Below are 1,122,500 nucleotides of genomic sequence, written 5' to 3' on the forward strand. Positions count from 1 at the left end.
ACCCTCTCCAGCTCCACTATATCTTTCTTGTACACTGGTGCCCAGTACTGTACACAGTATTCCATGTGTGGTCTGACTAGTGACTTGTACAGTGGTAGAATTATTTCCTTGTCGTGGGCATCTATGCCCCTTTTGATGCACCCCATGATTTTATTTGCCTTAGCAGCAGCTGCCTGACACTGGTCGCTACAGGTAAATTTACTGTTAACTAAAACTCCTAAGTCCTTTTCCATGTCAGTCGTCCCCAGTGTTTTCCCATTTAATACATATTCCCAGCCTGGATCAAGATATACGACATCCAGCGATTCACCCCGATCCAGTCTTGAGCTCACCTCCTCATAAAAGCTGATCAGGTTAGTTTGACAGGGCCGATCCCTTGTAAACCCATATTAACTACACATATATGAAATATCACATTCACAGAAGAGAGCAAAATTAAGTCAAACATTTTATTCAACATCACATAACTAAAGCTAGGTGTTGTAGCTACCACACTCTCCTCCACTTTGGGGTAAAGGTGTCCCCATCTTCTCCATCCCTGGACCGCTTCACAGGAGTCGTGCCTTCTCCAAAATATTTCCCCTTTTTCCCTTTTGGTGTCAAAATCTCATCCTCTTCACCTTCCAACTGCCGCTTTATAGCTTTTCTGCTATCCTCAAAGATTTCAATCTTTCTTTTTTTAGTTACAGCAAAGCCATCATCTTCTCCATCCCGGAGTTGTTTCAGTGCTCTCCTGTTGCCTAAATAATAGTCAACATCCACCATTTCCACATCAGTTGGAAGAAGATCAAATATCCTCATTTTGCTGTTACCTATTCCTTTCTCAAAATGCTTTGAATCCAAATCTCTAAGAGCAGGAGCATCAAATGACATTCCAGTTCAGAAATACCCAGTTTATGTGGTGACCACGATGACATAGGATTGTGACATCACAGTGATTAAGAACAATAGCCCATGTTTTATGCTTCCACATACATACAGACATTTACAATATATATATATATATATATATATATATATATATTAGGTTGGTCAAAACCAGTTTATCATTTTAATCTCTCTTTTCTCTCTTGGTATATTGTTCCTTAAATCTTGGAGATTGTTGCCATTTTGCCATATTCGTCCTCAGCTGTAATTCTTCTTTTAAATGCATGTAGATTGCACAAAAATCCCGTTTAGATGGCAGTGCACAACATATGCCACATATGTCACATATGTATATATATATATATATATATATATATATATATATATATATATATATATATATATATATAACACAGAAACACAATCTATAGATAAAATACAAGGTATGCTATCCCCTTTTTAGCTGCTGATAATAGGGGTTGCCCATCTCTCACTTTTTTCTTTTAAAAATAAAGATATTTATATAAATATATTAGGGTTTGTATGATTTAAAAAAAAAAAAGAATTTCATATTATTTGTGTTGGAAAAGAGAGAGTTATGTTTCTTTCTTTTGTGAAACATCCCCAAGGACACTGCAGATCACCCTCTGAGGCCTTCGCAGGAATTAAAAACTATGCCAGATTAGAAAGCAATATGAATTTACAAATTCATATTTTGTATTATTATGCATGTTGTTTTCTGTATATGTAAAAAAATATGTATTTTAGGAACCTTGTTTCTTTTTTAGCCAAATTTTGTTTACCTTGGAAAGTACATTCCTTAATGTTAAACCCCTCCCCTCTGGCCTCCTATTGCCCTTTTATATATAACCCCGCCCCTTTTTGTAACCTAAAACAATTTTCTCTTATTTATCTCTCTTTTTTCCTCTCCTGTTGAGGATCAAGCCTTCTGCAGACCACCATCTGAAGCCACGTACTAGCCCACCCTTCTGTTCATTGTATTTATCCTTTTTTTGCATTCTGAAACCACTTAGCCCTAATTATTGCTACAAGAGAGCTTCACCCCTACATTTGTTTCACATACCTATGCTTTTCCGGTAGACTGTAATCTCACGAGCGGGGCCCTCATAAGCCCACCATTCCTGCCATGAACTTTGTATAAACTACCATAAGGCTAGATGGCAAGCTCACAGCAAGATTCTTAACTCCTGATGTGTCTGTATGCATTAATGTATTTGTGTTATTAAGTGTGTCAACTGCCCCAATTGAATTGTACATTGTTGCGTAACTTAGTAAATAAAAGGTAATAATAATAATTAGCCAGTTAGGAAGCACTTTACTTTGGCACCAAATCTATTACCAGCATATTAGCAGGGATCCGGAAGTTGTTGCTGTCCAGCTTATCTAATGATAGATCAACTGCCCAAATTTTTTTCTTGGCTTTTGTTTTTATTGCTACATTTAGAAAAACGGCAGGATTAACCCCTTAAGACCAGGCTTTTTTTTTATTTTTGTACCCTTCATGACCGAGTCTGTTTTAACCGTTTTGCGACGCTCATTTTTAGCTGTAATTTTCTTCTCTCGTTTAGTGTACCCACACAAGAAGCACCTTTTTTCACTTTTGTTTTACCCAGTTACATACATAGTATTTGAATACACCTTTTTTATGGGCAGGGGAACCATGTTTAGCCACAACCATTCCCCACCCACTTCCTGTTCAACTGTCGGCCCACTTAAGACTGTTTCGGGCTATAACGTCTTACTCCATCCCCCATATAGCCCCTTCAGAAGAAGAAGAGGGGGAGCTCTGGGTATCCCAGCCTGGCAGATTCCCAAGTATGGTCATTCAAGAAGCATTAATTACTTAAAAATGTAAGAAGGCAAAAAACAGAAACCTTTAATAAGGAGTTTGAATTTCTGTGGCAAAAACCTGTCAGTGCCTACTTTTATGTCACATGATGTGCATTCTCTGGAAAAGTCTGAGAAAAAAAATGACACAAATAAAACATATTTTTGTAAAAGTTTGAGCCATTCACAATACATAGAATCATGGTTCTAATTCTGCATTTACGTCTTATTCTGCAACGTAGGTGGAACAACACTTTAAAATAGGTATTCTTGTATCTCTATCTCAGCATAGAGGTGTTAATCTCTAGATTTTACAGCAAGACAGGAGGCTGCATATTTTGCAATTTTAACGCCGCAACAGAGCACAGGAAGCATGCGGCTGAGGGCGAAAATAAAAGGTGCGAAAAGTAGACTCCCGGGACCAATCTGCAGCCGAAAGGACATCGGACAGTGAACTCCCGAGAGACAAAGCCGCCGAGGGGGCAGCACCCCGAACCGAATGAGCCCCAAACGAAGGCTCAACTCCAGCCAGGCCAAGGATCCATCTAATCCACCTGGCCAAAGTCGGAGCAGATACAGGACGAAACGGACGGACATAGGAAATAAACAGCGGACCCGAGGAAGAGCTACGGAAGGGCCGAGATGCGCAAAGGTAAGCCTTAACAGACTGAGCTACGCAAAGTCTAGGTCTATCAGGGAAGTAAGGGTACGACACAGAGACCGAATTAGACTTAGTCCGATGCGAAACAGAGACGGAAACCCCGACCGGCGAAAAGGAGTCCACGTCAAATGCACGGACATCGGAAACCCGACTGTCAGGCCCGGCCGGGAGCACCTACCTCGCTGCGGGGGCCGCCGCCTCGGAGCGCGATCCCCACCGGCAGACCTCCTCGCGACGTGCCTGCACGGTCCCCGGACCGTGCGCCACGCAGAGTACCGGGTCCGGCGTCGCGGGAGACGTCGGGCAGGAGGTCTAATCCTGCCCTCGGACCTCCCGATCACGGCGCGGCACTGCCTCGTGGCAGGCCGCGCTCCCGGACTCCCGGTCTGCGGGCACGAAGTGCCGAGCACGAGCCACGCACCCGGAGAGGAGGGGGGCGGGGCTTAACCCCGTTCATGCAACCTCCCTCTCCCACAGCCACCAGAGGGAGGGGGAGGAGATAGACCCAGCTCTGTCTCCCTACACTCAGGTGTAGCAAGGGGGAGGGAGACAGGCACTTTGGGAGGTAGGAGTACAGGTGATAGGGGGTGGGAGCCTAATTACCTGCCCCTATATAAACTCCCCAAACCTCTACACCAGTGCTTCTTTGTTAAGCTTCAAGTGCTTGCTTATCCCGACCTCTAGTAATCGTGTCCTTGGTATCCTGACCTTTTTTGGCTTTCGTATTCCGTTTATGCTGTCTGCTGCCTGCCTTGACCTTTGGACCGTGACCTCGACTATTCTCCTGGATTTGCCCCTCTTTGTGCTACGCTCCTGGACTCTGTATAGTGGTGCCTGCGCCACGCTCCGCACCCCTCACCTGACAAAACAAAGAAGCCATTATGGAGCCTGCAGGCGCTGCTGATGCGCTCCACACCTTGACCCAACAGATGGCAGCTATGGCCCAAAACATGATGGACCTACAGGAGAATCAACTCCTGCTCCGCCAACAGTTCCAAGTCGTCCAAGGGGCCATACCCCAACTACCCCCTGAAGGGGTTCTCCCTGGACCCGTGGGGGAACCATTAGCGGAGGGGGCAGGAATCCTCCCTGAACCCCCTGTTCGGTTGCCTGCTGTCTTCGACGGAGACCGCACCAAGTATCAGGCGTTCGTGTCCTCGTGTGAACTGCTGTTTGCCTTAAAGCCTCGCACGTATGCTACGGACTATGTCAAGGTGCGTTCGGCTATCTCCCTCCTGTCCAATGGCCCCATGATCTGGGCCCATCACCTATTGCTCACGCAACACCCTGCATTGGAGACCTGGGTACTGTTCCGCCAGGCCATGGACGGTTTATATGCAGACCCCCACAGAAGGGGGACCGCTGAGAACCTCCTCCACAACCTCCGGCAAGGTCGCAAGCCGGTGGAGGACTACGTTTCGGAGTTCCGGAGCCTGGCCACAGAGACCCGGTGGAACGAACCTGCTCTGCTCCACCAGTTCCGCCTCGGGTTGGCGGAGTCCCTCAAGGATGAATTAGCCCGAGTGGATCCCCCGGCCACCCTGGATGCCCTGATTCACGCAGTCACCCTATTGGACCGCCGTCTCCGGGAACGTCGCATAGAGCGGGGTCCTCCTCCTCTCTCGCGTCCAGGCTTCCCCAACCGTCCTCCAACTGCGACTCCGAGTCCTTCCTCCAATGATGCTGTGGAACCCATGCAAATCGGGGTGGCAAGAGGACCCCTGTCGACAGCCGAAAGAACCAAACGGAGGAACGAGAACCTCTGCATGTATTGCGGGAAGCCGGGGCACTTGGTTCGTGTATGCCCCCTAGCACCGCCTCGAGGTAAGGCCACGTCTTTACGTACCTCTTTATGTCTCAACGGGGCTACCTCTCACCTCTCCGTTCCTGTGTTATTGCAGTGGGGCGATAAGTCCGTACCCCTACACGCCATCCTGGATTCCGGGGCCAGCGAAAGCTTTCTGGACACTGACCTAGCCCATCGCCTTCACACCCCCACACGTCTCAGGGACCCACCTCTCGAAGTCCGGCTGGTGGACGGGAGACCGATATCATCAGGGCCGGTGACCTCCGAGACTATCCCTCTCCGCCTTACCGTCGGAACGTCACATCACGAGACGGTGGTCCTCAACCTTGTCCACACTCCCACGTACCCCCTCATCCTGGGTCTTCCCTGGCTCTGTAAACACGATCCAGCAATAAAGTGGTCGTCAGGAAAAGTCACGTTTTGTTCGAACTTTTGTGTGCAACATTGTATCGCGAGGGCTGCGCTCTCCCTTATCGAGCCTTCGTCGACTCCTTCAGCTGGGGCTTCTATGCTACCCGCCCCATACCGTGGTTTTGCCTCCGTTTTTGACCCTAAGGAAGCTGAACGTCTTCCTCCACACAGACCGTACGACTGTCCTATCGATCTCCTCCCGGGGGCTCCCATACCGTTCGGTCGTATCTTTCCCCTCTCGGAACCCAAACTCAAGATCCTCAAGGAGTACATCGAGGACAACCTGAGGAGAGGCTTCATCCGACCTTCCACTTCCCCGGCCGGCGCTGGGATCTTCTTCATAGGAAAAAAAGATGGAGGACTCCGACCTTGTGTCGATTACAGGGAATTGAACCACATCACCATCAAAAACAAGTATCCCCTGCCTCTGATTCCCGAACTCATGGACCGCCTACGGGAGGCGCAAGTGTACTCCAAGCTTGACCTACTGGGCGCCTATAACCTGGTTCGCATCCGGAAGGGGGACGAATGGAAGACAGCTTTTCGTACCAGATACGGACATTACGAGTACCGGGTCATGCCGTTTGGTCTCTGTAATTCACCAGCCACCTTTCAGCGGTTCCTCAACGACTTGTTCAGGGACGTGCTGGACTCATGTGTTGTGGTCTATTTGGACGACATCCTCGTCTACTCATCCTCACTAGCAGAACACCGAAAGCACATGGCACTGGTGCTGACTCGGCTCCACCAGAACCACCTCTATGCCAAGCTCTCCAAGTGCACCTTCGAAACCACCAGGGTGGAGTTCCTGGGGAAGGTGATGGCGATCCAGCAATGGCCTGTCCCGAACTCGGTCAAGGCCGTCCAAAGATTCATCGGTTTCGCCAACTTCTACAGGCGGTTTATCAAGGGGTTCTCTCGCCTGGTCCTCCCCATCACCAGTCTCACCAAGAAACATACCAAGTTTCGGTGGACACTACCTGCGCAAAAGGCGTTTGACATGCTGAAACAGCAGTTCACCACAGCCCCCATCCTCGTGCTTCCAAATCCTTTGAAGGCCTACTGGTTGGAGGTGGATGCCTCGGAGTCTGCGGTGGGGGCCGTTCTCTCACAGCGCCACGGAGCCCAAGACCTTCTCCATCCGGTCTCATATTTCTCCAAACGACTCTCCCCGGCTGAGAGCAACTACAACGTGGGGGACCGGGAACTCCTCGCCATCAAGATGGCCTTGGAGGAGTGGCGGCACCTGTTGGAGGGAGCACAACACCCCATCACCGTGTTCACCGACCATCGCAACTTGGAATATCTTCGTACAGCCAAGAGACTCTGCCCTCGGCAAGCCCGATGAGCGCTGTTTTTCACTCGCTTTCAGCTCCATATCACCTACAGACCCGGGACAAAGAACATCAAGGCCGACGCCCTGTCCAGACTGTACGACCCGGTGGAGGAACCAGTCACGTCACAAGACGGGATCCTACAGTCAGCCCACTTCTTAGGCATACAGACGTCCCTCATGGATGACCTCCGTAGACACAGCCGAACCCTCCACTCCGAACCAGAGACAGTGTCTTGCAAGGCCTCTCAGGGCCTGTTCCTGAAAGACGGGTTGGTGTATGTACCCCTCCTCGCGAGACACACAGTTCTCCGCGCAGTCCATGACCTTCCCTCCTCCGGTCATGGAGGACACCGTCAGACCCGAGACCTCGCCCGACGATACTTTTGGTGGCCGACTATGTCCAAAGACATCGAGCAGTAAGTCCACTCATGTTCCGTGTGCGCCCGATCCAAGAAACCCACCACCAAAACAGCAGGCCTCCTGCAACCCCTCCCCATCCCCGAGCGACCATGGACAGACATCACCGTGGATTTCATCGTGGACCTACCACCCTCACAAGGCCACAACACAGTCATGGTGGTGGTCGATCGTCTCACAAAGATGGCACATTTCGTCCCCACCACTGCATTACCCACGGCGGCCAAGACGGCCGACCTGTTTTTGCAGGCCATATAAAGACTACATGGGACTCCCCACACAGTATTGTCAGACCGGGGGACCCAGTTCACGTCCCGATTCTGGAAAGCGTTCTGTAAGGGATTGGGAGTCCATCGCTGTTTGTCCTCCGCATATCACCCCCGTACCAATGGCCAAACGGAACGGGTGAACCAAATACTGGAACAATACTTGCGCTGCTAGATCTCGCACCTGCAAGACGATTGGCTCACCTTGCTACCATTGGCGGAGTTCTCATACAACAACCACCTACAACGGTCTATAGGGATGTCTCCCTTCCAAGCGGTTTACGGGTACAACCCGTCCTTCCTCTTCAACCTTCCATCCACCGAGGGGGTCCCTCCGGCCCGGGACCGTATCCAGCTACTACAACAAACCGTCCCAGTCCTCAGAGCTGCACTGCAGAAAGCCCAAGAACACCACAAGAAACAATTCGACAAACACCATCGGCCGCATGCCCCTCTTCAAGTGGGCGACAAGGTGTGGCTCTCCTCCAAATACATACCCACTCGGACACCCTCCAAGAAGTTGGGTCCCACCTATCTAGGACCCTTTCTCGTCACCGATTTGATCGGTCCGGCTGCCGTCAAGCTCAAGCTCCCTGACTCCTGGGGTATCCACCCAACGTTCCACGTATCCTTGGTGAAGAGATGGGTCCCTCCTCTGGACGCTGGGGGAAGCAGCATTCCTCCTCCTCCGGTTCTGGTGGACGACGACCAAGAATACGAGGTGGAGAGCATCCTTGACTCCCGCATCCGCAGGGGTCGTTTTGAGTACCTGGTTCTGTGGAAGGGATACGGCCCGGAGGAACGGTCATGGGAACCCCTGGCCAACGTTCACGCCCCTGCTAAGATCCGATCCTTCCATCGCTCCCATCCTGGTCGTCCTGTTCCCCGTCGCGCCCGGGGGTCGCGTGTACGAGGGGGGGTATGTCAGGCCCGGCCGGGAGCACCTACCTCGCTGCGGGGGCCGCCGCCTCGGAGCGCGATCCCCACCGGCAGGCCTCCTCGCGACGTGGCCGCACGGTCCCCGGACCGTGCGCCACGCAGAGTATCGGGTCCGGCGTCGCGGGAGACGTCGTGCAGGAGGTCTAATCCTGCCCGCGGACCTCCCGATCACGGCGCGGCACTGCCTCGTGGCAGGCCGCACTCCCGGACTCCCGGTCTGCGGGCACGAAGTGCCGAGCACGAGCCACGCACCCGGAGAGGAGGGGGGCGGGGCTTAACCCCGTTCATGCAACCTCCCTCTCCCACAGCCACCAGAGGGAGGGGGAGGAGATAGACCCAGCTCTGTCTCCCTACACTCAGGTGTAGCAAGGGGGAGGGAGACAGGCACTTTGGGAGGTAGGAGTACAGGTGATAGGGGGTGGGAGCCTAATTACCTGCCCCTATATAAACTCCCCAAACTTCTACACCAGTGCTTCTTTGTTAAGCTTCAAGTGCTTGCTTATCCCGACCTCTAGTAATCGTGTCCTTGGTATCCTGACCTTTTTTGGCTTTCGTATTCCGTTTATGCTGTCTGCTGCCTGCCTTGACCTTTGGACCGTGACCTCGACTATTCTCCTGGATTTGCCCCTCTTTGTGCTACGCTCCTGGACTCTGTATAGTGGTGCCTGCGCCACGCTCCGCACCCCTCACCTGACACCGACGAAAGGAAACCAGACATAACAACAGAGCGGTCTTAGCCGAAAGCTGACGGAAAGACAAGCGGGAATTATCCGGCCATGCCTCAAGAAAGTCCAGAACTCTCGAGACATCTATTACGTTGGTACAGGTGAGGAAACCAGGATGCAGGAGAGCGCGGTCACAAGGCAAGCAGAGGTCGGCACCGGGTATCAGGCAGAGAAGGGTCAGGCAATCCGGGTCAGGAGCAGAGAGGTCAACAAGGTCACAAGGCAAGCAGAGGTCGGCACCGGGTATCAGGCAGAGAAGGGTCAGGCAATCCGGGTCAGTAGCAGAGAGGTCAACAAGGTCATAGGGCAAGCAGAGGTCGGCACCGGGTATCAGGCAGAGAAGGGTCAGGCAATCCGGGTCAGTAGCAGAGAGGTCAACAAGGTCATAAGGCAAGCAGAGGTCGGCACCGGGTATCAGGCAGAGAAGGGTCAGGCAATCCGGGTCAGGAGCAGAGAGGTCAACAAGGTCACAAGGCAAGCAGAGGTCGGCACCGGGTATCAGGCAGAGAAGGTTTTGGCAACAGGTAGACATACAGCTAGTTGTAAGAACAACTGAGCACTGAACAGGTATCAGTGCTCAGTTTTTAAACCAGCCGCCCTTCTAAGTCCCGCCCCCATCAGTGACGCCGTCCAATGGACGTTCCGTCTCCTCCATTGGAGACTAGAAGCTGAAGGGGGGCGTGGTGTATGATGCCGTGGGTGTCTATCATTGTGCGGCGGTTCTTTCATGTGAACCGCCGCGTATGAAGACACACCGTTGCGGCATCGGTCCTGGAGGGGTAAGTACCAAGTACCCGCTACTCGTGGGTACTCGGGAGAAGCACTCCTCACCGGAGCGAGACGCCACGAGCACCCGGGCGACGTGTCCCGGACGGGACCATGACGCCGCGGGTACTCGGGCGACACGCTCCGTATGATATCCCGTCGCAACGGGTACTCGGGCGACGCGCTCCGAACGGGAGCGCGACGCTGCGAGCACCCTTGCGATGCACGCCGGCCGGGATCGTGACATGCTCCCCCCCTAAGGAGGGGCCTCCGGCCTCTCAAGGGTCCTGGACGACCGGGATGACCAGAGTGAAAGGCACGTATCAGTTCATCCGCGTGTAGGTCGCGAGCGTCTTCCCAGGAGTTGTTACTGATGTCATAACCCTTCCACTGGATGAGGTATTGCAGGCGTCCTCGGTATCTTCTGGAATCCAATATACCGGCTATCTCGTATTCCCCTGTGTCGTCTATGGTCACAGGAGTAGGTGGGTCGGGACGTCGTCCTGGGAAAGGATTGTCATAACAGGGCTTCAGTAATGAGACCTGAAAAACGGGATGGATTTTCATCGTTGGAGGTAGTCGTAGCTCGACGGTCACGGATGAGGGCGTGCGCGTCACAACATAAGGACCTATGTATCTGGGTCCCAACTTCTTCGTGGGACAGCACAGTTTCAGATGGACGGTTGAAAGCCACACCTTGTCGCCTGGTTTGTAGATAGGAGCAGGGGAGCGAAGCCTGTCTGCTTGTGCTTTGTATCGTTCTTGAGCTTTCAAGAGGGTATTACGTAACATCTTGTGCATCTCGAGTAGTTTCGTTATCCGTTCTGTCATAGAAGGGACAACGCTAGGGATTGGGGAACCAGGGAGCATGGAGGGATGTAATCCATACACTGAAAAGAAGGGGGACATACGCGTTGAGGAGTGGATATGGTTGTTGCGGAGTAGGTGATGAGCCCAGAGTTGAGGCTCCTCGGATAACAGGGCTATGACCGTGTGGATTTTGACGTAATCATTGTTATACGTCCTGGGTTTGAGGCCGAACAATATTTGGCATGATGTTATGAAAGTCTTATATTTCGTGCGATCTCCGGTGTATCTGTCAGGCAAGGGTACTTGTGGTTCATAGTTGGGTATTCCTTGGGGTACTGGTGGTTCTTGTGCCTCCAATGGGGCGGGAGGTGGTGCGCCAAGTACACCGAGAGCGCCTTGCATTTGTTCTATCTGTTGTTGTTGTTGATGTTGTCCTGATTGGATGTCGTGTAGGGACTGAGTTATCGTCGCCATCTGCTGGGCCAGAGCAGTAACTGCCTCTGTTAACCCTGCGGTTTCCATAAGGGCTCAGTTGTTGTATTACGTTGGTACAGGTGAGGAAACCAGGATGCAGGAGAGCGCGGTCACAAGGCAAGCAGAGGTCGGCACCGGGTATCAGGCAGAGAAGGGTCAGGCAATCCGGGTCAGGAGCAGAGAGGTCAACAAGGTCACAAGGCAAGCAGAGGTCGGCACCGGGTATCAGACAGAGAAGGGTCAGGCAATCCGGGTCAGTAGCAGAGAGGTCAACAAGGTCATAGGGCAAGCAGAGGTCGGCACCGGGTATCAGGCAGAGAAGGGTCAGGCAATCCGGGTCAGTAGCAGAGAGGTCAACAAGGTCATAAGGCAAGCAGAGGTCGGCACCGGGTATCAGGCAGAGAAGGGTCAGGCAATCCGGGTCAGTAGCAGAGAGGTCAACAAGGTCATAAGGCAAGCAGAGGTCGGCACCGGGTATCAGGCAGAGAAGGGTCAGGCAATCCGGGTCAGGAGCAGAGAGGTCAACAAGGTCACAAGGCAAGCAGAGGTCGGCACCGGGTATCAGGCAGAGAAGGTTTTGGCAACAGGTAGACATACAGCTAGTTGTAAGAACAACTGAGCACTGAACAGGTATCAGTGCTCAGTTTTTAAACCAGCCGCCCTTCTAAGTCCCGCCCCCATCAGTGACGCCGTCCAATGGACGTTCTGTCTCCTCCATTGGAGACTAGAAGCTGAAGGGGGGCGTGGTGTATGATGCCGTGGGTGTCTATCATTGTGCGGCGGTTCTTTCATGTGAACCGCCGCGTATGAAGACACACCGTTGCGGCATCGGTCCTGGAGGGGTAAGTACCAAGTACCCGCTACTCGTGGGTACTCGGGAGAAGCACTCCTCACCGGAGCGAGACGCCACGAGCACCCGGGCGACGTGTCCCGGACGGGACCATGACGCCGCGGGTACTCGGGCGACACGCTCCGTATGATATCCCGTCGCAACGGGTACTCGGGCGACGCGCTCCGAACGGGAGCGCGACGCTGCGAGCACCCTTGCGATGCACGCCGGCCGGGATCGTGACAACATCCCAAAAGGCTGAATAGCGCGTCGAAGGGGAACGAGAAATACGGATCCCCCGGGGGAGGCGACACACAGAGGGATCCTTACCGACGCCTAGACCAGCAACGGGAACGTGGGCCGCAGAGATAGCCGACCGGAACAAATTAATGGACCGGTAAGACTTACCCTGGGAATAAAGGTGCGCAAAAAAGTTAAGTACAGCTACTACAGGAGCCGTAACGGGATCGAAATCGTGTTCCAAACACCAGCGACACCACACACCCCAGGCCAGGAGATAGGACTTCCGAGTTCCAGGGGCCCAAGAGCCCCAAAGCAATTCCCTAGCCGCTGCCGATAGGCCCGGCACATTCCAGGATCCCCTAAAACCAGCCAAGCCACTAGTGCCAGGTGGTCCTGAAGAATCAGGGGATGAGGGTTCCCCTCCGGGTCCAGGATCAGGTCCGGAGAGGAGGGGAGGAGAAGAGGGTCCTCGCAGGACAACTCCAGCAGCAACGGGAACCACGGCTGAGTCCTCCAAAACGGAGTGATCACGAGAACGTAACTCCCTGCCTGGAGAGGTAGTTGAGCGTGCGCAGAATCATGGAGAATGGAGGAAATGCATAGGCGCCCAGAGGGGGCCAGGTCTGGAGGAAGGCGTCCGCCGCCAGGGAGAGAGGGTCCGGAAGCCAGCTGAAGAAATCCTCCGTCTGGCGGTTCATCCTGGAGGCAAAGAGGTCCAGGTGAAAAGGACCCCGGGAGTGATCCAGGGACAGAAACACCCCCCGAAGAAGACGCCAGTGGCTGGCATCCCTCCAATGGCGCGAAAACCAATCCGCCACTAAATTGTCTTTGCCTGGCAGTTACTCCTCCCGAATGGACAGGTGATTGTCCAGACAATACTGATAGAGCTCTTTGGTGAGCTCCGTCAGGAGTCGAGACCTCGTGCCCCCAAGCCGGTTGATGTACCGAACCGCGGACACATTCTCCATGCGGAGGACAAGGGAACAATGAGTGACAGCCTTGGTAAAGCTGCGGACGGCAAAAGAACCCGCTATGAGTTCTAAACAATTTATGTGGAGACCGCGTTCGTCGTCTGACCAGAGCCCCCCCGTCGCCGTGTCGCAGGCTGGCGTCCGACTGTAGGACGAGATCTGGAGCCGAGCCAAAAATGGCCCGGCCATTCCAGGCGTCCATGTGGGAGAGCCACCAGCGAAGCTCCAGCCGCGCCTCGTCGGAAAGGGGAACGAAAAGGTCGTAGGAACCCGACGTCCGAAGATGCCGAGTCTTCAACCTCTGAAGAGCCCGGTAGTGCAAGGGACCGGGAAATATGGCCTGAATGGAGGCTGATAAAAGGCCTATGACGCGCGCCAGTGACCTGAGGGAGACAGATGGAGATCGAAGAATTTTCCGAATCTCCTTTTTGATAGCCAGAACCTTGTCCCGTGGCAAGCGGAGCATTGCCGCAAAAGAATCCACGGTGAATCCAAGGAACTGGATGGACTGTGTAGGGACGAGGACCGACTTGATCTCGTTGATTATAAAACCGAGGTCCTGAAATAGCCGGACTGCCAGGGTCGTGTCTCGAATGAGAGAGTCTCTGTCGGGAGCCATGAGGAGCACATCGTCCAGATAGACGATGCACCGAACGCCGCGAGCACGAAGGAACTCCATGACCGGCTTCAGAAGCTTCGTGAAGCACCACGGAGCTGAGCTGAGGCCGAACGGGAGACAGGTAAATTGCCAGAGAAGGTCCTTCCAACGAAACTGGAGATACCTCCTGTGTTCCGAGTGGACCGGAACCGTCAGATAAGCGTCTTTTAAAACCAACCGCGTGAACCAATCGTTCTCGCGGAGTAGATCCCGCAAAAGATGGATACCCTCCATCTCTGGTAAACTACCAGAGTGTTCAGGGAACGGAGATTTATAACGGGGCGGAACTCCCCGGACATCTTTGTCACCAGAAAGATATTGCTGATGAAACAAGGAGGGCCGAGGGCCCGCTCTATAGCTCCCTTCACGGCCAGGGAGGCCAGCTCCGCATGGATAAGGTCTCTGGAGCTGCACGGCAAGCGCGGGGAAAAGGGAAGGGCGACCTGACAAGGAGGAGAAACAAACTCTAAGCGAAACCCCGCTACTGTCTCTAGAACCCAAGGGTCTGATGTGAGCGCCGCCCATGCGCGGGAAAAATGTGCTAGCCTGCCCGCTACCGGAATAAGGGGAAAAGGCGTACAAACTCTTACCTGCCGAAGTCTTTCCTCGGTAGGTGGAGGAACCTCTGCCTCTGAAGGAACCGCGGGAAAATGGGGTGCGGTCTTGAGACCGGTAGGTCGTGGAGGCGTGAGGAAACTGGGGCCTGGAGCCGAAGGCAACTCTGCTGGTGGCACGACCCCTCTGCCGACCAGCCCTGTAGGAAAAACGGTCTCCTTGACGGAATACCCATTTCATGGAGGAGCGAGCCTTGTTCAGCGAAGTGAAGACACTCACATGCTGGCTGAGATTCTTCATAAACTTTTCCCCGAAGAGAAGACCATTTGCTTCGGGGCCCAGTTCCTTGGGAGCCAGGTCAGCGAGTTTCGCATCCAATTTGAAGAGAGCGGCTTTCCGCCGTTCCGCAGAGATGGCACAATTAGCATTTCCGATGAGGCAGAACGCTCTCTGGATCCATTCACGGACCAGGTGGGCATCTAGAGGGGTGCCCGCTGTCAAGGCCTCGTCGGCCATCTGGAAGACTTGAGCCATTGGGCCGGTAGAGTCCAACAATTTATCCTGCGCCGCCCGTAAGCCTTGCTCGATGCCCTTTCTGGGGTCGCGTCCAGTGCCAGAGAGGAATGTTATGAACGACTGGTCGAACTCTGGGGTGTTCGACACCTTCTCAGGCAAAGTGGGTCTTGGGCATTCAGACCGTAAACGCTGGCGAACCTCCTTATCCAAGGGGCGTCTAAGCCAGAAACGCATAAATTCCGCAATATGGGCGGACGGAGTCCACTCGGCCGAACGTGGATGACGCAGAGCCCGTGGGTCGAAGAGCGGGCAACCTGAGGTGGAAGCTTTAGGGCGGTCAGGAGACGGATCCCGGCCAAAATAAAAAAAACGGAGACTCAATCTGTCAAACTCACAGTCTGTGTCTGACGGGCTGATTGTGTCTCTGCTAAGGCAGTTGGTAGAGCCGCAGTCAGGGCTGAACGAAGCCAAGCTTGAAGGGCCGCCGGTAGTGGTGTCTCAAAATCATCTGCCATGTTTCCAGGGGTTGTATTATGGAAAACACAAAGTAAGGGATTTAGTGAGATAGAGCGGCAGTGATGGAACAAATAGGGTAGAGTGTGGTTCGCCCACAAGGCAGCCACACCATATAAAGGCTCAGGGGTTCACCCCGAGACAAAAGCAGAGGCAGTATAAAGGTGGAGAGGGAATCCCTCAGGAACCACCAACCATGGGGCCCGGGTAGGGCCAATCAATATAGAGGGGGCTACCCTCAATAAATATACAGATGGGGTTACCCTCACATAATGAGGGGTTTTACAATTTATTTAAAAACATAAATAACACATCCAAGCACATGAAAACAACAGAAACGTTACAAAACCGCCGTGAAATCCGACCTACAGGCCCTGCAATAACGTGTTACACAAGCGGCCGCTACACGAGGGCGCTGAAACGGCACCGCACCGTGAGCAGGAGACGTGCTCGCGGAGAAATCAAACTGACCTCTCCGCGAGCTGTCACCCAGCCGAGATCTATTCACGGGCGGTGCACTGCACCGCACCGTAATAGAAAAGACGCGCAGCGGTTTTTCCTTCTTGTGACACAGCAAAGCGGAGAGCCGCGAGGTACGCAGCAAAGAATAAAAAGCGCGCTAAACCACCGCGGCTCTCTGCAGCCGCCGCAGAGAGCAACGCGGCAGAGAACAAAACCGCGGCAGCCAACGAAAAACGCTGAAAGTAATAAAAAATAGTGAAAACGATAATAAATAAAGAAAATAAAATACGGGTAAAAGGCCTAGCCAAGAAAAACAGCACCAGAATAATGAAATAAAAAGGCTAAACAGAAAATTAAACGGTAGGAATAGAAAAGGACCAAAGGAAAAGGCCTAACCCAGAAGAATAATATATATACGAGTAAAATAACAATAAATATCTTAAAAGTAAGATAAGGACTGTAATTGGAAATTGCTCACCTGGAGGTCAAGCAGCAAAGAAAGAGGGGGAGTTGCTGGATGTTGGGACTGATATAGAGTCCTGTCTGTTTTGATTGGTTCTTTTTATGATGGTTGTTAACTCCATTTAAAATTGTTTTTATCAAACTATTCTTTGAAACATGCATGGGACTGGCATAAAACGATCCAGAATCAACAAGACCGAGGGCTGATTAAGGCCTGAATCATTACATCAGGAAAAATGGGCAGCCTAGATGGCCGAATGCTTCTTCTCCACAGTCAAATTCTATGTTTCTGAGTTTTACTTTTGAACTCTTAGTATGTGCTGGCATTGACCTTAATGAGTAAACCTATTCACCCCTTTATTTCTGTTAATACTGGCAGAGCCTTAACTTAGCTGAGCTCAGTGTAGGAAACACCATTCATTCCTGTATTAAAGACGCTGTTGTGTGGCTGAGCATGATGGGAGATGTGACCCCCATCATATGTATAGCATTAGCTGGCTGATTGGCAGCACAGGTTGGTTGGGGCGTTCACTGGGTATGTGGCACAAGGCCAAAAATGGTTTCTCATTTATTATGTACATAGTAACATAGTTCATAAGGTTGAAAAAAGACCAAAGTCCATCAAGTTCAACCTATATACATATTGTGTCCTTACTGTGTTGATCCAGAGGAAGGCAAAAAACCCTTATGAAGCAGATGCCAATTGCCCCATACCAGGGGGAATATTCCTTCCCGACTCCAAATATGGCAATCAGAATAAATCCCTGGATCAACGTTCTGTCCCTATTAATCTAATATCTATAACTGGTAATATTATTGCTTTCAAGAAACACGTCCAGGCTCCTTTTGAACTCTTTTATTGAGTTTACTATTACCACTTCCTCTGGCAGAGAGTTCCATAATCTCACCGCTCTTACTGTAAAGAACCCCCGTCTGTGCTGGTGTAGAAACCTTCTTTCCTCCAGCCGTAGAGGATGTCCCCTTGTTATAGATACAGTCCTGGGTATAAATAGGTCCTGGGAGTGATCTCTGTACTGCCCCCTTATATATTTATACATAGTTATTAAGTCCCCCCTAAGCCGTCTTTTTTCCAAACTAAATAACCCTAATTCTGATAATCTTTCTGGGTACTGTAGTCCTCCCATTCCCCTTATTACTCTGGTTGCCCGTCTTTGAACCCTCTCCAGCTCCACTATATCTTTCTTGTACACTGGTGCCCAGTACTGTACACAGTATTCCATGTGTGGTCTGACTAGTGACTTGTACAGTGGTAGAATTATTTCCTTGTCGTGGGCATCTATGCCCCTTTTGATGCACCCCATGATTTTATTTGCCTTAGCAGCAGCTGCCTGACACTGGTCGCTACAGGTAAATTTACTGTTAACTAAAACTCCTAAGTCCTTTTCCATGTCAGTCGTCCCCAGTGTTTTCCCATTTAATACATATTCCCAGCCTGGATCAAGATATACGACATCCAGCGATTCACCCCGATCCAGTCTTGAGCTCACCTCCTCATAAAAGCTGATCAGGTTAGTTTGACAGGGCCGATCCCTTGTAAACCCATATTAACTACACATATATGAAATATCACATTCACAGAAGAGAGCAAAATTAAGTCAAACATTTTATTCAACATCACATAACTAAAGCTAGGTGTTGTAGCTACCACACTCTCCTCCACTTTGGGGTAAAGGTGTCCCCATCTTCTCCATCCCTGGACCGCTTCACAGGAGTCGTGCCTTCTCCAAAATATTTCCCCTTTTTCCCTTTTGGTGTCAAAATCTCATCCTCTTCACCTTCCAACTGCCGCTTTATAGCTTTTCTGCTATCCTCAAAGATTTCAATCTTTCTTTTTTTAGTTACAGCAAAGCCATCATCTTCTCCATCCCGGAGTTGTTTCAGTGCTCTCCTGTTGCCTAAATAATAGTCAACATCCACCATTTCCACATCAGTTGGAAGAAGATCAAATATCCTCATTTTGCTGTTACCTATTCCTTTCTCAAAATGCTTTGAATCCAAATCTCTAAGAGCAGGAGCATCAAATGACATTCCAGTTCAGAAATACCCAGTTTATGTGGTGACCACGATGACATAGGATTGTGACATCACAGTGATTAAGAACAATAGCCCATGTTTTATGCTTCCACATACATACAGACATTTACAATATATATATATATATATATATATATATATATATATATATATATATATATATATATATATATATATATATATATATATTAGGTTGGTCAAAACCAGTTTATCATTTTAATCCCTCTTTTCTCTCTTGGTATATTGTTCCTTAAATCTTGGAGATTGTTGCCATTTTGCCATATTCGTCCTGAGGTGTAATTCTTCTTTTAAATGCATGTTGATTGCACAAAAGTCCCGTTTAGATGGCAGTACACAACATATGCCACATATGTCACATATGTATATATATATATATATATATATATATATATATATATAATACAGAAACACAATCTATAGATAAAATACAAGGTATGCTATCCCCTTTTTAGCTGCTGATAATAGGGGTTGCCCATCTCTCACTTTTTTCTTTTAAAAATAAAGATATTTATATAAATATATTAGGGTTTGTATGATTTAAAAAAAAAAAAAAGAATTTCATATTATTTCTGTTGGAAAAGAGAGAGTTATGTTTCTTTCTTTTGTGAAACATCCCCAAGGACACTGCAGATCACCCTCTGAGGCCCTCGCAGGAATTAAAAACTATGCCAGATTAGCAAGCAATATGAATTTACAAATTCATATTTTGTATTATTATGCATGTTGTTATCTGTATATGTAAAAAAATATGTATTTTAGGAACCTTGTTTCTTTTTTAGCCAAATTTTGTTTACCTTGGAAAGTACATTCCTTAATGTTAAACTCCTCCCCTCTGGCCTCCTATAGCCCTTTTATATATAACCCCGCCCCTTTTTGTAACCTAAAACCATTTTCTCTTATTTATCTCTCTTTTTTCTTCTCCTGTTGAGGATCAAGCCTTCTGCAGACCACCATCTGAAGCCACGTACTAGCTCACCCTTCTGTTCATTGTATTTATCCTTTTTTTGCATTCTGAAACCACTTAGCCCTAATTATTGCTACAAGAGAGCTTCACCCCTACATTTGTTTCACATACCTATGCTTTTCCGGTAGACTGTAAGCTCACGAGCGGGGCCCTCATAAGCCCACCATTCCTGCCATGAACTTTGTATAAACTACCATAAGGCTAGATGGCAAGCTCACAGCAAGATTCTTAACTCCTGATGTGTCTGTATGCATTAATGTATTTGTGTTATTAAATGTGTCAACTGCCCCAATTGAATTGTACATTGTTGCGTAACTTAGTAAATAAAAGGTAATAATAATAATAATTAGCCACTGTTAAGACTGTTTCGGGCTATAACGTCTTACTCCATCCCCCATATAGCCCCTTCAGAAGAAGAAGAGGGGGAGCTCTGGGTATCCCAGCCTGGCAGATTGCCAAGTATGGTCATTGAAGAAGCATTAATTACTTAAAAATGTAAGAAGGCAAAAAACAGAAACCTTTAATAAGGAGTTTGAATTTCTGTGGCAAAAACCTGCCAGTGCCTACTTTTATGTCACATGATGTGCATTCTCTGAAAAAGTCTGAGAAAAAAAAATGACACAAATAAAACATATTTTTGTAAAAGTTTGAGCCATTCACAATACATAGAATTATGGTTCTAATTCTGCATTTACGTCTTATTCTGCAAAGTAGGTGGAACAACACCTTAAAATAGGTATTCTTGTATCTCTATCTCAGCATAGAGGTGTTAATCTCTAGATTGTTGTGACCAGGGCTGGGAAAGCCCATTCGATTGGACTTTCCTGAGCTGAGTTAAGTCTTTTAATCAGTTGGTTTTTTTGTGGCCATTATGTGTTTTGGCAGCCTGATAGATTTTAATACGATCAGCTGAGTTCCTCTGGAGCTAATACTTTGTAACAGAATTGTTTTTATCAAACTATTCTTTGAAACATGCATGGGACCGGCATAAAACTATCCAGAATCAACAAGACCGAGGGCTGATTAAGGCCTGAATCATTACATCAGGAAAAATGGGCAGTCTAGATGGCCGAATGCTTCTTCTCCACAGTCAAATTCTATGTTTCTGAGTTTTACTTTTGAACTCTTAGTAAGTGCTGGCATTGACCTTAATGAGTAAACCTATTCACCCCTTTATTTCTGTTAATACTGGCAGAGCCTTAACTTAGCTGAGCTCAGTGTAGGAAACACCATTCATTCCTGTATTAAAGACGCTGTTGTGTGGCTGAGCATGATGGGAGATGTGACCCCCATCATATGTATAGCATTAGCTGGCTGATTGGCAGCACAGGTTGGTTGGAGCGTTCACTGGGTATGTTACACAAGGCCAAAAATGGTTTCTCATTTATTATTTACATAGTAACATAGTAACATAGTTCATAAGGTTGAAAAAAGACCAAAGTCCATCAAGTTCAACCTATATACATATTGTGTCCTTATTGTGTTGATCCAGAGGAAGGCAAAAAACCCTTATGAAGCAGATGCCAATTGCCCCATACCAGGGGGAATATTCCTTCCCGACTCCAAATATGGCAATCAGAATAAATCCCTGGATCAACGTTCTGTCCCTATTAATCTAATATCTATAACTGGTAATATTATTGCTTTCAAGAAACACGTCCAGGCTCCTTTTGAACTCTTTTATTGAGTTTACTATTACCACTTCCTCTGGCAGAGAGTTCCATAAGCTCACCGCTCTTACTGTAAAGAACCCCCGTCTGTGCTGGTGTAGAAACCTTCTTTCCTCCAGCCGTAGAGGATGTCCCCTTGTTATAGATACAGTCCTGGGTATAAATAGGTCCTGGGAGTGATCTCTGTACTGCCCCCTTATATATTTATACATAGTTATTAAGTCCCCCCTAAGCCGTCTTTTTTCCAAACTAAATAACCCTAATTCTGATAATCTTTCTGGGTACTGTAGTCCTCCCATTCCCCTTATTACTCTGGTTGCCCGTCTTTGAACCCTCTCCAGCTCCACTATCAGTGGCGTACCTACCGGGGTCGCAGGGGTCGCGATTGCGACCGGGCCCCGACGGCAGGGGGGCCCAAGCCAAGGGGCCGCACGAAATCGGGCCCCGGCGGCAGGGGGGCCCAAGCCAAGGGGCCGCACGAAATCGGGACCCGGTGGAAGGGGGGCCCAAGCCAAGGGGCCGCCCGATACCTTTTTATGTTTTTTTTTGTTTTTTTTAAATAAGGCAAGCCGCGCCACGGAGCTGGCGACGGCCGCCTAATCATTGATGCAGCGTGAGGGGCGAAAGCTCCGCCCCCTCACGCTCCGAGTGTAGGATCACCGGATCACATAGAGCATGAGGGGTGAAAGCTCCGCCCCCTCATACAGACTGCAGGAGCACTGGATCGTGCCACAAGAGCTGCATGAGGGCTGAAAGCTCCGCCCCATCACACAGACTGCTGGAGCTGGAGCTATCACTCCATCAGCACTTCATCAGGGCCCCAAAGTAGAAGGAATAGGGAGGTCGGTACAATAATGTATTTAAAAAAAAAAATATTGTATGGCATTTAATTATTATTTCATTATTATTTCAATTATAAACATAAAAATAAATATATGTGTGTGTCTGTGGAGGGGGACAAAACGCATAAAGTTTTTTTTTTCTTAAAAAAATTGAGATTTCTAGATTTATTTTTATATAGATATACATATATAAACACTTATATATAGATTAGACACACAAGTTCAGCTCCCCAGTGTCACCTTTGTCCCCATCCAGCCAGGCACAGGATGGGCTGTTTGGGGACAAAGATGGCAAACCCTACGTGTGTTATCTGGGTGCTGGTCAGGTTCCATGTGGGCAGTGTGGAGGCCAGGGCTGGTTTTGGGGTGTGCAACCTGTGATCTATGCTTATAATTTAGGGGGTTTTAAATATACCTTTAATGCAGAGTTTTTATGTGAATTCTATTTGATCTATATCTGCAATGCTGGGTTTGTGTGTTATTCTGTTGATCTATATCTGCTATGCTATGTTTCCATACATTATTTATGTATTCAAAGAAAAAGGGGCGCATGTACAAAAGGGGCCCTATGTACATGCGCCCCTTTTTCTTTGATTATGTCCTTTGTACATGCGCCCCTTTTTCTTTGATTTCGCCCTATGTACATGCGCCCCTTTTTCTTTGATTTCGCCCTATGTACATGCGACCCTTTTTCTTTGATTACGTCTGGTCTTGAACATCCTGAGGAGTGTTTTGTCAGGTTGCTGCAGTGCATTGCTTAAGGAGTCTTGTTTATTATTATTTTTACTTTTAATTTTCACTTTTTAATTTGAACACATATCACGTGATAGAGTGATCTATATTTCTTAAGCATTATTTATGTATACCTGTAAATACAGGGTTTTTATGTCTTATTCAGTTGATCTATACATGAACGTACTGTTTACATGTGTTGTTTATTTGATCTATACATGAACTACAGAGAGTAAGCAAGAGAGGTATGGTTTAGTTAATGAGGGACAAGGGGACTCTGGGGATGATTACGGGGGAGAGTACCATGGTCAGGGTCAGAAGGAGGGAAGACTGCACCCTAATGTTAGGCATTTTTTTTACTTTCTGTAGGAATAAATAGAACTGTGTAATTTTTATTTATCCAGAGATAAAACGCCATTTCTGAATTTGTAGTCACTTCAGTGGACAAAACATTCTAGGCCCTGAAATCAGTGAGAAGAAAGGTAAAGGTTTTATGTTATTTACTCTATTTCAATCTGGATATTTTATTAAAAATTATTAGTGGCACTAAATTGTGGCTTCGGATGTAACATGACTTTTTTAGTGTATTGATGTACTCCCAATCCCATCACAAAAGATTCTATCTCATACATCTGCTGAGCTCTGAGGTCATCTTTATCTAGCATACATGGATGATGAGGAGTTAATATTCTGTCTATTCCCTGCTATTTATTTTGGCCATTTTTTAACACTTTTGGTTCCTGTCTAACATTGCCATAATTGCCATGAATTTCTCTTGGTTTTCTTATAGAAATATACATCATTGACAATAACTTCACTAAATGTATAAAACAGGTTGATTAATGGTTGTCCTTTATATTTGCAGAACCACACCATCAATGGCTGTTACGTGTCACCTTTTACCTGTCCTGAATGCTGCATTGTTGAAGATAAAGTAAGTTGAAAAAATTTACAGATATTATTCGATATGTAATTTGTTGAAAAAAAAATTGTTGGGTAAAAATCATGTTTTTTGGGGGGGGTGAGGGGGTGGGGGGGCCCTTAAAAGATTCTCGCACCCGGGCCCTGAGGCGTCTAGTTACGCCCCTGTCCACTATATCTTTCTTGTACACTGGTGCCCAGTACTGTACACAGTATTCCATGTGTGGTCTGACTAGTGACTTGTACAGTGGTAGAATTATTTCCTTGTCGTGGGCATCTATGCCCCTTTTGATGCACCCCATGATTTTATTTGCCTTAGCAGCAGCTGCCTGACACTGGTCGCTACAGGTAAATTTACTGTTAACTAAAACTCCTAAATCCTTTTCCATGTCAGTCGTCCCCAGTGTTTTCCCATTTAATACATATTCCCAGCCTGGATCAAGATATACGACATCCAGCGATTCACCCCGATCCAGTCTTGAGCTCACCTCCTCATAAAAGCTGATCAGGTTAGTTTGACAGGGCCGATCCCTTGTAAACCCATATTAACTACACATATATGAAATATCACATTCACAGAAGAGAGCAAAATTAAGTCAAACATTTTATTCAACATCACATATCTAAAGCTAGGTGTTGTAGCTACCACACTCTCCTCCACTTTGGGGTAAAGGTGTCCCCATCTTCTCCATCCCTGGACCGCTTCACAGGAGTCGTGCCTTCTCCAAAATATTTCCCCTTTTTCCCTTTTGGTGTCAAAATCTCATCCTCTTCACCTCCCAACTGCCGCTTTATAGCTTTTCTGCTATCCTCAAAGATTTCAATCTTTCTTTTTTTAGTTACAGCAAAGCCATCATCTTCTCCATCCCGGAGTTGTTTCAGTGCTCTCCTGTTGCCTAAATAATAGTCAACATCCACCATTTCCACATCAGTTGGAAGAAGATCAAATATCCTCATTTTGCTGTTACCTATTCCTTTCTCAAAATGCTTTGAATCCAAATCTCTAAGAGCAGGAGCATCAAATGACATTCCAGTTCAGAAATACCCAGTTTATGTGGTGACCACGATGACATAGGATTGTGACATCACAGTGATTAAGAACAATAGCCCATGTTTTATGCTTCCACATACATACAGACATTTACAATATATATATATATATATATATATATATATATATATATATATATATATATTAGGTTGGTCAAAACCAGTTTATCATTTTAATCCCTCTTTTCTCTCTTGGTATATTGTTCCTTAAATCTTGGAGATTGTTGCCATTTTGCCATATTCGTCCTGAGGTGTAATTCTTCTTTTAAATGCATGTTGATTGCACAAAAGTCCCGTTTAGATGGCAGTACACAACATATGCCACATATGTCACATATGTATATATATATATATAATACAGAAACACAATCTATAGATAAAATACAAGGTATGCTATCCCCTTTTTAGCTGCTGATAATAGGGGTTGCCCATCTCTCACTTTTTTGTTTTAAAAATAAAGATAGTTATATAAATATATTAGGGTTTGTATGATTTAAAAAAAAAAAAAGAATTTCATATTATTTCTGTTGGAAAAGAGAGAGTTATGTTTCTTTCTTTTGTGAAACATCCCCAAGGACACTGCAGATCACCCTCTGAGGCCCTCGCAGGAATTAAAAGCTATGCCAGATTAGCAAGCAATATGAATTTACAAATTCATATTTTGTATTATTATGCATGTTGTTATCTGTATATGTAAAAAAAGATGTATTTTAGGAACCTTGTTTCTTTTTTAGCCAAATTTTGTTTACCTTGGAAAGTACATTCCTTAATGTTAAACCCCTACCCTCTGGCCTCCTATAGCCCTTTTATATATAACCCCGCCCCTTTTTGTAACCTAAAACAATTTTCTCTTATTTATCTCTCTTTTTTCCTCTCCTGTTGAGGATCAAGCCTTCTGCAGACCACCATCTGAAGCCACGTACTAGCCCACCCTTCTGTTCATTGTACTTATCCTTTTTTTGCATTCTGAAACCACTTAGCCCTAATTATTGCTACAAGAGAGCTTCACCCCTACATTTGTTTCACATACCTATGCTTTTCCGGTAGACTGTAAGCTCACGAGCGGGGCCCTCATAAGCCCACCATTCCTGCCATGAACTTTGTATAAACTACCATAAGGCTAGATGGCAAGCTCACAGCAAGATTCTTAACTCCTGATGTGTCTGTATGCATTAATGTATTTGTGTTATTAAATGTGTCAACTGCCCCAATTGAATTGTACATTGTTGCGTAACTTAGTAAATAAAAGGTAATAATAATAATTAGCCAGTTAGGAAGCACTTTACTTTGGCACCAAATCTATTACCAGCATATTAGCAGGGATCCGGCAGTTGTTGCTGTCCAGCTTATCTAATGATAGATCAACTGGCCAAATTTTTTTCTTGGCTTTTGTTTTTATTGCTACATTTAGAAAAACGGCAGGATTAACCCCTTAAGACCAGGCTTTTTTTTTATTTTTGTACCCTTCATGACCGAGTCTGTTTTAACATTTTTGCGACGCTCGTGTTTAGCTGTAATTTTCTTCTCTCGTTTAGTGTACCCACACAAGAAGCACCTTTTTTCACTTTTATTTTACCCAGTTACATACATAGTATTTGCATACACCTTTTTTATGGGCAGGGGAACCATGTTTAGCCACAACCACTCCCCACCCACTTCCTGTTCAACTGTCGGCCCACTTAAGACTGTTTCGGGCTATAACGTCTTACTCCATCCCCCATATAGCCCCTTCAGAAGAAGAAGAGGGGGAGCTCTGGGTATCCCAGCCTGGCAGATTCCCAAGTATGGTCATTCAAGAAGCATTAATTACTTAAAAATGTAAGAAGGCAAAAAACAGAAACCTTTAATAAGGAGTTTGAATTTCTGTGGCAAAAACCTGCCAGTGCCTACTTTTATGTCACATGATGTGCATTCTCTGAAAAAGTCTGAGAAAAAAAATGACACAAATAAAACATATTTTTGTAAAAGTTTGAGCCATTCACAATACATAGAATTATGGTTCTAATTCTGCATTTACGTCTTATTCTGCAAAGTAGGTGGAACAACACCTTAAAATAGGTATTCTTGTATCTCTATCTCAGCATAGAGGTGTTAATCTCTAGATTGTTGTGACCAGGGCTGGGAAAGCCCATTCGATTGGACTTTCCTGAGCTGAGTTAAGTCTTTTAATCAGTTGGTTTTTTGGTGGCCATTATGTGTTTTGGCAGCCTGATAGATTTTAATACGATCAGCTGAGTTCCTCTGGAGCTAATACTTTGTAACAGAATTGTTTTTATCAAACTATTCTTTGAAACATGCATGGGACCGGCATAAAACTATCCAGAATCAACAAGACCGAGGGCTGATTAAGGCCTGAATCATTACATCAGGAAAAATGGGCAGCCTAGATGGCCGAATGCTTCTTCTCCACAGTCAAATTCTATGTTTCTGAGTTTTACTTTTGAACTCTTAGTAAGTGCTGGCATTGACCTTAATGAGTAAACCTATTCACCCCTTTATTTCTGTTAATACTGGCAGAGCCTTAACTTAGCTGAGCTCAGTGTAGGAAACACCATTCATTCCTGTATTAAAGACGCTGTTGTGTGGCTGAGCATGATGGGAGATGTGACCCCCATCATATGTATAGCATTAGCTGGCTGATTGGCAGCACAGGTTGGTTGGGGCGTTCACTGGGTATGTGGCACAAGGCCAAAAATGGTTTCTCATTTATTATGTACATAGTAACATAGTAACATAGTTCATAAGGTTGAAAAAAGACCAAAGTCCATCAAGTTCAACCTATATACATATTGTGTCCTTACTGTGTTGATCCAGAGGAAGGCAAAAAACCCTTATGAAGCAGATGCCAATTGCCCCATACCAGGGGGAATATTCCTTCCCGACTCCAAATATGGCAATCAGAATAAATCCCTGGATCAACGTTCTGTCCCTATTAATCTAATATCTATAACTGGTAATATTATTGCTTTCAAGAAACACGTCCAGGCTCCTTTTAAACTCTTTTATTGAGTTTACTATTACCACTTCCTCTGGCAGAGAGTTCCATAATCTCACCGCTCTTACTGTAAAGAACCCCCGTCTGTGCTGGTGTAGAAACCTTCTTTCCTCCAGCCGTAGAGGATGTCCCCTTGTTATAGATACAGTCCTGGGTATAAATAGGTCCTGGGAGTGATCTCTGTACTGCCCCCTTATATATTTATACATAGTTATTAAGTCCCCCCTAAGCCGTCTTTTTTCCAAACTAAATAACCCTAATTCTGATAATCTTTCTGGGTACTGTAGTCCTCCCATTCCCCTTATTACTCTGGTTGCCCGTCTTTGAACCCTCTCCAGCTCCACTATATCTTTCTTGTACACTGGTGCCCAGTACTGTACACAGTATTCCATGTGTGGTCTGACTAGTGACTTGTACAGTGGTAGAATTATTTCCTTGTCGTGGGCATCTATGCCCCTTTTGATGCACCCCATGATTTTATTTGCCTTAGCAGCAGCTGCCTGACACTGGTCGCTACAGGTAAATTTACTGTTAACTAAAACTCCTAAGTCCTTTTCCATGTCAGTCGTCCCCAGTGTTTTCCCATTTAGTACATATTCCCAGCCTGGATTTTTCTTCCCCATGTGCATAACCTTACATTTATCTGTGTTGAACCTCATCTGCCACATCCCAGCCCAAGCCGCCAACCTATGCAGATCCATTTGTAATCATGTACTGTCCTGTCAGATATTTCATCACAGAAAACATGTATTTCTATATTCTGTGATTTTACACAAAATGGAGTTAGAGCCATTTTATTTTATTTAATCATATAGTGATTATTTCTTTTTGTCCTTGTTCCCTCTATAATTGAGAACAAAGGAGTATTCATGTATAATGATGTTTCAGTGTATATATGATACAATTAATGTTATCTTCCATGAGAAAGTTAAGGAGTAGACACTGCATATCTTATATCAAATGTAATTTGGAATGGGGGATACATGGGAAGACTACCAAGACCTGAGTTACTATCTAGGAAGTAACATTTGGCGATTAGGGTGACCAAGGATAAATTCCAAACACATATGTAATGGTTTTAAATTAATTCTTAGACCAGAGCGTCTCTCACATATGAGTAGAAATTCTAATTATAATGGGTAAAACCCACCGTTATGATTGGAGAATTCCAATCAAAAGGTGGAGGCTATGATAATAAGCCCTGTCTTTAAAAGCTTATGTCTTTAATAAAAAAAAGAAAGAGAAAAGAAAAAAAAAAGATCGCACCCTGAAATGGACAGACCCTGACGGACTTATTCACCAAATTTACCCCAGAGAATTAGAATCTTAAGATCCTGGCACCATATTTCACTCTTAGAGTTACTTGGAGTCCTAACCTATATAATTTGTAGAAAGTTATATTCTTGCCCACTTAATTTCTTGACAATGAATCTGGATTAATTTCTACAAGGACCAGTTGGACAACAGCAACAAGTGGTGGTAAATATAATTGTTTTATATTCTGAATAGAGGTGAATTTTGTCTTCTACGTATAGAATTCCCTGTTTCTGGGAAATAGTATATTGCATTATTGTATATGACGGCTTGTGAGACTGCAGCTTATAACCCGTGGTAATAACAATAATGAAAAGGTATTTTTACCTATAGATGAAGTTTGACATTATTTGCATCTATTAGGAACTTCACTAATATACTGTATTTGAATTGATTCATTTTTGACATGTTTTAAGAATTTTGTGTTTTATATTATGCACTGTGTGACTCATATAGATATTTTATAAATTGTGTTTACAATAAATAATATTTTTATTGACTATCGTGGTGATATCTATCTAATTTGAATTATAATTTTCGGCGATCTGAAAGAATTTAGGATCGGAGATAAAATATAGGGTATCTCCTGAAATTAATATTGTGGATGTGGTCCTACAATATTTGGTAGCGTTGTTATTTTGTGTATGTGACGAAATATTGGTTTTGCCTATTTTGTCTCATTAATATCCCTAACAGTCCTCTATTGTGTTAACCACGTTACAGAGCTTAGTATCGTCTGCAAAGATTGATACTTTACTATACAATCCCTCTACAAGGTCATTAATAAATATATTAAAAAGAATAGGACCCAAAACTGACCCCTGTGGTATCCCACTAGTAACAGTCACCCACAGCCAGTTACTTACCCACAAACACACATTCTCCCCCAGCCCAAGCAGTGGTGTCGCCAGGGGGGGGCCAGAGGGGGCCATGGCCCCCCCTACATCATGCTGTGCCCCCCAGTGTGCCCCCCCAATTGAAACGCTATACCATTGACCCGGTGTAGCGGAACACTAAGCTCCAAATGCAGCCGATGCGGCTGACAGTTTCAAAGCGGCTGTAAAACCGCCCCCGCTGGCTGCTTAATGGATTGCCGGCATGCCAATAACTGACTGAGGCTCTTCGTCCTGCCCCTTTGAAGGGGGCGGGCTCTTACGGAACAGTTGCTTGTCACTGCCTGAGCGCATGAGGGAGAAGAGCAGTCTGCTGTGTTACAGTGGAAGAATGAAGGCCAGCAAAAAAAGTATTTTATTTTAAATAAATAGTGGAGGTGACAGAAGGAGGGACATTAACAAGGGGGGCTGCATTGGGAAAATTAAATAATACAAAAAGATGGTGGCTGGGGACATAATTACACATCAGGGTGGTAAGAAGGATAATACACATGGGTATGGGGGCCATTATATTAGCCAGTACAAGGGGTTGGTGCATCAATACACAAGGGAGGGGGGCTGGCTGGGGGCATCAAATAAATCAATACACAAGGGAGGGGGCTGGCTGGGGGCATCAAATAAATCAATACACAAGGGAGGGGGGGCTTTCTGGGGGCATCAAATAAATCAATACACAAGGGAGGGGGGGCTGGCTGGGGGCATCAAATAAATCAATACACAAGGGTGTATTGCAAAAATGCACAAAGGGGGGTGGCTGGGAGGCACAAATACACAAGGGTCAATACACACAAACAGCAAAGCAATGTGGAAGGCATTTTATATGGTTATCCCATCCTGATGTGGGGGTCCATGTGGCAGCAGAGCCTGTCCTGGTGTATGTGTTTGGGTGTCAGTGTGGCAGAGCCTGTCCTGATATGTGTTTGGTCATCTGTTTCCTGGCACTTTACTTGCTGTAGAGGGTTAAATAGAACTTTATAATTTTTATTTATCCAGATTTTGTGGTCACTTCAGAGGACAAAACTTTCTAGGCCTAGAAATCAGAGGAAAAGTAAAGGTTTCGTGTTATTTCAATCTGAATATATTATTAAAAGTTAGATGTTGGTTCAGAGTTTTTGAAACTCAATTCTTGATTACACTATACAGGATGCTATTCCCCTTTGGTTTCACAGGCCTTCACAGACCAAGTGGTACTCAGCTTAGTTATATGCAGCTGTATGCATTGTGTTATCTGTGATGAGGTGTTCATTTGGTGACGCAGCGCTAAGATGGTTGTGATGCATTTTGTTGAAGTTTCCATTATGTCTAATCTCCTTAATTTATTTGGGCCTTTTAACTTTTTTGATTTCTGGGATTTTAATAATGTGATAAAAAAGAATGATTTATTGTTGTTTGGATGTCAAATAGTGTGTCAAATTCTGTTGATCTGTATCTGCTATGTTTCCGTACATTATTTATGTATACCTGCAAATACAGTTTTTTTTTTATCTCATTCAGTTGCATGTGCTGTTTCCATGTGTTGTTTATTTGATCTATGCCTGAACTACAGGGTGTAAGTAAAAGAGCGGTATGGTTTAGTGAATGAAGGGACAAAGGGACTCTGGGGATGATTACAGGGGAGAGGACCTCTTAATGTCACGGTGCAGTCAGAAGGATGGAACACTGCACTGACTCTCACTGTCTTCCCCTGATCTGCAGTCAGTGTGACAAATATATTGGCAGCAGGGTCTAATATTAATATATATTGGCTGCAGGGGCTAATATTAATATATATCGGAAGCTGGGACTAATATTTATATATATCGGCAGCAGGGGCTAATATTAATATATAATGGCTGCAGGGCCTATTATCAATAAATATTGGCTGCAGGGACTAATAATATATATCCGCAGCAGGGGTTAATATTTATATATCGGAAGCAGGGTTTAATATTTCTATATATCTGCAGCAGGGTCTAATATTTATATATATTGTCAGCAGGGGCTAATATTAAAGAATGAAAAATAACTGTCACTTTAGCTGTTATTTTGAAATCATATTTTAATCACAGTCTTTACTTCAAAGAGAAAAGTGCATATTATGTAGTTAAAAATGCACGTCTAACGTGTGTGTGTATATATATATATATATATATATATATATATATATAGTGTATATGTACCGTTTTATAATTGGCCCCCCTACTTTGGTCCCTGGCCCCCCATGTGCCCCCCCTAAATATGAAAGCTGGAGACGCCACTGAGCCCAAGCATTCTCATTTTATGTGGCACAGCCTTTTATGGGGCACCGTATCAAATGGTTTGGAAAAATCAAGATATATGACATCCAGCGATTCACCCCGATCCAGTCTTGAGCTCACCTCCTCATAAAAGCTGATCAGGTTAGTTTGACAGGGCCGATCCCTTGTAAACCCATATTAACTACACATATATGAAATATCACATTCACAGAAGAGAACAAAATTAAATCAAACATTTTATTCAACATCACATAACTAAAGCTAGGTGTTGTAGCTACCACACTCTCCTCCACTTTGGAGTAAAGGTGTCCCTGTTAGAATATTCTTTGTCTTGAATATCTAAGCTTCTCCAGTGATCAAACAGCAATCAAGACCACAGCTTCTATGTCTTATTAATAAGGTTTATTCGATAACAAATTATCAATTCATACAATACCAATGCTGGAACAAATGTTGATAAAAGGTACTGTAGGCTAAGTATCTTGGTGAGATGAAGATGAGAGCGTGGAAAGAGCGTGGAAAGAGCGTGGAAAGAGCGTGGAAAGAGCGTGGAAAGAGACCTTGTCCTTGTAGTCATGCCAATTTATACCCCTTTACATTTGGTTAGGGTATACGTAAAGGAATCCTATTGGAACAGTAATAGGATACACCGGCATTCCACAGAAGACCCTCTAAACTACGTCACTTAATTGATACCATATGTTCCTAGCACTCAAGTTGCATTCAGGCCTAAAATGTGCAGAACAAAATAAAAGTATAAAAATTATTTCTTACACTTCCCCCTGTTTATGGTTATGTACCATAAATAAATGTTTGCTGTCCATTCATACAACATTCGTATCACATTCAGTGAGTGCAGGAAGATATGTAAACGATAATATTATAAAAAAGAATCTGTGGAAGACTGATGCATCCTACGTCTTAAAGTTTCCCTTAATATCATCTCTCCTTGCTTTATCTTTTCTCGAATAGTTAAATATGATTTTCTTATTCTACATAATAAACATATTTGAAAAATAATACATATAAAAGACACAAATAAAACAATAATAAATGGATGTAACAAAACATTGGTGATAGCGGAGCCAACAGATGATTTTGCCATAATTTCTGTTGACTTAGCAAAGTTTTTCCACCAAGATGTACCTGAGACTATTGACCATTCATGTTCTATGTTTTTGAGTTTACCTTGCTCATGTTGAAATACAATCTGTGCTTCTTTTAATTGTTTTTGCAAGACATTTAAAAATCCTACATCTTTCCTTATCTCATTTGCCCACTTTTGCCATGGAAATTCACTTACTTGTGATAAATTAAACTGTAGTGGCAAAACATTTAATTTTTGAGAATTAATTTGAGAAACATTAATCTGAGTTCCATATATATAGATTGCTATTGGATCGCCATCAATACAATACAGACCTTTCGATAATATTTCTGTATGCGTACATTTAGGAAACATTGCTTTAATCAATTCCCCATTAGACATTACCTGTACACATACTCTACCTTTCTCTATAGGCGTTACAAGATCGTTAGATGTTTTCACACTTTGAATTGTACCTGAACATGAGCTCTGGTTATGAAAACATGAATGATATATAGTCTCAGCTTGATAAGACAAACAAATAATTTTGGACACAAAATGTAAACATGCAGACAAATCTAACTGTTCCGGTTCTGACATATCTGTGGAAAAAACAAAATCAGGATACTCTAATTTATAAAATAATAATTGTGTACTACTGACAGGTACTCCCAATACTCTCATAGGAAACAATGTTTCTTCTTTATCTGCCATAGGTATTAAACATGTACCTTCACATACATTATTACTGCATCCTATTACTATACTCAATAAAGCTACTTTGTTTATGATATGTTCCCAAAACCCAAATTTATCATCTTGTGTGTAGGTCCCTTTAGTCCAACTAAATAAATGTTTAGGCCCTATCGTAACATTTAACCTCACATTACTTTGTCTAGTGACGTTAATTCTAATGTTACAAACTAATAAGTACCCTTTCCTTACACCAAAACACACATGACCATTGAAATCATCAATTTCTCTTTTCTTCTTAATTATGTCTGGGAACCCTTGAGTATTGTTAAATTGTCTATAAATTGGTTGTCAAATCTGTATATCTTCTTGACTCTGTAGATCTTTCTTAGAACCATCAATCATCAGTATGGTCGCCGTCAGAACTGCGAGAAACAAAAAGGGTTGTCTCTTGTTGAATGTCAGATGTCTTTGCCATGATAGACTTTTTAATAATTTGCATTGTCCATTCGATTCTTACATACAACCTAAAAAACACAACAGATATGCAGCATCAAAATCTTAGCTGATACAAAACCTTTATTATTGTAGCACCTCACTATAAAACATGATGTAATGTTCTAATATGATTCTTAAGAAATTGTTTAAAATGATTAACATTAAAGACCGCATCATTTTATCAAATAACCAAATAGCAAATTATAACACATGAATTTGGATCATGAGATGAATTTAAGAATATGGACAATAGTAAATAATTAATACTTCAATTGATTACGGAAAAACATATTTGATCAATACAATACAATACATAGTAATCCTTTTTAGTCATGACGCAAAACCCTGTTCTCATGAACTAAATTAAGGTTTTGAATCAACCTGAGAAGCAAGAAAGGAAATATCCCTAACTTGTACTTCTGCAAATGATAGACACTATGTAGTTGCAGTTTAACATATACAACATATAACATTACAGGATCTTAACTTACAGAATAAAACAAAACACAAAACTTTAACATATAACACATCTGATGTTCATATAGTTTTTCTTATAAATAAATTAACTTATTCAAAACATCTTCATAGAAGACAGAGTGCAGGGATACAGTACGAATTAGAGTTAATTGCTATACTAGCTCCCTATATACTGAATCAACATAGATCTACGTATTATAGCTCTCGCGACACTTACAACAAACATACTCCTGTGTAGTTCCTGTATTAGGTAAATCTTCTTTATTAACTTCAATCTCCCTGATTTCTCTAATGAGTGGTGCATATGGAGATTCTCTCTGTGATGTAGTGTGTACTGGATTCCTTCTATCTATTTGGTCAGACGTGTGAATAAATCCATTTGATTTCCCTTGTCCTTTACATTGCATATCATAAAAAAGTTTACGACATTGTTTTTTAATGTGACCTGGTTTGTTACAATAGAAACACTGTATAGGTTCTTTGTTCCAAATCCTTTGTCCCCTGGGAGCCAACATGTGGTTCCTTTTAAACTCCTGAGGAGGGGAAGGGGGATGAAAGGAATTAACCCTTTCCTTTCTGTGTGTGTAAAAACTTTTGTTAATAGCAGCCACATTCATTTTAACCTTTTCATTTTTGCGTTCCCTTCTGATTTTATCAATAAACGCAGCAGCAGCCTCAAGTGTTTGCATATCCGAAGCAATTGCAATACTAGTAGGATCCAAATATTTAAACTTTTTAACAAACACTTGTATCATAGAAGCAGGACATTCATCATCAGAAATTTTAAAAACTATTCTATATGCCTGCTCAAATCTTAACAAAAAAGAAAATGGATCCTCTGAAATTGTAGGTTTCAGGTTTTCTAGTATGTCAAGTGTTGGATTTTCATTTCCAGTTGTAAACTTAATCAACTGTTGGAGTCTATCCTTATCTGTTCCATGGATGATTTCATCATCCTCCACTATAGGAGTACTTATTGGAGCTACTAATCTTCTACTCATGTATGTAGGCAACCATATTTTAAATAATCTGTTTCGTTGTTCATTAGCCAAATTATGCTTCTCTGTATTCGATTCAAATACATCTGCATTACCAAATGCATCCAAATTAGAATTATACGGCGGTATTTCTTTAAGTAATTTCATTAATTCGCTTTGTATCTGTAATTTTAATTTTGCTGCTTTATTTCTAAGCTTCTTCCTTTGCAGTTCCTGTTCTGAACTGACCTCTGGTTCATCCTCTACATTTTCTGGAATTAAGCTGTGTCTTTGTCTATCTCCCCTTGTAATTACACAAACTTGTTTCAAATCTTTCTGCAATTTTGTAATTAACAAATTCTTAATTTCTAAGCAATCCGACAAATCAGAAATCTCTTCAGTTAATAAATCACATTTAGGACATTCCTTTTCTATTGCACACACATTGTGCATCTCATTTTTAACCATGTCACTACTCTGTGAATTACTTTGACTAACATCATTATTAGTCAGATTAACACCACCATCAAGTAATGTATTAAAAATCTTAATCATTTTCATTACGTTTCTCAACTTTTGTTTCTCCTTATTCACAGAAAATATCTTTTTGTCTATCTTCTTATTTGCATCTTCACATTGACGCCATAAATCATGCCACAAAGCTGAATCACTAGCCGTATAAGGAACAAACGTAAATTCAAGTTTACTTCCGGAAGACAAAGTATTAATAAAATCCATACTTACCGTATATCAGTTGCTTGCTCAATCTGCTCTCACTACGATACACGGTTCTGGAATGCTCTTGCTTCTCACCACGTGGTCTGGTAATGGTCTGGTAGTGTCGAATTACACTTTCTTCTGATCACACTGCTAGGTTTTTTTTTTTTTTAGTCAGAGGATCTCTTTGATCTCTTCAGACAACTGCACACTATCCCCCCTTTGTCGGAAGAGGAAAAGTAAAAAACAAACGTGCAGTAAAGGCTCGCCGTAGAAAACTGACTAAAGACTGGCTGGCTCGTCAATTTGTTAGAATATTCTTTGTCTTGAATATCTAAGCTTCTCCAGTGATCAAACAGCAATCAAGACCACAGCTTCTATGTCTTATTAATAAGGTTTATTCGATAACAAATTATCAATTCATACAATACCAATGCTGGAACAAATGTTGATAAAAGGTACTGTAGGCTAAGTATCTTGGTGAGATGAAGATGAGAGCGTGGAAAGAGCGTGGAAAGAGCGTGGAAAGAGCGTGGAAAGAGACCTTGTCCTTGTAGTCATGCCAATTTATACCCCTTTACATTTGGTTAGGGTATACGTAAAGGAATCCTATTGGAACAGTAATAGGATACACCGGCATTCCACAGAAGACCCTCTAAACTACGTCACTTAATTGATACCATATGTTCCTAGCACTCAAGTTGCATTCAGGCCTAAAATGTGCAGAACAAAATAAAAGTATAAAAATTATTTCTTACAGTCCCCATCTTCTCCATCCCTGGACCGCTTCACAGGAGTCGTGCCTTCTCCAAAATATTTCCCCTTTTTCCCTTTTGGTGTCAAAATCTCATCCTCTTCACCTTCCAACTGCCGCTTTATAGCTTTTCTGCTATCCTCAAAGATTTCAATCTTTCTTTTTTTAGTTACAGTAAAGCCATCATCTTCTCCATCCCGGAGTTGTTTCAGTGCTCTCCTGTTGCCTAAATAATATTCAACATCCACCATTTCCACATCAGTTGGAAGAAGATCAAATATCCTCATTTTGCTGTTACCTATTCCTTTCTCAAAATGCTTTGAATCCAAATCTCTAAGAGCAGGAGCATCAAATGACATTCCAGTTCAGAAATACCCAGTTTATGTGGTGACCACGATGACATAGGATTGTGACATCACAGTGATTAAGAACAATAGCCCATGTTTTATGCTTCCACATACATACAGACATTTACAATATATATATATATATATATATATATATATATATATATATTAGGTTGGTCAAAACCAGTTTATCATTTTAATCCCTCTTTTCTCTCTTGGTATATTGTTCCTTAAATCTTTGCCATATTCGTCCTGAGGTGTAATTCTTCTTTTAAATGCATGTAGATTGCACAAAAATCCCGTTTAGATGGCAGTACACAACATATGCCACATATGTCACATATATATATATATATAATACAGAAACACAATCTATAGATAAAATACAAGGTATGCTATCCCCTTTTTAGCTGCTGATAATAGGGGTTGCCCATCTCTCACTTTTTTCTTTTGAAAATAAAGATATTTATATAAATATATTAGGGTTTGTATGATTTAAAAAAAAAAAAAGAATTTCATATTATTTGTGTTGGAAAAGAGAGAGTTATGTTTCTTTCTTTTGTGAAACATCCCCAAGGACACTGCAGATCACCCTCTAAAGCCCTCGCAGGAATTAAAAGATATGCCAGATTAGCAAATAGGGCTGCAACAATTTATCGATAAAATCGATAATAATCGATAATGAAAATCGTTGCCAACGAATTTCATTATTGAATAGTTGAATCGATTTTTATCGATTATAAAATGAGGGTTTTTTCAGAGCAAACGCTCTGAAAAATACCCCTCATTATATAAACCGTTTCAGTGATTCACAGCAACAGCTCCTACTTACCAGTCCCTCCCTGTAATCACTGTGACAACTGGCCCCGCCCCCTTCCTTCTCCCAGAAGGCCAGAACCACATGGCTGTGACACTCATCTAACTGTAAGTATAAAATTAATATTTGGGCTGCTGAAAGTTAGGGGAGGTGGGGGTTAATTTAGGGGCAGTTATGGTTAATGGGGTGTTTAGGGTTAATTTAGGGGAAGTTATGGTTAATGGGGTGTTTAGGGGCAGCTATGGTTAATGGGGTGTTTAGGGTTAATTTAGGGGCAGTTATGGTTAATGGGGTGTTTAGGGTTAATATAGGAGCAGCTGTGGTTAATGGGGTGTTTGGGGTTAATTTGAGGCAGTTGTGGTTAATGGGGTGTTTAGGGTTAATTTAGGGGCTGTTGTGGTTGATGGGGGTCTTTAGGGTTAATTTAGGGGATGCTGTGGTTAATGGGGTGTTTAGGGTTAATTTAGGGTAGTTGTGTTTGATGGGGTATTTAGAGTTAATTTAGGGGTAGTTATGGTTAATGGGGTGTTTAGTGTTAATTTAATGATGAGGACTGAGGGTTAATTTAATAAAGTTAATTTAAAGCGCAGTTAGAGGTAAAGGGGGGCAGACTAAATCCTAAGGGGAATCAGACTAAAGGGGAATCTAAATCCTGGGGGCAGTGAAGATTAACCCAGTACTTGTTTATAAAAGTATGGTGTCAGTGTGATGCGAACAGGTCTGTGACTCTGAGGGGACTATGAGATATCTGGGGGTATAAGGCATATCTGGGGAGGATGGAGAGACATATCTGGGGGTATAAGGCATATACGGTATATAAGGCATATGTGGGGAGGGCAGCGTGGCATGTCTGGGAGGCAGTGTGGCATGTCTGGGGAGGATGGAGTGGTGTATCAGGGGGTATAAGGCGTATCAGGCACAGTGGCATATGTGGGGGTAGAGTGGAGTGGAATATGTGAGAGGCAGCGTGGAGTGGAATATGTGGGAGGCAGCGTGGCATATGTGGGAGACAGCATGGAGTGGAATATGTGGGAGGCAGCTTGGAGTGGAATATGTGGGAGGCAGCGTGGAGTGGCACATGTGGGAGGCAGCGTGGCATATGTGGGAGGCAGCGTGGCATGTCTGGGAGGCAGCGTGGCAAGCCTGTGCTCAAATGTGCATGTGGGAGGCAGCGTGGCATATGTGGGAGGCAGCGTGGATTGGAATATGTGGGAGGCAGCGTGGAGTGGTATATGTGGGAGGCAGCGTGGCATATGTGGGAGGCAGCGTGGAGTGGTATATGTGGGAGGCAGCGTGGAGTGGTTTATGTGGGAGGCAGCGTGGAGTGGTTTATGTGGGAGGCAGTGTGGAGTGGCACATGTGGGAGGCAGTGTGAAGTGGCATATGTGGGAGGCAGCGTGGAGTGGCATGTCTGGGAGGCAGCGTGGCATGTCTGGGAGGCAGCGTGGCATGTCTGGGAGGCAGCGTGGCATGTCTGGGAGGCAGCGTGGCAAGCCTGGGCTCAAATGTGCATAAATTGGGGGGGCTGGTTGGGAAATAAAGACAAGAAATGCATTTTATCAGTTTTTTTTTTTATTCTGCGAAAAAATAATCGGCCAACTAATCGATTATGAAAATAATCGTTAGTTGCAGCCCTATTATTAAGCAATATGAATTTACAAATTCATATTTTGTATTATTATGCATGTTGTTTTCTGTATATGTAAAAAAATATGTATTTTAGGAACCTTGTTTCTTTTTTAGCCAAATTTTGTTTACATTCCTTAATGTTAAACCCCTCCCCTCTGGCCTCCTATAGCCCTTTTATATATAACCCCGCCCCTTTTTGTAACCTAAAACAATTTTCTCTTATTTATCTCTCTTTTTTCCTCTCCTGTTGAGGATCAAGCCTTCTGCAGACCACCATCTGAAGCCACGTACTAGCCCACCCTTCTGTTCATTGTATTTATCCTTTTTTAGCATTCTGAAACCACTTAGCCCTAATTATTGCTACAAGAGAGCTTCACCCCTACATTTGTTTCACATACCTATGCTTTTCCGGTAGACTGTAAGCTCACGAGCGGGGCCCTCATAAGCCCACCATTCCTGCCATGAACTTTGTATAAACTACCATAAGGCTAGATGGCAAGCTCACAGCAAGATTCTTAACTCCTGATGTGTCTGTATGCATTAATGTATTTGTGTTATTAAATGTGTCAACTGCCCCAATTGAATTGTACATTGTTGCGTAACTTAGTAAATAAAAGGTAATAATAATAATTAGCCAGTTAGGAAGCACTTTACATTGGCACCAAATCTATTACCAGCATATTAGCAGGGATCCGGCAGTTGTTGCTGTCCAGCTTATCTAATGATAGATCAACTGGCCAAATTTTTTTCTTGGCTTTTGTTTTTATTGCTACATTTAGAAAAACGGCAGGATTAACCCCTTAAGACCAGGCTTTTTTTTTATTTTTGTACCCTTCATGACCGAGTCTGTTTTAACATTTTTGCGACGCTCGTGTTTAGCTGTAATTTTCTTCTCTCGTTTAGTGTACCCACACAAGAAGCACCTTTTTTCACTTTTATTTTACCCAGTTACATACATAGTATTTGAATACACCTTTTTTATGGGCAGGGGAACCATGTTTAGCCACAACCACTCCCCACCCACTTCCTGTTCAACTGTCGGCCCACTTAAGACTGTTTCGGGCTATAACGTCTTACTCCATCCCCCATATAGCCCCTTCAGAAGAAGAAGAGGGGGAGCTCTGGGTATCCCAGCCTGGCAGATTCCCAAGTATGGTCATTCAAGAAGCATTAATTACTTAAAAATGTAAGAAGGCAAAAAACAGAAACCTTTAATAAGGAGTTTGAATTTCTGTGGCAAAAACCTGCCAGTGCCTACTTTTATGTCACATGATGTGCATTCTCTGAAAAAGTCTGAGAAAAAAAAATGACACAAATAAAACATATTTTTGTAAAAGTTTGAGCCATTCACAATACATAGAATTATGGTTCTAATTCTGCATTTACGTCTTATTCTGCAAAGTAGGTGGAACAACACCTTAAAATAGGTATTCTTGTATCTCTATCTCAGCATAGAGGTGTTAATCTCTAGATTGTTGTGACCAGGGCTGGGAAAGCCCATTCGATTGGACTTTCCTGAGCTGAGTTAAGTCTTTTAATCAGTTGGTTTTTTTGTGGCCATTATGTGTTTTGGCAGCCTGATAGATTTTAATACGATCAGCTGAGTTCCTCTGGAGCTAATACTTTGTAACAGAATTGTTTTTATCAAACTATTCTTTGAAACATGCATGGGACCGGCATAAAACTATCCAGAATCAACAAGACCGAGGGCTGATTAAGGCCTGAATCATTACATCAGGAAAAATGGGCAGCCTAGATGGCCGAATGCTTCTTCTCCACAGTCAAATTCTATGTTTCTGAGTTTTACTTTTGAACTCTTAGTAAGTGCTGGCATTGACCTTAATGAGTAAACCTATTCACCACTTTATTTCTGTTAATACTGGCAGAGCCTTAACTTAGCTGAGCTCAGTGTAGGAAACACCATTCATTCCTGTATTAAAGACGCTGTTGTGTGGCTGAGCATGATGGGAGATGTGACCCCCATCATATGTATAGCATTAGCTGGCTGATTGGCAGCACAGGTCGGTTGGGGCGTTCACTGGGTATGTGGCACAAGGCCAAAAATGGTTTCTCATTTATTATGTACATAGTAACATAGTAACATAGTTCATAAGGTTGAAAAAAGACCAAAGTCCATCAAGTTCAACCTATATACATATTGTGTCCTTACTGTGTTGATCCAGAGGAAGGCAAAAAACCCTTATGAAGCAGATGCCAATTGCCCCATACCAGGGGGAATATTCCTTCCCGACTCCAAATATGGCAATCAGAATAAATCCCTGGATCAACGTTCTGTCCCTATTAATCTAATATCTATAACTGGTAATATTATTGCTTTCAAGAAACACGTCCAGGCTCCTTTTGAACTCTTTTATTGAGTTTACTATTACCACTTCCTCTGGCAGAGAGTTCCATAATCTCACCGCTCTTACTGTAAAGAACCCCCGTCTGTGCTGGTGTAGAAACCTTCTTTCCTCCAGCCGTAGAGGATGTCCCCTTGTTATAGATACAGTCCTGGGTATAAATAGGTCCTGGGAGTGATCTCTGTACTGCCCCCTTATATATTTATACATAGTTATTAAGTCCCCCCTAAGCCGTCTTTTTTCCAAACTAAATAACCCTAATTCTGATAATCTTTCTGGGTACTGTAGTCCTCCCATTCCCCTTATTACTCTGGTTGCCCGTCTTTGAACCCTCTCCAGCTCCACTATATCTTTCTTGTACACTGGTGCCCAGTACTGTACACAGTATTCCATGTGTGGTCTGACTAGTGACTTGTACAGTGGTAGAATTATTTCCTTGTCGTGGGCATCTATGCCCCTTTTGATGCACCCCATGATTTTATTTGCCTTAGCAGCAGCTGCCTGACACTGTCCGCTACAGGTAAATTTACTGTTAACTAAAACTCCTAAGTCCTTTTCCATGTCAGTCGTCCCCAGTGTTTTCCCATTTAATACATATTCCCAGCCTGGATCAAGATATACGACATCCAGCGATTCACCCCGATCCAGTCTTGAGCTCACCTCCTCATAAAAGCTGATCAGGTTAGTTTGACAGGGCTGATCCCTTGTAAACCCATATTAACTACACATATATGAAATATCACATTCACAGAAGAGAGCAAAATTAAGTCAAACATTTTATTCAACATCACATAACTAAAGCTAGGTGTTGTAGCTACCACATTCTCCTCCACTTTGGGGTAAAGGTGTCCCCATTTTCTCCATCCCTGGACCGCTTCACAGGAGTCGTGCCTTCTCCAAAATATTTCCCCTTTTTCCCTTTTGGTGTCAAAATCTCATCCTCTTCACCTTCCAACTGCCGCTTTATAGCTTTTCTGCTATCCTCAAAGATTTCAATCTTTCTTTTTTTAGTTACAGCAAAGCCATCATCTTCTCCATCCCGGAGTTGTTTCAGTGCTCTCCTGTTGCCTAAATAATAGTCAACATCCACCATTTCCACATCAGTTGGAAGAAGATCAAATATCCTCATTTTGCTGTTACCTATTCCTTTCTCAAAATGCTTTGAATCCAAATCTCTAAGAGCAGGAGCATCAAATGACATTCCAGTTCAGAAATACCCAGTTTATGTGGTGACCACGATGACATAGGATTGTGACATCACAGTGATTAAGAACAATAGCCCATGTTTTATGCTTCCACATACATACAGACATTTACAATATATATATATATATATATATATATATATATATATATATATATATATATATATATATATTAGGTTGGTCAAAACCAGTTTATCATTTTAATCCCTCTTTTCTCTCTTGGTATATTGTTCCTTAAATCTTGGAGATTGTTGCCATTTTGCCATATTCGTCCTGAGGTGTAATTCTTCTTTTAAATGCATGTTGATTGCACAAAAATCCCGTTTAGATGGCAGTACACACAACATATGCCACATATGTCACATATGTATATATATATATATATATATATATATATATATATATATAATACAGAAAAACAATCTATAGATAAAATACAAGGTATGCTATCCCCTTTTTAGCTGCTGATAATAGGGGTTGCCCATCTCTCACTTTTTTCTTTTAAAAATAAAGATATTTATATAAATATATTAGGGTTTGTATGATTTAAAAAAAAAAAAAGAATTTCATATTATTTGTGTTGGAAAAGAGAGAGTTATGTTTCTTTCTTTTGTGAAACATCCCCAAGGACACTGCAGATCACCCTCTGAGGCCCTCGCAGGAATTAAAAGATATGCCAGATTAGCAAGCAATATGAATTTACAAATTCATATTTTGTATTATTATGCATGTTGTTATCTGTATATGTAAAAAAATATGTATTTTAGGAACCTTGTTTCTTTTTTAGCCAAATTTTGTTTACCTTGGAAAGTACATTCCTTAATGTTAAACCCCTCCCCTCTGGCCTCCTATTGCCCTTTTATATATAACCCCGCCCCTTTTTGTAACCTAAAACAATTTTCTCTTATTTATCTCTCTTTTTTCCTCTCCTGTTGAGGATCAAGCCTTCTGCAGACCACCATCTGAAGCCACGTACTAGCCCACCCTTCTGTTCATTGTATTTATCCTATTTTTGCATTCTGAAACCACTTAGCCCTAATTATTGCTACAAGAGAGCTTCACCCCTACATTTGTTTCACATACCTATGCTTTTCCGGTAGACTGTAATCTCACGAGCGGGGCCCTCATAAGCCCACCATTCCTGCCATGAACTTTGTATAAACTACCATAAGGCTAGATGGCAAGCTCACAGCAAGATTCTTAACTCCTGATGTGTCTGTATGCATTAATGTATTTGTGTTATTAAGTGTGTCAACTGCCCCAATTGAATTGTACATTGTTGCGTAACTTAGTAAATAAAAGGTAATAATAATAATTAGCCAGTTAGGAAGCACTTTACTTTGGCACCAAATCTATTACCAGCATATTAGCAGGAATCCGGCAGTTGTTGCTGTCCAGCTTATCTAATGATAGATCAACTGCCCAAATTTTTTTCTTGGCTTTTGTTTTTATTGCTACATTTAGAAAAACGGCAGGATTAACCCCTTAAGACCAGGCTTTTTTTTTATTTTTGTACCCTTCATGACCGAGTCTGTTTTAACATTTTTGCGACGCTCGTGTTTCGCTGTAATTTTCTTCTCTCGTTTAGTGTACCCATGCAAGAAGCACCTTTTTTCACTTTTATTTTACCCAGTTACATACATAGTATTTGAATACACCTTTTTTATGGGCAGGGGAACCATGTTTAGCCACAACCACTCCCCACCCACTTCCTGTTCAACTGTCGGCCAACTTAAGACTGTTTCGGGCTATAACGTCTTACTCCATCCCCCATATAGCCCCTTCAGAAGAAGAAGAGGGGGAGCTCTGGGTATCCCAGCCTGGCAGATTCCCAAGTATGGTCATTCAAGAAGCATTAATTACTTAAAAATGTAAGAAGGCAAAAAACAGAAACCTTTAATAAGGAGTTTGAATTTCTGTGGCAAAAACCTGCCAGTGCCTACTTTTATGTCACATGATGTGCATTCTCTGAAAAAGTCTGAGAAAAAAAATGACACAAATAAAACATATTTTTGTAAAAGTTTGAGCCATTCACAATACATAGAATTGTGGTTCTAATTCTGCATTTACGTCTTATTCTGCAAAGTAGGTGGAACAACACCTTAAAATAGGTATTCTTGTATCTCTATCTCAGCATAGAGGTGTTAATCTCTAGATTGTTGTGACCAGGGCTGGGAAAGCCCATTCGATTGGACTTTCCTGAGCTGTGTTAAGTCTTTTAACCCCTTGATGACAATTGCCGGTCCGGGCACGTCACGGAAATTCAAGTCGATAACGACAAATGACGTGCCAGGACCGGCACGTCATTAAACGGGTGCAGAAAGCGATCTATTTTCGCTTTCTGCACCGAAACGGCGTTGCTGTAATGCCTCGACCTCGAGGCATTCAGCAACGCCATTATCGGCACAAAGGGGCCATCTCTGGCCCCTCCCCGGGGCGTCAACATCCGCCATACTTTGTATGGCGGAGGACGCCCGTTTTAAAAGCGTTTAGGAGGCGATCAACTTAAATGGTGTCGCTTGAATGCCTCGATCAGGAGGCATCCAGCGACACCAAACACTTACCTGGGGATGGACTGTGACCGCTCCGGAGAGCGGTCACAGCCGCAGCTGCCGGTGATCTTCGCCATCAGCAAGATGGCGGCGGTCCGGGAAAATTCAATTAAGAAAAACAATAAAGTCTAAAAAGTTTGCTAGACGGTCTCCTGACCCTCTAGAGAACTCTGGCTCCACTTGCAGGTTGATTACAGGTACTGCATTCAACCATGCAAGTCAATGGAGCTCAGCTTTCTAATCACAGTGTGATTAGAAAAAATAAATTAAAAATAAAATAAAATTAATAATAATTAGAAAAAAAATAGTAAAAAACCAGTAAAATGTAAATGAAATGTAAAAAATATATTTTTGTGAGCAAGTCCTAAAATTAGCATATTAGCTTAAAACAATATTTTAAATACTGGCATATTAAATGCCCATGGGGTGTCTACTTTTAAAAAATGTATGATTTGATGGGGTAAATTGAATTGACTGGGTTCAACAAGGTCCCAATTAACACGGGGGGAAGGATGGCCACACATCTAATTTCCAATTAGAAAAATGCACACGTACCAAATGTGGCCTTTTAGTTCCCCCCAAAAATGATAAACCCATGCATGTGGGGTATCGCTGTATTCAGGAGATGTTGCTGAACACATATTGGGGTGTCGTGTGACAGCGGCATATACCAGGAGCTGTAAATTCATACATAAAGTAGGTGTGTGTGGGAAAAATACACACACAAAAATACTACTGCAAACTTTGAAAAAATGCTCGTGGTAAAATGTGTGCATGCAAAGAGTTAAAATACTAGCATTTGAAATACCCTGGGGTGTCTAGTTTTCAAAAATATATAGCTTTATTGGGTACACTGAAATGGCCCGGCTCAAAGATGTACCAAATAGGGCATGGGCAGTGGATCCCCAAATGCCAAAGTTCAACATTGAAAAATGTGCATGCCCCAAATGTGGCCCTTTTGCCCCCAAACAGCCAGGCAAAATCATTCATGTGAGGTATCGCTGTACTCAGGAGATGTTGCTAAACACATATTGGGGTGTTTTTTGATAGTGACATATACCAGAACCTGTTTATTCATACCTAAAGTAAAATGTGTGTGAAAAAACAAATGCAAAAAAATTACTACCATAAAGTTTGACAAAGGCTGATGGTAGAATAAGTGCTTGGAAAGGGTTAAAATACCAGCATTTGGAATACCCTGGGCTGTCTAGTTTTCAAAAATATATGATTTGATGGGGTAAATTGCATTGGCCGGCTTCAAAGATACCCGAAATGGCACATGGGGGGAAGAATTACCAGATTTGGAAAAAATGGCTTTGAAATAGCAAAACGCTACCTGTACTTATTGCTCCATAACGTGCAGAAAAAACCCAAAAAAACATAAAAACATTGGGTATTTCTAAACTCAGGACAAATATTAGAATCTATTTAGCAGGTTTTTTTATTACCTTTTATAGATGAGAAAAAGATTTTTCAACTAAAAGTTAGAAACAGTCATTTTTTTCTAAATTTTTCACCATATTTTATACTTTTTTTAATAGTAAATCATATGATACAATCAAAACAATGTCATCTAAAGAAAGCCCTTCTTGTCCTGAAAAAAACAATATCTAATGTGTGTGGGTTCAGTAAACGGGAAAGAAGAAAATTACAGCTAAACACGAGCAGCGCAGAAATTTTAAAACGGCCATTGTCACGAAGGGTACAAAAAGTAAAATCAGCCTTTGTCACGAAGGGGTTAATCAGTTGGTTTTTTGTGGCCATTATGTGTTTTGGCAGCCTGATAGATTTTAATACGATCAGCTGAGTTCCTCTGGAGCTAATACTTTGTAACAGAATTGTTTTTATCAAACTATTCTTTGAAACATGCATGGGACCGGCATAAAACTATCCAGAATCAACAAGACCGAGGGCTGATTAAGGCCTGAATCATTACATCAGGAAAAATGGGCAGCCTAGATGGCCGAATGCTTCTTCTCCACAGTCAAATTCTATGTTTCTGAGTTTTACTTTTGAACTCTTAGTAAGTGCTGGCATTGACCTTAATGAGTAAACCTATTCACCCCTTTATTTCTGTTAATACTGGCAGAGCCTTAACTTAGCTGAGCTCAGTGTAGGAAACACCATTCATTCCTGTATTAAAGACGCTGTTGTGTGGCTGAGCATGATGGGAGATGTGACCCCCATCATATGTATAGCATTAGCTGGCTGATTGGCAGTACAGGTTGGTTGGGGCGTTCACTGGGTATGTGGCACAAGGCCAAAAATGGTTTCTCATTTATTATGTACATAGTAACATAGTAACATAGTTCATAAGGTTGAAAAAAGACCAAAGTCCATCAAGTTCAACCTATATACATATTGTGTCCTTACTGTGTCGATCCAGAGGAAGGCAAAAAACCCTTATGAAGCAGATGCCAATTGCCCCATACCAGGGGGAATATTCCTTCCCGACTCCAAATATGGCAATCAGAATAAATCCCTGGATCAACGTTCTGTCCCTATTAATCTAATATCTATAACTGGTAATATTATTGCTTTCAAGAAACACGTCCAGGCTCCTTTTGAACTCTTTTATTGAGTTTACTATTACCACTTCCTCTGGCAGAGAGTTCCATAATCTCACCGCTCTTACTGTAAAGAACCCCCGTCTGTGCTGGTGTAGAAACCTTCTTTCCTCCAGCAGTAGAGGATGTCCCCTTGTTATAGATACAGTCCTGGGTATAAATAGGTCCTGGGAGTGATCTCTGTACTGCCCCCTTATATATTTATACATAGTTATTAAGTCCCCCCTAAGCCGTCTTTTTTCCAAACTAAATAACCCTAATTCTGATAATCTTTCTGGGTACTGCAGTCCTCCCATTCCCCTTATTACTCTGGTTGCCCGTCTTTGAACCCTCTATAGCTCCACTATATCTTTCTTGTACACTGGTGCCCAGTACTGTACACAGTATTCCATGTGTGGTCTGACTAGTGACTTGTACAGTGGTAGAATTATTTCCTTGTCGTGGGCATCTATGCCCCTTTTGATGCACCCCATGATTTTATTTGCCTTAGCAGCAGCTGCCTGACACTGGTCGCTACAGGTAAATTTACTGTTAACTAAAACTCCTAAGTCCTTTTCCATGTCAGTCGTCCCCAGTGTTTTCCCATTTAATACATATTCCCAGCCTGGATTTTTCTTCCCCATGTGCATAACCTTACATTTATCTGTGTTGAACCTCATCTGCCACATCCCAGCCCAAGCCTCCAACCTATGCAGATCCATTTGTAATCGTGCGCTGTCCTCTATTGTGTTAACCACGTTACAGAGCTTAGTATCGTCTGCAAAGATTGATACTTTACTATGCAATCCCTCTACAAGGTCATTAATAAATATATTAAAAAGAATAGGACCCAAAACTGACCCCTGTGGTACCCCACTAGCAACAGTCACCCACTCAGAGTATGTACCATTAATAACCACCCTCTGTTTCCTATCACTGAGCCAGTTACTTACCCACATACACACATTCTCCCCCAGCCCAAGCATTCTCATTTTATGTACCAGCCTTTTATGTGGCACCGTATCAAATGCTTTGGAAAAATCAAGATATACGACATCCAGCGATTCACCCCGATCCAGTCTTGAGCTCACCTCCTCATAAAAGCTGATCAGGTTAGTTTGACAGGACCGATCCCTTGTAAACCCATGCTGATATGGAGTCATACATTTATTTTCATTGAGATACTCCAAAATAGCATCTCTTAGGAAACCCTCAAACAGTTTACACACAACAGAAGTTAAACTAACAGGCCTATAATTCCCCGGGTCACTTTTTGTCCCCTTTTTGAATATTGGCACAACATTTGCTATGCGCCAGTCCTGGGGAACAGACCCTGTCACTATAGAGTCCTTGAATATTAGAAATAGGGGTCTGTCTATTACATTACTTAACTCCCTTAGAACGTGGGGGTGAATGCCATCTGGACCTGGTGATTTGTCTATTTTGATTTTTTTTAGGCGGCACTGCACTTCTTCCTGCGTTAGACAGGCGACATGTACTGAGGCATTTATCTCATCCTGCTGTATATTACCTGGCATTTCATTTTCCTCTGTGAATACAGCAGAGAAGAATATATTTAATAGATTAGCTTTTTCCTGATCCCCATCTATAACTTCTCCCTCATTACTTTTTAAGGGGCCAACGCTTTCATTTTTAACCTTTTTACTATTTATATAGTTAAAGAACATTTTGGGGTTTGTTTTACTCTCTTTGGCAATGAGTCTTTCTGTCTCCAATTTTGCTGCTTTTATCTGATTTTTACATATTTTATTTTTTTCCCGATAGCTTTTTAGTGCTTCCTCACTGCCTTCCTGTTTTAGTAGCTTAAATGCCTTTTTTTTGCCATTTATTGCCCCCTTTACATTTTTATTTATCCACATTGGTTTTCTCTTGTTCCTGACTCTTTTATTCCCATACGGTATGTACCTTTCACAGTGAGAATTTAAGATTTTCTCTTGTTCCTGACTCTTTTATTCCCATACGGTATGTACCTTTCACAGTGAGAATTTAAGATATTCTTAAAAATCTCCCATTGAGTGTCTGTACTCTTGTTTTTGAGGACATTTTCCCAATTTACAGTGTTAAGGGCTTCTCTTAGTTGATCAAACTTTGCCCTCCTAAAGTTCATAGTTCTTGTGGCTCCTCTAAGAGTTCCCTTATTGAAGGACAAGTTATAATGCATCATATTGTGATCACTATTTCCTAGATGTCCCCTGACCTGCACATTAGTTACTCTGTCAGGTCTGTTGGTTAATATTAAGTCCAGTAGGGCGCCCCCTCTGGTCGGGTCCTGTACCATTTGGGACAGATAATTATCCTTACTTATAGTCAGAAACCGGTTTCCTTTATGAGATTCACAGGTCTCGCTTTCCCAGTTTATGTCGGGATAGTTAAAGTCCCCCATAATAACCACCTCATTGTGATTAGCTGCCTTGTTTATTTGCTTTAATAATTGATCTTCTGCTGCTTCCATTATATTTGGTGGCTTATAGCAAACCCCGATCAGTATTTTATTATTTTTCTTTCCATATATTTCTACCCATAATGACTCCACATTATCATTTCCCTCACATATATTCTCCCGCAGTGTGGCCTTTAGGCTGGACTTTACATAAAGGCAAACTCCTCCCCCTTTTCGTTTTTTCCGATCCTTCCTGAATAGACTATACCCCTGTATGTTAACCGCCCAGTCATAGCTATCATCCAACCATGTCTCTGTTATACCCACTATGTCATAATTTTCTTCAGACATTATTAACTCCAGTTCGTCAGTTTTATTGGTCAGACTTCTGGCATTAGTAAGCATACAATTTAGAGGTGTATGGTTTTTTTCCCTATGAAGCCTATCCCTATTAACTATTCTAACCCCTCCCTCCGCTCCACCCCCAGGTACATTTGTAAGCCCCAGATCTCTATCTACACTATCTTCCCCTTCTATATTGTAGTTTCCCTCCCCCCCTTTCCCTAGTTTAAACACTCCTCCACCCTTCTGACCATCTTCTCCCCAAGCACAGCTGCACCCTCCCCATTGAGGTGCAGCCCGTCCCTACCGTAGAGCCTGTATCCGACAGTGTCCTTGTTCCCTCTATAATTGAGAACAAAGGAGTATTCATGTATAATGATGTTTCAGTGTATATATGATACAATTAATGTTATCTTCCATGAGAAAGTTAAGGAGTAGACACTGCATATCTTATATCAAATGTAATTTGGAATGGGGGATACATGGGAAGACTACCAAGACCTGAGTTACTATCTAGGAAGTAACATTTGGCGATTAGGGTGACCAAGGATAAATTCCAAACACATATGTAATGGTTTTAAATTAATTCTTAGACCAGAGCGTCTCTCACATATGAGTAGAAATTCTAATTATAATGGGTAAAACCCACCGTTATGATTGGAGAATTCCAATCAAAAGGTGGAGGCTATGATAATAAGCCCTGTCTTTAAAAGCTTATGTCTTTAATAAAAAAAAGAAAGAGAAAAGAAAAAAAAAAGATCGCACCCTGAAATGGACAGACCCTGACGGACTTATTCACCAAATTTACCCCAGAGAATTAGAATCTTAAGATCCTGGCACCATATTTCACTCTTAGAGTTACTTGGAGTCCTAACCTATATAATTTGTAGAAAGTTATATTCTTGCCCACTTAATTTCTTGACAATGAATCTGGATTAATTTCTACAAGGACCAGTTGGACAACAGCAACAAGTGGTGGTAAATATAATTGTTTTATATTCTGAATAGAGGTGAATTTTGTCTTCTACGTATAGAATTCCCTGTTTCTGGGAAATAGTATATTGCATTATTGTATATGACGGCTTGTGAGACTGCAGCTTATAACCCGTGGTAATAACAATAATGAAAAGGTATTTTTACCTATAGATGAAGTTTGACATTATTTGCATCTATTAGGAACTTCACTAATATACTGTATTTGAATTGATTCATTTTTGACATGTTTTAAGAATTTTGTGTTTTATATTATGCACTGTGTGACTCATATAGATATTTTATAAATTGTGTTTACAATAAATAATATTTTTATTGACTATCGTGGTGATATCTATCTAATTTGAATTATAATTTTCGGCGATCTGAAAGAATTTAGGATCGGAGATAAAATATAGGGTATCTCCTGAAATTAATATTGTGGATGTGGTCCTACAATATTTGGTAGCGTTGTTATTTTGTGTATGTGACGAAATATTGGTTTTGCCTATTTTGTCTCATTAATATCCCTAACAGTCCTCTATTGTGTTAACCACGTTACAGAGCTTAGTATCGTCTGCAAAGATTGATACTTTACTATACAATCCCTCTACAAGGTCATTAATAAATATATTAAAAAGAATAGGACCCAAAACTGACCCCTGTGGTATCCCACTAGTAACAGTCACCCACTCAGAGTATGTACCATTAATAACCATCCTCTGTTTCCTATCACTGAGCCAGTTACTTACCCACAAACACACATTCTCCCCCAGCCCAAGCAGTGGTGTCGCCAGGGGGGGGCCAGAGGGGGCCATGGCCCCCCTACATCATGCTGTGCCCCCCAGTGTGCCCCCCCCAATTGAAACGCTATACCATTGACCCGGTGTGCCGGAACACTAAGCTCCAAATGCAGCCGATGCGGCTGACAGTTTCAAAGCGGCTGTAAAACCGCCCCCGCTGGCTGCTTAATGGATTGCCGGCATGCCAATCACTGACTGAGGCTCTTCGTCCTGCCCCTTTGAAGGGGGCGGGCTCTTACGGAACAGTTGCTTGTCACTGCCTGAGCGCATGAGGGAGAAGAGCAGTCTGCTGTGTTACAGTGGAAGAATGAAGGCCAGCAAAAAAAGTATTTTATTTTAAATAAATAGTGGAGGTGACAGAAGGAGGGACATTAACAAGGGGGGCTGCATTGGGAAAATTAAATAATACAAAAAGATGGTGGCTGGGGACATAATTACACATCAGGGTGGTAAGAAGGATAATACACATGGGTATGGGGGCCATTATATTAGCCAGTACAAGGGGTTGGTGCATCAATACACAAGGGAGGGGGGCTGGCTGGGGGCATCAAATAAATCAATACACAAGGGAGGGGGGCTTTCTGGGGGCATCAAATAAATCAATACACAAGGGAGGGGGGGCTGGCTGGGGGCATCAAATAAATCAATACACAAGGGTGTATTGCAAAAATGCACAAAGGGGGGTGGCTGGGGGGCATAAATACACAAGGGTCAATACACACAAACAGCAAAGCAATGTGGAAGGCATTTTATATGGTTATCCCATCCTGATGTGGGGGTCCATGTGGCAGCAGAGCCTGTCCTGGTGTATGTGTTTGGGTGTCAGTGTGGCAGAGCCTGTCCTGATATGTGTTTGGTCATCTGTTTCCTGGCACTTTACTTGCTGTAGAGGGTTAAATAGAACTTTATAATTTTTATTTATCCAGATTTTGTGGTCACTTCAGAGGACAAAACTTTCTAGGCCTAGAAATCAGAGGAAAAGTAAAGGTTTTGTGTTATTTCAATCTGAATATATTATTAAAAGTTAGATGTTGGTTCAGAGTTTTTGAAACTCAATTCTTGATTACACTATACAGGATGCTATTCCCCTTTGGTTTCACAGGCCTTCACAGACCAAGTGGTACTCAGCTTAGTTATATGCAGCTGTATGCATTGTGTTATCTGTGATGAGGTGTTCATTTGGTGACGCAGCGCTAAGATGGTTGTGATGCATTTTGTTGAAGTTTCCATTATGTCTAATCTCCTTAATTTATTTGGGCCTTTTAACTTTTTTGATTTCTGGGATTTTAATAATGTGATAAAAAAGAATGATTTATTGTTGTTTGGATGTCAAATAGTGTGTCAAATTCTGTTGATCTGTATCTGCTATGTTTCCGTACATTATTTATGTATACCTGCAAATACAGTTATTTTTTTATCTCATTCAGTTGCATGTGCTGTTTCCATGTGTTGTTTATTTGATCTATGCCTGAACTACAGGGTGTAAGTAAAAGAGCGGTATGGTTTAGTGAATGAAGGGACAAAGGGACTCTGGGGATGATTACAGGGGAGAGGACCTCTAAATGTCACGGTGCAGTCAGAAGGATGGAACACTGCACTGACTCTCACTGTCTTCCCCTGATCTGCAGTCAGTGTGGCAAATATATTGGCAGCAGGGTCTAATATTAATATATATTGGCTGCAGGGGCTAATATTAATATATATCGGAAGCTGGGACTAATATTTATATATATCGGCAGCAGGGGCTAATATTAATATATAATGGCTGCAGGGCCTATTATCAATAAATATTGGCTGCAGGGGCTAATATTTATATATATTGGCTGCAGGGACTAATAATATATATCCGCAGCAGGGGTTAATATTTATATATCGGAAGCAGGGTTTAATATTTCTATATATCTGCAGCAGGGTCTAATATTTATATATATTGTCAGCAGGGGCTAATATTAAAGAATGAAAAATAACTGTCACTTTAGCTGTTATTTTGAAATCATATTTTAATCACAGTCTTTACTTCAAAGAGAAAAGTGCATATTATGTAGTTAAAAATGCACGTCTAACGTGTGTGTGTATATATATATATATATATATATATATATATATAGTGTATATGTACCGTTTTATAATTGGCCCCCCTACTTTGGTCCCTGGCCCCCCATGTGCCCCCCCTAAATATGAAAGCTGGAGACGCCACTGAGCCCAAGCATTCTCATTTTATGTGGCACAGCCTTTTATGGGGCACCGTATCAAATGGTTTGGAAAAATCAAGATATATGACATCCAGCGATTCACCCCGATCCAGTCTTGAGCTCACCTCCTCATAAAAGCTGATCAGGTTAGTTTGACAGGGCCGATCCCTTGTAAACCCATATTAACTACACATATATGAAATATCACATTCACAGAAGAGAACAAAATTAAATCAAACATTTTATTCAACATCACATAACTAAAGCTAGGTGTTGTAGCTACCACACTCTCCTCCACTTTGGAGTAAAGGTGTCCCCATCTTCTCCATCCCTGGACCGCTTCACAGGAGTCGTGCCTTCTCCAAAATATTTCCCCTTTTTCCCTTTTGGTGTCAAAATCTCATCCTCTTCACCTTCCAACTGCCGCTTTATAGCTTTTCTGCTATCCTCAAAGATTTAAATCTTTCTTTTTTTAGTTACAGTAAAGCCATCATCTTCTCCATCCCGGAGTTGTTTCAGTGCTCTCCTGTTGCCTAAATAATATTCAACATCCACCATTTCCACATCAGTTGGAAGAAGATCAAATATCCTCATTTTGCTGTTACCTATTCCTTTCTCAAAATGCTTCGAATCCAAATCTCTAAGAGCAGGAGCATCAAATGACATTCCAGTTCAGAAATACCCAGTTTATGTGGTGACCACGATGACAAAGGATTGTGACATCACAGTGATTAAGAACAATAGCCCATGTTTTATGCTTCCACATACATACAGACATTTACAATATATATATATATATATATATATATATATATATATATATATATATATATATATATATATATATATATATATTAGGTTGGTCAAAACCAGTTTATCATTTTAATCCCTCTTTTCTCTCTTGGTATATTGTTCCTTAAATCTTTGCCATATTCGTCCTGAGGTGTAATTCTTCTTTTAAATGCATGTAGATTGCACAAAAATCCCGTTTAGATGGCAGTACACAACATATGCCACATATGTCACATATATATATATATATAATACAGAAACACAATCTATAGATAAAATACAAGGTATGCTATCCCCTTTTTAGCTGCTGATAATAGGGGTTGCCCATCTCTCACTTTTTTCTTTTGAAAATAAAGATATTTATATAAATATATTAGGGTTTGTATGATTTAAAAAAAAAAAAAAAGAATTTCATATTATTTGTGTTGGAAAAGAGAGAGTTATGTTTCTTTCTTTTGTGAAACATCCCCAAGGACACTGCAGATCACCCTCTAAAGCCCTCGCAGGAATTAAAAGATATGCCAGATTAGCAAGTAGGGCTGCAACAATTTATCGATAAAATCGATAATAATCGATAATGAAAATCGTTGCCAACGAATTTCATTATTGAATAGTTGAATCGATTTTTATCGATTATAAAATGAGGGTTTTTTCAGAGCAAACGCTCTGAAAAATACCCCTCATTATATAAACCGTTTCAGTGACTCACAGCAACAGCTCCTACTTACCTGTCCCTCCCTGTAATCACTGTGACAACTGGCCCCGCCCCCTTCCTTCTCCCAGAAGGCCAGAACCACATGGCTGTGACACTCATCTAACTGTAAGTATAAAATTAATATTTGGGCTGCTGAAAGTTAGGGGAGGTGGGGGTTAATTTAGGGGCAGTTATGGTTAATGGGGTGTTTAGGGTTAATTTAGGGGAAGTTATGGTTAATGGGGTGTTTAGGGGCAGCTATGGTTAATGGGGTGTTTAGGGTTAATTTAGGGGCAGTTATGGTTAATGGGGTGTTTAGGGTTAATATAGGAGCAGCTGTGGTTAATGGGGTGTTTGGGGTTAATTTGAGGCAGTTGTGGTTAATGGGGTGTTTAGGGTTAATTTAGGGGCTGTTGTGGTTGATGGGGGTCTTTAGGGTTAATTTAGGGGATGCTGTGGTTAATGGGGTGTTTAGGGTTAATTTAGGGTAGTTGTGTTTGATGGGGTATTTAGAGTTAATTTAGGGGTAGTTATGGTTAATGGGGTGTTTAGTGTTAATTTAATGATGAGGACTGAGGGTTAATTTAATAAAGTTAATTTAAGGCACAGTTAGAGGTAAAGGGGGGCAGACTAAATCCTAAGGGGAATCAGACTAAAGGTGAATCTAAATCCTGGGGGCAGTGAAGATTAACCCAGTACTTGTTTATAAAAGTATGGTGTCAGTGTGATGCGAACAGGTCTGTGACTCTGAGGGGACTATGAGATATCTGGGGGTATAAGGCATATCTGGGGAGGATGGAGAGACATATCTGGGGGTATAAGGCATATACGGTATATAAGGAATATGTGGGGAGGGCAGCGTGGCATGTCTGGGAGGCAGTGTGGCATGTCTGGGGAGGATGGAGTGGTGTATCAGGGGGTATAAGGCGTATCAGGCACAGTGGCATATGTGGGGGTAGAGTGGAGTGGAATATGTGAGAGGCAGCGTGGAGTGGAATATGTGGGAGGCAGCGTGGCATATGTGGGAGACAGCATGGAGTGGAATATGTGGGAGGCAGCGTGGAGTGGAATATGTGGGAGGCAGCGTGGAGTGGCACATGTGGGAGGCAGCGTGGCATATGTGGGAGGCAGCGTGGCATGTCTGGGAGGCAGCGTGGCAAGCCTGTGCTCAAATGTGCATGTGGGAGGCAGCGTGGCATATGTGGGAGGCAGCGTGGATTGGAATATGTGGGAGGCAGCGTGGAGTGGTATATGTGGGAGGCAGTGTGGCATATGTGGGAGTCAGCGTGGAGTGGTATATGTGGGAGGCAGCGTGGAGTGGTATATGTGGGAGGCAGCGTGGAGTGGTTTATGTGGGAGGCAGCATGGAGTGGTTTATGTGGGAGGCAGTGTGGAGTGGCACATGTGGGAGGCAGTGTGAAGTGGCATATGTGGGAGGCAGCGTGGAGTGGCATGTCTGGGAGGCAGCGTGGCATGTCTGGGAGGCAGCGTGGCATGTCTGGGAGGCAGCGTGGCAAGCCTGGGCTCAAATGTGCATAAATTGGGGGGGCTGGTTGGGAAATAAAGACAAGAAATGCATTTTATCAGGTTTTTTTTTTATTCTGCGAAAAAATAATCGGCCAACTAATCGATTATGAAAATAATCGTTAGTTGCAGCCCTATTAGTAAGCAATATGAATTTACAAATTCATATTTTGTATTATTATGCATGTTGTTTTCTGTATATGTAAAAAAATATGTATTTTAGGAACCTTGTTTCTTTTTTAGCCAAATTTTGTTTACATTCCTTAATGTTAAACCCCTCCCCTCTGGCCTCCTATAGCCCTTTTATATATAACCCCGCCCCTTTTTGTAACCTAAAACAATTTTCTCTTATTTATCTCTCTTTTTTCCTCTCCTGTTGAGGATCAAGCCTTCTGCAGACCACCATCTGAAGCCACGTACTAGCCCACCCTTCTGTTCATTGTATTTATCCTTTTTTTGCATTCTGAAACCACTTAGCCCTAATTATTGCTACAAGAGAGCTTCACCCCTACATTTGTTTCACATACCTATGCTTTTACGGTAGACTGTAAGCTCACGAGCGGGGCCCTCATAAGCCCACCATTCCTGCCATGAACTTTGTATAAACTACCATAAGGCTAGATGGCAAGCTCACAGCAAGATTCTTAACTCCTGACGTGTCTGTATGCATTAATGTATTTTTGTTATTAAATGTGTCAACTGCCCCAATTGAATTGTACATTGTTGCGTAACTTAGTAAATAAAAGGTAATAATAATAATTAGCCAGTTAGGAAGCGCTTTACTTTGGCACCAAATCTATTACCAGCATATTAGCAGGGATCCGGCAGTTGTTGCTGTCCAGCTTATCTAATGATAGATCAACTGCCCCAATTTTTTTGTTGGCTTTTGTTTTTATTGCTACATTTAGAAAAACGGCAGGATTAACCCCTTAAAACCAGGCTTTTTTTTTTATTTTTGTACCCTTCATGACCGAGTCTGTTTTAACATTTTTGCGACGCTCGTGTTTAGCTGTCATTTTCTTCTCTCGTTTAGTGTACCCACACAAGAAGCACCTTTTTTCACTTTTATTTTACCCAGTTACATACATAGTACATAAGGTTGAAAAAAGACCTAAGTCCATCAAGTTCAACCCTTCTACCTAACTTTCCTACTCTTGATCCAAAAGAAGGCCAAAAAACCCCCGAATTCAGCTACTTTGAATTCTGCCATCAGGGGAAAAAATTCCTTGTTAACTCCAAAAAGCAATCAGATTTCTCCTTGGATCAAAAAGCTCTAAAATATTAATTCTATTTATAGCCCTGCATGTCATCCCTTTTTAAAAAATATCCAGACCCCTTTTGAAGGCATCTAATGTATTTGATAAAAAATGACACAAATAAAACATATTTTTGTAAAAGTTTGAGCCATTCACAATACATAGAATTATGGTTCTAATTCTGCATTTACGTCTTATTCTGCAAAGTAGGTGGAACAACACCTTAAAATAGGTATTCTTGTATCTCTATCTCAGCATAGAGGTGTTAATCTCTAGATTGTTGTGCCCAGGGCTGGGAAAGCCCATTCGATTGGACTTTCCTGAGCTGAGTTAAGTCTTTTAATCAGTTGGTTTTTTTGTGGCCATTATGTGTTTTGGCAGCCTGATAGATTTTAATACCATCAGCTGAGTTCCTCTGGAGCTAATACTTTGTAACAGAATTGTTTTTATCAAACTATTCTTTGAAACATGCATGGGACCGGCATAAAACTATCCAGAATCAACAAGACCGAGGGCTGATTAAGGCCTGAATCATTACATCAGGAAAAATGGGCAGCCTAGATGGCCGAATGCTTCTTCTCCACAGTCAAATTCTATGTTTCTGAGTTTTACTTTTGAACTCTTAGTAAGTGCTGGCATTGACCTTAATGAGTAAACCTATTCACCCCTTTATTTCTGTTAATACTGGCAGAGCCTTAACTTAGCTGAGCTCAGTGTAGGAAACACCATTCATTCCTGTATTAAAGACGCTGTTGTGTGGCTGAGCATGATGGGAGATGTGACCCCCATCATATGTATAGCATTAGCTGGCTGATTGGCAGCACAGGTTGGTTGGGGCGTTCACTGGGTATGTGGCACAAGGCCAAAAATGGTTTCTCATTTATTATGTACATAGTAACATAGTAACATAGTTCATAAGGTTGAAAAAAGACCAAAGTCCATCAAGTTCAACCTATATACATATTGTGTCCTTACTGTGTTGATCCAGAGGAAGGCAAAAAACCCTTATGAAGCAGATGCCAATTGCCCCATACCAGGGGGAATATTCCTTCCCGACTCCAAATATGGCAATCAGAATAAATCCCTGGATCAACGTTCTGTCCCTATTAATCTAATATCTATAACTGGTAATATTATTGCTTTCAAGAAACACGTCCAGGCTCCTTTTGAACTCTTTTATTGAGTTTACTATTACCACTTCCTCTGGCAGAGAGTTCCATAATCTCACCGCTCTTACTGTAAAGAACCCCCGTCTGTGCTGGTGTAGAAACCTTCTTTCCTCCAGCCGTAGAGGATGTCCCCTTGTTATAGATACAGTCCTGGGTATAAATAGGTCCTGGGAGTGATCTCTGTACTGCCCCCTTATATATTTATACATAGTTATTAAGTCCCCCCTAAGCCGTCTTTTTTCCAAACTAAATAACTCTAATTCTGATAATCTTTCTGGGTACTGTAGTCCTCCCATTCCCCTTATTACTCTGGTTGCCCGTCTTTGAACCCTCTCCAGCTCCACTATATCTTTCTTGTACACTGGTGCCCAGTACTGTACACAGTATTCCATGTGTGGTCTGACTAGTGACTTGTACAGTGGTAGAATTATTTCCTTGTCGTGGGCATCTATGCCCCTTTTGATGCACCCCATGATTTTATTTGCCTTAGCAGCAGCTGCCTGACACTGGTCGCTACAGGTAAATTTACTGTTAACTAAAACTCCTAAGTCCTTTTCCATGTCAGTCGTCCCCAGTGTTTTCCCATTTAATACATATTCCCAGCCTGGATCAAGATATACGACATCCAGCGATTCACCCCGATCCAGTCTTGAGCTCACCTCCTCATAAAAGCTGATCAGGTTAGTTTGACAGGGCCGATCCCTTGTAAACCCATATTAACTACACATATATGAAATATCACATTCACAGAAGAGAGCAAAATTAATTCAAACATTTTATTCAACATCACATAACTAAAGCTAGGTGTTGTAGCTACCACACTCTCCTCCACTTTGGGGTAAAGGTGTCCCCATCTTCTCCATCCCTGGACCGCTTCACAGGAGTCGTGCCTTCTCCAAAATATTTCCCCTTTTTCCCTTTTGGTGTCAAAATCTCATCCTCTTCACCTTCCAACTGCCGCTTTATAGATTTTCTGCTATCCTCAAAGATTTCAATCTTTCTTTTTTTAGTTACAGCAAAGCCATCATCTTCTCCATCCCGGAGTTGTTTCAGTGCTCTCCTGTTGCCTAAATAATAGTCAACATCCACCATTTCCACATCAGTTGGAAGAAGATCAAATATCCTCATTTTGCTGTTACCTATTCCTTTCTCAAAATGCTTTGAATCCAAATCTCTAAGAGCAGGAGCATCAAATGACATTCCAGTTCAGAAATACCCAGTTTATGTGGTGACCACGATGACATAGGATTGTGACATCACAGTGATTAAGAACAATAGCCCATGTTTTATGCTTCCACATACATACAGACATTTACAATATATATATATATATATATATATATATATATATATATATATATATATATATATATATATATATATATATATATATATATATATATATATATATATATATATATATATATTAGGTTGGTCAAAACCAGTTTATCATTTTAATCCCTCTTTTCTCTCTTGGTATATTGTTCCTTAAATCTTGGAGATTGTTGCCATTTTGCCATATTCGTCCTGAGGTGTAATTCTTCTTTTAAATGCATGTTGATTGCACAAAAGTCCTGTTTAGATGGCAGTACACAACATATGCCACATATGTCACATATGTGTATATATATATATATATATATATATATATATATATATAATACAGAAACACAATCTATAGATAAAATACAAGGTATGCTATCCCCTTTTTAGCTGCTGATAATAGGGGTTGCCCATCTCTCACTTTTTTCTTTTAAAAATAAAGATATTTATATAAATATATTAGGGTTTGTATGATTTAAAAAAAAAAAAAGAATTTCATATTATTTCTGTTGGAAAAGAGAGAGTTATGTTTCTTTCTTTTGTGAAACATCCCCAAGGACACTGCAGATCACCCTCTGAGGCCCTAGCAGGAATTAAAAACTATGCCAGATTAGCAAGCAATATGAATTTACAAATTCATATTTTGTATTATTATGCATGTTGTTATCTGTATATGTAAAAAAATATGTATTTTAGGAACCTTGTTTCTTTTTTAGCCAAATTTTGTTTACCTTGGAAAGTACATTCCTTAATGTTAAACCCCTCCCCTCTGGCCTCCTATAGCCCTTTTATATATAACCCCGCCCCTTTTTGTAACCTAAAACAATTTTCTCTTATTTATCTCTCTTTTTTCCTCTCCTGTTGAGGATCAAGCCTTCTGCAGACCACCATCTGAAGCCACGTACTAGCCCACCCTTCTGTTCATTGTATTTATCCTTTTTTTGCATTCTGAAACCACTTAGCCCTAATTATTGCTACAAGAGAGCTTCACCCCTACATTTGTTTCACATACCTATGCTTTTCCGGTAGACTGTAAGCTCACGAGCGGGGCCCTCATAAGCCCACCATTCCTGCCATGAACTTTGTATAAACTACCATAAGGCTAGATGGCAAGCTCACAGCAAGATTCTTAACTCCTGATGTGTCTGTATGCATTAATGTATTTGTGTTATTAAATGTGTCAACTGCCCCAATTGAATTGTACATTGTTGCGTAACTTAGTAAATAAAAGGTAATAATAATAATTAGCCAGTTAGGAAGCACTTTACTTTGGCACCAAATCTATTACCAGCATATTAGCAGGGATCCGGCAGTTGTTGCTGTCCAGCTTATCTAATGATAGATCAACTGCCCAAATTTTTTTCTTGGCTTTTGTTTTTATTGCTACATTTAGAAAAACGGCAGGATTAACCCCTTAAGACCAGGCTTTTTTTTTATTTTTGTACCCTTCATGACGAGTCTGTTTTAACATTTTTGCGACGCTCGTGTTTAGCTGTAATTTTCTTCTCTCGTTTAGTGTACCCAGGCAAGAAGCACCTTTTTTCACTTTTATTTTACCCAGTTACATACATAGTATTTGAATACACCTTTTTTATGGGCAGGGGAACCATGTTTAGCCACAACCACTCCCCACCCACTTCCTGTTCAACTGTCGGCCCACTTAAGACTGTTTCGGGCTATAACGTCTTACTCCATCCCCCATATGGCCCCTTCAGAAGAAGAAGAGGGGGAGCTCTGGGTATCCCAGCCTGGCAGATTCCCAAGTATGGTCATTCAAGAAGCATTAATTACTTAAAAATGTAAGAAGGCAAAAAACAGAAACCTTTAATAAGGAGTTTGAATTTCTGTGGCAAAAACCTGCCAGTGCCTACTTTTATGTCACATGATGTGCATTCTCTGAAAAAGTCTGAGAAAAAAAATGACACAAATAAAACATATTTTTGTAAAAGTTTGAGCCATTCACAATACATAGAATTATGGTTCTAATTCTGCATTTACGTCTTATTCTGCAAAGTAGGTGGAACAACACCTTAAAATAGGTATTCTTGTATCTCTATCTCAGCATAGAGGTGTTAATCTCTAGATTGTTGTGACCAGGGCTGGGAAAGCCCATTCGATTGGACTTTCCTGAGCTGAGTTAAGTCTTTTAATCAGTTGTTTTTTTTGTGGCCATTATGTGTTTTGGCAGCCTGATAGATTTTAATACAATCAGCTGAGTTCCTCTGGAGCTAATACTTTGTAACAGAATTGTTTTTATCAAACTATTCTTTGAAACATGCATGGGACCGGCATAAAACTATCCAGAATCAACAAGACCGAGGGCTGATTAAGGCCTGAATCATTACGTCAGGAAAAATGGGCAGCCTAGATGGCCGAATGCTTCTTCTCCACAGTCAAATTCTATGTTTCTGAGTTTTACTTTTGAACTCTTAGTAAGCGCTGGCATTGACCTTAATGAGTAAACCTATTCACCCCTTTATTTCTGTTAATACTGGCAGAGCCTTAACTTAGCTGAGCTCAGTGTAGGAAACACCATTCATTCCTGTATTAAAGACGCTGTTGTGTGGCTGAGCATGATGGGAGATGTGACCCCCATCATATGTATAGCATTAGCTGGCTGATTGGCAGCACAGGTTGGTTGGGGCGTTCACTAGGTATGTGGCACAAGGCCAAAAATGGTTTCTCATTTATTATGTACATAGTAACATAGTAACATAGTTCATAAGGTTGAAAAAAGACCAAAGTCCATCAAGTTCAACCTATATACATATTGTGTCCTTACTGTGTTGATCCAGAGGAAGGCAAAAAACCCTTATGAAGCAGATGCCAGTTGCCCCATACCAGGGGGAATATTCCTTCCCGACTCCAAATATGGCAATCAGAATAGATCCCTGGATCAACGTTCTGTCCCTATTAATCTAATATCTATAACTGGTAATATTATTGCTTTCAAGAAACACGTCCAGGCTCCTTTTGAACTCTTTTATTGAGTTTACTATTACCACTTCCTCTGGCAGAGAGTTCCATAATCTCATCGCTCTTACTGTAAAGAACCCCCATCTGTGCTGGTGTAGAAACCTTCTTTCCTCCAGCCGTAGAGGATGTCCCCTTGTTATAGATACAGTCCTGGGTATAAATAGGTCCTGGGAGTGATCTCTGTACTGCCCCCTTATATATTTATACATAGTTATTAAATCCCCCCTAAGCCGTCTTTTTTCCAAACTAAATAACCCTAATTCTGATAATCTTTCTGGGTACTGTAGTCCTCCCATTCCCCTTATTACTCTGGTTGCCCGTCTTTGAACCCTCTCCAGCTCCACTATATCTTTCTTGTACACTGGTGCCCAGTACTGTACACAGTATTCCATGTGTGGTCTGACTAGTGACTTGTACAGTGGTAGAATTATTTCCTTGTCGTGGGCATCTATGCCCCTTTTGATGCACCCCATGATTTTATTTGCCTTAGCAGCAGCTGCCTGACACTGGTCGCTACAGGTAAATTTACTGTTAACTAAAACTCCTAAGTCCTTTTCCATGTCAGTCGTCCCCAGTGTTTTCCCATTTAATACATATTCCCAGCCTGGATCAAGATATACGACATCCCGCGATTCACCCCGATCCAGTCTTGAGCTCACCTCCTCATAAAAGCTGATCAGGTTAGTTTGACAGGGCCGATCCCTTGTAAACCCATATTAACTACACATATATGAAATATCACATTCACAGAAGAGAGCAAAATTAAGTCAAACATTTTATTCAACATCACATAACTAAAGCTAGGTGTTGTAGCTACCACACTCTCCTCCACTTTGGGGTAAAGGTGTCCCCATCTTCTCCATCCCTGGACCGCTTCACAGGAGTCGTGCCTTCTCCAAAATATTTCCCCTTTTTCCCTTTTGGTGTCAAAATCTCATCCTCTTCACCTTCCAACTGCCGCTTTATAGCTTTTCTGCTATCCTCAAAGATTTCAATCTTTCTTTTTTTAGTTACAGCAAAGCCATCATCTTCTCCATCCCGGAGTTGTTTCAGTGCTCTCCTGTTGCCTAAATAATAGTCAACATCCACCATTTCCACATCAGTTGGAAGAAGATCAAATATCCTCATTTTGCTGTTACCTATTCCTTTCTCAAAATGCTTTGAATCCAAATCTCTAAGAGCAGGAGCATCAAATGACATTCCAGTTCAGAAATACCCAGTTTATGTGGTGACCACGATGACATAGGATTGTGACATCACAGTGATTAAGAACAATAGCCCATGTTTTATGCTTCCACATACATACAGACATTTACAATATATATATATATATATATATATATATATATATATATATATATATATATATATTAGGTTGGTCAAAACCAGTTTATCATTTTAATCCCTCTTTTCTCTCTTGGTATATTGTTCCTTAAATCTTGGAGATTGTTGCCATTTTGCCATATTCGTCCTGAGGTGTAATTCTTCTTTTAAATGCATGTTGATTGCACAAAAATCCCGTTTAGATGGCAGTACACAACATATGCCACATATGTCACATATGTATATATATATATATATAATACAGAAACACAATCTATAGATAAAATACAAGGTATGCTATCCCCTTTTTAGCTGCTGATAATAGGGGTTGCCCATCTCTCACTTTTTTCTTTTAAAAATAAAGATATTTATATAAATATATTAGGGTTTGTATGATTTAAAAAAAAAAAAGAATTTCATATTATTTCTGTTGGAAAAGAGAGAGTTATGTTTCTTTCTTTTGTGAAACATCCCCAAGGACACTGCAGATCACCCTCTGAGGCCCTCGCAGGAATTAAAAGCTATGCCAGATTAGCAAGCAATATGAATTTACAAATTCATATTTTGTATTATTATGCATGTTGTTATCTGTATATGTAAAAAAAGATGTATTTTAGGAACCTTGTTTCTTTTTTAGCCAAATTTTGTTTACCTTGGAAAGTACATTCCTTAATGTTAAACCCCTACCCTCTGGCCTCCTATAGCCCTTTTATATATAACCCCGCCCCTTTTTGTAACCTAAAACAATTTTCTCTTATTTATCTCTCTTTTTTCCTCTCCTGTTGAGGATCAAGCCTTCTGCAGACCACCATCTGAAGCCACGTACTAGCCCACCCTTCTGTTCATTGTACTTATCCTTTTTTTGCATTCTGAAACCACTTAGCCCTAATTATTGCTACAAGAGAGCTTCACCCCTACATTTGTTTCACATACCTATGCTTTTCCGGTAGACTGTAAGCTCACGAGCGGGGCCCTCATAAGCCCACCATTCCTGCCATGAACTTTGTATAAACTACCATAAGGCTAGATGGCAAGCTCACAGCAAGATTCTTAACTCCTGATGTGTCTGTATGCATTAATGTATTTGTGTTATTAAATGTGTCAACTGCCCCAATTGAATTGTACATTGTTGCGTAACTTAGTAAATAAAAGGTAATAATAATAATTAGCCAGTTAGGAAGCACTTTACTTTGGCACCAAATCTATTACCAGCATATTAGCAGGGATCCGGCAGTTGTTGCTGTCCAGCTTATCTAATGATAGATCAACTGCCCAAATTTTTTTCTTGGCTTTTGTTTTTATTGCTACATTTAGAAAAACGGCAGGATTAACCCCTTAAGACCAGGCTTTTTTTTTATTTTTGTACCCTTCATGACCGAGTCTGTTTTAACATTTTTGCGACGCTCGTGCTTAGCTGTAATTTTCTTCTCTCGTTTAGTGTACCCACACAAGAAGCACCTTTTTTCACTTTTATTTTACCCAGTTACATACATAGTATTTGAATACACCTTTTTTATGGGCAGGGGAACCATGTTTAGCCACAACCACTCCCCACCCACTTCCTGTTCAACTGTCGGCCCACTTAAGACTGTTTCGGGCTATAACGTCTTACTCCATCCCCCATATAGCCCCTTCAGAAGAAGAAGAGGGGGAGCTCTGGGTATCCCAGCCTGGCAGATTCCCAAGTATGGTCATTCAAGAAGCATTAATTACTTCAAAATGTAAGAAGGCAAAAAACAGAAACCTTTAATAAGGAGTTTGAATTTCTGTGGCAAAAACCTGCCAGTGCCTACTTTTATGTCACATGATGTGCATTCTCTGAAAAAGTCTGAGAAAAAAAATGACACAAATAAAACATATTTTTGTAAAAGTTTGAGCCATTCACAATACATAGAATTATGGTTCTAATTCTGCATTTACGTCTTATTCTGCAAAGTAGGTGGAACAACACCTTAAAATAGGTATTCTTGTATCTCTATCTCAGCATAGAGGTGTTAATCTCTAGATTGTTGTGACCAGGGCTGGGAAAGCCCATTCGATTGGACTTTCCTGAGCTGTGTTAAGTCTTTTAACCCCTTGATGACAATTGCCGGTCCGGGCACGTCACGGAAATTCAAGTCGATAACGACAAATGACGTGCCAGGACCGGCACGTCATTAAACGGGTGCAGAAAGCGATCTATTTTCGCTTTCTGCACCGAAACGGCGTTGCTGTAATGCCTCGACCTCGAGGCATTCAGCAACGCCATTATCGGCACAAAGGGGCCATCTCTGGCCCCTCCCCGGGGCGTCAACATCCGCCATACTTTGTATGGCGGAGGACGCCCGTTTTAAAAGCGTTTAGGAGGCGATCAACTTAAATGGTGTCGCTTAAATGCCTCGATCAGGAGGCATCCAGCGACACCAAACACTTACCTGGGGATGGACTGTGACCGCTCCGGAGAGCGGTCACAGCCGCAGCTGCCGGTGATCTTCGCCATCAGCAAGATGGCGGCGGTCCGGGAAAATTCAATTAAGAAAAACAATAAAGTCTAAAAAGTTTGCTAGACGGTCTCCTGACCCTCTAGAGAACTCTGGCTCCACTTGCAGGTTGATTACAGGTACTGCATTCAACCATGCAAGTCAATGGAGCTCAGCTTTCTAATCACAGTGTGATTAGAAAAAATAAATTAAAAATAAAATAAAATTAATAATAATTAGAAAAAAAATAGTAAAAAACCAGTAAAATGTAAATGAAATGTAAAAAATATATTTTTGTGAGCAAGTCCTAAAATTAGCATATTAGCTTAAAACAATATTTTAAATACTGGCATATTAAATGCCCATGGGGTGTCTACTTTTAAAAAATGTATGATTTGATGGGGTAAATTGAATTGACTGGGTTCAACAAGGTCCCAATTAACACGGGGGGAAGGATGGCCACACATCTAATTTCCAATTAGAAAAATGCACACGTACCAAATGTGGCCTTTTAGTTCCCCCCAAAAATGATAAACCCATGCATGTGGGGTATCGCTGTATTCAGGAGATGTTGCTGAACACATATTGGGGTGTCGTGTGACAGCGGCATATACCAGGAGCTGTAAATTCATACATAAAGTAGGTGTGTGTGGGAAAAATACACACACAAAAATACTACTGCAAACTTTGAAAAAATGCTCGTGGTAAAATGTGTGCATGCAAAGAGTTAAAATACTAGCATTTGAAATACCCTGGGGTGTCTAGTTTTCAAAAATATATAGCTTTATTGGGTACACTGAAATGGCCCGGCTCAAAGATGTACCAAATAGGGCATGGGCAGTGGATCCCCAAATGCCAAAGTTCAACATTGAAAAATGTGCATGCCCCAAATGTGGCCCTTTTGCCCCCAAACAGCCAGGCAAAATCATTCATGTGAGGTATCGCTGTACTCAGGAGATGTTGCTAAACACATATTGGGGTGTTTTTTGATAGTGACATATACCAGAACCTGTTTATTCATACCTAAAGTAAAATGTGTGTGAAAAAACAAATGCAAAAAAATTACTACCATAAAGTTTGACAAAGGCTGATGGTAGAATAAGTGCTTGGAAAGGGTTAAAATACCAGCATTTGGAATACCCTGGGCTGTCTAGTTTTCAAAAATATATGATTTGATGGGGTAAATTGCATTGGCCGGCTTCAAAGATACCCGAAATGGCACATGGGGGGAAGAATTACCAGATTTGGAAAAAATGGCTTTGAAATAGCAAAACGCTACCTGTACTTATTGCTCCATAACGTGCAGAAAAAACCCAAAAAAACATAAAAACATTGGGTATTTCTAAACTCAGGACAAATATTAGAATCTATTTAGCAGGTTTTTTTATTACCTTTTATAGATGAGAAAAAGATTTTTCAACTAAAAGTTAGAAACAGTCATTTTTTTCTAAATTTTTCACCATATTTTATACTTTTTTTAATAGTAAATCATATGATACAATCAAAACAATGTCATCTAAAGAAAGCCCTTCTTGTCCTGAAAAAAACAATATCTAATGTGTGTGGGTTCAGTAAACGGGAAAGAAGAAAATTACAGCTAAACACGAGCAGCGCAGAAATTTTAAAACGGCCATTGTCACGAAGGGTACAAAAAGTAAAATCAGCCTTTGTCACGAAGGGGTTAATCAGTTGGTTTTTTGTGGCCATTATGTGTTTTGGCAGCCTGATAGATTTTAATACGATCAGCTGAGTTCCTCTGGAGCTAATACTTTGTAACAGAATTGTTTTTATCAAACTATTCTTTGAAACATGCATGGGACCGGCATAAAACTATCCAGAATCAACAAGACCGAGGGCTGATTAAGGCCTGAATCATTACATCAGGAAAAATGGGCAGCCTAGATGGCCGAATGCTTCTTCTCCACAGTCAAATTCTATGTTTCTGAGTTTTACTTTTGAACTCTTAGTAAGTGCTGGCATTGACCTTAATGAGTAAACCTATTCACCCCTTTATTTCTGTTAATACTGGCAGAGCCTTAACTTAGCTGAGCTCAGTGTAGGAAACACCATTCATTCCTGTATTAAAGACGCTGTTGTGTGGCTGAGCATGATGGGAGATGTGACCCCCATCATATGTATAGCATTAGCTGGCTGATTGGCAGTACAGGTTGGTTGGGGCGTTCACTGGGTATGTGGCACAAGGCCAAAAATGGTTTCTCATTTATTATGTACATAGTAACATAGTAACATAGTTCATAAGGTTGAAAAAAGACCAAAGTCCATCAAGTTCAACCTATATACATATTGTGTCCTTACTGTGTCGATCCAGAGGAAGGCAAAAAACCCTTATGAAGCAGATGCCAATTGCCCCATACCAGGGGGAATATTCCTTCCCGACTCCAAATATGGCAATCAGAATAAATCCCTGGATCAACGTTCTGTCCCTATTAATCTAATATCTATAACTGGTAATATTATTGCTTTCAAGAAACACGTCCAGGCTCCTTTTGAACTCTTTTATTGAGTTTACTATTACCACTTCCTCTGGCAGAGAGTTCCATAATCTCACCGCTCTTACTGTAAAGAACCCCCGTCTGTGCTGGTGTAGAAACCTTCTTTCCTCCAGCCGTAGAGGATGTCCCCTTGTTATAGATACAGTCCTGGGTATAAATAGGTCCTGGGAGTGATCTCTGTACTGCCCCCTTATATATTTATACATAGTTATTAAGTCCCCCCTAAGCCGTCTTTTTTCCAAACTAAATAACCCTAATTCTGATAATCTTTCTGGGTACTGCAGTCCTCCCATTCCCCTTATTACTCTGGTTGCCCGTCTTTGAACCCTCTCCAGCTCCACTATATCTTTCTTGTACACTGGTGCCCAGTACTGTACACAGTATTCCATGTGTGGTCTGACTAGTGACTTGTACAGTGGTAGAATTATTTCCTTGTCGTGGGCATCTATGCCCCTTTTGATGCACCCCATGATTTTATTTGCCTTAGCAGCAGCTGCCTGACACTGGTCGCTACAGGTAAATTTACTGTTAACTAAAACTCCTAAGTCCTTTTCCATGTCAGTCGTCCCCAGTGTTTTCCCATTTAGTACATATTCCCAGCCTGGATTTTTCTTCCCCATGTGCATAACCTTACATTTATCTGTGTTGAACCTCATCTGCCACATCCCAGCCCAAGCCGCCAACCTATGCAGATCCATTTGTAATCATGTACTGTCCTGTCAGATATTTCATCACAGAAAACATGTATTTCTATATTCTGTGATTTTACACAAAATGGAGTTAGAGCCATTTTATTTTATTTAATCATATAGTAACATAGTAACATAGTAACATAGTTCATAAGGTTGAAAAAAGACCAAAGTCCATCAAGTTCAACCTATATACATATTGTGTCCCTACTGTGTTGATCCAGAGGAAGGCAAAAAACCCTTATGAAGCAGATGCCAATTGCCCCATACCAGGGGGAAAATTCCTTCCCGACTCCAAATATGGCAGTCAGAATAAATCCCTGGATCAACGTTCTGTCCCTATTAATCTAATATCCATAACTTGTAATATTATTGCTTTCAAGAAACACGTCCAGGCTCCGTTTGAACTCTTTTATTGAGTTTACCATCACCACTTCCTCTGGCAGAGAGTTCCATAATCTCACCGCTCTTACTGTAAAGAACCCCCGTCTGTGCTGGTGTAGAAACCTTCTTTCCTCCAGCCGTAGAGGATGTCCCCTTGTTATAGATACAGTCCTGGGTATAAATAGGTCCTGGGAGTGATCTCTGTACTGCCCCCTTATATATTTATACATAGTTATTAAGTCCCCCCTAAGCCGTCTTTTTTCCAAACTAAATAACCCCAATTCTGATAATCTTTCTGGGTACTGTAGTCCTCCCATTCCCCTTATTACTCTGGTTGCCCGTCTTTGAACCCTCTCCAGCTCCACTATATCTTTCTTGTACACTGGTGCCCAGTACTGTACACAGTATTCCATGTGTGGTCTGACTAGTGACTTGTACAGTGGTAGAATTATTTCCTTGTCGTGGGCATCTATGCCCCTTTTGATGCACCCCATGATTTTATTTGCCTTAGCAGCAGCTGCCTGACACTGGTCGCTACAGGTAAATTTACTGTTAACTAAAACTCCTAAGTCCTTTTCCATGTCAGTCGTCCCCAGTGTTTTCCCATTTAATACATATTCCCAGCCTGGATTTTTCTTCCCCATGTGCATAACCTTACATTTATCTGTGTTGAACCTCATCTGCCACATCCCAGCCCAAGCCTCCAACCTATGCAGATCCATTTGTAATCGTGCGCTGTCCTCTATTGTGTTAACCACGTTACAGAGCTTAGTATCGTCTGCAAAGATTGATACTTTACTATGCAATCCCTCTACAAGGTCATTAATAAATATATTAAAAAGAATAGGACCCAAAACTGACCCCTGTGGTACCCCACTAGCAACAGTCACCCACTCAGAGTATGTACCATTAATAACCACCCTCTGTTTCCTATCACTGAGCCAGTTACTTACCCACATACACACATTCTCCCCCAGCCCAAGCATTCTCATTTTATGTACCAGCCTTTTATGTGGCACCGTATCAAATGCTTTGGAAAAATCAAGATATACGACATCCAGCGATTCACCCCGATCCAGTCTTGAGCTCACCTCCTCATAAAAGCTGATCAGGTTAGTTTGACAGGACCGATCCCTTGTAAACCCATGCTGATATGGAGTCATACATTTATTTTCATTGAGATACTCCAAAATAGCATCTCTTAGGAAACCCTCAAACAGTTTACACACAACAGAAGTTAAACTAACAGGCCTATAATTCCCCGGGTCACTTTTTGTCCCCTTTTTGAATATTGGCACAACATTTGCTATGCGCCAGTCCTGGGGAACAGACCCTGTCACTATAGAGTCCTTGAATATTAGAAATAGGGGTCTGTCTATTACATTACTTAACTCCCTTAGAACGCGGGGGTGAATGCCATCTGGACCTGGTGATTTGTCTATTTTGATTTTTTTTAGGCGGCACTGCACTTCTTCCTGCGTTAGACAGGCGACATGTACTGAGGCATTTATCTCATCCTGCTGTATATTACCTGGCATTTCATTTTCCTCTGTGAATACAGCAGAGAAGAATATATTTAATAGATTAGCTTTTTCCTGATCCCCATCTATAACTTCTCCCTCATTACTTTTTAAGGGGCCAACGCTTTCATTTTTAACCTTTTTACTATTTATATAGTTAAAGAACATTTTGGGGTTTGTTTTACTCTCTTTGGCAATGAGTCTTTCTGTCTCCAATTTTGCTGCTTTTATCTGATTTTTACATATTTTATTTTTTTCCCGATAGCTTTTTAGTGCTTCCTCACTGCCTTCCTGTTTTAGTAGCTTAAATGCCTTTTTTTTGCCATTTATTGCCCCCTTTACATTTTTATTTATCCACATTGGTTTTCTCTTGTTCCTGACTCTTTTATTCCCATACGGTATGTACCTTTCACAGTGAGAATTTAAGATTTTCTCTTGTTCCTGACTCTTTTATTCCCATACGGTATGTACCTTTCACAGTGAGAATTTAAGATATTCTTAAAAATCTCCCATTGAGTGTCTGTACTCTTGTTTTTGAGGACATTTTCCCAATTTACAGTGTTAAGGGCTTCTCTTAGTTGATCAAACTTTGCCCTCCTAAAGTTCATAGTTCTTGTGGCTCCTCTAAGAGTTCCCTTATTGAAGGACAAGTTATAATGCATCATATTGTGATCACTATTTCCTAGATGTCCCCTGACCTGCACATTAGTTACTCTGTCAGGTCTGTTGGTTAATATTAAGTCCAGTAGGGCGCCCCCTCTGGTCGGGTCCTGTACCATTTGGGACAGATAATTATCCTTACTTATAGTCAGAAACCGGTTTCCTTTATGAGATTCACAGGTCTCGCTTTCCCAGTTTATGTCGGGATAGTTAAAGTCCCCCATAATAACCACCTCATTGTGATTAGCTGCCTTGTTTATTTGCTTTAATAATTGATCTTCTGCTGCTTCCATTATATTTGGTGGCTTATAGCAAACCCCGATCAGTATTTTATTATTTTTCTTTCCATATATTTCTACCCATAATGACTCCACATTATCATTTCCCTCACATATATTCTCCCGCAGTGTGGCCTTTAGGCTGGACTTTACATAAAGGCAAACTCCTCCCCCTTTTTGTTTTTTCCGATCCTTCCTGAATAGACTATACCCCTGTATGTTAACCGCCCAGTCATAGCTATCATCCAACCATGTCTCTGTTATACCCACTATGTCATAATTTTCTTCAGACATTATTAACTCCAGTTCGTCAGTTTTATTGGTCAGACTTCTGGCATTAGTAAGCATACAATTTAGAGGTGTATGGTTTTTTTCCCTATGAAGCCTATCCCTATTAACTATTCTAACCCCTCCCTCCGCTCCACCCCCAGGTACATTTGTAAGCCCCAGATCTCTATCTACACTATCTTCCCCTTCTATATTGTAGTTTCCCTCCCCCCCTTTCCCTAGTTTAAACACTCCTCCACCCTTCTGACCATCTTCTCCCCAAGCACAGCTGCACCCTCCCCATTGAGGTGCAGCCCGTCCCTACCGTAGAGCCTGTATCCGACAGTGTCCTTGTTCCCTCTATAATTGAGAACAAAGGAGTATTCATGTATAATGATGTTTCAGTGTATATATGATACAATTAATGTTATCTTCCATGAGAAAGTTAAGGAGTAGACACTGCATATCTTATATCAAATGTAATTTGGAATGGGGGATACATGGGAAGACTACCAAGACCTGAGTTACTATCTAGGAAGTAACATTTGGCGATTAGGGTGACCAAGGATAAATTCCAAACACATATGTAATGGTTTTAAATTAATTCTTAGACCAGAGCGTCTCTCACATATGAGTAGAAATTCTAATTATAATGGGTAAAACCCACCGTTATGATTGGAGAATTCCAATCAAAAGGTGGAGGCTATGATAATAAGCCCTGTCTTTAAAAGCTTATGTCTTTAATAAAAAAAAGAAAGAGAAAAGAAAAAAAAAAGATCGCACCCTGAAATGGACAGACCCTGACGGACTTATTCACCAAATTTACCCCAGAGAATTAGAATCTTAAGATCCTGGCACCATATTTCACTCTTAGAGTTACTTGGAGTCCTAACCTATATAATTTGTAGAAAGTTATATTCTTGCCCACTTAATTTCTTGACAATGAATCTGGATTAATTTCTACAAGGACCAGTTGGACAACAGCAACAAGTGGTGGTAAATATAATTGTTTTATATTCTGAATAGAGGTGAATTTTGTCTTCTACGTATAGAATTCCCTGTTTCTGGGAAATAGTATATTGCATTATTGTATATGACGGCTTGTGAGACTGCAGCTTATAACCCGTGGTAATAACAATAATGAAAAGGTATTTTTACCTATAGATGAAGTTTGACATTATTTGCATCTATTAGGAACTTCACTAATATACTGTATTTGAATTGATTCATTTTTGACATGTTTTAAGAATTTTGTGTTTTATATTATGCACTGTGTGACTCATATAGATATTTTATAAATTGTGTTTACAATAAATAATATTTTTATTGACTATCGTGGTGATATCTATCTAATTTGAATTATAATTTTCGGCGATCTGAAAGAATTTAGGATCGGAGATAAAATATAGGGTATCTCCTGAAATTAATATTGTGGATGTGGTCCTACAATATTTGGTAGCGTTGTTATTTTGTGTATGTGACGAAATATTGGTTTTGCCTATTTTGTCTCATTAATATCCCTAACAGTCCTCTATTGTGTTAACCACGTTACAGAGCTTAGTATCGTCTGCAAAGATTGATACTTTACTATACAATCCCTCTACAAGGTCATTAATAAATATATTAAAAAGAATAGGACCCAAAACTGACCCCTGTGGTATCCCACTAGTAACAGTCACCCACTCAGAGTATGTACCATTAATAACCATCCTCTGTTTCCTATCACTGAGCCAGTTACTTACCCACAAACACACATTCTCCCCCAGCCCAAGCAGTGGTGTCGCCAGGGGGGGGGCCAGAGGGGGCCATGGCCCCCCTACATCATGCTGTGCCCCCCAGTGTGCCCCCCCCAATTGAAACGCTATACCATTGACCCGGTGTGCCGGAACACTAAGCTCCAAATGCAGCCGATGCGGCTGACAGTTTCAAAGCGGCTGTAAAACCGCCCCCGCTGGCTGCTTAATGGATTGCCGGCATGCCAATCACTGACTGAGGCTCTTCGTCCTGCCCCTTTGAAGGGGGCGGGCTCTTACGGAACAGTTGCTTGTCACTGCCTGAGCGCATGAGGGAGAAGAGCAGTCTGCTGTGTTACAGTGGAAGAATGAAGGCCAGCAAAAAAAGTATTTTATTTTAAATAAATAGTGGAGGTGACAGAAGGAGGGACATTAACAAGGGGGGCTGCATTGGGAAAATTAAATAATACAAAAAGATGGTGGCTGGGGACATAATTACACATCAGGGTGGTAAGAAGGATAATACACATGGGTATGGGGGCCATTATATTAGCCAGTACAAGGGGTTGGTGCATCAATACACAAGGGAGGGGGGCTGGCTGGGGGCATCAAATAAATCAATACACAAGGGAGGGGGGCTTTCTGGGGGCATCAAATAAATCAATACACAAGGGAGGGGGGGCTGGCTGGGGGCATCAAATAAATCAATACACAAGGGTGTATTGCAAAAATGCACAAAGGGGGGTGGCTGGGGGGCATAAATACACAAGGGTCAATACACACAAACAGCAAAGCAATGTGGAAGGCATTTTATATGGTTATCCCATCCTGATGTGGGGGTCCATGTGGCAGCAGAGCCTGTCCTGGTGTATGTGTTTGGGTGTCAGTGTGGCAGAGCCTGTCCTGATATGTGTTTGGTCATCTGTTTCCTGGCACTTTACTTGCTGTAGAGGGTTAAATAGAACTTTATAATTTTTATTTATCCAGATTTTGTGGTCACTTCAGAGGACAAAACTTTCTAGGCCTAGAAATCAGAGGAAAAGTAAAGGTTTTGTGTTATTTCAATCTGAATATATTATTAAAAGTTAGATGTTGGTTCAGAGTTTTTGAAACTCAATTCTTGATTACACTATACAGGATGCTATTCCCCTTTGGTTTCACAGGCCTTCACAGACCAAGTGGTACTCAGCTTAGTTATATGCAGCTGTATGCATTGTGTTATCTGTGATGAGGTGTTCATTTGGTGACGCAGCGCTAAGATGGTTGTGATGCATTTTGTTGAAGTTTCCATTATGTCTAATCTCCTTAATTTATTTGGGCCTTTTAACTTTTTTGATTTCTGGGATTTTAATAATGTGATAAAAAAGAATGATTTATTGTTGTTTGGATGTCAAATAGTGTGTCAAATTCTGTTGATCTGTATCTGCTATGTTTCCGTACATTATTTATGTATACCTGCAAATACAGTTATTTTTTTATCTCATTCAGTTGCATGTGCTGTTTCCATGTGTTGTTTATTTGATCTATGCCTGAACTACAGGGTGTAAGTAAAAGAGCGGTATGGTTTAGTGAATGAAGGGACAAAGGGACTCTGGGGATGATTACAGGGGAGAGGACCTCTAAATGTCACGGTGCAGTCAGAAGGATGGAACACTGCACTGACTCTCACTGTCTTCCCCTGATCTGCAGTCAGTGTGGCAAATATATTGGCAGCAGGGTCTAATATTAATATATATTGGCTGCAGGGGCTAATATTAATATATATCGGAAGCTGGGACTAATATTTATATATATCGGCAGCAGGGGCTAATATTAATATATAATGGCTGCAGGGCCTATTATCAATAAATATTGGCTGCAGGGGCTAATATTTATATATATTGGCTGCAGGGACTAATAATATATATCCGCAGCAGGGGTTAATATTTATATATCGGAAGCAGGGTTTAATATTTCTATATATCTGCAGCAGGGTCTAATATTTATATATATTGTCAGCAGGGGCTAATATTAAAGAATGAAAAATAACTGTCACTTTAGCTGTTATTTTGAAATCATATTTTAATCACAGTCTTTACTTCAAAGAGAAAAGTGCATATTATGTAGTTAAAAATGCACGTCTAACGTGTGTGTGTATATATATATATATATATATATATATATATATAGTGTATATGTACCGTTTTATAATTGGCCCCCCTACTTTGGTCCCTGGCCCCCCATGTGCCCCCCCTAAATATGAAAGCTGGAGACGCCACTGAGCCCAAGCATTCTCATTTTATGTGGCACAGCCTTTTATGGGGCACCGTATCAAATGGTTTGGAAAAATCAAGATATATGACATCCAGCGATTCACCCCGATCCAGTCTTGAGCTCACCTCCTCATAAAAGCTGATCAGGTTAGTTTGACAGGGCCGATCCCTTGTAAACCCATATTAACTACACATATATGAAATATCACATTCACAGAAGAGAACAAAATTAAATCAAACATTTTATTCAACATCACATAACTAAAGCTAGGTGTTGTAGCTACCACACTCTCCTCCACTTTGGAGTAAAGGTGTCCCCATCTTCTCCATCCCTGGACCGCTTCACAGGAGTCGTGCCTTCTCCAAAATATTTCCCCTTTTTCCCTTTTGGTGTCAAAATCTCATCCTCTTCACCTTCCAACTGCCGCTTTATAGCTTTTCTGCTATCCTCAAAGATTTAAATCTTTCTTTTTTTAGTTACAGTAAAGCCATCATCTTCTCCATCCCGGAGTTGTTTCAGTGCTCTCCTGTTGCCTAAATAATATTCAACATCCACCATTTCCACATCAGTTGGAAGAAGATCAAATATCCTCATTTTGCTGTTACCTATTCCTTTCTCAAAATGCTTCGAATCCAAATCTCTAAGAGCAGGAGCATCAAATGACATTCCAGTTCAGAAATACCCAGTTTATGTGGTGACCACGATGACAAAGGATTGTGACATCACAGTGATTAAGAACAATAGCCCATGTTTTATGCTTCCACATACATACAGACATTTACAATATATATATATATATATATATATATATATATATATATATATATATATATATATATATATATATATTAGGTTGGTCAAAACCAGTTTATCATTTTAATCCCTCTTTTCTCTCTTGGTATATTGTTCCTTAAATCTTTGCCATATTCGTCCTGAGGTGTAATTCTTCTTTTAAATGCATGTAGATTGCACAAAAATCCCGTTTAGATGGCAGTACACAACATATGCCACATATGTCACATATATATATATATATAATACAGAAACACAATCTATAGATAAAATACAAGGTATGCTATCCCCTTTTTAGCTGCTGATAATAGGGGTTGCCCATCTCTCACTTTTTTCTTTTGAAAATAAAGATATTTATATAAATATATTAGGGTTTGTATGATTTAAAAAAAAAAAAAAAGAATTTCATATTATTTGTGTTGGAAAAGAGAGAGTTATGTTTCTTTCTTTTGTGAAACATCCCCAAGGACACTGCAGATCACCCTCTGAGGCCCTCGCAGGAATTAAAAGCTATGCCAGATTAGCAAGCAATATGAATTTACAAATTCATATTTTGTATTATTATGCATGTTGTTATCTGTATATGTAAAAAAAGATGTATTTTAGGAACCTTGTTTCTTTTTTAGCCAAATTTTGTTTACCTTGGAAAGTACATTCCTTAATGTTAAACCCCTCCCCTCTGGCCTCCTATAGCCCTTTTATATATAACCCCGCCCCTTTTTGTAACCTAAAACAATTTTCTCTTATTTATCTCTCTTTTTTCCTCTCCTGTTGAGGATCAAGCCTTCTGCAGACCACCATCTGAAGCCACGTACTAGCCCACCCTTCTGTTCATTGTATTTATCCTTTTTTTGCATTCTGAAACCACTTAGCCCTAATTATTGCTACAAGAGAGCTTCACCCCTACATTTGTTTCACATACCTATGCTTTTCCGGTAGACTGTAAGCTCACGAGCGGGGCCCTCATAAGCCCACCATTCCTGCCATGAACTTTGTATAAACTACCATAAGGCTAGATGGCAAGCTCACAGCAAGATTCTTAACTCCTGATGTGTCTGTCTGCATTAATGTATTTGTGTTATTAAATGTGTCAACTGCCCCAATTGAATTGTACATTGTTGCGTAACTTAGTAAATAAAAGGTAATAATAATAATTAGCCAGTTAGGAAGCACTTTACATTGGCACCAAATCTATTACCAGCATATTAGCAGGGATCCGGCAGTTGTTGCTGTCCAGCTTATCTAATGATAGATCAATTGGCCACATTTTTTTCTTGGCTTTTGTTTTTATTGCTACATTTAGAAAAACGGCAGGATTAACCCCTTAAGACCAGGCTTTTTTTTAATTTTTATACCCTTCATGACCGAGTCTGTTTTAAAATTTTTGCGAAGCTCGTGTTTAGCTGTAATTTTCTTCTCTCGTTTAGTGTACCCACACAAGAAGCACCTTTTTTCACTTTTATTTTACCCAGTTACATACATAGTATTTGAATACACCTTTTTTATGGGCAGGGGAACCATGTTTAGCCACAACCACTCCCCACCCACTTCCTGTTCAACTGTCGGCCCACTTAAGACTGTTTCGGGCTATAACGTCTTACTCCATCCCCCATATAGCCCCTTCAGAAGAAGAAGAGGGGGAGCTCTGGGTATCCCAGCCTGGCAGATTCCCAAGTATGGTCATTCAAGAAGCATTAATTACTTAAAAATGTAAGAAGGCAAAAAACAGAAACCTTTAATAAGGAGTTTGAATTTCTGTGGCAAAAACCTGCCAGTGCCTACTTTTATGTCACATGATGTGCATTCTCTGAAAAAGTCTGAGAAAAAAAATGACACAAATAAAACATATTTTTGTAAAAGTTTGAGCCATTCACAATCCATAGCATTATGGTTCTAATTCTGCATTTACGTCTTATTCTGCAAAGTAGGTGGAACAACACCTTAAAATAGGTATTCTTGTATCTCTATCTCAGCATAGAGGTGTTAATCTCTAGATTGTTGTGACCAGGGCTGGGAAAGCCCATTCGATTGGACTTTCCTGAGCTGAGTTAAGTCTTTTAATCAGTTGGTTTTTTTGTGGCCATTATATGTTTTGGCAGCCTGATAGATTTTAATATGATCAGCTGAGTGCCTCTGGAGCTAATACTTTGTAACAGAATTGTTTGGTTCTGGAGGTTATTCAGTAAAGAAGGTTATGCAAAATACTCGCCTCCTGTCTTTAATAAAATTTAGATTAATACTGCACCAAGGCTAGATTAATCCCCAATTTTACAGCAAGACAGGAGGCTTCATATTTTGCAATTTTAACGCCGCAACAGAGCGCAGGAAGCATGCGGCTGAGGGCGAAAATAAAAGGTGCGAAAAGTAGACTCCCGGGACCAATCTGCAGCCGAAAGGACATCGGACAGTGAACTCCCGAGAGACAAAGCCGCCGAGGCGGCAGCACCCCGAACCGAATGAGCCCCAAACGAAGGCTCAACTCCAGCCAGGCCAAGGATCCATCTAATCCACCTGGCCAAAGTCGGAGCAGATACAGGACGAAACGGACGGACATAGGAAATAAAGAGCGGACCCGAGGAAGAGCTACGGAAGGGCCGAGACGCGCAAAGGTAAGCCTTAACAGACTGAGCTACGCAAAGTCTAGGTCTATCAGGGAAGTAAGGGTACGACACAGAGACCGAATTAGACTTAGTCCGACGCGAAACAGAGACGGAAACCCCGACCGGCGAAAAGGAGTCCACGTCAAATGCACGGACATCGGAAACCCGACTGTCAGGCCCGGCCGGGAGCACCTACCTCGCACAAAGAAGCCATTATGGAGCCTGCAGGCGCTGCTGATGCGCTCCACACCTTGACCCAACAGATGGCAGCTATGGCCCAAAACATGATGGACCTACAGGAGAATCAACTCCTGCTCCGCCAACAGTTCCAAGTCGTCCAAGGGGCCATACCCCAACTACCCCCTGAAGGGGTTCTCCCTGGACCCGTGGGGGAACCATTAGCGGAGGGGGCAGGAATCCTCCCTGAACCCCCTGTTCGGTTGCCTGCTGTCTTCGACGGAGACCGCACCAAGTATCAGGCGTTCGTGTCCTCGTGTGAACTGCTGTTTGCCTTAAAGCCTCGCACGTATGCTACGGACTATGTCAAGGTGCGTTCGGCTATCTCCCTCCTGTCCAATGGCCCCATGATCTGGGCCCATCACCTATTGCTCACGCAACACCCTGCATTGGAGACCTGGGTACTGTTCCGCCAGGCCATGGACGGTTTATATGCAGACCCCCACAGAAGGGGGACCGCTGAGAACCTCCTCCACAACCTCCGGCAAGGTCGCAAGCCGGTGGAGGACTACGTTTCGGAGTTCCGGAGCCTGGCCACAGAGACCCGGTGGAACGAACCTGCTCTGCTCCACCAGTTCCGCCTCGGGTTGGCGGAGTCCCTCAAGGATGAATTAGCCCGAGTGGATCCCCCGGCCACCCTGGATGCCCTGATTCACGCAGTCACCCTATTGGACCGCCGTCTCCGGGAACGTCGCATAGAGCGGGGTCCTCCTCCTCTCTCGCGTCCAGGCTTCCCCAACCGTCCTCCAACTGCGACTCCGAGTCCTTCCTCCAATGATGCTGTGGAACCCATGCAAATCGGGGTGGCAAGAGGACCCCTGTCGACAGCCGAAAGAACCAAACGGAGGAACGAGAACCTCTGCATGTATTGCGGGAAGCCGGGGCACTTGGTTCGTGTATGCCCCCTAGCACCGCCTCGAGGTAAGGCCACGTCTTTACGTACCTCTTTATGTCTCAACGGGGCTACCTCTCACCTCTCCGTTCCTGTGTTATTGCAGTGGGGCGATAAGTCCGTACCCCTACACGCCATCCTGGATTCCGGGGCCAGCGAAAGCTTTCTGGACACTGACCTAGCCCATCGCCTTCACACCCCCACACGTCTCAGGGACCCACCTCTCGAAGTCCGGCTGGTGGACGGGAGACCGATATCATCAGGGCCGGTGACCTCCGAGACTATCCCTCTCCGCCTTACCGTCGGAACGTCACATCACGAGACGGTGGTCCTCTACCTTGTCCACACTCCCACGTACCCCCTCATCCTGGGTCTTCCCTGGCTCTGTAAACACGATCCAGCAATAAAGTGGTCGTCAGGAAAAGTCACGTTTTGTTCGAACTTTTGTGTGCAACATTGTATCGCGAGGGCTGCGCTCTCCCTTATCGAGCCTTCGTCGACTCCTTCAGCTGGGGCTTCTATGCTACCCGCCCCATACCGTGGTTTTGCCTCCGTTTTTGACCCTAAGGAAGCTGAATGTCTTCCTCCACACAGACCGTACGACTGTCCTATCGATCTCCTCCCGGGGGCTCCCATACCGTTCGGTCGTATCTTTCCCCTCTCGGAACCCGAACTCAAGATCCTCAAGGAGTACATCGAGGACAACCTGAGGAGAGGCTTCATCCGACCTTCCACTTCCCCGGCCGGCGCTGGGATCTTCTTCATAGGAAAAAAAGATGGAGGACTCCGACCTTGTGTCGATTACAGGGAATTGAACCACATCACCATCAAAAACAAGTATCCCCTGCCTCTGATTCCCGAACTCATGGACCGCCTACGGGAGGCGCAAGTGTACTCCAAGCTTGACCTACTGGGCGCCTATAACCTGGTTCGCATCCGGAAGGGGGACGAATGGAAGACAGCTTTTCGTACCAGATACGGACATTACGAGTACCGGGTCATGCTGTTTGGTCTCTGTAATTCACCAGCCACCTTTCAACGGTTCCTCAACGACTTGTTCAGGGACGTGCTGGACTCATGTGTTGTGGTCTATTTGGACGACATCCTCGTCTACTCATCCTCACTAGCAGAACACCGAAAGCACATGGCACTTCTATGCCAAGCTCTCCAAGTGCACCTTCGAAACCACCAGGGTGGAGTTCCTGGGGAAGGTGATGGCGATCCAGCAATGGCCTGTCAACTCGGTCAAGGCCGTCCAAAGATTCATCGGTTTCGCCAACTTCTACAGGCGGTTTATCAAGGGGTTCTCTCGCCTGGTCCTCCCCATCACCAGTCTCACCAAGAAACATACCAAGTTTCGGTGGACACTACCTGCGCAAAAGGCGTTTGACATGCTGAAACAGCAGTTCACCACAGCCCCCATCCTCGTGCTTCCAAATCCTTTGAAGGCCTACTGGTTGGAGGTGGATGCCTCGGAGTCTGCGGTGGGGGCCGTTCTCTCACAGCGCCACGGAGCCCAAGACCTTCTCCATCCGGTCTCATATTTCTCCAAACGACTCTCCCCGGCTGAGAGCAACTACAACGTGGGGGACCGGGAACTCCTCGCCATCAAGATGGCCTTGGAGGAGTGGCGGCACCTGTTGGAGGGAGCACAACACCCCATCACCGTGTTCACCGACCATCGCAACTTGGAATATCTTCGTACAGCCAAGAGACTCTGCCCTCGGCAAGCCCGATGGGCGCTGTTTTTCACTCGCTTTCAACTCCATATCACCTACAGACCCGGGACAAAGAACATCAAGGCCGACGCCCTGTCCAGACTGTACGACCCGGTGGAGGAACCAGTCACGTCACAAGACGGGATCCTACAGTCAGCCCACTTCTTAGGCATACAGACGTCCCTCATGGATGACCTCCGTAGACACAGCCGAACCCTCCACTCCGAACCAGAGACAGTGTCTTGCAAGGCCTCTCAGGGCCTGTTCCTGAAAGACGGGTTGGTGTATGTACCCCTCCTCGCGAGACACGCAGTTCTCCGCGCAGTCCATGACCTTCCCTCCTCCGGTCATGGAGGACACCGTCAGACCCGAGACCTCGCCCGACGATACTTTTGGTGGCCGACTATGTCCAAAGACATCGAGCAGTAAGTCCACTCATGTTCCGTGTGCGCCCGATCCAAGAAACCCACCACCAAAACAGCAGGCCTCCTGCAACCCCTCCCCATCCCCGAGCGACCATGGACAGACATCACCGTGGATTTCATCGTGGACCTACCACCCTCACAAGGCCACAACACAGTCATGGTGGTGGTCGATCGTCTCACAAAGATGGCACATTTCGTCCCCACCACTGCATTACCCACGGCGGCCAAGACGGCCGACCTGTTTTTGCAGGCCATATACAGACTACATGGGACTCCCCACACAGTATTGTCAGACCGGGGGACCCAGTTCACGTCCCGATTCTGGAAAGCGTTCTGTAAGGGATTGGGAGTCCATCGCTGTTTGTCCTCCGCATATCACCCCCGTACCAATGGCCAAACGGAACGGGTGAACCAAATACTGGAACAATACTTGCGCTGCTACATCTCGCACCTGCAAGACGATTGGCTCACCTTGCTACCATTGGCGGAGTTCTCATACAACAACCACCTACAACGGTCTATAGGGATGTCTCCCTTCCAAGCGGTTTACGGGTACAACCCGTCCTTCCTCTTCGACCTTCCATCCACCGAGGGGGTCCCTCCGGCCCGGGACCGTATCCAGCTACTACAACAAACCGTCCCAGTCCTCAGAGCTGCACTGCAGAAAGCCCAAGAACACCACAAGAAACAATTCGACAAACACCATCGGCCGCATGCCCCTCTTCAAGTGGGCGACAAGGTGTGGCTCTCCTCCAAATACATACCCACTCGGACACCCTCCAAGAAGTTGGGTCCCACCTATCTAGGACCCTTTCTCGTCACCGATTTGATCGGTCCGGCTGCCGTCAAGCTCAAGCTCCCTGACTCCTGGGGTATCCACCCAACGTTCCACGTATCCTTGGTGAAGAGATGGGTCCCTCCTCTGGACGCTGGGGGAAGCAGCATTCCTCCTCCTCCGGTTCTGGTGGACGACGACCAAGAATACGAGGTGGAGAGCATCCTTGACTCCCGCATCCGCAGGGGTCCTTTTTAAGTACCTGGTTCTGTGGAAGGGATACGGCCCGGAGGAACGGTCATGAGAACCCCTGGCCAACGTTCACGCCCCTGCTAAGATCCGATCCTTCCATCGCTCCCATCCTGGTCGTCCTGTTCCCCGTCGCGCCCGGGGGTCGCGTGTACGAGGGGGGGTATGTCAGGCCCGGCCGGGAGCACCTACCTCGCTGCGGGGGCCGCCGCCTCGGAGCGCGATCCCCACCGGCAGACCTCCTCGCGACGTGGCCGCACGGTCCCCGGACCGTGCGCCACGCAGAGTATCGGGTCCGGCGTCGCGGGAGACGTCGGGCAGGAGGTCTAATCCTGCCCTTGGACCTCCCGATCACGGCGCGGCACTGCCTCGTGGCAGGCCGCGCTCCCGGACTCCCGGTCTGCGGGCACGAAGTGCCGAGCACGAGCCACGCACCCGGAGAGGAGGGGGGCGGGGCTTAACCCCGTTCATGCAACCTCCCTCTCCCACAGCCACCAGAGGGAGGGGGAGGAGATAGACCCAGCTCTGTCTCCCTACACTCAGGTGTAGCAAGGGGGAGGGAGACAGGCACTTTGGGAGGTAGGAGTACAGGTGATAGGGGGTGGGAGCCTAATTACCTGCCCCTATATAAACTCCCCAAACCTCTACACCAGTGCTTCTTTGTTAAGCTTCAAGTGCTTGCTTATCCCGACCTCTAGTAATCGTGTCCTTGGTATCCTGACCTTTTTTGGCTTTCGTATTCCGTTTATGCTGTCTGCTGCCTGCCTTGACCTTTGGACCGTGACCTCGACTATTCTCCTGGATTTGCCCCTCTTTGTGCTACGCTCCTGGACTCTGTATAGTGGTGCCTGCGCCACGCTCCGCACCCCTCACCTGACACCGACGAAAGGAAACCAGACATAACAACAGAGCGGTCTTAGCCGAAAGCTGACGGAAAGACAAGCGGGAATTATCCGGCCATGCCTCAAGAAAGTCCAGAACTCTCGAGACATCTATTACGTTGGTACAGGTGAGGAAACCAGGATGCAGGAGAGCGCGGTCACAAGGCAAGCAGAGGTCGGCACCGGGTATCAGGCAGAGAAGGGTCAGGCAATCCGGGTCAGTAGCAGAGAGGTCAACAAGGTCATAGGGCAAGCAGAGGTCGGCACCGGGTATCAGGCAGAGAAGGGTCAGGCAATCCGGGTCAGTAGCAGAGAGGTCAACAAGGTCATAAGGCAAGCAGAGGTCGGCACCGGGTATCAGGCAGAGAAGGGTCAGGCAATCCGGGTCAGGAGCAGAGAGGTCAACAAGGTCACAAGGCAAGCAGAGGTCGGCACCGGGTATCAGGCAGAGAAGGGTCAGGCAATCCGGGTCAGGAGCAGAGAGGTCAACAAGGTCACAAGGCAAGCAGAGGTCGGCACCGGGTATCAGGCAGAGAAGGGTCAGGCAATCCGGGTCAGTAGCAGAGAGGTCAACAAGGTCATAGGGCAAGCAGAGGTCGGCACCGGGTATCAGGCAGAGAAGGGTCAGGCAATCCGGGTCAGTAGCAGAGAGGTCAACAAGGTCAGAAGGCAAGCAGAGGTCGGCACCGGGTATCAGGCAGAGAAGGGTCAGGCAATCCGGGTCAGGAGCAGAGAGGTCAACAAGGTCACAAGGCAAGCAGAGGTCGGCACCGGGTATCAGGCAGAGAAGGTTTTGGCAACAGGTAGACATACAGCTAGTTGTAAGAACAACTGAGCACTGAACAGGTATCAGTGCTCAGTTTTTAAACCAGCCGCCCTTCTAAGTCCCGCCCCCATCAGTGACGCCGTCCAATGGACGTTCCGTCTCCTCCATTGGAGACTAGAAGCTGAAGGGGGGCGTGGTGTATGATGCCGTGGGTGTCTATCATTGTGCGGCGGTTCTTTCATGTGAACCGCCGCGTATGAAGACACACCGTTGCGGCATCGGTCCTGGAGGGGTAAGTACCAAGTACCCGCTACTCGTGGGTACTCGGGAGAAGCACTCCTCACCGGAGCGAGACGCCACGAGCACCCGGGCGACGTGTCCCGGACGGGACCATGACGCCGCGGGTACTCGGGCGACACGCTCCGTATGATATCCCGTCGCAACGGGTACTCGGGCGACGCGCTCCGAACGGGAGCGCGACGCTGCGAGCACCCTTGCGATGCACGCCGGCCGGGATCGTGACAACATCCCAAAAGGCTGAATAGCGCGTCGAAGGGGAACGAGAAATACGGATCCCCCGGGGGAGGCGACACACAGAGGGATCCTTACCGACGCCTAGACCAGCAACGGGAACGTGGGCCGCAGAGATAGCCGACCGGAACAAATTAATGGACCGGTAAGACTTACCCTGGGAATAAAGGTGCACAAAAAAGTTAAGTACAGCTACTACAGGAGCCGTAACGGGATCGAAATCGTGTTCCAAACACCAGCGACACCACACACCCCAGGCCAGGAGATAGGACTTCCGAGTTCCAGGGGCCCAAGAGCCCCAAAGCAATTCCCTAGCCGCTGCCGATAGGCCCGGCACATTCCAGGATCCCCTAAAACCAGCCAAGCCACTAGTGCCAGGTGGTCCTGAAGAATCAGGGGATGAGGGTTCCCCTCCGGGTCCAGGATCAGGTCCGGAGAGGAGGGGAGGAGAAGAGGGTCCTCGCAGGACAACTCCAGCAGCAACGGGAACCACGGCTGAGTCCTCCAAAACGGAGTGATCACGAGAACCGTAACTCCCTGCCTGGAGAGGTAGTGGAGCGTGCGCAGAATCATGGAGAATGGAGGAAATGCATAGGCGCCCAGAGGGGGCCAGGTCTGGAGGAAGGCGTCCGCCGCCAGGGAGAGAGGGTCCGGAAGCCAGCTGAAGAAATCCTCCGTCTGGCGGTTCATCCTGGAGGCAAAGAGGTCCAGGTGAAAAGGACCCCGGGAGTGAAACACCCCCCGAAGAAGACGCCAGTGGCTGGCATCCCTCCAATGGTGCGAAAACCAATCCGCCACTAAATTGTCTTTGCCTGGCAGTTACTCCTCCCGAATGGACAGGTGATTGTCCAGACAATACTGATAGAGCTCTTTGGTGAGCTCCGTCAGGAGTCGAGACCTCGTGCCCCCAAGCCGGTTGATGTACCGAACCGCGGACACATTCTCCATGCGGAGGACAAGGGAACAATGAGTGACAGCCTTGGTAAAGCTGCGGACGGCAAAAGAACCCGCTATGAGTTCTAAACAATTTATGTGGAGACCGCGTTCGTCGTCTGACCAGAGCCCCCCCGTCGCCGTGTCGCAGGCTGGCGTCCGACTGTAGGACGAGATCTGGAGCCGAGCCAAAAATGGCCCGGCCATTCCAGGCGTCCATGTGGGAGAGCCACCAGCGAAGCTCCAGCCACGCCTCGTCGGAAAGGGGAACGAAAAGGTCGTAGGAACCCGACGTCCGAAGATGCCGAGTCTTCAACCTCTGAAGAGCCCGGTAGTGCAAGGGACCGGGAAATATGGCCTGAATGGAGGCTGATAAAAGGCCTATGACGCGCGCCAGTGACCTGAGGGAGACAGATGGAGATCGAAGAATTTTCCGAATCTCCTTTTTGATAGCCAGAACCTTGTCCCGTGGCAAGCGGAGCATTGCCGCAACAGAATCCACGGTGAATCCAAGGAACTGGATGGACTGTGTAGGGACGAGGACCGACTTGGTCTCGTTGATTATAAAACCGAGGTCCTGAAATAGCCGGACTGCCAGGGTCGTGTCTCGAATGAGAGAGTCTCTGTCGGGAGCCATGAGGAGCACATCGTCCAGATAGACGATGCACCGAACGCCGCGAGCACGAAGGAACTCCATGACCGGCTTCAGAAGCTTCGTGAAGCACCACGGAGCTGAGCTGAGGCCGAACGGGAGACAGGTAAATTGCCAGAGAAGGTCCTTCCAACGAAACTGGAGATACCTCCTGTGTTCCGAGTGGACCGGAACCGTCAGATAAGCGTCTTTTAAAACCAACCGCGTGAACCAATCGTTCTCGCGGAGTAGATCCCGCAAAAGATGGATACCCTCCATCTCTGGTAAACTACCAGAGTGTTCAGGGAACGGAGATTTATAACGGGGCGGAACTCCCCGGACATCTTTGTCACCAGAAAGATATTGCTGATGAAACAAGGAGGGCCGAGGGCCCGCTCTATAGCTCCCTTCACGACCAGGGAGGCCAGCTCCGCATGGATAAGGTCTCTGGAGCTGCACGGCAAGCGTGGGGAAAAGGGAAGGGCGACCTGACAAGGAGGAGAAACAAACTCTAAGCGAAACCCCGCTACTGTCTCTAGAACCCAAGGGTCTGATGTGAGCGCCGCCCATGCGCGGGAAAAATGTGCTAGCCTGCCCGCTACCGGAATAAGGGGAAAAGGCGTACAAACTCTTACCTGCCGAAGTCTTTCCTCGGTAGGTGGAGGAACCTCTGCCTCTGAAGGAACCGCGGGAAAATGGGGTGCGGTCTTGAGACCGGTAGTTCGTGGAGGCGTGAGGAAACTGGGGCCTGGAGCCGAAGGCAACTCTGCTGGTGGCACGACCCCTCTGCCGACCAGCCCTGTAGGAAAAACGGTCTCCTTGACGGAATACCCATTTCATGGAGGAGCGAGCCTTGTTCAGCGAAGTGAAGACACTCACATGCTGGCTGAGATTCTTCATAAACTTTTCCCCGAAGAGAAGACCATTTGCTTCGGGGCCCAGTTCCTTGGGAGCCAGGTCAGCGAGTTTCGCATCCAATTTGAAGAGAGCGGCTTTCCGCCGTTCCGCAGAGATGGCACAATTAGCATTTCCGATGAGGCAGAACGCTCTCTGGATCCATTCACGGACCAGGTGGGCATCTAGAGGGGTGCCCGCTGTCAAGGCCTCGTCGGCCATCTGGAAGACTTGAGCCATTGGGCCGGTAGAGTCCAACAATTTATCCTGCGCCGCCCGTAAGCCTTGCTCGATGCCCTTTCTGGGGTCGCGTCCAGTGCCAGAGAGGAATGTTATGAACGACTGGTCGAACTCTGGGGTGTTCGACACCTTCTCAGGCAAAGTGGGTCTTGGGCATTCAGACCGTAAACGCTGGCGAACCTCCTTATCCAAGGGGCGTCTAAGCCAGAAACGCATAAATTCCGCAATATGACGCAGAGCCCGTGGGTCGAAGAGCGGGCAACCTGAGGTGGAAGCTTTAGGGCGGTCAGGAGACGGATCCCGGCCAAAATAAAAAAAACGGAGACTCAATCTGTCAAACTCACAGTCTGTGTCTGACGGGCTGATTGTGTCTCTGCTAAGGCAGTTGGTAGAGCCGCAGTCAGGGCTGAACGAAGCCAAGCTTGAAGGGCCGCCGGTAGTGGTGTCTCAAAATCATCTGCCATGTTTCCAGGGGTTGTATTATGGAAAACACAAAGTAAGGGATTTAGTGAGATAGAGCGGCAGTGATGGAACAAATAGGGAAGAGTGTGGTTCGCCCACAAGGCAGCCACACCATATAATGGCTCAGGGGTTCACCCCGAGACAAAAGTAGAGGCAGTATAAAGGTGGAGAGGGAATCCCTCAGGAACCACCAACCATGGGGCCCGGGTAGGGCCAATCAATATAGAGGGGGCTACCCTCAATAAATATACAGATGGGGTTACCCTCACATAATGAGGGGTTTTACAATTTATTTAAAAACATAAATAACACATCCAAGCACATGAAAACAACAGAAACGGCACAAAACTGCCGTGAAATCCGACCTACAGGCCCTGCAATAACGTGTTACACAAGCGGCCGCTACACGAGGGCGGTGAAACGGCACCGCACCGTGAGCAGGAGACGTGCTCGCGGAGAAATCAAACTGACCTCTCCGCGAGCTGTCACCCAGCCGAGATCTATTCACGGGCGGTGCACTGCACCGCACCGTAATAGAAAAGACGCGCAGCGGTTTTTCCTTCTTGTGACACAGCAAAGCGGAGAGCCGCGAGGTACGCAGCAAAGAATAAAAAGCGCGCTAAACCACCGCGGCTCTCTGCAGCTGCCGCAGAGAGCAACGCGGCAGAGAACAAAACCGCGGCAGCCAACGAAAAACGCTGAAAGTAATAAAAAATAGTGAAAACGATAATAAATAAAGAAAATAAAATACGGGTAAAAGGCCTAGCCAAGAAAAACAGCACCAGAATAATGAAATAAAAAGGCTAAACAGAAAATTAAACGGTAGGAATAGAAAAGGACCAAAGGAAAAGGCCTAACCCAGAAGAATAATATATATACGAGTAAAATAACAATAAATATCTTAAAAGTAAGATAAGGACTGTAATTGGAAATTGCTCACCTGGAGGTCAAGCAGCAAAGAAAGAGGGGGAGTTGCTGGATGTTGGGACTGATATAGAGTCCTGTCTGTTTTGATTGGTTCTTTTTATGATGGTTGTTAACTCCATTTAAAATTGTTTTTATCAAACTATTCTTTGAAACATGCATGGGACCGGCATAAAACGATCCAGAATCAACAAGACCGAGGGCTGATTAAGGCCTGAATCATTACATCAGGAAAAATGGGCAGCCTAGATGGCCGAATGCTTCTTCTCCACAGTCAAATTCTATGTTTCTGAGTTTTACTTTTGAACTCTTAGTATGTGCTAGCATTGACCTTAATGAGTAAACCTATTCACCCCTTTATTTCTGTTAATACTGGCAGAGCCTTAACTTAGCTGAGCTCAGTGTAGGAAACACCATTCATTCCTGTATTAAAGACACTGTTGTGTGGCTGAGCATGATGGGAGATGTGACCCCCATCATATGTATAGCATTAGCTGGCTGATTGGCAGCACAGGTTGGTTGGGGCGTTCACTGGGTATGTGGCACAAGGCCAAAAATGGTTTCTCATTTATTATGTACATAGTAACATAGTTCATAAGGTTGAAAAAAGACCAAAGTCCATCAAGTTCAACCTATATACATATTGTGTCCTTACTGTGTTGATCCAGAGGAAGGCAAAAAAACCCTTATGAAGCAGATGCCAATTGCCCCATACCAGGGGGAATATTCCTTCCCGACTCCAAATATGGCAATCAGAATAAATCCCTGGATCAACGTTCTGTCCCTATTAATCTAATATCTATAACTGGTAATATTATTGCTTTCAAGAAACACGTCCAGGCTCCTTTTGAACTCTTTTATTGAGTTTACTATTACCACTTCCTCTGGCAGAGAGTTCCATAATCTCACCGCTCTTACTGTAAAGAACCCCCGTCTGTGCTGGTGTAGAAACCTTCTTTCCTCCAGCCGTAGAGGATGTCCCCTTGTTATAGATACAGTCCTGGGTATAAATAGGTCCTGGGAGTGATCTCTGTACTGCCCCCTTATATATTTATACATAGTTATTAAGTCCCCCCTAAGCCGTCTTTTTTCCAAACTAAATAACCCTAATTCTGATAATCTTTCTGGGTACTGTAGTCCTCCCATTCCCCTTATTACTCTGGTTGCCCGTCTTTGAACCCTCTCCAGCTCCACTATATCTTTCTTGTACACTGGTGCCCAGTACTGTACACAGTATTCCATGTGTGGTCTGACTAGTGACTTGTACAGTGGTAGAATTATTTCCTTGTCGTGGGCATCTATGCCCCTTTTGATGCACCCCATGATTTTATTTGCCTTAGCAGCAGCTGCCTGACACTGGTCGCTACAGGTAAATTTACTGTTAACTAAAACTCCTAAGTCCTTTTCCATGTCAGTCGTCCCCAGTGTTTTCCCATTTAATACATATTCCCAGCCTGGATCAAGATATACGACATCCAGCGATTCACCCCGATCCAGTCTTGAGCTCACCTCCTCATAAAAGCTGATCAGGTTAGTTTGACAGGGCCGATCCCTTGTAAACCCATATTAACTACACATATATGAAATATCACATTCACAGAAGAGAGCAAAATTAAGTCAAACATTTTATTCAACATCACATAACTAAAGCTAGGTGTTGTAGCTACCACACTCTCCTCCACTTTGGGGTAAAGGTGTCCCCATCTTCTCCATCCCTGGACCGCTTCACAGGAGTCGTGCCTTCTCCAAAATATTTCCCTTTTTTCCCTTTTGGTGTCAAAATCTCATCCTGTTCACCTTCCAACTGCCGCTTTATAGCTTTTCTGCTATCCTCAAAGATTTCAATCTTTCTTTTTTTAGTTACAGCAAAGCCATCATCTTCTCCATCCCGGAGTTGTTTCAGTGCTCTCCTGTTGCCTAAATAATAGTCAACATCCACCATTTCCACATCAGTTGGAAGAAGATCAAATATCCTCATTTTGCTGTTACCTATTCCTTTCTCAAAATGCTTTGAATCCAAATCTCTAAGAGCAGGAGCATCAAATGACATTCTAGTTCAGAAATACCCAGTTTATGTGGTGACCACGATGACATAGGATTGTGACATCACAGTGATTAAGAACAATAGCCCATGTTTTATGCTTCCACATACATACAGACATTTACAATATATATATATATATTAGGTTGGTCAAAACCAGTTTATCATTTTAATCCCTCTTTTCTCTCTTGGTATATTGTTCCTTAAATCTTGGAGATTGTTGCCATTTTGCCATATTCGTCCTGAGGTGTAATTCTTCTTTTAAATGCATGTTGATTGCACAAAAATCCCGTTTAGATGGCAGTACACAACATATGCCACATATGTCACAAATGTATATATATATATATATATATATATATATATATATATATATATATATATATAATACAGAAACACAATCTATAGATAAAATACAAGGTATGCTATCCCTTTTTAGCTGCTGATAATAGGGGTTGCCCATCTCTCACTTTTTTCTTTTAAAAATAAAGATATTTATATAAATATATTAGGGTTTGTATGATTTAAAAAAAAAAAAAGAATTTCATATTATTTCTGTTGGAAAAGAGAGAGTTATGTTTCTTTCTTTTGTGAAACATCCCCAAGGACACTGCAGATCACCCTCTGAGGCCCTCGCAGGAATTAAAAGCTATGCCAGATTAGCAAGCAATATGAATTTACAAATTCATATTTTGTATTATTATGCATGTTGCTATCTGTATATGTAAAAAAATATGTATTTTAGGAACCTTGTTTCTTTTTTAGCCAAATTTTGTTTACCTTGGTAAGTACATTCCTTAATGTTAAACCCCTCCCCTCTGGCCTCCTATAGCCCTTTTATATATAACCCCGCCCCTTTTTGTAACCTAAAACAATTTTCTCTTATTTATCTCTCTTTTTTCCTCTCCTGTTGAGGATCAAGCCTTCTGCAGACCACCATCTGAAGCCACATACTAGCCCACCCTTCTGTTCATTGTATTTATCCTTTTTTTGCATTCTGAAACCACTTAGCCCTAATTATTGCTACAAGAGAGCTTCACCCCTACATTTGTTTCACATACCTATGCTTTTCCGGTAGACTGTAAGCTCACGAGCGGGGCCCTCATAAGCCCACCATTCCTGCCATGAACTTTGTATAAACTACCATAAGGCTAGATGGCAAGCTCACAGCAAGATTCTTAACTCCTGATGTGTCTGTATGCATTAATGTATTTGTGTTATTAAATGTGTCAACTGCCCCAATTGAATTGTACATTGTTGCGTAACTTAGTAAATAAAAGGTAATAATAATAATTAGCCAGTTAGGAAGCACTTTACTTTGGCACCAAATCTATTACCAGCATATTAGCAGGGATCTGGCAGTTGTTGCTGTCCAGCTTATCTAATGATAGATCAACTGGCCAAATTTTTTTCTTGGTTTTTGTTTTTATTGCTACATTTAGAAAAACGGCAGGATTAACCCCTTAAGACCAGGCTTTTTTTTTTATTTTTGTACCCTTCATGACCGAGTCTGTTTTAACATTTTTGCGACGCTCGTCTTTAGCTGTAATTTTCTTCTCTCGTTTAGTGTACCCACGCAAGAAGCACCTTTTTTCACTTTTATTTTACCCAGTTACATACATAGTATTTGAATACACCTTTTTTATGGGCAGGGGAACCATGTTTAGCCACAACCACTCCCCACCCACTTCCTGTTCAACTGTCGGCCCACTTAAGACTGTTTCGGGCTATAACGTCTTACTCCATCCCCCATATAGCCCCTTCAGAAGAAGAAGAGGGGGAGCTCTGGGTATCCCAGCCTGGCAGATTCCCAAGTATGGTCATTCAAGAAGCATTAATTACTTAAAAATGTAAGAAGGCAAAAAACAGAAACCTTTAATAAGGAGTTTGAATTTCTGTGGCAAAAACCTGCCAGTGCCTACTTTTATGTCACATGATGTGCATTCTCTGAAAAAGTCTGAGAAAAAAAATGACACAAATAAAACATATTTTTGTAAAAGTTTGAGCCATTCACAATACATAGAATTATGGTTCTAATTCTGCATTTACGTCTTATTCTGCAAAGTAGGTGGAACAACACCTTAAAATAGGTATTCTTGTATCTCTATCTCAGCATAGAGGTGTTAATCTCTAGATTGTTGTGACCAGGGCTGGGAAAGCCCATTCGATTGGACTTTCCTGAGCTGAGTTAAGTCTTTTAATCAGTTGGTTTTTTTGTGGCCATTATGTGTTTTGGCAGCCTGATAGATTTTAATACGATCAGCTGAGTTCCTCTGGAGCTAATACTTTGTAACAGAATTGTTTTTATCAAACTATTCTTTGAAACATGCATGGGACCGGCATAAAACTATCCAGAATCAACAAGACCGAGGGCTGATTAAGGCCTGAATCATTACATCAGGAAAAATGGGCAGCCTAGATGGCCGAATGCTTCTTCTCCACAGTCAAATTCTATGTTTCTGAGTTTTACTTTTGAACTCTTAGTAAGTGCTGGCATTGACCTTAATGAGTAAACCTATTCACCCCTTTATTTCTGTTAATACTGGCAGAGCCTTAACTTAGCTGAGCTCAGTGTAGGAAACACCATTCATTCCTGTATTAAAGACGCTGTTGTGTGGCTGAGCATGATGGGAGATGTGACCCCCATCATATGTATAGCATTAGCTGGCTGATTGGCAGCACAGGTTGGTTGGGGCGTTCACTGGGTATGTGGCACAAGGCCAAAAATGGTTTCTCATTTATTATGTACATAGTAACATAGTAACATAGTTCATAAGGTTGAAAAAGGACCAAAGTCCATCAAGTTCAACCTATATACATATTGTGTCCTTACTGTGTTGATCCAGAGGAAGGCAAAAAACCCTTATGAAGCAGATGCCAATTGCCCCATACCAGGGGGAATATTCCTTCCCGACTCCAAATATGGCAATCAGAATAAATCCCTGGATCAACGTTCTGTCCCTATTAATCTAATATCTATAACTGGTAATATTATTGCTTTCAAGAAACACGTCCAGGCTCCTTTTGAACTCTTTTATTGAGTTTACTATTACCACTTCCTCTGGCAGAGAGTTCCATAATCTCACCGCTCTTACTGTAAAGAACCCCCGTCTGTGCTGGTGTAGAAACCTTCTTTCCTCCAGCCGTAGAGGATGTCCCCTTGTTATAGATACAGTCCTGGGTATAAATAGGTCCTGGGAGTGATCTCTGTACTGCCCCCTTATATATTTATACATAGTTATTAAGTCCCCCCTAAGCCGTCTTTTTTCCAAACTAAATAACCCTAATTCTGATAATCTTTCTGGGTACTGTAGTCCTCCCATTCCCCTTATTACTCTGGTTGCCCGTCTTTGAACCCTCTCCAGCTCCACTATATCTTTCTTGTACACTGGTGCCCAGTACTGTACACAGTATTCCATGTGTGGTCTGACTAGTGACTTGTACAGTGGTAGAATTATTTCCTTGTCGTGGGCATCTATGCCCCTTTTGATGCACCCCATGATTTTATTTGCCTTAGCAGCAGCTGCCTGACACTGGTCGCTACAGGTAAATTTACTGTTAACTAAAACTCCTAAGTCCTTTTCCATGTCAGTCGTCCCCAGTGTTTTCCCATTTAATACATATTCCCAGCCTGGATCAAGATATACGACATCCAGCGATTCACCCCGATCCAGTCTTGAGCTCACCTCCTCATAAAAGCTGATCAGGTTAGTTTGACAGGGCCGATCCCTTGTAAACCCATATTAACTACACATATATGAAATATCACATTCACAGAAGAGAGCAAAATTAAGTCAAACATTTTATTCAACATCACATAACTAAAGCTAGGTGTTGTAGCTACCACACTCTCCTCCACTTTGGGGTAAAGGTGTCCCCATCTTCTCCATCCCTGGACCGCTTCACAGGAGTCGTGCCTTCTCCAAAATATTTCCCCTTTTTCCCTTTTGGTGTCAAAATCTCATCCTCTTCACCTTCCAACTGCCGCTTTATAGCTTTTCTGCTATCCTCAAAGATTTCAATCTTTCTTTTTTTAGTTACAGCAAAGCCATCATCTTCTCCATCCCGGAGTTGTTTCAGTGCTCTCCTGTTGCCTAAATAATAGTCAACATCCACCATTTCCACATCAGTTGGAAGAAGATCAAATATCCTCATTTTGCTGTTACCTATTCCTTTCTCAAAATGCTTTGAATCCAAATCTCTAAGAGCAGGAGCATCAAATGACATTCCAGTTCAGAAATACCCAGTTTATGTGGTGACCACGATGACATAGGATTGTGACATCACAGTGATTAAGAACAATAGCCCATGTTTTATGCTTCCACATACATACAGACATTTACTATATATATATATATATATATATATATATTAGGTTGGTCAAAACCAGTTTATCATTTTAATCCCTCTTTTCTCTCTTGGTATATTGTTCCTTAAATCTTGGAGATTGTTGCCATTTTGCCATATTCGTCCTCAGCTGTAATTCTTCTTTTAAATGCATGTAGATTGCACAAAAATCCCGTTTAGATGGCAGTACACAACATATGCCACATATGTCACATATGTATATATATATATATATATATATATATATATATATATATATAACACAGAAACACAATCTATAGATAAAATACGAGGTATGCTATCCCCTTTTTAGCTGCTGATAATAGGGGTTGCCCATCTCTCACTTTTTTCTTTTAAAAATAAAGATATTTATATAAATATATTAGGATTTGTATGATTTAAAAAAAAAAAAAGAATTTCATATTATTTGTGTTGGAAAAGAGAGAGTTATGTTTCTTTCTTTTGTGAAACATCCCCAAGGACACTGCAGATCACCCTCTGAGGCCCTCGCAGGAATTAAAAGCTATGCCAGATTAGCAAGCAATATGAATTTACAAATTCATATTTTGTATTATTATGCATGTTGTTATCTGTATATGTAAAAAAATATGTATTTTAGGAACCTTGTTTCTTTTTTAGCCAAATTTTGTTTACCTTGGAAAGTACATTCCTTAATGTTAAACCCCTCCCCTCTGGCCTCCTATAGCCCTTTTATATATAACCCGCCCCTTTTTGTAACCTAAAACAATTTTCTCTTATTTATCTCTCTTTTTTCCTCTCCTGTTGAGGATCAAGCCTTCTGCAGACCACCATCTGAAGCCACGTACTAGCCCACCCTTCTGTTCATTGAATTTATCCTTTTTTTGCATTCTGAAACCACTTAGCCCAAATTATTGCTACAAGAGAGCTTCACCCCTACATTTGTTTCACATACCTATGCTTTTCCGGTAGACTGTAAGCTCACGAGCGGGGCCCTCATAAGCCCACCATTCCTGCCATGAACTTTGTATAAACTACCATAAGGCTAGATGGCAAGCTCACAGCAAGATTCTTAAATCCTGATGTGTCTGTATGCATTAATGTATTTGTGTTATTAAATGTGTCAACTTCCCCAATTGAATTGTACATTGTTGCGTAACTTAGTAAATAAAAGGTAATAATAATAATTAGCCAGTTAGGAAGCACTTTACTTTGGCACCAAATCTATTACCAGCATATTAGCAGGGATCCGGCAGTTGTTGCTGTCCAGCTTATCTAATGATAGATCAACTGCCCAAATTTTTTTCTTGGCTTTTGTTTTTATTGCTACATTTAGAAAAACGGCAGGATTAACCCCTTAAGACCAGGCTTTTTTTTAATTTTTGTACCCTTCATGACCGAGTCTGTTTTAACAATTTTGCGACGCTCGTGTTTAGCTGTAATTTTCTTCTCTCGTTTAGTGTACCCACGCAAGAAGCACTTTTTTTCACTTTTATTTTACCCAGTTACATACATAGTATTTGAATACACCTTTTTTATGGGCAGGGGAACCATGTTTAGCCACAACCACTCCCCACCCACTTCCTGTTCAACTGTCGGCCCACTTAAGACTGTTTCGGGCTATAACGTCTTACTCCATCCCCCATATAGCCCCTTCAGAAGAAGAAGAGGGGGAGCTCTGGGTATCCCAGCCTGGCAGATTCCCAAGTATGGTCATTCAAGAAGCATTAATTACTTAAAAATGTAAGAAGGCAAAAAACAGAAACCTTTAATAAGGAGTTTGAAAAAAGACCAAAGTCCATCAAGTTCAACCTATATACATATTGTGTCCTTACTGTGTTGATCCAGAGGAAGGCAAAAAACCCTTATGAAGCAGATTCCAATTGCCCCATACCAGGGGGGGGGGGATATTCCTTCCCGACTCCAAATATGGCAATCAGAATAAATCCCTGGATCAACGTTCTGTCCCTATTAATCTAATATCTATAACTGGTAATATTATTGCTTTCAAGAAACACGTCCAGGCTCCTTTTGAACTCTTTTATTGAGTTTACTATTACCACTTCCTCTGGCAGAGAGTTCCATAATCTCACCGCTCTTACTGTAAAGAACCCCCGTCTGTGCTGGTGTAGAAACCTTCTTTCCTCCAGCCGTAGAGGATGTCCCCTTGTTATAGATACAGTCCTGGGTATAAATAGGTCCTGGGAGTGATCTCTGTACTGCCCCCTTATATATTTATACATAGTTATTAAGTCCCCCCTAAGCCGTCTTTTTTCCAAACTAAATAACCCTAATTCTGATAATCTTTCTGGGTACTGTAGTCCTCCCATTCCCCTTATTACTCTGGTTGCCCGTCTTTGAACCCTCTCCAGCTCCACTATATCTTTCTTGTACACTGGTGCCCAGTACTGTACACAGTATTCCATGTGTGGTCTGACTAGTGACTTGTACAGTGGTAGAATTATTTCCTTGTCGTGGGCATCTATGCCCCTTTTGATGCACCCCATGATTTTATTTGCCTTAGCAGCAGCTGCCTGACACTGGTCGCTACAGGTAAATTTACTGTTAACTAAAACTCCTAAGTCCTTTTCAATGTCAGTCGTCCCCAGTGTTTTCCCATTTAGTACATATTCCCAGCCTGGATTTTTCTTCCCCATGTGCATAACCTTACATTTATCTGTGTTGAACCTCATCTGCCACATCCCAGCCCAAGCCGCCAACCTATGCAGATCCATTTGTAATCGTGTACTGTCCTGTCAGATATTTCATCACAGAAAACATGTATTTCTATATTCTGTGATTTTACACAAAATGGAGTTAGAGCCATTTTATTTTATTTAATCATATAGTGATTATTTCTTTTTGTCCTTGTTCCCTCTATAATTGAGAACAAAGGAGTATTCATGTATAATGATGTTTCAGTGTATATATGATACAATTAATGTTATCTTCCATGAGAAAGTTAAGGAGTAGACACTGCATATCTTATATCAAATGTAACTTGGAATGGGGGATACATGGGAAGACTACCAAGACCTGAGTTACTATCTAGGAAGTAACATTTGGCGATTAGGGTGACCAAGGATAAATTCCAAACACATATGTAATGGTTTTAAATTAATTCTTAGACCAGAGCGTCTCTCACATATGAGTAGAAATTCTAATTATAATGGGTAAAACCCACCGTTATGATTGGAGAATTCCAATCAAAAGGTGGAGGCTATGATAATAAGCCCTGTCTTTAAAAGCTTATGTCTTTAATAAAAAAAAGAAAGAGAAAAGAAAAAAAAAAGATCGCACCCTGAAATGGACAGACCCTGACGGACTTATTCACCAAATTTACCCCAGAGAATTAGAATCTTAAGATCCTGGCACCATATTTCACTCTTAGAGTTACTTGGAGTCCTAACCTATATAATTTGTAGAAAGTTATATTCTTGCCCACTTAATTTCTTGACAATGAATCTGGATTAATTTCTACAAGGACCAGTTGGACAACAGCAACAAGTGGTGGTAAATATAATTGTTTTATATTCTGAATAGAGGTGAATTTTGTCTTCTACGTATAGAATTCCCTGTTTCTGGGAAATAGTATATTGCATTATTGTATATGACGGCTTGTGAGACTGCAGCTTATAACCCGTGGTAATAACAATAATGAAAAGGTATTTTTACCTATAGATGAAGTTTGACATTATTTGCATCTATTAGGAACTTCACTAATATACTGTATTTGAATTGATTCATTTTTGACATGTTTTAAGAATTTTGTGTTTTATATTATGCACTGTGTGACTCATATAGATATTTTATAAATTGTGTTTACAATAAATAATATTTTTATTGACTATCGTGGTGATATCTATCTAATTTGAATTATAATTTTCGGCGATCTGAAAGAATTTAGGATCGGAGATAAAATATAGGGTATCTCCTTAAATTAATATTGTGGATGTGGTCCTACAATATTTGGTAGCGTCGTTATTTTGTGTATGTGACGAAATATTGGTTTTGCCTATTTTGTCTCATTAATATCCCTAACAGTCCTCTATTGTGTTAACCATGTTACAGAGCTTAGTATCGTCTGCAAAGATTGATACTTTACTATACAATCCCTCTACAAGGTCATTAATAAATATATTAAAAAGAATAGGACCCAAAACTGACCCCTGTGGTATCCCACTAGTAACAGTCACCCACTCAGAGTATGTACCATTAATAACCATCCTCTGTTTCCTATCACTGAGCCAGTTACTTACCCACAAACACACATTCTCCCCCAGCCCAAGCAGTGGTGTCGCCAGGGGGGCCAGAGGGGGCCATGGCCCCCCCTACATTATGCTGTGCCCCCCAGTGTGCCCCCCCAATTGAAACGCTATACCATTGACCCGGTGTGCCGGAACACTAAGCTCCAAATGCAGCCGATGCGGCTGACAGTTTCAAAGCGGCTGTAAAACCGCCCCCGCTGGCTGCTTAATGGATTGCCGGCATGCCAATCACTGACTGAGGCTCTTCGTCCTGCCCCTTTGAAGGGGGCGGGCTCTTACGGAACAGTTGCTTGTCACTGCCTGAGCGCATGAGGGAGAAGAGCAGTCTGCTGTGTTACAGTGGAAGAATGAAGGCCAGCAAAAAAAGTATTTTATTTTAAATAAATAGTGGAGGTGACAGAAGGAGGGACATTAACAAGGGGGGGCTGCATTGGGATAATTAAATAATACAAAAAGATGGTGGCTGGGGACATAATTACACATCAGGGTGGTAAGAAGGATAATACACATGGGTATGGGGGCCATTATATTAACCAGTACAAGGGGTTGGTGCATCAATACACAAGGGAGGGGGGCTGGCTGGGGGCATCAAATAAATCAATACACAAGGGAGGGGGCTGGCTGGGGGCATCAAATAAATCAATACACAAGGGAGGGGGGGCTTTCTGGGGGCATCAAATAAATCAATACACAAGGGAGGGGGGGCTGGCTGGGGGCATCAAATAAATCAATACACAAGGGTGTATTGCAAAAATGCACAAAGGGGGGTGGCTGGGGGGGCACAAATACACAAGGGTCAATACACACAAACAGCAAAGCAATGTGGAAGGCATTTTATATGGTTATCCCATCCTGATGTGGGGGTCCATGTGGCAGCAGAGCCTGTCCTGGTGTATGTGTTTGGGTGTCAGTGTGGCAGAGCCTGTCCTGATATGTGTTTGGTCATCTGTTTCCTGGCACTTTACTTGCTGTAGAGGGTTAAATAGAACTTTATAATTTTTATTTATCCAGATTTTGTGGTCACTTCAGAGGACAAAACTTTCTAGGCCTAGAAATCAGAGGAAAAGTAAAGGTTTTGTGTTATTTCAATCTGAATATATTATTAAAAGTTAGATGTTGGTTCAGAGTTTTTGAAACTCAATTCTTGATTACACTATACAGGATGCTATTCCCCTTTGGTTTCACAGGCCTTCACAGACCAATTGGTACTCAGCTTAGTTATATGCAGCTGTATGCATTGTGTTATCTGTGATGAGGTGTTCATTTGGTGACGCAGCGCTAAGATGGTTGTGATGCATTTTGTTGAAGTTTCCATTATGTCTAATCTCCTTAATTTATTTGGGCCTTTTAACTTTTTTGATTTCTGGGATTTTAATAATGTGATAAAAAAGAATGATTTATTGTTGTTTGGATGTCAAATAGTGTGTCAAATTCTGTTGATCTGTATCTGCTATGTTTCCGTACATTATTTATGTATACCTGCAAATACAGTTTTTTTTTTTAATCTCATTCAGTTGCATGTGCTGTTTCCATGTGTTGTTTATTTGATCTATGCCTGAACTACAGGGTGTAAGTAAAAGAGCGGTATGGTTTAGTGAATGAAGGGACAAAGGGACTCTGGGGATGATTACAGGGGAGAGGACCTCTAAATGTCACGGTGCAGTCAGAAGGATGGAACACTGCACTGACTCTCACTGTCTTCCCCTGATCTGCAGTCAGTGTGGCAAATATATTGGCAGCAGGGTCTAATATTAATATATATTGGCTGCAGGGGCTAATATTTATATATATTGGCTGCAGGGACTAATAATATATATCGGCAGTAGGGGCTAATATTAATATATGTTGGCAGCAGGGTATAATTTCTATGTATATCGGCAGCAGGGTATAATATAAGTATGTATCCGCAGCAGGGGCTAATATTAATATATATCCGCAGCAGGGGTTAATATTTATATATCGGAAGCAGGGTTTAATATTTCTATATATCTGCAGCAGGGTCTAATATTTATATATATTGTCAGCAGGGGCTAATATTAAAGAATGAAAAATAACTGTCACTTTAGCTGTTATTTTGAAATCATATTTTAATCACAGTCTTTACTTCAAAGAGAAAAGTGCATATTATGTAGTTAAAAATGCACGTCTAACGTGTGTGTGTATATATATATATCTATATATATAGTGTATATGTACCGTTTTATAATTGGCCCCCCTACTTTGGTCCCTGGCCCCCCATGTGCCCCCCCTAAATATGAAAGCTGGAGACGCCACTGAGCCCAAGCATTCTCATTTTATGTGGCACAGCCTTTTATGGGGCACCGTATCAAATGGTTTGGAAAAATCAAGATATATGACATCCAGCGATTCACCCCGACCCAGTCTTGAGCTCACCTCCTCATAAAAGCTGATCAGGTTAGTTTGACAGGGCCGATCCCTTGTAAACCCATATTAACTACACATATATGAAATATCACATTCACAGAAGAGAGCAAAATTAAGTCAAACATTTTATTCAACATCACATAACTAAAGCTAGGTGTTGTAGCTACCACACTCTCCTCCACTTTGGGGTAAAGGTGTCCCCATCTTCTCCATCCCTGGACCGCTTCACAGGAGTCGTGCCTTCTCCAAAATATTTCCCCTTTTTCCCTTTTGGTGTCAAAATCTCATCCTCTTCACCTTCCAACTGCCGCTTTATAGCTTTTCTGCTATCCTCAAAGATTTCAATCTTTCTTTATTTAGTTACACCAAAGCCATCATCTTCTCCATCCCGGAGTTGTTTCAGTGCTCTCCTGTTGCCTAAATAATAGTCAACATCCACCATTTCCACATCAGTTGGAAGAAGATCAAATATCCTCATTTTGCTGTTACCTATTCCTTTCTCAAAATGCTTTGAATCCAAATCTCTAAGAGCAGGAGCATCAAATGACATTCCAGTTCAGAAATACCCAGTTTATGTGGTGACCACGATGACATAGGATTGTGACATCACAGTGATTAAGAACAATAGCCCATGTTTTATGCTTCCACATACATACAGACATTTACAATATATATATATATATATGTATATATATATATTAGGTTGGTCAAAACCAGTTTATCATTTTAATCCCTCTTTTCTCTCTTGGTATATTGTTCCTTAAATCTTGGAGATTGTTGCCATTTTGCCATATTCGTCCTCAGCTGTAATTCTTCTTTTAAATGCATGTAAATTGCACAAAAATCCCGTTTACATGGCAGTACACAACATATGCCACATATGTCACATATGTATATATATATATATATATATATATATATAATACAGAAACACAATCTATAGATAAAATACAAGGTATGCTATCCCCTTTTTAGCTGCTGATAATAGGGGTTGCCCATCTCTCACTTTTTTCTTTTAAAAATAAAGATATTTATATAAATATATTAGGGTTTGTATGATTTAAAAAAAAAAAAGAATTTCATATTATTTGTGTTGGAAAAGAGAGAGTTATGTTTCTTTCTTTTGTGAAACATCCCCAAGGACACTGCAGATCACCCTCTGAGGCCCTCGCAGGAATTAAAAGCTATGCCAGATTAGCAAGCAATATGAATTTACAAATTCATATTTTGTATTATTATGCATGTTGTTATCTGTATATGTAAAAAAATATGTATTTTAGGAACCTTGTTTCTTTTTTAGCCAAATTTTGTTTACCTTGGTAAGTACATTCCTTAATGTTAAACCCCTCCCCTCTGGCCTCCTATAGCCCTTTTATATATAACCCCGCCCCTTTTTGTAACCTAAAACAATTTTCTCTTATTTATCTCTCTTTTTTCCTCTCCTGTTGAGGATCAAGCCTTCTGCAGACCACCATCTGAAGCCACGTACTAGCCCACCCTTCTGTTCATTGTATTTATCCTTTTTTTGCATTCTGAAACCACTTAGCCCTAATTATTGCTACAAGAGAGCTTCACCCCTACATTTGTTTCACATACCTATGCTTTTCCGGTAGACTGTAAGCTCACGAGCGGGGCCCTCATAAGCCCACCATTCCTGCCATGAACTTTGTATAAACTACCATAAGGCTAGATGGCAAGCTCACAGCAAGATTCTTAACTCCTGATGTGTCTGTATGCATTAATGTATTTGTGTTATTAAATGTGTCAACTGCCCCAATTGAATTGTACATTGTTGCGTAACTTAGTAAATAAAAGGTAATAATAATAATAATTAGCCAGTTAGGAAGCACTTTACTTTGGCACCAAATCTATTACCAGCATATTAGCAGGGATCCGGCAGTTGTTGCTGTCCAGCTTATCTAATGATAGATCAACTGCCCAAATTTTTTTCTTGGTTTTTGTTTTTATTGCTACATTTAGAAAAACGGCAGGATTAACCCCTTAAGACCAGGCTTTTTTTTTTTATTTTTGTACCCTTCATGACCGAGTCTGTTTTAACATTTTTGCGACGCTCGTGTTTAGCTGTAATTTTCTTCTCTCGTTTAGTGTACCCACGCAAGAAGCACCTTTTTTCACTTTTATTTTACCCAGTTACATACATAGTATTTGAATACACCTTTTTTATGGGCAGGGGAACCATGTTTAGCCACAACCACTCCCCACCCACTTCCTGTTCAACTGTCGGCCCACTTAAGACTGTTTCGGGCTATAACGTCTTACTCCATCCCCCATATAGCCCCTTCAGAAGAAGAAGAGGGGGAGCTCTGGGTATCCCAGCCTGGCAGATTCCCAAGTATGGTCATTGAAGAAGCATTAATTACTTAAAAATGTAAGAAGGCAAAAAACAGAAACCTTTAATAAGGAGTTTGAATTTCTGTGGCAAAAACCTGCCAGTGCCTACTTTTATGTCACATGATGTGCATTCTCTGAAAAAGTCTGAGAAAAAAAATGACACAAATAAAACATATTTTTGTAAAAGTTTGAGCCATTCACAATACATAGAATTATGGTTCTAATTCTGCATTTACGTCTTATTCTGCAAAGTAGGTGGAACAACACCTTAAAATAGGTATTCTTGTATCTCTATCTCAGCATAGAGGTGTTAATCTCTAGATTGTTGTGACCAGGGCTGGGAAAGCCCATTCGATTGGACTTTCCTGAGCTGAGTTAAGTCTTTTAATCAGTTGGTTTTTTTGTGGCCATTATGTGTTTTGGCAGCCTGATAGATTTTAATACGATCAGCTGAGTTCCCCTGGAGCTAATACTTTGTAACAGAATTGTTTTTATCAAACTATTCTTTGAAACATGCATGGGACCGGCATAAAACTATCCAGAATCAACAAGACCGAGGGCTGATTAAGGCCTGAATCATTACATCAGGAAAAATGGGCAGCCTAGATGGCCGAATGCTTCTTCTCCACAGTCAAATTCTATGTTTCTGAGTTTTACTTTTGAACTCTTAGTAAGTGCTGGCATTGACCTTAATGAGTAAACCTATTCACCCCTTTATTTCTGTTAATACTGGCAGAGCCTTAACTTAGCTGAGCTCAGTGTAGGAAACACCATTCATTCCTGTATTAAAGACGCTGTTGTGTGGCTGAGCATGATGGGAGATGTGACCCCCATCATATGTATAGCATTAGCTGGCTGATTGGCAGCACAGGTTGGTTGGGGCGTTCACTGGGTATGTGGCACAAGGCCAAAAATGGTTTCTCATTTATTATGTACATAGTAACATAGTAACATAGTTCATAAGGTTGAAAAAAGACCAAAGTCCATCAAGTTCAACCTATATACATATTGTGTCCTTACTGTGTTGATCCAGAGGAAGGCAAAAAACCCTTATGAAGCAGATGCCAATTGCCCCATACCAGGGGGAATATTCCTTCCCGACTCCAAATATGGCAATCAGAATAAATCCCTGGATCAACGTTCTGTCCCTATTAATCTAATATCTATAACTGGTAATATTATTGCTTTCAAGAAACACGTCCAGGCTCCTTTTAAACTCTTTTATTGAGTTTACTATTACCACTTCCTCTGGCAGAGAGTTCCATAATCTCACCGCTCTTACTGTAAAGAACCCCCGTCTGTGCTGGTGTAGAAACCTTCTTTGTCCCCTTGTTATAGATACAGTCCTGGGTATAAATAGGTCCTGGGAGTGATCTCTGTACTGCCCCCTTATATATTTATACATAGTTATTAAGTCCCCCCTAAGCCGTCTTTTTTCCAAACTAAATAACCCTAATTCTGATAATCTTTCTGGGTACTGTAGTCCTCCCATTCCCCTTATTACTCTGGTTGCCCGTCTTTGAACCCTCTCCAGCTCCACTATATCTTTCTTGTACACTGGTGCCCAGTACTGTACACAGTATTCCATGTGTGGTCTGACTAGTGACTTGTACAGTGGTAGAATTATTTCCTTGTCGTGGGCATCTATGCCCCTTTTGATGCACCCCATGATTTTATTTGCCTTAGCAGCAGCTGCCTGACACTGGTCGCTACAGGTAAATTTACTGTTAACTAAAACTCCTAAGTCCTTTTCCATGTCAGTCGTCCCCAGTGTTTTCCCATTTAATACATATTCCCAGCCTGGATCAAGATATACGACATCCAGCGATTCACCCCGATCCAGTCTTGAGCTCACCTCCTCATAAAAGCTGATCAGGTTAGTTTGACAGGGCCGATCCCTTGTAAACCCATATTAACTACACATATATGAAATATCACATTCACAGAAGAGAGCAAAATTAAGTCAAACATTTTATTCAACATCACATAACTAAAGCTAGGTGTTGTAGCTACCACACTCTCCTCCACTTTGGGGTAAAGGTGTCCCCATCTTCTCCATCCCTGGACCGCTTCACAGGAGTCGTGCCTTCTCCAAAATATTTTCCCTTTTGGTGTCAAAATCTCATCCTCTTCACCTTCCAACTGCCGCTTTATAGCTTTTCTGCTATCCTCAAAGATTTCAATCTTTCTTTTTTTAGTTACAGCAAAGCCATCATCTTCTCCATCCCGGAGTTGTTTCAGTGCTCTCCTGTTGCCTAAATAATAGTCAACATCCACCATTTCCACATCAGTTGGAAGAAGATCAAATATCCTCATTTTGCTGTTACCTATTCCTTTCTCAAAATGCTTTGAATCCAAATCTCTAAGAGCAGGAGCATCAAATGACATTCCAGTTCAGAAATACCCAGTTTATGTGGTGACCACGATGACATAGGATTGTGACATCACAGTGATTAAGAACAATAGCCCATGTTTTATGCTTCCACATACATACAGACATTTACAATATATATATATATATATATATATATATATATATATATATATATATATATATTAGGTTGGTCAAAACCAGTTTATCATTTTAATCCCTCTTTTCTCTCTTGGTATATTGTTCCTTAAATCTTGGAGATTGTTGCCATTTTGCCATATTCGTCCTGAGGTGTAATTATTCTTTTAAATGCATGTTGATTGCACAAAAGTCCCGTTTAGATGGCAGTACACAACATATGCCACATATGTCACATATGTATATATATATATATATATATATATATATATATATATATAATACAGAAACACAATCTATAGATAAAATACAAGGTATGCTATCCCCTTTTTAGCTGCTGATAATAGGGGTTGCCCATCTCTCACTTTTTTCTTTTAAAAATAAAGATATTTATATAAATATATTAGGGTTTGTATGATTTAAAAAAAAAAAAAGAATTTCATATTATTTCTGTTGGAAAAGAGAGAGTTATGTTTCTTTCTTTTGTGAAACATCCCCAAGGACACTGCAGATCAGCCTCTGAGGCCCTCGCAGGAATTAAAAGCTATGCCAGATTAGCAAGCAATATGAATTTACAAATTCATATTTTGTATTATTATGCATGTTGTTATCTGTATATGTAAAAAAATATGTATTTTAGGAACCTTGTTTCTTTTTTAGCCAAATTTTGTTTACCTAGGAAAGTACATTCCTTAATGTTAAACCCCTCCCCTCTGGCCTCCTATAGCCCTTTTATATATAACCCCGCCCCTTTTTGTAACCTAAAACAATTTTCTCTTATTTATCTCTCTTTTTTCCTCTCCTGTTGAGGATCAAGCCTTCTGCAGACCACCATCTGAAGCCACGTACTAGCCCACCCTTCTGTTCATTGTATTTATCCTTTTTTTGCATTCTGAAACCACTTAGCCCTAATTATTGCTACAAGAGAGCTTCACCCCTACATTTCTTTCACATACCTATGCTTTTCCGGTAGACTGTAAGCTCACGAGCGGGGCCCTCATAAGCCCACCATTCCTGCCATGAACTTTGTATAAACTACCATAAGGCTAGATGGCAAGCTCACAGCAAGATTCTTAACTCCTGATGTGTCTGTATGCATTAATGTATTTGTGTTATTAAATGTGTCAACTGCCCCAATTGAATTGTACATTGTTGCGTAACTTAGTAAATAAAAGGTAATAATAATAATAATTAGCCAGTTAGGAAGCACTTTACTTTGGCACCAAATCTATTACCAGCATATTAGCAGGGATCCGGCAGTTGTTGCTGTCCAGCTTATCTAATGATAGATCAACTGGCCAATTTTTTTTCTTGGTTTTTGTTTTTATTGCTACATTTAGAAAAACGGCAGGATTAACCCCTTAAGACCAGGCTTTTTTTTTTTATTTTTGTACCCTTCATGACCGAGTCTGTTTTAACATTTTTGCGACGCTCGTGTTTAGCTGTAATTTTCTTCTCTCGTTTAGTGTACCCACGCAAGAAGCACCTTTTTTCACTTTTATTTTACCCAGTTACATACATAGTATTTGAATACACCTTTTTTATGGGCAGGGGAACCATGTTTAGCCACAACCACTCCCCACCCACTTCCTGTTCAACTGTCGGCCCACTTAAGACTGTTTCGGGCTATAACGTCTTACTCCATCCCCCATATAGCCCCTTCAGAAGAAGAAGAGGGGGAGCTCTGGGTATCCCAGCCTGGCAGATTCCCAAGTATGGTCATTCAAGAAGCATTAATTACTTAAAAATGTAAGAAGGCAAAAAACAGAAACCTTTAATAAGGAGTTTGAATTTCTGTGGCAAAAACCTGCCAGTGCCTACTTTTATGTCACATGATGTGCATTCTCTGAAAAAGTCTGAGAAAAAAAATGACACAAATAAAACATATTTTTGTAAAAGTTTGAGCCATTCACAATACATAGAATTATGGTTCTAATTCTGCATTTACGTCTTATTCTGCAAAGTAGGTGGAACAACACCTTAAAATAGGTATTCTTGTATCTCTATCTCAGCATAGAGGTGTTAATCTCTAGATTGTTGTGACCAGGGCTGGGAAAGCCCATTCGATTGGACTTTCCTGAGCTGAGTTAAGTCTTTTAATCAGTTGGTTTTTTTGTGGCCATTATGTGTTTTGGCAGCCTGATAGATTTTAATACGATCAGCTGAGTTCCCCTGGAGCTAATACTTTGTAACAGAATTGTTTTTATCAAACTATTCTTTGAAACATGCATGGGACCGGCATAAAACTATCCAGAATCAACAAGACCGAGGGCTGATTAAGGCCTGAATCATTACATCAGGAAAAATGGGCAGCCTAGATGGCCGAATGCTTCTTCTCCACAGTCAAATTCTATGTTTCTGAGTTTTACTTTTGAACTCTTAGTAAGTGCTGGCATTGACCTTAATGAGTAAACCTATTCACCCCTTTATTTCTGTTAATACTGGCAGAGCCTTAACTTAGCTGAGCTCAGTGTAGGAAACACCATTCATTCCTGTATTAAAGACGCTGTTGTGTGGCTGAGCATGATGGGAGATGTGACCCCCATCATATGTATAGCATTAGCTGGCTGATTGGCAGCACAGGTTGGTTGGGGCGTTCACTGGGTATGTGGCACAAGGCCAAAAATGGTTTTTCATTTATTATGTACATAGTAACATAGTAACATAGTTCATAAGGTTGAAAAAAGACCAAAGTCCATCAAGTTCAACCTATATACATATTGTGTCCTTACTGTGTTGATCCAGAGGAAGGCAAAAAACCCTTATGAAGCAGATGCCAGTTGCCCCATACCAGGGGGAATATTCCTTCCCGACTCCAAATATGGCAATCAGAATAAATCCCTGGATCAACGTTCTGTCCCTATTAATCTAATATCTATAACTGGTAATATTATTGCTTTCAAGAAACACGTCCAGGCTCCTTTTGAACTCTTTTATTGAGTTTACTATTACGACTTCCTCTGGCAGAGAGTTCCATAATCTCACCGCTCTTACTGTAAAGAACCCCCGTCTGTGCTGGTGTAGAAACCTTCTTTCCTCCAGCCGTAGAGGATGTCCCCTTGTTATAGATACAGTCCTGGGTATAAATAGGTCCTGGGAGTGATCTCTGTACTGCCCCCTTATATATTTATACATAGTTATTAAGTCCCCCCTAAGCCGTCTTTTTTCCAAACTAAATAACCCTAATTCTGATAATCTTTCTGGGTACTGTAGTCCTCCCATTCCCCTTATTACTCTGGTTGCCCGTCTTTGAACCCTCTCCAGCTCCACTATATCTTTCTTGTACACTGGTGCCCAGTACTGTACACAGTATTCCATGTGTGGTCTGACTAGTGACTTGTACAGTGGTAGAATTATTTCCTTGTCGTGGGCATCTATGCCCCTTTTGATGCACCCCATGATTTTATTTGCCTTAGCAGCAGCTGCCTGACACTGGTCGCTACAGGTAAATTTACTGTTAACTAAAACTCCTAAGTCCTTTTCCATGTCAGTCGTCCCCAGTGTTTTCCCATTTAATACATATTCCCAGCCTGGATCAAGATATACGACATCCAGCGATTCACCCCGATCCAGTCTTGAGCTCACCTCCTCATAAAAGCTGATCAGGTTAGTTTGACAGGGCCGATCCCTTGTAAACCCATATTAACTACACATATATGAAATATCACATTCACAGAAGAGAGCAAAATTAAGTCAAACATTTTATTCAACATCACATAACTAAAGCTAGGTGTTGTAGCTACCACACTCTCCTCCACTTTGGGGTAAAGGTGTCCCCATCTTCTCCATCCCTGGACCGCTTCACAGGAGTCGTGCCTTCTCCAAAATATTTCCCCTTTTTCCCTTTTGGTGTCAAAATCTCATCCTCTTCACCTTCCAACTGCCGCTTTATAGCTTTCCTGCTATCCTCAAAGATTTCAATCTTTCTTTTTTTAGTTACAGCAAAGCCATCATCTTCTCCATCCCGGAGTTGTTTCAGTGCTCTCCTGTTGCCTAAATAATAGTCAACATCCACCATTTCCACATCAGTTGGAAGAAGATCAAATATCCTCATTTTGCTGTTACCTATTCCTTTCTCAAAATGCTTTGAATCCAAATCTCTAAGAGCAGGAGCATCAAATGACATTCCAGTTCAGAAATACCCAGTTTATGTGGTGACCACGATGACATAGGATTGTGACATCACAGTGATTAAGAACAATAGCCCATGTTTTATGCTTCCACATACATACAGACATTTACAATATATATATATATATATATATATATATATATATATATATATATATATTAGGTTGGTCAAAACCAGTTTATCATTTTAATCCCTCTTTTCTCTCTTGGTATATTGTTCCTTAAATCTTGGAGATTGTTGCCATTTTGCCATATTCGTCCTGAGGTGTAATTCTTCTTTTAAATGCATGTTGATTGCACAAAAGTCCCGTTTAGATGGCAGTACACAACATATGCCACATATGTCACATATGTATATATATATATATATATATATATATATATAATACAGAAACACAATCTATAGATGAAATACAAGGTATGCTATTCCCTTTTTAGCTGCTGATAATAGGGGTTGCCCATCTCTCACTTTTTTCTTTTAAAAATAAAGATATTTATATAAATATATTAGGGTTTGTATGATTTAAAAAAAAAAAAAGAATTTCATATTATTTCTGTTGGAAAAGAGAGAGTTATGTTTCTTTCTTTTGTGAAACATCCCCAAGGACACTGCAGATCACCCTCTGAGGCCCTCGCAGGAATTAAAAGCTATGCCAGATTAGCAAGCAATATGAATTTACAAATTCATATTTTGTATTATTATGCATGTTGTTATCTGTATATGTAAAAAATATGTATTTTAGGAACCTTGTTTCTTTTTTAGCCAAATTTTGTATACCTTGGAAAGTACATTCCTTAATGTTAAACCCCTCCCCTCTGGCCTCCTATAGCCCTTTTATATATAACCCCGCCCCTTTTTGTAACCTAAAACAATTTTCTCTTATTTATCTCTCTTTTTTCCTCTCCTGTTGAGGATCAAGCCTTCTGCAGACCACCATCTGAAGCCACGTACTAGCCCACCCTTCTGTTCATTGTATTTATCCTTTTTTTGCATTCTGAAACCACTTAGCCCTAATTATTGCTACAAGAGAGCTTCACCCCTACATTTGTTTCACATACCTATGCTTTTCCGGTAGACTGTAAGCTCACGAGCGGGGCCCTCATAAGCCCACCATTCCTGCCATGAACTTTGTATAAACTACCATAAGGCTAGATGGCAAGCTCACAGCAAGATTCTTAACTCCTGATGTGTCTGTATGCATTAATGTATTTGTGTTATTAAATGTGTCAACTGCCCCAATTGAATTGTACATTGTTGCTTAACTTAGTAAATAAAAGGTAATAATAATAATTAGCCAGTTAGGAAGCACTTTACTTTGGCACCAAATCTATTACCAGCATATTAGCAGGGATCCGGCAGTTGTTGCTGTCCAGCTTATCTAATGATAGATCAACTGCCCAAATTTTTTTCTTGGCTTTTGTTTTTATTGCTACATTTAGAAAAACGGCAGGATTAACCCCTTAAAACCAGGTTTTTTTTTTATTTTTGTACCCTTCATGACCGAGTCTGTTTTAACATTTTTGCGACGCTCGTGTTTAGCTGTAATTTTCTTCTCTCGTTTAGTGTACCCACACAAGAAGCACCTTTTTTCACTTTTATTTTACCCAGTTACATACATAGTATTTGAATACACCTTTTTTATGGGCAGGGGAACCATGTTTAGCCACAACCACTCCCCACCCACTTCCTGTTCAACTGTCGGCCCACTTAAGACTGTTTCGGGCTATAACGTCTTACTCCATCCCCCATATAGCCCCTTCAGAAGAAGAAGAGGGGGAGCTCTGGGTATCCCAGTCTGGCAGATTCCCAAGTATGGTCATTCAAGAAGCATTAATTACTTAAAAATGTAAGAAGGCAAAAAACAGAAACCTTTAATAAGGAGTTTGAATTTCTGTGGCAAAAACCTGCCAGTGCCTACTTTTATGTCACATGATGTGCATTCTCTGAAAAAGTCTGAGAAAAAAAATGACACAAATAAAACATATTTTTGTAAAAGTTTGAGCCATTCACAATACATAGAATTATGGTTCTAATTCTGCATTTACGTCTTATTCTGCAAAGTAGGTGGAACAACACCTTAAAATAGGTATTCTTGTATCTCTATCTCAGCATAGAGGTGTTAATCTCTAGATTGTTGTGACCAGGGCTGGGAAAGCCCATTCGATTGGACTTTCCTGAGCTGAGTTAAGTCTTTTAATCAGTTGGTTTTTTTGTGGCCATTATGTGTTTTGGCAGCCTGATAGATTTTAATACGATCAGCTGAGTTCCTCTGGAGCTAATACTTTGTAACAGAATTGTTTTTATCAAACTATTCTTTGAAACATGCATGGGACCGGCATAAAACTATCCAGAATCAACAAGACCGAGGGCTGATTAAGGCCTGAATCATTACATCAGGAAAAATGGGCAGTCTAGATGGCCGAATGCTTCTTCTCCACAGTCAAATTCTATGTTTCTGAGTTTTACTTTTGAACTCTTAGTAAGTGCTGGCATTGACCTTAATGAGTAAACCTATTCACCCCTTTATTTCTGTTAATACTGGCAGAGCCTTAACTTAGCTGAGCTCAGTGTAGGAAACACCATTCATTCCTGTATTAAAGACGCTGTTGTGTGGCTGAGCATGATGGGAGATGTGACCCCCATCATATGTATAGCATTAGCTGGCTGATTGGCAGCACAGGTTGGTTGGGGCGTTCACTGGGTATGTGGCACAAGGCCAAAAATGGTTTCTCATTTATTATGTACATAGTAACATAGTAACATAGTTCATAAGGTTGAAAAAAGACCAAAGTCCATCAAGTTCAACCTATATACATATTGTGTCCTTACTGTGTTGATCCAGAGGAAGGCAAAAAACCCTTATGAAGCAGATGCCAATTGCCCCATACCAGGGGGAATATTCCTTCCCGACTCCAAATATGGCAATCAGAATAAATCCCTGGATCAACGTTCTGTCCCTATTAATCTAATATCTATAACTGGTAATATTATTGCTTTCAAGAAACACGTCCAGGCTCCTTTTGAACTCTTTTATTGAGTTTACTATTACCACTTCCTCTGGCAGAGAGTTCCATAATCTCACCGCTCTTACTGTAAAGAACCCCCGTCTGTGCTGGTGTAGAAACCTTCTTTCCTCCAGCCGTAGAGGATGTCCCCTTGTTATAGATACAGTCCTGGGTATAAATAGGTCCTGGGAGTGATCTCTGTACTGCCCCCTTATATATTTATACATAGTTATTAAGTCCCCCCTAAACCGTCTTTTTTCCAAACTAAATAACCCTAATTCTGATAATCTTTCTGGGTACTGTAGTCCTCCCATTCCCCTTATTACTCTGGTTGCCCGTCTTTGAACCCTCTCCAGCTCCACTATATCTTTCTTGTACACTGGTGCCCAGTACTGTACACAGTATTCCATGTGTGGTCTGACTAGTGACTTGTACAGTGGTAGAATTCTTTCCTTGTCGTGGGCATCTATGCCCCTTTTGATGCATCCCATGATTTTATTTGCCTTAGCAGCAGCTGCCTGACACTGGTCGCTACAGGTAAATTTACTGTTAACTAAAACTCCTAAGTCCTTTTCCATGTCAGTCGTCCCCAGTGTTTTCCCATTTAATACATATTCCCAGCCTGGATCAAGATATACGACATCCAGCGATTCACCGCGATCCAGTCTTGAGCTCACCTCCTCATAAAAGCTGATCAGGTTAGTTTGACAGGGCCGATCCCTTGTAAACCCATATTAACTACACATATATGAAATATCACATTCACAGAAGAGAGCAAAATTAAGTCAAACATTTTATTCAACATCACATAACTAAAGCTAGGTGTTGTAGCTACCACACTCTCCTCCACTTTGGGGTAAAGGTGTCCCCATCTTCTCCATCCCTGGACCGCTTCACAGGAGTCGTGCCTTCTCCAAAATATTTCCCCTTTTTCCCTTTTGGTGTCAAAATCTCATCCTCTTCACCTTCCAACTGCCGCTTTATAGCTTTTCTGCTATCCTCAAAGATTTCAATCTTTCTTTTTTTAGTTACAGCAAAGCCATCATCTTCTCCATCCCGGAGTTGTTTCAGTGCTCTCCTGTTGCCTAAATAATAGTCAACATCCACCATTTCCACATCAGTTGGAAGAAGATCAAATATCCTCATTTTGCTGTTACCTATTCCTTTCTCAAAATGCTTTGAATCCAAATCTCTAAGAGCAGTGGCGACTCTAGAAACAATATATAGGGGGGGCACACAAGATACCACAGTCAAACTGGGGGGGCATTCATTATTTCCAAAAGTAATGTGCTATGGAATTATACTTTTGTTATTGGGCTAAAATAATACTTGATCATTCAACATGGGAAGCCTGAAGCCACAATTGAGTGCGACCTTGAAATAAATATTATAACACAATAAATAACTTTTCCACTAAATGATTTCAGGGCCTTTAACGTTTTGTCCCCTGAAGTCACTACAACTTCAGGAGGGCATTTTATCTCTGGATAAATATAAATTAAATAATTCCTACTGTAAGTTAAGTGCCAGGAAACAGATGACCAAACACACACACCAACACAGGCTCTGTCACACCAACACTCAGACACACACACCAGGACAGGCTCTGCGACAGAGACACCCACACACATCAGGACAGGCTCTGCCACACCCACATCCAAACACACACACACAAGGACAGGCTCTGACACACTGACACCCAAACACACACCCTAGGACAGGCTCTGCCACACTGACAACTGAACACACACACCAGGACAGGCTCTGCCACACCAACACCCAAACACACACCAGGACTGGCTCTGCCACACCAACACCTATACACACACACCCGAGGACAGGCTCTGCTACACTGATAACCAAAAACACACAAACAGCAGGACACAATCTACGTCACAGACGTCTACATCAGGATGGATTTTTCACACTGCATTGTCGTTTATACCCCCCTTAGTGTTTTTGTCCCTTGTGTATTGATGCCTCTGCTGCCCATATATATATTAATATTAGCCCCAGTTGCCGATAGCAGGTATAGATCAACACATTAACACACAAACCAAGCTTTACATGTATAGATCAACTGATATTCACTTGTGATCTCAGCACTGAAGGTATATATCAAATAAACAGAATCAGACATACAAATCCTGTATTTGCAGGTATAGATCAAATAAATACATGGAAACAGCATTGCAGGTATTAATCAATTGAATAAGACATACAAACACTGTATTTGCAGGTATACATAAATAATGTATGGAAATATATAGATATGGCTCTACAGAATAACGCAAAAACCCAGCTTTGCAGGCATAGATCAACTGGAATTCACATAAAAACACGTCATTAAAAGGTATATTTAAAACCCCCTAAATTACAGGCATAGATCACAAGTTGCGTCCACACTGCCCACACAGCAATCACACTCCTATCATACCAAGGCAACCAGTAAATGCTGGTACCTAGGCAAGATGGGACTGTGCTTGCTGTGATTGCTGTTAGCAATCACACTCCTATCATGCCAGGTCAGCCAGTACATGATGGTACAGGGTGGCTGTAAGTGATGTGTAGACCCCATATTGCTGGCAGCATCAATACACAAGGCGTGCAGCTAGCTATGTTTCAGCATGTACTGGCTGACTTGGCATGATAGGAGTGTGATTGCTAACAGCAATCAAAGTCCCATTATGCCTAGGTTCCAACACTTACACATCCAACCAGTAAATGCTGGAACTAGGCATGATGGGACTGTGATTGCTGTTAGCAATCACACTCCTATCATGCCAAGTCAGCCACTACATGCTGGTACAGGGTGGCTGTAAGTGATGTGCAGACCCCATACTGCTGGCAGCATCAATACACAAGGGGACAGCTAGCTAGGTTTCAGCATGTACTGGCTGACTTGGCATGATAGGAGTGTGATTGCTAACAGCAATCAAAGTCTTATCATGCCTAGGTTCCAGCACTTACACATCCAACCAGTAAATGCTGGAACCTAGGCATGATGGGACTGTGATTGCTGTTAGCAATCACACTCCTATCATGCTAAGTCAGCCAGTACATGCTGGTACAGGGTGGCTGTAAGTGATGTGCAGACCCCATACTGCTGGCAGCATCAATACACAAGGGGGGCAGCTAGCTAGGTTTCAGCATGTACTGGCTGACTTGGCATGATAGGAGTGTGATTGCTAACAGCAATCACAGTTCCATCATGCCAAGGTTCCAGCACTTACACATCCATGCTATCACACACACACACACACACACACACACACATTCATTCATATCATTCACAGATTCATTCCCTCAATCACCCATACCCATTCAAACACCCTCCCCACCCCCTTACCTGCACTGCAGCTCCTCGATGCCGCTGACAGACTTCAGCAGGGGGCGCGGCCTCCCTCTGCGTTCTCTGCTAGCTTCCGCTTCCTCTATGCAGTACAGAAGACCCTCCCACAGGTAAGTAGCAGGGCTCGAGGTGCGGCCCAAGTAAGATCGGTTGCCCTGGCTGCCAATCTTACGCGGGCCGCACCCTCTCTCTCCTCCACATAAAAAAAAAAAAAAAAAAAAAAAAGACGGGATTTAAAGTCGCATTGCGACTTTATTCCAATTTCGGCAGGGGGGCAACAGGGGGGGCAAGGATTAACCTAGGGGGGGCAATTGCCCCCCCTTGCCCCCCTGTAGCGACGCCACTGTCTAAGAGCAGGAGCATCAAATGACATTCCAGTTCAGAAATACCCAGTTTATGTGGTGACCACGATGACATAGGATTGTGACATCACAGTGATTAAGAACAATAACCCATGTTTTATGCTTCCACATACATACAGACATTTACAATATATATATATATATATATATATATATATATATATATATATATATATATATATATATATATTAGGTTGGTCAAAACCAGTTTATCATTTTAATCCCTCTTTTCTCTCTTGGTATATTGTTCCTTAAATCTTGGAGATTGTTGCCATTTTGCCATATTCGTCCTGAGGTGTAATTCTTCTTTTAAATGCATGTTGATTGCACAAAAATCCCGTTTAGATGGCAGTACACAACATATGCCACATATGTCACATATGTATATATATATATATATATATATATAATACAGAAACACAATCTATAGATAAAATACAAGGTATGCTATCCCCTTTTTAGCTGCTGATTATAGGGGTTGCCCATCTCTCACTTTTTTCTTTTAAAAATAAAGATATTTATATAAATATGTTAGGGTTTGTATGATTTAAAAAAAAAAAAGAATTTCATATTATTTCTGTTGGAAAAGAGAGAGTTATGTTTCTTTCTTTTGTGAAACATCCCCAAGGACACTGCAGATCACCCTCTGAGGCCCTCGCAGGAATTAAAAGCTATGCCAGATTAGCAAGCAATATGAATTTACAAATTCATATTTTGTATTATTATGCATGTTGTTATCTGTATATGTAAAAAAATATGTATTTTAGGAACCTTGTTTCTTTTTTAGCCAAATTTTGTTTACCTTGGAAAGTACATTCCTTAATGTTAAACCCCTACCCTCTGGCCTCCTATAGCCCTTTTACATATAACCCCGCCCCTTTTTGTAACCTAAAACAATTTTCTCTTATTTATCTCTCTTTTTTCCTCTCCTGTTGAGGATCAAGCCTTCTGCAGACCACCATCTGAAGCCACGTACTAGCCCACCCTTCTGTTCATTGTACTTATCCTTTTTTTGCATTCTGAAACCACTTAGCCCTAATTATTGCTACAAGAGAGCTTCACCCCTACATTTGTTTCACATACCTATGCTTTTCCGGTAGACTGTAAGCTCACGAGCGGGGCCCTCATAAGCCCACCATTCCTGCCATGAACTTTGTATAAACTACCATAAGGCTAGATGGCAAGCTCACAGCAAGATTCTTAACTCCTGATGTGTCTGTATGCATTAATATATTTGTGTTATTAAATGTGTCAACTGCCCCAATTGAATTGTACATTGTTGCGTAACTTAGTAAATAAAAGGTAATAATAATAATTAGCCAGTTAGGAAGCACTTTACTTTGGCACCAAATCTATTACCAGCATATTAGCAGGGATCCAGCAGTTGTTGCTGTCCAGCTTATCTAATGATAGATCAACTGCCCAAATTTTTTTCTTGGCTTTTGTTTTTATTGCTACATTTAGAAAAACGGCAGGATTAACCCCTTAAGACCAGGCTTTTTTTTATTTTTGTACCCTTCATGACCCAGTCTGTTTTAACATTTTTGCCACGCTCGTGTTTAGATGTAATTTTCTTCTCTCGTTTAGTGTACCCACACAAGAAGCACCTTTTTTCACTTTTATTTTACCCAGTTACATACATAGTATTTGCATACACCTTTTTTATGGGCAGGGGAACCATGTTTAGCCACAACCACTCCCCACCCACTTCCTGTTCAACTGTCGGCCCACTTAAGACTGTTTCGGGCTATAACGTCTTACTCCATCCCCCATATAGCCCCTTCAGAAGAAGAAGAGGGGGAGCTCTGGGTATCCCAGCCTGGCAGATTCCCAAGTATGGTCATTCAAGAAGCATTAATTACTTAAAAATGTAAGAAGGCAAAAAACAGAAACCTTTAATAAGGAGTTTGAATTTCTGTGGCAAAAACCTGCCAGTGCCTACTTTTATGTCACATGATGTGCATTCTCTGAAAAAGTCTGAGAAAAAAAATGACACAAATAAAACATATTTTTGTAAAAGTTTGAGCCATTCACAATACATAGAATTATGGTTCTAATTCTGCATTTACGTCTTATTCTGCAAAGTAGGTGGAACAACACCTTAAAATAGGTATTCTTGTATCTCTATCTCAGCATAGAGGTGTTAATCTCTAGATTGTTGTGACCAGGGCTGGGAAAGCCCATTCGATTGGACTTTCCTGAGCTGAGTTAAGTCTTTTAATCAGTTGGTTTTTTTGTGGCCATTATGTGTTTTGGCAGCCTGATAGATTTTAATACGATCAGCTGAGTTCCTCTGGAGCTAATACTTTGTAACAGAATTGTTTTTATCAAACTATTCTTTGAAACATGCATGGGACCGGCATAAAACTATCCAGAATCAACAAGACCGAGGGCTGATTAAGGCCTGAATCATTACATCAGGAAAAATGGGCAGCCTAGATGGCCGAATGCTTCTTCTCCACAGTCAAATTCTATGTTTCTGAGTTTTACTTTTGAACTCTTAGTAAGTGCTGGCATTGACCTTAATGAGTAAACCTATTCACCCCTTTATTTCTGTTAATACTGGCAGAGCCTTAACTTAGCTGAGCTCAGTGTAGGAAACACCATTCATTCCTGTATTAAAGACGCTGTTGTGTGGCTGAGCATGATGGGAGATGTGACCCCCATCATATGTATAGCATTAGCTGGCTGATTGGCAGCACAGGTTGGTTGGGGCGTTCACTGGGTATGTGGCACAAGGCCAAAAATGGTTTCTCATTTATTATGTACATAGTAACATAGTAACATAGTTCATAAGGTTGAAAAAAGACCAAAGTCCATCAAGTTCAACCTATATACATATTGTGTCGTTACTGTGTTGATCCAGAGGAAGGCAAAAAACCCTTATGAAGCAGATGCCAATTGCCCCATACCAGGGGGAATATTCCTTCCCGACTCCAAATATGGCAATCAGAATAAATCCCTGGATCAACGTTCTGTCCCTATTAATCTAATATCTATAACTGGTAATATTATTGCTTTCAAGAAACACGTCCAGGCTCCTTTTGAACTCTTTTATTGAGTTTACTATTACCACTTCCTCTGGCAGAGAGTTCCATAATCTCACCGCTCTTACTGTAAAGAACCCCCGTCTGTGCTGGTGTAGAAACCTTCTTTCCTCCAGCCGTAGAGGATGTCCCCTTGTTATAGATACAGTCCTGGGTATAAATAGGTCCTGGGAGTGATCTCTGTACTGCCCCCTTATATATTTATACATAGTTATTAAGTCCCCCCTAAACCGTCTTTTTTCCAAACTAAATAACCCTAATTCTGATAATCTTTCTGGGTACTGTAGTCCTCCCATTCCCCTTATTACTCTGGTTGCCCGTCTTTGAACCCTCTCCAGCTCCACTATATCTTTCTTGTACACTGGTGCCCAGTACTGTACACAGTATTCCATGTGTGGTCTGACTAGTGACTTGTACAGTGGTAGAATTATTTCCTTGTCGTGGGCATCTATGCCCCTTTTGATGCACCCCATGATTTTATTTGCCTTAGCAGCAGCTGCCTGACACTGGTCGCTACAGGTAAATTTACTGTTAACTAAAACTCCTAAGTCCTTTTCCATGTCAGTCGTCCCCAGTGTTTTCCCATTTAATACATATTCCCAGCCTGGATCAAGATATACGACATCCAGCGATTCACCCCGATCCAGTCTTGAGCTCCCCTCCTCATAAAAGCTGATCAGGTTAGTTTGACAGGGCCGATCCCTTGTAAACCCATATTAACTACACATATATGAAATATCACATTCACAGAAGAGAGCAAAATTAAGTCAAACATTTTATTCAACATCACATAACTAAAGCTAGGTGTTGTAGCTACCACACTCTCCTCCACTTTGGGGTAAAGGTGTCCCCATCTTCTCCATCCCTGGACCGCTTCACAGGAGTCGTGCCTTCTCCAAAATATTTCCCCTTTTTCCCTTTTGGTGTCAAAATCTCATCCTCTTCACCTTCCAACTGCCGCTTTATAGCTTTTCTGCTATCCTCAAAGATTTCAATCTTTCTTTTTTTAGTTACAGCAAAGCCATCATCTTCTCCATCCCGGAGTTGTTTCAGTGCTCTCCTGTTGCCTGAATAATAGTCAACATCCACCATTTCCACATCAGTTGGAAGAAGATCAAATATCCTCATTTTGCTGTTACCTATTCCTTTCTCAAAATGCTTTGAATCCAAATCTCTAAGAGCAGGAGCATCAAATGACATTCCAGTTCAGAAATACCCAGTTTATGTGGTGACCACGATGACATAGGATTGTGACATCACAGTGATTAAGAACAATAGCCCATGTTTTATGCTTCCACATACATACAGACATTTACAATATATATATATATATATATATATATATATATATATATATATATATATATATATATTAGGTTGGTCAAAACCAGTTTATCATTTTAATCCCTCTTTTCTCTCTTGGTATATTGTTCCTTAAATCTTGGAGATTGTTGCCATTTTGCCATATTCGTCCTGAGGTGTAATTCTTCTTTTAAATGCATGTTGATTGCACAAAAATCCCGTTTAGATGGCAGTACACAACATATGCCACATATGTCACATATGTATATATATATATATATAATACAGAAACACAATCTATAGATAAAATACAAGGTATGCTATCCCCTTTTTAGCTGCTGATAATAGGGGTTGCCCATCTCTCACTTTTTTCTTTTAAAAATAAAGATATTTATATAAATATATTAGGGTTTGTATGATTTAAAAAAAAAAAAGAATTTCATATTATTTGTGTTGGAAAAGAGAGAGTTATGTTTCTTTCTTTTGTGAAACATCCCCAAGGACACTGCAGATCACCCTCTGAGGCCCTCGCAGGAATTAAAAGCTATGCCAGATTAGCAAGCAATATGAATTTACAAATTCATATTTTGTATTATTATGCATGTTGTTTTCTGTATATGTAAAAAAATATGTATTTTAGGAACCTTGTTTCTTTTTTAGCCAAATTTTGTTTACCTTGGAAAGTACATTCCTTTATGTTAAACCCCTCCCCTCTGGCCTCCTATAGCCCTTTTATATATAACCCCGCCCCTTTTTGTAACCTAAAACAATTTTCTCTTATTTATCTCTCTTTTTTCCTCTCCTGTTGAGGATCAAGCCTTCTGCAGACCACCATCTGAAGCCACGTACTAGCCCACCCTTCTGTTCATTGTATTTATCCTTTTTTTGCATTCTGAAACCACTTAGCCCTAATTATTGCTACAAGAGAGCTTCACCCCTACATTTGTTTCACATACCTATGCTTTTCCGGTAGACTGTAAGCTCACGAGCGGGGCCCTCATAAGCCCACCATTCCTGCCATGAACTTTGTATAAACTACCATAAGGCTAGATGGCAAGCTCACAGCAAGATTCTTAACTCCTGATGTGTCTGTATGCATTAATGTATTTGTGTTATTAAATGTGTCAACTGCCCCAATTGAATTGTACATTGTTGCGTAACTTAGTAAATAAAAGGTAATAATAATAATTAGCCAGTTAGGAAGCACTTTACTTTGGCACCAAATCTATTACCAGCATATTAGCAGGGATCCGGCAGTTGTTGCTGTCCAGCTTATCTAATGATAGATCAACTGCCCAAATTTTTTTCTTGGCTTTTGTTTTTATTGCTACATTTAGAAAAACGGCAGGATTAACCCCTTAAGACCAGGCTTTTTTTTAATTTTTATACCCTTCATGACCGAGTCTGTTTTAACATTTTTGCGACGCTCGTGTTTAGCTGTAATTTTCTTCTCTCGTTTAGTGTACCCACACAAGAAGCACCTTTTTTCACTTTTATTTTACCCAGTTACATACATAGTATTTGAATGCACCTTTTTTATGGGCAGGGGAACCATGTTTAGCCACAACCACTCCCCACCCACTTCCTGTTCAACTGTCGGCCCACTTAAGACTGTTTCGGGCTATAACGTCTTACTCCATCCCCCATATAGCCCCTTCAGAAGAAGAAGAGGGGGAGCTCTGGGTATCCCAGCCTGGCAGATTCCCAAGTATGGTCATTCAAGAAGCATTAATTACTTAAAAATGTAAGAAGGCAAAAAACAGAAACCTTTAATAAGGAGTTTGAATGTCTGTGGCAAAAACCTGCCAGTGCCTACTTTTATGTCACATGATATGCATTCTCTGAAAAAGTCTGAGAAAAAAAATGACACAAATAAAACATATTTTTGTAAAAGTTTGAGCCTTTCACAATACATAGAATTATGGTTCTAATTCTGCATTTACGTCTTATTCTGCAAAGTAGGTGGAACAACACCTTAAAATAGGTATTCTTGTATCTCTATCTCAGCATAGAGGTGTTAATCTCTAGATTGTTGTGACCAGGGCTGGGAAAGCCCATTCGATTGGACTTTCCTGAGCTGAGTTAAGTCTTTTAATCAGTTGGTTTTTTTGTGGCCATTATGTGTTTTGGCAGCCTGATAGATTTTAATACGATCAGCTGAGTTCCTCTGGAGCTAATACTTTGTAACAGAATTGTTTTTATCAAACTATTCTTTGAAACATGCATGGGACTGGCATAAAACGATCCAGAATCAACAAGACCGAGGGCTGATTAAGGCCTGAATCATTACATCAGGAAAAATGGGCAGCCTAGATGGCCGAATGCTTCTTCTCCACAGTCAAATTCTATGTTTCTGAGTTTTACTTTTGAACTCTTAGTAAGTGCTGGCATTGACCTTAATGAGTAAACCTATTCACCCCTTTATTTCTGTTAATACTGGCAGAGCCTTAACTTAGCTGAGCTCAGTGTAGGAAACACCATTCATTTCTGTATTAAAGACGCTGTTGTGTGGCTGAGCATGATGGGAGATGTGACCCCCATCATATGTATAGCATTAGCTGGCTGATTGGCAGCACAGGTTGGTTGGGGCGTTCACTGGGTATGTGGCATAAGGCCAAAAATGGTTTCTCATTTATTATGTACATAGTAACATAGTAACATAGTTCATAAGGTTGAAAAAAGACCAAAGTCCATCAAGTTCAACCTATATACATATTGTGTCCTTACTGTGTTGATCCAGAGGAAGGCAAAAAACCCTTATGAAGCAGATGCCAATTGCCCCATACCAGGGGGAATATTCCTTCCCGACTCCAAATATGGCAATCAGAATAAATCCCTGGATCAACGTTCTGTCCCTATTAATCTAATATCTATAACTGGTAATATTATTGCTTTCAAGAAACACGTCCAGGCTCCTTTTAAACTCTTTTATTGAGTTTACTATTACCACTTCCTCTGGCAGAGAGTTCCATAATCTCACCGCTCTTACTGTAAAGAACCCCCGTCTGTGCTGGTGTAGAAACCTTCTTTCCTCCAGCCGTAGAGGATGTCCCCTTGTTATAGATACAGTCCTGGGTATAAATAGGTCCTGGGAGTGATCTCTGTACTGCCCCCTTATATATTTATACATAGTTATTAAGTCCCCCCTAAGCCGTCTTTTTTCCAAACTAAATAACCCTAATTCTGATAATCTTTCTGGGTACTGTAGTCCTCCCATTCCCCTTATTACTCTGGTTGCCCGTCTTTGAACCCTCTCCAGCTCCACTATATCTTTCTTGTACACTGGTGCCCAGTACTGTACACAGTATTCCATGTGTGGTCTGACTAGTGACTTGTACAGTGGTAGAATTATTTCCTTGTCGTGGGCATCTATGCCCCTTTTGATGCACCCCATGATTTTATTTGCCTTAGCAGCAGCTGCCTGACACTGGTCGCTACAGGTAAATTTACTGTTAACTAAAACTCCTAAGTCCTTTTCCATGTCAGTCGTCCCCAGTGTTTTCCCATTTAATACATATTCCCAGCCTGGATCAAGATATACGACATCCAGCGATTCACCCCGATCCAGTCTTGAGCTCCCCTCCTCATAAAAGCTGATCAGGTTAGTTTGACAGGGCCGATCCCTTGTAAACCCATATTAACTACACATATATGAAATATCACATTCACAGAAGAGAGCAAAATTAAGTCAAACATTTTATTCAACATCACATAACTAAAGCTAGGTGTTGTAGCTACCACACTCTCCTCCACTTTGGGGTAAAGGTGTCCCCATCTTCTCCATCCCTGGACCGCTTCACAGGAGTCGTGCCTTCTCCAAAATATTTCCCCTTTTTCCCTTTTGGTGTCAAAATCTCATCCTCTTCACCTTCCAACTGCCGCTTTATAGCTTTTCTGCTATCCTCAAAGATTTCAATCTTTCTTTTTTTAGTTACAGCAAAGCCATCATCTTCTCCATCCCGGAGTTGTTTCAGTGCTCTCCTGTTGCCTAAATAATAGTCAACATCCACCATTTCCACATCAGTTGGAAGAAGATCAAATATCCTCATTTTGCTGTTACCTATTCCTTTCTCAAAATGCTTTGAATCCAAATCTCTAAGAGCAGGAGCATCAAATGACATTCCAGTTCAGAAATACCCAGTTTATGTGGTGACCACGATGACATAGGATTGTGACATCACAGTGATTAAGAACAATAGCCCATGTTTTATGCTTCCACATACATACAGACATTTACAATATATATATATATATATATTAGGTTGGTCAAAACCAGTTTATCATTTTAATCCCTCTTTTCTCTCTTGGTATATTGTTCCTTAAATCTTGGAGATTGTTGCCATTTTGCCATATTCGTCCTGAGGTGTAATTCTTCTTTTAACCCCTTAAGGACCGGGCTCATTTTTCGTTTTGTACCCTGTGGGACCGAGGCTGTTTTAATACTTTTGTGGTGCTTGTGTTCAGCTGTAATTTTCTCCTCACCCATTTAGTGTACCCACATAAGTTATATATTGTTTTTTTCAGGACAAGATGGGCTTTCTTCAGATACCATTATTTTGATCGTATCATCTTATTTACTATAAAAAAAATTAAAAAAACATGGTGAAAAATTGAAAAAAAAACACATTTTATGACTTTTACTTGAAAAATCTTTTACTCACCTAAAAAAGCAAGTAAAAAAACTAGCTAAATAGATTCTACTACTTGTCCTGAGTTTAGAAATACCCAATGTTTTTATGTTTTTTTGCTGTTTTTTGTAAGTTATAGGGCAATAAGTACAAGCAGCGTTTTATGATTTCCAAATCTTTTTTTAACAAATCTGGTCAGTCTGCCTCCATCTCCTCTTTGGAACACCTTTGAAGCCGGTTAACTCAATTTAACCCATTCAAACCATATATTTTGAAAACTAGACACCCCAGGGTATTCCAAATGCTGTTATTTTAACCCTTTCCATGCACCAATTATACAACTACACTTTGTCAAACTTTGTAATAGTAATTTTTTTTATTTTTTTTCCCACACAAATTGTACTTTAGTTATAGATATACAGGTGCTGGTATATGTCACTGTCAAACAACACCCCAATATGTGTTCAGCAACATCTCCTGAGTACAGCGATACCCCACATGCATGGGTTTGTCAGATTGTTTGGCTGGTAAAAGGCTACTTTTGGGGCATGCGTAATTCAGGTGGTCATTTGGTCATTGTGCCTCCCTCTCCTCTTTGGAATATCTTTGAAGCCGGTTAACTCAATTTAACCCATTCAAACCATATATTTTTGAAAACTAGACACCCCAGGGTATTCCAAATGCTGTTATTTTAACCCTTTCCATGCACCAATTATACAACTACACTTTGTCAAACTTTGTAATAGTAATTTTTTTTATTTTTTTTTTCCACACAAATTGTACTTTAGTTATAGATATACAGGTGCTGGTATATGTCACTGTCAAACAACACCCCAATATGTGTTCAGCAACATCTCCTGAGTGCAGTGATACCCGACATGCATGGGTTTGTCGGGTTGTTTCAGATTTAAAATGCCACATTTGGGAAGTGCGCTTTTTTTCTCCATTTTGGTCAGTCTGTACCTATGCCCTATCTTTGAGCTAGGCCACTCCAATTTACCCCATCAGCCATTTTTTTTATATATTAGACACCCCTTGGGTATTTGAAGTGCTTTTATTTTAACTCTTTGTTGAGATTTTTTAGAAATTTTAGCACTTGCTCAAAATAATAAACTTTATTTTTTAATTTTATTTTATTTTTTTAATACTTTTTTTATATTTTTTTTTACACATTTTGCTGGTACTGGATGGTTCATCTAGTGACATCACTGCATAATTATTTTTAAATGTTAGCACATTTTTTTTTATTTTTTTTTTCCATTTTTTATTTTTTTTTATTTTTTTTTGAATATTTTACTAATCACATAGTGATTAGAAAGCTGGGCTCCATTGACTTGCATGGTTGAATGCAGTACCTGTATTCAACCAGCAAGTGGAGCCAGTTCTCTAGAGGGTCTGGAGACCCTCTAGCGAACTTTTTCGTCTTTATTGTTTTATTTCCCGGGCCGCCGCCATCTTGCTTGATGGCGAAGATCACCGGCAGCGGCGGCTGTGACCGCTCTCCGGAGCGGACACAGCCCACCCAGAGGTAAGTGTTTGGTGTCGCTGGATGCCTCCTGATCGAGGCATTCCAGCGACACCATTTAAGTTTAGGAGGCGATCGTTGATCGCCTCCTAAACGCTTTTAAAACGGGCGTCCGCCGCCATACAATGTATGGCGGCTGTTGACGCCCCGGGGAGGGGCCATACATGGCCCCCGATGCCGATCTCGGCCTTGCTGAATGCCTCGACATCGAGGCATTGCAGCAAGGCTGTTTAAGCGAAGAAAGTGATCCTTGATCACTTTCTAAGCTTATTTAATTTTTTGACGGTTCAGGACCGTCAAAGGTCATTTAGTGACCTTCTTGTTATGACGGTCCTGAACCGGCAAAGGTCGCGAAGGGGTTAAATGCATGTTGATTGCACAAAAATCCCGTTTAGATGGCAGTACACAACCTATGCCACATATGTCACATATGTATATATATATATATATATAATACAGAAACACAATCTATAGATAAAATACAAGGTATGCTATCCCCTTTTTAGCTGCTGATAATAGGGGTTGCCCATCTCTCACTTTTTTCTTTTAAAAATAAAGATATTTATTTAAATATATTAGGGTTTGTATGATTTAAAAAAAAAAAAAGAATTTCATATTATTTCTGTTGGAAAAGAGAGAGTTATGTTTCTTTCTTTTGTGAAACATCCCCAAGGACACTGCAGATCACCCTCTGAGGCCCTCGCAGGAATTAAAAGCTATGCCAGATTAGCAAGCAATATGAATTTACAAATTCATATTTTGTATTATTATGCATGTTGTTATCTGTATATGTAAAAAAATATGTATTTTAGGAACCTTGTTTCTTTTTTAGCCAAATTTTGTTTACCTTGGAAAGTACATTCCTTAATGTTAAACCCCTCCCCTCTGGCCTCCTATAGCCCTTTTATATATAACCCCGCCCCTTTTTGTAACCTAAAACAATTTTCTCTTATTTATCTCTCTTTTTTCCTCTCCTGTTGAGGATCAAGCCTTCTGCAGACCACCATCTGAAGCCACGTACTAGCCCACCCTTCTGTTCATTGTATTTATCCTTTTTTTGCATTCTGAAACCACTTAGCCCTAATTATTGCTACAAGAGAGCTTCACCCCTACATTTGTTTCACATACCTATGCTTTTCCGATAGACTGTAAACTCACGAGCGGGGCCCTCATAAGCCCACCATTCCTGCCATGAACTTTGTATAAACTACCATAAGGCTAGATGGCAAGCTCACAGCAAGATTCTTAACTCCTGATGTGTCTGTATGCATTAATGTATTTGTGTTATTAAATGTGTCAACTGCCCCAATTGAATTGTACATTGTTGCGTAACTTAGTAAATAAAAGGTAATAATAATAATTAGCCAGTTAGGAAGCACTTTACTTTGGCACCAAATCTATTACCAGCATATTAGCAGGGATCCGGCAGTTGTTGCTGTCCAGCTTATCTAATGATAGATCAACTGGCCAAATTTTTTTCTTGGCTTTTGTTTTTATTGCTACATTTAGAAAAACGGCAGGATTAACCCCTTAAGACCAGGCTTTTTTTTTATTTTTGTACCCTTCATGACCGAGTCTGTTTTAACATTTTTGCGACGCTCGTGTTTAGCTGTAATTTTCTTCTCTCGTTTAGTGTACCCACACAAGAAGCACCTTTTTTCACTTTTATTTTACCCAGTTACATACATAGTATTTGCATACACCTTTTTTATGGGCAGGGGAACCATGTTTAGCCACAACCACTCCCCACCCACTTCCTGTTCAACTGTCGGCCCACTTAAGACTGTTTCGGGCTATAACGTCTTACTCCATCCCCCATATAGCCCCTTCAGAAGAAGAAGAGGGGGAGCTCTGGGTATCCCAGCCTGGCAGATTCCCAAGTATGGTCATTCAAGAAGCATTAATTACTTAAAAATGTAAGAAGGCAAAAAACAGAAACCTTTAATAAGGAGTTTGAATTTCTGTGGCAAAAACCTGCCAGTGCCTACTTTTATGTCACATGATGTGCATTCTCTGAAAAAGTCTGAGAAAAAAAATGACACAAATAAAACATATTTTTGTAAAAGTTTGAGCCATTCACAATACATAGAATTATGGTTCTAATTCTGCATTTACGTCTTATTCTGCAAAGTAGGTGGAACAACACCTTAAAATAGGTATTCTTGTATCTCTATCTCAGCATAGAGGTGTTAATCTCTAGATTGTTGTGACCAGGGCTGGGAAAGCCCATTCGATTGGACTTTCCTGAGCTGAGTTAAGTCTTTTAATCAGTTGGTTTTTTTGTGGCCATTATGTGTTTTGGCAGCCTGATAGATTTTAATACGATCAGCTGAGTTCCTCTGGAGCTAATACTTTGTAACAGAATTGTTTTTATCAAACTATTCTTTGAAACATGCATGGGACCGGCATAAAACTATCCAGAATCAACAAGACCGAGGGCTGATTAAGGCCTGAATCATTACATCAGGAAAAATGGGCAGCCTAGATGGCCGAATGCTTCTTCTCCACAGTCAAATTCTATGTTTCTGAGTTTTACTTTTGAACTCTTAGTAAGTGCTGGCATTGACCTTAATGAGTAAACCTATTCACCCCTTTATTTCTGTTAATACTGGCAGAGCCTTAACTTAGCTGAGCTCAGTGTAGGAAACACCATTCATTCCTGTATTAAAGACGCTGTTGTGTGGCTGAGCATGATGGGAGATGTGACCCCCATCATATGTATAGCATTAGCTGGCTGATTGGCAGCACAGGTTGGTTGGGGCGTTCACTGGGTATGTGGCACAAGGCCAAAAATGGTTTCTCATTTATTATGTACATAGTAACATAGTAACATAGTTCATAAGGTTGAAAAAAGACCAAAGTCCATCAAGTTCAACCTATATACATATTGTGTCCTTACTGTGTTGATCCAGAGGAAGGCAAAAAACCCTTATGAAGCAGATGCCAATTGCCCCATACCAGGGGGAATATTCCTTCCCGACTCCAAATATGGCAATCAGAATAAATCCCTGGATCAACGTTCTGTCCCTATTAATCTAATATCTATAACTGGTAATATTATTGCTTTCAAGAAACACGTCCAGGCTCCTTTTGAACTCTTTTATTGAGTTTACTATTACCACTTCCTCTGGCAGAGAGTTCCATAATCTCACCGCTCTTACTGTAAAGAACCCCCGTCTGTGCTGGTGTAGAAACCTTCTTTCCTCCAGCCGTAGAGGATGTCCCCTTGTTATAGATACAGTCCTGGGTATAAATAGGTCCTGGGAGTGATCTCTGTACTGCCCCCTTATATATTTATACATAGTTATTAAGTCCCCTCTAAGCCGTCTTTTTTCCAAACTAAATAACCCTAATTCTGATAATCTTTCTGGGTACTGTAGTCCTCCCATTCCCCTTATTACTCTGGTTGCCCGTCTTTGAACCCTCTCCAGCTCCACTATATCTTTCTTGTACACTGGTGCCCAGTACTGTACACAGTATTCCATGTGTGGTCTGACTAGTGACTTGTACAGTGGTAGAATTATTTCCTTGTCGTGGGCATCTATGCCCCTTTTGATGCACCCCATGATTTTATTTGCCTTAGCAGCAGCTGCCCGACACTGGTCGCTACAGGTAAATTTACTGTTAACTAAAACTCCTAAGTCCTTTTCCATGTCAGTCGTCCCCAGTGTTTTCCCATTTAATACATATTCCCAGCCTGGATCAAGATATACGACATCCAGCGATTCACCGCGATCCAGTCTTGAGCTCACCTCCTCATAAAAGCTGATCAGGTTAGTTTGACAGGGCCGATCCCTTGTAAACCCATATTAACTACACATATATGAAATATCACATTCACAGAAGAGAGCAAAATTAAGTCAAACATTTTATTCAACATCACATAACTAAAGCTAGGTGTTGTAGCTACCACACTCTCCTCCACTTTGGGGTAAAGGTGTCCCCATCTTCTCCATCCCTGGACCGCTTCACAGTAGTCGTGCCTTCTCCAAAATATTTCCCCTTTTTCCCTTTTGGTGTCAAAATCTCATCCTCTTCACCTTCCAACTGCCGCTTTATAGCTTTTCTGCTATCCTCAAAGATTTCAATCTTTCTTTTTTTAGTTACAGCAAAGCCATCATCTTCTCCATCCCGGAGTTGTTTCAGTGCTCTCCTGTTGCCTAAATAATAGTCAACATCCACCATTTCCACATCAGTTGGAAGAAGATCAAATATCCTCATTTTGCTGTTACCTATTCCTTTCTCAAAATGCTTTGAATCCAAATCTCTAAGAGCAGGAGCATCAAATGACATTCCAGTTCAGAAATACCCAGTTTATGTGGTGACCACGATGACATAGGATTGTGACATCACAGTGATTAAGAACAATAGCCCATGTTTTATGCTTCCACATACATACAGACATTTACAATATATATATATATATATATATATATATATATATATATATATATATATATATTAGGTTGGTCAAAACCAGTTTATCATTTTAATCCCTCTTTTCTCTCTTGGTATATTGTTCCTTAAATCTTGGAGATTGTTGCCATTTTGCCATATTCGTCCTGAGGTGTAATTCTTCTTTTAAATGCATGTTGATTGCACAAAAATCCCGTTTAGATGGCAGTACACAACATATGCCACATATGTCACATATGTATATATATATATATAATACAGAAACACAATCTATAGATAAAATACAAGGTATGCTATCCCCTTTTTAGCTGCTGATAATAGGGGTTGCCCATCTCTCACTTTTTTCTTTTAAAAATAAAGATATTTATATAAATATATTAGGGTTTGTATGATTTAAAAAAAAAAAAGAATTTCATATTATTTCTGTTGGAAAAGAGAGAGTTATGTTTCTTTCTTTTGTGAAACATCCCCAAGGACACTGCAGATCACCCTCTGAGGCCCTCGCAGGAAATAAAAGCTATGCCAGATTAGCAAGCAATATGAATTTACAAATTCATATTTTGTATTATTATGCATGTTGTTATCTGTATATGTAAAAAAATATGTATTTTAGGAACCTTGTTTCTTTTTTAGCCAAATTTTGTTTACCTTGGAAAGTACATTCCTTAATGTTAAACCCCTACCCTCTGGCCTCCTATAGCCCTTTTACATATAACCCCGCCCCTTTTTGTAACCTAAAACAATTTTCTCTTATTTATCTCTCTTTTTTCCTCTCCTGTTGAGGATCAAGCCTTCTGCAGACCACCATCTGAAGCCACGTACTAGCCCACCCTTCTGTTCATTGTACTTATCCTTTTTTTGCATTCTGAAACCACTTAGCCCTAATTATTGCTACAAGAGAGCTTCACCCCTACATTTGTTTCACATACCTATGCTTTTCCGGTAGACTGTAAGCTCACGAGCGGGGCCCTCATAAGCCCACCATTCCTGCCATGAACTTTGTATAAACTACCATAAGGCTAGATGGCAAGCTCACAGCAAGATTCTTAACTCCTGATGTGTCTGTATGCATTAATGTATTTGTGTTATTAAATGTGTCAACTGCCCCAATTGAATTGTACATTGTTGCGTAACTTAGTAAATAAAAGGTAATAATAATAATTAGCCAGTTAGGAAGCACTTTACTTTGGCACCAAATCTATTACCAGCATATTAGCAGGGATCCGGCAGTTGTTGCTGTCCAGCTTATCTAATGATAGATCAACTGCCCAAATTTTTTTCTTGGCTTTTGTTTTTATTGCTACATTTAGAAAAACGGCAGGATTAACCCCTTAAGACCAGGCTTTTTTTTAATTTTTTGTACCCTTCATGACCGAGTCTGTTTTAACATTTTTGCGACGCTCGTGTTTAGCTGTAATTTTCTTCTCTCGTTTAGTGTACCCACGCAAGAAGCACCTTTTTTCACTTTTATTTTACCCAGTTACATACATAGTATTTGAATACACCTTTTTTATGGGCAGGGGAACCATGTTTAGCCACAACCACTCCCCACCCACTTCCTGTTCAACTGTCGGCCCACTTAAGACTGTTTCGGGCTATAACGTCTTACTCCATCCCCCATATAGCCCCTTCAGAAGAAGAAGAGGGGGAGCTCTGGGTATCCCAGCCTGGCAGATTCCCAAGTATGGTCATTCAAGAAGCATTAATTACTTAAAAATGTAAGAAGGCAAAAAACAGAAACCTTTAATAAGGAGTTTGAATTTCTGTGGCAAAAACCTGCCAGTGCCTACTTTTATGTCACATGATGTGCATTCTCTGAAAAAGTCTGAGAAAAAAAATGACACAAATAAAACATATTTTTGTAAAAGTTTGAGCCATTCACAATACATAGAATTATGGTTCTAATTCTGTATTTACGTCTTATTCTGCAAAGTAGGTGGAACAACACCTTAAAATAGGTATTCTTGTATCTCTATCTCAGCATAGAGGTGTTAATCTCTAGATTGTTGTGACCAGGGCTGGGAAAGCCCATTCGATTGGACTTTCCTGAGCTGAGTTAAGTCTTTTAATCAGTTGGTTTTTTTGTGGCCATTATGTGTTTTGGCAGCCTGATAGATTTTAATACGATCAGCTGATTTCCTCTGGAGCTAATATTTTGTAACAGAATTGTTTTTATCAAACTATTCTTTGAAACATGCATGGGAACGGCATAAAACTATCCAGAATCAACAAGACCGAGGGCTGATTAAGGCCTGAATCATTACATCAGGAAAAATGGGCAGCCTAGATGGCTGAATGCTTCTTCTCCACAGTCAAATTCTATGTTTCTGAGTTTTACTTTTGAACTCTTAGTAAGTGCTGGCATTGACCTTAATGAGTAAACCTATTCACCCCTTTATTTCTGTTAATACTGACAGAGCCTTAACTTAGCTGAGCTAAGTGTAGGAAACACCATTCATTCCTGTATTAAAGACGCTGTTGTGTGGCTGAGCATGATGGGAGATGTGACCCCCATCATATGTATAGCATTAGCTGGCTGATTGGCAGCACAGGTTGGTTGGGGCGTTCACTGGGTATGTGGCACAAGGCCAAAAATGGTTTCTCATTTATTATGTACATAGTAACATAGTAACATAGTTCATAAGGTTGAAAAAAGACCAAAGTCCATCAAGTTCAACCTATATACATATTGTGTCCTTACTGTGTTGATCCAGAGGAAGGCAAAAAACCCTTATGAAGCAGATGCCAATTGCCCCATACCAGGGGGAATATTCCTTCCCGACTCCAAATATGGCAATCAGAATAAATCCCTAGATCAACGTTCTGTCCCTATTAATCTAATATCTATAACTGGTAATATTATTGCTTTCAAGAAACACGTCCAGGCTCCTTTTGAACTCTTTTATTGAGTTTACTATTACCACTTCCTCTGGCAGAGAGTTCCATAATCTCACCGCTCTTACTGTAAAGAACCCCCGTCTGTGCTGGTGTAGAAACCTTCTTTCCTCCAGCCGTAGAGGATGTCCCCTTGTTATAGATACAGTCCTGGGTATAAATAGGTCCTGGGAGTGATCTCTGTACTGCCCCCTTATATATTTATACATAGTTATTAAGTCCCCCCTAAGCCGTCTTTTTTCCAAACTAAATAACCCTAATTCTGATAATCTTTCTGGGTACTGTAGTCCTCCCATTCCCCTTATTACTCTGGTTGCCCGTCTTTGAACACTCTCCAGCTCCACTATATCTTTCTTGTACACTGGTGCCCAGTACTGTACACAGTATTCCATGTGTGGTCTGACTAGTGACTTGTACAGTGGTAGAATTATTTCCTTGTCGTGGGCATCTATGCCCCTTTTGATGCACCCCATGATTTTATTTGCCTTAGCAGCAGCTGCCTGACACTGGTCGCTACAGGTAAATTTACTGTTAACTAAAACTCCTAAGTCCTTTTCCATGTCAGTCGTCCCCAGTGTTTTCCCATTTAATACATATTCCCAGCCTGGATCAAGATATACGACATCCAGCGATTCACCCCGATCCAGTCTTGAGCTCACCTCCTCATAAAAGCTGATCAGGTTAGTTTGACAGGGCCGATCCCTTGTAAACCCATATTAACTACACATATATGAAATATCACATTCACAGAAGAGAGCAAAATTAAGTCAAACATTTTATTCAACATCACATAACTAAAGCTAGGTGTTGTAGCTACCACACTCTCCTCCACTTTGGGGTAAAGGTGTCCCCATCTTCTCCATCCCTGGACCGCTTCACAGGAGTCGTGCCTTCTCCAAAATATTTCCCCTTTTTCCCTTTTGGTGTCAAAATCTCATCCTCTTCACCTTCCAACTGCCGCTTTATAGCTTTTCTGCTATCCTCAAAGATTTCAATCTTTCTTTTTTTAGTTACAGCAAAGCCATCATCTTCTCCATCCCGGAGTTGTTTCAGTGCTCTCCTGTTGCCTAAATAATAGTCAACATCCACCATTTCCACATCAGTTGGAAGAAGATCAAATATCCTCATTTTGCTGTTACCTATTCCTTTCTCAAAATGCTTTGAATCCAAATCTCTAAGAGCAGGAGCATCAAATGACATTCCAGTTCAGAAATACCCAGTTTATGTGGTGACCACGATGACATAGGATTGTGACATCACAGTGATTAAGAACAATAGCCCATGTTTTATGCTTCCACATACATACAGACATTTACAATATATATATATATATATATATATATATATATATATTAGGTTGGTCAAAACCAGTTTATCATTTTAATCCCTCTTTTCTCTCTTGGTATATTGTTCCTTAAATCTTGGAGATTGTTGCCATTTTGCCATATTCGTCCTCAGCTGTAATTCTTCTTTTAAATGCATGTAGATTGCACAAAAATCCCGTTTAGATGGCAGTACACAACATATGCCACATATGTCACATATGTATATATATATATATATATATATATATAATACAGAAACACAATCTATAGATAAAATACAAGGTATGCTATCCCCTTTTTAGCTGCTGATAATAGGGGTTGCCCATCTCTCACTTTTTTCTTTTAAAAATAAAGATATTTATATAAATATATTAGGGTTTGTATGATTAAAAAAAAAAAAAAGAATTTCATATTATTTCTGTTGGAAAAGAGAGAGTTATGTTTCTTTCTTTTGTGAAACATCCCCAAGGACACTGCAGATCACCCTCTGAGGCCCTCGCAGGAATTAAAAGCTATGCCAGATTAGCAAGCAATATGAATTTACAAATTCATATTTTGTATTATTATGCATGTTGTTATCTGTATATGTAAAAAATATGTATTTTAGGAACCTTGTTTCTTTTTTAGCCAAATTTTGTTTACCTTGGAAAGTACATTCCTTAATGTTAAACCCCTCCCCTCTGGCCTCCTATAGCCCTTTTATATATAACCCCGCCCCTTTTTGTAACCTAAAACAATTTTCTCTTATTTATCTCTCTTTTTTCCTCTCCTGTTGAGGATCAAGCCTTCTGCAGACCACCATCTGAAGCCACGTACTAGCCCACCCTTCTGTTCATTGTATTTATCCTTTTTTTGCATTCTGAAACCACTTAGCCCTAATTATTGCTACAAGAGAGCTTCACCCCTACATTTGTTTCACATACCTATGCTTTTCCGGTAGACTGTAAGCTCACGAGCGGGGCCCTCATAAGCCCACCATTCCTGCCATGAACTTTGTATAAACTACCATAAGGCTAGATGGCAAGCTCACAGCAAGATTCTTAACTCCTGATGTGTCTGTATGCATTAATGTATTTGTGTTATTAAATGTGTCAACTGCCCCAATTGAATTGTACATTGTTGCGTAACTTAGTAAATAAAAGGTAATAATAATAATTAGCCAGTTAGGAAGCACTTTACTTTGGCACCAAATCTATTACCAGCATATTAGCAGGGATCCGGCAGTTGTTGCTGTCCAGCTTATCTAATGATAGATCAACTGGCCAAATTTTTTTCTTGGTTTTTGTTTTTATTGCTACATTTAGAAAAACGGCAGGATTAACCCCTTAAGACCAGGCTTTTTTTTTTATTTTTGTACCCTTCATGACCGAGTCTGTTTTAACATTTTTGCGACGCTCGTGTTTAGCTGTAATTTTCTTCTCTCGTTTAGTGTACCCACGCAAGAAGCACCTTTTTTCACTTTTATTTTACCCAGTTACATACATAGTATTTGAATACACCTTTTTTATGGGCAGGGGAACCATGTTTAGCCACAACCACTCCCCACCCACTTCCTGTTCAACTGTCGGCCCACTTAAGACTGTTTCGGGCTATAACGTCTTACTCCATCCCCCATATAGCCCCTTCAGAAGAAGAAGAGGGGGAGCTCTGGGTATCCCAGCCTGGCAGATTCCCAAGTATGGTCATTCAAGAAGCATTAATTACTTAAAAATGTAAGAAGGCAAAAAACAGAAACCTTTAATAAGGAGTTTGAATTTCTGTGGCAAAAACCTGCCAGTGCCTACTTTTATGTCACATGATGTGCATTCTCTGAAAAAGTCTGAGAAAAAAAATGACACAAATAAAACATATTTTTGTAAAAGTTTGAGCCATTCACAATACATAGAATTATGGTTCTAATTCTGCATTTACGTCTTATTCTGCAAAGTAGGTGGAACAACACCTTAAAATAGGTATTCTTGTATCTCTATCTCAGCATAGAGGTGTTAATCTCTAGATTGTTGTGACCAGGGCTGGGAAAGCCCATTCGATTGGACTTTCCTGAGCTGAGTTAAGTCTTTTAATCAGTTGGTTTTTTTGTGGCCATTATGTGTTTTGGCAGCCTGATAGATTTTAATACGATCAGCTGAGTTCCCCTGGAGCTAATACTTTGTAACAGAATTGTTTTTATCAAACTATTCTTTGAAACATGCATGGGACCGGCATAAAACTATCCAGAATCAACAAGACCGAGGGCTGATTAAGGCCTGAATCTTTACATCAGGAAAAATGGGCAGCCTAGATGGCCGAATGCTTCTTCTCCACAGTCAAATTCTATGTTTCTGAGTTTTACTTTTGAACTCTTAGTAAGTGCTGGCATTGACCTTAATGAGTAAACCTATTCACCCCTTTATTTCTGTTAATACTGGCAGAGCCTTAACTTAGCTGAGCTCAGTGTAGGAAACACCATTCATTCCTGTATTAAAGACGCTGTTGTGTGGCTGAGCATGATGGGAGATGTGACCCCCATCATATGTATAGCATTAGCTGGCTGATTGGCAGCACAGGTTGGTTGGGGCGTTCACTGGGTATGTGGCACAAGGCCAAAAATGGTTTCTCATTTATTATGTACATAGTAACATAGTAACATAGTTCATAAGGTTGAAAAAAGACCAAAGTCCATCAAGTTCAACCTATATACATATTGTGTCCTTACTGTGTTGATCCAGAGGAAGGCAAAAAACCCTTATGAAGCAGATGCCAATTGCCCCATACCAGGGGGAATATTCCTTCCCGACTCCAAATATGGCAATCAGAATAGATCCCTGGATCAACGTTCTGTCCCTATTAATCTAATATCTATAACTGGTAATATTATTGCTTTCAAGAAACACGTCCAGGCTCCTTTTGAACTCTTTTATTGAGTTTACTATTACCACTTCCTCTGGCAGAGAGTTCCATAATCTCATCGCTCTTACTGTAAAGAACCCCCGTCTGTGCTGGTGTAGAAACCTTCTTTCCTCCAGCCGTAGAGGATGTCCCCTTGTTATAGATACAGTCCTGGGTATAAATAGGTCCTGGGAGTGATCTCTGTACTGCCCCCTTATATATTTATACATAGTTATTAAGTCCCCCCTAAGCCGTCTTTTTTCCAAACTAAATAACCCTAATTCTGATAATCTTTCTGGGTACTGTAGTCCTCCCATTCCCCTTATTACTCTGGTTGCCCGTCTTTGAACCCTCTCCAGCTCCACTATATCTTTCTTGTACACTGGTGCCCAGTACTGTACACAGTATTCCATGTGTGGTCTGACTAGTGACTTGTACAGTGGTAGAATTATTTCCTTGTCGTGGGCATCTATGCCCCTTTTGATGCACCCCATGATTTTATTTGCCTTAGCAGCAGCTGCCTGACACTGGTCGCTACAGGTAAATTTACTGTTAACTAAAACTCCTAAGTCCTTTTCCATGTCAGTCGTCCCCAGTTATTTCCCATTTAGTACATATTCCCAGCCTGGATTTTTCTTCCCCATGTGCATAACCTTACATTTATCTGTGTTGAACCTCATCTGCCACATCCCAGCCCAAGCCGCCAACCTATGCAGATCCATTTGTAATCATGTACTGTCCTGTCAGATATTTCATCACAGAAAACATGTATTTCTATATTCTGTGATTTTACACAAAATGGAGTTAGAGCCATTTTATTTTATTTAATCATATAGTGATTATTTCTTTTTGTCCTTGTTCCCTCTATAATTGAGAACAAAGGAGTATTCATGTATAATGATGTTTCAGTGTATATATGATACAATTAATGTTATCTTCCATGAGAAAGTTAAGGAGTAGACACTGCATATCTTATATCAAATGTAATTTGGAATGGGGGATACATGGGAAGACTACCAAGACCTGAGTTACTATCTAGGAAGTAACATTTGGCGATTAGGGTGACCAAGGATAAATTCCAAACACATATGTAATGGTTTTAAATTAATTCTTAGACCAGAGCGTCTCTCACATATGAGTAGAAATTCTAATTATAATGGGTAAAACCCACCGTTATGATTGGAGAATTCCAATCAAAAGGTGGAGGCTATGATAATAAGCCCTGTCTTTAAAAGCTTATGTCTTTAATAAAAAAAAGAAAGAGAAAAGAAAAAAAAAAGATCGCACCCTGAAATGGACAGACCCTGACGGACTTATTCACCAAATTTACCCCAGAGAATTAGAATCTTAAGATCCTGGCACCATATTTCACTCTTAGAGTTACTTGGAGTCCTAACCTATATAATTTGTAGAAAGTTATATTCTTGCCCACTTAATTTCTTGACAATGAATCTGGATTAATTTCTACAAGGACCAGTTGGACAACAGCAACAAGTGGTGGTAAATATAATTGTTTTATATTCTGAATAGAGGTGAATTTTGTCTTCTACGTATAGAATTCCCTGTTTCTGGGAAATAGTATATTGCATTATTGTATATGACGGCTTGTGAGACTGCAGCTTATAACCCGTGGTAATAACAATAATGAAAAGGTATTTTTACCTATAGATGAAGTTTGACATTATTTGCATCTATTAGGAACTTCACTAATATACTGTATTTGAATTGATTCATTTTTGACATGTTTTAAGAATTTTGTGTTTTATATTATGCACTGTGTGACTCCTATAGATATTTTATAAATTGTGTTTACAATAAATAATATTTTTATTGACTATCGTGGTGATATCTATCTAATTTGAATTATAATTTTCGGCGATCTGAAAGAATTTAGGATCGGAGATAAAATATAGGGTATCTCCTGAAATTAATATTGTGGATGTGGTCCTACAATATTTGGTAGCGTTGTTATTTTGTGTATGTGACGAAATATTGGTTTTGCCTGTTTTGTCTCATTAATATCCCTAACAGTCCTCTATTGTGTTAACCACGTTACAGAGCTTAGTATCGTCTGCAAAGATTGATACTTTACTATACAATCCCTCTACAAGGTCATTAATAAATATATTAAAAAGAATAGGACCCAAAACTGACCCCTGTGGTATCCCACTAGTAACAGTCACCCACTCAGAGTATGTACCATTAATAACCATCCTCTGTTTCCTATCACTGAGCCAGTTACTTACCCACAAACACACATTCTCCCCCAGCCCAAGCAGTGGTGTCGCCAGGGGGGGGGCCAGAGGGGGCCATGGCTCCCCCTACATCATGCTGTGCCCCCCAGTGTGCCCCCCCAATTGAAACGCTATACCATTGACCCGGTGTGCCGGAACACTAAGCTCCAAATGCAGCCGATGCGGCTGACAGTTTCAAAGCGGCTGTAAAACCGCCCCCGCTGGCTGCTTAATGGATTGCCGGCATGCCAATCACTGACTGAGGCTCTTCATCCTGCCCCTTTGAAGGGGGCGGGCTCTTACGGAACAGTTGCTTGTCACTGCCTGAGCGCATGAGGGAGAAGAGCAGTCTGCTGTGTTACAGTGGAAGAATGAAGGCCAGCAAAAAAAGTATTTTATTTTAAATAAATAGTGGAGGTGACAGAAGGAGGGACATTAACAAGGGGGGCTGCATTGGGAAAATTAAATAATACAAAAAGATGGTGGCTGGGGACATAATTACACATCAGGGTGGTAAGAAGGATAATACACATGGGTATGGGGGCCATTATATTAGCCAGTACAAGGGGTTGGTGCATCAATACACAAGGGAGGGGGGCTGGCTGGGGGCATCAAATAAATCAATACACAAGGGAGGGGGGGCTTTCTGGGGGCATCAAATAAATCAATACACAAGGGAGGGGGGGCTGGCTGGGGGCATCAAATAAATCAATACACAAGGGTGTATTGCAAAAATGCACAAAGGGGGGTGGCTGGGGGGCACAAATACACAAGGGTCAATACACACAAACAGCAAAGCAATGTGGAAGGCATTTTATATGGTTATCCCATCCTGATGTGGGGGTCCATGTGGCAGTAGAGCCTGTCCTGGTGTATGTGTTTGGGTGTCAGTGTGGCAGAGCCTGTCCTGATATGTGTTTGGTCATCTGTTTCCTGGCACTTTACTTGCTGTAGAGGGTTAAATAGAACTTTATAATTTTTATTTATCCAGATTTTGTGGTCACTTCAGAGGACAAAACTTTCTAGGCCTAGAAATCAGAGGAAAAGTAAAGGTTTTGTGTTATTTCAATCTGAATATATTATTAAAAGTTAGATGTTGGTTCAGAGTTTTTGAAACTCAATTCTTGATTACACTATACAGGATGCTATTCCCCTTTGGTTTCACAGGCCTTCACAGACCAAGTGGTACTCAGCTTAGTTATATGCAGCTATATGCAGCTATATGCATTGTGTTATCTGTGATGAGGTGTTCATTTGGTGACGCAGCGCTAAGATGGTTGTGATGCATTTTGTTGAAGTTTCCATTATGTCTAATCTCCTTAATTTATTTGGGCCTTTTAACTTTTTTGATTTCTGGGATTTTAATAATGTGATAAAAAAGAATGATTTATTGTTGTTTGGATGTCAAATAGTGTGTCAAATTCTGTTGATCTGTATCTGCTATGTTTCCGTACATTATTTATGTATACCTGCAAATACAGTTATTTTTTTATCTCATTCAGTTGCATGTGCTGTTTCCATGTGTTGTTTATTTGATCTATGCCTGAACTACAGGGTGTAAGTAAAAGAGCGGTATGGTTTAGTGAATGAAGGGACAAAGGGACTCTGGGGATGATTACAGGGGAGAGGACCTCTAAATGTCACGGTGCAGTCAGAAGGATGGAACACTGCACTGACTCTCACTGTCTTCCCCTGATCTGCAGTCAGTGTGGCAAATATATTGGCAGCAGGGTCTAATATTAATATATATTGGCTGCAGGGGTTAATATTAATATATATCGGAAGCTGGGACTAATATTTATATATATCGGCAGCAGGGGCTAATATTAATATATAATGGCTGCAGGGCCTATTATCAATAAATATTGGCTGCAGGGGCTAATATTTATATATATTGGCTGCAGGGACTAATAATATATATCCGCAGCAGGGGTTAATATTTATATATCGGAAGCAGGGTTTAATATTTCTATATATCTGCAGCAGGGTCTAATATTTATATATATTGTCAGCAGGGGCTAATATTAAAGAATGAAAAATAACTGTCACTTTAGCTGTTATTTTGAAATCATATTTTAATCACAGTCTTTACTTCAAAGAGAAAAGTGCATATTATGTAGTTAAAAATGCACGTCTAACGTGTGTGTGTATATATATATATATATATATATATATATATATATAGTGTATATGTACCGTTTTATAATTGGCCCCCCTACTTTGGTCCCTGGCCCCCCATGTGCCCCCCCCTAAATATGAAAGCTGGAGACGCCACTGAGCCCAAGCATTCTCATTTTATGTGGCACAGCCTTTTATGGGGCACCGTATCAAATGGTTTGGAAAAATCAAGATATATGACATCCAGCGATTCACCCCGATCCAGTCTTGAGCTCACCTCCTCATAAAAGCTGATCAGGTTAGTTTGACAGGGCCGATCCCTTGTAAACCCATATTAACTACACATATATGAAATATCACATTCACAGAAGAGAACAAAATTAAATCAAACATTTTATTCAACATCACATAACTAAAGCTAGGTGTTGTAGCTACCACACTCTCCTCCACTTTGGGGTAAAGGCGTCCCCATCTTCTCCATCCCTGGACCGCTTCACAGGAGTCGTGCCTTCTCCAAAATATTTCCCCTTTTTCCCTTTTGGTGTCAAAATCTCATCCTCTTCACCTTCCAACTGCCGCTTTATAGCTTTTCTGCTATCCTCAAAGATTTCAATCTTTCTTTTTTTAGTTACAGCAAAGCCATCATCTTCTCCATCCCGGAGTTGTTTCAGTGCTCTCCTGTTGCCTAAATAATAGTCAACATCCACCATTTCCACATCAGTTGGAAGAAGATCAAATATCCTCATTTTGCTGTTACCTATTCCTTTCTCAAAATGCTTTGAATCCAAATCTCTAAGAGCAGGAGCATCAAATGACATTCCAGTTCAGAAATACCCAGTTTATGTGGTGACCACGATGACATAGGATTGTGACATCACAGTGATTAAGAACAATAGCCCATGTTTTATGCTTCCACATACATACAGACATTTACAATATATATATATATATATATATATATATATATATATATATATATATATATATATATATATATATATATTAGGTTGGTCAAAACCAGTTTATCATTTTAATCCCTCTTTTCTCTCTTGGTATATTGTTCCTTAAATCTTGGAGATTGTTGCCATTTTGCCATATTCGTCCTGAGGTGTAATTCTTCTTTTAAATGCATGTTGATTGCACAAAAATCCCGTTTAGATGGCAGTACACAACATATGCCACATATGTCACATATGTATATATATATATATAATACAGAAACACAATCTATAGATAAAATACAAGGTATGCTATCCCCTTTTTAGCTGCTGATAATAGGGGTTGCCCATCTCTCACTTTTTTCTTTTAAAAATAAAGATATTTATATAAATATATTAGGGTTTGTATGATTTAAAAAAAAAAAAAGAATTTCATATTATTTCTGTTGGAAAAGAGAGAGTTATGTTTCTTTCTTTTGTGAAACATCCCCAAGGACACTGCAGATCACCCTCTGAGGCCCTCGCAGGAATTAAAAGCTATGCCAGATTAGCAAGCAATATGAATTTACAAATTCATATTTTGTATTATTATGCATGTTGTTATCTGTATATGTAAAAAAATATGTATTTTAGGAACCTTGTTTCTTTTTTAGCCAAATTTTGTTTACCTTGGAAAGTACATTCCTTAATGTTAAACCCCTCCCCTCTGGCCTCCTATAGCCCTTTTATATATAACCCCGCCCCTTTTTGTAACCTAAAACAATTTTCTCTTATTTATCTCTCTTTTTTCCTCTCCTGTTGAGGATCAAGCCTTCTGCAGACCACCATCTGAAGCCACGTACTAGCCCACCCTTCTGTTCATTGTATTTATCCTTTTTTAGCATTCTGAAACCACTTAGCCCTAATTATTGCTACAAGAGAGCTTCACCCCTACATTTGTTTCACATACCTATGCTTTTCCGGTAGACTGTAAGCTCACGAGCGGGGCCCTCATAAGCCCACCATTCCTGCCATGAACTTTGTATAAACTACCATAAGGCTAGATGGCAAGCTCACAGCAAGATTCTTAACTCCTGATGTGTCTGTATGCATTAATGTATTTGTGTTATTAAATGTGTCAACTGCCCCAATTGAATTGTACATTGTTGCGTAACTTAGTAAATAAAAGGTAATAATAATAATTAGCCAGTTAGGAAGCACTTTACATTGGCACCAAATCTATTACCAGCATATTAGCAGGGATCCGGCAGTTGTTGCTGTCCAGCTTATCTAATGATAGATCAACTGGCCAAATTTTTTTCTTGGCTTTTGTTTTTATTGCTACATTTAGAAAAACGGCAGGATTAACCCCTTAAGACCAGGCTTTTTTTAAATTTTTATACCCTTCATGACCGAGTCTGTTTTAACATTTTTGCGACGCTCGTGTTTAGCTGTAATTTTCTTCTCTCGTTTAGTGTACCCACACAAGAAGCACCTTTTTTCACTTTTATTTTACCCAGTTACATACATAGTATTTGAATACACCTTTTTTATGGGCAGGGGAACCATGTTTAGCCACAACCACTCCCCACCCACTTCCTGTTCAACTGTCGGCCCACTTAAGACTGTTTCGGGCTATAACGTCTTACTCCATCCCCCATATAGCCCCTTCAGAAGAAGAAGAGGGGGAGCTCTGGGTATCCCAGCCTGGCAGATTCCCAAGTATGGTCATTGAAGAAGCATTAATTACTTAAAAATGTAAGAAGGCAAAAAACAGAAACCTTTAATAAGGAGTTTGAATTTCTGTGGCAAAAACCTGCCAGTGCCTACTTTTATGTCACATGATGTGCATTCTCTGAAAAAGTCTGAGAAAAAAAAATGACACAAATAAAACATATTTTTGTAAAAGTTTGAGCCATTCACAATACATAGAATTATGGTTCTAATTCTGCAATTACGTCTTATTCTGCAAAGTAGGTGGAACAACACCTTAAAATAGGTATTCTTGTATCTCTATCTCAGCATAGAGGTGTTAATCTCTAGATTGTTGTGACCAGGGCTGGGAAAGCCCATTCGATTGGACTTTCCTGAGCTGAGTTAAGTCTTTTAATCAGTTGGTTTTTTTGTGGCCATTATGTGTTTTGGCAGCCTGATAGATTTTAATACGATCAACTGAGTTCCTCTGGAGCTAATACTTTGTAACAGAATTGTTTTTATCAAACTATTCTTTGAAACATGCATGGGACCGGCATAAAACTATCCAGAATCAACAAGACCGAGGGCTGATTAAGGCCTGAATCATTACATCAGGAAAAATGGGCAGCCTAGATGGCCGAATGCTTCTTCTCCACAGTCAAATTCTATGTTTCTGAGTTTTACTTTTGAACTCTTAGTAAGTGCTGGCATTGACCTTAATGAGTAAACCTATTCACCCCTTTATTTCTGTTAATACTGGCAGAGCCTTAACTTAGCTGAGCTCAGTGTAGGAAACACCATTCATTCCTGTATTAAAGACGCTGTTGTGTGGCTGAGCATGATGGGAGATGTGACCCCCATCATATGTATAGCATTAGCTGGCTGATTGGCAGCACAGGTTGGTTGGGGCGTTCACTGGGTATGTGGCACAAGGCCAAAAATGGTTTCTCATTTATTATGTACATAGTAACATAGTAACATAGTTCATAAGGTTGAAAAAAGACCAAAGTCCATCAAGTTCAACCTATATACATATTGTGTCCTTACTGTGTTGATCCAGAGGAAGGCAAAAAACCCTTATGAAGCAGATGCCAATTGCCCCATACCAGGGGGAATATTCCTTCCCGACTCCAAATATGGCAATCAGAATAAATCCCTGGATCAACGTTCTGTCCCTATTAATCTAATATCTATAACTGGTAATATTATTGCTTTCAAGAAACACGTCCAGGCTCCTTTTGAACTCTTTTATTGAGTTTACTATTACCACTTCCTCTGGCAGAGAGTTCCATAATCTCACCGCTCTTACTGTAAAGAACCCCCGTCTGTGCTGGTGTAGAAACCTTCTTTCCTCCAGCCGTAGAGGATGTCCCCTTGTTATAGATACAGTCCTGGGTATAAATAGGTCCTGGGAGTGATCTCTGTACTGCCCCCTTATATATTTATACATAGTTATTAAGTCCCCCCTAAGCCGTCTTTTTTCCAAACTAAATAACCCTAATTCTGATAATCTTTCTGGGTACTGTAGTCCTCCCATTCCCCTTATTACTCTGGTTGCCCGTCTTTGAACCCTCTCCAGCTCCACTATATCTTTCTTGTACACTGGTGCCCAGTACTGTACACAGTATTCCATGTGTGGTCTGACTAGTGACTTGTACAGTGGTAGAATTATTTCCTTGTCGTGGGCATCTATGCCCCTTTTGATGCACCCCATGATTTTATTTGCCTTAGCAGCAGCTGCCTGACACTGGTCGCTACAGGTAAATTTACTGTTAACTAAAACTCCTAAGTCCTTTTCCATGTCAGTCGTCCCCAGTGTTTTCCCATTTAATACATATTCCCAGCCTGGATCAAGATATACGACATCCAGCGATTCACCCCGATCCAGTCTTGAGCTCACCTCCTCATAAAAGCTGATCAGGTTAGTTTGACAGGGCCGATCCCTTGTAAACCCATATTAACTACACATATATGAAATATCACATTCACAGAAGAGAGCAAAATTAAGTCAAACATTTTATTCAACATCACATAACTAAAGCTAGGTGTTGTAGCTACCACACTCTCCTCCACTTTGGGGTAAAGGTGTCCCCATCTTCTCCATCCCTGGACCGCTTCACAGGAGTCGTGCCTTCTCCAAAATATTTCCCCTTTTTCCCTTTTGGTGTCAAAATCTCATCCTCTTCACCTTCCAACTGCCGCTTTATAGCTTTTCTGCTATCCTCAAAGATTTCAATCTTTCTTTTTTTAGTTACAGCAAAGCCATCATCTTCTCCATCCCGGAGTTGTTTCAGTGCTCTCCTGTTGCCTAAATAATAGTCAACATCCACCATTTCCACATCAGTTGGAAGAAGATCAAATATCCTCATTTTGCTGTTACCTATTCCTTTCTCAAAATGCTTTGAATCCAAATCTCTAAGAGCAGGAGCATCAAATGACATTCCAGTTCAGAAATACCCAGTTTATGTGGTGACCACGATGACATAGGATTGTGACATCACAGTGATTAAGAACAATAGCCCATGTTTTATGCTTCCACATACATACAGACATTTACAATATATATATATATATATATATATATATATTAGGTTGGTCAAAACCAGTTTATCATTTTAATCCCTCTTTTCTCTCTTGGTATATTGTTCCTTAAATCTTGGAGATTGTTGCCATTTTGCCATATTCGTCCTCAGCTGTAATTCTTCTTTTAAATGCATGTAGATTGCACAAAAATCCCGTTTAGATGGCAGTACACAACATATGCCACATATGTCACATATGTATATATATATATATATATATATATATATATAATACAGAAACACAATCTATAGATAAAATTCAAGGTATGCTATCCCCTTTTTAGCTGCTGATAATAGGGGTTGCCCATCTCTCACTTTTTTCTTTTAAAAATAAAGATATTTATATAAATATATTAGGGTTTGTATGATTAAAAAAAAAAAAAAGAATTTCATATTATTTCTGTTGGAAAAGAGAGAGTTATGTTTCTTTCTTTTGTGAAACATCCCCAAGGACACTGCAGATCACCCTCTGAGGCCCTCGCAGGAATTAAAAGCTATGCCAGATTAGCAAGCAATATTAATTTACAAATTCATATTTTGTATTATTATGCATGTTGTTATCTGTATATGTAAAAAAATATGTATTTTAGGAACCTTGTTTCTTTTTTAGCCAAATTTTGTTTACCTTGGAAAGTACATTCCTTAATGTTAAACCCCTCCCCTCTGGCCTCCTATAGCCCTTTTATATATAACCCCGCCCCTTTTTGTAACCTAAAACAATTTTCTCTTATTTATCTCTCTTTTTTCCTCTCCTGTTGAGGATCAAGCCTTCTGCAGACCACCATCTGAAACCACGTACTAGCCCACCCTTCTGTTCATTGTATTTATCCTTTTTTTGCATTCTGAAACCACTTAGCCCTAATTATTGCTACAAGAGAGCTTCACCCCTACATTTGTTTCACATACCTATGCTTTTCCGGTAGACTGTAAGCTCACGAGCGGGGCCCTCATAAGCCCACCATTCCTGCCATGAACTTTGTATAAACTACCATAAGGCTAGATGGCAAGCTCACAGCAAGATTCTTAACTCCTGATGTGTCTGTATGCATTAATGTATTTGTGTTATTAAATGTGTCAACTGCCCCAATTGAATTGTACATTGTTGCGTAACTTAGTAAATAAAAGGTAATAATAATAATTAGCCAGTTAGGAAGCACTTTACATTGGCACCAAATCTATTACCAGCATATTAGCAGGGATCCGGCAGTTGTTGCTGTCCAGCTTATCTAATGATAGATCAACTGCCCAAATTTTTTTCTTGGCTTTTGTTTTTATTGCTACATTTAGAAAAACGGCAGGATTAACCCCTTAAGACCAGGCTTTTTTTTTATTTTTGTACCCTTCATGACCGAGTCTGTTTTAACCGTTTTGCGACGCTCGTTTTTAGCTGTAATTTTCTTCTCTCGTTTAGTGTACCCACACAAGAAGCACCTTTTTTCACTTTTGTTTTACCCAGTTACATACATAGTATTTGAATACACCTTTTTTATGGGCAGGGGACCCATGTTTAGCCACAACCATTCCCCACCCACTTCCTGTTCAACTGTCGGCCCACTTAAGACTGTTTCGGGCTATAACGTCTTACTCCGTCCCCCATATAGCCCCTTCAGAAGAAGAAGAGGGGGAGCTCTGGGTATCCCAGCCTGGCAGATTCCCTAGTATGGTCATTCAAGAAGCATTAATTACTTAAAAATGTAAGAAGGCAAAAAACAGAAACCTTTAATAAGGAGTTTGAATTTCTGTGGCAAAAACCTGTCAGTGCCTACTTTTATGTCACATGATGTGCATTCTTTGAAAAAGTCTGAGAAAAAAAATGACACAAATAAAACATATTTTTGTAAAAGTTTGAGCCATTCACAATACATAGAATCATGGTTCTAATTCTGCATTTACGTCTTATTCTGCAACGTAGGTGGAACAACACTTTAAAATAGGTATTCTTGTATCTCTATCTCAGCATAGAGGTGTTAATCTCTAGATTGTTGTGACCAGGGCTGGGAAAGCCCATTTGATTGGACTTTCCTGAGCTGAGTTAAGTCTTTTAATCAGTTGGTTTTTTTGTGGCCATTATATGTTTTGGCAGCCTGATAGATTTTAATATGATCAGCTGAGTGCCTCTGGAGCTAATACTTTGTAACAGAATTGTTTGGTTCTGGAGGTTATTCAGTAAAGAAGGTTGTGCAAAATACTCGCCTCCTGTCTTTAATAAAATTTAGATTAATACTGCACCAAGGCTAGATTAATCCCCAATTTTACAGCAAGACAGGAGGCTTCATATTCTGCAATTTTAACGCCGCAACAGAGCGCAGGAAGCATGCGGCTGAGGGCGAAAATAAAAGGTGCGAAAAGTAGACTCCCGGGACCAATCTGCAGCCGAAAGGACATCGGACAGTGAACTCCCGAGAGACAAAGCCGCCGAGGCGGCAGCACCCCGAACCGAATGAGCCCCAAACGAAGGCTCAACTCCAGCCAGGCCAAGGATCCATCTAATCCACCTGGCCAAAGTCGGAGCAGATACAGGACGAAACGGACGGACATAGGAAATAAAGAGCGGACCCGAGGAAGAGCTACGGAAGGGCCGAGACGCGCAAAGGTAAGCCTTAACAGACTGAGCTACGCAAAGTCTAGGTCTATCAGGGAAGTAAGGGTACGACACAGAGACCGAATTAGACTTAGTCCGACGCGAAACAGAGACGGAAACCCCGACCGGCGAAAAGGAGTCCACGTCAAATGCACGGACATCGGAAACCCGACTGTCAGGCCCGGCCGGGAGCACCTACCTCGCTGCGGGGGCCGCCGCCTCGGAGCGCGATCCCCACCGGCAGACCTCCTCGCGACGTGGCCGCACGGTCCCCGGACCGTGCGCCACGCAGAGTATCGGGTCCGGCGTCGCGGGAGACGTCGGGCAGGAGGTCTAATCCTGCCCTCGGACCTCCCGATCACGGCGCGGCACTGCCTCGTGGCAGGCCGCGCTCCCGGACTCCCGATCTGCGGGCACGAAGTGCCGAGCACGAGCCACGCACCCTGAGAGGAGGGGGGCGGGGCTTAACCCCGTTCATGCAACCTCCCTCTCCCACAGCCACCAGAGGGAGGGGGAGGAGATAGACCCAGCTCTGTCTCCCTACACTCAGGTGTAGCAAGGGGGAGGGAGACAGGCACTTTGGGAGGTAGGAGTACAGGTGATAGGGGGTGGGAGCCTAATTACCTGCCCCTATATAAACTCCCCAAACCTCTACACCAGTGCTTCTTTGTTAAGCTTCAAGTGCATGCTTATCCCGACCTCTAGTAATCGTGTCCTTGGTATCCTGACCTTTTTTGGCTTTCGTATTCCGTTTATGCTGTCTGCTGCCTGCCTTGACCTTTGGACCGTGACCTCGACTATTCTCCTGGATTTGCCCCTCTTTGTGCTACGCTCCTGGACTCTGTATAGTGGTGCCTGCGCCACGCTCCGCACCCCTCACCTGACACCGACGAAAGGAAACCAGACATAACAACAGAGCGGTCTTAGCCGAAAGCTGACGGAAAGACAAGCGGGAATTATCCGGCCATGCCTCAAGAAAGTCCAGAACTCTCGAGACATCTATTACGTTGGTACAGGTGAGGAAACCAGGATGCAGGAGAGCGCGGTCACAAGGCAAGCATAGGTCGGCACCGGGTATCAGGCAGAGAAGGGTCAGGCAATCCGGGTCAGGAGCAGAGAGGTCAACAAGGTCACAAGGCAAGCAGAGGTCGGCACCGGGTATCAGGCAGAGAAGGGTCAGGCAATCCGGGTCAGTAGCAGAGAGGTCAACAAGGTCATAGGGCAAGCAGAGGTCGGCACCGGGTATCAGGCAGAGAAGGGTCAGGCAATCCGGGTCAGTAGCAGAGAGGTCAACAAGGTCATAAGGCAAGCAGAGGTCGGCACCGGGTATCAGGCAGAGAAGGGTCAGGCAATCCGGGTCAGGAGCAGAGAGGTCAACAAGGTCACAAGGCAAGCAGAGGTCGGCACCGGGTATCAGGCAGAGAAGGTTTTGGCAACAGGTAGACATACAGCTAGTTGTAAGAACAACTGAGCACTGAACAGGTATCAGTGCTCAGTTTTTAAACCAGCCGCCCTTCTAAGTCCCGCCCCCATCAGTGACGCCGTCCAATGGACGTTCCGTCTCCTCCATTGGAGACTAGAAGCTGAAGGGGGGCGTGGTGTATGATGCCGTGGGTGTCTATCATTGTGCGGCGGTTCTTTCATGTGAACCGCCGCGTATGAAGACACACCGTTGCGGCATCGGTCCTGGAGGGGTAAGTACCAAGTACCCGCTACTCGTGGGTACTCGGGAGAAGCACTCCTCACCGGAGCGAGACGCCACGAGCACCCGGGCGACGTGTCCCGGACGGGACCATGACGCCGCGGGTACTCGGGCGACACGCTCCGTATGATATCCCGTCGCAACGGGTACTCGGGCGACGCTGCGAGCACCCTTGCGATGCACGCCGTCCGGGATCGTGACAACATCCCAAAAGGCTGAATAGCGCGTCGAAGGGGAACGAGAAATACGGATCCCCCGGGGGAGGCGACACACAGAGGGATCCTTACCGACGCCTAGACCAGCAACGGGAACGTGGGCCGCAGAGATAGCCGACCGGAACAAATTAATGGACCGGTAAGACTTACCCTGGGAATAAAGGTGCGCAAAAAAGTTAAGTACAGCTACTACAGGAGCCGTAACGGGATCGAAATCGTGTTCCAAACACCAGCGACACCACACACCCCAGGCCAGGAGATAGGACTTCTGAGTTCCAGGGGCCCAAGAGCCCCAAAGCAATTCCCTAGCCGCTGCCGATAGGCCCGGCACATTCCAGGATCCTCTAAAACCAGCCAAGCCACTAGTGCCAGGTGGTCCTGAAGAATCAGGGGATGAGGGTTCCCCTCCGGGTCCAGGATCAGGTCCAGAGAGGAGGGGAGGAGAAGAGGGTCCTCGCAGGACAACTCCAGCAGCAACGGGAACCACGGCTGAGTCCTCCAAAACGGAGTGATCACGAGAACCGTAAATCCCTGCCTGGAGAGGTAGTGGAGCGTGCGCAGAATCATGGAGAATGGAGGAAATGCATAGGCGCCCAGAGGGGGCCAGGTCTGGAGGAAGGCGTCCGCCGCCAGGGAGAGAGGGTCCGGAAGCCAGCTGAAGAAATCCTCCGTCTGGCGGTTCATCCTGGAGGCAAAGAGGTCCAGGTGAAAAGGACCCTGGGAGTGATCCAGGGACAGAAACACCCCCCGAAGAAGACGCCAGTGGCTGGCATCCCTCCAATGGTGCGAAAACCAATCCGCCACTAAATTGTCTTTGCCTGGCAGTTACTCCTCCCGAATGGACAGGTGATTGTCCAGACAATACTGATAGAGCTCTTTGGTGAGCTCCGTCAGGAGTCGAGACCTCGTGCCCCCAAGCCGGTTGATGTACCGAACCGCGGACACATTCTCCATGCGGAGGACAAGGGAACAATGAGTGACAGCCTTGGTAAAGCTGCGGACGGCAAAAGAACCCGCTATGAGTTCTAAACAATTTATGTGGAGACCGCGTTCGTCGTCTGACCAGAGCCCCCCCGTCGCCGTGTCGCAGGCTGGCGTCCGACTGTAGGACGAGATCTGGAGCCGAGCCAAAAATGGCCCGGCCATTCCAGGCGTCCATGTGGGAGAGCCACCAGCGAAGCTCCAGCCACGCCTCGTCGGAAAGGGGAACGAAAAGGTCGTAGGAACCCGACGTCCGAAGATGCCGAGTCTTCAACCTCTGAAGAGCCCGGTAGTGCAAGGGACCGGGAAATATGGCCTGAATGGATGACGCGCGCCAGTGACCTGAGGGAGACAGATGGAGATCGAAGAATTTTCCGAATCTCCTTTTTGATAGCCAGAACCTTGTCCCGTGGCAAGCGGAGCATTGCCGCAACAGAATCCACGGTGAATCCAAGGAACTGGATGGACTGTGTAGGGACGAGGACCGACTTGGTCTCGTTGATTATAAAACCGAGGTCCTGAAATAGCCGGACTGCCAGGGTCGTGTCTCGAATGAGAGAGTCTCTGTCGGGAGCCATGAGGAGCACATCGTCCAGATAGACGATGCACCGAACGCCGCGAGCACGAAGGAACTCCATGACCGGCTTCAGAAGCTTCGTGAAGCACCACGGAGCTGAGCTGAGGCCGAACGGGAGACAGGTAAATTGCCAGAGAAGGTCCTTCCAACGAAACTGGAGATACCTCCTGTGTTCCGAGTGGACCGGAACCGTCAGATAAGCGTCTTTTAAAACCAACCGCGTGAACCAATCGTTCTCGCGGAGTAGATCCCGCAAAAGATGGATACCCTCCATCTCTGGTAAACTACCAGAGTGTTCAGGGAACGGAGATTTATAACGGGGCGGAACTCCCCGGACATCTTTGTCACCAGAAAGATATTGCTGATGAAACAAGGAGGGCCGAGGGCCCGCTCTATAGCTCCCTTCACGGCCAGGGAGGCCAGCTCCGCATGGATAAGGTCTCTGGAGCTGCACGGCAAGCGCGGGGAAAAGGGAAGGGCGACCTGACAAGGAGGAGAAACAAACTCTAAGCGAAACCCCGCTACTGTCTCTAGAACCCAAGGGTCTGATGTGAGCGCCGCCCATGCGCGGGAAAAATGTGCTAGCCTGCCCGCTACCGGAATAAGGGGAAAAGGCGTACAAACTCTTACCTGCGGAAGTCTTTCCTCGGTAGGTGGAGGAACCTCTGCCTCTGAAGGAACCGCGGGAAAATGGGGTGCGGTCTTGAGACCGGTAGGTCGTGGAGGCGTGAGGAAACTGGGGCCTGGAGCCGAAGGCAACTCTGCTGGTGGCACGACCCCTCTGCCGACCAGCCCTGTAGGAAAAACGGTCTCCTTGACGGAATACCCATTTCATGGAGGAGCGAGCCTTGTTCAGCGAAGTGAAGACACTCACATGCTGGCTGAGATTCTTCATAAACTTTTCCCCGAAGAGAAGACCATTTGCTTCGGGGCCCAGTTCCTTGGGAGCCAGGTCAGCGAGTTTCGCATCCAATTTGAAGAGAGCGGCTTTCCGCCGTTCCGCAGAGATGGCACAATTAGCATTTCCGATGAGGCAGAACGCTCTCTGGATCCATTCACGGACCAGGTGGGCATCTAGAGGGGTGCCCGCTGTCAAGGCCTCGTCGGCCATCTGGAAGACTTGAGCCATTGGGCCGGTAGAGTCCAACAATTTATCCTGCGCCGCCCGTAAGCCTTGCTCGATGCCCTTTCTGGGGTCGCGTCCAGTGCCAGAGAGGAATGTTATGAACGACTGGTCGAACTCTGGGGTGTTCGACACCTTCTCAGGCAAAGTGGGTCTTGGGCATTCAGACCGTAAACGCTGGCGAACCTCCTTATCCAAGGGGCGTCTAAGCCAGAAACGCATAAATTCCGCAATATGGGCGGACGGAGTCCACTCAGCCGAACGTGGATGACACAGAGCCCGTGGGTCGAAGAGCGGGCAACCTGAGGTGGAAGCTTTAGGGCGGTCAGGAGACGGATCCCGGCCAAAATAAAAAAAACGGAGACTCAATCTGTCAAACTCACAGTCTGTGTCTGACGGGCTGATTGTGTCTCTGCTAAGGCAGTTGGTAGAGCCGCAGTCAGGGCTGAACGAAGCCAAGCTTGAAGGGCCGCCGGTAGTGGTGTCTCAAAATCATCTGCCATGTTTCCAGGGGTTGTATTATGGAAAACACAAAGTAAGGGATTTAGTGAGATAGAGCGGCAGTGATGGAACAAATAGGGAAGAGTGTGGTTCGCCCACAAGGCAGCCACACCATATAATGGCTCAGGGGTTCACCCCGAGACAAAAGCAGAGGCAGTATAAAGGTGGAGAGGGAATCCCTCAGGAACCACCAACCATGGGGCCCGGGTAGGGCCAATCAATATAGAGGGGGCTACCCTCAATAAATATACAGATGGGGTTACCCTCACATAATGAGGGGTTTTACAATTTATGTAAAAACATAAATAACACATCCAAGCACATGAAAACAACAGAAACGGCACAAAACCACCGTGAAATCCGACCTACAGGCCCTGCAATAACGTGTTACACAAGGGGCCGCTACACGAGGGCGGTGAAACGGCACCGCACCGTGAGCAGGAGACGTGCTCGCGGAGAAATCAAACTGACCTCTCCGCGAGCTGTCACCCAGCCGAGATCTATTCACGGGCGGTGCACTGCACCGCACCGTAATAGAAAAGACGCGCAGCGGTTTTTCCTTCTTGTGACACAGCAAAGCGGAGAGCCGCGAGGTACGCAGCAAAGAATAAAAAGCGCGCTAAACCACCGCGGCTCTCTGCAGCCGCCGCAGAGAGCAACGCGGCAGAGAACAAAACCGTGGCAGCCAACGAAAAACGCTGAAAGTAATAAAAAATAGTGAAAATGATAATAAATAAAGAAAATAAAATACGGGTAAAAGGCCTAGCCAAGAAAAACAGCACCAGAATAATGAAATAAAAAGGCTAAACAGAAAATTAAACGGTAGGAATAGAAAAGGACCAAAGGAAAAGGCCTAACCCAGAAGAATAATATATATACGAGTAAAATAACAATAAATATCTTAAAAGTAAGATAAGGACTGTAATTGGAAATTGCTCACCTGGAGGTCAAGCAGCAAAGAAAGAGGGGGAGTTGCTGGATGTTGTGACTGATATAGAGTCCTGTCTGTTTTGATTGGTTCTTTTTATGATGGTTGTTAACTCCATTTAAAATTGTTTTTATCAAACTATTCTTTGAAACATGCATGGGACCGGCATAAAACGATCCAGAATCAACAAGACCGAGGGCTGATTAAGGCCTGAATCATTACATCAGGAAAAATGGGCAGCCTAGATGGCCGAATGCTTCTTCTCCACAGTCAAATTCTATGTTTCTGAGTTTTACTTTTGAACTCTTAGTAAGTGCTAGCATTGACCTTAATGAGTAAACCTATTCACCCCTTTATTTCTGTTAATACTGGCAGAGCCTTAACTTAGCTGAGCTCAGTGTAGGAAACACCATTCATTCCTGTATTAAAGACGCTGTTGTGTGGCTGAGCATGATGGGAGATGTGACCCCCATCATATGTATAGCATTAGCTGGCTGATTGGCAGCACAGGTTGGTTGGGGCGTTCACTGGGTATGTGGCACAAGGCCAAAAATGGTTTCTCATTTATTATGTACATAGTAACATAGTAACATAGTTGATAAGGTTGAAAAAAGACCAAAGTCCATCAAGTTCAACCTATATACATATTGTGTCCTTACTGTGTTGATCCAGAGGAAGGCAAAAAACCCTTATGAAGCAGATGCCAATTGCCCCATACCAGGGGGAATATTCCTTCCCGACTCCAAATATGGCAATCAGAATAAATCCCTGGATCAACGTTCTGTCCCTATTAATCTAATATCTATAACTGGTAATATTATTGCTTTCAAGAAACACGTCCAGGCTCCTTTTGAACTCTTTTATTGAGTTTACTATTACCACTTCCTCTGGCAGAGAGTTCCATAATCTCACCGCTCTTACTGTAAAGAACCCCCGTCTGTGCTGGTGTAGAAACCTTCTTTCCTCCAGCCGTAGAGGATGTCCCCTTGTTATAGATACAGTCCTGGGTATAAATAGGTCCTGGGAGTGATCTCTGTACTGCCCCCTTATATATTTATACATAGTTATTAAGTCCCCCCTAAGCCGTCTTTTTTCCAAACTAAATAACCCTAATTCTGATAATCTTTCTGGGTACTGTAGTCCTCCCATTCCCCTTATTACTCTGGTTGCCCGTCTTTGAACCCTCTCCAGCTCCACTATATCTTTCTTGTACACTGGTGCCCAGTACTGTACACAGTATTCCATGTGTGGTCTGACTAGTGACTTGTACAGTGGTAGAATTATTTCCTTGTCGTGGGCATCTATGCCCCTTTTGATGCACCCCATGATTTTATTTGCCTTAGCAGCAGCTGCCTGACACTGGTCGCTACAGGTAAATTTACTGTTAACTAAAACTCCTAAGTCCTTTTCCATGTCAGTCGTCCCCAGTGTTTTCCCATTTAATACATATTCCCAGCCTGGATCAAGATATACGACATCCAGCGATTCACCCCGATCCAGTCTTGAGCTCACCTCCTCATAAAAGCTGATCAGGTTAGTTTGACAGGGCCGATCCCTTGTAAACCCATATTAACTACACATATATGAAATATCACATTCACAGAAGAGAGCAAAATTAAGTCAAACATTTTATTCAACATCACATAACTAAAGCTAGGTGTTGTAGCTACCACACTCTCCTCCACTTTGGGGTAAAGGTGTCCCCATCTTCTCCATCCCTGGACCGCTTCACAGGAGTCGTGCCTTCTCCAAAATATTTCCCCTTTTTCCCTTTTGGTGTCAAAATCTCATCCTCTTCACCTTCCAACTGCCGCTTTATAGCTTTTCTGCTATCCTCAAAGATTTCAATCTTTCTTTTTTTAGTTACAGCAAAGCCATCATCTTCTCCATCCCGGAGTTGTTTCAGTGCTCTCCTGTTGCCTAAATAATAGTCAACATCCACCATTTCCACATCAGTTGGAAGAAGATCAAATATCCTCATTTTGCTGTTACCTATTCCTTTCTCAAAATGCTTTGAATCCAAATCTCTAAGAGCAGGAGCATCAAATGACATTCCAGTTCAGAAATACCCAGTTTATGTGGTGACCACGATGACATAGGATTGTGACATCACAGTGATTAAGAACAATAGCCCATGTTTTATGCTTCCACATACATACAGACATTTACAATATATATATATATATATATATATATATATATATATATATATATTAGGTTGGTCAAAACCAGTTTATCATTTTAATCCCTCTTTTCTCTCTTGGTATATTGTTCCTTAAATCTTGGAGATTGTTGCCATTTTGCCATATTCGTCCTGAGGTGTAATTCTTCTTTTAAATGCATGTTGATTGCACAAAAGTCCCGTTTAGATGGCAGTACACAACATATGCCACATATGTCACATATATATATATATATATATATATATATAATACAGAAACACAATCTATAGATAAAATACAAGGTATGCTATCCCCTTTTTAGCTGCTGATAATAGGGGTTGCCCATCTCTCACTTTTTTCTTTTAAAAATAAAGATATTTATATAAATATATTAGGGTTTGTATGATTTAAAAAAAAAAAAAGAATTTCATATTATTTCTGTTGGAAAAGAGAGAGTTATGTTTCTTTCTTTTGTGAAACATCCCCAAGGACACTGCAGATCACCCTCTGAGGCCCTCGCAGGAATTAAAAGCTATGCCAGATTAGCAAGCAATATGAATTTACAAATTCATATTTTGTATTATTATGCATGTTGTTATCTGTATATGTAAAAAAATATGTATTTTAGGAACCTTGTTTCTTTTTTAGCCAAATTTTGTTTATCTTGGAAAGTACATTCCTTAATGTTAAACCCCTCCCCTCTGGCCTCCTATAGCCCTTTTATATATAACCCCGCCCCTTTTTGTAACCTAAAACAATTTTCTCTTATTTATCTCTCTTTTTTCCTCTCCTGTTGAGGATCAAGCCTTCTGCAGACCACCATCTGAAGCCACGTGCTAGCCCACCCTTCTGTTCATTGTATTTATCCTTTTTTTGCATTCTGAAACCACTTAGCCCTAATTATTGCTACAAGAGAGCTTCACCCCTACATTTGTTTCACATACCTATGCTTTTCCGGTAGACTGTAAGCTCACGAGCGGGGCCCTCATAAGCCCACCATTCCTGCCATGAACTTTGTATAAACTACCATAAGGCTAGATGGCAAGCTCACAGCAAGATTCTTAACTCCTGATGTGTCTGTATGCATTAATGTATTTGTGTTATTAAATGTGTCAACTGCCCCAATTGAATTGTACATTGTTGCGTAACTTAGTAAATAAAAGGTAATAATAATAATTAGCCAGTTAGGAAGCACTTTACTTTGGCACCAAATCTATTACCAGCATATTAGCAGGGATCCGGCAGTTGTTGCTGTCCAGCTTATCTAATGATAGATCAACTGCCCAAATTTTTTTCTTGGCTTTTGTTTTTATTGCTACATTTGGAAAAACGGCAGGATTAACCCCTTAAGACCAGGCTTTTTTTTTAATTTTTGTACCCTTCATGACCGAGTCTGTTTTAACATTTTTGCGACGCTCGTGTTTAGCTGTAATTTTCTTCTCTCGTTTAGTGTACCCACACAAGAAGCACCTTTTTTCACTTTTATTTTACCCAGTTACATACATAGTATTTGAATACACCTTTTTTATGGGCAGGGGAACCATGTTTAGCCACAACCACTCCCCACCCACTTCCTGTTCAACTGTCGGCCCACTTAAGACTGTTTCGGGCTATAACGTCTTACTCCATCCCCCATATAGCCCCTTCAGAAGAAGAAGAGGGGGAGCTCTGGGTATCCCAGCCTGGCAGATTCCCAAGTATGGTCATTCAAGAAGCATTAATTACTTAAAAATGTAAGAAGGCAAAAAACAGAAACCTTTAATAAGGAGTTTGAATTTCTGTGGCAAAAACCTGCCAGTGCCTACTTTTATGTCACATGATGTGCATTCTCTGAAAAAGTCTGAGAAAAAAAAATGACACAAATAAAACATATTTTTGTAAAAGTTTGAGCCATTCACAATACATAGAATTATGGTTCTAATTCTGCATTTACGTCTTATTCTGCAAAGTAGGTGGAACAACACCTTAAAATAGGTATTCTTGTATCTCTATCTCAGCATAGAGGTGTTAATCTCTAGATTGTTGTGACCAGGGCTGGGAAAGCCCATTCGATTGGACTTTCCTGAGCTGAGTTAAGTCTTTTAATCAGTTGGTTTTTTTGTGGCCATTATGTGTTTTGGCAGCCTGATAGATTTTAATACGATCAACTGAGTTCCTCTGGAGCTAATACTTTGTAACAGAATTGTTTTTATCAAACTATTCTTTGAAACATGCATGGGACCGGCATAAAACTATCCAGAATCAACAAGACCGAGGGCTGATTAAGGCCTGAATCATTACATCAGGAAAAATGGGCAGCCTAGATGGCCGAATGCTTCTTCTCCACAGTCAAATTCTATGTTTCTGAGTTTTACTTTTGAACTCTTAGTAAGTGCTGGCATTGACCTTAATGAGTAAACCTATTCACCCCTTTATTTCTGTTAATACTGGCAGAGCCTTAACTTAGCTGAGCTCAGTGTAGGAAACACCATTCATTCCTGTATTAAAGACGCTGTTGTGTGGCTGAGCATGATGGGAGATGTGACCCCCATCATATGTATAGCATTAGCTGGCTGATTGGCAGCACAGGTTGGTTGGGGCGTTCACTGGGTATGTGGCACAAGGCCAAAAATGGTTTCTCATTTATTATGTACATAGTAACATAGTAACATAGTTCATAAGGTTGAAAAAAGACCAAAGTCCATCAAGTTCAACCTATATACATATTGTGTCCTTACTGTGTTGATCCAGAGGAAGGCAAAAAACCCTTATGAAGCAGATGCCAATTGTCCCATACCAGGGGGAATATTCCTTCCCGACTCCAAATATGGCAATCAGAATAAATCCCTGGATCAACGTTCTGTCCCTATTAATCTAATATCTATAACTGGTAATATTATTGCTTTCAAGAAACACGTCCAGGCTCCTTTTGAACTCTTTTATTGAGTTTACTATTACCACTTCCTCTGGCAGAGAGTTCCATAATCTCACCGCTCTTACTGTAAAGAACCCCCGTCTGTGCTGGTGTAGAAACCTTCTTTCCTCCAGCCGTAGAGGATGTCCCCTTGTTATAGATACAGTCCTGGGTATAAATAGGTCCTGGGAGTGATCTCTGTACTTCCCCCTTATATATTTATACATAGTTATTAAGTCCCCCCTAAGCCGTCTTTTTTCCAAACTAAATAACCCTAATTCTGATAATCTTTCTGGGTACTGTAGTCCTCCCATTCCCCTTATTACTCTGGTTGCCCGTCTTTGAACCCTCTCCAGCTCCACTATATCTTTCTTGTACACTGGTGCCCAGTACTGTACACAGTATTCCATGTGTGGTCTGACTAGTGACTTGTACAGTGGTAGAATTATTTCCTTGTCGTGGGCATCTATGCCCCTTTTGATGCACCCCATGATTTTATTTGCCTTAGCAGCAGCTGCCTGACACTGGTCGCTACAGGTAAATTTACTGTTAACTAAAACTCCTAAGTCCTTTTCCATGTCAGTCGTCCCCAGTGTTTTCCCATTTAATACATATTCCCAGCCTGGATCAAGATATACGACATCCAGCGATTCACCCCGATCCAGTCTTGAGCTCACCTCCTCATAAAAGCTGATCAGGTTAGTTTGACAGGGCCGATCCCTTGTAAACCCATATTAACTACACATATATGAAATATCACATTCACAGAAGAGAGCAAAATTAAGTCAAACATTTTATTCAACATCACATAACTAAAGCTAGGTGTTGTAGCTACCACACTCTCCTCCACTTTGGGGTAAAGGTGTCCCCATCTTCTCCATCCCTGGACCGCTTCACAGGAGTCGTGCCTTCTCCAAAATATTTCCCCTTTTTCCCTTTTGGTGTCAAAATCTCATCCTCTTCACCTTCCAACTGCCGCTTTATAGCTTTTCTGCTATCCTCAAAGATTTCAATCTTTCTTTTTTTAGTTACAGCAAAGCCATCATCTTCTCCATCCCGGAGTTGTTTCAGTGCTCTCCTGTTGCCTAAATAATAGTCAACATCCACCATTTCCACATCAGTTGGAAGAAGATCAAATATCCTCATTTTGCTGTTACCTATTCCTTTCTCAAAATGCTTTGAATCCAAATCTCTAAGAGCAGGAGCATCAAATGACATTCCAGTTCAGAAATACCCAGTTTATGTGGTGACCACGATGACATAGGATTGTGACATCACAGTGATTAAGAACAATAGCCCATGTTTTATGCTTCCACATACATACAGACATTTACAATATATATATATATATATATATATATATATATATATATATATATATATATATATATATATATTAGGTTGGTCAAAACCAGTTTATCATTTTAATCCCTCTTTTCTCTCTTGGTATATTGTTCCTTAAATCTTGGAGATTGTTGCCATTTTGCCATATTCGTCCTGAGGTGTAATTCTTCTTTTAAATCCATGTTGATTGCACAAAAGTCCCGTTTAGATGGCAGTACACAACATATGCCACATATGTCACATATGTATATATATATATATAATACAGAAACACAATCTATAGATAAAATACAAGGTATGCTATCCCCTTTTTAGCTGCTGATAATAGGGGTTGCCCATCTCTCACTTTTTTGTTTTAAAAATAAAGATATTTATATAAATATATTAGGGTTTGTATGATTTAAAAAAAAAAAAAGAATTTCATATTATTTCTGTTGGAAAAGAGAGAGTTATGTTTCTTTCTTTTGTGAAACATCCCCAAGGACACTGCAGATCACCCTCTGAGGCCCTCTCAGGAATTAAAAGCTATGCCAGATTAGCAAGCAATATGAATTTACAAATTCATATTTTGTATTATTATGCATGTTGTTATCTGTATATGTAAAAAATATGTATTTTAGGAACCTTGTTTCTTTTTTAGCCAAATTTTGTTTACCTTGGAAAGTACATTCCTTAATGTTAAACCCCTCCCCTCTGGCCTCCTATAGCCCTTTTATATATAACCCCGCCCCTTTTTGTAACCTAAAACAATTTTCTCTTATTTATCTCTCTTTTTTCCTCTCCTGTTGAGGATCAAGCCTTCTGCAGACCACCATCTGAAGCCACGTACTAGCCCACCCTTCTGTTCATTGTATTTATCCTTTTTTTGCATTCTGAAAGCACTTAGCCCTAATTATTGCTACAAGAGAGCTTCACCCCTACATTTGTTTCACATACCTATGCTTTTCCGGTAGACTGTAAGCTCACGAGCGGGGCCCTCATAAGCCCACCATTCCTGCCATGAACTTTGTATAAACTACCATAAGGCTAGATGGCAAGCTCACAGCAAGATTCTTAACTCCTGATGTGTCTGTATGCATTAATGTATTTGTGTTATTAAATGTGTCAACTGCCCCAATTGAATTGTACATTGTTGCTTAACTTAGTAAATAAAAGGTAATAATAATAATTAGCCAGTTAGGAAGCACTTTACTTTGGCACCAAATCTATTACCAGCATATTAGCAGGGATCCGGCAGTTGTTGCTGTCCAGCTTATCTAATGATAGATCAACTGCCCAAATTTTTTTCTTGGTTTTTGTTTTTATTGCTACATTTAGAAAAACGGCAGGATTAACCCCTTAAGACCAGGTTTTTTTTTTATTTTTGTACCCTTCATGACCGAGTCTGTTTTAACAATTTTGCGACGCTCGTGTTTAGCTGTAATTTTCTTCTCTCGTTTAGTGTACCCACACAAGAAGCACCTTTTTTCACTTTTATTTTACCCAGTTACATACATAGTATTTGAATACACCTTTTTTATGGGCAGGGGAACCATGTTTAGCCACAACCACTCCCCACCCACTTCCTGTTCAACTGTCGGCCCACTTAAGACTGTTTCGGGCTATAACGTCTTACTCCATCCCCCATATAGCCCCTTCAGAAGAAGAAGAGGGGGAGCTCTGGGTATCCCAGCCTGGCAGATTCCCAAGTATGGTCATTCAAGAAGCATTAATTACTTAAAAATGTAAGAAGGCAAAAAACAGAAACCTTTAATAAGGAGTTTGAATTTCTGTGGCAAAAACCTGCCAGTGCCTACTTTTATGTCACATGATGTGCATTCTCTGAAAAAGTCTGAGAAAAAAAAATGACACAAATAAAACATATTTTTGTAAAAGTTTGAGCCATTCACAATACATAGAATTATGGTTCTAATTCTGCATTTACGTCTTATTCTGCAAAGTAGGTGGAACAACACCTTAAAATAGGTATTCTTGTATCTCTATCTCAGCATAGAGGTGTTAATCTCTAGATTGTTGTGACCAGGGCTGGGAAAGCCCATTCGATTGGACTTTCCTGAGCTGAGTTAAGTCTTTTAATCAGTTGGTTTTTTTGTGGCCATTATGTGTTTTGGCAGCCTGATAGATTTTAATACGATCAACTGAGTTCCTCTGGAGCTAATACTTTGTAACAGAATTGTTTTTATCAAACTATTCTTTGAAACATGCATGGGACCGGCATAAAACTATCCAGAATCAACAAGACCGAGGGCTGATTAAGGCCTGAATCATTACATCAGGAAAAATGGGCAGCCTAGATGGCCGAATGCTTCTTCTCCACAGTCAAATTCTATGTTTCTGAGTTTTACTTTTGAACTCTTAGTAAGTGCTGGCATTGACCTTAATGAGTAAACCTATTCACCCCTTTATTTCTGTTAATACTGGCAGAGCCTTAACTTAGCTGAGCTCAGTGTAGGAAACACCATTCATTCCTGTATTAAAGACGCTGTTGTGTGGCTGAGCATGATGGGAGATGTGACCCCCATCATATGTATAGCATTAGCTGGCTGATTGGCAGCACAGGTTGGTTGGGGCGTTCACTGGGTATGTGGCACAAGGCCAAAAATGGTTTCTCATTTATTATGTACATAGTAACATAGTAACATAGTTCATAAGGTTGAAAAAAGACCAAAGTCCATCAAGTTCAACCTATATACATATTGTGTCCTTACTGTGTTGATCCAGAGGAAGGCAAAAAACCCTTATGAAGCAGATGCCAATTGCCCCATACCAGGGGGAATATTCCTTCCCGACTCCAAATATGGCAATCAGAATAAATCCCTGGATCAACGTTCTGTCCCTATTAATCTAATATCTATAACTGGTAATATTATTGCTTTCAAGAAACACGTCCAGGCTCCTTTTGAACTCTTTTATTGAGTTTACTATTACCACTTCCTCTGGCAGAGAGTTCCATAATCTCACCGCTCTTACTGTAAAGAACCCCCGTCTGTGCTGGTGTAGAAACCTTCTTTCCTCCAGCCGTAGAGGATGTCCCCTTGTTATAGATACAGTCCTGGGTATAAATAGGTCCTGGGAGTGATCTCTGTACTGCCCCCTTATATATTTATACATAGTTATTAAGTCCCCCCTAAGCCGTCTTTTTTCCAAACTAAATAACTCTAATTCTGATAATCTTTCTGGGTACTGTAGTCCTCCCATTCCCCTTATTACTCTGGTTGCCCGTCTTTGAACCCTCTCCAGCTCCACTATATCTTTCTTGTACACTGGTGCCCAGTACTGTACACAGTATTCCATGTGTGGTCTGACTAGTGACTTGTACAGTGGTAGAATTATTTCCTTGTCGTGGGCATCTATGCCCCTTTTGATGCACCCCATGATTTTATTTGCCTTAGCAGCAGCTGCCTGACACTGGTCGCTACAGGTAAATTTACTGTTAACTAAAACTCCTAAGTCCTTTTCCATGTCAGTCGTCCCCAGTGTTTTCCCATTTAATACATATTCCCAGCCTGGATCAAGATATACGACATCCAGCGATTCACCCCGATCCAGTCTTGAGCTCACCTCCTCATAAAAGCTGATCAGGTTAGTTTGACAGGGCCGATCCCTTGTAAACCCATATTAACTACACATATATGAAATATCACATTCACAGAAGAGAGCAAAATTAAGTCAAACATTTTATTCAACATCACATAACTAAAGCTAGGTGTTGTAGCTACCACACTCTCCTCCACTTTGGGGTAAAGGTGTCCCCATCTTCTCCATCCCTGGACCGCTTCACAGGAGTCGTGCCTTCTCCAAAATATTTCCCCTTTTTCCCTTTTGGTGTCAAAATCTCATCCTCTTCACCTTCCAACTGCCGCTTTATAGCTTTTCTGCTATCCTCAAAGATTTCAATCTTTCTTTTTTTAGTTACAGCAAAGCCATCATCTTCTCCATCCCGGAGTTGTTTCAGTGCTCTCCTGTTGCCTAAATAATAGTCAACATCCACCATTTCCACATCAGTTGGAAGAAGATCAAATATCCTCATTTTGCTGTTACCTATTCCTTTCTCAAAATGCTTTGAATCCAAATCTCTAAGAGCAGGAGCATCAAATGACATTCCAGTTCAGAAATACCCAGTTTATGTGGTGACCACGATGACATAGGATTGTGACATCACAGTGATTAAGAACAATAGCCCATGTTTTATGCTTCCACATACATACAGACATTTACAATATATATATATATATATATATATATATATATATATATATTAGGTTGGTCAAAACCAGTTTATCATTTTAATCTCTCTTTTCTCTCTTGGTATATTGTTCCTTAAATCTTAGAGATTGTTGCCATTTTGCCATATTCGTCCTGAGGTGTAATTCTTCTTTTAAATGCATGTTGATTGCACAAAAATCCCGTTTAGATGGCAGTACACAACATATGCCACATATGTCACATATGTATATATATATATATATATATATATATATATATAATACAGAAACACAATCTATAGATAAAATACAAGGTATGCTATCCCCTTTTTAGCTGCTGATAATAGGGGTTGCCCATCTCTCACTTTTTTCTTTTAAAAATAAAGATATTTATATAAATATATTAGGGTTTGTATGATTTTAAAAAAAAAAAAGAATTTCATATTATTTCTGTTGGAAAAGAGAGAGTTATGTTTCTTTCTTTTGTGAAACATCCCCAAGGACACTGCAGATCACCCTCTGAGGCCCTCGCAGGAATTAAAAACTATGCCAGATTAGCAAGCAATATGAATTTACAAATTCATATTTTGTATTATTATTATTATGCATGTTGTTATCTGTATATGTAAAAAAATATGTATTTTAGGAACCTTGTTTCTTTTTTAGCCAAATTTTGTTTACCTTGGAAAGTACATTCCTTAATGTTAAACCCCTCCCCTCTGGCCTCCTATAGCCCTTTTATATATAACCCCGCCCCTTTTTGTAACCTAAAACAATTTTCTCTTATTTATCTCTCTTTTTTCCTCTCCTGTTAAGGATCAAGCCTTCTGCAGACCACCATCTGAAGCCACGTACTAGCCCACCCTTCTGTTCATTGTATTTATCCTTTTTTAGCATTCTGAAACCACTTAGCCCTAATTATTGCTACAAGAGAGCTTCACCCCTACATTTGTTTCACATACCTATGCTTTTCCGGTAGACTGTAAGCTCACGAGCGGGGCCCTCATAAGCCCACCATTCCTGCCATGAACTTTGTATAAACTACCATAAGGCTAGATGGCAAGCTCACAGCAAGATTCTTAACTCCTGATGTGTCTGTATGCATTAATGTATTTGTGTTATTAAATGTGTCAACTGCCCCAATTGAATTGTACATTGTTGCGTAACTTAGTAAATAAAAGGTAATAATAATAATTAGCCAGTTAGGAAGCACTTTACATTGGCACCAAATCTATTACCAGCATATTAGCAGGGATCCGGCAGTTGTTGCTGTCCAGCTTATCTAATGATAGATCAACTGCCCCAATTTTTTTGTTGGCTTTTGTTTTTATTGCTACATTTAGAAAAACGGCAGGATTAACCCCTTAAAACCAGGCTTTTTTTTTATTTTTGTACCCTTCATGACCGAGTCTGTTTTAACATTTTTGCGACGCTCGTGTTTAGCTGTAATTTTCTTCTTTCGTTTAGTGTACCCACACAAGAAGCACCTTTTTTCACTTTTATTTTACCCAGTTACATACATAGTACATAAGGTTGAAAAAAGACCTAAGTCCATCAAGTTCAACCCTTCTACCTAACTTTCCTACTCTTGATCCAAAAGAAGGCCAAAAAACCCCCGAATTCAGCTACTTTGAATTCTGCCATCAGGGGAAAAAATTCCTTGTTAACTCCAAAAAGCAATCAGATTTCTCCTTGGATCAAAAAGCTCTAAAATATTAATTCTATTTATAGCCCTGCATGTCATGCCTTTTTAAAAAATATCCAGACCCCTTTTGAAGGCATCTAATGTATTTGATAAAAAATGACACAAATAAAACATATTTTTGTAAAAGTTTGAGCCATTCACAATACATAGAATTATGGTTCTAATTCTGCATTTACGTCTTATTCTGCAAAGTAGGTGGAACAACACCTTAAAATAGGTATTCTTGTATCTCTATCTCAGCATAGAGGTGTTAATCTCTAGATTGTTGTGCCCAGGGCTGGGAAAGCCCATTCGATTGGACTTTCCTGAGCTGAGTTAAGTCTTTTAATCAGTTGGTTTTTTTGTGGCCATTATGTGTTTTGGCAGCCTGATAGATTTTAATACGATCAGCTGAGTTCCTCTGGAGCTAATACTTTGTAACAGAATTGTTTTTATCAAACTATTCTTTGAAACATGCATGGGACCGGCATAAAACTATCCAGAATCAACAAGACCGAGGGCTGATTAAGGCCTGAATCATTACATCAGGAAAAATGGGCAGCCTAGATGGCCGAATGCTTCTTCTCCACAGTCAAATTCTATGTTTCTGAGTTTTACTTTTGAACTCTTAGTACAGGGGCGTCCAACATGCGGCCCGCGGGCCAAATGCGGCCCGCGAGACCTCGAGGTGCGGCCCGCGTAAGATCAGCAGCCAGGGCAACCGATCTTACACGAGCCGCACCTCAAGCCCTGCTACTTACTTGTGGGAGGGTCTTCTGGACAGCACGGAGGAAGCGGAGTTCACGTGACTTCCTACTTCCTCTGTGCTTTAGCAGAGAAGGCAGAGGGAGGCCGCGCCCCCTGCTGAAGTCTGTGAGCGGCATCGAGGGAGCTGCAGTACAGGTAAGGGGGTGGGGAGGGTGTTTGAATGAGTGTGTGTGATTGAGGGAATGAATCTGTGAATTAATGATTATATGAATAAATGAGTGTGTGTGTGTGATAGCATGGATGTGTAAGTGCTGGAACCTAGGCATTATGGGACTGTGATTGCTGTTAGCAATCACACTCCTATCATGCCAAGTCAGCCAGTACATGCTGAAACCTGGCCAGCTGCCCCCCTTGTGTAGTGATAATGCCAGCAGTATGGGGTCTGCACTTACAGCCACCCTGTACCAGCATGTACTGGCTGACTTGGCATGATAGGAGTGTGACTGCTAACAGCAATCACAGTCCCATAATGCCTAGGTTCCAGCATTTACTGGATGGATGTGTAAGTGCTGGAACCTAGGCATGATGGGACTGTGATTGCTGTTAGCAATCACACTCCTATCATGCCAAGTCAGCCAGTACATGCTGAAACCTGGCTAGCTGCCCCCCTTGTGTATTGATGCTGCCAGCAGTATGGGGTCTGCACATCACTTACAGCCATCCTGTACCAGCGTGTATTGGCTGACTTGGCATGATAGGAGTGTGATTGCTAACAGCAATCAGAGTCCCATCATGCCTAGGTTCCAGCATTTACTGGATGGATGTGTAAGTGCTGGAACCTAGGCATGATGGGACTGTGACTACTGTTAGCAATCACACTCCTATCATGCCAAGTCAGCCAGTACATGCTGAAACCTAGCTAGCTGCCCCCCTTGTGTAGTGATGCTGCCAGCAGTATGGGGTCTGCAGAATCACTTACAGCCACCCTGTACCAGCATGTACTGGCTGACTTGGCATGATAGGAGTGTGATTGCTAACAGCAATCACAGCGAGCACAGTCCCATCATGCCTAGGTACCAGCATTTACTGGTTGCCTAGGCTAACAGCAATCACACTCCTATCATGCCAAGTCATATTGCTAATTTTGTCCAATTGTTACCTACTTTTATTAAACATGTGAGTTTTTATTATTATTTTTAAAGGTGGGGGTCATTTTCGGTTTTGGCTGAGTGAACCCTGAATGTTTTGGTCCAGAATTTTCATTTTAGTTCATCCCTAGAATAAATCTAGGGAATCCTGAATTTGTAGTCGCAAAACTTTCAAGGCCCAGAAATCAGTGAGAGGAAGAGTAAAGGTTTTGTGTCATTTTACTTTATTTTAATCTGCATATTTTATTAAAGGCCATATTTTTTGTCACAGCGAAAAATGAGTGCGGCCCTCCCACGTATACAGTTCTGATGAAGTGGCCCACTGCAGAAAAAACTTGGACACCCCTGTCTTAGTAAGTGCTGGCATTGACCTTAATGAGTAAACCTATTCACCCCTTTATTTCTGTTAATACTGGCAGAGCCTTAACTTAGCTGAGCTCAGTGTAGGAAACACCATTCATTCCTGTATTAAAGACGCTGTTGTGTGGCTGAGCATGATGGGAGATGTGACCCCCATCATATGTATAGCATTAGCTGGCTGATTGGCAGCACAGGTTGGTTGGGGCGTTCACTGGGTATGTGGCACAAGGCCAAAAATGGTTTCTCATTTATTATGTACATAGTAACATAGTAACATAGTTCATAAGGTTGAAAAAAGACCAAAGTCCATCAAGTTCAACCTATATACATATTGTGTCCTTACTGTGTTGATCCAGAGGAAGGCAAAAAACCCTTATGAAGCAGATGCCAATTGCCCCATACCAGGGGGAATATTCCTTCCCGACTCCAAATATGGCAATCAGAATAAATCCCTGGATCAACGTTCTGTCCCTATTAATCTAATATCTATAACTGGTAATATTATTGCTTTCAAGAAACACGTCCAGGCTCCTTTTGAACTCTTTTATTGAGTTTACTATTACCATTTCCTCTGGCAGAGAGTTCCATAATCTCATCGCTCTTACTGTAAAGAACCCCCGTCTGTGCTGGTGTAGAAACCTTCTTTCCTCCAGCCGTAGAGGATGTCCCCTTGTTATAGATACAGTCCTGGGTATAAATAGGTCCTGGGAGTGATCTCTGTACTGCCCCCTTATATATTTATACATAGTTATTAAGTCCCCCCTAAGCCGTCTTTTTTCCAAACTAAATAACCCTAATTCTGATAATCTTTCTGGGTACTGTAGTCCTCCCATTCCCCTTATTACTCTGGTTGCCCGTCTTTGAACCCTCTCCAGCTCCACTATATCTTTCTTGTACACTGGTGCCCAGTACTGTACACAGTATTCCATGTGTGGTCTGACTAGTGACTTGTACAGTGGTAGAATTATTTCCTTGTCGTGGGCATCTATGCCCCTTTTGATGCACCCCATGATTTTATTTGCCTTAGCAGCAGCTGCCTGACACTGGTCGCTACAGGTAAATTTACTGTTAACTAAAACTCCTAAGTCCTTTTCCATGTCAGTCGTCCCCAGTGTTTTCCCATTTAATACATATTCCCAGCCTGGATCAAGATATACGACATCCAGCGATTCACCCCGATCCAGTCTTGAGCTCACCTCCTCATAAAAGCTGATCAGGTTAGTTTGACAGGGCCGATCCCTTGTAAACCCATATTAACTACACATATATGAAATATCACATTCACAGAAGAGAGCAAAATTAAGTCAAACATTTTATTCAACATCACATAACTAAAGCTAGGTGTTGTAGCTACCACACTCTCCTCCACTTTGGGGTAAAGGTGTCCCCATCTTCTCCATCCCTGGACCGCTTCACAGGAGTCGTGCCTTCTCCAAAATATTTCCCCTTTTTCCCTTTTGGTGTCAAAATCTCATCCTCTTCACCTTCCAACTGCCGCTTTATAGCTTTTCTGCTATCCTCAAAGATTTCAATCTTTCTTTTTTTAGTTACAGCAAAGCCATCATCTTCTCCATCCCGGAGTTGTTTCAGTGCTCTCCTGTTGCCTAAATAATAGTCAACATCCACCATTTCCACATCAGTTGGAAGAAGATCAAATATCCTCATTTTGCTGTTACCTATTCCTTTCTCAAAATGCTTTGAATCCAAATCTCTAAGAGCAGGAGCATCAAATGACATTCCAGTTCAGAAATACCCAGTTTATGTGGTGACCACGATGACATAGGATTGTGACATCACAGTGATTAAGAACAATAGCCCATGTTTTATGCTTCCACATACATACAGACATTTACAATATATATATATATATATATATATATATATATATATATATATATATATATATATTAGGTTGGTCAAAACCAGTTTATCATTTTAATCCCTCTTTTCTCTCTTGGTATATTGTTCCTTAAATCTTGGAGATTGTTGCCATTTTGCCATATTCGTCCTGAGGTGTAATTCTTCTTTTAAATCCATGTTGATTGCACAAAAGTCCCGTTTAGATGGCAGTACACAACATATGCCACATATGTCACATATGTATATATATATATATAATACAGAAACACAATCTATAGATAAAATACAAGGTATGCTATCCCCTTTTTAGCTGCTGATAATAGGGGTTGCCCATCTCTCACTTTTTTGTTTTAAAAATAAAGATATTTATATAAATATATTAGGGTTTGTATGATTTAAAAAAAAAAAAAGAATTTCATATTATTTCTGTTGGAAAAGAGAGAGTTATGTTTCTTTCTTTTGTGAAACATCCCCAAGGACACTGCAGATCACCCTCTGAGGCCCTCTCAGGAATTAAAAGCTATGCCAGATTAGCAAGCAATATGAATTTACAAATTCATATTTTGTATTATTATGCATGTTGTTATCTGTATATGTAAAAAATATGTATTTTAGGAACCTTGTTTCTTTTTTAGCCAAATTTTGTTTACCTTGGAAAGTACATTCCTTAATGTTAAACCCCTCCCCTCTGGCCTCCTATAGCCCTTTTATATATAACCCCGCCCCTTTTTGTAACCTAAAACAATTTTCTCTTATTTATCTCTCTTTTTTCCTCTCCTGTTGAGGATCAAGCCTTCTGCAGACCACCATCTGAAGCCACGTACTAGCCCACCCTTCTGTTCATTGTATTTATCCTTTTTTTGCATTCTGAAAGCACTTAGCCCTAATTATTGCTACAAGAGAGCTTCACCCCTACATTTGTTTCACATACCTATGCTTTTCCGGTAGACTGTAAGCTCACGAGCGGGGCCCTCATAAGCCCACCATTCCTGCCATGAACTTTGTATAAACTACCATAAGGCTAGATGGCAAGCTCACAGCAAGATTCTTAACTCCTGATGTGTCTGTATGCATTAATGTATTTGTGTTATTAAATGTGTCAACTGCCCCAATTGAATTGTACATTGTTGCTTAACTTAGTAAATAAAAGGTAATAATAATAATTAGCCAGTTAGGAAGCACTTTACTTTGGCACCAAATCTATTACCAGCATATTAGCAGGGATCCGGCAGTTGTTGCTGTCCAGCTTATCTAATGATAGATCAACTGCCCAAATTTTTTTCTTGGTTTTTGTTTTTATTGCTACATTTAGAAAAACGGCAGGATTAACCCCTTAAGACCAGGTTTTTTTTTTATTTTTGTACCCTTCATGACCGAGTCTGTTTTAACAATTTTGCGACGCTCGTGTTTAGCTGTAATTTTCTTCTCTCGTTTAGTGTACCCACACAAGAAGCACCTTTTTTCACTTTTATTTTACCCAGTTACATACATAGTATTTGAATACACCTTTTTTATGGGCAGGGGAACCATGTTTAGCCACAACCACTCCCCACCCACTTCCTGTTCAACTGTCGGCCCACTTAAGACTGTTTCGGGCTATAACGTCTTACTCCATCCCCCATATAGCCCCTTCAGAAGAAGAAGAGGGGGAGCTCTGGGTATCCCAGCCTGGCAGATTCCCAAGTATGGTCATTCAAGAAGCATTAATTACTTAAAAATGTAAGAAGGCAAAAAACAGAAACCTTTAATAAGGAGTTTGAATTTCTGTGGCAAAAACCTGCCAGTGCCTACTTTTATGTCACATGATGTGCATTCTCTGAAAAAGTCTGAGAAAAAAAAATGACACAAATAAAACATATTTTTGTAAAAGTTTGAGCCATTCACAATACATAGAATTATGGTTCTAATTCTGCATTTACGTCTTATTCTGCAAAGTAGGTGGAACAACACCTTAAAATAGGTATTCTTGTATCTCTATCTCAGCATAGAGGTGTTAATCTCTAGATTGTTGTGACCAGGGCTGGGAAAGCCCATTCGATTGGACTTTCCTGAGCTGAGTTAAGTCTTTTAATCAGTTGGTTTTTTTGTGGCCATTATGTGTTTTGGCAGCCTGATAGATTTTAATACGATCAACTGAGTTCCTCTGGAGCTAATACTTTGTAACAGAATTGTTTTTATCAAACTATTCTTTGAAACATGCATGGGACCGGCATAAAACTATCCAGAATCAACAAGACCGAGGGCTGATTAAGGCCTGAATCATTACATCAGGAAAAATGGGCAGCCTAGATGGCCGAATGCTTCTTCTCCACAGTCAAATTCTATGTTTCTGAGTTTTACTTTTGAACTCTTAGTAAGTGCTGGCATTGACCTTAATGAGTAAACCTATTCACCCCTTTATTTCTGTTAATACTGGCAGAGCCTTAACTTAGCTGAGCTCAGTGTAGGAAACACCATTCATTCCTGTATTAAAGACGCTGTTGTGTGGCTGAGCATGATGGGAGATGTGACCCCCATCATATGTATAGCATTAGCTGGCTGATTGGCAGCACAGGTTGGTTGGGGCGTTCACTGGGTATGTGGCACAAGGCCAAAAATGGTTTCTCATTTATTATGTACATAGTAACATAGTAACATAGTTCATAAGGTTGAAAAAAGACCAAAGTCCATCAAGTTCAACCTATATACATATTGTGTCCTTACTGTGTTGATCCAGAGGAAGGCAAAAAACCCTTATGAAGCAGATGCCAATTGCCCCATACCAGGGGGAATATTCCTTCCCGACTCCAAATATGGCAATCAGAATAAATCCCTGGATCAACGTTCTGTCCCTATTAATCTAATATCTATAACTGGTAATATTATTGCTTTCAAGAAACACGTCCAGGCTCCTTTTGAACTCTTTTATTGAGTTTACTATTACCACTTCCTCTGGCAGAGAGTTCCATAATCTCACCGCTCTTACTGTAAAGAACCCCCGTCTGTGCTGGTGTAGAAACCTTCTTTCCTCCAGCCGTAGAGGATGTCCCCTTGTTATAGATACAGTCCTGGGTATAAATAGGTCCTGGGAGTGATCTCTGTACTGCCCCCTTATATATTTATACATAGTTATTAAGTCCCCCCTAAGCCGTCTTTTTTCCAAACTAAATAACTCTAATTCTGATAATCTTTCTGGGTACTGTAGTCCTCCCATTCCCCTTATTACTCTGGTTGCCCGTCTTTGAACCCTCTCCAGCTCCACTATATCTTTCTTGTACACTGGTGCCCAGTACTGTACACAGTATTCCATGTGTGGTCTGACTAGTGACTTGTACAGTGGTAGAATTATTTCCTTGTCGTGGGCATCTATGCCCCTTTTGATGCACCCCATGATTTTATTTGCCTTAGCAGCAGCTGCCTGACACTGGTCGCTACAGGTAAATTTACTGTTAACTAAAACTCCTAAGTCCTTTTCCATGTCAGTCGTCCCCAGTGTTTTCCCATTTAATACATATTCCCAGCCTGGATCAAGATATACGACATCCAGCGATTCACCCCGATCCAGTCTTGAGCTCACCTCCTCATAAAAGCTGATCAGGTTAGTTTGACAGGGCCGATCCCTTGTAAACCCATATTAACTACACATATATGAAATATCACATTCACAGAAGAGAGCAAAATTAAGTCAAACATTTTATTCAACATCACATAACTAAAGCTAGGTGTTGTAGCTACCACACTCTCCTCCACTTTGGGGTAAAGGTGTCCCCATCTTCTCCATCCCTGGACCGCTTCACAGGAGTCGTGCCTTCTCCAAAATATTTCCCCTTTTTCCCTTTTGGTGTCAAAATCTCATCCTCTTCACCTTCCAACTGCCGCTTTATAGCTTTTCTGCTATCCTCAAAGATTTCAATCTTTCTTTTTTTAGTTACAGCAAAGCCATCATCTTCTCCATCCCGGAGTTGTTTCAGTGCTCTCCTGTTGCCTAAATAATAGTCAACATCCACCATTTCCACATCAGTTGGAAGAAGATCAAATATCCTCATTTTGCTGTTACCTATTCCTTTCTCAAAATGCTTTGAATCCAAATCTCTAAGAGCAGGAGCATCAAATGACATTCCAGTTCAGAAATACCCAGTTTATGTGGTGACCACGATGACATAGGATTGTGACATCACAGTGATTAAGAACAATAGCCCATGTTTTATGCTTCCACATACATACAGACATTTACAATATATATATATATATATATATATATATATATATATATTAGGTTGGTCAAAACCAGTTTATCATTTTAATCTCTCTTTTCTCTCTTGGTATATTGTTCCTTAAATCTTAGAGATTGTTGCCATTTTGCCATATTCGTCCTGAGGTGTAATTCTTCTTTTAAATGCATGTTGATTGCACAAAAATCCCGTTTAGATGGCAGTACACAACATATGCCACATATGTCACATATGTATATATATATATATATATATATATATATATATAATACAGAAACACAATCTATAGATAAAATACAAGGTATGCTATCCCCTTTTTAGCTGCTGATAATAGGGGTTGCCCATCTCTCACTTTTTTCTTTTAAAAATAAAGATATTTATATAAATATATTAGGGTTTGTATGATTTTAAAAAAAAAAAAGAATTTCATATTATTTCTGTTGGAAAAGAGAGAGTTATGTTTCTTTCTTTTGTGAAACATCCCCAAGGACACTGCAGATCACCCTCTGAGGCCCTCGCAGGAATTAAAAACTATGCCAGATTAGCAAGCAATATGAATTTACAAATTCATATTTTGTATTATTATTATTATGCATGTTGTTATCTGTATATGTAAAAAAATATGTATTTTAGGAACCTTGTTTCTTTTTTAGCCAAATTTTGTTTACCTTGGAAAGTACATTCCTTAATGTTAAACCCCTCCCCTCTGGCCTCCTATAGCCCTTTTATATATAACCCCGCCCCTTTTTGTAACCTAAAACAATTTTCTCTTATTTATCTCTCTTTTTTCCTCTCCTGTTAAGGATCAAGCCTTCTGCAGACCACCATCTGAAGCCACGTACTAGCCCACCCTTCTGTTCATTGTATTTATCCTTTTTTAGCATTCTGAAACCACTTAGCCCTAATTATTGCTACAAGAGAGCTTCACCCCTACATTTGTTTCACATACCTATGCTTTTCCGGTAGACTGTAAGCTCACGAGCGGGGCCCTCATAAGCCCACCATTCCTGCCATGAACTTTGTATAAACTACCATAAGGCTAGATGGCAAGCTCACAGCAAGATTCTTAACTCCTGATGTGTCTGTATGCATTAATGTATTTGTGTTATTAAATGTGTCAACTGCCCCAATTGAATTGTACATTGTTGCGTAACTTAGTAAATAAAAGGTAATAATAATAATTAGCCAGTTAGGAAGCACTTTACATTGGCACCAAATCTATTACCAGCATATTAGCAGGGATCCGGCAGTTGTTGCTGTCCAGCTTATCTAATGATAGATCAACTGCCCCAATTTTTTTGTTGGCTTTTGTTTTTATTGCTACATTTAGAAAAACGGCAGGATTAACCCCTTAAAACCAGGCTTTTTTTTTATTTTTGTACCCTTCATGACCGAGTCTGTTTTAACATTTTTGCGACGCTCGTGTTTAGCTGTAATTTTCTTCTTTCGTTTAGTGTACCCACACAAGAAGCACCTTTTTTCACTTTTATTTTACCCAGTTACATACATAGTACATAAGGTTGAAAAAAGACCTAAGTCCATCAAGTTCAACCCTTCTACCTAACTTTCCTACTCTTGATCCAAAAGAAGGCCAAAAAACCCCCGAATTCAGCTACTTTGAATTCTGCCATCAGGGGAAAAAATTCCTTGTTAACTCCAAAAAGCAATCAGATTTCTCCTTGGATCAAAAAGCTCTAAAATATTAATTCTATTTATAGCCCTGCATGTCATGCCTTTTTAAAAAATATCCAGACCCCTTTTGAAGGCATCTAATGTATTTGATAAAAAATGACACAAATAAAACATATTTTTGTAAAAGTTTGAGCCATTCACAATACATAGAATTATGGTTCTAATTCTGCATTTACGTCTTATTCTGCAAAGTAGGTGGAACAACACCTTAAAATAGGTATTCTTGTATCTCTATCTCAGCATAGAGGTGTTAATCTCTAGATTGTTGTGCCCAGGGCTGGGAAAGCCCATTCGATTGGACTTTCCTGAGCTGAGTTAAGTCTTTTAATCAGTTGGTTTTTTTGTGGCCATTATGTGTTTTGGCAGCCTGATAGATTTTAATACGATCAGCTGAGTTCCTCTGGAGCTAATACTTTGTAACAGAATTGTTTTTATCAAACTATTCTTTGAAACATGCATGGGACCGGCATAAAACTATCCAGAATCAACAAGACCGAGGGCTGATTAAGGCCTGAATCATTACATCAGGAAAAATGGGCAGCCTAGATGGCCGAATGCTTCTTCTCCACAGTCAAATTCTATGTTTCTGAGTTTTACTTTTGAACTCTTAGTACAGGGGCGTCCAACATGCGGCCCGCGGGCCAAATGCGGCCCGCGAGACCTCGAGGTGCGGCCCGCGTAAGATCAGCAGCCAGGGCAACCGATCTTACACGAGCCGCACCTCAAGCCCTGCTACTTACTTGTGGGAGGGTCTTCTGGACAGCACGGAGGAAGCGGAGTTCACGTGACTTCCTACTTCCTCTGTGCTTTAGCAGAGAAGGCAGAGGGAGGCCGCGCCCCCTGCTGAAGTCTGTGAGCGGCATCGAGGGAGCTGCAGTACAGGTAAGGGGGTGGGGAGGGTGTTTGAATGAGTGTGTGTGATTGAGGGAATGAATCTGTGAATTAATGATTATATGAATAAATGAGTGTGTGTGTGTGATAGCATGGATGTGTAAGTGCTGGAACCTAGGCATTATGGGACTGTGATTGCTGTTAGCAATCACACTCCTATCATGCCAAGTCAGCCAGTACATGCTGAAACCTGGCCAGCTGCCCCCCTTGTGTAGTGATAATGCCAGCAGTATGGGGTCTGCACTTACAGCCACCCTGTACCAGCATGTACTGGCTGACTTGGCATGATAGGAGTGTGACTGCTAACAGCAATCACAGTCCCATAATGCCTAGGTTCCAGCATTTACTGGATGGATGTGTAAGTGCTGGAACCTAGGCATGATGGGACTGTGATTGCTGTTAGCAATCACACTCCTATCATGCCAAGTCAGCCAGTACATGCTGAAACCTGGCTAGCTGCCCCCCTTGTGTATTGATGCTGCCAGCAGTATGGGGTCTGCACATCACTTACAGCCATCCTGTACCAGCGTGTATTGGCTGACTTGGCATGATAGGAGTGTGATTGCTAACAGCAATCAGAGTCCCATCATGCCTAGGTTCCAGCATTTACTGGATGGATGTGTAAGTGCTGGAACCTAGGCATGATGGGACTGTGACTACTGTTAGCAATCACACTCCTATCATGCCAAGTCAGCCAGTACATGCTGAAACCTAGCTAGCTGCCCCCCTTGTGTAGTGATGCTGCCAGCAGTATGGGGTCTGCACATCACTTACAGCCACCCTGTACCAGCATGTACTGGCTGACTTGGCATGATAGGAGTGTGATTGCTAACAGCAATCACAGCGAGCACAGTCCCATCATGCCTAGGTACCAGCATTTACTGGTTGCCTAGGCTAACAGCAATCACACTCCTATCACGCCAAGTCATATTGCTAATTTTGTCCAATTGTTACCTACTTTTATTAAACATGTGAGTTTTTATTATTATTTTTAAAGGTGGGGGTCATTTTCGGTTTTGGCTGAGTGAACCCTGAATGTTTTGGTCCAGAATTTTCATTTTAGTTCATCCCTAGAATAAATCTAGGGAATCCTGAATTTGTAGTCGCAAAACTTTCAAGGCCCAGAAATCAGTGAGAGGAAGAGTAAAGGTTTTGTGTCATTTTACTTTATTTTAATCTGCATATTTTATTAAAGGCCATATTTTTTGTCACAGCGAAAAATGAGTGCGGCCCTCCCACGTATACAGTTCTGATGAAGTGGCCCACTGCAGAAAAAACTTGGACACCCCTGTCTTAGTAAGTGCTGGCATTGACCTTAATGAGTAAACCTATTCACCCCTTTATTTCTGTTAATACTGGCAGAGCCTTAACTTAGCTGAGCTCAGTGTAGGAAACACCATTCATTCCTGTATTAAAGACGCTGTTGTGTGGCTGAGCATGATGGGAGATGTGACCCCCATCATATGTATAGCATTAGCTGGCTGATTGGCAGCACAGGTTGGTTGGGGCGTTCACTGGGTATGTGGCACAAGGCCAAAAATGGTTTCTCATTTATTATGTACATAGTAACATAGTAACATAGTTCATAAGGTTGAAAAAAGACCAAAGTCCATCAAGTTCAACCTATATACATATTGTGTCCTTACTGTGTTGATCCAGAGGAAGGCAAAAAACCCTTATGAAGCAGATGCCAATTGCCCCATACCAGGGGGAATATTCCTTCCCGACTCCAAATATGGCAATCAGAATAAATCCCTGGATCAACGTTCTGTCCCTATTAATCTAATATCTATAACTGGTAATATTATTGCTTTCAAGAAACACGTCCAGGCTCCTTTTGAACTCTTTTATTGAGTTTACTATTACCATTTCCTCTGGCAGAGAGTTCCATAATCTCATCGCTCTTACTGTAAAGAACCCCCGTCTGTGCTGGTGTAGAAACCTTCTTTCCTCCAGCCGTAGAGGATGTCCCCTTGTTATAGATACAGTCCTGGGTATAAATAGGTCCTGGGAGTGATCTCTGTACTGCCCCCTTATATATTTATACATAGTTATTAAGTCCCCCCTAAGCCGTCTTTTTTCCAAACTAAATAACCCTAATTCTGATAATCTTTCTGGGTACTGTAGTCCTCCCATTCCCCTTATTACTCTGGTTGCCCGTCTTTGAACCCTCTCCAGCTCCACTATATCTTTCTTGTACACTGGTGCCCAGTACTGTACACAGTATTCCATGTGTGGTCTGACTAGTGACTTGTACAGTGGTAGAATTATTTCCTTGTCGTGGGCATCTATGCCCCTTTTGATGCACCCCATGATTTTATTTGCCTTAGCAGCAGCTGCCTGACACTGGTCGCTACAGGTAAATTTACTGTTAACTAAAACTCCTAAGTCCTTTTCCATGTCAGTCGTCCCCAGTGTTTTCCCATTTAATACATATTCCCAGCCTGGATCAAGATATACGACATCCAGCGATTCACCCCGATCCAGTCTTGAGCTCACCTCCTCATAAAAGCTGATCAGGTTAGTTTGACAGGGCCGATCCCTTGTAAACCCATATTAACTACACATATATGAAATATCACATTCACAGAAGAGAGCAAAATTAAGTCAAACATTTTATTCAACATCACATAACTAAAGCTAGGTGTTGTAGCTACCACACTCTCCTCCACTTTGGGGTAAAGGTGTCCCCATCTTCTCCATCCCTGGACCGCTTCACAGGAGTCGTGCCTTCTCCAAAATATTTCCCCTTTTTCCCTTTTGGTGTCAAAATCTCATCCTCTTCACCTTCCAACTGCCGCTTTATAGCTTTTCTGCTATCCTCAAAGATTTCAATCTTTCTTTTTTTAGTTACAGCAAAGCCATCATCTTCTCCATCCCGGAGTTGTTTCAGTGCTCTCCTGTTGCCTAAATAATAGTCAACATCCACCATTTCCACATCAGTTGGAAGAAGATCAAATATCCTCATTTTGCTGTTACCTATTCCTTTCTCAAAATGCTTTGAATCCAAATCTCTAAGAGCAGGAGCATCAAATGACATTCCAGTTCAGAAATACCCAGTTTATGTGGTGACCACGATGACATAGGATTGTGACATCACAGTGAGTAAGAACAATAGCCCATGTTTTATGCTTCCACATACATACAGACATTTACAATATATATATATATATATATATATATATATATATATATATATATATATATATATTAGGTTGGTCAAAACCAGTTTATCATTTTAATCCCTCTTTTCTCTCTTGGTATATTGTTCCTTAAATCTTAGAGATTGTTGCCATTTTGCCATATTCGTCCTGAGGTGTAATTCTTCTTTTAAATGCATGTTGATTGCACAAAAATCCCGTTTAGATGGCAGTACACAACATATGCCACATATGTCACATATGTATATATATATATATATATATATATATATATATATATATATAATACAGAAACACAATCTATAGATAAAATACAAGGTATGCTATCCCCTTTTTAGCTGCTGATAATAGGGGTTGCCCATCTCTCACTTTTTTCTTTTAAAAATAAAGATATTTATATAAATATATTAGGGTTTGTATGATTTAAAAAAAAAAAAAGAATTTCATATTATTTCTGTTGGAAAAGAGAGAGTTATGTTTCTTTCTTTTGTGAAACATCCCCAAGGACACTGCAGATCACCCTCTGAGGCCCTCGCAGGAATTAAAAACTATGCCAGATTAGCAAGCAATATGAATTTACAAATTCATATTTTGTATTATTATTATTATGCATGTTGTTATCTGTATATGTAAAAAAATATGTATTTTAGGAACCTTGTTTCTTTTTTAGCCAAATTTTGTTTACCTTGGAAAGTACATTCCTTATTGTTAAACCCCTCCCCTCTGGCCTCCTATAGCCCTTTTATATATAACCCCGCCCCTTTTTGTAACCTAAAACAATTTTCTCTTATTTATCTCTCTTTTTTCCTCTCCTGTTAAGGATCAAGCCTTCTGCAGACCACCATCTGAAGCCACGTACTAGCCCACCCTTCTGTTCATTGTATTTATCCTTTTTTAGCATTCTGAAACCACTTAGCCCTAATTATTGCTACAAGAGAGCTTCACCCCTACATTTGTTTCACATACCTATGCTTTTCCGGTAGACTGTAAGCTCACGAGCGGGGCCCTCATAAGCCCACCATTCCTGCCATGAACTTTGTATAAACTACCATAAGGCTAGATGGCAAGCTCACAGCAAGATTCTTAACTCCTGATGTGTCTGTATGCATTAATGTATTTGTGTTATTAAATGTGTCAACTGCCCCAATTGAATTGTACATTGTTGCGTAACTTAGTAAATAAAAGGTAATAATAATAATTAGCCAGTTAGGAAGCACTTTACATTGGCACCAAATCTATTACCAGCATATTAGCAGGGATCCGGCAGTTGTTGCTGTCCAGCTTATCTAATGATAGATCAACTGCCCCAATTTTTTTGTTGGCTTTTGTTTTTATTGCTACATTTAGAAAAACGGCAGGATTAACCCCTTAAAACCAGGCTTTTTTTTTAATTTTTGTACCCTTCATGACCGAGTCTGTTTTAACATTTTTGCGACGCTCGTGTTTAGCTGTAATTTTCTTCTTTCGTTTAGTGTACCCACACAAGAAGCACCTTTTTTCACTTTTATTTTACCCAGTTACATACATAGTACATAAGGTTGAAAAAAGACCTAAGTCCATCAAGTTCAACCCTTCTACCTAACTTTCCTACTCTTGATCCAAAAGAAGGCCAAAAAACCCCCGAATTCAGCTACTTTGAATTCTGCCATCAGGGGAAAAAATTCCTTGTTAACTCCAAAAAGCAATCAGATTTCTCCTTGGATCAAAAAGCTCTAAAATATTAATTCTATTTATAGCCCTGCATGTCATGCCTTTTTAAAAAATATCCAGACCCCTTTTGAAGGCATCTAATGTATTTGATAAAAAATGACACAAATAAAACATATTTTTGTAAAAGTTTGAGCCATTCACAATACATAGAATTATGGTTCTAATTCTGCATTTACGTCTTATTCTGCAAAGTAGGTGGAACAACACCTTAAAATAGGTATTCTTGTATCTCTATCTCAGCATAGAGGTGTTAATCTCTAGATTGTTGTGCCCAGGGCTGGGAAAGCCCATTCGATTGGACTTTCCTGAGCTGAGTTAAGTCTTTTAATCAGTTGGTTTTTTTGTGGCCATTATGTGTTTTGGCAGCCTGATAGATTTTAATACGATCAGCTGAGTTCCTCTGGAGCTAATACTTTGTAACAGAATTGTTTTTATCAAACTATTCTTTGAAACATGCATGGGACCGGCATAAAACTATCCAGAATCAACAAGACCGAGGGCTGATTAAGGCCTGAATCATTACATCAGGAAAAATGGGCAGCCTAGATGGCCGAATGCTTCTTCTCCACAGTCAAATTCTATGTTTCTGAGTTTTACTTTTGAACTCTTAGTACAGGGGCGTCCAACATGCGGCCCGCGGGCCAAATGCGGCCCGCGAGACCTCGAGGTGCGGCCCGCGTAAGATCAGCAGCCAGGGCAACCGATCTTACACGAGCCGCACCTCAAGCCCTGCTACTTACTTGTGGGAGGGTCTTCTGGACAGCACGGAGGAAGCGGAGTTCACGTGACTTCCTACTTCCTCTGTGCTTTAGCAGAGAAGGCAGAGGGAGGCCGCGCCCCCTGCTGAAGTCTGTGAGCGGCATTGAGGGAGCTGCAGTACAGGTAAGGGGGTGGGGAGGGTGTTTGAATGAGTGTGTGTGATTGAGGGAATGAATCTGTGAATTAATGATTATATGAATAAATGAGTGTGTGTGTGTGATAGCATGGATGTGTAAGTGCTGGAACCTAGGCATTATGGGACTGTGATTGCTGTTAGCAATCACACTCCTATCATGCCAAGTCAGCCAGTACATGCTGAAACCTGGCCAGCTGCCCCCCTTGTGTAGTGATAATGCCAGCAGTATGGGGTCTGCACTTACAGCCACCCTGTACCAGCATGTACTGGCTGACTTGGCATGATAGGAGTGTGACTGCTAACAGCAATCACAGTCCCATAATGCCTAGGTTCCAGCATTTACTGGATGGATGTGTAAGTGCTGGAACCTAGGCATGATGGGACTGTGATTGCTGTTAGCAATCACACTCCTATCATGCCAAGTCAGCCAGTACATGCTGAAACCTGGCTAGCTGCCCCCCTTGTGTATTGATGCTGCCAGCAGTATGGGGTCTGCACATCACTTACAGCCATCCTGTACCAGCGTGTATTGGCTGACTTGGCATGATAGGAGTGTGATTGCTAACAGCAATCAGAGTCCCATCATGCCTAGGTTCCAGCATTTACTGGATGGATGTGTAAGTGCTGGAACCTAGGCATGATGGGACTGTGACTACTGTTAGCAATCACACTCCTATCATGCCAAGTCAGCCAGTACATGCTGAAACCTAGCTAGCTGCCCCCCTTGTGTAGTGATGCTGCCAGCAGTATGGGGTCTGCACATCACTTACAGCCACCCTGTACCAGCATGTACTGGCTGACTTGGCATGATAGGAGTGTGATTGCTAACAGCAATCACAGCGAGCACAGTCCCATCATGCCTAGGTACCAGCATTTACTGGTTGCCTAGGCTAACAGCAATCACACTCCTATCATGCCAAGTCATATTGCTAATTTTGTCCAATTGTTACCTACTTTTATTAAACATGTGAGTTTTTATTATTATTTTTAAAGGTGGGGGTCATTTTCGGTTTTGGCTGAGTGAACCCTGAATGTTTTGGTCCAGAATTTTCATTTTAGTTCATCCCTAGAATAAATCTAGGGAATCCTGAATTTGTAGTCGCAAAACTTTCAAGGCCCAGAAATCAGTGAGAGGAAGAGTAAAGGTTTTGTGTCATTTTACTTTATTTTAATCTGCATATTTTATTAAAGGCCATATTTTTTGTCACAGCGAAAAATGAGTGCGGCCCTCCCACGTATACAGTTCTGATGAAGTGGCCCACTGCAGAAAAAACTTGGACACCCCTGTCTTAGTAAGTGCTGGCATTGACCTTAATGAGTAAACCTATTCACCCCTTTATTTCTGTTAATACTGGCAGAGCCTTAACTTAGCTGAGCTCAGTGTAGGAAACACCATTCATTCCTGTATTAAAGACGCTGTTGTGTGGCTGAGCATGATGGGAGATGTGACCCCCATCATATGTATAGCATTAGCTGGCTGATTGGCAGCACAGGTTGGTTGGGGCGTTCACTGGGTATGTGGCACAAGGCCAAAAATGGTTTCTCATTTATTATGTACATAGTAACATAGTAACATAGTTCATAAGGTTGAAAAAAGACCAAAGTCCATCAAGTTCAACCTATATACATATTGTGTCCTTACTGTGTTGATCCAGAGGAAGGCAAAAAACCCTTATGAAGCAGATGCCAGTTGCCCCATACCAGGGGGAATATTCCTTCCCGACTCCAAATATGGCAATCAGAATAAATCCCTGGATCAACGTTCTGTCCCTATTAATCTAATATCTATAACTGGTAATATTATTGCTTTCAAGAAACACGTCCAGGCTCCTTTTGAACTCTTTTATTGAGTTTACTATTACCATTTCCTCTGGCAGAGAGTTCCATAATCTCATCGCTCTTACTGTAAAGAACCCCCGTCTGTGCTGGTGTAGAAACCTTCTTTCCTCCAGCCGTAGAGGATGTCCCCTTGTTATAGATACAGTCCTGGGTATAAATAGGTCCTGGGAGTGATCTCTGTACTGCCCCCTTATATATTTATACATAGTTATTAAGTCCCCCCTAAGCCGTCTTTTTTCCAAACTAAATAACCCTAATTCTGATAATCTTTCTGGGTACTGTAGTCCTCCCATTCCCCTTATTACTCTGGTTGCCCGTCTTTGAACCCTCTCCAGCTCCACTATATCTTTCTTGTACACTGGTGCCCAGTACTGTACACAGTATTCCATGTGTGGTCTGACTAGTGACTTGTACAGTGGTAGAATTATTTCCTTGTCGTGGGCATCTATGCCCCTTTTGATGCACCCCATGATTTTATTTGCCTTAGCAGCAGCTGCCTGACACTGGTCGCTACAGGTAAATTTACTGTTAACTAAAACTCCTAAGTCCTTTTCCATGTCAGTCGTCCCCAGTGTTTTCCCATTTAATACATATTCCCAGCCTGGATCAAGATATACGACATCCAGCGATTCACCCCGATCCAGTCTTGAGCTCACCTCCTCATAAAAGCTGATCAGGTTAGTTTGACAGGGCCGATCCCTTGTAAACCCATATTAACTACACATATATGAAATATCACATTCACAGAAGAGAGAAAATTAAGTCAAACATTTTATTCAACATCACATAACTAAAGCTAGGTGTTGTAGCTACCACACTCTCCTCCACTTTGGGGTAAAGGTGTCCCCATCTTCTCCATCCCTGGACCGCTTCACAGGAGTCCTGCCTTCTCCAAAATATTTCCCCTTTTTCCCTTTTGGTGTCAAAATCTCATCCTCTTCACCTTCCAACTGCCGCTTTATAGCTTTTCTGCTATCCTCAAAGATTTCAATCTTTCTTTTTTTAGTTACAGCAAAGCTATCATCTTCTCCATCCCGGAGTTGTTTCAGTGCTCTCCTGTTGCCTAAATAATAGTCAACATCCACCATTTCCACATCAGTTGGAAGAAGATCAAATATCCTCATTTTGCTGTTACCTATTCCTTTCTCAAAATGCTTTGAATCCAAATCTCTAAGAGCAGGAGCATCAAATGACATTCCAGTTCAGAAATACCCAGTTTATGTGGTGACCACGATGACATAGGATTGTGACATCACAGTGATTAAGAACAATAGCCCATGTTTTATGCTTCCACATACATACAGACATTTACAATATATATATATATATATATATATATATATATATATTAGGTTGGTCAAAACCAGTTTATCATTTTAATCTCTCTTTTCTCTCTTGGTATATTGTTCCTTAAATCTTGGAGATTGTTGCCATTTTGCCATATTCGTCCTCAGCTGTAATTCTTCTTTTAAATGCATGTAGATTGCACAAAAATCCCGTTTAGATGGCAGTGCACAACATATGCCACATATGTCACATATGTATATATATATATATATATATATATATATATATATAACACAGAAACACAATCTATAGATAAAATACAAGGTATGCTATCCCCTTTTTAGCTGCTGATAATAGGGGTTGCCCATCTCTCACTTTTTTCTTTTAAAAATAAAGATATTTATATAAATATATTAGGGTTTGTATGATTTAAAAAAAAAAAAGAATTTCATATTATTTGTGTTGGAAAAGAGAGAGTTATGTTTCTTTCTTTTGTGAAACATCCCCAAGGACACTGCAGATCACCCTCTGAGGCCCTCGCAGGAATTAAAAACTATGCCAGATTAGAAAGCAATATGAATTTACAAATTCATATTTTGTATTATTATGCATGTTGTTTTCTGTATATGTAAAAAAATATGTATTTTAGGAACCTTGTTTCTTTTTTAGCCAAATTTTGTTTACCTTGGAAAGTACATTCCTTAATGTTAAACCCCTCCCCTCTGGCCTCCTATTGCCCTTTTATATATAACCCCGCCCCTTTTTGTAACCTAAAACAATTTTCTCTTATTTATCTCTCTTTTTTCCTCTCCTGTTGAGGATCAAGCCTTCTGCAGACCACCATCTGAAGCCACGTACTAGCCCACCCTTCTGTTCATTGTATTTATCCTTTTTTTGCATTCTGAAACCACTTAGCCCTAATTATTGCTACAAGAGAGCTTCACCCCTACATTTGTTTCACATACCTATGCTTTTCCGGTAGACTGTAATCTCACGAGCGGGGCCCTCATAAGCCCACCATTCCTGCCATGAACTTTGTATAAACTACCATAAGGCTAGATGGCAAGCTCACAGCAAGATTCTTAACTCCTGATGTGTCTGTATGCATTAATGTATTTGTGTTATTAAGTGTGTCAACTACCCCAATTGAATTGTACATTGTTGCGTAACTTAGTAAATAAAAGGTAATAATAATAATTAGCCAGTTAGGAAGCACTTTACTTTGGCACCAAATCTATTACCAGCATATTAGCAGGGATCCGGCAGTTGTTGCTGTCCAGCTTATCTAATGATAGATCAACTGCCCAAATTTTTTTCTTGGCTTTTGTTTTTATTGCTACATTTAGAAAAACGGCAGGATTAACCCCTTAAGACCAGGCTTTTTTTTTATTTTTGTACCCTTCATGACCGAGTCTGTTTTAACCGTTTTGCGACGCTCGTTTTTAGCTGTAATTTTCTTCTCTCGTTTAGTGTACCCACACAAGAAGCACCTTTTTTCACTTTTGTTTTACCCAGTTACATACATAGTATTTGAATACACCTTTTTTATGGGCAGGGGAACCATGTTTAGCCACAACCATTCCCCACCCACTTCCTGTTCAACTGTCGGCCCACTTAAGACTGTTTCGGGCTATAACGTCTTACTCCATCCCCCATATAGCCCCTTCAGAAGAAGAAGAGGGGGAGCTCTGGGTATCCCAGCCTGGCAGATTCCCAAGTATGGTCATTCAAGAAGCATTAATTACTTAAAAATGTAAGAAGGCAAAAAACAGAAACCTTTAATAAGGAGTTTGAATTTCTGTGGCAAAAACCTGTCAGTGCCTACTTTTATGTCACATGATGTGCATTCTCTGAAAAAGTCTGAGAAAAAAAATGACACAAATAAAACATATTTTTGTAAAAGTTTGAGCCATTCACAATACATAGAATCATGGTTCTAATTCTGCATTTACGTCTTATTCTGCAACGTAGGTGGAACAACACTTTAAAATAGGTATTCTTGTATCTCTATCTCAGCATAGAGGTGTTAATCTCTAGATTGTTGTGACCAGGGCTGGGAAAGCCCATTCGATTGGACTTTCCTGAGCTGAGTTACGTCTTTTAATCAGTTGTTTTTTTTGTGGCCATTATATGTTTTGGCAGCCTGATAGATTTTAATATGATCAGCTGAGTGCCTCTGGAGCTAATACTTTGTAACAGAATTGTTTGGTTCTGGAGGTTATTCAGTAAAGAAGGTTATGCAAAATACTCGCCTCCTGTCTTTAATAAAATTTAGATTAATACTGCACCAAGGCTAGATTAATCCCCAATTTTACAGCAAGACAGGAGGCTTCATATTTTGCAATTTTAACGCCGCAACAGAGCGCAGGAAGCATGCGGCTGAGGGCGAAAATAAAAGGTGCGAAAAGTAGACTCCCGGGACCAATCTGCAGCCGAAAGGACATCGGACAGTGAACTCCCGAGAGACAAAGCCGCCGAGGGGGCAGCACCCCGAACCGAATGAGCCCCAAACGAAGGCTCAACTCCAGCCAGGCCAAGGATCCATCTAATCCACCTGGCCAAAGTCGGAGCAGATACAGGACGAAACGGACGGACATAGGAAATAAAGAGCGGACCCGAGGAAGAGCTACGGAAGGGCCGAGACGCGCAAAGGTAAGCCTTAACAGACTGAGCTACGCAAAGTCTAGGTCTATCAGGGAAGTAAGGGTACGACACAGAGACCGAATTAGACTTAGTCCGACGCGAAACAGAGACGGAAACCCCGACCGGCGAAAAGGAGTCCACGTCAAATGCACGGACATCGGAAACCCGACTGTCAGGCCCGGCCGGGAGCACCTACCTCGCTGCGGGGGCCGCCGCTTCGGAGCGCGATCCCCACCGGCAGACCTCCTCGCGACGTGGCCGCACGGTCCCCGGACCGTGCGCCACGCAGAGTATCGGGTCCGGCGTCGCGGGAGACGTCGGGCAGGAGGTCTAATCCTGCCCTCGGACCTCCCGATCACGCCGCGGCACTGCCTCGTGGCAGGCCGCGCTCCCGGACTCCCGGTCTGCGGGCACGAAGTGCCGAGCACGAGCCACGCACCCGGAGAGGAGGGGGCGGGGCTTAACCCCGTTCATGCAACCTCCCTCTCCCACAGCCACCAGAGGGAGGGGGAGGAGATAGACCCAGCTCTGTCTCCCTACACTCAGGTGTAGCAAGGGGGAGGGAGACAGGCACTTTGGGAGGTAGGAGTACAGGTGATAGGGGGTGGGAGCCTAATTACCTGCCCCTATATAAACTCCCCAAACCTCTACACCAGTGCTTCTTTGTTAAGCTTCAAGTGCTTGCTTATCCCGACCTCTAGTAATCGTGTCCTTGGTATCCTGACCTTTTTTGGCTTTCGTATTCCGTTTATGCTGTCTGCTGCCTGCCTTGACCTTTGGACCGTGACCTCGACTATTCTCCTGGATTTGCCCCTCTTTGTGCTACGCTCCTGGACTCTGTATAGTGGTGCCTGCGCCACGCTCCGCACCCCTCACCTGACACCGACGAAAGGAAACCAGACATAACAACAGAGCGGTCTTAGCCGAAAGCTGACGGAAAGACAAGCGGGAATTATCCGGCCATGCCTCAAGAAAGTCCAGAACTCTCGAGACATCTATTACGTTGGTACAGGTGAGGAAACCAGGATGCAGGAGAGCGCGGTCACAAGGCAAGCAGAGGTCGGCACCGGGTATCAGGCAGAGAAGGGTCAGGCAATCCGGGTCAGGAGCAGAGAGGTCAACAAGGTCACAAGGCAAGCAGAGGTCGGCACCGGGTATCAGGCAGAGAAGGGTCAGGCAATCCGGGTCAGTAGCAGAGAGGTCAACAAGGTCATAGGGCAAGCAGAGGTCGGCACCGGGTATCAGGCAGAGAAGGGTCAGGCAATCCGGGTCAGTAGCAGAGAGGTCAACAAGGTCATAAGGCAAGCAGAGGTCGGCACCGGGTATCAGGCAGAGAAGGGTCAGGCAATCCGGGTCAGGAGCAGAGAGGTCAACAAGGTCACAAGGCAAGCAGAGGTCGGCACCGGGTATCAGGCAGAGAAGGTTTTGGCAACAGGTAGACATACAGCTAGTTGTAAGAACAACTGAGCACTGAACAGGTATCAGTGCTCAGTTTTTAAACCAGCCGCCCTTCTAAGTCCCGCCCCCATCAGTGACGCCGTCCAATGGACGTTCCGTCTCCTCCATTGGAGACTAGAAGCTGAAGGGGGGCGTGGTGTATGATGCCGTGGGTGTCTATCATTGTGCGGCGGTTCTTTCATGTGAACCGCCGCGTATGAAGACACACCGTTGCGGCATCGGTCCTGGAGGGGTAAGTACCAAGTACCCGCTACTCGTGGGTACTCGGGAGAAGCACTCCTCACCGGAGCGAGACGCCACGAGCACCCGGGCGACGTGTCCCGGACGGGACCATGACGCCGCGGGTACTCGGGCGACACGCTCCGTATGATATCCCGTCGCAACGGGTACTCGGGCGACGCTGCGAGCACCCTTGCGATGCACGCCGTCCGGGATCGTGACAACATCCCAAAAGGCTGAATAGCGCGTCGAAGGGGAACGAGAAATACGGATCCCCCGGGGGAGGCGACACACAGAGGGATCCTTACCGACGCCTAGACCAGCAACGGGAACGTGGGCCGCAGAGATAGCCGACCGGAACAAATTAATGGACCGGTAAGACTTACCCTGGGAATAAAGGTGCGCAAAAAAGTTAAGTACAGCTACTACAGGAGCCGTAACGGGATCGAAATCGTGTTCCAAACACCAGCGACACCACACACCCCAGGCCAGGAGATAGGACTTCTGAGTTCCAGGGGCCCAAGAGCCCCAAAGCAATTCCCTAGCCGCTGCCGATAGGCCCGGCACATTCCAGGATCCCCTAAAACCAGCCAAGCCACTAGTGCCAGGTGGTCCTGAAGAATCAGGGGATGAGGGTTCCCCTCCGGGTCCAGGATCAGGTCCGGAGAGGAGGGGAGGAGAAGAGGGTCCTCGCAGGACAACTCCAGCAGCAACGGGAACCACGGCTGAGTCCTCCAAAACGGAGTGATCACGAGAACCGTAACTCCCTGCCTGGAGAGGTAGTGGAGCGTGCGCAGAATCATGGAGAATGGAGGAAATGCATAGGCGCCCAGAGGGGGCCAGGTCTGGAGGAAGGCGTCCGCCGCCAGGGAGAGAGGGTCCGGAAGCCAGCTGAAGAAATCCTCCGTCTGGCGGTTCATCCTGGAGGCAAAGAGGTCCAGGTGAAAAGGACCCTGGGAGTGATCCAGGGACAGAAACACCCCCCGAAGAAGACGCCAGTGGCTGGCATCCCTCCAATGGTGCGAAAACCAATCCGCCACTAAATTGTCTTTGCCTGGCAGTTACTCCTCCCGAATGGACAGGTGATTGTCCAGACAATACTGATAGAGCTCTTTGGTGAGCTCCGTCAGGAGTCGAGACCTCGTGCCCCCAAGCCGGTTGATGTACCGAACCGCGGACACATTCTCCATGCGGAGGACAAGGGAACAATGAGTGACAGCCTTGGTAAAGCTGCGGACGGCAAAAGAACCCGCTATGAGTTCTAAACAATTTATGTGGAGACCGCGTTCGTCGTCTGACCAGAGCCCCCCCGTCGCCGTGTCGCAGGCTGGCGTCCGACTGTAGGACGAGATCTGGAGCCGAGCCAAAAATGGCCCGGCCATTCCAGGCGTCCATGTGGGAGAGCCACCAGCGAAGCTCCAGCCACGCCTCGTCGGAAAGGGGAACGAAAAGGTCGTAGGAACCCGACGTCCGAAGATGCCGAGTCTTCAACCTCTGAAGAGCCCGGTAGTGCAAGGGACCGGGAAATATGGCCTGAATGGATGACGCGCGCCAGTGACCTGAGGGAGACAGATGGAGATCGAAGAATTTTCCGAATCTCCTTTTTGATAGCCAGAACCTTGTCCCGTGGCAAGCGGAGCATTGCCGCAACAGAATCCACGGTGAATCCAAGGAACTGGATGGACTGTGTAGGGACGAGGACCGACTTGGTCTCGTTGATTATAAAACCGAGGTCCTGAAATAGCCGGACTGCCAGGGTCGTGTCTCGAATGAGAGGGTCTCTGTCGGGAGCCATGAGGAGCACATCGTCCAGATAGACGATGCACCGAACGCCGCGAGCACGAAGGAACTCCATGACCGGCTTCAGAAGCTTCGTGAAGCACCACGGAGCTGAGCTGAGGCCGAACGGGAGACAGGTAAATTGCCAGAGAAGGTCCTTCCAACGAAACTGGAGATACCTCCTGTGTTCCGAGTGGACCGGAACCGTCAGATAAGCGTCTTTTAAAACCAACCGCGTGAACCAATCGTTCTCGCGGAGTAGATCCCGCAAAAGATGGATACCCTCCATCTCTGGTAAACTACCAGAGTGTTCAGGGAACGGAGATTTATAACGGGGCGGAACTCCCCGGACATCTTTGTCACCAGAAAGATATTGCTGATGAAACAAGGAGGGCCGAGGGCCCGCTCTATAGCTCCCTTCACGGCCAGGGAGGCCAGCTCCGCATGGATAAGGTCTCTGGAGCTGCACGGCAAGCGCGGGGAAAAGGGAAGGGCGACCTGACAAGGAGGAGAAACAAACTCTAAGCGAAACCCCGCTACTGTCTCTAGAACCCAAGGGTCTGATGTGAGCGCCGCCCATGCGCGGGAAAAATGTGCTAGCCTGCCCGCTACCGGAATAAGGGGAAAAGGCGTACAAACTCTTACCTGCCGAAGTCTTTCCTCGGTAGGTGGAGGAACCTCTGCCTCTGAAGGAACTGCGGGAAAATGGGGTGCGGTCTTGAGACCGGTAGGTCGTGGAGGCGTGAGGAAACTGGGGCCTGGAGCCGAAGGCAACTCTGCTGGTGGCACGACCCCTCTGCCGACCAGCCCTGTAGGAAAAACGGTCTCCTTGACGGAATACCCATTTCATGGAGGAGCGAGCCTTGTTCAGCGAAGTGAAGACACTCACATGCTGGCTGAGATTCTTCATAAACTTTTCCCCGAAGAGAAGACCATTTGCTTCGGGGCCCAGTTCCTTGGGAGCCAGGTCAGCGAGTTTCGCATCCAATTTGAAGAGAGCGGCTTTCCTCCGTTCCGCAGAGATGGCACAATTAGCATTTCCGATGAGGCAGAACGCTCTCTGGATCCATTCACGGACCAGGTGGGCATCTAGAGGGGTGCCCGCTGTCAAGGCCTCGTCGGCCATCTGGAAGACTTGAGCCATTGGGCCGGTAGAGTCCAACAATTTATCCTGCGCCGCCCGTAAGCCTTGCTCGATGCCCTTTCTGGGGTCGCGTCCAGTGCCAGAGAGGAATGTTATGAACGACTGGTCGAACTCTGGGGTGTTCGACACCTTCTCAGGCAAAGTGGGTCTTGGGCATTCAGACCGTAAACGCTGGCGAACCTCCTTATCCAAGGGGCGTCTAAGCCAGAAACGCATAAATTCCGCAATATGGGCGGACGGAGTCCACTCGGCCGAACGTGGATGACGCAGAGCCCGTGGGTCGAAGAGCGGGCAACCTGAGGTGGAAGCTTTAGGGCGGTCAGGAGACGGATCCCGGCCAAAATAAAAAAAACGGAGACTCAATCTGTCAAACTCACAGTCTGTGTCTGACGGGCTGATTGTGTCTCTGCTAAGGCAGTTGGTAGAGCCGCAGTCAGGGCTGAACGAAGCCAAGCTTGAAGGGCCGCCGGTAGTGGTGTCTCAAAATCATCTGCCATGTTTCCAGGGGTTGTATTATGGAAAACACAAAGTAAGGGATTTAGTGAGATAGAGCGGCAGTGATGGAACAAATAGGGAAGAGTGTGGTTCGCCCACAAGGCAGCCACACCATATAATGGCTCAGGGGTTCACCCCGAGACAAAAGCAGAGGCAGTATAAAGGTGGAGAGGGAATCCCTCAGGAACCACCAACCATGGGGCCCGGGTAGGGCCAATCAATATAGAGGGGGCTACCCTCAATAAATATACAGATGGGGTTACCCTCACATAATGAGGGGTTTTACAATTTATTTAAAAACATAAATAACACATCCAAGCACATGAAAACAACAGAAACGGCACAAAACCGCCGTGAAATCCGACCTACAGGCCCTGCAATAACGTGTTACACAAGGGGCCGCTACACGAGGGCGGTGAAACGGCACCGCACCGTGAGCAGGAGACGTGCTCGCGGAGAAATCAAACTGACCTCTCCGCGAGCTGTCACCCAGCCGAGATCTATTCACGGGCGGTGCACTGCACCGCACCGTAATAGAAAAGACGCGCAGCGGTTTTTCCTTCTTGTGACACAGCAAAGCGGAGAGCCGCGAGGTACGCAGCAAAGAATAAAAAGCGCGCTAAACCACCGCGGCTCTCTGCAGCCGCCGCAGAGAGCAACGCGGCAGAGAACAAAACCGTGGCAGCCAACGAAAAACGCTGAAAGTAATAAAAAATAGTGAAAATGATAATAAATAAAGAAAATAAAATACGGGTAAAAGGCCTAGCCAAGAAAAACAGCACCAGAATAATGAAATAAAAAGGCTAAACAGAAAATTAAACGGTAGGAATAGAAAAGGACCAAAGGAAAAGGCCTAACCCAGAAGAATAATATATATACGAGTAAAATAACAATAAATATCTTAAAAGTAAGATAAGGACTGTAATTGGAAATTGCTCACCTGGAGGTCAAGCAGCAAAGAAAGAGGGGGAGTTGCTGGATGTTGGGACTGATATAGAGTCCTGTCTGTTTTGATTGGTTCTTTTTATGATGGTTGTTAACTCCATTTAAAATTGTTTTTATCAAACTATTCTTTGAAACATGCATGGGACCGGCATAAAACGATCCAGAATCAACAAGACCGAGGGCTGATTAAGGCCTGAATCATTACATCAGGAAAAATGGGCAGCCTAGATGGCCGAATGCTTCTTCTCCACAGTCAAATTCTATGTTTCTGAGTTTTACTTTTGAACTCTTAGTAAGTGCTGGCATTGACCTTAATGAGTAAACCTATTCACCCCTTTATTTCTGTTAATACTGGCAGAGCCTTAACTTAGCTGAGCTCAGTGTAGGAAACACCATTCATTCCTGTATTAAAGACGCTGTTGTGTGGCTGAGCATGATGGGAGATGTGACCCCCATCATATGTATAGCATTAGCTGGCTGATTGGCAGCACAGGTTGGTTGGGGCGTTCACTGGGTATGTGGCACAAGGCCAAAAATGGTTTCTCATTTATTATGTACATAGTAACATAGTAACATAGTTCATAAGGTTGAAAAAAGACCAAAGTCCATCAAGTTCAACCTATATACATATTGTGTCCTTACTGTGTTGATCCAGAGGAAGGCAAAAAACCCTTATGAAGCAGATGCCAATTGTCCCATACCAGGGGGAATATTCCTTCCCGACTCCAAATATGGCAATCAGAATAAATCCCTGGATCAACGTTCTGTCCCTATTAATCTAATATCTATAACTGGTAATATTATTGCTTTCAAGAAACACGTCCAGGCTCCTTTTGAACTCTTTTATTGAGTTTACTATTACCACTTCCTCTGGCAGAGAGTTCCATAATCTCACCGCTCTTACTGTAAAGAACCCCTGTCTGTGCTGGTGTAGAAACCTTCTTTCCTCCAGCCGTAGAGGATGTCCCCTTGTTATAGATACAGTCCTGGGTATAAATAGGTCCTGGGAGTGATCTCTGTACTGCCCCCTTATATATTTATACATAGTTATTAAGTCCCCCCTAAGCCGTCTTTTTTCCAAACTAAATAACCCTAATTCTGATAATCTTTCTGGGTACTGTAGTCCTCCCATTCCCCTTATTACTCTGGTTGCCCGTCTTTGAACCCTCTCCAGCTCCACTATATCTTTCTTGTACACTGGTGTCCAGTACTGTACACAGTATTCCATGTGTGGTCTGACTAGTGACTTGTACAGTGGTAGAATTATTTCCTTGTCGTGGGCATCTATGCCCCTTTTGATGCACCCCATGATTTTATTTGCCTTAGCAGCAGCTGCCTGACACTGGTCGCTACAGGTAAATTTACTGTTAACTAAAACTCCTAAGTCCTTTTCCATGTCAGTCGTCCCCAGTGTTTTCCCATTTAATACATATTCCCAGCCTGGATCAAGATATACGACATCCAGCGATTCACCCCGATCCAGTCTTGAGCTCACCTCCTCATAAAAGCTGATCAGGTTTGACAGGGCCGATCCCTTGTAAACCCATATTAACTACACATATATGAAATATCACATTCACAGAAGAGAGCAAAATTAAGTCAAACATTTTATTCAACATCACATAACTAAAGCTAGGTGTTGTAGCTACCACACTCTCCTCCACTTTGGGGTCATGGTGTCCCCATCTTCTCCATCCCTGGACCGCTTCACAGGAGTCGTGCCTTCTCCAAAATATTTCCCCTTTTTCCCTTTTGGTGTCAAAATCTCATCCTCTTCACCTTCCAACTGCCGCTTTATAGCTCTTCTGCTATCCTCAAAGATTTCAATCTTTCTTTTTTTAGTTACAGCAAAGCCATCATCTTCTCCATCCCGGAGTTGTTTCAGTGCTCTCCTGTTGCCTAAATAATAGTCAACATCCACCATTTCCACATCAGTTGGAAGAAGATCAAATATCCTCATTTTGCTGTTACCTATTCCTTTCTCAAAATGCTTTGAATCCAAATCTCTAAGAGCAGGAGCATCAAATGACATTCCAGTTCAGAAATACCCAGTTTATGTGGTGACCACGATGACATAGGATTGTGACATCACAGTGATTAAGAACAATAGCCCATGTTTTATGCTTCCACATACATACAGACATTTACAATATATATATATATATTAGGTTGGTCAAAACCAGTTTATCATTTTAATCCCTCTTTTCTCTCTTGGTATATTGTTCCTTAAATCTTGGAGATTGTTGCCATTTTGCCATATTCGTCCTGAGGTGTAATTCTTCTTTTAAATGCATGTTGATTGCACAAAAATCCCGTTTAGATGGCAGTACACAACATATGCCACATATGTCACATATGTATATATATATATGTATATATATATATATATATATATATAATACAGAAACACAATCTATAGATAAAATACAAGGTATGCTATCCCCTTTTTAGCTGCTGATAATAGGGGTTGCCCATCTCTCACTTTTTTCTTTTAAAAATAAAGATATTTATATAAATATATTAGGGTTTGTATGATTTAAAAAAAAAAAAAGAATTTCATATTATCTGTGTTGGAAAAGAGAGAGTTATGTTTCTTTCTTTTGTGAAACATCCCCAAGGACACTGCAGATCACCCTCTGAGGCCCTCGCAGGAATTAAAAGCTATGCCAGATTAGCAAGCAATATGAATTTACAAATTCATATTTTGTATTATTATGCATGTTGTTATCTGTATATGTAAAAAATATGTATTTTAGGAACCTTGTTTCTTTTTTAGCCAAATTTTGTATACCTTGGAAAGTACATTCCTTAATGTTAAACCCCTCCCCTCTGGCCTCCTATAGCCCTTTTATATATAACCCCGCCCCTTTTTGTAACCTAAAACAATTTTCTCTTATTTATCTCTCTTTTTTCCTCTCCTGTTGAGGATCAAGCCTTCTGCAGACCACCATCTGAAGCCACGTACTAGCCCACCCTTCTGTTCATTGTATTTATCCTTTTTTTGCATTCTGAAACCACTTAGCCCTAATTATTGCTACAAGAGAGCTTCACCCCTACATTTGTTTCACATACCTATGCTTTTCCGGTAGACTGTAAGCTCACGAGCGGGGCCCTCATAAGCCCACCATTCCTGCCATGAACTTTGTATAAACTACCATAAGGCTAGATGGCAAGCTCACAGCAAGATTCTTAACTCCTGATGTGTCTGTATGCATTAATGTATTTGTGTTATTAAATGTGTCAACTGCCCCAATTGAATTGTACATTGTTGCGTAACTTAGTAAATAAAAGGTAATAATAATAATTAGCCAGTTAGGAATAGACTTGGGCACCAGGGGGCTCTTCGTGTTCGTCTTCGTGCTCGTCTTCGGGGAAAAAAAAATCTTCGTATTCCGCGAATATTCGCCCGTTCCTGTCTTCTCTTCGGGCGAATATTCGCGGACATTCTTCGTGCTCGTTTAATCTTCGTTTTCCTCCTGGTTGCCTAGCAGGGGTTAATACGGGGTTAATAACACATCACAGCAGCAGCAGCTGCCGTGAAGGTACGTGTGTGCAGCTCTATTGGTCGTTTCGGCAGGGGGCTGGTCTGGCATCAACGAGTGAATTGCAGAACTGCAGAATGCACTTCATTCGTTGATGGCAGGCGAGCCCCCTGCCGAAACGACCAATAGAGTTGCACACACATACCGAGGTGTACTGTCCATAGATGTTTAATAAAAGAATAGGGAATATTTTACATTTTTAAATTGATTTTGGACCACTTTACATGCCTAACATTTGCTACCTATTTACAATGGCATACTTTGCAACAACCCAACTTACTTATTGGACAGGACTGGAAAATAGCAGGACTGTCCACCAAAATCTTGGGTGTGTTGGCAGGTATGCTGATGGAAAAATGTTGGACAAGAACTAAAAAATAGCTTAGGGTTAATGTACGGTTATGTTTAAGATTAGTAGCAGTGCACTGGTTTGGTTAAAGATGGATTATGTCTAAATAATAATAATTTAATTTTAATGTTTTTTTTAAAAAAAAAATAGGGGTTTATTTAAATGTATTTTAAAGTTAGATTTATTATTTAGTACTTGATTATATTTATTAAATGTTTATAGTAGCGTTACCTACCGAGCTATAACTACCTATGTGTATTTGCATTTTGCATACCTAGTTTAGCTAAATTAGATGGGACAGGACTGGAAAAAAGCAGGACTGTCCCTGAAAAAGTTGGGTCTGTTGGCAGGTATGTGGATGGAAAAATGTTATAGGGTGAAGTGTGAGTTATAGTGTTAATGTAATGCTATTAGTGAGTGAAGGCCAGGGCAAATAACAAGGAAAAGGTCCTTGTGTTTTGTGCATTGTAAGTGTGTGTGTATGTGTGTTATGTGTGATGTCACTGTGTGTTATATGTGTTATATGTGTTATTGTGTGTGTTATGTTTGGTTGGTTGTGTATCAGAAGGAAAATAATGAAATGGAAAAGGAAATGGGAAAGGCAAATGAGTGGGCAATTGGCGACCCGCTCACCTGTTTCACCCCAGGGCAAAGCACCCAAACACTGTCAGTCTTAGACGTTTGGCAGCAGACTTCCAGAGCTCAGACACAAGGCCCTAGCGTAAGCTGGCCACTCCGGCGGAGGTAGCAGGCGTTGCCACACCGCAAACAGAGGCAGCCAGGGGGGAGAAACTGCCCTTACCATTAGGGACATTTTGGGCATGACTCTAGCCAGGAAGCGAACTGGCAGAGAAGAGATGCTGGCACCACCACCAGCAGCAGCATTGAAAAGGCGAATGAGTGGGCAATTGGCGACCCACTCACCTGTTTCACCCCAGGGCAAAGCACCCAAACACTGTCAGTCTTAGACGTTTGGCAGCAGACTTCCAGAGCTCAGACACAAGGCCCTAGCGTAAGCTGGCCACTCCGGCGGAGGTAGCAGGCGTTGCCACACCGCAGACAGAGGCAGCCAGGGGGGAGAAACTGCCCTTACAATTAGGGACATTTGAGGCATGACACTAGCCAGGAAGCGAACTGGCAGAGAAGAGATGCTGGCACCACCACCAGCAGCAGCATTGAAAAGGCGAATGAGTGGGCAATTGGCGACCCACTCACCTGTTTCACCCCAGGGCAAAGCACCCAAACACTGTCAGTCTTAGACGTTTGGCAGCAGACTTCCAGAGCTCAGACACAAGGCCCTAGCGTAAGCTGGCCACTCCGGCGGAGGTAGCAGGCGTTGCCACACCGCAGACAGAGGCAGCCAGGGGGGAGAAACTGCCCTTACAATTAGGGACATTTGAGGCATGACACTAGCCAGGAAGCGAACTGGCAGAGAAGAGATGCTGGCACCACCACCAGCAGCAGCATTGAAAAGGCGAATGAGTGGGCAATTGGCGACCCACTCACCTGTTTCACCCCAGGGCAAAGCACCCAAACACTGTCAGTCTTAGACGTTTGGCAGCAGACTTCCAGAGCTCAGACACAAGGCCCTAGCGTAAGCTGGCCACTCCGGCGGAGGTAGCAGGCGTTGCCACACCGCAGACAGAGGCAGCCAGGGGGGAGAAACTGCCCTTACAATTAGGGACATTTTGGGCATGACTCTAGCCAGGAAGCGAACTGGCAGAGAAGAGATGCTGGCACCACCACCACCACCACCACCACCAGCAGCATTGAAAAATTGGAAAGGCGAATGAGAGGGCAATTGGCGACCCGCTCACCTGTTTCACCCCAGGGCAAAGCACCCAAACACTGTCAGTCTTAGACGTTTGGCAGCAGACTTCCAGAGCTCAGACACAAGGCCCTAGCGTAAGCTGGCCACTCCGGCGGAGGTAGCAGGCGTTGCCACACCGCAGACAGAGGCAGCCAGGGGGGAGAAACTGCCCTTACAATTAGGGACATTTGAGGCATGACACTAGCCAGGAAGCGAACTGGCAGAGAAGAGATGCTGGCACCACCACCAGCAGCAGCATTGAAAAGGCGAATGAGTGGGCAATTGGCGACCCACTCACCTGTTTCACCCCAGGGCAAAGCACCCAAACACTGTCAGTCTTAGACGTTTGGCAGCAGACTTCCAGAGCTCAGACACAAGGCCCTAGCGTAAGCTGGCCACTCCGGCGGAGGTAGCAGGCGTTGCCACACCGCAGACAGAGGCAGCCAGGGGGGAGAAACTGCCCTTACAATTAGGGACATTTGGGGCATGACACTAGCCAGGAAGCGAACTGGCAGAGAAGAGATGCTGGCACCACCACCAGCAGCAGCATTGAAAGGGCGAATGAGTGGGCAATTGGCGACCCACTCACCTGTTTCACCCCAGGGCAAAGCACCCAAACACTGTCAGTCTTAGACGTTTGGCAGCAGACTTCCAGAGCTCAGACACAAGGCCCTAGCGGAAGCTGGCCACTCCGGCGGAGGTAGCAGGCGTTGCCACACCGCAGACAGAGGCAGCCAGGGGGGAGAAACTGCCCTTACAATTAGGGACATTTTGGGCATGACTCTAGCCAGGAAGCGAACTGGCAGAGAAGAGATGCTGGCACCACCACCACCACCACCACCACCAGCAGCATTGAAAAATTGGAAAGGCGAATGAGAGGGCAATTGGCGACCCGCTCACCTGTTTCACCCCAGGGCAAAGCACCCAAACACTGTCAGTCTTAGACGTTTGGCAGCAGACTTCCAGAGCTCAGACACAAGGCCCTAGCGTAAGCTGGCCACTCCGGCGGAGGTAGCAGGCGTTGCCACACCGCAGACAGAGGCAGCCAGGGGGGAGAAACTGCCCTTACAATTAGGGACATTTGAGGCATGACACTAGCCAGGAAGCGAACTGGCAGAGAAGAGATGCTGGCACCACCACCAGCAGCAGCATTGAAAAGGCGAATGAGTGGGCAATTGGCGACCCACTCACCTGTTTCACCCCAGGGCAAAGCACCCAAACACTGTCAGTCTTAGACGTTTGGCAGCAGACTTCCAGAGCTCAGACACAAGGCCCTAGCGTAAGCTGGCCACTCCGGCGGAGGTAGCAGGCGTTGCCACACCGCAAACAGAGGCAGCCAGGGGGGAGAAACTGCCCTTACCATTAGGGACATTTTGGGCATGACTCTAGCCAGGAAGCGAACTGGCAGAGAAGAGATGCTGGCACCACCACCAGCAGCAGCATTGAAAAGGCGAATGAGTGGGCAATTGGCGACCCACTCACCTGTTTCACCCCAGGGCAAAGCACCCAAACACTGTCAGTCTTAGACGTTTGGCAGCAGACTTCCAGAGCTCAGACACAAGGCCCTAGCGTAAGCTGGCCACTCCGGCGGAGGTAGCAGGCGTTGCCACACCGCAGACAGAGGCAGCCAGGGGGGAGAAACTGCCCTTACAATTAGGGACATTTTGGGCATGACTCTAGCCAGGAAGCGAACTGGCAGAGAAGAGATGCTGGCACCACCACCACCACCAGCAGCAGCATTGAAAAATGGGAAAGGCGAATGAGTGGGCAATTGGCGACCCACTCACCTGTTTCACCCCAGGGCAAAGCACCCAAACACTGTCAGTCTTAGACGTTTGGCAGCAGACTTCCAGAGCTCAGACACAAGGCCCTAGCGCAAGCTGGCCACTCCGGCGGAGGTAGCAGGCGTTGCCACACCGCAGACAGAGGCAGCCAGGGGGGAGAAACTGCCCTTACCATTAGGGACATTTGATTCATGACACTAGCCAGGAAGCGAACTGGCATCGAAGAGACACTGGCACCACCACCAGCAGCAGCAGCAGAATTGGGAAAGGCGAATGAGTGGGCAATTGGCGACCCACTCACCTGTTTCACCCCAGAGCAAAGAATCCAAACACTGTCAGTCCTTGGCGTTTGGGAGCGGACTTCCAGAACTCAGACACAAGGCCCTAGCGTAAGCTGGCTACACCGGCGGAGGTAGCAGGCGTTGCCACACCGCAACAAGTGCAACCAGGGGGGAGAAACTACCCTTACCATCAGGGACATTCGAGGCATGACACTAGCCAGGAAGCGAACTGGCATTGAAGAGAGACACTGGCACCACCACCAGCAGCAGCAGAATTGGGAAAGGCGAATGAGTGGGCAATTGACGACCCGCTCACCTGTTTCACCCCAGGGCAAAGCATCCAAGCACTGTCAGTCCTTGGCGTTTGGGAGCAGACCTACAGAACTCAGACACAAGGCCCTAGCGTAAGCTGGCTACACCGGCGGAGGTAGCAGGCGTTGCCACACCGCAGCAAGTGCAACCAGGGGGGAGAAACTACCCTTACCATCAGGGACATTCGAGGCATGGCACTAGCCAGGAAGCGAACTGGCATTGAAGAGAGACACTGGCACCACCACCAGCAGCAGCAGAATTGGGAAAGGCGAATGAGTGGGCAATTGACGACCCGCTCACCTGTTTCACCCCAGGGCAAAGCATCCAAGCACTGTCAGTCCTTGGCGTTTGGGAGCAGACCTACAGAACTCAGACAGAAGGCCCTAGCATAAGCTAGCTACACCGGCGGAGGTAGCAGGCGTTGCCACACCGCAGCAAGTGCAACCAGGGGGGAGAAACTACCCTTTCCATTAGGGACATCTGAGGCATGATTTCAGCCAGGAAGCGAACTGGCAAAAGATACTGGCACCACCACCAGCAGCAGCGTTGGAAACGGAAAAAGGTGAATGAGTGGGCAATTGACGACCCACTCACCTGTTTCACCCCAGGGCAAAGCATCCAAAGACTGTCAGTCCTAGGCGTTTGGGAGCGGACTTACAGAGCTCAGACACTAGGCCCTAGCGTAAATTGGCTACACCAGCGGAGGTAGCAGGCATTGCCACACCGCAGCAAGTGCAACCAGGGGGAGAAACTACCTTAAACATTAGAGAGAAAAAATTTAACTTTCCAAGCTAAGAGCTGGGTAACCCAATTTGGGCAGATTGAATTTAAGAAAGGCAATCTGCTCCATCAGATGAGGTGCCATGCGTGAGCGCTGTGGACTCAGTATGTTTCCAGTCATAGAAAACACGCGCTCACTTTGAACAGTGGTTGGCGGACATGATAGAAGCTGCTGCGCAACCCATGAGAGTGCAGGCCACACACTCTTCTTTTCATCCCAGTAGCTAAGAGGATCAACATTAGGAGCAGAAGGAACTTCACAGAGGTAAAGTTTGACCATTTCAGCAGCACTACTCTCCTTTCTGCTGCTAGCTCTGTCAGATGGTCCAACTATACTGCCAAGTGCCTCTTCCCAAAACGCAGCTGCTCCACTCAGCTGTGTTGTGCTGCTTGTGGCACTGCTGCTGATGCTGCTGCTAGGGGTAGCAGACCACATCATCTCTTCCTCCTCCTGCACCTCACCCTCCTCGGACAGCATTCCCATTTTACGCTGCCAGTCACGCACCTTGTTGACCAATTGCTCCCGGTAGCTACTGAGAACATTGAATTTCAAAGCTAGCTTTCCCTTAATTCTTGGATCACAAAGGCACGCTAGCATCATTTCGGGACTCTCTTCCATTCGCTTGCGAAGGTGTACTTTTAGCAGATCCTTCAGCTTCCTGACTATGGCTGCTACGTCAGGATGTAGAGTGCCACCTTGAACAGCCTCACGGTTTCCAAGGAACACATCCATCTTGCTGCCTAGATGGGAGAACACAGGGATTACCTGGGCCAGACTGGCAGTGTTTGAGCTTAAATTTTCTGTGGCATCCCTGAATGGTTTAAGGACTGCCACTAGCTGGGCGATCACTGTCCAATCCTCCCTATTCAATGGAGAGGTAATCCCAATATTGTGCTCTGAGGCAAGATTATGGATTGCCCTCTGCTGCTCCAAAATCCTCTCTAGCATGTCTAACGTGGAGTTCCACCGTGTACTGACATCCTGACGTAGGCAGTGTACGGGAAGACCTGACCTCGCCTGCTCTTCCCTCAAAAGTTGGCTAGCCTTAACACTATGGTGAAAGTGCCCAGCGATCTTTCTGCAGCGGGACAGAACTACTGCTGCCACATTAGTTCCTTCTGACATTGCTGCCTTCACTACAAGATGGATGATGTGGGCTGCACAGCGCACACCAACAATATGACCATCTCGCAGCGCTTTCACCATATTGGCACCTCCGTCAGTTACCACAAAACCAACTTCAACATTGGTGCCCGCCTCTGCTCCCACCCAAAGGCTAAACATTTTCCTAATCGCATGCAGAATATTTTGGGAAGTGTGCTTTTCATCCATCACTTCTGCATGGAGAAGGAATGATCGGTAGCCTGCTGCAGCAACTTCCTTAGACACACCGGGCTGCCACCAGTGTGCTGTCAAAGAAAGAAAGGCATGCTGGGCGCTAGGTGCACTCCACAAATCTGTAGTGAAATGAACACACTGACCAGCAGCCTTGGAAAGCTCCTCTTTCACTGCTGCAACACAGGACCGATACAGCGAGGGGACAATGTTCCTGCTGAAAGTGGAACGTGACGGAACTGTGTATTGTGGAGCCACAGCCGCCATCAATTGTTTGAAAGGCTCCCCTTCAATCATGGAGAAGGATGCCCCTCCAACAGCAATGAACTGACCAATAAGTCGCGTTACTTTATTGGCCTGCTGTTTGGGCATCGTTCTCTTGGAGTGGAATGCCCCAAATTCTTCCAGGGTGGGCTGGGCATGCAGTGCTCCAACCTGCCTTGGTCTCTGGCTGCCAGCACTAGTTGCTGCTGCTGCTGCTGCTGCTGCTATTGGCTCAGAAGAAGAAGCTGTTGGGGTTTTTCCACGGCCACCAGCTATGCTGCCTGCACTAAGTTTTACCTCTGCATCTTTCCCCAATAGCACAGTGTTGTGTTGAGTGCTGAGGTGATGCTTCATGCTAGCACTGGTAAAATGGCCAGACACTTTCCCTCTGCTTATTAGCTTCCCACAATGTTTGCACTTTCCATAGCGCCCTTCTTCAACATTTTCAAAGTGCTCCCAAATTGGGGCGCGCATAGCCTTGGCGTGTGCCTTGGGTGCTGCTCTTACTGCTCGGGGTGGATGAACAGAGGCAGAACTAGTGGTGGTGGGACTGGTGGTAACAGTACTGGCCATAGTGGGACTGCTAATTGCTTTAGATTTGCTAGGTTTTGCTGCTGCTGCTGGTGGTGGTGATGGTGATGATCGTAGCGGAGAAGGTGGAGGCTCAGGGGAAAATTGTGCACTAGTCATTTGGACACTGCTCCCTGAGGAATCTGATTCCTGACCACTCATCTCCTCTACTTCCTCTGGCTCATAGTCTAGCTCTTCATTAGCCAGATCGAATGGAATTCCTGCTAGGCTGGAGCTAAGACTGATATCGTCGTGAGACTCGTGACTAGTAGTAGTGCGAGCAGGAAGAATAGACTCTGCACTTGGCCTCTCAGTCTCAGGCTCCTCTGCTACCTCGCTAGGTGGAGTTCCACTATGTGTAGCCCTCTCTCTAACTGTCTTTACAAAAATTTTGTAAGGACTTGGTGGCTTGCTAGAGGTACTAGGAGGACATGGCGTGGCGGTACCAGTGGGAACAGTAGGCGCAGCACTAGTGGTGGTAGAGGCGGGGGTGGTGGTGGTGGTGGTTTTCCCTACAAAGGAATGAGATCGCTTTGGTTTGGGACCCCTCTGAGTCTTGCTGCTAATTTGGCTCTGCTTGGTACCTTGCATGCTGCTGGTGGATGGGGAAGATGCTGCTTGGGGCAAAAGGCACTTCTTTTTAGTCACTGGGCTGGTACTACTTGTGCTACCCTTTAACTTTGAACGTGCTTCTGGTGCTTTAGGCTTTCCGTAAAAAACCATAGAGCTTGTGGGCCTAGCCGCACTACTACTGCCTGCTTTTGGTGCCTTTCCTTTACTTGATGATCCTTCAAGCAATGCTTCCCCAAATGATAAGCGAGAGCTTGGCCTACTTGGCCGACTAGACTGACGCAAAGGCTGCATCTTAGAGCTGGTGGTGGTGCTGGTGGTGGTGCTGGTGGTGGTGGTGGTGGTGGTAGATGGAGCTTGTCCCTCCTTAGTCCCAAAAGGAGGATCCATTTCAAATTTTGTGTTGTGTGTGTAGTGTAGTGTAGTGTAGTGTAGTGTTTAAAAAACTATAAAAAAAAAAATAAAAAAATAAAAATAAAAAAAAGGAAAAACGAATTAAAGACAAAAAAATTAGAGGAAGTTCTCTTCAGTGCTACTGCTTAAAAAGTAAAACTATGCACTACTGCACTGTGCTGTGTGCAATCTGCCAAAATCCTAAAGTTATTGAAATTATTAACTCAAGATTAACTATTTAATAACTAGCAGTATTTTATTTTTAATTTGAATTTACACGGACCTAAGAGCTTAGCCTACCACTATGCTAGCCTAAAGCTATATTTCCTTACTATAAGTCTACCTCTAGGCAGACGCTCTCAAACCCACTAAGCTAAAGTGAGGTTAAATCAGATTCAGTATATGATTTATTAATTAATATTAAGTTATATAATATTAATAGATTAGAACTAATTTACTTATATATTATGTATTATAGATAGAAGAATATAGATTATGAATTAGAATTTAGAATTAGAATTACTTATATTATAGATTATGAATTAGAATATTATTATTTATAATATATTATAGATTAAGATTAAAGAAGATTAGAATTATTTTAGTACTACAGCTAGTAGCTTGAAGCTTTGCTTAGTACAGCTCGTCACAGTCAATTTTTCTTGAAAAGAATTAGAAATAAAATAAAATGTCACAGCAAAACAGTTATCTTCACTGCTTGCTGCACTCACTAGCCCAACAAGTTCACTTCACTGATGGACTGAGGTGAGCAAAACACTAAGGGTACTTTTAATAAAATTGAAATAAAATGTAAAATAAATGAGAAAATCTTTGCAAAACAGTTAACGTCACTGCTTGCTGATCAAAAAAAAACACAGCACTTATGCGGCTGCACTCACTAGCCCAACAAGTTCACTTCACTGATGGACTGAGGTGAGCAAAACAAATGAAATAAAATGAAAGATTAATTAAGAAAAATTGACTTGGTCTCTTACTGTTGCTAAAACAAAGCACAAACTATAGAGCTGCAGCACCAGTACTAATAAGATTAGCTGAACTATACGCTAGTAGTAATTAATTAATATTATTACTTTTATTTATAGCTAATTTAATTAACTATTAAGATAAGAAAGAATTAGAGAATTATTGATATTACTGATTTTAGATTAGACACTAGTAGATGTTCTGAATGTCTACAGTACACTCTACACTAGTATACTATTACTAACTATAACTGACAAATATATATATAATTTTATAATGAATTCAATTATTAATTATATTAATTAATATTACTGATTTTAAATTAGACACTAGTAGATGAATGTCTACAGTACACTCTACACTAGTATACTATAGTATATATATATATATATGACTGACAAATATATATATATATATATAATATTATAATGAACTATTAAATTATAGATTCTATTAAATTGTAATTTATAAATTCTATTTAATTTATTTAAGCAGGACAGGCAATAGGCACTAGTGCCAGCCCAGGGCAAGGGCACCCCAGTGCCACTGAGGCACTGGGTGCACTGTCAACTCAACAGCACTTACACTAAAGTTGATGACAAATTAATTTAAAAAAAATTAAATTAATCAAATTATTATTATTAAATATATTAATTAAGTAGCACTGAAGTGAGGATGAAGTACACAGTGAGAAATGGCAGGCTAAGGCTTACCAGTCTCACACAGAACAGAACAATCTCTCTCTGTAACGCTCGGATGCAGCACAGCAGTGTTGCCAAAGCAGTCACAGCGAAAAATGAATGGATCTCTCAGGCAAGCTCTGGTCTTATAAAGGCGCCTTCAGAATTCAAAAAACAGCAGCACAGGCATTGGACGAGACCCTTAGCGTTACGTCACAAGAGTGAGCTGATTGGACAGACGAGGATCAGCTCACTCCTGTTTGAAATTTTGGCGGTTGCGCGGCAAAAACGAAGACGATCACGAAGAATCTTCGATTCTTCGTGATTGTGAGTCTTCGTCTTCGCCTACGGTTTGCCGGCACTGTATTCTGTTCTACGTTCCTTCGGAACGAACAAAAAACCGGCCTCTTCGTGCTCGTTTTCATGTTCGCCCGAAGACGAATGCACAAGTCTAGTTCTTAGACTCATTTTTTGTCCCAACGTTCCCTCTATGGTGTCGGGTGTTCTAAAAGATATGAATTAGTCTGCCTTTTACTGGTCTCTCATCTGTACTTTGTGCCACTGACTCTGCAATCATATTACAATTCCTCAGCTTACACTAATATATATATATATATATATATAATTACACCTAATATAATATATCTCTATCCCCACCACATCTGCAGTTCCAGACCAGTTTTATATTCATGGCTTATGAGGTCCCTTTTGAATCACTTTTGACCTTTTACATGAATCTCTGTATACAATAGCTTTCAGGCTTTGATTTGCATTTTTAGTGATGCATGAAGTATGTGTCCATATCTTGGGCTAATGTTCCAGTAATAAATACAGTTCTAAGTAATAAATACTGCTTTGTTACAGGTACTCTCTCCAGTATTCCTACTGCATTGACTCGCTGGACGGAAGAATGTAAGGTCCTAGATGCTGAAAGCATGCATGACTGCGTGGCAGGTGAGAAGCCCTCGGTGCGATGAACGTAATTCATCCTAGAGCAAACTATTTCATCAGGTTCAGAAACAGACAAGCACATCAGTTTACCAACGCCATGTTTGTTGTAGGACTCTGCTATATCCAGTTCAGAGTTTCACATGTACTTAGTTCGTAAATGGATGAAAATAAATTTTTCCTTTACATTTTACAATTTTGACAACTTTTTCCAAATTGCTCAATCACTTATGGGCTTGTTTTCAGTGACATCTCTTGCGTAAGCCATATTCGTTAAAATGTTTAGAGATCCTTGTGTGTTTTTGTTTCTCAGTTGTAAAAGTCCCAATAATAAACCATTTGGAGGCTTTGCGTGACGAAGAACTCGAGGAGCGACGTGAAAAGCGGCGCAAGCAAATGGCAGAAGAAGATGCCAAGATGGCAGATAAAGCTAAAGAAGAGAAGGAATCGAAAGACCCGAACTCACAGGTCTGTCCCGATTTTGAACTTTTTCTTGTGTATGTAGTGAGCCAACCTTCAGCAAAAGATCCTAGGTTTTTGTGATTTGAATTACTGCATGAACATTTTGTGACTTTGAGCAGAATAGCACCGGTTTAATTAATCCTTGTTCTTAATCTTCCCAGGCTTCCAATTCCAAGCGAAGCATGCCTTTCGAGTTGAGCCTTACAGGTATTTATCGCTTATAGTGCAGCATTTTCTGCCTCGGTCTCCTTCACAGGTCAGTCGAGTGGATTCTGCGATGCTTCAGGCTGAGGTAGTAGATTGTATAGTTTTGGGGTCACACCCGATCTAGGAGATAACTATACAGTTTACTGTCTTTCCTGCGGTATCTGTTACCAGCCCCAGCAAGGACGAGGCCTCTTAATGTATATATCTGGACCTGCTTGGACTTTTAGATTTTGTGCCAATTTCTTGGCTTTTCTGTACATATGTTCATTTGTTTCCCTTTTGTGGTTTTGAAATCTTTTTGGCAGATAAATACCTTTAAGAGAATCCTTTTCCATTACCTGCCCTCTTCAGGGTGAGGTAGTAAGTTGTATTGTTGTAAGGGGGTAGATATTTTGCCACCGTTTTGGAGATAACTATACAGCTTACTGCCTTCCTTGTGGTGTGGCTTTTCCATAAGCCTTGTTTAATGTCTTTAGTTGCTTTATTTGTCATTGTGTTATTATTTAAGATGGGTTTCTGTGTTTTGATCCTCAAGGAATTCTTGACTCGCACACCCTCCAACCTGCAATACAACCCACCAGTAATTGGCCTCTGTTTATGTCCACCATAGAGCAAGATGGAACTGGACGCCCTGAGAATTTCCCCACTGCTCCTTCTTCTGCAGAAGGAACACCAACAAGTCCAGAGCTGGTTCCTTTGGATCCTTCTATGCGTGCTCTTCCTCCGGAGGCTTCCTTGGCAGAAATGCCACAGAGTTTGCAGACGGAGTCCGGTGCCGATGAAGTTGGACAGTTGTTAATGCCAACAGAACAAGAGCCGTCGGCACCAGGAAGACCCAGTGCGGAGGGGGATGCGACTCAGATGGAACTGTCTCCAGCACCCACCATCAGTCAGTATTATATCATGCAGGGAAATGGTTCGGTCTTATACGATGAAAATTCAGCATTTTCTAAAATCATGCATGGAACATATTAAATGTAAAATATATTTGTTGTGCGTAATTAGTTTTTTTTTCTTTTTAAGACTAAAGCTTTCTTTATGTATGAACAATCTAAATGGCCAAGTCACTGAAAAAATATCTCCATTCCTTGTTAGCCTCCTTGTCACCTGAACGAGCAGAGGATTCAGATGCCCTGACTGCAGTGAGCAGCCAGCTGGAGGGCTCACCCATGGATACTGGTAGCCTCGCCTCTGGACCTCTAGAGGAAGGTGTTGGGGAAGCATCTGGGGTTGTTAATCAAGAACAGCCGTTGGTCAGCAGTAGTGTCGCAGTTGGTCAACAGGTTGTGGAGCCACCAAGTCAATCCAGCAGCCAGACATCGGTGTCCCAACACAGTGAGGAGAGGTACGTCACGCCGTGGGGCACGGGGAACTGACCTGCTGTAACCCAATTCCCTGAAGCGGCTTGATGCTGCTCAGGACAATGAGTTAGTGGATAGTTATGTTTGGAAGCCCAACAGCAATGGCTACTTCTAGTTCACTTTCTGAAATTAGCTGACCGATTTTAAGTCTTCTCTTGGTCATTGTTTTTTTTTTCTCCAGTTCTTCGGGTGCTCCCTCCTCTGATTTGCCCTCCGTCAGAGATTCTAGCATGTCCTTGTTGGCAACAGATTCCAGTGGAATCCTTGAAGAAGCCCTGCCGTCCACGAGTAGCGAAGATGATGATCCGCTCGCAGGTAATTCTCTTGCACAATCGGCCATCAAATGATATGGTAATGTTCCCTGAGCACCATGCTATAGTCCCATATGTATTTATTGGTTCAGGTATCAATCTCCCCGAAGGAGTGGACCCATCCTTCCTTGCAGCTCTTCCAGAAGATATATGCAGAGAGGTGCTTCAGAACCAGCTGGGCATCCGACCGCCAGCTCGGGCACCACCTACTGCTGTGCCGGTCATCCCACCACCTGTGGTCGGCAGTGCTGGTGTCACAGAGGTCAGCCCAGAGTTCTTGGCAGCTTTACCACCTGCCATACAGGAAGAGGTACGGTTCAAACGAACAAGCACACACACTGGGAAATGCATTTCTTTCCTCTATATCCATGAGTTAACGCTTGTCCCCATTAATTGGCCATTTCTACCGGTCCTTAGGTGCTTGCCCAACAGAGAGCAGAGCAGCAGAGGCGCGAACTTGCTCAGAGCACTACTTCTGACAACCCCATGGACCCCATGACCTTCATTCAAACCTTGCCATCCGACCTGCGCCGCAGTGTTCTTGAGGATATGGAGGACAGCGTTCTAGCAGTAATGCCCCCTGACATTGCGGCTGAAGCTCAGGCTTTGCGCAGAGAACGAGAGGCAAGACAAAGACAGCTAATGCATGAGAGACTGTTTGGTCACAGCAGCACGTCTGCCCTGTCGGCCATACTCAGGAGCCCAGGTATCTGCAACATGATATGCATTGCTAATAGAATCTAGCCTTGGAAATATGGCTAATGTTCTACCTGGTTAGCTTGATTTTCATCTTTATTCAGTTTCACATCTGGCTATATTTTTTTCCAATGTTGTAGTGTTTTTAGGACTCATACTTCAGTTTGATTTAGTTGTGAAGTCTGTTATGTTTGAAGACTTTGGTAGGATTTGCCTTTGGGCCAGTATGTGTGCCAGATGGCTACTTTTAGATGAGTAATAAATGTATTACACCAACAAAAGCGTAATCCTGTATCTCACAAGAAAAAAATAGAAGATATTAAACCACAACATGCCTTGTTTCTGTGTTAAATGTATTTTAAGCTTTCACAAGCCATCTGAGTGGGAATAGAGGAGTCCAATACACACGTCTGGCTGTGCAGAGAGGAAGCACCTTTCAGATGGGTGGTAGCAGCACCCACACCAGGTATGCTTAAATCTGTTGTATTCATTTAACTTCATAGACTGTAGGATGAATGCAGGACACTCCATTCATCTCTGAAAGTCTATATCTCATTGCAAAGCTGGGGTTTACAGACCATGAAATAAGACGGCTTTAAAGGAGCATTCTAGCCCATGTTACATGTATAGACTCCAGTGCTTTTTTACTGCATGCAGATCTATAAGGATACGTTAGCTGTTACTTTACATCTTTTCCTATCGTGGCCTCAACTAAAGTCTACCATACATGCGATTGGCTGTTGCTACGCATTTAAAAAAATTATGAACTAGGCTCATCATTTAAAAAATAATAATAATAATAAAAAAAAAATTGTAGCTACAAATGAGGATAAAAAGCAAAAAAAAAAAAAGGCCCACCACTCGTTAGATCTGTGTGAATTCTAGATGTCTTAGTCCGTTGAAGTAATTTGTCGTCTGCTGATAACTGTGAAGGTTTTTTGAATTTAATGAAACAAGTCTCTCTCATCAGGCCGGCCGGCAGCAATGTGGACAGCCTGTTGCGACTGCGAGGACGCCTGTTGCTTGATCACGAGACCCTCTCTTGTCTTCTCGTCTTGTTGTTCGTGGATGAGCCCAAGCTGAACACCAGTCGGCTGCATCGCGTCCTGCGCAACCTCTGTTACCACGCGCAGACCCGTAACTGGGTAATTCGCAGTCTACTGTCAATCCTGCAACGCAGCAGCGAGAGTGAACTCTGCATAGAAAGTCCCAAGACTCCCATCGGAGGCCCCGATAAGAGAGGGACTGTCAAGTCCTGCTCTTCCAGCCACGACAGCCGCCCGTTAGAATTGATGCACAGGGTGGATTCCAAGAACTCCAACCAGCTTTCCTGGCTCTCTGTGTCCATGGATGCCGCTCTTGGCTGTCGCACCAATATCTTCCAAATCCAGAGGTCCCTGGGGCGCAAGCACACTGAGAAGCATGCTGCCTGTGGCTCCACGGTCCACATACACCCACAAGCTGCGCCGGTGGTTTGCAGGCATGTGTTGGATACGCTTATCCAGTTGGCCAAGGTAAGGCTTAGAACTTTCTATGGAAGATTTACTAGTTGTAAAGATTTTAATATAGGCTGCCATAGTTCTAGCTAATACCATCCTTTTTTTTTCGTTAATGATTAAAACGGTGCCATTTGTTTATCATGTACCTTTCAGTTCTTTCTATTTTGCGGCTTTGTGTATATAAGTCTGTACGTTTTCACTTTGCCGTACTGGAGGCTTGTGTGCGGTCACAACGTCAACAAGGAGTAGAAAGGGATGTAGTTATATTAAGGATATTTAGCAGACATGGTTATGTAGCTACGTGCCGCTTTCTTCATTGACCTCAATCTCTTACCCCCTTAAGTGTTCCCCAGCCATTTTACACAGCAGCGCGCCAAAGAGTGCAGTGCAGAGAGCAGCGATGGCAGGGAGAGGAAGGTCACCTGCAGCCCCTGCCTTCCACCGTCGGGTGCTACTGGGTCAAACAACAGCTCCACGGATTTCTGGGACTTGTTGGTCAAATTGGACAATATGAATGTGAGCCGTAAAGGGAAAACCTCTGTAAAGTCTGTGCCCGTGAGCTCGGGGGCAGAGGGCGAGAGTTCGCAGTGCAGCCTGGAAGCTTCGCCTCTTGGACAGCTCATGAATATGTTGTCGCATCCTGTTATCCGACGCAGCTCGTTACTCACGGAAAAGTTGCTTCGTCTCCTTTCCCTCATCTCCATTGCCCTGCCTGATAATAAGGTGCCGGAAGTCAATCAAGCAAATGCAACCGCTCCCGTGCCTGCCCCCACCCCTGCTGCCGCTTCACTACCTGTGCCTGTACCAGCAGTGACCGTGCCGTTGGCAGTCGCCACAAGTGTGGTGTCCAGTAAGTACTTCAGTCATGCCCTGTATTATAACGCACCAAACCTTGGATGGTCTGTTCAACCTTAAAAAATTATTTTTAATTCTAAACCCTATCCCGTAAAAGCCTCTATTTTTATACTAAATCTTCTTTTTTTTTTTTTTTTTTTTAAAGCAGTTACAAAAAGCAGCAAATCTCCAGCTAAATCCAGCGACGCCAGTGGTGTCCCAGAAAAGATGGCGGCATCAGGCCTAACTGAGAAACAGCTGCAGCTTTCTGTTGAGGTAAGCGATTGGAATGATCAAATTTCCCATATTTGGGCAAATTAAAAAAATGAGTCTTCACAGCCAATATTTTATAGGTCTGTGGGTGGCTGCATGTTGCAGTGCATGGTTAGGCGACCCTGTCTTTCATGGCACGTGCACGTGCTAACCAGATGTATAGGTTCATGCAGAACGTCTCCTTCCCAGGTGCTGACATCCCATTCATGTTCAGAGGAAGGCTTGGAGGATGCCGCAAACGTTTTACTACAACTCTCGCGGGGTGATGCCGGCACGAGGGACACCGTGCTGAAACTGCTCCTTAGCGGAGCCCACCACTTGGGATACACTCTGTGCAAACAGATAGGTGAGATGATCTGAAATACCCCACGCTTTCACGGCCTGCACACATTTTGCTTTTTTTCTCAAACTGAATGTTGCTGGTTTGCTATACAGGTACCCTTTTGGCGGAACTGCGCGAGTATAACTTGGAGCAGCAGAGACGTATTCAGTGTGAGGCCCTTTCTCCGGATGGAATGCCGGAAGAACAACCCCAGAACACCAAAGCAAAGGGCAAAATGCAGAGCAGGTGAGTATTGCGGTCCTGAATCATTGGGCGCGTGCTTTATCCGGAAACCCGTTACACATTAGGACAGTAGTCAATCTAAAATGTTAGGTCTCTCCCCGCCCCGTCTTTGCGCTCCAGGTTTGACATCGCGGAAAACGTGGTGATCGTGGCATCCCAGAAGCGCCCACTAGATGGCAGGGAGCTACAGTTGTCCTCCATGTCCATGCTGACTTCAAAGACTTCCACGCAAAAGTTCTTCCTGAGAGTCCTGCAGGTCATCATCCAACTCCGAGACGACACACGCCGAGCTAACAAGAAGGCAAAGCAGACCAGCCGACTAGGTGGGAAAGCTGCATGTCTGACGCAAGGGATCAGAAAAAGTGGGATGAGCAAGGGCAACTTTTGTTGGGTTACCATAGGGATCATAGAAGACAAGTGGTTTTTGAATGATGCCTTTTATTGGCTAACTGAGTAAATATAGATTGCAAGCTTTCAAGACCTCTCAGGTCCCTTCATCAGGCATTTTATACAAAAATGTGGAAAACCTCATCCAGTTTTTTCATAGTGTAATTGGTCTAATAACTCAAGCTGCAACTATGGGCCGAGCTTTTTCATAAAGCATTCCGGAGTAGTTGAGGGGTTATAAGAAGCCTATAATGTGTTACCAAACCTTAAAGGTCATGAAAAACTGTGTATTGTAACAGTGGGCACGTTTACTCTGTTTTGCTGGAAAGTAGGTGTTTGTAGAGGTGTCTCTCACGCACCTGGCGGATTAATATAGAAGGCACTGCATGACCTCTCCGCTCTTCTCTTGCAGGGGCTGCCAGTCTGGCCTCGGCTAGCAGCATCCAGGCAGCTGTGCAGCAGCTGGAGGCCGAGGCTGATGCCATTATACAAATGGTACGTGAGGGTCAAAGGGCACGAAGACAGCTGCAAACTGCAACGGTTAGCATGATGACTGGCTGGCAGAACATCCATCCTTTAGTTTGTTTCTCCCTCCTTTTAATTTGAACGCTGTTATTCATCCCTTAATCTACCCCACCTTTTTCCTGCCTCTTGGTTTGTCGCCATCTTTATGTACACGTGAGACTTGTCCTTGTCACGCTTATCCCTAGCTTGCCCTATGCACTTTCTTCCAAGCTTAGCAGAAGCAGGTTAGTACACGGCTTCTGGCGATGTGAGATGTTCCTCTTGTGGGATGCATGTGATCAGTTGCCGCTTATTCTTGTGCGCCGCTTATTCTTGTGCGCCTCATCTCTCCTGATTTTATGTGGCTAGGCTTGCTGTCCTCGTCAGCCAAGTGATCAGTCTTTATTTTGTTCAGGCGGAGGGTTCGGCTTGCAGAGAAGAGTCTCCAATGGATGTGGACCAGCCCTCTCCGGCCACACAGGACACGCAGTCAGTTGGTCAGTGCGCGGTCAGGGACAAACCATGTTTACTTGTTCAGGGTGTAACAGGTAGTCGATGTAATGTAACCTTGTGTGCTTGTTTTAGCTTCTGAAGGCTCTCAGGCTGCAGAGAAGAAAGAGGAAGAGCGGCTGCCAGAGTTACCGCTGCTGAGTGAACAGCTCAGCCTTGATGAGTTGTGGGACATGCTGGGAGAGTGCCTGAAAGAGCTGGAGGAGTCTCATGACCAGCATGCTGTTCTGGGTAACCAAAGCTACGCAGCTCACTCTCTTCGATTTCTCTTCCATGGAATGAGTCTTCATTGTTCATGTTCTTGGTTTTTCTCCTTCTGTAGTCCTCCAACCAGCAGTAGAAGCCTTTTTCCTTGTCCATGCAACAGAAAGGGAAAGCAAGCCTCCAGTACGAGACACGAGGGAGAGCCAGCTAGCTCACATTAAAGATGAGCCACCTCCATTGTCCCCGGCCCCGCTTATGCCTGCAACCCCTTCTTCCTTGGACCCCTTTTTTTCTCGGGAACCTTCATCTATGCACATCTCATCCAGCCTGCCTCCTGACACACAGAAGTTTCTGCGCTTTGCAGGTAAGAACCTTAAGTTTTATGTACTTGGTAGAAAAGGTAGAAGGTTATTAGATGTTATTTGAGACTTAAAGCCAAATACCTTTTATACTGATCTAACGTTATTTTTTTATTTATTTAAAGAGACCCGTCGCACTGTGTTAAACCAGATCCTACGACAGTCTACCACCCACCTTGCCGATGGTCCCTTTGCTGTTCTGGTGGACTATATCAGAGTTTTGGACTTTGATGTGAAACGCAAGTAAGTATATCGTACCTTGGGTTTTAAGAATACTAGCAAGAAGTGTCTTACGCGCTTTAAAGTAGGGCTGCAACAACTAATCGATAAAATCGATGATAATCGATAATGAAATTCGTTGGCAACGAATTTCATTATCGATTAGTTGAATCGATTTTTATTGATTATAAAATGAGGGTTTTTTCAGAGCAAATGCTCTGAAAAATACCCCTCGCGTTATAATCCGTTAGTGTGACTCACAGGAGCCACAGCAGCAGTTGCTACTTACAGTTCCTCCCTGCAGTCACTGCCGATTGGCCTGCCCACTTCCTTTTTCCAGTCCCTCCCTGCAATCGCTGCTGGAGAAAGAAAGGGGCGGGGCCAATCGGCAGTGACTGCAGGGAAGAAAGGGGCGGAGCCAAACGACCGATTGGCTCCGCCCATTTCCTTAGCATCGCCATGGCTGTGACACTCATCTAACTGTGAGTATAAAATTAATATTTGGGCTGCTGAAAGTTAGGGGAGGTGGGGGTTAATTTAGGGGCAGTTATAGTTAATGGGGTGTTTAGGGTTAACTTAGGGGCAGTTATAGTTAATGGGGTGTTTAGGGTTAACTTAGGGGCAGTTATAGTTAATGGGGTGTTTAGGGTTAACTTAGGGGCAGTTATAGTTAATGGGGTGTTTAGGGTTAATTTAGGGGCAGTTATAGTTAATGGGGTGTTTAGGGTTAATTTAGGGGCAGTGGGGGGGCGTGGCTAACCACCGATCAAGATGGACGCTTAATCCACTGGCTCCACAGGCCCACTGCTTCTTTTTGCCTAAAATCGGCGTTTAATCCTTACCAATGGGGAAACATTCGAAGCTAGGTGCCACTCCGAAACATCCCCTGCCTAGAGACAAAACAGCACATACCTCGGTCAAGTCGTTCTTTCAGAGCTTCACTGATGCTGATTCCCGCGACTCCATGCAGAAGGCCTCACCACCTGGCAGCCCTGGGAGTCAGTACTCGGATCTGCCCTCAGAATCCGGTCGGGATCCGCTGCATCCGCAACCTAATTCAGAAGAACATCAGTGGCGTAGCACGCTGAAGGACTTACCAACTAAAGCTGATCTTATTTCCATCATTGCAGAGGCACATGCGCCCCTAAAAGCTGACCTTTCAGACATCAAGAAAGACCTGCAGCCCTTGGGTGACCGGGTTTCTACTCTGGAGGCCGATGCAGTCACTACCCGCTCCACCGTTGACAATATATCGGGCCAGCTGCGGGTGCAACACACGACAATGCAACGTTTAATGCAAAAAATTGAAGATTTAGATAACAGAGGCCGCAGATCTAATCTGCGGATTCGTGGTGTTCCGGAATCGGTTCTTAGCTCGGAAGTGGTTAGTGTACTTAGCACTATTTTTAACAGACTTCTACAACAGCCTGTAGATACCGTAATCAAGTTTGACCGTGCTCATCGGGCTCTTAGGCCACGACAACCAGATGATCGTCCTCCACGAGACATCGTCTGCTGTCTTGCGGAGTATGCGGTCAAGGAGGCCATCCTTGCCGCATCGCGAAAAGCGGGCTCCCTGGAATGGGAAGGACACAAGCTTCAGGTATTCCCTGACTTATCCCCGATTACACTCCAGTACCGACGAGTCCTCCGTCAGCTCACTTCTGCCTTGCGCGAGGCTGCGATCCCGTATCAGTGGGGGTTCCCTTTCTCTCTACTGGTCCGTAAGGGCCCTGACCGGTATACCGTACGCTGTGCGGCTGATGTTCCTGCGTTGCTTGAGGGATTGGGCCTACCAGCTATCTCGATCCCTGATTGGGAATTGTCCTATGTGCCTCCCCCCACACTGAGTGACCCAACCCGGGACTGGTCTTCTAAGCCGCAGCGTCGTCGTCGCCCTAGACAAGTTGACTCGCTACCTACCTGAACGCCTCTCCGTGGCCTGGGAGTTTCTGTATTTGCTTTTGTCTCTATTTCTACGCATCGCTGATTTCACCCTTTTCATCTTCTGATCTGGTCGGCCCTCATGCCTGCGGACCCAGCCGTCTTCGTCTATGGATTCCTCGAGACGTCATTTCTCTTGTGCTGGGATGAATTTCCCTTCGTGATCCGGATTGCATACAGGAATACTTCGTCTAGGCCGCCGGATTGACTTGGTATGGCGGCATCTGCTTCTCTTTGGACCGGCTGGATGCTACACTACTTAGGTCATGAAGGGTCTCCTCACGCTTCTTCCATGGACTGTTCCTGTATTTCGTCCATTGTTCCTCTGGCCCGGGTATCCCCTTGCTGGGTTTCTACGTGTAGTGATGGGCATTATCGATAAGTACTCCTTTCCAGACCACCTGTACTCCTTCTGTTATGACTATATGCTGTTTACGTTTTCTTGCTCCCATCATACACTTGTGCATCCTTTTATCTATATTTCCTATCCGCCCATGCTCTTGGATGGCATTTGTGTTGTCTGTACGGTTTCCAGGCACTTAACACATATGCTTTTTTGCTTATCTCACTTACACATCTCTTCTCTCCTGTCCAGAAGTCTGGCACGCTCGGGGGCTGTTGCTTCTCGTGCCTTCTCAGCCGGTCATGGATATTGTTTACTTTCCTCTGCACACACCACACACATGTTTCTGTTTTTATATATGTTTTTATATATGCCTATTATATTTCACGCATTCTGCACTGTTGTTAACCTTGGATGGCAATTGTGTTGTCGGTAAAGTTCCCATGCACTCAACACATGTGCTTTATTTTCTGTTTATTTCACATACACATATCCTATCTTGTGTCCTCAAGTCGGACACACTCGGGGGATCTAGCTTCATGTGTTTTTTCAGTCGGTCGTTGATATTGTTCACTTTCACTTGCACATACCACACACATGTTTCCGTGTTTACATATGTCTCAGGTCGGATAACTTCACCTGGATGTGCCTATTATACTCCACGCATTCTGCACTGTTGTTTTTTCCTATGTGTGCTATATGGTGTTGCTGCAACGTTTATCGTGGATTGTGTTAGATTACTCAGCATTGTGTGCTTCTGGGGTGGCTTGTTGGTCAAGGGTGGCTGGGGCGTTTTGCTCCGTCCCCCGCAGCTATGCCCCTCTTGGGTACATGTGTATGTTGGCATTCGTCTGCGCCGTCTTTTCCTAGTTGCTTCGGCAGCTTTTTCTTATACACTTAAAGCAGTGGGTCGTGGTACTTATGTCCCCTCATTTTCTTACTTTGCATCCCTCCCTATAGTTGGTATTTACTGTTTTTGTTTTTTGCTCTTTTTATCACCCCCCTGAGCTGACCACCCGGATTCTTGGTGATCCGGGTTTTCGGTTTAATCCTTTTGGATTATATGGCTCTCCTTTGGATGCTTTTGCATTACCTCAGATTCCGCAATGCGGATTTTCCGTATTCTTTTATGTTCCGCGTTTATTGTTTCCAGTTTCTGTTTTTTTTTGACTGTTCTCGCGATGCGTGTTGTCAGGCTGTCTGCCTTGGGCCCTTTCAGATGTCACCTTCATGCACCACACTACACTTAATTTTGTCACCCTAAATGTCAGAGGTCTCAACAAACCGGAAAGCCGCTCCAGTTTAACACATTTTCTGCAATCGACTAAATCTAAGGTGGCATTCCTACAGGAAACCCACTTCAGGGAGGGCAAAGAACCGGCATTATGTGCAAAGAGCTTTCCCTTGCGTTATTTCTCTAGCTCACATGACACTAAGACCAAGGGTGTTGCTATTTTATTACATAAAACATTACCTTTTCAACTGGTTGACACCTGGAGGGACTCCGAGGGGCGCTGTATTTTCATCAAGGGTTATATTGTTTCTCAGGTGGTCACTCTGGCCTGCATATATGCCCCTAACCGCAACCAATCAAGTTTTTTAGTCTCGGTCTTGCGCAGGCTTGCAGATTTTCAGGACGGGATCTCCATTGTGGGTGGCGATTTTAATATGCCATTTGACCCCAGACTGGACTGCTCTTCTGGACGTTCCCATATCCCCTATTCCCGCATATCCCGAGTCAAGAAGGCCCTTCATAACTTGCAACTGGTTGATGCATGGCGGGTAATGCATCCATCCGTTAAGGATTATACGTATTACTCTGCTGTTCATTCCCGTTACACACGAATTGATTCCATTTTTCTTTCTCATCACCACTTACCTTTGCTCTCCTCCTCCAGAATTGGACCTACTACTCTTGGGGACCATGCCCCTCTACATATTTCCCTGTCGTTCGCTCAGCTCCCGCCTAAGGTGTGGAGTTGGAGGCTGAATGAATCTCTTCTGTCGTCTCCGGCTGACGTTCAGGTCCTAGCCGATGTGCTTCGACATTATTTTCAGGACAACATCTCCCCTGAGACGGCCTTTTCTACGGTCTGGGAGGCTCATAAAGCCGTCATTCGGGGGCACTTGATCAAGTTGGGGGCCACTGCTAAACGCCTTGCGCTAGGCGAAATTTCCCGCCTTACCAATGACATAGCAGCCATAGAGGACACCCACAAATTCACTTTGAACCCAGATCTTCTGATTCAACTGGGTGTGCTGAGAGAGAGGTTAGCGGCCCTGGTCAATGCCCGGGCCAAGCGTCATTATCTTTTGACGCGTAGGCACTTTTACGAGCTGGGAGATAAGGCAGGGAAGCTGTTGGCCAGAGCTGTCCGGACGAAGCGATCTATGTCTTTCATCTCTAAGATACGAGACCGTTCTGGTAAATTACATCATTCTACCCATGACATAGCTGCCTGTTTCCAGGCCTATTATGCCTCGTTATATGGTTTGCCGCCGGCCCCTGGTTCGGTGCCTGCTGCTAGGGATTCTCTTAATCAGTACTTAAATAAGTTTTTTCCGGTGCGTATCTCTCGGGAGGATTCTGCACTGTTGGATGCCCCAATTGACCTCGCTGAGGTTGAGGCAGCGGTTAAGTCCCTGCCCAATGGTAAAAGCCCTGGCCCTGATGGGTTTACCAAGGCGTATTATCAAAAATTTCTCAAAATACTTGGCCCCCATTTGGTTACCCTGTTTAATGGATTGACTAAGGGAGATCATTTTGACCCCCACACTAATATGGCCCATATCACTCTAATTTTGAAACCGGGCAAGGAGGCAGACCTTTGTGGTAATTATCGGCCAATTTCTCTGCTCAATACGGATATCAAATTGTTGGCCAAAATTTTAGCAACGCGTCTTAAGCCCCTTATCCCGGGTATCATCCACCTGGATCAGGTGGGGTTTGTGCCGGGGCGGGAGGCGCGTGACAATACCATTCGCGTTCTGGATGTGATTGCTCACGCGAACAAATTAAATATCCCTTTGACCCTGGTCTCCACCGATGCGGAGAAGGCCTTTGATAGGGTCTCCTGGCCCTATTTGTTTCAGGTCCTCCGCCACATAGGCCTCGGTGGTGTTTTTCGCAGTTGGATCTCCGCCCTTTATTTTAACCCGTCCGCCAAGATTAGAGTGAATGGCTTTCTGTCCGATCCTGTTGTCCTCTCTAATGGTACACGTCAGGGATGCCCCCTCTCTCCCATCTTGTTCATCATCGGCATGGAACCCCTCGCTGCTGCCATAAGGCTCAATCCTAACATTGAGGGTCTAAAATCCTCATCCATGGAGCATAAATTGGCTCTGTTTGCGGACGACATGCTGGGAATGTTTACTGACCCTCTATTATCGATTCCGGCTTTTTTGCAGGACCTAGAGATTTTTCAACAAATCTCCAATTACAAAATTAATTTAGATAAGTCCGAAATTTTAGGCATTCGGGTCCCGGGTGAGGTCAAGAATGCCTTGACCGTACGCTTTCCTATTAGGTGGTGCTTGTCTAGTTTTAAGTTCTTGGGGCTCCAAATCCCTGCAGATCTCTCTTTATTGTTCTCCCTTAATTTTGTTCCCCTTTTGGACCGAGTGTCTCGAGATCTCCGCCAATGGGCCTTTCCACATGTATCTTGGTTTGGGAGGGTCGCGGTGTTAAAAATGAACATACTTCCACGATTTTTGTATTTATTCCACACATTGCCGATTTTTATCTCCCGGTCCTACTTTAAACAGTGTCACAGGATTTTTTTGCAATACATATGGTCCTCATCCTCGCATCGCTTGGCCTTTTCACACTTAGTTAGACCTAAACTCTGCGGGGGATTGGGGGTTCCCCATTTAGAGTTATATTATCATGCAGCGCACCTGCGTCGCGTAATTGAATGGACTATGCTGGTTCATAAGCAGTGGGTTCGGCTGGAGGAGGAGGTGCTCCCTATACATACCTACCCATGGCTTTCTTTCGTGTCCAATCACTCCCGGCACGTTAGACACCCTACCGTGTCGCCAACTTTGCGCATCTTTAACAAATATCTTGCTAAGGGTCAACTTGTGTCATTCCCCAGTCCCCTTTACCCTATTTCTGACAATCCGGCATTTCCGCCTGGGTACCGCACTGGACGTGCTAGGCGGTTCTCACCTGACTCCACGGGCGTTCTGCGCTTTTGCCATATTTATGTAAATGATGCTTTGAGACCTATGGCGGCTTTGTTAGGACACCGGTCCCCTCATGCATGCGACCCCTTTTTTTACATACAAATGCAACACTTCCTCGTCTCCCTACCCAGACGGACTGACTACTGTAGACCCTTGACAGCTTTTGAACAATTGTGTTCAGCAGCCTCTGAACCACCCCACCTGATGTCTGTGTTATACTCCATGCTCTTGGCTTTAGATACGACATCTAAGCCCTACTTTTTGGCCCTGTGGGAACGTGAGTTTCCACACATTTCCACACCTGCAGACTGGGATAAGATTATTCAATTAACGCATAAGGGTGCCATAGCCAGTAGGATACAAGAAACTTCCTACAAATTACTTATTAGGTGGTATCGCGTCCCGCATGTACTTCATAAATTTCTCCCGGAAGTCCCCGACCTTTGTTGGAGGTGTGAGGATGGGCCGGGCACCTTTTTGCATATATGGTGGGAGTGTCCTTTAGTCGTTCCATATTGGAAGGTTGTTGAGCGAGTCTTACGTGAAGTAAATGACCCGGCTTATGTTCTGACCCCTGAGGCAGCACTGTTACATCACACCCCCCTTTCCATTAGTGCTTATAAGCACTCGGTCACCTTCCATGTTCTGAGTGCGGCAAAAGCGGTCTTACCCCTTTTCTGGAAGAAGCAAGACACCCCGCCCATTCAAGTTTGGCTTAGCAAAATGCAGTTTATTTCGCAAATGGAGGAATTGGTGTGGGCCTCCCGGGGGAAGGAATTTCAATATAATAGGAGGTGGTTTTGGTGGAAGGAACTTACCGCATCCCCTCGGTTCCCACAGGTACTTCATCCTGCTTATTAATTAATTCATTCACTGTTAGGTATTGCTGGGCTTCCTTCGATCGCGCGGTCCTGCGACCGAGGTTTTTTCCTCTGTCCTTGTTTCTTTCTTCGGATAATATGCTTGTCAACTAGTGACACCGACACACGCATCGTTTTCGTTTGTATTTTGTTTTCAGGTTCTGTTCATAGGGTACACTGTATCCTTTACATTTTGTTATATCTCTCCGGCCATTGCATCTCGGTCAAGCTGTGTGTTTCTTATGCTGATTGTACAATCCGGGTGTCTCTTGCTCCCACATCTGTCTTTGATCACTGACCTGTTATGTACCTGTCAATATATAATAGGTGGAGCTCTCCCGTGACGCATATATGTACCATGGTACTACTGCACAGTTGTCCTATCTGCTTTTTCATGCATCCTTACACCTGTTTCCTACTCTGACGGATTTTTGGCCACCACTGTACCTGTAATCCTTTTGGGTATGCGGTTTCATCATGCAATATTGTAAGCGGTTTTGATGTGCTGTGTTGTAATGTGATGCCTTTTATTTCATAACTTGCAATAAACGGAGAATTTAAAAAAAAAATTTAGGGGCAGTGGTGATTGATGGGGTGTTTAGGGTTAATTTAGGGGCAGTTATAGTTAATGGGTTAATTTAGGGGCAGTTGTGGTTGATGGGGTCTTCAGGGTTAATTTAGGGGCAGTTTTGGTTAATGGGGTCTTCTCTTCAGGATTAATTTAATGCTGAGGACTGAGGGTTAATTTCATTAATTTAATAAAGTTAACTTAAGGTGCAGTTAGAGGTAAAGGGGGGCAAACTGAGGGGAATCTAAATCCTGGGGGCAGTGAAGATTAATCCTGTATTTATTTATAAAAGTATTGTCTGTGAACGAGTCTGCAAATCCTATGAGGGCACTATGAGATATCAGGGGGGTATACGGCATACCTGAGGAGGACGGAGTGACATATCTGGGGGTATAAGGCATATAGGGTATATAAGGCATATGTGGGGAGGGCAGTGTGGCATGTCGGGGAGGGCAGTGTGGCATGTCGGGGAGGGCAGTGTGGCAATCCTGGGCTCAAATATGCATAACTGGGGGGCAGGTTGGGGAAATAAAAACAAGAAAAAAAATTTATTCTGCCGTTTGTTTTTAACATCCTATGTTACTTTATTAAATAATTTAAAATAAATGAAAAATTATTTTTTTTTATCCGATTAATCGAAAAAATAATCGGCCAACTAATCGATTATGAAAATAATCGTTAGTTGCAGTCCTACTTTAAAGTTGTATTTATTTGTAAATATGCCACATTTATGCAATTCATTATTACACCTGCTACATTGATGTGATATATAAATAGTGAATAGCTTTAGTGTTTGATTTGATAATTGTGGAAGCTTAAGCTGCTACAAGATGTTTCTGCTTCCCTGCACAGATATTTCCGCCAGGAGCTTGAGCGTCTCGATGAAGGGCTGCGCAAAGAAGACATGGCTGTTCATGTACGACGCGACCATGTGTTTGAAGACTCGTACAGAGAACTTCACCGAAAATCTCCTGAAGAAATGAAGAACAGATTGTAAGTGTCCTAGTGTGAAAATGGGGATTTCTGTTGTGGGACGTGGTTGATAACCATCATCTAATGCGGTGGTGACCCTTAGTAGGGAGCTTTTATCTTTCATTTGCCGTTTATATTCTAATGGATAGACTTGTGCATTCGTCTTCGGGCGAACATGGAAACGAACACGAAGAGTGCGTTTTCGTGTTCGTTCCGAAGACACGCCGAAGAGAAGACGGCGGCGGTAAAACGTAGGCGAAGACGAAGACACACACCACGAAGATCTTCGTGATTGTCTTCGTCTTCGTCTACCATTCCCCCCCTTCATCTTACCTTGTCTTGGCTTCTTGGCTTCGCGGCATCGCGGCAGTTCCCGGAAGTGGAAATCCGCAGGTTCGCCGTCACGCTACAGGGCAGTGCGAATGAGCCTATTGGTCGCCTACAGGGACCTCCTCTGGCATCAACCAATTGGTTGATGCCAGAGAAAGACCCTGCAGGTGACCAATAGGCTCACTCGCAGGGTCTTTGTAGCCCCTGACAGCGAACCTATGGATTTCCGCTCCCGTTAACCCCTTCGATGCTGCGTTATCTAACACAGCATCGAAGGGGTTAACGGGAGCGGAAATCCATAGGTTAAAGGGCCGTGCTAGCGAACAATAGGCTCACTTGCACGGCCCCTTAACCCTTTAAAAAAAAGTTAACCCCTAACTAATTGAACAGGGAGGGAGACCAGTGGCATCGGCAGTGCCGATGCCACTGGTCTCCCTTCCTGTTCAATTAGTTAAATGTCCGTACGAGCGACTTTATTGGTCGCTCGTACGGACATTTAACCCGGCACAGACTAACTAATTGAACAGGGAGGGAGACCAGTGGCATCGGTCTCCCTCCCTGTTCAATTAGTTAAAGACCAGTGGCATCGGCAGGGCAAGTTGCAGCATTGGGGTTTTAAAACCCCAATGCTGCAACTTACCCTGCCGATGCCACTGGTCTCCCTCCCGTACAGAGTTAAATGTCCGTACGAGCGACTTTATTGGTCGCTCGTACGGACATTTAACCCGGCACAGACTAACTAATTGAACAGGGAGGGAGACCAGTGGCATCGGCAGGGTAAGTTGCAGCATTGGGGTTTTAAAACCCCAATGCTGCAACTTACCCTGCCGATGCCACTCATCTCCCTCCCTGTACAGAGTTAAATGTCCGTACGAGCGACTTTATTGGTCGCTCGTACGGACATTTAACCCGGCACGGACTAACTAATTGAACAGGGAGGGAGACCAGTGGCATCGGTCTCCCTCCCTGTTCAATTAGTTAAAGACCAGTGGCATCGGCAGGGCAAGTTGCAGCATTGGGGTTTTAAAACCCCAATGCTGCAACTTACCCTGCCGATGCCACTGGTCTCCCTCCCGTACAGAGTTAAATGTCCGTACGAGCGACTTTATTGGTCGCTCGTACGGACATTTAACCCGGCACAGACTAACTAATTGAACAGGGAGGGAGACCAGTGGCATCGGTCTCCCTCCCTGTTCAATTAGTTAAAGACCAGTGGCATCGGCAGGGCAAGTTGCAGCATTGGGGTTTTAAAACCCCAATGCTGCAACTTACCCTGCCGATGCCACTCATCTCCCTCCCTGTACAGAGTTAAATGTCCGTACGAGCGACTTTATTGTTCGCTCGTACGGACATTTAATTAATTGAACAGGGAGGGAGACCAGTGGGATGTGCCGGGTAAGTTGCAGCATTGGGGTTTTATAAGTCTGCACGAGCGACCAACAGAGTCGCTCGTGCAGACTTTTAAAACCCCAATGCTGCAACTTACCCGGCAGATCCCACTGGTCTCCCTGTTCTATCAGTTAATAAATGATAGAACAGGGAGACCAGCGGGATCTGCCGAACAATTACGGCACCTGGAGTATAACAGTCTGTACGAGCGACCCTATTGGTCGCCCGCAGGGGGCTCGTCTGCCATCAACCAATGGCAGACGAGCCCCCTGCTGACGACCAATAGAGTTGCTCATACGGACATTTAAACTCCTGGCGCCAGAGCGGCTTTAACCCCGTTTTAACCCCTTAACCGGGGAAAACGAAGAAAACCCGAGCACGAAGAGTGTCCGCGAATATTCGCCCGAAGAGAAGACAGGACCAGGCGAATATTCGCGGAATACGAAGTTGTTTTTTTTGCCGAAGACGAGCACGAAGACGAACACGAAGAGCCCCCTGGTGCCCAAGTCTACTAATGGACACTGCAGCAAAGTTTCCTCTTTACTCTTTGTAGGTACATAGTGTTTGAAGGTGAGGAAGGTCAGGATGCCGGTGGGCTGCTCCGGGAATGGGAATCCAGAGAGATGTTCAATCCCATGTATGCACTGTTCCGCACATCTCCTGGTGACCGTGTCACTTACACCATCAACCCTTCATCGCACTGTAACCCCAACCACCTCAGCTACTTCAAGTTTGTGGGTCGTATTGTGGCTAAAGCAGTATATGACAATAGACTGCTGGAGTGTTACTTCACGTGGTCCTTCTACAAGCACATCCTTGGCAAGTCTGTCCGGTAAGTTTGACCATCTGCACATAACTCGCATTGTGCATTAGTGTGTCTGGTGGGTTAGGATGGGTCCGCCAAGCAGCTTTTTAAACGGACTGTGGCATTAAAATTAAAAGTGGAGTATCGTCCCTCAAACGCATCGTAGCGGAGAGTTCTATTTGAATGTGATCTACAGTTCTGTGTCTTTGGTCCAGGTACACAGACATGGAAAGTGAAGATTACCATTTCTACCAAGGTCTTGTCTACTTGCTCGAGAATGATGTCTCCACACTGGGATATGACTTGACGTTTAGCACCGAGGTAAGCGCGCATGCAGATAAAGATGCAATGGTGGGAAGTGTCGCTTCAACAGCTATCTGCACTGGTCTTTAAAATGATTTTCAACCGTGTGAGATCCTTTTTTCTGTCCTCACATTCTGCGCTGATTGTGTCCCTTTTTGGTGTTTTTTTGCTCCGTTTGTCCAGGTTCAAGAGTTTGGAGTATGTGAAGTTCGTGATCTGAAGCCTAATGGGGCAAACATTCTAGTAACTGAAGATAACAAGAAGGAATACGTTCACCTTGTGTGCCAGATGAAGATGACAGGTACATCAATGGCTTTGTGCTTCCTGGTGATTGTTTAAGCTTGATGCTTTCTCCGCTGCTTGTTTTTGTAATCGGCTTGGGCAATGTCTTTCTGCGTCAGGTGCCATTCGCAAGCAGCTGGCCGCTTTCCTGGAAGGATTCTATGAGATCATTCCCAAACGTCTTATCTCCATCTTCACGGAGCAGGAACTGGAGCTACTTATTTCCGGCCTGCCCACAATAGACATTGACGATCTGAAATCCAATACAGAGTATCACAAGTACCAGTCCAACTCCATCCAGGTAAGAACTGAGTTCCAGTGATTGAGATATGTTTGACAAATTAACTATTTTTGTATTCATGATTGGTCTGGGAAATTAATTTAAAGCTCCCTTAGTAAGCAGCATGTTGCCTTAGTTATGGTCCGCTTAAAGGGACAGTATCACTGACACCCCTATGATAATAAAAGCATAATAAAGTACTCTGAGTAACCCTAACCCTCTGAGTACTTTTTTATACATTCTTCCAACGAGGGGATGATAAACCTACCTGACACAGATTGCTGCTTAGGCTGTCGGTGGCAGTACAGAACTAGAGACTTTCTGTCTGTCGTATTCAGTGTTCCCTCTAAGCCGTGCGCTTGTGCGCGCGCACATAGCTTTTTAAGAGAGCGCACACGTCCAAAAATTGTGCGTACAAAAGTATATAAAAAGAAAAAAATAATATATTTTTTGAAACTTTATGCGGCACAGATATTGTGCGCACAAAATTTTTGCTCTGTGAAAATTTTTGCACAAGAGAAATTTTCTGCGCACGCCAACCAAGAAAAATTAGATGGAACATTGATCGTATTCACTAGTCATATGTCCGAGGTCTTTCCCTAACACCAGTAATGCAAGTTTTCATACTGCTTTGGAAACACAAGCCTTTATTAATCTGTGCCGATTTGTTGAAATTCTGCCATAAATCAGCAACGACTCTTTAGTTTAATGCTCTTCCGCTTTCAGTACTTTAGTATCTTCCTGAAGGTTAGTCAAGCCAGGAAACCACCTGAAGTCTTTAAAGTCAGGTTCATCTGAACTTGCCGTTATCTTGAGCCAATCTTATCGCCAGGGATGTGGAAGTGACCCAAATTACTGTCGATGCTCAATCCTGGCTGCTATTAAAACTGGTTCTAGATGTTCGAAGCTTTTCCTCTCGTGTATTTTATGGTACGGTTGTAAATGTCAAACTATTCTGTGCTGTCTTCTCTCACAGATTCAGTGGTTTTGGAGAGCGCTGCGCTCCTTCGACCAGGCTGACCGGGCCAAGTTCCTTCAGTTTGTAACTGGAACCTCTAAAGTTCCCCTGCAGGGCTTCGCTGCTCTAGAAGGAATGAACGGCATCCAGAAATTCCAAATACACCGGGATGATCGATCTACAGATAGACTGCCTTCTGCCCATACTTGGTAAGAGAAAAATGAGGGACTACTCATCTGTATTCTAGAATGTCCGTGGGTGACTCTGTAATCGTATACATTATTCATTTTGACCCCTCTCTTAGAGGACTTTTCACGATATATGTTGTACGTCTGGCTTTAAATTATCCATATTTTCTTACAGTTTCAACCAGCTGGACCTCCCAGCGTACGAAAGCTATGAAAAGTTACGTCACATGCTGCTGTTGGCCATCCAGGAGTGCTCAGAAGGATTTGGCCTGGCTTAGGACGCCCTTACCGTGCATTCTTTTCTATTACTGGACTTTAGTGAGAGAAAAAAAAATTCAAGCCATGCATCAATCTTGCTCACCCTGCTGGCACCACGAAGAGGAACTTGCCTTCTGAAGATGCCGCCTGTCTCAGATCCCTTCCGATGGTGAACTTGTTGCGCTGAGATTTGGGAAAAATAATAATAAAAAAAAATTTTCTAAAAATGCCGCTCTGAAGGACACGGAGAACGGAGAGAAGCAGGGGGGAAATTATATATAAGTATATAAATATATATTTTTTTCTGTTTTGCTTTTCAGTTTGCTTAAGGATGAGTTGTGATGCTCAACTTTTTCAAAAAGTAAAGTTCAGATAGCAGGGTAAAAAGAAGCTGGTGGAAACGTTAAAATAAAGATGTGAATGGAGGGGGGGGGGGAAAAGACGCAAATCGGAAACCTAGAGCACTCTCGTTAAGAAATAGCCACTATTTCCAACGCTATTTTTTTTTCTTTTCAGCTTCAAATAAAATACAGAGGTGTTTACCTGTAAATAAACCACTGAACCTTATTGATGCAGTTTTTCTTAATGCCCCTCTTTCGGTTGGTGCTCAGAGTATTGGATGGGGCGGAAAAGATGGCGGGCAGACGAAAGAGTTTAAAAGGCACAGCAAGTCATGGGAAAAATCAAAATTTTGAATCGGTTCAGCCCAAGTTAATTCTGTTCAATACCCCCCCCCCCATTTTGTTTCTCCCCGTTATATTTATTCAGTCTTTTCCCTTCTAATTGGATTTTGAGTTTGGATTGCTAGACTTATTTTTTGTGTTGGGATTTTTTTTTTTTTTTTTTATTTTCTGAAATCAAAATAAAAATGAAGAAAATTTTTAAACCTAATACAAGGTTTCTCTGTAAGTCTTCAGATACTAGGAAGGCCGAGACTGTTAAAGGGGGGGCTGCGCTGTGATTAGGGAAGGAGGTTGCAGGTAGTGGTCGGATTGAGCAAACCCGGCAGTTCTGCCAGACCTTATTCTCAGCCTGTCGTTCCTGGTACACATCTCACACGCTGTGCACAAGATATAGGGATTAAGCACTTGTGTCAACTAGACCATTCAGGAGTAATTAAAGCAAGTGTTTGAATAAAGGTTTAGTTTGAAAACCAACAGGTTATGTTTTGTCTTTGTTGGAATAAACGTATCGTGCCATCTCCAGCCCCCTTATTTCCGTGCTATTGTTTAAAGTCTATTCTGATGTCGTGTGCAGAGAATTTTTAAGTCTGCCACGATCGTTTAAACTTAAAAACTCCATGTCGAAAGCCACGATTTTCTAAAGGGCTTTATTGTAATGCCTTTTAACCTGGGACTATACATGAGCTCTGCAATCCCCGGCTCCGTGATATCCCTCCTCCGGTGTTACACGGGACCAAGTTCTACGGGAAAACCTGAGCTAGATCTGTGAAATGGTTAAATTTTTAATGCTCTCCTCCGTCAGCCGTTCTGTGTAGAGTGCATGCGCCTGTATAACTATGGGGGGGGGGGCTTAAACCTTCTACAGGACTAAAAGTGACAAATGGACATTTTATAGCCAAAACATTTTTTCCTATCCCCTCTATGGGTACAGTTGAGAAAAAAACAAAACAAAAGTCATGCTTCTAACGCACCAGACGTTTATTTTGAGATCTGTTGTGTTGCCGGAGTCTTTCATGTAGTGAGAATGTGGTAGGTACGTGGAAATGCCTCCCAGTAAAGATTAATACATTGAAGAAATGTAAACTCGGATAGGCAGGGGCACAGGGGGGCCATGTTGTGCTGTAGTTACATATACTTTTTAGTGTAGGTGGATAGGCGAAAGGCTTAAAATAGACGATGCGTGTAGGACTTGGTTCTGTCCGTCTCCTCCTGCGTTATACGGGCCTAGCCTTCATTTCTGAATATTTGAATGAGTAATGAAAGCCTTTAGCTTGTACCCAGTCGATGCCGTGGGTGTAGCTGCTGTGCTGCCCCTGCAGATACCGTCCGTTCAGGTTTGAGTGATGGCAGCTGTTATACCACCAGCCTCCGTAATACGTATTCGCACGTTTGCCTGGACTGGAATCTCTGTCCTTGGTGGAGAAGGGCATGTCGGCATGAACATCCAGGGAGTTTCCTAAAGCAGGTAAAACAAAACCATTTAACCAGGTGCTGGAACCAAAGAATATCATCATCCGGAGATCAATGATCTTGGGCAAGATACATGAGGGATTCCCGTAAAACAGATGCAGCGCATCATTTATTCTCCTACAGCGATGGAGACACCCACTTGAAGGTCGCCATTGTAGGAGATCATGATATTTACCTAAAGCAAGTGTTTGAATTAAGGTGCGACCTGCTTTATGGCAGCGCATGTCCTTAAATGCCTGGCCGTGGCGTACCTGCGTTACCTGTAGCGCTGGGCCGGGCGATGCCTGCGTTACCCATGGTGTTATACCGGGCCGTAGCGTTCCTGCGTTGCCCATGGTGTTATACCGGGCCATGGTGTTATACGGGCTGTGGCGTACCTGCGTTACCCGTGGTGTTATACCGGGCCATGCTGTACCTGCGTTACCCATGGTGTTATACCGGGCCGTGGCGTACCTGCGTTACCCGTGGTGTTATACAGGGCCGTGCCGTACCTGCGTTACCCGTGGTGTTATACAGGGCCGTGCCGTACCTGCGTTACCCGTGGTGTTACACAGTGCCGTGCCGTACCTGCGTTACCCGTGGTGTAAGCTCCTAATAGCAACTTGTAATGTTCAGACTCTCCTAAAATTTTGAAAGACGCGTATTTGGCAAAATATTTTTTCGCTTCAAAGTCCTGTAGGTCGATGCGTAATTCCCACGTGCCTGAAAAAAAGGTGGAAACGGGAGCCGTGTTAAAATAAGCTACTAAAAAAAATATAACTGATGTATATTAAAGCATATTTTGTCTGTGAATAGGTAATTGAGCCGACATCTATCCGTTAAACGGGAGAGACCGGGAAATGTACAGAACGCTTCAGGTGCCAAAAACGAGATGTACAGAAGAAATCATAGGCCTAAAATTTTATGTAAAAAGATCACCTGATGAGGTCAGCATATGAAGATTATCATTTCCCAACCAAAACTCGTTCAAAGTGCTGCCAAACCCCATCTTATAGGAATTCCAGTCCCCGAAAAAATCCACCGAGCTGTCCCACCGTCTCTGGAAAACCTGCACAAAATAAAAAAACAAAACACTGAGATCAGACATCCCCCGTTTATAAATACATTCATTAACATGCCAACCGGAAAAGCAATACGGTATATATTTTTTTACTTTAATTATTTTTTCCCCCAAGTATCTTGAAAACTGTCATGAAAAAAATTTTTTTTAATCACCGACAATGACCATTGTAGAACCAGATTTATTATTTTTTTTTTATTTTTGTGCTAAAACATTTTTCTCCCCTATATATACATATATTCCTAGAGGGAATTGTCTATCTTCAAAGAAGGATGGACATATAGATATAAGTATAACTATTTCTTGGCTTTTATCACTTTCCTTTTTTTTTTTTTTTTTTTTTTTACATCACAATTGTGTTTTTGGGGGGGTCACATATTGACGATTTATTATACAAATATATTTTATATCTATATGATATTTGACACACTTCATATATTAAATAGAATATATTTATTAATATATATTACATTATAATATTATATTTATTAAATACGTTAAATTTTCGTACTGATTATATACCATTGTGAGATTTTTATGAATGAAGAGCATTGGATCAAACGGTAAATGGAATATATATTGTAAAGATATTTTCTACATATTTCATCTTCCCTGCTGAGCACTTACGATCCAGCCTCCGCCGTCGGTGTGCATATCACACAACACCTTCAGGGGCCGTTTGCCATCCGGGTATATTGCGTACCAGTCGCTTAGAACGCTTCCCTGATCCAGAACCTCCTTACAGTTCCTCGGAGCTAAAAGCGAGAATTAAAAACACAATACGTCAAATAGTTGCATTTATTTGGATTCAAACCCAATAAGTAAGCAATAATAACGGTGAGTTTGCTGTATAACAGGAAGAATCTAGAATACAGAGGTAATAAGTACGTTACGTGGATTCATCCAATAAACAATAAAATAACGATAAAACGGATCCAATGAACGGGCATTAAAACACTCTGATTGTCTGGTTGTGTTAGTGTGAGTGCCTGGGTGTGTGTGCTTTAGTAAAAAGATTGTGAGGAGAACCGGTGTGTCCCAAAAATAGTGTGTGCTAAATAAGGAAATCTCTAAAAATACTTCCCTTTTGTTTTCTCACAGCTGCCTCCTTAAAAACAACTCTCTCCAGGTGTTGTAAAGTATAGGTTCAATTTCAATAGGGGGCGTTCATGTAAGAAAAACAAACGAAACAACAATAGTGTAGACCGTTCAGACGATACGGTGTTAATTATATTGCGTTAGTTGCACTCACAACAGTGCTGAAGATTTGTGTCTGTTTCTCATTCCCGTCTCATAGCAGCTCGTGAAAAAGGTAGTAAATGGTTGCACTCACGGAATCCAATGCACATACAATTATGTGCAAGGTGCACTCAGGGAGGGGGGGTAGGGGAAGCCCACGGTGTCCAGGATCCCTTCTCCAAATGTCGTGGAATTTCAGGTCCAATCCCCCGAACGCTGTGATACAGTGCGGCAACTTCTTCCAGCCAGGGAGCGGGAAAACCACCCCCAGAGAATAAACAACTGCTGCTTATATTTAAAAATATAGATTTATTATGGGAATATCCCTTTTATTTAAATTTTAAAAAAGTACTTTAAGATATATAAAATATAAATCTGTAAAATTCAAACCATTAAGTGAAATAAAAAGTCTTTCCTCAACGCGTTTCGGCTTTAATGGCTTCCTCAGGAAAAAAGTATTTGATCGCTTCTTCCACTCTTTTTATGTGTTAATTCGTTGTATTTTCTTCCATGTACGCTAGATGGCGGTGCAACGTTGTTTCCCAGAACATGAGGACGTGTTTGTTGTACGCACATGTACACTAGGTGGCGCTGTTACGTCATTCCACAATACGTGAAGACGTATTGGAGGCTGGATGTGCGTACTGGCGTCATTCTGTTTATACGCGTCCCCATAGAAACGGCTTCTCCTTCTCCGTAGGGCTGTCTCTTTTCTTGGTGTTGCATCGGGTCCTAGTGTCCTGCTGTGCTGTGAAGTGCAGATGGTAAGCAATGACATTTGAAGACGGATTAACATGAAGGTAGTATAAACGCTATAGGATGTAAACGTTTAAGGATTTGATTGCATGAATGAGAAAACATTAAACGTGGATATATGAACTATAACTAAACATACTATGGGTTTTGTTTATACATAAATGTCTATATGAATCCAGGGAAAAGAGAGCAATAAGGGTGGAAAAGTGCCAAACAATAATACAAAATACGAAATATTGGAATTATGTATAATACATATAATACATATACAATGTCTATTCCCATGATTCAAAATTGATTAATTGAGAAAACAGGACATGAATTACAGTATCGCGGGACACCGTGTTTAATGCTTGAATTGTTAATGTTCCCAAGATGTTCCTAAATTCTTCCTTTAAGTGGTCTGATTGTTCTTCCCCCATACTGTGCACCACATGGACATTGTAATAAATAAATTACAAATTTGGTGGTGCAGGTGATGAATTTCTTAATTTCGTATGTAGTCCCTGTCCTATTACTGATAAAACTGTTCGTTTTCCTTGGTAGGTAGGTGCACATCTTGCACCTACCGCATGGGAAAAAACCAATGGGTTTCTTGCCCAGAAAGGTATTAAAATTAATTTCTGTTTTCTTTGTTGGGAGGAAAATGTTTTTCAAATTATTTGTGTTTTTTTGTATATGATTTGAGGTTTTTCCAGTAAGAGGGGACCTAAAATGTCATCGCTCTTCAGGACATGCCAGTGTTTCCGCAATATCTTTTTAATGTGGTGAGCCTTAGTATTATATTCCTTAATGAATGAAAAACTTAAATCTTTCTTGTTCATATTATGTTTGGGCTTTCCTTTTAGTAGATGAGATCTATCCATTTGTTCCACTTTCTGTTGACTTCTCGCTAATAACTCTATTGGATAGTGTTTCTCCCTAAATTTACTTTTAACATCTGTGGTGTGTTTAATAAAGTCCTGGTCCCGTGTACAGTTCCTCCTTATTCTCATCATCTGTGCCGTGGGGATGTTATCTAACCATGCTGGGTAATGACAGCTTGTGTAATCAATGAAACCATTGGCATCGGTAGCATTTTTATAATTTCTGGAGCATTGCCTTCTGTGAATAGTTCCACATCCAAGAATTCAACACTTTGCTTTAGTATGTTGAAAGTAAATTTTAGGTTGTATTGGTTCTAGTTGATGTATTCTATAAATTGATGTAATTTATCCAGTGTTCCCCTCCATATAATTAACACATAATCGATATATATCTCTTCCACAGCACCAGGTCTGCTTCAAATGGATTGTTGTGCCATATCTGTTCTGCTTCCCATTCGGCTACGAAAAGGTTGGCGTAACTCGGCACGAGCCTGGCACCCATGGCTGTCCCGCATGAATGGCGGTAAAACTGGTGTTCACACCAGAAATAGTTATATTTCAAAATAAAATCCTTCCGATGTGTTGCATGTTATCTCCATGTTTAATGCTATCTCAATGAGTAGTGTTATGTCCATGTTTAATGCTATGTCCATATTTAATGTTATCTCTATGTGTAATGTGTGACAGTGTAAACCCCAGGGAGATGCTTAGTGTGGCATTTGGGTACAGGTGCTATCCAGATCGTAAATATGGGTCCCTGGGGTGGAGCAATTGGAGAGCAGGGTGGGCCAATGCTCCGTTTCCCCATGCTGTGGAAATGCCATGCCGAGTTTTCCAGGAGGCAAGAAATCTGCAGGATCCGGTCCGGGATTCCAATGGGGCCGGCATCAGGCACAGGAGCTGGACATTAAAAACCCCTGGAGCTTGATACTCAGAGAGACTGTTGGGGGAAGAGGAAGTTCCCTGTGCTCCCAGGGCAACGAGAGGCCCTGAAGAAGACAGTCCCTGAGCCAAGTGAGGCAATACCTGCCTGGACGTTCTGTGTGTTGTCTGGGGGAGGTTTTCCAGAGCCTGGCGTAGCTGGGTCTGGCTGGGAGGTTGAGGTAGTGGGTGATTAGGCTGGTCAGTCTGGACCAGCATAGTTCAGTTAGAGAGGGCTCCAATAGGGAGCTAGGTTTTCTTTTGCAGGTTTCACAGATATGCAATACTTTTATCCAGCAAAAAGAAACTTCACGTCCGGATCATCAATAAGTCGTCACAAACACATCAAGGCCATCCTCCCTAAGCATATGTATTTCAGCCAGCAATACACAAGGGCACATACCGTGCAACAGTCAAACAGCGGTTTTTGGGGTTTAAGCGGTTAAAATAAGGAGAAAAAAAAAACAAAAAAAAAATAAAAAAAAAAATGAGCTGCTGTTCCTGGCTCTAATTGCCCTAGAGGACTGTGCTTAGGACCCCTAAAAGTGACATGTATGGCCCTCATGCTATAGGGTTTGTCACATATGGTGGAGGATGCGGGCAAAGCACTGCTATGGTCTGTGGGCAGAAAGCAGGAACCAACAAAAAAAAATGAGCTGCTGTTCCTGGCTCTAATTGCCCTAGAGGACTGTGCTTAGGACCCCTAAAAGTGACATGTATGGCCCTCATGCTATAGGGTTTGTCACATATGGTGGAGGATGCGGGCAAAGCACTGCTATGGTCTGTGGGCAGAAAGCAGGAACCAACAAAAAAAAAATGAGCTGCTGTTCCTGGCTCTAATTGCCCTAGAGGACTGTGCTTAGGACCCCTAAAAGTGACATGTATGGCCCTCATGCTATAGGGTTTGTCACATATGGTGGAGGATGCGGGCAAAGCACTGCTATGGTCTGTGGGCAGAAAGCAGGAACCAAAAAAAAAAACCAAAAAAAACCACGCCTTATTTTTAACCGCTTAATCCCCAAAAACCACTGTTTGACTGTTGCATGGTATGTGCCCTTGTGTATTGCTGGCTGAAATACATATGCTTATGGAGGATGGCCTTGATGTGTTTGTGACGACTTATTGATGATCAGGACGTGAAGTTTCTTTTTGCTGGATAAAAGTATTGCATATCTGTGAAACCTGCAAAAGAAAACCTAGCTCCCAATTGGAGCCCTCTCTAACTGAACTATGCTGGTCCAGACTGACCAGCCTAATCACCCACTACCTCAACCTCCCAGCCAGACCCAGCTACGCCAGGCTCTGGAAAACCTCCCCCAGACAACACACAAAACGTCCAGGCAGGTATTGCCTCACTTGGCTCAGGGATTGTCTTCTTCAGGGCCTCTCCTTGCCCTAGGAGCACAGGGAACTACCTCTTCCCCCAACAGTCTCTCTGAGTGTTCAGCTCCAGGGGCTTTTCATGTCCAGCACCTGTGCCTGATGCCGGCCCCATAGGAATCCCGGACCGGATCCTGCAGATTTCTTGCCTCCTGGAAAACTCGGCATGGAATTTCCACAGCATGGGGAAACGGAGCATTGGCCCACCCTGCTCTCCAATTGCTCCACCCCAGGGACCCATATTTACAATCTGGATAGCACCTGTACCCAAATGCCACACTAAGCATCTCCCTGTCACAAATGCTATGTCCATGTTTAATGCTTTATCCATGTATAAGGCAGTGTCAATGTTTAATGTTATCTCCATGTTTAATGTTATCTCTATGTGCAATGCTATGTCCATGTTTAATGCTATTGTCAGGAACCACTTTTTCGCTGCCTGAACCATGGCTTTTTTTATACCTGTGGTGTTTAAATCTGCTACCACTAGTGGCCGCCCTCTGGAGCACTCAGAACTCAGGTGTGCCTTGTTACCTGGGTTGAGCCCTAGCCAATACATCCAGCTGGGCCTTGTTACCTGTGATTACCCTGCCTTTATGAACCTGCCCTGCACTTCAGTCAGGGCCTTTGTATTGAAGTCTATGGATCTTCCTGCTGTGGCTCGGCACCTGTACTGTTCCTGGTTCCCTGCTTTGTGTCCTGATCAAGCGGACTCCCTGCTTTGTGTCCTGATCAAGCGGACTCCCTGCTTTGTGTCCTGATCAAGCGGACTCCCTGCTGTGTGTCCTGATCAAGCGGACTCCCTGCTGCGTGTCCTGATCAAGCGGACTCCCTGCTGCGTGTCCTGATCAAGCGGACTCCCTGCTGCGTGTCCTGATCAAGCGGACTCCCTGCTGCGTGTCCTGATCAAGCGGACTCCCTGCTGCGTGTCCTGATCAAGCGGACTCCCTGCTGCGTGTCCTGATCAAGCGGACTCCCTGCTGCGTGTCCTGATCAAGCGGACTCCCTGCTGTGTGTCCTGATCAAGCGGACTCCCTGCTGTGTGTCCTGATAAGGCGGACTCCCTGCTGTGTGTCCTGATCAGGCGGACTCCCTGCTGTGTGTCCTGATCAAGCGGACTCCCTGCTTTGCGTCCTTCCAAGCAGACTCCCTGCTTTGCGTCCCCATGAAGACCATTCACCTACATCTGTTACGATCACCTGAGAAATCCAACAAGCCTGTTACCAGTATGAAAAAGGAATCTTCTAGGAAACGTGAACCCCTTACCACAACCGAATTGCAACAAAGGCGTGATGATGAGGCTTGCTTTTACTGTGGCAAAAAGGGACACTGGATCACCCAATGTCCTCTGAAACCTCCCAAACCCTCTGTACTGATTGAACAGTCTACGTCACAAGCACAGAGCTCTCCTAAAAGGGGAAGTAGCTTTATTCCCCAGGACAGTGAACCCATGGAGTATATACCACCCCTGGTGATTCCTGATGCTTCTCAAACTCCAGTGGATGTCCAGGTGAAGCCTGATGACTGTTCTGTGATGGAATGCAGCTTCTGTGATTCTACAGTCTGTGGCAGTGTGGGTTGCTCCCATATGGATGAACTTCCTATTGCTTTCTGTTCAGCCATGATTGCAACTCCTATCACTCTTACCTCAGCAAAGTGTGATGCACCATAGACTACCATAGCCCCTAATATCTCCTCTGGACTGATAGCAAAGATTCATGACCCTATTCCATCTCTGAGGAGGAAGGGGCCTTCCATCAGTGCTTCCCATACCAAGTCTGCTTCTCCTGTTTTGAACCAGTGCAGTTCTGGTACTACCCCCCTGCCCCCAGTAGTGCCCTGGGTACAGGGCAGCTATGTGACCCCTGGTACATGGAAAGAGAAAGCACTGAATCATACCTTCTCATCAACTTCTTCAGCCTATGATTGCACCACAGATAACCTTTCCTTTGATTGTGTTATTACCTCTAATGGCAATATAATCAGAAATGAAGACCTGGAGATCTGTGAACAAGCTTTACCAGGGGCTGCTGTGGGTCATCCTCTCTTGCTACACCACTACTCTGCCTACAGAACAATACCAGAATCTGAGGCAACTGGTTCGACAGTCACTATGGCAGAGGGCTGTTATATGCCGGGGTCAGTGTCTTCCAAGCTCCGAACAAAAGATTAGAGACCAGCGGGAACTACGCATGTCATTCCTGGGACAGCAACCCCAGGAGCAATGGGTATCCGAATTGGACAAGCTGGTCCAACAGGAGGTAGAGCTGGAAAATTACTATAGGGCTCTGCAGTGGTATACAGAGAAGAATGTTCTCCAGAGGGCTATGACTTTGGTGGCCCAGGATTATTATGGGATAGTCTTCAGGATCCGGACTTCGGAAGTACAGCGGAGTGGCGGATTCAGAAGATGCCCTAACCCCAGCTGAAGCGCTGGCAACAGGGCAGGGCATCGCTGGCCTCTGCCCAGCACACACCAAAGCTGCAGGAATTCAGGGAGATACAGCGGCCGACCCGCCTCAGCAGCAGAAGCAGGGAGGTGGAACAGCCGGTCCATCTCCCCAGCGGCAGAACCTAATTCCGGGACAGGAGGAACCTGACCTCCCTCCTCAACGGCAGCAGGAGCACCAGGGAGGGGATGCAGGAGACATAACTCCCCAGCGGTACCCGGAAGATGGCGCAGCCGGCCCATCTCCCCAGCAGCAACAGGAGCAACAATTTTGGGAGGGCATTGATGGGCCAAATGAACTGACTGACTACGGAGTCAACCCGTTTGGGGTTTCCTCCTGTGTCAGTCCAATTTGGAGGGGGGAGAATTGTGACGGAACCCTCAATCACTGGGACCACTGGAGAGGCCTAACTGCCAGCCTCCTCCCTGTTGACTATGGGCCCTGGGTTTGTAAAGACTTTTGTGGCTACCCCCAGCAGTATCATCTCATCACTGTCTGAGGGGATTATCTCCAGCATACAGCCAGGATCTGCAACCAGGGAGTGACTGCCATTGTTTCAGTTTAATGTTGTATAAATCAGTCCCCCGCCCCCCATTGTATTGTTAATCTCGTTACTGCCCCTGTTGTCTCTGGGAGGCAGATTAAGGGGGGCAGTTTGTGTCCCAATATCTTATTTTATGTAAATGTGTGTTTTGATGGATATATCCAGCCTTGTGTGTCCGAAATAAATCAGTCTTCGTTTGGTTTTACCCTACACTGAGTCTCGGCTAGTGACTGGGGAACCGGGGAAAGTGTGTTGTCCCAGGCTAAGGGAGCACAAGACAGCGGAGGTAGTCGGTCGGACTAGACAGCTCCATGACAAATGCTATGTCCATGCTTAATGCTATGTCCATGCTTAATGCTATGTCCATGCTTAATGCTATGTCATTGTGTAATGCAATGTCCATGTTTAATGTTATCTCTATGTGTAATGCTATGTCCATGTGTATCATTATCTCCATGTTTAACGCTACTCCCATGTTTAATGCTATGTCCATGTTTAATGCTATGTCCATGTTTAATGCGATGTCTATTTTTAATGCGATGTCCGTTTATATTGAACTGATGATGTTAAGGCAGTCTATTAAAGGGAAAGAGCTTGCGGTGGAGGCATAATCATCCACCGAAGCTTTGTGCTTCCGTGTTGTCAATTACGTTTTGCCTTTTCTTTTCTACAGGTATAAATACACAGTTAACCTCTTAGTGTCCAGAGGGAAGGACAATCTTTCAAGCCATGGTTCCCCAGAGGTTTCCACCCTTAGGTGGTTTTTCCTCTCCTGCGTGCTGAAAGGTGACTCTTCGTGAGTCTCGAGGTTGCTTTCAGGCCTAATTAATTGGACTATTAATTTTGTAATTAATAATAAATAAATTAAATTACCATCAGTTTCTGTTGTGTTTTTTATACTATTGACTAAAAGTAGGTGTAACCATATGTAATAACAAAAATGAATGGAGTTTATCCAGACCAATGGTTCGGCCCAACCAGTGTGTATGCTAAAGAGCTGCAGGGCTGGCTTCCTCAGGGCCCTTTGCCAGGTATTTCATGCTTTATTAAAAAACACCAATGCACAGGTGTACAAAAAGGACAATGTATGAATTTAAAAGGTTACAAATTTGCATCAGTGCGTCTCATGTTTAGACGTCACTTACATCTTCACACACATCATAGTTAAACATTTAGAATGAGTAATGTTATACAAAATACTAAAACCCCATATTTTTCATATATATCTAAACCCTCACTAAATCAGTTAAATTGACAGAACATACCCCCAACAACAATTCAGGTGTCCAGATTGTATATGCATTTCGAGCATTTTAATTGGGCTTATAAGGTGTATATTGCTGTTTTGGAACTGTTTTTTTTTACATTTAGTATGTTGGGTTTGTAACTGGAAATTTTAAACAAAGAAGCCATGAACACCACCCAATCTAGGATATGTCACTAGTGGTTTCAGGACACAGTCCAAGCAGACATTTGGCCACCAATCACTGCCGAAATTAGCTATAGAAATACTTTGTTGAATTTTTTTTCACCAACGCTTCTGTGTTTTTTAGAAATTTTTTGGCACAGGTTATGAGTTATGGCAGAGAAATCCAGTATGTGTTTTTTAGATTATGGAAATACCCTACATGCATAGGTTTTTTTACATTATTTTTTTTTTTTTTAACTTGTCTGGAACAAACTTTTTGATAGCTGCGTAGAGTTTTTATATAGGTCATGTGCCATCAAAATACCCTACATTTTCATCTTGTTTTACTAAGTTGCAGCAATCCTACGTTTTTTTTGTTTTTTTTTATCTCAATTCAAATCTCCATTTATTCAAGGTATGCGTAAAGACAAGTTATAGTGTGTACATAAGAGGAATGAGAGACACCTCCCACGTTTGCACAGTAAAACAACGGTCCGCTAAAACAAATCGGTAAGCATACCAGGTTCCGAAAGACTCTAGAATGAACAGTGAACAAGACCAGATACGGAGAGGAGATCAACATACTGTGATCGTGTCAGAAAATACAGTATTACAAAAATACAGAAGTATTAATAAAAAATAAACATAACTAAAACAGAATCAAAACACTCCAGGATGTCATTGCAATCCTACTGTTAAAGCAAAAGCAGAACGATATATATATATATTATTGAACATTTCCAATTCCCTATTTTTGTATGATACAGAGACCTGGTAGAGAGGGACAGGAAGGGCAGTGGTACCTAAGGAGTCTGTCCTAATACCTTTTTTTATAGCAGACTTTTTGTGCGTTTGGTGGGGGGATTGTACAAGGAAAATGCCATTTTTGTCTTTGGATCAGAGGATGTTTCTCAAAATCTTTAGCTGGAACTGTAGAAAAGTGTAATTCTTTCCAGTTCCAAATTTATCTTAAAGTACCTATGTATTAAACACAGAAACTTGGGTCAGGTAGATCACAACTTTTGTATACCATGTTGTGGTCTTGCCTAACACTAGGTAGGGATGTTGACTTTGATCAGAAAGGTATACCCCACCACGTTTTATTGTTATTGATAATGCACTGTGGTTTTGGGAACTGTGCATCACCCTTACCTCTGACATGTACCAGCACCAAACTTTCATTGTGTATGGAGGAGAGAACATACTCTACATGTCTTCACAGAGCACTTTTGTTTTGGGTACACCAATTGGTGGATGGAAGCTTTTTAGGCTGGGGTGTCATATATATATAAAAAAAAATTAAACAACTCCGGGCTGGTATCGGAATTATCTACCTGGATACCAAAGGTACATACATTTCTAGTTTCCTATTTTTCCTTCTTGCTACATAACCCTGCACCCACTGATCTTTATACTTTTTTAACCTGGTCCATGCTATAAGCACATAAGCTTTCTAGACCTCAGAGGTCTTTTCGTCACCATTTCTTCTGTAGGAGAGACCTCTGATGTCCAAACATACACCTTTCAATAGAAATCATACAAATATTTTAAATACACGATGGATACTTAACATAGACACAACTGTACAATGGAACTGACAACATGTTTATATTGTTTTAAAGATACAACACCTGGCTTCTTCAAAATATACTTAATGAATTTTTTTTTAATTCAATCTGAATCCCGTTATGAGCGATGTATTCCTGGTTTTCATCACATTGGTTACAGATCTTCAATTTTATCTGGCAAGTGGGTCCAATACAAAAGCCCGACAAATGGAGATATTATTATATTGTGGAGCCTTGAACAAGTTTTCTAGTGTGAACTCTTAATTCAACTCTTTCTTATTCATTTATTGAATATCAATGCACTTATTTCACTTTTTTCAATTGTTTTTTTTTTCTCTCTAATTAATGATATAATTCATTATGTTTACTATGTTTTCGACATGGTAAGACGTGGTAAGTGGTAACTAGGTACCGGATAATTTGAGTTCCTCTAGACATATATACAGTGCACGCCGTCCCAGTGTCCTTAAACAGTTTGGTGGTTTCATGGTAACGTGAAAGTGGCCATACCAAGTCAGGACTCTAGGAACGGAGCTTAGAATCATGTTGATGCATTGTCATCTTTAAAGAGTTTCTTCTGAATCAATGTCATCGGGAAGGTTCATACAGGTTATCAGAGAAATATAGAGAAGAGCATCTCTGGATAGCTTCATCCTACTGATGGGAATCTCCGAGCGTGGTTTCTCCTTCTCTGTAACATAAGTTACATGCACCGGGCCTTTGAAGTCAGTTGTGGAGATGTTGTCATGTGTGTTCCGATTCATGTTGACACTTGAGTACTTCTGCGTACTCTTTGTAAGAGGAGTCACAGCCACCCCAACGCCTGTGCGAAGGACAAAGAACCATTTAAACAAGTGATATTCATAAACTGAATCGCAAATCTGATGTCATAATCCAACTCCATGAGTAAAATGACTACATTAAGCTTATTGCACGGCTTAGGGACAGCATTAGAACTCTTTGCTGTGTGATATACATGTATGTTGTGCGGATATATATATAGGCAATAAAGCTTGCTAAAATTGTATGTAAATACCCTTCTGCCCTCAAGCGTTACCTGCAAGAGGAGTCCAGACCGCCCAGTATAGGGTTATAGATTTCCACATATCAACACAACTATTTCCAAAGTGGGCAGAAAAGTCGCTTCCTGCCATATACGTGCCAGCCTTCCTACCGCCTGACACATCGCATCTCTCCCCTTCTTCGCAGCACGGGCTGAACGATGACAAGCGCAGCGCACATACGAGGTTCTCTTCCTGGGTACAAATAAAATCTTAGCTGCCATTGGCTGCACTGTTCAGCTCTGGAGTTATTTTTGTATGATTGGTCAATACATAACAACTCCCCTGCAATGCATGTGTTCTTCCTGTGTGTAAGTGTAAAGTGTCAGAGAAATGTATGCCCCGGGGGTATCCTAATCTCATTCTATTGGTGAGATTATTTCAAGTGTCACAAATCAGGGATTTGTATTGTTAAAGTGATGCTAAAAGGAAATTTGGGGCTTTAGTCATGATTTTGGCCATCTTGCCTTTGCTAAGGTCACAGACTCCAGCTTTTACTGACTATATCTCCCCAAATTAACTGGATCAAAAAAAAACACCCATAAAAACTTCCTATTGCACAGAATGGTGAGTGTGTGGCTTTGTAAACCAGTGGCCCTCCGGGAATTTGCCTCGTATGCCAGATGACCAGTCCAGGCCTAGGTCTACTTCTTAAAGGGAGCTAGAACACATTTACAGAAGGGGGTACATAGAAAACTAATACAAGTCACATAGAAAGGATCCAGTTGTTAAAGAGGAAGAGAGATAAAGGGGAGAAGAGAGAGCAGGAGAGATAAACTGAAAGGGGGAGAGAGATGTGGACAAAGGGTGAGGTATACAGAAAGAGGAAGTGGAGAAAGAGGAAGAGATGTATATAGATGGGAGATGTGAAAACGGAGAGAAAGAGAAGGAGAGATAGGGAGAAAAGCAAGAGATAAACAAATGGGAGAGATAATGAGAAAGGGGAGGATCAAAGAGGCGTCTGTCTTCTTATTTATATTTATAAATACTCCAAGCTCCAGCTCTTCCATTTTGTAACGGAGAAGGACTGGAAACATAGGCGCCATCAACGCAGGAGGGGGTGGCGGTTCATGTGTACGATGGGCTCACATGAGTCTGCCCACGAGGCGGCAACAAAATGAGGTTTTGCCTAAGGTGGCTAAAACCCTTGCCCCAGCCCTGAGCTGAACACATCTCCCTACATGTGATATACTTACAACAAGTCAGCTCTAGCACTGGATCGGTGAACACTGCAGGAGAGGGTCTATTCAGACCCCCATGCACAAGCACGATAAGCATTCCCATTGATTTGAGTGAATCAGTGGCAAACAGTGACCACAGACGAGGAGGGAAGCTGCAGCAACAGGGCTACAACTTCTAGGTCATATAAGTGCTCTATTGCATTTTAGTTTTGATGAAGGCATATTAAAGTAACCTTCACGACAATGGCTGCTTAGCTATGATTTTCGTTTTTCTCATGTACTGTAACCACTCACATTATATATTGGGGGGGTTCAGGACAAGAAAATATAAGAGTCCATTATTTTGATCATATCATATAATGTATTAAAAATATATATATAGTAAAAATTGAAAATGCTTTTTACTACAAGAACTAATGAAAATACCTGCTAAATAGATTTTAAAATTTGCCCTGAGTTTAGAAATAGCCAATGTTTTTGTATTTTTGCAAGTTATAGGGCAATAAGTACAAGTAGCATATTACTATTTTTAGTAAAATGTCCCCTTAAGTTCTACACTATTCACATACTATCCAACATGTGATCCATGTTGGAATCTTGGACCCAGACTCGCATAGCTTTCTACCATTTTGTTGGTTGCATGTAGTTGCTGGTATGTTTTCAAAATCCAGGCCAATCTTCTGCCCCAATTCTCATGTTTGCAGGTGAACTAAAAGCCTGTGTGATACCTAAAACAAAGTCCACGTTAGTGACCCATTTCAATATAAATGTTTATATTAATGTATTTGCTAAGAACAAGACATAATTTATTATTCAGAAAATAAACTCTCATTGCCAATATAGCTAACTTAAAGATGTGTGTAACATGTAACACTGAAGTTTTATTTGATAAAGAAGGAATGGCCATTTGAAGTCACTGTGCTTAGTCGAGTTTTAGCTGATTGTTAAGATAAACCAACTCTGAATTCATACTTCTCTCTATGTAAAACAAGCGGATTGAGAGTATCTTTTTAAGCATGTTTGCAGGGATCAGTTGAACATCAGATAATCACTTGTAAATTCCTGGTGGATACTGTGATGTTCTTGTACTCAACGTGTAGCTCTAAACTAAGCAAATGTACTAAAAGTTGCAAACATACTGTATGTCAAAAAAAATAAAAAAATCTGCTTCATAGGTAGTTTAAAATAACGCATTTTGACACATTTGTGTCTACAGTGCATTACTCCAGTTACCCAGGAACGCAAATCAAAAACTCTGTAATGGCATTAAATGTATCAGTAAATCAGACTAAAGCTTCCAGGGATAGTGATAAAAATCTTTATCATACCCTTTGTAAGATTCTAGTACTGGTTGTTTTTCATACCCTCTTTATAAAAGCCTTGCTATATGGAAAACAATTGAATAATAACATCTTGGTGATACTTACATTACATTCTTGGATATACACTATATGGACAAAAGTATTGGGACACATGACCATTACACCAACAGGGATTTTTATGACATCGCATTCTAAATACATAGACATTAATATGTAGTTGGACTCTCCTTTGCAGCTATAACAGCTTCTTCTCTTATGGGAAGGCTTTCCACAAGATTTTGGAGAGTTTCTGTTGGAATTTCTGCCCATTTATCCAGTAGAGCGTTTGTGAGGTCAGGCACTGATGTTGGACGAGAAGGACAGACTCACAATCTCCATTCCAGTTCATCCCAAAGGTGTTTGATGGGGTTGAGGTCAGGGCTTTGTGCGGGTCAGTCAACTTCTTCCACACTAAACCCATTTTTATGGACCTTGCTTTGTGCACTGGGCACAGTCAAACTGGGATAGGAAAGGGCCTTCCCAGGGGCATAACTAGAAACCACGGGGCACTGGTGCAGGCCCCCCAACTGCAACAACTAGTCTGTGCCTTCCCCTTACCCTCCCTTCCAACATATGTAAACACACTTACACAAATTACAGACACTTACTCATACTCACTGACACACACTCCATCTCACCCCACGTACGCAATTACTCATCCATGCTCGCACACACAAGTATACATCTATGCTCACATACACGCACACACACAAGAACACATCCATGCTTTCACACACAAGTACACATCCATGATCACACACACCTACAAGTTAACATCCATGATCACACATACACGTGCACAGGAATGCTCATACAGGCACACACATATTATACATATATATATATATAGATTTATTCACGGGTAATGCCTCTCGTTTAGACTTAATCTAAAGTAACATCATGGCTGCTGAGGTTTATACTGCCTTTTCATTAGTATGGTCAGTTCTATAAGAAACCTGCATATGTAGCCTAGAATGTAACCTCATTGATATAATTTGTTACTATGGAAAAGTTATACTCCGCTTACATGATTTCACGTTACATCACTTTTTTTCTTGGAAGCTTCCAAGGTGTTGCCTGTACTCAGCACCATATGTGGAATATCACCTTTAGGGATAAAACATTTTGAATAGATGTCTCTCTGAATAGGGACACCATATTGCATGTATTGTTGTTTTAGAGGACTCTTTATCGAGTAGAGTGTCTCTTTATAGGACTCCTGTTATGTAATCACAGTCTTCAAGCCTCTCAAATCATCCTGCCTTTACACAGACATTTCGCTTTGTATTTATCAATATTGCTTCCTTACACAATACCTTTCGTCCATGGTCTATCCGTTTCTGTCTTATCACAAAGCATAAGATACAGGAGAATATTAACCTGAAAGAAAACCGAGGCATTTATGTTTCAATTGTATACATTAGGTCGATAAACTCACAAGCTGTGTTTGCTTGTCAAGTAGCGTATGATGAAGTTTAATATACAGAACCAACCTACAAATGTATATACTGTATTTTCTCGATTATAAGACGAGGTTTTTTTCAGAGCAAATGCTCTGAAAAATACCCCTCGTCTTATAATCAGACCTCAAATAGGTCTGACTATGAGACAACTAAGATCCAGATCCCCCGCAGCTGCAGGGGTCCTGGATCCTCCTGTCTTCCCCCCCCGCCCCACTTACCGGTACTTCCCGGGTGGGCCGGAAGGTCCGTGGGCTGGGCGGCCGGCAGACTAACCATGAAGACAGCTGCTGAGCGGCTGCAAATGGCATTGAACGCCTCCCTCGGTGCCAGGGGTGGGCTGGGCAGGGGGGGCAATTGCCCCCCAGGCTGCCCGAAATCTAATCAAAGCGGCCGCTGGGTGCTGATGCGGCCGGCCGGCATCGGCACCCAGCAGCCGTGTGCGATGGCCGTCTAGTGATGGGAGCAGCGTGAGGGGTGAAAGCTCCGCCCCCTCGCACTGACCTTTCACCCCTCACGCTGCTCCCATCACTATACGGCCATCAGATTGCTGGGAATGTAATCTGAACGGCCGATGCGTGCTGATGCCGCCGGCCGCCTCTGCTTCAATACTTTTTTTTTACTTTATATGGCAAGCCGATCCAGCTTACCATATAAATAAAAAAAAAGTGTTAAGGTAGCTCCGGCCGGCGGCATCAGCACGCACCGGCTGTTTAGATTACATTCCCAGCAGTCTGATGGCTGCATAGTGATGGGAGCAGCGTGAGGTGGAAGCTCCGCCCCCTCGCACTCAGACTGCTGCAGCACCGGATGTCAGGTCAGTGGCATCCTGTCAGCATAGAGGAGAACAGTGTGCAGCTACCAGGAAGTCAAGAGAAGTAGAAGGTGAGTAAAATAATGTATTTTTTGTACTGTATAATGTTTTTTGTATTTGTTAAAAACAAAAAAAATCGGCATGTGTGTGTATGTAAGTGTGTCCCCCTATATGCCACTCTGCCTCCAGAAATGCCTTATACCCCCCCTATATGCCACTCTGTCCCATGATATGCCTTTTAACCCCCTATATGCCAGAGTTGCATATAGGGGTATAAGGCATTTCTGGATGCAGAGTGACATATAGGGGGTCAAAAGGCATATCTGGAGGCAGAGTGGCATAAAGGGGGTTAAAAGGTATATCATGGGGCAGAGGAGCATATAGGAGGGTATAAAGCATATCGAGGAGGCAGAGTGGCATATAGGGGGCATAAGGCTTTTCTGGAGGCAGAGTGCCCCATGATATGCCTTTTAACCCCCTTCATGCCACTCTGCCTCCAGAAATGCCTTTTAACCCCCTATATGGCAGAGTGGCATATAGGGGGTTAGAAGGCATATCATGGGACAGAGTGGCATATATTATTTTTTATTTAATATGGCAAGCTGGATCGGCTTGCCATATAAAGTAAACAAAAATGTCCCATGATATGCCTTTTAACCTCCTATATGGCAGAGTGGCATATAGGGGGTTAGAAGGCATATCATGGGACAGAGTGGCATATAGGAGGGTTGAGGCATATCAGGGAGGCAGAGTGGCATATAGGGGGGTATAAGGCTTTTCTGGAGGCAGAGTGCCCCATGATATGCCTTTTAACCCCCTTTATGCCACTCTGCCTCCAGAAATGCCTTATACCCCCCTATATACCACTCTGTCCCATGATATGCCTTTTAACCCCCTATATGGTAGAGTGGCATATAGGGGGTTAGAAAGCATATCATGGGACAGAGTGGCATATAGGGGTATAAGGCATTTCTGGATGCAGAGTGACATATAGGGGGTCAAAAGGCATATCTGGAGGTGGAGTGGCAAAAAGGGGGTTAAAAGGCATATCACGGGGCAGAGGGGCATATAGGAGGGTTGAGGCATATCAGGGAGGGAGAGTGGCATATGGGGGGTATAAGGCATTTCTGGAGGCAGAGTGACATAGGGAGTAAAAGGCATTTCTGGAGGCAGAGTGGCATATAGGGGATTAAAACGCATATTATGGGGCAGAGTGGCATATAGGAGGGTATAAAGCATATCAGGGAGGCAGAGTGGCATATAGGGGGGCATATGGCTTTTCTGGAGGCAGAGTGCCCCATGATATGCCTTTTAACCCCCTTCATGCCACTCTGCCTCCAGGAATGCCTTATACCCACTATATGCCACTATGTCCCATGATATGCCTTTTAACCCCCTATATGGCAGAGTGGCATATAGGGGGTATAAGGCATTTCTGGAGGCAGAGTGGCATATAGGGGGTTAGAAGGCATATCAGGGGGGCAGAGTGGCAAGCCTGGGGGCAGAGGTGCATAACTCGGGGGTAGGTTGTCAAATGAAAGGAAATAAAAACCAAACATGTCTCAATCATAGCTTTTATTAAATATGGAAAAACATAGTCTACATGAATTAATAAAGAAATAAAAGTTTCTTACCAGAATACCGTGAAGAATAATGTGATCAGTGTTTAGTTCCACTGAATAAAATGGAACTCTTTCATCTAAAAATGTTCGCAGTAGTAAATGTTTTGATCCCATTATGTATAATGTATTTCATTTATTAGGGCCTTTTAACACTTTTGCTTTCTGGCATTTTAATACAAATAATGAGATAAAAAGAATGGCACATACTGTGACTCGGGTGTGTATAAGGGGTGCGTGTGGGTATAAGAGCTTCACCGTGAGATAAACTATATGGGGCTGGTCTCCAAATTTTTCCAGGGCTGCTTTTCAGTCCCAGTCCGGCCCTGCCGGTGTGCAGCTGGGGCAGCGTGTAGATGTTCCCCGCACCGGTGCGGCAAATTCTCTCTGACAGTCGGGGAAGGTCTGCACGATGGACGCAGACAACCCCCGCTGCTAGCCACACTTCCTTCCGGCTGCAGCGGAAGTTGTTTACGCGAATCGCATAGACATCTACACGCTGCCCCGGCTACATGACAGAGGACTTAAGTACCGGTAAGTTTGGAGGAGGGAGGGGGAGTGTTAAACGGGGGGGCATAAGGCATTTCTGGAGGCAGAGTGCTCTGTGAAATGCCTTTTAACCCCCTCAATGCCACTCTGCCTCCAGAAATGCCTTTTTAACCCTCTATACGCCACTCTGCCTCCTGAAATGCCTTAAACCTCCCTATATGCCACTCTTTCCGATAATATGCCTTTTAACCCTCTAAATACCAGAGTGGCATATAGGGGTATAAGGCATTTCTGGAGGCAGAGTGGCACATAGGGGGTCAAAAGGCATATCAGGGGGCACAGTGGCATTTAGAGGGTTAAAAGGCATATCATGGGGCACAGTGGCATATAGGGGGTATAAGGCATTTCTGGGGCAGATGTGCATAACTGGAGGGCAGGTTGGAAAATAGAAGGAAATAAAACCAAAATATTTTTCGTAATCATAGCTTTTATTAAAAAAAATAGTTTACATGAATTAACATTTACCGGTAAAACTTTTTTTCCTATAGGGTCGTCTTATATTCAGGCTTTTTCTTTTTTTTCTTAAATTAATATTCAGATTTGGGGGGTCGTCTTATAATCGAGCAAATACGGTATTAACTATATCAAACACCTGTGTTTTTTTGTTTGTAAATAGGTTTGTGAAGAAGTGTATATAATAAAAATACTATATTTTATAATTGCACTGGACTTTTTTCTGCCTTTAAGAAGCGGTTTACATGTTACCATATTTCTATGTAAGACTACATTTTGGTTCAAAATATTACAGAAATTATATTCAAGGTTGCCTTTCATTTAGACCTCTTCTGTTGCCCCATGAGTGTGGTGGACGATTACCTTAAGATGACATGAAAAACCCCATGCCTGGGCAACAGAATCCTGGTAGCCGTTTAATACAAGTCCCTTGCTGCATAAGATCCTGGACCAGGTTACACGTAACAAATTGTTAAGCAAAAAGAGAAGTTCAATACTGCATGAAAAATTAGATTAAACTTTATTATTGGTATACTCGTTCATACAATTAAAATAAAATATTTAACAAGCAGAGATAATACAAGTGTTTTTCTTCTTTACTTGTGGCAGCAGAAGATTCTGCAATAGAAACAAAAGACTTAATATTAATGGTTATAATGGCAAGAGGTCAACCTGAAGTCCATCTTTGTGCAGGAGATTATGCGCAGAAAATCTTTTTTTTTTTTATATATATATCAAATAGGCATACCTGGGAACTCTCTGTGTTTGACCTGGAGATCTCCAGTTGAAGTACCTACCGGTTCCTCCGGGTCTCGGGAGCGGGGTCTTGATGCACCCCGCTCCCTGCCCATTTGCCCTTTAAATGGGCGTGTTTCAGTCTAATTTCTCCTACCTTATTTACGTATTTACCTTCAGTATTAGCCAACAACCTCTATTGCCCTCTTTCCTTTCCTTTATTCTTGTACTTTTACTAATGCTCTATTTTCAGTCCTTAAACTTGGCTTACTTCTGTCTATCTTCTTCCTCTGCTTCCTCTACCACCACTGCTACCTCCGCTATCTTGACTTCCTCTTCTCTGATGCAATGCAAAGAAAAAAAGTTGCTTTACAAAGAGTTTTAATTAGCATGCTTGTGAACTAATAAAATTCCTCCTTGTTTTCGAGGTTAAAGAATAAGATTTACTCTCCAAATCAGGGGCGTAACTTGAAACCTCAGGGCCCCGGTGCGAGAATCTATTAAGGCCCCCCCCACCCCCAACCCATCTATCCCTTTCTCACTATCTCCCCTCTCCCTCCCTACTTCCCTTCTCACAATCTACCCTCTCCCTCTCTACACCCCTTCTCACGATCTCCCCTCTCCCTCCCTAACCCCCCCTTCTCATGATCTACCCTCTCCCTCCCTACCCCCCTTCTCACGATCTACCCTCTCCCTCCCTACCCCCCTTCTCACGAGCTACCCTCTCCCTCCATAGCCCCCCTTCTCTCGATCTACCCTCTCCCTCCCTACCCCCCCTTCTCACGATCTACCCTCTCCCTCCCTACCCCCCCTTCTCACGATCTACCCTCTCCATCCCTACCCCCCCTTCTCACGATCTACCCTCTCCCTCCCTACCCCCCCTTCTCACGATCTACCCACCCACTCCCTCCCTACCCCCCTTTATAAAACCTATAAAACCCACATAGCTACTGTCTCATTTCTACACTCATGAAAAAAAATGAGATGTCCCATTGAAATAATTCTTTTATACACAGGTTATTCTTAATTCTGTTTCCTATTGGTAACTGTATTTAACTCTTTGTGTTTTGTGAAAATGCAGCATTTAGTAGCAAAGCAGGAACAGCGAGCCGGTCCAGAGTTACCCGAAACATTCCTGATTACACAGAACAAAAGAATTTCATGAAACTGTACTGTCTTCCCTGTTTTTACACCGACACTGGTTAGCGCTAGCAAAATACCACTATAAAATCTAACATTTCATTTAGTAAAGTACAGGCCATTGGATTTAGTGACCTGATCTGAGCAAATCCACAGCGCGGAAGCACTTAATTAATCCCAGCGATCCACTTCATTGATTACAACCTACAGTGCAGCATCTCAATCAAGTTGGCACCTGATGGGGAAAGACGAGACTTGGGCAACGTCCTTTTATTATCCGTCTCATGAAATGTTAGGATAACGCATTAATTGCACTGTATTTAGTTGGTTCATTTACAGTATATATATATATATATATATATATATATATATATACGTAGATATATATTGTCTTGGTTGTTGGCTGAAGTTGACTGATCCATTATATATTTCATTTACTAAAACCTAGAACCATCATTTTGTATTTCAACAATAGTTAGATCTCACGGTTGCCAATCTTTTGCCTTTTTTGTGTGTTTACAATATGGGATAAATTAACTGAATTCGTCGCCCAGGAAGCCTTAGGCACATTTCTTCTTTAACGGACACAATGTAGCCTCTTGGGCGACGACTGAGGCTCCTGTTGCACCAAGCTTATGCTAGCCGGTTAAAAAGGGAGATCACCGATCTCCCCAACCGGCCCACCAATACTATGGAGGACTGAGAAGAGTCTGATCAGATACCAAAAACATTGTGCATGCCCGTTAATAAATAATAACAAAATGATGTCATCATCACCAGTGTCAAACGGTCTACTTGTGCATTAAGAGGATTCTGAAGGCCACCTACACCATTTGGTGGCTAGAATGGACCTTGGAACATCTACTCCATCATGATATAGTAGCTATTAAACAATTCCTCCAGGACTGTTTAGTAGCAGGACTGTCAGAGGATTAACGCACCGTTACCCCCGAGGCTGCATGGGCGTAAAAGCTCGCATATTTCTTTTGTTTAATATGTTACCTTTTCCCAGCACGTCTACCTCTGAGTCTTCCTAGAAGAACTCAGCAGAGCAGGAATTTTATTTAATTAAAAAGTCTGGGGACAATTGCTGAAAAAAGTCGGTTAACGACAAAACGAGACGAGAAGCAGCTCTGCAGAACAGAGTTAATTGTACCCCGGAAATTCATTTTCTTCATCGTTCTAAAAACTTAAAGCGATGGCTGCGGCTGCACCTGTCACCGTCCCCAATGGAGACATTATTTTATCAGAGACGACGAGATCTCCAAAAGTCATTAACATCAGCGGAAAAGGTCAGGGGTAATTTTTATGGGCAAATTCAGTGCTTCGTTGCAAATAGCTGCTCCAGGACAGGCTCGGCCGGCTTATGATCCTTTCACATTTACCAAGACCACAGTCTCATGATACCCCAGCCACAATTAAAGTGCCACCCTTCCCTGACGCAGCCACATTCGTCTTTAGTTTCTCCCGTCCAATGTTGCATTTGTTCGTTCATTATTCGGACGAAACGGTAGAATTCAGCATGAAATCACAATCAAGTCTAGTGAGGATGGCTCTCCACGTTTGCTGTTGGCTTCCCTGGAATAATCTATACTATTTCAAAATATTCTAGATTCTTTTACTTTTGGTAAAAATAGAACTATGGTGGTTTTTAGCAGTTTAGGGGTGACTAATATATATAATCAATATATACAGTATATATATATATATTAATTTGTTATCCTTTTAGCAACATCATTTCTAATTAGTAATTACTTTTCTCATCTTTAATGAAATCTCAGAATTTCAATAATCCCAATTCTATGTTCCAAAGCATGTTTTGGAAACATTGGCTATAATCCTAAATAGGATCACAGAAAATAAGATAACCCCCCACACACACACCTATATATAAATATGTGACATTTGAGGCAAAAATTCAGAACAGAACAACGGTTTACCTGATTATTTTATTATATTATTTTTGGGATGGGACATTCAGTGTTACTAAAAGTGATGTTTCTAACACTAATTAGTTTTAAAAGTGTTGAATTCTTCTCTTATTCACGTAAGCACTAGCTCTGTCCCAACTCCGTGGGAACCCGGCCGCTGCGGGCAGACTTCTACAGGTCCACTCTGTGACCGCTTGCTTACAGTAAATCTGGATGTTTTACTGGATTTGCTTGGTAGATGTGTGCTTTTCCCCAGAAAACCACATTTTGTCATGTGTAACGGCAAACGTTTTCTACGTTTTTATAACGGCTGTAAATCCTGAGCACATGTCGGACAGCGGAAAGAAAGACTCGGAGATTCACATTCCAAGCGCTCAATTAGCTCTGTATTGAGGTGTAGACATGGATACAAGGCCAGCGAGACTTTACTGCCAGGTGGGAGAATTATTGGTTATATATGGGGGGGAGGTTTGAACACAAGGAGACCCTGTGCTGAAGTTTTAAAGAGGGGCAGCCACGTTGTTGCTCAGCGGGAACTTCTCGCTCCTCTCTTCCTCTGGAATTCCAACTCGTCGACCATCCACACGGCGCCCCTTATGTTCTCCACTCTCACAAAACATTTATGGAGGCTGAGGTTGTGTCGCACTGCGTTCTGAGGGAGAGAACATGGGGGGGGGCATTAAACAGACTGCAAATACCTCCATCTGTCTACGTGCATTATCGCTCCATATCCCTGGCTTACTGGGAAATACTAAAATTCTTGTGATGGAATGTACAGAATAAGGATTTCCAATAAACTTCAATGAAAACAAGATGACGAGGGGCAGTTAAATTTACCCGTAGCTGTAATAATCGTCATTCTGTGTGCTTTTGTATAATAAATGAAAAATTTGGTGCAATTTATAAACAGGACTAGACCAGGTACCTCTAGGGTGGGGTGGACAGAACATTGAGTGGGTGGGGCCTGTATAGGAGGGGGTGGGACTTCAGCCACACAAAGGTATTATAAAATTAGTATAATTATTATTATTATTTAAGGGAGAAGAGGATGAAGAGAAGAAATATTCAGGAAAAACAAGAAGCTAAGTAAATGGCAGGAAAGGTGGAGTATGGAGAGTAGTGGGTAGAGAGAACAATAGGGTCGGTGGGGTAATAGTGGCACAATTAATGCGTGGGTATGCCCAAGAATTGTGTCAATGACAAAAACATTATTAAAAAAAAAATCATATGTCTACGCAGCCTTAAGCACATTTATCTAGAATCACTCCAGAATTACTTTCCAACAGCCCTGACCTTTCTTTTATCAATGAGACATTCGCTTCCTCCGTACCTTGGACGAGAAACTGAAACCTTGCTACATCTGCCGCTTTAGTTTTTCTGGTACGGAAGGAGAAGGGGTCCTGCTCTTGTAAGCTTACAATCTATTCCCTAACATGATCTCTACCAAAAAATGTTTTACCACTGGTGAAAAGAGTCCCTTTTCTGCGGGACGATGCCGATTTAAAGCCAATGTTCAGGGTAGATGCCCCAGTTTGGTGGGCAGTGGGGATCAAGGACTGGTTGAGGAGATCCCCTGATCACCTCTGATCTCCCCTGACCAACCCAGGGAGCTGAAACTCCATTGCAGCGCAGATCTCCATCACAGCTCTCACGTGGCCACAGAGCCGAGCCAAGGAGTGCACCCGGGGGCCATTCAGACGAGGAGCGCAGCGCGAGGGGCAAAGTCTGTGCCGGCTGAATCCGGCATATTTATTTATTGGTTTCTAACCTACTTACCATACAATGGCTCAGATGTTCCAGAATCTCTTTTGTCTCCTGTTGGCAAAGAAAAGCACCAGAGATTATTAAAGCAGAAGAGGTTTCCCATTTATAACGAATATAGATGAATGTAACGGCTGAACCGCTCCATTCCAGAATCAGGAGTCCATAACCAAGGAGATCCCGCTGAGGACGTTACCCCTTCTGAAACAGATTTGTACGAAGCGTGCATAAAAAGCGTAGGCGTTTTTTTGCCTTTGTTTGAAGAAATTTACCATGTTGATGCTGTTGTCCCGATTGGACAATCAGAATTGTATTTATTTCTGTTTGTAACTAAAAATTTGGAGCCCCCGGTATGCGGCAGAAATAATGTGACGAAACGCGCCATAATACTTTCTGCGCCATAATACAGAAATAGCCCATCTGGGTCCGAAAACCCATAAGGACCATACTTAATGCATAGTTAAAACACTAAGATAACTTATACATTACACAGGGCCAGCTGATCCTTTCCCGCAGGAGATGATCGCTGGCGTTGCCCTTCCTGATGCATAGCGAGGTCAGAGAAACTCTCTCCCAGGCTCCATCTAGTGAATACACGGCTAGCTTTTAACCCCTTAGGGACAATGGGCGGTCCCTAAATCCATTGAAAACAATGCATTTTGAGCCTGTACATGTACGGGCTTTATCATTAAGGGGTTAAATATCTTTCAAATGAATCAATTCCAGCTCGTTTTCCCAGCATCTCCCTAAAATGTACATCTGCCGATAAAACACAATTTTTTGAAATGTACATAAGCGGCGAACAAACCTTTTGGCCCTGGGGGTCCAACTTTGCCAGGTTAACATACAGATCCTTTAAGCCCTAAAATAAAAAAAAATAGCAATTTAAAATATATTTATATCATCGCTACTTTCCTGTATGCCTTCGTTAGTAATTAAATTATGGGTAATTTAGTGGGAATTCTACAATAATGCAGTGAAAATACGGCTGTGCTCCGCACTCACCTCGCTCTCCCGACAAACCGGCTTCTCCCTTTTGACCAGGAGATCCAGGGAAGCCGGGACATCCTCTGAGAATAGCCAGCTTGTCAGAGTCCCCAACGCCCAATATCTTCACGTCTGAGGATATAAGAGTTACTAGTCAGAGATGTGAGACGGAAGAACGTGACATTAACTAGTACTAGCCATCCGGCACGTTGGGCAAGTGCCACATACTCTGCGGCAGATCGGGTGCTGCAGCATGATATGCTGGACCAAAATGCTGGTACCTAGGCATGATGGGACTGTGCTCGCTGTGATTGCTGTTAGCAATCACACTCCTATCATGCCAAGTCAGCCAATACACGCTGGTACAGGATGGCTGTAAGTGATGTGCAGACCCCATACTGCTGGCAGCATCAATACACAAGGGGGGCAGCTAGCCAGGTTTCAGCATGTACTGGCTGACTTGGCATGATAGGAGTGTGATTGCTAACAGCAATCACAGTCCCATCATGCCTAGGTTCCAGCACTTACACATCCATCCAGTAAATGCTGGAACCTAGGCATTATGGGACTGTGATTGCTGTTAGCAATCACACTCCTATCATGCCAAGTCAGCCAGTACATGCTGGTACAGGGTGGCTGTAAGTGCAGACCCCATACTGCTGGCAGCATCACTACACAAGGGGGGCAGCTGGCCAGGTTTCAGCATGTACTGGCTTACTTGGCATGATAGGAGTGTGATTGCTAACAGCAATCACAGTCCCATCATGCCTAGGTTCCAGCACTTACACATCCATGCTATCACACACACACACACACACACACACACACTCATTTATTCATATAATCATTAATTCACAGATTCATTCCCTCAATCACACACACTCATTCAAACACCCTTCCCACCCCCTTACCTGCACTGCAGCTCCCTCGATGCCGCTCACAGACTTCAGCAGGGGGCGCGGCCTCCCTCTGCCTTCTCTGCTAAAGCACAGAGGAAGTAGGATGTCTCGTGAACTCCGCTTCCTCTGTGCTGTCCAGAAGACCCTCCCACAAGTAAGTAGCAGGGCTTGAGGTGCGGCTCGTGTAAGATCGGTTGCCCTGGCTGCCGATCTTACGCGGGCCGCACCTCGAGGTCTCGCGGGCCGCATTTGGCCCGTGGGCCGCATGTTGGACGCCCCTGCCTTATTTAAAAAAAAAATAAAAAACTTAAAAAAGATTTCGGGCGGCCCCTTGGCTTGGGCCCCCCTGCCGCCAAGCCCCGTTGCAGTCGCGACCCCTGCGACCCCGGTAGATCCGCCACTGGTTTGAGCATATATTACCCGACTGGCAGCATAAAGATAAAAAAAAAGGTAGTTCATTGGAATAAAGGGCACCTAAACCTTTTACCAGATATTCTGCAAATGGTGGAACTCCAGACAGAACGTCCTATAAAATTCCTATAAATTGTAACATTTACATTTCTTTATTAGTTGTTTAAATCAATGTGCAAAAAAATACAATTAAATAAACACAATTTGTATATATATATATATATATATTTAGATACCAATAGATTTCATAACCCAAATATAAAATGCCTTACATACCCTATACAGATCAAAAGTCAATCTTTTTTTTATGATTTAATATTAATATAATTATATATATTTATTGAACAGCATAAAACTTTTTAAAAATAGACCATTATACTTTAAATGTTTGAAACGGGTGAGCAGATCAGGCATCCAGCATTTCTTTTTGTCCTTCAGACGCGATTTCCTTGGAAAGCATTTTTCTGTAATTCAGCATGTCCTTTACGTCTTTGTACGCCAAAATTTCCTCGATCGATAGCCTCTTAATGCCATCAACACTCGCCGACGGTTGGCCGTGCAAACCCTGAAGCATTTCCAGAGCTACCTCCACAGACTTTTGTAACGTGACGCACCCGGGGAAGATCCTGGCGTTCCACAGACTCAGGGACTTCTCGTCTCCGGAAAACAAACGATCGGAACTTCCAAGGCCCCAGACCTCCAAACATTCCAAGAAGTTCCTTCCAAATATCTGGAGAGATTTCAGGTCGGCCAAGGAAGCCACGTTCTTTTTCAAGTCATCTTCTGTACCAAAGAGGATGGTTGCGTACATTGGTTGCCCGTCGATCATCAAACTTATCGAACTAAGGAAGGTTTTGTCAGGTATGTTGGATCCGCAGTTTATACACAAGTTACTTACGATGCAGTATTCGCCCACAGAAACATCAGGACCTAGCCTGGAATATTCAATCATGGAACACGGCAAGACACGGGTCTTTGTATCCAGTACGCTTTGAATGACGCATACTTTCCCGTTTTCATCTCGATCTGGAAAGATGCTAAAAACGCTGGACTGAAACCCAAGTTCGGCCCCGAGGACGGGGTCATCAGTTAAGTGATAGATATATTCTTCCATGGTTCCTACGTGGTAGAACTTTGACTTATTCAACGCTATCACCGTAAAAGGTGTTCCTCGCAGGAGAAAGTAGATCTTTTTTCGGACTTCGATTAATTTGGATTCTGCCTTCGAAACGTTAGCGGTACTCCAAAGTAGCGTTGGGGCCGAGGGCCTGTAAAAAGTCCCCGTATGCGTCAATCTCACACCCAACGTCCCCCAATTCTTGGAAGAATCCAGTCAACAATTTAGCTGTCCCGTGATCCATGTAAAACAAACTATCCGTATAAACCACTTCCGAGGCGAGATGAGGACCTGAACAATCTCCTCGGGTGTTTACGGCTCCTGATTGCCACATCTTTTGAATGGAAGGCTTATGTAGGTAAGATGCGCAGGTTCTATATTCCATGAGTGGTACCTATGCTTAGCGTTGATGGATGAGCTAAAGCAATAATCCCGTTTCGGTCAAATCTTACTTGGAAATCCCCGCCGCTGTACAGCTCAATGTCGTCCGCACAGGTAACCACCACCCCCGGGTTCATATTCCCCGGAAAATCGACATATAGAGCTAATTTGAGCTCCAGTATTTGGTAAATCGGGTTTCCAAGAGGCAAGGCTGTGAATATTTTCCCCAGTGCGCTTGCATTTGGTAATTGTTGACTATAACCACCTGCAAAAGAAGAAGAATAAAAGGACAAAACAGTTTAACAACTTGTGTTAACCTTTGTCATTAGTCCTCTTCAATGGATGTTCTCATGATCTTCTCGTATGACCACAAGTAAGGGGACTTTTCTATATTTTTTATCCATGTATGTATCTTTTGGCCAGAGCCTTGTTACCCAAAGTCCTGGTACCCTTAGAAACAATTCTGGGTATTACTACCCCTTTATTTACCCTGCCAGCCTGATGGGGCGAGCAGGCAAAGCACGGGGGACTCCATAGATGACCTTGCGGTTAATCAGAAATTCGTTCAGCGGTTTTATTTACGGTATTTGTAACAATGCGTTTCTTATCTATACTTTGTTTCATAACAGGAAACGGGGGGGGGGGGCAGTTGCCTATAGCATACTGACCTCCCGATAGCAAAAGGTTAAAAACTGTCACAAAACCATCTCAAACTTCTACATCACTTACTTAACAAAATGGTCACGTCACGTACGGCTCTTTTGATCCTCCAGGGCGTATCCGCAGAACTCCTGGGTGTGTACCATGTTGCATGAATTTTTAAACAGTTCCTGAATTTTGAAACTTCCCGCATGCACCATAGGTGGTGAGTGGGTGTGGTCTTGTGGAGGCCACGCCCACCGCAGCCCATTTTCATGTATGGCCACCCACTCAGTACACCCTGTGCCTACTTACGGCATATACCCCACCTTTAAATCATTTTTGACTTTATATTTAGGGGCATATAGAGACGTCTTGTTTTAACCTCTGTCCACCCAAAAAGTGCCCCAGCATTCCTTACATGGAGCAAGCGGAGCTTTCATCCCAGGCCCCACCCTTAGGAGGTCCCCGCTCTCCTTCATACAGGTATGAGAAAAGTGATGATATATGATGTCATACTCTGCACATCATAGACTGTACTGGCACTGCCTCCTACCATGGCTTCCTCCCTGTTTTAGTCCGTAACTGTATTCAGGCCATGATTGGTGAGTAGGGACCTCATTTTATACCTGATTTTATACCCTCCATTTTATAGATTAGCCTCTTATTGTATAAATCACATTTAACAGAAACAAAAAGTGAGAACTGTTAGTGAAAGAGCTTTGTTTTCATAGGATTTTTTTTCTTTTTGTAGACCCAACCATGGATCCATACCCACACCAGTTTGCCACTGCCCTCTTTTCCTTTTTGTATCACTTGGCCAGCTATGACGCTGGCAGAGAAGCGCTGGTTTCCTGTGGCATGATGGAAGCACTTCTAAAGGTATGCCGGTGGGAATGTTTTATGCTAACCTACCATTTCCGTATTGCTGGCTTTTTCAGGGTAAACTTGTAGTATGTGCAAGGTATTCATAGCAAGGCTTGAGTCGAAAGATCCTTTAGATGTGCCGTTGTGGCCATAGCTCTCCACATTTCTCTATGCTGAAAAATATATATATATGTATCTTTGTACATCTCAGGTGATCAAGTTCCTTGGTGACGAGCAGGACCAGATCACATTTGTGACGCGAGCTGTGAGAGTTGTTGACCTCATTACAAACTTGGACATGGCAGCCTTTCAGTCCCGCAGTGGTCTGACCATATTTATTTACAGATTAGAGGTGAGTTCACAACAGTTTTTTTCAAGGGTTAACACTTCTCATCTAAGGCTTTGCTCATGCGTTATATTAAAGTCCTTTGGATTCCATGGTCTTTTCAAACCCTGTTTCAGTTAATGTTCTGCAGTGTTCTAAAGCTTGGATTTTAATCAAAAGACCATGCTTTAAAAAATGTTTCATTGGCAAGACACTAGCCCACTTGATACCTCTTTTTGTGTCACACGCCAGAATTAAACTCCCCCTGACAAATGAGTAAAGTAAAACTTGTCCTGATTGACGTTTAACTACAATCAGGAAATATTTAGATTCCTAATGTTCCTCCTTTTGCTTTAGTTATAACTTCTGTGTTTAGCACAGTATAAGTAGTAGATCTCTTGTTAGGACACCAAGTTAGTCTTTCTTATAGCCAGTGTGCCTTTTCAATTGTAGCATGAAGTTGACCTGTGTAGGAAAGAGTCCCCATTTGTCATCAAACCAAGAAACCAACGCCCTAGCACTGTTCAGGAGGGTCAAGAGATGGAGACAGATATGGAAGGTAAGACATTTAAAGCCTTTTCATTTTTTTATCCTTGAATACTTCTTGGAGAGTTTGAGGCTTTTGTTTTAGCTTACAAGAATCACTGTAGTTCCTCTTTTAACATTCGTATTGCAAGACCTGATTAATTTTTTCTGATTAACCCCAATAGAGAAAAGCATGTTTTAATATGTTTAAAATATCTACAAAGTTCTGAGATTGAGAAGTACCTGAAGTTTACATTCTACTTGATTTTAGTTACTGATGTGGCAATGGAGGCCAGTCCTGGACCTTCCACTTCTGCAGATTCGCGTCCTCCTGGTACAAGCTTCAGCACTGGGAGTGTAGGGTCTACCCGCTCAGGTAACTGACCGGACTTTTAAGTTCCTGTTTTTTTTATTTTATTTTTTCTGCCTAAATAAGGGCCCCCAAAGTGCATTTACTTCATTTCTGATTGTATTTGATGTTGCAGGAGTGCAGTGCATTCCCCAGAGAGCAGCTCTCTTGAAGTCTATGCTGAATTTCTTGAAGAAGGCAATTCAGGATCCAGCCTTCTCAGATGGTATTCGTCATGGTAGGTCTTCATAAAATGGTTGACAAATTAGTGCATGACATAAACTGACCATGAAACCGTATGTGTGTAAATATAAACTCATTGGAACCCCCATCTACATCAAAATTATTCTGTACATCTGTTGGCACACTTATTGCTTATGCATCACTAACATCATATTATTTTCAGTGATGGATGGAACTCTTCCCACATCCCTGAAACACATAATCAGCAATGCCGAGTACTACGACCCTTCCCTCTTCTTACTTGGTAAGTAAACCCAGGTCCTGCACCTTTTTTATTATTTGTGAATTTAGTGCTTTATCAGTGAGTAACGCTGCTAGCCGTTCCAAAAAAACAATGGAGCTGAACTGTAAGCCCCTCTGCTGGGAAGATTCAGGACTATAGATAAATGTGTAAGCAGTGATATTATACATTGGGATGTGGTCATCAGTTTGGTTCAGCGTGAAACCTGTAGCTTGAGAACTGTTTGGGATGGAATCGCTATGTGTTTCAAATAAAAATAGCATACTTGCTTCATTTAATGAGAACTGTAGTGGATATTGACCCAGACTATTTGTGCCGTTTGACTGACTCTTGATTTTTGTGTTCTTTCTGTAGCTACTGAAGTAGTAACAGTGTTTGTGTTCCAAGAGCCGTCTTTACTGTCTTCTCTTCAGGACAATGGCTTAACAGATGTGATGCTTCATGCTCTCCTTATCAAAGATGTAAGTCATTAAACTTCAGAGTCATCAGAATATCAAGCTGCCCAGTTCAGCTGTATTTTATCTGCCCCAAGAGTGACCAACATGACAACATGTTTTTTAATTATATCTAATAACCTGATGAAAATACTTGTGTGCTATCAAATTTTATATCGGTGACCATAAAAACCCGTTGGTTAAATAACTTTTTGTTTAATTGTAATGCATATCATAAAATACAAGATTTAGTAAAGAAAAACTTGTTGGCAACAAATTGGGCCAAACACTGATATCCTTCAGCATTAAGTTTTCAGTTTTTTTTTGTTGCAGGTTCCGGCAACCAGGGAAGTTCTAGGCTCTCTGCCCAATGTCTTCAGTGCCCTGTGTCTAAATGCCCGGGGGTTGCAGTCCTATGTGCAATGTCAACCTTTTGAACGGCTTTTCAAAGTATTGCTTTCACCCGATTACCTCCCTGCCATGAGGAGGCGGAGGAGCTCAGACCCTCTAGGTAAGACTACGCTGACCAACCGGCGTTGCAGAAAAGACTGACCAAATTCTTCCATGACAAAAGGACTATTTAACGACTCGTAGACCACGACACCTTGGATGTTTGTTTTGCATATGCAGGCTGTCCCCCCTACTCATTGTGCATGTTTTGTGATAGATTACTGACCCTTTCTGGTTTTATAATCCTGATTCTGGTTTTCCTTGATGGGAGACGTGGTGCTCATTTGGACGGTCTTTACTTATTCTTATGCATTAAGGTTTCTTGGCTTAAAATACCTTTTGTTCAGTTAACTGGTGTTTCCATTTAGCAGCTCCAGTGTTTCCCATTTGTTTCCACATGTTTGCCCCCTAACCAGAATGAGCTGTCAATGGCACCCCCCAAAATTCCATAACCCTCCTCTAACCCCTGCTGAAGAGACCTGCATGCAGCATAGATCAGTGCTCTTCAGGTCTCTAGCCGAGGGATTAAGAGGCCCGTGGTCTCTTCCAGCTTTGACCTCTCTCCGGTCTCCTGCAGGCGATACAGCCTCTAACCTGGGCAGTGCTGTCGATGAACTGATGAGGCACCAGCCCACACTAAAAACCGATGCTACCACCGCTATTATTAAGGTAAGGTGTTTGCATGTCCCGGTGGGGTTTGTAGGGCGCTTCCTAGCAGGGGGTTATCGACTTGTTTAAATATTGATTGTTTTATGTTCTTGCACAGACTTGGAACATTCGGGTTTCCCTTTGCCATTTTCTAGATCCTCTTAAGTGTTTAACCATTTGGATTTGCGTCTGTTTTGTTGGAGATTAACAAATTGACTCATAGTCATGGATACTGGGCATGCATGTCTTCAGTCTTTTTTGAATCATTCTTTTTTTTTTTTTTTTTTAGATTTTAGAAGGAATATGCAATCTTGGTAGGGACCCGAAGTATATTTGTCAGAAGCCATCAATTCAGAAAGCTGACGGCACGGCCACAGCTCCTCCACCACGTTCGAACCACGCGGCCGAAGAGGCTTCTAAGCGAGGACGAGGACGAAGAGGAGGTTCAAGCAATGCAGAGCTTCACTGCAAACCAACAGAGCGAAGTTGAGCCAAGTCCGCAGTAAGTTTACCATGTGTGCTGCTAGCTCTGGAGTTGTGACCTGTAAACTTTGTTCCAGACTTCATATCAGACATTAATCTGTTATTAATCTGGGTTAAACTAAGATAATTTATAATAAGAGACTCATATCTAATAAACTTGAATTTTTATTCTTAAGCTCTTGCTGGACCTCATATGTTAACTTGCCTTTTCTCTCATAGTGTTGTGGGAACTGAAGAGAGAATCCCGATTCCTCTGATGGATTATATTCTCAACGTGGTGAGTTTAGAAATAGTGTAATAGAGCCGATGTGTAAGAGCGCAGGGCTCAAGGGCTCCCGATTATAGCCCACAAATTTACAACCCTGATTTTAACCATTTTGGTACAATATTGGACCAAAGATTTTTAAATAATGTTTCAGTAAAATTTTATGCGAAGCTACTCATATCTGTGAATTTTCCAAATGACTTGAAAAACTTACCAATTCACAGATGAAATTTGTGGAATCCATTCTAAGTAATAACACAACGGACGATCACTGTCAGGAGTTTGTGAGTCAGAAGGGTCTCCTGCCTCTGGTCACCATCCTTGGTCTGCCTAATCTACCTATTGACTTCCCTACCTCTGCTGCCTGCCAAGCTGTGGCAGGTGTCTGCAAATCAATATTGGTAAGTAACATTTGTTTCCATTTATTCTAATACGTGGTTGTTAAACACCAAGCCTTGATTGACTCAGACAGATCAATCTGGACCACCTGCAGAAATGTCTAGAAATCCTAGCCTACTTGCAGCCAATGGGGTTGTAGCTAAAAATCATTGTGCTGGATGACCCAGCGAGGGTTCTCCTAAAAGAGAAAAAAAAAACCCCAAAAAATACTGGTCCAAATCTACGAACGAGTGTCTATAGCATAGCTGTACTGCCACAAAATGCTGTAATACTTGGGCAACCTGTCAGCCCAGTACTATATTATGGGCAGGCTAGCTGGACAATGTCTTTGATGTTTATATTCTCGGTAGTTCTGTTTTTTGTTAATGGCCAGAAAATAAATACAAGCAGAAGTTCCAGGACTGTTAATAGACAACATCTCCCCTCTTTCTAGACTCTGTCTCATGAGCCTAAGGTTCTCCAAGAAGGGCTTCTCCAGCTGGACTCCATTCTTTCCTCGCTGGACCCATTGCATCGGCCTATTGAGGCCCCCGGTGGCTCAGTGCTGTTAAGGGAGCTGGCATGTGCTGGAAATGTAGCAGATGCCACTCTGTCTGCTCAGGCTACCCCCCTACTCCACGCATTAACTGCAGCCCATGCATATATCATGATGTTTGTACACACGTGCAGAGTGGGACAGGTAAGGGCCCCGACCGGGTGGGTCTAAACATTTTGTTTTCATGTTTTCCGAGGCAGCAGTGTTGCTTTTGCGTGCTCTTAATTGCCATATTTCTTTTCTTCTCCACAGAGTGAGATCCGTGCCATCTCTGTCAACCAGTGGGGTTCTCAACTGGGTCTCAATGTTCTGAATAAGCTGAGTCAGCTGTACTGCTCTCTTGTTTGGGAAAGCACTGTTTTGCTGTCTCTCTGTACTCCTAACAGGTACGCGCATGTGATTCTTCTGTTTCCCATACCCAGAACTGTTTGCTTTTCATAGTGTTTGTGGTCAGAAATCTACATTTGAGTCGAGGTTCTGCCATTTACTTACCAACCTTGTACTTTTTTTGACAGCTTGCCACCTGGCTGTGAGTTTGGTCAGGCAGACATGCAGAAGTTGGCTCCCAAAGAGGAGAAGGCAGCAAGTGCCTTGCCCCAGGGAACAAAGAGGGCAGGTATGTTTTCTTACACTTCTTAAACTCATTCTGAGATGTTTCTGGTTCAAACCTGGCCCGGTGCCATGACATATGGCAATTAAGTAACATATTTAAGTAAAATATTTTATACACAAGGCCACATATCCAGGGTATAATAAGTATTTCTTTAAGACATCTATGCACAGTTGTCTTGGATATTAGGCATCTACAATATTGTTGCATGGTTTCATGGATGACTTTCACTATATTTCTTGTATAAAAAGTTAAATATTTTATGCAGAAGTGCATATTTTAATATAGTGTATAGTGTATACTCTATATGTATAAGCCATCGTATCTGTGTTACAGAATGTGAACCCGAGGTGAGTGCTGTCGGTGAGGAAGCCACCGGCTTACTAGAAGGTATTGGACTTGATGGGGATGCGTTGGCGCCCATGGAAACAGATGAACCCAGCGCGTCGGACCCCAAGGGGAAACCAAAGATCACCCCAGCAATGGCTGCCAGAATCAAACAGATTAAACCATTATTATCAGGTATTTATAAAATATGTTTTACATGGAAGTAGTTTATTAAATTACGTATCGATTTAGATTTTTTTTTTTTTTTTATGTTTATAAAAATACATGCTGGGTATGATAGGGCTGATCTTGATGAACCTTCAAATAGTTCATAAAGCTTGTACCTGCTATACTTGCCAATAAGTAGAGTACACTAACAGAAGCATGGATATGAACCTTAAGCAGAAATCTAATATGTAGAGCACAATATAACATCATTTTTATTTTGATTTATTTATTCATATTTATGTTTTTATTTTTTTAGCATCTTCGCGGCTCGGTCGTGCCCTGGCTGAACTTTTTGGCCTACTGGTCAAACTCTGTGTTGGGTCTCCTGTGCGCCAAAGGCGAAGTCACCATGCAGCCAGCACCACCACAGCCCCGACCCCAGCCGCGCGCTCTACGGCGTCCGCACTCACAAAGTTACTGACGAAGGGACTTTCGTGGCAGCCTCCTCCATACACACCAACTCCCAGGTTCAGGTTTGTGCTACACGGGTCTCGTTCACAAGTGACAAGCTTGCTTTGTATTAATCTCTTAACTGAAGGATGTTGGATTTTGGGTGGTGATTTGGTTAATTAGAAATAGTAATAGGCTGGTAAATATAAGATGTCTCTTTAAATTTGATTTGTCTAACATTGTACATCTGTGTTGTTCAGGTTAACCTTTTTTATCTGCTCCGTTGGCTTCACCTCTCCCATGTTGTTTGACGAGAGGAAATATCCGTATCATCTTATGCTGCAGAAATTCCTCTGCTCCGGTGGACACAACGCTCTCTTTGAGTAAGTGAGCCGCCTGCTACCTGTAGCGACTCACGGGAGACAGAACAAAGACTTTCCGAGGCCTCAGAAATATATTTTGCTTTAACACGTTCCAAATGGGGAAGTTACATGTTTTTGTTTTCATATACTTCAACGTCACATTTCCCATCATGCACCTGACTTCTACCTGCTACTGGCTGATTTTTAGAACGTAAATGGTGAAAAAGTATGTTTCCATTAGTGTAATTGGCCAATACATTCCCAACACAGTGACTACTTTTATACTTGTTAATAGAATGTTCCTTGATTTAATGTCCATATGAAACATCTGGAAGCATCATTTTGAAAAACTAGAACAACGTACACTTTCACTCTAACACATTTGTTTTAAAATTTAGAACCTTTAACTGGGCCCTCTCTATGGGTGGCAGAGTGCCGGTGTCGGAGGGCTTGGAACACTCTGATCTGCCGGATGGCACGGGCGAATTCCTGGATGCTTGGCTTATGCTGGTGGAAAAGATGGTAAATCCTACCACAGTCCTGGAGTCTCCTCACTCCCTGCCACCAACCAAGTTACCCGGAGGACAGAACTACCCTCAGTTCAGCTCATTGCGCTTCCTTGTAGTCACGCAAAAGGTAAAAATTACACCTTTCCTGCTGCTGTTGGGATATGGTATCTACCTGCGCCTTGGAATCTTTGTTTGGCTGTGATCAGTGTACCTAACAGTATTCCATATTTTGTCGCTTACAGGCAGCCTTCACCTGCATCAAGAACCTTTGGAATAGAAAACCTTTAAAAGTATATGGTGGTCGTATGGCTGAGTCCATGCTAGCTATCTTATGCCACATACTGCGAGGGGAGCCAGTGATTCGTGAGCGGATGAGCAAAGAGCGTGAGGGTAGTCGGGAAGAAGAGGGTCAGCAAGACGAAAGTGGAGCGAGGCGAGAGCCTCAAGTGAACCAGCAACAACTTCAGCAGGTGGGAATAGTACTTTATTTTCTTGTCTGCGGCAATCTTGGCCTTAAGTAAACCTTTTACATTGTAGCTGTCAGCTGAAATTGGAACAAGTGTTGTCAGCATGCTGCTTCTGCTGATTAGACTGAATGCCGTCTCCTAACCATACAATCGTCTCTCTATAGCTCATTGATACGGGATTCACGCGGGAACATGCCATGGAAGCTTTGCTTAACACCAGTACCATGGAGCAAGCCACAGAGTACCTCCTCACCCACCCTCCTCCTCTCATTGGTGGAGTTGTACGGGTAAGTGTGCAGGGTGAACGTTTCCTCAACTTATTCCCCCCCCAACCCTTCACATGAGTGTGGTCCGGTTCTGCTTCCCTCCTGTATCCTCATCACATCTCCTTCCCTGTCGTCCATTCCTTTCCCCTTTCTACCGCAGGCTTCTCCGTGCCGCTATACAGGTTAGATGTAGCACACGCGTGTGATAGTGCAGGCGGTCCTAGTCAAGTCATAGACAACTGACTAAAATTTGAAGAGGGGCAGTAGCCAGAGTAGAAAAGGTTGGCCCGTCTCCCTGTCATTGAAAGATTGGTTCCCCTGGCCGAGCTGCAGTAGCTTCCCTCTTCCCCATTCTACTCCAGCGTTCCCGAGCTCCACCGGGTTCTTGATGTCTCTCCTCTGCTTGTACACCCTTACACTCATGCCCTGACTCCCCATTCTGCAGAGCAGCCCAGCTCACGGGTATCTGTTGTTGCTCTGCAGGACTTGAGTATATCAGAGGAAGATCAGATGCTGAGAGCCATTGCCATGTCGTTGGGACAAGATCAGGGCCGGCCGAAGACTTAACGCCGCCTGGGGCGAAGTTTAAAATGCCGCCCCCCGCCGAGGGGGGGCGGCATTATCTACCCGCCCCCCACCGGTACTTACCCTTAAACAGTCCTGCGGCGAGTCTCCCTGTGCTGCCACGGTGCCGGCTTGTAATGCTGAGCGCCGGAAATTCACGTCACTTCCGGCGCTCTGCATTACAAGCCGGCACAGAGACCGAACAGGGAAACTCGCCGCAGAGGAGAGAGAGAGGGGCGCCGAGCGGCTAAGCGAAAACCACTCGGTGCCCCTCTCTCTCTCCTCCGCTTCAAAAAAAACAAAAGAAAAACGCTTGGGGCGGCAAAGTGCCGCCCCTTCTGAAGTGCCGCCTGGGGCAATTGATGTCTCTCCTCTGCTTGTACACCCTTACACTCATGCCCTGACTCCCCATTCTGCAGAGCAGCCCAGCTCACGGGTATTTCTTAAGATCAGTTACCATAAACTTAAAGAAATAACATTTGGGGGGAAAATGACATTTATAATATATACCTGTGACTTGATAGAAGGTGGCTGATACTCTCAAAAAATGAAAAAAAAATTTAAAAACTAAGCTTGGTGTCCAAAAATTTCCTATTTTAACACATTTGACGTGGATTGGGAAATGATCCACATGTCATTGCACTGCTCCATGAACTCCATGAGCCCACATTGAAACCCAGATAAAGCCAATGCCATAGTAAGACAATCATTGCTTTTGTAATACTGCAGCTGAAATTAAGCAACATTTATGGAAATTAACACAACTATACAAAAGTATTTACAAAGTAAATGGAAATTTACACAGTGTTCCCAGATAGGTACAGCTGCGTCAAAGTCAGATAATATGTTGGCATTTCCTTTTATTAGAAAGGAGGAGGAGATGCAGACTACATGGTTCATATCTGCCATATCATTCCATGTTTCTGTGTGTTCAGACACTGTGATCACGTGAAGAAGCCGAAATTTTCATAACCTCAATTGTGAATTTGCCCATGAAACTCCAGGTGGATGACCAAATGCACCGTTACCCCATTTGGTGTAATGGCGGCCAAATTGACCCTTACAAAAAAAATACTGCAGTTTTTCTGAAGTAATACTGCAGTTTTTTGGACATGAAAAAACTGCAATACTGCACTTTTACTGCAGTATTACTTCACATTTACTGCACTTTTACTGCATTTGTACTTCACTGTACTGCAGTTGTACTGCAGTTATTTTTGTACGGAAGTACAAATGCAATAAAGCTACAGTACTTTGAAGTACAACTGTAGGTTTGCAGTATAAAAAAAAAAGTGCAGTAAATGTGCAGTAATACTGCAGTAAAAGTGCAGTAAATGTGCAGTAATACTGCAGTAAAAGTGCAGTAAATGTGCAGTAATACTGCAGTAAAAGTGCAGTATTGCAGTTTTTTCATGTCCAAAAAACTGCAGTATTACTTTAGAAAAAACTGCAGTAATTTTTTCGTAAGGGGATGCTCAAATTGGAGCAAGTGAGAAGAAATTTAGAAGCCAGCTTTATTTAGGAACATGGTATTTTCCATAGACTTCCAGGTAAAATACTCAAAATGTTATGAGCTAATTTATTCTCCTCCTGCCTCTTGTGCATTCTAGATGTTTCCTGAGCTGCTTTCAGTGTTTATGGGTTGAAGGAAAAACATGATATTACAGAATTTGAGGGAATGAGGTCATTATGATGAATGGTGGAAAAATTAGTGCAAGGGATTTCAGCATAATTGAAAAGTTTCTTTAAAATTTTAGGATAGTATTTAAGAAACCGATGAGGAAAAATAATAGTATTTTCCTTTATGATGACCGATGAATCTAGTAACGTATTACAGTATTTTACAGACGCCTGGATTTCAGCACGCAAGAATACATAACGCGAGTGTAAAATATGGTGACCTTTTGCCTAAAAAAACAGCTGCAGTTATGTATTCTTTCATTTTTCTCCCAAAAAACAAATACACCCACTCTATTTAAATTGGTGTGTATGTAATTTATGTAATACACTTAAAAGGGAAATCTCTAAATTTTTTTCATTGGTGGCAAAGTCACTTAGTCAGTAGGGTATTAATAATGTGTGTTTTATATGTTGTAATATATTGTTGTAATACCGCAGTGAGTGTGACGTGAAAGCTTCAGAATAGTAACACATTTAAGCTGTTAATGACAAATAACCAGAAACCAACCTCATTTGAAAAGTCCGGTAAGGCTGTACTGTATTACGTTTGATAATGTCTTCTCGTTTGATGTAAGAGTAACTGGTGATCCTAACGTTTTGTCTGGTCAGGAGCTGAAGCTGCCGTGTGCCCGGATTGTGGAGACGAGCGGCATCCTGAATGTTCTGATTAAGCTGCTGGAAGTGGTTCAGCCGTGTCTGCAAGCTGCCAAGGAGCAAAAGGAGGTGCAAACTCCTAAGTAAGACCTGGTGAATTCTGAAACGCTGCCCCCCAGCAAAGCCAAATGTGCAGATGGTGTGAAAGTGTGTCCTCTGATGCTTTCAGTGATATTTATATATTCTCCGGACTACCAACGTTTGTGTCTTCATCCCACGTGCCTTTCAGTCTTTTTCTCACCTGATGATTCCCAAATGCCTCCGTGGATTTTTCAGGCCAAAAACCTCTCACACTAATAAGAGTTTCCATCTCAAACACGTTTATTGTGTGATATAATGGCAATCTATCAGACTTATATTGGATTACACCTGTCTTACTACTGATTGACTTCTATGAAAAAACGTCCATTTCTTCCAAGAGGAGAATGCAAATGAACCGGGTATAATAATCTTAATGTTCTATTTTCCCTCCAGTACACGTATTGGCATTTCTTATGCCAAACGTCCAATTATATTATTTCCTTGAGTAAAGTGTATTTCTACTTTTTCTTTCCTCTCCAGTATTTACAGTCGAATGGTAACAATTGGCGTTGGTTTGATGACAGATCAGGTCGATGGTGTAGCTATAGTGCTAGCAACAACAGCACCATTGACACCGCGTGGAAAGCCGGCGAGACATGCGTGCGTTTTACTGCCGGCCGACGAAGATACACAGTTCAGTTTACCACCATGGTGCAGGTGATTCACAACATTGATTTTTATATTTTCTAACCACGCTTTTCTGGAATTATACACTTTGGGATTAAGGTTTAGATACAGCGAGATTTCCATTTATATAGTCCAAAAGGCCATTTGGAAGATAGTCGACTGCTATAAACGCTGTCTGCTCCAGTCGGGTCAGGCTACACAGCTGGATGGAGGTAAATTTGGTTCTCACCAATGACGTGTCTTGCAGGTAAATGAAGAAACTGGAAATAGGAGGCCCGTAATGCTTACTTTGCTGCGTGTTCCAAGGTTAGTCAAAGGTGGCAAGAATGGAAATGGCCAGGAACTGGAGAAAACATTGGAGGAAGCAAAAGAAGTGGACTTGGATGCCAAACCAAAGGAGGAGAAGTCTTCTGGTAGGACGTGTTTTAGTCTTAACGGAGTGCAGAAGAATTCTGTGTAAAGGTTTATACATCTACGTTGAACATGTTTAATGCTTATGAATTTTTTTCCTCTACGCTCAGAGTCCATTCCTGCTTCAGAAAATGCCACCACAGAAAAGGAACCTCCTGTTGAAGAGCCAAAAGTTGGGGACATTGTTATCCAGGGGCTGACTGAAGAGATGGTGACCATTCTCATTCGTTCGTGTGTCAGCATGTTGGGAGTCCCAGTGGATCCGGACACTTTGCATGCTACCTTGCGGCTATGTCTACGTCTTACACGTGACCACAAATACGCCATGATGTTTGCCGAGCTGAAGAGCACACGCATGATCCTCAGTTTGAATCAGACCTCTGCGTTTAATGGCTTCACCCCGCTAGTCACTCTCCTCTTCAGACACATCATAGAAGATCCATGCACTTTACAGCACACTATGGAAAAGGTATGTCATGGCTAATGCCAAAAAAATACCTCAAAGACTATATATGTAGGTGTGTGTGTGTGTATATATATATATATGTATTAAACCCCTGTCCTAAATTTCAGGTTGTCCGATCTGCAGCCACAAGTGGGGCTGGTAGTACCACCTCTGGTGTAGTGTCTGGAAGCTTGGGTTCCCGGGAGATAAACTATATCCTTCGTGTCTTGGGCCCAGCTGCTTGCCGAAATCCTGACATCTTCACCGAAGTGGCAAACAACTGCATTCGGATAGCTCTGCCGGCACCGAGAGGATCGGGAACTGGTGAGTAGCAGAGTAGGAACACAACGGAATTCACCAACAAGCTTTTTACGTTCTCAGTTTAAATGTCTTTGTGGGTCCGCAGGATAATTGTAGAGTAGGCCTTGACTGTGTAATTCCACTTGTGATTTGGAAAACGTTACGGTCTTGTTTTGTAACTTAATGTCAAGCATTTATTTTTACCATTTTCAGCCTCAGATGATGAGTTTGAGAATCTCCGTATCAAGGGGCCCAATGCAGTACAGCTTGTAAAGACAACACCTGTGAAGCCTTCCACGCTTCCAGTCATCCCTGATACCATTAAGGAAGTGATCTATGACATGCTCAACGCACTTGCAGCTTACCATGCTCCAGACGAAGGTACCTAGGCCTTATTGCTACTTTCAGTGTGAGGTAGAGCGACCGCCTCGGTCTAGATGTAATGCGATGTTGGCTCTGCGGCAGAAAAAAATTAAAATATCTTCTTCCATTGCAGTAGCAGAAAAGACGGAGCCAAAACTTGTGGGTATGAACCAGGAGGTCAGTCAGATCTTACAGGACATGGGTGATGAGGTTTTCCAGCAATATCGTGACCTCACGAGACCGGGTAGTGACTTTGATGCTCAAAGCAGCTTTGCTATCAATGTAAGGATATAATGATCATGAATTATGCTACAGTTTTTGTATTGCTCATGTGTTATACTATTTGTTTACTAGTTGTGATTTGCTGCATGCTTGAGTGTTTTTTGTAGCATGCTGGTAGTGTGGAATATTCTCTATCAATTAGCTATACCTTTTTCTGACATTTGTTATTTACTTGTAGGCTCGGGTCTTTACCACAGACAGCACCTCCACTGAGACTCCTCCATCTGGAACTCCTCAAGGAGAAGGTATGCCGCTCACTCTAACGTGCTTAAGTCTTGAATGCCTCTTAAATGTCCATTTTGTGATACTGGTAGTACACTCCAATACAAACGAATAAAATTACATCAAGCGAGGGAAAATCTAGAAGTTATAGATGGTGTTTCTAATGTTAGGTGTAATAAGTTGGATAACTTAAATAGGGTGCATCTATAGTGTATCCCCAAAAAAAATTAGCTATGTCTTCTGATGGTGAAACTTGATAATTTTAAAGACAATCACAGTGTCGAGCATAATTAAACTACCTATAGCTTGTGTCTTTGGCAGTCAGTGGAAATGATTTTGATATATTTAGATTACACATCAATTTCATGGAAGCTGACATTGGTGACGGCATGTTCTGCCAGGGTCGTCTATCTATTACATTCCCTGTTCTGAAGTCCTCTCCCTTCTCCTTGCCATAAACAAGTAGATGACAATTAGCAACTTAAGGCAGAGAACGCAACAGGAGGGGTAATTATGCAGATCCCGACAACAGATAATTCAGATACATTTCCCAGTCATTCATAATCTGGAGTTACAGTACACAGTCATCTCGGCTGGTTTTAACAAACTCCCAATTATTTATTATTATCTTTTATTTATGTAGCGCCACCAAATCTATGCAGCGCTTAATACAATACATATATTCAAGGGGTCTGACAAGATGAGAATTGACAGACTAAGACAAACCAATACATTAGGTGGAGAGACACTGATGCTGCACTCGAAACATACAGATTCCGATTGCTTTTCTTTAACAATCCGCTTTTGTGAGTGCTGTTTAATTTGTTTCCCTTTTGGCAGCATTGACCCCAGAAGAGAACAGAGAGGGAGGAAAGAAGGATAAGGAATCAGAGCGGAATTCAGAGGACGGGAGACTTAAAGCAAGAGCTAGTAAACCCCTGCTTCCTACCTCTACCATCCTCCGGCTGCTGGCTGAACCAGTCCGGTCGTACGTGGGTATTGCTACGCTGATTGCCAACTATAATTATACTTCTGGGCAGTCGGAGCTTATTAAAGAGGTATGTGATTCCATTAGCCTTATGTGGTATTCAGGTTTGGTAGGAGAATTACAATGCCATTAATTGTTTTGTATTGTAGGATTGTAGTGTGCTGGCTTTTGTTTTGGACCACCTCTTGCCACACACACAAAATGCAGAAGACAAGGACACTCCAGCTCTGGCGCGCCTTTTCCTTGCTAGCCTTGCTGCTGCTGGAAGTGGGACTGATGCCCAGGTGGCGCTTGTTAATGAGGTCAAAGCGGCCCTTGGTCGAGCATTAGCTATGGCAGAAAGCACAGAAAAACATGCCAGGTAGGAAGCGTGGCGTGTTTTTTAGATTCTGTGTATGGCCTTTGAGTCTTGTAGAGTACTAGAATAAAGTCTATGGCTCATTAACATAGTGCCGCAGAAAGTAGTGCGTTTAAGGGGCTAGACCTTCTGTCATTTTGTCTTCCAGGTTACAGGCAGTAATGTGTATTATAAGCACCATCATGGAGTCCTGCCCATCGACCTCCAGCTTCTATAGCAGTGCAACAACCAAAACGCAACACAATGGAATGAACAACATCATCCGACTGTTTCTAAAGAAGGGCCTTGTCAGCGACTTGGCTCGGGTACCTCACAGCCTTGATCTCTCCAGGTGAACAACTTAACGTTTAAGTGTGTTAAGGCTGTTTAATGCAGTTGGGTTGCTTTAATGCAGTTAAATGCACTTGAGGGCAGGGACACGGTTAAACAGTCTGTGAAGACCCTGGGTTGTCCTGCATCTTTGTTGTGCATAAAACTGTTTTTTTCTGTTGTTCTTGCAGCCCAAATATGGCCAACACTGTAAATGCAGCCCTTAAACCTCTAGAGACTTTGTCTCGGATTGTCAACCAGCCTAGCAGCCTGTTTGGTAGTAAAGGAGCATCAGGAAAGAATAAATCAGAACAGGACACCCATGGAGCCTCCAGAGACCCCAACAGTAACCAACCAGACACAGGTATGGTAATCATTGTATGTACTCTTCACGGGTAGACAGAACTGCACCGGCTGCATCCACCGCCAGCAACTGTGCCCCATAAATCTCTGCTGCTGGTTTATGGTTTGTCTTCATAACGTGTGCGTTCTATCTGGTAGCAAATGTAATTACTTAAATGTATTTGATGGAGTCATGAGCCAGTGGGTAGGTGCCACAAGCTGCCTTAAAATTTGTGTTGAGCAAAGGTAAAGTTACATCAATAGAGGTAGATCTATCAATGACCAGCTAAAAATGACATGGTTCATATAACACAAAGCAATGGTTTTGAGAGCCGTGTTTGCCTTCTTTGAGCTCAATTTGAGCTTAAACTGACGTTATGTTGGAAACTACCCAAGAGACGCCTTAATTCCCTGTCTTTGTGTGCAAGTTACATGCCCTGATTTGCTTTCTTCATTACTTTATTCCTTACCATTTGATGTAGGTGAAACGGGAGCAGAGGCTCAAGAGGAGGATCCAGATGTATCCCAGGCTGAAGTAACTGATGGAGACATGGATGGAGAGACGGAGTCTGATACTGTAGTTATTGCAGGGCAGCCAGAAGTCCTCACCAACCAGGCAATGCAGGTAACTATATATATATATATATATATATATATATATATATATATATAAACGATCAGACTTTAGTTATTAAGGGGCTTTAGAAATTGTTGAAATCACAAAAAAAACTGCAGCCATTTGAAAAAAAAAAATGTGAAAAATGTATTTGATGCTTGTGATGGTTAAATGCCAAAGCTTCAGTGCAAGTAATGACAGTGATCTTTTTGGAGTGAAGAAAGTGACTAAAGTTGTTGGTATAATTACTGTTTGGAGTCCTTTGTTTGATACACTCCTTTCTTGATAGGTGAAAAATGAGCTTGAAGATTTGATAGATGAGCTTCTAGATCGTGATGGAGCTGCAGGTAAGTACCGTTTCCAATCTTCTTGTAGCACGTTTAGAAAAATGTACGTTACAAAAAATGTATGCCTCATTTGCTGCATTTAGTGAGCAGAGTTGGCGAAGATGAATCGCAAGAGGATGTGTTAATGGATGAGGCTCCGACTAACCTTAGTCAAGCGTCTACCCTCCAGGCAAACAGAGAAGGTGAGTGGTCAGATGGACGATTAAATAAGTCTCATGGTAGTATGTAGGTTTGTATTTTACGGGCAATTTATAGCCAAAAAGCGGCTTCCCAGCTGTTGAGCAGTAATGGCTGTTTCTCCCTCACAGAATGCAAGAATGTATTACAGTTCTCCATGAGAACATGTAAACTAACGAGCAGCTTTGTCAAGGTGATTAGATATTAGTTTGTTGGATTAATGGGACCTTCTGTGTCATTTGTGCAGATTCTATGAACATCCTTGATCCAGAGGATGAGGAGGAGCACACGCAAGAGGAAGACAGCAGTGGCAGCAATGAGGATGAAGATGACAGCCAAGAAGAGGAGGAGGAGGAAGAAGAGGAAGATGAAGATGACCAGGTATTAGTAAAAGATGGAGTTCTGTGGCAATGCCTACCAATGTAAGATTCTCCATGTTTCATGGAGACGAGGACGTCTTTGCTTGAAAATCTAGTTCTGTTTCAGACAGAGAATAGCTTTGTGAAACATCTCGCTAAGAATATTTTCTGAAATATCCTTTAAACCATGCATATGTATATTAAATATAAAGAAAATCAAGCTTGACTGTTCTGTAAATGAACCCATTGCATCTCCTGAGGATACTGACCAATATGCTTCCTGCAGGATGATGAGGAAGGTGAAGAAGGAGACGAGGATGATGACGACGACTGCTCAGAGATGGAGCTGGATGAGGATTACCCAGACATGAATGCTTCCCCACTTGTGCGCTTTGAACGTTTTGACCGAGAGGACGACCTCATAATTGAGTTTGACAATATGTTTTCCAGCGCAAGTAAGATTCTTGGTCATGCAGAAGTCTGAAATAGCATTTCCACGTAGAGAACATTGTTTTTTGGAATCATTCAGTCAGCAAGGCATAAAAATGTATAGGTTCTAAACGTCCGCACCAAGAGTGCTGCATTTTGGATCTTTTCAGATAAGCACATGTGGCTTTCTCTGGTAGCATATTGTTAAATCATGTTGGCTGTGCTTTGAAAGCCTTAATTTTTGCCTTCATGCCTGTGATATAAGCTGTATTTTCAAGTCTATATAGCCCTTAATACCTTACCTTGATGCTTTCTGGTCAAAGTGTAGCAGAAGCAATGGACGGGCTGACTTTATAGGTGTCCAACAAGGGAGGGAGATTTTGGGCATCAGTTTGAGAAGTTTTTCTAAAGTGTTCTCAATTCCTGCAGCCGACATCCCTCCATCTCCTGGTAACATCCCCGCCACGCACCCTCTCATGGTGCGCCACGCAGACCACAGTGCTCTCACTCTTGGTGCAGGGACGTCGACTACTCGCCTAGCACAGGGAATCGGTAGAAGTCAGCGGACTCTTCGGCAGCTCACAACCAACACCGGCCACACTATACATGTTCACTGTCCTGGCAACAGGCAACCAAACCCACCCTTAATATTGCAGAGGTAAGTTGTTGAAGTCTAAAAAGAGTTGGTAGTAGGTTTGCTGGAATTTAATGAGGGGTCTCTTCGGATTTCTTAGGTAAGAGTAGTAAGTTGGTAATGGTAACACTGCTTCATGCTTCCTTTAAGGTTGCTGGGTCCCTCGGCCGCCGCTGATATCTTGCAGCTGAGTAGTAGCCTTCCTCTTCAGAGCCGAGGCCGGGCGCGTCTCCTTGTAGGAAATGATGATGTCCACATCATAGCTCGATCTGATGATGAACTTCTGGATGATTTCTTTCATGATCAGAGCACAGCCACCAGCCAGGCTGGTAAGTGACAACAGTAATCAAGCACAGCAGTGTTTCTGGTTTTCATTTTGTGGGCTCTTGAGATTTGGGACATTAAAGGGGCTATGAATAGTTCTTAGACTCATTTTTTGTCCCAACGTTCCCTCTATGGTGTCGGGTGTTCTAAAAGATATGAATTAGTCTGCCTTTTACTGGTCTCTCATCTGTACTTTGTGCCACTGACTCTGCAATCATATTACAATTCCTCAGCTTACACTAATATATATATATATATATATATAATTACACCTAATATAATATATCTCTATCCCCACCACATCTGCAGTTCCAGACCTGTTTTATATTCACGGCTTATGAGGTCCCTTTTGAATCACTTTTGACCTTTTACATGAATCTCTGTATACAATAGCTTTCAGGCTTTGATTTGCATTTTTAGTGATGCATGAAGTATGTGTCCATATCTTGGGCTAATGTTCCAGTAATAAATACAGTTCTAAGTAATAAATACTGCTTTGTTACAGGTACTCTCTCCAGTATTCCTACTGCATTGACTCGCTGGACGGAAGAATGTAAGGTCCTAGATGCTGAAAGCATGCATGACTGCGTGGCAGGTGAGAAGCCCTCGGTGCGATGAACGTAATTCATCCTAGAGCAAACTATTTCATCAGGTTCAGAAACAGACAAGCACATCAGTTTACCAACGCCATGTTTGTTGTAGGACTCTGCTATATCCAGTTCAGAGTTTCACATGTACTTAGTTCGTAAATGGATGAAAATAAATTTTTCCTTTACATTTTACAATTTTGACAAATTTTTCCAAATTGCTCAATCACTTATGGGCTTGTTTTCAGTGACATCTCTTGCGTAAGCCATATTCGTTAAAATGTTTAGAGATCCTTGTGTGTTTTTGTTTCTCAGTTGTAAAAGTCCCAATAATAAACCATTTGGAGGCTTTGCGTGACGAAGAACTCGAGGAGCGACGTGAAAAGCGGCGCAAGCAAATGGCAGAAGAAGATGCCAAGATGGCAGATAAAGCTAAAGAAGAGAAGGAATCGAAAGACCCGAACTCACAGGTCTGTCCCGATTTTGAACTTTTTCTTGTGTATGTAGTGAGCCAACCTTCAGCAAAAGATCCTAGGTTTTTGTGATTTGAATTACTGCATGAACATTTTGTGACTTTGAGCAGCATAGCACCGGTTTAATTAATCCTTGTTCTTAATCTTCCCAGGCTTCCAATTCCAAGCGAAGCATGCCTTTCGAGTTGAGCCTTACAGGTATTTATCGCTTATAGTGCAGCATTTTCTGCCTCGGTCTCCTTCACAGGTCAGTCGAGTGGATTCTGTGATGCTTCAGGCTGAGGTAGTAGATTGTATAGTTTTGGGGTCACACCCGATCTAGGAGATAACTATACAGTTTACTGTCTTTCCTGCGGTATCTGTTACCAGCCCCAGCAAGGACGAGACCTCTTAATGTATATATCTGGACCTGCTTGGACTTTTAGATTTTGTGCCAATTTCTTGGCTTTTCTGTACATATGTTCATTTGTTTCCCTTTTGTGGTTTTGAAATCTTTTTGGCAGATAAATACCTTTTAGAGAATCCTTTTCCATTACCTGCCCTCTTCAGGGTGAGGTAGTAAGTTGTATTGTTGTAAGGGGGTAGATATTTTGCCACCGTTTTGGAGATAACTATACAGCTTACTGCCTTCCTTGTGGTGTGGCTTTTCCATAAGCCTTGTTTAATGTCTTTAGTTGCTTTATTTGTCATTGTGTTATTATTTAAGATGGGTTTCTGTGTTTTGATCCTCAAGGAATTCTTGACTCGCACACCCTCCAACCTGCAATACAACCCACCAGTAATTGGCCTCTGTTTATGTCCACCATAGAGCAAGATGGAACTGGACGCCCTGAGAATTTCCCCACTGCTCCTTCTTCTGCAGAAGGAACACCAACAAGTCCAGAGCTGGTTCCTTTGGATCCTTCTATGCGTGCTCTTCCTCCGGAGGCTTCCTTGGCAGAAATGCCACAGAGTTTGCAGACGGAGTCCGGTGCCGATGAAGTTGGACAGTTGTTAATGCCAACAGAACAAGAGCCGTCGGCACCAGGAAGACCCAGTGCGGAGGGGGATGCGACTCAGATGGAACTGTCTCCAGCACCCACCATCAGTCAGTATTATATCATGCAGGGAAATGGTTCGGTCTTATACGATGAAAATTCAGCATTTTCTAAAATCATGCATGGAACATATTAAATGTAAAATATATTTGTTGTGCGTAATTAGTTTTTTTTTCTTTTTAAGACTAAAGCTTTCTTTATGTATGAACAATCTAAATGGCCAAGTCACTGAAAAAATATCTCCATTCCTTGTTAGCCTCCTTGTCACCTGAACGAGCAGAGGATTCAGATGCCCTGACTGCAGTGAGCAGCCAGCTGGAGGGCTCACCCATGGATACTGGTAGCCTCGCCTCTGGACCTCTAGAGGAAGGTGTTGGGGAAGCATCTGGGGTTGTTAATCAAGAACAGCCGTTGGTCAGCAGTAGTGTCGCAGTTGGTCAACAGGTTGTGGAGCCACCAAGTCAATCCAGCAGCCAGACATCGGTGTCCCAACACAGTGAGGAGAGGTACGTCACGCCGTGGGGCACGGGGAACTGACCTGCTGTAACCCAATTCCCTGAAGCGGCTTGATGCTGCTCAGGACAATGAGTTAGTGGATAGTTATGTTTGGAAGCACAACAGCAATGGCTACTTCTAGTTCACTTTCTGAAATTAGCTGACCGATTTTAAGTCTTCTCTTGGTCATTGTTTTTTTTTTCTCCAGTTCTTCGGGTGCTCCCTCCTCTGATTTGCCCTCCGTCAGAGATTCTAGCATGTCCTTGTTGGCAACAGATTCCAGTGGAATCCTTGAAGAAGCCCTGCCGTCCACGAGTAGCGAAGATGATGATCCGCTCGCAGGTACTTCTCTTGCACAATCGGCCATCAAATGATATGGTAATGTTCCCTGAGCACCATGCTATAGTCCCATATGTATTTATTGGTTCAGGTATCAATCTCCCCGAAGGAGTGGACCCATCCTTCCTTGCAGCTCTTCCAGAAGATATACGCAGAGAGGTGCTTCAGAACCAGCTGGGCATCCGACCGCCAGCTCGGGCACCACCTACTGCTGTGCCGGTCATCCCACCACCTGTGGTCGGCAGTGCTGGTGTCACAGAGGTCAGCCCAGAGTTCTTGGCAGCTTTACCACCTGCCATACAGGAAGAGGTACGGTTCAAACGAACAGGCACACACACTGGGAAATGCATTTCTTTCCTCTATATCCATGAGTTAACGCTTGTCCCCATTAATTGGCCATTTCTACCGGTCCTTAGGTGCTTGCCCAACAGAGAGCAGAGCAGCAGAGGCGCGAACTTGCTCAGAGCACTACTTCTGACAACCCCATGGACCCCATGACCTTCATTCAAACCTTGCCATCCGACCTGCGCCGCAGTGTTCTTGAGGATATGGAGGACAGCGTTCTAGCAGTAATGCCCCCTGACATTGCGGCTGAAGCTCAGGCTTTGCGCAGAGAACGAGAGGCAAGACAAAGACAGCTAATGCATGAGAGACTGTTTGGTCACAGCAGCACGTCTGCCCTGTCGGCCATACTCAGGAGCCCAGGTATCTGCAACATGATATGCATTGCTAATAGAATCTAGCCTTGGAAATATGGCTAATGTTCTACCTGGTTAGCTTGATTTTCATCTTTATTCAGTTTCACATCTGGCTATATTTTTTTCCAATGTTGTAGTGTTTTTAGGACTCATACTTCAGTTTGATTTAGTTGTGAAGTCTGTTATGTTTGAAGACTTTGGTAGGATTTGCCTTTGGGCCAGTATGTGTGCCAGATGGCTACTTTTAGATGAGTAATAAATGTATTACACCAACAAAAGCGTAATCCTGTATCTCACAAGAAAAAAATAGAAGATATTAAACCACAACATGCCTTGTTTCTGTGTTAAATGTATTTTAAGCTTTCACAAGCCGTCTGAGTGGGAATAGAGGAGTCCAATACACACGTCTGGCTGTGCAGAGAGGAAGCACCTTTCAGATGGGTGGTAGCAGCACCCACACCAGGTATGCTTAAATCTGTTGTATTCATTTAACTTCATAGACTGTAGGATGAATGCAGGACACTCCATTCATCTCTGAAAGTCTATATCTCATTGCAAAGCTGGGGTTTACAGACCATGAAATAAGACGGCTTTAAAGGAGCATTCTAGCCCATGTTACATGTATAGACTCCAGTGCTTTTTTACTGCATGCAGATCTATAAGGATACGTTAGCTGTTACTTTACATCTTTTCCTATCGTGGCCTCAACTAAAGTCTACCATACATGCGATTGGCTGTTGCTACGCATTTAAAAAAATTATGAACTAGGCTCATCATTTAAAAAATAATAATAATAATAAAAAAAAAATTGTAGCTACAAATGAGGATAAAAAGCAAAAAAAAAAAAAGGCCCACCACTCGTTAGATCTGTGTGAATTCTAGATGTCTTAGTCCGTTGAAGTAATTTGTCGTCTGCTGATAACTGTGAAGGTTTTTTGAATTTAATGAAACAAGTCTCTCTCGTCAGGCCGGCCGGCAGCAATGTGGACAGCCTGTTGCGACTGCGAGGACGCCTGTTGCTTGATCACGAGACCCTCTCTTGTCTTCTCGTCTTGTTGTTCGTGGATGAGCCCAAGATGAACACCAGTCGGCTGCATCGCGTCCTGCGCAACCTCTGTTACCACGCGCAGACCCGTAACTGGGTAATTCGCAGTCTACTGTCAATCCTGCAACGCAGCAGCGAGAGTGAACTCTGCATAGAAAGTCCCAAGACTCCCATCGGAGGCCCCGATAAGAGAGGGACTGTCAAGTCCTGCTCTTCCAGCCACGACAGCCGCCCGTTAGAATTGATGCACAGGGTGGATTCCAAGAACTCCAACCAGCTTTCCTGGCTCTCTGTGTCCATGGATGCCGCTCTTGGCTGTCGCACCAATATCTTCCAAATCCAGAGGTCCCTGGGGCGCAAGCACACTGAGAAGCATGCTGCCTGTGGCTCCACGGTCCACATACACCCACAAGCTGCGCCGGTGGTTTGCAGGCATGTGTTGGATACGCTTATCCAGTTGGCCAAGGTAAGGCTTAGAACTTTCTATGGAAGATTTACTAGTTGTAAAGATTTTAATATAGGCTGCCATAGTTCTAGCTAATACCATCCTTTTTTTTTCGTTAATGATTAAAACGGTGCCATTTGTTTATCATGTACCTTTCAGCTCTTTCTATTTTGCGGCTTTGTGTATATAAGTCTGTACGTTTTCACTTTGCCGTACTGGAGGCTTGTGTGCGGTCACAACGTCAACAAGGAGTAGAAAGGGATGTAGTTATATTAAGGATATTTAGCAGACATGGTTATGTAGCTACGTGCCGCTTTCTTCATTGACCTCAATCTCTTACCCCCTTAAGTGTTCCCCAGCCATTTTACACAGCAGCGCGCCAAAGAGTGCAGTGCAGAGAGCAGCGATGGCAGGGAGAGGAAGGTCACCTGCAGCCCCTGCCTTCCACCGTCGGGTGCTACTGGGTCAAACAACAGCTCCACGGATTTCTGGGACTTGTTGGTCAAATTGGACAATATGAATGTGAGCCGTAAAGGGAAAACCTCTGTAAAGTCTGTGCCCGTGAGCTCGGGGGCAGAGGGCGAGAGTTCGCAGTGCAGCCTGGAAGCTTCGCCTCTTGGACAGCTCATGAATATGTTGTCGCATCCTGTTATCCGACGCAGCTCGTTACTCACGGAAAAGTTGCTTCGTCTCCTTTCCCTCATCTCCATTGCCCTGCCTGATAATAAGGTGCCGGAAGTCAATCAAGCAAATGCAACCGCTGAGGGTCAAAGGGCACGAAGACAGCTGCAAACTGCAACGGTTAGCATGATGACTGGCTGGCAGAACATCCATCCTTTAGTTTGTTTCTCCCTCCTTTTAATTTGAACGCTGTTATTCATCCCTTAATCTACCCCACCTTTTTCCTGCCTCTTGGTTTGTCGCCATCTTTATGTACACGTGAGACTTGTCCTTGTCACGCTTATCCCTAGCTTGCCCTATGCACTTTCTTCCAAGCTTAGCAGAAGCAGGTTAGTACACGGCTTCTGGCGATGTGAGATGTTCCTCTTGTGGGATGCATGTGATCAGTTGCCGCTTATTCTTGTGCGCCGCTTATTCTTGTGCGCCTCATCTCTCCTGATTTTATGTGGCTAGGCTTGCTGTCCTCGTCAGCCAAGTGATCAGTCTTTATTTTGTTCAGGCGGAGGGTTCGGCTCGCAGAGAAGAGTCTCCAATGGATGTGGACCAGCCCTCTCCGGCCACACAGGACACGCAGTCAGTTGGTCAGTGCGCGGTCAGGGACAAACCATGTTTACTTGTTCAGGGTGTAACAGGTAGTCGATGTAATGTAACCTTGTGTGCTTGTTTTAGCTTCTGAAGGCTCTCAGGCTGCAGAGAAGAAAGAGGAAGAGCGGCTGCCAGAGTTACCGCTGCTGAGTGAACAGCTCAGCCTTGATGAGTTGTGGGACATGCTGGGAGAGTGCCTGAAAGAGCTGGAGGAGTCTCATGACCAGCATGCTGTTCTGGGTAACCAAAGCTACGCAGCTCACTCTCTTCGATTTCTCTTCCATGGAATGAGTCTTCATTGTTCATGTTCTTGGTTTTTCTCCTTCTGTAGTCCTCCAACCAGCAGTAGAAGCCTTTTTCCTTGTCCATGCAACAGAAAGGGAAAGCAAGCCTCCAGTACGAGACACGAGGGAGAGCCAGCTAGCTCACATTAAAGATGAGCCACCTCCATTGTCCCCGGCCCCGCTTATGCCTGCAACCCCTTCTTCCTTGGACCCCTTTTTTTCTCGGGAACCTTCATCTATGCACATCTCATCCAGCCTGCCTCCTGACACACAGAAGTTTCTGCGCTTTGCAGGTAAGAACCTTAAGTTTTATGTACTTGGTAGAAAAGGTAGAAGGTTATTAGATGTTATTTGAGACTTAAAGCCAAATACCTTTTATACTGATCTAACGTTATTTTTTTATTTATTTAAAGAGACCCGTCGCACTGTGTTAAACCAGATCCTACGACAGTCTACCACCCACCTTGCCGATGGTCCCTTTGCTGTTCTGGTGGACTATATCAGAGTTTTGGACTTTGATGTGAAACGCAAGTAAGTATATCGTACCTTGGGTTTTAAGAATACTAGCAAGAAGTGTCTTACGCGCTTTAAAGTAGGGCTGCAACAACTAATCGATAAAATCGATGATAATCGATAATGAAATTCGTTGGCAACGAATTTCATTATCGATTAGTTGAATCGATTTTTATTGATTATAAAATGAGGGTTTTTTCAGAGCAAATGCTCTGAAAAATACCCCTCGCGTTATAATCCGTTAGTGTGACTCACAGGAGCCACAGCAGCAGTTGCTACTTACAGTTTCTCCCTGCAGTCACTGCCGATTGGCCTGCCCACTTCCTTTTTCCAGTCCCTCCCTGCAATCGCTGCTGGAGAAAGAAAGGGGCGGGGCCAATCGGCAGTGACTGCAGGGAAGAAAGGGGCGGAGCCAAACGGCCGATTGGCTCCGCCCATTTCCTTAGCATCGCCATGGCTGTGACACTCATCTAACTGTGAGTATAAAATTAATATTTGGGCTGCTGAAAGTTAGGGGAGGTGGGGGTTAATTTAGGGGCAGTTATAGTTAATGGGGTGTTTAGGGTTAACTTAGGGGCAGTTATAGTTAATGGGGTGTTTAGGGTTAACTTAGGGGCAGTTATAGTTAATGGGGTGTTTAGGGTTAACTTAGGGGCAGTTATAGTTAATGGGGTGTTTAGGGTTAATTTAGGGGCAGTTATAGTTAATGGGGTGTTTAGGGTTAATTTAGGGGCAGTGGGGGGGCGTGGCTAACCACCGATCAAGATGGACGCTTAATCCACTGGCTCCACAGGCCCACTGCTTCTTTTTGCCTAAAATCGGCGTTTAATCCTTACCAATGGGGAAACATTCGAAGCTAGGTGCCACTCCGAAACATCCCCTGCCTAGAGACAAAACAGCACATACCTCGGTCAAGTCGTTCTTTCAGAGCTTCACTGATGCTGATTCCCGCGACTCCATGCAGAAGGCCTCACCACCTGGCAGCCCTGGGAGTCAGTACTCGGATCTGCCCTCAGAATCCGGTCGGGATCCGCTGCATCCGCAACCTAATTCAGAAGAACATCAGTGGCGTAGCACGCTGAAGGACTTACCAACTAAAGCTGATCTTATTTCCATCATTGCAGAGGCACATGCGCCCCTAAAAGCTGACCTTTCAGACATCAAGAAAGACCTGCAGCACATGGGTGACCGGGTTTCTACTCTGGAGGCCGATGCAGTCACTACCCGCTCCACCGTTGACAATATATCGGGCCAGCTGCGGGTGCAACACACGACAATGCAACGTTTAATGCAAAAAATTGAAGATTTAGATAACAGAGGCCGCAGATCTAATCTGCGGATTCGTGGTGTTCCGGAATCGGTTCTTAGCTCGGAAGTGGTTAGTGTACTTAGCACTATTTTTAACAGACTTCTACAACAGCCTGTAGATACCGTAATCAAGTTTGACCGTGCTCATCGGGCTCTTAGGCCACGACAACCAGATGATCGTCCTCCACGAGACATCGTCTGCTGTCTTGCGGAGTATGCTGTCAAGGAGGCCATCCTTGCCGCATCGCGAAAAGCGGGCTCCCTGGAATGGGAAGGACACAAGCTTCAGGTATTCCCTGACTTATCCCCGATTACACTCCAGTACCGACGAGTCCTCCGTCCGCTCACTTCTGCCTTGCGCGAGGCTGCGATCCCGTATCAGTGGGGGTTCCCTTTCTCTCTACTGGTCCGTAAGGGCCCTGACCGGTATACCGTACGCTGTGCGGCTGATGTTCCTGCGTTGCTTGAGGGATTGGGCCTACCAGCTATCTCGATCCCTGATTGGGAATTGTCCTATGTGCCTCCCCCCACACTGAGTGACCCAACCCGGGACTGGTCTTCTAAGCCGCAGCGTCGTCGTCGCCCTAGACAAGTTGACTCGCTACCTACCTGAACTCCTCTCCGTGGCCTGGGAGTTTCTGTATTTGCTTTTGTCTCTATTTCTACGCATCGCTGATTTCACCCTTTTCATCTTCTGATCTGGTCGGCCCTCATGCCTGCGGACCCAGCCGTCTTCGTCTATGGATTCCTCGAGACGTCATTTCTCTTGTGCTGGGATGAATTTCCCTTCGTGATCCGGATTGCATACAGGAATACTTCGTCTAGGCCGCCGGATTGACTTGGTATGGCGGCATCTGCTTCTCTTTGGACCGGCTGGATGCTACACTACTTAGGTCATGAAGGGTCTCCTCACGCTTCTTCCATGGACTGTTCCTGTATTTCGTCCATTGTTCCTCTGGCCCGGGTATCCCCTTGCTGGGTTTCTACGTGTAGTGATGGGCATTATCGATAAGTACTCCTTTCCAGACCACCTGTACTCCTTCTGTTATGACTATATGCTGTTTACGTTTTCTTGCTCCCATCATACACTTGTGCATCCTTTTATCTATATTTCCTATCCGCCCATGCTCTTGGATGGCATTTGTGTTGTCTGTACGGTTTCCAGGCACTTAACACATATGCTTTTTTGCTTATCTCACTTACACATCTCTTCTCTCCTGTCCAGAAGTCTGGCACGCTCGGGGGCTGTTGCTTCTCGTGCCTTCTCAGCCGGTCATGGATATTGTTTACTTTCCTCTGCACACACCACACACATGTTTCTGTTTTTATATATGTTTTTATATATGCCTATTATATTTCACGCATTCTGCACTGTTGTTAACCTTGGATGGCAATTGTGTTGTCGGTAAAGTTCCCATGCACTCAACACATGTGCTTTATTTTCTGTTTATTTCACATACACATATCCTATCTTGTGTCCTCAAGTCGGACACACTCGGGGGATCTAGCTTCATGTGTTTTTTCAGTCGGTCGTTGATATTGTTCACTTTCACTTGCACATACCACACACATGTTTCCGTGTTTACATATGTCTCAGGTCGGATAACTTCACCTGGATGTGCCTATTATACTCCACGCATTCTGCACTGTTGTTTTTTCCTATGTGTGCTATATGGTGTTGCTGCAACGTTTATCGTGGATTGTGTTAGATTACTCAGCATTGTGTGCTTCTGGGGTGGCTTGTTGGTCAAGGGTGGCTGGGGCGTTTTGCTCCGTCCCCCGCAGCTATGCCCCTCTTGGGTACATGTGTATGTTGGCATTCGTCTGCGCCGTCTTTTCCTAGTTGCTTCGGCAGCTTTTTCTTATACACTTAAAGCAGTGGGTCGTGGTACTTATGTCCCCTCATTTTCTTACTTTGCATCCCTCCCTATAGTTGGTATTTACTGTTTTTGTTTTTTGCTCTTTTTATCACCCCCCTGAGCTGACCACCCGGATTCTTGGTGATCCGGGTTTTCGGTTTAATCCTTTTGGATTATATGGCTCTCCTTTGGATGCTTTTGCATTACCTCAGATTCCGCAATGCGGATTTTCCGTATTCTTTTATGTTCCGCGTTTATTGTTTCCAGTTTCTGTTTTTTTTTGACTGTTCTCGCGATGCGTGTTGTCAGGCTGTCTGCCTTGGGCCCTTTCAGATGTCACCTTCATGCACCACACTACACTTAATTTTGTCACCCTAAATGTCAGAGGTCTCAACAAACCGGAAAGCCGCTCCAGTTTAACACATTTTCTGCAATCGACTAAATCTAAGGTGGCATTCCTACAGGAAACCCACTTCAGGGAGGGCAAAGAACCGGCATTATGTGCAAAGAGCTTTCCCTTGCGTTATTTCTCTAGCTCACATGACACTAAGACCAAGGGTGTTGCTATTTTATTACATAAAACATTACCTTTTCAACTGGTTGACACCTGGAGGGACTCCGAGGGGCGCTGTATTTTCATCAAGGGTTATATTGTTTCTCAGGTGGTCACTCTGGCCTGCATATATGCCCCTAACCGCAACCAATCAAGTTTTTTAGTCTCGGTCTTGCGCAGGCTTGCAGATTTTCAGGACGGGATCTCCATTGTGGGTGGCGATTTTAATATGCCATTTGACCCCAGACTGGACTGCTCTTCTGGACGTTCCCATATCCCCTATTCCCGCATATCCCGAGTCAAGAAGGCCCTTCATAACTTGCAACTGGTTGATGCATGGCGGGTAATGCATCCATCCGTTAAGGATTATACGTATTACTCTGCTGTTCATTCCCGTTACACACGAATTGATTCCATTTTTCTTTCTCATCACCACTTACCTTTGCTCTCCTCCTCCAGAATTGGACCTACTACTCTTGGGGACCATGCCCCTCTACATATTTCCCTGTCGTTCGCTCAGCTCCCGCCTAAGGTGTGGAGTTGGAGGCTGAATGAATCTCTTCTGTCGTCTCCGGCTGACGTTCAGGTCCTAGCCGATGTGCTTCGACATTATTTTCAGGACAACATCTCCCCTGAGACGGCCTTTTCTACGGTCTGGGAGGCTCATAAAGCCGTCATTCGGGGGCACTTGATCAAGTTGGGGGCCACTGCTAAACGCCTTGCGCTAGGCGAAATTTCCCGCCTTACCAATGACATAGCAGCCATAGAGGACACCCACAAATTCACTTTGAACCCAGATCTTCTGATTCAACTGGGTGTGCTGAGAGAGAGGTTAGCGGCCCTGGTCAATGCCCGGGCCAAGCGTCATTATCTTTTGACGCGTAGGCACTTTTACGAGCTGGGAGATAAGGCAGGGAAGCTGTTGGCCAGAGCTGTCCGGACGAAGCGATCTATGTCTTTCATCTCTAAGATACGAGACCGTTCTGGTAAATTACATCATTCTACCCATGACATAGCTGCCTGTTTCCAGGCCTATTATGCCTCGTTATATGGTTTGCCGCCGGCCCCTGGTTCGGTGCCTGCTGCTAGGGATTCTCTTAATCAGTACTTAAATAAGTTTTTTCCGGTGCGTATCTCTCGGGAGGATTCTGCACTGTTGGATGCCCCAATTGACCTCGCTGAGGTTGAGGCAGCGGTTAAGTCCCTGCCCAATGGTAAAAGCCCTGGCCCTGATGGGTTTACCAAGGCGTATTATCAAAAATTTCTCAAAATACTTGGCCCCCATTTGGTTACCCTGTTTAATGGATTGACTAAGGGAGATCATTTTGACCCCCACACTAATATGGCCCATATCACTCTAATTTTGAAACCGGGCAAGGAGGCAGACCTTTGTGGTAATTATCGGCCAATTTCTCTGCTCAATACGGATATCAAATTGTTGGCCAAAATTTTAGCAACGCGTCTTAAGCCCCTTATCCCGGGTATCATCCACCTGGATCAGGTGGGGTTTGTGCCGGGGCGGGAGGCGCGTGACAATACCATTCGCGTTCTGGATGTGATTGCTCACGCGAACAAATTAAATATCCCTTTGACCCTGGTCTCCACCGATGCGGAGAAGGCCTTTGATAGGGTCTCCTGGCCCTATTTGTTTCAGGTCCTCCGCCACATAGGCCTCGGTGGTGTTTTTCGCAGTTGGATCTCCGCCCTTTATTTTAACCCGTCCGCCAAGATTAGAGTGAATGGCTTTCTGTCCGATCCTGTTGTCCTCTCTAATGGTACACGTCAGGGATGCCCCCTCTCTCCCATCTTGTTCATCATCGGCATGGAACCCCTCGCTGCTGCCATAAGGCTCAATCCTAACATTGAGGGTCTAAAATCCTCATCCATGGAGCATAAATTGGCTCTGTTTGCGGACGACATGCTGGGAATGTTTACTGACCCTCTATTATCGATTCCGGCTTTTTTGCAGGACCTAGAGATTTTTCAACAAATCTCCAATTACAAAATTAATTTAGATAAGTCCGAAATTTTAGGCATTCGGGTCCCGGGTGAGGTCAAGAATGCCTTGACCGTACGCTTTCCTATTAGGTGGTGCTTGTCTAGTTTTAAGTTCTTGGGGCTCCAAATCCCTGCAGATCTCTCTTTATTGTTCTCCCTTAATTTTGTTCCCCTTTTGGACCGAGTGTCTCGAGATCTCCGCCAATGGGCCTTTCCACATGTATCTTGGTTTGGGAGGGTCGCGGTGTTAAAAATGAACATACTTCCACGATTTTTGTATTTATTCCACACATTGCCGATTTTTATCTCCCGGTCCTACTTTAAACAGTGTCACAGGATTTTTTTGCAATACATATGGTCCTCATCCTCGCATCGCTTGGCCTTTTCACACTTAGTTAGACCTAAACTCTGCGGGGGATTGGGGGTTCCCCATTTAGAGTTATATTATCATGCAGCGCACCTGCGTCGCGTAATTGAATGGACTATGCTGGTTCATAAGCAGTGGGTTCGGCTGGAGGAGGAGGTGCTCCCTCACCCTATACATACCTACCCATGGCTTTCTTTCGTGTCCAATCACTCCCGGCACGTTAGACACCCTACCGTGTCGCCAACTTTGCGCATCTTTAACAAATATCTTGCTAAGGGTCAACTTGTGTCATTCCCCAGTCCCCTTTACCCTATTTCTGACAATCCGGCATTTCCGCCTGGGTACCACACTGGACGTGCTAGGCGGTTCTCACCTGACTCCACGGGCGTTCTGCGCTTTTGCCATATTTATGTAAATGATGCTTTGAGACCTATGGCGGCTTTGTTAGGACACCGGTCCCCTCATGCATGCGACCCCTTTTTTTACATACAAATGCAACACTTCCTCGTCTCCCTACCCAGACGGACTGACTACTGTAGACCCTTGACAGCTTTTGAACAATTGTGTTCAGCAGCCTCTGAACCACCCCACCTGATGTCTGTGTTATACTCCATGCTCTTGGCTTTAGATACGACATCTAAGCCCTACTTTTTGGCCCTGTGGGAACGTGAGTTTCCACACATTTCCACACCTGCAGACTGGGATAAGATTATTCAATTAACGCATAAGGGTGCCATAGCCAGTAGGATACAAGAAACTTCCTACAAATTACTTATTAGGTGGTATCGCGTCCCGCATGTACTTCATAAATTTCTCCCGGAAGTCCCCGACCTTTGTTGGAGGTGTGAGGATGGGCCGGGCACCTTTTTGCATATATGGTGGGAGTGTCCTTTAGTCGTTCCATATTGGAAGGTTGTTGAGCGAGTCTTACGTGAAGTAAATGACCCGGCTTATGTTCTGACCCCTGAGGCAGCACTGTTACATCACACCCCCCTTTCCATTAGTGCTTATAAGCACTCGGTCACCTTCCATGTTCTGAGTGCGGCAAAAGCGGTCTTACCCCTTTTCTGGAAGAAGCAAGACACCCCGCCCATTCAAGTTTGGCTTAGCAAAATGCAGTTTATTTCGCAAATGGAGGAATTGGTGTGGGCCTCCCGGGGGAAGGAATTTCAATATAATAGGAGGTGGTTTTGGTGGAAGGAACTTACCGCATCCCCTCGGTTCCCACAGGTACTTCATCCTGCTGATTAATTAATTCATTCACTGTTAGGTATTGCTGGGCTTCCTTCGATCGCGCGGTCCTGCGACCGAGGTTTTTTCCTCTGTCCTTGTTTCTTTCTTCGGATAATATGCTTGTCAACTAGTGACACCGACACACGCATCGTTTTCGTTTGTATTTTGTTTTCAGGTTCTGTTCATAGGGTACACTGTATCCTTTACATTTTGTTATATCTCTCCGGCCATTGCATCTCGGTCAAGCTGTGTGTTTCTTATGCTGATTGTACAATCCGGGTGTCTCTTGCTCCCACATCTGTCTTTGATCACTGACCTGTTATGTACCTGTCAATATATAATAGGTGGAGCTCTCCCGTGACGCATATATGTACCATGGTACTACTGCACAGTTGTCCTATCTGCTTTTTCATGCATCCTTACACCTGTTTCCTACTCTGACGGATTTTTGGCCACCACTGTACCTGTAATCCTTTTGGGTATGCGGTTTCATCATGCAATATTGTAAGCGGTTTTGATGTGCTGTGTTGTAATGTGATGCCTTTTATTTCATAACTTGCAATAAACGGAGAATTTAAAAAAAAAATTTAGGGGCAGTGGTGATTGATGGGGTGTTTAGGGTTAATTTAGGGGCAGTTATAGTTAATGGGTTAATTTAGGGGCAGTTGTGGTTGATGGGGTCTTCAGGGTTAATTTAGGGGCAGTTTTGGTTAATGGGGTCTTCTCTTCAGGATTAATTTAATGCTGAGGACTGAGGGTTAATTTCATTAATTTAATAAAGTTAACTTAAGGTGCAGTTAGAGGTAAAGGGGGGCAAACTGAGGGGAATCTAAATCCTGGGGGCAGTGAAGATTAATCCTGTATTTATTTATAAAAGTATTGTCTGTGAACGAGTCTGCAAATCCTATGAGGGCACTATGAGATATCAGGGGGGTATACGGCATACCTGAGGAGGACGGAGTGACATATCTGGGGGTATAAGGCATATAGGGTATATAAGGCATATGTGGGGAGGGCAGTGTGGCATGTCGGGGAGGGCAGTGTGGCATGTCGGGGAGGGCAGTGTGGCAATCCTGGGCTCAAATATGCATAACTGGGGGGCAGGTTGGGGAAATAAAAACAAGAAAAAAAATTTATTCTGCCGTTTGTTTTTAACATCCTATGTTACTTTATTAAATAATTTAAAATAAATGAAAAATTATTTTTTTTTATCCGATTAATCGAAAAAATAATCGGCCAACTAATCGATTATGAAAATAATCGTTAGTTGCAGCCCTACTTTAAAGTTGTATTTATTTGTAAATATGCCACATTTATGCAATTCATTATTACACCTGCTACATTGATGTGATATATAAATAGTGAGCTTTAGTGTTTGATTTGATAATTGTGGAAGCTTAAGCTGCTACAAGATGTTTCTGCTTCCCTGCACAGATATTTCCGCCAGGAGCTTGAGCGTCTCGATGAAGGGCTGCGCAAAGAAGACATGGCTGTTCATGTACGACGCGACCATGTGTTTGAAGACTCGTACAGAGAACTTCACCGAAAATCTCCTGAAGAAATGAAGAACAGATTGTAAGTGTCCTAGTGTGAAAATGGGGATTTCTGTTGTGGGACGTGGTTGATAACCATCATCTAATGCGGTGGTGACCCTTAGTAGGGAGCTTTTATCTTTCATTTGCCGTTTATATTCTAACTTAGGAAGCACTTTACTTTGGCACCAAATCTATTACCAGCATATTAGCAGGGATCCCGCAGTTGTTGCTGTCCAGCTTATCTAATGATAGATCAACTGCCCAAATTTTTTTCTTGGCTTTTGTTTTTATTGCTACATTTAGAAAAACGGCAGGATTAACCCCTTAAGACCAGGCTTTTTTTTTATTTTTTGTACCCTTCATGACCGAGTCTGTTTTAACATTTTTGCGACGCTCGTGTTTAGCTGTAATTTTCTTCTCTCGTTTAGTGTACCCACGCAAGAAGCACCTTTTTTCACTTTTATTTTACCCAGTTACATACATAGTATTTGAATACACCTTTTTTATGGGCAGGGGAACCATGTTTAGCCACAACCACTCCCCACCCACTTCCTGTTCAACTGTCGGCCCACTTAAGACTGTTTCGGGCTATAACGTCTTACTCCATCCCCCATATAGCCCCTTCAGAAGAAGAAGAGGGGGAGCTCTGGGTATCCCAGCCTGGCAGATTCCCAAGTATGGTCATTCAAGAAGCATTAATTACTTAAAAATGTAAGAAGGCAAAAAACAGAAACCTTTAATAAGGAGTTTGAATTTCTGTGGCTACTGTAGGCCAGTGCCTACTTTTATGTCACATGATGTGCATTCTCTGAAAAAGTCTGAGAAAAAAAATGACACAAATAAAACATATTTTTGTAAAAGTTTGAGCCATTCACAATACATAGAATTATGGTTCTAATTCTGTATTTACGTCTTATTCTGCAAAGTAGGTGGAACAACACCTTAAAATAGGTATTCTTGTATCTCTATCTCAGCATAGAGGTGTTAATCTCTAGATTGTTGTGACCAGGGCTGGGAAAGCCCATTCGATTGGACTTTCCTGAGCTGAGTTAAGTCTTTTAATCAGTTGGTTTTTTTGTGGCCATTATGTGTTTTGGCAGCCTGATAGATTTTAATACGATCAGCTGAGTTCCTCTGGAGCTAATATTTTGTAACAGAATTGTTTTTATCAAACTATTCTTTGAAACATGCATGGGACCGGCATAAAACTATCCAGAATCAACAAGACCGAGGGCTGATTAAGGCCTGAATCATTACATCAGGAAAAATGGGCAGCCTAGATGGCCGAATGCTTCTTCTCCACAGTCAAATTCTATGTTTCTGAGTTTTACTTTTGAACTCTTAGTAAGTGCTGGCATTGACCTTAATGAGTAAACCTATTCACCCCTTTATTTCTGTTAATACTGGCAGAGCCTTAACTTAGCTGAGCTCAGTGTAGGAAACACCATTCATTCCTGTATTAAAGACGCTGTTGTGTGGCTGAGCATGATGGGAGATGTGACCCCCATCATATGTATAGCATTAGCTGGCTGATTGGCAGCACAGGTTGGTTGGGGCGTTCACTGGGTATGTGGCACAAGGCCAAAAATGGTTTCTCATTTATTATGTACATAGTAACATAGTAACATAGTTCATAAGGTTGAAAAAAGACCAAAGTCCATCAAGTTCAACCTATATACATATTGTGTCCTTACTGTGTTGATCCAGAGGAAGGCAAAAAACCCTTATGAAGCAGATGCCAATTGCCCCATACCAGGGGGAATATTCCTTCCCGACTCCAAATATGGCAATCAGAATAAATCCCTGGATCAACGTTCTGTCCCTATTAATCTAATATCTATAACTGGTAATATTATTGCTTTCAAGAAACACGTCCAGGCTCCTTTTGAACTCTTTTATTGAGTTTACTATTACCACTTCCTCTGGCAGAGAGTTCCATAATCTCACCGCTCTTACTGTAAAGAACCCCCGTCTGTGCTGGTGTAGAAACCTTCTTTCCTCCAGCCGTAGAGGATGTCCCCTTGTTATAGATACAGTCCTGGGTATAAATAGGTCCTGGGAGTGATCTCTGTACTGCCCCCTTATATATTTATACATAGTTATTAAGTCCCCCCTAAGCCGTCTTTTTTCCAAACTAAATAACTCTAATTCTGATAATCTTTCTGGGTACTGTAGTCCTCCCATTCCCCTTATTACTCTGGTTGCCCGTCTTTGAACACTCTCCAGCTCCACTATATCTTTCTTGTACACTGGTGCCCAGTACTGTACACAGTATTCCATGTGTGGTCTGACTAGTGACTTGTACAGTGGTAGAATTATTTCCTTGTCGTGGGCATCTATGCCCCTTTTGATGCACCCCATGATTTTATTTGCCTTAGCAGCAGCTGCCTGACACTGGTCGCTACAGGTAAATTTACTGTTAACTAAAACTCCTAAGTCCTTTTCCATGTCAGTCGTCCCCAGTGTTTTCCCATTTAATACATATTCCCAGCCTGGATCAAGATATACGACATCCAGCGATTCACCGCGATCCAGTCTTGAGCTCACCTCCTCATAAAAGCTGATCAGGTTAGTTTGACAGGGCCGATCCCTTGTAAACCCATATTAACTACACATATATGAAATATCACATTCACAGAAGAGAGCAAAATTAAGTCAAACATTTTATTCAACATCACATAACTAAAGCTAGGTGTTGTAGCTACCACACTCTCCTCCACTTTGGGGTAAAGATGTGCCCATCTTCTCCATCCCTGGACCGCTTCACAGGAGTCGTGCCTTCTCCAAAATATTTCCCCTTTTTCCCTTTTGGTGTCAAAATCTCATCCTCTTCACCTTCCAACTGCCGCTTTATAGCTTTTCTGCTATCCTCAAAGATTTCAATCTTTCTTTTTTTAGTTACAGCAAAGCCATCATCTTCTCCATCCCGGAGTTGTTTCAGTGCTCTCCTGTTGCCTAAATAATAGTCAACATCCACCATTTCCACATCAGTTGGAAGAAGATCAAATATCCTCATTTTGCTGTTACCTATTCTTTTCTCAAAATGCTTTGAATCCAAATCTCTAAGAGCAGGAGCATCAAATGACATTCCAGTTCAGAAATACCCAGTTTATGTGGTGACCACGATGACATAGGATTGTGACATCACAGTGATTAAGAACAATAGCCCATGTTTTATGCTTCCACATACATACAGACATTTACAATATATATATATATATATATATATATTAGGTTGGTCAAAACCAGTTTATCATTTTAATCCCTCTTTTCTCTCTTGGTATATTGTTCCTTAAATCTTGGAGATTGTTGCCATTTTGCCATATTCATCCTGAGGTGTAATTCTTCTTTTAAATGCATGTTGATTGCACAAAAATCCCGTTTAGATGGCAGTACACAACATATGCCACATATGTCACATATGTATATATATATATATATAATACAGAAACACAATCTATAGATAAAATACAAGGTATGCTATCCCCTTTTTAGCTGCTGATAATAGGGGTTGCCCATCTCTCACTTTTTTCTTTTAAAAATAAAGATATTTATATAAATATATTAGGGTTTGTATGATTTAAAAAAAAAAAAAGAATTTCATATTATTTGTGTTGGAAAAGAGAGAGTTATGTTTCTTTCTTTTGTGAAACATCCCCAAGGACACTGCAGATCACCCTCTGAGGCCCTCGCAGGAATTAAAAGCTATGCCAGATTAGCAAGCAATATGAATTTACAAATTCATATTTTGTATTATTATGCATGTTGTTATCTGTATATGTAAAAAAATATGTATTTTAGGAACCTTGTTTCTTTTTTAGCCAAATTTTGTATATCTTGGAAAGTACATTCCTTAATGTTAAACCCCTCCCCTCTGGCCTCCTATAGCCCTTTTATATATAACCCCGCCCCTTTTTGTAACCTAAAACAATTTTCTCTTATTTATCTCTCTTTTTTCCTCTCCTGTTGAGGATCAAGCCTTCTGCAGACCACCATCTGAAGCCACGTACTAGCCCACCCTTCTGTTCATTGTATTTATCCTTTTTTTGCATTCTGAAACCACTTAGCCCTAATTATTGCTACAAGAGAGCTTCACCCCTACATTTGTTTCACATACCTATGCTTTTCGGGTAGACTGTAAGCTCACGAGCGGGGCCCTCATAAGCCCACCATTCCTGCCATGAACTTTGTATAAACTACCATAAGGCTAGATGGCAAGCTCACAGCAAGATTCTTAACTCCTGATGTGTCTGTATGCATTAATGTATTTGTGTTATTAAATGTGTCAACTGCCCCAATTGAATTGTACATTGTTGCGTAACTTAGTAAATAAAAGGTAATAATAATAATTAGCCAGTTAGGAAGCACTTTACTTTGGCACCAAATCTATTACCAGCATATTAGCAGGGATCCGGCAGTTGTTGCTGTCCAGCTTATCTAACGATAGATCAACTGCCCAAATTTTTTTCTTGGCTTTTGTTTTTATTGCTACATTTGGAAAAACGGCAGGATTAACCCCTTAAGACCAGGCTTTTTTTTTATTTTTGTACCCTTCATGACCGAGTCTGTTTTAACATTTTTGCGACGCTCGTGTTTAGCTGTAATTTTCTTCTCTCGTTTAGTGTACCCACACAAGAAGCACCTTTTTTCACTTTTATTTTACCCAGTTACATACATAGTATTTGCATACACCTTTTTTATGGGCAGGGGAACCATGTTTAGCCACAACCACTCCCCACCCACTTCCTGTTCAACTGTCGGCCCACTTAAGACTGTTTCGGGCTATAACGTCTTACTCCATCCCCCATATAGCCCCTTCAGAAGAAGAAGAGGGGGAGCTCTGGGTATCCCAGCCTGGCAGATTCCCAAGTATGGTCATTCAAGAAGCATTAATTACTTAAAAATGTAAGAAGGCAAAAAACAGAAACCTTTAATAAGGAGTTTGAATTTCTGTGGCAAAAACCTGCCAGTGCCTACTTTTATGTCACATGATGTGCATTCTCTGAAAAAGTCTGAGAAAAAAAATGACACAAATAAAACATATTTTTGTAAAAGTTTGAGCCATTCACAATACATAGAATTATGGTTCTAATTCTGCATTTACGTCTTATTCTGCAAAGTAGGTGGAACAACACCTTAAAATAGGTATTCTTGTATCTCTGTCTCAGCATAGAGGTGTTAATCTCTAGATTGTTGTGACCAGGGCTGGGAAAGCCCATTCGATTGGACTTTCCTGAGCTGAGTTAAGTCTTTTAATCAGTTGGTTTTTTGGTGGCCATTATGTGTTTTGGCAGCCTGATAGATTTTAATACGATCAGCTGAGTTCCTCTGGAGCTAATACTTTGTAACAGAATTGTTTTTATCAAACTATTCTTTGAAACATGCATGGGACCGGCATAAAACTATCCAGAATCAACAAGACCGAGGGCTGATTAAGGCCTGAATCATTACATCAGGAAAAATGGGCAGCCTAGATGGCCGAATGCTTCTTCTCCACAGTCAAATTCTATGTTTCTGAGTTTTACTTTTGAACTCTTAGTAAGTGCTGGCATTGACCTTAATGAGTAAACCTATTCACCCCTTTATTTCTGTTAATACTGGCAGAGCCTTAACTTAGCTGAGCTCAGTGTAGGAAACACCATTCATTCCTGTATTAAAGACGCTGTTGTGTGGCTGAGCATGATGGGAGATGTGACCCCCATCATATGTATAGCATTAGCTGGCTGATTGGCAGCACAGGTTGGTTGGGGCGTTCACTGGGTATGTGGCACAAGGCCAAAAATGGTTTCTCATTTATTATGTACATAGTAACATAGTAACATAGTTCATAAGGTTGAAAAAAGACCAAAGTCCATCAAGTTCAACCTATATACATATTGTGTCCTTACTGTGTTGATCCAGAGGAAGGCAAAAAACCCTTATGAAGCAGATGCCAATTGCCCCATACCAGGGGGAATATTCCTTCCCGACTCCAAATATGGCAATCAGAATAAATCCCTGGATCAACGTTCTGTCCCTATTAATCTAATATCTATAACTGGTAATATTATTGCTTTCAAGAAACACGTCCAGGCTCCTTTTGAACTCTTTTATTGAGTTTACTATTACCACTTCCTCTGGCAGAGAGTTCCATAATCTCACCGCTCTTACTGTAAAGAACCCCCGTCTGTGCTGGTGTAGAAACCTTCTTTCCTCCAGCCGTAGAGGATGTCCCCTTGTTATAGATACAGTCCTGGGTATAAATAGGTCCTGGGAGTGATCTCTGTACTGCCCCCTTATATATTTATACATAGTTATTAAGTCCCCCCTAAGCCGTCTTTTTTCCAAACTAAATAACCCTAATTCTGATAATCTTTCTGGGTACTGTAGTCCTCCCATTCCCCTTATTACTCTGGTTAGCTGTATTTGAACCCTCTCCAGCTCCACTATATCTTTCTTGTACACTGGTGCCCAGTACTGTACACAGTATTCCATGTGTGGTCTGACTAGTGACTTGTACAGTGGTAGAATTATTTCCTTGTCGTGGGCATCTATGCCCCTTTTGATGCACCCCATGATTTTATTTGCCTTAGCAGCAGCTGCCTGACACTGGTCGCTACAGGTAAATTTACTGTTAACTAAAACTCCTAAGTCCTTTTCCATGTCAGTCGTCCCCAGTGTTTTCCCATTTAATACATATTCCCAGCCTGGATCAAGATATACGACATCCAGCGATTCACCCCGATCCAGTCTTGAGCTCACCTCCTCATAAAAGCTGATCAGGTTAGTTTGACAGGGCCGATCCCTTGTAAACCCATATTAACTACACATATATGAAATATCACATTCACAGAAGAGAGCAAAATTAAGTCAAACATTTTATTCAACATCACATAACTAAAGCTAGGTGTTGTAGCTACCACACTCTCCTCCACTTTGGGGTAAAGGTGTCCCCATCTTCTCCATCCCTGGACCGCTTCACAGGAGTCGTGCCTTCTCCAAAATATTTCCCCTTTTTCCCTTTTGGTGTCAAAATCTCATCCTCTTCACCTTCCAACTGCCGCTTTATAGCTTTTCTGCTATCCTCAAAGATTTCAATCTTTCTTTTTTTAGTTACAGCAAAGCCATCATCTTCTCCATCCCGGAGTTGTTTCAGTGCTCTCCTGTTGCCTAAATAATAGTCAACATCCACCATTTCCACATCAGTTGGAAGAAGATCAAATATCCTCATTTTGCTGTTACCTATTCCTTTCTCAAAATGCTTTGAATCCAAATCTCTAAGAGCAGGAGCATCAAATGACATTCCAGTTCAGAAATACCCAGTTTATGTGGTGACCACGATGACATAGGATTGTGACATCACAGTGATTAAGAACAATAGCCCATGTTTTATGCTTCCACATACATACAGACATTTACAATATATATATATATATATATATATATATATATATATATATATATATATATTAGGTTGGTCAAAACCAGTTTATCATTTTAATCCCTCTTTTCTCTCTTGGTATATTGTTCCTTAAATCTTGGAGATTGTTGCCATTTTGCCATATTCGTCCTGAGGTGTAATTCTTCTTTTAAATGCATGTTGATTGCACAAAAGTCCCGTTTAGATGGCAGTACACAACATATGCCACATATGTCACATATGTATATATATATATATATATATATATATATATATATATATATATATAATACAGAAACACAATCTATAGATAAAATACAAGGTATGCTATCCCCTTTTTAGCTGCTGATAATAGGGGTTGCCCATCTCTCACTTTTTTCTTTTAAAAATAAAGATATTTATATAAATATATTAGGGTTTGTATGATTTAAAAAAAAAAAAAGAATTTCATATTATTTCTGTTGGAAAAGAGAGAGTTATGTTTCTTTCTTTTGTGAAACATCCCCAAGGACACTGCAGATCACCCTCTGAGGCCCTCGCAGGAATTAAAAGCTATGCCAGATTAGCAAGCAATATGAATTTACAAATTCATATTTTGTATTATTATGCATGTTGTTATCTGTATATGTAAAAAAATATGTATTTTAGGAACCTTGTTTCTTTTTTAGCCAAATTTTGTTTACCTTGGAAAGTACATTCCTTAATGTTAAACCCCTCCCCTCTGGCCTCCTATAGCCCTTTTATATATAACCCCGCCCCTTTTTGTAACCTAAAACAATTTTCTCTTATTTATCTCTCTTTTTTCCTCTCCTGTTGAGGATCAAGCCTTCTGCAGACCACCATCTGAAGCCACGTACTAGCCCACCCTTCTGTTCATTGTATTTATCCTTTTTTTGCATTCTGAAACCACTTAGCCCTAATTATTGCTACAAGAGAGCTTCACCCCTACATTTGTTTCACATACCTATGCTTTTCCGGTAGACTGTAAGCTCACGAGCGGGGCCCTCATAAGCCCACCATTCCTGCCATGAACTTTGTATAAACTACCATAAGGCTAGATGGCAAGCTCACAGCAAGATTCTTAACTCCTGATGTGTCTGTATGCATTAATGTATTTGTGTTATTAAATGTGTCAACTGCCCCAATTGAATTGTACATTGTTGCGTAACTTAGTAAATAAAAGGTAATAATAATAATTAGCCAGTTAGGAAGCACTTTACATTGGCACCAAATCTATTACCAGCATATTAGCAGGGATCCGGCAGTTGTTGCTGTCCAGCTTATCTAATGATAGATCAACTGGCCAAATTTTTTTCTTGGCTTTTGTTTTTATTGCTACATTTAGAAAAACGGCAGGATTAACCCCTTAAGACCAGGCTTTTTTTTTATTTTTGTACCCTTCATGACCGAGTCTGTTTTAACATTTTTGCGACGCTCGTGTTTAGCTGTAATTTTCTTCTCTCGTTTAGTGTACCCACACAAGAAGCACCTTTTTTCACTTTTATTTTACCCAGTTACATACATAGTATTTGAATACACCTTTTTTATGGGCAGGGGAACCATGTTTAGCCACAACCACTCCCCACCCACTTCCTGTTCAACTGTCGGCCCACTTAAGACTGTTTCGGGCTATAACGTCTTACTCCATCCCCCATATAGCCCCTTCAGAAGAAGAAGAGGGGGAGCTCTGGGTATCCCAGCCTGGCAGATTCCCAAGTATGGTCATTCAAGAAGCATTAATTACTTAAAAATGTAAGAAGGCAAAAAACAGAAACCTTTAATAAGGAGTTTGAATTTCTGTGGCAAAAACCTGCCAGTGCCTACTTTTATGTCACATGATGTGCATTCTCTGAAAAAGTCTGAGAAAAAAAAATGACACAAATAAAACATATTTTTGTAAAAGTTTGAGCCATTCACAATACATAGAATTATGGTTCTAATTCTGCATTTACGTCTTATTCTGCAAAGTAGGTGGAACAACACCTTAAAATAGGTATTCTTGTATCTCTATCTCAGCATAGAGGTGTTAATCTCTAGATTGTTGTGACCAGGGCTGGGAAAGCCCATTCGATTGGACTTTCCTGAGCTGAGTTAAGTCTTTTAATCAGTTGGTTTTTTTGTGGCCATTATGTGTTTTGGCAGCCTGATAGATTTTAATACGATCAACTGAGTTCCTCTGGAGCTAATACTTTGTAACAGAATCGTTTTTATCAAACTATTCTTTGAAACATGCATGGGACCGGCATAAAACTATCCAGAATCAACAAGACCGAGGGCTGATTAAGGCCTGAATCATTCCATCAGGAAAAATGGGCAGCCTAGATGGCCGAATGCTTCTTCTCCACAGTCAAATTCTATGTTTCTGAGTTTTACTTTTGAACTCTTAGTAAGTGCTGGCATTGACCTTAATGAGTAAACCTATTCACCACTTTATTTCTGTTAATACTGGCAGAGCCTTAACTTAGCTGAGCTCAGTGTAGGAAACACCATTCATTCCTGTATTAAAGACGCTGTTGTGTGGCTGAGCATGATGGGAGATGTGACCCCCATCATATGTATAGCATTAGCTGGCTGATTGGCAGCACAGGTCGGTTGGGGCGTTCACTGGGTATGTGGCACAAGGCCAAAAATGGTTTCTCATTTATTATGTACATAGTAACATAGTAACATAGTTCATAAGGTTGAAAAAAGACCAAAGTCCATCAAGTTCAACCTATATACATATTGTGTCCTTACTGTGTTGATCCAGAGGAAGGCAAAAAACCCTTATGAAGCAGATGCCAATTGCCCCATACCAGGGGGAATATTCCTTCCCGACTCCAAATATGGCAATCAGAATAAATCCCTGGATCAACGTTCTGTCCCTATTAATCTAATATCTATAACTGGTAATATTATTGCTTTCAAGAAACACGTCCAGGCTCCTTTTGAACTCTTTTATTGAGTTTACTATTACCACTTCCTCTGGCAGAGAGTTCCATAATCTCACCGCTCTTACTGTAAAGAACCCCCGTCTGTGCTGGTGTAGAAACCTTCTTTCCTCCAGCCGTAGAGGATGTCCCCTTGTTATAGATACAGTCCTGGGTATAAATAGGTCCTGGGAGTGATCTCTGTACTGCCCCCTTATATATTTATACATAGTTATTAAGTCCCCCCTAAGCCGTCTTTTTTCCAAACTAAATAACCCTAATTCTGATAATCTTTCTGGGTACTGTAGTCCTCCCATTCCCCTTATTACTCTGGTTGCCCGTCTTTGAACCCTCTCCAGCTCCACTATATCTTTCTTGTACACTGGTGCCCAGTACTGTACACAGTATTCCATGTGTGGTCTGACTAGTGACTTGTACAGTGGTAGAATTATTTCCTTGTCGTGGGCATCTATGCCCCTTTTGATGCACCCCATGATTTTATTTGCCTTAGCAGCAGCTGCCTGACACTGGTCGCTACAGGTAAATTTACTGTTAACTAAAACTCCTAAGTCCTTTTCCATGTCAGTCGTCCCCAGTGTTTTCCCATTTAATACATATTCCCAGCCTGGATCAAGATATACGACATCCAGCGATTCACCCCGATCCAGTCTTGAGCTCACCTCCTCATAAAAGCTGATCAGGTTAGTTTGACAGGGCCGATCCCTTGTAAACCCATATTAACTACACATATATGAAATATCACATTCACAGAAGAGAGCAAAATTAAGTCAAACATTTTATTCAACATCACATAACTAAAGCTAGGTGTTGTAGCTACCACACTCTCCTCCACTTTGGGGTAAAGGTGTCCCCATCTTCTCCATCCCTGGACCGCTTCACAGGAGTCGTGCCTTCTCCAAAATATTTCCCCTTTTTCCCTTTTGGTGTCAAAATCTCATCCTCTTCACCTTCCAACTGCCGCTTTATAGCTTTTCTGCTATCCTCAAAGATTTCAATCTTTCTTTTTTTAGTTACAGCAAAGCCATCATCTTCTCCATCCCGGAGTTGTTTCAGTGCTCTCCTGTTGCCTAAATAATAGTCAACATCCACCATTTCCACATCAGTTGGAAGAAGATCAAATATCCTCATTTTGCTGTTACCTATTCCTTTCTCAAAATGCTTTGAATCCAAATCTCTAAGAGCAGGAGCATCAAATGACATTCCAGTTCAGAAATACCCAGTTTATGTGGTGACCACGATGACATAGGATTGTGACATCACAGTGATTAAGAACAATAGCCCATGTTTTATGCTTCCACATACATACAGACATTTACAATATATATATATATATATATATATTAGGTTGGTCAAAACCAGTTTATCATTTTAATCCCTCTTTTCTCTCTTGGTATATTGTTCCTTAAATCTTGGAGATTGTTGCCATTTTGCCATATTCATCCTGAGGTGTAATTCTTCTTTTAAATGCATGTTGATTGCACAAAAATCCCGTTAAGATGGCAGTACACAACATATGCCACATATGTCACATATGTATATATATATATATAATACAGAAACACAATCTATAGATAAAATACAAGGTATGCTATCCCCTTTTTAGCTGCTGATAATAGGGGTTGCCCATCTCTCACTTTTTTCTTTTAAAAATAAAGATATTTATATAAATATATTAGGGTTTGTATGATTTAAAAAAAAAAAAGAATTTCATATTATTTCTGTTGGAAAAGAGAGAGTTATGTTTCTTTCTTTTGTGAAACATCCCCAAGGACACTGCAGATCACCCTCTGAGGCCCTCGCAGGAATTAAAAGCTATGCCAGATTAGCAAGCAATATGAATTTACAAATTCACATTTTGTATTATTATGCATGTTGTTATCTGTATATGTAAAAAAATATGTATTTTAGGAACCTTGTTTCTTTTTTAGCCAAATTTTGTTTACCTTGGAAAGTACATTCCTTAATGTTAAACCCCTCCCCTCTGGCCTCCTATAGCCCTTTTATATATAACCCCGCCCCTTTTTGTAACCTAAAACAATTTTCTCTTATTTATCTCTCTTTTTTCCTCTCCTGTTGAGGATCAAGCCTTCTGCAGACCACCATCTGAAGCCACGTACTAGCCCACCCTTCTGTTCATTGTATTTATCCTTTTTTTGCATTCTGAAACCACTTAGCCCTAATTATTGCTACAAGAGAGCTTCACCCCTACATTTGTTTCACATACCTATGCTTTTCCGGTAGACTGTAATCTCACGAGCGGGGCCCTCATAAGCCCACCATTCCTGCCATGAACTTTGTATAAACTACCATAAGGCTAGATGGCAAGCTCACAGCAAGATTCTTAACTCCTGATGTGTCTGTATGCATTAATGTATTTGTGTTATTAAGTGTGTCAACTGCCCCAATTGAATTGTACATTGTTGCGTAACTTAGTAAATAAAAGGTAATAATAATAATTAGCCAGTTAGGAAGCACTTTACTTTGGCACCAAATCTATTACCAGCATATTAGCAGGGATCCGGCAGTTGTTGCTTTCCAGCTTATCTAATGATAGATCAACTGCCCACATTTTTTTCTTGGCTTTTGTTTTTATTGCTACATTTAGAAAAACGGCAGGATTAACCCCTTAAGACCAGGCTTTTTTTTTATTTTTGTACCCTTCATGACCGAGTCTGTTTTAACATTTTTGCGACGCTCGTGCTTAGCTGTAATTTTCTTCTCTCGTTTAGTGTACCCATGCAAGAAGCACCTTTTTTCACTTTTATTTTACCCAGTTACATACATAGTATTTGAATACACCTTTTTTATGGGCAGGGGAACCATGTTTAGCCACAACCACTCCCCACCCACTTCCTGTTCAACTGTCGGCCAACTTAAGACTGTTTCGGGCTATAACGTCTTACTCCATCCCCCATATAGCCCCTTCAGAAGAAGAAGAGGGGGAGCTCTGGGTATCCCAGCCTGGCAGATTCCCAAGTATGGTCATTCAAGAAGCATTAATTACTTAAAAATGTAAGAAGGCAAAAAACAGAAACCTTTAATAAGGAGTTTGAATTTCTGTGGCAAAAACCTGCCAGTGCCTACTTTTATGTCACATGATGTGCATTCTCTGAAAAAGTCTGAGAAAAAAATGACACAAATAAAACATATTTTTCTAAAAGTTTGAGCCATTCGCAATACTTAGAATTATGGTTCTAATTCTGCATTTACGTCTTATTCTGCAAAGTAGGTGGAACAACACCTTAAAATAGGTATTCTTGTATCTCTATCTCAGCATAGAGGTGTTAATCTCTAGATTGTTGTGACCAGGGCTGGGAAAGTCCATTCGATTGGACTTTCCTGAGCTGAGTTAAGTCTTTTAATCAGTTGGTTTTTTTGTGGCCATTATGTGTTTTGGCAGCCTGATAGATTTTAATACCATCAGCTGAGTTCCTCTGGAGCTAATACTTTGTAACAGAATTGTTTTTATCAAACTATTCTTTGAAACATGCATGGGACCGGCATAAAACGATCCAGAATCAACAAGACCGAGGGCTGATTAAGGCCTGAATCATTACATCAGGAAAAATGGGCAGCCTAGATGGCCGAATGCTTCTTCTCCACAGTCAAATTCTATGTTTCTGAGTTTTACTTTTGAACTCTTAGTAAGTGCTGGCATTGACCTTAATGAGTAAACCTATTCACCCCTTTATTTCTGTTAATACTGGCAGAGCCTTAACTTAGCTGAGCTCAGTGTAGGAAACACCATTCATTCCTGTATTAAAGACGCTGTTGTGTGGCTGAGCATGATGGGAGATGTGACCCCCATCATATGTATAGCATTAGCTGGCTGATTGGCAGCACAGGTTGGTTGGGGCGTTCACTGGGTATGTGGCACAAGGCCAAAAATGGTTTCTCATTTATTATGTACATAGTAACATAGTAACATAGTTCATAAGGTTGAAAAAAGACCAAAGTCCATCAAGTTCAACCTATATACATATTGTGTCCTTACTGTGTTGATCCAGAGGAAGGCAAAAAACCCTTATGAAGCAGATGCCAATTGCCCCATACCAGGGGGAATATTCCTTCCCGACTCCAAATATGGCAATCAGAATAAATTCCTGGATCAACGTTCTGTCCCTATTAATCTAATATCTATAACTGGTAATATTATTGCTTTCAAGAAACACGTCCAGGCTCCTTTTGAACTCTTTTATTGAGTTTACTATTACCACTTCCTCTGGCAGAGAGTTCCATAATCTCACCGCTCTTACTGTAAAGAACCCCTGTCTGTGCTGGTGTAGAAACCTTCTTTCCTCCAGCCGTAGAGGATGTCCTCTTGTTATAGATACAGTCCTGGGTATAAATAGGTCCTGGGAGTGATCTCTGTACTGCCCCCTTATATATTTATACATAGTTATTAAGTCCCCCCTAAACCGTCTTTTTTCCAAACTAAATAACCCTAATTCTGATAATCTTTCTGGGTACTGTAGTCCTCCTTTCCCCTTATTACTCTGGTTGCCCGTCTTTGAACCCTCTCCAGCTCCACTATATCTTTCTTGTACACTCTGTGCCCAGTACTGTACACAGTATTCCATGTGTGGTCTGACTAGTGACTTGTACAGTGGTAGAATTATTTCCTTGTCGTGGGCATCTATGCCCCTTTTGATGCACCCCATGATTTTATTTGCCTTAGCAGCAGCTGCCTGACACTGGTCGCTACAGGTAAATTTACTGTTAACTAAAACGCCTAAGTCCTTTTCCATGTCAGTCGTCCCCAGTGTTTTCCCATTTAATACATATTCCCAGCCTGGATCAAGATATACGACATCCAGCGATTCACCGCGATCCAGTCTTGAGCTCACCTCCTCATAAAAGCTGATCAGGTTAGTTTGACAGGGCCGATCCCTTGTAAACCCATATTAACTACACATATATGAAATATCACATTCACAGAAGAGAGCAAAATTAAGTCAAACATTTTATTCAACATCACATAACTAAAGCTAGGTGTTGTAGCTACCACACTCTCCTCCACTTTGGGGTAAAGGTGTCCCCATCTTCTCCATCCCTGGACCGCTTCACATGAGTCGTGCCTTCTCCAAAATATTTCCCCTTTTTCCCTTTTGGTGTCAAAATCTCATCCTCTTCACCTTCCAACTGCCGCTTTATAGCTTTTCTGCTATCCTCAAAGATTTCAATCTTTCTTTTTTTAGTTACAGCAAAGCCATCATCTTCTCCATCCCAGAGTTGTTTCAGTGCTCTCCTGTTGCCTGAATAATAGTCAACATCCACCATTTCCACATCAGTTGGAAGAAGATCAAATATCCTCATTTTGCTGTTACCTATTCCTTTCTCAAAATGCTTTGAATCCAAATCTCTAAGAGCAGTGGCGACTCTAGTAACAATATATAGGGGGGGCACACAAGATACCACAGTCAAACTGGGGGGGCATTCATAATTTCCAAAAGTAATGTGCTATGGAATTATACTTTTGTTATTGGGCTAAAATAATACTTGATCATTCAACATGGGAAGCCTGAAGCCACAATTGAGTGTGACCTTGAAATAAATATTATAACACAATAAATAACTTTTCCACTAAATGATTTCAGGGCCTTGAACGTTTTGTCCCCTGAAGTCACTACAACTTCAGGAGGGCATTTTATCTCTGGATAAATATAAATTAAATAATTCCTACTGTAAGTTAAGTGCCAGGAAACAGATGACCAAACACACACACCAACACAGGCTCTGTCACACCAACACTCAGACACACACACCAGGACAGGCTCTGCGACACAGACACCCACACACATCAGGACAGGCTCTGCCACACCCACATCCAAACACACACACACAAGGACAGGCTCTGACACACTGACACCCAAACACACACCCTAGGACAGGCTCTGCCACACTGACAACTGAACACACACACCAGGACAGGCTCTGCCACACCAACACCCAAACACACACCAGGACAGGCTCTGCCACACCAACACCTATACACACACACCCGAGGACAGGCTCTGCTACACTGATAACCAAAAACACACAAACAGCAGGACACAATCTACGTCACAGACGTCTACATCAGGATGGATTTTTCACACTGCATTGTCGTTTATACCCCCCTTAGTGTTTTTGTCCCTTGTGTATTGATGCCTCTGCTGCCCATATATATATTAATATTAGCCCCAGTTGCCGATAGCAGGTATAGATCAACACATTAACACACAAACCAAGCTTTACATGTATAGATCAACTGATATTCACTTGTGATCTCAGCACTGAAGGTATATATCAAATAAACAGAATCAGACATACAAATCCTGTATTTGCAGGTATACATAGTAACATAGTAACATAGTTCATAAGGTTGAAAAAAGACCAAAGTCCATCAAGTTCAACCTATATACATATTGTGTCCCTACTGTGTTGATCCAGAGGAAGGCAAAAAACCCTTATGAAGCAGATGCCAATTGCCCCATACCAGGGGGAAAATTCCTTCCCGACTCCAAATATGGCAATCAGAATAAATCCCTGGATCAACGTTCTGTCCCTATTAATCTAATATCCATAACTTGTAATATTATTGCTTTCAAGAAACACGTCCAGGCTCCGTTTGAACTCTTTTATTGAGTTTACCATCACCACTTCCTCTGGCAGAGAGTTCCATAATCTCACCGCTCTTACTGTAAAGAACCCCCGTCTGTGCTGGTGTAGAAACCTTCTTTCCTCCAGCCGTAGAGGATGTCCCCTTGTTATAGATACAGTCCTGGGTATAAATAGGTCCTGGGAGTGATCTCTGTACTGCCCCCTTATATATTTATACATAGTTATTAAGTCCCCCCTAAGCCGTCTTTTTTCCAAACTAAATAACCCCAATTCTGATAATCTTTCTGGGTACTGTAGTCCTCCCATTCCCCTTATTACTCTGGTTGCCCGTCTTTGAACCCTCTCCAGCTCCACTATATCTTTCTTGTACACTGGTGCCCAGTACTGTACACAGTATTCCATGTGTGGTCTGACTAGTGACTTGTACAGTGGTAGAATTATTTCCTTGTCGTGGGCATCTATGCCCCTTTTGATGCACCCCATGATTTTATTTGCCTTAGCAGCAGCTGCCTGACACTGGTCGCTACAGGTAAATTTACTGTTAACTAAAACTCCTAAGTCCTTTTCCATGTCAGTCGTCCCCAGTGTTTTCCCATTTAATACATATTCCCAGCCTGGATTTTTCTTCCCCATGTGCATAACCTTACATTTATCTGTGTTGAACCTCATCTGCCACATCCCAGCCCAAGCCTCCAACCTATGCAGATCCATTTGTAATCGTGCGCTGTCCTCTATTGTGTTAACCACGTTACAGAGCTTAGTATCGTCTGCAAAGATTGATACTTTACTATGCAATCCCTCTACAAGGTCATTAATAAATATATTAAAAAGAATAGGACCCAAAACTGACCCCTGTGGTACCCCACTAGCAACAGTCACCCACTCAGAGTATGTACCATTAATAACCACCCTCTGTTTCCTATCACTGAGCCAGTTACTTACCCACATACACACATTCTCCCCCAGCCCAAGCATTCTCATTTTATGTACCAGCCTTTTATGTGGCACCGTATCAAATGCTTTGGAAAAATCAAGATATACGACATCCAGCGATTCACCCCGATCCAGTCTTGAGCTCACCTCCTCATAAAAGCTGATCAGGTTAGTTTGACAGGACCGATCCCTTGTAAACCCATGCTGATATGGAGTCATACATTTATTTTCATTGAGATACTCCAAAATAGCATCTCTTAGGAAACCCTCAAACAGTTTACACACAACAGAAGTTAAACTAACAGGCCTATAATTCCCCGGGTCACTTTTTGTCCCCTTTTTGAATATTGGCACAACATTTGCTATGCGCCAGTCCTGGGGAACAGACCCTGTCACTATAGAGTCCTTGCATATTAGAAATAGGGGTCTGTCTATTACATTACTTAACTCCCTTAGAACGCGGGGGTGAATGCCATCTGGACCTGGTGATTTGTCTATTTTGATTTTTTTTAGGCGGCACTGCACTTCTTCCTGCGTTAGACAGGCGACATGTACTGAGGCATTTATCTCATCCTGCTGTATATTACCTGGCATTTCATTTTCCTCTGTGAATACAGCAGAGAAGAATATATTTAATAGATTAGCTTTTTCCTGATCCCCATCTATAACTTCTCCCTCATTACTTTTTAAGGGGCCAACGCTTTCATTTTTAACCTTTTTACTATTTATATAGTTAAAGAACATTTTGGGGTTTGTTTTACTCTCTTTGGCAATGAGTCTTTCTGTCTCCAATTTTGCTGCTTTTATCTGATTTTTACATATTTTATTTTTTTCCCGATAGCTTTTTAGTGCTTCCTCACTGCCTTCCTGTTTTAGTAGCTTAAATGCCTTTTTTTTGCCATTTATTGCCCCCTTTACATTTTTATTTATCCACATTGGTTTTCTCTTGTTCCTGACTCTTTTATTCCCATACGGTATGTACCTTTCACAGTGAGAATTTAAGATTTTCTTAAAAATCTCCCATTGAGTGTCTGTACTCTTGTTTTTGAGGACATTTTCCCAATTTACAGTGTTAAGGGCTTCTCTTAGTTGATCAAACTTTGCCCTCCTAAAGTTCATAGTTCTTGTGGCTCCTCTAAGAGTTCCCTTATTGAAGGACAAGTTATAATGCATCATATTGTGATCACTATTTCCTAGATGTCCCCTGACCTGCACATTAGTTACTCTGTCAGGTCTGTTGGTTAATATTAAGTCCAGTAGGGCGCCCCCTCTGGTCGGGTCCTGTACTATTTGGGACAGATAATTATCCTTACTTATAGTCAGAAACCGGTTTCCTTTATGAGATTCACAGGTCTCGCTTTCCCAGTTTATGTCGGGATAGTTAAAGTCCCCCATAATAACCACCTCATTGTGATTAGCTGCCTTGTTTATTTGCTTTAATAATTGATCTTCTGCTGCTTCCATTATATTTGGTGGCTTATAGCAAACCCCGATCAGTATTTTATTATTTTTCTTTCCATATATTTCTACCCATAATGACTCCACATTATCATTTCCCTCACATATATTCTCCCGCAGTGTGGCCTTTAGGCTGGACTTTACATAAAGGCAAACTCCTCCCCCTTTTCGTTTTTTCCGATCCTTCCTGAATAGACTATACCCCTGTATGTTAACCGCCTAGTCATAGCTATCATCCAACCATGTCTCTGTTATACCCACTATGTCATAATTTTCTTCAGACATTATTAACTCCAGTTCGTCAGTTTTATTGGTCAGACTTCTGGCATTAGTAAGCATACAATTTAGAGGTGTATGGTTTTTTTCCCTATGAAGCCTATCCCTATTAACTATTCTAACCCCTCCCTCCGCTCCACCCCCAGGTACATTTGTAAGCCCCAGATCTCTATCTACACTATCTTCCCCTTCTATATTGTAGTTTCCCTCCCCCCCTTTCCCTAGTTTAAACACTCCTCCACCCTTCTGACCATCTTCTCCCCAAGCACAGCTGCACCCTCCCCATTGAGGTGCAGCCCGTCCCTACCGTAGAGCCTGTATCCGACAGTGTCCTTGTTCCCTCTATAATTGAGAACAAAGGAGTATTCATGTATAATGATGTTTCAGTGTATATATGATACAATTAATGTTATCTTCCATGAGAAAGTTAAGGAGTAGACACTGCATATCTTATATCAAATGTAATTTGGAATGGGGGATACATGGGAAGACTACCAAGACCTGAGTTACTATCTAGGAAGTAACATTTGGCGATTAGGGTGACCAAGGATAAATTCCAAACACATATGTAATGGTTTTAAATTAATTCTTAGACCAGAGCGTCTCTCACATATGAGTAGAAATTCTAATTATAATGGGTAAAACCCACCGTTATGATTGGAGAATTCCAATCAAAAGGTGGAGGCTATGATAATAAGCCCTGTCTTTAAAAGCTTATGTCTTTAATAAAAAAAAGAAAGAGAAAAGAAAAAAAAAAGATCGCACCCTGAAATGGACAGACCCTGACGGACTTATTCACCAAATTTACCCCAGAGAATTAGAATCTTAAGATCCTGGCACCATATTTCACTCTTAGAGTTACTTGGAGTCCTAACCTATATAATTTGTAGAAAGTTATATTCTTGCCCACTTAATTTCTTGACAATGAATCTGGATTAATTTCTACAAGGACCAGTTGGACAACAGCAACAAGTGGTGGTAAATATAATTGTTTTATATTCTGAATAGAGGTGAATTTTGTCTTCTACGTATAGAATTCCCTGTTTCTGGGAAATAGTATATTGCATTATTGTATATGACGGCTTGTGAGACTGCAGCTTATAACCCGTGGTAATAACAATAATGAAAAGGTATTTTTACCTATAGATGAAGTTTGACATTATTTGCATCTATTAGGAACTTCACTAATATACTGTATTTGAATTGATTCATTTTTGACATGTTTTAAGAATTTTGTGTTTTATATTATGCACTGTGTGACTCATATAGATATTTTATAAATTGTGTTTACAATAAATAATATTTTTATTGACTATCGTGGTGATATCTATCTAATTTGAATTATAATTTTCGGCGATCTGAAAGAATTTAGGATCGGAGATAAAATATAGGGTATCTCCTGAAATTAATATTGTGGATGTGGTCCTACAATATTTGGTAGCGTTGTTATTTTGTGTATGTGACGAAATATTGGTTTTGCCTATTTTGTCTCATTAATATCCCTAACAGTCCTCTATTGTGTTAACCACGTTACAGAGCTTAGTATCGTCTGCAAAGATTGATACTTTACTATACAATCCCTCTACAAGGTCATTAATAAATATATTAAAAAGAATAGGACCCAAAACTGACCCCTGTGGTATCCCACTAGTAACAGTCACCCACTCAGAGTATGTACCATTAATAACCATCCTCTGTTTCCTATCACTGAGCCAGTTACTTACCCACAAACACACATTCTCCCCCAGCCCAAGCAGTGGTGTCGCCAGGGGGGGGGCCAGAGGGGGCCATGGCCCCCCTACATCATGCTGTGCCCCCCAGTGTGCCCCCCCCAATTGAAACGCTATACCATTGACCCGGTGTGCCGGAACACTAAGCTCCAAATGCAGCCGATGCGGCTGACAGTTTCAAAGCGGCTGTAAAACCGCCCCCGCTGGCTGCTTAATGGATTGCCGGCATGCCAATCACTGACTGAGGCTCTTCGTCCTGCCCCTTTGAAGGGGGCGGGCTCTTACGGAACAGTTGCTTGTCACTGCCTGAGCGCATGAGGGAGAAGAGCAGTCTGCTGTGTTACAGTGGAAGAATGAAGGCCAGCAAAAAAAGTATTTTATTTTAAATAAATAGTGGAGGTGACAGAAGGAGGGACATTAACAAGGGGGGCTGCATTGGGAAAATTAAATAATACAAAAAGATGGTGGCTGGGGACATAATTACACATCAGGGTGGTAAGAAGGATAATACACATGGGTATGGGGGCCATTATATTAGCCAGTACAAGGGGTTGGTGCATCAATACACAAGGGAGGGGGGCTGGCTGGGGGCATCAAATAAATCAATACACAAGGGAGGGGGGCTTTCTGGGGGCATCAAATAAATCAATACACAAGGGAGGGGGGGCTGGCTGGGGGCATCAAATAAATCAATACACAAGGGTGTATTGCAAAAATGCACAAAGGGGGGTGGCTGGGGGGCATAAATACACAAGGGTCAATACACACAAACAGCAAAGCAATGTGGAAGGCATTTTATATGGTTATCCCATCCTGATGTGGGGGTCCATGTGGCAGCAGAGCCTGTCCTGGTGTATGTGTTTGGGTGTCAGTGTGGCAGAGCCTGTCCTGATATGTGTTTGGTCATCTGTTTCCTGGCACTTTACTTGCTGTAGAGGGTTAAATAGAACTTTATAATTTTTATTTATCCAGATTTTGTGGTCACTTCAGAGGACAAAACTTTCTAGGCCTAGAAATCAGAGGAAAAGTAAAGGTTTTGTGTTATTTCAATCTGAATATATTATTAAAAGTTAGATGTTGGTTCAGAGTTTTTGAAACTCAATTCTTGATTACACTATACAGGATGCTATTCCCCTTTGGTTTCACAGGCCTTCACAGACCAAGTGGTACTCAGCTTAGTTATATGCAGCTGTATGCATTGTGTTATCTGTGATGAGGTGTTCATTTGGTGACGCAGCGCTAAGATGGTTGTGATGCATTTTGTTGAAGTTCCCATTATGTCTAATCTCCTTAATTTATTTGGGCCTTTTAACTTTTTTGATTTCTGGGATTTTAATAATGTGATAAAAAAGAATGATTTATTGTTGTTTGGATGTCAAATAGTGTGTCAAATTCTGTTGATCTGTATCTGCTATGTTTCCGTACATTATTTATGTATACCTGCAAATACAGTTATTTTTTTCTCATTCAGTTGCATGTGCTGTTTCCATGTGTTGTTTATTTGATCTATGCCTGAACTACAGGGTGTAAGTAAAAGAGCGGTATGGTTTAGTGAATGAAGGGACAAAGGGACTCTGGGGATGATTACAGGGGAGAGGACCTCTAAATGTCACGGTGCAGTCAGAAGGATGGAACACTGCACTGACTCTCACTGTCTTCCCCTGATCTGCAGTCAGTGTGGCAAATATATTGGCAGCAGGGTCTAATATTAATATATATTGGCTGCAGGGGCTAATATTAATATATATCGGAAGCTGGGACTAATATTTATATATATCGGCAGCAGGGGCTAATATTAATATATAATGGCTGCAGGGCCTATTATCAATAAATATTGGCTGCAGGGGCTAATATTTATATATATTGGCTGCAGGGACTAATAATATATATCCGCAGCAGGGGTTAATATTTATATATCGGAAGCAGGGTTTAATATTTCTATATATCTGCAGCAGGGTCTAATATTTATATATATTGTCAGCAGGGGCTAATATTAAAGAATGAAAAATAACTGTCACTTTAGCTGTTATTTTGAAATCATATTTTAATCACAGTCTTTACTTCAAAGAGAAAAGTGCATATTATGTAGTTAAAAATGCACGTCTAACGTGTGTGTGTATATATATATATATATATATATATATATATATAGTGTATATGTACCGTTTTATAATTGGCCCCCCTACTTTGGTCCCTGGCCCCCCATGTGCCCCCCCTAAATATGAAAGCTGGAGACGCCACTGAGCCCAAGCATTCTCATTTTATGTGGCACAGCCTTTTATGGGGCACCGTATCAAATGGTTTGGAAAAATCAAGATATATGACATCCAGCGATTCACCCCGATCCAGTCTTGAGCTCACCTCCTCATAAAAGCTGATCAGGTTAGTTTGACAGGGCCGATCCCTTGTAAACCCATATTAACTACACATATATGAAATATCACATTCACAGAAGAGAACAAAATTAAATCAAACATTTTATTCAACATCACATAACTAAAGCTAGGTGTTGTAGCTACCACACTCTCCTCCACTTTGGAGTAAAGGTGTCCCCATCTTCTCCATCCCTGGACCGCTTCACAGGAGTCGTGCCTTCTCCAAAATATTTCCCCTTTTTCCCTTTTGGTGTCAAAATCTCATCCTCTTCACCTTCCAACTGCCGCTTTATAGCTTTTCTGCTATCCTCAAAGATTTAAATCTTTCTTTTTTTAGTTACAGTAAAGCCATCATCTTCTCCATCCCGGAGTTGTTTCAGTGCTCTCCTGTTGCCTAAATAATATTCAACATCCACCATTTCCACATCAGTTGGAAGAAGATCAAATATCCTCATTTTGCTGTTACCTATTCCTTTCTCAAAATGCTTCGAATCCAAATCTCTAAGAGCAGGAGCATCAAATGACATTCCAGTTCAGAAATACCCAGTTTATGTGGTGACCACGATGACAAAGGATTGTGACATCACAGTGATTAAGAACAATAGCCCATGTTTTATGCTTCCACATACATACAGACATTTACAATATATATATATATATATATATATATATATATTAGGTTGGTCAAAACCAGTTTATCATTTTAATCCCTCTTTTCTCTCTTGGTATATTGTTCCTTAAATCTTTGCCATATTCGTCCTGAGGTGTAATTCTTCTTTTAAATGCATGTAGATTGCACAAAAATCCCGTTTAGATGGCAGTACACAACATATGCCACATATGTCACATATATATATATATATAATACAGAAACACAATCTATAGATAAAATACAAGGTATGCTATCCCCTTTTTAGCTGCTGATAATAGGGGTTGCCCATCTCTCACTTTTTTCTTTTGAAAATAAAGATATTTATATAAATATATTAGGGTTTGTATGATTTAAAAAAAAAAAAAAGAATTTCATATTATTTGTGTTGGAAAAGAGAGAGTTATGTTTCTTTCTTTTGTGAAACATCCCCAAGGACACTGCAGATCACCCTCTAAAGCCCTCGCAGGAATTAAAAGATATGCCAGATTAGCAAGTAGGGCTGCAACAACTTATCGATAAAATCGATAATAATCGATAATGAAAATCGTTGCCAACGAATTTCATTATTGAATAGTTGAATCGATTTTTATCGATTATAAAATGAGGGTTTTTTCAGAGCAAACGCTCTGAAAAATACCCCTCATTATATAAACCGTTTCAGTGACTCACAGCAACAGCTCCTACTTACCTGTCCCTCCCTGTAATCACTGTGACAACTGGCCCCGCCCCCTTCCTTCTCCCAGAAGGCCAGAACCACATGGCTGTGACACTCATCTAACTGTAAGTATAAAATTAATATTTGGGCTGCTGAAAGTTAGGGGAGGTGGGGGTTAATTTAGGGGCAGTTATGGTTAATGGGGTGTTTAGGGTTAATTTAGGGGAAGTTATGGTTAATGGGGTGTTTAGGGGCAGCTATGGTTAATGGGGTGTTTAGGGTTAATTTAGGGGCAGTTATGGTTAATGGGGTGTTTAGGGTTAATATAGGAGCAGCTGTGGTTAATGGGGTGTTTGGGGTTAATTTGAGGCAGTTGTGGTTAATGGGGTGTTTAGGGTTAATTTAGGGGCTGTTGTGGTTGATGGGGGTCTTTAGGGTTAATTTAGGGGATGCTGTGGTTAATGGGGTGTTTAGGGTTAATTTAGGGTAGTTGTGTTTGATGGGGTATTTAGAGTTAATTTAGGGGTAGTTATGGTTAATGGGGTGTTTAGTGTTAATTTAATGATGAGGACTGAGGGTTAATTTAATAAAGTTAATTTAAGGCACAGTTAGAGGTAAAGGGGGGCAGACTAAATCCTAAGGGGAATCAGACTAAAGGTGAATCTAAATCCTGGGGGCAGTGAAGATTAACCCAGTACTTGTTTATAAAAGTATGGTGTCAGTGTGATGCGAACAGGTCTGTGACTCTGAGGGGACTATGAGATATCTGGGGGTATAAGGCATATCTGGGGAGGATGGAGAGACATATCTGGGGGTATAAGGCATATACGGTATATAAGGAATATGTGGGGAGGGCAGCGTGGCATGTCTGGGAGGCAGTGTGGCATGTCTGGGGAGGATGGAGTGGTGTATCAGGGGGTATAAGGCGTATCAGGCACAGTGGCATATGTGGGGGTAGAGTGGAGTGGAATATGTGAGAGGCAGCGTGGAGTGGAATATGTGGGAGGCAGCGTGGCATATGTGGGAGACAGCATGGAGTGGAATATGTGGGAGGCAGCGTGGAGTGGAATATGTGGGAGGCAGCGTGGAGTGGCACATGTGGGAGGCAGCGTGGCATATGTGGGAGGCAGCGTGGCATGTCTGGGAGGCAGCGTGGCAAGCCTGTGCTCAAATGTGCATGTGGGAGGCAGCGTGGCATATGTGGGAGGCAGCGTGGATTGGAATATGTGGGAGGCAGCGTGGAGTGGTATATGTGGGAGGCAGCGTGGCATATGTGGGAGTCAGCGTGGAGTGGTATATGTGGGAGGCAGCGTGGAGTGGTATATGTGGGAGGCAGCGTGGAGTGGTTTATGTGGGAGGCAGCATGGAGTGGTTTATGTGGGAGGCAGTGTGGAGTGGCACATGTGGGAGGCAGTGTGAAGTGGCATATGTGGGAGGCAGCGTGAAGTGGCATGTCTGGGAGGCAGCGTGGCATGTCTGGGAGGCAGCGTGGCATGTCTGGGAGGCAGCGTGGCAAGCCTGGGCTCAAATGTGCATAAATTGGGGGGGCTGGTTGGGAAATAAAGACAAGAAATGCATTTTATCAGGTTTTTTTTTTATTCTGCGAAAAAATAATCGGCCAACTAATCGATTATGAAAATAATCGTTAGTTGCAGCCCTATTAGTAAGCAATATGAATTTACAAATTCATATTTTGTATTATTATGCATGTTGTTTTCTGTATATGTAAAAAAATATGTATTTTAGGAACCTTGTTTCTTTTTTAGCCAAATTTTGTTTACATTCCTTAATGTTAAACCCCTCCCCTCTGGCCTCCTATAGCCCTTTTATATATAACCCCGCCCCTTTTTGTAACCTAAAACAATTTTCTCTTATTTATCTCTCTTTTTTCCTCTCCTGTTGAGGATCAAGCCTTCTGCAGACCACCATCTGAAGCCACGTACTAGCCCACCCTTCTGTTCATTGTATTTATCCTTTTTTTGCATTCTGAAACCACTTAGGCCTAATTATTGCTACAAGAGAGCTTCACCCCTACATTTGTTTCACATACCTATGCTTTTACGGTAGACTGTAAGCTCACGAGCGGGGCCCTCATAAGCCCACCATTCCTGCCATGAACTTTGTATAAACTACCATAAGGCTAGATGGCAAGCTCACAGCAAGATTCTTAACTCCTGACGTGTCTGTATGCATTAATGTATTTTTGTTATTAAATGTGTCAACTGCCCCAATTGAATTGTACATTGTTGCGTAACTTAGTAAATAAAAGGTAATAATAATAATTAGCCAGTTAGGAAGCGCTTTACTTTGGCACCAAATCTATTACCAGCATATTAGCAGGGATCCGGCAGTTGTTGCTGTCCAGCTTATCTAATGATAGATCAACTGCCCCAATTTTTTTGTTGGCTTTTGTTTTTATTGCTACATTTAGAAAAACGGCAGGATTAACCCCTTAAAACCAGGCTTTTTTTTTTATTTTTGTACCCTTCATGACCGAGTCTGTTTTAACATTTTTGCGACGCTCGTGTTTAGCTGTAATTTTCTTCTCTCGTTTAGTGTACCCACACAAGAAGCACCTTTTTTCACTTTTATTTTACCCAGTTACATACATAGTACATAAGGTTGAAAAAAGACCTAAGTCCATCAAGTTCAACCCTTCTACCTAACTTTCCTACTCTTGATCCAAAAGAAGGCCAAAAAACCCCCGAATTCAGCTACTTTGAATTCTGCCATCAGGGGAAAAAATTCCTTGTTAACTCCAAAAAGCAATCAGATTTCTCCTTGGATCAAAAAGCTCTAAAATATTAATTCTATTTATAGCCCTGCATGTCATCCCTTTTTAAAAAATATCCAGACCCCTTTTGAAGGCATCTAATGTATTTGATAAAAAATGACACAAATAAAACATATTTTTGTAAAAGTTTGAGCCATTCACAATACATAGAATTATGGTTCTAATTCTGCATTTACGTCTTATTCTGCAAAGTAGGTGGAACAACACCTTAAAATAGGTATTCTTGTATCTCTATCTCAGCATAGAGGTGTTAATCTCTAGATTGTTGTGCCCAGGGCTGGGAAAGCCCATTCGATTGGACTTTCCTGAGCTGAGTTAAGTCTTTTAATCAGTTGGTTTTTTTGTGGCCATTATGTGTTTTGGCAGCCTGATAGATTTTAATACCATCAGCTGAGTTCCTCTGGAGCTAATACTTTGTAACAGAATTGTTTTTATCAAACTATTCTTTGAAACATGCATGGGACCGGCATAAAACTATCCAGAATCAACAAGACCGAGGGCTGATTAAGGCCTGAATCATTACATCAGGAAAAATGGGCAGCCTAGATGGCCGAATGCTTCTTCTCCACAGTCAAATTCTATGTTTCTGAGTTTTACTTTTGAACTCTTAGTAAGTGCTGGCATTGACCTTAATGAGTAAACCTATTTACCCCTTTATTTCTGTTAATACTGGCAGAGCCTTAACTTAGCTGAGCTCAGTGTAGGAAACACCATTCATTCCTGTATTAAAGACGCTGTTGTGTGGCTGAGCATGATGGGAGATGTGACCCCCATCATATGTATAGCATTAGCTGGCTGATTGGCAGCACAGGTTGGTTGGGGCGTTCACTGGGTATGTGGCACAAGGCCAAAAATGGTTTCTCATTTATTATGTACATAGTAACATAGTAACATAGTTCATAAGGTTGAAAAAAGACCAAAGTCCATCAAGTTCAACCTATATACATATTGTGTCCCTACTGTGTTGATCCAGAGGAAGGCAAAAAACCCTTATGAAGCAGATGCCAATTGCCCCATACCAGGGGGAAAATTCCTTCCCGACTCCAAATATGGCAATCAGAATAAATCCCTGGATCAACGTTCTGTCCCTATTAATCTAATATCCATAACTTGTAATATTATTGCTTTCAAGAAACACGTCCAGGCTCCGTTTGAACTCTTTTATTGAGTTTACCATCACCACTTCCTCTGGCAGAGAGTTCCATAATCTCACCGCTCTTACTGTAAAGAACCCCCGTCTGTGCTGGTGTAGAAACCTTCTTTCCTCCAGCCGTAGAGGATGTCCCCTTGTTATAGATACAGTCCTGGGTATAAATAGGTCCTGGGAGTGATCTCTGTACTGCCCCCTTATATATTTATACATAGTTATTAAGTCCCCCCTAAGCCGTCTTTTTTCCAAACTAAATAACCCCAATTCTGATAATCTTTCTGGGTACTGTAGTCCTCCCATTCCCCTTATTACTCTGGTTGCCCGTCTTTGAACCCTCTCCAGCTCCACTATATCTTTCTTGTACACTGGTGCCCAGTACTGTACACAGTATTCCATGTGTGGTCTGACTAGTGACTTGTACAGTGGTAGAATTATTTCCTTGTCGTGGGCATCTATGCCCCTTTTGATGCACCCCATGATTTTATTTGCCTTAGCAGCAGCTGCCTGACACTGGTCGCTACAGGTAAATTTACTGTTAACTAAAACTCCTAAGTCCTTTTCCATGTCAGTCGTCCCCAGTGTTTTCCCATTTAATACATATTCCCAGCCTGGATCAAGATATACGACATCCAGCGATTCACCCCGATCCAGTCTTGAGCTCACCTCCTCATAAAAGCTGATCAGGTTAGTTTGACAGGGCCGATCCCTTGTAAACCCATATTAACTACACATATATGAAATATCACATTCACAGAAGAGAGCAAAATTAAGTCAAACATTTTATTCAACATCACATAACTAAAGCTAGGTGTTGTAGCTACCACACTCTCCTCCACTTTGGGGTAAAGGTGTCCCCATCTTCTCCATCCCTGGACCGCTTCACAGGAGTCGTGCCTTCTCCAAAATATTTCCCCTTTTTCCCTTTTGGTGTCAAAATCTCATCCTCTTCACCTTCCAACTGCCGCTTTATAGCTTTTCTGCTATCCTCAAAGATTTCAATCTTTCTTTTTTTAGTTACAGCAAAGCCATCATCTTCTCCATCCCGGAGTTGTTTCAGTGCTCTCCTGTTGCCTAAATAATAGTCAACATCCACCATTTCCACATCAGTTGGAAGAAGATCAAATATCCTCATTTTGCTGTTACCTATTCCTTTCTCAAAATGCTTTGAATCCAAATCTCTAAGAGCAGGAGCATCAAATGACATTCCAGTTCAGAAATACCCAGTTTATGTGGTGACCACGATGACATAGGATTGTGACATCACAGTGATTAAGAACAATAGCCCATGTTTTATGCTTCCACATACATACAGACATTTACAATATATATATATATATATATATATATATATATATTAGGTTGGTCAAAACCAGTTTATCATTTTAATCCCTCTTTTCTCTCTTGGTATATTGTTCCTTAAATCTTGGAGATTGTTGCCATTTTGCCATATTCGTCCTGAGGTGTAATTCTTCTTTTAAATGCATGTTGATTGCACAAAAGTCCTGTTTAGATGGCAGTACACAACATATGCCACATATGTCACATATGTGTATATATATATATATATATATATATATATAATACAGAAACACAATCTATAGATAAAATACAAGGTATGCTATCCCCTTTTTAGCTGCTGATAATAGGGGTTGCCCATCTCTCACTTTTTTCTTTTAAAAATAAAGATATTTATATAAATATATTAGGGTTTGTATGATTTAAAAAAAAAAAAAGAATTTCATATTATTTCTGTTGGAAAAGAGAGAGTTATGTTTCTTTCTTTTGTGAAACATCCCCAAGGACACTGCAGATCACCCTCTGAGGCCCTTGCAGGAATTAAAAACTATGCCAGATTAGCAAGCAATATGAATTTACAAATTCATATTTTGTATTATTATGCATGTTGTTATCTGTATATGTAAAAAAATATGTATTTTAGGAACCTTGTTTCTTTTTTAGCCAAATTTTGTTTACCTTGGAAAGTACATTCCTTAATGTTAAACCCCTCCCCTCTGGCCTCCTATAGCCCTTTTATATATAACCCCGCCCCTTTTTGTAACCTAAAACAATTTTCTCTTATTTATCTCTCTTTTTTCCTCTCCTGTTGAGGATCAAGCCTTCTGCAGACCACCATCTGAAGCCACGTACTAGCCCACCCTTCTGTTCATTGTATTTATCCTTTTTTTGCATTCTGAAACCACTTAGCCCAAATTATTGCTACAAGAGAGCTTCACCCCTACATTTGTTTCACATACCTATGCTTTTCCGGTAGACTGTAAGCTCACGAGCGGGGCCCTCATAAGCCCACCATTCCTGCCATGAACTTTGTATAAACTACCATAAGGCTAGATGGCAAGCTCACAGCAAGATTCTTAACTCCTGATGTGTCTGTATGCATTAATGTATTTGTGTTATTAAATGTGTCAACTGCCCCAATTGAATTGTACATTGTTGCGTAACTTAGTAAATAAAAGGTAATAATAATAATTAGCCAGTTAGGAAGCACTTTACTTTGGCACCAAATCTATTACCAGCATATTAGCAGGGATTCGGCAGTTGTTGCTGTCCAGCTTATCTAATGATAGATCAACTGGCCAATTTTTTTTCTTGGCTTTTGTTTTTATTGCTACATTTAGAAAAACGGCAGGATTAACCCCTTAAGACCAGGCTTTTTTTTTATTTTTGTACCCTTCATAACCGAGTCTGTTTTAACATTTTTGCGACGCTCGTGTTTAGCTGTAATTTTCTTCTCTCGTTTAGTGTACCCACGCAAGAAGCACCTTTTTTCACTTTTATTTTACCCAGTTACATACATAGTATTTGAATACACCTTTTTTATGGCCAGGGGAACCATGTTTAACCACAACCACTCCCCACCCACTTCCTGTTCAACTGTCGGCCCACTTAAGACTGTTTCGGGCTATAACGTCTTACTCCATCCCCCATATAGCCCCTTCAGAAGAAGAAGAGGGGGAGCTCTGGGTATCCCAGCCTGGCAGATTCCCAAGTATGGTCATTCAAGAAGCATTAATTACTTAAAAATGTAAGAAGGCAAAAAACAGAAACCTTTAATAAGGAGTTTGAATTTCTGTGGCAAAAACCTGCCAGTGCCTACTTTTATGTCACATGATGTGCATTCTCTGAAAAAGTCTGAGAAAAAAAATGACACAAATAAAACATATTTTTGTAAAAGTTTGAGCCATTCACAATACATAGAATTATGGTTCTAATTCTGCATTTACGTCTTATTCTGCAAAGTAGGTGGAACAACACCTTAAAATAGGTATTCTTGTATCTCTATCTCAGCATAGAGGTGTTAATCTCTAGATTGTTGTGACCAGGGCTGGGAAAGCCCATTCGATTGGACTTTCCTGAGCTGAGTTAAGTCTTTTAATCAGTTGTTTTTTTTGTGGCCATTATGTGTTTTGGCAGCCTGATAGATTTTAATACAATCAGCTGAGTTCCTCTGGAGCTAATACTTTGTAACAGAATTGTTTTTATCAAACTATTCTTTGAAACATGCATGGGACCGGCATAAAACTATCCAGAATCAACAAGACCGAGGGCTGATTAAGGCCTGAATCATTACGTCAGGAAAAATGGGCAGCCTAGATGGCCGAATGCTTCTTCTCCACAGTCAAATTCTATGTTTCTGAGTTTTACTTTTGAACTCTTAGTAAGTGCTGGCATTGACCTTAATGAGTAAACCTATTCACCCCTTTATTTCTGTTAATACTGGCAGAGCCTTAACTTAGCTGAGCTCAGTGTAGGAAACACCATTCATTCCTGTATTAAAGACGCTGTTGTGTGGCTGAGCATGATGGGAGATGTGACCCCCATCATATGTATAGCATTAGCTGGCTGATTGGCAGCACAGGTCGGTTGGGGCGTTCACTGGGTATGTGGCACAAGGCCAAAAATGGTTTCTCATTTATTATGTACATAGTAACATAGTAGCATAGTTCATAAGGTTGAAAAAAGACCAAAGTCCATCAAGTTCAACCTATATACATATTGTGTCCTTACTGTGTTGATCCAGAGGAAGGCAAAAAACCCTTATGAAGCAGATGCCAATTGCCCCATACCAGGGGGAATATTCCTTCCCGACTCCAAATATGGCAATCAGAATAAATCCCTGGATCAACGTTCTGTCCCTATTAATCTAATATCTATAACTGGTAATATTATTGCTTTCAAGAAACACGTCCAGGCTCCTTTTGAACTCTTTTATTGAGTTTACTATTACCACTTCCTCTGGCAGAGAGTTCCATAATCTCACCGCTCTTACTGTAAAGAACCCCCGTCTGTGCTGGTGTAGAAACCTTCTTTCCTCCAGCCGTAGAGGATGTCCCCTTGTTATAGATACAGTCCTGGGTATAAATAGGTCCTGGGAGTGATCTCTGTACTGCCCCCTTATATATTTATACATAGTTATTAAGTCCCCCCTAAGCCGTCTTTTTTCCAAACTAAATAACCCTAATTCTGATAATCTTTCTGGGTACTGTAGTCCTCCCATTCCCCTTATTACTCTGGTTGCCCATCTTTGAACCCTCTCCAGCTCCACTATATCTTTCTTGTACACTGGTGCCCAGTACTGTACACAGTATTCCATGTGTGGTCTGACTAGTGACTTGTACAGTGGTAGAATTATTTCCTTGTCGTGGGCATCTATGCCCCTTTTGATGCACCCCATGATTTTATTTGCCTTAGCAGCAGCTGCCTGACACTGGTCGCTACAGGTAAATTTACTGTTAACTAAAACTCCTAAGTCCTTTTCCATGTCAGTCGTCCCCAGTGTTTTCCCATTTAATGCATATTCCCAGCCTGGATCAAGATATACGACATCCAGCGATTCACCGCGATCCAGTCTTGAGCTCACCTCCTCATAAAAGCTGATCAGGTTAGTTTGACAGGGCCGATCCCTTGTAAACCCATATTAACTACACATATATGAAATATCACATTCACAGAAGAGAGCAAAATTAAGTCAAACATTTTATTCAACATCACATAACTAAAGCTAGGTGTTGTAGCTACCACACTCTCCTCCACTTTGGGGTAAAGGTGTCCCCATCTTCTCCATCCCTGGACCGCTTCACAGGAGTCGTGCCTTCTCCAAAATATTTCCCCTTTTTCCCTTTTGGTGTCAAAATCTCATCCTCTTCACCTTCCAACTGCCGCTTTATAGCTTTTCTGCTATCCTCAAAGATTTCAATCTTTCTTTTTTTAGTTACAGCAAAGCCATCATCTTCTCCATCCCGGAGTTGTTTCAGTGCTCTCCTGTTGCCTAAATAATAGTCAACATCCACCATTTCCACATCAGTTGGAAGAAGATCAAATATCCTCATTTTGCTGTTACCTATTCCTTTCTCAAAATGCTTTGAATCCAAATCTCTAAGAGCAGGAGCATCAAATGACATTCCAGTTCAGAAATACCCAGTTTATGTGGTGACCACGATGACATAGGATTGTGACATCACAGTGATTAAGAACAATAGCCCATGTTTTATGCTTCCACATACATACAGACATTTACAATATATATATATATATATATATATATATATATATATATATATATATATTAGGTTGGTCAAAACCAGTTTATCATTTTAATCCCTCTTTTCTCTCTTGGTATATTGTTCCTTAAATCTTGGAGATTGTTGCCATTTTGCCATATTCGTCCTGAGGTGTAATTCTTCTTTTAAATGCATGTTGATTGCACAAAAATCCCGTTTAGATGGCAGTACACAACATATGCCACATATGTCACATATGTATATATATATATATATAATACAGAAACACAATCTATAGATAAAATACAAGGTATGCTATCCCCTTTTTAGCTGCTGATAATAGGGGTTGCCCATCTCTCACTTTTTTCTTTTAAAAATAAAGATATTTATATAAATATATTAGGGTTTGTATGATTTAAAAAAAAAAAAGAATTTCATATTATTTCTGTTGGAAAAGAGAGAGTTATGTTTCTTTCTTTTGTGAAACATCCCCAAGGACACTGCAGATCACCCTCTGAGGCCCTCGCAGGAATTAAAAGCTATGCCAGATTAGCAAGCAATATGAATTTACAAATTCATATTTTGTATTATTATGCATGTTGTTATCTGTATATGTAAAAAAAGATGTATTTTAGGAACCTTGTTTCTTTTTTAGCCAAATTTTGTTTACCTTGGAAAGTACATTCCTTAATGTTAAACCCCTACCCTCTGGCCTCCTATAGCCCTTTTATATATAACCCCGCCCCTTTTTGTAACCTAAAACAATTTTCTCTTATTTATCTCTCTTTTTTCCTCTCCTGTTGAGGATCAAGCCTTCTGCAGACCACCATCTGAAGCCACGTACTAGCCCACCCTTCTGTTCATTGTACTTATCCTTTTTTTGCATTCTGAAACCACTTAGCCCTAATTATTGCTACAAGAGAGCTTCACCCCTACATTTGTTTCACATACCTATGCTTTTCCGGTAGACTGTAAGCTCACGAGCGGGGCCCTCATAAGCCCACCATTCCTGCCATGAACTTTGTATAAACTACCATAAGGCTAGATGGCAAGCTCACAGCAAGATTCTTAACTCCTGATGTGTCTGTATGCATTAATGTATTTGTGTTATTAAATGTGTCAACTGCCCCAATTGAATTGTACATTGTTGCGTAACTTAGTAAATAAAAGGTAATAATAATAATTAGCCAGTTAGGAAGCACTTTACTTTGGCACCAAATCTATTACCAGCATATTAGCAGGGATCCGGCAGTTGTTGCTGTCCAGCTTATCTAATGATAGATCAACTGCCCAAATTTTTTTCTTGGCTTTTGTTTTTATTGCTACATTTAGAAAAACGGCAGGATTAACCCCTTAAGACCAGGCTTTTTTTTTATTTTTGTACCCTTCATGACCGAGTCTGTTTTAACATTTTTGCGACGCTCGTGCTTAGCTGTAATTTTCTTCTCTCGTTTAGTGTACCCACACAAGAAGCACCTTTTTTCACTTTTATTTTACCCAGTTACATACATAGTATTTGAATACACCTTTTTTATGGGCAGGGGAACCATGTTTAGCCACAACCACTCCCCACCCACTTCCTGTTCAACTGTCGGCCCACTTAAGACTGTTTCGGGCTATAACGTCTTACTCCATCCCCCATATAGCCCCTTCAGAAGAAGAAGAGGGGGAGCTCTGGGTATCCCAGCCTGGCAGATTCCCAAGTATGGTCATTCAAGAAGCATTAATTACTTAAAAATGTAAGAAGGCAAAAAACAGAAACCTTTAATAAGGAGTTTGAATTTCTGTGGCAAAAACCTGCCAGTGCCTACTTTTATGTCACATGATGTGCATTCTCTGAAAAAGTCTGAGAAAAAAAATGACACAAATAAAACATATTTTTGTAAAAGTTTGAGCCATTCACAATACATAGAATTATGGTTCTAATTCTGCATTTACGTCTTATTCTGCAAAGTAGGTGGAACAACACCTTAAAATAGGTATTCTTGTATCTCTATCTCAGCATAGAGGTGTTAATCTCTAGATTGTTGTGACCAGGGCTGGGAAAGCCCATTCGATTGGACTTTCCTGAGCTGAGTTAAGTATTTTAATCAGTTGGTTTTTTTGTGGCCATTATGTGTTTTGGCAGCCTGATAGATTTTAATACGATCAGCTGAGTTCCTCTGGAGCTAATACTTTGTAACAGAATTGTTTTTATCAAACTATTCTTTGAAACATGCATGGGACCGGCATAAAACGATCCAGAATCAACAAGACCGAGGGCTGATTAAGGCCTGAATCATTACATCAGGAAAAATGGGCAGCCTAGATGGCCGAATGCTTCTTCTCCACAGTCAAATTCTATGTTTCTGAGTTTTACTTTTGAACTCTTAGTAAGTGCTGGCATTGACCTTAATGAGTAAACCTATTCACCCCTTTATTTCTGTTAATACTGGCAGAGCCTTAACTTAGCTGAGCTCAGTGTAGGAAACACCATTCATTCCTGTATTAAAGACGCTGTTGTGTGGCTGAGCATGATGGGAGATGTGACCCCCATCATATGTATAGCATTAGCTGGCTGATTGGCAGCACAGGTTGGTTGGGGCGTTCACTGGGTATGTGGCACAAGGCCAAAAATGGTTTCTCATTTATTATGTACATAGTAACATAGTAACATAGTTCATAAGGTTGAAAAAAGACCAAAGTCCATCAAGTTCAACCTATATACATATTGTGTCCTTACTGTGTTGATCCAGAGGAAGGCAAAAAACCCTTATGAAGCAGATGCCAATTGCCCCATACCAGGGGGAATATTCCTTCCCGACTCCAAATATGGCAATCAGAATAAATCCCTGGATCAACGTTCTGTCCCTATTAATCTAATATCTATAACTGGTAATATTATTGCTTTCAAGAAACACGTCCAGGCTCCTTTTGAACTCTTTTATTGAGTTTACTATTACCACTTCCTCTGGCAGAGAGTTCCATAATCTCACCGCTCTTACTGTAAAGAACCCCCGTCTGTGCTGGTGTAGAAACCTTCTTTCCTCCAGCCGTAGAGGATGTCCTCTTGTTATAGATACAGTCCTGGGTATAAATAGGTCCTGGGAGTGATCTCTGTACTGCCCCCTTATATATTTATACATAGTTATTAAGTCCCCCCTAAACCGTCTTTTTTCCAAACTAAATAACCCTAATTCTGATAATCTTTCTGGGTACTGTAGTCCTCCTATTCCCCTTATTACTCTGGTTGCCCGTCTTTGAACCCTCTCCAGCTCCACTATATCTTTCTTGTACACTGGTGCCCAGTACTGTACACAGTATTCCATGTGTGGTCTGACTAGTGACTTGTACAGTGGTAGAATTATTTCCTTGTCGTGGGCATCTATGCCCCTTTTGATGCACCCCATGATTTTATTTGCCTTAGCAGCAGCTGCCTGACACTGGTCGCTACAGGTAAATTTACTGTTAACTAAAACTCCTAAGTCCGTTTCCATGTCAGTCGTCCCCAGTGTTTTCCCATTTAATACATATTCCCAGCCTGGATCGAGATATACGACATCCAGCGATTCACCGCGATCCAGTCTTGAGCTCACCTCCTCATAAAAGCTGATCAGGTTAGTTTGACAGGGCCGATCCCTTGTAAACCCATATTAACTACACATATATGAAATATCACATTCACAGAAGAGAGCAAAATTAAGTCAAACATTTTATTCAACATCACATAACTAAAGCTAGGTGTTGTAGCTACCACACTCTCCTCCACTTTGGGGTAAAGGTGTCCCCATCTTCTCCATCCCTGGACCGCTTCACAGGAGTCGTGCCTTCTCCAAAATATTTCCCCTTTTTCCCTTTTGGTGTCAAAATCTCATCCTCTTCACCTTCCAACTGCCGCTTTATAGCTTTTCTGCTATCCTCAAAGATTTCAATCTTTCTTTTTTTAGTTACAGCAAAGCCATCATCTTCTCCATCCCGGAGTTGTTTCAGTGCTCTCCTGTTGCCTAAATAATAGTCAACATCCACCATTTCCACATCAGTTGGAAGAAGATCAAATATCCTCATTTTGCTGTTACCTATTCCTTTCTCAAAATGCTTTGAATCCAAATCTCTAAGAGCAGGAGCATCAAATGACATTCCAGTTCAGAAATACCCAGTTTATGTGGTGACCACGATGACATAGGATTGTGACATCACAGTGATTAAGAACAATAGCCCATGTTTTATGCTTCCACATACATACAGACATTTACAATATATATATATATATATATATATATATATTAGGTTGGTCAAAACCAGTTTATCATTTTAATCCCTCTTTTCTGTCTTGGTATATTGTTCCTTAAATCTTGGAGATTGTTGCCATTTTGCCATATTCGTCCTGAGGTGTAATTCTTCTTTTAAATGCATGTTGATTGCACAAAAATCCCGTTTAGATGGCAGTACACAACATATGCCACATATGTCACATATGTATATATATAGATATATATATATATATATATATATATATATATATATATAATACAGAAACACAATCTATAGATAAAATACAAGGTATGCTATCCCCTTTTTAGCTGCTGATAATAGGGGTTGCCCATCTCTCACTTTTTTCTTTTAAAAATAAAGATATTTATATAAATATATTAGGGTTTGTATGATTTAAAAAAAAAAAAAGAATTTCATATTATTTCTGTTGGAAAAGAGAGAGTTATGTTTCTTTCTTTTGTGAAACATCCCGAAGGACACTGCAGATCACCCTCTGAGGCCCTCACAGGAATTAAAAGCTATGCCAGATTAGCAAGCAATATGAATTTACAAATTCATATTTTGTATTATTATGCATGTTGTTATCTGTATATGTAAAAAAAGATGTATTTTAGGAACCTTGTTTCTTTTTTAGCCAAATTTTGTTTACCTTGGAAAGTACATTCCTTAATGTTAAACCCCTCCCCTCTGGCCTCCTATAGCCCTTTTATATATAACCCCGCCCCTTTTTGTAACCTAAAACAATTTTCTCTTATTTATCTCTCTTTTTTCCTCTCCTGTTGAGGATCAAGCCTTCTGCAGACCACCATCTGAAGCCACGTACTAGCCCACCCTTCTGTTCATTGTATTTATCCTTTTTTTGCATTCTGAAACCACTTAGCCCTAATTATTGCTACAAGAGAGCTTCACCCCTACATTTGTTTCACATACCTATGCTTTTCCGGTAGACTGTAAGCTCACGAGCGGGGCCCTCATAAGCCCACCATTCCTGCCATGAACTTTGTATAAACTACCATAAGGCTAGATGGCAAGCTCACAGCAAGATTCTTAACTCCTGATGTGTCTGTCTGCATTAATGTATTTGTGTTATTAAATGTGTCAACTGCCCCAATTGAATTGTACATTGTTGCGTAACTTAGTAAATAAAAGGTAATAATAATAATTAGCCAGTTAGGAAGCACTTTACATTGGCACCAAATCTATTACCAGCATATTAGCAGGGATCCGGCAGTTGTTGCTGTCCAGCTTATCTAATGATAGATCAATTGGCCACATTTTTTTCTTGGCTTTTGTTTTTATTGCTACATTTAGAAAAACGGCAGGATTAACCCCTTAAGACCAGGCTTTTTTTTAATTTTTATACCCTTCATGACCGAGTCTGTTTTAAAATTTTTGCGAAGCTCGTGTTTAGCTGTAATTTTCTTCTCTCGTTTAGTGTACCCACACAAGAAGCACCTTTTTTCACTTTTATTTTACCCAGTTACATACATAGTATTTGAATACACCTTTTTTATGGGCAGGGGAACCATGTTTAGCCACAACCACTCCCCACCCACTTCCTGTTCAACTGTCGGCCCACTTAAGACTGTTTCGGGCTATAACGTCTTACTCCATCCCCCATATAGCCCCTTCAGAAGAAGAAGAGGGGGAGCTCTGGGTATCCCAGCCTGGCAGATTCCCAAGTATGGTCATTCAAGAAGCATTAATTACTTAAAAATGTAAGAAGGCAAAAAACAGAAACCTTTAATAAGGAGTTTGAATTTCTGTGGCAAAAACCTGCCAGTGCCTACTTTTATGTCACATGATGTGCATTCTCTGAAAAAGTCTGAGAAAAAAAATGACACAAATAAAACATATTTTTGTAAAAGTTTGAGCCATTCACAATCCATAGCATTATGGTTCTAATTCTGCATTTACGTCTTATTCTGCAAAGTAGGTGGAACAACACCTTAAAATAGGTATTCTTGTATCTCTATCTCAGCATAGAGGTGTTAATCTCTAGATTGTTGTGACCAGGGCTGGGAAAGCCCATTCGATTGGACTTTCCTGAGCTGAGTTAAGTCTTTTAATCAGTTGGTTTTTTTGTGGCCATTATATGTTTTGGCAGCCTGATAGATTTTAATATGATCAGCTGAGTGCCTCTGGAGCTAATACTTTGTAACAGAATTGTTTGGTTCTGGAGGTTATTCAGTAAAGAAGGTTATGCAAAATACTCGCCTCCTGTCTTTAATAAAATTTAGATTAATACTGCACCAAGGCTAGATTAATCCCCAATTTTACAGCAAGACAGGAGGCTTCATATTTTGCAATTTTAACGCCGCAACAGAGCGCAGGAAGCATGCGGCTGAGGGCGAAAATAAAAGGTGCGAAAAGTAGACTCCCGGGACCAATCTGCAGCCGAAAGGACATCGGACAGTGAACTCCCGAGAGACAAAGCCGCCGAGGCGGCAGCACCCCGAACCGAATGAGCCCCAAACGAAGGCTCAACTCCAGCCAGGCCAAGGATCCATCTAATCCACCTGGCCAAAGTCGGAGCAGATACAGGACGAAACGGACGGACATAGGAAATAAAGAGCGGACCCGAGGAAGAGCTACGGAAGGGCCGAGACGCGCAAAGGTAAGCCTTAACAGACTGAGCTACGCAAAGTCTAGGTCTATCAGGGAAGTAAGGGTACGACACAGAGACCGAATTAGACTTAGTCCGACGCGAAACAGAGACGGAAACCCCGACCGGCGAAAAGGAGTCCACGTCAAATGCACGGACATCGGAAATCCGACTGTCAGGCCCGGCCGGGAGCACCTACCTCGCTGCGGGGGCCGCCGCCTCGGAGCGCGATCCCCACCGGCAGACCTCCTCGCGACGTGGCCGCACGGTCCCCGGACCGTGCGCCACGCAGAGTATCGGGTCCGGCGTCGCGGGAGACGTCGGGCAGGAGGTCTAATCCTGCCCTCGGACCTCCCGATCACGGCGCGGCACTGCCTCGTGGCAGGCCGCGCTCCCGGACTCCCGGTCTGCGGGCACGAAGTGCCGAGCACGAGCCATGCACCCGGAGAGGAGGGGGGCGGGGCTTAACCCCGTTCATGCAACCTCCCTCTCCCACAGCCACCAGAGGGAGGGGGAGGAGATAGACCCAGCTCTGTCTCCCTACACTCAGGTGTAGCAAGGGGGAGGGAGACAGGCACTTTGGGAGGTAGGAGTACAGGTGATAGGGGGTGGGAGCCTAATTACCTGCCCCTATATAAACTCCCCAAACCTCTACACCAGTGCTTCTTTGTTAAGCTTCAAGTGCTTGCTTATCCCGACCTCTAGTAATCGTGTCCTTGGTATCCTGACCTTTTTTGGCTTTCGTATTCCGTTTATGCTGTCTGCTGCCTGCCTTGACCTTTGGACCGTGACCTCGACTATTCTCCTGGATTTGCCCCTCTTTGTGCTACGCTCCTGGACTCTGTATAGTGGTGCCTGCGCCACGCTCCGCACCCCTCACCTGACAAAACAAAGAAGCCATTATGGAGCCTGCAGGCGCTGCTGATGCGCTCCACACCTTGACCCAACAGATGGCAGCTATGGCCCAAAACATGATGGACCTACAGGAGAATCAACTCCTGCTCCGCCAACAGTTCCAAGTCGTCCAAGGGGCCATACCCCAACTACCCCCTGAAGGGGTTCTCCCTGGACCCGTGGGGGAACCATTAGCGGAGGGGGCAGGAATCCTCCCTGAACCCCCTGTTCGGTTGCCTGCTGTCTTCGACGGAGACCGCACCAAGTATCAGGCGTTCGTGTCCTCGTGTGAACTGCTGTTTGCCTTAAAGCCTCGCACGTATGCTACGGACTATGTCAAGGTGCGTTCGGCTATCTCCCTCCTGTCCAATGGCCCCATGATCTGGGCCCATCACCTATTGCTCACGCAACACCCTGCATTGGAGACCTGGGTACTGTTCCGCCAGGCCATGGACGGTTTATATGCAGACCCCCACAGAAGGGGGACCGCTGAGAACCTCCTCCACAACCTCCGGCAAGGTCGCAAGCCGGTGGAGGACTACGTTTCGGAGTTCCGGAGCCTGGCCACAGAGACCCGGTGGAACGAACCTGCTCTGCTCCACCAGTTCCGCCTCGGGTTGGCGGAGTCCCTCAAGGATGAATTAGCCCGAGTGGATCCCCCGGCCACCCTGGATGCCCTGATTCACGCAGTCACCCTATTGGACCGCCGTCTCCGGGAACGTCGCATAGAGCGGGGTCCTCCTCCTCTCTCGCGTCCAGGCTTCCCCAACCGTCCTCCAACTGCGACTCCGAGTCCTTCCTCCAATGATGCTGTGGAACCCATGCAAATCGGGGTGGCAAGAGGACCCCTGTCGACAGCCGAAAGAACCAAACGGAGGAACGAGAACCTCTGCATGTATTGCGGGAAGCCGGGGCACTTGGTTCGTGTATGCCCCCTAGCACCGCCTCGAGGTAAGGCCACGTCTTTACGTACCTCTTTATGTCTCAACGGGGCTACCTCTCACCTCTCCGTTCCTGTGTTATTGCAGTGGGGCGATAAGTCCGTACCCCTACACGCCATCCTGGATTCCGGGGCCAGCGAAAGCTTTCTGGACACTGACCTAGCCCATCGCCTTCACACCCCCACACGTCTCAGGGACCCACCTCTCGAAGTCCGGCTGGTGGACGGGAGACCGATATCATCAGGGCCGGTGACCTCCGAGACTATCCCTCTCCGCCTTACCGTCGGAACGTCACATCACGAGACGGTGGTCCTCAACCTTGTCCACACTCCCACGTACCCCCTCATCCTGGGTCTTCCCTGGCTCTGTAAACACGATCCAGCAATAAAGTGGTCGTCAGGAAAAGTCACGTTTTGTTCGAACTTTTGTGTGCAACATTGTATCGCGAGGGCTGCGCTCTCCCTTATCGAGCCTTCGTCGACTCCTTCAGCTGGGGCTTCTATGCTACCCGCCCCATACCGTGGTTTTGCCTCCGTTTTTGACCCTAAGGAAGCTGAACGTCTTCCTCCACACAGACCGTACGACTGTCCTATCGATCTCCTCCCGGGGGCTCCCATACCGTTCGGTCGTATCTTTCCCCTCTCGGAACCCGAACTCAAGATCCTCAAGGAGTACATCGAGGACAACCTGAGGAGAGGCTTCATCCGACCTTCCACTTCCCCGGCCGGCGCTGGGATCTTCTTCATAGGAAAAAAAGATGGAGGACTCCGACCTTGTGTCGATTACAGGGAATTGAACCACATCACCATCAAAAACAAGTATCCCCTGCCTCTGATTCCCGAACTCATGGACCGCCTACGGGAGGCGCAAGTGTACTCCAAGCTTGACCTACTGGGCGCCTATAACCTGGTTCGCATCCGGAAGGGGGACGAATGGAAGACAGCTTTTCGTACCAGATACGGACATTACGAGTACCGGGTCATGCCGTTTGGTCTCTGTAATTCACCAGCCACCTTTCAGCGGTTCCTCAACGACTTGTTCAGGGACGTGCTGGACTCATGTGTTGTGGTCTATTTGGACGACATCCTCGTCTACTCATCCTCACTAGCAGAACACCGAAAGCACATGGCACTGGTGCTGACTCGGCTCCACCAGAACCACCTCTATGCCAAGCTCTCCAAGTGCACCTTCGAAACCACCAGGGTGGAGTTCCTGGGGAAGGTGATGGCGATCCAGCAATGGCCTGTCAACTCGGTCAAGGCCGTCCAAAGATTCATCGGTTTCGCCAACTTCTACAGGCGGTTTATCAAGGGGTTCTCTCGCCTGGTCCTCCCCATCACCAGTCTCACCAAGAAACATACCAAGTTTCGGTGGACACTACCTGCGCAAAAGGCGTTTGACATGCTGAAACAGCAGTTCACCACAGCCCCCATCCTCGTGCTTCCAAATCCTTTGAAGGCCTACTGGTTGGAGGTGGATGCCTCGGAGTCTGCGGTGGGGGCCGTTCTCTCACAGCGCCACGGAGCCCAAGACCTTCTCCATCCGGTCTCATATTTCTCCAAACGACTCTCCCCGGCTGAGAGCAACTACAACGTGGGGGACCGGGAACTCCTCGCCATCAAGATGGCCTTGGAGGAGTGGCGGCACCTGTTGGAGGGAGCACAACACCCCATCACCGTGTTCACCGACCATCGCAACTTGGAATATCTTCGTACAGCCAAGAGACTCTGCCCTCGGCAAGCCCGATGGGCGCTGTTTTTCACTCGCTTTCAACTCCATATCACCTACAGACCCGGGACAAAGAACATCAAGGCCGACGCCCTGTCCAGACTGTACGACCCGGTGGAGGAACCAGTCACGTCACAAGACGGGATCCTACAGTCAGCCCACTTCTTAGGCATACAGACGTCCCTCATGGATGACCTCCGTAGACACAGCCGAACCCTCCACTCCGAACCAGAGACAGTGTCTTGCAAGGCCTCTCAGGGCCTGTTCCTGAAAGACGGGTTGGTGTATGTACCCCTCCTCGCGAGACACGCAGTTCTCCGCGCAGTCCATGACCTTCCCTCCTCCGGTCATGGAGGACACCGTCAGACCCGAGACCTCGCCCGACGATACTTTTGGTGGCCGACTATGTCCAAAGACATCGAGCAGTAAGTCCACTCATGTTCCGTGTGCGCCCGATCCAAGAAACCCACCACCAAAACAGCAGGCCTCCTGCAACCCCTCCCCATCCCCGAGCGACCATGGACAGACATCACCGTGGATTTCATCGTGGACCTACCACCCTCACAAGGCCACAACACAGTCATGGTGGTGGTCGATCGTCTCACAAAGATGGCACATTTCGTCCCCACCACTGCATTACCCACGGCGGCCAAGACGGCCGACCTGTTTTTGCAGGCCATATACAGACTACATGGGACTCCCCACACAGTATTGTCAGACCGGGGGACCCAGTTCACGTCCCGATTCTGGAAAGCGTTCTGTAAGGGATTGGGAGTCCATCGCTGTTTGTCCTCCGCATATCACCCCCGTACCAATGGCCAAACGGAACGGGTGAACCAAATACTGGAACAATACTTGCGCTGCTACATCTCGCACCTGCAAGACGATTGGCTCACCTTGCTACCATTGGCGGAGTTCTCATACAACAACCACCTACAACGGTCTATAGGGATGTCTCCCTTCCAAGCGGTTTACGGGTACAACCCGTCCTTCCTCTTCGACCTTCCATCCACCGAGGGGGTCCCTCCGGCCCGGGACCGTATCCAGCTACTACAACAAACCGTCCCAGTCCTCAGAGCTGCACTGCAGAAAGCCCAAGAACACCACAAGAAACAATTCGACAAACACCATCGGCCGCATGCCCCTCTTCAAGTGGGCGACAAGGTGTGGCTCTCCTCCAAATACATACCCACTCGGACACCCTCCAAGAAGTTGGGTCCCACCTATCTAGGACCCTTTCTCGTCACCGATTTGATCGGTCCGGCTGCCGTCAAGCTCAAGCTCCCTGACTCCTGGGGTATCCACCCAACGTTCCACGTATCCTTGGTGAAGAGATGGGTCCCTCCTCTGGACGCTGGGGGAAGCAGCATTCCTCCTCCTCCGGTTCTGGTGGACGACGACCAAGAATACGAGGTGGAGAGCATCCTTGACTCCCGCATCCGCAGGGGTCGTTTTGAGTACCTGGTTCTGTGGAAGGGATACGGCCCGGAGGAACGGTCATGGGAACCCCTGGCCAACGTTCACGCCCCTGCTAAGATCCGATCCTTCCATCGCTCCCATCCTGGTCGTCCTGTTCCCCGTCGCGCCCGGGGGTCGCGTGTACGAGGGGGGGTATGTCAGGCCCGGCCGGGAGCACCTACCTCGCTGCGGGGGCCGCCGCCTCGGAGCGCGATCCCCACCGGCAGACCTCCTCGCGACGTGGCCGCACGGTCCCCGGACCGTGCGCCACGCAGAGTATCGGGTCCGGCGTCGCGGGAGACGTCGGGCAGGAGGTCTAATCCTGCCCGCGGACCTCCCGATCACGGCGCGGCACTGCCTCGTGGCAGGCCGCGCTCCCGGACTCCCGGTCTGCGGGCACGAAGTGCCGAGCACGAGCCACGCACCCGGAGAGGAGGGGGGCGGGGCTTAACCCCGTTCATGCAACCTCCCTCTCCCACAGCCACCAGAGGGAGGGGGAGGAGATAGACCCAGCTCTGTCTCCCTACACTCAGGTGTAGCAAGGGGGAGGGAGACAGGCACTTTGGGAGGTAGGAGTACAGGTGATAGGGGGTGGGAGCCTAATTACCTGCCCCTATATAAACTCCCCAAACCTCTACACCAGTGCTTCTTTGTTAAGCTTCAAGTGCATGCTTATCCCGACCTCTAGTAATCGTGTCCTTGGTATCCTGACCTTTTTTGGCTTTCGTATTCCGTTTATGCTGTCTGCTGCCTGCCTTGACCTTTGGACCGTGACCTCGACTATTCTCCTGGATTTGCCCCTCTTTGTGCTACGCTCCTGGACTCTGTATAGTGGTGCCTGCGCCACGCTCCGCACCCCTCACCTGACACCGACGAAAGGAAACCAGACATAACAACAGAGCGGTCTTAGCCGAAAGCTGACGGAAAGACAAGCGGGAATTATCCGGCCATGCCTCAAGAAAGTCCAGAACTCTCGAGACATCTATTACGTTGGTACAGGTGAGGAAACCAGGATGCAGGAGAGCGCGGTCACAAGGCAAGCAGAGGTCGGCACCGGGTATCAGGCAGAGAAGGGTCAGGCAATCCGGGTCAGGAGCAGAGAGGTCAACAAGGTCACAAGGCAAGCAGAGGTCGGCACCGGGTATCAGGCAGAGAAGGGTCAGGCAATCCGGGTCAGTAGCAGAGAGGTCAACAAGGTCATAGGGCAAGCAGAGGTCGGCACCGGGTATCAGGCAGAGAAGGGTCAGGCAATCCGGGTCAGTAGCAGAGAGGTCAACAAGGTCAGAAGGCAAGCAGAGGTCGGCACCGGGTATCAGGCAGAGAAGGGTCAGGCAATCCGGGTCAGGAGCAGAGAGGTCAACAAGGTCACAAGGCAAGCAGAGGTCGGCACCGGGTATCAGGCAGAGAAGGTTTTGGCAACAGGTAGACATACAGCTAGTTGTAAGAACAACTGAGCACTGAACAGGTATCAGTGCTCAGTTTTTAAACCAGCCGCCCTTCTAAGTCCCGCCCCCATCAGTGACGCCGTCCAATGGACGTTCCGTCTCCTCCATTGGAGACTAGAAGCTGAAGGGGGGCGTGGTGTATGATGCCGTGGGTGTCTATCATTGTGCGGCGGTTCTTTCATGTGAACCGCCGCGTATGAAGACACACCGTTGCGGCATCGGTCCTGGAGGGGTAAGTACCAAGTACCCGCTACTCGTGGGTACTCGGGAGAAGCACTCCTCACCGGAGCGAGACGCCACGAGCACCCGGGCGACGTGTCCCGGACGGGACCATGACGCCGCGGGTACTCGGGCGACACGCTCCGTATGATATCCCGTCGCAACGGGTACTCGGGCGACGCTGCGAGCACCCTTGCGATGCACGCCGGCCGGGATCGTGACAACATCCCAAAAGGCTGAATAGCGCGTCGAAGGGGAACGAGAAATACGGATCCCCCGGGGGAGGCGACACACAGAGGGATCCTTACCGACGCCTAGACCAGCAACGGGAACGTGGGCCGCAGAGATAGCCGACCGGAACAAATTAATGGACCGGTAAGACTTACCCTGGGAATAAAGGTGCGCAAAAAAGTTAAGTACAGCTACTACAGGAGCCGTAACGGGATCGAAATCGTGTTCCAAACACCAGCGACACCACACACCCCAGGCCAGGAGATAGGACTTCTGAGTTCCAGGGGCCCAAGAGCCCCAAAGCAATTCCCTAGCCGCTGCCGATAGGCCCGGCACATTCCAGGATCCCCTAAAACCAGCCAAGCCACTAGTGCCAGGTGGTCCTGAAGAATCAGGGGATGAGGGTTCCCCTCCGGGTCCAGGATCAGGTCCGGAGAGGAGGGGAGGAGAAGAGGGTCCTCGCAGGACAACTCCAGCAGCAACGGGAACCACGGCTGAGTCCTCCAAAACGGAGTGATCACGAGAACCGTAACTCCCTGCCTGGAGAGGTAGTGGAGCGTGCGCAGAATCATGGAGAATGGAGGAAATGCATAGGCGCCCAGAGGGGGCCAGGTCTGGAGGAAGGCGTCCGCCGCCAGGGAGAGAGGGTCCGGAAGCCAGCTGAAGAAATCCTCCGTCTGGCGGTTCATCCTGGAGGCAAAGAGGTCCAGGTGAAAAGGACCCCGGGAGTGAAACACCCCCCGAAGAAGACGCCAGTGGCTGGCATCCCTCCAATGGTGCGAAAACCAATCCGCCACTAAATTGTCTTTGCCTGGCAGTTACTCCTCCTGAATGGACAGGTGATTGTCCAGACAATACTGATAGAGCTCTTTGGTGAGCTCCGTCAGGAGTCGAGACCTCGTGCCCCCAAGCCGGTTGATGTACCGAACCGCGGACACATTCTCCATGCGGAGGACAAGGGAACAATGAGTGACAGCCTTGGTAAAGCTGCGGACGGCAAAAGAACCCGCTATGAGTTCTAAACAATTTATGTGGAGACCGCGTTCGTCGTCTGACCAGAGCCCCCCCGTCGCCGTGTCGCAGGCTGGCGTCCGACTGTAGGACGAGATCTGGAGCCGAGCCAAAAATGGCCCGGCCATTCCAGGCGTCCATGTGGGAGAGCCACCAGCGAAGCTCCAGCCACGCCTCGTCGGAAAGGGGAACGAAAAGGTCGTAGGAACCCGACGTCCGAAGATGCCGAGTCTTCAACCTCTGAAGAGCCCGGTAGTGCAAGGGACCGGGAAATATGGCCTGAATGGAGGCTGATAAAAGGCCTATGACGCGCGCCAGTGACCTGAGGGAGACAGATGGAGATCGAAGAATTTTCCGAATCTCCTTTTTGATAGCCAGAACCTTGTCCCGTGGCAAGCGGAGCATTGCCGCAACAGAATCCACGGTGAATCCAAGGAACTGGATGGACTGTGTAGGGACGAGGACCGACTTGGTCTCGTTGATTATAAAACCGAGGTCCTGAAATAGCCGGACTGCCAGGGTCGTGTCTCGAATGAGAGAGTCTCTGTCGGGAGCCATGAGGAGCACATCGTCCAGATAGACGATGCACCGAACGCCGCGAGCACGAAGGAACTCCATGACCGGCTTCAGAAGCTTCGTGAAGCACCACGGAGCTGAGCTGAGGCCGAACGGGAGACAGGTAAATTGCCAGAGAAGGTCCTTCCAACGAAACTGGAGATACCTCCTGTGTTCCGAGTGGACCGGAACCGTCAGATAAGCGTCTTTTAAAACCAACCGCGTGAACCAATCGTTCTCGCGGAGTAGATCCCGCAAAAGATGGATACCCTCCATCTCTGGTAAACTACCAGAGTGTTCAGGGAACGGAGATTTATAACGGGGCGGAACTCCCCGGACATCTTTGTCACCAGAAAGATATTGCTGATGAAACAAGGAGGGCCGAGGGCCCGCTCTATAGCTCCCTTCACGACCAGGGAGGCCAGCTCCGCATGGATAAGGTCTCTGGAGCTGCACGGCAAGCGTGGGGAAAAGGGAAGGGCGACCTGACAAGGAGGAGAAACAAACTCTAAGCGAAACCCCGCTACTGTCTCTAGAACCCAAGGGTCTGATGTGAGCGCCGCCCATGCGCGGGAAAAATGTGCTAGCCTGCCCGCTACCGGAATAAGGGGAAAAGGCGTACAAACTCTTACCTGCCGAAGTCTTTCCTCGGTAGGTGGAGGAACCTCTGCCTCTGAAGGAACCGCGGGAAAATGGGGTGCGGTCTTGAGACCGGTAGGTCGTGGAGGCGTGAGGAAACTGGGGCCTGGAGCCGAAGGCAACTCTGCTGGTGGCACGACCCCTCTGCCGACCAGCCCTGTAGGAAAAACGGTCTCCTTGACGGAATACCCATTTCATGGAGGAGCGAGCCTTGTTCAGCGAAGTGAAGACACTCACATGCTGGCTGAGATTCTTCATAAACTTTTCCCCGAAGAGAAGACCATTTGCTTCGGGGCCCAGTTCCTTGGGAGCCAGGTCAGCGAGTTTCGCATCCAATTTGAAGAGAGCGGCTTTCCGCCGTTCCGCAGAGATGGCACAATTAGCATTTCCGATGAGGCAGAACGCTCTCTGGATCCATTCACGGACCAGGTGGGCATCTAGAGGGGTGCCCGCTGTCAAGGCCTCGTCGGCCATCTGGAAGACTTGAGCCATTGGGCCGGTAGAGTCCAACAATTTATCCTGCGCCGCCCGTAAGCCTTGCTCGATGCCCTTTCTGGGGTCGCGTCCAGTGCCAGAGAGGAATGTTATGAACGACTGGTCGAACTCTGGGGTGTTCGACACCTTCTCAGGCAAAGTGGGTCTTGGGCATTCAGACCGTAAACGCTGGCGAACCTCCTTATCCAAGGGGCGTCTAAGCCAGAAACGCATAAATTCCGCAATATGGGCGGACGGAGTCCACTCGGCCGAACGTGGATGACGCAGAGCCCGTGGGTCGAAGAGCGGGCAACCTGAGGTGGAAGCTTTAGGGCGGTCAGGAGACGGATCCCGGCCAAAATAAAAAAAACGGAGACTCAATCTGTCAAACTCACAGTCTGTGTCTGACGGGCTGATTGTGTCTCTGCTAAGGCAGTTGGTAGAGCCGCAGTCAGGGCTGAACGAAGCCAAGCTTGAAGGGCCGCCGGTAGTGGTGTCTCAAAATCATCTGCCATGTTTCCAGGGGTTGTATTATGGAAAACACAAAGTAAGGGATTTAGTGAGATAGAGCGGCAGTGATGGAACAAATAGGGAAGAGTGTGGTTCGCCCACAAGGCAGCCACACCATATAATGGCTCAGGGGTTCACCCCGAGACAAAAGCAGAGGCAGTATAAAGGTGGAGAGGGAATCCCTCAGGAACCACCAACCATGGGGCCCGGGTAGGGCCAATCAATATAGAGGGGGCTACCCTCAATAAATATACAGATGGGGTTACCCTCACATAATGAGGGGTTTTACAATTTATTTAAAAACATAAATAACACATCCAAGCACATGAAAACAACAGAAACGGCACAAAACCGCCGTGAAATCCGACCTACAGGCCCTGCAATAACGTGTTACACAAGGGGCCGCTACACGAGGGCGGTGAAACGGCACCGCACCGTGAGCAGGAGACGTGCTCGCGGAGAAATCAAACTGACCTCTCCGCGAGCTGTCACCCAGCCGAGATCTATTCACGGGCGGTGCACTGCACCGCACCGTAATAGAAAAGACGCGCAGCGGTTTTTCCTTCTTGTGACACAGCAAAGCGGAGAGCCGCGAGGTACGCAGCAAAGAATAAAAAGCGCGCTAAACCACCGCGGCTCTCTGCAGCCGCCGCAGAGAGCAACGCGGCAGAGAACAAAACCGTGGCAGCCAACGAAAAACGCTGAAAGTAATAAAAAATAGTGAAAATGATAATAAATAAAGAAAATAAAATACGGGTAAAAGGCCTAGCCAAGAAAAACAGCACCAGAATAATGAAATAAAAAGGCTAAACAGAAAATTAAACGGTAGGAATAGAAAAGGACCAAAGGAAAAGGCCTAACCCAGAAGAATAATATATATACGAGTAAAATAACAATAAATATCTTAAAAGTAAGATAAGGACTGTAATTGGAAATTGCTCACCTGGAGGTCAAGCAGCAAAGAAAGAGGGGGAGTTGCTGGATGTTGGGACTGATATAGAGTCCTGTCTGTTTTGATTGGTTCTTTTTATGATGGTTGTTAACTCCATTTAAAATTGTTTTTATCAAACTATTCTTTGAAACATGCATGGGACCGGCATAAAACGATCCAGAATCAACAAGACCGAGGGCTGATTAAGGCCTGAATCATTACATCAGGAAAAATGGGCAGCCTAGATGGCCGAATGCTACTTCTCCACAGTCAAATTCTATGTTTCTGAGTTTTACTTTTGAACTCTTAGTAAGTGCTAGCATTGACCTTAATGAGTAAACCTATTCACCCCTTTATTTCTGTTAATACTGGCAGAGCCTTAACTTAGCTGAGCTCAGTGTAGGAAACACCATTCATTCCTGTATTAAAGACGCTGTTGTGTGGCTGAGCATGATGGGAGATGTGACCCCCATCATATGTATAGCATTAGCTGGCTGATTGGCAGCACAGGTTGGTTGGGGCGTTCACTGGGTATGTGGCACAAGGCCAAAAATGGTTTCTCATTTATTATGTACATAGTAACATAGTTCATAAGGTTGAAAAAAGACCAAAGTCCATCAAGTTCAACCTATATACATATTGTGTCCTTACTGTGTTGATCCAGAGGAAGGCAAAAAACCCTTATGAAGCAGATGCCAATTGCCCCATACCAGGGGGAATATTCCTTCCCGACTCCAAATATGGCAATCAGAATAAATCCCTGGATCAACGTTCTGTCCCTATTAATCTAATATCTATAACTGGTAATATTATTGCTTTCAAGAAACACGTCCAGGCTCCTTTTGAACTCTTTTATTGAGTTTACTATTACCACTTCCTCTGGCAGAGAGTTCCATAATCTCACCGCTCTTACTGTAAAGAACCCCCGTCTGTGCTGGTGTAGAAACCTTCTTTCCTCCAGCCGTAGAGGATGTCCCCTTGTTATAGATACAGTCCTGGGTATAAATAGGTCCTGGGAGTGATCTCTGTACTGCCCCCTTATATATTTATACATAGTTATTAAGTCCCCCCTAAGCCGTCTTTTTTCCAAACTAAATAACCCTAATTCTGATAATCTTTCTGGGTACTGTAGTCCTCCCATTCCCCTTATTACTCTGGTTGCCCGACTTTGAACCCTCTCCAGCTCCACTATATCTTTCTTGTACACTGGTGCCCAGTACTGTACACAGTATTCCATGTGTGGTCTGACTAGTGACTTGTACAGTGGTAGAATTATTTCCTTGTCGTGGGCATCTATGCCCCTTTTGATGCACCCCATGATTTTATTTGCCTTAGCAGCAGCTGCCTGACACTGGTCGCTACAGGTAAATTTACTGTTAACTAAAACTCCTAAGTCCTTTTCCATGTCAGTCGTCGCCAGTGTTTTCCCATTTAATACATATTCCCAGCCTGGATCAAGATATACGACATCCAGCGATTCACCCCGATCCAGTCTTGAGCTCACCTCCTCATAAAAGCTGATCAGGTTAGTTTGACAGGGCCGATCCCTTGTAAACCCATATTAACTACACATATATGAAATATCACATTCACAGAAGAGAGCAAAATTAAGTCAAACATTTTATTCAACATCACATAACTAAAGCTAGGTGTTGTAGCTACCACACTCTCCTCCACTTTGGGGTAAAGGTGTCCCCATCTTCTCCATCCCTGGACCGCTTCACAGGAGTCGTGCCTTCTCCAAAATATTTCCCCTTTTTCCCTTTTGGTGTCAAAATCTCATCCTCTTCACCTTCCAACTGCCGCTTTATAGCTTTTCTGCTATCCTCAAAGATTTCAATCTTTCTTTTTTTAGTTACAGCAAAGCCATCATCTTCTCCATCCCGGAGTTGTTTCAGTGCTCTCCTGTTGCCTAAATAATAGTCAACATCCACCATTTCCACATCAGTTGGAAGAAGATCAAATATCCTCATTTTGCTGTTACCTATTCCTTTCTCAAAATGCTTTGAATCCAAATCTCTAAGAGCAGGAGCATCAAATGACATTCCAGTTCAGAAATACCCAGTTTATGTGGTGACCACGATGACATAGGATTGTGACATCACAGTGATTAAGAACAATAGCCCATGTTTTATGCTTCCACATACATACAGACATTTACAATATATATATATATATATATTAGGTTGGTCAAAACCAGTTTATCATTTTAATCCCTCTTTTCTCTCTTGGTATATTGTTCCTTAAATCTTGGAGATTGTTGCCATTTTGCCATATTCGTCCTGAGGTGTAATTCTTCTTTTAAATGCATGTTGATTGCACAAAAATCCCGTTTAGATGGCAGTACACAACATATGCCACATATGTTACATATGTATATATATATATATATATATATATATATATATAATACAGAAACACAATCTATAGATAAAATACAAGGTATGCTATCCCCTTTTTAGCTGCTGATAATAGGGGTTGCCCATCTCTCACTTTTTTCTTTTAAAAATAAAGATATTTATATAAATATATTAGGGTTTGTATGATTTAAAAAAAAAAAAAGAATTTCATATTATTTCTGTTGGAAAAGACAGAGTTATGTTTCTTTCTTTTGTGAAACATCCCCAAGGACACTGCAGATCACCCTCTGAGGCCCTCGCAGGAATTAAAAGCTATGCCAGATTAGCAAGCAATATGAATTTACAAATTCATATTTTGTATTATTATGCATGTTGTTATCTGTATATGTAAAAAAATATGTATTTTAGGAACCTTGTTTCTTTTTTAGCCAAATTTTGTTTACCTTGGAAAGTACATTCCTTAATGTTAAACCCCTCCCCTCTGGCCTCCTATAGCCCTTTTATATATAACCCCGCCCCTTTTTGTAACCTAAAACAATTTTCTCTTATTTATCTCTCTTTTTTCCTCTCCTGTTGAGGATCAAGCCTTCTGCAGACCACCATCTGAAGCCACGTACTAGCCCACCCTTCTGTTCATTGTATTTATCCTTTTTTTGCATTCTGAAACCACTTAGCCCTAATTATTGCTACAAGAGAGCTTCACCCCTACATTTGTTTCACATACCTATGCTTTTCCGGTAGACTGTAAGCTCACGAGCGGGGCCCTCATAAGCCCACCATTCCTGCCATGAACTTTGTATAAACTACCATAAGGCTAGATGGCAAGCTCACAGCAAGATTCTTAACTCCTGATGTGTCTGTATGCATTAATGTATTTGTGTTATTAAATGTGTCAACTGCCCCAATTGAATTGTACATTGTTGCGTAACTTAGTAAATAAAAGGTAATAATAATAATTAGCCAGTTAGGAAGCACTTTACATTGGCACCAAATCTATTACCAGCATATTAGCAGGGATCCGGCAGTTGTTGCTGTCCAGCTTATCTAATGATAGATCAACTGGCCAAATTTTTTTCTTGGCTTTTGTTTTTATTGCTACATTTAGAAAAACGGCAGGATTAACCCCTTAAGACCAGGCTTTTTTTTAATTTTTATACCCTTCATGACCGAGTCTGTTTTAACATTTTTGCGACGCTCGTGTTTAGCTGTAATTTCTTCTCTCGTTTAGTGTACCCACACAAGAAGCACCTTTTTTCACTTTTATTTTACCCAGTTACATACATAGTATTTGAATACACCTTTTTTATTGGCAGGGGAACCATGTTTAGCCACAACCACTCCCCACCCACTTCCTGTTCAACTGTCGGCCCACTTAAGACTGTTTCGGGCTATAACGTCTTACTCCATCCCCCATATAGCCCCTTCAGAAGAAGAAGAGGGGGAGCTCTGGGTATCCCAGCCTGGCAGATTCCCAAGTATGGTCATTCAAGAAGCATTAATTACTTAAAAATGTAAGCAGGCAAAAAACAGAAACCTTTAATAAGGAGTTTGAATTTCTGTGGCAAAAACCTGCCAGTGCCTACTTTTATGTCACATGATGTGCATTCTCTGAAAAAGTCTGAGAAAAAAAATGACACAAATAAAACATATTTTTGTAAAAGTTTGAGCCATTCACAATCCATAGCATTATGGTTCTAATTCTGCATTTACGTCTTATTCTGCAAAGTAGGTGGAACAACACCTTAAAATAGGTATTCTTGTATCTCTATCTCAGCATAGAGGTGTTAATCTCTAGATTGTTGTGACCAGGGCTGGGAAAGCCCATTCGATTGGACTTTCCTGAGCTGAGTTAAGTCTTTTAATCAGTTGGTTTTTTTGTGGCCATTATGTGTTTTGGCAGCCTGATAGATTTTAATACGATCAGCTGAGTTCCTCTGGAGCTAATACTTTGTAACAGAATTGTTTTTATCAAACTATTCTTTGAAACATGCATGGGACCGGCATAAAACTATCCAGAATCAACAAGACCGAGGGCTGATTAAGGCCTGAATCATTCCATCAGGAAAAATGGGCGGCCTAGAAGGCCGAATGCTTCTTCTCCACAGTCAAATTCTATGTTTCTGAGTTTTACTTTTGAACTCTTAGTAAGTGCTGGCATTGACCTTAATGAGTAAACCTATTCACCCCTTTATTTCTGTTAATACTGGCAGAGCCTTAACTTAGCTGAGCTCAGTGTAGGAAACACCATTCATTCCTGTATTAAAGACGCTGTTGTGTGGCTGAGCATGATGGGAGATGTGACCCTCATCATATGTATAACATTAGCTGGCTGATTGGCAGCACAGGTTGGTTGGGGCGTTCACTGGGTATGTGGCACAAGGCCAAAAATGGTTTCTCATTTATTATGTACATAGTAACATAGTAACATAGTTCATAAGGTTGAAAAAAGACCAAAGTCCATCAAGTTCAACCTATATACATATTGTGTCCTTACTGTGTTGATCCAGAGGAAGGCAAAAAACCCTTATGAAGCAGATGCCAATTGCCCCATACCAGGGGGAATATTCCTTCCCGACTCCAAATATGGCAATCAGAATAAATCCCTGGATCAACGTTCTGTCCCTATTAATCTAATATCTATAACTGGTAATATTATTGCTTTCAAGAAACACGTCCAGGCTCCTTTTGAACTCTTTTATTGAGTTTACTATTACCACTTCCTCTGGCAGAGAGTTCCATAATCTCACCGCTCTTACTGTAAAGAACCCCCGTCTGTGCTGGTGTAGAAACCTTCTTTCCTCCAGCCGTAGAGGATGTCCCCTTGTTATAGATACAGTCCTGGGTATAAATAGGTCCTGGGAGTGATCTCTGTACTGCCCCCTTATATATTTATACATAGTTATTAAGTCCCCCCTAAGCCGTCTTTTTTCCAAACTAAATAACCCTAATTCTGATAATCTTTCTGGGTACTGTAGTCCTCCCATTCCCCTTATTACTCTGGTTGCCCGTCTTTGAACCCTCTCCAGCTCCACTATCTTTTTTGTACACTGGTGCCCAGTACTGTACACAGTATTCCATGTGTGGTCTGACTAGTGACTTGTACAGTGGTAGAATTATTTCCTTGTCGTGGGCATCTATGCCCCTTTTGATGCACCCCATGATTTTATTTGCCTTAGCAGCAGCTGCCTGACACTGGTCGCTACAGGTAAATTTACTGTTAACTAAAACTCCTAAGTCCTTTTCCATGTCAGTCGTCCCCAGTGTTTTCCCATTTAATACATATTCCCAGCCTGGATCAAGATATACGACATCCAGCGATTCACCCCGATCCAGTCTTGAGCTCACCTCCTCATAAAAGCTGATCAGGTTAGTTTGACAGGGCGATCCCTTGTAAACCCATATTAACTACACATATATGAAATATCACATTCACAGAAGAGAGCAAAATTAAGTCAAACATTTTATTCAACATCACATAACTAAAGCTAGGTGTTGTAGCTACCACACTCTCCTCCACTTTGGGGTAAAGGTGTCCCCATCTTCTCCATCCCTGGACCGCTTCACAGGAGTCGTGCCTTCTCCAAAATATTTCCCCTTTTTCCCTTTTGGTGTCAAAATCTCATCCTCTTCACCTTCCAACTGCCGCTTTATAGCTTTTCTGCTATCCTCAAAGATTTCAATCTTTCTTTTTTTAGTTACAGCAAAGCCATCATCTTCTCCATCCCGGAGTTGTTTCAGTGCTCTCCTGTTGCCTAAATAATAGTCAACATCCACCATTTCCACATCAGTTGGAAGAAGATCAAATATCCTCATTTTGCTGTTACCTATTCCTTTCTCAAAATGCTTTGAATCCAAATCTCTAAGAGCAGGAGCATCAAATGACATTCCAGTTCAGAAATACCCAGTTTATGTGGTGACCACGATGACATAGGATTGTGACATCACAGTGATTAAGAACAATAGCCCATGTTTTATGCTTCCACATACATACAGACATTTACAATATATATATATATATATATATATATATATATATTAGGTTGGTCAAAACCAGTTTATCATTTTAATCCCTCTTTTCTCTCTTGGTATATTGTTCCTTAAATCTTGGAGATTGTTGCCATTTTGCCATATTCGTCCTGAGGTGTAATTCTTCTTTTAAATGCATGTTGATTGCACAAAAATCCCGTTTAGATGGCAGTACACAACATATGCCACATATGTCACATATGTATATATATATATATATATATATATATATATATATATATATATATATATATAATACAGAAACACAATCTATAGATAAAATACAAGGTATGCTATCCCCTTTTTAGCTGCTGATAATAGGGGTTGCCCATCTCTCACTTTTTTCTTTTAAAAATAAAGATATTTATATAAATATATTAGGGTTTGTATGATTTAAAAAAAAAAAAAGAATTTCATATTATTTCTGTTGGAAAAGAGAGAGTCATGTTTCTTTCTTTTGTGAAACATCCCCAAGGACACTGCAGATCACCCTCTGAGGCCCTCGCAGGAATTAAAAACTATGCCAGATTAGCAAGCAATATGAATTTACAAATTCATATTTTGTATTATTATGCATGTTGTTATCTGTATATGTAAAAAAATATGTATTTTAGGAACCTTGTTTCTTTTTTAGCCAAATTTTGTTTACCTTGGAAAGTACATTCCTTAATGTTAAACCCCTCCCCTCTGGCCTCCTATAGCCCTTTTATATATAACCCCGCCCCTTTTTGTAACCTAAAACAATTTTCTCTTATTTATCTCTCTTTTTTCCTCTCCTGTTGAGGATCAAGCCTTCTGCAGACCACCATCTGAAGCCACGTACTAGCCCACCCTTCTGTTCATTGTATTTATCCTTTTTTTGCATTCTGAAACCACTTAGCCCTAATTATTGCTACAAGAGAGCTTCACCCCTACATTTGTTTCACATACCTATGCTTTTCCGGTAGACTGTAAGCTCACGAGCGGGGCCCTCATAAGCCCACCATTCCTGCCATGAACTTTGTATAAACTACCATAAGGCTAGATGGCAAGCTCACAGCAAGATTCTTAACTCCTGATGTGTCTGTATGCATTAATGTATTTGTGTTATTAAATGTGTCAACTGCCCCAATTGAATTGTACATTGTTGCTTAACTTAGTAAATAAAAGGTAATAATAATAATTAGCCAGTTAGGAAGCACTTTACTTTGGCACCAAATCTATTACCAGCATATTAGCAGGGATCCGGCAGTTGTTGCTGTCCAGCTTATCTAATGATAGATCAACTGCCCAAATTTTTTTCTTGGCTTTTGTTTTTATTGCTACATTTAGAAAAACGGCAGGATTAACCCCTTAAGACCAGGTTTTTTTTTTATTTTTGTACCCTTCATGACCGAGTCTGTTTTAACATTTTTGCGACGCTCGTGTTTAGCTGTAATTTTCTTCTCTCGTTTAGTGTACCCACACAAGAAGCACCTTTTTTCACTTTTATTTTACCCAGTTACATACATAGTATTTGAATACACCTTTTTTATGGGCAGGGGAACCATGTTTAGCCACAACCACTCCCCACCCACTTCCTGTTCAACTGTCGGCCCACTTAAGACTGTTTCGGGCTATAACGTCTTACTCCATCCCCCATATAGCCCCTTCAGAAGAAGAAGAGGGGGAGCTCTGGGTATCCCAGCCTGGCAGATTCCCAAGTATGGTCATTCAAGAAGCATTAATTACTTAAAAATGTAAGAAGGCAAAAAACAGAAACCTTTAATAAGGAGTTTGAATTTCTGTGGCAAAAACCTGCCAGTGCCTACTTTTATGTCACATGATGTGCATTCTCTGAAAAAGTCTGAGAAAAAAAATGACAAAAATAAAACATATTTTTGTAAAAGTTTGAGCCATTCACAATACATAGAATTATGGTTCTAATTCTGCATTTATGTCTTATTCTGCAAAGTAGGTGGAACAACACCTTAAAATAGGTATTCTTGTATCTCTATCTCAGCATAGAGGTGTTAATCTCTAGATTGTTGTGACCAGGGCTGGGAAAGCCCATTCGATTGGACTTTCCTGAGCTGAGTTAAGTCTTTTAATCAGTTGGTTTTTTTGTGGCCATTATGTGCTTTGGGAGCCTGATAGATTTTAATACGATCAGCTGAGTTCCTCTGGAGCTAATACTTTGTAACAGAATTGTTTTTATCAAACTATTCTTTGAAACATGCATGGGACCGGCATAAAACTATCCAGAATCAACAAGACCGAGGGCTGATTAAGGCCTGAATCATTACATCAGGAAAAATGGGCAGTCTAGATGGCCGAATGCTTCTTCTCCACAGTCAAATTCTATGTTTCTGAGTTTTACTTTTGAACTCTTAGTAAGTGCTGGCATTGACCTTAATGAGTAAACCTATTCACCCCTTTATTTCTGTTAATACTGGCAGAGCCTTAACTTAGCTGAGCTCAGTGTAGGAAACACCATTCATTCCTGTATTAAAGACGCTGTTGTGTGGCTGAGCATGATGGGAGATGTGACCCCCATCATATGTATAGCATTAGCTGGCTGATTGGCAGCACAGGTTGGTTGGGGCGTTCACTGGGTATGTGGCACAAGGCCAAAAATGGTTTCTCATTTATTATGTACATAGTAACATAGTAACATAGTTCATAAGGTTGAAAAAAGACCAAAGTCCATCAAGTTCAACCTATATACATATTGTGTCCTTACTGTGTTGATCCAGAGGAAGGCAAAAAACCCTTATGAAGCAGATGCCAATTGCCCCATACCAGGGGGAATATTCCTTCCCGACTCCAAATATGGCAATCAGAATAAATCCCTGGATCAACGTTCTGTCCCTATTAATCTAATATCTATAACTGGTAATATTATTGCTTTCAAGAAACACGTCCAGGCTCCTTTTGAACTCTTTTATTGAGTTTACTATTACCACTTCCTCTGGCAGAGAGTTCCATAATCTCACCGCTCTTACTGTAAAGAACCCCCGTCTGTGCTGGTGTAGAAACCTTCTTTCCTCCAGCCGTAGAGGATGTCCCCTTGTTATAGATACAGTCCTGGGTATAAATAGGTCCTGGGAGTGATCTCTGTACTGCCCCCTTATATATTTATACATAGTTATTAAGTCCCCCCTAAGCCGTCTTTTTTCCAAACTAAATAACCCTAATTCTGATAATCTTTCTGGGTACTGTAGTCCTCCCATTCCCCTTATTACTCTGGTTGCCCGTCTTTGAACCCTCTCCAGCTCCACTATATCTTTCTTGTACACTGGTGCCCAGTACTGTACACAGTATTCCATGTGTGGTCTGACTAGTGACTTGTACAGTGGTAGAATTATTTCCTTGTCGTGGGCATCTATGCCCCTTTTGATGCACCCCATGATTTTATTTGCCTTAGCAGCAGCTGCCTGACACTGGTCGCTACAGGTAAATTTACTGTTAACTAAAACTCCTAAGTCCTTTTCCATGTCAGTTGTCCCCAGTGTTTTCCCATTTAATACATATTCCCAGCCTGGATCAAGGTATACGACATCCAGCGATTCACCCCGATCCAGTCTTGAGCTCACCTCCTCATAAAAGCTGATCAGGTTAGTTTGACAGGGCCGATCCCTTGTAAACCCATATTAACTACACATATATGAAATATCACATTCACAGAAGAGAGCAAAATTAAGTCAAACATTTTATTCAACATCACATAACTAAAGCTAGGTGTTGTAGCTACCACACTCTCCTCCACTTTGGGGTAAAGGTGTCCCCATCTTCTCCATCCCTGGACCGCTTCACAGGAGTCGTGCCTTCTCCAAAATATTTCCCCTTTTTCCCTTTTGGTGTCAAAATCTCATCCTCTTCACCTTCCAACTGCCGCTTTATAGCTTTTCTGCTATCCTCAAAGATTTCAATCTTTCTTTTTTTAGTTACAGCAAAGCCATCATCTTCTCCATCCCGGAGTTGTTTCAGTGCTCTCCTGTTGCCTAAATAATAGTCAACATCCACCATTTCCACATCAGTTGGAAGAAGATCAAATATCCTCATTTTGCTGTTACCTATTCCTTTCTCAAAATGCTTTGAATCCAAATCTCTAAGAGCAGGAGCATCAAATGACATTCCAGTTCAGAAATACCCAGTTTATGTGGTGACCACGATGACATAGGATTGTGACATCACAGTGATTAAGAACAATAGCCCATGTTTTATGCTTCCACATACATACAGACATTTACAATATATATATATATATATATATATATATATATATATATATATATATATATATTAGGTTGGTCAAAACCAGTTTATCATTTTAATCCCTCTTTTCTCTCTTGGTATATTGTTCCTTAAATCTTGGAGATTGTTGCCATTTTACCATATTCGTCCTGAGGTGTAATTCTTCTTTTAAATGCATGTTGATTGCACAAAAATCCCGTTTAGATGGCAGTACACAACATATGCCACATATGTCACATATGTATATATATATATATATAATACAGAAACACAATCTATAGATAAAATACAAGGTATGCTATCCCCTTTTTAGCTGCTGATAATAGGGGTTGCCCATCTCTCACTTTTTTCTTTTAAAAATAAAGATATTTATATAAATATATTAGGGTTTGTATGATTTAAAAAAAAAAAAGAATTTCATATTATTTCTGTTGGAAAAGAGAGAGTTATGTTTCTTTCTTTTGTGAAACATCCCCAAGGACACTGCAGATCACCCTCTGAGGCCCTCGCAGGAAATAAAAGCTATGCCAGATTAGCAAGCAATATGAATTTACAAATTCATATTTTGTATTATTATGCATGTTGTTATCTGTATATGTAAAAAAATATGTATTTTAGGAACCTTGTTTCTTTTTTAGCCAAATTTTGTTTACCTTGGAAAGTACATTCCTTAATGTTAAACCCCTACCCTCTGGCCTCCTATAGCCCTTTTACATATAACCCCGCCCCTTTTTGTAACCTAAAACAATTTTCTCTTATTTATCTCTCTTTTTTCCTCTCCTGTTGAGGATCAAGCCTTCTGCAGACCACCATCTGAAGCCACGTACTAGCCCACCCTTCTGTTCATTGTACTTATCCTTTTTTTGCATTCTGAAACCACTTAGCCCTAATTATTGCTACAAGAGAGCTTCACCCCTACATTTGTTTCACATACCTATGCTTTTCCGGTAGACTGTAAGCTCACGAGCGGGGCCCTCATAAGCCCACCATTCCTGCCATGAACTTTGTATAAACTACCATAAGGCTAGATGGCAAGCTCACAGCAAGATTCTTAACTCCTGATGTGTCTGTATGCATTAATGTATTTGTGTTATTAAATGTGTCAACTGCCCCAATTGAATTGTACATTGTTGCGTAACTTAGTAAATAAAAGGTAATAATAATAATTAGCCAGTTAGGAAGCACTTTACTTTGGCACCAAATCTATTACCAGCATATTAGCAGGGATCCGGCAGTTGTTGCTGTCCAGTTTATCTAATGATAGATCAACTGCCCAAATTTTTTTCTTGGCTTTTGTTTTTATTGCTACATTTAGAAAAACGGCAGGATTAACCCCTTAAGACCAGGCTTTTTTTTATTTTTGTACCCTTCATGACCGAGTCTGTTTTAACATTTTTGCGACGCTCGTGTTTAGCTGTAATTTTCTTCTCTCGTTTAGTGTACCCACACAAGAAGCACCTTTTTTCACTTTTATTTTACCCAGTTACATACATAGTATTTGAATACACCTTTTTATGGGCAGGGGAACCATGTTTAGCCACAACCACTCCCCACCCACTTCCTGTTCAACTGTCGGCCCACTTAAGACTGTTTCGGGCTATAACGTCTTACTCCATCCCCCATATAGCCCCTTCAGAAGAAGAAGAGGGGGAGCTCTGGGTATCCCAGCCTGGCAGATTCCCAAGTATGGTCATTCAAGAAGCATTAATTACTTAAAAATGTAAGAAGGCAAAAAACAGAAACCTTTAATAAGGAGTTTGAATTTCTGTGGCAAAAACCTGCCAGTGCCTACTTTTATGTCACATGATGTGCATTCTCTGAAAAAGTCTGAGAAAAAAAATGACACAAATAAAACATATTTTTGTAAAAGTTTGAGCCATTCACAATACATAGAATTATGGTTCTAATTCTGCATTTATGTCTTATTCTGCAAAGTAGGTGGAACAACACCTTAAAATAGGTATTCTTGTATCTCTATCTCAGCATAGAGGTGTTAATCTCTAGATTGTTGTGACCAGGGCTGGGAAAGCCCATTCGATTGGACTTTCCTGAGCTGAGTTAAGTCTTTTAATCAGTTGGTTTTTTTGTGGCCATTATGTGTTTTGGCAGCCTGATAGATTTTAATACGATCAGCTGAGTTCCTCTGGAGCTAATACTTTGTAACAGAATTGTTTTTATCAAACTATTCTTTGAAACATGCATGGGACCGGCATAAAACTATCCAGAATCAACAAGACCGAGGGCTGATTAAGGCCTGAATCATTACATCAGGAAAAATGGGCAGCCTAGATGGCCGAATGCTTCTTCTCCACAGTCAAATTCTATGTTTCTGAGTTTTACTTTTGAACTCTTAGTAAGTGCTGGCATTGACCTTAATGAGTAAACCTATTCACCCCTTTATTTCTGTTAATACTGGCAGAGCCTTAACTTAGCTGAGCTCAGTGTAGGAAACACCATTCATTCCTGTATTAAAGACGCTGTTGTGTGGCTGAGCATGATGGGAGATGTGACCCCCATCATATGTATAGCATTAGCTGGCTGATTGGCAGCACAGGTTGGTTGGGGCGTTCACTGGGTATGTGGCACAAGGCCAAAAATGGTTTCTCATTTATTATGTACATAGTAACATAGTAACATAGTTCATAAGGTTGAAAAAAGACCAAAGTCCATCAAGTTCAACCTATATACATATTGTGTCCTTACTGTGTTGATCCAGAGGAAGGCAAAAAACCCTTATGAAGCAGATGCCAATTGCCCCATACCAGGGGGAATATTCCTTCCCGACTCCAAATATGGCAATCAGAATAAATCCCTGGATCAACGTTCTGTCCCTATTAATCTAATATCTATAACTGGTAATATTATTGCTTTCAAGAAACACGTCCAGGCTCCTTTTGAACTCTTTTATTGAGTTTACTATTACCACTTCCTCTGGCAGAGAGTTCCATAATCTCACCGCTCTTACTGTAAAGAACCCCCGTCTGTGCTGGTGTAGAAACCTTCTTTCCTCCAGCCGTAGAGGATGTCCCCTTGTTATAGATACAGTCCTGGGTATAAATAGGTCCTGGGAGTGATCTCTGTACTGCCCCCTTATATATTTATACATAGTTATTAAGTCCCCCCTAAACCGTCTTTTTTCCAAACTAAATAACCCTAATTCTGATAATCTCTCTGGGTACTGTAGTCCTCCCATTCCCCTTATTACTCTGGTTGCCCGTCTTTGAACCCTCTCCAGCTCCACTATATCTTTCTTGTACACTGGTGCCCAGTACTGTACACAGTATTCCATGTGTGGTCTGACTAGTGACTTGTACAGTGGTAGAATTATTTCCTTGTCGTGGGCATCTATGCCCCTTTTGATGCACCCCATGATTTTATTTGCCTTAGCAGCAGCTGCCTGACACTGGTCGCTACAGGTAAATTTACTGTTAACTAAAACTCCTAAGTCCTTTTCCATGTCAGTCGTCCCCAGTGTTTTCCCATTTAATACATATTCCCAGCCTGGATCAAGATATACGACATCCAGCGATTCACCCCGATCCAGTCTTGAGCTCACCTCCTCATAAAAGCTGATCAGGTTAGTTTGACAGGGCCGATCCCTTGTAAACCCATATTAACTACACATATATGAAATATCACATTCACAGAAGAGAGCAAAATTAAGTCAAACATTTTATTCAACATCACATAACTAAAGCTAGGTGTTGTAGCTACCGCACTCTCCTCCACTTTGGGGTAAAGGTGTCCCCATCTTCTCCATCCCTGGACCGCTTCACAGGAGTCGTGCCTTCTCCAAAATATTTCCCCTTTTTCCCTTTTGGTGTCAAAATCTCATCCTCTTCACCTTCCAACTGCCGCTTTATAGCTTTCCTGCTATCCTCAAAGATTTCAATCTTTCTTTTTTTAGTTACAGCAAAGCCATCATCTTCTTCATCCCGGAGTTGTTTCAGTGCTCTCCTGTTGCCTAAATAATAGTCAACATCCACCATTTCCACATCAGTTGGAAGAAGATCAAATATCCTCATTTTGCTGTTACCTATTCCTTTCTCAAAATGCTTTGAATCCAAATCTCTAAGAGCAGGAGCATCAAATGACATTCCAGTTCAGAAATACCCAGTTTATGTGGTGACCACGATGACATAGGATTGTGACATCACAGTGATTAAGAACAATAGCCCATGTTTTATGCTTCCACATACATACAGACATTTATATTGTTCCTTAAATCTTGGAGATTGTTGCCATTTTGCCATATTCGTCCTGAGGTGTAATTCTTCTTTTAAATGCATGTTGATTGCACAAAAGTCCCGTTTAGATGGCAGTACACAACATATGCCACATATGTCACATATGTATATATATATATATATATATATATATATATATATATAATACAGAAACACAATCTATAGATAAAATACAAGGTATGCTATCCCCTTTTTAGCTGCTAATAATAGGGGTTGCCCATCTCTCACTTTTTTCTTTTAAAAATAAAGATATTTATATAAATATATTAGGGTTTGTATGATTTAAAAAAAAAAAAAGAATTTCATATTATTTGTTTTGGAAAAGAGAGAGTTATGTTTCTTTCTTTTGTGAAACATCCCCAAGGACACTGCAGATCACCCTCTGAGGCCCTCGCAGGAATTAAAAGCTGTGCCAGATTAGCAAGCAATATGAATTTACAAATTCATATTTTGTATTATTATGCATGTTGTTTTCTGTATATGTAAAAAAATATGTATTTTAGGAACCTTGTTTCTTTTTTAGCCAAATTTTGTTTACCTTGGAAAGTACATTCCTTAATGTTAAACCCCTCCCCTCTGGCCTCCTATAGCCCTTTTATATATAACCCCGCCCCTTTTTGTAACCTAAAACAATTTTCTCTTATTTATCTCTCTTTTTTCCTCTCCTGTTGAGGATCAAGCCTTCTGCAGACCACCATCTGAAGCCACGTACTAGCCCACCCTTCTGTTCATTGTATTTATCCTTTTTTTGCATTCTGAAACCACTTAGCCCTAATTATTGCTACAAGAGAGCTTCACCCCTACATTTGTTTCACATACCTATGCTTTTCCGGTAGACTGTAAGCTCACGAGCGGGGCCCTCATAAGCCCACCATTCCTGCCATGAACTTTGTATAAACTACCATAAGGCTAGATGGCAAGCTCACAGCAAGATTCTTAACTCCTGATGTGTCTGTATGCATTAATGTATTTGTGTTATTAAATGTGTCAACTGCCCCAATTGAATTGTACATTGTTGCTTAACTTAGTAAATAAAAGGTAATAATAATAATTAGCCAGTTAGGAAGCACTTTACTTTGGCACCAAATCTATTACCAGCATATTAGCAGGGATCCGGCAGTTGTTGCTGTCCAGCTTATCTAATGATAGATCAACTGCCCAAATTTTTTTCTTGGCTTTTGTTTTTATTGCTACATTTAGAAAAACGGCAGGATTAACCCCTTAAGACCAGGCTTTTTTTTTATTTTTGTACCCTTCATGACCGAGTCTGTTTTAACATTTTTGCGACGCTCGTGTTTAGCTGTAATTTTCTTCTCTCGTTTAGTGTACCCACGCAAGAAGCACCTTTTTTCACTTTTATTTTACCCAGTTACATACATAGTATTTGAATACACCTTTTTTATGGGCAGGGGAACCATGTTTAGCCACAACCACTCCCCACCCACTTCCTGTTCAACTGTCGGCCCACTTAAGACTGTTTCGGGCTATAACGTCTTACTCCATCCCCCATATAGCCCCTTCAGAAGAAGAAGAGGGGGAGCTCTGGGTATCCCAGCCTGGCAGATTCCCAAGTATGGTCATTCAAGAAGCATTAATTACTTAAAAATGTAAGAAGGCAAAAAACAGAAACCTTTAATAAGGAGTTTGAATTTCTGTGGCAAAAACCTGCCAGTGCCTACTTTTATGTCACATGATGTGCATTCTCTAAAAAAGTCTGAGAAAAAAAATGACACAAATAAAACATATTTTTGTAAAAGTTTGAGCCATTCACAATACATAGAATTATGGTTCTAATTCTGCATTTACGTCTTATTCTGCAAAGTAGGTGGAACAACACCTTAAAATAGGTATTCTTGTATCTCTATCTCAGCATAGAGGTGTTAATCTCTAGATTGTTGTGACCAGGGCTGGGAAAGCCCATTCGATTGGACTTTACTGAGCTGAGTTAAGTCTTTTAATCAGTTGGTTTTTTTGTGGCCATTATGTGTTTTGGCAGCCTGATAGATTTTAATACGATCAGCTGAGTTCCTCTGGAGCTAATACTTTGTAACAGAATTGTTTTTATCAAACTATTCTTTGAAACATGCATGGGACCGGCATAAAACTATCCAGAATCAACAAGACCGAGGGCTGATTAAGGCCTGAATCATTACATCAGGAAAAATGGGCAGCCTAGATGGCCGAATGCTTCTTCTCCACAGTCAAATTCTATGTTTCTGAGTTTTACTTTTGAACTCTTAGTAAGTGCTGGCATTGACCTTAATGAGTAAACCTATTCACCCCTTTATTTCTGTTAATACTGGCAGAGCCTTAACTTAGCTGAGCTCAGTGTAGGAAACACCATTCATTCCTGTATTAAAGACGCTGTTGTGTGGCTGAGCATGATGGGAGATGTGACCCCCATCATATGTATAGCATTAGCTGGCTGATTGGCAGCACAGGTTGGTTGGGGCGTTCACTGGGTATGTGGCACAAGGCCAAAAATGGTTTTTCATTTATTATGTACATAGTAACATAGTTCATAAGGTTGAAAAAAGACCAAAGTCCATCAAGTTCAACCTATATGCATATTGTGTCCTTACTGTGTTGATCCAGAGGAAGGCAAAAAACCCTTATGAAGCAGATGCCAATTGCCCCATACCAGGGGGAATATTCCTTCCCGACTCCAAATATGGCAATCAGAATAAATCCCTGGATCAACGTTCTGTCCCTATTAATCTAATATCTATAACTGGTAATATTATTGCTTTCAAGAAACACGTCCAGGCTCCTTTTGAACTCTTTTATTGAGTTTACTATTACCACTTCCTCTGGCAGAGAGTTCCATAATCTCACCGCTCTTACTGTAAAGAACCCCTGTCTGTGCTGGTGTAGAAACCTTCTTTCCTCCAGCCGTAGAGGATGTCCCCTTGTTATAGATACACTCCTGGGTATAAATAGGTCCTGGGAGTGATCTCTGTACTGCCCCCTTATATATTTATACATAGTTATTAAGTCCCCCCTAAGCCATCTTTTTTCCAAACTAAATAACCCTAATTCTGATAATCTTTCTGGGTACTGTAGTCCTCCCATTCCCCTTATTACTCTGGTTGCCCGTCTTTGAACCCTCTCCAGCTCCACTATATCTTTCTTGTACACTGGTGCCCAGTACTGTACACAGTATTCCATGTGTGGTCTGACTAGTGACTTGTACAGTGGTAGAATTATTTCCTTGTCGTGGGCATCTATGCCCCTTTTGATGCACCCCATGATTTTATTTGCCTTAGCAGCAGCTGCCTGACACTGGTCGCTACAGGTAAATTTACTGTTAACTAAAACTCCTAAGTCCTTTTCCATGTCAGTCGTCCCCAGTGTTTTCCCATTTAATACATATTCCCAGCCTGGATCAAGATATACGACATCCAGCGATTCACCCCGATCCAGTCTTGAGCTCACCTCCTCATAAAAGCTGATCAGGTTAGTTTGACAGGGCCGATCCCTTGTAAACCCATATTAACTACACATATATGAAATATCACATTCACAGAAGAGAGCAAAATTAAGTCAAACATTTTATTCAACATCACATAACGAAAGCTAGGTGTTGTAGCTACCACACTCTCCTCCACTTTGGGGTAAAGGTGTCCCCATCTTCTCCATCCCTGGACCGCTTCACAGGAGTCGTGCCTTCTCCAAAATATTTCCCCTTTTTCCCTTTTGGTGTCAAAATCTCATCCTCTTCACCTTCCAACTGCCGCTTTATAGCTTTTCTGCTATCCTCAAAGATTTCAATCTTTCTTTTTTTAGTTACAGCAAAGCCATCATCTTCTCCATCCCGGAGTTGTTTCAGTGCTCTCCTGTTGCCTAAATAATAGTCAACATCCACCATTTCCACATCAGTTGGAAGAAGATCAAATATCCTCATTTTGCTGTTACCTATTCCTTTCTCAAAATGCTTTGAATCCAAATCTCTAAGAGCAGGAGCATCAAATGACATTCCAGTTCAGAAATACCCAGTTTATGTGGTGACCACGATGACATAGGATTGTGACATCACAGTGATTAAGAACAATAGCCCATGTTTTATGCTTCCACATACATACAGACATTTACAATATATATATATATATATATATATATATATATATATATATATATATATATATATATATATATATTAGGTTGGTCAAAACCAGTTTATCATTTTAATCCCTCTTTTCTCTCTTGGTATATTGTTCCTTAAATCTTGGAGATTGTTGCCATTTTGCCATATTCGTCCTGAGGTGTAATTCTTCTTTTAAATGCATGTTGATTGCACAAAAATCCCGTTTAGATGGCAGTACACAACATATGCCACATATGTCACATATGTATATATATATATATATAATACAGAAACACAATCTATAGATAAAATACAAGGTATGCTATCCCCTTTTTAGCTGCTGATAATAGGGGTTGCCCATCTCTCACTTTTTTCTTTTAAAAATAAAGATATTTATATAAATATATTAGGGTTTGTATGATTTTAAAAAAAAAAAGAATTTCATATTATTTCTGTTGGAAAAGAGAGAGTTATGTTTCTTTCTTTTGTGAAACATCCCCAAGGACACTGCAGATCACCCTCTGAGGCCCTCGCAGGAAATAAAAGCTATGCCAGATTAGCAAGCAATATGAATTTACAAATTCATATTTTGTATTATTATGCATGTTGTTATCTGTATATGTAAAAAAATATGTATTTTAGGAACCTTGTTTCTTTTTTAGCCAAATTTTGTTTACCTTGGAAAGTACATTCCTTAATGTTAAACCCCTACCCTCTGGCCTCCTATAGCCCTTTTACATATAACCCCGCCCCTTTTTGTAACCTAAAACAATTTTCTCTTATTTATCTCTCTTTTTTCCTCTCCTGTTGAGGATCAAGCCTTCTGCAGACCACCATCTGAAGCCACGTACTAGCCCACCCTTCTGTTCATTGTACTTATCCTTTTTTTGCATTCTGAAACCACTTAGCCCTAATTATTGCTACAAGAGAGCTTCACCCCTACATTTGTTTCACATACCTATGCTTTTCCGGTAGACTGTAAGCTCACGAGCGGGGCCCTCATAAGCCCACCATTCCTGCCATGAACTTTGTATAAACTACCATAAGGCTAGATGGCAAGCTCACAGCAAGATTCTTAACTCCTGATGTGTCTGTATGCATTAATGTATTTGTGTTATTAAATGTGTCAACTGCCCCAATTGAATTGTACATTGTTGCGTAACTTAGTAAATAAAAGGTAATAATAATAATTAGCCAGTTAGGAAGCACTTTACTTTGGCACCAAATCTATTACCAGCATATTAGCAGGGATCCGGCAGTTGTTGCTGTCCAGTTTATCTAATGATAGATCAACTGGCCAAATTTTTTTCTTGGCTTTTGTTTTTATTGCTACATTTAGAAAAACGGCAGGATTAACCCCTTAAGACCAGGCTTTTTTTTTATTTTTGTACCCTTCATGACCGAGTCTGTTTTAACATTTTTGCGACGCTCGTGTTTAGCTGTAATTTTCTTCTCTCGTTTAGTGTACCCACACAAGAAGCACCTTTTTTCACTTTTATTTTACCCAGTTACATACATAGTATTTGAATACACCTTTTTATGGGCAGGGGAACCATGTTTAGCCACAACCACTCCCCACCCACTTCCTGTTCAACTGTCGGCCCACTTAAGACTGTTTCGGGCTATAACGTCTTACTCCATCCCCCATATAGCCCCTTCAGAAGAAGAAGAGGGGGAGCTCTGGGTATCCCAGCCTGGCAGATTCCCAAGTATGGTCATTGAAGAAGCATTAATTACTTAAAAATGTAAGAAGGCAAAAAACAGAAACCTTTAATAAGGAGTTTGAATTTCTGTGGCAAAAACCTGCCAGTGCCTACTTTTATGTCACATGATGTGCATTCTCTGAAAAAGTCTGAGAAAAAAAATGACACAAATAAAACATATTTTTGTAAAAGTTTGAGCCATTCACAATACATAGAATTATGGTTCTAATTCTGCATTTATGTCTTATTCTGCAAAGTAGGTGGAACAACACCTTAAAATAGGTATTCTTGTATCTCTATCTCAGCATAGAGGTGTTAATCTCTAGATTGTTGTGACCAGGGCTGGGAAAGCCCATTCGATTGGACTTTCCTGAGCTGAGTTAAGTCTTTTAATCAGTTGGTTTTTTTGTGGCCATTATGTGTTTTGGCAGCCTGATAGATTTTAATACGATCAGCTGAGTTCCTCTGGAGCTAATACTTTGTAACAGAATTGTTTTTATCAAACTATTCTTTGAAACATGCATGGGACCGGCATAAAACTATCCAGAATCAACAAGACCGAGGGCTGATTAAGGCCTGAATCATTACATCAGGAAAAATGGGCAGCCTAGATGGCCGAATGCTTCTTCTCCACAGTCAAATTCTATGTTTCTGAGTTTTACTTTTGAACTCTTAGTAAGTGCTGGCATTGACCTTAATGAGTAAACCTATTCACCCCTTTATTTCTGTTAATACTGGCAGAGCCTTAACTTAGCTGAGCTCAGTGTAGGAAACACCATTCATTCCTGTATTAAAGACGCTGTTGTGTGGCTGAGCATGATGGGAGATGTGACCCCCATCATATGTATAGCATTAGCTGGCTGATTGGCAGCACAGGTTGGTTGGGGCGTTCACTGGGTATGTGGCACAAGGCCAAAAATGGTTTTTCATTTATTATGTACATAGTAACATAGTTCATAAGGTTGAAAAAAGACCAAAGTCCATCAAGTTCAACCTATATGCATATTGTGTCCTTACTGTGTTGATCCAGAGGAAGGCAAAAAACCCTTATGAAGCAGATGCCAATTGCCCCATACCAGGGGGAATATTCCTTCCCGACTCCAAATATGGCAATCAGAATAAATCCCTGGATCAACGTTCTGTCCCTATTAATCTAATATCTATAACTGGTAATATTATTGCTTTCAAGAAACACGTCCAGGCTCCTTTTGAACTCTTTTATTGAGTTTACTATTACCACTTCCTCTGGCAGAGAGTTCCATAATCTCACCGCTCTTACTGTAAAGAACCCCTGTCTGTGCTGGTGTAGAAACCTTCTTTCCTCCAGCCGTAGAGGATGTCCCCTTGTTATAGATACACTCCTGGGTATAAATAGGTCCTGGGAGTGATCTCTGTACTGCCCCCTTATATATTTATACATAGTTATTAAGTCCCCCCTAAGCCATCTTTTTTCCAAACTAAATAACCCTAATTCTGATAATCTTTCTGGGTACTGTAGTCCTCCCATTCCCCTTATTACTCTGGTTGCCCGTCTTTGAACCCTCTCCAGCTCCACTATATCTTTCTTGTACACTGGTGCCCAGTACTGTACACAGTATTCCATGTGTGGTCTGACTAGTGACTTGTACAGTGGTAGAATTATTTCCTTGTCGTGGGCATCTATGCCCCTTTTGATGCACCCCATGATTTTATTTGCCTTAGCAGCAGCTGCCTGACACTGGTCGCTACAGGTAAATTTACTGTTAACTAAAACTCCTAAGTCCTTTTCCATGTCAGTCGTCCCCAGTGTTTTCCCATTTAATACATATTCCCAGCCTGGATCAAGATATACGACATCCAGCGATTCACCCCGATCCAGTCTTGAGCTCACCTCCTCATAAAAGCTGATCAGGTTAGTTTGACAGGGCCGATCCCTTGTAAACCCATATTAACTACACATATATGAAATATCACATTCACAGAAGAGAGCAAAATTAAGTCAAACATTTTATTCAACATCACATAACGAAAGCTAGGTGTTGTAGCTACCACACTCTCCTCCACTTTGGGGTAAAGGTGTCCCCATCTTCTCCATCCCTGGACCGCTTCACAGGAGTCGTGCCTTCTCCAAAATATTTCCCCTTTTTCCCTTTTGGTGTCAAAATCTCATCCTCTTCACCTTCCAACTGCCGCTTTATAGCTTTTCTGCTATCCTCAAAGATTTCAATCTTTCTTTTTTTAGTTACAGCAAAGCCATCATCTTCTCCATCCCGGAGTTGTTTCAGTGCTCTCCTGTTGCCTAAATAATAGTCAACATCCACCATTTCCACATCAGTTGGAAGAAGATCAAATATCCTCATTTTGCTGTTACCTATTCCTTTCTCAAAATGCTTTGAATCCAAATCTCTAAGAGCAGGAGCATCAAATGACATTCCAGTTCAGAAATACCCAGTTTATGTGGTGACCACGATGACATAGGATTGTGACATCACAGTGATTAAGAACAATAGCCCATGTTTTATGCTTCCACATACATACAGACATTTACAATATATATATATATATATATATATATATATATATATATATATATATATATATATATATATATATTAGGTTGGTCAAAACCAGTTTATCATTTTAATCCCTCTTTTCTCTCTTGGTATATTGTTCCTTAAATCTTGGAGATTGTTGCCATTTTGCCATATTCGTCCTGAGGTGTAATTCTTCTTTTAAATGCATGTTGATTGCACAAAAATCCCGTTTAGATGGCAGTACACAACATATGCCACATATGTCACATATGTATATATATATATATATAATACAGAAACACAATCTATAGATAAAATACAAGGTATGCTATCCCCTTTTTAGCTGCTGATAATAGGGGTTGCCCATCTCTCACTTTTTTCTTTTAAAAATAAAGATATTTATATAAATATATTAGGGTTTGTATGATTTAAAAAAAAAAAAGAATTTCATATTATTTCTGTTGGAAAAGAGAGAGTTATGTTTCTTTCTTTTGTGAAACATCCCCAAGGACACTGCAGATCACCCTCTGAGGCCCTCGCAGGAAATAAAAGCTATGCCAGATTAGCAAGCAATATGAATTTACAAATTCATATTTTGTATTATTATGCATGTTGTTATCTGTATATGTAAAAAAATATGTATTTTAGGAACCTTGTTTCTTTTTTAGCCAAATTTTGTTTACCTTGGAAAGTACATTCCTTAATGTTAAACCCCTACCCTCTGGCCTCCTATAGCCCTTTTACATATAACCCCGCCCCTTTTTGTAACCTAAAACAATTTTCTCTTATTTATCTCTCTTTTTTCCTCTCCTGTTGAGGATCAAGCCTTCTGCAGACCACCATCTGAAGCCACGTACTAGCCCACCCTTCTGTTCATTGTACTTATCCTTTTTTTGCATTCTGAAACCACTTAGCCCTAATTATTGCTACAAGAGAGCTTCACCCCTACATTTGTTTCACATACCTATGCTTTTCCGGTAGACTGTAAGCTCACGAGCGGGGCCCTCATAAGCCCACCATTCCTGCCATGAACTTTGTATAAACTACCATAAGGCTAGATGGCAAGCTCACAGCAAGATTCTTAACTCCTGATGTGTCTGTATGCATTAATGTATTTGTGTTATTAAATGTGTCAACTGCCCCAATTGAATTGTACATTGTTGCGTAACTTAGTAAATAAAAGGTAATAATAATAATTAGCCAGTTAGGAAGCACTTTACATTGGCACCAAATCTATTACCAGCATATTAGCAGGGATCCGGCAGTTGTTGCTGTCCAGTTTATCTAATGATAGATCAACTGGCCAAATTTTTTTCTTGGCTTTTGTTTTTATTGCTACATTTAGAAAAACGGCAGGATTAACCCCTTAAGACCAGGCTTTTTTTTTATTTTTGTACCCTTCATGACCGAGTCTGTTTTAACATTTTTGCGACGCTCGTGTTTAGCTGTAATTTTCTTCTCTCGTTTAGTGTACCCACACAAGAAGCACCTTTTTTCACTTTTATTTTACCCAGTTACATACATAGTATTTGAATACACCTTTTTATGGGCAGGGGAACCATGTTTAGCCACAACCACTCCCCACCCACTTCCTGTTCAACTGTCGGCCCACTTAAGACTGTTTCGGGCTATAACGTCTTACTCCATCCCCCATATAGCCCCTTCAGAAGAAGAAGAGGGGGAGCTCTGGGTATCCCAGCCTGGCAGATTCCCAAGTATGGTCATTGAAGAAGCATTAATTACTTAAAAATGTAAGAAGGCAAAAAACAGAAACCTTTAATAAGGAGTTTGAATTTCTGTGGCAAAAACCTGCCAGTGCCTACTTTTATGTCACATGATGTGCATTCTCTGAAAAAGTCTGAGAAAAAAAATGACACAAATAAAACATATTTTTGTAAAAGTTTGAGCCATTCACAATACATAGAATTATGGTTCTAATTCTGCATTTATGTCTTATTCTGCAAAGTAGGTGGAACAACACCTTAAAATAGGTATTCTTGTATCTCTATCTCAGCATAGAGGTGTTAATCTCTAGATTGTTGTGACCAGGGCTGGGAAAGCCCATTCGATTGGACTTTCCTGAGCTGAGTTAAGTCTTTTAATCAGTTGGTTTTTTTGTGGCCATTATGTGTTTTGGCAGCCTGATAGATTTTAATACGATCAGCTGAGTTCCTCTGGAGCTAATACTTTGTAACAGAATTGTTTTTATCAAACTATTCTTTGAAACATGCATGGGACCGGCATAAAACTATCCAGAATCAACAAGACCGAGGGCTGATTAAGGCCTGAATCATTACATCAGGAAAAATGGGCAGCCTAGATGGCCGAATGCTTCTTCTCCACAGTCAAATTCTATGTTTCTGAGTTTTACTTTTGAACTCTTAGTAAGTGCTGGCATTGACCTTAATGAGTAAACCTATTCACCCCTTTATTTCTGTTAATACTGGCAGAGCCTTAACTTAGCTGAGCTCAGTGTAGGAAACACCATTCATTCCTGTATTAAAGACGCTGTTGTGTGGCTGAGCATGATGGGAGATGTGACCCCCATCATATGTATAGCATTAGCTGGCTGATTGGCAGCACAGGTTGGTTGGGGCGTTCACTGGGTATGTGGCACAAGGCCAAAAATGGTTTCTCATTTATTATGTACATAGTAACATAGTAACATAGTTCATAAGGTTGAAAAAAGACCAAAGTCCATCAAGTTCAACCTATATACATATTGTGTCCTTACTGTGTTGATCCAGAGGAAGGCAAAAAACCCTTATGAAGCAGATGCCAATTGCCCCATACCAGGGGGAATATTCCTTCCCGACTCCAAATATGGCAATCAGAATAAATCCCTGGATCAACGTTCTGTCCCTATTAATCTAATATCTATAACTGGTAATATTATTGCTTTCAAGAAACACGTCCAGGCTCCTTTTGAACTCTTTTATTGAGTTTACTATTACCACTTCCTCTGGCAGAGAGTTCCATAATCTCACCGCTCTTACTGTAAAGAACCCCCGTCTGTGCTGGTGTAGAAACCTTCTTTCCTCCAGCCGTAGAGGATGTCCCCTTGTTATAGATACAGTCCTGGGTATAAATAGGTCCTGGGAGTGATCTCTGTACTGCCCCCTTATATATTTATACATAGTTATTAAGTCCCCCCTAAACCGTCTTTTTTCCAAACTAAATAACCCTAATTCTGATAATCTCTCTGGGTACTGTAGTCCTCCCATTCCCCTTATTACTCTGGTTGCCCGTCTTTGAACCCTCTCCAGCTCCACTATATCTTTCTTGTACACTGGTGCCCAGTACTGTACACAGTATTCCATGTGTGGTCTGACTAGTGACTTGTACAGTGGTAGAATTATTTCCTTGTCGTGGGCATCTATGCCCCTTTTGATGCACCCCATGATTTTATTTGCCTTAGCAGCAGCTGCCTGACACTGGTCGCTACAGGTAAATTTACTGTTAACTAAAACTCCTAAGTCCTTTTCCATGTCAGTCGTCCCCAGTGTTTTCCCATTTAATACATATTCCCAGCCTGGATCAAGATATACGACATCCAGCGATTCACCGCGATCCAGTCTTGAGCTCACCTCCTCATAAAAGCTGATCAGGTTAGTTTGACAGGGCCGATCCCTTGTAAACCCATATTAACTACACATATATGAAATATCACATTCACAGAAGAGAGCAAAATGAAGTCAAACATTTTATTCAACATCACATAACTAAAGCTAGGTGTTGTAGCTACCACACTCTCCTCCACTTTGGGGTAAAGGTGTCCCCATCTTCTCCATCCCTGGACCGCTTCACAGGAGTCGTGCCTTCTCCAAAATATTTCCCCTTTTTCCCTTTTGGTGTCAAAATCTCATCCTCTTCACCTTCCAACTGCCGCTTTATAGCTTTTCTGCTATCCTCAAAGATTTCAATCTTTCTTTTTTTAGTTACAGCAAAGCCATCATCTTCTCCATCCCGGAGTTGTTTCAGTGCTCTCCTGTTGCCTAAATAATAGTCAACATCCACCATTTCCACATCAGTTGAAAGAAGATCAAATATCCTCATTTTGCTGTTACCTATTCCTTTCTCAAAATGCTTTGAATCCAAATCTCTAAGAGCAGGAGCATCAAATGACATTCCAGTTCAGAAATACCCAGTTTATGTGGTGACCACGATGACATAGGATTGTGACATCACAGTGATTAAGAACAATAGCCCATGTTTTATGCTTCCACATACATACAGACATTTACAATATATATATATATATATATATATATATATATATATATATATATATTAGGTTGGTCAAAACCAGTTTATCATTTTAATCCCTCTTTTCTCTCTTGGTATATTGTTCCTTAAATCTTGGAGATTGTTGCCATTTTGCCATATTCGTCCTGAGGTGTAATTCTTCTTTTAAATGCATGTTGATTGCACAAAAATCCCGTTTAGATGGCAGTACACAACATATGCCACATATGTCACATATGTATATATATATATATATATATATATATATATATATAATACAGAAACACAATCTATAGATAAAATACAAGGTATGCTATCCCCTTTTTAGCTGCTGATAATAGGGGTTGCCCATCTCTCACTTTTTTCTTTTAAAAATAAAGATATTTATATAAATATATTAGGGTTTGTATGATTTAAAAAAAAAAAAAGAATTTCATATTATTTCTGTTGGAAAAGAGAGAGTTATGTTTCTTTCTTTTGTGAAACATCCCGAAGGACACTGCAGATCACCCTCTGAGGCCCTCACAGGAATTAAAAACTATGCCAGATTAGCAAGCAATATGAATTTACAAATTCATATTTTGTATTATTATGCATGTTGTTATCTGTATATGTAAAAAAATATGTATTTTAGGAACCTTGTTTCTTTTTTAGCCAAATTTTGTTTACCTTGGAAAGTACATTCCTTAATGTTAAACCCCTCCCCTCTGGCCTCCTATAGCCCTTTTATATATAACCCCGCCCCTTTTTGTAACCTAAAACAATTTTCTCTTATTTATCTCTCTTTTTTCCTCTCCTGTTGAGGATCAAGCCTTCTGCAGACCACCATCTGAAGCCACGTACTAGCCCACCCTTCTGTTCATTGTATTTATCCTTTTTTTGCATTCTGAAACCACTTAGCCCTAATTATTGCTACAAGAGAGCTTCACCCCTACATTTGTTTCACATACCTATGCTTTTCCGGTAGACTGTAAGCTCACGAGCGGGGCCCTCATAAGCCCACCATTCCTGCCATGAACTTTGTATAAACTACCATAAGGCTAGATGGCAAGCTCACAGCAAGATTCTTAACTCCTGATGTGTCTGTATGCATTAATGTATTTGTGTTATTAAATGTGTCAACTGCCCCAATTGAATTGTACATTGTTGCGTAACTTAGTAAATAAAAGGTAATAATAATAATTAGCCAGTTAGGAAGCACTTTACATTGGCACCAAATCTATTACCAGCATATTAGCAGGGATCCGGCAGTTGTTGCTGTCCAGTTTATCTAATGATAGATCAACTGCCCAAATTTTTTTCTTGGCTTTTGTTTTTATTGCTACATTTAGAAAAACGGCAGGATTAACCCCTTAAGACCAGGCTTTTTTTTTATTTTTGTACCCTTCATGACCGAGTCTGTTTTAACCGTTTTGCGACGCTCGTTTTTAGCTGTAATTGTCTTCTCTCGTTTAGTGTACCCACACAAGAAGCACCTTTTTTCACTTTTGTTTTACCCAGTTACATACATAGTATTTGAATACACCTTTTTTATGGGCAGGGGAACCATGTTTAGCCACAACCATTCCCCACCCACTTCCTGTTCAACTGTCGGCCCACTTAAGACTGTTTCGGGCTATAACGTCTTACTCCATCCCCCATATAGCCCCTTCAGAAGAAGAAGAGGGGGAGCTCTGGGTATCCCAGCCTGGCAGATTCCCTAGTATGGTCATTCAAGAAGCATTAATTACTTAAAAATGTAAGAAGGCAAAAAACAGAAACCTTTAATAAGGAGTTTGAATTTCTGTGGCAAAAACCTGTCAGTGCCTACTTTTATGTCACATGATGTGCATTCTTTGAAAAAGTCTGAGAAAAAAAATGACACAAATAAAACATATTTTTGTAAAAGTTTGAGCCATTCACAATACATAGAATCATGGTTCTAATTCTGCATTTACGTCTTATTCTGCAACGTAGGTGGAACAACACTTTAAAATAGGTATTCTTGTATCTCTATCTCAGCATAGAGGTGTTAATCTCTAGATTGTTGTGACCAGGGCTGGGAAAGCCCATTCGATTGGACTTTCCTGAGCTGAGTTAAGTCTTTTAATCAGTTGGTTTTTTTGTGGCCATTATATGTTTTGGCAGCCTGATAGATTTTAATATGATCAGCTGAGTGCCTCTGGAGCTAATACTTTGTAACAGAATTGTTTGGTTCTGGAGGTTATTCAGTAAAGAAGGTTATGCAAAATACTCGCCTCCTGTCTTTAATAAAATTTAGATTAATACTGCACCAAGGCTAGATTAATCCCCAATTTTACAGCAAGACAGGAGGCTTCATATTTTGCAATTTTAACGCCGCAACAGAGCGCAGGAAGCATGCGGCTGAGGGCGAAAATAAAAGGTGCGAAAAGTAGACTCCCGGGACCAATCTGCAGCCGAAAGGACATCGGACAGTGAACTCCCGAGAGACAAAGCCGCCGAGGCGGCAGCACCCCGAACCGAATGAGCCCCAAACGAAGGCTCAACTCCAGCCAGGCCAAGGATCCATCTAATCCACCTGGCCAAAGTCGGAGCAGATACAGGACGAAACGGACGGACATAGGAAATAAAGAGCGGACCCGAGGAAGAGCTACGGAAGGGCCGAGACGCGCAAAGGTAAGCCTTAACAGACTGAGCTACGCAAAGTCTAGGTCTATCAGGGAAGTAAGGGTACGACACAGAGACCGAATTAGACTTAGTCCGACGCGAAACAGAGACGGAAACCCCGACCGGCGAAAAGGAGTCCACGTCAAATGCACGGACATCGGAAACCCGACTGTCAGGCCCGGCCGGGAGCACCTACCTCGCTGCGGGGGCCGCCGCCTCGGAGCGCGATCCCCACCGGCAGACCTCCTCGCGACGTGGCCGCACGGTCCCCGGACCGTGCGCCATGCAGAGTATCGGGTCCGGCGTCGCGGGAGACGTCGGGCAGGAGGTCTAATCCTGCCCGCGGACCTCCCGATCACGGCGCGGCACTGCCTCGTGGCAGGCCGCGCTCCCGGACTCCCGGTCTGCGGGCACGAAGTGCCGAGCACGAGCCACGCACCCGGAGAGGAGGGGGGCGGGGCTTAACCCCGTTCATGCAACCTCCCTCTCCCACAGCCACCAGAGGGAGGGGGAGGAGATAGACCCAGCTCTGTCTCCCTACACTCAGGTGTAGCAAGGGGGAGGGAGACAGGCACTTTGGGAGGTAGGAGTACAGGTGATAGGGGGTGGGAGCCTAATTACCTGCCCCTATATAAACTCCCCAAACCTCTACACCAGTGCTTCTTTGTTAAGCTTCAAGTGCTTGCTTATCCCGACCTCTAGTAATCGTGTCCTTGGTATCCTGACCTTTTTTGGCTTTCGTATTCCGTTTATGCTGTCTGCTGCCTGCCTTGACCTTTGGACCGTGACCTCGACTATTCTCCTGGATTTGCCCCTCTTTGTGCTACGCTCCTGGACTCTGTATAGTGGTGCCTGCGCCACGCTCCGCACCCCTCACCTGACAAAACAAAGAAGCCATTATGGAGCCTGCAGGCGCTGCTGATGCGCTCCACACCTTGACCCAACAGATGGCAGCTATGGCCCAAAACATGATGGACCTACAGGAGAATCAACTCCTGCTCCGCCAACAGTTCCAAGTCGTCCAAGGGGCCATACCCCAACTACCCCCTGAAGGGGTTCTCCCTGGACCCGTGGGGGAACCATTAGCGGAGGGGGCAGGAATCCTCCCTGAACCCCCTGTTCGGTTGCCTGCTGTCTTCGACGGAGACCGCACCAAGTATCAGGCGTTCGTGTCCTCGTGTGAACTGCTGTTTGCCTTAAAGCCTCGCACGTATGCTGCGGACTATGTCAAGGTGCGTTCGGCTATCTCCCTCCTGTCCAATGGCCCCATGATCTGGGCCCATCACCTATTGCTCACGCAACACCCTGCATTGGAGACCTGGGTACTGTTCCGCCAGGCCATGGACGGTTTATATGCAGACCCCCACAGAAGGGGGACCGCTGAGAACCTCCTCCACAACCTCCGGCAAGGTCGCAAGCCGGTGGAGGACTACGTTTCGGAGTTCCGGAGCCTGGCCACAGAGACCCGGTGGAACGAACCTGCTCTGCTCCACCAGTTCCGCCTCGGGTTGGCGGAGTCCCTCAAGGATGAATTAGCCCGAGTGGATCCCCCGGCCACCCTGGATGCCCTGATTCACGCAGTCACCCTATTGGACCGCCGTCTCCGGGAACGTCGCATAGAGCGGGGTCCTCCTCCTCTCTCGCGTCCAGGCTTCCCCAACCGTCCTCCAACTGCGACTCCGAGTCCTTCCTCCAATGATGCTGTGGAACCCATGCAAATCGGGGTGGCAAGAGGACCCCTGTCGACAGCCGAAAGAACCAAACGGAGGAACGAGAACCTCTGCATGTATTGCGGGAAGCCGGGGCACTTGGTTCGTGTATGCCCCCTAGCACCGCCTCGAGGTAAGGCCACGTCTTTACGTACCTCTTTATGTCTCAACGGGGCTACCTCTCACCTCTCCGTTCCTGTGTTATTGCAGTGGGGCGATAAGTCCGTACCCCTACACGCCATCCTGGATTCCGGGGCCAGCGAAAGCTTTCTGGACACTGACCTAGCCCATCGCCTTCACACCCCCACACGTCTCAGGGACCCACCTCTCGAAGTCCGGCTGGTGGACGGGAGACCGATATCATCAGGGCCGGTGACCTCCGAGACTATCCCTCTCCGCCTTACCGTCGGAACGTCACATCACGAGACGGTGGTCCTCAACCTTGTCCACACTCCCACGTACCCCCTCATCCTGGGTCTTCCCTGGCTCTGTAAACACGATCCAGCAATAAAGTGGTCGTCAGGAAAAGTCACGTTTTGTTCGAACTTTTGTGTGCAACATTGTATCGCGAGGGCTGCGCTCTCCCTTATCGAGCCTTCGTCGACTCCTTCAGCTGGGGCTTCTATGCTACCCGCCCCATACCATGGTTTTGCCTCCGTTTTTGACCCTAAGGAAGCTGAACGTCTTCCTCCACACAGACCGTACGACTGTCCTATCGATCTCCTCCCGGGGGCTCCCATACCGTTCGGTCGTATCTTTCCCCTCTCGGAACCCGAACTCAAGATCCTCAAGGAGTACATCGAGGACAACCTGAGGAGAGGCTTCATCCGACCTTCCACTTCCCCGGCCGGCGCTGGGATCTTCTTCATAGGAAAAAAAGATGGAGGACTCCGACCTTGTGTCGATTACAGGGAATTGAACCACATCACCATCAAAAACAAGTATCCCCTGCCTCTGATTCCCGAACTCATGGACCGCCTACGGGAGGCGCAAGTGTACTCCAAGCTTGACCTACTGGGCGCCTATAACCTGGTTCGCATCCGGAAGGGGGACGAATGGAAGACAGCTTTTCGTACCAGATACGGACATTACGAGTACCGGGTCATGCCGTTTGGTCTCTGTAATTCACCAGCCACCTTTCAGCGGTTCCTCAACGACTTGTTCAGGGACGTGCTGGACTCATGTGTTGTGGTCTATTTGGACGACATCCTCGTCTACTCATCCTCACTAGCAGAACACCGAAAGCACATGGCACTGGTGCTGACTCGGCTCCACCAGAACCACCTCTATGCCAAGCTCTCCAAGTGCACCTTCGAAACCACCAGGGTGGAGTTCCTGGGGAAGGTGATGGCGATCCAGCAATGGCCTGTCAACTCGGTCAAGGCCGTCCAAAGATTCATCGGTTTCGCCAACTTCTACAGGCGGTTTATCAAGGGGTTCTCTCGCCTGGTCCTCCCCATCACCAGTCTCACCAAGAAACATACCAAGTTTCGGTGGACACTACCTGCGCAAAAGGCGTTTGACATGCTGAAACAGCAGTTCACCACAGCCCCCATCCTCGTGCTTCCAAATCCTTTGAAGGCCTACTGGTTGGAGGTGGATGCCTCGGAGTCTGCGGTGGGGGCCGTTCTCTCACAGCGCCACGGAGCCCAAGACCTTCTCCATCCGGTCTCATATTTCTCCAAACGACTCTCCCCGGCTGAGAGCAACTACAACGTGGAAGACCGGGAACTCCTCGCCATCAAGATGGCCTTGGAGGAGTGGCGGCACCTGTTGGAGGGAGCACAACACCCCATCACCGTGTTCACCGACCATCGCAACTTGGAATATCTTCGTACAGCCAAGAGACTCTGCCCTCGGCAAGCCCGATGGGCGCTGTTTTTCACTCGCTTTCAACTCCATATCACCTACAGACCCGGGACAAAGAACATCAAGGCCGACGCCCTGTCCAGACTGTACGACCCGGTGGAGGAACCAGTCACGTCACAAGACGGGATCCTACAGTCAGCCCACTTCTTAGGCATACAGACGTCCCTCATGGATGACCTCCGTAGACACAGCCGAACCCTCCACTCCGAACCAGAGACAGTGTCTTGCAAGGCCTCTCAGGGCCTGTTCCTGAAAGACGGGTTGGTGTATGTACCCCTCCTCGCGAGACACGCAGTTCTCCGCGCAGTCCATGACCTTCCCTCCTCCGGTCATGGAGGACACCGTCAGACCCGAGACCTCGCCCGACGATACTTTTGGTGGCCGACTATGTCCAAAGACATCGAGCAGTAAGTCCACTCATGTTCCGTGTGCGCCCGATCCAAGAAACCCACCACCAAAACAGCAGGCCTCCTGCAACCCCTCCCCATCCCCGAGCGACCATGGACAGACATCACCGTGGATTTCATCGTGGACCTACCACCCTCACAAGGCCACAACACAGTCATGGTGGTGGTCGATCGTCTCACAAAGATGGCACATTTCGTCCCCACCACTGCATTACCCACGGCGGCCAAGACGGCCGACCTGTTTTTGCAGGCCATATACAGACTACATGGGACTCCCCACACAGTATTGTCAGACCGGGGGACCCAGTTCACGTCCCGATTCTGGAAAGCGTTCTGTAAGGGATTGGGAGTCCATCGCTGTTTGTCCTCCGCATATCACCCCCGTACCAATGGCCAAACGGAACGGGTGAACCAAATACTGGAACAATACTTGCGCTGCTACATCTCGCACCTGCAAGACGATTGGCTCACCTTGCTACCATTGGCGGAGTTCTCATACAACAACCACCTACAACGGTCTATAGGGATGTCTCCCTTCCAAGCGGTTTACGGGTACAACCCGTCCTTCCTCTTCGACCTTCCATCCACCGAGGGGGTCCCTCCGGCCCGCGACCGTATCCAGCTACTACAACAAACCGTCCCAGTCCTCAGAGCTGCACTGCAGAAAGCCCAAGAACACCACAAGAAACAATTCGACAAACACCATCGGCCGCATGCCCCTCTTCAAGTGGGCGACAAGGTGTGGCTCTCCTCCAAATACATACCCACTCGGACACCCTCCAAGAAGTTGGGTCCCACCTATCTAGGACCCTTTCTTGTCACCAATTTGATCGGTCCGGCTGCCGTCAAGCTCAAGCTCCCTGACTCCTGGGGTATCCACCCAACGTTCCACGTATCCTTGGTGAAGAGATGGGTCCCTCCTCTGGACGCTGGGGGAAGCAGCATTCCTCCTCCTCCGGTTCTGGTGGACGACGACCAAGAATACGAGGTGGAGAGCATCCTTGACTCCCGCATCCGCAGGGGTCGTTTTGAGTACCTGGTTCTGTGGAAGGGATACGGCCCGGAGGAACGGTCATGGGAACCCCTGGCCAACGTTCACGCCCCTGCTAAGATCCGATCCTTCCATTGCTCCCATCCTGGTCGTCCTGTTCCCCGTCGCGCCCGGGGGTCGCGTGTACGAGGGGGGGTATGTCAGGTCCGGCCGGGAGCACCTACCTCGCTGCGGGGGCCGCCGCTGCGGGGGCCGCCGCCTCGGAGCGCGATCCCCACCGGCAGACCTCCTCGCGACGTGGCCGCACGGTCCCCGGACCGTGCGCCACGCAGAGTATCGGGTCCGGCGTCGCGGGAGACGTCGGGCAGGAGGTCTAATCCTGCCTCCCGGACTCCCGATCTGCGGGCACGAAGTGCCGAGCACGAGCCACGCACCCGGAGAGGAGGGGGGCGGGGCTTAACCCCGTTCATGCAACCTCCCTCTCCCACAGCCACCAGAGGGAGGGGGAGGAGATAGACCCAGCTCTGTCTCCCTACACTCAGGTGTAGCAAGGGGGAGGGAGACAGGCACTTTGGGAGGTAGGAGTACAGGTGATAGGGGGTGGGAGCCTAATTACCTGCCCCTATATAAACTCCCCAAACCTCTACACCAGTGCTTCTTTGTTAAGCTTCAAGTGCATGCTTATCCCGACCTCTAGTAATCGTGTCCTTGGTATCCTGACCTTTTTTGGCTTTCGTATTCCGTTTATGCTGTCTGCTGCCTGCCTTGACCTTTGGACCGTGACCTCGACTATTCTCCTGGATTTGCCCCTCTTTGTGCTACGCTCCTGGACTCTGTATAGTGGTGCCTGCGCCACGCTCCGCACCCCTCACCTGACACCGACGAAAGGAAACCAGACATAACAACAGAGCGGTCTTAGCCGAAAGCTGACGGAAAGACAAGCGGGAATTATCCGGCCATGCCTCAAGAAAGTCCAGAACTCTCGAGACATCTATTACGTTGGTACAGGTGAGGAAACCAGGATGCAGGAGAGCGCGGTCACAAGGCAAGCAGAGGTCGGCACCGGGTATCAGGCAGAGAAGGGTCAGGCAATCCGGGTCAGGAGCAGAGAGGTCAACAAGGTCACAAGGCAAGCAGAGGTCGGCACCGGGTATCAGGCAGAGAAGGGTCAGGCAATCCGGGTCAGTAGCAGAGAGGTCAACAAGGTCATAGGGCAAGCAGAGGTCGGCACCGGGTATCAGGCAGAGAAGGGTCAGGCAATCCGGGTCAGTAGCAGAGAGGTCAACAAGGTCAGAAGGCAAGCAGAGGTCGGCACCGGGTATCAGGCAGAGAAGGGTCAGGCAATCCGGGTCAGGAGCAGAGAGGTCAACAAGGTCACAAGGCAAGCAGAGGTCGGCACCGGGTATCAGGCAGAGAAGGTTTTGGCAACAGGTAGACATACAGCTAGTTGTAAGAACAACTGAGCACTGAACAGGTATCAGTGCTCAGTTTTTAAACCAGCCGCCCTTCTAAGTCCCGCCCCCATCAGTGACGCCGTCCAATGGACGTTCCGTCTCCTCCATTGGAGACTAGAAGCTGAAGGGGGGCGTGGTGTATGATGCCGTGGGTGTCTATCATTGTGCGGCGGTTCTTTCATGTGAACCGCCGCGTATGAAGACACACCGTTGCGGCATCGGTCCTGGAGGGGTAAGTACCAAGTACCCGCTACTCGTGGGTACTCGGGAGAAGCACTCCTCACCGGAGCGAGACGCCACGAGCACCCGGGCGACGTGTCCCGGACGGGACCATGACGCCGCGGGTACTCGGGCGACACGCTCCGTATGATATCCCGTCGCAACGGGTACTCGGGCGACGCTGCGAGCACCCTTGCGATGCACGCCGGCCGGGATCGTGACAACATCCCAAAAGGCTGAATAGCGCGTCGAAGGGGAACGAGAAATACGGATCCCCCGGGGGAGGCGACACACAGAGGGATCCTTACCGACGCCTAGACCAGCAACGGGAACGTGGGCCGCAGAGATAGCCGACCGGAACAAATTAATGGACCGGTAAGACTTACCCTGGGAATAAAGGTGCGCAAAAAAGTTAAGTACAGCTACTACAGGAGCCGTAACGGGATCGAAATCGTGTTCCAAACACCAGCGACACCACACACCCCAGGCCAGGAGATAGGACTTCTGAGTTCCAGGGGCCCAAGAGCCCCAAAGCAATTCCCTAGCCGCTGCCGATAGGCCCGGCACATTCCAGGATCCCCTAAAACCAGCCAAGCCACTAGTGCCAGGTGGTCCTGAAGAATCAGGGGATGAGGGTTCCCCTCCGGGTCCAGGATCAGGTCCGGAGAGGAGGGGAGGAGAAGAGGGTCCTCGCAGGACAACTCCAGCAGCAACGGGAACCACGGCTGAGTCCTCCAAAACGGAGTGATCACGAGAACCATAACTCCCTGCCTGGAGAGGTAGTGGAGCGTGCGCAGAATCATGGAGAATGGAGGAAATGCATAGGCGCCCAGAGGGGGCCAGGTCTGGAGGAAGGCGTCCGCCGCCAGGGAGAGAGGGTCCGGAAGCCAGCTGAAGAAATCCTCCGTCTGGCGGTTCATCCTGGAGGCAAAGAGGTCCAGGTGAAAAGGACCCCGGGAGTGATCCAGGGACAGAAACACCCCCCGAAGAAGACGCCAGTGGCTGGCATCCCTCCAATGGTGCGAAAACCAATCCGCCACTAAATTGTCTTTGCCTGGCAGTTACTCCTCCCGAATGGACAGGTGATTGTCCAGACAATACTGATAGAGCTCTTTGGTGAGCTCCGTCAGGAGTCGAGACCTCGTGCCCCCAAGCCGGTTGATGTACCGAACCGCGGACACATTCTCCATGCGGAGGACAAGGGAACAATGAGTGACAGCCTTGGTAAAGCTGCGGACGGCAAAAGAACCCGCTATGAGTTCTAAACAATTTATGTGGAGACCGCGTTCGTCGTCTGACCAGAGCCCCCCCGTCGCCGTGTCGCAGGCTGGCGTCCGACTGTAGGACGAGATCTGGAGCCGAGCCAAAAATGGCCCGGCCATTCCAGGCGTCCATGTGGGAGAGCCACCAGCGAAGCTCCAGCCACGCCTCGTCGGAAAGGGGAACGAAAAGGTCGTAGGAACCCGACGTCCGAAGATGCCGAGTCTTCAACCTCTGAAGAGCCCGGTAGTGCAAGGGACCGGGAAATATGGCCTGAATGGAGGCTGATAAAAGGCCTATGACGCGCGCCAGTGACCTGAGGGAGACAGATGGAGATCGAAGAATTTTCCGAATCTCCTTTTTGATAGCCAGAACCTTGTCCCGTGGCAAGCGGAGCATTGCCGCAACAGAATCCACGGTGAATCCAAGGAACTGGATGGACTGTGTAGGGACGAGGACCGACTTGGTCTCGTTGATTATAAAACCGAGGTCCTGAAATAGCCGGACTGCCAGGGTCGTGTCTCGAATGAGAGAGTCTCTGTCGGGAGCCATGAGGAGCACATCGTCCAGATAGACGATGCACCGAACGCCGCGAGCACGAAGGAACTCCATGACCGGCTTCAGAAGCTTCGTGAAGCACCACGGAGCTGAGCTGAGGCCGAACGGGAGACAGGTAAATTGCCAGAGAAGGTCCTTCCAACGAAACTGGAGATACCTCCTGTGTTCCGAGTGGACCGGAACCGTCAGATAAGCGTCTTTTAAAACCAACCGCGTGAACCAATCGTTCTCGCGGAGTAGATCCCGCAAAAGATGGATACCCTCCATCTCTGGTAAACTACCAGAGTGTTCAGGGAACGGAGATTTATAACGGGGCGGAACTCCCCGGACATCTTTGTCACCAGAAAGATATTGCTGATGAAACAAGGAGGGCCGAGGGCCCGCTCTATAGCTCCCTTCACGGCCAGGGAGGCCAGCTCCGCATGGATAAGGTCTCTGGAGCTGCACGGCAAGCGCGGGGAAAAGGGAAGGGCGACCTGACAAGGAGGAGAAACAAACTCTAAGCGAAACCCCGCTACTGTCTCTAGAACCCAAGGGTCTGATGTGAGCGCCGCCCATGCGCGGGAAAAATGTGCTAGCCTGCCCGCTACCGGAATAAGGGGAAAAGGCGTACAAACTCTTACCTGCCGAAGTCTTTCCTCGGTAGGTGGAGGAACCTCTGCCTCTGAAGGAACCGCGGGAAAATGGGGTGCGGTCTTGAGACCGGTAGGTCGTGGAGGCGTGAGGAAACTGGGGCCTGGAGCCGAAGGCAACTCTGCTGGTGGCACGACCCCTCTGCCGACCAGCCCTGTAGGAAAAACGGTCTCCTTGACGGAATACCCATTTCATGGAGGAGCGAGCCTTGTTCAGCGAAGTGAAGACACTCACATGCTGGCTGAGATTCTTCATAAACTTTTCCCCGAAGAGAAGACCATTTGCTTCGGGGCCCAGTTCCTTGGGAGCCAGGTCAGCGAGTTTCGCATCCAATTTGAAGAGAGCGGCTTTCCGCCGTTCCGCAGAGATGGCACAATTAGCATTTCCGATGAGGCAGAACGCTCTCTGGATCCATTCACGGACCAGGTGGGCATCTAGAGGGGTGCCCGCTGTCAAGGCCTCGTCGGCCATCTGGAAGACTTGAGCCATTGGGCCGGTAGAGTCCAACAATTTATCCTGCGCCGCCCGTAAGCCTTGCTCGATGCCCTTTCTGGGGTCGCGTCCAGTGCCAGAGAGGAATGTTATGAACGACTGGTCGAACTCTGGGGTGTTCGACACCTTCTCAGGCAAAGTGGGTCTTGGGCATTCAGACCGTAAACGCTGGCGAACCTCCTTATCCAAGGGGCGTCTAAGCCAGAAACGCATAAATTCCGCAATATGGGCGGACGGAGTCCACTCGGCCGAACGTGGATGACGCAGAGCCCGTGGGTCGAAGAGCGGGCAACCTGAGGTGGAAGCTTTAGGGCGGTCAGGAGACGGATCCCGGCCAAAATAAAAAAAACGGAGACTCAATCTGTCAAACTCACAGTCTGTGTCTGACGGGCTGATTGTGTCTCTGCTAAGGCAGTTGGTAGAGCCGCAGTCAGGGCTGAACGAAGCCAAGCTTGAAGGGCCGCCGGTAGTGGTGTCTCAAAATCATCTGCCATGTTTCCAGGGGTTGTATTATGGAAAACACAAAGTAAGGGATTTAGTGAGATAGAGCGGCAGTGATGGAACAAATAGGGAAGAGTGTGGTTCGCCCACAAGGCAGCCACACCATATAATGGCTCAGGGGTTCACCCCGAGACAAAAGCAGAGGCAGTATAAAGGTGGAGAGGGAATCCCTCAGGAACCACCAACCATGGGGCCCGGGTAGGGCCAATCAATATAGAGGGGGCTACCCTCAATAAATATACAGATGGGGTTACCCTCACATAATGAGGGGTTTTACAATTTATTTAAAAACATAAATAACACATCCAAGCACATGAAAACAACAGAAACGGCACAAAACCGCCGTGAAATCCGACCTACAGGCCCTGCAATAACGTGTTACACAAGGGGCCGCTACACGAGGGCGGTGAAACGGCACCGCACCGTGAGCAGGAGACGTGCTCGCGGAGAAATCAAACTGACCTCTCCGCGAGCTGTCACCCAGCCGAGATCTATTCACGGGCGGTGCACTGCACCGCACCGTAATAGAAAAGACGCGCAGCGGTTTTTCCTTCTTGTGACACAGCAAAGCGGAGAGCCGCGAGGTACGCAGCAAAGAATAAAAAGCGCGCTAAACCACCGCGGCTCTCTGCAGCCGCCGCAGAGAGCAACGCGGCAGAGAACAAAACCGTGGCAGCCAACGAAAAACGCTGAAAGTAATAAAAAATAGTGAAAATGATAATAAATAAAGAAAATAAAATACGGGTAAAAGGCCTAGCCAAGAAAAACAGCACCAGAATAATGAAATAAAAAGGCTAAACAGAAAATTAAACGGTAGGAATAGAAAAGGACCAAAGGAAAAGGCCTAACCCAGAAGAATAATATATATACGAGTAAAATAACAATAAATATCTTAAAAGTAAGATAAGGACTGTAATTGGAAATTGCTCACCTGGAGGTCAAGCAGCAAAGAAAGAGGGGGAGTTGCTGGATGTTGGGACTGATATAGAGTCCTGTCTGTTTTGATTGGTTCTTTTTATGATGGTTGTTAACTCCATTTAAAATTGTTTTTATCAAACTATTCTTTGAAACATGCATGGGACCGGCATAAAACGATCCAGAATCAACAAGACCGAGGGCTGATTAAGGCCTGAATCATTACATCAGGAAAAATGGGCAGCCTAGATGGCCGAATGCTTCTTCTCCACAGTCAAATTCTATGTTTCTGAGTTTTACTTTTGAACTCTTAGTATGTGCTAGCATTGACCTTAATGAGTAAACCTATTCACCCCTTTATTTCTGTTAATACTGGCAGAGCCTTAACTTAGCTGAGCTCAGTGTAGGAAACACCATTCATTCCTGTATTAAAGACGCTGTTGTGTGGCTGAGCATGATGGGAGATGTGACCCCCATCATATGTATAGCATTAGCTGGCTGATTGGCAGCACAGGTTGGTTGGGGCGTTCACTGGGTATGTGGCACAAGGCCAAAAATGGTTTCTCATTTATTATGTACATAGTAACATAGTTCATAAGGTTGAAAAAAGACCAAAGTCCATCAAGTTCAACCTATATACATATTGTGTCCTTACTGTGTTGATCCAGAGGAAGGCAAAAAACCCTTATGAAGCAGATGCCAATTGCCCCATACCAGGGGGAATATTCCTTCCCGACTCCAAATATGGCAATCAGAATAAATCCCTGGATCAACGTTCTGTCCCTATTAATCTAATATCTATAACTGGTAATATTATTGCTTTCAAGAAACACGTCCAGGCTCCTTTTGAACTCTTTTATTGAGTTTACTATTACCACTTCCTCTGGCAGAGAGTTCCATAATCTCACCGCTCTTACTGTAAAGAACCCCCGTCTGTGCTGGTGTAGAAACCTTCTTTCCTCCAGCCGTAGAGGATGTCCCCTTGTTATAGATACAGTCCTGGGTATAAATAGGTCCTGGGAGTGATCTCTGTACTGCCCCCTTATATATTTATACATAGTTATTAAGTCCCCCCTAAGCCGTCTTTTTTCCAAACTAAATAACCCTAATTCTGATAATCTTTCTGGGTACTGTAGTCCTCCCATTCCCCTTATTACTCTGGTTGCCCGTCTTTGAACCCTCTCCAGCTCCACTATATCTTTCTTGTACACTGGTGCCCAGTACTGTACACAGTATTCCATGTGTGGTCTGACTAGTGACTTGTACAGTGGTAGAATTATTTCCTTGTCGTGGGCATCTATGCCCCTTTTGATGCACCCCATGATTTTATTTGCCTTAGCAGCAGCTGCCTGACACTGGTCGCTACAGGTAAATTTACTGTTAACTAAAACTCCTAAGTCCTTTTCCATGTCAGTCGTCCCCAGTGTTTTCCCATTTAGTACATATTCCCAGCCTGGATTTTTCTTCCCCATGTGCATAACCTTACATTTATCTGTGTTGAACCTCATCTGCCACATCCCAGCCCAAGCCGCCAACCTATGCAGATCCATTTGTAATCATGTACTGTCCTGTCAGATATTTCATCACAGAAAACATGTATTTCTATATTCTGTGATTTTACACAAAATGGAGTTAGAGCCATTTTATTTTATTTAATCATATAGTAACATAGTAACATAGTAACATAGTTCATAAGGTTGAAATAAGACCAAAGTCCATCAAGTTCAACCTATATACATATTGTGTCCCTACTGTGTTGATCCAGAGGAAGGCAAAAAACCCTTATGAAGCAGATGCCAATTGCCCCATACCAGGGGGAAAATTCCTTCCCGACTCCAAATATGGCAATCAGAATAAATCCCTGGATCAACGTTCTGTCCCTATTAATCTAATATCCATAACTTGTAATATTATTGCTTTCAAGAAACACGTCCAGGCTCCGTTTGAACTCTTTTATTGAGTTTACCATCACCACTTCCTCTGGCAGAGAGTTCCATAATCTCACCGCTCTTACTGTAAAGAACCCCCGTCTGTGCTGGTGTAGAAACCTTCTTTCCTCCAGCCGTAGAGGATGTCCCCTTGTTATAGATACAGTCCTGGGTATAAATAGGTCCTGGGAGTGATCTCTGTACTGCCCCCTTATATATTTATACATAGTTATTAAGTCCCCCCTAAGCCGTCTTTTTTCCAAACTAAATAACCCCAATTCTGATAATCTTTCTGGGTACTGTAGTCCTCCCATTCCCCTTATTACTCTGGTTGCCCGTCTTTGAACCCTCTCCAGCTCCACTATATCTTTCTTGTACACTGGTGCCCAGTACTGTACACAGTATTCCATGTGTGGTCTGACTAGTGACTTGTACAGTGGTAGAATTATTTCCTTGTCGTGGGCATCTATGCCCCTTTTGATGCACCCCATGATTTTATTTGCCTTAGCAGCAGCTGCCTGACACTGGTCGCTACAGGTAAATTTACTGTTAACTAAAACTCCTAAGTCCTTTTCCATGTCAGTCGTCCCCAGTGTTTTCCCATTTAATACATATTCCCAGCCTGGATTTTTCTTCCCCATGTGCATAACCTTACATTTATCTGTGTTGAACCTCATCTGCCACATCCCAGCCCAAGCCTCCAACCTATGCAGATCCATTTGTAATCGTGCGCTGTCCTCTATTGTGTTAACCACGTTACAGAGCTTAGTATCGTCTGCAAAGATTGATACTTTACTATGCAATCCCTCTACAAGGTCATTAATAAATATATTAAAAAGAATAGGACCCAAAACTGACCCCTGTGGTACCCCACTAGCAACAGTCACCCACTCAGAGTATGTACCATTAATAACCACCCTCTGTTTCCTATCACTGAGCCAGTTACTTACCCACATACACACATTCTCCCCCAGCCCAAGCATTCTCATTTTATGTACCAGCCTTTTATGTGGCACCGTATCAAATGCTTTGGAAAAATCAAGATATACGACATCCAGCGATTCACCCCGATCCAGTCTTGAGCTCACCTCCTCATAAAAGCTGATCAGGTTAGTTTGACAGGACCGATCCCTTGTAAACCCATGCTGATATGGAGTCATACATTTATTTTCATTGAGATACTCCAAAATAGCATCTCTTAGGAAACCCTCAAACAGTTTACACACAACAGAAGTTAAACTAACAGGCCTATAATTCCCCGGGTCACTTTTTGTCCCCTTTTTGAATATTGGCACAACATTTGCTATGCGCCAGTCCTGGGGAACAGACCCTGTCACTATAGAGTCCTTGAATATTAGAAATAGGGGTCTGTCTATTACATTACTTAACTCCCTTAGAACGCGGGGGTGAATGCCATCTGGACCTGGTGATTTGTCTATTTTGATTTTTTTTAGGCGGCACTGCACTTCTTCCTGCGTTAGACAGGCGACATGTACTGAGGCATTTATCTCATCCTGCTGTATATTACCTGGCATTTCATTTTCCTCTGTGAATACAGCAGAGAAGAATATATTTAATAGATTAGCTTTTTCCTGATCCCCATCTATAACTTCTCCCTCATTACTTTTTAAGGGGCCAACGCTTTCATTTTTAACCTTTTTACTATTTATATAGTTAAAGAACATTTTGGGGTTTGTTTTACTCTCTTTGGCAATGAGTCTTTCTGTCTCCAATTTTGCTGCTTTTATCTGATTTTTACATATTTTATTTTTTTCCCGATAGCTTTTTAGTGCTTCCTCACTGCCTTCCTGTTTTAGTAGCTTAAATGCCTTTTTTTTGCCATTTATTGCCCCCTTTACATTTTTATTTATCCACATTGGTTTTCTCTTGTTCCTGACTCTTTTATTCCCATACGGTATGTACCTTTCACAGTGAGAATTTAAGATATTCTTAAAAATCTCCCATTGAGTGTCTGTACTCTTGTTTTTGAGGACATTTTCCCAATTTACAGTGTTAAGGGCTTCTCTTAGTTGATCAAACTTTGCCCTCCTAAAGTTCATAGTTCTTGTGGCTCCTCTAAGAGTTCCCTTATTGAAGGACAAGTTATAATGCATCATATTGTGATCACTATTTCCTAGATGTCCCCTGACCTGCACATTAGTTACTCTGTCAGGTCTGTTGGTTAATATTAAGTCCAGTAGGGCGCCCCCTCTGGTCGGGTCCTGTACCATTTGGGACAGATAATTATCCTTACTTATAGTCAGAAACCGGTTTCCTTTATGAGATTCACAGGTCTCGCTTTCCCAGTTTATGTCGGGATAGTTAAAGTCCCCCATAATAACCACCTCATTGTGATTAGCTGCCTTGTTTATTTGCTTTAATAATTGATCTTCTGCTGCTTCCATTATATTTGGTGGCTTATAGCAAACCCCGATCAGTATTTTATTATTTTTCTTTCCATATATTTCTACCCATAATGACTCCACATTATCATTTCCCTCACATATATTCTCCCGCAGTGTGGCCTTTAGGCTGGACTTTACATAAAGGCAAACTCCTCCCCCTTTTCGTTTTTTCCGATCCTTCCTGAATAGACTATACCCCTGTATGTTAACCGCCCAGTCATAGCTATCATCCAACCATGTCTCTGTTATACCCACTATGTCATAATTTTCTTCAGACATTATTAACTCCAGTTCGTCAGTTTTATTGGTCAGACTTCTGGCATTAGTAAGCATACAATTTAGAGGTGTATGGTTTTTTTCCCTATGAAGCCTATCCCTATTAACTATTCTAACCCCTCCCTCCGCTCCACCCCCAGGTACATTTGTAAGCCCCAGATCTCTATCTACACTATCTTCCCCTTCTATATTGTAGTTTCCCTCCCCCCCTTTCCCTAGTTTAAACACTCCTCCACCCTTCTGACCATCTTCTCCCCAAGCACAGCTGCACCCTCCCCATTGAGGTGCAGCCCGTCCCTACCGTAGAGCCTGTATCCGACAGTGTCCTTGTTCCCTCTATAATTGAGAACAAAGGAGTATTCATGTATAATGATGTTTCAGTGTATATATGATACAATTAATGTTATCTTCCATGAGAAAGTTAAGGAGTAGACACTGCATATCTTATATCAAATGTAATTTGGAATGGGGGATACATGGGAAGACTACCAAGACCTGAGTTACTATCTAGGAAGTAACATTTGGCGATTAGGGTGACCAAGGATAAATTCCAAACACATATGTAATGGTTTTAAATTAATTCTTAGACCAGAGCGTCTCTCACATATGAGTAGAAATTCTAATTATAATGGGTAAAACCCACCGTTATGATTGGAGAATTCCAATCAAAAGGTGGAGGCTATGATAATAAGCCCTGTCTTTAAAAGCTTATGTCTTTAATAAAAAAAAGAAAGAGAAAAGAAAAAAAAAAGATCGCACCCTGAAATGGACAGACCCTGACGGACTTATTCACCAAATTTACCCCAGAGAATTAGAATCTTAAGATCCTGGCACCATATTTCACTCTTAGAGTTACTTGGAGTCCTAACCTATATAATTTGTAGAAAGTTATATTCTTGCCCACTTAATTTCTTGACAATGAATCTGGATTAATTTCTACAAGGACCAGTTGGACAACAGCAACAAGTGGTGGTAAATATAATTGTTTTATATTCTGAATAGAGGTGAATTTTGTCTTCTACGTATAGAATTCCCTGTTTCTGGGAAATAGTATATTGCATTATTGTATATGACGGCTTGTGAGACTGCAGCTTATAACCCGTGGTAATAACAATAATGAAAAGGTATTTTTACCTATAGATGAAGTTTGACATTATTTGCATCTATTAGGAACTTCACTAATATACTGTATTTGAATTGATTCATTTTTGACATGTTTTAAGAATTTTGTGTTTTATATTATGCACTGTGTGACTCATATAGATATTTTATAAATTGTGTTTACAATAAATAATATTTTTATTGACTATCGTGGTGATATCTATCTAATTTGAATTATAATTTTCGGCGATCTGAAAGAATTTAGGATCGGAGATAAAATATAGGGTATCTCCTGAAATTAATATTGTGGATGTGGTCCTACAATATTTGGTAGCGTTGTTATTTTGTGTATGTGACGAAATATTGGTTTTGCCTATTTTGTCTCATTAATATCCCTAACAGTCCTCTATTGTGTTAACCACGTTACAGAGCTTAGTATCGTCTGCAAAGATTGATACTTTACTATACAATCCCTCTACAAGGTCATTAATAAATATATTAAAAAGAATAGGACCCAAAACTGACCCCTGTGGTATCCCACTAGTAACAGTCACCCACTCAGAGTATGTACCATTAATAACCATCCTCTGTTTCCTATCACTGAGCCAGTTACTTACCCACAAACACACATTCTCCCCCAGCCCAAGCAGTGGTGTCGCCAGGGGGGGGCCAGAGGGGGCCATGGCCCCCCCTACATCATGCTGTGCCCCCCAGTGTGCCCCCCCCAATTGAAACGCTATACCATTGACCCGGTGTGCCGGAACACTAAGCTCCAAATGCAGCCGATGCGGCTGACAGTTTCAAAGCGGCTGTAAAACCGCCCCCGCTGGCTGCTTAATGGATTGCCGGCATGCCAATCACTGACTGAGGCTCTTCGTCCTGCCCCTTTGAAGGGGGCGGGCTCTTACGGAACAGTTGCTTGTCACTGCCTGAGCGCATGAGGGAGAAGAGCAGTCTGCTGTGTTACAGTGGAAGAATGAAGGCCAGCAAAAAAAGTATTTTATTTTAAATAAATAGTGGAGGTGACAGAAGGAGGGACATTAACAAGGGGGGCTGCATTGGGAAAATTAAATAATACAAAAAGATGGTGGCTGGGGACATAATTACACATCAGGGTGGTAAGAAGGATAATACACATGGGTATGGGGGCCATTATATTAGCCAGTACAAGGGGTTGGTGCATCAATACACAAGGGAGGGGGGCTGGCTGGGGGCATCAAATAAATCAATACACAAGGGAGGGGGGCTTTCTGGGGGCATCAAATAAATCAATACACAAGGGAGGGGGGGCTGGCTGGGGGCATCAAATAAATCAATACACAAGGGTGTATTGCAAAAATGCACAAAGGGGGGTGGCTGGGGGGCACAAATACACAAGGGTCAATACACACAAACAGCAAAGCAATGTGGAAGGCATTTTATATGGTTATCCCATCCTGATGTGGGGGTCCATGTGGCAGCAGAGCCTGTCCTGGTGTATGTGTTTGGGTGTCAGTGTGGCAGAGCCTGTCCTGATATGTGTTTGGTCATCTGTTTCCTGGCACTTTACTTGCTGTAGAGGGTTAAATAGAACTTTATAATTTTTATTTATCCAGATTTTGTGGTCACTTCAGAGGACAAAACTTTCTAGGCCTAGAAATCAGAGGAAAAGTAAAGGTTTTGTGTTATTTCAATCTGAATATATTATTAAAAGTTAGATGTTGGTTCAGAGTTTTTGAAACTCAATTCTTGATTACACTATACAGGATGCTATTCCCCTTTGGTTTCACAGGCCTTCACAGACCAAGTGGTACTCAGCTTAGTTATATGCAGCTGTATGCATTGTGTTATCTGTGATGAGGTGTTCATTTGGTGACGCAGCGCTAAGATGGTTGTGATGCATTTTGTTGAAGTTTCCATTATGTCTAATCTCCTTAATTTATTTGGGCCTTTTAACTTTTTTGATTTCTGGGATTTTAATAATGTGATAAAAAAGAATGATTTATTGTTGTTTGGATGTCAAATAGTGTGTCAAATTCTGTTGATCTGTATCTGCTATGTTTCCGTACATTATTTATGTATACCTGCAAATACAGTTATTTTTTTATCTCATTCAGTTGCATGTGCTGTTTCCATGTGTTGTTTATTTGATCTATGCCTGAACTACAGGGTGTAAGTAAAAGAGCGGTATGGTTTAGTGAATGAAGGGACAAAGGGACTCTGGGGATGATTACAGGGGAGAGGACCTCTAAATGTCACGGTGCAGTCAGAAGGATGGAACACTGCACTGACTCTCACTGTCTTCCCCTGATCTGCAGTCAGTGTGGCAAATATATTGGCAGCAGGGTCTAATATTAATATATATTGGCTGCAGGGGCTAATATTAATATATATCGGAAGCTGGGACTAATATTTATATATATCGGCAGCAGGGGCTAATATTAATATATAATGGCTGCAGGGCCTATTATCAATAAATATTGGCTGCAGGGGCTAATATTTATATATATTGGCTGCAGGGACTAATAATATATATCCGCAGCAGGGGTTAATATTTATATATCGGAAGCAGGGTTTAATATTTCTATATATCTGCAGCAGGGTCTAATATTTATATATATTGTCAGCAGGGGCTAATATTAAAGAATGAAAAATAACTGTCACTTTAGCTGTTATTTTGAAATCATATTTTAATCACAGTCTTTACTTCAAAGAGAAAAGTGCATATTATGTAGTTAAAAATGCACGTCTAACGTGTGTGTGTATATATATATATATATATATATATATATAGTGTATATGTACCGTTTTATAATTGGCCCCCCTACTTTGGTCCCTGGCCCCCCATGTGCCCCCCCTAAATATGAAAGCTGGAGACGCCACTGAGCCCAAGCATTCTCATTTTATGTGGCACAGCCTTTTATGGGGCACCGTATCAAATGGTTTGGAAAAATCAAGATATATGACATCCAGCGATTCACCCCGATCCAGTCTTGAGCTCACCTCCTCATAAAAGCTGATCAGGTTAGTTTGACAGGGCCGATCCCTTGTAAACCCATATTAACTACACATATATGAAATATCACATTCACAGAAGAGAACAAAATTAAATCAAACATTTTATTCAACATCACATAACTAAAGCTAGGTGTTGTAGCTACCACACTCTCCTCCACTTTGGAGTAAAGGTGTCCCCATCTTCTCCATCCCTGGACCGCTTCACAGGAGTCGTGCCTTCTCCAAAATATTTCCCCTTTTTCCCTTTTGGTGTCAAAATCTCATCCTCTTCACCTTCCAACTGCCGCTTTATAGCTTTTCTGCTATCCTCAAAGATTTAAATCTTTCTTTTTTTAGTTACAGTAAAGCCATCATCTTCTCCATCCCGGAGTTGTTTCAGTGCTCTCCTGTTGCCTAAATAATATTCAACATCCACCATTTCCACATCAGTTGGAAGAAGATCAAATATCCTCATTTTGCTGTTACCTATTCCTTTCTCAAAATGCTTTGAATCCAAATCTCTAAGAGCAGGAGCATCAAATGACATTCCAGTTCAGAAATACCCAGTTTATGTGGTGACCACGATGACAAAGGATTGTGACATCACAGTGATTAAGAACAATAGCCCATGTTTTATGCTTCCACATACATACAGACATTTACAATATATATATATATATATATATATATATATATATATATATATATATATATTAGGTTGGTCAAAACCAGTTTATCATTTTAATCCCTCTTTTCTCTCTTGGTATATTGTTCCTTAAATCTTTGCCATATTCGTCCTGAGGTGTAATTCTTCTTTTAAATGCATGTAGATTGCACAAAAATCCCGTTTAGATGGCAGTACACAACATATGCCACATATGTCACATATGTATATATATATATATAATACAGAAACACAATCTATAGATAAAATACAAGGTATGCTATCCCCTTTTTAGCTGCTGATAATAGGGGTTGCCCATCTCTCACTTTTTTCTTTTGAAAATAAAGATATTTATATAAATATATTAGGGTTTGTATGATTTAAAAAAAAAAAAAGAATTTCATATTATTTGTGTTGGAAAAGAGAGAGTTATGTTTCTTTCTTTTGTGAAACATCCCCAAGGACACTGCAGATCACCCTCTAAAGCCCTCGCAGGAATTAAAAGATATGCCAGATTAGCAAGTAGGGCTGCAACAACTTATCGATAAAATCGATAATAATCGATAATGAAAATCGTTGCCAACGAATTTCATTATTGAATAGTTGAATCGATTTTTATCGATTATAAAATGAGGGTTTTTTCAGAGCAAACGCTCTGAAAAATACCCCTCATTATATAAACCGTTTCAGTGACTCACAGCAACAGCTCCTACTTACCAGTCCCTCCCTGTAATCACTGTGACAACTGGCCCCGCCCCCTTCCTTCTCCCAGAAGGCCAGAACCACATGGCTGTGACACTCATCTAACTGTAAGTATAAAATTAATATTTGGGCTGCTGAAAGTTAGGGGAGGTGGGGGTTAATTTAGGGGCAGTTATGGTTAATGGGGTGTTTAGGGTTAATTTAGGGGAAGTTATGGTTAATGGGGTGTTTAGGGGCAGCTATGGTTAATGGGGTGTTTAGGGTTAATTTAGGGGCAGTTATGGTTAATGGGGTGTTTAGGGTTAATATAGGAGCAGCTGTGGTTAATGGGGTGTTTGGGGTTAATTTGAGGCAGTTGTGGTTAATGGGGTGTTTAGGGTTAATTTAGGGGCTGTTGTGGTTGATGGGGGTCTTTAGGGTTAATTTAGGGGATGCTGTGGTTAATGGGGTGTTTAGGGTTAATTTAGGGTAGTTGTGTTTGATGGGGTATTTAGAGTTAATTTAGGGGTAGTTATGGTTAATGGGGTGTTTAGTGTTAATTTAATGATGAGGACTGAGGGTTAATTTAATAAAGTTAATTTAAGGCACAGTTAGAGGTAAAGGGGGGCAGACTAAATCCTAAGGGGAATCAGACTAAAGGTGAATCTAAATCCTGGGGGCAGTGAAGATTAACCCAGTACTTGTTTATAAAAGTATGGTGTCAGTGTGATGCGAACAGGTCTGTGACTCTGAGGGGACTATGAGATATCTGGGGGTATAAGGCATATCTGGGGAGGATGGAGAGACATATCTGGGGGTATAAGGCATATACGGTATATAAGGCATATGTGGGGAGGGCAGCGTGGCATGTCTGGGAGGCAGTGTGGCATGTCTGGGGAGGATGGAGTGGTGTATCAGGGGGTATAAGGCGTATCAGGCACAGTGGCATATGTGGGGGTAGAGTGGAGTGGAATATGTGAGAGGCAGCGTGGAGTGGAATATGTGGGAGGCAGCGTGGCATATGTGGGAGACAGCATGGAGTGGAATATGTGGGAGGCAGCGTGGAGTGGAATATGTGGGAGGCAGCGTGGAGTGGCACATGTGGGAGGCAGCGTGGCATATGTGGGAGGCAGCGTGGCATGTCTGGGAGGCAGCGTGGCAAGCCTGTGCTCAAATGTGCATGTGGGAGGCAGCGTGGCATATGTGGGAGGCAGCGTGGATTGGAATATGTGGGAGGCAGCGTGGAGTGGTATATGTGGGAGGCAGCGTGGCATATGTGGGAGTCAGCGTGGAGTGGTATATGTGGGAGGCAGCGTGGAGTGGTATATGTGGGAGGCAGCGTGGAGTGGTTTATGTGGGAGGCAGCATGGAGTGGTTTATGTGGGAGGCAGTGTGGCGTGGCACATGTGGGAGGCAGTGTGAAGTGGCATATGTGGGAGGCAGCGTGGAGTGGCATGTCTGGGAGGCAGCGTGGCATGTCTGGGAGGCAGCGTGGCATGTCTGGGAGGCAGCGTGGCAAGCCTGGGCTCAAATGTGCATAAATTGGGGGGGCTGGTTGGGAAATAAAGACAAGAAATGCATTTTATCAGGTTTTTTTTTATTCTGCGAAAAAATAATCGGCCAACTAATCGATTATGAAAATAATCGTTAGTTGCAGCCCTATTAGTAAGCAATATGAATTTACAAATTCATATTTTGTATTATTATGCATGTTGTTTTCTGTATATGTAAAAAAATATGTATTTTAGGAACCTTGTTTCTTTTTTAGCCAAATTTTGTTTACATTCCTTAATGTTAAACCCCTCCCCTCTGGCCTCCTATAGCCCTTTTATATATAACCCCGCCCCTTTTTGTAACCTAAAACAATTTTCTCTTATTTATCTCTCTTTTTTCCTCTCCTGTTGAGGATCAAGCCTTCTGCAGACCACCATCTGAAGCCACGTACTAGCCCACCCTTCTGTTCATTGTATTTATCCTTTTTTTGCATTCTGAAACCACTTAGCCCTAATTATTGCTACAAGAGAGCTTCACCCCTACATTTGTTTCACATACCTATGCTTTTCCGGTAGACTGTAAGCTCACGAGCGGGGCCCTCATAAGCCCACCATTCCTGCCATGAACTTTGTATAAACTACCATAAGGCTAGATGGCAAGCTCACAGCAAGATTCTTAACTCCTGACGTGTCTGTATGCATTAATGTATTTTTGTTATTAAATGTGTCAACTGCCCCAATTGAATTGTACATTGTTGCGTAACTTAGTAAATAAAAGGTAATAATAATAATTAGCCAGTTAGGAAGCGCTTTACTTTGGCACCAAATCTATTACCAGCATATTAGCAGGGATCCGGCAGTTGTTGCTGTCCAGCTTATCTAATGATAGATCAACTGCCCCAATTTTTTTGTTGGCTTTTGTTTTTATTGCTACATTTAGAAAAACGGCAGGATTAACCCCTTAAAACCAGGCTTTTTTTTTTATTTTTGTACCCTTCATGACCGAGTCTGTTTTAACATTTTTGCGACGCTCGTGTTTAGCTGTAATTTTCTTCTCTCGTTTAGTGTACCCACACAAGAAGCACCTTTTTTCACTTTTATTTTACCCAGTTACATACATAGTACATAAGGTTGAAAAAAGACCTAAGTCCATCAAGTTCAACCCTTCTACCTAACTTTCCTACTCTTGATCCAAAAGAAGGCCAAAAAACCCCCGAATTCAGCTACTTTGAATTCTGCCATCAGGGGAAAAAATTCCTTGTTAACTCCAAAAAGCAATCAGATTTCTCCTTGGATCAAAAAGCTCTAAAATATTAATTCTATTTATAGCCCTGCATGTCATGCCTTTTTAAAAAATATCCAGACCCCTTTTGAAGGCATCTAATGTATTTGATAAAAAATGACACAAATAAAACATATTTTTGTAAAAGTTTGAGCCATTCACAATACATAGAATTATGGTTCTAATTCTGCATTTACGTCTTATTCTGCAAAGTAGGTGGAACAACACCTTAAAATAGGTATTCTTGTATCTCTATCTCAGCATAGAGGTGTTAATCTCTAGATTGTTGTGCCCAGGGCTGGGAAAGCCCATTCGATTGGACTTTCCTGAGCTGAGTTAAGTCTTTTAATCAGTTGGTTTTTTTGTGGCCATTATGTGTTTTGGCAGCCTGATAGATTTTAATACGATCAGCTGAGTTCCTCTGGAGCTAATACTTTGTAACAGAATTGTTTTTATCAAACTATTCTTTGAAACATGCATGGGACCGGCATAAAACTATCCAGAATCAACAAGACCGAGGGCTGATTAAGGCCTGAATCATTACATCAGGAAAAATGGGCAGCCTAGATGGCCGAATGCTTCTTCTCCACAGTCAAATTCTATGTTTCTGAGTTTTACTTTTGAACTCTTAGTAAGTGCTGGCATTGACCTTAATGAGTAAACCTATTCACCCCTTTATTTCTGTTAATACTGGCAGAGCCTTAACTTAGCTGAGCTCAGTGTAGGAAACACCATTCATTCCTGTATTAAAGACGCTGTTGTGTGGCTGAGCATGATGGGAGATGTGACCCCCATCATATGTATAGCATTAGCTGGCTGATTGGCAGCACAGGTTGGTTGGGGCGTTCACTGGGTATGTGGCACAAGGCCAAAAATGGTTTCTCATTTATTATGTACATAGTAACATAGTAACATAGTTCATAAGGTTGAAAAAAGACCAAAGTCCATCAAGTTCAACCTATATACATATTGTGTCCTTACTGTGTTGATCCAGAGGAAGGCAAAAAACCCTTATGAAGCAGATGCCAATTGCCCCATACCAGGGGGAATATTCCTTCCCGACTCCAAATATGGCAATCAGAATAAATCCCTGGATCAACGTTCTGTCCCTATTAATCTAATATCTATAACTGGTAATATTATTGCTTTCAAGAAACACGTCCAGGCTCCTTTTGAACTCTTTTATTGAGTTTACTATTACCACTTCCTCTGGCAGAGAGTTCCATAATCTCATCGCTCTTACTGTAAAGAACCCCCATCTGTGCTGGTGTAGAAACCTTCTTTCCTCCAGCCGTAGAGGATGTCCCCTTGTTATAGATACAGTCCTGGGTATAAATAGGTCCTGGGAGTGATCTCTGTACTGCCCCCTTATATATTTATACATAGTTATTAAGTCCCCCCTAAGCCGTCTTTTTTCCAAACTAAATAACTCTAATTCTGATAATCTTTCTGGGTACTGTAGTCCTCCCATTCCCCTTATTACTCTGGTTGCCCGTCTTTGAACCCTCTCCAGCTCCACTATATCTTTCTTGTACACTGGTGCCCAGTACTGTACACAGTATTCCATGTGTGGTCTGACTAGTGACTTGTACAGTGGTAGAATTATTTCCTTGTCGTGGGCATCTATGCCCCTTTTGATGCACCCCATGATTTTATTTGCCTTAGCAGCAGCTGCCTGACACTGGTCGCTACAGGTAAATTTACTGTTAACTAAAACTCCTAAGTCCTTTTCCATGTCAGTCGTCCCCAGTGTTTTCCCATTTAATACATATTCCCAGCCTGGATCAAGATATACGACATCCAGCGATTCACCCCGATCCAGTCTTGAGCTCACCTCCTCATAAAAGCTGATCAGGTTAGTTTGACAGGGCCGATCCCTTGTAAACCCATATTAACTACACATATATGAAATATCACATTCACAGAAGAGAGCAAAATTAAGTCAAACATTTTATTCAACATCACATAACTAAAGCTAGGTGTTGTAGCTACCACACTCTCCTCCACTTTGGGGTAAAGGTGTCCCCATCTTCTCCATCCCTGGACCGCTTCACAGGAGTCGTGCCTTCTCCAAAATATTTCCCCTTTTTCCCTTTTGGTGTCAAAATCTCATCCTCTTCACCTTCCAACTGCCGCTTTATAGCTTTTCTGCTATCCTCAAAGATTTCAATCTTTCTTTTTTTAGTTACAGCAAAGCCATCATCTTCTCCATCCCGGAGTTGTTTCAGTGCTCTCCTGTTGCCTAAATAATAGTCAACATCCACCATTTCCACATCAGTTGGAAGAAGATCAAATATCCTCATTTTGCTGTTACCTATTCCTTTCTCAAAATGCTTTGAATCCAAATCTCTAAGAGCAGGAGCATCAAATGACATTCCAGTTCAGAAATACCCAGTTTATGTGGTGACCACGATGACATAGGATTGTGACATCACAGTGATTAAGAACAATAGCCCATGTTTTATGCTTCCACATACATACAGACATTTACAATATATATATATATATATATATTAGGTTGGTCAAAACCAGTTTATCATTTTAATCCCTCTTTTCTCTCTTGGTATATTGTTCCTTAAATCTTGGAGATTGTTGCCATTTTGCCATATTCGTCCTGAGGTGTAATTCTTCTTTTAAATGTATGTTGATTGCACAAAAATCCCGTTTAGATGGCAGTACACAACATATGCCACATATGTCACATATGTATATATATATATATAATACAGAAACACAATCTATAGATAAAATACAAGGTATGCTATCCCCTTTTTAGCTGCTGATAATAGGGGTTGCCCATCTCTCACTTTTTTCTTTTAAAAATAAAGATATTTATATAAATATATTAGGGTTTGTATGATTTAAAAAAAAAAAAAGAATTTCATATTATTTCTGTTGGAAAAGAGAGAGTTATGTTTCTTTCTTTTGTGAAACATCCCCAAGGACACTGCAGATCACCCTCTGAGGCCCTCGCAGGAATTAAAAGCTATGCCAGATTAGCAAGCAATATGAATTTACAAATTCATATTTTGTATTATTATGCATGTTGTTATCTGTATATGTAAAAAAATATGTATTTTAGGAACCTTGTTTCTTTTTTAGCCAAATTTTGTTTACCTTGGAAAGTACATTCCTTAATGTTAAACCCCTCCCCTCTGGCCTCCTATAGCCCTTTTATATATAACCCCGCCCCTTTTTGTAACCTAAAACAATTTTCTCTTATTTATCTCTCTTTTTTCCTTTCCTGTTGAGGATCAAGCCTTCTGCAGACCACCATCTGAAGCCACGTACTAGCCCACCCTTCTGTTCATTGTATTTATCCTTTTTTTGCATTCTGAAAACACTTAGCCCTAATTATTGCTACAAGAGAGCTTCACCCCTACATTTGTTTCACATACCTATGCTTTTCCGGTAGACTGTAAGCTCACGAGCGGGGCCCTCATAAGCCCACCATTCCTGCCATGAACTTTGTATAAACTACCATAAGGCTAGATGGCAAGCTCACAGCAAGATTCTTAACTCCTGATGTGTCTGTATGCATTAATGTATTTGTGTTATTAAATGTGTCAACTGCCCCAATTGAATTGTACATTGTTGCGTAACTTAGTAAATAAAAGGTAATAATAATAATTAGCCAGTTAGGAAGCACTTTACTTTGGCACCAAATCTATTACCAGCATATTAGCAGGGATCCGGCAGTTGTTGCTGTCCAGCTTATCTAATGATAGATCAACTGCCCAAATTTTTTTCTTGGCTTTTGTTTTTATTGCTACATTTAGAAAAACGGCAGGATTAACCCCTTAAGACCAGGCTTTTTTTTTATTTTTGTACCCTTCATGACCGAGTCTGTTTTAACATTTTTGCGACGCTCGTGTTTAGCTGTAATTTTCTTCTCTCGTTTAGTGTACCCACGCAAGAAGCACCTTTTTTCACTTTTATTTTACCCAGTTACATACATAGTATTTGAATACACCTTTTTTATGGGCAGGGGAACCATGTTTAGCCACAACCACTCCTCACCCACTTCCTGTTCAACTGTCGGCCCACTTAAGACTGTTTCGGGCTATAACGTCTTACTCCATCCCCCATATAGCCCCTTCAGAAGAAGAAGAGGGGGAGCTCTGGGTATCCCAGCCTGGCAGATTCCCAAGTATGGTCATTCAAGAAGCATTAATTACTTAAAAATGTAAGAAGGCAAAAAACAGAAACCTTTAATAAGGAGTTTGAATTTCTGTGGCAAAAACCTGCCAGTGCCTACTTTTATGTCACATGATGTGCATTCTCTGAAAAAGTCTGAGAAAAAAAATGACACAAATAAAACATATTTTTGTAAAAGTTTGAGCCATTCACAATACATAGAATTATGGTTCTAATTCTGCATTTACGTCTTATTCTGCAAAGTAGGTGGAACAACACCTTAAAATAGGTATTCTTGTATCTCTATCTCAGCATAGAGGTGTTAATCTCTAGATTGTTGTGACCAGGGCTGGGAAAGCCCATTCGATTGGACTTTCCTGAGCTGAGTTAAGTCTTTTAATCAGTTGGTTTTCTTGTGGCCATTATGTGTTTTGGCAGCCTGATAGATTTTAATACGATCAGCTGAGTTCCCCTGGAGCTAATACTTTGTAACAGAATTGTTTTTATCAAACTATTCTTTGAAACATGCATGGGACCGGCATAAAACTATCCAGAATCAACAAGACCGAGGGCTGATTAAGGCCTGAATCATTACATCAGGAAAAATGGGCAGCCTAGATGGCCGAATGCTTCTTCTCCACAGTCAAATTCTATGTTTCTGAGTTTTACTTTTGAACTCTTAGTTAGTGCTGGCATTGACCTTAATGAGTAAACCTATTCACCCCTTTATTTCTGTTAATACTGGCAGAGCCTTAACTTAGCTGAGCTCAGTGTAGGAAACACCATTCATTCCTGTATTAAAGACGCTGTTGTGTGGCTGAGCATGATGGGAGATGTGACCCCCATCATATGTATAGCATTAGCTGGCTGATTGGCAGCACAGGTTGGTTGGGGCGTTCACTGGGTATGTGGCACAAGGCCAAAAATGGGTTCTCATTTATTATGTACATAGTAACATAGTAACATAGTTCATAAGGTTGAAAAAAGACCAAAGTCCATCAAGTTCAACCTATATACATATTGTGTCCTTACTGTGTTGATCCAGAGGAAGGCAAAAAACCCTTATGAAGCAGATGCCAATTGCCCCATACCAGGGGGAATATTCCTTCCCGACTCCAAATATGGCAATCAGAATAAATCCCTGGATCAACGTTCTGTCCCTATTAATCTAATATCTATAACTGGTAATATTATTGCTTTCAAGAAACACGTCCAGGCTCCTTTTGAACTCTTTTATTGAGTTTACTATTACCACTTCCTCTGGCAGAGAGTTCCATAATCTCACCGCTATTACTGTAAAGAACCCCTGTCTGTGCTGGTGTAGAAACCTTCTTTCCTCCAGCCGTAGAGGATGTCCCCTTGTTATAGATACAGTCCTGGGTATAAATAGGTCCTGGGAGTGATCTCTGTACTGCCCCCTTATATATTTATACATAGTTATTAAGTCCCCCCTAAGCCGTCTTTTTTCCAAACTTAATAACCCTAATTTTGATAATCTTTCTGGGTACTGTAGTCCTCCCATTCCCCTTATTACTCTGGTTGCCCGTCTTTGAACCCTCTCCAGCTCCACTATATCTTTCTTGTACACTGGTGCCCAGTACTGTACACAGTATTCCATGTGTGGTCTGACTAGTGACTTGTACAGTGGTAGAATTATTTCCTTGTCGTGGGCATCTATGCCCCTTTTGATGCACCCCATGATTTTATTTGCCTTAGCAGCAGCTGCCTGACACTGGTCGCTACAGGTAAATTTACTGTTAACTAAAACTCCTAAGTCCTTTTCCATGTCAGTCGTCCCCAGTGTTTTCCCATTTAGTACATATTCCCAGCCTGGATTTTTCTTCCCCATGTGCATAACCTTACATTTATCTGTGTTGAACCTCATCTGCCACATCCCAGCCCAAGCCGCCAACCTATGCAGATCCATTTGTAATCATGTACTGTCCTGTCAGATATTTCATCACAGAAAACATGTATTTCTATATTCTGTGATTTTACACAAAATGGAGTTAGAGCCATTTTATTTTATTTAATCATATAGTAACATAGTAACATAGTAACATAGTTCATAAGGTTGAAAAAAGACCAAAGTCCATCAAGTTCAACCTATATACATATTGTGTCCCTACTGTGTTGATCCAGAGGAAGGCAAAAAACCCTTATGAAGCAGATGCCAATTGCCCCATACCAGGGGGAAAATTCCTTCCCGACTCCAAATATGGCAATCAGAATAAATCCCTGGATCAACGTTCTGTCCCTATTAATCTAATATCCATAACTTGTAATATTATTGCTTTCAAGAAACACGTCCAGGCTCCGTTTGAACTCTTTTATTGAGTTTACCATCACCACTTCCTCTGGCAGAGAGTTCCATAATCTCACCGCTCTTACTGTAAAGAACCCCCGTCTGTGCTGGTGTAGAAACCTTCTTTCCTCCAGCCGTAGAGGATGTCCCCTTGTTATAGATACAGTCCTGGGTATAAATAGGTCCTGGGAGTGATCTCTGTACTGCCCCCTTATATATTTATACATAGTTATTAAGTCCCCCCTAAGCCGTCTTTTTTCCAAACTAAATAACCCCAATTCTGATAATCTTTCTGGGTACTGTAGTCCTCCCATTCCCCTTATTACTCTGGTTGCCCGTCTTTGAACCCTCTCCAGCTCCACTATATCTTTCTTGTACACTGGTGCCCAGTACTGTACACAGTATTCCATGTGTGGTCTGACTAGTGACTTGTACAGTGGTAGAATTATTTCCTTGTCGTGGGCATCTATGCCCCTTTTGATGCACCCCATGATTTTATTTGCCTTAGCAGCAGCTGCCTGACACTGGTCGCTACAGGTAAATTTACTGTTAACTAAAACTCCTAAGTCCTTTTCCATGTCAGTCGTCCCCAGTGTTTTCCCATTTAATACATATTCCCAGCCTGGATTTTTCTTCCCCATGTGCATAACCTTACATTTATCTGTGTTGAACCTCATCTGCCACATCCCAGCCCAAGCCTCCAACCTATGCAGATCCATTTGTAATCGTGCGCTGTCCTCTATTGTGTTAACCACGTTACAGAGCTTAGTATCGTCTGCAAAGATTGATACTTTACTATGCAATCCCTCTACAAGGTCATTAATAAATATATTAAAAAGAATAGGACCCAAAACTGACCCCTGTGGTACCCCACTAGCAACAGTCACCCACTCAGAGTATGTACCATTAATAACCACCCTCTGTTTCCTATCACTGAGCCAGTTACTTACCCACATACACACATTCTCCCCCAGCCCAAGCATTCTCATTTTATGTACCAGCCTTTTATGTGGCACCGTATCAAATGCTTTGGAAAAATCAAGATATACGACATCCAGCGATTCACCCCGATCCAGTCTTGAGCTCACCTCCTCATAAAAGCTGATCAGGTTAGTTTGACAGGACCGATCCCTTGTAAACCCATGCTGATATGGAGTCATACATTTATTTTCATTGAGATACTCCAAAATAGCATCTCTTAGGAAACCCTCAAACAGTTTACACACAACAGAAGTTAAACTAACAGGCCTATAATTCCCCGGGTCACTTTTTGTCCCCTTTTTGAATATTGGCACAACATTTGCTATGCGCCAGTCCTGGGGAACAGACCCTGTCACTATAGAGTCCTTGAATATTAGAAATAGGGGTCTGTCTATTACATTACTTAACTCCCTTAGAACGCGGGGGTGAATGCCATCTGGACCTGGTGATTTGTCTATTTTGATTTTTTTTAGGCGGCACTGCACTTCTTCCTGTGTTAGACAGGCGACATGTACTGAGGCATTTATCTCATCCTGCTGTATATTACCTGGCATTTCATTTTCCTCTGTGAATACAGCAGAGAAGAATATATTTAATAGATTAGCTTTTTCCTGATCCCCATCTATAACTTCTCCCTCATTACTTTTTAAGGGGCCAACGCTTTCATTTTTAACCTTTTTACTATTTATATAGTTAAAGAACATTTTGCGGTTTGTTTTACTCTCTTTGGCAATGAGTCTTTCTGTCTCCAATTTTGCTGCTTTTATCTGATTTTTACATATTTTATTTTTTTCCCGATAGCTTTTTAGTGCTTCCTCACTGCCTTCCTGTTTTAGTAGCTTAAATGCCTTTTTTTTGCCATTTATTGCCCCCTTTACATTTTTATTTATCCACATTGGTTTTCTCTTGTTCCTGACTCTTTTATTCCCATACGGTATGTACCTTTCACAGTGAGAATTTAAGATTTTCTCTTGTTCCTGACTCTTTTATTCCCATACGGTATGTACCTTTCACAGTGAGAATTTAAGATATTCTTAAAAATCTCCCATTGAGTGTCTGTACTCTTGTTTTTGAGGACATTTTCCCAATTTACAGTGTTAAGGGCTTCTCTTAGTTGATCAAACTTTGCCCTCCTAAAGTTCATAGTTCTTGTGGCTCCTCTAAGAGTTCCCTTATTGAAGGACAAGTTATAATGCATCATATTGTGATCACTATTTCCTAGATGTCCCCTGACCTGCACATTAGTTACTCTGTCAGGTCTGTTGGTTAATATTAAGTCCAGTAGGGCGCCCCCTCTGGTCGGGTCCTGTACCATTTGGGACAGATAATTATCCTTACTTATAGTCAGAAACCGGTTTCCTTTATGAGATTCACAGGTCTCTGTTTCCCAGTTTATGTCGGGATAGTTAAAGTCCCCCATAATAACCACCTCATTGTGATTAGCTGCCTTGTTTATTTGCTTTAATAATTGATCTTCTGCTGCTTCCATTATATTTGGTGGCTTATAGCAAACCCCGATCAGTATTTTATTATTTTTCTTTCCATATATTTCTACCCATAATGACTCCACATTATCATTTCCCTCACATATATTCTCCCGCAGTGTGGCCTTTAGGCTGGACTTTACATAAAGGCAAACTCCTCCCCCTTTTCGTTTTTTCCGATCCTTCCTGAATAGACTATACCCCTGTATGTTAACCACCCAGTCATAGCTATCATCCAACCATGTCTCTGTTATACCCACTATGTCATAATTTTCTTCAGACATTATTAACTCCAGTTCGTCAGTTTTATTGGTCAGACTTCTGGCATTAGTAAGCATACAATTTAGAGGTGTATGGTTTTTTTCCCTATGAAGCCTATCCCTATTAACTATTCTAACCCCTCCCTCCGCTCCACCCCCAGGTACATTTGTAAGCCCCAGATCTCTATCTACACTATCTTCCCCTTCTATATTGTAGTTTCCCTCCCCCCCTTTCCCTAGTTTAAACACTCCTCCACCCTTCTGACCATCTTCTCCCCAAGCACAGCTGCACCCTCCCCATTGAGGTGCAGCCCGTCCCTACCGTAGAGCCTGTATCCGACAGAGAAGTCGGCCCAGTTCTCCATGAACCCAAACCCCTCCTTCCTACACCAGCTTCTGAGCCACTTGTTTAGCTCCCTAATCTCCCGCTGCCTCTCTGGTGTGGCACGTGGTACAGGTAATATTTCAGAAAATACTACCTTGGAGGTCCTTGCCTTAAGCTTGCTACCTAAGTCCCTGAAATCATTTTTAAGGACACTCCGCCTCCCTCTCACTTTGTCATTGGTGCCAATGTGCACCATGACTGCTGGGTCTTCTCCAGCCCCTCCCAGTAATCTGTCAACCCGATCCGCGATGTGCCGAACTCGAGCGCCAGGCAGACAACACACTGTTCGGCGATCCCGGTCTTTGTGACAGATCGCCCTGTCTGTCCCCCTAATAATTGAGTCCCCCACTACCAGCACCTGTCTGGCCTGCCCTGCGCTCCTCCTTCCCTCCTTACTGGAGCAGACACCCCTCTGGTGGTCAGAGGCAGTGACTTGCTGCAGTACTGCTAACTCTGAACTAACATCCCCCTCATCTGCCAACCGGGCAAACTTGTTGGGGTGTGCTAGATCAGGACTAGCCTCCCTGGCGCTTTTCCCCCTACCCCGCCTTCTAACTGTAACCCAGCTAGCTGCCTGACTGTCCTGTACCTCCATCCCACTATCCTCCCCCACCTCTACCTGCGAGAGAGCTTGCTCAGTGAGCAGCAGACTCCTCTCCAAGTTGTCAATAGATCTCAGTGTTGCCAGTTGCTCCTCTAGACTCAGGATTTGTGCTTCCAAATGAGCAACCCGCACACATCTCGCACAGCAATATGCACCCTCGAAGCGCTGCTCAAGGATTGCATACATTGAGCAAGATGTACACCTGACCGCATTGTCAAACATGGAGGACATCTTGGCAATGGGGATAGCTCAAATAACTGGCAAAAACAGACAGTAAGGCGCAAAATATATTATATGCAATCACAAGGATTTATACTTTACCCTCCTTCTTGCTTTTTAACTCCTTTTTGCTTTTTAACTCCTTCTTTGCTTGTAACTCCTCACTTAGAGATGTCACTTAGGAGATTCGCCCCAGCTCAGGATTCGCTTGTGTGTCCAAGCTAAATGCAACTGCAAAAGCCAAGCAGAACTCACAGAGAAGGTTACTTAATTAGCAACACACCTGAAATAGCCCTTACCCTTTTTTTTTTTTGCTTTTAGATCAAATAAATACATGGAAACAGCATTGCAGGTATTAATCAATTGAATAAGACATACAAACACTGTATTTGCAGGTATACATAAATAATGTATGGAAATATATAGATATGGCTCTACAGAATAACGCAAAAACCCAGCTTTGCAGGCATAGATCAACTGGAATTCACATAAAAACACGTCATTAAAAGGTATATTTAAAACCCCCTAAATTACAGGCATAGATCACAAGTTGCGTCCACACTGCCCACACAGCAATCACACTCCTATCATACCAAGGCAACCAGTAAATGCTGGTACCTAGGCAAGATGGGACTGTGCTTGCTGTGATTGCTGTTAGCAATCACACTCCTATCATGCCAAGTCAGCCACTACATGCTGGTACAGGGTGGCTGTAAGTGATGTGCAGACCCCATACTGCTGGCAGCATCAATACACAAGGGGACAGCTAGCTAGGTTTCAGCATGTACTGGCTGACTTGGCATGATAGGAGTGTGATTGCTAACAGCAATCAAAGTCTTATCATGCCTAGGTTCCAGCACTTACACATCCAACCAGTAAATGCTGGAACCTAGGCATGATGGGACTGTGATTGCTGTTAGCAATCACACTCCTATCATGCTAAGTCAGCCAGTACATGCTGGTACAGGGTGGCTGTAAGTGATGTGCAGACCCCATACTGCTGGCAGCATCAATACACAAGGGGGGCAGCTAGCTAGGTTTCAGCATGTACTGGCTGACTTGGCATGATAGGAGTGTGATTGCTAACAGCAATCACAGTTCCATCATGCCAAGGTTCCAGCACTTACACATCCATGCTATCACACACACACACACACACACACACACACACACACACACATTCATTCATATCATTCACAGATTCATTCCCTCAATCACCCATACCCATTCAAACACCCTCCCCACCCCCTTACCTGCACTGCAGCTCCTCGATGCCGCTGACAGACTTCAGCAGGGGGCGCGGCCTCCCTCTGCGTTCTCTGCTAGCTTCCGCTTCCTCTATGCAGTACAGAAGACCCTCCCACAGGTAAGTAGCAAGGCTCGAGGTGCGGCCCAAGTAAGATCGGTTGCCCTGGCTGCCAATCTTACGCGGGCCGCACCCTCTCTCTCCTCCACATAAAAAAAAAAAAAAAAAAAAGACGGGATTTAAAGTCGCATTGCGACTTTATTCCAATTTCGGCAGGGGGGCAACAGGGGGGGCAAGGATTAACCTAGGGGGGGCAATTGCCCCCCCTTGCCCCCCTGTAGCGACGCCACTGTCTAAGAGCAGGAGCATCAAATGACATTCCAGTTCAGAAATACCCAGTTTATGTGGTGACCACGATGACATAGGATTGTGACATCACAGTGATTAAGAACAATAGCCCATGTTTTATGCTTCCACATACATACAGACATTTACAATATATATATATATATATATATATATATTAGGTTGGTCAAAACCAGTTTATCATTTTAATCCCTCTTTTCTCTCTTGGTATATTGTTCCTTAAATCTTGGAGATTGTTGCCATTTTGCCATATTCGTCCTGAGGTGTAATTCTTCTTTTAAATGCATGTTGATTGCACAAAAATCCCGTTTAGATGGCAGTACACAACATATGCCACATATGTCACATATGTATATATATATATATATAATACAGAAACACAATCTATAGATAAAATACAAGGTATGCTATCCCCTTTTTAGCTGCAGATAATAGGGGTTGCCCATCTCTCACTTTTTTCTTTTAAAAATAAAGATATTTATATAAATATATTAGGGTTTGTATGATTTAAAAAAAAAAAAGAATTTCATATTATTTCTGTTGGAAAAGAGAGAGTTATGTTTCTTTCTTTTGTGAAACATCCCCAAGGACACTGCAGATCACCCTCTGAGGCCCTCGCAGGAATTAAAAGCTATGCCAGATTAGCAAGCAATATGAATTTACAAATTCATATTTTGTATTATTATGCATGTTGTTATCTGTATATGTAAAAAAATATGTATTTTAGGAACCTTGTTTCTTTTTTAGCCAAATTTTGTTTACCTTGGAAAGTACATTCCTTAATGTTAAACCCCTCCCCTCTGGCCTCCTATAGCCCTTTTATATATAACCCCGCCCCTTTTTGTAACCTAAAACAATTTTCTCTTATTTATCTCTCTTTTTTCCTCTCCTGTTGAGGATCAAGCCTTCTGCAGACCACCATCTGAAGCCACGTACTAGCCCACCCTTCTGTTCATTGTACTTATCCTTTTTTTGCATTCTGAAACCACTTAGCCCTAATTATTGCTACAAGAGAGCTTCACCCCTACATTTGTTTCACATACCTATGCTTTTCCGGTAGACTGTAAGCTCACGAGCGGGGCCCTCATAAGCCCACCATTCCTGCCATGAACTTTGTATAAACTACCATAAGGCTAGATGGCAAGCGCCCAGCAAGATTCTTAACTCCTGATGTGTCTGTATGCATTAATGTATTTGTGTTATTAAATGTGTCAACTGCCCCAATTGAATTGTACATTGTTGCGTAACTTAGTAAATAAAAGGTAATAATAATAATTAGCCAGTTAGGAAGCACTTTACTTTGGCACCAAATCTATTACCAGCATATTAGCAGGGATCCGGCAGTTGTTGCTGTCCAGCTTATCTAATGATAGATCAACTGCCCAAATTTTTTTCTTGGCTTTTGTTTTTATTGCTACATTTAGAAAAACGGCAGGATTAACCCCTTAAGACCAGGCTTTTTTTTTTTTTTTGTACCCTTCATGACCGAGTCTGTTTTAACATTTTTGCGACGCTCGTGTTTAGCTGTAATTTTCTTCTCTCGTTTAGTGTACCCACACAAGAAGCACCTTTTTTCACTTTTATTTTACCCAGTTACATACATAGTATTTGAATACACCTTTTTTATGGGCAGGGGAACCATGTTTAGCCACAACCACTCCCCACCCACTTCCTGTTCAACTGTCGGCCCACTTAAGACTGTTTCGGGCTATAACGTCTTACTCCATCCCCCATATAGCCCCTTCAGAAGAAGAAGAGGGGGAGCTCTGGGTATCCCAGCCTGGCAGATTCCCAAGTATGGTCATTCAAGAAGCATTAATTACTTAAAAATGTAAGAAGGCAAAAAACAGAAACCTTTAATAAGGAGTTTGAATTTCTGTGGCAAAAACCTGCCAGTGCCTACTTTTATGTCACATGATGTGCATTCTCTGAAAAAGTCTGAGAAAAAAAAATGACACAAATAAAACATATTTTTGTAAAAGTTTGAGCCATTCACAATACATAGAATTATGGTTCTAATTCTGCATTTACGTCTTATTCTGCAAAGTAGGTGGAACAACACCTTAAAATAGGTATTCTTGTATCTCTATCTCAGCATAGAGGTGTTAATCTCTAGATTGTTGTGACCAGGGCTGGGAAAGCCCATTCGATTGGACTTTCCTGAGCTGTGTTAAGTCTTTTAACCCCTTGATGACAATTGCCGGTCCGGGCACGTCACGGAAATTCAAGTCGATAACGACAAATGACGTGCCAGGACCGGCACGTCATTAAACGGGTGCAGAAAGCGATCTATTTTCGCTTTCTGCACCGAAACGGCGTTGCTGTAATGCCTCGACCTCGAGGCATTCAGCAACGCCATTATCGGCACAAAGGGGCCATCTCTGGCCCCTCCCCGGGGCGTCAACATCCGCCATACTTTGTATGGCGGAGGACGCCCGTTTTAAAAGCGTTTAGGAGGCGATCAACTTAAATGGTGTCGCTTGAATGCCTCGATCAGGAGGCATCCAGCGACACCAAACACTTACCTGGGGATGGACTGTGACCGCTCCGGAGAGCGGTCACAGCCGCAGCTGCCGGTGATCTTCGCCATCAGCAAGATGGCGGCGGTCCGGGAAAATTCAATTAAGAAAAACAATAAAGTCTAAAAAGTTTGCTAGACGGTCTCCTGACCCTCTAGAGAACTCTGGCTCCACTTGCAGGTTGATTACAGGTACTGCATTCAACCATGCAAGTCAATGGAGCTCAGCTTTCTAATCACAGTGTGATTAGAAAAAATAAATTAAAAATAAAATAAAATTAATAATAATTAGAAAAAAAATAGTAAAAAAACAGTAAAATGTAAATGAAATGTAAAAAATATATTTTTGTGAGCAAGTCCTAAAATTAGCATATTAGCTTAAAACAATATTTTAAATACTGGCATATTAAATGCCCATGGGGTGTCTACTTTTAAAAAATGTATGATTTGATGGGGTAAATTGAATTGACTGGGTTCAACAAGGTCCCAATTAACACGGGGGGAAGGATGGCCACACATCTAATTTCCAATTAGAAAAATGCACACGTACCAAATGTGGCCTTTTAGTTCCCCCCAAAAATGATAAACCCATGCATGTGGGGTATCACTGTATTCAGGAGATGTTGCTGAACACATATTGGGGTGTCGTGTGACAGCGGCATATACCAGGAGCTGTAAATTCATACATAAAGTAGGTGTGTGTGGGAAAAATACACACACAAAAATACTACTGCAAACTTTGAAAAAATGCTCGTGGTAAAATGTGTGCATGCAAAGAGTTAAAATACTAGCATTTGAAATACCCTGGGGTGTCTAGTTTTCAAAAATATATAGCTTTATTGGGTACACTGAAATGGCCCGGCTCAAAGATGTACCAAATAGGGCATGGGCAGTGGATCCCCAAATGCCAAAGTTCAACATTGAAAAATGTGCATGCCCCAAATGTGGCCCTTTTGCCCCCAAACAGCCAGGCAAAATCATTCATGTGAGGTATCGCTGTACTCAGGAGATGTTGCTAAACACATATTGGGGTGTTTTTTGATAGTGACATATACCAGAACCTGTTTATTCATACCTAAAGTAAAATGTGTGTGAAAAAACAAATGCAAAAAAATTACTACCATAAAGTTTGACAAAGGCTGATGGTAGAATAAGTGCTTGGAAAGGGTTAAAATACCAGCATTTGGAATACCCTGGGCTGTCTAGTTTTCAAAAATATATGATTTGATGGGGTAAATTGCATTGGCCGGCTTCAAAGATACCCGAAATGGCACATGGGGGGAAGAATTACCAGATTTGGAAAAAATGGCTTTGAAATAGCAAAACGCTACCTGTACTTATTGCTCCATAACGTGCAGAAAAAACCCAAAAAAACATAAAAACATTGGGTATTTCTAAACTCAGGACAAATATTAGAATCTATTTAGCAGGTTTTTTTATTACCTTTTATAGATGAGAAAAAGATTTTTCAACTAAAAGTTAGAAACAGTCATTTTTTTCTAAATTTTTCACCATATTTTATACTTTTTTTAATAGTAAATCATATGATACAATCAAAACAATGTCATCTAAAGAAAGCCCTTCTTGTCCTGAAAAAAACAATATCTAATGTGTGTGGGTTCAGTAAACGGGAAAGAAGAAAATTACAGCTAAACACGAGCAGCGCAGAAATGTTAAAACGGCCATTGTCACGAAGGGTACAAAAAGTAAAATCAGCCTTTGTCACGAAGGGGTTAATCAGTTGGTTTTTTGTGGCCATTATGTGTTTTGGCAGCCTGATAGATTTTAATACGATCAGCTGAGTTCCTCTGGAGCTAATACTTTGTAACAGAATTGTTTTTATCAAACTATTCTTTGAAACATGCATGGGACCGGCATAAAACTATCCAGAATCAACAAGACCGAGGGCTGATTAAGGCCTGAATCATTACATCAGGAAAAATGGGCAGCCTAGATGGCCGAATGCTTCTTCTCCACAGTCAAATTCTATGTTTCTGAGTTTTACTTTTGAACTCTTAGTAAGTGCTGGCATTGACCTTAATGAGTAAACCTATTCACCCCTTTATTTCTGTTAATACTGGCAGAGCCTTAACTTAGCTGAGCTCAGTGTAGGAAACACCATTCATTCCTGTATTAAAGACGCTGTTGTGTGGCTGAGCATGATGGGAGATGTGACCCCCATCATATGTATAGCATTAGCTGGCTGATTGGCAGCACAGGTCGGTTGGGGCGTTCACTGGGTATGTGGCACAAGGCCAAAAATGGTTTCTCATTTATTATGTACATAGTAACATAGTAACATAGTTCATAAGGTTGAAAAAAGACCAAAGTCCATCAAGTTCAACCTATATACATATTGTGTCCTTACTGTGTTGATCCAGAGGAAGGCAAAAAACCCTTATGAAGCAGATGCCAATTGCCCCATACCAGGGGGAATATTCCTTCCCGACTCCAAATATGGCAATCAGAATAAATCCCTGGATCAACGTTCTGTCCCTATTAATCTAATATCTATAACTGGTAATATTATTGCTTTCAAGAAACACGTCCAGGCTCCTTTTGAACTCTTTTATTGAGTTTACTATTACCACTTCCTCTGGCAGAGAGTTCCATAATCTCACCGCTCTTACTGTAAAGAACCCCCGTCTGTGCTGGTGTAGAAACCTTCTTTCCTCCAGCCGTAGAGGATGTCCCCTTGTTATAGATACAGTCCTGGGTATAAATAGGTCCTGGGAGTGATCTCTGTACTGCCCCCTTATATATTTATACATAGTTATTAAGTCCCCCCTAAGCCGTCTTTTTTCCAAACTAAATAACCCTAATTCTGATAATCTTTCTGGGTACTGTAGTCCTCCCATTCCCCTTATTACTCTGGTTGCCCATCTTTGAACCCTCTCCAGCTCCACTATATCTTTCTTGTACACTGGTGCCCAGTACTGTACACAGTATTCCATGTGTGGTCTGACTAGTGACTTGTACAGTGGTAGAATTATTTCCTTGTCGTGGGCATCTATGCCCCTTTTGATGCACCCCATGATTTTATTTGCCTTAGCAGCAGCTGCCTGACACTGGTCGCTACAGGTAAATTTACTGTTAACTAAAACTCCTAAGTCCTTTTCCATGTCAGTCGTCCCCAGTGTTTTCCCATTTAATACATATTCCCAGCCTGGATCAAGATATACGACATCCAGCGATTCACCGCGATCCAGTCTTGAGCTCACCTCCTCATAAAAGCTGATCAGGTTAGTTTGACAGGGCCGATCCCTTGTAAACCCATATTAACTACACATATATGAAATATCACATTCACAGAAGAGAGCAAAATTAAGTCAAACATTTTATTCAACATCACATAACTAAAGCTAGGTGTTGTAGCTACCACACTCTCCTCCACTTTGGGGTAAAGGTGTCCCCATCTTCTCCATCCCTGGACCGCTTCACAGGAGTCGTGCCTTCTCCAAAATATTTCCCCTTTTTCCCTTTTGGTGTCAAAATCTCATCCTCTTCACCTTCCAACTGCCGCTTTATAGCTTTTCTGCTATCCTCAAAGATTTCAATCTTTCTTTTTTTAGTTACAGCAAAGCCATCATCTTCTCCATCCCGGAGTTGTTTCAGTGCTCTCCTGTTGCCTAAATAATAGTCAACATCCACCATTTCCACATCAGTTGGAAGAAGATCAAATATCCTCATTTTGCTGTTACCTATTCCTTTCTCAAAATGCTTTGAATCCAAATCTCTAAGAGCAGGAGCATCAAATGACATTCCAGTTCAGAAATACCCAGTTTATGTGGTGACCACGATGACATAGGATTGTGACATCACAGTGATTAAGAACAATAGCCCATGTTTTATGCTTCCACATACATACAGACATTTACAATATATATATATATATATATATATATATATATATATTAGGTTGGTCAAAACCAGTTTATCATTTTAATCCCTCTTTTCTCTCTTGGTATATTGTTCCTTAAATCTTGGAGATTGTTGCCATTTTGCCATATTCGTCCTGAGGTGTAATTCTTCTTTTAAATGCATGTTGATTGCACAAAAATCCCGTTTAGATGGCAGTACACAACATATGCCACATATGTCACATATGTATATATATATATATATATAATACAGAAACACAATCTATAGATAAAATACAAGGTATGCTATCCCCTTTTTAGCTGCTGATAATAGGGGTTGCCCATCTCTCACTTTTTTCTTTTAAAAATAAAGATATTTATATAAATATATTAGGGTTTGTATGATTTAAAAAAAAAAAAGAATTTCATATTATTTCTGATGGAAAAGAGAGAGTTATGTTTCTTTCTTTTGTGAAACATCCCCAAGGACACTGCAGATCACCCTCTGAGGCCCTCGCAGGAATTAAAAGCTATGCCAGATTAGCAAGCAATATGAATTTACAAATTCATATTTTGTATTATTATGCATGTTGTTATCTGTATATGTAAAAAAAGATGTATTTTAGGAACCTTGTTTCTTTTTTAGCCAAATTTTGTTTACCTTGGAAAGTACATTCCTTAATGTTAAACCCCTACCCTCTGGCCTCCTATAGCCCTTTTATATATAACCCCGCCCCTTTTTGTAACCTAAAACAATTTTCTCTTATTTATCTCTCTTTTTTCCTCTCCTGTTGAGGATCAAGCCTTCTGCAGACCACCATCTGAAGCCACGTACTAGCCCACCCTTCTGTTCATTGTACTTATCCTTTTTTTGCATTCTGAAACCACTTAGCCCTAATTATTGCTACAAGAGAGCTTCACCCCTACATTTGTTTCACATACCTATGCTTTTCCGGTAGACTGTAAGCTCACGAGCGGGGCCCTCATAAGCCCACCATTCCTGCCATGAACTTTGTATAAACTACCATAAGGCTAGATGGCAAGCTCACAGCAAGATTCTTAACTCCTGATGTGTCTGTATGCATTAATGTATTTGTGTTATTAAATGTGTCAACTGCCCCAATTGAATTGTACATTGTTGCGTAACTTAGTAAATAAAAGGTAATAATAATAATTAGCCAGTTAGGAAGCACTTTACTTTGGCACCAAATCTATTACCAGCATATTAGCAGGGATCCGGCAGTTGTTGCTGTCCAGCTTATCTAATGATAGATCAACTGCCCAAATTTTTTTCTTGGCTTTTGTTTTTATTGCTACATTTAGAAAAACGGCAGGATTAACCCCTTAAGACCAGGCTTTTTTTTTATTTTTGTACCCTTCATGACCGAGTCTGTTTTAACATTTTTGCGACGCTCGTGCTTAGCTGTAATTTTCTTCTCTCGTTTAGTGTACCCACACAAGAAGCACCTTTTTTCACTTTTATTTTACCCAGTTACATACATAGTATTTGAATACACCTTTTTTTATGGGCAGGGGAACCATGTTTAGCCACAACCACTCCCCACCCACTTCCTGTTCAACTGTCGGCCCACTTAAGACTGTTTCGGGCTATAACGTCTTACTCCATCCCCCATATAGCCCCTTCAGAAGAAGAAGAGGGGGAGCTCTGGGTATCCCAGCCTGGCAGATTCCCAAGTATGGTCATTCAAGAAGCATTAATTACTTCAAAATGTAAGAAGGCAAAAAACAGAAACCTTTAATAAGGAGTTTGAATTTCTGTGGCAAAAACCTGCCAGTGCCTACTTTTATGTCACATGATGTGCATTCTCTGAAAAAGTCTGAGAAAAAAAATGACACAAATAAAACATATTTTTGTAAAAGTTTGAGCCATTCACAATACATAGAATTATGGTTCTAATTCTGCATTTACGTCTTATTCTGCAAAGTAGGTGGAACAACACCTTAAAATAGGTATTCTTGTATCTCTATCTCAGCATAGAGGTGTTAATCTCTAGATTGTTGTGACCAGGGCTGGGAAAGCCCATTCGATTGGACTTTCCTGAGCTGAGTTAAGTCTTTTAATCAGTTGGTTTTTTTGTGGCCATTATGTGTTTTGGCAGCCTGATAGATTTTAATACGATCAGCTGAGTTCCTCTGGAGCTAATACTTTGTAACAGAATTGTTTTTATCAAACTATTCTTTGAAACATGCATGGGACCGGCATAAAACGATCCAGAATCAACAAGACCGAGGGCTGATTAAGGCCTGAATCATTACATCAGGAAAAATGGGCAGCCTAGATGGCCGAATGCTTCTTCTCCACAGTCAAATTCTATGTTTCTGAGTTTTACTTTTGAACTCTTAGTAAGTGCTGGCATTGACCTTAATGAGTAAACCTATTCACCCCTTTATTTCTGTTAATACTGGCAGAGCCTTAACTTAGCTGAGCTCAGTGTAGGAAACACCATTCATTCCTGTATTAAAGACGCTGTTGTGTGGCTGAGCATGATGGGAGATGTGACCCCCATCATATGTATAGCATTAGCTGGCTGATTGGCAGCACAGGTTGGTTGGGGCGTTCACTGGGTATGTGGCACAAGGCCAAAAATGGTTTCTCATTTATTATGTACATAGTAACATAGTAACATAGTTCATAAGGTTGAAAAAAGACCAAAGTCCATCAAGTTCAACCTATATACATATTGTGTCCTTACTGTGTTGATCCAGAGGAAGGCAAAAAACCCTTATGAAGCAGATGCCAATTGCCCCATACCAGGGGGAATATTCCTTCCCGACTCCAAATATGGCAATCAGAATAAATCCCTGGATCAACGTTCTGTCCCTATTAATCTAATATCTATAACTGGTAATATTATTGCTTTCAAGAAACACGTCCAGGCTCCTTTTGAACTCTTTTATTGAGTTTACTATTACCACTTCCTCTGGCAGAGAGTTCCATAATCTCACCGCTCTTACTGTAAAGAACCCCCGTCTGTGCTGGTGTAGAAACCTTCTTTCCTCCAGCCGTAGAGGATGTCCTCTTGTTATAGATACAGTCCTGGGGATAAATAGGTCCTGGGAGTGATCTCTGTACTGCCCCCTTATATATTTATACATAGTTATTAAGTCCCCCCTAAACCGTCTTTTTTCCAAACTAAATAACCCTAATTCTGATAATCTTTCTGGGTACTGTAGTCCTCCTATTCCCCTTATTACTCTGGTTGCCCGTCTTTGAACCCTCTCCAGCTCCACTATATCTTTCTTGTACACTGGTGCCCAGTACTGTACACAGTATTCCATGTGTGGTCTGACTAGTGACTTGTACAGTGGTAGAATTATTTCCTTGTCGTGGGCATCTATGCCCCTTTTGATGCACCCCATGATTTTATTTGCCTTAGCAGCAGCTGCCTGACACTGGTCGCTACAGGTAAATTTACTGTTAACTAAAACTCCTAAGTCCTTTTCCATGTCAGTCGTCCCCAGTGTTTTCCCATTTAATACATATTCCCAGCCTGGATCAAGATATACGACATCCAGCGATTCACCGCGATCCAGTCTTGAGCTCACCTCCTCATAAAAGCTGATCAGGTTAGTTTGACAGGGCCGATCCCTTGTAAACCCATATTAACTACACATATATGAAATATCACATTCACAGAAGAGAGCAAAATTAAGTCAAACATTTTATTCAACATCACATAACTAAAGCTAGGTGTTGTAGCTACCACACTCTCCTCCACTTTGGGGTAAAGGTGTCCCCATCTTCTCCATCCCTGGACCGCTTCACAGGAGTCGTGCCTTCTCCAAAATATTTCCCCTTTTTCCCTTTTGGTGTCAAAATCTCATCCTCTTCACCTTCCAACTGCCGCTTTATAGCTTTTCTGCTATCCTCAAAGATTTCAATCTTTCTTTTTTTAGTTACAGCAAAGCCATCATCTTCTCCATCCCGGAGTTGTTTCAGTGCTCTCCTGTTGCCTAAATAATAGTCAACATCCACCATTTCCACATCAGTTGGAAGAAGATCAAATATCCTCATTTTGCTGTTACCTATTCCTTTCTCAAAATGCTTTGAATCCAAATCTCTAAGAGCAGGAGCATCAAATGACATTCCAGTTCAGAAATACCCAGTTTATGTGGTGACCACGATGACATAGGATTGTGACATCACAGTGATTAAGAACAATAGCCCATGTTTTATGCTTCCACATACATACAGACATTTACAATATATATATATATATATATATATATTAGGTTGGTCAAAACCAGTTTATCATTTTAATCCCTCTTTTCTCTCTTGGTATATTGTTCCTTAAATCTTGGAGATTGTTGCCATTTTGCCATATTCGTCCTGAGGTGTAATTCTTCTTTTAAATGCATGTTGATTGCACAAAAATCCCGTTTAGATGGCAGTACACAACATATGCCACATATGTCACATATGTATATATATATATATATAATACAGAAACACAATCTATAGATAAAATACAAGGTATGCTATCCCCTTTTTAGCTGCAGATAATAGGGGTTGCCCATCTCTCACTTTTTTCTTTTAAAAATAAAGATATTTATATAAATATATTAGGGTTTGTATGATTTAAAAAAAAAAAAGAATTTCATATTATTTCTGTTGGAAAAGAGAGAGTTATGTTTCTTTCTTTTGTGAAACATCCCCAAGGACACTGCAGATCACCCTCTGAGGCCCTCGCAGGAATTAAAAGCTATGCCAGATTAGCAAGCAATATGAATTTACAAATTCATATTTTGTATTATTATGCATGTTGTTATCTGTATATGTAAAAAAAGATGTATTTTAGGAACCTTGTTTCTTTTTTAGCCAAATTTTGTTTACCTTGGAAAGTACATTCCTTAATGTTAAACCCCTACCCTCTGGCCTCCTATAGCCCTTTTATATATAACCCCGCCCCTTTTTGTAACCTAAAACAATTTTCTCTTATTTATCTCTCTTTTTTCCTCTCCTGTTGAGGATCAAGCCTTCTGCAGACCACCATCTGAAGCCACGTACTAGCCCACCCTTCTGTTCATTGTACTTATCCTTTTTTTGCATTCTGAAACCACTTAGCCCTAATTATTGCTACAAGAGAGCTTCACCCCTACATTTGTTTCACATACCTATGCTTTTCCGGTAGACTGTAAGCTCACGAGCGGGGCCCTCATAAGCCCACCATTCCTGCCATGAACTTTGTATAAACTACCATAAGGCTAGATGGCAAGCTCACAGCAAGATTCTTAACTCCTGATGTGTCTGTATGCATTAATGTATTTGTGTTATTAAATGTGTCAACTGCCCCAATTGAATTGTACATTGTTGCGTAACTTAGTAAATAAAAGGTAATAATAATAATTAGCCAGTTAGGAAGCACTTTACATTGGCACCAAATCTATTACCAGCATATTAGCAGGGATCCGGCAGTTGTTGCTGTCCAGCTTATCTAATGATAGATCAATTGGCCACATTTTTTTCTTGGCTTTTGTTTTTATTGCTACATTTAGAAAAACGGCAGGATTAACCCCTTAAGACCAGGCTTTTTTTTAATTTTTATACCCTTCATGACCGAGTCTGTTTTAACATTTTTGCGAAGCTCGTGTTTAGCTGTAATTTTCTTCTCTCGTTTAGTGTACCCACACAAGAAGCACCTTTTTTCACTTTTATTTTACCCAGTTACATACATAGTATTTGAATACACCTTTTTTATGGGCAGGGGAACCATGTTTAGCCACAACCACTCCCCACCCACTTCCTGTTCAACTGTCGGCCCACTTAAGACTGTTTCGGGCTATAACGTCTTACTCCATCCCCCATATAGCCCCTTCAGAAGAAGAAGAGGGGGAGCTCTGGGTATCCCAGCCTGGCAGATTCCCAAGTATGGTCATTCAAGAAGCATTAATTACTTAAAAATGTAAGAAGGCAAAAAACAGAAACCTTTAATAAGGAGTTTGAATTTCTGTGGCAAAAACCTGCCAGTGCCTACTTTTATGTCACATGATGTGCATTCTCTGAAAAAGTCTGAGAAAAAAAATGACACAAATAAAACATATTTTTGTAAAAGTTTGAGCCATTCACAATCCATAGCATTATGGTTCTAATTCTGCATTTACGTCTTATTCTGCAAAGTAGGTGGAACAACACCTTAAAATAGGTATTCTTGTATCTCTATCTCAGCATAGAGGTGTTAATCTCTAGATTGTTGTGACCAGGGCTGGGAAAGCCCATTCGATTGGACTTTCCTGAGCTGAGTTAAGTCTTTTAATCAGTTGGTTTTTTTGTGGCCATTATGTGTTTTGGCAGCCTGATAGATTTTAATACGATCAGCTGAGTTCCTCTGGAGCTAATACTTTGTAACAGAATTGTTTTTATCAAACTATTCTTTGAAACATGCATGGGACCGGCATAAAACGATCCAGAATCAACAAGACCGAGGGCTGATTAAGGCCTGAATCATTACATCAGGAAAAATGGGCAGCCTAGATGGCCGAATGCTTCTTCTCCACAGTCAAATTCTATGTTTCTGAGTTTTACTTTTGAACTCTTAGTAAGTGCTGGCATTGACCTTAATGAGTAAACCTATTCACCCCTTTATTTCTGTTAATACTGGCAGAGCCTTAACTTAGCTGAGCTCAGTGTAGGAAACACCATTCATTCCTGTATTAAAGACGCTGTTGTGTGGCTGAGCATGATGGGAGATGTGACCCCCATCATATGTATAGCATTAGCTGGCTGATTGGCAGCACAGGTTGGTTGGGGCGTTCACTGGGTATGTGGCACAAGGCCAAAAATGGTTTCTCATTTATTATGTACATAGTAACATAGTAACATAGTTCATAAGGTTGAAAAAAGACCAAAGTCCATCAAGTTCAACCTATATACATATTGTGTCCTTACTGTGTTGATCCAGAGGAAGGCAAAAAACCCTTATGAAGCAGATGCCAATTGCCCCATACCAGGGGGAATATTCCTTCCCGACTCCAAATATGGCAATCAGAATAAATCCCTGGATCAACGTTCTGTCCCTATTAATCTAATATCTATAACTGGTAATATTATTGCTTTCAAGAAACACGTCCAGGCTCCTTTTGAACTCTTTTATTGAGTTTACTATTACCACTTCCTCTGGCAGAGAGTTCCATAATCTCATCGCTCTTACTGTAAAGAACCCCCGTCTGTGCTGGTGTAGAAACCTTCTTTCCTCCAGCCGTAGAGGATGTCCCCTTGTTATAGATACAGTCCTGGGTATAAATAGGTCCTGGGAGTGATCTCTGTACTGCCCCCTTATATATTTATACATAGTTATTAAGTCCCCCCTAAGCCGTCTTTTTTCCAAACTAAATAACCCTAATTCTGATAATCTTTCTGGGTACTGTAGTCCTCCCATTCCCCTTATTACTCTGGTTGCCCGTCTTTGAACCCTCTCCAGCTCCACTATATCTTTCTTGTACACTGGTGCCCAGTACTGTACACAGTATTCCATGTGTGGTCTGACTAGTGACTTGTACAGTGGTAGAATTATTTCCTTGTCGTGGGCATCTATGCCCCTTTTGATGCACCCCATGATTTTATTTGCCTTAGCAGCAGCTGCCTGACACTGGTCGCTACAGGTAAATTTACTGTTAACTAAAACTCCTAAGTCCTTTTCCATGTCAGTCGTCCCCAGTGTTTTCCCATTTAATACATATTCCCAGCCTGGATCAAGATATACGACATCCAGCGATTCACCCCGATCCAGTCTTGAGCTCACCTCCTCATAAAAGCTGATCAGGTTAGTTTGACAGGGCCGATCCCTTGTAAACCCATATTAACTACACATATATGAAATATCACATTCACAGAAGAGAGCAAAATTAAGTCAAACATTTTATTCAACATCACATAACTAAAGCTAGGTGTTGTAGCTACCACACTCTCCTCCACTTTGGGGTAAAGGTGTCCCCATCTTGTCCATCCCTGGACCGCTTCACAGGAGTCGTGCCTTCTCCAAAATATTTCCCCTTTTTCCCTTTTGGTGTCAAAATCTCATCCTCTTCACCTTCCAACTGCCGCTTTATAGCTTTTCTGCTATCCTCAAAGATTTCAATCTTTCTTTTTTTAGTTACAGCAAAGCCATCATCTTCTCCATCCCGGAGTTGTTTCAGTGCTCTCCTGTTGCCTAAATAATAGTCAACATCCACCATTTCCACATCAGTTGGAAGAAGATCAAATATCCTCATTTTGCTGTTACCTATTCCTTTCTCAAAATGCTTTGAATCCAAATCTCTAAGAGCAGGAGCATCAAATGACATTCCAGTTCAGAAATACCCAGTTTATGTGGTGACCACGATGACATAGGATTGTGACATCACAGTGATTAAGAACAATAGCCCATGTTTTATGCTTCCACATACATACAGACATTTACAATATATATATATATATATATATATATATATTAGGTTGGTCAAAACCAGTTTATCATTTTAATCCCTCTTTTCTCTCTTGGTATATTGTTCCTTAAATCTTGGAGATTGTTGCCATTTTGCCATATTCGTCCTGAGGTGTAATTCTTCTTTTAAATGCATGTTGATTGCACAAAAATCCCGTTTAGATGGCAGTACACAACATATGCCACATATGTCACATATGTATATATATATATATATAATACAGAAACACAATCTATAGATAAAATACAAGGTATGCTATCCCCTTTTTAGCTGCTGATAATAGGGGTTGCCCATCTCTCACTTTTTTCTTTTAAAAATAAAGATATTTATATAAATATATTAGGGTTTGTATGATTTAAAAAAAAAAAAGAATTTCATATTATTTCTGTTGGAAAAGAGAGAGTTATGTTTCTTTCTTTTGTGAAACATCCCCAAGGACACTGCAGATCACCCTCTGAGGCCCTCGCAGGAATTAAAAGCTATGCCAGATTAGCAAGCAATATGAATTTACAAATTCATATTTTGTATTATTATGCATGTTGTTATCTGTATATGTAAAAAAAGATGTATTTTAGGAACCTTGTTTCTTTTTTAGCCAAATTTTGTTTACCTTGGAAAGTACATTCCTTAATGTTAAACCCCTACCCTCTGGCCTCCTATAGCCCTTTTATATATAACCCCGCCCCTTTTTGTAACCTAAAACAATTTTCTCTTATTTATCTCTCTTTTTTTCCTCTCCTGTTGAGGATCAAGCCTTCTGCAGACCACCATCTGAAGCCACGTACTAGCCCACCCTTCTGTTCATTGTACTTATCCTTTTTTTGCATTCTGAAACCACTTAGCCCTAATTATTGCTACAAGAGAGGTTCACCCCTACATTTGTTTCACATACCTATGCTTTTCCGGTAGACTGTAAGCTCACGAGCGGGGCCCTCATAAGCCCACCATTCCTGCCATGAACTTTGTATAAACTACCATAAGGCTAGATGGCAAGCTCACAGCAAGATTCTTAACTCCTGATGTGTCTGTATGCATTAATGTATTTGTGTTATTAAATGTGTCAACTGCCCCAATTGAATTGTACATTGTTGCGTAACTTAGTAAATAAAAGGTAATAATAATAATTAGCCAGTTAGGAAGCACTTTACTTTGGCACCAAATCTATTACCAGCATATTAGCAGGGATCCGGCAGTTGTTGCTGTCCAGCTTATCTAATGATAGATCAACTGCCCAAATTTTTTTCTTGGCTTTTGTTTTTATTGCTACATTTAGAAAAACGGCAGGATTAACCCCTTAAGACCAGGCTTTTTTTTTATTTTTGTACCCTTCATGACCGAGTCTGTTTTAACATTTTTGCGACGCTCGTGTTTAGCTGTAATTTTCTTCTCTCGTTTAGTGTACCCACACAAGAAGCACCTTTTTTCACTTTTATTTTACCCAGTTACATACATAGTATTTGAATACACCTTTTTTATGGGCAGGGGAACCATGTTTAGCCACAACCACTCCCCACCCACTTCCTGTTCAACTGTCGGCCCACTTAAGACTGTTTCGGGCTATAACGTCTTACTCCATCCCCCATATAGCCCCTTCAGAAGAAGAAGAGGGGGAGCTCTGGGTATCCCAGCCTGGCAGATTCCCAAGTATGGTCATTCAAGAAGCATTAATTACTTCAAAATGTAAGAAGGCAAAAAACAGAAACCTTTAATAAGGAGTTTGAATTTCTGTGGCAAAAACCTGCCAGTGCCTACTTTTATGTCACATGATGTGCATTCTCTGAAAAAGTCTGAGAAAAAAAATGACACAAATAAAACATATTTTTGTAAAAGTTTGAGCCATTCACAATACATAGAATTATGGTTCTAATTCTGCATTTACGTCTTATTCTGCAAAGTAGGTGGAACAACACCTTAAAATAGGTATTCTTGTATCTCTATCTCAGCATAGAGGTGTTAATCTCTAGATTGTTGTGACCAGGGCTGGGAAAGCCCATTCGATTGGACTTTCCTGAGCTGAGTTAAGTCTTTTAATCAGTTGGTTTTTTTGTGGCCATTATGTGTTTTGGCAGCCTGATAGATTTTAATACGATCAGCTGAGTTCCTCTGGAGCTAATACTTTGTAACAGAATTGTTTTTATCAAACTATTCTTTGAAACATGCATGGGACCGGCATAAAACTATCCAGAATCAACAAGACCGAGGGCTGATTAAGGCCTGAATCATTACATCAGGAAAAATGGGCAGCCTAGATGGCCGAATGCTTCTTCTCCACAGTCAAATTCTATGTTTCTGAGTTTTACTTTTGAACTCTTAGTAAGTGCTGGCATTGACCTTAATGAGTAAACCTATTCACCCCTTTATTTCTGTTAATACTGGCAGAGCCTTAACTTAGCTGAGCTCAGTGTAGGAAACACCATTCATTCCTGTATTAAAGACGCTGTTGTGTGGCTGAGCATGATGGGAGATGTGACCCCCATCATATGTATAGCATTAGCTGGCTGATTGGCAGCACAGGTTGGTTGGGGCGTTCACTGGGTATGTGGCACAAGGCCAAAAATGGTTTCTCATTTATTATGTACATAGTAACATAGTAACATAGTTCATAAGGTTGAAAAAAGACCAAAGTCCATCAAGTTCAACCTATATACATATTGTGTCCTTACTGTGTTGATCCAGAGGAAGGCAAAAAACCCTTATGAAGCAGATGCCAATTGCCCCATACCAGGGGGAATATTCCTTCCCGACTCCAAATATGGCAATCAGAATAAATCCCTGGATCAACGTTCTGTCCCTATTAATCTAATATCTATAACTGGTAATATTATTGCTTTCAAGAAACACGTCCAGGCTCCTTTTGAACTCTTTTATTGAGTTTACTATTACCACTTCCTCTGGCAGAGAGTTCCATAATCTCACCGCTCTTACTGTAAAGAACCCCCGTCTGTGCTGGTGTAGAAACCTTCTTTCCTCCAGCCGTAGAGGATGTCCTCTTGTTATAGATACAGTCCTGGGTATAAATAGGTCCTGGGAGTGATCTCTGTACTGCCCCCTTATATATTTATACATAGTTATTAAGTCCCCCCTAAACCGTCTTTTTTCCAAACTAAATAACCCTAATTCTGATAATCTTTCTGGGTACTGTAGTCCTCCTATTCCCCTTATTACTCTGGTTGCCCGTCTTTGAACCCTCTCCAGCTCCACTATATCTTTCTTGTACACTGGTGCCCAGTACTGTACACAGTATTCCATGTGTGGTCTGACTAGTGACTTGTACAGTGGTAGAATTATTTCCTTGTCGTGGGCATCTATGCCCCTTTTGATGCACCCCATGATTTTATTTGCCTTAGCAGCAGCTGCCTGACACTGGTCGCTACAGGTAAATTTACTGTTAACTAAAACTCCTAAGTCCTTTTCCATGTCAGTCGTCCCCAGTGTTTTCCCATTTAATACATATTCCCAGCCTGGATCAAGATATACGACATCCAGCGATTCACCGCGATCCAGTCTTGAGCTCACCTCCTCATAAAAGCTGATCAGGTTAGTTTGACAGGGCCGATCCCTTGTAAACCCATATTAACTACACATATATGAAATATCACATTCACAGAAGAGAGCAAAATTAAGTCAAACATTTTATTCAACATCACATAACTAAAGCTAGGTGTTGTAGCTACCACACTCTCCTCCACTTTGGGGTAAAGGTGTCCCCATCTTCTCCATCCCTGGACCGCTTCACAGGAGTCGTGCCTTCTCCAAAATATTTCCCCTTTTTCCCTTTTGGTGTCAAAATCTCATCCTCTTCACCTTCCAACTGCCGCTTTATAGCTTTTCTGCTATCCTCAAAGATTTCAATCTTTCTTTTTTTAGTTACAGCAAAGCCATCATCTTCTCCATCCCGGAGTTGTTTCAGTGCTCTCCTGTTGCCTAAATAATAGTCAACATCCACCATTTCCACATCAGTTGGAAGAAGATCAAATATCCTCATTTTGCTGTTACCTATTCCTTTCTCAAAATGCTTTGAATCCAAATCTAAGAGCAGGAGCATCAAATGACATTCCAGTTCAGAAATACCCAGTTTATGTGGTGACCACGATGACATAGGATTGTGACATCACAGTGATTAAGAACAATAGCCCATGTTTTATGCTTCCACATACATACAGACATTTACAATATATATATATATATATATATATATATATATATATATTAGGTTGGTCAAAACCAGTTTATCATTTTAATCCCTCTTTTCTCTCTTGGTATATTGTTCCTTAAATCTTGGAGATTGTTGCCATTTTGCCATATTCGTCCTGAGGTGTAATTCTTCTTTTAAATGCATGTTGATTGCACAAAAATCCCGTTTAGATGGCAGTACACAACATATGCCACATATGTCACATATGTATATATATATATATATATATAATACAGAAACACAATCAATAGATAAAATACAAGGTATGCTATCCCCTTTTTAGCTGCTGATAATAGGGGTTGCCCATCTCTCACTTTTTTCTTTTAAAAATAAAGATATTTATATAAATATATTAGGGTTTGTATGATTTAAAAAAAAAAAAAGAATTTCATATTATTTCTGTTGGAAAAGAGAGAGTTATGTTTCTTTCTTTTGTGAAACATCCCGAAGGACACTGCAGATCACCCTCTGAGGCCCTCACAGGAATTAAAAGCTATGCCAGATTAGCAAGCAATATGAATTTACAAATTCATATTTTGTATTATTATGCATGTTGTTATCTGTATATGTAAAAAAATATGTATTTTAGGAACCTTGTTTCTTTTTTAGCCAAATTTTGTTTACCTTGGAAAGTACATTCCTTAATGTTAAACCCCTCCCCTCTGGCCTCCTATAGCCCTTTTATATATAACCCCGCCCCTTTTTGTAACCTAAAACAATTTTCTCTTATTTATCTCTCTTTTTTCCTCTCCTGTTGAGGATCAAGCCTTCTGCAGACCACCATCTGAAGCCACGTACTAGCCCACCCTTCTGTTCATTGTATTTATCCTTTTTTTGCATTCTGAAACCACTTAGCCCTAATTATTGCTACAAGAGAGCTTCACCCCTACATTTGTTTCACATACCTATGCTTTTCCGGTAGACTGTAAGCTCACGAGCGGGGCCCTCATAAGCCCACCATTCCTGCCATGAACTTTGTATAAACTACCATAAGGCTAGATGGCAAGCTCACAGCAAGATTCTTAACTCCTGATGTGTCTGTCTGCATTAATGTATTTGTGTTATTAAATGTGTCAACTGCCCCAATTGAATTGTACATTGTTGCGTAACTTAGTAAATAAAAGGTAATAATAATAATTAGCCAGTTAGGAAGCACTTTACATTGGCACCAAATCTATTACCAGCATATTAGCAGGGATCCGGCAGTTGTTGCTGTCCAGCTTATCTAATGATAGATCAACTGCCCAAATTTTTTTCTTGGCTTTTGTTTTTATTGCTACATTTAGAAAAACGGCAGGATTAACCCCTTAAGACCAGGCTTTTTTTTTATTTTTGTACCCTTCATGACCGAGTCTGTTTTAACCGTTTTGCGACGCTCGTTTTTAGCTGTAATTTTCTTCTCTCGTTTAGTGTACCCACACAAGAAGCACCTTTTTTCACTTTTGTTTTACCCAGTTACATACATAGTATTTGAATACACCTTTTTTATGGGCAGGGGAACCATGTTTAGCCACAACCATTCCCCACCCACTTCCTGTTCAACTGTCGGCCCACTTAAGACTGTTTCGGGCTATAACGTCTTACTCCATCCCCCATATAGCCCCTTCAGAAGAAGAAGAGGGGGAGCTCTGGGTATCCCAGCCTGGCAGATTCCCTAGTATGGTCATTCAAGAAGCATTAATTACTTAAAAATGTAAGAAGGCAAAAAACAGAAACCTTTAATAAGGAGTTTGAATTTCTGTGGCAAAAACCTGTCAGTGCCTACTTTTATGTCACATGATGTGCATTCTTTGAAAAAGTCTGAGAAAAAAAATGACACAAATAAAACATATTTTTGTAAAAGTTTGAGCCATTCACAATACATAGAATCATGGTTCTAATTCTGCATTTACGTCTTATTCTGCAACGTAGGTGGAACAACACTTTAAAATAGGTATTCTTGTATCTCTATCTCAGCATAGAGGTGTTAATCTCTAGATTGTTGTGACCAGGGCTGGGAAAGCCCATTCGATTGGACTTTCCTGAGCTGAGTTAAGTCTTTTAATCAGTTGGTTTTTTTGTGGCCATTATATGTTTTGGCAGCCTGATAGATTTTAATATGATCAGCTGAGTGCCTCTGGAGCTAATACTTTGTAACAGAATTGTTTGGTTCTGGAGGTTATTCAGTAAAGAAGGTTATGCAAAATACTCGCCTCCTGTCTTTAATAAAATTTAGATTAATACTGCACCAAGGCTAGATTAATCCCCAATTTTACAGCAAGACAGGAGGCTTCATATTTTGCAATTTTAACGCCGCAACAGAGCGCAGGAAGCATGCGGCTGAGGGCGAAAATAAAAGGTGCGAAAAGTAGACTCCCGGGACCAATCTGCAGCCGAAAGGACATCGGACAGTGAACTCCCGAGAGACAAAGCCGCCGAGGCGGCAGCACCCCGAACCGAATGAGCCCCAAACGAAGGCTCAACTCCAGCCAGGCCAAGGATCCATCTAATCCACCTGGCCAAAGTCGGAGCAGATACAGGACGAAACGGACGGACATAGGAAATAAAGAGCGGACCCGAGGAAGAGCTACGGAAGGGCCGAGACGCGCAAAGGTAAGCCTTAACAGACTGAGCTACGCAAAGTCTAGGTCTATCAGGGAAGTAAGGGTACGACACAGAGACCGAATTAGACTTAGTCCGACGCGAAACAGAGACGGAAACCCCGACCGGCGAAAAGGAGTCCACGTCAAATGCACGGACATCGGAAACCCGACTGTCAGGCCCGGCCGGGAGCACCTACCTCGCTGCGGGGGCCGCCGCCTCGGAGCGCGATCCCCACCGGCAGACCTCCTCGCGACGTGGCCGCACGGTCCCCGGACCGTGCGCCACGCAGAGTATCGGGTCCGGCGTCGCGGGAGACGTCGGGCAGGAGGTCTAATCCTGCCCGCGGACCTCCCGATCACGGCGCGGCACTGCCTCGTGGCAGGCCGCGCTCCCGGACTCCCGGTCTGCGGGCACGAAGTGCCGAGCACGAGCCACGCACCCGGAGAGGAGGGGGGCGGGGCTTAACCCCGTTCATGCAACCTCCCTCTCCCACAGCCACCAGAGGGAGGGGGAGGAGATAGACCCAGCTCTGTCTCCCTACACTCAGGTGTAGCAAGGGGGAGGGAGACAGGCACTTTGGGAGGTAGGAGTACAGGTGATAGGGGGTGGGAGCCTAATTACCTGCCCCTATATAAACTCCCCAAACCTCTACACCAGTGCTTCTTTGTTAAGCTTCAAGTGCTTGCTTATCCCGACCTCTAGTAATCGTGTCCTTGGTATCCTGACCTTTTTTGGCTTTCGTATTCCGTTTATGCTGTCTGCTGCCTGCCTTGACCTTTGGACCGTGACCTCGACTATTCTCCTGGATTTGCCCCTCTTTGTGCTACGCTCCTGGACTCTGTATAGTGGTGCCTGCGCCACGCTCCGCACCCCTCACCTGACAAAACAAAGAAGCCATTATGGAGCCTGCAGGCGCTGCTGATGCGCTCCACACCTTGACCCAACAGATGGCAGCTATGGCCCAAAACATGATGGACCTACAGGAGAATCAACTCCTGCTCCGCCAACAGTTCCAAGTCGTCCAAGGGGCCATACCCCAACTACCCCCTGAAGGGGTTCTCCCTGGACCCGTGGGGGAACCATTAGCGGAGGGGGCAGGAATCCTCCCTGAACCCCCTGTTCGGTTGCCTGCTGTCTTCGACGGAGACCGCACCAAGTATCAGGCGTTCGTGTCCTCGTGTGAACTGCTATTTGCCTTAAAGCCTCGCACGTATGCTACGGACTATGTCAAGGTGCGTTCGGCTATCTCCCTCCTGTCCAATGGCCCCATGATCTGGGCCAATCACCTATTGCTCACGCAACACCCTGCATTGGAGACCTGGGTACTGTTCCGCCAGGCCATGGACGGTTTATATGCAGACCCCCACAGAAGGGGGACCGCTGAGAACCTCCTCCACAACCTCCGGCAAGGTCGCAAGCCGGTGGAGGACTACGTTTCGGAGTTCCGGAGCCTGGCCACAGAGACCCGGTGGAACGAACCTGCTCTGCTCCACCAGTTCCGCCTCGGGTTGGCGGAGTCCCTCAAGGATGAATTAGCCCGAGTGGATCCCCCGGCCACCCTGGATGCCCTGATTCACGCAGTCACCCTATTGGACCGCCGTCTCCGGGAACGTCGCATAGAGCGGGGTCCTCCTCCTCTCTCGCGTCCAGGCTTCCCCAACCGTCCTCCAACTGCGACTCCGAGTCCTTCCTCCAATGATGCTGTGGAACCCATGCAAATCGGGGTGGCAAGAGGACCCCTGTCGACAGCCGAAAGAACCAAACGGAGGAACGAGAACCTCTGCATGTATTGCGGGAAGCCGGGGCACTTGGTTCGTGTATGCCCCCTAGCACCGCCTCGAGGTAAGGCCACGTCTTTACGTACCTCTTTATGTCTCAACGGGGCTACCTCTCACCTCTCCGTTCCTGTGTTATTGCAGTGGGGCGATAAGTCCGTACCCCTACACGCCATCCTGGATTCCGGGGCCAGCGAAAGCTTTCTGGACACTGACCTAGCCCATCGCCTTCACACCCCCACACGTCTCAGGGACCCACCTCTCGAAGTCCGGCTGGTGGACGGGAGACCGATATCATCAGGGCCGGTGACCTCCGAGACTATCCCTCTCCGCCTTACCGTCGGAACGTCACATCACGAGACGGTGGTCCTCAACCTTGTCCACACTCCCACGTACCCCCTCATCCTGGGTCTTCCCTGGCTCTGTAAACACGATCCAGCAATAAAGTGGTCGTCAGGAAAAGTCACGTTTTGTTCGAACTTTTGTGTGCAACATTGTATCGCGAGGGCTGCGCTCTCCCTTATCGAGCCTTCGTCGACTCCTTCAGCTGGGGCTTCTATGCTACCCGCCCCATACCATGGTTTTGCCTCCGTTTTTGACCCTAAGGAAGCTGAACGTCTTCCTCCACACAGACCGTACGACTGTCCTATCGATCTCCTCCCGGGGGCTCCCATACCGTTCGGTCGTATCTTTCCCCTCTCGGAACCCGAACTCAAGATCCTCAAGGAGTACATCGAGGACAACCTGAGGAGAGGCTTCATCCGACCTTCCACTTCCCCGGCCGGCGCTGGGATCTTCTTCATAGGAAAAAAAGATGGAGGACTCCGACCTTGTGTCGATTACAGGGAATTGAACCACATCACCATCAAAAACAAGTATCCCCTGCCTCTGATTCCCGAACTCATGGACCGCCTACGGGAGGCGCAAGTGTACTCCAAGCTTGACCTACTGGGCGCCTATAACCTGGTTCGCATCCGGAAGGGGGACGAATGGAAGACAGCTTTTCGTACCAGATACGGACATTACGAGTACCGGGTCATGCCGTTTGGTCTCTGTAATTCACCAGCCACCTTTCAGCGGTTCCTCAACGACTTGTTCAGGGACGTGCTGGACTCATGTGTTGTGGTCTATTTGGACGACATCCTCGTCTACTCATCCTCACTAGCAGAACACCGAAAGCACATGGCACTGGTGCTGACTCGGCTCCACCAGAACCACCTCTATGCCAAGCTCTCCAAGTGCACCTTCGAAACCACCAGGGTGGAGTTCCTGGGGAAGGTGATGGCGATCCAGCAATGGCCTGTCAACTCGGTCAAGGCCGTCCAAAGATTCATCGGTTTCGCCAACTTCTACAGGCGGTTTATCAAGGGGTTCTCTCGCCTGGTCCTCCCCATCACCAGTCTCACCAAGAAACATACCAAGTTTCGGTGGACACTACCTGCGCAAAAGGCGTTTGACATGCTGAAACAGCAGTTCACCACAGCCCCCATCCTCGTGCTTCCAAATCCTTTGAAGGCCTACTGGTTGGAGGTGGATGCCTCGGAGTCTGCGGTGGGGGCCGTTCTCTCACAGCGCCACGGAGCCCAAGACCTTCTCCATCCGGTCTCATATTTCTCCAAACGACTCTCCCCGGCTGAGAGCAACTACAACGTGGGGGACCGGGAACTCCTCGCCATCAAGATGGCCTTGGAGGAGTGGCGGCACCTGTTGGAGGGAGCACAACACCCCATCACCGTGTTCACCGACCATCGCAACTTGGAATATCTTCGTACAGCCAAGAGACTCTGCCCTCGGCAAGCCCGATGGGCGCTGTTTTTCACTCGCTTTCAACTCCATATCACCTACAGACCCGGGACAAAGAACATCAAGGCCGACGCCCTGTCCAGACTGTACGACCCGGTGGAGGAACCAGTCACGTCACAAGACGGGATCCTACAGTCAGCCCACTTCTTAGGCATACAGACGTCCCTCATGGATGACCTCCGTAGACACAGCCGAACCCTCCACTCCGAACCAGAGACAGTGTCTTGCAAGGCCTCTCAGGGCCTGTTCCTGAAAGACGGGTTGGTGTATGTACCCCTCCTCGCGAGACACGCAGTTCTCCGCGCAGTCCATGACCTTCCCTCCTCCGGTCATGGAGGACACCGTCAGACCCGAGACCTCGCCCGACGATACTTTTGGTGGCCGACTATGTCCAAAGACATCGAGCAGTAAGTCCACTCATGTTCCGTGTGCGCCCGATCCAAGAAACCCACCACCAAAACAGCAGGCCTCCTGCAACCCCTCCCCATCCCCGAGCGACCATGGACAGACATCACCGTGGATTTCATCGTGGACCTACCACCCTCACAAGGCCACAACACAGTCATGGTGGTGGTCGATCGTCTCACAAAGATGGCACATTTCGTCCCCACCACTGCATTACCCACGGCGGCCAAGACGGCCGACCTGTTTTTGCAGGCCATATACAGACTACATGGGACTCCCCACAAAGTATTGTCAGACCGGGGGACCCAGTTCACGTCCCGATTCTGGAAAGCGTTCTGTAAGGGATTGGGAGTCCATCGCTGTTTGTCCTCCGCATATCACCCCCGTACCAATGGCCAAACGGAACGGGTGAACCAAATACTGGAACAATACTTGCGCTGCTACATCTCGCACCTGCAAGACGATTGGCTCACCTTGCTACCATTGGCGGAGTTCTCATACAACAACCACCTACAACGGTCTATAGGGATGTCTCCCTTCCAAGCGGTTTACGGGTACAACCCGTCCTTCCTCTTCGACCTTCCATCCACCGAGGGGGTCCCTCCGGCCCGGGACCGTATCCAGCTACTACAACAAACCGTCCCAGTCCTCAGAGCTGCACTGCAGAAAGCCCAAGAACACCACAAGAAACAATTCGACAAACACCATCGGCCGCATGCCCCTCTTCAAGTGGGCGACAAGGTGTGGCTCTCCTCCAAATACATACCCACTCGGACACCCTCCAAGAAGTTGGGTCCCACCTATCTAGGACCCTTTCTTGTCACCAATTTGATCGGTCCGGCTGCCGTCAAGCTCAAGCTCCCTGACTCCTGGGGTATCCACCCAACATTCCACGTATCCTTGGTGAAGAGATGGGTCCCTCCTCTGGACGCTGGGGGAAGCAGCATTCCTCCTCCTCCGGTTCTGGTGGACGACGACCAAGAATACGAGGTGGAGAGCATCCTTGACTCCCGCATCCGCAGGGGTCGTTTTGAGTACCTGGTTCTGTGGAAGGGATACGGCCCGGAGGAACGGTCATGGGAACCCCTGGCCAACGTTCACGCCCCTGCTAAGATCCGATCCTTCCATTGCTCCCATCCTGGTCGTCCTGTTCCCCGTCGCGCCCGGGGGTCGCGTGTACGAGGGGGGGTATGTCAGGCCCGGCCGGGAGCACCTACCTCGCTGCGGGGGCCGCCGCCTCGGAGCGCGATCCCCACCGGCAGACCTCCTCGCGACGTGGCCGCACGGTCCCCGGACCGTGCGCCACGCAGAGTATCGGGTCCGGCGTCGCGGGAGACGTCGGGCAGGAGGTCTAATCCTGCCTCCCGGACTCCCGATCTGCGGGCACGAAGTGCCGAGCACGAGCCACGCACCCGGAGAGGAGGGGGGCGGGGCTTAACCCCGTTAATGCAACCTCCCTCTCCCACAGCCACCAGAGGGAGGGGGAGGAGATAGACCCATCTCTGTCTCCCTACACTCAGGTGTAGCAAGGGGGAGGGAGACAGGCACTTTGGGAGGTAGGAGTACAGGTGATAGGGGGTGGGAGCCTAATTACCTGCCCCTATATAAACTCCCCAAACCTCTACACCAGTACTTCTTTGTTAAGCTTCAAGTGCATGCTTATCCCGACCTCTAGTAATCGTGTCCTTGGTATCCTGACCTTTTTTGGCTTTCGTATTCCGTTTATGCTGTCTGCTGCCTGCCTTGACCTTTGGACCGTGACCTCGACTATTCTCCTGGATTTGCCCCTCTTTGTGCTACGCTCCTGGACTCTGTATAGTGGTGCCTGCGCCACGCTCCGCACCCCTCACCTGACACCGACGAAAGGAAACCAGACATAAAAACAGAGCGGTCTTAGCCGAAAGCTGACGGAAAGACAAGCGGGAATTATCCGGCCATGCCTCAAGAAAGTCCAGAACTCTCGAGACATCTATTACGTTGGTACAGGTGAGGAAACCAGGATGCAGGAGAGCGCGGTCACAAGGCAAGCAGAGGTCGGCACCGGGTATCAGGCAGAGAAGGGTCAGGCAATCCGGGTCAGGAGCAGAGAGGTCAACAAGGTCACAAGGCAAGCAGAGGTCGGCACCGGGTATCAGGCAGAGAAGGGTCAGGCAATCCGGGTCAGTAGCAGAGAGGTCAACAAGGTCATAGGGCAAGCAGAGGTCGGCACCGGGTATCAGGCAGAGAAGGGTCAGGCAATCCGGGTCAGTAGCAGAGAGGTCAACAAGGTCATAAGGCAAGCAGAGGTCGGCACCGGGTATCAGGCAGAGAAGGGTCAGGCAATCCGGGTCAGGAGCAGAGAGGTCAACAAGGTCACAAGGCAAGCAGAGGTCGGCACCGGGTATCAGGCAGAGAAGGTTTTGGCAACAGGTAGACATACAGCTAGTTGTAAGAACAACTGAGCACTGAACAGGTATCAGTGCTCAGTTTTTAAACCAGCCGCCCTTCTAAGTCCCGCCCCCATCAGTGACGCCGTCCAATGGACGTTCCGTCTCCTCCATTGGAGACTAGAAGCTGAAGGGGGGCGTGGTGTATGATGCCGTGGGTGTCTATCATTGTGCGGCGGTTCTTTCATGTGAACCGCCGCGTATGAAGACACACCGTTGCGGCATCGGTCCTGGAGGGGTAAGTACCAAGTACCCGCTACTCGTGGGTACTCGGGAGAAGCACTCCTCACCGGAGCGAGACGCCACGAGCACCCGGGCGACGTGTCCCGGACGGGACCATGACGCCGCGGGTACTCGGGCGACACGCTCCGTATGATATCCCGTCGCAACGGGTACTCGGGCGACGCTGCGAGCACCCTTGCGATGCACGCCGGCCGGGATCGTGACAACATCCCAAAAGGCTGAATAGCGCGTCGAAGGGGAACGAGAAATACGGATCCCCCGGGGGAGGCGACACACAGAGGGATCCTTACCGACGCCTAGACCAGCAACGGGAACGTGGGCCGCAGAGATAGCCGACCGGAACAAATTAATGGACCGGTAAGACTTACCCTGGGAATAAAGGTGCGCAAAAAAGTTAAGTACAGCTACTACAGGAGCCGTAACGGGATCGAAATCGTGTTCCAAACACCAGCGACACCACACACCCCAGGCCAGGAGATAGGACTTCTGAGTTCCAGGGGCCCAAGAGCCCCAAAGCAATTCCCTAGCCGCTGCCGATAGGCCCGGCACATTCCAGGATCCCCTAAAACCAGCCAAGCCACTAGTGCCAGGTGGTCCTGAAGAATCAGGGGATGAGGGTTCCCCTCCGGGTCCAGGATCAGGTCCGGAGAGGAGGGGAGGAGAAGAGGGTCCTCGCAGGACAACTCCAGCAGCAACGGGAACCACGGCTGAGTCCTCCAAAACGGAGTGATCACGAGAACCATAACTCCCTGCCTGGAGAGGTAGTGGAGCGTGCGCAGAATCATGGAGAATGGAGGAAATGCATAGGCGCCCAGAGGGGGCCAGGTCTGGAGGAAGGCGTCCGCCGCCAGGGAGAGAGGGTCCGGAAGCCAGCTGAAGAAATCCTCCGTCTGGCGGTTCATCCTGGAGGCAAAGAGGTCCAGGTGAAAAGGACCCCGGGAGTGATCCAGGGACAGAAACACCCCCCGAAGAAGACGCCAGTGGCTGGCATCCCTCCAATGGTGCGAAAACCAATCCGCCACTAAATTGTCTTTGCCTGGCAGTTACTCCTCCCGAATGGACAGGTGATTGTCCAGACAATACTGATAGAGCTCTTTGGTGAGCTCCGTCAGGAGTCGAGACCTCGTGCCCCCAAGCCGGTTGATGTACCGAACCGCGGACACATTGTCCATGCGGAGGACAAGGGAACAATGAGTGACAGCCTTGGTAAAGCTGCGGACGGCAAAAGAACCCGCTATGAGTTCTAAACAATTTATGTGGAGACCACATTCGTCGTCTGACCAGAGCCCCCCCGTCGCCGTGTCGCAGGCTGGCGTCCGACTGTAGGACGAGATCTGGAGCCGAGCCAAAAATGGCCCGGCCATTCCAGGCGTCCATGTGGGAGAGCCACCAGCGAAGCTCCAGCCACGCCTCGTCGGAAAGGGGAACGAAAAGGTCGTAGGAACCCGACGTCCGAAGATGCCGAGTCTTCAACCTCTGAAGAGCCCGGTAGTGCAAGGGACCGGGAAATATGGCCTGAATGGAGGCTGATAAAAGGCCTATGACGCGCGCCAGTGACCTGAGGGAGACAGATGGAGATCGAAGAATTTTCCGAATCTCCTTTTTGATAGCCAGAACCTTGTCCCGTGGCAAGCGGAGCATTGCCACAACAGAATCCACGGTGAATCCAAGGAACTGGATGGACTGTGTAGGGACGAGGACCGACTTGGTCTCGTTGATTATAAAACCGAGGTCCTGAAATAGCCGGACTGCCAGGGTCGTGTCTCGAATGAGAGAGTCTCTGTCGGGAGCCATGAGGAGCACATCGTCCAGATAGACGATGCACCGAACGCCGCGAGCACGAAGGAACTCCATGACCGGCTTCAGAAGCTTCGTGAAGCACCACGGAGCTGAGCTGAGGCCGAACGGGAGACAGGTAAATTGCCAGAGAAGGTCCTTCCAACGAAACTGGAGATACCTCCTGTGTTCCGAGTGGACCGGAACCGTCAGATAAGCGTCTTTTAAAACCAACCGCGTGAACCAATCGTTCTCGCGGAGTAGATCCCGCAAAAGATGGATACCCTCCATCTCTGGTAAACTACCAGAGTGTTCAGGGAACGGAGATTTATAACGGGGCGGAACTCCCCGGACATCTTTGTCACCAGAAAGATATTGCTGATGAAACAAGGAGGGCCGAGGGCCCGCTCTATAGCTCCCTTCACGGCCAGGGAGGCCAGCTCCGCATGGATAAGGTCTCTGGAGCTGCACGGCAAGCGCGGGGAAAAGGGAAGGGCGACCTGACAAGGAGGAGAAACAAACTCTAAGCGAAACCCCGCTACTGTCTCTAGAACCCAAGGGTCTGATGTGAGCGCCGCCCATGCGCGGGAAAAATGTGCTAGCCTGCCCGCTACCGGAATAAGGGGAAAAGGCGTACAAACTCTTACCTGCCGAAGTCTTTCCTCGGTAGGTGGAGGAACCTCTGCCTCTGAAGGAACCGCGGGAAAATGGGGTGCAGTCTTGAGACCGGTAGGTCGTGGAGGCGTGAGGAAACTGGGGCCTGGAGCCGAAGGCAACTCTGCTGGTGGCACGACCCCTCTGCCGACCAGCCCTGTAGGAAAAACGGTCTCCTTGACGGAATACCCATTTCATGGAGGAGCGAGCCTTGTTCAGCGAAGTGAAGACACTCACATGCTGGCTGAGATTCTTCATAAACTTTTCCCCAAAGAGAAGACCATTTGCTTCGGGGCCCAGTTCCTTGGGAGCCAGGTCAGCGAGTTTCGCATCCAATTTGAAGAGAGCGGCTTTCCGCCGTTCCGCAGAGATGGCACAATTAGCATTTCCGATGAGGCAGAACGCTCTCTGGATCCATTCACGGACCAGGTGGGCATCTAGAGGGGTGCCCGCTGTCAAGGCCTCGTCGGCCATCTGGAAGACTTGAGCCATTGGGCCGGTAGAGTCCAACAATTTATCCTGCGCCGCCCGTAAGCCTTGCTCGATGCCCTTTCTGGGGTCGCGTCCAGTGCCAGAGAGGAATGTTATGAACGACTGGTCGAACTCTGGGGTGTTCGACACCTTCTCAGGCAAAGTGGGTCTTGGGCATTCAGACCGTAAACGCTGGCGAACCTCCTTATCCAAGGGGCGTCTAAGCCAGAAACGCATAAATTCCGCAATATGGGCGGACGGAGTCCACTCGGCCGAACGTGGATGACGCAGAGCCCGTGGGTCGAAGAGCGGGCAACCTGAGGTGGAAGCTTTAGGGCGGTCAGGAGACGGATCCCGGCCAAAATAAAAAAAACGGAGACTCAATCTGTCAAACTCACAGTCTGTGTCTGACGGGCTGATTGTGTCTCTGCTAAGGCAGTTGGTAGAGCCGCAGTCAGGGCTGAACGAAGCCAAGCTTGAAGGGCCGCCGGTAGTGGTGTCTCAAAATCATCTGCCATGTTTCCAGGGGTTGTATTATGGAAAACACAAAGTAAGGGATTTAGTGAGATAGAGCGGCAGTGATGGAACAAATAGGGAAGAGTGTGGTTCGCCCACAAGGCAGCCACACCATATAATGGCTCAGGGGTTCACCCCGAGACAAAAGCAGAGGCAGTATAAAGGTGGAGAGGGAATCCCTCAGGAACCACCAACCATGGGGCCCGGGTAGGGCCAATCAATATAGAGGGGGCTACCCTCAATAAATATACAGATGGGGTTACCCTCACATAATGAGGGGTTTTACAATTTATTTAAAAACATAAATAACACATCCAAGCACATGAAAACAACAGAAACGGCACAAAACCGCCGTGAAATCCGACCTACAGGCCCTGCAATAACGTGTTACACAAGGGGCCGCTACACGAGGGCGGTGAAACGGCACCGCACCGTGAGCAGGAGACGTGCTCGCGGAGAAATCAAACTGACCTCTCCGCGAGCTGTCACCCAGCCGAGATCTATTCACGGGCGGTGCACTGCACCGCACCGTAATAGAAAAGACGCGCAGCGGTTTTTCCTTCTTGTGACACAGCAAAGCGGAGAGCCGCGAGGTACACAGCAAAGAATAAAAAGCGCGCTAAACCACCGCGGCTCTCTGCAGCCGCCGCAGAGAGCAACGCGGCAGAGAACAAAACCGTGGCAGCCAACGAAAAACGCTGAAAGTAATAAAAAATAGTGAAAATGATAATAAATAAAGAAAATAAAATACGGGTAAAAGGCCTAGCCAAGAAAAACAGCACCAGAATAATGAAATAAAAAGGCTAAACAGAAAATTAAACGGTAGGAATAGAAAAGGACCAAAGGAAAAGGCCTAACCCAGAAGAATAATATATATACGAGTAAAATAACAATAAATATCTTAAAAGTAAGATAAGGACTGTAATTGGAAATTGCTCACCTGGAGGTCAAGCAGCAAAGAAAGAGGGGGAGTTGCTGGATGTTGGGACTGATATAGAGTCCTGTCTGTTTTGATTGGTTCTTTTTATGATGGTTGTTAACTCCATTTAAAATTGTTTTTATCAAACTATTCTTTGAAACATGCATGGGACCGGCATAAAACGATCCAGAATCAACAAGACCGAGGGCTGATTAAGGCCTGAATCATTACATCAGGAAAAATGGGCAGCCTAGATGGCCGAATGCTTCTTCTCCACAGTCAAATTCTATGTTTCTGAGTTTTACTTTTGAACTCTTAGTATGTGCTAGCATTGACCTTAATGAGTAAACCTATTCACCCCTTTATTTCTGTTAATACTGGCAGAGCCTTAACTTAGCTGAGCTCAGTGTAGGAAACACCATTCATTCCTGTATTAAAGACGCTGTTGTGTGGCTGAGCATGATGGGAGATGTGACCCCCATCATATGTATAGCATTAGCTGGCTGATTGGCAGCACAGGTTGGTTGGGGCGTTCACTGGGTATGTGGCACAAGGCCAAAAATGGTTTCTCATTTATTATGTACATAGTAACATAGTTCATAAGGTTGAAAAAAGACCAAAGTCCATCAAGTTCAACCTATATACATATTGTGTCCTTACTGTGTTGATCCAGAGGAAGGCAAAAAACCCTTATGAAGCAGATGCCAATTGCCCCATACCAGGGGGAATATTCCTTCCCGACTCCAAATATGGCAATCAGAATAAATCCCTGGATCAACGTTCTGTCCCCATTAATCTAATATCTATAACTGGTAATATTATTGCTTTCAAGAAACACGTCCAGGCTCCTTTTGAACTCTTTTATTGAGTTTACTATTACCACTTCCTCTGGCAGAGAGTTCCATAATCTCACCGCTCTTACTGTAAAGAACCCCCGTCTGTGCTGGTGTAGAAACCTTCTTTCCTCCAGCCGTAGAGGATGTCCCCTTGTTATAGATACAGTCCTGGGTATAAATAGGTCCTGGGAGTGATCTCTGTACTGCCCCCTTATATATTTATACATAGTTATTAAGTCCCCCCTAAGCCGTCTTTTTTCCAAACTAAATAACCCTAATTCTGATAATCTTTCTGGGTACTGTAGTCCTCCCATTCCCCTTATTACTCTGGTTGCCCGTCTTTGAACCCTCTCCAGCTCCACTATATCTTTCTTGTACACTGGTGCCCAGTACTGTACACAGTATTCCATGTGTGGTCTGACTAGTGACTTGTACAGTGGTAGAATTATTTCCTTGTCGTGGGCATCTATGCCCCTTTTGATGCACCCCATGATTTTATTTGCCTTAGCAGCAGCTGCCTGACACTGGTCGCTACAGGTAAATTTACTGTTAACTAAAACTCCTAAGTCCTTTTCCATGTCAGTCGTCCCCAGTGTTTTCCCATTTAATACATATTCCCAGCCTGGATCAAGATATACGACATCCAGCGATTCACCCCGATCCAGTCTTGAGCTCACCTCCTCATAAAAGCTGATCAGGTTAGTTTGACAGGGCCGATCCCTTGTAAACCCATATTAACTACACATATATGAAATATCACATTCACAGAAGAGAGCAAAATTAAGTCAAACATTTTATTCAACATCACATAACTAAAGCTAGGTGTTGTAGCTACCACACTCTCCTCCACTTTGGGGTAAAGGTGTCCCCATCTTCTCCATCCCTGGACCGCTTCACAGGAGTCGTGCCTTCTCCAAAATATTTCCCCTTTTTCCCTTTTGGTGTCAAAATCTCATCCTCTTCACCTTCCAACTGCCGCTTTATAGCTTTTCTGCTATCCTCAAAGATTTCAATCTTTCTTTTTTTAGTTACAGCAAAGCCATCATCTTCTCCATCCCGGAGTTGTTTCAGTGCTCTCCTGTTGCCTAAATAATAGTCAACATCCACCATTTCCACATCAGTTGGAAGAAGATCAAATATCCTCATTTTGCTGTTACCTATTCCTTTCTCAAAATGCTTTGAATCCAAATCTCTAAGAGCAGGAGCATCAAATGACATTCCAGTTCAGAAATACCCAGTTTATGTGGTGACCACGATGACATAGGATTGTGACATCACAGTGATTAAGAACAATAGCCCATGTTTTATGCTTCCACATACATACAGACATTTACAATATATATATATATATATATATATTAGGTTGGTCAAAACCAGTTTATCATTTTAATCCCTCTTTTCTCTCTTGGTATATTGTTCCTTAAATCTTGGAGATTGTTGCCATTTTGCCATATTCATCCTGAGGTGTAATTCTTCTTTTAAATGCATGTTGATTGCACAAAAATCCCGTTAAGATGGCAGTACACAACATATGCCACATATGTCACATATGTATATATATATATATAATACAGAAACACAATCTAAAGATAAAATACAAGGTATGCTATCCCCTTTTTAGCTGCTGATAATAGGGGTTGCCCATCTCTCACTTTTTTCTTTTAAAAATAAAGATATTTATATAAATATATTAGGGTTTGTATGATTTAAAAAAAAAAAAAGAATTTCATATTATTTCTGTTGGAAAAGAGAGAGTTATGTTTCTTTCTTTTGTGAAACATCCCCAAGGACACTGCAGATCACCCTCTGAGGCCCTCGCAGGAATTAAAAGCTATGCCAGATTAGCAAGCAATATGAATTTACAAATTCACATTTTGTATTATTATGCATGTTGTTATCTGTATATGTAAAAAAATATGTATTTTAGGAACCTTGTTTCTTTTTTAGCCAAATTTTGTTTACCTTGGAAAGTACATTCCTTAATGTTAAACCCCTCCCCTGTGGCCTCCTATAGCCCTTTTATATATAACCCCGCCCCTTTTTGTAACCTAAAACAATTTTCTCTTATTTATCTGTCTTTTTTCCTCTCCTGTTGAGGATCAAGCCTTCTGCAGACCACCATCTGAAGCCACGTACTAGCCCACCCTTCTGTTCATTGTATTTATCCTTTTTTTGCATTCTGAAACCACTTAGCCCTAATTATTGCTACAAGAGAGCTTCACCCCTACATTTGTTTCACATACCTATGCTTTTCCGGTAGACTGTAATCTCACGAGCGGGGCCCTCATAAACCCACCATTCCTGCCATGAACTTTGTATAAACTACCATAAGGCTAGATGGCAAGCTCACAGCAAGATTCTTAACTCCTGATGTGTCTGTATGCATTAATGTATTTGTGTTATTAAGTGTGTCAACTGCCCCAATTGAATTGTACATTGTTGCGTAACTTAGTAAATAAAAGGTAATAATAACAATTAGCCAGTTAGGAAGCACTTTACTTTGGCACCAAATCTATTACCAGCATATTAGCAGGGATCCGGCAGTTGTTGCTGTCCAGCTTATCTAATGATAGATCAACTGCCCACATTTTTTTCTTGGCTTTTGTTTTTATTGCTACATTTAGAAAAACGGCAGGATTAACCCCTTAAGACCAGGCTTTTTTTTTATTTTTGTACCCTTCATGACCGAGTCTGTTTTAACATTTTTGCGACGCTCGTGTTTCGCTGTAATTTTCTTCTCTCGTTTAGTGTACCCATGCAAGAAGCACCTTTTTTCACTTTTATTTTACCCAGTTACATACATAGTATTTGAATACACCTTTTTTATGGGCAGGGGAACCATGTTTAGCCACAACCACTCCCCACCCACTTCCTGTTCAACTGTCGGCCAACTTAAGACTGTTTCGGGCTATAACGTCTTACTCCATCCCCCATATAGCCCCTTCAGAAGAAGAAGAGGGGGAGCTCTGGGTATCCCAGCCTGGCAGATTCCCAAGTATGGTCATTCAAGAAGCATTAATTACTTAAAAATGTAAGAAGGCAAAAAACAGAAACCTTTAATAAGGAGTTTGAATTTCTGTGGCAAAAACCTGCCAGTGCCTACTTTTATGTCACATGATGTGCATTCTCTGAAAAAGTCTGAGAAAAAAATGACACAAATAAAACATATTTTTGTAAAAGTTTGAGCCATTCACAATACATAGAATTATGGTTCTAATTCTGCATTTACGTCTTATTCTGCAAAGTAGGTGGAACAACACCTTAAAATAGGTATTCTTGTATCTCTATCTCAGCATAGAGGTGTTAATCTCTAAATTGTTGTGACCAGGGCTGGAAAAGTCCATTCGATTGGACTTTCCTGTGCTGAGTTAAGTCTTTTAATCAGTTGGTTTTTTTGTGGCCATTATGTGTTTTGGCAGCCTGATAGATTTTAATACCATCAGCTGAGTTCCTCTGGAGCTAATACTTTGTAACAGAATTGTTTTTATCAAACTATTCTTTGAAACATGCATGGGACCGGCATAAAACGATCCAGAATCAACAAGACCGAGGGCTGATTAAGGCCTGAATCATTACATCAGGAAAAATGGGCAGCCTAGATGGCCGAATGCTTCTTCTCCACAGTCAAATTCTATGTTTCTGAGTTTTACTTTTGAACTCTTAGTAAGTGCTGGCATTGACCTTAATGAGTAAACCTATTCACCCCTTTATTTCTGTTAATACTGGCAGAGCCTTAACTTAGCTGAGCTCAGTGTAGGAAACACCATTCATTCCTGTATTAAAGACGCTGTTGTGTGGCTGAGCATGATGGGAGATGTGACCCCCATCATATGTATAGCATTAGCTGGCTGATTGGCAGCACAGGTTGGTTGGGGCATTCACTGGGTATGTGGCACAAGGCCAAAAATGGTTTCTCATTTATTATGTACATAGTAACATAGTAACATAGTTCATAAGGTTGAAAAAAGACCAAAGTCCATCAAGTTCAACCTATATACATATTGTGTCCTTACTGTGTTGATCCAGAGGAAGGCAAAAAACCCTTATGAAGCAGATGCCAATTGCCCCATACCAGGGGGAATATTCCTTCCCGACTCCAAATATGGCAATCAGAATAAATTCCTGGATGAACGTTCTGTCCCTATTAATCTAATATCTATAACTGGTAATATTATTGCTTTCAAGAAACACGTCCAGGCTCCTTTTGAACTCTTTTATTGAGTTTACTATTACCACTTCCTCTGGCAGAGAGTTCCATAATCTCACCGCTCTTACTGTAAAGAACCCCTGTCTGTGCTGGTGTAGAAACCTTCTTTCCTCCAGCCGTAGAGGATGTCCTCTTGTTATAGATACAGTCCTGGGTATAAATAGGTCCTGGGAGTGATCTCTGTACTGCCCCCTTATATATTTATACATAGTTATTAAGTCCCCCCTAAACCGTCTTTTTTCCAAACTAAATAACCCTAATTCTGATAATCTTTCTGGGTACTGTAGTCCTCCTATTCCCCTTATTACTCTGGTTGCCCGTCTTTGAACCCTCTCCAGCTCCACTATATCTTTCTTGTACACTCTGTGCCCAGTACTGTACACAGTATTCCATGTGTGGTCTGACTAGTGACTTGTACAGTGGTAGAATTATTTCCTTGTCGTGGGCATCTATGCCCCTTTTGATGCACCCCATGATTTTATTTGCCTTAGCAGCAGCTGCCTGACACTGGTCGCTACAGGTAAATTTACTGTTAACTAAAACGCCTAAGTCCTTTTCCATGTCAGTCGTCCCCAGTGTTTTCCCATTTAATACATATTCCCAGCCTGGATCAAGATATACGACATCCAGCGATTCACCCCGATCCAGTCTTGAGCTCACCTCCTCATAAAAGCTGATCAGGTTAGTTTGACAGGGCCGATCCCTTGTAAACCCATATTAACTACACATATATGAAATATCACATTCACAGAAGAGAGCAAAATTAAGTCAAACATTTTATTCAACATCACATAACTAAAGCTAGGTGTTGTAGCTACCACACTCTCCTCCACTTTGGGGTAAAGGTGTCCCCGTCTTCTCCATCCCTGGACCGCTTCACAGGAGTCGTGCCTTCTCCAAAATATTTCCCCTTTTTCCCTTTTGGTGTCAAAATCTCATCCTCTTCACCTTCCAACTGCCGCTTTATAGCTTTTCTGCTATCCTCAAAGATTTCAATCTTTCTTTTTTTAGTTACAGCAAAGCCATCATCTTCTCCATCCCAGAGTTGTTTCAGTGCTCTCCTCTTGCCTAAATAATAGTCAACATCCACCATTTCCACATCAGTTGGAAGAAGATCAAATATCCTCATTTTGCTGTTACCTATTCCTTTCTCAAAATGCTTTGAATCCAAATCTCTAAGAGCAGGAGCATCAAATGACATTCCAGTTCAGAAATACCCAGTTTATGTGGTGACCACGATGACATAGGATTGTGACATCACAGTGATTAAGAACAATAGCCCATGTTTTATGCTTCCACATACATACAGACATTTACAATATATATATATATATATATATATATTAGGTTGGTCAAAACCAGTTTATCATTTTAATCCCTCTTTTCTCTCTTGGTATATTGTTCCTTAAATCTTGGAGATTGTTGCCATTTTGCCATATTCGTCCTGAGGTGTAATTCTTCTTTTAAATGCATGTTGATTGCACAAAAATCCCGTTTAGATGGCAGTACACAACATATGCCACATATGTCACATATGTATATATATATATATATATATATATAATACAGAAACACAATCTATAGATAAAATACAAGGTATGCTATCCCCTTTTTAGCTGCTGATAATAGGGGTTGCCCATCTCTCACTTTTTTCTTTTAAAAATAAAGATATTTATATAAATATATTAGGGTTTGTATGATTTAAAAAAAAAAAAAGAATTTCATATTATTTCTGTTGGAAAAGAGAGAGTTATGTTTCTTTCTTTTGTGAAACATCCCCAAGGACACTGCAGATCACCCTCTGAGGCCCTCGCAGGAATTAAAAGCTATGCCAGATTAGCAAGCAATATGAATTTACAAATTCATATTTTGTATTATTATGCATGTTGTTATCTGTATATGTAAAAAATATGTATTTTAGGAACCTTGTTTCTTTTTTAGCCAAATTTTGTATACCTTGGAAAGTACATTCCTTAATGTTAAACCCCTCCCCTCTGGCCTCCTATAGCCCTTTTATATATAACCCCGCCCCTTTTTGTAACCTAAAACAATTTTCTCTTATTTATCTCTCTTTTTTCCTCTCCTGTTGAGGATCAAGCCTTCTGCAGACCACCATCTGAAGCCACGTACTAGCCCACCCTTCTGTTCATTGTATTTATCATTTTTTTGCATTCTGAAACCACTTAGCCCTAATTATTGCTACAAGAGAGCTTCACCCCTACATTTGTTTCACATACCTATGCTTTTCCGGTAGACTGTAAGCTCACGAGCGGGGCCCTCATAAGCCCACCATTCCTGCCATGAACTTTGTATAAACTACCATAAGGCTAGATGGCAAGCTCACAGCAAGATTCTTAACTCCTGATGTGTCTGTATGCATTAATGTATTTGTGTTATTAAATGTGTCAACTGCCCCAATTGAATTGTACATTGTTGCGTAACTTAGTAAATAAAAGGTAATAATAATAATAATTAGCCAGTTAGGAAGCACTTTACTTTGGCACCAAATCTATTACCAGCATATTAGCAGGGATCCGGCAGTTGTTGCTGTCCAGCTTATCTAATGATAGATCAACTGGCCAAATTTTTTTCTTGGTTTTTGTTTTTATTGCTACATTTAGAAAAACGGCAGGATTAACCCCTTAAGACCAGGCTTTTTTTTTTAATTTTTGTACCCTTCATGACCGAGTCTGTTTTAACATTTTTGCGACGCTCGTGTTTAGCTGTAATTTTCTTCTCTCGTTTAGTGTACCCACGCAAGAAGCACCTTTTTTCACTTTTATTTTACCCAGTTACATACATAGTATTTGAATACACCTTTTTTATGGCCAGGGGAACCATGTTTAGCCACAACCACTCCCCACCCACTTCCTGTTCAACTGTCGGCCCACTTAAGACTGTTTCGGGCTATAACGTCTTACTCCATCCCCCATATAGCCCCTTCAGAAGAAGAAGAGGGGGAGCTCTGGGTATCCCAGCCTGGCAGATTCCCAAGTATGGTCATTGAAGAAGCATTAATTACTTAAAAATGTAAGAAGGCAAAAAACAGAAACCTTTAATAAGGAGTTTGAATTTCTGTGGCAAAAACCTGCCAGTGCCTACTTTTATGTCACATGATGTGCATTCTCTGAAAAAGTCTGAGAAAAAAAATGACACAAATAAAACATATTTTTGTAAAAGTTTGAGCCATTCACAATACATAGAATTATGGTTCTAATTCTGCATTTACGTCTTATTCTGCAAAGTAGGTGGAACAACACCTTAAAATAGGTATTCTTGTATCTCTATCTCAGCATAGAGGTGTTAATCTCTAGATTGTTGTGACCAGGGCTGGGAAAGCCCATTCGATTGGACTTTCCTGAGCTGAGTTAAGTCTTTTAATCAGTTGGTTTTTTTGTGGCCATTATGTGTTTTGGCAGCCTGATAGATTTTAATACGATCAGCTGAGTTCCCCTGGAGCTAATACTTTGTAACAGAATTGTTTTTATCAAACTATTCTTTGAAACATGCATGGGACCGGCATAAAACTATCCAGAATCAACAAGACCGAGGGCTGATTAAGGCCTGAATCATTACATCAGGAAAAATGGGCAGCCTAGATGGCCGAATGCTTCTTCTCCACAGTCAAATTCTATGTTTCTGAGTTTTACTTTTGAACTCTTAGTAAGTGCTGGCATTGACCTTAATGAGTAAACCTATTCACCCCTTTATTTCTGTTAATACTGGCAGAGCCTTAACTTAGCTGAGCTCAGTGTAGGAAACACCATTCATTCCTGTATTAAAGACACTGTTGTGTGGCTGAGCATGATGGGAGATGTGACCCCCATCATATGTATAGCATTAGCTGGCTGATTGGCAGCACAGGTTGGTTGGGGCGTTCACTGGGTATGTGGCACAAGGCCAAAAATGGTTTCTCATTTATTATGTACATAGTAACATAGTAACATAGTTCATAAGGTTGAAAAAAGACCAAAGTCCATCAAGTTCAACCTATATACATATTGTGTCCTTACTGTGTTGATCCAGAGGAAGGCAAAAAACCCTTATGAAGCAGATGCCAATTGCCCCATACCAGGGGGAATATTCCTTCCCGACTCCAAATATGGCAATCAGAATAAATCCCTGGATCAACGTTCTGTCCCTATTAATCTAATATCTATAACTGGTAATATTATTGCTTTCAAGAAACACGTCCAGGCTCCTTTTGAACTCTTTTATTGAGTTTACTATTACCACTTCCTCTGGCAGAGAGTTCCATAATCTCACCGCTCTTACTGTAAAGAACCCCCGTCTGTGCTGGTGTAGAAACCTTCTTTCCTCCAGCCGTAGAGGATGTCCCCTTGTTATAGATACAGTCCTGGGTATAAATAGGTCCTGGGAGTGATCTCTGTACTGCCCCCTTATATATTTATACATAGTTATTAAGTCCCCCCTAAGCCGTCTTTTTTCCAAACTAAATAACCCTAATTCTGATAATCTTTCTGGGTACTGTAGTCCTCCCATTCCCCTTATTACTCTGGTTGCCCGTCTTTGAACCCTCTCCAGCTCCACTATATCTTTCTTGTACACTGGTGCCCAGTACTGTACACAGTATTCCATGTGTGGTCTGACTAGTGACTTGTACAGTGGTAGAATTATTTCCTTGTCGTGGGCATCTATGCCCCTTTTGATGCACCCCATGATTTTATTTGCCTTAGCAGCAGCTGCCTGACACTGGTCGCTACAGGTAAATTTACTGTTAACTAAAACTCCTAAGTCCTTTTCCATGTCAGTCGTCCCCAGTGTTTTCCCATTTAATACATATTCCCAGCCTGGATCAAGATATACGACATCCAGCGATTCACCCCGATCCAGTCTTGAGCTCACCTCCTCATAAAAGCTGATCAGGTTAGTTTGACAGGGCCGATCCCTTGTAAACCCATATTAACTACACATATATGAAATATCACATTCACAGAAGAGAGCAAAATTAAGTCAAACATTTTATTCAACATCACATAACTAAAGCTAGGTGTTGTAGCTACCACACTCTCCTCCACTTTGGGGTAAAGGTGTCCCCATCTTCTCCATCCCTGGACCGCTTCACAGGAGTCGTGCCTTCTCCAAAATATTTCCCCTTTTTCCCTTTTGGTGTCAAAATCTCATCCTCTTCATCTTCCAACTGCCGCTTTATAGCTTTTCTGCTATCCTCAAAGATTTCAATCTTTCTTTTTTTAGTTACAGCAAAGCCATCATCTTCTCCATCCCGGAGTTGTTTCAGTGCTCTCCTGTTGCCTAAATAATAGTCAACATCCACCATTTCCACATCAGTTGAAAGAAGATCAAATATCCTCATTTTGCTGTTACCTATTCCTTTCTCAAAATGCTTTGAATCCAAATCTCTAAGAGTAGGAGCATCAAATGACATTCCAGTTCAGAAATACCCAGTTTATGTGGTGACCACAATGACATAGCATTGTGACATCACAGTGATTAAGAACAATAGCCCATGTTTTATGCTTCCACATACATACAGACATTTACAATATATATATATATATATTAGGTTGGTCAAAACCAGTTTATCATTTTAACCCCTTCAGCACCGGGACGTACCTGGTACGTCCTGGTTACTGGTCACCGGTAGACCGGGACGTACCAGGTACGTCTCCTCCAAAAAACGCCCCCCACATCACCACGATCGCGGTGATCGTGGAGGCGCTGCTGCTACTGTCTGCCCAGGAGTCCTGGGCAGACAGCACAGCCTCTCTAAACCCGCCCCCAAGCCTACGATCACTCCCACGGAGTGATTTTGTAGGCAGAAACAGCGATTGCAGAAAGATCTGCAATCGCGGTTTCAGCTGCCACAGGCAGCTTCAGGGAAGGGTGGGGGGTGTTGAATGGGTCCCCACACAAGTGTGGGGACCTGACACAACACCCCCCAGCTGCCTGATCGCTCCATGAGAGCGTCAGTGCAGCGTTAACCCCTTCAATGCCGCGATCGCGGCATTGAATGCCGCAATCGCGGCATTGAAGGGGTTAATTCCCGTTTTGTAGGGGGCTCCTCCCCTACAATCTCCAGTCTGTTGGAGATTGTGTCCCAGCTGCCAGAGGCAGCTTCAGGGACAGGGAGACAGGGTTCTTTGGTCTCCACATGAGTGTGGAGACCAGCCCCCCCACCCTCACCCTTCCTCAGTTAACCCCTACCCCCCTCTTCCTCAATTAACCCCTTCAATGCTGCGATTGTGTATGACCCCCATCGCAGCATTGCAAGGGTTAATATTAGTCCCCACAAGCTTGCTTCAATGGAGCATCAGCATTGAAAGAGTTAAAAAAAATGTAATAAATAATAATAATAAAAAAAAATTAAAAAATAAATGAATTTAAAAAAATTAATAAAATAATAATAATAATAAAAAAAATAACAGCACTGGCCTGAAAGTCCAGGGTGCTTCCAGGTCAAATGCTGGGCTGATCAGATCGCTCCTGGCCAATAGGAGTGATCGGATCATTATGGCAGCCCACGGATGACCCTGCTCTACAAAGAGAGAGGGGTCATCTAGGGTAATTATGAAAAAACACAAATTATTAATAAATGAAAAAATCATAATTATTACCTGATCACTTGTCGGTGACATTTTAAGTCGCTGATTATTGATCGGTCTCCCTGATTGATGTCAGCGGCCTAAACCTGTCACTTACAAGCAATCTGATAAAAAAAAATATTTAAAAAAATGTAAATGCACATGTTCCAGTTTTGCCCTCATAGCTTCCTCAAATAATGCATGAACCATGCATGTGAGGCCTTGTTGGACTCATGGGATGTTGGTGAACAAAATGTGGTGCTTTCTTCCACTGTTGCACTTATGGTGTGCAAGAAATTCAGTACAACATTGAAATGTATGCGTTAAAAACGCAATAAAATAATTTCCCTGTGAAGTTTGGCAGACATCAGTGAAGAAATGGCTAACTGAAAACTGTCAAAACTACCCTAGTTGAACACCTTGACTTGTCTACTGTTCATAAATATATACTTTTATGGGGTAATTTACATTGGGGGGCTTCCAAAATCTCCCAAATGGGATATGGGCCCAGGAAACCAATTTCTGAAAATTCCAAATGTGAAAACGAAAATGCGCATGTTCCAGTTTTGCCCTCATAGCTTCCTCAAAAATTGCATGAACCATGCATGTGAGGCCTTGTTGGAACCGGGGGATGTTGGTGAACACAATTTGGTGTTTTTTTCTGCAGTTGCACATATTCTTTACAAAATATAATATAAAATCTAAAGCAACATTGCATCATATGCAAAAAAACCCCAAAAAATATAAAAATACCTCAAAATTTGGCAGCAATTGGCGATAAAATCCCTGTTTGAAAAGTGTCAAAATGACTCTAGTTGTACACCTTGACTTATCTACTGTTCATAAACATATAATTTTGGGGGGATAATCAGTATCTGTGACAACTATTGCAGTTATTAGACTACCATGCCAAATTTGAAAAAAATTACATTTCAAAAACGTAATGCATGCCTTGCAATATTTTCCCCTATACTGGTCAAAATAGATAAAAATCCTGGCCATGTTGGGTGGTTTCCAAATCAGGACAACTTAATGAATATATTTGGGATAATTTTTTCCCATTGGTTCAATGTGTGTACAATTTGTATGTATACAAAACTGTAAAAAAATGCGTTTTTTTCATTTTTTCCCCACTTTTTCCTGAAGGGGTTAATCCCTCTTTTCTCTCTTGGTATATTGTTCCTTAAATCTTGGAGATTGTTGCCATTTTGCCATATTCGTCCTGAGGTGTAATTCTTCTTTTAAATGCATGTTGATTGCACAAAAATCCCGTTTAGATGGCAGTACACAACATATGCCACATATGTCACATATGTATATATATATATATATATATATATATATATATGTATATATATATAATACAGAAACACAATCTATAGATGAAATACAAGGTATGCTATCCCCTTTTTAGCTGCTGATAATAGGGGTTGCCCATCTCTCACTTTTTTCTTTTAAAAATAAAGATATTTATATAAATATATTAGGGTTTGTATGATTTAAAAAAAAAAAAAGAATTTCATATTATTTCTGTTGGAAAAGAGAGAGTTATGTTTCTTTCTTTTGTGAAACATCCCCAAGGACACTGCAGATCACCCTCTGAGGCCCTCGCAGGAATTAAAAGCTATGCCAGATTAGCAAGCAATATGAATTTACAAATTCATATTTTGTATTATTATGCATGTTGTTATCTGTATATGTAAAAAAATATGTATTTTAGGAACCTTGTTTCTTTTTTAGCCAAATTTTGTTTACCTTGGAAAGTACATTCCTTAATGTTAAACCCCTCCCCTCTGGCCTCCTATAGCCCTTTTATATATAACCCCGCCCCTTTTTGTAACCTAAAACAATTTTCTCTTATTTATCTCTCTTTTTTCCTCTCCTGTTGAGGATCAAGCCTTCTGCAGACCACCATCTGAAGCCACGTACTAGCCCACCCTTCTGTTCATTGTATTTATCCTTTTTTTGCATTCTGAAACCACTTAGCCCTCAATTATTGCTACAAGAGAGCTTCACCCCTACATTTGTTTCACATACCTATGCTTTTCCGGTAGACTGTAAGCTCACGAGCGGGGCCCTCATAAGCCCACCATTCCTGCCATGAACTTTGTATAAACTACCATAAGGCTAGATGGCAAGCTCACAGCAAGATTCTTAACTCCTGATGTGTCTGTATGCATTAATGTATTTGTGTTATTAAATGTGTCAACTGCCCCAATTGAATTGTACATGTTGCTTAACTTAGTAAATAAAAGGTAATAATAATAATTAGCCAGTTAGGAAGCACTTTACTTTGGCACCAAATCTATTACCAGCATATTAGCAGGGATCCGGCAGTTGTTGCTGTCCAGCTTATCTAATGATAGATCAACTGCCCAAATTTTTTTCTTGGCTTTTGTTTTTATTGCTACATTTAGAAAAACGGCAGGATTAACCCCTTAAGACCAGGCTTTTTTTTATTTTTGTACCCTTCATGACCGAGTCTGTTTTAACATTTTTGCGACGCTCGTGTTTAGCTGTAATTTTCTTCTCTCGTTTAGTGTACCCACACAAGAAGCACCTATTTTCACTTTTATTTTACCCAGTTACATACATAGTATTTGAATACACCTTTTTTATGGGCAGGGGAACCATGTTTAGCCACAACCACTCCCCACCCACTTCCTGTTCAACTGTCGGCCCACTTAAGACTGTTTCGGGCTATAACGTCTTACTCCATCCCCCATATAGCCCCTTCAGAAGAAGAAGAGGGGGAGCTCTGGGTATCCCAGCCTGGCAGATTCCCAAGTATGGTCATTCAAGAAGCATTAATTACTTAAAAATGTAAGAAGGCAAAAAACAGAAACCTTTAATAAGGAGTTTGAATTTCTGTGGCAAAAACCTGCCATTGCCTACTTTTATGTCACATGATGTGCATTCTCTGAAAAAGTCTGAGAAAAAAAATGACACAAATAAAACATATTTTTGTAAAAGTTTGAGCCATTCACACTACATAGAATTATGGTTCTAATTCTGCATTTACGTCTTATTCTGCAAAGTAGGTGGAACAACACCTTAAAATAGGTATTCTTGTATCTCTATCTCAGCATAGAGGTGTTAATCTCTAGATTGTTGTGACCAGGGCTGGGAAAGCCCATTCGATTGGACTTTCCTGAGCTGAGTTAAGTCTTTTAATCAGTTGGGTTTTTTGTGGCCATTATGTGTTTTGGCAGCCTGATAGATTTTAATACGATCAGCTGAGTTCCTCTGGAGCTAATACTTTGTAACAGAATTGTTTTTTTCAAACTATTCCTTGAAACATGCATGGGACCGGCATAAAACTATCCAGAATCAACAAGACCGAGGGCTGATTAAGGCCTGAATCATTACATCAGGAAAAATGGGCTGCCTAGATGGCCGAATGCTTCTTCTCCACAGTCAAATTCTATGTTTCTGAGTTTTACTTTTGAACTCTTAGTAAGTGCTGGCATTGACCTTAATGAGTAAACCTATTCACCCCTTTATTTCTGTTAATACTGGCAGAGCCTTAACTTAGCTGAGCTCAGTGTAGGAAACACCATTCATTCCTGTATTAAAGACGCTGTTGTGTGGCTGAGCATGATGGGAGATGTGACCCCCATCATATGTATAGCATTAGCTGGCTGATTGGCAGTACAGGTTGGTTGGGGCGTTCACTGGGTATGTGGCACAAGGCCAAAAATGGTTTCTCATTTATTATGTACATAGTAACATAGTAACATAGTTCATAAGGTTGAAAAAAGACCAAAGTCCATCAAGTTCAACCTATATACATATTGTGTCCTTACTGTGTTGATCCAGAGGAAGGCAAAAAACCCTTATGAAGCAGATGCCAATTGCCCCATACCAGCGGGAATATTCCTTCCCGACTCCAAATATGGCAATCAGAATAAATCCCTGGATCAACGTTCTGTCCCTATTAATCTAATATCTATAACTGGTAATATTATTGCTTTCAAGAAACACGTCCAGGCTCCTTTTGAACTCTTTTATTGAGTTTACTATTACCACTTCCTCTGGCAGAGAGTTCCATAATCTCACCGCTCTTACTGTAAAGAACCCCCGTCTGTGCTGGTGTAGAAACCTTCTTTCCTCCAGCCGTAGAGGATGTCCCCTTGTTATAGATACAGTCCTGGGTATAAATAGGTCCTGGGAGTGATCTCTGTACTGCCCCCTTATATATTTATACATAGTTATTAAGTCCCCCCTAAGCCGTCTTTTTTCCAAACTAAATAACCCTAATTCTGATAATCTTTCTGGGTACTGTAGTCCTCCCATTCCCCTTATTACTCTGGTTGCCCGTCTTTGAACCCTCTCCAGCTCCACTATATCTTTCTTGTACACTGGTGCCCAGTACTGTACACAGTATTCCATGTGTGGTCTGACTAGTGACTTGTACAGTGGTAGAATTATTTCCTTGTCGTGGGCATCTATGCCCCTTTTGATGCACCCCATGATTTTATTTGCCTTAGCAGCAGCTGCCTGACACTGGTCGCTACAGGTAAATTTACTGTTAACTAAAACTCCTAAGTCCTTTTCCATGTCAGTCGTCCCCAGTGTTTTCCCATTTAATACATATTCCCAGCCTGGATCAAGATATACGACATCCAGCGATTCACCCCGATCCAGTCTTGAGCTCACCTCCTCATAAAAGCTGATCAGGTTAGTTTGACAGGGCCGATCCCTTGTAAACCCATATTAACTACACATATATGAAATATCACATTCACAGAAGAGAGCACAATTAAGTCAAACATTTTATTCAACATCACATAACTAAAGCTAGGTGTTGTAGCTACCACACTCTCCTCCACTTTGGGGTAAAGGTGTCCCCATCTTCTCCATCCCTGGACCGCTTCACAGGAGTCGTGCCTTCTCCAAAATATTTCCCCTTTTTCCCTTTTGGTGTCAAAATCTCATCCTCTTCACCTTCCAACTGCCGCTTTATAGCTTTTCTGCTATCCTCAAAGATTTCAATCTTTCTTTTTTTAGTTACAGCAAAGCCATCATCTTCTCCATCCCGGAGTTGTTTCAGTGCTCTCCTGTTGCCTAAATAATAGTCAACATCCACCATTTCCACATCAGTTGGAAGAAGATCAAATATCCTCATTTTGCTGTTACCTATTCCTTTCTCAAAATGCTTTGAATTCAAATCTCTAAGAGCAGGAGCATCAAATGACATTCCAGTTCAGAAATACCCAGTTTATGTGGTGACCACGATGACATAGGATTGTGACATCACAGTGATTAAGAACAATAGCCCATGTTTTATGCTTCCACATACATACAGACATTTACAATATATATATATATATATATATTAGGTTGGTCAAAACCAGTTTATCATTTTAATCCCTCTTTTCTCTCTTGGTATATTGTTCCTTAAATCTTGGAGATTGTTGCCATTTTGCCATATTCGTCCTGAGGTGTAATTCTTCTTTTAACCCCTTAAGGACCGGGCTCATTTTTCGTTTTGTACCCTGTGGGACCGAGGCTGTTTTAATACTTTTGTGGTGCTTGTGTTCAGCTGTAATTTTCTCCTCACCCATTTAGTGTACCCACATAAGTTATATATTGTTTTTTTCAGGACAAGATGGGCTTTCTTCAGATACCATTATTTTGATCGTATCATCTTATTTACTATAAAAAAAATTAAAAAAACATGGTGAAAAATTGAAAAAAAAACACATTTTATGACTTTTACTTGAAAAATCTTTTACTCACCTAAAAAAGCAAGTAAAAAAACTAGCTAAATAGATTCTACTACTTGTCCTGAGTTTAGAAATACCCAATGTTTTTATGTTTTTTTGCTGTTTTTTGTAAGTTATAGGGCAATAAGTACAAGCAGCGTTTTATGATTTCCAAATCTTTTTTAACAAATCTGGTCAGTCTGCCTCCATCTCCTCTTTGGAACATCTTTGAAGCCGGTTAACTCAATTTAACCCATTCAAACCATATATTTTTGAAAACTAGACACCCCAGGGTATTCCAAATGCTGTTATTTTAACCCTTTCCATGCACCAATTATACAACTACACTTTGTCAAACTTTGTAATAGTAATTTTTTTTATTTTTTTTTCCACACAAATTGTACTTTAGTTATAGATATACAGGTGCTGGTATACGTCACTGTCAAACAACACCCCAATATGTGTTCAGCAACATCTCCTGAGTACAGCGATACCCCACATGCATGGGTTTGTCAGATTGTTTGGCTGGTAAAAGGCTACTTTTGGGGCATGCGTAATTCAGGTGGTCATTTGGTCATTGTGCCTCCCTCTCCTCTTTGGAATATCTTTGAAGCCGGTTAACTCAATTTAACCCATTCAAACCATATATTTTTGAAAACTAGACACCCCAGGGTATTCCAAATGCTGTTATTTTAACCCTTTCCATGCACCAATTATACAACTACACTTTGTCAAACTTTGTAATAGTAATTTTTTTTATTTTTTTTTTCCACACAAATTGTACTTTAGTTATAGATATACAGGTGCTGGTATATGTCACTGTCAAACAACACCCCAATATGTGTTCAGCAACATCTCCTGAGTGCAGTGATACCCGACATGCATGGGTTTGTCGGGTTGTTTCAGATTTAAAATGCCACATTTGGGAAGTGCGCTTTTTTTCTCCATTTTGGTCAGTCTGTACCTATGCCCTATCTTTGAGCTAGGCCACTCCAATTTACCCCATCAGCCATTTTTTTTATATATTAGACACCCCTTGGGTATTTGAAGTGCTTTTATTTTAACTCTTTGTTGAGATTTTTTAGAAATTTTAGCACTTGCTCAAAATAATAAACTTTATTTTTTAATTTTATTTTATTTTTTTAATACTTTTTTTATATTTTTTTTTACACATTTTGCTGGTACTGGATGGTTCATCTAGTGACATCACTGCATAATTATTTTTAAATGTTAGCACATTTTTTTTTATTTTTTTTTCCATTTTTTATTTATTTTTATTTTTTTTTGAATATTTTACTAATCACATAGTGATTAGAAAGCTGGGCTCCATTGACTTGCATGGTTGAATGCAGTACCTGTATTCAACCAGCAAGTGGAGCCAGTTCTCTAGAGGGTCTGGAGACCCTCTAGCGAACTTTTTCGTCTTTATTGTTTTATTTCCCGGGCCGCCGCCATCTTGCCTGATGGCGAAGATCACCGGCAGCGGCGGCAGTGACCGCTCTCCGGAGCGGACACAGCCCACCCAGAGGTAAGTGTTTGGTGTCGCTGGATGCCTCCTGATCGAGGCATTCCAGCGACACCATTTAAGTTTAGGAGGCGATCGTTGATCGCCTCCTAAACGCTTTTAAAACGGGCGTCCGCCGCCATACAATGTATGGCGGCTGTTGACGCCCCGGGGAGGGGCCATACATGGCCCCCGATGCCGATCTCGGCCTTGCTGAATGCCTCGACATCGAGGCATTGCAGCAAGGCTGTTTAAGCGAAGAAAGTGATCCTTGATCACTTTCTAAGCTTATTTAATTTTTTGACGGTTCAGGACCGTCAAAGGTCATTTAGTGACCTTCTTGTTATGACGGTCCTGAACCGGCAAAGGTCGCGAAGGGGTTAAATGCATGTTGATTGCACAAAAATCCCGTTTAGATGGCAGTACACAACCTATGCCACATATGTCACATATGTATATATATATATATATAATACAGAAACACAATCTATAGATAAAATACAAGGTATGCTATCCCCTTTTTAGCTGCTGATAATAGGGGTTGCCCATCTCTCACTTTTTTCTTTTAAAAATAAAGATATTTATATAAATATATTAGGGTTTGTATGATTAAAAAAAAAAAAAAGAATTTCATATTATTTCTGTTGGAAAAGAGAGAGTTATGTTTCTTTCTTTTGTGAAACATCCCCAAGGACACTGCAGATCACCCTCTGAGGCCCTCGCAGGAATTAAAAGCTATGTCAGATTAGCAAGCAATATGAATTTACAAATTCATATTTTGTATTATTATGCATGTTGTTATCTGTATATGTAAAAAAATATGTATTTTAGGAACCTTGTTTCTTTTTTAGCCAAATTTTGTTTACCTTGGAAAGTACATTCCTTAATGTTAAACCCCTCCCCTCTGGCCTCCTATAGCCCTTTTATATATAACCCCGCCCCTTTTTGTAACCTAAAACAATTTTCTCTTATTTATCTCTCTTTTTTCCTCTCCTGTTGAGGATCAAGCCTTCTGCAGACCACCATCTGAAACCACGTACTAGCCCACCCTTCTGTTCATTGTATTTATCCTTTTTTTGCATTCTGAAACCACTTAGCCCTAATTATTGCTACAAGAGAGCTTCACCCCTACATTTGTTTCACATACCTATGCTTTTCCGGTAGACTGTAAGCTCACGAGCGGGGCCCTCATAAGCCCACCATTCCTGCCATGAACTTTGTATAAACTACCATAAGGCTAGATGGCAAGCTCACAGCAAGATTCTTAACTCCTGATGTGTCTGTATGCATTAATGTATTTGTGTTATTAAATGTGTCAACTGCCCCAATTGAATTGTACATTGTTGCTTAACTTAGTAAATAAAAGGTAATAATAATAATTAGCCAGTTAGGAAGCACTTTACTTTGGCACCAAATCTATTACCAGCATATTAGCAGGGATCCGGCAGTTGTTGCTGTCCAGCTTATCTAATGATAGATCAACTGCCCAAATTTTTGTCTTGGCTTTTGTTTTTATTGCTACATTTAGAAAAACGGCAGGATTAACCCCTTAAGACCAGGCTTTTTTTTTATTTTTGTACCCTTCATGACCGAGTCTGTTTTAACATTTTTGCGACGCTCGTGTTTAGCTGTAATTTTCTTCTCTCGTTTAGTGTACCCACGCAAGAAGCACCTTTTTTCACTTTTATTTTACCCAGTTACATACATAGTATTTGAATACACCTTTTTTATGGGCAGGGGAACCATGTTTAGCCACAACCACTCCCCACCCACTTCCTGTTCAACTGTCGGCCCACTTAAGACTGTTTCGGGCTATAACGTCTTACTCCATCCCCCATATAGCCCCTTCAGAAGAAGAAGAGGGGGAGCTCTGGGTATCCCAGCCTGGCAGATTCCCAAGTATGGTCATTCAAGAAGCATTAATTACTTAAAAATGTAAGAAGGCAAAAAACAGAAACCTTTAATAAGGAGTTTGAATTTCTGTGGCAAAAACCTGCCAGTGCCTACTTTTATGTCACATGATGTGCATTCTCTGAAAAAGTCTGAGAAAAAAAATGACACAAATAAAACATATTTTTGTAAAAGTTTGAGCCATTCACAATACATAGAATTATGGTTCTAATTCTGCATTTACGTCTTATTCTGCAAAGTAGGTGGAACAACACCTTAAAATAGGTATTCTTGTATCTCTATCTCAGCATAGAGGTGTTAATCTCTAGATTGTTGTGACCAGGGCTGGGAAAGCCCATTCGATTGGACTTTCCTGAGCTGAGTTAAGTCTTTTAATCAGTTGGTTTTTTTGTGGCCATTATGTGTTTTGGCAGCCTGATAGATTTTAATACGATCAGCTGAGTTCCTCTGGAGCTAATACTTTGTAACAGAATTGTTTTTATCAAACTATTCTTTGAAACATGCATGGGACCGGCATAAAACTATCCAGAATCAACAAGACCGAGGGCTGATTAAGGCCTGAATCATTACATCAGGAAAAATGGGCAGCCTAGATGACCGAATGCTTCTTCTCCACAGTCAAATTCTATGTTTCTGAGTTTTACTTTTGAACTCTTAGTAAGTGCTGGCATTGACCTTAATGAGTCAACCTATTCACCCCTTTATTTCTGTTAATACTGGCAGAGCCTTAACTTAGCTGAGCTCAGTGTAGGAAACACCATTCATTCCTGTATTAAAGACGCTGTTGTGTGGCTGAGCATGATGGGAGATGTGACCCCCATCATATGTATAGCATTAGCTGGCTGATTGGCAGCACAGGTTGGTTGGGGCGTTCACTGGGTATGTGGCACAAGGCCAAAAATGGTTTCTCATTTATTATGTACATAGTAACATAGTAACATAGTTCATAAGGTTGAAAAAAGACCAAAGTCCATCAAGTTCAACCTATATACATATTGTGTCCTTACTGTGTTGATCCAGAGGAAGGCAAAAAACCCTTATGAAGCAGATGCCAATTGCCCCATACCAGGGGGAATATTCCTTCCCGACTCCAAATATGGCAATCAGAATAAATCCCTGGATCAACGTTCTGTCCCTATTAATCTAATATCTATAACTGGTAATATTATTGCTTTCAAGAAACACGTCCAGGCTCCTTTTGAACTCTTTTATTGAGTTTACTATTACCACTTCCTCTGGCAGAGAGTTCCATAATCTCACCGCTCTTACTGTAAAGAACCCCCGTCTGTGCTGGTGTAGAAACCTTCTTTCCTCCAGCCGTAGAGGATGTCCCCTTGTTATAGATACAGTCCTGGGTATAAATAGGTCCTGGGAGTGATCTCTGTACTGCCCCCTTATATATTTATACATAGTTATTAAGTCCCCCCTAAGCCGTCTTTTTTCCAAACTAAATAACCCTAATTCTGATAATCTTTCTGGGTACTGTAGTCCTCCCATTCCCCTTATTACTCTGGTTGCCCGTCTTTGAACCCTCTCCAGCTCCACTATATCTTTCTTGTACACTGGTGCCCAGTACTGTACACAGTATTCCATGTGTGGTCTGACTAGTGACTTGTACAGTGGTAGAATTATTTCCTTGTCGTGGGCATCTATGCCCCTTTTGATGCACCCCATGATTTTATTTGCCTTAGCAGCAGCTGCCTGACACTGGTCGCTACAGGTAAATTTACTGTTAACTAAAACTCCTAAGTCCTTTTCCATGTCAGTCGTCCCCAGTGTTTTCCCATTTAGTACATATTCCCAGCCTGGATTTTTCTTCCCCATGTGCATAACCTTACATTTATCTGTGTTGAACCTCATCTGCCACATCCCAGCCCAAGCCGCCAACCTATGCAGATCCATTTGTAATCATGTACTGTCCTGTCAGATATTTCATCACAGAAAACATGTATTTCTATATTCTGTGATTTTACACAAAATGGAGTTAGAGCCATTTTATTTTATTTAATCATATAGTGATTATTTCTTTTTGTCCTTGTTCCCTCTATAATTGAGAACAAAGGAGTATTCATGTATAATGATGTTTCAGTGTATATATGATACAATTAATGTTATCTTCCATGAGAAAGTTAAGGAGTAGACACTGCATATCTTATATCAAATGTAATTTGGAATGGGGGATACATGGGAAGACTACCAAGACCTGAGTTACTATCTAGGAAGTAACATTTGGCGATTAGGGTGACCAAGGATAAATTCCAAACACATATGTAATGGTTTTAAATTAATTCTTAGACCAGAGCGTCTCTCACATATGAGTAGAAATTCTAATTATAATGGGTAAAACCCACCGTTATGATTGGAGAATTCCAATCAAAAGGTGGAGGCTATGATAATAAGCCCTGTCTTTAAAAGCTTATGTCTTTAATAAAAAAAAAGAAAGAGAAAAGAAAAAAAAAAGATCGCACCCTGAAATGGACAGACCCTGACGGACTTATTCACCAAATTTACCCCAGAGAATTAGAATCTTAAGATCCTGGCACCATATTTCACTCTTAGAGTTACTTGGAGTCCTAACCTATATAATTTGTAGAAAGTTATATTCTTGCCCACTTAATTTCTTGACAATGAATCTGGATTAATTTCTACAAGGACCAGTTGGACAACAGCAACAAGTGGTGGTAAATATAATTGTTTTATATTCTGAATAGAGGTGAATTTTGTCTTCTACGTATAGAATTCCCTGTTTCTGGGAAATAGTATATTGCATTATTGTATATGACGGCTTGTGAGACTGCAGCTTATAACCCGTGGTAATAACAATAATGAAAAGGTATTTTTACCTATAGATGAAGTTTGACATTATTTGCATCTATTAGGAACTTCACTAATATACTGTATTTGAATTGATTCATTTTTGACATGTTTTAAGAATTTTGTGTTTTATATTATGCACTGTGTGACTCATATAGATATTTTATAAATTGTGTTTACAATAAATATTTTTATTGACTATCGTGGTGATATCTATCTAATTTGAATTATAATTTTCGGCGATCTGAAAGAATTTAGGATCGGAGATAAAATATAGGGTATCTCCTGAAATTAATATTGTGGATGTGGTCCTACAATATTTGGTAGCGTTGTTATTTTGTGTATGTGACGAAATATTGGTTTTGCCTATTTTGTCTCATTAATATCCCTAACAGTCCTCTATTGTGTTAACCACGTTACAGAGCTTAGTATCGTCTGCAAAGATTGATACTTTACTATACAATCCCTCTACAAGGTCATTAATAAATATATTAAAAAGAATAGGACCCAAAACTGACCCCTGTGGTATCCCACTAGTAACAGTCACCCACTCAGAGTATGTACCATTAATAACCATCCTCTGTTTCCTATCACTGAGCCAGTTACTTACCCACAAACACACATTCTCCCCCAGCCCAAGCAGTGGTGTCGCCAGGGGGGGGCCAGAGGGGGCCATGGCCCCCCCTACATCATGCTGTGCCCCCCAGTGTGCCCCCCCAATTGAAACGCTATACCATTGACCCGGTGTAGCGGAACACTAAGCTCCAAATGCAGCCGATGCGGCTGACAGTTTCAAAGCGGCTGTAAAACCGCCCCCGCTGGCTGCTTAATGGATTGCCGGCATGCCAATCACTGACTGAGGCTCTTCGTCCTGCCCCTTTGAAGGGGGCGGGCTCTTACGGAACAGTTGCTTGTCACTGCCTGAGCGCATGAGGGAGAAGAGCAGTCTGCTGTGTTACAGTGGAAGAATGAAGGCCAGCAAAAAAAGTATTTTATTTTAAATAAATAGTGGAGGTGACAGAAGGAGGGACATTAACAAGGGGGGCTGCATTGGGAAAATTAAATAATACAAAAAGATGGTGGCTGGGGACATAATTACACATCAGGGTGGTAAGAAGGATAATACACATGGGTATGGGGGCCATTATATTAGCCAGTACAAGGGGTTGGTGCATCAATACACAAGGGAGGGGGGCTGGCTGGGGGCATCAAATAAATCAATACACAAGGGAGGGGGCTGGCTGGGGGCATCAAATAAATCAATACACAAGGGAGGGGGGCTTTCTGGGGGCATCAAATAAATCAATACACAAGGGAGGGGGGGCTGGCTGGGGGCATCAAATAAATCAATACACAAGGGTGTATTGCAAAAATGCACAAAGGGGGGTGGCTGGGGGGCACAAATACACAAGGGTCAATACACACAAACAGCAAAGCAATGTGGAAGGCATTTTATATGGTTATCCCATCCTGATGTGGGGGTCCATGTGGCAGCAGAGCCTGTCCTGGTGTATGTGTTTGGGTGTCAGTGTGGCAGAGCCTGTCCTGATATGTGTTTGGTCATCTGTTTCCTGGCACTTTACTTGCTGTAGAGGGTTAAATAGAACTTTATAATTTTTATTTATCCAGATTTTGTGGTCACTTCAGAGGACAAAACTTTCTAGGCCTAGAAATCAGAGGAAAAGTAAAGGTTTTGTGTTATTTCAATCTGAATATATTATTAAAAGTTAGATGTTGGTTCAGAGTTTTTGAAACTCAATTCTTGATTACACTATACAGGATGCTATTCCCCTTTGGTTTCACAGGCCTTCACAGACCAAGTGGTACTCAGCTTAGTTATATGCAGCTGTATGCATTGTGTTATCTGTGATGAGGTGTTCATTTGGTGACGCAGCGCTAAGATGGTTGTGATGCATTTTGTTGAAGTTTCCATTATGTCTAATCTCCTTAATTTATTTGGGCCTTTTAACTTTTTTGATTTCTGGGATTTTAATAATATGATAAAAAAGAATGATTTATTGTTGTTTGGATGTCAAATAGTGTGTCAAATTCTGTTGATCTGTATCTGCTATGTTTCCGTACATTATTTATGTATACCTGCAAATACAGTTTTTTTTTTATCTCATTCAGTTGCATGTGCTGTTTCCATGTGTTGTTTATTTGATCTATGCCTGAACTACAGGGTGTAAGTAAAAGAGCGGTATGGTTTAGTGAATGAAGGGACAAAGGGACTCTGGGGATGATTACAGGGGAGAGGACCTCTAAATGTCACGGTGCAGTCAGAAGGATGGAACACTGCACTGACTCTCACTGTCTTCCCCTGATCTGCAGTCAGTGTGACAAATATATTGGCAGCAGGGTCTAATATTAATATATATTGGCTGCAGGGGCTAATATTAATATATATCGGAAGCTGGGACTAATATTTATATATATCGGCAGCAGGGGCTAATATTAATATATAATGGCTGCAGGGCCTATTATCAATAAATATTGGCTGCAGGGACTAATAATATATATCCGCAGCAGGGGTTAATATTTATATATCGGAAGCAGGGTTTAATATTTCTATATATCTGCAGCAGGGTCTAATATTTATATATATTGTCAGCAGGGGCTAATATTAAAGAATGAAAAATAACTGTCACTTTAGCTGTTATTTTGAAATCATATTTTAATCACAGTCTTTACTTCAAAGAGAAAAGTGCATATTATGTAGTTAAAAATGCACGTCTAACGTGTGTGTGTATATATATATATATATATATATATATATAGTGTATATGTACCGTTTTATAATTGGCCCCCCTACTTTGGTCCCTGGCCCCCCATGTGCCCCCCCTAAATATGAAAGCTGGAGACGCCACTGAGCCCAAGCATTCTCATTTTATGTGGCACAGCCTTTTATGGGGCACCGTATCAAATGGTTTGGAAAAATCAAGATATATGACATCCAGCGATTCACCCCGATCCAGTCTTGAGCTCACCTCCTCATAAAAGCTGATCAGGTTAGTTTGACAGGGCCGATCCCTTGTAAACCCATATTAACTACACATATATGAAATATCACATTCACAGAAGAGAACAAAATTAAATCAAACATTTTATTCAACATCACATAACTAAAGCTAGGTGTTGTAGCTACCACACTCTCCTCCACTTTGGAGTAAAGGTGTCCCCATCTTCTCCATCCCTGGACCGCTTCACAGGAGTCGTGCCTTCTCCAAAATATTTCCCCTTTTTCCCTTTTGGTGTCAAAATCTCATCCTCTTCACCTTCCAACTGCCGCTTTATAGCTTTTCTGCTATCCTCAAAGATTTCAATCTTTCTTTTTTTAGTTACAGTAAAGCCATCATCTTCTCCATCCCGGAGTTGTTTCAGTGCTCTCCTGTTGCCTAAATAATATTCAACATCCACCATTTCCACATCAGTTGGAAGAAGATCAAATATCCTCATTTTGCTGTTACCTATTCCTTTCTCAAAATGCTTTGAATCCAAATCTCTAAGAGCAGGAGCATCAAATGACATTCCAGTTCAGAAATACCCAGTTTATGTGGTGACCACGATGACATAGGATTGTGACATCACAGTGATTAAGAACAATAGCCCATGTTTTATGCTTCCACATACATACAGACATTTACAATATATATATATATATATATATATATATATATATATATATATATATATATATATATATATATATATATTAGGTTGGTCAAAACCAGTTTATCATTTTAATCCCTCTTTTCTCTCTTGGTATATTGTTCCTTAAATCTTGGAGATTGTTGCCATTTTGCCATATTCGTCCTGAGGTGTAATTCTTCTTTTAAATGCATGTTGATTGCACAAAAATCCCGTTTAGATGGCAGTACACAACATATGCCACATATGTCACATATGTATATATATATATATATATATATATATATATAATACAGAAACACAATCTATAGATAAAATACAAGGTATGCTATCCCCTTTTTAGCTGCTGATAATAGGGGTTGCCCATCTCTCACTTTTTTCTTTTAAAAATAAAGATATTTATATAAATATATTAGGGTTTGTATGATTTAAAAAAAAAAAAGAATTTCATATTATTTCTGTTGGAAAAGAGAGAGTTATGTTTCTTTCTTTTGTGAAACATCCCCAAGGACACTGCAGATCACCCTCTGAGGCCCTCGCAGGAATTAAAAGCTATGCCAGATTAGCAAGCAATATGAATTTACAAATTCATATTTTGTATTATTATGCATGTTGTTATCTGTATATGTAAAAAAAGATGTATTTTAGGAACCTTGTTTCTTTTTTAGCCAAATTTTGTTTACCTTGGAAAGTACATTCCTTAATGTTAAACCCCTACCCTCTGGCCTCCTATAGCCCTTTTATATATAACCCCGCCCCTTTTTGTAACCTAAAACAATTTTCTCTTATTTATCTCTCTTTTTTCCTCTCCTGTTGAGGATCAAGCCTTCTGCAGACCACCATCTGAAGCCACGTACTAGCCCACCCTTCTGTTCATTGTATTTATCCTTTTTTAGCATTCTGAAACCACTTAGCCCTAATTATTGCTACAAGAGAGCTTCACCCCTACATTTGTTTCACATACCTATGCTTTTCCGGTAGACTGTAAGCTCACGAGCGGGGCCCTCATAAGCCCACCATTCCTGCCATGAACTTTGTATAAACTACCATAAGGCTAGATGGCAAGCTCACAGCAAGATTCTTAACTCCTGATGTGTCTGTATGCATTAATGTATTTGTGTTATTAAATGTGTCAACTGCCCCAATTGAATTGTACATTGTTGCGTAACTTAGTAAATAAAAGGTAATAATAATAATTAGCCAGTTAGGAAGCACTTTACTTTGGCACCAAATCTATTACCAGCATATTAGCAGGGATCCGGCAGTTGTTGCTGTCCAGCTTATCTAATGATAGATCAACTGCCCAAATTTTTTTCTTGGCTTTTGTTTTTATTGCTACATTTAGAAAAACGGCAGGATTAACCCCTTAAGACCAGGCTTTTTTTTTTATTTTTGTACCCTTCATGACCGAATCTGTTTTAACCGTTTTGCGACGCTCGTGTTTAGCTGTAATTTTCTTCTCTCGTTTAGTGTACCGACACAAGAAGCACCTTTTTTCACTTTTATTTTACCCAGTTACATACATAGTATTTGCATACACCTTTTTTATGGGCAGGGGAACCATGTTTAGCCACAACCACTCCCCACCCACTTCCTGTTCAACTGTCGGCCCACTTAAGACTGTTTCGGGCTATAACGTCTTACTCCATCCCCCATATAGCCCCTTCAGAAGAAGAAGAGGGGGAGCTCTGGGTATCCCAGCCTGGCAGATTCCCAAGTATGGTCATTCAAGAAGCATTAATTACTTAAAAATGTAAGAAGGCAAAAAACAGAAACCTTTAATAAGGAGTTTGAATTTCTGTGGCAAAAACCTGCCAGTGCCTACTTTTATGTCACATGATGTGCATTCTCTGAAAAAGTCTGAGAAAAAAAATGACACAAATAAAACATATTTTTGTAAAAGTTTGAGCCATTCACAATACATAGAATTATGGTTCTAATTCTGCATTTACGTCTTATTCTGCAAAATAGGTGGAACAACACCTTAAAATAGGTATTCTTGTATCTATATCTCAGCATAGAGGTGTTAATCTCTAGATTGTTGTGACCAGGGCTGGGAAAGCCCATTCGATTGGACTTTCCTGAGCTGAGTTAAGTCTTTTAATCAGTTGGTTTTTTTGTGGCCATTATGTGTTTTGGCAGCCTGATAGATTTTAATACGATCAGCTGAGTTCCTCTGGAGCTAATACTTTGTAACAGAATTGTTTTTATCAAACTATTCTTTGAAACATGCATGGGACCGGCATAAAACGATCCAGAATCAACAAGACCGAGGGCTGATTAAGGCCTGAATCATTACATCAGGAAAAATGGGCAGCCTAGATGGCCGAATGCTTCTTCTCCACAGTCAAATTCTATGTTTCTGAGTTTTACTTTTGAACTCTTAGTAAGTGCTGGCATTGACCTTAATGAGTAAACCTATTCACCCCTTTATTTCTGTTAATACTGGCAGAGCCTTAACTTAGCTGAGCTCAGTGTAGGAAACACCATTCATTCCTGTATTAAAGACGCTGTTGTGTGGCTGAGCATGATGGGAGATGTGACCCCCATCATATGTATAGCATTAGCTGGCTGATTGGCAGCACAGGTTGGTTGGGGCGTTCACTGGGTATGTGGCACAAGGCCAAAAATGGTTTCTCATTTATTATGTACATAGTAACATAGTAACATAGTTCATAAGGTTGAAAAAAGACCAAAGTCCATCAAGTTCAACCTATATACATATTGTGTCCTTACTGTGTTGATCCAGAGGAAGGCAAAAAACCCTTATGAAGCAGATGCCAATTGCCCCATACCAGGGGGAATATTCCTTCCCGACTCCAAATATGGCAATCAGAATAAATCCCTGGATCAATGTTCTGTCCCTATTAATCTAATATCTATAACTGGTAATATTATTGCTTTCAAGAAACACGTCCAGGCTCCTTTTGAACTCTTTTATTGAGTTTACTATTACCACTTCCTCTGGCAGAGAGTTCCATAATCTCACCGCTCTTACTGTAAAGAACCCCCGTCTGTGCTGGTGTAGAAACCTTCTTTCCTCCAGCCGTAGAGGATGTCCCCTTGTTATAGATACAGTCCTGGGTATAAATAGGTCCTGGGAGTGATCTCTGTACTGCCCCCTTATATATTTATACATAGTTATTAAGTCCCCCCTAAACCGTCTTTTTTCCAAACTAAATAACCCTAATTCTGATAATCTTTCTGGGTACTGTAGTCCTCCCATTCCCCTTATTACTCTGGTTGCCCGTCTTTGAACCCTCTCCAGCTCCACTATATCTTTCTTGTACACTGGTGCCCAGTACTGTACACAGTATTCCATGTGTGGTCTGACTAGTGACTTGTACAGTGGTAGAATTATTTCCTTGTCGTGGGCATCTATGCCCCTTTTGATGCACCCCATGATTTTATTTGCCTTAGCAGCAGCTGCCTGACACTGGTCGCTACAGGTAAATTTACTGTTAACTAAAACTCCTAAGTCCTTTTCCATGTCAGTCGTCCCCAGTGTTTTCCCATTTAATACATATTCCCAGCCTGGATCAAGATATACGACATCCAGCGATTCACCCTGATCCAGTCTTGAGCTCACCTCCTCATAAAAGCTGATCAGGTTAGTTTGACAGGGCCGATCCCTTGTAAACCCATATTAACTACACATATATGAAATATCACATTCACAGAAGAGAGCAAAATTAAGTCAAACATTTTATTCAACATCACATAACTAAAGCTAGGTGTTGTAGCTACCACACTCTCCTCCACTTTGGGGTAAAGGTGTCCCCATCTTCTCCATCCCTGGACCGCTTCACAGGAGTCGTGCCTTCTCCAAAATATTTCCCCTTTTTCCCTTTTGGTGTCAAAATCTCATCCTCTTCACCTTCCAACTGCCGCTTTATAGCTTTTCTGCTATCCTCAAAGATTTCAATCTTTCTTTTTTTAGTTACAGCAAAGCCATCATCTTCTCCATCCCGGAGTTGTTTCAGTGCTCTCCTGTTGCCTAAATAATAGTCAACATCCACCATTTCCACATCAGTTGGAAGAAGATCAAATATCCTCATTTTGCTGTTACCTATTCCTTTCTCAAAATGCTTTGAATCCAAATCTCTAAGAGCAGGAGCATCAAATGACATTCCAGTTCATTAATACCCAGTTTATGTGGTGACCACGATGACATAGGATTGTGACATCACAGTGATTAAGAACAATAGCCCATGTTTTATGCTTCCACATACATACAGACATTTACAATATATATATATATATATATATATATATATATATATATTAGGTTGGTCAAAACCAGTTTATCATTTTAATCCCTCTTTTCTCTCTTGGTATATTGTTCCTTAAATCTTGGAGATTGTTGCCATTTTGCCATATTCGTCCTGAGGTGTAATTCTTCTTTTAAATGCATGTTGATTGCACAAAAATCCCGTTTAGATGGCAGTACACAACATATGCCACATATGTTACATATGTATATATATATATATATATATATATATATATATATATATATATATATATATAATACCGAAACACAATCTATAGATAAAATACAAGGTATGCTATCCCCTTTTTAGCTGCTGATAATAGGGGTTGCCCATCTCTCACTTTTTTCTTTTAAAAATAAAGATATTTATATAAATATATTAGGGTTTGTATGATTTAAAAAAAAAAAAGAATTTCATATTATTTCTGTTGGAAAAGAGAGAGTTACGTTTCTTTCTTTTGTGAAACATCCCCAAGGACACTGCAGATCACCCTCTGAGGCCCTCACAGGAATTAAAAGCTATGCCAGATTAGCAAGCAATATGAATTTACAAATTCATATTTTGTATTATTATGCATGTTGTTATCTGTATATGTAAAAAAATATGTATTTTAGGAACCTTGTTTCTTTTTTATCCAAATTTTGTTTACCTTGGAAAGTACATTCCTTAATGTTAAACTCCTCCCCTCTGGCCTCCTATAGCCCTTTTATATATAACCCCGCCCCTTTTTGTAACCTAAAACCATTTTCTCTTATTTATCTCTCTTTTTTCCTCTCCTGTTGAGGATCAAGCCTTCTGCAGACCACCATCTGAAGCCACGTACTAGCTCACCCTTCTGTTCATTGTATTTATCCTTTTTTTGCATTCTGAAACCACTTAGCCCTAATTATTGCTACAAGAGAGCTTCACCCCTACATTTGTTTCACATACCTATGCTTTTCCGGTAGACTGTAAGATCACGAGCGGGGCCCTCATAAGCCCACCATTCCTGCCATGAACTTTGTATAAACTACCATAAGGCTAGATGGCAAGCTCACAGCAAGATTCTTAACTCCTGATGTGTCTGTATGCATTAATGTATTTGTGTTATTAAATGTGTCAACTGCCCCAATTGAATTGTACATTGTTGCGTAACTTAGTAAATAAAAGGTAATAATAATAATTAGCCAGTTAGGAAGCACTTTACATTGGCACCAAATCTATTACCAGCATATTAGCAGGGATCCGGCAGTTGTTGCTGTCCAGCTTATCTAATGATAGATCAACTGGCCAAATTTTTTTCTTGGCTTTTGTTTTTATTGCTACATTTAGAAAAACGGCAGGATTAACCCCTTAAGACCAGGCTTTTTTTTAATTTTTATACCCTTCATGACCGAGTCTGTTTTAACATTTTTGCGACGCTCGTGTTTAGCTGTAATTTTCTTCTCTCGTTTAGTGTACCCACACAAGAAGCACCTTTTTTCACTTTTATTTTACCCAGTTACATACATAGTATTTGAATACACCTTTTTTATGGGCAGGGGAACCATGTTTAGCCACAACCACTCCCCACCCACTTCCTGTTCAACTGTCGGCCCACTTAAGACTGTTTCGGGCTATAACGTCTTACTCCATCCCCCATATAGCCCCTTCAGAAGAAGAAGAGGGGGAGCTCTGGGTATCCCAGCCTGGCAGATTCCCAAGTATGGTCATTGAAGAAGCATTAATTACTTAAAAATGTAAGAAGGCAAAAAACAGAAACCTTTAATAAGGAGTTTGAATTTCTGTGGCAAAAACCTGCCAGTGCCTACTTTTATGTCACATGATGTGCATTCTCTGAAAAAGTCTGAGAAAAAAAAATGACACAAATAAAACATATTTTTGTAAAAGTTTGAGCCATTCACAATACATAGAATTATGGTTCTAATTCTGCATTTACGTCTTATTCTGCAAAGTAGGTGGAACAACACCTTAAAATAGGTATTCTTGTATCTCTATCTCAGCATAGAGGTGTTAATCTCTAGATTGTTGTGACCAGGGCTGGGAAAGCCCATTCGATTGGACTTTCCTGAGCTGAGTTAAGTCTTTTAATCAGTTGGTTTTTTTGTGGCCATTATGTGTTTTGGCAGCCTGATAGATTTTAATACGATCAGCTGAGTTCCTCTGGAGCTAATACTTTGTAACAGAATTGTTTTTATCAAACTATTCTTTGAAACATGCATGGGACCGGCATAAAACTATCCAGAATCAACAAGACCGAGGGCTGATTAAGGCCTGAATCATTCCATCAGGAAAAATGGGCGGCCTAGATGGCCGAATGCTTCTTCTCCACAGTCAAATTCTATGTTTCTGAGTTTTACTTTTGAACTCTTAGTAAGTGCTGGCATTGACCTTAATGAGTAAACCTATTCACCCCTTTATTTCTGTTAATACTGGCAGAGCCTTAACTTAGCTGAGCTCAGTGTAGGAAACACCATTCATTCCTGTATTAAAGACGCTGTTGTGTGGCTGAGCATGATGGGAGATGTGACCCCCATCATATGTATAGCATTAGCTGGCTGATTGGCAGCACAGGTTGGTTGGAGCGTTCACTGGGTATGTTACACAAGGCCAAAAATGGTTTCTCATTTATTATTTACATAGTAACATAGTAACATAGTTCATAAGGTTGAAAAAAGACCAAAGTCCATCAAGTTCAACCTATATACATATTGTGTCCTTACTGTGTTGATCCAGAGGAAGGCAAAAAACCCTTATGAAGCAGATGCCAATTGCCCCATACCAGGGGGAATATTCCTTCCCGACTCCAAATATGGCAATCAGAATAAATCCCTGGATCAACGTTCTGTCCCTATTAATCTAATATCTATAACTGGTAATATTATTGCTTTCAAGAAACACGTCCAGGCTCCTTTTGAACTCTTTTATTGAGTTTACTATTACCACTTCCTCTGGCAGAGAGTTCCATAAGCTCACCGCTCTTACTGTAAAGAACCCCCGTCTGTGCTGGTGTAGAAACCTTCTTTCCTCCAGCCGTAGAGGATGTCCCCTTGTTATAGATACAGTCCTGGGTATAAATAGGTCCTGGGAGTGATCTCTGTACTGCCCCCTTATATATTTATACATAGTTATTAAGTCCCCCCTAAGCCGTCTTTTTTCCAAACTAAATAACCCTAATTCTGATAATCTTTCTGGGTACTGTAGTCCTCCCATTCCCCTTATTACTCTGGTTGCCCGTCTTTGAACCCTCTCCAGCTCCACTATCAGTGGCGTACCTACCGGGGTCGCAGGGGTCGCGATTGCGACCGGGCCCCGACGGCAGGGGGGCCCAAGCCAAGGGGCCGCACGAAATCGGGACCCGGTGGAAGGGGGGCCCAAGCCAAGGGGCCGCCCGATTCCTTTTTATGGTTTTTTTTGTTTTTTTTAAATAAGGCAAGCCGCGCCACGGAGCTGGCGACGGCCGCCTAATCATTGATGCAGCGTGAGGGGCGAAAGCTCCGCCCCCTCACGCTCCGAGTGTAGGATCACCGGATCACATAGAGCATGAGGGGTGAAAGCTCCGCCCCCTCATACAGACTGCAGGAGCACTGGATCGTGCCACAAGAGCTGCATGAGGGCTGAAAGCTCCGCCCCATCACACAGACTGCTGGAGCTGGAGCTATCACTCCATCAGCACTTCATCAGGGCCCCAAAGTAGAAGGAATAGGGAGGTCGGTACAATAATGTATTTAAAAAAAAAAATATTGTATGGCATTTAATTATTATTTCATTATTATTTCAATTATAAACATAAAAATAAATATATGTGTGTGTCTGTGGAGGGGGACAAAACGCATAAAGTTTTTTTTTTCTTAAAAAAATTGAGATTTCTAGATTTATTTTTATATAGATATACATATATAAACACTTATATATAGATTAGACACACAAGTTCAGCTCCCCAGTGTCACCTTTGTCCCCATCCAGCCAGGCACAGGATGGGCTGTTTGGGGACAAAGATGGCAAACCCTACGTGTGTTATCTGGGTGCTGGTCAGGTTCCATGTGGGCAGTGTGGAGGCCAGGGCTGGTTTTGGGGTGTGCAACCTGTGATCTATGCTTATAATTTAGGGGGTTTTAAATATACCTTTAATGCAGAGTTTTTATGTGAATTCTATTTGATCTATATCTGCAATGCTGGGTTTGTGTGTTATTCTGTTGATCTATATCTGCTATGCTATGTTTCCATACATTATTTATGTATTCAAAGAAAAAGGGGCGCATGTACAAAAGGGGCCCTATGTACATGCGCCCCTTTTTCTTTGATTATGTCCTTTGTACATGCGCCCCTTTTTCTTTGATTTCGCCCTATGTACATGCGCCCCTTTTTCTTTGATTTCGCCCTACGTACATGCGACCCTTTTTCTTTGATTACGTCTGGTCTTGAACATCCTGAGGAGTGTTTTGTCAGGTTGCTGCAGTGCATTGCTTAAGGAGTCTTGTTTATTATTATTTTTACTTTTAATTTTCACTTTTTAATTTGAACACATATCACGTGATAGAGTGATCTATATTTCTTAAGCATTATTTATGTATACCTGTAACTACAGGGTTTTTATGTCTTATTCAGTTGATCTATACATGAACGTACTGTTTACATGTGTTGTTTATTTGATCTATACATGAACTACAGAGAGTAAGCAAGAGAGGTATGGTTTAGTTAATGAGGGACAAGGGGACTCTGGGGATGATTACGGGGGAGAGTACCATGGTCAGGGTCAGAAGGAGGGAAGACTGCACCCTAATGTTAGGCATTTTTTTTACTTTCTGTAGGAATAAATAGAACTGTGTAATTTTTATTTATCCAGAGATAAAACGCCATTTCTGAATTTGTAGTCACTTCAGTGGACAAAACATTCTAGGCCCTGAAATCAGTGAGAAGAAAGGTAAAGGTTTTATGTTATTTACTCTATTTCAATCTGGATATTTTATTAAAAATTATTAGTGGCACTAAATTGTGGCTTCGGATGTAACATGACTTTTTTAGTGTATTGATGTACTCCCAATCCCATCACAAAAGATTCTATCTCATACATCTGCTGAGCTCTGAGGTCATCTTTATCTAGCATACATGGATGATGAGGAGTTAATATTCTGTCTATTCCCTGCTATTTATTTTGGCCATTTTTTAACACTTTTGGTTCCTGTCTAACATTGCCATAATTGCCATGAATTTCTCTTGGTTTTCTTATAGAAATATACATCATTGACAATAACTTCACTAAATGTATAAAACAGGTTGATTAATGGTTGTCCTTTATATTTGCAGAACCACACCATCAATGGCTGTTACGTGTCACCTTTTACCTGTCCTGAATGCTGCATTGTTGAAGATAAAGTAAGTTGAAAAAATTTACAGATATTATTCGATATGTAATTTGTTGAAAAAAAAATTGTTGGGTAAAAATCATGTTTTTTGGGGGGGGTGAGGGGGTGGGGGGGCCCTTAAAAGATTCTCGCACCCGGGCCCTGAGGCGTCTAGTTACGCCCCTGTCCACTATATCTTTCTTGTACACTGGTGCCCAGTACTGTACACAGTATTCCATGTGTGGTCTGACTAGTGACTTGTACAGTGGTAGAATTATTTCCTTGTCGTGGGCATCTATGCCCCTTTTGATGCACCCCATGATTTTATTTGCCTTAGCAGCAGCTGCCTGACACTGGTCGCTACAGGTAAATTTACTGTTAACTAAAACTCCTAAGTCCTTTTCCATGTCAGTCGTCCCCAGTGTTTTCCCATTTAATACATATTCCCAGCCTGGATCAAGATATACGACATCCAGCGATTCACCCCGATCCAGTCTTGAGCTCACCTCCTCATAAAAGCTGATCAGGTTAGTTTGACAGGGCCGATCCCTTGTAAACCCATATTAACTACACATATATGAAATATCACATTCACAGAAGAGAGCAAAATTAAGTCAAACATTTTATTCAACATCACATAACTAAAGCTAGGTGTTGTAGCTACCACACTCTCCTCCACTTTGGGGTAAAGGTGTCCCCATCTTCTCCATCCCTGGACCGCTTCACAGGAGTCGTGCCTTCTCCAAAATATTTCCCCTTTTTCCCTTTTGGTGTCAAAATCTCATCCTCTTCACCTTCCAACTGCCGCTTTATAGCTTTTCTGCTATCCTCAAAGATTTCAATCTTTCTTTTTTTAGTTACAGCAAAGCCATCATCTTCTCCATCCCGGAGTTGTTTCAGTGCTCTCCTGTTGCCTAAATAATAGTCAACATCCACCATTTCCACATCAGTTGGAAGAAGATCAAATATCCTCATTTTGCTGTTACCTATTCCTTTCTCAAAATGCTTTGAATCCAAATCTCTAAGAGCAGGAGCATCAAATGACATTCCAGTTCAGAAATACCCAGTTTATGTGGTGACCACGATGACATAGGATTGTGACATCACAGTGATTAAGAACAATAGCCCATGTTTTATGCTTCCACATACATACAGATATTTACAATATATATATATATATATATATATATATATATATATATATATATATATATATATTAGGTTGGTCAAAACCAGTTTATCATTTTAATCCCTCTTTTCTCTCTTGGTATATTGTTCCTTAAATCTTGGAGATTGTTGCCATTTTGCCATATTCGTCCTGAGGTGTAATTCTTCTTTTAAATCCATGTTGATTGCACAAAAGTCCCGTTTAGATGGCAGTACACAACATATGCCACATATGTCACATATGTATATATATATATATAATACAGAAACACAATCTATAGATAAAATACAAGGTATGCTATCCCCTTTTTAGCTGCTGATAATAGGGGTTGCCCATCTCTCACTTTTTTGTTTTAAAAATAAAGATATTTATATAAATATATTAGGGTTTGTATGATTTAAAAAAAAAAAAAGAATTTCATATTATTTCTGTTGGAAAAGAGAGAGTTATGTTTCTTTCTTTTGTGAAACATCCCCAAGGACACTGCAGATCACCCTCTGAGGCCCTCGCAGGAATTAAAAGCTATGCCAGATTAGCAAGCAATATGAATTTACAAATTCATATTTTGTATTATTATGCATGTTGTTATCTGTATATGTAAAAAATATGTATTTTAGGAACCTTGTTTCTTTTTTAGCCAAATTTTGTTTACCTTGGAAAGTACATTCCTTAATGTTAAACCCCTCCCCTCTGGCCTCCTATAGCCCTTTTATATATAACCCCGCCCCTTTTTGTAACCTAAAACAATTTTCTCTTATTTATCTCTCTTTTTTCCTCTCCTGTTGAGGATCAAGCCTTCTGCAGACCACCATCTGAAGCCACGTACTAGCCCACCCTTCTGTTCATTGTATTTATCCTTTTTTTGCATTCTGAAACCACTTAGCCCTAATTATTGCTACAAGAGAGCTTCACCCCTACATTTGTTTCACATACCTATGCTTTTCCGGTAGACTGTAAGCTCACGAGCGGGGCCCTCATAAGCCCACCATTCCTGCCATGAACTTTGTATAAACTACCATAAGGCTAGATGGCAAGCTCACAGCAAGATTCTTAACTCCTGATGTGTCTGTATGCATTAATGTATTTGTGTTATTAAATGTGTCAACTGCCCCAATTGAATTGTACATTGTTGCTTAGCTTAGTAAATAAAAGGTAATAATAATAATTAGCCAGTTAGGAAGCACTTTACTTTGGCACCAAATCTATTACCAGCATATTAGCAGGGATCCGGCAGTTGTTGCTGTCCAGCTTATCTAATGATAGATCAACTGCCCAAATTTTTTTCTTGGTTTTTGTTTTTATTGCTACATTTAGAAAAACGGCAGGATTAACCCCTTAAGACCAGGTTTTTTTTTTATTTTTGTACCCTTCATGACCGAGTCTGTTTTAACAATTTTGCGACGCTCGTGTTTAGCTGTAATTTTCTTCTCTCGTTTAGTGTACCCACACAAGAAGCACCTTTTTTCACTTTTATTTTACCCAGTTACATACATAGTATTTGAATACACCTTTTTTATGGGCAGGGGAACCATGTTTAGCCACAACCACTCCCCACCCACTTCCTGTTCAACTGTCGGCCCACTTAAGACTGTTTCGGGCTATAACGTCTTACTCCATCCCCCATATAGCCCCTTCAGAAGAAGAAGAGGGGGAGCTCTGGGTATCCCAGCCTGGCAGATTCCCAAGTATGGTCATTCAAGAAGCATTAATTACTTAAAAATGTAAGAAGGCAAAAAACAGAAACCTTTAATAAGGAGTTTGAATTTCTGTGGCAAAAACCTGCCAGTGCCTACTTTTATGTCACATGATGTGCATTCTCTGAAAAAGTCTGAGAAAAAAAATGACACAAATAAAACATATTTTTGTAAAAGTTTGAGCCTTTCACAATACATAGAATTATGGTTCTAATTCTGCATTTACGTCTTATTCTGCAAAGTAGGTGGAACAACACCTTAAAATAGATATTCTTGTATCTCTATCTCAGCATAGAGGTGTTAATCTCTAGATTGTTGTGACCAGGGCTGGGAAAGCCCATTCGATTGGACTTTCCTGAGCTGAGTTAAGTCTTTTAATCAGTTGGTTTTTTTGTGGCCATTATGTGTTTTGGCAGCCTGATAGATTTTAATACGATCAGCTGAGTTCCTCTGGAGCTAATACTTTGTAACAGAATTGTTTTTATCAAACTATTCTTTGAAACATGCATGGGACCGGCATAAAACTATCCAGAATCAACAAGACCGAGGGCTGATTAAGGCCTGAATCATTACATCAGGAAAAATGGGCAGCCTAGATGGCCGAATGCTTCTTCTCCACAGTCAAATTCTATGTTTCTGAGTTTTACTTTTGAACTCTTAGTAAGTGCTGGCATTGACCTTAATGAGTAAACCTATTCACCCCTTTATTTCTGTTAATACTGGCAGAGCCTTAACTTAGCTGAGCTCAGTGTAGGAAACACCATTCATTCCTGTATTAAAGACGCTGTTGTGTGGCTGAGCATGATGGGAGATGTGACCCCCATCATATGTATAGCATTAGCTGGCTGATTGGCAGCACAGGTTGGTTGGGGCGTTCACTGGGTATGTGGCACAAGGCCAAAAATGGTTTCTCATTTATTATGTACATAGTAACATAGTAACATAGTTCATAAGGTTGAAAAAAGACCAAAGTCCATCAAGTTCAACCTATATACATATTGTGTCCTTACTGTGTTGATCCAGAGGAAGGCAAAAAACCCTTATGAAGCAGATGCCAATTGCCCCATACCAGGGGGAATATTCCTTCCCGACTCCAAATATGGCAATCAGAATAAATCCCTGGATCAACGTTCTGTCCCTATTAATCTAATATCTATAACTGGTAATATTATTGCTTTCAAGAAACACGTCCAGGCTCCTTTTGAACTCTTTTATTGAGTTTACTATTACCACTTCCTCTGGCAGAGAGTTCCATAATCTCACCGCTCTTACTGTAAAGAACCCCCGTCTGTGCTGGTGTAGAAACCTTCTTTCCTCCAGCCGTAGAGGATGTCCCCTTGTTATAGATACAGTCCTGGGTATAAATAGGTCCTGGGAGTGATCTCTGTACTGCCCCCTTATATATTTATACATAGTTATTAAGTCCCCCCTAAGCCGTCTTTTTTCCAAACTAAATAACCCTAATTCTGATAATCTTTCTGGGTACTGTAGTCCTCCCATTCCCCTTATTACTCTGGTTGCCCGTCTTTGAACCCTCTCCAGCTCCACTATATCTTTCTTGTACACTGGTGCCCAGTACTGTACACAGTATTCCATGTGTGGTCTGACTAGTGACTTGTACAGTGGTAGAATTATTTCCTTGTCGTGGGCATCTATGCCCCTTTTGATGCACCCCATGATTTTATTTGCCTTAGCAGCAGCTGCCTGACACTGGTCGCTACAGGTAAATTTACTGTTAACTAAAACTCCTAAGTCCTTTTCCATGTCAGTCGTCCCCAGTGTTTTCCCATTTAATACATATTCCCAGCCTGGATCAAGATATACGACATCCAGCGATTCACCCCGATCCAGTCTTGAGCTCACCTCCTCATAAAAGCTGATCAGGTTAGTTTGACAGGGCCGATCCCTTGTAAACCCATATTAACTACACATATATGAAATATCACATTCACAGAAGAGAGCAAAATTAAGTCAAACATTTTATTCAACATCACATAACTAAAGCTAGGTGTTGTAGCTACCACACTCTCCTCCACTTTGGGGTAAAGGTGTCCCCATCTTCTCCATCCCTGGACCGCTTCACAGGAGTCGTGCCTTCTCCAAAATATTTCCCCTTTTTCCCTTTTGGTGTCAAAATCTCATCCTCTTCACCTTCCAACTGCCGCTTTATAGCTTTTCTGCTATCCTCAAAGATTTCAATCTTTCTTTTTTTAGTTACAGCAAAGCCGTCATCTTCTCCATCCCGGAGTTGTTTCAGTGCTCTCCTGTTGCCTAAATAATAGTCAACATCCACCATTTCCACATCAGTTGGAAGAAGATCAAATATCCTCATTTTGCTGTTACCTATTCCTTTCTCAAAATGCTTTGAATCCAAATCTCTAAGAGCAGGAGCATCAAATGACATTCCAGTTCAGAAATACCCAGTTTATGTGGTGACCACGATGACATAGGATTGTGACATCACAGTGATTAAGAACAATAGCCCATGTTTTATGCTTCCACATACATACAGACATTTACAATATATATATATATATATATATATATATATATATTAGGTTGGTCAAAACCAGTTTATCATTTTAATCCCTCTTTTCTCTCTTGGTATATTGTTCCTTAAATCTTGGAGATTGTTGCCATTTTGCCATATTCGTCCTGAGGTGTAATTCTTCTTTTAAATGCATGTTGATTGCACAAAAATCCCGTTTAGATGGCAGTACACAACATATGCCACATATGTCACATATGTATATATATATATATATATATATATAATACAGAAACACAATCTATAGATAAAATACAAGGTATGCTATCCCCTTTTTAGCTGCTGATAATAGGGGTTGCCCATCTCTCACTTTTTTCTTTTAAAAATAAAGATATTTATATAAATATATTAGGGTTTGTATGATTTAAAAAAAAAAAAAGAATTTCATATTATTTCTGTTGGAAAAGAGAGAGTTATGTTTCTTTCTTTTGTGAAACATCCCCAAGGACACTGCAGATCACCCTCTGAGGCCCTCGCAGGAATTAAAAGCTATGCCAGATTAGCAAGCAATATGAATTTACAAATTCATATTTTGTATTATTATGCATGTTGTTATCTGTATATGTAAAAAATATGTATTTTAGGAACCTAGTTTCTTTTTTAGCCAAATTTTGTATACCTTGGAAAGTACATTCCTTAATGTTAAACCCCTCCCCTCTGGCCTCCTATAGCCCTTTTATATATAACCCCGCCCCTTTTTGTAACCTAAAACAATTTTCTCTTATTTATCTCTCTTTTTTCCTCTCCTGTTGAGGATCAAGCCTTCTGCAGACCACCATCTGAAGCCACGTACTAGCCCACCCTTCTGTTCATTGTATTTATCCTTTTTTTGCATTCTGAAACCACTTAGCCCTAATTATTGCTACAAGAGAGCTTCACCCCTACATTTCTTTCACATACCTATGCTTTTCCGGTAGACTGTAAGCTCACGAGCGGGGCCCTCATAAGCCCACCATTCCTGCCATGAACTTTGTATAAACTACCATAAGGCTAGATGGCAAGCTCACAGCAAGATTCTTAACTCCTGATGTGTCTGTATGCATTAATGTATTTGTGTTATTAAATGTGTCAACTGCCCCAATTGAATTGTACATTGTTGCTTAACTTAGTAAATAAAAGGTAATAATAATAATTAGCCAGTTAGGAAGCACTTTACTTTGGCACCAAATCTATTACCAGCATATTAGCAGGGATCCGGCAGTTGTTGCTGTCCAGCTTATCTAATGATAGATCAACTGCCCAAATTTTTTTCTTGGCTTTTGTTTTTATTGCTACATTTAGAAAAACGGCAGGATTAACCCCTTAAAACCAGGTTTTTTTTTTATTTTTGTACCCTTCATGACCGAGTCTGTTTTAACATTTTTGCGATGCTCGTGTTTAGCTGTAATTTTCTTCTCTCGTTTAGTGTACCCACACAAGAAACACCTTTTTTCACTTTTATTTTACCCAGTTACATACATAGTATTTGAATACACCTTTTTTATGGGCAGGGGAACCATGTTTAGCCACAACCACTCCCCACCCACTTCCTGTTCAACTGTCGGCGCCCACTTAAGACTGTTTCGGGCTATAACGTCTTACTCCATCCCCCATATAGCCCCTTCAGAAGAAGAAGAGGGGGAGCTCTGGGTATCCCAGCCTGGCAGATTCCCAAGTATGGTCATTCAAGAAGCATTAATTACTTAAAAATGTAAGAAGGCAAAAAACAGAAACCTTTAATAAGGAGTTTGAATTTCTGTGGCTACTGTAGGCCAGTGCCTACTTTTATGTCACATGATGTGCATTCTCTGAAAAAGTCTGAGAAAAAAAATGACACAAATAAAACATATTTTTGTAAAAGTTTGAGCCATTCACAATACATAGAATTATGGTTCTAATTCTGCATTTACGTCTTATTCTGCAAAGTAGGTGGAACAACACCTTAAAATAGGTATTCTTGTATCTCTATCTCAGCATAGAGGTGTTAATCTCTAGATTGTTGTGACCAGGGCTGGGAAAGCCCATTCGATTGGACTTTCCTGAGCTGAGTTAAGTCTTTTAATCAGTTGGTTTTTTTGTGGCCATTATGTGTTTTGGCAGCCTGATAGATTTTAATACGATCAGCTGAGTTCCCCTGGAGCTAATACTTTGTAACAGAATTGTTTTTATCAAACTATTCTTTGAAACATGCATGGGACCGGCATAAAACTATCCAGAATCAACAAGACCGAGGGCTGATTAAGGCCTGAATCATTACGTCAGGAAAAATGGGCAGCCTAGATGGCCGAATGCTTCTTCTCCACAGTCAAATTCTATGTTTCTGAGTTTTACTTTTGAACTCTTAGTAAGTGCTGGCATTGACCTTAATGAGTAAACCTATTCACCCCTTTATTTCTGTTAATACTGGCAGAGCCTTAACTTAGCTGAGCTCAGTGTAGGAAACACCATTCATTCCTGTATTAAAGACGCTGTTGTGTGGCTGAGCATGATGGGAGATGTGACCCCCATCATATGTATAGCATTAGCTGGCTGATTGGCAGCACAGGTTGGTTGGGGCGTTCACTGGGTATGTGGCACAAGGCCAAAAATGGTTTCTCATTTATTATGTACATAGTAACATAGTAACATAGTTCATAAGGTTGAAAAAAGACCAAAGTCCATCAAGTTCAACCTATATACATATTGTGTCCTTACTGTGTTGATCCAGAGGAAGGCAAAAAACCCTTATGAAGCAGATGCCAATTGCCCCATACCAGGGGGAATATTCCTTCCCGACTCCAAATATGGCAATCAGAATAAATCCCTGGATCAACGTTCTGTCCCTATTAATCTAATATCTATAACTGGTAATATTATTGCTTTCAAGAAACACGTCCAGGCTCCTTTTGAACTCTTTTATTGAGTTTACTATTACCACTTCCTCTGGCAGAGAGTTCCATAATCTCACCGCTCTTACTGTAAAGAACCCCCGTCTGTGCTGGTGTAGAAACCTTCTTTCCTCCAGCCGTAGAGGATGTCCCCTTGTTATAGATACAGTCCTGGGTATAAATAGGTCCTGGGAGTGATCTCTGTACTGCCCCCTTATATATTTATACATGGTTATTAAGTCCCCCCTAAGCCGTCTTTTTTCCAAACTAAATAACCCTAATTCTGATAATCTTTCTGGGTACTGTAGTCCTCCCATTCCCCTTATTACTCTGGTTGCCCGTCTTTGAACCCTCTCCAGCTCCACTATATCTTTCTTGTACACTGGTGCCCAGTACTGTACACAGTATTCCATGTGTGGTCTGACTAGTGACTTGTACAGTGGTAGAATTATTTCCTTGTCGTGGGCATCTATGCCCCTTTTGATGCACCCCATGATTTTATTTGCCTTAGCAGCAGCTGCCTGACACTGGTCGCTACAGGTAAATTTACTGTTAACTAAAACTCCTAAGTCCTTTTCCATGTCAGTCGTCCCCAGTGTTTTCCCATTTAATACATATTCCCAGCCTGGATCAAGATATACGACATCCAGCGATTCACCCCGATCCAGTCTTGAGCTCACCTCCTCATAAAAGCTGATCAGGTTAGTTTGACAGGGCCGATCCCTTGTAAACCCATATTAACTACACATATATGAAATATCACATTCACAGAAGAGAGCAAAATTAAGTCAAACATTTTATTCAACATCACATAACTAAAGCTAGGTGTTGTAGCTACCACACTCTCCTCCACTTTGGGGTAAAGGTGTCCCCATCTTCTCCATCCCTGGACCGCTTCACAGGAGTCGTGCCTTCTCCAAAATATTTCCCCTTTTTCCCTTTTGGTGTCAAAATCTCATCCTCTTCACCTTCCAACTGCCGCTTTATAGCTTTTCTGCTATCCTCAAAGATTTCAATCTTTCTTTTTTTAGTTACAGCAAAGCCATCATCTTCTCCATCCCGGAGTTGTTTCAGTGCTCTCCTGTTGCCTAAATAATAGTCAACATCCACCATTTCCACATCAGTTGGAAGAAGATCAAATATCCTCATTTTGCTGTTACCTATTCCTTTCTCAAAATGCTTTGAATCCAAATCTCTAAGAGCAGGAGCATCAAATGACATTCCAGTTCAGAAATACCCAGTTTATGTGGTGACCACGATGACATAGGATTGTGACATCACAGTGATTAAGAACAATAGCCCATGTTTTATGCTTCCACATACATACAGACATTTACAATATATATATATATATATATATATATATATATATATATATATATATATATATATATATATTAGGTTGGTCAAAACCAGTTTATCATTTTAATCCCTCTTTTCTCTCTTGGTATATTGTTCCTTAAATCTTGGAGATTGTTGCCATTTTGCCATATTCGTCCTGAGGTGTAATTCTTCTTTTAAATGCATGTAGATTGCACAAAAATCCCGTTTAGATGGCAGTACACAACATATGCCACATATGTCACATATGTATATATATATATATATATATATATATATATATAATACAGAAACACAATCTATAGATAAAATTCAAGGTATGCTATCCCCTTTTTAGCTGCTGATAATAGGGGTTGCCCATCTCTCACTTTTTTCTTTTAAAAATAAAGATATTTATATAAATATATTAGGGTTTGTATGATTAAAAAAAAAAAAAGAATTTCATATTATTTCTGTTTGAAAAGAGAGAGTTATGTTTCTTTCTTTTGTGAAACATCCCCAAGGACACTGCAGATCACCCTCTGAGGCCCTCGCAGGAATTAAAAACTATGCCAGATTAGCAAGCAATATGAATTTACAAATTCATATTTTGTATTATTATGCATGTTGTTATCTGTATATGTAAAAAAAGATGTATTTTAGGAACCTTGTTTCTTTTTTAGCCAAATTTTGTTTACCTTGGAAAGTACATTCCTTAATGTTAAACCCCTCCCCTCTGGCCTCCTATAGCCCTTTTATATATAACCCCACCCCTTTTTGTAACCTAAAACAATTTTCTCTTATTTATCTCTCTTTTTTCCTCTCCTGTTGAGGATCAAGCCTTCTGCAGACCACCATCTGAAACCACGTACTAGCCCACCCTTCTGTTCATTGTATTTATCCTTTTTTTGCATTCTGAAACCACTTAGCCCTAATTATTGCTACAAGAGAGCTTCACCCCTACATTTGTTTCACATACCTATGCTTTTCCGGTAGACTGTAAGCTCACGAGCGGGGCCCTCATAAGCCCACCATTCCTGCCATGAACTTTGTATAAACTACCATAAGGCTAGATGGCAAGCTCACAGCAAGATTCTTAACTCCTGATGTGTCTGTATGCATTAATGTATTTGTGTTATTAAATGTGTCAACTGCCCCAATTGAATTGTACATTGTTGCGTAACTTAGTAAATAAAAGGTAATAATAATAATTAGCCAGTTAGGAAGCACTTTACATTGGCACCAAATCTATTACCAGCATATTAGCAGGGATCCGGCAGTTGTTGCTGTCCAGCTTATCTAATGATAGATCAACTGCCCAAATTTTTTTCTTGGCTTTTGTTTTTATTGCTACATTTAGAAAAACGGCAGGATTAACCCCTTAAGACCAGGCTTTTTTTTTATTTTTGTACCCTTCATGACCGAGTCTGTTTTAACATTTTTGCGACGCTCGTTTTTAGCTGTAATTTTCTTCTCTCGTTTAGTGTACCCACACAAGAAGCACCTTTTTTCACTTTTGTTTTACCCAGTTACATACATAGTATTTGAATACACCTTTTTTATGGGCAGGGGAACCATGTTTAGCCACAACCATTCCCCACCCACTTCCTGTTCAACTGTCGGCCCACTTAAGACTGTTTCGGGCTATAACGTCTTACTCCATCCCCCATATAGCCCCTTCAGAAGAAGAAGAGGGGGAGCTCTGGGTATCCCAGCCTGGCAGATTCCCAAGTATGGTCATTCAAGAAGCATTAATTACTTAAAAATGTAAGAAGGCAAAAAACAGAAACCTTTAATAAGGAGTTTGAATTTCTGTGGCAAAAACCTGTCAGTGCCTACTTTTATGTCACATGATGTGCATTCTCTGAAAAAGTCTGAGAAAAAAAATGACACAAATAAAACATATTTTTGTAAAAGTTTGAGCCATTCACAATACATAGAATCATGGTTCTAATTCTGCATTTACGTCTTATTCTGCAACGTAGGTGGAACAACACTTTAAAATAGGTATTCTTGTATCTCTATCTCAGCATAGAGGTGTTAATCTCTAGATTGTTGTGACCAGGGCTGGGAAAGCCCATTCGATTGGACTTTCCTGAGCTGAGTTAAGTCTTTTAATCAGTTGGTTTTTTTGTGGCCATTATATGTTTTGGCAGCCTGATAGATTTTAATATGATCAGCTGAGTGCCTCTGGAGCTAATACTTTGTAACAGAATTGTTTGGTTCTGGAGGTTATTCAGTAAAGAAGGTTATGCAAAATACTCGCCTCCTGTCTTTAATAAAATTTAGATTAATACTGCACCAAGGCTAGATTAATCCCCAATTTTACAGCAAGACAGGAGGCTTCATATTTTGCAATTTTAACGCCGCAACAGAGCGCAGGAAGCATGCGGCTGAGGGCCAAAATAAAAGGTGCGAAAAGTAGACTCCCGGGACCAATCTGCAGCCGAAAGGACATCGGACAGTGAACTCCCGAGAGACAAAGCCGCCGAGGCGGCAGCACCCCGAACCGAATGAGCCCCAAACGAAGGCTCAACTCCAGCCAGGCCAAGGATCCATCTAATCCACCTGGCCAAAGTCGGAGCAGATACAGGACGAAACGGACGGACATAGGAAATAAAGAGCGGACCCGAGGAAGAGCTACGGAAGGGCCGAGACGCGCAAAGGTAAGCCTTAACAGACTGAGCTACGCAAAGTCTAGGTCTATCAGGGAAGTAAGGGTACGACACAGAGACCGAATTAGACTTAGTCCGACGCGAAACAGAGACGGAAACCCCGACCGGCGAAAAGGAGTCCACGTCAAATGCACGGACATCGGAAACCCGACTGTCAGGCCCGGCCGGGAGCACCTACCTCGCTGCGGGGGCCGCCGCCTCGGAGCGCGATCCCCACCGGCAGACCTCCTCGCGACGTGGCCGCACGGTCCCCGGACCGTGCGCCACGCAGAGTATCGGGTCCGGCGTCGCGGGAGACGTCGGGCAGGAGGTCTAATCCTGCCCTTGGACCTCCCGATCACGGCGCGGCACTGCCTCGTGGCAGGCCGCGCTCCCGGACTCCCGGTCTGCGGGATCTGGGCCCATCACCTATTGCTCACGCAACACCCTGCATTGGAGACCTGGGTACTGTTCCGCCAGGCCATGGACGGTTTATATGCAGACCCCCACAGAAGGGGGACCGCTGAGAACCTCCTCCACAACCTCCGGCAAGGTCGCAAGCCGGTGGAGGACTACGTTTCGGAGTTCCGGAGCCTGGCCACAGAGACCCGGTGGAACGAACCTGCTCTGCTCCACCAGTTCCGCCTCGGGTTGGCGGAGTCCCTCAAGGATGAATTAGCCCGAGTGGATCCCCCGGCCACCCTGGATGCCCTGATTCACGCAGTCACCCTATTGGACCGCCGTCTCCGGGAACGTCGCATAGAGCGGGGTCCTCCTCCTCTCTCGCGTCCAGGCTTCCCCAACCGTCCTCCAACTGCGACTCCGAGTCCTTCCTCCAATGATGCTGTGGAACCCATGCAAATCGGGGTGGCAAGAGGACCCCTGTCGACAGCCGAAAGAACCAAACGGAGGAACGAGAACCTCTGCATGTATTGCGGGAAGCCGGGGCACTTGGTTCGTGTATGCCCCCTAGCACCGCCTCGAGGTAAGGCCACGTCTTTACGTACCTCTTTATGTCTCAACGGGGCTACCTCTCACCTCTCCGTTCCTGTGTTATTGCAGTGGGGCGATAAGTCCGTACCCCTACACGCCATCCTGGATTCCGGGGCCAGCGAAAGCTTTCTGGACACTGACCTAGCCCATCGCCTTCACACCCCCACACGTCTCAGGGACCCACCTCTCGAAGTCCGGCTGGTGGACGGGAGACCGATATCATCAGGGCCGGTGACCTCCGAGACTATCCCTCTCCGCCTTACCGTCGGAACGTCACATCACGAGACGGTGGTCCTCTACCTTGTCCACACTCCCACGTACCCCCTCATCCTGGGTCTTCCCTGGCTCTGTAAACACGATCCAGCAATAAAGTGGTCGTCAGGAAAAGTCACGTTTTGTTCGAACTTTTGTGTGCAACATTGTATCGCGAGGGCTGCGCTCTCCCTTATCGAGCCTTCGTCGACTCCTTCAGCTGGGGCTTCTATGCTACCCGCCCCATACCGTGGTTTTGCCTCCGTTTTTGACCCTAAGGAAGCTGAATGTCTTCCTCCACACAGACCGTACGACTGTCCTATCGATCTCCTCCCGGGGGCTCCCATACCGTTCGGTCGTATCTTTCCCCTCTCGGAACCCGAACTCAAGATCCTCAAGGAGTACATCGAGGACAACCTGAGGAGAGGCTTCATCCGACCTTCCACTTCCCCGGCCGGCGCTGGGATCTTCTTCATAGGAAAAAAAGATGGAGGACTCCGACCTTGTGTCGATTACAGGGAATTGAACCACATCACCATCAAAAACAAGTATCCCCTGCCTCTGATTCCCGAACTCATGGACCGCCTACGGGAGGCGCAAGTGTACTCCAAGCTTGACCTACTGGGCGCCTATAACCTGGTTCGCATCCGGAAGGGGGACGAATGGAAGACAGCTTTTCGTACCAGATACGGACATTACGAGTACCGGGTCATGCCGTTTGGTCTCTGTAATTCACCAGCCACCTTTCAACGGTTCCTCAACGACTTGTTCAGGGACGTGCTGGACTCATGTGTTGTGGTCTAGCAGAACACCGAAAGCACATGGCACTGGTGCTGACTCGGCTCCACCAGAACCACCTCTATGCCAAGCTCTCCAAGTGCACCTTCGAAACCACCAGGGTGGAGTTCCTGGGGAAGGTGATGGCGATCCAGCAATGGCCTGTCAACTCGGTCAAGGCCGTCCAAAGATTCATCGGTTTCGCCAACTTCTACAGGCGGTTTATCAAGGGGTTCTCTCGCCTGGTCCTCCCCATCACCAGTCTCACCAAGAAACATACCAAGTTTCGGTGGACACTACCTGCGCAAAAGGCGTTTGACATGCTGAAACAGCAGTTCACCACAGCCCCCATCCTCGTGCTTCCAAATCCTTTGAAGGCCTACTGGTTGGAGGTGGATGCCTCGGAGTCTGCGGTGGGGGCCGTTCTCTCACAGCGCCACGGAGCCCAAGACCTTCTCCATCCGGTCTCATATTTCTCCAAACGACTCTCCCCGGCTGAGAGCAACTACAACGTGGGGGACCGGGAACTCCTCGCCATCAAGATGGCCTTGGAGGAGTGGCGGCACCTGTTGGAGGGAGCACAACACCCCATCACCGTGTTCACCGACCATCGCAACTTGGAATATCTTCGTACAGCCAAGAGACTCTGCCCTTGGCAAGCCCGATGGGCGCTGTTTTTCACTCGCTTTCAACTCCATATCACCTACAGACCCGGGACAAAGAACATCAAGGCCGACGCCCTGTCCAGACTGTACGACCCGGTGGAGGAACCAGTCACGTCACAAGACGGGATCCTACAGTCAGCCCACTTCTTAGGCATACAGACGTCCCTCATGGATGACCTCCGTAGACACAGCCGAACCCTCCACTCCGAACCAGAGACAGTGTCTTGCAAGGCCTCTCAGGGCCTGTTCCTGAAAGACGGGTTGGTGTATGTACCCCTCCTCGCGAGACACGCAGTTCTCCGCGCAGTCCATGACCTTCCCTCCTCCGGTCATGGAGGACACCGTCAGACCCGAGACCTCGCCCGACGATACTTTTGGTGGCCGACTATGTCCAAAGACATCGAGCAGTAAGTCCACTCATGTTCCGTGTGCGCCCGATCCAAGAAACCCACCACCAAAACAGCAGGCCTCCTGCAACCCCTCCCCATCCCCGAGCGACCATGGACAGACATCACCGTGGATTTCATCGTGGACCTACCACCCTCACAAGGCCACAACACAGTCATGGTGGTGGTCGATCGTCTCACAAAGATGGCACATTTCGTCCCCACCACTGCATTACCCACGGCGGCCAAGACGGCCGACCTGTTTTTGCAGGCCATATACAGACTACATGGGACTCCCCACACAGTATTGTCAGACCGGGGGACCCAGTTCACGTCCCGATTCTGGAAAGCGTTCTGTAAGGGATTGGGAGTCCATCGCTGTTTGTCCTCCGCATATCACCCCCGTACCAATGGCCAAACGGAACGGGTGAACCAAATACTGGAACAATACTTGCGCTGCTACATCTCGCACCTGCAAGACGATTGGCTCACCTTGCTACCATTGGCGGAGTTCTCATACAACAACCACCTACAACGGTCTATAGGGATGTCTCCCTTCCAAGCGGTTTACGGGTACAACCCGTCCTTCCTCTTCGACCTTCCATCCACCGAGGGGGTCCCTCCGGCCCGGGACCGTATCCAGCTACTACAACAAACCGTCCCAGTCCTCAGAGCTGCACTGCAGAAAGCCCAAGAACACCACAAGAAACAATTCGACAAACACCATCGGCCGCATGCCCCTCTTCAAGTGGGCGACAAGGTGTGGCTCTCCTCCAAATACATACCCACTCGGACACCCTCCAAGAAGTTGGGTCCCACCTATCTAGGACCCTTTCTCGTCACCGATTTGATCGGTCCGGCTGCCGTCAAGCTCAAGCTCCCTGACTCCTGGGGTATCCACCCAACGTTCCACGTATCCTTGGTGAAGAGATGGGTCCCTCCTCTGGACGCTGGGGGAAGCAGCATTCCTCCTCCTCCGGTTCTGGTGGACGACGACCAAGAATACGAGGTGGAGAGCATCCTTGACTCCCGCATCCGCAGGGGTCGTTTTGAGTACCTGGTTCTGTGGAAGGGATACGGCCCGGAGGAACGGTCATGGGAACCCCTGGCCAACGTTCACGCCCCTGCTAAGATCCGATCCTTCCATCGCTCCCATCCTGGTCGTCCTGTTCCCCGTCGCGCCCGGGGGTCGCGTGTACGAGGGGGGGTATGTCAGGCCCGGCCGGGAGCACCTACCTCGCTGCGGGGGCCGGCGCCTCGGAGCGCGATCCCCACCGGCAGACCTCCTCGCGACGTGGCCGCACGGTCCCCGGACCGTGCGCCACGCAGAGTATCGGGTCCGGCGTCGCGGGAGACGTCGGGCAGGAGGTCTAATCCTGCCCGCGGACCTCCCGATCACGGCGCGGCACTGCCTCGTGGCAGGCCGCGCTCCCGGACTCCCGGTCTGCGGGCACGAAGTGCCGAGCACGAGCCACGCACCCGGAGAGGAGGGGGGCGGGGCTTAACCCCGTTCATGCAACCTCCCTCTCCCACAGCCACCAGAGGGAGGGGGAGGAGATAGACCCAGCTCTGTCTCCCTACACTCAGGTGTAGCAAGGGGGAGGGAGACAGGCACTTTGGGAGGTAGGAGTACAGGTGATAGGGGGTGGGAGCCTAATTACCTGCCCCTATATAAACTCCCCAAACCTCTACACCAGTGCTTCTTTGTTAAGCTTCAAGTGCTTGCTTATCCCGACCTCTAGTAATCGTGTCCTTGGTATCCTGACCTTTTTTGGCTTTCGTATTCCGTTTATGCTGTCTGCTGCCTGCCTTGACCTTTGGACCGTGACCTCGACTATTCTCCTGGATTTGCCCCTCTTTGTGCTACGCTCCTGGACTCTGTATAGTGGTGCCTGCGCCACGCTCCGCACCCCTCACCTGACACCGACGAAAGGAAACCAGACATAACAACAGAGCGGTCTTAGCCGAAAGCTGACGGAAAGACAAGCGGGAATTATCCGGCCATGCCTCAAGAAAGTCCAGAACTCTCGAGACATCTATTACGTTGGTACAGGTGAGGAAACCAGGATGCAGGAGAGCGCGGTCACAAGGCAAGCAGAGGTCGGCACCGGGTATCAGGCAGAGAAGGGTCAGGCAATCCGGGTCAGGAGCAGAGAGGTCAACAAGGTCACAAGGCAAGCAGAGGTCGGCACCGGGTATCAGGCAGAGAAGGGTCAGGCAATCCGGGTCAGTAGCAGAGAGGTCAACAAGGTCATAGGGCAAGCAGAGGTCGGCACCGGGTATCAGGCAGAGAAGGGTCAGGCAATCCGGGTCAGTAGCAGAGAGGTCAACAAGGTCATAAGGCAAGCAGAGGTCGGCACCGGGTATCAGGCAGAGAAGGGTCAGGCAATCCGGGTCAGGAGCAGAGAGGTCAACAAGGTCACAAGGCAAGCAGAGGTCGGCACCGGGTATCAGGCAGAGAAGGTTTTGGCAACAGGTAGACATACAGCTAGTTGTAAGAACAACTGAGCACTGAACAGGTATCAGTGCTCAGTTTTTAAACCAGCCGCCCTTCTAAGTCCCGCCCCCATCAGTGACGCCGTCCAATGGACGTTCCGTCTCCTCCATTGGAGACTAGAAGCTGAAGGGGGGCGTGGTGTATGATGCCGTGGGTGTCTATCATTGTGCGGCGGTTCTTTCATGTGAACCGCCGCGTATGAAGACACACCGTTGCGGCATCGGTCCTGGAGGGGTAAGTACCGAGTACCCGCTACTCGTGGGTACTCGGGAGAAGCACTCCTCACCGGAGCGAGACGCCACGAGCACCCGGGCGACGTGTCCCGGACGGGACCATGACGCCGCGGGTACTCGGGCGACACGCTCCGTATGATATCCCGTCGCAACGGGTACTCGGGCGACGCGCTCCGAACGGGAGCGCGACGCTGCGAGCACCCTTGCGATGCACGCCGGCCGGGATTGTGACATGCTCCCCCCCTAAGGAGGGGCCTCCGGCCTCTCAAGGGTCCTGGACGACCGGGATGACCAGAGTGAAAGGCACGTATCAGTTCATCCGCGTGTAGGTCGCGAGCGTCTTCCCAGGAGTTGTTACTGATGTCATAACCCTTCCACTGGATGAGGTATTGCAGGCGTCCTCGGTATCTTCTGGAATCCAATATACCGGCTATCTCGTATTCCCCTGTGTCGTCTATGGTCACAGGAGTAGGTGGGTCGGGACGTCGTCCTGGGAAAGGATTGTCATAACAGGGCTTCAGTAATGAGACCTGAAAAACGGGATGGATTTTCATCGTTGGAGGTAGTCGTAGCTCGACGGTCACGGATGAGGGCGTGCGCGTCACAACATAAGGACCTATGTATCTGGGTCCCAACTTCTTCGTGGGACAGCACAGTTTCAGATGGACGGTTGAAAGCCACACCTTGTCGCCTGGTTTGTAGATAGGAGCAGGGGAGCGAAGCCTGTCTGCTTGTGCTTTGTATCGTTCTTGAGCTTTCAAGAGGGTATTACGTAACATCTTGTGCGTCTCGAGTAGTTTCGTTATCCGTTCTGTCATAGAAGGGACAACGCTAGGGATTGGGGAACCAGGGAGCATGGAGGGATGTAATCCATACACTGAAAAGAAGGGGGACATACGCGTTGAGGAGTGGATATGGTTGTTGCGGAGTAGGTGATGAGCCCAGAGTTGAGGCTCCTCGGATAACAGGGCTATGACCGTGTGGATTTTGACGTAATCATTGTTATACGTCCTGGGTTTGAGGCCGAACAATATTTGGCATGATGTTATGAAAGTCTTATATTTCGTGCGATCTCCGGTGTATCTGTCAGGCAAGGGTACTTGTGGTTCATAGTTGGGTATTCCTTGGGGTACTGGTGGTTCTTGTGCCTCCAATGGGGCGGGAGGTGGTGCGCCAAGTACACCGAGAGCGCCTTGCATTTGTTCTATCTGTTGTTGTTGTTGATGTTGTCCTGATTGGATGTCGTGTAGGGACTGAGTTATCGTCGCCATCTGCTGGGCCAGAGCAGTAACTGCCTCTGTTAACCCTGCGGTTTCCATAAGGGCTCAGTTGTTGTATTACGTTGGTACAGGTGAGGAAACCAGGATGCAGGAGAGCGCGGTCACAAGGCAAGCAGAGGTCGGCACTGGGTATCAGGCAGAGAAGGGTCAGGCAATCCGGGTCAGGAGCAGAGAGGTCAACAAGGTCACAAGGCAAGCAGAGGTCGGCACCGGGTATCAGGCAGAGAAGGGTCAGGCAATCCGGGTCAGTAGCAGAGAGGTCAACAAGGTCATAGGGCAAGCAGAGGTCGGCACCGGGTATCAGGCAGAGAAGGGTCAGGCAATCCGGGTCAGTAGCAGAGAGGTCAACAAGGTCATAAGGCAAGCAGAGGTCGGCACCGGGTATCAGGCAGAGAAGGGTCAGGCAATCCGGGTCAGGAGCAGAGAGGTCAACAAGGTCACAAGGCAAGCAGAGGTCGGCACCGGGTATCAGGCAGAGAAGGTTTTGGCAACAGGTAGACATACAGCTAGTTGTAAGAACAACTGAGCACTGAACAGGTATCAGTGCTCAGTTTTTAAACCAGCCGCCCTTCTAAGTCCCGCCCCCATCAGTGACGCCGTCCAATGGACGTTCCGTCTCCTCCATTGGAGACTAGAAGCTGAAGGGGGGCGTGGTGTATGATGCCGTGGGTGTCTATCATTGTGCGGCGGTTCTTTCATGTGAACCGCCGCGTATGAAGACACACCGTTGCGGCATCGGTCCTGGAGGGGTAAGTACCAAGTACCCGCTACTCGTGGGTACTCGGGAGAAGCACTCCTCACCGGAGCGAGACGCCACGAGCACCCGGGCGACGTGTCCCGGACGGGACCATGACGCCGCGGGTACTCGGGCGACACGCTCCGTATGATATCCCGTCGCAACGGGTACTCGGGCGACGCTGCGAGCACCCTTGCGATGCACGCCGTCCGGGATCGTGACAACATCCCAAAAGGCTGAATAGCGCGTCGAAGGGGAACGAGAAATACGGATCCCCCGGGGGAGGCGACACACAGAGGGATCCTTACCGACGCATATACCAGCAACGGGAACGTGGGCCGCAGAGATAGCCGACCGGAACAAATTAATGGACCGGTAAGACTTACCCTGGGAATAAAGGTGCGCAAAAAAGTTAAGTACAGCTACTACAGGAGCCGTAACGGGATCGAAATCGTGTTCCAAACACCAGCGACACCACACACCCCAGGCCAGGAGATAGGACTTCTGAGTTCCAGGGGCCCAAGAGCCCCAAAGCAATTCCCTAGCCGCTGCCGATAGGCCCGGCACATTCCAGGATCCCCTAAAACCAGCCAAGCCACTAGTGCCAGGTGGTCCTGAAGAATCAGGGGATGAGGGTTCCCCTCCGGGTCCAGGATCAGGTCCGGAGAGGAGGGGAGGAGAAGAGGGTCCTCGCAGGACAACTCCAGCAGCAACGGGAACCACGGCTGAGTCCTCCAAAACGGAGTGATCACGAGAACCGTAACTCCCTGCCTGGAGAGGTAGTGGAGCGTGCGCAGAATCATGGAGAATGGAGGAAATGCATAGGCGCCCAGAGGGGGCCAGGTCTGGAGGAAGGCGTCCGCCGCCAGGGAGAGAGGGTCCGGAAGCCAGCTGAAGAAATCCTCCGTCTGGCGGTTCATCCTGGAGGCAAAGAGGTCCAGGTGAAAAGGACCCTGGGAGTGATCCAGGGACAGAAACACCCCCCGAAGAAGACGCCAGTGGCTGGCATCCCTCCAATGGTGCGAAAACCAATCCGCCACTAAATTGTCTTTGCCTGGCAGTTACTCCTCCCGAATGGACAGGTGATTGTCCAGACAATACTGATAGAGCTCTTTGGTGAGCTCCGTCAGGAGTCGAGACCTCGTGCCCCCAAGCCGGTTGATGTACCGAACCGCGGACACATTCTCCATGCGGAGGACAAGGGAACAATGAGTGACAGCCTTGGTAAAGCTGCGGACGGCAAAAGAACCCGCTATGAGTTCTAAACAATTTATGTGGAGACCGCGTTCGTCGTCTGACCAGAGCCCCCCCGTCGCCGTGTCGCAGGCTGGCGTCCGACTGTAGGACGAGATCTGGAGCCGAGCCAAAAATGGCCCGGCCATTCCAGGCGTCCATGTGGGAGAGCCACCAGCGAAGCTCCAGCCACGCCTCGTCGGAAAGGGGAACGAAAAGGTCGTAGGAACCCGACGTCCGAAGATGCCGAGTCTTCAACCTCTGAAGAGCCCGGTAGTGCAAGGGACCGGGAAATATGGCCTGAATGGAGGCTGATAAAAGGCCTATGACGCGCGCCAGTGACCTGAGGGAGACAGATGGAGATCGAAGAATTTTCCGAATCTCCTTTTTGATAGCCAGAACCTTGTCCCGTGGCAAGCGGAGCATTGCCGCAACAGAATCCACGGTGAATCCAAGGAACTGGATGGACTGTGTAGGGACGAGGACCGACTTGGTCTCGTTGATTATAAAACCGAGGTCCTGAAATAGCCGGACTGCCAGGGTCGTGTCTCGAATGAGAGAGTCTCTGTCGGGAGCCATGAGGAGCACATCGTCCAGATAGACGATGCACCGAACGCCGCGAGCACGAAGGAACTCCATGACCGGCTTCAGAAGCTTCGTGAAGCACCACGGAGCTGAGCTGAGGCCGAACGGGAGACAGGTAAATTGCCAGAGAAGGTCCTTCCAACGAAACTGGAGATACCTCCTGTGTTCCGAGTGGACCGGAACCGTCAGATAAGCGTCTTTTAAAACCAACCGCGTGAACCAATCGTTCTCGCGGAGTAGATCCCGCAAAAGATGGATACCCTCCATCTCTGGTAAACTACCAGAGTGTTCAGGGAACGGAGATTTATAACGGGGCGGAACTCCCCGGACATCTTTGTCACCAGAAAGATATTGCTGATGAAACAAGGAGGGCCGAGGGCCCGCTCTATAGCTCCCTTCACGGCCAGGGAGGCCAGCTCCGCATGGATAAGGTCTCTGGAGCTGCACGGCAAGCGCGGGGAAAAGGGAAGGGCGACCTGACAAGGAGGAGAAACAAACTCTAAGCGAAACCCCGCTACTGTCTCTAGAACCCAAGGGTCTGATGTGAGCGCCGCCCATGCGCGGGAAAAATGTGCTAGCCTGCCCGCTACCGGAATAAGGGGAAAAGGCGTACAAACTCTTACCTGCCGAAGTCTTTCCTCGGTAGGTGGAGGAACCTCTGCCTCTGAAGGAACCGCGGGAAAATGGGGTGCGGTCTTGAGACCGGTAGGTCGTGGAGGCGTGAGGAAACTGGGGCCTGGAGCCGAAGGCAACTCTGCTGGTGGCATGACCCCTCTGCCGACCAGCCCTGTAGGAAAAACGGTCTCCTTGACGGAATACCCATTTCATGGAGGAGCGAGCCTTGTTCAGCGAAGTGAAGACACTCACATGCTGGCTGAGATTCTTCATAAACTTTTCCCCGAAGAGAAGACCATTTGCTTCGGGGCCCAGTTCCTTGGGAGCCAGGTCAGCGAGTTTCGCATCCAATTTGAAGAGAGCGGCTTTCCGCCGTTCCGCAGAGATGGCACAATTAGCATTTCCGATGAGGCAGAACGCTCTCTGGATCCATTCACGGACCAGGTGGGCATCTAGAGGGGTGCCCGCTGTCAAGGCCTCGTCGGCCATCTGGAAGACTTGAGCCATTGGGCCGGTAGAGTCCAACAATTTATCCTGCGCCGCCCGTAAGCCTTGCTCGATGCCCTTTCTGGGGTCGCGTCCAGTGCCAGAGAGGAATGTTATGAACGACTGGTCGAACTCTGGGGTGTTCGACACCTTCTCAGGCAAAGTGGGTCTTGGGCATTCAGACCGTAAACGCTGGCGAACCTCCTTATCCAAGGGGCGTCTAAGCCAGAAACGCATAAATTCCGCAATATGGGCGGACGGAGTCCACTCGGCCGAACGTGGATGACGCAGAGCCCGTGGGTCGAAGAGCGGGCAACCTGAGGTGGAAGCTTTAGGGCGGTCAGGAGACGGATCCCGGCCAAAATAAAAAAAACGGAGACTCAATCTGTCAAACTCACAGTCTGTGTCTGACGGGCTGATTGTGTCTCTGCTAAGGCAGTTGGTAGAGCCGCAGTCAGGGCTGAACGAAGCCAAGCTTGAAGGGCCGCCGGTAGTGGTGTCTCAAAATCATCTGCCATGTTTCCAGGGGTTGTATTATGGAAAACACAAAGTAAGGGATTTAGTGAGATAGAGCGGCAGTGATGGAACAAATAGGGAAGAGTGTGGTTCGCCCACAAGGCAGCCACACCATATAATGGCTCAGGGGTTCACCCCGAGACAAAAGCAGAGGCAGTATAAAGGTGGAGAGGGAATCCCTCAGGAACCACCAACCATGGGGCCCGGGTAGGGCCAATCAATATAGAGGGGGCTACCCTCAATAAATATACAGATGGGGTTACCCTCACATAATGAGGGGTTTTACAATTTATTTAAAAACATAAATAACACATCCAAGCACATGAAAACAACAGAAACGGCACAAAACCGCCGTGAAATCCGACCTACAGGCCCTGCAATAACGTGTTACACAAGGGGCCGCTACACGAGGGCGGTGAAACGGCACCGCACCGTGAGCAGGAGACGTGCTCGCGGAGAAATCAAACTGACCTCTCCGCGAGCTGTCACCCAGCCGAGATCTATTCACGGGCGGTGCACTGCACCGCACCGTAATAGAAAAGACGCGCGGCGGTTTTTCCTTCTTGTGACACAGCAAAGCGGAGAGCCGCGAGGTACGCAGCAAAGAATAAAAAGCGCGCTAAACCACCGCGGCTCTCTGCAGCCGCCGCAGAGAGCAACGCGGCAGAGAACAAAACCGTGGCAGCCAACGAAAAACGCTGAAAGTAATAAAAAATAGTGAAAATGATAATAAATAAAGAAAATAAAATACGGGTAAAAGGCCTAGCCAAGAAAAACAGCACCAGAATAATGAAATAAAAAGGCTAAACAGAAAATTAAACGGTAGGAATAGAAAAGGACCAAAGGAAAAGGCCTAACCCAGAAGAATAATATATATACGAGTAAAATAACAATAAATATCTTAAAAGTAAGATAAGGACTGTAATTGGAAATTGCTCACCTGGAGGTCAAGCAGCAAAGAAAGAGGGGGAGTTGCTGGATGTTGGGACTGATATAGAGTCCTGTCTGTTTTGATTGGTTCTTTTTATGATGGTTGTTAACTCCATTTAAAATTGTTTTTATCAAACTATTCTTTGAAACATGCATGGGACCGGCATAAAACGATCCAGAATCAACAAGACCGAGGGCTGATTAAGGCCTGAATCATTACATCAGGAAAAATGGGCAGCCTAGATGGCCGAATGCTTCTTCTCCACAGTCAAATTCTATGTTTCTGAGTTTTACTTTTGAACTCTTAGTATGTGCTAGCATTGACCTTAATGAGTAAACCTATTCACCCCTTTATTTCTGTTAATACTGGCAGAGCCTTAACTTAGCTGAGCTCAGTGTAGGAAACACCATTCATTCCTGTATTAAAGACGCTGTTGTGTGGCTGAGCATGATGGGAGATGTGACCCCCATCATATGTATAGCATTAGCTGGCTGATTGGCAGCACAGGTTGGTTGGGGCGTTCACTGGGTATGTGGCACAAGGCCAAAAATGGTTTCTCATTTATTATGTACATAGTAACATAGTTCATAAGGTTGAAAAAAGACCAAAGTCCATCAAGTTCAACCTATATACATATTGTGTCCTTACTGTGTTGATCCAGAGGAAGGCAAAAAACCCTTATGAAGCAGATGCCAATTGCCCCATACCAGGGGGAATATTCCTTCCCGACTCCAAATATGGCAATCAGAATAAATCCCTGGATCAACGTTCTGTCCCTATTAATCTAATATCTATAACTGGTAATATTATTGCTTTCAAGAAACACGTCCAGGCTCCTTTTAAACTCTTTTATTGAGTTTACTATTACCACTTCCTCTGGCAGAGAGTTCCATAATCTCACCGCTCTTACTGTAAAGAACCCCCGTCTGTGCTGGTGTAGAAACCTTCTTTCCTCCAGCCGTAGAGGATGTCCCCTTGTTATAGATACAGTCCTGGGTATAAATAGGTCCTGGGAGTGATCTCTGTACTGCCCCCTTATATATTTATACATAGTTATTAAGTCCCCCCTAAGCCGTCTTTTTTCCAAACTAAATAACCCTAATTCTGATAATCTTTCTGGGTACTGTAGTCCTCCCATTCCCCTTATTACTCTGGTTGCCCGTCTTTGAACCCTCTCCAGCTCCACTATATCTTTCTTGTACACTGGTGCCCAGTACTGTACACAGTATTCCATGTGTGGTCTGACTAGTGACTTGTACAGTGGTAGAATTATTTCCTTGTCGTGGGCATCTATGCCCCTTTTGATGCACCCCATGATTTTATTTGCCTTAGCAGCAGCTGCCTGACACTGGTCGCTATAGGTAAATTTACTGTTAACTAAAACTCCTAAGTCCTTTTCCATGTCAGTCGTCCCCAGTGTTTTCCCATTTAGTACATATTCCCAGCCTGGATTTTTCTTCCCCATGTGCATAACCTTACATTTATCTGTGTTGAACCTCATCTGCCACATCCCAGCCCAAGCCGCCAACCTATGCAGATCCATTTGTAATCATGTACTGTCCTGTCAGATATTTCATCACAGAAAACATGTATTTCTATATTCTGTGATTTTACACAAAATGGAGTTAGAGCCATTTTATTTTATTTAATCATATAGTGATTATTTCTTTTTGTCCTTGTTCCCTCTATAATTGAGAACAAAGGAGTATTCATGTATAATGATGTTTCAGTGTATATATGATACAATTAATGTTATCTTCCATGAGAAAGTTAAGGAGTAGACACTGCATATCTTATATCAAATGTAATTTGGAATGGGGGATACATGGGAAGACTACCAAGACCTGAGTTACTATCTAGGAAGTAACATTTGGCGATTAGGGTGACCAAGGATAAATTCCAAACACATATGTAATGGTTTTAAATTAATTCTTAGACCAGAGCGTCTCTCACATATGAGTAGAAATTCTAATTATAATGGGTAAAACCCACCGTTATGATTGGAGAATTCCAATCAAAAGGTGGAGGCTATGATAATAAGCCCTGTCTTTAAAAGCTTATGTCTTTAATAAAAAAAAGAAAGAGAAAAGAAAAAAAAAAGATCGCACCCTGAAATGGACAGACCCTGACGGACTTATTCACCAAATTTACCCCAGAGAATTAGAATCTTAAGATCCTGGCACCATATTTCACTCTTAGAGTTACTTGGAGTCCTAACCTATATAATTTGTAGAAAGTTATATTCTTGCCCACTTAATTTCTTGACAATGAATCTGGATTAATTTCTACAAGGACCAGTTGGACAACAGCAACAAGTGGTGGTAAATATAATTGTTTTATATTCTGAATAGAGGTGAATTTTGTCTTCTACGTATAGAATTCCCTGTTTCTGGGAAATAGTATATTGCATTATTGTATATGACGGCTTGTGAGACTGCAGCTTATAACCCGTGGTAATAACAATAATGAAAAGGTATTTTTACCTATAGATGAAGTTTGACATTATTTGCATCTATTAGGAACTTCACTAATATACTGTATTTGAATTGATTCATTTTTGACATGTTTTAAGAATTTTGTGTTTTATATTATGCACTGTGTGACTCATATAGATATTTTATAAATTGTGTTTACAATAAATAATATTTTTATTGACTATCGTGGTGATATCTATCTAATTTGAATTATAATTTTCGGCGATCTGAAAGAATTTAGGATCGGAGATAAAATATAGGGTATCTCCTGAAATTAATATTGTGGATGTGGTCCTACAATATTTGGTAGCGTTGTTATTTTGTGTATGTGACGAAATATTGGTTTTGCCTATTTTGTCTCATTAATATCCCTAACAGTCCTCTATTGTGTTAACCACGTTACAGAGCTTAGTATCGTCTGCAAAGATTGATACTTTACTATACAATCCCTCTACAAGGTCATTAATAAATATATTAAAAAGAATAGGACCCAAAACTGACCCCTGTGGTATCCCACTAGTAACAGTCACCCACTCAGAGTATGTACCATTAATAACCATCCTCTGTTTCCTATCACTGAGCCAGTTACTTACCCACAAACACACATTCTCCCCCAGCCCAAGCAGTGGTGTCGCCAGGGGGGGGCCAGAGGGGGCCATGGCCCCCCCTACATCATGCTGTGCCCCCCAGTGTGCCCCCCCAATTGAAACGCTATACCATTGACCCGGTGTAGCGGAACACTAAGCTCCAAATGCAGCCGATGCGGCTGACAGTTTCAAAGCGGCTGTAAAACCGCCCCCGCTGGCTGCTTAATGGATTGCCGGCATGCCAATAACTGACTGAGGCTCTTCGTCCTGCCCCTTTGAAGGGGGCGGGCTCTTACGGAACAGTTGCTTGTCACTGCCTGAGCGCATGAGGGAGAAGAGCAGTCTGCTGTGTTACAGTGGAAGAATGAAGGCCAGCAAAAAAAGTATTTTATTTTAAATAAATAGTGGAGGTGACAGAAGGAGGGACATTAACAAGGGGGGCTGCATTGGGAAAATTAAATAATACAAAAAGATGGTGGCTGGGGACATAATTACACATCAGGGTGGTAAGAAGGATAATACACATGGGTATGGGGGCCATTATATTAGCCAGTACAAGGGGTTGGTGCATCAATACACAAGGGAGGGGGGCTGGCTGGGGGCATCAAATAAATCAATACACAAGGGAGGGGGCTGGCTGGGGGCATCAAATAAATCAATACACAAGGGAGGGGGGGCTTTCTGGGGGCATCAAATAAATCAATACACAAGGGAGGGGGGGCTGGCTGGGGGCATCAAATAAATCAATACACAAGGGTGTATTGCAAAAATGCACAAAGGGGGGTGGCTGGGAGGCACAAATACACAAGGGTCAATACACACAAACAGCAAAGCAATGTGGAAGGCATTTTATATGGTTATCCCATCCTGATGTGGGGGTCCATGTGGCAGCAGAGCCTGTCCTGGTGTATGTGTTTGGGTGTCAGTGTGGCAGAGCCTGTCCTGATATGTGTTTGGTCATCTGTTTCCTGGCACTTTACTTGCTGTAGAGGGTTAAATAGAACTTTATAATTTTTATTTATCCAGATTTTGTGGTCACTTCAGAGGACAAAACTTTCTAGGCCTAGAAATCAGAGGAAAAGTAAAGGTTTTGTGTTATTTCAATCTGAATATATTATTAAAAGTTAGATGTTGGTTCAGAGTTTTTGAAACTCAATTCTTGATTACACTATACAGGATGCTATTCCCCTTTGGTTTCACAGGCCTTCACAGACCAAGTGGTACTCAGCTTAGTTATATGCAGCTGTATGCATTGTGTTATCTGTGATGAGGTGTTCATTTGGTGACGCAGCGCTAAGATGGTTGTGATGCATTTTGTTGAAGTTTCCATTATGTCTAATCTCCTTAATTTATTTGGGCCTTTTAACTTTTTTGATTTCTGGGATTTTAATAATGTGATAAAAAAGAATGATTTATTGTTGTTTGGATGTCAAATAGTGTGTCAAATTCTGTTGATCTGTATCTGCTATGTTTCCGTACATTATTTATGTATACCTGCAAATACAGTTTTTTTTTTATCTCATTCAGTTGCATGTGCTGTTTCCATGTGTTGTTTATTTGATCTATGCCTGAACTACAGGGTGTAAGTAAAAGAGCGGTATGGTTTAGTGAATGAAGGGACAAAGGGACTCTGGGGATGATTACAGGGGAGAGGACCTCTAAATGTCACGGTGCAGTCAGAAGGATGGAACACTGCACTGACTCTCACTGTCTTCCCCTGATCTGCAGTCAGTGTGACAAATATATTGGCAGCAGGGTCTAATATTAATATATATTGGCTGCAGGGGCTAATATTAATATATATCGGAAGCTGGGACTAATATTTATATATATCGGCAGCAGGGGCTAATATTAATATATAATGGCTGCAGGGCCTATTATCAATAAATATTGGCTGCAGGGACTAATAATATATATCCGCAGCAGGGGTTAATATTTATATATCGGAAGCAGGGTTTAATATTTCTATATATCTGCAGCAGGGTCTAATATTTATATATATTGTCAGCAGGGGCTAATATTAAAGAATGAAAAATAACTGTCACTTTAGCTGTTATTTTGAAATCATATTTTAATCACAGTCTTTACTTCAAAGAGAAAAGTGCATATTATGTAGTTAAAAATGCACGTCTAACGTGTGTGTGTATATATATATATATATATATATATATATATATATATATATATATATATATATATAGTGTATATGTACCGTTTTATAATTTGCCCCCCTACTTTGGTCCCTGGCCCCCCATGTGCCCCCCCTAAATATGAAAGCTGGAGACGCCACTGAGCCCAAGCATTCTCATTTTATGTGGCACAGCCTTTTATGGGGCACCGTATCAAATGGTTTGGAAAAATCAAGATATATGACATCCAGCGATTCACCCCAATCCAGTCTTGAGCTCACCTCCTCATAAAAGCTGATCAGGTTAGTTTGACAGGGCCGATCCCTTGTAAACCCATATTAACTACACATATATGAAATATCACATTCACAGAAGAGAGCAAAATTAAGTCAAACATTTTATTCAACATCACATAACTAAAGCTAGGTGTTGTAGCTACCACACTCTCCTCCACTTTGGGGTAAAGGTGTCCCCATCTTCTCCATCCCTGGACCGCTTCACAGGAGTCGTGCCTTCTCCAAAATATTTCCCCTTTTTCCCTTTTGGTGTCAAAATCTCATCCTCTTCACCTTCCAACTGCCGCTTTATAGCTTTTCTGCTATCCTCAAAGATTTCAATCTTTCTTTTTTTAGTTACAGCAAAGCCATCATCTTCTCCATCCCGGAGTTGTTTCAGTGCTCTCCTGTTGCCTAAATAATAGTCAACATCCACCATTTCCACATCAGTTGGAAGAAGATCAAATATCCTCATTTTGCTGTTACCTATTCCTTTCTCAAAATGCTTTGAATCCAAATCTCTAAGAGCAGGAACATCAAATGACATTCCAGTTCAGAAATACCCAGTTTATGTGGTGACCACGATGACATAGGATTGTGACATCACAGTGATTAAGAACAATAGCCCATGTTTTATGCTTCCACATACATACAGACATTTACAATATATATATATATATATATATATATATATATATATTAGGTTGGTCAAAACCAGTTTATCATTTTAATCCCTCTTTTCTCTCTTGGTATATTGTTCCTTAAATCTTGGAGATTGTTGCCATTTTGCCATATTCGTCCTGAGGTGTAATTCTTCTTTTAAATGCATGTTGATTGCACAAAAATCCCGTTTAGATGGCAGTACACAACATATGCCACATATGTCACATATGTATATATATATATATATATATATATATATAATACAGAAACACAATCTATAGATAAAATACAAGGTATGCTATCCCCTTTTTAGCTGCTGATAATAGGGGTTGCCCATCTCTCACTTTTTTCTTTTAAAAATAAAGATATTTATATAAATATATTAGGGTTTGTATGATTTAAAAAAAAAAAAAGAATTTCATATTATCTGTGTTGGAAAAGAGAGAGTTATGTTTCTTTCTTTTGTGAAACATCCCCAAGGACACTGCAGATCACCCTCTGAGGCCCTCGCAGGAATTAAAAGCTATGCCAGATTAGCAAGCAATATGAATTTACAAATTCATATTTTGTATTATTATGCATGTTGTTATCTGTATATGTAAAAAAATATGTATTTTAGGAACCTTGTTTCTTTTTTAGCCAAATTTTGTTTACCTTGGTAAGTACATTCCTTAATGTTAAACCCCTCTCCTCTGGCCTCCTATAGCCCTTTTATATATAACCCCGCCCCTTTTTGTAACCTAAAACAATTTTCTCTTATTTATCTCTCTTTTTTCCTCTCCTGTTGAGGATCAAGCCTTCTGCAGACCACCATCTGAAGCCACGTACTAGCCCACCCTTCTGTTCATTGTATTTATCCTTTTTTTGCATTCTGAAACCACTTAGCCCTAATTATTGCTACAAGAGAGCTTCACCCCTACATTTGTTTCACATACCTATGCTTTTCCGGTAGACTGTAAGCTCACGAGCGGGGCCCTCATAAGCCCACCATTCCTGCCATGAACTTTGTATAAACTACCATAAGGCTAGATGGCAAGCTCACAGCAAGATTCTTAACTCCTGATGTGTCTGTATGCATTAATGTATTTGTGTTATTAAATGTGTCAACTGCCCCAATTGAATTGTACATTGTTGCGTAACTTAGTAAATAAAAGGTAATAATAATAATTAGCCAGTTAGGAAGCACTTTACTTTGGCACCAAATCTATTACCAGCATATTAGCAGGGATCCGGCAGTTGTTGCTGTCCAGCTTATCTAATGATAGATCAACTGCCCAAATTTTTTTCTTGGCTTTTGTTTTTATTGCTACATTTAGAAAAACGGCAGGATTAACCCCTTAAGACCAGGCTTTTTTTTTATTTTTGTACCCTTCATGACCGAGTCTGTTTTAACATTTTTGCGACGCTCGTGTTTAGCTGTAATTTTCTTCTCTCGTTTAGTGTACCCAGGCAAGAAGCACCTTTTTTCACTTTTATTTTACCCAGTTACATACATAGTATTTGAATACACCTTTTTTATGGCCAGGGGAACCATGTTTAGCCACAACCACTCCCCACCCACTTCCTGTTCAACTGTCGGCCCACTTAAGACTGTTTCGGGCTATAACGTCTTACTCCATCCCCCATATAGCCCCTTCAGAAGAAGAAGAGGGGGAGCTCTGGGTATCCCAGCCTGGCAGATTCCCAAGTATGGTCATTCAAGAAGCATTAATTACTTAAAAATGTAAGAAGGCAAAAAACAGAAACCTTTAATAAGGAGTTTGAATTTCTGTGGCAAAAACCTGCCAGTGCCTACTTTTATGTCACATGATGTGCATTCTCTGAAAAAGTCTGAGAAAAAAAATGACACAAATAAAACATATTTTTGTAAAAGTTTGAGCCATTCACAATACATAGAATTATGGTTCTAATTCTGCATTTACGTCTTATTCTGCAAAGTAGGTGGAACAACACCTTAAAATAGGTATTCTTGTATCTCTATCTCAGCATAGAGGTGTTAATCTCTAGATTGTTGTGACCAGGGCTGGGAAAGCCCATTCGATTGGACTTTCCTGAGCTGAGTTAAGTCTTTTAATCAGTTGGTTTTTTTGTGGCCATTATGTGTTTTGGCAGCCTGATAGATTTTAATACGATCAGCTGAGTTCCCCTGGAGCTAATACTTTGTAACAGAATTGTTTTTATCAAACTATTCTTTGAAACATGCATGGGACCAGCATAAAACTATCCAGAATCAACAAGACCGAGGGCTGATTAAGGCCTGAATCATTACATCAGGAAAAATGGGCAGCCTAGATGGCCGAATGCTTCTTCTCCACAGTCAAATTCTATGTTTCTGAGTTTTACTTTTGAACTCTTAGTAAGTGCTGGCATTGACCTTAATGAGTAAACCTATTCACCCCTTTATTTCTGTTAATACTGGCAGAGCCTTAACTTAGCTGAGCTCAGTGTAGGAAACACCATTCATTCCTGTATTAAAGACGCTGTTGTGTGGCTGAGCATGATGGGAGATGTGACCCCCATCATATGTATAGCATTAGCTGGCTGATTGGCAGCACAGGTTGGTTGGGGCGTTCACTGGGTATGTGGCACAAGGCCAAAAATGGTTTCTCATTTATTATGTACATAGTAACATAGTAACATAGTTCATAAGGTTGAAAAAAGACCAAAGTCCATCAAGTTCAACCTATATACATATTGTGTCCTTACTGTGTTGATCCAGAGGAAGGCAAAAAACCCTTATGAAGCAGATGCCAATTGCCCCATACCAGGGGGACTATTCCTTCCCGACTCCAAATATGGCAATCAGAATAAATCCCTGGATCAACGTTCTGTCCCTATTAATCTAATATCTATAACTGGTAATATTATTGCTTTCAAGAAACACGTCCAGGCTCCTTTTGAACTCTTTTATTGAGTTTACTATTACCACTTCCTCTGGCAGAGAGTTCCATAATCTCACCGCTATTACTGTAAAGAACCCCCGTCTGTGCTGGTGTAGAAACCTTCTTTCCTCCAGCCGTAGAGGATGTCCCCTTGTTATAGATACAGTCCTGGGTATAAATAGGTCCTGGGAGTGATCTCTGTACTGCCCCCTTATATATTTATACATAGTTATTAAGTCCCCCCTAAGCCGTCTTTTTTCCAAACTTAATAACCCTAATTTTGATAATCTTTCTGGGTACTGTAGTCCTCCCATTCCCCTTATTACTCTGGTTGCCCGTCTTTGAACCCTCTCCAGCTCCACTATATCTTTCTTGTACACTGGTGCCCAGTACTGTACACAGTAATCCATGTGTGGTCTGACTAGTGACTTGTACAGTGGTAGAATTATTTCCTTGTCGTGGGCATCTATGCCCCTTTTGATGCACCCCATGATTTTATTTGCCTTAGCAGCAGCTGCCTGACACTGGTCGCTACAGGTAAATTTACTGTTAACTAAAACTCCTAAGTCCTTTTCCATGTCAGTCGTCCCCAGTGTTTTCCCATTTAATACATATTCCCAGCCTGGATCAAGATATACGACATCCAGCGATTCACCCCGATCCAGTCTTGAGCTCACCTCCTCATAAAAGCTGATCAGGTTAGTTTGACAGGGCGATCCCTTGTAAACCCATATTAACTACACATATATGAAATATCACATTCACAGAAGAGAGCAAAATTAAGTCAAACATTTTATTCAACATCACATAACTAACGCTAGGTGTTGTAGCTACCACACTCTCCTCCACTTTGGGGTAAAGGTGTCCCCATCTTCTCCATCCCTGGACCGCTTCACAGGTGTCGTGCCTTCTCCAAAATATTTCCCCTTTTTCCTTTTTGGTGTCAAAATCTCATCCTCTTCACCTTCCAACTGCCGCTTTATAGCTTTTCTGCTATCCTCAAAGATTTCAATCTTTCTTTTTTTAGTTACAGCAAAGCCATCATCTTCTCCATCCCGGAGTTGTTTCAGTGCTCTCCTGTTGCCTAAATAATAGTCAACATCCACCATTTCCACATCAGTTGGAAGAAGATCAAATATCCTCATTTTGCTGTTAACTATTCCTTTCTCAAAATGCTTTGAATCCAAATCTCTAAGAGCAGGAGCATCAAATGACATTCCAGTTCAGAAATACCCAGTTTATGTGGTGACCACGATGACATAGGATTGTGACATCACAGTGATTAAGAACAATAGCCCATGTTTTATGCTTCCACATACATACAGACATTTACAATATATATATATATATTAGGTTGGTCAAAACCAGTTTATCATTTTAATCCCTCTTTTCTCTCTTGGTATATTGTTCCTTAAATCTTGGAGATTGTTGCCATTTTGCCATATTCGTCCTGAGGTGTAATTCTTCTTTTAAATGCATGTTGATTGCACAAAAATCCCGTTTAGATGGCAGTACACAACATATGCCACATATGTCACAAATGTATATATATATATATATATATATATATATATATATATATAATACAGAAACACAATCTATAGATAAAATACAAGGTATGCTATCCCCTTTTTAGCTGCTGATAATAGGGGTTGCCCATCTCTCACTTTTTTCTTTTAAAAATAAAGATATTTATATAAATATATTAGGGTTTGTATGATTTAAAAAAAAAAAAAGAATTTCATATTATTTCTGTTGGAAAAGAGAGAGTTATGTTTCTTTCTTTTGTGAAACATCCCCAAGGATACTGCAGATCACCCTCTGAGGCCCTCGCAGGAATTAAAAGCTATGCCAGATTAGCAAGCAATATGAATTTACAAATTCATATTTTGTATTATTATGCATGTTGTTATCTGTATATGTAAAAAAATATGTATTTTAGGAACCTTGTTTCTTTTTTAGCCAAATTTTGTTTACCTTGGTAAGTACATTCCTTAATGTTAAACCCCTCCCCTCTGGCCTCCTATAGCCCTTTTATATATAACCCCGCCCCTTTTTGTAACCTAAAACAATTTTCTCTTATTTATCTCTCTTTTTTCCTCTCCTGTTGAGGATCAAGCCTTCTGCAGACCACCATCTGAAGCCACGTACTAGCCCACCCTTCTGTTCATTGTATTTATCCTTTTTTTGCATTCTGAAACCACTTAGCCCTAATTATTGCTACAAGAGAGCTTCACCCCTACATTTGTTTCACATACCTATGCTTTTCCGGTAGACTGTAAGCTCACGAGCGGGGCCCTCATAAGCCCACCATTCCTGCCATGAACTTTGTATAAACTACCATAAGGCTAGATGGCAAGCTCACAGCAAGATTCTTAACTCCTGATGTGTCTGTATGCATTAATGTATTTGTGTTATTAAATGTGTCAACTGCCCCAATTGAATTGTACATTGTTGCGTAACTTAGTAAATAAAAGGTAATAATAATAATTAGCCAGTTAGGAAGCACTTTACTTTGGCACCAAATCTATTACCAGCATATTAGCAGGGATCCGGCAGTTGTTGCTGTCCAGCTTATCTAATGATAGATCAACTGCCCAATTTTTTTTCTTGGCTTTTGTTTTTATTGCTACATTTAGAAAAACGGCAGGATTAACCCCTTAAGACCAGGCTTTTTCTTTATTTCTGTACCCTTCATGACCGAGTCTGTTTTAACATTTTTGCGACGCTTGTGTTTAGCTGTAATTTTCTTCTCTCGTTTAGTGTACCCAGGCAAGAAGCACCTTTTTTCACTTTTATTTTACCCAGTTACATACATAGTATTTGAATACACCTTTTTTATGGGCAGGGGAACCATGTTTAGCCACAACCACTCCCCACCCACTTCCTGTTCAACTGTCGGCCCACTTAAGACTGTTTCGGGCTATAACGTCTTACTCCATCCCCCATATAGCCCCTTCAGAAGAAGAAGAGGGGGAGCTCTGGGTATCCCAGCCTGGCAGATTCCCAAGTATGGTCATTCAAGAAACATTAATTACTTAAAAATGTAAGAAGGCAAAAAACAGAAACCTTTAATAAGGAGTTTGAATTTCTGTGGCAAAAACCTGCCAGTGCCTACTTTTATGTCACATGATGTGCATTCTCTGAAAAAGTCTGAGAAAAAAAATGACACAAATAAAACATATTTTTGTAAAAGTTTGAGCCTTTCACAATACATAGAATTATGGTTCTAATTCTGCATTTACGTCTTATTCTGCAAAGTAGGTGGAACAACACCTTAAAATAGGTATTCTTGTATCTCTATCTCAGCATAGAGGTGTTAATCTCTAGATTGTTGTGACCAGGGCTGGGAAAGCCCATTCGATTGGACTTTCCTGAGCTGAGTTAAGTCTTTTAATCAGTTGTTTTTTTTGTGGCCATTATGTGTTTTGGCAGCCTGATAGATTTTAATACGATCAGCTGAGTTCCTCTGGAGCTAATACTTTGTAACAGAATTGTTTTTATCAAACTATTCTTTGAAACATGCATGGGACCGGCATAAAACTATCCAGAATCAACAAGACCGAGGGCTGATTAAGGCCTGAATCATTACGTCAGGAAAAATGGGCAGCCTAGATGGCCGAATGCTTCTTCTCCACAGTCAAATTCTATGTTTCTGAGTTTTACTTTTGAACTCTTAGTAAGTGCTGGCATTGACCTTAATGAGTAAACCTATTCACCCCTTTATTTCTGTTAATACTGGCAGAGCCTTAACTTAGCTGAGCTCAGTGTAGGAAACACCATTCATTCCTGTATTAAAGACGCTGTTGTGTGGCTGAGCATGATGGGAGATGTGACCCCCATCATATGTATAGCATTAGCTGGCTGATTGGCAGCACAGGTTGGTTGGGGCGTTCACTAGGTATGTGGCACAAGGCCAAAAATGGTTTCTCATTTATTATGTACATAGTAACATAGTAACATAGTTCATAAGGTTGAAAAAAGACCAAAGTCCATCAAGTTCAACCTATATACATATTGTGTCCTTACTGTGTTGATCCAGAGGAAGGCAAAAAACCCTTATGAAGCAGATGCCAGTTGCCCCATACCAGGGGGAATATTCCTTCCCGACTCCAAATATGGCAATCAGAATAGATCCCTGGATCAACGTTCTGTCCCTATTAATCTAATATCTATAACTGGTAATATTATTGCTTTCAAGAAACACGTCCAGGCTCCTTTTGAACTCTTTTATTGAGTTTACTATTACCACTTCCTCTGGCAGAGAGTTCCATAATCTCATCGCTCTTACTGTAAAGAACCCCCATCTGTGCTGGTGTAGAAACCTTCTTTCCTCCAGCCGTAGAGGATGTCCCCTTGTTATAGATACAGTCCTGGGTATAAATAGGTCCTGGGAGTGATCTCTGTACTGCCCCCTTATATATTTATACATAGTTATTAAGTCCCCCCTAAGCCGTCTTTTTTCCATACTAAATAACCCTAATTCTGATAATCTTTCTGGGTACTGTAGTCCTCCCATTCCCCTTATTACTCTGGTTGCCCGTCTTTGAACCCTCTCCAGCTCCACTATATCTTTCTTGTACACTGGTGCCCAGTACTGTACACAGTATTCCATGTGTGGTCTGACTAGTGACTTGTACAGTGGTAGAATTATTTCCTTGTCGTGGGCATCTATGCCCCTTTTGATGCACCCCATGATTTTATTTGCCTTAGCAGCAGCTGCCTGACACTGGTCGCTACAGGTAAATTTACTGTTAACTAAAACTCCTAAGTCCTTTTCCATGTCAGTCGTCCCCAGTGTTTTCCCATTTAATACATATTCCCAGCCTGGATCAAGATATACGACATCCAGCGATTCACCCCGATCCAGTCTTGAGCTCACCTCCTCATAAAAGCTGATCAGGTTAGTTTGACAGGGCCGATCCCTTGTAAACCCATATTAACTACACATATATGAAATATCACATTCACAGAAGAGAGCAAAATTAAGTCAAACATTTTATTCAACATCACATAACTAAAGCTAGGTGTTGTAGCTACCACACTCTCCTCCACTTTGGGGTAAAGGTGTCCCCATCTTCTCCATCCCTGGACCGCTTCACAGGAGTCGTGCCTTCTCCAAAATATTTCCCCTTTTTCCCTTTTGGTGTCAAAATCTCATCCTCTTCACCTTCCAACTGCCGCTTTATAGCTTTTCTGCTATCCTCAAAGATTTCAATCTTTCTTTTTTTAGTTACAGCAAAGCCATCATCTTCTCCATCCCGGAGTTGTTTCAGTGCTCTCCTGTTGCCTAAATAATAGTCAACATCCACCATTTCCACATCAGTTGGAAGAAGATCAAATATCCTCATTTTGCTGTTACCTATTCCTTTCTCAAAATGCTTTGAATCCAAATCTCTAAGAGCAGGAGCATCAAATGACATTCCAGTTCAGAAATACCCAGTTTATGTGGTGACCACGATGACATAGGATTGTGACATCACAGTGATTAAGAACAATAGCCCATGTTTTATGCTTCCACATACATACAGACATTTACAATATATATATATATATATATATATTAGGTTGGTCAAAACCAGTTTATCATTTTAATCCCTCTTTTCTCTCTTGGTATATTGTTCCTTAAATCTTGGAGATTGTTGCCATTTTGCCATATTCGTCCTGAGGTGTAATTCTTCTTTTAAATGTATGTTGATTGCACAAAAATCCCGTTTAGATGGCAGTACACAACATATGCCACATATGTCACATATGTATATATATATATATAATACAGAAACACAATCTATAGATAAAATACAAGGTATGCTATCCCCTTTTTAGCTGCTGATAATAGGGGTTGCCCATCTCTCACTTTTTTCTTTTAAAAATAAAGATATTTATATAAATATATTAGGGTTTGTATGATTTAAAAAAAAAAAAAGAATTTCATATTATTTCTGTTGGAAAAGAGAGAGTTATGTTTCTTTCTTTTGTGAAACATCCCCAAGGACACTGCAGATCACCCTCTGAGGCCCTCGCAGGAATTAAAAGCTATGCCAGATTAGCAAGCAATATGAATTTACAAATTCATATTTTGTATTATTATGCATGTTGTTATCTGTATATGTAAAAAAATATGTATTTTAGGAACCTTGTTTCTTTTTTAGCCAAATTTTGTTTACCTTGGTAAGTACATTCCTTAATGTTAAACCCCTCCCCTCTGGCCTCCTATAGCCCTTTTATATATAACCCCGCCCCTTTTTGTAACCTAAAACAATTTTCTCTTATTTATCTCTCTTTTTTCCTCTCCTGTTGAGGATCAAGCCTTCTGCAGACCACCATCTGAAGCCACGTACTAGCCCACCCTTCTGTTCATTGTATTTATCCTTTTTTTGCATTCTGAAACCACTTAGCCCTAATTATTGCTACAAGAGAGCTTCACCCCTACATTTGTTTCACATACCTATGCTTTTCCGGTAGACTGTAAGCTCACGAGCGGGGCCCTCATAAGCCCACCATTCCTGCCATGAACTTTGTATAAACTACCATAAGGCTAGATGGCAAGCTCACAGCAAGATTCGTAACTCCTGATGTGTCTGTATGCATTAATGTATTTGTGTTATTAAATGTGTCAACTGCCCCAATTGAATTGTACATTGTTGCGTAACTTAGTAAATAAAAGGTAATAATAATAATTAGCCAGTTAGGAAGCACTTTACTTTGGCACCAAATCTATTACCAGCATATTAGCAGGGATCCGGCAGTTGTTGCTGTCCAGCTTATCTAATGATAGATCAACTGCCCAAATTTTTTTCTTGGCTTTTGTTTTTATTGCTACATTTAGAAAAACGGCAGGATTAACCCCTTAAGACCAGGCTTTTTTTTTATTTTTGTACCCTTCATGACCGAGTCTGTTTTAACATTTTTGCGACGCTCGTTTTTAGCTGTAATTTTCTTCTCTCGTTTAGTGTACCCACGCAAGAAGCACCTTTTTTCACTTTTATTTTACCCAGTTACATACATAGTATTTGAATACACCTTTTTTATGGGCAGGGGAACCATGTTTAGCCACAACCACTCCCCACCCACTTCCTGTTCAACTGTCGGCCCACTTAAGACTGTTTCGGGCTATAACGTCTTACTCCATCCCCCATATAGCCCCTTCAGAAGAAGAAGAGGGGGAGCTCTGGGTATCCCAGCCTGGCAGATTCCCAAGTATGGTCATTCAAGAAGCATTAATTACTTAAAAATGTAAGAAGGCAAAAAACAGAAACCTTTAATAAGGAGTTTGAATTTCTGTGGCAAAAACCTGCCAGTGCCTACTTTTATGTCACATGATGTGCATTCTCTGAAAAAGTCTGAGAAAAAAAATGACACAAATAAAACATATTTTTGTAAAAGTTTGAGCCATTCACAATACATAGAATTATGGTTCTAATTCTGCATTTACGTCTTATTCTGCAAAGTAGGTGGAACAACACCTTAAAATAGGTATTCTTGTATCTCTATCTCAGCATAGAGGTGTTAATCTCTAGATTGTTGTGACCAGGGCTGGGAAAGCCCATTCGATTGGACTTTCCTGAGCTGAGTTAAGTCTTTTAATCAGTTGGTTTTTTTGTGGCCATTATGTGTTTTGGCAGCCTGATAGATTTTTTTTTTTTTTTTTCAAAAAGATGTATGGTATGTTTTTTTTTTTTGTTTGTTTTGTTTTTTTTTTTTGTTTTTTTTTTTTGCTTTTTTATTTCTTAACATTGTTTTAATATTTACAGTTTTTTTTTTTTACTTTCTTTGATTTTTTTTTGATTTTTTTTTTCTTTCCTTTCCTTTTATCATACCATACATTATTGAATACATAATTTACAGAACAGCGACAATTATCTCAAAACATAGGCTATTGTAACTGTTCTTTTCCTTTTACAAAAAACCCCCACCCCCACCCCCCACCCACCCCCTCAAGGCAAGGTCTGGGGAAAAAAAAAAAAAAAAAAAAATAAATAAATAAATTTATTTCACCAAAAACTCCAAGTGAGGTAGAACTCTTTCTTTTTCTTTTTCGACTCCAAACTTCTATAATGTTCGTATTTTATAATTCGTTCTATCAATTTTAGCCACTGAGCAAGACAAGGGGCTTTTTTATTAAACCAGTACCTAAGGATCAATAGTCTCCCCAAGAAAAAAATCTTTCTAAAAATTTTATTAAATCTGCCAAACTGTTCCACATCTCCTAAGATCACAACCTTTGGGTCCATTATACCATTACATCTGAATTTTGTTTTGACAAAAGTAAATACGTCTTCCCAAAATTTTTTTATCATAGGACATTCCCACCAAAGATGGAGTAGACCCGCATCAAAGTAACCACATCTAGGACAGTCTGCGTTTTCTTTACACTTGATTTTCCATAGCTGAAGTGGGGAATAATATAACCGATAAATAATTTTAAGTTGTGTAAATTGGTATTGTTTATTTGTAGTGCAACACCCTGTGTATTTTAGTATACGATTCCAAGAGGCCTCATCAATAGTACCAATATCCTCTTCCCATTTCTTCTTGATATTGCCACGAAACTCTGTTTCGATTTCTCTAATCAAAATTTTATAAATAAAACTAAGTGTCCTTTTCCTTTTAGCATTTTTTTGCAAAAATTCAAACAGATCGTGTGTCCTAACATCAAAAATCTTCTTATTTTTCGTGGAATTATGTGCATGTATTAATTGATTATACCAAAATTTATGTCTATTAACTAATTCAAATTCAGATTTAAGAAGGTTAAAGTCCTTAATCTGTCCCATAACAAACAATTGTTTAACAAAACCAATCCCTTTTTTTTCCCAAAAATCACTTCCTAATTCTTTGTGAAATTCCTGAAATTTTACATTGTGCCATATTCGTGTATAGGGTAAACTCCCCTCAATCTTACAGATATGTTTAATTTCAACCCATATTTTTCTGTATAATTTCACCGAAAGTGTGTTTTCCAAATCCCCTTCCAGCTGTAAATCTGTCTCCATCATTTCGGCAGGGTTAGAGATCCCAGTAAAATTTAAGAGAAATTGTATTAGAGGTCCCGGTCGATTAGCTCTCAAATTCTGAGCTTTTGAAGCCAAAAAGTAAAATTTAAAATGAGGCAATGCCCAACCACCCTCCCCTTCAGGTGCAGTAAACTTAGCATATTTCATACGAACTCTACCTCTGCCCCACAAGAGTTTACTCAATGAGGCTTCTAAGCCTCTAAACCATTTATCTGGAATCCATACTGGTGAGGCAGAGAGAACGAACAGCACCTGAGGGAGAACAATCATTTTAACAAGACCCACCTTATCTGCTAGTGAGAGTGGAAGTTTAGTCCAGATCGCTACTTATTTTTTAATCTTAGTGGCTAAGGGAATAAGATTCTGCTTCATAAACAAATTGATTTTACTCGAGATTTTAATCCCTAAATAATCCATAGGGTCTCCTTGTCTCAAAATCCTAACACCCTCAACTTTAGGAATTTTTGCTGAATTCAGGGGCAAGAGTATTGATTTATCCCAATTGATTTTAAGACCTGAGAATCTACCAAAATTCTCTACCGTATTTATCACTATTGGGAGCATTTTTTCAGTGTCTTCTAAAAATAATAATAGGTCATCTGCATAAAGTAAAACTTTGTCTTCATTGCCTTTAAGCCCAAATCCTCTTATTTTCTGATTACTCCTAATACTTAGAGCTAATGGTTCAATATATAGTATAAATAAGAGGGGCGAAAGTGGGCAGCCCTGCCGAGTACCTCGGCTTAACAAAAAAGCCTCTGAGAGAGTGCCGTTTAAATTGATCCTTGCTACTGGAGAGCTATAGATAAGTTTAATCCACCTCAAAAAATCCTCCCCAAAACCAAAAGTTCCTAATGTGTGCCACAAAAATCCCCATTCCACCCTGTCGAACGCCTTCATAGCGTCCAAGGACAGGATGGAATGGGAAGAATTCCCCCCCAACTGAAGATTGGCAAAAACTCTTTCGAGATTAGAGTGTAAGAGTCTTCCTGGTACAAAACCTGACTGATCTTCTCCAATCAGATCTGCAACACAGTCTGCCAATCTGTTGGCAAGCGCTTTAGCAAGAATTTTCACATCCGCATTAAGCAAAGATATAGGCCGGTATGATTCCACTTTAACTGGATTTTTATCCTTTTTAAGAATAAGAATAATTATTGCCTCAAGCATAGAGCTTGGAAGTTGTTTTCTTTTCAGACTTTCAGAGAGAACAGAAGATAGCATAGGTAGGAGAGCATCGGCGTATTCCCGATAAACCCCAAAAGGGAGTCCATCTCCTCCTGGGGCAGATGACGGTGCGCAAGAAAAAAGAGCTGTTTTCAACTCCTCCACTGAAATTTCCTTTCCTAATGCAATCCTCTGTTCATCTGTAATCCTAGGCAATGCACAGTTCTTTAAATATTCCACTATGTCCCCATGATTTACTGCTGGGGCTGCTTGATATAAATTAGAGTAAAACTTGACAACTGCAGCCTGTATTTTATTCGGTTCATTAACTACTCTACCATCTTCGTCTTCAATTGCCAAAATCTCATTTTTATCTTTCTGTGCCTTAACCAAATCTGCTAATAGTTTCCCCGGCCGCCCTCCTTCTACAAAGTTCTTTTGACCTCTAAAGAATAACTTATGTTGGGCTTTTTCTGTTATTAACACTGCCAAGTTATCTTGTGCTTCCTTCATAAGCTTATAATTGTCCTCTGAGGGATTTTTTGCAAAATTAGCTTCGGTGCCAGTTACTTTACCTCTCAAGATATCCTCTTTCTGTAAAAAGCTTCGTTTTTTAGTAATCAGCTCTCTCAGAAGCAATCCTCGCAAAAATGCTTTTAATGTATCCCAGACAACAGACAAAGTAGCAGATGATTTATTAAGCTCCCAAAACTCCTTTAATTTATGTATATTAATTTCTTTAGATTCGAATATTGTCAACCAGTGGGGATTAAATCTAAACAACTTCCCCTCATTTCTCCTCACATCTCCAAAAGACAAATCTACTACTAATGGTACGTGGTCTGATATCGACCGCTCCTCGTAAACTATTTTATAAATAAGCCTGATCCCTAAGTCATTGCAAATTACTAAATCAATCCTAGATGCAGTTTGATACGTGGCAGAATAACATGAATATCTCTGGGAATAAGGATTCATTAACCGCCATGGGTCATTCCATCCAAATTCTTGAATTATTCTCAACAAAGGGGACTGATTATTTACATTTAGGTGACATTTATTAACCACCCGTACCATATCCTTCTCGGGGTCCAAAATACAATTAAAGTCCCCAAACAAAAAAAGCGGAAGATGTTCATTGCCTCGTATAAATAGTATTAAACTATTAATTGGCTGTGGAGTAAAAGGAGGGGGAACATAAAAAAAGGCAAGAATCATCTCCCGATTATATATTGTTAAATGTACAAAAATAAATCTGCCTCTTTCATCAATCTTCTTATTTAAAATTACTAGCGGGAACCTCCGATGGAAAAAAAGGGAGACACCTGCCGAATAATTGGAGAAAGAGGAATGTAATTCCACCTGAGCCCATCTTCTCATTAACCTTTTTTGCGTCTCTCTTACTGTGTGTGTTTCACACAAACAAATTATAGCCGGGAGATGTTTCTGAAGCCGATCAAATATAGCGACCCTCTTACGACGATCTCCAGTTCCCCTCACATTCCAGAATAAAACTTTAACTTGCATTCAAAACACAAAAAAAAAAAAAAAAAAAGACCCCAGACCATTGCCTTGACCCTCCCTCTGATGATGCGTGCTGGAACATTGTCCACACGTATCTCTTAAACATCGTCATGATAACTCCTTCACCAAACCTCACCTCAAAAGAACATATCTTTATACAATATGAATTAAAGCCCCTCTCCTTCAAGCCACCTAGACACTTCCTCCGGGGTTAAGAAGAATAAAGTACTAGACTTATATTGCACTCGCAGCTTAGTAGGAAACAACAAAGAATAACGAATATTAGCAAGTCTAAGTCGTTTTTTGATTTCAACAAAGGTCACACGCTGCATTTGAGTTTCCCTAGAGAAATCAGGATACATGGCAATCTTTACTGAATTAAATAGAATTGACCCCATTTCCCTAGCCCGTCGCAGGATTACATCACGATCACCGGAATTAAAAAGTCTGATCATCAAAGTTCTTGGTGAAGCACCAGGTGGAGAAGTTTTTGCCGGGACCCTATGGGCCCTTTCCACACAAAATAAAGGTGAAAGTAATTGAGCCCCAACAATCTCACTAAGCCATTTCTGGCAAAACATCTTTGGGTCAGATCCCTCCGCTCCTTCTGGTAGACCCAGAATACGAATGTTATTTCGTCTGGATCTATCTTCCATCTCAAAGATTTTAGCTTTCATTTTCTCCATATCAACAGTTAGAGAAGTTGTATTAGATTTTATCTTAATTATTTCCTTATCCAGAGAGGGAATACTTGTTTCAAGCTTAAGTAGTCTGTCCCGTATCTTATGTAGATCATCTCTAATAAGAGAAACTTCAGTTGACAAAGATTCCACTTTGAGATTTAACTGAGTTAAGGCATAATTAGAGTTTTGTACTTCTTTAAAGATATTAGCAAGAAGCTCTGAATCGAATTGGCGACCATGAGCCTCACCTAGGTCACCCGTTACTTGTGAAGGTATGGAAACCAATTCCTCCATATCAACTCTACCATCCAATGCTGAGGCAGTTTTAGCCGAACGGCTTTTCGTTGCCACGGGAGACATCCTCAGAAATTTATCAATTTTAGGTGCCGTGGTATTGCCCTTAGGAGAGCTAATACCTGCAGATCTCCGATTAAGATTTTTAGGAGGCATCCTCTTCTTTTGCTCGTCTTAATAAGAATTAATGATGTTAATGCTGTTACTTTGATCTTAACTGATGTAATTAGAATATTAAAATACAATACTTCAACCATGCGGTTTCCAATCAGTGTTCCTAATGATGTATATCACCAATATTCAACCAATGTCTATGCTTCAGCAAGGAGAGTTTAATAGTTAAAAATAAAGTTCAAAAAGGTTAAACCTCAATCAAAAAGTTAGTGGGTAGCTCCTCCGAGTTCTTCAAATTAGTTCGATGTGGCCCCAAATCAAACCTCCAAACCGCCAAAAAGACTATTTCCTCCGTGTTTAGGTCGCAGCAATGGCATACTAGGTAACTTGGACACCTAACTAAACCATCATTCCAGAATAGGCTAGGCCCGAGAAGACCGCGTATTATTTCACCAATAGGCCGGTATACCACGGCCCTGTACTAGGCCTGTAGAGTAATATGAAGTATTAAGGCACCACCACCACGGCCCTATACTAGGCCTGTAGAGTAATATAAAGTATTGAGGCACCACCAAATTGATAGACAGGCATATCAGGCCATATAGTTCATCGTTCCAGACTAGGCCCCAGAAAACCGCGTATTATTTCATCAGTAGGTCGATGTACCACGGCACTGTACAAGGCCTATAGAGTAACATAAAGTATTGAAGCACCACCAAATTAATAAACAGGCATATCAAGCCATCTACATATTATATTGCATGAGCATGACACAGCCTAGCATGGTGTGCACCATCCAGTGTCCTACCGCGCTTCAGTAACAGCGTTATTCTGGTTATCTTATGCCGACCCACAAGACTACCGCTGGGCCGCTAGAAAGCTGGACTCCCGGGCTCCCGAACCGCTGAACACCCGGGCCGCTGGACTGCAGAACCGCCAAGCCACTAGACCACCGGCCCGCTAGATTCTCGGGCTCCCGTTTGGCTGGATTCCGCCAGGCAGGGACGACAGACCCAGTCAGAGGAGGTAGCGACAGGCAGCAAAAAAAAAAAAGCGGCCAGCCAAACAGTCAGACTGCCGAACAGGAGGACCAAGGCACCGAGCAGCCGTCACCGCCAGGAACAAGCCGGAGCGCCAAAAAATCAGCGGCGTCCCGGAAAGACTCAGCGGCGTCGTCCCCAGGAAGAGTCAGCGACGTCGTCTCCTGGAGAGAGTCGGCGGCAGAGGCGTCGTTTCCCGGAAAGAGTCGGCGGCGTCCCCGGGAAGAAGTCGGCGGCGTCCCCGGGAAGAAGTCGGCGGCGTCCCCGGGAACAAGTCGGCGGCGTCCCCGGGAACAAGTCGGCGGCTAGCAGAGGAACGGAGAAGGGAGGAGGGAGAAGAGAGCACGCAGGTACGCTCCTACGTCATGACGCACCGAAAAAAAATGACACAAATAAAACATATTTTTGTAAAAGTTTGAGCCATTCACAATACATAGAATTATGGTTCTAATTCTGCATTTACGTCTTATTCTGCAAAGTAGGTGGAACAACACCTTAAAATAGGTATTCTTGTATCTCTATCTCAGCATAGAGGTGTTAATCTCTAGATTGTTGTGACCAGGGCTGGGAAAGCCCTTTCGATTGGACTTTCCTGAGCTGAGTTAAGTCTTTTAATCAGTTGGTTTTTTTGTGGCCATTATGTGTTTTGGCAGCCTGATAGATTTTAATACGATCAACTGAGTTCCTCTGGAGCTAATACTTTGTAACAGAATTGTTTTTATCAAACTATTCTTTGAAACATGCATGGGACCGGCATAAAACTATCCAGAATCAACAAGACCGAGGGCTGATTAAGGCCTGAATCATTACATCAGGAAAAATGGGCAGTCTAGATGGCCGAATGCTTCTTCTCCACAGTCAAATTCTATGTTTCTGAGTTTTACTTTTGAACTCTTAGTAAGTGCTGGCATTGACCTTAATGAGTCAACCTATTCACCCCTTTATTTCTGTTAATACTGGCAGAGCCTTAACTTAGCTGAGCTCAGTGTAGGAAACACCATTCATTCCTGTATTAAAGACGCTGTTGTGTGGCTGAGCATGATGGGAGATGTGACCCCCATCATATGTATAGCATTAGCTGGCTCATTGGCAGCACAGGTTGGTTGGGGCGTTCACTGGGTATGTGGCACAAGGCCAAAAATGGTTTCTCATTTATTATGTACATAGTAACATAGTAACATAGTTCATAAGGTTGAAAAAAGACCAAAGTCCATCAAGTTCAACCTATATACATATTGTGTCCTTACTGTGTTGATCCAGAGGAAGGCAAAAAACCCTTGTGAAGCAGATGCCAATTGCCCCATACCAGGGGGAATATTCCTTCCCGACTCCAAATATGGCAATCAGAATAAATCCCTGGATCAACGTTCTGTCCCTATTAATCTAATATCTATAACTGGTAATATTATTGCTTTCAAGAAACACGTCCAGGCTCCTTTTGAACTCTTTTATTGAGTTTACTATTACCACTTCCTCTGGCAGAGAGTTCCATAATCTCACCGCTATTACTGTAAAGAACCCCCGTCTGTGCTGGTGTAGAAACCTTCTTTCCTCCAGCCGTAGAGGATGTCCCCTTGTTATAGATACAGTCCTGGGTATAAATAGGTCCTGGGAGTGATCTCTGTACTGCCCCCTTATATATTTATACATAGTTATTAAGTCCCCCCTAAGCCGTCTTTTTTCCAAACTTAATAACCCTAATTTTGATAATCTTTCTGGGTACTGTAGTCCTCCCATTCCCCTTATTACTCTGGTTGCCCGTCTTTGAACCCTCTCCAGCTCCACTATATCTTTCTTGTACACTGGTGCCCAGTACTGTACACAGTATTCCATGTGTGGTCTGACTAGTGACTTGTACAGTGGTAGAATTATTTCCTTGTCGTGGGCATCTATGCCCCTTTTGATGCACCCCATGATTTTATTTGCCTTAGCAGCAGCTGCCTGACACTGGTCGCTACAGGTAAATTTACTGTTAACTAAAACTCCTAAGTCCTTTTCCATGTCAGTCGTCCCCAGTGTTTTCCCATTTAATACATATTCCCAGCCTGGATCAAGATATACGACATCCAGCGATTCACCCCGATCCAGTCTTGAGCTCACCTCCTCATAAAAGCTGATCAGGTTAGTTTGACAGGGCCGATCCCTTGTAAACCCATATTAACTACACATATATGAAATATCACATTCACAGAAGAGAGCAAAATTAAGTCAAACATTTTATTCAACATCACATAACTAACGCTAGGTGTTGTAGCTACCACACTCTCCTCCACTTTGGGGTAAAGGTGTCCCCATCTTCTCCATCCCTGGACCGATTCACAGGTGTCGTGCCTTCTCCAAAATATTTCCCCTTTTTCCCTTTTGGTGTCAAAATCTCATCCTCTTCACCTTCCAACTGCCGCTTTATAGCTTTTCTGCTATCCTCAAAGATTTCAATCTTTCTTTTTTTAGTTACAGCAAAGCCATCATCTTCTCCATCCCGGAGTTGTTTCAGTGCTCTCCTGTTGCCTAAATAATAGTCAACATCCACCATTTCCACATCAGTTGGAAGAAGATCAAATATCCTCATTTTGCTGTTACCTATTCCTTTCTCAAAATGCTTTGAATCCAAATCTCTAAGAGCAGGAGCATCAAATGACATTCCAGTTCAGAAATACCCAGTTTATGTGGTGACCACGATGACATAGGATTGTGACATCACAGTGATTAAGAACAATAGCCCATGTTTTATGCTTCCACATACATACAGACATTTACAATATATATATATATATATATATATATATATATATATATATATTAGGTTGGTCAAAACCAGTTTATCATTTTAATCCCTCTTTTCTCTCTTGGTATATTGTTCCTTAAATCTTGGAGATTGTTGCCATTTTGCCATATTCGTCCTGAGGTGTAATTCTTCTTTTAAATGCATGTTGATTGCACAAAAATCCCGTTTAGATGGCAGTACACAACATATGCCACATATGTCACATATGTATATATATATATATATAATACAGAAACACAATCTATAGATAAAATACAAGGTATGCTATCCCCTTTTTAGCTGCTGATAATAGGGGTTGCCCATCTCTCACTTTTTTCTTTTAAAAATAAAGATATTTATATAAATATATTAGGGTTTGTATGATTTAAAAAAAAAAAAAAGAATTTCATATTATTTCTGTTGGAAAAGAGAGAGTTATGTTTCTTTCTTTTGTGAAACATCCCCAAGGACACTGCAGATCACCCTCTGAGGCCCTCGCAGGAATTAAAAGCTATGCCAGATTAGCAAGCAATATGAATTTACAAATTCATATTTTGTATTATTATGCATGTTGTTATCTGTATATGTAAAAAAATATGTATTTTAGGAACCTTGTTTCTTTTTTAGCCAAATTTTGTTTACCTTGGAAAGTACATTCCTTAATGTTAAACCCCTCCCCTCTGGCCTCCTATAGCCCTTTTATATATAACCCCGCCCCTTTTTGTAACCTAAAACAATTTTCTCTTATTTATCTCTCTTTTTTCCTCTCCTGTTGAGGATCAAGCCTTCTGCAGACCACCATCTGAAGCCACGTACTAGCCCACCCTTCTGTTCATTGTATTTATCCTTTTTTTGCATTCTGAAACCACTTAGCCCTAATTATTGCTACAAGAGAGCTTCACCCCTACATTTGTTTCACATACCTATGCTTTTCCGGTAGACTGTAAGCTCACGAGCGGGGCCCTCATAAGCCCACCATTCCTGCCATGAACTTTGTATAAACTACCATAAGGCTAGATGGCAAGCTCACAGCAAGATTCTTAACTCCTGATGTGTCTGTATGCATTAATGTATTTGTGTTATTAAATGTGTCAACTGCCCCAATTGAATTGTACATTGTTGCGTAACTTAGTAAATAAAAGGTAATAATAATAATTAGCCAGTTAGGAAGCACTTTACTTTGGCACCAAATCTATTACCAGCATATTAGCAGGGATCCGGCAGTTGTTGCTGTCCAGCTTATCTAATGATAGATCAACTGCCCAAATTTTTTTCTTGGCTTTTGTTTTTATTGCTACATTTAGAAAAACGGCAGGATTAACCCCTTAAGACCAGGCTTTTTTTTCATTTTTGTACCCTTCATGACCGAGTCTGTTTTAACATTTTTGCGACGCTCGTGTTTAGCTGTAATTTTCTTCTCTCGTTTAGTGTACCCACACAAGAAGCACCTTTTTTCACTTTTATTTTACCCAGTTACATACATAGTATTTGAATACACCTTTTTTATGGGCAGGGGAACCATGTTTAGCCACAACCACTCCCCACCCACTTCCTGTTCAACTGTCGGCCCACTTAAGACTGTTTCGGGCTATAACGTCTTACTCCATCCCCCATATAGCCCCTTCAGAAGAAGAAGAGGGGGAGCTCTGGGTATCCCAGCCTGGCAGATTCCCAAGTATGGTCATTGAAGAAGCATTAATTACTTAAAAATGTAAGAAGGCAAAAAACAGAAACCTTTAATAAGGAGTTTGAATTTCTGTGGCAAAAACCTGCCAGTGCCTACTTTTATGTCACATGATGTGCATTCTCTGAAAAAGTCTGAGAAAAAAAAATGACACAAATAAAACATATTTTTGTAAAAGTTTGAGCCATTCACAATACATAGAATTATGGTTCTAATTCTGCATTTACGTCTTATTCTGCAAAGTAGGTGGAACAACACCTTAAAATAGGTATTCTTGTATCTCTATCTCAGCATAGAGGTGTTAATCTCTAGATTGTTGTGACCAGGGCTGGGAAAGCCCATTCGATTGGACTTTCCTGAGCTGAGTTAAGTCTTTTAATCAGTTGGTTTTTTTGTGGCCATTATGTGTTTTGGCAGCCTGATAGATTTTAATACGATCAACTGAGTTCCTCTGGAGCTAATACTTTGTAACAGAATTGTTTTTATCAAACTATTCTTTGAAACATGCATGGGACCGGCATAAAACGATCCAGAATCAACAAGACCGAGGGCTGATTAAGGCCTGAATCATTACATCAGGAAAAATGGGCAGCCTAGATGGCCGAATGCTTCTTCTCCACAGTCAAATTCTATGTTTCTGAGTTTTACTTTTGAACTCTTAGTAAGTGCTGGCATTGACCTTAATGAGTAAACCTATTCACCCCTTTATTTCTGTTAATACTGGCAGAGCCTTAACTTAGCTGAGCTCAGTGTAGGAAACACCATTCATTCCTGTATTAAAGACGCTGTTGTGTGGCTGAGCATGATGGGAGATGTGACCCCCATCATATGTATAGCATTAGCTGGCTGATTGGCAGCACAGGTTGGTTGGGGCGTTCACTGGGTATGTGGCACAAGGCCAAAAATGGTTTCTCATTTATTATGTACATAGTAACATAGTTCATAAGGTTGAAAAAAGACCAAAGTCCATCAAGTTCAACCTATATACATATTGTGTCCTTACTGTGTTGATCCAGAGGAAGGCAAAAAACCCTTATGAAGCAGATGCCAATTGCCCCATACCAGGGGGAATATTCCTTCCCGACTCCAAATATGGCAATCAGAATAAATCCCTGGATCAACGTTCTGTCCCTATTAATCTAATATCTATAACTGGTAATATTATTGCTTTCAAGAAACACGTCCAGGCTCCTTTTGAACTCTTTTATTGAGTTTACTATTACCACTTCCTCTGGCAGAGAGTTCCATAATCTCACCGCTCTTACTGTAAAGAACCCCCGTCTGTGCTGGTGTAGAAACCTTCTTTCCTCCAGCCGTAGAGGATGTCCCCTTGTTATAGATACAGTCCTGGGTATAAATAGGTCCTGGGAGTGATCTCTGTACTGCCCCCTTATATATTTATACATAGTTATTAAGTCCCCCCTAAGCCGTCTTTTTTCCAAACTAAATAACCCTAATTCTGATAATCTTTCTGGGTACTGTAGTCCTCCCATTCCCCTTATTACTCTGGTTGCCCGTCTTTGAACCCTCTCCAGCTCCACTATATCTTTCTTGTACACTGGTGCCCAGTACTGTACACAGTATTCCATGTGTGGTCTGACTAGTGACTTGTACAGTGGTAGAATTATTTCCTTGTCGTGGGCATCTATGCCCCTTTTGATGCACCCCATGATTTTATTTGCCTTAGCAGCAGCTGCCTGACACTGGTCGCTACAGGTAAATTTACTGTTAACTAAAACTCCTAAGTCCTTTTCCATGTCAGTCGTCGCCAGTGTTTTCCCATTTAATACATATTCCCAGCCTGGATCAAGATATACGACATCCAGCGATTCACCCCGATCCAGTCTTGAGCTCACCTCCTCATAAAAGCTGATCAGGTTAGTTTGACAGGGCCGATCCCTTGTAAACCCATATTAACTACACATATATGAAATATCACATTCACAGAAGAGAGCAAAATTAAGTCAAACATTTTATTCAACATCACATAACTAAAGCTAGGTGTTGTAGCTACCACACTCTCCTCCACTTTGGGGTAAAGGTGTCCCCATCTTCTCCATCCCTGGACCGCTTCACAGGAGTCGTGCCTTCTCCAAAATATTTCCCCTTTTTCCCTTTTGGTGTCAAAATCTCATCCTCTTCACCTTCCAACTGCCGCTTTATAGCTTTTCTGCTATCCTCAAAGATTTCAATCTTTCTTTTTTTAGTTACAGCAAAGCCATCATCTTCTCCATCCCGGAGTTGTTTCAGTGCTCTCCTGTTGCCTAAATAATAGTCAACATCCACCATTTCCACATCAGTTGGAAGAAGATCAAATATCCTCATTTTGCTGTTACCTATTCCTTTCTCAAAATGCTTTGAATCCAAATCTCTAAGAGCAGGAGCATCAAATGACATTCCAGTTCAGAAATACCCAGTTTATGTGGTGACCACGATGACATAGGATTGTGACATCACAGTGATTAAGAACAATAGCCCATGTTTTATGCTTCCACATACATACAGACATTTACAATATATATATATATATATATATATATATATATATATATATATATATTAGGTTGGTCAAAACCAGTTTATCATTTTAATCTCTTTTTTCTCTCTTGGTATATTGTTCCTTAAATCTTGGAGATTGTTGCCATTTTGCCATATTCGTCCTGAGGTGTAATTCTTCTTTTAAATGCATGTAGATTGCACAAAAATCCCGTTTAGATGGCAGTGTATATATAACACAGAAACACAATCTATAGATAAAATACAAGGTATGCTATCCCCTTTTTAGCTGCTGATAATAGGGGTTGCCCATCTCTCACTTTTTTCTTTTAAAAATAAAGATATTTATATAAATATATTAGGGTTTGTATGATTTAAAAAAAAAAAAGAATTTCATATTATTTCTGTTGGAAAAGAGAGAGTTATGTTTCTTTCTTTTGTGAAACATCCCCAAGGACACTGCAGATCACCCTCTGAGGCCCTCGCAGGAATTAAAAGCTATGTCAGATTAGCAAGCAATATGAATTTACAAATTCATATTTTGTATTATTATGCATGTTGTTATCTGTATATGTAAAAAAATATGTATTTTAGGAACCTTGTTTCTTTTTTAGCCAAATTTTGTTTACCTTGGAAAGTACATTCCTTAATGTTAAACCCCTCCCCTCTGGCCTCCTATAGCCCTTTTATATATAACCCCGCCCCTTTTTGTAACCTAAAACAATTTTCTCTTATTTATCTCTCTTTTTTCCTCTCCTGTTGAGGATCAAGCCTTCTGCAGACCACCATCTGAAGCCACGTACTAGCCCACCCTTCTGTTCATTGTATTTATCCTTTTTTAGCATTCTGAAACCACTTAGCCCTAATTATTGCTACAAGAGAGCTTCACCCCTACATTTGTTTCACATACCTATGCTTTTCCGGTAGACTGTAAGCTCACGAGCGGGGCCCTCATAAGCCCACCATTCCTGCCATGAACTTTGTATAAACTACTATAAGGCTAGATGGCAAGCTCACAGCAAGATTCTTAACTCCTGATGTGTCTGTATGCATTAATGTATTTGTGTTATTAAATGTGTCAACTGCCCCAATTGAATTGTACATTGTTGCGTAACTTAGTAAATAAAAGGTAATAATAATAATTAGCCAGTTAGGAAGCACTTTACATTGGCACCAAATCTATTACCAGCATATTAGCAGGGATCCGGCAGTTGTTGCTGTCCAGCTTATCTAATGATAGATCAACTGGCCAAATTTTTTTCTTGGCTTTTGTTTTTATTGCTACATTTAGAAAAACGGCAGGATTAACCCCTTAAGACCAGGCTTTTTTTTAATTTTTATACCCTTCATGACCGAGTCTGTTTTAACATTTTTGCGACGCTCGTGTTTAGCTGTAATTTTCTTCTCTCGTTTAGTGTACCCACACAAGAAGCACCTTTTTTCACTTTTATTTTACCCAGTTACATACATAGTATTTGAATACACCTTTTTTATGGGCAGGGGAACCATGTTTAGCCACAACCATTCCCCACCCACTTCCTGTTCAACTGTCGGCCCACTTAAGACTGTTTCGGGCTATAACGTCTTACTCCATCCCCCATATAGCCCCTTCAGAAGAAGAAGAGGGGGAGCTCTGGGTATCCCAGCCTGGCAGATTCCCTAGTATGGTCATTCAAGAAGCATTAATTACTTAAAAATGTAAGAAGGCAAAAAACAGAAACCTTTAATAAGGAGTTTGAATTTCTGTGGCAAAAACCTGTCAGTGCCTACTTTTATGTCACATGATGTGCATTCTTTGAAAAAGTCTGAGAAAAAAAATGACACAAATAAAACATATTTTTGTAAAAGTTTGAGCCATTCACAATACATAGAATCATGGTTCTAATTCTGCATTTACGTCTTATTCTGCAACGTAGGTGGAACAACACTTTAAAATAGGTATTCTTGTATCTCTATCTCAGCATAGAGGTGTTAATCTCTAGATTGTTGTGACCAGGGCTGGGAAAGCCCATTCGATTGGACTTTCCTGAGCTGAGTTAAGTCTTTTAATCAGTTGGTTTTTTTGTGGCCATTATATGTTTTGGCAGCCTGATAGATTTTAATATGATCAGCTGAGTGCCTCTGGAGCTAATACTTTGTAACAGAATTGTTTGGTTCTGGAGGTTATTCAGTAAAGAAGGTTATGCAAAATACTCGCCTCCTGTCTTTAATAAAATTTAGATTAATACTGCACCAAGGCTAGATTAATCCCCAATTTTACAGCAAGACAGGAGGCTTCATATTTTGCAATTTTAACGCCGCAACAGAGCGCAGGAAGCATGCGGCTGAGGGCGAAAATAAAAGGTGCGAAAAGTAGACTCCCGGGACCAATCTGCAGCCGAAAGGACATCGGACAGTGAACTCCCGAGAGACAAAGCCGCCGAGGCGGCAGCACCCCGAACCGAATGAGCCCCAAACGAAGGCTCAACTCCAGCCAGGCCAAGGATCCATCTAATCCACCTGGCCAAAGTCGGAGCAGATACAGGACGAAACGGACGGACATAGGAAATAAAGAGCGGACCCGAGGAAGAGCTACGGAAGGGCCGAGACGCGCAAAGGTAAGCCTTAACAGACTGAGCTACGCAAAGTCTAGGTCTATCAGGGAAGTAAGGGTACGACACAGAGACCGAATTAGACTTAGTCCGACGCGAAACAGAGACGGAAACCCCGACCGGCGAAAAGGAGTCCACGTCAAATGCACGGACATCGGAAACCCGACTGTCAGGCCCGGCCGGGAGCACCTACCTCGCTGCGGGGGCCGCCGCCTCGGAGCGCGATCCCCACCGGCAGACCTCCTCGCGACGTGGCCGCACGGTCCCCGGACCGTGCGCCACGCAGAGTATCGGGTCCGGCGTCGCGGGAGACGTCGGGCAGGAGGTCTAATCCTGCCCGCGGACCTCCCGATCACGGCGCGGCACTGCCTCGTGGCAGGCCGCGCTCCCAGACTCCCGGTCTGCGGGCACGAAGTGCCGAGCACGAGCCACGCACCCGGAGAGGAGGGGGGCGGGGCTTAACCCCGTTCATGCAACCTCCCTCTCCCACAGCCACCAGAGGGAGGGGGAGGAGATAGACCCAGCTCTGTCTCCCTACACTCAGGTGTAGCAAGGGGCAGGGAGACAGGCACTTTGGGAGGTAGGAGTACAGGTGATAGGGGGTGGGAGCCTAATTACCTGCCCCTATATAAACTCCCCAAACCTCTACACCAGTGCTTCTTTGTTAAGCTTCAAGTGCTTGCTTATCCCGACCTCTAGTAATCGTGTCCTTGGTATCCTGACCTTTTTTGGCTTTCGTATTCCGTTTATGCTGTCTGCTGCCTGCCTTGACCTTTGGACCGTGACCTCGACTATTCTCCTGGATTTGCCCCTCTTTGTGCTACGCTCCTGGACTCTGTATAGTGGTGCCTGCGCCACGCTCCGCACCCCTCACCTGACAAAACAAAGAAGCCATTATGGAGCCTGCAGGCGCTGCTGATGCGCTCCACACCTTGACCCAACAGATGGCAGCTATGGCCCAAAACATGATGGACCTACAGGAGAATCAACTCCTGCTCCGCCAACAGTTCCAAGTCGTCCAAGGGGCCATACCCCAACTACCCCCTGAAGGGGTTCTCCCTGGACCCGTGGGGGAACCATTAGCGGAGGGGGCAGGAATCCTCCCTGAACCCCCTGTTCGGTTGCCTGCTGTCTTCGACGGAGACCGCACCAAGTATCAGGCGTTCGTGTCCTCGTGTGAACTGCTGTTTGCCTTAAAGCCTCGCACGTATGCTGCGGACTATGTCAAGGTGCGTTCGGCTATCTCCCTCCTGTCCAATGGCCCCATGATCTGGGCCCATCACCTATTGCTCACGCAACACCCTGCATTGGAGACCTGGGTACTGTTCCGCCAGGCCATGGACGGTTTATATGCAGACCCCCACAGAAGGGGGACCGCTGAGAACCTCCTCCACAACCTCCGGCAAGGTCGCAAGCCGGTGGAGGACTACGTTTCGGAGTTCCGGAGCCTGGCCACAGAGACCCGGTGGAACGAACCTGCTCTGCTCCACCAGTTCCGCCTCGGGTTGGCGGAGTCCCTCAAGGATGAATTAGCCCGAGTGGATCCCCCGGCCACCCTGGATGCCCTGATTCACGCAGTCACCCTATTGGACCGCCGTCTCCGGGAACGTCGCATAGAGCGGGGTCCTCCTCCTCTCTCGCGTCCAGGCTTCCCCAACCGTCCTCCAACTGCGACTCCGAGTCCTTCCTCCAATGATGCTGTGGAACCCATGCAAATCGGGGTGGCAAGAGGACCCCTGTCGACAGCCGAAAGAACCAAACGGAGGAACGAGAACCTCTGCATGTATTGCGGGAAGCCGGGGCACTTGGTTCGTGTATGCCCCCTAGCACCGCCTCGAGGTAAGGCCACGTCTTTACGTACCTCTTTATGTCTCAACGGGGCTACCTCTCACCTCTCCGTTCCTGTGTTATTGCAGTGGGGCGATAAGTCCGTACCCCTACACGCCATCCTGGATTCCGGGGCCAGCGAAAGCTTTCTGGACACTGACCTAGCCCATCGCCTTCACACCCCCACACGTCTCAGGGACCCACCTCTCGAAGTCCGGCTGGTGGACGGGAGACCGATATCATCAGGGCCGGTGACCTCCGAGACTATCCCTCTCCGCCTTACCGTCGGAACGTCACATCACGAGACGGTGGTCCTCAACCTTGTCCACACTCCCACGTACCCCCTCATCCTGGGTCTTCCCTGGCTCTGTAAACACGATCCAGCAATAAAGTGGTCGTCAGGAAAAGTCACGTTTTGTTCGAACTTTTGTGTGCAACATTGTATCGCGAGGGCTGCGCTCTCCCTTATCGAGCCTTCGTCGACTCCTTCAGCTGGGGCTTCTATGCTACCCGCCCCATACCATGGTTTTGCCTCCGTTTTTGACCCTAAGGAAGCTGAACGTCTTCCTCCACACAGACCGTACGACTGTCCTATCGATCTCCTCCCGGGGGCTCCCATACCGTTCGGTCGTATCTTTCCCCTCTCGGAACCCGAACTCAAGATCCTCAAGGAGTACATCGAGGACAACCTGAGGAGAGGCTTCATCCGACCTTCCACTTCCCCGGCCGGCGCTGGGATCTTCTTCATAGGAAAAAAAGATGGAGGACTCCGACCTTGTGTCGATTACAGGGAATTGAACCACATCACCATCAAAAACAAGTATCCCCTGCCTCTGATTCCCGAACTCATGGACCGCCTACGGGAGGCGCAAGTGTACTCCAAGCTTGACCTACTGGGCGCCTATAACCTGGTTCGCATCCGGAAGGGGGACGAATGGAAGACAGCTTTTCGTACCAGATACGGACATTACGAGTACCGGGTCATGCTGTTTGGTCTCTGTAATTCACCAGCCACCTTTCAGCGGTTCCTCAACGACTTGTTCAGGGACGTGCTGGACTCATGTGTTGTGGTCTATTTGGACGACATCCTCGTCTACTCATCCTCACTAGCAGAACACCGAAAGCACATGGCACTGGTGCTGACTCGGCTCCACCAGAACCACCTCTATGCCAAGCTCTCCAAGTGCACCTTCGAAACCACCAGGGTGGAGTTCCTGGGGAAGGTGATGGCGATCCAGCAATGGCCTGTCAACTCGGTCAAGGCCGTCCAAAGATTCATCGGTTTCGCCAACTTCTACAGGCGGTTTATCAAGGGGTTCTCTCGCCTGGTCCTCCCCATCACCAGTCTCACCAAGAAACATACCAAGTTTCGGTGGACACTACCTGCGCAAAAGGCGTTTGACATGCTGAAACAGCAGTTCACCACAGCCCCCATCCTCGTGCTTCCAAATCCTTTGAAGGCCTACTGGTTGGAGGTGGATGCCTCGGAGTCTGCGGTGGGGGCCGTTCTCTCACAGCGCCACGGAGCCCAAGACCTTCTCCATCCGGTCTCATATTTCTCCAAACGACTCTCCCCGGCTGAGAGCAACTACAACGTGGAAGACCGGGAACTCCTCGCCATCAAGATGGCCTTGGAGGAGTGGCGGCACCTGTTGGAGGGAGCACAACACCCCATCACCGTGTTCACCGACCATCGCAACTTGGAATATCTTCGTACAGCCAAGAGACTCTGCCCTCGGCAAGCCCGATGGGCGCTGTTTTTCACTCGCTTTCAACTCCATATCACCTACAGACCCGGGACAAAGAACATCAAGGCCGACGCCCTGTCCAGACTGTACGACCCGGTGGAGGAACCAGTCACGTCACAAGACGGGATCCTACAGTCAGCCCACTTCTTAGGCATACAGACGTCCCTCATGGATGACCTCCGTAGACACAGCCGAACCCTCCACTCCGAACCAGAGACAGTGTCTTGCAAGGCCTCTCAGGGCCTGTTCCTGAAAGACGGGTTGGTGTATGTACCCCTCCTCGCGAGACACGCAGTTCTCCGCGCAGTCCATGACCTTCCCTCCTCCGGTCATGGAGGACACCGTCAGACCCGAGACCTCGCCCGACGATACTTTTGGTGGCCGACTATGTCCAAAGACATCGAGCAGTAAGTCCACTCATGTTCCGTGTGCGCCCGATCCAAGAAACCCACCACCAAAACAGCAGGCCTCCTGCAACCCCTCCCCATCCCCGAGCGACCATGGACAGACATCACCGTGGATTTCATCGTGGACCTACCACCCTCACAAGGCCACAACACAGTCATGGTGGTGGTCGATCGTCTCACAAAGATGGCACATTTCGTCCCCACCACTGCATTACCCACGGCGGCCAAGACGGCCGACCTGTTTTTGCAGGCCATATACAGACTACATGGGACTCCCCACACAGTATTGTCAGACCGGGGGACCCAGTTCACGTCCCGATTCTGGAAAGCGTTCTGTAAGGGATTGGGAGTCCATCGCTGTTTGTCCTCCGCATATCACCCCCGTACCAATGGCCAAACGGAACGGGTGAACCAAATACTGGAACAATACTTGCGCTGCTACATCTCGCACCTGCAAGACGATTGGCTCACCTTGCTACCATTGGCGGAGTTCTCATACAACAACCACCTACAACGGTCTATAGGGATGTCTCCCTTCCAAGCGGTTTACAGGTACAACCCGTCCTTCCTCTTCGACCTTCCATCCACCGAGGGGGTCCCTCCGGCCCGCGACCGTATCCAGCTACTACAACAAACCGTCCCAGTCCTCAGAGCTGCACTGCAGAAAGCCCAAGAACACCACAAGAAACAATTCGACAAACACCATCGGCCGCATGCCCCTCTTCAAGTGGGCGACAAGGTGTGGCTCTCCTCCAAATACATACCCACTCGGACACCCTCCAAGAAGTTGGGTCCCACCTATCTAGGACCCTTTCTTGTCACCAATTTGATCGGTCCGGCTGCCGTCAAGCTCAAGCTCCCTGACTCCTGGGGTATCCACCCAACGTTCCACGTATCCTTGGTGAAGAGATGGGTCCCTCCTCTGGACGCTGGGGGAAGCAGCATTCCTCCTCCTCCGGTTCTGGTGGACGACGACCAAGAATACGAGGTGGAGAGCATCCTTGACTCCCGCATCCGCAGGGGTCGTTTTGAGTACCTGGTTCTGTGGAAGGGATACGGCCCGGAGGAACGGTCATGGGAACCCCTGGCCAACGTTCACGCCCCTGCTAAGATCCGATCCTTCCATTGCTCCCATCCTGGTCGTCCTGTTCCCCGTCGCGCCCGGGGGTCGCGTGTACGAGGGGGGGTATGTCAGGCCCGGCCGGGAGCACCTACCTCGCTGCGGGGGCCGCCGCTGCGGGGGCCGCCGCCTCGGAGCGCGATCCCCACCGGCAGACCTCCTCGCGACGTGGCCGCACGGTCCCCGGACCGTGCGCCACGCAGAGTATCGGGTCCGGCGTCGCGGGAGACGTCGGGCAGGAGGTCTAATCCTGCCTCCCGGACTCCCGATCTGCGGGCACGAAGTGCCGAGCACGAGCCACGCACCCGGAGAGGAGGGGGGCGGGGCTTAACCCCGTTCATGCAACCTCCCTCTCCCACAGCCACCAGAGGGAGGGGGAGGAGATAGACCCAGCTCTGTCTCCCTACACTCAGGTGTAGCAAGGGGGAGGGAGACAGGCACTTTGGGAGGTAGGAGTACAGGTGATAGGGGGTGGGAGCCTAATTACCTGCCCCTATATAAACTCCCCAAACCTCTACACCAGTGCTTCTTTGTTAAGCTTCAAGTGCATGCTTATCCCGACCTCTAGTAATCGTGTCCTTGGTATCCTGACCTTTTTTGGCTTTCGTATTCCGTTTATGCTGTCTGCTGCCTGCCTTGACCTTTGGACCGTGACCTCGACTATTCTCCTGGATTTGCCCCTCTTTGTGCTACGCTCCTGGACTCTGTATAGTGGTGCCTGCGCCACGCTCCGCACCCCTCACCTGACACCGACGAAAGGAAACCAGACATAACAACAGAGCGGTCTTAGCCGAAAGCTGACGGAAAGACAAGCGGGAATTATCCGGCCATGCCTCAAGAAAGTCCAGAACTCTCGAGACATCTATTACGTTGGTACAGGTGAGGAAACCAGGATGCAGGAGAGCGCGGTCACAAGGCAAGCAGAGGTCGGCACCGGGTATCAGGCAGAGAAGGGTCAGGCAATCCGGGTCAGGAGCAGAGAGGTCAACAAGGTCACAAGGCAAGCAGAGGTCGGCACCGGGTATCAGGCAGAGAAGGGTCAGGCAATCCGGGTCAGTAGCAGAGAGGTCAACAAGGTCATAGGGCAAGCAGAGGTCGGCACCGGGTATCAGGCAGAGAAGGGTCAGGCAATCCGGGTCAGTAGCAGAGAGGTCAACAAGGTCAGAAGGCAAGCAGAGGTCGGCACCGGGTATCAGGCAGAGAAGGGTCAGGCAATCCGGGTCAGGAGCAGAGAGGTCAACAAGGTCACAAGGCAAGCAGAGGTCGGCACCGGGTATCAGGCAGAGAAGGTTTTGGCAACAGGTAGACATACAGCTAGTTGTAAGAACAACTGAGCACTGAACAGGTATCAGTGCTCAGTTTTTAAACCAGCCGCCCTTCTAAGTCCCGCCCCCATCAGTGACGCCGTCCAATGGACGTTCCGTCTCCTCCATTGGAGACTAGAAGCTGAAGGGGGGCGTGGTGTATGATGCCGTGGGTGTCTATCATTGTGCGGCGGTTCTTTCATGTGAACCGCCGCGTATGAAGACACACCGTTGCGGCATCGGTCCTGGAGGGGTAAGTACCAAGTACCCGCTACTCGTGGGTACTCGGGAGAAGCACTCCTCACCGGAGCGAGACGCCACGAGCACCCGGGCGACGTGTCCCGGACGGGACCATGACGCCGCGGGTACTCGGGCGACACGCTCCGTATGATATCCCGTCGCAACGGGTACTCGGGCGACGCTGCGAGCACCCTTGCGATGCACGCCGGCCGGGATCGTGACAACATCCCAAAAGGCTGAATAGCGCGTCGAAGGGGAACGAGAAATACGGATCCCCCGGGGGAGGCGACACACAGAGGGATCCTTACCGACGCCTAGACCAGCAACGGGAACGTGGGCCGCAGAGATAGCCGACCGGAACAAATTAATGGACCGGTAAGACTTACCCTGGGAATAAAGGTGCGCAAAAAAGTTTAGTACAGCTACTACAGGAGCCGTAACGGGATCGAAATCGTGTTCCAAACACCAGCGACACCACACACCCCAGGCCAGGAGATAGGACTTCTGAGTTCCAGGGGCCCAAGAGCCCCAAAGCAATTCCCTAGCCGCTGCCGATAGGCCCGGCACATTCCAGGATCCCCTAAAACCAGCCAAGCCACTAGTGCCAGGTGGTCCTGAAGAATCAGGGGATGAGGGTTCCCCTCCGGGTCCAGGATCAGGTCCGGAGAGGAGGGGAGGAGAAGAGGGTCCTCGCAGGACAACTCCAGCAGCAACGGGAACCACGGCTGAGTCCTCCAAAACGGAGTGATCACGAGAACCGTAACTCCCTGCCTGGAGAGGTAGTGGAGCGTGCGCAGAATCATGGAGAATGGAGGAAATGCATAGGCGCCCAGAGGGGGCCAGGTCTGGAGGAAGGCGTCCGCCGCCAGGGAGAGAGGGTCCGGAAGCCAGCTGAAGAAATCCTCCGTCTGGCGGTTCATCCTGGAGGCAAAGAGGTCCAGGTGAAAAGGACCCGGGAGTGATCCAGGGACAGAAACACCCCCCGAAGAAGACGCCAGTGGCTGGCATCCCTCCAATGGTGCGAAAACCAATCCGCCACTAAATTGTCTTTGCCTGGCAGTTACTCCTCCCGAATGGACAGGTGATTGTCCAGACAATACTGATAGAGCTCTTTGGTGAGCTCCGTCAGGAGTCGAGACCTCGTGCCCCCAAGCCGGTTGATGTACCGAACCGCGGACACATTCTCCATGCGGAGGACAAGGGAACAATGAGTGACAGCCTTGGTAAAGCTGCGGACGGCAAAAGAACCCGCTATGAGTTCTAAACAATTTATGTGGAGACCGCGTTCGTCGTCTGACCAGAGCCCCCCCGTCGCCGTGTCGCAGGCTGGCGTCCGACTGTAGGACGAGATCTGGAGCCGAGCCAAAAATGGCCCGGCCATTCCAGGCGTCCATGTGGGAGAGCCACCAGCGAAGCTCCAGCCACGCCTCGTCGGAAAGGGGAACGAAAAGGTCGTAGGAACCCGACGTCCGAAGATGCCGAGTCTTCAACCTCTGAAGAGCCCGGTAGTGCAAGGGACCGGGAAATATGGCCTGAATGGAGGCTGATAAAAGGCCTATGACGCGCGCCAGTGACCTGAGGGAGACAGATGGAGATCGAAGAATTTTCCGAATCTCCTTTTTGATAGCCAGAACCTTGTCCCGTGGCAAGCGGAGCATTGCCGCAACAGAATCCACGGTGAATCCAAGGAACTGGATGGACTGTGTAGGGACGAGGACCGACTTGGTCTCGTTGATTATAAAACCGAGGTCCTGAAATAGCCGGACTGCCAGGGTCGTGTCTCGAATGAGAGAGTCTCTGTCGGGAGCCATGAGGAGCACATCGTCCAGATAGACGATGCACCGAACGCCGCGAGCACGAAGGAACTCCATGACCGGCTTCAGAAGCTTCGTGAAGCACCACGGAGCTGAGCTGAGGCCGAACGGGAGACAGGTAAATTGCCAGAGAAGGTCCTTCCAACGAAACTGGAGATACCTCCTGTGTTCCGAGTGGACCGGAACCGTCAGATAAGCGTCTTTTAAAACCAACCGCGTGAACCAATCGTTCTCGCGGAGTAGATCCCGCAAAAGATGGATACCCTCCATCTCTGGTAAACTACCAGAGTGTTCAGGGAACGGAGATTTATAACGGGGCGGAACTCCCCGGACATCTTTGTCACCAGAAAGATATTGCTGATGAAACAAGGAGGGCCGAGGGCCCGCTCTATAGCTCCCTTCACGGCCAGGGAGGCCAGCTCCGCATGGATAAGGTCTCTGGAGCTGCACGGCAAGCGCGGGGAAAAGGGAAGGGCGACCTGACAAGGAGGAGAAACAAACTCTAAGCGAAACCCCGCTACTGTCTCTAGAACCCAAGGGTCTGATGTGAGCGCCGCCCATGCGCGGGAAAAATGTGCTAGCCTGCCCGCTACCGGAATAAGGGGAAAAGGCGTACAAACTCTTACCTGCCGAAGTCTTTCCTCGGTAGGTGGAGGAACCTCTGCCTCTGAAGGAACCGCGGGAAAATGGGGTGCGGTCTTGAGACCGGTAGGTCGTGGAGGCGTGAGGAAACTGGGGCCTGGAGCCGAAGGCAACTCTGCTGGTGGCACGACCCCTCTGCCGACCAGCCCTGTAGGAAAAACGGTCTCCTTGACGGAATACCCATTTCATGGAGGAGCGAGCCTTGTTCAGCGAAGTGAAGACACTCACATGCTGGCTGAGATTCTTCATAAACTTTTCCCCGAAGAGAAGACCATTTGCTTCGGGGCCCAGTTCCTTGGGAGCCAGGTCAGCGAGTTTCGCATCCAATTTGAAGAGAGCGGCTTTCCGCCGTTCCGCAGAGATGGCACAATTAGCATTTCCGATGAGGCAGAACGCTCTCTGGATCCATTCACGGACCAGGTGGGCATCTAGAGGGGTGCCCGCTGTCAAGGCCTCGTCGGCCATCTGGAAGACTTGAGCCATTGGGCCGGTAGAGTCCAACAATTTATCCTGCGCCGCCCGTAAGCCTTGCTCGATGCCCTTTCTGGGGTCGCGTCCAGTGCCAGAGAGGAATGTTATGAACGACTGGTCGAACTCTGGGGTGTTCGACACCTTCTCAGGCAAAGTGGGTCTTGGGCATTCAGACCGTAAACGCTGGCGAACCTCCTTATCCAAGGGGCGTCTAAGCCAGAAACGCATAAATTCCGCAATATGGGCGGACGGAGTCCACTCGGCCGAACGTGGATGACGCAGAGCCCGTGGGTCGAAGAGCGGGCAACCTGAGGTGGAAGCTTTAGGGCGGTCAGGAGACGGATCCCGGCCAAAATAAAAAAAACGGAGACTCAATCTGTCAAACTCACAGTCTGTGTCTGACGGGCTGATTGTGTCTCTGCTAAGGCAGTTGGTAGAGCCGCAGTCAGGGCTGAACGAAGCCAAGCTTGAAGGGCCGCCGGTAGTGGTGTCTCAAAATCATCTGCCATGTTTCCAGGGGTTGTATTATGGAAAACACAAAGTAAGGGATTTAGTGAGATAGAGCGGCAGTGATGGAACAAATAGGGAAGAGTGTGGTTCGCCCACAAGGCAGCCACACCATATAATGGCTCAGGGGTTCACCCCGAGACAAAAGCAGAGGCAGTATAAAGGTGGAGAGGGAATCCCTCAGGAACCACCAACCATGGGGCCCGGGTAGGGCCAATCAATATAGAGGGGGCTACCCTCAATAAATATACAGATGGGGTTACCCTCACATAATGAGGGGTTTTACAATTTATTTAAAAACATAAATAACACATCCAAGCACATGAAAACAACAGAAACGGCACAAAACCGCCGTGAAATCCGACCTACAGGCCCTGCAATAACGTGTTACACAAGGGGCCGCTACACGAGGGCGGTGAAACGGCACCGCACCGTGAGCAGGAGACGTGCTCGCGGAGAAATCAAACTGACCTCTCCGCGAGCTGTCACCCAGCCGAGATCTATTCACGGGCGGTGCACTGCACCGCACCGTAATAGAAAAGACGCGCAGCGGTTTTTCCTTCTTGTGACACAGCAAAGCGGAGAGCCGCGAGGTACGCAGCAAAGAATAAAAAGCGCGCTAAACCACCGCGGCTCTCTGCAGCCGCCGCAGAGAGCAACGCGGCAGAGAACAAAACCGTGGCAGCCAACGAAAAACGCTGAAAGTAATAAAAAATAGTGAAAATGATAATAAATAAAGAAAATAAAATACGGGTAAAAGGCCTAGCCAAGAAAAACAGCACCAGAATAATGAAATAAAAAGGCTAAACAGAAAATTAAACGGTAGGAATAGAAAAGGACCAAAGGAAAAGGCCTAACCCAGAAGAATAATATATATACGAGTAAAATAACAATAAATATCTTAAAAGTAAGATAAGGACTGTAATTGGAAATTGCTCACCTGGAGGTCAAGCAGCAAAGAAAGAGGGGTAGTTGCTGGATGTTGGGACTGATATAGAGTCCTGTCTGTTTTGATTGGTTCTTTTTATGATGGTTGTTAACTCCATTTAAAATTGTTTTTATCAAACTATTCTTTGAAACATGCATGGGACCGGCATAAAACGATCCAGAATCAACAAGACCGAGGGCTGATTAAGGCCTGAATCATTACATCAGGAAAAATGGGCAGCCTAGATGGCCGAATGCTTCTTCTCCACAGTCAAATTCTATGTTTCTGAGTTTTACTTTTGAACTCTTAGTATGTGCTAGCATTGACCTTAATGAGTAAACCTATTCACCCCTTTATTTCTGTTAATACTGGCAGAGCCTTAACTTAGCTGAGCTCAGTGTAGGAAACACCATTCATTCCTGTATTAAAGACGCTGTTGTGTGGCTGAGCATGATGGGAGATGTGACCCCCATCATATGTATAGCATTAGCTGGCTGATTGGCAGCACAGGTTGGTTGGGGCGTTCACTGGGTATGTGGCACAAGGCCAAAAATGGTTTCTCATTTATTATGTACATAGTAACATAGTTCATAAGGTTGAAAAAAGACCAAAGTCCATCAAGTTCAACCTATATACATATTGTGTCCTTACTGTGTTGATCCAGAGGAAGGCAAAAAACCCTTATGAAGCAGATGCCAATTGCCCCATACCAGGGGGAATATTCCTTCCCGACTCCAAATATGGCAATCAGAATAAATCCCTGGATCAACGTTCTGTCCCTATTAATCTAATATCTATAACTGGTAATATTATTGCTTTCAAGAAACACGTCCAGGCTCCTTTTGAACTCTTTTATTGAGTTTACTATTACCACTTCCTCTGGCAGAGAGTTCCATAATCTCACCGCTCTTACTGTAAAGAACCCCCGTCTGTGCTGGTGTAGAAACCTTCTTTCCTCCAGCCGTAGAGGATGTCCCCTTGTTATAGATACAGTCCTGGGTATAAATAGGTCCTGGGAGTGATCTCTGTACTGCCCCCTTATATATTTATACATAGTTATTAAGTCCCCCCTAAGCCGTCTTTTTTCCAAACTAAATAACCCTAATTCTGATAATCTTTCTGGGTACTGTAGTCCTCCCATTCCCCTTATTACTCTGGTTGCCCGTCTTTGAACCCTCTCCAGCTCCACTATATCTTTCTTGTACACTGGTGCCCAGTACTGTACACAGTATTCCATGTGTGGTCTGACTAGTGACTTGTACAGTGGTAGAATTATTTCCTTGTCGTGGGCATCTATGCCCCTTTTGATGCACCCCATGATTTTATTTGCCTTAGCAGCAGCTGCCTGACACTGGTCGCTACAGGTAAATTTACTGTTAACTAAAACTCCTAAGTCCTTTTCCATGTCAGTCGTCCCCAGTGTTTTCCCATTTAATACATATTCCCAGCCTGGATCAAGATATACGACATCCAGCGATTCACCCCGATCCAGTCTTGAGCTCACCTCCTCATAAAAGCTGATCAGGTTAGTTTGACAGGGCCGATCCCTTGTAAACCCATATTAACTACACATATATGAAATATCACATTCACAGAAGAGAGCAAAATTAAGTCAAACATTTTATTCAACATCACATAACTAAAGCTAGGTGTTGTAGCTACCACACTCTCCTCCACTTTGGGGTAAAGGTGTCCCCATCTTCTCCATCCCTGGACCGCTTCACAGGAGTCGTGCCTTCTCCAAAATATTTCCCCTTTTTCCCTTTTGGTGTCAAAATCTCATCCTCTTCACCTTCCAACTGCCGCTTTATAGCTTTTCTGCTATCCTCAAAGATTTCAATCTTTCTTTTTTTAGTTACAGCAAAGCCATCATCTTCTCCATCCCGGAGTTGTTTCAGTGCTCTCCTGTTGCCTAAATAATAGTCAACATCCACCATTTCCACATCAGTTGGAAGAAGATCAAATATCCTCATTTTGCTGTTACCTATTCCTTTCTCAAAATGCTTTGAATCCAAATCTCTAAGAGCAGGAGCATCAAATGACATTCCAGTTCAGAAATACCCAGTTTATGTGGTGACCACGATGACATAGGATTGTGACATCGCAGTGATTAAGAACAATAGCCCATGTTTTATGCTTCCACATACATACAGACATTTACAATATATATATATATATATATATATATTAGGTTGGTCAAAACCAGTTTATCATTTTAATCCCTCTTTTCTCTCTTGGTATATTGTTCCTTAAATCTTGGAGATTGTTGCCATTTTGCCATATTCATCCTGAGGTGTAATTCTTCTTTTAAATGCATGTTGATTGCACAAAAATCCCGTTAAGATGGCAGTACACAACATATGCCACATATGTCACATATGTATATATATATATATAATACAGAAACACAATCTATAGATAAAATACAAGGTATGCTATCCCCTTTTTAGCTGCTGATAATAGGGGTTGCCCATCTCTCACTTTTTTCTTTTAAAAATAAAGATATTTATATAAATATATTAGGGTTTGTATGATTTAAAAAAAAAAAAGAATTTCATATTATTTCTGTTGGAAAAGAGAGAGTTATGTTTCTTTCTTTTGTGAAACATCCCCAAGGACACTGCAGATCACCCTCTGAGGCCCTCGCAGGAATTAAAAGCTATGCCAGATTAGCAAGCAATATGAATTTACAAATTCACATTTTGTATTATTATGCATGTTGTTATCTGTATATGTAAAAAAATATGTATTTTAGGAACCTTGTTTCTTTTTTAGCCAAATTTTGTTTACCTTGGAAAGTACATTCCTTAATGTTAAACCCCTCCCCTCTGGCCTCCTATAGCCCTTTTATATATAACCCCGCCCCTTTTTGTAACCTAAAACAATTTTCTCTTATTTATCTCTCTTTTTTCCTCTCCTGTTGAGGATCAAGCCTTCTGCAGACCACCATCTGAAGCCACGTACTAGCCCACCCTTCTGTTCATTGTATTTATCCTTTTTTTGCATTCTGAAACCACTTAGCCCTAATTATTGCTACAAGAGAGCTTCACCCCTACATTTGTTTCACATACCTATGCTTTTCCGGTAGACTGTAATCTCACGAGCGGGGCCCTCATAAGCCCACCATTCCTGCCATGAACTTTGTATAAACTACCATAAGGCTAGATGGCAAGCTCACAGCAAGATTCTTAACTCCTGATGTGTCTGTATGCATTAATGTATTTGTGTTATTAAGTGTGTCAACTGCCCCAATTGAATTGTACATTGTTGCGTAACTTAGTAAATAAAAGGTAATAATAATAATTAGCCAGTTAGGAAGCACTTTACTTTGGCACCAAATCTATTACCAGCATATTAGCAGGGATCCGGCAGTTGTTGCTGTCCAGCTTATCTAATGATAGATCAACTGCCCACATTTTTTTCTTGGCTTTTGTTTTTATTGCTACATTTAGAAAAACGGCAGGATTAACCCCTTAAGACCAGGCTTTTTTTTTATTTTTGTACCCTTCATGACCGAGTCTGTTTTAACATTTTTGCGACGCTCGTGTTTCGCTGTAATTTTCTTCTCTCGTTTAGTGTACCCATGCAAGAAGCACCTTTTTTCACTTTTATTTTACCCAGTTACATACATAGTATTTGAATACACCTTTTTTATGGGCAGGGGAACCATGTTTAGCCACAACCACTCCCCACCCACTTCCTGTTCAACTGTCGGCCAACTTAAGACTGTTTCGGGCTATAACGTCTTACTCCATCCCCCATATAGCCCCTTCAGAAGAAGAAGAGGGGGAGCTCTGGGTATCCCAGCCTGGCAGATTCCCAAGTATGGTCATTCAAGAAGCATTAATTACTTAAAAATGTAAGAAGGCAAAAAACAGAAACCTTTAATAAGGAGTTTGAATTTCTGTGGCAAAAACCTGCCAGTGCCTACTTTTATGTCACATGATGTGCATTCTCTGAAAAAGTCTGAGAAAAAAATGACACAAATAAAACATATTTTTGTAAAAGTTTGAGCCATTCGCAATACATAGAATTATGGTTCTAATTCTGCATTTACGTCTTATTCTGCAAAGTAGGTGGAACAACACCTTAAAATAGGTATTCTTGTATCTCTATCTCAGCATAGAGGTGTTAATCTCTAGATTGTTGTGACCAGGGCTGGGAAAGTCCATTCGATTGGACTTTCCTGAGCTGAGTTAAGTCTTTTAATCAGTTGGTTTTTTTGTGGCCATTATGTGTTTTGGCAGCCTGATAGATTTTAATACCATCAGCTGAGTTCCTCTGGAGCTAATACTTTGTAACAGAATTGTTTTTATCAAACTATTCTTTGAAACATGCATGGGACCGGCATAAAACGATCCAGAATCAACAAGACCGAGGGCTGATTAAGGCCTGAATCATTACATCAGGAAAAATGGGCAGCCTAGATGGCCGAATGCTTCTTCTCCACAGTCAAATTCTATGTTTCTGAGTTTTACTTTTGAACTCTTAGTAAGTGCTGGCATTGACCTTAATGAGTAAACCTATTCACCCCTTTATTTCTGTTAATACTGGCAGAGCCTTAACTTAGCTGAGCTCAGTGTAGGAAACACCATTCATTCCTGTATTAAAGACGCTGTTGTGTGGCTGAGCATGATGGGAGATGTGACCCCCATCATATGTATAGCATTAGCTGGCTGATTGGCAGCACAGGTTGGTTGGGGCGTTCACTGGGTATGTGGCACAAGGCCAAAAATGGTTTCTCATTTATTATGTACATAGTAACATAGTAACATAGTTCATAAGGTTGAAAAAAGACCAAAGTCCATCAAGTTCAACCTATATACATATTGTGTCCTTACTGTGTTGATCCAGAGGAAGGCAAAAAACCCTTATGAAGCAGATGCCAATTGCCCCATACCAGGGGGAATATTCCTTCCCGACTCCAAATATGGCAATCAGAATAAATTCCTGGATCAACGTTCTGTCCCTATTAATCTAATATCTATAACTGGTAATATTATTGCTTTCAAGAAACACGTCCAGGCTCCTTTTGAACTCTTTTATTGAGTTTACTATTACCACTTCCTCTGGCAGAGAGTTCCATAATCTCACCGCTCTTACTGTAAAGAACCCCTGTCTGTGCTGGTGTAGAAACCTTCTTTCCTCCAGCCGTAGAGGATGTCCTCTTGTTATAGATACAGTCCTGGGTATAAATAGGTCCTGGGAGTGATCTCTGTACTGCCCCCTTATATATTTATACATAGTTATTAAGTCCCCCCTAAACCGTCTTTTTTCCAAACTAAATAACCCTAATTCTGATAATCTTTCTGGGTACTGTAGTCCTCCCATTCCCCTTATTACTCTGGTTGCCCGTCTTTGAACCCTCTCCAGCTCCACTATATCTTTCTTGTACACTGGTGCCCAGTACTGTACACAGTATTCCATGTGTGGTCTGACTAGTGACTTGTACAGTGGTAGAATTATTTCCTTGTCGTGGGCATCTATGCCCCTTTTGATGCACCCCATGATTTTATTTGCCTTAGCAGCAGCTGCCTGACACTGGTCGCTACAGGTAAATTTACTGTTAACTAAAACTCCTAAGTCCTTTTCCATGTCAGTCGTCCCCAGTGTTTTCCCATTTAATACATATTCCCAGCCTGGATTTTTCTTCCCCATGTGCATAACCTTACATTTATCTGTGTTGAACCTCATCTGCCACATCCCAGCCCAAGCCTCCAACCTATGCAGATCCATTTGTAATCGTGCGCTGTCCTCTATTGTGTTAACCACGTTACAGAGCTTAGTATCGTCTGCAAAGATTGATACTTTACTATGCAATCCCTCTACAAGGTCATTAATAAATATATTAAAAAGAATAGGACCCAAAACTGACCCCTGTGGTACCCCACTAGCAACAGTCACCCACTCAGAGTATGTACCATTAATAACCACCCTCTGTTTCCTATCACTGAGCCAGTTACTTACCCACATACACACATTCTCCCCCAGCCCAAGCATTCTCATTTTATGTACCAGCCTTTTATGTGGCACCGTATCAAATGCTTTGGAAAAATCAAGATATACGACATCCAGCGATTCACCCCGATCCAGTCTTGAGCTCACCTCCTCATAAAAGCTGATCAGGTTAGTTTGACAGGACCGATCCCTTGTAAACCCATGCTGATATGGAGTCATACATTTATTTTCATTGAGATACTCCAAAATAGCATCTCTTAGGAAACCCTCAAACAGTTTACACACAACAGAAGTTAAACTAACAGGCCTATAATTCCCCGGGTCACTTTTTGTCCCCTTTTTGAATATTGGCACAACATTTGCTATGCGCCAGTCCTGGGGAACAGACCCTGTCACTATAGAGTCCTTGAATATTAGAAATAGGGGTCTGTCTATTACATTACTTAACTCCCTTAGAACGCGGGGGTGAATGCCATCTGGACCTGGTGATTTGTCTATTTTGATTTTTTTTAGGCGGCACTGCACTTCTTCCTGCGTTAGACAGGCGACATGTACTGAGGCATTTATCTCATCCTGCTGTATATTACCTGGCATTTCATTTTCCTCTGTGAATACAGCAGAGAAGAATATATTTAATAGATTAGCTTTTTCCTGATCCCCATCTATAACTTCTCCCTCATTACTTTTTAAGGGGCCAACGCTTTCATTTTTAACCTTTTTACTATTTATATAGTTAAAGAACATTTTGGGGTTTGTTTTACTCTCTTTGGCAATGAGTCTTTCTGTCTCCAATTTTGCTGCTTTTATCTGATTTTTACATATTTTATTTTTTTCCCGATAGCTTTTTAGTGCTTCCTCACTGCCTTCCTGTTTTAGTAGCTTAAATGCCTTTTTTTTGCCATTTATTGCCCCCTTTACATTTTTATTTATCCACATTGGTTTTCTCTTGTTCCTGACTCTTTTATTCCCATACGGTATGTACCTTTCACAGTGAGAATTTAAGATATTCTTAAAAATCTCCCATTGAGTGTCTGTACTCTTGTTTTTGAGGACATTTTCCCAATTTACAGTGTTAAGGGCTTCTCTTAGTTGATCAAACTTTGCCCTCCTAAAGTTCATAGTTCTTGTGGCTCCTCTAAGAGTTCCCTTATTGAAGGACAAGTTATAATGCATCATATTGTGATCACTATTTCCTAGATGTCCCCTGACCTGCACATTAGTTACTCTGTCAGGTCTGTTGGTTAATATTAAGTCCAGTAGGGCGCCCCCTCTGGTCGGGTCCTGTACCATTTGGGACAGATAATTATCCTTACTTATAGTCAGAAACCGGTTTCCTTTATGAGATTCACAGGTCTCGCTTTTATGTCGGGATAGTTAAAGTCCCCCATAATAACCACCTCATTGTGATTAGCTGCCTTGTTTATTTGCTTTAATAATTGATCTTCTGCTGCTTCCATTATATTTGGTGGCTTATAGCAAACCCCGATCAGTATTTTATTATTTTTCTTTCCATATATTTCTACCCATAATGACTCCACATTATGATTTCCCTCACATATATTCTCCCGCAGTGTGGCCTTTAGGCTGGACTTTACATAAAGGCAAACTCCTCCCCCTTTTCGTTTTTTCCGATCCTTCCTGAATAGACTATACCCCTGTATGTTAACCGCCCAGTCATAGCTATCATCCAACCATGTCTCTGTTATACCCACTATGTCATAATTTTCTTCAGACATTATTAACTCCAGTTCGTCAGTTTTATTGGTCAGACTTCTGGCATTAGTAAGCATACAATTTAGAGGTGTATGGTTTTTTTCCCTATGAAGCCTATCCCTATTAACTATTCTAACCCCTCCCTCCGCTCCACCCCCAGGTACATTTGTAAGCCCCAGATCTCTATCTACACTATCTTCCCCTTCTATATTGTAGTTTCCCTCCCCCCCTTTCCCTAGTTTAAACACTCCTCCACCCTTCTGACCATCTTCTCCCCAAGCACAGCTGCACCCTCCCCATTGAGGTGCAGCCCGTCCCTACCGTAGAGCCTGTATCCGACAGTGTCCTTGTTCCCTCTATAATTGAGAACAAAGGAGTATTCATGTATAATGATGTTTCAGTGTATATATGATACAATTAATGTTATCTTCCATGAGAAAGTTAAGGAGTAGACACTGCATATCTTATATCAAATGTAATTTGGAATGGGGGATACATGGGAAGACTACCAAGACCTGAGTTACTATCTAGGAAGTAACATTTGGCGATTAGGGTGACCAAGGATAAATTCCAAACACATATGTAATGGTTTTAAATTAATTCTTAGACCAGAGCGTCTCTCACATATGAGTAGAAATTCTAATTATAATGGGTAAAACCCACCGTTATGATTGGAGAATTCCAATCAAAAGGTGGAGGCTATGATAATAAGCCCTGTCTTTAAAAGCTTATGTCTTTAATAAAAAAAAGAAAGAGAAAAGAAAAAAAAAAGATCGCACCCTGAAATGGACAGACCCTGACGGACTTATTCACCAAATTTACCCCAGAGAATTAGAATCTTAAGATCCTGGCACCATATTTCACTCTTAGAGTTACTTGGAGTCCTAACCTATATAATTTGTAGAAAGTTATATTCTTGCCCACTTAATTTCTTGACAATGAATCTGGATTAATTTCTACAAGGACCAGTTGGACAACAGCAACAAGTGGTGGTAAATATAATTGTTTTATATTCTGAATAGAGGTGAATTTTGTCTTCTACGTATAGAATTCCCTGTTTCTGGGAAATAGTATATTGCATTATTGTATATGACGGCTTGTGAGACTGCAGCTTATAACCCGTGGTAATAACAATAATGAAAAGGTATTTTTACCTATAGATGAAGTTTGACATTATTTGCATCTATTAGGAACTTCACTAATATACTGTATTTGAATTGATTCATTTTTGACATGTTTTAAGAATTTTGTGTTTTATATTATGCACTGTGTGACTCATATAGATATTTTATAAATTGTGTTTACAATAAATAATATTTTTATTGACTATCGTGGTGATATCTATCTAATTTGAATTATAATTTTCGGCGATCTGAAAGAATTTAGGATCGGAGATAAAATATAGGGTATCTCCTGAAATTAATATTGTGGATGTGGTCCTACAATATTTGGTAGCGTTGTTATTTTGTGTATGTGACGAAATATTGGTTTTGCCTATTTTGTCTCATTAATATCCCTAACAGTCCTCTATTGTGTTAACCACGTTACAGAGCTTAGTATCGTCTGCAAAGATTGATACTTTACTATACAATCCCTCTACAAGGTCATTAATAAATATATTAAAAAGAATAGGACCCAAAACTGACCCCTGTGGTATCCCACTAGTAACAGTCACCCACTCAGAGTATGTACCATTAATAACCATCCTCTGTTTCCTATCACTGAGCCAGTTACTTACCCACAAACACACATTCTCCCCCAGCCCAAGCAGTGGTGTCGCCAGGGGGGGGGCCAGAGGGGGCCATGGCCCCCCCTACATCATGCTGTGCCCCCCAGTGTGCCCCCCCCAATTGAAACGCTATACCATTGACCCGGTGTGCCGGAACACTAAGCTCCAAATGCAGCCGATGCGGCTGACAGTTTCAAAGCGGCTGTAAAACCGCCCCCGCTGGCTGCTTAATGGATTGCCGGCATGCCAATCACTGACTGAGGCTCTTCGTCCTGCCCCTTTGAAGGGGGCGGGCTCTTACGGAACAGTTGCTTGTCACTGCCTGAGCGCATGAGGGAGAAGAGCAGTCTGCTGTGTTACAGTGGAAGAATGAAGGCCAGCAAAAAAAGTATTTTATTTTAAATAAATAGTGGAGGTGACAGAAGGAGGGACATTAACAAGGGGGGCTGCATTGGGAAAATTAAATAATACAAAAAGATGGTGGCTGGGGACATAATTACACATCAGGGTGGTAAGAAGGATAATACACATGGGTATGGGGGCCATTATATTAGCCAGTACAAGGGGTTGGTGCATCAATACACAAGGGAGGGGGGCTGGCTGGGGGCATCAAATAAATCAATACACAAGGGAGGGGGGCTTTCTGGGGGCATCAAATAAATCAATACACAAGGGAGGGGGGGCTGGCTGGGGGCATCAAATAAATCAATACACAAGGGTGTATTGCAAAAATGCACAAAGGGGGGTGGCTGGGGGGCACAAATACACAAGGGTCAATACACACAAACAGCAAAGCAATGTGGAAGGCATTTTATATGGTTATCCCATCCTGATGTGGGGGTCCATGTGGCAGCAGAGCCTGTCCTGGTGTATGTGTTTGGGTGTCAGTGTGGCAGAGCCTGTCCTGATATGTGTTTGGTCATCTGTTTCCTGGCACTTTACTTGCTGTAGAGGGTTAAATAGAACTTTATAATTTTTATTTATCCAGATTTTGTGGTCACTTCAGAGGACAAAACTTTCTAGGCCTAGAAATCAGAGGAAAAGTAAAGGTTTTGTGTTATTTCAATCTGAATATATTATTAAAAGTTAGATGTTGGTTCAGAGTTTTTGAAACTCAATTCTTGATTACACTATACAGGATGCTATTCCCCTTTGGTTTCACAGGCCTTCACAGACCAATTGGTACTCAGCTTAGTTATATGCAGTTGTATGCATTGTGTTATCTGTGATGAGGTGTTCATTTGGTGACGCAGCGCTAAGATGGTTGTGATGCATTTTGTTGAAGTTTCCATTATGTCTAATCTCCTTAATTTATTTGGGCCTTTTAACTTTTTTGATTTCTGGGATTTTAATGATGTGATAAAAAAGAATGATTTATTGTTGTTTGGATGTCAAATAGTGTGTCAAATTCTGTTGATCTGTATCTGCTATGTTTCCGTACATTATTTATGTATACCTGCAAATACAGTTATTTTTTTATCTCATTCAGTTGCATGTGCTGTTTCCATGTGTTGTTTATTTGATCTATGCCTGAACTACAGGGTGTAAGTAAAAGAGCGGTATGGTTTAGTGAATGAAGGGACAAAGGGACTCTGGGGATGATTACAGGGGAGAGGACCTCTAAATGTCACGGTGCAGTCAGAAGGATGGAACACTGCACTGACTCTCACTGTCTTCCCCTGATCTGCAGTCAGTGTGGCAAATATATTGGCAGCAGGGTCTAATATTAATATATATTGGCTGCAGGGGCTAATATTAATATATATCGGAAGCTGGGACTAATATTTATATATATCGGCAGCAGGGGCTAATATTAATATATAATGGCTGCAGGGCCTATTATCAATAAATATTGGCTGCAGGGGCTAATATTTATATATATTGGCTGCAGGGACTAATAATATATATCCGCAGCAGGGGTTAATATTTATATATCGGAAGCAGGGTTTAATATTTCTATATATCTGCAGCAGGGTCTAATATTTATATATATTGTCAGCAGGGGCTAATATTAAAGAATGAAAAATAACTGTCACTTTAGCTGTTATTTTGAAATCATATTTTAATCACAGTCTTTACTTCAAAGAGAAAAGTGCATATTATGTAGTTAAAAATGCACGTCTAACGTGTGTGTGTATATATATATATATATATATATATATATATATATATATATATATATATAGTGTATATGTACCGTTTTATAATTGGCCCCCCTACTTTGGTCCCTGGCCCCCCATGTGCCCCCCCTAAATATGAAAGCTGGAGACGCCACTGAGCCCAAGCATTCTCATTTTATGTGGCACAGCCTTTTATGGGGCACCGTATCAAATGGTTTGGAAAAATCAAGATATATGACATCCAGCGATTCACCCCGATCCAGTCTTGAGCTCACCTCCTCATAAAAGCTGATCAGGTTAGTTTGACAGGGCCGATCCCTTGTAAACCCATATTAACTACACATATATGAAATATCACATTCACAGAAGAGAACAAAATTAAATCAAACATTTTATTCAACATCACATAACTAAAGCTAGGTGTTGTAGCTACCACACTCTCCTCCACTTTGGAGTAAAGGTGTCCCCATCTTCTCCATCCCTGGACCGCTTCACAGGAGTCGTGCCTTCTCCAAAATATTTCCCCTTTTTCCCTTTTGGTGTCAAAATCTCATCCTCTTCACCTTCCAACTGCCGCTTTATAGCTTTTCTGCTATCCTCAAAGATTTAAATCTTTCTTTTTTTAGTTACAGTAAAGCCATCATCTTCTCCATCCCGGAGTTGTTTCAGTGCTCTCCTGTTGCCTAAATAATATTCAACATCCACCATTTCCACATCAGTTGGAAGAAGATCAAATATCCTCATTTTGCTGTTACCTATTCCTTTCTCAAAATGCTTTGAATCCAAATCTCTAAGAGCAGGAGCATCAAATGACATTCCAGTTCAGAAATACCCAGTTTATGTGGTGACCACGATGACAAAGGATTGTGACATCACAGTGATTAAGAACAATAGCCCATGTTTTATGCTTCCACATACATACAGACATTTACAATATATATATATATATATATATATATATATATATATATATATATATATATATATATATATATATATTAGGTTGGTCAAAACCAGTTTATCATTTTAATCCCTCTTTTCTCTCTTGGTATATTGTTCCTTAAATCTTTGCCATATTCGTCCTGAGGTGTAATTCTTCTTTTAAATGCATGTAGATTGCACAAAAATCCCGTTTAGATGGCAGTACACAACATATGCCACATATGTCACATATATATATATATATAATACAGAAACACAATCTATAGATAAAATACAAGGTATGCTATCCCCTTTTTAGCTGCTGATAATAGGGGTTGCCCATCTCTCACTTTTTTCTTTTGAAAATAAAGATATTTATATAAATATATTAGGGTTTGTATGATTTAAAAAAAAAAAAAAGAATTTCATATTATTTGTGTTGGAAAAGAGAGAGTTATGTTTCTTTCTTTTGTGAAACATCCCCAAGGACACTGCAGATCACCCTCTAAAGCCCTCGCAGGAATTAAAAGATATGCCAGATTAGCAAGTAGGGCTGCAACAATTTATCGATAAAATCGATAATAATCAATAATGAAAATCTTTGCCAACGAATTTCATTATTGAATAGTTGAATCGATTTTTATCGATTATAAAATGAGGGTTTTTTCAGAGCAAACGCTCTGAAAAATACCCCTCATTATATAAACCGTTTCAGTGACTCACAGCAACAGCTCCTACTTACCTGTCCCTCCCTGTAATCACTGTGACAACTGGCCCCGCCCCCTTCCTTCTCCCAGAAGGCCAGAACCACATGGCTGTGACACTCATCTAACTGTAAGTATAAAATTAATATTTGGGCTGCTGAAAGTTAGGGGAGGTGGGGGTTAATTTAGGGGCAGTTATGGTTAATGGGGTGTTTAGGGTTAATTTAGGGGAAGTTATGGTTAATGGGGTGTTTAGGGGCAGCTATGGTTAATGGGGTGTTTAGGGTTAATTTAGGGGCAGTTATGGTTAATGGGGTGTTTAGGGTTAATATAGGAGCAGCTGTGGTTAATGGGGTGTTTGGGGTTAATTTGAGGCAGTTGTGGTTAATGGGGTGTTTAGGGTTAATTTAGGGGCTGTTGTGGTTTATGGGGGTCTTTAGGGTTAATTTAGGGGATGCTGTGGTTAATGGGGTGTTTAGGGTTAATTTAGGGTAGTTGTGTTTGATGGGGTATTTAGAGTTAATTTAGGGGTAGTTATGGTTAATGGGGTGTTTAGTGTTAATTTAATGATGAGGACTGAGGGTTAATTTAATAAAGTTAATTTAAGGCACAGTTAGAGGTAAAGGGGGGCAGACTAAATCCTAAGGGGAATCAGACTAAAGGTGAATCTAAATCCTGGGGGCAGTGAAGATTAACCCAGTACTTGTTTATAAAGGTATGGTGTCAGTGTGATGCGAACAGGTCTGTGACTCTGAGGGGACTATGAGATATCTGGGGGTATAAGGCATATCTGGGGAGGATGGAGAGACATATCTGGGGGTATAAGGCATATACGGTATATAAGGAATATGTGGGGAGGGCAGCGTGGCATGTCTGGGAGGCAGTGTGGCATGTCTGGGGAGGATGGAGTGGTGTATCAGGGGGTATAAGGCGTATCAGGCACAGTGGCATATGTGGGGGTAGAGTGGAGTGGAATATGTGAGAGGCAGCGTGGAGTGGAATATGTGGGAGGCAGCGTGGCATATGTGGGAGACAGCATGGAGTGGAATATGTGGGAGGCAGCGTGGAGTGGAATATGTGGGAGGCAGCGTGGAGTGGCACATGTGGGAGGCAGCGTGGCATATGTGGGAGGCAGCGTGGCATGTCTGGGAGGCAGCGTGGCAAGCCTGTGCTCAAATGTGCATGTGGGAGGCAGCGTGGCATATGTGGGAGGCAGCGTGGATTGGAATATGTGGGAGGCAGCGTGGAGTGGTATATGTGGGAGGCAGCGTGGCATATGTGGGAGTCAGCGTGGAGTGGTATATGTGGGAGGCAGCGTGGAGTGGTATATGTGGGAGGCAGCGTGGAGTGGTTTATGTGGGAGGCAGCATGGAGTGGTTTATGTGGGAGGCAGTGTGGAGTGGCACATGTGGGAGGCAGTGTGAAGTGGCATATGTGGGAGGCAGCGTGGAGTGGCATGTCTGGGAGGCAGCGTGGCATGTCTGGGAGGCAGCGTGGCAAGCCTGGGCTCAAATGTGCATAAATTGGGGGGGCTGGTTGGGAAATAAAGACAAGAAATGCATTTTATCAGGTTTTTTTTTTATTCTGCGAAAAAATAATCGGCCAACTAATCGATTATGAAAATAATCGTTAGTTGCAGCCCTATTAGTAAGCAATATGAATTTACAAATTCATATTTTGTATTATTATGCATGTTGTTTTCTGTATATGTAAAAAAATATGTATTTTAGGAACCTTGTTTCTTTTTTAGCCAAATTTTGTTTACATTCCTTAATGTTAAACCCCTCCCCTCTGGCCTCCTATAGCCCTTTTATATATAACCCCGCCCCTTTTTGTAACCTAAAACAATTTTCTCTTATTTATCTCTCTTTTTTCCTCTCCTGTTGAGGATCAAGCCTTCTGCAGACCACCATCTGAAGCCACGTACTAGCCCACCCTTCTGTTCATTGTATTTATCCTTTTTTTGCATTCTGAAACCACTTAGCCCTAATTATTGCTACAAGAGAGCTTCACCCCTACATTTGTTTCACATACCTATGCTTTTACGGTAGACTGTAAGCTCACGAGCGGGGCCCTCATAAGCCCACCATTCCTGCCATGAACTTTGTATAAACTACCATAAGGCTAGATGGCAAGCTCACAGCAAGATTCTTAACTCCTGACGTGTCTGTATGCATTAATGTATTTTTGTTATTAAATGTGTCAACTGCCCCAATTGAATTGTACATTGTTGCGTAACTTAGTAAATAAAAGGTAATAATAATAATTAGCCAGTTAGGAAGCGCTTTACTTTGGCACCAAATCTATTACCAGCATATTAGCAGGGATCCGGCAGTTGTTGCTGTCCAGCTTATCTAATGATAGATCAACTGCCCCAATTTTTTTGTTGGCTTTTGTTTTTATTGCTACATTTAGAAAAACGGCAGGATTAACCCCTTAAAACCAGGCTTTTTTTTTTATTTTTGTACCCTTCATGACCGAGTCTGTTTTAACATTTTTGCGACGCTCGTGTTTAGCTGTAATTTTCTTCTCTCGTTTAGTGTACCCACACAAGAAGCACCTTTTTTCACTTTTATTTTACCCAGTTACATACATAGTACATAAGGTTGAAAAAAGACCTAAGTCCATCAAGTTCAACCCTTCTACCTAACTTTCCTACTCTTGATCCAAAAGAAGGCCAAAAAACCCCCGAATTCAGCTACTTTGAATTCTGCCATCAGGGGAAAAAATTCCTTGTTAACTCCAAAAAGCAATCAGATTTCTCCTTGGATCAAAAAGCTCTAAAATATTAATTCTATTTATAGCCCTGCATGTCATGCCTTTTTAAAAAATATCCAGACCCCTTTTGAAGGCATCTAATGTATTTGATAAAAAATGACACAAATAAAACATATTTTTGTAAAAGTTTGAGCCATTCACAATACATAGAATTATGGTTCTAATTCTGCATTTACGTCTTATTCTGCAAAGTAGGTGGAACAACACCTTAAAATAGGTATTCTTGTATCTCTATCTCAGCATAGAGGTGTTAATCTCTAGATTGTTGTGCCCAGGGCTGGGAAAGCCCATTCGATTGGACTTTCCTGAGCTGAGTTAAGTCTTTTAATCAGTTGGTTTTTTTGTGGCCATTATGTGTTTTGGCAGCCTGATAGATTTTAATACCATCAGCTGAGTTCCTCTGGAGCTAATACTTTGTAACAGAATTGTTTTTATCAAACTATTCTTTGAAACATGCATGGGACCGGCATAAAACTATCCAGAATCAACAAGACCGAGGGCTGATTAAGGCCTGAATCATTACATCAGGAAAAATGGGCAGCCTAGATGGCCGAATGCTTCTTCTCCACAGTCAAATTCTATGTTTCTGAGTTTTACTTTTGAACTCTTAGTAAGTGCTGGCATTGACCTTAATGAGTAAACCTATTCACCCCTTTATTTCTGTTAATACTGGCAGAGCCTTAACTTAGCTGAGCTCAGTGTAGGAAACACCATTCATTCCTGTATTAAAGACGCTGTTGTGTGGCTGAGCATGATGGGAGATGTGACCCCCATCATATGTATAGCATTAGCTGGCTGATTGGCAGCACAGGTTGGTTGGGGCGTTCACTGGGTATGTGGCACAAGGCCAAAAATGGTTTCTCATTTATTATGTACATAGTAACATAGTAACATAGTTCATAAGGTTGAAAAAAGACCAAAGTCCATCAAGTTCAACCTATATACATATTGTGTCCTTACTGTGTTGATCCAGAGGAAGGCAAAAAACCCTTATGAAGCAGATGCCAATTGCCCCATACCAGGGGGAATATTCCTTCCCGACTCCAAATATGGCAATCAGAATAAATCCCTGGATCAACGTTCTGTCCCTATTAATCTAATATCTATAACTGGTAATATTATTGCTTTCAAGAAACACGTCCAGGCTCCTTTTGAACTCTTTTATTGAGTTTACTATTACCACTTCCTCTGGCAGAGAGTTCCATAATCTCATCGCTCTTACTGTAAAGAACCCCCGTCTGTGCTGGTGTAGAAACCTTCTTTCCTCCAGCCGTAGAGGATGTCCCCTTGTTATAGATACAGTCCTGGGTATAAATAGGTCCTGGGAGTGATCTCTGTACTGCCCCCTTATATATTTATACATAGTTATTAAGTCCCCCCTAAGCCGTCTTTTTTCCAAACTAAATAACCCTAATTCTGATAATCTTTCTGGGTACTGTAGTCCTCCCATTCCCCTTATTACTCTGGTTGCCCGTCTTTGAACCCTCTCCAGCTCCACTATATCTTTCTTGTACACTGGTGCCCAGTACTGTACACAGTATTCCATGTGTGGTCTGACTAGTGACTTGTACAGTGGTAGAATTATTTCCTTGTCGTGGGCATCTATGCCCCTTTTGATGCACCCCATGATTTTATTTGCCTTAGCAGCAGCTGCCTGACACTGGTCGCTACAGGTAAATTTACTGTTAACTAAAACTCCTAAGTCCTTTTCCATGTCAGTCGTCCCCAGTGTTTTCCCATTTAATACATATTCCCAGCCTGGATCAAGATATACGACATCCAGCGATTCACCCCGATCCAGTCTTGAGCTCACCTCCTCATAAAAGCTGATCAGGTTAGTTTGACAGGGCCGATCCCTTGTAAACCCATATTAACTACACATATATGAAATATCACATTCACAGAAGAGAGCAAAATTAAGTCAAACATTTTATTCAACATCACATAACTAAAGCTAGGTGTTGTAGCTACCACACTCTCCTCCACTTTGGGGTAAAGGTGTCCCCATCTTCTCCATCCCTGGACCGCTTCACAGGAGTCGTGCCTTCTCCAAAATATTTCCCCTTTTTCCCTTTTGGTGTCAAAATCTCATCCTCTTCACCTTCCAACTGCCGCTTTATAGCTTTTCTGCTATCCTCAAAGATTTCAATCTTTCTTTTTTTAGTTACAGCAAAGCCATCATCTTCTCCATCCCGGAGTTGTTTCAGTGCTCTCCTGTTGCCTAAATAATAGTCAACATCCACCATTTCCACATCAGTTGGAAGAAGATCAAATATCCTCATTTTGCTGTTACCTATTCCTTTCTCAAAATGCTTTGAATCCAAATCTCTAAGAGCAGGAGCATCAAATGACATTCCAGTTCAGAAATACCCAGTTTATGTGGTGGCCACGATGACATAGGATTGTGACATCACAGTGATTAAGAACAATAGCCCATGTTTTATGCTTCCACATACATACAGACATTTACAATATATATATATATATATATATATATATATATATATATATATATTAGGTTGGTCAAAACCAGTTTATCATTTTAATCCCTCTTTTCTCTCTTGGTATATTGTTCCTTAAATCTTGGAGATTGTTGCCATTTTGCCATATTCGTCCTGAGGTGTAATTCTTCTTTTAAATGCATGTTGATTGCACAAAAATCCCGTTTAGATGGCAGTACACAACATATGCCACATATGTCACATATGTATATATATATATATATATATATATAATACAGAAACACAATCTATAGATAAAATACAAGGTATGCTATCCCCTTTTTAGCTGCTGATAATAGGGGTTGCCCATCTCTCACTTTTTTCTTTTAAAAATAAAGATATTTATATAAATATATTAGGGTTTGTATGATTTAAAAAAAAAAAAAGAATTTCATATTATTTCTGTTGGAAAAGAGAGAGTTATGTTTCTTTCTTTTGTGAAACATCCCCAAGGACACTGCAGATCAGCCTCTGAGGCCCTCGCAGGAATTAAAAGCTATGCCAGATTAGCAAGCAATATGAATTTACAAATTCATATTTTGTATTATTATGCATGTTGTTATCTGTATATGTAAAAAAATATGTATTTTAGGAACCTTGTTTCTTTTTTAGCCAAATTTTGTTTACCTTGGAAAGTACATTCCTTAATGTTAAACCCCTCCCCTCTGGCCTCCTATAGCCCTTTTATATATAACCCCGCCCCTTTTTGTAACCTAAACAATTTTCTCTTATTTATCTCTCTTTTTTCCTCTCCTGTTGAGGATCAAGCCTTCTGCAGACCACCATCTGAAGCCACGTACTAGCCCACCCTTCTGTTCATTGTATTTATCCTTTTTTTGCATTCTGAAACCACTTAGCCCTAATTATTGCTACAAGAGAGCTTCACCCCTACATTTGTTTCACATACCTATGCTTTTCCGGTAGACTGTAAGCTCACGAGCGGGGCCCTCATAAGCCCACCATTCCTGCCATGAACTTTGTATAAACTACCATAAGGCTAGATGGCAAGCTCACAGCAAGATTCTTAACTCCTGATGTGTCTGTATGCATTAATGTATTTGTGTTATTAAATGTGTCAACTGCCCCAATTGAATTGTACATTGTTGCTTAACTTAGTAAATAAAAGGTAATAATAATAATTAGCCAGTTAGGAAGCGCTTTACTTTGGCACCAAATCTATTACCAGCATATTAGCAGGGATCCGGCAGTTGTTGCTATCCAGCTTATCTAATGATAGATCAACTGCCCAAATTTTTTTCTTGGTTTTTGTTTTTATTGCTACATTTAGAAAAACGGCAGGATTAACCCCTTAAGACCAGGTTTTTTTTTTATTTTTGTACCCTTCATGACCGAGTCTGTTTTAACATTTTTGCGACGCTCGTGTTTAGCTGTAATTTTCTTCTCTCGTTTAGTGTACCCACACAAGAAGCACCTTTTTTCACTTTTATTTTACCCAGTTACATACTTAGTATTTGAATACACCTTTTTTATGGGCAGGGGAACCATGTTTAGCCACAACCACTCCCCACCCCCTTCCTGTTCAACTGTCGGCCCACTTAAGACTGTTTCGGGCTATAACGTCTTACTCCATCCCCCATATAGCCCCTTCAGAAGAAGAAGAGGGGGAGCTCTGGGTATCCCAGCCTGGCAGATTCCCAAGTATGGTCATTCAAGAAGCATTAATTACTTAAAAATGTAAGAAGGCAAAAAACAGAAACCTTTAATAAGGAGTTTGAATTTCTGTGGCAAAAACCTGCCAGTGCCTACTTTTATGTCACATGATGTGCATTCTCTGAAAAAGTCTGAGAAAAAAAATGACACAAATAAAACATATTTTTGTAAAAGTTTGAGCCATTCACAATACATAGAATTATGGTTCTAATTCTGCATTTACGTCTTATTCTGCAAAGTAGGTGGAACAACACCTTAAAATAGGTATTCTTGTATCTCTATCTCAGCATAGAGGTGTTAATCTCTAGATTGTTGTGACCAGGGCTGGGAAAGCCCATTCGATTGGACTTTCCTGAGCTGAGTTAAGTCTTTTAATCAGTTGGTTTTTTTGTGGCCATTATGTGTTTTGGCAGCCTGATAGATTTTAATACGATCAGCTGAGTTCCTCTGGAGCTAATACTTTGTAACAGAATTGTTTTTATCAAACTATTCTTTGAAACATGCATGGGACCGGCATAAAACTATCCAGAATCAACAAGACCGAGGGCTGATTAAGGCCTGAATCATTACATCAGGAAAAATGGGCAGCCTAGATGGCCGAATGCTTCTTCTCCACAGTCAAATTCTATGTTTCTGAGTTTTACTTTTGAACTCTTAGTAAGTGCTGGCATTGACCTTAATGAGTCAACCTATTCACCCCTTTATTTCTGTTAATACTGGCAGAGCCTTAACTTAGCTGAGCTCAGTGTAGGAAACACCATTCATTCCTGTATTAAAGACGCTGTTGTGTGGCTGAGCATGATGGGAGATGTGACCCCCATCATATGTATAGCATTAGCTGGCTGATTGGCAGCACAGGTTGGTTGGGGCGTTCACTGGGTATGTGGCACAAGGCCAAAAATGGTTTCTCATTTATTATGTACATAGTAACATAGTAACATAGTTCATAAGGTTGAAAAAAGACCAAAGTCCATCAAGTTCAACCTATATACATATTGTGTCCTTACTGTGTTGATCCAGAGGAAGGCAAAAAACCCTTATGAAGCAGATGCCAATTGCCCCATACCAGGGGGAATATTCCTTCCCGACTCCAAATATGGCAATCAGAATAAATCCCTGGATCAACGTTCTGTCCCTATTAATCTAATATCTATAACTGGTAATATTATTGCTTTCAAGAAACACGTCCAGGCTCCTTTTGAACTCTTTTATTGAGTTTACTATTACCACTTCCTCTGGCAGAGAGTTCCATAATCTCACCGCTCTTACTGTAAAGAACCCCCGTCTGTGCTGGTGTAGAAACCTTCTTTCCTCCAGCCGTAGAGGATGTCCCCTTGTTATAGATACAGTCCTGGGTATAAATAGGTCCTGGGAGTGATCTCTGTACTGCCCCCTTATATATTTATACATAGTTATTAAGTCCCCCCTAAGCCGTCTTTTTTCCAAACTAAATAACCCTAATTCTGATAATCTTTCTGGGTACTGTAGTCCTCCCATTCCCCTTATTACTCTGGTTGCCCGTCTTTGAACCCTCTCCAGCTCCACTATATCTTTCTTGTACACTGGTGCCCAGTACTGTACACAGTATTCCATGTGTGGTCTGACTAGTGACTTGTACAGTGGTAGAATTATTTCCTTGTCGTGGGCATCTATGCCCCTTTTGATGCACCCCATGATTTTATTTGCCTTAGCAGCAGCTGCCTGACACTGGTCGCTACAGGTAAATTTACTGTTAACTAAAACTCCTAAGTCCTTTTCCATGTCAGTCGTCCCCAGTGTTTTCCCATTTAATACATATTCCCAGCCTGGATCAAGGTATACGAAATCCAGCGATTCACCCCGATCCAGTCTTGAGCTCACCTCCTCATAAAAGCTGATCAGGTTAGTTTGACAGGGCCGATCCCTTGTAAACCCATATTAACTACACATATATGAAATATCACATTCACAGAAGAGAGCAAAATTAAGTCAAACATTTTATTCAACATCACATAACTAAAGCTAGGTGTTGTAGCTACCACACTCTCCTCCACTTTGGGGTAAAGGTGTCCCCATCTTCTCCATCCCTGGACCGCTTCACAGGAGTCGTGCCTTCTCCAAAATATTTCCCCTTTTTCCCTTTTGGTGTCAAAATCTCATCCTCTTCACCTTCCAACTGCCGCTTTATAGCTTTTCTGCTATCCTCAAAGATTTCAATCTTTCTTTTTTTAGTTACAGCAAAGCCATCATCTTCTCCATCCCGGAGTTGTTTCAGTGCTCTCCTGTTGCCTAAATAATAGTCAACATCCACCATTTCCACATCAGTTGGAAGAAGATCAAATATCCTCATTTTGCTGTTACCTATTCCTTTCTCAAAATGCTTTGAATCCAAATCTCTAAGAGCAGGAGCATCAAATGACATTCCAGTTCAGAAATACCCAGTTTATGTGGTGACCACGATGACATAGGATTGTGACATCACAGTGATTAAGAACAATAGCCCATGTTTTATGCTTCCACAGACATACAGACATTTACAATATATATATATATATATATATATATATATATATATATTAGGTTGGTCAAAACCAGTTTATCATTTTAATCCCTCTTTTCTCTCTTGGTATATTGTTCCTTAAATCTTAGAGATTGTTGCCATTTTGCCATATTCGTCCTGAGGTGTAATTCTTCTTTTAAATGCATGTTGATTGCACAAAAATCCCGTTTAGATGGCAGTACACAACATATTCCACATATGTCACATATGTATATATATATATATATATATATATATATAATACAGAAACACAATCTATAGATAAAATACAAGGTATGCTATCCCCTTTTTAGCTGCTGATAATAGGGGTTGCCCATCTCTCACTTTTTTCTTTTAAAAATAAAGATATTTATATAAATATATTAGGGTTTGTATGATTTAAAAAAAAAAAAAGAATTTCATATTATTTCTGTTGGAAAAGAGAGAGTTATGTTTCTTTCTTTTGTGAAACATCCCCAAGGACACTGCAGATCACCCTCTGAGGCCCTCGCAGGAATTAAAAACTATGCCAGATTAGCAAGCAATATGAATTTACAAATTCATATTTTGTATTATTATGCATGTTGTTATCTGTATATGTAAAAAAATATGTATTTTAGGAACCTTGTTTCTTTTTTAGCCAAATTTTGTTTACCTTGGAAAGTACATTCCTTAATGTTAAACGCCTCCCCTCTGGCCTCCTATAGCCCTTTTATATATAACCCCACCCCTTTTTGTAACCTAAAACAATTTTCTCTTATTTATCTCTCTTTTTTCCTCTCCTGTTGAGGATCAAGCCTTCTGCAGACCACCATCTGAAGCCACGTACTAGCCCACCCTTCTGTTCATTGTATTTATCCTTTTTTTGCATTCTGAAACCACTTAGCCCTAATTATTGCTACAAGAGAGCTTCACCCCTACATTTGTTTCACATACCTATGCTTTTCCGGTAGACTGTAAGCTCACGAGCGGGGCCCTCATAAGCCCACCATTCCTGCCATGAACTTTGTATAAACTACCATAAGGCTAGATGGCAAGCTCACAGCAAGATTCTTAACTCCTGATGTGTCTGTATGCATTAATGTATTTGTGTTATTAAATGTGTCAACTGCCCCAATTGAATTGTACATTGTTGCGTAACTTAGTAAATAAAAGGTAATAATAATAATTAGCCAGTTAGGAAGCACTTTACTTTGGCACCAAATCTATTACCAGCATATTAGCAGGGATCCGGCAGTTGTTGCTGTCCAGCTTATCTAATGATAGATCAACTGCCCAAATTTTTTTCTTGGCTTTTGTTTTTATTGCTACATTTAGAAAAACGGCAGGATTAACCCCTTAAGACCAGGCTTTTTTTTTATTTTTGTACCCTTCATGACCGAGTCTGTTTTAACCGTTTTGCGACGCTCGTTTTTAGCTGTAATTTTCTTCTCTCGTTTAGTGTACCCACACAAGAAGCACCTTTTTTCACTTTTATTTTGCCCAGTTACATACATAGTATTTGAATACACCTTTTTTATGGGCAGGGGAACCATGTTTAGCCACAACCACTCCCCACCCACTTCCTGTTTAACTGTCGGCCCACTTATGACTGTTTCGGGCTATAACGTCTTACTCCATCCCCCATATAGCCCCTTCAGAAGAAGAAGAGGGGGAGCTCTGGGTATCCCAACCTGGCAGATTCCCAAGTATGGTCATTCAAGAAGCATTAATTACTTAAAAATGTAAGAAGGCAAAAAACAGAAACCTTTAATAAGGAGTTTGAATTTCTGTGGCAAAAACCTGCCAGTGCCTACTTTTATGTCACATGATGTGCATTCTCTGAAAAAGTCTGAGAAAAAAAATGACACAAATAAAACATATTTTTGTAAAAGTTTGAGCCTTTCACAATACATAGAATTATGGTTCTAATTCTGCATTTACGTCTTATTCTGCAAAGTAGGTGGAACAACACCTTAAAATAGGTATTCTTGTATCTCTATCTCAGCATAGAGGTGTTAATCTCTAGATTGTTGTGACCAGGGCTGGGAAAGCCCATTCGATTGGACTTTCCTGAGCTGTGTTAAGTCTTTTAATCAGTTGGTTTTTTTGTGGCCATTATGTGTTTTGGCAGCCTGATAGATTTTAATACGATCAGCTGAGTTCCTCTGGAGCTAATACTTTGTAACAGAATTGTTTTTATCAAACTATTCTTTGAAACATGCATGGGACCGGCATAAAACTATCCAGAATCAACAAGACCGAGGGCTGATTAAGGCCTGAATCATTACATCAGGAAAAATGGGCAGCCTAGATGGCCGAATGCTTCTTCTCCACAGTCAAATTCTATGTTTCTGAGTTTTACTTTTGAACTCTTAGTAAGTGCTGGCATTGACCTTAATGAGTAAACCTATTCACCCCTTTATTTCTGTTAATACTGGCAGAGCCTTAACTTAGCTGAGCTCAGTGTAGGAAACACCATTCATTCCTGTATTAAAGACGCTGTTGTGTGGCTGAGCATGATGGGAGATGTGACCCCCATCATATGTATAGCATTAGCTGGCTGATTGGCAGTACAGGTTGGTTGGGGCGTTCACTGGGTATGTGGCACAAGGCCAAAAATGGTTTCTCATTTATTATGTACATAGTAACATAGTAACATAGTTCATAAGGTTGAAAAAAGACCAAAGTCCATCAAGTTCAACCTATATACATATTGTGTCCTTACTGTGTCGATCCAGAGGAAGGCAAAAAACCCTTATGAAGCAGATGCCAATTGCCCCATACCAGGGGGAATATTCCTTCCCGACTCCAAATATGGCAATCAGAATAAATCCCTGGATCAACGTTCTGTCCCTATTAATCTAATATCTATAACTGGTAATATTATTGCTTTCAAGAAACACGTCCAGGCTCCTTTTGAACTCTTTTATTGAGTTTACTATTACCACTTCCTCTGGCAGAGAGTTCCATAATCTCACCGCTCTTACTGTAAAGAACCCCCGTCTGTGCTGGTGTAGAAACCTTCTTTCCTCCAGCCGTAGAGGATGTCCCCTTGTTATAGATACAGTCCTGGGTATAAATAGGTCCTGGGAGTGATCTCTGTACTGCCCCCTTATATATTTATACATAGTTATTAAGTCCCCCCTAAGCCGTCTTTTTTCCAAACTAAATAACCCTAATTCTGATAATCTTTCTGGGTACTGTAGTCCTCCCATTCCCCTTATTACTCTGGTTGCCCGTCTTTGAACCCTCTCCAGCTCCACTATATCTTTCTTGTACACTGGTGCCCAGTACTGTACACAGTATTCCATGTGTGGTCTGACTAGTGACTTGTACAGTGGTAGAATTATTTCCTTGTCGTGGGCATCTATGCCCCTTTTGATGCACCCCATGATTTTATTTGCCTTAGCAGCAGCTGCCTGACACTGGTCGCTACAGGTAAATTTACTGTTAACTAAAACTCCTAAGTCCTTTTCCATGTCAGTCGTCCCCAGTGTTTTCCCATTTAGTACATATTCCCAGCCTGGATTTTTCTTCCCCATGTGCATAACCTTACATTTATCTGTGTTGAACCTCATCTGCCACATCCCAGCCCAAGCCGCCAACCTATGCAGATCCATTTGTAATCATGTACTGTCCTGTCAGATATTTCATCACAGAAAACATGTATTTCTATATTCTGTGATTTTACACAAAATGGAGTTAGAGCCATTTTATTTTATTTAATCATATAGTAACATAGTAACATAGTAACATAGTTCATAAGGTTGAAAAAAGACCAAAGTCCATCAAGTTCAACCTATATACATATTGTGTCCCTACTGTGTTGATCCAGAGGAAGGCAAAAAACCCTTATGAAGCAGATGCCAATTGCCCCATACCAGGGGGAAAATTCCTTCCCGACTCCAAATATGGCAATCAGAATAAATCCCTGGATCAACGTTCTGTCCCTATTAATCTAATATCCATAACTTGTAATATTATTGCTTTCAAGAAACACGTCCAGGCTCCGTTTGAACTCTTTTATTGAGTTTACCATCACCACTTCCTCTGGCAGAGAGTTCCATAATCTCACCGCTCTTACTGTAAAGAACCCCCGTCTGTGCTGGTGTAGAAACCTTCTTTCCTCCAGCCGTAGAGGATGTCCCCTTGTTATAGATACAGTCCTGGGTATAAATAGGTCCTGGGAGTGATCTCTGTACTGCCCCCTTATATATTTATACATAGTTATTAAGTCCCCCCTAAGCCGTCTTTTTTCCAAACTAAATAACCCCAATTCTGATAATCTTTCTGGGTACTGTAGTCCTCCCATTCCCCTTATTACTCTGGTTGCCCGTCTTTGAACCCTCTCCAGCTCCACTATATCTTTCTTGTACACTGGTGCCCAGTACTGTACACAGTATTCCATGTGTGGTCTGACTAGTGACTTGTACAGTGGTAGAATTATTTCCTTGTCGTGGGCATCTATGCCCCTTTTGATGCACCCCATGATTTTATTTGCCTTAGCAGCAGCTGCCTGACACTGGTCGCTACAGGTAAATTTACTGTTAACTAAAACTCCTAAGTCCTTTTCCATGTCAGTCGTCCCCAGTGTTTTCCCATTTAATACATATTCCCAGCCTGGATTTTTCTTCCCCATGTGCATAACCTTACATTTATCTGTGTTGAACCTCATCTGCCACATCCCAGCCCAAGCCTCCAACCTATGCAGATCCATTTGTAATCGTGCGCTGTCCTCTATTGTGTTAACCACGTTACAGAGCTTAGTATCGTCTGCAAAGATTGATACTTTACTATGCAATCCCTCTACAAGGTCATTAATAAATATATTAAAAAGAATAGGACCCAAAACTGACCCCTGTGGTACCCCACTAGCAACAGTCACCCACTCAGAGTATGTACCATTAATAACCACCCTCTGTTTCCTATCACTGAGCCAGTTACTTACCCACATACACACATTCTCCCCCAGCCCAAGCATTCTCATTTTATGTACCAGCCTTTTATGTGGCACCGTATCAAATGCTTTGGAAAAATCAAGATATACGACATCCAGCGATTCACCCCGATCCAGTCTTGAGCTCACCTCCTCATAAAAGCTGATCAGGTTAGTTTGACAGGACCGATCCCTTGTAAACCCATGCTGATATGGAGTCATACATTTATTTTCATTGAGATACTCCAAAATAGCATCTCTTAGGAAACCCTCAAACAGTTTACACACAACAGAAGTTAAACTAACAGGCCTATAATTCCCCGGGTCACTTTTTGTCCCCTTTTTGAATATTGGCACAACATTTGCTATGCGCCAGTCCTGGGGAACAGACCCTGTCACTATAGAGTCCTTGAATATTAGAAATAGGGGTCTGTCTATTACATTACTTAACTCCCTTAGAACGCGGGGGTGAATGCCATCTGGACCTGGTGATTTGTCTATTTTGATTTTTTTTAGGCGGCACTGCACTTCTTCCTGCGTTAGACAGGCGACATGTACTGAGGCATTTATCTCATCCTGCTGTATATTACCTGGCATTTCATTTTCCTCTGTGAATACAGCAGAGAAGAATATATTTAATAGATTAGCTTTTTCCTGATCCCCATCTATAACTTCTCCCTCATTACTTTTTAAGGGGCCAACGCTTTCATTTTTAACCTTTTTACTATTTATATAGTTAAAGAACATTTTGGGGTTTGTTTTACTCTCTTTGGCAATGAGTCTTTCTGTCTCCAATTTTGCTGCTTTTATCTGATTTTTACATATTTTATTTTTTTCCCGATAGCTTTTTAGTGCTTCCTCACTGCCTTCCTGTTTTAGTAGCTTAAATGCCTTTTTTTTGCCATTTATTGCCCCCTTTACATTTTTATTTATCCACATTGGTTTTCTCTTGTTCCTGACTCTTTTATTCCCATACGGTATGTACCTTTCACAGTGAGAATTTAAGATATTCTTAAAAATCTCCCATTGAGTGTCTGTACTCTTGTTTTTGAGGACATTTTCCCAATTTACAGTGTTAAGGGCTTCTCTTAGTTGATCAAACTTTGCCCTCCTAAAGTTCATAGTTCTTGTGGCTCCTCTAAGAGTTCCCTTATTGAAGGACAAGTTATAATGCATCATATTGTGATCACTATTTCCTAGATGTCCCCTGACCTGCACATTAGTTACTCTGTCAGGTCTGTTGGTTAATATTAAGTCCAGTAGGGCGCCCCCTCTGGTCGGGTCCTGTACCATTTGGGACAGATAATTATCCTTACTTATAGTCAGAAACCGGTTTCCTTTATGAGATTCACAGGTCTCGCTTTCCCAGTTTATGTCGGGATAGTTAAAGTCCCCCATAATAACCACCTCATTGTGATTAGCTGCCTTGTTTATTTGCTTTAATAATTGATCTTCTGCTGCTTCCATTATATTTGGTGGCTTATAGCAAACCCCGATCAGTATTTTATTATTTTTCTTTCCATATATTTCTACCCATAATGACTCCACATTATCATTTCCCTCACATATATTCTCCCGCAGTGTGGCCTTTAGGCTGGACTTTACATAAAGGCAAACTCCTCCCCCTTTTCGTTTTTTCCGATCCTTCCTGAATAGACTATACCCCTGTATGTTAACCGCCCAGTCATAGCTATCATCCAACCATGTCTCTGTTATACCCACTATGTCATAATTTTCTTCAGACATTATTAACTCCAGTTCGTCAGTTTTATTGGTCAGACTTCTGGCATTAGTAAGCATACAATTTAGAGGTGTATGGTTTTTTTCCCTATGAAGCCTATCCCTATTAACTATTCTAACCCCTCCCTCCGCTCCACCCCCAGGTACATTTGTAAGCCCCAGATCTCTATCTACACTATCTTCCCCTTCTATATTGTAGTTTCCCTCCCCCCCTTTCCCTAGTTTAAACACTCCTCCACCCTTCTGACCATCTTCTCCCCAAGCACAGCTGCACCCTCCCCATTGAGGTGCAGCCCGTCCCTACCGTAGAGCCTGTATCCGACAGTGTCCTTGTTCCCTCTATAATTGAGAACAAAGGAGTATTCATGTATAATGATGTTTCAGTGTATATATGATACAATTAATGTTATCTTCCATGAGAAAGTTAAGGAGTAGACACTGCATATCTTATATCAAATGTAATTTGGAATGGGGGATACATGGGAAGACTACCAAGACCTGAGTTACTATCTAGGAAGTAACATTTGGCGATTAGGGTGACCAAGGATAAATTCCAAACACATATGTAATGGTTTTAAATTAATTCTTAGACCAGAGCGTCTCTCACATATGAGTAGAAATTCTAATTATAATGGGTAAAACCCACCGTTATGATTGGAGAATTCCAATCAAAAGGTGGAGGCTATGATAATAAGCCCTGTCTTTAAAAGCTTATGTCTTTAATAAAAAAAAGAAAGAGAAAAGAAAAAAAAAAGATCGCACCCTGAAATGGACAGACCCTGACGGACTTATTCACCAAATTTACCCCAGAGAATTAGAATCTTAAGATCCTGGCACCATATTTCACTCTTAGAGTTACTTGGAGTCCTAACCTATATAATTTGTAGAAAGTTATATTCTTGCCCACTTAATTTCTTGACAATGAATCTGGATTAATTTCTACAAGGACCAGTTGGACAACAGCAACAAGTGGTGGTAAATATAATTGTTTTATATTCTGAATAGAGGTGAATTTTGTCTTCTACGTATAGAATTCCCTGTTTCTGGGAAATAGTATATTGCATTATTGTATATGACGGCTTGTGAGACTGCAGCTTATAACCCGTGGTAATAACAATAATGAAAAGGTATTTTTACCTATAGATGAAGTTTGACATTATTTGCATCTATTAGGAACTTCACTAATATACTGTATTTGAATTGATTCATTTTTGACATGTTTTAAGAATTTTGTGTTTTATATTATGCACTGTGTGACTCATATAGATATTTTATAAATTGTGTTTACAATAAATAATATTTTTATTGACTATCGTGGTGATATCTATCTAATTTGAATTATAATTTTCGGCGATCTGAAAGAATTTAGGATCGGAGATAAAATATAGGGTATCTCCTGAAATTAATATTGTGGATGTGGTCCTACAATATTTGGTAGCGTTGTTATTTTGTGTATGTGACGAAATATTGGTTTTGCCTATTTTGTCTCATTAATATCCCTAACAGTCCTCTATTGTGTTAACCACGTTACAGAGCTTAGTATCGTCTGCAAAGATTGATACTTTACTATACAATCCCTCTACAAGGTCATTAATAAATATATTAAAAAGAATAGGACCCAAAACTGACCCCTGTGGTATCCCACTAGTAACAGTCACCCACTCAGAGTATGTACCATTAATAACCATCCTCTGTTTCCTATCACTGAGCCAGTTACTTACCCACAAACACACATTCTCCCCCAGCCCAAGCAGTGGTGTCGCCAGGGGGGGGGCCAGAGGGGGCCATGGCCCCCCCTACATCATGCTGTGCCCCCCAGTGTGCCCCCCCAATTGAAACGCTATACCATTGACCTGGTGTGCCGGAACACTAAGCTCCAAATGCAGCCGATGCGGCTGACAGTTTCAAAGCGGCTGTAAAACCGCCCCCGCTGGCTGCTTAATGGATTGCCGGCATGCCAATCACTGACTGAGGCTCTTCGTCCTGCCCCTTTGAAGGGGGCGGGCTCTTACGGAACAGTTGCTTGTCACTGCCTGAGCGCATGAGGGAGAAGAGCAGTCTGCTGTGTTACAGTGGAAGAATGAAGGCCAGCAAAAAAAGTATTTTATTTTAAATAAATAGTGGAGGTGACAGAAGGAGGGACATTAACAAGGGGGGCTGCATTGGGAAAATTAAATAATACAAAAAGATGGTGGCTGGGGACATAATTACACATCAGGGTGGTAAGAAGGATAATACACATGGGTATGGGGGCCATTATATTAGCCAGTACAAGGGGTTGGTGCATCAATACACAAGGGAGGGGGGCTGGCTGGGGGCATCAAATAAATCAATACACAAGGGAGGGGGGCTTTCTGGGGGCATCAAATAAATCAATACACAAGGGAGGGGGGGCTGGCTGGGGGCATCAAATAAATCAATACACAAGGGTGTATTGCAAAAATGCACAAAGGGGGGTGGCTGGGGGGCACAAATACACAAGGGTCAATACACACAAACAGCAAAGCAATGTGGAAGGCATTTTATATGGTTATCCCATCCTGATGTGGGGGTCCATGTGGCAGCAGAGCCTGTCCTGGTGTATGTGTTTGGGTGTCAGTGTGGCAGAGCCTGTCCTGATATGTGTTTGGTCATCTGTTTCCTGGCACTTTACTTGCTGTAGAGGGTTAAATAGAACTTTATAATTTTTATTTATCCAGATTTTGTGGTCACTTCAGAGGACAAAACTTTCTAGGCCTAGAAATCAGAGGAAAAGTAAAGGTTTTGTGTTATTTCAATCTGAATATATTATTAAAAGTTAGATGTTGGTTCAGAGTTTTTGAAACTCAATTCTTGATTACACTATACAGGATGCTATTCCCCTTTGGTTTCACAGGCCTTCACAGACCAAGTGGTACTCAGCTTAGTTATATGCAGCTGTATGCATTGTGTTATCTGTGATGAGGTGTTCATTTGGTGACGCAGCGCTAAGATGGTTGTGATGCATTTTGTTGAAGTTTCCATTATGTCTAATCTCCTTAATTTATTTGGGCCTTTTAACTTTTTTGATTTCTGGGATTTTAATAATGTGATAAAAAAGAATGATTTATTGTTGTTTGGATGTCAAATAGTGTGTCAAATTCTGTTGATCTGTATCTGCTATGTTTCCGTACATTATTTATGTATACCTGCAAATACAGTTATTTTTTTATCTCATTCAGTTGCATGTGCTGTTTCCATGTGTTGTTTATTTGATCTATGCCTGAACTACAGGGTGTAAGTAAAAGAGCGGTATGGTTTAGTGAATGAAGGGACAAAGGGACTCTGGGGATGATTACAGGGGAGAGGACCTCTAAATGTCACGGTGCAGTCAAAAGGATGGAACACTGCACTGACTCTCACTGTCTTCCCCTGATCTGCAGTCAGTGTGGCAAATATATTGGCAGCAGGGTCTAATATTAATATATATTGGCTGCAGGGGCTAATATTAATATATATCGGAAGCTGGGACTAATATTTATATATATCGGCAGCAGGGGCTAATATTAATATATAATGGCTGCAGGGCCTATTATCAATAAATATTGGCTGCAGGGGCTAATATTTATATATATTGGCTGCAGGGACTAATAATATATATCCGCAGCAGGGGTTAATATTTATATATCGGAAGCAGGGTTTAATATTTCTATATATCTGCAGCAGGGTCTAATATTTATATATATTGTCAGCAGGGGCTAATATTAAAGAATGAAAAATAACTGTCACTTTAGCTGTTATTTTGAAATCATATTTTAATCACAGTCTTTACTTCAAAGAGAAAAGTGCATATTATGTAGTTAAAAATGCACGTCTAACGTGTGTGTGTATATATATATATATATATATATATATAGTGTATATGTACCGTTTTATAATTGGCCCCCCTACTTTGGTCCCTGGCCCCCCATGTGCCCCCCCTAAATATGAAAGCTGGAGACGCCACTGAGCCCAAGCATTCTCATTTTATGTGGCACAGCCTTTTATGGGGCACCGTATCAAATGGTTTGGAAAAATCAAGATATATGACATCCAGCGATTCACCCCGATCCAGTCTTGAGCTCACCTCCTCATAAAAGCTGATCAGGTTAGTTTGACAGGGCCGATCCCTTGTAAACCCATATTAACTACACATATATGAAATATCACATTCACAGAAGAGAACAAAATTAAATCAAACATTTTATTCAACATCACATAACTAAAGCTAGGTGTTGTAGCTACCACACTCTCCTCCACTTTGGAGTAAAGGTGTCCCCATCTTCTCCATCCCTGGACCGCTTCACAGGAGTCGTGCCTTCTCCAAAATATTTCCCCTTTTTCCCTTTTGGTGTCAAAATCTCATCCTCTTCACCTTCCAACTGCCGCTTTATAGCTTTTCTGCTATCCTCAAAGATTTAAATCTTTCTTTTTTTAGTTACAGTAAAGCCATCATCTTCTCCATCCCGGAGTTGTTTCAGTGCTCTCCTGTTGCCTAAATAATATTCAACATCCACCATTTCCACATCAGTTGGAAGAAGATCAAATATCCTCATTTTGCTGTTACCTATTCCTTTCTCAAAATGCTTTGAATCCAAATCTCTAAGAGCAGGAGCATCAAATGACATTCCAGTTCAGAAATACCCAGTTTATGTGGTGACCACGATGACATAGGATTGTGACATCACAGTGATTAAGAACAATAGCCCATGTTTTATGCTTCCACATACATACAGACATTTACAATATATATATATATATATATATATATATATATATATATTAGGTTGGTCAAAACCAGTTTATCATTTTAATCCCTCTTTTCTCTCTTGGTATATTGTTCCTTAAATCTTTGCCATATTCGTCCTGAGGTGTAATTCTTCTTTTAAATGCATGTAGATTGCACAAAAATCCCGTTTAGATGGCAGTACACAACATATGCCACATATGTCACATATATATATATATATATATAATACAGAAACACAATCTATAGATAAAATACAAGGTATGCTATCCCCTTTTTAGCTGCTGATAATAGGGGTTGCCCATCTCTCACTTTTTTCTTTTGAAAATAAAGATATTTATATAAATATATTAGGGTTTGTATGATTTAAAAAAAAAAAAAGAATTTCATATTATTTGTGTTGGAAAAGAGAGAGTTATGTTTCTTTCTTTTGTGAAACATCCCCAAGGACACTGCAGATCACCCTCTAAAGCCCTCGCAGGAATTAAAAGATATGCCAGATTAGCAAGTAGGGCTGCAACAATTTATCGATAAAATCGATAATAATCGATAATGAAAATCGTTGCCAACGAATTTCATTATTGAATAGTTGAATCGATTTTTATCGATTATAAAATGAGGGTTTTTTCAGAGCAAACGCTCTGAAAAATACCCCTCATTATATAAACCGTTTCAGTGACTCACAGCAACAGCTCCTACTTACCAGTCCCTCCCTGTAATCACTGTGACAACTGGCCCCGCCCCCTTCCTTCTCCCAGAAGGCCAGAACCACATGGCTGTGACACTCATCTAACTGTAAGTATAAAATTAATATTTGGGCTGCTGAAAGTTAGGGGAGGTGGGGGTTAATTTAGGGGCAGTTATGGTTAATGGGGTGTTTAGGGTTAATTTAGGGGAAGTTATGGTTAATGGGGTGTTTAGGGGCAGCTATGGTTAATGGGGTGTTTAGGGTTAATTTAGGGGCAGTTATGGTTAATGGGGTGTTTAGGGTTAATATAGGAGCAGCTGTGGTTAATGGGGTGTTTGGGGTTAATTTGAGGCAGTTGTGGTTAATGGGGTGTTTAGGGTTAATTTAGGGGCTGTTGTGGTTGATGGGGGTCTTTAGGGTTAATTTAGGGGATGCTGTGGTTAATGGGGTGTTTAGGGTTAATTTAGGGTAGTTGTGTTTGATGGGGTATTTAGAGTTAATTTAGGGGTAGTTATGGTTAATGGGGTGTTTAGTGTTAATTTAATGATGAGGACTGAGGGTTAATTTAATAAAGTTAATTTAAGGCACAGTTAGAGGTAAAGGGGGGCAGACTAAATCCTAAGGGGAATCAGACTAAAGGTGAATCTAAATCCTGGGGGCAGTGAAGATTAACCCAGTACTTGTTTATAAAAGTATGGTGTCAGTGTGATGCGAACAGGTCTGTGACTCTGAGGGGACTATGAGATATCTGGGGGTATAAGGCATATCTGGGGAGGATGGAGAGACATATCTGGGGGTATAAGGCATATACGGTATATAAGGCATATGTGGGGAGGGCAGCGTGGCATGTCTGGGAGGCAGTGTGGCATGTCTGGGGAGGATGGAGTGGTGTATCAGGGGGTATAAGGCGTATCAGGCACAGTGGCATATGTGGGGGTAGAGTGGAGTGGAATATGTGAGAGGCAGCGTGGAGTGGAATATGTGGGAGGCAGCGTGGCATATGTGGGAGACAGCATGGAGTGGAATATGTGGGAGGCAGCGTGGAGTGGAATATGTGGGAGGCAGCGTGGAGTGGCACATGTGGGAGGCAGCGTGGCATATGTGGGAGGCAGCGTGGCATGTCTGGGAGGCAGCGTGGCAAGCCTGTGCTCAAATGTGCATGTGGGAGGCAGCGTGGCATATGTGGGAGGCAGCGTGGATTGGAATATGTGGGAGGCAGTGTGGAGTGGTATATGTGGGAGGCAGCGTGGCATATGTGGGAGTCAGCGTGGAGTGGTATATGTGGGAGGCAGCGTGGAGTGGTTTATGTGGGAGGCAGCATGGAGTGGTTTATGTGGGAGGCAGTGTGGCGTGGCACATGTGGGAGGCAGTGTGAAGTGGCATATGTGGGAGGCAGCGTGGAGTGGCATGTCTGGGAGGCAGCGTGGCATGTCTGGGAGGCAGCGTGGCATGTCTGGGAGGCAGCGTGGCATGTCTGGGAGGCAGCGTGGCAAGCCTGGGCTCAAATGTGCATAAATTGGGGGGGCTGGTTGGGAAATAAAGACAAGAAATGCATTTTATCAGGTTTTTTTTTTATTCTGCGAAAAAATAATCGGCCAACTAATCGATTATGAAAATAATCGTTAGTTGCAGCCCTATTAGTAAGCAATATGAATTTACAAATTCATATTTTGTATTATTATGCATGTTGTTTTCTGTATATGTAAAAAAATATGTATTTTAGGAACCTTGTTTCTTTTTTAGCCAAATTTTGTTTACATTCCTTAATGTTAAACCCCTCCCCTCTGGCCTCCTATAGCCCTTTTATATATAACCCTGCCCCTTTTTGTAACCTAAAACAATTTTCTCTTATTTATCTCTCTTTTTTCCTCTCCTGTTGAGGATCAAGCCTTCTGCAGACCACCATCTGAAGCCACGTACTAGCCCACCCTTCTGTTCATTGTATTTATCCTTTTTTTGCATTCTGAAACCACTTAGCCCTAATTATTGCTACAAGAGAGCTTCACCCCTACATTTGTTTCACATACCTATGCTTTTACGGTAGACTGTAAGCTCACGAGCGGGGCCCTCATAAGCCCACCATTCCTGCCATGAACTTTGTATAAACTACCATAAGGCTAGATGGCAAGCTCACAGCAAGATTCTTAACTCCTGACGTGTCTGTATGCATTAATGTATTTTTGTTATTAAATGTGTCAACTTCCCCAATTGAATTGTACATTGCTGCGTAACTTAGTAAATAAAAGGTAATAATAATAATTAGCCAGTTAGGAAGCGCTTTACTTTGGCACCAAATCTATTACCAGCATATTAGCAGGGATCCGGCAGTTGTTGCTGTCCAGCTTATCTAATGATAGATCAACTGCCCCAATTTTTTTGTTGGCTTTTGTTTTTATTGCTACATTTAGAAAAACGGCAGGATTAACCCCTTAAAACCAGGCTTTTTTTTTTATTTTTGTACCCTTCATGACCGAGTCTGTTTTAACATTTTTGCGATGCTCGTGTTTAGCTGTAATTTTCTTCTCTCGTTTAGTGTACCCACACAAGAAGCACCTTTTTTCACTTTTATTTTACCCAGTTACATACATAGTACATAAGGTTGAAAAAAGACCTAAGTCCATCAAGTTCAACCCTTCTACCTAACTTTCCTACTCTTGATCCAAAAGAAGGCCAAAAAACCCCCGAATTCAGCTACTTTGAATTCTGCCATCAGGGGAAAAAATTCCTTGTTAACTCCAAAAAGCAATCAGATTTCTCCTTGGATCAAAAAGCTCTAAAATATTAATTCTATTTATAGCCCTGCATGTCATGCCTTTTAAAAAAATATCCAGACCCCTTTTGAAGGCATCTAATGTATTTGATAAAAAATGACACAAATAAAACATATTTTTGTAAAAGTTTGAGCCATTCACAATACATAGAATTATGGTTCTAATTCTGCATTTACGTCTTATTCTGCAAAGTAGGTGGAACAACACCTTAAAATAGGTATTCTTGTATCTCTATCTCAGCATAGAGGTGTTAATCTCTAGATTGTTGTGCCCAGGGCTGGGAAAGCCCATTCGATTGGACTTTCCTGAGCTGAGTTAAGTCTTTTAATCAGTTGGTTTTTTTGTGGCCATTATGTGTTTTGGCAGCCTGATAGATTTTAATACGATCAGCTGAGTTCCTCTGGAGCTAATACTTTGTAACAGAATTGTTTTTATCAAACTATTCTTTGAAACATGCATGGGACCGGCATAAAACTATCCAGAATCAACAAGACCGAGGGCTGATTAAGGCCTGAATCATTACATCAGGAAAAATGGGCAGCCTAGATGGCCGAATGCTTCTTCTCCACAGTCAAATTCTATGTTTCTGAGTTTTACTTTTGAACTCTTAGTAAGTGCTGGCATTGACCTTAATGAGTCAACCTATTCACCCCTTTATTTCTGTTAATACTGGCAGAGCCTTAACTTAGCTGAGCTCAGTGTAGGAAACACCATTCATTCCTGTATTAAAGACGCTGTTGTGTGGCTGAGCATGATGGGAGATGTGACCCCCATCATATGTATAGCATTAGCTGGCTGATTGGCAGCACAGGTTGGTTGGGGCGTTCACTGGGTATGTGGCACAAGGCCAAAAATGGTTTCTCATTTATTATGTACATAGTAACATAGTAACATAGTTCATAAGGTTGAAAAAAGACCAAAGTCCATCAAGTTCAACCTATATACATATTGTGTCCTTACTGTGTTGATCCAGAGGAAGGCAAAAAACCCTTATGAAGCAGATGCCAATTGCCCCATACCAGGGGGAATATTCCTTCCCGACTCCAAATATGGCAATCAGAATAAATCCCTGGATCAACGTTCTGTCCCTATTAATCTAATATCTATAACTGGTAATATTATTGCTTTCAAGAAACACGTCCAGGCTCCTTTTGAACTCTTTTATTGAGTTTACTATTACCACTTCCTCTGGCAGAGAGTTCCATAATCTCATCGCTCTTACTGTAAAGAACCCCCGTCTGTGCTGGTGTAGAAACCTTCTTTCCTCCAGCCGTAGAGGATGTCCCCTTGTTATAGATACAGTCCTGGGTATAAATAGGTCCTGGGAGTGATCTCTGTACTGCCCCCTTATATATTTATACATAGTTATTAAGTCCCCCCTAAGCCGTCTTTTTTCCAAACTAAATAACCCTAATTCTGATAATCTTTCTGGGTACTGTAGTCCTCCCATTCCCCTTATTACTCTGGTTGCCCGTCTTTGAACCCTCTCCAGCTCCACTATATCTTTCTTGTACACTGGTGCCCAGTACTGTACACAGTATTCCATGTGTGGTCTGACTAGTGACTTGTACAGTGGTAGAATTATTTCCTTGTCGTGGGCATCTATGCCCCTTTTGATGCACCCCATGATTTTATTTGCCTTAGCAGCAGCTGCCTGACACTGGTCGCTACAGGTAAATGTACTGTTAACTAAAACTCCTAAGTCCTTTTCCATGTCAGTCGTCCCCAGTGTTTTCCCATTTAATACATATTCCCAGCCTGGATCAAGATATACGACATCCAGCGATTCACCCCGATCCAGTCTTGAGCTCACCTCCTCATAAAAGCTGATCAGGTTAGTTTGACAGGGCCGATCCCTTGTAAACCCATATTAACTACACATATATGAAATATCACATTCACAGAAGAGAGCAAAATTAAGTCAAACATTTTATTCAACATCACATAACTAAAGCTAGGTGTTGTAGCTACCACACTCTCCTCCACTTTGGGGTAAAGGTGTCCCCATCTTCTCCATCCCTGGACCGCTTCACAGGAGTCGTGCCTTCTCCAAAATATTTCCCCTTTTTCCCTTTTGGTGTCAAAATCTCATCCTCTTCACCTTCCAACTGCCGCTTTATAGCTTTTCTGCTATCCTCAAAGATTTCAATCTTTCTTTTTTTAGTTACAGCAAAGCCATCATCTTCTCCATCCCGGAGTTGTTTCAGTGCTCTCCTGTTGCCTAAATAATAGTCAACATCCACCATTTCCACATCAGTTGGAAGAAGATCAAATATCCTCATTTTCCTGTTACCTATTCCTTTCTCAAAATGCTTTGAATCCAAATCTCTAAGAGCAGGAGCATCAAATGACATTCCAGTTCAGAAATACCCAGTTTATGTGGTGACCACGATGACATAGGATTGTGACATCACAGTGATTAAGAACAATAGCCCATGTTTTATGCTTCCACATACATACAGACATTTACAATATATATATATATATATATATATATATATATATATATATATATATATATATATATATTAGGTTGGTCAAAACCAGTTTATCATTTTAATCCCTCTTTTCTCTCTTGGTATATTGTTCCTTAAATCTTGGAGATTGTTGCCATTTTGCCATATTCGTCCTGAGGTGTAATTCTTCTTTTAAATGCATGTTGATTGCACAAAAGTCCCGTTTAGATGGCAGTACACAACATATGCCACATATGTCACATATGTATATATATATATATATATATATATATATATAATACAGAAACACAATCTATAGATAAAATACAAGGTATGCTATCCCCTTTTTAGCTGCTGATAATAGGGGTTGCCCATCTCTCACTTTTTTCTTTTAAAAATAAAGATATTTATATAAATATATTAGGGTTTGTATGATTTAAAAAAAAAAAAGAATTTCATATTATTTCTGTTGGAAAAGAGAGAGTTATGTTTCTTTCTTTTGTGAAACATCCCCAAGGACACTGCAGATCACCCTCTGAGGCCCTCGCAGGAATTAAAAGCTATGCCAGATTAGCAAGCAATATGAATTTACAAATTCATATTTTGTATTATTATGCATGTTGTTTTCTGTATATGTAAAAAAATATGTATTTTAGGAACCTTGTTTCTTTTTTAGCCAAATTTTGTTTACCTTGGAAAGTACATTCCTTAATGTTAAACCCCTCCCCTCTGGCCTCCTATAGCCCTTTTATATATAACCCCACCCCTTTTTGTAACCTAAAACAATTTTCTCTTATTTATCTCTCTTTTTTCCTCTCCTGTTAAGGATCAAGCCTTCTGCAGACCACCATCTGAAGCCACGTACTAGCCCACCCTTCTGTTCATTGTATTTATCCTTTTTTTGCATTCTGAAACCACTTAGCCCTAATTATTGCTACAAGAGAGCTTCACCCCTACATTTGTTTCACATACCTATGCTTTTCCGGTAGACTGTAAGCTCACGAGCGGGGCCCTCATAAGCCCACCATTCCTGCCATGAACTTTGTATAAACTACCATAAGGCTAGATGGCAAGCTCACAGCAAGATTCTTAACTCCTGATGTGTCTGTATGCATTAATGTATTTGTGTTATTAAGTGTGTCAACTGCCCCAATTGAATTGTACATTGTTGCGTAACTTAGTAAATAAAAGGTAATAATAATAATTAGCCAGTTAGGAAGCACTTTACTTTGGCACCAAATCTATTACCAGCATATTAGCAGGGATCCGGCAGTTGTTGCTGTCCAGCTTATCTAATGATAGATCAACTGCCCAAATTTTTTTCTTGGCTTTTGTTTTTATTGCTACATTTAGAAAAACGGCAGGATTAACCCCTTAAGACCAGGCTTTTTTTTTAATTTTTGTACCCTTCATGACCGAGTCTGTTTTAACATTTTTGCGACGCTCGTGTTTCGCTGTAATTTTCTTCTCTCGTTTAGTGTACCCACGCAAGAAGCACCTTTTTTCACTTTTATTTTACCCAGTTACATACATAGTATTTGAATACACCTTTTTTATGGGCAGGGGAACCATGTTTAGCCACAACCACTCCCCACCCACTTCCTGTTCAACTGTCGGCCCACTTAAGACTGTTTCGGGCTATAACGTCTTACTCCATCCCCCATATAGCCCCTTCAGAAGAAGAAGAGGGGGAGCTCTGGGTATCCCAGCCTGGCAGATTCCCAAGTATGGTCATTCAAGAAGCATTAATTACTTAAAAATGTAAGAAGGCAAAAAACAGAAACCTTTAATAAGGAGTTTGAATTTCTGTGGCAAAAACCTGCCAGTGCCTACTTTTATGTCACATGATGTGCATTCTCTGAAAAAGTCTGAGAAAAAAAATGACACAAATAAAACATATTTTTGTAAAAGTTTGAGCCATTCACAATACATAGAATTATGGTTCTAATTCTGCATTTACGTCTTATTCTGCAAAGTAGGTGGAACAACACCTTAAAATAGGTATTCTTGTATCTCTATCTCAGCATAGAGGTGTTAATCTCTAGATTGTTGTGACCAGGGCTGGGAAAGCCCATTCGATTGGACTTTCCTGAGCTGAGTTAAGTCTTTTAATCAGTTGGTTTTTTTGTGGCCATTATGTGTTTTGGCAGCCTGATAGATTTTAATACGATCAGCTGAGTTCCTCTGGAGCTAATACTTTGTAACAGAATTGTTTTTATCAAACTATTCTTTGAAACATGCATGGGACCGGCATAAAACTATCCAGAATCAACAAGACCGAGGGCTGATTAAGGCCTGAATCATTACATCAGGAAAAAATGGGCAGTCTAGATGGCCGAATGCTTCTTCTCCACAGTCAAATTCTATGTTTCTGAGTTTTACTTTTGAACTCTTAGTAAGTGCTGGCATTGACCTTAATGAGTAAACCTACTCACCCCTTTATTTCTGTTAATACTGGCAGAGCCTTAACTTAGCTGAGCTCAGTGTAGGAAACACCATTCATTCCTGTATTAAAGACGCTGTTGTGTGGCTGAGCATGATGGGAGATGTGACCCCCATCATATGTATAGCATTAGCTGGCTGATTGGCAGCACAGGTTGGTTGGGGCGTTCACTGGGTATGTGGCACAAGGCCAAAAATGGTTTCTCATTTATTATGTACATAGTAACATAGTAACATAGTTCATAAGGTTGAAAAAAGACCAAAGTCCATCAAGTTCAACCTATATACATATTGTGTCCTTACTGTGTTGATCCAGAGGAAGGCAAAAAACCCTTATGAAGCAGATGCCAATTGCCCCATACCAGGGGGAATATTCCTTCCCGACTCCAAATATGGCAATCAGAATAAATCCCTGGATCAACGTTCTGTCCCTATTAATCTAATATCTATAACTGGTAATATTATTGCTTTCAAGAAACACGTCCAGGCTCCTTTTGAACTCTTTTATTGAGTTTACTATTACCACTTCCTCTGGCAGAGAGTTCCATAATCTCACCGCTCTTACTGTAAAGAACCCCCGTCTGTGCTGGTGTAGAAACCTTCTTTCCTCCAGCCGTAGAGGATGTCCCCTTGTTATAGATACAGTCCTGGGTATAAATAGGTCCTGGGAGTGATCTCTGTACTGCCCCCTTATATATTTATACATAGTTATTAAGTCCCCCCTAAGCCGTCTTTTTTCCAAACTAAATAACCCTAATTCTGATAATCTTTCTGGGTACTGTAGTCCTCCCATTCCCCTTATTACTCTGGTTGCCCGTCTTTGAACCCTCTCCAGCTCCACTATATCTTTCTTGTACACTGGTGCCCAGTACTGTACACAGTATTCCATGTGTGGTCTGACTAGTGACTTGTACAGTGGTAGAATTATTTCCTTGTCGTGGGCATCTATGCCCCTTTTGATGCACCCCATGATTTTATTTGCCTTAGCAGCAGCTGCCTGACACTGGTCGCTACAGGTAAATTTACTGTTAACTAAAACTCCTAAGTCCTTTTCCATGTCAGTCGTCCCCAGTGTTTTCCCATTTAATACATATTCCCAGCCTGGATCAAGATATACGACATCCAGCGATTCACCCCGATCCAGTCTTGAGCTCACCTCCTCATAAAAGCTGATCAGGTTAGTTTGACAGGGCCGATCCCTTGTAAACCCATATTAACTACACATATATGAAATATCACATTCACAGAAGAGAGCAAAATTAAGTCAAACATTTTATTCAACATCACATAACTAAAGCTAGGTGTTGTAGCTACCACACTCTCCTCCACTTTGGGGTAAAGGTGTCCCCATCTTCTCCATCCCTGGACCGCTTCACAGGAGTCGTGCCTTCTCCAAAATATTTCCCCTTTTTCCCTTTTGGTGTCAAAATCTCATCCTCTTCACCTTCCAACTGCCGCTTTATAGCTTTCCTGCTATCCTCAAAGATTTCAATCTTTCTTTTTTAGTTACAGCAAGGCCATCATCTTCTCCATCCCGGAGTTGTTTCAGTGCTCTCCTGTTGCCTAAATAATAGTCAACATCCACCATTTCCACATCAGTTGGAAGAAGATCAAATATCCTCATTTTGCTGTTACCTATTCCTTTCTCAAAATGCTTTGAATCCAAATCTCTAAGAGCAGGAGCATCAAATGACATTCCAGTTCAGAAATACCCAGTTTATGTGGTGACCACGATGACATAGGATTGTGACATCACAGTGATTAAGAACAATAGCCCATGTTTTATGCTTCCACATACATACAGACATTTACAATATATATATATATATACATATATATATATATATATATATATATATATATATATATATATATATATATTAGGTTGGTCAAAACCAGTTTATCATTTTAATCCCTCTTTTCTCTCTTGGTATATTGTTCCTTAAATCTTGGAGATTGTTGCCATTTTGCCATATTCGTCCTGAGGTGTAATTCTTCTTTTAAATGCATGTTGATTGCACAAAAATCCCGTTTAGATGGCAGTACACAACATATGCCACATATGTCACATATGTATATATATATATATAATACAGAAACACAATCTGTAGATAAAATACAAGGTATGCTATCCCCTTTTTAGCTGCTGATAATAGGGGTTGCCCATCTCTCACTTTTTTCTTTTAAAAATAAAGATATTTATATAAATATATTAGGGTTTGTATGATTTAAAAAAAAAAAAAGAATTTCATATTATTTGTGTTGGAAAAGAGAGAGTTATGTTTCTTTCTTTTGTGAAACATCCCCAAGGACACTGCAGATCACCCTCTGAGACCCTCGCAGGAATTAAAAGCTATGCCAGATTAGCAAGCAATATGAATTTACAAATTCATATTTTGTATTATTATGCATGTTGTTATCTGTATATGTAAAAAAATATGTATTTTAGGAACCTTGTTTCTTTTTTAGCCAAATTTTGTTTACCTTGGAAAGTACATTCCTTAATGTTAAACCCCTCCCCTCTGGCCTCCTATAGCCCTTTTATATATAACCCCGCCCCTTTTTGTAACCTAAAACAATTTTCTCTTATTAAGCCCATTCGATTGGACTTCCTGTTCAACTGTCGGCCCACTTAAGACTGTTTCGGGCTATAACGTCTTACTCCATCCCCCATATAGCCCCTTCAGAAGAAGAAGAGGGGGAGCTCTGGGTATCCCAGCCTGGCAGATTCCCAAGTATGGTCATTCAAGAAGCATTAATTACTTAAAAATGTAAGAAGGCAAAAAACAGAAACCTTTAATAAGGAGTTTGAATTTCTGTGGCAAAAACCTGCCAGTGCCTACTTTTATGTCACATGATGTGCATTCTCTGAAAAAGTCTGAGAAAAAAAATGACACAAATAAAACATATTTTTGTAAAAGTTTGAGCCATTCACAATACATAGAATTATGGTTCTAATTCTGCATTTACGTCTTATTCTGCAAAGTAGGTGGAACAACACCTTAAAATAGGTATTCTTGTATCTCTATCTCAGCATAGAGGTGTTAATCTCTAGATTGTTGTGACCAGGGCTGGGAAAGCCCATTCGATTGGACTTTCCTGAGCTGAGTTAAGTCTTTTAATCAGTTGGTTTTTTTGTGGCCATTATGTGTTTTGGCAGCCTGATAGATTTTAATACGATCAGCTGAGTTCCCCTGGAGCTAATACTTTGTAACAGAATTGTTTTTATCAAACTATTCTTTGAAACATGCATGGGACCGGCATAAAACTATCCAGAATCAACAAGACCGAGGGCTGATTAAGGCCTGAATCATTACATCAGGAAAAATGGGCAGCCTAGATGGCCGAATGCTTCTTCTCCACAGTCAAATTCTATGTTTCTGAGTTTTACTTTTGAACTCTTAGTAAGTGCTGGCATTGACCTTAATGAGTAAACCTATTCACCCCTTTATTTCTGTTAATACTGGCAGAGCCTTAACTTAGCTGAGCTCAGTGTAGGAAACACCATTCATTCCTGTATTAAAGACGCTGTTGTGTGGCTGAGCATGATGGGAGATGTGACCCCCATCATATGTATAGCATTAACTGGCTGATTGGCAGCACAGGTTGGTTGGGGCGTTCACTGGGTATGTGGCACAAGGCCAAAAATGGTTTCTCATTTATTATGTACATAGTAACATAGTAACATAGTTCATAAGGTTGAAAAAAGACCAAAGTCCATCAAGTTCAACCTATATACATATTGTGTCCTTACTGTGTTGATCCAGAGGAAGGCAAAAAACCCTTATGAAGCAGATGCCAGTTGCCCCATACCAGGGGGAATATTCCTTCCCGACTCCAAATATGGCAATCAGAATAAATCCCTGGATCAACGTTCTGTCCCTATTAATCTAATATCTATAACTGGTAATATTATTGCTTTCAAGAAACACGTCCAGGCTCCTTTTGAACTCTTTTATTGAGTTTACTATTACCACTTCCTCTGGCAGAGAGTTCCATAATCTCACCGCTCTTACTGTAAAGAACCCCCGTCTGTGCTGGTGTAGAAACCTTCTTTCCTCCAGCCGTAGAGGATGTCCCCTTGTTACAGATACAGTCCTGGGTATAAATAGGTCCTGGGAGTGATCTCTGTACTGCCCCCTTATATATTTATACATAGTTAATAAGTCCCCCCTAAACCGTCTTTTTTCCAAACTAAATAACCCTAATTCTGATAATCTTTCTGGGTACTGTAGTCCTCCCATTCCCCTTATTACTCTGGTTGCCCGTCTTTGAACCCTCTCCAGCTCCACTATATCTTTCTTGTACACTGGTGCCCAGTACTGTACACAGTATTCCATGTGTGGTCTGACTAGTGACTTGTACAGTGGTAGAATTATTTCCTTGTCGTGGGCATCTATGCCCCTTTTGATGCACCCCATGATTTTATTTGCCTTAGCAGCAGCTGCCTGACACTGGTCGCTACAGGTAAATTTACTGTTAACTAAAACTCCTAAGTCCTTTTCCATGTCAGTCGTCCCCAGTGTTTTCCCATTTAATACATATTCCCAGCCTGGATCAAGATATACGACATCCAGCGATTCACCGCGATCCAGTCTTGAGCTCACCTCCTCATAAAAGCTGATCAGGTTAGTTTGACAGGGCCGATCCCTTGTAAACCCATATTAACTACACATATATGAAATATCACATTCACAGAAGAGAGCAAAATTAAGTCAAACATTTTATTCAACATCACATAACTAAAGCTAGGTGTTGTAGCTACCACACTCTCCTCCACTTTGGGGTAAAGGTGTCCCCATCTTCTCCATCCCTGGACCGCTTCACAGGAGTCGTGCCTTCTCCAAAATATTTCCCCTTTTTCCCTTTTGGTGTCAAAATCTCATCCTCTTCACCTTCCAACTGCCGCTTTATAGCTTTTCTGCTATCCTCAAAGATTTCAATCTTTCTTTTTTTAGTTACAGCAAAGCCATCATCTTCTCCATCCCGGAGTTGTTTCAGTGCTCTCCTGTTGCCTAAATAATAGTCAACATCCACCATTTCCACATCAGTTGGAAGAAGATCAAATATCCTCATTTTGCTGTTACCTATTCCTTTCTCAAAATGCTTTGAATCCAAATCTCTAAGAGCAGGAGCATCAATTGACATTCCAGTTCAGAAATACCCAGTTTATGTGGTGACCACGATGACATAGGATTGTGACATCACAGTGATTAAGAACAATAGCCCATGTTTTATGCTTCCACATACATACAGACATTTACAATATATATATATATATATATATATATATATATATATATATATTAGGTTGGTCAAAACTAGTTTATCATTTTAATCCCTCTTTTCTCTCTTGGTATATTGTTCCTTAAATCTTGGAGATTGTTGCCATTTTGCCATATTCGTCCTGAGGTGTAATTCTTCTTTTAAATGCATGTTGATTGCACAAAAATCCCGTTTAGATGGCAGTACACAACATATGCCACATATGTCACATATGTATATATATATATATATAATACAGAAACACAATCTATAGATAAAATACAAGGTATGCTATCCCCTTTTTAGCTGCTGATAATAGGGGTTGCCCATCTCTCACTTTTTTCTTTTAAAAATAAAGATATTTATATAAATATATTAGGGTTTGTATGATTTAAAAAAAAAAAAAGAATTTCATATTATTTCTGTTGGAAAAGAGAGAGTTATGTTTCTTTCTTTTGTGAAACATCCCCAAGGACACTGCAGATCACCCTCTGAGGCCCTCGCAGGAATTAAAAACTATGCCAGATTAGCAAACAATATGAATTTACAAATTCATATTTTGTATTATTATGCATGTTGTTATCTGTATATGTAAAAAAAGATGTATTTTAGGAACCTTGTTTCTTTTTTAGCCAAATTTTGTTTACCTTGGAAAGTACATTCCTTAATGTTAAACCCCTCCCCTCTGGCCTCCTATAGCCCTTTTATATATAACCCCGCCCCTTTTTGTAACCTAAAACAATTTTCTCTTATTTATCTCTCTTTTTTCCTCTCCTGTTGAGGATCAAGCCTTCTGCAGACCACTATCTGAAACCACGTACTAGCCCACCCTTCTGTTCATTGTATTTATCATTTTTTTGCATTCTGAAACCACTTAGCCCTAATTATTGCTACAAGAGAGCTTCACCCCTACATTTGTTTCACATACCTATGCTTTTCCGGTAGACTGTAAGCTCACGAGCGGGGCCCTCATAAGCCCACCATTCCTGCCATGAACTTTGTATAAACTACCATAAGGCTAGATGGCAAGCTCACAGCAAGATTCTTAACTCCTGATGTGTCTGTATGCATTAATGTATTTGTGTTATTAAATGTGTCAACTGCCCCAATTGAATTGTACATTGTTGCGTAACTTAGTAAATAAAAGGTAATAATAATAATTAGCCAGTTAGGAAGCACTTTACATTGGCACCAAATCTATTACCAGCATATTAGCAGGGATCCGGCAGTTGTTGCTGTCCAGCTTATCTAATGATAGATCAACTGCCCAAATTTTTTTCTTGGCTTTTGTTTTTATTGCTACATTTAGAAAAACGGCAGGATTAACCCCTTAAGACCAGGCTTTTTTTTTATTTTTGTACCCTTCATGACCGAGTCTGTTTTAACCGTTTTGCGACGCTCGTTTTTAGCTGTAATTTTCTTCTCTCGTTTAGTGTACCCACACAAGAAGCACCTTTTTTCACTTTTGTTTTACCCAGTTACATACATAGTATTTGAATACACCTTTTTTATGGGCAGGGGAACCATGTTTAGCCACAACCATTCCCCACCCACTTCCTGTTCAACTGTCGGCCCACTTAAGACTGTTTCGGGCTATAACGTCTTACTCCATCCCCCATATAGCCCCTTCAGAAGAAGAAGAGGGGGAGCTCTGGGTATCCCAGCCTGGCAGATTCCCAAGTATGGTCATTCAAGAAGCATTAATTACTTAAAAATGTAAGAAGGCAAAAAACAGAAACCTTTAATAAGGAGTTTGAATTTCTGTGGCAAAAACCTGTCAGTGCCTACTTTTATGTCACATGATGTGCATTCTCTGAAAAAGTCTGAGAAAAAAAATGACACAAATAAAACATATTTTTGTAAAAGTTTGAGCCATTCACAATACATAGAATCATGGTTCTAATTCTGCATTTACGTCTTATTCTGCAACGTAGGTGGAACAACACTTTAAAATAGGTATTCTTGTATCTCTATCTCAGCATAGAGGTGTTAATCTCTAGATTGTTGTGACCAGGGCTGGGAAAGCCCATTCGATTGGACTTTCCTGAGCTGAGTTAAATCTTTTAATCAGTTGTTTTTTTTGTGGCCATTATATGTTTTGGCAGCCTGATAGATTTTAATATGATCAGCTGAGTGCCTCTGGAGCTAATACTTTGTAACAGAATTGGGGATTAATCTAGCCTTGGTGCAGTATTAATCTAAGTTTTATTAAAGACAGGAGGCGAGTATTTTGCATAACCTTCTTTACTGAATAACCTCCAGAACCAATCAAAACAGACAGGACTCTATATCAGTCCCAACATCCAGCAACTCCTCCTCTTTCTTTGCGGTGACGCCGAACAGGAAGGGCAAGCCACCGAACGACCGGAGATAGGAACAGAAACTTCAGAACCAACAGGAAACCCGCCGGTAAACAGGACCTTGGATCCGGAATACTCAAAGAGTCGCAGAACGGCCTGGAAAAGAGAAGCAAAGTGACAATACCAGGCACAAAATAGACATCCCCAACAAAACCGTAAAACTCGAGACATTCCCCCCATAACCAAACAGGGAGGGCATAGAAAGGGGGGAAAATACTTGCCTCCTGTCTTTAATAAAATTTAGATTAATACTGCACCAAGGCTAGATTAATCCCCAATTTTACAGCAAGACAGGAGGCTTCATATTTTGCAATTTTAACGCCGCAACAGAGCTCAGGAAGCATGCGGCTGAGGGCGAAAATAAAAGGTGCGAAAAGTAGACTCCCGGGACCAATCTGCAGCCGAAAGGACATCGGACAGTGAACTCCCGAGAGACAAAGCCGCCGAGGCGGCAGCACCCCGAACCGAATGAGCCCCAAACGAAGGCTCAACTCCAGCCAGGCCAAGGATCCATCTAATCCACCTGGCCAAAGTCGGAGCAGATACAGGACGAAACGGACGGACATAGGAAATAAAGAGCGGACCCGAGGAAGAGCTACGGAAGGGCCGAGACGCGCAAAGGTAAGCCTTAACAGACTGAGCTACGCAAAGTCTAGGTCTATCAGGGAAGTAAGGGTACGACACAGAGACCGAATTAGACTTAGTCCGACGCGAAACAGAGACGGAAACCCCGACCGGCGAAAAGGAGTCCACGTCAAATGCACGGACATCGGAAACTCCGACGAAAGGAAACCAGACATAACAACAGAGCGGTTTTAGCCGAAAGCTGACGGAAAGACAAGCGGGAATTATCCGGCCATGCCTCAAGAAAGTCCAGAACTCTCGAGACATCTATTACGTTGGTACAGGTGAGGAAACCAGGATGCAGGAGAGCGCGGTCACAAGGCAAGCAGAGGTCGGCACCGGGTATCAGGCAGAGAAGGGTCAGGCAATCCGGGTCAGGAGCAGAGAGGTCAACAAGGTCACAAGGCAAGCAGAGGTCGGCACCGGGTATCAGGCAGAGAAGGGTCAGGCAATCCGGGTCAGTAGCAGAGAGGTCAACAAGGTCATAGGGCAAGCAGAGGTCGGCACCGGGTATCAGGCAGAGAAGGGTCAGGCAATCCGGGTCAGTAGCAGAGAGGTCAACAAGGTCATAAGGCAAGCAGAGGTCGGCACCGGGTATCAGGCAGAGAAGGGTCAGGCAATCCGGGTCAGGAGCAGAGAGGTCAACAAGGTCACAAGGCAAGCAGAGGTCGGCACCGGGTATCAGGCAGAGAAGGTTTTGGCAACAGGTAGACATACAGCTAGTTGTAAGAACAACTGAGCACTGAACAGGTATCAGTGCTCAGTTTTTAAACCAGCCGCCCTTCTAAGTCCCGCCCCCATCAGTGACGCCGTCCAATGGACGTTCCGTCTCCTCCATTGGAGACTAGAAGCTGAAGGGGGGCGTGGTGTATGATGCCGTGGGTGTCTATCATTGTGCGGCGGTTCTTTCATGTGAACCGCCGCGTATGAAGACACACCGTTGCGGCATCGGTCCTGGAGGGGTAAGTACCAAGTACCCGCTACTCGTGGGTACTCGGGAGAAGCACTCCTCACCGGAGCGAGACGCCACGAGCACCCGGGCGACGTGTCCCGGACGGGACCATGACGCCGCGGGTACTCGGGCGACACGCTCCGTATGATATCCCGTCGCAACGGGTACTCGGGCGACGCGCTCCGAACGGGAGCGCGACGCTGCGAGCACCCTTGCGATGCACGCCGGCCGGGATCGTGACAACATCCCAAAAGGCTGAATAGCGCGTAGAAGGGGGACGAGAAATACGGATCCCCCGGGGGAGGCGACACACAGAGGGATCCTTACCGACGCATAGACCAGCAACGGGAACGTGGGCCGCAGAGATAGCCGACCGGAACAAATTAATGGACCGGTAAGACTTACCCTGGGAATAAAGGTGCACAAAAAAGTTAAGTACAGCTACTACAGGAGCCGTAACGGGATCGAAATCGTGTTCCAAACACCAGCGACACCACACACCCCAGGCCAGGAGATAGGACTTCCGAGTTCCAGGGGCCCAAGAGCCCCAAAGCAATTCCCTAGCCGCTGCCGATAGGCCCGGCACATTCCAGGATCCCCTAAAACCAGCCAAGCCACTAGTGCCAGGTGGTCCTGAAGAATCAGGGGATGAGGGTTCCCCTCCGGGTCCAGGATCAGGTCCGGAGAGGAGGGGAGGAGAAGAGGGTCCTCGCAGGACAACTCCAGCAGCAACGGGAACCACGGCTGAGTCCTCCAAAACGGAGTGATCACGAGAACCGTAACTCCCTGCCTGGAGAGGTAGTGGAGCGTGCGCAGAATCATGGAGAATGGAGGAAATGCATAGGCGCCCAGAGGGGGCCAGGTCTGGAGGAAGGCGTCCGCCGCCAGGGAGAGAGGGTCCGGAAGCCAGCTGAAGAAATCCTCCGTCTGGCGGTTCATCCTGGAGGCAAAGAGGTCCAGGTGAAAAGGACCCCGGGAGTGATCCAGGGACAGAAACACCCCCCGAAGAAGACGCCAGTGGCTGGCATCCCTCCAATGGCGCGAAAACCAATCCGCCACTAAATTGTCTTTGCCTGGCAGTTACTCCTCCCGAATGGACAGGTGATTGTCCAGACAATACTGATAGAGCTCTTTGGTGAGCTCCGTCAGGAGTCGAGACCTCGTGCCCCCAAGCCGGTTGATGTACCGAACCGCGGACACATTGTCCATGCGGAGGACAAGGGAACAATGAGTGACAGCCTTGGTAAAGCTGCGGACGGCAAAAGAACCCGCTATGAGTTCTAAACAATTTATGTGGAGACCGCGTTCGTCGTCTGACCAGAGCCCCCCCGTCGCCGTGTCGCAGGCTGGCGTCCGACTGTAGGACGAGATCTGGAGCCGAGCCAAAAATGGCCCGGCCATTCCAGGCGTCCATGTGGGAGAGCCACCAGCGAAGCTCCAGCCGCGCCTCGTCGGAAAGGGGAACGAAAAGGTCGTAGGAACCCGACGTCCGAAGATGCCGAGTCTTCAACCTCTGAAGAGCCCGGTAGTGCAAGGGACCGGGAAATATGGCCTGAATGGAGGCTGATAAAAGGCCTATGACGCGCGCCAGTGACCTGAGGGAGACAGATGGAGATCGAAGAATTTTCCGAATCTCCTTTTTGATAGCCAGAACCTTGTCCCGTGGCAAGCGGAGCATTGCCGCAACAGAATCCACGGTGAATCCAAGGAACTGGATGGACTGTGTAGGGACGAGGACCGACTTGGTCTCGTTGATTATAAAACCGAGGTCCTGAAATAGCCGGACTGCCAGGGTCGTGTCTCGAATGAGAGAGTCTCTGTCGGGAGCCATGAGGAGCACATCGTCCAGATAGACGATGCACCGAACGCCGCGAGCACGAAGGAACTCCATGACCGGCTTCAGAAGCTTCGTGAAGCACCACGGAGCTGAGCTGAGGCCGAACGGGAGACAGGTAAATTGCCAGAGAAGGTCCTTCCAACGAAACTGGAGATACCTCCTGTGTTCCGAGTGGACCGGAACCGTCAGATAAGCGTCTTTTAAAACCAACCGCGTGAACCAATCGTTCTCGCGGAGTAGATCCCGCAAAAGATGGATACCCTCCATCTCTGGTAAACTACCAGAGTGTTCAGGGAACGGAGATTTATAACGGGGCGGAACTCCCCGGACATCTTTGTCACCAGAAAGATATTGCTGATGAAACAAGGAGGGCCGAGGGCCCGTTCTATAGCTCCCTTCACGGCCAGGGAGGCCAGCTCCGCATGGATAAGGTCTCTGGAGCTGCACGGCAAGCGCGGGGAAAAGGGAAGGGCGACCTGACAAGGAGGAGAAACAAACCCTAAGCGAAACCCCGCTACCGTCTCTAGAACCCAAGGGTCTGATGTGAGCGCCGCCCATGCGCGGGAAAAATGTGCTAGCCTGCCCGCTACCGGAATAAGGGGAAAAGGCGTACAAACTCTTACCTGCCGAAGTCTTTCCTCGGTAGGTGGAGGAACCTCTGCCTCTGAAGGAACCGCGGGAAAATGGGGTGCGGTCTTGAGACCGGTAGGTCATGGAGGCGTGAGGAAACTGGGGCCTGGAGCCGAAGGCAACTCTGCTGGTGGCACGACCCCTCTGCCGACCAGCCCTGTAGGAAAAACGGTCTCCTTGACGGAATACCCGTTTCATGGAGGAGCGAGCCTTGTTCAGCGAAGTGAAGACACTCACATGCTGGCTGAGATTCTTCATAAACTTTTCCCCGAAGAGAAGACCATTTGCTTCGGGGCCCAGTTCCTTGGGAGCCAGGTCAGCGAGTTTTGCATCCAATTTGAAGAGAGCGGCTTTCCGCCGTTCCGCAGAGATGGCACAATTAGCATTTCCGATGAGGCAGAACGCTCTCTGGATCCATTCACGGACCAGGTGGGCATCTAGAGGGGTGCCCGCTGTCAAGGCCTCGTCGGCCATCTGGAAGACTTGAGCCATTGGGCCGGTAGAGTCCAACAATTTATCCTGCGCCGCCCGTAAGCCTTGCTCGATGCCCTTTCTGGGGTCGCGTCCAGTGCCAGAGAGGAATGTTATGAAAGACTGGTCGAACTCTGGGGTGTTCGACACCTTCTCAGGCAAAGTGGGTCTTGGGCATTCAGACCGTAAACGCTGGCGAACCTCCTTATCCAAGGGGCGTCTAAGCCAGAAACGCATAAATTCCGCAATATGGGCGGACGGAGTCCACTCGGCCGAACGTGGATGACGCAGAGCCCGTGGGTCGAAGAGCGGGCAACCTGAGGTGGAAGCTTTAGGGCGGTCAGGAGACGGATCCCGGCCAAAATAAAAAAAACGGAGACTCAATCTGTCAAACTCACAGTCTGTGTCTGACGGGCTGATTGTGTCTCTGCTAAGGCAGTTGGTAGAGCCGCAGTCAGGGCTGAACGAAGCCAAGTTTGAAGGGCCGCCGGTAGTGGTGTCTCAAAATCATCTGCCATGTTTCCAGGGGTTGTATTATGGAAAACACAAAGTAAGGGATTTAGTGAGATAGAGCGGCAGTGATGGAACAAATAGGGAAGAGTGTGGTTCGCCCACAAGGCAGCCACACCATATAATGGCTCAGGGGTTCACCCCGAGACAAAAGCAGAGGCAGTATAAAGGTGGAGAGGGAATCCCTCAGGAACCACCAACCATGGGGCCCGGGTAGGGCCAATCAATATAGAGGGGGCTACCCTCAATAAATATACAGATGGGGTTACCCTCACATAATGAGGGGTTTTACAATTTATTTAAAAACATAAATAACACATCCAAGCACATGAAAACAACAGAAACGGCACAAAACCGCCGTGAAATCCGACCTACAGGCCCTGCGATAACGTGTTACACAAGCGGCCGCTACACGAGGGCGGTGAAACGGCACCGCACCGTGAGCAGGAGACGTGCTCGCGGAGAAATCAAACTGACCTCTCCGCGAGCTGTCACCCAGCCGAGATCTATTCACGGGCGGTGCACTGCACCGCACCGTAATAGAGAAGACGCGCGGCGGTTTTTCCTTCTTGTGACACAGCAAAGCGGAGAGCCGCGAGGTACGCAGCAAAGAATAAAAAGCGCGCAAAACCACCGCGGCTCTCTGCAGCCGCCGCAGAGAGCAACGCGGCAGAGAACAAAACCGCGGCAGCCAACGAAAAACGCTGAAAGTAATAAAAAATAGTGAAAACGATAATAAATAAAGAAAATAAAATACGGGTAAAAGGCCTAGCCAAGAAAAACAGCACCAGAATAATGAAATAAAAAGGCTAAACAGAAAATTAAACGGTAGGAATAGAAAAGGACCAAAGGAAAAGGCCTAACCCAGAAGAATAATATATATACGAGTAAAATAACAATAAATATCTTAAAAGTAAGATAAGGACTGTAATTGGAAATTGCTCACCTGGAGGTCAAGCAGCAAAGAAAGAGGGGGAGTTGCTGGATGTTGGGACTGATATAGAGTCCTGTCTGTTTTGATTGGTTCTTTTTATGATGGTTGTTAACTCCATTTAAAATTGTTTTTATCAAACTATTCTTTGAAACATGCATGGGACCGGCATAAAACGATCCAGAATCAACAAGACCGAGGGCTGATTAAGGCCTGAATCATTACATCAGGAAAAATGGGCAGCCTAGATGGCCGAATGCTTCTTCTCCACAGTCAAATTCTATGTTTCTGAGTTTTACTTTTGAACTCTTAGTATGTGCTGGCATTGACCTTAATGAGTAAACCTATTCACCCCTTTATTTCTGTTAATACTGGCAGAGCCTTAACTTAGCTGAGCTCAGTGTAGGAAACACCATTCATTCCTGTGTTAAAGACACTGTTGTGTGGCTGAGCATGATGGGAGATGTGACCCCCATCATATGTATAGCATTAGCTGGCTGATTGGCAGCACAGGTTGGTTGGGGCGTTCACTGGGTATGTGGCACAAGGCCAAAAATGGTTTCTCATTTATTATGTACATAGTAACATAGTTCATAAGGTTGAAAAAAGACCAAAGTCCATCAAGTTCAACCTATATACATATTGTGTCCTTACTGTGTTGATCCAGAGGAAGGCAAAAAACCCTTATGAAGCAGATGCCAATTGCCCCATACCAGGGGGAATATTCCTTCCCGACTCCAAATATGGCAATCAGAATAAATCCCTGGATCAACGTTCTGTCCCTATTAATCTAATATCTATAACTGGTAATATTATTGCTTTCAAGAAACACGTCCAGGCTCCTTTTGAACTCTTTTATTGAGTTTACTATTACCACTTCCTCTGGCAGAGAGTTCCATAATCTCACCGCTCTTACTGTAAAGAACCCCCGTCTGTGCTGGTGTAGAAACCTTCTTTCCTCCAGCCGTAGAGGATGTCCCCTTGTTATAGATACAGTCCTGGGTATAAATAGGTCCTGGGAGTGATCTCTGTACTGCCCCCTTATATATTTATACATAGTTATTAAGTCCCCCCTAAGCCGTCTTTTTTCCAAACAAAATAACCCTAATTCTGATAATCTTTCTGGGTACTGTAGTCCTCCCATTCCCCTTATTACTCTGGTTGCCCGTCTTTGAACCCTCTCCAGCTCCACTATATCTTTCTTGTACACTGGTGCCCAGTACTGTACACAGTATTCCATGTGTGGTCTGACTAGTGACTTGTACAGTGGTAGAATTATTTCCTTGTCGTGGGCATCTATGCCCCTTTTGATGCACCCCATGATTTTATTTGCCTTAGCAGCAGCTGCCTGACACTGGTCGCTACAGGTAAATTTACTGTTAACTAAAACTCCTAAGTCCTTTTCCATGTCAGTCGTCCCCAGTGTTTTCCCATTTAATACATATTCCCAGCCTGGATCAAGGTATACGACATCCAGCGATTCACCCCAATCCAGTCTTGAGCTCACCTCCTCATAAAAGCTGATCAGGTTAGTTTGACAGGGCCGATCCCTTGTAAACCCATATTAACTACACATATATGAAATATCACATTCACAGAAGAGAGCAAAATTAAGTCAAACATTTTATTCAACATCACATAACTAAAGCTAGGTGTTGTAGCTACCACACTCTCCTCCACTTTGGGGTAAAGGTGTCCCCATCTTCTCCATCCCTGGACCGCTTCACAGGAGTCGTGCCTTCTCCAAAATATTTCCCCTTTTTCCCTTTTGGTGTCAAAATCTCATCCTCTTCACCTTCCAACTGCCGCTTTATAGCTTTTCTGCTATCCTCAAAGATTTCAATCTTTCTTTTTTTAGTTACAGCAAAGCCATCATCTTCTCCATCCCGGAGTTGTTTCAGTGCTCTCCTGTTGCCTAAATAATAGTCAACATCCACCATTTCCACATCAGTTGGAAGAAGATCAAATATCCTCATTTTGCTGTTACCTATTCCTTTCTCAAAATGCTTTGAATCCAAATCTCTAAGAGCAGGAGCATCAAATGACATTCCAGTTCAGAAATACCCAGTTTATGTGGTGACCACGATGACATAGGATTGTGACATCACAGTGATTAAGAACAATAGCCCATGTTTTATGCTTCCACATACATACAGACATTTACAATATATATATATATATATATATATATTAGGTTGGTCAAAACCAGTTTATCATTTTAATCCCTCTTTTCTCTCTTGGTATATTGTTCCTTAAATCTTGGAGATTGTTGCCATTTTGCCATATTCGTCCTGAGGTGTAATTCTTCTTTTAAATGCATGTTGATTGCACAAAAATCCCGTTTAGATGGCAGTACACAACATATGCCACATATGTCACATATGTATATATATATATATATATATATAATACAGAAACACAATCTATAGATAAAATACAAGGTATGCTATCCCCTTTTTAGCTGCTGATAATAGGGGTTGCCCATCTCTCACTTTTTTCTTTTAAAAATAAAGATATTTATATAAATATATTAGGGTTTGTATGATTTAAAAAAAAAAAAAGAATTTCATATTATTTCTGTTGGAAAAGAGAGAGTTATGTTTCTTTCTTTTGTGAAACATCCCCAAGGACACTGCAGATCACCCTCTGAGGCCCTCGCAGGAATTAAAAACTATGCCAGATTAGCAAGCAATATGAATTTACAAATTCATATTTTGTATTATTATGCATGTTGTTATCTGTATATGTAAAAAAATATGTATTTTAGGAACCTTGTTTCTTTTTTAGCCAAATTTTGTTTACCTTGGAAAGTACATTCCTTAATGTTAAACGCCTCCCCTCTGGCCTCCTATAGCCCTTTTATATATAACCCCGCCCCTTTTTGTAACCTAAAACAATTTTCTCTTATTTATCTCTCTTTTTTCCTCTCCTGTTGAGGATCAAGCCTTCTGCAGACCACCATCTGAAGCCACGTACTAGCCCACCCTTCTGTTCATTGTATTTATCCTTTTTTTGCATTCTGAAACCACTTAGCCCTAATTATTGCTACAAGAGAGCTTCACCCCTACATTTGTTTCACATACCTATTCTTTTCCGGTAGACTGTAAGCTCACGAGCGGGGCCCTCATAAGCCCACCATTCCTGCCATGAACTTTGTATAAACTACCATAAGGCTAGATGGCAAGCTCACAGCAAGATTCTTAACTCCTGATGTGTCTGTATGCATTAATGTATTTGTGTTATTAAATGTGTCAACTGCCCCAATTGAATTGTACATTGTTGCGTAACTTAGTAAATAAAAGGTAATAATAATAATTAGCCAGTTAGGAAGCACTTTACTTTGGCACCAAATCTATTACCAGCATATTAGCAGGGATCCGGCAGTTGTTGCTGTCCAGCTTATCTAATGATAGATCAACTGCCCAAATTTTTTTCTTGGCTTTTGTTTTTATTGCTACATTTAGAAAAACGGCAGGATTAACCCCTTAAGACCAGGCTTTTTTTTTATATTTGTACCCTTCATGACCGAGTCTGTTTTAACATTTTTGCGACGCTCGTGTTTAGCTGTAATTTTCTTCTCTCGTTTAGTGTACCCACGCAAGAAGCACCTTTTTTCACTTTTATTTTGCCCAGTTACATACATAGTATTTGAATACACCTTTTTTATGGGCAGGGGAACCATGTTTAGCCACAACCACTCCCCACCCACTTCCTGTTCAACTGTCGGCCCACTTAAGACTGTTTCGGGCTATAACGTCTTACTCCATCCCCCATATAGCCCCTTCAGAAGAAGAAGAGGGGGAGCTCTGGGTATCCCAGCCTGGCAGATTCCCAAGTATGGTCATTCAAGAAGCATTAATTACTTAAAAATGTAAGAAGGCAAAAAACAGAAACCTTTAATAAGGAGTTTGAATTTCTGTGGCAAAAACCTGCCAGTGCCTACTTTTATGTCACATGATGTGCATTCTCTGAAAAAGTCTGAGAAAAAAAATGACACAAATAAAACATATTTTTGTAAAAGTTTGAGCCTTTCACAATACATAGAATTATGGTTCTAATTCTGCATTTACGTCTTATTCTGCAAAGTAGGTGGAACAACACCTTAAAATAGGTATTCTTGTATCTCTATCTCAGCATAGAGGTGTTAATCTCTAGATTGTTGTGACCAGGGCTGGGAAAGCCCATTCGATTGGACTTTCCTGAGCTGTGTTAAGTCTTTTAACCCCTTGATGACAATTGCCGGTCCGGGCACGTCACGGAAATTCAAGTCGATAACGACAAATGACGTGCCAGGACCGGCACGTCATTAAACGGGTGCAGAAAGCGATCTATTTTCGCTTTCTGCACCGAAACGGCGTTGCTGTAATGCCTCGACCTCGAGGCATTCAGCAACGCCATTATCGGCACAAAGGGGCCATCTCTGGCCCCTCCCCGGGGCGTCAACATCCGCCATACTTTGTATGGCGGAGGACGCCCGTTTTAAAAGCGTTTAGGAGGCGATCAACTTAAATGGTGTCGCTGGAATGCCTCGATCAGGAGGCATCCAGCGACACCAAACACTTACCTGGGGATGGACTGTGACCGCTCCGGAGAGCGGTCACAGCCGCAGCTGCCGGTGATCTTCGCCATCAGCAAGATGGCGGCGGTCCGGGAAAATTCAATTAAGAAAAACAATAAAGTCTAAAAAGTTTGCTAGACGGTCTCCTGACCCTCTAGAGAACTCTGGCTCCACTTGCAGGTTGATTACAGGTACTGCATTCAACCATGCAAGTCAATGGAGCTCAGCTTTCTAATCACAGTGTGATTAGAAAAAATAAATTAAAAATAAAATAAAATTAATAATAATTAGAAAAAAAATAGTAAAAAACCAGTAAAATGTAAAAATAATTTCCCACTGATGTCACTATCAGGGGAACCTTCAAGTTGAAAAAAAATGTTAAAAAAATAAAAAAAAAAGGCAAAAAAAAATATATATATATATAAAAAATATATTTTTGTGAGCAAGTCCTAAAATTAGCATATTAGCTTAAAACAATATTTTAAATACTGGCATATTAAATGCCCATGGGGTGTCTACTTTTAAAAAATGTATGATTTGATGGGGTAAATTGAATTGACTGGGTTCAACAAGGTCCCAATTAACACGGGGGGAAGGATGGCCACACATCTAATTTCCAATTAGAAAAATGCACACGTACCAAATGTGGCCTTTTAGTTCCCCCCAAAAATGATAAACCCATGCATGTGGGGTATCGCTGTATTCAGGAGATGTTGCTGAACACATATTGGGGTGTCGTGTGACAGCGGCATATACCAGGAGCTGTAAATTCATACATAAAGTAGGTGTGTGTGGGAAAAATACACACAAAAAAATACTACTGCAAACTTTGAAAAAATGCTCGTGGTAAAATGTGTGCATGCAAAGAGTTAAAATACTAGCATTTGAAATACCCTGGGGTGTCTAGTTTTCAAAAATATATAGCTTTATTGGGTACACTGAAATGGCCCGGCTCAAAGATGTACCAAATAGGGCATGGGCAGTGGATCCCCAAATGCCAAAGTTCAACATTGAAAAATGTGCATGCCCCAAATGTGGCCCTTTTGCCCCCAAACAGCCAGGCAAAATCATTCATGTGAGGTATCGCTGTACTCAGGAGATGTTGCTAAACACATATTGGGGTGTTTTTTGATAGTGACATATACCAGAACCTGTTTATTCATACCTAAAGTAAAATGTGTGTGAAAAAACAAATGCAAAAAAATTACTACCATAAAGTTTGACAAAGGCTGATGGTAGAATAAGTGCTTGGAAAGGGTTAAAATACCAGCATTTGGAATACCCTGGGCTGTCTAGTTTTCAAAAATATATGATTTGATGGGGTAAATTGCATTGGCCGGCTTCAAAGATACCCGAAATGGCACATGGGGGGAAGAATTACCAGATTTGGAAAAAATGGCTTTGAAATAGCAAAACGCTACCTGTACTTATTGCTCCATAACGTGCAGAAAAAAACCAAAAAAACATAAAAACATTGGGTATTTCTAAACTCAGGACAAATATTAGAATCTATTTAGCAGGTTTTTTTATTACCTTTTATAGATGAGTAAAAGATTTTTCAACTAAAAGTTAGAAACAGTCATTTTTTTCTAAATTTTTCACCATATTTTATACTTTTTTTAATAGTAAATCATATGATACAATCAAAACAATGTCATCTAAAGAAAGCCCTTCTTGTCCTGAAAAAAACAATATCTAATGTGTGTGGGTTCAGTAAACGGGAAAGAAGAAAATTACAGCTAAACACGAGCAGCGCAGAAATGTTAAAACGGCCATTGTCACGAAGGGTACAAAAAGTAAAATCAGCCTTTGTCACGAAGGGGTTAATCAGTTGTTTTTTTTGTGGCCATTATGTGTTTTGGCAGCCTGATAGATTTTAATACGATCAGCTGAGTTCCTCTGGAGCTAATACTTTGTAACAGAATTGTTTTTATCAAACTATTCTTTGAAACATGCATGGGACCGGCATAAAACTATCCAGAATCAACAAGACCGAGGGCTGATTAAGGCCTGAATCATTACGTCAGGAAAAATGGGCAGCCTAGATGGCCGAATGCTTCTTCTCCACAGCCAAATTCTATGTTTCTGAGTTTTACTTTTGAACTCTTAGTAAGTGCTGGCATTGACCTTAATGAGTAAACCTATTCACCCCTTTATTTCTGTTAATACTGGCAGAGCCTTAACTTAGCTGAGCTCAGTGTAGGAAACACCATTCATTCCTGTATTAAAGACGCTGTTGTGTGGCTGAGCATGATGGGAGATGTGACCCCCATCATATGTATAGCATTAGCTGGCTGATTGGCAGCACAGGTTGGTTGGGGCGTTCACTGGGTATGTGGCACAAGGCCAAAAATGGTTTCTCATTTATTATGTACATAGTAACATAGTAACATAGTTCATAAGGTTGAAAAAAGACCAAAGTCCATCAAGTTCAACCTATATACATATTGTGTCCTTACTGTGTTGATCCAGAGGAAGGCAAAAAACCCTTATGAAGCAGATGCCAATTGCCCCATACCAGGGGGAATATTCCTTCCCGACTCCAAATATGGCAATCAGAATAAATCCCTGGATCAACGTTCTGTCCCTATTAATCTAATATCTATAACTGGTAATATTATTGCTTTCAAGAAACACGTCCAGGCTCCTTTTGAACTCTTTTATTGAGTTTACTATTACCACTTCCTCTGGCAGAGAGTTCCATAATCTCACCGCTCTTACTGTAAAGAACCCCCGTCTGTGCTGGTGTAGAAACCTTCTTTCCTCCAGCCGTAGAGGATGTCCCCTTGTTATAGATACAGTCCTGGGTATAAATAGGTCCTGGGAGTGATCTCTGTACTGCCCCCTTATATATTTATACATAGTTATTAAGTCCCCCCTAAGCCGTCTTTTTTCCAAACTAAATAACCCTAATTCTGATAATCTTTCTGGGTACTGTAGTCCTCCCATTCCCCTTATTACTCTGGTTGCCCGTCTTTGAACCCTCTCCAGCTCCACTATATCTTTCTTGTACACTGGTGCCCAGTACTGTACACAGTATTCCATGTGTGGTCTGACTAGTGACTTGTACAGTGGTAGAATTATTTCCTTGTCGTGGGCATCTATGCCCCTTTTGATGCACCCCATGATTTTATTTGCCTTAGCAGCAGCTGCCTGACACTGGTCGCTACAGGTAAATTTACTGTTAACTAAAACTCCTAAGTCCTTTTCCATGTCAGTCGTCCCCAGTGTTTTCCCATTTAATACATATTCCCAGCCTGGATCAAGATATACGACATCCAGCGATTCACCCCGATCCAGTCTTGAGCTCACCTCCTCATAAAAGCTGATCAGGTTAGTTTGACAGGGCCGATCCCTTGTAAACCCATATTAACTACACATATATGAAATATCACATTCACAGAAGAGAGCAAAATTAAGTCAAACATTTTATTCAACATCACATAACTAAAGCTAGGTGTTGTAGCTACCACACTCTCCTCCACTTTGGGGTAAAGGTGTCCCCATCTTCTCCATCCCTGGACCGCTTCACAGGAGTCGTGCCTTCTCCAAAATATTTCCCCTTTTTCCCTTTTGGTGTCAAAATCTCATCCTCTTCACCTTCCAACTGCCGCTTTATAGCTTTCCTGCTATCCTCAAAGATTTCAATCTTTCTTTTTTTAGTTACAGCAAAGCCATCATCTTCTCCATCCCGGAGTTGTTTCAGTGCTCTCCTGTTGCCTAAATAATAGTCAACATCCACCATTTCCACATCAGTTGGAAGAAGATCAAATATCCTCATTTTGCTGTTACCTATTCCTTTCTCAAAATGCTTTGAATCCAAATCTCTAAGAGCAGGAGCATCAAATGACATTCCAGTTCAGAAATACCCAGTTTATGTGGTGACCACGATGACATAGGATTGTGACATCACAGTGATTAAGAACAATAGCCCATGTTTTATGCTTCCACATACATACAGACATTTACAATATATATATATATATATATATATATATATATATATATATATATATATATATATTAGGTTGGTCAAAACCAGTTTATCATTTTAATCCCTCTTTTCTCTCTTGGTATATTGTTCCTTAAATCTTGGAGATTGTTGCCATTTTGCCATATTCGTCCTGAGGTGTAATTCTTCTTTTAAATGCATGTTGATTGCACAAAAGTCCCGTTTAGATGGCAGTACACAACATATGCCACATATGTCACATATGTATATATATATATATATATATATATATATATATATATATAATACAGAAACACAATCTATAGATAAAATACAAGGTATGCTATTCCCTTTTTAGCTGCTGATAATAGGGGTTGCCCATCTCTCACTTTTTTCTTTTAAAAATAAAGATATTTATATAAATATATTAGGGTTTGTATGATTTAAAAAAAAAAAAAGAATTTCATATTATTTGTGTTGGAAAAGAGAGAGTTATGTTTCTTTCTTTTGTGAAACATCCCCAAGGACACTGCAGATCACCCTCTGAGGCCCTCGCAGGAATTAAAAGCTATGCCAGATTAGCAAGCAATATGAATTTACAAATTCATATTTTGTATTATTATGCATGTTGTTATCTGTATATGTAAAAAATATGTATTTTAGGAACCTTGTTTCTTTTTTAGCCAAATTTTGTATACCTTGGAAAGTACATTCCTTAATGTTAAACCCCTCCCCTCTGGCCTCCTATAGCCCTTTTATATATAACCCCGCCCCTTTTTGTAACCTAAAACAATTTTCTCTTATTTATCTCTCTTTTTTCCTCTCCTGTTGAGGATCAAGCCTTCTGCAGACCACCATCTGAAGCCACGTACTAGCCCACCCTTCTGTTCATTGTATTTATCCTTTTTTTGCATTCTGAAACCACTTAGCCCTAATTATTGCTACAAGAGAGCTTCACCCCTACATTTGTTTCACATACCTATGCTTTTCCGGTAGACTGTAAGCTCACGAGCGGGGCCCTCATAAGCCCACCATTCCTGCCATGAACTTTGTATAAACTACCATAAGGCTAGATGGCAAGCTCACAGCAAGATTCTTAACTCCTGATGTGTCTGTATGCATTAATGTATTTGTGTTATTAAATGTGTCAACTGCCCCAATTGAATTGTACATTGTTGCGTAACTTAGTAAATAAAAGGTAATAATAATAATTAGCCAGTTAGGAAGCACTTTACTTTGGCACCAAATCTATTACCAGCATATTAGCAGGGATCCGGCAGTTGTTGCTGTCCAGCTTATCTAATGATAGATCAACTGCCCAAATTTTTTTCTTGGCTTTTGTTTTTATTGCTACATTTAGAAAAACGGCAGGATTAACCCCTTAAGACCAGGCTTTTTTTTTATTTTTATACCCTTCATGACCGAGTCTGTTTTAACATTTTTGCGACGCTCGTGTTTAGCTGTAATTTTCTTCTCTCGTTTAGTGTACCCACGCAAGAAGCACCTTTTTTCACTTTTATTTTACCCAGTTACATACATAGTATTTGAATACACCTTTTTTATGGGCAGGGGAACCATGTTTAGCCACAACCACTCCCCACCCACTTCCTGTTCAACTGTCGGCCCACTTAAGACTGTTTCGGGCTATAACGTCTTACTCCATCCCCCATATAGCCCCTTCAGAAGAAGAAGAGGGGGAGCTCTGGGTATCCCAGCCTGGCAGATTCCCAAGTATGGTCATTCAAGAAGCATTAATTACTTAAAAATGTAAGAAGGCAAAAAACAGAAACCTTTAATAAGGAGTTTGAATTTCTGTGGCAAAAACCTGCCAGTGCCTACTTTTATGTCACATGATGTGCATTCTCTGAAAAAGTCTGAGAAAAAAAATGACACAAATAAAACATATTTTTGTAAAAGTTTGAGCCATTCACAATACATAGAATTATGGTTCTAATTCTGCATTTACGTCTTATTCTGCAAAGTAGGTGGAACAACACCTTAAAATAGGTATTCTTGTATCTCTATCTCAGCATAGAGGTGTTAATCTCTAGATTGTTGTGACCAGGGCTGGGAAAGCCCATTCGATTGGACTTTCCTGAGCTGAGTTAAGTCTTTTAATCAGTTGGTTTTTTTGTGGCCATTATGTGTTTTGGCAGCCTGATAGATTTTAATACGATCAGCTGAGTTCCCCTGGAGCTAATACTTTGTAACAGAATTGTTTTTATCAAACTATTCTTTGAAACATGCATGGGACCGGCATAAAACTATCCAGAATCAACAAGACCGAGGGCTGATTAAGGCCTGAATCATTACATCAGGAAAAATGGGCAGCCTAGATGGCCGAATGCTTCTTCTCCACAGTCAAATTCTATGTTTCTGAGTTTTACTTTTGAACTCTTAGTAAGTGCTGGCATTGACCTTAATGAGTAAACCTATTCACCCCTTTATTTCTGTTAATACTGGCAGAGCCTTAACTTAGCTGAGCTCAGTGTAGGAAACACCATTCATTCCTGTATTAAAGACGCTGTTGTGTGGCTGAGCATGATGGGAGATGTGACCCCCATCATATGTATAGCATTAGCTGGCTGATTGGCAGCACAGGTTGGTTGGGGCGTTCACTGGGTATGTGGCACAAGGCCAAAAATGGTTTCTCATTTATTATGTACATAGTAACATAGTAACATAGTTCATAAGGTTGAAAAAAGACCAAAGTCCATCAAGTTCAACCTATATACATATTGTGTCCTTACTGTGTTGATCCAGAGGAAGGCAAAAAACCCTTATGAAGCAGATGCCAGTTGCCCCATACCAGGGGGAATATTCCTTCCCGACTCCAAATATGGCAATCAGAATAAATCCCTGGATCAACGTTCTGTCCCTATTAATCTAATATCTATAACTGGTAATATTATTGCTTTCAAGAAACACGTCCAGGCTCCTTTTGAACTCTTTTATTGAGTTTACTATTACCACTTCCTCTGGCAGAGAGTTCCATAATCTCACCGCTCTTACTGTAAAGAACCCCCGTCTGTGCTGGTGTAGAAACCTTCTTTCCTCCAGCCGTAGAGGATGTCCCCTTGTTATAGATACAGTCCTGGGTATAAATAGGTCCTGGGAGTGATCTCTGTACTGCCCCCTTATATATTTATACATAGTTATTAAGTCCCCCCTAAGCCGTCTTTTTTCCAAACTAAATAACCCTAATTCTGATAATCTTTCTGGGTACTGTAGTCCTCCCATTCCCCTTATTACTCTGGTTGCCCGTCTTTGAACCCTCTCCAGCTCCACTATATCTTTCTTGTACACTGGTGCCCAGTACTGTACACAGTATTCCATGTGTGGTCTGACTAGTGACTTGTACAGTGGTAGAATTATTTCCTTGTCGTGGGCATCTATGCCCCTTTTGATGCACCCCATGATTTTATTTGCCTTAGCAGCAGCTGCCTGACACTGGTCGCTACAGGTAAATTTACTGTTAACTAAAACTCCTAAGTCCTTTTCCATGTCAGTCGTCCCCAGTGTTTTCCCATTTAATACATATTCCCAGCCTGGATCAAGATATACGACATCCAGCGATTCACCCCGATCCAGTCTTGAGCTCACCTCCTCATAAAAGCTGATCAGGTTAGTTTGACAGGGCCGATCCCTTGTAAACCCATATTAACTACACATATATGAAATATCACATTCACAGAAGAGAGCAAAATTAAGTCAAACATTTTATTCAACATCACATAACTAAAGCTAGGTGTTGTAGCTACCACACTCTCCTCCACTTTGGGGTAAAGGTGTCCCCATCTTCTCCATCCCTGGACCGCTTCACAGGAGTCGTGCCTTCTCCAAAATATTTCCCCTTTTTCCCTTTTGGTGTCAAAATCTCATCCTCTTCACCTTCCAACTGCCGCTTTATAGCTTTTCTGCTATCCTCAAAGATTTCAATCTTTCTTTTTTTAGTTACAGCAAAGCCATCATCTTCTCCATCCCGGAGTTGTTTCAGTGCTCTCCTGTTGCCTAAATAATAGTCAACATCCACCATTTCCACATCAGTTGAAAGAAGATCAAATATCCTCATTTTGCTGTTACCTATTCCTTTCTCAAAATGCTTTGAATCCAAATCTCTAAGAGCAGGAGCATCAAATGACATTCCAGTTCAGAAATACCCAGTTTATGTGGTGACCACAATGACATAGCATTGTGACATCACAGTGATTAAGAACAATAGCCCATGTTTTATGCTTCCACATACATACAGACATTTACAATATATATATATATATATTAGGTTGGTCAAAACCAGTTTATCATTTTAACCCCTTCAGCACCGGGACGTACCTGGTACGTCCTGGTTACTGGTCACCGGTAGACCGGGACGTACCAGGTACGTCTCCTCCAAAAAACGCCCCCCACATCACCACGATCGCGGTGATCGTGGAGGCGCTGCTGCTACTGTCTGCCCAGGAGTCCTGGGCAGACAGCACAGCCTCTCTAAACCCGCCCCCAAGCCTACGATCACTCCCACGGAGTGATTTTGTAGGCAGAAACAGCGATTGCAGAAAGATCTGCAATCGCGGTTTCAGCTGCCACAGGCAGCTTCAGGGAAGGGTGGGGGGTGTTGAATGGGTCCCCACACAAGTGTGGGGACCTGACACAACACCCCCCAGCTGCCTGATCGCTCCATGAGAGCGTCAGTGCAGCGTTAACCCCTTCAATGCCGCGATCGCGGCATTGAGTGCCGCAATCGCGGCATTGAAGGGGTTAATTCCCGTTTTGTAGGGGGCTCCTCCCCTACAATCTCCAGTCTGTTGGAGATTGTGTCCCAGCTGCCAGAGGCAGCTTCAGGGACAGGGAGACAGGGTTCTTTGGTCTCCACATGAGTGTGGAGACCAGCCCCCCCACCCTCACCCTTCCTCAGTTAACCCCTACCCCCCTCTTGCTCAATTAACCCCTTCAATGCTGCGATTGTGTATGACCCCCATCGCAGCATTGCAAGGGTTAATATTAGTCCCCACAAGCTTGTGGGGACTAAATACCAGTCAATGCTGTGCTTCAATGGAGCATCAGCATTGAAAGAGTTAAAAAAAAATGTAATAAATAATAATAATAAAAAAAAATTAAAAAATAAATGAATTTAAAAAAATTAATAAAATAATAATAATAATAAAAAAAATAACAGCACTGGCCTGAAAGTCCAGGGTGCTTCCAGGTCAAATGCTGGGCTGATCAGATCGCTCCTGGCCAATAGGAGTGATCGGATCATTATGGCAGCCCACGGATGACCCTGCTCTACAAAGAGAGAGGGGTCATCTAGGGTAATTATGAAAAAACACAAATTATTAATAAATGAAAAAATCATAATTATTACCTGATCACTTGTCGGTGACATTTTAAGTCGCTGATTATTGATCGGTCTCCCTGATTGATGTCAGCGGCCTAAACCTGTCACTTACAAGCAATCTGATAAAAAAAAATATTTAAAAAAATGTAAATGCACATGTTCCAGTTTTGCCCTCATAGCTTCCTCAAATAATGCATGAACCATGCATGTGAGGCCTTGTTGGACTCATGGGATGTTGGTGAACAAAATGTGGTGCTTTCTTCCACTGTTGCACTTATGGTGTGCAAGAAATTCAGTACAACATTGAAATGTATGTGTTAAAAACGCAATAAAATAATTTCCCTGTGAAGTTTGGCAGACATCAGTGAAGAAATGGCTAACTGAAAACTGTCAAAACTACCCTAGTTGAACACCTTGACTTGTCTACTGTTCATAAATATATACTTTTATGGGGTAATTTACATTGGGGGGCTTCCAAAATCTCCCAAATGGGATATGGGCCCAGGAAACCAATTTCTGAAAATTCCAAATGTGAAAACGAAAATGCGCATGTTCCAGTTTTGCCCTCATAGCTTCCTCAAAAATTGCATGAACCATGCATGTGAGGCTTTGTTGGAACCGGGGGATGTTGGTGAACACAATTTGGTGTTTTTTTCTGCAGTTGCACATATTCTTTACAAAATATAATATAAAATCTAAAGCAACATTGCATCATATGCAAAAAAAAACCAAAAAATATAAAAATACCTCAAAATTTGGCAGCAATTGGCGATAAAATCCCTGTTTGAAAAGTGTCAAAATGACTCTAGTTGTACACCTTGACTTATCTACTGTTCATAAACATATAATTTTGGGGGGATAATCAGTATCTGTGACAACTATTGCAGTTATTAGACTACCATGCCAAATTTGAAAAAAATTACATTTCAAAAACGTAATGCATGCCTTGCAATATTTTCCCCTATACTGGTCAAAATAGATAAAAATCCTGGCCATGTTGGGTGGTTTCCAAATCAGGACAACTTAATGAATATATTTGGGATAATTTTTTCCCATTGGTTCAATGTGTGTACAATTTGTATGTATACAAAACTGTAAAAAAATGCGTTTTTTTCATTTTTTCCCCACTTTTTCCTGAAGGGGTTAATCCCTCTTTTCTCTCTTGGTATATTGTTCCTTAAATCTTGGAGATTGTTGCCATTTTGCCATATTCGTCCTGAGGTGTAATTCTTCTTTTAAATGCATGTTGATTGCACAAAAGTCCCGTTTAGATGGCAGTACTCAACATATGCCACATATGTCACATATGTATATATATATATATATATATATATATATATAATACAGAAACACAATCTATAGATAACATACAAGGTATGCTATCCCCTTTTTAGCTGCTGATAATAGGGGTTGCCCATCTCTCACTTTTTTCTTTTAAAAATAAAGATATTTATATAAATATATTAGGGTTTGTATGATTTAAAAAAAAAAAAAGAATTTCATATTATTTCTGTTGGAAAAGAGAGAGTTATGTTTCTTTCTTTTGTGAAACATCCCCAAGGACACTGCAGATCACCCTCTGAGGCCCTCGCAGGAATTAAAAGCTATGCCAGATTAGCAAGCAATATGAATTTACAAATTCATATTTTGTATTATTATGCATGTTGTTATCTGTATATGTAAAAAATATGTATTTTAGGAACCTTGTTTCTTTTTTAGCCAAATTTTGTATACCTTGGAAAGTACATTCCTTAATGTTAAACCCCTCCCCTCTGGCCTCCTATAGCCCTTTTATATATAACCCCGCCCCTTTTTGTAACCTAAAACAATTTTCTCTTATTTATCTCTCTTTTTTCCTCTCCTGTTGAGGATCAAGCCTTCTGCAGACCACCATCTGAAGCCACGTACTAGCCCACCCTTCTGTTCATTGTATTTATCCTTTTTTTGCATTCTGAAACCACTTAGCCCTAATTATTGCTACAAGAGAGCTTCACCCCTACATTTGTTTCACATACCTATGCTTTTCCGGTAGACTGTAAGCTCACGAGCGGGGCCCTCATAAGCCCACCATTCCTGCCATGAACTTTGTATAAACTACCATAAGGCTAGATGGCAAGCTCACAGCAAGATTCTTAACTCCTGATGTGTCTGTATGCATTAATGTATTTGTGTTATTAAATGTGTCAACTGCCCCAATTGAATTGTACATTGTTGCGTAACTTAGTAAATAAAAGGTAATAATAATAATTAGCCAGTTAGGAAGCACTTTACATTGGCACCAAATCTATTACCAGCATATTAGCAGGGATCCGGCAGTTGTTGCTGTCCAGCTTATCTAATGATAGATCAACTGGCCAAATTTTTTTCTTGGCTTTTGTTTTTATTGCTACATTTAGAAAAACGGCAGGATTAACCCCTTAAGACCAGGCTTTTTTAAAATTTTTATACCCTTCATGACCGAGTCTGTTTTAACATTTTTGCGACGCTCGTGTTTAGCTGTAATTTTCTTCTCTCGTTTAGTGTACCCACGCAAGAAGCACCTTTTTTCACTTTTATTTTACCCAGTTACATACATAGTATTTGAATACACCTTTTTTATGGGCAGCGGAACCATGTTTAGCCACAACCACTCCCCACCCACTTCCTGTTCAACTGTCGGCCCACTTAAGACTGTTTCGGGCTATAACGTCTTACTCCATCCCCCATATAGCCCCTTCAGAAGAAGAAGAGGGGGAGCTCTGGGTATCCCAGCCTGGCAGATTCCCAAGTCTGGTCATTCAAGAAGCATTAATTACTTAAAAATGTAAGAAGGCAAAAAACAGAAACCTTTAATAAGGAGTTTGAATTTCTGTGGCAAAAACCTGCCAGTGCCTACTTTTATGTCACATGATGTGCATTCTCTGAAAAAGTCTGAGAAAAAAAATGACACAAATAAAACATATTTTTGTAAAAGTTTGAGCCATTCACAATACATAGAATTATGGTTCTAATTCTGCATTTACGTCTTATTCTGCAAAGTAGGTGGAACAACACCTTAAAATAGGTATTCTTGTATCTCTATCTCAGCATAGAGGTGTTAATCTCTAGATTGTTGTGACCAGGGCTGGGAAAGCCCATTCGATTGGACTTTCCTGAGCTGAGTTAAGTCTTTTAATCAGTTGGTTTTTTTGTGGCCATTATGTGTTTTGGCAGCCTGATAGATTTTAATACGATCAGCTGAGTTCCTCTGGAGCTAATACTTTGTAACAGAATTGTTTTTATCAAACTATTCTTTGAAACATGCATGGGACCGGCATAAAACTATCCAGAATCAACAAGACCGAGGGCTGATTAAGGCCTGAATCATTCCATCAGGAAAAATGGGCGGCCTAGATGGCCGAATGCTTCTTCTCCACAGTCAAATTCTATGTTTCTGAGTTTTACTTTTGAACTCTTAGTAAGTGCTGGCATTGACCTTAATGAGTAAACCTATTCACCCCTTTATTTCTGTTAATACTGGCAGAGCCTTAACTTAGCTGAGCTCAGTGTAGGAAACACCATTCATTCCTGTATTAAAGACGCTGTTGTGTGGCTGAGCATGATGGGAGATGTGACCCTCATCATATGTATAACATTAGCTGGCTGATTGGCAGCACAGGTTGGTTGGGGCGTTCACTAGGTATGTGGCACAAGGCCAAAAATGGTTTCTCATTTATTATGTACATAGTAACATAGTAACATAGTTCATAAGGTTGAAAAAAGACCAAAGTCCATCAAGTTCAACCTATATACATATTGTGTCCTTACTGTGTTGATCCAGAGGAAGGCAAAAAACCCTTATGAAGCAGATGCCAGTTGCCCCATACCAGGGGGAATATTCCTTCCCGACTCCAAATATGGCAATCAGAATAGATCCCTGGATCAACGTTCTGTCCCTATTAATCTAATATCTATAACTGGTAATATTATTGCTTTCAAGAAACACGTCCAGGCTCCTTTTGAACTCTTTTATTGAGTTTACTATTACCACTTCCTCTGGCAGAGAGTTCCATAATCTCATCGCTCTTACTGTAAAGAACCCCCATCTGTGCTGGTGTAGAAACCTTCTTTCCTCGAGCCGTAGAGGATGTCCCCTTGTTATAGATACAGTCCTGGGTATAAATAGGTCCTGGGAGTGATCTCTGTACTGCCCCCTTATATATTTATACATAGTTATTAAGTCCCCCCTAAGCCGTCTTTTTTCCAAACTAAATAACCCTAATTCTGATAATCTTTCTGGGTACTGTAGTCCTCCCATTCCCCTTATTACTCTGGTTGCCCGTCTTTGAACCCTCTCCAGCTCCACAATATCTTTCTTGTACACTGGTGCCCAGTACTGTACACAGTATTCCATGTGTGGTCTGACTAGTGACTTGTACAGTGGTAGAATTATTTCCTTGTCGTGGGCATCTATGCCCCTTTTGATGCACCCCATGATTTTATTTGCCTTAGCAGCAGCTGCCTGACACTGGTCGCTACAGGTAAATTTACTGTTAACTAAAACTCCTAAGTCCTTTTCCATGTCAGTCGTCCCCAGTGTTTTCCCATTTAATACATATTCCCAGCCTGGATCAAGATATACGACATCCAGCGATTCACCCCGATCCAGTCTTGAGCTCACCTCCTCATAAAAGCTGATCAGGTTAGTTTGACAGGGCCGATCCCTTGTAAACCCATATTAACTACACATATATGAAATATCACATTCACAGAAGAGAGCAAAATTAAGTCAAACATTTTATTCAACATCACATAACTAAAGCTAGGTGTTGTAGCTACCACACTCTCCTCCACTTTGGGGTAAAGGTGTCCCCATCTTCTCCATCCCTGGACCGCTTCACAGGAGTCGTGCCTTCTCCAAAATATTTCCCCTTTTTCCCTTTTGGTGTCAAAATCTCATCCTCTTCACCTTCCAACTGCCGCTTTATAGCTTTTCTGCTATCCTCAAAGATTTCAATCTTTCTTTTTTTAGTTACAGCAAAGCCATCATCTTCTCCATCCCGGAGTTGTTTCAGTGCTCTCCTGTTGCCTAAATAATAGTCAACATCCACCATTTCCACATCAGTTGGAAGAAGATCAAATATCCTCATTTTGCTGTTACCTATTCCTTTCTCAAAATGCTTTGAATCCAAATCTCTAAGAGCAGGAGCATCAAATGACATTCCAGTTCAGAAATACCCAGTTTATGTGGTGACCACGATGACATAGGATTGTGACATCACAGTGATTAAGAACAATAGCCCATGTTTTATGCTTCCACATACATACAGACATTTACAATATATATATATATATATATATATATATATATATATATATATATTAGGTTGGTCAAAACCAGTTTATCATTTTAATCCCTCTTTTCTCTCTTGGTATATTGTTCCTTAAATCTTGGAGATTGTTGCCATTTTGCCATATTCGTCCTGAGGTGTAATTCTTCTTTTAAATGCATGTTGATTGCACAAAAGTCCCGTTTAGATGGCAGTACACAACATATGCCACATATGTCACATATGTATATATATATATATATATATATAATACAGAAACACAATCTATAGATAAAATACAAGGTATGCTATTCCCTTTTTAGCTGCTGATAATAGGGGTTGCCCATCTCTCACTTTTTTCTTTTAAAAATAAAGATATTTATATAAATATATTAGGGTTTGTATGATTTAAAAAAAAAAAAAGAATTTCATATTATTTGTGTTGGAAAAGAGAGAGTTATGTTTCTTTCTTTTGTGAAACATCCCCAAGGACACTGCAGATCACCCTCTGAGGCCCTCGCAGGAATTAAAAGCTATGCCAGATTAGCAAGCAATATGAATTTACAAATTCATATTTTGTATTATTATGCATGTTGTTATCTGTATATGTAAAAAATATGTATTTTAGGAACCTTGTTTCTTTTTTAGCCAAATTTTGTATACCTTGGAAAGTACATTCCTTAATGTTAAACCCCTCCCCTCTGGCCTCCTATAGCCCTTTTATATATAACCCCGCCCCTTTTTGTAACCTAAAACAATTTTCTCTTATTTATCTCTCTTTTTTCCTCTCCTGTTGAGGATCAAGCCTTCTGCAGACCACCATCTGAAGCCACGTACTAGCCCACCCTTCTGTTCATTGTATTTATCCTTTTTTTGCATTCTGAAACCACTTAGCCCTAATTATTGCTACAAGAGAGCTTCACCCCTACATTTGTTTCACATACCTATGCTTTTCCGGTAGACTGTAAGCTCACGAGCGGGGCCCTCATAAGCCCACCATTCCTGCCATGAACTTTGTATAAACTACCATAAGGCTAGATGGCAAGCTCACAGCAAGATTCTTAACTCCTGATGTGTCTGTATGCATTAATGTATTTGTGTTATTAAATGTGTCAACTGCCCCAATTGAATTGTACATTGTTGCGTAACTTAGTAAATAAAAGGTAATAATAATAATTAGCCAGTTAGGAAGCACTTTACTTTGGCACCAAATCTATTACCAGCATATTAGCAGGGATCCGGCAGTTGTTGCTGTCCAGCTTATCTAATGATAGATCAACTGCCCAAATTTTTTTCTTGGCTTTTGTTTTTATTGCTACATTTAGAAAAACGGCAGGATTAACCCCTTAAGACCAGGCTTTTTTTTTATTTTTATACCCTTCATGACCGAGTCTGTTTTAACATTTTTGCGACGCTCGTGTTTAGCTGTAATTTTCTTCTCTCGTTTAGTGTACCCACGCAAGAAGCACCTTTTTTCACTTTTATTTTACCCAGTTACATACATAGTATTTGAATACACCTTTTTTATGGGCAGGGGAACCATGTTTAGCCACAACCACTCCCCACCCACTTCCTGTTCAACTGTCGGCCCACTTAAGACTGTTTCGGGCTATAACGTCTTACTCCATCCCCCATATAGCCCCTTCAGAAGAAGAAGAGGGGGAGCTCTGGGTATCCCAGCCTGGCAGATTCCCAAGTATGGTCATTCAAGAAGCATTAATTACTTAAAAATGTAAGAAGGCAAAAAACAGAAACCTTTAATAAGGAGTTTGAATTTCTGTGGCAAAAACCTGCCAGTGCCTACTTTTATGTCACATGATGTGCATTCTCTGAAAAAGTCTGAGAAAAAAAATGACACAAATAAAACATATTTTTGTAAAAGTTTGAGCCATTCACAATACATAGAATTATGGTTCTAATTCTGCATTTACGTCTTATTCTGCAAAGTAGGTGGAACAACACCTTAAAATAGGTATTCTTGTATCTCTATCTCAGCATAGAGGTGTTAATCTCTAGATTGTTGTGACCAGGGCTGGGAAAGCCCATTCGATTGGACTTTCCTGAGCTGAGTTAAGTCTTTTAATCAGTTGGTTTTTTTGTGGCCATTATGTGTTTTGGCAGCCTGATAGATTTTAATACGATCAGCTGAGTTCCTCTGGAGCTAATACTTTGTAACAGAATTGTTTTTATCAAACTATTCTTTGAAACATGCATGGGACCGGCATAAAACTATCCAGAATCAACAAGACCGAGGGCTGATTAAGGCCTGAATCATTCCATCAGGAAAAATGGGCGGCCTAGATGGCCGAATGCTTCTTCTCCACAGTCAAATTCTATGTTTCTGAGTTTTACTTTTGAACTCTTAGTAAGTGCTGGCATTGACCTTAATGAGTAAACCTATTCACCCCTTTATTTCTGTTAATACTGGCAGAGCCTTAACTTAGCTGAGCTCAGTGTAGGAAACACCATTCATTCCTGTATTAAAGACGCTGTTGTGTGGCTGAGCATGATGGGAGATGTGACCCTCATCATATGTATAACATTAGCTGGCTGATTGGCAGCACAGGTTGGTTGGGGCGTTCACTAGGTATGTGGCACAAGGCCAAAAATGGTTTCTCATTTATTATGTACATAGTAACATAGTAACATAGTTCATAAGGTTGAAAAAAGACCAAAGTCCATCAAGTTCAACCTATATACATATTGTGTCCTTACTGTGTTGATCCAGAGGAAGGCAAAAAACCCTTATGAAGCAGATGCCAGTTGCCCCATACCAGGGGGAATATTCCTTCCCGACTCCAAATATGGCAATCAGAATAGATCCCTGGATCAACGTTCTGTCCCTATTAATCTAATATCTATAACTGGTAATATTATTGCTTTCAAGAAACACGTCCAGGCTCCTTTTGAACTCTTTTATTGAGTTTACTATTACCACTTCCTCTGGCAGAGAGTTCCATAATCTCATCGCTCTTACTGTAAAGAACCCCCATCTGTGCTGGTGTAGAAACCTTCTTTCCTCCAGCCGTAGAGGATGTCCCCTTGTTATAGATACAGTCCTGGGTATAAATAGGTCCTGGGAGTGATCTCTGTACTGCCCCCTTATATATTTATACATAGTTATTAAGTCCCCCCTAAGCCGTCTTTTTTCCAAACTAAATAACCCTAATTCTGATAATCTTTCTGGGTACTGTAGTCCTCCCATTCCCCTTATTACTCTGGTTGCCCGTCTTTGAACCCTCTCCAGCTCCACAATATCTTTCTTGTACACTGGTGCCCAGTACTGTACACAGTATTCCATGTGTGGTCTGACTAGTGACTTGTACAGTGGTAGAATTATTTCCTTGTCGTGGGCATCTATGCCCCTTTTGATGCACCCCATGATTTTATTTGCCTTAGCAGCAGCTGCCTGACACTGGTCGCTACAGGTAAATTTACTGTTAACTAAAACTCCTAAGTCCTTTTCCATGTCAGTCGTCCCCAGTGTTTTCCCATTTAATACATATTCCCAGCCTGGATCAAGATATACGACATCCAGCGATTCACCCCGATCCAGTCTTGAGCTCACCTCCTCATAAAAGCTGATCAGGTTAGTTTGACAGGGCCGATCCCTTGTAAACCCATATTAACTACACATATATGAAATATCACATTCACAGAAGAGAGCAAAATTAAGTCAAACATTTTATTCAACATCACATAACTAAAGCTAGGTGTTGTAGCTACCACACTCTCCTCCACTTTGGGGTAAAGGTGTCCCCATCTTCTCCATCCCTGGACCGCTTCACAGGAGTCGTGCCTTCTCCAAAATATTTCCCCTTTTTCCCTTTTGGTGTCAAAATCTCATCCTCTTCACCTTCCAACTGCCGCTTTATAGCTTTTCTGCTATCCTCAAAGATTTCAATCTTTCTTTTTTTAGTTACAGCAAAGCCATCATCTTCTCCATCCCGGAGTTGTTTCAGTGCTCTCCTGTTGCCTAAATAATAGTCAACATCCACCATTTCCACATCAGTTGGAAGAAGATCAAATATCCTCATTTTGCTGTTACCTATTCCTTTCTCAAAATGCTTTGAATCCAAATCTCTAAGAGCAGGAGCATCAAATGACATTCCAGTTCAGAAATACCCAGTTTATGTGGTGACCACGATGACATAGGATTGTGACATCACAGTGATTAAGAACAATAGCTGTAATAAAATATATTTGGGCCAATACAAACTTCAAATAATTGGAACACATATAAATGTATGTGCGTCAAAAATAGGCAGAGTCACTTAGATGCAAACAAAGGTAAAACATTTAATACGAACAAAAATAGACGAAGAATATAAAAAGTAGGTAACAAAAATACGAAACAAGTCTTACAAAACCTTGGAGAGGAATTTAGTTCATGACATCTGTCCTATGCATTCCTGAGGATGGAGGGAGGGAGGGAGTGTTGGGACGTGAAGAGTCCGTGGATGGCAAGTACATCTTCTCTCGACCTCTCTTCCCATGCCTCTCCATGTCTTACAAAAGCCTAGCTTATATGTGCCTTGGATAGTGATGTCAGTCTATTGGTCTTCACCTAATTGGGTAAACATGCTCACTAAGATCTTTACACGTCGAAATCCTATTTTAGGTAGTCACTGTACGTATATTGTAATGCCCTTTTAGAGTTACAACTATACCATGCATTAGCAAGTTACTATCCTATCTATAGAACGCCTGTTCAGCAAATCCTTCATTCCATATCTTAAGGTCAAGGAAACCTTGAAGCCTATCATTGAAACATATTAATATATCTTAATAATCATTTATTTATGAACAATGATTACATATCTTTGACTATTGCCTATACCAATAATTATATATGGTCCATTTCATATTACTAGGGTTAAAAGAGATGTTAAATGTGTTAGAATCTTTTACAATTCCCCCTGATGATAGGATAATATCCTTATCATATCTTTTCAAATATACACATTTACTCACCATTCGTATCACATTCGTATCACATTTATACTACAATCACATCATACTTTAACTGGGACCATATGATAATCATTAGCATGAGACACCCTTTTCTCTACATTTGTTATGGAATGAGAGGATTGTGCTCTTTTTATCATTTCCCTTAATATTCCATCTCCCTTATCTACTTCATACTTAACTTGTTTATATATCTTACCTATTCTACACATAAGAAAACTTTGATAAACAATACATAATAAAACAAGTATAGCTATAATAACAATTGGATTTAACAATATATTACCAGCTGCGGATTTTACCGAAGATTGTGACCACATATTTACTGATTTTTTAAAATTTGACCACCAATTAACTCCAGACTTATCATTCCATTGATGTTGAATTTGTTCTAATTCACCTTGTTTATGTTGGAAAACAATTTCTGCATCTTTCAATTGTTGCTTTAACATGGCCAATAATCCCTTTTCTTTCTTTATTTCCTCTGTCCATGTTTTCCAAGGAAAATGGTCTATCTGTGTCAGATTAAATTGCTGAGGTAGTGTTTTTAAACGCTCTGTGCCTATAGTGGAGACATTAAACTTTTTCCCATCTATCTCCAACTTTTTCAAATCACCTTCTATGCAATTTAATCCTCTGTGAAGAGTTTCATTATGCATACAATTTGAAAAGAATGCTCTGCCCAATGACTCCTCCTTCATTACTTGAAAACAAACTTTCCCTATCTTTACTTGAGTCATTAATTCATGCATAGATGTAACACTTTCAATCCTGGCCTCACATGATGAATGATTGTGAAAACAAGAATGATAGACAACCTTTTCTTGCCCTGGAAGACATATTACTTTAGAAACAAAATGAAGACAAGCTGAAACATCTAATTGTTCCAGATTTTCCCCATCAAATACAAAATCTGTATACCTTAAATTATAATGAATCAATTGTGTGTCACTGACTGGAATTCCTAAAACTGTTACTGGTACCACTACTTGTTCAACTCCTGCCACTGGGATTAAAGATGTCCCTATACAAAAATCCTGATCACAACCCATCCATTTATTAATCCACAAATCAATATGACCCAGACCAAAACTATATTTGTCAGGTAAGCTTTTCAACAAACCCAAAGGTATAATACCACTCTGTAAAGCCTGTGCAATCATCTTTAGATTAGTGGAATATTCTATCTGTATTTCCAGGCATGCTCTTGACACTTGATTCTCCTCTTGACTCTCTATTAAGTCTAAAGTGGCATCCTGTAAGTGAGATACAGACGACCCAATCACAGTAGCAGAACTTAGAACCATTTTTTCCAATAACTGATTTAACCCTTTTTGTACTTTTGCTCCCTGACTTCCAACATAACTCACGGATCCCAAATCGGATTTAAGAGTATTTATATCCATAGTATTAAGTAAGCTTCCTACCGAACCAACACCCCCCAAGATTCCCTCAATAATACCTCGTCTACTTCTTGCCATTCTCAATGGATTTTGTCCAAACCATTGAGCAAGGCCTTTTTCCATGTTAGTAAGGTGTGACAAACATTGAGGAAACCAAGTGGATATTTTCCAATCAGTCATGTTAAAAGTCCAAACTAGGGTTACAAACGATCCATTCCTCAACAATGGCTTAGATTGAAAGTAATTAACCTGAAAAGGATTGGATGGTTTGAGTCTAGTACCAGTACACAAATTGTCTTCAGGGGACCAAACACTGACATTTGTTCTGTCACAGTGTTTGTAATCTCCTTTCAGTAATACACAACATTCATATATCCCAGAGTCTTTACGAGTTGGACTATCTAATCTAAGCATAAAATGTATACCATTCCAATGTACATCCCCCATTTGACCCTTATGAAGTATACGAGTGATGCTTCCTGGGGTAATAGTAACCTTGTCCCACATTGTAGTTCTATAGGTTTCAATTCCTCTTGGCTTTTCACACTATGGGGATTAACTCTAACTTCAGGTGCTATAGAATTAGTTACCGTAAACACAAAAGATACTTTGACCATAGCTATTTCTCTTTCCACCTGAAAGTTCCAAACCCTAGTCCAATCATCGTCCCCTGCTGATATAGAAAGCAGTGAAGGATCCAAGATTTTACCATAAGACTGAGTTTTATACCAAATCTCTGTCTTTGATCTTCCCATTTTCCCTGATGTTAACATCTCATTGGTAACATCACCTGTCCATTGTGCATGTTCTTCTCCCTTAATTGTTATAAACCACCACATGGACTCAGTAGGATGACATTCCCAAACACCTGTCTGATTATTATGGGTATAATTCCCCTGTGACTGTGTGAATTTGGCTTTTGGTCCTACTGTTGCATGAACCGTGATCTCTGAGGTATGCTCAAAAAATATAGTCAAACAAGGTTGATCTCTGGAACCATAACCAAATCTAATTTGTCCAACAATGTCTCTTGATGTATCAATGTCTGATGTCAGGAGTCGATCCACTCGAACTTCTCTTATCTTATGCAATAACAATATCTTCTGTGGTAAATCCTTTGTCTGATCATCAATTTCAATTGGCTTTTGGTACTGTTCAAACAACACAGCTATCAAAAAACTATGCTATCTTGATGTCACGATTCTTGTATTGCTGTTTCTCTGGAGGTTCTCCATTCAATAGTTAACTGCTTTGTTTCTCCATTTTCTTGCAGAACTGTGTTCCTGCAAGAACAGAATTTAGTTAGAAACATATAATTTACACTGGTCAACATGTACCCACAGCTTCTGCTGCCTACGGGTATTTTTCACAGTCTTTTCTGTTTTTGAACAAGGATCTTGACCCATTGTGTCGATTATTTCAAACGGTCCTTCTCAATTGCTTTCCCAAGGTCCCGCCTTCCTAAAAGTCTTAATCATTACTGATGCTCCTCTCACAAATTTAGAAGAGTGAGGCGGTACCATACGCTGCATTCTAGATGCTGCATGGGGAAGAATTGTTTTTAAATTCTCCTGAAGTACCTGTAACCACTTAGTTCTTGCAATGGCATCTTTCTGTGGAGTAGACAAAAATGGTTCATAAGGAAAGATCAATGGCATTTTCCTTCCTGTCATTAATTCAAAAGGTGTATACTGGGTAGTTGAGGAGCTCGTTCCCCTAATACTCGTCAATACTAGAGGTACTGCATCAACCCAACTATTTCCTTTATCAAGTAACATTTTTGCAATTCTAGACTTAATCGTTCTGTTCATTCTTTCTACAATACCTGCGGACTGAGGATGGTATGGAACATGGAATTGTTGACGTACCCCCAGGATTGCGCAAACAGCCTGCATGACTTTGCCAGTAAAATGGCTCCTTCTGTCAGAAGCAATCATCCTTGGGATTCCCCAAGTACAACATGATTCCTTAATGCTTTTGCCGTAGACAAAGCATCATCATTCCTGACAGGCTACAATTCTACCCACTTATAAAATACATTTACCACAACCAATGCATACCTGAGACCTTGGTTACCTGAAGTAGGAGACCTATGTAGTCAATCTGCAGTATAGACCACGAACCATCTGCAGGTGCAATTCTTAGAAGTGGAGACTTTTGTCCTTTAGGCCTGGGGTTTACTTGAGCACAAATGAGACATGACTGAACAACATTTTGTACAGAGTCCACCTTTTTGTCCCAATAAAACTTATCTTTGAAGTTTTCCAGCAACTTTTGCTGACCCACATGACCTAATCTTTACATATTATAGCGGGTGAATTCCGTCTGCAAGTGTTTAGGCACAACTGGAAGTAAATTACCTTGCATCTCATAACACACCACTCCGTTCTCACAAACAAAGGGAGGTGTTATTTTATTCTTACATTCTATAATGAACGCATCTTTCATCTTTATCGATGAATGAAGGTAAATTTGCTTCCTTACTCTTTACTGGTAGTACTTCCAACCGTTCTAGTTCCATCACTATCTCTTCTGTCAAAGCTGCTTCTTTTACTAGAGAATCTGCTTTCTCATTTCTCAAAGCTAAATCACTAGTCCCTCTGCTATGGCCTGGTACCTTGACAATAGCATATCGGTTAGGATTTTTAGAAGCAAGCTCAAAGATAGTCTGCAATGTATCAACATGATTTAAGATTTTGTTAGATGAATCCACAAAACCTCGTTTTTTCCACACAGGTAAGTAGTCTGTTAGTGATCATACGACATATGAACTATCGCTATAGATTACCAAAGGATCATTGCTTTCTTTCTCGTTAATTTCCAATACTGTTTTAACAGCTTCAACTTCTGCTCTCTTGGCAGAAAAATGTCCTGGTAGTCTATGCTGAATAGCTCGACCTTTCAAGCAAAATCTAGAACAATCTACAAATACAGGTTCATCAGTTTCCTCTACTTCTTTTCTAAAAAGAGATGGATAATCCCCCTGAAATATCTCAACACATGTGATTTGGATTTATCAAAACTCCCAAGTACTGAACCTCTTGTTTCAGTAATTGGACCTTCCTTGGATTTAATTTCAATCCTGACTCATACAACAGATCAAACAATTCTGCTAACAAGATGAGGTGTTCCTCTCTACTCTCTGTTGCCAACAAGATATCATCAACATACTGTAGAATACAATCTTGCCTTGAGAATTTTGATAATACTTTTGCCAATGCCTGATGAAACAGACTAGGTGACATGTGTGCCCCTTGTGGTAATCTGCAAAATACATATTGCTCATTCAGAAAAGTAAAAGTAAATTTGTATTAACAACTCCTCTCTATCTGAATACTGAAAAAACCATTACTGATATCCAGTACCGAGAAAAACTTCGCTTTAGCATTCAATCAAGACATGAAGTCAGGGGTATCTGCTACAATTGGTGCCACATTTGGGGTACATTTATTAAACATACGCAGATCTAGAAGCATTCTATAAGAATTATCTGGTTTCTTAACTGCCCATAACGGATAGTTTGTCACCGAATTTGATTTGCGTATGACGCCTTGTTGAAGTAGTTCTTCAATAATTTTGGACAAAGGCTCAATTGAATCTGGAGGCAATCGGTACTGTTTCTGAGCTATGGGATCTGTTCCTTCCACTTTGACAACAACATCTTTCATCGTCCCTACCTCATTCTTAGATTGAGCCCATAACGAGGGATGTTTCTGCACAATTTCTACAAGAGTCAAGTCATTACAATTCATTTGTGGCCATACATGATTTGGGGATACCTCCTCAATTAAATTGATGACGGCCACTACACTGTAGTCACTTGGATCAATTACTACAGGCCCTTTAAGGTTATTACTTCTCCAAATCACTTGATTCCCTAAGTCAATGACCCAGCCTCGTTCTCTCATTACATCAGCCCCTAAGATATTTTCTGAGCTAGGACAATGCCAGATATCAATTTCAGTACACAAATAGCCAGGAATCTCAAACAAAACACCAGTAACCAAAGTTGCTGAAGTATTACATTTTCCACTAAAACCTACAATTGTGCAAACAGGTGAGTTAGATGTTATAGGCAAAGCTTGATTAGTCACACTTAATTAAGCTTCTGTATCAACCTTTGGTTAGTAGTATCAATTTATTCAGAATTAGTAGGATTAGTTTGTGGCTTGTGACAGTCATTCTGAGTTAATTCTAGCCGTTTGTCTGTCCATATCTCTCTCCAAGTTCTCTAATTGCTGAGCTAAAACAAAACAGTCGGGACAGCTGTTAAAGTCGTCAGTACTGTCATCAGGGTTAGATTCTGGTACAACTTTGTTAATCGTGCAAATACTTTGTCTAGGTTGTAAATCCTCCACAATCAATTCATTAAACGTTTTAAACATGCTTAGGACATTTTGCAGTTTCTTCTTAAGTTTATCAATACATAACAATTTCTTATCCAATTTCATATTCTCTAGCTCACATTGTTTGTACATACTAGCCCATAACTGTGCATTAGTAGGACAATTATCAAATTGAAAAGTTATTTTACTTTTGTTAGCATATGTTTTTATAAAATCCATGACTTACCCTTCTTAATGAACTCTCCTTGAGTGGCTGTTGTATCACGCTGTATGGCTTTCTTGCGTCTGCCGTCAATAGCGTCTCTTAGCACTTGTTTTTCCAATAAAATCTGGAAGTCTGTATCCTCAAAGGTTCTTTTCTTAATTATCTCCCGACAGTTTGCAAAAAGTGTACAGATATATCTGCCCTTCCCCCTGAGCAAGCTGGAGGGCAAAGGTCAGGAAAAAATACGCAGGGCTGGCACGCCAGATATGTAATAAAATGTATATTTGGGCCAATACAAACTTCAAATAATTGGAACACATATAAATGTATGTGCGTCAAAAATAGGCAGAGTCACTTAGATGCAAACAAAGGTAAAACATTTAATACGAACAAAAATAGACGAAGAATATAAAAAGTAGGTAACAAAAATACGAAACAAGTCTTACAAAACCTTGGAGAGGAATTTAGTTCATGACATCTGTCCTATGCATTCCTGAGGATGGAGGGAGGGAGGGAGTGTTGGGACGTGAAGAGTCCGTGGATGGCAAGTACATCTTCTCTCGACCTCTCTTCCCATGCCTCTCCATGTCTTACAAAAGCCTAGCTTATATGTGCCTTGGATAGTGATGTCAGTCTATTGGTCTTCACCTAATTGGGTAAACATGCTCACTAAGATCTTTACACGTCGAAATCCTATTTTAGGTAGTCACTGTACGTATATTGTAATGCCCTTTTAGAGTTACAACTATACCATGCATTAGCAAGTTACTATCCTATCTATAGAACGCCTGTTCAGCAAATCCTTCATTCCATATCTTAAGGTCAAGGAAACCTTGAAGCCTATCATTGAAACATATTAATATATCTTAATAATCATTTATTTATGAACAATGATTACATATCTTTGACTATTGCCTATACCAATAATTATATATGGTCCATTTCATATTACTAGGGTTAAAAGAGATGTTAAATGTGTTAGAATCTTTTACAATAGCCCATGTTTTATGCTTCCACATACATACAGACATTTACAATATATATATATATATATATATATATATATATATATATATATATATATATATATATATATATATATTAGGTTGGTCAAAACCAGTTTATCATTTTAATCCCTCTTTTCTCTCTTGGTATATTGTTCCTTAAATCTTGGAGATTGTTGCCATTTTGCCATATTCGTCCTGAGGTGTAATTCTTCTTTTAAATGCATGTTGATTGCACAAAAGTCCCGTTTAGATGGCAGTACACAACATATGCCACATATGTCACATATGTATATATATATATATATATATATATATATAATACAGAAACACAATCTATAGATAAAATACAAGGTATGCTATCCCCTTTTTAGCTGCTGATAATAGGGGTTGCCCATCTCTCACTTTTTTCTTTTAAAAATAAAGATATTTATATAAATATATTAGGGTTTGTATGATTTAAAAAAAAAAAAAGAATTTCATATTATTTCTGTTGGAAAAGAGAGAGTTATGTTTCTTTCTTTTGTGAAACATCCCCAAGGACACTGCAGATCACCCTCTGAGGCCCTCGCAGGAATTAAAAACTATGCCAGATTATCAAGCAATATGAATTTACAAATTCATATTTTGTATTATTATGCATGTTGTTATCTGTATATGTAAAAAAATATGTATTTTAGGAACCTTGTTTCTTTTTTAGCCAAATTTTGTTTACCTTGGAAAGTACATTCCTTAATGTTAAACCCCTCCCCTCTGGCCTCCTATAGCCCTTTTATATATAACCCCACCCCTTTTTGTAACCTAAAACAATTTTCTCTTATTTATCTCTCTTTTTTCCTCTCCTGTTAAGGATCAAGCCTTCTGCAGACCACCATCTGAAGCCACGTACTAGCCCACCCTTCTGTTCATTGTATTTATCCTTTTTTTGCATTCTGAAACCACTTAGCCCTAATTATTGCTACAAGAGAGCTTCACCCCTACATTTGTTTCACATACCTATGCTTTTCCGGTAGACTGTAAGCTCACGAGCGGGGCCCTCATAAGCCCACCATTCCTGCCATGAACTTTGTATAAACTACCATAAGGCTAGATGGCAAGCTCACAGCAAGATTCTTAACTCCTGATGTGTCTGTATGCATTAATGTATTTGTGTTATTAAGTGTGTCAACTGCCCCAATTGAATTGTACATTGTTGCGTAACTTAGTAAATAAAAGGTAATAATAATAATTAGCCAGTTAGGAAGCACTTTACTTTGGCACCAAATCTATTACCAGCATATTAGCAGGGATCCGGCAGTTGTTGCTGTCCAGCTTATCTAATGATAGATCAACTGCCCAAATTTTTTTCTTGGCTTTTGTTTTTATTGCTACATTTAGAAAAACGGCAGGATTAACCCCTTAAGACCAGGCTTTTTTTTTTATTTTTGTACCCTTCATGACCGAGTCTGTTTTAACATTTTTGCGACGCTCGTGTTTCGCTGTAATTTTCTTCTCTCGTTTAGTGTACCCACGCAAGAAGCACCTTTTTTCACTTTTATTTTACCCAGTTACATACATAGTATTTGAATACACCTTTTTTATGGGCAGGGGAACCATGTTTAGCCACAACCACTCCCCACCCACTTCCTGTTCAACTGTCGGCCCACTTAAGACTGTTTCGGGCTATAACGTCTTACTCCATCCCCCATATAGCCCCTTCAGAAGAAGAAGAGGGGGAGCTCTGGGTATCCCAGCCTGGCAGATTCCCAAGTATGGTCATTCAAGAAGCATTAATTACTTAAAAATGTAAGAAGGCAAAAAACAGAAACCTTTAATAAGGAGTTTGAATTTCTGTGGCAAAAACCTGCCAGTGCCTACTTTTATGTCACATGATGTGCATTCTCTGAAAAAGTCTGAGAAAAAAATGACACAAATAAAACATATTTTTGTAAAAGTTTGAGCCATTCACAATACATAGAATTATGGTTCTAATTCTGCATTTACATCTTATTCTGCAAAGTAGGTGGAACAACACCTTAAAATAGGTATTCTTGTATCTCTATCTCAGCATAGAGGTGTTAATCTCTAGATTGTTGTGACCAGGGCTGGGAAAGCCCATTCGATTGGACTTTCCTGAGCTGAGTTAAGTCTTTTAATTAGTTGGTTTTTTTGTGGCCATTATGTGTTTTGGCAGCCTGATAGATTTTAATACGATCAGCTGAGTTCCTCTGGAGCTAATACTTTGTAACAGAATTGTTTTTATCAAACTATTCTTTGAAACATGCATGGGACCGGCATAAAACTATCCAGAATCAACAAGACCGAGGGCTGATTAAGGCCTGAATCATTACATCAGGAAAAATGGGCAGCCTAGATGGCCGAATGCTTCTTCTCCACAGTCAAATTCTATGTTTCTGAGTTTTACTTTTGAACTCTTAGTAAGTGCTGGCATTGACCTTAATGAGTAAACCTATTCACCCCTTTATTTCTGTTAATACTGGCAGAGCCTTAACTTAGCTGAGCTCAGTGTAGGAAACACCATTCATTCCTGTATTAAAGACGCTGTTGTGTGGCTGAGCATGATGGGAGATGTGACCCCCATCATATGTATAGCATTAGCTGGCTGATTGGCAGCACAGGTCGGTTGGGGCGTTCACTGGGTTTGTGGCACAAGGCCAAAAATGGTTTCTCATTTATTATGTACATAGTAACATAGTAACATAGTTCATAAGGTTGAAAAAAGACCAAAGTCCATCAAGTTCAACCTATATACATATTGTGTCCTTACTGTGTTGATCCAGAGGAAGGCAAAAAACCCTTATGAAGCAGATGCCAATTGCCCCATACCAGGGGGAATATTCCTTCCCGACTCCAAATATGGCAATCAGAATAAATCCCTGGATCAACGTTCTGTCCCTATTAATCTAATATCTATAACTGGTAATATTATTGCTTTCAAGAAACACGTCCAGGCTCCTTTTGAACTCTTTTATTGAGTTTACTATTACCACTTCCTCTGGCAGAGAGTTCCATAATCTCACCGCTCTTACTGTAAAGAACCCCCGTCTGTGCTGGTGTAGAAACCTTCTTTCCTCCAGCCGTAGAGGATGTCCCCTTGTTATAGATACAGTCCTGGGTATAAATAGGTCCTGGGAGTGATCTCTGTACTGCCCCCTTATATATTTATACATAGTTATTAAGTCCCCCCTAAGCCGTCTTTTTTCCAAACTAAATAACCCTAATTCTGATAATCTTTCTGGGTACTGTAGTCCTCCCATTCCCCTTATTACTCTGGTTGCCCATCTTTGAACCCTCTCCAGCTCCACTATATCTTTCTTGTACACTGGTGCCCAGTACTGTACACAGTATTCCATGTGTGGTCTGACTAGTGACTTGTACAGTGGTAGAATTATTTCCTTGTCGTGGGCATCTATGCCCCTTTTGATGCACCCCATGATTTTATTTGCCTTAGCAGCAGCTGCCTGACACTGGTCGCTACAGGTAAATTTACTGTTAACTAAAACTCCTAAGTCCTTTTCCATGTCAGTCGTCCCCAGTGTTTTCCCATTTAATACATATTCCCAGCCTGGATCAAGATATACGACATCCAGCGATTCACCGCGATCCAGTCTTGAGCTCACCTCCTCATAAAAGCTGATCAGGTTAGTTTGACAGGGCCGATCCCTTGTAAACCCATATTAACTACACATATATGAAATATCACATTCACAGAAGAGAGCAAAATTAAGTCAAACATTTTATTCAACATCACATAACTAAAGCTAGGTGTTGTAGCTACCACACTCTCCTCCACTTTGGGGTAAAGGTGTCCCCATCTTCTCCATCCCTGGACCGCTTCACAGGAGTCGTGCCTTCTCCAAAATATTTCCCCTTTTTCCCTTTTGGTGTCAAAATCTCATCCTCTTCACCTTCCAACTGCCGCTTTATAGCTTTTCTGCTATCCTCAAAGATTTCAATCTTTCTTTTTTTAGTTACAGCAAAGCCATCATCTTCTCCATCCCGGAGTTGTTTCAGTGCTCTCCTGTTGCCTAAATAATAGTCAACATCCACCATTTCCACATCAGTTGGAAGAAGATCAAATATCCTCATTTTGCTGTTACCTATTCCTTTCTCAAAATGCTTTGAATCCAAATCTCTAAGAGCAGTGGCGACTCTAGAAACAATATATAGGGGGGGCACACAAGATACCACAGTCAAACTGGGGGGGCATTCATAATTTCCAAAAGTAATGTGCTATGGAATTATACTTTTGTTATTGGGCTAAAATAATACTTGATCATTCAACATGGGAAGCCTGAAGCCACAATTGAGTGCGACCTTGAAATAAATATTATAACACAATAAATAACTTTTCCACTAAATGATTTCAGGGCCTTGAACGTTTTGTCCCCTGAAGTCACTACAACTTCAGGAGGGCATTTTATCTCTGGATAAATATAAATTAAATAATTCCTACTGTAAGTTAAGTGCCAGGAAACAGATGACCAAACACACACACCAACACAGGCTCTGTCACACCAACACTCAGACACACACACCAGGACAGGCTCTGCGACACAGACACCCACACACATCAGGACAGGCTCTGCCACACCCACATCCAAACACACACACACAAGGACAGGCTCTGACACACTGACACCCAAACACACACCCTAGGACAGGCTCTGCCACACTGACAACTGAACACACACACCAGGACAGGCTCTGCCACACCAACACCCAAACACACACCAGGACAGGCTCTGCCACACCAACACCTATACACACACACCCGAGGACAGGCTCTGCTACACTGATAACCAAAAACACACAAACAGCAGGACACAATCTACGTCACAGACGTCTACATCAGGATGGATTTTTCACACTGCATTGTCGTTTATACCCCCCTTAGTGTTTTTGTCCCTTGTGTATTGATGCCTCTGCTGCCCATATATATATTAATATTAGCCCCAGTTGCCGATAGCAGGTATAGATCAACACATTAACACACAAACCAAGCTTTACATGTATAGATCAACTGATATTCACTTGTGATCTCAGCACTGAAGGTATATATCAAATAAACAGAATCAGACATACAAATCCTGTATTTGCAGGTATACATAGTAACATAGTAACATAGTTCATAAGGTTGAAAAAAGACCAAAGTCCATCAAGTTCAACCTATATACATATTGTGTCCCTACTGTGTTGATCCAGAGGAAGGCAAAAAACCCTTATGAAGCAGATGCCAATTGCCCCATACCAGGGGGAAAATTCCTTCCCGACTCCAAATATGGCAATCAGAATAAATCCCTGGATCAACGTTCTGTCCCTATTAATCTAATATCCATAACTTGTAATATTATTGCTTTCAAGAAACACGTCCAGGCTCCGTTTGAACTCTTTTATTGAGTTTACCATCACCACTTCCTCTGGCAGAGAGTTCCATAATCTCACCGCTCTTACTGTAAAGAACCCCCGTCTGTGCTGGTGTAGAAACCTTCTTTCCTCCAGCCGTAGAGGATGTCCCCTTGTTATAGATACAGTCCTGGGTATAAATAGGTCCTGGGAGTGATCTCTGTACTGCCCCCTTATATATTTATACATAGTTATTAAGTCCCCCCTAAGCCGTCTTTTTTCCAAACTAAATAACCCCAATTCTGATAATCTTTCTGGGTACTGTAGTCCTCCCATTCCCCTTATTACTCTGGTTGCCCGTCTTTGAACCCTCTCCAGCTCCACTATATCTTTCTTGTACACTGGTGCCCAGTACTGTACACAGTATTCCATGTGTGGTCTGACTAGTGACTTGTACAGTGGTAGAATTATTTCCTTGTCGTGGGCATCTATGCCCCTTTTGATGCACCCCATGATTTTATTTGCCTTAGCAGCAGCTGCCTGACACTGGTCGCTACAGGTAAATTTACTGTTAACTAAAACTCCTAAGTCCTTTTCCATGTCAGTCGTCCCCAGTGTTTTCCCATTTAATACATATTCCCAGCCTGGATTTTTCTTCCCCATGTGCATAACCTTACATTTATCTGTGTTGAACCTCATCTGCCACATCCCAGCCCAAGCCTCCAACCTATGCAGATCCATTTGTAATCGTGCGCTGTCCTCTATTGTGTTAACCACGTTACAGAGCTTAGTATCGTCTGCAAAGATTGATACTTTACTATGCAATCCCTCTACAAGGTCATTAATAAATATATTAAAAAGAATAGGACCCAAAACTGACCCCTGTGGTACCCCACTAGCAACAGTCACCCACTCAGAGTATGTACCATTAATAACCACCCTCTGTTTCCTATCACTGAGCCAGTTACTTACCCACATACACACATTCTCCCCCAGCCCAAGCATTCTCATTTTATGTACCAGCCTTTTATGTGGCACCGTATCAAATGCTTTGGAAAAATCAAGATATACGACATCCAGCGATTCACCCCGATCCAGTCTTGAGCTCACCTCCTCATAAAAGCTGATCAGGTTAGTTTGACAGGACCGATCCCTTGTAAACCCATGCTGATATGGAGTCATACATTTATTTTCATTGAGATACTCCAAAATAGCATCTCTTAGGAAACCCTCAAACAGTTTACACACAACAGAAGTTAAACTAACAGGCCTATAATTCCCCGGGTCACTTTTTGTCCCCTTTTTGAATATTGGCACAACATTTGCTATGCGCCAGTCCTGGGGAACAGACCCTGTCACTATAGAGTCCTTGAATATTAGAAATAGGGGTCTGTCTATTACATTACTTAACTCCCTTAGAACGCGGGGGTGAATGCCATCTGGACCTGGTGATTTGTCTATTTTGATTTTTTTTAGGCGGCACTGCACTTCTTCCTGCGTTAGACAGGCGACATGTACTGAGGCATTTATCTCATCCTGCTGTATATTACCTGGCATTTCATTTTCCTCTGTGAATACAGCAGAGAAGAATATATTTAATAGATTAGCTTTTTCCTGATCCCCATCTATAACTTCTCCCTCATTACTTTTTAAGGGGCCAACGCTTTCATTTTTAACCTTTTTACTATTTATATAGTTAAAGAACATTTTGGGGTTTGTTTTACTCTCTTTGGCAATGAGTCTTTCTGTCTCCAATTTTGCTGCTTTTATCTGATTTTTACATATTTTATTTTTTTCCCGATAGCTTTTTAGTGCTTCCTCACTGCCTTCCTGTTTTAGTAGCTTAAATGCCTTTTTTTTGCCATTTATTGCCCCCTTTACATTTTTATTTATCCACATTGGTTTTCTCTTGTTCCTGACTCTTTTATTCCCATACGGTATGTACCTTTCACAGTGAGAATTTAAGATATTCTTAAAAATCTCCCATTGAGTGTCTGTACTCTTGTTTTTGAGGACATTTTCCCAATTTACAGTGTTAAGGGCTTCTCTTAGTTGATCAAACTTTGCCCTCCTAAAGTTCATAGTTCTTGTGGCTCCTCTAAGAGTTCCCTTATTGAAGGACAAGTTATAATGCATCATATTGTGATCACTATTTCCTAGATGTCCCCTGACCTGCACATTAGTTACTCTGTCAGGTCTGTTGGTTAATATTAAGTCCAGTAGGGCGCCCCCTCTGGTCGGGTCCTGTACCATTTGGGACAGATAATTATCCTTACTTATAGTCAGAAACCGGTTTCCTTTATGAGATTCACAGGTCTCGCTTTCCCAGTTTATGTCGGGATAGTTAAAGTCCCCCATAATAACCACCTCATTGTGATTAGCTGCCTTGTTTATTTGCTTTAATAATTGATCTTCTGCTGCTTCCATTATATTTGGTGGCTTATAGCAAACCCCGATCAGTATTTTATTATTTTTCTTTCCATATATTTCTACCCATAATGACTCCACATTATCATTTCCCTCACATATATTCTCCCGCAGTGTGGCCTTTAGGCTGGACTTTACATAAAGGCAAACTCCTCCCCCTTTTCGTTTTTTCCGATCCTTCCTGAATAGACTATACCCCTGTATGTTAACCGCCCAGTCATAGCTATCATCCAACCATGTCTCTGTTATACCCACTATGTCATAATTTTCTTCAGACATTATTAACTCCAGTTCGTCAGTTTTATTGGTCAGACTTCTGGCATTAGTAAGCATACAATTTAGAGGTGTATGGTTTTTTTCCCTATGAAGCCTATCCCTATTAACTATTCTAACCCCTCCCTCCGCTCCACCCCCAGGTACATTTGTAAGCCCCAGATCTCTATCTACACTATCTTCCCCTTCTATATTGTAGTTTCCCTCCCCCCCTTTCCCTAGTTTAAACACTCCTCCACCCTTCTGACCATCTTCTCCCCAAGCACAGCTGCACCCTCCCCATTGAGGTGCAGCCCGTCCCTACCGTAGAGCCTGTATCCGACAGTGTCCTTGTTCCCTCTATAATTGAGAACAAAGGAGTATTCATGTATAATGATGTTTCAGTGTATATATGATACAATTAATGTTATCTTCCATGAGAAAGTTAAGGAGTAGACACTGCATATCTTATATCAAATGTAATTTGGAATGGGGGATACATGGGAAGACTACCAAGACCTGAGTTACTATCTAGGAAGTAACATTTGGCGATTAGGGTGACCAAGGATAAATTCCAAACACATATGTAATGGTTTTAAATTAATTCTTAGACCAGAGCGTCTCTCACATATGAGTAGAAATTCTAATTATAATGGGTAAAACCCACCGTTATGATTGGAGAATTCCAATCAAAAGGTGGAGGCTATGATAATAAGCCCTGTCTTTAAAAGCTTATGTCTTTAATAAAAAAAAGAAAGAGAAAAGAAAAAAAAAAGATCGCACCCTGAAATGGACAGACCCTGACGGACTTATTCACCAAATTTACCCCAGAGAATTAGAATCTTAAGATCCTGGCACCATATTTCACTCTTAGAGTTACTTGGAGTCCTAACCTATATAATTTGTAGAAAGTTATATTCTTGCCCACTTAATTTCTTGACAATGAATCTGGATTAATTTCTACAAGGACCAGTTGGACAACAGCAACAAGTGGTGGTAAATATAATTGTTTTATATTCTGAATAGAGGTGAATTTTGTCTTCTACGTATAGAATTCCCTGTTTCTGGGAAATAGTATATTGCATTATTGTATATGACGGCTTGTGAGACTGCAGCTTATAACCCGTGGTAATAACAATAATGAAAAGGTATTTTTACCTATAGATGAAGTTTGACATTATTTGCATCTATTAGGAACTTCACTAATATACTGTATTTGAATTGATTCATTTTTGACATGTTTTAAGAATTTTGTGTTTTATATTATGCACTGTGTGACTCCTATAGATATTTTATAAATTGTGTTTACAATAAATAATATTTTTATTGACTATCGTGGTGATATCTATCTAATTTGAATTATAATTTTCGGCGATCTGAAAGAATTTAGGATCGGAGATAAAATATAGGGTATCTCCTGAAATTAATATTGTGGATGTGGTCCTACAATATTTGGTAGCGTTGTTATTTTGTGTATGTGACGAAATATTGGTTTTGCCTATTTTGTCTCATTAATATCCCTAACAGTCCTGTATTGTGTTAACCACGTTACAGAGCTTAGTATCGTCTGCAAAGATTGATACTTTACTATACAATCCCTCTACAAGGTCATTAATAAATATATTAAAAAGAATAGGACCCAAAACTGACCCCTGTGGTATCCCACTAGTAACAGTCACCCACTCAGAGTATGTACCATTAATAACCATCCTCTGTTTCCTATCACTGAGCCAGTTACTTACCCACAAACACACATTCTCCCCCAGCCCAAGCAGTGGTGTCGCCAGGGGGGGGGGCCAGAGGGGGCCATGGCCCCCCCTACATCATGCTGTGCCCCCCAGTGTGCCCCCCCAATTGAAACGCTATACCATTGACCTGGTGTGCCGGAACACTAAGCTCCAAATGCAGCCGATGCGGCTGACAGTTTCAAAGCGGCTGTAAAACCGCCCCCGCTGGCTGCTTAATGGATTGCCGGCATGCCAATCACTGACTGAGGCTCTTCGTCCTGCCCCTTTGAAGGGGGCGGGCTCTTACGGAACAGTTGCTTGTCACTGCCTGAGCGCATGAGGGAGAAGAGCAGTCTGCTGTGTTACAGTGGAAGAATGAAGGCCAGCAAAAAAAGTATTTTATTTTAAATAAATAGTGGAGGTGACAGAAGGAGGGACATTAACAAGGGGGGCTGCATTGGGAAAATTAAATAATACAAAAAGATGGTGGCTGGGGACATAATTACACATCAGGGTGGTAAGAAGGATAATACACATGGGTATGGGGGCCATTATATTAGCCAGTACAAGGGGTTGGTGCATCAATACACAAGGGAGGGGGGCTGGCTGGGGGCATCAAATAAATCAATACACAAGGGAGGGGGGCTTTCTGGGGGCATCAAATAAATCAATACACAAGGGAGGGGGGGCTGGCTGGGGGCATCAAATAAATCAATACACAAGGGTGTATTGTAAAAATGCACAAAGGGGGGTGGCTGGGGGGCACAAATACACAAGGGTCAATACACACAAACAGCAAAGCAATGTGGAAGGCATTTTATATGGTTATCCCATCCTGATGTGGGGGTCCATGTGGCAGCAGAGCCTGTCCTGGTGTATGTGTTTGGGTGTCAGTGTGGCAGAGCCTGTCCTGATATGTGTTTGGTCATCTGTTTCCTGGCACTTTACTTGCTGTAGAGGGTTAAATAGAACTTTATAATTTTTATTTATCCAGATTTTGTGGTCACTTCAGAGGACAAAACTTTCTAGGCCTAGAAATCAGAGGAAAAGTAAAGGTTTTGTGTTATTTCAATCTGAATATATTATTAAAAGTTAGATGTTGGTTCAGAGTTTTTGAAACTCAATTCTTGATTACACTATACAGGATGCTATTCCCCTTTGGTTTCACAGGCCTTCACAGACCAAGTGGTACTCAGCTTAGTTATATGCAGCTGTATGCATTGTGTTATCTGTGATGAGGTGTTCATTTGGTGACGCAGCGCTAAGATGGTTGTGATGCATTTTGTTGAAGTTTCCATTATGTCTAATCTCCTTAATTTATTTGGGCCTTTTAACTTTTTTGATTTCTGGGATTTTAATAATGTGATAAAAAAGAATGATTTATTGTTGTTTGGATGTCAAATAGTGTGTCAAATTCTGTTGATCTGTATCTGCTATGTTTCCGTACATTATTTATGTATACCTGCAAATACAGTTATTTTTTTATCTCATTCAGTTGCATGTGCTGTTTCCATGTGTTGTTTATTTGATCTATGCCTGAACTACAGGGTGTAAGTAAAAGAGCGGTATGGTTTAGTGAATGAAGGGACAAAGGGACTCTGGGGATGATTACAGGGGAGAGGACCTCTAAATGTCACGGTGCAGTCAGAAGGATGGAACACTGCACTGACTCTCACTGTCTTCCCCTGATCTGCAGTCAGTGTGGCAAATATATTGGCAGCAGGGTCTAATATTAATATATATTGGCTGCAGGGGCTAATATTAATATATATCGGAAGCTGGGACTAATATTTATATATATCGGCAGCAGGGGCTAATATTAATATATAATGGCTGCAGGGCCTATTATCAATAAATATTGGCTGCAGGGGCTAATATTTATATATATTGGCTGCAGGGACTAATAATATATATCCGCAGCAGGGGTTAATATTTATATATCGGAAGCAGGGTTTAATATTTCTATATATCTGCAGCAGGGTCTAATATTTATATATATTGTCAGCAGGGGCTAATATTAAAGAATGAAAAATAACTGTCACTTTAGCTGTTATTTTGAAATCATATTTTAATCACAGTCTTTACTTCAAAGAGAAAAGTGCATATTATGTAGTTAAAAATGCACGTCTAACGTGTGTGTGTATATATATATATATATATATATATATATATATATATATATAGTGTATATGTACCGTTTTATAATTGGCCCCCCTACTTTGGTCCCTGGCCCCCCATGTGCCCCCCCTAAATATGAAAGCTGGAGACGCCACTGAGCCAAGCATTCTCATTTTATGTGGCACAGCCTTTTATGGGGCACCGTATCAAATGGTTTGGAAAAATCAAGATATATGACATCCAGCGATTCACCCCGATCCAGTCTTGAGCTCACCTCCTCATAAAAGCTGATCAGGTTAGTTTGACAGGGCCGATCCCTTGTAAACCCATATTAACTACACATATATGAAATATCACATTCACAGAAGAGAACAAAATTAAATCAAACATTTTATTCAACATCACATAACTAAAGCTAGGTGTTGTAGCTACCACACTCTCCTCCACTTTGGAGTAAAGGTGTCCCCATCTTCTCCATCCCTGGACCGCTTCACAGGAGTCGTGCCTTCTCCAAAATATTTCCCCTTTTTCCCTTTTGGTGTCAAAATCTCATCCTCTTCACCTTCCAACTGCCGCTTTATAGCTTTTCTGCTATCCTCAAAGATTTAAATCTTTCTTTTTTTAGTTACAGTAAAGCCATCATCTTCTCCATCCCGGAGTTGTTTCAGTGCTCTCCTGTTGCCTAAATAATATTCAACATCCACCATTTCCACATCAGTTGGAAGAAGATCAAATATCCTCATTTTGCTGTTACCTATTCCTTTCTCAAAATGCTTTGAATCCAAATCTCTAAGAGCAGGAGCATCAAATGACATTCCAGTTCAGAAATACCCAGTTTATGTGGTGACCACGATGACAAAGGATTGTGACATCACAGTGATTAAGAACAATAGCCCATGTTTTATGCTTCCACATACATACAGACATTTACAATATATATATATATATATATATATATATATATATATATATATATATATATATTAGGTTGGTCAAAACCAGTTTATCATTTTAATCCCTCTTTTCTCTCTTGGTATATTGTTCCTTAAATCTTTGCCATATTCGTCCTGAGGTGTAATTCTTCTTTTAAATGCATGTAGATTGCACAAAAATCCCGTTTAGATGGCAGTACACAACATATGCCACATATGTCACATATATATATATATATATAATACAGAAACACAATCTATAGATAAAATACAAGGTATGCTATCCCCTTTTTAGCTGCTGATAATAGGGGTTGCCCATCTCTCACTTTTTTCTTTTGAAAATAAAGATATTTATATAAATATATTAGGGTTTGTATGATTTAAAAAAAAAAAAAAGAATTTCATATTATTTGTGTTGGAAAAGAGAGAGTTATGTTTCTTTCTTTTGTGAAACATCCCCAAGGACACTGCAGATCACCCTCTAAAGCCCTCGCAGGAATTAAAAGATATGCCAGATTAGCAAGTAGGGCTGCAACAACTTATCGATAAAATCGATAATAATCAATAATGAAAATCGTTGCCAACGAATTTCATTATTGAATAGTTGAATCGATTTTTATCGATTATAAAATGAGGGTTTTTTCAGAGCAAACGCTCTGAAAAATACCCCTCATTATATAAACCGTTTCAGTGACTCACAGCAACAGCTCCTACTTACCTGTCCCTCCCTGTAATCACTGTGACAACTGGCCCCGCCCCCTTCCTTCTCCCAGAAGGCCAGAACCACATGGCTGTGACACTCATCTAACTGTAAGTATAAAATTAATATTTGGGCTGCTGAAAGTTAGGGGAGGTGGGGGTTAATTTAGGGGCAGTTATGGTTAATGGGGTGTTTAGGGTTAATTTAGGGGAAGTTATGGTTAATGGGGTGTTTAGGGGCAGCTATGGTTAATGGGGTGTTTAGGGTTAATTTAGGGGCAGTTATGGTTAATGGGGTGTTTAGGGTTAATATAGGAGCAGCTGTGGTTAATGGGGTGTTTGGGGTTAATTTGAGGCAGTTGTGGTTAATGGGGTGTTTAGGGTTAATTTAGGGGCTGTTGTGGTTGATGGGGGTCTTTAGGGTTAATTTAGGGGATGCTGTGGTTAATGGGGTGTTTAGGGTTAATTTAGGGTAGTTGTGTTTGATGGGGTATTTAGAGTTAATTTAGGGGTAGTTATGGTTAATGGGATGTTTAGTGTTAATTTAATGATGAGGACTGAGGGTTAATTTAATAAAGTTAATTTAAGGCACAGTTAGAGGTAAAGGGGGGCAGACTAAATCCTAAGGGGAATCAGACTAAAGGTGAATCTAAATCCTGGGGGCAGTGAAGATTAACCCAGTACTTGTTTATAAAGGTATGGTGTCAGTGTGATGCGAACAGGTCTGTGACTCTGAGGGGACTATGAGATATCTGGGGGTATAAGGCATATCTGGGGAGGATGGAGAGACATATCTGGGGGTATAAGGGATATACGGTATATAAGGAATATGTGGGGAGGGCAGCGTGGCATGTCTGGGAGGCAGTGTGGCATGTCTGGGGAGGATGGAGTGGTGTATCAGGGGGTATAAGGCGTATCAGGCACAGTGGCATATGTGGGGGTAGAGTGGAGTGGAATATGTGAGAGGCAGCGTGGAGTGGAATATGTGGGAGGCAGCGTGGCATATGTGGGAGACAGCATGGAGTGGAATATGTGGGAGGCAGCGTGGAGTGGAATATGTGGGAGGCAGCGTGGAGTGGCACATGTGGGAGGCAGCGTGGCATATGTGGGAGGCAGCGTGGCATGTCTGGGAGGCAGCGTGGCAAGCCTGTGCTCAAATGTGCATGTGGGAGGCAGCGTGGCATATGTGGGAGGCAGCGTGGATTGGAATATGTGGGAGGCAGCGTGGAGTGGTATATGTGGGAGGCAGCGTGGCATATGTGGGAGTCAGCGTGGAGTGGTATATGTGGGAGGCAGCGTGGAGTGGTATATGTGGGAGGCAGCGTGGAGTGGTTTATGTGGGAGGCAGCATGGAGTGGTTTATGTGGGAGGCAGTGTGGAGTGGCACATGTGGGAGGCAGTGTGAAGTGGCATATGTGGGAGGCAGCGTGGAGTGGCATGTCTGGGAGGCAGCGTGGCATGTCTGGGAGGCAGCGTGGCAAGCCTGGGCTCAAATGTGCATAAATTGGGGGGGCTGGTTGGGAAATAAAGACAAGAAATGCATTTTATCAGGTTTTTTTTTTATTCTGCGAAAAAATAATCGGCCAACTAATCGATTATGAAAATAATCGTTAGTTGCAGCCCTATTAGTAAGCAATATGAATTTACAAATTCATATTTTGTATTATTATGCATGTTGTTTTCTGTATATGTAAAAAAATATGTATTTTAGGAACCTTGTTTCTTTTTTAGCCAAATTTTGTTTACATTCCTTAATGTTAAACCCCTCCCCTCTGGCCTCCTATAGCCCTTTTATATATAACCCCGCCCCTTTTTGTAACCTAAAACAATTTTCTCTTATTTATCTCTCTTTTTTCCTCTCCTGTTGAGGATCAAGCCTTCTGCAGACCACCATCTGAAGCCACGTACTAGCCCACCCTTCTGTTCATTGTATTTATCCTTTTTTTGCATTCTGAAACCACTTAGCCCTAATTATTGCTACAAGAGAGCTTCACCCCTACATTTGTTTCACATACCTATGCTTTTACGGTAGACTGTAAGCTCACGAGCGGGGCCCTCATAAGCCCACCATTCCTGCCATGAACTTTGTATAAACTACCATAAGGCTAGATGGCAAGCTCACAGCAAGATTCTTAACTCCTGACGTGTCTGTATGCATTAATGTATTTTTGTTATTAAATGTGTCAACTGCCCCAATTGAATTGTACATTGTTGCGTAACTTAGTAAATAAAAGGTAATAATAATAATTAGCCAGTTAGGAAGCGCTTTACTTTGGCACCAAATCTATTACCAGCATATTAGCAGGGATCCGGCAGTTGTTGCTGTCCAGCTTATCTAATGATAGATCAACTGCCCCAATTTTTTTGTTGGCTTTTGTTTTTATTGCTACATTTAGAAAAACGGCAGGATTAACCCCTTAAAACCAGGCTTTTTTTTTTATTTTTGTACCCTTCATGACCGAGTCTGTTTTAACATTTTTGCGACGCTCGTGTTTAGCTGTAATTTTCTTCTCTCGTTTAGTGTACCCACACAAGAAGCACCTTTTTTCACTTTTATTTTACCCAGTTACATACATAGTACATAAGGTTGAAAAAAGACCTAAGTCCATCAAGTTCAACCCTTCTACCTAACTTTCCTACTCTTGATCCAAAAGAAGGCCAAAAAACCCCCGAATTCAGCTACTTTGAATTCTGCCATCAGGGGAAAAAATTCCTTGTTAACTCCAAAAAGCAATCAGATTTCTCCTTGGATCAAAAAGCTCTAAAATATTAATTCTATTTATAGCCCTGCATGTCATGCCTTTTTAAAAAATATCCAGACCCCTTTTGAAGGCATCTAATGTATTTGATAAAAAATGACACAAATAAAACATATTTTTGTAAAAGTTTGAGCCATTCACAATACATAGAATTATGGTTCTAATTCTGCATTTACGTCTTATTCTGCAAAGTAGGTGGAACAACACCTTAAAATAGGTATTCTTGTATCTCTATCTCAGCATAGAGGTGTTAATCTCTAGATTGTTGTGCCCAGGGCTGGGAAAGCCCATTCGATTGGACTTTCCTGAGCTGAGTTAAGTCTTTTAATCAGTTGGTTTTTTTGTGGCCATTATGTGTTTTGGCAGCCTGATAGATTTTAATACCATCAGCTGAGTTCCTCTGGAGCTAATACTTTGTAACAGAATTGTTTTTATCAAACTATTCTTTGAAACATGCATGGGACCGGCATAAAACTATCCAGAATCAACAAGACCGAGGGCTGATTAAGGCCTGAATCATTACATCAGGAAAAATGGGCAGCCTAGATGGCCGAATGCTTCTTCTCCACAGTCAAATTCTATGTTTCTGAGTTTTACTTTTGAACTCTTAGTAAGTGCTGGCATTGACCTTAATGAGTCAACCTATTCACCCCTTTATTTCTGTTAATACTGGCAGAGCCTTAACTTAGCTGAGCTCAGTGTAGGAAACACCATTCATTCCTGTATTAAAGACGCTGTTGTGTGGCTGAGCATGATGGGAGATGTGACCCCCATCATATGTATAGCATTAGCTGGCTGATTGGCAGCACAGGTTGGTTGGGGCGTTCACTGGGTATGTGGCACAAGGCCAAAAATGGTTTCTCATTTATTATGTACATAGTAACATAGTAACATAGTTCATAAGGTTGAAAAAAGACCAAAGTCCATCAAGTTCAACCTATATACATATTGTGTCCTTACTGTGTTGATCCAGAGGAAGGCAAAAAACCCTTATGAAGCAGATGCCAATTGCCCCATACCAGGGGGAATATTCCTTCCCGACTCCAAATATGGCAATCAGAATAAATCCCTGGATCAACGTTCTGTCCCTATTAATCTAATATCTATAACTGGTAATATTATTGCTTTCAAGAAACACGTCCAGGCTCCTTTTGAACTCTTTTATTGAGTTTACTATTACCACTTCCTCTGGCAGAGAGTTCCATAATCTCACCGCTCTTACTGTAAAGAACCCCCGTCTGTGCTGGTGTAGAAACCTTCTTTCCTCCAGCCGTAGAGGATGTCCCCTTGTTATAGATACAGTCCTGGGTATAAATAGGTCCTGGGAGTGATCTCTGTACTGCCCCCTTATATATTTATACATAGTTATTAAGTCCCCCCTAAGCCGTCTTTTTTCCAAACTAAATAACTCTAATTCTGATAATCTTTCTGGGTACTGTAGTCCTCCCATTCCCCTTATTACTCTGGTTGCCCGTCTTTGAACCCTCTCCAGCTCCACTATATCTTTCTTGTACACTGGTGCCCAGTACTGTACACAGTATTCCATGTGTGGTCTGACTAGTGACTTGTACAGTGGTAGAATTATTTCCTTGTCGTGGGCATCTATGCCCCTTTTGATGCACCCCATGATTTTATTTGCCTTAGCAGCAGCTGCCTGACACTGGTCGCTACAGGTAAATTTACTGTTAACTAAAACTCCTAAGTCCTTTTCCATGTCAGTCGTCCCCAGTGTTTTCCCATTTAATACATATTCCCAGCCTGGATCAAGATATACGACATCCAGCGATTCACCCCGATCCAGTCTTGAGCTCACCTCCTCATAAAAGCTGATCAGGTTAGTTTGACAGGGCCGATCCCTTGTAAACCCATATTAACTACACATATATGAAATATCACATTCACAGAAGAGAGCAAAATTAAGTCAAACATTTTATTCAACATCACATAACTAAAGCTAGGTGTTGTAGCTACCACACTCTCCTCCACTTTGGGGTAAAGGTGTCCCCATCTTCTCCATCCCTGGACCGCTTCACAGGAGTCGTGCCTTCTCCAAAATATTTCCCCTTTTTCCCTTTTGGTGTCAAAATCTCATCCTCTTCACCTTCCAACTGCCGCTTTATAGCTTTTCTGCTATCCTCAAAGATTTCAATCTTTCTTTTTTTAGTTACAGCAAAGCCATCATCTTCTCCATCCCGGAGTTGTTTCAGTGCTCTCCTGTTGCCTAAATAATAGTCAACATCCACCATTTCCACATCAGTTGGAAGAAGATCAAATATCCTCATTTTGCTGTTACCTATTCCTTTCTCAAAATGCTTTGAATCCAAATCTCTAAGAGCAGGAGCATCAAATGACATTCCAGTTCAGAAATACCCAGTTTATGTGGTGACCACGATGACATAGGATTGTGACATCACAGTGATTAAGAACAATAGCCCATGTTTTATGCTTCCACATACATACAGACATTTACAATATATATATATATATATATATATATATATATATATTAGGTTGGTCAAAACCAGTTTATCATTTTAATCCCTCTTTTCTCTCTTGGTATATTGTTCCTTAAATCTTGGAGATTGTTGCCATTTTGCCATATTCGTCCTCAGCTGTAATTCTTCTTTTAAATGCATGTAGATTGCACAAAAATCCCGTTTAGATGGCAGTACACAACATATGCCACATATGTCACATATGTATATATATATATATATATATATATATATATATATATATATAATACAGAAACACAATCTAAAATTCAAGGTATGCTATCCCCTTTTTAGCTGCTGATAATAGGGGTTGCCCATCTCTCACTTTTTTCTTTTAAAAATAAAGATATTTATATAAATATATTAGGGTTTGTATGATTAAAAAAAAAAAAAAGAATGTCATATTATTTCTGTTGGAAAAGAGAGAGTTATGTTTCTTTCTTTTGTGAAACATCCCCAAGGACACTGCAGATCACCCTCTGAGGCCCTCGCAGGAATTAAAAGCTATGCCAGATTAGCAAGCAATATGAATTTACAAATTCATATTTTGTATTATTATGCATGTTGTTATCTGTATATGTAAAAAAAGATGTATTTTAGGAACCTTGTTTCTTTTTTAGCCAAATTTTGTTTACCTTGGAAAGTACATTCCTTAATGTTAAACCCCTCCCCTCTGGCCTCCTATAGCCCTTTTATATATAACCCCGCCCCTTTTTGTAACCTAAAACAATTTTCTCTTATTTATCTCTCTTTTTTCCTCTCCTGTTGAGGATCAAGCCTTCTGCAGACCACCATCTGAAACCACGTACTAGCCCACCCTTCTGTTCATTGTATTTATCCTTTTTTTGCATTCTGAAACCACTTAGCCCTAATTATTGCTACAAGAGAGCTTCACCCCTACATTTGTTTCACATACCTATGCTTTTCCGGTAGACTGTAAGCTCACGAGCGGGGCCCTCATAAGCCCACCATTCCTGCCATGAACTTTGTATAAACTACCATAAGGCTAGATGGCAAGCTCACAGCAAGATTCTTAACTCCTGATGTGTCTGTATGCATTAATGTATTTGTGTTATTAAATGTGTCAACTGCCCCAATTGAATTGTACATTGTTGCGTAACTTAGTAAATAAAAGGTAATAATAATAATTAGCCAGTTAGGAAGCACTTTACATTGGCACCAAATCTATTACCAGCATATTAGCAGGGATCCGGCAGTTGTTGCTGTCCAGCTTATCTAATGATAGATCAACTGCCCAAATTTTTTTCTTGGCTTTTGTTTTTATTGCTACATTTAGAAAAACGGCAGGATTAACCCCTTAAGACCAGGCTTTTTTTTTATTTTTGTACCCTTCATGACCGAGTCTGTTTTAACCGTTTTGCGACGCTCGTTTTTAGCTGTAATTTTCTTCTCTCGTTTAGTGTACCCACACAAGAAGCACCTTTTTTCACTTTTGTTTTACCCAGTTACATACATAGTATTTGAATACACCTTTTTTATGGGCAGGGGAACCATGTTTAGCCACAACCATTCCCCACCCACTTCCTGTTCAACTGTCGGCCCACTTAAGACTGTTTCGGGCTATAACGTCTTACTCCATCCCCCATATAGCCCCTTCAGAAGAAGAAGAGGGGGAGCTCTGGGTATCCCAGCCTGGCAGATTCCCTAGTATGGTCATTCAAGAAGCATTAATTACTTAAAAATGTAAGAAGGCAAAAAACAGAAACCTTTAATAAGGAGTTTGAATTTCTGTGGCAAAAACCTGTCAGTGCCTACTTTTATGTCACATGATGTGCATTCTTTGAAAAAGTCTGAGAAAAAAAATGACACAAATAAAACATATTTTTGTAAAAGTTTGAGCCATTCACAATACATAGAATCATGGTTCTAATTCTGCATTTACGTCTTATTCTGCAACGTAGGTGGAACAACACTTTAAAATAGGTATTCTTGTATCTCTATCTCAGCATAGAGGTGTTAATCTCTAGATTGTTGTGACCAGGGCTGGGAAAGCCCATTCGATTGGACTTTCCTGAGCTGAGTTAAGTCTTTTAATCAGTTGGTTTTTTTGTGGCCATTATATGTTTTGGCAGCCTGATAGATTTTTATATGATCAGCTGAGTGCCTCTGGAGCTAATACTTTGTAACAGAATTGTTTGGTTCTGGAGGTTATTCAGTAAAGAAGGTTATGCAAAATACTCGCCTCCTGTCTTTAATAAAATTTAGATTAATACTGCACCAAGGCTAGATTAATCCCCAATTTTACAGCAAGACAGGAGGCTTCATATTTTGCAATTTTAACGCCGCAACAGAGCGCAGGAAGCATGCGGCTGAGGGCGAAAATAAAAGGTGCGAAAAGTAGACTCCCGGGACCAATCTGCAGCCGAAAGGACATCGGACAGTGAACTCCCGAGAGACAAAGCCGCCGAGGCGGCAGCACCCCGAACCGAATGAGCCCCAAACGAAGGCTCAACTCCAGCCAGGCCAAGGATCCATCTAATCCACCTGGCCAAAGTCGGAGCAGATACAGGACGAAACGGACGGACATAGGAAATAAAGAGCGGACCCGAGGAAGAGCTACGGAAGGGCCGAGACGCGCAAAGGTAAGCCTTAACAGACTGAGCTACGCAAAGTCTAGGTCTATCAGGGAAGTAAGGGTACGACACAGAGACCGAATTAGACTTAGTCCGACGCGAAACAGAGACGGAAACCCCGACCGGCGAAAAGGAGTCCACGTCAAATGCACGGACATCGGAAACTCCGACGAAAGGAAACCAGACATAACAACAGAGCGAAAGCCGAAAGCTGACGGAAAGACAAGCGGGAATTATCCGGCCATGCCTCAAGAAAGTCCAGAACTCTCGAGACATCTATTACGTTGGTACAGGTGAGGAAACCAGGATGCAGGAGAGCGCGGTCACAAGGCAAGCAGAGGTCGGCACCGGGTATCAGGCAGAGAAGGGTCAGGCAATCCGGGTCAGTAGCAGAGAGGTCAACAAGGTCATAGGGCAAGCAGAGGTCGGCACCGGGTATCAGGCAGAGAAGGGTCAGGCAATCCGGGTCAGTAGCAGAGAGGTCAACAAGGTCATAAGGCAAGCAGAGGTCGGCACCGGGTATCAGGCAGAGAAGGGTCAGGCAATCCGGGTCAGGAGCAGAGAGGTCAACAAGGTCACAAGGCAAGCAGAGGTCGGCACCGGGTATCAGGCAGAGAAGGTTTTGGCAACAGGTAGACATACAGCTAGTTGTAAGAACAACTGAGCACTGAACAGGTATCAGTGCTCAGTTTTTAAACCAGCCGCCCTTCTAAGTCCCGCCCCCATCAGTGACGCCGTCCAATGGACGTTCCGTCTCCTCCATTGGAGACTAGAAGCTGAAGGGGGGCGTGGTGTATGATGCTGTGGGTGTCTATCATTGTGCGGCGGTTCTTTCATGTGAACCGCCGCGTATGAAGACACACCGTTGCGGCATCGGTCCTGGAGGGGTAAGTACCAAGTACCCGCTACTCGTGGGTACTCGGGAGAAGCACTCCTCACCGGAGCGAGACGCCACGAGCACCCGGGCGACGTGTCCCGGACGGGACCATGACGCCGCGGGTACTCGGGCGACACGCTCCGTATGATATCCCGTCGCAACGGGTACTCGGGCGACGCGCTCCGAACGGGAGCGCGACGCTGCGAGCACCCTTGCGATGCACGCCGGCCGGGATCGTGACAACATCCCAAAAGGCTGAATAGCGCGTCGAAGGGGAACGAGAAATACGGATCCCCCGGGGGAGGCGACACACAGAGGGATCCTTACCGACGCCTAGACCAGCAACGGGAACGTGGGCCGCAGAGATAGCCGACCGGAACAAATTAATGGACCGGTAAGACTTACCCTGGGAATAAAGGTGCGCAAAAAAGTTAAGTACAGCTACTACAGGAGCCGTAACGGGATCGAAATCGTGTTCCAAACACCAGCGACACCACACACCCCAGGCCAGGAGATAGGACTTCCGAGTTCCAGGGGCCCAAGAGCCCCAAAGCAATTCCCTAGCCGCTGCCGATAGGCCCGGCACATTCCAGGATCCCCTAAAACCAGCCAAGCCACTAGTGCCAGGTGGTCCTGAAGAATCAGGGGATGAGGGTTCCCCTCCGGGTCCAGGATCAGGTCCGGAGAGGAGGGGAGGAGAAGAGGGTCCTCGCAGGACAACTCCAGCAGCAACGGGAACCACGGCTGAGTCCTCCAAAACGGAGTGATCACGAGAACCGTAACTCCCTGCCTGGAGAGGTAGTGGAGCGTGTGCAGAATCATGGAGAATGGAGGAAATGCATAGGCGCCCAGAGGGGGCCAGGTCTGGAGGAAGGCGTCCGCCGCCAGGGAGAGAGGGTCCGGAAGCCAGCTGAAGAAATCCTCCGTCTGGCGGTTCATCCTGGAGGCAAAGAGGTCCAGGTGAAAAGGACCCCGGGAGTGATCCAGGGACAGAAACACCCCCCGAAGAAGACGCCAGTGGCTGGCATCCCTCCAATGGCGCGAAAACCAATCCGCCACTAAATTGTCTTTGCCTGGCAGTTACTCCTCCCGAATGGACAGGTGATTGTCCAGACAATACTGATAGAGCTCTTTGGTGAGCTCCGTCAGGAGTCGAGACCTCGTGCCCCCAAGCCGGTTGATGTACCGAACCGCGGACACATTCTCCATGCGGAGGACAAGGGAACAATGAGTGACAGCCTTGGTAAAGCTGCGGACGGCAAAAGAACCCGCTATGAGTTCTAAACAATTTATGTGGAGACCGCGTTCGTCGTCTGACCAGAGCCCCCCCGTCGCCGTGTCGCAGGCTGGCGTCCGACTGTAGGACGAGATCTGGAGCCGAGCCAAAAATGGCCCGGCCATTCCAGGCGTCCATGTGGGAGAGCCACCAGCGAAGCTCCAGCCACGCCTCGTCGGAAAGGGGAACGAAAAGGTCGTAGGAACCCGACGTCCGAAGATGCCGAGTCTTCAACCTCTGAAGAGCCCGGTAGTGCAAGGGACCGGGAAATATGGCCTGAATGGAGGCTGATAAAAGGCCTATGACGCGCGCCAGTGACCTGAGGGAGACAGATGGAGATCGAAGAATTTTCCGAATCTCCTTTTTGATAGCCAGAACCTTGTCCCGTGGCAAGCGGAGCATTGCCGCAACAGAATCCACGGTGAATCCAAGGAACTGGATGGACTGTGTAGGGACGAGGACCGACTTGGTCTCGTTTATTATAAAACCGAGGTCCTGAAATAGCCGGACTGCCAGGGTCGTGTCTCGAATGAGAGAGTCTCTGTCGGGAGCCATGAGGAGCACATCGTCCAGATAGACGATGCACCGAACGCCGCGAGCACGAAGGAACTCCATGACCAGCTTCAGAAGCTTCGTGAAGCACCACGGAGCTGAGCTGAGGCCGAACGGGAGACAGGTAAATTGCCAGAGAAGGTCCTTCCAACGAAACTGGAGATACCTCCTGTGTTCCGAGTGGACCGGAACCGTCAGATAAGCGTCTTTTAAAACCAATCGCGTGAACCAATCGTTCTCGCGGAGTAGATCCCACAAAAGATGGATACCCTCCATCTCTGGTAAACTACCAGAGTGTTCAGGGAACGGAGATTTATAACGGGGCGAACTCCCCGGACATCTTTGTCACCAGAAAGATATTGCTGATGAAACAAGGAGGGCCGAGGGCCCGCTCTATAGCTCCCTTCACGGCCAGGGAGGCCAGCTCCGCATGGATAAGGTCTCTGGAGCTGCACGGCAAGCGCGGGGAAAAGGGAAGGGCGACCTGACAAGGAGGAGAAACAAACTCTAAGCGAAACCCCGCTACTGTCTCTAGAACCCAAGGGTCTGATGTGAGCGCCGCCCATGCGCGGGAAAAATGTGCTAGCCTGCCCGCTACCGGAATAAGGGGAAAAGGCGTACAAACTCTTACCTGCCGAAGTCTTTCCTCGGTAGGTGGAGGAACCTCTGCCTCTGAAGGAACCGCGGGAAAATGGGGTGCGGTCTTGAGACCGGTAGGTCGTGGAGGCGTGAGGAAACTGGGGCCTGGAGCCGAAGGCAACTCTGCTGGTGGCACGACCCCTCTGCCGACCAGCCCTGTAGGAAAAACGGTCTCCTTGACGGAATACCCATTTCATGGAGGAGCGAGCCTTGTTCAGCGAAGTGAAGACACTCACATGCTGGCTGAGATTCTTCATAAACTTTTCCCCGAAGAGAAGACCATTTGCTTCGGGGCCCAGTTCCTTGGGAGCCAGGTCAGCGAGTTTCGCATCCAATTTGAAGAGAGCGGCTTTCCGCCGTTCCGCAGAGATGGCACAATTAGCATTTCCGATGAGGCAGAATGCTCTCTGGATCCATTCACGGACCAGGTGGGCATCTAGAGGGGTGCCCGCTGTCAAGGCCTCGTCGGCCATCTGGAAGACTTGAGCCATTGGGCCGGTAGAGTCCAACAATTTATCCTGCGCCGCCCGTAAGCCTTGCTCGATGCCCTTTCTGGGGTCGCGTCCAGTGCCAGAGAGGAATGTTATGAACGACTGGTCGAACTCTGGGGTGTTCGACACCTTCTCAGGCAAAGTGGGTCTTGGGCATTCAGACCGTAAACGCTGGCGAACCTCCTTATCCAAGGGGCGTCTAAGCCAGAAACGCATAAATTCCGCAATATGGGCGGACGGAGTCCACTCGGCCGAACGTGGATGACGCAGAGCCCGTGGGTCGAAGAGCGGGCAACCTGAGGTGGAAGCTTTAGGGCGGTCAGGAGACGGATCCCGGCCAAAATAAAAAAAACGGAGACTCAATCTGTCAAACTCACAGTCTGTGTCTGACGGGCTGATTGTGTCTCTGCTAAGGCAGTTGGTAGAGCCGCAGTCAGGGCTGAACGAAGCCAAGCTTGAAGGGCCGCCGGTAGTGGTGTCTCAAAATCATCTGCCATGTTTCCAGGGGTTGTATTATGGAAAACACAAAGTAAGGGATTTAGTGAGATAGAGCGGCAGTGATGGAACAAATAGGGAAGAGTGTGGTTCGCCCACAAGGCAGCCACACCATATAATGGCTCAGGGGTTCACCCCGAGACAAAAGCAGAGGCAGTATAAAGGTGGAGAGGGAATCCCTCAGGAACCACCAACCATGGGGCCCGGGTAGGGCCAATCAATATAGAGGGGGCTACCCTCAATAAATATACAGATGGGGTTACCCTCACATAATGAGGGGTTTTACAATTTATTTAAAAACATAAATAACACATCCAAGCACATGAAAACAACAGAAACGGCACAAAACCGCCGTGAAATCCGACCTACAGGCCCTGCAATAACGTGTTACACAAGCGGCCGCTACACGAGGGCGGTGAAACGGCACCGCACCGTGAGCAGGAGACGTGCTCGCGGAGAAATCAAACTGACCTCTCCGCGAGCTGTCACCCAGCCGAGATCTATTCACGGGCGGTGCACTGCACCGCACCGTAATAGAAAAGACGCGCAGCGGTTTTTCCTTCTTGTGACACAGCAAAGCGGAGAGCCGCGAGGTACGCAGCAAAGAATAAAAAGCGCGCTAAACCACCGCGGCTCTCTGCAGCCGCCGCAGAGAGCAACGCAGCAGAGAACAAAACCGCGGCAGCCAACGAAAAACGCTGAAAGTAATAAAAAATAGTGAAAATGATAATAAATAAAGAAAATAAAATACGGGTAAAAGGCCTAGCCAAGAAAAACAGCACCAGAATAATGAAATAAAAAGGCTAAACAGAAAATTAAACGGTAGGAATAGAAAAGGACCAAAGGAAAAGGCCTAACCCAGAAGAATAATATATATATGAGTAAAATAACAATAAATATCTTAAAAGTAAGATAAGGACTGTAATTGGAAATTGCTCACCTGGAGGTCAAGCAGCAAAGAAAGAGGGGGAGTTGCTGGATGTTGGGACTGATATAGAGTCCTGTCTGTTTTGATTGGTTCTTTTTATGATGGTTGTTAACTCCATTTAAAATTGTTTTTATCAAACTATTCTTTGAAACATGCATGGGACCGGCATAAAACGATCCAGAATCAACAAGACCGAGGGCTGATTAAGGCCTGAATCATTACGTCAGGAAAAATGGGCAGCCTAGATGGCCGAATGCTTCTTCTCCACAGTCAAATTCTATGTTTCTGAGTTTTACTTTTGAACTCTTAGTATGTGCTAGCATTGACCTTAATGAGTAAACCTATTCACCCCTTTATTTCTGTTTATACTGGCAGAGCCTTAACTTAGCTGAGCTCAGTGTAGGAAACACCATTCATTCCTGTATTAAAGACGCTGTTGTGTGGCTGAGCATGATGGGAGATGTGACCCCCATCATATGTATAGCATTAGCTGGCTGATTGGCAGCACAGGTTGGTTGGGGCGTTCACTGGGTATGTGGCACAAGGCCAAAAATGGTTTCTCATTTATTATGTACATAGTAACATAGTTCATAAGGTTGAAAAAAGACCAAAGTCCATCAAGTTCAACCTATATACATATTGTGTCCTTACTGTGTTGATCCAGAGGAAGGCAAAAAACCCTTATGAAGCAGATGCCAATTGCCCCATACCAGGGGGAATATTCCTTCCCGACTCCAAATATGGCAATCAGAATAAATCCCTGGATCAACGTTCTGTCCCTATTAATCTAATATCTATAACTGGTAATATTATTGCTTTCAAGAAACACGTCCAGGCTCCTTTTGAACTCTTTTATTGAGTTTACTATTACCATTTCCTCTGGCAGAGAGTTCCATAATCTCATCGCTCTTACTGTAAAGAACCCCCGTCTGTGCTGGTGTAGAAACCTTCTTTCCTCCAGCCGTAGAGGATGTCCCCTTGTTATAGATACAGTCCTGGGTATAAATAGGTCCTGGGAGTGATCTCTGTACTGCCCCCTTATATATTTATACATAGTTATTAAGTCCCCCCTAAGCCGTCTTTTTTCCAAACTAAATAACCCTAATTCTGATAATCTTTCTGGGTACTGTAGTCCTCCCATTCCCCTTATTACTCTGGTTGCCCGTCTTTGAACCCTCTCCAGCTCCACTATATCTTTCTTGTACACTGGTGCCCAGTACTGTACACAGTATTCCATGTGTGGTCTGACTAGTGACTTGTACAGTGGTAGAATTATTTCCTTGTCGTGGGCATCTATGCCCCTTTTGATGCACCCCATGATTTTATTTGCCTTAGCAGCAGCTGCCTGACACTGGTCGCTACAGGTAAATTTACTGTTAACTAAAACTCCTAAGTCCTTTTCCATGTCAGTCGTCCCCAGTGTTTTCCCATTTAATACATATTCCCAGCCTGGATCAAGATATACGACATCCAGCGATTCACCCCGATCCAGTCTTGAGCTCACCTCCTCATAAAAGCTGATCAGGTTAGTTTGACAGGGCCGATCCCTTGTAAACCCATATTAACTACACATATATGAAATATCACATTCACAGAAGAGAGCAAAATTAAGTCAAACATTTTATTCAACATCACATAACTAAAGCTAGGTGTTGTAGCTACCACACTCTCCTCCACTTTGGGGTAAAGGTGTCCCCATCTTCTCCATCCCTGGACCGCTTCACAGGAGTCGTGCCTTCTCCAAAATATTTCCCCTTTTTCCCTTTTGGTGTCAAAATCTCATCCTCTTCACCTTCCAACTGCCGCTTTATAGCTTTTCTGCTATCCTCAAAGATTTCAATCTTTCTTTTTTTAGTTACAGCAAAGCCATCATCTTCTCCATCCCGGAGTTGTTTCAGTGCTCTCCTGTTGCCTAAATAATAGTCAACATCCACCATTTCCACATCAGTTGGAAGAAGATCAAATATCCTCATTTTGCTGTTACCTATTCCTTTCTCAAAATGCTTTGAATCCAAATCTCTAAGAGCAGGAGCATCAAATGACATTCCAGTTCAGAAATACCCAGTTTATGTGGTGACCACGATGACATAGGATTGTGACATCACAGTGATTAAGAACAATAGCCCATGTTTTATGCTTCCACATACATACAGACATTTACAATATATATATATATATATATATATATATATATATATATATATATATATATATATATATTAGGTTGGTCAAAACCAGTTTATCATTTTAATCCCTCTTTTCTCTCTTGGTATATTGTTCCTTAAATCTTGGAGATTGTTGCCATTTTGCCATATTCGTCCTGAGGTGTAATTCTTCTTTTAAATGTATGTTGATTGCACAAAAATCCCGTTTAGATGGCAGTACACAACATATGCCACATATGTCACATATGTATATATATATATATAATACAGAAACACAATCTATAGATAAAATACAAGGTATGCTATCCCCTTTTTAGCTGCTGATAATAGGGGTTGCCCATCTCTCACTTTTTTATTTTAAAAATAAAGATATTTATATAAATATATTAGGGTTTGTATGATTTAAAAAAAAAAAAAAGAATTTCATATTATTTCTGTTGGAAAAGAGAGAGTTATGTTTCTTTCTTTTGTGAAACATCCCCAAGGACACTGCAGATCACCCTCTGAGGCCCTCGCAGGAATTAAAAGCTATGCCAGATTAGCAAGCAATATGAATTTACAAATTCATATTTTGTATTATTATGCATGTTGTTATCTGTATATGTAAAAAAATATGTATTTTAGGAACCTTGTTTCTTTTTTAGCCAAATTTTGTTTACCTTGGTAAGTACATTCCTTAATGTTAAACCCCTCCCCTCTGGCCTCCTATAGCCCTTTTATATATAACCCCGCCCCTTTTTGTAACCTAAAACAATTTTCTCTTATTTATCTCTCTTTTTTCCTCTCCTGTTGAGGATCAAGCCTTCTGCAGACCACCATCTGAAGCCACGTACTAGCCCACCCTTCTGTTCATTGTATTTATCCTTTTTTTGCATTCTGAAACCACTTAGCCCTAATTATTGCTACAAGAGAGCTTCACCCCTACATTTGTTTCACATACCTATGCTTTTCCGGTAGACTGTAAGCTCACGAGCGGGGCCCTCATAAGCCCACCATTCCTGCCATGAACTTTGTATAAACTACCATAAGGCTAGATGGCAAGCTCACAGCAAGATTCTTAACTCCTGATGTGTCTGTATGCATTAATGTATTTGTGTTATTAAATGTGTCAACTGCCCCAATTGAATTGTACATTGTTGCGTAACTTAGTAAATAAAAGGTAATAATAATAATTAGCCAGTTAGGAAGCACTTAACTTTGGCACCAAATCTATTACCAGCATATTAGCAGGGATCCGGCAGTTGTTGCTGTCCAGCTTATCTAATGATAGATCAACTGCCCAAATTTTTTTCTTGGCTTTTGTTTTTATTGCTACATTTAGAAAAACGGCAGGATTAACCCCTTAAGACCAGGCTTTTTTTTTATTTTTGTACCCTTCATGACCGAGTCTGTTTTAACATTTTTGCGACGCTCGTTTTTAGCTGTAATTTTCTTCTCTCGTTTAGTGTACCCACGCAAGAAGCACCTTTTTTCACTTTTATTTTACCCAGTTACATACATAGTATTTGAATACACCTTTTTTATGGGCAGGGGAACCATGTTTAGCCACAACCACTCCCCACCCACTTCCTGTTCAACTGTCGGCCCACTTAAGACTGTTTCGGGCTATAACGTCTTACTCCATCCCCCATATAGCCCCTTCAGAAGAAGAAGAGGGGGAGCTCTGGGTATCCCAGCCTGGCAGATTCCCAAGTATGGTCATTCAAGAAGCATTAATTACTTAAAAATGTAAGAAGGCAAAAAACAGAAACCTTTAATAAGGAGTTTGAATTTCTGTGGCAAAAACCTGCCAGTGCCTACTTTTATGTCACATGATGTGCATTCTCTGAAAAAGTCTGAGAAAAAAAATGACACAAATAAAACATATTTTTGTAAAAGTTTGAGCCTTTCACAATACATAGAATTATGGTTCTAATTCTGCATTTACGTCTTATTCTGCAAAGTAGGTGGAACAACACCTTAAAATAGGTATTCTTGTATCTCTATCTCAGCATAGAGGTGTTAATCTCTAGATTGTTGTGACCAGGGCTGGGAAAGCCCATTCGATTGGACTTTCCTGAGCTGAGTTAAGTCTTTTAATCAGTTGGGTTTTTTGTGGCCATTATGTGTTTTGGCAGCCTGATAGATTTTAATACGATCAGCTGAGTTCCTCTGGAGCTAATACTTTGTAACAGAATTGTTTTTATCAAACTATTCTTTGAAACATGCATGGGACCGGCATAAAACTATCCAGAATCAACAAGACCGAGGGCTGATTAAGGCCTGAATCATTACATCAGGAAAAATGGGCAGCCTAGATGGCCGAATGCTTCTTCTCCACAGTCAAATTCTATGTTTCTGAGTTTTACTTTTGAACTCTTAGTAAGTGCTGGCATTGACCTTAATGAGTCAACCTATTCACCCCTTTATTTCTGTTAATACTGGCAGAGCCTTAACTTAGCTGAGCTCAGTGTAGGAAACACCATTCATTCCTGTATTAAAGACGCTGTTGTGTGGCTGAGCATGATGGGAGATGTGACCCCCATCATATGTATAGCATTAGCTGGCTGATTGGCAGCACAGGTTGGTTGGGGCGTTCACTGGGTATGTGGCACAAGGCCAAAAATGGTTTCTCATTTATTATGTACATAGTAACATAGTAACATAGTTCATAAGGTTGAAAAAAGACCAAAGTCCATCAAGTTCAACCTATATACATATTGTGTCCTTACTGTGTTGATCCAGAGGAAGGCAAAAAACCCTTATGAAGCAGATGCCAATTGCCCCATACCAGGGGGAATATTCCTTCCCGACTCCAAATATGGCAATCAGAATAAATCCCTGGATCAACGTTCTGTCCCTATTAATCTAATATCTATAACTGGTAATATTATTGCTTTCAAGAAACACGTCCAGGCTCCTTTTGAACTCTTTTATTGAGTTTACTATTACCACTTCCTCTGGCAGAGAGTTCCATAATCTCACCGCTCTTACTGTAAAGAACCCCCGTCTGTGCTGGTGTAGAAACCTTCTTTCCTCCAGCCGTAGAGGATGTCCCCTTGTTATAGATACAGTCCTGGGTATAAATAGGTCCTGGGAGTGATCTCTGTACTGCCCCCTTATATATTTATACATAGTTATTAAGTCCCCCCTAAGCCGTCTTTTTTCCAAACTAAATAACCCTAATTCTGATAATCTTTCTGGGTACTGTAGTCCTCCCATTCCCCTTATTACTCTGGTTGCCCGTCTTTGAACCCTCTCCAGCTCCACTATATCTTTCTTGTACACTGGTGCCCAGTACTGTACACAGTATTCCATGTGTGGTCTGACTAGTGACTTGTACAGTGGTAGAATTATTTCCTTGTCGTGGGCATCTATGCCCCTTTTGATGCACCCCATGATTTTATTTGCCTTAGCAGCAGCTGCCTGACACTGGTCGCTACAGGTAAATTTACTGTTAACTAAAACTCCTAAGTCCTTTTCCATGTCAGTCGTCCCCAGTGTTTTCCCATTTAATACATATTCCCAGCCTGGATCAAGATATACGACATCCAGCGATTCACCCCGATCCAGTCTTGAGCTCACCTCCTCATAAAAGCTGATCAGGTTAGTTTGACAGGGCCGATCCCTTGTAAACCCATATTAACTACACATATATGAAATATCACATTCACAGAAGAGAGCAAAATTAAGTCAAACATTTTATTCAACATCACATAACTAAAGCTAGGTGTTGTAGCTACCACACTCTCCTCCACTTTGGGGTAAAGGTGTCCCCATCTTCTCCATCCCTGGACCGCTTCACAGGAGTCGTGCCTTCTCCAAAATATTTCCCCTTTTTCCCTTTTGGTGTCAAAATCTCATCCTCTTCACCTTCCAACTGCCGCTTTATAGCTTTTCTGCTATCCTCAAAGATTTCAATCTTTCTTTTTTTAGTTACAGCAAAGCCATCATCTTCTCCATCCCGGAGTTGTTTCAGTGCTCTCCTGTTGCCTAAATAATAGTCAACATCCACCATTTCCACATCAGTTGGAAGAAGATCAAATATCCTCATTTTGCTGTTACCTATTCCTTTCTCAAAATGCTTTGAATCCAAATCTCTAAGAGCAGGAGCATCAAATGACATTCCAGTTCAGAAATACCCAGTTTATGTGGTGACCACGATGACATAGGATTGTGACATCACAGTGATTAAGAACAATAGCCCATGTTTTATGCTTCCACATACATACAGACATTTACAATATATATATATATATATATATATTAGGTTGGTCAAAACCAGTTTATCATTTTAATCCCTCTTTTCTCTCTTGGTATATTGTTCTTTAAATCTTGGAGATTGTTGCCATTTTGCCATATTCGTCCTGAGGTGTAATTCTTCTTGTAAATGTATGTTGATTGCACAAAAATCCCGTTTAGATGGCAGTACACAACATATGCCACATATGTCACATATGTATATATATATATATAATACAGAAACACAATCTATAGATAAAATACAAGGTATGCTATCCCCTTTTTAGCTGCTGATAATAGGGGTTGCCCATCTCTCACTTTTTTCTTTTAAAAATAAAGATATTTATATAAATATATTAGGGTTTGTATGATTTAAAAAAAAAAAAAGAATTTCATATTATTTCTGTTGGAAAAGAGAGAGTTATGTTTCTTTCTTTTGTGAAACATCCCCAAGGACACTGCAGATCACCCTCTGAGGCCCTCGCAGGAATTAAAAGCTATGCCAGATTAGCAAGCAATATGAATTTACAAATTCATATTTTGTATTATTATGCATGTTGTTATCTGTATATGTAAAAAAATATGTATTTTAGGAACCTTGTTTCTTTTTTAGCCAAATTTTGTTTACCTTGGTAAGTACATTCCTTAATGTTAAACCCCTCCCCTCTGGCCTCCTATAGCCCTTTTATATATAACCCCGCCCCTTTTTGTAACCTAAAACAATTTTCTCTTATTTATCTCTCTTTTTTCCTCTCCTGTTGAGGATCAAGCCTTCTGCAGACCACCATCTGAAGCCACGTACTAGCCCACCCTTCTGTTCATTGTATTTATCCTTTTTTTGCATTCTGAAACCACTTAGCCCTAATTATTGCTACAAGAGAGCTTCACCCCTACATTTGTTTCACATACCTATGCTTTTCCGGTAGACTGTAAGCTCACGAGCGGGGCCCTCATAAGCCCACCATTCCTGCCATGAACTTTGTATAAACTACCATAAGGCTAGATGGCAAGCTCACAGCAAGATTCTTAACTCCTGATGTGTCTGTATGCATTAATGTATTTGTGTTATTAAATGTGTCAACTGCCCCAATTGAATTGTACATTGTTGCGTAACTTAGTAAATAAAAGGTAATAATAATAATTAGCCAGTTAGGAAGCACTTTACTTTGGCACCAAATCTATTACCAGCATATTAGCAGGGATCCGGCAGTTGTTGCTGTCCAGCTTATCTAATGATAGATCAACTGCCCAAATTTTTTTCTTGGCTTTTGTTTTTATTGCTACATTTAGAAAAACGGCAGGATTAACCCCTTAAGACCAGGCTTTTTTTTTATTTTTGTACCCTTCATGACCGAGTCTGTTTTAACATTTTTGCGACGCTCGTTTTTAGCTGTAATTTTCTTCTCTCGTTTAGTGTACCCACGCAAGAAGCACCTTTTTTCACTTTTATTTTACCCAGTTACATACATAGTATTTGAATACACCTTTTTTATGGGCAGGGGAACCATGTTTAGCCACAACCACTCCCCACCCACTTCCTGTTCAACTGTCGGCCCACTTAAGACTGTTTCGGGCTATAACGTCTTACTCCATCCCCCATATAGCCCCTTCAGAAGAAGAAGAGGGGGAGCTCTGGGTATCCCAGCCTGGCAGATTCCCAAGTATGGTCATTCAAGAAGCATTAATTACTTAAAAATGTAAGAAGGCAAAAAACAGAAACCTTTAATAAGGAGTTTGAATTTCTGTGGCAAAAACCTGCCAGTGCCTACTTTTATGTCACATGATGTGCATTCTCTGAAAAAGTCTGAGAAAAAAAATGACACAAATAAAACATATTTTTGTAAAAGTTTGAGCCATTCACAATACATAGAATTATGGTTCTAATTCTGCATTTACGTCTTATTCTGCAAAGTAGGTGGAACAACACCTTAAAATAGGTATTCTTGTATCTCTATCTCAGCATAGAGGTGTTAATCTCTAGATTGTTGTGACCAGGGCTGGGAAAGCCCATTCGATTGGACTTTCCTGAGCTGAGTTAAGTCTTTTAATCAGTTGGTTTTTTTGTGGCCATTATGTGTTTTGGCAGCCTGATAGATTTTTTTTTTTTTTTTTCAAAAAGATGTATGGTATGTTTTTTTTTTTTGTTTGTTTTGTTTTTTTTTTTTGTTTTTTTTTTTTGCTTTTTTATTTCTTAACATTGTTTTAATATTTACAGTTTTTTTTTTTTACTTTCTTTGATTTTTTTTTGATTTTTTTTTTCTTTCCTTTCCTTTTATCATACCATACATTATTGAATACATAATTTACAGAACAGCGACAATTATCTCAAAACATAGGCTATTGTAACTGTTCTTTTCCTTTTACAAAAAACCCCCACCCCCACCCCCCACCCACCCCCTCAAGGCAAGGTCTGGGGAAAAAAAAAAAAAAAAAAAATAAATAAATAAATTTATTTCACCAAAAACTCCAAGTGAGGTAGAACTCTTTCTTTTTCTTTTTCGACTCCAAACTTCTATAATGTTCGTATTTTATAATTCGTTCTATCAATTTTAGCCACTGAGCAAGACAAGGGGCTTTTTTATTAAACCAGTACCTAAGGATCAATAGTCTCCCCAAGAAAAAAATCTTTCTAAAAATTTTATTAAATCTGCCAAACTGTTCCACATCTCCTAAGATCACAACCTTTGGGTCCATTATACCATTACATCTGAATTTTGTTTTGACAAAAGTAAATACGTCTTCCCAAAATTTTTTTATCATAGGACATTCCCACCAAAGATGGAGTAGACCCGCATCAAAGTAACCACATCTAGGACAGTCTGCGTTTTCTTTACACTTGATTTTCCATAGCTGAAGTGGGGAATAATATAACCGATAAATAATTTTAAGTTGTGTAAATTGGTATTGTTTATTTGTAGTGCAACACCCTGTGTATTTTAGTATACGATTCCAAGAGGCCTCATCAATAGTACCAATATCCTCTTCCCATTTCTTCTTGATATTGCCACGAAACTCTGTTTCGATTTCTCTAATCAAAATTTTATAAATAAAACTAAGTGTCCTTTTCCTTTTAGCATTTTTTTGCAAAAATTCAAACAGATCGTGTGTCCTAACATCAAAAATCTTCTTATTTTTCGTGGAATTATGTGCATGTATTAATTGATTATACCAAAATTTATGTCTATTAACTAATTCAAATTCAGATTTAAGAAGGTTAAAGTCCTTAATCTGTCCCATAACAAACAATTGTTTAACAAAACCAATCCCTTTTTTTTCCCAAAAATCACTTCCTAATTCTTTGTGAAATTCCTGAAATTTTACATTGTGCCATATTCGTGTATAGGGTAAACTCCCCTCAATCTTACAGATATGTTTAATTTCAACCCATATTTTTCTGTATAATTTCACCGAAAGTGTGTTTTCCAAATCCCCTTCCAGCTGTAAATCTGTCTCCATCATTTCGGCAGGGTTAGAGATCCCAGTAAAATTTAAGAGAAATTGTATTAGAGGTCCCGGTCGATTAGCTCTCAAATTCTGAGCTTTTGAAGCCAAAAAGTAAAATTTAAAATGAGGCAATGCCCAACCACCCTCCCCTTCAGGTGCAGTAAACTTAGCATATTTCATACGAACTCTACCTCTGCCCCACAAGAGTTTACTCAATGAGGCTTCTAAGCCTCTAAACCATTTATCTGGAATCCATACTGGTGAGGCAGAGAGAACGAACAGCACCTGAGGGAGAACAATCATTTTAACAAGACCCACCTTATCTGCTAGTGAGAGTGGAAGTTTAGTCCAGATCGCTACTTATTTTTTAATCTTAGTGGCTAAGGGAATAAGATTCTGCTTCATAAACAAATTGATTTTACTCGAGATTTTAATCCCTAAATAATCCATAGGGTCTCCTTGTCTCAAAATCCTAACACCCTCAACTTTAGGAATTTTTGCTGAATTCAGGGGCAAGAGTATTGATTTATCCCAATTGATTTTAAGACCTGAGAATCTACCAAAATTCTCTACCGTATTTATCACTATTGGGAGCATTTTTTCAGTGTCTTCTAAAAATAATAATAGGTCATCTGCATAAAGTAAAACTTTGTCTTCATTGCCTTTAAGCCCAAATCCTCTTATTTTCTGATTACTCCTAATACTTAGAGCTAATGGTTCAATATATAGTATAAATAAGAGGGGCGAAAGTGGGCAGCCCTGCCGAGTACCTCGGCTTAACAAAAAAGCCTCTGAGAGAGTGCCGTTTAAATTGATCCTTGCTACTGGAGAGCTATAGATAAGTTTAATCCACCTCAAAAAATCCTCCCCAAAACCAAAAGTTCCTAATGTGTGCCACAAAAATCCCCATTCCACCCTGTCGAACGCCTTCATAGCGTCCAAGGACAGGATGGAATGGGAAGAATTCCCCCCCAACTGAAGATTGGCAAAAACTCTTTCGAGATTAGAGTGTAAGAGTCTTCCTGGTACAAAACCTGACTGATCTTCTCCAATCAGATCTGCAACACAGTCTGCCAATCTGTTGGCAAGCGCTTTAGCAAGAATTTTCACATCCGCATTAAGCAAAGATATAGGCCGGTATGATTCCACTTTAACTGGATTTTTATCCTTTTTAAGAATAAGAATAATTATTGCCTCAAGCATAGAGCTTGGAAGTTGTTTTCTTTTCAGACTTTCAGAGAGAACAGAAGATAGCATAGGTAGGAGAGCATCGGCGTATTCCCGATAAACCCCAAAAGGGAGTCCATCTCCTCCTGGGGCAGATGACGGTGCGCAAGAAAAAAGAGCTGTTTTCAACTCCTCCACTGAAATTTCCTTTCCTAATGCAATCCTCTGTTCATCTGTAATCCTAGGCAATGCACAGTTCTTTAAATATTCCACTATGTCCCCATGATTTACTGCTGGGGCTGCTTGATATAAATTAGAGTAAAACTTGACAACTGCAGCCTGTATTTTATTCGGTTCATTAACTACTCTACCATCTTCGTCTTCAATTGCCAAAATCTCATTTTTATCTTTCTGTGCCTTAACCAAATCTGCTAATAGTTTCCCCGGCCGCCCTCCTTCTACAAAGTTCTTTTGACCTCTAAAGAATAACTTATGTTGGGCTTTTTCTGTTATTAACACTGCCAAGTTATCTTGTGCTTCCTTCATAAGCTTATAATTGTCCTCTGAGGGATTTTTTGCAAAATTAGCTTCGGTGCCAGTTACTTTACCTCTCAAGATATCCTCTTTCTGTAAAAAGCTTCGTTTTTTAGTAATCAGCTCTCTCAGAAGCAATCCTCGCAAAAATGCTTTTAATGTATCCCAGACAACAGACAAAGTAGCAGATGATTTATTAAGCTCCCAAAACTCCTTTAATTTATGTATATTAATTTCTTTAGATTCGAATATTGTCAACCAGTGGGGATTAAATCTAAACAACTTCCCCTCATTTCTCCTCACATCTCCAAAAGACAAATCTACTACTAATGGTACGTGGTCTGATATCGACCGCTCCTCGTAAACTATTTTATAAATAAGCCTGATCCCTAAGTCATTGCAAATTACTAAATCAATCCTAGATGCAGTTTGATACGTGGCAGAATAACATGAATATCTCTGGGAATAAGGATTCATTAACCGCCATGGGTCATTCCATCCAAATTCTTGAATTATTCTCAACAAAGGGGACTGATTATTTACATTTAGGTGACATTTATTAACCACCCGTACCATATCCTTCTCGGGGTCCAAAATACAATTAAAGTCCCCAAACAAAAAAAGCGGAAGATGTTCATTGCCTCGTATAAATAGTATTAAACTATTAATTGGCTGTGGAGTAAAAGGAGGGGGAACATAAAAAAAGGCAAGAATCATCTCCCGATTATATATTGTTAAATGTACAAAAATAAATCTGCCTCTTTCATCAATCTTCTTATTTAAAATTACTAGCGGGAACCTCCGATGGAAAAAAAGGGAGACACCTGCCGAATAATTGGAGAAAGAGGAATGTAATTCCACCTGAGCCCATCTTCTCATTAACCTTTTTTGCGTCTCTCTTACTGTGTGTGTTTCACACAAACAAATTATAGCCGGGAGATGTTTCTGAAGCCGATCAAATATAGCGACCCTCTTACGACGATCTCCAGTTCCCCTCACATTCCAGAATAAAACTTTAACTTGCATTCAAAACACAAAAAAAAAAAAAAAAAAAGACCCCAGACCATTGCCTTGACCCTCCCTCTGATGATGCGTGCTGGAACATTGTCCACACGTATCTCTTAAACATCGTCATGATAACTCCTTCACCAAACCTCACCTCAAAAGAACATATCTTTATACAATATGAATTAAAGCCCCTCTCCTTCAAGCCACCTAGACACTTCCTCCGGGGTTAAGAAGAATAAAGTACTAGACTTATATTGCACTCGCAGCTTAGTAGGAAACAACAAAGAATAACGAATATTAGCAAGTCTAAGTCGTTTTTTGATTTCAACAAAGGTCACACGCTGCATTTGAGTTTCCCTAGAGAAATCAGGATACATGGCAATCTTTACTGAATTAAATAGAATTGACCCCATTTCCCTAGCCCGTCGCAGGATTACATCACGATCACCGGAATTAAAAAGTCTGATCATCAAAGTTCTTGGTGAAGCACCAGGTGGAGAAGTTTTTGCCGGGACCCTATGGGCCCTTTCCACACAAAATAAAGGTGAAAGTAATTGAGCCCCAACAATCTCACTAAGCCATTTCTGGCAAAACATCTTTGGGTCAGATCCCTCCGCTCCTTCTGGTAGACCCAGAATACGAATGTTATTTCGTCTGGATCTATCTTCCATCTCAAAGATTTTAGCTTTCATTTTCTCCATATCAACAGTTAGAGAAGTTGTATTAGATTTTATCTTAATTATTTCCTTATCCAGAGAGGGAATACTTGTTTCAAGCTTAAGTAGTCTGTCCCGTATCTTATGTAGATCATCTCTAATAAGAGAAACTTCAGTTGACAAAGATTCCACTTTGAGATTTAACTGAGTTAAGGCATAATTAGAGTTTTGTACTTCTTTAAAGATATTAGCAAGAAGCTCTGAATCGAATTGGCGACCATGAGCCTCACCTAGGTCACCCGTTACTTGTGAAGGTATGGAAACCAATTCCTCCATATCAACTCTACCATCCAATGCTGAGGCAGTTTTAGCCGAACGGCTTTTCGTTGCCACGGGAGACATCCTCAGAAATTTATCAATTTTAGGTGCCGTGGTATTGCCCTTAGGAGAGCTAATACCTGCAGATCTCCGATTAAGATTTTTAGGAGGCATCCTCTTCTTTTGCTCGTCTTAATAAGAATTAATGATGTTAATGCTGTTACTTTGATCTTAACTGATGTAATTAGAATATTAAAATACAATACTTCAACCATGCGGTTTCCAATCAGTGTTCCTAATGATGTATATCACCAATATTCAACCAATGTCTATGCTTCAGCAAGGAGAGTTTAATAGTTAAAAATAAAGTTCAAAAAGGTTAAACCTCAATCAAAAAGTTAGTGGGTAGCTCCTCCGAGTTCTTCAAATTAGTTCGATGTGGCCCCAAATCAAACCTCCAAACCGCCAAAAAGACTATTTCCTCCGTGTTTAGGTCGCAGCAATGGCATACTAGGTAACTTGGACACCTAACTAAACCATCATTCCAGAATAGGCTAGGCCCGAGAAGACCGCGTATTATTTCACCAATAGGCCGGTATACCACGGCCCTGTACTAGGCCTGTAGAGTAATATGAAGTATTAAGGCACCACCACCACGGCCCTATACTAGGCCTGTAGAGTAATATAAAGTATTGAGGCACCACCAAATTGATAGACAGGCATATCAGGCCATATAGTTCATCGTTCCAGACTAGGCCCCAGAAAACCGCGTATTATTTCATCAGTAGGTCGATGTACCACGGCACTGTACAAGGCCTATAGAGTAACATAAAGTATTGAAGCACCACCAAATTAATAAACAGGCATATCAAGCCATCTACATATTATATTGCATGAGCATGACACAGCCTAGCATGGTGTGCACCATCCAGTGTCCTACCGCGCTTCAGTAACAGCGTTATTCTGGTTATCTTATGCCGACCCACAAGACTACCGCTGGGCCGCTGGGCCGCTAGAAAGCTGGACTCCCGGGCTCCCGAACCGCTGAACACCCGGGCCGCTGGACTGCAGAACCGCCAAGCCACTAGACCACCGGCCCGCTAGATTCTCGGGCTCCCGTTTGGCTGGATTCCGCCAGGCAGGGACGACAGACCCAGTCAGAGGAGGTAGCGACAGGCAGCAAAAAAAAAAAAGCGGCCAGCCAAACAGTCAGACTGCCGAACAGGAGGACCAAGGCACCGAGCAGCCGTCACCGCCAGGAACAAGCCGGAGCGCCAAAAAATCAGCGGCGTCCCGGAAAGACTCAGCGGCGTCGTCCCCAGGAAGAGTCAGCGACGTCGTCTCCTGGAGAGAGTCGGCGGCAGAGGCGTCGTTTCCCGGAAAGAGTCGGCGGCGTCCCCGGGAAGAAGTCGGCGGCGTCCCCGGGAAGAAGTCGGCGGCGTCCCCGGGAACAAGTCGGCGGCGTCCCCGGGAACAAGTCGGCGGCTAGCAGAGGAACGGAGAAGGGAGGAGGGAGAAGAGAGCACGCAGGTACGCTCCTACGTCATGACGCACCGAAAAAAAATGACACAAATAAAACATATTTTTGTAAAAGTTTGAGCCATTCACAATACATAGAATTATGGTTCTAATTCTGCATTTACGTCTTATTCTGCAAAGTAGGTGGAACAACACCTTAAAATAGGTATTCTTGTATCTCTATCTCAGCATAGAGGTGTTAATCTCTAGATTGTTGTGACCAGGGCTGGGAAAGCCCATTCGATTGGACTTTCCTGAGCTGAGTTAAGTCTTTTAATCAGTTGGTTTTTTTGTGGCCATTATGTGTTTTGGCAGCCTGATAGATTTTAATACGATCAACTGAGTTCCTCTGGAGCTAATACTTTGTAACAGAATTGTTTTTATCAAACTATTCTTTGAAACATGCATGGGACCGGCATAAAACTATCCAGAATCAACAAGACCGAGGGATGATTAAGGCCTGAATCATTACATCAGGAAAAATGGGCAGTCTAGATGGCCGAATGCTTCTTCTCCACAGTCAAATTCTATGTTTCTGAGTTTTACTTTTGAACTCTTAGTAAGTGCTGGCATTGACCTTAATGAGTAAATCTATTCACCCCTTTATTTCTGTTAATACTGGCAGAGCCTTAACTTAGCTGAGCTCAGTGTAGGAAACACCATTCATTCCTGTATTAAAGACGCTGTTGTGTGGCTGAGCATGATGGGAGATGTGACCCCCATCATATGTATAGCATATATGGCTGATTGGCAGCACAGGTTGGTTGGGGCGTTCACTGGGTATGTGGCACAAGGCCAAAAATGGTTTCTCATTTATTATGTACATAGTAACATAGTAACATAGTTCATAAGGTTGAAAAAAGACCAAAGTCCATCAAGTTCAACCTATATACATATTGTGTCCTTACTGTGTTGATCCAGAGGAAGGCAAAAAACCCTTATGAAGCAGATGCCAATTGCCCCATACCAGGGGGAATATTCCTTCCCGACTCCAAATATGGCAATCAGAATAAATCCCTGGATCAACGTTCTGTCCCTATTAATCTAATATCTATAACTGGTAATATTATTGCTTTCAAGAAACACGTCCAGGCTCCTTTTGAACTCTTTTATTGAGTTTACTATTACCACTTCCTCTGGCAGAGAGTTCCATAATCTCACCGCTATTACTGTAAAGAACCCCCGTCTGTGCTGGTGTAGAAACCTTCTTTCCTCCAGCCGTAGAGGATGTCCCCTTGTTATAGATACAGTCCTGGGTATAAATAGGTCCTGGGAGTGATCTCTGTACTGCCCCCTTATATATTTATACATAGTTATTAAGTCCCCCCTAAGCCGTCTTTTTTCCAAACTTAATAACCCTAATTTTGATAATCTTTCTGGGTACTGTAGTCCTCCCATTCCCCTTATTACTCTGGTTGCCCGTCTTTGAACCCTCTCCAGCTCCACTATATCTTTCTTGTACACTGGTGCCCAGTACTGTACACAGTATTCCATGTGTGGTCTGACTAGTGACTTGTACAGTGGTAGAATTATTTCCTTGTCGTGGGCATCTATGCCCCTTTTGATGCACCCCATGATTTTATTTGCCTTAGCAGCAGCTGCCTGACACTGGTCGCTACAGGTAAATTTACTGTTAACTAAAACTCCTAAGTCCTTTTCCATGTCAGTCGTCCCCAGTGTTTTCCCATTTAATACATATTCCCAGCCTGGATCAAGATATACGACATCCAGCGATTCACCCCGATCCAGTCTTGAGCTCACCTCCTCATAAAAGCTGATCAGGTTAGTTTGACAGGGCCGATCCCTTGTAAACCCATATTAACTACACATATATGAAATATCACATTCACAGAAGAGAGCAAAATTAAGTCAAACATTTTATTCAACATCACATAACTAACGCTAGGTGTTGTAGCTACCACACTCTCCTCCACTTTGGGGTAAAGGTGTCCCCATCTTCTCCATCCCTGGACCGCTTCACAGGTGTCGTGCCTTCTCCAAAATATTTCCCCTTTTTCCCTTTTGGTGTCAAAATCTCATCCTCTTCACCTTCCAACTGCCGCTTTATAGCTTTTCTGCTATCCTCAAAGATTTCAATCTTTCTTTTTTTAGTTACAGCAAAGCCATCATCTTCTCCATCCCGGATTGTTTCAGTGCTCTCCTGTTGCCTAAATAATAGTCAACATCCACCATTTCCACATCAGTTGGAATAAGATCAAATATCCTCATTTTGCTGTTACCTATTCCTTTCTCAAAATGCTTTGAATCCAAATCTCTAAGAGCAGGAGCATCAAATGACATTCCAGTTCAGAAATACCCAGTTTATGTGGTGACCACGATGACATAGGATTGTGACATCACAGTGATTAAGAACAATAGCCCATGTTTTATGCTTCCACATACATACAGACATTTACAATATATATATATATATATATATATATATATATATATATATATATATATATTAGGTTGGTCAAAACCAGTTTATCATTTTAATCCCTCTTTTCTCTCTTGGTATATTGTTCCTTAAATCTTGGAGATTGTTGCCATTTTGCCATATTCGTCCTGAGGTGTAATTCTTCTTTTAAATGCATGTTGATTGCACAAAAATCCCGTTTAGATGGCAGTACACAACATATGCCACATATGTCACATATGTATATATATATATATAATACAGAAACACAATCTATAGATAAAATACAAGGTATGCTATCCCCTTTTTAGCTGCTGATAATAGGGGTTGCCCATCTCTCACTTTTTTCTTTTAAAAATAAAGATATTTATATAAATATATTAGGGTTTGTATGATTTAAAAAAAAAAAAAGAATTTCATATTATTTCTGTTGGAAAAGAGAGAGTTATGTTTCTTTCTTTTGTGAAACATCCCCAAGGACACTGCAGATCACCCTCTGAGGCCCTCGCAGGAATTAAAAGCTATGCCAGATTAGCAAGCAATATGAATTTACAAATTCATATTTTGTATTATTATGCATGTTGTTATCTGTATATGTAAAAAGATATGTATTTTAGGAACCTTGTTTCTTTTTTAGCCAAATTTTGTTTACCTTGGAAAGTACATTCCTTAATGTTAAACCCCTCCCCTCTGGCCTCCTATAGCCCTTTTATATATAACCCCGCCCCTTTTTGTAACCTAAAACAATTTTCTCTTATTTATCTCTCTTTTTTCCTCTCCTGTTGAGGATCAAGCCTTCTGCAGACCACCATCTGAAGCCACGTACTAGCCCACCCTTCTGTTCATTGTATTTATCCTTTTTTAGCATTCTGAAACCACTTAGCCCTAATTATTGCTACAAGAGAGCTTCACCCCTACATTTGTTTCACATACCTATGCTTTTCCGGTAGACTGTAAGCTCACGAGCGGGGCCCTCATAAGCCCACCATTCCTGCCATGAACTTTGTATAAACTACCATAAGGCTAGATGGCAAGCTCACAGCAAGATTCTTAACTCCTGATGTGTCTGTATGCATTAATGTATTTGTGTTATTAAATGTGTCAACTGCCCCAATTGAATTGTACATTGTTGCGTAACTTAGTAAATAAAAGGTAATAATAATAATTAGCCAGTTAGGAAGCACTTTACTTTGGCACCAAATCTATTACCAGCATATTAGCAGGGATCCGGCAGTTGTTGCTGTCCAGCTTATCTAATGATAGATCAACTGCCCAAATTTTTTTCTTGGCTTTTGTTTTTATTGCTACATTTAGAAAAACGGCAGGATTAACCCCTTAAGACCAGGCTTTTTTTTTATTTTTGTACCCTTCATGACCGAGTCTGTTTTAACATTTTTGCGACGCTCGTGTTTAGCTGTAATTTTCTTCTCTCGTTTAGTGTACCCACACAAGAAGCACCTTTTTTCACTTTTATTTTACCCAGTTACATACATAGTATTTGAATACACCTTTTTTATGGGCAGGGGAACCATGTTTAGCCACAACCACTCCCCACCCACTTCCTGTTCAACTGTCGGCCCACTTAAGACTGTTTCGGGCTATAACGTCTTACTCCATCCCCCATATAGCCCCTTCAGAAGAAGAAGAGGGGGAGCTCTGGGTATCCCAGCCTGGCAGATTCCCAAGTATGGTCATTGAAGAAGCATTAATTACTTAAAAATGTAAGAAGGCAAAAAACAGAAACCTTTAATAAGGAGTTTGAATTTCTGTGGCAAAAACCTGCCAGTGCCTACTTTTATGTCACATGATGTGCATTCTCTGAAAAAGTCTGAGAAAAAAAAATGACACAAATAAAACATATTTTTGTAAAAGTTTGAGCCATTCACAATACATAGAATTATGGTTCTAATTCTGCATTTACGTCTTATTCTGCAAAGTAGGTGGAACAACACCTTAAAATAGGTATTCTTGTATCTCTATCTCAGCATAGAGGTGTTAATCTCTAGATTGTTGTGACCAGGGCTGGGAAAGCCCATTCGATTGGACTTTCCTGAGCTGAGTTAAGTCTTTTAATCAGTTGGTTTTTTTGTGGCCATTATGTGTTTTGGCAGCCTGATAGATTTTAATACGATCAACTGAGTTCCTCTGGAGCTAATACTTTGTAACAGAATTGTTTTTATCAAACTATTCTTTGAAACATGCATGGGACCGGCATAAAACTATCCAGAATCAACAAGACCGAGGGCTGATTAAGGCCTGAATCATTACATCAGGAAAAATGGGCAGCCTAGATGGCCGAATGCTTCTTCTCCACAGTCAAATTCTATGTTTCTGAGTTTTACTTTTGAACTCTTAGTAAGTGCTGGCATTGACCTTAATGAGTCAACCTATTCACCCCTTTATTTCTGTTAATACTGGCAGAGCCTTAACTTAGCTGAGCTCAGTGTAGGAAACACCATTCATTCCTGTATTAAAGACGCTGTTGTGTGGCTGAGCATGATGGGAGATGTGACCCCCATCATATGTATAGCATTAGCTGGCTGATTGGCAGCACAGGTTGGTTGGGGCGTTCACTGGGTATGTGGCACAAGGCCAAAAATGGTTTCTCATTTATTATGTACATAGTAACATAGTAACATAGTTCATAAGGTTGAAAAAAGACCAAAGTCCATCAAGTTCAACCTATATACATATTGTGTCCTTACTGTGTTGATCCAGAGGAAGGCAAAAAACCCTTATGAAGCAGATGCCAATTGCCCCATACCAGGGGGAATATTCCTTCCCGACTCCAAATATGGCAATCAGAATAAATCCCTGGATCAACGTTCTGTCCCTATTAATCTAATATCTATAACTGGTAATATTATTGCTTTCAAGAAACACGTCCAGGCTCCTTTTGAACTCTTTTATTGAGTTTACTATTACCACTTCCTCTGGCAGAGAGTTCCATAATCTCACCGCTCTTACTGTAAAGAACCCCCGTCTGTGCTGGTGTAGAAACCTTCTTTCCTCCAGCCGTAGAGGATGTCCCCTTGTTATAGATACAGTCCTGGGTATAAATAGGTCCTGGGAGTGATCTCTGTACTGCCCCCTTATATATTTATACATAGTTATTAAGTCCCCCCTAAGCCGTCTTTTTTCCAAACTAAATAACCCTAATTCTGATAATCTTTCTGGGTACTGTAGTCCTCCCATTCCCCTTATTACTCTGGTTGCCCGTCTTTGAACCCTCTCCAGCTCCACTATATCTTTCTTGTACACTGGTGCCCAGTACTGTACACAGTATTCCATGTGTGGTCTGACTAGTGACTTGTACAGTGGTAGAATTATTTCCTTGTCGTGGGCATCTATGCCCCTTTTGATGCACCCCATGATTTTATTTGCCTTAGCAGCAGCTGCCTGACACTGGTCGCTACAGGTAAATTTACTGTTAACTAAAACTCCTAAGTCCTTTTCCATGTCAGTCGTCCCCAGTGTTTTCCCATTTAATACATATTCCCAGCCTGGATCAAGATATACGACATCCAGCGATTCACACCGATCCAGTCTTGAGCTCACCTCCTCATAAAAGCTGATCAGGTTAGTTTGACAGGGCCGATCCCTTGTAAACCCATATTAACTACACATATATGAAATATCACATTCACAGAAGAGAACAAAATTAAATCAAACATTTTATTCAACATCACATAACTAAAGCTAGGTGTTGTAGCTACCACACTCTCCTCCACTTTGGAGTAAAGGTGTCCCCATCTTCTCCATCCCTGGACCGCTTCACAGGAGTCGTGCCTTCTCCAAAATATTTCCCCTTTTTCCCTTTTGGTGTCAAAATCTCATCCTCTTCACCTTCCAACTGCCGCTTTATAGCTTTTCTGCTATCCTCAAAGATTTAAATCTTTCTTTTTTTAGTTACAGTAAAGCCATCATCTTCTCCATCCCGGAGTTGTTTCAGTGCTCTCCTGTTGCCTAAATAATATTCAACATCCACCATTTCCACATCAGTTGGAAGAAGATCAAATATCCTCATTTTGCTGTTACCTATTCCTTTCTCAAAATGCTTTGAATCCAAATCTCTAAGAGCAGGAGCATCAAATGACATTCCAGTTCAGAAATACCCAGTTTATGTGGTGACCACGATGACATAGGATTGTGACATCACAGTGATTAAGAACAATAGCCCATGTTTTATGCTTCCACATACATACAGACATTTACAATATATATATATATATATATATATATATTAGGTTGGTCAAAACCAGTTTATCATTTTAATCCCTCTTTTCTCTCTTGGTATATTGTTCCTTAAATCTTTGCCATATTCGTCCTGAGGTGTAATTCTTCTTTTAAATGCATGTAGATTGCACAAAAATCCCGTTTAGATGGCAGTACACAACATATGCCACATATGTCACATATATATATATATATATATAATACAGAAACACAATCTATAGATAAAATACAAGGTATGCTATCCCCTTTTTAGCTGCTGATAATAGGGGTTGCCCATCTCTCACTTTTTTCTTTTGAAAATAAAGATATTTATATAAATATATTAGGGTTTGTATGATTTAAAAAAAAAAAAAAGAATTTCATATTTGTGTTGGAAAAGAGAGAGTTATGTTTCTTTCTTTTGTGAAACATCCCCAAGGACACTGCAGATCACCCTCTAAAGCCCTCGCAGGAATTAAAAGATATGCCAGATTAGCAAGTAGGGCTGCAACAATTTATCGATAAAATCGATAATAATCGATAATGAAAATCGTTGCCAACGAATTTCATTATTGAATAGTTGAATCGATTTTTATCGATTATAAAATGAGGGTTTTTTCAGAGCAAACGCTCTGAAAAATACCCCTCATTATATAAACCGTTTCAGTGACTCACAGCAACAGCTCCTACTTACCAGTCCCTCCCTGTAATCACTGTGACAACTGGCCCCGCCCCCTTCCTTCTCCCAGAAGGCCAGAACCACATGGCTGTGACACTCATCTAACTGTAAGTATAAAATTAATATTTGGGCTGCTGAAAGTTAGGGGAGGTGGGGGTTAATTTAGGGGCAGTTATGGTTAATGGGGTGTTTAGGGTTAATTTAGGGGAAGTTATGGTTAATGGGGTGTTTAGGGGCAGCTATGGTTAATGGGGTGTTTAGGGTTAATTTAGGGGCAGTTATGGTTAATGGGGTGTTTAGGGTTAATATAGGAGCAGCTGTGGTTAATGGGGTGTTTGGGGTTAATTTGAGGCAGTTGTGGTTAATGGGGTGTTTAGGGTTAATTTAGGGGCTGTTGTGGTTGATGGGGGTCTTTAGGGTTAATTTAGGGGATGCTGTGGTTAATGGGGTGTTTAGGGTTAATTTAGGGTAGTTGTGTTTGATGGGGTATTTAGAGTTAATTTAGGGGTAGTTATGGTTAATGGGGTGTTTAGTGTTAATTTAATGATGAGGACTGAGGGTTAATTTAATAAAGTTAATTTAAGGCGCAGTTAGAGGTAAAGGGGGGCAGACTAAATCCTAAGGGGAATCAGACTAAAGGGGAATCTAAATCCTGGGGGCAGTGAAGATTAACCCAGTACTTGTTTATAAAAGTATGGTGTCAGTGTGATGCGAACAGGTCTGTGACTCTGAGGGGACTATGAGATATCTGGGGGTATAAGGCATATCTGGGGAGGATGGAGAGACATATCTGGGGGTATAAGGCATATACGGTATATAAGGCATATGTGGGGAGGGCAGCGTGGCATGTCTGGGAGGCAGTGTGGCATGTCTGGGGAGGATGGAGTGGTGTATCAGAGGGTATAAGGCGTATCAGGCACAGTGGCATATGTGGGGGTAGAGTGGAGAGGAATATGTGAGAGGCAGCGTGGAGTGGAATATGTGGGAGGCAGCGTGGCATATGTGGGAGACAGCATGGAGTGGAATATGTGGGAGGCAGCGTGGAGTGGAATATGTGGGAGGCAGCGTGGAGTGGCACATGTGGGAGGCAGCGTGGCATATGTGGGAGGCAGCGTGGCATGTCTGGGAGGCAGCGTGGCAAGCCTGTGCTCAAATGTGCATGTGGGAGGCAGCGTGGCATATGTGGGAGGCAGCGTGGATTGGAATATGTGGGAGGCAGCGTGGAGTGGTATATGTGGGAGGCAGCGTGGCATATGTGGGAGGCAGCGTGGAGTGGTATATGTGGGAGGCAGCGTGGAGTGGTATATGTGGGAGGCAGCGTGGAGTGGTATATGTGGGAGGCAGCGTGGCATATGTGGGAGGCAGCGTGGAGTGGTATATGTGGGAGGCAGCGTGGAGTGGTTTATGTGGGAGGCAGCGTGGAGTGGTTTATGTGGGAGGCAGTGTGGAGTGGCACATGTGGGAGGCAGTGTGAAGTGGCATATGTGGGAAGCAGCGTGGAGTGGCATGTCTGGGAGGCAGCGTGGCATGTCTGGGAGGCAGCGTGGCATGTCTGGGAGGCAGCGTGGCAAGCCTGGGCTCAAATGTGCATAAATTGGGGGGGCTGGTTGGGAAATAAAGACAAGAAATGCATTTTATCAGTTTTTTTTTTTATTCTGCGAAAAAATAATCGGCCAACTAATCGATTATGAAAATAATCGTTAGTTGCAGCCCTATTAGTAAGCAATATGAATTTACAAATTCATATTTTGTATTATTATGCATGTTGTTTTCTGTATATGTAAAAAAATATGTATTTTAGGAACCTTGTTTCTTTTTTAGCCAAATTTTGTTTACATTCCTTAATGTTAAACCCCTCCCCTCTGGCCTCCTATAGCCCTTTTATATATAACCCCGCCCCTTTTTGTAACCTAAAACAATTTTCTCTTATTTATCTCTCTTTTTTCCTCTCCTGTTGAGGATCAAGCCTTCTGCAGACCACCATCTGAAGCCACGTACTAGCCCACCCTTCTGTTCATTGTATTTATCCTTTTTTTGCATTCTGAAACCACTTAGCCCTAATTATTGCTACAAGAGAGCTTCACCCCTACATTTGTTTCACATACCTATGCTTTTCCGGTAGACTGTAAGCTCACGAGCGGGGCCCTCATAAGCCCACCATTCCTGCCATGAACTTTGTATAAACTACCATAAGGCTAGATGGCAAGCTCACAGCAAGATTCTTAACTCCTGACGTGTCTGTATGCATTAATGTATTTTTGTTATTAAATGTGTCAACTGCCCCAATTGAATTGTACATTGTTGCGTAACTTAGTAAATAAAAGGTAATAATAATAATTAGCCAGTTAGGAAGCGCTTTACTTTGGCACCAAATCTATTACCAGCATATTAGCAGGGATCCGGCAGTTGTTGCTGTCCAGCTTATCTAATGATAGATCAACTGCCCCAATTTTTTTGTTGGCTTTTGTTTTTATTGCTACATTTAGAAAAACGGCAGGATTAACCCCTTAAAACCAGGCTTTTTTTTAATTTTTGTACCCTTCATGACCGAGTCTGTTTTAACATTTTTGCGACGCTCGTGTTTAGCTGTAATTTTCTTCTCTCGTTTAGTGTACCCACGCAAGAAGCACCTTTTTTCACTTTTATTTTACCCAGTTACATACATAGTACATAAGGTTGAAAAAAGACCTAAGTCCATCAAGTTCAACCCTTCTACCTAACTTTCCTACTCTTGATCCAAAAGAAGGCCAAAAAACCCCCGAATTCAGCTACTTTGAATTCTGCCATCAGGGGAAAAAATTCCTTGTTAACTCCAAAAAGCAATCAGATTTCTCCTTGGATCAAAAAGCTCTAAAATATTAATTCTATTTATAGCCCTGCATGTCATGCCTTTTTAAAAAATATCCAGACCCCTTTTGAAGGCATCTAATGTATTTGATAAAAAATGACACAAATAAAACATATTTTTGTAAAAGTTTGAGCCATTCACAATACATAGAATTATGGTTCTAATTCTGCATTTACGTCTTATTCTGCAAAGTAGGTGGAACAACACCTTAAAATAGGTATTCTTGTATCTCTATCTCAGCATAGAGGTGTTAATCTCTAGATTGTTGTGACCAGGGCTGGGAAAGCCCATTCGATTGGACTTTCCTGAGCTGAGTTAAGTCTTTTAATCAGTTGGTTTTTTTGTGGCCATTATGTGTTGTGGCAGCCTGATAGATTTTAATACCATCAGCTGAGTTCCTCTGGAGCTAATACTTTGTAACAGAATTGTTTTTATCAAACTATTCTTGGAAACATGCATGGGAGAGCATTAACTTAGCTGAGCTCAGTGTAGGAAACACCATTCATTCCTGTATTAAAGACGCTGTTGTGTGGCTGAGCATGATGGGAGATGTGACCCCCATCATATGTATAGCATTAGCTGGCTGATTGGCAGCACAGGTTGGTTGCGGCGTTCACTGGGTATGTGGCACAAGGCCAAAAATGGTTTCTCATTTATTATGTGCATAGTAACATAGTAACATAGTTCATAAGGTTGAAAAAAGACCAAAGTCCATCAAGTTCAACCTATATACATATGTTGTCCTTACTGTGTTGATCCAGAGGAAGGCAAAAAACCCTTATGAAGCAGATGCCAATTGCCCCATACCAGGGGGAATATTCCTTCCCGACTCCAAATATGGCATTCAGAATAAATCCCTGGATCAACGTTCTGTCCCTATTAATCTAATATCTATACCTGGTAATATTATTGCTTTCAAGAAACACGTCCAGGCTCCTTTTGAACTCTTTTATTGAGTTTACTATTACCACTTCCTCTGGCAGAGAGTTCCATAATCTCACCGCTCTTACTGTAAAGAACCCCCGTCTGGGCTGGTGTAGAAACCTTCTTTCCTCCAGCCGTAGAGGATGTCCCCTTGTTATAGACACAGTCTTGGGTATAAATAGGTCCTGGGAGTGATCTCTGTACTGCCCCTTTATATATTTATACATAGTTATTAAGTCCCCCCTAAGCCGTCTTTTTTCCAAACTAAATAACCCTAATTCTGATAATCTTTCTGGGTACTGTAGTCCTCCCATTCCCCTTATTACTCTGGTTGCCCGTCTTGGAACCCTCTCCAGCTCCACTATATCTATCTTGTACACTGGTGCCCAGTACTGTACACAGTATTCCATGTGTGGTCTGACTAGTGACTTGTACAGTGGTAGAATTATTTCCTTGTCGTGGGCATCTATGCCCCTTTTGATGCACCCCATGATTTTATTTGCCTTAGCAGCAGCTGCCTGACACTGGTCGCTACAGGTAAATTTACTGTTAACTAAAACTCCTAAGTCCTTTTCCATGTCAGTCGTCCCCAGTGTTTTCCCATTTAATACATATTCCCAGCCTGGATCAAGATATACGACATCCAGCGATTCACCCCGATCCAGTCTTGAGCTCACCTCCTCATAAAAGCTGATCAGGTTAGTTTGACAGGGCCGATCCCTTGTAAACCCATATTAACTACACATATATGAAATATCACATTCACAGAAGAGAGCAAAATTAAGTCAAACATTTTATTCAACATCACATAACTAAAGCTAGGTGTTGTAGCTACCACACTCTCCTCCACTTTGGGGTAAAGGTGTCCCCATCTTCTCCATCCCTGGACCGCTTCACAGGAGTCGTGCCTTCTCCAAAATATTTCCCCTTTTTCCCTTTTGGTGTCAAAATCTCATCCTCTTCACCTTCCAACTGCCGCTTTATAGCTTTTCTGCTATCCTCAAAGATTTCAATCTTTCTTTTTTTAGTTACAGCAAAGCCATCATCTTCTCCATCCCGGAGTTGTTTCAGTGCTCTCCTGTTGCCTAAATAATAGTCAACATCCACCATTTCCACATCAGTTGGAAGAAGATCAAATATCCTCATTTTGCTGTTACCTATTCCTTTCTCAAAATGCTTTGAATCCAAATCTCTACGAGCAGGAGCATCAAATGACATTCCAGTTCAGAAATACCCAGTTTATGTGGTGACCACGATGACATAGGATTGTGACATCACAGTGATTAAGAACAATAGCCCATGTTTTATGCTTCCACATACATACAGACATTTACAATATATATATATATATATATATATATATATATATATTAGGTTGGTCAAAACCAGTTTATCATTTTAATCCCTCTTTTCTCTCTTGGTATATTGTTCCTTAAATCTTGGAGATTGTTGCCATTTTGCCATATTCGTCCTGAGGTGTAATTCTTCTTTTAAATGCATGTTGATTGCACAAAAATCCCGTTTAGATGGCAGTACACAACATATGCCACATATGTCACATATGTATATATATATATATAATACAGAAACACAATCTATAGATAAAATACAAGGTATGCTATCCCCCTTTTAGCTGCTGATAATAGGGGTTGCCCATCTCTCACTTTTTTCTTTTAAAAATAAAGATATTTATATAAATATATTAGGGTTTGTATGATTTAAAAAAAAAAAAAGAATTTCATATTATTTCTGTTGGAAAAGAGAGAGTTACGTTTCTTTCTTTTGTGAAACATCCCCAAGGACACTGCAGATCACCCTCTGAGGCTCTCGCAGGAATTAAAAGCTATGCCAGATTAGCAAGCAATATGAATTTACAAATTCACATTTTGTATTATTATGCATGTTGTTATCTGTATATGTAAAAAAATATGTATTTTAGGAACCTTGTTTCTTTTTTAGCCAAATTTTGTTTACCTTGGAAAGTACATTCCTTAATGTTAAACCCCTCCCCTCTGGCCTCCTATAGCCCTTTTATATATAACCCCGCCCCTTTTTGTAACCTAAAACAATTTTCTCTTATTTATCTCTCTTTTTTCCTCTCCTGTTGAGGATCAAGCCTTCTGCAGACCACCATCTGAAGCCACGTACTAGCCCACCCTTCTGTTCATTGTATTTATCCTTTTTTTGCATTCTGAAACCACTTAGCCCTAATTATTGCTACAAGAGAGCTTCACCCCTACATTTGTTTCACATACCTATGCTTTTCCGGTAGACTGTAAGCTCACGAGCGGGGCCCTCATAAGCCCACCATTCCTGCCATGAACTTTGTATAAACTACCATAAGGCTAGATGGCAAGCTCACAGCAAGATTCTTAACTCCTGATGTGTCTGTATGCATTAATGTATTTGTGTTATTAAATGTGTCAACTGCCCCAATTGAATTGTACATTGTTGCGTAACTTAGTAAATAAAAGGTAATAATAATAATTAGCCAGTTAGGAAGCACTTTACTTTGGCACCAAATCTATTACCAGCATATTAGCAGGGATCCGGCAGTTGTTGCTGTCCAGCTTATCTAATGATAGATCAACTGGCCAAATTTTTTTCTTGGCTTTTGTTTTTATTGCTACATTTAGAAAAACGGCAGGATTAACCCCTTAAGACCAGGCTTTTTTTTAATTTTTATACCCTTCATGACCGAGTCTGTTTTAACATTTTTGCGACGCTCGTGTTTAGCTCTAATTTTCTTCTCTCGTTTAGTGTACCCACGCAAGAAGCACCTTTTTTCACTTTTATTTTACCCAGTTACATACATAGTATTTGAATACACCTTTTTTATGGGCAGGGGAACCATGTTTAGCCACAACCACTCCCCACCCACTTCCTGTTCAACTGTCGGCCCACTTAAGACTGTTTCGGGCTATAACGTCTTACTCCATCCCCCATATAGCCCCTTCAGAAGAAGAAGAGGGGGAGCTCTGGGTATCCCAGCCTGGCAGATTCCCAAGTATGGTCATTGAAGAAGCATTAATTACTTAAAAATGTAAGAAGGCAAAAAACAGAAACCTTTAATAAGGAGTTTGAATTTCTGTGGCAAAAACCTGCCAGTGCCTACTTTTATGTCACATGATGTGCATTCTCTGAAAAAATCTGAGAAAAAAAATGACACAAATAAAACATATTTTTGTAAAAGTTTGAGCCATTCACACTACATAGAATTATGGTTCTAATTCTGCATTTACGTCTTATTCTGCAAAGTAGGTGGAACAACACCTTAAAATAGGTATTCTTGTATCTCTATCTCAGCATAGAGGTGTTAATCTCTAGATTGTTGTGACCAGGGCTGGGAAAGCCCATTCGATTGGACTTTCCTGAGCTGAGTTAAGTCTTTTAATCAGTTGTTTTTTTTGTGGCCATTATGTGTTTTGGCAGCCTGATAGATTTTAATACGATCAGCTGAGTTCCTCTGGAGCTAATACTTTGTAACAGAATTGTTTTTATCAAACTATTCTTTGAAACATGCATGGGACCGGCATAAAACTATCCAGAATCAACAAGACCGAGGGCTGATTAAGGCCTGAATCATTACATCAGGAAAAATGGGCAGCCTAGATGGCCGAATGCTTCTTCTCCACAGTCAAATTCTATGTTTCTGAGTTTTACTTTTGAACTCTTAGTAAGTGCTGGCATTGACCTTAATGAGTAAACCTATTCACCCCTTTATTTCTGTTAATACTGGCAGAGCCTTAACTTAGCTGAGCTCAGTGTAGGAAACACCATTCATTCCTGTATTAAAGACGCTGTTGTGTGGCTGAGCATGATGGGAGATGTGACCCCCATCATATGTATAGCATTAGCTGGCTGATTGGCAGCACAGGTTGGTTGGGGCGTTCACTGGGTATGTGGCACAAGGCCAAAAATGGTTTCTCATTTATTATGTACATAGTAACATAGTAACATAGTTCATAAGGTTGAAAAAAGACCAAAGTCCATCAAGTTCAACCTATATACATATTGTGTCCTTACTGTGTTGATCCAGAGGAAGGCAAAAAACCCTTATGAAGCAGATGCCAATTGCCCCATACCAGGGGGAATATTCCTTCCCGACTCCAAATATGGCAATCAGAATAAATCCCTGGATCAACGTTCTGTCCCTATTAATCTAATATCTATAACTGGTAATATTATTGCTTTCAAGAAACACGTCCAGGCTCCTTTTGAACTCTTTTATTGAGTTTACTATTACCACTTCCTCTGGCAGAGAGTTCCATAATCTCACCGCTCTTACTGTAAAGAACCCCCGTCTGTGCTGGTGTAGAAACCTTCTTTCCTCCAGCCGTAGAGGATGTCCCCTTGTTATAGATACAGTCCTGGGTATAAATAGGTCCTGGGAGTGATCTCTGTACTGCCCCCTTATATATTTATACATAGTTATTAAGTCCCCCCTAAGCCGTCTTTTTTCCAAACTAAATAACCCTAATTCTGATAATCTTTCTGGGTACTGTAGTCCTCCCATTCCCCTTATTACTCTGGTTGCCCGTCTTTGAACCCTCTCCAGCTCCACTATATCTTTCTTGTACACTGGTGCCCAGTACTGTACACAGTATTCCATGTGTAGTCTGACTAGTGACTTGTACAGTGGTAGAATTATTTCCTTGTCGTGGGCATCTATGCCCCTTTTGATGCACCCCATGATTTTATTTGCCTTAGCAGCAGCTGCCTGACACTGGTCGCTACAGGTAAATTTACTGTTAACTAAAACTCCTAAGTCCTTTTCCATGTCAGTCGTCCCCAGTGTTTTCCCATTTAATACATATTCCCAGCCTGGATCAAGATATACGACATCCAGCGATTCACCCCGATCCAGTCTTGAGCTCACCTCCTCATAAAAGCTGATCAGGTTAGTTTGACAGGGCCGATCCCTTGTAAACCCATATTAACTACACATATATGAAATATCACATTCACAGAAGAGAGCAAAATTAAGTCAAACATTTTATTCAACATCACATAACTAAAGCTAGGTGTTGTAGCTACCACACTCTCCTCCACTTTGGGGTAAAGGTGTCCCCATCTTCTCCATCCCTGGACCGCTTCACAGGAGTCGTGCCTTCTCCAAAATATTTCCCCTTTTTCCCTTTTGGTGTCAAAATCTCATCCTCTTCACCTTCCAACTGCCGCTTTATAGCTTTTCTGCTATCCTCAAAGATTTCAATCTTTCTTTTTTTAGTTACAGCAAAGCCATCATCTTCTCCATCCCGGAGTTGTTTCAGTGCTCTCCTGTTGCCTAAATAATAGTCAACATCCACCATTTCCACATCAGTTGGAAGAAGATCAAATATCCTCATTTTGCTGTTACCTATTCCTTTCTCAAAATGCTTTGAATCCAAATCTCTAAGAGCAGGAGCATCAAATGACATTCCAGTTCAGAAATACCCAGTTTATGTGGTGACCACGATGACATAGGATTGTGACATCACAGTGATTAAGAACAATAGCCCATGTTTTATGCTTCCACATACATACAGACATTTACAATATATATATATATATATATATGTATATATATATATATATATATATATATATATATATTAGGTTGGTCAAAACCAGTTTATCATTTTAATCCCTCTTTTCTCTCTTGGTATATTGTTCCTTAAATCTTGGAGATTGTTGCCATTTTGCCATATTCGTCCTGAGGTGTAATTCTTCTTTTAAATGCATGTTGATTGCACAAAAATCCCGTTTAGATGGCAGTACACAACATATGCCACATATGTCACATATGTATATATATATATGTATATATATATATATATATATATAATACAGAAACACAATCTATAGATAAAATACAAGGTATGCTATCCCCTTTTTAGCTGCTGATAATAGGGGTTGCCCATCTCTCACTTTTTTCTTTTAAAAATAAAGATATTTATATAAATATATTAGGGTTTGTATGATTTAAAAAAAAAAAAAAGAATTTCATATTATCTGTGTTGGAAAAGAGAGAGTTATGTTTCTTTCTTTTGTGAAACATCCCCAAGGACACTGCAGATCACCCTCTGAGGCCCTCGCAGGAATTAAAAGCTATGCCAGATTAGCAAGCAATATGAATTTACAAATTCATATTTTGTATTATTATGCATGTTGTTATCTGTATATGTAAAAAATATGTATTTTAGGAACCTTGTTTCTTTTTTAGCCAAATTTTGTATACCTTGGAAAGTACATTCCTTAATGTTAAACCCCTCCCCTCTGGCCTCCTATAGCCCTTTTATATATAACCCCGCCCCTTTTTGTAACCTAAAACAATTTTCTCTTATTTATCTCTCTTTTTTCCTCTCCTGTTGAGGATCAAGCCTTCTGCAGACCACCATCTGAAGCCACGTACTAGCCCACCCTTCTGTTCATTGTATTTATCCTTTTTTTGCATTCTGAAACCACTTAGCCCTAATTATTGCTACAAGAGAGCTTCACCCCTACATTTGTTTCACATACCTATGCTTTTCCGGTAGACTGTAAGCTCACGAGCGGGGCCCTCATAAGCCCACCATTCCTGCCATGAACTTTGTATAAACTACCATAAGGCTAGATGGCAAGCTCACAGCAAGATTCTTAACTCCTGATGTGTCTGTATGCATTAATGTATTTGTTTTATTAAATGTGTCAACTGCCCCAATTGAATTGTACATTGTTGCGTAACTTAGTAAATAAAAGGTAATAATAATAATTAGGCTGTTAGGAAGCACTTTACTTTGGCACCAAATCTATTACCAGCATATTAGCAGGGATCCCGCAGTTGTTGCTGTACAGCTTATCTAATGATAGATCAACTGCCCAAATTTTTTTCTTGGCTTTTGTTTTTATTGCTACATTTAGAAAAACGGCAGGATTAACCCCTTAAGACCAGGCTTTTTTTTTTATTTTTTGTACCCTTCATGACCGAGTCTGTTTTAACATTTTTGCGACGCTCGTGTTTAGCTGTAATTTTCTTCTCTCGTTTAGTGTACCCACGCAAGAAGCACCTTTTTTCACTTTTATTTTACCCAGTTACATACATAGTATTTGAATACACCTTTTTTATGGGCAGGGGAACCATGTTTAGCCACAACCACTCCCCACCCACTTCCTGTTCAACTGTCGGCCCACTTAAGACTGTTTCGGGCTATAACGTCTTACTCCATCCCCCATATAGCCCCTTCAGAAGAAGAAGAGGGGGAGCTCTGGGTATCCCAGCCTGGCAGATTCCCAAGTATGGTCATTCAAGAAGCATTAATTACTTAAAAATGTAAGAAGGCAAAAAACAGAAACCTTTAATAAGGAGTTTGAATTTCTGTGGCTACTGTAGGCCAGTGCCTACTTTTATGTCACATGATGTGCATTCTCTGAAAAAGTCTGAGAAAAAAAATGACACAAATAAAACATATTTTTGTAAAAGTTTGAGCCATTCACAATACATAGAATTATGGTTCTAATTCTGTATTTACGTCTTATTCTGCAAAGTAGGTGGAACAACACCTTAAAATAGGTATTCTTGTATCTCTATCTCAGCATAGAGGTGTTAATCTCTAGATTGTTGTGACCAGGGCTGGGAAAGCCCATTCGATTGGACTTTCCTGAGCTGAGTTAAGTCTTTTAATCAGTTGGTTTTTTTGTGGCCATTATGTGTTTTGGCAGCCTGATAGATTTTAATACGATCAGCTGAGTTCCTCTGGAGCTAATATTTTGTAACAGAATTGTTTTTATCAAACTATTCTTTGAAACATGCATGGGACCGGCATAAAACTATCCAGAATCAACAAGACCGAGGGCTGATTAAGGCCTGAATCATTACATCAGGAAAAATGGGCAGCCTAGATGGCCGAATGCTTCTTCTCCACAGTCAAATTCTATGTTTCTGAGTTTTACTTTTGAACTCTTAGTAAGTGCTGGCATTGACCTTAATGAGTAAACCTATTCACCCCTTTATTTCTGTTAATACTGGCAGAGCCTTAACTTAGCTGAGCTCAGTGTAGGAAACACCATTCATTCCTGTATTAAAGACGCTGTTGTGTGGCTGAGCATGATGGGAGATGTGACCCCCATCATATGTATAGCATTAGCTGGCTGATTGGCAGCACAGGTTGGTTGGGGCGTTCACTGGGTATGTGGCACAAGGCCAAAAATGGTTTCTCATTTATTATGTACATAGTAACATAGTAACATAGTTCATAAGGTTGAAAAAAGACCAAAGTCCATCAAGTTCAACCTATATACATATTGTGTCCTTACTGTGTTGATCCAGAGGAAGGCAAAAAACCCTTATGAAGCAGATGCCAATTGTCCCATACCAGGGGGAATATTCCTTCCCGACTCCAAATATGGCAATCAGAATAAATCCCTGGATCAACGTTCTGTCCCTATTAATCTAATATCTATAACTGGTAATATTATTGCTTTAAAGAAACACGTCCAGGCTCCTTTTGAACTCTTTTATTGAGTTTACTATTACCACTTCCTCTGGCAGAGAGTTCCATAATCTCACCGCTCTTACTGTAAAGAACCCCTGTCTGTGCTGGTGTAGAAACCTTCTTTCCTCCAGCCGTAGAGGATGTCCCCTTGTTATAGATACAGTCCTGGGTATAAATAGGTCCTGGGAGTGATCTCTGTACTTCCCCCTTATATATTTATACATAGTTATTAAGTCCCCCCTAAGCCGTCTTTTTTCCAAACTAAATAACCCTAATTCTGATAATCTTTCTGGGTACTGTAGTCCTCCCATTCCCCTTATTACTCTGGTTGCCCGTCTTTGAACCCTCTCCAGCTCCACTATATCTTTCTTGTACACTGGTGTCCAGTACTGTACACAGTATTCCATGTGTGGTCTGACTAGTGACTTGTACAGTGGTAGAATTATTTCCTTGTCGTGGGCATCTATGCCCCTTTTGATGCACCCCATGATTTTATTTGCCTTAGCAGCAGCTGCCTGACACTGGTCGCTACAGGTAAATTTACTGTTAACTAAAACTCCTAAGTCCTTTTCCATTTCAGTCGTCCCCAGTGTTTTCCCATTTAATACATATTCCCAGCCTGGATCAAGATATACGACATCCAGCGATTCACCCCGATCCAGTCTTGAGCTCACCTCCTCATAAAAGCTGATCAGGTTAGTTTGACAGGGCCGATCCCTTGTAAACCCATATTAACTACACATATATGAAATATCACATTCACAGAAGAGAGCAAAATTAAGTCAAACATTTTATTCAACATCACATAACTAAAGCTAGGTGTTGTAGCTACCACACTCTCCTCCACTTTGGGGTAAAGGTGTCCCCATCTTCTCCATCCCTGGACCGCTTCACAGGAGTCGTGCCTTCTCCAAAATATTTCCCCTTTTTCCCTTTTGGTGTCAAAATCTCATCCTCTTCACCTTCCAACTGCCGCTTTATAGCTTTTCTGCTATCCTCAAAGATTTCAATCTTTCTTTTTTTAGTTACAGCAAAGCCATCATCTTCTCCATCCCGGAGTTGTTTCAGTGCTCTCCTGTTGCCTAAATAATAGTCAACATCCACCATTTCCACATCAGTTGGAAGAAGATCAAATATCCTCATTTTGCTGTTACCTACTCCTTTCTCAAAATGCTTTGAATCCAAATCTCTAAGAGCAGGAGCATCAAATGATATTCCAGTTCAGAAATACCCAGTTTATGTGGTGACCACGATGACATAGGATTGTGACATCACAGTGATTAAGAACAATAGCCCATGTTTTATGCTTCCACATACATACAGACATTTACAATATATATATATATATATATATATATATATATATATATATATTAGGTTGGTCAAAACCAGTTTATCATTTTAATCCCTCTTTTCTCTCTTGGTATATTGTTCCTTAACCCCTTCGTGACAATTGCCGGTCCGGGCACGTCACTGAAAATCGTGACGATTATGACAATTGACGTGCCAGGACCGGCACGTCTTTAAACGGGTGAAAAAATCGATCCGTGATCGATTTTTTCACTCAAACGGTGTTGCTCTAATGCCTCGACATCGAGGCATTGAGCAACACCAAAAAAAACATTCCCGCCCCCCCCCGATCGCTCCTAGGAGCAAAAAAAAAACATGTTTGAAAGACTGCACGTCTTTCAAACATGGCGGCGCCCGCCGCCGAAAAACGGGTTTAGGAAGCGATCGCGAGTCGCTTCCTTTGCTTAGCTGGTATTGCTAAGATGCCTCAGTATCGAGGCATGTTTGCAACACCTGTTTAGCAAAGGAAGCGACTCGCGATCGCTTCCTAAATGCTCAACTTACCTTCCCGGTGCCGGTGTCTTCGAAACACACGCGGTGTTTCAAGATGGCGGCGCCCATCAAGCCGGGGGGCGGAGCCTGCTGACATCATCGGGGGGGTGTTGCTGGATGTCATGGACATCCAGTGAATAACACCCCTAGTGGTCAGATCACTCATAAGAGTGATCATGATTTGATAAATCAAAGGCAATGTTTTCTAAACATTGCCTTTGATCAGTATTGGATCTGCCCCCCTCCTTCACTTGCTTCTAGTGAGGGAGAGAGACAGATCGGTGTGTTCTGGTATTTCAGGTATTCCCTAATAAAAATATATATATATTGATCCAAAGGCTCTTATAAGAGCCACCCATATAATATTAACCCCTTCATTGCCATTGATCACTGCATAAACAGTGATCTTGCATAGTGGCAATTGTTTTTGGGTTTTTTTTTTTTTACATGTTTTTTTACTTTTTTTAGTTTTTTTTACTTTTTTTAGGTTTTTTTTTTATTTTTTATTATAGCCATTAACCCTTTCCTTTCCACTATTTTTGCTGCAATTCTTACCATGCAGCGGTATACGGCTGAGGAGGCGTATGCCTTTTTGGCCACAGATTCTGAGGCCACTGATACAGCGTCAGATTTTGACGTTGGTCAGTTCACAGATACATCTAGTGATGTATCTGTGGCTGTTAGGACGCCTACCACACGTAGTCGTGGCAGTGCACCAGAGGCATGGGTAGCGCCTAATAGGTACAAGCCAGCTATCCCTCCTTTTTCTGGAATTCCTGGCATCAATATTGATGTTACAGGATTCACTCCACTGCAATTTGTGCAGGTTTTTTTGGGAGACGATGTCTTGGGAGACATTGTCACACAAACAAACATTTATGCCCAGCAGCACCGTGCTGCTAGCCCTAATTCTTTTTGGGCAAAACAGCCATGGACTCCCATTGACGTGCCAGAATTTCTTAAATTCTGGGCACTCACAATGTTAATGGGCATTATAAAAAAGCCCTCCATCCGCTCCTACTGGAGCACCAGCCCCATCTTTAGTACCCCCATTTTTGCCCAAACTATAACTAGGCAAAGGTATGAAATGATTCTTCGTTTCATGCATTTTAGCGACAACAGCCTGTGCCCCCCTAAGGAGGACCCCCAGTTTGATAGGCTGTACAAAATCCGCCCCCTGATTACCCATCTCGCTGCCAGGTTTCCAGAGGTTTATACACCTGGAAAAAATATCTGCGTGGATGAATCCCTAATGAAATATAAAGGAAGGTTGGGATTCAAGCAGTATATTCCTTCCAAGCGCTCCAGGTATGGAGTGAAGGTGTATAAGCTCTGCGAGAGCGAGACAGGATATACTCATGCCTTCCGGGTATACGAGGGTAAGGATAGCTACCTTGACCCTCCAGGTTGCCCAGATCATCTGGGCACCAGTGCCAAGATTGTTTGGGACCTTATGAACAAAGGCTACCACTTGTATGTAGATAACTTCTATACAAGCGTCCCTTTGTTCAAGCTGCTGTATTGTTTCGATACGGTAGCTTGCGGTTCTATAAAAAAGAACCGCTTGGGTTTCCCACAACGCCTGGTACGAACCCGGCTAGGAAAGGGGGAGACCTCAGCTCTACGCCAAGAGGAGCTTTTGGCATTGAAGTTCAAGGACAGAAAAGAGGTGTGCATGCTGAGCACCATCCACGATGAGAGAACCGTGGAGGTTTCTGTCCGTGGCAGAGCTGGGGTCACTACAAAGCCAGTGTGCATCAGGGCCTATAACAAGCACATGGGTGGAGTTGATCTGTCAGATCAACTCCTACAGCCCTACCTCATTATGAGGAAGACAAAGGCCTGGTACAAGAAGGTTGCAATTTATCTAATGCAAATTGCAACCTATAACGCTTTTTTGCTGCACAAAAAAGCAGACACTGGGCTGAAGCTGTCTTTTTTGCAGTTTCAGCTCGAAGTAATTTCAGGTATCTTGTACCGTGATGCACCTGGTCCCGAAGTAGTGATGGGAACCAACAGAATTGGGGCTACCCATTTTATTTTTAAAATCCCCCCTACAGCAAAGAAGCAGAATCCCCAAAAGAGATGCAGGGTATGCTACAGCAGGGGGCAAAGAAAGGACACCACATTTTACTGTCCAGATTGCCCTGGAAAACCTGCACTCTGTGTCGGTGACTGCTTCAAGCTGTATCACACAGTTTCCCATTTTTAATTTTTTTTTTGTTCCTGCTCCATTTTTGTATTTTTTTTTAATTTTTTGTTACATTTACTGTTTTTTAGCTTTTATTTGCTCCACCATTTTTAAGCGTTTTTATTTGCACTGTCAAGTGACCCCTGTGTCCATTCCGTGGCATGAGGGACCACTTAAGGTGCTAGATCAAATCCCTTCTTGGAGATAGGCCAGGCTTTCTTGTAACCTGTCCCTACTGATAGTTGGGTACAAGCATTTTTCTTTACCCAGATGTAAAATTCCTACTGAATTTGAATTGCTCATGTTCCAAATGTGGCCCTTTTGCCCCCAAACAATCTGACAAACCCATGCATGTGGGGTATCAATGTACTCAGGAGATGTTGCTGGACACATATCTGGGTGTTGTGTGACAGCAACATATACCAGGAGCTGTAATTTCACACCTGAAGTACAAAGTATGTGAAAAAAACACCAAAAACAATTACTATCCCAAACTTTGACAAGGGTTGGTGGTAGGATTAGTGCATGGAAAGGGTTAAACTATCAGCATCTAAAATACCCTGGGGTGTCTAGTTTTCAAAAATATATGGTTTGGTGGGGTAAATTTAATTTGCTGGCTTCAAAGATGCCCCAAATACCACATAGAGACAGAATTACCAGATTCAGAGAAAAATGGTTTTGAATTAGCAAAACGCTACTTGTACTTATTGCCCCATAACGTGTAGAAGAAAGCAAAAAAACATAAAAACATTGGGTATTTCTAAACTCGGGACAAATAGTAGAATCTATTTAGCAGGTTTTTTCAGTAGTTTTTTATGATGAATAAAAGATTTTTCAAATAAAAGTGAGAAAATGTGTTTTTTTTTCAATTTTTCGTCATATTTTATTATTTTTATTATAGGAAATTACATCATATGAAAAAAATTTTGGTGTCTGAAGAAAGCCCTTCTTGTCCTGAAAAAAACAATATATAACTTGTGTGGGTTTAGTAAATGGGTTAAGAGAAAATTACAGCTAAACACAAACACCGCAGAAACGATAAAACAGCCATTGTCACGAAGGGTACAAAAAGTAAAATCAGCCTTTGTCACGAAGGGGTTAAATCTTGGAGATTGTTGCCATTTTGCCATATTCGTCCTGAGGTGTAATTCTTCTTTTAAATCCATGTTGATTGCACAAAAGTCCCGTTTAGATGGCAGTACACAACATATGCCACATATGTCACATATGTATATATATATATATATAATACAGAAACACAATCTATAGATAAAATACAAGGTATGCTATCCCCTTTTTAGCTGCTGATAATAGGGGTTGCCCATCTCTCACTTTTTTCTTTTAAAAATAAAGATATTTATATAAATATATTAGGGTTTGTATGATTTAAAAAAAAAAAAAGAATTTCATATTATTTCTGTTGGAAAAGAGAGAGTTATGTTTCTTTCTTTTGTGAAACATCCCCAAGGACACTGCAGATCACCCTCTGAGGCCCTCGCAGGAATTAAAAGATATGCCAGATTAGCAAGCAATATGAATTTACAAATTCATATTTTGTATTATTATGCATGTTGTTATCTGTATATGTAAAAAAATATGTATTTTAGGAACCTTGTTTCTTTTTTAGCCAAATTTTGTTTACCTTGGAAAGTACATTCCTTAATGTTAAACCCCTCCCCTCTGGCCTCCTATAGCCCTTTTATATATAACCCCGCCCCTTTTTGTAACCTAAAACAATTTTCTCTTATTTATCTCTCTTTTTTCCTCTCCTGTTGAGGATCAAGCCTTCTGCAGACCACCATCTGAAGCCACGTACTAGCCCACCCTTCTGTTCATTGTATTTATCCTTTTTTTGCATTCTGAAACCACTTAGCCCTAATTATTGCTACAAGAGAGCTTCACCCCTACATTTGTTTCACATACCTATGCTTTTCCGGTAGACTGTAAGCTCACGAGCGGGGCCCTCATAAGCCCACCATTCCTGCCATGAACTTTGTATAAACTACCATAAGGCTACATGGCAAGCTCACAGCAAGATTCTTAACTCCTGATGTGTCTGTATGCATTAATGTATTTGTGTTATTAAATGTGTCAACTGCCCCAATTGAATTGTACATTGTTGCGTAACTTAGTAAATAAAAGGTAATAATAATAATTAGCCAGTTAGGAAGCACTTTACATTGGCACCAAATCTATTACCAGCATATTAGCAGGGATCCAGCAGTTGTTGATGTCCAGGTTATCTAATGATAGATCAACTGCCCAAATTTTTTTCTTGGCTTTTGTTTTTATTGCTACATTTAGAAAAACGGCAGGATTAACCCCTTAAGACCAGGCTTTTTTTTAATTTTTATACCCTTCATGACCGAGTCTGTTTTAACATTTTTGCGACGCTCGTGTTTAGCTGTAATTTTCTTCTCTCGTTTAGTGTACCCACACAAGAAGCACCTTTTTTCACTTTTATTTTACAAAGTTACATACATAGTATTTGAATACACCTTTTTTTATGGGCAGGGGAACCATGTTTAGCCACAACCACTCCCCACCCATTCCTGTTCAACTGTCGGCCCACTTAAGACTGTTTCGGGCTATAACGTCTTACTCCATCCCCCATATAGCCCCTTCAGAAGAAGAAGAGGGGGAGCTCTGGGTATCCCAGCCTGGCAGATTCCCAAGTATGGTCATTGAAGAAGCATTAATTACTTAAAAATGTAAGAAGGCAAAAAACAGAAACCTTTAATAAGGAGTTTGAATTTCTGTGGCAAAAACCTGCCAGTGCCTACTTTTATGTCACATGATGTGCATTCTCTGAAAAAGTCTGAGAAAAAAAAATGACACAAATAAAACATATTTTTGTAAAAGTTTGAGCCATTCACAATACATAGAATTATGGTTCTAATTCTGCATTTACGTCTTATTCTGCAAAGTAGGTGGAACAACACCTTAAAATAGGTATTCTTGTATCTCTATCTCAGCATAGAGGTGTTAATCTCTAGATTGTTGTGACCAGGGCTGGGAAAGCCCATTCGATTGGACTTTCCTGAGCTGAGTTAAGTCTTTTAATCAGTTGTTTTTTTTGTGGCCATTATGTGTTTTGGCAGCCTGATAGATTTTAATACGATCAGCTGAGTTCCTCTGGAGCTAATACTTTGTAACAGAATTGTTTTTATCAAACTATTCTTTGAAACATGCATGGGACCGGCATAAAACTATCCAGAATCAACAAGACCGAGGGCTGATTAAGGCCTGAATCATTACATCAGGAAAAATGGGCAGTCTAGATGGCCGAATGCTTCTTCTCCACAGTCAAATTCTATGTTTCTGAGTTTTACTTTTGAACTCTTAGTAAGTGCTGGCATTGACCTTAATGAGTAAACCTATTCACCCCTTTATTTCTGTTAATACTGGCAGAGCCTTAACTTAGCTGAGCTCAGTGTAGGAAACACCATTCATTCCTGTATTAAAGACGCTGTTGTGTGGCTGAGCATGATGGGAGATGTGACCCCCATCATATGTATAGCATTAGCTGGCTGATTGGCAGCACAGGTTGGTTGGGGCGTTCACTGGGTATGTGGCACAAGGCCAAAAATGGTTTCTCATTTATTATGTACATAGTAACATAGTAACATAGTTCATAAGGTTGAAAAAAGACCAAAGTCCATCAAGTTCAACCTATATACATATTGTGTCCTTACTGTGTTGATCCAGAGGAAGGCAAAAAACCCTTATGAAGCAGATGCCAATTGTCCCATACCAGGGGGAATATTCCTTCCCGACTCCAAATATGGCAATCAGAATAAATCCCTGGATCAACGTTCTGTCCCTATTAATCTAATATCTATAACTGGTAATATTATTGCTTTCAAGAAACACGTCCAGGCTCCTTTTGAACTCTTTTATTGAGTTTACTATTACCACTTCCTCTGGCAGAGAGTTCCATAATCTCACCGCTCTTACTGTAAAGAACCCCCGTCTGTGCTGGTGTAGAAACCTTCTTTCCTCCAGCCGTAGAGGATGTCCCCTTGTTATAGATACAGTCCTGGGTATAAATAGGTCCTGGGAGTGATCTCTGTACTGCCCCCTTATATATTTATACATAGTTATTAAGTCCCCCCTAAACCGTCTTTTTTCCAAACTAAATAACCCTAATTCTGATAATCTTTCTGGGTACTGTAGTCCTCCCATTCCCCTTATTACTCTGGTTGCCCGTCTTTGAACCCTCTCCAGCTCCACTATATCTTTCTTGTACACTGGTGCCCAGTACTGTACACAGTATTCCATGTGTGGTCTGACTAGTGACTTGTACAGTGGTAGAATTATTTCCTTGTCGTGGGCATCTATGCCCCTTTTGATGCACCCCATGATTTTATTTGCCTTAGCAGCAGCTGCCTGACACTGGTCGCTACAGGTAAATTTACTGTTAACTAAAACTCCTAAGTCCTTTTCCATGTCAGTCGTCCCCAGTGTTTTCCCATTTAATACATATTCCCAGCCTGGATCAAGATATACGACATCCAGCGATTCACCCCGATCCAGTCTTGAGCTCACCTCCTCATAAAAGCTGATCAGGTTAGTTTGACAGGGCCGATCCCTTGTAAACCCATATTAACTACACATATATGAAATATCACATTCACAGAAGAGAGCAAAATTAAGTCAAACATTTTATTCAACATCACATAACTAAAGCTAGGTGTTGTAGCTACCACACTCTCCTCCACTTTGGGGTAAAGGTGTCCCCATCTTCTCCATCCCTGGACCGCTTCACAGGAGTCGTGCCTTCTCCAAAATATTTCCCCTTTTTCCCTTTTGGTGTCAAAATCTCATCCTCTTCACCTTCCAACTGCCGCTTTATAGGTTTTCTGCTATCCTCAAAGATTTCAATCTTTCTTTTTTTAGTTACAGCAAAGCCATCATCTTCTCCATCCCGGAGTTGTTTCAGTGCTCTCCTGTTGCCTAAATAATAGTCAACATCCACCATTTCCACATCAGTTGGAAGAAGATCAAATATCCTCATTTTGCTGTTACCTATTCCTTTCTCAAAATGCTTTGAATCCAAATCTCTAAGAGCAGGAGCATCAAATGACATTCCAGTTCAGAAATACCCAGTTTATGTGGTGGCCACGATGACATAGGATTGTGACATCACAGTGATTAAGAACAATAGCCCATGTTTTATGCTTCCACATACATACAGACATTTACAATATATATATATATATATATATATATATATATATATATATTAGGTTGGTCAAAACCAGTTTATCATTTTAATCCCTCTTTTCTCTCTTGGTATATTGTTCCTTAAATCTTAGAGATTGTTGCCATTTTGCCATATTCGTCCTGAGGTGTAATTCTTCTTTTAAATGCATGTTGATTGCACAAAAATCCCGTTTAGATGGCAGTACACAACATATGCCACATATGTCACATATGTATATATATATATATATATATATATATATATATAATACAGAAACACAATCTATAGATAAAATACAAGGTATGCTATCCCCTTTTTAGCTGCTGATAATAGGGGTTGCCCATCTCTCACTTTTTTCTTTTAAAAATAAAGATATTTATATAAATATATTAGGGTTTGTATGATTTAAAAAAAAAAAAAGAATTTCATATTATTTCTGTTGGAAAAGAGAGAGTTATGTTTCTTTCTTTTGTGAAACATCCCCAAGGACACTGCAGATCACCCTCTGAGGCCCTCGCAGGAATTAAAAACTATGCCAGATTAGCAAGCAATATGAATTTACAAATTCATATTTTGTATTATTATTATTATGCATGTTGTTATCTGTATATGTAAAAAAATATGTATTTTAGGAACCTTGTTTCTTTTTTAGCCAAAGTTTGTTTACCTTGGAAAGTACATTCCTTAATGTTAAACCCCTCCCCTCTGGCCTCCTATAGCCCTTTTATATATAACCCCGCCCCTTTTTGTAACCTAAAACAATTTTCTCTTATTTATCTCTCTTTTTTCCTCTCCTGTTAAGGATCAAGCCTTCTGCAGACCACCATCTGAAGCCACGTACTAGCCCACCCTTCTGTTCATTGTATTTATCCTTTTTTAGCATTCTGAAACCACTTAGCCCTAATTATTGCTACAAGAGAGCTTCACCCCTACATTTGTTTCACATACCTATGCTTTTCCGGTAGACTGTAAGCTCACGAGCGGGGCCCTCATAAGCCCACCATTCCTGCCATGAACTTTGTATAAACTACCATAAGGCTAGATGGCAAGCTCACAGCAAGATTCTTAACTCCTGATGTGTCTGTATGCATTAATGTATTTGTGTTATTAAATGTGTCAACTGCCCCAATTGAATTGTACATTGTTGCGTAACTTAGTAAATAAAAGGTAATAATAATAATTAGGCTGTTAGGAAGCACTTTACTTTGGCACCAAATCTATTACCAGCATATTAGCAGGGATCCGGCAGTTGTTGCTGTCCAGCTTATCTAATGATAGATCAACTGCCCCAATTTTTTTGTTGGCTTTTGTTTTTATTGCTACATTTAGAAAAACGGCAGGATTAACCCCTTAAAACCAGGCTTTTTTTTTAATTTTTGTACCCTTCATGACCGAGTCTGTTTTAACATTTTTGCGACGCTCGTGTTTAGCTGTAATTTTCTTCTTTCGTTTAGTGTACCCACACAAGAAGCACCTTTTTTCACTTTTATTTTACCCAGTTACATACATAGTACATAAGGTTGAAAAAAGACCTAAGTCCATCAAGTTCAACCCTTCTACCTAACTTTCCTACTCTTGATCCAAAAGAAGGCCAAAAAACCCCCGAATTCAGCTACTTTGAATTCTGCCATCAGGGGAAAAAATTCCTTGTTAACTCCAAAAAGCAATCAGATTTCTCCTTGGATCAAAAAGCTCTAAAATATTAATTCTATTTATAGCCCTGCATGTCATGCCTTTTTAAAAAATATCCAGACCCCTTTTGAAGGCATCTAATGTATTTGATAAAAAATGACACAAATAAAACATATTTTTGTAAAACTTTGAGCCATTCACAATACATAGAATTATGGTTCTAATTCTGCATTTACGTCTTATTCTGCAAAGTAGGTGGAACAACACCTTAAAATAGGTATTCTTGTATCTCTATCTCAGCATAGAGGTGTTAATCTCTAGATTGTTGTGCCCAGGGCTGGGAAAGCCCATTCGATTGGACTTTCCTGAGCTGAGTTAAGTCTTTTAATCAGTTGGTTTTTTTGTGGCCATTATGTGTTTTGGCAGCCTGATAGATTTTAATACGATCAGCTGAGTTCCTCTGGAGCTAATACTTTGTAACAGAATTGTTTTTATCAAACTATTCTTTGAAACATGCATGGGACCGGCATAAAACTATCCAGAATTAACAAGACCGAGGGCTGATTAAGGCCTGAATCATTACATCAGGAAAAATGGGCAGCCTAGATGGCCGAATGCTTCTTCTCCACAGTCAAATTCTATGTTTCTGAGTTTTACTTTTGAACTCTTAGTACAGGGGCGTCCAATATGCGGCCCGCGGGCCAAATGCGGCCCGCGAGACCTCGAGGTGCGGCCCGCGTAAGATCAGCAGCCAGGGCAACCGATCTTACACGAGCCGCACCTCAAGCCCTGCTACTTACTTGTGGGAGGGTCTTCTGGACAGCACGGAGGAAGCGGAGTTCACGTGACTTCCTACTTCCTCTGTGCTTTAGCAGAGAAGGCAGAGGGAGGCCGCGCCCCCTGCTGAAGTCTGTGAGCGGCATCGAGGGAGCTGCAGTACAGGTAAGGGGGTGGGGAGGGTGTTTGAATGAGTGTGTGTGATTGAGGGAATGAATCTGTGAATTAATGATTATATGAATAAATGAGTGTGTGTGTGTGATAGCATGGATGTGTAAGTGCTGGAACCTAGGCATTATGGGACTGTGATTGCTGTTAGCAATCACACTCCTATCATGCCAAGTCAGCCAGTACATGCTGAAACCTGGCCAGCTGCCCCCCTTGTGTAGTGATAATGCCAGCAGTATGGGGTCTGCACTTACAGCCACCCTGTACCAGCATGTACTGGCTGACTTGGCATGATAGGAGTGTGACTGCTAACAGCAATCACAGTCCCATAATGCCTAGGTTCCAGCATTTACTGGATGGATGTGTAAGTGCTGGAACCTAGGCATGATGGGACTGTGATTGCTGTTAGCAATCACACTCCTATCATGCCAAGTCAGCCAGTACATGCTGAAACCTGGCTAGCTGCCCCCCTTGTGTATTGATGCTGCCAGCAGTATGGGGTCTGCACATCACTTACAGCCATCCTGTACCAGCGTGTATTGGCTGACTTGGCATGATAGGAGTGTGATTGCTAACAGCAATCAGAGTCCCATCATGCCTAGGTTCCAGCATTTACTGGATGGATGTGTAAGTGCTGGAACCTAGGCATGATGGGACTGTGACTACTGTTAGCAATCACACTCCTATCATGCCAAGTCAGCCAGTACATGCTGAAACCTAGCTAGCTGCCCCCCTTGTGTAGTGATGCTGCCAGCAGTATGGGGTCTGCACATCACTTACAGCCACCCTGTACCAGCATGTACTGGCTGACTTGGCATGATAGGAGTGTGATTGCTAACAGCAATCACAGCGAGCACAGTCCCATCATGCCTAGGTACCAGCATTTACTGGTTGCCTAGGCTAACAGCAATCACACTCCTATCATGCCAAGTCATATTGCTAATTTTGTCCAATTGTTACCTACTTTTATTAAACATGTGAGTTTTTATTATTATTTTTAAAGGTGGGGGTCATTTTCGGTTTTGGCTGAGTGAACCCTGAATGTTTTGGTCCAGAATTTTCATTTTAGTTCATCCCTAGAATAAATCTAGGGAATCCTGAATTTGTAGTCGCAAAACTTTCAAGGCCCAGAAATCAGTGAGAGGAAGAGTAAAGGTTTTGTGTCATTTTACTTTATTTTAATCTGCATATTTTATTAAAGGCCATATTTTTTGTCACAGCGAAAAATGAGTGCGGCCCTCCCACGTATACAGTTCTGATGAAGTGGCCCACTGCAGAAAAAACTTGGACACCCCTGTCTTAGTAAGTGCTGGCATTGACCTTAATGAGTAAACCTATTCACCCCTTTTTTTCTGTTAATACTGGCAGAGCCTTAACTTAGCTGAGCTCAGTGTAGGAAACACCATTCATTCCTGTATTAAAGACGCTGTTGTGTGGCTGAGCATGATGGGAGATGTGACCCCCATCATATGTATAGCATTAGCTGGCTGATTGGCAGCACAGGTTGGTTGGGGCGTTCACTGGGTATGTGGCACAAGGCCAAAAATGGTTTCTCATTTATTATGTACATAGTAACATAGTAACATAGTTCATAAGGTTGAAAAAAGACCAAAGTCCATCAAGTTCAACCTATATACATATTGTGTCCTTACTGTGTTGATCCAGAGGAAGGCAAAAAACCCTTATGAAGCAGATGCCAATTGCCCCATACCAGGGGGAATATTCCTTCCCGACTCCAAATATGGCAATCAGAATAAATCCCTGGATCAACGTTCTGTCCCTATTAATCTAATATCTATAACTGGTAATATTATTGCTTTCAAGAAACACGTCCAGGCTCCTTTTGAACTCTTTTATTGAGTTTACTATTACCATTTCCTCTGGCAGAGAGTTCCATAATCTCATCGCTCTTACTGTAAAGAACCCCCGTCTGTGCTGGTGTAGAAACCTTCTTTCCTCCAGCCGTAGAGGATGTCCCCTTGTTATAGATACAGTCCTGGGTATAAATAGGTCCTGGGAGTGATCTCTGTACTGCCCCCTTATATATTTATACATAGTTATTAAGTCCCCCCTAAGCCGTCTTTTTTCCAAACTAAATAACCCTAATTCTGATAATCTTTCTGGGTACTGTAGTCCTCCCATTCCCCTTATTACTCTGGTTGCCCGTCTTTGAACCCTCTCCAGCTCCACTATATCTTTCTTGTACACTGGTGCCCAGTACTGTACACAGTATTCCATGTGTGGTCTGACTAGTGACTTGTACAGTGGTAGAATTATTTCCTTGTCGTGGGCATCTATGCCCCTTTTGATGCACCCCATGATTTTATTTGCCTTAGCAGCAGCTGCCTGACACTGGTCGCTACAGGTAAATTTACTGTTAACTAAAACTCCTAAGTCCTTTTCCATGTCAGTCGTCCCCAGTGTTTTCCCATTTAATACATATTCCCAGCCTGGATCAAGATATACGACATCCAGCGATTCACCCCGATCCAGTCTTGAGCTCACCTCCTCATAAAAGCTGATCAGGTTAGTTTGACAGGGCCGATCCCTTGTAAACCCATATTAACTACACATATATGAAATATCACATTCACAGAAGAGAGCAAAATTAAGTCAAACATTTTATTCAACATCACATAACTAAAGCTAGGTGTTGTAGCTACCACACTCTCCTCCACTTTGGGGTAAAGGTGTCCCCATCTTCTCCATCCCTGGACCGCTTCACAGGAGTCGTGCCTTCTCCAAAATATTTCCCCTTTTTCCCTTTTGGTGTCAAAATCTCATCCTCTTCACCTTCCAACTGCCGCTTTATAGCTTTTCTGCTATCCTCAAAGATTTCAATCTTTCTTTTTTTAGTTACAGCAAAGCCATCATCTTCTCCATCCCGGAGTTGTTTCAGTGCTCTCCTGTTGCCTAAATAATAGTCAACATCCACCATTTCCACATCAGTTGGAAGAAGATCAAATATCCTCATTTTGCTGTTACCTATTCCTTTCTCAAAATGCTTTGAATCCAAATCTCTAAGAGCAGGAGCATCAAATGACATTCCAGTTCAGAAATACCCAGTTTATGTGGTGGCCACGATGACATAGGATTGTGACATCACAGTGATTAAGAACAATAGCCCATGTTTTATGCTTCCACATACATACAGACATTTACAATATATATATATATATATATATATTAGGTTGGTCAAAACCAGTTTATCATTTTAATCCCTCTTTTCTCTCTTGGTATATTGTTCCTTAAATCTTGGAGATTGTTGCCATTTTGCCATATTCGTCCTGAGGTGTAATTCTTCTTTTAAATGCATGTTGATTGCACAAAAATCCCGTTTAGATGGCAGTACACAACATATGCCACATATGTCACATATGTATATATATATATATATATATATGTATATATATATATATATATATATATATATATATATATAAAATACAGAAACACAATCTATAGATAAAATACAAGGTATGCTATCCCCTTTTTAGCTGCTGATAATAGGGGTTGCCCATCTCTCACTTTTTTCTTTTAAAAATAAAGATATTTATATAAATATATTAGGGTTTGTATGATTTAAAAAAAAAAAAAGAATTTCATATTATTTCTGTTGGAAAAGAGAGAGTTATGTTTCTTTCTTTTGTGAAACATCCCCAAGGACACTGCAGATCACCCTCTGAGGCCCTCGCAGGAATTAAAAGCTATGCCAGATTAGCAAGCAATATGAATTTACAAATTCATATTTTGTATTATTATGCATGTTGTTATCTGTATATGTAAAAAAATATGTATTTTAGGAACCTTGTTTCTTTTTTAGCCAAATTTTGTTTACCTTGGAAAGTACATTCCTTAATGTTAAACCCCTCCCCTCTGGCCTCCTATAGCCCTTTTATATATAACCCCGCCCCTTTTTGTAACCTAAAACAATTTTCTCTTATTTATCTCTCTTTTTTCCTCTCCTGTTGAGGATCAAGCCTTCTGCAGACCACCATCTGAAGCCACGTACTAGCCCACCCTTCTGTTCATTGTATTTATCCTTTTTTTGCATTCTGAAACCACTTAGCCCTAATTATTGCTACAAGAGAGCTTCACCCCTACATTTGTTTCACATACCTATGCTTTTCCGGTAGACTGTAAGCTCACGAGCGGGGCCCTCATAAGCCCACCATTCCTGCCATGAACTTTGTATAAACTACCATAAGGCTAGATGGCAAGCTCACAGCAAGATTCTTAACTCCTGATGTGTCTGTATGCATTAATGTATTTGTGTTATTAAATGTGTCAACTGCCCCAATTGAATTGTACATTGTTGCGTAACTTAGTAAATAAAAGGTAATAATAATAATTAGCCAGTTAGGAATAGACTTGGGCACCAGGGGGCTCTTCGTGTTCGTCTTCGTGCTCGTCTTCGGGGAAAAAAAAATCTTCGTATTCCGCGAATATTCGCCCGTTCCTGTCTTCTCTTCGGGCGAATATTCGCGGACATTCTTCGTGCTCGTTTAATCTTCGTTTTCCTCCTGGTTGCCTAGCAGGGGTTAATACGGGGTTAATAACACATCACAGCAGCAGCAGCTGCCGTGAAGGTACGTGTGTGCAGCTCTATTGGTCGTTTCGGCAGGGGGCTGGTCTGGCATCAACGAGTGAATTGCAGAACTGCAGAATGCACTTCATTCGTTGATGGCAGGCGAGCCCCCTGCCGAAACGACCAATAGAGTTGCACACACATACCGAGGTGTACTGTCCATAGATGTTTAATAAAAGAATAGGGAATATTTTACATTTTTAAATTGATTTTGGACCACTTTACATGCCTAACATTTGCTACCTATTTACAATGGCATACTTTGCAACAACCCAACTTACTTATTGGACAGGACTGGAAAATAGCAGGACTGTCCACCAAAATCTTGGGTGTGTTGGCAGGTATGCTGATGGAAAAATGTTGGACAAGAACTAAAAAATAGCTTAGGGTTAATGTACGGTTATGTTTAAGATTAGTAGCAGTGCACTGGTTTGGTTAAAGATGGATTATGTCTAAATAATAATAATTTAATTTTAATGTTTTTTTAAAAAAAAAAATAGGGGTTTATTTAAATGTATTTTAAAGTTAGATTTATTATTTAGTACTTGATTATATTTATTAAATGTTTATAGTAGCGTTACCTACCGAGCTATAACTACCTATGTGTATTTGCATTTTGCATACCTAGTTTAGCTAAATTAGATGGGACAGGACTGGAAAAAAGCAGGACTGTCCCTGAAAAAGTTGGGTCTGTTGGCAGGTATGTGGATGGAAAAATGTTATAGGGTGAAGTGTGAGTTATAGTGTTAATGTAATGCTATTAGTGAGTGAAGGCCAGGGCAAATAACAAGGAAAAGGTCCTTGTGTTTTGTGCATTGTAAGTGTGTGTGTATGTGTGTTATGTGTGATGTCACTGTGTGTTATATGTGTTATATGTGTTATTGTGTGTGTTATGTTTGGTTGGTTGTGTATCAGAAGGAAAATAATGAAATGGAAAAGGAAATGGGAAAGGCAAATGAGTGGGCAATTGGCGACCCGCTCACCTGTTTCACCCCAGGGCAAAGCACCCAAACACTGTCAGTCTTAGACGTTTGGCAGCAGACTTCCAGAGCTCAGACACAAGGCCCTAGCGTAAGCTGGCCACTCCGGCGGAGGTAGCAGGCGTTGCCACACCGCAAACAGAGGCAGCCAGGGGGGAGAAACTGCCCTTACCATTAGGGACATTTTGGGCATGACTCTAGCCAGGAAGCGAACTGGCAGAGAAGAGATGCTGGCACCACCACCAGCAGCAGCATTGAAAAGGCGAATGAGTGGGCAATTGGCGACCCACTCACCTGTTTCACCCCAGGGCAAAGCACCCAAACACTGTCAGTCTTAGACGTTTGGCAGCAGACTTCCAGAGCTCAGACACAAGGCCCTAGCGTAAGCTGGCCACTCCGGCGGAGGTAGCAGGCGTTGCCACACCGCAGACAGAGGCAGCCAGGGGGGAGAAACTGCCCTTACAATTAGGGACATTTGAGGCATGACACTAGCCAGGAAGCGAACTGGCAGAGAAGAGATGCTGGCACCACCACCAGCAGCAGCATTGAAAAGGCGAATGAGTGGGCAATTGGCGACCCACTCACCTGTTTCACCCCAGGGCAAAGCACCCAAACACTGTCAGTCTTAGACGTTTGGCAGCAGACTTCCAGAGCTCAGACACAAGGCCCTAGCGTAAGCTGGCCACTCCGGCGGAGGTAGCAGGCGTTGCCACACCGCAGACAGAGGCAGCCAGGGGGGAGAAACTGCCCTTACAATTAGGGACATTTGAGGCATGACACTAGCCAGGAAGCGAACTGGCAGAGAAGAGATGCTGGCACCACCACCAGCAGCAGCATTGAAAAGGCGAATGAGTGGGCAATTGGCGACCCACTCACCTGTTTCACCCCAGGGCAAAGCACCCAAACACTGTCAGTCTTAGACGTTTGGCAGCAGACTTCCAGAGCTCAGACACAAGGCCCTAGCGTAAGCTGGCCACTCCGGCGGAGGTAGCAGGCGTTGCCACACCGCAGACAGAGGCAGCCAGGGGGGAGAAACTGCCCTTACAATTAGGGACATTTTGGGCATGACTCTAGCCAGGAAGCGAACTGGCAGAGAAGAGATGCTGGCACCACCACCACCACCACCACCACCAGCAGCATTGAAAAATTGGAAAGGCGAATGAGAGGGCAATTGGCGACCCGCTCACCTGTTTCACCCCAGGGCAAAGCACCCAAACACTGTCAGTCTTAGACGTTTGGCAGCAGACTTCCAGAGCTCAGACACAAGGCCCTAGCGTAAGCTGGCCACTCCGGCGGAGGTAGCAGGCGTTGCCACACCGCAGACAGAGGCAGCCAGGGGGGAGAAACTGCCCTTACAATTAGGGACATTTGAGGCATGACACTAGCCAGGAAGCGAACTGGCAGAGAAGAGATGCTGGCACCACCACCAGCAGCAGCATTGAAAAGGCGAATGAGTGGGCAATTGGCGACCCACTCACCTGTTTCACCCCAGGGCAAAGCACCCAAACACTGTCAGTCTTAGACGTTTGGCAGCAGACTTCCAGAGCTCAGACACAAGGCCCTAGCGTAAGCTGGCCACTCCGGCGGAGGTAGCAGGCGTTGCCACACCGCAGACAGAGGCAGCCAGGGGGGAGAAACTGCCCTTACAATTAGGGACATTTGAGGCATGACACTAGCCAGGAAGCGAACTGGCAGAGAAGAGATGCTGGCACCACCACCAGCAGCAGCATTGAAAAGGCGAATGAGTGGGCAATTGGCGACCCACTCACCTGTTTCACCCCAGGGCAAAGCACCCAAACACTGTCAGTCTTAGACGTTTGGCAGCAGACTTCCAGAGCTCAGACACAAGGCCCTAGCGTAAGCTGGCCACTCCGGCGGAGGTAGCAGGCGTTGCCACACCGCAGACAGAGGCAGCCAGGGGGGAGAAACTGCCCTTACAATTAGGGACATTTTGGGCATGACTCTAGCCAGGAAGCGAACTGGCAGAGAAGAGATGCTGGCACCACCACCACCACCACCACCACCAGCAGCATTGAAAAATTGGAAAGGCGAATGAGAGGGCAATTGGCGACCCGCTCACCTGTTTCACCCCAGGGCAAAGCACCCAAACACTGTCAGTCTTAGACGTTTGGCAGCAGACTTCCAGAGCTCAGACACAAGGCCCTAGCGTAAGCTGGCCACTCCGGCGGAGGTAGCAGGCGTTGCCACACCGCAGACAGAGGCAGCCAGGGGGGAGAAACTGCCCTTACAATTAGGGACATTTGAGGCATGACACTAGCCAGGAAGCGAACTGGCAGAGAAGAGATGCTGGCACCACCACCAGCAGCAGCATTGAAAAGGCGAATGAGTGGGCAATTGGCGACCCACTCACCTGTTTCACCCCAGGGCAAAGCACCCAAACACTGTCAGTCTTAGACGTTTGGCAGCAGACTTCCAGAGCTCAGACACAAGGCCCTAGCGTAAGCTGGCCACTCCGGCGGAGGTAGCAGGCGTTGCCACACCGCAAACAGAGGCAGCCAGGGGGGAGAAACTACCCTTACCATTAGGGACATTTTGGGCATGACTCTAGCCAGGAAGCGAACTGGCAGAGAAGAGATGCTGGCACCACCACCAGCAGCAGCATTGAAAAGGCAAATGAGTGGGCAATTGGCGACCCACTCACCTGTTTCACCCCAGGGCAAAGCACCCAAACACTGTCAGTCTTAGACGTTTGGCAGCAGACTTCCAGAGCTCAGACACAAGGCCCTAGCGTAAGCTGGCCACTCCGGCGGAGGTAGCAGGCGTTGCCACACCGCAGACAGAGGCAGCCAGGGGGGAGAAACTGCCCTTACAATTAGGGACATTTTGGGCATGACTCTAGCCAGGAAGCGAACTGGCAGAGAAGAGATGCTGGCACCACCACCACCACCAGCAGCAGCATTGAAAAATGGGAAAGGCGAATGAGTGGGCAATTGGCGACCCACTCACCTGTTTCACCCCAGGGCAAAGCACCCAAACACTGTCAGTCTTAGACGTTTGGCAGCAGACTTCCAGAGCTCAGACACAAGGCCCTAGCGTAAGCTGGCCACTCCGGCGGAGGTAGCAGGCGTTGCCACACCGCAGACAGAGGCAGCCAGGGGGGAGAAACTGCCCTTACCATTAGGGACATTTGATTCATGACACTAGCCAGGAAGCGAACTGGCATCGAAGAGACACTGGCACCACCACCAGCAGCAGCAGCAGAATTGGGAAAGGCGAATGAGTGGGCAATTGGCGACCCACTCACCTGTTTCACCCCAGAGCAAAGCATCCAAACACTGTCAGTCCTTGGCGTTTGGGAGCGGACTTCCAGAACTCAGACACAAGGCCCTAGCGTAAGCTGGCTACACCGGCGGAGGTAGCAGGCGTTGCCACACCGCAACAAGTGCAACCAGGGGGGAGAAACTACCCTTACCATCAGGGACATTCGAGGCATGACACTAGCCAGGAAGCGAACTGGCATTGAAGAGAGACACTGGCACCACCACCAGCAGCAGCAGAATTGGGAAAGGCGAATGAGTGGGCAATTGACGACCCGCTCACCTGTTTCACCCCAGGGCAAAGCATCCAAGCACTGTCAGTCCTTGGCGTTTGGGAGCAGACCTACAGAACTCAGACACAAGGCCCTAGCGTAAGCTGGCTACACCGGCGGAGGTAGCAGGCGTTGCCACACCGCAGCAAGTGCAACCAGGGGGGAGAAACTACCCTTACCATCAGGGACATTCGAGGCATGACACTAGCCAGGAAGCGAACTGGCATTGAAGAGAGACACTGGCACCACCACCAGCAGCAGCAGAATTGGGAAAGGCGAATGAGTGGGCAATTGACGACCCGCTCACCTGTTTCACCCCAGGGCAAAGCATCCAAGCACTGTCAGTCCTTGGCGTTTGGGAGCAGACCTACAGAACTCAGACAGAAGGCCCTAGCATAAGCTAGCTACACCGGCGGAGGTAGCAGGCGTTGCCACACCGCAGCAAGTGCAACCAGGGGGGAGAAACTACCCTTTCCATTAGGGACATCTGAGGCATGATTTCAGCCAGGAAGCGAACTGGCAAAAGATACTGGCACCACCACCAGCAGCAGCGTTGGAAACGGAAAAAGGTGAATGAGTGGGCAATTGACGACCCACTCACCTGTTTCACCCCAGGGCAAAGCATCCAAAGACTGTCAGTCCTAGGCGTTTGGGAGCGGATTTACAGAGCTCAGACACTAGGCCCTAGCGTAAATTGGCTACACCAGCGGAGGTAGCAGGCATTGCCACACCGCAGCAAGTGCAACCAGGGGGAGAAACTACCTTAAACATTAGAGAGAAAAAATTTAACTTTCCAAGCTAAGAGCTGGGTAACCCAATTTGGGCAGATTGAATTTAAGAAAGGCAATCTGCTCCATCAGATGAGGTGCCATGCGTGAGCGCTGTGGACTCAGTATGTTTCCAGTCATAGAAAACACGCGCTCACTTTGAACAGTGGTTGGCGGACATGATAGAAGCTGCTGCGCAACCCATGAGAGTGCAGGCCACACACTCTTCTTTTCATCCCAGTAGCTAAGAGGATCAACATTAGGAGCAGAAGGAACTTCACAGAGGTAAAGTTTGACCATTTCAGCAGCACTACTCTCCTTTCTGCTGCTAGCTCTGTCAGATGGTCCAACTATACTGCCAAGTGCCTCTTCCCAAAACGCAGCTGCTCCACTCAGCTGTGTTGTGCTGCTTGTGGCACTGCTGCTGATGCTGCTGCTAGGGGTAGCAGACCACATCATCTCTTCCTCCTCCTGCACCTCACCCTCCTCGGACAGCATTCCCATTTTACGCTGCCAGTCACGCACCTTGTTGACCAATTGCTCCCGGTAGCTACTGAGAACATTGAATTTCAAAGCTAGCTTTCCCTTAATTCTTGGATCACAAAGGCACGCTAGCATCATTTCGGGACTCTCTTCCATTCGCTTGCGAAGGTGTACTTTTAGCAGATCCTTCAGCTTCCTGACTATGGCTGCTACGTCAGGATGTAGAGTGCCACCTTGAACAGCCTCACGGTTTCCAAGGAACACATCCATCTTGCTGCCTAGATGGGAGAACACAGGGATTACCTGGGCCAGACTGGCAGTGTTTGAGCTTAAATTTTCTGTGGCATCCCTGAATGGTTTAAGGACTGCCACTAGCTGGGCGATCACTGTCCAATCCTCCCTATTCAATGGAGAGGTAATCCCAATATTGTGCTCTGAGGCAAGATTATGGATTGCCCTCTGCTGCTCCAAAATCCTCTCTAGCATGTCTAACGTGGAGTTCCACCGTGTACTGACATCCTGACGTAGGCAGTGTACGGGAAGACCTGACCTCGCCTGCTCTTCCCTCAAAAGTTGGCTAGCCTTAACACTATGGTGAAAGTGCCCAGCGATCTTTCTGCAGCGGGACAGAACTACTGCTGCCACATTAGTTCCTTCTGACATTGCTGCCTTCACTACAAGATGGATGATGTGGGCTGCACAGCGCACACCAACAATATGACCATCTCGCAGCGCTTTCACCATATTGGCACCTCCGTCAGTTACCACAAAACCAACTTCAACATTGGTGCCCGCCTCTGCTCCCACCCAAAGGCTAAACATTTTCCTAATCGCATGCAGAATATTTTGGGAAGTGTGCTTTTCATCCATCACTTCTGCATGGAGAAGGAATGATCGGTAGCCTGCTGCAGCAACTTCCTTAGACACACCGGGCTGCCACCAGTGTGCTGTCAAAGAAAGAAAGGCATGCTGGGCGCTAGGTGCACTCCACAAATCTGTAGTGAAATGAACACACTGACCAGCAGCCTTGGAAAGCTCCTCTTTCACTGCTGCAACACAGGACCGATACAGCGAGGGGACAATGTTCCTGCTGAAAGTGGAACGTGACGGAACTGTGTATTGTGGAGCCACAGCCGCCATCAATTGTTTGAAAGGCTCCCCTTCAATCATGGAGAAGGATGCCCCTCCAACAGCAATGAACTGACCAATAAGTCGCGTTACTTTATTGGCCTGCTGTTTGGGCATCGTTCTCTTGGAGTGGAATGCCCCAAATTCTTCCAGGGTGGGCTGGGCATGCAGTGCTCCAACCTGCCTTGGTCTCTGGCTGCCAGCACTAGTTGCTGCTGCTGCTGCTGCTGCTATTGTCTCAGAAGAAGAAGCTGTTGGGGTTTTTCCACGGCCACCAGCTATGCTGCCTGCACTAAGTTTTACCTCTGCATCTTTCCCCAATAGCACAGCGTTGTGTTGAGTGCTGAGGTGATGCTTCATGCTAGCACTGGTAAAATGGCCAGACACTTTCCCTCTGCTTATTAGCTTCCCACAATGTTTGCACTTTCCATAGCGCCCTTCTTCAACATTTTCAAAGTGCTCCCAAATTGGGGCGCGCATAGCCTTGGAGTGTGCCTTGGGTGCTGCTCTTACTGCTCGGGGTGGATGAACAGAGGCAGAACTAGTGGTGGTGGGACTGGTGGTAACAGTACTGGCCATAGTGGGACTGCTAATTGCTTTAGATTTGCTAGGTTTTGCTGCTGCTGCTGGTGGTGGTGATGGTGATGATCGTAGCGGAGAAGGTGGAGGCTCAGGGGAAAATTGTGCACTAGTCATTTGGACACTGCTCCCTGAGGAATCTGATTCCTGACCACTCATCTCCTCTACTTCCTCTGGCTCATAGTCTAGCTCTTCATTAGCCAGATCGAATGGAATTCCTGCTAGGCTGGAGCTAAGACTGATATCGTCGTGAGACTCGTGACTAGTAGTAGTGCGAGCAGGAAGAATAGACTCTGCACTTGGCCTCTCAGTCTCAGGCTCCTCTGCTACCTCGCTAGGTGGAGTTCCACTATGTGTAGCCCTCTCTCTAACTGTCTTTACAAAAATTTTGTAAGGACTTGGTGGCTTGCTAGAGGTACTAGGAGGACATGGCGTGGCGGTACCAGTGGGAACAGTAGGCGCAGCACTAGTGGTGGTAGAGGCGGGGGTGGTGGTGGTGGTGGTTTTCCCTACAAAGGAATGAGATCGCTTTGGTTTGGGACCCCTCTGAGTCTTGCTGCTAATTTGGCTCTGCTTGGTACCTTGCATGCTGCTGGTGGATGGGGAAGATGCTGCTTGGGGCAAAAGGCACTTCTTTTTAGTCACTGGGCTGGTACTACTTGTGCTACCCTTTAACTTTGAACGTGCTTCTGGTGCTTTAGGCTTTCCGTAAAAAACCATAGAGCTTGTGGGCCTAGCCGCACTACTACTGCCTGCTTTTGGTGCCTTTCCTTTACTTGATGATCCTTCAAGCAATGCTTCCCCAAATGATAAGCGAGAGCTTGGCCTACTTGGCCGACTAGACTGACGCAAAGGCTGCATCTTAGAGCTGGTGGTGGTGCTGGTGGTGGTGCTGGTGGTGGTGGTGGTGGTGGTAGATGGAGCTTGTCCCTCCTTAGTCCCAAAAGGAGGATCCATTTCAAATTTTGTGTTGTGTGTGTAGTGTAGTGTAGTGTAGTGTAGTGTTTAAAAAACTATAAAAAAAAAAAATAAAAAAATAAAAATAAAAAAAAGGAAAAACGAATTAAAGACAAAAAAATTAGAGGAAGTTCTCTTCAGTGCTACTGCTTAAAAAGTAAAACTATGCACTACTGCACTGTGCTGTGTGCAATCTGCCAAAATCCTAAAGTTATTGAAATTATTAACTCAAGATTAACTATTTAATAACTAGCAGTATTTTATTTTTAATTTGAATTTACACGGACCTAAGAGCTTAGCCTACCACTATGCTAGCCTAAAGCTATATTTCCTTACTATAAGTCTACCTCTAGGCAGACGCTCTCAAACCCACTAAGCTAAAGTGAGGTTAAATCAGATTCAGTATATGATTTATTAATTAATATTAAGTTATATAATATTAATAGATTAGAACTAATTTACTTATATATTATGTATTATAGATAGAAGAATATAGATTATGAATTAGAATTTAGAATTAGAATTACTTATATTATAGATTATGAATTAGAATATTATTATTTATAATATATTATAGATTAAGATTAAAGAAGATTAGAATTATTTTAGTACTACAGCTAGTAGCTTGAAGCTTTGCTTAGTACAGCTCGTCACAGTCAATTTTTCTTGAAAAGAATTAGAAATAAAATAAAATGTCACAGCAAAACAGTTATCTTCACTGCTTGCTGCACTCACTAGCCCAACAAGTTCACTTCACTGATGGACTGAGGTGAGCAAAACACTAAGGGTACTTTTAATAAAATTGAAATAAAATGTAAAATAAATGAGAAAATCTTTGCAAAACAGTTAACGTCACTGCTTGCTGATCAAAAAAAAACACAGCACTTATGCGGCTGCACTCACTAGCCCAACAAGTTCACTTCACTGATGGACTGAGGTGAGCAAAACAAATGAAATAAAATGAAAGATTAATTAAGAAAAATTGACTTGGTCTCTTACTGTTGCTAAAACAAAGCACAAACTATAGAGCTGCAGCACCAGTACTAATAAGATTAGCTGAACTATACGCTAGTAGTAATTAATTAATATTATTACTTTTATTTATAGCTAATTTAATTAACTATTAAGATAAGAAAGAATTAGAGAATTATTGATATTACTGATTTTAGATTAGACACTAGTAGATGTTCTGAATGTCTACAGTACACTCTACACTAGTATACTATTACTAACTATAACTGACAAATATATATATAATTTTATAATGAATTCAATTATTAATTATATTAATTAATATTACTGATTTTAAATTAGACACTAGTAGATGAATGTCTACAGTACACTCTACACTAGTATACTATAGTATATATATATATATATGACTGACAAATATATATATATATAATATTATAATGAACTATTAAATTATAGATTCTATTAAATTGTAATTTATAAATTCTATTTAATTTATTTAAGCAGGACAGGCAATAGGCACTAGTGCCAGCCCAGGGCAAGGGCACCCCAGTGCCACTGAGGCACTGGGTGCACTGTCAACTCAACAGCACTTACACTAAAGTTGATGACAAATTAATTTTAAAAAAATTAAATTAATCAAATTATTATTATTAAATATATTAATTAAGTAGCACTGAAGTGAGGATGAAGTACACAGTGAGAAATGGCAGGCTAAGGCTTACCAGTCTCACACAGAACAGAACAATCTCTCTCTGTAACGCTCGGATGCAGCACAGCAGTGTTGCCAAAGCAGTCACAGCGAAAAATGAATGGATCTCTCAGGCAAGCTCTGGTCTTATAAAGGCGCCTTCAGAATTCAAAAAACAGCAGCACAGGCATTGGACGAGACCCTTAGCGTTACGTCACAAGAGTGAGCTGATTGGACAGACGAGGATCAGCTCACTCCTGTTTGAAATTTTGGCGGTTGCGCGGCAAAAACGAAGACGATCACGAAGAATCTTCGATTCTTCGTGATTGTGAGTCTTCGTCTTCGCCTACGGTTTGCCGGCACTGTATTCTGTTCTACGTTCCTTCGGAACGAACAAAAAACCGGCCTCTTCGTGCTCGTTTTCATGTTCGCCCGAAGACGAATGCACAAGTCTAGTTCTTAGACTCATTTTTTGTCCCAACGTTCCCTCTATGGTGTCGGGTGTTCTAAAAGATATGAATTAGTCTGCCTTTTACTGGTCTCTCATCTGTACTTTGTGCCACTGACTCTGCAATCATATTACAATTCCTCAGCTTACACTAATATATATATATATATATATATATATAATTACACCTAATATAATATATCTCTATCCCCACCACATCTGCAGTTCCAGACCAGTTTTATATTCACGGCTTATGAGGTCCCTTTTGAATCACTTTTGACCTTTTACATGAATCTCTGTATACAATAGCTTTCAGGCTTTGATTTGCATTTTTAGTGATGCATGAAGTATGTGTCCATATCTTGGGCTAATGTTCCAGTAATAAATACAGTTCTAAGTAATAAATACTGCTTTGTTACAGGTACTCTCTCCAGTATTCCTACTGCATTGACTCGCTGGACGGAAGAATGTAAGGTCCTAGATGCTGAAAGCATGCATGACTGCGTGGCAGGTGAGAAGCCCTCGGTGCGATGAACGTAATTCATCCTAGAGCAAACTATTTCATCAGGTTCAGAAACAGACAAGCACATCAGTTTACCAACGCCATGTTTGTTGTAGGACTCTGCTATATCCAGTTCAGAGTTTCACATGTACTTAGTTCGTAAATGGATGAAAATAAATTTTTCCTTTACATTTTACAATTTTGACAACTTTTTCCAAATTGCTCAATCACTTATGGGCTTGTTTTCAGTGACATCTCTTGCGTAAGCCATATTCGTTAAAATGTTTAGAGATCCTTGTGTGTTTTTGTTTCTCAGTTGTAAAAGTCCCAATAATAAACCATTTGGAGGCTTTGCGTGACGAAGAACTCGAGGAGCGACGTGAAAAGCGGCGCAAGCAAATGGCAGAAGAAGATGCCAAGATGGCAGATAAAGCTAAAGAAGAGAAGGAATCGAAAGACCCGAACTCACAGGTCTGTCCCGATTTTGAACTTTTTCTTGTGTATGTAGTGAGCCAACCTTCAGCAAAAGATCCTAGGTTTTTGTGATTTGAATTACTGCATGAACATTTTGTGACTTTGAGCAGCATAGCACCGGTTTAATTAATCCTTGTTCTTAATCTTCCCAGGCTTCCAATTCCAAGCGAAGCATGCCTTTCGAGTTGAGCCTTACAGGTATTTATCGCTTATAGTGCAGCATTTTCTGCCTCGGTCTCCTTCACAGGTCAGTCGAGTGGATTCTGCGATGCTTCAGGCTGAGGTAGTAGATTGTATAGTTTTGGGGTCACACCCGATCTAGGAGATAACTATACAGTTTACTGTCTTTCCTGCGGTATCTGTTACCAGCCCCAGCAAGGACGAGGCCTCTTAATGTATATATCTGGACCTGCTTGGACTTTTAGATTTTGTGCCAATTTCTTGGCTTTTCTGTACATATGTTCATTTGTTTCCCTTTTGTGGTTTTGAAATCTTTTTGGCAGATAAATACCTTTAAGAGAATCCTTTTCCATTACCTGCCCTCTTCAGGGTGAGGTAGTAAGTTGTATTGTTGTAAGGGGGTAGATATTTTGCCACCGTTTTGGAGATAACTATACAGCTTACTGCCTTCCTTGTGGTGTGGCTTTTCCATAAGCCTTGTTTAATGTCTTTAGTTGCTTTATTTGTCATTGTGTTATTATTTAAGATGGGTTTCTGTGTTTTGATCCTCAAGGAATTCTTGACTCGCACACCCTCCAACCTGCAATACAACCCACCAGTAATTGGCCTCTGTTTATGTCCACCATAGAGCAAGATGGAACTGGACGCCCTGAGAATTTCCCCACTGCTCCTTCTTCTGCAGAAGGAACACCAACAAGTCCAGAGCTGGTTCCTTTGGATCCTTCTATGCGTGCTCTTCCTCCGGAGGCTTCCTTGGCAGAAATGCCACAGAGTTTGCAGACGGAGTCCGGTGCCGATGAAGTTGGACAGTTGTTAATGCCAACAGAACAAGAGCCGTCGGCACCAGGAAGACCCAGTGCGGAGGGGGATGCGACTCAGATGGAACTGTCTCCAGCACCCACCATCAGTCAGTATTATATCATGCAGGGAAATGGTTCGGTCTTATACGATGAAAATTCAGCATTTTCTAAAATCATGCATGGAACATATTAAATGTAAAATATATTTGTTGTGCGTAATTAGTTTTTTTTTCTTTTTAAGACTAAAGCTTTCTTTATGTATGAACAATCTAAATGGCCAAGTCACTGAAAAAATATCTCCATTCCTTGTTAGCCTCCTTGTCACCTGAACGAGCAGAGGATTCAGATGCCCTGACTGCAGTGAGCAGCCAGCTGGAGGGCTCACCCATGGATACTGGTAGCCTCGCCTCTGGACCTCTAGAGGAAGGTGTTGGGGAAGCATCTGGGGTTGTTAATCAAGAACAGCCGTTGGTCAGCAGTAGTGTCGCAGTTGGTCAACAGGTTGTGGAGCCACCAAGTCAATCCAGCAGCCAGACATCGGTGTCCCAACACAGTGAGGAGAGGTACGTCACGCCGTGGGGCACGGGGAACTGACCTGCTGTAACCCAATTCCCTGAAGCGGCTTGATGCTGCTCAGGACAATGAGTTAGTGGATAGTTATGTTTGGAAGCACAACAGCAATGGCTACTTCTAGTTCACTTTCTGAAATTAGCTGACCGATTTTAAGTCTTCTCTTGGTCATTGTTTTTTTTTTCTCCAGTTCTTCGGGTGCTCCCTCCTCTGATTTGCCCTCCGTCAGAGATTCTAGCATGTCCTTGTTGGCAACAGATTCCAGTGGAATCCTTGAAGAAGCCCTGCCGTCCACGAGTAGCGAAGATGATGATCCGCTCGCAGGTAATTCTCTTGCACAATCGGCCATCAAATGATATGGTAATGTTCCCTGAGCACCATGCTATAGTCCCATATGTATTTATTGGTTCAGGTATCAATCTCCCCGAAGGAGTGGACCCATCCTTCCTTGCAGCTCTTCCAGAAGATATATGCAGAGAGGTGCTTCAGAACCAGCTGGGCATCCGACCGCCAGCTCGGGCACCACCTACTGCTGTGCCGGTCATCCCACCACCTGTGGTCGGCAGTGCTGGTGTCACAGAGGTCAGCCCAGAGTTCTTGGCAGCTTTACCACCTGCCATACAGGAAGAGGTACGGTTCAAACGAACAAGCACACACACTGGGAAATGCATTTCTTTCCTCTATATCCATGAGTTAACGCTTGTCCCCATTAATTGGCCATTTCTACCGGTCCTTAGGTGCTTGCCCAACAGAGAGCAGAGCAGCAGAGGCGCGAACTTGCTCAGAGCACTACTTCTGACAACCCCATGGACCCCATGACCTTCATTCAAACCTTGCCATCCGACCTGCGCCGCAGTGTTCTTGAGGATATGGAGGACAGCGTTCTAGCAGTAATGCCCCCTGACATTGCGGCTGAAGCTCAGGCTTTGCGCAGAGAACGAGAGGCAAGACAAAGACAGCTAATGCATGAGAGACTGTTTGGTCACAGCAGCACGTCTGCCCTGTCGGCCATACTCAGGAGCCCAGGTATCTGCAACATGATATGCATTGCTAATAGAATCTAGCCTTGGAAATATGGCTAATGTTCTACCTGGTTAGCTTGATTTTCATCTTTATTCAGTTTCACATCTGGCTATATTTTTTTCCAATGTTGTAGTGTTTTTAGGACTCATACTTCAGTTTGATTTAGTTGTGAAGTCTGTTATGTTTGAAGACTTTGGTAGGATTTGCCTTTGGGCCAGTATGTGTGCCAGATGGCTACTTTTAGATGAGTAATAAATGTATTACACCAACAAAAGCGTAATCCTGTATCTCACAAGAAAAAAATAGAAGATATTAAACCACAACATGCCTTGTTTCTGTGTTAAATGTATTTTAAGCTTTCACAAGCCGTCTGAGTGGGAATAGAGGAGTCCAATACACACGTCTGGCTGTGCAGAGAGGAAGCACCTTTCAGATGGGTGGTAGCAGCACCCACACCAGGTATGCTTAAATCTGTTGTATTCATTTAACTTCATAGACTGTAGGATGAATGCAGGACACTCCATTCATCTCTGAAAGTCTATATCTCATTGCAAAGCTGGGGTTTACAGACCATGAAATAAGACGGCTTTAAAGGAGCATTCTAGCCCATGTTACATGTATAGACTCCAGTGCTTTTTTACTGCATGCAGATCTATAAGGATACGTTAGCTGTTACTTTACATCTTTTCCTATCGTGGCCTCAACTAAAGTCTACCATACATGCGATTGGCTGTTGCTACGCATTTAAAAAAATTATGAACTAGGCTCATCATTTAAAAAATAATAATAATAATAAAAAAAAAATTGTAGCTACAAATGAGGATAAAAAGCAAAAAAAAAAAAAGGCCCACCACTCGTTAGATCTGTGTGAATTCTAGATGTCTTAGTCCGTTGAAGTAATTTGTCGTCTGCTGATAACTGTGAAGGTTTTTTGAATTTAATGAAACAAGTCTCTCTCGTCAGGCCGGCCGGCAGCAATGTGGACAGCCTGTTGCGACTGCGAGGACGCCTGTTGCTTGATCACGAGACCCTCTCTTGTCTTCTCGTCTTGTTGTTCGTGGATGAGCCCAAGCTGAACACCAGTCGGCTGCATCGCGTCCTGCGCAACCTCTGTTACCACGCGCAGACCCGTAACTGGGTAATTCGCAGTCTACTGTCAATCCTGCAACGCAGCAGCGAGAGTGAACTCTGCATAGAAAGTCCCAAGACTCCCATCGGAGGCCCCGATAAGAGAGGGACTGTCAAGTCCTGCTCTTCCAGCCACGACAGCCGCCCGTTAGAATTGATGCACAGGGTGGATTCCAAGAACTCCAACCAGCTTTCCTGGCTCTCTGTGTCCATGGATGCCGCTCTTGGCTGTCGCACCAATATCTTCCAAATCCAGAGGTCCCTGGGGCGCAAGCACACTGAGAAGCATGCTGCCTGTGGCTCCACGGTCCACATACACCCACAAGCTGCGCCGGTGGTTTGCAGGCATGTGTTGGATACGCTTATCCAGTTGGCCAAGGTAAGGCTTAGAACTTTCTATGGAAGATTTACTAGTTGTAAAGATTTTAATATAGGCTGCCATAGTTCTAGCTAATACCATCCTTTTTTTTTCGTTAATGATTAAAACGGTGCCATTTGTTTATCATGTACCTTTCAGTTCTTTCTATTTTGCGGCTTTGTGTATATAAGTCTGTACGTTTTCACTTTGCCGTACTGGAGGCTTGTGTGCGGTCACAACGTCAACAAGGAGTAGAAAGGGATGTAGTTATATTAAGGATATTTAGCAGACATGGTTATGTAGCTACGTGCCGCTTTCTTCATTGACCTCAATCTCTTACCCCCTTAAGTGTTCCCCAGCCATTTTACACAGCAGCGCGCCAAAGAGTGCAGTGCAGAGAGCAGCGATGGCAGGGAGAGGAAGGTCACCTGCAGCCCCTGCCTTCCACCGTCGGGTGCTACTGGGTCAAACAACAGCTCCACGGATTTCTGGGACTTGTTGGTCAAATTGGACAATATGAATGTGAGCCGTAAAGGGAAAACCTCTGTAAAGTCTGTGCCCGTGAGCTCGGGGGCAGAGGGCGAGAGTTCGCAGTGCAGCCTGGAAGCTTCGCCTCTTGGACAGCTCATGAATATGTTGTCGCATCCTGTTATCCGACGCAGCTCGTTACTCACGGAAAAGTTGCTTCGTCTCCTTTCCCTCATCTCCATTGCCCTGCCTGATAATAAGGTGCCGGAAGTCAATCAAGCAAATGCAACCGCTCCCGTGCCTGCCCCCACCCCTGCTGCCGCTTCACTACCTGTGCCTGTACCAGCAGTGACCGTGCCGTTGGCAGTCGCCACAAGTGTGGTGTCCAGTAAGTACTTCAGTCATGCCCTGTATTATAACGCACCAAACCTTGGATGGTCTGTTCAACCTTAAAAAATTATTTTTAATTCTAAACCCTATCCCGTAAAAGCCTCTATTTTTATACTAAATCTTCTTTTTTTTTATTTTTTTTTTAAAGCAGTTACAAAAAGCAGCAAATCTCCAGCTAAATCCAGCGACGCCAGTGGTGTCCCAGAAAAGATGGCGGCATCAGGCCTAACTGAGAAACAGCTGCAGCTTTCTGTTGAGGTAAGCGATTGGAATGATCAAATTTCCCATATTTGGGCAAATTAAAAAAATGAGTCTTCACAGCCAATATTTTATAGGTCTGTGGGTGGCTGCATGTTGCAGTGCATGGTTAGGCGACCCTGTCTTTCATGGTTCTTTAAGGCACGTGCTAACCAGATGTATAGGTTCATGCAGAACGTCTCCTTCCCAGGTGCTGACATCCCATTCATGTTCAGAGGAAGGCTTGGAGGATGCCGCAAACGTTTTACTACAACTCTCGCGGGGTGATGCCGGCACGAGGGACACCGTGCTGAAACTGCTCCTTAGCGGAGCCCACCACTTGGGATACACTCTGTGCAAACAGATAGGTGAGATGATCTGAAATACCCCACGCTTTCACGGCCTGCACACATTTTGCTTTTTTTCTCAAACTGAATGTTGCTGGTTTGCTATCCAGGTACCCTTTTGGCGGAACTGCGCGAGTATAACTTGGAGCAGCAGAGACGTATTCAGTGTGAGGCCCTTTCTCCGGATGGAATGCCGGAAGAACAGCCCCAGAACACCAAAGCAAAGGGCAAAATGCAGAGCAGGTGAGTATTGCGGTCCTGAATCATTGGGCGCGTGCTTTATCCGGAAACCCGTTACACATTAGGACAGTAGTCAATCTAAAATGTTAGGTCTCTCCCCGCCCTGTCTTTGCGCTCCAGGTTTGACATCGCGGAAAACATGGTGATCGTGGCATCCCAGAAGCGCCCACTAGGTGGCAGGGAGCTACAGTTGCCCTCCATGTCCATGCTGACTTCCAAGACTTCCACGCAAAAGTTCTTCCTGAGAGTCCTGCAGGTCATCATCCAACTCCGAGACGACACACGCCGAGCTAACAAGAAGGCAAAGCAGACTAGCCGACTAGGTGGGAAAGCTGCATGTGTCTGACGCAAGGGATCAGAAAAAGTGGGATGAGCAAGGGCAACTTTTGTTGGGTAACCATAGGGATCATAGAAGACAAGTGGTTTTTGAATGATGCCTTTTATTGGCTAACTGAGTAAATATAGATTGCAAGCTTTCAAGACCTCTCAGGTCCCTTCATCAGGCATTTTATACAAAAATGTGGAAAACCTCATCCAGTTTTTTCATAGTGTAATTGGTCTAATAACTCAAGCTGCAACTATGGGCCGAGCTTTTTCATAAAGCATTCCGGAGTAGTTGAGGGGTTATAAGAAGCCTATAATGTGTTACCAAACCTTAAAGGTCATGAAAAACTGTGTATTGTAACAGTGGGCACGTTTACTCTGTTTTGCTGGAAAGTAGGTGTTTGTAGAGGTGTCTCTCACGCACCTGGCGGATTAATATAGAAGGCACTGCATGACCTCTCCGCTCTTCTCTTGCAGGGGCTGCCAGTCTGGCCTCGGCTAGCAGCATCCAGGCAGCTGTGCAGCAGCTGGAGGCCGAGGCTGATGCCATTATACAAATGGTACGTGAGGGTCAAAGGGCACGAAGACAGCTGCAAACTGCAACTGTTAGCATGATGACTGGCTGGCAGAACATCCATCCTTTAGTTTGTTTCTCCCTCCTTTTAATTTGAACGCTGTTATTCATCCCTTAATCTACCCCACCTTTTTCCTGCCTCTTGGTTTGTCGCCATCTTTATGTACACGTGAGACTTGTCCTTGTCACGCTTATCCCTAGCTTGCCCTATGCACTTTCTTCCAAGCTTAGCAGAAGCAGGTTAGTACACGGCTTCTGGCGATGTGAGATGTTCCTCTTGTGGGATGCATGTGATCAGTTGCCGCTTATTCTTGTGCGCCGCTTATTCTTGTGCGCCTCATCTCTCCTGATTTTATGTGGCTAGGCTTGCTGTCCTCGTCAGCCAAGTGATCAGTCTTTATTTTGTTCAGGCGGAGGGTTCGGCTCGCAGAGAAGAGTCTCCAATGGATGTGGACCAGCCCTCTCCGGCCACACAGGACACGCAGTCAGTTGGTCAGTGCGCGGTCAGGGACAAACCATGTTTACTTGTTCAGGGTGTAACAGGTAGTCGATGTAATGTAACCTTGTGTGCTTGTTTTAGCTTCTGAAGGCTCTCAGGCTGCAGAGAAGAAAGAGGAAGAGCGGCTGCCAGAGTTACCGCTGCTGAGTGAACAGCTCAGCCTTGATGAGTTGTGGGACATGCTGGGAGAGTGCCTGAAAGAGCTGGAGGAGTCTCATGACCAGCATGCTGTTCTGGGTAACCAAAGCTACGCAGCTCACTCTCTTCGATTTCTCTTCCATGGAATGAGTCTTCATTGTTCATGTTCTTGGTTTTTCTCCTTCTGTAGTCCTCCAACCAGCAGTAGAAGCCTTTTTCCTTGTCCATGCAACAGAAAGGGAAAGCAAGCCTCCAGTACGAGACACGAGGGAGAGCCAGCTAGCTCACATTAAAGATGAGCCACCTCCATTGTCCCCGGCCCCGCTTATGCCTGCAACCCCTTCTTCCTTGGACCCCTTTTTTTCTCGGGAACCTTCATCTATGCACATCTCATCCAGCCTGCCTCCTGACACACAGAAGTTTCTGCGCTTTGCAGGTAAGAACCTTAAGTTTTATGTACTTGGTAGAAAAGGTAGAAGGTTATTAGATGTTATTTGAGACTTAAAGCCAAATACCTTTTATACTGATCTAACGTTATTTTTTTATTTATTTAAAGAGACCCGTCGCACTGTGTTAAACCAGATCCTACGACAGTCTACCACCCACCTTGCCGATGGTCCCTTTGCTGTTCTGGTGGACTATATCAGAGTTTTGGACTTTGATGTGAAACGCAAGTAAGTATATCGTACCTTGGGTTTTAAGAATACTAGCAAGAAGTGTCTTACGCGCTTTAAAGTAGGGCTGCAACAACTAATCGATAAAATCGATGATAATCGATAATGAAATTCGTTGGCAACGAATTTCATTATCGATTAGTTGAATCGATTTTTATTGATTATAAAATGAGGGTTTTTTCAGAGCAAATGCTCTGAAAAATACCCCTCGCGTTATAATCCGTTAGTGTGACTCACAGGAGCCACAGCAGCAGTTGCTACTTACAGTTCCTCCCTGCAGTCACTGCCGATTGGCCTGCCCACTTCCTTTTTCCAGTCCCTCCCTGCAATCGCTGCTGGAGAAAGAAAGGGGCGGGGCCAATCGGCAGTGACTGCAGGGAAGAAAGGGGCGGAGCCAAACGACCGATTGGCTCCGCCCATTTCCTTAGCATCGCCATGGCTGTGACACTCATCTAACTGTGAGTATAAAATTAATATTTGGGCTGCTGAAAGTTAGGGGAGGTGGGGGTTAATTTAGGGGCAGTTATAGTTAATGGGGTGTTTAGGGTTAACTTAGGGGCAGTTATAGTTAATGGGGTGTTTAGGGTTAACTTAGGGGCAGTTATAGTTAATGGGGTGTTTAGGGTTAACTTAGGGGCAGTTATAGTTAATGGGGTGTTTAGGGTTAATTTAGGGGCAGTTATAGTTAATGGGGTGTTTAGGGTTAATTTAGGGGCAGTGGTGATTGATGGGGTGTTTAGGGTTAATTTAGGGGCAGTTATAGTTAATGGGTTAATTTAGGGGCAGTTGTGGTTGATGGGGTCTTCAGGGTTAATTTAGGGGCAGTTTTGGTTAATGGGGTCTTCTCTTCAGGATTAATTTAATGCTGAGGACTGAGGGTTAATTTCATTAATTTAATAAAGTTAACTTAAGGTGCAGTTAGAGGTAAAGGGGGGCAAACTGAGGGGAATCTAAATCCTGGGGGCAGTGAAGATTAATCCTGTATTTATTTATAAAAGTATTGTCTGTGAACGAGTCTGCAAATCCTATGAGGGCACTATGAGATATCAGGGGGGTATACGGCATACCTGAGGAGGACGGAGTGACATATCTGGGGGTATAAGGCATATAGGGTATATAAGGCATATGTGGGGAGGGCAGTGTGGCATGTCGGGGAGGGCAGTGTGGCAATCCTGGGCTCAAATATGCATAACTGGGGGGCAGGTTGGGGAAATAAAAACAAGAAAAAAAATTTATTCTGCCGTTTGTTTTTAACATCCTATGTTACTTTATTAAATAATTTAAAATAAATGAAAAATTATTTTTTTTTTATCCGATTAATCGAAAAAATAATCGGCCAACTAATCGATTATGAAAATAATCGTTAGTTGCAGCCCTACTTTAAAGTTGTATTTATTTGTAAATATGCCACATTTATGCAATTCATTATTACACCTGCTACATTGATGTGATATATAAATAGTGAGCTTTAGTGTTTGATTTGATAATTGTGGAAGCTTAAGCTGCTACAAGATGTTTCTGCTTCCCTGCACAGATTTCCGCCAGGAGCTTGAGCGTCTCGATGAAGGGCTGCGCAAAGAAGACATGGCTGTTCATGTACGACGCGACCATGTGTTTGAAGACTCGTACAGAGAACTTCACCGAAAATCTCCTGAAGAAATGAAGAACAGATTGTAAGTGTCCTAGTGTGAAAATGGGGATTTCTGTTGTGGGACGTGGTTGATAACCATCATCTAATGCGGTGGTGACCCTTAGTAGGGAGCTTTTATCTTTCATTTGCCGTTTATATTCTAATGGACACTGCAGCAAAGTTTCCTCTTTACTCTTTGTAGGTACATAGTGTTTGAAGGTGAGGAAGGTCAGGATGCCGGTGGGCTGCTCCGGGAATGGGAATCCAGAGAGATGTTCAATCCCATGTATGCACTGTTCCGCACATCTCCTGGTGACCGTGTCACTTACACCATCAACCCTTCATCGCACTGTAACCCCAACCACCTCAGCTACTTCAAGTTTGTGGGTCGTATTGTGGCTAAAGCAGTATATGACAATAGACTGCTGGAGTGTTACTTCACGTGGTCCTTCTACAAGCACATCCTTGGCAAGTCTGTCCGGTAAGTTTGACCATCTGCACATAACTCGCATTGTGCATTAGTGTGTCTGGTGGGTAAGGATGGGTCCGCCAAGCAGCTTTTTAAACGGACTGTGGCATTAAAATTAAAAGTGGAGTATCGTCCCTCAAACGCATCGTAGCGGAGAGTTCTATTTGAATGTGATCTACAGTTCTGTGTCTTTGGTCCAGGTACACAGACATGGAAAGTGAAGATTACCATTTCTACCAAGGTCTTGTCTACTTGCTCGAGAATGATGTCTCCACACTGGGATATGACTTGACGTTTAGCACCGAGGTAAGCGCGCATGCAGATAAAGATGCAATGGTGGGAAGTGTCGCTTCAACAGCTATCTGCACTGGTCTTTAAAATGATTTTCAACCGTGTGAGATCCTTTTTTCTGTCCTCACATTCTGCGCTGATTGTGTCCCTTTTTGGTGTTTTTTTGCTCCGTTTGTCCAGGTTCAAGAGTTTGGAGTATGTGAAGTTCGTGATCTGAAGCCTAATGGGGCAAACATTCTAGTAACTGAAGATAACAAGAAGGAATACGTTCACCTTGTGTGCCAGATGAAGATGACAGGTACATCAATGGCTTTGTGCTTCCTGGTGATTGTTTAAGCTTGATGCTTTCTCCGCTGCTTGTTTTTGTAATCGGCTTGGGCAATGTCTTTCTGCGTCAGGTGCCATTCGCAAGCAGCTGGCCGCTTTCCTGGAAGGATTCTATGAGATCATTCCCAAACGTCTTATCTCCATCTTCACGGAGCAGGAACTGGAGCTACTTATTTCCGGCCTGCCCACAATAGACATTGACGATCTGAAATCCAATACAGAGTATCACAAGTACCAGTCCAACTCCATCCAGGTAAGAACTGAGTTCCAGTGATTGAGATATGTTTGACAAATTAACTATTTTTGTATTCATGATTGGTCTGGGAAATTAATTTAAAGCTCCCTTAGTAAGCAGCATGTTGCCTTAGTTATGGTCCGCTTAAAGGGACAGTATCACTGACACCCCTATGATAATAAAAGCATAATAAAGTACTCTGAGTAACCCTAACCCTCTGAGTACTTTTTTATACATTCTTCCAACGAGGGGATGATAAACCTACCTGACACAGATTGCTGCTTAGGCTGTCGGTGGCAGTACAGAACTAGAGACTTTCTGTCTGTCGTATTCAGTGTTCCCTCTAAGCCGTGCGCTTGTGCGCGCGCACATAGCTTTTTAAGAGAGCGCACACGTCCAAAAATTGTGCGTACAAAAGTATATAAAAAGAAAAAAATAATATATTTTTTGAAACTTTATGCGGCACAGATATTGTGCGCACAAAATTTTTGCTCTGTGAAAATTTTTGCACAAGAGAAATTTTCTGCGCACGCCAACCAAGAAAAATTAGATGGAACATTGATCGTATTCACTAGTCATATGTCCGAGGTCTTTCCCTAACACCAGTAATGCAAGTTTTCATACTGCTTTGGAAACACAAGCCTTTATTAATCTGTGCCGATTTGTTGAAATTCTGCCATAAATCAGCAACGACTCTTTAGTTTAATGCTCTTCCGCTTTCAGTACTTTAGTATCTTCCTGAAGGTTAGTCAAGCCAGGAAACCACCTGAAGTCTTTAAAGTCAGGTTCATCTGAACTTGCCGTTATCTTGAGCCAATCTTATCGCCAGGGATGTGGAAGTGACCCAAATTACTGTCGATGCTCAATCCTGGCTGCTATTAAAACTGGTTCTAGATGTTCGAAGCTTTTCCTCTCGTGTATTTTATGGTACGGTTGTAAATGTCAAACTATTCTGTGCTGTCTTCTCTCACAGATTCAGTGGTTTTGGAGAGCGCTGCGCTCCTTCGACCAGGCTGACCGGGCCAAGTTCCTTCAGTTTGTAACTGGAACCTCTAAAGTTCCCCTGCAGGGCTTCGCTGCTCTAGAAGGAATGAACGGCATCCAGAAATTCCAAATACACCGGGATGATCGATCTACAGATAGACTGCCTTCTGCCCATACTTGGTAAGAGAAAAATGAGGGACTACTCATCTGTATTCTAGAATGTCCATGGGTGACTCTGTAATCGTATACATTATTCATTTTGACCCCTCTCTTAGAGGACTTTTCACGATATATGTTGTACGTCTGGCTTTAAATTATCCATATTTTCTTACAGTTTCAACCAGCTGGACCTCCCAGCGTACGAAAGCTATGAAAAGTTACGTCACATGCTGCTGTTGGCCATCCAGGAGTGCTCAGAAGGATTTGGCCTGGCTTAGGACGCCCTTACCGTGCATTCTTTTCTATTACTGGACTTTAGTGAGAGAAAAAAAAATTCAAGCCATGCATCAATCTTGCTCACCCTGCTGGCACCACGAAGAGGAACTTGCCTTCTGAAGATGCCGCCTGTCTCAGATCCCTTCCGATGGTGAACTTGTTGCGCTGAGATTTGGGAAAAATAATAATAAAAAAAAAATTTCTAAAAATGCCGCTCTGAAGGACACGGAGAACGGAGAGAAGCAGGGGGGAAATTATATATAAGTATATAAATATATATTTTTTTCTGTTTTGCTTTTCAGTTTGCTTAAGGATGAGTTGTGATGCTCAACTTTTTCAAAAAGTAAAGTTCAGATAGCAGGGTAAAAAGAAGCTGGTGGAAACGTTAAAATAAAGATGTGAATGGAGGGGGGGGAAAAAAGACGCAAATCGGAAACCTAGAGCACTCTCGTTAAGAAATAGCCACTATTTCCAACGCTATTTTTTTTTCTTTTCAGCTTCAAATAAAATACAGAGGTGTTTACCTGTAAATAAACCACTGAACCTTATTGATGCAGTTTTTCTTAATGCCCCTCTTTCGGTTGGTGCTCAGAGTATTGGATGGGGCGGAAAAGATGGCGGGCAGACGAAAGAGTTTAAAAGGCACAGCAAGTCATGGGAAAAATCAAAATTTTGAATCGGTTCAGCCCAAGTTAATTCTGTTCAATACCCCCCCCCCATTTTGTTTCTCCCCGTTATATTTATTCAGTCTTTTCCCTTCTAATTGGATTTTGAGTTTGGATTGCTAGACTTATTTTTTGTGTTGGGATTTTTTTTTTTTTTTTAATTTTCTGAAATCAAAATAAAAATGAAGAAAATTTTTAAACCTAATACAAGGTTTCTCTGTAAGTCTTCAGATACTAGGAAGGCCGAGACTGTTAAAGGGGGGGCTGCGCTGTGATTAGGGAAGGAGGTTGCAGGTAGTGGTCGGATTGAGCAAACCCGGCAGTTCTGCCAGACCTTATTCTCAGCCTGTCGTTCCTGGTACACATCTCACACGCTGTGCACAAGATATAGGGATTAAGCACTTGTGTCAACTAGACCATTCAGGAGTAATTAAAGCAAGTGTTTGAATAAAGGTTTAGTTTGAAAACCAACAGGTTATGTTTTGTCTTTGTTGGAATAAACGTATCGTGCCATCTCCAGCCCCCTTATTTCCGTGCTATTGTTTAAAGTCTATTCTGATGTCGTGTGCAGAGAATTTTTAAGTCTGCCACGATCGTTTAAACTTAAAAACTCCATGTCGAAAGCCACGATTTTCTAAAGGGCTTTATTGTAATGCCTTTTAACCTGGGACTATACATGAGCTCTGCAATCCCCGGCTCCGTGATATCCCTCCTCCGGTGTTACACGGGACCAAGTTCTACGGGAAAACCTGAGCTAGATCTGTGAAATGGTTAAATTTTTAATGCTCTCCTCCGTCAGCCGTTCTGTGTAGAGTGCATGCGCCTGTATAACTATGGGGGGGGGGCTTAAACCTTCTACAGGACTAAAAGTGACAAATGGACATTTTATAGCCAAAACATTTTTTCCTATCCCCTCTATGGGTACAGTTGAGAAAAAAACAAAACAAAAGTCATGCTTCTAACGCACCAGACGTTTATTTTGAGATCTGTTGTGTTGCCGGAGTCTTTCATGTAGTGAGAATGTGGTAGGTACGTGGAAATGCCTCCCAGTAAAGATTAATACATTGAAGAAATGTAAACTCGGATAGGCAGGGGCACAGGGGGGCCATGTTGTGCTGTAGTTACATATACTTTTTAGTGTAGGTGGATAGGCGAAAGGCTTAAAATAGACGATGCGTGTAGGACTTGGTTCTGTCCGTCTCCTCCTGCGTTATACGGGCCTAGCCTTCATTTCTGAATATTTGAATGAGTAATGAAAGCCGTTAGCTTGTACCCAGTCGATGCCGTGGGTGTAGCTGCTGTGCTGCCCCTGCAGATACCGTCCGTTCAGGTTTGAGTGATGGCAGCTGTTATACCACCAGCCTCCGTAATACGTATTCGCACGTTTGCCTGGACTGGAATCTCTGTCCTTGGTGGAGAAGGGCATGTCGGCATGAACATCCAGGGAGTTTCCTAAAGCAGGTAAAACAAAACCATTTAACCAGGTGCTGGAACCAAAGAATATCATCATCCGGAGATCAATGATCTTGGGCAAGATACATGAGGGATTCCCGTAAAACAGATGCAGCGCATCATTTATTCTCCTACAGCGATGGAGACACCCACTTGAAGGTCGCCATTGTAGGAGATCATGATATTTACCTAAAGCAAGTGTTTGAATTAAGGTGCGACCTGCTTTATGGCAGCGCATGTCCTTAAATGCCTGGCCGTGGCGTACCTGCGTTACCTGTAGCGCTGGGCCGGGCGATGCCTGCGTTACCCATGGTGTTATACCGGGCCGTAGCGTTCCTGCGTTGCCCATGGTGTTATACCGGGCCATGGTGTTATACGGGCTGTGGCGTACCTGCGTTACCCGTGGTGTTATACCGGGCCATGCTGTACCTGCGTTACCCATGGTGTTATACCGGGCCGTGGCGTACCTGCGTTACCCGTGGTGTTATACAGGGCCGTGCCGTACCTGCGTTACCCGTGGTGTTATACAGGGCCGTGCCGTACCTGCGTTACCCGTGGTGTTATACAGGGCCGTGCCGTACCTGCGTTACCCGTGGTGTAAGCTCCTAATAGCAACTTGTAATGTTCAGACTCTCCTAAAATTTTGAAAGACGCGTATTTGGCAAAATATTTTTTCGCTTCAAAGTCCTGTAGGTCGATGCATAATTCCCACGTGCCTGAAAAAAAGGTGGAAACGGGAGCCGTGTTAAAATAAGCTACTAAAAAAAATATAACTGATGTATATTAAAGCATATTTTGTCTGTGAATAGGTAATTGAGCCGACATCTATCCGTTAAACGGGAGAGACCGGGAAATGTACAGAACGCTTCAGGTGCCAAAAACGAGATGTACAGAAGAAATCATAGGCCTAAAATTTTATGTAAAAAGATCACCTGATGAGGTCAGCATATGAAGATTATCATTTCCCAACAAAAACTCGTTCAAAGTGCTGCCAAACCCCATCTTATAGGAATTCCAGTCCCCGAAAAAATCCACCGAGCTGTCCCACCGTCTCTGGAAAACCTGCACAAAATAAAAAAACAAAACACTGAGATCAGACATCCCCCGTTTATAAATACATTCATTAACATGCCAACCGGAAAAGCAATACGGTATATATTTTTTTACTTTAATTATTTTTTCCCCCAAGTATCTTGAAAACTGTCATGAACTGTCATTTTTTTTAATCACCGACAATGACCATTGTAGAACCAGATTTATTATTTTTTTTTTATTTTTGTGCTAAAACATTTTTCTCCCCTATATATACATATATTCCTAGAGGGAATTGTCTATCTTCAAAGAAGGATGGACATATAGATATAAGTATAACTATTTCTTGGCTTTTATCACTTTCCTTTTTTTTTTTTTTTTTTTTACATCACAATTGTGTTTTTGGGGGGGTCACATATTGACGATTTATTATACAAATATATTTTATATCTATATGATATTTGACACACTTCATATATTAAATAGAATATATTTATTAATATATATTACATTATAATATTATATTTATTAAATACGTTAAATTTTCGTACTGATTATATACCATTGTGAGATTTTTATGAATGAAGAGCATTGGATCAAACGGTAAATGGAATATATATTGTAAAGATATTTTCTACATATTTCATCTTCCCTGCTGAGCACTTACGATCCAGCCTCCGCCGTCGGTGTGCATATCACACAACACCTTCAGGGGCCGTTTGCCATCCGGGTATATTGCGTACCAGTCGCTTAGAACGCTTCCCTGATCCAGAACCTCCTTACAGTTCCTCGGAGCTAAAAGCGAGAATTAAAAACACAATACGTCAAATAGTTGCATTTATTTGGATTCAAACCCAATAAGTAAGCAATAATAACGGTGAGTTTGCTGTATAACAGGAAGAATCTAGAATACAGAGGTAATAAGTACGTTACGTGGATTCATCCAATAAACAATAAAATAACGATAAAACGGATCCAATGAACGGGCATTAAAACACTCTGATTGTCTGGTTGTGTTAGTGTGAGTGCCTGGGTGTGTGTGCTTTAGTAAAAAGATTGTGAGGAGAACCGGTGTGTCCCAAAAATAGTGTGTGCTAAATAAGGAAATCTCTAAAAATACTTCCCTTTTGTTTTCTCACAGCTGCCTCCTTAAAAACAACTCTCTCCAGGTGTTGTAAAGTATAGGTTCAATTTCAATAGGGGGCGTTCATGTAAGAAAAACAAACGAAACAACAATAGTGTAGACCGTTCAGACGATACGGTGTTAATTATATTGCGTTAGTTGCACTCACAACAGTGCTGAAGATTTGTGTCTGTTTCTCATTCCCGTCTCATAGCAGCTCGTGAAAAAGGTAGTAAATGGTTGCACTCACGGAATCCAATGCACATACAATTATGTGCAAGGTGCACTCAGGGAGGGGGGGTAGGGGAAGCCCACGGTGTCCAGGATCCCTTCTCCAAATGTCGTGGAATTTCAGGTCCAATCCCCCGAACGCTGTGATACAGTGCGGCAACTTCTTCCAGCCAGGGAGCGGGAAAACCACCCCCAGAGAATAAACAACTGCTGCTTATATTTAAAAATATAGATTTATTATGGGAATATCCCTTTTATTTAAATTTTAAAAAAGTACTTTAAGATATATAAAATATAAATCTGTAAAATTCAAACCATTAAGTGAAATAAAAAGTCTTTCCTCAACGCGTTTCGGCTTTAATGGCTTCCTCAGGAAAAAAGTATTTGATCGCTTCTTCCACTCTTTTTATGTGTTAATTCGTTGTATTTTCTTCCATGTACGCTAGATGGCGGTGCAACGTTGTTTCCCAGAACATGAGGACGTGTTGTACGCACATGTACACTAGGTGGCGCTGTTACGTCATTCCACAATACGTGAAGACGTATTGGAGGCTGGATGTGCGTACTGGCGTCATTCTGTTTATACGCGTCCCCATAGAAACGGCTTCTCCTTCTCCGTAGGGCTGTCTCTTTTCTTGGTGTTGCATCGGGTCCTAGTGTCCTGCTGTGCTGTGAAGTGCAGATGGTAAGCAATGACATTTGAAGACGGATTAACATGAAGGTAGTATAAACGCTATAGGATGTAAACGTTTAAGGATTTGATTGCATGAATGAGAAAACATTAAACGTGGATATATGAACTATAACTAAACATACTATGGGTTTATACATAAATGTCTATATGAATCCAGGGAAAAGAGAGCAATAAGGGTGGAAAAGTGCCAAACAATAATACAAAATACGAAATATTGGAATTATGTATAATACATATAATACATATACAATGTCTATTCCCATGATTCAAAATTGATTAATTGAGAAAACAGGACATGAATTACAGTATCGCGGGACACCGTGTTTAATGCTTGAATTGTTAATGTTCCCAAGATGTTCCTAAATTCTTCCTTTAAGTGGTCTGATTGTTCTTCCCCCATACTGTGCACCACATGGACATTGTAATAAATAAATTACAAATTTGGTGGTGCAGGTGATGAATTTCTTAATTTCGTATGTAGTCCCTGTCCTATTACTGATAAAACTGTTCGTTTTCCTTGGTAGGTAGGTGCACATCTTGCACCTACCGCATGGGAAAAAACCAATGGGTTTCTTGCCCAGAAAGGTATTAAAATTAATTTCTGTTTTCTTTGTTGGGAGGAAAATGTTTTTCAAATTATTTGTGTTTTTTTGTATATGATTTGAGGTTTTTCCAGTAAGAGGGGACCTAAAATGTCATCGCTCTTCAGGACATGCCAGTGTTTCCGCAATATCTTTTTAATGTGGTGAGCCTTAGTATTATATTCCTTAATGAATGAAAAACTTAAATCTTTCTTGTTCATATTATGTTTGGGCTTTCCTTTTAGTAGATGAGATCTATCCATTTGTTCCACTTTCTGTTGACTTCTCGCTAATAACTCTATTGGATAGTGTTTCTCCCTAAATTTACTTTTAACATCTGTGGTGTGTTTAATAAAGTCCTGGTCCCGTGTACAGTTCCTCCTTATTCTCATCATCTGTGCCGTGGGGATGTTATCTAACCATGCTGGGTAATGACAGCTTGTGTAATCAATGAAACCATTGGCATCGGTAGCATTTTTATAATTTCTGGAGCATTGCCTTCTGTGAATAGTTCCACATCCAAGAATTCAACACTTTGCTTTAGTATGTTGAAAGTAAATTTTAGGTTGTATTGGTTCTAGTTGATGTATTCTATAAATTGATGTAATTTATCCAGTGTTCCCCTCCATATAATTAACACATAATCGATATATATCTCTTCCACAGCACCAGGTCTGCTTCAAATGGATTGTTGTGCCATATCTGTTCTGCTTCCCATTCGGCTACGAAAAGGTTGGCGTAACTCGGCACGAGCCTGGCACCCATGGCTGTCCCGCATGAATGGCGGTAAAACTGGTGTTCACACCAGAAATAGTTATATTTCAAAATAAAATCCTTCCGATGTGTTGCATGTTATCTCCATGTTTAATGCTATCTCAATGAGTAGTGTTATGTCCATGTTTAATGCTATGTCCATATTTAATGTTATCTCTATGTGTAATGTGTGACAGTGTAAACCCCAGGGAGATGCTTAGTGTGGCATTTGGGTACAGGTGCTATCCAGATCGTAAATATGGGTCCCTGGGGTGGAGCAATTGGAGAGCAGGGTGGGCCAATGCTCCGTTTCCCCATGCTGTGGAAATGCCATGCCGAGTTTTCCAGGAGGCAAGAAATCTGCAGGATCCGGTCCGGGATTCCAATGGGGCCGGCATCAGGCACAGGAGCTGGACATTAAAAACCCCTGGAGCTTGATACTCAGAGAGACTGTTGGGGGAAGAGGAAGTTCCCTGTGCTCCCAGGGCAACGAGAGGCCCTGAAGAAGACAGTCCCTGAGCCAAGTGAGGCAATACCTGCCTGGACGTTCTGTGTGTTGTCTGGGGGAGGTTTTCCAGAGCCTGGCGTAGCTGGGTCTGGCTGGGAGGTTGAGGTAGTGGGTGATTAGGCTGGTCAGTCTGGACCAGCATAGTTCAGTTAGAGAGGGCTCCAATAGGGAGCTAGGTTTTCTTTTGCAGGTTTCACAGATATGCAATACTTTTATCCAGCAAAAAGAAACTTCACGTCCGGATCATCAATAAGTCGTCACAAACACATCAAGGCCATCCTCCCTAAGCATATGTATTTCAGCCAGCAATACACAAGGGCACATACCGTGCAACAGTCAAACAGCGGTTTTTGGGGTTTAAGCGGTTAAAATAAGGAGAAAAAAAAAACAAAAAAAAAATAAAAAAAAAAATGAGCTGCTGTTCCTGGCTCTAATTGCCCTAGAGGACTGTGCTTAGGACCCCTAAAAGTGACATGTATGGCCCTCATGCTATAGGGTTTGTCACATATGGTGGAGGATGCGGGCAAAGCACTGCTATGGTCTGTGGGCAGAAAGCAGGAACCAACAAAAAAAAATGAGCTGCTGTTCCTGGCTCTAATTGCCCTAGAGGACTGTGCTTAGGACCCCTAAAAGTGACATGTATGGCCCTCATGCTATAGGGTTTGTCACATATGGTGGAGGATGCGGGCAAAGCACTGCTATGGTCTGTGGGCAGAAAGCAGGAACCAACAAAAAAAAAATGAGCTGCTGTTCCTGGCTCTAATTGCCCTAGAGGACTGTGCTTAGGACCCCTAAAAGTGACATGTATGGCCCTCATGCTATAGGGTTTGTCACATATGGTGGAGGATGCGGGCAAAGCACTGCTATGGTCTGTGGGCAGAAAGCAGGAACCAAAAAAAAAAACCAAAAAAAAACACGCCTTATTTTTAACCGCTTAATCCCCAAAAACCACTGTTTGACTGTTGCATGGTATGTGCCCTTGTGTATTGCTGGCTGAAATACATATGCTTATGGAGGATGGCCTTGATGTGTTTGTGACGACTTATTGATGATCAGGACGTGAAGTTTCTTTTTGCTGGATAAAAGTATTGCATATCTGTGAAACCTGCAAAAGAAAACCTAGCTCCCAATTGGAGCCCTCTCTAACTGAACTATGCTGGTCCAGACTGACCAGCCTAATCACCCACTACCTCAACCTCCCAGCCAGACCCAGCTACGCCAGGCTCTGGAAAACCTCCCCCAGACAACACACAAAACGTCCAGGCAGGTATTGCCTCACTTGGCTCAGGGATTGTCTTCTTCAGGGCCTCTCCTTGCCCTAGGAGCACAGGGAACTACCTCTTCCCCCAACAGTCTCTCTGAGTGTTCAGCTCCAGGGGCTTTTCATGTCCAGCACCTGTGCCTGATGCCGGCCCCATAGGAATCCCGGACCGGATCCTGCAGATTTCTTGCCTCCTGGAAAACTCGGCATGGAATTTCCACAGCATGGGGAAACGGAGCATTGGCCCACCCTGCTCTCCAATTGCTCCACCCCAGGGACCCATATTTACAATCTGGATAGCACCTGTACCCAAATGCCACACTAAGCATCTCCCTGTCACAAATGCTATGTCCATGTTTAATGCTTTATCCATGTATAAGGCAGTGTCAATGTTTAATGTTATCTCCATGTTTAATGTTATCTCTATGTGCAATGCTATGTCCATGTTTAATGCTATTGTCAGGAACCACTTTTTCGCTGCCTGAACCATGGCTTTTTTTATACCTGTGGTGTTTAAATCTGCTACCACTAGTGGCCGCCCTCTGGAGCACTCAGAACTCAGGTGTGCCTTGTTACCTGGGTTGAGCCCTAGCCAATACATCCAGCTGGGCCTTGTTACCTGTGATTACCCTGCCTTTATGAACCTGCCCTGCACTTCAGTCAGGGCCTTTGTATTGAAGTCTATGGATCTTCCTGCTGTGGCTCGGCACCTGTACTGTTCCTGGTTCCCTGCTTTGTGTCCTGATCAAGCGGACTCCCTGCTTTGTGTCCTGATCAAGCGGACTCCCTGCTTTGTGTCCTGATCAAGCGGACTCCCTGCTGTGTGTCCTGATCAAGCGGACTCCCTGCTGCGTGTCCTGATCAAGCGGACTCCCTGCTGCGTGTCCTGATCAAGCGGACTCCCTGCTGCGTGTCCTGATCAAGCGGACTCCCTGCTGCGTGTCCTGATCAAGCGGACTCCCTGCTGCGTGTCCTGATCAAGCGGACTCCCTGCTGCGTGTCCTGATCAAGCGGACTCCCTGCTGCGTGTCCTGATCAAGCGGACTCCCTGCTGCGTGTCCTGATCAAGCGGACTCCCTGCTGCGTGTCCTGATCAAGCGGACTCCCTGCTGTGTGTCCTGATCAAGCGGACTCCCTGCTGTGTGTCCTGATCAGGCGGACTCCCTGCTGTGTGTCCTGATCAGGCGGACTCCCTGCTGTGTGTCCTGATCAAGCGGACTCCCTGCTTTGCGTCCTTCCAAGCAGACTCCCTGCTTTGCGTCCCCATGAAGACCATTCACCTACATCTGTTACGATCACCTGAGAAATCCAACAAGCCTGTTACCAGTATGAAAAAGGAATCTTCTAGGAAACGTGAACCCCTTACCACAACCGAATTGCAACAAAGGCGTGATGATGAGGCTTGCTTTTACTGTGGCAAAAAGGGACACTGGATCACCCAATGTCCTCTGAAACCTCCCAAACCCTCTGTACTGATTGAACAGTCTACGTCACAAGCACAGAGCTCTCCTAAAAGGGGAAGTAGCTTTATTCCCCAGGACAGTGAACCCATGGAGTATATACCACCTGGTGATTCCTGATGCTTCTCAAACTCCAGTGGATGTCCAGGTGAAGCCTGATGACTGTTCTGTGATGGAATGCAGCTTCTGTGATTCTACAGTCTGTGGCAGTGTGGGTTGCTCCCATATGGATGAACTTCCTATTGCTTTCTGTTCAGCCATGATTGCAACTCCTATCACTCTTACCTCAGCAAAGTGTGATGCACCATAGACTACCATAGCCCCTAATATCTCCTCTGGACTGATAGCAAAGATTCATGACCCTATTCCATCTCTGAGGAGGAAGGGGCCTTCCATCAGTGCTTCCCATACCAAGTCTGCTTCTCCTGTTTTGAACCAGTGCAGTTCTGGTACTACCCCCCTGCCCCCAGTAGTGCCCTGGGTACAGGGCAGCTATGTGACCCCTGGTACATGGAAAGAGAAAGCACTGAATCATACCTTCTCATCAACTTCTTCAGCATCCAGTCCTAATTTGGCCTATGATTGCACCACAGATAACCTTTCCTTTGATTGTGTTATTACCTCTAATGGCAATATAATCAGAAATGAAGACCTGGAGATCTGTGAACAAGCTTTACCAGGGGCTGCTGTGGGTCATCCTCTCTTGCTACACCACTACTCTGCCTACAGAACAATACCAGAATCTGAGGCAACTGTTTCGACAGTCACTATGGCAGAGGGCTGTTATATGCCGGGGTCAGTGTCTTCCAAGCTCCGAACAAAAGATTAGAGACCAGCGGGAACTACGCATGTCATTCCTGGGACAGCAACCCCAGGAGCAATGGGTATCCGAATTGGACAAGCTGGTCCAACAGGAGGTAGAGCTGGAAAATTACTATAGGGCTCTGCAGTGGTATACAGAGAAGAATGTTCTCCAGAGGGCTATGACTTTGGTGGCCCAGGATTATTATGGGATAGTCTTCAGGATCCGGACTTCGGAAGTACAGCGGAGTGGCGGATTCAGAAGATGCCCTAACCCCAGCTGAAGCGCTGGCAACAGGGCAGGGCATCGCTGGCCTCTGCCCAGCACACACCAAAGCTGCAGGAATTCAGGGAGATACAGCGGCCGACCCGCCTCAGCAGCAGAAGCAGGGAGGTGGAACAGCCGGTCCATCTCCCCAGCGGCAGAACCTAATTCCGGGACAGGAGGAACCTGACCTCCCTCCTCAACGGCAGCAGGAGCACCAGGGAGGGGATGCAGGAGACATAACTCCCCAGCGGTACCCGGAAGATGGCGCAGCCGGCCCATCTCCCCAGCAGCAACAGGAGCAACAATTTTGGGAGGGCATTGATGGGCCAAATGAACTGACTGACTACGGAGTCAACCCGTTTGGGGTTTCCTCCTGTGTCAGTCCAATTTGGAGGGGGGAGAATTGTGACGGAACCCTCAATCACTGGGACCACTGGAGAGGCCTAACTGCCAGCCTCCTCCCTGTTGACTATGGGCCCTGGGTTTGTAAAGACTTTTGTGGCTACCCCCAGCAGTATCATCTCATCACTGTCTGAGGGGATTATCTCCAGCATACAGCCAGGATCTGCAACCAGGGAGTGACTGCCATTGTTTCAGTTTAATGTTGTATAAATCAGTCCCCCGCCCCCCATTGTATTGTTAATCTCGTTACTGCCCCTGTTGTCTCTGGGAGGCAGATTAAGGGGGGCAGTTTGTGTCCCAATATCTTATTTTATGTAAATGTGTGTTTTGATGGATATATCCAGCCTTGTGTGTCCGAAATAAATCAGTCTTCGTTTGGTTTTACCCTACACTGAGTCTCGGCTAGTGACTGGGGAACCGGGGAAAGTGTGTTGTCCCAGGCTAAGGGAGCACAAGACAGCGGAGGTAGTCGGTCGGACTAGACAGCTCCATGACAAATGCTATGTCCATGCTTAATGCTATGTCCATGCTTAATGCTATGTCCATGCTTAATGCTATGTCATTGTGTAATGCAATGTCCATGTTTAATGTTATCTCTATGTGTAATGCTATGTCCATGTGTATCATTATCTCCATGTTTAACGCTACTCCCATGTTTAATGCTATGTCCATGTTTAATGCTATGTCCATGTTTAATGCGATGTCTATTTTTAATGCGATGTCCGTTTATATTGAACTGATGATGTTAAGGCAGTCTATTAAAGGGAAAGAGCTTGCGGTGGAGGCATAATCATCCACCGAAGCTTTGTGCTTCCGTGTTGTCAATTACGTTTTGCCTTTTCTTTTCTACAGGTATAAATACACAGTTAACCTCTTAGTGTCCAGAGGGAAGGACAATCTTTCAAGCCATGGTTCCCCAGAGGTTTCCACCCTTAGGTGGTTTTTCCTCTCCTGCGTGCTGAAAGGTGACTCTTCGTGAGTCTCGAGGTTGCTTTCAGGCCTAATTAATTGGACTATGAATTTTGTAATTAATAATAAATAAATTAAATTACCATCAGTTTCTGTTGTGTTTTTTATACTATTGACTAAAAGTAGGTGTAACCATATGTAATAACAAAAATGAATGGAGTTTATCCAGACCAATGGTTCGGCCCAACCAGTGTGTATGCTAAAGAGCTGCAGGGCTGGCTTCCTCAGGGCCCTTTGCCAGGTATTTCATGCTTTATTAAAAAACACCAATGCACAGGTGTACAAAAAGGACAATGTATGAATTTAAAAGGTTACAAATTTGCATCAGTGCGTCTCATGTTTAGACGTCACTTACATCTTCACACACATCATAGTTAAACATTTAGAATGAGTAATGTTATACAAAATACTAAAACCCCATATTTTTCATATATATCTAAACCCTCACTAAATCAGTTAAATTGACAGAACATACCCCCAACAACAATTCAGGTGTCCAGATTGTATATGCATTTCGAGCATTTTAATTGGGCTTATAAGGTGTATATTGCTGTTTTGGAACTGTTTTTTTTTACATTTAGTATGTTGGGTTTGTAACTGGAAATTTTAAACAAAGAAGCCATGAACACCACCCAATCTAGGATATGTCACTAGTGGTTTCAGGACACAGTCCAAGCAGACATTTGGCCACCAATCACTGCCGAAATTAGCTATAGAAATACTTTGTTGAATTTTTTTTCACCAACGCTTCTGTGTTTTTTAGAATTTTTTTGGCACAGGTTATGAGTTATGGCAGAGAAATCCAGTATGTGTTTTTTAGATTATGGAAATACCCTACATGCATAGGTTTTTTTACATTATTTTTTTTTTTTTTAACTTGTCTGGAACAAACTTTTTGATAGCTGCGTAGAGTTTTTATATAGGTCATGTGCCATCAAAATACCCTACATTTTCATCTTGTTTTACTAAGTTGCAGCAATCCTACGTTTTTTTTGTTTTTTTTTATCTCAATTCAAATCTCCATTTATTCAAGGTATGCGTAAAGACAAGTTATAGTGTGTACATAAGAGGAATGAGAGACACCTCCCACGTTTGCACAGTAAAACAACGGTCCGCTAAAACAAATCGGTAAGCATACCAGGTTCCGAAAGACTCTAGAATGAACAGTGAACAAGACCAGATACGGAGAGGAGATCAACATACTGTGATCGTGTCAGAAAATACAGTATTACAAAAATACAGAAGTATTAATAAAAAATAAACATAACTAAAACAGAATCAAAACACTCCAGGATGTCATTGCAATCCTACTGTTAAAGCAAAAGCAGAACGATATATATATATATTATTGAACATTTCCAATTCCCTATTTTTGTATGATACAGAGACCTGGTAGAGAGGGACAGGAAGGGCAGTGGTACCTAAGGAGTCTGTCCTAATACCTTTTTTTATAGCAGACTTTTTGTGCGTTTGGTGGGGGGATTGTACAAGGAAAATGCCATTTTTGTCTTTGGATCAGAGGATGTTTCTCAAAATCTTTAGCTGGAACTGTAGAAAAGTGTAATTCTTTCCAGTTCCAAATTTATCTTAAAGTACCTATGTATTAAACACGGAAACTTGGGTCAGGTAGATCACAACTTTTGTATACCATGTTGTGGTCTTGCCTAACACTAGGTAGGGATGTTGACTTTGATCAGAAAGGTATACCCCACCACGTTTTATTGTTATTGATAATGCACTGTGGTTTTGGGAACTGTGCATCACCCTTACCTCTGACATGTACCAGAACCAAACTTTCATTGTGTATGGAGGAGAGAACATACTCTACATGTCTTCACAGAGCACTTTTGTTTTGGGTACACCAATTGGTGGATGGAAGCTTTTTAGGCTGGGGTGTCATATATATATAAAAAAAAATTAAACAACTCCGGGCTGGTATCGGAATTATCTACCTGGATACCAAAGGTACATACATTTCTAGTTTCCTATTTTTCCTTCTTGCTACATAACCCTGCACCCACTGATCTTTATACTTTTTTAACCTGGTCCATGCTATAAGCACATAAGCTTTCTAGACCTCAGAGGTCTTTTCGTCACCATTTCTTCTGTAGGAGAGACCTCTGATGTCCAAACATACACCTTTCAATAGAAATCATACAAATATTTTAAATACACGATGGATACTTAACATAGACACAACTGTACAATGGAACTGACAACATGTTTATATTGTTTTAAAGATACAACACCTGGCTTCTTCAAAATATACTTAATGAATTTTTTTTTAATTCAATCTGAATCCCGTTATGAGCGATGTATTCCTGGTTTTCATCACATTGGTTACAGATCTTCAATTTTATCTGGCAAGTGGGTCCAATACAAAAGCCCGACAAATGGAGATATTATTATATTGTGGAGCCTTGAACAAGTTTTCTAGTGTGAACTCTTAATTCAACTCTTTCTTATTCATTTATTGAATATCAATGCACTTATTTCACTTTTTTCAATTGTTTTTTTTTTCTCTCTAATTAATGATATAATTCATTATGTTTACTATGTTTTCGACATGGTAAGACGTGGTAAGTGGTAACTAGGTACCGGATAATTTGAGTTCCTCTAGACATATATACAGTGCACGCCGTCCCAGTGTCCTTAAACAGTTTGGTGGTTTCATGGTAACGTGAAAGTGGCCATACCAAGTCAGGACTCTAGGAACGGAGCTTAGAATCATGTTGATGCATTGTCATCTTTAAAGAGTTTCTTCTGAATCAATGTCATCGGGAAGGTTCATACAGGTTATCAGAGAAATATAGAGAAGAGCATCTCTGGATAGCTTCATCCTACTGATGGGAATCTCCGAGCGTGGTTTCTCCTTCTCTGTAACATAAGTTACATGCACCGGGCCTTTGAAGTCAGTTGTGGAGATGTTGTCATGTGTGTTCCGATTCATGTTGACACTTGAGTACTTCTGCGTACTCTTTGTAAGAGGAGTCACAGCCACCCCAACGCCTGTGCGAAGGACAAAGAACCATTTAAACAAGTGATATTCATAAACTGAATCGCAAATCTGATGTCATAATCCAACTCCATGAGTAAAATGACTACATTAAGCTTATTGCACGGCTTAGGGACAGCATTAGAACTCTTTGCTGTGTGATATACATGTATGTTGTGCGGATATATATATAGGCAATAAAGCTTGCTAAAATTGTATGTAAATACCCTTCTGCCCTCAAGCGTTACCTGCAAGAGGAGTCCAGACCGCCCAGTATAGGGTTATAGATTTCCACATATCAACACAACTATTTCCAAAGTGGGCAGAAAAGTCGCTTCCTGCCATATACGTGCCAGCCTTCCTACCGCCTGACACATCGCATCTCTCCCCTTCTTCGCAGCACGGGCTGAACGATGACAAGCGCAGCGCACATACGAGGTTCTCTTCCTGGGTACAAATAAAATCTTAGCTGCCATTGGCTGCACTGTTCAGCTCTGGAGTTATTTTTGTATGATTGGTCAATACATAACAACTCCCCTGCAATGCATGTGTTCTTCCTGTGTGTAAGTGTAAAGTGTCAGAGAAATGTATGCCCCGGGGGTATCCTAATCTCATTCTATTGGTGAGATTATTTCAAGTGTCACAAATCAGGTATTTGTATTGTTAAAGTGATGCTAAAAGGAAATTTGGGGCTTTAGTCATGATTTTGGCCATCTTGCCTTTGCTAAGGTCACAGACTCCAGCTTTTACTGACTATATCTCCCCAAATTAACTGGATCAAAAAAAACACCCATAAAAACTTCCTATTGCACAGAATGGTGAGTGTGTGGCTTTGTAAACCAGTGGCCCTCCGGGAATTTGCCTCGTATGCCAGATGACCAGTCCAGGCCTAGGTCTACTTCTTAAAGGGAGCTAGAACACATTTACAGAAGGGGGTACATAGAAAACTAATACAAGTCACATAGAAAGGATCCAGTTGTTAAAGAGGAAGAGAGATAAAGGGGAGAAGAGAGAGCAGGAGAGATAAACTGAAAGGGGGAGAGAGATGTGGACAAAGGGTGAGGTATACAGAAAGAGGAAGTGGAGAAAGAGGAAGAGATGTATATAGATGGGAGATGTGAAAACGGAGAGAAAGAGAAGGAGAGATAGGGAGAAAAGCAAGAGATAAACAAATGGGAGAGATAATGAGAAAGGGGAGGATCAAAGAGGCGTCTGTCTTCTTATTTATATTTATAAATACTCCAAGCTCCAGCTCTTCCATTTTGTAACGGAGAAGGACTGGAAACATAGGCGCCATCAACGCAGGAGGGGGTGGCGGTTCATGTGTACGATGGGCTCACATGAGTCTGCCCACGAGGCGGCAACAAAATGAGGTTTTGCCTAAGGTGGCTAAAACCCTTGCCCCAGCCCTGAGCTGAACACATCTCCCTACATGTGATATACTTACAACAAGTCAGCTCTAGCACTGGATCGGTGAACACTGCAGGAGAGGGTCTATTCAGACCCCCATGCACAAGCACGATAAGCATTCCCATTGATTTGAGTGAATCAGTGGCAAACAGTGACCACAGACGAGGAGGGAAGCTGCAGCAACAGGGCTACAACTTCTAGGTCATATAAGTGCTCTATTGCATTTTAGTTTTGATGAAGGCATATTAAAGTAACCTTCACGACAATGGCTGCTTAGCTATGATTTTCGTTTTTCTCATGTACTGTAACCACTCACATTATATATTGGGGGGGTTCAGGACAAGAAAATATAAGAGTCCATTATTTTGATCATATCATATAATGTATTAAAAATATATATATAGTAAAAATTGAAAATGCTTTTTACTACAAGAACTAATGAAAATACCTGCTAAATAGATTTTAAAATTTGCCCTGAGTTTAGAAATACCCAATGTTTTTGTATTTTTGCAAGTTATAGGGCAATAAGTACAAGTAGCATATTACTATTTTTAGTAAAATGTCCCCTTAAGTTCTACACTATTCACATACTATCCAACATGTGATCCATGTTGGAATCTTGGACCCAGACTCGCATAGCTTTCTACCATTTTGTTGGTTGCATGTAGTTGCTGGTATGTTTTCAAAATCCAGGCCAATCTTCTGCCCCAATTCTCATGTTTGCAGGTGAACTAAAAGCCTGTGTGATACCTAAAACAAAGTCCACGTTAGTGACCCATTTCAATATAAATGTTTATATTAATGTATTTGCTAAGAACAAGACATAATTTATTATTCAGAAAATAAACTCTCATTGCCAATATAGCTAACTTAAAGATGTGTGTAACATGTAACACTGAAGTTTTATTTGATAAAGAAGGAATGGCCATTTGAAGTCACTGTGCTTAGTCGAGTTTTAGCTGATTGTTAAGATAAACCAACTCTGAATTCATACTTCTCTCTATGTAAAACAAGCGGATTGAGAGTATCTTTTTAAGCATGTTTGCAGGGATCAGTTGAACATCAGATAATCACTTGTAAATTCCTGGTGGATACTGTGATGTTCTTGTACTCAACGTGTAGCTCTAAACTAAGCAAATGTACTAAAAGTTGCAAACATACTGTATGTCAAAAAAAATAAAAAAATCTGCTTCATAGGTAGTTTAAAATAACGCATTTTGACACATTTGTGTCTACAGTGCATTACTCCAGTTACCCAGGAACGCAAATCAAAAACTCTGTAATGGCATTAAATGTATCAGTAAATCAGACTAAAGCTTCCAGGGATAGTGATAAAAATCTTTATCATACCCTTTGTAAGATTCTAGTACTGGTTGTTTTTCATACCCTCTTTATAAAAGCCTTGCTATATGGAAAACAATTGAATAATAACATCTTGGTGATACTTACATTACATTCTTGGATATACACTATATGGACAAAAGTATTGGGACACATGACCATTACACCAACAGGGATTTTTATGACATCGCATTCTAAATACATAGACATTAATATGTAGTTGGACTCTCCTTTGCAGCTATAACAGCTTCTTCTCTTATGGGAAGGCTTTCCACAAGATTTTGGAGAGTTTCTGTTGGAATTTCTGCCCATTTATCCAGTAGAGCGTTTGTGAGGTCAGGCACTGATGTTGGACGAGAAGGACAGACTCACAATCTCCATTCCAGTTCATCCCAAAGGTGTTGGATGGGGTTGAGGTCAGGGCTTTGTGCGGGTCAGTCAACTTCTTCCACACTAAACCCATTTTTATGGACCTTGCTTTGTGCACTGGGCACAGTCAAACTGGGATAGGAAAGGGCCTTCCCAGGGGCATAACTAGAAACCACGGGGCACTGGTGCAGGCCCCCCAACTGCAACAACTAGTCTGTGCCTTCCCCTTACCCTCCCTTCCAACATATGTAAACACACTTACACAAATTACAGACACTTACTCATACTCACTGACACACACTCCATCTCACCCCACTTACGCAATTACTCATCCATGCTCGCACACACAAGTATACATCTATGCTCACATACACGCACACACACAAGAACACATCCATGCTTTCACACACAAGTACACATCCATGATCACACACACCTACAAGTTAACATCCATGATCACACATACACGTGCACAGGAATGCTCATACAGGCACACACATATTATACATATATATATATATAGATTTATTCACGGGTAATGCCTCTCGTTTAGACTTAATCTAAAGTAACATCATGGCTGCTGAGGTTTATACTGCCTTTTCATTAGTATGGTCAGTTCTATAAGAAACCTGCATATGTAGCCTAGAATGTAACCTCATTGATATAATTTGTTACTATGGAAAAGTTATACTCCGCTTACATGATTTCACGTTACATCACTTTTTTTCTTGGAAGCTTCCAAGGTGTTGCCTGTACTCAGCACCATATGTGGAATATCACCTTTAGGGATAAAACATTTTGAATAGATGTCTCTCTGAATAGGGACACCATATTGCATGTATTGTTGTTTTAGAGGACTCTTTATCGAGTAGAGTGTCTCTTTATAGGACTCCTGTTATGTAATCACAGTCTTCAAGCCTCTCAAATCATCCTGCCTTTACACAGACATTTCGCTTTGTATTTATCAATATTGCTTCCTTACACAATACCTTTCGTCCATGGTCTATCCGTTTCTGTCTTATCACAAAGCATAAGATACAGGAGAATATTAACCTGAAAGAAAACCGAGGCATTTATGTTTCAATTGTATACATTAGGTCGATAAACTCACAAGCTGTGTTTGCTTGTCAAGTAGCGTATGATGAAGTTTAATATACAGAACCAACCTACAAATGTATATACTGTATTTTCTCGATTATAAGACGAGGTTTTTTTCAGAGCAAATGCTCTGAAAAATACCCCTCGTCTTATAATCAGACCTCAAATAGGTCTGACTATGAGACAACTAAGATCCAGATCCCCCGCAGCTGCAGGGGTCCTGGATCCTCCTGTCTTCCCCCCCCGCCCCACTTACCGGTACTTCCCGGGTGGGCCGGAAGGTCCGTGGGCTGGGCGGCCGGCAGACTAACCATGAAGACAGCTGCTGAGCGGCTGCAAATGGCATTGAACGCCTCCCTCGGTGCCAGGGGTGGGCTGGGCAGGGGGGGCAATTGCCCCCCAGGCTGCCCGAAATCTAATCAAAGCGGCCGCTGGGTGCTGATGCGGCCGGCCGGCATCGGCACCCAGCAGCCGTGTGCGATGGCCGTCTAGTGATGGGAGCAGCGTGAGGGGTGAAAGCTCCGCCCCCTCGCACTGACCTTTCACCCCTCACGCTGCTCCCATCACTATGCGGCCATCAGATTGCTGGGAATGTAATCTGAACGGCCGATGCGTGCTGATGCCGCCGGCCGCCTCTGCTTCAATACTTTTTTTTTACTTTATATGGCAAGCCGATCCAGCTTACCATATAAATAAAAAAAAAGTGTTAAGGTAGCTCCGGCCGGCGGCATCAGCACGCACCGGCTGTTTAGATTACATTCCCAGCAGTCTGATGGCTGCATAGTGATGGGAGCAGCGTGAGGTGGAAGCTCCGCCCCCTCGCACTCAGACTGCTGCAGCACCGGATGTCAGGTCAGTGGCATCCTGTCAGCATAGAGGAGAACAGTGTGCAGCTACCAGGAAGTCAAGAGAAGTAGAAGGTGAGTAAAATAATGTATTTTTTGTACTGTATAATGTTTTTTGTATTTGTTAAAAACAAAAAAAATCGGCATGTGTGTGTATGTAAGTGTGTCCCCCTATATGCCACTCTGCCTCCAGAAATGCCTTATACCCCCCCTATATGCCACTCTGTCCCATGATATGCCTTTTAACCCCCTATATGCCAGAGTTGCATATAGGGGTATAAGGCATTTCTGGATGCAGAGTGACATATAGGGGGTCAAAAGGCATATCTGGAGGCAGAGTGGCATAAAGGGGGTTAAAAGGTATATCATGGGGCAGAGGAGCATATAGGAGGGTATAAAGCATATCGAGGAGGCAGAGTGGCATATAGGGGGCATAAGGCTTTTCTGGAGGCAGAGTGCCCCATGATATGCCTTTTAACCCCCTTCATGCCACTCTGCCTCCAGAAATGCCTTTTAACCCCCTATATGGCAGAGTGGCATATAGGGGGTTAGAAGGCATATCATGGGACAGAGTGGCATATATTATTTTTTATTTAATATGGCAAGCTGGATCGGCTTGCCATATAAAGTAAACAAAAATGTCCCATGATATGCCTTTTAACCTCCTATATGGCAGAGTGGCATATAGGGGGTTAGAAGGCATATCATGGGACAGAGTGGCATATAGGAGGGTTGAGGCATATCAGGGAGGCAGAGTGGCATATAGGGGGGTATAAGGCTTTTCTGGAGGCAGAGTGCCCCATGATATGCCTTTTAACCCCCTTTATGCCACTCTGCCTCCAGAAATGCCTTATACCCCCCTATATACCACTCTGTCCCATGATATGCCTTTTAACCCCCTATATGGTAGAGTGGCATATAGGGGGTTAGAAAGCATATCATGGGACAGAGTGGCATATAGGGGTATAAGGCATTTCTGGATGCAGAGTGACATATAGGGGGTCAAAAGGCATATCTGGAGGTGGAGTGGCAAAAAGGGGGTTAAAAGGCATATCACGGGGCAGAGGGGCATATAGGAGGGTTGAGGCATATCAGGGAGGGAGAGTGGCATATGGGGGGTATAAGGCATTTCTGGAGGCAGAGTGACATAGGGAGTAAAAGGCATTTCTGGAGGCAGAGTGGCATATAGGGGATTAAAACGCATATTATGGGGCAGAGTGGCATATAGGAGGGTATAAAGCATATCAGGGAGGCAGAGTGGCATATAGGGGGGCATATGGCTTTTCTGGAGGCAGAGTGCCCCATGATATGCCTTTTAACCCCCTTCATGCCACTCTGCCTCCAGGAATGCCTTATACCCACTATATGCCACTATGTCCCATGATATGCCTTTTAACCCCCTATATGGCAGAGTGGCATATAGGGGGTATAAGGCATTTCTGGAGGCAGAGTGGCATATAGGGGGTTAGAAGGCATATCAGGGGGGCAGAGTGGCAAGCCTGGGGGCATAGGTGCATAACTCGGGGGTAGGTTGTCAAATGAAAGGAAATAAAAACCAAACATGTCTCAATCATAGCTTTTATTAAATATGGAAAAACATAGTCTACATGAATTAATAAAGAAATAAAAGTTTCTTACCAGAATACCGTGAAGAATAATGTGATCAGTGTTTAGTTCCACTGAATAAAATGGAACTCTTTCATCTAAAAATGTTCGCAGTAGTAAATGTTTTGATCCCATTATGTATAATGTATTTCATTTATTAGGGCCTTTTAACACTTTTGCTTTCTGGCATTTTAATACAAATAATGAGATAAAAAGAATGGCACATACTGTGACTCGGGTGTGTATAAGGGGTGCGTGTGGGTATAAGAGCTTCACCGTGAGATAAACTATATGGGGCTGGTCTCCAAATTTTTCCAGGGCTGCTTTTCAGTCCCAGTCCGGCCCTGCCGGTGTGCAGCTGGGGCAGCGTGTAGATGTTCCCCGCACCGGTGCGGCAAATTCTCTCTGACAGTCGGGGAAGGTCTGCACGATGGACGCAGACAACCCCCGCTGCTAGCCACACTTCCTTCCGGCTGCAGCGGAAGTTGTTTACGCGAATCGCATAGACATCTACACGCTGCCCCGGCTACATGACAGAGGACTTAAGTACCGGTAAGTTTGGAGGAGGGAGGGGGAGTGTTAAACGGGGGGGCATAAGGCATTTCTGGAGGCAGAGTGCTCTGTGAAATGCCTTTTAACCCCCTCAATGCCACTCTGCCTCCAGAAATGCCTTTTTAACCCTCTATACGCCACTCTGCCTCCTGAAATGCCTTAAACCTCCCTATATGCCACTCTTTCCGATAATATGCCTTTTAACCCTCTAAATACCAGAGTGGCATATAGGGGTATAAGGCATTTCTGGAGGCAGAGTGGCACATAGGGGGTCAAAAGGCATATCAGGGGGCACAGTGGCATTTAGAGGGTTAAAAGGCATATCATGGGGCACAGTGGCATATAGGGGGTATAAGGCATTTCTGGGGCAGATGTGCATAACTGGAGGGCAGGTTGGAAAATAGAAGGAAATAAAACCAAAATATTTTTCGTAATCATAGCTTTTATTAAAAAAAATAGTTTACATGAATTAACATTTACCGGTAAAACTTTTTTTCCTATAGGGTCGTCTTATATTCAGGCTTTTTCTTTTTTTTCTTAAATTAATATTCAGATTTGGGGGGTCGTCTTATAATCGAGCAAATACGGTATTAACTATATCAAACACCTGTGTTTTTTTGTTTGTAAATAGGTTTGTGAAGAAGTGTATATAATAAAAATACTATATTTTATAATTGCACTGGACTTTTTTCTGCCTTTAAGAAGCGGTTTACATGTTACCATATTTCTATGTAAGACTACATTTTGGTTCAAAATATTACAGAAATTATATTCAAGGTTGCCTTTCATTTAGACCTCTTCTGTTGCCCCATGAGTGTGGTGGACGATTACCTTAAGATGACATGAAAAACCCCATGCCTGGGCAACAGAATCCTGGTAGCCGTTTAATACAAGTCCCTTGCTGCATAAGATCCTGGACCAGGTTACACGTAACAAATTGTTAAGCAAAAAGAGAAGTTCAATACTGCATGAAAAATTAGATTAAACTTTATTATTGGTATACTCGTTCATACAATTAAAATAAAATATTTAACAAGCAGAGATAATACAAGTGTTTTTCTTCTTTACTTGTGGCAGCAGAAGATTCTGCAATAGAAACAAAAGACTTAATATTAATGGTTATAATGGCAAGAGGTCAACCTGAAGTCCATCTTTGTGCAGGAGATTATGCGCAGAAAATCTTTTTTTTTTATATATATATATCAAATAGGCATACCTGGGAACTCTCTGTGTTTGACCTGGAGATCTCCAGTTGAAGTACCTACCGGTTCCTCCGGGTCTCGGGAGCGGGGTCTTGATGCACCCCGCTCCCTGCCCATTTGCCCTTTAAATGGGCGTGTTTCAGTCTAATTTCTCCTACCTTATTTACGTATTTACCTTCAGTATTAGCCAACAACCTCTATTGCCCTCTTTCCTTTCCTTTATTCTTGTACTTTTACTAATGCTCTATTTTCAGTCCTTAAACTTGGCTTACTTCTGTCTATCTTCTTCCTCTGCTTCCTCTACCACCACTGCTACCTCCGCTATCTTGACTTCCTCTTCTCTGATGCAATGCAAAGAAAAAAAGTTGCTTTACAAAGAGTTTTAATTAGCATGCTTGTGAACTAATAAAATTCCTCCTTGTTTTCGAGGTTAAAGAATAAGATTTACTCTCCAAATCAGGGGCGTAACTTGAAACCTCAGGGCCCCGGTGCGAGAATCTATTAAGGCCCCCCCCACCCCCAACCCATCTATCCCTTTCTCACTATCTCCCCTCTCCCTCCCTACTTCCCTTCTCACAATCTACCCTCTCCCTCTCTACACCCCTTCTCACGATCTCCCCTCTCCCTCCCTAACCCCCCCTTCTCATGATCTACCCTCTCCCTCCCTACCCCCCTTCTCACGATCTACCCTCTCCCTCCCTACCCCCCTTCTCACGAGCTACCCTCTCCCTCCATAGCCCCCCTTCTCTCGATCTACCCTCTCCCTCCCTACCCCCCCTTCTCACGATCTACCCTCTCCCTCCCTACCCCCCCTTCTCACGATCTACCCTCTCCATCCCTACCCCCCCTTCTCACGATCTACCCTCTCCCTCCCTACCCCCCCTTCTCACGATCTACCCACCCACTCCCTCCCTACCCCCCTTTATAAAACCTATAAAACCCACATAGCTACTGTCTCATTTCTACACTCATGAAAAAAAATGAGATGTCCCATTGAAAGAATTCTTTTATACACAGGTTATTCTTAATTCTGTTTCCTATTGGTAACTGTATTTAACTCTTTGTGTTTTGTGAAAATGCAGCATTTAGTAGCAAAGCAGGAACAGCGAGCCGGTCCAGAGTTACCCGAAACATTCCTGATTACACAGAACAAAAGAATTTCATGAAACTGTACTGTCTTCCCTGTTTTTACACCGACACTGGTTAGCGCTAGCAAAATACCACTATAAAATCTAACATTTCATTTAGTAAAGTACAGGCCATTGGATTTAGTGACCTGATCTGAGCAAATCCACAGCGCGGAAGCACTTAATTAATCCCAGCGATCCACTTCATTGATTACAACCTACAGTGCAGCATCTCAATCAAGTTGGCACCTGATGGGGAAAGACGAGACTTGGGCAACGTCCTTTTATTATCCGTCTCATGAAATGTTAAGATAACGCATTAATTGCACTGTATTTAGTTGGTTCATTTACAGTATATATATATATATATATATATATATATATATATATATATACGTAGATATATATTGTCTTGGTTGTTGGCTGAAGTTGACTGATCCATTATATATTTCATTTACTAAAACCTAGAACCATCATTTTGTATTTCAACAATAGTTAGATCTCACGGTTGCCAATCTTTTGCCTTTTTTGTGTGTTTACAATATGGGATAAATTAACTGAATTCGTCGCCCAGGAAGCCTTAGGCACATTTCTTCTTTAACGGACACAATGTAGCCTCTTGGACGACGACTGAGGCTCCTGTTGCACCAAGCTTATGCTAGCCGGTTAAAAAGGGAGATCACCGATCTCCCCAACCGGCCCACCAATACTATGGAGGACTGAGAAGAGTCTGATCAGATACCAAAAACATTGTGCATGCCCGTTAATAAATAATAACAAAATGATGTCATCATCACCAGTGTCAAACGGTCTACTTGTGCATTAAGAGGATTCTGAAGGCCACCTACACCATTTGGTGGCTAGAATGGACCTTGGAACATCTACTCCATCATGATATAGTAGCTATTAAACAATTCCTCCAGGACTGTTTAGTAGCAGGACTGTCAGAGGATTAACGCACCGTTACCCCCGAGGCTGCATGGGCGTAAAAGCTCGCATATTTCTTTTGTTTAATATGTTACCTTTTCCCAGCACGTCTACCTCTGAGTCTTCCTAGAAGAACTCAGCAGAGCAGGAATTTTATTTAATTAAAAAGTCTGGGGACAATTGCTGAAAAAAGTCGGTTAACGACAAAACGAGACGAGAAGCAGCTCTGCAGAACAGAGTTAATTGTACCCCGGAAATTCATTTTCTTCATCGTTCTAAAAACTTAAAGCGATGGCTGCGGCTGCACCTGTCACCGTCCCCAATGGAGACATTATTTTATCAGAGACGACGAGATCTCCAAAAGTCATTAACATCAGCGGAAAAGGTCAGGGGTAATTTTTATGGGCAAATTCAGTGCTTCGTTGCAAATAGCTGCTCCAGGACAGGCTCGGCCGGCTTATGATCCTTTCACATTTACCAAGACCACAGTCTCATGATACCCCAGCCACAATTAAAGTGCCACCCTTCCCTGACGCAGCCACATTCGTCTTTAGTTTCTCCCGTCCAATGTTGCATTTGTTCGTTCATTATTCGGACGAAACGGTAGAATTCAGCATGAAATCACAATCAAGTCTAGTGAGGATGGCTCTCCACGTTTGCTGTTGGCTTCCCTGGAATAATCTATACTATTTCAAAATATTCTAGATTCTTTTACTTTTGGTAAAAATAGAACTATGGTGGTTTTTAGCAGTTTAGGGGTGACTAATATATATAATCAATATATACAGTATATATATATATATATATTAATTTGTTATCCTTTTAGCAACATCATTTCTAATTAGTAATTACTTTTCTCATCTTTAATGAAATCTCAGAATTTCAATAATCCCAATTCTATGTTCCAAAGCATGTTTTGGAAACATTGGCTATAATCCTAAATAGGATCACAGAAAATAAGATAACCCCCCACACACACACCTATATATAAATATGTGACATTTGAGGCAAAAATTCAGAACAGAACAACGGTTTACCTGATTATTTTATTATATTATTTTTGGGATGGGACATTCAGTGTTACTAAAAGTGATGTTTCTAACACTAATTAGTTTTAAAAGTGTTGAATTCTTCTCTTATTCACGTAAGCACTAGCTCTGTCCCAACTCCGTGGGAACCCGGCCGCTGCGGGCAGACTTCTACAGGTCCACTCTGTGACCGCTTGCTTACAGTAAATCTGGATGTTTTACTGGATTTGCTTGGTAGATGTGTGCTTTTCCCCAGAAAACCACATTTTGTCATGTGTAACGGCAAACGTTTTCTACATTTTTATAACGGCTGTAAATCCTGAGCACATGTCGGACAGCGGAAAGAAAGACTCGGAGATTCACATTCCAAGCGCTCAATTAGCTCTGTATTGAGGTGTAGACATGGATACAAGGCCAGCGAGACTTTACTGCCAGGTGGGAGAATTATTGGTTATATATGGGGGGGAGGTTTGAACACAAGGAGACCCTGTGCTGAAGTTTTAAAGAGGGGCAGCCACGTTGTTGCTCAGCGGGAACTTCTCGCTCCTCTCTTCCTCTGGAATTCCAACTCGTCGACCATCCACACGGCGCCCCTTATGTTCTCCACTCTCACAAAACATTTATGGAGGCTGAGGTTGTGTCGCACTGCGTTCTGAGGGAGAGAACATGGGGGGGGGCATTAAACAGACTGCAAATACCTCCATCTGTCTACGTGCATTATCGCTCCATATCCCTGGCTTACTGGGAAATACTAAAATTCTTGTGATGGAATGTACAGAATAAGGATTTCCAATAAACTTCAATGAAAACAAGATGACGAGGGGCAGTTAAATTTACCCGTAGCTGTAATAATCGTCATTCTGTGTGCTTTTGTATAATAAATGAAAAATTTGGTGCAATTTATAAACAGGACTAGACCAGGTACCTCTAGGGTGGGGTGGACAGAACATTGAGTGGGTGGGGCCTGTATAGGAGGGGGTGGGACTTCAGCCACACAAAGGTATTATAAAATTAGTATAATTATTATTATTATTTAAGGGAGAAGAGGATGAAGAGAAGAAATATTCAGGAAAAACAAGAAGCTAAGTAAATGGCAGGAAAGGTGGAGTATGGAGAGTAGTGGGTAGAGAGAACAATAGGGTCGGTGGGGTAATAGTGGCACAATTAATGCGTGGGTATGCCCAAGAATTGTGTCAATGACAAAAACATTATTAAAAAAAAAATCATATGTCTACGCAGCCTTAAGCACATTTATCTAGAATCACTCCAGAATTACTTTCCAACAGCCCTGACCTTTCTTTTATCAATGAGACATTCGCTTCCTCCGTACCTTGGACGAGAAACTGAAACCTTGCTACATCTGCCGCTTTAGTTTTTCTGGTACGGAAGGAGAAGGGGTCCTGCTCTTGTAAGCTTACAATCTATTCCCTAACATGATCTCTACCAAAAAATGTTTTACCACTGGTGAAAAGAGTCCCTTTTCTGCGGGACGATGCCGATTTAAAGCCAATGTTCAGGGTAGATGCCCCAGTTTGGTGGGCAGTGGGGATCAAGGACTGTTGAGGAGATCCCCTGATCACCTCTGATCTCCCCTGACCAACCCAGGGAGCTGAAACTCCATTGCAGCGCAGATCTCCATCACAGCTCTCACGTGGCCACAGAGCCGAGCCAAGGAGTGCACCCGGGGGCCATTCAGACGAGGAGCGCAGCGCGAGGGGCAAAGTCTGTGCCGGCTGAATCCGGCATATTTATTTATTGGTTTCTAACCTACTTACCATACAATGGCTCAGATGTTCCAGAATCTCCTTTGTCTCCTGTTGGCAAAGAAAAGCACCAGAGATTATTAAAGCAGAAGAGGTTTCCCATTTATAACGAATATAGATGAATGTAACGGCTGAACCGCTCCATTCCAGAATCAGGAGTCCATAACCAAGGAGATCCCGCTGAGGACGTTACCCCTTCTGAAACAGATTTGTACGAAGCGTGCATAAAAAGCGTAGGCGTTTTTTTGCCTTTGTTTGAAGAAATTTACCATGTTGATGCTGTTGTCCCGATTGGACAATCAGAATTTTATTTATTTCTGTTTGTAACTAAAAATTTGGAGCCCCCGGTATGCGGCAGAAATAATGTGACGAAACGCGCCATAATACTTTCTGCGCCATAATACAGAAATAGCCCATCTGGGTCCGAAAACCCATAAGGACCATACTTAATGCATAGTTAAAACACTAAGATAACTTATACATTACACAGGGCCAGCTGATCCTTTCCCGCAGGAGATGATCGCTGGCGTTGCCCTTCCTGATGCATAGCGAGGTCAGAGAAACTCTCTCCCAGGCTCCATCTAGTGAATACACGGCTAGCTTTTAACCCCTTAGGGACAATGGGCGGTCCCTAAATCCATTGAAAACAATGCATTTTGAGCCTGTACATGTACGGGCTTTATCATTAAGGGGTTAAATATCTTTCAAATGAATCAATTCCAGCTCGTTTTCCCAGCATCTCCCTAAAATGTACATCTGCCGATAAAACACAATTTTTTGAAATGTACATAAGCGGCGAACAAACCTTTTGGCCCTGGGGGTCCAACTTTGCCAGGTTAACATACAGATCCTTTAAGCCCTAAAATAAAAAAAAATAGCAATTTAAAATATATTTATATCATCGCTACTTTCCTGTATGCCTTCGTTAGTAATTAAATTATGGGTAATTTAGTGGGAATTCTACAATAATGCAGTGAAAATACGGCTGTGCTCCGCACTCACCTCGCTCTCCCGACAAACCGGCTTCTCCCTTTTGACCAGGAGATCCAGGGAAGCCGGGACATCCTCTGAGAATAGCCAGCTTGTCAGAGTCCCCAACGCCCAATATCTTCACGTCTGAGGATATAAGAGTTACTAGTCAGAGATGTGAGACGGAAGAACGTGACATTAACTAGTACTAGCCATCCGGCACGTTGGGCAAGTGCCACATACTCTGCGGCAGATCGGGTGCTGCAGCATGATATGCTGGACCAAAATGCTGGTACCTAGGCATGATGGGACTGTGCTCGCTGTGATTGCTGTTAGCAATCACACTCCTATCATGCCAAGTCAGCCAATACACGCTGGTACAGGATGGCTGTAAGTGATGTGCAGACCCCATACTGCTGGCAGCATCAATACACAAGGGGGGCAGCTAGCCAGGTTTCAGCATGTACTGGCTGACTTGGCATGATAGGAGTGTGATTGCTAACAGCAATCACAGTCCCATCATGCCTAGGTTCCAGCACTTACACATCCATCCAGTAAATGCTGGAACCTAGGCATTATGGGACTGTGATTGCTGTTAGCAATCACACTCCTATCATGCCAAGTCAGCCAGTACATGCTGGTACAGGGTGGCTGTAAGTGCAGACCCCATACTGCTGGCAGCATCACTACACAAGGGGGGCAGCTGGCCAGGTTTCAGCATGTACTGGCTTACTTGGCATGATAGGAGTGTGATTGCTAACAGCAATCACAGTCCCATCATGCCTAGGTTCCAGCACTTACACATCCATGCTATCACACACACACACACACACACACACTCATTTATTCATATAATCATTAATTCACAGATTCATTCCCTCAATCACACACACTCATTCAAACACCCTTCCCACCCCCTTACCTGCACTGCAGCTCCCTCGATGCCGCTCACAGACTTCAGCAGGGGGCGCGGCCTCCCTCTGCCTTCTCTGCTAAAGCACAGAGGAAGTAGGATGTCTCGTGAACTCCGCTTCCTCTGTGCTGTCCAGAAGACCCTCCCACAAGTAAGTAGCAGGGCTTGAGGTGCGGCTCGTGTAAGATCGGTTGCCCTGGCTGCCGATCTTACGCGGGCCGCACCTCGAGGTCTCGCGGGCCGCATTTGGCCCGTGGGCCGCATGTTGGACGCCCCTGCCTTATAAAAAAAAAAAATAAAAAACTTAAAAAAGATTTCGGGCGGCCCCTTGGCTTGGGCCCCCCTGCCGCCAAGCCCCGTCGCAGTCGCGACCCCTGCGACCCCGGTAGATCCGCCACTGGTTTGAGCATATATTACCCGACTGGCAGCATAAAGATAAAAAAAAAGGTAGTTCATTGGAATAAAGGGCACCTAAACCTTTTACCAGATATTCTGCAAATGGTGGAACTCCAGACAGAACGTCCTATAAAATTCCTATAAATTGTAACATTTACATTTCTTTATTAGTTGTTTAAATCAATGTGCAAAAAAATACAATTAAATAAACACAATTTGTATATATATATATATATATATATATATATATATTTAGATACCAATAGATTTCATAACCCAAATATAAAATGCCTTACATACCCTATACAGATCAAAAGTCAATCTTTTTTTTATGATTTAATATTAATATAATTATATATATTTATTGAACAGCATAAAACTTTTTAAAAATAGACCATTATACTTTAAATGTTTGAAACGGGTGAGCAGATCAGGCATCCAGCATTTCTTTTTGTCCTTCAGACGCGATTTCCTTGGAAAGCATTTTTCTGTAATTCAGCATGTCCTTTACGTCTTTGTACGCCAAAATTTCCTCGATCGATAGCCTCTTAATGCCATCAACACTCGCCGACGGTTGGCCGTGCAAACCCTGAAGCATTTCCAGAGCTACCTCCACAGACTTTTGTAACGTGACGCACCCGGGGAAGATCCTGGCGTTCCACAGACTCAGGGACTTCTCGTCTCCGGAAAACAAACGATCGGAACTTCCAAGGCCCCAGACCTCCAAACATTCCAAGAAGTTCCTTCCAAATATCTGGAGAGATTTCAGGTCGGCCAAGGAAGCCACGTTCTTTTTCAAGTCATCTTCTGTACCAAAGAGGATGGTTGCGTACATTGGTTGCCCGTCGATCATCAAACTTATCGAACTAAGGAAGGTTTTGTCAGGTATGTTGGATCCGCAGTTTATACACAAGTTACTTACGATGCAGTATTCGCCCACAGAAACATCAGGACCTAGCCTGGAATATTCAATCATGGAACACGGCAAGACACGGGTCTTTGTATCCAGTACGCTTTGAATGACGCATACTTTCCCGTTTTCATCTCGATCTGGAAAGATGCTAAAAACGCTGGACTGAAACCCAAGTTCGGCCCCGAGGACGGGGTCATCAGTTAAGTGATAGATATATTCTTCCATGGTTCCTACGTGGTAGAACTTTGACTTATTCAACGCTATCACCGTAAAAGGTGTTCCTCGCAGGAGAAAGTAGATCTTTTTTCGGACTTCGATTAATTTGGATTCTGCCTTCGAAACGTTAGCGGTACTCCAAAGTAGCGTTGGGGCCGAGGGCCTGTAAAAAGTCCCCGTATGCGTCAATCTCACACCCAACGTCCCCCAATTCTTGGAAGAATCCAGTCAACAATTTAGCTGTCCCGTGATCCATGTAAAACAAACTATCCGTATAAACCACTTCCGAGGCGAGATGAGGACCTGAACAATCTCCTCGGGTGTTTACGGCTCCTGATTGCCACATCTTTTGAATGGAAGGCTTATGTAGGTAAGATGCGCAGGTTCTATATTCCATGAGTGGTACCTATGCTTAGCGTTGATGGATGAGCTAAAGCAATAATCCCGTTTCGGTCAAATCTTACTTGGAAATCCCCGCCGCTGTACAGCTCAATGTCGTCCGCACAGGTAACCACCACCCCCGGGTTCATATTCCCCGGAAAATCGACATATAGAGCTAATTTGAGCTCCAGTATTTGGTAAATCGGGTTTCCAAGAGGCAAGGCTGTGAATATTTTCCCCAGTGCGCTTGCATTTGGTAATTGTTGACTATAACCACCTGCAAAAGAAGAAGAATAAAAGGACAAAACAGTTTAACAACTTGTGTTAACCTTTGTCATTAGTCCTCTTCAATGGATGTTCTCATGATCTTCTCGTATGACCACAAGTAAGGGGACTTTTCTATATTTTTTATCCATGTATGTATCTTTTGGCCAGAGCCTTGTTACCCAAAGTCCTGGTACCCTTAGAAACAATTCTGGGTATTACTACCCCTTTATTTACCCTGCCAGCCTGATGGGGCGAGCAGGCAAAGCACGGGGGACTCCATAGATGACCTTGCGGTTAATCAGAAATTCGTTCAGCGGTTTTATTTACGGTATTTGTAACAATGCGTTTCTTATCTATACTTTGTTTCATAACAGGAAACGGGGGGGGGGGGGGGCAGTTGCCTATAGCATACTGACCTCCCGATAGCAAAAGGTTAAAAACTGTCACAAAACCATCTCAAACTTCTACATCACTTACTTAACAAAATGGTCACGTCACATACGGCTCTTTTGATCCTCCAGGGCGTATCCGCAGAACTCCTGGGTGTGTACCATGTTGCATGAATTTTTAAACAGTTCCTGAATTTTGAAACTTCCCGCATGCACCATAGGTGGTGAGTGGGTGTGGTCTTGTGGAGGCCACGCCCACCGCAGCCCATTTTCATGTATGGCCACCCACTCAGTACACCCTGTGCCTACTTACGGCATATACCCCACCTTTAAATCATTTTTTACTTTATATTTAGGGGCATATAGAGACGTCTTGTTTTAACCTCTGTCCACCCAAAAAGTGCCCCAGCATTCCTTACATGGAGCAAGCGGAGCTTTCATCCCAGGCCCCACCCTTAGGAGGTCCCCGCTCTCCTTCATACAGGTATGAGAAAAGTGATGATATATGATGTCATACTCTGCACATCATAGACTGTACTGGCACTGCCTCCTACCATGGCTTCCTCCCTGTTTTAGTCCGTAACTGTATTCAGGCCATGATTGGTGAGTAGGGACCTCATTTTATACCTGATTTTATACCCTCCATTTTATAGATTAGCCTCTTATTGTATAAATCACATTTAACAGAAACAAAAAGTGAGAACTGTTAGTGAAAGAGCTTTGTTTTCATAGGATTTTTTTTCTTTTTGTAGACCCAACCATGGATCCATACCCACACCAGTTTGCCACTGCCCTCTTTTCCTTTTTGTATCACTTGGCCAGCTATGACGCTGGCGGAGAAGCGCTGGTTTCCTGTGGCATGATGGAAGCACTTCTAAAGGTATGCCGGTGGGAATGTTTTATGCTAACCTACCATTTCCGTATTGCTGGCTTTTTCAGGGTAAACTTGTAGTATGTGCAAGGTATTCATAGCAAGGCTTGAGTCGAAAGATCCTTTAGATGTGCCGTTGTGGCCATAGCTCTCCACATTTCTCTATGCTGAAAAATATATATATATGTATCTTTGTACATCTCAGGTGATCAAGTTCCTTGGTGACGAGCAGGACCAGATCACATTTGTGACGCGAGCTGTGAGAGTTGTTGACCTCATTACAAACTTGGACATGGCAGCCTTTCAGTCCCGCAGTGGTCTGACCATATTTATTTACAGATTAGAGGTGAGTTCACAACAGTTTTTTTCAAGGGTTAACACTTCTCATCTAAGGCTTTGCTCATGCGTTATATTAAAGTCCTTTGGATTCCATGGTCTTTTCAAACCCTGTTTCAGTTAATGTTCTGCAGTGTTCTAAAGCTTGGATTTTAATCAAAAGACCATGCTTTAAAAAATGTTTCATTGGCAAGACACTAGCCCACTTGATACCTCTTTTTGTGTCACACGCCAGAATTAAACTCCCCCTGACAAATGAGTAAAGTAAAACTTGTCCTGATTGACGTTTAACTACAATCAGGAAATATTTAGATTCCTAATGTTCCTCCTTTTGCTTTAGTTATAACTTCTGTGTTTAGCACAGTATAAGTAGTAGATCTCTTGTTAGGACACCAAGTTAGTCTTTCTTATAGCCAGTGTGCCTTTTCAATTGTAGCATGAAGTTGACCTGTGTAGGAAAGAGTCCCCATTTGTCATCAAACCAAGAAACCAACGCCCTAGCACTGTTCAGGAGGGTCAAGAGATGGAGACAGATATGGAAGGTAAGACATTTAAAGCCTTTTCATTTTTTTATCCTTGAATACTTCTTGGAGAGTTTGAGGCTTTTGTTTTAGCTTACAAGAATCACTGTAGTTCCTCTTTTAACATTCGTATTGCAAGACCTGATTAATTTTTTCTGATTAACCCCAATAGAGAAAAGCATGTTTTAATATGTTTAAAATATCTACAAAGTTCTGAGATTGAGAAGTACCTGAAGTTTACATTCTACTTGATTTTAGTTACTGATGTGGCAATGGAGGCCAGTCCTGGACCTTCCACTTCTGCAGATTCGCGTCCTCCTGGTACAAGCTTCAGCACTGGGAGTGTAGGGTCTACCCGCTCAGGTAACTGACCGGACTTTTAAGTTCCTGTTTTTTTTATTTTATTTTTTCTGCCTAAATAAGGGCCCCCAAAGTGCATTTACTTCATTTCTGATTGTATTTGATGTTGCAGGAGTGCAGTGCATTCCCCAGAGAGCAGCTCTCTTGAAGTCTATGCTGAATTTCTTGAAGAAGGCAATTCAGGATCCAGCCTTCTCAGATGGTATTCGTCATGGTAGGTCTTCATAAAATGGTTGACAAATTAGTGCATGACATAAACTGACCATGAAACCGTATGTGTGTAAATATAAACTCATTGGAACCCCCATCTACATCAAAATTATTCTGTACATCTGTTGGCACACTTATTGCTTATGCATCACTAACATCATATTATTTTCAGTGATGGATGGAACTCTTCCCACATCCCTGAAACACATAATCAGCAATGCCGAGTACTACGGCCCTTCCCTCTTCTTACTTGGTAAGTAAACCCAGGTCCTGCACCTTTTTTATTATTTGTGAATTTAGTGCTTTATCAGTGAGTAACGCTGCTAGCCGTTCCAATAAAACAATGGAGCTGAACTGTAAGCCCCTCTGCTGGGAAGATTCAGGACTATAGATAAATGTGTAAGCAGTGATATTATACATTGGGATGTGGTCATCAGTTTGGTTCAGCGTGAAACCTGTAGCTTGAGAACTGTTTGGGATGGAATCGCTATGTGTTTCAAATAAAAATAGCATACTTGCTTCATTTAATGAGAACTGTAGTGGATATTGACCCAGACTATTTGTGCCGTTTGACTGACTCTTGATTTTTGTGTTCTTTCTGTAGCTACTGAAGTAGTAACAGTGTTTGTGTTCCAAGAGCCGTCTTTACTGTCTTCTCTTCAGGACAATGGCTTAACAGATGTGATGCTTCATGCTCTCCTTATCAAAGATGTAAGTCATTAAACTTCAGAGTCATCAGAATATCAAGCTGCCCAGTTCAGCTGTATTTTATCTGCCCCAAGAGTGACCAACATGACAACATGTTTTTTAATTATATCTAATAACCTGATGAAAATACTTGTGTGCTATCAAATTTTATATCGGTGACCATAAAAACCCGTTGGTTAAATAACTTTTTGTTTAATTGTAATGCATATCATAAAATACAAGATTTAGTAAAGAAAAACTTGTTGGCAACAAATTGGGCCAAACACTGATATCCTTCAGCATTAAGTTTTCAGTTTTTTTTTGTTGCAGGTTCCGGCAACCAGGGAAGTTCTAGGCTCTCTGCCCAATGTCTTCAGTGCCCTGTGTCTAAATGCCCGGGGGTTGCAGTCCTATGTGCAATGTCAACCTTTTGAACGGCTTTTCAAAGTATTGCTTTCACCCGATTACCTCCCTGCCATGAGGAGGCGGAGGAGCTCAGACCCTCTAGGTAAGACTACGCTGACCAACCGGCGTTGCAGAAAAGACTGACCAAATTCTTCCATGACAAAAGGACTATTTAACGACTCGTAGACCACGACACCTTGGATGTTTGTTTTGCATATGCAGGCTGTCCCCCCTACTCATTGTGCATGTTTTGTGATAGATTACTGACCCTTTCTGGTTTTATAATCCTGATTCTGGTTTTCCTTGATGGGAGACGTGGTGCTCATTTGGACGGTCTTTACTTATTCTTATGCATTAAGGTTTCTTGGCTTAAAATACCTTTTGTTCAGTTAACTGGTGTTTCCATTTAGCAGCTCCAGTGTTTCCCATTTGTTTCCACATGTTTGCCCCCTAACCAGAATGAGCTGTCAATGGCACCCCCCAAAATTCCATAACCCTCCTCTAACCCCTGCTGAAGAGACCTGCATGCAGCATAGATCAGTGCTCTTCAGGTCTCTAGCCGAGGGATTAAGAGGCCCGTGGTCTCTTCCAGCTTTGACCTCTCTCCGGTCTCCTGCAGGCGATACAGCCTCTAACCTGGGCAGTGCTGTCGATGAACTGATGAGGCACCAGCCCACACTAAAAACCGATGCTACCACCGCTATTATTAAGGTAAGGTGTTTGCATGTCCCGGTGGGGTTTGTAGGGCGCTTCCTAGCAGGGGGTTATCGACTTGTTTAAATATTGATTGTTTTATGTTCTTGCACAGACTTGGAACATTCGGGTTTCCCTTTGCCATTTTCTAGATCCTCTTAAGTGTTTAACCATTTGGATTTGCGTCTGTTTTGTTGGAGATTAACAAATTGACTCATAGTCATGGATACTGGGCATGCATGTCTTCAGTCTTTTTTGAATCATTCTTTTTTTTTTTTTTTAGAAGAAATATGCAATCTTGGTAGGGACCCGAAGTATATTTGTCAGAAGCCATCAATTCAGAAAGCTGACGGCACGGCCACAGCTCCTCCACCACGTTCGAACCACGCGGCCGAAGAGGCTTCTAAGCGAGGACGAGGACGAAGAGGAGGTTCAAGCAATGCAGAGCTTCACTGCAAACCAACAGAGCGAAGTTGAGCCAAGTCCGCAGTAAGTTTACCATGTGTGCTGCTAGCTCTGGAGTTGTGACCTGTAAACTTTGTTCCAGACTTCATATCAGACATTAATCTGTTATTAATCTGGGTTAAACTAAGATAATTTATAATAAGAGACTCATATCTAATAAACTTGAATTTTTATTCTTAAGCTCTTGCTGGACCTCATATGTTAACTTGCCTTTTCTCTCATAGTGTTGTGGGAACTGAAGAGAGAATCCCGATTCCTCTGATGGATTATATTCTCAACGTGGTGAGTTTAGAAATAGTGTAATAGAGCCGATGTGTAAGAGCGCAGGGCTCAAGGGCTCCCGATTATAGCCCACAAATTTACAACCCTGATTTTAACCATTTTGGTACAATATTGGACCAAATATTTTTAAATAATGTTTCAGTAAAATTTTATGCGAAGCTACTCATATCTGTGAATTTTCCAAATGACTTGAAAAACTTACCAATTCACAGATGAAATTTGTGGAATCCATTCTAAGTAATAACACAACGGACGATCACTGTCAGGAGTTTGTGAGTCAGAAGGGTCTCCTGCCTCTGGTCACCATCCTTGGTCTGCCTAATCTACCTATTGACTTCCCTACCTCTGCTGCCTGCCAAGCTGTGGCAGGTGTCTGCAAATCAATATTGGTAAGTAACATTTGTTTCCATTTATTCTAATACGTGGTTGTTAAACACCAAGCCTTGATTGACTCAGACAGATCAATCTGGACCACCTGCAGAAATGTCTAGAAATCCTAGCCTACTTGCAGCCAATGGGGTTGTAGCTAAAAATCATTGTGCTGGATGACCCAGCGAGGGTTCTCCTAAAAGAGAAAAAAAAACCCCCAAAAAATACTGGTCCAAATCTACGAACGAGTGTCTATAGCATAGCTGTACTGCCACAAAATGCTGTAATACTTGGGCAACCTGTCAGCCCAGTACTATATTATGGGCAGGCTAGCTGGACAATGTCTTTGATGTTTATATTCTCGGTAGTTCTGTTTTTTGTTAATGGCCAGAAAATAAATACAAGCAGAAGTTCCAGGACTGTTAATAGACAACATCTCCCCTCTTTCTAGACTCTGTCTCATGAGCCTAAGGTTCTCCAAGAAGGGCTTCTCCAGCTGGACTCCATTCTTTCCTCGCTGGACCCATTGCATCGGCCTATTGAGGCCCCCGGTGGCTCAGTGCTGTTAAGGGAGCTGGCATGTGCTGGAAATGTAGCAGATGCCACTCTGTCTGCTCAGGCTACCCCCCTACTCCACGCATTAACTGCAGCCCATGCATATATCATGATGTTTGTACACACGTGCAGAGTGGGACAGGTAAGGGCCCCGACCGGGTGGGTCTAAACATTTTGTTTTCATGTTTTCCGAGGCAGCAGTGTTGCTTTTGCGTGCTCTTAATTGCCATATTTCTTTTCTTCTCCACAGAGTGAGATCCGTGCCATCTCTGTCAACCAGTGGGGTTCTCAACTGGGTCTCAATGTTCTGAATAAGCTGAGTCAGCTGTACTGCTCTCTTGTTTGGGAAAGCACTGTTTTGCTGTCTCTCTGTACTCCTAACAGGTACGCGCATGTGATTCTTCTGTTTCCCATACCCAGAACTGTTTGCTTTTCATAGTGTTTGTGGTCAGAAATCTACATTTGAGTCGAGGTTCTGCCATTTACTTACCAACCTTGTACTTTTTTTGACAGCTTGCCACCTGGCTGTGAGTTTGGTCAGGCAGACATGCAGAAGTTGGCTCCCAAAGAGGAGAAGGCAGCAAGTGCCTTGCCCCAGGGAACAAAGAGGGCAGGTATGTTTTCTTACACTTCTTAAACTCATTCTGAGATGTTTCTGGTTCAAACCTGGCCCGGTGCCATGACATATGGCAATTAAGTAACATATTTAAGTAAAATATTTTATACACAAGGCCACATATCCAGGGTATAATAAGTATTTCTTTAAGACATCTATGCACAGTTGTCTTGGATATTAGGCATCTACAATATTGTTGCATGGTTTCATGGATGACTTTCACTATATTTCTTGTATAAAAAGTTAAATATTTTATGCAGAAGTGCATATTTTAATATAGTGTATAGTGTATACTCTATATGTATAAGCCATCGTATCTGTGTTACAGAAGGTGAACCCGAGGTGAGTGCTGTCGGTGAGGAAGCCACCGGCTTACTAGAAGGTATTGGACTTGATGGGGATGCGTTGGCGCCCATGGAAACAGATGAACCCAGCGCGTCGGACCCCAAGGGGAAACCAAAGATCACCCCAGCAATGGCTGCCAGAATCAAACAGATTAAACCATTATTATCAGGTATTTATAAAATATGTTTTACATGGAAGTAGTTTATTAAATTACGTATCGATTTAGATTTTTTTTTTTTTTTTATAAGTTTATAAAAATACATGCTGGGTATGATAGGGCTGATCTTGATGAACCTTCAAATAGTTCATAAAGCTTGTACCTGCTATACTTGCCAATAAGTAGAGTACACTAACAGAAGCATGGATATGAACCTTAAGCAGAAATCTAATATGTAGAGCACAATATAACATCATTTTTATTTTGATTTATTTATTCATATTTATGTTTTTATTTTTTTAGCATCTTCGCGGCTCGGTCGTGCCCTGGCTGAACTTTTTGGCCTACTGGTCAAACTCTGTGTTGGGTCTCCTGTGCGCCAAAGGCGAAGTCACCATGCAGCCAGCACCACCACAGCCCCGACCCCAGCCGCGCGCTCTACGGCGTCCGCACTCACAAAGTTACTGACGAAGGGACTTTCGTGGCAGCCTCCTCCATACACACCAACTCCCAGGTTCAGGTTTGTGCTACACGGGTCTCGTTCACAAGTGACAAGCTTGCTTTGTATTAATCTCTTAACTGAAGGATGTTGGATTTTGGGTGGTGATTTGGTTAATTAGAAATAGTAATAGGCTGGTAAATATAAGATGTCTCTTTAAATTTGATTTGTCTAACATTGTACATCTGTGTTGTTCAGGTTAACCTTTTTTATCTGCTCCGTTGGCTTCACCTCTCCCATGTTGTTTGACGAGAGGAAATATCCGTATCATCTTATGCTGCAGAAATTCCTCTGCTCCGGTGGACACAACGCTCTCTTTGAGTAAGTGAGCCGCCTGCTACCTGTAGCGACTCACGGGAGACAGAACAAAGACTTTCCGAGGCCTCAGAAATATATTTTGCTTTAACACGTTCCAAATGGGGAAGTTACATGTTTTTGTTTTCATATACTTCAACGTCACATTTCCCATCATGCACCTGACTTCTACCTGCTACTGGCTGATTTTTAGAACGTAAATGGTGAAAAAGTATGTTTCCATTAGTGTAATTGGCCAATACATTCCCAACACAGTGACTACTTTTATACTTGTTAATAGAATGTTCCTTGATTTAATGTCCATATGAAACATCTGGAAGCATCATTTTGAAAAACTAGAACAACGTACACTTTCACTCTAACACATTTGTTTTAAAATTTAGAACCTTTAACTGGGCCCTCTCTATGGGTGGCAGAGTGCCGGTGTCGGAGGGCTTGGAACACTCTGATCTGCCGGATGGCACGGGCGAATTCCTGGATGCTTGGCTTATGCTGGTGGAAAAGATGGTAAATCCTACCACAGTCCTGGAGTCTCCTCACTCCCTGCCACCAACCAAGTTACCCGGAGGACAGAACTACCCTCAGTTCAGCTCATTGCGCTTCCTTGTAGTCACGCAAAAGGTAAAAATTACACCTTTCCTGCTGCTGTTGGGATATGGTATCTACCTGCGCCTTGGAATCTTTGTTTGGCTGTGATCAGTGTACCTAACAGTATTCCATATTTTGTCGCTTACAGGCAGCCTTCACCTGCATCAAGAACCTTTGGAATAGAAAACCTTTAAAAGTATATGGTGGTCGTATGGCTGAGTCCATGCTAGCTATCTTATGCCACATACTGCGAGGGGAGCCAGTGATTCGTGAGCGGATGAGCAAAGAGCGTGAGGGTAGTCGGGAAGAAGAGGGTCAGCAAGACGAAAGTGGAGCGAGGCGAGAGCCTCAAGTGAACCAGCAACAACTTCAGCAGGTGGGAATAGTACTTTATTTTCTTGTCTGCGGCAATCTTGGCCTTAAGTAAACCTTTTACATTGTAGCTGTCAGCTGAAATTGGAACAAGTGTTGTCAGCATGCTGCTTCTGCTGATTAGACTGAATGCCGTCTCCTAACCATACAATCGTCTCTCTATAGCTCATTGATACGGGATTCACGCGGGAACATGCCATGGAAGCTTTGCTTAACACCAGTACCATGGAGCAAGCCACAGAGTACCTCCTCACCCACCCTCCTCCTCTCATTGGTGGAGTTGTACGGGTAAGTGTGCAGGGTGAACGTTTCCTCAACTTATTCCCCCCCCAACCCTTCACATGAGTGTGGTCCGGTTCTGCTTCCCTCCTGTATCCTCATCACATCTCCTTCCCTGTCGTCCATTCCTTTCCCCTTTCTACCGCAGGCTTCTCCGTGCCGCTATACAGGTTAGATGTAGCACACGCGTGTGATAGTGCAGGCGGTCCTAGTCAAGTCATAGACAACTGACTAAAATTTGAAGAGGGGCAGTAGCCAGAGTAGAAAAGGTTGGCCCGTCTCCCTGTCATTGAAAGATTGGTTCCCCTGGCCGAGCTGCAGTAGCTTCCCTCTTCCCCATTCTACTCCAGCGTTCCCGAGCTCCACCGGGTTCTTGATGTCTCTCCTCTGCTTGTACACCCTTACACTCATGCCCTGACTCCCCATTCTGCAGAGCAGCCCAGCTCACGGGTATCTGTTGTTGCTCTGCAGGACTTGAGTATATCAGAGGAAGATCAGATGCTGAGAGCCATTGCCATGTCGTTGGGACAAGATCAGGGCCGGCCGAAGACTTAACGCCGCCTGGGGCGAAGTTTAAAATGCCGCCCCCCGCCGAGGGGGGGCGGCATTATCTACCCGCCCCCCACCGGTACTTACCCTTAAACAGTCCTGCGGCGAGTCTCCCTGTGCTGCCACGGTGCCGGCTTGTAATGCTGAGCGCCGGAAATTCACGTCACTTCCGGCGCTCTGCATTACAAGCCGGCACAGAGACCGAACAGGGAAACTCGCCGCAGAGGAGAGAGAGAGGGGCGCCGAGCGGCTAAGCGAAAACCACTCGGTGCCCCTCTCTCTCTCCTCCGCTTCAAAAAAAACAAAAAAAAAACGCTTGGGGCGGCAAAGTGCCGCCCCTTCTGAAGTGCCGCCTGGGGCAATTGATGTCTCTCCTCTGCTTGTACACCCTTACACTCATGCCCTGACTCCCCATTCTGCAGAGCAGCCCAGCTCACGGGTATTTCTTAAGATCAGTTACCATAAACTTAAAGAAATAACATTTGGGGGGAAAATGACATTTATAATATATACCTGTGACTTGATAGAAGGTGGCTGATACTCTCAAAAAATGAAAAAAAAATTTAAAAACTAAGCTTGGTGTCCAAAAATTTCCTATTTTAACACATTTGACGTGGATTGGGAAATGATCCACATGTCATTGCACTGCTCCATGAACTCCATGAGCCCACATTGAAACCCAGATAAAGCCAATGCCATAGTAAGACAATCATTGCTTTTGTAATACTGCAGCTGAAATTAAGCAACATTTATGGAAATTAACACAACTATACAAAAGTATTTACAAAGTAAATGGAAATTTACACAGTGTTCCCAGATAGGTACAGCTGCGTCAAAGTCAGATAATATGTTGGCATTTCCTTTTATTAGAAAGGAGGAGGAGATGCAGACTACATGGTTCATATCTGCCATATCATTCCATGTTTCTGTGTGTTCAGACACTGTGATCACGTGAAGAAGCCGAAATTTTCATAACCTCAATTGTGAATTTGCCCATGAAACTCCAGGTGGATGACCAAATGCACCGTTACCCCATTTGGTGTAATGGCGGCCAAATTGACCCTTACAAAAAAAATACTGCAGTTTTTCTGAAGTAATACTGCAGTTTTTTGGACATGAAAAAACTGCAATACTGCACTTTTACTGCAGTATTACTTCACATTTACTGCACTTTTACTGCATTTGTACTTCACTGTACTGCAGTTGTACTGCAGTTATTTTTGTACGGAAGTACAAATGCAATAAAGCTACAGTACTCTGAAGTACAACTGTAGGTTTGCAGTATAAAAAAAAAAGTGCAGTAAATGTGCAGTAATACTGCAGTAAAAGTGCAGTAAATGTGCAGTAATACTGCAGTAAAAGTGCAGTAAATGTGCAGTAATACTGCAGTAAAAGTGCAGTATTGCAGTTTTTTCATGTCCAAAAAACTGCAGTATTACTTTAGAAAAAACTGCAGTAATTTTTTCGTAAGGGGATGCTCAAAATTGGAGCAAGTGAGAAGAAATTTAGAAGCCAGCTTTATTTAGGAACATGGTATTTTCCATAGACTTCCAGGTAAAATACTCAAAATGTTATGAGCTAATTTATTCTCCTCCTGCCTCTTGTGCATTCTAGATGTTTCCTGAGCTGCTTTCAGTGTTTATGGGTTGAAGGAAAAACATGATATTACAGAATTTGAGGGAATGAGGTCATTATGATGAATGGTGGAAAAATTAGTGCAAGGGATTTCAGCATAATTGAAAAGTTTCTTTAAAATTTTAGGATAGTATTTAAGAAACCGATGAGGAAAAATAATAGTATTTTCCTTTATGATGACCGATGAATCTAGTAACGTATTACAGTATTTTACAGACGCCTGGATTTCAGCACGCAAGAATACATAACGCGAGTGTAAAATATGGTGACCTTTTGCCTAAAAAAACAGCTGCAGTTATGTATTCTTTCATTTTTCTCCCAAAAAACAAATACACCCACTCTATTTAAATTGGTGTGTATGTAATTTATGTAATACACTTAAAAGGGAAATCTCTAAATTTTTTTCATTGGTGGCAAAGTCACTTAGTCAGTAGGGTATTAATAATGTGTGTTTTATATGTTGTAATATATTGTTGTAATACCGCAGTGAGTGTGACGTGAAAGCTTCAGAATAGTAACACATTTAAGCTGTTAATGACAAATAACCAGAAACCAACCTCATTTGAAAAGTCCGGTAAGGCTGTACTGTATTACGTTTGATAATGTCTTCTCGTTTGATGTAAGAGTAACTGGTGATCCTAACGTTTTGTCTGGTCAGGAGCTGAAGCTGCCGTGTGCCCGGATTGTGGAGACGAGCGGCATCCTGAATGTTCTGATTAAGCTGCTGGAAGTGGTTCAGCCGTGTCTGCAAGCTGCCAAGGAGCAGAAGGAGGTGCAAACTCCTAAGTAAGACCTGGTGAATTCTGAAACGCTGCCCCCCAGCAAAGCCAAATGTGCAGATGGTGTGAAAGTGTGTCCTCTGATGCTTTCAGTGATATTTATATATTCTCCGGACTACCAACGTTTGTGTCTTCATCCCACGTGCCTTTCAGTCTTTTTCTCACCTGATGATTCCCAAATGCCTCCGTGGATTTTTCAGGCCAAAAACCTCTCACACTAATAAGAGTTTCCATCTCAAACACGTTTATTGTGTGATATAATGGCAATCTATCAGACTTATATTGGATTACACCTGTCTTACTACTGATTGACTTCTATGAAAAAACGTCCATTTCTTCCAAGAGGAGAATGCAAATGAACCGGGTATAATAATCTTAATGTTCTATTTTCCCTCCAGTACACGTATTGGCATTTCTTATGCCAAACGTCCAATTATATTATTTCCTTGAGTAAAGTGTATTTCTACTTTTTCTTTCCTCTCCAGTATTTACAGTCGAATGGTAACAATTGGCGTTGGTTTGATGACAGATCAGGTCGATGGTGTAGCTATAGTGCTAGCAACAACAGCACCATTGACACCGCGTGGAAAGCCGGCGAGACACGCGTGCGTTTTACTGCCGGCCGACGAAGATACACAGTTCAGTTTACCACCATGGTGCAGGTGATTCACAACATTGATTTTTATATTTTCTAACCACGCTTTTCTGGAATTATACACTTTGGGATTAAGGTTTAGATACAGCGAGATTTCCATTTATATAGTCCAAAAGGCCATTTGGAAGATAGTCGACTGCTATAAACGCTGTCTGCTCCAGTCGGGTCAGGCTACGCAGCTGGATGGAGGTAAATTTGGTTCTCACCAATGACGTGTCTTGCAGGTAAATGAAGAAACTGGAAATAGGAGGCCCGTAATGCTTACTTTGCTGCGTGTTCCAAGGTTAGTCAAAGGTGGCAAGAATGGAAATGGCCAGGAACTGGAGAAAACATTGGAGGAAGCAAAAGAAGTGGACTTGGATGCCAAACCAAAGGAGGAGAAGTCTTCTGGTAGGACGTGTTTTAGTCTTAACGGAGTGCAGAAGAATTCTGTGTAAAGGTTTATACATCTACGTTGAACATGTTTAATGCTTATGAATTTTTTTCCTCTACGCTCAGAGTCCATTCCTGCTTCAGAAAATGCCACCACAGAAAAGGAACCTCCTGTTGAAGAGCCAAAAGTTGGGGACATTGTTATCCAGGGGCTGACTGAAGAGATGGTGACCATTCTCATTCGTTCGTGTGTCAGCATGTTGGGAGTCCCAGTGGATCCGGACACTTTGCATGCTACCTTGCGGCTGTGTCTACGTCTTACACGTGACCACAAATACGCCATGATGTTTGCCGAGCTGAAGAGCACACGCATGATCCTCAGTTTGAATCAGACCTCTGCGTTTAATGGCTTCACCCCGCTAGTCACTCTCCTCTTCAGACACATCATAGAAGATCCATGCACTTTACAGCACACTATGGAAAAGGTATGTCATGGCTAATGCCAAAAAAATACCTCAAAGACTATATATGTAGGTGTGTGTGTGTGTGTATATATATATATATGTATTAAACCCCTGTCCTAAATTTCAGGTTGTCCGATCTGCAGCCACAAGTGGGGCTGGTAGTACCACCTCTGGTGTAGTGTCTGGAAGCTTGGGTTCCCGGGAGATAAACTATATCCTTCGTGTCTTGGGCCCAGCTGCTTGCCGAAATCCTGACATCTTCACCGAAGTGGCAAACAACTGCATTCGGATAGCTCTGCCGGCACCGAGAGGATCGGGAACTGGTGAGTAGCAGAGTAGGAACACAACGGAATTCACCAACAAGCTTTTTACGTTCTCAGTTTAAATGTCTTTGTGGGTCCGCAGGATAATTGTAGAGTAGGCCTTGACTGTGTAATTCCACTTGTGATTTGGAAAACGTTACGGTCTTGTTTTGTAACTTAATGTCAAGCATTTATTTTTACCATTTTCAGCCTCAGATGATGAGTTTGAGAATCTCCGTATCAAGGGGCCCAATGCAGTACAGCTTGTAAAGACAACACCTGTGAAGCCTTCCACGCTTCCAGTCATCCCTGATACCATTAAGGAAGTGATCTATGACATGCTCAACGCACTTGCAGCTTACCATGCTCCAGACGAAGGTACCTAGGCCTTATTGCTACTTTCAGTGTGAGGTAGAGCGACCGCCTCGGTCTAGATGTAATGCGATGTTGGCTCTGCGGCAGAAAAAAATTAAAATATCTTCTTCCATTGCAGTAGCAGAAAAGACGGAGCCAAAACTTGTGGGTATGAACCAGGAGGTCAGTCAGATCTTACAGGACATGGGTGATGAGGTTTTCCAGCAATATCGTGACCTCACGAGACCGGGTAGTGACTTTGATGCTCAAAGCAGCTTTGCTATCAATGTAAGGATATAATGATCATGAATTATGCTACAGTTTTTGTATTGCTCATGTGTTATACTATTTGTTTACTAGTTGTGATTTGCTGCATGCTTGAGTGTTTTTTGTAGCATGCTGGTAGTGTGGAATATTCTCTATCAATTAGCTATACCTTTTTCTGACATTTGTTATTTACTTGTAGGCTCGGGTCTTTACCACAGACAGCACCTCCACTGAGACTCCTCCATCTGGAACTCCTCAAGGAGAAGGTATGCCGCTCACTCTAACGTGCTTAAGTCTTGAATGCCTCTTAAATGTCCATTTTGTGATACTGGTAGTACACTCCAATACAAACGAATAAAATTACATCAAGCGAGGGAAAATCTAGAAGTTATAGATGGTGTTTCTAATGTTAGGTGTAAGAAGTTGGATAACTTAAATAGGGTGCATCTATAGTGTATCCCAAAAAAAAAATAGCTATGTCTTCTGATGGTGAAACTTGATAATTTTAAAGACAATCACAGTGTCGAGCATAATTAAACTACCTATAGCTTGTGTCTTTGGCAGTCAGTGGAAATGATTTTGATATATTTAGATTACACATCAATTTCATGGAAGCTGACATTGGTGACGGCATGTTCTGCCAGGGTCGTCTATCTATTACATTCCCTGTTCTGAAGTCCTCTCCCTTCTCCTTGCCATAAACAAGTAGATGACAATTAGCAACTTAAGGCAGAGAACGCAACAGGAGGAGTAATTATGCAGATCCCGACAACAGATAATTCAGATACATTTCCCAGTCATTCATAATCTGGAGTTACAGTACACAGTCATCTCGGCTGGTTTTAACAAACTCCCAATTATTTATTATTATCTTTTATTTATGTAGCGCCACCAAATCTATGCAGCGCTTAATACAATACATATATTCAAGGGGTCTGACAAGATGAGAATTGACAGACTAAGACAAACCAATACATTAGGTGGAGAGACACTGATGCTGCACTCGAAACATACAGATTCCGATTGCTTTTCTTTAACAATCCGCTTTTGTGAGTGCTGTTTAATTTGTTTCCCTTTTGGCAGCATTGACCCCAGAAGAGAACAGAGAGGGAGGAAAGAAGGATAAGGAATCAGAGCGGAATTCAGAGGACGGGAGACTTAAAGCAAGAGCTAGTAAACCCCTGCTTCCTACCTCTACCATCCTCCGGCTGCTGGCTGAACCAGTCCGGTCGTACGTGGGTATTGCTACGCTGATTGCCAACTATAATTATACTTCTGGGCAGTCGGAGCTTATTAAAGAGGTATGTGATTCCATTAGCCTTATGTGGTATTCAGGTTTGGTAGGAGAATTACAATGCCATTAATTGTTTTGTATTGGTAGGATTGTAGTGTGCTGGCTTTTGTTTTGGACCACCTCTTGCCACACACACAAAATGCAGAAGACAAGGACACTCCAGCTCTGGCGCGCCTTTTCCTTGCTAGCCTTGCTGCTGCTGGAAGTGGGACTGATGCCCAGGTGGCGCTTGTTAATGAGGTCAAAGCGGCCCTTGGTCGAGCATTAGCTATGGCAGAAAGCACAGAAAAACATGCCAGGTAGGAAGCGTGGCGTGTTTTTTAGATTCTGTGTATGGCCTTTGAGTCTTGTAGAGTACTAGAATAAAGTCTATGGCTCATTAACATAGTGCCGCAGAAAGTAGTGCGTTTAAGGGGCTAGACCTTCTGTCATTTTGTCTTCCAGGTTACAGGCAGTAATGTGTATTATAAGCACCATCATGGAGTCCTGCCCATCGACCTCCAGCTTCTATAGCAGTGCAACAACCAAAACGCAACACAATGGAATGAACAACATCATCCGACTGTTTCTAAAGAAGGGCCTTGTCAGCGACTTGGCTCGGGTACCTCACAGCCTTGATCTCTCCAGGTGAACAACTTAACGTTTAAGTGTGTTAAGGCTGTTTAATGCAGTTGGGTTGCTTTAATGCAGTTAAATGCACTTGAGGGCAGGGACACGGTTAAACAGTCTGTGAAGACCCTGGGTTGTCCTGCATCTTTGTTGTGCATAAAACTGTTTTTTTCTGTTGTTCTTGCAGCCCAAATATGGCCAACACTGTAAATGCAGCCCTTAAACCTCTAGAGACTTTGTCTCGGATTGTCAACCAGCCTAGCAGCCTGTTTGGTAGTAAAGGAGCATCAGGAAAGAATAAATCAGAACAGGACACCCATGGAGCCTCCAGAGACCCCAACAGTAACCAACCAGACACAGGTATGGTAATCATTGTATGTACTCTTCACGGGTAGACAGAACTGCACCGGCTGCATCCACCGCCAGCAACTGTGCCCCATAAATCTCTGCTGCTGGTTTATGGTTTGTCTTCATAACGTGTGCGTTCTATCTGGTAGCAAATGTAATTACTTAAATGTATTTGATGGAGTCATGAGCCAGTGGGTAGGTGCCACAAGCTGCCTTAAAATTTGTGTTGAGCAAAGGTAAAGTTACATCAATAGAGGTAGATCTATCAATGACCAGCTAAAAATGACATGGTTCATATAACACAAAGCAATGGTTTTGAGAGCCGTGTTTGCCTTCTTTGAGCTCAATTTGAGCTTAAACTGACGTTATGTTGGAAACTACCCAAGAGACGCCTTAATTCCCTGTCTTTGTGTGCAAGTTACATGCCCTGATTTGCTTTCTTCATTACTTTATTCCTTACCATTTGATGTAGGTGAAACGGGAGCAGAGGCTCAAGAGGAGGATCCAGATGTATCCCAGGCTGAAGTAACTGATGGAGACATGGATGGAGAGACGGAGTCTGATACTGTAGTTATTGCAGGGCAGCCAGAAGTCCTCACCAACCAGGCAATGCAGGTAACTATATATATATATATATATATATATATATATATATAAACGATCAGACTTTAGTTATTAAGGGGCTTTAGAAATTGTTGAAATCACAAAAAAAACTGCAGCCATTTGAAAAAAAAAAATGTGAAAAATGTATTTGATGCTTGTGATGGTTAAATGCCAAAGCTTCAGTGCAAGTAATGACAGTGATCTTTTTGGAGTGAAGAAAGTGACTAAAGTTGTTGGTATAATTACTGTTTGGAGTCCTTTGTTTGATACACTCCTTTCTTGATAGGTGAAAAATGAGCTTGAAGATTTGATAGATGAGCTTCTAGATCGTGATGGAGCTGCAGGTAAGTACCGTTTCCAATCTTCTTGTAGCACGTTTAGAAAAATGTACGTTACAAAAAATGTATGCCTCATTTGCTGCATTTAGTGAGCAGAGTTGGCGAAGATGAATCGCAAGAGGATGTGTTAATGGATGAGGCTCCGACTAACCTTAGTCAAGCGTCTACCCTCCAGGCAAACAGAGAAGGTGAGTGGTCAGATGGACGATTAAATAAGTCTCATGGTAGTATGTAGGTTTGTATTTTACGGGCAATTTATAGCCAAAAAGCGGCTTCCCAGCTGTTGAGCAGTAATGGCTGTTTCTCCCTCACAGAATGCAAGAATGTATTACAGTTCTCCATGAGAACATGTAAACTAACGAGCAGCTTTGTCAAGGTGATTAGATATTAGTTTGTTGGATTAATGGGACCTTCTGTGTCATTTGTGCAGATTCTATGAACATCCTTGATCCAGAGGATGAGGAGGAGCACACGCAAGAGGAAGACAGCAGTGGCAGCAATGAGGATGAAGATGACAGCCAAGAAGAGGAGGAGGAGGAAGAAGAGGAAGATGAAGATGACCAGGTATTAGTAAAAGATGGAGTTCTGTGGCAATGCCTACCAATGTAAGATTCTCCATGTTTCATGGAGACGAGGACGTCTTTGCTTGAAAATCTAGTTCTGTTTCAGACAGAGAATAGCTTTGTGAAACATCTCGCTAAGAACATTTTCTGAAATATCCTTTAAACCATGCATATGTATATTAAATATAAAGAAAATCAAGCTTGACTGTTCTGTAAATGAACCCATTGCATCTCCTGAGGATACTGACCAATATGCTTCCTGCAGGATGATGAGGAAGGTGAAGAAGGAGACGAGGATGATGACGACGACTGCTCAGAGATGGAGCTGGATGAGGATTACCCAGACATGAATGCTTCCCCACTTGTGCGCTTTGAACGTTTTGACCGGGAGGACGACCTCATAATTGAGTTTGACAATATGTTTTCCAGCGCAAGTAAGATTCTTGGTCATGCAGAAGTCTGAAATAGCATTTCCACGTAGAGAACATTGTTTTTTGGAATCATTCAGTCAGCAAGGCATAAAAATGTATAGGTTCTAAACGTCCGCACCAAGAGTGCTGCATTTTGGATCTTTTCAGATAAGCACATGTGGCTTTCTCTGGTAGCATATTGTTAAATCATGTTGGCTGTGCTTTGAAAGCCTTAATTTTTGCCTTCATGCCTGTGATATAAGCTGTATTTTCAAGTCTATATAGCCCTTAATACCTTACCTTGATGCTTTCTGGTCAAAGTGTAGCAGAAGCAATGGACGGGCTGACTTTATAGGTGTCCAACAAGGGAGGGAGATTTTGGGCATCAGTTTGAGAAGTTTTTCTAAAGTGTTCTCAATTCCTGCAGCCGACATCCCTCCATCTCCTGGTAACATCCCCGCCACGCACCCTCTCATGGTGCGCCACGCAGACCACAGTGCTCTCACTCTTGGTGCAGGGACGTCGACTACTCGCCTAGCACAGGGAATCGGTAGAAGTCAGCGGACTCTTCGGCAGCTCACAACCAACACCGGCCACACTATACATGTTCACTGTCCTGGCAACAGGCAACCAAACCCACCCTTAATATTGCAGAGGTAAGTTGTTGAAGTCTAAAAAGAGTTGGTAGTAGGTTTGCTGGAATTTAATGAGGGGTCTCTTCGGATTTCTTAGGTAAGAGTAGTAAGTTGGTAATGGTAACACTGCTTCATGCTTCCTTTAAGGTTGCTGGGTCCCTCGGCCGCCGATGATATCTTGCAGCTGAGTAGTAGCCTTCCTCTTCAGAGCCGAGGCCGGGCGCGTCTCCTTGTAGGAAATGATGATGTCCACATCATAGCTCGATCTGATGATGAACTTCTGGATGATTTCTTTCATGATCAGAGCACAGCCACCAGCCAGGCTGGTAAGTGACAACAGTAATCAAGCACAGCAGTGTTTCTGGTTTTCATTTTGTGGGCTCTTGAGATTTGGGACATTAAAGGGGCTATGAATAGTTCTTAGACTCATTTTTTGTCCCAACGTTCCCTCTATGGTGTCGGGTGTTCTAAAAGATATGAATTAGTCTGCCTTTTACTGGTCTCTCATCTGTACTTTGTGCCACTGACTCTGCAATCATATTACAATTCCTCAGCTTACACTAATATATATATATATATATATATATATATAATTACACCTAATATAATATATCTCTATCCCCACCACATCTGCAGTTCCAGACCAGTTTTATATTCACGGCTTATGAGGTCCCTTTTGAATCACTTTTGACCTTTTACATGAATCTCTGTATACAATAGCTTTCAGGCTTTGATTTGCATTTTTAGTGATGCATGAAGTATGTGTCCATATCTTGGGCTAATGTTCCAGTAATAAATACAGTTCTAAGTAATAAATACTGCTTTGTTACAGGTACTCTCTCCAGTATTCCTACTGCATTGACTCGCTGGACGGAAGAATGTAAGGTCCTAGATGCTGAAAGCATGCATGACTGCGTGGCAGGTGAGAAGCCCTCGGTGCGATGAACGTAATTCATCCTAGAGCAAACTATTTCATCAGGTTCAGAAACAGACAAGCACATCAGTTTACCAACGCCATGTTTGTTGTAGGACTCTGCTATATCCAGTTCAGAGTTTCACATGTACTTAGTTCGTAAATGGATGAAAATAAATTTTTCCTTTACATTTTACAATTTTGACAAATTTTTCCAAATTGCTCAATCACTTATGGGCTTGTTTTCAGTGACATCTCTTGCGTAAGCCATATTCGTTAAAATGTTTAGAGATCCTTGTGTGTTTTTGTTTCTCAGTTGTAAAAGTCCCAATAATAAACCATTTGGAGGCTTTGCGTGACGAAGAACTCGAGGAGCGACGTGAAAAGCGGCGCAAGCAAATGGCAGAAGAAGATGCCAAGATGGCAGATAAAGCTAAAGAAGAGAAGGAATCGAAAGACCCGAACTCACAGGTCTGTCCCGATTTTGAACTTTTTCTTGTGTATGTAGTGAGCCAACCTTCAGCAAAAGATCCTAGGTTTGTGTGATTTGAATTACTGCATGAACATTTTGTGACTTTGAGCAGCATAGCACCGGTTTAATTAATCCTTGTTCTTAATCTTCCCAGGCTTCCAATTCCAAGCGAAGCATGCCTTTCGAGTTGAGCCTTACAGGTATTTATCGCTTATAGTGCAGCATTTTCTGCCTCGGTCTCCTTCACAGGTCAGTCGAGTGGATTCTGTGATGCTTCAGGCTGAGGTAGTAGATTGTATAGTTTTGGGGTCACACCCGATCTAGGAGATAACTATACAGTTTACTGTCTTTCCTGCGGTATCTGTTACCAGCCCCAGCAAGGACGAGACCTCTTAATGTATATATCTGGACCTGCTTGGACTTTTAGATTTTGTGCCAATTTCTTGGCTTTTCTGTACATATGTTCATTTGTTTCCCTTTTGTGGTTTTGAAATCTTTTTGGCAGATAAATACCTTTTAGAGAATCCTTTTCCATTACCTGCCCTCTTCAGGGTGAGGTAGTAAGTTGTATTGTTGTAAGGGGGTAGATATTTTGCCACCGTTTTGGAGATAACTATACAGCTTACTGCCTTCCTTGTGGTGTGGCTTTTCCATAAGCCTTGTTTAATGTCTTTAGTTGCTTTATTTGTCATTGTGTTATTATTTAAGATGGGTTTCTGTGTTTTGATCCTCAAGGAATTCTTGACTCGCACACCCTCCAACCTGCAATACAACCCACCAGTAATTGGCCTCTGTTTATGTCCACCATAGAGCAAGATGGAACTGGACGCCCTGAGAATTTCCCCACTGCTCCTTCTTCTGCAGAAGGAACACCAACAAGTCCAGAGCTGGTTCCTTTGGATCCTTCTATGCGTGCTCTTCCTCCGGAGGCTTCCTTGGCAGAAATGCCACAGAGTTTGCAGACGGAGTCCGGTGCCGATGAAGTTGGACAGTTGTTAATGCCAACAGAACAAGAGCCGTCGGCACCAGGAAGACCCAGTGCGGAGGGGGATGCGACTCAGATGGAACTGTCTCCAGCACCCACCATCAGTCAGTATTATATCATGCAGGGAAATGGTTCGGTCTTATACGATGAAAATTCAGCATTTTCTAAAATCATGCATGGAACATATTAAATGTAAAATATATTTGTTGTGCGTAATTAGTTTTTTTTTCTTTTTAAGACTAAAGCTTTCTTTATGTATGAACAATCTAAATGGCCAAGTCACTGAAAAAATATCTCCATTCCTTGTTAGCCTCCTTGTCACCTGAACGAGCAGAGGATTCAGATGCCCTGACTGCAGTGAGCAGCCAGCTGGAGGGCTCACCCATGGATACTGGTAGCCTCGCCTCTGGACCTCTAGAGGAAGGTGTTGGGGAAGCATCTGGGGTTGTTAATCAAGAACAGCCGTTGGTCAGCAGTAGTGTCGCAGTTGGTCAACAGGTTGTGGAGCCACCAAGTCAATCCAGCAGCCAGACATCGGTGTCCCAACACAGTGAGGAGAGGTACGTCACGCCGTGGGGCACGGGGAACTGACCTGCTGTAACCCAATTCCCTGAAGCGGCTTGATGCTGCTCAGGACAATGAGTTAGTGGATAGTTATGTTTGGAAGCACAACAGCAATGGCTACTTCTAGTTCACTTTCTGAAATTAGCTGACCGATTTTAAGTCTTCTCTTGGTCATTGTTTTTTTTTTCTCCAGTTCTTCGGGTGCTCCCTCCTCTGATTTGCCCTCCGTCAGAGATTCTAGCATGTCCTTGTTGGCAACAGATTCCAGTGGAATCCTTGAAGAAGCCCTGCCGTCCACGAGTAGCGAAGATGATGATCCGCTCGCAGGTAATTCTCTTGCACAATCGGCCATCAAATGATATGGTAATGTTCCCTGAGCACCATGCTATAGTCCCATATGTATTTATTGGTTCAGGTATCAATCTCCCCGAAGGAGTGGACCCATCCTTCCTTGCAGCTCTTCCAGAAGATATACGCAGAGAGGTGCTTCAGAACCAGCTGGGCATCCGACCGCCAGCTCGGGCACCACCTACTGCTGTGCCGGTCATCCCACCACCTGTGGTCGGCAGTGCTGGTGTCACAGAGGTCAGCCCAGAGTTCTTGGCAGCTTTACCACCTGCCATACAGGAAGAGGTACGGTTCAAACGAACAGGCACACACACTGGGAAATGCATTTCTTTCCTCTATATCCATGAGTTAACGCTTGTCCCCATTAATTGGCCATTTCTACCGGTCCTTAGGTGCTTGCCCAACAGAGAGCAGAGCAGCAGAGGCGCGAACTTGCTCAGAGCACTACTTCTGACAACCCCATGGACCCCATGACCTTCATTCAAACCTTGCCATCCGACCTGCGCCGCAGTGTTCTTGAGGATATGGAGGACAGCGTTCTAGCAGTAATGCCCCCTGACATTGCGGCTGAAGCTCAGGCTTTGCGCAGAGAACGAGAGGCAAGACAAAGACAGCTAATGCATGAGAGACTGTTTGGTCACAGCAGCACGTCTGCCCTGTCGGCCATACTCAGGAGCCCAGGTATCTGCAACATGATATGCATTGCTAATAGAATCTAGCCTTGGAAATATGGCTAATGTTCTACCTGGTTAGCTTGATTTTCATCTTTATTCAGTTTCACATCTGGCTATATTTTTTTCCAATGTTGTAGTGTTTTTAGGACTCATACTTCAGTTTGATTTAGTTGTGAAGTCTGTTATGTTTGAAGACTTTGGTAGGATTTGCCTTTGGGCCAGTATGTGTGCCAGATGGCTACTTTTAGATGAGTAATAAATGTATTACACCAACAAAAGCGTAATCCTGTATCTCACAAGAAAAAAATAGAAGATATTAAACCACAACATGCCTTGTTTCTGTGTTAAATGTATTTTAAGCTTTCACAAGCCGTCTGAGTGGGAATAGAGGAGTCCAATACACACGTCTGGCTGTGCAGAGAGGAAGCACCTTTCAGATGGGTGGTAGCAGCACCCACACCAGGTATGCTTAAATCTGTTGTATTCATTTAACTTCATAGACTGTAGGATGAATGCAGGACACTCCATTCATCTCTGAAAGTCTATATCTCATTGCAAAGCTGGGGTTTACAGACCATGAAATAAGACGGCTTTAAAGGAGCATTCTAGCCCATGTTACATGTATAGACTCCAGTGCTTTTTTACTGCATGCAGATCTATAAGGATACGTTAGCTGTTACTTTACATCTTTTCCTATCGTGGCCTCAACTAAAGTCTACCATACATGCGATTGGCTGTTGCTACGCATTTAAAAAAATTATGAACTAGGCTCATCATTTAAAAAATAATAATAATAATAAAAAAAAAATTGTAGCTACAAATGAGGATAAAAAGCAAAAAAAAAAAAAGGCCCACCACTCGTTAGATCTGTGTGAATTCTAGATGTCTTAGTCCGTTGAAGTAATTTGTCGTCTGCTGATAACTGTGAAGGTTTTTTGAATTTAATGAAACAAGTCTCTCTCGTCAGGCCGGCCGGCAGCAATGTGGACAGCCTGTTGCGACTGCGAGGACGCCTGTTGCTTGATCACGAGACCCTCTCTTGTCTTCTCGTCTTGTTGTTCGTGGATGAGCCCAAGCTGAACACCAGTCGGCTGCATCGCGTCCTGCGCAACCTCTGTTACCACGCGCAGACCCGTAACTGGGTAATTCGCAGTCTACTGTCAATCCTGCAACGCAGCAGCGAGAGTGAACTCTGCATAGAAAGTCCCAAGACTCCCATCGGAGGCCCCGATAAGAGAGGGACTGTCAAGTCCTGCTCTTCCAGCCACGACAGCCGCCCGTTAGAATTGATGCACAGGGTGGATTCCAAGAACTCCAACCAGCTTTCCTGGCTCTCTGTGTCCATGGATGCCGCTCTTGGCTGTCGCACCAATATCTTCCAAATCCAGAGGTCCCTGGGGCGCAAGCACACTGAGAAGCATGCTGCCTGTGGCTCCACGGTCCACATACACCCACAAGCTGCGCCGGTGGTTTGCAGGCATGTGTTGGATACGCTTATCCAGTTGGCCAAGGTAAGGCTTAGAACTTTCTATGGAAGATTTACTAGTTGTAAAGATTTTAATATAGGCTGCCATAGTTCTAGCTAATACCATCCTTTTTTTTTCGTTAATGATTAAAACGGTGCCATTTGTTTATCATGTACCTTTCAGTTCTTTCTATTTTGCGGCTTTGTGTATATAAGTCTGTACGTTTTCACTTTGCCGTACTGGAGGCTTGTGTGCGGTCACAACGTCAACAAGGAGTAGAAAGGGATGTAGTTATATTAAGGATATTTAGCAGACATGGTTATGTAGCTACGTGCCGCTTTCTTCATTGACCTCAATCTCTTACCCCCTTAAGTGTTCCCCAGCCATTTTACACAGCAGCGCGCCAAAGAGTGCAGTGCAGAGAGCAGCGATGGCAGGGAGAGGAAGGTCACCTGCAGCCCCTGCCTTCCACCGTCGGGTGCTACTGGGTCAAACAACAGCTCCACGGATTTCTGGGACTTGTTGGTCAAATTGGACAATATGAATGTGAGCCGTAAAGGGAAAACCTCTGTAAAGTCTGTGCCCGTGAGCTCGGGGGCAGAGGGCGAGAGTTCGCAGTGCAGCCTGGAAGCTTCGCCTCTTGGACAGCTCATGAATATGTTGTCGCATCCTGTTATCCGACGCAGCTCGTTACTCACGGAAAAGTTGCTTCGTCTCCTTTCCCTCATCTCCATTGCCCTGCCTGATAATAAGGTGCCGGAAGTCAATCAAGCAAATGCAACCGCTCCCGTGCCTGCCCCCACCCCTGCTGCCGCTTCACTACCTGTGCCTGTACCAGCAGTGACCGTGCCGTTGGCAGTCGCCACAAGTGTGGTGTCCAGTAAGTACTTCAGTCATGCCCTGTATTATAACGCACCAAACCTTGGATGGTCTGTTCAACCTTAAAAAATTATTTTTAATTCTAAACCCTATCCCGTAAAAGCCTCTATTTTTATACTAAATCTTCTTTTTTTTTATTTTTTTTTTAAAGCAGTTACAAAAAGCAGCAAATCTCCAGCTAAATCCAGCGACGCCAGTGGTGTCCCAGAAAAGATGGCGGCATCAGGCCTAACTGAGAAACAGCTGCAGCTTTCTGTTGAGGTAAGCGATTGGAATGATCAAATTTCCCATATTTGGGCAAATTAAAAAAATGAGTCTTCACAGCCAATATTTTATAGGTCTGTGGGTGGCTGCATGTTGCAGTGCATGGTTAGGCGACCCTGTCTTTCATGGCACGTGCACGTGCTAACCAGATGTATAGGTTCATGCAGAACGTCTCCTTCCCAGGTGCTGACATCCCATTCATGTTCAGAGGAAGGCTTGGAGGATGCCGCAAACGTTTTACTACAACTCTCGCGGGGTGATGCCGGCACGAGGGACACCGTGCTGAAACTGCTCCTTAGCGGAGCCCACCACTTGGGATACACTCTGTGCAAACAGATAGGTGAGATGATCTGAAATACCCCACGCTTTCACGGCCTGCACACATTTTGCTTTTTTTCTCAAACTGAATGTTGCTGGTTTGCTATCCAGGTACCCTTTTGGCGGAACTGCGCGAGTATAACTTGGAGCAGCAGAGACGTATTCAGTGTGAGGCCCTTTCTCCGGATGGAATGCCGGAAGAACAACCCCAGAACACCAAAGCAAAGGGCAAAATGCAGAGCAGGTGAGTATTGCGGTCCTGAATCATTGGGCGCGTGCTTTATCCGGAAACCCGTTACACATTAGGACAGTAGTCAATCTAAAATGTTAGGTCTCTCCCCGCCCCGTCTTTGCGCTCCAGGTTTGACATCGCGGAAAACGTGGTGATCGTGGCATCCCAGAAGCGCCCACTAGATGGCAGGGAGCTACAGTTGCCCTCCATGTCCATGCTGACTTCAAAGACTTCCACGCAAAAGTTCTTCCTGAGAGTCCTGCAGGTCATCATCCAACTCCGAGACGACACACGCCGAGCTAACAAGAAGGCAAAGCAGACCAGCCGACTAGGTGGGAAAGCTGCATGTCTGACGCAAGGGATCAGAAAAAGTGGGATGAGCAAGGGCAACTTTTGTTGGGTTACCATAGGGATCATAGAAGACAAGTGGTTTTTGAATGATGCCTTTTATTGGCTAACTGAGTAAATATAGATTGCAAGCTTTCAAGACCTCTCAGGTCCCTTCATCAGGCATTTTATACAAAAATGTGGAAAACCTCATCCAGTTTTTTCATAGTGTAATTGGTCTAATAACTCAAGCTGCAACTATGGGCCGAGCTTTTTCATAAAGCATTCCGGAGTAGTTGAGGGGTTATAAGAAGCCTATAATGTGTTACCAAACCTTAAAGGTCATGAAAAACTGTGTATTGTAACAGTGGGCACGTTTACTCTGTTTTGCTGGAAAGTAGGTGTTTGTAGAGGTGTCTCTCACGCACCTGGCGGATTAATATAGAAGGCACTGCATGACCTCTCCGCTCTTCTCTTGCAGGGGCTGCCAGTCTGGCCTCGGCTAGCAGCATCCAGGCAGCTGTGCAGCAGCTGGAGGCCGAGGCTGATGCCATTATACAAATGGTACGTGAGGGTCAAAGGGCACGAAGACAGCTGCAAACTGCAACGGTTAGCATGATGACTGGCTGGCAGAACATCCATCCTTTAGTTTGTTTCTCCCTCCTTTTAATTTGAACGCTGTTATTCATCCCTTAATCTACCCCACCTTTTTCCTGCCTCTTGGTTTGTCGCCATCTTTATGTACACGTGAGACTTGTCCTTGTCACGCTTATCCCTAGCTTGCCCTATGCACTTTCTTCCAAGCTTAGCAGAAGCAGGTTAGTACACGGCTTCTGGCGATGTGAGATGTTCCTCTTGTGGGATGCATGTGATCAGTTGCCGCTTATTCTTGTGCGCCGCTTATTCTTGTGCGCCTCATCTCTCCTGATTTTATGTGGCTAGGCTTGCTGTCCTCGTCAGCCAAGTGATCAGTCTTTATTTTGTTCAGGCGGAGGGTTCGGCTCGCAGAGAAGAGTCTCCAATGGATGTGGACCAGCCCTCTCCGGCCACACAGGACACGCAGTCAGTTGGTCAGTGCGCGGTCAGGGACAAACCATGTTTACTTGTTCAGGGTGTAACAGGTAGTCGATGTAATGTAACCTTGTGTGCTTGTTTTAGCTTCTGAAGGCTCTCAGGCTGCAGAGAAGAAAGAGGAAGAGCGGCTGCCAGAGTTACCGCTGCTGAGTGAACAGCTCAGCCTTGATGAGTTGTGGGACATGCTGGGAGAGTGCCTGAAAGAGCTGGAGGAGTCTCATGACCAGCATGCTGTTCTGGGTAACCAAAGCTACGCAGCTCACTCTCTTCGATTTCTCTTCCATGGAATGAGTCTTCATTGTTCATGTTCTTGGTTTTTCTCCTTCTGTAGTCCTCCAACCAGCAGTAGAAGCCTTTTTCCTTGTCCATGCAACAGAAAGGGAAAGCAAGCCTCCAGTACGAGACACGAGGGAGAGCCAGCTAGCTCACATTAAAGATGAGCCACCTCCATTGTCCCCGGCCCCGCTTATGCCTGCAACCCCTTCTTCCTTGGACCCCTTTTTTTCTCGGGAACCTTCATCTATGCACATCTCATCCAGCCTGCCTCCTGACACACAGAAGTTTCTGCGCTTTGCAGGTAAGAACCTTAAGTTTTATGTACTTGGTAGAAAAGGTAGAAGGTTATTAGATGTTATTTGAGACTTAAAGCCAAATACCTTTTATACTGATCTAACGTTATTTTTTTATTTATTTAAAGAGACCCGTCGCACTGTGTTAAACCAGATCCTACGACAGTCTACCACCCACCTTGCCGATGGTCCCTTTGCTGTTCTGGTGGACTATATCAGAGTTTTGGACTTTGATGTGAAACGCAAGTAAGTATATCGTACCTTGGGTTTTAAGAATACTAGCAAGAAGTGTCTTACGCGCTTTAAAGTAGGGCTGCAACAACTAATCGATAAAATCGATGATAATCGATAATGAAATTCGTTGGCAACGAATTTCATTATCGATTAGTTGAATCGATTTTTATTGATTATAAAATGAGGGTTTTTTCAGAGCAAATGCTCTGAAAAATACCCCTCGCGTTATAATCCGTTAGTGTGACTCACAGGAGCCACAGCAGCAGTTGCTACTTACAGTTCCTCCCTGCAGTCACTGCCGATTGGCCTGCCCACTTCCTTTTTCCAGTCCCTCCCTGCAATCGCTGCTGGAGAAAGAAAGGGGCGGGGCCAATCGGCAGTGACTGCAGGGAAGAAAGGGGCGGAGCCAAACGACCGATTGGCTCCGCCCATTTCCTTAGCATCGCCATGGCTGTGACACTCATCTAACTGTGAGTATAAAATTAATATTTGGGCTGCTGAAAGTTAGGGGAGGTGGGGGTTAATTTAGGGGCAGTTATAGTTAATGGGGTGTTTAGGGTTAACTTAGGGGCAGTTATAGTTAATGGGGTGTTTAGGGTTAACTTAGGGGCAGTTATAGTTAATGGGGTGTTTAGGGTTAACTTAGGGGCAGTTATAGTTAATGGGGTGTTTAGGGTTAATTTAGGGGCAGTTATAGTTAATGGGGTGTTTAGGGTTAATTTAGGGGCAGTGGGGGGGCGTGGCTAACCACCGATCAAGATGGACGCTTAATCCACTGGCTCCACAGGCCCACTGCTTCTTTTTGCCTAAAATCGGCGTTTAATCCTTACCAATGGGGAAACATTCGAAGCTAGGTGCCACTCCGAAACATCCCCTGCCTAGAGACAAAACAGCACATACCTCGGTCAAGTCGTTCTTTCAGAGCTTCACTGATGCTGATTCCCGCGACTCCATGCAGAAGGCCTCACCACCTGGCAGCCCTGGGAGTCAGTACTCGGATCTGCCCTCAGAATCCGGTCGGGATCCGCTGCATCCGCAACCTAATTCAGAAGAACATCAGTGGCGTAGCACGCTGAAGGACTTACCAACTAAAGCTGATCTTATTTCCATCATTGCAGAGGCACATGCGCCCCTAAAAGCTGACCTTTCAGACATCAAGAAAGACCTGCAGCACATGGGTGACCGGGTTTCTACTCTGGAGGCCGATGCAGTCACTACCCGCTCCACCGTTGACAATATATCGGGCCAGCTGCGGGTGCAACACACGACAATGCAACGTTTAATGCAAAAAATTGAAGATTTAGATAACAGAGGCCGCAGATCTAATCTGCGGATTCGTGGTGTTCCGGAATCGGTTCTTAGCTCGGAAGTGGTTAGTGTACTTAGCACTATTTTTAACAGACTTCTACAACAGCCTGTAGATACCGTAATCAAGTTTGACCGTGCTCATCGGGCTCTTAGGCCACGACAACCAGATGATCGTCCTCCACGAGACATCGTCTGCTGTCTTGCGGAGTATGCGGTCAAGGAGGCCATCCTTGCCGCATCGCGAAAAGCGGGCTCCCTGGAATGGGAAGGACACAAGCTTCAGGTATTCCCTGACTTATCCCCGATTACACTCCAGTACCGACGAGTCCTCCGTCCGCTCACTTCTGCCTTGCGCGAGGCTGCGATCCCGTATCAGTGGGGGTTCCCTTTCTCTCTACTGGTCCGTAAGGGCCCTGACCGGTATACCGTACGCTGTGCGGCTGATGTTCCTGCGTTGCTTGAGGGATTGGGCCTACCAGCTATCTCGATCCCTGATTGGGAATTGTCCTATGTGCCTCCCCCCACACTGAGTGACCCAACCCGGGACTGGTCTTCTAAGCCGCAGCGTCGTCGTCGCCCTAGACAAGTTGACTCGCTACCTACCTGAACTCCTCTCCGTGGCCTGGGAGTTTCTGTATTTGCTTTTGTCTCTATTTCTACGCATCGCTGATTTCACCCTTTTCATCTTCTGATCTGGTCGGCCCTCATGCCTGCGGACCCAGCCGTCTTCGTCTATGGATTCCTCGAGACGTCATTTCTCTTGTGCTGGGATGAATTTCCCTTCGTGATCCGGATTGCATACAGGAATACTTCGTCTAGGCCGCCGGATTGACTTGGTATGGCGGCATCTGCTTCTCTTTGGACCGGCTGGATGCTACACTACTTAGGTCATGAAGGGTCTCCTCACGCTTCTTCCATGGACTGTTCCTGTATTTCGTCCATTGTTCCTCTGGCCCGGGTATCCCCTTGCTGGGTTTCTACGTGTAGTGATGGGCATTATCGATAAGTACTCCTTTCCAGACCACCTGTACTCCTTCTGTTATGACTATATGCTGTTTACGTTTTCTTGCTCCCATCATACACTTGTGCATCCTTTTATCTATATTTCCTATCCGCCCATGCTCTTGGATGGCATTTGTGTTGTCTGTACGGTTTCCAGGCACTTAACACATATGCTTTTTTGCTTATCTCACTTACACATCTCTTCTCTCCTGTCCAGAAGTCTGGCACGCTCGGGGGCTGTTGCTTCTCGTGCCTTCTCAGCCGGTCATGGATATTGTTTACTTTCCTCTGCACACACCACACACATGTTTCTGTTTTTATATATGTTTTTATATATGCCTATTATATTTCACGCATTCTGCACTGTTGTTAACCTTGGATGGCAATTGTGTTGTCGGTAAAGTTCCCATGCACTCAACACATGTGCTTTATTTTCTGTTTATTTCACATACACATATCCTATCTTGTGTCCTCAAGTCGGACACACTCGGGGGATCTAGCTTCATGTGTTTTTTCAGTCGGTCGTTGATATTGTTCACTTTCACTTGCACATACCACACACATGTTTCCGTGTTTACATATGTCTCAGGTCGGATAACTTCACCTGGATGTGCCTATTATACTCCACGCATTCTGCACTGTTGTTTTTTCCTATGTGTGCTATATGGTGTTGCTGCAACGTTTATCGTGGATTGTGTTAGATTACTCAGCATTGTGTGCTTCTGGGGTGGCTTGTTGGTCAAGGGTGGCTGGGGCGTTTTGCTCCGTCCCCCGCAGCTATGCCCCTCTTGGGTACATGTGTATGTTGGCATTCGTCTGCGCCGTCTTTTCCTAGTTGCTTCGGCAGCTTTTTCTTATACACTTAAAGCAGTGGGTCGTGGTACTTATGTCCCCTCATTTTCTTACTTTGCATCCCTCCCTATAGTTGGTATTTACTGTTTTTGTTTTTTGCTCTTTTTATCACCCCCCTGAGCTGACCACCCGGATTCTTGGTGATCCGGGTTTTCGGTTTAATCCTTTTGGATTATATGGCTCTCCTTTGGATGCTTTTGCATTACCTCAGATTCCGCAATGCGGATTTTCCGTATTCTTTTATGTTCCGCGTTTATTGTTTCCAGTTTCTGTTTTTTTTTGACTGTTCTCGCGATGCGTGTTGTCAGGCTGTCTGCCTTGGGCCCTTTCAGATGTCACCTTCATGCACCACACTACACTTAATTTTGTCACCCTAAATGTCAGAGGTCTCAACAAACCGGAAAGCCGCTCCAGTTTAATACATTTTCTGCAATCGACTAAATCTAAGGTGGCATTCCTACAGGAAACCCACTTCAGGGAGGGCAAAGAACCGGCATTATGTGCAAAGAGCTTTCCCTTGCGTTATTTCTCTAGCTCACATGACACTAAGACCAAGGGTGTTGCTATTTTATTACATAAAACATTACCTTTTCAACTGGTTGACACCTGGAGGGACTCCGAGGGGCGCTGTATTTTCATCAAGGGTTATATTGTTTCTCAGGTGGTCACTCTGGCCTGCATATATGCCCCTAACCGCAACCAATCAAGTTTTTTAGTCTCGGTCTTGCGCAGGCTTGCAGATTTTCAGGACGGGATCTCCATTGTGGGTGGCGATTTTAATATGCCATTTGACCCCAGACTGGACTGCTCTTCTGGACGTTCCCATATCCCCTATTCCCGCATATCCCGAGTCAAGAAGGCCCTTCATAACTTGCAACTGGTTGATGCATGGCGGGTAATGCATCCATCCGTTAAGGATTATACGTATTACTCTGCTGTTCATTCCCGTTACACACGAATTGATTCCATTTTTCTTTCTCATCACCACTTACCTTTGCTCTCCTCCTCCAGAATTGGACCTACTACTCTTGGGGACCATGCCCCTCTACATATTTCCCTGTCGTTCGCTCAGCTCCCGCCTAAGGTGTGGAGTTGGAGGCTGAATGAATCTCTTCTGTCGTCTCCGGCTGACGTTCAGGTCCTAGCCGATGTGCTTCGACATTATTTTCAGGACAACATCTCCCCTGAGACGGCCTTTTCTACGGTCTGGGAGGCTCATAAAGCCGTCATTCGGGGGCACTTGATCAAGTTGGGGGCCACTGCTAAACGCCTTGCGCTAGGCGAAATTTCCCGCCTTACCAATGACATAGCAGCCATAGAGGACACCCACAAATTCACTTTGAACCCAGATCTTCTGATTCAACTGGGTGTGCTGAGAGAGAGGTTAGCGGCCCTGGTCAATGCCCGGGCCAAGCGTCATTATCTTTTGACGCGTAGGCACTTTTACGAGCTGGGAGATAAGGCAGGGAAGCTGTTGGCCAGAGCTGTCCGGACGAAGCGATCTATGTCTTTCATCTCTAAGATACGAGACCGTTCTGGTAAATTACATCATTCTACCCATGACATAGCTGCCTGTTTCCAGGCCTATTATGCCTCGTTATATGGTTTGCCGCCGGCCCCTGGTTCGGTGCCTGCTGCTAGGGATTCTCTTAATCAGTACTTAAATAAGTTTTTTCCGGTGCGTATCTCTCGGGAGGATTCTGCACTGTTGGATGCCCCAATTGACCTCGCTGAGGTTGAGGCAGCGGTTAAGTCCCTGCCCAATGGTAAAAGCCCTGGCCCTGATGGGTTTACCAAGGCGTATTATCAAAAATTTCTCAAAATACTTGGCCCCCATTTGGTTACCCTGTTTAATGGATTGACTAAGGGAGATCATTTTGACCCCCACACTAATATGGCCCATATCACTCTAATTTTGAAACCGGGCAAGGAGGCAGACCTTTGTGGTAATTATCGGCCAATTTCTCTGCTCAATACGGATATCAAATTGTTGGCCAAAATTTTAGCAACGCGTCTTAAGCCCCTTATCCCGGGTATCATCCACCTGGATCAGGTGGGGTTTGTGCCGGGGCGGGAGGCGCGTGACAATACCATTCGCGTTCTGGATGTGATTGCTCACGCGAACAAATTAAATATCCCTTTGACCCTGGTCTCCACCGATGCGGAGAAGGCCTTTGATAGGGTCTCCTGGCCCTATTTGTTTCAGGTCCTCCGCCACATAGGCCTCGGTGGTGTTTTTCGCAGTTGGATCTCCGCCCTTTATTTTAACCCGTCCGCCAAGATTAGAGTGAATGGCTTTCTGTCCGATCCTGTTGTCCTCTCTAATGGTACACGTCAGGGATGCCCCCTCTCTCCCATCTTGTTCATCATCGGCATGGAACCCCTCGCTGCTGCCATAAGGCTCAATCCTAACATTGAGGGTCTAAAATCCTCATCCATGGAGCATAAATTGGCTCTGTTTGCGGACGACATGCTGGGAATGTTTACTGACCCTCTATTATCGATTCCGGCTTTTTTGCAGGACCTAGAGATTTTTCAACAAATCTCCAATTACAAAATTAATTTAGATAAGTCCGAAATTTTAGGCATTCGGGTCCCGGGTGAGGTCAAGAATGCCTTGACCGTACGCTTTCCTATTAGGTGGTGCTTGTCTAGTTTTAAGTTCTTGGGGCTCCAAATCCCTGCAGATCTCTCTTTATTGTTCTCCCTTAATTTTGTTCCCCTTTTGGACCGAGTGTCTCGAGATCTCCGCCAATGGGCCTTTCCACATGTATCTTGGTTTGGGAGGGTCGCGGTGTTAAAAATGAACATACTTCCACGATTTTTGTATTTATTCCACACATTGCCGATTTTTATCTCCCGGTCCTACTTTAAACAGTGTCACAGGATTTTTTTGCAATACATATGGTCCTCATCCTCGCATCGCTTGGCCTTTTCACACTTAGTTAGACCTAAACTCTGCGGGGGATTGGGGGTTCCCCATTTAGAGTTATATTATCATGCAGCGCACCTGCGTCGCGTAATTGAATGGACTATGCTGGTTCATAAGCAGTGGGTTCGGCTGGAGGAGGAGGTGCTCCCTCACCCTATACATACCTACCCATGGCTTTCTTTCGTGTCCAATCACTCCCGGCACGTTAGACACCCTACCGTGTCGCCAACTTTGCGCATCTTTAACAAATATCTTGCTAAGGGTCAACTTGTGTCATTCCCCAGTCCCCTTTACCCTATTTCTGACAATCCGGCATTTCCGCCTGGGTACCGCACTGGACGTGCTAGGCGGTTCTCACCTGACTCCACGGGCGTTCTGCGCTTTTGCCATATTTATGTAAATGATGCTTTGAGACCTATGGCGGCTTTGTTAGGACACCGGTCCCCTCATGCATGCGACCCCTTTTTTTACATACAAATGCAACACTTCCTCGTCTCCCTACCCAGACGGACTGACTACTGTAGACCCTTGACAGCTTTTGAACAATTGTGTTCAGCAGCCTCTGAACCACCCCACCTGATGTCTGTGTTATACTCCATGCTCTTGGCTTTAGATACGACATCTAAGCCCTACTTTTTGGCCCTGTGGGAACGTGAGTTTCCACACATTTCCACACCTGCAGACTGGGATAAGATTATTCAATTAACGCATAAGGGTGCCATAGCCAGTAGGATACAAGAAACTTCCTACAAATTACTTATTAGGTGGTATCGCGTCCCGCATGTACTTCATAAATTTCTCCCGGAAGTCCCCGACCTTTGTTGGAGGTGTGAGGATGGGCCGGGCACCTTTTTGCATATATGGTGGGAGTGTCCTTTAGTCGTTCCATATTGGAAGGTTGTTGAGCGAGTCTTACGTGAAGTAAATGACCCGGCTTATGTTCTGACCCCTGAGGCAGCACTGTTACATCACACCCCCCTTTCCATTAGTGCTTATAAGCACTCGGTCACCTTCCATGTTCTGAGTGCGGCAAAAGCGGTCTTACCCCTTTTCTGGAAGAAGCAAGACACCCCGCCCATTCAAGTTTGGCTTAGCAAAATGCAGTTTATTTCGCAAATGGAGGAATTGGTGTGGGCCTCCCGGGGGAAGGAATTTCAATATAATAGGAGGTGGTTTTGGTGGAAGGAACTTACCGCATCCCCTCGGTTCCCACAGGTACTTCATCCTGCTGATTAATTAATTCATTCACTGTTAGGTATTGCTGGGCTTCCTTCGATCGCGCGGTCCTGCGACCGAGGTTTTTTCCTCTGTCCTTGTTTCTTTCTTCGGATAATATGCTTGTCAACTAGTGACACCGACACACGCATCGTTTTCGTTTGTATTTTGTTTTCAGGTTCTGTTCATAGGGTACACTGTATCCTTTACATTTTGTTATATCTCTCCGGCCATTGCATCTCGGTCAAGCTGTGTGTTTCTTATGCTGATTGTACAATCCGGGTGTCTCTTGCTCCCACATCTGTCTTTGATCACTGACCTGTTATGTACCTGTCAATATATAATAGGTGGAGCTCTCCCGTGACGCATATATGTACCATGGTACTACTGCACAGTTGTCCTATCTGCTTTTTCATGCATCCTTACACCTGTTTCCTACTCTGACGGATTTTTGGCCACCACTGTACCTGTAATCCTTTTGGGTATGCGGTTTCATCATGCAATATTGTAAGCGGTTTTGATGTGCTGTGTTGTAATGTGATGCCTTTTATTTCATAACTTGCAATAAACGGAGAATTAAAAAAAAAAATTTAGGGGCAGTGGTGATTGATGGGGTGTTTAGGGTTAATTTAGGGGCAGTTATAGTTAATGGGTTAATTTAGGGGCAGTTGTGGTTGATGGGGTCTTCAGGGTTAATTTAGGGGCAGTTTTGGTTAATGGGGTCTTCTCTTCAGGATTAATTTAATGCTGAGGACTGAGGGTTAATTTCATTAATTTAATAAAGTTAACTTAAGGTGCAGTTAGAGGTAAAGGGGGGCAAACTGAGGGGAATCTAAATCCTGGGGGCAGTGAAGATTAATCCTGTATTTATTTATAAAAGTATTGTCTGTGAACGAGTCTGCAAATCCTATGAGGGCACTATGAGATATCAGGGGGGTATACGGCATACCTGAGGAGGACGGAGTGACATATCTGGGGGTATAAGGCATATAGGGTATATAAGGCATATGTGGGGAGGGCAGTGTGGCATGTCGGGGAGGGCAGTGTGGCAATCCTGGGCTCAAATATGCATAACTGGGGGGCAGGTTGGGGAAATAAAAACAAGAAAAAAAATTTATTCTGCCGTTTGTTTTTAACATCCTATGTTACTTTATTAAATAATTTAAAATAAATGAAAAATTATTTTTTTTTATCCGATTAATCGAAAAAATAATCGGCCAACTAATCGATTATGAAAATAATCGTTAGTTGCAGCCCTACTTTAAAGTTGTATTTATTTGTAAATATGCCACATTTATGCAATTCATTATTACACCTGCTACATTGATGTGATATATAAATAGTGAGCTTTAGTGTTTGATTTGATAATTGTGGAAGCTTAAGCTGCTACAAGATGTTTCTGCTTCCCTGCACAGATATTTCCGCCAGGAGCTTGAGCGTCTCGATGAAGGGCTGCGCAAAGAAGACATGGCTGTTCATGTACGACGCGACCATGTGTTTGAAGACTCGTACAGAGAACTTCACCGAAAATCTCCTGAAGAAATGAAGAACAGATTGTAAGTGTCCTAGTGTGAAAATGGGGATTTCTGTTGTGGGACGTGGTTGATAACCATCATCTAATGCGGTGGTGACCCTTAGTAGGGAGCTTTTATCTTTCATTTGCCGTTTATATTCTAATGGATAGACTTGTGCATTCGTCTTCGGGCGAACATGGAAACGAACACGAAGAGTGCGTTTTCGTGTTCGTTCCGAAGACACGCCGAAGAGAAGACGGCGGCGGTAAAACGTAGGCGAAGACGAAGACGAAGACACACACCACGAAGATCTTCGTGATTGTCTTCGTCTTCGTCTACCATTCCCCCCCTTCATCTTACCTTGTCTTGGCTTCTTGGCTTCTTGGCATCGCGGCAGTTCCCGGAAGTGGAAATCCGCAGGTTCGCCGTCACGCTACAGGGCAGTGCGAATGAGCCTATTGGTCGCCTACAGGGACCTCCTCTGGCATCAACCAATTGGTTGATGCCAGAGAAAGACCCTGCAGGTGACCAATAGGCTCACTCGCAGGGTCTTTGTAGCCCCTGACAGCGAACCTATGGATTTCCGCTCCCGTTAACCGCTTCGATGCTGCGTTATCTAACACAGCATCGAAGGGGTTAACGGGAGCGGAAATCCATAGGTTAAAGGGCCGTGCTAGCGAACAATAGGCTCACTTGCACGGCCCCTTAACCCTTTAAAAAAAAGTTAACCCCTATGCCGATGCCACTGGTCTCCCTTCCTGTTCAATTAGTTAAATGTCCGTACGAGCGACTTTATTGGTCGCTCGTACGGACATTTAACCCGGCACAGACTAACTAATTGAACAGGGAGGGAGACCAGTGGCATCGGTCTCCCTCCCTGTTCAATTAGTTAAAGACCAGTGGCATCGGCAGGGCAAGTTGCAGCATTGGGGTTTTAAAACCCCAATGCTGCAACTTACCCTGCCGATGCCACTGGTCTCCCTCCCGTACAGAGTTAAATGTCCGTACGAGCGACTTTATTGGTCGCTCGTACGGACATTTAACCCGGCACAGACTAACTAATTGAACAGGGAGGGAGACCAGTGGCATCGGTCTCCCTCCCTGTTCAATTAGTTAAAGACCAGTGGCATCGGCAGGGCAAGTTGCAGCATTGGGGTTTTAAAACCCCAATGCTGCAACTTACCCTGCCGATGCCACTGGTCTCCCTCCCGTACAGAGTTAAATGTCCGTACGAGCGACTTTATTGGTCGCTCGTACGGACATTTAACCCGGCACAGACTAACTAATTGAACAGGGAGGGAGACCAGTGGCATCGGCAGGGTAAGTTGCAGCATTGGGGTTTTAAAACCCCAATGCTGCAACTTACCCTGCCGATGCCACTCATCTCCCTCCCTGTACAGAGTTAAATGTCCGTACGAGCGACTTTATTGGTCGCTCGTACGGACATTTAACCCGGCACGGACTAACTAATTGAACAGGGAGGGAGACCAGTGGCATCGGTCTCCCTCCCTGTTCAATTAGTTAAAGACCAGTGGCATCGGCAGGGCAAGTTGCAGCATTGGGGTTTTAAAACCCCAATGCTGCAACTTACCCTGCCGATGCCACTGGTCTCCCTCCCGTACAGAGTTAAATGTCCGTACGAGCGACTTTATTGGTCGCTCGTACGGACATTTAACCCGGCACAGACTAACTAATTGAACAGGGAGGGAGACCAGTGGCATCGGTCTCCCTCCCTGTTCAATTAGTTAAAGACCAGTGGCATCGGCAGGGCAAGTTGCAGCATTGGGGTTTTAAAACCCCAATGCTGCAACTTACCCTGCCGATGCCACTCATCTCCCTCCCTGTACAGAGTTAAATGTCCGTACGAGCGACTTTATTGTTCGCTCGTACGGACATTTAATTAATTGAACAGGGAGGGAGACCAGTGGGATGTGCCGGGTAAGTTGCAGCATTGGGGTTTTAAAAGTCTGCACGAGCGACCAACAGAGTCGCTCGTGCAGACTTTTAAAACCCCAATGCTGTAACTTACCCGGCACATCCCACTGGTCTCCCTGTTCTATCAGTTAAATGTCCGTACGAGCGACTCTATTGGTCGCTCGTACGGACATTTAACTGATAGAACAGGGAGACCAGTGGGATGTGCCGGGTAAGTTACAGCACCAGGAGCCTAAAAGTCTGTACGAGCGACCAACAGAGTCGCTCGTACAGACTTTTAAAATCCCAATGCTGCAACTTACCCGGCAGATCCCACTGGTCTCCCTGTTCTATCAGTTAATAAATGATAGAACAGGGAGACCAGCGGGATCTGCCGAACAATTACGGCACCTGGAGTATAACAGTCTGTACGAGCGACCCTATTGGTCGCCCGCAGGGGGCTCGTCTGCCATCAACCAATGGCAGACGAGCCCCCTGCTGACGACCAATAGAGTTGCTCATACGGACATTTAAACTCCTGGCGCCAGAGCGGCTTTAACCCCGTTTTAACCCCTTAACCGGGGAAAACGAAGAAAACCCGAGCACGAAGAGTGTCCGCGAATATTCGCCCGAAGAGAAGACAGGACCAGGCGAATATTCGCGGAATACGAAGTTGTTTTTTTTGCCGAAGACGAGCACGAAGACGAACACGAAGAGCCCCCTGGTGCCCAAGTCTACTAATGGACACTGCAGCAAAGTTTCCTCTTTACTCTTTGTAGGTACATAGTGTTTGAAGGTGAGGAAGGTCAGGATGCCGGTGGGCTGCTCCGGGAATGGGAATCCAGAGAGATGTTCAATCCCATGTATGCACTGTTCCGCACATCTCCTGGTGACCGTGTCACTTACACCATCAACCCTTCATCGCACTGTAACCCCAACCACCTCAGCTACTTCAAGTTTGTGGGTCGTATTGTGGCTAAAGCAGTATATGACAATAGACTGCTGGAGTGTTACTTCACGTGGTCCTTCTACAAGCACATCCTTGGCAAGTCTGTCCGGTAAGTTTGACCATCTGCACATAACTCGCATTGTGCATTAGTGTGTCTGGTGGGTTAGGATGGGTCCGCCAAGCAGCTTTTTAAACGGACTGTGGCATTAAAATTAAAAGTGGAGTATCGTCCCTCAAACGCATCGTAGCGGAGAGTTCTATTTGAATGTGATCTACAGTTCTGTGTCTTTGGTCCAGGTACACAGACATGGAAAGTGAAGATTACCATTTCTACCAAGGTCTTGTCTACTTGCTCGAGAATGATGTCTCCACACTGGGATATGACTTGACGTTTAGCACCGAGGTAAGCGCGCATGCAGATAAAGATGCAATGGTGGGAAGTGTCGCTTCAACAGCTATCTGCACTGGTCTTTAAAATGATTTTCAACCGTGTGAGATCCTTTTTTCTGTCCTCACATTCTGCGCTGATTGTGTCCCTTTTTGGTGTTTTTTTGCTCCGTTTGTCCAGGTTCAAGAGTTTGGAGTATGTGAAGTTCGTGATCTGAAGCCTAATGGGGCAAACATTCTAGTAACTGAAGATAACAAGAAGGAATACGTTCACCTTGTGTGCCAGATGAAGATGACAGGTACATCAATGGCTTTGTGCTTCCTGGTGATTGTTTAAGCTTGATGCTTTCTCCGCTGCTTGTTTTTGTAATCGGCTTGGGCAATGTCTTTCTGCGTCAGGTGCCATTCGCAAGCAGCTGGCCGCTTTCCTGGAAGGATTCTATGAGATCATTCCCAAACGTCTTATCTCCATCTTCACGGAGCAGGAACTGGAGCTACTTATTTCCGGCCTGCCCACAATAGACATTGACGATCTGAAATCCAATACAGAGTATCACAAGTACCAGTCCAACTCCATCCAGGTAAGAACTGAGTTCCAGTGATTGAGATATGTTTGACAAATTAACTATTTTTGTATTCATGATTGGTCTGGGAAATTAATTTAAAGCTCCCTTAGTAAGCAGCATGTTGCCTTAGTTATGGTCCGCTTAAAGGGACAGTATCACTGACACCCCTATGATAATAAAAGCATAATAAAGTACTCTGAGTAACCCTAACCCTCTGAGTACTTTTTTATACATTCTTCCAACGAGGGGATGATAAACCTACCTGACACAGATTGCTGCTTAGGCTGTCGGTGGCAGTACAGAACTAGAGACTTTCTGTCTGTCGTATTCAGTGTTCCCTCTAAGCCGTGCGCTTGTGCGCGCGCACATAGCTTTTTAAGAGAGCGCACACGTCCAAAAATTGTGCGTACAAAAGTATATAAAAAGAAAAAAATAATATATTTTTTGAAACTTTATGCGGCACAGATATTGTGCGCACAAAATTTTTGCTCTGTGAAAATTTTTGCACAAGAGAAATTTTCTGCGCACGCCAACCAAGAAAAATTAGATGGAACATTGATCGTATTCACTAGTCATATGTCCGAGGTCTTTCCCTAACACCAGTAATGCAAGTTTTCATACTGCTTTGGAAACACAAGCCTTTATTAATCTGTGCCGATTTGTTGAAATTCTGCCATAAATCAGCAACGACTCTTTAGTTTAATGCTCTTCCGCTTTCAGTACTTTAGTATCTTCCTGAAGGTTAGTCAAGCCAGGAAACCACCTGAAGTCTTTAAAGTCAGGTTCATCTGAACTTGCCGTTATCTTGAGCCAATCTTATCGCCAGGGATGTGGAAGTGACCCAAATTACTGTCGATGCTCAATCCTGGCTGCTATTAAAACTGGTTCTAGATGTTCGAAGCTTTTCCTCTCGTGTATTTTATGGTACGGTTGTAAATGTCAAACTATTCTGTGCTGTCTTCTCTCACAGATTCAGTGGTTTTGGAGAGCGCTGCGCTCCTTCGACCAGGCTGACCGGGCCAAGTTCCTTCAGTTTGTAACTGGAACCTCTAAAGTTCCCCTGCAGGGCTTCGCTGCTCTAGAAGGAATGAACGGCATCCAGAAATTCCAAATACACCGGGATGATCGATCTACAGATAGACTGCCTTCTGCCCATACTTGGTAAGAGAAAAATGAGGGACTACTCATCTGTATTCTAGAATGTCCATGGGTGACTCTGTAATCGTATACATTATTCATTTTGACCCCTCTCTTAGAGGACTTTTCACGATATATGTTGTACGTCTGGCTTTAAATTATCCATATTTTCTTACAGTTTCAACCAGCTGGACCTCCCAGCGTACGAAAGCTATGAAAAGTTACGTCACATGCTGCTGTTGGCCATCCAGGAGTGCTCAGAAGGATTTGGCCTGGCTTAGGACGCCCTTACCGTGCATTCTTTTCTATTACTGGACTTTAGTGAGAGAAAAAAAAATTCAAGCCATGCATCAATCTTGCTCACCCTGCTGGCACCACGAAGAGGAACTTGCCTTCTGAAGATGCCGCCTGTCTCAGATCCCTTCCGATGGTGAACTTGTTGCGCTGAGATTTGGGAAAAATAATAATAAAAAAAAAATTTCTAAAAATGCCGCTCTGAAGGACACGGAGAACGGAGAGAAGCAGGGGGGAAATTATATATAAGTATATAAATATATATTTTTTTCTGTTTTGCTTTTCAGTTTGCTTAAGGATGAGTTGTGATGCTCAACTTTTTCAAAAAGTAAAGTTCAGATAGCAGGGTAAAAAGAAGCTGGTGGAAACGTTAAAATAAAGATGTGAATGGAGGGGGGGGGAAAAGACGCAAATCGGAAACCTAGAGCACTGTCGTTAAGAAATAGCCACTATTTCCAACGCTATTTTTTTTTCTTTTCAGCTTCAAATAAAATACAGAGGTGTTTACCTGTAAATAAACCACTGAACCTTATTGATGCAGTTTTTCTTAATGCCCCTCTTTCGGTTGGTGCTCAGAGTATTGGATGGGGCGGAAAAGATGGCGGGCAGACGAAAGAGTTTAAAAGGCACAGCAAGTCATGGGAAAAATCTAAATTTTGAATCGGTTCAGCCCAAGTTAATTCTGTTCAATACCCCCCCCCCATTTTGTTTCTCCCCGTTATATTTATTCAGTCTTTTCCCTTCTAATTGGATTTTGAGTTTGGATTGCTAGACTTATTTTTTGTGTTGGGATTTTTTTTTTTTTTTTTAATTTTCTGAAATCAAAATAAAAATGAAGAAAATTTTTAAACCTAATACAAGGTTTCTCTGTAAGTCTTCAGATACTAGGAAGGCCGAGACTGTTAAAGGGGGGGCTGCGCTGTGATTAGGGAAGGAGGTTGCAGGTAGTGGTCGGATTGAGCAAACCCGGCAGTTCTGCCAGACCTTATTCTCAGCCTGTCGTTCCTGGTACACATCTCACACGCTGTGCACAAGATATAGGGATTAAGCACTTGTGTCAACTAGACCATTCAGGAGTAATTAAAGCAAGTGTTTGAATAAAGGTTTAGTTTGAAAACCAACAGGTTATGTTTTGTCTTTGTTGGAATAAACGTATCGTGCCATCTCCAGCCCCCTTATTTCCGTGCTATTGTTTAAAGTCTATTCTGATGTCGTGTGCAGAGAATTTTTAAGTCTGCCACGATCGTTTAAACTTAAAAACTCCATGTCGAAAGCCACGATTTTCTAAAGGGCTTTATTGTAATGCCTTTTAACCTGGGACTATACATGAGCTCTGCAATCCCCGGCTCCGTGATATCCCTCCTCCGGTGTTACACGGGACCAAGTTCTACGGGAAAACCTGAGCTAGATCTGTGAAATGGTTAAATTTTTAATGCTCTCCTCCGTCAGCCGTTCTGTGTAGAGTGCATGCGCCTGTATAACTATGGGGGGGGGGCTTAAACCTTCTACAGGACTAAAAGTGACAAATGGACATTTTATAGCCAAAACATTTTTTCCTATCCCCTCTATGGGTACAGTTGAGAAAAAAACAAAACAAAAGTCATGCTTCTAACGCACCAGACGTTTATTTTGAGATCTGTTGTGTTGCCGGAGTCTTTCATGTAGTGAGAATGTGGTAGGTACGTGGAAATGCCTCCCAGTAAAGATTAATACATTGAAGAAATGTAAACTCGGATAGGCAGGGGCACAGGGGGGCCATGTTGTGCTGTAGTTACATATACTTTTTAGTGTAGGTGGATAGGCGAAAGGCTTAAAATAGACGATGCGTGTAGGACTTGGTTCTGTCCGTCTCCTCCTGCGTTATACGGGCCTAGCCTTCATTTCTGAATATTTGAATGAGTAATGAAAGCCTTTAGCTTGTACCCAGTCGATGCCGTGGGTGTAGCTGCTGTGCTGCCCCTGCAGATACCGTCCGTTCAGGTTTGAGTGATGGCAGCTGTTATACCACCAGCCTCCGTAATACGTATTCGCACGTTTGCCTGGACTGGAATCTCTGTCCTTGGTGGAGAAGGGCATGTCGGCATGAACATCCAGGGAGTTTCCTAAAGCAGGTAAAACAAAACCATTTAACCAGGTGCTGGAACCAAAGAATATCATCATCCGGAGATCAATGATCTTGGGCAAGATACATGAGGGATTCCCGTAAAACAGATGCAGCGCATCATTTATTCTCCTACAGCGATGGAGACACCCACTTGAAGGTCGCCATTGTAGGAGATCATGATATTTACCTAAAGCAAGTGTTTGAATTAAGGTGCGACCTGCTTTATGGCAGCGCATGTCCTTAAATGCCTGGCCGTGGCGTACCTGCGTTACCTGTAGCGCTGGGCCGGGCGATGCCTGCGTTACCCATGGTGTTATACCGGGCCGTAGCGTTCCTGCGTTGCCCATGGTGTTATACCGGGCCATGGTGTTATACGGGCTGTGGCGTACCTGCGTTACCCGTGGTGTTATACCGGGCCATGCTGTACCTGCGTTACCCATGGTGTTATACCGGGCCGTGGCGTACCTGCGTTACCCGTGGTGTTATACAGGGCCGTGCCGTACCTGCGTTACCCGTGGTGTTATACAGGGCCGTGCCGTACCTGCGTTACCCGTGGTGTTACACAGGGCCGTGCCGTACCTGCGTTACCCGTGGTGTAAGCTCCTAATAGCAACTTGTAATGTTCAGACTCTCCTAAAATTTTGAAAGACGCGTATTTGGCAAAATATTTTTTCGCTTCAAAGTCCTGTAGGTCGATGCGTAATTCCCACGTGCCTGAAAAAAAGGTGGAAACGGGAGCCGTGTTAAAATAAGCTACTAAAAAAAATATAACTGATGTATATTAAAGCATATTTTGTCTGTGAATAGGTAATTGAGCCGACATCTATCCGTTAAACGGGAGAGACCGGGAAATGTACAGAACGCTTCAGGTGCCAAAAACGAGATGTACAGAAGAAATCATAGGCCTAAAATTTTATGTAAAAAGATCACCTGATGAGGTCAGCATATGAAGATTATCATTTCCCAACCAAAACTCGTTCAAAGTGCTGCCAAACCCCATCTTATAGGAATTCCAGTCCCCGAAAAAATCCACCGAGCTGTCCCACCGTCTCTGGAAAACCTGCACAAAATAAAAAAACAAAACACTGAGATCAGACATCCCCCGTTTATAAATACATTCATTAACATGCCAACCGGAAAAGCAATACGGTATATATTTTTTTACTTTAATTATTTTTTCCCCCAAGTATCTTGAAAACTGTCATGAAAAAAATTTTTTTTAATCACCGACAATGACCATTGTAGAACCAGATTTATTATTTTTTTTTTATTTTTGTGCTAAAACATTTTTCTCCCCTATATATACATATATTCCTAGAGGGAATTGTCTATCTTCAAAGAAGGATGGACATATAGATATAAGTATAACTATTTCTTGGCTTTTATCACTTTCCTTTTTTTTTTTTTTTTTTTTTTTACATCACAATTGTGTTTTTGGGGGGGTCACATATTGACGATTTATTATACAAATATATTTTATATCTATATGATATTTGACACACTTCATATATTAAATAGAATATATTTATTAATATATATTACATTATAATATTATATTTATTAAATACGTTAAATTTTCGTACTGATTATATACCATTGTGAGATTTTTATGAATGAAGAGCATTGGATCAAACGGTAAATGGAATATATATTGTAAAGATATTTTCTACATATTTCATCTTCCCTGCTGAGCACTTACGATCCAGCCTCCGCCGTCGGTGTGCATATCACACAACACCTTCAGGGGCCGTTTGCCATCCGGGTATATTGCGTACCAGTCGCTTAGAACGCTTCTCTGATCCAGAACCTCCTTACAGTTCCTCGGAGCTAAAAGCGAGAATTAAAAACACAATACGTCAAATAGTTGCATTTATTTGGATTCAAACCCAATAAGTAAGCAATAATAACGGTGAGTTTGCTGTATAACAGGAAGAATCTAGAATACAGAGGTAATAAGTACGTTACGTGGATTCATCCAATAAACAATAAAATAACGATAAAACGGATCCAATGAACGGGCATTAAAACACTCTGATTGTCTGGTTGTGTTAGTGTGAGTGCCTGGGTGTGTGTGCTTTAGTAAAAAGATTGTGAGGAGAACCGGTGTGTCCCAAAAATAGTGTGTGCTAAATAAGGAAATCTCTAAAAATACTTCCCTTTTGTTTTCTCACAGCTGCCTCCTTAAAAACAACTCTCTCCAGGTGTTGTAAAGTATAGGTTCAATTTCAATAGGGGGCGCTCATGTAAGAAAAACAAACGAAACAACAATAGTGTAGACCGTTCAGACGATACGGTGTTAATTATATTGCGTTAGTTGCACTCACAACAGTGCTGAAGATTTGTGTCTGTTTCTCATTCCCGTCTCATAGCAGCTCGTGAAAAAGGTAGTAAATGGTTGCACTCACGGAATCCAATGCACATACAATTATGTGCAAGGTGCACTCAGGGAGGGGGGGTAGGGGAAGCCCACGGTGTCCAGGATCCCTTCTCCAAATGTCGTGGAATTTCAGGTCCAATCCCCCGAACGCTGTGATACAGTGCGGCAACTTCTTCCAGCCAGGGAGCGGGAAAACCACCCCCAGAGAATAAACAACTGCTGCTTATATTTAAAAATATAGATTTATTATGGGAATATCCCTTTTATTTAAATTTTAAAAAAGTACTTTAAGATATATAAAATATAAATCTGTAAAATTCAAACGATTAAGTGAAATAAAAAGTCTTTCCTCAACGCGTTTCGGCTTTAATGGCTTCCTCAGGAAAAAAGTATTTGATCGCTTCTTCCACTCTTTTTATGTGTTAATTCGTTGTATTTTCTTCCATGTACGCTAGATGGCGGTGCAACGTTGTTTCCCAGAACATGAGGACGTGTTGTACGCACATGTACACTAGGTGGCGCTGTTACGTCATTCCACAATACGTGAAGACGTATTGGAGGCTGGATGTGCGTACTGGCGTCATTCTGTTTATACGCGTCCCCATAGAAACGGCTTCTCCTTCTCCGTAGGGCTGTCTCTTTTCTTGGTGTTGCATCGGGTCCTAGTGTCCTGCTGTGCTGTGAAGTGCAGATGGTAAGCAATGACATTTGAAGACGGATTAACATGAAGGTAGTATAAACGCTATAGGATGTAAACGTTTAAGGATTTGATTGCATGAATGAGAAAACATTAAACGTGGATATATGAACTATAACTAAACATACTATGGGTTTTGTTTATACATAAATGTCTATATGAATCCAGGGAAAAGAGAGCAATAAGGGTGGAAAAGTGCCAAACAATAATACAAAATACGAAATATTGGAATTATGTATAATACATATAATACATATACAATGTCTATTCCCATGATTCAAAATTGATTAATTGAGAAAACAGGACATGAATTACAGTATCGCGGGACACCGTGTTTAATGCTTGAATTCTTAATGTTCCCAAGATGTTCCTAAATTCTTCCTTTAAGTGGTCTGATTGTTCTTCCCCCATACTGTGCACCACATGGACATTGTAATAAATAAATTACAAATTTGGTGGTGCAGGTGATGAATTTCTTAATTTCGTATGTAGTCCCTGTCCTATTACTGATAAAACTGTTCGTTTTCCTTGGTAGGTAGGTGCACATCTTGCACCTACCGCATGGGAAAAAACCAATGGGTTTCTTGCCCAGAAAGGTATTAAAATTAATTTCTGTTTTCTTTGTTGGGAGGAAAATGTTTTTCAAATTATTTGTGTTTTTTTGTATATGATTTGAGGTTTTTCCAGTAAGAGGGGACCTAAAATGTCATCGCTCTTCAGGACATGCCAGTGTTTCCGCAATATCTTTTTAATGTGGTGAGCCTTAGTATTATATTCCTTAATGAATGAAAAACTTAAATCTTTCTTGTTCATATTATGTTTGGGCTTTCCTTTTAGTAGATGAGATCTATCCATTTGTTCCACTTTCTGTTGACTTCTCGCTAATAACTCTATTGGATAGTGTTTCTCCCTAAATTTACTTTTAACATCTGTGGTGTGTTTAATAAAGTCCTGGTCCCGTGTACAGTTCCTCCTTATTCTCATCATCTGTGCCGTGGGGATGTTATCTAACCATGCTGGGTAATGACAGCTTGTGTAATCAATGAAACCATTGGCATCGGTAGCATTTTTATAATTTCTGGAGCATTGCCTTCTGTGAATAGTTCCACATCCAAGAATTCAACACTTTGCTTTAGTATGTTGAAAGTAAATTTTAGGTTGTATTGGTTCTAGTTGATGTATTCTATAAATTGATGTAATTTATCCAGTGTTCCCCTCCATATAATTAACACATAATCGATATATATCTCTTCCACAGCACCAGGTCTGCTTCAAATGGATTGTTGTGCCATATCTGTTCTGCTTCCCATTCGGCTACGAAAAGGTTGGCGTAACTCGGCACGAGCCTGGCACCCATGGCTGTCCCGCATGAATGGCGGTAAAACTGGTGTTCACACCAGAAATAGTTATATTTCAAAATAAAATCCTTCCGATGTGTTGCATGTTATCTCCATGTTTAATGCTATCTCAATGAGTAGTGTTATGTCCATGTTTAATGCTATGTCCATATTTAATGTTATCTCTATGTGTAATGTGTGACAGTGTAAACCCCAGGGAGATGCTTAGTGTGGCATTTGGGTACAGGTGCTATCCAGATCGTAAATATGGGTCCCTGGGGTGGAGCAATTGGAGAGCAGGGTGGGCCAATGCTCCGTTTCCCCATGCTGTGGAAATGCCATGCCGAGTTTTCCAGGAGGCAAGAAATCTGCAGGATCCGGTCCGGGATTCCAATGGGGCCGGCATCAGGCACAGGAGCTGGACATTAAAAACCCCTGGAGCTTGATACTCAGAGAGACTGTTGGGGGAAGAGGAAGTTCCCTGTGCTCCCAGGGCAACGAGAGGCCCTGAAGAAGACAGTCCCTGAGCCAAGTGAGGCAATACCTGCCTGGACGTTCTGTGTGTTGTCTGGGGGAGGTTTTCCAGAGCCTGGCGTAGCTGGGTCTGGCTGGGAGGTTGAGGTAGTGGGTGATTAGGCTGGTCAGTCTGGACCAGCATAGTTCAGTTAGAGAGGGCTCCAATAGGGAGCTAGGTTTTCTTTTGCAGGTTTCACAGATATGCAATACTTTTATCCAGCAAAAAGAAACTTCACGTCCGGATCATCAATAAGTCGTCACAAACACATCAAGGCCATCCTCCCTAAGCATATGTATTTCAGCCAGCAATACACAAGGGCACATACCGTGCAACAGTCAAACAGCGGTTTTTGGGGTTTAAGCGGTTAAAATAAGGAGAAAAAAAAAACAAAAAAAAAATAACAAAAAAAAAAATGAGCTGCTGTTCCTGGCTCTAATTGCCCTAGAGGACTGTGCTTAGGACCCCTAAAAGTGACATGTATGGCCCTCATGCTATAGGGTTTGTCACATATGGTGGAGGATGCGGGCAAAGCACTGCTATGGTCTGTGGGCAGAAAGCAGGAACCAACAAAAAAAAATGAGCTGCTGTTCCTGGCTCTAATTGCCCTAGAGGACTGTGCTTAGGACCCCTAAAAGTGACATGTATGGCCCTCATGCTATAGGGTTTGTCACATATGGTGGAGGATGCGGGCAAAGCACTGCTATGGTCTGTGGGCAGAAAGCAGGAACCAACAAAAAAAAAATGAGCTGCTGTTCCTGGCTCTAATTGCCCTAGAGGACTGTGCTTAGGACCCCTAAAAGTGACATGTATGGCCCTCATGCTATAGGGTTTGTCACATATGGTGGAGGATGCGGGCAAAGCACTGCTATGGTCTGTGGGCAGAAAGCAGGAACCAAAAAAAAAAACCAAAAAAAAACACGCCTTATTTTTAACCGCTTAATCCCCAAAAACCACTGTTTGACTGTTGCATGGTATGTGCCCTTGTGTATTGCTGGCTGAAATACATATGCTTATGGAGGATGGCCTTGATGTGTTTGTGACGACTTATTGATGATCAGGACGTGAAGTTTCTTTTTGCTGGATAAAAGTATTGCATATCTGTGAAACCTGCAAAAGAAAACCTAGCTCCCAATTGGAGCCCTCTCTAACTGAACTATGCTGGTCCAGACTGACCAGCCTAATCACCCACTACCTCAACCTCCCAGCCAGACCCAGCTACGCCAGGCTCTGGAAAACCTCCCCCAGACAACACACAAAACGTCCAGGCAGGTATTGCCTCACTTGGCTCAGGGATTGTCTTCTTCAGGGCCTCTCCTTGCCCTAGGAGCACAGGGAACTACCTCTTCCCCCAACAGTCTCTCTGAGTGTTCAGCTCCAGGGGCTTTTCATGTCCAGCACCTGTGCCTGATGCCGGCCCCATAGGAATCCCGGACCGGATCCTGCAGATTTCTTGCCTCCTGGAAAACTCGGCATGGAATTTCCACAGCATGGGGAAACGGAGCATTGGCCCACCCTGCTCTCCAATTGCTCCACCCCAGGGACCCATATTTACAATCTGGATAGCACCTGTACCCAAATGCCACACTAAGCATCTCCCTGTCACAAATGCTATGTCCATGTTTAATGCTTTATCCATGTATAAGGCAGTGTCAATGTTTAATGTTATCTCCATGTTTAATGTTATCTCTATGTGCAATGCTATGTCCATGTTTAATGCTATTGTCAGGAACCACTTTTTCGCTGCCTGAACCATGGCTTTTTTTATACCTGTGGTGTTTAAATCTGCTACCACTAGTGGCCGCCCTCTGGAGCACTCAGAACTCAGGTGTGCCTTGTTACCTGGGTTGAGCCCTAGCCAATACATCCAGCTGGGCCTTGTTACCTGTGATTACCCTGCCTTTATGAACCTGCCCTGCACTTCAGTCAGGGCCTTTGTATTGAAGTCTATGGATCTTCCTGCTGTGGCTCGGCACCTGTACTGTTCCTGGTTCCCTGCTTTGTGTCCTGATCAAGCGGACTCCCTGCTTTGTGTCCTGATCAAGCGGACTCCCTGCTTTGTGTCCTGATCAAGCGGACTCCCTGCTGTGTGTCCTGATCAAGCGGACTCCCTGCTGCGTGTCCTGATCAAGCGGACTCCCTGCTGCGTGTCCTGATCAAGCGGACTCCCTGCTGCGTGTCCTGATCAAGCGGACTCCCTGCTGCGTGTCCTGATCAAGCGGACTCCCTGCTGCGTGTCCTGATCAAGCGGACTCCCTGCTGCGTGTCCTGATCAAGCGGACTCCCTGCTGCGTGTCCTGATCAAGCGGACTCCCTGCTGCGTGTCCTGATCAAGCGGACTCCCTGCTGCGTGTCCTGATCAAGCGGACTCCCTGCTGTGTGTCCTGATCAGGCGGACTCCCTGCTGTGTGTCCTGATCAGGCGGACTCCCTGCTGTGTGTCCTGATCAAGCGGACTCCCTGCTTTGCGTCCTTCCAAGCAGACTCCCTGCTTTGCGTCCCCATGAAGACCATTCACCTACATCTGTTACGATCACCTGAGAAATCCAACAAGCCTGTTACCAGTATGAAAAAGGAATCTTCTAGGAAACGTGAACCCCTTACCACAACCGAATTGCAACAAAGGCGTGATGATGAGGCTTGCTTTTACTGTGGCAAAAAGGGACACTGGATCACCCAATGTCCTCTGAAACCTCCCAAACCCTCTGTACTGATTGAACAGTCTACGTCACAAGCACAGAGCTCTCCTAAAAGGGGAAGTAGCTTTATTCCCCAGGACAGTGAACCCATGGAGTATATACCACCCCTGGTGATTCCTGATGCTTCTCAAACTCCAGTGGATGTCCAGGTGAAGCCTGATGACTGTTCTGTGATGGAATGCAGCTTCTGTGATTCTACAGTCTGTGGCAGTGTGGGTTGCTCCCATATGGATGAACTTCCTATTGCTTTCTGTTCAGCCATGATTGCGACTCCTATCACTCTTACCTCAGCAAAGTGTGATGCACCATAGACTACCATAGCCCCTAATATCTCCTCTGGACTGATAGCAAAGATTCATGACCCTATTCCATCTCTGAGGAGGAAGGGGCCTTCCATCAGTGCTTCCCATACCAAGTCTGCTTCTCCTGTTTTGAACCAGTGCAGTTCTGGTACTACCCCCCTGCCCCCAGTAGTGCCCTGGGTACAGGGCAGCTATGTGACCCCTGGTACATGGAAAGAGAAAGCACTGAATCATACCTTCTCATCAACTTCTTCAGCATCCAGTCCTAATTTGGCCTATGATTGCACCACAGATAACCTTTCCTTTGATTGTGTTATTACCTCTAATGGCAATATAATCAGAAATGAAGACCTGGAGATCTGTGAACAAGCTTTACCAGGGGCTGCTGTGGGTCATCCTCTCTTGCTACACCACTACTCTGCCTACAGAACAATACCAGAATCTGAGGCAACTGGTTCGACAGTCACTATGGCAGAGGGCTGTTATATGCCGGGGTCAGTGTCTTCCAAGCTCCGAACAAAAGATTAGAGACCAGCGGGAACTACGCATGTCATTCCTGGGACAGCAACCCCAGGAGCAATGGGTATCCGAATTGGACAAGCTGGTCCAACAGGAGGTAGAGCTGGAAAATTACTATAGGGCTCTGCAGTGGTATACAGAGAAGAATGTTCTCCAGAGGGCTATGACTTTGGTGGCCCAGGATTATTATGGGATAGTCTTCAGGATCCGGACTTCGGAAGTACAGCGGAGTGGCGGATTCAGAAGATGCCCTAACCCCAGCTGAAGCGCTGGCAACAGGGCAGGGCATCGCTGGCCTCTGCCCAGCACACACCAAAGCTGCAGGAATTCAGGGAGATACAGCGGCCGACCCGCCTCAGCAGCAGAAGCAGGGAGGTGGAACAGCCGGTCCATCTCCCCAGCGGCAGAACCTAATTCCGGGACAGGAGGAACCTGACCTCCCTCCTCAACGGCAGCAGGAGCACCAGGGAGGGGATGCAGGAGACATAACTCCCCAGCGGTACCCGGAAGATGGCGCAACCGGCCCATCTCCCCAGCAGCAACAGGAGCAACAATTTTGGGAGGGCATTGATGGGCCAAATGAACTGACTGACTACGGAGTCAACCCGTTTGGGGTTTCCTCCTGTGTCAGTCCAATTTGGAGGGGGGAGAATTGTGACGGAACCCTCAATCACTGGGACCACTGGAGAGGCCTAACTGCCAGCCTCCTCCCTGTTGACTATGGGCCCTGGGTTTGTAAAGACTTTTGTGGCTACCCCCAGCAGTATCATCTCATCACTGTCTGAGGGGATTATCTCCAGCATACAGCCAGGATCTGCAACCAGGGAGTGACTGCCATTGTTTCAGTTTAATGTTGTATAAATCAGTCCCCCGCCCCCCATTGTATTGTTAATCTCGTTACTGCCCCTGTTGTCTCTGGGAGGCAGATTAAGGGGGGCAGTTTGTGTCCCAATATCTTATTTTATGTAAATGTGTGTTTTGATGGATATATCCAGCCTTGTGTGTCCGAAATAAATCAGTCTTCGTTTGGTTTTACCCTACACTGAGTCTCGGCTAGTGACTGGGGAACCGGGGAAAGTGTGTTGTCCCAGGCTAAGGGAGCACAAGACAGCGGAGGTAGTCGGTCGGACTAGACAGCTCCATGACAAATGCTATGTCCATGCTTAATGCTATGTCCATGCTTAATGCTATGTCCATGCTTAATGCTATGTCATTGTGTAATGCAATGTCCATGTTTAATGTTATCTCTATGTGTAATGCTATGTCCATGTGTATCATTATCTCCATGTTTAACGCTACTCCCATGTGTAATACTCTGTCCATGTTTAATGCTATGTCCATGTTTAATGCGATGTCTATTTTTAATGCGATGTCCGTTTATATTGAACTGATGATGTTAAGGCAGTCTATTAAAGGGAAAGAGCTTGCGGTGGAGGCATAATCATCCACCGAAGCTTTGTGCTTCCGTGTTGTCAATTACGTTTTGCCTTTTCTTTTCTACAGGTATAAATACACAGTTAACCTCTTAGTGTCCAGAGGGAAGGACAATCTTTCAAGCCATGGTTCCCCAGAGGTTTCCACCCTTAGGTGGTTTTTCCTCTCCTGCGTGCTGAAAGGTGACTCTTCGTGAGTCTCGAGGTTGCTTTCAGGCCTAATTAATTGGACTATTAATTTTGTAATTAATAATAAATAAATTAAATTACCATCAGTTTCTGTTGTGTTTTTTATACTATTGACTAAAAGTAGGTGTAACCATATGTAATAACAAAAATGAATGGAGTTTATCCAGACCAATGGTTCGGCCCAACCAGTGTGTATGCTAAAGAGCTGCAGGGCTGGCTTCCTCAGGGCCCTTTGCCAGGTATTTCATGCTTTATTAAAAAACACCAATGCACAGGTGTACAAAAAGGACAATGTATGAATTTAAAAGGTTACAAATTTGCATCAGTGCGTCTCATGTTTAGACGTCACTTACATCTTCACACACATCATAGTTAAACATTTAGAATGAGTAATGTTATACAAAATACTAAAACCCCATATTTTTCATATATATCTAAACCCTCACTAAATCAGTTAAATTGACAGAACATACCCCCAACAACAATTCAGGTGTCCAGATTGTATATGCATTTCGAGCATTTTAATTGGGCTTATAAGGTGTATATTGCTGTTTTGGAACTGTTTTTTTTTACATTTAGTATGTTGGGTTTGTAACTGGAAATTTTAAACAAAGAAGCCATGAACACCACCCAATCTAGGATATGTCACTAGTGGTTTCAGGACACAGTCCAAGCAGACATTTGGCCACCAATCACTGCCGAAATTAGCTATAGAAATACTTTGTTGAATTTTTTTTCACCAACGCTTCTGTGTTTTTTAGAATTTTTTTGGCACAGGTTATGAGTTATGGCAGAGAAATCCAGTATGTGTTTTTTAGATTATGGAAATACCCTACATGCATAGGTTTTTTTACATTATTTTTTTTTTTTTTAACTTGTCTGGAACAAACTTTTTGATAGCTGCGTAGAGTTTTTATATAGGTCATGTGCCATCAAAATACCCTACATTTTCATCTTGTTTTACTAAGTTGCAGCAATCCTACGTTTTTTTTGTTTTTTTTTATCTCAATTCAAATCTCCATTTATTCAAGGTATGCGTAAAGACAAGTTATAGTGTGTACATAAGAGGAATGAGAGACACCTCCCACGTTTGCACAGTAAAACAACGGTCCGCTAAAACAAATCGGTAAGCATACCAGGTTCCGAAAGACTCTAGAATGAACAGTGAACAAGACCAGATACGGAGAGGAGATCAACATACTGTGATCGTGTCAGAAAATACAGTATTACAAAAATACAGAAGTATTAATAAAAAATAAACATAACTAAAACAGAATCAAAACACTCCAGGATGTCATTGCAATCCTACTGTTAAAGCAAAAGCAGAACGATATATATATATATTATTGAACATTTCCAATTCCCTATTTTTGTATGATACAGAGACCTGGTAGAGAGGGACAGGAAGGGCAGTGGTACCTAAGGAGTCTGTCCTAATACCTTTTTTTATAGCAGACTTTTTGTGCGTTTGGTGGGGGGATTGTACAAGGAAAATGCCATTTTTGTCTTTGGATCAGAGGATGTTTCTCAAAATCTTTAGCTGGAACTGTAGAAAAGTGTAATTCTTTCCAGTTCCAAATTTATCTTAAAGTACCTATGTATTAAACACGGAAACTTGGGTCAGGTAGATCACAACTTTTGTATACCATGTTGTGGTCTTGCCTAGGGATGTTGACTTTGATCAGAAAGGTATACCCCACCACGTTTTATTGTTATTGATAATGCACTGTGGTTTTGGGAACTGTGCATCACCCTTACCTCTGACATGTACCAGCACCAAACTTTCATTGTGTATGGAGGAGAGAACATACTCTACATGTCTTCACAGAGCACTTTTGTTTTGGGTACACCAATTGGTGGATGGAAGCTTTTTAGGCTGGGGTGTCATATATATATAAAAAAAAATTAAACAACTCCGGGCTGGTATCGGAATTATCTACCTGGATACCAAAGGTACATACATTTCTAGTTTCCTATTTTTCCTTCTTGCTACATAACCCTGCACCCACTGATCTTTATACTTTTTTAACCTGGTCCATGCTATAAGCACATAAGCTTTCTAGACCTCAGAGGTCTTTTCGTCACCATTTCTTCTGTAGGAGAGACCTCTGATGTCCAAACATACACCTTTCAATAGAAATCATACAACGTATGCAGTTAAGTGTCCATTTTGCTTGTGGAGCTCAGTAAGAACAATACCAAGACTTTGCTACACTTTTAATTTTATTTCAAATATTTTAAATACACGATGGATACTTAACATAGACACAACTGTACAATGGAACTGACAACATGTTTATATTGTTTTAAAGATACAACACCTGGCTTCTTCAAAATATACTTAATGAATTTTTTTTTAATTCAATCTGAATCCCGTTATGAGCGATGTATTCCTGGTTTTCATCACATTGGTTACAGATCTTCAATTTTATCTGGCAAGTGGGTCCAATACAAAAGCCCGACAAATGGAGATATTATTATATTGTGGAGCCTTGAACAAGTTTTCTAGTGTGAACTCTTAATTCAACTCTTTCTTATTCATTTATTGAATATCAATGCACTTATTTCACTTTTTTCAATTGTTTTTTTTTTCTCTCTAATTAATGATATAATTCATTATGTTTACTATGTTTTCGACATGGTAAGACGTGGTAACTAGGTACCGGATAATTTGAGTTCCTCTAGACATATATACAGTGCACGCCGTCCCAGTGTCCTTAAACAGTTTGGTGGTTTCATGGTAACGTGAAAGTGGCCATACCAAGTCAGGACTCTAGGAACGGAGCTTAGAATCATGTTGATGCATTGTCATCTTTAAAGAGTTTCTTCTGAATCAATGTCATCGGGAAGGTTCATACAGGTTATCAGAGAAATATAGAGAAGAGCATCTCTGGATAGCTTCATCCTACTGATGGGAATCTCCGAGCGTGGTTTCTCCTTCTCTGTAACATAAGTTACATGCACCGGGCCTTTGAAGTCAGTTGTGGAGATGTTGTCATGTGTGTTCCGATTCATGTTGACACTTGAGTACTTCTGCGTACTCTTTGTAAGAGGAGTCACAGCCACCCCAACGCCTGTGCGAAGGACAAAGAACCATTTAAACAAGTGATATTCATAAACTGAATCGCAAATCTGATGTCATAATCCAACTCCATGAGTAAAATGACTACATTAAGCTTATTGCACGGCTTAGGGACAGCATTAGAACTCTTTGCTGTGTGATATACATGTATGTTGTGCGGATATATATATAGGCAATAAAGCTTGCTAAAATTGTATGTAAATACCCTTCTGCCCTCAAGCGTTACCTGCAAGAGGAGTCCAGACCGCCCAGTATAGGGTTATAGATTTCCACATATCAACACAACTATTTCCAAAGTGGGCAGAAAAGTCGCTTCCTGCCATATACGTGCCAGCCTTCCTACCGCCTGACACATCGCATCTCTCCCCTTCTTCGCAGCACGGGCTGAACGATGACAAGCGCAGCGCACATACGAGGTTCTCTTCCTGGGTACAAATAAAATCTTAGCTGCCATTGGCTGCACTGTTCAGCTCTGGAGTTATTTTTGTATGATTGGTCAATACATAACAACTCCCCTGCAATGCATGTGTTCTTCCTGTGTGTAAGTGTAAAGTGTCAGAGAAATGTATGCCCCGGGGGTATCCTAATCTCATTCTATTGGTGAGATTATTTCAAGTGTCACAAATCAGGGATTTGTATTGTTAAAGTGATGCTAAAAGGAAATTTGGGGCTTTAGTCATGATTTTGGCCATCTTGCCTTTGCTAAGGTCACAGACTCCAGCTTTTACTGACTATATCTCCCCAAATTAACTGGATCAAAAAAAACACCCATAAAAACTTCCTATTGCACAGAATGGTGAGTGTGTGGCTTTGTAAACCAGTGGCCCTCCGGGAATTTGCCTCGTATGCCAGATGACCAGTCCAGGCCTAGGTCTACTTCTTAAAGGGAGCTAGAACACATTTACAGAAGGGGGTACATAGAAAACTAATACAAGTCACATAGAAAGGATCCAGTTGTTAAAGAGGAAGAGAGATAAAGGGGAGAAGAGAGAGCAGGAGAGATAAACTGAAAGGGGGAGAGAGATGTGGACAAAGGGTGAGGTATACAGAAAGAGGAAGTGGAGAAAGAGGAAGAGATGTATATAGATGGGAGATGTGAAAACGGAGAGAAAGAGAAGGAGAGATAGGGAGAAAAGCAAGAGATAAACAAATGGGAGAGATAATGAGAAAGGGGAGGATCAAAGAGGCGTCTGTCTTCTTATTTATATTTATAAATACTCCAAGCTCCAGCTCTTCCATTTTGTAACGGAGAAGGACTGGAAACATAGGCGCCATCAACGCAGGAGGGGGTGGCGGTTCATGTGTACGATGGGCTCACATGAGTCTGCCCACGAGGCGGCAACAAAATGAGGTTTTGCCTAAGGTGGCTAAAACCCTTGCCCCAGCCCTGAGCTGAACACATCTCCCTACATGTGATATACTTACAACAAGTCAGCTCTAGCACTGGATCGGTGAACACTGCAGGAGAGGGTCTATTCAGACCCCCATGCACAAGCACGATAAGCATTCCCATTGATTTGAGTGAATCAGTGGCAAACAGTGACCACAGACGAGGAGGGAAGCTGCAGCAACAGGGCTACAACTTCTAGGTCATATAAGTGCTCTATTGCATTTTAGTTTTGATGAAGGCATATTAAAGTAACCTTCACGACAATGGCTGCTTAGCTATGATTTTCGTTTTTCTCATGTACTGTAACCACTCACATTATATATTGGGGGGGTTCAGGACAAGAAAATATAAGAGTCCATTATTTTGATCATATCATATAATGTATTAAAAATATATATATAGTAAAAATTGAAAATGCTTTTTACTACAAGAACTAATGAAAATACCTGCTAAATAGATTTTAAAATTTGCCCTGAGTTTAGAAATACCCAATGTTTTTGTATTTTTGCAAGTTATAGGGCAATAAGTACAAGTAGCATATTACTATTTTTAGTAAAATGTCCCCTTAAGTTCTACACTATTCACATACTATCCAACATGTGATCCATGTTGGAATCTTGGACCCAGACTCGCATAGCTTTCTACCATTTTGTTGGTTGCATGTAGTTGCTGGTATGTTTTCAAAATCCAGGCCAATCTTCTGCCCCAATTCTCATGTTTGCAGGTGAACTAAAAGCCTGTGTGATACCTAAAACAAAGTCCACGTTAGTGACCCATTTCAATATAAATGTTTATATTAATGTATTTGCTAAGAACAAGACATAATTTATTATTCAGAAAATAAACTCTCATTGCCAATATAGCTAACTTAAAGATGTGTGTAACATGTAACACTGAAGTTTTATTTGATAAAGAAGGAATGGCCATTTGAAGTCACTGTGCTTAGTCGAGTTTTAGCTGATTGTTAAGATAAACCAACTCTGAATTCATACTTCTCTCTATGTAAAACAAGCGGATTGAGAGTATCTTTTTAAGCATGTTTGCAGGGATCAGTTGAACATCAGATAATCACTTGTAAATTCCTGGTGGATACTGTGATGTTCTTGTACTCAACGTGTAGCTCTAAACTAAGCAAATGTACTAAAATTTGCAAACATACTGTATGTCAAAAAAAATAAAAAAATCTGCTTCATAGGTAGTTTAAAATAACGCATTTTGACACATTTGTGTCTACAGTGCATTACTCCAGTTACCCAGGAACGCAAATCAAAAACTCTGTAATGGCATTAAATGTATCAGTAAATCAGACTAAAGCTTCCAGGGATAGTGATAAAAATCTTTATCATACCCTTTGTAAGATTCTAGTACTGGTTGTTTTTCATACCCTCTTTATAAAAGCCTTGCTATATGGAAAACAATTGAATAATAACATCTTGGTGATACTTACATTACATTCTTGGATATACACTATATGGACAAAAGTATTGGGACACATGACCATTACACCAACAGGGATTTTTATGACATCGCATTCTAAATACATAGACATTAATATGTAGTTGGACTCTCCTTTGCAGCTATAACAGCTTCTTCTCTTATGGGAAGGCTTTCCACAAGATTTTGGAGAGTTTCTGTTGGAATTTCTGCCCATTTATCCAGTAGAGCGTTTGTGAGGTCAGGCACTGATGTTGGACGAGAAGGACAGACTCACAATCTCCATTCCAGTTCATCCCAAAGGTGTTTGATGGGGTTGAGGTCAGGGCTTTGTGCGGGTCAGTCAACTTCTTCCACACTAAACCCATTTTTATGGACCTTGCTTTGTGCACTGGGCACAGTCAAACTGGGATAGGAAAGGGCCTTCCCAGGGGCATAACTAGAAACCACGGGGCACTGGTGCAGGCCCCCCAACTGCAACAACTAGTCTGTGCCTTCCCCTTACCCTCCCTTCCAACATATGTAAACACACTTACACAAATTACAGACACTTACTCATACTCACTGACACCCACTCCATCTCACCCCACTTACGCAATTACTCATCCATGCTCGCACACACAAGTATACATCTATGCTCACATACACGCACACACACAAGAACACATCCATGCTTTCACACACAAGTACACATCCATGATCACACACACCTACAAGTTAACATCCATGATCACACATACACGTGCACAGGAATGCTCATACAGGCACACACATATTATACATATATATATATATAGATTTATTCACGGGTAATGCCTCTCGTTTAGACTTAATCTAAAGTAACATCATGGCTGCTGAGGTTTATACTGCCTTTTCATTAGTATGGTCAGTTCTATAAGAAACCTGCATATGCAGCCTAGAATGTAACCTCATTGATATAATTTGTTACTATGGAAAAGTTATACTCCGCTTACATGATTTCACGTTACATCACTTTTTTTCTTGGAAGCTTCCAAGGTGTTGCCTGTACTCAGCACCATATGTGGAATATCACCTTTAGGGATAAAACATTTTGAATAGATGTCTCTCTGAATAGGGACACCATATTGCATGTATTGTTGTTTTAGAGGACTCTTTATCGAGTAGAGTGTCTCTTTATAGGACTCCTGTTATGTAATCACAGTCTTCAAGCCTCTCAAATCATCCTGCCTTTACACAGACATTTCGCTTTGTATTTATCAATATTGCTTCCTTACACAATACCTTTCGTCCATGGTCTATCCGTTTCTGTCTTATCACAAAGCATAAGATACAGGAGAATATTAACCTGAAAGAAAACCGAGGCATTTATGTTTCAATTGTATACATTAGGTCGATAAACTCACAAGCTGTGTTTGCTTGTCAAGTAGCGTATGATGAAGTTTAATATACAGAACCAACCTACAAATGTATATACTGTATTTTCTCGATTATAAGACGAGGTTTTTTTCAGAGCAAATGCTCTGAAAAATACCCCTCGTCTTATAATCAGACCTCAAATAGGTCTGACTATGAGACAACTAAGATCCAGATCCCCCGCAGCTGCAGGGGTCCTGGATCCTCCTGTCTTCCCCCCCCGCCCCACTTACCGGTACTTCTGAGTCCCCGGTGTGCAGGGCCGGACTGGCCCACCGGGATACCGGGAAATTTCCCGGTGGGCCGGAAGGTCCGTGGGCTGGGCGGCCGGCAGACTAACCATGAAGACAGCTGCTGAGCGGCTGCAAATGGCATTGAACGCCTCCCTCGGTGCCAGGGGTGGGCTGGGCAGGGGGGGCAATTGCCCCCCAGGCTGCCCGAAATCTAATCAAAGCGGCCGCTGGGTGCTGATGCGGCCGGCCGGCATCGGCACCCAGCAGCCGTGTGCGATGGCCGTCTAGTGATGGGAGCAGCGTGAGGGGTGAAAGCTCCGCCCCCTCGCACTGACCTTTCACCCCTCACGCTGCTCCCATCACTATGCGGCCATCAGATTGCTGGGAATGTAATCTGAACGGCCGATGCGTGCTGATGCCGCCGGCCGCCTCTGCTTCAATACTTTTTTTTTACTTTATATGGCAAGCCGATCCAGCTTACCATATAAATAAAAAAAAAGTGTTAAGGTAGCTCCGGCCGGCGGCATCAGCACGCACCGGCTGTTTAGATTACATTCCCAGCAGTCTGATGGCTGCATAGTGATGGGAGCAGCGTGAGGTGGAAGCTCCGCCCCCTCGCACTCAGACTGCTGCAGCACCGGATGTCAGGTCAGTGGCATCCTGTCAGCATAGAGGAGAACAGTGTGCAGCTACCAGGAAGTCAAGAGAAGTAGAAGGTGAGTAAAATAATGTATTTTTTGTACTGTATAATGTTTTTTGTATTTGTTAAAAACAAAAAAAATCGGCATGTGTGTGTATGTAAGTGTGTCCCCCTATATGCCACTCTGCCTCCAGAAATGCCTTATACCCCCCCTATATGCCACTCTGTCCCATGATATGCCTTTTAACCCCCTATATGCCAGAGTTGCATATAGGGGTATAAGGCATTTCTGGATGCAGAGTGACATATAGGGGGTCAAAAGGCATATCTGGAGGCAGAGTGGCATAAAGGGGGTTAAAAGGTATATCATGGGGCAGAGGAGCATATAGGAGGGTATAAAGCATATCGAGGAGGCAGAGTGGCATATAGGGGGCATAAGGCTTTTCTGGAGGCAGAGTGCCCCATGATATGCCTTTTAACCCCCTTCATGCCACTCTGCCTCCAGAAATGCCTTTTAACCCCCTATATGGCAGAGTGGCATATAGGGGGTTAGAAGGCATATCATGGGACAGAGTGGCATATATTATTTTTTATTTAATATGGCAAGCTGGATCGGCTTGCCATATAAAGTAAACAAAAATGTCCCATGATATGCCTTTTAACCTCCTATATGGCAGAGTGGCATATAGGGGGTTAGAAGGCATATCATGGGACAGAGTGGCATATAGGAGGGTTGAGGCATATCAGGGAGGCAGAGTGGCATATAGGGGGGTATAAGGCTTTTCTGGAGGCAGAGTGCCCCATGATATGCCTTTTAACCCCCTTTATGCCACTCTGCCTCCAGAAATGCCTTATACCCTCCTATATACCACTCTGTCCCATGATATGCCTTTTAACCCCCTATATGGTAGAGTGGCATATAGGGGGTTAGAAAGCATATCATGGGACAGAGTGGCATATAGGGGTATAAGGCATTTCTGGATGCAGAGTGACATATAGGGGGTCAAAAGGCATATCTGGAGGTGGAGTGGCAAAAAGGGGGTTAAAAGGCATATCACGGGGCAGAGGGGCATATAGGAGGGTTGAGGCATATCAGGGAGGGAGAGTGGCATATGGGGGGTATAAGGCATTTCTGGAGGCAGAGTGACATAGGGAGTAAAAGGCATTTCTGGAGGCAGAGTGGCATATAGGGGATTAAAACGCATATTATGGGGCAGAGTGGCATATAGGAGGGTATAAAGCATATCAGGGAGGCAGAGTGGCATATAGGGGGGCATATGGCTTTTCTGGAGGCAGAGTGCCCCATGATATGCCTTTTAACCCCCTTCATGCCACTCTGCCTCCAGGAATGCCTTATACCCACTATATGCCACTATGTCCCATGATATGCCTTTTAACCCCCTATATGGCAGAGTGGCATATAGGGGGTATAAGGCATTTCTGGAGGCAGAGTGGCATATAGGGGGTTAGAAGGCATATCAGGGGGGCAGAGTGGCAAGCCTGGGGGCAGAGGTGCATAACTCGGGGGTAGGTTGTCAAATGAAAGGAAATAAAAACCAAACATGTCTCAATCATAGCTTTTATTAAATATGGAAAAACATAGTCTACATGAATTAATAAAGAAATAAAAGTTTCTTACCAGAATACCGTCAAGAATAATGTGATCAGTGTTTTGTTCCACTGAATAAAATGGAACTCTTTCATCTAAAAATGTTCGCAGTAGTAAATGTTTTGATCCCATTATGTATAATGTATTTCATTTATTAGGGCCTTTTAACACTTTTGCTTTCTGGCATTTTAATACAAATAATGAGATAAAAAGAATGGCACATACTGTGACTCGGGTGTGTATAAGGGGTGCGTGTGGGTATAAGAGCTTCACCGTGAGATAAACTATATGGGGCTGGTCTCCAAATTTTTCCAGGGCTGCTTTTCAGTCCCAGTCCGGCCCTGCCGGTGTGCAGCTGGGGCAGCGTGTAGATGTTCCCCGCACCGGTGCGGCAAATTCTCTCTGACAGTCGGGGAAGGTCTGCACGATGGACGCAGACAACCCCCGCTGCTAGCCACACTTCCTTCCGGCTGCAGCGGAAGTTGTTTACGCGAATCGCATAGACATCTACACGCAGCCCCGGCTACATGACAGAGGACTTAAGTACCGGTAAGTTTGGAGGAGGGAGGGGGAGTGTTAAACGGGGGGGCATAAGGCATTTCTGGAGGCAGAGTGCTCTGTGAAATGCCTTTTAACCCCCTCAATGCCACTCTGCCTCCAGAAATGCCTTTTTAACCCTCTATACGCCACTCTGCCTCCTGAAATGCCTTAAACCTCCCTATATGCCACTCTTTCCGATAATATGCCTTTTAACCCTCTAAATACCAGAGTGGCATATAGGGGTATAAGGCATTTCTGGAGGCAGAGTGGCACATAGGGGGTCAAAAGGCATATCAGGGGGCACAGTGGCATTTAGAGGGTTAAAAGGCATATCATGGGGCACAGTGGCATATAGGGGGTATAAGGCATTTCTGGGGCAGATGTGCATAACTGGAGGGCAGGTTGGAAAATAGAAGGAAATAAAACCAAAATATTTTTCGTAATCATAGCTTTTATTAAAAAAAATAGTTTACATGAATTAACATTTACCGGTAAAACTTTTTTTCCTATAGGGTCGTCTTATATTCAGGCTTTTTCTTTTTTTTTCTTAAATTAATATTCAGATTTGGGGGGTCGTCTTATAATCGAGCAAATACGGTATTAACTATATCAAACACCTGTGTTTTTTTGTTTGTAAATAGGTTTGTGAAGAAGTGTATATAATAAAAATACTATATTTTATAATTGCACTGGACTTTTTTCTGCCTTTAAGAAGCGGTTTACATGTTACCATATTTCTATGTAAGACTACATTTTGGTTCAAAATATTACAGAAATTATATTCAAGGTTGCCTTTCATTTAGACCTCTTCTGTTGCCCCATGAGTGTGGTGGACGATTACCTTAAGATGACATGAAAAACCCCATGCCTGGGCAACAGAATCCTGGTAGCCGTTTAATACAAGTCCCTTGCTGCATAAGATCCTGGACCAGGTTACACGTAACAAATTGTTAAGCAAAAAGAGAAGTTCAATACTGCATGAAAAATTAGATTAAACTTTATTATTGGTATACTCGTTCATACAATTAAAATAAAATATTTAACAAGCAGAGATAATACAAGTGTTTTTCTTCTTTACTTGTGGCAGCAGAAGATTCTGCAATAGAAACAAAAGACTTAATATTAATGGTTATAATGGCAAGAGGTCAACCTGAAGTCCATCTTTGTGCAGGAGATTATGCGCAGAAAATCTTTTTTTTTTTTATATATATATCAAATAGGCATACCTGGGAACTCTCTGTGTTTGACCTGGAGATCTCCAGTTGAAGTACCTACCGGTTCCTCCGGGTCTCGGGAGCGGGGTCTTGATGCACCCCGCTCCCTGCCCATTTGCCCTTTAAATGGGCGTGTTTCAGTCTAATTTCTCCTACCTTATTTACGTATTTACCTTCAGTATTAGCCAACAACCTCTATTGCCCTCTTTCCTTTCCTTTATTCTTGTACTTTTACTAATGCTCTATTTTCAGTCCTTAAACTTGGCTTACTTCTGTCTATCTTCTTCCTCTGCTTCCTCTACCACCACTGCTACCTCCGCTATCTTGACTTCCTCTTCTCTGATGCAATGCAAAGAAAAAAAGTTGCTTTACAAAGAGTTTTAATTAGCATGCTTGTGAACTAATAAAATTCCTCCTTGTTTTCGAGGTTAAAGAATAAGATTTACTCTCCAAATCAGGGGCGTAACTTGAAACCTCAGGGCCCCGGTGCGAGAATCTATTAAGGCCCCCCCCACCCCCAACCCATCTATCCCTTTCTCACTATCTCCCCTCTCCCTCCCTACTTCCCTTCTCACAATCTACCCTCTCCCTCTCTACACCCCTTCTCACGATCTCCCCTCTCCCTCCCTAACCCCCCCTTCTCATGATCTACCCTCTCCCTCCCTACTCCCCTTCTCACGATCTACCCTCTCCCTCCCTACCCCCCTTCTCACGAGCTACCCTCTCCCTCCATAGCCCCCCTTCTCTCGATCTACCCTCTCCCTCCCTACCCCCCCTTCTCACGATCTACCCTCTCCCTCCCTACCCCCCCTTCTCACGATCTACCCTCTCCATCCCTACCCCCCCTTCTCACGATCTACCCTCTCCCTCCCTACCCCCCCTTCTCACGATCTACCCACCCACTCCCTCCCTACCCCCCTTTATAAAACCTATAAAACCCACATAGCTACTGTCTCATTTCTACACTCATGAAAAAAAATGAGATGTCCCATTGAAAGAATTCTTTTATACACAGGTTATTCTTAATTCTGTTTCCTATTGGTAACTGTATTTAACTCTTTGTGTTTTGTGAAAATGCAGCATTTAGTAGCAAAGCAGGAACAGCGAGCCGGTCCAGAGTTACCCGAAACATTCCTGATTACACAGAACAAAAGAATTTCATGAAACTGTACTGTCTTCCCTGTTTTTACACCGACACTGGTTAGCGCTAGCAAAATACCACTATAAAATCTAACATTTCATTTAGTAAAGTACAGGCCATTGGATTTAGTGACCTGATCTGAGCAAATCCACAGCGCGGAAGCACTTAATTAATCCCAGCGATCCACTTCATTGATTACAACCTACAGTGCAGCATCTCAATCAAGTTGGCACCTGATGGGGAAAGACGAGACTTGGGCAACGTCCTTTTATTATCCGTCTCATGAAATGTTAGGATAACGCATTAATTGCACTGTATTTAGTTGGTTCATTTACAGTATATATATATATATATATATATATATATATATACGTAGATATATATTGTCTTGGTTGTTGGCTGAAGTTGACTGATCCATTATATATTTCATTTACTAAAACCTAGAACCATCATTTTGTATTTCAACAATAGTTAGATCTCACGGTTGCCAATCTTTTGCCTTTTTTGTGTGTTTACAATATGGGATAAATTAACTGAATTCGTTGCCCAGGAAGCCTTAGGCACATTTCTTCTTTAACGGACACAATGTAGCCTCTTGGGCGACGACTGAGGCTCCTGTTGCACCAAGCTTATGCTAGCCGGTTAAAAAGGGAGATCACCGATCTCCCCAACCGGCCCACCAATACTATGGAGGACTGAGAAGAGTCTGATCAGATACCAAAAACATTGTGCATGCCCGTTAATAAATAATAACAAAATGATGTCATCATCACCAGTGTCAAACGGTCTACTTGTGCATTAAGAGGATTCTGAAGGCCACCTACACCATTTGGTGGCTAGAATGGACCTTGGAACATCTACTCCATCATGATATAGTAGCTATTAAACAATTCCTCCAGGACTGTTTAGTAGCAGGACTGTCAGAGGATTAACGCACCGTTACCCCCGAGGCTGCATGGGCGTAAAAGCTCGCATATTTCTTTTGTTTAATATGTTACCTTTTCCCAGCACGTCTACCTCTGAGTCTTCCTAGAAGAACTCAGCAGAGCAGGAATTTTATTTAATTAAAAAGTCTGGGGACAATTGCTGAAAAAAGTCGGTTAACGACAAAACGAGACGAGAAGCAGCTCTGCAGAACAGAGTTAATTGTACCCCGGAAATTCATTTTCTTCATCGTTCTAAAAACTTAAAGCGATGGCTGCGGCTGCACCTGTCACCGTCCCCAATGGAGACATTATTTTATCAGAGACGACGAGATCTCCAAAAGTCATTAACATCAGCGGAAAAGGTCAGGGGTAATTTTTATGGGCAAATTCAGTGCTTCGTTGCAAATAGCTGCTCCAGGACAGGCTCGGCCGGCTTATGATCCTTTCACATTTACCAAGACCACAGTCTCATGATACCCCAGCCACAATTAAAGTGCCACCCTTCCCTGACGCAGCCACATTCGTCTTTAGTTTCTCCCGTCCAATGTTGCATTTGTTCGTTCATTATTCGGACGAAACGGTAGAATTCAGCATGAAATCACAATCAAGTCTAGTGAGGATGGCTCTCCACGTTTGCTGTTGGCTTCCCTGGAATAATCTATACTATTTCAAAATATTCTAGATTCTTTTACTTTTGGTAAAAATAGAACTATGGTGGTTTTTAGCAGTTTAGGGGTGACTAATATATATAATCAATATATACAGTATATATATATATATATATTAATTTGTTATCCTTTTAGCAACATCATTTCTAATTAGTAATTACTTTTCTCATCTTTAATGAAATCTCAGAATTTCAATAATCCCAATTCTATTTTCCAAAGCATGTTTTGGAAACATTGGCTATAATCCTAAATAGGATCACAGAAAATAAGATAACCCCCCACACACACACCTATATATAAATATGTGACATTTGAGGCAAAAATTCAGAACAGAACAACGGTTTACCTGATTATTTTATTATATTATTTTTGGGATGGGACATTCAGTGTTACTAAAAGTGATGTTTCTAACACTAATTAGTTTTAAAAGTGTTGAATTCTTCTCTTATTCACGTAAGCACTAGCTCTGTCCCAACTCCGTGGGAACCCGGCCGCTGCGGGCAGACTTCTACAGGTCCACTCTGTGACCGCTTGCTTACAGTAAATCTGGATGTTTTACTGGATTTGCTTGGTAGATGTGTGCTTTTCCCCAGAAAACCACATTTTGTCATGTGTAACGGCAAACGTTTTCTACGTTTTTATAACGGCTGTAAATCCTGAGCACATGTCGGACAGCGGAAAGAAAGACTCGGAGATTCACATTCCAAGCGCTCAATTAGCTCTGTATTGAGGTGTAGACATGGATACAAGGCCAGCGAGACTTTACTGCCAGGTGGGAGAATTATTGGTTATATATGAGGGGGAGGTTTGAACACAAGGAGACCCTGTGCTGAAGTTTTAAAGAGGGGCAGCCACGTTGTTGCTCAGCGGGAACTTCTCGCTCCTCTCTTCCTCTGGAATTCCAACTCGTCGACCATCCACACGGCGCCCCTTATGTTCTCCACTCTCACAAAACATTTATGGAGGCTGAGGTTGTGTCGCACTGCGTTCTGAGGGAGAGAACATGGGGGGGGGCATTAAACAGACTGCAAATACCTCCATCTGTCTACGTGCATTATCGCTCCATATCCCTGGCTTACTGGGAAATACTAAAATTCTTGTGATGGAATGTACAGAATAAGGATTTCCAATAAACTTCAATGAAAACAAGATGACGAGGGGCAGTTAAATTTACCCGTAGCTGTAATAATCGTCATTCTGTGTGCTTTTGTATAATAAATGAAAAATTTGGTGCAATTTATAAACAGGACTAGACCAGGTACCTCTAGGGTGGGGTGGACAGAACATTGAGTGGGTGGGGCCTGTATAGGAGGGGGTGGGACTTCAGCCACACAAAGGTATTATAAAATTAGTATAATTATTATTATTATTTAAGGGAGAAGAGGATGAAGAGAAGAAATATTCAGGAAAAACAAGAAGCTAAGTAAATGGCAGGAAAGGTGGAGTATGGAGAGTAGTGGGTAGAGAGAACAATAGGGTCGGTGGGGTAATAGTGGCACAATTAATGCGTGGGTATGCCCAAGAATTGTGTCAATGACAAAAACATTATTAAAAAAAAAATCATATGTCTACGCAGCCTTAAGCACATTTATCTAGAATCACTCCAGAATTACTTTCCAACAGCCCTGACCTTTCTTTTATCAATGAGACATTCGCTTCCTCCGTACCTTGGACGAGAAACTGAAACCTTGCTACATCTGCCGCTTTAGTTTTTCTGGTACGGAAGGAGAAGGGGTCCTGCTCTTGTAAGCTTACAATCTATTCCCTAACATGATCTCTACCAAAAAATGTTTTACCACTGGTGAAAAGAGTCCCTTTTCTGCGGGACGATGCCGATTTAAAGCCAATGTTCAGGGTAGATGCCCCAGTTTGGTGGGCAGTGGGGATCAAGGACTGGTTGAGGAGATCCCCTGATCACCTCTGATCTCCCCTGACCAACCCAGGGAGCTGAAACTCCATTGCAGCGCAGATCTCCATCACAGCTCTCACGTGGCCACAGAGCCGAGCCAAGGAGTGCACCCGGGGGCCATTCAGACGAGGAGCGCAGCGCGAGGGGCAAAGTCTGTGCCGGCTGAATCCGGCATATTTATTTATTGGTTTCTAACCTACTTACCATACAATGGCTCAGATGTTCCAGAATCTCCTTTGTCTCCTGTTGGCAAAGAAAAGCACCAGAGATTATTAAAGCAGAAGAGGTTTCCCATTTATAACGAATATAGATGAATGTAACGGCTGAACCGCTCCATTCCAGAATCAGGAGTCCATAACCAAGGAGATCCCGCTGAGGACGTTACCCCTTCTGAAACAGATTTGTACGAAGCGTGCATAAAAAGCGTAGGCGTTTTTTTGCCTTTGTTTGAAGAAATTTACCATGTTGATGCTGTTGTCCCGATTGGACAATCAGAATTTTATTTATTTCTGTTTGTAACTAAAAATTTGGAGCCCCCGGTATGCGGCAGAAATAATGTGACGAAACGCGCCATAATACTTTCTGCGCCATAATACAGAAATAGCCCATCTGGGTCCGAAAACCCATAAGGACCATACTTAATGCATAGTTAAAACACTAAGATAACTTATACATTACACAGGGCCAGCTGATCCTTTCCCGCAGGAGATGATCGCTGGCGTTGCCCTTCCTGATGCATAGCGAGGTCAGAGAAACTCTCTCCCAGGCTCCATCTAGTGAATACACGGCTAGCTTTTAACCCCTTAGGGACAATGGGCGGTCCCTAAATCCATTGAAAACAATGCATTTTGAGCCTGTACATGTACGGGCTTTATCATTAAGGGGTTAAATATCTTTCAAATGAATCAATTCCAGCTCGTTTTCCCAGCATCTCCCTAAAATGTACATCTGCCGATAAAACACAATTTTTTGAAATGTACATAAGCGGCGAACAAACCTTTTGGCCCTGGGGGTCCAACTTTGCCAGGTTAACATACAGATCCTTTAAGCCCTAAAATAAAAAAAAATAGCAATTTAAAATATATTTATATCATCGCTACTTTCCTGTATGCCTTCGTTAGTAATTAAATTATGGGTAATTTAGTGGGAATTCTACAATAATGCAGTGAAAATACGGCTGTGCTCCGCACTCACCTCGCTCTCCCGACAAACCGGCTTCTCCCTTTTGACCAGGAGATCCAGGGAAGCCGGGACATCCTCTGAGAATAGCCAGCTTGTCAGAGTCCCCAACGCCCAATATCTTCACGTCTGAGGATATAAGAGTTACTAGTCAGAGATGTGAGACGGAAGAACGTGACATTAACTAGTACTAGCCATCCGGCACGTTGGGCAAGTGCCACATACTCTGCGGCAGATCGGGTGCTGCAGCATGATATGCTGGACCAAAATGCTGGTACCTAGGCATGATGGGACTGTGCTCGCTGTGATTGCTGTTAGCAATCACACTCCTATCATGCCAAGTCAGCCAATACACGCTGGTACAGGATGGCTGTAAGTGATGTGCAGACCCCATACTGCTGGCAGCATCAATACACAAGGGGGGCAGCTAGCCAGGTTTCAGCATGTACTGGCTGACTTGGCATGATAGGAGTGTGATTGCTAACAGCAATCACAGTCCCATCATGCCTAGGTTCCAGCACTTACACATCCATCCAGTAAATGCTGGAACCTAGGCATTATGGGACTGTGATTGCTGTTAGCAATCACACTCCTATCATGCCAAGTCAGCCAGTACATGCTGGTACAGGGTGGCTGTAAGTGCAGACCCCATACTGCTGGCAGCATCACTACACAAGGGGGGCAGCTGGCCAGGTTTCAGCATGTACTGGCTTACTTGGCATGATAGGAGTGTGATTGCTAACAGCAATCACAGTCCCATCATGCCTAGGTTCCAGCACTTACACATCCATGCTATCACACACACACACACACACACACTCATTTATTCATATAATCATTAATTCACAGATTCATTCCCTCAATCACACACACTCATTCAAACACCCTTCCCACCCCCTTACCTGCACTGCAGCTCCCTCGATGCCGCTCACAGACTTCAGCAGGGGGCGCGGCCTCCCTCTGCCTTCTCTGCTAAAGCACAGAGGAAGTAGGATGTCTCGTGAACTCCGCTTCCTCTGTGCTGTCCAGAAGACCCTCCCACAAGTAAGTAGCAGGGCTTGAGGTGCGGCTCGTGTAAGATCGGTTGCCCTGGCTGCCGATCTTACGCGGGCCGCACCTCGAGGTCTCGCGGGCCGCATTTGGCCCGTGGGCCGCATGTTGGACGCCCTTGCCTTATTTAAAAAAAAAATAAAAAACTTAAAAAAGATTTTGGGCGGCCCCTTGGCTTGGGCCCCCCTGCCGCCAAGCCCCGTCGCAGTCGCGACCCCTGCGACCCCGGTAGATCCGCCACTGGTTTGAGCATATATTACCCGACTGGCAGCATAAAGATAAAAAAAAAGGTAGTTCATTGGAATAAAGGGCACCTAAACCTTTTACCAGATATTCTGCAAATGGTGGAACTCCAGACAGAACGTCCTATAAAATTCCTATAAATTGTAACATTTACATTTCTTTATTAGTTGTTTAAATCAATGTGCAAAAAAATACAATTAAATAAACACAATTTGTATATATATATATATATATATATATATATATATATTTAGATACCAATAGATTTCATAACCCAAATATAAAATGCCTTACATACCCTATACAGATCAAAAGTCAATCTTTTTTTTATGATTTAATATTAATATAATTATATATATTTATTGAACAGCATAAAACTTTTTAAAAATAGACCATTATACTTTAAATGTTTGAAACGGGTGAGCAGATCAGGCATCCAGCATTTCTTTTTGTCCTTCAGACGCGATTTCCTTGGAAAGCATTTTTCTGTAATTCAGCATGTCCTTTACGTCTTTGTACGCCAAAATTTCCTCGATCGATAGCCTCTTAATGCCATCAACACTCGCCGACGGTTGGCCGTGCAAACCCTGAAGCATTTCCAGAGCTACCTCCACAGACTTTTGTAACGTGACGCACCCGGGGAAGATCCTGGCGTTCCACAGACTCAGGGACTTCTCGTCTCCGGAAAACAAACGATCGGAACTTCCAAGGCCCCAGACCTCCAAACATTCCAAGAAGTTCCTTCCAAATATCTGGAGAGATTTCAGGTCGGCCAAGGAAGCCACGTTCTTTTTCAAGTCATCTTCTGTACCAAAGAGGATGGTTGCGTACATTGGTTGCCCGTCGATCATCAAACTTATCGAACTAAGGAAGGTTTTGTCAGGTATGTTGGATCCGCAGTTTATACACAAGTTACTTACGATGCAGTATTCGCCCACAGAAACATCAGGACCTAGCCTGGAATATTCAATCATGGAACACGGCAAGACACGGGTCTTTGTATCCAGTACGCTTTGAATGACGCATACTTTCCCGTTTTCATCTCGATCTGGAAAGATGCTAAAAACGCTGGACTGAAACCCAAGTTCGGCCCCGAGGACGGGGTCATCAGTTAAGTGATAGATATATTCTTCCATGGTTCCTACGTGGTAGAACTTTGACTTATTCAACGCTATCACCGTAAAAGGTGTTCCTCGCAGGAGAAAGTAGATCTTTTTTCGGACTTCGATTAATTTGGATTCTGCCTTCGAAACGTTAGCGGTACTCCAAAGTAGCGTTGGGGCCGAGGGCCTGTAAAAAGTCCCCGTATGCGTCAATCTCACACCCAACGTCCCCCAATTCTTGGAAGAATCCAGTCAACAATTTAGCTGTCCCGTGATCCATGTAAAACAAACTATCCGTATAAACCACTTCCGAGGCGAGATGAGGACCTGAACAATCTCCTCGGGTGTTTACGGCTCCTGATTGCCACATCTTTTGAATGGAAGGCTTATGTAGGTAAGATGCGCAGGTTCTATATTCCATGAGTGGTACCTATGCTTAGCGTTGATGGATGAGCTAAAGCAATAATCCCGTTTCGGTCAAATCTTACTTGGAAATCCCCGCCGCTGTACAGCTCAATGTCGTCCGCACAGGTAACCACCACCCCCGGGTTCATATTCCCCGGAAAATCGACATATAGAGCTAATTTGAGCTCCAGTATTTGGTAAATCGGGTTTCCAAGAGGCAAGGCTGTGAATATTTTCCCCAGTGCGCTTGCATTTGGTAATTGTTGACTATAACCACCTGCAAAAGAAGAAGAATAAAAGGACAAAACAGTTTAACAACTTGTGTTAACCTTTGTCATTAGTCCTCTTCAATGGATGTTCTCATGATCTTCTCGTATGACCACAAGTAAGGGGACTTTTCTATATTTTTTATCCATGTATGTATCTTTTGGCCAGAGCCTTGTTACCCAAAGTCCTGGTACCCTTAGAAACAATTCTGGGTATTACTACCCCTTTATTTACCCTGCCAGCCTGATGGGGCGAGCAGGCAAAGCACGGGGGACTCCATAGATGACCTTGCGGTTAATCAGAAATTCGTTCAGCGGTTTTATTTACGGTATTTGTAACAATGCGTTTCTTATCTATACTTTGTTTCATAACAGGAAACGGGGGGGGGGGGGGGCAGTTGCCTATAGCATACTGACCTCCCGATAGCAAAAGGTTAAAAACTGTCACAAAACCATCTCAAACTTCTACATCACTTACTTAACAAAATGGTCACGTCACGTACGGCTCTTTTGATCCTCCAGGGCGTATCCGCAGAACTCCTGGGTGTGTACCATGTTGCATGAATTTTTAAACAGTTCCTGAATTTTGAAACTTCCCGCATGCACCATAGGTGGTGAGTGGGTGTGGTCTTGTGGAGGCCACGCCCACCGCAGCCCATTTTCATGTATGGCCACCCACTCAGTACACCCTGTGCCTACTTACGGCATATACCCCACCTTTAAATCATTTTTGACTTTATATTTAGGGGCATATAGAGACGTCTTGTTTTAACCTCTGTCCACCCAAAAAGTGCCCCAGCATTCCTTACATGGAGCAAGCGGAGCTTTCATCCCAGGCCCCACCCTTAGGAGGTCCCCGCTCTCCTTCATACAGGTATGAGAAAAGTGATGATATATGATGTCATACTCTGCACATCATAGACTGTACTGGCACTGCCTCCTACCATGGCTTCCTCCCTGTTTTAGTCCGTAACTGTATTCAGGCCATGATTGGTGAGTAGGGACCTCATTTTATACCTGATTTTATACCCTCCATTTTATAGATTAGCCTCTTATTGTATAAATCACATTTAACAGAAACAAAAAGTGAGAACTGTTAGTGAAAGAGCTTTGTTTTCATAGGATTTTTTTTCTTTTTGTAGACCCAACCATGGATCCATACCCACACCAGTTTGCCACTGCCCTCTTTTCCTTTTTGTATCACTTGGCCAGCTATGACGCTGGCAGAGAAGCGCTGGTTTCCTGTGGCATGATGGAAGCACTTCTAAAGGTATGCCGGTGGGAATGTTTTATGCTAACCTACCATTTCCGTATTGCTGGCTTTTTCAGGGTAAACTTGTAGTATGTGCAAGGTATTCATAGCAAGGCTTGAGTCGAAAGATCCTTTAGATGTGCCGTTGTGGCCATAGCTCTCCACATTTCTCTATGCTGAAAAATATATATATATGTATCTTTGTACATCTCAGGTGATCAAGTTCCTTGGTGACGAGCAGGACCAGATCACATTTGTGACGCGAGCTGTGAGAGTTGTTGACCTCATTACAAACTTGGACATGGCAGCCTTTCAGTCCCGCAGTGGTCTGACCATATTTATTTACAGATTAGAGGTGAGTTCACAACAGTTTTTTTCAAGGGTTAACACTTCTCATCTAAGGCTTTGCTCATGCGTTATATTAAAGTCCTTTGGATTCCATGGTCTTTTCAAACCCTGTTTCAGTTAATGTTCTGCAGTGTTCTAAAGCTTGGATTTTAATCAAAAGACCATGCTTTAAAAAATGTTTCATTGGCAAGACACTAGCCCACTTGATACCTCTTTTTGTGTCACACGCCAGAATTAAACTCCCCCTGACAAATGAGTAAAGTAAAACTTGTCCTGATTGACGTTTAACTACAATCAGGAAATATTTAGATTCCTAATGTTCCTCCTTTTGCTTTAGTTATAACTTCTGTGTTTAGCACAGTATAAGTAGTAGATCTCTTGTTAGGACACCAAGTTAGTCTTTCTTATAGCCAGTGTGCCTTTTCAATTGTAGCATGAAGTTGACCTGTGTAGGAAAGAGTCCCCATTTGTCATCAAACCAAGAAACCAACGCCCTAGCACTGTTCAGGAGGGTCAAGAGATGGAGACAGATATGGAAGGTAAGACATTTAAAGCCTTTTCATTTTTTTATCCTTGAATACTTCTTGGAGAGTTTGAGGCTTTTGTTTTAGCTTACAAGAATCACTGTAGTTCCTCTTTTAACATTCGTATTGCAAGACCTGATTAATTTTTTCTGATTAACCCCAATAGAGAAAAGCATGTTTTAATATGTTTAAAATATCTACAAAGTTCTGAGATTGAGAAGTACCTGAAGTTTACATTCTACTTGATTTTAGTTACTGATGTGGCAATGGAGGCCAGTCCTGGACCTTCCACTTCTGCAGATTCGCGTCCTCCTGGTACAAGCTTCAGCACTGGGAGTGTAGGGTCTACCCGCTCAGGTAACTGACCGGACTTTTAAGTTCCTGTTTTTTTTATTTTATTTTTTCTGCCTAAATAAGGGCCCCCAAAGTGCATTTACTTCATTTCTGATTGTATTTGATGTTGCAGGAGTGCAGTGCATTCCCCAGAGAGCAGCTCTCTTGAAGTCTATGCTGAATTTCTTGAAGAAGGCAATTCAGGATCCAGCCTTCTCAGATGGTATTCGTCATGGTAGGTCTTCATAAAATGGTTGACAAATTAGTGCATGACATAAACTGACCATGAAACCGTATGTGTGTAAATATAAACTCATTGGAACCCCCATCTACATCAAAATTATTCTGTACATCTGTTGGCACACTTATTGCTTATGCATCACTAACATCATATTATTTTCAGTGATGGATGGAACTCTTCCCACATCCCTGAAACACATAATCAGCAATGCCGAGTACTACGGCCCTTCCCTCTTCTTACTTGGTAAGTAAACCCAGGTCCTGCACCTTTTTTATTATTTGTGAATTTAGTGCTTTATCAGTGAGTAACGCTGCTAGCCGTTCCAATAAAACAATGGAGCTGAACTGTAAGCCCCTCTGCTGGGAAGATTCAGGACTATAGATAAATGTGTAAGCAGTGATATTATACATTGGGATGTGGTCATCAGTTTGGTTCAGCGTGAAACCTGTAGCTTGAGAACTGTTTGGGATGGAATCGCTATGTGTTTCAAATAAAAATAGCATACTTGCTTCATTTAATGAGAACTGTAGTGGATATTGACCCAGACTATTTGTGCCGTTTGACTGACTCTTGATTTTTGTGTTCTTTCTGTAGCTACTGAAGTAGTAACAGTGTTTGTGTTCCAAGAGCCGTCTTTACTGTCTTCTCTTCAGGACAATGGCTTAACAGATGTGATGCTTCATGCTCTCCTTATCAAAGATGTAAGTCATTAAACTTCAGAGTCATCAGAATATCAAGCTGCCCAGTTCAGCTGTATTTTATCTGCCCCAAGAGTGACCAACATGACAACATGTTTTTTAATTATATCTAATAACCTGATGAAAATACTTGTGTGCTATCAAATTTTATATCGGTGACCATAAAAACCCGTTGGTTAAATAACTTTTTGTTTAATTGTAATGCATATCATAAAATACAACATTTAGTAAAGAAAAACTTGTTGGCAACAAATTGGGCCAAACACTGATATCCTTCAGCATTAAGTTTTCAGGTTTTTTTTTGTTGCAGGTTCCGGCAACCAGGGAAGTTCTAGGCTCTCTGTCCAATGTCTTCAGTGCCCTGTGTCTAAATGCCCGGGGGTTGCAGTCCTATGTGCAATGTCAACCTTTTGAACGGCTTTTCAAAGTATTGCTTTCACCCGATTACCTCCCTGCCATGAGGAGGCGGAGGAGCTCAGACCCTCTAGGTAAGACTACGCTGACCAACCGGCGTTGCAGAAAAGACTGACCAAATTCTTCCATGACAAAAGGACTATTTAACGACTCGTAGACCACGACACCTTGGATGTTTGTTTTGCATATGCAGGCTGTCCCCCCTACTCATTGTGCATGTTTTGTGATAGATTACTGACCCTTTCTGGTTTTATAATCCTGATTCTGGTTTTCCTTGATGGGAGACGTGGTGCTCATTTGGACGGTCTTTACTTATTCTTATGCATTAAGGTTTCTTGGCTTAAAATACCTTTTGTTCAGTTAACTGGTGTTTCCATTTAGCAGCTCCAGTGTTTCCCATTTGTTTCCACATGTTTGCCCCCTAACCAGAATGAGCTGTCAATGGCACCCCCCAAAATTCCATAACCCTCCTCTAACCCCTGCTGAAGAGACCTGCATGCAGCATAGATCAGTGCTCTTCAGGTCTCTAGCCGAGGGATTAAGAGGCCCGTGGTCTCTTCCAGCTTTGACCTCTCTCCGGTCTCCTGCAGGCGATACAGCCTCTAACCTGGGCAGTGCTGTCGATGAACTGATGAGGCACCAGCCCACACTAAAAACCGATGCTACCACCGCTATTATTAAGGTAAGGTGTTTGCATGTCCCGGTGGGGTTTGTAGGGCGCTTCCTAGCAGGGGGTTATCGACTTGTTTAAATATTGATTGTTTTATGTTCTTGCACAGACTTGGAACATTCGGGTTTCCCTTTGCCATTTTCTAGATCCTCTTAAGTGTTTAACCATTTGGATTTGCGTCTGTTTTGTTGGAGATTAACAAATTGACTCATAGTCATGGATACTGGGCATGCATGTCTTCAGTCTTTTTTGAATCATTCTTTTTTTTTTTTTTTTTTAGATTTTAGAAGAAATATGCAATCTTGGTAGGGACCCGAAGTATATTTGTCAGAAGCCATCAATTCAGAAAGCTGACGGCACGGCCACAGCTCCTCCACCACGTTCGAACCACGCGGCCGAAGAGGCTTCTAAGCGAGGACGAGGACGAAGAGGAGGTTCAAGCAATGCAGAGCTTCACTGCAAACCAACAGAGCGAAGTTGAGCCAAGTCCGCAGTAAGTTTACCATGTGTGCTGCTAGCTCTGGAGTTGTGACCTGTAAACTTTGTTCCAGACTTCATATCAGACATTAATCTGTTATTAATCTGGGTTAAACTAAGATAATTTATAATAAGAGACTCATATCTAATAAACTTGAATTTTTATTCTTAAGCTCTTGCTGGACCTCATATGTTAACTTGCCTTTTCTCTCATAGTGTTGTGGGAACTGAAGAGAGAATCCCGATTCCTCTGATGGATTATATTCTCAACGTGGTGAGTTTAGAAATAGTGTAATAGAGCCGATGTGTAAGAGCGCAGGGCTCAAGGGCTCCCGATTATAGCCCACAAATTTACAACCCTGATTTTAACCATTTTGGTACAATATTGGACCAAAGATTTTTAAATAATGTTTCAGTAAAATTTTATGCGAAGCTACTCATATCTGTGAATTTTCCAAATGACTTGAAAAACTTACCAATTCACAGATGAAATTTGTGGAATCCATTCTAAGTAATAACACAACGGACGATCACTGTCAGGAGTTTGTGAGTCAGAAGGGTCTCCTGCCTCTGGTCACCATCCTTGGTCTGCCTAATCTACCTATTGACTTCCCTACCTCTGCTGCCTGCCAAGCTGTGGCAGGTGTCTGCAAATCAATATTGGTAAGTAACATTTGTTTCCATTTATTCTAATACGTGGTTGTTAAACACCAAGCCTTGATTGACTCAGACAGATCAATCTGGACCACCTGCAGAAATGTCTAGAAATCCTAGCCTACTTGCAGCCAATGGGGTTGTAGCTAAAAATCATTGTGCTGGATGACCCAGCGAGGGTTCTCCTAAAAGAGAAAAAAAAACCCCCAAAAAATACTGGTCCAAATCTACGAACGAGTGTCTATAGCATAGCTGTACTGCCACAAAATGCTGTAATACTTGGGCAACCTGTCAGCCCAGTACTATATTATGGGCAGGCTAGCTGGACAATGTCTTTGATGTTTATATTCTCGGTAGTTCTGTTTTTTGTTAATGGCCAGAAAATAAATACAAGCAGAAGTTCCAGGACTGTTAATAGACAACATCTCCCCTCTTTCTAGACTCTGTCTCATGAGCCTAAGGTTCTCCAAGAAGGGCTTCTCCAGCTGGACTCCATTCTTTCCTCGCTGGACCCATTGCATCGGCCTATTGAGGCCCCCGGTGGCTCAGTGCTGTTAAGGGAGCTGGCATGTGCTGGAAATGTAGCAGATGCCACTCTGTCTGCTCAGGCTACCCCCCTACTCCACGCATTAACTGCAGCCCATGCATATATCATGATGTTTGTACACACGTGCAGAGTGGGACAGGTAAGGGCCCCGACCGGGTGGGTCTAAACATTTTGTTTTCATGTTTTCCGAGGCAGCAGTGTTGCTTTTGCGTGCTCTTAATTGCCATATTTCTTTTCTTCTCCACAGAGTGAGATCCGTGCCATCTCTGTCAACCAGTGGGGTTCTCAACTGGGTCTCAATGTTCTGAATAAGCTGAGTCAGCTGTACTGCTCTCTTGTTTGGGAAAGCACTGTTTTGCTGTCTCTCTGTACTCCTAACAGGTACGCGCATGTGATTCTTCTGTTTCCCATACCCAGAACTGTTTGCTTTTCATAGTGTTTGTGGTCAGAAATCTACATTTGAGTCGAGGTTCTGCCATTTACTTACCAACCTTGTACTTTTTTTGACAGCTTGCCACCTGGCTGTGAGTTTGGTCAGGCAGACATGCAGAAGTTGGCTCCCAAAGAGGAGAAGGCAGCAAGTGCCTTGCCCCAGGGAACAAAGAGGGCAGGTATGTTTTCTTACACTTCTTAAACTCATTCTGAGATGTTTCTGGTTCAAACCTGGCCCGGTGCCATGACATATGGCAATTAAGTAACATATTTAAGTAAAATATTTTATACACAAGGCCACATATCCAGGGTATAATAAGTATTTCTTTAAGACATCTATGCACAGTTGTCTTGGATATTAGGCATCTACAATATTGTTGCATGGTTTCATGGATGACTTTCACTATATTTCTTGTATAAAAAGTTAAATATTTTATGCAGAAGTGCATATTTTAATATAGTGTATAGTGTATACTCTATATGTATAAGCCATCGTATCTGTGTTACAGAAGGTGAACCCGAGGTGAGTGCTGTCGGTGAGGAAGCCACCGGCTTACTAGAAGGTATTGGACTTGATGGGGATGCGTTGGCGCCCATGGAAACAGATGAACCCAGCGCGTCGGACCCCAAGGGGAAACCAAAGATCACCCCAGCAATGGCTGCCAGAATCAAACAGATTAAACCATTATTATCAGGTATTTATAAAATATGTTTTACATGGAAGTAGTTTATTAAATTACGTATCGATTTAGATTTTTTTTTTTTTTTTATAAGTTTATAAAAATACATGCTGGGTATGATAGGGCTGATCTTGATGAACCTTCAAATAGTTCATAAAGCTTGTACCTGCTATACTTGCCAATAAGTAGAGTACACTAACAGAAGCATGGATATGAACCTTAAGCAGAAATCTAATATGTAGAGCACAATATAACATCATTTTTATTTTGATTTATTTATTCATATTTATGTTTTTATTTTTTTAGCATCTTCGCGGCTCGGTCGTGCCCTGGCTGAACTTTTTGGCCTACTGGTCAAACTCTGTGTTGGGTCTCCTGTGCGCCAAAGGCGAAGTCACCATGCAGCCAGCACCACCACAGCCCCGACCCCAGCCGCGCGCTCTACGGCGTCCGCACTCACAAAGTTACTGACGAAGGGACTTTCGTGGCAGCCTCCTCCATACACACCAACTCCCAGGTTCAGGTTTGTGCTACACGGGTCTCGTTCACAAGTGACAAGCTTGCTTTGTATTAATCTCTTAACTGAAGGATGTTGGATTTTGGGTGGTGATTTGGTTAATTAGAAATAGTAATAGGCTGGTAAATATAAGATGTCTCTTTAAATTTGATTTGTCTAACATTGTACATCTGTGTTGTTCAGGTTAACCTTTTTTATCTGCTCCGTTGGCTTCACCTCTCCCATGTTGTTTGACGAGAGGAAATATCCGTATCATCTTATGCTGCAGAAATTCCTCTGCTCCGGTGGACACAACGCTCTCTTTGAGTAAGTGAGCCGCCTGCTACCTGTAGCGACTCACGGGAGACAGAACAAAGACTTTCCGAGGCCTCAGAAATATATTTTGCTTTAACACGTTCCAAATGGGGAAGTTACATGTTTTTGTTTTCATATACTTCAACGTCACATTTCCCATCATGCACCTGACTTCTACCTGCTACTGGCTGATTTTTAGAACGTAAATGGTGAAAAAGTATGTTTCCATTAGTGTAATTGGCCAATACATTCCCAACACAGTGACTACTTTTATACTTGTTAATAGAATGTTCCTTGATTTAATGTCCATATGAAACATCTGGAAGCATCATTTTGAAAAACTAGAACAACGTACACTTTCACTCTAACACATTTGTTTTAAAATTTAGAACCTTTAACTGGGCCCTCTCTATGGGTGGCAGAGTGCCGGTGTCGGAGGGCTTGGAACACTCTGATCTGCCGGATGGCACGGGCGAATTCCTGGATGCTTGGCTTATGCTGGTGGAAAAGATGGTAAATCCTACCACAGTCCTGGAGTCTCCTCACTCCCTGCCACCAACCAAGTTACCCGGAGGACAGAACTACCCTCAGTTCAGCTCATTGCGCTTCCTTGTAGTCACGCAAAAGGTAAAAATTACACCTTTCCTGCTGCTGTTGGGATATGGTATCTACCTGCGCCTTGGAATCTTTGTTTGGCTGTGATCAGTGTACCTAACAGTATTCCATATTTTGTCGCTTACAGGCAGCCTTCACCTGCATCAAGAACCTTTGGAATAGAAAACCTTTAAAAGTATATGGTGGTCGTATGGCTGAGTCCATGCTAGCTATCTTATGCCACATACTGCGAGGGGAGCCAGTGATTCGTGAGCGGATGAGCAAAGAGCGTGAGGGTAGTCGGGAAGAAGAGGGTCAGCAAGACGAAAGTGGAGCGAGGCGAGAGCCTCAAGTGAACCAGCAACAACTTCAGCAGGTGGGAATAGTACTTTATTTTCTTGTCTGCGGCAATCTTGGCCTTAAGTAAACCTTTTACATTGTAGCTGTCAGCTGAAATTGGAACAAGTGTTGTCAGCATGCTGCTTCTGCTGATTAGACTGAATGCCGTCTCCTAACCATACAATCGTCTCTCTATAGCTCATTGATACGGGATTCACGCGGGAACATGCCATGGAAGCTTTGCTTAACACCAGTACCATGGAGCAAGCCACAGAGTACCTCCTCACCCACCCTCCTCCTCTCATTGGTGGAGTTGTACGGGTAAGTGTGCAGGGTGAACGTTTCCTCAACTTATTCCCCCCCCAACCCTTCACATGAGTGTGGTCCGGTTCTGCTTCCCTCCTGTATCCTCATCACATCTCCTTCCCTGTCGTCCATTCCTTTCCCCTTTCTACCGCAGGCTTCTCCGTGCCGCTATACAGGTTAGATGTAGCACACGCGTGTGATAGTGCAGGCGGTCCTAGTCAAGTCATAGACAACTGACTAAAATTTGAAGAGGGGCAGTAGCCAGAGTAGAAAAGGTTGGCCCGTCTCCCTGTCATTGAAAGATTGGTTCCCCTGGCCGAGCTGCAGTAGCTTCCCTCTTCCCCATTCTACTCCAGCGTTCCCGAGCTCCACCGGGTTCTTGATGTCTCTCCTCTGCTTGTACACCCTTACACTCATGCCCTGACTCCCCATTCTGCAGAGCAGCCCAGCTCACGGGTATCTGTTGTTGCTCTGCAGGACTTGAGTATATCAGAGGAAGATCAGATGCTGAGAGCCATTGCCATGTCGTTGGGACAAGATCAGGGCCGGCCGAAGACTTAACGCCGCCTGGGGCGAAGTTTAAAATGCCGCCCCCCGCCGAGGGGGGGCGGCATTATCTACCCGCCCCCCACCGGTACTTACCCTTAAACAGTCCTGCGGCGAGTCTCCCTGTGCTGCCACGGTGCCGGCTTGTAATGCTGAGCGCCGGAAATTCACGTCACTTCCGGCGCTCTGTATTACAAGCCGGCACAGAGACCGAACAGGGAAACTCGCCGCAGAGGAGAGAGAGAGGGGCGCCGAGCGGCTAAGCGAAAACCACTCGGTGCCCCTCTCTCTCTCCTCCGCTTCAAAAAAAACAAAAAAAAAACGCTTGGGGCGGCAAAGTGCCGCCCCTTCTGAAGTGCCGCCTGGGGCAATTGCCCCAGTCGGCTCCATTGTAGGGCCGGCCCTGCATAGGCTGTAGGAACACCCTATCCATCTGTCACACCCATCTATCATGAGTAGAGCCTAGAGGCAGCAGAAATTAAAGGGCTGGTGTACAAACCCTAAAACTCTTGAGCTGTAGCTAGAATACTATTCAAAATAATCTCACGTTTAAGACTATGTGTGGATTAGGCCTCCTCCTTGCAATGTCTCCCAGAGTGTTATGCACAGAGTGTACGCAAAAGAGGCGCTCAGCAAAGTTTGTACATTGATACTTCTTTGCTGTTCTTGGAAGGATCCTTTGTACACGACTGTGTGCTTTAAAAGTATAGACCAATTGTTTTTAATAATATTTCCAATTTGAAAGGAGTGTGTGTCATATTGGGAAAGAAAAGAAAATGCACATTTTCAATATCTTCTCTACTTCTATGATTTTGATCCCTAAATAGTTTCTCTTGGGACTTCCTCAATTTGTCTATTTTTGTAGAATTTTTTTTTTTTCTTTAATTTACCAGTTTGTTCTTTGTATAATGTCTTAGAACTACAATTACATCTCAATCATAAAAACTGACCTTTGGGAATCTCGTTTAACTAATGTGGAAGATTTTTATATTTTAGGTATATATCCATTATTAGCAGTGGATTAAAAAAAAAAAATAGATTGAATATTGTTCCGACACCCTAGCCTTTTTAATGTTATATACAGCAAGTAAAGTTGCAGTTCCATTAAACATGCTGTTCTCTCATACATGTCTAAAATGTGGCAGTCTGCTTTTCATTTCCATGAACTCCTTGTAAATTTCCTACTTTCTATGAAATCTTCAGTACACAACAGTTCTATATCTTCTATGTAACACAATGCGGAAAGTTGTTTTTTGTCAAAGTTTCTACAACATCTTCTACTGTTTTTAGGATATAGGGTCTCTTTTTCCTAGTGTAAGAGTTTAATGCACCGTTCATTCCAGGACAGAACATTTAATGGTCGGGGTGTTGTCCTGTTTAATCTGGAGCCTCAACAGCAATACCAAAACTCGTTTTTCGGATGAGTCACCTTGTACTAACTCTGTTACTTCTATTTTTTGTTCAGATTGTGCTGAATCATCCCTGAAACACATAATCTGTTTCCAAACAAAGGACTTAGATTTGAAGAAGACAATAAGTGGCAGTTGTGCAGCCTCGGATTGTAGAATGCTGAGCAAGTTCTTTAAATGATTTATAAAAATTTTCTGTTTGTTCAGTTTCACTAATAGGAAAATATGGGCAGCTGTGTAGTTTCTCCTTTTTTCTTAAGATCAGTTACCATAAACTTAAAGAAATAACATTTGGGGGAAAAATGACATTTATAATATATACCTGTGACTTGATAGAAGGTGGCTGATACTCTCAAAAAATGAAAAAAAATTTTAAAAACTAAGCTTGGTGTCCAAAAATTTCCTATTTTAACACATTTGACGTGGATTGGGAAATGATCCACATGTCATTGCACTGCTCCATGAACTCCATGAGCCCACATTGAAACCCAGATAAAGCCAATGCCATAGTAAGACAATCATTGCTTTTGTAATACTGCAGCTGAAATTAAGCAACATTTATGGAAATTAACACAACTATACAAAAGTATTTACAAAGTAAATGGAAATTTACACAGTGTTCCCAGATAGGTACAGCTGCGTCAAAGTCAGATAATATGTTGGCATTTCCTTTTATTAGAAAGGAGGAGGAGATGCAGACTACATGGTTCATATCTGCCATATCATTCCATGTTTCTGTGTGTTCAGACACTGTGATCACGTGAAGAAGCCGAAATTTTCATAACCTCAATTGTGAATTTGCCCATGAAACTCCAGGTGGATGACCAAATGCACCGTTACCCCATTTGGTGTAATGGCGGCCAAATTGACCCTTACAAAAAAAATACTGCAGTTTTTCTGAAGTAATACTGCAGTTTTTTGGACATGAAAAAACTGCAATACTGCACTTTTACTGCAGTATTACTTCACATTTACTGCACTTTTACTGCATTTGTACTTCACTGTACTGCAGTTGTACTGCAGTTATTTTTGTACGGAAGTACAAATGCAATAAAGCTACAGTACTTTGAAGTACAACTGTAGGTTTGCAGTATAAAAAAAAAAGTGCAGTAAATGTGCAGTAATACTGCAGTAAAAGTGCAGTAAATGTACAGTAATACTGCAGTAAAAGTGCAGTATTGCAGTTTTTTCATGTCCAAAAAACTGCAGTATTACTTTAGAAAAAACTGCAGTAATTTTTCGTAAGGGGATGCTCAAAATTGGAGCAAGTGAGAAGAAATTTAGAAGCCAGCTTTATTTAGGAACATGGTATTTTCCATAGACTTCCAGGTAAAATACTCAAAATGTTATGAGCTAATTTATTCTCCTCCTGCCTCTTGTGCATTCTAGATGTTTCCTGAGCTGCTTTCAGTGTTTATGGGTTGAAGGAAAAACATGATATTACAGAATTTGAGGGAATGAGGTCATTATGATGAATGGTGGAAAAATTAGTGCAAGGGATTTCAGCATAATTGAAAAGTTTCTTTAAAATTTTAGGATAGTATTTAAGAAACCGATGAGGAAAAATAATAGTATTTTCCTTTATGATGACCGATGAATCTAGTAACGTATTACAGTATTTTACAGACGCCTGGATTTCAGCACGCAAGAATACATAACGCGAGTGTAAAATATGGTGACCTTTTGCCTAAAAAAACAGCTGCAGTTATGTATTCTTTCATTTTTCTCCCAAAAAACAAATACACCCACTCTATTTAAATTGGTGTGTATGTAATTTATGTAATACACTTAAAAGGGAAATCTCTACATTTTTTTCATTGGTGGCAAAGTCACTTAGTCAGTAGGGTATTAATAATGTGTGTTTTATATGTTGTAATATATTGTTGTAATACCGCAGTGAGTGTGACGTGAAAGCTTCAGAATAGTAACACATTTAAGCTGTTAATGACAAATAACCAGAAACCAACCTCATTTGAAAAGTCCGGTAAGGCTGTACTGTATTACGTTTGATAATGTCTTCTCGTTTGATGTAAGAGTAACTGGTGATCCTAACGTTTTGTCTGGTCAGGAGCTGAAGCTGCCGTGTGCCCGGATTGTGGAGACGAGCGGCATCCTGAATGTTCTGATTAAGCTGCTGGAAGTGGTTCAGCCGTGTCTGCAAGCTGCCAAGGAGCAGAAGGAGGTGCAAACTCCTAAGTAAGACCTGGTGAATTCTGAAACGCTGCCCCCCAGCAAAGCCAAATGTGCAGATGGTGTGAAAGTGTGTCCTCTGATGCTTTCAGTGATATTTATATATTCTCCGGACTACCAACGTTTGTGTCTTCATCCCACGTGCCTTTCAGTCTTTTTCTCACCTGATGATTCCCAAATGCCTCCGTGGATTTTTCAGGCCAAAAACCTCTCACACTAATAAGAGTTTCCATCTCAAACACGTTTATTGTGTGATATAATGGCAATCTATCAGACTTATATTGGATTACACCTGTCTTACTACTGATTGACTTCTATGAAAAAACGTCCATTTCTTCCAAGAGGAGAATGCAAATGAACCGGGTATAATAATCTTAATGTTCTATTTTCCCTCCAGTACACGTATTGGCATTTCTTATGCCAAACGTCCAATTATATTATTTCCTTGAGTAAAGTGTATTTCTACTTTTTCTTTCCTCTCCAGTATTTACAGTCGAATGGTAACAATTGGCGTTGGTTTGATGACAGATCAGGTCGATGGTGTAGCTATAGTGCTAGCAACAACAGCACCATTGACACCGCGTGGAAAGCCGGCGAGACATGCGTGCGTTTTACTGCCGGCCGACGAAGATACACAGTTCAGTTTACCACCATGGTGCAGGTGATTCACAACATTGATTTTTATATTTTCTAACCACGCTTTTCTGGAATTATACACTTTGGGATTAAGGTTTAGATACAGCGAGATTTCCATTTATATAGTCCAAAAGGCCATTTGGAAGATAGTCGACTGCTATAAACGCTGTCTGCTCCAGTCGGGTCAGGCTACGCAGCTGGATGGAGGTAAATTTGGTTCTCACCAATGACGTGTCTTGCAGGTAAATGAAGAAACTGGAAATAGGAGGCCCGTAATGCTTACTTTGCTGCGTGTTCCAAGGTTAGTCAAAGGTGGCAAGAATGGAAATGGCCAGGAACTGGAGAAAACATTGGAGGAAGCAAAAGAAGTGGACTTGGATGCCAAACCAAAGGAGGAGAAGTCTTCTGGTAGGACGTGTTTTAGTCTTAACGGAGTGCAGAAGAATTCTGTGTAAAGGTTTATACATCTACGTTGAACATGTTTAATGCTTATGAATTTTTTTCCTCTACGCTCAGAGTCCATTCCTGCTTCAGAAAATGCCACCACAGAAAAGGAACCTCCTGTTGAAGAGCCAAAAGTTGGGGACATTGTTATCCAGGGGCTGACTGAAGAGATGGTGACCATTCTCATTCGTTCGTGTGTCAGCATGTTGGGAGTCCCAGTGGATCCGGACACTTTGCATGCTACCTTGCGGCTGTGTCTACGTCTTACACGTGACCACAAATACGCCATGATGTTTGCCGAGCTGAAGAGCACACGCATGATCCTCAGTTTGAATCAGACCTCTGCGTTTAATGGCTTCACCCCGCTAGTCACTCTCCTCTTCAGACACATCATAGAAGATCCATGCACTTTACAGCACACTATGGAAAAGGTATGTCATGGCTAATGCCAAAAAAATACCTCAAAGACTATATATGTAGGTGTGTGTGTGTGTATATATATATATATGTATTAAACCCCTGTCCTAAATTTCAGGTTGTCCGATCTGCAGCCACAAGTGGGGCTGGTAGTACCACCTCTGGTGTAGTGTCTGGAAGCTTGGGTTCCCGGGAGATAAACTATATCCTTCGTGTCTTGGGCCCAGCTGCTTGCCGAAATCCTGACATCTTCACCGAAGTGGCAAACAACTGCATTCGGATAGCTCTGCCGGCACCGAGAGGATCGGGAACTGGTGAGTAGCAGAGTAGGAACACAACGGAATTCACCAACAAGCTTTTTACGTTCTCAGTTTAAATGTCTTTGTGGGTCCGCAGGATAATTGTAGAGTAGGCCTTGACTGTGTAATTCCACTTGTGATTTGGAAAACGTTACGGTCTTGTTTTGTAACTTAATGTCAAGCATTTATTTTTACCATTTTCAGCCTCAGATGATGAGTTTGAGAATCTCCGTATCAAGGGGCCCAATGCAGTACAGCTTGTAAAGACAACACCTGTGAAGCCTTCCACGCTTCCAGTCATCCCTGATACCATTAAGGAAGTGATCTATGACATGCTCAACGCACTTGCAGCTTACCATGCTCCAGACGAAGGTACCTAGGCCTTATTGCTACTTTCAGTGTGAGGTAGAGCGACCGCCTCGGTCTAGATGTAATGCGATGTTGGCTCTGCGGCAGAAAAAAATTAAAATATCTTCTTCCATTGCAGTAGCAGAAAAGACGGAGCCAAAACTTGTGGGTATGAACCAGGAGGTCAGTCAGATCTTACAGGACATGGGTGATGAGGTTTTCCAGCAATATCGTGACCTCACGAGACCGGGTAGTGACTTTGATGCTCAAAGCAGCTTTGCTATCAATGTAAGGATATAATGATCATGAATTATGCTACAGTTTTTGTATTGCTCATGTGTTATACTATTTGTTTACTAGTTGTGATTTGCTGCATGCTTGAGTGTTTTTTGTAGCATGCTGGTAGTGTGGAATATTCTCTATCAATTAGCTATACCTTTTTCTGACATTTGTTATTTACTTGTAGGCTCGGGTCTTTACCACAGACAGCACCTCCACTGAGACTCCTCCATCTGGAACTCCTCAAGGAGAAGGTATGCCGCTCACTCTAACGTGCTTAAGTCTTGAATGCCTCTTAAATGTCCATTTTGTGATACTGGTAGTACACTCCAATACAAACGAATAAAATTACATCAAGCGAGGGAAAATCTAGAAGTTATAGATGGTGTTTCTAATGTTAGGTGTAAGAAGTTGGATAACTTAAATAGGGTGCATCTATAGTGTATCCCAAAAAAAAAATAGCTATGTCTTCTGATGGTGAAACTTGATAATTTTAAAGACAATCACAGTGTCGAGCATAATTAAACTACCTATAGCTTGTGTCTTTGGCAGTCAGTGGAAATGATTTTGATATATTTAGATTACACATCAATTTCATGGAAGCTGACATTGGTGACGGCATGTTCTGCCAGGGTCGTCTATCTATTACATTCCCTGTTCTGAAGTCCTCTCCCTTCTCCTTGCCATAAACAAGTAGATGACAATTAGCAACTTAAGGCAGAGAACGCAACAGGAGGAGTAATTATGCAGATCCCGACAACAGATAATTCAGATACATTTCCCAGTCATTCATAATCTGGAGTTACAGTACACAGTCATCTCGGCTGGTTTTAACAAACTCCCAATTATTTATTATTATCTTTTATTTATGTAGCGCCACCAAATCTATGCAGCGCTTAATACAATACATATATTCAAGGGGTCTGACAAGATGAGAATTGACAGACTAAGACAAACCAATACATTAGGTGGAGAGACACTGATGCTGCACTCGAAACATACAGATTCCGATTGCTTTTCTTTAACAATCCGCTTTTGTGAGTGCTGTTTAATTTGTTTCCCTTTTGGCAGCATTGACCCCAGAAGAGAACAGAGAGGGAGGAAAGAAGGATAAGGAATCAGAGCGGAATTCAGAGGACGGGAGACTTAAAGCAAGAGCTAGTAAACCCCTGCTTCCTACCTCTACCATCCTCCGGCTGCTGGCTGAACCAGTCCGGTCGTACGTGGGTATTGCTACGCTGATTGCCAACTATAATTATACTTCTGGGCAGTCGGAGCTTATTAAAGAGGTATGTGATTCCATTAGCCTTATGTGGTATTCAGGTTTGGTAGGAGAATTACAATGCCATTAATTGTTTTGTATTGGTAGGATTGTAGTGTGCTGGCTTTTGTTTTGGACCACCTCTTGCCACACACACAAAATGCAGAAGACAAGGACACTCCAGCTCTGGCGCGCCTTTTCCTTGCTAGCCTTGCTGCTGCTGGAAGTGGGACTGATGCCCAGGTGGCGCTTGTTAATGAGGTCAAAGCGGCCCTTGGTCGAGCATTAGCTATGGCAGAAAGCACAGAAAAACATGCCAGGTAGGAAGCGTGGCGTGTTTTTTAGATTCTGTGTATGGCCTTTGAGTCTTGTAGAGTACTAGAATAAAGTCTATGGCTCATTAACATAGTGCCGCAGAAAGTAGTGCGTTTAAGGGGCTAGACCTTCTGTCATTTTGTCTTCCAGGTTACAGGCAGTAATGTGTATTATAAGCACCATCATGGAGTCCTGCCCATCGACCTCCAGCTTCTATAGCAGTGCAACAACCAAAACGCAACACAATGGAATGAACAACATCATCCGACTGTTTCTAAAGAAGGGCCTTGTCAGCGACTTGGCTCGGGTACCTCACAGCCTTGATCTCTCCAGGTGAACAACTTAACGTTTAAGTGTGTTAAGGCTGTTTAATGCAGTTGGGTTGCTTTAATGCAGTTAAATGCACTTGAGGGCAGGGACACGGTTAAACAGTCTGTGAAGACCCTGGGTTGTCCTGCATCTTTGTTGTGCATAAAACTGTTTTTTTCTGTTGTTCTTGCAGCCCAAATATGGCCAACACTGTAAATGCAGCCCTTAAACCTCTAGAGACTTTGTCTCGGATTGTCAACCAGCCTAGCAGCCTGTTTGGTAGTAAAGGAGCATCAGGAAAGAATAAATCAGAACAGGACACCCATGGAGCCTCCAGAGACCCCAACAGTAACCAACCAGACACAGGTATGGTAATCATTGTATGTACTCTTCACGGGTAGACAGAACTGCACCGGCTGCATCCACCGCCAGCAACTGTGCCCCATAAATCTCTGCTGCTGGTTTATGGTTTGTCTTCATAACGTGTGCGTTCTATCTGGTAGCAAATGTAATTACTTAAATGTATTTGATGGAGTCATGAGCCAGTGGGTAGGTGCCACAAGCTGCCTTAAAATTTGTGTTGAGCAAAGGTAAAGTTACATCAATAGAGGTAGATCTATCAATGACCAGCTAAAAATGACATGGTTCATATAACACAAAGCAATGGTTTTGAGAGCCGTGTTTGCCTTCTTTGAGCTCAATTTGAGCTTAAACTGACGTTATGTTGGAAACTACCCAAGAGACGCCTTAATTCCCTGTCTTTGTGTGCAAGTTACATGCCCTGATTTGCTTTCTTCATTACTTTATTCCTTACCATTTGATGTAGGTGAAACGGGAGCAGAGGCTCAAGAGGAGGATCCAGATGTATCCCAGGCTGAAGTAACTGATGGAGACATGGATGGAGAGACGGAGTCTGATACTGTAGTTATTGCAGGGCAGCCAGAAGTCCTCACCAACCAGGCAATGCAGGTAACTATATATATATATATATATATATATATATATATATAAACGATCAGACTTTAGTTATTAAGGGGCTTTAGAAATTGTTGAAATCACAAAAAAAACTGCAGCCATTTGAAAAAAAAAAATGTGAAAAATGTATTTGATGCTTGTGATGGTTAAATGCCAAAGCTTCAGTGCAAGTAATGACAGTGATCTTTTTGGAGTGAAGAAAGTGACTAAAGTTGTTGGTATAATTACTGTTTGGAGTCCTTTGTTTGATACACTCCTTTCTTGATAGGTGAAAAATGAGCTTGAAGATTTGATAGATGAGCTTCTAGATCGTGATGGAGCTGCAGGTAAGTACCGTTTCCAATCTTCTTGTAGCACGTTTAGAAAAATGTACGTTACAAAAAATGTATGCCTCATTTGCTGCATTTAGTGAGCAGAGTTGGCGAAGATGAATCGCAAGAGGATGTGTTAATGGATGAGGCTCCGACTAACCTTAGTCAAGCGTCTACCCTCCAGGCAAACAGAGAAGGTGAGTGGTCAGATGGACGATTAAATAAGTCTCATGGTAGTATGTAGGTTTGTATTTTACGGGCAATTTATAGCCAAAAAGCGGCTTCCCAGCTGTTGAGCAGTAATGGCTGTTTCTCCCTCACAGAATGCAAGAATGTATTACAGTTCTCCATGAGAACATGTAAACTAACGAGCAGCTTTGTCAAGGTGATTAGATATTAGTTTGTTGGATTAATGGGACCTTCTGTGTCATTTGTGCAGATTCTATGAACATCCTTGATCCAGAGGATGAGGAGGAGCACACGCAAGAGGAAGACAGCAGTGGCAGCAATGAGGATGAAGATGACAGCCAAGAAGAGGAGGAGGAGGAAGAAGAGGAAGATGAAGATGACCAGGTATTAGTAAAAGATGGAGTTCTGTGGCAATGCCTACCAATGTAAGATTCTCCATGTTTCATGGAGACGAGGACGTCTTTGCTTGAAAATCTAGTTCTGTTTCAGACAGAGAATAGCTTTGTGAAACATCTCGCTAAGAACATTTTCTGAAATATCCTTTAAACCATGCATATGTATATTAAATATAAAGAAAATCAAGCTTGACTGTTCTGTAAATGAACCCATTGCATCTCCTGAGGATACTGACCAATATGCTTCCTGCAGGATGATGAGGAAGGTGAAGAAGGAGACGAGGATGATGACGACGACTGCTCAGAGATGGAGCTGGATGAGGATTACCCAGACATGAATGCTTCCCCACTTGTGCGCTTTGAACGTTTTGACCGAGAGGACGACCTCATAATTGAGTTTGACAATATGTTTTCCAGCGCAAGTAAGATTCTTGGTCATGCAGAAGTCTGAAATAGCATTTCCACGTAGAGAACATTGTTTTTTGGAATCATTCAGTCAGCAAGGCATAAAAATGTATAGGTTCTAAACGTCCGCACCAAGAGTGCTGCATTTTGGATCTTTTCAGATAAGCACATGTGGCTTTCTCTGGTAGCATATTGTTAAATCATGTTGGCTGTGCTTTGAAAGCCTTAATTTTTGCCTTCATGCCTGTGATATAAGCTGTATTTTCAAGTCTATATAGCCCTTAATACCTTACCTTGATGCTTTCTGGTCAAAGTGTAGCAGAAGCAATGGACGGGCTGACTTTATAGGTGTCCAACAAGGGAGGGAGATTTTGGGCATCAGTTTGAGAAGTTTTTCTAAAGTGTTCTCAATTCCTGCAGCCGACATCCCTCCATCTCCTGGTAACATCCCCGCCACGCACCCTCTCATGGTGCGCCACGCAGACCACAGTGCTCTCACTCTTGGTGCAGGGACGTCGACTACTCGCCTAGCACAGGGAATCGGTAGAAGTCAGCGGACTCTTCGGCAGCTCACAACCAACACCGGCCACACTATACATGTTCACTGTCCTGGCAACAGGCAACCAAACCCACCCTTAATATTGCAGAGGTAAGTTGTTGAAGTCTAAAAAGAGTTGGTAGTAGGTTTGCTGGAATTTAATGAGGGGTCTCTTCGGATTTCTTAGGTAAGAGTAGTAAGTTGGTAATGGTAACACTGCTTCATGCTTCCTTTAAGGTTGCTGGGTCCCTCGGCCGCCGCTGATATCTTGCAGCTGAGTAGTAGCCTTCCTCTTCAGAGCCGAGGCCGGGCGCGTCTCCTTGTAGGAAATGATGATGTCCACATCATAGCTCGATCTGATGATGAACTTCTGGATGATTTCTTTCATGATCAGAGCACAGCCACCAGCCAGGCTGGTAAGTGACAACAGTAATCAAGCACAGCAGTGTTTCTGGTTTTCATTTTGTGGGCTCTTGAGATTTGGGACATTAAAGGGGCTATGAATAGTTCTTAGACTCATTTTTTGTCCCAACGTTCCCTCTATGGTGTCGGGTGTTCTAAAAGATATGAATTAGTCTGCCTTTTACTGGTCTCTCATCTGTACTTTGTGCCACTGACTCTGCAATCATATTACAATTCCTCAGCTTACACTAATATATATATATATATATATATATATAATTACACCTAATATAATATATCTCTATCCCCACCACATCTGCAGTTCCAGACCAGTTTTATATTCACGGCTTATGAGGTCCCTTTTGAATCACTTTTGACCTTTTACATGAATCTCTGTATACAATAGCTTTCAGGCTTTGATTTGCATTTTTAGTGATGCATGAAGTATGTGTCCATATCTTGGGCTAATGTTCCAGTAATAAATACAGTTCTAAGTAATAAATACTGCTTTGTTACAGGTACTCTCTCCAGTATTCCTACTGCATTGACTCGCTGGACGGAAGAATGTAAGGTCCTAGATGCTGAAAGCATGCATGACTGCGTGGCAGGTGAGAAGCCCTCGGTGCGATGAACGTAATTCATCCTAGAGCAAACTATTTCATCAGGTTCAGAAACAGACAAGCACATCAGTTTACCAACGCCATGTTTGTTGTAGGACTCTGCTATATCCAGTTCAGAGTTTCACATGTACTTAGTTCGTAAATGGATGAAAATAAATTTTTCCTTTACATTTTACAATTTTGACAAATTTTTCCAAATTGCTCAATCACTTATGGGCTTGTTTTCAGTGACATCTCTTGCGTAAGCCATATTCGTTAAAATGTTTAGAGATCCTTGTGTGTTTTTGTTTCTCAGTTGTAAAAGTCCCAATAATAAACCATTTGGAGGCTTTGCGTGACGAAGAACTCGAGGAGCGACGTGAAAAGCGGCGCAAGCAAATGGCAGAAGAAGATGCCAAGATGGCAGATAAAGCTAAAGAAGAGAAGGAATCGAAAGACCCGAACTCACAGGTCTGTCCCGATTTTGAACTTTTTCTTGTGTATGTAGTGAGCCAACCTTCAGCAAAAGATCCTAGGTTTTTGTGATTTGAATTACTGCATGAACATTTTGTGACTTTGAGCAGCATAGCACCGGTTTAATTAATCCTTGTTCTTAATCTTCCCAGGCTTCCAATTCCAAGCGAAGCATGCCTTTCGAGTTGAGCCTTACAGGTATTTATCGCTTATAGTGCAGCATTTTCTGCCTCGGTCTCCTTCACAGGTCAGTCGAGTGGATTCTGCGATGCTTCAGGCTGAGGTAGTAGATTGTATAGTTTTGGGGTCACACCCGATCTAGGAGATAACTATACAGTTTACTGTCTTTCCTGCGGTATCTGTTACCAGCCCCAGCAAGGACGAGACCTCTTAATGTATATATCTGGACCTGCTTGGACTTTTAGATTTTGTGCCAATTTCTTGGCTTTTCTGTACATATGTTCATTTGTTTCCCTTTTGTGGTTTTGAAATCTTTTTGGCAGATAAATACCTTTAAGAGAATCCTTTTCCATTACCTGCCCTCTTCAGGGTGAGGTAGTAAGTTGTATTGTTGTAAGGGGGTAGATATTTTGCCACCGTTTTGGAGATAACTATACAGCTTACTGCCTTCCTTGTGGTGTGGCTTTTCCATAAGCCTTGTTTAATGTCTTTAGTTGCTTTATTTGTCATTGTGTTATTATTTAAGATGGGTTTCTGTGTTTTGATCCTCAAGGAATTCTTGACTCGCACACCCTCCAACCTGCAATACAACCCACCAGTAATTGGCCTCTGTTTATGTCCACCATAGAGCAAGATGGAACTGGACGCCCTGAGAATTTCCCCACTGCTCCTTCTTCTGCAGAAGGAACACCAACAAGTCCAGAGCTGGTTCCTTTGGATCCTTCTATGCGTGCTCTTCCTCCGGAGGCTTCCTTGGCAGAAATGCCACAGAGTTTGCAGACGGAGTCCGGTGCCGATGAAGTTGGACAGTTGTTAATGCCAACAGAACAAGAGCCGTCGGCACCAGGAAGACCCAGTGCGGAGGGGGATGCGACTCAGATGGAACTGTCTCCAGCACCCACCATCAGTCAGTATTATATCATGCAGGGAAATGGTTCGGTCTTATACGATGAAAATTCAGCATTTTCTAAAATCATGCATGGAACATATTAAATGTAAAATATATTTGTTGTGCGTAATTAGTTTTTTTTTCTTTTTAAGACTAAAGCTTTCTTTATGTATGAACAATCTAAATGGCCAAGTCACTGAAAAAATATCTCCATTCCTTGTTAGCCTCCTTGTCACCTGAACGAGCAGAGGATTCAGATGCCCTGACTGCAGTGAGCAGCCAGCTGGAGGGCTCACCCATGGATACTGGTAGCCTCGCCTCTGGACCTCTAGAGGAAGGTGTTGGGGAAGCATCTGGGGTTGTTAATCAAGAACAGCCGTTGGTCAGCAGTAGTGTCGCAGTTGGTCAACAGGTTGTGGAGCCACCAAGTCAATCCAGCAGCCAGACATCGGTGTCCCAACACAGTGAGGAGAGGTACGTCACGCCGTGGGGCACGGGGAACTGACCTGCTGTAACCCAATTCCCTGAAGCGGCTTGATGCTGCTCAGGACAATGAGTTAGTGGATAGTTATGTTTGGAAGCACAACAGCAATGGCTACTTCTAGTTCACTTTCTGAAATTAGCTGACCGATTTTAAGTCTTCTCTTGGTCATTGTTTTTTTTTTCTCCAGTTCTTCGGGTGCTCCCTCCTCTGATTTGCCCTCCGTCAGAGATTCTAGCATGTCCTTGTTGGCAACAGATTCCAGTGGAATCCTTGAAGAAGCCCTGCCGTCCACGAGTAGCGAAGATGATGATCCGCTCGCAGGTAATTCTCTTGCACAATCGGCCATCAAATGATATGGTAATGTTCCCTGAGCACCATGCTATAGTCCCATATGTATTTATTGGTTCAGGTATCAATCTCCCCGAAGGAGTGGACCCATCCTTCCTTGCAGCTCTTCCAGAAGATATACGCAGAGAGGTGCTTCAGAACCAGCTGGGCATCCGACCGCCAGCTCGGGCACCACCTACTGCTGTGCCGGTCATCCCACCACCTGTGGTCGGCAGTGCTGGTGTCACAGAGGTCAGCCCAGAGTTCTTGGCAGCTTTACCACCTGCCATACAGGAAGAGGTACGGTTCAAACGAACAGGCACACACACTGGGAAATGCATTTCTTTCCTCTATATCCATGAGTTAACGCTTGTCCCCATTAATTGGCCATTTCTACCGGTCCTTAGGTGCTTGCCCAACAGAGAGCAGAGCAGCAGAGGCGCGAACTTGCTCAGAGCACTACTTCTGACAACCCCATGGACCCCATGACCTTCATTCAAACCTTGCCATCCGACCTGCGCCGCAGTGTTCTTGAGGATATGGAGGACAGCGTTCTAGCAGTAATGCCCCCTGACATTGCGGCTGAAGCTCAGGCTTTGCGCAGAGAACGAGAGGCAAGACAAAGACAGCTAATGCATGAGAGACTGTTTGGTCACAGCAGCACGTCTGCCCTGTCGGCCATACTCAGGAGCCCAGGTATCTGCAACATGATATGCATTGCTAATAGAATCTAGCCTTGGAAATATGGCTAATGTTCTACCTGGTTAGCTTGATTTTCATCTTTATTCAGTTTCACATCTGGCTATATTTTTTTCCAATGTTGTAGTGTTTTTAGGACTCATACTTCAGTTTGATTTAGTTGTGAAGTCTGTTATGTTTGAAGACTTTGGTAGGATTTGCCTTTGGGCCAGTATGTGTGCCAGATGGCTACTTTTAGATGAGTAATAAATGTATTACACCAACAAAAGCGTAATCCTGTATCTCACAAGAAAAAAATAGAAGATATTAAACCACAACATGCCTTGTTTCTGTGTTAAATGTATTTTAAGCTTTCACAAGCCGTCTGAGTGGGAATAGAGGAGTCCAATACACACGTCTGGCTGTGCAGAGAGGAAGCACCTTTCAGATGGGTGGTAGCAGCACCCACACCAGGTATGCTTAAATCTGTTGTATTCATTTAACTTCATAGACTGTAGGATGAATGCAGGACACTCCATTCATCTCTGAAAGTCTATATCTCATTGCAAAGCTGGGGTTTACAGACCATGAAATAAGACGGCTTTAAAGGAGCATTCTAGCCCATGTTACATGTATAGACTCCAGTGCTTTTTTACTGCATGCAGATCTATAAGGATACGTTAGCTGTTACTTTACATCTTTTCCTATCGTGGCCTCAACTAAAGTCTACCATACATGCGATTGGCTGTTGCTACGCATTTAAAAAAATTATGAACTAGGCTCATCATTTAAAAAATAATAATAATAATAAAAAAAAAATTGTAGCTACAAATGAGGATAAAAAGCAAAAAAAAAAAAAGGCCCACCACTCGTTAGATCTGTGTGAATTCTAGATGTCTTAGTCCGTTGAAGTAATTTGTCGTCTGCTGATAACTGTGAAGGTTTTTTGAATTTAATGAAACAAGTCTCTCTCGTCAGGCCGGCCGGCAGCAATGTGGACAGCCTGTTGCGACTGCGAGGACGCCTGTTGCTTGATCACGAGACCCTCTCTTGTCTTCTCGTCTTGTTGTTCGTGGATGAGCCCAAGCTGAACACCAGTCGGCTGCATCGCGTCCTGCGCAACCTCTGTTACCACGCGCAGACCCGTAACTGGGTAATTCGCAGTCTACTGTCAATCCTGCAACGCAGCAGCGAGAGTGAACTCTGCATAGAAAGTCCCAAGACTCCCATCGGAGGCCCCGATAAGAGAGGGACTGTCAAGTCCTGCTCTTCCAGCCACGACAGCCGCCCGTTAGAATTGATGCACAGGGTGGATTCCAAGAACTCCAACCAGCTTTCCTGGCTCTCTGTGTCCATGGATGCCGCTCTTGGCTGTCGCACCAATATCTTCCAAATCCAGAGGTCCCTGGGGCGCAAGCACACTGAGAAGCATGCTGCCTGTGGCTCCACGGTCCACATACACCCACAAGCTGCGCCGGTGGTTTGCAGGCATGTGTTGGATACGCTTATCCAGTTGGCCAAGGTAAGGCTTAGAACTTTCTATGGAAGATTTACTAGTTGTAAAGATTTTAATATAGGCTGCCATAGTTCTAGCTAATACCATCCTTTTTTTTTCGTTAATGATTAAAACGGTGCCATTTGTTTATCATGTACCTTTCAGTTCTTTCTATTTTGCGGCTTTGTGTATATAAGTCTGTACGTTTTCACTTTGCCGTACTGGAGGCTTGTGTGCGGTCACAACGTCAACAAGGAGTAGAAAGGGATGTAGTTATATTAAGGATATTTAGCAGACATGGTTATGTAGCTACGTGCCGCTTTCTTCATTGACCTCAATCTCTTACCCCCTTAAGTGTTCCCCAGCCATTTTACACAGCAGCGCGCCAAAGAGTGCAGTGCAGAGAGCAGCGATGGCAGGGAGAGGAAGGTCACCTGCAGCCCCTGCCTTCCACCGTCGGGTGCTACTGGGTCAAACAACAGCTCCACGGATTTCTGGGACTTGTTGGTCAAATTGGACAATATGAATGTGAGCCGTAAAGGGAAAACCTCTGTAAAGTCTGTGCCCGTGAGCTCGGGGGCAGAGGGCGAGAGTTCGCAGTGCAGCCTGGAAGCTTCGCCTCTTGGACAGCTCATGAATATGTTGTCGCATCCTGTTATCCGACGCAGCTCGTTACTCACGGAAAAGTTGCTTCGTCTCCTTTCCCTCATCTCCATTGCCCTGCCTGATAATAAGGTGCCGGAAGTCAATCAAGCAAATGCAACCGCTCCCGTGCCTGCCCCCACCCCTGCTGCCGCTTCACTACCTGTGCCTGTACCAGCAGTGACCGTGCCGTTGGCAGTCGCCACAAGTGTGGTGTCCAGTAAGTACTTCAGTCATGCCCTGTATTATAACGCACCAAACCTTGGATGGTCTGTTCAACCTTAAAAAATTATTTTTAATTCTAAACCCTATCCCGTAAAAGCCTCTATTTTTATACTAAATCTTCTTTTTTTTTTTTTTTTTTAAAGCAGTTACAAAAAGCAGCAAATCTCCAGCTAAATCCAGCGACGCCAGTGGTGTCCCAGAAAAGATGGCGGCATCAGGCCTAACTGAGAAACAGCTGCAGCTTTCTGTTGAGGTAAGCGATTGGAATGATCAAATTTCCCATATTTGGGCAAATTAAAAAAATGAGTCTTCACAGCCAATATTTTATAGGTCTGTGGGTGGCTGCATGTTGCAGTGCATGGTTAGGCGACCCTGTCTTTCATGGCACGTGCACGTGCTAACCAGATGTATAGGTTCATGCAGAACGTCTCTTTCCCAGGTGCTGACATCCCATTCATGTTCAGAGGAAGGCTTGGAGGATGCCGCAAACGTTTTACTACAACTCTCGCGGGGTGATGCCGGCACGAGGGACACCGTGCTGAAACTGCTCCTTAGCGGAGCCCACCACTTGGGATACACTCTGTGCAAACAGATAGGTGAGATGATCTGAAATACCCCACGCTTTCACGGCCTGCACACATTTTGCTTTTTTTCTCAAACTGAATGTTGCTGGTTTGCTATCCAGGTACCCTTTTGGCGGAACTGCGCGAGTATAACTTGGAGCAGCAGAGACGTATTCAGTGTGAGGCCCTTTCTCCGGATGGAATGCCGGAAGAACAACCCCAGAACACCAAAGCAAAGGGCAAAATGCAGAGCAGGTGAGTATTGCGGTCCTGAATCATTGGGCGCGTGCTTTATCCGGAAACCCGTTACACATTAGGACAGTAGTCAATCTAAAATGTTAGGTCTCTCCCCGCCCCGTCTTTGCGCTCCAGGTTTGACATCGCGGAAAACGTGGTGATCGTGGCATCCCAGAAGCGCCCACTAGATGGCAGGGAGCTACAGTTGCCCTCCATGTCCATGCTGACTTCCACGCAAAAGTTCTTCCTGAGAGTCCTGCAGGTCATCATCCAACTCCGAGACGACACACGCCGAGCTAACAAGAAGGCAAAGCAGACCAGCCGACTAGGTGGGAAAGCTGCATGTCTGACGCAAGGGATCAGAAAAAGTGGGATGAGCAAGGGCAACTTTTGTTGGGTTACCATAGGGATCATAGAAGACAAGTGGTTTTTGAATGATGCCTTTTATTGGCTAACTGAGTAAATATAGATTGCAAGCTTTCAAGACCTCTCAGGTCCCTTCATCAGGCATTTTATACAAAAATGTGGAAAACCTCATCCAGTTTTTTCATAGTGTAATTGGTCTAATAACTCAAGCTGCAACTATGGGCCGAGCTTTTTCATAAAGCATTCCGGAGTAGTTGAGGGGTTATAAGAAGCCTATAATGTGTTACCAAACCTTAAAGGTCATGAAAAACTGTGTATTGTAACAGTGGGCACGTTTACTCTGTTTTGCTGGAAAGTAGGTGTTTGTAGAGGTGTCTCTCACGCACCTGGCGGATTAATATAGAAGGCACTGCATGACCTCTCCGCTCTTCTCTTGCAGGGGCTGCCAGTCTGGCCTCGGCTAGCAGCATCCAGGCAGCTGTGCAGCAGCTGGAGGCCGAGGCTGATGCCATTATACAAATGGTACGTGAGGGTCAAAGGGCACGAAGACAGCTGCAAACTGCAACGGTTAGCATGATGACTGGCTGGCAGAACATCCATCCTTTAGTTTGTTTCTCCCTCCTTTTAATTTGAACGCTGTTATTCATCCCTTAATCTACCCCACCTTTTTCCTGCCTCTTGGTTTGTCGCCATCTTTATGTACACGTGAGACTTGTCCTTGTCACGCTTATCCCTAGCTTGCCCTATGCACTTTCTTCCAAGCTTAGCAGAAGCAGGTTAGTACACGGCTTCTGGCGATGTGAGATGTTCCTCTTGTGGGATGCATGTGATCAGTTGCCGCTTATTCTTGTGCGCCGCTTATTCTTGTGCGCCTCATCTCTCCTGATTTTATGTGGCTAGGCTTGCTGTCCTCGTCAGCCAAGTGATCAGTCTTTATTTTGTTCAGGCGGAGGGTTCGGCTCGCAGAGAAGAGTCTCCAATGGATGTGGACCAGCCCTCTCCGGCCACACAGGACACGCAGTCAGTTGGTCAGTGCGCGGTCAGGGACAAACCATGTTTACTTGTTCAGGGTGTAACAGGTAGTCGATGTAATGTAACCTTGTGTGCTTGTTTTAGCTTCTGAAGGCTCTCAGGCTGCAGAGAAGAAAGAGGAGGAGCGGCTGCCAGAGTTACCGCTGCTGAGTGAACAGCTCAGCCTTGATGAGTTGTGGGACATGCTGGGAGAGTGCCTGAAAGAGCTGGAGGAGTCTCATGACCAGCATGCTGTTCTGGGTAACCAAAGCTACGCAGCTCACTCTCTTCGATTTCTCTTCCATGGAATGAGTCTTCATTGTTCATGTTCTTGGTTTTTCTCCTTCTGTAGTCCTCCAACCAGCAGTAGTAGCCTTTTTCCTTGTCCATGCAACAGAAAGGGAAAGCAAGCCTCCAGTACGAGACACGAGGGAGAGCCAGCTAGCTCACATTAAAGATGAGCCACCTCCATTGTCCCCGGCCCCGCTTATGCCTGCAACCCCTTCTTCCTTGGACCCCTTTTTTTCTCGGGAACCTTCATCTATGCACATCTCATCCAGCCTGCCTCCTGACACACAGAAGTTTCTGCGCTTTGCAGGTAAGAACCTTAAGTTTTATGTACTTGGTAGAAAAGGTAGAAGGTTATTAGATGTTATTTGAGACTTAAAGCCAAATACCTTTTATACTGATCTAACGTTATTTTTTTATTTATTTAAAGAGACCCGTCGCACTGTGTTAAACCAGATCCTACGACAGTCTACCACCCACCTTGCCGATGGTCCCTTTGCTGTTCTGGTGGACTATATCAGAGTTTTGGACTTTGATGTGAAACGCAAGTAAGTATATCGTACCTTGGGTTTTAAGAATACTAGCAAGAAGTGTCTTACGCGCTTTAAAGTAGGGCTGCAACAACTAATCGATAAAATCGATGATAATCGATAATGAAATCGATGATAATCGATAATGAAATTCGTTGGCAACGAATTTCATTATCGATTAGTTGAATCGATTTTTATTGATTATAAAATGAGGGTTTTTTCAGAGCAAATGCTCTGAAAAATACCCCTCGCGTTATAATCCGTTAGTGTGACTCACAGGAGCCACAGCAGCAGTTGCTACTTACAGTTCCTCCCTGCAGTCACTGCCGATTGGCCTGCCCACTTCCTTTTTCCAGTCCCTCCCTGCAATCGCTGCTGGAGAAAGAAAGGGGCGGGGCCAATTGGCAGTGACTGCAGGGAAGAAAGGGGCGGAGCCAAACGACCGATTGGCTCCGCCCATTTCCTTAGCATCGCCATGGCTGTGACACTCATCTAACTGTGAGTATAAAATTAATATTTGGGCTGCTGAAAGTTAGGGGAGGTGGGGGTTAATTTAGGGGCAGTTATAGTTAATGGGGTGTTTAGGGTTAACTTAGGGGCAGTTATAGTTAATGGGGTGTTTAGGGTTAACTTAGGGGCAGTTATAGTTAATGGGGTGTTTAGGGTTAACTTAGGGGCAGTTATAGTTAATGGGGTGTTTAGGGTTAATTTAGGGGCAGTTATAGTTAATGGGGTGTTTAGGGTTAATTTAGGGGCAGTGGTGATTGATGGGGTGTTTAGGGTTAATTTAGGGGCAGTTATAGTTAATGGGTTAGTTTAGGGGCAGTTGTGGTTGATGGGGTCTTCAGGGTTAATTTAGGGGCAGTTTTGGTTAATGGGGTCTTCTCTTCAGGATTAATTTAATGCTGAGGACTGAGGGTTAATTTCATTAATTTAATAAAGTTAACTTAAGGTGCAGTTAGAGGTAAAGGGGGGCAAACTGAGGGGAATCTAAATCCTGGGGGCAGTGAAGATTAATCCTGTATTTATTTATAAAAGTATTGTCTGTGAACGAGTCTGCAAATCCTATGAGGGCACTATGAGATATCAGGGGGGTATACGGCATACCTGAGGAGGACGGAGTGACGTATCTGGGGGTATAAGGCATATAGGGTATATAAGGGAGGGCAGTGTGGCATGTCGGGGAGGGCAGTGTGGCAATCCTGGGCTCAAATATGCATAACTGGGGGGCAGGTTGGGGAAATAAAAACAAGAAAAAAAATTTATTCTGCCGTTTGTTTTTAACATCCTATGTTACTTTATTAAATAATTTAAAATAAATGAAAAATTATTTTTTTTATCCGATTAATCGAAAAAATAATCGGCCAACTAATCGATTATGAAAATAATCGTTAGTTGCAGCCCTACTTTAAAGTTGTATTTATTTGTAAATATGCCACATTTATGCAATTCATTATTACACCTGCTACATTGATGTGATATATAAATAGTGAGCTTTAGTGTTTGATTTGATAATTGTGGAAGCTTAAGCTGCTACAAGATGTTTCTGCTTCCCTGCACAGATATTTCCGCCAGGAGCTTGAGCGTCTCGATGAAGGGCTGCGCAAAGAAGACATGGCTGTTCATGTACGACGCGACCATGTGTTTGAAGACTCGTACAGAGAACTTCACCGAAAATCTCCTGAAGAAATGAAGAACAGATTGTAAGTGTCCTAGTGTGAAAATGGGGATTTCTGTTGTGGGACGTGGTTGATAACCATCATCTAATGCGGTGGTGACCCTTAGTAGGGAGCTTTTATCTTTCATTTGCCGTTTATATTCTAACTTAGGAAGCACTTTACTTTGGCACCAAATCTATTACCAGCATATTAGCAGGGATCCCGCAGTTGTTGCTGTCCAGCTTATCTAATGATAGATCAACTGCCCAAATTTTTTTCTTGGCTTTTGTTTTTATTGCTACATTTAGAAAAACGGCAGGATTAACCCCTTAAGACCAGGCTTTTTTTTTATTTTTTGTACCCTTCATGACCGAGTCTGTTTTAACATTTTTGCGACGCTCGTGTTTAGCTGTAATTTTCTTCTCTCGTTTAGTGTACCCACGCAAGAAGCACCTTTTTTCACTTTTATTTTACCCAGTTACATACATAGTATTTGAATACACCTTTTTTATGGGCAGGGGAACCATGTTTAGCCACAACCACTCCCCACCCACTTCCTGTTCAACTGTCGGCCCACTTAAGACTGTTTCGGGCTATAACGTCTTACTCCATCCCCCATATAGCCCCTTCAGAAGAAGAAGAGGGGGAGCTCTGGGTATCCCAGCCTGGCAGATTCCCAAGTATGGTCATTCAAGAAGCATTAATTACTTAAAAATGTAAGAAGGCAAAAAACAGAAACCTTTAATAAGGAGTTTGAATTTCTGTGGCTACTGTAGGCCAGTGCCTACTTTTATGTCACATGATGTGCATTCTCTGAAAAAGTCTGAGAAAAAAAATGACACAAATAAAACATATTTTTGTAAAAGTTTGAGCCATTCACAATACATAGAATTATGGTTCTAATTCTGTATTTACGTCTTATTCTGCAAAGTAGGTGGAACAACACCTTAAAATAGGTATTCTTGTATCTCTATCTCAGCATAGAGGTGTTAATCTCTAGATTGTTGTGACCAGGGCTGGGAAAGCCCATTCGATTGGACTTTCCTGAGCTGAGTTAAGTCTTTTAATCAGTTGGTTTTTTTGTGGCCATTATGTGTTTTGGCAGCCTGATAGATTTTAATACGATCAGCTGAGTTCCTCTGGAGCTAATATTTTGTAACAGAATTGTTTTTATCAAACTATTCTTTGAAACATGCATGGGACCGGCATAAAACTATCCAGAATCAACAAGACCGAGGGCTGATTAAGGCCTGAATCATTACATCAGGAAAAATGGGCAGCCTAGATGGCCGAATGCTTCTTCTCCACAGTCAAATTCTATGTTTCTGAGTTTTACTTTTGAACTCTTAGTAAGTGCTGGCATTGACCTTAATGAGTAAACCTATTCACCCCTTTATTTCTGTTAATACTGGCAGAGCCTTAACTTAGCTGAGCTCAGTGTAGGAAACACCATTCATTCCTGTATTAAAGACGCTGTTGTGTGGCTGAGCATGATGGGAGATGTGACCCCCATCATATGTATAGCATTAGCTGGCTGATTGGCAGCACAGGTTGGTTGGGGCGTTCACTGGGTATGTGGCACAAGGCCAAAAATGGTTTCTCATTTATTATGTACATAGTAACATAGTAACATAGTTCATAAGGTTGAAAAAAGACCAAAGTCCATCAAGTTCAACCTATATACATATTGTGTCCTTACTGTGTTGATCCAGAGGAAGGCAAAAAACCCTTATGAAGCAGATGCCAATTGCCCCATACCAGGGGGAATATTCCTTCCCGACTCCAAATATGGCAATCAGAATAAATCCCTGGATCAACGTTCTGTCCCTATTAATCTAATATCTATAACTGGTAATATTATTGCTTTCAAGAAACACGTCCAGGCTCCTTTTGAACTCTTTTATTGAGTTTACTATTACCACTTCCTCTGGCAGAGAGTTCCATAATCTCACCGCTCTTACTGTAAAGAACCCCCGTCTGTGCTGGTGTAGAAACCTTCTTTCCTCCAGCCGTAGAGGATGTCCCCTTGTTATAGATACAGTCCTGGGTATAAATAGGTCCTGGGAGTGATCTCTGTACTGCCCCCTTATATATTTATACATAGTTATTAAGTCCCCCCTAAGCCGTCTTTTTTCCAAACTAAATAACTCTAATTCTGATAATCTTTCTGGGTACTGTAGTCCTCCCATTCCCCTTATTACTCTGGTTGCCCGTCTTTGAACACTCTCCAGCTCCACTATATCTTTCTTGTACACTGGTGCCCAGTACTGTACACAGTATTCCATGTGTGGTCTGACTAGTGACTTGTACAGTGGTAGAATTATTTCCTTGTCGTGGGCATCTATGCCCCTTTTGATGCACCCCATGATTTTATTTGCCTTAGCAGCAGCTGCCTGACACTGGTCGCTACAGGTAAATTTACTGTTAACTAAAACTCCTAAGTCCTTTTCCATGTCAGTCGTCCCCAGTGTTTTCCCATTTAATACATATTCCCAGCCTGGATCAAGATATACGACATCCAGCGATTCACCGCGATCCAGTCTTGAGCTCACCTCCTCATAAAAGCTGATCAGGTTAGTTTGACAGGGCCGATCCCTTGTAAACCCATATTAACTACACATATATGAAATATCACATTCACAGAAGAGAGCAAAATTAAGTCAAACATTTTATTCAACATCACATAACTAAAGCTAGGTGTTGTAGCTACCACACTCTCCTCCACTTTGGGGTAAAGATGTGCCCATCTTCTCCATCCCTGGACCGCTTCACAGGAGTCGTGCCTTCTCCAAAATATTTCCCCTTTTTCCCTTTTGGTGTCAAAATCTCATCCTCTTCACCTTCCAACTGCCGCTTTATAGCTTTTCTGCTATCCTCAAAGATTTCAATCTTTCTTTTTTTAGTTACAGCAAAGCCATCATCTTCTCCATCCCGGAGTTGTTTCAGTGCTCTCCTGTTGCCTAAATAATAGTCAACATCCACCATTTCCACATCAGTTGGAAGAAGATCAAATATCCTCATTTTGCTGTTACCTATTCTTTTCTCAAAATGCTTTGAATCCAAATCTCTAAGAGCAGGAGCATCAAATGACATTCCAGTTCAGAAATACCCAGTTTATGTGGTGACCACGATGACATAGGATTGTGACATCACAGTGATTAAGAACAATAGCCCATGTTTTATGCTTCCACATACATACAGACATTTACAATATATATATATATATATATATATATTAGGTTGGTCAAAACCAGTTTATCATTTTAATCCCTCTTTTCTCTCTTGGTATATTGTTCCTTAAATCTTGGAGATTGTTGCCATTTTGCCATATTCATCCTGAGGTGTAATTCTTCTTTTAAATGCATGTTGATTGCACAAAAATCCCGTTTAGATGGCAGTACACAACATATGCCACATATGTCACATATGTATATATATATATATATAATACAGAAACACAATCTATAGATAAAATACAAGGTATGCTATCCCCTTTTTAGCTGCTGATAATAGGGGTTGCCCATCTCTCACTTTTTTCTTTTAAAAATAAAGATATTTATATAAATATATTAGGGTTTGTATGATTTAAAAAAAAAAAAAGAATTTCATATTATTTGTGTTGGAAAAGAGAGAGTTATGTTTCTTTCTTTTGTGAAACATCCCCAAGGACACTGCAGATCACCCTCTGAGGCCCTCGCAGGAATTAAAAGCTATGCCAGATTAGCAAGCAATATGAATTTACAAATTCATATTTTGTATTATTATGCATGTTGTTATCTGTATATGTAAAAAAATATGTATTTTAGGAACCTTGTTTCTTTTTTAGCCAAATTTTGTATATCTTGGAAAGTACATTCCTTAATGTTAAACCCCTCCCCTCTGGCCTCCTATAGCCCTTTTATATATAACCCCGCCCCTTTTTGTAACCTAAAACAATTTTCTCTTATTTATCTCTCTTTTTTCCTCTCCTGTTGAGGATCAAGCCTTCTGCAGACCACCATCTGAAGCCACGTACTAGCCCACCCTTCTGTTCATTGTATTTATCCTTTTTTTGCATTCTGAAACCACTTAGCCCTAATTATTGCTACAAGAGAGCTTCACCCCTACATTTGTTTCACATACCTATGCTTTTCGGGTAGACTGTAAGCTCACGAGCGGGGCCCTCATAAGCCCACCATTCCTGCCATGAACTTTGTATAAACTACCATAAGGCTAGATGGCAAGCTCACAGCAAGATTCTTAACTCCTGATGTGTCTGTATGCATTAATGTATTTGTGTTATTAAATGTGTCAACTGCCCCAATTGAATTGTACATTGTTGCGTAACTTAGTAAATAAAAGGTAATAATAATAATTAGCCAGTTAGGAAGCACTTTACTTTGGCACCAAATCTATTACCAGCATATTAGCAGGGATCCGGCAGTTGTTGCTGTCCAGCTTATCTAACGATAGATCAACTGCCCAAATTTTTTTCTTGGCTTTTGTTTTTATTGCTACATTTGGAAAAACGGCAGGATTAACCCCTTAAGACCAGGCTTTTTTTTTATTTTTGTACCCTTCATGACCGAGTCTGTTTTAACATTTTTGCGACGCTTGTGTTTAGCTGTAATTTTCTTCTCTCGTTTAGTGTACCCACGCAAGAAGCACCTTTTTTCACTTTTATTTTACCCAGTTACATACATAGTATTTGAATACACCTTTTTTATGGGCAGGGGAACCATGTTTAGCCACAACCACTCCCCACCCACTTCCTGTTCAACTGTCGGCCCACTTAAGACTGTTTCGGGCTATAACGTCTTACTCCATCCCCCATATAGCCCCTTCAGAAGAAGAAGAGGGGGAGCTCTGGGTATCCCAGCCTGGCAGATTCCCAAGTATGGTCATTCAAGAAGCATTAATTACTTAAAAATGTAAGAAGGCAAAAAACAGAAACCTTTAATAAGGAGTTTGAATTTCTGTGGCAAAAACCTGCCAGTGCCTACTTTTATGTCACATGATGTGCATTCTCTGAAAAAGTCTGAGAAAAAAAATGACACAAATAAAACATATTTTTGTAAAAGTTTGAGCCTTTCACAATACATAGAATTATGGTTCTAATTCTGCATTTACGTCTTATTCTGCAAAGTAGGTGGAACAACACCTTAAAATAGGTATTCTTGTATCTCTATCTCAGCATAGAGGTGTTAATCTCTAGATTGTTGTGACCAGGGCTGGGAAAGCCCATTCGATTGGACTTTCCTGAGCTGAGTTAAGTCTTTTAATCAGTTGGTTTTTTTGTGGCCATTATGTGTTTTGGCAGCCTGATAGATTTTAATACGATCAGCTGAGTTCCTCTGGAGCTAATACTTTGTAACAGAATTGTTTTTATCAAACTATTCTTTGAAACATGCATGGGACCGGCATAAAACTATCCAGAATCAACAAGACCGAGGGCTGATTAAGGCCTGAATCATTACATCAGGAAAAATGGGCAGCCTAGATGGCCGAATGCTTCTTCTCCACAGTCAAATTCTATGTTTCTGAGTTTTACTTTTGAACTCTTAGTAAGTGCTGGCATTGACCTTAATGAGTAAACCTATTCACCCCTTTATTTCTGTTAATACTGGCAGAGCCTTAACTTAGCTGAGCTCAGTGTAGGAAACACCATTCATTCCTGTATTAAAGACGCTGTTGTGTGGCTGAGCATGATGGGAGATGTGACCCCCATCATATGTATAGCATTAGCTGGCTGATTGGCAGCACAGGTTGGTTGGGGCGTTCACTGGGTATGTGGCACAAGGCCAAAAATGGTTTCTCATTTATTATGTACATAGTAACATAGTAACATAGTTCATAAGGTTGAAAAAAGACCAAAGTCCATCAAGTTCAACCTATATACATATTGTGTCCTTACTGTGTTGATCCAGAGGAAGGCAAAAAACCCTTATGAAGCAGATGCCAATTGCCCCATACCAGGGGGAATATTCCTTCCCGACTCCAAATATGGCAATCAGAATAAATCCCTGGATCAACGTTCTGTCCCTATTAATCTAATATCTATAACTGGTAATATTATTGCTTTCAAGAAACACGTCCAGGCTCCTTTTGAACTCTTTTATTGAGTTTACTATTACCACTTCCTCTGGCAGAGAGTTCCATAATCTCACCGCTCTTACTGTAAAGAACCCCCGTCTGTGCTGGTGTAGAAACCTTCTTTCCTCCAGCCGTAGAGGATGTCCCCTTGTTATAGATACAGTCCTGGGTATAAATAGGTCCTGGGAGTGATCTCTGTACTGCCCCCTTATATATTTATACATAGTTATTAAGTCCCCCCTAAGCCGTCTTTTTTCCAAACTAAATAACCCTAATTCTGATAATCTTTCTGGGTACTGTAGTCCTCCCATTCCCCTTATTACTCTGGTTGCCCGTCTTTGAACCCTCTCCAGCTCCACTATATCTTTCTTGTACACTGGTGCCCAGTACTGTACACAGTATTCCATGTGTGGTCTGACTAGTGACTTGTACAGTGGTAGAATTATTTCCTTGTCGTGGGCATCTATGCCCCTTTTGATGCACCCCATGATTTTATTTGCCTTAGCAGCAGCTGCCTGACACTGGTCGCTACAGGTAAATTTACTGTTAACTAAAACTCCTAAGTCCTTTTCCATGTCAGTCGTCCCCAGTGTTTTCCCATTTAATACATATTCCCAGCCTGGATCAAGATATACGACATCCAGCGATTCACCCCGATCCAGTCTTGAGCTCACCTCCTCATAAAAGCTGATCAGGTTAGTTTGACAGGGCCGATCCCTTGTAAACCCATATTAACTACACATATATGAAATATCACATTCACAGAAGAGAGCAAAATTAAGTCAAACATTTTATTCAACATCACATAACTAAAGCTAGGTGTTGTAGCTACCACACTCTCCTCCACTTTGGGGTAAAGGTGTCCCCATCTTCTCCATCCCTGGACCGCTTCACAGGAGTCGTGCCTTCTCCAAAATATTTCCCCTTTTTCCCTTTTGGTGTCAAAATCTCATCCTCTTCACCTTCCAACTGCCGCTTTATAGCTTTTCTGCTATCCTCAAAGATTTCAATCTTTCTTTTTTTAGTTACAGCAAAGCCATCATCTTCTCCATCCCGGAGTTGTTTCAGTGCTCTCCTGTTGCCTAAATAATAGTCAACATCCACCATTTCCACATCAGTTGGAAGAAGATCAAATATCCTCATTTTGCTGTTACCTATTCCTTTCTCAAAATGCTTTGAATCCAAATCTCTAAGAGCAGGAGCATCAAATGACATTCCAGTTCAGAAATACCCAGTTTATGTGGTGACCACGATGACATAGGATTGTGACATCACAGTGATTAAGAACAATAGCCCATGTTTTATGCTTCCACATACATACAGACATTTACAATATATATATATATATATATATATATATTAGGTTGGTCAAAACCAGTTTATCATTTTAATCCCTCTTTTCTCTCTTGGTATATTGTTCCTTAAATCTTGGAGATTGTTGCCATTTTGCCATATTCGTCCTCAGCTGTAATTCTTCTTTTAAATGCATGTAGATTGCACAAAAATCCCGTTTAGATGGCAGTACACAACATATGCCACATATGTCACATATGTATATATATATATATATATATATATATATATATATATATAATACAGAAACACAATCTATAGATAAAATTCAAGGTATGCTATCCCCTTTTTAGCTGCTGATAATAGGGGTTGCCCATCTCTCACTTTTTTCTTTTAAAAATAAAGATATTTATATAAATATATTAGGGTTTGTATGATTAAAAAAAAAAAAAGAATTTCATATTATTTCTGTTGGAAAAGAGAGAGTTATGTTTCTTTCTTTTGTGAAACATCCCCAAGGACACTGCAGATCACCCTCTGAGGCCCTCGCAGGAATTAAAAACTATGCCAGATTAGCAAGCAATATGAATTTAAAAATTCATATTTTGTATTATTATTATTATGCATGTTGTTATCTGTATATGTAAAAAAATATGTATTTTAGGAACCTTGTTTCTTTTTTAGCCAAATTTTGTTTACCTTGGAAAGTACATTCCTTAATGTTAAACCCCTCCCCTCTGGCCTCCTATAGCCCTTTTATATATAACCCCGCCCCTTTTTGTAACCTAAAACAATTTTCTCTTATTTATCTCTCTTTTTTCCTCTCCTGTTGAGGATCAAGCCTTCTGCAGACCACCATCTGAAGCCACGTACTAGCCCACCCTTCTGTTCATTGTATTTATCCTTTTTTTGCATTCTGAAACCACTTAGCCCTAATTATTGCTACAAGAGAGCTTCACCCCTACATTTGTTTCACATACCTATGCTTTTCCGGTAGACTGTAAGCTCACGAGCGGGGCCCTCATAAGCCCACCATTCCTGCCATGAGCTTTGTATAAACTACCATAAGGCTAGATGGCAAGCTCACAGCAAGATTCTTAACTCCTGATGTGTCTGTATGCATTAATGTATTTGTGTTATTAAATGTGTCAACTGCCCCAATTGAATTGTACATTGTTGCGTAACTTAGTAAATAAAAGGTAATAATAATAATTAGCCAGTTAGGAAGCACTTTACTTTGGCACCAAATCTATTACCAGCATATTAGCAGGGATCCGGCAGTTGTTGCTGTCCAGCTTATCTAATGATAGATCAACTGCCCAAATTTTTTTCTTGGCTTTTGTTTTTATTGCTACATTTAGAAAAACGGCAGGATTAACCCCTTAAGACCAGGCTTTTTTTTTATTTTTGTACCCTTCATGACCGAGTCTGTTTTAACATTTTTGCGACGCTCGTGTTTAGCTATAATTTTCTTCTCTCGTTTAGTGTACCCACGCAAGAAGCACCTTTTTTCACTTTTATTTTACCCAGTTACATACATAGTATTTGAATACACCTTTTTTATGGGCAGGGGAACCATGTTTAGCCACAACCACTCCTCACCCACTTCCTGTTCAACTGTCGGCCCACTTAAGACTGTTTCGGGCTATAACGTCTTACTCCATCCCCCATATAGCCCCTTCAGAAGAAGAAGAGGGGGAGCTCTGGGTATCCCAGCCTGGCAGATTCCCAAGTATGGTCATTCAAGAAGCATTAATTACTTAAAAATGTAAGAAGGCAAAAAACAGAAACCTTTAATAAGGAGTTTGAATTTCTGTGGCAAAAACCTGCCACTGCCTACTTTTATGTCACATGATGTGCATTCTCTGAAAAAGTCTGAGAAAAAAAATGACACAAATAAAACATATTTTTGTAAAAGTTTGAGCCTTTCACAATACATAGAATTATGGTTCTAATTCTGCATTTACGTCTTATTCTGCAAAGTAGGTGGAACAACACCTTAAAATAGGTATTCTTGTATCTCTATCTCAGCATAGAGGTGTTAATCTCTAGATTGTTGTGACCAGGGCTGGGAAAGCCCATTCGATTGGACTTTCCTGAGCTGAGTTAAGTCTTTTAATCAGTTGGTTTTTTTGTGGCCATTATGTGTTTTGGCAGCCTGATAGATTTTAATACGATCAGCTGAGTTCCTCTGGAGCTAATACTTTGTAACAGAATTGTTTTTATCAAACTATTCTTTGAAACATGCATGGGACCGGCATAAAACGATCCAGAATCAACAAGACCGAGGGCTGATTAAGGCCTGAATCATTACATCAGGAAAAATGGGCAGCCTAGATGGCCGAATGCTTCTTCTCCACAGTCAAATTCTATGTTTCTGAGTTTTACTTTTGAACTCTTAGTAAGTGCTGGCATTGACCTTAATGAGTAAACCTATTCACCCCTTTATTTCTGTTAATACTGGCAGAGCCTTAACTTAGCTGAGCTCAGTGTAGGAAACACCATTCATTCCTGTATTAAAGACGCTGTTGTGTGGCTGAGCATGATGGGAGATGTGACCCCCATAATATGTATAGCATTAGCTGGCTGATTGGCAGCACAGGTTGGTTGGGGCGTTCACTGGGTATGTGGCACAAGGCCAAAAATGGTTTCTCATTTATTATGTACATAGTAACATAGTAACATAGTTCATAAGGTTGAAAAAAGACCAAAGTCCATCAAGTTCAACCTATATACATATTGTGTCCTTACTGTGTTGATCCAGAGGAAGGCAAAAAACCCTTATGAAGCAGATGCCAATTGCCCCATACCAGGGGGAATATTCCTTCCCGACTCCAAATATGGCAATCAGAATAAATCCCTGGATCAACGTTCTGTCCCTATTAATCTAATATCTATAACTGGTAATATTATTGCTTTCAAGAAACACGTCCAGGCTCCTTTTGAACTCTTTTATTGAGTTTACTATTACCACTTCCTCTGGCAGAGAGTTCCATAATCTCACCGCTCTTACTGTAAAGAACCCCCGTCTGTGCTGGTGTAGAAACCTTCTTTCCTCCAGCCGTAGAGGATGTCCCCTTGTTATAGATACAGTCCTGGGTATAAATAGGTCCTGGGAGTGATCTCTGTACTGCCCCCTTATATATTTATACATAGTTATTAAGTCCCCCCTAAACCGTCTTTTTTCCAAACTAAATAACCCTAATTCTGATAATCTCTCTGGGTACTGTAGTCCTCCCATTCCCCTTATTACTCTGGTTGCCCGTCTTTGAACCCTCTCCAGCTCCACTATATCTTTCTTGTACACTGGTGCCCAGTACTGTACACAGTATTCCATGTGTGGTCTGACTAGTGACTTGTACAGTGGTAGAATTATTTCCTTGTCGTGGGCATCTATGCCCCTTTTGATGCACCCCATGATTTTATTTGCCTTAGCAGCAGCTGCCTGACACTGGTCGCTACAGGTAAATTTACTGTTAACTAAAACTCCTAAGTCCTTTTCCATGTCAGTCGTCCCCAGTGTTTTCCCATTTAATACATATTCCCAGCCTGGATCAAGATATACGACATCCAGCGATTCACCGCGATCCAGTCTTGAGCTCACCTCCTCATAAAAGCTGATCAGGTTAGTTTGACAGGGCCGATCCCTTGTAAACCCATATTAACTACACATATATGAAATATCACATTCACAGAAGAGAGCAAAATTAAGTCAAACATTTTATTCAACATCACATAACTAAAGCTAGGTGTTGTAGCTACCACACTCTCCTCCACTTTGGGGTAAAGGTGTCCCCATCTTCTCCATCCCTGGACCGCTTCACAGGAGTCGTGCCTTCTCCAAAATATTTCCCCTTTTTCCCTTTTGGTGTCAAAATCTCATCCTCTTCACCTTCCAACTGCCGCTTTATAGCTTTTCTGCTATCCTCAAAGATTTCAATCTTTCTTTTTTTAGTTACAGCAAAGCCATCATCTTCTCCATCCCGGAGTTGTTTCAGTGCTCTCCTGTTGCCTAAATAATAGTCAACATCCACCATTTCCACATCAGTTGGAAGAAGATCAAATATCCTCATTTTGCTGTTACCTATTCCTTTCTCAAAATGCTTTGAATCCAAATCTCTAAGAGCAGGAGCATCAAATGACATTCCAGTTCAGAAATACCCAGTTTATGTGGTGACCACGATGACATAGGATTGTGACATCACAGTGATTAAGAACAATAGCCCATGTTTTATGCTTCCACATACATACAGACATTTACAATATATATATATATATATATATATATATTAGGTTGGTCAAAACCAGTTTATCATTTTAATCCCTCTTTTCTCTCTTGGTATATTGTTCCTTAAATCTTGGAGATTGTTGCCATTTTGCCATATTCGTCCTGAGGTGTAATTCTTCTTTTAAATGCATGTTGATTGCACAAAAGTCCCGTTTAGATGGCAGTACACAACATATGCCACATATGTCACATATGTATATATATATATATATATATATATATAATACAGAAACACGATCTATAGATAAAATACAAGGTATGCTATCCCCTTTTTAGCTGCTGATAATAGGGGTTGCCCATCTCTCACTTTTTTCTTTTAAAAATAAAGATATTTATATAAATATATTAGGGTTTGTATGATTTAAAAAGAAAAAAAGAATTTCATATTATTTCTGTTGGAAAAGAGAGAGTTATGTTTCTTTCTTTTGTGAAACATCCCCAAGGACACTGCAGATCACCCTCTGAGGCCCTCGCAGGAATTAAAAGCTATGCCAGATTAGCAAGCAATATGAATTTACAAATTCATATTTTGTATTATTATGCATGTTGTTATCTGTATATGTAAAAAATATGTATTTTAGGAACCTTGTTTCTTTTTTAGCCAAATTTTGTATACCTTGGAAAGTACATTCCTTAATGTTAAACCCCTCCCCTCTGGCCTCCTATAGCCCTTTTATATATAACCCCGCCCCTTTTTGTAACCTAAAACAATTTTCTCTTATTTATCTCTCTTTTTTCCTCTCCTGTTGAGGATCAAGCCTTCTGCAGACCACCATCTGAAGCCACGTACTAGCCCACCCTTCTGTTCATTGTATTTATCCTTTTTTTGCATTCTGAAACCACTTAGCCCTAATTATTGCTACAAGAGAGCTTCACCCCTACATTTGTTTCACATACCTATGCTTTTCCGGTAGACTGTAAGCTCACGAGCGGGGCCCTCATAAGCCCACCATTCCTGCCATGAACTTTGTATAAACTACCATAAGGCTAGATGGCAAGCTCACAGCAAGATTCTTAACTCCTGATGTGTCTGTATGCATTAATGTATTTGTGTTATTAAATGTGTCAACTGCCCCAATTGAATTGTACATTGTTGCTTAACTTAGTAAATAAAAGGTAATAATAATAATTAGCCAGTTAGGAAGCACTTTACTTTGGCACCAAATCTATTACCAGCATATTAGCAGGGATCCGGCAGTTGTTGCTGTCCAGCTTATCTAATGATAGATCAACTGCCCAAATTTTTTTCTTGGTTTTTGTTTTTATTGCTACATTTAGAAAAACGGCAGGATTAACCCCTTAAGACCAGGTTTTTTTTTTATTTTTGTACCCTTCATGACCGAGTCTGTTTTAACATTTTTGCGACGCTCGTGTTTAGCTGTAATTTTCTTCTCTCGTTTAGTGTACCCACACAAATAGCACCTTTTTTCACTTTTATTTTACCCAGTTACATACATAGTATTTGAATACACCTTTTTTATGGGCAGGGGAACCATGTTTAGCCACAACCACTCCCCACCCACTTCCTGTTCAACTGTCGGCCCACTTAAGACTGTTTCGGGCTATAACGTCTTACTCCATCCCCCATATAGCCCCTTCAGAAGAAGAAGAGGGGGAGCTCTGGGTATCCCAGCCTGGCAGATTCCCAAGTATGGTCATTCAAGAAGCATTAATTACTTAAAAATGTAAGAAGGCAAAAAACAGAAACCTTTAATAAGGAGTTTGAATTTCTGTGGCAAAAACCTGCCAGTGCCTACTTTTATGTCACATGATGTGCATTCTCTGAAAAAGTCTGAGAAAAAAAATGACACAAATAAAACATATTTTTGTAATAGTTTGAGCCATTCACAATACATAGAATTATGGTTCTAATTCTGCATTTACGTCTTATTCTGCAAAGTAGGTGGAACAACACCTTAAAATAGGTATTCTTGTATCTCTATCTCAGCATAGAGGTGTTAATCTCTAGATTGTTGTGACCAGGGCTGGGAAAGCCCATTCGATTGGACTTTCCTGAGCTGAGTTAAGTCTTTTAATCAGTTGTTTTTTTTGTGGCCATTATGTGTTTTGGCAGCCTGATAGATTTTAATACGATCAGCTGAGTTCCTCTGGAGCTAATACTTTGTAACAGAATTGTTTTTATCAAACTATTCTTTGAAACATGCATGGGACCGACATAAAACTATCCAGAATCAACAAGACCGAGGGCTGATTAAGGCCTGAATCATTACATCAGGAAAAATGGGCAGCCTAGATGGCCGAATGCTTCTTCTCCACAGTCAAATTCTATGTTTCTGAGTTTTACTTTTGAACTCTTAGTAAGTGCTGGCATTGACCTTAATGAGTAAACCTATTCACCCCTTTATTTCTGTTAATACTGGCAGAGCCTTAACTTAGCTGAGCTCAGTGTAGGAAACACCATTCATTCCTGTATTAAAGACGCTGTTGTGTGGCTGAGCATGATGGGAGATGTGACCCCCATCATATGTATAGCATTAGCTGGCTGATTGGCAGCACAGGTTGGTTGGGGCGTTCACTGGGTATGTGGCACAAGGCCAACAATGGTTTCTCATTTATTATGTACATAGTAACATAGTTCATAAGGTTGAAAAAAGACCAAAGTCCATCAAGTTCAACCTATATACATATTGTGTCCTTACTGTGTTGATCCAGAGGAAGGCAAAAAACCCTTATGAAGCAGATGCCAATTGCCCCATACCAGGGGGAATATTCCTTCCCGACTCCAAATATGGCAATCAGAATAAATCCCTGGATCAACGTTCTGTCCCTATTAATCTAATATCTATAACTGGTAATATTATTGCTTTCAAGAAACACGTCCAGGCTCCTTTTGAACTCTTTTATTGAGTTTACTATTACCACTTCCTCTGGCAGAGAGTTCCATAATCTCACCGCTCTTACTGTAAAGAACCCCTGTCTGTGCTGGTGTAGAAACCTTCTTTCCTCCAGCCGTAGAGGATGTCCCCTTGTTATAGATACAGTCCTGGGTATAAATAGGTCCTGGGAGTGATCTCTGTACTGCCCCCTTATATATTTATACATAGTTATTAAGTCCCCCCTAAGCCGTCTTTTTTCCAAACTAAATAACCCTAATTCTTATAATCTTTCTGGGTACTGTAGTCCTCCCATTCCCCTTATTACTCTGGTTGCCCGTCTTTGAACACTCTCCAGCTCCACTATATCTTTCTTGTACACTGGTGCCCAGTACTGTACACAGTATTCCATGTGTGGTCTGACTAGTGACTTGTACAGTGGTAGAATTATTTCCTTGTCGTGGGCATCTATGCCCCTTTTGATGCACCCCATGATTTTATTTGCCTTAGCAGCAGCTGCCTGACACTGGTCGCTACAGGTAAATTTACTGTTAACTAAAACTCCTAAGTCCTTTTCCATGTCAGTCGTCCCCAGTGTTTTCCCATTTAATACATATTCCCAGCCTGGATCAAGATATACGACATCCAGCGATTCACGCCGATCCAGTCTTGAGCTCACCTCCTCATAAAAGCTGATCAGGTTAGTTTGACAGGGCCGATCCCTTGTAAACCCATATTAACTACACATATATGAAATATCACATTCACAGAAGAGAGCAAAATTAAGTCAAACATTTTATTCAACATCACATAACTAAAGCTAGGTGTTGTAGCTACCACACTCTCCTCCACTTTGGGGTAAAGGTGTCCCCATCTTCTCCATCCCTGGACCGCTTCACAGGAGTCGTGCCTTCTCCAAAATATTTCCCCTTTTTCCCTTTTGGTGTCAAAATCTCATCCTCTTCACCTTCCAACTGCCGCTTTATAGCTTTTCTGCTATCCTCAAAGATTTCAATCTTTCTTTTTTTAGTTACAGCAAAGCCATCATCTTCTCCATCCCGGAGTTGTTTCAGTGCTCTCCTGTTGCCTAAATAATAGTCAACATCCACCATTTCCACATCAGTTGGAAGAAGATCAAATATCCTCATTTTGCTGTTACCTATTCCTTTCTCAAAATGCTTTGAATCCAAATCTCTAAGAGCAGGAGCATCAAATGACATTCCAGTTCAGAAATACCCAGTTTATGTGGTGGCCACGATGACATAGGATTGTGACATCACAGTGATTAAGAACAATAGCCCATGTTTTATGCTTCCACATACATACAGACATTTACAATATATATATATATATATATATATTAGGTTGGTCAAAACCAGTTTATCATATTAATCCCTCTTTTCTCTCTTGGTATATTGTTCCTTAAATCTTGGAGATTGTTGCCATTTTGCCATATTCGTCCTGAGGTGTAATTCTTCTTTTAAATGCATGTTGATTGCACAAAAATCCCGTTTAGATGGCAGTACACAACATATGCCACATATGTCACATATGTATATATATATATATATATATATATATAAAATACAGAAACACAATCTATAGATAAAATACAAGGTATGCTATCCCCTTTTTAGCTGCTGATAATAGGGGTTGCCCATCTCTCACTTTTTTCTTTTAAAAATAAAGATATTTATATAAATATATTAGGGTTTGTATGATTTAAAAAAAAAAAAAGAATTTCATATTATTTCTGTTGGAAAAGAGAGAGTTATGTTTCTTTCTTTTGTGAAACATCCCCAAGGACACTGCAGATCACCCTCTGAGGCCCTCGCAGGAATTAAAAGCTATGCCAGATTAGCAAGCAATATGAATTTACAAATTCATATTTTGTATTATTATGCATGTTGTTATCTGTATATGTAAAAAAATATGTATTTTAGGAACCTTGTTTCTTTTTTAGCCAAATTTTGTTTACCTTGGAAAGTACATTCCTTAATGTTAAACCCCTCCCCTCTGGCCTCCTATAGCCCTTTTATATATAACCCCGCCCCTTTTTGTAACCTAAAACCATTTTCTCTTATTTATCTCTCTTTTTTCTTCTCCTGTTGAGGATCAAGCCTTCTGCAGACCACCATCTGAAGCCACGTACTAGCTCACCCTTCTGTTCATTGTATTTATCCTTTTTTTGCATTCTGAAACCACTTAGCCCTAATTATTGCTACAAGAGAGCTTCACCCCTACATTTGTTTCACATACCTATGCTTTTCCGGTAGACTGTAAGCTCACGAGCGGGGCCCTCATAAGCCCACCATTCCTGCCATGAACTTTGTATAAACTACCATAAGGCTAGATGGCAAGCTCACAGCAAGATTCTTAACTCCTGATGTGTCTGTATGCATTAATGTATTTGTGTTATTAAATGTGTCAACTGCCCCAATTGAATTGTACATTGTTGCGTAACTTAGTAAATAAAAGGTAATAATAATAATAATTAGCCACTGTTAAGACTGTTTCGGGCTATAACGTCTTACTCCATCCCCCATATAGCCCCTTCAGAAGAAGAAGAGGGGGAGCTCTGGGTATCCCAGCCTGGCAGATTCCCAAGTATGGTCATTGAAGAAGCATTAATTACTTAAAAATGTAAGAAGGCAAAAAACAGAAACCTTTAATAAGGAGTTTGAATTTCTGTGGCAAAAACCTGCCAGTGCCTACTTTTATGTCACATGATGTGCATTCTCTGAAAAAGTCTGAGAAAAAAAAATGACACAAATAAAACATATTTTTGTAAAAGTTTGAGCCATTCACAATACATAGAATTATGGTTCTAATTCTGCATTTACGTCTTATTCTGCAAAGTAGGTGGAACAACACCTTAAAATAGGTATTCTTGTATCTCTATCTCAGCATAGAGGTGTTAATCTCTAGATTGTTGTGACCAGGGCTGGGAAAGCCCATTCGATTGGACTTTCCTGAGCTGAGTTAAGTCTTTTAATCAGTTGGTTTTTTTGTGGCCATTATGTGTTTTGGCAGCCTGATAGATTTTAATACGATCAGCTGAGTTCCTCTGGAGCTAATACTTTGTAACAGAATTGTTTTTATCAAACTATTCTTTGAAACATGCATGGGACCGGCGTAAAACTATCCAGAATCAACAAGACCGAGGGCTGATTAAGGCCTGAATCATTACATCAGGAAAAATGGGCAGCCTAGATGGCCGAATGCTTCTTCTCCACAGTCAAATTCTATGTTTCTGAGTTTTACTTTTGAACTCTTAGTAAGTGCTGGCATTGACCTTAATGAGTAAACCTATTCACCCCTTTATTTCTGTTAATACTGGCAGAGCCTTAACTTAGCTGAGCTCAGTGTAGGAAACACCATTCATTCCTGTATTAAAGACGCTGTTGTGTGGCTGAGCATGATGGGAGATGTGACCCCCATCATATGTATAGCATTAGCTGGCTGATTGGCAGCACAGGTTGGTTGGAGCGTTCACTGGGTATGTTACACAAGGCCAAAAATGGTTTCTCATTTATTATTTACATAGTAACATAGTAACATAGTTCATAAGGTTGAAAAAAGACCAAAGTCCATCAAGTTCAACCTATATACATATTGTGTCCTTACTGTGTTGATCCAGAGGAAGGCAAAAAACCCTTATGAAGCAGATGCCAATTGCCCCATACCAGGGGGAATATTCCTTCCCGACTCCAAATATGGCAATCAGAATAAATCCCTGGATCAACGTTCTGTCCCTATTAATCTAATATCTATAACTGGTAATATTATTGCTTTCAAGAAACACGTCCAGGCTCCTTTTGAACTCTTTTATTGAGTTTACTATTACCACTTCCTCTGGCAGAGAGTTCCATAAGCTCACCGCTCTTACTGTAAAGAACCCCCGTCTGTGCTGGTGTAGAAACCTTCTTTCCTCCAGCCGTAGAGGATGTCCCCTTGTTATAGATACAGTCCTGGGTATAAATAGGTCCTGGGAGTGATCTCTGTACTGCCCCCTTATATATTTATACATAGTTATTAAGTCCCCCCTAAGCCGTCTTTTTTCCAAACTAAATAACCCTAATTCTGATAATCTTTCTGGGTACTGTAGTCCTCCCATTCCCCTTATTACTCTGGTTGCCCGTCTTTGAACCCTCTCCAGCTCCACTATCAGTGGCGTACCTACCGGGGTCGCAGGGGTCGCGATTGCGACCGGGCCCCGACGGCAGGGGGGCCCAAGCCAAGGGGCCGCACGAAATCGGGCCCCGGCGGCAGGGGGGCCCAAGCCAAGGGGCCGCACGAAATCGGGACCCGGTGGAAGGGGGGCCCAAGCCAAGGGGCCGCCCGATACCTTTTTATGTTTTTTTTTGTTTTTTTTAAATAAGGCAAGCCGCGCCACGGAGCTGGCGATGGCCGCCTAATCATTGATGCAGCGTGAGGGGCGAAAGCTCCGCCCCCTCACGCTCCGAGTGTAGGATCACCGGATCACATAGAGCATGAGGGGTGAAAGCTCCGCCCCCTCATACAGACTGCAGGAGCACTGGATCGTGCCACAAGAGCTGCATGAGGGCTGAAAGCTCCGCCCCATCACACAGACTGCTGGAGCTGGAGCTATCACTCCATCAGCACTTCATCAGGGCCCCAAAGTAGAAGGAATAGGGAGGTCGGTACAATAATGTATTTAAAAAAAAAAATATTGTATGGCATTTAATTATTATTTCATTATTATTTCAATTATAAACATAAAAATAAATATATGTGTGTGTCTGTGGAGGGGGACAAAACGCATAAAGTTTTTTTTTTCTTAAAAAAATTGAGATTTCTAGATTTATTTTTATATAGATATACATATATAAACACTTATATATAGATTAGACACACAAGTTCAGCTCCCCAGTGTCACCTTTGTCCCCATCCAGCCAGGCACAGGATGGGCTGTTTGGGGACAAAGATGGCAAACCCTACGTGTGTTATCTGGGTGCTGGTCAGGTTCCATGTGGGCAGTGTGGAGGCCAGGGCTGGTTTTGGGGTGTGCAACCTGTGATCTATGCTTATAATTTAGGGGGTTTTAAATATACCTTTAATGCAGAGTTTTTATGTGAATTCTATTTGATCTATATCTGCAATGCTGGGTTTGTGTGTTATTCTGTTGATCTATATCTGCTATGCTATGTTTCCATACATTATTTATGTATTCAAAGAAAAAGGGGCGCATGTACAAAAGGGGCCCTATGTACATGCGCCCCTTTTTCTTTGATTATGTCCTTTGTACATGCGCCCCTTTTTCTTTGATTTCGCCCTATGTACATGCGCCCCTTTTTCTTTGATTTCGCCCTATGTACATGCGACCCTTTTTCTTTGATTACGTCTGGTCTTGAACATCCTGAGGAGTGTTTTGTCAGGTTGCTGCAGTGCATTGCTTAAGGAGTCTTGTTTATTATTATTTTTACTTTTAATTTTCACTTTTTAATTTGAACACATATCACGTGATAGAGTGATCTATATTTCTTAAGCATTATTTATGTATACCTGTAAATACAGGGTTTTTATGTCTTATTCAGTTGATCTATACATGAACGTACTGTTTACATGTGTTGTTTATTTGATCTATACATGAACTACAGAGAGTAAGCAAGAGAGGTATGGTTTAGTTAATGAGGGACAAGGGGACTCTGGGGATGATTACGGGGGAGAGTACCATGGTCAGGGTCAGAAGGAGGGAAGACTGCACCCTAATGTTAGGCATTTTTTTTACTTTCTGTAGGAATAAATAGAACTGTGTAATTTTTATTTATCCAGAGATAAAACGCCATTTCTGAATTTGTAGTCACTTCAGTGGACAAAACATTCTAGGCCCTGAAATCAGTGAGAAGAAAGGTAAAGGTTTTATGTTATTTACTCTATTTCAATCTGGATATTTTATTAAAAATTATTAGTGGCACTAAATTGTGGCTTCGGATGTAACATGACTTTTTTAGTGTATTGATGTACTCCCAATCCCATCACAAAAGATTCTATCTCATACATCTGCTGAGCTCTGAGGTCATCTTTATCTAGAATACATGGATGATGAGGAGTTAATATTCTGTCTATTCCCTGCTATTTATTTTGGCCATTTTTTAACACTTTTGGTTCCTGTCTAACATTGCCATAATTGCCATGAATTTCTCTTGGTTTTCTTATAGAAATATACATCATTGACAATAACTTCACTAAATGTATAAAACAGGTTGATTAATGGTTGTCCTTTATATTTGCAGAACCACACCATCAATGGCTGTTACGTGTCACCTTTTACCTGTCCTGAATGCTGCATTGTTGAAGATAAAGTAAGTTGAAAAAATTTACAGATATTATTCGATATGTAATTTGTTGAAAAAAAAATTGTTGGGTAAAAATCATGTTTTTTGGGGGGGTGAGGGGGTGGGGGGGCCCTTAAAAGATTCTCGCACCCGGGCCCTGAGGCGTCTAGTTACGCCCCTGTCCACTATATCTTTCTTGTACACTGGTGCCCAGTACTGTACACAGTATTCCATGTGTGGTCTGACTAGTGACTTGTACAGTGGTAGAATTATTTCCTTGTCGTGGGCATCTATGCCCCTTTTGATGCACCCCATGATTTTATTTGCCTTAGCAGCAGCTGCCTGACACTGGTCGCTACAGGTAAATTTACTGTTAACTAAAACTCCTAAGTCCTTTTCCATGTCAGTCGTCCCAAGTGTTTTCCCATTTAATACATATTCCCAGCCTGGATCAAGATATACGACATCCAGCGATTCACCCCGATCCAGTCTTGAGCTCACCTCCTCATAAAAGCTGATCAGGTTAGTTTGACAGGGCCGATCCCTTGTAAACCCATATTAACTACACATATCTGAAATATCACATTCACAGAAGAGAGCAAAATTAAGTCAAACATTTTATTCAACATCACATATCTAAAGCTAGGTGTTGTAGCTACCACACTCTCCTCCACTTTGGGGTAAAGGTGTCCCCATCTTCTCCATCCCTGGACCGCTTCACAGGAGTCGTGCCTTCTCCAAAATATTTCCCCTTTTTCCCTTTTGGTGTCAAAATCTCATCCTCTTCACCTTCCAACTGCCGCTTTATAGCTTTTCTGCTATCCTCAAAGATTTCAATCTTTCTTTTTTTAGTTACAGCAAAGCCATCATCTTCTCCATCCCGGAGTTGTTTCAGTGCTCTCCTGTTGCCTAAATAATAGTCAACATCCACCATTTCCACATCAGTTGGAAGAAGATCAAATATCCTCATTTTGCTGTTACCTATTCCTTTCTCAAAATGCTTTGAATCCAAATCTCTAAGAGCAGGAGCATCAAATGACATTCCAGTTCAGAAATACCCAGTTTATGTGGTGACCACGATGACATAGGATTGTGACATCACAGTGATTAAGAACAATAGCCCATGTTTTATGCTTCCACATACATACAGACATTTACAATATATATATATATATATATATATATATATATATATATTAGGTTGGTCAAAACCAGTTTATCATTTTAATCCCTCTTTTCTCTCTTGGTATATTGTTCCTTAAATCTTGGAGATTGTTGCCATTTTGCCATATTCGTCCTGAGGTGTAATTCTTCTTTTAAATGCATGTTGATTGCACAAAAGTCCCGTTTAGATGGCAGTACACAACATATGCCACATATGTCACATATGTATATATATATATATAATACAGAAACACAATCTATAGATAAAATACAAGGTATGCTATCCCCTTTTTAGCTGCTGATAATAGGGGTTGCCCATCTCTCACTTTTTTGTTTTAAAAATAAAGATAGTTATATAAATATATTAGGGTTTGTATGATTTAAAAAAAAAAAAAGAATTTCATATTATTTCTGTTGGAAAAGAGAGAGTTATGTTTCTTTCTTTTGTGAAACATCCCCAAGGACACTGCAGATCACCCTCTGAGGCCCTCGCAGGAATTAAAAGCTATGCCAGATTAGCAAGCAATATGAATTTACAAATTCATATTTTGTATTATTATGCATGTTGTTATCTGTATATGTAAAAAAAGATGTATTTTAGGAACCTTGTTTCTTTTTTAGCCAAATTTTGTTTACCTTGGAAAGTACATTCCTTAATGTTAAACCCCTACCCTCTGGCCTCCTATAGCCCTTTTATATATAACCCCGCCCCTTTTTGTAACCTAAAACAATTTTCTCTTATTTATCTCTCTTTTTTCCTCTCCTGTTGAGGATCAAGCCTTCTGCAGACCACCATCTGAAGCCACGTACTAGCCCACCCTTCTGTTCATTGTACTTATCCTTTTTTTGCATTCTGAAACCACCTAGCCCTAATTATTGCTACAAGAGAGCTTCACCCCTACATTTGTTTCACATACCTATGCTTTTCCGGTAGACTGTAAGCTCACGAGCGGGGCCCTCATAAGCCCACCATTCCTGCCATGAACTTTGTATAAACTACCATAAGGCTAGATGGCAAGCTCACAGCAAGATTCTTAACTCCTGATGTGTCTGTATGCATTAATGTATTTGTGTTATTAAATGTGTCAACTGCCCCAATTGAATTGTACATTGTTGCGTAACTTAGTAAATAAAAGGTAATAATAATAATTAGCCAGTTAGGAAGCACTTTACTTTGGCACCAAATCTATTACCAGCATATTAGCAGGGATCCGGCAGTTGTTGCTGTCCAGCTTATCTAATGATAGATCAACTGCCCAAATTTTTTTCTTGGCTTTTGTTTTTATTGCTACATTTAGAAAAACGGCAGGATTAACCCCTTAAGACCAGGCTTTTTTTTTATTTTTGTACCCTTCATGACCGAGTCTGTTTTAACATTTTTGCGATGCTCGTGTTTAGCTGTAATTTTCTTCTCTCGTTTAGTGTACCCACACAAGAAGCACCTTTTTTCACTTTTATTTTACCCAGTTACATACATAGTATTTGCATACACCTTTTTTATGGGCAGGGGAACCATGTTTAGCCACAACCACTCCCCACCCACTTCCTGTTCAACTGTCGGCCCACTTAAGACTGTTTCGGGCTATAACGTCTTACTCCATCCCCCATATAGCCCCTTCAGAAGAAGAAGAGGGGGAGCTCTGGGTATCCCAGCCTGGCAGATTCCCAAGTATGGTCATTCAAGAAGCATTAATTACTTAAAAATGTAAGAAGGCAAAAAACAGAAACCTTTAATAAGGAGTTTGAATTTCTGTGGCAAAAACCTGCCAGTGCCTACTTTTATGTCACATGATGTGCATTCTCTGAAAAAGTCTGAGAAAAAAAATGACACAAATAAAACATATTTTTGTAAAAGTTTGAGCCATTCACAATACATAGAATTATGGTTCTAATTCTGCATTTACGTCTTATTCTGCAAAGTAGGTGGAACAACACCTTAAAATAGGTATTCTTGTATCTCTGTCTCAGCATAGAGGTGTTAATCTCTAGATTGTTGTGACCAGGGCTGGGAAAGCCCATTCGATTGGACTTTCCTGAGCTGAGTTAAGTCTTTTAATCAGTTGGTTTTTTTGTGGCCATTATGTGTTTTGGCAGCCTGATAGATTTTAATACGATCAGCTGAGTTCCTCTGGAGCTAATACTTTGTAACAGAATTGTTTTTATCAAACTATTCTTTGAAACATGCATGGGACCGGCATAAAACTATCCAGAATCAACAAGACCGAGGGCTGATTAAGGCCTGAATCATTACATCAGGAAAAATGGGCAGCCTAGATGGCCGAATGCTTCTTCTCCACAGTCAAATTCTATGTTTCTGAGTTTTACTTTTGAACTCTTAGTAAGTGCTGGCATTGACCTTAATGAGTAAACCTATTCACCCCTTTATTTCTGTTAATACTGGCAGAGCCTTAACTTAGCTGAGCTCAGTGTAGGAAACACCATTCATTCCTGTATTAAAGACGCTGTTGTGTGGCTGAGCATGATGGGAGATGTGACCCCCATCATATGTATAGCATTAGCTGGCTGATTGGCAGCACAGGTTGGTTGGGGCGTTCACTGGGTATGTGGCACAAGGCCAAAAATGGTTTCTCATTTATTATGTACATAGTAACATAGTAACATAGTTCATAAGGTTGAAAAAAGACCAAAGTCCATCAAGTTCAACCTATATACATATTGTGTCCTTACTGTGTTGATCCAGAGGAAGGCAAAAAACCCTTATGAAGCAGATGCCAATTGCCCCATACCAGGGGGAATATTCCTTCCCGACTCCAAATATGGCAATCAGAATAAATCCCTGGATCAACGTTCTGTCCCTATTAATCTAATATCTATAACTGGTAATATTATTGCTTTCAAGAAACACGTCCAGGCTCCTTTTAAACTCTTTTATTGAGTTTACTATTACCACTTCCTCTGGCAGAGAGTTCCATAATCTCACCGCTCTTACTGTAAAGAACCCCAGTCTGTGCTGGTGTAGAAACCTTCTTTCCTCCAGCCGTAGAGGATGTCCCCTTGTTATAGATACAGTCCTGGGTATAAATAGGTCCTGGGAGTGATCTCTGTACTGCCCCCTTATATATTTATACATAGTTATTAAGTCCCCCCTAAGCCGTCTTTTTTCCAAACTAAATAACCCTAATTCTGATAATCTTTCTGGGTACTGTAGTCCTCCCATTCCCCTTATTACTCTGGTTGCCCGTCTTTGAACCCTCACCAGCTCCACTATATCTTTCTTGTACACTGGTGCCCAGTACTGTACACAGTATTCCATGTGTGGTCTGACTAGTGACTTGTACAGTGGTAGAATTATTTCCTTGTCGTGGGCATCTATGCCCCTTTTGATGCACCCCATGATTTTATTTGCCTTAGCAGCAGCTGCCTGACACTGGTCGCTACAGGTAAATTTACTGTTAACTAAAACTCCTAAGTCCTTTTCCATGTCAGTCGTCCCCAGTGTTTTCCCATTTAATACATATTCCCAGCCTGGATCAAGATATACGACATCCAGCGATTCACCCCGATCCAGTCTTGAGCTCACCTCCTCATAAAAGCTGATCAGGTTAGTTTGACAGGGCCGATCCCTTGTAAACCCATATTAACTACACATATATGAAATATCACATTCACAGAAGAGAGCAAAATTAAGTCAAACATTTTATTCAACATCACATAACTAAAGCTAGGTGTTGTAGCTACCACACTCTCCTCCACTTTGGGGTAAAGGTGTCCCCATCTTCTCCATCCCTGGACCGCTTCACAGGAGTCGTGCCTTCTCCAAAATATTTCCCCTTTTTCCCTTTTGGTGTCAAAATCTCATTCTCTTCACCTTCCAACTGCCGCTTTATAGCTTTTCTGCTATCCTCAAAGATTTCAATCTTTCTTTTTTTAGTTACAGCAAAGCCATCATCTTCTCCATCCCGGAGTTGTTTCAGTGCTCTCCTGTTGCCTAAATAATAGTCAACATCCACCATTTCCACATCAGTTGGAAGAAGATCAAATATCCTCATTTTGCTGTTACCTATTCCTTTCTCAAAATGCTTTGAATCCAAATCTCTAAGAGCAGGAGCATCAAATGACATTCCAGTTCAGAAATACCCAGTTAATGTGGTGGCCACGATGACATAGGATTGTGACATCACAGTGATTAAGAACAATAGCCCATGTTTTATGCTTCCACATACATACAGACATTTACAATATATATATATATATATATATATATATATATATATATATATATATATATATATATTAGGTTGGTCAAAACCAGTTTATCATTTTAATCCCTCTTTTCTCTCTTGGTATATTGTTCCTTAAATCTTGGAGATTGTTGCCATTTTGCCATATTCGTCCTGAGGTGTAATTCTTCTTTTAAATGCATGTTGATTGCACAAAAATCCCGTTTAGATGGCAGTACACAACATATGCCACATATGTCACATATGTATATATATATATATATATATATAATACAGAAACACAATCTATAGATAAAATGCAAGGTATGCTATCCCCTTTTTAGCTGCTGATAATAGGGGTTGCCCATCTCTCACTTTTTTCTTTTAAAAATAAAGATATTTATATAAATATATTAGGGTTTGTATGATTTTAAAAAAAAAAAAGAATTTCATATTATTTCTGTTGGAAAAGAGAGAGTTATATTTCTTTCTTTTGTGAAACATCCCCAAGGACACTGCAGATCACCCTCTGAGGCCCTCGCAGGAATTAAAAGCTATGCCAGATTAGCAAGCAATATGAATTTACAAATTCATATTTTGTATTATTATGCATGTTGTTATCTGTATATGTAAAAAAATATGTATTTTAGGAACCTTGTTTCTTTTTTAGCCAAATTTTGTTTACCTTGGAAAGTACATTCCTTAATGTTAAACCCCTCCCCTCTGGCCTCCTATAGCCCTTTTATATATAACCCCGCCCCTTTTTGTAACCTAAAACAATTTTCTCTTATTTATCTCTCTTTTTTCCTCTCCTGTTGAGGATCAAGCCTTCTGCAGACCACCATCTGAAGCCACGTACTAGCCCACCCTTCTGTTCATTGTATTTATCCTTTTTTTGCATTCTGAAACCACTTAGCCCAAATTATTGCTACAAGAGAGCTTCACCCCTACATTTGTTTCACATACCTATGCTTTTCCGGTAGACTGTAAGCTCACGAGCGGGGCCCTCATAAGCCCACCATTCCTGCCATGAACTTTGTATAAACTACCATAAGGCTAGATGGCAAGCTCACAGCAAGATTCTTAACTCCTGATGTGTCTGTATGCATTAATGTATTTGTGTTATTAAATGTGTCAACTGCCCCAATTGAATTGTACATTGTTGCTTAACTTAGTAAATAAAAGGTAATAATAATAATTAGCCAGTTAGGAAGCACTTTACTTTGGCACCAAATCTATTACCAGCATATTAGCAGGGATCCGGCAGTTGTTGCTGTCCAGCTTATCTAATGATAGATCAACTGCCCAAATTTTTTTCTTGGTTTTTGTTTTTATTGCTACATTTAGAAAAACGGCAGGATTAACCCCTTAAAACCAGGTTTTTTTTTTATTTTTGTACCCTTCATGACCGAGTCTGTTTTAACATTTTTGCGACGCTCGTGTTTAGCTGTAATTTTCTTCTCTCGTTTAGTGTACCCACACAAGAAGCACCTTTTTTCACTTTTATTTTACCCAGTTACATACTTAGTATTTGAATACACCTTTTTTATGGGCAGGGGAACCATGTTTAGCCACAACCACTCCCCACCCCCTTCCTGTTCAACTGTCGGCCCACTTAAGACTGTTTCGGGCTATAACGTCTTACTCCATCCCCCATATAGCCCCTTCAGAAGAAGAAGAGGGGGAGCTCTGGGTATCCCAGCCTGGCAGATTCCCAAGTATGGTCATTCAAGAAGCATTAATTACTTAAAAATGTAAGAAGGCAAAAAACAGAAACCTTTAATAAGGAGTTTGAATTTCTGTGGCAAAAACCTGCCAGTGCCTACTTTTATGTCACATGATGTGCATTCTCTGAAAAAGTCTGAGAAAAAAAATGACACAAATAAAACATATTTTTGTAAAAGTTTGAGCCATTCACAATACATAGAATTATGGTTCTAATTCTGCATTTACGTCTTATTCTGCAAAGTAGGTGGAACAACACCTTAAAATAGGTATTCTTGTATCTCTATCTCAGCATAGAGGTGTTAATCTCTAGATTGTTGTGACCAGGGCTGGGAAAGCCCATTCGATTGGACTTTCCTGAGCTGAGTTAAGTCTTTTAATCAGTTGGTTTTTTTGTGGCCATTATGTGTTTTGGCAGCCTGATAGATTTTAATACGATCAGCTGAGTTCCTCTGGAGCTAATACTTTGTAACAGAATTGTTTTTATCAAACTATTCTTTGAAACATGCATGGGACCGGCATAAAACTATCCAGAATCAACAAGACCGAGGGCTGATTAAGGCCTGAATCATTACATCAGGAAAAATGGGCAGCCTAGATGGCCGAATGCTTCTTCTCCACAGTCAAATTCTATGTTTCTGAGTTTTACTTTTGAACTCTTAGTAAGTGCTGGCATTGACCTTAATGAGTCAACCTATTCACCCCTTTATTTCTGTTAATACTGGCAGAGCCTTAACTTAGCTGAGCTCAGTGTAGGAAACACCATTCATTCCTGTATTAAAGACGCTGTTGTGTGGCTGAGCATGATGGGAGATGTGACCCCCATCATATGTATAGCATTAGCTGGCTGATTGGCAGCACAGGTTGGTTGGGGCGTTCACTGGGTATGTGGCACAAGGCCAAAAATGGTTTCTCATTTATTATGTACATAGTAACATAGTAACATAGTTCATAAGGTTGAAAAAAGACCAAAGTCCATCAAGTTCAACCTATATACATATTGTGTCCTTACTGTGTTGATCCAGAGGAAGGCAAAAAACCCTTATGAAGCAGATGCCAATTGCCCCATACCAGGGGGAATATTCCTTCCCGACTCCAAATATGGCAATCAGAATAAATCCCTGGATCAACGTTCTGTCCCTATTAATCTAATATCTATAACTGGTAATATTATTGCTTTCAAGAAACACGTCCAGGCTCCTTTTGAACTCTTTTATTGAGTTTACTATTACCACTTCCTCTGGCAGAGAGTTCCATAATCTCACCGCTCTTACTGTAAAGAACCCCCGTCTGTGCTGGTGTAGAAACCTTCTTCCTCCAGCCGTAGAGGATGTCCCCTTGTTATAGATACAGTCCTGGGTATAAATAGGTCCTGGGAGTGATCTCTGTACTTCCCCCTTATATATTTATACATAGTTATTAAGTCCCCCCTAAGCCGTCTTTTTTCCAAACTAAATAACTCTAATTCTGATAATCTTTCTGGGTACTGTAGTCCTCCCATTCCCCTTATTACTCTGGTTGCCCGTCTTTGAACCCTCTCCAGCTCCACTATATCTTTCTTGTACACTGGTGCCCAGTACTGTACACAGTATTCCATGTGTGGTCTGACTAGTGACTTGTACAGTGGTAGAATTATTTCCTTGTCGTGGGCATCTATGCCCCTTTTGATGCACCCCATGATTTTATTTGCCTTAGCAGCAGCTGCCTGACACTGGTCGCTACAGGTAAATTTACTGTTAACTAAAACTCCTAAGTCCTTTTCCATGTCAGTCGTCCCCAGTGTTTTCCCATTTAATACATATTCCCAGCCTGGATCAAGATATACGACATCCAGCGATTCACCCCGATCCAGTCTTGAGCTCACCTCCTCATAAAAGCTGATCAGGTTAGTTTGACAGGGCCGATCCCTTGTAAACCCATATTAACTACACATATATGAAATATCACATTCACAGAAGAGAGCAAAATTAAGTCAAACATTTTATTCAACATCACATAACTAAAGCTAGGTGTTGTAGCTACCACACTCTCCTCCACTTTGGGGTAAAGGTGTCCCCATCTTCTCCATCCCTGGACCGCTTCACAGGAGTCGTGCCTTCTCCAAAATATTTCCCCTTTTTCCCTTTTGGTGTCAAAATCTCATCCTCTTCACCTTCCAACTGCCGCTTTATAGCTTTTCTGCTATCCTCAAAGATTTCAATCTTTCTTTTTTTAGTTACAGCAAAGCCATCATCTTCTCCATCCCGGAGTTGTTTCAGTGCTCTCCTGTTGCCTAAATAATAGTCAACATCCACCATTTCCACATCAGTTGGAAGAAGATCAAATATCCTCATTTTGCTGTTACCTATTCCTTTCTCAAAATGCTTTGAATCCAAATCTCTAAGAGCAGGAGCATCAAATGACATTCCAGTTCAGAAATACCCAGTTTATGTGGTGACCACGATGACATAGGATTGTGACATCACAGTGATTAAGAACAATAGCCCATGTTTTATGCTTCCACATACATACAGACATTTACAATATATATATATATATATATATATATATATATATTAGGTTGGTCAAAACTAGTTTATCATTTTAATCCCTCTTTTCTCTCTTGGTATATTGTTCCTTAAATCTTGGAGATTGTTGCCATTTTGCCATATTCGTCCTGAGGTGTAATTCTTCTTTTAAATGCATGTTGATTGCACAAAAATCCCGTTTAGATGGCAGTACACAACATATGCCACATATGTCACATATGTATATATATATATATATAATACAGAAACACAATCTATAGATAAAATTCAAGGTATGCTATCCCCTTTTTAGCTGCTGATAATAGGGGATGCCCATCTCTCACTTTTTTCTTTTAAAAATAAAGATATTTATATAAATATATTAGGGTTTGTATGATTAAAAAAAAAAAAAAGAATTTCATATTATTTCTGTTGGAAAAGAGAGAGTTATGTTTCTTTCTTTTGTGAAACATCCCCAAGGACACTGCAGATCACCCTCTGAGGCCCTCGCAGGAATTAAAAACTATGCCAGATTAGCAAGCAATATGAATTTACAAATTCATATTTTGTATTATTATGCATGTTGTTATCTGTATATGTAAAAAAATATGTATTTTAGGAACCTTGTTTCTTTTTTAGCCAAATTTTGTTTACCTTGGAAAGTACATTCCTTAATGTTAAACCCCTCCCCTCTGGCCTCCTATAGCCCTTTTATATATAACCCCGCCCCTTTTTGTAACCTAAAACAATTTTCTCTTATTTATCTCTCTTTTTTCCTCTCCTGTTGAGGATCAAGCCTTCTGCAGACCACCATCTGAAACCACGTACTAGCCCACCCTTCTGTTCATTGTTTTTATCCTTTTTTTGCATTCTGAAACCACTTAGCCCTAATTATTGCTACAAGAGAGCTTCACCCCTACATTTGTTTCACATACCTATGCTTTTCCGGTAGACTGTAAGCTCACGAGCGGGGCCCTCATAAGCCCACCATTCCTGCCATGAACTTTGTATAAACTACCATAAGGCTAGATGGCAAGCTCACAGCAAGATTCTTAACTCCTGATGTGTCTGTATGCATTAATGTATTTGTGTTATTAAATGTGTCAACTGCCCCAATTGAATTGTACATTGTTGCGTAACTTAGTAAATAAAAGGTAATAATAATAATTAGCCAGTTAGGAAGCACTTTACATTGGCACCAAATCTATTACCAGCATATTAGCAGGGATCCGGCAGTTGTTGCTGTCCAGCTTATCTAATGATAGATCAACTGCCCAAATTTTTTTCTTGGCTTTTGTTTTTATTGCTACATTTAGAAAAACGGCAGGATTAACCCCTTAAGACCAGGCTTTTTTTTTATTTTTGTACCCTTCATGACCGAGTCTGTTTTAACCGTTTTGCGACGCTCGTTTTTAGCTGTAATTTTCTTCTCTCGTTTAGTGTACCCACACAAGAAGCACCTTTTTTCACTTTTGTTTTACCCAGTTACATACATAGTATTTGAATACACCTTTTTTATGGGCAGGGGAACCATGTTTAGCCACAACCATTCCCCACCCACTTCCTGTTCAACTGTCGGCCCACTTAAGACTGTTTCGGGCTATAACGTCTTACTCCATCCCCCATATAGCCCCTTCAGAAGAAGAAGAGGGGGAGCTCTGGGTATCCCAGCCTGGCAGATTCCCAAGAAGCATTAATTACTTAAAAATGTAAGAAGGCAAAAAACAGAAACCTTTAATAAGGAGTTTGAATTTCTGTGGCAAAAACCTGTCAGTGCCTACTTTTATGTCACATGATGTGCATTCTCTGAAAAAGTCTGAGAAAAAAAATGACACAAATAAAACATATTTTTGTAAAAGTTTGAGCCATTCACAATACATAGAATCATGGTTCTAATTCTGCATTTACGTCTTATTCTGCAACGTAGGTGGAACAACACTTTAAAATAGGTATTCTTGTATCTCTATCTCAGCATAGAGGTGTTAATCTCTAGATTGTTGTGACCAGGGCTGGGAAAGCCCATTCGATTGGACTTTCCTGAGCTGAGTTAAGTCTTTTAATCAGTTGGTTTTTTTGTGGCCATTATATGTTTTGGCAGCCTGATAGATTTTAATATGATCAGCTGAGTGCCTCTGGAGCTAATACTTTGTAACAGAATTGTTTGGTTCTGGAGGTTATTCAGTAAAGAAGGTTATGCAAAATACTCGCCTCCTGTCTTTAATAAAATTTAGATTAATACTGCACCAAGGCTAGATTAATCCCCAATTTTACAGCAAGACAGGAGGCTTCATATTTTGCAATTTTAACGCCGCAACAGAGCGCAGGAAGCATGCGGCTGAGGGCGAAAATAAAAGGTGCGAAAAGTAGACTCCCGGGACCAATCTGCAGCCGAAAGGACATCGGACAGTGAACTCCCGAGAGACAAAGCCGCCGAGGCGGCAGCACCCCGAACCGAATGAGCCCCAAACGAAGGCTCAACTCCAGCCAGGCCAAGGATCCATCTAATCCACCTGGCCAAAGTCGGAGCAGATACAGGACGAAACGGACGGACATAGGAAATAAAGAGCGGACCCGAGGAAGAGCTACGGAAGGGCCGAGACGCGCAAAGGTAAGCCTTAACAGACTGAGCTACGCAAAGTCTAGGTCTATCAGGGAAGTAAGGGTACGACACAGAGACCGAATTAGACTTAGTCCGACGCGAAACAGAGACGGAAACCCCGACCGGCGAAAAGGAGTCCACGTCAAATGCACGGACATCGGAAACCCGACTGCCAGGCCCGGCCGGGAGCACCTACCTCGCTGCGGGGGCCGCCGCCTCGGAGCGCGATCCCCACCGGCAGACCTCCTCGCGACGTGGCCGCACGGTCCCCGGACCGTGCGCCACGCAGAGTATCGGGTCCGGCGTCGCGTGAGACGTCGGGCAGGAGGTCTAATCCTGCCCTCGGACCTCCCGATCACGGCGCGGCACTGCCTCGTGGCAGGCCGCGCTCCCGGACTCCCGGTCTGCGGGCACGAAGTGCGGAGCACGAGCCACGCACCCGGAGAGGAGGGGGGCGGGGCTTAACCCCGTTCATGCAACCTCCCTCTCCCACAGCCACCAGAGGGAGGGGGAGGAGATAGACCCAGCTCTGTCTCCCTACACTCAGGTGTAGCAAGGGGGAGGGAGACAGGCACTTTGGGAGGTAGGAGTACAGGTGATAGGGGGTGGGAGCCTAATTACCTGCCCCTATATAAACTCCCCAAACCTCTACACCAGTGCTTCTTTGTTAAGCTTCAAGTGCTTGCTTATCCCGACCTCTAGTAATCGTGTCCTTGGTATCCTGACCTTTTTTGGCTTTCGTATTCCGTTTATGCTGTCTGCTGCCTGCCTTGACCTTTGGACCGTGACCTCGACTATTCTCCTGGATTTGCCCCTCTTTGTGCTACGCTCCTGGACTCTGTATAGTGGTGCCTGCGCCACGCTCCGCACCCCTCACCTGACACCGACGAAAGGAAACCAGACATAACAACAGAGCGGTCTTAGCCGAAAGCTGACGGAAAGACAAGCGGGAATTATCCGGCCATGCCTCAAGAAAGTCCAGAACTCTCGAGACATCTATTACGTTGGTACAGGTGAGGAAACCAGGATGCAGGAGAGCGCGGTCACAAGGCAAGCAGAGGTCGGCACCGGGTATCAGGCAGAGAAGGGTCAGGCAATCCGGGTCAGGAGCAGAGAGGTCAACAAGGTCACAAGGCAAGCAGAGGTCGGCACCGGGTATCAGGCAGAGAAGGGTCAGGCAATCCGGGTCAGTAGCAGAGAGGTCAACAAGGTCATAGGGCAAGCAGAGGTCGGCACCGGGTATCAGGCAGAGAAGGGTCAGGCAATCCGGGTCAGTAGCAGAGAGGTCAACAAGGTCATAAGGCAAGCAGAGGTCGGCACCGGGTATCAGGCAGAGAAGGGTCAGGCAATCCGGGTCAGGAGCAGAGAGGTCAACAAGGTCACAAGGCAAGCAGAGGTCGGCACCGGGTATCAGGCAGAGAAGGTTTTGGCAACAGGTAGACATACAGCTAGTTGTAAGAACAACTGAGCACTGAACAGGTATCAGTGCTCAGTTTTTAAACCAGCCGCCCTTCTAAGTCCCGCCCCCATCAGTGACGCCGTCCAATGGACGTTCCGTCTCCTCCATTGGAGACTAGAAGCTGAAGGGGGGCGTGGTGTATGATGCCGTGGGTGTCTATCATTGTGCGGCGGTTCTTTCATGTGAACCGCCGCGTATGAAGACACACCGTTGCGGCATCGGTCCTGGAGGGGTAAGTACCAAGTACCCGCTACTCGTGGGTACTCGGGAGAAGCACTCCTCACCGGAGCGAGACGCCACGAGCACCCGGGCGACGTGTCCCGGACGGGACCATGACGCCGCGGGTACTCGGGCGACACGCTCCGTATGATATCCCGTCGCAACGGGTACTCGGGCGACGCGCTCCGAACGGGAGCGCGACGCTGCGAGCACCCTTGCGATGCACGCCGGCCGGGATCGTGACAACATCCCAAAAGGCTGAATAGCGCGTAGAAGGGGGACGAGAAATACGGATCCCCCGGGGGAGGCGACACACAGAGGGATCCTTACCGATGCATAGACCAGCAACGGGAACGTGGGCCGCAGAGATAGCCGACCGGAACAAATTAATGGACCGGTAAGACTTACCCTGGGAATAAAGGTGCGCAAAAAAGTTAAGTACAGCTACTACAGGAGCCGTAACGGGATCGAAATCGTGTTCCAAACACCAGCGACACCACACACCCCAGGCCAGGAGATAGGACTTCCGAGTTCCAGGGGCCCAAGAGCCCCAAAGCAATTCCCTAGCCGCTGCCGATAGGCCCGGCACATTCCAGGATCCCCTAAAACCAGCCAAGCCACTAGTGCCAGGTGGTCCTGAAGAATCAGGGGATGAGGGTTCCCCTCCGGGTCCAGGATCAGGTCCGGAGAGGAGGGGAGGAGAAGAGGGTCCTCGCAGGACAACTCCAGCAGCAACGGGAACCACGGCTGAGTCCTCCAAAACGGAGTGATCACGAGAACCGTAACTCCCTGCCTGGAGAGGTAGTGGAGCGTGCGCAGAATCATGGAGAATGGAGGAAATGCATAGGCGCCCAGAGGGGGCCAGGTCTGGAGGAAGGCGTCCGCCGCCAGGGAGAGAGGGTCCGGAAGCCAGCTGAAGAAATCCTCCGTCTGGCGGTTCATCCTGGAGGCAAAGAGGTCCAGGTGAAAAGGACCCCGGGAGTGATCCAGGGACAGAAACACCCCCCGAAGAAGACGCCAGTGGCTGGCATCCCTCCAATGGCGCGAAAACCAATCCGCCACTAAATTGTCTTTGCCTGGCAGTTACTCCTCCCGAATGGACAGGTGATTGTCCAGACAATACTGATAGAGCTCTTTGGTGAGCTCCGTCAGGAGTCGAGACCTCGTGCCCCCAAGCCGGTTGATGTACCGAACCGCGGACACATTCTCCATGCGGAGGACAAGGGAACAATGAGTGACAGCCTTGGTAAAGCTGCGGACGGCAAAAGAACCCGCTATGAGTTCTAAACAATTTATGTGGAGACCGCGTTCGTTGTCTGACCAGAGCCCCCCCGTCGCCGTGTCGCAGGCTGGCGTCCGACTGTAGGACGAGATCTGGAGCCGAGCCAAAAATGGCCCGGCCATTCCAGGCGTCCATGTGGGAGAGCCACCAGCGAAGCTCCAGCCACGCCTCGTCGGAAAGGGGAACGAAAAGGTCGTAGGAACCCGACGTCCGAAGATGCCGAGTCTTCAACCTCTGAAGAGCCCGGTAGTGCAAGGGACCGGGAAATATGGCCTGAATGGAGGCTGATAAAAGGCCTATGACGTGCGCCAGTGACCTGAGGGAGACAGATGGAGATCGAAGAATTTTCCGAATCTCCTTTTTGATAGCCAGAACCTTGTCCCGTGGCAAGCGGAGCATTGCCGCAACAGAATCCACGGTGAATCCAAGGAACTGGATGGACTGTGTAGGGACGAGGACCGACTTGGTCTCGTTTATTATAAAACCGAGGTCCTGAAATAGCCGGACTGCCAGGGTCGTGTCTCGAATGAGAGAGTCTCTGTCGGGAGCCATGAGGAGCACATCGTCCAGATAGACGATGCACCGAACGCCGCGAGCACGAAGGAACTCCATGACCAGCTTCAGAAGCTTCGTGAAGCACCACGGAGCTGAGCTGAGGCCGAACGGGAGACAGGTAAATTGCCAGAGAAGGTCCTTCCAACAAAACTGGAGATACCTCCTGTGTTCCGAGTGGACCGGAACCGTCAGATAAGCGTCTTTTAAAACCAATCGCGTGAACCAATCGTTCTCGCGGAGTAGATCCCGCAAAAGATGGATACCCTCCATCTCTGGTAAACTACCAGAGTGTTCAGGGAACGGAGATTTATAACGGGGCGAACTCCCCGGACATCTTTGTCACCAGAAAGATATTGCTGATGAAACAAGGAGGGCCGAGGGCCCGCTCTATAGCTCCCTTCACGGCCAGGGAGGCCAGCTCCGCATGGATAAGGTCTCTGGAGCTGCACGGCAAGCGCGGGGAAAAGGGAAGGGCGACCTGACAAGGAGGAGAAACAAACTCTAAGCGAAACCCCGCTACTGTCTCTAGAACCCAAGGGTCTGATGTGAGCGCCGCCCATGCGCGGGAAAAATGTGCTAGCCTGCCCGCTACCGGAATAAGGGGAAAAGGCGTACAAACTCTTACCTGCCGAAGTCTTTCCTCGGTAGGTGGAGGAACCTCTGCCTCTGAAGGAACCGCGGGAAAATGGGGTGCGGTCTTGAGACCGGTAGGTCGTGGAGGCGTGAGGAAACTGGGGCCTGGAGCCGAAGGCAACTCTGCTGGTGGCACGACCCCTCTGCCGACCAGCCCTGTAGGAAAAACGGTCTCCTTGACGGAATACCCATTTCATGGAGGAGCGAGCCTTGTTCAGCGAAGTGAAGACACTCACATGCTGGCTGAGATTCTTCATAAACTTTTCCCCGAAGAGAAGACCATTTGCTTCGGGGCCCAGTTCCTTGGGAGCCAGGTCAGCGAGTTTCGCTTCCAATTTGAAGAGAGCGGCTTTCCGCCGTTCCGCAGAGATGGCACAATTAGCATTTCCGATGAGGCAGAACGCTCTCTGGATCCATTCACGGACCAGGTGGGCATCTAGAGGGGTGCCCGCTGTCAAGGCCTCGTCGGCCATCTGGAAGACTTGAGCCATTGGGCCGGTAGAGTCCAACAATTTATCCTGCGCCGCACGTAAGCCTTGCTCGATGCCCTTTCTGGGGTCACGTCCAGTGCCAGAGAGGAATGTTATGAACGACTGGTCGAACTCTGGGGTGTTCGACACCTTCTCAGGCAAAGTGGGTCTTGGGCATTCAGACCGTAAACGCTGGCGAACCTCCTTATCCAAGGGGCGTCTAAGCCAGAAACGCATAAATTCCGCAATATGGGCGGACGGAGTCCACTCGGCCGAACGTGGATGACGCAGAGCCCGTGGGTCGAAGAGCGGGCAACCTGAGGTCGAAGCTTTAGGGCGGTCAGGAGACGGATCCCGGCCAAAATAAAAAAAACGGAGACTCAATCTGTCAAACTCACAGTCTGTGTCTGACGGGCTGATTGTGTCTCTGCTAAGGCAGTTGGTAGAGCCGCAGTCAGGGCTGAACGAAGCCAAGCTTGAAGGGCCGCCGGTAGTGGTGTCTCAAAATCATCTGCCATGTTTCCAGGGGTTGTATTATGGAAAACACAAAGTAAGGGATTTAGTGAGATAGAGCGGCAGTGATGGAACAAATAGGGAAGAGTGTGGTTCGCCCACAAGGCAGCCACACCATATAATGGCTCAGGGGTTCACCCGGAGACAAAAGCAGAGGCAGTATAAAGGTGGAGAGGGAATCCCTCAGGAACCACCAACCATGGGGCGCGGGTAGGGCCAATCAATATAGAGGGGGCTACCCTCAATAAATATACAGATGGGGTTACCCTCACATAATGAGGGGTTTTACAATTTATTTAAAAACATAAATAACACATCCAAGCACATGAAAACAACAGAAACGGCACAAAACCGCCGTGAAATCCGACCTACAGGCCCTGCAATAACGTGTTACACAAGCGGCCGCTACACGAGGGCGGTGAAACGGCACCGCACCGTGAGCAGGAGACGTGCTCGCGGAGAAATCAAACTGACCTCTCCGCGAGCTGTCACCCAGCCGAGATCTATTCACGGGCGGTGCACTGCACCGCACCGTAATAGAAAAGACGCGCAGCGGTTTTTCCTTCTTGTGACACAGCAAAGCGGAGAGCCGCGAGGTACGCAGCAAAGAATAAAAAGCGCGCTAAACCACCGCGGCTCTCTGCAGCCGCCGCAAAGAGCAACGCGGCAGAGAACAAAACCGCGGCAGCCAACGAAAAACGCTGAAAGTAATAAAAAATAGTGAAAATGATAATAAATAAAGAAAATAAAATACAGGTAAAAGGCCTAGCCAAGAAAAACAGCACCAGAATAATGAAATAAAAAGGCTAAACAGAAAATTAAACGGTAGGAATAGAAAAGGACCAAAGGAAAAGGCCTAACCCAGAAGAATAATATATATACGAGTAAAATAACAATAAATATCTTAAAAGTAAGATAAGGACTGTAATTGGAAATTGCTCACCTGGAGGTCAAGCAGCAAAGAAAGAGGGGGAGTTGCTGGATGTTGGGACTGATATAGAGTCCTATCTGTTTTGATTGGTTCTTTTTATGATGGTTGTTAACTCCATTTAAAATTGTTTTTATCAAACTATTCTTTGAAACATGCATGGGACCGGCATAAAACTATCCAGAATCAACAAGACCGAGGGCTGATTAAGGCCTGAATCATTACATCAGGAAAAATGGGCAGCCTAGATGGCCGAATGCTTCTTCTCCACAGTCAAATTCTATGTTTCTGAGTTTTACTTTTGAACTCTTAGTAAGTGCTGGCATTGACCTTAATGAGTAAACCTATTCACCCCTTTATTTCTGTTAATACTGGCAGAGCCTTAACTTAGCTGAGCTCAGTGTAGGAAACACCATTCATTCCTGTATTAAAGACGCTGTTGTGTGGCTGAGCATGATGGGAGATGTGACCCCCATCATATGTATAGCATTAGCTGGCTGATTGGCAGCACAGGTTGGTTGGGGCGTTCACTGGGTATGTGGCACAAGGCCAAAAATGGTTTCTCATTTATTATGTACATAGTAACATAGTAACATAGTTCATAAGGTTGAAAAAAGACCAAAGTCCATCAAGTTCAACCTATATACATATTGTGTCCTTACTGTGTTGATCCAGAGGAAGGCAAAAAACCCTTATGAAGCAGATGCCAATTGCCCCATACCAGGGGGAATATTCATTCCCAACTCCAAATATGGCAATCAGAATAAATCCCTGGATCAACGTTCTGTCCCTATTAATCTAATATCTATAACTGGTAATATTATTGCTTTCAAGAAACACGTCCAGGCTCCTTTTGAACTCTTTTATTGAGTTTACTATTACCACTTCCTCTGGCAGAGAGTTCCATAATCTCACCGCTCTTACTGTAAAGAACCCCTGTCTGTGCTGGTGTAGAAACCTTCTTTCCTCCAGCCGTAGAGGATGTCCCCTTGTTATAGATACAGTCCTGGGTATAAATAGGTCCTGGGAGTGATCTCTGTACTGCCCCCTTATATATTTATACATAGTTATTAAGTCCCCCCTAAACCGTCTTTTTTCCAAACTAAATAACCCTAATTCTGATAATCTTTCTGGGTACTGTAGTCCTCCTATTCCCCTTATTACTCTGGTTGCCCGTCTTTGAACCCTCTCCAGCTCCACTATATCTTTCTTGTACACTCTGTGCCCAGTACTGTACACAGTATTCCATGTGTGGTCTGACTAGTGACTTGTACAGTGGTAGAATTATTTCCTTGTCGTGGGCATCTATGCCCCTTTTGATGCACCCCATGATTTTATTTGCCTTAGCAGCAGCTGCCTGACACTGGTCGCTACAGGTAAATTTACTGTTAACTAAAACTCCTAAGTCCTTTTCCATGTCAGTCGTCCCCAGTGTTTTCCCATTTAATACATATTCCCAGCCTGGATCAAGATATACGACATCCAGCGATTCACCCCGATCCAGTCTTGAGCTCACCTCCTCATAAAAGCTGATCAGGTTAGTTTGACAGGGCCGATCCCTTGTAAACCCATATTAACTACACATATATGAAATATCACATTCACAGAAGAGAGCAAAATTAAGTCAAACATTTTATTCAACATCACATAACTAAAGCTAGGTGTTGTAGCTACCACAGTCTCCTCCACTTTGGGGTAAAGGTGTCCCCATCTTCTCCATCCCTGGACCGCTTCACAGGAGTCGTGCCTTCTCCAAAATATTTCCCCTTTTTCCCTTTTGGTGTCAAAATCTCATCCTCTTCACCTTCCAACTGCCGCTTTATAGCTTTTCTGCTATCCTCAAAGATTTCAATCTTTCTTTTTTTAGTTACAGCAAAGCCATCATCTTCTCCATCCCGGAGTTGTTTCAGTGCTCTCCTGTTGCCTAAATAATAGTCAACATCCACCATTTCCACATCAGTTGGAAGAAGATCAAATATCCTCATTTTGCTGTTACCTATTCCTTTCTCAAAATGCTTTGAATCCAAATCTCTAAGAGCAGGAGCATCAAATGACATTCCAGTTCAGAAATACCCAGTTTATGTGGTGACCACGATGACATAGGATTGTGACATCACAGTGATTAAGAACAATAGCCCATGTTTTATGCTTCCACATACATACAGACATTTACAATATATATATATATATATATATATATATATATTAGGTTGGTCAAAACCAGTTTATCATTTTAATCCCTCTTTTCTCTCTTGGTATATTGTTCCTTAAATCTTAGAGATTGTTGCCATTTTGCCATATTCGTCCTGAGGTGTAATTCTTCTTTTAAATGCATGTTGATTGCACAAAAATCCCGTTTAGATGGCAGTACACAACATATGCCACATATGTCACATATGTATATATATATATATATATATATATATATATATATATATAATACAGAAACACAATCTATAGATAAAATACAAGGTATGCTATCCCCTTTTTAGCTGCTGATAATAGGGGTTGCCCATCTCTCACTTTTTTCTTTTAAAAATAAAGATATTTATATAAATATATTAGGGTTTGTATGATTTAAAAAAAAAAAAAGAATTTCATATTATTTCTGTTGGAAAAGAGAGAGTTATGTTTCTTTCTTTTGTGAAACATCCCCAAGGACACTGCAGATCACCCTCTGAGGCCCTCGCAGGAATTAAAAACTATGCCAGATTAGCAAGCAATATGAATTTACAAATTCATATTTTGTATTATTATGCATGTTGTTATCTGTATATGTAAAAAAATATGTATTTTAGGAACCTTGTTTCTTTTTTAGCCAAATTTTGTTTACCTTGGAAAGTACATTCCTTAATGTTAAACGCCTCCCCTCTGGCCTCCTATAGCCCTTTTATATATAACCCCGCCCCTTTTTGTAACCTAAAACAATTTTCTCTTATTTATCTCTCTTTTTTCCTCTCCTGTTGAGGATCAAGCCTTCTGCAGACCACCATCTGAAGCCACGTACTAGCCCACCCTTCTGTTCATTGTATTTATCCTTTTTTTGCATTCTGAAACCACTTAGCCCTAATTATTGCTACAAGAGAGCTTCACCCCTACATTTGTTTCACATACCTATGCTTTTCTGGTAGACTGTAAGCTCACGAGCGGGGCCCTCATAAGCCCACCATTCCTGCCATGAACTTTGTATAAACTACCATAAGGCTAGATGGCAAGCTCACAGCAAGATTCTTAACTCCTGATGTGTCTGTATGCATTAATGTATTTGTGTTATTAAATGTGTCAACTGCCCCAATTGAATTGTACATTGTTGCGTAACTTAGTAAATAAAAGGTAATAATAATAATTAGCCAGTTAGGAAGCACTTTACTTTGGCACCAAATCTATTACCAGCATATTAGCAGGGATCCGGCAGTTGTTGCTGTCCAGCTTATCTAATGATAGATCAACTGGCCAAATTTTTTTCTTGGCTTTTGTTTTTATTGCTACATTTAGAAAAACGGCAGGATTAACCCCTTAAGACCAGGCTTTTTTTTTATTTTTGTACCCTTCATGACCGAGTCTGTTTTAACATTTTTGCGACGCTCGTGTTTAGCTGTAATTTTCTTCTCTCGTTTAGTGTACCCACACAAGAAGCACCTTTTTTCACTTTTATTTTGCCCAGTTACATACATAGTATTTGAATACACCTTTTTTATGGGCAGGGGAACCATGTTTAGCCACAACCACTCCCCACCCACTTCCTGTTCAACTGTCGGCCCACTTAAGACTGTTTCGGGCTATAACGTCTTACTCCATCCCCCATATAGCCCCTTCAGAAGAAGAAGAGGGGGAGCTCTGGGTATCCCAGCCTGGCAGATTCCCAAGTATGGTCATTCAAGAAGCATTAATTACTTAAAAATGTAAGAAGGCAAAAAACAGAAACCTTTAATAAGGAGTTTGAATTTCTGTGGCAAAAACCTGCCAGTGCCTACTTTTATGTCACATGATGTGCATTCTCTGAAAAAGTCTGAGAAAAAAAATGACACAAATAAAACATATTTTTGTAAAAGTTTGAGCCTTTCACAATACATAGAATTATGGTTCTAATTCTGCATTTACGTCTTATTCTGCAAAGTAGGTGGAACAACACCTTAAAATAGGTATTCTTGTATCTCTATCTCAGCATAGAGGTGTTAATCTCTAGATTGTTGTGACCAGGGCTGGGAAAGCCCATTCGATTGGACTTTCCTGAGCTGAGTTAAATCTTTTAATCAGTTGTTTTTTTTGTGGCCATTATATGTTTTGGCAGCCTGATAGATTTTAATATGATCAGCTGAGTGCCTCTGGAGCTAATACTTTGTAACAGAATTGGGGATTAATCTAGCCTTGGTGCAGTATTAATCTAAGTTTTATTAAAGACAGGAGGCGAGTATTTTGCATAACCTTCTTTACTGAATAACCTCCAGAACCAATCAAAACAGACAGGACTCTATATCAGTCCCAACATCCAGCAACTCCTCCTCTTTCTTTGCGGTGACGCCGAACAGGAAGGGCAAGCCACCGAACGACCGGAGATAGGAACAGAAACTTCAGAACCAACAGGAAACCCGCCGGTAAACAGGACCTTGGATCCGGAATACTCAAAGAGTCGCAGAACGGCCTGGAAAAGAGAAGCAAAGTGACAATACCAGGCACAAAATAGACATCCCCAACAAAACCGTAAAACTCGAGACATTCCCCCCATAACCAAACAGGGAGGGCATAGAAAGGGGGGAAAATACTTGCCTCCTGTCTTTAATAAAATTTAGATTAATACTGCACCAAGGCTAGATTAATCCCCAATTTTACAGCAAGACAGGAGGCTTCATATTTTGCAATTTTAACGCCGCAACAGAACGCAGGAAGCATGCGGCTGAGGGCGAAAATAAAAGGTGCGAAAAGTAGACTCCCGGGACCAATCTGCAGCCGAAAGGACATCGGACAGTGAACTCCCGAGAGACAAAGCCGCCGAGGCGGCAGCACCCCGAACCGAATGAGCCCCAAACGAAGGCTCAACTCCAGCCAGGCCAAGGATCCATCTAATCCACCTGGCCAAAGTCGGAGCAGATACAGGACGAAACGGACGGACATAGGAAATAAAGAGCGGACCCGAGGAAGAGCTACGGAAGGGCCGAGACGCGCAAAGGTAAGCCTTAACAGACTGAGCTACGCAAAGTCTAGGTCTATCAGGGAAGTAAGGGTACGACACAGAGACCGAATTAGACTTAGTCCGACGCGAAACAGAGACGGAAACCCCGACCGGCGAAAAGGAGTCCACGTCAAATGCACGGACATCGGAAACTCCGACGAAAGGAAACCAGACATAACAACAGAGCGGTCTTAGCCGAAAGCTGACGGAAAGACAAGCGGGAATTATCCGGCCATGCCTCAAGAAAGTCCAGAACTCTCGAGACATCTATTACGTTGGTACAGGTGAGGAAACCAGGATGCAGGAGAGCGCGGTCACAAGGCAAGCAGAGGTCGGCACCGGGTATCAGGCAGAGAAGGGTCAGGCAATCCGGTTCAGGAGCAGAGAGGTCAACAAGGTCACAAGGCAAGCAGAGGTCGGCACCGGGTATCAGGCAGAGAAGGGTCAGGCAATCCGGGTCAGTAGCAGAGAGGTCAACAAGGTCATAAGGCAAGCAGAGGTCGGCACCGGGTATCAGGCAGAGAAGGGTCAGGCAATCCGGGTCAGGAGCAGAGAGGTCAACAAGGTCACAAGGCAAGCAGAGGTCGGCACCGGGTATCAGGCAGAGAAGGTTTTGGCAACAGGTAGACATACAGCTAGTTGTAAGAACAACTGAGCACTGAACAGGTATCAGTGCTCAGTTTTTAAACCAGCCGCCCTTCTAAGTCCCGCCCCCATCAGTGACGCCGTCCAATGGACGTTCCGTCTCCTCCATTGGAGACTAGAAGCTGAAGGGGGGCGTGGTGTATGATGCCGTGGGTGTCTCTCATTGTGCGGCGGTTCTTTCATGTGAACCGCCGCGTATGAAGACACACCGTTGCGGCATCGGTCCTGGAGGGGTAAGTACCAAGTACCCGCTACTCGTGGGTACTCGGGAGAAGCACTCCTCACCGGAGCGAGACGCCACGAGCACCCGGGCGACGTGTCCCGGACGGGACCATGACGCCGCGGGTACTCGGGCGACACGCTCCGTATGATATCCCGTCGCAACGGGTACTCGGGCGACGCGCTCCGAACGGGAGCGCGACGCTGCGAGCACCCTTGCGATGCACGCCGGCCGGGATCGTGACAACATCCCAAAAGGCTGAATAGCGCGTAGAAGGGGGACGAGAAATACGGATCCCCCGGGGGAGGCGACACACAGAGGGATCCTTACCGACGCATAGACCAGCAACGGGAACGTGGGCCGCAGAGATAGCCGACCGGAACAAATTAATGGACCGGTAAGACTTACCCTGGGAATAAAGGTGCGCAAAAAAGTTAAGTACAGCTACTACAGGAGCCGTAACGGGATCGAAATCGTGTTCCAAACACCAGCGACACCACACACCCCAGGCCAGGAGATAGGACTTCCGAGTTCCAGGGGCCCAAGAGCCCCAAAGCAATTCCCTAGCCGCTGCCGATAGGCCCGGCACATTCCAGGATCCCCTAAAACCAGCCAAGCCACTAGTGCCAGGTGGTCCTGAAGAATCAGGGGATGAGGGTTCCCCTCCGGGTCCAGGATCAGGTCCGGAGAGGAGGGGAGGAGAAGAGGGTCCTCGCAGGACAACTCCAGCAGCAACGGGAACCACGGCTGAGTCCTCCAAAACGGAGTGATCACGAGAACCGTAACTCCCTGCCTGGAGAGGTAGTGGAGCGTGCGCAGAATCATGGAGAATGGAGGAAATGCATAGGCGCCCAGAGGGGGCCAGGTCTGGAGGAAGGCGTCCGCCGCCAGGGAGAGAGGGTCCGGAAGCCAGCTGAAGAAATCCTCCGTCTGGCGGTTCATCCTGGAGGCAAAGAGGTCCAGGTGAAAAGGACCCCGGGAGTGATCCAGGGACAGAAACACCCCCCGAAGAAGACGCCAGTGGCTGGGATCCCTCCAATGGCGCGAAAACCAATCCGCCACTAAATTGTCTTTGCCTGGCAGTTACTCCTCCCGAATGGACAGGTGATTGTCCAGACAATACTGATAGAGCTCTTTGGTGAGCTCCGTCAGGAGTCGAGACCTCGTGCCCCCAAGCCGGTTGATGTACCGAACCGCGGACACATTGTCCATGCGGAGGACAAGGGAACAATGAGTGACAGCCTTGGTAAAGCTGCGGACGGCAAAAGAACCCGCTATGAGTTCTAAACAATTTATGTGGAGACCGCGTTCGTCGTCTGACCAGAGCCCCCCCGTCGCCGTGTCGCAGGCTGGCGTCCGACTGTAGGACGAGATCTGGAGCCGAGCCAAAAATGGCCCGGCCATTCCAGGCGTCCATGTGGGAGAGCCACCAGCGAAGCTCCAGCCGCGCCTCGTCGGAAAGGGGAACGAAAAGGTCGTAGGAACCCGACGTCCGAAGATGCCGAGTCTTCAACCTCTGAAGAGCCCGGTAGTGCAAGGGACCGGGAAATATGGCCTGAATGGAGGCTGATAAAAGGCCTATGACGCGCGCCAGTGACCTGAGGGAGACAGATGGAGATCGAAGAATTTTCCGAATCTCCTTTTTGATAGCCAGAACCTTGTCCCGTGGCAAGCGGAGCATTGCCGCAACAGAATCCACGGTGAATCCAAGGAACTGGATGGACTGTGTAGGGACGAGGACCGACTTGGTCTCGTTGATTATAAAACCGAGGTCCTGAAATAGCCGGACTGCCAGGGTCGTGTCTCGAATGAGAGAGTCTCTGTCGGGAGCCATGAGGAGCACATCGTCCAGATAGACGATGCACCGAACGCCGCGAGCACGAAGGAACTCCATGACCGGCTTCAGAAGCTTCGTGAAGCACCACGGAGCTGAGCTGAGGCCGAACGGGAGACAGGTAAATTGCCAGAGAAGGTCCTTCCAACGAAACTGGAGATACCTCCTGTGTTCCGAGTGGACCGGAACCGTCAGATAAGCGTCTTTTAAAACCAACCGCGTGAACCAATCGTTCTCGCGGAGTAGATCCCGCAAAAGATGGATACCCTCCATCTCTGGTAAACTACCAGAGTGTTCAGGGAACGGAGATTTATAACGGGGCGGAACTCCCCGGACATCTTTGTCACCAGAAAGATATTGCTGATGAAACAAGGAGGGCCGAGGGCCCGCTCTATAGCTCCCTTCACGGCCAGGGAGGCCAGCTCCGCATGGATAAGGTCTCTGGAGCTGCACGGCAAGCGCGGGGAAAAGGGAAGGGCGACCTGACAAGGAGGAGAAACAAACCCTAAGCGAAACCCCGCTACTGTCTCTAGAACCCAAGGGTCTGATGTGAGCGCCGCCCATGCGCGGGAAAAATGTGCTAGCCTGCCCGCTACCGGAATAAGGGGAAAAGGCGTACAAACTCTTACCTGCCGAAGTCTTTCCTCGGTAGGTGGAGGAACCTCTGCCTCTGAAGGAACCGCGGGAAAATGGGGTGCGGTCTTGAGACCGGTAGGTCGTGGAGGCGTGAGGAAACTGGGGCCTGGAGCCGAAGGCAACTCTGCTGGTGGCACGACCCCTCTGCCGACCAGCCCTGTAGGAAAAACGGTCTCCTTGACGGAATACCCGTTTCATGGAGGAGCGAGCCTTGTTCAGCGAAGTGAAGACACTCACATGCTGGCTGAGATTCTTCATAAACTTTTCCCCGAAGAGAAGACCATTTGCTTCGGGGCCCAGTTCCTTGGGAGCCAGGTCAGCGAGTTTCGCATCCAATTTGAAGAGAGCGGCTTTCCGCCGTTCCGCAGAGATGGCACAATTAGCATTTCCGATGAGGCAGAACGCTCTCTGGATCCATTCACGGACCAGGTGGGCATCTAGAGGGGTGCCCGCTGTCAAGGCCTCGTCGGCCATCTGGAAGACTTGAGCCATTGGGCCGGTAGAGTCCAACAATTTATCCTGCGCCGCCCGTAAGCCTTGCTCGATGCCCTTTCTGGGGTCGCGTCCAGTGCCAGAGAGGAATGTTATGAACGACTGGTCGAACTCTGGGGTGTTCGACACCTTCTCAGGCAAAGTGGGTCTTGGGCATTCAGACCGTAAACGCTGGCGAACCTCCTTATCCAAGGGGCGTCTAAGCCAGAAACGCATAAATTCCGCAATATGGGCGGACGGAGTCCACTCGGCCGAACGTGGATGACGCAGAGCCCGTGGGTCGAAGAGCGGGCAACCTGAGGTGGAAGCTTTAGGGCGGTCAGGAGACGGATCCCGGCCAAAATAAAAAAAACGGAGACTCAATCTGTCAAACTCACAGTCTGTGTCTGACGGGCTGATTGTGTCTCTGCTAAGGCAGTTGGTAGAGCCGCAGTCAGGGCTGAACGAAGCCAAGCTTGAAGGGCCGCCGGTAGTGGTGTCTCAAAATCATCTGCCATGTTTCCAGGGGTTGTATTATGGAAAACACAAAGTAAGGGATTTAGTGAGATAGAGCGGCAGTGATGGAACAAATAGGGAAGAGTGTGGTTCGCCCACAAGGCAGCCACACCATATAATGGCTCAGGGGTTCACCCCGAGACAAAAGCAGAGGCAGTATAAAGGTGGAGAGGGAATCCCTCAGGAACCACCAACCATGGGGCCCGGGTAGGGCCAATCAATATAGAGGGGGCTACCCTCAATAAATATACAGATGGGGTTACCCTCACATAATGAGGGGTTTTACAATTTATTTAAAAACATAAATAACACATCCAAGCACATGAAAACAACAGAAACGGCACAAAACCGCCGTGAAATCCGACCTACAGGCCCTGCGATAACGTGTTACACAAGCGGCCGCTACACGAGGGCGGTGAAACGGCACCGCACCGTGAGCAGGAGACGTGCTCGCGGAGAAATCAAACTGACCTCTCCGCGAGCTGTCACCCAGCCGAGATCTATTCACGGGCGGTGCACTGCACCGCACCGTAATAGAAAAGACGCGCGGCGGTTTTTCCTTCTTGTGACACAGCAAAGCGGAGAGCCGCGAGGTACGCAGCAAAGAATAAAAAGCGCGCGAAACCACCGCGGCTCTCTGCAGCCGCCGCAGAGAGCAACGCGGCAGAGAACAAAACCGCGGCAGACAACGAAAAACGCTGAAAGTAATAAAAAATAGTGAAAACGATAATAAATAAAGAAAATAAAATACGGGTAAAAGGCCTAGCCAAGAAAAACAGCACCAGAATAATGAAATAAAAAGGCTAAACAGAAAATTAAACGGTAGGAATAGAAAAGGACCAAAGGAAAAGGCCTAACCCAGAAGAATAATATATATACGAGTAAAATAACAATAAATATCTTAAAAGTAAGATAAGGACTGTAATTGGAAATTGCTCACCTGGAGGTCAAGCAGCAAAGAAAGAGGGGGAGTTGCTGGATGTTGGGACTGATATAGAGTCCTGTCTGTTTTGATTGGTTCTTTTTATGATGGTTGTTAACTCCATTTAAAATTGTTTTTATCAAACTATTCTTTGAAACATGCATGGGACCGGCATAAAACGATCCAGAATCAACAAGACCGAGGGCTGATTAAGGCCTGAATCATTACATCAGGAAAAATGGGCAGCCTAGATGGCCGAATGCTTCTTCTCCACAGTCAAATTCTATGTTTCTGAGTTTTACTTTTGAACTCTTAGTATGTGCTGGCATTGACCTTAATGAGTAAACCTATTCACCCCTTTATTTCTGTTAATACTGGCAGAGCCTTAACTTAGCTGAGCTCAGTGTAGGAAACACCATTCATTCCTGTATTAAAGACGCTGTTGTGTGGCTGAGCATGATGGGAGATGTGACCCCCATCATATGTATAGCATTAGCTGGCTGATTGGCAGCACAGGTTGGTTGGGGCGTTCACTGGGTATGTGGCACAAGGCCAAAAATGGTTTCTCATTTATTATGTACATAGTAACATAGTTCATAAGGTTGAAAAAAGACCAAAGTCCATCAAGTTCAACCTATATACATATTGTGTCCTTACTGTGTTGATCCAGAGGAAGGCAAAAAACCCTTATGAAGCAGATGCCAATTGCCCCATACCAGGGGGAATATTCCTTCCCGACTCCAAATATGGCAATCAGAATAAATCCCTGGATCAACGTTCTGTCCCTATTAATCTAATATCTATAACTGGTAATATTATTGCTTTCAAGAAACACGTCCAGGCTCCTTTTGAACTCTTTTATTGAGTTTACTATTACCACTTCCTCTGGCAGAGAGTTTCATAATCTCACCGCTCTTACGGTAAAGAACCCCCGTCTGTGCTGGTGTAGAAACCTTCTTTCCTCCAGCCGTAGAGGATGTCCCCTTGTTATAGATACAGTCCTGGGTATAAATAGGTCCTGGGAGTGATCTCTGTACTGCCCCCTTATATATTTATACATAGTTATTAAGTCCCCCGTAAGCCGTCTTTTTTCCAAACTAAATAACCCTAATTCTGATAATCTTTCTGGGTACTGTAGTCCTCCCATTCCCCTTATTACTCTGGTTAGCTGTCTTTGAACCCTCTCCAGCTCCACTATATCTTTCTTGTACACTGGTGCCCAGTACTGTACACAGTATTCCATGCGTGGTCTGACTAGTGACTTGTACAGTGGTAGAATTATTTCCTTGTCGTGGGCATCTATGCCCCTTTTGATGCACCCCATGATTTTATTTGCCTTAGCAGCAGCTGCCTGACACTGGTCGCTACAGGTAAATTTACTGTTAACTAAAACTCCTAAGTCCTTTTCCATGTCAGTCGTCCCCAGTGTTTTCCCATTTAGTACATATTCCCAGCCTGGATCAAGATATACGACATCCAGCAATTCACCCCGATCCAGTCTTGAGCTCACCTCCTCATAAAAGCTGATCAGGTTAGTTTGACAGGGCCGATCCCTTGTAAACCCATATTAACTACACATATATGAAATATCACATTCACAGAAGAGAGCAAAATTAAGTCAAACATTTTATTCAACATCACATAACTAAAGCTAGGTGTTGTAGCTACCACACTCTCCTCCACTTTGGGGTAAAGGTGTCCCCATCTTCTCCATCCCTGGACCGCTTCACAGGAGTCGTGCCTTCTCCAAAATATTTCCCCTTTTTCCCTTTTGGTGTCAAAATCTCATCCTCTTCACCTTCCAACTGCCGCTTTATAGCTTTTCTGCTATCCTCAAAGATTTCAATCTTTCTTTTTTTAGTTACAGCAAAGCCATCATCTTCTCCATCCCGGAGTTGTTTCAGTGCTCTCCTGTTGCCTAAATAATAGTCAACATCCACCATTTCCACATCAGTTGGAAGAAGATCAAATATCCTCATTTTGCTGTTACCTATTCCTTTCTCAAAATGCTTTGAATCCAAATCTCTAAGAGCAGGAGCATCAAATGACATTCCAGTTCAGAAATACCCAGTTTATGTGGTGACCACGATGACATAGGATTGTGACATCACAGTGATTAAGAACAATAGCCCATGTTTTATGCTTCCACATACATACAGACATTTACAATATATATATATATATATATATATATATATTAGGTTGGTCAAAACCAGTTTATCATTTTAATCCCTCTTTTCTCTCTTGGTATATTGTTCCTTAAATCTTGGAGATTGTTGCCATTTTGCCATATTCGTCCTGAGGTGTAATTCTTCTTTTAAATGCATGTTGATTGCACAAAAGTCCCGTTTAGATGGCAGTACACAACATATGCCACATATGTCACATATGTATATATATATATATATATATATATATATATATATATATATAATACAGAAACACAATCTATAGATAAAATACAAGGTATGCTATCCCCTTTTTAGCTGCTGATAATAGGGGTTGCCCATCTCTCACTTTTTTCTTTTAAAAATAAAGATATTTATATAAATATATTAGGGTTTGTATGATTTAAAAAAAAAAAAAGAATTTCATATTATTTCTGTTGGAAAAGAGAGAGTTATGTTTCTTTCTTTTGTGAAACATCCCCAAGGACACTGCAGATCACCCTCTGAGGCCCTCGCAGGAATTAAAAGCTATGCCAGATTAGCAAGCAATATGAATTTACAAATTCATATTTTGTATTATTATGCATGTTGTTATCTGTATATGTAAAAAAAGATGTATTTTAGGAACCTTGTTTCTTTTTTAGCCAAATTTTGTTTACCTTGGAAAGTACATTCCTTAATGTTAAACCCCTCCCCTCTGGCCTCCTATAGCCCTTTTATATATAACCCCGCCCCTTTTTGTAACCTAAAACAATTTTCTCTTATTTATCTCTCTTTTTTCCTCTCCTGTTGAGGATCAAGCCTTCTGCAGACCACCATCTGAAGCCACGTACTAGCCCACCCTTCTGTTCATTGTATTTATCCTTTTTTTGCATTCTGAAACCACTTAGCCCTAATTATTGCTACAAGAGAGCTTCACCCCTACATTTGTTTCACATACCTATGCTTTTCCGGTAGACTGTAAGCTCACGAGCGGGGCCCTCATAAGCCCACCATTCCTGCCATGAACTTTGTATAAACTACCATAAGGCTAGATGGCAAGCTCACAGCAAGATTCTTAACTCCTGATGTGTCTGTATGCATTAATGTATTTGTGTTATTAAATGTGTCAACTGCCCCAATTGAATTGTACATTGTTGCGTAACTTAGTAAATAAAAGGTAATAATAATAATTAGCCAGTTAGGAAGCACTTTACTTTGGCACCAAATCTATTACCAGCATATTAGCAGGGATCCGGCAGTTGTTGCTGTCCAGCTTATCTAATGATAGATCAACTGCCCAAATTTTTTTCTTGGTTTTTGTTTTTATTGCTACATTTAGAAAAACGGCAGGATTAACCCCTTAAGACCAGGTTTTTTTTTAATTTTTGTACCCTTCATGACCGAGTCTGTTTTAACATTTTTGCGACACTCGTGTTTAGCTGTAATTTTCTTCTCTCGTTTAGTGTACCCACACAAGAAGCACCTTTTTTCACTTTTATTTTACCCAGTTACATACATAGTATTTGAATACACCTTTTTTATGGGCAGGGGAACCATGTTTAGCCACAACCACTCCCCACCCACTTCCTGTTCAACTGTCGGCCCACTTAAGACTGTTTCGGGCTATAACGTCTTACTCCATCCCCCATATAGCCCCTTCAGAAGAAGAAGAGGGGGAGCTCTGGGTATCCCAGCCTGGCAGATTCCCAAGTATGGTCATTCAAGAAGCATTAATTACTTAAAAATGTAAGAAGGCAAAAAACAGAAACCTTTAATAAGGAGTTTGAATTTCTGTGGCAAAAACCTGCCAGTGCCTACTTTTATGTCACATGATGTGCATTCTCTGAAAAAGTCTGAGAAAAAAAATGACACAAATAAAACATATTTCTGTAAAAGTTTGAGCCATTCACAATACATAGAATTATGGTTCTAATTCTGCATTTACGTCTTATTCTGCAAAGTAGGTGGAACAACACCTTAAAATAGGTATTCTTGTATCTCTATCTCAGCATAGAGGTGTTAATCTCTAGATTGTTGTGACCAGGGCTGGGAAAGCCCATTCGATTGGACTTTCCTGAGCTGAGTTAAGTCTTTTAATCAGTTGTTTTTTTTGTGGCCATTATGTGTTTTGGCAGCCTGATAGATTTTAATACGATCAGCTGAGTTCCCCTGGAGCTAATACTTTGTAACAGAATTGTTTTTATCAAACTATTCTTTGAAACATGCATGGGACCGGCATAAAACTATCCAGAATCAACAAGACCGAGGGCTGATTAAGGCCTGAATCATTACATCAGGAAAAATGGGCAGTCTAGATGGCCGAATGCTTCTTCTCCACAGTCAAATTCTATGTTTCTGAGTTTTACTTTTGAACTCTTAGTAAGTGCTGGCATTGACCTTAATGAGTAAACCTATTCACCCCTTTATTTCTGTTAATACTGGCAGAGCCTTAACTTAGCTGAGCTCAGTGTAGGAAACACCATTCATTCCTGTATTAAAGACGCTGTTGTGTGGCTGAGCATGATGGGAGATGTGACCCCCGTCATATGTATAGCATTAGCTGGCTGATTGGGAGCACAGGTTGGTTGGGGCGTTCACTGGGTATGTGGCACAAGGCCAAAAATGGTTTCTCATTTATTATGTACATAGTAACATAGTAACATAGTTCATAAGGTTGAAAAAAGACCAAAGTCCATCAAGTTCAACCTGTATACATATTGTGTCCTTACTGTGTTGATCCAGAGGAAGGCAAAAAACCCTTATGAAGCAGATGCCAATTGCCCCATACCAGGGGGAATATTCCTTCCCGACTCCAAATATGGCAATCAGAATAAATCCCTGGATCAACGTTCTGTCCCTATTAATCTAATATCTATAACTGGTAATATTATTGCTTTCAAGAAACACGTCCAGGCTCCTTTTGAACTCTTTTATTGAGTTTACTATTACCACTTCCTCTGGCAGAGAGTTCCATAATCTCACCGCTCTTACTGTAAAGAACCCCTGTCTGTGCTGGTGTAGAAACCTTCTTTCCTCCAGCCGTAGAGGATGTCCCCTTGTTATAGATACAGTCCTGGGTATAAATAGGTCCTGGGAGTGATCTCTGTACTGCCCCCTTATATATTTATACATAGTTATTAAGTCCCCCCTAAGCCGTCTTTTTTCCAAACTAAATAACCCTAATTCTGATAATCTTTCTGGGTACTGTAGTCCTCCCATTCCCCTTATTACTCTGGTTGCCCGTCTTTGAACCCTCTCCAGCTCCACTATATCTTTCTTGTACACTGGTGCCCAGTACTGTACACAGTATTCCATGTGTGGTCTGACTAGTGACTTGTACAGTGGTAGAATTATTTCCTTGTCGTGGGCATCTATGCCCCTTTTGATGCACCCCATGATTTTATTTGCCTTAGCAGCAGCTGCCTGACACTGGTCGCTACAGGTAAATTTACTGTTAACTAAAACTCCTAAGTCCTTTTCCATGTCAGTCGTCCCCAGTGTTTTCCCATTTAATACATATTCCCAGCCTGGATCAAGATATACGACATCCAGCGATTCACCCCGATCCAGTCTTGAGCTCACCTCCTCATAAAAGCTGATCAGGTTAGTTTGACAGGGCCGATCCCTTGTAAACCCATATTAACTACACATATATGAAATATCACATTCACAGAAGAGAGCAAAATTAAGTCAAACATTTTATTCAACATCACATAACTAAAGCTAGGTGTTGTAGCTACCACACTCTCCTCCACTTTGGGGTAAAGGTGTCCCCATCTTCTCCATCCCTGGACCGCTTCACAGGAGTCGTGCCTTCTCCAAAATATTTCCCCTTTTTCCCTTTTGGTGTCAAAATCTCATCCTCTTCACCTTCCAACTGCCGCTTTATAGCTTTTCTGCTATCCTCAAAGATTTCAATCTTTCTTTTTTTAGTTACAGCAAAGCCATCATCTTCTCCATCCCGGAGTTGTTTCAGTGCTCTCCTGTTGCCTAAATAATAGTCAACATCCACCATTTCCACATCAGTTGGAAGAAGATCAAATATCCTCATTTTGCTGTTACCTATTCCTTTCTCAAAATGCTTTGAATCCAAATCTCTAAGAGCAGGAGCATCAAATGACATTCCAGTTCAGAAATACCCAGTTTATGTGGTGACCACGATGACATAGGATTGTGACATCACAGTGATTAAGAACAATAGCCCATGTTTTATGCTTCCACATACATACAGACATTTACAATATATATATATATATATATATATATATATATATATATATATATATATATATATATATATATATATATTAGGTTGGTCAAAACCAGTTTATCTTTTTAATCCCTCTTTTCTCTCTTGGTATATTGTTCCTTAAATCTTGGAGATTGTTGCCATTTTGCCATATTCGTCCTGAGGTATAATTCTTCTTTTAAATGCATGTTGATTGCACAAAAATCCCGTTAAGATGGCAGTACACAACATATGCCACATATGTCACATATGTATATATATATATATATAATACAGAAACACAATCTATAGATAAAATACAAGGTATGCTATCCCCTTTTTAGCTGCTGATAATAGGGGTTGCCCATCTCTCACTTTTTTCTTTTAAAAATAAAGATATTTATATAAATATATTAGGGTTTGTATGATTTAAAAAAAAAAAAGAATTTCATATTATTTCTGTTGGAAAAGAGAGAGTTATGTTTCTTTCTTTTGTGAAACATCCCCAAGGACACTGCAGATCACCCTCTGAGGCCCTCGCAGGAATTAAAAACTATGCCAGATTAGCAAGCAATATGAATTTACAAATTCATATTTTGTATTATTATGCATGTTGTTATCTGTATATGTAAAAAATATGTATTTTAGGAACCTTGTTTCTTTTTTAGCCAAATTTTGTATACCTTGGAAAGTACATTCCTTAATGTTAAACCCCTCCCCTCTGGCCTCCTATAGCCCTTTTATATATAACCCCGCCCCTTTTTGTAACCTAAAACAATTTTCTCTTATTTATCTCTCTTTTTTCCTCTCCTGTTGAGGATCAAGCCTTCTGCAGACCACCATCTGAAGCCACGTACTAGCCCACCCTTCTGTTAATTGTATTTATCCTTTTTTTGCATTCTGAAACCACTTAGCCCTAATTATTGCTACAAGAGAGCTTCACCCCTACATTTGTTTCACATACCTATGCTTTTCCGGTAGACTGTAAGCTCACGAGCGGGGCCCTCATAAGCCCACCATTCCTGCCATGAACTTTGTATAAACTACCATAAGGCTAGATGGCAAGCTCACAGCAAGATTCTTAACTCCTGATGTGTCTGTATGCATTAATGTATTTGTGTTATTAAATGTGTCAACTGCCCCAATTGAATTGTACATTGTTGCTTAACTTAGTAAATAAAAGGTAATAATAATAATTAGCCAGTTAGGAAGCACTTTACTTTGGCACCAAATCTATTACCAGCATATTAGCAGGGATCCGGCAGTTGTTGCTGTCCAGCTTATCTAATGATAGATCAACTGCCCAAATTTTTTTCTTGGCTTTTGTTTTTATTGCTACATTTAGAAAAATGGCAGGATTAACCCCTTAAGACCAGGTTTTTTTTTTATTTTTGTACCCTTCATGACCGAGTCTGTTTTAACATTTTTGCGACGCTCGTGTTTAGCTGTAATTTTCTTCTCTCGTTTAGTGTACCCACACAAGAAGCACCTTTTTTCACTTTTATTTTACCCAGTTACATACATAGTATTTGAATACACCTTTTTTATGGGCAGGGGAACCATGTTTAGCCACAACCACTCCCCACCCACTTCCTGTTCAACTGTCGGCCCACTTAAGACTGTTTCGGGCTATAACGTCTTACTCCATCCCCCATATAGCCCCTTCAGAAGAAGAAGAGGGGGAGCTCTGGGTATCCCAGCCTGGCAGATTCCCAAGTATGGTCATTGAAGAAGCATTAATTACTTAAAAATGTAAGAAGGCAAAAAACAGAAACCTTTACTAAGGAGTTTGAATTTCTGTGGCAAAAACCTGCCAGTGCCTACTTTTATGTCACATGATGTGCATTCTCTGAAAAAGTCCGATAAAAAAAAATGACACAAATAAAACATATTTTTGTAAAAGTTTGAGCCATTCACAATACATAGAATTATGGTTCTAATTCTGCATTTACGTCTTATTCTGCAAAGTAGGTGGAACAACACCTTAAAATAGGTATTCTTGTATCTCTATCTCAGCATAGAGGTGTTAATCTCTAGATTGTTGTGACCAGGGCTGGGAAAGCCCATTCGATTGGACTTTCCTGATCTGAGTTAAGTCTTTTAATCAGTTGGTTTTTTTGTGGCCATTATGTGTTTTGGCAGCCTGATAGATTTTAATACGATCAACTGAGTTCCTCTGGAGCTAATACTTTGTAACAGAATTGTTTTTATCAAACTATTCTTTGAAACATGCATGGGACCGGCATAAAACTATCCAGAATCAACAAGACCGAGGGTGATTAAGGCCTGAATCATTACATCAGGAAAAATGGGCAGCCTAGATGGCCGAATGCTTCTTCTCCACAGTCAAATTCTATGTTTCTGAGTTTTACTTTTGAACTCTTAGTAAGTGCTGGCATTGACCTTAATGAGTAAACCTATTCACCCCTTTATTTCTGTTAATACTGGCAGAGCCTTAACTTAGCTGAGCTCAGTGTAGGAAACACCATTCATTCCTGTATTAAAGACGCTGTTGTGTGGCTGAGCATGATGGGAGATGTGACCCTCATCATATGTATAACATTAGCTGGCTGATTGGCAGCACAGGTTGGTTGGGGCGTTCACTGGGTATGTGGCACAAGGCCAAAAATGGTTTCTCATTTATTATGTACATAGTAACATAGTAACATAGTTCATAAGGTTGAAAAAAGACCAAAGTCCATCAAGTTCAACCTATATACATATTGTGTCCTTACTGTGTTGATCCAGAGGAAGGCAAAAAACCCTTATGAAGCAGATGCCAATTGCCCCATACCATGGGGAATATTCCTTCCCGACTCCAAATATGGCAATCAGAATAAATCCCTGGATCAACGTTCTGTCCCTATTAATCTAATATCTATAACTGGTAATATTATTGCTTTCAAGAAACACGTCCAGGCTCCTTTTGAACTCTTTTATTGAGTTTACTATTACCACTTCCTCTGGCAGAGAGTTCCATAATCTCACCGCTCTTACTGTAAAGAACCCCCGTCTGTGCTGGTGTAGAAACCTTCTTTCCTCCAGCCGTAGAGGATGTCCCCTTGTTATAGATACAGTCCTGGGTATAAATAGGTCCTGGGAGTGATCTCTGTACTGCCCCCTTATATATTTATACATAGTTATTAAATCCCCCCTAAGCCGTCTTTTTTCCAAACTAAATAACCCTAATTCTGATAATCTTTCTGGGTACTGTAGTCCTCCCATTCCCCTTATTACTCTGGTTAGCTGTATTTGAACCCTCTCCAGCTCCACTATATCTTTCTTGTACACTGGTGCCCAGTACTGTACACAGTATTCCATGTGTGGTCTGACTAGTGACTTGTACAGTGGTAGAATTATTTCCTTGTCGTGGGCATCTATGCCCCTTTTGATGCACCCCATGATTTTATTTGCCTTAGCAGCAGCTGCCTGACACTGGTCGCTACAGGTAAATTTACTGTTAACTAAAACTCCTAAGTCCTTTTCCATGTCAGTCGTCCCCAGTGTTTTCCCATTTAGTACATATTCCCAGCCTGGATTTTTCTTCCCCATGTGCATAACCTTACATTTATCTGTGTTGAACCTCATCTGCCACATCCCAGCCCAAGCCGCCAACCTATGCAGATCCATTTGTAATCATGTACTGTCCTGTCAGATATTTCATCACAGAAAACATGTATTTCTATATTCTGTGATTTTACACAAAATGGAGTTAGAGCCATTTTATTTTATTTAATCATATAGTGATTATTTCTTTTTGTCCTTGTTCCCTCTATAATTGAGAACAAAGGAGTATTCATGTATAATGATGTTTCAGTGTATATATGATACAATTAATGTTATCTTCCATGAGAAAGTTAAGGAGTAGACACTGCATATCTTATATCAAATGTAATTTGGAATGTGGGATACATGGGAAGACTACCAAGACCTGAGTTACTATCTAGGAAGTAACATTTGGCGATTAGGGTGACCAAGGATAAATTCCAAACACATATGTAATGGTTTTAAATTAATTCTTAGACCAGAGCGTCTCTCACATATGAGTAGAAATTCTAATTATAATGGGTAAAACCCACCGTTATGATTGGAGAATTCCAATCAAAAGGTGGAGGCTATGATAATAAGCCCTGTCTTTAAAAGCTTATGTCTTTAATAAAAAAAAGAAAGAGAAAAGAAAAAAAAAAGATCGCACCCTGAAATGGACAGACCCTGACGGACTTATTCACCAAATTTACCCCAGAGAATTAGAATCTTAAGATCCTGGCACCATATTTCACTCTTAGAGTTACTTGGAGTCCTAACCTATATAATTTGTAGAAAGTTATATTCTTGCCCACTTAATTTCTTGACAATGAATCTGGATTAATTTCTACAAGGACCAGTTGGACAACAGCAACAAGTGGTGGTAAATATAATTGTTTTATATTCTGAATAGAGGTGAATTTTGTCTTCTACGTATAGAATTCCCTGTTTCTGGGAAATAGTATATTGCATTATTGTATATGACGGCTTGTGAGACTGCAGCTTATAACCCGTGGTAATAACAATAATGAAAAGGTATTTTTACCTATAGATGAAGTTTGACATTATTTGCATCTATTAGGAACTTCACTAATATACTGTATTTGAATTGATTCATTTTTGACATGTTTTAAGAATTTTGTGTTTTATATTATGCACTGTGTGACTCATATAGATATTTTATAAATTGTGTTTACAATAAATAATATTTTTATTGACTATCGTGGTGATATCTATCTAATTTGAATTATAATTTTCGGCGATCTGAAAGAATTTAGGATCGGAGATAAAATATAGGGTATCTCCTGAAATTAATATTGTGGATGTGGTCCTACAATATTTGGTAGCGTTGTTATTTTGTGTATGTGACGAAATATTGGTTTTGCCTATTTTGTCTCATTAATATCCCTAACAGTCCTCTATTGTGTTAACCACGTTACAGAGCTTAGTATCGTCTGCAAAGATTGATACTTTACTATACAATCCCTCTACAAGGTCATTAATAAATATATTAAAAAGAATAGGACCCAAAACTGACCCCTGTGGTATCCCACTAGTAACAGTCACCCACTCAGAGTATGTACCATTAATAACCATCCTCTGTTTCCTATCACTGAGCCAGTTACTTACCCACAAACACACATTCTCCCCCAGCCCAAGCAGTGGTGTCGCCAGGGGGGGGCCAGAGGGGGCCATGGCCCCCCCTACATCATGCTGTGCCCCCCAGTGTGCCCCCCCAATTGAAACGCTATACCATTGACCCGGTGTGCCGGAACACTAAGCTCCAAATGCAGCCGATGCGGCTGACAGTTTCAAAGCGGCTGTAAAACCGCCCCCGCTGGCTGCTTAATGGATTGCCGGCATGCCAATCACTGACTGAGGCTCTTCATCCTGCCCCTTTGAAGGGGGCGGGCTCTTACGGAACAGTTGCTTGTCACTGCCTGAGCGCATGAGGGAGAAGAGCAGTCTGCTGTGTTACAGTGGAAGAATGAAGGCCAGCAAAAAAAGTATTTTATTTTAAATAAATAGTGGAGGTGACAGAAGGAGGGACATTAACAAGGGGGGCTGCATTGGGAAAATTAAATAATACAAAAAGATGGTGGCTGGGGACATAATTACACATCAGGGTGGTAAGAAGGATAATACACATGGGTATGGGGGCCATTATATTAGCCAGTACAAGGGGTTGGTGCATCAATACACAAGGGAGGGGGGCTGGCTGGGGGCATCAAATAAATCAATACACAAGGGAGGGGGGGCTTTCTGGGGGCATCAAATAAATCAATACACAAGGGAGGGGGGGCTGGCTGGGGGCATCAAATAAATCAATACACAAGGGTGTATTGCAAAAATGCACAAAGGGGGGTGGCTGGGGGGCACAAATACACAAGGGTCAATACACACAAACAGCAAAGCAATGTGGAAGGCATTTTATATGGTTATCCCATCCTGATGTGGGGGTCCATGTGGCAGCAGAGCCTGTCCTGGTGTATGTGTTTGGGTGTCAGTGTGGCAGAGCCTGTCCTGATATGTGTTTGGTCATCTGTTTCCTGGCACTTTACTTGCTGTAGAGGGTTAAATAGAACTTTATAATTTTTATTTATCCAGATTTTGTGGTCACTTCAGAGGACAAAACTTTCTAGGCCTAGAAATCAGAGGAAAAGTAAAGGTTTTGTGTTATTTCAATCTGAATATATTATTAAAAGTTAGATGTTGGTTCAGAGTTTTTGAAACTCAATTCTTGATTACACTATACAGGATGCTATTCCCCTTTGGTTTCACAGGCCTTCACAGACCAAGTGGTACTCAGCTTAGTTATATGCAGCTGTATGCATTGTGTTATCTGTGATGAGGTGTTCATTTGGTGACACAGCGCTAAGATGGTTGTGATGCATTTTGTTGAAGTTTCCATTATGTCTAATCTCCTTAATTTATTTGGGCCTTTTAACTTTTTTGATTTCTGGGATTTTAATAATGTGATAAAAAAGAATGATTTATTGTTGTTTGGATGTCAAATAGTGTGTCAAATTCTGTTGATCTGTATCTGCTATGTTTCCGTACATTATTTATGTATACCTGCAAATACAGTTTTTTTTTTTATCTCATTCAGTTGCATGTGCTGTTTCCATGTGTTGTTTATTTGATCTATGCCTGAACTACAGGGTGTAAGTAAAAGAGCGGTATGGTTTAGTGAATGAAGGGACAAAGGGACTCTGGGGATGATTACAGGGGAGAGGACCTCTAAATGTCACGGTGCAGTCAGAAGGATGGAACACTGCACTGACTCTCACTGTCTTCCCCTGATCTGCAGTCAGTGTGGCAAATATATTGGCAGCAGGGTCTAATATTAATATATATTGGCTGCAGGGGCTAATATTAATATATATCGGAAGCTGGGACTAATATTTATATATATCGGCAGCAGGGGCTAATATTAATATATAATGGCTGCAGGGCCTATTATCAATAAATATTGGCTGCAGGGGCTAATATTTATATATATTGGCTGCAGGGACTAATAATATATATCCGCAGCAGGGGTTAATATTTATATATCGGAAGCAGGGTTTAATATTTCTATATATCTGCAGCAGGGTCTAATATTTATATATATTGTCAGCAGGGGCTAATATTAAAGAATGAAAAATAACTGTCACTTTAGCTGTTATTTTGAAATCATATTTTAATCACAGTCTTTACTTCAAAGAGAAAAGTGCATATTATGTAGTTAAAAATGCACGTCTAACGTGTGTGTGTGTATATATATATATATATATATATATATATATAGTGTATATGTACCGTTTTATAATTGGCCCCCCTACTTTGGTCCCTGGCCCCCCATGTGCCCCCCCTAAATATGAAAGCTGGAGACGCCACTGAGCCCAAGCATTCTCATTTTATGTGGCACAGCCTTTTATGGGGCACCGTATCAAATGGTTTGGAAAAATCAAGATATATGACATCCAGCGATTCACCCCGACCCAGTCTTGAGCTCACCTCCTCATAAAAGCTGATCAGGTTAGTTTGACAGGGCCGATCCCTTGTAAACCCATATTAACTACACATATATGAAATATCACATTCACAGAAGAGAACAAAATTAAATCAAACATTTTATTCAACATCACATAACTAAAGCTAGGTGTTGTAGCTACCACACTCTCCTCCACTTTGGAGTAAAGGTGTCCCCATCTTCTCCATCCCTGGACCGCTTCACAGGAGCCGTGCCTTCTCCAAAATATTTCCCCTTTTTCCCTTTTGGTGTCAAAATCTCATCCTCTTCACCTTCCAACTGCCGCTTTATAGCTTTTCTGCTATCCTCAAAGATTTAAATCTTTCTTTTTTTAGTTACAGTAAAGCCATCATCTTCTCCATCCCGGAGTTGTTTCAGTGCTCTCCTGTTGCCTAAATAATATTCAACATCCACCATTTCCACATCAGTTGGAAGATCAAATATCCTCATTTTGCTGTTACCTATTCCTTTCTCAAAATGCTTTGAATCCAAATCTCTAAGAGCAGGAGCATCAAATGACATTCCAGTTCAGAAATACCCAGTTTATGTGGTGACCACGATGACATAGGATTGTGACATCACAGTGATTAAGAACAATAGCCCATGTTTTATGCTTCCACATACATACAGACATTTACAATATATATATATATATATATATATATTAGGTTGGTCAAAACCAGTTTATCATTTTAATCCCTCTTTTCTCTCTTGGTATATTGTTCCTTAAATCTTGGAGATTGTTGCCATTTTGCCATATTCGTCCTGAGGTGTAATTCTTCTTTTAAATGCATGTTGATTGCACAAAAGTCCCGTTTAGATGGCAGTACACAACATATGCCACATATGCCACATATGTATATATATATATATATATATATATATATATATATATATATATAATACAGAAACACAATCTATAGATAAAATACAAGGTATGCTATCCCCTTTTTAGCTGCTGATAATAGGGGTTGCCCATCTCTCACTTTTTTCTTTTAAAAATAAAGATATTTATATAAATATATTAGGGTTTGTATGATTAAAAAAAAAAAAAGAATTTCATATTATTTCTGTTGGAAAAGAGAGAGTTATGTTTCTTTCTTTTGTGAAACATCCCCAAGGACACTGCAGATCACCCTCTGAGGCCCTCGCAGGAATTAAAAACTATGCCAGATTAGCAAGCAATATGAATTTACAAATTCATATTTTGTATTATTATGCATGTTGTTATCTGTATATGTAAAAAAAGATGTATTTTAGGAACCTTGTTTCTTTTTTAGCCAAATTTTGTTTACCTTGGAAAGTACATTCCTTAATGTTAAACCCCTCCCCTCTGGCCTCCTATAGCCCTTTTATATATAACCCCGCCCCTTTTTGTAACCTAAAACAATTTTCTCTTATTTATCTCTCTTTTTTCCTCTCCTGTTGAGGATCAAGCCTTCTGCAGACCACCATCTGAAACCACGTACTAGCCCACCCTTCTGTTCATTGTATTTATCCTTTTTTTGCATTCTGAAACCACTTAGCCCTAATTATTGCTACAAGAGAGCTTCACCCCTACATTTGTTTCACATACCTATGCTTTTCCGGTAGACTGTAAGCTCACGAGCGGGGCCCTCATAAGCCCACCATTCCTGCCATGAACTTTGTATAAACTACCATAAGGCTAGATGGCAAGCTCACAGCAAGATTCTTAACTCCTGATGTGTCTGTATGCATTAATGTATTTGTGTTATTAAATGTGTCAACTGCCCCAATTGAATTGTACATTGTTGCGTAACTTAGTAAATAAAAGGTAATAATAATAATTAGCCAGTTAGGAAGCACTTTACATTGGCACCAAATCTATTACCAGCATATTAGCAGGGATCCGGCAGTTGTTGCTGTCCAGCTTATCTAATGATAGATCAACTGCCCAAATTTTTTTCTTGGCTTTTGTTTTTATTGCTACATTTAGAAAAACGGCAGGATTAACCCCTTAAGACCAGGCTTTTTTTTTATTTTTGTACCCTTCATGACCGAGTCTGTTTTAACCGTTTTGCAACGCTCGTTTTTAGCTGTAATTTTCTTCTCTCGTTTAGTGTACCCACACAAGAAGCACCTTTTTTCACTTTTGTTTTACCCAGTTACATACATAGTATTTGAATACACCTTTTTTATGGGCAGGGGAACCATGTTTAGCCACAACCATTCCCCACCCACTTCCTGTTCAACTGTCGGCCCACTTAAGACTGTTTCGGGCTATAACGTCTTACTCCATCCCCCATATAGCCCCTTCAGAAGAAGAAGAGGGGGAGCTCTGGGTATCCCAGCCTGGCAGATTCCCAAGTATGGTCATTCAAGAAGCATTAATTACTTAAAAATGTAAGAAGGCAAAAAACAGAAACCTTTAATAAGGAGTTTGAATTTCTGTGGCAAAAACCTGTCAGTGCCTACTTTTATGTCACATGATGTGCATTCTCTGAAAAAGTCTGAGAAAAAAAAAGACACAAATAAAACATATTTTTGTAAAAGTTTGAGCCATTCACAATACATAGAATCATGGTTCTAATTCTGCATTTACGTCTTATTCTGCAACGTAGGTGGAACAACACTTTAAAATAGGTATTCTTGTATCTCTATCTCAGCATAGAGGTGTTAATCTCTAGATTGTTGTGACCAGGGCTGGGAAAGCCCATTCGATTGGACTTTCCTGAGCTGAGTTAAGTCTTTTAATCAGTTGGTTTTTTTGTGGCCATTATATGTTTTGGCAGCCTGATAGATTTTAATATGATCAGCTGAGTGCCTCTGGAGCTAATACTTTGTAACAGAATTGTTTGGTTCTGGAGGTTATTCAGTAAAGAAGGTTATGCAAAATACTCGCCTCCTGTCTTTAATAAAATTTAGATTAATACTGCACCAAGGCTAGATTAATCCCCAATTTTAAGGCAAGACAGGAGGCTTCATATTTTGCAATTTTAACGCCGCAACAGAGTGCAGGAAGCATGCGGCTGAGGGCGAAAATAAAAGGTGCGAAAAGTAGACTCCCGGGACCAATCTGCAGCCGAAAGGACATCGGACAGTGAACTCCCGAGAGACAAAGCCGCCGAGGCGGCAGCACCCCGAACCGAATGAGCCCCAAACGAAGGCTCAACTCCAGCCAGGCCAAGGATCCATCTAATCCACCTGGCCAAAGTCGGAGCAGATACAGGACGAAACGGACGGACATAGGAAATAAAGAGCGGACCCGAGGAAGAGCTACGGAAGGGCCGAGACGCGCAAAGGTAAGCCTTAACAGACTGAGCTACGCAAAGTCTAGGTCTATCAGGGAAGTAAGGGTACGACACAGAGACCGAATTAGACTTAGTCCGACGCGAAACAGAGACGGAAACCCCGACCGGCGAAAAGGAGTCCACGTCAAATGCACGGACATCGGAAACCCGACTGCCAGGCCCGGCCGGGAGCACCTACCTCGCTGCGGGGGCCGCCGCCTCGGAGCGCGATCCCCACCGGCAGACCTCCTCGCGACGTGGCCGCACGGTCCCCGGACCGTGCGCCACGCAGAGTATCGGGTCCGGCGTCGCGTGAGACGTCGGGCAGGAGGTCTAATCCTGCCCTCGGACCTCCCGATCACGGCGCGGCACTGCCTCGTGGCAGGCCGCGCTCCCGGACTCCCGGTCTGCGGGCACGAAGTGCCGAGCACGAGCCACGCACCCGGAGAGGAGGGGGGCGGGGCTTAACCCCGTTCATGCAACCTCCCTCTCCCACAGCCACCAGAGGGAGGGGGAGGAGATAGACCCAGCTCTGTCTCCCTACACTCAGGTGTAGCAAGGGGGAGGGAGACAGGCACTTTGGGAGGTAGGAGTACAGGTGATAGGGGGTGGGAGCCTAATTACCTGCCCCTATATAAACTCCCCAAACCTCTACACCAGTGCTTCTTTGTTAAGCTTCAAGTGCTTGCTTATCCCGACCTCTAGTAATCGTGTCCTTGGTATCCTGACCTTTTTTGGCTTTCGTATTCCGTTTATGCTGTCTGCTGCCTGCCTTGACCTTTGGACCGTGACCTCGACTATTCTCCTGGATTTGCCCCTCTTTGTGCTACGCTCCTGGACTCTGTATAGTGGTGCCTGCGCCACGCTCCGCACCCCTCACCTGACACCGACGAAAGGAAACCAGACATAACAACAGAGCGGTCTTAGCTGAAAGCTGACGGAAAGACAAGCGGGAATTATCCGGCCATGCCTCAAGAAAGTCCAGAACTCTCGAGACATCTATTACGTTGGTACAGGTGAGGAAACCAGGATGCAGGAGAGCGCGGTCACAAGGCAAGCAGAGGTCGGCACCGGGTATCAGGCAGAGAAGGGTCAGGCAATCCGGGTCAGGAGCAGAGAGGTCAACAAGGTCACAAGGCAAGCAGAGGTCGGCACCGGGTATCAGGCAGAGAAGGGTCAGGCAATCCGGGTCAGTAGCAGAGAGGTCAACAAGGTCATAGGGCAAGCAGAGGTCGGCACCGGGTATCAGGCAGAGAAGGGTCAGGCAATCCGGGTCAGTAGCAGAGAGGTCAACAAGGTCATAAGGCAAGCAGAGGTCGGCACCGGGTATCAGGCAGAGAAGGGTCAGGCAATCCGGGTCAGGAGCAGAGAGGTCAACAAGGTCACAAGGCAAGCAGAGGTCGGCACCGGGTATCAGGCAGAGAAGGTTTTGGCAACAGGTAGACATACAGCTAGTTGTAAGAACAACTGAGCACTGAACAGGTATCAGTGCTCAGTTTTTAAACCAGCCGCCCTTCTAAGTCCCGCCCCCATCAGTGACGCCGTCCAATGGACGTTCCGTCTCCTCCATTGGAGACTAGAAGCTGAAGGGGGGCGTGGTGTATGATGCCGTGGGTGTCTATCATTGTGCGGCGGTTCTTTCATGTGAACCGCCGCGTATGAAGACACACCGTTGCGGCATCGGTCCTGGAGGGGTAAGTACCAAGTACCCGCTACTCGTGGGTACTCGGGAGAAGCACTCCTCACCGGAGCGAGACGCCACGAGCACCCGGGCGACGTGTCCCGGATGGGACCATGACGCCGCGGGTACTCGGGCGACACGCTCCGTATGATATCCCGTCGCAACGGGTACTCGGGCGACGCGCTCCGAACGGGAGCGCGACGCTGCGAGCACCCTTGCGATGCACGCCGGCCGGGATCGTGACAACATCCCAAAAGGCTGAATAGCGCGTCGAAGGGGAACGAGAAATACGGATCCCCCGGGGGAGGCGACACACAGAGGGATCCTTACCGACGCCTAGACCAGCAACGGGAACGTGGGCCGCAGAGATAGCCGACCGGAACAAATTAATGGACCGGTAAGACTTACCCTGGGAATAAAGGTGCGCAAAAAAGTTAAGTACAGCTACTACAGGAGCCGTAACGGGATCGAAATCGTGTTCCAAACACCAGCGACACCACACACCCCAGGCCAGGAGATAGGACTTCCGAGTTCCAGGGGCCCAAGAGCCCCAAAGCAATTCCCTAGCCGCTGCCGATAGGCCCGGCACATTCCAGGATCCCCTAAAACCAGCCAAGCCACTAGTGCCAGGTGGTCCTGAAGAATCAGGGGATGAGGGTTCCCCTCCGGGTCCAGGATCAGGTCCGGAGAGGAGGGGAGGAGAAGAGGGTCCTCGCAGGACAACTCCAGCAGCAACGGGAACCACGACTGAGTCCTCCAAAACGGAGTGATCACGAGAACCGTAACTCCCTGCCTGGAGAGGTAGTGGAGCGTGTGCAGAATCATGGAGAATGGAGGAAATGCATAGGCGCCCAGAGGGGGCCAGGTCTGGAGGAAGGCGTCCGCCGCCAGGGAGAGAGGGTCCGGAAGCCAGCTGTAGAAATCCTCCGTCTGGCGGTTCATCCTGGAGGCAAAGAGGTCCAGGTGAAAAGGACCCCGGGAGTGATCCAGGGACAGAAACACCCCCCGAAGAAGACGCCAGTGGCTGGCATCCCTCCAATGGCGCGAAAACCAATCCGCCACTAAATTGTCTTTGCCTGGCAGTTACTCCTCCCGAATGGACAGGTGATTGTCCAGACAATACTGATAGAGCTCTTTGGTGAGCTCCGTCAGGAGTCGAGACCTCGTGCCCCCAAGCCGGTTGATGTACCGAACCGCGGACACATTCTCCATGCGGAGGACAAGGGAACAATGAGTGACAGCCTTGGTAAAGCTGCGGACGGCAAAAGAACCCGCTATGAGTTCTAAACAATTTATGTGGAGACCGCGTTCGTCGTCTGACCAGAGCCCCCCCGTCGCCGTGTCGCAGGCTGGCGTCCGACTGTAGGACGAGATCTGGAGCCGAGCCAAAAATGGCCCGGCCATTCCAGGCGTCCATGTGGGAGAGCCACCAGCGAAGCTCCAGCCACGCCTCGTCGGAAAGGGGAACGAAAAGGTCGTAGGAACCCGACGTCCGAAGATGCCGAGTCTTCAACCTCTGAAGAGCCCGGTAGTGCAAGGGACCGGGAAATATGGCCTGAATGGAGGCTGATAAAAGGCCTATGACGCGCGCCAGTGACCTGAGGGAGACAGATGGAGATCGAAGAATTTTCCGAATCTCCTTTTTGATAGCCAGAACCTTGTCCTGTGGCAAGCGGAGCATTGCCGCAACAGAATCCACGGTGAATCCAAGGAACTGGATGGACTGTGTAGGGACGAGGACCGACTTGGTCTCGTTTATTATAAAACCGAGGTCCTGAAATAGCCGGACTGCCAGGGTCGTGTCTCGAATGAGAGAGTCTCTGTCGGGAGCCATGAGGAGCACATCGTCCAGATAGACGATGCACCGAACGCCGCGAGCACGAAGGAACTCCATGACCAGCTTCAGAAGCTTCGTGAAGCACCACGGAGCTGAGCTGAGCTGAGGCCGAACGGGAGACAGGTAAATTGCCAGAGAAGGTCCTTCCAACGAAACTGGAGATACCTCCTGTGTTCCGAGTGGACCGGAACCGTCAGATAAGCGTCTTTTAAAACCAATCGCGTGAACCAATCGTTCTCGCGGAGTAGATCCCGCAAAAGATGGATACCCTCCATCTCTGGTAAACTACCAGAGTGTTCAGGGAACGGAGATTTATAACGGGGCGAACTCCCCGGACATCTTTGTCACCAGAAAGATATTGCTGATGAAACAAGGAGGGCCGAGGGCCCGCTCTATAGCTCCCTTCACGGCCAGGGAGGCCAGCTCCGCATGGATAAGGTCTCTGGAGCTGCACGGCAAGCGCGGGGAAAAGGGAAGGGCGACCTGACAAGGAGGAGAAACAAACTCTAAGCGAAACCCCGCTACTGTCTCTAGAACCCAAGGGTCTGATGTGAGCGCCGCCCATGCGCGGGAAAAATGTGCTAGCCTGCCCGCTACCGGAATAAGGGGAAAAGGCGTACAAACTCTTACCTGCCGAAGTCTTTCCTCGGTAGGTGGAGGAACCTCTGCCTCTGAAGGAACCGCGGGAAAATGGGGTGCGGTCTTGAGACCGGTAGGTCGTGGAGGCGTGAGGAAACTGGGGCCTGGAGCCGAAGGCAACTCTGCTGGTGGCACGACCCCTCTGCCGACCAGCCCTGTAGGAAAAACGGTCTCCTTGACGGAATACCCATTTCATGGAGGAGCGAGCCTTGTTCAGCGAAGTGAAGACACTCACATGCTGGCTGAGATTCTTCATAAACTTTTCCCCGAAGAGAAGACCATTTGCTTCGGGGCCCAGTTCCTTGGGAGCCAGGTCAGCGAGTTTCGCATCCAATTTGAAGAGAGCGGCTTTCCGCCGTTCCGCAGAGATGGCACAATTAGCATTTCCGATGAGGCAGAACGCTCTCTGGATCCATTCACGGACCAGGTGGGCATCTAGAGGGGTGCCCGCTGTCAAGGCCTCGTCGGCCATCTGGAAGACTTGAGCCATTGGGCCGGTAGAGTCCAACAATTTATCCTGCGCCGCCCGTAAGCCTTGCTCGATGCCCTTTCTGGGGTCACGTCCAGTGCCAGAGAGGAATGTTATGAACGACTGGTCGAACTCTGGGGTGTTCGACACCTTCTCAGGCAAAGTGGGTCTTGGGCATTCAGACCGTAAACGCTGGCGAACCTCCTTATCCAAGGGGCGTCCAAGCCAGAAACGCATAAATTCCGCAATATGGGCGGACGGAGTCCACTCGGCCGAACGTGGATGACGCAGAGCCCGTGGGTCGAAGAGCGGGCAACCTGAGGTGGAAGCTTTAGGGCGGTCAGGAGACGGATCCCGGCCAAAATAAAAAAAACGGAGACTCAATCTGTCAAACTCACAGTCTGTGTCTGACGGGCTGATTGTGTCTCTGCTAAGGCAGTTGGTAGAGCCGCAGTCAGGGCTGAACGAAGCCAAGCTTGAAGGGCCGCCGGTAGTGGTGTCTCAAAATCATCTGCCATGTTTCCAGGGGTTGTATTATGGAAAACACAAAGTAAGGGATTTAGTGAGATAGAGCGGCAGTGATGGAACAAATAGGGAAGAGTGTGGTTCGCCCACAAGGCAGCCACACCATATAATGGCTCAGGGGTTCACCCCGAGACAAAAGCAGAGGCAGTATAAAGGTGGAGAGGGAATCCCTCAGGAACCACCAACCATGGGGCCCGGGTAGGGCCAATCAATATAGAGGGGGCTACCCTCAATAAATATACAGATGGGGCTACCCTCACATAATGAGGGGTTTTACAATTTATTTAAAAACATAAATAACACATCCAAGCACATGAAAACAACAGAAACGGCACAAAACCGCCGTGAAATCCGACCTACAGGCCCTGCAATAACGTGTTACACAAGCGGCCGCTACACGAGGGCGGTGAAACGGCACCGCACCGTGAGCAGGAGACGTGCTCGCGGAGAAATCAAACTGACCTCTCCGCGAGCTGTCACCCAGCCGAGATCTATTCACGGGCGGTGCACTGCACCGCACCGTAATAGAAAAGACGCGCGGCGGTTTTTCCTTCTTGTGACACAGCAAAGCGGAGAGCCGCGAGGTACGCAGCAAAGAATAAAAAGCGCGCGAAACCACCGCGGCTCTCTGCTGCCGCCGCAGAGAGCAACGCGGCAGAGAACAAAACCGCGGCAGCCAACGAAAAACGCTGAAAGTAATAAAAAATAGTGAAAACGATAATAAATAAAGAAAATAAAATACGGGTAAAAGGCCTAGCCAAGAAAAACAGCACCAGAATAATGAAATAAAAAGGCTAAACAGAAAATTAAACGGTAGGAATAGAAAAGGACCAAAGGAAAAGGCCTAACCCAGAAGAATAATATATATACGAGTAAAATAACAATAAATATCTTAAAAGTAAGATAAGGACTGTAATTGGAAATTGCTCACCTGGAGGTCAAGCAGCAAAGAAAGAGGGGGAGTTGCTGGATGTTGGGACTGATATAGAGTCCTGTCTGTTTTGATTGGTTCTTTTTATGATGGTTGTTAACTCCATTTAAAATTGTTTTTATCAAACTATTCTTTGAAACATGCATGGGACCGGCATAAAACGATCCAGAATCAACAAGACCGAGGGCTGATTAAGGCCTGAATCATTACATCAGGAAAAATGGGCAGCCTAGATGGCCGAATGCTTCTTCTCCACAGTCAAATTCTATGTTTCTGAGTTTTACTTTTGAACTCTTAGTATGTGCTGGCATTGACCTTAATGAGTAAACCTATTCACCCCTTTATTTCTGTTAATACTGGCAGAGCCTTAACTTAGCTGAGCTCAGTGTAGGAAACACCATTCATTCCTGTATTAAAGACGCTGTTGTGTGGCTGAGCATGATGGGAGATGTGACCCCCATCATATGTATAGCATTAGCTGGCTGATTGGCAGCACAGGTTGGTTGGGGCGTTCACTGGGTATGTGGCACAAGGCCAAAAATGGTTTCTCATTTATTATGTACATAGTAACATAGTTCATAAGGTTGAAAAAAGACCAAAGTCCATCAAGTTCAACCTATATACATATTGTGTCCTTACTGTGTTGATCCAGAGGAAGGCAAAAAACCCTTATGAAGCAGATGCCAATTGCCCCATACCAGGGGGAATATTCCTTCCCGACTCCAAATATGGCAATCAGAATAAATCCCTGGATCAACGTTCTGTCCCTATTAATCTAATATCTATAACTGGTAATATTATTGCTTTCAAGAAACACGTCCAGGCTCCTTTTGAACTCTTTTATTGAGTTTACTATTACCACTTCCTCTGGCAGAGAGTTCCATAATCTCACCGCTCTTACTGTAAAGAACCCCCGTCTGTGCTGGTGTAGAAACCTTCTTTCCTCCAGCCGTAGAGGATGTCCCCTTGTTATAGATACAGTCCTGGGTATAAATAGGTCCTGGGAGTGATCTCTGTACTGCCCCCTTATATATTTATACATAGTTATTAAGTCCCCCCTAAGCCGTCTTTTTTCCAAACTAAATAACCCTAATTCTGATAATCTTTCTGGGTACTGTAGTCCTCCCATTCCCCTTATTACTCTGGTTAGCTGTATTTGAACCCTCTCCAGCTCCACTATATCTTTCTTGTACACTGGTGCCCAGTACTGTACACAGTATTCCATGTGTGGTCTGACTAGTGACTTGTACAGTGGTAGAATTATTTCCTTGTCGTGGGCATCTATGCCCCTTTTGATGCACCCCATGATTTTATTTGCCTTAGCAGCAGCTGCCTGACACTGGTCGCTACAGGTAAATTTACTGTTAACTAAAACTCCTAAGTCCTTTTCCATGTCAGTCGTCCCCAGTGTTTTCCCATTTAGTACATATTCCCAGCCTGGATTTTTCTTCCCCATGTGCATAACCTTACATTTATCTGTGTTGAACCTCATCTGCCACATCCCAGCCCAAGCCGCCAACCTATGCAGATCCATTTGTAATCATGTACTGTCCTGTCAGATATTTCATCACAGAAAACATGTATTTCTATATTCTGTGATTTTACACAAAATGGAGTTAGAGCCATTTTATTTTATTTAATCATATAGTGATTATTTCTTTTTGTCCTTGTTCCCTCTATAATTGAGAACAAAGGAGTATTCATGTATAATGATGTTTCAGTGTATATATGATACAATTAATGTTATCTTCCATGAGAAAGTTAAGGAGTAGACACTGCATATCTTATATCAAATGTAATTTGGAATGGGGGATACATGGGAAGACTACCAAGACCTGAGTTACTATCTAGGAAGTAACATTTGGCGATTAGGGTGACCAAGGATAAATTCCAAACACATATGTAATGGTTTTAAATTAATTCTTAGACCAGAGCGTCTCTCACATATGAGTAGAAATTCTAAATTATAATGGGTAAAACCCACCGTTATGATTGGAGAATTCCAATCAAAAGGTGGAGGCTATGATAATAAGCCCTGTCTTTAAAAGCTTATGTCTTTAATAAAAAAAAGAAAGAGAAAAGAAAAAAAAAAGATCGCACCCTGAAATGGACAGACCCTGACGGACTTATTCACCAAATTTACCCCAGAGAATTAGAATCTTAAGATCCTGGCACCATATTTCACTCTTAGAGTTACTTGGAGTCCTAACCTATATAATTTGTAGAAAGTTATATTCTTGCCCACTTAATTTCTTGACAATGAATCTGGATTAATTTCTACAAGGACCAGTTGGACAACAGCAACAAGTGGTGGTAAATATAATTGTTTTATATTCTGAATAGAGGTGAATTTTGTCTTCTACGTATAGAATTCCCTGTTTCTGGGAAATAGTATATTGCATTATTGTATATGACGGCTTGTGAGACTGCAGCTTATAACCCGTGGTAATAACAATAATGAAAAGGTATTTTTACCTATAGATGAAGTTTGACATTATTTGCATCTATTAGGAACTTCACTAATATACTGTATTTGAATTGATTCATTTTTGACATGTTTTAAGAATTTTGTGTTTTATATTATGCACTGTGTGACTCATATAGATATTTTATAAATTGTGTTTACAATAAATAATATTTTTATTGACTATCGTGGTGATATCTATCTAATTTGAATTATAATTTTCGGCGATCTGAAAGAATTTAGGATCGGAGATAAAATATAGGGTATCTCCTGAAATTAATATTGTGGATGTGGTCCTACAATATTTGGTAGCGTTGTTATTTTGTGTATGTGACGAAATATTGGTTTTGCCTATTTTGTCTCATTAATATCCCTAACAGTCCTCTATTGTGTTAACCACGTTACAGAGCTTAGTATCGTCTGCAAAGATTGATACTTTACTATACAATCCCTCTACAAGGTCATTAATAAATATATTAAAAAGAATAGGACCCAAAACTGACCCCTGTGGTATCCCACTAGTAACAGTCACCCACTCAGAGTATGTACCATTAATAACCATCCTCTGTTTCCTATCACTGAGCCAGTTACTTACCCACAAACACACATTCTCCCCCAGCCCAAGCAGTGGTGTCGCCAGGGGGGGGCCAGAGGGGGCCATGGCCCCCCCTACATCATGCTGTGCCCCCCAGTGTGCCCCCCCAATTGAAACGCTATACCATTGACCCGGTGTGCCGGAACACTAAGCTCCAAATGCAGCCGATGCGGCTGACAGTTTCAAAGCGGCTGTAAAACCGCCCCCGCTGGCTGCTTAATGGATTGCCGGCATGCCAATCACTGACTGAGGCTCTTCATCCTGCCCCTTTGAAGGGGGCGGGCTCTTACGGAACAGTTGCTTGTCACTGCCTGAGCGCATGAGGGAGAAGAGCAGTCTGCTGTGTTACAGTGGAAGAATGAAGGCCAGCAAAAAAAGTATTTTATTTTAAATAAATAGTGGAGGTGACAGAAGGAGGGACATTAACAAGGGGGGCTGCATTGGGAAAATTAAATAATACAAAAAGATGGTGGCTGGGGACATAATTACACATCAGGGTGGTAAGAAGGATAATACACATGGGTATGGGGGCCATTATATTAGCCAGTACAAGGGGTTGGTGCATCAATACACAAGGGAGGGGGGCTGGCTGGGGGCATCAAATAAATCAATACACAAGGGAGGGGGGGCTTTCTGGGGGCATCAAATAAATCAATACACAAGGGAGGGGGGGCTGGCTGGGGGCATCAAATAAATCAATACACAAGGGTGTATTGCAAAAATGCACAAAGGGGGGTGGCTGGGGGGCACAAATACACAAGGGTCAATACACACAAACAGCAAAGCAATGTGGAAGGCATTTTATATGGTTATCCCATCCTGATGTGGGGGTCCATGTGGCAGCAGAGCCTGTCCTGGTGTATGTGTTTGGGTGTCAGTGTGGCAGAGCCTGTCCTGATATGTGTTTGGTCATCTGTTTCCTGGCACTTTACTTGCTGTAGAGGGTTAAATAGAACTTTATAATTTTTATTTATCCAGATTTTGTGGTCACTTCAGAGGACAAAACTTTCTAGGCCTAGAAATCAGAGGAAAAGTAAAGGTTTTGTGTTATTTCAATCTGAATATATTATTAAAAGTTAGATGTTGGTTCAGAGTTTTTGAAACTCAATTCTTGATTACACTATACAGGATGCTATTCCCCTTTGGTTTCACAGGCCTTCACAGACCAAGTGGTACTCAGCTTAGTTATATGCAGCTGTATGCATTGTGTTATCTGTGATGAGGTGTTCATTTGGTGACGCAGCGCTAAGATGGTTGTGATGCATTTTGTTGAAGTTTCCATTATGTCTAATCTCCTTAATTTATTTGGGCCTTTTAACTTTTTTGATTTCTGGGATTTTAATAATGTGATAAAAAAGAATGATTTATTGTTGTTTGGATGTCAAATAGTGTGTCAAATTCTGTTGATCTGTATCTGCTATGTTTCCGTACATTATTTATGTATACCTGCAAATACAGTTTTTTTTTTTATCTCATTCAGTTGCATGTGCTGTTTCCATGTGTTGTTTATTTGATCTATGCCTGAACTACAGGGTGTAAGTAAAAGAGCGGTATGGTTTAGTGAATGAAGGGACAAAGGGACTCTGGGGATGATTACAGGGGAGAGGACCTCTAAATGTCACGGTGCAGTCAGAAGGATGGAACACTGCACTGACTCTCACTGTCTTCCCCTGATCTGCAGTCAGTGTGGCAAATATATTGGCAGCAGGGTCTAATATTAATATATATTGGCTGCAGGGGCTAATATTAATATATATCGGAAGCTGGGACTAATATTTATATATATCGGCAGCAGGGGCTAATATTAATATATAATGGCTGCAGGGCCTATTATCAATAAATATTGGCTGCAGGGGCTAATATTTATATATATTGGCTGCAGGGACTAATAATATATATCCGCAGCAGGGGTTAATATTTATATATCGGAAGCAGGGTTTAATATTTCTATATATCTGCAGCAGGGTCTAATATTTATATATATTGTCAGCAGGGGCTAATATTAAAGAATGAAAAATAACTGTCACTTTAGCTGTTATTTTGAAATCATATTTTAATCACAGTCTTTACTTCAAAGAGAAAAGTGCATATTATGTAGTTAAAAATGCACGTCTAACGTGTGTGTGTATATATATATATATATATATATATATATATATATATATATAGTGTATATGTACCGTTTTATAATTGGCCCCCCTACTTTGGTCCCTGGCCCCTCATGTGCCCCCCCTAAATATGAAAGCTGGAGACGCCACTGAGCCCAAGCATTCTCATTTTATGTGGCACAGCCTTTTATGGGGCACCGTATCAAATGGTTTGGAAAAATCAAGATATATGACATCCAGCGATTCACCCCGATCCAGTCTTGAGCTCACCTCCTCATAAAAGCTGATCAGGTTAGTTTGACAGGGCCGATCCCTTGTAAACCCATATTAACTACACATATATCAAATATCACATTCACAGAAGAGAACAAAATTAAATCAAACATTTTATTCAACATCACATAACTAAAGCTAGGTGTTGTAGCTACCACACTCTCCTCCACTTTGGAGTAAAGGTGTCCCCATCTTCTCCATCCCTGGACCGCTTCACAGGAGTCGTGCCTTCTCCAAAATATTTCCCCTTTTTCCCTTTTGGTGTCAAAATCTCATCCTCTTCACCTTCCAACTGCCGCTTTATAGCTTTTCTGCTATCCTCAAAGATTTAAATCTTTCTTTTTTTAGTTACAGTAAAGCCATCATCTTCTCCATCCCGGAGTTGTTTCAGTGCTCTCCTGTTGCCTAAATAATATTCAACATCCACCATTTCCACATCAGTTGGAAGAAGATCAAATATCCTCATTTTGCTGTTACCTATTCCTTTCTCAAAATGCTTTGAATCCAAATCTCTAAGAGCAGGAGCATCAAATGACATTCCAGTTCAGAAATACCCAGTTTATGTGGTGACCACGATGACATAGGATTGTGACATCACAGTGATTAAGAACAATAGCCCATGTTTTATGCTTCCACATACATACAGACATTTACAATATATATATATATATATATATATATATATATATATATATATATATATATATATTAGGTTGGTCAAAACCAGTTTATCATTTTAATCCCTCTTTTCTCTCTTGGTATATTGTTCCTTAAATCTTTGCCATATTCGTCCTGAGGTGTAATTCTTCTTTTAAATGCATGTAGATTGCACAAAAATCCCGTTTAGATGGCAGTACACAACATATGCCACATATGTCACATATATATATATATATAATACAGAAACACAATCTATAGATAAAATACAAGGTATGCTATCCCCTTTTTAGCTGCTGATAATAGGGGTTGCCCATCTCTCACTTTTTTCTTTTGAAAATAAAGATATTTATATAAATATATTAGGGTTTGTATGATTTAAAAAAAAAAAAGAATTTCATATTATTTGTGTTGGAAAAGAGAGAGTTATGTTTCTTTCTTTTGTGAAACATCCCCAAGGACACTGCAGATCACCCTCTAAAGCCCTCGCAGGAATTAAAAAATATGCCAGATTAGCAAGTAGGGCTGCAACAACTTATCGATAAAATCGATAATAATCGATAATGAAAATCGTTGCCAACGAATTTCATTATTGAATAGTTGAATCGATTTTTATCGATTATAAAATGAGGGTTTTTTCAGAGCAAACGCTCTGAAAAATACCCCTCATTATATAAACCGTTTCAGTGACTCACAGCAACAGCTCCTACTTACCAGTCCCTCCCTGTAATCACTGTGACAACTGGCCCCGCCCCCTTCCTTCTCCCAGAAGGCCAGAACCACATGGCTGTGACACTCATCTAACTGTAAGTATAAAATTAATATTTGGGCTGCTGAAAGTTAGGGGAGGTGGGGGTTAATTTAGGGGCAGTTATGGTTAATGGGGTGTTTAGGGTTAATTTAGGGGAAGTTATGGTTAATGGGGTGTTTAGGGGCAGCTATGGTTAATGGGGTGTTTAGGGTTAATTTAGGGGCAGTTATGGTTAATGGGGTGTTTAGGGTTAATATAGGAGCAGCTGTGGTTAATGGGGTGTTTGGGGTTAATTTGAGGCAGTTGTGGTTAATGGGGTGTTTAGGGTTAATTTAGGGGCTGTTGTGGTTGATGGGGGTCTTTAGGGTTAATTTAGGGGATGCTGTGGTTAATGGGGTGTTTAGGGTTAATTTAGGGTAGTTGTGTTTGATGGGGTATTTAGAGTTAATTTAGGGGTAGTTATGGTTAATGGGGTGTTTAGTGTTAATTTAATGATGAGGACTGAGGGTTAATTTAATAAAGTTAATTTAAGGCGCAGTTAGAGGTAAAGGGGGGCAGACTAAATCCTAAGGGGAATCAGACTAAAGGGGAATCTAAATCCTGGGGGCAGTGAAGATTAACCCAGTACTTGTTTATAAAAGTATGGTGTCAGTGTGATGCGAACAGGTCTGTGACTCTGAGGGGACTATGAGATATCTGGGGGTATAAGGCATATCTGGGGAGGATGGAGAGACATATCTGGGGGTATAAGGCATATACGGTATATAAGGCATATGTGGGGAGGGCAGCGTGGCATGTCTGGGAGGCAGTGTGGCATGTCTGGGGAGGATGGAGTGGTGTATCAGGGGGTATAAGGCGTATCAGGCACAGTGGCATATGTGGGGGTAGAGTGGAGTGGAATATGTGAGAGGCAGCGTGGAGTGGAATATGTGGGAGGCAGCGTGGCATATGTGGGAGACAGCATGGAGTGGAATATGTGGGAGGCAGCGTGGAGTGGAATATGTGGGAGGCAGCGTAGAGTGGCACATGTGGGAGGCAGCGTGGCATATGTGGGAGGCAGCGTGGCATGTCTGGGAGGCAGCGTGGCAAGCCTGTGCTCAAATGTGCATGTGGGAGGCAGCGTGGCATATGTGGGAGGCAGCGTGGATTGGAATATGTGGGAGGCAGCGTGGAGTGGTATATGTGGGAGGCAGCGTGGCATATGTGGGAGGCAGCGTGGAGTGGTATATGTGGGAGGCAGCGTGGAGTGGTATATGTGGGAGGCAGCGTGGAGTGGTATATGTGGGAGGCAGCGTGGCATATGTGGGAGGCAGCGTGGAGTGGTATATGTGGGAGGCAGCGTGGAGTGGTTTATGTGGGAGGCAGCGTGGAGTGGTTTATGTGGGAGGCAGTGTGGAGTGGCACATGTGGGAGGCAGTGTGAAGTGGCATATGTGGGAGGCAGCGTGGAGTGGCATGTCTGGGAGGCAGCGTGGCATGTCTGGGAGGCAGCGTGGCATGTCTGGGAGGCAGCGTGGCAAGCCTGGGCTCAAATGTGCATAAATTGGGGGGGCTGGTTGGGAAATAAAGACAAGAAATGCATTTTATCAGTTTTTTTTTTTATTCTGCGAAAAAATAATCGGCCAACTAATCGATTATGAAAATAATCGTTAGTTGCAGCCCTATTAGTAAGCAATCTGAATTTACAAATTCATATTTTGTATTATTATGCATGTTGTTTTCTGTATATGTAAAAAAATATGTATTTTAGGAACCTTGTTTCTTTTTTAGCCAAATTTTGTTTACATTCCTTAATGTTAAACCCCTCCCCTCTGGCCTCCTATAGCCCTTTTATATATAACCCCGCCCCTTTTTGTAACCTAAAACAATTTTCTCTTATTTATCTCTCTTTTTTCCTCTCCTGTTGAGGATCAAGCCTTCTGCAGACCACCATCTGAAGCCACGTACTAGCCCACCCTTCTGTTCATTGTATTTATCCTTTTTTTGCATTCTGAAACCACTTAGCCCTAATTATTGCTACAAGAGAGCTTCACCCCTACATTTGTTTCACATACCTATGCTTTTCCGGTAGACTGTAAGCTCACGAGCGGGGCCCTCATAAGCCCACCATTCCTGCCATGAACTTTGTATAAACTACCATAAGGCTAGATGGCAAGCTCACAGCAAGATTCTTAACTCCTGATGTGTCTGTATGCATTAATGTATTTGTGTTATTAAATGTGTCAACTGCCCCAATTGAATTGTACATTGTTGCGTAACTTAGTAAATAAAAGGTAATAATAATAATTAGCCAGTTAGGAAGCACTTTACTTTGGCACCAAATCTATTACCAGCATATTAGCAGGGATCCGGCAGTTGTTGCTGTCCAGCTTATCTAATGATAGATCAACTGGCCAAATTTTTTTCTTGGTTTTTGTTTTTATTGCTACATTTAGAAAAACGGCAGGATTAACCCCTTAAGACCAGGCTTTTTTTTTAATTTTTGTACCCTTCATGACCGAGTCTGTTTTAACATTTTTGCGACGCTCGTGTTTAGCTGTAATTTTCTTCTCTCGTTTAGTGTACCCACGCAAGAAGCACCTTTTTTCACTTTTATTTTACCCAGTTACATACATAGTATTTGAATACACCTTTTTTATGGGCAGGGGAACCATGTTTAGCCACAACCACTCCTCACCCACTTCCTGTTCAACTGTCGGCCCACTTAAGACTGTTTCGGGCTATAACGTCTTACTCCATCCCCCATATAGCCCCTTCAGAAGAAGAAGAGGGGGAGCTCTGGGTATCCCAGCCTGGCAGATTCCCAAGTATGGTCATTCAAGAAGCATTAATTACTTAAAAATGTAAGAAGGCAAAAAACTGAAACCTTTAATAAGGAGTTTGAATTTCTGTGGCAAAAACCTGCCAGTGCCTACTTTTATGTCACATGATGTGCATTCTCTGAAAAAGTCTGAGAAAAAAAATGACACAAATAAAACATATTTTTGTAAAAGTTTGAGCCATTCACAGTACATAGAATTATGGTTCTAATTCTGCATTTACATCTTATTCTGCAAAGTAGGTGGAACAACACCTTAAAATAGGTATTCTTGTATCTCTATCTCAGCATAGAGGTGTTAATCTCTAGATTGTTGTGACCAGGGCTGGGAAAGCCCATTCGATTGGACTTTCCTGAGCTGAGTTAAGTCTTTTAATCAGTTGGTTTTTTTGTGGCCATTATGTGTTTTGGCAGCCTGATAGATTTTAATACGATCAGCTGAGTTCCCCTGGAGCTAATACTTTGTAACAGAATTGTTTTTATCAAACTATTCTTTGAAACATGCATGGGACCGGCATAAAACTATCCAGAATCAACAAGACCGAGGGCTGATTAAGGCCTGAATCATTACATCAGGAAAAATGGGCAGTCTAGATGGCCGAATGCTTCTTCTCCACAGTCAAATTCTATGTTTCTGAGTTTTACTTTTGAACTCTTAGTAAGTGCTGGCATTGACCTTAATGAGTAAACCTATTCACCCCTTTATTTCTGTTAATACTGGCAGAGCCTTAACTTAGCTGAGCTCAGTGTAGGAAACACCATTCATTCCTGTATTAAAGACGCTGTTGTGTGGCTGAGCATGATGGGAGATGTGACCCCCATCATATGTATAGCATTAGCTGGCTGATTGGCAGCACAGGTTGGTTGGGGCGTTCACTGGGTATGTGGCACAAGGCCAAAAATGGTTTCTCATTTATTATGTACATAGTAACATAGTAACATAGTTCATAAGGTTGAAAAAAGACCAAAGTCCATCACGTTCAACCTATATACATATTGTGTCCTTACTGTGTTGATCCAGAGGAAGGCAAAAAACCCTTATGAAGCAGATGCCAATTGCCCCATACCAGGGGGAATATTCCTTCCCGACTCCAAATATGGCAATCAGAATAAATCCCTGGATCAACGTTCTGTCCCTATTAATCTAATATCTATAACTGGTAATATTATTGCTTTCAAGAAACACGTCCAGGCTCCTTTTGAACTCTTTTATTGAGTTTACTATTACCACTTCCTCTGGCAGAGAGTTCCATAATCTCACCGCTATTACTGTAAAGAACCCCCGTCTGTGCTGGTGTAGAAACCTTCTTTCCTCCAGCCGTAGAGGATGTCCCCTTGTTATAGATACAGTCCTGGGTATAAATAGGTCCTGGGAGTGATCTCTGTACTGCCCCCTTATATATTTATACATAGTTATTAAGTCCCCCCTAAGCCGTCTTTTTTCCAAACTAAATAACCCTAATTCTGATAATCTTTCTGGGTACTGTAGTCCTCCCATTCCCCTTATTACTCTGGTTGCCCGTCTTTGAACCCTCTCCAGCTCCACTATATCTTTCTTGTACACTGGTGCCCAGTACTGTACACAGTATTCCATGTGTGGTCTGACTAGTGACTTGTACAGTGGTAGAATTATTTCCTTGTCGTGGGCATCTATGCCCCTTTTGATGCACCCCATGATTTTATTTGCCTTAGCAGCAGCTGCCTGACACTGGTCGCTACAGGTAAATTTACTGTTAACTAAAACTCCTAAGTCCTTTTCCATGTCAGTCGTCCCCAGTGTTTTCCCATTTAATACATATTCCCAGCCTGGATCAAGATATACGACATCCAGCGATTCACCCCGATCCAGTCTTGAGCTCACCTCCTCATAAAAGCTGATCAGGTTAGTTTGACAGGGCCGATCCCTTGTAAACCCATATTAACTACACATATATGAAATATCACATTCACAGAAGAGAGCAAAATTAAGTCAAACATTTTATTCAACATCACATAACTAAAGCTAGGTGTTGTAGCTACCACACTCTCCTCCACTTTGGGGTAAAGGTGTCCCCATCTTCTCCATCCCTGGACCGCTTCACAGGAGTCGTGCCTTCTCCAAAATATTTCCCCTTTTTCCCTTTTGGTGTCAAAATCTCATCCTCTTCACCTTCCAACTGCCGCTTTATAGCTTTTCTGCTATCCTCAAAGATTTCAATCTTTCTTTTTTTAGTTACAGCAAAGCCATCATCTTCTCCATCCCGGAGTTGTTTCAGTGCTCTCCTGTTGCCTAAATAATAGTCAACATCCACCATTTCCACATCAGTTGGAAGAAGATCAAATATCCTCATTTTGCTGTTACCTATTCCTTTCTCAAAATGCTTTGAATCCAAATCTCTAAGAGCAGGAGCATCAAATGACATTCCAGTTCAGAAATACCCAGTTTATGTGGTGACCACGATGACATAGGATTGTGACATCACAGTGATTAAGAACAATAGCCCATGTTTTATGCTTCCACATACATACAGACATTTACAATATATATATATATATATATATATTAGGTTGGTCAAAACCAGTTTATCATTTTAATCCCTCTTTTCTCTCTTGGTATATTGTTCCTTAAATCTTGGAGATTGTTGCCATTTTGCCATATTCATCCTGAGGTGTAATTCTTCTTTTAAATGCATGTTGATTGCACAAAAATCCCGTTTAGATGGCAGTACACAACATATGCCACATATGTCACATATGTATATATATATATATATATATATAATACAGAAACACAATCTATAGATAAAATACAAGGTATGCTATCCCCTTTTTAGCTGCTGATAATAGGGGTTGCCCATCTCTCACTTTTTTCTTTTAAAAATAAAGATATTTATATAAATATATTAGGGTTTGTATGATTTAAAAAAAAAAAAAGAATTTCATATTATCTGTGTTGGAAAAGAGAGAGTTATGTTTCTTTCTTTTGTGAAACATCCCCAAGGACACTGCAGATCACCCTCTGAGGCCCTCGCAGGAATTAAAAGCTATGCCAGATTAGCAAGCAATATGAATTTACAAATTCATATTTTGTATTATTATGCATGTTGTTATCTGTATATGTAAAAAAATATGTATTTTAGGAACCTTGTTTCTTTTTTAGCCAAATTTTGTTTACCTAGGAAAGTACATTCCTTAATGTTAAACCCCTCCCCTCTGGCCTCCTATAGCCCTTTTATATATAACCCCGCCCCTTTTTGTAACCTAAAACAATTTTCTCTTATTTATCTCTCTTTTTTCCTCTCCTGTTGAGGATCAAGCCTTCTGCAGACCACCATCTGAAGCCACGTACTAGCCCACCCTTCTGTTCATTGTATTTATCCTTTTTTTGCATTCTGAAACCACTTAGCCCTAATTATTGCTACAAGAGAGCTTCACCCCTACATTTGTTTCACATACCTATGCTTTTCCGGTAGACTGTAAGCTCACGAGCGGGGCCCTCATAAGCCCACCATTCCTGCCATGAACTTTGTATAAACTACCATAAGGCTAGATGGCAAGCTCACAGCAAGATTCTTAACTCCTGATGTGTCTGTATGCATTAATGTATTTGTGTTATTAAATGTGTCAACTGCCCCAATTGAATTGTACATTGTTGCTTAACTTAGTAAATAAAAGGTAATAATAATAATTAGCCAGTTAGGAAGCACTTTACTTTGGCACCAAATCTATTACCAGCATATTAGCAGGGATCCGGCAGTTGTTGCTGTCCAGCTAATCTAATGATAGATCAACTGGCCAAATTTTTTTCTTGGTTTTTGTTTTTATTGCTACATTTAGAAAAACGGCAGGATTAACCCCTTAAGACCAGGCTTTTTTTTTATTTTTGTACCCTTCATGACCGAGTCTGTTTTAACATTTTTGCGACGCTCGTGTTTAGCTGTAATTTTCTTCTCTCGTTTAGTGTACCCACGCAAGAAGCACCTTTTTTCACTTTTATTTTACCCAGTTACATACATAGTATTTGAATACACCTTTTTTATGGGCAGGGGAACCATGTTTAGCCACAACCACTCCTCACCCACTTCCTGTTCAACTGTCGGCCCACTTAAGACTGTTTCGGGCTATAACGTCTTACTCCATCCCCCATATAGCCCCTTCAGAAGAAGAAGAGGGGGAGCTCTGGGTATCCCAGCCTGGCAGATTCCCAAGTATGGTCATTCAAGAAGCATTAATTACTTAAAAATGTAAGAAGGCAAAAAACAGAAACCTTTAATAAGGAGTTTGAATTTCTGTGGCAAAAACCTGCCAGTGCCTACTTTTATGTCACATGATGTGCATTCTCTGAAAAAGTCTGAGAAAAAAAATGACACAAATAAAACATATTTTTGTAAAAGTTTGAGCCATTCACAATACATAGAATTATGGTTCTAATTCTGCATTTACGTCTTATTCTGCAAAGTAGGTGGAACAACACCTTAAAATAGGTATTCTTGTATCTCTATCTCAGCATAGAGGTGTTAATCTCTAGATTGTTGTGACCAGGGCTGGGAAAGCCCATTCGATTGGACTTTCCTGAGCTGAGTTAAGTCTTTTAATCAGTTGGTTTTTTTGTGGCCATTATGTGTTTTGGCAGCCTGATAGATTTTAATACGATCAGCTGAGTTCCCCTGGAGCTAATACTTTGTAACAGAATTGTTTTTATCAAACTATTCTTTGAAACATGCATGGGACCTGCATAAAACTATCCAGAATCAACAAGACCGAGGGCTGATTAAGGCCTGAATCATTACATCAGGAAAAATGGGCAGTCTAGATGGCCGAATGCTTCTTCTCCACAGTCAAATTCTATGTTTCTGAGTTTTACTTTTGAACTCTTAGTAAGTGCTGGCATTGACCTTAATGAGTAAACCTATTCACCCCTTTATTTCTGTTAATACTGGCAGAGCCTTAACTTAGCTGAGCTCAGTGTAGGAAACACCATTCATTCCTGTATTAAAGACGCTGTTGTGTGGCTGAGCATGATGGGAGTTGTGACCCCCATCATATGTATAGCATTAGCTGGCTGATTGGCAGCACAGGTTGGTTGGGGCGTTCACTGGGTATGTGGCACAAGGCCAAAAATGGTTTCTCATTTATTATGTACATAGTAACATAGTAACATAGTTCATAAGGTTGAAAAAAGACCAAAGTCCATCAAGTTCAACCTATATACATATTGTGTCCTTACTGTGTTGATCCAGAGGAAGGCAAAAAACCCTTATGAAGCAGATGCCAATTGCCCCATACCAGGGGGAATATTCCTTCCCGACTCCAAATATGGCAATCAGAATAAATCCCTGGATCAACGTTCTGTCCCTATTAATCTAATATCTATAACTGGTAATATTATTGCTTTCAAGAAACACGTCCAGGCTCCTTTTGAACTCTTTTATTGAGTTTACTATTACCACTTCCTCTGGCAGAGAGTTCCATAATCTCACCGCTATTACTGTAAAGAACCCCCGTCTGTGCTGGTGTAGAAACCTTCTTTCCTCCAGCCGTAGAGGATGTCCCCTTGTTATAGATACAGTCCTGGGTATAAATAGGTCCTGGGAGTGATCTCTGTACTGCCCCCTTATATATTTATACATAGTTATTAAGTCCCCCCTAAACCGTCTTTTTTCCAAACTAAATAACCCTAATTCTGATAATCTTTCTGGGTACTGTAGTCCTCCCATTCCCCTTATTACTCTGGTTGCCCGTCTTTGAACCCTCTCCAGCTCCACTATATCTTTCTTGTACACTGGTGCCCAGTACTGTACACAGTATTCCATGTGTGGTCTGACTAGTGACTTGTACAGTGGTAGAATTATTTCCTTGTCGTGGGCATCTATGCCCCTTTTGATGCACCCCATGATTTTATTTGCCTTAGCAGCAGCTGCCTGACACTGGTCGCTACAGGTAAATTTACTGTTAACTAAAACTCCTAAGTCCTTTTCCATGTCAGTCGTTGCCAGTGTTTTCCCATTTAATACAAATTCCCAGCCTGGATCAAGATATACGACATCCATCGATTCACCCCGATCCAGTCTTGAGCTCACCTCCTCATAAAAGCTGATCAGGTTAGTTTGACAGGGCCGATCCCTTGTAAACCCATATTAACTACACATATATGAAATATCACATTCACAGAAGAGAGCAAAATTAAGTCAAACATTTTATTCAACATCACATAACTAAAGCTAGGTGTTGTAGCTACCACACTCTCCTCCACTTTGGGGTAAAGGTGTCCCCATCTTCTCCATCCCTGGACCGCTTCACAGGAGTCGTGCCTTCTCCAAAATATTTCCCCTTTTTCCCTTTTGGTGTCAAAATCTCATCCTCTTCACCTTCCAACTGCCGCTTTATAGCTTTTCTGCTATCCTCAAAGATTTCAATCTTTCTTTTTTTAGTTACAGCAAAGCGATCATCTTCTCCATCCCGGAGTTGTTTCAGTGCTCTCCTGTTGCCTAAATAATAGTCAACATCCACCATTTCCACATCAGTTGGAAGAAGATCAAATATCCTCATTTTGCTGTTACCTATTCCTTTCTCAAAATGCTTTGAATCCAAATCTCTAAGAGCAGGAGCATCAAATGACATTCCAGTTCAGAAATACCCAGTTTATGTGGTGACCACGATGACATAGGATTGTGACATCACAGTGATTAAGAACAATAGCCCATGTTTTATGCTTCCACATACATACAGACATTTACAATATATATATATATATATTAGGTTGGTCAAAACCAGTTTATCATTTTAATCCCTCTTTTCTCTCTTGGTATATTGTTCCTTAAATCTTGGAGATTGTTGCCATTTTGCCATATTTGTCCTGAGGTGTAATTCTTCTTTTAAATGCATGTTGATTGCACAAAAATCCCGTTTAGATGGCAGTACACAACATATGCCACATATGTTACATATGTATATATATATATATATATATATAATACAGAAACACAATCTATAGATAAAATACAAGGTATGCTATCCCCTTTTTAGCTGCTGATAATAGGGGTTGCCCATCTCTCACTTTTTTCTTTTAAAAATAAAGATATTTATATAAATATATTAGGGTTTGTATGATTTAAAAAAAAAAAAGAATTTCATATTATTTCTGTTGGAAAAGAGAGAGTTATGTTTCTTTCTTTTGTGAAACATCCCCAAGGACACTGCAGATCACCCTCTGAGGCCCTCGCAGGAATTAAAAGCTATGCCAGATTAGCAAGCAATATGAATTTACAAATTCATATTTTGTATTATTATGCATGTTGTTATCTGTATATGTAAAAAAATATGTATTTTAGGAACCTTGTTTCTTTTTTAGCCAAATTTTGTTTACCTTGGAAAGTACATTCCTTAATGTTAAACCCCTCCCCTCTGGCCTCCCATAGCCCTTTTATATATAACCCCGCCCCTTTTTGTAACCTAAAACAATTTTCTCTTATTTATCTCTCTTTTTTCCTCTCCTGTTGAGGATCAAGCCTTCTGCAGACCACCATCTGAAGCCACGTACTAGCCCACCCTTCTGTTCATTGTATTTATCCTTTTTTTGCATTCTGAAACCACTTAGCCCTAATTATTGCTACAAGAGAGCTTCACCCCTACATTTGTTTCACATACCTATGCTTTTCCGGTAGACTGTAAGCTCACGAGCGGGGCCCTCATAAGCCCACCATTCCTGCCATGAACTTTGTATAAACTACCATAAGGCTAGATGGCAAGCTCACAGCAAGATTCTTAACTCCTGATGTGTCTGTATGCATTAATGTATTTGTGTTATTAAATGTGTCAACTGCCCCAATTGAATTGTACATTGTTGCGTAACTTAGTAAATAAAAGGTAATAATAATAATTAGCCAGTTAGGAAGCACTTTACATTGGCACCAAATCTATTACCAGCATATTAGCAGGGATCCGGCAGTTGTTGCTGTCCAGCTTATCTAATGATAGATCAACTGGCCAAATTTTTTTCTTGGCTTTTGTTTTTATTGCTACATTTAGAAAAACGGCAGGATTAACCCCTTAAGACCAGGCTTTTTTTTAATTTTTATACCCTTCATGACCGAGTCTGTTTTAACATTTTTGCGACGCTCGTGTTTAGCTGTAATTTCTTCTCTCGTTTAGTGTACCCACACAAGAAGCACCTTTTTTCACTTTTATTTTACCCAGTTACATACATAGTATTTGAATACACCTTTTTTATGGGCAGGGGAACCATGTTTAGCCACAACCACTCCCCACCCACTTCCTGTTCAACTGTCGGCCCACTTAAGACTGTTTCGGGCTATAACGTCTTACTCCATCCCCCATATAGCCCCTTCAGAAGAAGAAGAGGGGGAGCTCTGGGTATCCCAGCCTGGCAGATTCCCAAGTATGGTCATTCAAGAAGCATTAATTACTTAAAAATGTAAGAAGGCAAAAAACAGAAACCTTTAATAAGGAGTTTGAATTTCTGTGGCAAAAACCTGCCAGTGCCTACTTTTATGTCACATGATGTGCATTCTCTGAAAAAGTCTGAGAAAAAAAATGACACAAATAAAACATATTTTTGTAAAAGTTTGAGCCATTCACAATCCATAGCATTATGGTTCTAATTCTGCATTTACGTCTTATTCTGCAAAGTAGGTGGAACAACACCTTAAAATAGGTATTCTTGTATCTCTATCTCAGCATAGAGGTGTTAATCTCTAGATTGTTGTGACCAGGGCTGGGAAAGCCCATTCGATTGGACTTTCCTGAGCTGAGTTAAGTCTTTTAATCAGTTGGTTTTTTTGTGGCCATTATGTGTTTTGGCAGCCTGATAGATTTTAATACGATCAGCTGAGTTCCTCTGGAGCTAATACTTTGTAACAGAATTGTTTTTATCAAACTATTCTTTGAAACATGCATGGGACCGGCATAAAACTATCCAGAATCAACAAGACCGAGGGCTGATTAAGGCCTGAATCATTCCATCAGGAAAAATGGGCGGCCTAGATGGCCGAATGCTTCTTCTCCACAGTCAAATTCTATGTTTCTGAGTTTTACTTTTGAACTCTTAGTAAGTGCTGGCATTGACCTTAATGAGTAAACCTATTCACCCCTTTATTTCTGTTAATACTGGCAGAGCCTTAACTTAGCTGAGCTCAGTGTAGGAAACACCATTCATTCCTGTATTAAAGACGCTGTTGTGTGGTTGAGCATGATGGGAGATGTGACCCTCATCATATGTATAACATTAGCTGGCTGATTGGCAGCACAGGTTGGTTGGGGCGTTCACTGGGTATGTGGCACAAGGCCAAAAATGGTTTCTCATTTATTATGTACATAGTAACATAGTAACATAGTTCATAAGGTTGAAAAAAGACCAAAGTCCATCAAGTTCAACCTATATACATATTGTGTCCTTACTGTGTTGATCCAGAGGAAGGCAAAAAACCCTTATGAAGCAGATGCCAATTGCCCCATACCAGGGGGAATATTCCTTCCCGACTCCAAATATGGCAATCAGAATAAATCCCTGGATCAACGTTCTGTCCCTATTAATCTAATATCTATAACTGGTAATATTATTGCTTTCAAGAAACACGTCCAGGCTCCTTTTGAACTCTTTTATTGAGTTTACTATTACCACTTCCTCTGGCAGAGAGTTCCATAATCTCACCGCTCTTACTGTAAAGAACCCCCGTCTGTGCTGGTGTAGAAACCTTCTTTCCTCCAGCCGTAGAGGATGTCCCCTTGTTATAGATACAGTCCTGGGTATAAATAGGTCCTGGGAGTGATCTCTGTACTGCCCCCTTATATATTTATACATAGTTATTAAGTCCCCCCTAAGCCGTCTTTTTTCCAAACTAAATAACCCTAATTCTGATAATCTTTCTGGGTACTGTAGTCCTCCCATTCCCCTTATTACTCTGGTTGCCCGTCTTTGAACCCTCTCCAGCTCCACTATATCTTTCTTGTACACTGGTGCCCAGTACTGTACACAGTATTCCATGTGTGGTCTGACTAGTGACTTGTACAGTGGTAGAATTATTTCCTTGTCGTGGGCATCTATGCCCCTTTTGATGCACCCCATGATTTTATTTGCCTTAGCAGCAGCTGCCTGACACTGGTCGCTACAGGTAAATTTACTGTTAACTAAAACTCCTAAGTCCTTTTCCATGTCAGTCGTCCCCAGTGTTTTCCCATTTAATACATATTCCCAGCCTGGATCAAGATATACGACATCCAGCGATTCACCCCGATCCAGTCTTGAGCTCACCTCCTCATAAAAGCTGATCAGGTTAGTTTGACAGGGCCGATCCCTTGTAAACCCATATTAACTACACATATATGAAATATCACATTCACAGAAGAGAGCAAAATTAAGTCAAACATTTTATTCAACATCACATAACTAAAGCTAGGTGTTGTAGCTACCACACTCTCCTCCACTTTGGGGTAAAGGTGTCCCCATCTTCTCCATCCCTGGACCGCTTCACAGGAGTCGTGCCTTCTCCAAAATATTTCCCCTTTTTCCCTTTTGGTGTCAAAATCTCATCCTCTTCACCTTCCAACTGCCGCTTTATAGCTTTTCTGCTATCCTCAAAGATTTCAATCTTTCTTTTTTTAGTTACAGCAAAGCCATCATCTTCTCCATCCCGGAGTTGTTTCAGTGCTCTCCTGTTGCCTAAATAATAGTCAACATCCACCATTTCCACATCAGTTGGAAGAAGATCAAATATCCTCATTTTGCTGTTACCTATTCCTTTCTCAAAATGCTTTGAATCCAAATCTCTAAGAGCAGGAGCATCAAATGACATTCCAGTTCAGAAATACCCAGTTTATGTGGTGACCACGATGACATAGGATTGTGACATCACAGTGATTAAGAACAATAGCCCATGTTTTATGCTTCCACATACATACAGACATTTACAATATATATATATATATATATATATTAGGTTGGTCAAAACCAGTTTATCATTTTAATCCCTCTTTTCTCTCTTGGTATATTGTTCCTTAAATCTTGGAGATTGTTGCCATTTTGCCATATTCATCCTGAGGTGTAATTCTTCTTTTAAATGCATGTTGATTGCACAAAAATCCCGTTTAGATGGCAGTACACAACATATGCCACATATGTCACATATGTATATATATATATATATATATATAATACAGAAACACAATCTATAGATAAAATACAAGGTATGCTATCCCCTTTTTAGCTGCTGATAATAGGGGTTGCCCATCTCTCACTTTTTTCTTTTAAAAATAAAGATATTTATATAAATATATTAGGGTTTGTATGATTTAAAAAAAAAAAAAGAATTTCATATTATCTGTGTTGGAAAAGAGAGAGTTATGTTTCTTTCTTTTGTGAAACATCCCCAAGGACACTGCAGATCACCCTCTGAGGCCCTCGCAGGAATTAAAAGCTATGCCAGATTAGCAAGCAATATGAATTTACAAATTCATATTTTGTATTATTATGCATGTTGTTATCTGTATATGTAAAAAAATATGTATTTTAGGAACCTTGTTTCTTTTTTAGCCAAATTTTGTTTACCTAGGAAAGTACATTCCTTAATGTTAAACCCCTCCCCTCTGGCCTCCTATAGCCCTTTTATATATAACCCCGCCCCTTTTTGTAACCTAAAACAATTTTCTCTTATTTATCTCTCTTTTTTCCTCTCCTGTTGAGGATCAAGCCTTCTGCAGACCACCATCTGAAGCCACGTACTAGCCCACCCTTCTGTTCATTGTATTTATCCTTTTTTTGCATTCTGAAACCACTTAGCCCTAATTATTGCTACAAGAGAGCTTCACCCCTACATTTGTTTCACATACCTATGCTTTTCCGGTAGACTGTAAGCTCACGAGCGGGGCCCTCATAAGCCCACCATTCCTGCCATGAACTTTGTATAAACTACCATAAGGCTAGATGGCAAGCTCACAGCAAGATTCTTAACTCCTGATGTGTCTGTATGCATTAATGTATTTGTGTTATTAAATGTGTCAACTGCCCCAATTGAATTGTACATTGTTGCTTAACTTAGTAAATAAAAGGTAATAATAATAATTAGCCAGTTAGGAAGCACTTTACTTTGGCACCAAATCTATTACCAGCATATTAGCAGGGATCCGGCAGTTGTTGCTGTCCAGCTAATCTAATGATAGATCAACTGGCCAAATTTTTTTCTTGGTTTTTGTTTTTATTGCTACATTTAGAAAAACGGCAGGATTAACCCCTTAAGACCAGGCTTTTTTTTTATTTTTGTACCCTTCATGACCGAGTCTGTTTTAACATTTTTGCGACGCTCGTGTTTAGCTGTAATTTTCTTCTCTCGTTTAGTGTACCCACGCAAGAAGCACCTTTTTTCACTTTTATTTTACCCAGTTACATACATAGTATTTGAATACACCTTTTTTATGGGCAGGGGAACCATGTTTAGCCACAACCACTCCTCACCCACTTCCTGTTCAACTGTCGGCCCACTTAAGACTGTTTCGGGCTATAACGTCTTACTCCATCCCCCATATAGCCCCTTCAGAAGAAGAAGAGGGGGAGCTCTGGGTATCCCAGCCTGGCAGATTCCCAAGTATGGTCATTCAAGAAGCATTAATTACTTAAAAATGTAAGAAGGCAAAAAACAGAAACCTTTAATAAGGAGTTTGAATTTCTGTGGCAAAAACCTGCCAGTGCCTACTTTTATGTCACATGATGTGCATTCTCTGAAAAAGTCTGAGAAAAAAAATGACACAAATAAAACATATTTTTGTAAAAGTTTGAGCCATTCACAATACATAGAATTATGGTTCTAATTCTGCATTTACGTCTTATTCTGCAAAGTAGGTGGAACAACACCTTAAAATAGGTATTCTTGTATCTCTATCTCAGCATAGAGGTGTTAATCTCTAGATTGTTGTGACCAGGGCTGGGAAAGCCCATTCGATTGGACTTTCCTGAGCTGAGTTAAGTCTTTTAATCAGTTGGTTTTTTTGTGGCCATTATGTGTTTTGGCAGCCTGATAGATTTTAATACGATCAGCTGAGTTCCCCTGGAGCTAATACTTTGTAACAGAATTGTTTTTATCAAACTATTCTTTGAAACATGCATGGGACCTGCATAAAACTATCCAGAATCAACAAGACCGAGGGCTGATTAAGGCCTGAATCATTACATCAGGAAAAATGGGCAGTCTAGATGGCCGAATGCTTCTTCTCCACAGTCAAATTCTATGTTTCTGAGTTTTACTTTTGAACTCTTAGTAAGTGCTGGCATTGACCTTAATGAGTAAACCTATTCACCCCTTTATTTCTGTTAATACTGGCAGAGCCTTAACTTAGCTGAGCTCAGTGTAGGAAACACCATTCATTCCTGTATTAAAGACGCTGTTGTGTGGCTGAGCATGATGGGAGTTGTGACCCCCATCATATGTATAGCATTAGCTGGCTGATTGGCAGCACAGGTTGGTTGGGGCGTTCACTGGGTATGTGGCACAAGGCCAAAAATGGTTTCTCATTTATTATGTACATAGTAACATAGTAACATAGTTCATAAGGTTGAAAAAAGACCAAAGTCCATCAAGTTCAACCTATATACATATTGTGTCCTTACTGTGTTGATCCAGAGGAAGGCAAAAAACCCTTATGAAGCAGATGCCAATTGCCCCATACCAGGGGGAATATTCCTTCCCGACTCCAAATATGGCAATCAGAATAAATCCCTGGATCAACGTTCTGTCCCTATTAATCTAATATCTATAACTGGTAATATTATTGCTTTCAAGAAACACGTCCAGGCTCCTTTTGAACTCTTTTATTGAGTTTACTATTACCACTTCCTCTGGCAGAGAGTTCCATAATCTCACCGCTATTACTGTAAAGAACCCCCGTCTGTGCTGGTGTAGAAACCTTCTTTCCTCCAGCCGTAGAGGATGTCCCCTTGTTATAGATACAGTCCTGGGTATAAATAGGTCCTGGGAGTGATCTCTGTACTGCCCCCTTATATATTTATACATAGTTATTAAGTCCCCCCTAAACCGTCTTTTTTCCAAACTAAATAACCCTAATTCTGATAATCTTTCTGGGTACTGTAGTCCTCCCATTCCCCTTATTACTCTGGTTGCCCGTCTTTGAACCCTCTCCAGCTCCACTATATCTTTCTTGTACACTGGTGCCCAGTACTGTACACAGTATTCCATGTGTGGTCTGACTAGTGACTTGTACAGTGGTAGAATTATTTCCTTGTCGTGGGCATCTATGCCCCTTTTGATGCACCCCATGATTTTATTTGCCTTAGCAGCAGCTGCCTGACACTGGTCGCTACAGGTAAATTTACTGTTAACTAAAACTCCTAAGTCCTTTTCCATGTCAGTCGTTGCCAGTGTTTTCCCATTTAATACAAATTCCCAGCCTGGATCAAGATATACGACATCCATCGATTCACCCCGATCCAGTCTTGAGCTCACCTCCTCATAAAAGCTGATCAGGTTAGTTTGACAGGGCCGATCCCTTGTAAACCCATATTAACTACACATATATGAAATATCACATTCACAGAAGAGAGCAAAATTAAGTCAAACATTTTATTCAACATCACATAACTAAAGCTAGGTGTTGTAGCTACCACACTCTCCTCCACTTTGGGGTAAAGGTGTCCCCATCTTCTCCATCCCTGGACCGCTTCACAGGAGTCGTGCCTTCTCCAAAATATTTCCCCTTTTTCCCTTTTGGTGTCAAAATCTCATCCTCTTCACCTTCCAACTGCCGCTTTATAGCTTTTCTGCTATCCTCAAAGATTTCAATGTTTCTTTTTTTAGTTACAGCAAAGCGATCATCTTCTCCATCCCGGAGTTGTTTCAGTGCTCTCCTGTTGCCTAAATAATAGTCAACATCCACCATTTCCACATCAGTTGGAAGAAGATCAAATATCCTCATTTTGCTGTTACCTATTCCTTTCTCAAAATGCTTTGAATCCAAATCTCTAAGAGCAGGAGCATCAAATGACATTCCAGTTCAGAAATACCCAGTTTATGTGGTGACCACGATGACATAGGATTGTGACATCACAGTGATTAAGAACAATAGCCCATGTTTTATGCTTCCACATACATACAGACATTTACAATATATATATATATATATTAGGTTGGTCAAAACCAGTTTATCATTTTAATCCCTCTTTTCTCTCTTGGTATATTGTTCCTTAAATCTTGGAGATTGTTGCCATTTTGCCATATTTGTCCTGAGGTGTAATTCTTCTTTTAAATGCATGTTGATTGCACAAAAATCCCGTTTAGATGGCAGTACACAACATATGCCACATATGTTACATATGTATATATATATATATATATATATATAATACAGAAACACAATCTATAGATAAAATACAAGGTATGCTATCCCCTTTTTAGCTGCTGATAATAGGGGTTGCCCATCTCTCACTTTTTTCTTTTAAAAATAAAGATATTTATATAAATATATTAGGGTTTGTATGATTTAAAAAAAAAAAAGAATTTCATATTATTTCTGTTGGAAAAGAGAGAGTTATGTTTCTTTCTTTTGTGAAACATCCCCAAGGACACTGCAGATCACCCTCTGAGGCCCTCGCAGGAATTAAAAGCTATGCCAGATTAGCAAGCAATATGAATTTACAAATTCATATTTTGTATTATTATGCATGTTGTTATCTGTATATGTAAAAAAATATGTATTTTAGGAACCTTGTTTCTTTTTTAGCCAAATTTTGTTTACCTTGGAAAGTACATTCCTTAATGTTAAACCCCTCCCCTCTGGCCTCCCATAGCCCTTTTATATATAACCCCGCCCCTTTTTGTAACCTAAAACAATTTTCTCTTATTTATCTCTCTTTTTTCCTCTCCTGTTGAGGATCAAGCCTTCTGCAGACCACCATCTGAAGCCACGTACTAGCCCACCCTTCTGTTCATTGTATTTATCCTTTTTTTGCATTCTGAAACCACTTAGCCCTAATTATTGCTACAAGAGAGCTTCACCCCTACATTTGGTTCACATACCTATGCTTTTCCGGTAGACTGTAAGCTCACGAGCGGGGCCCTCATAAGCCCACCATTCCTGCCATGAACTTTGTATAAACTACCATAAGGCTAGATGGCAAGCTCACAGCAAGATTCTTAACTCCTGATGTGTCTGTATGCATTAATGTATTTGTGTTATTAAATGTGTCAACTGCCCCAATTGAATTGTACATTGTTGCGTAACTTAGTAAATAAAAGGTAATAATAATAATTAGCCAGTTAGGAAGCACTTTACATTGGCACCAAATCTATTACCAGCATATTAGCAGGGATCCGGCAGTTGTTGCTGTCCAGCTTATCTAATGATAGATCAACTGGTCAAATTTTTTTCTTGGCTTTTGTTTTTATTGCTACATTTAGAAAAACGGCAGGATTAACCCCTTAAGACCAGGCTTTTTTTTAATTTTTATACCCTTCATGACCGAGTCTGTTTTAACATTTTTGCGACGCTCGTGTTTAGCTGTAATTTCTTCTCTCGTTTAGTGTACCCACACAAGAAGCACCTTTTTTCACTTTTATTTTACCCAGTTACATACATAGTATTTGAATACACCTTTTTTATGGGCAGGGGAACCATGTTTAGCCACAACCACTCCCCACCCACTTCCTGTTCAACTGTCGGCCCACTTAAGACTGTTTCGGGCTATAACGTCTTACTCCATCCCCCATATAGCCCCTTCAGAAGAAGAAGAGGGGGAGCTCTGGGTATCCCAGCCTGGCAGATTCCCAAGTATGGTCATTCAAGAAGCATTAATTACTTAAAAATGTAAGAAGGCAAAAAACAGAAACCTTTAATAAGGAGTTTGAATTTCTGTGGCAAAAACCTGCCAGTGCCTACTTTTATGTCACATGATGTGCATTCTCTGAAAAAGTCTGAGAAAAAAAATGACACAAATAAAACATATTTTTGTAAAAGTTTGAGCCATTCACAATCCATAGCATTATGGTTCTAATTCTGCATTTACGTCTTATTCTGCAAAGTAGGTGGAACAACACCTTAAAATAGGTATTCTTGTATCTCTATCTCAGCATAGAGGTGTTAATCTCTAGATTGTTGTGACCAGGGCTGGGAAAGCCCATTCGATTGGACTTTCCTGAGCTGAGTTAAGTCTTTTAATCAGTTGGTTTTTTTGTGGCCATTATGTGTTTTGGCAGCCTGATAGATTTTAATACGATCAGCTGAGTTCCTCTGGAGCTAATACTTTGTAACAGAATTGTTTTTATCAAACTATTCTTTGAAACATGCATGGGACCGGCATAAAACTATCCAGAATCAACAAGACCGAGGGCTGATTAAGGCCTGAATCATTCCATCAGGAAAAATGGGCGGCCTAGATGGCCGAATGCTTCTTCTCCACAGTCAAATTCTATGTTTCTGAGTTTTACTTTTGAACTCTTAGTAAGTGCTGGCATTGACCTTAATGAGTAAACCTATTCACCCCTTTATTTCTGTTAATACTGGCAGAGCCTTAACTTAGCTGAGCTCAGTGTAGGAAACACCATTCATTCCTGTATTAAAGACGCTGTTGTGTGGTTGAGCATGATGGGAGATGTGACCCTCATCATATGTATAACATTAGCTGGCTGATTGGCAGCACAGGTTGGTTGGGGCGTTCACTGGGTATGTGGCACAAGGCCAAAAATGGTTTCTCATTTATTATGTACATAGTAACATAGTAACATAGTTCATAAGGTTGAAAAAAGACCAAAGTCCATCAAGTTCAACCTATATACATATTGTGTCCTTACTGTGTTGATCCAGAGGAAGGCAAAAAACCCTTATGAAGCAGATGCCAATTGCCCCATACCAGGGGGAATATTCCTTCCCGACTCCAAATATGGCAATCAGAATAAATCCCTGGATCAACGTTCTGTCCCTATTAATCTAATATCTATAACTGGTAATATTATTGCTTTCAAGAAACACGTCCAGGCTCCTTTTGAACTCTTTTATTGAGTTTACTATTACCACTTCCTCTGGCAGAGAGTTCCATAATCTCACCGCTCTTACTGTAAAGAACCCCCGTCTGTGCTGGTGTAGAAACCTTCTTTCCTCCAGCATTAGAGGATGTCCCCTTGTTATAGATACAGTCCTGGGTATAAATAGGTCCTGGGAGTGATCTCTGTACTGCCCCCTTATATATTTATACATAGTTATTAAGTCCCCCCTAAGCCGTCTTTTTTCCAAACTAAATAACCCTAATTCTGATAATCTTTCTGGGTACTGTAGTCCTCCCATTCCCCTTATTACTCTGGTTGCCCGTCTTTGAACCCTCTCCAGCTCCACTATATCTTTCTTGTACACTGGTGCCCAGTACTGTACACAGTATTCCATGTGTGGTCTGACTAGTGACTTGTACAGTGGTAGAATTATTTCCTTGTCGTGGGCATCTATGCCCCTTTTGATGCACCCCATGATTTTATTTGCCTTAGCAGCAGCTGCCTGACACTGGTCGCTACAGGTAAATTTACTGTTAACTAAAACTCCTAAGTCCTTTTCCATGTCAGTCGTCCCCAGTGTTTTCCCATTTAATACATATTCCCAGCCTGGATCAAGATATACGACATCCAGCGATTCACCCCGATCCAGTCTTGAGCTCACCTCCTCATAAAAGCTGATCAGGTTAGTTTGACAGGGCCGATCCCTTGTAAACCCATATTAACTACACATATATGAAATATCACATTCACAGAAGAGAGCAAAATTAAGTCAAACATTTTATTCAACATCACATAACTAAAGCTAGGTGTTGTAGCTACCACACTCTCCTCCACTTTGGGGTAAAGGTGTCCCCATCTTCTCCATCCCTGGACCGCTTCACAGGAGTCGTGCCTTCTCCAAAATATTTCCCCTTTTTCCCTTTTGGTGTCAAAATCTCATCCTCTTCACCTTCCAACTGCCGCTTTATAGCTTTTCTGCTATCCTCAAAGATTTCAATCTTTCTTTTTTTAGTTACAGCAAAGCCATCATCTTCTCCATCCCGGAGTTGTTTCAGTGCTCTCCTGTTGCCTAAATAATAGTCAACATCCACCATTTCCACATCAGTTGGAAGAAGATCAAATATCCTCATTTTGCTGTTACCTATTCCTTTCTCAAAATGCTTTGAATCCAAATCTCTAAGAGCAGGAGCATCAAATGACATTCCAGTTCAGAAATACCCAGTTTATGTGGTGACCACGATGACATAGGATTGTGACATCACAGTGATTAAGAACAATAGCCCATGTTTTATGCTTCCTCATACATACAGACATTTACAATATATATATATATATATATATATATATTAGGTTGGTCAAAACCAGTTTATCATTTTAATCCCTCTTTTCTCTCTTGGTATATTGTTCCTTAAATCTTGGAGATTGTTGCCATTTTGCCATATTCGTCCTGAGGTGTAATTCTTCTTTTAAATGCATGTTGATTGCACAAAAATCCCGTTTAGATGGCAGTACACAACATATGCCACATATGTCACATATGTATATATATATATATATAATACAGAAACACAATCTATAGATAAAATACAAGGTATGCTATCCCCTTTTTAGCTGCTGATATTAGGGGTTGCCCATCTCTCACTTTTTTCTTTTAAAAATAAAGATATTTATATAAATATATTAGGGTTTGTATGATTTAAAAAAAAAAAAAGAATTTCATATTATTTCTGTTGGAAAAGAGAGAGTTATGTTTCTTTCTTTTGTGAAACATCCCCAAGGACACTGCAGATCACCCTCTGAGGCCCTCGCAGGAATTAAAAGCTATGCCAGATTAGCAAGCAATATGAATTTACAAATTCATATTTTGTATTATTATGCATGTTGTTATCTGTATATGTAAAAAAATATGTATTTTAGGAACCTTGTTTCTTTTTTAGCCAAATTTTGTTTACCTTGGTAAGTACATTCCTTAATGTTAAACCCCTCCCCTCTGGCCTCCTATAGCCCTTTTATATATAACCCCGCCCCTTTTTGTAACCTAAAACAATTTTCTCTTATTTATCTCTCTTTTTTCCTCTCCTGTTGAGGATCAAGCCTTCTGCAGACCACCATCTGAAGCCACGTACTAGCCCACCCTTCTGTTCATTGTATTTATCCTTTTTTTGCATTCTGAAACCACTTAGCCCTAATTATTGCTACAAGAGAGCTTCACCCCTACATTTGTTTCACATACCTATGCTTTTCCGGTAGACTGTAAGCTCACGAGCGGGGCCCTCATAAGCCCACCATTCCTGCCATGAACTTTGTATAAACTACCATAAGGCTAGATGGCAAGCTCACAGCAAGATTCTTAACTCCTGATGTGTCTGTATGCATTAATGTATTTGTGTTATTAAATGTGTCAACTGCCCCAATTGAATTGTACATTGTTGCGTAACTTAGTAAATAAAAGGTAATAATAATAATTAGCCAGTTAGGAAGCACTTTACTTTGGCACCAAATCTATTACCAGCATATTAGCAGGGATCCGGCAGTTGTTGCTGTCCAGCTTATCTAATGATAGATCAACTGCCCAAATTTTTTTCTTGGCTTTTGTTTTTATTGCTACATTTAGAAAAACGGCAGGATTAACCCCTTAAGACCAGGCTTTTTTTTTATTTTTGTACCCTTCATGACCGAGTCTGTTTTAACATTTTTGCGACGCTCGTGTTTAGCTGTAATTTTCTTCTCTCGTTTAGTGTACCCAGGCAAGAAGCACCTTTTTTCACTTTTATTTTACCCAGTTACATACATAGTATTTGAATACACCTTTTTTATGGCCAGGGGAACCATGTTTAGCCACAACCACTCCCCACCCACTTCCTGTTCAACTGTCGGCCCACTTAAGACTGTTTCGGGCTATAACGTCTTACTCCATCCCCCATATAGCCCCTTCAGAAGAAGAAGAGGGGGAGCTCTGGGTATCCCAGCCTGGCAGATTCCCAAGTATGGTCATTCAAGAAGCATTAATTACTTAAAAATGTAAGAAGGCAAAAAACAGAAACCTTTAATAAGGAGTTTGAATTTCTGTGGCAAAAACCTGCCAGTGCCTACTTTTATGTCACATGATGTGCATTCTCTGAAAAAGTCTGAGAAAAAAAATGACACAAATAAAACATATTTTTGTAAAAGTTTGAGCCTTTCACAATACATAGAATTATGGTTCTAATTCTGCATTTACGTCTTATTCTGCAAAGTAGGTGGAACAACACCTTAAAATAGGTATTCTTGTATCTCTATCTCAGCATAGAGGTGTTAATCTCTAGATTGTTGTGACCAGGGCTGGGAAAGCCCATTCGATTGGACTTTCCTGAGCTGAGTTAAGTCTTTTAATCAGTTGGTTTTTTTGTGGCCATTATGTGTTTTGGCAGCCTGATAGATTTTAATACGATCAGCTGAGTTCCTCTGGAGCTAATACTTTGTAACAGAATTGTTTTTATCAAACTATTCTTTGAAACATGCATGGGACCGGCATAAAACTATCCAGAATCAACAAGACCGAGGGCTGATTAAGGCCTGAATCATTACGTCAGGAAAAATGGGCAGCCTAGATGGCCGAATGCTTCTTCTCCACAGTCAAATTCTATGTTTCTGAGTTTTACTTTTGAACTCTTAGTAAGTGCTGGCATTGACCTTAATGAGTAAACCTATTCACCCCTTTATTTCTGTTAATACTGGCAGAGCCTTAACTTAGCTGAGCTCAGTGTAGGAAACACCATTCATTCCTGTATTAAAGACGCTGTTGTGTGGCTGAGCATGATGGGAGATGTGACCCCCATCATATGTATAGCATTAGCTGGCTGATTGGCAGCACAGGTTGGTTGGGGCGTTCACTAGGTATGTGGCACAAGGCCAAAAATGGTTTCTCATTTATTATGTACATAGTAACATAGTAACATAGTTCATAAGGTTGAAAAAAGACCAAAGTCCATCAAGTTCAACCTATATACATATTGTGTCCTTACTGTGTTGATCCAGAGGAAGGCAAAAAACCCTTATGAAGCAGATGCCAGTTGCCCCATACCAGGGGGAATATTCCTTCCCGACTCCAAATATGGCAATCAGAATAGATCCCTGGATCAACGTTCTGTCCCTATTAATCTAATATCTATAACTGGTAATATTATTGCTTTCAAGAAACACGTCCAGGCTCCTTTTGAACTCTTTTATTGAGTTTACTATTACCACTTCCTCTGGCAGAGAGTTCCATAATCTCATCGCTCTTACTGTAAAGAACCCCCATCTGTGCTGGTGTAGAAACCTTCTTTCCTCCAGCCGTAGAGGATGTCCCCTTGTTATAGATACAGTCCTGGGTATAAATAGGTCCTGGGAGTGATCTCTGTACTGCCCCCTTATATATTTATACATAGTTATTAAGTCCCCCCTAAACCGTCTTTTTTCCAAACTAAATAACCCTAATTCTGATAATCTTTCTGGGTACTGTAGTCCTCCCATTCCCCTTATTACTCTGGTTGCCCGTCTTTGAACCCTCTCCAGCTCCACTGTATCTTTCTTGTACACTGGTGCCCAGTACTGTACACAGTATTCCATGTGTGGTCTGACTAGTGACTTGTACAGTGGTAGAATTATTTCCTTGTCGTGGGCATCTATGCCCCTTTTGATGCACCCCATGATTTTATTTGCCTTAGCAGCAGCTGCCTGACACTGGTCGCTACAGGTAAATTTACTGTTAACTAAAACTCCTAAGTCCTTTTCCATCTCAGTCGTCCCCAGTGTTTTCCCATTTAATACATATTCCCAGCCTGGATCAAGATATACGACATCCAGCGATTCACCCCGATCCAGTCTTGAGCTCACCTCCTCATAAAAGCTGATCAGGTTAGTTTGACAGGGCCGATCCCTTGTAAACCCATATTAACTACACATATATGAAATATCACATTCACAGAAGAGAGCAAAATTAAGTCAAACATTTTATTCAACATCACATAACTAAAGCTAGGTGTTGTAGCTACCACACTCTCCTCCACTTTGGGGTAAAGGTGTCCCCATCTTCTCCATCCCTGGACCGCTTCACAGGAGTCGTGCCTTCTCCAAAATATTTCCCCTTTTTCCCTTTTGGTGTCAAAATCTCATCCTCTTCACCTTCCAACTGCCGCTTTATAGCTTTTCTGCTATCCTCAAAGATTTCAATCTTTCTTTTTTTAGTTACAGCAAAGCCATCATCTTCTCCATCCCGGAGTTGTTTCAGTGCTCTCCTGTTGCCTAAATAATAGTCAACATCCACCATTTCCACATCAGTTGGAAGAAGATCAAATATCCTCATTTTGCTGTTAGCTATTCCTTTCTCAAAATGCTTTGAATCCAAATCTCTAAGAGCAGGAGCATCAAATGACATTCCAGTTCAGAAATACCCAGTTTATGTGGTGACCACGATGACATAGGATTGTGACATCACAGTGATTAAGAACAATAGCCCATGTTTTATGCTTCCACATACATACAGACATTTACAATATATATATATATATATATATATATATTAGGTTGGTCAAAACCAGTTTATCATTTTAATCCCTCTTTTCTCTCTTGGTATATTGTTCCTTAAATCTTGGAGATTGTTGCCATTTTGCCATATTCGTCCTGAGGTGTAATTCTTCTTTTAAATGCATGTTGATTGCACAAAAATCCCGTTTAGATGGCAGTACACAACATATGCCACATATGTTACATATGTATATATATATATATATATATATATATATATATATATATATATATATATATATATAATACAGAAACACAATCTATATATAAAATACAAGGTATGCTATCCCCTTTTTAGCTGCTGATAATAGGGGTTGCCCATCTCTCACTTTTTTCTTTTAAAAATAAAGATATTTATATAAATATATTAGGGTTTGTATGATTTAAAAAAAAAAAAAGAATTTCATATTATTTCTGTTGGAAAAGAGAGAGTTATGTTTCTTTCTTTTGTGAAACATCCCCAAGGACACTGCAGATCACCCTCTGAGGCCCTCGCAGGAATTTAAAGCTATGCCAGATTAGCAAGCAATATGAATTTACAAATTCATATTTTGTATTATTATGCATGTTGTTATCTGTATATGTAAAAAAATATGTATTTTAGGAACCTTGTTTCTTTTTTAGCCAAATTTTGTTTACCTTGGAAAGTACATTCCTTAATGTTAAACCCCTCCCCTCTGGCCTCCTATAGCCCTTTTATATATAACCCCGCCCCTTTTTGTAACCTAAAACAATTTTCTCTTATTTATCTCTCTTTTTTCCTTTCCTGTTGAGGATCAAGCCTTCTGCAGACCACCATCTGAAGCCACGTACTAGCCCACCCTTCTGTTCATTGTATTTATCCTTTTTTTGCATTCTGAAAACACTTAGCCCTAATTATTGCTACAAGAGAGCTTCACCCCTACATTTGTTTCACATACCTATGCTTTTCCGGTAGACTGTAAGCTCACGAGCGGGGCCCTCATAAGCCCACCATTCCTGCCATGAACTTTGTATAAACTACCATAAGGCTAGATGGCAAGCTCACAGCAAGATTCTTAACTCCTGATGTGTCTGTATGCATTAATGTATTTGTGTTATTAAATGTGTCAACTGCCCCAATTGAATTGTACATTGTTGCGTAACTTAGTAAATAAAAGGTAATAATAATAATTAGCCAGTTAGGAAGCACTTTACTTTGGCACCAAATCTATTACCAGCATATTAGCAGGGATCCGGCAGTTGTTGCTGTCCAGCTTATCTAATGATAGATCAACTGCCCAAATTTTTTTCTTGGCTTTTGTTTTTATTGCTACATTTAGAAAAACGGCAGGATTAACCCCTTAAGACCAGGCTTTTTTTTTATTTTTGTACCCTTCATGACCGAGTCTGTTTTAACATTTTTGCGACGCTCGTGTTTAGCTATAATTTTCTTCTCTCGTTTAGTGTACCCACGCAAGAAGCACCTTTTTTCACTTTTATTTTACCCAGTTACATACATAGTATTTGAATACACCTTTTTTATGGGCAGGGGAACCATGTTTAGCCACAACCACTCCTCACCCACTTCCTGTTCAACTGTCGGCCCACTTAAGACTGTTTCGGGCTATAACGTCTTACTCCATCCCCCATATAGCCCCTTCAGAAGAAGAAGAGGGGGAGCTCTGGGTATCCCAGCCTGGCAGATTCCCAAGTATGGTCATTCAAGAAGCATTAATTACTTAAAAATGTAAGAAGGCAAAAAACAGAAACCTTTAATAAGGAGTTTGAATTTCTGTGGCAAAAACCTGCCAGTGCCTACTTTTATGTCACATGATGTGCATTCTCTGAAAAAGTCTGAGAAAAAAAATGACACAAATAAAACATATTTTTGTAAAAGTTTGAGCCATTCACACTACATAGAATTATGGTTCTAATTCTGCATTTACGTCTTATTCTGCAAAGTAGGTGGAACAACACCTTAAAATAGGTATTCTTGTATCTCTATCTCAGCATAGAGGTGTTAATCTCTAGATTGTTGTGACCAGGGCTGGGAAAGCCCATTCGATTGGACTTTCCTGAGCTGAGTTAAGTCTTTTAATCAGTTGGTTTTTTTGTGGCCATTATGTGTTTTGGCAGCCTGATAGATTTTAATACGATCAGCTGAGTTCCTCTGGAGCTAATACTTTGTAACAGAATTGTTTTTATCAAACTATTCTTTGAAACATGCATGGGACCGGCATAAAACTATCCAGAATCAACAAGACCGAGGGCTGATTAAGGCCTGAATCATTACATCAGGAAAAATGGGCAGCCTAGATGGCCGAATGCTTCTTCTCCACAGTCAAATTCTATGTTTCTGAGTTTTACTTTTGAACTCTTAGTAAGTGCTGGCATTGACCTTAATGAGTAAACCTATTCACCCCTTTATTTCTGTTAATACTGGCAGAGCCTTAACTTAGCTGAGCTCAGTGTAGGAAACACCATTCATTCCTGTATTAAAGACGCTGTTGTGTGGCTGAGCATGATGGGAGATGTGACCCCCATCATATGTATAGCATTAGCTGGCTGATTGGCAGCACAGGTTGGTTGGGGCGTTCACTGGGTATGTGGCACAAGGCCAAAAATGGTTTCTCATTTATTATGTACATAGTAACATAGTAACATAGTTCATAAGGTTGAAAAAAGACCAAAGTCCATCAAGTTCAACCTATATACATATTGTGTCCTTACTGTGTTGATCCAGAGGAAGGCAAAAAACCCTTATGAAGCAGATGCCAATTGCCCCATACCAGGGGGAATATTCCTTCCCGACTCCAAATATGGCAATCAGAATAAATCCCTGGATCAACGTTCTGTCCCTATTAATCTAATATCTATAACTGGTAATATTATTGCTTTCAAGAAACACGTCCAGGCTCCTTTTGAACTCTTTTATTGAGTTTACTATTACCACTTCCTCTGGCAGAGAGTTCCATAATCTCACCGCTCTTACTGTAAAGAACCCCCGTCTGTGCTGGTGTAGAAACCTTCTTTCCTCCAGCCGTAGAGGATGTCCCCTTGTTATAGATACAGTCCTGGGTATAAATAGGTCCTGGGAGTGATCTCTGTACTGCCCCCTTATATATTTATACATAGTTATTAAGTCCCCCCTAAGCCGTCTTTTTTCCAAACTAAATAACCCTAATTCTGATAATCTTTCTGGGTACTGTAGTCCTCCCATTCCCCTTATTACTCTGGTTGCCCGTCTTTGAACCCTCTCCAGCTCCACTATATCTTTCTTGTACACTGGTGCCCAGTACTGTACACAGTATTCCATGTGTGGTCTGACTAGTGACTTGTACAGTGGTAGAATTATTTCCTTGTCGTGGGCATCTATGCCCCTTTTGATGCACCCCATGATTTTATTTGCCTTAGCAGCAGCTGCCTGACACTGGTCGCTACAGGTAAATTTATTGTTAACTAAAACTCCTAAGTCCTTTTCCATGTCAGTCGTCCCCAGTGTTTTCCCATTTAATACATATTCCCAGCCTGGATCAAGATATACGACATCCAGCGATTCACCCCGATCCAGTCTTGAGCTCACCTCCTCATAAAAGCTGATCAGGTTAGTTTGACAGGGCCGATCCCTTGTAAACCCATATTAACTACACATATATGAAATATCACATTCACAGAAGAGAGCAAAATTAAGTCAAACATTTTATTCAACATCACATAACTAAAGCTAGGTGTTGTAGCTACCACACTCTCCTCCACTTTGGGGTAAAGGTGTCCCCATCTTCTCCATCCCTGGACCGCTTCACAGGAGTCGTGCCTTCTCCAAAATATTTCCCCTTTTTCCCTTTTGGTGTCAAAATCTCATCCTCTTCACCTTCCAACTGCCGCTTTATAGCTTTCCTGCTATCCTCAAAGATTTCAATCTTTCTTTTTTTAGTTACAGCAAAGCCATCATCTTCTCCATCCCGGAGTTGTTTCAGTGCTCTCCTGTTGCCTAAATAATAGTCAACATCCACCATTTCCACATCAGTTGGAAGAAGATCAAATATCCTCATTTTGCTGTTACCTATTCCTTTCTCAAAATGCTTTGAATCCAAATCTCTAAGAGCAGGAGCATCAAATGACATTCCAGTTCAGAAATACCCAGTTTATGTGGTGACCACGATGACATAGGATTGTGACATCACAGTGATTAAGAACAATAGCCCATGTTTTATGCTTCCACATACATACAGACATTTACAATATATATATATATATTAGGTTGGTCAAAACCAGTTTATCATTTTAATCCCTCTTTTCTCTCTTGGTATATTGTTCCTTAAATCTTGGAGATTGTTGCCATTTTGCCATATTCGTCCTGAGGTGTAATTCTTCTTTTAAATGCATGTTTATTGCACAAAAATCCCGTTTAGATGGCAGTACACAACATATGCCACATATGTCACAAATGTATATATATATATATATATATATATATATATATATATATATATATAATACAGAAACACAATCTATAGATAAAATACAAGGTATGCTATCCCCTTTTTAGCTGCTGATAATAGGGGTTGCCCATCTCTCACTTTTTTCTTTTAAAAATAATGATATTTATATAAATATATTAGGGTTTGTATGATTTAAAAAAAAAAAAAGAATTTCATATTATTTCTGTTGGAAAAGAGAGAGTTATGTTTCTTTCTTTTGTGAAACATCCCCAAGGACACTGCAGATCACCCTCTGAGGCCCTCGCAGGAATTAAAAGCTATGCCAGATTAGCAAGCAATATGAATTTACAAATTCATATTTTGTATTATTATGCATGTTGTTATCTGTATATGTAAAAAAATATGTATTTTAGGAACCTTGTTTCGTTTTTAGCCAAATTTTGTTTACCTTGGTAAGTACATTCCTTAATGTTAAACCCCTCCCCTCTGGCCTCCTATAGCCCTTTTATATATAACCCCGCCCCTTTTTGTAACCTAAAACAATTTTCTCTTATTTATCTCTCTTTTTTCCTCTCCTGTTGAGGATCAAGCCTTCTGCAGACCACCATCTGAAGCCACGTACTAGCCCACCCTTCTGTTCATTGTATTTATCCTTTTTTTGCATTCTGAAACCACTTAGCCCAAATTATTGCTACAAGAGAGCTTCACCCCTACATTTGTTTCACATACCTATGCTTTTCCGGTAGACTGTAAGCTCACGAGCGGGGCCCTCATAAGCCCACCATTCCTGCCATGAACTTTGTATAAACTACCATAAGGCTAGATGGCAAGCTCACAGCAAGATTCTTAACTCCTGATGTGTCTGTATGCATTAATGTATTTGTGTTATTAAATGTGTCAACTGCCCCAATTGAATTGTACATTGTTGCGTAACTTAGTAAATAAAAGGTAATAATAATAATTAGCCAGTTAGGAAGCACTTTACTTTGGCACCAAATCTATTACCAGCATATTAGCAGGGATCCGGCAGTTGTTGCTGTCCAGCTTATCTAATGATAGATCAACTGCCCAAATTTTTTTCTTGGCTTTTGTTTTTATTGTTACATTTAGAAAAACGGCAGGATTAACCCCTTAAGACCAGGCTTTTTTTTTATTTTTGTACCCTTCATGACCGAGTCTGTTTTAACATTTTTGCGACGCTCGTGTTTAGCTGTAATTTTCTTCTCTCGTTTAGTGTACCCAGGCAAGAAGCACCTTTTTTCACTTTTATTTTACCCAGTTACATACATAGTATTTGAATACACCTTTTTTATGGCCAGGGGAACCATGTTTAGCCACAACCACTCCCCACCCACTTCCTGTTCAACTGTCGGCCCACTTAAGACTGTTTCGGGCTATAACGTCTTACTCCATCCCCCATATAGCCCCTTCAGAAGAAGAAGAGGGGGAGCTCTGGGTATCCCAGCCTGGCAGATTCCCAAGTATGGTCATTCAAGAAACATTAATTACTTAAAAATGTAAGAAGGCAAAAAACAGAAACCTTTAATAAGGAGTTTGAATTTCTGTGGCAAAAACCTGCCAGTGCCTACTTTTATGTCACATGATGTGCATTCTCTGAAAAAGTCTGAGAAAAAAAATGACACAAATAAAACATATTTTTGTAAAAGTTTGAGCCTTTCACAATACATAGAATTATGGTTCTAATTCTGCATTTACGTCTTATTCTGCAAAGTAGGTGGAACAACACCTTAAAATAGGTATTCTTGTATCTCTATCTCAGCATAGAGGTGTTAATCTCTAGATTGTTGTGACCAGGGCTGGGAAAGCCCATTCGATTGGACTTTCCTGAGCTGAGTTAAGTCTTTTAATCAGTTGGTTTTTTTGTGGCCATTATGTGTTTTGGCAGCCTGATAGATTTTTTTTTTTTTTTTTCTTTTTTTTTTTTTTTCAAAAAGATGTATGGTATGTTTTTTTGTTTTTTTTTTTTTGTTTTTTTTTTTTTGCTTTTTTATTTCTTAACATTGTTTTAATATTTACAGGTTTTTTTTTTTACTTTCTTTGATTTTTTTTTTTTTTTTTTTCTTTCCTTTCCTTTTATCATACCATACATTATTGAATACATAATTTACAGAACAGCGACAATTATCTCAAAACATAGGCTATTGTAACTGTTCTTTTCCTTTTACAAAAAACCCCCACCCCCACCCCCCACCCACCCCCTCAAGGCAAGGTCTGGGAAAAAAAAAAAAATAATTTCACCAAAAACTCCAAGTGAGGTAGAACTCTTTCTTTTTCTTTTTCGACTCCAAACTTCTATAATGTTCGTATTTTATAATTCGTTCTATCAATTTTAGCCACTGAGCAAGACAAGGGGCTTTTTTATTAAACCAGTACCTAAGGATCAATAGTCTCCCCAAGAAAAAAATCTTTCTAAAAATTTTATTAAATCTGCCAAACTGTTCCACATCTCCTAAGATCACAACCTTTGGGTCCATTATACCATTACATCTGAATTTTGTTTTGACAAAAGTAAATACGTCTTCCCAAAATTTTTTTATCATAGGACATTCCCACCAAAGATGGAGTAGACCCGCATCAAAGTAACCACATCTAGGACAGTCTGCGTTTTCTTTACACTTGATTTTCCATAGCTGAAGTGGGGAATAATATAACCGATAAATAATTTTAAGTTGTGTAAATTGGTATTGTTTATTTGTAGTGCAACACCCTGTGTATTTTAGTATACGATTCCAAGAGGCCTCATCAATAGTACCAATATCCTCTTCCCATTTCTTCTTGATATTGCCACGAAACTCTGTTTCGATTTCTCTAATCAAAATTTTATAAATAAAACTAAGTGTCCTTTTCCTTTTAGCATTTTTTTGCAAAAATTCAAACAGATCGTGTGTCCTAACATCAAAAATCTTCTTATTTTTCGTGGAATTATGTGCATGTATTAATTGATTATACCAAAATTTATGTCTATTATCTAATTCAAATTCAGATTTAAGAAGGTTAAAGTCCTTAATCTGTCCCATAACAAACAATTGTTTAACAAAACCAATCCCTTTTTTTTCCCAAAAATCACTTCCTAATTCTTTGTGAAATTCCTGAAATTTTACATTGTGCCATATTCGTGTATAGGGTAAACTCCCCTCAATCTTACAGATATGGTTAATTTCAACCCATATTTTTCTGTATAATTTCACCGAAAGTGTGTTTTCCAAATCCCCTTCCAGCTGTAAATCTGTCTCCATCATTTCGGCAGGGTTAGAGATCCCAGTAAAATTTAAGAGAAATTGTATTAGAGGTCCCGGTCGATTAGCTCTCAAATTCTGAGCTTTTGAAGCCAAAAAGTAAAATTTAAAATGAGGCAATGCCCAACCACCCTCCCCTTTAGGTGCAGTAAACTTAGCATATTTCATACGAACTCTACCTCTGCCCCACAAGAGTTTACTCAATGAGGCTTCTAAGCCTCTAAACCAGTGATGGCGAACGCGTGGCACGCGTGCCGCTGTTGGCACGCCGAGCCGTCTCTGTGGGCACGCCGTGACTACAGTCATACACTGTAGTCACGGCATCCCGCGGACTACATCTCCCACAGTTCTCAGTGCTGAGCGCCGGGCGACTGGATATGACGTTTATATCCAGCCCCGGCGCTCAGCATAAACAGCTGTGCGCAGCCGCACTGCACAGACTGCGAGCGGCAAGGAAAGTTAGAACGGAAGAAGCAGACAGGAAGAAGCAGAAAGGAGGAAGCAGAAAGGAGGAAGAAAAGGTAAGATTTGTGGAGAACCAAGGTGGGTGGGTGGGTGGTTGATTATTGGGGGGGGTCTGATGTGGAGAACAAAGGTTGTGGGGGGGTCTGATGTGGAGAACAAAGGTTGTGGGGGGTCTGATGTGGAGAACAAAGGTTGTGGGGGGGTCTGATGTGGAGAACAAAGGTGGGTTGGGGGGTCTGATGTGGAGAATGAAGGTGGGTGGGGGGGTCTGATGGTAGATTTGTGTGTGCATATACATATGGTAAGGCATATGTATGGGCACTTGGGCAGGCATATGTGTGTGTGTATAGGGCAGCTGTGTATATGTGCGTTTTTTTCTAAACTAAAACCTCGTTATTCAGGTTTAATTGCAGTGTTGGCACTTTGAAAAAAATAAGTCGTTTTGGTTTGCAGTTTGGGCACTTGGGCTCAAAAAGGTTCGCCATCACTGCTCTAAACCATTTATCTGGAATCCATACTGGTGAGGCAGAGAGAACGAACAGCACCTGAGGGAGAACAATCATTTTAACAAGACCCACCTTATCTGCTAGTGAGAGTGGAAGTTTAGTCCAGATCGCTACTTTTTTTTTAATCTTAGTGGCTAAGGGAATAAGATTCTGCTTCATAAACAAATTGATTTTACTCGAGATTTTAATCCCTAAATAATCCATAGGGTCTCCTTGTCTCAAAATCCTAACACCCTCAACCTTAGGAATTTTTGCTGAATTCAGGGGCAAGAGTATTGATTTATCCCAATTGATTTTAAGACCTGAGAATCTACCAAAATTCTCTACCGTATTTATCACTATTGGGAGCATTTTTTCAGTGTCTTCTAAAAATAATAATAGGTCATCTGCATAAAGTAAAACTTTGTCTTCATTGCCTTTAAGCCCAAATCCTCTTATTTTCTGATTACTCCTAATACTTAGAGCTAATGGTTCAATATATAGTATAAATAAGAGGGGCGAAAGTGGGCAGCCCTGCCGAGTACCTCGGCTTAACAAAAAAGCCTCTGAGAGAGTGCCGTTTAAATTGATCCTTGCTACTGGAGAGCTATAGATAAATTTAATCCACCTCAAAAAATCCTCCCCAAAACCAAAAGTTCCTAATGTGTGCCACAAAAATCCCCATTCCACCCTGTCGAACGCCTTCATAGCGTCCAAGGACAGGATGGAATGGGAAGAATTCCCCCCCAACTGAAGATTGGCAAAAACTCTTTCGAGATTAGAGTGTAAGAGTCTTCCTGGTACAAAACCTGACTGATCTTCTCCAATCAGATCTGCAACACAGTCTGCCAATCTGTTGGCAAGCGCTTTAGCAAGAATTTTCACATCCGCATTAAGCAAAGATATAGGCCGGTATGATTCCACTTTAACTGGATTTTTATCCTTTTTAAGAATAAGAATAATTATTGCCTCAAGCATAGAGCTTGGGAGTTGTTTTCTTTTCAGACTTTCAGAGAGAACAGAAGATAGCATAGGTAGGAGAGCATCGGCGTATTCCCGATAAACCCCAAAAGGGAGTCCATCTCCTCCTGGGGCAGATGACGGTGCGCAAGAAAAAAGAGCTGTTTTCAACTCCTCCACTGAAATTTCCTTTCCTAATGCAATCCTCTGTTCATCTGTAATCCTAGGCAATGCACAGTTCTTTAAATATTCCACTATGTCCCCATGATTTACTGCTGGGGCTGCTTGATATAAATTAGAGTAAAACTTGACAACTGCAGCCTGTATTTTATTCGGTTCATTAACTACTCTACCATCTTCGTCTTCAATTGCCAAAATCTCATTTTTATCTTTCTGTGCCTTAACCAAATCTGCTAATAGTTTCCCCGGCCGCCCTCCTTCTACAAAGTTCTTTTGACCTCTAAAGAATAACTTATGTTGGGCTTTTTCTGTTATTAACGCTGCCAAGTTATCTTGTGCTTCCTTCATAAGCTTATAATTGTCCTCTGAGGGATTTTTTGCAAAATTAGCTTCGGTGCCAGTTACTTTACCTCTCAAGATATCCTCTTTCTGTAAAAAGCTTCGTTTTTTAGTAATCAGCTCTCTCAGAAGCAATCCTCGCAAAAATGCTTTTAATGTATCCCAGACAACAGACAAAGTAGCAGATGATTTATTAAGCTCCCAAAACTCCTTTAATTTATGTATATTAATTTCTTTAGATTCGAATATTGTCAACCAGTGGGGATTAAATCTAAACAACTTCCCCTCATTTCTCCTCACATCTCCAAAAGACAAATCTACTACTAATGGTACGTGGTCTGATATCGACCGCTCCTCGTAAACTATTTTATAAATAAGCCTGATCCCTAAGTCATTGCAAATTACTAAGTCAATCCTAGATGCAGTTTGATACGTGGCAGAATAACATGAATATCTCTGGGAATAAGGATTCATTAACCGCCATGGGTCATTCCATCCAAATTCTTGAATTATTCTCAACAAAGGGGACTGATTATTTACATTTAGGTGACATTTATTAACCACCCGTACCATATCCTTCTCGGGGTCCAAAATACAATTAAAGTCCCCAAACAAAAAAAGCGGAAGATGTTCATTGCCTCGTATAAATAGTATTAAACTATTAATTGGCTGTGGAGTAAAAGGAGGGGGAACATAAAAAAAGGCAAGAATCATCTCCCGATTATATATTGTTAAATGTACAAAAATAAATCTGCCTCTTTCATCAATCTTCTTATTTAAAATTACTAGCGGGAACCTCCGATGGAAAAAAAGGGAGACACCTGCCGAATAATTGGAGAAAGAGGAATGTAATTCCACCTGAGCCCATCTTCTCATTAACCTTTTTTGCGTCTCTCTTACTGTGTGTGTTTCACACAAACAAATTATAGCCGGGAGATGTTTCTGAAGCCGATCAAATATAGCGACCCTCTTACGACGATCTCCAGTTCCCCTCACATTCCAGAATAAAACTTTAACTTGCATTCAAAACACAAAAAAAAAAAAAAAAAAAAAAAAAAGACCCCAGACCATTGCCTTGACCCTCCCTCTGATGATGCGTGCTGGAACATTGTCCACACGTATCTCTTAAACATCGTCATGATAACTCCTTCACCAAACCTCACCTCAAAAGAACATATCTTTATACAATATGAATTAAAGCCCCTCTCCTTCAAGCCACCTAGACACTTCCTCCGGGGTTAAGAAGAATAAAGTACTAGACTTATATTGCACTCGCAGCTTAGTAGGAAACAACAAAGAATAACGAATATTAGCAAGTCTAAGCCGTTTTTTGATTTCAACAAAGGTCACACGCTGCATTTGAGTTTCCCTAGAGAAATCAGGATACATGGCAATCTTTACTGAATTAAATAGAATTGACCCCATTTCCCTAGCCCGTCGCAGGATTACATCACGATCACCGGAATTAAAAAGTCTGATCATCAAAGTTCTTGGTGAAGCACCAGGTGGAGAAGTTTTTGCCGGGACCCTATGGGCCCTTTCCACACAAAATAAAGGTGAAAGTAATTGAGCCCCAACAATCTCACTAAGCCATTTCTGGCAAAACATCTTTGGGTCAGATCCCTCCGCTCCTTCTGGTAGACCCAGAATACGAATGTTATTTCGTCTGGATCTATCTTCCATCTCAAAGATTTTAGCTTTCATTTTCTCCATATCAACAGTTAGAGAAGTTGTATTAGATTTTATCTTAATTATTTCCTTATCCAGAGAGGGAATACTTGTTTCAAGCTTAAGTAGTCTGTCCCGTATCTTATGTAGATCATCTCTAATAAGAGAAACTTCAGTTGACAAAGATTCCACTTTGAGATTTAACTGAGTTAAGGCATAATTAGAGTTTTGTACTTCTTTAAAGATATTAGCAAGAAGCTCTGAATCGAATTGGCGACCATGAGCCTCACCTAGGTCACCCGTTACTTGTGAAGGTATGGAAACCAATTCCTCCATATCAACTCTACCATCCAATGCTGAGGCAGTTTTAGCCGAACGGCTTTTCGTTGCCACGGGAGACATCCTCAGAAATTTATCAATTTTAGGTGCCGTGGTATTGCCCTTAGGAGAGCTAATACCTGCAGATCTCCGATTAAGATTTTTAGGAGGCATCCTCTTCTTTTGCTCGTCTTAATAAGAATTAATGATGTTAATGCTGTTACTTTGATCTTAACTGATGTAATTAGAATATTAAAATACAATACTTCAACCATGCGGTTTCCAATCAGTGTTCCTAATGATGTATATCACCAATATTCAACCAATGTCTATGCTTCAGCAAGGAGAGTTTAATAGTTAAAAATAAAGTTCAAAAAGGTTAAACCTCAATCAAAAAGTTAGTGGGTAGCTCCTCCGAGTTCTTCAAATTAGTTCGATGTGGCCCCAAATCAAACCTCCAAACCGCCAAAAAGACTATTTCCTCCGTGTTTAGGTCGCAGCAATGGCATACTAGGTAACTTGGACACCTAACTAAACCATCATTCCAGAATAGGCTAGGCCCGAGAAGACCGCGTATTATTTCACCAATAGGCCGGTATACCACGGCCCTGTACTAGGCCTGTAGAGTAATATGAAGTATTAAGGCACCACCACCACGGCCCTATACTAGGCCTGTAGAGTAATATAAAGTATTGAGGCACCACCAAATTGATAGACAGGCATATCAGGCCATATAGTTCATCGTTCCAGACTAGGCCCCAGAAAACCGCGTATTATTTCATCAGTAGGTCGATGTACCACGGCACTGTACAAGGCCTATAGAGTAACATAAAGTATTGAAGCACCACCAAATTAATAAACAGGCATATCAAGCCATCTACATATTATATTGCATGAGCATGACACAGCCTAGCATGGTGTGCACCATCCAGTGTCCTACCGCGCTTCAGTAACAGCGTTATTCTGGTTATCTTATGCCGACCCACAAGACTACCGCTGGACCGCTGGGCCGCTAGAAAGCTGGACTCCCGGGCTCCCGAACCGCTGAACACCCGGGCCGCTGCACTGCAGAACCGCCAAGCCACTAGACCACCGGCCCGCTAGATTCTCGGGCTCCCGTTTGGCTGGATTCCGCCAGGCAGGGACGACAGACCCAGTCAGAGGAGGTAGCGACAGGCAGCAAAAAAAAAAAAAATAAAAAAAAAGCGGCCAGCCAAACAGTCAGACTGCCGAACAGGAGGACCAAGGCACCGAGCAGCCGTCACCGCCAGGAACAAGCCGGAGCGCCAAAAAATCAGCGGCGTCCCGGAAAGACTCAGCGGCGTCGTCCCCAGGAAGAGTCAGCGACGTCGTCTCCTGGAGAGAGTCGGCGGCAGAGGCGTCGTTTCCCGGAAAGAGTCGGCGGCGTCCCCGGGAAGAAGTCGGCGGCGTCCCCGGGAAGAAGTCGGCGGCGTCCCCGGGAAGAAGTCGGCGGCGTCCCCGGGAAGAAGTCGGCGGCTAGGAGAGGAACGGAGAAGGGAGGAGGGAGAAGAGAGCACGCAGGTACGCTCCTACGTCATGACGCACCGAAAAAAAATGACACAAATAAAACATATTTTTGTAAAAGTTTGAGCCATTCACAATACATAGAATTATGGTTCTAATTCTGCATTTACGTCTTATTCTGCAAAGTAGGTGGAACAACACCTTAAAATAGGTATTCTTGTATCTCTATCTCAGCATAGAGGTGTTAATCTCTAGATTGTTGTGACCAGGGCTGGGAAAGCCCATTCGATTGGACTTTCCTGAGCTGAGTTAAGTCTTTTAATCAGTTGGTTTTTTTGTGGCCATTATGTGTTTTGGCAGCCTGATAGATTTTAATACGATCAGCTGGGTTCCTCTGGAGCTAATACTTTGTAACAGAATTGTTTTTATCAAACTATTCTTTGAAACATGCATGGGACCGGCATAAAACTATCCAGAATCAACAAGACCGAGGGCTGATTAAGGCCTGAATCATTACGTCAGGAAAAATGGGCAGCCTAGATGGCCGAATGCTTCTTCTCCACAGTCAAATTCTATGTTTCTGAGTTTTACTTTTGAACTCTTAGTAAGTGCTGGCATTGACCTTAATGAGTAAACCTATTCACCCCTTTATTTCTGTTAATACTGGCAGAGCCTTAACTTAGCTGAGCTCAGTGTAGGAAACACCATTCATTCCTGTATTAAAGACGCTGTTGTGTGGCTGAGCATGATGGGAGATGTGACCCCCATCATATGTATAGCATTAGCTGGCTGATTGGCAGCACAGGTTGGTTGGGGCGTTCACTGGGTATGTGGCACAAGGCCAAAAATGGTTTCTCATTTATTATGTACATAGTAACATAGTAACATAGTTCATAAGGTTGAAAAAAGACCAAAGTCCATCAAGTTCAACCTATATACATATTGTGTCCTTACTGTGTTGATCCAGAGGAAGGCAAAAAACCCTTATGAAGCAGATGCCAATTGCCCCATACCAGGGGGAATATTCCTTCCCGACTCCAAATATGGCAATCAGAATAAATCCCTGGATCAACGTTCTGTCCCTATTAACCCCTTGATGACAATTGCCGGTCCGGGCACGTTATGGAAATTCAAGTCGATAACGACAAATGACGTGCCAGGACCGGCACGTCATTAAACGGGTGCAGAAAGCGATCTATTTTCGCTTTCTGCACCGAAACGGCGTTGCTGTAATGCCTCGACCTCGAGGCATTCAGCAACGCCATTATCGGCACAAAGGGGCCATCTCTGGCCCCTCCCCGGGGCGTCAACATCCGCCATACTTTGTATGGCGGAGGACGCCCGTTTTAAAAGCGTTTAGGAGGCGATCAACTTAAATGGTGTCGCTGGAATGCCTCGATCAGGAGGCATCCAGCGACACCAAACACTTACCTGGGGATGGACTGTGACCGCTCCGGAGAGCGGTCACAGCCGCAGCTGCCGGTGATCTTCGCCATCAGCAAGATGGCGGCGGTCCGGGAAAATTCAATTAAGAAAAACAATAAAGTCTAAAAAGTTTGCTAGACGGTCTCCTGACCCTCTAGAGAACTCTGGCTCCACTTGCAGGTTGATTACAGGTACTGCATTCAACCATGCAAGTCAATGGAGCTCAGCTTTCTAATCACAGTGTGATTAGAAAAAATAAATTAAAAATAAAATAAAATTAATAATAATTAGAAAAAAAATAGTAAAAAACCAGTAAAATGTAAAAATAATTTCCCACTGATGTCACTATCAGGGGAACCTTCAAGTTGAAAAAAAATGTTAAAAAAATTAAAAAAAAAGGCAAAAAAAAAAATATATATATATAAAAAATATATTTTTGTGAGCAAGTCCTAAAATTAGCATATTAGCTTAAAACAATATTTTAAATACTGGCATATTAAATGCCCATGGGGTGTCTACTTTTAAAAAATGTATGATTTGATGGGGTAAATTGAATTGACTGGGTTCAACAAGGTCCCAATTAACACGGGAGGAAGGATGGCCACACATCTAATTTCCAATTAGAAAAATGCACACGTACCAAATGTGGCCTTTTAGTTCCCCCCAAAAATGATAAACCCATGCATGTGGGGTATCGCTGTATTCAGGAGATGTTGCTGAACACATATTGGGGTGTCGTGTGACAGCGGCATATACCAGGAGCTGTAAATTCATACATAAAGTAGGTGTGTGTGGGAAAAATACACACACAAAAATACTACTGCAAACTTTGAAAAAATGCTCGTGGTAAAATGTGTGCATGCAAAGAGTTAAAATACTAGCATTTGAAATACCCTGGGGTGTCTAGTTTTCAAAAATATATAGCTTTATTGGGTACACTGAAATGGCCCGGCTCAAAGATGTACCAAATAGGGCATGGGCAGTGGATCCCCAAATGCCAAAGTTCAACATTGAAAAATGTGCATGCCCCAAATGTGGCCCTTTTGCCCCCAAACAGCCAGGCAAAATCATTCATGTGAGGTATCGCTGTACTCAGGAGATGTTGCTAAACACATATTGGGGTGTTTTTTGATAGTGACATATACCAGAACCTGTTTATTCATACCTAAAGTAAAATGTGTGTGAAAAAACAAATGCAAAAAAATTACTACCATAAAGTTTGACAAAGGCTGATGGTAGAATAAGTGCTTGGAAAGGGTTAAAATACCAGCATTTGGAATACCCTGGGCTGTCTAGTTTTCAAAAATATATGATTTGATGGGGTAAATTGCATTGGCCGGCTTCAAAGATACCCGAAATGGCAAATGGGGGATAGAATTACCAGATTTGGAAAAAATGGCTTTGAAATAGCAAAATGCTACCTGTACTTATTGCTCCATAACGTGCAGAAAAAAAACAAAAAAACATAAAAACATTGGGTATTTCTAAACTCAGGACAAATATTAGAATCTATTTAGCAGGTTTTTTTATTACCTTTTATAGATGAGTAAAAGATTTTTCAACTAAAAGTTAGAAACAGTCATTTTTTTCTAAATTTTTCACCATATTTTATACTTTTTTTAATAGTAAATCATATGATACAATCAAAACAATGTCATCTAAAGAAAGCCCTTCTTGTCCTGAAAAAAACAATATCTAATGTGTGTGGGTTCAGTAAACGGGAAAGAAGAAAATTACAGCTAAACACGAGCAGCGCAGAAATGTTAAAACGGCCATTGTCACGAAGGGTACAAAAAGTAAAATCAGCCTTTGTCACGAAGGGGTTAATCTAATATCTATAACTGGTAATATTATTCCTTTCAAGAAACACGTCCAGGCTCCTTTTGAACTCTTTTATTGAGTTTACTATTACCACTTCCTCTGGCAGAGAGTTCCATAATCTCACCGCTCTTACTGTAAAGAACCCCTGTCTGTGCTGGTGTAGAAACCTTCTTTCCTCCAGCCGTAGAGGATGTCCCCTTGTTATAGATACAGTCCTGGGTATAAATAGGTCCTGGGAGTGATCTCTGTACTGCCCCCTTATATATTTATACATAGTTATTAAGTCCCCCCTAAACCGTCTTTTTTCCAAACTAAATAACCCTAATTCTGATAATCTTTCTGGGTACTGTAGTCCTCCCATTCCCCTTATTACTCTGGTTGCCCGTCTTTGAACCCTCTCCAGCTCCACTATATCTTTCTTGTACACTGGTGCCCAGTACTGTACACAGTATTCCATGTGTGGTCTGACTAGTGACTTGTACAGTGGTAGAATTATTTCCTTGTCGTGGGCATCTATGCCCCTTTTGATGCACCCCATGATTTTATTTGCCTTAGCAGCAGCTGCCTGACACTGGTCGCTACAGGTAAATTTACTGTTAACTAAAACTCCTAAGTCCTTTTCCATGTCAGTCGTCCCCAGTTTTTTCCCATTTAATACATATTCCCAGCCTGGATCAAGATATACGACATCCAGCGATTCACCGCGATCCAGTCTTGAGCTCACCTCCTCATAAAAGCTGATCAGGTTAGTTTGACAGGGCCGATCCCTTGTAAACCCATATTAACTACACATATATGAAATATCACATTCACAGAAGAGAGCAAAATTAAGTCAAACATTTTATTCAACATCACATAACTAAAGCTAGGTGTTGTAGCTACCACACTCTCCTCCACTTTGGGGTAAAGGTGTCCCCATCTTCTCCATCCCTGGACCGCTTCACAGGAGTCGTGCCTTCTCCAAAATATTTCCCCTTTTTCCCTTTTGGTGTCAAAATCTCATCCTCTTTACCTTCCAACTGCCGCTTTATAGCTTTTCTGCTATCCTCAAAGATTTCAATCTTTCTTTTTTTAGTTACAGCAAAGCCATCATCTTCTCCATCCCGGAGTTGTTTCAGTGCTCTCCTGTTGCCTAAATAATAGTCAACATCCACCATTTCCACATCAGTTGGAAGAAGATCAAATATCCTCATTTTGCTGTTACCTATTCCTTTCTCAAAATGCTTTGAATCCAAATCTCTAAGAGCAGGAGCATCAAATGACATTCCAGTTCAGAAATACCCAGTTTATGTGGTGACCACGATGACATAGGATTGTGACATCACAGTGAGTAAGAACAATAGCCCATGTTTTATGCTTCCACATACATACAGACATTTACAATATATATATATATATATATATATATATATATATATATATATATATATATTAGGTTGGTCAAAACCAGTTTATCATTTTAATCCCTCTTTTCTCTCTTGGTATATTGTTCCTTAAATCTTGGAGATTGTTGCCATTTTGCCATATTCGTCCTGAGGTGTAATTCTTCTTTTAAATGCATGTTGATTGCACAAAAATCCCGTTTAGATGGCAGTACACAACATATGCCACATATGTCACATATGTATATATATATCCCACCAATACCCACCTTCATGTTCCCCACAATCAACTGAAGCCCAAGCAAACCTGCATACTTTGCTACAAGCTCTCACAACCTGCAATACCCACCTTCATGTTCCCCACAATCAACTGAAGCCCAAGCAAACCTGCATACTTTGCTACAAGCTCTCACAACCTGCAATACCCACCTTCATGTTCCCCACAATCAACTGAAGCCCAAGCAAACCTGCATACTTTGCTACAAGCTCTCACAACCTGCAATACCCACCTTCATGTTCCCCACAATCAACTGAAGCCCAAGCAAACCTGCATACTTTGCTACAAGCTCTCACAACCTGCAATACCCACCTTCATGTTCCCCACAATCAACTGAAGCCCAAGCAAACCTGCATACTTTGCTACAAGCTCTCACAACCTGCAATACCCACCTTCATGTTCCCCACAATCAACTGAAGCCCAAGCAAACCTGCATACTTTGCTACAAGCTCTCACAACCTGCAATACCCACCTTCATGTTCCCCACAATCAACTGAAGCCCAAGCAAACCTGCATACTTTGCTACAAGCTCTCACAACCTGCAATACCCACCTTCATGTTCCCCACAATCAACTGAAGCCCAAGCAAACCTGCATACTTTGCTACAAGGTATACAGAGTGGACCAAGAGATCTCCTTTATTATCTGTTATTGTTTTCTGTATTGTTATTATCATTTTCCTGTTTCTGTGCCTGAATTGTCTATTACCATTTTTTCTGTCTATCTATGCTTTATGGCCTAGGAATGCCCTTACTGGGAGTTGCAGCATTTTTCCACTGATTGTTTTATTTGTTTTTATTTGGTAAAACTTATGTCATGCCTGTCACTACTTAAGTGTGTTATATTTTACTTTCTATCTTTCTGCTCCACTGACCCCTTATCTCCTATATCTGCCCTCTTACTGCCCCCGTCCACTTTAACACTATTTAACACTCTCTATTACAGCTCTCACAACCTGCAATACCCACCTTCATGTTCCCCACAATCAACTGAAGCCCAAGCAAACCTGCATACTTTGCTACAAGGTATACAGAGTGGACCAAGAGATCTCCTTTATTATCTGTTATTGTTTTCTGTATTGTTATTATCATTTTCCTGTTTCTGTGCCTGAATTGTCTATTACCATTTTTTCTGTCTATCTATGCTTTATGGCCTAGGAATGCCCTTACTGGGAGTTGCAGCATTTTTCCACTGATTGTTTTATTTGTTTTTATTTGGTAAAACTTATGTCATGCCTGTCACTACTTAAGTGTGTTATATTTTACTTTCTATCTTTCTGCTCCACTGACCCCTTATCTCCTATATCTGCCCTCTTACTGCCCCCGTCCACTTTAACACTATTTAACACTCTCTATTACAGCTCTCACAACCTGCAATACCCACCTTCATGTTCCCCACAATCAACTGAAGCCCAAGCAAACCTGCATACTTTGCTACAAGGTATACAGAGTGGACCAAGAGATCTCCTTTATTATCTGTTATTGTTTTCTGTATTGTTATTATCATTTTCCTGTTTCTGTGCCTGAATTGTCTATTACCATTTTTTCTGTCTATCTATGCTTTATGGCCTAGGAATGCCCTTACTGGGAGTTGCAGCATTTTTCCACTGATTGTTTTATTTGTTTTTATTTGGTAAAACTTATGTCATGCCTGTCACTACTTAAGTGTGTTATATTTTACTTTCTATCTTTCTGCTCCACTGACCCCTTATCTCCTATATCTGCCCTCTTACTGCCCCCGTCCACTTTAACACTATTTAACACTCTCTATTACAGCTCTCACAACCTGCAATACCCACCTTCATGTTCCCCACAATCAACTGAAGCCCAAGCAAACCTGCATACTTTGCTACAAGGTATACAGAGTGGACCAAGAGATCTCCTTTATTATCTGTTATTGTTTTCTGTATTGTTATTATCATTTTCCTGTTTCTGTGCCTGAATTGTCTATTACCATTTTTTCTGTCTATCTATGCTTTATGGCCTAGGAATGCCCTTACTGGGAGTTGCAGCATTTTTCCACTGATTGTTTTATTTGTTTTTATTTGGTAAAACTTATGTCATGCCTGTCACTACTTAAGTGTGTTATATTTTACTTTCTATCTTTCTGCTCCACTGACCCCTTATCTCCTATATCTGCCCTCTTACTGCCCCCGTCCACTTTAACACTATTTAACACTCTCTATTACAGCTCTCACAACCTGCAATACCCACCTTCATGTTCCCCACAATCAACTGAAGCCCAAGCAAACCTGCATACTTTGCTACAAGGTATACAGAGTGGACCAAGAGATCTCCTTTATTATCTGTTATTGTTTTCTGTATTGTTATTATCATTTTCCTGTTTCTGTTTCTGTGCCTGAATTGTCTATTACCATTTTTTCTGTCTATCTATGCTTTATGGCCTAGGAATGCCCTTACTGGGAGTTGCAGCATTTTTCCACTGATTGTTTTATTTGTTTTTATTTGGTAAAACTTATGTCATGCCTGTCACTACTTAAGTGTGTTATATTTTACTTTCTATCTTTCTGCTCCACTGACCCCTTATCTCCTATATCTGCCCTCTTACTGCCCCCGTCCACTTTAACACTATTTAACACTCTCTATTACAGCTCTCACAACCTGCAATACCCACCTTCATGTTCCCCACAATCAACTGAAGCCCAAGCAAACCTGCATACTTTGCTACAAGGTATACAGAGTGGACCAAGAGATCTCCTTTATTATCTGTTATTGTTTTCTGTATTGTTATTATCATTTTCCTGTTTCTGTTTCTGTGCCTGAATTGTCTATTACCATTTTTTCTGTCTATCTATGCTTTATGGCCTAGGAATGCCCTTACTGGGAGTTGCAGCATTTTTCCACTGATTGTTTTATTTGTTTTTATTTGGTAAAACTTATGTCATGCCTGTCACTACTTAAGTGTGTTATATTTTACTTTCTATCTTTCTGCTCCACTGACCCCTTATCTCCTATATCTGCCCTCTTACTGCCCCCGTCCACTTTAACACTATTTAACACTCTCTATTACAGCTCTCACAACCTGCAATACCCACCTTCATGTTCCCCACAATCAACTGAAGCCCAAGCAAACCTGCATACTTTGCTACAAGGTATACAGAGTGGACCAAGAGATCTCCTTTATTATCTGTTATTGTTTTCTGTATTGTTATTATCATTTTCCTGTTTCTGTTTCTGTGCCTGAATTGTCTATTACCATTTTTTCTGTCTATCTATGCTTTATGGCCTAGGAATGCCCTTACTGGGAGTTGCAGCATTTTTCCACTGATTGTTTTATTTGTTTTTATTTGGTAAAACTTATGTCATGCCTGTCACTACTTAAGTGTGTTATATTTTACTTTCTATCTTTCTGCTCCACTGACCCCTTATCTCCTATATCTGCCCTCTTACTGCCCCCGTCCACTTTAACACTATTTAACACTCTCTATTACAGCTCTCACAACCTGCAATACCCACCTTCATGTTCCCCACAATCAACTGAAGCCCAAGCAAACCTGCATACTTTGCTACAAGGTATACAGAGTGGACCAAGAGATCTCCTTTATTATCTGTTATTGTTTTCTGTATTGTTATTATCATTTTCCTGTTTCTGTTTCTGTGCCTGAATTGTCTATTACCATTTTTTCTGTCTATCTATGCTTTATGGCCTAGGAATGCCCTTACTGGGAGTTGCAGCATTTTTCCACTGATTGTTTTATTTGTTTTTATTTGGTAAAACTTATGTCATGCCTGTCACTACTTAAGTGTGTTATATTTTACTTTCTATCTTTCTGCTCCACTGACCCCTTATCTCCTATATCTGCCCTCTTACTGCCCCCGTCCACTTTAACACTATTTAACACTCTCTATTACAGCTCTCACAACCTGCAATACCCACCTTCATGTTCCCCACAATCAACTGAAGCCCAAGCAAACCTGCATACTTTGCTACAAGGTATACAGAGTGGACCAAGAGATCTCCTTTATTATCTGTTATTGTTTTCTGTATTGTTATTATCATTTTCCTGTTTCTGTTTCTGTGCCTGAATTGTCTATTACCATTTTTTCTGTCTATCTATGCTTTATGGCCTAGGAATGCCCTTACTGGGAGTTGCAGCATTTTTCCACTGATTGTTTTATTTGTTTTTATTTGGTAAAACTTATGTCATGCCTGTCACTACTTAAGTGTGTTATATTTTACTTTCTATCTTTCTGCTCCACTGACCCCTTATCTCCTATATCTGCCCTCTTACTGCCCCCGTCCACTTTAACACTATTTAACACTCTCTATTACAGCTCTCACAACCTGCAATACCCACCTTCATGTTCCCCACAATCAACTGAAGCCCAAGCAAACCTGCATACTTTGCTACAAGGTATACAGAGTGGACCAAGAGATCTCCTTTATTATCTGTTATTGTTTTCTGTATTGTTATTATCATTTTCCTGTTTCTGTGCCTGAATTGTCTATTACCATTTTTTCTGTCTATCTATGCTTTATGGCCTAGGAATGCCCTTACTGGGAGTTGCAGCATTTTTCCACTGATTGTTTTATTTGTTTTTATTTGGTAAAACTTATGTCATGCCTGTCACTACTTAAGTGTGTTATATTTTACTTTCTATCTTTCTGCTCCACTGACCCCTTATCTCCTATATCTGCCCTCTTACTGCCCCCGTCCACTTTAACACTATTTAACACTCTCTATTACAGCTCTCACAACCTGCAATACCCACCTTCATGTTCCCCACAATCAACTGAAGCCCAAGCAAACCTGCATACTTTGCTACAAGGTATACAGAGTGGACCAAGAGATCTCCTTTATTATCTGTTATTGTTTTCTGTATTGTTATTATCATTTTCCTGTTTCTGTGCCTGAATTGTCTATTACCATTTTTTCTGTCTATCTATGCTTTATGGCCTAGGAATGCCCTTACTGGGAGTTGCAGCATTTTTCCACTGATTGTTTTATTTGTTTTTATTTGGTAAAACTTATGTCATGCCTGTCACTACTTAAGTGTGTTATATTTTACTTTCTATCTTTCTGCTCCACTGACCCCTTATCTCCTATATCTGCCCTCTTACTGCCCCCGTCCACTTTAACACTATTTAACACTCTCTATTACAGCTCTCACAACCTGCAATACCCACCTTCATGTTCCCCACAATCAACTGAAGCCCAAGCAAACCTGCATACTTTGCTACAAGGTATACAGAGTGGACCAAGAGATCTCCTTTATTATCTGTTATTGTTTTCTGTATTGTTATTATCATTTTCCTGTTTCTGTGCCTGAATTGTCTATTACCATTTTTTCTGTCTATCTATGCTTTATGGCCTAGGAATGCCCTTACTGGGAGTTGCAGCATTTTTCCACTGATTGTTTTATTTGTTTTTATTTGGTAAAACTTATGTCATGCCTGTCACTACTTAAGTGTGTTATATTTTACTTTCTATCTTTCTGCTCCACTGACCCCTTATCTCCTATATCTGCCCTCTTACTGCCCCCGTCCACTTTAACACTATTTAACACTCTCTATTACAGCTCTCACAACCTGCAATACCCACCTTCATGTTCCCCACAATCAACTGAAGCCCAAGCAAACCTGCATACTTTGCTACAAGGTATACAGAGTGGACCAAGAGATCTCCTTTATTATCTGTTATTGTTTTCTGTATTGTTATTATCATTTTCCTGTTTCTGTGCCTGAATTGTCTATTACCATTTTTTCTGTCTATCTATGCTTTATGGCCTAGGAATGCCCTTACTGGGAGTTGCAGCATTTTTCCACTGATTGTTTTATTTGTTTTTATTTGGTAAAACTTATGTCATGCCTGTCACTACTTAAGTGTGTTATATTTTACTTTCTATCTTTCTGCTCCACTGACCCCTTATCTCCTATATCTGCCCTCTTACTGCCCCCGTCCACTTTAACACTATTTAACACTCTCTATTACAGCTCTCACAACCTGCAATACCCACCTTCATGTTCCCCACAATCAACTGAAGCCCAAGCAAACCTGCATACTTTGCTACAAGGTATACAGAGTGGACCAAGAGATCTCCTTTATTATCTGTTATTGTTTTCTGTATTGTTATTATCATTTTCCTGTTTCTGTGCCTGAATTGTCTATTACCATTTTTTCTGTCTATCTATGCTTTATGGCCTAGGAATGCCCTTACTGGGAGTTGCAGCATTTTTCCACTGATTGTTTTATTTGTTTTTATTTGGTAAAACTTATGTCATGCCTGTCACTACTTAAGTGTGTTATATTTTACTTTCTATCTTTCTGCTCCACTGACCCCTTATCTCCTATATCTGCCCTCTTACTGCCCCCGTCCACTTTAACACTATTTAACACTCTCTATTACAGCTCTCACAACCTGCAATACCCACCTTCATGTTCCCCACAATCAACTGAAGCCCAAGCAAACCTGCATACTTTGCTACAAGGTATACAGAGTGGACCAAGAGATCTCCTTTATTATCTGTTATTGTTTTCTGTATTGTTATTATCATTTTCCTGTTTCTGTGCCTGAATTGTCTATTACCATTTTTTCTGTCTATCTATGCTTTATGGCCTAGGAATGCCCTTACTGGGAGTTGCAGCATTTTTCCACTGATTGTTTTATTTGTTTTTATTTGGTAAAACTTATGTCATGCCTGTCACTACTTAAGTGTGTTATATTTTACTTTCTATCTTTCTGCTCCACTGACCCCTTATCTCCTATATCTGCCCTCTTACTGCCCCCGTCCACTTTAACACTATTTAACACTCTCTATTACAGCTCTCACAACCTGCAATACCCACCTTCATGTTCCCCACAATCAACTGGTTTTTTGCCCGCCCTCCCTGCCCCTCTCCCACCCGCCCCAGTGGTGTTCTAATATATAGACAGTTAAGTACCGGATCTACTGGATCACGCCAGTAGGGGGCACCACACTGTGGATCCCTTTATTACCCACTACTCCCCATTAAAGCATTCCAAATCCTATCCCTCCCAATCTCTCTGCTGTCAAAGCTATCCCAGTACCTCTACACTCAACCTGTATATGTGAAACCTACCTGCATTTGCTCTACCACTCCTGTCCTATTCCTATCATTCTCAACCAGCAAACTCAATCAACATGCGCAACCTAACCAATCTTATTCCTATCATCTCCAACCATAAACTCCCTCCTGTCTTTAACTGTGCCCTATGGAATGCCCGCTCGGTATGCAACAAACTCGCTTGTATACATGACCTTTTTCTGTCTCATGCTTTTAACCTCCTAGCTCTTACTGAAACCTGGATCCCCTCCCAAGACACTACTGCTTCTGCTGCACTCTCCTTCGGAGGACTACACTTCAGCCACACTCCTAGGCCTGATGGCAGAAAGGGTGGTGGTGTAGGCATCCTTCTCTCACCTCACTGCACCTTCCAGAATATACCAAGCCCTCCCTCCCTCTCATTCGGTTCCTTTGAAGCTCACACAATCCGTCTTTTCTCTCCACTCTCTCTTCAAATTGCTGTCATATATCGCCCTCCAGGCCCTACCTCGCAGTTCTTTGACCACCTTTCTGCCTGGCTCCCTTTCTTCCTCTCTCCTAATATCCCCTGTCTTATTCTGGGTGACTTTAACATCCCTTTAGATATATCTAACAACTCTGCAAGCTCCAAACTCCTCTCCCTGACATCTTCCTCTGGTCTCTCTCAATGGACTAATTCCCCTACGCACACTGAGGGACACTCACTCGATCTGGTTTTCTCCAGATCATGCTCCCTTTCAGATTTCTCCATTTACCCCTTCCCTCTGTCTGACCACCACCTCCTATCTTTTTCTCCAGTGCTAACCCCTAACAAGACATACTTACAACGCTCACCTCATACTTGTAGGCCATTACCAGAAAATACCATTACCCAACTGTCAGCCTCACTCGAACCTCTCTTACCTTCCATGTTAACCCTTTCCTGCCCAGACACAGCAGCCTCTTTTTACAACAACACACTTGCTTCATCCCTCGACACCATAGCTCCAATTACTACAAGTTACCCCCGACAATTTAAACGCCAACCATGGCATACCAAAACCACACGGTATCTTCAGAAGTGCTGCCGCACAGCTGAGCGCTACTTCAGAAAATCAAAATCCAGCGAAGACTTTACTCATTATAAATTCATGCTTCACACCTACAACTCTGCCCTCTCTCTCGCCAAACAGCTCTACTTCTCATATCCTCTCTTTCTTGCAACCCACGACGCCTTTTTTCTACTTTCAACTCCCTTCTCTGTCCCTCCACACCCACACCACAAACCTCTCTCACTGCCCAAGATCTTGCTACCTACTTCAAAGAGAAGATCGAGACTATTAGAAAAGACCTCTCTTCCTTACAACTCCCTCCTACACCACTCACCACCACCCTCTCTACTCCTACTATACTAACTGCCTTTTCCCCTACAACCAAAGAAGAGATAGCCACTCTTCTTTCTTCCTCTCACCCAACAACCTGTCCCCTTGACCCCATCCCTTCACACCTCACAAAGTCTCTATGTCCATCCCTTGGTCCATCACTTACCCACCTATTCAATCTTTCTCTATCATCTGGATCTGTACCATCTGCCTTCAAGCATGCGCTAATCACACCAATTCTAAAGAATCCTTCCTCAGACCCCGTCTGTTTGACTAACTACCGCCCTATCTCTCTGCTTCCTTTTACCTCTAAGCTGCTTGAACGGATTGTGTACAATCGCCTCACTAACTTCCTCTCCTCTAATTCCCTCCTTGACCCTCTACAGTCTGGTTTCAAACCTCTTCACTCTACTGAAACAGCTCTAACAAAAGTCTCCAATGACTTGCTCTCTGCCAAAGCTAAAGGTCACTACTCTATTCTAATTCTACTGGATCTCTCTGCTGCTTTCGATACTGTTGATCACCACCTTCTTCTTGACTCACTTGCTTCTATGGGCATTCGAGATACAGCTCTCTCCTGGATCTCCTCATATCTGTCTAACCGTTCCTTCTCTGTCAACTTCTCAGGCAACACATCTTCGCCCCTTCCACTTTCGGTTGGTGTCCCCCAAGGTTCAGTCCTTGGCCCTCTGCTGTTCTCTCTTTATACTTCCTCTCTTGGCAAACTAATCAACTCATTTGGCCTCCAGTATCATCTATATGCAGATGATACCCAAATCTACCTGTCTTCTCCTGATCTCTCTCCATCTCTCATGTCCCGGATCACCAGCTGCTTGTCTACTATTTCTTCATGGATGTCACAACACTACCTGAAACTTAATCTTTCTAAAACGGAACTCATTATCTTCCCTCCCTCCATCTCCACTCCACTACCTGAATTCTCTATCACCATTAACAACACAACAATCTCTCCTACTAACCAGGCCCGATGCCTTGGGGTCATCCTTGACTCAAACCTCTCCTTCATCCCTCACATTCAGTCCCTCGCCAGATCCTGCCGCCTGCACCTAAAAACATCTCTCGTATCCGCCCATTCCTCACCCAAGAATCCACAAAAACTCTGGTTCATTCACTTATCATTTCCCGTCTTGACTACTGCAACACTCTTCTGGTTGGCATTCCACTGTCTCGACTCTCTCCACTACAGTCTATCCTTAATGCCGCTGTTAGGCTCATCTTCCTTGCACGTCGCTCCTCTTCTGCTTCCCCCCTCTGTGAAACCCTCCACTGGCTTCCGATTACCTTTAGAATTAAATTTAAGATCCTGGTACTGACATATAAGGCCATCCACAATACCGCTCCTCCGTACATTTCTGACCTCATTAGCAAATACTCTCCTACTCGATCCCTACGTTCCTCCCATGGGCTAAGGCTCTCCTCCTCACTCATCACCTCTTCCTTTTCCCGTCTACAAGATTTCACTCGAGCTGCCCCATATCTCTGGAATCTGCTCCCAAGGAACCTTCAGAATTCACCCTCCCTCCCGACATTCAAGAAACATCTAAAAACCCACTTCTTCAGAGAAGCATACCATCTTAGCTGCTAGAACATCCTTGTCATTGATACCCCCACAATACCTCTCACCCTTTCTCTATGCCTTATGTTTATCACCCCATTTTCCCTCTAGATTGTAAGCTTGCGAGCAGGGCTCTCTCCACCAAATGTATCGGTTTGTCTTAGTCTGTCAATTCTTGTCTTGTCATATCCCTTGAATTTATGTATTGTATTAAGCGCTGCGTAAACTGTTGGCGCTATATAAATAAAAGATAATAATAATAATAATAATAATATATATATAATACAGAAACAAAATCTATAGATAAAATACAAGGTATGCTATCCCCTTTTTAGCTGCTGATAATAGGGGTTGCCCATCTCTCACTTTTTTCTTTTAAAAATAAAGATATTTATATAAATATATTAGGGTTTGTATGATTTAAAAAAAAAAAAGAATTTCATATTATTTGTGTTGGAAAAGAGAGAGTTATGTTTCTTTCTTTTGTGAAACATCCCCAAGGACACTGCAGATCACCCTCTGAGGCCCTCGCAGGAATTAAAAGCTGTGCCAGATTAGCAAGCAATATGAATTTACAAATTCATATTTTGTATTATGCATGTTGTTTTCTGTATATGTAAAAAAATATGTATTTTAGGAACCTTGTTTCTTTTTTAGCCAAATTTTGTTTACCTTGGAAAGTACATTCCTTAATGTTAAACCCCTCCCCTCTGGCCTCCTATAGCCCTTTTATATATAACCCCGCCCCTTTTTGTAACCTAAAACAATTTTCTCTTATTTATCTCTCTTTTTTCCTCTCCTGTTGAGGATCAAGCCTTCTGCAGACCACCATCTGAAGCCACGTACTAGCCCACCCTTCTGTTCATTGTATTTATCCTTTTTTTGCATTCTGAAACCACTTAGCCCTAATTATTGCTACAAGAGAGCTTCACCCCTACATTTGTTTCACATACCTATGCTTTTCCGGTAGACTGTAAGCTCACGAGCGGGGCCCTCATAAGCCCACCATTCCTGCCATGAACTTTGTATAAACTACCATAAGGCTAGATGGCAAGCTCACAGCAAGATTCTTAACTCCTGATGTGTCTGTATGCTTTAATGTATTTGTGTTATTAAATGTGTCAACTGCCCCAATTGAATTGTACATTGTTGCGTAACTTAGTAAATAAAAGGTAATAATAATAATTAGCCAGTTAGGAAGCACTTTACTTTGGCACCAAATCTATTACCAGCATATTAGCAGGGATCCGGCAGTTGTTGCTGTCCAGCTTATCTAATGATAGATCAACTGCCCAAATTTTTTTCTTGGCTTTTGTTTTTATTGCTACATTTAGAAAAACGGCAGGATTAACCCCTTAAGACCAGGCTTTTTTTTATTTTTGTACCCTTCATGACCGAGTCTGTTTTAACATTTTTGCGACGCTCGTGTTTAGCTGTAATTTTCTTCTCTCGTTTAGTGTACCCACACAAGAAGCACCTTTTTTCACTTCAGCTACTTTGAATTCTGCCATCAGGGGAAAAAATTCCTTGTTAACTCCAAAAAGCAATCAGATTTCTCCTTGGATCAAGAAGCTCTAAAATATTAATTCTCTTTATAGCCCTGCATGTCATGCCTTTTTAAAAAATATCCAGACCCCTTTTGAAGGCATCTAATGTATTTGATAACACCACCACCATCGCCACCTCCCTAGGCAGTGAATTCCATACCTTTATTGTCCTTACTGTAAAGAATCCCTTCCTTTGTCGTCTATGAAATCTCTGCTCTTCCAGTCTCAGAGGTTGACCTCAGGTCACTGAAGAGCTCTTTATATTGGCCCTGCATTTATTTTTATAATGCTATCATAAAATGTTAAACATAGTTTACTCATCCATAAAATCTGATGAAAAGCCTGCTATGTAGATTATATTATTTGTTGTGACTTGGCTATTTATTTGCTCTGATATTCCCTCACACACCAAATTTTGTACTGCGTAACATCAGCTAAACCTATATACATACCTACCATATAGAAAAAAATGACCATGCAGAATAGCTGTAACCTGCATGTTACCTCCAGACATGAGGATGCTCAATAATTAAAGTGATGCTGTCTGAACTCCGGATTATAATTAAATGATCAGCTACATAACCACACATGCACATCTTGTAATACAGGCCATCTCTCTTCCCATACCAATTGTAATTTTAGATACACTATATACCGCATTTTATAAGACAACCCTGAGTATAAGATGAGCCTACAAAATTTGAATATTAATTTAGAAAAAAATAAAAAAAAACCTGAATATAAGACTATTTTTTGGGATACAAATTAATCTTTTATTATTCAAAATCAAAGACGTACTGCGGGATATGCGGTAAATAAATGCTTATACTCTTCAAAGCATTAGGAGTACTTACAGATTTATTTAAAGAAAGCAAACAAGAAAAAATTGCCTGAATACATTGATTAAATAAATGACAGGATATACCTATGACCATGACTTGGCTCATAGTAATTAGTGAGCTGGGCTCCATTCATCTGCATCATTGGCTGCAGTACCCACAGTCCACCTGAAGGGGAGCTCAAAGTACGCTGGAGGGTATAGAGAGACACTCTGGGGACTCTTATTTTGAATGGGCACCACCATCGAGTTAAAGGCTGCAGTCTTTCCTGAGTCAAAGGTCAATGCAAAGCTTTCCCTTCAACATAACCAAAATAAATTGTCCCTGCAGTCATGTAAACTTGATGCAAACATATTCAAAACCTTACAAATCACCAATGAGAATCAGAAAAGATTTCTTTCTGAAATTGTACTGACACAATTAGTGTCATAAATATGTTGAATACATCATTTAATACAATAAATCCATTAAATATATAGAGTTAAGAGGAGCTTTCTGTTTGGTAACAATGTGTTTGAACATACATAGATCCTATAAATAATTGATCCAAAAGTCCAAATGAAAAAATAGAGGATCAATGTTTGGTTCCTCAATTCATTACTAAGGACGTTTTTCTTTTTTTTTTATTTATATTTATTTAAATTTTCAGTTTGACACAAATATAAAATACATCGGTAGGGCATTACAATGTCAATTCTTTCTTGCCAACAAAAAAGTATATAAACTTAAATAGACATAAACGCTTAATCAAAACGAAACAAAATATCCAGTCCTTATTCGTTACTATATTTAGTACTACAATAAATTATATATTTGTTTAAGGACAAATTATGAGCAATCAAACACTATAATTCTGGCCCCACCGAATGAAAGAAAAACAACAAAAAAGTAAATTACAGGATATTTAGTATAAGCTGTAAGTGTAACAGTCAAAGGTCAGTCACAAATACCATATCATTCATACATCAGTCATACTTGGGAGGAGATGAGAGACATATAGGGGCTAGCTGTTGGTCATAGATTGAGTCGTGATAAATTGTCCGCCCAGGGGTAAAAAAAATAAAAAAAATTAAAAAATTAAAAAATTTTAAAAAAAAGTAGGTAAATATTAGGTAGTAATTTATGTATATATATAAAAAAGGAAGTAAAAAGATTAATCCTCAAATAGAATCTCTAACATTCTAAGAATCAATATCACAAACATGTTTCCAAGGTCGCCAGATATTGTCAAATTTGGCAAGTTTATTAATTTTGGTATAATATCCTCTTTCCATTAGATACTGATGGTTAATTTGATTAATAACTAATCTCCAGTTAAATAAACCTTCCTGTCTCCAGTGCCTAGCTATGCATATCTTTGCGGCCATAAGAACATGACTAATTAGGATTCTATGATTTAGACAATAATTCTCAAGTCCCAGGTGGAAAAGGAACCCCTGTGAATCTAGTTGTTCCTGACAGGGGAAAAGTGAACCGAGTAGTTGCCAAAGATTGTTTCTTAAGTTTAACAATTGCGGGCACTCCCACCAAATATGGGCAAAAGTGCCCGTATGGGAGAGGCAACGCCAGCATCTATTTGAATGTACAGTGCTGATTTTGTTGAGTCTAGTTGGGACCAGGTACCATCTATAGGTTATCTTAATGTAAGTCTCTATTAGATTTATTGAGTGGACAAACTTTTTTGTATAGACAAAGGCCTGACGCCATTGGTCCAAGGAGAACTCAATACCTAGATCACTTTCCCACTTCAGGATCGGTGGGTCTTTCTCATCTTTTTGCAAAGATAATAAAAGTATAGATGAGCTTGAGATTTGTTTCTTATTTTTATGTGTTGTTAACCAATGTTCTAATTCAGGGTTGCTATCAATTCCTACCTGATTAATCAGGTTCTTCATCCTCAAATAAGAGAATAGTTCAGATGGTGGTAAGGTAAAAGATTTACATAACTGGGGAAAGGGTATAATGGAGTTTTGATTTAACAAATTACCAATGCAGGAAATGCCGCATCCTTGCCATCTGGTCAAGTCTATATCTCTAATAAAAAATCGAATGGCCTCAATAGGGGTGAAGGGCATAAGAGTTCTCTTTATTCCCATAGTTCGTTTTAAGTGTATCAAAAATTATGGGATTCAAGACTTTTATGTTTTTCAATCTAAGTGTATCCGCCCAAAAAAGAGAGTATAATTCACCAAATCCAATGTCTAATTCCTCTATATATAGCCATTTTGGGAAATTATTGGATTTTTTATCCCAAGCCAAATAGTGGGTCAGCATTGTAGCTTCATGGAGTTTGTTAATACTAGGGTAAGAAATTCCCCCTCTATTTAGTTTTTTAGTTAAGATATTATATGTAATTCTTGGTCTTTTCTGCTGCCAAATAAATTGGTCCATAATTTGCTGAATCTGTTTCAAAATAGAGCTGAGGAATTGTCCTAAAAAGATAGAGGATTTTGGGGATTAAATATCCATTTATTAGGTGGATTCGGCCAAGCCAAGAGATTTCTACGTTTTTCCACCTTAAAAGCTGTACTTTCATTTTGTCGATTAATTTATTATAGTTGAAACTAATAAGTAGAGGGAGCTCTTTTGTAATATTAATTCCGAGGTAATCTATAATGTGAGAGTTCCAGTCAAGTGAACACAAGGACCCAAGCTCAGTTATTTCGTCTTGCGTAAAGCAGGTCGTAATAACCTGAGTTTTGCCAAGGTTGATTTTATGAACTATATTTTGAACTATATTTATCTATCGCTTTAAAGAGTGCGGGAAGAGAAGAAGTTAAGTTCGTCATTGAAAGAATTACGTCATCTGCGTAAAGAGAAATCTTGAATGATTCTGAATTAATTTGTATACCAAATATGTCAGGCGATTGTCTTAAGAACTCCGCAAAGGGCTCTATGATAAGAATATAAAGTAACGGGGCTAATGGGCATCCTTGGCGGGTTCCATTTTTTATAGGGAACCAATCTGAATCCAATAGATGACCGACCACCTTGGCAGTTGGATTAGTATAAAGATTCATGACGAAATTCTTAAATGTTCCCTCAAAAGCGTAGTTTGTTAGCACCGCATCTAGGTATCTCCAATTCACCCGATCAAACGCCTTTTCGGCGTCAAGCGCCAAAAAAGCTGATTTGATTCGAAGGGAGTTGGCCTTGTGTAAAAGGTTTAAGATCTTACGGGTATTGTCCATAGGACTCCTGCCTTCCACAAATCCTGTCTGATCCTTATTAACGATATTTGGTATCACTTGTTTTAGCCTCTGTGCTAATATTTTAGAGTAGATCTTAATATCTAAATTAATTAAGGAAATAGGCCTATAGTTCAGTGTGGAGCTTGGGTCCTTGCCTTCCTTGAGTATTGGAATTATCGCTGCTTGAAAAAGTTCTACTGGTGGTTGCACCGTTAGGGAGAAGGAGGAATGTACTCGCAGTAGTAGCGGGGCAATCGTTTGCTGAAGCGATGTATAAAAAAGAGAAGAAAATCCGTCTGGGCCGGGAGCTTTTCCTAATTTCATTTCCTTTATTGACGTCATGATTTCTAATAATGAAATTGGTTGATTTAGAATTTGTGATTGTGAGGCCGAAATCTTTGAAAGATTTAATTTCTGTAAGAATTTATTTATTTCTAAATCCGAGTGTGGGGGCTCGGGAAGGTTATATAAAGTTTTATAATAATTGGCGAAAGCATTGGATATATCTTTAGGGGTAAGAAAATGGTTATTTCCGACTATAATCTTTTTAATGGTTTCAGCTTTATATTTGGCTTTAAGTTTATTAGATAATATTTTCCCTACCCTATTGCTAGAATAATACCATTTCTGGCGAAGCTTTAAAAGCATCCAATTGATTTTTTCCTGTTCTTTAGTTACGATTTCCTTTCTAATAACTTTTATCTGATGAAACATAGGAGGGTCCCTGTTGTTTTTATTAATTCTCTCTAACTCTGCTAATTTTATATGCAATTCAGTCAATGTAAGTCCCCTTCGTTTCTTCTCTCTAGTGCCTATTTTTATCAATACTCCCCTCATGTAAGCCTTAAATGCGCACCAAAGAATAGGGTCGGATACTTCCCCGTTATCATTAACCTGACAAAATTGCTTAGCCTCCTGTGACAATTCATCTAAAATTGATGTGTTTCTCAATAAGGATTCATTTAATCTCCATTTATTTCTTATTATATAATCAGGATTATTAATGATCTCTAGAAAGACCGGTGCATGGTCCGACCATGTGATATTTCCTATCTTGGAGTCTTTCACCATTTTCAAAGAATTTGGTTTTGTCAAGAAAAAATCAATTCGCGAGTACGTTTGGTGCATATTTGAGAAGAAGGTGTAGTCTCTCTCTAATGGGTGGATAGTGCGCCAACAATCAAACAATGAATTTCTTAACAAAAAGTCTTGAATCCCAAAAGGTGAATTTTTAGGATGACTGCGATCCAACTTAGGATCTTGAACAGAGTTGAAATCTCCACCAAATAGAAGAGTACCCGTCTGAAGAGAATCAATTTTAGTAATGAGTTTATCCAAGAAACGGACAGAAGTCCTATTTGGGGCATATACATTAACTAGTGTAAACTTAATATCATTAATTTTAACTATTAATATCAAGAAGCGTCCGTTGGGGTCAGCTTCCTCATATATAAAGTCTATTTTAAGTTTATTAGAAAAAATTATAGCCACTCCCCTTTTTTTCTTTTCACCTTCCATATTAGCTGAATAAACATGGGGGTATTTTTTAAATTTCCATAAGGAGGTGTGCGACTTAATCCAGTGAGTTTCTTGGATGAAAGCAAGATCAATATTGTTATCTTGTAATGATTTAAATAGGGCACTTCTTTTTTGCGGAGAATTTAGTCCCTGGGCGTTAAGGGTAAAGACCCTAATGGTCATGAAAAATGAAATGTTGCCCCTAATGTTTCTCTTCTCCCTCTTTCATTCATCCATATTACAAAACAATCATATAGTACAAACATGATCTCTAGAGTTCAAGCAAACTAATTATGTTGCTAACCCTAAAAGTTCCTGTTTCCACCACAGGAGTTATGTAGGGAGGGAAAGGGAGAGGAGGTGTAATTGAGAAAAAAAATAAAAAAGGATTCAAGGTATAGCATATCGACCTTATTTAGCATAACATCAGTTGTAACAATATTTAAAATAGGAAAAGGTTGCATGAAATAGCCAAGACTTAGTGGATATATATATGCTCTCCACAGATCCTATTATTCCTGGTGTACAAAAAAAAAAAACTCAGAGCCTAAAATCATACTGTATAGTCAAGTCAAGGCCATTCAGGTTACATCTAAACCGAACCTCACACCTCACAATATAACATTATGTATACACGGCTCCATGAGCCTTATAATTAATTACCACTCTTGAGGAAAAATATAATCATACTTGTCTTGTCAAAATGTGCCTAGAAGCCTGTTTCTAAACAGTTGTAAACCTAATTTAGTAATAAATAATTAACAACATCAATATCAAAATAACCATGTATTAATAATAAGAAAAAGATTCAAGGTATAGCATATCGACCTTATTTAGCATAACATCAGTTGTAACAATATTTAAAATAGGAGAAGATCGCATGGAATAGCCAAGACTTAGTGGATATATATATGCTCTCCACAATTCCAATTATCCCTGGTGTGATAAAAAATAAATAAATAAATACTTGCTTCAATTTGTTTGAGCAAAAGATAAAGTGAAGATCTAGATTGTGAGATATATAAATTATAAAAGTTAATTAGGAGAAATTAATAGAAATAAAAGAAAGGTGCCATTGCCGTGATAGGTACATACGTGTAAAGTTAAACATGTGTTAAGAGTGTGTGTAATGTGATGCAAAATCGTGTTCAAATTTCACGGTCTTGTATTATTTAGAATTAGAGGAAAGTGCAAGTGTAAATTTATAAAGTTGTGTGTAACTCCCGTATATGGGAGAATATGTATAAGAAAAGGAAAAAAAAAAGAAGTGCCGTAGTAGGTGAATACCTTTAAGGTTAAACAAATATTAAGAGTGTATATCTTGTGGTGTTTTTTGAGACTTAATATTCAGATTATATCGTATAACACCTCACAATGTGCCATTCAAAGAGCTCAATGCATAACATACAGTTTCTTAATGACGTGCTGATTTCACAGTATATACTCAAGTCAAAGCGTGATATTCAGATTGCGTCATAGCATCACCACAATATAACATTCTAAGTGAACACATGGTCAAGTTGGGACATAATATTCAGCTTGTATCATAACACATCTCACAATATAATTAAAAAAAAAAAAAAAATGAAATAAAATAAAAATAATAATAATTGGTGTGAAATAAGAGATGAGTGTGAGTGAAGGTTTATAAGTGTATATTTGTTACTCCCCTTATAGGTGTATAAAAAAAAATACTTTAAGTGTAATAGGATATATATGTCATAGTGAAACGTTAGGTAGTTACCTATTTAGATAAGTTTGTGTAAAAAAAAAAATAAAAAAATAAAAATCATTTGAACATTCACAATCGTGTATTATGTGGGAAACAAGACATGTATAGATATATAGAGAAGAAAAGAAAAAATAAATAAATAAGAGTAAAAAGAAAAATAGATATGTGAAATAGATAATTGCTAGCCATGTATTTGGGTCCCTTACTCAGATATAAAGACTCAAGGTCTAAATTGTGAGGTATAGAGGTTATAAAAATTAGTTGAAAGTGTTAAGAGTTAAGTAGAAAAAAAAAAATATATATATATATAAAAAAGATAAAAAAATAAAGAGACAAGCAGAACATAAGCTGTATATATAATAGATATATGTATTGAAATAAGAAGTTCAATGGTCTCTGTTTAGCTTTCTAATAATCCCCACTGGAGCATCTTTTCTCTGAGGGAAGCCTGATCCTTGAGTTGATATACATTATCTTCATAATAAATATTTAATGCTATTGGAAATCCCCATCTGTAGCGTATTGATTTTTTCCTAAGAATTTGTGTAAGTTCTTGGAAGGATTTCCTGGCAGTTCTTGTCGCTTGAGAGAGATCTTGAAAAACTTGAATTTCTTTAAATTGATCCGTTCTTGGTTCATCTTTTCTAAGTTCCTGTGTGATGCGATTTTTAAGGTAAAAACTTGAAAACCTTACGATAATATCTGCTGGATAGGAGGCTTCTTGGGCTTGGGCTCTAGGTTTACGCAGCCTATGGAATCGTTCGAATGGATGTAGGCCCAATTCCTCTGATGAAATAAAGGTCAAAAAAATTTTTTGCAAAAAGTGTTCCAGAGCCTGATTTCGTAATTCATCCGGAATTCCTCTTAGCCTCATATTTTTTCTTCGAGACCTATCTTCTATAACTGAAATTTTTACTTCAAGTTCCTTAACTTTTTTTGTTAGGACCGCATTTATGTTATGTAAAGTTTTGTTAGCATCTTGTAAGCTTGTAATGATTTTGTCATGCTTCACTAGGACTTCAGCAGCTTGAGAGACCTCGGTTCTGATCTGGGCAAGATTATCCACCAGATCCTGTTTGATTTTTTTATAGAACCCCTCCATCAGGTCTCTAATAAAATCCTGTGAAATCTGCTGCTGTGTCTCAGTGTGGGGGGGAATAGGTGCGTCTGAATGTGTTAGCTCCATGTTACTTACAGGCCCTAGATCCTTCAGTTCGCCTGATATTGATCTTCTATGGTCAGTAGAGTGTGGAAGTGTTTTGGGAGAGCAAAAAATATTTATTGGTTTACTCCTTTCTAATTTCTCTTTTTATTTGTCTTTATCCTTTTTGGGAGGCATTTTCTTTAAGCTAGATTCACAGCGTGTCACGTCAAAACTGGTCTAGTAAGCTTTCTGTAAAAGGAGAGAAAAAAAAAAATATATGTTCTCTCCTCTGGAAGCTCTTCAGGCAGAGCGAGCATTCCACAAGATTCTGTAAATATTCCCCAAGGAATTTGGCCAGTTCAGTTCAGGCGTCGTAAATAGGTTAGGCTACACGTTTCAAGAGCCTTACCCAGTCTCGTACGGCAGCTTGCAATTTACAGCTTACAGTTTATGCGTGTGATGCAGCCGCTCATTCGCTGTTCCGGCTCAGTAATGCTCGACAATGTCGGCCGAGGATGGGAGCTTCAAACTTCAAAGACGCGGGGAAGCTGCTAAAATTTCAGCCGGCGTCCTCCTCCTCTCCTCACCCCCCTCCCTACTCACACCAGAACGTGTGGACGTCCCTGCGTCACGTCATCACGTCCCCCTCCGGTGCTGAAGGGTCAAAAAGATCTGAAAATGAGTATATGACAATTTCATAGTAGACATTGAAGTGATTATTATTTACCCATTTAATACAAGAGTTGTTCTATAATATCTTGCCTCACAGAAGGGAACGTACGAAAGAGGCAACAAAGAAAGGAGAGACGGATCCATCAACGACCTTCTTCACATTTGCATACGCAGACACTATAATATCATACACTTACACATACAAACAAGCAATCATTCACTCCAACACCATATACTTACTCATACGCCCCGGGTGCTAAAAACTTAAAGCCTTGCACTTATTTTGTATTACTTCTTTTTAGTGTACGCACACAAATTATAGCTGGAAAGCTAGGGTTTTACCTTTATACGTATAATTCATCAAACTGTGCATCACATAATGGCACAAAAGCAGAAAAGAAGCAACTTAGAAATAAATATTTTAGTGATAAACGCTTACATTCCCCCACCCAGTAAATGTATCATACAGTTAATTAAATACATGTAGAATGCTTATTTCTCTGTTCAGGGGAACCGGGTTTGGCCACACCTACTTCCTGCACACTTCAGAATGTCTGGGGCTAGACTCTCTGGGATAAATCAAGTTTGCCAGGTTCAAAGAGGGTCTAATTAGGACATGGGGGCAGAATGACCAGATGTCAGAGTTCGTTGATCACCCCTAAGCTGTTCTTCCCTCGTTATACAATATATGGCTGACATCTGAAGGAGTGGCCACACAGGGCCTCTGCTGACGATCCTGGTGTTGCTGAAGTCCTCGACATTGAGGCATTACAGCAACATTGTTTGGGTGAAGAAAGCGACCGTAGATCGCTTTGTACACCCGTTTAAGTCATGACGTGCCAGGCACGTCAATTGTCGCCAACAGAATGGTTTTCTGTGATGTGCCTGGCATGTCAATTGTCGTGAAGGGGTTAAATACATTTGAATGCACCTTTTTTATGGGCAGGGGAACCATGTTTAGCCACAACCACTCCCCACCCACTTCCTGTTCAACTGTCAGCCCACTTAAGACTGTTTCGGGCTATAACCTCTTTCTCCATCCCCCATATAGCCCCTTCAGAAGATGAAGAGGGGGAGCTCTGGGTATCCCAGCCTGGCAGATTCCCAAGTATGGTCATTCAAGAAGCATTAATTACTTAAAAATGTAAGAAGGCAAAAAATAGAAACCTTTAATAAGGAGTTTGAATTTCTGTGGCAAAAACCTGTCAGTGCCTACTTTTATATCACATGATGTGCATTCTCTGAAAAAAAAATGACACAAAACATATTTTTGTAAAAGTTTGAGCCATTCACAATACATAGAATTATGGTTCTAATTCTGCATTTACGTCTTATTCTGCAAAGTAGGTGGAACAACACCTTAAAATAGGTATTCTTGTATCTCTATCTCAGCATAGAGGTGTTAATCTCTAGATTGTTGTGACCAGGGCTGGGAAAGCCCATTCGATTGGACTTTCCTGAGCTGAGTTAAGTCTTTTAATCAGTTGGTTTTATTGTGGCCACTATGTGTTTTGGCAGCCTGATAGATTTTAATACGATCAGCTGAGTGCCTCTGGAGCTGATACTTTGTAACAAAATTGTTTTTATCAAACTATCCTTTGATACATGTATGGGACCGGCATAAAACTATCCAGAATCAACAAGACCGAGGGCTGATTAAGGCCTGAATCATTACATCAGGAAAAATGGGCAGCCTAGATGGCCGAATGCTTCTTCTCCACAGTCAAATTCTATGTTTCTGAGTTGTACTTTTTAACTCTTAGTAAGTGCTGGCATTGACCTTAATGAGTAAACCTATTCACCCCTTTATTTCTGTTAATACTGGCAGAGTCTTAACTTAGTTGAGCTCAGTGTAGGAAACTCCATTCATTCCTGTATTAAAGACGCTGTTGTGTGGCTGAGCATGATGGGAGATGTGACCCCCATCATATGTATAGCATTAGCTGGCTGATTGGCAGCACAGGTTATTTGGGCCGTTCACTGGGTATGTGGCACAAAGCCAAAAATGGTTTCTCATTATGTACATATTAACTACACATATATGAAATATCACATTCACAGAAGAGAACAAAATTAAATCAAACATTTTATTCAACATGACATAACTAAAGCTAGGTGCTGTAGCTACCACACTCTCCTCCACTTTAGGGTAAAGGTGTCCCCATCTTCTCCATCCCTGGACCGCTTCACAGGAGTCGCGCATTCCCCAAAATATTTCCCCTTTTTCCCTTTTGGTGTCAAAATCTCATCCTCTTCACCTTCCACTTTATAGCTTTTCTGCTATCCTCAAAGATTTCAATCTTTCTTTTTTTAGTTACAGCAGTCATCATCTTCTCCATCCCAGAGTTGTTTCAGTGCTCTCCTCCTGTTGCCTAAATGGTAGTCAACATCCACCATTTCCACATCAGTTGGAAGAAGATCAAATATCCTCATTTTGCTGTCACCTATTCCTTTCTCAAAATGCTTTGAATCTAAATCTCTAAGAGCAGGAGCATCAAATGACATTCCAGTTCAGAAATACCCAGTTTATGTGGTGACCATGATGACATAGGATTGTGACATCACAGTGATTTAGAACAACAGCCCATGTTTTATGCTTTCACATACATAGAGACATTTATAATATATATAAATATAATAGGTTGGTCAAAACCATTTTATCATTTTAATCCCTCTTTTCTCTCTTGGTATATTGTTCCTTAAATCCTGGAGATTTTTGCCATTTTACCATATTCGTGCTCAGCTGTAATTCCTCTTTTAACCCCTTAAGGACCGGGCTCATTTTTCGTTTTGTACCCTGTGGGACCGAGGCTGTTTTGACACTTTTGTGGTGCTTGTGTTCAGCTGTAATTTTCTCCTCACCCATTTAGTGTACCCACATAAGTTATATATTGTTTTTTTCAGGACAAGATGGGCTTTCTTCAGATACCATTATTTTGATCGTATCATCTTATTTACTATAAAAAAAATTAAAAAAACATGGTGAAAAATTGAAAAAAAAACACATTTTATGACTTTTATTTGAAAAATCTTTTACTCACCTAAAAAAGCAAGTAAAAAAACTAGCTAAATAGATTCTACTACTTGTCCTGAGTTTAGAAATACCCAATGTTTTTATGTTTTTTTGCTGTTTTTTTGTAAGTTATAGGGCAATAAGTACAAGCAGCGTTTTATGATTTCCAAATCTTTTTTAACAAATCTGGTCAGTCTGCCTCCATCTCCTCTTTGGAACATCTTTGAAGCCGGTTAACTCAATTTAACCCATTCAAACCATATATTTTTGAAAACTAGACACCCCAGGGTATTCCAAATGCTGTTATTTTAACCCTTTCCATGCACCAATTATACAACTACACTTTGTCAAACTTTGTAATAGTAATTTTTTTTTATTTTTTTTTCCACACAAATTGTACTTTAGTTATAGATATACAGGTGCTGGTATATGTCACTGTCAAACAACACCCCAATATGTGTTCAGCAACATCTCCTGAGTACAGCGATACCCCACATGCATGGGTTTGTCAGATTGTTTGGCTGGTAAAAGGCTACTTTTGGGGCATGCGTAATTCAGGTGGTCATTTGGTCATTGTGCCTCCCTCTCCTCTTTGGAATATCTTTGAAGCCGGTTAACTCAATTTAACCCATTCAAACCATATATTTTTGAAAACTAGACACCCCAGGGTATTCCAAATGCTGTTATTTTAACCCTTTCCATGCACCAATTATAGAACTACACTTTGCCAAACTTTGTAATAGTACTTTTTTTTATTTTTTTTTCACACAAATTGTACTTTAGTTATAGATATACAGGTCCTGGTATATGCCACTGTCAAACAACACCCCAATGTGTGTTCAGGAACATCTCCTGAGTGCAGTGATACCCGACATGCATGGGTTTGTCGGGTTGTTTCAGATTTAAAATGCCACATTTGGGAAGTGCGCTTTTTTTCTCCATTTTGGTCAGTCTGTACCTATGCCCTATCTTTGAGCTAGGCCACTCCAATTTACCCCATCAGCCATTTTTTTTATATATTAGACACCCCATGGGTATTTGAAGTGCTTTTTTTTTAACTCTTTGTTGAGATTTTTGAGAAATTTTAGCACTTGCTCAAAATAATAAACTTTATTTTTTAATTTTATTTTATTTTTTTAATACTTTTTTTATATTTTTTTTTACACATTTTTCTGGTACTGGATGGTTCATCTAGTGACATCACTGCATAATAATTTTTAAATGTTAGCACATTTTTTTTTTATTTTTTTTTCCATTTTTTATTTATTTTTATTTTTTTTGAATATTTTACTAATCACATAGTGATTAGAAAGCTGGGCTCCATTGACTTGCATGGTTGAATGCAGTACCTGTATTCAACCAGCAAGTGGAGCCAGTTCTCTAGAGGGTCTGGAGACCCTCTAGCGAACTTTTTCGTCTTTATTGTTTTATTTCCCGGGCCGCCGCCATCTTGCTTGATGGCGAAGATCACCGGCAGCGGTGGCTGTGACCGCTCTCCGGAGCGGTCACAGCCCACCCAGAGGTAAGTGTTTGGTGTCGCTGGATGCCTCCTGATCGAGGCATTCCAGCGACACCTTTTAAGTTTAGGAGGCGATCGTTGATCGCCTCCTAAACGCTTTTAAAACGGGCGTCCGCCGCCATACAATGTATGGCGGCTGTTGACGCCTCCGGGAGGGGCCAGACATGGCCCCCGATGCCGATCTCGGCCTTGCTGAATGCCTCGACATCGAGGCATTACAGTAACGCCGTTTAAGCGAAGAAAGTGATCGTTGATCACTTTCTAAGCTTATTTTACTTTTTGACGGTTCAGGACCGTCAAAGGTCATTTAGTGACCTTCATGTCATGACGGTCCTGAACCGGCAAAGGTCGCGAAGGGGTTAAATGCATAAAAAACATTTAGATGGCAGTACACAACATATGGTATACATATGCCACTTATGTTTTTATATATATATATATATTGTAAGTTCCTGGGGGAACAGGGCCCCTCATTCCTCTTTTATCTGTATGTCAATTGTTGTATTGTACCTGTCATTATCTGTAAACTTTTCACCTTGTACAGCGCTGCAGAATCTGTTGGTGCTTTAGAAATAAAGAAGAATAATAATTATATATATATATATATATATATATACACACACACACACACAACAGAAATACAACCTATAAAGAAAATAAAAGCTATGCCATCGTTTCTACTACGCTTGCTTTTGTAGACTACCAATGCCATCAGCCTTATCCCTCTTTTAGCTACTGATAATTGGAGTTGCTCATTTTTTCACTTAAAAAGAAATATTTATATATATATATATATATATATATATACCGTATTGGCTCGATTATAGGCCGCACCCGATTATAGCCCGCACCCTAAAAGTTAGGTGCTTTTTTAAAGAAAAATTTAGATTTTTAGAAAAAATACACATTAGTGGAATAGTAAAACAGTATTCTAACTAACACACTGTATTTTGACATTTTTGGTATCTATTATGCAGTTAGTCAACATTTGTTACATACAAACAGAAAACCAATAGCCATTTTAATGCACCTTACTTATAGATATGCCCCTTTTGCCCCCAGATATGCCACTCTGCTCCAGCAGATATGTCACTCTGCCCCCCAAATATGCTGCCACTCTGCCCCCTCCAGATGTGCTGCCACTCTGCCCCTCCAGATATTCCCCCCCTAGACTTACCAATGCAGACTCCCTGGTGTCTAGCGAGGCCAGCTGGGGACATCTGCACGACACACGAAGGCAACTTCCGGTGCCGTCACTTCCGCCGTGGGAAGTGCTGGCACGGGAGATTGCGAAAGCACATTGCGCAGACGTTCATGATGTACTGCCACTCTGCCCCCTTTAGATATGCCCCCCCTAGACTTACCAATGCAGACTCCCTGATGTCTATAGGGGCCAGCTGGGGACATCTACGCCACACGCGTAGACAACTTCCGGTGCCGGCACTCCCCCCGTGGGAAGTCCCAGCAAGGGATATTGTTAAAGCACATCGAACAGACGTGCCGGCAGCGGAAGTTGTTTACGCGCATAGCCGCAGCCGGTGAACGTCTGCTTGATGCTCTTAGACAATCTCCCTTGCCGGCACTCCCCCCGTGGGAAGTGCTGGCAGGGGAGGCTGTCTCAGCCCATCACATAGATGTCCACGGGTGCCGGAGAGTAGGATCCAGGTCCCCTGCAGCGCTGCGGGCGATCTGGATCCTAACTCTGCTGCCTGCCCGGCGCCCAGAGCTGCATGTCCCGGGCGTCGGGCAATACAAATTGCGCATTCCTGCAGTAAACCACGATTATAGACCACTTAAAGTGGGCGGAAAAAGTGCAGCCTATATTCGGGCAAATGCGGTATATATATATATATACATACATATATATATATATATATATATATATGTGTGTGTTTGTATGATTTTTTTTAATTACATACACTCCAGACCACCATCTGAAACCAAGCACTAAGAGAGCCCATTGCAAGAATCAAAACGGTATTCAACCACATTTTGACTTTTCCAGATCTGCAAGCAAGTTTACTAATTCATATTTTGTATTAGAATAAGAGAGGACAGAACTTTACGGACCTACTGGATAGGGCAGAGCACCCTATACATTATAATCCCACACCTAACCATTTTTTGAATAGGAGCAGGAAGTGTTGCTATAGATTCCTTAATTGCTCTATATCAGGGGCGTCCAAGTTTTTTCTGCAGTGGGCCACTTCATCAGAATTGTATATGTGCGTGGGCCGCACTCACTCTTTAATAAAACATGCGGATTAAAATAATTTAAATGACACAAAACCTTTACTTTTCCTCTCACTGATTTCTGGGCCTGGAAAGTTTTGTGACTACAAATGCAGGATTCTGTATAAGTAAAAATAAAATAGTTCTATTTATTTTAACAATGCACTAAAATGAAAATTCTGGACCAAACCCGAAAATTCAGGGTTCACTTAGCCGAAACTGAAAGTGACCCCCTCACACACTTTTAATAAAAGTTACACACCAAAATTGTACAAAAAATTATATATTATGATTGTTAACAGCAATCTCAGGCATACCCAGATTCCAGCATGTACTGGTTGGCTGGGCATTGTAAATTTAGGGTAAATCACAATTTTTATTCAGTTTTGGTAGTTCAAAGAGGGGGGGGGGAGAACAGAAGGAAAAAAGGGAAGAGGGAAGGTACAAGTCAAAAATACACAATATCACAACATCCATGAGGTATCCCCATACAATGCCTAAAATAAATAGCAGCAGTAGGAATGGCGAGCAATCGATGTCTTAAGCTCACGGCATGGCGCGCATTCCAAACCAACAATAATGGCCCAGCACACCGAGGAAGCGGCCAGAGAGGACGCAGAGGGCCGAAGGTAATAGAGAAAGCGCGGCAATGGAAACGCACCCCAGGACACAGGCTCAAGCGGAGACCTGGCACATATAAAGCACCAGACACATAGAGGCAAGGACAAAGAACGAGGAGGAGAACAGGGGTAGGGAAGATAACGGGGAACAGGGGGAGGGAGAGAAAAGAAGAAGGAGGAGAAAGAAAGGGAAAAAAAAAAAAAAAAAGGGAAGGGGGGTAGGGAAAGAAAGAAAAAAGAGAAGGAAGAGAAGCGCGCAAGAGGGAGGGGGGAAGGTCTAAGCCAAGAGGGGGCGGATAAGAGGACCAGACACAAACTCCAACCAATAGAACCAGGCGGACCTGTAGCGCTCAGTCGCCCCAGTTGCCAAGAGATGTAATTCCTCAAAAATCCGTATCCGCTCCACGCGGAGTACCCACTCCTGAAAAGAAGGTGGATCAGGGCTACCCCAGTGTAGGGGCACCAGAGCCTTCGCCGCAGTCAGGAGGTGACGCAACACAGACTTCCGGAACCAACGCTCAGAGTAAGGCATATGGAGAAGGAGAAAGAATTCCGGGGTGAATGGGATGGACTTGTCCGTTAAGCGCTGTATCTGTGCATGAACAGAGGTCCAATACGGGACAATGCGCGGACAGGACCACCACAAATGAAGGAGGGAGCCCGGGGTGGCATCGCATCTCCAACACCTGTTGGGGACATCAGGGCGGTAAGCGGAAGTGATGCTCGGGGGCCTATACCAGCGGGCTAACAATTTGTAGGACATTTCCCGGTCCCCATTACTCCGAGAACAACCATGCGTGAGGAGGCATATTTTCTCCCAATGGTCATCCGAAAAGGTGGCCTGAAGCTCCAATTCCCAACTCCCCATGAAGGAAGGTGGAAGCGTATGAAAGGCCTCAAGGAGGAGGCCGTACAACCTGGAAATGCCATGCGGCGGAAGTGAGGAAGCCAGACAGAGGTCCTCAAATCGTGTGCAGCTGCGCAACATAGCATGCTTCCGGGGCTGAGACCGGAAAAAACTACACAGCTGGGCATAACGGAACCTATCCAGTAGGGAAGGAGGCGAGCAGACAGCCAATTGCGTTAGGGGCTTAAGACCACCCACGGACAGGAAGGATTGGATCGTCGGACCCACAGCAGGGCTGGAGGCCGGGAAGAGGTCGCAGCCCATCCCGGGTGGAAAATCAGGATTGTCCCGGACCGGAGTCAATGGAGAGGGGACAGAGGAGAGCCTCGTCTTCCGCACGATCTGGTGCCAGACGCCGAGGGTGGCCCGGATGAAAGGGTGCGGTAGGGATAACGTACGAGCCGTTGGAATCGAGAGCCAGGGCAAGCCCTTCATGGGGAGGCCAAGCAAGGCCGCCTCGGCAGAGACCCACTGCTTGTGGGCGGGGCTGTGAGACCACTCCAAGACCCGAAGCAGATGGCAGGCCCTGTAGTAAGAGCGGGGGCAGGGCAAAGCCAGGCCCCCAGCAGCCTTGGGGAGGATCAGGGTAGCAAAGCAAACCCGAGGGTTCCGCGAACCCCACACAAATCGCAGAAAGACAGACCGTAGCGTATCAAAAAAGGAGGGAGGTATCGCAATAGGGAGGGTCTGGAAGAGATACAAGAGACGAGGCATAATGTTCATTTTGATCGTGTTAATCCGGCCAGTCCAGGAGATCGCCAAGTTCTTCCAGGAGAGTAAATCAGCCTGGAGTCGCGCTAGTAAAGGCGAAAAATTATAATGGAAAAGCTGGGAGAAATCAGGAGAGCCACGTCCCGAGATACTGTATTTTGGGGCTACGCCAGGCAAAGGGGAAAGAAGCCCCCAGGGAGAGAGCCTCCTCCTGAGGCAGAGTAACATTAAGAATTTCCGATTTAGAGGCGTTGAGCTTGAAATTAGCGAGAGCGCCATACGTCGAGAACTCCCGAAGGAGAACGGGGAGGGTGAGTCGCGGACGGGTGATGACAAACAGAAGGTCGTCGGCGTATCCCAAAACCTTGTGGTGCGCGGACCCCAACTGGAGCCCACAGATATCAGAATGCAACCTGATGGCCTGGAGGAAGGGCTCAAGGGAGAGCACAAAGAGTAGCGGGGATAGTGGGCAACCCTGGCGAGTGCCATTACGAATAGCAAAGGGATCTGAGAAAAAGCCACTGACCTGGACACGAGCCGTGGGAGTGGAGTATAGAGGACCCAAGCGTCGGGAAACCGAGACAGGCGATGGACGTGGAGAAGAGTCTCGAAGAGAACCACGGGTAGGGCCGGCACGGGGACGCCCGCGAGGGCGAGGTGGTAGGTCCAGACGCCGTCCCGGGGTGACAGCAGAGTCGGCCCAGTCGGAGATCTGCACATCTGGGAGATCCAAAAAACGCAGGACGTCAGGGACGTCATCGTAATGCCGGATGGTGAGCGGCCCGCTCCCGTGTCGGATCACCAAGGCAAAGGGGTAGCTCCATCTGTAAGGGATAGAGAGCCTCTGCAATGCTGAAGTCAGGGGGCGTAGGGCCCTCCGGGCCTGCAGGGTCAGGTCAGAAAGATCCTGAAAGAAGGATACCCGGTGACCGTTCAACTGCCAGGTGCCCACCTCCCTCGCACGAGCCATGATTGCCTCCTTAAGCCGAAAATCCGTCAGATGACAGATGATGTCTCTCGGTGGGGCCCCCGGACCGCCGCGCTGCCGGAGAGCGCGGTGCGCTCTATCAACGGGAAGCGGTGTGTCAGGTGCGCGGTTCAGGAGGTCGTTGAAGAGGCCCATCAGGAGAGCCGGGATATCCTCAGGGGCGTCAGACTCGGGGACTCCCCGCACACGGACATTCTGGCGCCGACCCCGGTTGTCCATGTCCTCAACACGGCGGCGGAGGTCCCTCAGGTACCGTGCATGGCGATCGCTCTCAAGTTGAGCAGAGGACACAATACGGTGCTGTTGGGCCTTCGATTCCTCCAAGGCCAGGACCCTCTGCTCCAGGGAGGACAGGTCCGCTCGAAGCACCGACACCTCGTCCCGGACCACCTGTCGGAGTTCGGTAATGAGCAGGGAGAAGTCCGACTTCCAAGGCGCCGATTGGAGCAATTGAAGTACCTCCGGTGGGTGAGATGCGGAAGGTAAGTGCGCGAGTGAGGTGGATTCCTCCGCGGACGAAGAGCTGGCCGGAGATGCAGCCTCGTGCGCGCTTGAGGCCCTGGAGCCCCGCGTGGTCAGGTCGGCCGGGGTGCCGAAATATTCCCGGAGGGAAGATGTGGAGGACCGAGGTCGACCCCCGGGGGTCGAGGAGTGAGATCCCGACTTTTTGGAGCGACCCATAATGGGCATGCGGCTATGCGGCGGCGGGTAAGTGCAGGCGGCGGCGGAGCAGTCAGCTCAAGCGGCCATCTCTCTCGGCGGTCAGACACGCCCCCCATTGTAAATTTAGTGTGTAACCATGCTTTTATTAAAAGTAACACACCACAATTGGACAAAAAAAAAAATCAACAATATGACTTGGCATGATAGGAGTGTGATTGGAGAGAGAGATTCCATTGATGGGCCGTTTTTTATCGTGGATCCTGTGAGTGCATTCACACAGTTACAGGGGAATTTATACCCAAAATGTATTACACTATTGCCTGTGTTTATATTTTGTCTCTTAAGATATCATGTCCAAAGAACACGCAAAGATATCGATATATATATATACAGGTTCTGTAACAACTTAATATTATATATTCTGTCTCACAATAGACTTACACTGTTACTAAACACATTGTTACTAAACAGGGAGCTCCCCTTAACGCTATATATTTAATGTGTTAATATAATGTAAGCATAGCTAGTGATTTCTTGTATTAAAATGTAATTTAAATGGTATTGTACATATTCCTGACACTCTAATGTTTTCAGTAAAGCTTTTCTGAAATTGTATTGATTCTCATTGATGATTTATTAAATATGTCTGCATTAAGTTTACACCAATGAGCTATAACATTGTGACCACTGACAGGTATGTTCACTTCTATAATTACAGAGTAAAAATCTATAATTGCCTATAAAACATCTATAGCAGCAAGGTGACTTTTTTTGTGGTGTCCCCCTTGTGCATGCATAGGGGGATGGTACAGATTCCCACAAAGACATTTGCCCCTACACCCACCTCCCAGCTATTTTCTATGCACTATACTTACGGACAGTCAACTCCAGCATTGCGTGCAGGGGTCTACACAGACACTGTGCACATGCATGTAAAGCACCTCCATTTATATCAATGAGAGTGATTTCCTTCCACTGATAGCAGCCAGCTACTGCTAGTTTCTGGCCACAAAGGAGGAGGACTTCTGCAGCGACAGGGCTACAGCTTATACCTCCTATTACTTTTTTTTTTACACAATGCGTATTCAAGTAGTAAAGAATACTTTAATATGCCTTTGTCTATAGTGGGCCTGCCAGGGACAGCAAATTGTCGCTCCTAAGGATCTATGAGAGACATTTGATTGTATTCACTGAAGAGGGAATTAGGAGGAAGCTTGCATTAGACTTGCAGTTTAATCTCACGGATTTCACTTTACATTATATATTTTAGACTGACGTCACTTTGTACTAGGAATTAACCCCTTGACGACCGTTGACATCCAGGCACGTCATGCACTGACAATAAAGAATAAAGAAACCACCAGTCACGTGAAAAAGTGCAAACAAATATAAATATATCCTACACGTTCTGCAGCTCCCAGCCAACACTCCTCACAAATGTTCAAGTACTACGTATATCGGAAATGGGGCGCATAAACATGTGGAAAGAAAAAATACCATACAATAGCGTAATAGGTTCAACCGCCAATGGTGTATAATTATGTAACATGCACTCACAAGTGTAGCATGGAAAAAAGGCTCATCAAAGTGAAGAACTTTACTTTCTTCTGAAAATCGGAAAGAGATAAAAGAGCCACCCAATGGTGCAGTATCTTTGGCAGGTAAGTTATGCATATGAGTTTAGGCATAAAAAATGTCCCAACCGAATCTCAAATAATTGGCTTCCTCAGGAGAGAGAAATTTCCTACAAACGATGAAAAATCGGTAAAATGCTGCAGTCTGTATTTCCTCATGTAGCAGCTTCATTTAAAAAGGATCCATATGACGTCCTCATGTCCTTCCGTCTTCACGCCGGGCCGTCGTCACGCTGGGCCGTCCCGCCACATTTGTATCCATCTCTGCGAAGGTCTGTTAGATCTGTGTCTCCGCGTACATTTTCGATAGTCTGTATTTAGTCTGTATTACGATCAGGCAGGAGAGGGGAGGGATTTCTTCTCTCACATCTGTTCTCTCACCACTTCTCAGCCTTTTGGCTAAGATCAAGTGTAGTTCCTCTTTGAGAAGGGGGGGGACTATGCTGATCCTCTGGCCTTAGGGTTCGGGATAGCAAATGGAGCCCGAGGTGGAATTGCCCTGGCAGAAATGCTGGAGTCACCTTGTGTGGTATTGCACGCCACTGCACACGGTGAGCGCACGTTACCACTGGCGGCCTACCAGCACTACCTTTTCCCCAGGTACCTTCTGGTCCTGGGGTTAAGTTCTTATTTTTGAATCTGGCAGGCCAGCAATGGTCTGCCCCTAAATTATTTTTCTTTATTTATATAATACACTTTGTTTTCACGAGTGCCAATTAATTTGCCCCCCTTTTGAATTCACGGTTTCCAAATTCACGGCTTGGCCCTCACAACTCTTGGCACACGATTTTGTACCCATGTTTTCGGACACTGTTTTCTTTTTAAGAGGCAGTGAAGCCTGGACTTTGCTGGAGGAGGATTGGGAGCCTTCTGGCCCCTTCCTCTCTTCACAAAAACCAGCAAGGAGTCTCACTCTTCGGGGTGAGACTCAAGATCCGACCCTCCCATGGGGGGGGGTTGAAATTTGTCCGAGTTCTCCGTGAGGGAACTCGGTATCGTAGTCTGGCTTCTGCTGCCTTGTGCACAGAATGCGGCACCTAAAGGAGCACGCACCTCGGGCTTCCAGAGAAAAAAAAAAATCTGTTCTCTCACCACATAGCGGCAAACAGCGGCTCGAATCGAAGGATAAGAGACGGGATAACGGAACAAATCAATAAATATAATGATACAAATATTATTTGTCTTGTGTTTTTATTTTATACAATCAGAGAGTGTATTGTCACCCATTTTTATAGGATGAAGTGATAGAGTTAAATCTTCCAAGGTGATTAAAAATTATATTGTAGATGTGAATCAAGATTATAGAGAGAATAGGTAAGTATCTATATTATGTATAGGGATTAAAGTGCAAGGTTGCATAAATATGGATCATAATTCAATTTATATAATAATAAATATATATTTTTAAACCATTTTTAAATGATTTAAAAAAAAATGATTTTTCTTAAAAACAGGTACATATTTAGAATAGATAATTTATATTAATAATTTATGTATTTATAATTTATTATCAAATATCCATATAAAAATAAGTTAATAAATATTCAGTTAAAAATGCAGTTATACCACTATAGGTAAAATATATAACATAAATTAGAAATATATAAATATTTTAAATATCAATTAATAAAAGTTAATATATCCAATTCTACATTTAAACCCTCTCTTTTAAAAGTTTGAAATTTATAGATCCACTCTGTTTCCTTTTTGGATAAAATCTCCTTTATATCTCCACGCCAGCGTGAGGATACTTGATCAATCCCTATTATTTGAAATTCAGGAAAAGACAGGGCCGGCCCGACAATGGAGCCGAGTGGGGCAACCGCGAAAGAGAGAGAAAGGGGCGCCGCTGTCAGTACCCGCTCGGCGCCCCTCTCTCTCTCTCCTCTGCGGTGAGTCTTCCTGTTCGGTCTCGGTGCCGGCTTGTAATGCTGAGTGCCGGAAGATTTCCGGCGCTCAGCATTACAAGCCGGCACCGAGACCGAACAGGGAGACTCGCCGCAGGACTGCTGAAAGGTAAGTACAAGAAGGGGGGGGCGGCAGGGACGGAGGGAGAGGAAGGGTAGATAAGGGGGAGGGGGGGGGCGGCAGGGACGGAGGGAGAGGAAGGGTAGATAAGAGGGGGGCGGCATTTTAAAATTCGCCCCAGGCGGCATTTTGCCTTGGGCCGGCCCTGGGAAAAGAGAACATATTACATACAGTTAATACAATGCCTGTTTTAGATTTTTGTTCCGAATTCCTCTTAAATGTTCCAGGCCTTGTATTTTTAGTTCTCCTGATGTACATCCAATGTACTGTATCCCACACTGACACTCCAGAAGAGAAATAACATTTTTCAACTTACAATGTATAAAATGTCCAATCTCATATTCTTTTTTTGTGATGGTACATTTAAACGAAAAGTTTTTTTTATTTTGTAGATTACATGTGCATAATTGACACTTTCTACATCGGTAGAAACCAGGTGGCCTTTATGTTAAAAAATTATTTTCTCTGATTTCTAAACTCGGGAGGGCACTGGGGGCTACAATAGTTTTTAGATTCCTCAACTTTTTATAGATGACTTTAGGTCTTTCAGGAAGATGATTTTGTAATATAGGATCACCCTGTAGAATCGGCCAGCATTTCTTAATGGCTCCATTGATTTGGAACGCTCTATCATTATATTGTGTTAGAAAAGAAAAATTTAAATCCTGTTCATGTCTGGCCCCTCCCCGGAGCGTCAACGTCCCCCATACACTGTATGGCCGCGGACACCCGTTTTAAAATAGTATAAGAGGCGATAAACATGTCGCTGAAATGCCTCAATAGCGAACATTTTCCAAGAGGGTCTCTCCTGCTGGTTAAATACAGGTACTGCATTCACCTTGGCAAGTCAATGGAGCCCAGTTTTCTAATTACAATATGATTAGTAAAATAAATGTAAAATAATAAATTTTTAAAAAAATGGTAATATGTAAAAATACTTTCCCATTGATGTCTCCATCAGGGGAAAAAATAAAACAAATAATAACATTAAATTAAAAAAATTGATATACCCTGGGGTGTCTAGTCTTAAAAAATATATGGTTTGATGGGGTAAATTGCATTGGTGAGCTTCAAAGACACCCAAAATAGCACATGGGGGAAGAATTACCAGATTTGGAAAAATGGTTTTGAAATAGGAAAAAGCTACTTGTATTTATTGCCTGATAATGTGGAGAAAAAAAGCCACAAAACATAAAAACATTGAGTATTTCTAAACTCAGGACAAATAGTAGAATCTATTTAGCAGGTTTTTCATAGCTTTTATATATATATATATATATATATATATATATATATATATATATATATATATATATATATATATATATATATATATATATATATAACACTAACACAAACAAGTCCAAAGTAAGTTTTATTTCCCCACCCCATATAACACTCCCCCCCCGACTCCCTGGTGTCTAGTGGGGGCAGCGGTTACTAGACTTGGGCACCAGGGGGCTCTTCGTGTTCGTCTTCGTGCTCGTCTTCGGGGGGAAAAAAACCTTCGTATTCCGCGAATATTCGCCCGTTCCTGTCTTCTCTTCGGGCGAATATTCGCGGACATTCTTCGTGCTCGTTTAATCTTCGTTTCCTTCCCGGTTGCCTAGCAGGGGTTAATACGGGGTTAACAACACATCGGAGCAGCAGCAGCTGCCGTGAAGGAACGTGTGTGCAACTCTATTGGTCGTTTCGGCAGGGGGCTGGTCTGGCATCAACAAGTGAATTGCAGAACGCACTTCATTCGTTGATGGCAGGCCAGCCCCCTGCCGAAACGACCAATAGAGTTGCACACACGTACTGAGGTGTACTGTACACAAAATGACCTAGAGACAAATGCTCCAAGGAACTTGGCCTCCGTTTATCATACACAGTCACACATCCATAGATGTTTAATAAAAGAATAGGGATTATTTTACATTTTTAAATTGATTTTGGACCACTTGTAATACATGCCTAACATTTGCTACCTATTCACAATGGCATACTTTGCAACAACCCAACTTTTACTGGACAGGACTGGAAAAAAGCAGGACTGTCCACCAAAATCTTAGGTGTGTTGACAGGTATGCGGATGGAAAAATGTTGGACAAGAACTAAAAAATAGCTTAGGGTTAATGTACGGTTATGTTTAAGATTAGTAGCAGTGCACTGGTTTGGTTAAAGATGTATTATGTCTAAATAATAATTTAATTTTAATTTTAATGGGTTTTAAAAAATTAAGGGGTTTATTTAAATGTATTTTAAAGTTAGATTTATTATTTAGTACTTTATTATATTTATTTAATGTTTATACTAGTGCTACCTACCGAGCTATAACTACCAACGTGTATTTGCATACCTAGATAGCTAAATTAGATGGGACAGGACTGGAAAAAAGCAGGACTGTCCCTGAAAAAGTTGGGTCTGTTGGCAGGTATGTGGATGGAAAAATGTTATAGTATGAAGTGTGAGTTATAGCGTTAATGCTAGTGAGTGTAGAAGTGAAGACCAGGACAAATAACAAGAGGAAAGGTCCTTGTGATTTGTGCATTGTACGTGTATGTGTTATGTGTGTTATGTGTGTTGTCACTGTGTGTTATATGTGTTATGTATTATGTCACTGTGTTATTTGTGTTATTGTGTGTGTTATGTTTGGTTGGTTGGTTGTGTATCAGAAGGAAAATAATGAAATGGAAATGGAAAAGGAAATGGAAAAGGCGAATGAGTCTGCAATTGGCGACCCACTCACCTGTTTCACCCCAGAGCAAAGCATCCAAACACTGTCAGTCCTAGACGTTTGGCAGCGGACTTCCAGAGCTCAGACACAAGGCCCTAGCGTAAGCTGGCCACTCCGGCGGAGGTAGCAGGCGTTGCCACACCGCAAACAGATGCAGCCAGGGGGGAGAAACTTCCCTTACCATTAGGGACATTTTGGGCATGACTCTAGCCAGGAAGCGAACTGGCACAGAAGAGATGCTGGCACCACCACAACCACCACCACCACCACCAGCAGCAGCATTGAAAAATGGGAAAGGCGAATGAGTGGGCAATTGGCGACCCACTCACCTGTTTCACCCCAGGGCAAAGCACCCAAACACTGTCAGTCTTAGACGTTTGGCAGCAGACTTCCAGAGCTCAGACACTAGGCCCTAGCGTAAGCTGGCCACTCCGGCGGAGGTAGCAGGCGTTGCCACACCGCAAACAGACGCAGCCAGGGGGGAGAAACTGCCCTTACCATTAGGGACATTTTGGGCATGACTCTAGCCAGGAAGCGAACTGGCACAGAAGAGATGCTGGCACCACCACAACCACCACCAGCAGCATCATTGAAAAATGGGAAAGGCGAATGAGTGGGCAATTGGCGACCCACTCACCTGTTTCACCCCAGGGCAAAGCACCCAAACACTGTCAGTCTTAGACGTTTGGCAGCAGACTTCCAGAGCTCAGACACTAGGCCCTAGCGTAAGCTGGCCACTCCGGCGGAGGTAGCAGGCGTTGCCACACCGCAGACAGAGGCAGCCAGGGGGGAGAAACTGCCCTTACCGTTAGGGACATTTTGGGCATGACTCTAGCCAGGAAGCAAACTGGCACGGAAGAGATGCTGGCACCACCAGCAGCAGCAGTGAAAAATGGGAAAGGCGAATGAGTGGGCAATTGGCGACCCACTCACCTGTTTCACCCCAGGGCAAAGCACCCAAACACTGTCAGTCTTAGACGTTTGGCAGCAGACTTCCAGAGCTCAGACACTAGGCCCTAGCGTAAGCTGGCCACTCCGGCGGAGGTAGCAGGCGTTGCCACACCGCAAACAGACGCAGCCAGGGGGGAGAAACTGCCCTTACCATTAGGGACATTTTGGGCATGACTCTAGCCAGGAAGCGTACTGGCACAGAAGAGATGCTGGCACAACCACCACCACAACCACCACCAGCAGCAGCATTGAAAAATGGGAAAGGCGAATGAGTGGGCAATTGGCGACCCACTCACCTGTTTCACCCCAGGGCAAAGCACCCAAACACTGTCAGTCTTAGACGTTTGGCAGCAGACTTCCAGAGCTCAGACACTAGGCCCTAGCGTAAGCTGGCCACTCCGGCGGAGGTAGCAGGCGTTACCACACCGCAAACAGACGCAGCCAGGGGGGAGAAACTGCCCTTACCATTAGGGACATTTTGGGCATGACTCTAGCCAGGAAGCGAACTGGCACAGAAGAGATGCTGGCACCACCACAACCACCACCACAACCACCACCAGCAGCAGCATTGAAAAATGGGAAAGGCGAATGAGTGGGCAATTGGCGACCCACTCATCTGTTTCACCCCAGGGCAAAGCACCCAAACACTGTCAGTCTTAGACGTTTGGCAGCAGACTTCCAGAGCTCAGACACTAGGCCCTAGCGTAAGCTGGCCACTCCGGTGGAGGTAGCAGGCGTTGCCACACCGCAGACAGAGGCAGCCAGGGGGGAGAAACTGCCCTTACCGTTAGGGACATTTTGGGCATGACTCTAGCCAGGAAGCAAACTGGCACGGAAGAGATGCTGGCACCACCACCACCAGCAGCAGCAGTGAAAAATGGGAAAGGCGAATGAGTGGGCAATTGGCGACCCACTCACCTGTTTCACCCCAGGGCAAAGCACCCAAACACTGTCAGTCTTAGACGTTTGGCAGCAGACTTCCAGAGCTCAGACACTAGGCCCTAGCGTAAGCTGGCCGCTCCGGCGGAGGTAGCAGGCGTTGCCACACCGCAGACAGAGGCAGCCAGGGGGGAGAAACTGCCCTTACCGTTAGGGACATTTTGGGCATGACTCTAGCCAGGAAGCAAACTGGCACGGAAGAGATGCTGGCACCACCACCACAACCACCACCAGCAGCAGCATTGAAAAATGGGAAAGGCGAATGAGTGGGCAATTGGCGACCCACTCACCTGTTTCACCCCAGGGCAAAGCACCCAAACACTGTCAGTCTTAGACGTTTGGCAGCAGACTTCCAGAGCTCAGACACTAGGCCCTAGCGTAAGCTGGCCACTCCGGCGGAGGTAGCAGGCGTTGCCACACCGCAGACAGAGGCAGCCAGGGGGGAGAAACTGCCCTTACCGTTAGGGACATTTTGGGCATGACTCTAGCCAGGAAGCAAACTGGCACGGAAGAGATGCTGGCACCACCACCACAACCACCACCAGCAGCAGCATTGAAAAATGGGAAAGGCGAATGAGTGGGCAATTGGCGACCCACTCACCTGTTTCACCCCAGGGCAAAGCACCCAAACACTGTCAGTCTTAGACGTTTGGCAGCAGACTTCCAGAGCTCAGACACTAGGCCCTAGCGTAAGCTGGCCACTCCGGCGGAGGTAGCAGGTAGAGCCCTGCGCGGGACTACTTTTTTAATCCCGCTCCCGCCCGCTCCCGCGGTTTTTAATCCCGCTCCCGCCCGCTCCCGCAATCTAGGTGTGCCGCTCCCGCCCGCTCCCGCCACATTTGTGGCCAATCCCGCCCGCTCCCGCCACATTTGTGGCCAATCATGCACGCCTCCTTACCTGATTTCCCGCGCAGTCCCGCGCGGCTGCCCTCGAGTTGTTCCCTCACGGCGTCTCTTCTCTTGCTCCGCCCAGGAACAAGGCGGAGTCACAGGAAGTGACGTCACATCACGTGACTCCGTTTTGTTCCTGGGCGGAGCAAGCTAGGAGACACTGTAAGGGAGCAGCAAGAAGGCAGCCTTGCGGGACTGCGCGGGATTACCGGGACCCGCAGGTACAGTGCCTGACCGCCCGCTCCCGCCCGCAGCCCCAGCAAGACCGCCCGCGCCCGCAAGTTTTTTGGCGGGTCCCGCGGGACCCGCAGGACCCGCCTCCCAGTGCAGTCCTCTAGTAGCAGGCGTTGCCACACCGCAAACAGACGCAGCCAGGGGGGAGAAACTACCCTCTCCATTAGGGACATTTTGGGCATGACTCTAGCCAGGAAGTGAACTGGCATTGAAGAGACGCTGGCACCACCAGCAGCAGCAGCAGAATTGGGAAAGGCGAATGAGTGGGCAATTGGCAACCCACTCACCTGTTTCACCCCAGGGCAAAGCATCCAAACACTGTCAGTCCTTGGCGTTTGGGAGCGGACTTCCAGAACTCAGACACAAGGCCCTAGCGTAAGCTGGCTACACTGGCGGAGGTAGCAGGCGTTGCCACACCACAGCAAGTGCAACCAGGGGGGAGAAACTGCCCTTACCATTAGGGACATTTGAGGCATGACACTAGCCAGGAAGCGAACTGGCATTGAAGAGACGCTGGCACCACCAGCAGCAGCAGCAGAATTGGGAAAGGCGAATGAGTGGGCAATTGGCGACCCACTCACCTGTTTCACCCCAGGGCAAAGCATCCAAAGACTGTCAGTCCTTGGCGTTTGGGAGCGGACTTCCAGAACTCAGACACAAGGCCCTAGCGTAAGCTGGCTATACCGGCGGAGGTAGCAGGCGTTGCCACACCGCAAACAGACGCAGCCAGGGGGGAGAAACTACCCTCTCCATTAGGGACATTTAAGGCATGACACTAGCCAGGAAGCGAACTGGCAGAGAAGAGACGCTGGCACCACCACCACCAGCAGCAGCAGCAGCATTGGAAAAGGCGAATGAGTGGGCAATTGGCGACCCGCTCACCTGTTTCACCCCAGGGCAAAGCATCCGAAGACTGTCAGTCCTTGGCGTTTGGGAGCGGACTTCCAGAACTCAGACACTAGGCCCTACCGTAAATTGGCTACACCGGCGGAGGTAGCAGGCATTGCCACACCGCAGCAAGTGCAACCAGGGGGAGAAACTACCCTCTCCATTAGGGACATTTGAGGCATGATTTCAGCCAGGAAGCGAACTGGCAAAAGATACTGGCACCACCACCAGCAGCAGCGTTGGAAACGGAAAAAGGTGAATGAGTGGGCAATTGACGACCCGCTCACCTGTTTCACCCCAGGGCAAAGCATCCGAAGACTGTCAGTCCTTGGCGTTTGGGAGCGGACTTCCAGAACTCAGACACTAGGCCCTAGCGTAAATTGGCTACACCGGCGGAGGTAGCAGACGTTGCCACACCACAAACACGTGCAACCAGGGGGAGAAACTACCTTAAACATTACAGAGAAAAAAAATTAACTTTCCAAGCTAAGAGCTGGGTAACCCAACTTGGGCAGATTGAATTTAAGAAAGGCAATCTGCTCCATCAGATGAGGTGCCATGCGTGAGCGCTGTGGACTCAGTATGTTTCCAGTCATAGAAAACACGCGCTCACTTTGAACAGTGGTTGGCGGACATGATAGTAGCTGCTGCGCAACCCATGAGAGTGCAGGCCACACACTCTTCTTTTCATCCCAGTAGCTAAGAGGATCAACATTAGGCGCAGAAGGAACTTCACAGAGGTAAAGTTTGACCATTTCAGCAGCACTACTCTCCTTTCTGCTGCTAGCTCTGTCAGATGGTCCAACTATACTCCCAAGTGCCTCTTCCCAAAACGCAGCTGCTCCACTCAGCTGTGTTGTGCTGCTTGTGGCACTGCTGCTGATGCTGCTGCTAGGAGTAGCAGACCACATCATCTCTTCCTCCTCCTGCACCTCTCCCTCCTCGGACAGCATTCCCATTTTACGCTGCCAGTCACGCACCTTGTTGACCAATTGCTCCCGGTAGCTACTGAGAACATTAAATTTCAAAGCTAGCTTTCCCTTAATTCTTGGATCGCAAAGGCACGCTAGCATCATTTCGGGACTCTCTTCCATTCGTTTGCGAAGGTGTACTTTTAGCAGATCCTTCAGCTTCCTGGCTATGGCTGCTATGTCAGGATGTAGAGTGCCACCTTGAACAGCCTCACGGTTTCCAAGGAACACATCCATCTTGCTGCCTAGATGGGAGAACACTGGGATTACCTGGGCCAGACTGGCAGTGTTTGAGCTTAAATTTTCTGTGGCATCCCTGAATGGTTTAAGGACTGCCACTAGCTGGGCGATCACTGTCCAATCCTCCCTATTCAATGGAGAGGTAATCCCAATATTGTGCTCTGAGGCAAGATTATGGATTGCCCTCTGCTGCTCCAAAATCCTCTCCAGCATGTCTAACGTGGAGTTCCACCGTGTACTGACATCCTGGCATAGGCAGTGTACGGGAAGACCTGACCTCTCTTGCTCTTCCCTCAAAAGTTGGCTAGCCTTAACACTATGGTGAAAGTGCCCAGCGATCTTTCTGCAGCGGGACAGAACTACTGCTGCCACATTAGTTCCTTCTGACATTGCTGCCTTCACTACAAGATGGATGATGTGGGCTGCACAGCGCACACCAACAATATGACCATCTCGCAGCGCTTTCACCATATTGGCACCTCCGTCAGTTACCACAAAACCAACTTCAACATTGGTGCCCGCCTCTGCTCCCACCCAAAGGCTAAACATTTTCCTCATTGCATGCAGAATATTTTGGGAAGTGTGCTTTTCATCCATCACTTCTGCACGGAGAAGGAAAGATCGGTAGCCTGCTGCAGCAGCTTCCTTAGACACACCGGGCTGCCACCAGTGTGCTGTCAAAGAAAGAAAGGCATGCTGGCCGCTAGGTGCACTCCACAAATCTGTAGTGAAATGAACACACTGACCAGCAGCCTTGGAAAGCTCCTCTTTCACTGCTGCAACACAGGACTGATACAATGAGGGGACAATGTTCCTGCTGAAAGTGGAACGTGACGGAACTGTATATTGTGGAGCCACAGCCGCCATCAATTGTTTGAAAGGCTCCCCTTCGATCATAGAGAAGGATGCCCCTCCAACAGCAATGAACTGACCAATCAGTCGCGTTACTTTATTGGCCTGCTGTTTGGGCATTGACCTTTTGGATTGGAATGCCACAAATTGTTCCAGGGTGGGCTGGACATGCAGTGCTCCAACCTGCCTTGGTCTCTGGCTGCCAGCACTAGCTGCTGCTGCTGCTGCTATTGGCTCAGAAGAAGAAGCTGTTGGGGTTTTTCCACGGCCACCAGCTATGCTGCCTGCACTAAGTTTTACTTCTGCATCTTTCCCCAATAGCACAGCGTTGTGTTGAGTGCTGAGGTGATGCTTCATGCTAGCACTGGTAAAATGGCCAGACACTTTCCCTCTGCTTATTAGCTTCCCACAATGTTTGCACTTTCCATAGCGCCCTTCTTCAACATTTTCAAAGTGCTCCCAAATTGGGGCGCGCATAGCCTTGGAGTGTGCCTTGGGTGCTGCTCCTACTGCTCGGGGTGGATGAACAGAGGCAGAACTAGTGGTGGTGGGACTGGTGGTAACAGTACTGGCCATAGTGGGACTGCTAAATGCTTTAGATTTGCTAGGTTTTGCTGCTGCTGCTGCTGCTGCTGCTGCTGGTGGTGGTGGTGATGGTGATGATCGTAGCGGAGAAGGTGGAGGCTCAGGGGAAAATTGTGCACTAGTCATTTGGACACTGCTCCCTGAGGAATCTGATTCCTGACCACTCATCTCCTCTACTTCCTCTGGCTCATAGTCTAGCTCTTCATTAGCCAGATCGAATGGAATTCCTGCTAGGCTGGAGCTAAGACTGATATCGTCGTGAGACTCGTGACTAGTAGTAGTGCGAGCAGGAAGAATAGACTCTGCACTTGGCCTCTCAGTCTCAGGCTCCTCTGCTACCTCGCTAGGTGGAGTCCCACTATGTGTAGCCCTCTCTCTAACTGTCTTTACAAAAATTTTGTAAGGACTTGGTGGCTTGCTAGAGGTACTAGGAGGACATGGCGTGGCGGTACCAGTGGGAACAGTAGGCGCAGCACTAGTGGTGGTAGAGGCGGTGGGGGTGGTGGTGGTGGTGGTGGTGGTGGTTTTCCCTACGAAGGAATGAGATCGCTTTTGTTTGGGACCCCTCTGAGTCTTGCTGCTAATTTGGCTCTGCTTGGTACCTTGCATGCTGCTTGTGGATGGGGAAGATGCTGCTTGGGGCAAAAGGCACTTCTTTTTAGTCACTGGGCTGGTACTACTTGTGCTACCCTTTAACTTTGAACGTGCTTCTGGTGCTTTAGGCTTTACGTAAAAAACCATAGAGCTTGTGGGCCTAGCCGCACTACTACTGCCTGCTTTTGGTGCCTTTCCTTTACTTGATGATCCTTCAAGCAATGCTTCCCCAAATGATAAGCGAGAGCTTGGCCTACTTGGCCGACTAGACTGACGCAAAGGCTGCATCTTAGAACTGGTGGTGGTGCTGGTGGTGGTGGTGGTGGTAGATAGAGCTTGTCCCTCCTTAGTCCCAAAAGGAGGATCCATTTCAAATTTTGTGTTGTGTGTGTAGTGTAGTGTTTAAAAAACTATAAAAAATAAAAAATAAAAAAAAAATAAAAAAAAGGAAAAATGAATTAAAGACAAAAAAATTAGAGGAAGTTCTCTTCAGTGCTACTGCTTAAAAAGTAAAACTATGCACTACTGCACTGTGCTGTTGTGTGCAATCTGGCAAAGTGCTAAAGTTATTTAAATTATTAACTATTTAATAACTAGCAGTATTTTATTTTTAATTTGAATTTACACGGGCCTAAGAGTTTAGCCTACTACTATGCTAGCCTAAAGCTATATTTCCTTACTATAAGTCTACCTCTAGGCAGACGCTCTCAAACCCACTAAGCTAAAGTGAGGTTAAATCAGATTCAGTATGATTTATTAATTAATATTAAGTTATATATTATTAATAGATTAGAAATAATTTACTTATATATTATGTATTATAGATAGAAGAATATAGATTATGAATTAGAATTTAGAATTAGAATTACTTATATTATAGATTATGAATTAGAATTTATATTGTTATATATTATTTATAATATATTATAGATTAAGATTAAAGAAGATTAGAATTATTTTAGTACTACAGCTAGTAGCTTGAAGCTTTGCTTAGTACAGCTCGTCACAGTCAATTTTTCTTGAGAAAAATTAGAAATAAAATAAAATGTCACAGCAAAACAGTTAGCTTCACTGCTTGCTGAACAAAAACACACAGCACTTATGCGGCTGCACTCACTAGCCCAACAAGTTCACTTCACTGATGGACTGAGGTGAGCAAAACACTAAGGGTACTTTTAATAAAATTGAAATAAAATGTAAAATAAATGAGAAAATCTTTGCAAAACAGTTAACGTCACTGCTTGCTGATCAAAAAAAAACACAGCACTTATGCGGCTGCACTCACTAGCCCAACAAGTTCACTTCACTGATGGACTGAGGTGAGCAAAACAAATGAAATAAAATGAAAGATTATTAATTAAGAAAAATTGACTTGGTCTCTTGCTGTTGCTAAAACAAAGCACAAACTATAGAGCTGCAGCACCAGTACTAATAAGATTAGCTGAACTATACGCTAGTAGTAATTAATTAATATTATTACTTTTATTTATAGCTAATTTAATTAACTATTAAGATAAGAAAGAATTATAGAATTATTGATATTACTGATTTTAGATTAGACACTAGTAGATGTCTTGAATGTCTACAGTACACTCTACACTAGTATACTATTACTAACTATAACTGACAAATATATATATAATTTTATAATGAATTCAATTATTAATTATATTAATTAATATTACTGATTTTAAATTAGACACTAGTAGATGAATGTCTACAGTACACTCTACACTAGTATACTATAGTATATATATATATGACTGACAAATATATATATATATAATATTATAATGAACTATTAAATTATAGACTCTATTAAATTATTATTTATAAATTCTATTTAATTTATTTAAGCAGGACAGGCAGTAGGCACTAGTGCCAGCCCAGGGCAAGGGCACCCCAGTGCCACTGAGACACTGGGTGCACTGTCAACTCAACAGCACTTACACTACAGTTGATGACAAATTAAATAAAAAAAAAATTAAATTAATCAAATTATTATTATTAATTATATTAAGTAGCACTGAAGTGAGGATGAAGTACACTGTGAGAAATGGCAGGCTAAGGCTTACCAGTCTCACACAGAACAGAACAATCTCTCTGTAACGCTCGGATGCAGCACAGCAGTGTTGCCAAAGCAGTCACAGCGAAAAATGAATGGATCTCTCAGGCAAGCTCTGGTCTTATAAAGGCGCCTTCAGAATTCAAAAAACAGCAGCACAGGCATTGGACGAGACCCTTAGCGTGACGTCACAAGAGTGAGCTGATTGGACAGACGAGATCAGCTCACTCCTGTTTGAAATTTTGGCGGCTGCGCGGCAAAAACGAAGACGATCACGAAGAATCTTCGATTCTTCGTGGTTGGGAGTCTTCGTCTTCTCCTACGTTTTGCCGGCACTGTATTCTCTTCGGCGTGTCTTCGGAACGAACAAAAAAACGGCCTCTTCGTGCTCGTTTTCATGTTCGCCCGAAGACGAATGCGCAAGTCTAGCGGTTACGCTGTGGGGAATTCTCCTCCCTGACAGCCGGGGAAGCTATGTGCGATGTGTGTAGACAACCTCTGCTGCTGCCCGCGCTTTCGCCGGCGCTCAGTGATAGAAGCCCCGGTGAAAGTGCAGTCAGACTTCTACTCGAGGTCTGATTAGAAGACAACCTCGATTATAAGACAAGGGGTATAAAAAACCTTGTGTTATAATCGAGCAAATATGGTATATCTCCCCTTTCTGCCTATCTATCCCTTTCTAATTGCTCCCCTTTATCTCTCGCCTTTCCCATTATCTCTCCTCTTGTCTTTGATCCTTCTCTGTCTCATTATCTCTCCTATTTCTCTTCATCTCATCTCTTCCTTTTCTTGTTATCTCTCCTTCTCCCCATCTCTTTTTTTTCCTCCCAATTCTCTTTTAATCCCTCTTTACATTATCTCTCCTCCTCAGTCTCTTTATCTCTTCTTTCCATCTCTCCTTTCCTTTATCTCCTTTTCTTTGCTCTCTTTATCTCCAGTCCTCTTGCCTCAACGTCTTCTCTATCTCTCCCCTTTCTGTTTATCTATCCTGTACTTTCTCTTTATCTCTTCTCATATTTCTCTTGTATCCCTCCCTCCTGAGTGCCAGGATATGACATCATGTGTTAGGGCTCAGCATCAATCTCTGACAGCATCTTGAGGGAGCAATGAGACAGAGGTCTAAACAGACCTCGCGCTCCCTCTATTTAGAGCCAGTTAGAGGGAGATCCATGATTTCTCCGACCAGCCATTCCTCTTGCAGTGGATCTAGGTGGGGACACCTCTGAGGCAGACTGGACTACATTGCCTATAGGTAGTGCTGGCCTGAATCTAAGATGATACCAAGGACCGATTAAAATCTCAAATCAAATAGTGCGCAGACTAGATGGGTTTTATCTCCCATCAAATTCTATAGTTGAATTAAAACGTGTTTAATCTTGTGGATTAGGTGCACACTAAAGTGCATGCTTGTGAGACGGTTTACTTACCCTTTATAGCAAATAGCAGCAGGAGATTGAAATGTGTGTGTTTTTTCATGGAAATCTCCTGAAAGTGAAGAAGGTTTGAGACAAAAGACAATGTGGCTTTCTTATTGAATTTTTAACTTTATCAAATTATATAAACAAAGCTTTAATTTTTTTTTAATCATTTGATTCATTTTGCTGGTTTTTCTATGTACCTTTATTTTGGGTTTTATTTTCCGTAAAGAGATGCAATTGCCACTAGGTGTCAGTAGAACATAAGGTTTATGTATTTTTATAGTATTAAAATCACTATCAATGACCAATGATATAAATGTACAGTTTATTTTACAAGTTTGTGCGGAGGAGGTGTTAATGTCCTTCAGTATGTCCTGGTTGTGCGGTTAGTTAACTCATCAGTTATTATCAGCAACTAATGTACTATGTATTTCAATTTCCATTGCATGTACATATTAACCTCTAACAAATCAATAAAATAACCACAGACACAGAATTGTAAATTGGCTAAAATTGGCCGTAGCTTTATTTAAAAGGGTATAAGAGGCATTAACAACACAAACCATTTAACGTAATAACCAAATAACTTCTTATAAATAATACACCAAATACAATCCGCCCCTTTTCTCAGCCAGATTGTGTAACACCAAGCCTCTATCCACCTCAACACAGAGGCGACCTTTACCCCTTATAAAACTACGACAATATACATATAACATACCTTACATTTAAAACAAAAGGGAGGGGGGGGTGGGACGCTTGCTCAGCAACAGCTCCTTGAAGATTTTTCTTGAGGTGAATTTAATCACCCTGCGAGCAGCTATTTATTTATTTTACAGTTGCCTCACACTGTAAGCACAGCTGACTGTACCAATCAGCTGTGCTTATTTTTCCCGCCGCACAGAAAGCCCAATCAAACCTAGTGCTGCAGCACAGCTGATAAACCAATCAGCTGCGCTAAATAAACTGCCTGCCCAGTAACCTAGAATTAGATTTAGCTAGCCTAGCCCACCAAAACTTTATGCCTTAACTAACCTGACCTTTTAGTGACCCTTATTATATAACTAATGTCCAGCAATGGACAATTAGCGCGCCGCTTAGGCAGCTTGCGCTTTTAATTCTGTGCCTAAATCAGGTACCTAAAGCAGGATCTTCACAATTAGGGACAACATTAATAAATCAGGGGGGGCAACATGGTGGTTGATGTACACAGTAATGAACACAGTCCAAATGTTGAAGACCCTGGGGGATTATTAATGCCACCCAGTGCTCCTGAAACAAGCTTTCAGGAGACAGCCTCTCAGTATTAAAGGATTCTGTCTCATTCTCCCTCTCTTTTTCTCCAAGTTTGTGCATGAGAATGTTCTGTAAAGCAGATCAGTGATCAGAAATGAATCATTTATTTTACCTGTATTTTGTGCCTGTGTGTGCAGAAAATAATCACGTAAATCTTCAAGGAAGGAATTTACACATGGAGTGAGTTTAAAATTAATTTGGTGTGGTGAACTATAAGGTGGAGCATTTGGAAAAATGGCATCTCAGCACTTTGGACATCTTCCCAATTTTTCTTTATTTCCAGATTTTTGTTGTAAGTTAGATAAGCTTTGTGTGTAATATACATGTATACAGGAAGTGTGTGATAAATCAAACTATTGTGAATGCATAATAAAGTAAATGTGTTATCGTTACTATATGTAAAAGTACCAAATATCATACATACCTCTGACCATACTCCCATCGAATTGAATTTAACGATGTGGGGCCATTTTGTTGATGATAATCTAGAACATATGGAAATCCTTTTTTTTTGGGAGACAGCAAAGGAGGTTTTGAGAGGCCACCTGATCTTCTATTTGGCAAAAACAAAAAAGTATGGTAACACAAATATGGTTCTCTTTGTGGGATAATGTCTGAGCCCTTTGATAGTTAGCTTGGAGCCAGTCCCCTGAGCATAAGGAGAGATACTCTTGGACACGTTTCCAAAGAGCTCATCCCAGTTGGAGTTCAGGTACACTGTTGTCTGCTAGACAAGAAGGCTAGAAGATTGTGCACTACAATATTGCATGCTCCACTGCCTAATAATCCATTGCTTTATGCAGGGCCTACCAGCAGCATTTTAACGATTTATATAAGGCAGAGCCCAATAACATTGATATTGCCATGGAGGTACTGCAGAGGGCAGGGTTGCAGAAGCTAACGCCATTGCAGATGGAGGTGCCGAATGCCCCAATGACAGAGAAAGGAATTGAACAATAAAAAAATTAAAGAATATAATTCTCCAGGTCCAGATGGTTTCACCGCAGACTTTTATAAAATACCATTTCTACATATAAAGCCCCATCTAGCTAGCCCATATGAAGAAATACTCACAGGGGGATCCACCATTGGGTTCACTCATACAATCAAGGACTATTCTAAAGCCTAATAAAGACCTTACTTTCATGATGGGTTAAAGGCCCATAATTTTAAGAATATTAAAATTCTTACTAATATTATAGCTAATAGACTACAATCTTTTATAGGTAGGCATTTATACCCAGCCCAGAGTGTGCGTTAAAGACAATCGATAGTGTGTATCCGTGTGCCCATGGCAGCAACTTGTATGACTTAGACAAGGGGTCAGGGCTCAGGGACACATTGGACAGTCTAGATTCCGATGGTACCTTTGACCATGTGGCATGCCCCCATCTATTTAGTATGTTATAGTTTCAATATTTATTAATTGTTTAACAAAAACTTTATGCCAATCTGGTCACAGGGGTAGGGGTCAATGGTTTGGAATCAGAAGAGGTCTATATGAAATGGAGGATATGACAGGGGTGCCCTTTGTCAACCTTTATTTTTTTGATAAGGGGCATTCTTATGGGACACTGGGAAGGGGTTCCCCACACCATTACACCACCACCACTGTTGAACTGTTGATACACTGCAGGATGGATCCATGCTTTGATATTGTTTACACCAAAGTCTGACCCTGCCATCTGAATGTCGCAGCTGGAATCAAGACTCATCAGACCAGGGAACGTTCTTCCAGTCTTCCATTGCTCAATTTTGTGTGAGCCTGTGTGAATTGTAGCCTCAGTTTCCTGTTCTTAACTGACAGGAGTGGCACCCGGTGTGGTCTTTTGCTGCTGTAGCCCATCTGCTTCAATGTTCGATGTGTTGTGCATTCAGAGATGGTATTCTGCATACCTTGGTTATAATGAGTGATTATTTGAGTTGCTGTTGCCTTTCTGTCATCTCGAACCAGTCTGCCCATTTTAGTCTAACCTCTGACATCAACAAGGCATTTTCGTCAACACAACTGCCGCTCACTGGATATTTTCTTCTTTTCAGACTATTCTCTGTAAACTATAATACTGCAGGGCAGCATTTTATCTGGGCTGGTCATCCATATGTAAAAATTGTGTCCTGAAAAACGTGGTTGATACATTCAGGAAATTATATCTGGCTCATCAACTCTAATATAACCCCCTTCTCACTGACTGCAGTGCCACTAGTTGTCTATTTTTATGTTATGGGACATGTGTTTGTCTAACACAAACCTCAGCTGCTTTGTCTCATTGTTGTTTTCCATCTTTTCCACTTTTATAAAACAACAAGCTTCAGCCATTGTGTTTACCCAGATAGTTCCCTAGACAACTAAGTGACCCAAGTAATAGGTGTGATCCCTGCATACTAGATATAAGCTTGTTGTTAGTTACCAACAACAGAGGGCAGTCACAAAAGCGCAGGTAAGTACTACTTTGTGTACGTCTCTAAAATAATTTTATTCCAGGTTTTATAATAGTGACTATGAATATTAGGCTGTATAATTGTCACTCTCTACAAGTATCATCAGAAAATACAATTTTTACACTCAAAGTGTCACTTTAACAACTCGTTTTGTAACTGATCCTCTGGTTATTGTTATATAGAATATATTGCAAACTGTTGTCTATTAATTAACGACCTGTATTGCTGTTGCCAGCATAATGTTATCCAAAAAATAATGGTTATCCAAAAATGGCATAATGGTTATCCAATTATGTTGTGGGGCTATGATAGAGACAGTGCATGCATTTAGAATGTGATGCATATAACGTGACAATCTACACATGGCTGTGGGGTAGCTGAGGATGCTAAAGCCCCAAGTCTGTTGTAGATACCCCTGAATCTAGTACACAGAAGAATGAAAGAGGAAAGCCTGCAATATGTGCATAGGATACATAATGCATGTGAAACGAGTGAGTGTGTATAGTAGGTTTCAGGGTTTTTTTTCCAATGTAACAGAAAATCAGCCTAGACTCTGGGCGACAGTCCTTTTTCCACAGAACCAGAAGTTGATCACCCTACTGGGTCAGCTTTGACAGTCGGGTCAGCTGAATTTCAGATACTAAAGTGAGTGAGAGAAAACCTCTTCATCAGTACACTAGGAATTTTCTCTGGGTCTCAAGGTGAATGGGCTAATTCTCAGGTCTCACCGTCTACAGCTGATTCCATATTCTGCTTTAATTTAACAATATCCAAGCATCCAAACTGGTGGCTTTTCTCAGTGGTGCATCACAGCGGAATTTCCTGCTAGAAAACTGATGTTTTACTAGAAATGTTTGGTTGCCACAGTTAGACAATCACTAAATCGTTGTGAAGAACTGTCAAGATGTTTGTTTAGGAAGTTTCCTGGTATGCTTGTAATATGCACCGCAGAGAAACACAAGCCTTATAATAGGTATCTATATTTATTCAGCTCTGGTGTTATTTGGTTTATAAAGTAACCCTAACAACCATTGTTTTATATTTTTTTTAGCAACTTCAAAGCTGTGTGAAGAGACATCGAGACTACTTACTAAGCAGAGAGACACCAGTACCAACCATGGGGTTAACCCCTCTTTTGGTGCTTTATATAGTACTCCAGTTCTCTTGGCAGACCCAAGCACAAAGTAAGAACACTCTATTTTATTCATTAAAAGGTTCAACATAGAGGAATTATATTTCCAAAAGAAGAAAAGTTAGGAAAAGAGGATATAGTCTAAAACTAGATGCAATCTAGGGGGGGTTTACTACACTGAATGTAGTGCCTCCCAGCAGAAGTGGTAGAGAGGGAGATTTAAACATGCATGGGATAGGTATAAGTCTATTACAACTATAAAACAATAGGATTAAGGATTTTACAACAGGAACAAATGCCTAGACTAGAAGGGCCAAATGGTCCTAATTGACATAAAATTGTATGTTTTTGATGCGCTGCATGACAACCTCCTCATCATTTGATGAATCATCTTTAAAATAAAAATTACACTGTTATTTTGGATAAAAACCTTAAGTGACAATAATAAAACATCGCTATCAAATAATGCTGTCATGGTACCAATTCCAATGCACAAAATGTCCTATGAGACAGTAGCTGGGTAGAGAGATTATCTAAATATCCTTGGCCAAACTGGAGACCATGCCAGGTGCCATACAAATCATTCTTACACACGAAATGTGACCCTATATTTTGACAATGCTTGAGTGGGGTTGGAAGTTATCTTGTGCCTTCTCTAGATTCTGGTATCTTCTTAATTCATCTCTCAGTGGCTCATTGATTAGCTGTCACCACTGAGTTTCAAGCACTGACAAGTATGAAGACAATAGACCCATTACTAACAACATACTGTATGTATTATCCCCATCCCTGCAATGTCAATGCAAAAAATGTATGGAATAACTTGCTTATAGTGCTTATAGAGAAATATTGAAAGCAACCAAAAGTGATCTGTGTTTATCGTTGGTAGAAGCATAAAGTACACACAATGATTTGTAGTTTTTTTTTGTTTTTTTTACAGTAGATTTTCCAGGACTTCCTCATACTGTTTCTCTGCTTGAGAATGCAACTAAAGGAAGCATTGTCTACAGTTTTACTATGGAGAACTGCAACATCACCAAACCAAGTGTAGTTATGGAAGTGAACCCGGCTACCACTTTTTTTAACAGCCCAAGTCAATCCATTGTAGCGGGAGGAATTTACAATATAGAGGTGAGGTTACACCTATTCACAGTATTGATAGAGGGTCATAGATGGATAACTCCTTTGTTTGTACATTAATACTAGATGACATTTAGACTATTCCAAAGTTAATGCATACATGTATCATTGTGTATTTGTGGGTAAAGTGTGCCATTAATTGCACATTTGTGTACATGTAGGATGTGGTGTTGACGTATGTGCAGGCCCGGACTGGCCACCGGTGGGCCGGGCCACGGCAGGGCCGCATTGACTTAGGGGCTGATGGAGCTGCAGCTCCAGGCCCCTACCCTACCTACGGCCGCATTAACGCAGGGCATAAGGGGCACCTGCCCCTTAAGCCCGCCGCAACTGCGACCGGGTCCGCCACTCTAAGGGGCCGGGAAGTCCCCACCAAGGCCGGCATTACCGGTCTGCGGCCGCACAGGGTTTAAATTAAAACATCGGGGTTTTTTTAACTTTATTTAACATCCTCCATGTTAAATAGTTTTTTTAACTTTATTTAACATGGAGGATGTTAAATAAAGTTGAAAAAAAACCCCGATGTTTAATTTAAACCCTGTGCGGCCGCAGACCCCTAAGGCCGGCCCTGGTGGGGGCTTCCCGGCCCCTTAGAGCAGGACCGGCCTTTGGGGTGTGCGACCGCACAGGGCGTCACGGGGCGGGGGGCGGTCCGCACCGGGTGCCGCTCATCAGGGGGTGCCAACTTGCGGCACCCGGCACCCCTCCAGAGACGGACAGTAATGTCCGCCGCTGGAGGAGCAGGCTCGCAAGGGAGCGGTATCGGAGGTCTTTAAAGACCTCCGATACCGCTCCCTTGTGATCCACGTGGCAACAGCTGCTGTGCGCCGGGGTTTGTTGTCAGATCCCGGCGCACAACACTGAAGCCGCGCCCACCGCTGTCCGTGCCCTCTGAACCGGAAGAAGACAGAGAAGACAGAAGAACTGAAGAAGAGGAGCGAAGAGGAGGAAAAGGAGCTGTAAGGAGAAAAGAGGAAAGGTAGGAAAATATTCAGTGAGAGTGGATTAGTATATATGTGTGGATTGGTATATATGTGTGGATTGGTATATATGTGTGGATTGGTGTATGTGTGGATTGGTATATATGTGTGGATTGGTATATATGTGTGGATTGGTATATACGTGTGGATTGGTATATACGTGTGGATTGGTATATACGTGTGGATTGGTATATACGTGTGGATTGGTATACGTGTGGATTGGTATATACGTGTGGATTGGTATATACGTGTGGATTGGTATATACGTGTGGATTGGTATACGTGTGGATTGGTATATGTGTGTGGATTGGTATATAGGTGTGGATTGGTATATAGGTGTGGATTGGTAAGTGTGTGAGAGTGATGGGTGTTATGCTGTACCATTTCCAATGTCTTTTTCATGATCTAATTATGCTCTAAAAGTACATCATAACTCCCATCACTCTATACTGTTCCATACAGTGGCAGAGCTGGGAGGCAGAGGCCTTGCACCCTAACCGCAGGACTCCTGAAAGGTAAGTGAACTTCAAAGAGGGAGAGGGTAGATAGTTAGGAGGGGGTAGATAGGGAGAAGGGCGTGAGATGGGGGAAAGGGGGTAGATAGGGCAATCATACTCCTATCATGCCAAGTCTGCGAGTACATCCTGGAATCTGGGTATGCCTGGGCATGATAGGAATGTGATTGCTGTTAACAATCATATATATATATATACATATAATATTTTTTTTAATTGTTTTGTCCTATTTTGGTGTGTTACTTACTTTAAATAAAAGTGTTTTTTTTATGGTGTGGGGAGGTCATATTCGGTTTCGGACAGGTAAATGCTGCATTTTTGGTTTCAGTCCAGAATTCGTTTCGGTGCATCCCTACTACTAAGCCAGACAATGAAGTGGTAGGCCTACACCACATCAATGTTTGGCGTAGTATATAGTGATTGGGGTTATGCTGCACTATTGTTAATGTCTGGCTCAATGTATAGTGATAGGGATTACGCTGTACCACTGTCAATGTGTGCCTCAGTATATAGTGATAGGTGTTATGCTGTACCACCGTCATTGTCTGCCTCAGTATATAGTGGTAGGTGTTATGCTGTACCACCGTCAATTTCTGCCTCAGTATATAGTGATAAGTATTATGCTGTACCACCGTCAATGTCTGCCTCAGTATATAATGATAACAGTGAGAAGAGGCAGAGGTGGTAGATAGTGATACAGGGGGATAGATAGTGAGAAAGGGGAGTTTTGTTACAAGTTTTTATTCCTTTCTTTTTTTGGGATGGGGGGGCACCAGAGGAGTAGTCCGCACAGGGCGCCAGAACACCTAAGGCCGGCTCTGCCTTAGAGTGGCGGACCCGGTTGCAGTTGCGGCGGGCTTAAGGGGCTCTGCGTTAATGCGGCCATATAGGCCCAGTCAGTCCGGTCCTGACTGGGCCTATTTTAAGGTAGGAGCCTGGAGCTGCAGCTCCATCAGCCCCTAAGTCAATCCTGCCCTGCCACAGGCGCGGTCGCAGTTGCTGCTTGCTCTGGCAACAAGGTAAGTAGGGTGAGGGAAGGGGCTGCAGTGAGAAGGGGCAGAGGGGGGTTAGGTAGTGAGAAAGGGGGAGAGGGGATAGATAGAGGCGGTACATATTGAGAAGTGGGGAAGGGGGTTACATAGTGAAAAGGGGGAACATAGTGAGAAGGGGCAGATAAGATGATGAGAGGGGGTAGTGTGAATGCGTATGAGAATGAATGAATAAATGTGTGGATGAATTGTGTGAATGCGTATGACAATTAATGAATTCATGTGTGGATGAATTGTGTGAATGATTTGTGTGACTGCATTAATGAATGTGTTAATGATTTGTGTGAATGATTAAATGCAAAGATGGTACATGAAGGGTGGGCTTTAACAATAAATAAATAAATAAATATGGGCTGCTCAGGCTTAAATGCCCGGGCCTATTTTTTGTCCCAGTCCGGGCCTGCGTATGTGCGTGGTGTATCCTGGGCTAGGCTTCAACAAGTTATGATTAGCATTTGGCAGAAAATGTGGTTAGGATTCAAAGGTAACAGGTCCTGCTTATTAGGTATTTTTAATTGCAAACTCCACAAGAAACAGATGAGGAAAATGTCAATGGTTCTGTAGACCTCTGGCTACTTCTGCAGGGAGGCAGTTCCACATATCGACCACCCTCTTAGTAAAGTAAAACTCTCAGGGGTTCTGTGGACCTCAAGCTACTAGAATGAAATATAAGTCTGCTCTACTGCTGTGAGGGGAGCACATGATTCCCCTAAATTAACAAACAGTGTCTTCAATAGGAAACTAATGTTGCCTTTATCAGCTGCCCTAAAATATGATATAACCCACATTTTTGTTTGATTTTGCTATTATAATGGTCACTAAAGTAGCTGAGTTGACCAATATACCTAAAAATTCATTAAGTGTCTTGAGTTTGGAAATACCTTATATGAATGAAAAACGATATCTTTAGTGGCAATTATAGGGCAAACATTGGACGGCATATTTTTTTCATTACTTTAAGTTAGTAGACAGGCTTGTAGCAGTAATCATCGTACGTGGAAACTCTCCGAGTCACCACGAAGATACTGTGGATCGCAGGAGCAGCGTTGCAGCACGCTCCACTTCTGGCACGTTTTCATGACAGCATGAGTGTAAACCTTTAGGCCTGACACATTTCCTCATGACCATCAACATAACTCTTTCTTGTCCTTTAACCTTTGTGGTCAAGCAAGGACAACTGAGTGAGGCAACATTAGTTGTCAGTTACTTTGTTCCACTTTGTGGGGAATCTTGTGCTGAATAAATTATTTCAGAATAAAAAAAGCTCTCCGAATTTTCTACGAAGCGAAAGGGCAGGGAACAAAATTCATTTTCTGAAAACGAAAGAGCCAAAAACTTGGTCTGAAATTATTTTGGCCTCTTGCACAAATCTACTAGTTAATCTGTTATACAAAAAGATAGAGGAGCGTGCAACCTTAAAAAGCATAAAGAGCCAAAAATTTTAATTCCTGGGTTGCTGCTAGAATAATAATGACCAACAAGTACAAAAGCCCTCTATATTTTCGTGTAAATGTTGTGCTATGCGCATTTGCAGATTCCGACCCCTCCTGCTGCATAGGGGACTCATTAATGGTGTCCAGATTAGGCTTTAAATTGCTTGTGAGTTTCATTTGGGTTAAGATGCAGTGCAGTCCCACAGATTCTGCTCCTTGGTAAGCAATATAGCCGTGAAAACTTAATTAGGACTCTCCAAGCTTGGGGTACTTTGATGTAGTGACGGGCTAAGCAATATATGCCCAATGCAATTGTTTGTCAGGTGAATTGTATTACTTAGTGTTCAGAATTGTGTATGTCAAAACACGTTTATGTTTGAACATTTGTGCACTTGGCAATTCCCATATAGTAATATTATTCATACAAATACACTGTCTGCTGTATATAAAATAAACCCATCCATACACTTCAAATTAATAATTCCGTGTTTGTTGACTGTTCATTCTGCATGCCGTAGAAATGTTATCCTTTATGTATATTGAACATTAGTTTAATGAAAGGTGGAAGTATCGCTTGCATTTTTTCTGTGATGTAAAGGCTTTAGTGTGTGATATATAATGTATATACGTGATCGTAATCCCGGATCATATGAGGCAAAACTGAAACCCTGTTTTTTACAGATCACCCTGAGCAGTTCTGCAGCCCTAGATGCAAGTGTGGTGAACCAGTATGTTCTGACAGTTACAGGGACCTGCGATGGGGACAATGTCACTGGTCAGCTCTTTGTTAGGATTATCAAAGTTGCAAATCCACAATGTGAACCAAGATTTTCTAGCCAAGGTAAGAAAAGATGTACTCAGGCACCCAATTGCAATAAAAATGTTATGCAAAGGACCTCCAGCATATAGGTTTTAGAAAACTGTTTACAGATTGCAATTGCGTGTTTTCTAAATGTAAAGAAAAGCCAGGGGATGTCATCCAGCACTGTGTTTTGTTCATATCTGCACCAGCATGCATTGAGACACATTAGGGATATTTATTTAAAAAAATGATCATTTTAACCCCTTAAGGACAATGGGCGGTCCCTAAACTCATTGAAAACAATGCATTTTGACCCCGTACATGTACGGGCTTTGGCAACCAACTGTATGTATCTTATAGTGCTAGTCAGTTGTTTTTTTGGTGATGAAGCCACTTTTCTATGCACTTCTATATTAATTTGTTAGTTCTCTGCATGACGATTTGTTTTTATTTTATTAACTTGATTTTGCCACACAGTTGGAGATACAGTGACGGTTTACTCCGACATCCCGGCTTCCAGCCCTATTTATAAAGTGGTGTTGCGACAGCCAAAGAACACCCCAGTGAAAGTAAGTTTTAAAGAAATATTTACTATAAAGTGAACAGTTTGGTTGCCATGGGTAGGTCTTCAGTTGTTGAGCCTACAGCTTCCACAAAGCTCTTCTGTAGGCACACACCATTGTGCGTTTAACTGCGGCTGGGCGTTATAGAAGTTTCGCTTACTTGTAACCTTACAGCCACACTTGACCAAGATTGAATCCCATATTAAAGTCTTATTTACCTGCTCTCCACAGTACAGCATAACAGATCCTGTTCCTTCACCCTTTACCATGTCTTCCAGTGGAAGTGTGTTAACCCCAGCTGTGGGTTTCACCAATGCAGCCAAAGTGAGTACTTGTTAACAATAGCAAAGTGTATCGCATCCCAAACATGTACTGGGTAAAATAATTATGGATTTTGTAGTACGACACTTTTTATGGTGATTGTAAACAAAGATATTATTTTGTTTCCCAGACGTACCAGCTGCAGATTTTGGTGACAGATTCACTGGGGAATAAATGCAATGGAACTCTGACTGTGGAAGTGCTTTCCGTATATGAGAATCCCATTAACTTCACGTGAGTTTCCTTCATAAAAGCATAGTTAAAAAGTGTGACCCTGAAATTAATTGGTTACTAACCAGTTTTGCCTTATGTGAGGAGTTATTACAAAAAAAAAACCCATAAAACTTTCCTTACCTTTTTCACAAACCCACACAAATGATGCTTTCAGTGTGAAATCCATCAACAAATGAACCCATGTATTGTCTTTGTCTCAGGGTGTCATCCATAGCGGTAACAATTCCAGAGACTAATCAACCAGGCATGGCAGTCACAACGATAAAGGCGCAAGGCAACAATGTCCAGTATGAGATGATAACACCCAGCTCAGCCTATTACATTGAAGAAGGTAATCATGTCTCATTCATGATGACCCTAAAGATATAAACTGTAACTCAAACCAAGTATTTGCTTCACACATGTATGCACCATGGTTTGTTTCATTCTTCAATATCTGTGCAGATGATAAAGAACCTTTCATCAACCATCAACATAGAATGGGGTGACTTGGGGTCCCTCTTGTGCCAGGGATTCTGATATATTGTTCTGTATATAAGATAGACAGAGGGATAGAGGGCAGGTAAAATGCTAAAAGGCATCTAAAGGAAATGCTACTGTTTCTTAGACAGTAAACCTTTTTTGGAGGGGGGGTTGTGTTTACTTTTTATGCAACTTATATCTTAAACTAAATCTATATATATATCCAACTATGAAAATACAGAGATATATAACTATATATAGTTTTGTTCTTCTCTCTAAGCAACTCTGCCCTCTGGGTTGTCTTTTCCTATTCTCAGATACAGGTGTAATTCGGAACACTTTTAACCTGGACTTAGAGAGAACCGCGTCCCTGGCCTTCACAATGCTGCAGATCAGAGCTTATGACAAGAATCAACGCAGCAACAGTGCCATTGCCACTGTCAACATTACAGTGCTTGATGTCAATGAAATGGCTCCCTCATGCACACCTGCTGTGTTTGTGTAAGAGTCTCATCCATTCCATCAGGGCAGGGGTGGGCTGACACATTCCGGCCAGGGGGACAGGCAAAGCCAAGTGGCACCTTGACCCCCCTCTCCCCTAACATACACACTGGTACACATATATACACACGCACTCTTACACTTACACATATTCCCTTTCTCACTTACACACTCATGCTTACACAACACACACTTCCTGTCACAGCTACACGTACACACTCATCCTAACACACACACTCCCTCCCTAACCCTCTTACACTCTCTCGCTTGGTCCCTTCCTCCCTCCTTCTTTTATCCTCTTACCTTGTCCGTAGCTTTTTTTTTGTAGCACTTGCACACCGCGCAAGTAGCCTCGCTTTTACCACATACATAGCATTTTACATAGCAAGACATGCATTCCTGTCTGTGCTGACATGGACCAGACCTTGTTTTAATAAATTTGGGACAGCCCAGGGGGCTGCCTGTTCCTGCATCACAGCTTATTTGCAAAACATCTTATCAATTGACTTCTGTGCTACAAGCAGGGGGAGGTGATGTGTCAGGGCCAAGACACTGGTGTCACTGACAAGTTTTTTGGTCACCTACTCTTGCCTCCAAGGCTAAATTTTTAGCATAGCTTACTCTTCATCATGGATGGGCTGGAAAGGGGTAATTGCCTCTGACATTAAGACTTTGGGCGGCTAACACTGTAGTGTTTGATAAACATTGTTTACATGCATTACTAACTACTAGACTTGTGCACAAGGCTCAAGATAATTTCAGACACATTTTTCATTTAATTTTTGGATCAGTTTTCCTGCCCTTTTTAGTTTGGGTAAACTTTTTTTTATTTGGAAACCAAATTTGTTGCCCAAAAATAAGTCTCTTTTTGTGGCCCCCGCCTCCAATCCCAGTCTTGTCTGTGCTCCCTACTCTCTAGCCCTAGGTCTCTCTACCCATTCTCCACAGCCTTCTTTGCCCTCTCACCCTGCAGTGTACCCCCCACCTGCTCACTCACCTTCTCCAGCTGGCGTCTGGTCTCCTCTGATCTCTCTGTAAAGCTGCAGAGAAGAGAGGGGAGGAGGAGGGAGTGTATAGACTGTGCACAGTGCCTGCAATACAATCTAGTCTGAATTATAATATAATCCTTGCTTGTTTGTAAATGCACAGTTTTTCTTACAGGTGCAAAAATGGTTAATTGTAATTTGCATATTAATCATGTTCTATAAGATGTATTAGTTTAATAGCATTAGGATTTTTAACTTTCAATGCTCTCTTTTCCCTGTATCATTAGGACTCAAGTTCCGGAGACTACAAGTATTGGTCGAGCATTGGTGACGTTTAGTTGCAAGGACCCAGATGTTAGTAACACGACACTCTCTTACACTGTGGTTCCCAATGCCAATTCCCTATACTCGTTTCGTATGCAAGGGTCTCAACTTCAGGTGAGATGTGGTTATCAGGGTAGGTGTGTTATCACACCCCAGACATAGCAAGGAACAAATATTACACTTGTCATAAATATAAATAAATAACTACATTCGTGTATAGAAAGACCATGTAGACAGGAAAAAATATACCTAATGGTCATGGGTGAAGTCAGTGTTAAGATCTAGGCACCGAGCCACTGGCATAACTACAGGGGTCACAGTGTGATGGGGCCAGTGCCTCTAAGATCACACCAATCCAAGTCGTAAGGGCCCATTCTAAACAATTTTGAGTCCGCACGGGGAGACTGGAGCATATTAGGGGTCACAGGATCAGTGAGAGAGGTGGGATATATCTGTTGTGTATATATGTGTTTGTGTGTGTATATATGTATGTGTGTATGTATATATATAAAAACATGGATGTGTAATTGTGTGTGTGCATGGATGTGTAAGTGGCTGAGATGGAGTATGTGTTGAGTTTGAGTAAATGTGTGTAATTTGTGTGTTTACATATGTTTTACCTGGGAAGGAGGGGGCAAGGGGCAAAGAAGGCACAGACTAGCTGTTGAAGTTGGGGGGCCCAGGGGGAATTTTCGCATAAGGGCCCGGTGGTTTCTAGTTCCGCCCCTGCACCAAGCTCATATTAGTTCCAACAGAACCTTAAGTATTACCATGCGCATAACCAGGGCCGGCCGAAGACTTAACGCCGCCTGGGGCGAAGTTTAAAATGCCGCCCCCCGCCGACGCCGGGGGGGTGGGCGGCATTATCTACCCCCCCCACCGGTACTTACCCTTAAACAGTCCTGCGGCGAGTCTCCCTGTGCTGCCACGGTGCCGGCTTGTAATGCTGAGCGCCGGAAATTCACGTCACTTCCGGCGCTCTGCATTACAAGCCGGCACAGAGACTGAACAGGGAAACTCGCCGCAGAGGAGAGAGAGAGGGGCGCCGAGCGGGTAAGCGAGAACCACTCGGTGCCCCTCTCTCTCTCCTCCGCTTCAAAAAAAACAAAAAAAAAAACGCTTGGGGCGGCAAAGTGCCGCCCCTTCTGAAGTGCCGCCTGGGGCAATTGCCCCAGTCGGCTCCATTGTAGGGCCGGCCCTGCGCATAACTCATGTACAGTGGATATAAAAAGTCTACACACCCCTGTTAAAATGCCAGGTTCTTGTGATGTTAAAGAATGAGACAAAAGATAAATCATGTCAGAACTTTTTCCACCTTTTATATACTGTATATATACACAGTGTGTGTATAGGCCTGGTTCCAGCCTACCAGTTAGCTGGTCACATATTTTGCTTGTTCTTGAGGAATCACCTTTGAAGTTGTGATGCATTTATCTATTTATTTATTACACACCAATGTTTTTTTTTGTTTATTAACCTCCCTTTATGTAGGTTAACAAGACCTTGACATACGACTCGGAGGAAATAGCCAGCGTGAACTTTCAATACGCGGCCACAATCGTAGTGACAGACAGTGGCACTCCACAGCTTACCAGTGAGTATCCACTCATTCTTAATACCCAGACACTATAGTGGTAAAAGTACCGCAGTCAGCAGGAACATTGTGTTCTGAGATATACACACAACTTAAACCAACATTTGTTTTATCGCATTCCGTATCACTAATGTTATTTTAAGGATAATATTCAATAAAATAAATTGGTTATTATAATGCATACAGTAATGACATAAATACTATTCTATAGTATTCAAAGCTATGAAGTTGCTTGTAAAATACAATTTACACAGCTTTTATCGTAACAAAATCCATTGTTTTAAACCAATAGTACAACACTTTTTGTCATTCGGTGTCATTGATATTGGTAAATGTGGCACAACTAATAATAAGAGGCTTCACCGAGAGCTGAATAAAATAAACATGATAAAAATGTTAGGGGAAAATTCTGATACATAAATATCTTGTCTCTTTTTTTAGCCAGTATCCCTGTATATGTAACTGTCACTCCTGTGAACAACTATCCCCCTGTATGTGTTGGACCCAATAGCTACTCCATAAATGAAAACTCTGCATTTGGGACCTCTGTGGGGCAACTGAATGCCACGGATAGAGACTACAAGTTCAACAATGTTGAATTCAGCATTGAAGGAGGCCCAACTCCACCCGTTTTTTACATCAACCCCAGAAGTGGTATGATTTATTATTCTTTATATCTATGTTACTGGATATTTGTGCAGGTTGCTATTTGTTAGTAAAAAAAAATATTATTGCCTAAAGCAAGTTGACTTGACCAGGGCATTCCCAGATAAACACTGAAAGTACTTTTAACATGTAGTTTGCTGATCAACATGTGTTGTTTTGCCCTATGAAATGGATGCCCTTCTTATTTCTTTCTTTCTTTCTTTCTTTCTTTCTTTCTTTCTTTCTTTTTTTCTTTCTTCTTCTAAATTAATGCAGTGGGTGTGGATTTTGGGGTCATTGGCTTTGGGATGTTACTACAATAAAAATAAATCTGTGCAAGGTCCCCTGGGCAGGTTTACCAGCTGTCCGATAATTGATTGACTAATTCAAAAATAATGGATGATGGGTGCGCAAATATAGAAAATAGTATATATGGTCAAAATGCAAATCAAGACAGATTTATGTTGCTTTGTATGTAATCAATTAGGTCACTAAAAATCAATTGATGTTCTTTTCATAAACTTAAGATCATTAAATGTTTTAATTCATTATCAGTAAAGATTAATTTCAGCAGTTTGCAACTCTGCTGTAGGGCATATGTTAATGTTGGAAGCAGCAACCAGGTTGCAGTACTGTGATCTGTGGGTGAGAGGTACGCTGACTGGGCTAGGGGGACACCACAAGGGAAGGCTTGCCCAAGGCAATAAAACAAACCCTGGGTACAGACTATAAAAGTCAATCACAAAAGTGCAGGACCAGATTTCCATTCCAAGAGGCCCCATGCACAAAGACTACTAGGATCTCCTAGAAAATCAATGAATATGGTATTTTCCTGAATATAAGACGCACCTGAATTAAGCATTTTCACCATGAAAAGGGTTAAGAAGCCAGGCTCTCTGCCATCGTTACATGGTGCCTAGATCTCACCCCACGATTTCGGCGACCCTGCGGGTCTGGCGGAAAGTCCTATCACAGCGATTGCTCGCTACCGAACCTGGTCCGCTTATGCCCCTTGTCCACAACCCGGACCTGGATTGTAATGTCACATCTGGCCTCTCCCATTATCTTACCCCTAGTCATGTTAGATTTCTCCGGGTGTGTCATGTGCTACGTGGGGCTGCTGTCCGCTCGCTTGCGGAACTTTCGGGTCGGGATCCCTCCCCATTCCCTGCGGTTTTTGCGTATCACCAATTTAGGCACTTCCTCACACCTCTGTTATCTAATCCCGTGTTGTCTAGAGAGCTCCTGAATTTTGAACGTTTGTGTGTGGCGGATAGAGAGCCTCCCCATCTTCTCTCCGCTATATACTCTCTTCTAGTTGACGCGCATAGCTCCTCTACGCCTTTCTTTATGTGTCTTTGGGAACGGGATTTGCGCAGGACCTTTGAGGCTGCGGATTGGTCTCATATGTTGCAGCTCACACACAAAGGGGCTTTATCGAGCAAAATCCAGGAGAACGCATATAAGCTCCTCTCCAGGTGGTACAGGGTGCCTTTTGACATACATCATTACCTTCCTCAGGTCTCGCCGCTGTGTTGGCGCTGTGGCCTACGGGATGGTACATATGTTCACCTATGGTGGGAGTGTACCCGGGTGCAGCCCTTTTGGAGGGTGGTTGTGGCGGTCATACGTGAGGTTGGGGATCCCGATTTCCGCGCCTCCCCTGAGACATTATTGTTGTTACACCCTCCCTCCTCTGTTGCTGCCTTCAGGAAGTCTTTGACCCTTCACCTAATCCAGGCAGCTAAAGCGATTATTCCCAGGTATTGGAGGTCGCAGGACTTACCTTCTGTTGGTGCCTGGATTGCTAAAGTCAATTTTATTTCTCATATGGAGGATTTGGTCGCTTCTTCTAGGGGAAGGGAACATAAAAATGACCTTAAATGGTTGCCGTGGACCGCTTTCGTCACTTCTAGTCGTCTACTTGACTTATGCGGCACGGACGGGTCGGGAGTCCGTTCTTAAAATAATCCGACAGGTTTTCCTATTTGTGACATTCACACCTGTCTCGACTGCGACTTGATATTAGGTATTAGGTACCGTACCTCTCGCCTTTGTGTCTCTTCTATCCTCAGGGTGCTATGTATCTATATGTATCTACTGGTGTTGTACCTAGGGCAATTTTTGTTGTATGTTTGTGTGTTTGTTTTTTGTTTTTTTTCTCTTTCCTTCTTGTTTCCATGTTCTAATGTGTCATTTCTCTATATATGCTGACACTTTTGGCAACTGTCTGTCCGAGGCGAGGAGTTGTCTTGCTATCCGGGTGCTCTGTTGCTTTCAGATTACTGTATCTGTGTTTTCTACAGCTCCATTCTGTTTTGTTGCACTCCGGACACTTTTGGATTGTATTATGATGTGTTCAGTCCATGTCATTCGATAATGTGCCTGACTGCATTTTTCTACTGAGGTACTGTTGTATTGATGTTATGCCATCTTATATACAATGTGCCACTGTGTTGTATTATGTTTTATTACTTTTCAATAAAGAGATTTGAAACAAAAAAAAAAAAAAAAAAAGAAGCCAGGCTCTGGCATGGCTGCTACATTGCTCATCTACAGCTAATGTGCTTTTGGCTCATTGAAGTATCAGTGTAACAGTGTGGTGGGGATATTACTTATCACATACATCTTATCACCTAAACACTGCCACACAAGCTATTTTAGAGCACAGGAAAATAGGAAAGACTCTACCCTCAGAAAGTAAACACGTAGCTTCCCTTCTGGCAGCAGCTTTGTGCAGCAATTAATTAGCTGTGTATCAACACTGCTTGCAATAGAGAGAATAATGCAACAAGAGAAGAACTACCCTCCGCTCCAACATCTTTCAAGAAGAGCTATTCTAGAGCATAAAAAGTGTTTTAATTTACTATGTATACAGAGACATAGGATATTGTAACATTGCTTTTTTCCCTACGTAATGCATATTAAATTCCAAAAAATACAGTAAACAAAATACAATAACATTTCCTTTGAATATGTAAATATATATTCTGTAATTAATCTCTACCAAACACTTTCTCACAGGAGAGATTAACCTCCTTGGCAATTTGGATTTTGAGACTAAATCCAGCTACTCACTCCGGATCAAAGTGGTAGATCTTAATAATGACATCATACCTGATCCCGTGAATCAGAAGACTGCCTACTGCAGCATTACCATCAGTGTACTGGTAAGCAATACGGTAGCTTTTATTGTTGGAAGCCTCTCCTATATTTATTTATAATTATAAATAAATTCTCCCTAGTTACTTACTGTAAAACTGTCTCAGGATCAGGATCCTGATATTGGTGGTTAATGCATGCATGTCCTTACACACACAGACACACACACAGACACACACACACACACACACGTATATATATATATTGTCATATATAGGCTAGGGTGCCAGTATATGCAAAATGATTTAAAAGTCTTGTTTAATGTTTTGTACAGATCATTTCTTATAGAAACACTATACAGGTAACTTGGAGCATGGGGAATTTCAGTTATTTTAACAATAGAATAACTGGAAAAAAAGTGGTGACTGTTTATTTATTGTTATATATTTGCAGGATTATAATGACAACCCACCAGAATGTAATCCTACTTATCAGACTACTACGATTTATTCTACCCTTTCTACTGGAAGCAACATCGTGACATTGACATGTACTGACAAGGATCCCACTAGCGTGTTGAGTTACAGCATCGTGGGTGGTAAATTATAAACCAAATATACACATGTGCATTTAGCTTTGTTGCTATCTAATCACTTTAAAAACTTCTAAAAAATCTAACTGCAGGATGCATCTGTACTAAACTAAATGGGATCACCCATCATAGTTCATATTACTGGTATCACTTACGTTTTTTTAAAACATTGCATTGTTTTCAATAACTATAATTTTGACATCCTAATTAAAGAGCATAAGTGAACTGAAACTTTTTATAGGAATTTGTGACCTATTGATAACTGTTTATGTAAAGCATTTAGAAGAAGAATATACTTCATTTACAAACACAATTTATGATGTTTACACACCTTTTGCTATGATTTTTTGCAGAACATTGCATATACACTCAATAAATACTTTAAGTTTCTAGAAAAGACAGATTGAGGTATTTTATGTACTAAAGAGGGTGATCAGGCCTTTGTATTCAGGAAGTTGATCGGAACATTTGAACTAAAATCCAGCTTTTTTCACTGCTACGCTTCATGATTGTATACACTGTATTGAATACTTAAAGAAAATGCTCCAAGAGGCTTCTGCCTTAAAGCCTACTCCCTTAAAAATGAGGTTGAGTATCTAACTACAATGATGCAACTATGGGTTGCAGCATCATCAGATGTCCATTTATGCATTTAGTAATTCCTTCTCCTGTATTTGCAGGTAACACAAACAACCGCTTTTCTATGAATGGGAACAATCTCAGACACAGCAGCTTCTCATACAATCCTGATGGCATATTTGACCCTCAAACCTTTGAACTTCTCATTAAAGTGACTGACAGCACCACCAGCCCTCAGTTCACTACTACAGCAACTGTGTTTGTAAACGTAGTTCCTTGGACCACAACAAAACCCACCACTACAACAACTACTCCTGTGAGTAAAAGGCGTGTCCAACACTTACAGAATCTGTTCATTGTGTGTTCTTATCTGTTTAAAACCTTTTGTAGGTATCTCTCTCCGTGTTTTCAACTGGTCAAGCCAATTGTTTCTTCATTAAGAACTCATAAATGTTGGCTACGTGAGTGTTAGGTGAAACTATAATGCACTTAGTATTATTGCTTTTGAATTATTTTTCTCACAGGAGTGATTAACCTCCTTGGCCAGTCTTCCAACCAATGAGGATTGACCTTTCCTTCCATACATTTGTACATTCATCGCTGTTCCATTTGGTAAATAAAGTCCAATCTGGAATCAATGCACACTGTATCTTTAGCCATTAAAGTTATTTAAGAAAACAAAACCTACTTGTACTTATCAGAACATCTCAACTTTACATTTACTAGAAAACGTACACACTTTCTTTTAATGTAAAAAATGGAAATTTACCCAAGTTCTTATTCTTCACTAGACTCCAAAAAAGCAAACCAAGATTGTCACTGAGACATTGACATACTGGCAGCCAGATATCTGGTTTATGGTAGTAATGACACTGACCGGAGCTCTGTTTCTTACTGCTTTGGCACTATTGGCCTGGAAATTGGCCAAAGGGTATGTACTATTATTGATAGTAATAATATTATTATGTATTCATTGTTTTATATAGCACCATCATATTCCACAGCTACCTATAAAAGGTAAATAAGTCATAACAAGTAGTGCACAAAAACCAATTTGACTAAATGAAAAAAAAGGTAGGGAAGGCCCTGCTCCAACGAGCATTGAGTCAGATCGTTCTAAAACACCTCTGGAGGCAACGCTAGCATACGCTTTGTCCTTCTGGACTTTACTGTGTAAAGACTGCTGATCATGCTAACAGTTAGACAAACAGGCTGTGAATGTGGTTGACATGCCATCAGTGACCTGTAGATAGAAACAAATTCCACTTCAGGGAATCTCCCAAGTGGATAAGCTCATAGAAGGGAAATGTGCAGGTTTCTCATCACTTCATCATGTAATAGTCCAGGGGTGTCCAACCTGCGGCCCTCCAGCTGATGCAGGACTACATCTCCCATAATGCTCTTTCAGCTATGGCGCTGGCTGAGAAGTATGGGAGATGTAGTCCTGCAGCAGCAGGAGGACCGCAGGTTGGACACCCCTGTAATAGTCTCTCATGAGTACACATATTTGGATGTTTTAGAAATGTATAGTATTTGAGAAGAAATTGAGAACATTTTATTTACAATGAAGAGAGTTCCATGTATATTGTGGATTACATCAAACTCTTACAACCCAGTAATTAGTACTAACAGAAACCTACAGGCATATATATGATGAGTTCTGTCTGGCTAGGATTATAGACTAAAGCTCTAAAGCTGTCAAATAAAGAGAATACAGAAATCTGGGTATGATGGGATAATTATATGGGATAATTAACACAGATAACACCAGCAATTACAAATGTGTCTTTCCAGGTTCCAATTTTGCTCTCAAAGTGCAAAAGAAGCAACCCAACCCCTTCTGCAGAACAGGTAAGTGTTAGGAAAGGGACATGTTTGTCAAATGCAGGGATGTTTCCATCGTGCCTTCAGAAGTAGGAAACAACTTGTTTTCCTAGTAAAGAGAACGGAAGGCAGAGCATACAGTAGTTCTTTTACGCCTGCTCCCGTTCTTGTGTTACCAACTTCTTCCATAAGCCTAGTAACCACTCTCACTTGAAGTACATACATAAAACACCGGACAGAAGGAACTTCAAGCATCTAATACGTCCATGTCTGGCTGCAGGGCAAGTTTTGTTGTTGGATGGTGTCAAGATGTCACTAAACATAGAGAAATCATTACATGGCAATGAATGGTTTTGACATTGTTGCCTGTTACAATATATACTTAAGGAGAAAGTCTGGAGCAACGTTTGAAATGTGAAGAAATTGCCATGATAATCAATAAAACTGTCATGCTCCTCATTCAATACTATGCACTGGAAATATGCTTTGTACATAGGACAAAATCTAAACAAAATGGGTCAGAATGCTGGGAACCTTTAGGAAGTTATGTAGACACTACACCAGAGTAAAGAGAGCTAGACATGACATACCATTTGTTCAGTATCAGTGTATGGCCTATGTTATGATAGTTACTGTATTTTTTTTATTATGTATCTCAGCTCAGCAACAGAAGTTGAGCGCCCTGTGGATACAACAAAGCAACAGCCACCAGAGAAAGAAAAGAAAGATATTGCTCCTCTCAGTCCACTGAGCTTGGTATGAATAGCATATGCCTCGGAAATTACATGCTGGGGCTCCCTAATACGTACACTCTATGGACAAAACTATATATACCGTATTGGCTCGGATATAGGCCGCCCCCGTATATAGGCCGCACCCTAAAAGTTTGGTGCTTTTTTAAAGAAAAAGTTTTTTTCTTTAAAAAAGCACCAAAAAAACATGCTGCCACTCTGTCTCCCCCCCCGAGATATGCTGCCACTGTCCTCCCCCCCGAGATATGCTGCCACTGTCCTCCTCCCCCCCCGAGATATGCTGCCACTGTCCTCCTCCTGCCCCCCGAGATATGCTGCCACTGTGTTCCCCCCCCTGAGATATGCTGCCACTGTCCTCCTCCTCCCCCCCGAGATATGCTGCCACTGTGTTCCCCCCCCTGAGATATGCTGCCACTGTCCTCCTCCTCCCCCCCCCCCCCGAGATATGCTGCCACTCTGCCCCCCCCCGATTTACCAGAGCAGACTCCCGGGTGTCTTGGGGCACCGGAAGTTGTATACGCGTATTGCGTAGATGTCCCCCACCGGCCCCGCAAGACACCAGGGAGTCTACTCTGGTAAGTCTTGGGGGCAGAGGTAAAACGCATCGTGCGGACGGTCACCGGCTGCGGCGATGCGGGTAAACAACCTCCGCAGTCGGTGACTGTCCGCACAATGCGCTTAGACAACCTCCCGTGCCAGCACTCCCCCCGTGGGAAGTGCTGGCAGGGGAGGCTGTCTGAGCGTATCAGAGAGTAGGATACGGGTCCCCTGCACCGCTGAGGGGGATCTGTATCCTAACCCTGCTGCCTGCCCGGCGCCCGGGACTGCATGTCCCGGGCGTCGGGCGCTAGACCCCGAATATAGGCCGCACCCCCACTTTAAAGACTTAAAGTGGGGGGAAAAAGTGCGGCCTATATTCGAGCCAATACGGTATATATTTTTTTTTGGAAGCCCGAGGTGTTGTGCTTCTCTGTGAGTGCTCTGTGCTCGTGAAAGCAGCAGAAGTCTGATACTTCTTCTTGACTTCAATCTGGCATTCCCCCGAGGGGGTATGCCAGACCAATTCCTTCCCTCCCTGGCCACAAGGCCTGCAGAAGGGCTGGATCTTCTGGTCCACCTCCGAAAAGGAGGACCACTATAAGGAAGAGGTAGGGTGCCACTCAAAGTCCAGTTCCACCGCAGTGCTCGAAACGTAACACAACCTCTGTGATCCAAAAGTTGTCTCCTCGCCATGTTAAAAAAAAAATGTGATTCCAGAAGAAAATTAATTGGCACACGTGAATAAATAAAAGTGCTCAGCCATCCACGGACCCATAAGGGTCAGGAAGTGAGAAGTGCTCGGTAACGAGGCCATTACACCTAATGTATCGGTTTGTCTTAGTCTGTCAATTCTCGTCTTGTCATACCCCTTGAACTTATGTATTGTATTAAGTGCTGCGTAAATTGTTGGCGCTATATAAATAAAAGATAATAATAATAATAATTCCGGTGTTTCTCGTGCAAACACATCCACAGTGAAAGTGCAGGACTGTGGACGTGACCCAGGAAACTGCGCTGGGGCTCAAGTAAACACCTCGGGCTCCATGCTACCTCGGCCCTAAAGCCAGAGGATCAATTAATTCTAAATACATAGTCATTAATACGTACTTGGTCCCTCTACAACTTAGTGAGACTAGTAATAGCCCCACCTATTTGGTGTTTTAGTATAACATATACATCATATATCTAAATCATGGCATATCTCACAATGCTTCTTTTTTTACAGCAGTTTGATGGAAGAGCTCAAGATCCAGGTAAGAATCATTTTGCCCTTTAAGTATTGTACATCACTTTTAATTGGTCTGCAAATGTTGCCTATCACACCATGAGTCAATACATAGGTTTTTCACTTCTGCATTAAGAGACCATTTATATTTGGGGCCCCTCTGTTGACAGTCTTGGTCCCATGCATAGGCGCCTGAATAATGCAAATTGTCTTAATTTTGTTTCATTCTGATCAGGAAATGTAACTTAATAATGACTATTTTTAAGTTGTTACATTCATCCCATTTATCCCATTTTGGGTACTTGCTAAGCTGTTCTCCATTCAAGAAAACATGGACATCATTGGTTATAATATGTTCTTTTAGCAATATAATATACAGGATGTTCTTTTAGCAATATAATCTATGTGTATCAATTAGTTTCCCTTTATATCATTAACAAAGACATTGGTTGCTTCATACTATGAAAGGCTTTGTAAGTCTTGTTTCTTTGCCCTCAGTTACGGGACGAGAGTATCTATTTAACAGCCACACCGGTGAAAGACGCTGGCTTTGAGGACGGGGAAAAAAAAAACGACCATTTGGTTTCCAGCCTTCCACAAGATCAGTTATAACATTTGTTTGATGTCCAGAAAAATTAAACTACACCAAATTGACTATTTTATTATACATATCTTTTAAAGTGATTTTCAAGAAAATAATGTAATGAAAATGCAGAGGTAGTTCACGATTTTCTGCTGGCTACCTTGTTTTTAACTACTTTCTACTGGTCCCATAGGGAACGTAATATGATTTCCACTTCAATAATGTTATTGTCTTGGTTCCTGTGAGCTGCCTCTATATGTGAGAGCTTTGTAAGGGGCCATCCAAAATGTTCTCTGGGACTAGTTTTTAACTGGGTTTCCCAGCTCCTGGAAGTCAGTTGTTAGGTGGTCTTTCTTATAGGACAATATAAAACCTTACTTAGCCTTGAGGGCAATGTTAGAAGTGATACTGTTCTGCAAATAATGTTTTACATATTCATGTGATCCTCAATGTGATTACATTGCCCCAATAACCAAATAATCAATAAGACCTGGGAGCTGCAGTGGTAGTTGAAAGAAAGACTTGGGAGCTGCAGTGGTAGTTGAAAGAAAGACCTGGGAGCTGCAGTGGTAGTTGACCCTAAGGTGTGCATAGGGCCTTTGTAGGGCCTTTGTAGGGCCTTTGTCAGGCGTGATAAGACACTAGTTCAACAAATGACTTGGAATTTGGTCATCATTTATTCAGTTTTTTACTGTCACTGCTCCCTTTGTATCTTAGCTTTTAACGTTGTCTATGCAGGTTAATGTGTGTGTATGTGCGTGTTTTATGGGCTTCTATGTTACAAGGTCACAAAGTTGACAAAATGCCATTCTTCCAAGCAAACGGCCACTGAACTATGAATGCAGATCACATCCTCCCACCATTTAATTCACACTAAAAAGGTTAAAAAAAAAGTTGCAAAATAAAAGGAACTACAGGTAATAGGATCAATCTCTCTATGATCCAAGTATACAAAAGACTATACCATGCTCACGTAAGCCAAGGTTTTGGCCATAAAAGGCCTTTCTTTATTTTATTGCCCCATTGAAGACCATTATGGCTGAAGCTGCATCTTAATTATTTAATAAAATATCATTTTAATTTTTTTGCGTGTGCGGTATAGTCTTATTTCACATTCTCCCTCCACGGCATGGATTTTCTAGTAGGAAATTTGCATTTAGTGAAATATATACCAGAGGCTGGAGCTGAATGATGGACAAATGTGTGTAATTGTGCGTAGGACACGAAACATTAAAAGGGGATAAGCTTAGTGTACATTTGTCTTGTATGTTCCCTACTTTTAACTGTGTGCCAATATTAGCAAAGAGCAGGGGTTTAGCTAAAAAACATAATGTTCCCAGGCATAATGTTTGGTATAGATGCAGGTAGTGGGTTATTGGATTTTTTAACAAAAATAATTTAGAACATTTGCATGTTCCGGGGCGGGGCGAGCCACGACCCAAGATGGACGCGTAGAGCTTTTGCTCCTCCACTCAGCCCTAACAAATGCTGTAAATTGGCGCACATCCTCACCCTACATCGCCCCTTTGCAGCTGTCTGTGACGGGAGAATGTCCGGGAGGCCCCGCAAGTCCTCCAAGCAGAAGTCAGTACAGGATTTGTTTCCCAAAAAGCCCACGACTCCTGAACCTCCCGTGTCTCCTCAAGAAGACGACTCAAGGCCTCTACCCGATATGGCGACGCAGGCCTGTACTAAGCAGGACATTGCCGACATCAAAGACCTTGTGCGCTCGGTAAAGAGGGATCTGATGGACCACATTCACGCTGAACTCGGCGACCTGAAGCGCGATATCCAGGACATCGGCGCTCGCACTGACACGCTGGAGCGGTCCCACGCCACCCTACAGCGCGACAAACGCAAGATGGCTGGCGACATCGACTCCCTGCAGCAAGAGGTTCTTGCACTCCAGGACGCTCAGGAGGATCTGGAGAATAGATCACGGCGCTCCAACTTTCGGCTGCGGGGGATACCTGAGACCTACCTGGATCTGAACGAGGTGCTCCGTTTGCTGCTCCGCCAACTCCTTCCGCAGTCTGCCCAGGAGGTGTTCCTGGTGGACAGGATCCATAGGGCCTTGCGCCCTCGACCAGGCCCTGCTGAAAAACCCAGGGATGTCATCGTGAGGCTGCACGACTACAACATCAAGGAAGAAGTTATGAAGGCGGCGAGATTAACTACGCTCACGCTCGACAATTTTGAGATCCAGGTGTATGCTGACCTCTCTCCCAGGACCCTGCAGCGCCGCAAGCTTCTCAAACCCCTCACGGATCATCTTCGGGCGCATTCCGTTGCGTATCGCTGGAGGTTTCCGTTCGCCTTACAAGTCCACGCTGGGGACAGGCAAGGATCTTTGCGGTCCCTTTCGGAGGCCGAGGACTTTCTCAAGGCCCTGGCTCTACCTCCGTTATGTTTGGGCCGGAAACGCAGCAGACGGAGCCCGGATGTCCCCGACCCGGGGGATTGGCAGGAGGTTCCAGCGGGTACCCCTCCGTGAGGACTCTCTTCATTCGACGCCACCGTGAGATGTCTCGTCTCAGACTTCTTATTTCTCCTGTTCTGATTTATTTTGCCTGTTTTTACTCTGCCTGTTGCCCGTTAGGCCGTGCCTCTGGTACCCGTACTGCGAGGTTTACGGTGGATGTGGTGTGATGTTATTGTTATTTTCTCTTTTTTTTTTTTTTTCTTTCTTTCTTTTCTTTCTTTTTTCTTTTTCTCCCCCACTTCCGGGCCCTGTCAGCCGGGGGACGCCATCTCGCGCCAGGCCGTCCCTGCCGGGCCTGAGCTGCTAAGCGGGCAGTCTACTTGCCCTTTCCTCATTGCACACGCACACTACACAAGCGCCCTCTTTTCCGGCAGTCTATTGCACAATGAGGGTGTCATTTTTTTTGTTTATTTATTTGCTTCTCTTATTTGCCCTTCTCTATCCGTTCTTGCACACACGGCCCCCCCACTCTGCCCACCGCTGGACACCGATACGCGGCGCTGTCTGCCGCCTGGGCCTCGTCTGCTCTCCTGCGCCTTCTGTGCCCTTCCCATGGCTCCTATACGCTACACACATGGCCATCTCGCGCCAGGCCGTCTCACGCTGCACATGCGCCCTCTTATTAGTAGGCGGCCTACTGCAAGCTGGGGGTGTCATTACTTATTTATTTTTGTTTTCTTATTTGCCCCTCTCTGTCCGTTCCCGCACACACGGCTCCCCCACTCTGCCCACCGCTGCACACGGCGATGCTTGCCGCCTGGGCTTCGTCTGCTCTTCTGAGCCGTCTATGCCCATCCCGTGGCATTTTTCGCCCAGTCCACTGGGGGGCTCCTGTACACCACACACATAGCTTTTTTTTTTTTTTTTTTTTTTTTTTTTTTTTTTAATTCCCCCCACTTCCGTGCCCTGCCAGCCGGCTCTCTCCGGGCCGTCTCACGCTGCACAAGTGCCCTCTTATCCGGCAGCCCATTGCAAGCTGGGGGTGTCATTATTTATTTATTTATTTCCTTGTATTCTTATTTGCCCTCTCCATCCGTGGCTCCCCCACTCTGCCCACCGCTGCACACGGCCTGGGCCCCGTCTGCTCTCCTGAGCCTTCTATGCCCATCCCATGGCATTTATCACCTAGTCCACTGGGGGGCTCCTGTACACCACACACATAGGCTTTTTTTTTTTTTTTTTTTTTTCTTTTCTGCGTTCCACTTGGTGCCTGGGCAGCAGGCTGTTTACACTTGTATTATTGTTTTATTTGTTGATAGTTTTAGCATCTATGGGTGAATGTCCACCGCTGGGGCGGAGTATCCACCTTGATGGTAGTGCTATCTTCTACCCCCGTGCGACCGTTACTGGTCGAGTTACAGCCTGATGGCTCTTCCCCCGGGAAGTTCCTGGTGGGAGGTTTAGTCAGGGTTCAGAGCTGTAGTTTCCATGGACCTTGTGTCCACAATGTGATTCTCTATCTCACTCGTGCCTTATTTTGTACGTTTCTATGCCTATGCTGTTACGCGTCTGTGTATCATTACATGATTATGGCATATTTCCTTGGTGTTTTTCCCTTTGTCCTTCTGTCCGTCCCTCCCCTTTCTTTTTTTTTTTCTTTTTTTTTTTTTTTTTTTGTGTGTTCCCTTGGACACTCGTCGCCTTCGCTCTCCGGTCCCGACTGCTTTTTTCTGTGAGTGCCCATGCCGCCGGATCAACTTAAGATAATTACCCACAATGTACGGGGCCTCAACTCCCCTCAGAAGCGACGACAAGCTATGCGATACTATCTGAAGCTGCATGCCGATGTTGTCCTGCTACAGGAGACGCATCTTCGTAAGGCCTCCTTGCCCACATACTGGAACAGATCCTTTGGAGTCCACTACCATGCTACACATCCTACTAAGCGTAAAAACGGCGTTAGTACATTCCTGAGAAACTCGATGGGTTTCCAATGTGAGGACGTTTTGCGTGACAAGTGGGGTCGTTACCTCCTTTTGTCGGGACTTTTACATACTACACCTGCAGTCATTCTCAATGTTTACGCCCCGTCGACTCAGTCAGCCTCCTTTTTTCATCGGCTCTCGGATCTACTCCTCCCGTTTCATAACCACATGATTATAGTAGGGGGCGATTTTAACACTTATTGGGATGCCTTCGTTGACCGGAAGGGTCCAGCTTTGCGGCAGAGCTCTTCTCCGGCCTCTAAGCAACTCAGAGACTTTGCTAAAACAGCGGCGATCGTGGATATTTGGCGGCTTCATCACCCCAAGGCTCTGGACTTCACCTTCTTCTCTCACCCTCACAACTCCTACTCGAGGATAGATTACATTTTCCTTGGTCAGACCCTGGCCCCAGCGGCACATGCTTCGCGGATTCACCCTATCTCCTGGTCCGATCACGGCGCGGTGGAGTGTTCCTTCTGCCCTAGGGACTGGACGCCGGGCACGCGCACCTGGCGTCTCGACGAATTCCTGCTTACGGACCCGGGGGTGCTGGCCGAGGTAGTCTCCGACATCACTGAGTTTCATCGCTTCAATGACATTCCGGGCACCGACCCGCAGCTCCTTTGGGTTACCCATAAGGCCTTTGTTCGTGGCTCGTTCCTCCGAATTCCGGCTAGAAAGAAGAAGTTGCGACGCCAAGCCATAGACTCCCTCACCGCTAAACTCTCCTCACTAGAACAGGTCCACAAGCTGACGCTAGACCCCAGTGTTCTCCGGGAAATTGTCCAACTGCGTGGAGAGCTAAATGTCCTTTTTAGCAATGACGTTCTACACTCCTTGAACCATACCAAGCAAAAATTCTTTGAGTCCGCTAATAAGCCCGATGCCATGTTGGCGCGCCGGTTACGTGCCCAAAGGAAGTCGCAGAATATCCATAAGATCATTGATTCTAGCAACACTCCCTGGGTGTCACCTAAAGACATTGCTCAACAATTTGCTCTATTTTACGGCACTCTGTATGACGGCAACAAGGCCCCCGGAAACCGCTCCGGGAGCGCTTCCATTCGCCGATTCCTTGACTCGCTGCCCGCCCCGAAACTCTCTGACCAGCAAGTTGACTTTTTGAATCAAGAGATCTCGGAGGATGAGCTACTCGCTGCCATCTCCAGTGTCAAGCCGGCCAAGGCGCCAGGGCCGGATGGACTCCCGGGCTCCTACTATAAGAAGTTTAAAGATCAACTTCTGCCGCAGCTGCTACGACTCTTCAATTCCTTCCTGGGGGGCTCTGTTCCCAAGCCTGAACTGTTGCAAGCTAAAATTATTGTTATCCATAAAGATGGAAAAGACCCCTCTAGCTGCGGTAGTTACAGGCCCATCTCGCTCATTAACGCGGATATCAAGCTCTACGCTAAGGTTCTGGCCACTCGCCTGGGCAAAGTCATTGCCTCCATCGTCCACCCTGACCAAGTCGGCTTTATTCCACACCGGGAAGCACCTGATAATATCCGGCGCACGGTCGACCTGATTGACCTGGCATCGCTCACCCACCAACCGGCCATGCTGTTGGCCCTCGACGCCGAAAAGGCGTTCGACAGAATAGACTGGGCTTACATGTGGGAGACCCTGAGCTGGTTCGGCTTCCGCGGTAATATTTTGCAAGGTATCCGTGCTCTCTATGCTGGTCCGACGGCCTCGGTTGCGCTGATGGGCTGTGAATCTCGAACCTTCGACATACTCAATGGCACGAGACAGGGGTGCCCACTTTCTCCCCTCTTGTTCGCTCTCTGCTTGGAGCCTTTGGCGTTGGCTATCCGCCAGCACCCCGATATCACCGGTGTTGAGGTTCATGGTCAGCAATATAAACTGGGACTCTTCGCGGACGATATACTCCTGACTCTATCTCGTCCACTTGTCTCTCTGCCAAACCTGTACTCGGTCTTGACCGAGTTCTCTCAGATTTCGGGTTACAAGATCAACGCTGCAAAATGTGAGGCCTTAAACATCAATTTAGCTGCTGAGACGCAACGGACTATTGCTGCGACCTTCCCGTTCCAGTGGCAACCGTCGTCGCTTAAATATTTGGGCATTCACCTCACCAACAGCCCCCAGACGCTATACGCTGCAAACTACCCTCCGCTCCTGTCGCTGCTACGCCAGGACCTTCGGCAGTGGTCGCAGTACCGCATTTCCTGGCTGGGCCGGATCTATGCGGTCAAAATGAATGCGCTGCCACGTCTATTGTATTTATTTCGCGCCCTGCCGATTGCTGTCAACGCCAGCGACATTGACTCGTTCCAATCGTGCATCTTCCAGTACATTTGGAATGGCAGGCGGGCTAGGATCAACCGGCACACGATGTACCTACCTAAGGAGCGGGGCAGTTTGGCAGTTCCATGCCTTCACCTTTATTATTTGTCCGCCAGACTCTCGCAGCTGGAGTCCTGGTCTTCTCCGGCTGGCACGCTGCCCTGGATTGACATCGAACGCGCCTGCCTACCTGACCGTCAGCTCCAGTTATGCCTATGGCTTGACCATGATCGGTTGCCGGGCTCTCCGCTTCTTTCTACTATGCAGACGTCCTACTCTCTCTGGAGGAAGGCTAGATTTAAATATCAGCTACGGGGCCGTGTATCCCAACTGACCCCTTTGTTCTTCAACCCCCTCTTCCCGGAGGGTGTGGATACACGACGATTTCGGTGGTGGCTTGAGGCGGGCCTGTGTAGGTTGGGGGCCTTGGTGCGACGGGGGCGCATGCTTTCGTTTGAGGAGATGCTCGACCACAACCGCATCCCCCAATCCGAGAGGTTTCGATACCTACAAATCAGACATTTTGTGCTCACTCTCCTGCGTGACGCCGGGGTCTCCAAGCTGACCCCCTTTGAACAAAGATTTCTCACCCGCCGCAGACTACGGGGCTCTGTCTCCTTTCATTACTCCTACCTCCTGACCAGGACATACGCACACCCCCCGTCGTATCAGGCACGCTGGCATGAGTGACTGCTTCCCCCCAGACGGCTCTGCTGAACATGGATGTGTCGACGCGGCAGCTGTCTGTACCTGGGCGTAAACTGGTTCATCGGATCTGTGCCGCTATTAAACAAGCCGTGGCCAGGAGGTGGAAGGGAGTCCCTCCAACAGATGCTGAAATTCATTCCAATATTTGGCATATCATCTCTATGGAAAGGATTACGGCTAAACTACATGATGAGATGCAGAGTTTCTCCGATATCTGGGACCCCTGGATTGCTGCCTTCTCCCAGGGGAGCTCTGTTTTGCCGCTGGTGTCTCTTTGACTCGCCACTGGTGTGCGGTCTGTCCTGTTGGGAACTTTTTTTTTTTTTTTTCCTTTCTCTTTTCTTCTTCCCTGCTCCCTCCCTGTCTTTTGCCCTCCTTCCCCTCCCCCTCCCTGTGGCTGCTATTTGCTGTTTCTACAGTGCCTATGCCATCGCACTCGCTGTCTTTCGGCGCTTTTGGCGCCGCTTCACAGCTCTGACGTTCTGCACGAGCGCTCACCAGATCACCAACAACCAAAAATCCGGAAAATACTGTCGACTATTGTTTATTCCGTTTTCTTTATATTTTAGTGCTGTATACATGTTTGCCGTGCCAGTCGTATTTGTATGTACCATCTCTTAATGCTGTATCAGGAGGGCTTTTACCCTTTTTGCTGTCTTTTGTATTCTCGTATGGACCATGATGGCTATTTCATGACTGGCTGTTTGTTTCTCTTTTACGCCATTCGCTGTATTGCTGTCGACTTCAATAAACATGTTTAAAAAAAAAAAAAGAACATTTGCATGTTCCTTTTACCACTGTTTAATAAAGTAGGCATTGATAAGGTATGTTGACCAAGACCAGACACAACAGGTGTCAGGTCTTCAGAAACTGGATGGATCAGCGCTACGGAATTTGATGGTGCTATATAAAACAATAAATATTAATAATATGTATAAGTAGGTAATACAAATGGTGGATTTGTGTAAAAGCTGCATTTTCTTATAAATTATTTTTTCTTTTAACTGTGGGAGCTTACAGAAAAATATTTTGTTTATATTATTTTGATCCGGTTTCTGGAGCCTAAGCTTCATTATGTTTTTATAATTATAGACACTTCGGAATATCCAAGGCTACCATAAGTTATAGTTGATATCCCTGTTTGAGTTCAGGAGACTCAATTAAGTGTACCTTAAGTCAAGGTTTCCGTGAGGAACGGTGTTAGAGCCATTTGGTTTATACAATTACCTAACCAGAATATTAATGATGGGCTATTAAAGTCCCAGGATCAGCTCATTTTGAAAGGTTGCAGGTAAGTTTATGTTACTCTACATCTATGACCTTTGCACACAATGGATATTAATGGAAATGTCCAAAAGTAAATATAGCAGAAGTGTCTTAATTGATAGATATGTTCATAAAAACACAAGAGATGGCCTTGTGCATTCCATATGGTACCATGTAATAATATTGATATGTATTAATGAAACTTTGTAATCAATGAACAAGTGAACAAAATTGTGTTTGCCTGTATAATGTATAAATAAATCAGTGTGATTTCTCAAAAGTCTCCTCACCCATTGAACTATACATTTTACATGGACAGCTCAGCCCTTTCTTTCTGGAGAAACCTGAAAGTGGTGGGACTATGTTTGCCACCCATCCTTGTTTGACAAGGGCAATCATGGAATGAAGAGGTAAGTCGTGGACTTACCTATTAATATTCCAAAAACCACCAGGCTGGTGACAGTTTCCAGAGGTGTTACATGGCCTGCTCACACTGTGTGCCAAGTACATTGGACGCTGCTTTACTAAGGGTAAGAAACATGTGTTTCTCTCTCTCTCTATGTGAGTGTCTCTGGGTGTGGGGGTTAGTCTGAGTGATTGGGTGTATGAGTGTCAGTATGTATGTGTGAGGGGGAATCTGTTAGCGTGAGTCTGGGATTGTCTTGATGTGTGTGTTAGTATCTGTGTGTTTCTGTTAGTGTCTTTGTGTGTTCGTTTGAGTGTGTTTGTATGGCTGAGTGTCTGGTTTGTATGTTGGTATGAGTGTCTGGGTGTGTGTTACTATGAATGTCTGTGTGTGAGTGTGTGTTTACACAGATCAGTTACATACCAGTTAGTCTTACATCAGTAGTTGGGAAATTAATGGAAACCATGCTAAAGAAAATGACTGTTAAATATTGTAATGTAAATGGCCGAGATCAGAAACACCATGGATTTGCTGCCAAGGAAATCTTGTCAAGCTGAATTTATTTCTGTGACTGAGTAAAGTAATAGACCAGTGTGGAGCAGTAGAAATAGCCATACCTGGCAACTGTCTGGGTTTTACGTCAGTGGGAGTTCCCGTTGACACGCCCTGTTCTCCGCCTATTTTCCCTTTAAAAGGGGGTGTTTCCCACTGCCGTCAGCGGGAATGTCCCCGGCGTCAACGGGAACTCCCACTGATGTCAACGGGAACTCCCACTGATGTCAGCGGGAACTCCCACTGACGTCAGCAGGTTGTCCCCTGGCGTCAGTGGGCAGTCCTGTCTGCGTCCCGCAAGGCAAGTCTCCAGGTAGACGGAGACCAGAAGTTCCCAGGTATGATCATATCCCCCCCTGCCATGTCTTTCTTCCAGGCCATATAGGTTAAGAATCGTTTTATCATGTAAGCCATGAAACATTTTAGTAGCCTTTTTCTAAACTTTCTCCAACATATCTATATCCTTCTGGAGATACGGTCTCCAGTTCTGTACACAATACTCCAAGTGATCTGTACAACGGCATGACCACTTCCCTCTTTCTACTGCTAAAGACATACCTTACGATCAAGACCTTCTGCAATATCACTAATAAAAATATTAAAAAGAGTGGGTCGAAGGACAGATCCCTGAGGTATCCCACTGTTAACAAGACCTTGCTCCGAATATATGCCATTGACTACAACCCTCTGTTTTCTGTCACTCAGCCGCTGCCTAATCCATTCAATATGGGGATCCAAACTCAGAGATTGCAGTTTATTTATAAATCTTCTATGTGGGACAGTGTAAAAAGCCTTCCTGAAATCCAGATACGCAATGTCTACTGCACCACCCTGATCAATTACTTTAGTCACCCAATCAAAAAAATCAATAAGATTCGTTTGGCATGATCTTCCTGAAGTAATCCCATGTTGTTTTTGATCTAGAAACCCATGTGTCTTCAGATGTTCACCAATCCTGTTCTTTACCATTGTTTCCATTAATTTCCCCACTACAGATGTAAGACTTACTGGCCTGTAGTTGCCCGACTCTTCCCTACTGCCTTTTTTGTGAATGGGCACAACATTTACTAATTTCCAATCCCCTGGGACGACTCCCGTTACCAATGATTCGTTAAATAAATCAGTTAATGGTTTTGCTAGTACACCCCCAAGCTCTTTTAATAACTTGGGGTGTATCCCATCAGGCCCCATCGACTTATTTGTCTTTACCTTAGACAACTGAAGTAGAACCTCCGCCTCGATAAACTCACATGTATCAAATCACTCATTCTTTTTCCTAATTGAGGTCACTTTCCCTCATTTTCATTTGTAAAAACTGAGCAGAAATATTCATTGAGGCAGTCAGCTAGACCTTTATCCTCTTCTACATGCATTCCTTCTTTTGTTTTCAATCTAACTAATCCTTGCTTTACTTTCCTTTTCTCATTTATATATCTAAAATTTTATCTCCCTTTTTTTTAGTGACTGGGCAATTCTCTTTTCTGCGTGCGATTTGGCAGCTCTTATAACTCACTTTGCTTCTTTCTGGCTAATCTTATAGAATCCGTCTATCTACCTCACTTTGGGTTTTTTGTATTTACTAAAGGCTAACTTCTTGTTTTTTACGATTTTGGCCACTTATGTGGCGTACCACAGCGGTTTCTTTATTTTTTCTGTTACCTTCAATAACTCAACTTTTAACCCCTTAATGACAATTGATGGTCCGGGCACGTCACCTGGAAACAAAGGGTTATCGACAATTGACGTGCCAGGACCGTCATGACTTCAAACAGGTGCAGAAAGCGATCTATGTTCGCTTTCTGCATCCAAACAGTGTTGCTGTAATGCCTTGACGTCGAGGCATTCAGCAATACCACGAACGGCATCAGGGGCCGTGTGTGGCCCCTCCCTGGAGTTTAGGAGCCGATCACTTGGTTTTCCAGTTCATATCAGAGAGATTAAAGTTACCCATGATTATAACATCCCCTTCACTGTCATTTTAGCTGTTTCCTCCACTAGGAGGGTTTATAAATCACACCTACGCGAGTTACTTTACTTTTGCCAAATTGTACTGTACCCCAAACCATCTCTATATTCTTCTCACCAAATATGTGTCAAGTTACCTTTGTGTTATTTTTCACATATAGGGCCACCACTCCCCCTTTCTTGCCCTTTCTATATAAAGGGTACCCCGGTATTGATATGTCCATACCTGAGAACTTCTGGGCTCAGGCTACCCAGAGTCTTCCCTTGCGGGACGAGGCCAGGACTGCCCACCAACATCAGTGGGCGGTCCCATGATGTCAGTGGGAGGTCCCCTGACATCAGTAGGAGGTCCCCTGATGTCAGTGGAAAACACCCCCATTTAAAGAAAAAATGCGCGGAGAGCAGGACGTGTCAAGACCCCACTCCCACAACCCGGAGAGTTCCCAGATATGGATACGTCCCATTCATTTTTCTCACTATACCATGCCTCAGTAATGGCCACTAAATCTACATTCTCAGTTGCCACAACTGTCACATGTTCATGGATCCTATTCCTTAAACTGCGAGCATTTATAGACATGACCTTTAGCTTGTCATTTAACACACATGCTGCATACATGCTTCTCCCTATTATCTGTACAGACCAAGCCCCCAGATCCACCCGCCTGGTTGCCTATCCCATGTATATTTAAATTGCATTAGCCTCTACCACTTCTGCCGGGAGGCTGTTCCAGTTAACTGCCACCCTCTCAATAAACACTACCCAGTAGCGTACCTAGCGGGGGGCGGGGGGGGCGGCCCGCACCGGGTACCGCTCATCAGGGGGGTGCCAACTTGCCGGCACCCGGCACCCCTCCAGAGACGGACAGTAATGTCCGCCGCTGGAGGAGCAGGCTCGCAAGGGAGCGGTATCGGAGGTATTTAGCAGACCGCGCGGATCGCAAGGGAGCGATATCGGAGGTCTTTAACAGACCTCCGGCTCCCTTGAGTGATTTTAAGCCGGGTTCAACCCTTGAACCCGGCTTAAAACCACTCAAGGGAGCCGGAGGTCTGTTAAAGACCTCCGATATCGCTCCCTTGCGATCCGCGCGGCAACAGCTGCTGTGCGCCGGGATATGTTGTCAGATCCCGGCGCACAACACTGAAGCCGCGCCCACTGCCGTCCGTGCCCTCTGACCCGGAAGAAGACAGAAGAACTGAAGAAGAGGAGCGAAGAGGAGGAAAAGAAGCTGTAAGGAGAAAAGAGGAAAGGTAGGAAAGCATTCAGTGAGTGAGAGTTGATTGGTATATGTGTGGATTGGTATGTGTGGATTGGTATATGTGTGGATTGGTGAATGTGTGGATTAGTATATATGTAGATTGATATGTGTGGATTGGTATATGTGTGGATTGGTATATGTGGATTAGTATATGTCTGGATTGGTATATGTCTGGATTGGTGTATGTGTGTGGATTGGTATGTGTGTGGGTTGGTATGTGTGTGGATTGGTATGTGTGGATTGGTATATGTGTGGATTGGTGTGTGTGTGGATTGGTGTGTGTGTGGATTGGTGTGTGTGTGGATTGGTGTGTGTGTGTGGATTGGTATGTGTGCGGATTGGTAAGTGTGTGAGAGTGATGGGTGTTATGCTGTACCATTTCCAATGTATTTTTCATGATCTAATTATGCTCTAGTACATCATAACTCCCATCACTCTATACTGTTCCATACAGTGGCAGAGCTGGGACACAGAGGCCTTGCACCCCCACCGCAGGACTCCTGAAAGGTAAGTGAACTTCAAAGGGGGAGAGGGTAGATCGTTAGGAGGGGGTAGATAGGGAGAAGGGAGTGAGACGGGGGGATAGGGGGTAGATAGGGAGAAGGGAGTGAGAAGGGGTAGGTAGGACAAAAGGGAGTGAGAAGGAGTAGATAGGGCAATCATACTCCTATCATGCCAAGTCTGCGAGTACATCCTGGAATCTGGGTATGCCTGGGCATGATAGGAATGTGATTGCTGTTAACAATCATATATATATATATATTAATATTGTTATTTAATTGTTTTGTCCTATTTTGGTGTGTTACTTACTTTAAATAAAAGTGTTATTTTTTTTTCTTATGGTGTGTGGGGGGGTCATATTCCGTTTCGGCCAGGTAAATGCTGCATTTTCGGTTTCAGTCCAGAATTCGTTTCGGTGCATCCCTACTACTAATGAAGTGGTAGGCCTACACCACATCAATGATAGGAGTTATGCTGCACTATTGTCAATGTTTGCCTCAGTATATAGTGGTAAGTGTTATGCTGCACAACCGTCAATGTCTGCCTCAGTATATAGTGATAGGTGTTATGCTGTACCACCGTCAATTTCTGCCTCAGTATATAGTGATAAGTGTTATGCTGTACCACCGTCAATGTCTGCCTTAGTATATAATGATAACAGTAAGTGTTATGCTGTACCACCGTCAATGTCTGCCTCAGTATATAATGATAACAGTAGTGCTGTACCACCTTCAGTGTCTGCGCCGGTATATAACAGTAGAAGCTATGCAGTTTTAAAGTGTGGGGGGGGGTGCCACATACAGGATCCGCCCCAGGTGCCAAATACTCTAGGTACGCCCCTGACACTACCTTAAATCTAAGTATCTGACTCAAGTTTTAAACTATGACCTCTTTTTTTTACAATTTCTCCTCCTCTTGTTGAAATGTTTCCATCACACCTCCCCTCTCTCTTCTTAAACCAAGCTATACTCAGGATCCTTTACTCTTTTGTGACAATGGCTTTGGCTTTTGCAGTTGCATTTAGCTTGGACACACAAGCGAATCCTGAGCTGGGGCGAATCTCCTAAGTGACATCTCTAAGTGAGGAGTTACAAGCAAAGAAGGAGAGTATATTCATTACTATTGCAAGGGGGAGCACTGTGTTTGTTTGTGTTGTGTTCAGTGTAAAGTTTTGTTGAAAAAAGCAAAAAAAAAAAGGGTAAGGGCTATTTCAGGTGTGTTGCTAATTAAGTAACCTTCTCTGTGAGTTCTGCTTGGCTTTTGCAGTTGCATTTAGCTTGGACACACAAGCGAATCCTGAGCTGGGGCGAATCTCCTAAGTGACATCTCTAAGTGAGGAGTTACAAGCAAAGAAGGAGAGTATATTCATTACTATTGCAAGGGGGAAGCACTGTGTTTGTTTGTGTTGTGTTCAGTGTAAAGTTTTGTTGAAAAAAGCAAAAAAAAAAAGGGTAAGGGCTATTTCAGGTGTGTTGCTAATTAAGTAACCTTCTCTGTGAGTTCTGCTTGGCTTTTGCAGTTGCATTTAGCTTGGACACACAAGCGAATCCTGAGCTGGGGCGAATCTCCTAAGTGACATCTCTAAGTGAGGAGTTACAAGCAAAGAAGGAGAGTATATTCATTACTATTGCAAGGGGGAGCACTGTGTTTGTTTGTGTTGTGTTCAGTGTAAAGTTTTGTTGAAAAAAGCAAAAAAAAAAAGGGTAAGGGCTATTTCAGGTGTGTTGCTAATTAAGTAACCTTCTCTGTGAGTTCTGCTTGGCTTTTGCAGTTGCATTTAGCTTGGACACACAAGCGAATCCTGAGCTGGGGCGAATCTCCTAAGTGACATCTCTAAGTGAGGAGTTACAAGCAAAGAAGGAGAGTATATTCATTACTATTGCAAGGGGGAGCACTGTGTTTGTTTGTGTTGTGTTCAGTGTAAAGTTTTGTTGAAAAAAGCAAAAAAAAAAGGGTAAGGGCTATTTCAGGTGTGTTGCTAATTAAGTAACCTTCTCTGTGAGTTCTGCTTGGCTTTTGCAGTTGCATTTAGCTTGGACACACAAGCGAATCTCCTAAGTGACATCTCTAAGTGAGGCGTTACAAGCAAAGAAGGAGTTAAAAAGCAAGAAGGAGGGTAAAGTATAAATCCTTGTGCATATAATATATTTATATATATTTTGCGCCTTACTGTCTGTTTTTGCCAGTTATTGGAGCTATCCCCATTGCCAAGATGTCCTCCATGTTTGACAATGCGGTCAGGTGTACATCTTGCTCAATGTATGCAATCCTTGAGCAGCGCTTCGAGGGTGCATATTGCTGTGCGAGATGTGTGCGGGTTGCTCATTTGGAAGCACAAATCCTGAGTCTAGAGGAGCAACTGGCAACACTGAGATCTATTGACAACTTGGAGAGGAGTCTGCTGCTCACTGAGCAAGCTCTCTCGCAGGTAGAGGTGGGGGAGGATAGTGGGATGGAGGTACAGGACAGTCAGGCAGCTAGCTGGGTTACAGTTAGAAGGCGGGGTAGGGGGAAAAGCGCCAGGGAGGCTAGTCCTGATCTAGCACACCCCAACAAGTTTGCCCGGTTGGCAGATGAGGGGGATGTTAGTTCAGAGTTAGCAGTACTGCAGCAAGTCACTGCCTCTGACCACCAGAGGGGTGTCTGCTCCAGTAAGGAGGGAAGGAGGAGCGCAGGGCAGGCCAGACAGGTGCTGGTAGTGGGGGACTCAATTATTAGGGGGACAGACAGGGCGATCTGTCACAAAGACCGGGATCGCCGAACAGTGTGTTGTCTGCCTGGCGCTCGAGTTCGGCACATCGCGGATCGGGTTGACAGATTACTGGGAGGGGCTGGAGAAGACCCAGCAGTCATGGTGCACATTGGCACCAATGACAAAGTGAGAGGGAGGCGGAGTGTCCTTAAAAATGATTTCAGGGACTTAGGTAGCAAGCTTAAGGCAAGGACCTCCAAGGTAGTATTTTCTGAAATATTACCTGTGCCACACCAGAGAGGCAGCGGGAGATTAGGGAGCTAAACAAGTGGCTCAGAAGCTGGTGTAGGAAGGAGGGGTTTGGGTTCATGGAGAACTGGGCCGACTTCTCTGTCGGATACAGGCTCTACGGTAGGGACGGGCTGCACCTCAATGGGGAGGGTGCAGCTGTGCTTGGGGAGAAGATGGTCAGAAGGGTGGAGGAGTGTTTAAACTAGGGAAAGGGGGGGAGGGAAACTACAATATAGAAGGGGAAGATAGTGTAGATAGAGAGCTGGGGCTTATAAATGTACCTGGGGGTGGAGCAGAGGGAGGGGTTAGAATAGTTAATAGGGATAGGCTTCATAGGGAAAAAAACCATACACCTCTAAATTGTATGCTTACTAATGCCAGAAGTCTGACCAATAAAACTGACGAACTGGAGTTAATAATGTCTGAAGAAAATTATGACATAGTGGGTATAACAGAGACATGGTTGGATGATAGCTATGACTGGGCGGTTAACATACAGGGGTATAGTCTATTCAGGAAGGATCGGAAAAAACGAAAAGGGGGAGGAGTTTGCCTTTATGTAAAGTCCAGCCTAAAGGCCACACTGCGGGAGAATATATGTGAGGGAAATGATAATGTGGAGTCATTATGGGTAGAAATATATGGAAAGAAAAATAATAAAATACTGATCGGGGTTTGCTATAAGCCACCAAATATAATGGAAGCAGCAGAAGATCAATTATTAAAGCAAATAAACAAGGCAGCTAATCACAATGAGGTGGTTATTATGGGGGACTTTAACTATCCCGACATAAACTGGGAAACCGAGACCTGTGAATCTCATAAAGGAAACCGGTTTCTGACTATAAGTAAGGATAATTATCTGTCCCAAATGGTACAGGACCCGACCAGAGGGGGCGCCCTACTGGACTTAATATTAACCAACAGACCTGACAGAGTAACTAATGTGCAGGTCAGGGGACATCTAGGAAATAGTGATCACAATATGATGCATTATAACTTGTCCTTCAATAAGGGAACTCTTAGAGGAGCCACAAGAACTATGCACTTTAGGAGGGCAAAGTTTGATCAACTAAGAGAAGCCCTTAACACTGTAAATTGGGAAAATGTCCTCAAAAACAAGAGTACAGACGCTCAATGGGAGATTTTTAAGAATATCTTAAATTCTCACTGTGAAAGGTACATACCGTATGGGAATAAAAGAGTCAGGAACAAGAGAAAACCAATGTGGATAAATAAAAATGTAAAGGGGGCAATAAATGGCAAAAAAAGGCATTTAAGCTACTAAAACAGGAAGGCAGTGAGGAAGCACTAAAAAGCTATCGGGAAAAAAAAAAATGTAAAAATCAGATAAAAGCAGCAAAATTGGAGACAGAAAGACTCATTGCCAAAGAGAGTAAAACAAACCCCAAAATGTTCTTTAACTATATAAATAGTAAAAAGGTTAACAATGAAAGCGTTGGCCCCTTAAAAAGTAATGAGGGAGAAGTTATAGACGGGGATCAGGAAAAAGCTAATCTATTAAATATATTCTTCTCTGCTGTATTCACAGAGGAAAATGAAATGCCAGGTAATATACAGCAGGATGAGATAAATGCCTCAGTACATGTCGCCTGTCTAACCCAGGAAGAAGTGCAGTGCCGCCTAAAAAAAATCAAAATAGACAAATCACCAGGTCCAGATGGCATTCACCCCCGCGTTCTAAGGGAGTTAAGTAATGTAATAGACAGACCCCTATTTCTAATATTCAAGGACTCTATAGTGACAGGGTCTGTTCCCCAGGACTGGCGCATAGCAAATGTTGTGCCAATATTCAAAAAGGGGACAAAAAGTGACCCGGGGAATTATAGGCCTGTTAGTTTAACTTCTGTTGTGTGTAAACTGTTTGAGGGTTTCCTAAGAGATGCTATTTTGGAGTATCTCAATGAAAATAAGTGTATGACTCCATATCAGCATGCGTTTACAAGGGATCGGTCCTGTCAAACTAACCTGATCAGCTTTTATGAGGAGGTGAGCTCAAGACTGGATCGGGGTGAATCGCTGGATGTCGTATATCTTGATTTTTCCAAAGCATTTGATACGGTGCCACATAAAAGGCTCGTACATAAAATAAGAATGCTTGGGCTGGGGGAGAATGTGTGTATGTGGGTAAGTAACTGGCTCAGTGATAGGAAACAGAGGGTGGTTATTAATGGTACATACTCTGAGTGGGTGACTGTTGCTAGTGGGGTACCACAGGGGTCAGTTTTGGGTCCTATTCTTTTTAATATATTTATTAATGACCTTGTAGAGGGATTGCATAGTAAAGTATCAATCTTTGCAGACGATACTAAGCTCTGTAACGTGGTTAACACAATAGAGGACAGCGCACGATTATAAATGGATCTGCATAGGTTGGAGGCTTGGGCTGGGATGTGGCAGATGAGGTTCAACACAGATAAATGTAAGGTTATGCACATGGGGAAGAAAAATCCAGGCTGCGAATATGTATTAAATGGGAAAACACTGGGGACGACTGACATGGAAAAGGACTTAGGAGTTTTAGTTAACAGTAAATTTACCTGTAGCGACCAGTGTCAGGCAGCTGCTGCTAAGGCAAATAAAATCATGGGGTGCATCAAAAGGGGCATAGATGCCCACGACAAGGAAATAATTCTACCACTGTACAAGTCACTAGTCAGACCACACATGGAATACTGTGTACAGTACTGGGCACCAGTGTACAAGAAAGATATAGTGGAGCTGGAGAGGGTTCAAAGACGGGCAACCAGAGTAATAAGGGGAATGGGAGGACTACAGTACCCAGAAAGATTATCAGAATTAGGGTTATTTAGTTTGGAAAAAAGACGGCTTAGGGGGGACTTAATAACTATGTATAAATATATAAGGGGACAGTACAGAGATCACTCCCAGGACCTATTTATACCCAGGACTGTATCTATAACAAGGGGACATCCTCTACGGCTGGAGGAAAGAAGGTTTCTACACCAGCACAGACGGGGGTTCTTTACAGTAAGAGCGGTGAGATTATGGAACTCTCTGCCAGAGGAAGTGGTGATGGTAAACTCAATAAAAGAGTTCAAAAGGAGCCTGGATGTGTTTCTTGAAAGCAATAATATTACAAGTTATGGATATTAGATTAATAGGGACAGAACGTTGATCCAGGGATTTATTCTGATTGCCATATTTGGAGTCGGGAAGGAATTTTCCCCCTGGTATGGGGCAATTGGCATCTGCTTCATAAGGGTTTTTTGCCTTCCTCTGGATCAACACAGTAGGGACACAATATGTATATAGGTTGAATTTGATGGACTTTGGTCTTTTTTCAACCTTATGAACTATGTTACTATGTTACTAATGTTTATCCTGAATGCTCGTCATCATTTTAGAAGCCCTCTAATAAAGAAAACTCGCCAACGTGTTAATATAATTCTGGAGATCCAGGACTGTGCACAATACGTTCGGTGACCAGACATCGGTACAGCGGCAAAAACACTGAAAAGGGGATGACAAGCAGCATCATATTGTATTGTTGAACCAATATCATCTTCATACGACCGCTAGGGGACTCACGAAAACCAGCAATCAGCAGCAAACCGACGGCTACGGGCAACATTTCCTGCAGTCTAAGTATTATCCAATCGTAACGTACGGGGGGATCACGTGATACTAGTCCGGCGCAGGGGATCTGTCAGCAAGAGACAGCAATGGCAGTGGGTGGTTCCCTTCATGATGACGGACACCAGGTAAAACGAATAGGAAGACGCGAAAAACCGAGGGACGTAGGAGTGCTGCCCGCGGTTCGTGGAGGGACCGCGAAGGGACGGGCAATATGGCTTTGTTGCCATGACGGCTAGAGACTGAGCCGCCTCCATCCCGGCTGGTCGCCATCTTGTTGTTGATTTGAACGGGTCCAGAGCGGGTGAAAGAAGCCGGGGCAGGGAGGGACCATCGCGGGTAGCCGCCCCCCTTTTCCCGGCCGGGAGCAACGCCAGGGGAGGCGGAGAAAGGGATCGAAAAACGGTGAGGGCAGAATTTAAAGCTTTACATGTGGTCGCGAGTAACGGGGGGGCATCATATATTGCTAGGCAAGATTAGTCGCGATAAACGGCTGTGCACATAAGACAACACCGGGCGCATACGGAGATGCAGGCTGGGGTGAGATTATTAACAACGAGGAAAAGGTCATGTTTCAAAGAGGTACATGTGAAGCAACCATCAGTTAGATTTTATTGGTTTCCACGGTGATTGCTCCTTATTTAGCCCCCAAAACTGGCTTTGAAGGGTCTGGAATATTTGGCAATGATATAACTAAGGTACAATGTGTGTGCATGGGGGAGAACGGGTGCAGTTTTTTGACGATGTGCTGAATTCGCAGCAGTTTCCATAGGAACTAGCGAAATGAAGCTGCTGATGACTATGGATGTGTCCCTTTGCCCCGGAAGTGGTCCTGATGATGATGATGATGTGGGTGGGTGTTGCACGAGTGGCAAACCTTTTTAAAAGGAAACTGTATGAGAAGGGATACAATGAGAGGAGTTATTAAATGAATGGAGCTAGTAACATGCTTGGGTACCTGGAGTTGTATTTGATGATGTGGTAAGTAATGTGGGATTAATGCCCTGCTGGAAATGCTAAAGGGGCAGTTAAGGGCTGATGTAGTCGCCTAGCGAACGGTGGGGACTAAGTGGGAATACTGGAACATTTTAGGGTGTCAGGGTGACCCTAAATAAACCATATTTGGTTGTTGTAAATAAAGTTTGTTAAGGTGTCAGGAGTATGAAAGGAGTTGGGCCCAGATATGGTGCCTCAATAGGAGTGGCTACCTGGGATGTCTAATGAGCTGGCTGTAAAGGGTGGATGATGCGATTCTATAAGTGCGTGTATGCCTGCCATACCTATGACATCATGTAATGCAGACCTATGTAACTGAAATATTGCGTATATACAGTAAATGCCAAATTAAGGGGCGTTAAAGAATAAAAGCAGGTTTTAATTGTGAAAAAGTAAGTATTATAAAAGCTGCGTTGGTCCTGCAAATCATCACGGTGAAACAGAAGGCAAATGGTGCCGTAACGGTTCTCCCGTGGTTTCAGGAGCTAAACTGCATTTTTAAAGGATCCAGTAGATCTTGTGTGTCCGGTTTTATTATTCTTCACTTCTCTGCTTTCTACAGATGTAGATGAAGAACGTCCACAGCGGTTAAATGACGTGTAATTCTAACTGGCAAGTTGCACCTTCCCGCAGTCCTCCCCGATCTGTGGCACGAAGGATTGTGGTTGTGCCTGCTTGGCAGCCATACTTTTATTTTCAAGAGTTGAAATCTTTCCACTAAACAAGCACTTTATTTCCCAACGACTTCTTCTTGGCTCCAGTGATGCAGTGCCGCTTGTTTCGGTGTCTCGCACAGCCGCCCAGACACGATTGTTGTGCGTTCTGCCCTAGAGCCCGAGTTCAGGATTGAAACACGGTGCAGTTTAACGCAATTGGCACACTGTCCTGCCAAACAGGTTAGAGCGTCAGGCTGGGGATCTTGAAGTCCTACCAGGTCTGTGGAGTATTTCATGCAGAAGCACTCCGCAGAAATCAGAGACTTGGGCTTCAGTTGTTACTGAAAAAGAACAGAAATGTTTGGGCGCAATGACATGGGATTTATGTGCAGATAATAGGCTCAAGATCTGCATGTTGAGGGTTATATTTCTTTTTTTTCATCCAGTCTTGGTGTCCTTTCCTTGGGTACCTGGGAAGCAATCGCTCCTTTCACCCTGTCATTTGCGCCTGAACATGTAATAATTACATGACTTTCTTTTGAAATGTCCTTATTTGGGTTCCTTTTTTTCCCTGCTTCTGTGCCGCTTCTCACCTTAACTCTTTTCTTAGCAGAAGGGTTTTATCCCAGTATAAATGCTTTCGCATAACGTGAGGTTAATTAATATTCTGGATTGTTTTTTACCAGCCGCTGGAGATTTAAATCTCTTGTGTTTTTTGTATTGTGTGCCTGATGGGTCGTTTCATGAACCCACATCCTTTTCCTGTAAAACGGCACTTCCTCGGTTTGACAATTAAAACCTTTTATTGCCGCTTTAGACAATGATTCCGGGAGAATGCTTTCTTTTGCCGTAAGCTCCTTTTTTAAATGGCAATTGTGGCCGTCACAGCTTTTTGGAATATCTTATTTTCCAATTAAAGTGAGGTCTAGCGTCTGCTATTTTGTAGGGCAGTTGGTGTAAAAGTTTTTGAACAATTCAGCGTTCATCTCTTGGAGGCTGATAAGCCAGAATTATCTAATCTCTTTCCTGAACTTCTCTCCTTCCCTTTGCAAAAGCTGCCAGAACCGACCAGCATCTTAAAAGTAGGTGAGAGATAATCGTGCGGCTTCTGAGAACTGAAAGGACAATTCCCACCATACCTGTATGGTTGTATGGAATGTGTATATCTGTCACCAAAAATGATTAAATACGGTAGTAATTTCTGTGATTCATACAAGTTCGCATCTACTCACTAGAAGCTAGTTCATGTAACTTGGAAGCCTCTTGAAAAGTGGAACACGGCACCTGATTACATCGCACTTGATGCAGCACGCTACTTAATCTATAATATACAAATTGTGTCAAACGACCGTTTGCAGATTGCAGGTACGGCTTCTCTGGGATCAGCTCAGACAACCACTGCTTTTTAGTGCCCAAAGTCCGACTTGGACACTCAACACACAGCTATAGTGAAAACTGGCTGTGCCACCGGTAACTTACGCTGAGGGGAATAGGAACTAAATAACACACCAATGCAAATAATGATTTAACCCATGTGTTACTTTTTTCCCATCTCCGGCAATCTTAAACAAATCAGTACTTTGGTTATTGTTGTGTTTCGTGGATTTGCTGTGGGGGGATAGGCAAGCAGTGTCTTCTTTTATCACACTGGCTCTATTCTTGGTCTGTGACTTGAGGACTCCGGCATGTGCTCTGTTCTATGTCAGATTTTGTTTCTGTAAGAGGTGTTATGTCGAGCGTGTTTTGTGGTGCCAGTCTGTGTACACACACGTGTTATTATAAATATCTACATGGAGGTCATGGCAATTGCTGTCTCTAATGTAATCCTTCTAAAATAGTTTGACGGTCCTACCTGATTCAAGGGCACTGTCTTGTATTCTTCTAGCAGTAACACATCCCTTGCATTTAGTTTTTTGTTTTTTTTGTCACTTAAAGCCTGGTATGAATTCCAGAGTTCCGGATTGGGGTATTGTGCCAGCTGCATTATAAGGAAAATGTTGTTTATTTTCGTATAAGTGTCATCTATCTAACCCTTCTTCATTGAAAGACGTCATCAAATGTACTAAGGGGTTTACATTTTCCTGGGGTAGTCTTGCATTGCGTTCCCACGAGTGTTGTGTAAAGTTATTTAGTGGTAAAATTGGTTTTGTTTCACATTTCTTCAGATCTTGAGGTCTCCATTGTGAACAGATGCGCCATATTCTGGTCCGGGGGGAGGGGGTGTCAGCGCCGCTCTTCTGATGCATATGGGTTATCAGGCTTCCTGTAGTGCCGCTGCTTAACTGGATAAATCCCTGATCTCCCCAACCGGCCCACTAATAATGTGGTGGACTGTGCTGTGCAGGCACAGCTTCCATAGTTGATTTCCACCCAGGCTGCACGTCCTTAAAAAGTGGGCCACCAAGATGTGATGTCATATCCCAGCGCTCAGCAGTAAGCATGGCAGCATGGAGGGTTAGGTTAGGCCAAGGGTAACACCAAAGGAAACTAAAACCCTGCATTTAATAACTGAAACACCACTATGAGTTTGATAATGACATTGCTAATGAAGTCCCTTTTCCCATGGACCTTAGTCAGAGGGTCCCTCTGTTTGTCATGTTCTTTTGTTTACAAGGCAGTATCTTAATGACTTGCTTGTCTAGTTGTTTAGATGAAAACTTACAAAAAGCAGGTTTTGTGTAAACTTGCTGAAACAGAAATGGAATATACGTTTTTAAGGCTGTTTGAAGTGTTCTCAGTGTTGTGGACCTGAGTTGGGAGATGTAACCTTTTTGGTGTTGCCCACATTTTTTCCATGTGTTGAGTCTCGCCATCATCTGTCGCTTAAAGAGACAGTGCCACCAATTAGTACTTTAGTACTGTATTCAAATTTCTTTTTAACCTGCTGTTAAGGTGTTTAATATGAGTGATGTCCTCAAATTGCCTGTTTCACATACCTTGAAATTGCTTTTTTTGTCTCGTATTCTTGACTAGGCCGGTTTGGTATACCTTAAATAACTTGTCTTATAATTACAGTAATCAGAAGGGGAAGAAGGTTAGATGCGACTCATCTTAATCAGCTGTACAGGGGTTATTTTGAAACATTTCTTAAAATTGCTGACCAGGTATCTAAAATACTAACAAACATGTCATCCTAATCCCGTCACCTTTTGGTTGACTTACAGTTGGGTGAATAAACCCCATTGTCTGCCAGCAAGTTGGAACTGATCTTAAAATTGATTTGGTTATCATAAATCATATATAAAATGTGACTTGGGGAGATCAGTCCTGGCAGGGTCAGTCTTAAAGTTGGAGATGAGTAGATCTGTCACCAAAGTCATTCAGTTGATTGTTTGGAGGTCACATGAGGATAATTTTGATGTTTTTGAAGAGTACAGTAAGTGATTTATGTTTTCAAAAACCTTCATTGCTACACATACCTTATGAGCAGCCTTGAGCCTATGGCTTTTTAGTAGGGTTATTGATGTTAGCAGGTACGTATTCCCACAAAGCTCCCAATGGAAAGTTTTGGGGAGGCCGGGTCTGTAGCTTTCTCAGCGTCATTATCACGTGTCTGTAGATGATGGAACTCTGAAAGCATGTGTGGATTTTAGAGGAAGAATGCCAACCCCTCCACCTCCTTCATTTCTAAAAATGGATTCGTAGAAATGTTTGCTGATTACTAAATATGCCCATTTAGAGGCTGGTGCCTTTGTAAGTCGGTGATCTTGCAAAACCTTTCATGTTAATACATTTTCTTCCCATTGAGAGGGGGTGCCCATCATACCCAGGGCAAAATAACAAAGAACATTTGTTTCCAAACTAATTGTGTATGTTACACCTGAGGTTTCACTGTGCAATGGAGCTAGACTTTATGGCAACCAATATATTATATTATATAAAATGGATGTAAATAGCTTCTTTTGATGCTCTACAGCTTTTCAAGCATCCAGGAGTTACCAGGGCGCATACTTCTTGTGGCGCTATAACCACATAGGGGTCTCAATAGACCCCCGCCTATAGTGTTCATAGGGTCAGCGCGGTAGGTGACTGGGGGTAATTGGATCACATGCAAGGAGGTGTGTTCGGTCAAATACATCTCCTGTACTAACACAGTTAGCATGTGGGGGATCTGCAGAATGTCCCTATGCATTAAAAAGGGGGGCAACACAGAAATCTAAAGCCAACACTCATTAAGATTCTTGAGTATCCCTTTTAACTGTCCAGCATATGAAGTACAGACTGTTCAATTCATTATTACCTCTGAAGGTTTACTCACATCAAAATGTGTCGTCTGGAGCCAGCCGTGCCAGATGCAATCATCAAAAGAAGAATGTACACTGCGCCACGTAAATAACTTTAACCCCTTGATGACAATTGCCGGTCCGGGCACGTCACCGAAAATCAACTCGTTAACGACATTTGATGTGCCAGGACCGGCACGTCTTTAAACGGGTGCAGAAAGCAATCTATTTTCGATTTCTGCACCGAAACGGCGTTGCTGTAATGCCTCGACCTCAAGGCATTCAGCAACGCCATGATCGGCACAAAGGGGCCATCTCTGGCCCCTCCCCGGGGCATCAACATCCGCCATACTTTGTATGGCGGCGGACGCCCGTTTTAAAAGCGTTTAGGAGGCGATCAACGATCGCCTCCTAAACTTAAATGGTGTCGCTGGAATGCCTCGATCAGGAGGCATCCAGCGACACCAAACACTTACCTGGCGATGGACTGTGACCGCTCCGGAGAGCGGTCACAGCCGCAGCTGCCGGTGCTCTTCGCCATCAGCAAGATGGCGGCGGCCCGGGAAAAAAAACAATAAAGACGAAAAAGTTCGCTAGAGGGTCTCCAGACCCTCTAGAGAACTCTGGCTCCACTTGCAGGTTGAATACAGGTACTGCATTCAACCATGCAAGTCAATGGAGCTCAGCTTTCTAATCACAGTGTGATTAGTAAAAATACATTAAAAATAAAATAAAATTAATAATAATTAGAAAAAAATAGTAAAAAAACCAGTAAAATGTAAAAATTTCCCACTGATGTCACTATCGGGGGAACCTTCAAGTTGAAAAAAATATGTTAAAATTTTAAAAAAATAAATAAAAATATATATTTTTGTGAGCAAGTCCTAAAATTTGCATATTAGCCTAAAACAATTCTCGCATGGAAAGAGTTAAAATACTGGCATATTAAATGCCCATGGGGTGTCTACTTTAAAAAAATGCATGATTTGATGGGGTAAATTGAATTGACCGGGTTCAACAAGGTCCCAATTAACACGGGGGGGGGGGGGGGAAGGATGGCCACACATTTAATTTCCAATTAGAAAAATGCACACGTACCAAATGTGGTCTTTTAGTTCCCCCAAAAAATGACAAACCCATGTATGTGGGGTATCACTGTACTCAGGAGATGTTGCTGAACACATATTGGGGTGTCGTGTGACAGCGGCATATACCAGGAGCTGTAAATTCATACATAAAGTAGGTGTGTGTGGGAAAAATACACACACAAAAATACTACTGCAAACTTTGAAAAAATGCTGGTGGTAAAATGTGTGCATGCAAAGAGTTAAAATACCAGCATTTAAAATACCCTGGGGTGTCTAGTTTTCAAAAATATATGGTTTTGTTGGGCACACTGAAATGGCCCGGCTCAAAGATGTACCAAATAGGGCATGGGCAGTGGATCCCCAAATGCCAAAGTTCAACATTGGAAAATGTCCATGCCCCAAATGTGGCCCTTTTGCCCCCAAACAGCCAGGCAAAATCATTCATGTGAGGTATCGCTGTACTCAGGAGATGTTGCTAAACACATATTGGGGTGTTTTATGATAGTGACATATACCAGAACCTGTTTATTCATACCTGAAGTAAAATGTGTGTGAAAAAACAAATGCAAAAACATTACTACCATAAAGTTTGACAAAGGCTGATGGTAGAATAAGTGCTTGGAAAGGGTTAAAATTTGGAATACCCTGGGCTGTCTAGTGTTCAAAAATATATGACTTGACGGGGTAAATTGCATTGGCCGGGTTCAAAGATACCCGAAATGGCACATGGGGGGAAGAATTACCAGATTTGGAAAAAATGGCTTTGAAATAGCAAAACGCTACCTGTACTTTTTGCCCCATAATGTGTAGAAAAAAGCAAAAAAACATAAAAACATTGGGTATTTCTAAACTCAGGACAAATAGTAGAATCTATTTAGCAGGTTTTTTTATTACCTTTTATAGATGAGTAAAAGAATTTTCAACTAAAATTTAGTCATTTTTTTTCAAAATTTTTCACCATATTTTATACTTTTTTTTAATAGTAAATAATATGATACAATCAAAACAATGTCATCTAAAGAAAGCCCTTCTTGTCCTGAAAAAAACAATATCTGATGTGTGTGGGTTCAGTAAACGGGAAAGAAGAAAATTACAGCTAAACACGAGCAGCGCAGAAATGTTAAAACGGCCATTGTCACGAAGGGTACAAAAAGTAAAATCAGCCTTTGTCACGAAGGGGTTAAAAAGCGGCATCAAAATAGTAACAAATGACATAATAGGAGACGGCGCTTTTACCACACCGGGTTCAGTTTTAGAGACACTGAAGGGTCTATACAGACCATGCTGAAGTGTTAAAGTGCTACCTGAAGGCTAATAGATATTAATATACGGTTTTAAATGAAAACCCTACATTAATATTAATGTAGAATGTCTCTAGGTACCCGAAACATGGAAAAAATGGAATCGTGGTTAAAAAACAGTATTTTCTTAATAGTATAAAAAGCCTGTGGCCATGGAAGGATGAAAGTCATATAGTTCCATCTCTTATTGATGAGCTATGTAATTTTAAAAGTGAAACCTATATGTTGGAAACCTTTATTAATATTTCTGTTCCTTTTTGAAATGTTGGCATTCTTTTACATTTGGACACGTTGTTCCTGAGCAAGTGTTCTGATTCAGCTGCTGATACCTCGAGAACGTGGTTCAGCAGGGTTCAAGAAAAGATGAGGTTGGTGCCAGAATAGGGCTAACTGAATAAAACACAAGAACATCAGTCCCTGCCACACCATCCCCGAAGGGTTTCAGGTTTTCTAGTTCTCAGGGTTCACTGGTAGAAGGTTTGGGAACTTAATATGGAATCTGATAAGCAGAAAGTTGATCCTGCAGAGCATAATGTAGGTGCTGCTGGTTATATGTAAATGAGCTACAAGAACAAGAAATGCAGCGACCGGTTCAGTCTGGTCTAATGCAATGTTTACTACCTTCTGTGGCCACATACCAGAATTCATTAGCCCAGGAGAGTAAATGGGATGTGATTTTCTTAATTGCCAACCTGTTGGACGTGTGGTCAGGATGCACCAGATGCAGAAAGGTAGTAATGTTTTATCCTTTAATGGGGGGGGGGATGTACAGGGCAGTAGAAGCTGAGAGCTTGAGAAGTTGGTATATTATGGATAGAGCCTTTCATACAAATAGTGAAGCAGAATTTAAGAAACTATAGGAGCCAGTGATTCCCCCAAATCTTTATATTTTTGTATAAAACTATGGTTAATTATATGCTGTTCCTAGAAATGTCTACCTGTATATTGAATTCTACATAAGAAAGCATTTTCCCCCCATGGACAGATAGTGCTTTCTGTTTATATCCGTTTTTATGTATAGTCTGTCATTTAGTATGAATAATATGTCAAAAACAGTAAAACAAAAATAGTTGCCACCGGATAGACCCTCTGGCAACCTTTTTATGTTTGGGCATTCTCTGTTATTCTGGTGTTGTTGGTGACTGCTTCAAGGGTTTGTTACACTGGATCAGTCAGCACGAAGCTAGCGATGCTTCTACTGACAGGGAGACCCCAGGCTGTTTAATGACAGCCTAATCTCCCGTGTACCAGCGGGAAACGTCCCCAACCAGTGCAAAAACCATAGGAATTACTATTATGTCCTTATTCATCTACACCATGCTTTACAGGACACACCATGCTTTACAGGACTTAATAGTACATCCTTTGCCACAAAGGGGTTAAATATGCAATACCCTGTGCTGCTTCGTATACAAAGTAATCGCTCCTATAGACTGAAAATCGGTCTACACCACTTTGGGTAGCAATAACTGTAATAAAATATTTCCTGTAACTATTGATCAGTCTATCACAGCGCGATGGAGACATTTGGCCCACTCCTCCATGCTTTAACTCTTTTGTGGGTTTTTGAGCATTGCATGCTTGATATTCTAACGCATCAAACAAATGAAGCAAGCACCAGATTATGTCTGGGCATGCAATGGTAAGTCTGGAGGGGGCAAAGTGGCATATAGGGGGGTATAAGCCATATGTAGGGGGCAGATGTGCATAACCAGGGGGCAGCATGGCAAATAAAAGGAAATAGACTGAGAAAAATGCATTTCTTGTTTACATGTGAATTAATATTTACTAGGCTTTTTCTTTTTTCCTAAATTAATATTCAAATTTTGGGAGGGTCGTCTCATAATCAGGATCAGCAAATACGGTATTGTTTCAGATTTTCGCCAGATGAATTAGTTCAATACATATGATCGGTGTGAGAGAGGTCCAGCAGTGCAGAATATCAGACAAGGGGCATATTGTAATATATAAACGGAAATCACACTCCTATCATGCCCAGGCATACCCAGATTCCAGCATGTACTGATTGCCTGGGCATGATAGGAGTGTGTTACAGCCTCCCTATGCCATACTACCCCCCACTTACACATCCATGCTATCACACACACACACACACACACACACTCATTCACAAACATTCATTTCATGCATACTTGCTCCTAAACCCTCCCCTGCCCCTTACCTGAACTGCAGATCTCTCACTCGCAGACTTCTGCAGGGGCCCAGCATCTTCACTCTGCAACTTACTTGTCCCGCCCCCAGGGGTGCATTCACGTGACTCTGCTGGGTTCCCGTTCTCTCGGCCTGTACAATTATTTTTGGCTGTTTTGTTTTTATTTCAGCATTTTGCCGATAATGCCCTTTTCGCCCGATATATTGCGGCCACAGATATATCGGTGCATCCCTCTTAAATATGTAATTTGAGAGATTCTCTAGTATACATGAAAACTTGACTGCATTAACTGCCTGTAGATCGTAGCATAATAATGGTGTAATATTTCCATAGGTATGTTCCATTTCTTTACAGAAAATTTTATGGTACATCATGGGGACAATTCACTGACAATTAGGGCTGAAACAACTAATCGATAAAATCGATAATAATAGATGATGAAAATCATTGTCAACGATTTTCATTATCGATTTTTATCGATAAAGCTCGTCACTCCAAATTACAGTGTGCCAGAAGCTGTGAGGCATATCAAGGTGGTGTTGGGCATATTGTAACTGGGCTTTTTTGTGGAAATGGAGCATCAAAAGCTTCTTTCTGGCAATTCGACCAGACAGCTCATTTTTGTTCAAGTATCGTGCTCTTGAACCAACCACGCAATCTTTTTCCAGAACAGCCTGTATTTCCCTTAAGGTTACCTGTGCCTTTTTCTTTGTATTTCAAACAATTCTTTTGGCAATTGTGGCCAATCTTTCTTGGTCTACCTAACCTTGGCTTGGTATCCACTTCTTCATATATAAATGGCTTCATGTGATCAGTAGCCTTTTAAACAAAAAGCACGCGTATCATGTTCCCAATGCCAGGTTCATCTATGTAGAATAGAGTAGCGAAAAGAGTGATCCATGGCCTAGATCACTCTCCTTTCAATACCTAGAACGTCTTTGGTAAGCGGGTTCGTATGATATTATCACGTGATGCCTCTGAATAGGAGTGGCTCCAGTAAATGGCTATAAGTAGGGTGTGCGTGGCTAAAGGGTGCGGTTGAAATATGTGATTCAGTTTTCAAACTTGGAATTTTTAGACCATTTTACTGGGCCGGTGTCTCATTAGTAGTAGTATGGTGGTCCTTTAACCCCTTCAATCCCGGAGAAATTTTGCCATTTTTGCGCTATGTCGGTTCAGCGATGATTCTCTTTTACTGTGAATAGTGTACCCATATAAACTATATATTGTTTTTTCAAGGAGAGATAGAGCTTTCTTTTGATACCATAGTTGGATGATTAGCTGAAAATTTAGAATTAGAAATTTAGTAAAAAGTAGCAAGAATTAGAAAAAAAAATCTGTGTTTTTTTCATTTTCCCTCTGAATCCTCACAAAATTAGGTAAAAAGACAGAAAATTCCATCCAGATTTATCCATTTAGGTGTCCTGTAGATGTCGATGTGCCCAAAGTGCCCGTTCCCGGCCGCCTAAGTTGATCGCGGCCGGCCGGCAGTTTTGCTCTAAGTCCCCGTTTTTGGCAGGTCAAGTTGCTTGAGAAACCCTGGAAGTCAATGAGGTCGGATTTGCCGGCCGCATCCGACCCTCGCTCCATCGAAGTCGGCATGCCTTGCCGGATTTTCCCGGTGGTGACGTGGAACTCCGTCCCGGTTCGCCAGGGACGTCAGGCACCCTCCGCCGGATATATAGGGAAGCTGCTGCTGCTTGTTCCAGAGAGCCGGCTCCCAACGACCTCGCGAAGCCCAGCCCGGGTGCCGGCCATGTCCCGGCCCCGGCCCCGGGAACCCCACCGTCCTGTAGACCTCCGAGGGTCCCGCCCGGGGCTCCACGGACCTCGGGAGGACCAGCCCGGGTGCCGCACCGGCGGTCCAACCCGCCCATGTCCCGGGCCGTGTCCCGGGAACACCACCTTGGGGCAGACCCCCGAGGGTCCCGCCAGGGGCTCCACGGACCTCGGGGTGCCCAGCCCGGGTGCCGCACCGGCGGTCCAACCCGCCCAAGTCCCGGGCCGTGTCCCGAGAACACTACCTTGGGGCAGACCCCCGAGGGTCCCGCCAGGGGCTCCCCGGACCTCGGGGTGCCCAGCCCGGGTGCAGCACCGGCGGTCCAACCCGCCCAAGTCCCGGGCCGGGTCCCGGGAAGAGCACCTAAGGCAGAGCCCCGAGGGTCCCGCCAGGGGCTCCCCGGACCTCGGGGTGCTCAGCACGGGTGCAGCACCGGCGGTCCAACCCGCCCAAGTCCCGGGCCGGGTCCCGGGAACACCACCATGGGGCAGACCCCCGAGGGTCCCGCCAGGGGCTCCCAGGACCTCGGGAGGACCAGCCCGGGTGCCGCACCGGCGGTCCAACCCGCCCAAGTCCCGGGACGGGTCCCGGGAACACCACCATGGGGCAGACCCCCGAGGGTCCCGCCAGGGGCTCCCCGGACCTCGGGAGGACCAGCCCGGGTGCCGCACCGGCGGTCC

The 1,122,500-nt window shown here is 42.6% G+C and overlaps 8 protein-coding genes, 1 non-coding gene and 3 pseudogenes across 9 annotated transcripts; 6 read left to right on the forward strand and 6 right to left on the reverse strand.

The window, feature by feature from the left end:
- The first annotated feature begins 217,579 nt into the window (after positions 1-217,579).
- LOC149285347 (E3 ubiquitin-protein ligase HUWE1-like) lies at positions 217,580-239,671 on the forward strand. The gene is made up of 27 exons (XM_089495317.1): positions 217,580-217,598; positions 217,906-218,060; positions 218,216-218,261; positions 218,926-219,150; positions 219,357-219,606; positions 219,804-219,937; positions 220,026-220,243; positions 220,351-220,639; positions 220,993-221,095; positions 221,600-222,141; positions 222,469-222,978; positions 223,129-223,238; positions 223,425-223,581; positions 223,671-223,803; positions 223,921-224,123; positions 224,600-224,727; positions 225,107-225,188; positions 225,277-225,432; positions 225,524-225,769; positions 225,890-226,007; positions 234,739-234,879; positions 237,131-237,409; positions 237,598-237,703; positions 237,869-237,986; positions 238,087-238,268; positions 239,224-239,414; positions 239,569-239,671. Exons 1-27 carry the CDS (start codon positions 217,580-217,582, stop codon positions 239,669-239,671), a joined length of 4,944 nt encoding a protein of 1,647 aa, XP_089351443.1.
- Positions 239,672-241,548: 1,877 nt separating this feature from the next.
- LOC149285348 (ficolin-2-like) lies at positions 241,549-269,337 on the reverse strand. Its single transcript, XM_089495318.1, has 6 exons — positions 269,277-269,337; positions 269,067-269,180; positions 243,492-243,619; positions 242,723-242,852; positions 242,372-242,506; positions 241,549-241,790 (listed from the first exon to the last, which is right to left on the reverse strand). Exons 1-6 carry the CDS (start codon positions 269,335-269,337, stop codon positions 241,549-241,551), a joined length of 810 nt encoding a protein of 269 aa, XP_089351444.1.
- Positions 269,338-270,764: 1,427 nt separating this feature from the next.
- On the reverse strand, positions 270,765-272,662 carry LOC149285349 (fucose-1-phosphate guanylyltransferase-like; annotated as a pseudogene).
- A 347-nt stretch (positions 272,663-273,009) lies between these two features.
- LOC149285350 (E3 ubiquitin-protein ligase HUWE1-like) lies at positions 273,010-751,783 on the forward strand (the record flags this gene model as incomplete). The annotated part of the gene is given in 73 exon segments (XM_089495319.1): positions 273,010-273,100; positions 273,250-273,377; positions 273,574-273,714; positions 274,141-274,246; positions 274,484-274,569; positions 274,649-274,799; positions 274,968-275,048; positions 275,400-275,506; positions 275,813-275,990; positions 276,507-276,598; positions 276,867-276,995; positions 276,997-277,079; positions 277,280-277,337; positions 277,550-277,726; positions 278,158-278,403; positions 278,512-278,645; positions 278,775-278,875; positions 279,206-279,391; positions 279,681-279,897; positions 280,075-280,197; positions 280,575-280,812; positions 280,928-281,155; positions 281,317-281,439; positions 281,902-281,968; positions 282,402-282,418; positions 284,272-284,400; positions 284,676-284,756; positions 284,878-285,054; positions 285,272-285,437; positions 285,546-285,904; positions 286,009-286,204; positions 286,394-286,561; positions 286,680-286,825; positions 287,004-287,070; positions 287,888-288,105; positions 288,185-288,396; positions 288,542-288,724; positions 288,894-289,066; positions 289,527-289,669; positions 289,950-290,011; positions 290,095-290,189; positions 290,432-290,565; positions 290,830-290,998; positions 291,402-291,630; positions 291,757-291,935; positions 292,436-292,525; positions 292,833-292,987; positions 494,455-494,463; positions 516,104-516,140; positions 740,275-740,547; positions 740,754-741,003; positions 741,201-741,334; positions 741,423-741,640; positions 741,748-742,036; positions 742,390-742,492; positions 742,997-743,538; positions 743,866-744,375; positions 744,526-744,635; positions 744,826-744,982; positions 745,072-745,204; positions 745,322-745,524; positions 746,003-746,117; positions 746,482-746,591; positions 746,680-746,835; positions 746,927-747,172; positions 747,293-747,421; positions 748,945-749,083; positions 749,243-749,521; positions 749,710-749,815; positions 749,981-750,098; positions 750,199-750,380; positions 751,336-751,526; positions 751,681-751,783. Coding segments are annotated over 73 exon segments (11,661 nt in total), but the record flags the coding sequence as incomplete, so codon positions are not given.
- On the forward strand, positions 715,683-715,812 carry LOC149285351 (small nucleolar RNA SNORA35). The gene has a single exon (XR_016277769.1). It is a non-coding gene; the product is annotated as a small nucleolar RNA SNORA35 (small nucleolar RNA).
- A 1,873-nt stretch (positions 751,784-753,656) lies between the features above and the next one.
- On the reverse strand, positions 753,657-781,516 carry LOC149285352 (ficolin-2-like). The gene is made up of 7 exons (XM_089495320.1): positions 781,456-781,516; positions 781,246-781,359; positions 780,256-780,294; positions 755,598-755,725; positions 754,831-754,960; positions 754,480-754,614; positions 753,657-753,898 (listed from the first exon to the last, which is right to left on the reverse strand). Exons 1-7 carry the CDS (start codon positions 781,514-781,516, stop codon positions 753,657-753,659), a joined length of 849 nt encoding a protein of 282 aa, XP_089351446.1.
- A 1,435-nt stretch (positions 781,517-782,951) lies between these two features.
- On the reverse strand, positions 782,952-784,852 carry LOC149285353 (fucose-1-phosphate guanylyltransferase-like; annotated as a pseudogene).
- A 347-nt stretch (positions 784,853-785,199) lies between these two features.
- LOC149285354 (E3 ubiquitin-protein ligase HUWE1-like) lies at positions 785,200-827,165 on the forward strand (the record flags this gene model as incomplete). The annotated part of the gene is given in 71 exon segments (XM_089495322.1): positions 785,200-785,290; positions 785,440-785,567; positions 785,764-785,904; positions 786,331-786,436; positions 786,888-786,989; positions 787,158-787,238; positions 787,590-787,696; positions 788,003-788,180; positions 788,697-788,795; positions 789,054-789,175; positions 789,177-789,259; positions 789,460-789,517; positions 789,730-789,906; positions 790,338-790,583; positions 790,692-790,825; positions 790,955-791,055; positions 791,386-791,571; positions 791,863-792,079; positions 792,257-792,379; positions 792,757-792,994; positions 793,110-793,337; positions 793,499-793,621; positions 794,084-794,150; positions 794,584-794,600; positions 796,455-796,583; positions 796,859-796,939; positions 797,061-797,237; positions 797,455-797,620; positions 797,729-798,087; positions 798,194-798,389; positions 798,579-798,746; positions 798,865-799,010; positions 799,189-799,255; positions 800,073-800,290; positions 800,371-800,582; positions 800,728-800,910; positions 801,080-801,252; positions 801,713-801,855; positions 802,130-802,190; positions 802,256-802,369; positions 802,612-802,745; positions 803,010-803,178; positions 803,582-803,810; positions 803,937-804,115; positions 804,622-804,711; positions 805,019-805,173; positions 805,329-805,374; positions 805,985-806,263; positions 806,470-806,719; positions 806,917-807,050; positions 807,139-807,356; positions 807,464-807,752; positions 808,106-808,208; positions 808,713-809,254; positions 809,582-810,091; positions 810,242-810,351; positions 810,538-810,694; positions 810,784-810,916; positions 811,034-811,236; positions 811,713-811,840; positions 812,220-812,301; positions 812,390-812,545; positions 812,637-812,882; positions 813,003-813,120; positions 821,833-821,973; positions 824,625-824,903; positions 825,092-825,197; positions 825,363-825,480; positions 825,581-825,762; positions 826,718-826,908; positions 827,063-827,165. Coding segments are annotated over 71 exon segments (11,526 nt in total), but the record flags the coding sequence as incomplete, so codon positions are not given.
- A 1,873-nt stretch (positions 827,166-829,038) lies between these two features.
- LOC149285355 (ficolin-2-like) lies at positions 829,039-856,994 on the reverse strand. Its single transcript, XM_089495323.1, has 7 exons — positions 856,934-856,994; positions 856,724-856,837; positions 855,734-855,772; positions 830,982-831,109; positions 830,213-830,342; positions 829,862-829,996; positions 829,039-829,280 (listed from the first exon to the last, which is right to left on the reverse strand). The coding sequence occupies exons 1-7, from the start codon at positions 856,992-856,994 to the stop codon at positions 829,039-829,041; spliced, it is 849 nt and encodes a 282-aa protein (XP_089351449.1).
- Positions 856,995-858,429: 1,435 nt separating this feature from the next.
- LOC149285356 (fucose-1-phosphate guanylyltransferase-like) lies at positions 858,430-860,330 on the reverse strand (annotated as a pseudogene).
- Positions 860,331-860,677: 347 nt separating this feature from the next.
- On the forward strand, positions 860,678-891,458 carry LOC149285357 (E3 ubiquitin-protein ligase HUWE1-like; the record flags this gene model as incomplete). Its single annotated transcript, XM_089495324.1, is given in 65 exon segments — positions 860,678-860,768; positions 860,918-861,045; positions 861,242-861,382; positions 861,809-861,914; positions 862,366-862,467; positions 862,636-862,716; positions 863,068-863,174; positions 863,482-863,659; positions 864,176-864,267; positions 864,536-864,664; positions 864,666-864,748; positions 864,949-865,006; positions 865,219-865,395; positions 865,827-866,072; positions 866,181-866,314; positions 866,444-866,544; positions 866,875-867,060; positions 867,352-867,568; positions 867,746-867,868; positions 868,246-868,483; positions 868,599-868,826; positions 868,988-869,110; positions 869,573-869,639; positions 872,372-872,379; positions 873,119-873,247; positions 873,523-873,603; positions 873,725-873,901; positions 874,119-874,284; positions 874,393-874,751; positions 874,856-875,051; positions 875,241-875,408; positions 875,527-875,672; positions 875,851-875,917; positions 876,735-876,952; positions 877,033-877,244; positions 877,390-877,572; positions 877,742-877,914; positions 878,375-878,517; positions 878,792-878,852; positions 878,918-879,031; positions 879,274-879,407; positions 879,672-879,840; positions 880,244-880,472; positions 880,599-880,777; positions 881,282-881,371; positions 881,679-881,833; positions 881,989-882,034; positions 882,645-882,923; positions 883,130-883,379; positions 883,577-883,710; positions 883,799-884,016; positions 884,124-884,412; positions 884,766-884,868; positions 885,373-885,914; positions 886,242-886,751; positions 886,900-887,009; positions 887,196-887,352; positions 887,442-887,574; positions 887,692-887,885; positions 888,362-888,489; positions 888,869-888,950; positions 889,039-889,194; positions 889,286-889,531; positions 889,652-889,769; positions 891,314-891,458. Coding segments are annotated over 65 exon segments (10,533 nt in total), but the record flags the coding sequence as incomplete, so codon positions are not given.
- Positions 891,459-1,047,042: 155,584 nt separating this feature from the next.
- On the forward strand, positions 1,047,043-1,089,660 carry LOC149285358 (cadherin-related family member 4-like). The gene is made up of 12 exons (XM_089495325.1): positions 1,047,043-1,047,054; positions 1,074,684-1,074,843; positions 1,075,282-1,075,373; positions 1,075,599-1,075,691; positions 1,075,819-1,075,922; positions 1,076,123-1,076,253; positions 1,076,702-1,076,885; positions 1,078,159-1,078,309; positions 1,079,687-1,079,789; positions 1,080,231-1,080,443; positions 1,083,459-1,083,604; positions 1,089,547-1,089,660. Exons 1-12 carry the CDS (start codon positions 1,047,043-1,047,045, stop codon positions 1,089,658-1,089,660), a joined length of 1,503 nt encoding a protein of 500 aa, XP_089351451.1.
- The last annotated feature ends 32,840 nt before the right edge of the window (positions 1,089,661-1,122,500 follow it).

The sequence above is a fragment of the Sceloporus occidentalis genome, unplaced genomic scaffold (assembly GCF_023333645.1).
Source record: "Sceloporus occidentalis isolate IW3139 unplaced genomic scaffold, rSceOcc1.0.p SCAF_79, whole genome shotgun sequence".
NCBI classification, from domain to species: domain Eukaryota; kingdom Metazoa; phylum Chordata; class Lepidosauria; order Squamata; family Phrynosomatidae; genus Sceloporus; species Sceloporus occidentalis.

Bases quoted from the DNA above. Each gene is read 5' to 3' on its own strand.
- LOC149285347 (XM_089495317.1), top strand. The intron at 219,938-220,025 runs GTAATTCTCTTG...TTATTGGTTCAG, and splicing joins AGATGATGATCCGCTCGCAG to GTATCAATCTCCCCGAAGGA. The intron at 225,433-225,523 runs GTAACCAAAGCT...CTCCTTCTGTAG, and splicing joins TGACCAGCATGCTGTTCTGG to TCCTCCAACCAGCAGTAGAA.
- LOC149285348 (XM_089495318.1), bottom strand. From the start codon at position 269,337: ATGCCTAGGTACCAGCATTTTGGTCCAGCATATCATGCTGCAGCACCC. The intron at 242,853-243,491 runs GTAAGTGCTCAG...TATTTTGTGCAG, and splicing joins CCGACGGCGGAGGCTGGATC to GTTTTCCAGAGACGGTGGGA. The intron at 241,791-242,371 runs GTACGGCACGGC...TACCTGCTTTAG, and splicing joins TTACACCACGGGTAACGCAG to GAAACTCCCTGGATGTTCAT.
- LOC149285352 (XM_089495320.1), bottom strand. From the start codon at position 781,516: ATGCCTAGGTACCAGCATTTTGGTCCAGCATATCATGCTGCAGCACCC. The intron at 781,360-781,455 runs GTATGTGGCACT...TTATATCCTCAG, and splicing joins AGCACCCGATCTGCCGCAGA to ACGTGAAGATATTGGGCGTT. The intron at 755,726-780,255 runs GTAAGTAGGTTA...TCTCGCTTTTAG, and splicing joins AACATCTGAGCCATTGTATG to CTCCGAGGAACTGTAAGGAG.
- LOC149285355 (XM_089495323.1), bottom strand. From the start codon at position 856,994: ATGCCTAGGTACCAGCATTTTGGTCCAGCATATCATGCTGCAGCACCC. The intron at 831,110-855,733 runs GTAAGTAGGTTA...TCTCGCTTTTAG, and splicing joins AACATCTGAGCCATTGTATG to CTCCGAGGAACTGTAAGGAG. The intron at 830,343-830,981 runs GTAAGTGCTCAG...TATTTTGTGCAG, and splicing joins CCGACGGCGGAGGCTGGATC to GTTTTCCAGAGACGGTGGGA.
- LOC149285358 (XM_089495325.1), top strand. The intron at 1,076,886-1,078,158 runs GTAAGAGTCTCA...CTGTATCATTAG, and splicing joins TGCACACCTGCTGTGTTTGT to GACTCAAGTTCCGGAGACTA. The intron at 1,078,310-1,079,686 runs GTGAGATGTGGT...CCCTTTATGTAG, and splicing joins TGCAAGGGTCTCAACTTCAG to GTTAACAAGACCTTGACATA.